This window comes from Pseudophryne corroboree, chromosome 8 (genome assembly GCF_028390025.1).
Source record: "Pseudophryne corroboree isolate aPseCor3 chromosome 8, aPseCor3.hap2, whole genome shotgun sequence".
In the NCBI taxonomy this organism is placed as follows: Eukaryota; Metazoa; Chordata; class Amphibia; order Anura; family Myobatrachidae; genus Pseudophryne; species Pseudophryne corroboree.
In genome coordinates this window covers 213,190,484-214,343,916 of record NC_086451.1, presented here as the reverse complement: position 1 = coordinate 214,343,916, position 1,153,433 = coordinate 213,190,484, and the positions used below count along the sequence as shown (strand labels likewise).

The 1,153,433-nt window shown below is 45.4% G+C and overlaps 3 protein-coding genes and 4 long non-coding RNA genes across 8 annotated transcripts; 2 read left to right on the top strand and 5 right to left on the bottom strand.

Moving 5' to 3' along the window:
- The first annotated feature begins 68,168 nt into the window (after positions 1–68,168).
- On the top strand, positions 68,169–71,753 carry LOC134947626 (uncharacterized). 2 transcript variants are annotated; one of them, XM_063935618.1, is made up of 3 exons: positions 68,169–68,682; positions 70,457–70,583; positions 71,329–71,753. In XM_063935618.1, exons 1-3 carry the CDS (start codon positions 68,430–68,432, stop codon positions 71,363–71,365), a joined length of 417 nt encoding a protein of 138 aa, XP_063791688.1. In that variant the 5' UTR covers positions 68,169–68,429; the 3' UTR covers positions 71,366–71,753. The 2 variants fall into 2 exon arrangements, with proteins under 2 accessions (XP_063791688.1, XP_063791687.1); XM_063935617.1 differs by having other exon boundaries at positions 69,919–70,583.
- A 102,693-nt stretch (positions 71,754–174,446) lies between these two features.
- On the bottom strand, positions 174,447–176,733 carry LOC134947625 (uncharacterized). Its single transcript, XR_010182661.1, has 3 exons — positions 175,701–176,733; positions 174,624–174,732; positions 174,447–174,535 (listed from the first exon to the last, which is right to left on the bottom strand). It is a non-coding gene; the product is annotated as an uncharacterized LOC134947625 (long non-coding RNA).
- Positions 176,734–289,824: 113,091 nt separating this feature from the next.
- On the bottom strand, positions 289,825–1,045,115 carry AR (androgen receptor). Its single transcript, XM_063937072.1, has 8 exons — positions 1,043,147–1,045,115; positions 641,337–641,488; positions 512,354–512,470; positions 350,054–350,341; positions 346,631–346,775; positions 336,915–337,045; positions 335,542–335,699; positions 289,825–299,325 (listed from the first exon to the last, which is right to left on the bottom strand). The coding sequence occupies exons 1-8, from the start codon at positions 1,044,394–1,044,396 to the stop codon at positions 299,170–299,172; spliced, it is 2,397 nt and encodes a 798-aa protein (XP_063793142.1). The 5' UTR covers positions 1,044,397–1,045,115; the 3' UTR covers positions 289,825–299,169.
- On the bottom strand, positions 378,169–378,692 carry LOC134948828 (uncharacterized). Its single transcript, XR_010183038.1, has 3 exons — positions 378,630–378,692; positions 378,483–378,542; positions 378,169–378,271 (listed from the first exon to the last, which is right to left on the bottom strand). It is a non-coding gene; the product is annotated as an uncharacterized LOC134948828 (long non-coding RNA).
- On the bottom strand, positions 383,204–383,727 carry LOC134948829 (uncharacterized). Its single transcript, XR_010183039.1, has 3 exons — positions 383,665–383,727; positions 383,518–383,577; positions 383,204–383,306 (listed from the first exon to the last, which is right to left on the bottom strand). It is a non-coding gene; the product is annotated as an uncharacterized LOC134948829 (long non-coding RNA).
- LOC134948831 (uncharacterized) lies at positions 387,950–388,473 on the top strand. The gene is made up of 3 exons (XR_010183040.1): positions 387,950–388,012; positions 388,100–388,159; positions 388,371–388,473. It is a non-coding gene; the product is annotated as an uncharacterized LOC134948831 (long non-coding RNA).
- On the bottom strand, positions 458,679–459,777 carry LOC134948827 (putative uncharacterized protein DDB_G0294196). The gene is made up of 2 exons (XM_063937073.1): positions 459,627–459,777; positions 458,679–459,552 (listed from the first exon to the last, which is right to left on the bottom strand). Exon 2 carries the CDS (start codon positions 459,542–459,544, stop codon positions 458,861–458,863), a length of 684 nt encoding a protein of 227 aa, XP_063793143.1. The 5' UTR covers positions 459,545–459,552; positions 459,627–459,777; the 3' UTR covers positions 458,679–458,860.
- Positions 1,045,116–1,153,433: the final 108,318 nt, after the last annotated feature.

Here is a 1,153,433-nt window from a genome sequence, read left to right as displayed (position 1 = left end):
ATTATGGACGGACTGCCGAGTGCCGACACAGAGGTAGCCACAGCCGTGAACTACCGTACTGTACTGTGTCTGCTGCTAATATAGACTGGTTGATAAAGAGATGTCGTAGTATGTATGTATGAAGAAGAAAGAAAAAAAACCACGGGTAGGTGGTATACAATTATGGACGGACTGCCGAGTGCCGACACAGAGGTAGCCACAGCCGTGAACTACCGTACTGTACTGTGTCTGCTGCTAATATAGACTGGTTGATAAAGAGATGTCGTAGTATGTATGTATGAAGAAGAAAGAAAAAAAAACCACGGGTAGGTGGTATACAATTATGGACGGACTGCCGAGTGCCGACACAGAGGTAGCCACAGCCGTGAACTACCGTACTGTACTGTGTCTGCTGCTAATATAGACTGGTTGATAAAGAGATGTCGTAGTATGTATGTATGAAGAAGAAAGAAAAAAAAAAACCACGGTTAGGTGGTATACAATTATGGACGGACTGCCGAGTGCCGACACAGAGGTAGCCACAGCCGTGAACTACCGTACTGTACTGTGTCTGCTGCTAATATAGACTGGTTGATAAAGAGATGTCGTAGTATGTATGTATAAAGAAGAAAGAAAAAAAACCCACGGTTAGGTGGTATACAATTATGGACGGACTGCCGAGTGCCGACACAGAGGTAGCCACAGCCGTGAACTACCGTACTGTACTGTGTCTGCTGCTAATATAGACTGGTTGATAAAGAGATGTCGTAGTATGTATGTATGAAGAAGAAAGAAAAAAAAACCACGGTTAGGTGGTATACAATTATGGACGGACTGCCGAGTGCCGACACAGAGGTAGCCACAGCCGTGAACTACCGTACTGTACTGTGTCTGCTGCTAATATAGACTGGTTGATAAAGAGATGTCGTAGTATGTATGTATGAAGAAGAAAGAAAAAAAACCACGGGTAGGTGGTATACAATTATGGACGGACTGCCGAGTGCCGACACAGAGGTAGCCACAGCCGTGAACTACCGTACTGTACTGTGTCTGCTGCTAATATAGACTGGTTGATAAAGAGATGTCGTAGTATGTATGTATGAAGAAGAAAGAAAAAAAAACCACGGTTAGGTGGTATACAATTATGGACGGACTGCCGAGTGCCGACACAGAGGTAGCCACAGCCGTGAACTACCGTACTGTACTGTGTCTGCTGCTAATATAGACTGGTTGATAAAGAGATGTCGTAGTATGTATGTATAAAGAAGAAAGAAAAAAAAAAACACGGTTAGGTGGTATACAATTATGGACGGACTGCCGAGTGCCGACACAGAGGTAGCCACAGCCGTGAACTACCGTACTGTACTGTGTCTGCTGCTAATATAGACTGGTTGATAAAGAGATGTCGTAGTATGTATGTATGAAGAAGAAAGAAAAAAAAACCACGGTTAGGTGGTATACAATTATGGACGGACTGCCGAGTGCCGACACAGAGGTAGCCACAGCCGTGAACTACCGTACTGTACTGTGTCTGCTGCTAATATAGACTGGTTGATAAAGAGATGTCGTAGTATGTATGTATAAAGAAGAAAGAAAAAAAAAACACGGTTAGGTGGTGTACAATTATGGACGGACTGCCGAGTGCCGACACAGAGGTAGCCACAGCCGTGAACTACCGTACTGTACTGTGTCTGCTGCTAATATAGACTGGTTGATAAAGAGATGTAGTAGTATGTATGTATAAAGAAGAAAGAAAAAAAAACCACGGGTAGGTGGTATACAATTATGGATTGACTGCCGAGTGCCGACACAGAGGTAGCTACAGCCGTGAACTACCGTACTGTGTCTGCTGCGACTGGATGATAAATAATGATATAAAAAAAATATATATATCACTACTGCAGCCGGACAGGTATATATATTATATAATGACGGACCTGCTGGACACTGTCTGTCAGCAGAATGAGTTTTTTATAGAATAAAAAAAAAAACACCACACAAGTGAAGTCACACGACGAGTGTTTAACTTTTTCAGGCAATCACAATATAGTATACTACTAAATATACTGGTGGTCAGTGTGGTCAGGTCACTGGTCAGTCACACTGGCAGTGGCACTCCTGCAGCAAAAGTGTGCACTGTTTAATTTTAATATAATATGTACTCCTGGCTCCTGCTATAACCTATAACTGGCACTGCAGTGCTCCCCAGTCTCCCCCACAATTATAAGCTGTGTGATTGAGCACAGTCAGATATATAATATATACATAGATGATGCAGCACACTGGGCTGAGCAGTGCACACAGATATGGTATGTGACTGTCTTGTACTCCTGGCTCCTGCTATAACCTATAACTGGCACTGCAGTGCTCCCCAGTCTCCCCCACAATTATAAGCTGTGTGAGCTGAGCACAGTCAGATATATAATATATACATAGATGATGCAGGCATGCAGCACACTGGGCTGAGCAGTGCACACAGATATGGTATGTGACTGAGTCACTGTGTGTACCGTTTTTTTCAGGCAGAGAACGGATATATTAAATAAAACAACTGCACTGCTGGTGGTCACTGTGGTCAGTCACTAAACTCTGCACTCTCTTCTACAGTATCAGCCTCAGGTCAATCTCTCTCTCTCTCTCCTAATCTAAATGGAGAGGACGCCAGCCACGTCCTCTCCCTATCAATCTCAATGCACGTGTGAAAATGGCGGCGACGCGCGGCTCCTTATATAGAATCCGAGTCTCGCGAGAATCCGACAGCGTCATGATGACGTTCGGGCGCGCTCGGGTTAACCGAGCAAGGCGGGAAGATCCGAGTCGCTCGGACCCGTGAAAAAAAACATGAAGTTCGTGCGGGTTCGGATTCAGAGAAACCGAACCCGCTCATCTCTAGTCCAAATCCAAAACACGGCCGCGGAACCGAATCCAAAACGAAAACACAAAACCCGAAAAATTTCCGGTGCACATCTCCAGTATAGACGTGTCCACCAGGAGCCATTGGTACTTTAAGAGTTTGAGAGTGTGGGATGGCTCCTCCCTCTATGCCCCTCCTACCAGACTCAGTCTAGAAACTGAGCCCGAGGAGACGGACATCTTCAAGAGAAGGATTATACACAGATAGTGGCGAGATTCATACCAGCTCACACATACAAGGCACATCAAGCTAACAAGCTTGAAAAACTTCAGCAACAGCTGAAACATTACTTACCAAGTAATAATGCAGTACATAACTAACAACAAAGTTGTACTGAACCAGATAACAACTGCAGGAAAACGAAGCGCTGGGCGGGCACCCAGCATCCTCTACGGACTACGAGAAAAGGTTTACCGGTAGGTAATTAAAATCCTATTTTCTCTTACGTCCTAGAGGATGCTGGGGTCCACATTAGTACCATGGGGATGTACCAAAGCTCCCAGAACGGGAGGGAGAGCGCAGAGGCTCCTGCAAAACTGATTAACTGAACTTCAGATCATCAGAGGCCAAAGTATCGAACTTATAGAACTTTGCAAACATGTTCGACCCAGACCAAGTTGCTGCTCGGCAAAGTTGTAATGCTGAGACACCCCGTGCAGCCACCCAGGAAGACCCCACCTTACGAGTAGAGTGGGCCTTAACAGACTTAGGACACGGCAATCCCGCTGTAGAATACGCATGCTGGATAGTGAACCTGATCCAGTGAGAGAAGCAGGACACCCAATTTTCTTGGGATCATATAGGACAAAAAGAGAGTCCAATTTTCTCTGACGAGCAGTCCTCTTCACATAGATTTTCAGAGCCCTTACCACATCTAAGGACTTTGATGAAATTGAGGAGTCAGTAGAAACTGGCACCACAATAGGTTGGTTGATATGAAATGCCGACACAACCTTCGGAAGAAACTGCTGACGTGTCCGGAGCTCAGCTCTATCTTCATGGAAGATCAAGTAGGGGCTCTTACACGACAAAGCCCCCAACTCCGACACACATCTAGCAGAAGCTAAGGCCAACAAAGTGACAGCCTTCCACGTAAGAAACTTGACCTCTGCCTCTTGCAGAGGCTCAAACCAGTCAGACTGGAGAAACTGCAACACCACGTTAAGATCTTATGGGTCCGTAGGCAGTACAAAGGGAGGCTGGATGTGCAGAACTCCTTTCAAAAAGGTCTGAACCTCAGGGAGGGCAGCCAATTGTTTCTGGAAGAAAATGGATAGGGACGAAATCTGGACCTTCACAGAACCCAACCTCAGGCCCATATCCACTCCTGCCTGCAAGAAGAGGAGAAACTGTCTCAGTTAAAACTCCACCGTAGGAAACCTCTTGGACTCACACCAAGACACATATTTTTTCCAAATACGATGGTAATGTTTAGACGTTACTCCTTTCCTAGCCAGTATCAGGGTAGGAATAACTTTGTTCGGAATGCCCTTCCGAGCTAGTATCAGGCGTTCAACCTCCATGCCGTCAAATGTAGCCGTGGTAAGTCCTGATAGGCGAATGGCCCCTGCTGCAGCAGGTCCTCTTGAAGAGGAAGGGGCCTAGGCTCTTTTCGTAGTAGATTCAGAAGGTCCGCATACCAAGCCCTTCTCGGCCAGTCTGGAGCAATAAGGATCACTTGAACCCTTGTTCTCCTTATGAGCTTTAGGATTCTTGGGATGAGTGGGAGTGGTGGAAACACGTACACTGACTGGAACACCCACGGAGACACCAGGGCGTCCACTGCCACTGTCTGTGGGTCCCTCAACCTGGAACAATAACACCGAAGCTTCTTGTTGAGACGAGAGGCCATCATGTCTATTTGGGGTAATCTTCAAAGGTCTGTTATGTCTTTGAACACCTCCGGATGGAGACCCCACTACCCTGGATGGAGATCGTGTCTGCTGAGGAAGTCTGCTTCCCAGTTGTCTACTCCCAGAATGAAGATTGCTGACAGCGCCAACGCGAGTTTTTCTGCCCAAAGGAGGATACTTTTTACCTCCGCCATGGCAGCTATGCTCTTTGTTCCACCCTGTCGGTTTATGTAAGCCACTGTTGTTACATTGTCCGACTGCACTTGAATGGCCCGATTTCTTAGAAGATGGACCGCCTAAAGAAGACTGTTGTATATGGCTCTTAATTCCAGAATGTTGATCGGAAGGCTGGCTTCCAGAATTGACTACCTTCCTTGGAAGATCTCCCCTTGAGTGACTGCGCCCCAGCCCCGGAGGCTTGCATCCGTGGTTAGAAAGATCCAGTCCTGAATCCCGAACCTGCGGCCCTCCAGAAGGTGAGGTAGTTGGAGCCACCAGAGGAGCGAAATCCTTGCCTTTGGCGACAAACGAATTCTCAGGTGCATGTGCATATGAGATCCTGACCACTTGTCCAGTAGATCCAGTTGGAAGGACCGAGCATGAAACCTTCTGTACTGGAGAGCCTCGTAAGAGGCCACCATCTTTCCCAGAAGGCGAATGCATTGATGAACCGACACCCGGGCTGGCTTCAGGACATCCCGGACCATTGTTTGTATCACCAATGCTTTTTCCAGTGGAAGAAATACCCTCTGTACTTCCGTGTCGAGGATCATCCCCAGAAAGGTCAACCTCCTGGTTGTTTCCAAGTGTGATTTTGGAAGGTTCAGAATACAACCGTGGACACTGAGAAGATCGGTCATGAGCGCAATGGACCGCAATAGTTTCTCGCTGGACTATGTCTTTATCGGCAGATCGTCCAGCTATGGAATGATGTTCACCACCTGTCTGCGAAGGAGAACCATCATCTCTGCCATCACCTTGGTGAATACCCTCAGTGCCATTGAGAGGCCGAATGGCAGGGCCTGGAACTGGAAATGACAGTCCAACAAGGCAAAGCGGAGATACGCCTAATGCGGCAGCCAGATCGGAATGTGGAGGTACCAGGAATCCCCCCTCTTCCAGGCTTGATATCACCGCTCTTAGAGACTCCATTTTGAACTTGAACTCCTTCAGAAAGAGGTTTAGTAACTTTAGGTTCAGAATGGGCTTGACCGAACCATCCGGTTTCGGTACAACGAAAAGGTTTGAATAGTAACCCTTGTTGTGCATATGAGGTGGTACGGGCAAAATTACTTGTGACTCCACCAACTTCTGGACGGCGGATTGTAGGACCATCCTGTCTGCCAGCAGAGCTGGTAAACCTGATTTGAAAAATCGGTGAGGGGGTAGATTTTGAAATTCCAGCCTGTACCCCTGGGACACAATATCTTGTACCAAGGGATCCAGGCAGGATGACACCCAGACATGACTGATCTGCCTGAGTCTCGCTCCCACTGGCCCCACCTCCGAGACCAGCAGTCCACCATCATGCGGAAGATTTTGGTGTACTTGAAATAGGTTTCTGTTCCTGGGAACCTGCCGTAGCGGGTCTCTTGGACTTGGGCCTACCTCCCCAAAAGAAGGTGTTGGACGGCCTTGCCTTTCTGGGCTTCGTAGTCCGAAAGGGCTGTAATGTAGGTGAAGAAAATGGTTTCTTCAGAGCAGGAGCGGCTGAGGGAAGAAAGGGAGACTTACCCGCTGTAGCCGTGGAAATCTACACATCTAGCGCTTCCCCAAAGAGAGCTTGACCTGTATACGGTAGGGACTCCACACTTTTCCTGGATTCTGTGTCGGCAGACCATTGACATAGCCACAGTCCTCGCCACGCTGAAACCGACATGGAAGAAATTCCTGCAGCCATGGAACCCAGATCTTTCATGGATTCCACCAGAAATCCCGCTGAATCCTGAATGTTGCGCAAAAATAAGCCAACATCATCCTTATCCATAGTATCCAAATCTTCAAGTAAAGAGCCAGACCTCTTTACTATAGCTTTGGCAATCCAAGCACTGGCAATAGTGGGACGCAGTATAGCCCCTGAAGCCGTGTACATGGATTTGAGCGTATTATCAATCTTACGATCAGCCGGCTCTTTCAAGGTGGTAGATCCCGGAACAGGCAACACCACCTTTTTTGAAAGTCTGGATACTGACGCGTCAACAATAGGTGGGATTTTTTCTTATCCTCAACAGGAAAAGGAAATGCCACCTGAACCCTCTTAGGGATCTGGAATTTTTTCTCAGGGTTTTCCCAAGCCTTTTCAAAAATAACATTTAATTCTTTTGACGCAGGGAAGGTTAGCGAGGCTTTCTTATTCTCAGTGTAGTAAGCCTCCTCAACCTGCCCAGGTGGTGTATCATTAATATTCAACACATCCCTAATAGCCTCTATCATCAACTGCACCCCTTTAGCAAGAGATGTTGTCCCCCGTACACCATCATCACCTTCAGAATCTGTATCGGTGTCATCCTGCATAATTTGTGCTAATGGACGCTTATGGGAGTACACAGCGGGGGGACCTGAGGTACCAGAACTGGGCCAGACTGCCATATTCTTCAGCACCTGGGTAGCAGATTCATTTTGTGCAAACCTCTGTGAAATCTGAGAAATCATATTTTTGATAGAGGATAACCATTCCGACTCCCTTGCTGGAATCTGTGCTAAATCAGTGCAATCCTGATTACATGGAATGGGATCATCTTGAGAGGACAAATCCTCTGCAGCATATGACACAGAGTCCCTGGACATTGCTATAGGTGACCACAAGCACTCCACACAGACACAGGGTATACAGACAGAGTTTCTCTCCAAGAATGGCAAGAGAGACACAGAGATTGGAGCCAACCCACACACAGTGCTTTTATACATATAAGGGAGACCCCTTATGTTACGCAGCCGTTTTGCAGCCTCCCCCCCCCCCCCCCTTCTACAACCCCCTGGTACTGTGAGATAGCTGGAGATTGCTGTGGAGGGACTTGCAGCGCTGTGCAGGCAGGAAAATGGCGATGAACGCTACTGGGTCCGCTCTGCGGAGAAGCTCCGCCCCCAAAATGGCGCTGTGTTTCCGCTCTTCATAGGATTATACTGGCCTGAGGATTGATGCTGGCTGAGATCCGGAGACCCCGACAGGCTGAGTGACCAGTGTAGGGTGCAGGCGCTGGCTCAGGGCGCCCCTCACAGCACCGCACAATGTACCGCTGAGCCTACCAGAGCGCAGTTAATACTGTGCTCCTACCCTGATGCCGCCATCTTCACACCAGCCCCCCGCTTGCTAGGGGGTCGGTGTCTCACTCGACACAATTTTCAGCTCTGCAAGTGGGTGGCGGCATGCTGCTGGGGTGAGCGATCCCCTGTGGCGGAGAACGATCTATCCCCTCTGGAGCTCAATGTCCAGTCAGCGGAGACAGTGGCTCAGACCCCGCAGGGCGGACACTGCTCCCCCCCTAAGTCCCTCGCTGCAGGGAGGCTGTTGCCAGCAGCCTCCCTGTAAAACAATAAACTCTAAAAAATAACTTTTACTAAGGAAACTCTGGAGAGCTCCCCTAGCTGTGACCGGCTCCTCTGGGCACATTTTCTAAACTGAGTCTGGTAGGAGGGGCATAGAGGGAGGAGCCAGCCCACACTCTCAAACTCTTAAAGTGCCAATGGCTCCTGATGAATCCGTCAATACCCCATGGTACTAATGTGGACCCCAGCATCCTCTAGGACATAAGAGAAATATGTGCAGAGGGGAACTGCAATTCCCCTTGAGCACTATGGGGGAGATGGTTCACACCTCTAAAGAGTGGAGAAGTGGACAAGAGGTGAATTTACAGATGGAGCCGCACTCATCTAGTGTGGCTCCATCCCATATGTGCACTCCCAGCGGGACTAGGCAATCCGGCGCCTAGCCCTGCCATGGGAGTGCACAGAGACGCTCCCATTCTAGTGAATGGGGTGCGTGCGATTAGCGTGGCTCCATCTGTACCCCTGGCAACTAATCCGATTCTAGTAGTCATTTTACAGAATGTATTTGATAACTTCTCCACTTATTAGGAGGCTTTATACGTTTCCCCCTAAGTCAATGATCTCACTCCACTGTGGTGAGCCCTGCACCCAATGCTCAGCTCTGCTCTACCTACATCACCTGATCAGCCCCATCTATGCAAGATCTCATAGGCTCTGCTCAGGGCCATCTTAACAGCATTGTAGGCCCTGTGCAAAGCTCCTGTTCAAAGGCCCCTAGAATTGTGGGGCCCTCGGGAGCTGCCCAGTGTGCCTATACGTTAAGATGGCCCAGACTCTGCTGCGCTCTGCATATATATTGAAGTCAAGTTCGTTATTGAAGTGAGGATAATGCCACTGTCATGATCACTGTCAAAAATGGGAAGATAATCCCACAGGAATATATAGCGAATGGGGGGGTGGGGGTGGAATAATACAGGGAATATATGACCATTGGCTACAGGAATGATGGATTTCTGCAGAGGTGGGAAATACTAATGCAGGGGTGCTACAGGTGTGGGAGTATATGCGGCGGGCACTTTTCGTGTTTTGGTTTTGGTTCTAATTCCACTTTTGTGTTTTGGTTTTGGCTTGGTTTTGCCAAAACCACCCTTTCGTGTTTTGGTTTTAAATCTGGATGATTTTTGAAACCCCCCCCCCCCATAAAAACAGCTAAAATTACAGAATTTGGGGGTAATTTTGCTCCTATGGTATTATTAACCTCAATAGCATTCATTTCCACACATTTCCCGTCTATTCTGAACACCTCACAATATTGTTTTTAGGCCTAAAAGTTGCACCGAGGTGGCTGTATGACTAAGCTAAGTGACACAAGTGTGCGGCACAAACACCTGGCCCATCTAGAAGTGGCACTGCAGTTACAGACAGGATGGCACTATTCAAAAACTAGTCCCCAAACAGCACTTGATGCAAAGAAGAAAAAGAGGTGCAATGAGGTAGCTGGATGGCCAAGCTAAGCGACACAAGTGTGCGGCACAAACACCTGGCCCATCTAGGAGTGGCACTGCAGTGTCAGTCAGGATGGCACAAAATACAACTAGTCCCCAAACAGCACATGATGCAAAGAAGAAAAAGAGGTGCAAGATGGAATTGTCCTTGGGCCCTCCCACCCACCCTTATGTTGTATAAACAGGACATGCACACTTTAACAAACCATTCATTTCAGTGACAGGGTCTGCCACACGACTGTGGCTGAAATGATTGGTTTGTTTGGGCCCCCACCAAAAAAGAAGCAATCAATCTCTCCTTGCACAGACTGGCTCTACAGAGGCAAGATGTCGACCTCATCATCATCCTCCGATTCCTCACCCCTTTCACCGTGTACATCCTCCTCACAGAGTATTTGTCCCCACTGGAATCCACCATCACAGGTCCCTGTGTACTTTGTGGAGGCAATTGCTGGTAAAGGTCTTCCCGGAGGAATTTATCATTCATTTTGATGAACATCATCTTCTCCACATTTTGTGGAAGTAACCTCCTACGCCGATCGCTGACAAGGTTACCGGTTGCACTAAACACTCTTTCGGAGTACACACTGGAGGGGGGGCAACTTAGGTAAAATAAAGCCAGTTTGTGCAAGGGCTTCCAAATTGCCTCTTTTTCCTGCCAGTAAACGTACGGACTGTCTGACATGCCTACTTGGATGCTGTCACTCATATAATCCTCCACCATTCTTTCAATGGTGACAGAATCATATGCAGTGACAGTAGACATATCAGTAATCGTTGGCAGGTCCTTCAGTCCGGACCAGATGTCAGCTTTTGCTCCTGACTTCCCTACATCACCGCCAGCGGGTGGGCTAGGAAATGTTATCCTTTTCCTTGCAGCCAAAGTGGCGGGAGAAATTGAAGGAGGAGCTGTTGATGGGTCACGTTCCGCTTGAGTTGACAATTTACTCACCAGCAGGTCTTTGCACTCTGCACACTTGTGTCTGCTAGAAAGAGAGATACAATGTAGGCTTTAAACCTACGATCGAGCACTGTGGCCAAAATGTAGTGCTCTAAATTCAACAGATTGACCACTCTTGAATCCTGGCAAAGCGAATGAAGGGCTCCATCCACAAGTCCCACATACTTTGCGGAATCGCTCCATCTTAGCTCCTCCTTCAATTTATCCAGCTGCTTCTGCAAAAGCCTGATGAGGGGAATGACCTGACTCAAGCTGGCAGTGTCTGAACTGACTTCACGTGTGGCAAGTTCGAAGGGTTGGAGAACCTTGCACAAGATGGAAATCATTCTCCACTGCGCTTGAGTCAGGTGCATTACCCCTCCTTTGCCTATATCGTAGGTGGATGTATAGGCTTGAAGGGCCTTTTGCTGCTCCTCCATCCTCTGAAGCATATAGTGTTGAATTCCACCTTGTTACCACCTCTTGCTTCAGTTGATGTCGGGGCAGGTTCAGGAGTGTTTGCTGGCGCTCCAGTCTTCGGCATGCAATTTTTCGGGCCACAGACAGCATCTCCTGCACACCCCTCTCATTTTTCAAAAAATTCTGCACCACCAAATTAATTGTATGTGCAAAACATGGTACATGCTGGAATTTGCCCAGATGTAATGCACGCACAATATTGGTGGCGTTGTCCGATATCACAAATAACCAGGAGAGTCCAATTGGGGTAAGCCATTCTGCAATGATGTTCCTCAGTTTCCGTAAGAGGTTGTCAGCTGTGTGCCTCTTATGGAAAGTGGTGATACATAGCGTAGCCTGCCTAGGAACGAGTTGGCGTTTGCAAGATGCTGCTACTGGTGCCGCTGCTGTTGTTGCTGCGGGAGGCCATACATCTACCCAGTGGGCTGTTACAGTCATATAGTCCTTAGTCTGCCCTGTTCCACTTGTCCACATGTCCGTGGTTAAGTGGACACTGGATACATATGCATTTTTTAGGACACTGGTGACTCTTTTTCTGACGTCGTGTACATTCTCGGTATCGCCTGTCTAGAGAAGTGGAACCTAGATGGGATTTGATACCGGGGACACACTATCTCCATCAAATCTCAAAGTGCCATTTAACTAATGGTGGATACCGGACGCACCTCTAACACCAACATAGCTGTCAAGGCCTCAGTTATCTGCTTTGCAAAAGGATGATGACTGCTGTCATATTTCATATTCCTCACAAAGGACTGTTGGACAGTCAGTTGCTTACTGGAAGTAGTACAAGTGGTCTTCCGACTTCCCCTCTGGGATGACGATCGACTCCCAGCAACAACAGCAGCGGCAGCAACAGCAGGCGTACCACTTCAGGATCCTCTGGAGGAATCCCGGTTAGGAGAGGACTCCTCAGTCTTGACAGTGACATGGCTGACATCACTATGGACGTTCCTGACTGAGGAGGAAGTTGACATTGAGGGAGTTTGTGGTGTGGCTTGCAGGAGCTTGGGTACAGGAGGAAGAAGGGATTTAGGTGTCAGTGGACTGCTTACGCTCTTACCCAAAGTTTCACAACTTGACACTGACTTCTGATGAATGCGCAGCAGGTGACGTATAAGGGAGGATGTTCCTAGGTGGTTAACATCCTTACACCTACTTATTACAGATTGACAGAGGCAACAGATGGCTTGACACCTGTTGTCCGGATTTGTGGAGAAATAATTCCACACCGAAGTGGTGGCTTTTTGGTAGTTTGCCAGGCATCACAATGGGCTTCTTCGTCCCAAGGACAACAGGTGTCTCCCCCAGTGCCTGACTTAAACAAACCACATCACCATCAGAATCCTCATTGTCAACTTTCTCCTCAGTGCCAGCAACACCCATATCCTCATCCTGGTGTACTTCAACAGTGACATGTTCAATTTGAATATCAGGTACTGGACTGTGGTTGCTCCTTCCAGCACTTGCACGGGGGCGTGCAAATGGTGGAAGGAGCCACCTCTTCCCGTCCAGTGTTGGGAAGGTCAGGCATCGCAACCGCCGACACACTTGGACTCTCCATGGGGATTTGTGATACCATCTCAGAGCGCACAGTTCTTTTCTGTGCAATTTCCAGCTTAATTCTTTTAATTTTTCAAGCGGGAGGATGAGGGCTTCCATCGTCATGTGAAGCTGAACCCCTAGCCATGAACATAGGCCAGGGCCTCAGCCGTTCCTTGCCACTCCGTGTCGTAAATGGCATATTGGCAGTTTACGTTTCTCATCAGATGATTTAAATTTCTTTTTTTGGTTCTTAAACTGAACTTTGGCTTTTTGGATTTTACATGCCCTCGTCTATCACATTGGGCATCGCCCTTGGCAGACGACGTTGATGGCATTTCATCATCTATGTCATGGCTAGCGGCAGCAGCTTCAGCACTAGGAGGAAGTGGTTCTTCTTGATCTTTCCCTATTTTATCCTCAAAATTTTTGTTTTCCATTATTTTTTGGGAGTTATATGAGACAATATGTGGCACATTAATGACTGGAATGACTGATGAGACAGGACACTACCACTGGTCTGATGCAGCACAACAGGTGGTTGTTGTTATAATTATTATACTGCAGCAGTGGACATATAGCAGCAGCGTATATCGTCACTGGAATGACTGATGAGACAGGACACTACCACTGGTCTGATGCAGCACAACAAGTTGTTGTTATAATTATTATTATTATACTGCAGCACTGGACATATAACAGCAGTGTATATCGTCACTGGAATGACTGATGAGACAGGACACAATCACTGGTCTGATGCAGCACAACAGGTTGTTGTTGTTGTTATAATTATTATTATTATTATACTGCAGCAGTGGACATATAGCAGCAGCATATATCGTCACTGGAATGACTGATGAGACAGGACACTACCACTGATCTGCACAACACAGCACCACTTTATACAGCTACACTGGATATTTGGCAGCAGAGATCACCAACACTGTGAATGGCTGGACTGATGCAGCACAATACACTGACTAAACTGGACTGGTCTGCACAACACAGCACCACTTTATACAGCTACACTGGATATATGGCAGCAGAGAACACCAACACTGTGACTGGCTGGACTGATGCAGCACAATACACTGAGTGACTACACTGGACTGGACTGAGCAGCACAACACTTGCCACCCCACTTTCCCGCCCCCACACAGACACTGAACACTGAGGACACGTCCTCTCTATACACTCTCCGAGATTGGAGTGAAAATGGCCTCGACGCGCGGCTCCTTATATGGAATCCAAATCCCACAAGAATCTGACAGCGGGATGATGACGTTTTGACGCGTTCGGGTTTCCAAGTCAGGCGGGAAAACCAGAGCCTGACTCGGATCCGGGCTCGGAAGGCAAAGTTCGGTAGGGTTCGGTTCTCTGAGAACCGAACCCGCTCATCTCTAATAAATATACAGTGGGAACAATGCTTAAGAGGGTATTAATGCTAAAGGGGTGATCAATGGCTACAGGGAAGAGGTGAGCATGGGGTGTTTAATGCTACTTGGAGGCTTGATACCCTTTCACCACATTAATGCTATGTTCCCAGCTGGCAAGTGCATTTAAAAGTACAAAGGCTACATGTGAGTGCAGTGCTTAAACCAGTGGTTCTCACTCAGGGCCGGTTCTGCAGCTTTGCACGCCCCGGGCGGCAATGGGGGGCATGGCTTCGTGCAGGGGGCGTGGTCATTTACGCCCCCTGTACAGACTGAAATGTGCCCCCCGCTGCCGCTGGCCGCTGTGAAGCCCTTCGTGGAGAGGTCCTTTAATGGCGGTGCGCGATGACGTCATCGCGCACCGCACAGCAAAGGTCCTTTCCACGAAGGGAAACTAGACTCGTAGCATCTAGTTCCCTTCGTGGAGAGGACCTTTGCTGTGCGGTGCGCGATGACGTCATCGCGCACCGCACAGTAAAGGATCTCTCCACGAAGGGAAACTCTAGTTTCTCTTCACAGATGCCAGCGGCAGCGGGGGGCACAGCAGCAGCGGATCTTGCCCTGGTGCGGCACCCTCCGGATGGCGCCGGCGCCCTCCGGATGGCACCGGCGCCCTCCGGAAGGCGGCGCCCTGGGCAAAAGTCCTGCTTGCCCGTGGCAAGATCCGCTACTGTTCTCACTGTGTGCCTAGGCTGCCTCGGAGTACTTGCAGGGGTGACCTGGGTTGGTGGTCCAGGACCAATTCAAATTATTTATGGTTCATGTTATAGACAAAACCAGCGCTGGTGGCTGCCAGTCATAAACTATGAGGACAAACAGAAGCAAATCTTGACCCTCACCACATAACTGACCCTAAGGTCAGAAACTTTTGACCTAGGAGTGCTGTGAAAAAAATTCAGACACTCTAGGGCGCCGTGACACAAAAAAAATCTAACTCTCTCTGCACATGTTATATCTGCCCACCCCTGCAGTGCACATGGTTTTGCCCAACTGCTAACAAAAATCCTGCTGCGATCAACTCAGAATTACCCCCATTATCATGTCAAACATTTTAATAATGTGAGAGGATAATTAGACAGTAAGTTTCACTAGTATGAAAATATCTGACTTGATGAATCTGCATTAAACAAAGTTATTACCCTTGAAGCCTTACTTCTTTCTCCATTGGTGTTTTGCTCCTCCAGTTTGACCTCATAAAACTGGCAAGTTTTTAGGTAGATGTGAAATAAGTTTTTAGGTAGATGTGAAATAAGATTTTAGGTAGATATGAAATAAGATTTTATTTTTCTATCATCGTTAATGCATTTAAAATCCCTTTTCCTGGTGATATTTCTTCTGCGCATGCGCAAAACGCCGGGAAAACTGTTGTCACCGACACGGCCTCCGGAGAGGTAAGTATTAAAGAAACAGGTGCAGGGTGTGCAGTGTGGGTCCCCCTGGACCCAGATCACATTATAAATACACCACGGGTGGGAGGATACTGGAGCACATGGAGGAAACCCTTGCATACATTGGGGTAACCAGGGCCGGTGCTGTGGTGTTCGGCACCCCCCTGCAAACTATAAATTTGCGCCTTCCCTCCCATATTTCACGACACAAAAAAGGGTGTGGTCTCAAGTCACATTACACCACTTAGTTGTGGCCCTTATTCACGTTACGTAACACGGTAGTGGCTTTTATTCACGTTACATCCCACGGTGGTGCCACTTATTCACGTTACGCCACATGATAGTGCCCCTTATTCACGTTACACCACACAATAATGCCCATTATTCATGTTACTCTCCACAGTAGTACCCCTCACACACGTTATGACTCACAATAGTACCCGTTATACAGATTATGCCACACAGTATCCCTTACACCTTATGTCACACACAGTAATGTCCCTTATACATTATTCCTCACACAGTAATGCCCTTAACACACTGTGCCACACACACACACACAGCAATGCCCCTTACATATTATGCCACATCTGGCGCTGGTTGTGAGCCACTGCAGATTGGCTGCTGGTGCGTAAGCTCCAATTGGCTCGCGGCCTGCATCAGATTGTGATACAGTGACTGGGACAGAACACAGACGGACACACACACACACACAGTAACTGGGATAGAACACAGGTGGGGGGGTGACGCAGTGACTGTAACAGAACACAGTGGGGGGACAGTAACTGGGACAGAAGACGTGGGGTGAGGCAATAGCTGAGACAAAAAAAGAGGGGGGGTTGTGACACAGTGACAGAATACGGGGGGGTGACACAGTGACAGGACACGGGAGGTGACACAGTGACAGGACACGGGGGGGTGACACAGTGACAGGACACGGGGGGGTGACACAGTGACAGGACACGGGGGGTGACACAGTGACAAGGCACGGGGAGGGTGACACATTGACAGGACACGGGGGAGGGTGACACATTGACAGGACACGGGGGAGGGTGACACAGTGACAGGACACGGTGGAGGGTGACACAGTGACAGGACACGGGGGGTGACACAGTGACAGGGCACGGGGGAGGGTGACACATTGACAGGACACGGGGGAGGGTGACACATTGACAGGGCACGGGGGAGGGTGACACATTGACAGGACACGGGGGAGGGTGACACATTGACAGGACACGGGGGAGGGTGACACATAGACAGGACACGGTGGAGGGTGACACAGTGACTTTGACAGAACACTGGGGGGGCGAGAGAGACACAAGGCTGGGACAAAACACAGAGAGGAAGGGGGGGTTACACAATAAGAAGAGAGCCAGGTACCAGCCCCCCCTCACAAGTACCAATGAGTCCCTTGTGTCCTCACCTCCCTGAATTGAAATGACATCCCTCTGCCCAGAGATCTAACTTGCAGTGCAGCACTCGGAGCCACGACCGCCCGCTTGGGATGCCGCGTTTCTGGCTCCGGCGCTGCCTGTCTGTGCTCATGCTGCCTTGCATAGCTGAGGACCAGGAGAGCGCTTTCCCACTAGTGTGCTGACGCCCGCAGCGGTGTGGAATCGGGGGGCTTCCTGGCAGCCGGCCGCAGCAGCAAGATGAGGCGCCACGCAGTGAGAGAGCGTGGAGCTTGCTGATATCTCATTGAGGGGGGGAGGGGTTGGTGAAACCTGGCGCGCTGTTCTATAACTGGCGGAGAGGTGACCACTTGATTGATTTGGTTAAATTATATGCCGCACAGCTGCCGACGCCGCTGCCTGTTTGATAGGCGCAGGGGCAGCTGGCAGCAAGTCGTGTACAAAAGCAGGGATGCAAAGCAGGGAGAGCACCTCTCCTGCCTGGCGCCTACCTGCTCTGCATCCTTTTGCTGAGCGGTTAGCGCCGGTTCTGGGGGTAACATACAAACTCCAGATAGGATCCTGGCCATGACACCAGAATGCTGAAGCAGCAATGATAACCACTGTGCTACACATAATACAGCTCACATATTTCTATACTGAAAGAAAAATGGATTAATAATAATAATAATAATATTTATATAGCGCTCTTTCTCCAATAGGACTCAAGGCGCTTAACAGATACATAGCATAATATAGTACAGAAAATAATGAAGTACAGAACAGCTTTTCATAAAATACAGAAGCATGAAGATGCTAAAAGGGACATTATGGAAATGCTTGAGTAAACAGTAAAGTCTTGAGTCTACTTTTGAAGGATTCTATAGTTGGGGCCTCTCGCACTCTGCGGGGAAGTGATTTCCATAGAGTCGGAGCCGCATGACTAAAAGCTCGACCCCCAGATGAATTACGGGAGATTCTAGGTACTGCTAAAAGTCCTTCATCTACAGATCGCAGTAATCGAGTGGAGCAGTATGGGATCAGAAGCTGCTTCAGGTACCTTGGGCGCTGGTCATGGGATACTTTGAAGCACAGTAAGCCAATCTTGAAGATGATTCGCCATCTTACAGGCAGCCAGTGAAGGGAGTAGGGGATGGGTGTTATGTGGCTAGAACGGGGCAGGTTGGTTAACAGCCTGGCAGCTGTGTTTTGAACCAGCTGTAAGCAGTGCAATCCTTTTGCTAGGAGACCAAGGTAGAGGGCATTACAGTAGTCTAATCGAGATGATACAAATGTATGTATGACTTTTGGCAGATCATCTGAGGGAATTAAGTGCTTGATTCTGGCTATGTTCCTCAGGTGAAAGAATGAGGATTTGATTGTGGCTGATATCTGATGTTTAAGTGTCAAGCCACCATCCAGCACAACACCAAGATTCCGCACATGATCAGTGGTTTGTAATTCTGAATCCCTGAGTGTAATTCCAGTTGGCTGGCTATGCTGCAGTCTTGTCCTTTGATGTTGTGGTCCTATCATAAGCACCTCTGTTTTATCCAGGTTTCAGTCGCAGCCAACTGGCACTCATCCCCTCCTGGAGCTCAGCTAGACAGCCATTTAGGATTGCTATTGGGTGGTCAGTGCCCAGAACAAAGGACAAGTACAGTTGTGTATCATGTGTATAGCCGTGGTAGACCAGGCCAAGGCACCTGATTATTTCATTCAACGGGAGCATGTATACTGCAAAAAGCATGGGGGATAGTATAGAACCTTGTTGGACACCACATGGCAATGGCACTGATGGTGATGAGTATACTCCAGACGATACTGTCTGTGACCTGCCTGTGATAAATGATTTAAACCAGCTTAGGACGGTGCCATCCAGACCACAGAAATGTATCAGTCGCTCAATCAGAAGCCCATGGTCCACGGTATCAAATGCTGCAGAGAGATCCAGAAGGATTAATATTGAACAGTCACCTCTGTCTCTTGCCATCAGAAGATCATTTAACACACACACACACACACACACACACACACACACACACACACACACACACACACACACCTGTTTCAGTGCTATGTCTTCTGCTGAATCCTGATTGGAATGGATCATAAATATCATGGGTTGTCAGGCGGGTTTCCAGTTGATTTGCAACCACTTTGTCAATAACCTTTACTAGGAAAGGAAGGTTTGATACCGGTCTGTAGTTAGTCATGCAGTCGGGATCTAAATTAGGTTTTTTAAGAAGAGGTCTAATAATTGCTTTTTTTAGGGGTCCAGGAAAAATACCTGTCTGCAAAGAGCCTTGAACAATTTTTGCAAAGACAGGACCATTTATATCCATACAACCTATTAGAAGCTTGGTTGAGGCCGGGTCCAGATCACAGGTGGTGGGACACAAAATCTTTTCTTAAGCTGGTTAAATGTTATTTAAATGTTTATTACCAATTTTAATTGCAAAAAACTCAGGTAAGAATTCACAAACTGTTTTTGCATAGTCAGGTTCAACTGCCTTCCATGCAAGACAGTATATTTTTGTATGTCTATGCCATGTGTCATCTTAATGTTTCTGTAAAATGATCTACCATTAGTTACAGTGCTTAAAGTGGTCCTAGAGAGGTGGTGGAACTCATCCCCCTCCCCAAGGCGCCCATGTAATAGAGCTATTGCGCGTGCCGCAAAAGGGGCGTGTTCTCAAAAAGGGGTGTGGTCACATAATAGTAATAATGCCCATAGTAGCAGCACCCCGTAATACACATAATGCCCATAGCAGTAGCGCCGCTTATACAATGCCCACAGTAGTAGTGGTCCTTATGCAATGTCTACTGTACTGGTAGTACCCACAGTGGTAGTGCCCCTTATATAGAGCCCATAGTAGTGGTGCCCCTTATGTAATGCCCGCAATAGTAGTGCCCCTTATGTCCCCAGGAGTGATGCCCCTTATGAAGTGCCCCCTTTACAGTGCCCTCATTAGTAGTGCCCCCAGTAGTAATGCCTGTAATGGTAATGCCCCAGTGTAGTATTGCCCCCAGTAGTAATGTTGCCTTTAGTAATGCTCCCAGTCGTTTAGCCCCAGTAGTTATGCCCCCAGTGGTAATGCCCCTGCAGTTATGACCCCAGTAGTTTAGCCCCCAGTTGTTTAGCCCCTGTAATTTAGTCCCCATGTAGTTTGCTGTTAGTAATGCCCCCAGTAGTTTAGCCCTAGTAGTTTGTCCACTTGTAGTTTAGCAACCAGTAGTAATGCCCCCTTGTAGTTCAGCTCCTGTTGTTATGCCCCCTTTTAGTTTGCCCCTTTTAGTTTAGCCCCCAGAATTAATGCCCCCAAGTAGCAATGCCCCCAAGTAGTTTAACCCCTGTAGTTATGCCCCCAGTAGTTTAGACCCCCTGTAGTTTGCCCCCAAGTAGTAATACCCCTGTAGTTATACCCCCAGTAGTAATGCCCTCCTGTAGTTTGCCCCCAGTAGTAATGCCCCCAGTAGTTTGTCCCCAGTAGTAAGCCCCTATTAGTAATGCCCCCAGTAATTAGCCCCCATGTAGTTTGCCCCCATGTAGTTTAGCCCCCAGTAGTAATGCCCCCAGTAGTTTAACCCCTGTAGTTATGCCCCCAGTAGTTTGGCCCCCCTGTAGTTTACCCCATTGTAGTTTGCCCCCAAGTAGTAATGCACCTGTAGTTATGCCCCCAGTAGTTATACCCCCAGTAGTAATGTCCTCCTGTAGTTTGCCCCCAGTAGTAATGCCCTCCTGTAGTTTGCCCCCAGTAGTAAGCCCCCATTAGTAATGCCCCAAGTAGTAAGCCCCCATGTAGTTTAGCCCCCAGTAGTTTAGCCCCTGTAGTTATGCCCCCAGTAGTTTAGCCCACTTGTAGTTTGCCCCCAAGTAGTAATGCACCTGTAGTTATGCCCCCAGTAGTAATGTCCCTGTAGTTATGCCCTCAGTAGTAATGTCCATGTAGTTATACCCCCAGTAGTAATGCCCTCCTGTAGTTTGCCCCCAGTAGTTAGCCCCCATTAGTAATGCCCCCAGTAGTTTGCCCCCAGTAGTAAAGCCCCCCAGTAGTAAAGCCCCCCCAGTAGTAATGCCCCAAGTAGTTTGCCCACAGTAGTAAAGCCCCCCAGTAGTAATGCGCCCCCCAGGAGTAATGCCCCCAGTAGATGCGCCGCTACACATTGGGGGAAAAACCCCCACTATACTCACCGAGCCCCGCTCCCGCGTCTGACCGCTGCACTGCAGTCCTTCTGGCGTCCGCTCAGCGCACACTGACAGAGACGGAAGCCAGAGCTCAGTAGTAAGCTCCTGCCTCCGGCTGTCCGCTGTGGAGAGAGAGCCGGGTGCCCGCTGGTAATACAATCTCAGCGGGCGCCCAGCATCTTCCAGCGGCACTGGCACACTTCAGTCTAGGTGAGCCGGAGGAGGCGGAACTGCGTTCCGTCTCCAAGTGGAACTGACGGAACGCAGTTCCGCCCCGTTCCGGCTCACTTTAACCCATGATTAGTTGTATTTATTTGTGATAAACTATATAATCCTCATCCAGTGTTGGACTGGGGCACGAAGGATCGACCAAGGAAATGCAGTGATAGGGGCAGTGAGCCGGTATGGGCGGTATGGCATAACGGCACTTCACCACAAACCTGGAAGTCTTTTTTTTTTATTATTGCACCCGAGCTCTCTCTCCCTCCTACAGCAGGGTAGTGTCTCGCTCTCTTGGATGCTAGCCTGCTGCTGATTACTGTGCCCCACCTCCGAACGGTGCGCCCGCCGCTTGGTCAGATAATACTTTACTGGCTGGCGGCTGCGCTGGGTTATGGAGCACTGAAGTACAAACAGTCTGTTTCACGATGTGGTGCCTGCCCACGCTCTCTCTCTTCTCGTGTGACAGAGCCAGAGAACAAGTTCAGCAGAGACTGACAGTACGTCACCACGTTCAGTCAGTGACTAAGTAAACTGCAGTGCTGCAGCTGAGCCTGCTCCTGCAGGGAGGGTGGGGGCTGCCAGCCAGGGAGAATATACTGTCTGCATGTGTACACATACAAAAAAAGACGATATACTTAAATATATTAGCTGTGCCAAGCATTCAGTACTTTCCTGAGTGGGGGTTTTGTGTGTATCTGGCACTGCTGGAGGCATACCATGTGGTGTAATATGAATTTGGCTCATACTGTGTAGCGTAATGTGAATTTGAATCATACTGTGTGGCGCAATGTGAATTCGGCTCATACTGTGGAATAATGTGAATATGGCTCATACTGTGTGGCGTAATGTGAATTTGGCTCATAATGTGTGGCGTAAAGTGAATTCAGCTCATACTGTGTGGCGTAATGTGAATTTTGGATCATATTGTGTTGTATAATGTGAATTGTGGATCATACCGTGTTGCATAATGTGAATTGTGGATCATACTGTGTGGCATAATGTGAATTTTGGATCATACCGTGTAGCATAATGTGAATTGTGCATCATACCATGTTGCATAATGTGAATTTTGGCTCATTCTGTGTGTCTTAATGTGAATTTTGGCTCATTCCGTGGGAATTTTGGCTCATTCAGTGTGGCGTAATGTGTAAAGGGCACCAGTACTAGATAGTATAAGGTGTCCTACTATTGTAGTGCATAATGTGTCTAAGGGGTATATGGTGTGTACACTACACTTAAGGACATGCCCCCTTTTCAGTGGCCCTGTCCTCTAAGGCACACACATAATTACAACCTTCACTTTTCCATACCCCCACTTAAAAATTTCCACTTCGACCACTGATTAGGGGTCCATGTTTATGGGTGTGGCCAGTCTCCAGATGGGGTGTGGCCAGCTGCCATAGAGGCTTGGATAATCAATAGAGAGTGCATGGTCTGAGCCCCTTGATAAATATATATAGTCAATAAATACTGTTAGTGCATCATGATAATGTGCCAGACTAATAACAGCAATACACTGTAGTGAATACTCCATAGTTCTGTGCAGTATAATGTAAGACATGTATAATGTATAATTTAAGTGCACAGTCTGAAACCTGATCCCTAGTGGAGGATGTGCCCCCTCCCCACCTCAGACAGTGGAGATGGGGGGTTTCCCCTGCACCCCTGGGGGCCAGTCCAAACCTGTCCTTATCTACCCCTTTAGAGCATATTAATTATTCAGATTCAGTATAATATCCAGGTTGTCGGAATGCTGTCCACGTCAACTCCAGTCTCTTGCATTACCGGGTCATCTATATAATGATAACGTTTCACAGGAGACATTATGAATCATATGTCCTATCCTAACACACTCAATGCCCTTGTTTTACTGACATTTTATATCAAAATTATTTATTCAAATGCTGTTCATTAAGGCAACTACTTATTGTACTACTGAGTGTAATAACTGAGAAATGCAATTGGCAGGGGTGTTTAAAATGATTGTACAATTAACCAAATTCACGCACTCAGAATTTGTGTTAGGACCAGTTATAGCACTTTATAGAGCATTCTATTTCCCTGCGGGACTCAAAGTACTTTTCAGTTCAATGACAGTCTAGCCCAGACAATACTGGTACCTTACAAGCCAGCTCTTGCATTAAGTAAAAGTAAGGCGGAATATTAATAGCGTGTTTAATTTTCAGAACATTAACTGAGTGTATATGTCTCAGAACAACCTTTGTGATTACACCTTTTGTGAAGAATTACAGAGTGGCACGTAATGCTACGATTTAATAGAGCAACATGTGGATATGGCTGTTATATAACCGCAGAATATGGTAAATATAAATACTAACAGCGGTACAGGTACCAGAAGCTAACCTGCAGCAAACACAGGGGCTGGCTATCTCATTTTAGCCTGGGGGGGGAGGGGGCAAACAGAAAGCATTGGTGTGATTTAAAGTATAGGAAACAAAAGCTGATTTATGAGTGGATAAAAAATAATTTTGCTTGGGGAAATATGGTGTAACAGGTGATGAGTATCCTTTGAAAATTGGTGTGTACTCTAAATATTGGTCCTTCCAGGACCAGACTGTACACAAGAATAATCCAGCTATTGGAGGACACGGAAGGGGAGGAGGTGAGTAGATCATACCTCCCAACTTTCCATTCCCCCAAGGACGGACTTCTCAGCGTGGCCTGCTGAAAAGGGGGCGTGGTCTCACACGGGTGACATACTCGCGCGCCACGCCCCCAATTTTCATCACAGGGGGGGCATGGCCAGCGCTCTGTGAGGGACAGTTGGGAGGTATGGAGTAGATGGGAAGTAGCGCGCATTGGTAGACGAGCGCATATTGGGCCTAATTCAGACCTGGTCGCAGCAGCAAAATTTTTCTCTAATGGGCAAAACCATGTGCACTGCAGGGGGGCAGATATAACATATACAGAGAGATATAGATTTGGGTGGGTTATTTTGTTTCTGCACAGCGTAAATACTGGCTGCTTTATTTTTACACTCAAATTAGATTTCAGTTTGAACACACCCCACCCAAATCTAACTCTCTCTGCAAATGTTATATCTGTTCCCCCTGCACTGCACATGGTTTTGCCCATTAGAGAAAAATGTTGCTGCTGCGCTCAGGTCTGAATTAGGCACATTGTTAGCAGATGAGGTCAATTCAACAGGGCACAAGTAAACACCACCACATAACAGAATCATCAGTTCTGCCCACACTAGAAAAATAAGTGACACTGCCCACATTATGGTAATTATCAATACTACCCACATTAGAGCATAAGTAACACCGCTCACATTATAGTATTCATCAGTACCACCCATATTAGAGCATAAGTAATTCCACTCACATTATAGTAATCATCAATACCACCCACATCAGAGCATGATGACCTAGGTAGGCTTGAGAAATGGTCAAGAACGTGGCAACTACAGTTTAATGCTAAAAAATGCAAAATCATGCACTTGGGTCTCAAAAACCCAAGGGCTAAGTATAGTATCAAGGGTACTATAATGGAAACTACTGAGGAGGAAAGAGATTTAGGAGTCACTATTTCAAGTGACTTGAAGGCAGGAAAGCAATGCAACAAAGCAATGAGAAAGGCAAGTCAGATGCTTGGTTGCATTGGGAGAGGAATCAGTAGCAGGAAAAAAGAAGTGATAATGCCACTGTATAGGTCATTGGTACGGCCCCATCTGGAATACTGTGTCCAGTTCTGGAGACCCTATCTCCAGAAGGATATAAATACATTAGAGAGTGTACAAAGAAGGGCAACTAAAATGGTGCATGGCCTACATCACAAAACTTACCCGGAAAGGCTAAAAGATCTTAACATGTATAGTTTGGAGGAGAGAAGGGAAAGGGGAGACATGATAGAAACTTTCAAATATATAAAGGGTCTTAACAAAGTTCAGGAGGGAAACATTCTTCAAAGGAAAAGAAGTATTAGAACTCGAGGGCATACATTGAGACTGGAGGGGGGGAGGTTCAGGGGAAATTTAAGGAAAAATTACTTCACAGAAAGGGTAGTGGATAAGTGGAATAGCCTCCCATCAGAGGTGGTAGAGGCTAAGACTGTAGAGCAATTTAAACATGCTTGGGACAGGCATATGAATATCCTTACAAAGAATCAAGGTTAAAAAAGGGTTGAGATTGCCTAAAGGATAAAATAAAAAAGGGGCAGACTAGATGGGCCAAGTGGTTCTTATCTGCCGTCAAATTCTATGTTTCTATGTTTCTATAAGTAACACCGCTCACATTATATTAATCATCAATACCACCCACATTAGAGCATAAGTAACACCGCTCACATTATAGTAATCATCAATACCACCCACATTAGGGCATCAGTAACACCACTCACATTATAGTATTCATCAGTACCACCCATATTATGGCATAAGTATTACAACCCACATTATAGTAATCATCAGTACCACCCATATTATGGTATAAGTATTACAACCCACATTATAGTAATCATCAATACCACCCATATTAGGGCATAAATAATACCACCCACATTATAGTATTAATCAATACCACCCATATTAGGGCATAAGTAATACCACCCACATTATAGTATTAATCAATACCACCCATATTAGAGCATAAGGAATACCAGCCACATTATAGTAATCATCAATACCAGCCACATTAGGGCATAAGTAACACAGCTCACATTATTAGAGCATAAGTAACACCGCTCACATTATAGTAATCATCAACTCATATTATAGCGATGCCCCCATCCATCCACCTATACATTGCAGCAATTTTAGGAAATCATTGTAAAAGCACAGAATAAAACTTTTATACATTATGAAAGCAATAGAAGAACACAATGACTAATAATGAACACTGTTTGCAGCGCAATCCAAAATAAATACATAAATAACACATAATAAATAATGTACAAACTGGAAACAACGTGCACACACTCAGTTCCTCAGATATAACTCAGCACAGCAAAAACATGATGTTGAGGTTCCCCAGGATGAGGTAAGGATGGTTGGAGAAGAGAATGTGGGGCAGCCAAGCCGCAGTGTTATCTATGAAGTTTGAGGTGGGGCCAGGTGGATGGTAGATAACCAATAATGAAAAGAGAACAGTGTGTAAGAGGTGAACAAAGAAGACCTCAGATGTGGAGAATGAGAAAGAGGGTCCATGAGGAATGCCAGTATTTGGATGTTGGAGTTCACTTTTAAGAAAATTGCTGCTTTAAATACCATGGCCAAATATGTAGAATTGGCAAACCGCTCCTCATTAAATAAACCTCAAATGAGGTATAACTTGTGAATTGTTTCCATAAATTGGGACTGAGGATTTGTTGTAAGAGTTCCCCAATTGTTAGATATGCTATAAATGTTATCAATATTATCATAAAATCATAGTCCATTCAATGACCATTGTACTTCTAAATCTCTCTTTCAATCTCTGGATCTCTGCACTATACTGGTTTATTATCCAGCAACACGGGATGCGGTTAAAATACCACTAGTCGGGATCCCAGTGATCACAATGCCGACGCCAGAATCCAACTAGCGATTAAATACCACCGGAATCCCAGCGCCACAGGCTTTTCTTGCTCTATGGGTGTCCACGACACCCATAGAGGGAGAATATAACTTGTGGCGAAAGCAGCGAGCCCGCAAGGGGCTTTCTAGCGATTGCCCTGCTGCAAGCATGCCGATGGCCGGGATGCCGCAGTTGGTATAATGGTGGCCGGGATTTTCATACTGAACCCACCAACACAATTAAACACCCAGGATGGCTTAACAATACGTGCTGATTCACTTGTATACTGAAGGAGGCCGGTGGGTTAAGCCGCAGCTGCACGGCAGGGTAAGAAGAGTGATTGTTACCATCCACAATAACAAGGCTGCCAAATGCTGTTGTGTGAGGACGAGTATAGCGCCACTTACAAGGACATATCTCTGGCACTTTCCCTCCCTCAGTCACCTGTACAATCCGTCACTTGAGCCCCCTACATATAGTTGTTAAGGGTCGAGCATAGTGTCCAATACAAGCAACTGGCACTCTCCCCTGACACCCAGCAAGAAAGCAAAGTGTGTTTAACATTTAAAGGACTTGAACTGTGAACATGCGCTATTGAACTACACACGGATGGTTCTATCTTGAGAGACTATGTAACTGTGATTGATGAAAACCCATTATATACATAAAAGGGTTTTAACATTTGTAACGCTGTAAGGGAACAAGGTGCCATTTCCTGGGGTAAATGGCAGCAAGCAGCAGCTGAGGAATCACACAAGTCCAGTGTGTGGTGCAACTGGCCATGACCAGTTTTATTAAGCAGAAAATAAAACAAACATCAAAAGAAAATACCTTGCCTGTCCGGCACTAACTAAACACGGGACGTTCCTAACTATCACTAAACAAAAACACAGAGTTCTCCAGTAAACCCTGTATGACTCACTTGCATAAAGAAGCGTGTTTCTCTCTTCAGAGATCCTCCAGTCTCCTCAGGCAGTCTGCACACACTGATCAGGCCAGCAGCCCTATAACACTCTTGCACAGCTGAAACCCCTGATTAGCCTTCTGTGAGGCCAAAGACCCGAACTGTGCCCAATGTCTGGAACTTGCCCTATCTCTCTTTCAGGGCCCTTATCCAGCTTTTCCAATAAACTGAAAAGGTTCTGACAAAACAAAACATTTTCCTAGAAGTTTTCATTTTTCTAATACATGTAAGACAAGAACCTGGGACAAACATACCTGCCCTCAAACACTATTCCAGTGTTCTTGTCACATATCCCCCTCCCCTGTTTCGACCTAGGGTCCGGAACACTTGTAGCCCCCAAACAGAAGATTCAGGACAATGCATCTGCGTTGGCCAATTGTGTACCCGGTCTATGTTCAACAGTAAACTTAAAATCCTGCAATGCTAGAAACCATCTAGTTACCCGAGCATTCTGACCTCTATTTACATACATCCATTTTAAAGGGGCGTGATCTGTCACTAGTCTGAATTGTCTACCCAAGAGGTAATATCTCATGGTATCCAATGCCCACTTAATGGCCAAAGCCTCCTTTTCCACAATGGCATACCTTTTTTCATGCTCATTGAGTTTCCTACTCAAATAAATGACAGGGTGTTCATCCCCATCTCTGGTTTGGGACAACACAGCCCCTATCCCTACCTCTGAGGCATCTGTCTGTTCAACAAATTGTTGTGAACACAAAGCCACTTTTAATGCTTGGAACGCTTTTTCTGCATCAGGGTTCCATTTCACCATATTTGACTGCTTCCCTTTGGCAAGGTCTGACAACGGCACTGCTGTGGTCGCAGAATTGGGAATAAACCGTCTATAGTACCCAGTTATTCCCAAAAAGGCCCTTACCTGTTTTTTATTCACTGGACGAGGCCAGCTTTGAATATCATCAATTTTATTCAATTGGGGCCTAATCAGACCTCTACCTATGGTGAATCCTAAGTATTTAACCTCCTCCATTGCGAGGCAGCACTTCTTTGGGTTAGCAGTTAACCCTGCCTCTCTGATTGAGTCCAGTACTGTTTGTACTTTAACCAAATGGGACCCCCAGTCCGTACTGTGAATTACCACATCATCCAAATAGGCAGCTGCATATTTTCTATGGGGCCTCAAAGTTTTATCCATCGCCCGTTGAAAGGTTGCTGGAGCCCCATGCATCCCAAAGGGTAACATCTTATACTGGTACAGCCCCTCCGGAACCGAAAAGGCTGTTTTTTCTTTTGCGCTATCAGTTAAAGATATTTGCCAGTAACCTTTGGTCAGGTCCAACGTGATGAGAAACCTGGCTGTTCCCAGCCTTTCTATAAGCTCATCCACACGGGGCATGGGGTATGCGGCAAATTTGGACACCTCATTTAACTTACGAAAGTCATTACAGAAGCGTATGCTACCGTCTGGCTTCGGGATGAGAACTATGGGACTGGACCACTCACTGTTAGATTCCTCTATGACTCCCAGTTCTAACATGGTTTTAACTTCTTTAGAAACAGCTTCTCGCTGAGCTTCAGGAATCCTATATAACTTTAAATGGACCCTGACCCCTGGTTCTGTGACAATGTCATGTTTTATTATGGTCGTTTGGCCAGGCAGCTCTGAAAATATCTCCCTATTTTGGATGAGAAATTCTTTAACCTGATTGTTCTGATCAGCTGATAATGTCTCTGAAACCTTTACGGTGGGAAGCAACCGAGGTGAAGACACCGAAGGGCAAGGCTCCGCTGACAGAGACAACCTATCTTTCCAGGGTTTGATTAAGTTAACATGGTAGATTTGTTCGGGTTTTCTCTTTCCCGGTTGGTATACTTTGTAATTAACCTCATTCACTTTTTGCCTAATCTCAAATGGACCCTGCCATTTAGCTAGGAACTTGCTTTCCACAGTGGGTACCAAAACAAGAACTCTATCTCCGGGAGCAAATTCCCGTATCTTGGCACTCCGGTTATATACCCTCTGTTGAGCACTTTGGGCCTGTTCCATGTGCTCTCTGACAATAGGTACCACGGCTGCAATTCTGTCCTGCATTTGTGTTACATGTTCAATAATGCTTCTATAAGGAGTGGGCTGTCCTTCCCACGTCTCTTTGGCAATGTCCAACAGCCCTCTAGGGTGTCTATCATACAACAAATCAAATGGAGAAAACCCCGTAGAGGACTGAGGAACTTCTCTGATGGCCATTAATAAGTAGGGCAACAAACAATCCCAGTTTTTCCCATCTCTATCAACAACCTTTTTTTACATACTTTCTAATGTTTTATTAAACCTTTCCACCAAACCATCAGTTTGGGGATGGTAGATGGACGTCCTGAGGTGAGTGACCTTAAATAATTTGCACAATTCTTTCATGATCCTTGACATAAATGGAGTACCTTGGTCAGTCAAAATTTCTTTTGGTATTCCCACTCTACTAAAAACCTGCACCAGCTCCCTAGCTATCGCCTTGGTTGTGATAGTGCATAAAGGGACAGCCTCAGGATATCGAGTGGTATAGTCCATAATTACCAGGATATACTAATGGCCCAAAGCGGACTTTAACAAGGGCCCCACGAGATCCATGGCTATTCTGTCAAACGGTACCTCTATAATAGGCATGGGAACTAGTGGGCTCCTGAAATGGGGTCTAGGGGCATGATACTGCCATTCAGGACAGGAAGAACAATATTCAGACACTTCTTTATAAACCCCTGGCCAAAAGAACCTTTGTAAAACTCTTTCAGTGGTTTTTCCTGCCCCTAAATGTCCTGCTGTAACGTGACTATGAGCTAAATCTAGTACCGTTCTCCGATAAGGCTGGGGAACTACCAGCTGTTCCACCACATCCTCACCCTTTTTGACAATGTGTTACAAGAGCTCATTACAGATGGCCATGTGGGGATACGTATCCCTGTCACCTGGTACTACAGGTTCCCCATTAACAATCTTAACATTCTCTCTAGCCTTTATCAAGGTAGGATCCTTTAACTGTTCAGACGCAAACAGATCCTTCTTTACCTCCAGGTCAGGCACGCTTTCAGTTCTAACTACTATGTGTCTGTTCCCAGCAAGAGAGTCCTCACTGGACTCCCCATCTGTCACTTCCCCAGCCAAACTAGCAAAAGGCAAAGGGCCAGAAAGTTCCGAAGACACACGTACATCCATTAAATCACAGGTATTATCAACTGGCTCTTTACTTCTCACATCTGTTGATAAACGTGATTCCCACAGTTTCCAAAAATGAGGAAAATCCCTCCCTAGTATGTTCTCATGCACCAAGGTGGGGACCAGTCCTACTTTAACAATTGCTGACCCACAACAAGTTTCTATATTCACTTCAGCACTGACATAATGTTGGGTATCCCCATGTATGCAAGTTACCCCAGTAGGTATTTGCTGGACCTTCAAGGGGTTCACTAACCCAGCTTTCACGAGGGTAACTAAACTTCCTGAATCTAGCAAGGCCTCTACCCGGTTACCCTCTAAGAACACATCACACATTTGTTTTTCCAGCTCAGGTGAAGGTACCACAGTACAGGCTAACCTAGCAAAAAAAGACATTCTGTGACATTCAAAGGTAGCATCACATTGCATGGCTTCTTGCGTGACTGGGTAATTGGTAATAACATGACCTGGCATACCACACCTAAAACATTTAACCACACGATTATCAACCCGTTTGGGTTGCATAGACCATTCTAGCCCCATTGGCCTGTCTCCAGGGCCAGTGTTTACAGTCTCTCCCACCTTGTGTTCTCTTAACCACCCAGCAACGTTTTCCCAAGGAACAGTCTTACCAGTCTTTACTAAAGGGCGCTTTTGAGGATCTATGGGTTGCTGGGTGGTCATCAGTAGTTCCTCTGCCGCCAAATACCTCTCTACCATGTCCACTAATTGGTCAGCAGTATCCGGGTTTCCATGGCTCACCCACTTGCGCAGGACCAGGGGCAAAGATCTCAAATAGCGGTCCATGACGACTCTTTCAACCATCTGGGGACCAGTTAATGTCTCTGGCTGTAACCATTTTTTTGTTAGCTGAATAAGGTCGTGCATCTGGGAGCGAGGAGGCTTCTCCATGGCGTACACCCAACGGTGCACCCGTTGTGCTCGTACTGACAACGTGATTCCCAGGCGGGTCAAGATCTCAGTCTATAGTTTATCATAGTCCCGAGCCTCAGCAGGGCTTAACTCAAAGTATGCTTTTTGGGGCTCACCTGACAGAAAAGGTGCCAGCAGACTGGCCCACTGCACTTTCGGACAGTTCTCACACTCGGCAGTCCTTTCAAATGTGGTCAGGTAGGCCTCCACATCATCAGCCTCTGTCATTTTCTGCAGGAAGTGACTGGCCCGTATAGAATTAGAGCTGGTCAGAGCAATGACGGCCACATCTCCAATCCGGGCTGCAAGGCTCTGCACCACTTCTGCTGAGGCCTATCTATCCTGATGACGCTGTTGCCTGTAAAGTTCGTCAATAGCCATCTGCTGCTGTCTCCTAATTTCCTCCATTGCCACCTGCTGCTGTCTCCTATTTTCCTCCATTGCCACCTGCTGCTGTCTGTTGGCCTCCTGCTGAGCTGCTGTAGCTTGCAGCAAGGCTTTGAGCAGTTCCTCCATGTCAACAGATTTTTCAGGTGACTTTGTAGCTGCTTTCACCCAGGACATATATCAAATCCTCAGGGCGAGTCAGCAACTTCACACTGGGCTGTATCTGCATAAACCACCATTTTCCGCAGCCCTCATAAAGCTGCTGCTTTCACTTAGGCGCAGAACAGTATGCTCGCATTCTCCACCAAGTTGTAACGCTGTAAGGGAACAAGGTGCCCTTTCCTGGGGTAAATGGCAGCAAGCAGCAGTTGAGGAATCACACAAGTCCAGTGTGTGATGCAACTGGCCACGACCAGTTTTATTAAGCACAAAATAAAACAAACATCAAAAGAAAATACCTTGCCTGTCCGGCACTAACTAAACACGGGACGTTCCTAACTATCACTAAACAAAAACACAGAGTTCTTCAGTAAACCCTGTATGACTCACTTGCATAAAGAAGCGTGTTTCTCTCTTCAGAGATCCTCCAGTCTCCTCAGGCAGTCTGCACACACTGATCAGGCCAGCAGCCCTATAACACTCTTGCACAGCTGAAACCCCTGATTAGCCTTCCGTGAGGCCAAAGACCCGAACTGGGCCCAATGTCTGGAACTTGCCCTATCTCTCTTTCAGGGCCCTTATCCAGCTTTTCCAATAGACTGAAAAGGTTCTGACAAAACAAAACATTTTCCTAGAAGTTTTCATTTTTCTAATACATGTAAGACAAGAACTTGGGACAAGCATACCTGCCCTCAAACACTATTCCAGTGTTCTTGTCACACATTATTCTTATTACAGAGGTTTTAGAAGTACAATGGTCAATGAATGGTCTATGATTTTATGATTATTGTAAATAAACTTGTGAGATTTTTAATGTTTATATTACGATTGATTGATTGATTGATTGACTGACTGACTAATCTCATTACACTCTCCCTGTCGTGGGTTCACTCTAGAGATGTGCGGGTGGCACTTTTCGTGTTTTGTGTTTTGGTTCTAATTCCCCTGCTCGTGTTTTGGTTTTGGGTTGGTTTTGCCAAAACCATCCTTTCATGTTTTGGTTTTGGTTTTGGATCTGGATGATTTTTGAAAAAAACATAAAAAAAGCTAAAATCACAGAATTTGGGGGTAATTTTGATCCTACGGTATTATTAACCTCAATAACATTCATTTCCACTCATTTCTAGTCTATTCTGAACACCTCACAATATTGTTTTTAGGCCAAAAGGTTGCACTGAGGTTGCTGTATGACTAAGCTAAGCGACACAACTGTGCGGCACAAACACCTGGCCCATCTAGGAGTGGCATGCAGTGGCTGAATGTCGAAAGTGTCCCGTAATATTTCAGTCCATTGACAGCATCTCCTGCATGCCCCTGTCATTTTTCAAAAATTCTGCAATTGGTGGACTTATACGGCAGTACCCCTGGACTAATACAGCAGTACCCCTGGACTTAGTCGGCAGTGTCAGACAGGATGGCACTTTAAATAACCATGCCCCAAACAGCACATGATGCAAAGATGAAAAAGAGGTGCACCAAGTTTGCTGTATGACTAAGTTAAGCGACACAAGTGTGCGGCACAAACACCTGGCCTATCTAGGAGTGGCACTGCAGTGTCAGACAGGAGGGCAGATATAAAAATAGTCCCCTAACAGCACATCATGCAAAGATGTAAAAGAGGTGCAATGAGGTTGCTGTATGACTAAGCTAGGCGACACAAACAATTGGCCCATATAGGAGTGGCACTGCAGTGTCAGACAGGAGGGCACTTAAAAAAATAGTACCCAAACAGCACATCATGCCAAGAAGTAAAAGAGGGCAACGAGGTAGCTGTATGACTAAGATAAGCGACACAAGTGTACGGCACAAACACCTGGCCCATCTAGGGTTGGCACTGCAGTCCCACTGCACAAATGGCGGATACTGGACGCATGTCTAACACCAGCATAGTTGTTATGGCCTCAGTAATCCGCTTTGCAAAAGGGTATTGTTTTGTTCACATGTTTGTAAATCCAGTCATCAGGACACAGAGACATGTGAGTTCACTGCTGTGCTGTTTTATTTCATCACCAACTCCAGGCACACTGCACACCAGACCACCCACTTCCCAGCATCCCCCTGGTCCCAGGGACCATCAGTGAAGATTCAGGCTCACACATATTAGTAAGGGAGTGTCTACAAATATTAAGCATTCTAATACACTAACATTACATCCTCTTTTCTTTAAAGATAAGCTCTGTACGCTTCAATGCAACAATTAACAATGTCATATTAAGAACATCATCTAACACGTTTCAATGAGTCTCTCAGGTCTGCGTATTTCCCTTTTGGGTCTTTCATACACAGTCTGTGTTTCATCGACCATTTTGGACCTTTCTAGAATTGTGGTTTGTTCACCATTATGAGGATCATCATACATGTCAGATGAAGGGTATTCTTCAGTCATGTTGTCTTCATTATGGTTAGGTTGAGATCTTAAATTCACCCGATTTCTTCTTACTTCCGTTCCACGCTCTGTACATATAGTATAAGATCTTGGTGCTACTTTTGCTTGCACAATACCATTCTGCACCCAAATTTTTTTCTCGTGATCTCTGAGACGGACTTGGTCACCCGATTTTAGATCAGATAAGCTTTTTGCTCGCCTGTCATGGAACAGTTTCTGTTTCGCCTGTTGACGTTCCTTACTCAGTCTGACCAGCACTGAGTTATGTGTATTAAGCAGTTCATCATGCATCGGGAGATTTGCTCTAATCCTCCTTCCCATCAGCATTTGTGCAGGAGAAAGTCCATTCTGTAAAGGTGTACTGCGGTAGATTAAATGCAGGAGAAAGTCCATTCTGTAAAGGTGTACTGCGGTAGATTAAAAAACTTTTGTAGAAATCTTCTTTACCTTCTTGAGCTTTTTTCATAAGACTCTTTACAGTTTTTACTGAACTTTCCACCAACCCATTTGAGCGTGGATAGTTGGGACTTGACGTAGTATGGACAAATTCCCACTCATCAGCAAATAGTCTAAATTCAGCACTGGAAAACTGAGGACCATTGTCAGTGAACACTTCCAGAGGAACACCATGCCTTGCAAAGATTGACTTCATGCAATTGATTACGGCTTTACTAGTAGTTGTATGTAGTGTCTTAACCTCAGGGTAGTTAGAGTAATAATCAGTCACGACAATGTACGTTTTCCCATTACAATAAAACAAATCTGTGCCAACTTTCTGGTACGGTCTCTCTGGCACTGCGTGAGGACTCAGTAGCTCGACTTGTTGTTTCGGTCTATATGTAAGACATAATTCACATGTAGCTGTAGTCTGTGCTATGTCTTGGTTCATTCTTGGCCAGTACATAACTTCACGCGCTCTCCGCTTACATTTTTCTTCTCCTAAGTGGCCTTCATGTATCTTACACAGCATAGTTTTTCTTAGTCGTGCAGGTATGACAAACCTATTGCCTTTGTAAATAATACCATCGACAACTGTAAGGTCACTGCGGTATATCCAATAATCATGGATAGACAGCGGGCATGCATGTTTTTCTGCTGGCCAACCTTTCAGAATGATATCTTTCAACACTTTTATTGTGTCATCTGTCTCAGTTTATTTCCTAATCTGTTCTTGTCTTGCAAGAGACACTGGTAGAGAAGCTACGATCAAATTACAATAGGCTGCTATATCTTCATCCATCAGACTTTTGGAACCTTCACTTTTGTCCACAGCACGAGAAAGTGTATCAGCAATGTACATGTATTTACCGGGACAGTACGGCAAGTGTACATCCTATTTCTGTAGTCTGATAAGCATTCGTTGAATTCTCATGGGACAGTCATGTAATGATTTAGTCATGATAGCTACCAATGGCTTGTGGTCAGTTTCCACTGTAAATGTTTGACCATACACAAACTGATGAAATCGCTTACATGCATATGTGATCGCTAGAAGTTCTTTTTCTATCTGAGCATACCTTGTTTCAGCACTGAGCCTAGGCCAAATTGCGAAGCATCTGCTGAAATTCTTATTCTCTTCGCAGGATCAAAGAATTTTAGCACTGGTTGCTCTGTAATGATCTGTTTCAAGTTTTGCCAACTTTCTACTTGTTCATGTGACCACATCCACTCGTTATCTTTCATATGTCACATTTTTCCTTGGCACAAAGTAATCTTCAAACTTTTGCATTATAGAAGATAGCACCATATTCTGCCCCCCAGCAAACTGAAAACTATTATAAATGTCCAACACATGCTCTCCTATCACATGGAGGAAAATGGATGCCTTAGTTTTGTCAGCCTCTGTATCAGCTCCACATGCAGCTAGATATATATTAAAACTTTGCTTAAATCTTTTCCAGTTTTCAGACAAGTTACCAGACATCAGCATGCCTGTTGGAGGAGCCAGTTTATCCATGGTTACTCACTGTTTGAAGAGAGGAGCACACGGCAGGCTTTGCAGAAACTGAGTGTCACAGCCTTACAGACTTCTGCAAGATTCTTTCACACTCTGAGAGCACTAGCAGTCCAAGTTAAATTTCTTCTGACACCATGTTTTGTTCATATGTTTGTAAATCCAGTCATCGGGACACAGAGACATGTGAGTTCACTGCTGTGCTGTTTTATTTCATCACCAACTCCAGGCACACTGCACACCGGACTACCCACTTCCCAGCATCCCCCTGGTCCCAGGGACCATCACTGAAGATTCAGGCTTACACATATTAGTAAGGGAGTGTCTACAAATATTAAGCATTCTAATACACTAACATCACAGGTATATATATATATATATATATATATATATGTATACACAGCAGTATACTGGACTGGATTTATACGCCAGTACCCCTGTAATTATACAGCAGGATCACTGGATTTATACGGCAGGATCACTGTAATTATACAGCAGGATCACTGGAGATATACGGCAGGATCACTGGAGATATATGGCAATATCACTGGGATTATACGGCAGTATCACAGGAATTATATGGCAATATCACGGGAATTATACGGCAATATCACGGGAATTATACAGCAATATCACTGGAATAATACGCCAGTATCACGGGAGTTATACGGCAATATCACTGGAATTATACGCTAGTATCACAGGAATAATACGGCAATATCACGGGAATTACACGGCAATATCACTGGAATTATACGCCAGTATCACAGGAATAATACGGCAATATCACTGGAATTATACTGCAATATCACTGGAATTAAATGCCAGTATCACAGGAATTATACGCCAGTATCACTGGAATTATACGGCAATATCACGGGAATTATACGCCAGTATCACAGGAATTATACGGTAATATCACTGGAATTATACGCCAGTATCACGGGAATTATACGGCAGTATCACAGGAATTATATACGGCAATATCACAGGAATAATACGGCAATATCACAGGAATAATACGGCAATATCACAGGAATTATACGTCAATATCACTGGAATTATATGCCAGTATCACAGGAATTATACGCCAGGGGTCCTCTGTAAGGTGTTCTTCATGCCGAGTCCTTACTGTAAGGATTCTTCCGTGGGTCCTGACAGGTCTTGAAGCCAGTGGGGGTCATCTTCTGCGGTGCCTGCATGCCCTTGGTTTCCACTGCCAGATCTTCTGTGGCCACAAGAAAAAGTGGGATTCCTCCACCATTTTGTTCCCCTCTGCCACGGCTCCTGAGCGGCTTGATCCTTTAAGCAGTCTCCTCATGGATGACTTACATCCACGCATGCATTCTCGAGGATACTTCCGGAAGCAGACAGGGGTCTTCTCCAGCTTAGATGCAGTCAGCACCTGGGTCCTCAGTGCTGCTGCCACTCCAACACGTCATCTGTAATCTGGAAATTGCAGACTCCAGTCACTGGCTCCCGAACTCCCACTGCCGCCGGTACCTTTCTGCTTGGGTGGCGGTTGTGGAAGGTAGCTCCCTGGATGCCCTGATCCTCTTCAGGTGACCATGACCTTCGCATGGTCCTGTCGCAGAAGGAAGATGGCTGCTTTCCCCAAGCAGAGCCTCCTGTAACCAGTTTGATGCTCTAGGCAAGATTTTGGATGGTGCCCCCCAGCATCGATACTAGTTCTGCCTCTGACCCAGCACCTTTCACCCAGCAATACAGATCACAGCAGGAGCCAGCAATACCCATTACCTCTCGGAAAGGGGGAGAGAGTGATAGAGAGCGGGGTGAGAGAGTAAGAGAGTGCAGGGAGAGAGAAAGAGAGAGTGGGTAGGTAGAAAGAGAGAGAGAGACAGACAGACAGCAGAGTAGAGAAAACAGGGTGAGAGAGAGAAGAGAGGGAGAGAAAGAGAGAGGAGAGAGAGAGAAAGAGGGCGAGTGAGAGAGGGTTGAGAGAGAGGGGGAGCAGGGTGTAAGAGAGAGACAAGACAGAGAGAGGGAAAGAGAAAGAGAGAAATAAAGAGAGAAAGAGAAAGAAAGAAAGAAAGAAAGAAAGAAAGAAAGAAAGAAAGAAAGAAAGAAAGAAAGAAAGAAAGAAAGAAAGAAAAAGAAAGAAAAAAAAAGAATGAATGAGAGGTGAGACAGAGAGGAAGGATCAAAGATAAGGTTTAGAGAGAGAGAGAGAGAAAGAGGTGAGACAGGGTCGAGAGAAAGGGTTGAAAGAGGGAGAGGGGGCGGGGGAAGAGAGAGCAGGGCAAAGAGGGAGATAAAGCGTGAGAGAGAGAGAAATAAAAAGAAAGCATAAAGAAAAAGAACGAGAGAGAAAGAAAGGGAGAGAGAAAGAGATGAGAGAGAAGGAGCTGTGGGACAGTGGGCAGGGGAGATAAGCAGGGGGGAGAGAGAGAGAGAGAGAAAGAAAGAGACAGAGTGAAAGAGACGAGACAAAGGCGGTGGTGTGAGAGAGAGGGATCAGGGGGAAGAGAGAGAACGGGAGAAAGAAAGAAAGAAAGAAAGAAAGAGTGGGGTGAGAGTGAAAGAGAGAGGAGAGAGAGAGAGAAGGAGAAAGGGGAGAGAGAGAGTAGTGAGACAGACAGCAGGGAAGAGAAAGCAGTGTGAGAGAGGAGAGAGAGAAGCACGAGGAGTAGAAAGATAGAGAGAGGAGGAGAGAAAAAAAACAGAGGCGAGACGGAGGGGGAGTGAGAGAGAAGGTTGATAGAGTGGGGGAGCAGAGTGAGGGAGATTAGAGAGAGTGAGGGAGATAAGAGAGGGAAAGAGAGAAAGAAAATGAGAGCGTAAAAGAAAGAGGGAGATCCGGGAAAGAGGTTTCGAGAGAGCTAGGTGAGACAGAGTGAGGGTGAGAGAGTTGAGAGAGAAAGAGAGAGAATAACAGAGGAGAGAGAGAGAGGGAGGATAAGAGATAAAGTTAAGTGAGATGGGGTAAGAGAGAGGGTTGAAAGAGGGAGAGGGGGGGTAGGAGAGAGAACGGGTTGAAAGAGGGAGAGGGGGGGTAGGAGAGAGCACTGCGCAGAGAGAGGAGGGAGGGCAGAGAAAGAAAGAAAGAAAGAAAGAAAGATGAGACTGGGTGAGAGAGAGAGGGAGGCAGAGGGGATAGAAAGCAGGGAAGAGAGGGGGAGAGAGAGAGAAAGAAAGAGAGAGAAAGCGAGAAAGGGGGAGTGAAGTGAAAAAGAGGGGGGGTGAGAGAGAGAGGGGAGGGTACATGTGGCACTGTGCATCTCACTCTGTCCCCCTACCCCCGATACAAGTGTCACTGTGTATCGTCGTCCCCTTAAGTACAAGCGGCACTGTGTACCTAACTCAGCGGCGGGTCCCACTTCTCATCAGTGCCTGTAGCAGCGAGTACTCCTTTCAACAGCGGCAGCAGCAGGTCCCCTTTTCTGGTTTTTGTGGAATTGTGATATGACAGCGGCAGAGAGGGGAAGAAAGGGTGAAAGGAGGGTCTGGATTGGCTGAACCTCCTCCTCCTACCAGTACTGAGCTGACAATGCTGCTGCATGCCCCTTTATTGCACCACACTGTCGCAGGTCCCTGTTTAAAAAGAAAAAAAAAGTGGCAGAAATCACATGGGGTGGGAACGTGCTGTTGTGCCCCGCCTCTCCCTGATCCAACAATGCCTCCAGTCACCACATACAAAGCCTGCTCCCCCCATTCAAAACACACACACACACACACACACACACACACACACACACACACACACACACACACACACACACACACACACACACACACACACACACACACACAGCTTGGCATCTCCAATGACTATACACACACAGGATGCAGTTATGTGACCGGCAGTCAGGAGACCAGCCGGGATCCTGAAACCTCAATATGCCGCTGATCGGCATGCTGACCAACAGGGACTATACCCATTTGTGGGTGTCCACGATAACAATAGAGTGGGAATAGAACCAGTAGCGAGTGCAGAGAGCCACCAAGCCCGCTGCGCAGCGGGCCCGCAGGGGTCTCTGTGGCACTCGCCCCCTGCCGGCCATCTAAAAGCCGGGATCCTGAAGTTTGTATCATACATACCCAACCCACACACACAGCCTGTTAGCCCCCAGTTGCCACACTCACTCACACAGCCTGTCCCCTCCAGTCACCCCACCTCCCCCACACAGCATACTTGCCTAAACTCCTGGCCCCCCGGAGAGCAGGAAAGTCTCCCGATTTCTGTGGTCCGCCCTGACCTTAGTGAGTAAAGTGGGTGGTCCGGGCATTCGATGATGCAATTCTTGTTGAATAGCATCATCATAGCCACGTCCCCTGAAGTATAATGCCGGTGATAGCAGCATTACACAGTATGGCTTAAATGACGCCATACATCAGTCACGCCCCACTCCACCTGTCCTTCACCCCAGTGGCGTAACTACTGCCCCCGCAGCCCTCGCGGTGGCTTGGGGGCGAGGGGCTGCGGGGGCGCCACTGATTTACAGCAGACTGACATGCGGACGAGCGTCCGCATGTCAGTCTGCGGGTCTCCTTCCCTCCGCCGCTTGTTGGAGGGACACGGAGGGCACAGCACGCCTCCCTGTGTCCCCCCTGCATCATCTCCGGCGGCCACGGGTCTAATAGGGGGAAGTGCCGTCCGTGAGCTCTAATTGGCTCACGAACTGGCACTTCCCCCTATTAGACCCGCGGCCGCCGGAGATGATGCAGCAGGAGGGACACAGGAGAGGCGAGCTGTGCCCTCCGTGTCCCTCCAAAAAGCGGCGGCGGCGGGAGGTGGGAGAAGAAATATCTGGCACTGGGGGCATATATGGCACTGGGGGAGGGGGGGGGGATATCTGGCACTGGGGCATATCTGGCACTGGGGGGAATATCTGGCACTGGGGGGGGATATCTGGCACTGGGGCATATATGGCACTGGGGGGGAATATCTGGCACTGGGGGCATATATGGCACTGGGGGGGAATATCTGGCACTGGGGGCATACATGGCACTGGGGGGGAATATATGGCACTGGGGGCATATCTGGCACTGGGGGCATATGTGGCACTGGGGGGGAATATCTGGCACTGGGGGCATATGTGGCACTGGGGGGGTATATGTGTACCTGGCACATGGGGGGGGGGGCTATATTTGGCACTGGGGCATGTGAGTACCTGGCACCGTGGGGGAATATCTGGCACTGGGGACATATGTGGCACTGGGAGCACAGCCCTAGCAACAAGGACTACCTCCTAGCAACGAGCATGACACCCAGTGCATGAAACACCTGGCAACGAGCATGACACCCAGTGCATGAAACACCTGGCAACGAGCATGACACCCAGTGCATGAAACCCCTGGCAACGAGCATGACACCCTGAGCATGAAAACCCCTGGCACCGTGCATGGAACCAAGAGCATGAAACCCCTGGCAACGAGCATGACACCCAGTGCATGAAACCCCTGACAACGAGCAGGTAATTGAAAGTAATTAGAAGCCTTACTGTAGGACTTAATGTGTATTGGGCATTACGGTGTGTGGCATAATGTATCACGGACATTGCGGTGTGTGTCATAATGTGTCACAGGCATTACGGTGTATGGTATACTATATCGCGGGCATTGTGATATGTGGTATAATGTCTCAGGGTCATTGCAGTGTGTGGCATAATGTATCACGGACATTGCGGTGTGTGTCATAATGTGTCAGGCATTACGGTGTGTGGTATACTATATCACGGGCATTGTGGTATGTGGTATAATGTCTCAGGGTCATTGCAGTGTGGCATAATACATAACGGGCATTGCGGTGTGTGGCATAGGGTATAACGGGCAGGGCATTGCGGTATGTGTCACAGGCATTACGGTGTATGGTATACTATATCACGGGCATTGTGGTATAATGTCTCAAGGTCATTGCAGTGTGTGGCATAATGTGTCACAGGCATTGTATGTGCTATAATTAGAGATGAGCGGGTTCGGTTTCTCTGAATCCGAACCCGCCAGAACTTCATGTTTTTTTTCACGGGTCCGAGCGACTCGGATCTTCCCGCCTTGCTCGGTTAACCCGAGCGCGCCCGAACGTCATCATGACGCTGTCGGATTCTCGCGAGGCTCGGATTCTATCGCGAGACTCGGATTCTATATAAGGAGCCGCGCGTCGCCGCCATTTTCACACGTGCATTGAGATTGATAGGGAGAGGACGTGGCTGGCGTCCTCTCCGTTTAGAATAGATTAGAGAGACACTTGATTTACTAATTTTGGGGAGCATTAGGAGTACTCAGTACAGTGCAGAGTTTTGCTGATAGTGACCAGTGACCACCAGTTTTATTTATAATCCGTTCTCTGCCTGAAAAAAGCGATACACAGCACACAGTGACTCAGTCACATACCATATCTGTGTGCACTGCTCAGGCTCAGGCCAGTGTGCTGCATCATCTATTATCTATATATAATATTATATATATCTGTCTGACTGCTCAGCTCACACAGCTTATAATTGTGGGGGAGACTGGGGAGCACTACTGCAGTGCCAGTTATAGGTTATAGCAGGAGCCAGGAGTACATAATATATTATATAGTGAGTGACCACCAGACACACAGTGCAGTTTATTTAATATATCCGTTCTCTGCCTGAAAAAAGCGATACACACAGTGACTCAGTCAGTCACATACCATATCTGTGTGCACTGCTCAGGCTCAGGCCAGTGTGCTGCATCATCTATATATATTATATATCTGTCTGACTGCTCAGCTCACACAGCTTATAATTGTGGGGGAGACTGGGGAGCACTACTGCAGTGCCAGTTATAGGTTATAGCAGGAGCCAGGAGTACATAATATTATATTAAAATTAAACAGTGCACACTTTTGCTGCAGGAGTGCCACTGCCAGTGTGACTAGTGACCAGTGACCTGACCACCAGTATATATAATATTAGTAGTATACTATCTCTTTATCAACCAGTCTATATTAGCAGCAGACACAGTACAGTGCGGTAGTTCACGGCTGTGGCTACCTCTGTGTCGGCACTCGGCAGCCCGTCCATAATTGTATATACCACCTAACCGTGGTTTTTTTTTCTTTCTTTATACATACATACTAGTTACGAGTATACTATCTCTTTATCAACCAGTCTATATATTAGCAGCAGACACAGTACAGTGCGGTAGTTCACGGCTGTGGCTACCTCTGTGTCGGCACTCGGCAGCCCGTCCATAATTGTATATACCACCTAACCGTGGTTTTTTTTTCTTTCTTTATACATACATACTAGTTACGAGTATACTATCTCTTTATCAACCAGTCTATATATTAGCAGCAGACACAGTACAGTGCGGTAGTTCACGGCTGTGGCTACCTCTGTGTCGGCACTCGGCAGCCCGTCCATAATTGTATATACCACCTAACCGTGGTTTTTTTTTCTTTCTTTATACATACATACTAGTTACGAGTATACTATCTCTTTATCAACCAGTCTATATATTAGCAGCAGACACAGTACAGTGCGGTAGTTCACGGCTGTGGCTACCTCTGTGTCGGCACTCGGCAGCCCGTCCATAATTGTATATACCACCTAACCGTGGTTTTTTTTTCTTTCTTTATACATACATACTAGTTACGAGTATACTATCTCTTTATCAACCAGTCTATATATTAGCAGCAGACACAGTACAGTGCGGTAGTTCACGGCTGTGGCTACCTCTGTGTCGGCACTCGGCAGCCCGTCCATAATTGTATATACCACCTAACCGTGGTTTTTTTTTCTTTCTTTATACATACATACTAGTTACGAGTATACTATCTCTTTATCAACCAGTCTATATTAGCAGCAGACACAGTACAGTGCGGTAGTTCACGGCTGTGGCTACCTCTGTGTCGGCACTCGGCAGCCCGTCCATAATTGTATATACCACCTAACCGTGGTTTTTTTTCCTTTCTTTATACATACATACTAGTTACGAGTATACTATCTCTTTATCAACCAGTCTATATATTAGCAGCAGACACAGTACAGTGCGGTAGTTCACGGCTGTGGCTACCTCTGTGTCGGCACTCGGCAGCCCGTCCATAATTGTATATACCACCTAACCGTGTTTTTTTTTTCTTTCTTTATACATACATACTAGTTACGAGTATACTATCTCTTTATCAACCAGTCTATATATTAGCAGCAGACACAGTACAGTGCGGTAGTTCACGGCTGTGGCTACCTCTGTGTCGGCACTCGGCAGCCCGTCCATAATTGTATATACCACCTAACCGTGGTTTTTTTTTCTTTCTTTATACATACATACTAGTTACGAGTATACTATCTCTTTATCAACCAGTCTATATATTAGCAGCAGACACAGTACAGTGCGGTAGTTCATGGCTGTGGCTACCTCTGTGTCGGCACTCGGCAGCCCGTCCATAATTGTATATACCACCTAACCGTGGTTTTTTTTTCTTTCTTTATACATACATACTAGTTACGAGTATACTATCTCTTTATCAACCAGTCTATATTAGCAGCAGACACAGTACAGTGCGGTAGTTCACGGCTGTGGCTACCTCTGTGTCGGCACTCGGCAGCCCGTCCATAATTGTATATACCACCTAACCGTGTTTTTTTTTTCTTTCTTTATACATACATACTAGTTACGAGTATACTATCTCTTTATCAACCAGTCTATATATTAGCAGCAGACACAGTACAGTGCGGTAGTTCACGGCTGTGGCTACCTCTGTGTCGGCACTCGGCAGCCCGTCCATAATTGTATATACCACCTAACCGTGGTTTTTTTTTCTTTCTTTATACATACATACTAGTTACGAGTATACTATCTCTTTATCAACCAGTCTATATATTAGCAGCAGACACAGTACAGTGCGGTAGTTCACGGCTGTGGCTACCTCTGTGTCGGCACTCGGCAGCCCGTCCATAATTGTATACTAGTATCCAATCCATCCATCTCCATTGTTTACCTGAGGTGCCTTTTAGTTGTGCCTATTAAAATATGGAGAACAAAAATGTTGAGGTTCCAAAATTAGGGAAAGATCAAGATCCACTTCCACCTCGTGCTGAAGCTGCTGCCACTAGTCATGGCCGAGACGATGAAATGCCAGCAACGTCGTCTGCCAAGGCCGATGCCCAATGTCATAGTACAGAGCATGTCAAATCCAAAACACCAAATATCAGTAAAAAAAGGACTCCAAAACCTAAAATAAAATTGTCGGAGGAGAAGCGTAAACTTGCCAATATGCCATTTACCACACGGAGTGGCAAGGAACGGCTGAGGCCCTGGCCTATGTTCATGGCTAGTGGTTCAGCTTCACATGAGGATGGAAGCACTCAGCCTCTCGCTAGAAAAATGAAAAGACTCAAGCTGGCAAAAGCAGCACAGCAAAGAACTGTGCATTCTTCGAAATCCCAAATCCACAAGGAGAGTCCAATTGTGTCGGTTGCGATGCCTGACCTTCCCAACACTGGACGTGAAGAGCATGCTCCTTCCACCATTTGCACGCCCCCTGCAAGTGCTGGAAGGAGCACCCGCAGTCCAGTTCCTGATAGTCAGATTGAAGATGTCAGTGTTGAAGTACACCAGGATGAGGAGGATATGGGTGTTGCTGGCGCTGGGGAGGAAATTGACCAGGAGGATTCTGATGGTGAGGTAGTTTGTTTAAGTCAGGCACCCGGGGAGACACCTGTTGTCCGTGGGAGGAATATGGCCGTTGACATGCCAGGTGAAAATACCAAAAAAATCAGCTCTTCGGTGTGGAGGTATTTCACCAGAAATGCGGACAACAGGTGTCAAGCCGTGTGTTCCCTTTGTCAAGCTGTAATAAGTAGGGGTAAGGACGTTAACCACCTCGGAACATCCTCCCTTATACGTCACCTGCAGCGCATTCATAATAAGTCAGTGACAAGTTCAAAAACTTTGGGTGACAGCGGAAGCAGTCCACTGACCAGTAAATCCCTTCCTCTTGTAACCAAGCTCACGCAAACCACCCCACCAACTCCCTCAGTGTCAATTTCCTCCTTCCCCAGGAATGCCAATAGTCCTGCAGGCCATGTCACTGGCAATTCTGACGAGTCCTCTCCTGCCTGGGATTCCTCCGATGCATCCTTGCGTGTAACGCCTACTGCTGCTGGCGCTGCTGTTGTTGCCGCTGGGAGTCGATGGTCATCCCAGAGGGGAAGTCGTAAGCCCACTTGTACTACTTCCAGTAAGCAATTGACTGTTCAACAGTCCTTTGCGAGGAAGATGAAATATCACAGCAGTCATCCTACTGCAAAGCGGATAACTGAGTCCTTGACAACTATGTTGGTGTTAGACGTGCGTCCGGTATCCGCCGTTAGTTCACAGGGAACTAGACAATTTATTGAGGCAGTGTGCCCCCGTTACCAAATACCATCTAGGTTCCACTTCTCTAGGCAGGCGATACCGAGAATGTACACGGACGTCAGAAAAAGACTCACCAGTGTCCTAAAAAATGCAGTTGTACCCAATGTCCACTTAACCACGGACATGTGGACAAGTGGAGCAGGGCAGGGTCAGGACTATATGACTGTGACAGCCCACTGGGTAGATGTATGGACTCCCGCCGCAAGAACAGCAGCGGCGGCACCAGTAGCAGCATCTCGCAAACGCCAACTCTTTCCTAGGCAGGCTACGCTTTGTATCACCGCTTTCCAGAATACGCACACAGCTGAAAACCTCTTACGGCAACTGAGGAAGATCATCGCGGAATGGCTTACCCCAATTGGACTCTCCTGTGGATTTGTGGCATCGGACAACGCCAGCAATATTGTGTGTGCATTAAATATGGGCAAATTCCAGCACGTCCCATGTTTTGCACATACCTTGAATTTGGTGGTGCAGAATTTTTTAAAAAACGACAGGGGCGTGCAAGAGATGCTGTCGGTGGCCAGAAAAATTGCGGGACACTTTCGGCGTACAGGCACCACGTACAGAAGACTGGAGCACCACCAAAAACTACTGAACCTGCCCTGCCATCATCTGAAGCAAGAAGTGGTAACGAGGTGGAATTCAACCCTCTATATGCTTCAGAGGTTGGAGGAGCAGCAAAAGGCCATTCAAGCCTATACAATTGAGCACGATATAGTAGGTGGAATGCACCTGTCTCAAGTGCAGTGGAGAATGATTTCAACGTTGTGCAAGGTTCTGATGCCCTTTGAACTTGCCACACGTGAAGTCAGTTCAGACACTGCCAGCCTGAGTCAGGTCATTCCCCTCATCAGGCTTTTGCAGAAGAAGCTGGAGGCATTGAAGAAGGAGCTAAAAGGGAGCGATTCCGCTAGGCATGTGGGACTTGTGGATGCAGCCCTTAATTCGCTTAACAAGGATTCACGGGTGGTCAATCTGTTGAAATCAGAGCACTACATTTTGGCCACCGTGCTCGATCCTAGATTTAAAGCCTACCTTGGATCTCTCTTTCCGGCAGACACAGGTCTGCTGGGGTTGAAAGACCTGCTGGTGACAAAATTGTCAAGTCAAGAGGAACGCGACCTGTCAACATCTCCTCCTTCACATTCTCCCGCAACTGGGGGTGCGAGGAAAAGGCTCAGAATTCCGAGCCCACCCGCTGGCGGTGATGCAGGGCAGTCTGGAGCGACTGCTGATGCTGACATCTGGTCCGGACTGAAGGACCTGACAACGATTACGGACATGTCGTCTACTGTCACTGCATATGATTCTCTCAACATTGATAGAATGGTGGAGGATTATATGAGTGACCGCATCCAAGTAGGCACGTCACACAGTCCGTACTTATACTGGCAGGAAAAAGAGGCAATTTGGAGGCCCTTGCACAAACTGGCTTTATTCTACCTAAGTTGCCCTCCCACAAGTGTGTACTCCGAAAGAGTGTTTAGTGCCGCCGCTCACCTTGTCAGCAATCGGCGTACGAGGTTACATCCAGAAAATGTGGAGAAGATGATGTTCATTAAAATGAATTATAATCAATTCCTCCGCGGAGACATTGACCAGCAGCAATTGCCTCCACAAAGTACACAGGGAGCTGAGATGGTGGATTCCAGTGGGGACGAATTGATAATCTGTGAGGAGGGGGATGTACACGGTGATATATCGGAGGGTGAAGATGAGGTGGACATCTTGCCTCTGTAGAGCCAGTTTGTGCAAGGAGAGATTAATTGCTTCTTTTTTGGGGGGGGGTCCAAACCAACCCGTCATATCAGTCACAGTCGTGTGGCAGACCCTGTCACTGAAATGATGGGTTGGTTAAAGTGTGCATGTCCTGTTTTGTTTATACAACATAAGGGTGGGTGGGAGGGCCCAAGGACAATTCCATCTTGCACCTCTTTTTTCTTTTCTTTTTCTTTGCATCATGTGCTGATTGGGGAGGGTTTTTTGGAAGGGACATCCTGCGTGACACTGCAGTGCCACTCCTAGATGGGCCCGGTGTTTGTGTCGGCCACTAGGGTCGCTAATCTTACTCACACAGTCAGCTACCTCATTGCGCCTCTTTTTTTCTTTGCGTCATGTGCTGTTTGGGGAGGGTTTTTTGGAAGGGACATCCTGCGTGACACTGCAGTGCCACTCCTAGATGGGCCCGGTGTTTGTGTCGGCCACTAGGGTCGCTAATCTTACTCACACAGCTACCTCATTGCGCCTCTTTTTTTCTTTGCGTCATGTGCTGTTTGGGGAGGGTTTTTTGGAAGGGACATCCTGCGTGACACTGCAGTGCCACTCCTAGATGGGCCCGGTGTTTGTGTCGGCCACTAGGGTCGCTAATCTTACTCACACAGCTACCTCATTGCGCCTCTTTTTTTCTTTGCGTCATGTGCTGTTTGGGGAGGGTTTTTTGGAAGGGCCATCCTGCGTGACACTGCAGTGCCACTCCTAGATGGGCCCGGTGTTTGTGTCGGCCACTAGGGTCGCTAATCTTACTCACACAGCTACCTCATTGCGCCTCTTTTTTTCTTTGCGTCATGTGCTGTTTGGGGAGGGTTTTTTGGAAGGGACATCCTGCGTGACACTGCAGTGCCACTCCTAGATGGGCCCGGTGTTTGTGTCGGCCACTAGGGTCGCTTATCTTACTCACACAGCGACCTCGGTGCAAATTTTAGGACTAAAAATAATATTGTGAGGTGTGAGGTATTCAGAATAGACTGAAAATGAGTGTAAATTATGGTTTTTGAGGTTAATAATACTTTGGGATCAAAATGACCCCCAAATTCTATGATTTAAGCTGTTTTTTAGTGTTTTTTGAAAAAAACACCCGAATCCAAAACACACCCGAATCCGACAAAAAAAATTCGGTGAGGTTTTGCCAAAACGCGTTCGAACCCAAAACACGGCCGCGGAACCGAACCCAAAACCAAAACACAAAACCCGAAAAATTTCAGGCGCTCATCTCTAGCTATAATGTATCGGGCATTGCAGTGTGTGGCATAATGTATCACGGACATTGCGTTGTGTGTCATAATGTATCACAGACATTGTATGTGCTATAATGTATCAGGGGCATTGCAGTGTGTAGCATAATGTATAACGGGCATTGCGATTCCTGTCATAATGTGTCACAGGCATTACGGTGTGTGGCATAATGTGTCACAGGCATTACGGTCTGTGGCATAATGTGTCGGGGGCATTACAGTGTGTGCATATTGTGTCATGTGCATTATTGTGTGCGGCATAATGTCTAAGGGCCATTGCAGTATGTGGCATAATGTATACTGGGCATTACTATAAGGAGGAAAAATGACAAATAATGTAAGGGGCATGAATCAGGATTATTTTTCTTTCCTGTGGTGGCCAACGTATGGGCGTGCAGGTTGCAAAACTGGGGTAAAAGGTAGTCTTTTCCTGCAATGACACGCCCCTTTATGCGAAACCACGCCCCTTTTTTGCCGCGCGCGCCTTTGGCGCGCGCATATTTATCCCTTTCTTGCTCCCAATTATGGAGCATGAAGGGGGGCGCCGAAGAATTTTTTGGCTTGGGGGAGAAAAATTTCTAGTTACGCCACTACTTCACCCGCCCCCATTCCGCCTCTGCCCTGCCTCCCTCTGCTCGTCACTACCCTGCCCCCACCTACTGAGCTGACCTGGTTGCTCTCTCCTGGAGAAAGCAGCCATATAGTCAATAAGTATGCCACACAGACACATACAGGGCGGGATTTACTATTTTTCGGTTTTCTAAATATATTTTTTCGGATGGTTATCGATTAGTTATCGTGTTTTTTTTTTTTCTCCCCGATTTTTTCGTGTGATGTACTATTGTTTTTCTGGTAAAGCTGGAATGCGTTATCTGACCTCTGTTGTGGTTCTGTTTCGCGTCCTCTATGGTCTGATCTGCGCATGTGCTAGTGAGTGCCATGCACAGTCAGGTTACAGGACGGTAGTCGATTCTACTGCAGCAACTTCCACTGCTGCTGCTGCTCTGCCTATGCTGCTGCGCGCTGTGACATGCGCAGTAGCCATTTGTAGATGCAGGAGAGGTCCGTCATGGCGCCATTTTACACAGCAGAGCGGACCAGCTCGGTGCAGTGCTTGCAGTCTCTTCTTGGCCTGCTTCCTGAGGTGTTTTATGTGAGCATATTTGTTCATATTTGGGGGGGGGGGGGGGGGGAGGAGGCATTTTATTACTGGGTGCAGGGATGGCTGATCTGGGATCATACTGGCTACTGGGGCCGTGAGGTGGTTTTGTAGCATACAGGGGTGGGCTAGAGTATATTTTAAGGGGTGGGGAGCGGGATGTCTGGAGCTCCACAATTTGTTTCTGCGCGTCGGCTTTTGTGTGGTGTATCAATTAGTTGACACTAGTGATGTGCACCGGAAATTTTTCGGGTTTTGGTTTTGGATTCGGGTCCGCGGCCGTGTTTTGGATTCGGACGCGTTTTGGCAAAACCTCCCTGAAATTTTTTTGTCGGATTCGGGTGTGTTTTGGATTCGGGTGTTTTTTTTACAAAAAACCCTCAAAAACAGCTTAAATCATAGAATTTGGGGGTCATTTTGATCCCATAGTATTATTAACCTCAATAACCATAATTTCCACTCATTTTCAGTCTATTCTGAACACCTCACACCTCACAATATTATTTTTAGTCCTAAAATTTGCACCGAGGTCGCTGGATGGCTAAGCTAAGCGACATAAGTGGCCGACACAAACACCTGGCCCATCTAGGAGTGGCACTGCAGTGTCAGACAGGATGGCACTTCAAAAAAATAGTCCCCAAACAGCACATGATGCAAAGAAAAAAAGAGGTGCACCAAGGTCGCTGGATGGCTAAGCTAAGCGACACAAGTGGCCGACACAAACACCTGGCCCATCGAGGAGTGGCACTGCAGTGTCAGGCAGGATGGCACTTCAATAAAATAGTCCCCAAACAGCACATGATGCAAAGAAAAAAAGAGGCGCACCAAGGTCGCTGTGTGACTAAGCTAAGCGACACAAGTGACCGACACAAACACCTGGCCCATCTAGGAGTGGCACTGCAGTGTCAGGCAGGATGGCACTTCAAAAAAATAGTCCCCAAACAGCACATGATGCAAAGAAAAAAAGAGGCACACCAAGGTCGCTGTGTGACTAAGCTAAGCGACACAAGTGGCTGACACAAACACCTGGCCCATCTAGGAGTGGCACTGCAGTGTCAGGCAGGATGGCACTTCAAAAAAATAGTCCCCAAACAGCACATGATGCAAAGAAAAAAAGAGGCGCACCAAGGTCGCTGTGTGACTAAGCTAAGCGACACAAGTGGCCGACACAAACACCTGGCCCATCTAGGAGTGGCACTGCAGTGTCAGGCAGGATGGCACTTCAAAAAAATAGTCCCCAAACAGCACATGATGCAAAGAAAAAAAGAGGCGCACCAAGGTCGCTGTGTGACTAAGCTAAGTGACACAAGTGGCCGACACAAACACTTGGCCCATCTAGGAGTGGCACTGCAGTGTCAGGCAGGATGGCACTTCAAAAAAATAGTCCCCAAACAGCACATGATGCAAAGAAAAAAAGAGGCGCACCAAGGTCGCTGTGTGACTAAGCTAAGCGACACAAGTGACCGACACAAACACCTGGCCCATCTAGGAGTGGCACTGCAGTGTCAGGCAGGATGGCACTTCAAAAAAATAGTCCCCAAACAGCACATGATGCAAAGAAAAAAAGAGGCGCACCAAGGTCACTGTGTGACTAAGCTAAGCGACACAAGTGGCCAACACAAACACCTGGCCCATCTAGGAGTGGCACTGCAGTGTCAGGCAGGATGGCACTTCAAAAAAATAGTCCCCAAACAGCACATGATGCAAAGAAAAAAAGAGGCGCACCAAGGTCGCTGTGTGACTAAGCTAAGCGACACAAGTGGCCGACACAAACACCTGGCCCATCTAGGAGTGGCACTGCAGTGTCAGGCAGGATGGCACTTCAATAAAATAGTCCCCAAACAGCACATGATGCAAAGAAAAAAAGAGGCGCACCAAGGTCGCTGTGTGACTAAGCTAAGCGACACAAGTGGCCGACACAAACAACTGGCCCATCTAGGAGAGGCACTGCAGTGTCAGGCAGGATGGCACTTCAAAAAAATAGTCCATAAACAGCACATGATGGAAAGAAAAAAAAGAGGCGCACCAAGGTCGCTGTGTGACTAAGCTAAGCGACCCAAGTGGCCGACACAAACACCTGGCCCATCTAGGAGTGGCACTGCAGTTTTCTAGCGAGAGGATGAGTGCTTCCATCCTCATGTGAATCTGAACCACTAGCCATAAACATAGGCCAGGGCCTCAGCCGTTCCTTGCCACTCGGTGCCGTAAATGGCATATTGGCAAGTTTACGCTTCTCATCAGACGCTTTCAATTTTGATTTTTCGGTCATTTTACTGAACGTTTGTTTTTTGGATTTTACATGCTCTCTACTATGACATTGGGCATCGGCCTTGGCAGACGACGTTGATGGCATTTCATCGTCTCGGCCATGACTAGTGGAAGTGGATCTTGATCTTTCCCTATTTTAACCTCCACATTTTTGTTCTCCATTTTTTAATGTGTGGAATTATATGCCAGTATCAATAGCAATGGCCTACTACTATATATACTGCGCACAACTGAAATGCACCACAGGTATGGAAGGATAGTATACTTGACGACACAGAGGTAGGTAGAGCAGTGGCCTTCCGTACCGTACTGCTATATATACTGGTGGTCACTGTCAGCAAAACTATGCACTGTACTCCTCCTATATAATACAGCTACTCCCCAGTCCCCACAATAAAGCAGTGTGAGCACAGATATATGCAGCACACTGAGCACGGATATGGAGTGTTTTTCAGGCAGACAACGTATACTGGTGGTCACTGGTCATCAAAACTCTGCACTGTACTTCTCCTATATAATATACTGGTGGTCCCCAGTGCCCACAATAAAGCAGTGTGAGCACAGATATATGCAGCACACTGAGCACAGATATGGAGTGTTTTTAAGGCAGACAACGTATACTGGTGGTCGCTGTCAGCAAAACTCTGCACTGTACTCCTCCTATATAATACAGCTGCTCCCCAGTCCCCACAATTAAGGAATAAGCACAAATATTTTTGCATCAAGATTAATAAACGGAGAGGACGCCAGCCACGTCCTCTCCCTAACATTTCCAATGCACTAGTGAAAATGGCGGCGACGCGCGGCTGCTTAGATAGAATCCGAATCTCGCGAGAATACGACAGCGGGATGATGACGTTCGGGCGCGCTCGGGTTAACCGAGCCATACGGGAGAATCCGCGTATGCCTCGGACCCGTGTAAAAAGGGTGAAGTTCGGGGGGGGTTCGGTTTCCGAGGAACCGAACCCGCTCATCACTAGTTGACACGGTAGTTGAGTCTACTACAGCACCTTCCTCTGCTGCTGCTGCTCTGCCTATGATTTTGCGCAATGTGACATGCGCAGTAGCCATTTGTAGACGCTGGAGAGGTCCGTCATGGCGCCATTTTACACAGCGGAGCGGACCAGCGCGGTGCAGTGCTTGCAGTCTCTTCTTGGCCTGCTTCCTGAGGTGTTTTATGTGAGCATATTTGTTCATATTTGGGGGGGGGGGGGAGGAGGCATTTTATTACTGGGTGCAGGGATGGCTGATCTGGGATCATACTGGCTACTGGGGCCGTGAGGTGGTTTTGTAGCATACTGGGGTGGGCTAGAGTATATTTTAAGGGGTGGGGAGCAGGGTGTCTGGAGCTCCACAATTTGTTTCTGCGTGTCGGCTTTTGGTGTGTCAATTAGTTGACACGGTAGTCGAGTCTACTACAGCACCTTCCCCTGCTGCTGCTCTGCCTATGCTGCTGCGTGCTGTGACATGCGCAGTAGCCATTTTTAGATGCTGGAGAGGTCCGTCAGGGCGCCATTTTACACAGCGGAGCGGACCAGCGCGGTGCAGTGCTTGCAGTCTCTTCTTGGCCTGCTTCCTGAGGTGTTTTATGTGAGCATATTTCTTCATATTTGGGGGGGGGGGGGATTTTATTACTGGGTGCAGGAAAGGCTGATCTGGGATCATACTGGTTACTGGGGCTGTGAGGTGGTTTTGTAGCATACAGGGGTGAGCTAGAGTATATTTTAAGGGGTGGGGTGCGGGATGTCTGGAGCTCCACAATTTGTTTCTGCGTGTCGGCTTTTGTGTGGTGTGTCATTTAGTTGACACGTGTGGTTTCCACTCGCTTTACAGATGCTGTAGATTCTCAAATTGCTGGCATCTGTGGTTCCCCTCCCCTCAATGCTGTGACTTGTGGTCCCTACCCCCCCCTCACTGACCAATTGTTGGGACCTGTATTACCCCCCTCTTGCATTGCTGGGACCTGTGGTCCGTACCCACTCACTGACGCATTGCTGGGACCTGTGGGATCTTCCCCCTCACTGATGCCTTGCTGGGACTTGTGGTCCATACCACCTCACTTGTGCATTGCTGGGACCTGTGGTCTCTTCCCCCTCACTGACACCTACCTGGGACCTGCGGTCTTTTCCCCCTCACTGACGCATTGCTGGGACCTGTGGTCTCTCCCCCCTCACTGACGCATTGCTGGGACTTGTGGTCTCTTCCCCCTCACTGATGCATTGCTAGGACCTGTGGTCTCTTCCCCTCCACTGACGCATTGCTGGGATCTGTGGTCCATACCCCCTCACTGATGTATTGCTGGGACCTGTGGTTTCTTCCCCTCCACTGACGCATTGCTGGGACCTGTGGTCTCTTCCCCCTCACTGACGCCTTGCTGGGACCTGTGGTCCATACCCCCTCACTGACGCATTGCTGGGACCTGTGGTCTCTTCCCCTCCACTGACGCATTGCTGGGACCTGTGGTCTCTTCCCCCTCACTGACGCATTGCTGGGACCTGTGGTCCATACCCCCTCACTGACGCATTGCTGGGACCTGTGGTCTCTTCCCCTCCACTGACGCATTGCTGGGACCTGTGGTCTCTTCCCCCTCACTGACGCCTTGCTGGGACCTGTGGTCCATACCCCCTCACTGACGCATTGCTGGGACCTGTGGTCTCTTCCCCTCCACTGACACATTGCTAGGACCTGTGGTCTTTTCCCCCTCACTGATGCCTTGCTGGGACCTGTGGTCCATACCTCCTCACTGACGCATTGCTGGGACCTGTGGTCTCTTCCCCTCCACTGATGCATTGCTGGGACCTGTGATCTCTTCCCCCTCACTGACGCATTGCTGAGATCTGTGGTCCATACCCCCTCCACTGATGCATTGCTGGGACCTGTGGTCTCTTCCCCTCCACTGATGCATTGCTGGGATCTGTGGTCCATACCCCCTCACTGATGCATTGCTGGGACCTGTGGTCTCTTCCCCTCCACTGACACATTGCTGGGACCTGTGGTCTTTTCCCCCTCACTGACGCCTTGCTGGGACCTGTGGTCCATACCCCCTCACTGACGCATTGCTGGGATCTGTGGTCCATACCCCCTCACTGACGCATTGCTGGGACCTGTGGTCTCTTCCCCTCCACTGACACATTGCTGGGACCTGTGGTCTTTTCCCCCTCACTGACGCCTTGCTGGGACCTGTGGTCCATACCCCCTCACTGACGCATTGCTGGGATCTGTGGTCCATACCCCCTCACTGACGCATTGCTGGGACCTGTGGTCTCTTCCCCTCCACTGAAACATTGCTGGTGTTGCCTTATAGGTAATTGTCTGCACTTAGTATAATATTAGGGCAATGGATATTGTCTGAATTAAAATAATTCATTATAAATAAGTGATGTAACCATAGTGTATAGTGGATATATATTGTAAGGAATAGATATGAAATAAGTTTGAATGTATGAGGTAATGTTTAGCTGATTTAAGAGATTAGGTTTGTGTATGTGTTTATATAGATATACTGTATATTTGTGTTTTACTGCAAGATGGTAAAACAGTGTAGGGAACAGGTTTATTCTGCTCTAGCCATAAATAAGGCTAGAGAGGTCACAGTAAGATCAAGAGTCATTGTAGAGAAAATGTATTAGGCCATAAATGATAATAGGTGTGTGACAGAGCTCTGTTGGTCATTGGAATTCACAGGTGTGCTTACAGTAGATCAGAATCAAGGTTTGCAATACCTATCGCAATTATAAAACTGGTTTGTCTATTGTCCAGTAAAGGTTAAAGCTAGGGAGCATAAATTAACTACTATGAAAAGAGATCACATCCATTGATAAAACATGGTGTAACCCACCCCAGGAAAACTTGTCAATACAACAGAACTTTGGATGAAAAGACATTCCAGATTTTACAATACTATACTTGCTTAAGGCAGTGTGGACACCACACTTTTATGACACCATGCCTCCATGAACAGGACACGACAGCCCAGTTCAATGTTTGTTTTATTACACCTTGGAATCTGACAAACCTATAATTACCTATTCCATTGGAAACTATGAGAATATGATAGTTTGAATTGGTAAAATATGGGATAAAAGGAGCAGGCTTTTTAGTAAGGAGTTAGGAGAAGGAAGGAGGAGAAGGAGGAGAAGGAAGGTCGGTCAGGAAGAGAAGAAGTCATGAAGAGGGGAAGGAGAGATGCAGAAGGAAAGGATTTGTAACTTGCAAGTATACACTTTATGTTAGTAATTGAACTGTTTGTGAAACTTATGTCATGTTGTTTTATGTTATATAACGAAGGAAGCATAGCATAGCTTAATATAATAATTAGTATATATATCACTACTGTGTATATCTTATTCTGTACGATTTGATCTGCCTGTAAATAAATAATCATATAAAAAGAGCGGTAATATTCAAGCTTGAACTCTCTTTAAGGAATCTTAATTTCATAATTTCATAAGTCATATATATATATATAAGGACTGCATATATTTATCAGCCACTTAGTAAGCCTGATATAATATATTTGCAGATATATATGATAAACGCATATTAATTAAAATATATCCATATATTAAATACCATATATGATATATTAAATATTAATATTAATAAATATGATTCCATAAATCAATATTGGCGACCACGAATTGGACTTGTTATTACTGAATCTGATTATCTGATTTATAATATTTATGAGGAGTAGCAAATGCTGTAAGCTGGCTACCAAATCTGCAGAATCACGGTGGGGATATATCTATGAAAATTTATTACCATTGTGTAATGTTATCTTGTATTCTGTATAACCTAGGATAAATGTGTTAGTGCAATATACATTATTTTAACTAACATAACATTTATTAGGAAGCAGCACCAAGGGTTGTAAGCCTGCTGGCAAATTACAAGATCACAGTGGAATAGGTTACAAATGAGTATAAAGAATTTAAAGGCCTAGAATAGAAAATGTGCACAGTGGAAATGAGTATTTCCAAATAAATGTATAAATGTACCAGGTATTAGAGTTTAACCTTAAGACACCGGTCAATCTTAAGGAGAGGATACCGTGGGTACTAAAAACAAAGAATAGAAAAATTTAGCATTGTAAATGATTGCAATGTTAAAAATGCAAAAGTTTTCTGTAGCATTAAGAAAAATGCGCAGAACTGCAGCTTTAGAAGCCAAACAGAAATGTAAAGAAGAATCAGGTTCACGTCTTCGTAAGGCGTGCCTGACCATTAATGCAAAAATGCATTCATTATTTAAGTCCCTTAAACAGGAAAATAAACAGAAAAAGATTGGGGCAGAAGCAAAAAGCCTGGCAGATTGTAAACAAACTGTCATGACCTCTCAGGAGGAGATAAAAGAAAGTACAAGGGAGAACATTGTAGATGTAGGTGAGACTCAGGACAGCATTGTCCATGTACAGTACACAGAGTCTGCTATGGTCACACAGACCACAAGCAGAACAACCTCTTTGATAAAGGAAGAAATTAACAATGTGCAGGAATTATCCATCTTTAGAGAGCACATTAATGAAAAGGAGGTAACAATAGGAGATGTCCCGTATACCTTTTCTAGCAAGGGGGAAGATCAGTGTAATTCAGATTATGAGTGTCCTATTGAATGCACTCTCAGAGTTCCCAATGTGGATGAAGAATTTGTTATGCCCTTAGGCAAAGGTGAATTGTCAGCAGACTTAAACACTGATAGCTGCAGTACAGTGCACACAGGGGTGGAGAAGTTCTCCATGGTGAAAAATCCAATGGTAACCAGAGTTGAAAACCCTGAAATGTATTCACCTGGGAACATGTTTAAAGGGAAAATCCATGAAATTAATTCAGGAATGCATGTTTACAAACAAAGTTCCCAAACTTTTGTAACCCCCACACAACACTCAGAGACATCTAGTGATGGTGCAAATGTTTGCAGGCTCTCAGAGAGACCGCATGCAGAATGTCATTCTGCAAACCACACACCAATTAACAATGACAAAAAGGATCACCAGGATGAAAATGTTTTTATGCACTGGTGCCATAACCATTTTATCAAAAGTATGGACAAACAGAAGGCCCTGGAACCTACAAAACATATTTGGCAAAGTCTAACAAGTTTCTCTCCCCACAAGAATATTTTTCAGGAACTACAAGATGCTTCAAGACCAAGGAGCCACGCCAAGCAGCAAACGCTATGGTTGGAGACTGTCTGGGCCCAGGCTGCGTCACAAGGGAGTATGGTCACAAGTGAATACGGTAGTATCATTCCTTTACTTGTTAGATCCAATGTAGCCATTGTTTGCTTTGATGTTCAAACAGCCACAGTTTCCAAATTAAACCTGCATCATATCTGCAGCGACAATTGTGCTGTCATTGACACACAATGTGACAGGAAAGATTGGCACAGGCCAGAAACAATTGTTTGTTTGTTATTCAATCTTTAAAGACACATTTGTAAATTCTGTACCTGATAACATGCAGCAGATAGGACAGAATGCATAGCAAGCTATGTTAAATCACTGTATAAATATCTGTGATATTCATTGTATGTATTTTTGTTTGATTCATAGTAATCCTGGCAACCTGTATACAGAATGGTGCAAGACTCCAAAAAGACTCCAATTTACAAGGGAATTATTATTTATTTATTTATTAACAGTTTCTTATATAGCGCAGCATATTCCGTTGCACTTTACAATTAGAACAACAGTAATAGAACAAAACTGGGTAAAAACAGACAGACATAGAGGTAGGAAGGCCCTGCTCGCAAGCTTACAATCTATAGGGAAATAGGCATAGATACACAAGGATAGATGCTACCTATTGCATAATGGTCCACCAGATTGCTAGGTTCTTAATGGGTTGTATGATGATACCCCACAAAGTTATCCAAGTGTCAGGAGGGTGTGAGACTAAAGAAAGACAAGATATGTGATGTTATGAATACTCTACAGAGAATGTAATTAGATAGGGAAGCACTGAAGGTTATGTGGGTGGGTCTGGAATTTGATAGGCTTGTCTGAAGAGGTGAGTTTTCAGGGAACATTTAAAGGTTTGGAGACTAGAGGCGAGTCTTACTGTGCGTGGGAGGGCATTCCACAGAGTGGGTGAAGCCCGGATAAAGTCCTGTAATTTTGAGTGTGAACAAGTAATGCGTGTGGATGAGAGACGTAGATCTTGTGCAGAGCGGAGAGGTCGGGTAGGGAGATATTTTGAGATGAGTGAAGAGATGTATGTTGGTGCAGTTTGGTTAATAGCCTTGTATGTGAGTAAAAGTATTTTAGATTTAATACGGTAGAAAACCGGTAACCAATGGAGGGACTGACAGAGCGGATCTGCAGACGATGAACGTCTGGCAAGGAAGATTAGCCTCGCAGCTGCATTCAAAATGGATTGTAGTGGTGAGAGCCTATGTTTGGGAAGACCGGTCAGGAGACTATTACAATAATCAATGCGGGAGATAATGAGAGCATGGATTAGAGTTTTTGCTGTGTCTTGTGTAAGATAAGGGCGTATTTTGGATATGTTTCTTAGATGTATGTAACATGATCTTGAGACAGATTGAATGTGGGTAACAAAGGACAGTTCAGAGTCAAGAATGACACCTAGGCAGCGAGCTTGTGGGGTAGGGGTGATTGCAGAGTTCTCAACAGTGATAGAGATATCAGGTTGGAAACTACTATTGGCCTGTGGAAATATAATTAATTCTGTTTTGGAAATATTAAGTTTGAGGTGGCGAGATGTCATCCAAGATGAAATGGCAGAAAGGCATTCAGTGACACGGCCCAATACAGATGGTGACAAATCAGGGGAGGATAGGTAGATTTGAGTATCATCCGCATACAGATGGTACTGAAATCCGAAAGAGTTGATTAGTTTGCCAAGAGATGTGGTATAGATAGAGAAAAGCAGAGGACCTAGGACTGAGCCTTGCGGTACTCCAACTGAGAGAGGTAGCGAAGTAGAGGTGGAATCAGAGAAACGAACACTGAAGGAGCGATTAGATAGGTAGGATGAGAACCAAGAAAGGGCTGTGTCCTGAATACCTAGGGATTGTAGTGTTTGTATGAGAAGAGAGTGGTCAACAGTGTCAAAAGCAGCAGAGAGATCAAGGAGAATAAGGAGAGAGAAATGTCCTTTAGATTTAGCAGTGACCAAATCATTCACTACCTTAGTCAGTGCTGTCTCTGTGGAGTGTTGGGCACGAAATCCTGACTGAAGTGGGTCCAGTAGGCTGTGTGAGTTAAGAAAGTGTGTGAGGCGAGTGTAGGCAAGTCTCTTCAGTAGCTTGGAGGGGCATGGGAGCTGAGAGATGGGACGGTAGTTAGAGAGAGAGTTCGGGTCAGAGTTTTGTTTTTTCAGAATGGGAGTAATCACTGCATGCTTGTATAGAGAAGGAAAGATACCAATAGACAGGGAGAGATTACAGATTTTCGTTAAGGTTGGGATGAGCACAGCAGACAGAGCTTTACTAATTTGTGAGGGTATAGAGTCAAGGGGAGAGGTATTAGAGTAGGCAGATGAAAAGAGTGCAGATACTTCATCTTCATTTGTAGGATCAAAGGAAGAGAAGGTGTTAGAGGGTTCAGGCAGGGAATTGAGCAGGTCACTTGCTGTGGAAGAGCATACCATTTCATTTCGGATCTTGTCAATCTTGTCCTTGAAATAGGAAGCAAGATCTTGCGCACTGACAGTGGCTGGTGGGTTAGGTGAGGGAGGGACAAGAAGTGATTTAAATGTATTAAAAAGTCGCTTGGGGTTAGAGGCTTGAGCAGAGATGAGAGATTGAAAATATGTTTGTTTGACAGTGTCCAGAGCAGTACGATAAGAGTGGTAGGTGGTCTTATATGTGAGAAAGTCACTTGAACTACGAGATTTACGCCACTGGCGTTCAACTTTTCTTGAGAGTTTTTGTAAGTGTCTAGTGTATTTAGAGTGCCACGGTTGACATCTAAGTCTACGTGGAGTGTGATGGGTAGCTGGAGCCACTTCATCAAGTGCTGTTACTAGAGTTTGGTTAAGGTGTGACACAGCAGTCTCTGGAGAGGTGAATGTAGAAATTGGTGAAAGCAGTGGTTGCAGAGAGGTAGATAGTTGTTGAAAATTAATAGCGTTAATATTTCTGCGGGTAAGAGGTGTCCTTGTAGACTTTAGGGACATGGAGTTTGAAGTAATGGAGGAGAGCATGCATGTGATAAGGTTGTGATCTGAGAGAGGGAAAGGAGTGTTAGTGAGTTCAGAAACAGAGCATAGTCTGGTGAATACAAGATCAAGGCAGTGGCCCTCCTGATGAGTAGGGGAGTCAGTCCATTGGGAGAGGCCAAGAGAGGAGGTTAGAGAAAGTAGTTTAGAGGCATGGGGAGATTGTGGACTGTCAATAGAGAGATTGAAATCACCCATAATGATGGTGGAGATGTCAGAGGATAGAAAGTGAGGGAGCCATGCAGAAAAATCTCCCAGAAACTTTTTGGGTTGCCCAGGTGGGCGATAGATAGCTGCAACACGCAGAGAGAAAGGGGTGAAAATCCTAATAGAGTGTACTTCAAAGGATGTAAATGTGAGTGAGGGAACAGGTGGTAAAACAATGTGCGTGTAACATTTGGATATTAATATTCCAACACCCCCTCCTTTGATGTTACCAGGCCTGGGGGTGTGTGTGAAGTGGAGGCCACCATGTGACAGTGCTGCAGGGGAGGCAGTGTCTGATTGTGTGAGCCAGGTTTCTGTTATAGCCAGCATATTGAATTTTTTTGCTATGAAAAGGTCATGAATAGCTGTTAATTTGTTGCAAACAGAGCGTGCATTCCATAAAGCACATTTTAGTGACTTGGAGGTAGATGGGAGACAAGTGATGTTGATAAGGTTTGTTGATTTTATATTCTGTTGTGAATCAGCTGAATGTGAGCGTGGTATGTGGATGGGACCTGGATTTGGGGATATGTCACCAGCTAGTAGAAGCAGAAGAAGAGAGAGATAGGTATAGTTAGGGGAGGTGTGTGATAGTTTCTTATGGTGACAGGTAGAGGATGTGACAGTTAGTGTACATAGATAGGTTAAAAGCTCATGAGTGTTAATAAGAGGGGAGTGGATTAATGAGGCTGCAATGTGTACAGAGCGATAAATAACAGGAATAGTGAAGGACGATGTCATTTTATAGAGGATACCATGAAGTGCTATGAAGAAAAACAGTTTGTGGAGCATGGTGTTTATAAAGAGTAAAGTATAGATAGGAAAATGCTTATGGAAATTGTTAGTTAAATGGTAGATTTACCTGCTTTCCAATGTTTTTCAATGTTTGTTCAACTGTTGGTTTAACTGTTCTTTTTAAAATTTCCTAACTTTGTAATTTCCAAACTTCGTATATTTCTAAACTTCTGACAACTACCCCATAACTGAATGCTAACATATACTAGTTCTAATTTACAAAGGCATCAGCTGAAGCTAATTGGATATCTAATCAAAGGAATTATATTACCCTGTGTTAAGTAAACACCAGGCCATGTATGCTAATAAACTCCACTCCACTGACCCACATCTATACAAGAGATAATATCAGCTATAAGCAAGTACTAATATTCTACAAATACAATTACATACACTGCTAAAATATACATTGGTGTGAATAGAGATCAAAGTTATAGTTTGCAGGGATCAGCAAGCCGAAATCGACATACATTTGAAAATATAGCATGGAGATGTCTGTGGGTTATTGCAGAGGTGTACTTATCAGCAAGCAGAAATCGACATACATTTGAAAATATAGCATGGAGATGTCTGTGGGTTATTGCAGAGGTGTACTTATCAGCAAGCAGTAATCGACATACATTTTAAAATATAGCATGGAGATGTCTGTGGGTTATTGCAGAGGTGTACTTATCAGCAAGCAGAAATCGACATACATTTGAAAATATAGCATGGAGATGTCTGTGGGTTATTGCAGAGTTGTACTTATCAGCAAGCAGAAATCGACATACATTTGAAAATATAGCATGGAGATGTCTGTGGGTTATTGCAGAGGTGTACTCATCAGCAAGCAGAAATCGACATACATTTGAAAATATAGCATGGAGATGTCTGTGGGTTATTGCAGAGGTGTACTTATCAGCAAGCAGAAATCGACATACATTTGAAAATATAGCATTGAGATGTCTGTGGGTTATTGCAGAGGTGTACTTATCAGCAAGCAGAAATCGACATACCTGTGAGATGAAAAGATATATAGAAAGCTGATCAGTCCATATTCAGTGAGATATATGTAGACTAACTGTTGGTTTAACTGTTCTTTTTAAAATTTCCTAACTTTGTAATTTCCAAACTTCGTATATTTCTAAACTTCTGACAACTGCCCCGCAGACAACTGCCCCATAACTGAATGCTAACATATACTGGAAAAGGTCTTCATTAACCCTTTCATCGCTGCTATCCAGCAAAATCTGCATAGCATCCCTAAAGACTGATATATGGACAAATCCTCAAAAAGTTTTCCAGTTTCACAAGAAAGGGGAAGGTTTTCATTAACCCTTTCATCACAAGTAATCATTACTTGTCTTTCAAACTACATGTACACACAACAGTGTACAGCACATCTCATCACTGTGATTATACAGAACTGTCTCATCCCTTCATATACCTTAAGCACATATATGTAAACATGTGTCTGATAGATATATATATATATATATATATATATATATATATATTTTATATCATTGTATTATATACCTTGTAAATATTTTATGTTTTTTTTTTATATTACACAGTAGATACTACCTATGCTTCCTTCGTAAAAGCTTCAAAAGTAATTCAATATCTAATACAGGATGGTATACCGCGTTTAATAAATTGGGCCGAAATTATTAAGTGGGATGAATAATTCTCTTAATAAAGACTGTAACAAGTCAAAGAGAATTATTTGTAGCATAACAGGGTCACTGTATATGCACATGGCTGCATATAACATAATACTGGATGGAATTAGATTTAGTCAAAGCCATTCCTAAATGATATTTAATATCTGTTTGAAGCAAAATTGTATTCATTTATTGTATTGATAGGATGTTACTATATACACATCAAAAGCATTTTAAATAATTATTAGTCAAAATATAGGTAGGATAGAAAACGCCTTTATATGGGTTAAACTGGTATAGGGTTATTTAAGATTGAGATGTATAAATAGGTTCAAGGTAGAATAAGGAGACTTAAGACTGCATGGTAATTTATTCAGTGAGGAAATACAGTAAACAGAGTAGGTGTACTACTCACAGCCATTTGTGGTACTATTGCCCGAAGACAATTAAGACCTACTATTAACAAGGAAAGAAAGAAAGAAAGAAAGAAAGAAAGAAAGAAAGAAAGAAAGAAAGAAAGAAAGAAAGAAAAAAAGACTGTTTCATATATGCCTGTTCTATTCAAAATCACAACCTGTTTGTGCAAAAGCAATATGGACACTTGTCACAACTGCGGCATTGGAAAAACATTTAAAGGACGCACAAGGCTAAAGACCATTACTGAGGGTCGTCACAAGTACTGAATGTTCAAGACACAGCACTCAACGTACACAGCCCTCTGCCTCAAACAGCGAAATGGCAAGCAAAGGAGCAGCTGCTATGAAGAATTCTACTTCAACTGCCTCCATGATGCAAACGTAATACGTCTCCAATGGCAAGCAAACCACGCAGATGACATTACTCTCCCAGTAAATTGCTACAGCCAAGAACAGCAAAAATGTCCAAACATACTGATCCAGCTACAGAAAAAAAGGTCTACAATTGGGCTATGGTATTCCAAATGTCTGTAGAAATTAGTTTTCCTCATGAATACTGAATAAAAACCTCAGTCTTGTCTGCTTTAGTTAAAAAGTAAAATAAGTTTAGGTAAGCTAAGAGTTTTTAGAGATTTTTAAAATCACAATGGTTATTATTATTACACTTATGGTATATATTATGGTTACAACGAAAGTTATGTTTGAAGGAATATTTTGAAATGTATTTGGAAGCAATTACGCTAGTTTAATGTGTGGCCAATCAAAATAATTTCTCATGGCCACAAGGGGGCGACTGTTGCCTTATAGGTAATTGTCTGCACTTAGTATAATATTAGGGCAATGGATATTGTCTGAATTAAAATAATTCATTATAAATAAGTGATGTAACCATAGTGTATAGTGGATATATATAGTAAGGAATAGATATGAAATAAGTTTGAATGTATGAGGTAATGTTTAGCTGATTTAAGAGATTAGGTTTGTGTATGTGTTTATATAGATATACTGTATATTTGTGTTTTACTGCAAGATGGTAAAACAGTGTAGGGAACAGGTTTATTCTGCTCTAGCCATAAATAAGGCTAGAGAGGTCACAGTAAGATCAAGAGTCATTGTAGAGAAAAGGTATTAGGCCATAAATGATAATAGGTGTGTGACAGAGCTCTGTTGGTCATTGGAATTCACAGGTGTGCTTACAGTAGATCAGAATCAAGGTTTGCAATACCTATCGCAATTATAAAACTGGTTTGTCTATTGTCCAGTAAAGATTAAAGCTAGGGAGCATAAATTAACTACTATGAAAAGAGATCACATCCATTGATAAAACATGGTGTAACCCACCCCAGGAAAACTTGTCAATACAACAGAACTTTGGATGAAAAGACATTCCAGATTTTACAATACTATACTTGCTTAAGGCAGTGTGGACACCACACTTTTATGACACCATGCCTCCGTGAACAGGACACGACAGCCCAGTTCAATGTTTGTTTTATTACACCTTGGAATCTGACAAACCTATAATTACCTATTCCATTGGAAACTATGAGAATATGATAGTTTGAATTGGTAAAATATGGGATAAAAGGAGCAGGCTTTTTAGTAAGGAGTTAGGAGAAGGAAGGAGGAGAAGGAGGAGAAGGAAGGTCGGTCAGGAAGAGAAGAAGTCATGAAGAGGGGAAGGAGAGATGCAGAAGGAAAGGATTTGTAACTTGCAAGTATACACTTTATGTTAGTAATTGAACTGTTTGTGAAACTTATGTCATGTTGTTTTATGTTATATAACGAAGGAAGCATAGCATAGCTTAATATAATAATTAGTATATATATCACTACTGTGTATATCTTATTCTGTACGATTTGATCTGCCTGTAAATAAATAATCATATAAAAAGAGCGGTAATATTCAAGCTTGAACTCTCTTTAAGGAATCTTAATTTCATAATTTCATAAGTCATATATATATATATATAAGGACTGCATATATTTATCAGCCACTTAGTAAGCCTGATATAATATATTTGCAGATATATATGATAAACGCATATTAATTAAAATATATCCATATATTAAATACCATATATGATATATTAAATATTAATATTCATAAATATGATTCCATAAATCAGTACTGGGACCTGTGGTCTTTTCTCCCTCACTGACGCCTTGCTGGGATCTGTGGTCCTGTCCCTTCAATGAATATTCTTTAAATTTATACAATTTGGTTGCTTTGAGGATGGTGTACTGACTTTGAAATTATGTGGGTTAGGTTAATTAATCACCCTCCACATATATTGTTATTAAATAATGCACCCTTGTTTTTTTCCCGTATAGTTGATGGACATATCAAGTCAAGATGAGATTGTTTCAAATGACTCGAGTGAATACCAAGCCATAGAAAGTACAGAGGATGATGATTCTAATAATAATGAAGATTCAGATTCCAAAAAATCAATAAAAAAAAAGAGCACCTTGCTTTACCACCACAGAGAATGAGGCCTTAATCGATGCAGTTATTTGCTACTACAAAATTCTATTTGGCAAGCTTGGTGGTCCAAATTTTACATTTGAGAGAAAAGAGCAGATCTGGAAAAGAATTGCTAGAATGGTGTCCTCGGTTGGCAAAGTTCCCCGTTCTGCGTACGTTTGTAAGAAACGCTATTCTGACTGTAAGATTGCTGTCAAAAAGAAACTGTCCATGATGCATTTACACTCTAAAAAAACAGGTGGTGGTCCACTTCAAATCGAATTGTGTGAATGGGAACAAAGGCTTAGGAACAAAATATCACTGACTGCTGTAAGGGGAATCTCAGAAGCCATTGACACAGAACGTCCTTCCTCATTGTCAACCTCATCAGGTAATTAAATTTTGTAATGATTGTTGAATTGATGTTTAGGATGGAAATATAAAAGTTTACAGTTTAAAGTGTTAAGAATGGTTATATCATTGTGCAACTGCACTGAATACTAGGTTTATCATCTTGGTTGTGTACTGTATGTCCTTTTTTTGGTGTTTTTTTGTTGTTGTTTTTTTATTTACTTTAATAATCTACATTTCAGTATTCATAATTTTGTAAGATTTTTTTTTTAAATGTGCAAAGCTATATTGTGATGCAAATTGTATGTTGAATGTATTGCCTTGCATGTTTAGTATTTTTTTTTTTAGTTGGTAAAACAAAATGGATTCAAGGCAGGAAGTCCCTTAAGATTTCAGAGCGTAAACACGAAACTAATGTCAAATATTTTCGGAAGCGCCAAAAAGAAGAAAAAATTAAAAAAGAATTGGATGTCAAAATGCGGAAAAAAGGTTTTGTTTTTTTAAATAATTTAATTTACCAAATATCTATTATGTGTAAATGTAATTGTACTAATACCACTAGAATATTGCATTGATAAATATAGTTTTTTTTTATATATATGTCACCTCACAAATACCTTCTTTAACTAACCGAAAGCAACTGCAAGTCTCTACGCTGCAGATGTATTTTGTGGATCTACGCATGCACACTGGCAAACTTCCAGGATGTGGCCACAACACGATTGATCATGCTGGCTATTGGGGTATGGGGAAGGGTTGTTGACCTGTATTAGGGGGGGGGTGCAGTGGGCAAAAAGGGACGAGTTTGGAGAATTTGAGACACCTGCGTGTGTAGCTGGACGCAGATCTTGCTGAAGTTAGCAAGATCAGCATCCATCTCTGAGGAACCCCCTCAGCAAAGTTCTAGCACCAATTTGATATAAACTGGTTTGTTCCGTGTTTAGATGTAAAGGTTTGATAGTTAGGATGGTAGAACATGGGATCAACCTGTGTTCCATCATGGAGAATGTTATTCACATTTTGGTGCATAAAGTTGAAGTTATAAGTACTATCAGTTTCCCTCATTTGAAATTTTCCAAACATGCTGGCATCCAATGTAGCTGTTGTATCCAATCCTAATGTTGTGTAAATAGGTTACTGGTCGACCTGTCTGACTTAATCTTGTGCTTCCAGGGCTGACCTAATAACTGTCGGTCAAGAAAGGGTTGACCCACAGATTGATTATCAACTCTTACATGTTTTACATCTGTTAATTTTAAACTATTTTTTCCACCAGAAATAAAGACAGAAATCGGAACCGTAAGCAATACTACTGGGGATTGTGATGAATCTGAAAATACTATTCAAATGATTGCAGATACTCTTGAGATTCCTGATACCTCTGATTCTGAGAAAGAATACAATGCTATTGCCCATAGCTCCTCAAAAGACCAACATCGAAACACAAATATCCCTGAACCTACCAATTTTCTTAAAAAAGAATTATTGAAGTTGGAAGTAAATAAGCCTAGTGCAATACCCACATCAGATGAAATTCAATATCTGATCCATGCAGCGTTGGAAGTGAAAAAATTTTTTGTCAGCACTGAATTTAGCAGTCTCCAAAAGGAATTGCTGAAATCTACAATCTCTGATTTCGAAAATAGGGAAAAGGATCACAGATTTCCAAGAATGCATGCTAAAATGTCTTGAAAAAAATTCAGAAAATCTGAGTCTGAAAGAAATGATTTTACAATAAGATGTACAGATGCATGAGATAAATAAAATTCAAAAAGAGGTTCTACAAAGTGATGGTGATCTGGATGATTTTACAGGTTCAACAAATGGAAGCCATGAAGAGCAAACATCAAAGACGCTTGAAAATGAGGAATCACAGCAACAAGCCAGGCCTTGTTTAAGAAGCCTAGAATTTTTTTGGATGAGGAGGATGACTGAGAAAAAGTAGGTAGGATTTTATTAAACAATTTAAAAAATTGTGATATTTGTACTTATTGTGTTTATAGAAATGCATTTAACACACGTGTACAGTGAATGCTCAAATAGGATGCCTCTAGAGAACAATTTTAAAGTTAGACAAGCCATTTATATATTAATGGCTTAAAATGCTATTGTCAATCACTGTGCTGATGCTGGGTGTAGTTGATTTTAGGAATGTGGCAGGAAATATTTTTTGAAATATATTGAAAGTGGACAATGTGTTAGCAATGGCTTGTTTTTTTATATACAACGGTCATGTGCTGTAATATATTTGCATTTAAGATTTTAGAACCATTGTTTAACCTGAAGTTTGCCTTTTTGAGTGGCAACACTGAGTAGTTTGACAATATTTTTTGATTGATGAAGCCAAGATGAACTATTGGTGTAACCATTCCAGCAGTGTCCACACTTACACGTGGAGCATTTCCGGTATTCTGTGTAAGCCGCTGTGTGAGGTTCTGTGCACGGGTCACATTTTCCTCCCAGCATAATTGCTAGGAAGCCTACAGGCTTATATAGGGTATTGCCATAACAAGCAGACATGACCCTACACATTATAAAGCAGATGGATGAAGCTTAATACATCTGATTTTGCATGAAAAAGAAGATTAGAATATTACGTAATATTGTTTAAGTGTATTTGCATAAAAATGTGTTTATTTGTTTTGTTCTTGTTTTGTTCTCATACTATTATATTTTTTTCCACCAGGATACTTATTGAACTGGCAAGCTGTTCAGAATTTTAAAATCCGTAGCAGGGCTTGATTGGATTTAAAAAGTTTTCTTCACATTGTTATGGTTTTCTAAGGTTCACAAATCATTACAACATATTGTTGGCAAACTGATTTCAAATTTTGTTTGTTGAATTCTAAATTGTTTTTAGAAATTACATATTTTGCATTGAGTGATATTAAAAACAATCTAAAATTAGTTGAAACGGATTTTTAAATCAGATACACAATTAAGCTTGTTTTCACTTGCTGATGCCCAGTGTGAGACCGTTATTGTGAGTAAATGTCAAACTGTCTAGATATTTCCACTCATTGTATCCACAAATTGTGTTCTTCAGTATGACAGAGCCGTTTCATATTTCAGGGAAAAAAGTTATATTGAAAAAATAACCCAAATACCAGTTTTTTTCAATATGAGAAGTGTAACTTTCAGATTTGTATTTCTAATGTTACAAATAAAGAGTTTTAAGTTCAATTTCGGACATCTAAAAATGTTAGATAAAAAGTTCTTTCAGCATTTTTTAATCGTCTCTTCTTTGAAATAATATTTATATCTGAGGATATGGTTTCATAGACATTATACATATTTGAAATTATGGACATGAAAGGCTTTTAGACTTTACTTTGGGTAACACAGTCTCACTCGCCACAATTAGCAAAATGTAAAAATGTATTCAAATATTATTGAACAGACGGTGTACTCAAGAATTTCTATAATAGGTGACTATAATTAATTTTTTTATTTTTAAATTGAGCCTTAAGTAATGAGCATAAAGATTTTGACTCTATTACAATAATAAGAACAGCAACCAATTAGATCAAAAATAGTTCGCATTTCAAAATTCAAAAAAGAACACATAAAAATTGTCAGACCTTACAAAAACATTACTTATATTTACTTTTTATATGTGAAATTGGAAACAATATCAATAAACTATTAAGAACTAATTTAAGAGAAATAATTAGCAATCAACTGCCCACGAACTTGGTTACCTTGTAAGGAACAACTATTTCTCTCATCAGAGAAATTAGAAACATTGTTTTGTGTAACTGGAATTCTCCTATTCCATTCGATGTTATTGTCAATACATATATTGTGAAGAATGCAACATACAGTAAATATTTTACATACTTTTGTGGCAGAGTATTTTAAAGTACCCCCTGATTTATCTAGACACTGGATCTGCTTTTCAGTAGTCCAAAAGATCGCTCTATAACATTTCGAGTTGCAATATGTGACTTATTGTATTTTTTCTGGGATCTATTCCTTGGTCGATTTATTGGTGTTAGTAACCATGGCCTGCACCCGTAACCTGAGTCACCTATTATAAAAAACATAAATGCGCATGCATAAAGGACAATCAATACAGAATTTAACATAAGAGTAAAACAAAATAGTAATATAAACGGGATCGGTATGAAATACCTCCAATCAAAATACTGACGTTCAAAATCTCGACACCAATTGACCGATGGTCAAAATCCCGTCAAGGTCAAAATCCCGACATGGACAAAATACCGACATTTAAAATATCGACAAGGTCAAAATACCGACATGTAAAATGCTGACAGGTCAAAATACCGACATGCGTTTTTTTGTGTGTGTGTATGTCGACATAAGTCAACATGGACACCATATAAAGTGTACCGTGTCCCCTCGCATGGCTCGCTGCACTCGCCATGCTTCGGGCACGGTGCCTCGCTGCGCTCGGCACACTATTATATTCCCCCTCCAGGTCCACTGGGATGGTAAAGGATGAACAAGTCGGTTTCAATGAAAAAAAATCTTGAATAACTCATGTCGGTATTTTGACCTGTCGGCATTTTACATGTCGGTATTTTGACCTTGTCGGTATTTTAAATGTATGTGTGTACAATCAATGGCCCCTAACACGTTAGGAAATTTGGCAATGCTGACAAAATTCTTGTTTTAAATTAATCCATTCAGAGTCAGTTTTTGGAAAAGAAATGTAGTCTGCAGTATGTTCAAGGATTGCATCTAGAACTGTACCAAAAAAAAGACTAAGTGAAGACTGGCTCACCCCACCTATTGAGGAGACAGTGCTTTGGAAGGCCCTGGATGCAAGAAAATGTAGAGTAGCCAATAGTTTGGCCAGTCCATCAATTGCCCTACTCCTTCTGGTGCGTGGAATTATGTTGTTTTTTATTTTGATATATAGCTGTAGAATTGCAACACTGGGAAGGCGGTACATTTTTATAACTTTTGTCTCCCGTAATCTGAACAAATTTTTCCTTGCATAAAACAATCTTCTCCTTCTTGTTCTTCGATCATTCTGTCTATTGACTGCAAAATGAGGGATATTTCTAACTCCAACTCTTGCTAACAATGCTAAAACTATTCTCAAGAAATTTAATGAGAAATCCATCTGAAATATAGTCAAAAACATTGAGAAAAACTCAGTTCACTATATAAATGTAAATTAACTCCAGCTGCTCAGTCTGGACTTATATATAAAATTGGGTAAAGATCCATACACACAAGACGAGAAAGTAAAAGATCTCGTTCACAAGGGTAAATCTGAGCGCAATCTTTTTCAATCTCTTGTGTACACAGTTAACGGTGTGCACTCCCGCTTATCGTTAACTACCACCTCCCTCGTCTGAATATGTACAGGCGAGGGAGGTAATCATTAACGACAGATGGGTGTTGTTCCCTCTGCCATCGCTCCCTTCCAATATCGGCATCGATAGGGTCTAGTTTAGTAGGCCCTACACACTGGGCGATAATACTAAAAGATATGAACGATCTCGTTCATTTATGAACGAGATAACGTTATATCTTATCTTTGAGTGTGGAGGCACCAGCGATGAACTATGCGTTGCCCCGCACTCGTTCATTGCTGGTTCCCACTCGGCTGTGCATGCAGGCAAATATGGACGATCTCCTCCATATTTGCCTACACTTCTATGGAGCTGGGTGACAGGGGTAGTGAAGAAACTTCACTCCCCCCATCACTGCCCCCCCACCGCCAGGTCGCCCGTCGGCCGTATTCGCCATCGGGCATCTCAGCGGCGGATCGCTCAATGTGTAGGGTACATTAGGGCCCTATGCATTGGCCGATTTGCCACCAAGGTGGTCGACTGACAACCCATCGGGGGGGGGGGATGAGGGGGGGAGTGAAGTTTCCTCACTCCCCCTGTCACCTGGCCCCATAAACCTGCATGGTAATATGGATGAGATTGTCCATATTGGCTTGCAGGAATAGTCCCTTCACACTGGCCGATAACACTGAGATATGACCAATCTCGTTCAATAATGAACAAGATATCATTCATATCTTGGGTGCATCCATGATGAACGATGCGTGTCCCTGTGCTTGTTGATCCTGGGTGTCAGCTCATTGATGCCTGCATGCCAATATGGACAATCTCATCCATATTACCATGGAGGGCTATGGTGACCGGAGGAGTGAGGAAACTTCACTACCCCTCTCACTCCCCTCCTTTCCCCCACCACCGGCTCGCCCGTCGGCCGTATTGTCCATCTGGCACCTCGCCGTGTGTGTAGGGCCCAATAAACTAGCCAGCACCAACGATGAGCAAATGAACGAGATCGTACATATCTTTCAGTGTTGTCGCCCATTGTGTAGGGCCTGTTGTAGTGTGTACTGGGCTCAAAACAAGCCTGGATCTCCCCTGGCTTTCGAGCAGTTGTAAGTCTGCTCAAAATAGTGGAAAAACAGATATTTATCATTGGTTAATCATAATGGAGTCATTAAATACCCATGCGTGCACACATCACTCGTCATCAGCAGCATAAACACGTTGAAGTAAACAACGTCACTAAAAGGAAGGATAAGAGCAACGTCGTTTTTCGTTAACTGTGTATCCACCTTTATTAGACTAATTGACAGCTTCAAAATGAACAACAACTGCACATCGGAGTTCAGAATTTGATTAATTTTTAAAAGGTAAATTACTACTTCTCCCCTTAATCCCTAAAAATATACAAAATAAGCCTAATATTTTCACAACAACAGCCTTTTTGTACATGTACATGCTCTTTCCACTGTGAATATAGTGAACCCAGAAAGTATTCACAGCGGTTCACAGTTTCAACATTTTGTTAGGTTACAGCCTTATTCCAAAATGGAACAAATTCATCTTTCCCCTCAAAATTCTACACATAATACCCCATAATACACATACCCCATATGCACCTGTGCTCAATTTCACCTTTGTTGGCAAAGGCTGAGATTTGGTAATATTATTTTTTAATACATTTCCAAGAATCACCAAAAAACTTTTTCAGTTTGTCATTATGGGGAATTGTGTAGAATTTTGAGTAACATAAGGAAATTATTCCATTTTGGAATAATGCTGTAACATGACAAAATGTGTAAAGTGAAACGCTGTGAAAAATTATCGGATGCACTGTACTTTCTCCTGTATCGCCTCATGCCATGTCCCCCCTTTCCCCTGGCGCCTCATGCCATGTCCCCCCTTTCCCTTGGTGCCTCATGCCATGTCCCTCCTTTCCCCTGGCGCCTCATGCCATGTCCCTCCTTTCCCCTGGTGCATCATATGCCATGTCCCTCCTTTCCCCTGGTGCCTCATGCCATGGCCCTTCCTTTCCCCTGGTGCCTCATGCCATGTCCCTCCTTTCCCCTGGTGCACCATATGCCATGTCCCTCCTTTCCCCTGGTGCCTCATGCCATGTCCCGCCTTTCCCCTGGCGCCTCATGCCATGTCCCTCCTTTCCCCTGGTGCCTCATGCCATGTCCCTCCTTTCCCCTGGCGCCTCATGCCATGTCCCTCCTTTCCCCTGGCGCTTCATGCCAATGTCCCCCCTTTCCCCTGGCGCCTCATGCCATGTCCCTCCTTTCCCCTGGTGCACCATATGCCATGTCCCTCCTTTCCCCTGGTGCCTCATGCCATGGCCCTTCCTTTCCCCTGGTGCCTTATGCCATGTCCCTCCTTTCCCCTGGTGCACCATATGCCATGTCCCTCCTTTCCCCTGGTGCCTCATGCCATGTCCCCCCTTTCCCCTGGTGCCTCATGCCATGTCCCTCCTTTCCCCTGGTGCCTCATGCCATGTCCCTCCTTTCCCCTGGTGCCTCATGCCATGTCCCTCCTTTCCCCTGGTGCCTCATGCCATGTCCCTCTTTTCCCCTGGTGCCTCATGCCATGTCCCTCCTTTCGCCTGGTGCCTCATGCCAATGTCCCCTCTTTCCCCTGGGACCTCATGCCATGTCCCTCCTTTCCCCTGGCGCCTCATGCCAATGTCCCTCCTTTCCCCTGGTGCACCATATGCCATGTCCGTCCTTTCCCCTGGTGCCTCATGCCATGTCCCTCCTTTCCCCTGGTGCCTCATGCTATGTCCCTCCTTTCCCCTGGCGCATCATGCCATGTCCCTCCTTTCCCCTGGTGCACCATATGCCATGTCCCTCCTTTCCCCTGGTGCACCATATGCCATGTCCCTCCTTTCCCCTGGTGCACCATATGCCATGTCCCTCCTTTCCCCTGGTGCCTCATGCCATGTCCCTCCTTTCCCCTGGCGCCTCATGCCATGTCCCTCCTTTCCCCTGGTGCCTCATGTCATGTCCCTCCTTTCCCCTGGCGCCTCATGCCATGTCCCTCCTTTCTCCTGGCGCTTCATGCCAATGTCCCCCCTTTCCCCTGGCGCCTCATGCCATGTCCCTCCTTTCCCCTGGTGCACCATATGCCATGTCCCTCCTTTCTCCTGGTGCCTCATGCTATGTCCCTACTTTCCCCTGGCGCCTCATGCCAATGTCCCTCCTTTCTCCTGGCGCCTCATGCCATGTCCCTCCTTTCCCCTGGTGCCTCATGCCATGTCCCTCCTTTCCCCTGGCGCCTCATGCCATGTCCCTCCTTTCCCCTGGTGCCTCATGCCATGTCCCTCCTTTCCCCTTGTGTCTCATGCCATGTCCCTCCTTTCCCCTGGTGCACCATATGCCATGTCCCTCCTTTCCCCTGGTGCCTCATGCCATGTCCCTCCATTCCCCTGGTGCCTCATGACAATGACCTCCTGGTCATTGGCCTCAACTACTGCGCCTCAACTACTGCGCCTCTTGCTATGTCCTGCAGTATCCCTGCCTAAACACTACCTTAAACACAATACATACCTCTCTAGTGCCTCCTGCCTCTATATTTGCCAACAGTTGTGCACAACAAATTATTTACGACAAGCAAGGGACAGATTCGACTGCCTCAGGTGGCGAGCAAAAATATCAGGGAATGCCACTGACAGCTCCGATGCGATGAATGGTACATATGATAAAGCGGGAAAGTCTATACACGCCTATGGGGAGGAGCTAACGGAGCGGAGAAGTGACGGAAAACCAATAATGCGAAAAAGTTTTTTTTTTTTACAAAAAATAAGAATTTACTCACTGGTAATTCTATTTCTCGTAGTCCGTAGTGGATGCTGGGAACTCCGTAAGGACCATGGGGAATAGCGGGCTCCGAAGGAGGCTGGGCACTCTAGAAAGATCTTAGACTACCTGGTGTGCACTGGCTCCTCCCACTATGACCCTCCTCCAAGCCTCAGTTAGGTACTGTGCCCGGACGAGCGTACACAATAAGGAAGGATTTTGAATCCCGGGTAAGACTCATACCAGCCACACCAATCACACCGTACAACTCGTGATATGAAACACAGTTAACAGTATGAAACAATAGAGCCTCTCAACAGATGGCTCAACAATAACCCGATTTAGTTAACAATAACTATGTACAAGTATTGCAGATAAACCGCACTTGGGATGGGCGCCCAGCATCCACTACGGACTACGAGAAATAGAATTACCGGTGAGTAAATTCTTATTTTCTCTAACGTCCTAGTGGATGCTGGGAACTCCGTAAGGACCATGGGGATTATACCAAAGCTCCCAAACGGGCGGGAGAGTGCGGATGACTCTGCAGCACTGAATGAGAGAACTCCAGGTCCTCCTCAGCCAGGGTATCAAATTTGTAGAATTTTGCAAACGTGTTTGCCCCTGACCAAGTAGCTGCTCGGCAAAGTTGTAAAGCCGAGACCTCTCGGGCAGCCGCCCAAGATGAGCCCACCTTCCTTGTGGAATGGGCATTGACAGATTTTGGCTGTGGCAGGCCTGCCACAGTATGTGCAAGCTGAATTGTACTACAAATCCAACGAGCAATAGTCTGCTTAGAAGCAGGAGCACCCAGCTTGTTAGGTGCATATAGGATAAACAGCGAGTCAGATTTTCTGACTCTAGCCGTTCTGGAAACATATATTTTCAGTGCCCTGACAACGTCTAGCAACTTGGAGTCCTCCAAGTCCCTAGTAGCCTAGGCACCACAATAGGCTGGTTCAGGTGAAACGCTGACACCACCTTTGGGAGAAACTGGGGACGAGTCCTCAATTCTGCCCTATCCATATGGAAAATCAAATAAGGGCTTTTACAAGACAAAGCCGCCAACTTTGATACTCGCCTGGCAGAAGCCAAGGCCAATAACATAACCACCTTCCACGTGAGATATTTCAGATCCACGGTTTTTAGTGGTTCAAACCAATGTGATTTTAAGAAACTCAACACCACGTTGAGATCCCAAGGTGCCACAGGAGGCACAAACGGGGGCTGACTCTGCAGCACTCCTTTTATAAATGTCTGAACTTCAGGTACTGAAGCTAGTTCTTTTTGAAAGAAAATCGACAGAGCCGAGATCTGTACCTTAATGGAACCCAATTTAAGGCCCATAGTCACTCCTGCTTGCAGGAAATGCAGAAATCGACCTAGTTGAAATTCCTCTGTTGGGGCCCTTTCGGCCTCACACCATGCAACATATTTTCGCCATATGCGGTGATAATGAGTTGCTGTAACCTCTTTCCTGGCTTTAGTAAGCGTAGGAATGACTTCCTCCGGAATGCCCTTTTCCTTCAGGATCCGGCGTTCAACCGCCATGCCGACAAACGCAGCCGCGGTAAGTCTTGGAACAGACAGGGCCCCTGCTGCCGCAGGTCCTGCCTGAGTGGCAGAGGCCATGGGTCCTCTGATATAAATTTTTGAAGTTCTGGGTACCAAGCTCTTCTTGGCCATCCACGAGTATCGTTCTTACTCCTCGCCTTCTTATTATTCTCAGTACCTTTGGTATGAGAGGCAGAGGGGAGAACACATAAACCGACTGGTACACCTACGGTGTTACCAGAGCGTCCATAGCTATCGCCTGAGGGTCCCTTGACCCGGTGCAATATCTTTTATAGCTTTTTGTTGAGGCGGGACGCCATCATGTCCACCTGTGGCCTTTCCCAATGGTGTACAATCCTATTGGAAGACTTCTGGAGGAAGTCCCCATTCTCCCGGGTGGAGGTCGTGTCTGTTGAGAAGATCTGCTTCCCAGTTGTCCACTCCGGGAATGAACACTGCTGACAGTGCTAACACATGATTTTCCGCCTATCGGAGAATCCTTGTGGCTTCTGCCATCGCCATCCTGCTTCTTGTGCCGCCCTGTTGGTTTACATGGGCGACTGCCGTGATGTTGTCTGATTGGATCAGTACCGGCTGGTTTTGAAGCAGAGGCCTTGCCGGCCTCAGGGCATTGTAAATGGCCCTCAGGTCCAGAATATTTATGTGTAGGGAAATAACCTGACTTGACCAAAGTCCCTGGAAATTTCTTCCATGTGTGACTGCCTCCCAGCCTCAAAGGCTGGAATCCATGGTCACTAGGACCTAGTCCTGTATGCCGAACCTGCCCTGAAGATGGGCACTCTGCAGCCACCACAGTAGAGATACCCTGGTCCTTGGAGACAGGGTTATCAGCCTATGCATCGGAAGATGCGATCCGGACCACTTGTCCAACAGGTCCCTCTGAAAAGTTCTTGTATGGAACCTGCCTAATGGGATTGCTTCGTAGGAAGCTACCATTTTTCCCAGGACTCGCGTGCAATGATGCACCGCTACCTATTTTGGCTTCAGGAGGTCTCTGACTAGAGATGACAACTCCTTGGCTTTCTCCTCCGGGAGAAACACTATTTCTGGTTTATGTCCAGAACCATCCCCAGGAACAGTAGACGTGTCATAGGAACCAGCTGTGACTTTGGACTGTTCATTACCTTGATAAAACACCCTCGGTGCCATGTACAGTCCAAACGGCAGTGTCTGGACTTGGTAATGGTAATCCTGTACCACAAATCTGAGGTACTCCTGGCGAGGATGGTAAATGGGGACATGCAGGTAAGCATCCTTGATGTCCCAGGATACCATGTAATCCCCCTCGTCCAGGCTTGGAATAACCGCCCTGAGCGATTCCATCTTGAACTTGAATTTTTGTGTTCAAGGATTTTAAATATAAAATGGGTCACACCGAACCATGCGGTTTCGGTACCCCAACCCGTGTGGAATAGTAACCCCGTCCTTGTTGAAGTAGGGGCACCTTGAGTATTACCTGCTGGGAATACCGCTTATTAATTGCCTCTAGCACAGCCTCCCTGCCTGAGGGAGTTGTCAGCAAGGCATATTTTAGGAAACGGCTGGGGGGAGACATCTCGAATTCCAGCTTGTACCCCTGAAATACTACTTGAAAGAAACAGGGATCCACCTGTGAGCGAGCCCACTAATTGCTGAAATTTTTGAGACGGCCCCCCACCGTACCTGGCTACACCTGTGGAGCACCCGCGTCATGGTGTGGCCTCACAGGAGGCGGGGGAAGAATCTTGATTCTGGGAACAGGCTGACTGGTGCAGCTTTTTTCCCTCTACCCTTGTCTCTGTACAGAAAGGAAGCGCCATTTGACCCGCTTGCTTTTCTGAAGCCGAAAGGACTGTACCTTTGTCTGTGAGGAAACCTGAGGTAAAATTATTTCTTCCCAGCAGTTGCTGTGGATACGAGGTCCCAGAGACCATCCCCAAATAATTCCTCACCCTTATAAGGCTCTCTATGCGCTTTTTAAGTCAGCATCACCTGTCCAGTGACAGGTCTCTAATACCCTCCTGACAGAATGGACATTACATTTATTTTGGATGCCAGCCGGCAAAATATCCCTCTGTGCATCCCCCATATATAAGACGACGTCTTTAATATGTTTTTATGTTTGCCAACTAGTATCCCTGTTTGACAGGGTCACCGACCACGCAGCAGCAGCACTATCTGCAGGTCTCAGTCTAGTACCTGAGTGTGTAAATACAGACTTCAGGATAGCCTCCTGTTTTTTATCAACAGGTACCTATTAAAGTGGCCGTATCCTAAGACGGCAGTGCCACCTTTTTTGACAAACGTGTGAGCGCCTTATCCACCCTAGGGGATATCTCCCAGCGTAACTTATCCACCTGGCGGGAAAGGGTACGCCATCAGTAACTTTTTATAAATTACCAGTTTCTTAACGGGGGAACCCACGCTTTCACACACTTCATTTATTCATCTGATGGGGGAACAAAACACTGCCTGTTTTTTCTCCCCAAACCTAAAACCCATTTTTAGAGGTGCTTGGGTTAAAGTCAGAAATGTATAACACATTTTTTATTGCCGGGATCACGTCACGGATGTTCCTAGTGGATTGTGTATATGTCTCCACCTTGTCGACACTGGAGTCAGACTCCGTGTCGACATCTGTGTCTGCCATCTGAGAGAGCGGGCGTTTTTGAGCCCCTGATGGCCTTTGAGACGCCTGGGCAGGCGCGGGCTGCGAAGCCGGCTGTCCCACAGCTGTTACGTCATCCACCCTTTTATGTAAGGAGTTGACACTGTCGGTTAATACCTTTCACCTATCCATCCACTCTGATGTCGGCCCCACAGGGGGCGACATCACATATATCGGCCTCTGTTCTGTCACCATATAAGCCTCCTCATTCAACATGTCGACACAGCCGTACCGACACACCGCAGACACACAGGGAATGCTCTAAACGAGGACAGGACCCACAAAAGCCCTTTGGGGGGACAGAGTAAGAGTATGCCAGCACACACCAGAGCGCTATATATATACAGGGACTAACTGAGTTATGTCCCTAATAGCTTTTATATAATATACTGTATACAGTGCCAATTTTAATGCCCCCCCTCTCTTTTCCCTCTTACTGTACTGTAGAATTGCAGGGAAGAGCCAGGGAGCTTCCCTCCAGCCGAGCTGTGAGGGAAAAATGGCGCCAGTGTGCTGAGGAGATAGGCTCCGCCCCTTTTTCGCGGCCTATTCTCCCGTTTTTTATGGAATTCTGGCAGGGGTATTTACCTCATATATAGCCCCTGGGGCCATATATTGAGGTATTTTAGCCAGCCAAGGTGTTTTTATTGCTGCCTCAGGGCGCCCCCCCCCAGCGCCCTGCACCCTCAGTGACCGGAGTGTGAAGTGTGTGAGAGGAGCAATGGCGCACAGCTGCAGTGCTGTGCGCTACCTTGGTGAAGACAGAGTCTTCATGCCGCCGATTTTCCGGACCATCTTCTTGCTTCTGGCTCTGTAAGGGGGACGGCGGCGCGGCTCCGGGACCGAACATCAAGGCTGGGCCTGCGGTCGATTCCTCTGGAGCTAATGGTGTCCAGTAGCCTAAGAAGCCCAATCCGGCTGCAAGCAGGCGAGTTCGCTTCTTCTCCCCTTAGTCCCTCGCTGCAGTGAGCCTGTTGCCAGCAGGTCTCACTGAAAATAACAAATTCTAAGACTATAACTTTCTAAGAGCTCAGGAGAGCCCCAAGTGTGCATCCAACCTCAGCCGGGCACGAAATCTAACTAAGGCTTGGAGGAGGGTCATAGTGGGAGGAGCCAGTGCACACCAGGTAGTCTAAGATCTTTCTAGAGTGCCCAGCCTCCTTCGGAGCCCGCTATTCCCCATGGTCCTTACGGAGTTCCCAGCATCCACTAGGACGTTAGAGAAACTTTATTGGTACATTCGCGATAACCGGAAAAAGCACGAAAAGACGCTCTGGACGCTCCGGTAACCAATAGTAAATCCCGCCCACATGCATGCATATATACGTACATACTGTATGTACATACATTTATACATGTTAACTCCATGTCCCCACAGATGTAGCAGGCAGGGCTGGGCCACACACAGCATGTCCCCTCCAGTCTCCCCCCCGGCACACACACACACACACACACACACACGCATACACACACGCACACACACACACACACGCACGCACGCACACACACACGCACACACACACACATTTTACCTGCAGGTTCCACAGAGGTAGCAGGCAGGGCTGGGCTGCACACAGACAATGACTGAGTGCCAGGCAAAAGCCGGGGGTGTGGCCTAATCATGGAACCTCCATGACCACACCCCTTTAAAAAAAAATAGCATGCAGCAGGGGCACCTGGGCTGGAGGCGGAGCTGTCCCGGGAGAGGAGGAGGAGGCACTGGAGTCAGGATCTTCTGCCCAGCACCAGCGGTAGAATTCAGATGCCTACAGCAGGTACTCCCGCAGTGCCAAACAGCTCTGCATTTGATAGGGCGGCCAATCGGGAGCACACAGCACAAATGCGCTCCCACTGCAAGTGCACTGTTTGCCAGGCACACTCAGCACACACCTAATTACGACCCTGGTTGATGGGTTGCCAGTACACTAGAAATGTGCGGCAGCCACTTTTGGTGTTTTGTGTTTTGGTTCTGGTTCCATGCTCGTGTTTTGGATCTGGATTGTTTTTGCCAAAACCACCCTTTCGTGTTTTGGTTTTGGATCTGGATGATTTTTGAAAAACACATAAAAACTGCTAAAATCACATGATTTGGGGGTAATTTTAATCTTACGGTATTATTAACCTCAATAACATTCACTTCCACTCATTTCCAGTCTATTCTGAACACCTCACAATATTGTTTTTAGGCTAAAAGGTTGCACCGAGGTGGCTGGATGACTAAGCTAAGTGACACAAGTGTGCGGCACAAACACCTGGCCCATCTAGGAGTGGCATTGCAGTGGCAGACAGGATGGCAGAATTAAAAAATAGGCCCCAAACAGCACATCATGCAAAGAAGAAAAAGAGGTGCAATTACGCAGCTGGATGGCTAAGCTAAGCGACACAAGTGAGCGGCACAAACACCTGGCCCATCTAGGAGTGGCACTGCAGTGGCAGACAGAATGGCACTTAAAAAAACTAGGTCCCAAACAGCACATCATGCAAAGAAGAAAAAGAGGTGCAATGAGGTAGCTGTATGACTAAGCTAAGCGACACGTGTGCAGCACAAACACCTGGCCTATCTAGGAGTGGCACTGCAGTTGCAGACAGGATGGCACTTAAAAAAACTAGACCCCAAACAGCACAACATGCAAAGAAGAAAAAGAGGTGCAATGAGGTAGCTGTATGACTAAGCTAAGCGACACAAGTGTGCGGTACAAACAACATGGGACTTGCTGGAACTTGCCCAGATGTAATACACTCACAATATTGGTGGCACAGGAGAGCGTACCCCTAAACCACACACACACACACACACACACACACACACACACACACACACACACACACACACATGCACGCACGCACACACACACACACAGCAAAGCCTGTAAAATTAATTTGGATAATAATAACCGTTTTATTTGGGAGCTATTATAATAATATGCAGCACAGGCGAGTGTACCCCTACACCACACAGGGCAAACCCTGTAAAAATTATTTGGATGATAATATAAGTAATGTATGTAACCCTTTTATTTGGAGTAAATAATATACAGCACAGGACACCACCACAGGACTTATGGCAGCACAAGACAGCACCACTGGACTGGACTTATATGTCAGTACCCCTGGACTTATACGGCAGTACCCCTGGACTTGTACGGCTTTGTCAGACAGGATGACACTTTAAAAAACTAGAAAAATTGTATTGAGGCACCTCTGTGAGCTACTGTGGTGCAGCTTGAGAAATATTTTGAATATGGAATCACAAACAGTTCCAAACAAGACAATATACCAGAAAACAAAACAAAATATTGCGCTCAAGCGCTCACAAATAAATGTACACTTCCCTTAATTTCTCAAGTAAGATGCATCTGGGGATTTTTCCTTTCAATTTCTCACAGGATATCCTCATACATGAAAAAGAGAAACAGATATGCACCAAGATCCTCGTGTATTACTTCCAGATGATATTGGTAATCACTCTTTACTAATCCCCATAGGGAAATGTGAAATATATCGGGGAAATCCCCCTTCCAGAGAACTTACACAAATATGAAAATACCAAACATATATGATATTATAAACCGGTGCTGATATATAACTTTTTACAGAGTCCCATACGGCAGTTTCAATTTGTCGGGGAGATTCCCCCTTCCAAAACACTTACACAGGTGCAGGAATATTGTGCATGTAAAACAGAATCCCTGTGGATGGTACTCCATCACCAGGTGAACAAGAGATATCGGGGTTGCCCCCTACGTATGTCACTCACAATTAGTAGATATATCACATGTGTGTAAGGTGGGTCTTTCTTATCCACTCCTTATCTACAGCCACGCACCTTTTCTCCAAAAGAAGATATATCGAAGAAGATGTTGAAGTATAAAAAGGTTCTTTTAATAACAGACAAACATCAGATAAAAACAACGGCATTCATACCCAGGAAGGCTGAAATGGAGATAGATGGTGTACAGAAAAAACGGGGCCCCGTTAATCTGATCTCCTCCAGGTCTCCCACAGGTAAATCTTTTCGGTGCAGGCCTCCCCACCAACGCGTTTTGGCCCTTACTAGGGTCTTTGTCAAGGTATATCCCTTGACAAAGACCCTAGTAAGGGCCGAAACGCGTTGGTGGGGAGGCCTGCACCGAAAAGATTTACCCGTGGGAGACCTGGAGGAGATCAGATTAACGGGGCCCCGTTTTTTCTGTACACCATCTATCTCCATTTCAGCCTTCCTGGGTATGAATGCCGTTGTTTTTATCTGATGTTTGTCTGCTATTAAAAGAACCTAATTATACTTCAACATCATCTTCGATATATCTTCTTTTGGAGAAAAAGTGCGTGGCTGTAGATAAGGAGTGGATAAGAAAGACCCACCTTACACGCATGTGATATATCTACCTACTAATTGTGAGTGACATACGTAGGGGGCAACCCCGATATCTCTTGTTCACCTGGTGACGGAGTACCATCCACAGGGATTCTGTTTTACATGCACAATATTCCTGCACCTGTGTAAGTGTTTTGGAAGGGGGAATCTCCCCGACAAATTGAAACTGCCGTATGGGACTCTGTAAAAAGTGATATATCAGCACCGGTTTATAATATCATATATGTTTGGTATTTTCACATTTGTGTAAGTTCTCTGGAAGGGGGATTTCCCCGATATATATCACATTTCCCTATGGGGATTAGTAAAGAGTGATTACCAATATCATCTGGAAGTAATACACGAGGATCTTGGTGCATATCTGTTTCTCTTTTTCATGTCTGAGGATATCCTGTGAGAAATTGAAAGGAAAAATCCCCAGATGCATCTTACTTGAGAAATTAAGGGAAGTGTACATTTATTTGTGAGCGCTTGAGCGCAATATTTTGTTTTGTTTTCTGGTACTTTAAAAAACTAGTCCACAAACAGCACATGATGCAAAGAAGAAAAAGAGGTGCAAGATGGAATTGTCCTTGGGCCCTCCCATCCACCCTTATGTTGTATAAACAGGACATGCACACTTTGACAAACCCATCATTTCAGCGACAGGGACTGCCACACGACTGTGCTTGAAATGACTGGTTTGTTTAGGCCCCCACCAAAAAAGAAGCAATCAATCTCTCCTTGCACAAACTGGCTCTACAGAGGCAAGATGTCGACCTCATCATCATCCTCTGATTCCTCACCCCTTTCACTGTGTACATCCTCCTCCTCACAGGGTATTAATTCGTCCCCACTGGAATCCACCATCACAGGTCCCTGTGTACTTTGTGGAGGCAATTGCTGGTAAAGGTCTTCCTGGAGGAATTTATCATTCACTTTGATGAAAATCATCCTCTCCACATTTTGTGGAAGTAACCTCCTATGCCGATCGCTGACAAGGTTACCGGCTGCACTAAACATTCTTTCGGAGTAGACGCTGGAGGGGGGGGTAACTTAGATAAAATAAAGCCAGTTTGTGCAAGGGCATCCAAATTGCCTCTTTTTCCTGCCAGTATACATACGGACTGTCTGACATGCCTACTTAGATGCTGTCACTGATATAATCCTCCACCATTCTTTCAATGGTGACAGAATCATATGCAGTGACAGTAGACATGTCAGTAATCGTTGGCAGGTCCTGACTCAAGCTGGCAGTGTCTGAACTGACTTCACGTGTGGCAAGTTCGAAGGGTTGGAGAACCTTGCACAAGATGGAAATCATTCTCCTCTGCACTTGAGTCAGGTGCATTCCCCCTCCTTTGTCTATATTGTAGGTGGCAGTGACGTGCGGTGAAGTAAATGGCTGGGGAGGCACTGGCCAGTATCAGAACCAGATTTACACACACATATATGAACCTGATAGAGGAGCATATCAGGGAGGGCTGCACTATGATGTACACTGTGCACACTATTGGCATATGCCATAGTGACCGCACTGCTACTGGAAGGTGTAGTACATACTGTTCAGAGTTTGGGGAGCAGTATGGGTTAGAGTAGACCATAACTGAGGATGCCACCAAAGCCATGTAATACCCACATGAACAAACTAAAACATACCATGCTTTTCACAAACATGCTTCGCTTCCATAATATTTAAGTAATAAAACACTGGTTAGTTTGCACAGCAAGTACACTTTAGGTTACATGCATAAACAAACCTGAGTTCTGCATTTAACAAGACCTAGGGCTTAATTCACTATGGATCCATATTGAGGATGAGTTATTGATATTCACAAATCTGCTCTTGCTAAAAAAATCGCATGTGTAGAGCCGCCCAGAAAGGATAAAAGACCCCCACTGATGCATTCACAAATTTGTGTAGGTATTAGCAGAATCACGATGCATATGCAAAAAATGACACCATCGACGGTTGTGGCTGACCCCAGCATACTCAATTCAGAATGCAGTCGCACCGGGCAGCATTGTTTTTTATCGCAGATGACATGAGATACTTGCCCTATTAACGGCCATGACACACCTGCATTTTCCCAACCACTCCCCACAAACGCCATGTTACCACGCACAAACGGTCACTTCCTGTCAAACAAAATGCGTTCTCTATACAATTAGGCTGCATACGCAAGGCTATCACATTTTGCCCTTTGCACACGTGCAATTGATCGGCAGATATATCTATGGACGGATCGGGCAGTGTGTTGAGCATACACACTGCCCGATCCATCGGAGACTGACATCATGAACTGGGCGGGCGTGTACACACGCCCGCCCAGTTGAGCTGTCAATCACTGCTGGCTGCAATAGCATGTGTACGGGCAGTTGGCCGACTGCCTGTACACACACAGCGACGCGCCAATATATCGGTCGATATATTGGCCGTCGGCTGTGCTGCGGGGCCGACGCGATATGTCTGTGAACGACGGAGTTCACAGACATATCGCCCGTACACACTGGCCGACGGCCAGTGTGTACCCACCTCAAGTTTAGATTGTGTCTCCTTTCATAGGGACCCATATACTGTTCTATCACTTCTGTTTCAATAAAAACCAGGCACCTGGAGCACTAGTTATAAGCAAGGAATGGGTATATGTTTTTTTACCATTGTATCTACGTAGGTGGAATGTGCGTATGCCTAATAGAACCTACAGGTGTGACCACCACCAATTTAGACAGGTGCTGCTATCCCTATACAACCGTACCTAGGCCCTGCGCAAATTTTTCTCACTGCTAATAACTTTACATCAAGCTGGGACAACATATACAGGTGTCAGCAGTGGGTGTCAAAGGCAAAAATTTGTCTAATTTAGATTTTTTGAGGGGGCTGCACACTGCTATCAATCTCCAACCCATTTTATTTTTACCTTTAACTGTCCACTATAGTCTAGAAACAGTGCCAGAACTAGACATTTTAGCGCTGCGTTCAAGAAACAGAATCGCTGCCCCCACCCCCATCATGTAAAATAGGGGCAGTGCGCGGCGTAGGCGTGCACCAAAAATATAGGGCGTGGCTTCATGGGGAGTGGGTGTGGCCACAAAATAATACCAATTCCTATTACGGTGCACAGTAGTCTTCATTATTCAAATTACGCCGCACAGTAGCGCCACTACACCAGGCAAAGCCCACTTTTTACACATTATGGCAGACAGCATTCTCATTTTTACACATTGCGGCAGACAGCTTCCCCTTCTTACACATTACGGCAGAGTCCTCTTTTTACACATTACGGCAGACAGCATCCCCTTATTACACTTTACAGCAGACAGTGTACCCTTTTTACACATTACGGCAGACAGCGTCCTCTTTTTACACATTACTGCAGACAGCTTCCCCTTATTACACATAACAGAAGACAGAGGGGGTAATTCTGAGTTGATCACAGCAGGAACTTTGTTAGCAGTTGAGCAAAACCATGTGCACTGCAGGGGAGGCAGATATAACATGTGCAGAGAGAGATAGATTTGGGTGTGGTGAGTTAAATCTGCAATCTAAATTGCAGTGTAAAAATAAAGCAGCCAGTATTTACCCTGCACAGAAACAAAATAACCCACCCAAATCTAACTCTCTCTGCAAATGTTATATCTGCCCCCCCCTGCAGTGCACATGGTTTTGCCCAACTGCTAAAAAATTTCCTGCTGCGATCAACTTGGAATTACCCCCAGAGTCCCCTTTTTTACAAATTACGGCAGACAGCGTCCCGTTTTTTACACAATGCTGCAGAGTCCCCTTTTTACACATTACGACAGATAGGATAGATAAGATAGAATAGATAGATAGACAGACAGACAGACAGAACAGATGATACTTAAGGTGGGTACACACTGGCCGATATATCGGCCGGTGCGAGGTGGTATACAGTAACACTCTGGGACCCGGAGGGGCCCCCACACCTGGCAGGTACAGGGGTTCTCGGCTGAGACCCCTCACAAGATGCTCTTGCCGGCTAGTTTTATAGTTATACAGTCTTTCTCCACTGCTGCAGATTCAGCTATAAATACCTGCTGGGAGATTGCTGGACGGGGAAGAGGTGGATAGGGGCTCCTGCATATCACCCTAACCTCTGGCAGATGTTGGCAGGCGAGGCTGTCTGAGGTCTCAAGTTTGGGAGAAGCACTTTTCCACTGTTTGTTTACCTAAAGTCCTTAGCTTCCACAACAGTGCTGATTATGGATAAATACATGGCCAGACAGGCCACAGGCACAAAGGGGTGCCAGACGGGTAAGGGTAGTGGAAATGACATGCCGTCTTCAGCCTCTCCTGGGACTAGACGGGGTGACGTTGCTGGAGAACAAGTCTCTGATGCTGTTCCTAATGCCGTCGCTGGTTCTCTCACCTCTCAAGAATTAACTGCCCCTCTGGAATCACTTTTAGACCAAAAATTAGCACCGCTTAAGGATTCTATTGACTCTGCACTCACACAGCACACGAAACACGATCAACGTCTTTCTGAAGCGGAGCAACGTATCTCCGACTTAGAGGACAAGCTTACTACGGCTAAAGCCACTATTTCTGATCATGAGAAATCGATGTTATCCATGGCGGACAAGTTAGAAGATTTGGAGAACAGGAATCGTAGAAATAATATACGTATTATTGGGCTTCTTGAATCCGTCAAGCATTCGGACCTGATGTCTTTGGTTTCTGAATGGCTGCCACAAGAATTGGGCTGTGTTCCGGCCGGCTCATCATTACTGGTAGAAAGGGTGCATCGGGTGGGCCCTGACAGACCGGCTACTAGGCATCGCCCTCGCCCTGTAATACTACGAATCTTAAATTATGCTGATAAAGTGAGGCTACTGGAGGCTTATTGTAAGCATGCTGATCTCCGTTACCAAGGTACAAGACCCTTACTATTCCAGGATTTTTCGTATTTGGTGGCTATGAAGCGAAGTGAATATGCTCCGACCTGCAAGAAACTATTTGATTTGGGATGCCGTTTCTCATTATTATATCCTGCAAAATTTTGTGTTTTTCATAATGGCAAACCCCATTTTTTTGACTCACCGCAGGCGGCAAAGAACTTTGTGGACTCCTTCTCCTCCAGATCCTCAACACATAGATCAGACGAGGATTGACAATGAGTAGTAATGTTTGTTTTGACATCCTATTGCCTTTTTTATATTCAGGTCTTCAGATTTTACTGCCGTTCTCCTGACCTCCGCTATCTATGTCTCCATGTTTGATATACAGTGGTTAACTAGGAGTTGTAATTACTCCTTCTTCATGTTTTATTTTTAATTTTTATTACTACTGCTTTCACCATGTCAGTGGTCCCGCACTAGTATGGAAAACTAGAAAATTGAACTGTCCCAAGGCGCAAACAAAACTTATGCAGCTGGCTACAAACAAAGGGACCACCAATTCCCTATATGGAAGCAATACAACAGAGAAAAAGAATGTAACTCAGCGCTCAGTCCTGTTCCAACATAAATGTCCAATGTGAAGCGATATCTTCTGTATGTCGCAAGACCACTGATGGACGGTGTGTCAATGTTCAATCGTCAGTCCATATTGTTCTCCATGATGATAAACCTCAGGATAAACCAAATTGAAACAACAATGTGTAGTATGTCCACATGAATTTGGATAACACCCGTGTGAAAGTGTGAATGAGATGAGAGGGTTTGCGTACCAAAACTTACACTTGATAAAGGTGAATAACTCCCATAAAGGTATCTTTAACCACCAGTAACTGGGGACGTGAATGTATGTACCATACACACCTCTACATAGAACTCCCAATGATAGGACGTACCACACTCACATAACACGCAGAGGATATACTCTCATAATGGTATCTTTTAGCCACCAGTATTCAAACGTGTAGAAGAAGCCGACCAAACCACACCTTCAAATGTTGTTCCCCTAAAGCGGGACGTACCGTACTCACATAGTACAGAATAATAGTCCTCATATAACGGTTTCTTTATCCGTGTCCTCCAAATTTCTAATAAGGACAGTGTGGGGTATACTGAATCCCTCAATACGCATATGGTGACCCAAAAGAAACCAAAAGGGCACTCTTAAAATCCATAGAATTTATTCCAAAATATAAAAACAAGGGAATAACAGATGGTAGATGGAAAAGAATGGATGTACCTGAAAGGCAATCCCGGCCGCGAATTGCCCAACAAGAGATGCCCAAACTGTCTGTTCCCACTGCAAAGATGATCAGTAGCACTCCTGGACCAACATGTTTCAACTTTAAGTCTTTTTCAAGGTGGAGGAGCGCTACTGAGTATGGCTACTTTTATCACTAACTCTGGATGTGACTATTTCCGGACGCCGCGTACACGAGGCCGCCCGTTTCCTGTTTCTCTTCACTTCCGCCAACCAGCCAACCAAAGCCGGATGTACGAAGCAAAAGAGAAACAACATAAAAAACTTGCAGTTAGAAGGTTACAACAACGGTGTACATGAATAAGTGGATAGCAGTAAAGTATTAATATATTAAAATAGTAGGAAGATTTTAGGAACTTATGGGTAAAACTCGGCTGGGTGACTTCCGCCAACCACCGGCATACTAACTTCCGCCAACCATTGCCGGATCCGTGTGTTATGCGTATGCATTACTCGATTTGGTGGACTGGCTATGATGTTCCAAATGGAAATGACAGTACTATTATTACAGTGCTATTCATAAAACATTATATAAATCCCCTTAACATATATAATAATATAATGATATAGAGGGACCTTCTCGGCTAAAACCCGATACGTCACTTCCGCCCTCCACTATCCTTACAATTTGCCAACCACATGCATCGCTCATTGGCAGAGTTGAATTATCTAAAACTCTTTGGAGGACTTTAAATGAATAAGTGGGGAAAAAACAAATAAAAACGTTCCTAGACACCTAATTTTAACCCAAAGAGAGCCAATGGGACTAAAAAGGAGTAATATAAAATATGGTAAGAGGCAATATAAACACTTTGGGACTACAAGAACCATTCCAATTCAAATTCGTGGTTAAGTCCCTTAGGTGTCAATGTATTTAGATCATATATCCACCTCATCTCTTTTTTTGCCAAGGTTGAATCCTTATTGTGATTCCTCCAATTATCCTTTACCTGGTCTATACCCCAGAAATTTTTAATATGCTTTACTGAACAATTGTGGACGTTCTTAAAGTGCAAAGAAAATGGGTGGTTTTCGTTCCCTTTTTTTATGTTACGTATATGTTCGGACCAGCGTACCCCAAGTTTTCTGGTAGTCTTACCAACATATAACTTATCACAAGTACACCTAATAGCATATACGCAATATTTGGAGTTACAAGTGATGAACAGTTTGATTTGGTATACAGTACCCTCATGATTAAAACTTAATGTTTTTTTCTCATCATTGGTGCATGCTTTACACATGCTACAATCATGGCATTTGTGGAAACCCTTTTGACGGGTATGCATACCTCCCTTTTTATTGGAAAATGCACTGGTAACCACTCTATTTTTAATGTTATCCGCTTTCCTGTAGATGAACTGAGGACGTTCAGGCAATAAAGTGGACAAAAGGGGATCTTTAAGTAGAATATGCCAATTCTTATGAAAGATAGATTCTACTGATTTATGTTGGCTGTTAAATTTTGTGTTAAAGGCCAATGCGTACGGATTTTTTCTCTTTTCTTTTTCATTAGTTTGTAGAACACCCTTTCTGTCCATAATGGATAATTCCTGAATTGAACTATCAATTTTCTTGGGATCATATCCCTTATTAGCAAAACGATGTTTCAAATGGTGTGCTTCTTTTTTGAAATCCTCAACCTTGCTACAATTTCTTCGTAACCTTGTGAGCTGACCCTTCGGAACATTATGAAGCCACCTTGGAAGATGATTACTGGAGGAATGTATATACGTATTAGAGTCAGTAGGTTTAAAATAGGTGGTTGTTTCTATTCTTCCTTCTCTAATCATGATATTAAGGTCTAAAAAGTTCACTGTTTCTAAACTAATGGAAAAAGTGAGTTTTATATTTAGTTGGTTATTATTTAGATGTTTACAAAATTCCTCTAGAGACCTAAGGTCCCCTTTCCAAATGAACATAACATCGTCTATATACCGCCACCAATGGGCCAGGTTCGCTCCCCAGTCATGACCCTGCCAGACATGTGTCTCTTCCCAATCGGTCATGAATATGTTGGCGTAACTGGGGGCGAACCTGGTACCCATGGCGGTGCCGACATCCTGGTTATAAAAAACGCCATCAAAACAGAAATAATTATTACTTAAAATGAGTTCAATACCCTCCACAATCATATTATGGAGGCCGTCTTCCATATTACTATTGCTTAATGATCTTTTAATGGCTTCCACCCCATCCTTATGATTTATGATGGTGTATAAGGATGCAACATCCCCTGTAACTAAGTAACACCCCTCGACATTCTCTAGTGTATTTAATTTATTAAGAATATCTTTGGTGTCTCTTAAATGGGATTTGCCTTTTATTACTAAAGGTTGGAGGTGGTGGTCAATAAAAAATGACAAATTAGATGTAATAGAGTTGGTCCCTGCTATTATGGGCCGTCCGGGTGGATTGATCTCACTTTTGTGGATCTTTGGTAATAAATACAAGACTGGTATAGAAAACTCGCCATTAAGCAGAAATTGTTCAGTCTCTGTATTGATAACACCCATATCTTGGAATTTTTTCACAAATGTTTTCATAATAGAAAACACCCTGGTGGAAGGGTCACCACGGAGCCTTCTATATGTATCACCATCTTTTAACTGTCGTTGTACCTCATTCACATATTGTGTTTTATTTAGGACCACCACCTCTCCGCCCTTGTCTGCGGGTATGATTATGATGTCGTCGTTGTCACGTAAATTATTCAGGGCCTCTCTCTCACCTCGACTCAGATTGTGTTTAAACTCTGGGAGATTGTTCTTTAAATCCCTGATTTCCTCCGTAACGATCTTATTAAACGTCTCAACAAAACACCCCTTAGCGAAACTGGGATTGAAGGTTGACGGATTTTTGAACTTATTTATATTGGAATCTAAATTTTCACTTTGATCATTGGCTTTATTGGAAAAAAACTTTTTAAGGGCTAACTTCCTTATGAACTTTTGCACGTCTATGTATAAATCAAAAAAATTAATTTGACTACTAGGGGCAAACTTTAGACCTTTTTCTAGGACTGTTTTCTCATTATGTGTGAGGATGTGATCACTAAGATTATTTTGGTGACCGCGAGGTTATCAGCCTCAATGTTATCTACATCTTCAACCCTTAGTGTCTTTTTATGATGACGGTCACGTTTTCTCTGTCCTCCTCTCTTCCCCCTCCTAAAGATTTTACTCTTTCTATTTAATGGAGGAGGATTGGGTGATTTAACTAACGGTACCTGTTGTTCTGCGTTCCCCACTCCAAAAAAACTTCATCTTCTTGTTCTCGTAAGGTATTAAACCTATTGTAATGGTGTGGAATATCATTCTCTCTATTGTCCCTATCTCTCCAATTAGGGACTCTTTCTTCTCTATTAGCCCCATTGTGCCTTCTATATATCGTTTTCCCTGAGTGGTCCATATTATATTGATCGTGGGGATTATAAATGGTCCTCTTCCTCTCTCTGAAACTCTCTCTATGCCCAGGTTTGATGTATTTTCTAATGGGTTTACTCCTTTGATGATCATTTAATAGTTCTCCCCTTGATTCCAATTTTTTTGCATTGGATCTGATTCCTTGATTCAATCTATGACGTAGGGGGTATTGCGTAGTGCCCCCTATCCTGGAATCTGATGTGATTTTATTGGGAACTGACTTGGCAGCAAACTGTCCATATTCAGTTTCAGACAAAGAGTCCTTTCTATTCTTTAGGGAAACATCCCTAATAAACTTCTTTTGTTTTCTAATGATTATATCTCGTTCATTTTTCTTAATTTTACTAATAATCATTTCCTCCATACTTTTAAAGTCTTCTAAGTCTCTAAAAGGGGCAATAAGAGGTTCGAGTTTATTAATTTGGTCCTCTAATATTATTGCCTCTTTCCTCCTCTCCTGGAATATAAGTTCCATCAAGGAGAGAGAACAGGTATGCAATATGTGTTCCCATTTATTCTCAAATAGACTAGAAGCATTAGTATATGATGCCTGCTTCTGGACCTGTAGTCCCTTTGGAACCATGTCAGTAGCTATATATTTCTCAAGGGTGACTATTTCCCACCAAATTTGATTTTTCTTTAGTAGGGTCTTTTCGAGTCTGGACATGACACTGTCTAAGGTCTCATCATCCAGAACCGAAACACTCCCTTGTGTTCTAGAAAATATATTTTCTTTCAAAGTGTTACGTTTGACTCTATGTTGAAACATGATTGCAGCCTAGAACTGGTTCGGTGAAGACAAAGACTGGAAAACTAGAAAATTGAACTGTCCCAAGGCGCAAACAAAACTTATGCAGCTGGCTACAAACAAAGGGACCACCAATCTATACCAGTCTTGTATTTATAACCAAAGATCCACAAAAGTGAGATCAATCCACCCGGACGGCCCATAATTGCAGGGACCAACTCTATTACATCTAATTTGTCATTTTTTATTGACCACCACCTCCAACCTTTAGTAATAAAAGGCAAATCCCATTTAAGAGACACCAAAGATATTCTTAATAAATTAAATACACTAGAGAATGTCGAGGGGTGTTACTTAGTTACAGGGGATGTTGCATCCTTATACACCATCATAAATCATAAGGATGGGGTGGAAGCCATTAAAAGATCATTAAGCAATAGTAATATGGAAGACGGCCTCCATAATATGATTGTGGAGGGTATTGAACTCATTTTAAGTAATAATTATTTCTGTTTTGATGGCGTTTTTTATAACCAGGACGTCGGCACCGCCATGGGTACCAGGTTCGCCCCCAGTTACGCCAACATATTCATGACCGATTAGGAAGAGACACATGTCTGGCAGGGTCATGACTGGGGAGCGAACCTGGCCCATTGGTGGCGGTATATAGACGATGTTATGTTCATTTGGAAAGGGGACCTTAGGTCTCTAGAGGAATTTTGTAAACATCTAAATAATATCCAACTAAATATAAAACTCACTTTTTCCATTAGTTTAGAAACAGTGAACTTTTTAGACCTTAATATCATGATTAGAGAAGGAAGAATAGAAACAACCACCTATTTTAAACCTACTGACTCTAATACGTATATACATTCCTCCAGTAATCATCTTCCAAGGTGGCTTCATAATGTTCCGAAGGGTCAGCTCACAAGGTTACGAAGAAATTGTAGCAAGGTTGAGGATTTCAAAAAAGAAGCACACCATTTGAAACATTGTTTTGCTAATAAGGGATATGATCCCAAGAAAATTGATAGTTCAATTCAGGAATTATCCATTATGGACAGAAAGGGTGTTCTACAAACTAATGAAAAAGAAAAGAGAAAAAATCCGTACACATTGGCCTTTAACACAAAATTTAACAGCCAACATAAATCAGTAGAATCTATCTTTCATAAGAATTGGCATATTCTACTTAAAGATCCCCTTTTGTCCACTTTATTGCCTGAACGTCCTCAGTTCATCTACAGGAAAGCGGATAACATTAAAAATAGAGTGGTTACCAGTGCATTTTCCAATAAAAAGGGAGGTATGCATACCCGTCAAAAGGGTTTCCACAAATGCCATGATTGTAGCATGTGTAAAGCATGCACCAATGATGAGAAAAAAAACATTAAGTTTTAATCATGAGGGTACTGTATACCAAATCAAACCGTTCATCACTTGTAACTCCAAATATTGCGTATATGCTATTAGGTGTACTTGTGATAAGTTATATGTTGGTAAGACCACCAGAAAACTTGGGGTACGCTGGTCCGAACATATACGTAACATAAAAAAAGGGAACGAAAACCACCCATTTTCTTTGCACTTTAAGAACGTCCACAATTGTTCAGTAAAGCATATTAAAAATTTCTGGGGTATAGACCAGGTAAAGGATAATTGGAGGAATCACAATAAGGATTCAAGCTTGGCAAAAAAAGAGATGAGGTGGATATATGATCTAAATACATTGACACCTAAGGGACTTAACCACGAATTTGGATTGAAATGGTTCTTGTAGTCCCAAAGTGTTTATATTGCCTCTTACCATATTTTATATTACTCCTTTTTAGTCCCATTGGCTCTCTTTGGGTTAAAATTAGGTGTCTAGGAACGTTTTTATTTGTTTTTTCCCCACTTATTCATTTAAAGTCCTCAAAGAGTTTTAGATAATTCAACTCCGCCAATGAGCGATGCATGTGGTTGGCAAATTGTAAGGATAGTGGAGGGCGGAAGTGACGTATCGGGTTTTAGCCGAGAAGGTCCCTCTATATCATTATATTATTATATATGTTAAGGGGATTTATATAATGTTTTATGAATAGCACTGTAATAATAGTACTGTCATTTCCATTTGGAACATCATAGCCAGTCCACCAAATCGAGTAATGCATACGCATAACACACGGATCCGGCAATGGTTGGCGGAAGTTAGTATGCCGGTGGTTGGCGGAAGTCACCCAGCCGAGTTTTACCCATAAGTTCCTAAAATCTTCCTACTATTTTAATATATTAATACTTTACTGCTATCCACTTATTCATGTACACCGTTGTTGTAACCTTCTAACTGCAAGTTTTTTATGTTGTTTCTCTTTTGCTTCGTACATCCGGCTTTGGTTGGCTGGTTGGCGGAAGTGAAGAGAAACAGGAAACGGACGGCCTCGTGTACGCGGCGTCCGGAAATAGTCACATCCAGAGTTAGTGATAAAAGTAGCCATACTCAGTAGCGCTCCTCCACCTTGAAAAAGACTTAAAGTTGAAACATGTTGGTCCAGGAGTGCTACTGATCATCTTTGCAGTGGGAACAGACAGTTTGGGCATCTCTTGTTGGGCAATTCGCGGCCGGGATTGCCTTTCAGGTACATCCATTCTTTTCCATCTACCATCTGTTATTCCCTTGTTTTTATATTTTGGAATAAATTCTATGGATTTTAAGAGTGCCCTTTTGGTTTCTTTTGGGTCACCATATGCGTATTGAGGGATTCAGTATACCCCACACTGTCCCTATTAGAAATTTGGAGGACACGGATAAAGAAACCGTTATATGAGGACTATTATTCTGTGCTATGTGAGTACGGTACGTCCCGCTTTAGGGGAACAACATTTGAAGGTGTGGTTTGGTCGGCTTCTTCTACACGTTTGAATACTGGTGGCTAAAAGATACCATTATGAGAGTATATCCTCTGCGTGTTATGTGAGTGTGGTACGTCCTATCATTGGGAGTTCTATGTAGAGGTGTGTATGGTACATACATTCACGTCCCCAGTTACTGGTGGTTAAAGATACCTTTATGGGAGTTATTCACCTTTATCAAGTGTAAGTTTTGGTACGCAAACCCTCTCATCTCATTCACACTTTCACACGGGTGTTATCCAAATTCATGTGGACATACTACACATTGTTGTTTCAATTTGGTTTATCCTGAGGTTTATCATCATGGAGAACAATATGGACTGACGATTGAACATTGACACACTGTCCATCAGTGGTCTTGCGACATACAGAAGATATCGCTTCACATTGGACATTTATGTTGGAACAGGACTGAGCGCTGAGTTACATTCTTTTTCTCTGTTGTATTGCTTCCATATAGGGAATTGGTGGTCCCTTTGTTTGTAGCCAGCTGCATAAGTTTTGTTTGCGCCTTGGGACAGTTCAATTTTCTAGTTTTCCAGTCTTTGTCTTCACCGAACCAGTTCTAGGCTGCAATCATGTTTCAACATAGAGTCAAACGTAACACTTTGAAAGAAAATATATTTTCTAGAACACAAGGGAGTGTTTCGGTTCTGGATGATGAGACCTTAGACAGTGTCATGTCCAGACTCGAAAAGACCCTACTAAAGGAAAATCAAATTTGGTGGGAAATAGTCACCCTTGAGAAATATATAGCTTCTGACATGGTTCCAAAGGGACTACAGGTCCAGAAGCAGGCATCATATACTAATGCTTCTAGTCTATTTGAGAATAAATGGGAACACATATTACATACCTGTTCTCTCTCCTTGATGGAACTTATAGTCCAGGAGAGGAGGAAAGAGGCAATAATATTAGAGGACCAAATTAACAAACTGGAACCTCTTATTGCCCCTTTTAGAGACTTAGAAGACTTTAAAAGTATGGAGGAAATGATTATTAGTAAAATTAAGAAAAATGAACGAGATATAATCATTAGAAAACAAAAGAAGTTTATTAGGGATGTTTCCCTTAAGAATAGAAAGGACTCTTTGTCTGAAACTGAATATGGACAGTTTGCTGCCAAGTCAGTTCCCAATAAAATCACATCAGATTCCAGGATAGGGGGCACTACACAATACCCCCTACGTCATAGATTGAATCAAGGAATCAGATCCAATGCAAAAAAATTGGAATCAAGGGGAGAACTATTAAATGATCATCAAAGGAGTAAACCCATTAGAAAATACATCAAACCTGGGCAAAGAGAGAGTTTCAGAGAGAGGAAGAGGACCATTTATAATCCCCACGATCAATATAATATGGACCACTCAGGGAAAACGATATATAGAAGGCACAATGGGGCTAATAGAGAAGAAAGAGTCCCTAATTGGAGAGATAGGGACAATAGAGAGAATGATATTCCACACCATTACAATAGGTTTAATACCTTACGAGAACAAGAAGATGAAGTTTTTTTGGAGTGGGGAACGCAGAACAACAGGTACCGTTAGTTAAATCACCCAATCCTCCTCCATTAAATAGAAAGAGTAAAATCTTTAGGAGGGGGAAGAGAGGAGGACAGAGAAAACGTGACCGTCATCATAAAAAGACACTAAGGGTTGAAGATGTAGATAACATTGAGGCTGATAACCTCGCGGTCACCAAAATATTCAATCTTAGTGATCACATCCTCACACATAATGAGAAAACAGTCCTAGAAAAAGGTCTAAAGTTTGCCCCTAGTAGTCAAATAAAAATTTTTGATTTATACATAGACGTGCAAAAGTTCATAAGGAAGTTAGCCCTTAAAAAGTTTTTTTCCAATAAAGCCAATGATCAAAGTGAAAATTTAGATTCCAATATAAATAAGTTCAAAAATCCGTCAACCTTCAATCCCAGTTTCGCTAAGGGGTGTTTTGTTGAGACGTTTAATAAGATCGTTACGGAGGAAATCAGGGATTTAAAGAACAATCTCCCAGAGTTTAAACACAATCTGAGTCGAGGTGAGAGAGAGGCCCTGAATAATTTACGTGACAACGACAACATCATAATCAAACCCGCAGACAAGGGCGGAGGGGTGGTGGTCCTAAATAAAACACAATATGTGAATGAGGTACAACGACAGTTAAAAGATGGTGATACATATAGAAGGCTCCGTGGTGACCCTTCCACCAGGGTGTTTTCTATTATGAAAACATTTGTGAAAAAATTCCAAGATATGGGTGTTATCAATACAGAGACTGAACAATTTCTGCTTAATGGCGAGTTTTCTATACCAGTCTTGTATTTATTACCAAAGATCCACAAAAGTGAGATCAATCCACCCGGACGGCCCATAATTGCAGGGACCAACTCTATAACATCTAATTTGTCATTTTTTTATTGACCACCACCTCCAACCTTTAGTAATAAAAGGCAAATCCCATTTAAGAGACACCAAAGATATTCTTAATAAATTAAATACACTAGAGAATGTCGAGGGGTGTTACTTAGTTACAGGGGATGTTGCATCCTTATACACCATCATAAATAATAAGGATGGGGTGGAAGCCATTAAAAGATCATTAAGCAATAGTAATATGGAAGACGGCCTCCATAATATGATTGTGGAGGGTATGGAACTCATTTTAAGTAATAATTATTTCTGTTTTGACGGCGTTTTTTATAACCAGGACGTCGGCACCGCCATGGGTACCAGGTTCGCCCCCAGTTACGCCAACATATTCATGACCGATTGGGAAGAGACACATGTCTGGCAGGGTCATGACTGGGGAGCGAACCTGGCCCATTGGTGGCGGTATATAGACGATGTTATGTTCATTTGGAAAGGGGACCTTAGGTCTCTAGAGGAATTTTGTAAACATCTAAATAATAACCAACTAAATATAAAACTCACTTTTTCCATTAGTTTAGAAACAGTGAACTTTTTAGACCTTAATATCATGATTAGAGAAGGAAGAATAGAAACAACCACCTATTTTAAACCTACTGACTCTAATACGTATATACATTCCTCCAGTAATCATCTTCCAAGGTGGCTTCATAATGTTCCGAAGGGTCAGCTCACAAGGTTACGAAGAAATTGTAGCAAGGTTGAGGATTTCAAAAAAGAAGCACACCATTTGAAACATCGTTTTGCTAATAAGGGATTTGATCCCAAGAAAATTGATAGTTCAATTCAGGAATTATCCATTATGGACAGAAAGGGTGTTCTACAAACTAATGAAAAAGAAAAGAGAAAAAATCCGTACGCATTGGCCTTTAACACAAAATTTAACAGCCAACATAAATCAGTAGAATCTATCTTTCATAAGAATTGGCATATTCTACTTAAAGATCCCCTTTTGTCCACTTTATTGCCTGAACGTCCTCAGTTCATCTACAGGAAAGCGGATAACATTAAAAATAGAGTGGTTACCAGTGCATTTTCCAATAAAAAGGGAGGTATGCATACCCGTCAAAAGGGTTTCCACAAATGCCATGATTGTAGCATGTGTAAAGCATGCACCAATGATGAGAAAAAAACATTAAGTTTTAATCATGAGGGTACTGTATACCAAATCAAACTGTTCATCACTTGTAACTCCAAATATTGCGTATATGCTATTAGGTGTACTTGTGATAAGTTATATGTTGGTAAGACCACCAGAAAACTTGGGGTACGCTGGTCCGAACATATACGTAACATAAAAAAAGGGAACGAAAACCACCCATTTTCTTTGCACTTTAAGAACGTCCACAATTGTTCAGTAATGCATATTAAAAATTTCTGGGGTATAGACCAGGTAAAGGATAATTGGAGGAATCACAATAAGGATTCAACCTTGGCAAAAAAAGAGATGAGGTGGATATATGATCTAAATACATTGACACCTAAGGGACTTAACCACGAATTTGGATTGAAATGGTTCTTGTAGTCCCAAAGTGTTTATATTGCCTCTTACCATATTTTATATTACTCCTTTTTAGTCCCATTGGCTCTCTTTGGGTTAAAATTAGGTGTCTAGGAACGTTTTTATTTGTTTTTTCCCCACTTATTCATTTAAAGTCCTCAAAGAGTTTTAGATAATTCAACTCCGCCAATGAGCGATGCATGTGGTTGGCAAATTGTAAGGATAGTGGAGGGCGGAAGTGACGTATCGGGTTTTAGCCGAGAAGGTCCCTCTATATCATTATATTATTATATATGTTAAGGGGATTTATATAATGTTTTATGAATAGCACTGTAATAATAGTACTGTCATTTCCATTTGGAACATCATAGCCAGTCCACCAAATTGAGTAATGCATACGCATAACACACGGATCCGGCAATGGTTGGCGGAAGATAGTATGCCGGTGGTTGGCGGAAGTCACCCAGCCGAGTTTTACCCATAAGTTCCTAAAATCTTCCTACTATTTTAATATATTAATACTTTACTGCTATCCACTTATTCATGTACACCGTTGTTGTAACCTTCTAACTGCAAGTTTTTTATGTTGTTTCTCTTTTGCTTCGTACATCTGGCTTTGGTTGGCTGGTTGGCGGAAGTGAAGAGAAACAGGAAACGGACGGCCTCGTGTACGCGGCGTCCGGAAATAGTCACATCCAGAGTTAGTGATAAAAGTAGCCATACTCAGTAGCGCTCCTCCACCTTGAAAAAGACTTAAAGTTGAAACATGTTGGTCCAGGAGTGCTACTGATCATCTTTGCAGTGGGAACAGACAGTTTGGGCATCTCTTGTTGGGCAATTCGCGGCCGGGATTGCCTTTCAGGTACATCCATTCTTTTCCATCTACCATCTGTTATTCCCTTGTTTTTATATTTTGGAATAAATTCTATGGATTTTAAGAGTGCCCTTTTGGTTTCTTTTGGGTCACCATATGCGTATTGAGGGATTCAGTATACCCCACACTGTCCCTATTAGAAATTTGGAGGACACGGATAAAGAAACCGTTATATGAGGACTATTATTCTGTGCTATGTGAGTACGGTACGTCCCGCTTTAGGGGAACAACATTTGAAGGTGTGGTTTGGTCGGCTTCTTCTACACGTTTGAATACTGGTGGCTAAAAGATACCATTATGAGAGTATATCCTCTGCGTGTTATGTGAGTGTGGTACGTCCTATCATTGGGAGTTCTATGTAGAGGTGTGTATGGTACATACATTCACGTCCCCAGTTACTGGTGGTTAAAGATACCTTTATGGGAGTTATTCACCTTTATCAAGTGTAAGTTTTGGTACGCAAACCCTCTCATCTCATTCACACTTTCACACGGGTGTTATCCAAATTCATGTGGACATACTACACATTGTTGTTTCAATTTGGTTTATCCTGAGGTTTATCATCATGGAGAACAATATGGACTGACGATTGAACATTGACACACTGTCCATCAGTGGTCTTGCGACATACAGAAGATATCGCTTCACATTGGACATTTATGTTGGAACAGGACTGAGCGCTGAGTTACATTCTTTTTCTCTGTTGTATTGCTTCCATATAGGGAATTGGTGGTCCCTTTGTTTGTAGCCAGCTGCATAAGTTTTGTTTGCGCCTTGGGACAGTTCAATTTTCTAGTTTTCCAGTCTTTGTCTTCACCGAACCAGTTCTAGGCTGCAATCATGTTTCAACATAGAGTCAAACGTAACACTTTGAAAGAAAATATATTTTCTAGAACACAAGGGAGTGTTTCGGTTCTGGATGATGAGACCTTAGACAGTGTCATGTCCAGACTCGAAAAGACCCTACTAAAGGAAAATCAAATTTGGTGGGAAATAGTCACCCTTGAGAAATATATAGCTTCTGACATGGTTCCAAAGGGACTACAGGTCCAGAAGCAGGCATCATATACTAATGCTTCTAGTCTATTTGAGAATAAATGGGAACACATATTACATACCTGTTCTCTCTCCTTGATGGAACTTATAGTCCAGGAGAGGAGGAAAGAGGCAATAATATTAGAGGACCAAATTAACAAACTGGAACCTCTTATTGCCCCTTTTAGAGACTTAGAAGACTTTAAAAGTATGGAGGAAATGATTATTAGTAAAATTAAGAAAAATGAATGAGATATAATCATTAGAAAACAAAAGAAGTTTATTAGGGATGTTTCCCTTAAGAATAGAAAGGACTCTTTGTCTGAAACTGAATATGGACAGTTTGCTGCCAAGTCAGTTCCCAATAAAATCACATCAGATTCCAGGATAGGGGGCACTACACAATACCCCCTACGTCATAGATTGAATCAAGGAATCAGATCCAATGCAAAAAAATTGGAATCAAGGGGAGAACTATTAAATGATCATCAAAGGAGTAAACCCATTAGAAAATACATCAAACCTGGGCAAAGAGAGAGTTTCAGAGAGAGGAAGAGGACCATTTATAATCCCCACGATCAATATAATATGGACCACTCAGGGAAAACGATATATAGAAGGCACAATGGGGCTAATAGAGAAGAAAGAGTCCCTAATTGGAGAGATAGGGACAATAGAGAGAATGATATTCCACACCATTACAATAGGTTTAATACCTTACGAGAACAAGAAGATTAAGTTTTTTTGGAGTGGGGAACGCAGAACAACAGGTACCGTTAGTTAAATCACCCAATCCTCCTCCATTAAATAGAAAGAGTAAAATCTTTAGGAGGGGGAAGAGAGGAGGACAGAGAAAACGTGACCGTCATCATAAAAAGACACTAAGGGTTGAAGATGTAGATAACATTGAGGCTGATAACCTCGCGGTCACCAAAATATTCAATCTTAGTGATCATATCCTCACACATAATGAGAAAACAGTCCTAGAAAAAGGTCTAAAGTTTGCCCCTAGTAGTCAAATAAATTTTTTTGATTTATACATAGACGTGCAAAAGTTCATAAGGAAGTTAGCCCTTAAAAAGTTTTTTTCCAATAAAGCCAATGATCAAAGTGAAAATTTAGATTCCAATATAAATAAGTTCAAAAATCCGTCAACCTTCAATCCCAGTTTCGCTAAGGGGTGTTTTGTTGAGACGTTTAATAAGATCGTTACGGAGGAAATCAGGGATTTAAAGAACAATCTCCCAGAGTTTAAACACAATCTGAGTCGAGGTGAGAGAGAGGCCCTGAATAATTTACGTGACAACGACAACATCATAATCAAACCCGCAGACAAGGGCGGAGGGGTGGTGGTCCTAAATAAAACACAATATGTGAATGAGGTACAACGACAGTTAAAAGATGGTGATACATATAGAAGGCTCCGTGGTGACCCTTCCACCAGGGTGTTTTCTATTATGAAAACATTTGTGAAAAAATTCCAAGATATGGGTGTTATCAATACAGAGACTGAACAATTTCTGCTTAATGGCGAGTTTTCTATACCAGTCTTGTATTTATTACCAAAGATCCACAAAAGTGAGATCAATACACCCGGACGGCCCATAATTGCAGGGACCAACTCTATTACATCTAATTTGTCATTTTTTTATTGACCACCACCTCCAACCTTTAGTAATAAAAGGCAAATCCCATTTAAGAGACACCAAAGATATTCTTAATAAATTAAATACACTAGAGAATGTCGAGGGGTGTTACTTAGTTACAGGGGATGTTGCATCCTTATACACCATCATAAATCATAAGGATGGGGTGGAAGCCATTAAAAGATCATTAAGCAATAGTAATATGGAAGACGGCCTCCATAATATGATTGTGGAGGGTATGGAACTCATTTTAAGTAATAATTATTTCTGTTTTGATGGCGTTTTTTATAACCAGGACGTCGGCACCGCCATGGGTACCAGGTTCGCCCCAGTGACGCCAACATATTCATGACCGATTGGGAAGAGACACATGTCTGGCAGGGTCATGACTGGGGAGCGAACCTGGCCCATTGGTGGCGGTATATAGACGATGTTATGTTCATTTGGAAAGGGGACCTTAGGTCTCTAGAGGAATTTTGTAAACATCTAAATAATAACCAACTAAATATAAAACTCACTTTTTCCATTAGTTTAGAAACAGTGAACTTTTTAGACCTTAATATCATGATTAGAGAAGGAAGAATAGAAACAACCACCTATTTTAAACCTACTGACTCTAATACGTATATACATTCCTCCAGTAATCATCTTCCAAGGTGGCTTCATAATGTTCCGAAGGGTCAGCTCACAAGGTTACGAAGAAATTGTAGCAAGGTTGAGGATTTCAAAAAAGAAGCACACCATTTGAAACATCGTTTTGCTAATAAGGGATTTGATCCCAAGAAAATTGATAGTTCAATTCAGGAATTATCCATTATGGACAGAAAGGGTGTTCTACAAACTAATGAAAAAGAAAAGAGAAAAAATCCGTACGCATTGGCCTTTAACACAAAATTTAGCAGCCAACATAAATCAGTAGAATCTATCTTTCATAAGAATTGGCATATTCTACTTAAAGATCCCCTTTTGTCCACTTTATTGCCTGAACGTCCTCAGTTCATCTACAGGAAAGCGGATAACATTAAAAATAGAGTGGTTACCAGTGCATTTTCCAATAAAAAGGGAGGTATGCATACCCGTCAAAAGGGTTTCCACAAATGCCATGATTGTAGCATGTGTAAAGCATGCACCAATGATGAGAAAAAAACATTAAGTTTTAATCATGAGGGTACTGTATACCAAATCAAACTGTTCATCACTTGTAACTCCAAATATTGCGTATATGCTATTAGGTGTACTTGTGATAAGTTATATGTTGGTAAGACCACCAGAAAACTTGGGGTACGCTGGTCCGAACATATACGTAACATAAAAAAAGGGAACGAAAACCACCCATTTTCTTTGCACTTTAAGAACGTCCACAATTGTTCAGTAAAGCATATTAAAAATTTCTGGGGTATAGACCAGGTAAAGGATAATTGGAGGAATCACAATAAGGATTCAACCTTGGCAAAAAAAGAGATGAGGTGGATATATGATCTAAATACATTGACACCTAAGGGACTTAACCTCGAATTTGAATTGAAATGGTTCTTGTAGTCCCAAAGTGTTTATATTGCCTCTTACTATATTTTATATTACTCCTTTTTAGTCCCATTGGCTCTCTTTGGGTTAAAATTAGGTGTCTAGGAACGTTTTTATTTGTTTTTTCCCCACTTATTCATTTAAAGTCCTCAAAGAGTTTTAGATAATTCAACTCCGCCAATGAGCGATGCATGTGGTTGGCAAATTGTAAGGATAGTGGAGGGCGGAAGTGACGTATCGGGTTTTAGCCGAGAAGGTCCCTCTATATCATTATATTATTATATATGTTAAGGGGATTTATATAATGTTTTATGAATAGCACTGTAATAATAGTACTGTCATTTCCATTTGGAACATCATAGCCAGTCCACCAAATCGAGTAATGCATACGCATAACACACGGATCCGGCAATGGTTGGCGGAAGTTAGTATGCCGGTGGTTGGCGGAAGTCACCCAGCCGAGTTTTACCCATAAGTTCCTAAAATCTTCCTACTATTTTAATATATTAATACTTTACTGCTATCCACTTATTCATGTACACCGTTGTTGTAACCTTCTAACTGCAAGTTTTTTATGTTGTTTCTCTTTTGCTTCGTACATCTGGCTTTGGTTGGCTGGTTGGCGGAAGTGAAGAGAAACAGGAAACGGACGGCCTCGTGTACGCGGCGTCCGGAAATAGTCACATCCAGAGTTAGTGATAAAAGTAGCCATACTCAGTAGCGCTCCTCCACCTTGAAAAAGACTTAAAGTCGAAACATGTTGGTCCAGGAGTGCTACTGATCATCTTTGCAGTGGGAACAGACAGTTTGGGCATCTCTTGTTGGGCAATTCGCGGCCGGGATTGCCTTTCAGGTACATCCATTCTTTTCCATCTACCATCTGTTATTCCCTTGTTTTTATATTTTGGAATAAATTCTATGGATTTTAAGAGTGCCCTTTTGGTTTCTTTTGGGTCACCATATGCGTATTGAGGGATTCAGTATACCCCACACTGTCCCTATTAGAAATTTGGAGGACACGGATAAAGAAACCGTTATATGAGGACTATTATTCTGTGCTATGTGGGTACGGTACGTCCCGCTTTAGGGGAACAACATTTGAAGGTGTAGTTTGGTCGGCTTTTTCTACACGTTTGAATACTGGTGGCTAAAAGATACCATTATGAGAGTATATCCTCTGCGTGTTATGTGAGTGTGGTACGTCCTATCATTGGGAGTTCTATGTAGAGGTGTGTATGGTACATACATTCACGTCCCCAGTTACTGGTGGTTAAAGATACCTTTATGGGAGTTATTCACCTTTATCAAGTGTAAGTTTTGGTACGCAAACCCTCTCATCTCATTCACACTTTCACACGGGTGTTATCCAAATTCATGTGGACATACTACACATTGTTGTTTCAATTTGGTTTATCCTGAGGTTTATCATCATGGAGAACAATATGGACTGACGATTAAACATTGACAAACCATCCATCAGTGGTCTTGCGACATACAGAAGATATCGCTTCACATTGGACATTTATGTTGGAACAGGACTGAGCGCTGAGTTACATTCTTTTTCTCTGTTGTCCCGCACTAGTATGTTATTTCATTCTTGCCATGGTTGGATTGCCAATGTTATGTCATTCAATGCTGTGTTCTCTCCCCCCCTGTCCCCTCCCCTCTGGTCTTACTGTTCCTGTTTTAGACATTGGCAATCGGATAGATTGCCCTCCTGGGTTCAGAAAAGTTATACGTTACTTAAGAAATTGATTATTTGGTTTATTGGTTTAGATATGTGGTGTTTCTACACAGGTTTGGCACGACACTCTAGGTACTCACACTATTGTCCCCGCCCGCTTGCTGGGATGGGCTGGACACATCTATTTTGTACACTCATGATTAATTTGTGGCCTAGAGTGGGTATCGGATAATATGTCTGCTCATACAGATAGCTCCATTAGGATTCAATCCTCCTTGAAGTTTGTTACTTGGAATGTGGAGGGCTTAAACTCCCCCATTAAGAGACGAAAAGTATTATCACATTTAAAACACCTTAAGCCGGATGTTGCATTTTTGCAAGAGACCCATTGGGATGTAAAAAACCCTAATACTCTTAGGGGACCCTGGGTGGGAGAATTCAAGGCTGCCTCATTTACTGCAAAACGCAGGGGGGTTTTGATTCTATTCAGGAAACACTTGCCATACACAATCACTGATACGTGGGCAGATCCAGATGGTAATTTTCTTTTTATTAAGTTGTCACTTCTTGACTCTCTGTATACATTGGCGGCGCTTTACACGCCGACGGGCGCGACTAATCCTTTTTTTGCTACTATATACTCCAAATTACAAGACTGGGCGGAGGGAGAATTGCTGATAGGTGGTGATTTAACTGTGTTCTCTCCAGGGGACTGGATTGTTCCTTTGGTCAGGGGGTGGACGGAGAGGTCTCTTCATTATCCTTTTTAAGAGACTCTTTACAGTTGTGTGATCCATGGAGATGCCAACATCCAATTTCGCGGGAATATACTTTTTACTCTCACCCTCACCATACTTCCTCCCGTATTGATTTTTGGTTGCTTTCTAATACACTTTATCATAGGGTGGTGGATACAGGTATAGGCCCCATTGCTCTTTCCGACCATGCCCCGGTCTGGGTGACCCTGTCTATTAAAGATCCCCTGCGTACTTCTTACAATTGGAGGTTCCCGGCCTACCTTGCCAAATCCGCTGAGTTTCGTAATCATTTGTTTACTGCTTTTTGTAATTATGAACAAGATAATGCGGGTCACTTGGATAATATTCAGTTGTTTTGGGCCGCGGCGAAGCCTGTGGTTAAAGGTCAGGTGATGGAATATGTGGCCAGGAAACGGAGAAGGCTTTCAAAAATTATTGAGGACCATAGTAAGTTGTTGACGGCTTACGATGCCATGTTACAGTCAGACTCCGCAAGTTCTCGCCAATGTTATTTAGATGCTAAACACTCTTATGATACGTTATGTACTGAACGGGCTCAATTTACTCACGATGTTCAATGGAGTAAATATTATTATGGGTGCAATAAATCAGGGAGACTGCTTGGCAATCTGGTGCATTCATATAACGCCCCTTACCATATTTTGCAAATAGACCCTCCGCATGGATCTGCGATTACTGATCCATCTGAGATATCTAACCATTTTAGGGATTATTACTGGCTGTAATATGCCTCTCCACCTGATTCTCCATGCGACGGTGATCAATTCCTTTCTAGGGCAGGATTGCCTGTACTTAAAGAGGAGGAAAGGGATTTCCTGACTGCGCCTGTAACTGACGTAGAATTATCCTTTTTAATTAAATCATTGGCTAACGGTAAGTCCCCGGGCCCCGATGGCTTTGAGGCAGAATATTATCAACTCCTCTTAGATCGTTTATTACCCCACATGGTTACTTAATTTAATTATTTGCTTTCTGGAGAACAACCCCTCACACTTTACTGAGGCTAGGATTGTAGTTTTTCCGAAACCAGGCAAGGAACCCATGCAGGTTCAATCCTATAGACCTATTTCTTTGTTAAATCAGTATCTAAAACTCTTTACTAAATTATTGGCGCAGTGTATGCAGAGTTTTCTCCCTAGGATATTGCACCCTGCTCAAAATGGCTTTGCTAAAGGCAGAACTTCGGTCCATAATATCCATATGTTGGTGGCGGCGTTGTATCGTTGTCACCAATTGCGCAATAAAGATGCCATTATTGTTAGTTGTGACGTTGACAAGGCTTTTGATAGGGTTTCCTGGTCGCATATTTCGCGTATACTCCATGCTCAACAATTTGGCCCGACCTTTATTGGTATCTTTAATATGCTATATTCCAATCCGATGGCATATTTGACTATTAATGGCCTGAAATTGTCACCTTTCACGCTTTTTAGAGGCACAAGGCTGTCCACTTTCGCCACTGCTGTTTAATTTGGCACTTGACCCATTGATTTGTGTGTTTTGCAGGGAGAGTACGTGGCAGGGTTTTACATTGGGCACTTCAGAGATTAAAGTGTGTGCCTTTGCTGACGACTTGCTTCTATATTTTAGTAATCCACGGCAGGCCCTTCCATCCTTACAGAGTATTTTGGCAGATTTTCAATCGATTTCTGGTTTTACTATTAATTTTTCAAAAACAGAGGCTCTGGCGTTACATGTCATGGCTAAATCTGGATGGGGTGACTCCTTCCCCTTTCGCTGGGCCCAGGATTATCTTTTGTATTTAGGTCTCCGTTTCCCAAGTGATCCTGCTGCTTTGTACAAGGTTAATTATACCCACTACATCACTCAAATGCTGGCGGATTTTGAAAAATGGAGGCACCTGCCGTTATCCTATATAGGGAGGTGTCACTTGTTTAAAATGGTTTCTTTTCCTTGGTTTCTATATCCAATCCAGATGCTGCCATTTTTATTGAATAAAACTGATATTACAATTATCAATAGAGCCCTATCTAAATTTATTTGGGCGGGAAAACGCCCTCGCATTTCGCATTTTAGACTACAGCAACCAGTATCCTTGGGTGGGATCAATCTGCCCAATGTGCAGGATTATGTGCTGGCTTCCAATTTGAGATATGCTCTGGATTGGATAGGTGAGGCGTCTGCCTTTGTTAATTTGGACATAGAACGAGGCTTTCTTGTCCGGGGCTCTTTGACCTCCATTTTGCACACCTCCCCACTTTCTCTCTCTGTGGAGGTTAAGCGCAACCCATTGCTATGCTCTCCATGTATGGCTTGGCGCATAGTTCGTAAATGCTTAGGACTGTCCTTTACAAGTACGATATTTCCACAGTTTTTGCATAATACTGGTTTTCAACAGGGTAACCCTCCAGCGACTTTTAAGGTTTGGCGTCTCCATGGACTCTGATTGGCATGTAATTTGATGGATGATACTCTCTCCACCACCCACACCCTGGAGAGACTCAAAGAGCTGTTTCCTGATGTCCAGATTCCCATGTTTGTGTATTTTCAGGCACGCAGCTTTGTAAATCGATTATTATCTGAATTGCCCCATTTGAACCTTTCCCTGTTATTTGATATTCTCATAAAAACTCGATTGGGTACCCCATTTCTTACCTCTTTATTGTATGAACAGGTTAGAAAGAACATTGACCTTACTACTTTATCAACTGGTATAGCTAGATGGCGTGACTTTTCCCCTGATCTCTCCTTGCAAACTATTGTTACGGCCTCGGCCAAATTGAATAAACAATTGCTCTCGTCCTCGTTTACGGAGATGCAATTCAAAATTCTCCATTGAGCTTACTACACTCCAAAACTAAGATTATTAACTGGTGTGGCTACAGACTCCAATTGCTTTAAATGCCGCTTACCCGACGCTGATATTCTTTATTGCCTCTGGTCTTGTCCCATGATTCAAACCTTTTGGACCACTGTCCAAAATTATATTAACAATGTTCTTCACATTTCGTTTACTGCAACGATGCCTTGGGCATTCTGGAACCATTACACTCAACCCGCATCACCACACCATAATAAAGGCACAATGCTTTTGCTCGCCAAAATAGCGGTGGTAACCAAAAAAACTATTTTGTCTCAATGGATACATTCTACCCCCTTTGCTCTTTCCCTTATGCTACCCAGATTATTTTATGTTTATAGGGTGGAGTGGATAGACTGTTCTTTAGATTTAGAATCTTGTTCGCAGTCCATTTTTGATATATGGCTACCTTATGTGCGCACACTGTCAACGGAAGAGAGGGATTTTCTAAGGGGTGTGGTACATCTCACCTCTTGGTATAACTTATCATTATTGGAGATGGGCTCCCCGCCTTTCTAAACGGAAATTCACTTTAGGAAATTGAATAGGTTTTAGACGTCTGAACCAGGGCAGTCTGTTCGCTCCATCTTGCCGCATACTCATTTTTATAATACACGGATTGTATTTGATAGATTTTGTACGGTGATTCCTTTTGCACATGTATATTCCTATGTCGATCTTCATTTCCCTGTCGTTGAACTGTATTTATGCCAATTATAATGTTCATCTTTTTCAATAAACATATTTAAAAAAAATAGTTGTCTTTCAATTAGGTGGAGCTATAAACAGTACCCAGGCATTATTAAACTATTAGTTAAACCTAATATACAACATTGGTTTAAATTTAATATACATAATATATACCTCCAACCATGACCCATTCCAGGAGGGACAAAATGCTCTCTACCTGGACTTCCTTCTTAATTTATGATTGCAATTACCTGTGTTTAAGTACTTTTCTTAACAATTAAATAGTTCAACACAGGTGACGCCAATCATATATTAAGTGGGAAATCCAGGTAGAGAGAATTTTGTACCTCCTGGAATGGGACATGTTAGGAGGTATACATCCCCCACCTTCCAAGGCTTAATCCGGCCCTGACTGTACATGTATCTCTCTTACTAAGCATAATATAACAGCGAATGCTTACTTTGTTTGTGCTTGTTACATGCATTTGGTTAGTTCCACCATTCTCATAGCTATTTCTGGAACCAAAGCTTCAATCAATAACATTTCTATATGGAATCTTGCTTTCTTCCATTCTGCAACCCTGGCCATTCCTAGGCCTTTTAATGTATGAAAGGTCATTTGCATGATGCACAAGCAGGGCCGGATTATAATAGGGGCGACCATCCAGGGGCCCCCACACAGTCAGCAGAATTAATGGAGCAGAGCAGCATATTGCTGCCTGCGCTCCGTTTCTCCCCGGCAGCTCAGCTGTTCTATTTATAGCAGCCGCCGCGAAGTTTACTGGCATGGTGAAGATTCCGAGCAGCAGCAGCAGCAGCACATCCTCTCTGTTGCTATGGTGATGAGAGACAGTGGGGGTCAGAGGAGCATGTGCTGAGCCCAGATTGGTGAAGCACAGCACATGCTCCTCTTACCTGAAGAGTGGGTGTGGCTACAACGGGCTGCTCAAGTTCTGTCCTGTCTGGCTGCTTGTCCAATGTCCATCTAAGATGAGGGAGCTGCTGCAGGAGTGAGAGGTACAGTACCTCAGTCTGCCTTTATACAGGTGTATATGTGTGGTCTTGCCTGTTTGTGTAACACCCTGCCTGCATGTATATATATATATATATATATATATATTGTAACAGGAGACTTGCTAGAATGTGCTCTGCTACAAAAATCCACCAACGACCGACTCCAGGCTTGTGCAAAAACAACAAATACCTTTTATTCAGGTAGCTCAAAAACAAAGATATACATAAAAGAAAGATCACTGTCTTTAGTATAAACAACCAGGGGGTTAGGCCCTGCCTCACTCCCTATTACTTAATAAGGAACCCTTCAGGTCCCACCATCCTGACACTAGTGGCCCAGCCCTCCGGATCCCACTGTCCCTAGCAGGCCCATCACTTGGACAACTAACTGCCTTCAGGAGCCCTGACTCATGGGAGAGACTCTGCTTTAAACCCAGCACCCAGGTGCTGGCTGATGAAGCAGCTTCTTGGGCTAATAGGCCTATAAGACCTGGTCTGGGCCAAATGGATGGGAACCCAGTCCATCCACACTTCCCATCCACCCCCAGGACCCTGTGTGTAGCTTACAGGTTGCAAAGTACCTCTCCTGCCACATACCCTTTCCCTCAGCTTTTCCTGGCTCAGAAATGTGGCATGTGACATTGGCAAGGTTTCACATTTGCCAATTACTTTGGGCTGACAAATCTTTGGGACATAACTTGGGCCCATACACCTGGGTCCCAAGTTCCTCTCCCAAGTACACACCTGAGGCCCTTTTAACTGCCCTTGGAATCTATTCCCATTAAAGGTTAGTGGCACTGACTCCACTGTGCCACCTTCCCTTTCCCTCCACTGGCATAGTGGCCAAAGTGGTCATTTTAATGGATAACTTCCTGTTGCCCACTAAACTTCCCTTTCTCTTCACCTTTCCACCTTTAGGGATGTTTCCCTTATCGGGCTCAGATTTACTGGCTACTGAGGAAGTCGCTTCATTCTTTTCTGGGTGTTTGTGACACCTGACATTAACCAACTCTGGACTAAGGAAGGTTTTTTAGTTCACTCTGGGCCTAGTAGTCACCCCGGCCCTCACTGGTCTTGGCCTATATGGACAATTCCACCTTTTATGGCCCAGCTCTTGGCATCGGTAACACCTAGTCTCTGCCCTGACTTTATTTGTTCTGAAGTCATGGTCCAACTTTGCCCCACCCTTTCCCTCAGAGTGAGGCACTGGTCCCGAGTCTCAGGAAGTCCTTTCATTTGTTGAACTTTTAGTGCTTCCTTCAGTCTTTCCAGCTTTGGTAACATTTCCTTCATTAACGTGACAGCTTCGTCCTCCAATCTCCCATCTTTGACCCTAGTCACAGACTCCTGCCGTTCTATGACTGGCACATAACCCATTTTGAATCTCTTGTCCAGGTCTCTTATTCGACTCCATAGTCTAGGAATCTCCTTCACTGTTTCTTTTAGCTGGCTGTTACTTAGAGCCAGCTTTTGGAACTCTCCCCTCAAGTTTTCCAGCTCTCATGTCTCATATAGAGAACTCTCCCTGGGTAGAGCAACCCCAGAAATGGGACTCTGCACCGATTCCTCTGAGACAGGTTCTTGCTCTTTACTTAGTGTGTCCTTTATGAATTGTCCCAGTTCAGCAATTGGATCTTGAGCCTCTCGTGGTGGATCATGCCAGGGTGCAACAACCCCAAGATCGAAATCTTGCACCTTATCCTCCTCATACACGAAGGGAACCCCTTCAGAAGCAAGTTCCTGGATGACTTCGGAAGTAGAATCCTCTATTGCCACTAGCTTAGCCATGACTAACTCACGTGGGTGAGACACCTCCAAAAAGGTACGGTCTTTGTCTGTGAGTCATCAGAGAAAGTCTCACATGTGCACTGGATGTCCAGATCCTGGGTTTCCAAGACCTCAACAGAAGCAATCTCCAGCTCAGATAAGACTTCCTGCTCTAGGATGGGCTCTTGAGTAGTCATCAAATTGCCATCTGTCCAGGTATATTCCTGGGGTTAATCATTCTGCAACAAATCCAGCAGATTAGAGGATTCTTGTTTTAAAGGTGGATGATCATTTGACATCAAGTAAACCTCTCCCAGCTCCATTACCGCTTCCTCCTCACTCCCTGTCAACTGATGAGCAGCCGGGCATCCCACATCCTCATCTCATGTCTCCATAAACACATCTTCTGTGAGCCCCTGTGGCTGCCATGCTCCATCTTGAACAGGTTCTACTGAACTCAGGGCTTCGTTCGACTCTTCACCCAAGCCTACTATGACATTCTTTTTCTGGAGAATGAGGTGGTGCTGCTTCGGAGGAACTTCTCACTGCCATCCTAGGGGTTAACAACAAAACACTGCCATCTGATGTGGCTCTCTCTTGCTGCTTGAAAAATTCCCATGGATTTTCTGTGCGCTGCGCAATAATGGCTGCAGCTACCTCCATGCTCTGGAATGGCAATACCAACTGAATGGACATTAGTGCCTGTAAATTCTCTACCTCTGAGGAAGGGTCCTCATTTCCACTTTCCAGGCAGATGGCCTTACTAGTGGCATAGTAGGGAGCCTTCCGGGCCTTAGGCACTGGCAGCTCTGGCTCAACTTTCCTGTTCCTTCTGGCTGGAACAGGGAATCCAGTATAGCCGGGTTCCAATACAGTATGGTACCATTCTTCCGCAGCCTGCACCACCATTGGCATCATTTCCCCCGAAGATGGCATCTTCACTTTGGCTGATAATGTCTCTGACCCAACCTTCGGCATAACGTCTTCAGCAACTGGTGTAGCTACGCCTGTGTCTGAACTGAAACTAGGCATAGCCAATGGTTTTAGCTGAGAAACCTCCTCCTGAAGCTCTGCCCAGTCTTGCAACAGAGCCTTATTGGCCAGCACCAGACTTCCATCTTGTGTCTGGTCCAGGAGATTTTCTCTAATAGTACATGGCTATGTACTACAAAGTTTTCAGATCTGGGTATAGCCTTTGGCAAGGTTTTCTGCAACTCTGAGAGCTTGGCAATCTCTTCTCTACTCCTTCCCAATTTGGTCAGAGAGTCAGACAAAAGAGATTCCTTCTCCTCCAGCTTTTGCGTTAAGGTGTTCACCTGCTCTTGAAGTAAATCACATTTTTCCTTAAGCTCTTCTAGCTCCTGTTCCTTTAATTGGACATTATTTTCAAGGTCACTTGTCATGTGACACCAAAAAAAAGGTTCCTTGTAAAAATCTTCCCCAAGATCTGGATTATTTCCCAATAAACTCTCCACTTCACTCTCCAACTGTGGGGCTTTAATAGGGTCACATAAGTTCCTGACCTGAGGTGTTAGAACTGTCACCTCTTTTGTTTTTTTAGCATGAATTCTCTTTTTGTTGCCCATTTGAAGAGACAGTTCAGAATATGCTGTATATCTGAAAATCTTTATTCGCCCTGTTACATTTGAAAACTGTAAGTGAAAGGGAAAATAAAAATTCCTTTTTTCTCTTTTTAGTGCAGATTAAGTGGTCCCAAATACCTTACACTGGTAGTGCAAATAAACAACTTCTCCCTTCTGGCTCTTAAAACTAGAACTCAGGGATTGCTGGGACACATAGAGTCACAACATTTCTCTATTTAAATAGAACCACATTTATAAAAGGTTTCAACTTTGCTTGATTGGTCTTAATGAGCCAATTAACAAGGACACCAGACTCCCATTACCAGATTTTGCAGGCACAGGTAAAAATAAGCTTGGAAAAGAAATTCAGTTATAAATTATCAGCTGCTTGCAACCCCTTAAAGCAAATCAGCACAGCTACTTTCAATGAATGGTGCAAAGCAGATAAGTCAAAACAGTCCATGCACCCTGTTTAACTCCTTTGCTGCCAAAGCAAACCACTGCACCACAAACAAACACATTCAGTTTAAACAAAACATATCATTATTTTTACTCTTTGGGGTTGGTTTAACCACTACTCACAACACCCGTGGTCTGGTACTGATGCCCACGAGTTCAGCTTGGTCTGGAGTTCGCTGGTATGTGTGCCACTACCTTGCGGCTGTTGGGTCCTCTGCCACGTGTGACACGACTAGCAGAAGGGCCCCACGTTGGGCGCCATTTGTAACAGGAGACTTGCTAGAATGTGCTCTGCTACAAAAATCCACCAATGATCGACTCCAGGCTTGTGCAAAAACAACAAATACCTTTTATTCAGGTAGCTCAAAAACAAAGATATACATAAAAGAAAGATCACTGTCTTTAGTATAAACAACCGGGGAGGTTAGGCCCTGCCTCTCTTCCTATTACTTAATAAGGAACCCTTCAGGTCCCGGCATCCTGACACTAGTGACCCAGCCCTCCGGATCCCACTGTCCCTAGCAGGCCTATCACCTGGACAACTAACTGCCTTCAGGAGCCCTGACTCATGGGAGAGACTTTGCTTTAAACCCAGCACCCAGGTGCTGGCTGATGAAGCAGCTTCTTGGGCTAAGAAGCCTATAAGTCCTGGTCTGGGCCAAATGGATGGGAACCCGGTCCATCCACACTTCCCATCCACCCCCAGGACCCTGTGTGTAGCTTACAGGTTGCAAAGTACCTCTCCTGCCACAATATATATATTAATTTTATTGTATATTACAGATTTCTTTCCCCTTTTTCCCCTGTTTATCAGTGTATTATGTAGAATAATAAATATATATATATATATACAGTATATATACCCATTTATGTAATGCACTGATGAGCAGAGGAAATACAAGGGCAGAAGTCTGTAACGACTCTATCTATCTATCTATCTATCTATCTATCTATCTATCTATCTACAGAGGAGTATACACTATGCAATTTTATCCATACACACTGGCTTATATCATCCAGTGTGTATGGAGTACTATTGGTGTAGGATGAATGATGCGCGCTCCCGCACGTCATTCAGCGGTAACCAATATTGAGCTGCCATGCAGCTCAACCTCAACCCGTCAATGTCGGGCTGAGTTGCATGTTCGGGAATGCCGGCGGTGATGTCACTGAACGTTATCGTTGAACGATAACTTTCAGTGTGTATGCACTATATCGTTGAACGCTGCTGTATATCGTACAAACCTATCTGTCTATCTATCTATCTATCTATCTATCTATCTATCTATCTATCTATCTATCGCAGTATACACTTTAATTGTATTGATAGGGTCCCCCACATGTTTATTGCCCAGGGGCCCCCTTACACCTTAATCTGGCTCTGTACACAAGTATTAGCCTCTGTTTTCTTAATTGTGATTGTTTATACAGTTAAATGCAGGGATTGATACTTTTGACAGAGGGTGCAAAATGCTTCTCCTGGTCAAGGCTGTTTTAATAGCAGTGTAAACCCCTGGGCAAAGCATTGCACTGGGGACCCTACACACCCATTTATGGGAATAAAAATGTAAACGGTCAATAAAATTAAATATCCGTTGGGGGTGCGATGATAGTGTCCGCGGTGGTAGCCTCCAGCGGGGGTGTCCATGTCCGAATCCTTCAGCGCATGGGAAGGGGTGTGTGGGGGGGAATGTTGCTATGAATTCATAGGGCCACCACTGCCATTGCACACAGGAGGCTCAAATATTCTTTCACAAATACCGCAAACCTGAATGCATAAACGTCCCATGTTGTTTGTGCTGCACACTTGTGTCGCTTAGCTTAGTCATACAGCTACCTCATTGCACCTCTTTTTCTTCTTTGCATGATGTGCTGTTTTGGGCCTAGTTTTTTTAAGTGCCATCCTGTCTGCCACTGCAATGCCACTCGTAGATGGGCCAGGTGTTTGTGCCGCACACTTGCGTCGCTTAGCTTAGTCATACATCTACCTCATTGCACCTATGTTTCTTCTTTGCATCATGTGCTGTTTGGGGCCATGTTTTTTAAGTGCCATCCTGTCTGCCACGGCAGTGCCACTCTTAGATGGGCCAGGTGTTTGTGCCACACACTTGTGTCGCTTTGCTTAGTCATACAGCCACCTCGGTGCAACCTTTTGGCCTAAAAACAATATTGTGAGGTGTGAGGTGTTCAGAATAGACTGGAAATGAGTGGAAATGAATGTTATTGAGGTTAATAATACTGAAGGATCAAAATTACCCCCAAATTCTGTGATTTTAGCTGTTTAGATGTTGACCTCATCCTCCGATTCCTCACCCCTTTCAGTGTGTACATCCTGCTCCTCACAGAGTATTAATTCGTCCCCACTGGAATCCACCATCATAGGTCCCTGTATACTTTCTGGAGGCAATTGTTGGTAAAGATCTTCCTGGAGGAATTTATCATTCATTTTGATGAACATCATCTTCTCCACATTTTGTGGAAGTAACCTTGTACGCCGATCGCTGACAAGGTTACCGGCTGCACTAAACACTCTTTTGGAGTACACACTGGAGGGGGGCAACTTAGGTAAAATAAAGCCAGTTTGTGCAAGGGCATCCAAATTTGCCTCTTTTTCCTGCAAGTATACATACGGAGTGCCTGACATGCCTACTTGGATGCTGTCACTCATATAATCCTCCACCATTCTTTCTGTGATGACAGAATCATATGCAGTGACAGTAGACGTGTCAGTAATCATTGGCAGGTCCTTCAGTCTGGACCAGATGTCAGCAATCGCTCTTGACTGCCCTGCATCACCGCCAGCGGATGGGCTAGGAAGTCTTATCCTTTTCCCCGAGCCCCAGTTGCAGGAGAAAATGAAAGAGGAGCTGTTGATGGGTCACATGCCGCTTGACTTGACAATTGTCTCACCAGCAGGTCTTTGAACCTCTGCAGACTTGTGTCTGCCAGAAAGAGAGATACAAGATAGGCTTTAAACCTAGGATCCATACGGTGGCCATAATATAGTGCTCTGATTTCAACAGATTGACCACCCTTGAATCCTGGAAAAGCGAATGAAGGGATCCATCCACAAGTCCCACATACTTAGCAGAATCGCTTCATCTTAGCTCCTCCTTCAATTTCTCCAGCTGCTTCTGCAAATGTCTGATGAGAGGAATGACCTGACTCAAGCTGGCAGTGTCTGAACTGACTTCACGTGTGGCAAGTTCGAAGGGTTGGAGAACCTTGCGCAAGACGGAAATTATTCTCCAACGCGCTTGAGTCAGGTGCATTCCCCCTCCTTTGACTATATCATAGGTGGATGTATAGGCTTGAAAGACCTTTTGCTGCTCCTCCATCCTCTGAAGCATATATAGTGTTGAATTTCACCTCGTTACCACCTCTTGCTTCAGGTGATGGCAGGGCAGGTTCAGGAGTGTTTGCTGGTGCTCCAGTATTCGGCACGCAGTGGCTGAATGTTGAAAGTGGCCCGCAATTTTTTGGGCCACTGACAGCATCTCTTGCATGCCCCTGTCATTTTAAAAAAAATTCTGCACCACCAAATTAATTGTATGTGCAAAACATGGGACGTGCTGGAATTTGCCCAGATGTAATACATGCACAATATTGGTGGCGTTGTCCGATATCACAAATCCCCAGGAGAGTCTAATTGCGGTAAGTCATTGTGCGATGATGTCCCTCAGTTTCCGTAAGAGGTTGTCAGCAGTGTGCCTCCTACGGAAAGCGGTGATACATAGCGTAAAATGCCTAGGAATGAGTTGGCTTTTGCGAGATGCTGCTACTGGTGCTGCTGCTGTTGTTGCTGCGGGAGGCAATACATCTACCCAGTGGACTGTCACAGTCATTTAGTCTTTAGTCTGCCATGTTCCACTTGTCCACATGTCCGTGGTTAAGTGGACAGTGGGTACAACTGCATTTTTTTAGGACACTGAGGACACTTTGTCTGACGTCTCTGTACATTCTCGGTATCGCCTGCCTAGTGAAGTGGAACCTAGATGGGATTTGGTACCGGGGGGAAACTACCTCCATCAATTCTCTAAGTCCCACTGAACTAATGGCGGATACCGGATGCACGTCTAACACCAACATAGCTGTCAAGGCCTCGGTTATCCGCTTTGCAACAGGATGACTGCTGTCATATTTCATCTTCCTCACAAAGGACTGTTGGACAGTCAATTGCTTACTGGAAGTAGTACAAGTGGTCTTCTGACTTCCCCTCTGGGATGACAATCGACTCCCAGCAGCAACAACAGCAGCGGCAGCAACAGCAGCAGAAGGCGTACCACTCAAGGATCTTCCGGAGGAATCCTGGTTAGGAGAGGACTCCTCAGTCTTGCCAGTGACATGGCCTGAAGGACTACTGACGTTCCTGACTGAGGAGGAAGTTGACGTTGAGGGAGTTGGTGGTGTGGCTTGCAGGAGCTTGGGTACAAGAGGAAGAAGGGATTTAGGTGTCAGTGGACTGCTTACGCTCTTACCCAAAGTTTCACAACTTGACACTGACTTCTGATGAATGCGCAGCAGGTGACGTATAATGGAGGATGTTCCTAGGTGGTTAACATCCTTACCCCTACTTATTACAGATTGACAGAGGCAACACACAGCTTGACACCTGTTGTCCGGATTTGTGGAGAAATAATTCCACACCGAAGAGGTGGCTTTTCTGGTATTTTGCCCTTGCATCACAATGGGCTTATTCATCCCATGGACAACAGGTGTCTCCCCCTGGTGCCTGATTTAAACAAACCACATCACCATCAGAATCCTCATCGTCAACTACCTCCTTAGCACCAGCAACAACTATATCCTCATCCTGGTGTACTTCAACAGTGACATCTTCAATTTGAATATCAGAAACTGGACTGTGGGTGCTCCTTCCAGCACTTGCAGAGGGCATGCAAATTGTGGAAGGAGCCACCTCTTCCCGTCCAGTGTTGGGAAGGTCAGGCATCGCAACCGCCGACACACTTGGACTCTCCAGGGGGATTTGTGATACCATCTTAGAACGCACAGTTCTTTGCTGTGTTTTTGCCAGCTTAACTCTTATCATTTTTCTTGCAGGAGGATGAGGGCTTCCATCGTCATGTGAAGCTGAACCACTAGTCATGAACATAGGCCAAGGCCTTAGCCGTTCCTTGCCACTCCATGTCATAAATGGCATATTGGCAAGTTTACGTTTCTCCTCAGACCATTTCAATTTATTTTTTGGGATCTTTTTACTGAACTTTGGCTTTTTGGATTGTACATGCCCTCTACTATCACATTGGGCATCGGCCTCGGCAGACGACGATGGCATTTCATCGTCTATGTCATGACTAGTGGCAGCAGCTTCAGCATTAGGAGGAAGTGGTTCTTGATCTTTTCCTATTTTATCCTCCAAATTTTTTGTTCTCCATTATTTGTCTGGAGTTATATAACACAATATGCGGTACAGGAGAGCGTACCTCTACACCACACAGGGCAAACCCTGTGAAAATGATTAGGTTTAAATTAATAACCCCTTTATTTGGAGTAAATAATATACAGCACAGGACAGCACCACTGAACTTATATGGCAGCACCACTGGACTGGACTTACACGCCAGTACCACTGGAATTATATGGCAGTATCACTGGAATTATACGGCAGTATCACTGGAATTATACGGCAGTACCACTGGACTTATACGGCAGTTCCACTGGACTGAATTTATACGGCAGTATCACTGGACTTATACGCCAGGACCACTGGATTTATATGGCAGTATTACTGGAATTATACAGTAGTAGCACTGGACATATACATATACGGCAGTATCACTGGACTGGATTTATAATCCAGTACCACTGGATTTATATGGCAGTACCACTGGACATATACGGCAGTATCATTGGATTTATACGGCAGTACCACTGGACATATACAGCAGTATCACTGGACTGGATTTATACGCCAGTACCACTGTATTTATACGGCAGTACCACTGGACATATACGGCAGAATCACTGGACTGGATTTATACGACAGTACCACTAGATTTATATGGCAGTACCACTGGACATATACGGCAGTATCACTGAATTTATACGGCAGTACCACTGGACATATACGTCAGTATCACTGGACTGGATTTATACGCCAGTACCACTGGATTTATACGGCATGACCACTGGACATATACGGCAGTATCACTGGAATTATTTGGAAGTATCACTCAACATATACGGCAGTATCACTGGACTGGATTTATATGCCAGTACCACTGGAATTATACACCAGTTACTCAGGAATCATGTGGCAGTATCACTGGAATTATACGGCAGTACCACTGGAATTATACGGCAGTACCACTGGACATATACAGCAGTATCACTGGACTGGATTTATACGCGAGTACCGAAAATTGTCCGTTTCTGCATTTGCAGCAATATCGTCCACCTCTGAATACCTCAGTCGCACACATATATACTGTACAAATGTTGCACTTGTAACTGATCAGTACAAGCCAGAAAAGTTGCTTTGTTGCTCCAAGTTCTACTTATGATAAGATGCACATTATGAGCGAGAAAAATGTTCAGCATGGTCGAGTCGCCTGTGACCTTGCACAATGAGAGGGGCTGTTTGCTACGACTAAAGTAACATTGTATGAGGACACTTCTTTAACAAAACACTAGAACTATCGAGTTGGGTATGGCTTACTGGCGGCCGGGATCCCGACTGTAGAATGCCGGCGGGAGGGGGGGGGTCGCTTGCAAGCAAAACGAAGCCCCTTGTGAGCTCGGTATCTATGGGTGGGAATAGTTCCTGTTAGTCGGCATGCTGACTGTCGGGATTTGAAGCAGGCGGGATGTAGGGGTCGGTAATTTAGCCGGTCACATAACTACAGTACATCCTGAATTATCAGTGGTAAAACACATTATAAGAGAGCTCCAGTACACAATTGCTAATAGGTAGCTGCCAAATGTTTCACAATTATAAACTTTCTCCCCTGTTATTATCTTTTTAAAAAGTGATGATTTTCATAACATGACCTGCTATTAAACGCTGTTGAAGGAATTCAATAAAAATTTACCCCCCAAAAAAACCCGTCATTATCCGATTCTTTGCCCAATGTTTATACCGGGCATTTGAATTATTATCTGTGTTTCACTGTAAAATGTACCCTCTAATGTGCAAAAAACACTGAATAATTTCCCAGATCCATCTGTTTTCGCTATCCAGGCAAAACAGCACTTATCACGGATTTTGTTTCTCCTGCCTCTGATAGTGCTGGCTATTGGAGATATTGCACACTGAGTATATACACACAGTCGAGTCACATTATAATGACCACCAGCTAATAGCCAGAGTAACCGCCGTGTGCAGCACAGACAGCAGCTAAACGGGCTAAATGGTTGCTTTAAACACACGTCTGGTAGGCTCCAGGTTAATTATGGTGCCATATGTCCAGTCACAATACACCTTCACCACAGCAGCATGCAAACAGTTCACAAACTGCGCTGTTTCCGAAATACTGCCACCCTTGTCCCGAAGCTGATAATAATCCCTTTTCGCACCTTGGATAAATCGCCCCTTTTACCCATGACAGCAATGACTGTGTGCAGACGGCCTATCGCCCACCTTATATACCCACTAAACCAGCGCACGAGACTTGATGTACTTCATTGGCTACGTGCTGCCAACATCAAATGTAGGAGGTGATCATAATAATGTGATTCGACCATGAATATATGCATTAGAAGAATTTTCCTATGTTACCTCAATTTTCAATTCCAAGCAGAGTCATTTCCACAGCAGCAGATTGCTCAGTTGTATGTACATAATGTAATGACGAGCAGGGGGCAGTGTGTGCTGACATTTACAGAACCCACAACAGTTATTACTTTCTCAGGTTGTTATTTTTTTTCTAAATAGTTTTGACCCTGAACTTTCTCAGTTTAATGAGAATGGGTCAAAAAATGATAGCAAAGTATGCTGTGGGAGGAAATGAGACATGGCAAGGCTGGGAATCTCCTCCTGCTGGCATCTGTCATTCCCCACCTCCTCAACGGGCCAATTCTCTTCACCACTGATATGTACCATGACAAGTTATTTCTCAGTTCAATATTATTTATTATTATTATTATTATTATTATTATTATTCATTTTCCAGTTTATGAGACTGAAAACCTGATTTACACAAACATGTAATGCACAATTTCTAGACATAGATTTGCACATCTCTATTCATGTAGCTCTGTGGCAGCAGCCTCCCTCTCCAGCCCAGCACATGTTGCTGTGTGCTAGGCTAGGCAAGGTCCTGGGAGTCTGCTGTACCTCTCTCCTTAACACTTAATTGACAATTTTTCCCTCCAAAACCGAGCAGAAATGTACTTTTTTTTTATTTCTTTATTTAGTAAAGTTTTTAAAGTATTTTTAAAGATATAGGCCCTCATTCCGAGTCGTTCGCTCGGTATTTTTCATCGCATCGCAGTGAAATTCCGCATAGTGCGCATGCGCAATATTCGCACTGCGACTGCGCCAAGTATCTTTGCTATGAAGATAGTATTTTTACTCACGGCTTTTTCCTCGCTCCGGCGATCGTAATGTGATTGACAGGAAATGGGTGTTACTGGGCGGAAACACGGCGTTTTATGGGCGTGTGGCTGAAAACGCTACCGTTTCCGGAAAAAACGCAGGAGTGGCCGGAGAAACGGGGGAGTGGTTGGGCGAACGCTGGGTGTGTTTGTGACGTCAAACCAGGAACGACAAGCACTGAACTGATCGCACAGGCAGAGTAAGTGTGGAGCTACTCTAAAACTGCTAAGTAGTTTGTGATCGCAATATTGCGAATACATCGGTCGCAATTTTAAGATGCTAAGATACACTCCCAGTAGGCGTAGGCTTAGCGTGTGTAACTCTGCTAAATCCGCCTTGCGACCGATCAACTCGGAATGAGGGCCCTATTTCAATAAGACATGTGCGGCGGGCACTTTTCGTGTTTTCTGTTTTGGTTTTGGATCTGGATAGCCCGCTCGTGTTTTGTATCTGGATTGGTTTTGCCAAAACTACCCTTTCGGGTTTTGGTTTTGGATCTGGATGATTTTTTAAAAAAAACATAAAAACAGCTACAATCACAGAATTTGGGGGTAATTTTGATCCTACGGTATTATTAACCTCAATAACATAAATTTCCACTCATTTCCAGTCTATACTGAACATCTTACACCTCAAAATATTATTTTTAGGCCAAAAGGTTGCACCGAGGTGGCTGGATGACTAAGCTAAGCAACACAAGTGGGCGGCACAAACACCTGGCCCATCTAAGAGTGGCACTGCAGTGGCAGACAGGATGGCAGTTTTAAAAACTAGGCCCCAAAGAGCACATAATGGGCCTAATTCTGAGTTGATCGCAGCATCAAATTTGTTAGCAGTTGGGCAAAACTATGTGGACTGCAGGAGGGGCAGATATAACATGTGCAGAGAGAGTTAGATTTGGGTGGGGTGTGTTCAAACTGAAATCTAAATTGCAGTGTAAAAATAAAGCAGCCAGTATTTACCCTGCACAGAAACAAAATAACCCATCCAAATCTAATTCTCTCTGCAAATGTTATATCTGCCACACCTGCAGTGCACATGGGCCCTCATTCCGAGTTGTTCGCTCGTTAATTTTCTTCGCATCGCAGCGATTTTCCTCTAACTGCGCATGCGCAATGTTCGCACTGCGGCTGCGCCAAGTAAATTTGCTAAGAAGTTTGGTATTTTACTCACGGCATTACGAGGTTTTTTCTTCGTTCTGGTGATCGTAGTGTGATTGACAGGAAGTGGGTGTTTCTGGGAGGAAACTGGCCGTTTTATGGGAGTGTGTGAAAAAACGCTGCCGTTTCTGGGAAAACGCGGGAGTGGCTGGAGAAACGGGGGAGTGTCTGGGCGAACGCTGGGTGTGTTTGTGACGTCAAACCAGGAACGACAAGCACTGAACTGATCGCACTGGAAGAGTAAGTCTCGAGCTACTCAGAAACTACACAGAAAAATCTTTTCGCAATATTGCAAATCTTTCGTTCGCAATTCTGCTAAGCTAAGATTCACTCCCAGAGGGCGGCGGCTTAGCGTGTGCACTGCTGTTAAAAGCGGCTAGCGAGCGAACAACTCGGAATGAGGGCCATGGTTTTGCCCAGTTGCTAACAAACTTGCTGCTGCGATCAACTCAGAATTAGGCCCAATGAAACAAAAAAAAGAGGTGCACCGAGGTCGCTGGATGACTAAGCTAAGCGACACAAGTGGCACCTAAGCCACTAAGCGACACCTGTCCCGTCTAGGAGTGGCACTGCAGTGGCAGACTGGATGGCAGTTTTAAAAACTAGACCCCAAAGAGCACATACAGATGTGTCCTGATATATCGTTGCTGCGTACCGCATAGCGGGCGCCATGCAACTCACGCCAGCTCCTTGCGCTATAACTCCCATTATAAGTTGCGTTGTAAATGTGACGTCACGTTATAATTGTAACGTTCATTCTACTTTCTGTCCACCAGATGTCGCTTTTCCTAAATTCTACAGCGCATGCCTCAAATAGCCAACGGACCCTTCATAGCGCCGCCTGCTGATTGGCTGACATTTATTGTGACAATGACGAACCATTAATCACTTCCCTTTATATGGGAATTATTTCGGACTAGCTTTGTGTTTCAGTCACTACCAGATGGTCTCCAGCCACACTGCCGCCCAAATTGCAGGATCACATTAGCGTAAGCAGCTACCTTTTTTTTTTTTAAAGCACCAAGGTACAACACATGACATATAAACCCAGAGGGCCCACCTCTATCATGGTCGGCTGTGGCCTAACTAGAACAGCGGCCGCCTGCAATGCTTGAAGACCCGAGTTCGATACAGAGTTTGGCACCCATTTATTATTTTATTTTAATTTTTTTATTCTTTTTTAATACAATAAAGTTACTTAGTGTTTTAAGTTTCTACTTCTCGTTATATAAAAACAGTCTGCTTCTACTAAATACAAGGCCACGCTGCAGCCCTGTTCACGCTATTCATCTAGTCGTTACGTTGTGTACAAAATGATGGAAAACATTAGCATAAGCAGCAATCCTATTTCGGACTAGCTTTGTGTCTCTTGTTTCAAATGGGCAGAAATATTGAATGCAAAGTGCAACTGGGTACCTACAGTATCTCATGAATGCACAGTATGACTACCAGATGGTCTTCAGCCACACTGCCGCCCAATCACGCTAGCTATAGATATTGTCGTTACAAATTGCAGGATCACATTAAATCTGAAAAAACAAAATTCTCTTCTTCAGTATTCTCAAATCTTACTGTTAGCACAGTAATCTCTTTCGTGCCCCCCAACCATGTCTGTCAGCACCCCCAGGCACCCCCCTTCACCACTGCTGCACACCTGCAACACTACCCCCCAGAGACCCATCTAAACCTAGACGCCGCCACCATCCCCCCTAGTCACCCCGCCACCTGTCTAAATGTAGACGCGTAGCTATACACCCCAGTTAAGAGCGGTCTGCCGCCGGTATTCTATTTTTCACCGTGGCACTAGAAGTAACACAATGCCCTTGCACTGCTCCCCGCTCTGGTAACACTGGAACCCCCTTCGTGTCCCCTCCCATGTCTGTCAGCACCCTCGGGCGCCCTCCTTCACACCTGCCACACTGCCCCCCCGAGACCCATCTAAACCTAGGCGCCGCCACCATCCCCCCTAGTCACCCCACCACCTGTCTAAATGTAGACGCGTAGCTATACACCCCAGTTAAGAGCGGTCTGCCGCCGGTATTCTATTTTTCACCGTGGCACTAGAAGTAACACAATGCCCTTGCACTGCTCCCCGCTCTGGTAGCACTGGAACCCCCTTCGTGTCCCCTCCCATGTCTGTCAGCACCCTCGGGCGCCCTCCTTCACACCTGCAACACTGCCCCCCCGAGACCCATCTAAACCTAGACGCCGCCACCATCCCCCCTAGTCACCCCGCCGCCTGTCTAAATGTAGACACGTAGCTATACACCCCAGTTAAGAGCGGTCTGCCGCCGGTATTCTGTTTTTCACCGTGGCACTAGAAGTAACACAATGCCCTTGCACTGCTCCCCGCTCTGGTAGCACTGGAACCCCCTTCGTGTCTCCTCCCATGTCTGTCAGCACCCTCGGGCGCCCTCCTTCACACCTGCAACACTGCCCCCCCCCGAGACCCATCTAAACCTAGACGCCGCCACCATCCCCCCTAGTCACCCCGCCGCCTGTCTAAATGTAGACGCGTAGCTATACACCCCAGTTAAGAGCGGTCTGCCGCCGGTATTCTATTTTTCACCGTGGCACTAGAAGTAACACAATGCCCTTGCACTGCTCCCCACTCTGGTAGCACTGGAACCCCCTTCGTGCCCCCACCCATGTCTGTCAGCACCCTCGGGCGCCCTCCTTCACACCTGCCACACTGCCCCCCCCCCGAGACCCATCTAAACCTAGACGCCGCCACCATCCCCCCTAGGGGTGGTCTTCTGTATGCCGGCGGTCGGGCTCCCGGCGCTCAGTATACCGGGTCCGGGAGCCCGACAGCCAGCATACCGACACTTATTTTCCCTCGTGGGGGTCCACGACCCCCATAGAGGGAGAATAAAATAGTGTGGCGCGCGTAGCGTGTCGAGCGCAGCGAGCCCGCAAGGGGCTCATTTGCGCTCGCCACACTGTCGGTAAGCCGGCGGTCGGCCTCCCGGCGCCGGTATGCTGGTCGCCGGGAGCCCGACCGCCGGCCAGCCGTAGTGAACCCCCCCCTAGTCACCCCGCCGCCTGTCTAAATGTAGACGCGTAGCTATACACCCCAGTTAAGAGCGGTCTGCCGCCGGTTTTCTATTTTTCACCGTGGCACTAGAAGTAACACAATGCCCTTGCACTGCTCCCCGCTCTGGTAGCACTGGAACCCCCTTCGTGTCCCCTTCCATGTCTGTCAGCACCCTCGGGCGCCCTCCTTCACACCTGCAACACTGCCCCCCCCGAGACCCATCTAAACCTAGATGCCGCCACCGTCCCCCCTAGTCACCCCGCCGCCTGTCTAAATGTAGACGCGTAGCTATACACCCCAGTTAAGAGCAGTCTGCCGCCGGTATTCTATTTTTCACCGTGGCACTAGAAGTAACACAATGCCCTTGCACTGCTCCCCGCTCTGGTAGCACTGGAACCCCCTTCGTGCCCCCACCCCTGTCTGTCAGCACCCTCGGGCGCCCTCCTTCACACCTGCCACACTGCCCCGCCGAGACCCATCTAAACCTAGACGCCGCCACCATCCTCCCTAGTCACCCCGTCGCCTGTCTAAATTTAGACGCGTAGCTATACACCCCATTTAAGAGCGGTCTGCCGTGGATATTCTATTTTTCACCGTGGCACTAGAAGTAACACAATGCCCTTGCACTGCTCCCCGCTCTGGTAGCACTGGAACCCCCTTCGTGCCCCCACCCATGTCTGTCAGCACCCTCGGGCGCCCTCCTTCACACCTGCAACACTGCCCCCCCGAGACCCATCTAAACCTAGACGCCGCCACCGTCCCCCCTAGTCACCCCGCCGCCTGTCTAAATTTAGACGCGTAGCTATACACCCCAGTTAAGAGCGGTCTGCCTCCGGTATTCTATTTTTCACCGTGGCACTAGAAGTAACACAATGCCCTTGCACTGCTCCCCGCTCTGGTAGCACTGGAACCCCCTTCGTGTCCCCTCCCATGTCTGTCAGCACCCTCGGGCGCCCTCCTTCACACCTGCAACACTGCCCCCTCCGAGACCCATCTAAACCTAGACGCCGCCACCATCCCCCCTAGTCACCCCGCCGCCTGTCTAAATGTAGACGCGTAGCTATACACCCCAGTTAAGAGCGGTCTGCCGCCGGTATTCTATTTTTCACCGTGGCACTAGAAGTAACACAATGCCCTTGCACTGCTCCCTGCTCTGGTAGCACTGGAACCCCCTTCGTGCCCCCTCCCATGTCTGTCAGCACCCTCCTTCACCCCTGCTGCACACCTGCCCCCCAGAGACCCATCTAAACCTAGACGCCGCCACCATCCCCCCTAGTCACCCCGCTGCCTGTCTACATTTAGACGCGTAGCTATACACCCCAGTTAAGACCATTTTTATGTGTCAACCATTTGTCCATGTTGACCATGCCAGTGTCGACCAATAGTGGTCGACCTAATGGCTGTCGACCATAACATGGTCGACCATTCATACTGGAACGACACTGTGGTGTATACAGTATCTAAGCGTCTAAATGTAGCCGGCAGCAGGGGTGCAACGTGTGCAGCAGGGGTGATGGGGGGTGCCACACTACAAGTACCAAAACTCCCTGTCACTGCTCCCCATACTGACAGCTGTCACAATCGTAACATTGATGGAGAGATTACAGCCTGCCTACAGTAGATGGTCCGGGGATGGTGTGATAACCGGAACAGGCCAGATCTAAAATGAAAACTGTAATGTAATCTCTCCCTCCCGGCCTCGTTTGTGACAGCTGTCACAGACAAGCCCCTATACAGATCACCCCCCAGACGGTGATGGACGTGGATAAGCACTGCAAACTCCCGAATGGCAGCGTTTGCTTAAGGGAGCAGTTCCGGGTCAACATTCAAAGATCCATTCCGGTTTCTGTTTTTATTTAAAAACTGTACTTAAATGATGCTATCATTGATGACACCAATCAAAACACAACGTGTCCGTTCGCGCCAAAATCCAACCAATAAAATATACCCCTACATAAGACAAATCTATAGTTCAGTATGGCCTGACGTATAGTGGTGCCACTAAATTATCCATTACAACTACATGAATCCTAAAGTGAAGGAGGAGCTATGTTCCCGCTCTTTTACACAGAATATAAGTTATGACCCACTCTTGCTTAGGTGCCATTTGCTTGAGACTGCTAACTGGCTTTATACGGTCTGTTAGCGTCTTGTGATTGGCTTCTACCGATTCTGATTTCCATATCAGAGCTTTTCTGGAGAGGTGACCGGGACGAGTGTTCTACCGACGCAGAGGAGAAGACCGATCCTGTTTTTTCTCTCATCTTAATAGGTAAGCGCCGAGCTAACTCTACTCTGTCTGTCTTTCTATTACACTCTCATCCTAAATAAATTGTCCCATATTTCTTATTCTCTTTTTGAACTGCTAGCTCACGGCGTCCACTGGAAGGCAGGCACAGTGCGTCTCCCCGCTCTGAAGTAAGTACCCGCGGCGGCGCTGCTGACATCTCCATCCACGCGCCCTGCGGCCATTTGAAATATTGCGCGGACCGCCAGCCAATCAGGAGCAGTGAGCTATGATTGGATGGCGGTCCGCACAATACTGTATTTCAAATGGCCGCACGGCGCACGGTCGGAGATGTCAGCAGCGCCGACACGGGTACTTACTTCAGAGTGGGTAGATGCGCTGTGCCTGCCTGCCTACCAGTGGACTCTACTCATCTCATCCCCTGAAACACAGCTGCGGATGCGGGGGGCAACAATTGATAGCACTGCTGGGTGGCATTATTTGGGTATCTGGCACTGCTGGGGGTCATTATTTGTGTATATGGCACTGCTGGGGGGTCATTATTTGGGTATCAGTCACTGCTGGGGGTCATTATTTGGGTATCTGTCACTGCTGGGGGTCATTATTTGGGTATCTGTTACTGCTGGGTGGCATGAAATTGTTATCTGGCTCTGCTGGGGGTCATTATTTCTGTATATGGTAATGCTGGGGGTCATTATTTGTGTATATGGCACTGCTGGGGGTCATTTTTTGTGTATATGGCACTGCTGGGGGTCATTATTTGGGTATCTGTTACTGCTGGGTGGCATGATATTGTTATCTGGCTCTGCTGGGGGCCATTATTTGTGTATATGGCACTGCTGGGGGTCATTATTTGTGTATATGGCACTGCTGGGGGTCATTATTTGGTTATCTGTTTCTGCTGGGTGGCATGATATTGCTATCTGGCTCTGCTGGGGGTCATTATATGTGTATATGGCAATGCTGGGGTTCATTATTTGTGTATATGGCACTGCTGGGGGTCATTATTTGTGTATATGGCACTGCTGGGGGTCATTATTTGTGTATATGGCACTGCTGGGTGGCATAATATTGTTATCTGGCTCTGCTGGGGGGTCATTATTTGTGTATATGGCAATGCTGGGGGTCATTATTTGTGTATATGGCACTGCTGGGGGTCATTATTTGGGTATCTGTTACTGCTGGATGGCATGATATTGTTATCTGGCTCTGCTGGGGGTCATTATTTGTGTATATGGCAATGCTGGGGGTCATTATTTGTGTATATGGCACTGCTGGGGGTCATTATTTGTGCATATGGCACTGCTGGGGGTCATTATTTGGGTATCTGTTACTGCTGGGTGGCATGATACTGTTATCTGGCTCTGCTGGGGTCATTATTTGTGTATATGGCAATGCTGGGGGTCATTATTTGTGTATATGGCACTGCTGGGGGTCATTATTTGGGTATCTGTTAATGCTGGGTGGCAAGATATTGTTATCTGGCTCTGCTGGGGGTCATTATTTGTGTATATGGCAATGCTGGGGGTCATTATTTGTGTATATGGCACTGCTGGGGGTCATTATTTGTGTATATGGCACTGCTGGGGGTCATTACTGGGGTATATGTTACTGCTGGGTGGCTTGATATTGTTATCTGGCTCTGCTGGGGGTCATTATTTGTGTATATGGCACAGCTGGGGGTCATTATTTGTGTATCTGCCACTGCTGAGTGTCATTATTTGGGTATCTGTCACTGCTGGGGGTCATTATTTGGGTATCTGGCACTGCTGGGGGTCATTATTTGGGTATCTGTTACTGCTGGGTGGCATGATATTGTTATCTGGCTCTGCTGGGGGTCATTATTTGTGTATATGGCACTGCTGAGTGTCATTATTTGGGTATCTGTCACTGCTGGGGGTCATTATTTGGGTATCTGGCACTGTTGGGGGTCATTATTTGGGTATCTGGCACTGCCGGGTGTCATTATTTGGGTATCTGTCACTGCTGGGGTCATTATTTGGGTATCTGTCACTGCTGGGGGTCATTATTTGGGTATATGGCACTGCTGGGGGTCATTATTAAGGTTGTTTGAAATCAAAATGAAATGTAAAATCTATATAACTTGTTTATTTTTTAAGATTTTTTTTCAGAGATGTCCAAGGAAGAAGCAAGTAGGCTTTCCCTATCCGCACAGGAAGAAGAATCATCTGAAAAACAACAAGAACCCTCACCAACCGTCCATGGCAGAGTTTCCCATGAAGAAGCGGAATCCGGAGAAGAATACAGCAGCAGGGCACCCAACTTCACAGATGGAGAAACGGACATCCTAATTAATCAGGTTGTTCATCACTCCTTTCAACTTTTTGGATCGCCGGCAAGAAATGTTCATCACCGATTCAAGGGCACAACGTGGCAGGAAATCGCGGATGCAGTTTCTTCGGAAGGTGGCTTCCAGCGAAGCACCGAAAGTTGCAAGAAGAGGTTACGCGACTGCAGAAGATCCATCAATGGCAAGATCCAAAAAGGACAAAAATTACACAATGATTGGGAAAAGAAGATGGAGAACTACTTCGTGATTGTGCAGGAAGAAATGCCAGGAACCAGTGCACAAGGTATGTTTTAAAAAAACATATATATATACTGTAATTAGATTTTTTTTTTCTACAATTAATTAATCTTTTTTAATAACATCAATACATTTTTATTTCAAAAGGAGCATCAAAAGATTCAACACCATCTAAACATCGCACGCCACAAGCGGAAACAACGCCAAAGAAGAAATCAAAATCTCAGAGAGGTGATTTAAAGAACATACGGTAGTTAATATTTTGGTTTTATGTTACAAAAAAAAAAACCCTATAAGATACAGTATATCTTATAGTGTTTTTTTTTTTTTTTGTAACATAAAACCAAAATATTAACTACCGTATGTTCTTTAAATCAATATTACAGATTCCACTGTCAAGGCAAAGAGAAGAGTTTCTTTTGGATATACCACAACTGGAGGAGGTGCTGGGGAGACAGGTAAGCCATTTTTGTGAGCAGCAAATTAACACTGTGAGTACATGTATATCTGCCAATGGGGGCATACCTGTAGCTGGGACTGGTTGTGTATCTTTAGCTGGTGTCGTTTCTAGCACTGTGTGCATTTTTTTTTATTATGTATTTTATATATTTAAAATTTTAGAGACAGAGAGACAGCAGACAATCTCGCCGATTGAGTCAACACTGCAAGCAGCGCCACTTGAAGAAGAATCATCCCAGAGGCACCCACACCCAGTGCACGAAGAGACCTCATCCCAACAGCCACTGCCAGAAGAAACTTCACCCCAGAGGCACCCACACCCGGTGCACGAAGAGACCTCATCCCAACAGCCACTGCCAGAAGAAACTTCACCCCAGAGGCACCCACACCCGGTGCACGAAGAAACCTCATCCCAACAGCCACTGCCAGAAGAAACTTCATCCCAGAGGCACCCACAGCCACTGCTAGAAGAAGAAATATCATCACCACAGAGGAACCCTCCATTTGAAGACCAGAATATTGTTCAAAGCACAGAGCAAATTCCGGACATGGAAACATCAGGCAGTGTACAAGAAGTCCTTGAATCTCCAACACAGCAAGCTATGCGAGAAGGTAGCAATTTAATTTTTTCAATTAATTTAGGAGTGTTCAACTGCAATTTGTTGTTAAAAACTAAAATATTTACTTGTATTACAGATTCATCACTCAATCTAATACTGGAAGCTTTAAAGACCATGGAGCAACGTAGAGCTGAAGAAAGCCAAAGGATTAATAGTCGTTTGGACAACATGGAGCAGCACATCGACCAGATCAAGACAGCGGTTGTTCAACAAAATGACGCAATGATATCGCTGGGCCGATACTACGATCAACTTGTCTCAGCACATATGTCGGTGGTTGGACATTGCAAGAGCATGCAGCAGGAGATTGAAGAGATTAGCACCAAACAAAATGAACAGAGGGAAGGACAATCGAATCAGGACCAACTCTGTCGACAACAGAATGATTCTCTGGAACATATTTCATTGCAATGCCAACAGATTGTAACAGGCCTACAAAACATGCTACTGTGGCAACAACAGTGCAACGCAAACACAAGCATGATTGCAACAAACCTGCAGCTGATGACAGACGAAGGAAGAAGATTGCACTGCACCACAGCAAGCAGAACAAAGTTCAGAAGTCACAACACCATCAAACAGAACATTAATTGATGAAGAAAGGTATGCTCAAGAAGGAGATCTGGCTTTCCAAAGAGCATTGTCAGTTTTGAGACTGCAGCGCCAAAGGTCAGAAGAATTGGAGCAGTCCATAATACAGCAGGAGATGTGGAACAGAGCACAGCAGGAGATGTTAGCACAAGCACAGGCTGAGATGTGGAACAGAGCCCAAGAGGAGCATGCCAGAGCCCAGGAGGAGCATGCCAGAGCCCAGGAGGAGCCGTCCAGAGCCCAGGAGGAGCCGTCCAGAGCCCAGGAGGAGCCGTCCACACAAGCAAAGTAGACGGCCACAACAGCAAAGTAGCCTGCTAATCAAGGACAGAGGCTGGTATAGAGCTCGGCAGAGGACTTGCTAAGGGTAAATAGTCTAAATCTTTTATCTTTCTTTTCTCCCCAAGATAGGTTTGTTTCTTTTGTGGTGTGCTAAGTTAGGGAAAGCAGAACAGCAAAGGGTCCAGGGGCAGTTAGGGACAAACAAAGCATGCTTTTCTAAAAACTGACTTGTCTTTTGTTCCCTTTTTAGCATAGCGACACCTGGCAAGACAGAATCAGCGAAGGGTCCAGTCTGCTAATCAAGGACAGAGGCTGGCATAGAGCTCGGCAGAGGACTTGCTAAGGGTAAATAGTCTAAATCTTTTGTCTTTCTTCCCCCCCCCCCCAAGTTAGGTTTGTTTCTTTTGTGGTGTGCTAAGTTAGGGAAAGCAGAACAGCAAAGGGTCCAGGGGCAGTTAGGGACAAACAAAGCATGCTTTTCTAAAAACAGACTTGTCTTTTGTTCCCTTTTGAGCATAGCGACACCTGGCAAGACAGAATCAGCGAATGGTCCAGTCTGCTAATCAAGGACAGCGGCTGTCATAGAGCTCGGCAGAGGACTTGCTAAGGGTAAATAGTCCAATTCTTTTGTCTTTCTTTCCCCCCCCCCAAGTTAGGTTTGTTTCTTTTGTGGTGTGCTAAGTTAGGGAAAGCAGAACAGCAAAGGGTCCAGGGGCAGTTAGGGACAAACAAAGTATGCTTTTCTAAAAACTGACTTGTCTTTTGTTCCCTTTTTAGCATAGCGACACCTGGCAAGACAGAATCAGCGAAGGGTCCAGTCTGCTAATCAAGGACAGAGGCTGTCATAGAGCTCGGCAGAGGACTTGCTAAGGGTAAATAGTCTAAATCTTTTGTATTCCTCCCCCCCCCCCAAGTTAGGTTTGTTTCTTTTGTGGTGTGCTAAGCTAGGGAAAGCAGAACAGCAAAGGGTCCAGGGGCAGTTAGGGACAAACAAAGCATGCTTTTCTAAAAACTGACTTGGCTTTTGTTCCCTTTTTAGCATAGCGACACCTGGCAAGACAGAATCAGCGAAGGGTCCAGTCTGCTAATCAAGGACAGAGGCTGGCATAGAGCTCGGCAGAGGACTTGCTAAGGGTAAATAGTCTAAATCTTTTGTCTTTCTTTCCCCCCCCAAGTTAGGTTTGTTTCTTTTGTGGTATGCTAAGTTAGGGAAAGCAGAACAGCAAAGGGTCCAGGGGCGGTTAGGGACAAACAAAGCATGCTTTTCTAAAAACTGACTTGTCTTTTGTTCCCTTTTTAGCATAGCGACACCTGGCAAGACAGAATCAGCGAAGGGTCCAGTCTGCTAATCAAGAACAGAGGCTGGCATAGAGCTCGGCAGAGGACTTGCTAAGGGTAAATAGTCTAAATCTTTGGTCTTTCTCCCCCCCCCCCAAGATAGGTTTGTTTCTTTTGTGGTGTGCTAAGTTAGGGAAAGCAGAACAGCAAAGGGTCCAGGGGCAGTTAGGGACAAACAAAGCATGCTTTTCTAAAAACTGACTTGTCTTTTGTTCCCTTTTTAGCATAGCGACACCTGGCAAGACATAATCAGCGAAGGGTCCAGTCTGCTAATCAAGGACAGAGGCTGGCATAGAGCTCGGCAGAGGACTTGCTAAGGGTAAATAGTCTAAATCTTTTGTCTTTCTTCCCCCCCCAAGTTAGGTTTGTTTCTTTTGTGGTGTGCTAAGTTAGGGAAAGCAGAACAGCAAAGGGTCCAGGGGCAGTTAGGGACAAACAAAGCATGCTTTTCTAAAAACTGACTTGTCTTTTGTTCCCTTTTTAGCGTAGCGACACCTGGCAAGACTTAATCAGCGAAGGGTCCAGTCTGCTAATCAAGGACAGAGGCTGGCATAGAGCTCGGCAGAGGACTTGCTAAGGGTAAATAGTCTAAATCTTTGGTCTTTCTCCCCCCCCCCAAGATAGGTTTGTTTCTTTTGTGGTGTGCTAAGTTATGGAAAGCAGAACAGCAAAGGGTCCAGGGGCAGTTAGGGACAAACAAAGCATGCTTTTCTAAAAACTGACTTGGCTTTTGTTCCCTTTTTAGCAGAGCGACACCTGGCAAGACAGAATCAGCGAAGGGTCCAGTCTGCTAATCAAGGACAGAGGCTGGCATAGAGCTCGGCAGAGGACTTGCTAAGGGTAAATAGTCTAAATCTTTTGTCTTTCTTCCCCCCCCCCTCCCCAAGTTAGGTTTGTTTCTTTTGTGGTGTGCTAAGTTAGGGAAAGCAGAACAGCAAAGGGTCCAGGGGCAGTTAGGGACAAACAAAGCATGCTTTTCTAAAAACTGACTTGCCTTTTGTTCCCTTTTTAGCATAGCGACACCTGGCAAGACAGAATCAGCGAAGGGTCCAGTCTGCTAATCAAGGACAGAGGCTGGCATAGAGCTCGGCAGAGGACTTGCTAAGGGTAAATAGTCTAAATCTTTTGTCTTTCTTCCCCCCCCAAGTTAGGTTTGTTTCTTTTGTGGTGTGCTAAGTTAGGGAAAGCAGAACAGCAAAGGGTCCAGGGGCAGTTAGGGACAAACAAAGCATGCTTTTCTAAAAACTGACTTGTCTTTTGTTCCCTTTTTAGCATAGCGACACCTGGCAAGACAGAATCAGCGAAGGGTCCAGTCTGCTAATCAAGGACAGAGGCTGTCATAGAGCTCGGCAGAGGACTTGCTAAGGGTAAATAGTCTAAATCTTTTGTATTTCTCCCCCCCCCCAAGTTAGGTTTGTTTCTTTTGTGGTGTGCTAAGCTAGGGAAAGCAGAACAGCAAAGGGTCCAGGGGCAGTTAGGGACAAACAAAGCATGCTTTTCTAAAAACTGACTTGTCTTTTGTTCCCTTTTTAGCATAGCGACACCTGGCAAGACAGAATCAGCGAAGGGTCCAGTCTGCTAATCAAGGACAGAGGCTGGCATAGAGCTCGGCAGAGGACTTGCTAAGGGTAAATAGTCTAAATCTTTTGTCTTTCTTCCCCCCCCCAAGTTAGGTTTGTTTCTTTTGTGGTATGCTAAGTTAGGGAAAGCAGAACAGCAAAGGGTCCAGGGGCGGTTAGGGACAAACAAAGCATGCTTTTCTAAAAACTGACTTGTCTTTTGTTCCCTTTTTAGCATAGCGACACCTGGCAAGACAGAATCAGCGAAGGGTCCAGTCTGCTAATCAAGAACAGAGGCTGGCATAGAGCTCGGCAGAGGACTTGCTAAGGGTAAATAGTCTAAATCTTTGGTCTTTCTCCCCCCCCCAAGATAGGTTTGTTTCTTTTGTGGTGTGCTAAGTTATGGAAAGCAGAACAGCAAAGGGTCCAGGGGCGGTTAGGGACAAACAAAGCATGCTTTTCTAAAAACTGACTTGGCTTTTGTTCCCTTTTTAGCAGAGCGACACCTGGCAAGACAGAATCAGCGAAGGGTCCAGTCTGCTAATCAAGGACAGAGGCTGGCATAGAGCTCGGCAGAGGACTTGCTAAGGGTAAATAGTCTAAATCTTTTGTCTTTCTTCCCCCCCCCCTCCCCAAGTTAGGTTTGTTTCTTTTGTGGTGTGCTAAGTTAGGGAAAGCAGAACAGCAAAGGGTCCAGGGGCAGTTAGGGACAAACAAAGCATGCTTTTCTAAAAACTGACTTGCCTTTTGTTCATTTTTTAGCATAGCGACACCTGGCAAGACAGAATCAGCGAAGGGTCCAGTCTGCTAATCAAGGACAGAGGCTGGCATAGAGCTCGGCAGAGGACTTGCTAAGGGTAAATAGTCTAAATCTTTTGTCTTTCTTCCCCCCCCCAAGTTAGGTTTGTTTCTTTTGTGGTGTGCTAAGTTAGGGAAAGCAGAACAGCAAAGGGTCCAGGGGCAGTTAGGGACAAACAAAGCATGCTTTTCTAAAAACTGACTTGTCTTTTGTTCCCTTTTTAGCATAGCGACACCTGGCAAGACAGAATCAGCGAAGGGTCCAGTCTGCTAATCAAGGACAGAGGCTGTCATAGAGCTCGGCAGAGGACTTGCTAAGGGTAAATAGTCTAAATCTTTTGTATTTCTCCCCCCCCCCAAGTTAGGTTTGTTTCTTTTGTGGTGTGCTAAGCTAGGGAAAGCAGAACAGCAAAGGGTCCAGGGGCAGTTAGGGACAAACAAAGCATGCTTTTCTAAAAACTGACTTGTCTTTTGTTCCCTTTTTAGCATAGCGACACCTGGCAAGACAGAATCAGCGAAGGGTCCAGTCTGCTAATCAAGGACAGAGGCTGGCATAGAGCTCGGCAGAGGACTTGCTAAGGGTAAATAGTCTAAATCTTTTGTCTTTCTTCCCCCCCCCAAGTTAGGTTTGTTTCTTTTGTGGTATGCTAAGTTAGGGAAAGCAGAACAGCAAAGGGTCCAGGGGCGGTTAGGGACAAACAAAGCATGCTTTTCTAAAAACTGACTTGTCTTTTGTTCCCTTTTTAGCATAGCGACACCTGGCAAGACAGAATCAGCGAAGGGTCCAGTCTGCTAATCAAGAACAGAGGCTGGCATAGAGCTCGGCAGAGGACTTGCTAAGGGTAAATAGTCTAAATCTTTGGTCTTTCCCCCCCCCCCAAGATAGGTTTGTTTCTTTTGTGGTGTGCTAAGTTAGGGAAAGCAGAACAGCAAAGGGTCCAGGGGCAGTTAGGGACAAACAAAGCATGCTTTTCTAAAAACTGACTTGTCTTTTGTTCCCTTTTTAGCATAGCGACACCTGGCAAGACATAATCAGCGAAGGGTCCAGTCTGCTAATCAAGGACAGAGGCTGGCATAGAGCTCGGCAGAGGACTTGCTAAGGGTAAATAGTCTAAATCTTTGGTCTTTCTTCCCCCCCCCAAGATAGGTTTGTTTCTTTTGTGGTGTGCTAAGTTATGGAAAGCAGAACAGCAAAGGGTCCAGGGGCAGTTAGGGACAAACAAAGCATGCTTTTCTAAAAACTGACTTGGCTTTTGTTCCCTTTTTAGCATAGCGACACCTGGCAAGACAGAATCAGCGAAGGGTCCAGTCTGCTAATCAAGGACAGAGGCTGGCATAGAGCTCGGCAGAGGACTTGCTAAGGGTAAATAGTCTAAATCTTTTGTCTTTCTTCCCCCCCCCCCCAAGTTAGGTTTGTTTCTTTTGTGGTGTGCTAAGTTAGGGAAAGCAGAACAGCAAGGGGTCCAGGGGCAGTTAGGGACAAACAAAGCATGCTTTTCTAAAAACTGACTTGGCTTTTGTTCCCTTTTTAGCATAGCGACACCTGGCAAGACAGAATCAGCGAAGGGTCCAGTCTGCTAATCAAGGACAGAGGCTGGCATAGAGCTCGGCAGAGGACTTGCTAAGGGTAAATAGTTCAATCTTTTGTCTTTCTCCCCCCCCCCAAGTTAGGTTTGTTTCTTTTGTGGTGTGCTGCTAAGTTAGGGAAAGCAGAACAGCAAAGGGTCCAGGGGCAGTTAGGGACAAACAAAGCATGCTTTTCTAAAAACTGACTTGTCTTTTGTTCCATTTTAGCAAAGCGACACCTGGCAAGACAGAATCAGCGAATGGTCAAGTCTGCTAATCAGGGACAGAGGCTGGCATAGAGCTCGGCAGAGGACTTGCTAAGGTTAAATAGTCTAAATCTCTGGTCTTTCTCCCCCCCCCCCCCCAAGATAGGTTTGTTTCTTTTGTGGTGTGCTAAGTTAGGGAAAACAGAACAGCAAAGGGTCCAGGGGCAGTTAGGGACAAACAAAGTATGCTTTTCTAAAAACTGACTAGTCTTTTGTTCCCTTTTTAGCATAGCGACACCTGGCAAGACAGAATCAGCGAAGGGTCCAGTCTGCTAATCAAGGACAGAGGCTGTCATAGAGCTCGGCAGAGGACTTGCTAAGGGTAAATAGTCTAAATCTTTTGTCTTTCTTCCCCCCCCCCCAAGTTAGGTTTGTTTCTTTTGTGGTGTGCTAAGCTAGGGAAAGCAGAACAGCAAAGGGTCCAGGGGCAGTTAGGGACAAACAAAGCATGCTTTTCTAAAAACTGACTTGTCTTTTGTTCCCTTTTTAGCATAGCGACACCTGGCAAGACAGAATCAGCGAAGGGTCCAGTCTGCTAATCAAGGACAGAGGCTGTCATAGAGCTCGGCAGAGGACTTGCTAAGGGTAAATAGTCTAAATCTTTTGTCTTTCTTCCCCCCCCCCAAGTTAGGTTTGTTTCTTTTGTGGTGTGCTAAGCTAGGGAAAGCAGAACAGCAAAGGGTCCAGGGGCAGTTAGGGACAAACAAAGCATGCTTTTCTAAAAACTGACTTGTCTTTTGTTCCCTTTTTAGCATAGCGACACCTGGCAAGACAGAATCAGCGAAGGGTCCAGTCTGCTAATCAAGGACAGAGGCTGGCATAGAGCTCGGCAGAGGACTTGCTAAGGGTAAATAGTCTAAATCTTTTGTCTTTCTTCCCCCCCCCAAGTTAGGTTTGTTTCTTTTGTGGTGTGCTAAGTTAGGGAAAGCAGAACAGCAAAGGGTCCAGGGGCAGTTAGGGACAAACAAAGCATGCTTTTCTAAAAACTGACTTGTCTTTTGTTCCCTTTTTAGCATAGCGACACCTGGCAAGACAGAATCAGCGAAGGGTCCAGTCTGCTAATCAAGGACAGAGGCTGTCATAGAGCTCGGCAGAGGACTTGCTAAGGGTAAATAGTCTAAATCTTTTGTATTTCTCCCCCCCCCCAAGTTAGGTTTGTTTCTTTTGTGGTGTGCTAAGCTAGGGAAAGCAGAACAGCAAAGGGTCCAGGGGCAGTTAGGGACAAACAAAGCATGCTTTTCTAAAAACTGACTTGTCTTTTGTTCCCTTTTTAGCATAGCGACACCTGGCAAGACAGAATCAGCGAAGGGTCCAGTCTGCTAATCAAGGACAGAGGCTGGCATAGAGCTCGGCAGAGGACTTGCTAAGGGTAAATAGTCTAAATCTTTTGTCTTTCTTCCCCCCCCCAAGTTAGGTTTGTTTCTTTTGTGGTATGCTAAGTTAGGGAAAGCAGAACAGCAAAGGGTCCAGGGGCGGTTAGGGACAAACAAAGCATGCTTTTCTAAAAACTGACTTGTCTTTTGTTCCCTTTTTAGCATAGCGACACCTGGCAAGACAGAATCAGCGAAGGGTCCAGTCTGCTAATCAAGAACAGAGGCTGGCATAGAGCTCGGCAGAGGACTTGCTAAGGGTAAATAGTCTAAATCTTTGGTCTTTCTCCCCCCCCCAAGATAGGTTTGTTTCTTTTGTGGTGTGCTAAGTTATGGAAAGCAGAACAGCAAAGGGTCCAGGGGCGGTTAGGGACAAACAAAGCATGCTTTTCTAAAAACTGACTTGGCTTTTGTTCCCTTTTTAGCAGAGCGACACCTGGCAAGACAGAATCAGCGAAGGGTCCAGTCTGCTAATCAAGGACAGAGGCTGGCATAGAGCTCGGCAGAGGACTTGCTAAGGGTAAATAGTCTAAATCTTTTGTCTTTCTTCCCCCCCCCCTCCCCAAGTTAGGTTTGTTTCTTTTGTGGTGTGCTAAGTTAGGGAAAGCAGAACAGCAAAGGGTCCAGGGGCAGTTAGGGACAAACAAAGCATGCTTTTCTAAAAACTGACTTGCCTTTTGTTCATTTTTTAGCATAGCGACACCTGGCAAGACAGAATCAGCGAAGGGTCCAGTCTGCTAATCAAGGACAGAGGCTGGCATAGAGCTCGGCAGAGGACTTGCTAAGGGTAAATAGTCTAAATCTTTTGTCTTTCTTCCCCCCCCCAAGTTAGGTTTGTTTCTTTTGTGGTGTGCTAAGTTAGGGAAAGCAGAACAGCAAAGGGTCCAGGGGCAGTTAGGGACAAACAAAGCATGCTTTTCTAAAAACTGACTTGTCTTTTGTTCCCTTTTTAGCATAGCGACACCTGGCAAGACAGAATCAGCGAAGGGTCCAGTCTGCTAATCAAGGACAGAGGCTGTCATAGAGCTCGGCAGAGGACTTGCTAAGGGTAAATAGTCTAAATCTTTTGTATTTCTCCCCCCCCCCAAGTTAGGTTTGTTTCTTTTGTGGTGTGCTAAGCTAGGGAAAGCAGAACAGCAAAGGGTCCAGGGGCAGTTAGGGACAAACAAAGCATGCTTTTCTAAAAACTGACTTGTCTTTTGTTCCCTTTTTAGCATAGCGACACCTGGCAAGACAGAATCAGCGAAGGGTCCAGTCTGCTAATCAAGGACAGAGGCTGGCATAGAGCTCGGCAGAGGACTTGCTAAGGGTAAATAGTCTAAATCTTTTGTCTTTCTTCCCCCCCCCAAGTTAGGTTTGTTTCTTTTGTGGTATGCTAAGTTAGGGAAAGCAGAACAGCAAAGGGTCCAGGGGCGGTTAGGGACAAACAAAGCATGCTTTTCTAAAAACTGACTTGTCTTTTGTTCCCTTTTTAGCATAGCGACACCTGGCAAGACAGAATCAGCGAAGGGTCCAGTCTGCTAATCAAGAACAGAGGCTGGCATAGAGCTCGGCAGAGGACTTGCTAAGGGTAAATAGTCTAAATCTTTGGTCTTTCCCCCCCCCCCAAGATAGGTTTGTTTCTTTTGTGGTGTGCTAAGTTAGGGAAAGCAGAACAGCAAAGGGTCCAGGGGCAGTTAGGGACAAACAAAGCATGCTTTTCTAAAAACTGACTTGTCTTTTGTTCCCTTTTTAGCATAGCGACACCTGGCAAGACATAATCAGCGAAGGGTCCAGTCTGCTAATCAAGGACAGAGGCTGGCATAGAGCTCGGCAGAGGACTTGCTAAGGGTAAATAGTCTAAATCTTTGGTCTTTCTTCCCCCCCCCAAGATAGGTTTGTTTCTTTTGTGGTGTGCTAAGTTATGGAAAGCAGAACAGCAAAGGGTCCAGGGGCAGTTAGGGACAAACAAAGCATGCTTTTCTAAAAACTGACTTGGCTTTTGTTCCCTTTTTAGCATAGCGACACCTGGCAAGACAGAATCAGCGAAGGGTCCAGTCTGCTAATCAAGGACAGAGGCTGGCATAGAGCTCGGCAGAGGACTTGCTAAGGGTAAATAGTCTAAATCTTTTGTCTTTCTTCCCCCCCCCCCCAAGTTAGGTTTGTTTCTTTTGTGGTGTGCTAAGTTAGGGAAAGCAGAACAGCAAGGGGTCCAGGGGCAGTTAGGGACAAACAAAGCATGCTTTTCTAAAAACTGACTTGGCTTTTGTTCCCTTTTTAGCATAGCGACACCTGGCAAGACAGAATCAGCGAAGGGTCCAGTCTGCTAATCAAGGACAGAGGCTGGCATAGAGCTCGGCAGAGGACTTGCTAAGGGTAAATAGTTCAATCTTTTGTCTTTCTCCCCCCCCCCAAGTTAGGTTTGTTTCTTTTGTGGTGTGCTGCTAAGTTAGGGAAAGCAGAACAGCAAAGGGTCCAGGGGCAGTTAGGGACAAACAAAGCATGCTTTTCTAAAAACTGACTTGTCTTTTGTTCCATTTTAGCAAAGCGACACCTGGCAAGACAGAATCAGCGAATGGTCAAGTCTGCTAATCAGGGACAGAGGCTGGCATAGAGCTCGGCAGAGGACTTGCTAAGGTTAAATAGTCTAAATCTCTGGTCTTTCTCCCCCCCCCCCCCCCCCAAGATAGGTTTGTTTCTTTTGTGGTGTGCTAAGTTAGGGAAAACAGAACAGCAAAGGGTCCAGGGGCAGTTAGGGACAAACAAAGTATGCTTTTCTAAAAACTGACTAGTCTTTTGTTCCCTTTTTAGCATAGCGACACCTGGCAAGACAGAATCAGCGAAGGGTCCAGTCTGCTAATCAAGGACAGAGGCTGTCATAGAGCTCGGCAGAGGACTTGCTAAGGGTAAATAGTCTAAATCTTTTGTCTTTCTTCCCCCCCCCCCAAGTTAGGTTTGTTTCTTTTGTGGTGTGCTAAGCTAGGGAAAGCAGAACAGCAAAGGGTCCAGGGGCAGTTAGGGACAAACAAAGCATGCTTTTCTAAAAACTGACTTGTCTTTTGTTCCCTTTTTAGCATAGCGACACCTGGCAAGACAGAATCAGCGAAGGGTCCAGTCTGCTAATCAAGGACAGAGGCTGTCATAGAGCTCGGCAGAGGACTTGCTAAGGGTAAATAGTCTAAATCTTTTGTCTTTCTTCCCCCCCCCCAAGTTAGGTTTGTTTCTTTTGTGGTGTGCTAAGCTAGGGAAAGCAGAACAGCAAAGGGTCCAGGGGCAGTTAGGGACAAACAAAGCATGCTTTTCTAAAAACTGACTTGTCTTTTGTTCCCTTTTTAGCATAGCGACACCTGGCAAGACAGAATCAGCGAAGGGTCAAGTCTGCTAATCAGGGACAGAGGCTGTCATAGAGCTCGGCAGAGGACTTGCTAAGGGTAAATAGTCCAATTCTTTTGTCTTTCTTCCCCCCCCCCCCAAGTTAGGTTTGTTTCTTTTGTGGTGTGCTAAGTTAGGGAAAGCAGAACAGCAAAGGGTCCAGGGGCAGTTAGGGACAAACAAAGTATGCTTTTCTAAAAACTGACGTCTTTTGTTCCCTTTTTAGCATAGCGACACCTGGCAAGACAGAATCAGCGAAGGGTCCAGTCTGCTAATCAAGGACAGAGGCTGTCATAGAGCTCGGCAGAGGACTTGCTAAGGGTAAATAGTCTAAATCTTTTGTCTTTCTTCCCCCCCCCCAAGTTAGGTTTGTTTCTTTTGTGGTGTGCTAAGCTAGGGAAAGCAGAACAGCAAAGGGTCCAGGGGCAGTTAGGGACTAACAAAGCATGCTTTTCTAAAAACTGACTTGTCTTTTGTTCCCTTTTTAGCATAGCGACACCTGGCAAGACAGAATCAGCGAAGGGTCCAGTCTGCTAATCAAGGACAGAGGCTGGCATAGAGCTCGGCAGAGGACTTGCTAAGGGTAAATAGTCTAAATCTTTTGTCTTTCTTTCCCCCCCCAAGTTAGGTTTGTTTCTTTTGTGGTGTGCTAAGTTAGGGAAAGCAGAACAGCAAAGGGTCCAGGGGCAGTTAGGGACAAACAAAGCATGCTTTTCTAAAAACTGACTTGTCTTTTGTTCCCTTTTTAGCATAGCGACACCTGGCAAGACAGAATCAGCGAAGGGTCAAGTCTGCTAATCAGGGACAGAGGCTGGCATAGAGCTCGGCCGAGGACTTGCTAAGGTTAAATAGTCTAAATATTTGGTCTTTCTCCCCCCCCCCCCCAAGATAGGTTTGATTCTTTTGTGGTGTGCTAAGTTAGGGAAAGCAGAACAGCAAAGGGTCCAGGGGCATTTAGGGACAAACAAAGCATGCTTTTCTAAAAACTGACTTGGCTTTTGTTCCCTTTTTAGCATAGCGACACCTGGCAAGACAGAATCAGCGAAGGGTCCAGTCTGCTAATCAAGGACAGAGGCTGGCATAGAGCTCGGCAGAGGACTTGCTAAGGGTAAATAGTCTAAATCTTTTGTCTTTCTTTCCCCCCCCCCCCAAGTTAGGTTTGTTTCTTTTGTGGTGTGCTAAGTTAGGGAAAGCAGAACAGCAAAGGGTCCAGGGGCAGTTAGGGACAAACAAAGCATGCTTTTCTAAAAACTGACTTGTCTTTTGTTCCCTTTTTAGCATAGCGACACCTGGCAAGACATAATCAGCGAAGGGTCCAGTCTGCTAATCAAGGACAGAGGCTGGCATAGAGCTCGGCAGAGGACTTGCTAAGGGTAAATAGTCTAAATCTTTGGTCTTTCTTCCCCCCCCCCAAGATAGGTTTGTTTCTTTTGTGGTGTGCTAAGTTATGGAAAGCAGAACAGCAAAGGGTCCAGGGGCAGTTAGGGACAAACAAAGCATGCTTTTCTAAAAACTGACTTGGCTTTTGTTCCCTTTTTAGCATAGCGACACCTGGTAAGACAGAATCAGCGAAGGGTCCAGTCTGCTAATCAAGGACAGAGGCTGGCATAGAGCTCGGCAGAGGACTTGCTAAGGGTAAATAGTCTAAATCTTTTGTCTTTCTTTCCCCCCCCAAGTTAGGTTTGTTTCTTTTGTGGTGTGCTAAGTTAGGGAAAGCAGAACAGCAAAGGGTCCAGGGGCAGTTAGGGACAAACAAAGCATGCTTTTCTAAAAACTGACTTGTCTTTTGTTCCCTTTTTAGCATAGCGACACCTGGCAAGACAGAATCAGCGAAGGGTCAAGTCTGCTAATCAGGGACAGAGGCTGGCATAGAGCTCGGCCGAGGACTTGCTAAGGTTAAATAGTCTAAATCTTTGGTCTTTCTCCCCCCCCCCCCCCCCCAAGATAGGTTTGTTTCTTTTGTGGTGTGCTAAGTTAGGGAAAGCAGAACAGCAAAGGGTCCAGGGGCAGTTAGGGACAAACAAAGCATGCTTTTCTAAAAACTGACTTGGCTTTTGTTCCCTTTTTAGCATAGCGACACCTGGCAAGACAGAATCAGCGAAGGGTCCAGTCTGCTAATCAAGGACAGAGGCTGGCATAGAGCTCGGCAGAGGACTTGCTAAGGGTAAATAGTCTAAATCTTTTGTCTTTCTTTCCCCCCCCAAGTTAGGTTTGTTTCTTTTGTGGTGTGCTAAGTTAGGGAAAGCAGAACAGCAAAGGGTCCAGGGGCAGTTAGGGACAAACAAAGCATGCTTTTCTAAAAACTGACTTGTCTTTTGTTCCCTTTTTAGCATAGCGACACCTGGCAAGACATAATCAGCGAAGGGTCCAGTCTGCTAATCAAGGACAGAGGCTGGCATAGAGCTCGGCAGAGGACTTGCTAAGGGTAAATAGTCTAAATCTTTGGTCTTTCTCCCCCCCCCCCAAGATAGGTTTGTTTCTTTTGTGGTGTGCTAAGTTATGGAAAGCAGAACAGCAAAGGGTCCAGGGGCAGTTAGGGACAAACAAAGCATGCTTTTCTAAAAACTGACTTGGCTTTTGTTCCCTTTTTAGCATAGCGACACCTGGCAAGACAGAATCAGCGAAGGGTCCAGTCTGCTAATCAAGGACAGAGGCTGGCATAGAGCTCGGCAGAGGACTTGCTAAGGGTAAATAGTCTAAATCTTTTGTCTTTCTCCCCCCCCCCCAAGTTAGGTTTGTTTCTTTTGTGGTGTGCTAAGTTAGGGAAAGCAGAACAGCAAAGGGTCCAGGGGCAGTTAGGGACAAACAAAGCATGCTTTTCTAAAAACTGACTTGGCTTTTGTTCCCTTTTTAGCATAGCGACACCTGGCAAGACAGAATCAGCGAAGGGTACAGTCTGCTAATCAAGGACAGAGGCTGGCATAGAGCTCGGCAGAGGACTTGCTAAGGGTAAATAGTTCAATCTTTTGTCTTTCTCCCCCCCCCCCCCAAGTTAGGTTTGTTTCTTTTGTGGTGTGCTGCTAAGTTAGGGAAAGCAGAACAGCAAAGGGTCCAGGGGCAGTTAGGGACAAACAAAGCATGCTTTTCTAAAAACTGACTTGTCTTTTGTTCCCTTTTTAGCATAGCGACACCTGGCAAGACAGAATCAGCGAAGGGTCCAGTCTGCTAATCATGGACAGAGGCTGGCATAGAGCTCGGCAGAGGACTTGCTAAGGGTAAATAGTCTAAATCTTTTGTCTTTCTCCCCCCCCCCCCACTCATCAAGGGTTGTTTTCTTGTCAGTCAGCATGCCATAACTGGCAATAATAAATATAATGATTAAAATTACATCAGTTACCATACAGTACAATGATATACATTCCAGTAAAAAAAAAAAAAAAATATGTTGCTATAGGCAACATCTCCATATGTAATAACCTGCACGTTAGTAAATGTACCTCAGAGATAAGTTGATAACAGGTATTGGAAATAACTACAAACTGATATACACCTAGAGATAAATACAGTAATACTTACTTATTCATCATGTTCCCCATTATGAAATGAAACAATAGTTTAATATTGAGATTCAGACACAAAAAAAGGTTGACACTCAGGTAGTCACAGGAAGAATACACAGTAAATGTTAATGTGGATGTATGAAAATTCAGTCACACTTCTAACTCATTCTTCTATGCATAATGGGGCCTAATTCATACCTGATCGCTGATGTGCAAAATCGCACAGCGACCGGTTATCGAATGTCTGTGCATGCATTTGCTACGCAAAACAGCAAAAGAATGGTGCAAAAACTTTGATTGCTAGGCATACACAATGACATACAGTATGCTGTATTCAAAGAGGTGTATTCATGAACAAACCACATATGCAGCAGTAACCTTTTTTTGGAACATATTGTAGCCTATGGGCTACAGACTGAAGCTGTAGTTCAGGTAGGATTCTCCAGAAACCTTTATAATGTATATACATATTATAAGGGCACGGTCGTGCCCTTATATTAAGGCTGAATCGAACAAACGGAATTCTCCCATAGGGAACTTCTGAGATGGGGGCATGGTGTTTGAGGGGCTACACCTCAAAACTGATTGGACGTACCGAGCTGAAATTTGGCATGGACGTGTAGAATCGTCACCCTCTGGTGCATGCCAAATTTCAGGGCAAAATAATAAAAAATGAGGAATTGAGAGTAAGCTAAAGTTCCAACTGTCAGTTTTTTTCTGCCACTCCCTCTGTGGCTTTTTGACATGGTTTTCCTATAGAGTGAATGAGGATTTTTTTGGGAAGGCATAACTCAGGATAGAGGACAAATTAAGACTTGGGGTTTGTTTTATTAGATAGAGTATGTCCCAGTGTAGTGCCTTTTGGGGTTGTGGTTTTTGAAAAAGTTATAGTTTTTTTTTAATTAAGTAAAATATGCCCCATTTTAAAGATAGGGCTTTTCAATTTGTTGCGCCTGCGCAGTGGCCGCCAGCAGGGGGTGAACATAGATGAGCTTGTCAAGTTGTGCACGAGGAGAGCACGGGAAGCAATGTCTCGTGCATGACGAGGACAGCTGCAGGCGGCGGGAGGACGAGAAGGAGGGAGCGTCTACAAGACCCGGAGGAGATCGCGGGACGTGATCGACGGAGGGAGCCTTACTGGGGAAGGAGAACGACGGAGCAGAAGCCGGGTCCCCTTCAGGAGTGTCAGCGGGAGGAGATAGCCGCAGCTCGGAGGAAGCCGGCAGGATGTATGCCATCCTTTCTTATTTTTCTTATACTTCTCCCGCCCGCCCTGTTGTGTCCGCCCGCCCGGCCGCCCTGCTGTGTCCGCCCGGCCGCCCTGCTGTGTCCGCCCGGCCGCCCTGCTGTGTCCGTCCCCCGCCTGCCCGCCCGCCCTGCTGTGTCCGTCCTCCGATGCTGTGCCCGGCCGGCCTGCTGTGTCCGCCCGCCCGGCCTGCTGTGTCCGCCCGCCCGGCCTGCTGTGTCCGTCCTCCGCCCTCCCTGCTGTCTACGCCCTGCTGTCTACGCCCATCCCCCCCCCGCCCTCCCTGCTGTCTACGCCCATCCCCCCCCCGCCCTCCCTGCTGTCTACGCCCATCCCCCCCCGCCCTCCCTGCTGTCTACGCCCATCCCCCCCGCCCTCCCTGCTGTCTACGCCCATCCCCCCCCCACCCTCCCTGCTGTCTACGCCCATCCCCCCCGCCCTCCCTGCTGTCTACGCCCTCCCTGCTGTCTACGCCCTCCCTGCTGTCTACGCCCTCCCTGCTGTCTACGCCCATCCCCCCCCGCCCTCCCTGCTGTCTACGCCCATCCCCCCGCCCTCCCTGCTGTCTACGCCGATCCCCCCGCCCTCCCTGCTGTCTACGCCCATCCCCCCCCCGCCCTCCCTGCTGTCTACGCCCATCCCCCCCCCGCCCTCCCTGCTGTCTACGCCCATCCCCCCCCGCCCTCCCTGCTGTCTACGCCCATCCCCCCCGCCCTCCCTGCTGTCTACGCCCATCCCCCCCGCCCTCCCTGCTGTCTACGCCCATCCCCCCCCGCCCTCCCTGCTGTCTACGCCCATCCCCCCCCGCCCTCCCTGCTGTCTACGCCCATCCCCCCCCCGCCCTCCCTGCTGTCTACGCCCATCCCCCCCCGCCCTCCCTGCTGTCTACGCCCATCCCCCCCGCCCTCCCTGCTGTCTACGCCCATCCCCCCCCGCCCTCCCTGCTGTCTACGCCCATCCCCCCCCGCCCTCCCTGCTGTCTACGCCCATCCCCCTCCGCCCTCCCTGCTGTCTACGCCCATCCCCCCTGCCCTCCCTGCTGTCTACGCCCATCCCCCCCGCCCTCCCTGCTGTGTACGCCCACCCCCCCGCCCTCCCTGCTGTGTCCGCCCATCCCCCCCGCCCTCCCTGCTGTGTACGCCCATCCCCCCCGCCCTCCCTGCTGTGTACGCCCACCCCCCCCGCCCTCCCTGCTGTGTACGCCCACCCCCCCCGCCCTCCCTGCTGTGTCCGCCCATCCCCCCCCGCCCTCCCTGCTGTGTCCGCCCATCCCCCCCCCGCCCTCCCTGCTGTGTCCGCCCATCCCCCCCACCCTCCCTGCTGTGTACGCCCACCCCCCCCGCCCTCCCTGCTGTGTACGCCCCCCCGCCCTCCCTGCTGTGTACGCCCCCCCCCGCCCTCCCTGCTGTGTCCGCCCATCCCCCCCCGCCCTCCCTGCTGTGTCCGCCCATCCCCCCCCGCCCTCCCTGCTGTGTCCGCCCATCCCCACCCGCCCTCCCTGCTGTGTCCGCCCCCCCCCCGCCCTCCCTGCTGTGTACGCCCATCCCCCCCGCCCTCCCTGCTGTGTACGCCCATCCCCCCCCCGCCCTCCCTGCTGTGTACGTCCACCCCCCCCCCGCCCTCCCTGCTGTGTCCGTCCATCCCCCCCCCACCCTCCCTGCTGTGTCCGTCCATCCCCCCCCGCCCTCCCTGCTGTGTCCGTAAACCCCCCTCCCCCCCCGCCCTCCCTGCTGTGTCCGTCCATCCCCCCCGCCCTCCCTGCTGTGTCCGTCCATCCCCCCCGCCCTCCCTGCTGTGTCCGTCCATATCCCTGCTGTGTCTGTCCATCCCCCCCCCGCCCTCCCTGCTGTGTCCGTCCATCCCCCCCCGCCCTCCCTGCTGTGTCCGTCCACCCCCCCCCCCCCCCGCCCTCCCTGCTGTGTCCGTCCATCCCCCCCGCCCTCCCTGCTGTGTCCGTCCATCCCCCCCGCCCTCCCTGCTGTGTCCGTCCATATCCCTGCTGTGTCCGTCCATATCCCTGCTGTGTCCGTCCACCCCCCCCGCCCTCCCTGCTGTGTCCGTCCATCCCCCCCGCCTTCCCTGCTGTGTCCGTCCATCCCCCCCGCCCTCCCTGCTGTGTCCGTCCATCCCCCCCCCGGCCTCCCATCCCCCCCGCCCTCCCTGCTGTGTCCGTCCATCCCCCCCCGCCCTCCCTGCTGTGTCCGTCCATCCCCCCCCGCCGCCCTCCCTGCTGTGTCCGTCCATCCCCCCCGCCCTCCCTGCTGTGTCCGTCCATCCCTCCCCGCCGTCCCCAGACGCAGCACCTGACACTCACACGGACCTGACACACACGCACACATTCACACGCAGCGCCTGACACACACAGTCGCGCAGCGCCTGACACACACAGACGCGCAGCGCCCGACACACACAGACGCGCAGCGCCTGACACACACAGACGCGCAGCGCCTGACACACACACAGACGCGCAGCGCCTGACACACACAGACGCGCAGCGCCTGACACATACAGACGCGCAGCGCCTGACACACACAGATGCGCAGCGCCTGACACACACAGACGCAGCACCTGACACACACACACACGCAGCACCTGACACACACAGCAGCACCTGACACACACACGCAGCACCTGACACACACACGCAGCACCTGACACACACACTCACGCACCTGACACATGCACTCACACGCAGCACCTGACATACTCACACGCAGCACCTGACACACACACACACACACATGCAGCACCTGACACACACACGCAGCACCTGACACACGCACACATGCAGCACCTGACACACGCAGCACCTGACACACGCAGACACGCAGCACCTGACACACGCAGACACGCAGCACTTGACATGCAGCACCTGACACACACACACACACACACACACACACACACGCAGCACCTGACACACACACACACACACAGCACCTGACATTCAGACATGCAGCGCCTGACACATACACGCAGACATGCAGCGCCTGACATGCAGCACCTGACAGACACACACACACCCACACACACAGACATGCAGCACCTGACACGCACACACACACACACAAATATGCAGCACTTGACACACCCACACACATACAGACATGCAGCACCTGACACACACACACACACAGGCAGCACCTGACACACACACACACACAGACGCAGCATATGACACTCACACGGACCTGACACACGCACACACTCACACGCAGCACCTGACACACACACACAGACGTGCAGCGCCTGACACACACAGGCACGCAGCACCTGACACACACACACAGACGCGCAGCACCTGACACACACACACACACAGACGCGCAGCACCTGACACAGACGCGCAGCGCCTGACACACACACACAGACGCGCAGCGCCTGACACACACACACAGACGCGCAGCGCCTGACACACACACACAGACGCGCAGCGCCTGACACACATACACAGACGCGCAGCGCCTGACACACACAGACGCGCAGCGCCTGACACACACACACACGCAGCGCCTGACACACGCAGCGCCTGACAGACACGCGCACTCACACGCAGCGCCTGACAGACACGCGCACACGCACTCACACGCAGCACCTGACAGACATGCGCACACGCACTCACACGCAGCGCCTGACAGACACGCGCACTCACACGCAGCGCCTGACACGCACGCGCACTCACAGGCAGTGCCTGACACGCACACACACTCACACGCAGCGCCTAACACACTCACACGCAGCGCCTGACACGCACATACTAGTGATGAGTGGGTTCGGTTCGTCGGAATCCGGACCCCCCGAACTTCACCCCTTTTACACGAGGCAGGTTCGAACCTTCCCGCCTTGCTCGGCTAACCCAAGCGCGCCCGAACGTCATCATCCCGCTGTCGGATTCTCACGAGATTCGGATGTCTGCATTCGTGGAAAGGGGTCCCATGTGTAAACATGGGACCCCTTTCAGTCCGTCTGGTCCGGGTGTTCGGTTTGTTGTTTTGCCAAGTACGTGGATTTAATCTGGAACCTGGATCAGGTGAGTATAATTATCTTTTATTTTCAGGTACCCGTGGATTCTACTTGGAGAAGAGGACCGACTGCTTCGTGTCAACATAGGTAAGTATGTGTGTGTCGGCAGGTGTGAAATAAAGTTATACTTTCACGGTGTCTGTGTCCTGTTTTTATTTGGGTATTTTTTTTCCAGTAGAACTACAGGTACCAGCGGGCCCGTTTTTCTCCCGCATGCTGGTACTTGTGGTTCTCAAAGTACCAGCTTGCGGGGGAGGCTTGCTGGGACTTGTAGTACTACTGGAAAAAACAATATTCTTTCAATTTTCTCAAGGCTATCAGCCTCCCATCCGCAGCCCTTGGATGGGGGGGACAGCCTCGGGCTTCACCCCTGGCCCTTGGGTGGCTGGGGGGGGGACCCCTTGATTGAAGGGGTCCCCACTCCCCCAGGGTACCCCGGCCAGGGGTGACTAGTTGGATATTTAATGCCACGGCCGCAGGGCACTGTATAAAAGTGACCCCCGGCTGTGGCATTATCTGTCCAGCTAGTGGAGCCCGATGCTGGTGTAAAAAATACGGGGGTCCCCTACTCTTTTTGTCCCCCGTATTTTTTGCACCAGCACCAGGCGCAGAGCCCGGTGCTGGTTTTAAAAATACGGGGGATCCCCTGTCCGTTTTTCCCCCGGATTTTTAGAACCAGGACCGGCTCGAAGAGCCCGAGGCTGGTTATGCTTTGGAGGGGGGACCCCACGCAATTTTTTTTTCCGGGTTTTTTACATTCCATTTAAAAAATAATAATAATCTTTTAAAAAATATATAAATAATACTTGTGCCTCCAAAAAAGAGAAACCAAGTACCTAATCCCTTCTAATATAGATATGCTATTACCAAAAAAACAACAACTTTTATTTATTAGATTCCGCCTGCAAAGTGTGACGGATTGAAAATGACGAATTTACTGTTTAAAAGCACTGTTGTCGAATTTACAAACTTCAATTGAATATACTTTTGTCGAATTGCTGCATTTGTACCATTGCAGAAAAGTCGAATTTGTCAAATGACGAATTTTAAAAAGTCGAATTTTGAAAGCCTGTAAGAATAGGCCCCGCCCCCTTCTTCACATCAGCCGTCCCCTTCTACCCCTGTACCTTGCTCTCTCCTGTCTGTGTTCTCTCCCGTCTGTAGGACTAGGCCCCGCCCCCTTCTTACCCTCCAGTGACTGCTCTCTCCTGACAAGTGGACCAGGCCTGCCCCCTACACGCTGCTGGTGTCTTCATTGTTACTTGGTCTGGAGCTCCGTTGGGGAGAGAACTCACGTGAGCTCATTAAGAATGAGGAACTGGGATGTGCACCTGACACACACGCACACACGCAGCACCTGACACACACGCAGCACCTGACACACACGCAGCACCTGACACACACGCAGACACGCAGCACCTGACACACACACACACACACACACGCAGCACCTGACACACACACACGCAGCACCTGACACACACACACACGCAGCACCTGACACGCAGCACCTGACACACACACACACGCAGACATGCAGCGCCTGACACACACATGCAGCACCTGACAGACACGCACACACAAAGACACGCAGCACCTGACACAAACACGCAGCATTTGACACACACACGCAGACACGCAGCACCTGACACACAGACATGCAGCGCCTGACACACGCAGACATGCAGCACCTGGCACACACATGCAGCACCTGAAAGACACACACACACACACACACAGACATGCAGCACCTGACACACCCACACACACAGACATGCAGCACCTGACACACCCACACACATACAGACATGCAGCACCTGACACACACACAGGCAGCACCTGACACATATATACATGTGGCATTTAACGCACGCACAGCACCTGACACACAATCATATACACACGCAGCACCTGCTACTCACACATATATACACATGCAGCACCTGCCACTCCCACATACATGAACAGCACCTAACACACACATATATACATGCAGCACCTGACACACACATACACGCGCAGCACCTGACAGTCGCACACATGCAGATGCGACACCTGACACAAACACATACACTCTCAACACCTGACACCCACGTGGCAGCTGACGCATACAAATGAAGCCCCTGAGATACACACATATACACGTGCAGCACCTGAGACACACACACACACATGTATGTACACGCGCGGCTCCATTCACACATATACGTACGTACACGCGCGGCACCTGACACACACACACACACACACACACACACGTACATACACGTGTGGCACCTGACACACACACACGTATGCACACGCGTGGCTCCTGACACACATACACACATGTACGTACACGCGCGGCTCCTGACACACACACATACACATATATGTACGTACACGCGCGGTTCCTGACACCCAAACACATGTACATGCGCGGCTCCTGGCACACACACACGTACACGTGCGGCACCTGACACATACACGCGTGTACGTACACACATGCACAGCACCTGACATACACATGTAGGTACGCGCCACCTGACACACACACACGTACACGCACGACACCTGACACACGTACGTACACGCACGGCACCTGACACACACGTACGTGCACGCACGGCACCTGACGCACACGTACATACTAGTGATGAGTGGGTTCGGTTCGTCGGAATCCGAACCCCCCGAACTTCACCCATTTTACACGGGTCCGAGGCAGGTTCGAACCTTCCCGCCTCGCTCGGCTAACCCGAGCGCGCCCGAACGTTGTCATCCCGCTGTCGGATTCTCGCGAGATTCGGATGTCTGCATTCGTGGACATGGGACCCCTTTCAGTCCGTCTGGTCCGTGTGTTCGGTTTGTTTTGCCAAGTACGTGGATTTAATCTGGAACCTGGATCAGGTGAGTATAATTATCTTTTATTTTCAGTTACCCGTGGATTCTACTTGGAGAAGAGGACCGACTGCTTCGTGTCAACATAGGTAAGTATGTGTGTGTCGGCAGGTGTGAAATAAAGTTATACTTTCACGGTGTCTGTGTCCTGTTTTTATTTGGGTATTTTTTTCCCAGTAGAACTACAGGTACCAGCGGGCCCGTTTTTCTCCAGCATGCTGGTACTTGTGGTTCTCAAAGTACCAGCTTGCGGGGGAGGCTTGCTGGGACTTGTAGTACTACTGGAAAAAACAAAATTCTTTCAATTTTCTCAAGGCTATCAGCCTGCCATCCGCAGCCCTTTTATGGGGGGGACAGCCTCGGGCTTCACCCCTGGCCCTTGGGTGGCTGGGGGGGGGACCCCTTGATTGAAGGGGTCCCCACTCCCCCAGGGTACCCCGGCCAGGGGTGACTAGTTGAATATTTAATGCCACGGCCGCAGGGCACTGTATAAAAGTGACCCCCGGCTGTGGCATTATCTGTCCAGCTAGTGGAGCCCGATGCTGGTGTAAAAAATAAGGAGGACCCCTACTCTTTTTGTCCCCCGTATTTTTTGCACCAGGCGCAGAGCCTGGTGCTGGTTTTAAAAATACGTGGGATCCCCTGTCCGTTTTCCCCCCGGATTTTTAGAACCAGGACCGGCTCGAAGAGCCCGAGGCTGGTTATGCTTTAAGGGGGGACTCCACGCAATTTTTTTTACGGGTTTTTCACATTCCATTTAAAAAATAATAATAATCTTTTAAAAAATATATAAATAATACTTGTGCCTCCAAAAAAGACAAACCAAGTACCTAATCCCTTCTAATATAAATAGATATGATATTACCAAAAAAGAAAACTGCAAAAAAAACATGTTTTTACATTTTTTTATTAGATTCCGCCAGCAAAGTGTGGCGGATTGAAAATGACGAATTTACTGTTTAAAAGCACTGTTGTCGAATTTACAAACTTCAATTGAATATACTTTTGTCGAATTGCCGCATTTGTACCATTGCAGAAAAGTCGAATTTGTCAAATGTCGAATTTTTAAAAAAATCGAATTTTGAAAGCCTGTAAGAATAGGCCCCGCCCCTTTCTTCACATCAGCCGTCCCCTTCTACCCCTGTACCTTGCTCTCTCCTGTCTGTGTTCTCTCCCGTCTGTAGGACTAGGCCCCGCCCCCTTCTTACCCTCCAGTGACTGCTCTCTCCTGACAAGTGGACCAGGCATGCCCCTACACGCTGCTGGTGTCTTCATTGTTACTTGGTCTGGAGCTCCGTTGGGAAGAGAACTCACGTGAGCTCATTAAGAATGAGGAACTGGGATGCTTTAATTTTATTGTGAGTAGTGTAGTGTGGTGATGTAGTATGTTGTATGGGGGGTATAGTGTAATTATGAAGTGCAGCATATGGGAGGGCTATAGCATAGTGATGTAGTGTGGCATATGGGGGGTGGTAGCGCATAGGCGTGCGTACAGGGGGTGCCTGGTGCGCACAGGCACTCCCTAATGTCCAGCACCGCTGCACGCCACGCTTGCTGTAGCACAGTGATCACTGAGTGTGTGATCGGTGGAGCCTAGCCTGCAGCTCATTTCCGTACCTCCCACCACCGATGCGCCCGCCCCCCCTCTGCCTGCTGCTAATACTATGCTGAGTGCATTAGTTGGCGGCCTCACTGGGGGGACTGGCGTCACCTTGCAATGTGACTTGGTGATGTCCGCCCATGCTCTCCTCCCGCCCACCTGTGCTTTCCTCCCGCTGCGGTCTCTCAGTCCTAGTGTGCCGCGGCCGCCACACCACTGGGGACTGGGAGCCGCCGGCAGACACATTCTGCTGAGACTTACTTGTCAGTGCGGGTTCCGGACGGCAGGCGGCGGGTGGGAGGGCAGACGGGGAGCAGGTGTCACAAGGAGTGTGTGGGTAACTAATTCACAATACTTCCGCTCAACGTGGCACTGCTGGTCCTTCATCTCCCATGTCTCTTCACCAGGTGGCGGGCGGCCCGGAAATTAAGTGATGTGTTGTGCAGCAGTCAGTGTGAAGTGACTGTGAGTAACACTGGTGGTGCTGATGATGCTGCTGCAGAATCGGGAAGCAATTAATTCATAAATATAATGTACTCTATCAATGTATTATACATACATAAACATGGACATACGTGTATTTGTGTATACATGTATATACATGAGTGTGTGTGTGTATGTATATATATGTATATATATATATATATATATATATATATATATATATATGACTTGGGGTTTGTTTTATTAGATAGAGCATGTCCCAGTGAAGTGCCTTTTGGGGTTGTGGTTTTTCAGAAAGTTACAGGTTTTTTTTAATTAAGAGAAATATGCCCCATTAGAGATCGGGCATTTCAATTTGTTGCGCCTGCACAGTGGCCGCCAGCAGGGGGTGTATTAGAGTGCCTTCACTTGAGAGCCGCAATATGGCCGCCTTCTCCCCGGTTATTCTGTAAATAGGAAAATAACCTCACAGGTTCACATAGGGCAGAGTTGCCACCACTAGTGCAGGGCTGTAACGTACAGTACTAAGGAAAAGCCATATACTAAAGCGGCACGGTGACCTCACCCCTCTCAGAGATACCAGGGCGCAGCACACTGTACGGGGTACACTTGGTACACACACCTGTTAGCTCAGGGCAGCACTATAGGACCCTCCTGTAATGCTGTGCTGGAGGCGTGTAGTGATCAGGGCACTGGGAGACTGGCTGGCTGGTCTCCGTCTCTGCTGCCTATAGAACTTCCACCTCTGTTATATATCAGGGCTGCTCTCCTGTGTGTTCTCTTCCTCTCCTACTTCACACTGGAACTAGCCGCCCAGAGAACGAGAGGGCAGCGGCTGACATCAGAGAGGGTGCAGCAATCTGTGTGGGCAGAGCCCCTCACAGCAAGGTGTCCTTTTGCTGTGCCCCATGTAATCACTGTGATCCATACAGACTCTCACCCTGGTAAGCTCTCTATTTATTATTTATTTTTGTACACTGCAGCATGCTCGAGGGAAGGGAGCAGGCACCCCCCCACCCCCACCCCACCGCCACTACTCCTCCGCCAGCATCACTGCCGAGCCGGTCAGTGTTCCGGTGGCAATGAGCAGTAGGCAGCCACCAGCAACAACAGCCAGGAAGCTGTTACTCCCGGCAGCAGTAGCGTCAAGCTGCAATTCAGCCAGCGGCACGATGATCCGGGAGACAGTGGCAGCACAGGGAAGCAGTACCCCCTCCAATCGCAGCACCAACCTGGAGACTGAGGCAGCAACCCACCCACCCCCAGCAGCAGCACCACCCTGATGATAGGTAAGATGCATTTTGGTGTCACAAGAAGGTGGCCGGAGTAGTGGCTGGCTGTGGTCACACCCCGGGCAAAAGTGATAGTGATTTCAGTGTTCCCTTGCGCGGGGATTGGATGTGTAGATGTATGGAGGCTATGTTTGTATAGATGTGAGCGGCAGTGTGCGGATGTATGAGAGCGGCAATGTACGGCTGTATGAGTGCGATGGTGTGCGGCTGTAAGAGTGCGATGGTGTGCGGCTGTAAGAGTGCGATGGTGTGCGGCTGTAAGAGTGCAATGGTGTGCGGCTGTAAGAGTGCAATGGTGTGCGGCTGTAAGAGTGCAATGGTGTGCGGCTGTAAGAGTGCAATGGTGTGCGGCTGTAAGAGTGCGGCAGTGTGCGGCTGTAAGAGTGCGGCAGTGTGCGGATGTATGAGAGCGGGGTTGTACGGATGTATGAGAGCGGCAGTGTATGGATGTATGAGAGCAGCAGTGTACAGTTGTGTGAGAGCGGCAGTGTATGGATGGCAGCATCATGGGGAGGGATGTCAGAATGCTGTTATAGGGTTCCTAATACAAAATGGAATCCGTATAGTGGGCGGGGCTGCACCATGGCACCACGTTGGGCTTGATGGGCAGGTAGTGCGGCAAGCACACCCAAATTGGCGTCTGACGTCGCCCGCAGTCCACACTGTTGTGAGGAGTCAGAGTTAATTTTGACTGTGTAGTGTACTCACAGAGGACCTACCGCGCGTCCCCTCCTCGCATCTGAGCAGCAGGTCAGTCTCTTATTTTCTTTTTAATCAGGAGAGGCCGAGTGAACTCTGAGCAGGGGGGCAGAGCTACATGGGACCCAGAGGGGCTGCTGTGCTGTCAGAGAGGAAGAGAGAGATGAAGCTACTGCAGATCCCCAGCTGATTGTGAGGTGCCGGGTTGAAGGGTGATGTGATCACCCTTCTCCCTCGCTGCAGCTGGGGACCGCATCTAGGCTTCCTCCATCGAGTGCATGCGGCGCAGCAGTGGGCGGCGTGTAATGAGTTTGTCTGACTCATTATACTGCTGCCTGTTGTGGACACCTCCGTCCGTACGGACTGGTGTACATGCCCAGCACAGAGGTGACAGTGTTGGTAGAAGTGCTGCCCAGCTCTGACCCTGCAGGCCTCCCTGATCTGGCTGCGGCCGCTGCTGCTGTGGCCTGAAACCCCTGCCGGTCCCCTCCATAGACTTCCGCCTGGCCAGCGCTGAGGTACTAGGGGTAGCCCAGCTGCGGGAAGGGTATGTCTCTGGCTTTCTCTCCGGCAGGGGAAGGTGACAGCGGCGGAGGAAGTGCTGCCCACCTCAGACACTACAGGCCTCCCCGATCCAGCTGCGGCCACAGCTGATGCTGCCAGAACCCCCTGCTGGTCTCCTTTGTTGACTGCCGCATGGCCAGTGCTGAAGTACTGGGGGTAAGCCAGCTACGGGAAGAGTGTCTCTGCCTCTGGCTCTCTCTCTCTGGCAGGGGAAGGAAGGGCTGATTCTCTGGCACAACAGGGAGGGCTGGGCTGCAGGAACACAGCACTGGAAGAAACAGGAGGCCGAACTCATGACCAAAAAGTGAGCAGTGCAGTGATCAGCCCCCTAGTCTTTCCCTCTCTCTGGGTGCAGAGCTGTATTCTACAGAGAGAGCTGGGATGGGAAGAAGGGGAACGGCACTTGACATACACATACACGCGCAACCTGACACACACATACACGTGCGGCACCTGACACACACACACGTAGCATCAGACACAATAAAATAAACATGCAGCACCTGACCCACACATACACGCGCAACACCTGACACACACACATATACACGTGCGGCACCTGACACACACACGTAGCATCAGACACAAATAAACATGCAGCACCTGACACATGCATATACACGCAGCACCTGACACATACATATACACGCACACCATCAGACACACACAAACACATGCAGCACCTTACTCACACACACATAGACACGTGTAGTACCTGACGCACACACATGTACACGCGCAGCACCTGACGCACACTCATGTACACACGCAGCACCTGACGCACACTCATGTACACACGCAGCACCTAATGCACACTCATGTACACACGCAGCACCCGACGCACACTCATGTACACGCGCAGCACCTAATGCACACTCATGTACACGCGCAGCACCTGATGCACACATGTACACGCGCAGCACCTGACACAGACATACGTATTCATGCACAGCACCAGACCTACCCTTGTACACACGCGGAGCACCTGATACTCACACACATATACACCCGCAACACCTGACACACATACACGTGCGGCAGCTGACGCATACACACGCACCATCAGACACACTCGTATATACACGCAGCACCTGACACATACACACACACACAGGAGCTGATACACAGGCAGCACCTGACACACACACATACACACACATATACACGCGCAGCACCTGACACCACGCACTCACACGTACAAGCAATGCATTTCACGCTTACCTCCAGCCTCAGTCACAGGCTGCTGCCGCCTACCCCCCTCCCTGCATCAGCTGCAAAGGCAGCAAAATATTTTGACCAAAGTCTAAAGGCCCATACACATTAAACGATGTCGCTCTGTGAGCGACATCATCTAATGTTTCCCCCGGCCGGCCGGCGGCCAACTGTACACGCTGAGCGATATGACCGCTCATATCGCTCAGTGACGTCACGCCCCCGCCAGCCCTGCATGAAGGTCGTGGACGACAGTCCACATCCTTCATGCATGACCTACCGACAGCGACGATTGTTGCCGACCCGCGGGGCCGCGCATCGTTCGTCGCTGGCGGCATACACACTTAACGATAAAACGAGCGACATCGCTCAAGGAGGGGGAAAATGAGCGACGTTGCTCATTAAATCGTTAAGTGTGTATGGACCTTAAACAATTCGGTTTGGTTAATAAAATAATTTTGCACAGAACAGTGATGTTATACGAACATTTTCATTAAACATTTAAAAAATCAAATGTTTATTCTTACAGTGAAATTTTACATTTCTGAATAAAAAGAATAAATTTAAAAAAAGCGATGAAATTCCATAGACAAAAAACCTTACGGTTTCACATGTCCCATTAAGGCTTCTTAGACATGATCGAAATTTCAGAAACCTGTTGTAACTCTTCCACTCAAACTCCAAAAAGCAATGAAATTCCGATCATTAAGGCTGACGCCTTAATGGACGTGTTCCTTGCGCAATACAGATATGGTATGCCATCACAGCCTGTGGGTAAGTGCAGATTCAGCACTCTCACAGAGTGAGATTGCTGTCACTCACACAATGGTGGAGCTGCTAATTCACAGATTTGTGTGCTCATTGTAATACACACATGCAGTCTATGCAACTGAAGGTCTGAGCGGAAGACAAAGCTGCTCAGATGAGGTAAGAGTGTTGTTGATTGGAGGGAGGAGAGCGGTGTGGATGGGGGAACAGAAGTGTGTGGATAGAGTTGAACACTAAGCAGCACTGATGGGGGGACAAAGAAACACAGGGGGTAATTCAGACCGCAGCAGCAGCAATCGCAGTCTGAATTAGTTTGTGAGGTGCGCACGTGCAATGGCCGCACTGCGCGTGCGTACCCCAGGAGCCCAGTGAGATGCTATCAGCATCTCACTGGCTGCGATCACCCTGCCTGATTGATAGGCAGAGGTGGTTGCGGGGAAGGAGGGGGGCGTGCAAACAGCGTTAGCATGCCATTGGCAGGGCATGGTCTGCACAACGGAGGTGTTTCCAGACCACTGGGGGGTGGGCTGTAGCGGTTATCCCCCTGCCAAGAGCACATGATCCACGAAATTTACCTTCAGGATGTCAGCTACATGAATGGGGTAAGAGTGGTGTGGATAGGGGGTAGATTAAGCAGCAAGTATGGGAAGGGAGACAGAGCGGTGCAGATGGGTTGAAAACACTGGCATGGATGGGTAGAAAACTGGTGCAGATGGGAGAGAAAATAGTGTGCCATGTACTGAAGGAGGCAGAGTGACGTTGAAGAAGGAAACACTGAGCAGCACAGAGAGAAGGGAACGGTGGTACAGACAAGGCACAGGTGGGGAAAGACAGATGGTGCAGATAAGTTAGTACAGACTAGCACAGATGGGAGAACACAGCAGTAGGGATTGGGGAAGACAGGGCAGCATGGGGGTGTATAGGGGAAGTAAGTGTAGATGCATAGACCGTAGATAGGGTATTATAGTTTTAGCAATTAACCAAGATGTTTGAGGGAGCTAAATGTGTATACTATGTGAGATGGATGTATGGAGTCAGAAGGATGTTGTAACAAGGTGGGATGGTTGTGGTGACCGAATGGGATGGTTGTGGGCACTGTGTGGGATGGGAGCACCACAAAACTGCTCAGACCTTCAGTTGCATAGACTGCATGTGTGTATTCCAATGAGCACACAAATCTGTGAATTAGCAGCTCCACCATTGTGTGAGTGACAGCAATCTCACTCTGTGAGAGTGCTGAATCTGCACTTACCCACAGGCTGTGATGGCATACCATATCTGTATTGCGCAAGGAACACGTCCATTAAGGCGTCAGCCTTAATGATCGGAATTTCATTGCTTTTTGGAGTTTGAGTGGAAGAGTTACAACAGGTTTCTGAAATTTCGATCATGTCTAAGAAGCCTTAATGGGACATGTGAAACCGTAAGGTTTTTTGTCTATGGAATATATATATATATAATCAAATTTGTACTCCGGCGGCACTCACTCAGGACTTGTACAGCAAATCAATAAAGCAGAGACAACGCTCTTAACTTAGTTAACGTTTCAGATTTATATCTTTCGTCAGAACAGCATATACACAATAATCCACGTACCTTTATACCCTTCACCATCACCCGTGCACTGTATCCCAGGCTCGTCCACGCCGGCGGGGGACGGATGACGTCATCAACCTGCACCACTCTCCCAGACGCTCCTCCCCGTCGACGTCCCGGTTGCCATAGGGACCATCTATAAACAACAAGAGTGCAATATACATTATACCACGTCTCCAGTAAAAACGCTGGAATCAGCTACCAAGTTACGCATGACTAACAATCAATCATAATAAGTTTCAAGTATAAAATCATTTTGACCTATATATTATCCACTTTTAATCTATAAAACAGTTTAAGCTAAAATGCTCATTAAGCCCACCTGGGGTAACTGTATTTAAACGGTGTATCCACCTGGCTTCCCGCTGTAATAACAACCTACCTCTATCGCCACCGCGAATATTTTTAGGTTGTTGGTCAATGATTTTATATTTGAGGGTTGCCAACCCATGTCTAAACTTGGCAAAATGCCTGGCCACTGGTTGTGCCTGGCTCTGTCCCTCAATAGCTGCACGGATCGCGGACCTATGCATGGCCATTCTCTCGCGAAATTGTCGTGTGGTTTTACCCACATAAAAAAGCCCACATGGGCATCTTATATAATAAATCACATGGGTACAAGTACACGTCAGAATTTTGTCTATTTTTATGAACTTCCCCGTATGGGGATGTGAAAAACCAGGGCCCACCTCCATGTAGCTGCAAGTTGTGCAGCCCACACATATGTAACACCCTGGTTTTTTAGTCAAAAATGTAGTTTTCTGGATAGGTCGAAAAGAAGAAATGTCATTATGTACCAAGTAATCCTTCAGGTTCCTATTCCTAGTATAACTAGGCAATAGGGACATATCCTTGAAGGTACTTGTTTCCTTATCCGATGCAATGATTGACCAGGCTTCCCTCGTATGTTTAGATATTTCACCACTAATAGTTGTAAATCTCTGAACAAAGGGGATTTTATACTGCGTCTTATCTGATTCCAGCGTTTTTACTGGAGACGTGGTATAATGTATATTGCACTCTTGTTGTTTATAGATGGTCCCTATGGCAACCGGGACGTCGACGGGGAGGAGCGTCTGGGAGAGTGGTGCAGGTTGATGACGTCATCCGTCCCCCGCCGGCGTGGACGAGCCTGGGATACAGTGCACGGGTGATGGTGAAGGGTATAAAGGTACGTGGATTATTGTGTATATGCTGTTCTGACGAAAGATATAAATCTGAAACGTTAACTAAGTTAAGAGCGTTGTCTCTGCTTTATTGATTTGCTGTACAAGTCCTGAGTGAGTGCCGCCGGAGTACAAATTTGATTACATGCACGAAAGTGACGGAGGGCACCCGGGCGTACTACATTTAAGACAGTGAGTGCCGGTAATTTGTCTTAACTATATATATATATATATATTTATATATATATACTGTATACTGTATCTGTATCTATATCCATTACTACTGTAGTGTGTGTTTAGATTCTGTGGTTAAAGTGAGCAGCAGTTGATGTGTATTCAGACTAAAGTGGATTAAGTCTTTTTTTTGTAGTGAAAGGAGACGTCTTTATTGTTTAGAAATACAGTGCCTGCATAGATGGCCTGTGACTTGGGGGAGGGTTGCCATGCAATCTGTTATGAATGACATTTCTTAGCAAACAGAAAACCCTCCTGTTTTTAAAATTATATATACTGTATATATATATATATATATATATATATATATATATATATATATATATAGGCTCTCTGTGTAATATTTAAGCAATGTGATCACAGGCCATTGGGGTTGGTGAGTGCAGGTGTGCACCCTATTTCTGGGTATGGCGAGTGCGGTGTTTCCCCGTATATGTAGATAGATAGATAGATAGATAGATAGATAGATAGATAGATAGATAGATAGACAATACATATAATATTTTACTAAATAAAACTATGTGAAATACAGGCATGCAACAATAGAACCAAGCACACTAGTGCAGGCCTGGCCAACCTGTGGCTCTAAAGATATAGTGAAACTGCACATCCCAGCATGCCCTGCCATGGTTCTAGCATTTATTAAGAGCAAAAGTTTGGCAGGGCATGATGGGACGTGTAGTTTCACTACATCTGGAGAACCACAGGTTGGCCAACCTGCACTAGTGCAATTTATATATATATATTATAATTGTCAATAATAAAGCTATGTGCCCTATAAGTCCAGAATATATATATATATATATATATATATATATATATATATATATGTACAGATAGCTGCACATGTATCCTCCTTTTAAACCTTAAGTGCCTCACATTAACTAGTTGCCCTGGACTGACCTTTAAGGTTAGGAGTCCAGAGAGAAAGAAGATACTCTTATTAATGTGTCAATGCGATCTGCATAGTGTACACGATTATGGGGAGCCAATGTAGTCCTATCCTTTTATAAGGAAGCTTACCATCCTTGTTTGATATTTGTAAAAAGCTGAAATTAGTTCATCCAATTGGATGAAGTCTCAGATTGTCAAAGGAGGATACATGCATATCTGTACAAATATCTTTAAAAAAATAAGTATTCTGAAAATGCTAAAGTCCCTACATTGTTAGGGTACCTTCATGTTGATTTGTCCATGAATCCTGCAAAATGGGTGTCCAAAGTGCTTTGGGGTCCCCAGCTGGAACAAGCCAATTATTTGAACCTTGCATAACTTTGGGGACCAACAACTGCAGTATAACCTGAGGGCCCAGGTTCCACAAAATGTGTATGTATTATCACCCATATGACCTCTAGTGGCTCCTTCAAATATGGGGTTCTTAGCTCTTAAGTACTGAACAGTGAATCCCTGGGCACTTATTGCAACTATAAGCTTGTTGCCTTGATGTTCATTCAAACAGGGGTTTGTATAACTAGTTGCCCTGGACTGACCTTTAAGGCTAGGAGTCCCAAGGAATAAGGGGTCACTCATATTAATGTGTCAATGCTATCTGCATAGTGTACACAATTATGGGGAGCCATTCTAGTCCTATCATTTCTAAGGAAGCTTACCATCCCTATTTGATATTTGTGAAAAGCTGAAATTAGCTCATCCAATTGGATGATGATTTAGCTTTGCACATGCATCCTCCTTTTAAACTCTGAGTGCCTCACATTGGCGATCCCATAGTGATACAGGAACAGACTCAAAGGGCAATATTTACTAATATTCATGTTTGAGTCAGTTTGTGTAGTGTTTAAACTCGTTTTGTATCGGGTGCATTTTCATGCAACTTTTTGAATCCATATACGCAAAGTTACGAAGCAGTCGACTTTATGGTTTTCGTGTTTTCCGATGTCGATGCCAGTCGTTTTTTTTTGGCACATTTACGGCCGTCATTGTCGTTTGCGTACGTGTTTTTGTTGTATTTGCTGTTTTTTTTCCTAAGTTAAACGCGGCAGGGTTTTTTTTTCCTGCGGCCGCATTTTCACTTTCAGTTTCGATTTTCATCCCCGTCCGTGATTGGTTGTGTTTCAGATGGTAGGAGTGTCTGTGCGCAACCATATAAATACGCCCCAAACCGTCCGCACCTCGTGGGTTTAGTTAGTGGTGAGGAGGAGGGAGGTTGTGCTGTGGAGGTAGGTGATTTTGTGGTTTGAAGAGGAGTGGTGGTAGCGATTTCTGAGTGTGGTATTGTGTTTGAAAGTCGTCTTGTCATTCTTGTTGTCTTGTATTTTGTGGTTTTGTCTCATTTTTAGTCCAAGTTATTTTTCTTTATAGTCCCTTGTCAGTGTGTGTGTGTGTGTGTGTGTGTGTGTGTGTGTGTGTGTGTGAGTTGTGTAGTGGTAGTGGAGGAGTGTGTTGTTTGTCTTTTTTTTTCCTGTGTTAACTGTTTAGACACACAATTATGTGTGACTCAGAGGTGGAGGGTGTGAGTGAGGGGGAGGAGGTCGGTCAGGTGGAGGAGGTGAGGGTTAGTGAGGTTAGTGAGGTGGAGGAGGTGGGTGAGGTTGCTGCAGCAGCCTCAAGTGATAGTGACAGTCAGAGTGCTCCGCAGCCACGCACCACTACTAAGACTAGGCGGAATGTTAAGTTTAGTTTTGCTGAAAATGTGGCATTGGTGCGTGAGCTGATGAAGTATCAGAGGCAGCTATTTGGCCCTGAGTCCGCCAAGGTGCCAACACGGAGGAAGACGGTGTTGTGGGCGAAAGTAGTTGCTGCTGTCAATAGTGAGGGGGTGGTCAAGCGGACGGAGGACACATGCCGCAAACGGTACTATGACATAAAGCGACGTGTCAAGTCCAAAATGGCCAAGGAGGCCAAGTCGGCTCGGAAAACCGTTGGTGGCCAGCCCTATATTGCAAGTTATTTGGAGTATGAGGAGCCCATGCGGAGTGTAATACCTCCAGAAGTTGTCTCTGCAACCCATGTCTGGGATTCAGATAGGCCCAGGAAGAATGGTGAGCATGTGTATTTGCATTTTTTTTTTAATGTTTTATTTTGTAATGTGTGTCATGTGACGTTGCATATTACTCCCATCTTCAAGTGTGTGTCAGCAAATACATTGTTTTGGGTCATGTTTTAGATAAAAGCCAATGTAACATCTTACTTTATTGTATGTCATGTGTTTTTCAGACAGATATTTAGCATGTGTAGTTTGGACTTGGTGTGTCTCTGAATTGTCCTGCAATAATGTTTTCCTTTTGGGCGTTTTTTTCGTAAAAAATTATGACTATGTTTTATATATAAGTGATCCATGTTTTTTTTTTTCAAAAAAGTCGTTGTCATGTTAGAGGCTGGAGTACTGGAAAGTGGTTTGTAAACCACTTACATGTGTAATGTCATCTTTAGAGAATGTTATGTATTTATTTTTTTAAAATATTTTTTTTTTTTGCTTGTATTTGTACCGTGACACCCTACTGCATTTTTTATTTTTTTTTAAATTGCTGCATTTTGTTTTTGCTCATATAGTGGTAATGTGTCTTTGGAGTGCCACATCACAGAGCAAATTAGATATTGCATCTGTAATATTTTTCCTTCCATTACAAAATGAAGTTGTGTGTTTTTATTTTATTAAAAATCCTTTCCTTGAACTTGTGGCCTATGTCAGTATCCTGTACATGTTTTCCTGTGTTGATGTTGCCATAGTGCATATGTGTTTTGGTCTTTTTTTTATTTTTATTTTTGTATTTCTGGTCCTTATGTTTGTTTGAATTAAAAACCAAGCATTTCTAAATGTTAAAATGTTTATAAGCATAATGGGTGGATGTATACACAATAGCATGATTTATGAATATATTTCATTTTATACAGTGTCTGAAAAAAGCAGTACTACTCGTCGGCCAGTAACTCCTATCACATCTGATGATGATGACGCTGCGGAAGCAGGTAAAGTGTCCATTGTAGTATAGGGTATGCTTGTAAAGGAATGGCCATAACAAAATTGCACTTTCATTAAAAGGTCCATCAAAAGAAGTATGGAGCAGCAGAAGTGGCACTTCTGTAAGACATCACCACAAAAAACCTGTGGCCGAAAAGAAAGCAAGGTCGTATGTCCCGGCACAAACACAGCAGGCTACCCCGCCACGAAGATTATCGTCCGTATGTTCTGTACTCCCACTCCAAATTTTGGACACACCTCCAAGACGTCATCCACACTCCCCTCATCTTGATTGTGAGTATCAAACTGAAAAAAATGTGTAAAATGTCAGAACATAATCAAAATCAGTCATAACCGCATTAAGTCAAAACACATCCAAAACAAAAATACTTACCGCAGTAAGTAAAAGCTGAAATGGAATCCAAACTAAATGGCCTTGTCCACATCCAGTAAAGATATGTATGTCCACTTGAGCCATACAGTATGACATTGGGTATAAGATGCTGCAACAAAAAAGCATGTTGGTTTGTTTGTAAAAAGTAAGTTTGTTTTTCCAAAAATCTCATGTGTGCTTGAGGTAACATTGCAAAATACATTAAAAAACATTACTATGTTTTTTTGAACAAAGCTATAAGGTAACACATTATGTATTACAATGTTTTTTTTATGGTGGAGTATGTGTGAGCTACAATAAAACTAAAGTGTTTGCTTTCACAATTAAGTAACCAGACACATTTGCCACAAACAGGCATATGTATGTATTTAAGCTATGAGTGATGATGTTGCTAGCCAGAATAGTTGAAAGCAACAGTGAATGACATGTGTTCCATGTGTAGTGATTTTTTTACATTTCACAAACATATGGATAGCTAACGGAGATTTGTTTAACATTTCAGCTTCGAGTCCTGGGAACAGCATCCCTCCACAACAACACCAACACAGTGACATGGAGGAGACAAACATCTTAGAAATGCAGCCATTAATGCAAGGAATGAGCCCCCCAGCACCTGTGAGTACACCACCACAGCAAAGCACACCACCACCACAACACAGCCCAACAACACCAGGAACACAAGGCCCTGATCAGGTGTTTTGGACTATTTGGGCTAGACAGCAGGCCACTAATGAAGATTGCCTGCGTAAGCAGACACAAATGTTTCCAAGCCTACCATCTCACCTCAGAAGAATCTCAAGAAATCTGAGTAGACAAAATGAGCAAACAACCAGAATAGGCAATACCATGGAACTCATGCGTACAGACATTACACAGGTCATGGGCAACTTACAGCGCATAATGGAAGAACAGCACAGACTAATGGAAGAACAGCACAGACTAATGGAAGAACAGCACAGACAACAGCAAAGTTATATGAGCATTTTTCAAAACAGTCAAAAGATTAATGAAAGTTTATTCCAAATAGTAGACAATCAAAATGCTGCTACACGTGAACTCAATGCCACCCTCACTAACCTGAATGAAACACTCAGATGCATGCACCAACAGCAAACAACCAGCAGTTCTGGTACGACTACTCCAAATATCACGCCAGTCTCATCACCACCAAGATGGTCCACCAGAGCACGCCAACATGACAGTGCTAAAGGCAAAGGGCAGGACAAGCAGCCAGCAAAAAAAAAACGTGAAAAAAAACAAGTTAGACATTTGTGATAAGTAACTCAAAATAGTTAGCAAGTGTTTTTGATGCTTTACAAAATATAACACTTAGCTCCTTGACCCTTTTTTAACATCATTAATTATAAGTGGCCCAAAAAAAATAAAAAAAATAGTACGCACATTTATTCATTTTCTTTCTTTTTTGGATATTGGAGGAGGGAAATGTTGATGGAGCCACACATACATGTTAGCAGGAAGTAAACTGACCACTTGATTTTTTTCTAATCATTACTCTTCCTAGATTCCAATCATTCTCTTTACCTGCAGATACAATAATTGCCAGCCAGACAGAATGTCTTTAGCAGGAAGTAAAATGACCACTTGATTTTTTTCTAAGCATTACTCTTTCTAGATTCCAATCATTCTCTTTGCCTGCAGATACAATAATTGCCAGCCAGGCAGAATGTCTTTAGCAGGAAGTAAAATGACCACTTGATTTTTTTCTAATCATTACTCTTTCTAGATTCCAATAATTCTCTTTGCTTGCAGATACAATAATTGCCAGCCAGGCAGAATGTCTTTAGCAGGAAGTAAAATGACCACTTGTTTTTTTTCTAATCAATACTCTTTCTAGATTCCAATCATTCTCTTTGCCTGCAGACAATCCAAATTACAATGTTAGTGATACATATCTTAGCTATCTTATCTATACAACATTACAAGAAGAACACAATTGAGTTGCGTAAAAAGCTTGTAATATGTTTCCTTTGTTTTGTAGGAAAAACATTGTCCAAATGAATGTCAGTATTGTTGGGACATGTTTGTGTGTGTTTTAAATTATTAAGCATGTTTTTACACATGATGCTGAAACAAACAAATATGTACTTTTACAACAAAAATAAAAACTGTGTATAATAATGTATATGTGTGGCAAACTGTGTATTTACTTACACATCATCAAGTTTACAGCATCAAACATTAGGAAATAAATTATTCCTGATTACAGTAAGTTTGTGAGTCTTAAATATGATGGTGCATCACACATAGGGACACATGTATTCCTCAAGGCTAACATATTATATGTTGAGGAGTGTTTTTTGGGAACACAGGTTCTCAAACCCGGCCCTCAGGAACCCACACAGTAAATGTTTTGCAGGTCTACTCACAGAATCACAAGTGACATAATTAGCTCCACCTGAGAACCTTTTAACATGTCTGTGAGTAATTCATACACCTGTGCTTCTACTGGGTTACGTGAAAAACATGCACTGTGTGTGGTCCTGAGGGCCAAGTTTGGGAACCTGTGCATTAGGACGTTACACACAATGATAAAGTTAAATACTAAATGGATTATGTGGGCTTGTAAGAAATTAGCACTGCAAGTTTACGATCACTTATCCAGACTTAATGCATGCCACTCATAATCTGTTGTTTTGAGAATAAAAATACACACAATACACATGCAACATTTGTTTTTCATAAAGCGAGGGTATGTTTGTATGTGTCAAGGAGACAGACACATTCTGAGTAATGTTTTTTTTTAAAAAAAGGCAAAACATCTATTTATGATTACACAACAAATGAAATAAGCAAACCAAGCTTACCTTAGAAATAGCGATTGATGATCTGTTGCCTTACCTGCCTCCCTACATCAGTACTCCAAGTATCACCAGATGTCTCTAATTCCTCTGCTTGCTGGTTGCTTTCTTCCTCCTCCTCCTCTTCCTCCTCAACATGTGGCAGATGTTATTGCAAACACATGTTATGAAGAAAGCAGCAGCAGAACACAATTTGAGTCACCTTGGAGGGCCTATACAACAAAAGGCCACCAGACTTATCCAGACACCGAAACCTAGATTTCAGCACACCAAAACATCTTTCTATCACATTCCGCGTGGACTTATGTGCATTATTGTAATTGTGTTCAGCAGGAGTATCAGGTCAGGACAATGGAGTTAGAAGCCAAGAGAAACAGCCATATCCTCCATCACCTAAAAGACAGATATAGTAACGTGATTCATGTTAAGATACAGCAACACATAAGTAAAACACTGTGGGGCAGATGTATTAACCTGTAGAAGGCATAAGGAAGTGAAAAACCAGTGATATGTGCAAGGTAATAAAGGCAGCAGACAATCTGTTCCTAAATGTTCATTTACATATTGGAGCAGATTGGCTGGTGCCTTTATTACCTTGCACAGATCACTGGTTTCTCACTTCCTTATGCCTTCTACAGGTTAATACATCTGCACCTGTATTTGAACAAAGTATATGCAGGCCTACACCTCAAATTATATACCCAGCAGCCATCCATCTGGTATTTGTCCGTCCTCAAATTTATCAAAGAGGGATGACTGACTAAGGATGAAGGAGTCATGGCAGCCCCCAGGGTAACCAGCAACAACACTCATTATTTTGAGATTTGCATCACAAACCACCTGCACATTTGTGGAGTGTTCGAAATGGCGGTTTGTATATATGTGCTGCCTGCCCCTAGGTGGTCTCAGCTGAATGTGTGTGCAATCTATGGCTCCAAGCACATTGGGCATTCCAGCCAGCTCATAGAAATCTACCCTGACGGCATGCCACTGAGACTCCTCGGTAGGGAAGCAGATTGAGGCCTCGATGTGGGGCTGCAAAACAGCCAACACCTGTGTGAACATTTTAAAGAACAATAAACATGAAATTTTAGGACAGAACTGACCACCGAGAAATTAAAACAAACACAAAACAGAAGAGGTCGTTAGGTATACATCACCTGTGTTAAGGTTCTGGAAAATGAGGGCTGTGAGATTCCTATGACATCCCCAGACACAGCCTGAAAGCTGCCAGTAGCCATAAAGTGCAACACAGCCAGGAGTTTGTGCAGGCCTGAGACAGTGCGAGAGCATGCTGTCTCAGGGTCTAGGCCCAGTTTGACAAGGTCATACAGACGGAAAATGTTGTTACGATTTAGACGGAACATCTGTATGACCTTATCATCGGACAATGCGTTCAAGTTTAAACTAGAGATGAGCGCCGGAAATTTTTCGGGTTTTGTGTTTTGGTTTTGGGTTCGGTTCCGCGGCCGTGTTTTGGGTTCGACCGCGTTTCGGCAAAACCTCACTGAATTTTTTTTGTCGGATTCGGGTGTGTTTTGGATTCGGGTGTTTTTTTTCAAAAAACCCTAAAAAACAGCTTAAATCATAGAATTTGGGGGTCATTTTGATCCCAAAGTATTATTAACCTCAAAAACCATAATTTACACTCATTTTCAGTCTATTCTGAATACCTCACACCTCACAATATTATTTTTAGTCCTAAAATTTGCACCGAGGTCGCTGTGTGAGTAAGATAAGCGACCCTAGTGGCCGACACAAACACCGGGCCCATCTAGGAGTGGCACTGCAGTGTCACGCAGGATGGCCCTTCCAAAAAACCCTCCCCAAACAGCACATGACGCAAAGAAAAAAAGAGGCGCAATGAGGTAGCTGACTGTGTGAGTAAGATAAGCGACCCTAGTGGCCGACACAAACACCGGGCCCATCTAGGAGTGGCACTGCAGTGTCACGCAGGATGGCCCTTCCAAAAAACCCTCCCCAAACAGCACATGACGCAAAGAAAAAAAGAGGCGCAATGAGGTAGCTGACTGTGTGAGTAAGATAAGCGACCCTAGTGGCCGACACAAACACCGGGCCCATCTAGGAGTGGCACTGCAGTGTCACGCAGGATGGCCCTTCCAAAAAACCCTCCCCAAACAGCACATGACGCAAAGAAAAAAAGAGGCGCAATGAGGTAGCTGACTGTGTGAGTAAGATAAGCGACCCTAGTGGCCGACACAAACACCGGGCCCATCTAGGAGTGGCACTGCAGTGTCACGCAGGATGGCCCTTCCAAAAAACCCTACCCAAAAAGCACATGACGCAAAGAAAAAAAGAGGCGCAATGAGGTAGCTGACTGTGTGAGTAAGATAAGTGACCCTAGTGGCCGACACAAACACCGGGCCCATCTAGGAGTGTCACTGCAGTGTCACGCAGGATGGCCCTTCCAAAAAACCCTCCCCAAACAGCACATGACGCAAAGAAAAAAAGAGGCGCAATGAGGTAGCTGACTGTGTGAGTAAGATAAGCGACCCTAGTGGCCGACACAAACACCGGGCCCATCTAGGAGTGGCACTGCAGTGTCACGCAGGATGGCCCTTCCAAAAAACCCTCCCCAAACAGCACATGACGCAAAGAAAAAAAGAGGCGCAATGAGGTAGCTGACTGTGTGAGTAAGATAAGCGACCCTAGTAGCCGACACAAACACCGGGCCCATCTAGGAGTGGCACTGCAGTGTCACGCAGGATGGCCCTTCCAAAAAACCCTCCCCAAACAGCACATGACGCAAAGAAAAATAAAAGAAAAAAGAGGTGCAAGATGGAATTGTCCTTGGGCCCTCCCACCCACCCTTATGTTGTATAAACAGGACATGCACACTTTAACCAACCCATCATTTCAGTGACAGGGTCTGCCACACGACTGTGACTGATATGACGGGTTGGTTTGGACCCCCCCCAAAAAAGAAGCAATTAATCTCTCCTTGCACAAACTGGCTCTACAGAGGCAAGATGTCCACCTCATCATCATCCTCCGATATATCACCGTGTACATCCCCCTCCTCACAGATTATCAATTCGTCCCCACTGGAATCCACCATCTCAGCTCCCTGTGTACTTTGTGGAGGCAATTGCTGCTGGTCAATGTCTCCGCGGAGGAATTGATTATAATTCATTTTAATGAACATCATCTTCTCCACATTTTCTGGATGTAACCTCGTACGCCGATTGCTGACAAGGTGAGCGGCGGCACTAAACACTCTTTCGGAGTACACACTTGTGGGAGGGCAACTTAGGTAGAATAAAGCCAGTTTGTGCAAGGGCCTCCAAATTGCCTCTTTTTCCTGCCAGTATAAGTACGGACTGTGTGACGTGCCTACTTGGATGCGGTCACTCATATAATCCTCCACCATTCTTTCAATGTTGAGAGAATCATATGCAGTGACAGTAGACGACATGTCCGTAATCGTTGTCAGGTCCTTCAGTCCGGACCAGATGTCAGCATCAGCAGTCGCTCCAGACTGCCCTGCATCACCGCCAGCGGGTGGGCTCGGAATTCTGAGCCTTTTCCTCGCACCCCCAGTTGCGGGAGAATGTGAAGGAGGAGATGTTGACAGGTCGCGTTCCGCTTGACTTGACAATTTTCTCACCAGCAGGTCTTTCAACCCCAGCAGACTTGTGTCTGCCGGAAAGAGAGATCCAAGGTAGGCTTTAAATCTAGGATCGAGCACGGTGGCCAAAATGTAGTGCTCTGATTTCAACAGATTGACCACCCGTGAATCCTTGTTAAGCGAATTAAGGGCTCCATCCACAAGTCCCACATGCCTAGCGGAATCGCTCCGTGTTAGCTCCTCCTTCAATGTCTCCAGCTTCTTCTGCAAAAGCCTGATGAGGGGAATGACCTGACTCAGGCTGGCAGTGTCTGAACTGACTTCACGTGTGGCAAGTTCAAAGGGCATCAGAACCTTGCACAACGTTGAAATCATTCTCCACTGCGCTTGAGACAGGTGCATTCCACCTCCTATATCGTGCTCAATTGTATAGGCTTGAATGGCCTTTTGCTGCTCCTCCAACCTCTGAAGCATATAGAGGGTTGAATTCCACCTCGTTACCACTTCTTGCTTCAGATGATGGCAGGGCAGGTTCAGTAGTTTTTGGTGGTGCTCCAGTCTTCTGTACGTGGTGCCTGTACGCCGAAAGTGTCCCGCAATTCTTCTGGCCACCGACAGCATCTCTTGCACGCCCCTGTCGTTTTTTAAAAAATTCTGCACCACCAAATTCAAGGTATGTGCAAAACATGGGACGTGCTGGAATTTGCCCATATTTAATGCACACACAATGTTGCTGGCGTTGTCCGATGCCACAAATCCACAGGAGAGTCCAATTGGGGTAAGTCATTCCGCGATGATCTTCCTCAGTTGCCGTAAGAGGTTTTCAGCTGTGTGCGTATTCTGGAAAGCGGTGATACAAAGCGTAGCCTGCCTAGGAAAGAGTTGGCGTTTGCGAGATGCTGCTACTGGTGCCGCCGCTGCTGTTCTTGCGGCGGGAGTCCATACATCTACCCAGTGGGCTGTCACAGTCATATAGTCCTGACCCTGCCCTGCTCCACTTGTCCACATGTCCGTGGTTAAGTGGACATTGGGTACAACTGCATTTTTTAGGACACTGGTGAGTCTTTTTCTGACGTCCGTGTACATTCTCGGTATCGCCTGCCTAGAGAAGTGGAACCTAGATGGTATTTGGTAACGGGGGCACACTGCCTCAATAAATTGTCTAGTTCCCTGTGAACTAACGGCGGATACCGGACGCACGTCTAACACCAACATAGTTGTCAAGGCCTCAGTTATCCGCTTTGCAGCAGGATGACTGCTGTGATATTTCATCTTCCTCGCAAAGGACTGTTGAACAGTCAATTGCTTACTGGAAGTAGTACAAGTGGGCTTACGACTTCCCCTCTGGGATGACCATCGACTCCCAGCAGCAACAACAGCAGCGCCAGCAGCAGTAGGCGTTACACGCAAGGATGCATCGGAGGAATCCCAGGCAGGAGAGGACTCGTCAGAATTGCCAGTGACATGGCCTGCAGGACTATTGGCATTCCTGGGGAAGGAGGAAATTGACACTGAGGGAGTTGGTGGGGTGGTTTGCGTGAGCTTGGTTACAAGAGGAAGGGATTTACTGGTCAGTGGACTGCTTCCGCTGTCGCCCAAAGTTTTTGAACTTGTCACTGACTTATTATGAATGCGCTGCAGGTGACGTATAAGGGAGGATGTTCCGAGGTGGTTAACGTCCTTACCCCTACTTATTACAGCTTGACAAAGGCAACACACGGCTTGACACCTGTTGTCCGCATTTCTGTTGAAATACTTCCACACCGAAGAGCTGATTTTTTTGGTATTTTCACCAGGCATGTCAGTGGCCATATTCCTCCCACGGACAACAGGTGTCTCCCCGGGTGCCTGACTTAAACAAACCACCTCACCATCAGAATCCTCCTGGTCAATTTCCTCCCCAGCGCCAGCAACACCCATATCCTCCTCATCCTGGTGTACTTCAACACTGACATCTTCAATCTGACTATCAGGAACTGGACTGCGGGTGCTCCTTCCAGCACTTGCAGGGGGCGTGCAAATGGTGGAAGGCGCATGCTCTTCACGTCCAGTGTTGGGAAGGTCAGGCATCGCAACCGACACAATTGGACTCTCCTTGTGGATTTGGGATTTCGAAGAACGCACAGTTCTTTGCGGTGCTTTTGCCAGCTTGAGTCTTTTCAGTTTTCTAGCGAGAGGCTGAGTGCTTCCATCCTCATGTGAAGCTGAACCACTAGCCATGAACATAGGCCAGGGCCTCAGCCGTTCCTTGCCACTCCGTGTGGTAAATGGCATATTGGCAAGTTTACGCTTCTCCTCCGACAATTTTATTTTAGGTTTTGGAGTCCTTTTTTTACTGATATTTGGTGTTTTGGATTTGACATGCTCTGTACTATGACATTGGGCATCGGCCTTGGCAGACGACGTTGCTGGCATTTCATCGTCTCGGCCATGACTAGTGGCAGCAGCTTCAGCACGAGGTGGAAGTGGATCTTGATCTTTCCCTAATTTTGGAACCTCAACATTTTTGTTCTCCATATTTTAATAGGCACAACTAAAAGGCACCTCAGGTAAACAATGGAGATGGATGGATACTAGTATACAATTATGGATGGACTGCCGAGTGCCGACACAGAGGTAGCTACAGCCGTGGACTATTGTACTGTACTGTGTCTGCTGCTAATATAGACTGGATGATAATGAGATGTAGTATGTATGTATAAAGAAGAAAGAAAAAAAAACCACGGGTAGGTGGTATACAATTATGGATGGACTGCCGAGTGCCGACACAGAGGTAGCTACAGCCGTGGACTACCGTACTGTGTCTGCTGCTAATATAGACTGGTTGATAATGAGATGTAGTATGTATAAAGAAGAAAGAAAAAAAAACCACGGGTAGGTGGTATACAATTATGGACGGACTGCCGAGTGCCGACACAGAGGTAGCTACAGCCGTGGACTACCGTACTGTACTGTGTCTGCTGCTAATATAGACTGGATGATAATGAGATGTAGTATGTATAAAGAAGAAAGAAAAAAAAACCACGGGTAGGTGGTATACAATTATGGACGGACTGCCGAGTGCCGACACAGAGGTAGCTACAGCCGTGGACTATTGTACTGTACTGTGTCTGCTGCTAATATAGACTGGATGATAATGAGATGTAGTATGTATAAAGAAGAAAGAAAAAAAAACCACGGGTAGGTGGTATACAATTATGGATGGACTGCCGAGTGCCGACACAGAGGTAGCTACAGCCGTGGACTACCGTACTGTACTGTGTCTGCTGCTAATATAGACTGGATGATAATGAGATGTAGTATGTATAAAGAAGAAAGAAAAAAAAACCACGGGTAGGTGGTATACAATTATGGACAGACTGCCGAGTGCCGACACAGAGGTAGCTACAGCCGTGGACTATTGTACTGTACTGTGTCTGCTGCTAATATAGACTGGATGATAATGAGATGTAGTATGTATAAAGAAGAAAGAAAAAAAAACCACAGGTAGGTGGTATACAATTATGGATGGACTGCCGAGTGCCGACACAGAGGTAGCTACAGCCGTGGACTACCGTACTGTACTGTGTCTGCTGCTAATATAGACTGGATGATAATGAGATGTAGTATGTATAAAGAAGAAAGAAAAAAAAACCACGGGTAGGTGGTATACAATTATGGACGGACTGCCGAGTGCCGACACAGAGGTAGCTACAGCCGTGGACTATTGTACTGTACTGTGTCTGCTGCTAATATAGACTGGATGATAATGAGATGTAGTATGTATAAAGAAGAAAGAAAAAAAAAACCACGGGTAGGTGGTATACAATTATGGACGGACTGCCAAGTGCCGACACAGAGGTAGCTACAGCCGTGGACTACCGTACTGTACTGTGTCTGCTGCTAATATAGACTGGATGATAATGAGATGTAGTATGTATAAAGAAGAAAGAAAAAAAAACCACGGGTAGGTGGTATACAATTATGGATGGACTGCCGAGTGCCGACACAGAGGTAGCTACAGCCGTGGACTACCGTACTGTGTCTGCTGCTAATATAGACTGGTTGATAATGAGATGTAGTATGTATAAAGAAGAAAGAAAAAAAAAAACACGGGTAGGTGGTATACAATTATGGACGGACTGCCGAGTGCCGACACAGAGGTAGCTACAGCCGTGGACTACTGTACTGTACTGTGTCTGCTGCTAATATAGACTGGATGATAATGAGATGTAGTATGTATAAAAAAGAAAGAAAAAAAAAAACCACGGGTAGGTGGTATACAATTATGGACGGACTGCCGAGTGCCGACACAGAGGTAGCTACAGCCGTGGACTACCGTACTGTGTCTGCTGCTAATATAGACTGGTTGATAATGAGATGTAGTATGTATAAAGAAGAAAGAAAAAAAAAACCACGGGTAGGTGGTATACAATTATGGACGGACTGCCGAGTGCCGACACAGAGGTAGCTACAGCCGTGGACTACCGTACTGTGTCTGCTGCGACTGGATGATAAATAATGATATAAAAAATATATATATATCACTACTGCAGCCGGACAGGTATATATTATATAATGACGGACCTGCTGGACACTGTCTGTCAGCAGAATGAGTTTTTTATTTTATAGAATAAAAAAACACCACACCAGTCACACGACGTGTGTTTAACTTTTACAGGCAGACATTCACAATACAATATAGTATACTATATACTGGTGGTCAGGTCACTGGTCAGTCACACTGGCAGTGGCACTCCTGCAGAAAAAAAGTGTGCACTGTTTAATTTTTTAATATGTACTCCTGGCTCCTGCTATAACCTAACTGCTCCCCAGTCTCCCCCACAATTAAGCTGTGTGAGCACAGTCAGATATTATACATAGATGATGCAGCAGCACACTGGGCTAAGCACAGATATGGTATGTGACTGAGTCACTGTGTATCGTTTTTTCAGGCAGATAACGGATTATATTAAATAATATAAAACTGCACTGGTGGTCACTGGTCAGTCACTAGTATAACTAACTAATACTATCAGCAAAATTCTGCACTCTCTGTCTGAGTACTCCTCCTAAGCTCCAGTAAATGAAGTGTCACTGTCTCACTCTGTCACTAGTATAACTAACTAATACTATCAGCAAAATTCTGCACTCTCTGTCTGAGTACTCCTCCTAAGCTCCAGTAAATGAAGTGTCACTGTCTCACTCTCACTCTCCTATCTATTTCTTCTCTAAACGGAGAGGACGCCAGCCACGTCCTCTCACTATCAATCTCAATGCACGTGTAAAATGGCGGCGACGCGCGGCTCCTTATATAGAATCCGAGTCTCGCGATAGAATCCGAGCCTCGCGAGAATCCGACAGCGTCATGATGACGTTCGGGCGCGCTCGGGTTAACCGAGCAAGGCGGGAAGATCCGAGTCGCTCGGATCCGTGTAAAAAAAGCTGAAGTTCGGGCGGGTTCGGATTCCGAGGAACCGAACCCGCTCATCTCTAGTTTAAACGCCCCCTAAAAAAACGAGGCCTGCGCAGCCTCCGCGGAACCTGTACAACCTGCTGACCATGTTCAGTTTCTTGGCCCTGGGTACTTACAGGCTGATGTCTGAGTCTGAGGAATCCCACAGCACACAAAAGATCACTGGCCCACAGTCCTGCTGCCATTTCTGAGTGTAGGTGTATTGAAATGGGCCTAACATCCTTTTATAGGCATCCTAATTCAGGTGTGAGTGATTTTTTATTTGCAACACATGTAAACACGACTGAAAAAAGCAGGTCTATTTTTTTGCTGCTTTTTTTAACGAATCGCAAAAAAATACGACCGCATTTGAGCACTCAGAGACTAACACCCAAATATGAATGAATAGTGAATTCCCGTATTCTATGAAATAACAGCCGCGTTTGACCGATGGTCTATTCATTCGTATTTCGGGACGTTGTCATTCAAACCATTACGAATAGACCAGACACTGCCGAGATTGGTGCTTAGTGAATTCCCGGATTGGGACTTAGAAAAAAAAAACACAAATCGACCAAACTCGGATTTTTAGCAAATACTGGCCTAAGTGGGGGGAGCATCTTTGTTACAAGTGGTACAAACTGTGATAGAAACCATTAGAGACATTATACACATTACTAAGACTGAGGATATGTAGTCTTATTTTAATGTAAAAAAAAAATCCTATGCTAATCTTACAGCTTCAAAAGATTTACATGCTATGTTTTAAGAAATTTGGATTATGATGAGTTGAAGTATGAAGGCACATGTTTAAGCATTAATATGCCAGTATTTAAAAATAAATCGCCAATTACAGTACTTTTTTTATTTTATTTTCAGCACGTCCATGATAGAAGAAATGAAGACTTTGTAAAGAAAATAACTTTGCAGAACAGAAGCATGCTACAGTCCATACCGAAGACATCAACAATAAATGCATCGTTCCAGGCATCGGGAAAAGACATACAAAATAGGTCCATAGAGTACCTACACAAGGACTGCAAAAACTGCAAACATTGCAGAAATGACTCTACCCACTACAAGCCATTCTGGATGCAGCGGCGAGGCTAATATTCCTCACTAGATGCCCATAGTATGCAGATGCACTCTGCTAGTTCCTCCATTGGTTACCTCTATTCTCCTGGATTCAATATAAAGTACATTATCTTGCGTCCTGGAGGATACTGGGGTCCACATTAGTACCATGGGTTATAGACGGGTACACTAGGAGCCACTTGCACGTGGAAAGTTTAATAGTGTGGGCTGGCTCCTCCCTCTGTCGCTCCTACCAGACTCTGTTTAGAAAATGTGCCTGGAGGAGATGTTCACAAGTGGGAGAGCTCCTGAGGAGTTTTTATGCTTTTTATTATTTTGAGTTTATTATTTTACAGGAGGCTGGGTGGCACCAGTCTGCCTGCTTTGTGGGACTTCGGGGGGGAGAAGGGGCAAACTTAAGAAAGAGTTAATGGTCCCGTTACTCATCTGACAGGACACCGAGCTCCAGAGGGAGTCATTCGCTAGCCCAACCACGGCGAGCTGACACTCCCGCAGCACACCGCCAACCCTAACAGAGACAGAAGATGTAAAGAGTGGTGAGTACAGTGCTGGCTTCACGGTTAGCGGGTCGACGGCGGTACAAGGGCATCAACTCTAGACTACCTCAGCCAATGGACTGCGGATGCAGACTGCAGGAGAAGCATGGGGAGCAAGCCCTTCACAGGTGAGTACGTTTGGTATTAATTTGGATTAATATTATTATTATTATCCTTTATTTATATGGCGCCACAAGGGTTCCGCAGCGCCCAATTACAGAGTACATAAACAAATAATCAAACAGGAAAACAGCAACTTACAGTTGATGACAATATAGGACAAGTACAGGGTAAATAAACATAGTTACATCAGCAGATGACACTGGAATAAGTATCAGGTGGCAGAAGACTGCTGGATGTGGTACAGTTGAAGATTATTAAAGTAAGACAAAGGATAAGCACATGAGGGAAGAGAGCCCTGCTCGTGAGAGCTTACATTCTAAAGGGGAGGGGTAGACATACAGGGGTGAGACAGATGGGGTACATAGAGAGCGTGGAACAGAGGTTTAGGATGAGATTTGGATACATGGATATCAAAGGCAATGGCGGGTAAGTAGACATACTGTATCTTCCTTCCGCAGCTACACCAGATACTAAGTAATATACTGCCCCTACACTGCAGTCGTTTTGGACGGCAAAATTTATAAAGAAATACAGGAGTTTCTACACTACATTCAGAGGGGGTCCAGGAAAAAACTGCATAACTGCAGTGACAAGTTCTCAGGAACCAAACTCCAGTTCTGCTTCCTCAAAGCCTTCAGACTAGAGATGAGCGCCTGAAATTTTTCGTGTTTTGTGGTTTGGTTTTGGGTTCGGTTCCGCGGCCGTGTTTTGGGTTCGAACGCGTTTTGGCAAAACCTCACCGAATTTTTTTTGTCGGATTCGGGTGTGTTTTGGATTCGGGTGTTTTTTTCCAAAAACACTAAAAAACAGCTTAAATCATAGAATTTGGGGGTCATTTTGATCCCAAAGTATTATTAACCTCAAAAACCATAATTTACACTCATTTTCAGTCTATTCTGAATACCTCACACCTCACAATATTATTTTTAGTCCTAAAATTTGCACCGAGGTCGCTGTGTGAGTAAGATAAGCGACCCTAGTGGCCGACACAAACACCGGGCCCATCTAGGAGTGGCACTGCAGTGTCACGCAGGATGTCCCTTCCAAAAAACCCTCCCCAAACAGCACATGACGCAAAGAAAAAAAGAGGCGCAATGAGGTAGCTGTGTGAGTAAGATTAGCGACCCTAGTGGCCGACACAAACACCGGGCCCATCTAGGAGTGGCACTGCAGTGTCACGCAGGATGGCCCTTCCAAAAAACCCTCCCCAAACAGCACATGACGCAAAGAAAAAAAGAGGCGCAATGAGGTAGCTGTGTGAGTAAGATTAGCGACCCTAGTGGCCGACACAAACACCGGGCCCATCTAGGAGTGGCACTGCAGTGTCACGCAGGATGGCCCTTCCAAAAAACCCTCCCCAAACAGCACATGACGCAAAGAAAAAAAGAGGCGCAATGAGGTAGCTGACTGTGTGAGTAAGATTAGCGACCCTAGTGGCCGACACAAACACCGGGCCCATCTAGGAGTGGCACTGCAGTGTCACGCAGGATGTCCCTTCCAAAAAACCCTCCCCAAACAGCACATGACGCAAAGAAAAAAAGAGGCGCAATGAGGTAGCCGTGAACTACCGCACTGTACTGTGTCTGCTGCTAATAATATATAGACTGGTTGATAAAGAGATAGTATACTCGTAACTAGTATGTATGTATAAAGAAAGAAAAAAAAACCACGGTTAGGTCACTGGTATATACAATTATGGACGGGCTGCCGAGTGCCGACACAGAGGTAGCCACAGCCGTGAACTACCGCACTGTACTGTGTCTGCTGCTAATATATAGACTGGTTGATAAAGAGATAGTATACTCGTAACTAGTATGTATGTATAAAGAAAGAAAAAAAACCCACGGTTAGGTGGTATATACAATTATGGACGGGCTGCCGAGTGCCGACACAGAGGTAGCCACAGCCGTGAACTACCGCACTGTACTGTGTCTGCTGCTAATATATAGACTGGTTGATAAAGAGATAGTATACTCGTAACTAGTATGTATGTATAAAGAAAGAAAAAAAACCACGGTTAGGTGGTATATACAATTATGGACGGGCTGCCGAGTGCCGACACAGAGGTAGCCACAGCCGTGAACTACCGCACTGTACTGTGTCTGCTGCTAATATATAGACTGGTTGATAAAGAGATAGTATACTCGTAACTAGTATGTATGTATAAAGAAAGAAAAAAAAACCACGGTTAGGTGGTATATACAATTATGGACGGGCTGCCGAGTGCCGACACAGAGGTAGCCACAGCCGTGAACTACCGCACTATACTGTGTCTGCTGCTAATAATATATAGACTGGTTGATAAAGAGATAGTATACTCGTAACTAGTATGTATGTATAAAGAAAGAAAAAAAAACCACGGTTAGGTCACTGGTATATACAATTATGGACGGGCTGCCGAGTGCCGACACAGAGGTAGCCACAGCCGTGAACTACCGCACTGTACTGTGTCTGCTGCTAATATATAGACTGGTTGATAAAGAGATAGTATACTCGTAACTAGTATGTATGTATAAAGAAAGAAAAAAAAACCACGGTTAGGTGGTATATACAATTATGGACGGGCTGCCGAGTGCCGACACAGAGGTAGCCACAGCCGTGAACTACCGCACTGTACTGTGTCTGCTGCTAATAATATATAGACTGGTTGATAAAGAGATAGTATACTCGTAACTAGTATGTATGTATAGAGAAAGAAAAAAAAACCACGGTTAGGTCACTGGTATATACAATTATGGACGGGCTGCCGAGTGCCGACACAGAGGTAGCCACAGCCGTGAACTACCGCACTGTACTGTGTCTGCTGCTAATATAGACTGGTTGATAAAGAGATAGTATACTACTAATATTATATACTGGTGGTCAGGTCACTGGTCACTAGTCACACTGGCAGTGGCACTCCTGCAGCAAAAGTGTGCACTGTTTAATTTTAATATAATATTATGTACTCCTGGCTCCTGCTATAACCTATAACTGGCACTGCAGTAGTGCTCCCCAGTCTCCCCCACAATTATAAGCTGTGTGAGCTGAGCAGTCAGACAGATATATAATATATATAGATGATGCAGCACACTGGCCTGAGCCTGAGCAGTGCACACAGATATGGTATGTGACTGAGTCACTGTGTGCTGTGTATCGCTTTTTTCAGGCAGAGAACGGATTATAAATAAAAGTGGTGGTCACTGGTCACTATCAGCAAAACTCTGCACTGTACACTACTGAGTACTCCTAATGCTCCCCAAAATTAGTAAATCAAGTGTCTCTCTAATCTATTCTAATTCTAAACGGAGAGGACGCCAGCCACGTCCTCTCCCTATCAATCTCAATGCACGTGTGAAAATGGCGGCGACGCGCGGCTCCTTATATAGAATCCGAGTCTCGCGATAGAATCCGAGCCTCGCGAGAATCCGACAGCGTCATGATGACGTTCGGGCGCGCTCGGGTTAACCGAGCAAGGCGGGAAGATCCGAGTCGCTCGGACCCGTGAAAAAAAACATGAAGTTCGTGCGGGTTCGGATTCAGAGAAACCGAACCCGCTCATCTCTACTTCAGACTGACCGTGGACCAAACTGGCTGAGGAACAGGCAGGTGGGAGCACGGTTAAAAGGTTTCAGTCACATCTGGGCGACATCTTGCCTACATCCCTGGGTAAAAGATATTATTGCACAGGGGTACAGACTATAGTTTCATGAACTCCTACCTCACAGATTTTTCAAATCAAGCTTAACACATTCTCCAAAAACAAGTACAGTATGATTCTACAGGAATCAGTTCTGGTACTGAGCCAGGTCATTGACACAGTTCCAAATCAGCTACAAAACAAGGGTTGTTAGTACAAACTGTTTGTGGTACCGAAACCGGACGGTTTGGTAAGGACGATTTTACACCTCAAGTCACTGAATACGTACTGAAGCGGAACAGACTTTTAGGCTCTATATAAAAAACTGTTAATGCATACAGTACATAATAAAATAATAAATATAGTTATAAATTACTATGCATTATTTGATTTTATGTTAATGTAATAAATGGAATTTATATAATAAAGTTTTTATTTAGATTTAATATGAATTGAATAAAGATTATTTAATGTGATAAACTATATTTGCAAAATTTACTTTTGCAGATGATAAATGTCAGGTTAATTTGCTGCAATGTGATACAGTATATAAAAAGTGATTGCTATTGTTGTACTTTAAATAATTTTTTTGGGAAAATAATTACATTTGTGTATATAATCTTCTCATATAATAAACGTGGTAGGAGTAAGATCCATGTTTTCATTACACATTTAAGGTGGCTGGGGGGGGGGGGGGGAAGCATAGCAGGGATGGGTCAGCCCAGCATTATCTAATCTAAACACTGTCTGCAGCTGCAATAAACCTTTGTATTTTGGAAAGCGCAACAGAATAAGCCGCGCTATACTGTATAAGAGACTGCTAATAAATAATAAATCCTACATCACTGCCTTATGATATTATCTCTCAGTATAGTGTGTGTGTGTGTGTGTGTGTGTGTGTGTGTGTGTGTGTGTGTGTGTGTGTGTGTATCTATAAATATATATATATACAGTAAATATATGATATGTAGTAGTCATGGCTTTCTCAAGGTGCTGAACTCTCAACAGCTGACATCCATACCCTCAGTATAAACATTAGGAAAATGTTATGTTACTCCAATGGATACTGTAATTCAAGACAGTCAGCGGGGTGACTAGGGGGGATGGTGGCGGCGTCTTGGTTTAGATGGGTCTCGGGGGGGGCAGTGTGGCAGGTGTGAAGGAGGGCGCCCGAGGGTGCTGACAGACATGGGAGGGGACACGAAGGGGGTTCCAGTGCTGCCAGAGCGGGGAGCAGTGCAAGGGCATTGTGTTACTTCTAGTGCCACGGTGAAAAACAGAATACCGGCGGCAGACCGCTCTTAACTGGGGTGTATAGCTACGCGTCTACATTTAGACAGGCGGCGGGGTGACTAGGGGGGATGGTGGCGGCGTTTAGGTTTAGATGGGTCTCGGGGGGGCAGTGTGGCAGGTGTGAAGGAGGGCGCCCGAGGGTGCTGACAGACATGGGAGGGGACACGAAGGGGGTTCCAGTGCTACCAGAGCGGGGAGCAGTGCAAGGGCATTGTGTTACTTCTAGTGCCACGGTGAAAAATAGAATACCGGCGGCAGACCGCTCTTAACTGGGGTGTATAGCTACGTGTCTACATTTAGACAGGCGGCGGGGTGACTAGGGGGGACGGTGGCGGCATCTAGGTTTAGATGGGTCTCGGGGGGGCAGTGTGGCAGGTGTGAAGGAGGGCGCCCGAGGGTGCTGACAGACATGGGTGGGGGCACGAAGGGGGTTCCAGTGCTACCAGAGCGGGGAGCAGTGCAAGGGCATTGTGTTACTTCTAGTGCCACGGTGAAAAATAGAATATCCACGGCAGACCGCTCTTAAATGGGGTGTATAGCTACGCGTCTAAATTTAGACAGGCGGCGGGCTGACTAGGGGGGATGGTGGCGGCGTCTAGGTTTAGATGGGTCTCGGGGGGGCAGTGTGGCAGGTGTGAAGGAGGGCGCCCGAGGGTGCTGACAGACAGGGGTGGGGGCACGAAGGGGGTTCCAGTGCTACCAGAGCGGGGAGCAGTGCAAGGGCATTGTGTTACTTCTAGGGCCACGGTAAAAAATATAGAATACCGGCGGCAGACCGCTCTTAACTGGGGTGTATAGCTACGCGTCTACATTTAGACAGGCGGCGGGGTGACTAGGGGGGATGGTGGCGGCGTCTAGGTTTAGATGGGTCTCGGGGGGGGGGGCAGTGTTGCAGGTGTGAAGGAGGGCGCCCGAGTATATCTAAATACACAAAAAAAATTTTATGGTCAACGCATCAGCCACAACTTTAACATTGTCCCTAGCAGTGATCAAGCACTAACGGGTATCGAACCCACGAGTGCAAGCATTGCAGGCGGATGCTGTTCTCGATAGGCCACAACCGACCACGATACAGGCATGCCCTCCGGGTATATATGTGATGTGTTGTATCTGCGTGCTTTAAAAAAAAAAATTAAACGGATTGAATACGGATACCATCATGAGGTACAGTAGGGACCCAGTGCACTTTGCATTCAATATTTCTGCCGAAGCTAGTCCGAAATATGAATGCTGTTATGCTAATACTATAACGACAATATCCATATCTAGCGTGATCGGGCGGCAGTGTGGCTGTAGACCATCTGGGAGTCATATTAATGCTATCCGGAATTTTGTACACAACGTAAGGAAAAAATTAATTGACTGAACGGGCGGCAGCGTGGCACTGTAATTTGTGGAAAGGGATTTTTTTTTATAAAGGGAAGAACGTGATTGGCCAACCATTCACAGATCACTGCTTACTGCCACAGCATTGTATTCAGCACTGTAGTCTCAACGTGGAGCATTCGCCACCCAGCGGTTAAACTGTGTATTACATGGCGCGGGACATAACGCACGCCATAACGTTATTTCCAACTCGCGACACAGGACCCTAAATAGTGCGCTATGAGCAACGCTGTATGAGGATACATCTGTAATGCAAAGAAAAAAAAGAGGTGTAAGATGGAAATGTCCTTGAGCCTTCCCACCCACACTTATGTTGTATAAACAGGACATGCTCACTTTAACAAACCAATCATTTCAGCAACAGGGTCTGCCACACGACTGTGGCTGAAATGATTGGTTTGTTTGGGCCCCCAGAAATGAAGAAGCAATTCATCCACCCACCAAAAAAAGAAGCAATTCATCTCTCCTTGCACAAACTGGCTCTATAGAGGCAAGATGCCATCCTTATCTTCATCCTCCAATTCCACACCTCTTTCAGTGTGTACATCCTACTCCTCGCAGAGTATTAATTCGTCCCCACTGGAATCCACCATCACAGGTCCCTGTGTACTTTCTGGAGGCAATTGCTGGTAAAGGTCTTCCTGGAGGAATTTATCATTCATTTTGATGAACCTCATCTTCTCCACATTTTGTGGAAGTAACATCCTACGCCGATCACTGACAAGGTTACCATCTGCACTAAACAATCTATCGGAGTACACAATGGAGGGGGGGGGGCAACTTAGGTAAAATAAAGCCAGTTTGTGCAAGGGCCTCTAAATTGCCTTTTTATCCTGCCAGTATACATACGGACTGTCTGACATCCTACTTGGATGCTGTCACCCATATAATCCTCCACCATTATTTCAATGGTTACAGCATCGTATGCAGTGACAGTAGACATGTCAGTAACCATTGGCAGCTCCTTCAGTCCAGACTAGATGTCAACACTTGCTCCTGACTGCCCTGCATCACGGCCAGTGGGTGGGCTAGGAAATTTTATCCTTTTCCTCGCAGCCCCAATTGCAGGAGAAAATGAAAGAGGAGCTTTTGACGGGTCATGTTCCGCTTGAGTTGACAATTTTCTCACCAGCAGGTCTTTGAACCTCTGCAGACTTGTGTCTGCCGGAAAGAGAGATACAACATAAGCTTTAAACGTAGGATCGAGCAATGTGGCCAAAATGTAGTGCTCTGATTTCAACAGATTGACCACACTTGAATCCTGGCAAAGCGAATGAAGGGCTCCATCCACAAGTCCCACATACTTAGCAGAATCACTTCATCTTAGCTCCTCCTTCAATTTCTCCAGCTGCTTCTGCAAATACCTGATGAGGGGAATGACCTGACTCAAGCTGGCAGTGTCTGAACTGACTTCACGTGTGACAAGTTTGAAGGGTTGGAGAACCTTGCGCAAGACGGAAATCATTCTCCACCACGCTTGAGTCAGGTGCATTCCCCCTCCTTTGACTATATCATAGGTGGATGTATAGGCTTGAATGACCTTTTGCTGCTCCTCCATCCTCTGAAGCATATAGAGTGTTTAATTCCACCTTGTTACCACCTCTTGCTTCAGGTGATGGAAGCTCCAGTATTCGGCATGCAGTGGCTGAATGTAGAAAGTGGCCCGCAATTTTTCGGCCCACTGACAGCATCTCCGGCATGCCCCTGTCATTTTTCAAAAAATTCTGCACCACCAAATTAATTGTATGTGCAAAACATGGGACATGCTGGAATTTGCCCAGATGTAATGCACACACAATATTGGTGGTGTTGTCCGATATCAGAAATCCCCAGGAGAGTCTAAGTGGGGTAAGCCATTGTGCGATGAAGCCCTCAGTTTCCGTAAGAGGTTGTCAGCGGGGTGCCTCTTACGGAAACCAGTGATATACTGTATAGCCTGCCTAGAAACGAGTTGGCGTTTTTTGAGATGGTGCTACTGGTGCTGTAGCTGCGGGAGGCAATACATCTACCCAGTGGGTTGTCACAGTCATGTAGTCCTTAGTTTACCCTGCTCCACTTGTCCACATGTCCATGGTTAAGTGGACATTGGGTACAACTGCATTTTTCAGGACGTTGAGGACACTTTTCTTAATGTCCCTGTACAGTCCGGGAATCGCTTTCCTAGTGAAGTGAAATCTAGATGTGATTTGGTACCGGTGGACACAGTACGTCCATCAACGGTCTAAATACCACTGCACTAATGGCGGATACCGGATGCACGTCTAACACCAGCACAGTTGTTATGGCCTAAGTTATCCGCTTTGCAACAAGGTGACTGCTGTCATATTTCATCTTCCTCGCAAAGGAATGTTGGACAGTCAATTGCTTAGTTGAATTAGTACAAGTGGTATTCTGACTTCCCCTCTGGGATGACGATCGACTCCCAGCAGCAACAACAGCAGTGGCAGCAACAGCAGCAGTAGGCGTACCACTCAAGGACTCGTCAGTCATGCCAGTGACATGGCCTGCAGGACTACTGAGGTTCCTGACTAAGGAGGAAATTGATGTGGAGGGAGTTGGTGGTGTGGCTTGCAGGAGCTTGGGTACAAGAGGAAGAAGGGATATATATGTCAGTGGACTGCTTACGCTCTTACCCAAAGTTTCTGAACTTGACAATGACTTCTGATGAATGCGCTGCAGGTGACATATAAGGGAGGATGTTCTTAGGTGGTTAATGTCCTTACCCCTACTTATTACGGATTGACAGAGGCAACACATAGCTTGACACCTGTTGTCCGGATTTGTGGAGAAATAATTCCACACCGAAGAGGTGGCTCTTTTGGTATTTTGCCCAGGCATGACAATGGGCTTTCTCATCCAACGGACAACAACTGTCTCCACTGGTGCCTGATTCAAACAAACCACATCACCATCAGAATCCTCATCATCAACTTCCTCCTTAGCGCCAGCTACACCTATATCCTCCTCATCCTGGTGTACGTCTACAGTGACACCCTCAGTCTCAATATCAGCAACTGGACTGGCGGTGCTCTTCCCAGCACTTGCAGGGGGTGTACAAATGGTAGTAGGAGCCTCCTCTTTCCATACAGTCTTGGGAAGTTCAGGTCTAGACATCGCAACTGCGGACACACTTGGACTCTCCTTGGGGATTTGTGATATCTCTGAATGCACAGTTGTATTTTCCTGTGCTTTAACAAGCTTAATTTCTTAAATTTTTTTGAGAGGAGGAGGGCTTACATGAGAAGCTGAGCCACCAGTTATGAACATAGGCCAAGGCCTTAGCCTTTCCCTGCCACTTCGTGTCGTGAATGGCATAATGCCAATTTTACGTTTCTAGTCAGATAATTTCTTTTTTTTTCCTGATTATTAATTTTTGCTTCTTGGATTTTACATTCCCTCTATGACATTGGGCATCAACCTTAGCAGACGACGTTGATGGAATTGCATTGTCAATGTCATGACTGGTGGCAGCAGCAGCTTCAGCACTAGTACTAGGAAATGGAAGTGGTTCCTGATCTTCCACTATTTTTTCCTCCAAATTGTTGTTCTCCATTTCACAGGACAGCACCGTTTTATTATTACAGCACACAGAACAGTGCCACTTTATTTTCACAGCAATCCTGTATTCTTACAGCATACTGGAGCAGTATGCTTTTAATTTGCAAGAACTGCACCCCTGAATTTTTATTCAAAAAAAGGGCAAGTGTAATGTTATTAAGACATCAACACCCCTATATTTGACAGCATACAGTAGCAGTGTGCTTTTAATTTTTAACAACTGCACCCAAATTTTTATAGCATACAGGGCCAGTGTAATGTTATTAAGACATCACCCCTATATTTGACAGAATACAGGAGCAGTGTGGTTTTAATTTTTAACAACTGTACCCAAATTTTTATGGCAGACAGGGCTAGTGTAATGTGATTAAGACATCAGCACCTCTATATTTTACAGTGTTCCTGCCCCCTGTACAACACAGTGACAGCCAGGACAGCAACACCCATGTACAGCTGCAGCACATGAAAAACCAGTGACAGCCAGGACAGCCAGGGCAGCACCCCTAACACAGCACAGGTACCCCACAGTGACTGCAACAGCACCCCTACAGAGCACATACCAGTGCCGTAACTAGACATCTTAGCGGTGTGTGCAAGAAACGGCATCAGCGCCCCCCCCTTTATGTAAAACAGGGGCAGTGCGTGCCATTATAGGGACGTGGCTTCATGGGTAAGGGGTTTGGCCACAAAATAATACCAATTCATATTACGGTGCACAGTAATCTCCATTATTCAAATTACGCAGCACAGTAGCGCCACTACACCCGGTAGAGCCCTTTTTACACATTACGGCAGACAGCATCCTTTTTTTACACATTACGGCAGACAGCGTCCCCTTTTTACACATTACAGAAGACAGTCCCCCTTTTTTACACATTACGGCAGACAGTCCCCCTTTTTACACTTTTACGGCAGACAGCGTCCCCTTTTTTGCACACTACGGCAGGCAGCGTCCTCTTTTTACACATTACGTCAGACAGCGTCCACTTTTTACACATTACGGCAGACAGCGTCCCCTTTTTATCACACATTACGGCATACAGCGTCCCCTCTTTATCACACATTGGGGGTCATTCCGAGTTGTTCGCTCGTTGCATGCGCATGGTTCGCAGTGCGCATGCGGTTAGTATTTTAACACAAAACTTAGTAGATTTACTCACGTCCGAACGAAGATTTTTCATTGTTGTAGTGATCGGAGTGTGATTGACAGGAAGTGGGTGTTTCTGGGCGGAAACTGACCGTTTTCTGGGAGTGTGCGGAAAAACGCAGGCGTGTCAGGGGAAAAACGCGGGAGTGTTTGGAGAAACGGGGGAGTGGCTGACCGAACGCTGGGCGTGTGTGTGACGTCAAACCAGGAACGAAACAGGCTGAGCTGATCGCAATCTGTGAGTAGGTCTGGAGCTACTCAGAAACTTCTAAGAAATTTCTATTCGCAATTCTGCTAATCTTTCGTTCGCAATTCTGCTAAGCTAAGATACACTCCCAGAGGGCGGCGGCTTAGCGTGTGCAATGCTGCTAAAAGCAGCTAGCGAGCGATCAACTCGAAATCACCCCCATTATGGCGGACATCATCCCCTTTTTACATATTACAGCAGACTGAGTCCCCTTTTTACACATTATGGCAGACAGCAGTTCCTTTTTACACATTACGACAGACAGCGTCCCCCTTTTTACACATTACGACAGACAGCGTCCCCCTTTTTACACATTACGACAGACAGCGTCCCCCTTTTTACACATTATGGCAGACAGCGTCCCCATTTTTACACATTACGGCAGACAGCGGCCCCTTTTTACACATTACGGCAGACAGAATAGATAGACAGATAGATAGATAGATAGATAGATAGGCAGACAGACAGAAAACACTGACAATACTTACTCTCTCCCCGCTGGCTCAGGCAGTCAGGCTCCTCGGTGCAGGCAGATGATGATCCTGGGCAGGGGAGGAGGAGGAGGAGGGAGAGGGAGTAGGGAGCCGCAGCAGCGCTATGTAATTGGTGGAGGCACCGCTGCAGCTGCCCCTCTCCTTCCACATAGGCTGGCCGCCACTGTATTGAGAGAAACGCATCCCAGCATTCACAGCAGCGGCGGCCAGCCTATCTGGAAGGAGAGAGGCAGCTGCAGCGGCGCCTCCACCAATTACATAGTGCTGCTGCTGCTCCAGTCCCCATCCCTCCTCCTTCTTCACCGTGGCTGTATCCCTGCGTTCTCCTCCTCGGCGGCCCAAAGCGGCAAGCAGGATGTAATGAGTCAGTTTGACTCATTACATGCCGCTGACTTTGGGCCCCTTCACAGTGGCGGGCCCCAGTGCTAGGCACCGCTTGCACTGGTGGCAGTTCCACCACTGGTGGGAGCCGCATCCAGGTGGAACTTGTAATAAATGCTGGCGGAGAAGTTAGACAAGCTCCAGTTCCTCCGCTGAGAACTGTACAGAAAGTAGGCGGATCTGAGGAGCAGTTCCCCCTGATTTGCGCAGAGCTGGGGGCAGACAAGGAGGCGCAGCTACAGCAGAAGAGGGGCAGTGATGATCGCTCCTTCCCGGTGGCTGCCAGCTACGCACGGGGAGGGGAGAGAAGCAGCTGTGAGAGAAGCAGGGCATAAATCTTGGGGCACGTACACAGATATCTCCGGGTCCTCCACCACCAATACCACCCTTACCCCCTATCCTTCCCCTCAGCACACATACATATACACACACACACATATATTTGTATCTGTGTATTTTTTATACATATATATATATATATATATATATATACACACACACACACACACACACACACACACACACACACACACACACACACACATATATATGCATAAGTATACACATACATACATACATACATACATACATACATATATCAAAACTGTAGACTGGACATAGAAACAGTGATAAGGATGCCAGGACCCTGGAGGGACTCACCAGAGCAGGGGTGTCTGTCTGTACTGTCTGTAGGGACATCTGAGCACAGCGTTGGGGCTGAAGGGAGCTGCTGCAGTCTGTCACAGACATTATCTCGTACCCAGCAGGAGGCTGGCCACAGTACACTCCTAACTGCTGGCTGGGCTCCTTGCTGACAATGGCGGGCGGCGGTGCAGGTGGAAAAAGACAAGCAGGTGGGAAGGGCTGGCGCAGCGTCACCAGTGGACCAAACAAGTGACAAGGTAAAAACGCGCGGACTCGGAGGGGGGCCTTGGATCAGTAAACCGGCAGGCAGGGGGGGTTTCACTTTCGTACAAGCATGTAGCCCGCCTGCCCTGCTACTCACTCACCGCTGGATCCTATGTCTGCTTCTCCCACTCATCTCCGCCCCATTATCCCAGCTAGTCTTCTCACCCGTGTCCGCTCCTGCCCACTGTCAATCTCATCCTCCTCCCCTGCCCGCTGCCAGCATGAGGGCTTAGCACACTGGGGAGAGTGCTGCATCCTGTAATGTATGCTGTAGCGCTGTCCTGCACATAAAGTACCAAGGCGGCTAGTCGGGGTGGATTTTGACGGTGCGCCCACAGGGCAAATGCGCTGTGGGCAAGGCACTGTCTGCCCACACTTAGTTACGGCCCTGGCACACACTAACCCCACTTGACACCACCACCCACAGAGAGACCGAGATCTGTCTCCCTCACTATCCAAGCCAGTGGCGTAACTAGAAATTTTTCTCCCCCAAGCCAAAAAATTCTTCGGCGCCCCCCCCCCCCCCCCCCTTCATGCTCCATAATTGGGAGCAAGAAAGGGCTAAATATGCGCGCGCCTTCGGCGCGCGTGGTAAAAAGGGGCGTGGTTTCATTGGAACGGGCGTGGTTTCGCATAAAGGGGCGTGGCATTGCAGGAAAAGACTACCTTATACCCCAGTTTTGCAACCTGCACGCCCAGACGTTGGCCACCACAGGAAAGAAAAATAATCCTGATTCATGCCCCTTACATTATTTGTCATTTTTCCTCCTTATAGTGATGCCCAGTATACATTATGCCACATACTGCAATGGCCCTTAGACATTATGCCGCACACAATAATGCACATGACACAATATGCACACACTGTAATGCCCCCGACACATTATGCCACACACCGTAATGCCAGTGACACATTATGCCACACACCGTAATGCCTGTGACACATTATGACAGGAATCGCAATGCCCGTTATACATTATGCTACACACTGCAATGCCCCTGATACATTATAGCACATACAATGTCTGTGACACATTATGACACACACCGCAATGTCCGTGATACATTATGCCACACACTGCAATGACCCTGAGACATTATACCACATATCACAATGCCCGCGATATAGTATACCATACACCGTAATGCCTGTGACACATTATGACACACACCGCAATGTCCGTGATACATTATGCCACACACCGTAATGCCCATTACACATAAAGTCCTACAGTAAGGCTTCTAATTACTTTTCAATTACCTGCTCGTTGTCAGTGGTTTCATGCACTGGGTGTCATGCTCGTTGCCAGGGGTTTCATGCTCTTGGTTCCATGCACGGTGCCAGGGGTTTTCATGCTCAGGGTGTCATGCTCGTTGCCAGGGGTTTCATGCACTGGGTGTCATGCTCGTTGCCAGGTGTTTCATGCACTGGGTGTAATGCTCGTTGCCAGGTGTTTCATGCACTGGGTGTCATGCTCGTTGCTAGGAGGTAGTCCTCGTTGCTAGGGCTGTGCTCCCAGTGCCACATATGTCCCCTGTGCCAGATATTCCCCTACGGTGCCAGGTACTCACATGCCCCAGTGCCAAATATAGCCCCCCCCCCATGTGCCAGGTACACATATACCCCCCCAGTGCCACATATGCCCCCAGTGCCAGATATTCCCCCCCAGTGCCACATATGCCCCCAGTGCCAGATATGCCCCCAGTGCCATATATTCCCCCCCAGTGCCAAATATGCCCCCAGTGCCAGATATTCCCCCCAGTGCCATATATGCCCCCAGTGCCAGATATTCCCCCCGTGCCATATATGCCCCCAGTGCCAGATATTCCCCCCCAGTGCCATATATGCCCCCAGTGCCAGATATTCCCCCCCAGTGCCATATATGCCCCCAGTGCCAGATATTCCCCCCAGTGCCATATATGCCCCCAGTGCCAGATATTCCCCCCCGTGCCATATATGCCCCCAGTGCCAGATATTCCCCCCCAGTGCCATATATGCCCCCAGTGCCAGATATTCCCCCCCAGTGCCATATATGCCCCCAGTGCCAGATATTCCCTCCCAGTGCCATATATGCCCCCCAGTGCCAGATATTCCCCCCATGCCATATATGCCCCCAGTGCCAGATATTCCCCCCCAGTGCCATATATGCCCCCAGTGCCATATATGCCCCAGTGCCAGATATTCCCCCCAGTGCCATATATGCCCCCAGTGCCAGATATTCCCCCCCGTGCCATATATGCCCCCAGTGCCAGATATTCCCCCCCAGTGCCATATATGCCCCCAGTGCCAGATATTCCCCCCGTGCCATATATGCCCCCAGTGCCAGATATTCCCCCTCAGTGCCATATATGCCCCCAGTGCCAGATATTCCCCCCCAGTGCCATATATGCCCCCAGTGCCAGATATTCCCCCTCAGTGCCATATATGCCCCCAGTGCCAGATATTCCCCCCCAGTGCCATATATGCCCCCAGTGCCAGATATTCCCCCCCGTGCCATATATGCCCCCAGTGCCAGATATTCCCCCCCAGTGCCATATATGCCCCCAGTGCCAGATATTCCCCCCCAGTGCCATATATGCCCCCAGTGCCAGATATTCCCTCCCAGTGCCATATATGCCCCCCAGTGCCAGATATTCCCCCCATGCCATATATGCCCCCAGTGCCAGATATTCCCCCCCAGTGCCATATATGCCCCCAGTGCCATATATGCCCCAGTGCCAGATATTCCCCCCAGTGCCATATATGCCCCCAGTGCCAGATATTCCCCCCCGTGCCATATATGCCCCCAGTGCCAGATATTCCCCCCCAGTGCCATATATGCCCCCAGTGCCAGATATTCCCCCCGTGCCATATATGCCCCCAGTGCCAGATATTCCCCCTCAGTGCCATATATGCCCCCAGTGCCAGATATTCCCCCCCAGTGCCATATATGCCCCCAGTGCCAGATATTCCCCCTCAGTGCCATATATGCCCCCAGTGCCAGATATTCCCCCCCAGTGCCATATATGCCCCCAGTGCCAGATATTCCCCCCAGTGCCATATATGCCCCCAGTGCCAGATATTCCCCCCCGTGCCATATATGCCCCCAGTGCCAGATATTCCCCCCAGTGCCATATATGCCCCCAGTGCCAGATATTCCCCCCGTGCCATATATGCCCCCAGTGCCAGATATTCCCCCCCAGTGCCATATATGCCCCCAGTGCCAGATATTCCCCCCCCAGTGCCATATATGCCCCCAGTGCCAGATATTCCCCCCCAGTGCCATATATGCCCCAGTGCCAGATATTCCCCCCCAGTGCCATATATGCCCCAGTGCCAGATATTCCCCTCAGTGCCATATATGCCCCAGTGCCAGATATTCCCCCCGTGCCATATATGCCCCCAGTGCCAGATATTCCCCCCCAGTGCCATATATGCCCCCAGTGCCATATATTCCCCCCCAGTGCCAAATATGCCCCCAGTGCCATATATGCCCCCAGTGCCAGATATTCCCCCCGTGCCATATATGCCCCCAGTGCCAGATATTCCCCCCCAGTGCCATATATGCCCCCAGTGCCAGATATTCCCCCCCAGTGCCATATATGCCCCCAGTGCCAGATATTCCCCCCAGTGCCATATATGCCCCCAGTGCCAGATATTCCCCCCGTGCCATATATGCCCCCAGTGCCAGATATTCCCCCCCAGTGCCATATATGCCCCCAGTGCCAGATATTCCCCCCCAGTGCCATATATGCCCCCAGTGCCAGATATTCCCCCCCAGTGCCATATATGCCCCCAGTGCCAGATATTCCCCCCATGCCATATATGCCCCCAGTGCCAGATATTCCCCCCCAGTGCCATATATGCCCCCAGTGCCATATATGCCCCAGTGCCAGATATTCCCCCCGTGCCATATATGCCCCCAGTGCCAGATATTCCCCCCCAGTGCCATATATGCCCCCAGTGCCAGATATTCCCCCCCCAGTGCCATATATGCCCCCAGTGCCAGATATTCCCCCCCAGTGCCATATATGCCCCAGTGCCAGATATTCCCCCCCAGTGCCATATATGCCCCAGTGCCAGATATTCCCCCCAGTGCCATATATGCCCCAGTGCCAGATATTCCCCCTCAGTGCCATATATGCCCCCAGTGCCAGATATTCCCCCCCAGTGCCATATATGCCCCCAGTGCCAGATATTCCCCCCAGTGCCATATATGCCCCCAGTGCCAGATATTCCCCCCCAGTGCCATATATGCCCCCAGTGCCAGATATTCCCCCTCAGTGCCATATATGCCCCCAGTGCCAGATATTCCCCCCCGTGCCATATATGCCCCCAGTGCCAGATATTCCCCCCAGTGCCATATATGCCCCCAGTGCCAGATATTCCCCCCCGTGCCATATATGCCCCCAGTGCCAGATATTCCCCCCCAGTGCCATATATGCCCCCAGTGCCAGATATTCCCCCGTGCCATATATGCCCCCAGTGCCAGATATTCCCCCCCAGTGCCATATATGCCCCCAGTGCCAGATATTCCCCCCCCAGTGCCATATATGCCCCCAGTGCCAGATATTCCCCCCCAGTGCCATATATGCCCCAGTGCCAGATATTCCCCCCAGTGCCATATATGCCCCCATGCCAGATATTCCCCCCAGTGCCATATATGCCCCCAGTGCCAGATATTTCTTCCGCCCCCCCGCCGCTTTTTGGAGGGACACGGAGGGACAGCTGGCCTCTCCTGTGTCCCTCCTGCTGCATCATCTCCGGCGGCCGCGGGTCTAATAGGGGGAAGTGCCGGTTCATGAGCCAATTAGAGCTCACAGACGGCACTTCCCCCTATTAGACCCGCGGCCGCCGGAGATGATGCAGGAGGGACACAGGAGAGGCGAGCTGTCCCTCCGTGTCCCTCCGAAAAGCGGCGGAGGGAAGCAGACCGCAGACTGACATGCGGACGCTCGTCCGCATGTCAGTCTGCTGTAAATCAGTGGCGCCCCCGCAGCCCCTCGCCCCCAAGCCACCGCGAGGGCTGCGGGGGCAGTAGTTACGCCACTGATCCAAGCCCAGAGTGAAAATGGTGGCGACGCGCAGCTGTTTATATGGGATCCAAATCCCACTAGAATCCGACAGCTGGATGATGATGTTTTGCCTCATTCTGGTTCAGTTCTCAGGGAACTGAACCCGCTTAGCTCTAATTTCAATATACTATTTCAAAAAAGATACTTAGCGGGTGTTTTGCACCCCATCCCCCAACCCTGTGCCCATACATAAGCCCCCATTGTATTTTTATTTCTCACCCCTCATCAGAAGTATTCTCCCTAGTGAACAGATCCCCTGGTAGATCCCCCACTCTCACCTCCAGTATCAATGGGCCCCAGTTAAGTAACACCCCCTTCCCCATGTGTCACTATATTTTGTTTTATATATTATTAATATAGTCCTCAAGCCCCAAAAATCTTTTTATATTACAGCATAACCACCCCTAGCGCCAGATGACACCCCCCATTTACAGCCCTCCCTCAGTGTTATAACCCCTCCGCCATACCGTTTTGCAGATAGCGTAGCGGAATGCAGGATAGGGTGGACTGATCACCAATCCCTCTGCCACAGCTAATCCCTACACATGTAGAGATCAGCATATTTGTGCTCAGTGGGCAGGGGTCGTATCTACCCATTGGCCAGGATGGCACTCACCAGGGGTGCCAGCCGAGGAGGGGGCGCTGCCCAGCAGTGCCACCCTCGACCAATGGGTGGAATCACTTAGTAGTGGCATCGCCTGGGCTGGAGGATCTCACAGTAGGCAGGAACAGGTGCCGGTGTTCGGCACCGCAATGCACTAGTGAAGAACGTGAAAGTAAACTACAGTTCCCAGCAGCCCTTGCTGTCGGGAGCTCCTGGCAGCAAGGGTTGCTGGGAGCTGCAGTTTACTTTCACATTCTTCACAAAGTGTGGTGCGGTGCCGAAGTATGGTGCTCCTGCCTACTGTGCAATCCTCCAGCCTAGGCAATGCCCAGCACATCACACTAGGTACTGCAACATATTAATTGATATGTGCTTTGAGGGGGGGAGGACTATATGCATGGAGGGGAAAGTACTGAGGGGCCTATTCAGACCTGATCGGTGTTGTGCGTATTCACACAGCAGCGATTAGGCCTGAACGGTTCATGCGCCGGCGCCACAGTACACCGGCACATGGCAGACAGCCGACGGCTGTTGTAGACCTGCGATCGCTTCTGCCTGATTGACAGGCATAGGCGGTCGCTGGGTGGGAGGGGGTGGGCCGGCGGCGTTTAACCACTGTTTAGGTGGTGCGGTCCGGGCAACGCAGGCTCCCTACCAGTGTGCAGGAGCTGTGCTGCCTGGGATCTACTCCTGAAGTACAAAAGCATTGCCGCTGTGCGATGCTTTTGTACTTGTGCGACGGGGCAGGGACTGACATGCAGGGCGGGCTAGCCCTGTGCTGGGTGTCCCCACGCATGCCAGTATGACTGATCGTAGATGTGCTAAATTGAGCACATCTACGATCAGGTCTGAATTAGCCCCTATATGCAGGGAGGGGGGTGACTATGTGCTGGGAGGTGAGAGGACTATATGCAGGGGGAGGGAGACTCTGTGCTGGGAGGGGAGAGGACTATATGCGGGTGGGGGGGAGACTATACTGGGAGGGGAGAGGACTATATGCAGGGAGGGGGGAGACTCTGTGCTGGGAGGGGAGAAGATTATATCCAGGGAGGGGGGAGACCATGGCTATGTGCAGGGAGGGGAGAGACCATGGCTATGTGCAGGTAGGGGGGAGACCATGGCTATGTGCAGGGAGGGGGGAGACCATAGCTATGTACTGGGAGGGGGATGGGGGCTATGGCTATGTGCTGGGAGTGGAATGGAAATTACGGCTATGTGCTGGGAGGGGAATGGAGATTATGGCTATGTGCTGGGAGCGGGGTGGAGACTACGGCTATGTGCTGGGAGCGGGAGGGAGACTACGGCTATGTGCTGGGAGCGGGTTGGAGACTACGGCTATGTGCTGGGAGCGGGATGGAGACTACGGCTATGTGCTGGGAGCGGGATGGAGACTACGGCTATGTGCTGGGAGTAGGGCCATCTTAACAGCAGTGTAAGCCCCAGGGCACAGCAATGCACTGGGCCCCCTACCCATCCTCCAGCGGTAGGGCTGGGGGTGCTATCAGTGGCAGCTTTGATGTCCCGCGGGCGGTAGGGGGTGTTCTATCGTCCGCTCAGCATGTAGGACCTGGAGCAGTAATTTCTGATAATTACTCCTTTACTGCAAAGATGGGGCAAAACTGTAGAAGGGGGCATTGGGCTGAATGAAGGGGCCCTGGTACATGACTTCCAGGGTGTTAGGGTGTGTTTAATACGTAGGGAGGGGTGGATAGTGGAGTGGGCTTAATATTTATCATTTTCTGGTGGGAGGGCAGCTTGCTTGACAGCAGATATCTCATGTTCCTGAAAATATATTTCTTAGCTTTGAATGGGATAAAAAAAACTAGAGAGTCCCACCTTTCAGAAGGTACTGGGGACTTGGGGATCAGAGTTCAGGAGCCAGAGCAATCCACCAACGAATATCTAAAACTGCATATTAGGCGTGTGGAGCTGGAGCAGGGACCAGCTGCTGGAAGGCTGATATCTCTGGTTCTGGGCATAGTACAGACAAGCTGCCAGTGTCCACCAAAAGGGGAGAGTCACAGCTTTTTGGTTATCCACTCAGAGAAACTCTAAGTCAGACAGAACCAGAGATATCTATCTGGGAATAGCAATTAACAGGCTTGGATGGGGACCCCTGCTTTCAAGTCGGATATCTCCAGTTCCCCACGGCCGATTTTCAAAAACCTGGTACCCCTGGAAAGAGGGGACCCTCAGCTATCAGCCTAAGCCCTTACACTCCTGGGGCCCTTGGGCAAGACCCCATTGAGCCCATACGAATAGACGGCCCTGGCTGGGAGCGGGTTGGAGACTACTTCTATGTGCTGGGGACAGGAGGTTATCTACCCATTGGCCAGGATGGCACTCACCAGGTGCACTGGCCCGAGGAGGGGGTGCTTCCTGGTAGTGCCACCCTTGGCCAGGGAGTGGAATCACTTAGTAGTGGCAGTGCCTGGGAAGGTGGTTCACACAGCAGCCAGGAGCTGGCATCTGTGTTCGGCACCACAATGCTGCACCACAGTGAAGAAACTCAAAATAAACTACTACAATGCTATTCTTAATATATCACTACATCACCACTACTAGGTAGTGCACAGAGATACCTTTTCACTACCATCAATATTTGATTATACCCCCTGACTGTGGGTGGCATCGCTGGGCAGTGCCCCTCCTTGGCCGCGCCAGGCACTGCTGATTTCTCCACAGTGTGACAAGGATTACTGTGTGGGCTTGATGTGTAAGGGGCACTAGTGTGTGACATAATTTGAATTGGGAGTATTATTGTGTGGTCATATCCCTTTTCCACAAGATCATGCACCTTTTTTACACATGCACCTTCCCTAGTTCAAATATGGGGGGGCGCCAGTCCCTTACTTTGCCAGGGGCACCCGGTCCCCTAGATACACATCTGTCAGTGGGGTACCATGTTCCCCTCCTCGCATGTTTAGTTCTGATGCATGTGCCCCAGGATGCCGCTCACAAGCCATTCTGGAGCATGATTTTGGTATTAATGTCAGCGATCATGGACCGCAACATCACTTCCAGGGGGGCACAGCAGCAGGAGGAAGTCTGTCCTGCACTTGTCCAGAACGGATTTCCTCCATAACAGAAGGTAAGTTAGTGCCAGGCAGGTAGTAAGTTCTGCATGATGTGCTGCTGCAGGTATAGTTGCCTTCTTTTGAAAAAGCATTTCAGGGAGATTGTGAAAACAGCACCCATCATCACAGTGCAGTAGTGGGCATGTACTGCTGCACATGGGTATTGTTTCATTATTTGCTCAGTAAAATCTACTTATAGTATTGACGAAAAGACACTGATACATTTCAGGGTTTGTTCATGTATTGTGTTCTACTTATACTTGGTTCTATACAGTGATGAGCGGGTTCGGTTCCTCGGAATCCAAACCCCCCCGAACTTCACCCATTTTACACGGTTCCGAGGCAGATTCGAATCTTCCCGCCTTGCTCAGTTAACCCGAGCGCTCCCGAACGTCATCATCCCGCTGTCGGATTCTCGCAAGATTCGGATTCTATATCTATATCGTCGCCGCCATTTTTCACTCGTGCATTGGAAATGATAGTGAGAGGACGTGGCTGGCGTCCTCTCAGTTTTATTCAGGTGGCTGCAAATATCTGTGCTCACTGCTTTATTGTGGGGACTGGGGACCAGCAGTATTATATAGGAGGAGTACAGTGCAGAGATTTGCTGACCAGTGACCACCAGTATTATATGTTCTCTGCCTGAAAAACGCTCCATATCTGTGCTCAGTGTGCTGCATATATCTGTGCTCACACTGCTTTATTGTGGGGACTGGGGACCAGCAGTATTATATAGGAGGAGTACAGTGCAGAGTTTTGCTGACCAGTGACCACCAGTATTATACGTTCTCTGCCTGAAAAACGCTCCATATCTGTGCTCAGTGTGCTGCATATATCTGTGCTCACTGCTTTATTGTGGGGACTGGGGACCAGCAGTATTATATAGGAGGAGTACAGTGCAGAGTTATGCTGACCAGTGACCAGTGACCACCAGTATTATACGTTCTCTGCCTGAAAAACGCTCCATATCTGTGCTCAGTGTGCTGCATATATCTGTGCTCACTGCTTTATTGTGGGGACTGGGGACCAGCAGTATTTTATAGGAGGAGTACAGTGCAGAGTTTTGCTGAACAATGACCACCAGTATTATATGTTGTCTGCCTGAAAAACGCTCCATATCTGTGCTCAGTGTGCTGCATATATCTGTGCTCACACTGCTTTATTGTGGGGACTGGGGACCACCAGTATTATATAGGAGGAGTACAGTGCAGAGTTTTGCTGACCAGTGACCACCAGTATTATATGTTCTCTGCCTGAAAAACGCTCCATATCTGTGCTCAGTGTGCTGCATATATCTGTGCTCACACTGCTTTATTGTGGGGACTGGGGACCAGCAGTATTATATAGGAGGCGTACAGTGCAGAGTTTTGCTGACCAGTGAGCAGTGACCACCAGTATTATAGGTTCTCTGCCTGAAAAACGCTCCATATCTGTGCTCAGTGTGCTGCACATATATCTGTGCTCACTGCTTTATTGTGGGGACTGGGGACCAGCAGTATTATATAGGAGGAGTACAGTGCAGAGTTATGCTGACCAGTGACCAGTGACCACCAGTATTATACGTTCTCTGCCTGAAAAACGCTCCATATCTGTGCTCAGTGTGCTGCATATATCTGTGCTCACTGCTTTATTGTGGGGACTGGGGACCAGCAGTATTTTATAGGAGGAGTACAGTGCAGAGTTTTGCTGAACAATGACCACCAGTATTATATGTTGTCTGCCTGAAAAACGCTCCATATCTGTGCTCAGTGTGCTGCATATATCTGTGCTCACACTGCTTTATTGTGGGGACTGGGGACCACCAGTATTATATAGGAGGAGTACAGTGCAGAGTTTTGCTGACCAGTGACCACCAGTATTATATGTTCTCTGCCTGAAAAACGCTCCATATCTGTGCTCAGTGTGCTGCATATATCTGTGCTCACACTGCTTTATTGTGGGGACTGGGGACCAGCAGTATTATATAGGAGGAGTACAGTGCAGAGTTTTGCTGACCAGTGACCAGTGACCACCAGTATTATACGTTCTCTGCCTGAAAAACGCTCCATATCTGTGCTCAGTGTGCTGCATATATCTGTGCTCACACTGCTTTATTGTTGGGACTGGGGACCAGCAGTATTATATAGAAGGAATACAGTGCAGAGTTTTGCTGACCAGTGACCAGTGACCACCAGTATTATACGTTCTCTGCCTGAAAAACGCTCCATATCTGTGCTCAGTGTGCTGCATATATCTGTGCTCACACTGCTTTATTGTGGGTACTGGGGACCACCAGTATTATACAGGAGGAGTACAGTGCAGAGTTTTGCTGACCAGTGACCACCAGTATTATACGTTCTCTGCCTGAAAAACGCTCCATATCTGTGCTCAGTGTGCTGCATATATCTGTGCTCACACTGCTTTATTGTGGGGACTGGGGACCACCAGTATATTATATAGGAGGAGTACAGTGCAGAGTTTTGCTGACCAGTGACCACCAGTATTATACGTTCTCTGCCTGAAAAACGCTCCATATCTGTGCTCAGTGTGCTGCATATATCTGTGCTCACACTGCTTTATTGTGGGGACTGGGGACCACCAGTATTATATAGGAGGAGTACAGTGCAGAGTTTTGCTGACCAGTGACCACCAATATTATACGTTCTCTGCCTGAAAAACGCTCCATATCTGTGCTCAGTGTGCTGCATATATCTGTGCTCACACTGCTTTATTGTGGGGACTGGGGACCACCAGTATTATATAGGAGGAGTACAGTGCAGAGTTTTGCTGACCAGTGGCCATCAGTATTATACGTTCTCTGCCTGAAAAACGCTCCATATCTGTGCTCAGTGTGCTGCATATATCTGTGCTCACACTGCTTTATTGTGGGGACTGGGGACCACCAGTATTATATAGGAGGAGTACAGTGCAGAGTTTTGCTGACCAGTGACCAGTGACCACTAGTATTATACGTTCTCTGCCTGAAAAACGCTCCATATCTGTGCTGCATTGTAGTATATAGTAGGAGTACAGTGCATAATTTTGCTGACCACCAGTATATAATATATAGCAGTACGGTACAGTAGGCCACTGCTCTACCTACCTCTGTGTCGTCAAGTATACTATCCATCCATACCTGTGGTGCATTTCAGTTGTGCGCAGTATATATAGTAGTAGGCCATTGCTATTGATACTGGCATATAATTCCACACTTTAAAAAATGGAGAACAAAAATGTGGAGGGTAAAATAGGGAAAGATCAAGATCCACTTCCACCTCGTGCTGAAGCTGCTGCCACTAGTCATGGTCGAGACGATGAAATGCCATCAACGTCGTCTGCCAAGGCCGATGCACAATGCCATAGTAGAGAGCATGTAAAATCCAAAAAAATAAAGCTCAGTAAAATGACCCAAAAATCTAAATCAAAATCGCCTGAGGAGAAGCGTAAACTTGCCAATGTGCCATTTACGACACGGAGTGGCAAGGAACGGCTGAGGCCCTGGCCTATGTTCATGGCTAGTGGTTCAGATTCACATGAGGATGGAAGCACTCATCCTCTCGCTAGAAAACTGCAGTGCCACTCCTAGATGGGCCAGGTGTTTGTGTCGGCCACTTGGGTCGCTTAGCTTAGTCACACAGCTACCTCATTGCGCCTCTTTTTGTCTTTGCATCATGTGCTGTTTGGGGACAATTTTTTTGAAATGCCATCCTGCCTGACACTGCAGTGCCACTCCTAGATGGGCCAGGTGTTTGTGTCGGCCATTTACGACACGGAGTGGCAAGGAACGGCTGAGGCCCTGGCCTATGTTCAAGGCTAGTGGTTCAGCTTCACCTGAGGATGGAAGCACTCATCCTCCTGCTAGAAAACTTAAAAGAGTTGAGATGGCAAAAGCACAGCAAAGAACTGTGCGTTCTTCTAAATCACAAATCCCCAAGGAGAGTCCAATTGTGTCGGTTGCGATGCCTGACCTTCCCAACACTGGACGGGAAGAGGTTGCGCCTTCCACCATTTGCACGCCCACTGCAATTGCTGGAAGGAGCACCCGCAGTCCAGTTCCTGATAGTCAAATTGAAGATGTCACTGTTGAAGTACACCAGGATGAGGATATGGGTGTTGCTGGCGCTGGGGAGGAAACTGACAAGGACAAGGAGGATTCTGATGGTGAGGTGGTTTGTTTAAGTCAGACACCCGGGGAGACACCTGTTGTCCGTGGGACGAATATGGCCATTGACATGCCTGGTCAAAATACAAAAAAAATCACCTCTTCGGTGTGGAATTATTTCAACAGAAATGCGGACAACTGGTGTCAAGCCGTGTGTTGCCTTTGTCAAGCTGTGATAAGTAGGGGTAAGGACATTAACCACCATCCTCCCTTATACGTCACCTGGACCGCATTCATCAGAAGTCAGTGACAAGTTCAAAAACTTTGGATGACAGCGGAAGCAGTCCACTGACCACTAAATCCCTTCCTCTTGTAACCAAGCTCCTGCAAACCACACCGACAACTCCCTCAGTGTCAATTTCCTCCTTAGACAGGAAAGCCAATAGTCCTGCAGGCCATGTCACTGTCAAGTCTGACGAGTCCTCTCCTGCCTGGGATTCCTCCGATGCATCCTTGAGTGTAACGCCTACTGCTGCTGGCGCTGCTGTTGTTGCTGCTGGGAGTCGATCGTCATCCCAGAGGGGAAGTCGGAAGACCACTTGTACTACTTCCAGTAAGCAATTGACTGTCCAACAGTCCTTTGCGAGAAAGATGAAATATCACAGCAGTCATCCTGCTGCAAAGCAGATAACTCAGGACTTGGCAGCCTGGGCGGTGAGAAACGTGTGTCCGGTATCCACCGTTAATTCACAGGCAACTAGAGACTTGATTGAGGTACTGTGTCCCCGGTACCAAATACCATCTAGGTTCCATTTCTCTAGGCAGGCGATACCGAAAATGTACACAGACGTCAGAAAAAGAGTCACCAGTGTCCTAAAAAATGCAGTTGTACCCAATGTCCACTTAACCACGGACATGTGGACAAGTGGAGCAGGGCAGACTCAGGACTATATGACTGTGACAGCCCACTGGGTAGATGTATTGCCTCCCGCAGCAAGAACAGCAGCGGCGGCACCAGTAGCAGCATCTCGCAAACACCAACTCATTCCTAGGCAGGCTACGCTTTGTATCCCCGCTTTCCATAAGAGGCAAACAGCTGACAACCTCTTACGGAAACTGAGGAACATCATTGCAGAATGGTTTACCCCAATTGGACTCTCCTGGGGATTTGTGACATCGGACAACACCACCAATATTGTGCGTGCATTACATCTGGGCAAATTCCAGCACGTCCCATGTTTTGCACATACATTGAATTTGGTGGTGCAGAATTATTTAAAAAACGACAGGGGCATGCAAGAGATGCTGTCGGTGGCCCGAAGAATTGCGGGCCACTTTCGGCATTCAGCCACCGCGTGCCGAAGACTGTAGCACCAGCAAACAGTCCTGAACCTGCCCTGCCATCATCTGAAGCAAGAGGTGGTAACGAGGTGGAATTCAACCCTATATATGCTTCAGAAGATGGAGGAGCAGCAAAAGGCCATTCAAGCCTATACATCTGCCTACGATATAGACAAATGAGGGGGAATGCACCTGACTCAAGCGCAATGGAGAATGATTTCAACGTTGTGCAAGGTTCTGCAACCCTTTGAACTTGCCACACGTGAAGTCAGTTCAGACACTGCCAGCCTGAGTCAGGTCATTCCCCTCGTCAGGCTTTTGCAGAAGAAGCTGGAGACATTGAAGGAGGAGCTAAAACAGAGCGATTCCGCTAGGCATGTGGGACTTGTGGATGGAGCCCTTAATTCGCTTAACAAGGATTCACCGGTGGTCAATCTGTTGAAATCAGAGCACTACATTTTGGCCACCGTGCTCGATCCTAGATTTAAAACCTACGTTGTATCTCTCTTTCCGGCAGAGGTTCAAAGACCTGCTGGTGAGAAAATTGTCAAGTCAAGCGGAAGGTGACCCATCAACAGCTCCTCCTTCACATTCTCCCGCAACTGGGGGTGCGAGGAAAAGGCTAAGAATTCCGAGCCCACCCGCTGGCGGTGATGCAGGGCAGTCTGGAGCGAGTCCTGACATCTGGTCCGGACTGAAGGACCTGCCAACGATTACTGACATGTCGTCTACTGTCACTGCATATGATTCTGGCACCATTGAAAGAATGGTGGAGGAATATATGAGTGACCGCATCCAAGTAGACACGTCACTGGCACGTATACTGGCAGGAAAAAAGAGGCAATTTGGAGGCCCTTGCAGAAACTGGCTTTATTTTACCTAAATTGCCCCCCCTCCAGTGTGTTCTCCGAAAGAGTGTTTAGTGCAGCCTCTCACCTTGTCAGCAATCGGCGTATGAGGTTACTTCCAGAAAATGTGGAGAAGATGATGTTCATCAAAATGAATTATAATCAATTCCTCCGTGGAGACATTCACCAGCAATTGCCTCCAGAAAGTATACAGGGACCTGAGATGGTGGATTCCAGTGGGGACGAATTAATAATCTGTGAGGAGGGGGATGTACACAGTGAAAGGGGTGAGGAATCAGACGATGAGGAGGAGGTGGACATCTTGCCTCTGTAGAGCCAGTTTGTGCAAGGAGAGATTGATTGCTTCTTTTTTGGTGGGGGCCCAAACCAACCAGTCATTTCAGTCACAGTCGTGTGGCAGACCCTGTCGCTGAAATGATGGGTTTGTTAAAGTGTGCATGTCCTGTTTATACAACATAAGGGTGGGTGGGAGGGCCCAAGGACAATTCCATCTTGCACCTCTTTTTTCTTTCATTTTTCTTTGCATCATGTGCTATTTGGGGACTATTTTTTGAAGTGCCATCCTGTCTGACACTGCAGTGCCACTCCTAGATGGGCCAGGTGTATGTGTCTGCCACTTGGGTCGCTTAGCTTAGTCACACAGCTACCTCATTGCGCCTCTTTTTTTCTTTGCATCATGTGCTGTTTGGGGACAATTTTTTTAATCTGCCATCCTGTCTGATACTGCAGTGCCACTCCTAGATGGGCCAGGTGTTTGTGTCGGCCACTTGGGTCGCTTAGCTTAGTCATCCAGCGACCTTGGTGCAAATTTTAGGACTAAAAATAATATTGTGAGGTGTGAGGTGTTCAGAATAGACTGGAAATGAGTGGAAATTATGGTTATTGAGGTTAATATTACTATGGGATCAAACTTACCCCAAAATTCTGATTTAAGCTGTTTTTGAGGGGTTTTTGTAAAAAAACACCCGAATCCAAAACACACCCGAATCCGACAAAAAATTTTCAGGGAGGTTTTGCCAAAACGCGTCCGAATCCAAAACACGGCCGCGGAACCAAATCCAAAACCAAAACACAAAACCCGAAAAATGTCCGGTGCACATCACTAGTTCTATATAAGTGGCACGTGAAGCCTTATTTGAAAATGCATGTACCCATAGGGATCATTGGGCCTAATTCAGGGTTCACTTCAATATGCCGGCGGTTGGGCTCCCGGCGACCAGCATACCGGCGCCAGGAGCCCGACCGCCGGCTTACCGACAGTGTGGCGAGCGCAAATGAGCCCCTTGCGGGCTCGCTGCGCTCCCCACGCCCGCCACACTATTTTATTCTCCCTCCAGGGGGGTCGTGGACCCCCACGGGAGAGAATAAGTGTCGGTATGCCGGCTGTCGGGCTCCCGGCGCCGGTATGCTGGTCGCCGGGAGCCCGACCGCCGGCATACTGAAGACCACCCCTAATTCAGACCTGATATATAACATGTGCAGACTCAGAGAGAGTTAGATTTGGGTGGGTTATATTGTTTCTGTGCAGGGTAAATACTGGCTGCTTTATTTTTACACTGCTATTTAGATTTCAGTTTGAACACACGACACCCAAATATAACTCTCTCTAAACATGTTATATCTGCCCACCCCTGCAGTGCACATGCGGCCTAATTCTGAGTTGATCGCAGCAGCAAATTTGTTAGCAGTTGGGCAAAACCATGGGGGTGATTCCGAGTTGTTCGCTCGCAAGCTGCTTTTAGCAGCTTTTCACACACTAAGCCGCCACCTACTTGGAGTGAATCTTAGCTTATCAAAATTGCGAACGAAAGATTAGCAGAATTGCGAATAGACACTTCTTAGCAGTTTCTGAGTAGCTCCAGACTTACTCGGCATCTGCGATCAGTTCAGTCAGTTTCGTTCCTGGTTTGACGTCACAAACACACCCAGCGTTCGCCCAGACACTCCCCCGTTTCTTCAGACACTCCCGCGTTTTTCCCAGAAACGGTAGCGTTTTTTCACACACTCCCATAAAACGGCCAGTTTCCGCCCAGAAACACCCACTTCCTGTCAATCACATTACGATCACCAGAACGAAGAAAAAACCTCGTAATGCCGTCAGTAAAATACCTAACTGCATAGCAAATTTACTTGGCGCAGTCGCACTGCGGACATTGCGCATGCGCATTAGTGACTAATCGCTCCGTTGCAAAAAAAAAATAACGAGCGAACAACTCGGAATGACCACCCATGTGCATTGCAGGGGGGGCAGATATAACATTTGCAGAGACAGTTAGATTTGGGTGGGTTATATTGTTTCTGTGCAGGGTAAATACTAGAGATGAGCGGGTTCGGTTTCTCTGAAACCGAACCCGCACGAACTTCATGTTTTTTTCACGGGTCCGAGCAGACTCGGATCCTCCCGCCTTGCTCGGTTAACCCGAGCGCGCCCGAACGTCATCATGACGCTGTCGGATTCTCGCGAGACTCGGATTCTATATAAGGAGCCGCGCGTCGCCGCCATTTTCACACGTGCATTGAGATTGATAGGGAGAGGACGTGGCTGGCGTCCTCTCCATTAGAAATTAGATTAGAAGAGAGAGAGAGATTGTGCAGAGTCAGACAGAGTTTACCACAGTGACCAGTGCAGTTGTTGTTAGTTAACTTTTATTTATTTTAATATAATATATCCGTTCTCTGCTATATCCGTTCTCTGCCTGAAAAAAAACGATACACAGCAGCAGCCAGTCACACAGTGTGACTCAGTCTGTGTGCACTCAGCTCAGCCCAGTGTGCTGCACATCAATGTATAAAAGGCAAAGCTTATAATAATTGTGGGGGAGACTGGGGAGCACTGCAGGTTGTTATAGCAGGAGCCCCCAGGAGTACATAATATTATATTAATTTAAAATTAAACAGTGCACACTTTTGCTGCAGGAGTGCCACTGCCAGTGTGACTAGTGGTGACCAGTGCCTGACCACTAGTATAGTAGTATATTGTTGTATGTATTGTATACTATCTCTTTATCAACCAGTCTATATTAGCAGCAGACACAGTACAGTGCGGTAGTTCACGGCTGTGGCTACCTCTGTGTCGGCAGTCGGAACTCGGCAGGCAGTCCGTCCATCCATAATTGTATTACAATATATACCACCTAACCGTGGTATTTTTTTTTCTTTCTTTATACCGTCGTCATAGTGTCATACTAGTTGTTACGAGTATACTACTATCTCTTTATCAACCAGTGTACAGTGCGGTAGTTCACGGCTGTGGCTACCTCTGTGTCGGCAGTCGGCAGGCAGTCCGTCCATCCATAATTGTATTATTATTATAATATATACCACCTAACCGTGGTTTTTTTTTCATTCTTTATACCGTCATAGTGTCATACTAGTTGTTACGAGTATACTACTATCTCTTTATCAACCAGTTTACAGTGCGGTAGTTCACGGCTGTGGCTACCTCTGTGTCGGCAGTCGGCAGGCAGTCCGTCCATCCATAATTGTATTATTATTATAATATATACCACCTAACTGTGGTATTTTTTTTTCTTTCTTTATACCGTCGTCATAGTGTCATACTAGTTGTTACGAGTATACTACTATCTCTTTATCAACCAGTGTACAGTGCGGTAGTTCACGGCTGTGGCTACCTCTGTGTCGGCAGTCGGAACTCGGCAGGCAGTCCGTCCATCCATAATTGTATTACAATATATACCACCTAACCGTGGTATTTTTTTTCTTTCTTTATACCGTCGTCATAGTGTCATACTAGTTGTTACGAGTATACTACTATCTCTTTATCAACCAGTGTACAGTGCGGTAGTTCACGGCTGTGGCTACCTCTGTGTCGGCAGTCGGCAGGCAGTCCGTCCATCCATAATTGTATTATTATTATAATATATACCACCTAACCGTGGTTTTTTTTTCATTCTTTATACCGTCGTCATAGTGTCATACTAGTTGTTACGAGTATACTACTATCTCTTTATCAACCAGTGTACAGTGCGGTAGTTCACGGCTGTGGCTACCTCTGTGTCGGCAGTCGGCAGGCAGTCCGTCCATCCATAATTGTATTATTATTATAATATATACCACCTAACCGTGGTTTTTTTTTCATTCTTTATACCGTCGTCATAGTGTCATACTAGTTGTTACGAGTATACTACTATCTCTTTATCAACCAGTGTACAGTGCGGTAGTTCACGGCTGTGGCTACCTCTGTGTCGGCAGTCGGCAGGCAGTCCGTCCATCCATAATTGTATTATTATTATAATATATACCACCTAACCGTGGTTTTTTTTTCATTCTTTATACCGTCGTCATAGTGTCATACTAGTTGTTACGAGTATACTACTATCTCTTTATCAACCAGTGTACAGTGCGGTAGTTCACGGCTGTGGCTACCTCTGTGTCGGAACTCGGCAGGCAGTCCGTCCATCCATAATTGTATTATATACCACCTAACCGTGGTTTTTTTATACCACCTAACCGTGGCAGTCCGTCCATAATTGTATACTAGTATCCAATCCATCCATCTCCATTGTTTACCTGAGGTGCCTTTTAGTTCTGCCTATAAAATATGGAGAACAAAAAAGTTGAGGTTCCAAAATTAGGGAAAGATCAAGATCCACTTCCACCTCGTGCTGAAGCTGCTGCCACTAGTCATGGCCGAGACGATGAAATGCCAGCAACGTCGTCTGCCAAGGCCGATGCCCAATGTCATAGTACAGAGCATGTCAAATCCAAAACACCAAATATCAGAAAAAAAAGGACTCCAAAACCTAAAATAAAATTGTCGGAGGAGAAGCGTAAACTTGCCAATATGCCATTTACCACACGGAGTGGCAAGGAACGGCTGAGGCCCTGGCCTATGTTCATGGCTAGTGGTTCAGCTTCACATGAGGATGGAAGCACTCAGCCTCTCGCTAGAAAAATGAAAAGACTCAAGCTGGCAAAAGCAGCACAGCACAGAACTGTGCATTCTTCGAAATCCCAAATCCGAATTCCGAGCCCACCCGCTGGCGGTGATGCAGGGCAGTCTGGAGCGACTGCTGATGCTGACATCTGGTCCGGACTGAAGGACCTGACAACCATTACGGACATGTCGTCTACTGTCACTGCATATGATTCTCTCACCATTGATAGAATGGTGGAGGATTATATGAGTGACCGCATCCAAGTAGGCACGTCACACAGTCCGTACTTATACTGGCAGGAAAAAGAGGCAATTTGGAGGCCCTTGCACAAACTGGCTTTATTCTACCTAAGTTGCCCTCCCACAAGTGTGTACTCCGAAAGAGTGTTTAGTGCCGCCGCTCACCTTGTCAGCAATCGGCGTACGAGGTTACATCCAGAAAATGTGGAGAAGATGATGTTCATTAAAATGAATTATAATCAATTCCTCCGCGGAGACATTGACCAGCAGCAATTGCCTCCACAAAGTACACAGGGAGCTGACATGGTGGATTCCAGTGGGGACGAATTGATAATCTGTGAGGAGGGGGATGTACACGGTGATATATCGGAGGATGATGATGAGGTGGACATCTTGCCTCTGTAGAGCCAGTTTGTGCAATGAGAGATTAATTGCTTCTTTTTTGGTGGGGGTCCAAACCAACCCGTCATTTCAGTCACAGTCGTGTGGCAGACCCTGTCACTGAAATGATGGGTTGGTTAAAGTGTGCATGTCCTGTTTTGTTTATACAACATAAGGGTGGGTGGGAAGGGCCCAAGGACAATTCCATCTTGCACCTCTTTTTTCTTTTATTTTTCTTTGCATCATGTGCTGTTTGGGGAGGGTTTTTTGGAAGGGACATCCTGCGTGACACTGCAGTGCCACTCCTAGATGGGCCAGGTGTTTGTGTCGGCCACTAGGGTCGCTAATCTTACTCACACAGCTACCTCATTGCGCCTCTTTTTTTCTTTGCGTCATGTGCTGTTTGGGGAGGGTTTTTTGGAAGGGACATCCTGCGTGACACTGCAGTGCCACTCCTAGATGGGCCCGGTGTTTGTGTCGGCCACTAGGGTCGCTTATCTTTCTCACACAGTCAGCTACCTCATTGCGCCTCTTTTTTTCTTTGCGTCATGTGCTGTTTGGGGAGGGTTTTTTGGAAGGGACATCCTGCGTGACACTGCAGTGCCACTCCTAGATGGGCCAGGTGTTTGTGTCGGCCACTAGGGTCGCTAATCTTACTCACACAGCTACCTCATTGCGCCTCTTTTTTTCTTTGCGTCATGTGCTGTTTGGGGAGGGTTTTTTGGAAGGGACATCCTGCGTGACACTGCAGTGCCACTCCTAGATGGGCCCGGTGTTTGTGTCGGCCACTAGGGTCGCTTATCTTTCTCACACAGTCAGCTACCTCATTGCGCCTCTTTTTTTCTTTGCGTCATGTGCTGTTTGGGGAGGGTTTTTTGGAAGGGACATCCTGCGTGACACTGCAGTGCCACTCCTAGATGGGCCAGGTGTTTGTGTCGGCCACTAGGGTCGCTAATCTTACTCACACAGCTACCTCATTGCGCCTCTTTTTTTCTTTGCGTCATGTGCTGTTTGGGGAGGGTTTTTTGGAAGGGACATCCTGCGTGACACTGCAGTGCCACTCCTAGATGGGCCCGGTGTTTGTGTCGGCCACTAGGGTCGCTTATCTTTCTCACACAGTCAGCTACCTCATTGCGCCTCTTTTTTTCTTTGCGTCATGTGCTGTTTGGGGAGGGTTTTTTGGAAGGGACATCCTGCGTGACACTGCAGTGCCACTCCTAGATGGGCCCGGTGTTTGTGTCGGCCACTAGGGTCGCTAATCTTACTCACACAGCTACCTCATTGCGCCTCTTTTTTTCTTTGCGTCATGTGCTGTTTGGGGAGGGTTTTTTGGAAGGGACATCCTGCGTGACACTGCAGTGCCACTCCTAGATGGGCCCGGTGTTTGTGTCGGCCACTAGGGTCGCTGAGCTTAGTCATCCAGCGACCTCGGTGCAAATTTTAGGACTAAAAATAATATTGTGAGGTGTAAGGTGTTCAGAATAGACTGAAAATGAGTGTTAATTATGGTTATTGAGGTTAATAATACTATGGGATCAAAATGACCCCCAAATTCAATGTTTTAAGATGTTTTTTAGGGTTTTTTGAAAAAACCACCCGAATCCAAAACACACCCGAATCCGACAAAAAAAATTCGGTGAGGTTTTGCCAAAACGCGGTCGAACCCAAAACACGGCCGCGGAACCGAACCCAAAACCAAAACACAAAACCCGAAAAATTTCAGGCGCTCATCTCTAGTAAATACTGGCTGCTTTATTTTTACACTGCTATTTAGATTTCAGTTTGAACACACAACACCCAAATTTAACTCTTTCTACACATGTTATATCTGCCCACCCCTGCAGTGCACATGCGGCCTAATTCTGAGTTGATCGCAGTAGCAAATTTGTTAGCAGTTGGGCAAAACCATGGGGGTCATTCCGAGTTGTTCGCTCGTTGCCGATTTTCGCTATATTGCGATTAGTCGCTTACTGCGCATGCGCAAGGTTCGCAGAGCGCATGCGCTTAGTTATTTTACAGAAAAGTTAGGTATTTTACTCACGGCATAACAAGGTTTTTTTTCATCGTTCTGGTGATCGTAGTGTGATTGACAGGAAGTGGGTGTTTCTGAGCGGAAACTTGCCGTTTTCTGGGCGTGTGCGGAAAAACGCTGGCGTTTCTGGGGAAAACGCGGGAGTGTCTGAAGAAACGGGGGAGTGTCTGGGCGAACGCTGGGTGTGTTTGTGACGTCAAACCAGGAACGAAACTGACTGAACTGATCACAATGGCTGAGTAAGTCTCGAGCTACTCAGAAACTGCTAAGAAATTTCTATTCGCAATTCTGCTAATCTTTCGTTCGCAATTCTGCTATGCTAAGATACACTCCCAGAGGGCGGCGGCTTAGAGTGTGCAATGATGCTAAAAGCAGCTAGCGAGCGAACAACTCGGAATGAGGGCCCATGTGCATTGCAGGGGGGACAGATATAACATTTGCAGAGAGAGTTAGATTTGGGTGGGGTGTGATCAAACTGAAATCTAATTTGCAGTGTAAAAATAAAGCAGCCAGTATTGACCGTGCACAGAAACGAAATAACCCACCCAAATCTAACTCTCTCTGCAAATGTTATATCTGCCCCCCCCTGCAGTGCACATGGTTTTGCCCATCTGCTAACAAAGTTGCTGCTATGATCAGGTCTGAATTATGCCCATTGTGCCTTATAACCAATGCAGGGAAAAGGCACTGATGATCCCATTTGAATGTATATATATATATATATGTGGTACCCACGCTTGGGATGCCACTACCACCCCCATCAGAGCCCTAAGCGTAGCCAACGCTGCCTAAGAAACCCTCTCTTTACTTCACTGGCGCTGACAGGGTTAAATCCCCTACCTGGTGCCTGTGAACTACTAGGGCACTGAGACCCAGGACACCCCGCCGGACAAAGGAGAGCGGGAATCCCAGGGATTGGAGGATGAGAAGGCGCGCAGGAGAAGAGGAGGGGACTTACTTAAGAAGAGCGGCATCTGGGGAGGAGAGAGGAGTCGCGTGTCTGCACTGTGGAGAAGGGCTCAGAGGCCGCCGGAGAGAAGCGACTGGATAGAGCGGGGTAGCAGCGCAGGAAGGAGCCGCAGCGTGAGAGAGACAGAGACGCCAGCCGCCCGCCATTGCCATAGAGACGGAGTGCCGAGAGGGGGAGAGACAGAGCCGCATCGCTGCAGGACGGAGCCGCGGCACTGGGCGCAGAGAGCGGCGGTAAGCCAGAGCGCGACACCGCCGGCTACCGCTGCGCTGAGGGAGCAGACTGGCAGACACCGAGCTAAAGGGAGCAGGCTGAGATCCACCGGGAGACGTGACTGGCAGGAGCCAGCAACCCAACAGGTACCTGCATCAGCGGCCCCTTGCAGTTAGGCTCCACTGGAGTTAGAGGTCTGCTCAGGGACAGCACACTAAGGCCCCGAATAACCAGCAGCCCCACTGACCTAGGGCTTCTCAGCTATATTTTCTCCCCATCAGAAGCAACACCCTAAAACAACCTGCAGCCAGCCGCAATAGACTGACGCTACAAGTGCCCCCCAGGAAACAAAGGGGACGCCCCTGACCCAAAGTAATAAGCACTTCCAACTTAAGGCACCGTACCACAGTTTCAAGTGGTGACGTTATATGTGTATATGTAGGTGAATTGTGGCCAGTTGTGACCCCCTCCAACTTACTTTTCCGTGGATACAAATACGGCTAGTACCGCTGGCCGCTGCTACCACGTTACATCACGAACAGTCACTTTTGCACACATCCCTACGAATACTTACCTTGCGTCCACTGACGTCTTCCCAGGAGTCCTCTGTTTCAGTGCGAGTAGTCTGTTAGAAGGACATTGGCCGCAAACGCCCACTGGGGCGCAGGAACTGAACTTTAGTGCCTGGCATATAACGCCATCTTGTGGACAGTCTAGGAAGTGCTTCCGCGTTACGGGCTGGACACTCCATACCCTAAGATAACGTTACCTTCCAAATGTTTGGTAGTGCATGTGATATATTTGATTGTTTGATTCAGTCATAGTGGTACCTTTGAGATGTTTAAACTGTGAACACTGTTATATAAAGGGAAAGACTCAGGGTATTGTAGTAATGTTCAACCTATGCAACTGTGTTTAAGGAGAATTGAGTTATAGCGGTGACTGATATCTTCAGTGCAATAAATCAGAATCAGAATCAGAATCAGCTTTATTGGCCAGGTGTACTCACGTACACTAGGAATTCTTTGTGGTACAATGCATCGCCAAGCAGCAACATGAAGGGGGAATACATAGCATACGAAGGGGGAAGAACATAGCATACATTACACACATTACACGTATGAGTTGATACTGCACAATGGTTGTCACCGCCCCCCATGTGTAGTGGTCCTTGAGTGTAGTGTGTGTGGGTGTTCCTCCGGGGTTCTCCTGGTCCTTCTGCCCCAGCCTTACAGGTGACGGAAAGGATAGTCGCTGGCCTCGACATCGTAGAAGAGTGGATACGGCCGATCACGAAGTCGACCGAGCTTCAGGTACGAACCCGCTACATAGGAATATCACATATATATATAGAATTTCTTTTTCCGCAAGTACAAAACAGCTACATAATGTGAGTAAGGTGCAGTCAGATTGCTAGACTCTTCAGGGAGTCAGGAGATTGCTACTATATCAGGGAGTCAGGAGATTGCTACTATATCAGGGAGTCAGGGAGATTTCTACTATATCAGGGAGTCAGGAGATTGCTACTATATCAGGGAGTCAGGGAGATTGCTACTATATCAGGGAGTCTGGAGATTGCTACTATATCACGGAGTCAGGAGGTTGCTACTATATCAGGGAGTCAAGAGGTTGCTACTATATCAGGGAGTCTGGAGATTGCTACTATATCACGGAGTCAGGAGGTTGCTACTATATCAGGGAGTCAAGAGGTTGCTACTATATCAGGGAGTCAGGAGGTTGCTACTTTATCAGGTAGTCAGGAGGTTGCTACTATATCAGGGAGTCAGGAGATTGCTGCTACTGTATTTCAGAGAGAGTTGGCAAGTATGCAATAGAGTAGCCAGTGGTAGTGGACAAGCAAGAAGTGTTACATTTAGTGGGTAGGGGGACGATGACACTGCCGACCCCCCATCCCCCGGACCTGCCCCTGCGGGTAGCCATCTCTCTACTTTGTATTTTTCATTAGTTTGTCTGAATTTAGTCTGGAATTGTTAATAAATACTTACTTGCAATTTTAGTATCTTTGTTTCTACAGCCAGTGAGTTGCCCACCAGTGCGAATGTTTGCCTTATTTATTCTTAGCTATGTGTTGTTGGCAATACCTCTTGTCAAGGTGTGAATAACACCCTTACATATCTGGCGCTGGGTTTCTCTTTATGTTTCATCAAATACGCCTCTCTGGCAGCTAGCATGGAGTAGCTGTAATTGGCAATGATTATGGTGATAACTATTGCCCTTGCGTACAGAAGAGTGGGGCAGTGCCATTGCATAGCTGCATATGAATATGGCTGCATAGTTGCATTAGTATTCTGTTCGCAGCAAGACTCCAGAATCACATTTGTATGACAGTCACCTTAGAATTATGCATATGGAGGCTCCTCAGGATGCGGTTGTTCTTGCTGTTGCTATCTTTTGCTGTACACAATTGCGTTTTATATGCTAATTTGGGCAGGACCTGAGCATGGAGATACCCACTGCTGTCGCATCATTCCCATCCAACAGAGTATAATTGCTGATACATCGCGATCATCGTCACATATCGGGTCATGTCGCAGAGTCTGAGTACCTCTGTAGATGTGCAGGCTGAGCTGCTCTCCCGGGATGCAGAGAGCTCTCCAGTAGCAAGTAAGATTGCAACTGCTAATTTATGCACAGCCAGAAAATGCCATCTGAACGGCTATGACATGCCTACATTCGGCTGAGCACTCCCCGTTACCACCCCCAAACGCTGTCTTCCTGTCAATCACTTTGCGACCGCTATAGCAATTAAATCGCTGCACGTGTGCACTGTGGCTCAAAAGCAGGCAGCGTAAGAAACATTGTCCAATGTGCATACAATAGCCGCTTTGCGACTGTACCTGATTGAGCCCCATTATGCAGTATGTTTCTGATTTATTTTTAAATGTTATGTGCTATTAAATTTGGCTGACCTCTATCAAGTGATTTGAATAATATCAGTGTGGGCTTTTCCATTCTTTCCCTCTGTACAGTAGAACTTGGCATATACAAACTAGACCTGCTGTTAGTTTAGCTAGACCAGTGACGTGCGGTGTGGTGAGGCAGAGCCTTTTGCTGTCATACTATCGTTTTAGCTAGAGTTTTGACCATATAAAGTATATGAAAAATACAAAGAATATGTTAGAGATATCTTCTTTGTATTATTTTAATAATTTTTCTAGTCAAATTTCTGGAGTAAAAAGTCTATGACAGATGAGGCAGTGCCTCCCATGCCTACCTTTTCTGCACATCTCTGATCAATACTCACCACATTTCCGGGAGTTTATACTGCTGCACCTTTGTATAATGCCCACGTGCACCCTTTGGCTCATATATTGTATTGTGTATAAATCTGGCTCTGGTTTTAGCCAGTGCCTCCTAACCAATTTACCTCACCGCACATCCCGCTAGAACTGCTGTTAGTTTTTTCTTTTTTGCACCTTGCTGAAACAATGTTGTGACACTCTGAAAAACCATTAACTAAAGTGCAGCAAGAAAATTGTTTCAACCAGAAAGCAGCAGGAAAGTAATAAAAAATGATTTGCAAATTCTGAATTGGGGGTTATAAATAATGGACATCTCCTTTATACTCAAAAGAATGTAAGCACATATTAAAAATCCATAAGAAGCATTTGTTCATACTCATATTCCTTGCTTAGGGCTCCCATAATTTTGTAATGAAAGACACTAAGACACTCTTGCGACCTGAAGTTTGCTGAATCCATAAAATATATTCAGTGCTTGCATGCAGGTGCCAAATAAGAGAGGACGGTTCTAGTATCAAATTTAAGTTACCGTAGTTCTGTTAATTTGGGTTATGGCACCCATACATTACAGATGTATTGGGGCAAAGTCCCTATTCCCCAACCCGGATGTTGGGGAATCAGGACATGTTTAAAAATTGGGACAGGTTTAAAAATCCTGATTCTCCAAACCTGGCCAAAATCGGTCAGGATCGACAAACCGGGCATTTTTAACATGTTTAATTTCCCAGATTCTATGACGGATTTCCAATCATTGATGGCCGCCAATCAGTGGATCCAGTCAAGAGTTTAAAGGAAGAGAAAATGAGTATGGTGAGTTAAAGATTTCAGCTTAGGACCTAATTCAGCTTCAGTTGCAGTTTTGCTAATTTATTAAAACTGCAACTGCTTGCGATCGCATGCTGGAGGTAGTCCAGCACAGGGCAAGGTCACCCAGCATGCTAATGGCCACCAGCGATGCGATTGCAATTCAATCGCTGTCCCCGCAAAATAAATGATGCCTGTGCAGCATGATAATGCTTCTGCATCTGACCACTTGGTAGATTTGTCACCTAGCACAGTGGTCCTCAATCTGGGTGCCCTGAGGTGCCTTGGAGTACTTGCAGGGGTGCCTTGGATAGGTGGTCCAGGACCAATTCAGATTATTTATGGTCAATGTGATAGGCAAAACCAGTGCTGGTGGCTGCCAATCATAAACTATGAGGACAAACAGAAGCAAATCCTGTCCCCTACCATATAACTGACCCTAAGGATGACATAAAAACAGTTTACTTTATTTAATATGTACTTCTGAATTTCTGAATAAGAAACTTTGGCCTATGTGTGGCGTGGAAAAAATTCTGATACTCTAGGGCGCCGTGTATCAAAACAGTTTGGGAACCACTGACCTAGCAGCCCGATATTCAGCTCTTCTGGAGACTTTTCTCAGTCACAGCATGGTGTCACCATAAACCTCATATAGTCTGAGGATTGTCCGTAACATAAACTATAACATCTTAACACTTAATTATAATAAATAAAGACACGGAGACTTGAATTTGGCAGAAATTGTTAGCTATTTATTTAAGTGAACCATTAACTGTGAATAATTAAACTAAAGTATGGTGGCCAGAAAGAACGGCTAAACAACCCTATCCCATAGATAACTATCTTATAAAAAAGCACTGACGTAAACCTTCCAACAAACAAATAGGTATCCACTCAACCTCCATCATGACTACCCACCCGTGAAGGTGATGAGGCTGCCACCCGTGAAGGCGGTACAGCAGATGTAAAACCAGTCAGCGAAGGAGAGCACACCTAAAAATCAACAACCAAACGACCTCCAATCCACTCTTTAATACAACAAATATTAACTTGCCGTTCTTTCCCGCCACAACCAAACCGTGACAACCCACAGCACAAAAATAGCCAACGCAACAACATAAAACAAACACCACCAGTAGGGAGGGAGAGTGGGACGACAAAAGCAGAAGAGGCTGACCCAGCCCCTTTCTCAGGCTTAAGAACCCATTCCACCTACCCCCAACATTCATTCCTATTGGCTAACAATAAAACTCCCATAATGCCTTACCGTCCTGCCCCCAGACTAGCTGAGGTTTAACCCACTCCTCTCCTATTCTGTCAATTCGTTCTCCTAATCAGCTCATTATTCACACTTGCTCAAGAGCTCCTCACGGTGGAAGCTCACTGCTCTCATACTTGCAATTGAATGAATCTTGTGAACAATTGCAATACTGTACTTATCAACGTACACACACTAATTTGCTGCCATGGAACAACAAAACCCCATTTAAACTACATGTCTGCCAAATGAATATTCCTATTAATATGATCAAGTGTTTCTGTGCATGTGCAATGAGAAAAGATTGCTGTGGAATATTGCTTTTCTACACTCAGAAACACTTTATATAAGCTACCATAGGCAAAACACATGTTGAATTACTTGATAATTACTGTTCGAATTAAGAAAATAAAATAAAAAAAATTTCACCTTAAAAATAACATGTCCCATGCGATGAGGCTCTTGACCTTCTCATTCCTGCTTGAGAAATATACTAATGGTTTTAAAAATAAGGTAGAAACAAAGTTATATATATATATATATATATATATATATATATATATATATATAGAACAGTGAGTATACAGCAAAACAGCTAGTGGGTGTTGGAGTAATAAATGTGTATCAGATTTTAGCATTTTGTGCTGGTACACTACTGGTCCCAGCAAGCTGTTGCATGCCTAAACTAAAATAAAGCTACAGATGCCATAGTAGCCAGATGGCTGCCAGAGCAAGCTGGTATCTGTAGAACTAAAAACCAGCATGAACTGGCATCCAGGGCTTGCTGAAACCTGTAGTCTAATTTAAAAAAAACGAAAACCTTTACTCTAACAATAAAGGGCCCCATTTAATAATGGTATTTAATACCAGTGGCATGTTTTGTTTAGTATCCCAGTACTACCAAACAGGGTTTTGGTATTTACAGGGCAGGCATCAGGGGGGGACTGTGGGGACTGGTGTCCCGGGCCCTTACAGAGAGGGGGGCCCACCCCTGGCTCCTACCGCCAATACCTGGAGAGCTGCACCAGGTAAAACAAGCCTTCGCTGTGCATCAGCTCTCTGTGAACTGTTCCTGTAGGGCCACAATGCTAAACCTATATGTAACATCATAATGTATCACATCAGATAGGGGTGGAGCAGTGCCGCAGAAAGGTGTTTTTTTTTACTTTTTTCGGAGGGGGGGCGGGGGGGGGGGGGTTAGGCCCTGTCTATTTTGTCAGTCCCGGGCCCCACAATATCTGATGACAGCCCTGGGTATTTAACAATACTTACCTATCCAATGAGGTTCAGCGACATCTCCCTCCTTGATGCCAACCTCCGCTCTGTTGACTTAGCAATGCTGGTAAGTCTGCTGCTGGGTCCACATTGCTGGCACCATATTGCTATCGCCAACTACAGGTGTTACAGTGACATCTTGTCGTAAGCTAATCTTACCGTTGTTTGTTAATATTGAAAATCGGCCATAACCCCTTTAGCGAGTGCCTCATTAAATGTGGCCCAAAGTTTCCCCACATTACCCTGTTGCTCCCTTTATTGATTTCCCCTGTTACTCACTTTATTGATCTACTAAATCCTCAGGGGATTGTCTTCTTGCTTCCTGCTTAAAGTAAACATTCTTATGGTGCAGTGACAACATGCTCCTTAGAGAGCTCCGATGCAAGTGACAGGCAGTGAGTCCTGTCAGCTAAGTTCTGATCAATGCACAGAGGTTTTGCTCTGGTTGGTCAGAGTGCAGGAAACCGTGCGGTATTGGTTAGCGGTGCTGCAATCAGCAGCATAATTGTGTGTTTTGAAGCTTTGCGTCTTTGGTTTTATATCCAAATCCGCATCGGACCCTAGAACTCTAGGGTGGGCCTTTAAAAATGGCGATTATTTTGTCTTTCTGTAAGAATCTGGGCCAGTTCTGTCAGGGAGTCACAGAGAACAAAAATTTATGACAAACAGAAGAGGAACACAGGGCGGGCAGGATGCAAGGTGGGAGGAATTCTGGCATCAGATACCGCCTAATAATTAATTTAAGCAAAATCATTTAAATGTCATAAGAAATCAAATGAAAGAAATTCCAGTTTTATCTGAGAAATCCATTTATGGCTCAAGAAGACAGATTAAATAGTATTATGTTCATTGTTACCAATAACTCAGGCGTGCAAGTATTAATTGATGTTTTTATAAAAACAAAGCTTTTATGTCTGGTTTTTGGCAAAGCAACAATCGTTTTATTTATTTATCATTTTAATAAGTGCATAAAGTTTTCATGACATGCCAAAGAACCCAGCAGAAGTTAAGATCTCCTCCATCAAATTGCTCCTCAGGAAATTGTGTGATATAACTACCATTAAAAATCTACTTCAAGGGTTAGCAGAGGTAGCAGTCACTTGACGTAAGGAGGTGACTTCATTGTGTATAGATGGAGGGTACAGCTTTACAGAAAACCTTGCTTGCGTGGCAGATCAGTGATTCAGTATGCAGAAACAATCTTTCTGTGTACATTTAATCTTTATGTCAGTGGTTCCCAACTGTTTCCACACATACAGTATTTGGCTGAAGTCAATTTTCTCATACGTCCTAGAGGATGCTGGGGTCCACTTCAGTACCATGGGGTATAGATGATTCCGCAGGAGCCATGGGCACTTTAAGACTTTTCTAGAGTGTGAACTGGCTCCTCCCTCTATGCCCCTCCTCCAGACATCAGTTTAGAAAATGTGCCCAGGCAGACTGGTCGCACTCCAGTCGAGCTCTACTGAGTTTCACTAAAAGACTTTATGTTTGGTTTTTTATTTTCAGGGTGACTGTTGGCAACAGTCTCCCTGCTTCGTGGGACTTAGGGGGAAGAAGTAAGAACCAACTTCCTGAATAGTTTCATGGCTATGCTTCTTGCTGACAGGACACCATTAGCTCCTGAAGGCAACTGAACACTAGGTGTGGCTATGCGCTCACTCCCACAGCACGCCGTCACCCCCCTAACAGAGCCAGAAGTCAGAAGACGCGTGAGTATTATTACCGGAGATCTGCAAGAGGGACCTCCGGTCATCGTGACTGCTCAAGGTACCGCGCAGCGAGCGGGAATGCTGCGCAGTCATGCTATCCAGACACAGCGCACAGCAGGGTGCAGGACGCGCGGGGGGAGGGGCCTGGAAAGCATGAAAACCCACTCTGACTGGCAAAAAGGTAGCATATTGGGCCGTGGCACAATCCTGAACCCCCGCCAGTATAAATATTACCTCATGTTTGCTGAGGAAAAACGCGCCATTGCAGGGGGCGGGGCTTCTTCCTCAGGCCGCCAGCACACTGTTCAGCGCCATTTTCTTCCAGCAAAAAGCAAGGGAAGAAACGATGATCCTCCTCTCAACTTTTGATTTTAGTATCAGAGTGAAAAAAGGGGGGGAAAGTGTATATTGTGGTATTATAACTAGAGATGAACGCCGGAAATTTTTCGGGTTTTGTGTTTTGGTTTTGGGTTCGGTTCCGCGGCCGTGTTTTGGGTTCGACCGAGTTTTGGCAAAACCTCACCGAATTTTTTTTGTCGGATTCGGGTGTGTTTTGGATTCGGGTGTTTTTTTCAAAAAACACTAAAAAACAGCTTAAATCATAGAATTTGGGGGTCATTTTGATCCCAAAGTATTAATAACCTCAAAAACCATAATTTACACTCATTTTCAGTCTATTCTGAATACCTCACACCTCACAATATTATTTTTAGTCCTAAAATTTGCACCTAGGTCGCTGGATGACTAAGCTAAGCGACCCTAGTGGCTGACACAAACACCGGGCCCATCTAGGAGTGGCACTGCAGTGTCACGCAGGATATCCCTTCCAAAAAACCCTCCCCAAACAGCACATGACGCAAAGAAAAAAAGAGGCGCAATGAGGTAGCTGTGTGAGTAAGATAAGCGACCCTAGTGGCCGACACAAACACCGGGCCCATCTAGGAGTGGCACTGCAGTGTCACGCAGGATGTCCCTTCCAAAAAACCCTCCCCAAACAGCACATGACGCAAAGAAAAAAAGAGGCGCAATGAGGTAGCTGTGTGAGTAAGATAAGCGACCCTAGTGGCCGACACAAACACCGGGCCCATCTAGGAGTGGCACTGCAGTGTCACGCAGGATGTCCCTTCCAAAAAACCCTCCCCAAACAGCACATGACGCAAAGAAAAAAAGAGGCGCAATGAGGTAGCTGTGTGAGTAAGATAAGCGACCCTAGTGGCCGACACAAACACCGGGCCCATCTAGGAGTGGCACTGCAGTGTCACGCAGGATGTCCCTTCCAAAAAACCCTCCCCAAACAGCACATGACGCAAAGAAAAAAAGAGGCGCAATGAGGTAGCTGTGTGAGTAAGATAAGCGACCCTAGTGGCCGACACAAACACCGGGCCCATCTAGGAGTGGCACTGCAGTGTCACGCAGGATGTCCCTTCCAAAAAACCCTCCCCAAACAGCACATGACGCAAAGAAAAAAAGAGGCGCAATGAGGTAGCTGTGTGAGTAAGATAAGCGACCCTAGTGGCCGACACAAACACCGGGCCCATCTAGGAGTGGCACTGCAGTGTCACGCAGGATGTCCCTTCCAAAAAACCCTCCCCAAACAGCACATGATGCAAAGAAAAATTAAAGAAAAAAGAGGTGCAAGATGGAATTGTCCTTGGGCCCTCCCACCCACCCTTATGTTGTATAAACAGGACATGCACACTTTAACCAACCCATCATTTCAGTGACAGGGTCTGCCACACGACTGTGACTGAAATGACGGGTTGGTTTGGACCCCCACCAAAAAAGAAGCAATTAATCTCTCCTTGCACAAACTGGCTCTACAGAGGCAAGATGTCCACCTCATCATCATCCTCCGATATATCACCGTGTACATCCCCCTCCTCACAGATTATCAATTCGTCCCCACTGGAATCCACCATCTCAGCTCCCTGTGTACTTTGTGGAGGCAATTGCTGCTGGTCAATGTCTCCACGGAGGAATTGATTATAATTCATTTTAATGAACATCATCTTCTCCACATTTTCTGGATGTAACCTCGTACGCCGATTGCTGACAAGGTGAGCGGCGGCACTAAACACTCTTTCGGAGTACACACTTGTGGGAGGGCAACTTAGGTAGAATAAAGCCAGTTTGTGCAAGGGCCTCCAAATTGCCTCTTTTTCCTGCCAGTATAAGTACGGACTGTGTGACGTGCCTACTTGGATGCGGTCACTCATATAATCCTCCACCATTCTTTCAATGGTGAGAGAATCATATGCAGTGACAGTAGACGACATGTCCGTAATCGTTGTCAGGTCCTTCAGTCCGGACCAGATGTCAGCATCAGCAGTCGCTCCAGACTGCCCTGCATCACCGTCAGCGGGTGGGCTCGGAATTCTGAGCCTTTTCCTCGCACCCCCAGTTGCGGGAGAATGTGAAGGAGGAGATGTTGACAGGTCGCGTTCTGCTTGACTTGACAATTTTCTCACCAGCAGGTCTTTTAACCCCAGCAGACTTGTGTCTGCCGGAAAGAGAGATCCAAGGTAGGCTTTAAATCTAGGATCGAGCACGGTGGCCAAAATGTAGTGCTCTGATTTCAACAGATTGACCACCCGTGAATCCTTGTTAAGCGAATTAAGGGCTCCATCCACAAGTCCCACATGCCTAGCGGAATCGCTCCGTGTTAGCTCCTCCTTCAATGTCTCCAGCTTCTTCTGCAAAAGCCTGATGAGGGGAATGACCTGACTCAGGCTGGCAGTGTCTGAAATGACTTCACGTGTGGCAAGTTCAAAGGGCATCAGAACCTTGCACAACGTTGAAATCATTCTCCACTGCACTTGAGACAGGTGCATTCCACCTCCTATATCGTGCTCAATTGTTTAGGCTTGAATGGCCTTTTGCTGCTCCTCCAACCTCTGAAGCATATAGAGGGTTGAATTCCACCTCGTTACCACTTCTTGCTTCAGATGATGGCAGGGCAGGTTCAGTAGTTTTTGGTGGTGCTCCAGTCTTCTGTACGTGGTGCCTGTACGCCGAAAGTGTCCCGCAATTCTTCTGGCCACCGACAGCATCTCTTGCACGCCCCTGTCGTTTTTTAAAAAATTCTGCACCACCAAATTCAAGGTATGTGCAAAACATGGGACGTGCTGGAATTTGCCCAGATTTAATGCACACACAATATTGCTGGCGTTGTCCGATGCCACAAATCCACAGGAGAGTCCAATTGGGGTAAGCCATTCCGCGATGATCTTCCTCAGTTGCCGTAAGAGGTTTTCAGCTGTGTGCGTATTCTGGAAACCGGTGATACAAAGCGTAGCCTGCCTAGAAAAGAGTTGTCGTTTGCGAGATGCTGCTACTGGTGCCGCCGCTGCTGTTCTTGCGGCGGGAGTCCATACATCTACCCAGTGGGCTGTCACAGTCATATAGTCCTGACCCTGCCCTGCTCCACTTGTCCACATGTCCGTGGTTAAGTGGACATTGGGTACAGCTGCATTTTTTAGGACACTGGTGACTCTTTTTCTGAGGTCTGTGTACATTTTCGGTATCGCCTGCCTAGAGAAATGGAACCTAGATGGTATTTGGTACCGGGGACACAGTACCTCCAACAAGTCTCTAGTTGGCTCTGCAGTAATGATGGATACTGGAACCACGTTTCTCACCACCCAGGATGCCAAGGCCTCAGTTATCCGCTTTGCAGCAGGATGACTGCTGTGATATTTCATCTTCCTCGCAAAGGACTGTTGGACAGTCAATTGCTTACTGGAAGTAGTACAAGTGGTCTTCCGACTTCCCCTCTGGGATGACCATCGACTCCCAGCAGCAACAACAGCAGCGCCAGCAGCAGTAGGCGTTACACGCAAGGATGCATTGGAGGAATCCCAGGCAGGAGAGGACTCGTCAGAATTGCCAGTGACATGGCCTGCAGGACTATTGGCATTCCTGGGGAAGGAGGAAATTGACACTGAGGGAGTTGGTGGTGGGGTGGTTTGCGTGAGCTTGGTTACAAGAGGAAGAGATTTACTGGTCAGTGGACTGCTTCCGCTGTCACCCAAAGTTTTTGAACTTGTCACTGACTTATTATGAATGCGCTGCAGGTGACGTATAAGGGAGGATGTTCCGAGGTGGTTAACGTCCTTACCCCTACTTATTACAGCTTGACAAAGGCAACACACGGCTTGACAAATGTTGTCCGCATTTCTGTTGAAATACTTCCACACCGAAGAGCTGATTTTTTTGGTATTTTCACCAGGCATGTCAACGGCCCTATTCCTCCCACAGACAACAGGTGTCTCCCCGGGTGCCTGACTTAAACAAACCACCTCACCATCAGAATCCTCCTTGTCAATTTCCTCCCCAGCGCCAGCAACACCCATATCCTCCTCATCCTGGTGTACTTCAACACTGACATTTTCAATCTGACTATCAGGAACTGGACTGCGGGTGCTCCTTCCAGCACTTGCAGGGGGCGTGCAAATGGTGGAAGGCGCATGCTCTTCACGTCCAGTGTTGGGAAGGTCAGGCATCGCAACCGACACAATTGGACTCTCCTTGTGGATTTGGGATTTCGAAGAACGCACAGTTCTTTGCGGTGCTTTTGCCAGCTTGAGTCTTTTCAGTTTTCTAGCGAGAGGCTGAGTGCTTCCATCCTACTGTGAAGCTGAACCACTAGCCATGAACATAGGCCAGGGCCTCAGCCGTTCCTTGCCACTCCGTGTGGTAAATGGCATATTGGCAAGTTTACGCTTCTCCTCCGACAATTTTATTTTTGGTTTTGGAGTCCTTTTTTTACTGATATTTGGTGTTTTGGATTTGACATGCTCTGTACTATGCCATTGGGCATCGGCCTTGGCAGACGACGTTGCTGGCATTTCATCGTCTCGGCCATGACTAGTGGCAGCAGCTTCAGCACGAGGTGGAAGTGGATCTTGATCTTTCCCTAATTTTGGAACCTCAACATTTTTGTTCTCCATATTTTAATAGGCACAACTAAAAGGCACCTCAGGTAAACAATGGAGATGGATGGATACTAGTATACTTATGGATGGACTGCCGAGTGCCGACACAGAGGTAGCTACAGCCGTGGACTACCGTACTGTGTCTGCTGCTAATATAGACTGGATGATAATGAGATGAAATCAATATATATATATGTATGTATATATAATATCACTAGTACTGCAGCCGGACAGGTAGATTATATATTTATTAGGTAATGATGACTGATGACGGACCTGCTGGACACTGTCAGCTCAGCAGCACCGCAGACTGCTACAGTAAGCTACTATACTATAGTAGTATGTACAAAGAAGAAAGAAAAGAAAAAACCACGGGTAGGTGGTATACAATTATGGATGGACTGCCGAGTGCCGACACAGAGGTAGCTACAGCCGTGGACTACCGTACTGTGTCTGCTGCTAATATAGACTGGATGATTGATAATGAGATGAAATCAATATATATATGTATGTATATATAATATCACTAGTACTGCAGCCGGACAGGTAGATAATATATTTATTAGGTAATGATGACTGATGACGGACCTGCTGGACACTGTCAGCTCAGCAGCACCGCAGACTGCTACAGTAAGCTACTATACTATAGTAGTATGTACAAAGAAGAAAGAAAAAAAAAAACCACGGGTAGGTGGTATACAATTATGGATGGACTGCCGAGTGCCGACACAGAGGTAGCTACAGCCGTGGACTAACGTACTGTGTCTGCTGCTAATATAGACTGGATGATTGATAATGAGATGAAATCAATATATATATGTATGTATATATAATATCACTAGTACTGCAGCCGGACAGGTAGATAATATATTTATTAGGTAATGATGACTGATGACGGACCTGCTGGACACTGTCAGCTCAGCAGCACCGCAGACTGCTACAGTAAGCTACTATACTATAGTAGTATGTACAAAAGAAGAAAGAAAAAAAAAACCACGGGTAGGTGGTATACAATTATGGATGGACTGCTGAGTGCCGACACAGAGGTAGCTACAGCCGTGGACTAACGTACTGTGTCTGCTGCTAATATAGACTGGATGATTGATAATGAGATGAAATCAATATATATATGTATGTATATATAATATCACTAGTACTGCAGCCGGACAGGTAGATAATATATTTATTAGGTAATGATGACTGATGACGGACCTGCTGGACACTGTCAGCTCAGCAGCACCGCAGACTGCTACAGTAAGCTACTATACTCAGTCTATAGTAGTATGTACAAAGAAGAAAGAAAAAAAAAAAAACCACGGGTAGGTGGTAAACAATTATGGATGGACTGCCGAGTGCCGACACAGAGGTAGCTACAGCCGTGGACTAACGTACTGTGTCTGCTGCTAATATAGAGTCTAGACTGGATGATAAATTATTGATAATGAGATGAAATCAATAAAATATCACTAGTACTGCAGCCGGACAGGTACTATATATATTTATTATGTAATGACTGATGACGGACCTGCTGGACACTGTCAGGTCAGCACAGCACTGCAGACTGCTACAGTAAGCTACTATAGTAGTATGTATAAAGAAGAATGAAAAAAAAAAAAAAAAACCACGGGTAGGTGGTATACAATATTATATATATATATATATTATATACAATTATATATATATATATATATATATATATATATATTATATATTAACTGGTGGTGATTGATTATTAAACTGGTGGTCACTTCAGGACAGGTCACGTTGCAACTTGCAACTAGTACTCCGAGGCCTAAGCAGACAATCACAAAATATATTATTATACTGGTGGTCAGTGTGGTCACAACAATGGCAGTGTGGCACTGACTCTGGCAGCAAAAGTGTGCACTGTACGTTATATGTACTCCTGAGTCCTGCTCTCAGACTCTAACTGCTCCCCACTGTCAGTGTCTCCCCCACAAGTCAGATAATACACTTACAGTCACACTATCTAATCTATAAATAAAATATCACTTCAGCAAGTAGTATTATAGTAGTATACAGTAGTACTCCTCCTAATAATGCTCCCCGAAAATACTGTGTCTCTCTCTTCTCTAAACGGAGAGGACGCCAGCCACGTCCTCTCCCTATGACTCTCAATGCACGTGTGAAAATGGCGGCGACGCGCGGCTCCTTATATAGAATCCGAGTCTCGCGATAGAATCCGAGCCTCGCGAGAATCCGACAGCGTGATGATGACGTTCGGGCGCGCTCGGGTTAGCCGAGCAAGGCGGGAAGATCCGAGCCTGCTCGGACCCGTGTAAAAAACCTGAAGTTCGGGCGGGTTCGGATTCAGAGGAACCGAACCCGCTCATCTCTAATTATAACCTATTATTGACAATATATATAGAGCGAAAAAGTCTCTGTGTATAAAGTACACGACACAGGGATTTTTTATTTAAGCGCTGATTTGTGGACTGGCAATTCCTTTCTGTGTCCCTCTGACAGATTTTACTATGGGTCTGTCCCCTATAAGCCCCGGAGTGTCTGTGGTGTGATTGTGCACGTGTGTGACATGTCTGAGGCAGGGAGCTCTTCCTCTGTGGGAGCCATGTTAGGACACAGAGTTGTAATGTGACACCAAGAGCCTGACTGGGTGAAAGATTTACGTGATAGTATGAATCATATCAGTAAGAGATTGGATAAGTCTGAGTCTCATGCAGAAAACTGAAAATAATCTGTTGAAGATGTGATTTTTAATAGTTCTGCCTTTCATCCACAGGGGACCCCTCTGGGTCACAATAACATTTGCACAAGTAGTATGAAATGATACCGACACGGACGCTGATTCCTGTGTCGACAATAGTGATTCCAGGAGAATAGGTCCTAAGTTAGCAAAAAACATTAAAAACATATTTTTAGTTATAAAGGAGGTATTAGAAGTTACGGGGCCCCTCCTTTACCACAGGAGCAGGCTTAGTTTAGTAAAGAAGTAATGTAACCTCCACCTCATGAGCTGAACAGTCTCTTGGAGGGAGTCTGGTTTAACCCGAAAATAAATTTGCAGATTCCCAAAAGAAGCCAGGCAGCTTAGCTTTTTCCATGCAGAGGACAGGAAAAGGTGGGAGTCACCCCCCATTTTAGACAGTACCCTGTCACGGTTAAAGAAAAAAGGTGTTTCTCCCTGTGCCTGAGACGGCTTCACTTAAGGAGCCGGCAGACCGCAAGTTGGAGACTACGTTGTAATCTATTGATGTGGCCTATGGGACACTACTCAGGCCTACGATTGCCTGTGCGTGGGTGAGTGGTGCTATTGAAAAGTGATCAGAAAACTTGTCATCAGACATTGACTCAATAGATAGAGACGAGATACTCCTAAAGTTAGGTCATATCAAAGACGCTGCTGCGTACATGCTAGAAACATCACTCTCCAAAAATTACAAAAAAGGGTAAAGGTTAACCTTTCTTTGTGGGTAAAAGGAAGGGGAAAAGGAAATAAAGTCCACAGTGTCTCCAGGATCACAGGAGCAGAAATCAACCTCTGCTTCAGCATGAAGCTGGGGCTCCCTTGCGGGAGTCCGCTCAGGTAGGGGCACGTCTGAAACTCTCCAGTCAGTTCTGGGTTTAATCTGGCCTAGACCCGTGGGTCATACAAATATAGTTCTACGGGTCAAGTCAAGAAGCTTGTCTTCACATAAACGTTCTGGAGTTGAGAGCCATTTACAACTGCCTTCTACAAGCGGTACATCTTCTTCAAGATCAACCCGTACAGATCCAGTCGGACAATGTAACAGCAGTCGCGTACATAAACCATCAGGGTGGAAAGAAAAGCAGAGCGGCAATGGCAGAGGTGTCAAAGATCCTCCTCTGGGCAGAAAGACATGCAAAAGCTCTGTCGGCAATTTTTCATTCTGAGAGTGGACAACTGGGAAGCAGACTTCCTCAGCAGACACGATCTCCATCCAGGAGAGTGGGGCCTCCACCAAGAAGTCTTCTCAGAGTTGACAGGTCTTTGGGGAATTCCTCAAATAGACATGATGTCGTCTCGTCGCAACAAGAAGCTTCAGACATATTGTTCCAGGTCAAGAGACCCTCAAGCAATAGCAGTGGATGCACTAGTGACCCAGTGGGTGTTTCGGTCGGTATATGTCTTCCCTCCACTTCCACTCATTCCGAAAGTTCTCAAAATCATAAGAAGAACAGGAGTTCGAGCGATCCTCATTGTCCCAGACTGGCCAAGAAGGGCTTGGTATCCAGATCTTCAGGAGTTGCTCATAGAAGATCCTCGGCCTTTTCCTCTCTGCGAGGACCTGCTGCAGCAGGGGCCGTGCGTATATCAAGACTTACTGCGGCTACATTTGATGGTATGGCTGTTGAGCGCCGAATCCTAGCCCGAAAGGGTATTCCAAAAGAAATAAAATCTTTCAAAAACAATTGGCCTCCCTTTCAGAAGTTCAGACATTCGTGAAGGAGGTGCTACACATCCAACCTCCATTTGTGCCTCCTGTGGCACCATGGGATCTTAACGTGGTGTTGCGATTCCTTCAATCGGATTGGTTTGAACCTCTCCAGGAGATTGAGTTGAAATTTCTCACTTGGAAAGTGGTCATGCTGTTGACCTTGGCATCCGCAAGAAGGGTGTCCGAGTTAGAGGCCTTCTCTCACAAGAGCCTTACCTGGTTCTCCATGAAGATAGAGTTACAAACTCGTCAACAATTTCTTCCAAAGGTGGTTTTTTCTTTCCATATAAACCAGCCTATTGTGGTGCCAGTGGCTACTGACACCATCGCTGCTTCAAAGTCCCTAGCTGTGGTTGGGGCTTTGAGAATCTATGTCGCTAGTACGGCTCGGATAAGGAAAACAGAGGCTCTGTTAGTCCTGTATGCTCCCAACAAGATTGGGTGTCCTGCGTCTAAGCAGACTATTGCGCGCTGGATCAGAGGTATGATTCAGCACGCTCATTCCACGGAAGGATTGCCGTTACCGAATTCGGTGACTGCCCATTCTACTAGAATGGTGGGCTCGTCTTGGGCGGCTGCCCAGGGGGTCTCGGCATTACAACTTTGCCGAGCAGAAACTTGGTCAAGGGCAAACACGTTTGCTAAGTTTACAAGTTTCACACCTTGGCCGATGAGGACCTACAGGTTGGTCAATCGGTGCTGCAGGGTCATCTGCACTCTCCTGCCCGTACTGGAGCTTTGGTATAACCCCATGGTACTGAAGTGGACCCCAGCATCCTCTAGGACGTATGAGAAAACAGGATTTTTATACCTACTGGTAAATCCTTTTCTCCTAGTCCAAAGAGGATGCTGGGCACCCAACCCAGTGCGTACTTTACCTGCAGTTATTATTTTATTGAAAATGTTTTCAGCACGTTTGATGTAATGTTCATGCTGTTGGCATGTGTTTTTGTTAACTTTAAAGTAAATCCATTCCTCGAAATGTCCGTCTCCCTGGGCACACTTCCTATATTGAGGTCTGTAGGAGGGGCATAGAGGGAGGAGCCAGTTCACACTTTAGAAAAGTCTTAAAGTGCCCATGGCTTCTGCGGAACCGTCTATACCCCATGGTACTGAAGTGGACCCCAGCATCCTCTACGGACTAGGAGAAAAGGATTTACCTGTAGGTATTAAAATACTGTTTTTAACCACACTGTGGTGATAAAATATTGTAATTATTTATAATGAAAACAATAATCACTAATAAAAAGCAAGATGCCTATAAATTATAGTTATTTTGTTGTATTTAAAACAAGTGTCATTATGGGCAATATTGGTGTCTTTCCTGCCTTGTCTGCAATATCATATCCTTCCAACCCTCAGACATTTACAAGGGTATGTGGTTGTGAATTGGTGTATGACATAGGTAACAATAGGTGTTATTTCCCATGATCTGAGTGTAGCTTTAGTATCAAGTGCACAAAGATGGTAAAAAAATAACAAGCACCCAGGGGGTCATCCTTTGGATCCTCCTACTGGAAAATGTTGCTAATGCCATGTAAAGATGTTGATATCTATCAGAGCGCATCTCCCTAACCAGTAGTGCCTCGCATGCAGCCATTATTTTAATACTGCAAAGCCATAAACTGGGTATTTAATTAAAGAGTAATACCTTATATTCTCTCAGTGGTGGTCCATAGGAATATGATACGTGATGCAGTGTGTCCATGCTTAGGGGACAGCGAAGATCCATTTCTTTATATACCAGACCCTGGCGTTTCCACTGAAAAAAACTGATAGTCTCTCTGCTCTGTACCTTCCAAGCATGGACTCCAGCTCAGTGACCGCCTCGGGCAGACAACAAAGGATTTACACATTCATTCCAAAACTGCCACCTGGCAAAAAGTTCTCACCTCACAGAAGGCAAGGCTCTGTCCCTACAGAGCATTTATATTTGAGATGTGTGGCTGGCACTTTTCGTGTTTTGTGTTTTGGTTTTGGTTCTAATTCAACTTTCGTGTTTTGATTTTGGCTTGGTTTTGCCAAAACCACCCTTTTATGTTTTGGTTTTGGTTTTGGATCTGGATGATTTTTGAAAAAAACCATAAAACAGCTAAAATCACAGAATTTGGGGGTAATTTTGCTCCTATGGTATTATTAACCTCAATAACATTCATTTCCACTCATTTCTAGTCTATTCTGAAAACCTCACAATATTGTTTTTAGGCAAACAGGTTGCACTGAGGTGGCTGTATGACTAAGCTAAGCGACACAAGTGGGCGGCACAAACACCTGGCTCATCTAGTGGTGGTACTGCAGTGTCAGACAGGATGGCAGATTTAAATAATAGGCCCCAAACAGCACATGATGCAAAGAAGAAAAAGAGGTGCAATCAGGTAACTGGATGACTAAGCTAAGCGACACAAGTGTGCGGCACAAACACATGGCCCATCTAGGAGTGGCACCGGAGCTGGATTAAAGCCTCGGGGGGCCCAGGGTACTTAAGACAGGGGAGCCCTAAGGTATAAAATTAAATATATATATATATATATATATATATACATACACACACACACACACACACACACACACACACACACACACATATACTGTATGTGTGTGTGTGTGTATATATATATATATATATATATATATATATAGTAATCCAGAAAAAACAGCGGCACTCGAGGATTTAGTGAAATAGACAAAATTGTATTTAAAGAAAGTTACTTTCTTTAAATACAATTTTGTCTATTTCACTAAATCCTCGAGTGCCGCTGTTTTTTCTGGATTACTTCATCTTTACCACGGAAGGCACCGGGGTACCCTCACGCCAGACAGGAGAGTGCCGGTCCCATTTGGGATATTTATATATATATATATATATATATATATTTCTCCCCAGGAAACGGCACTCTGAGACTTTAAATCAGCATAAACGTGTATTCAGGCTGGGGCAACGTTTCGAGGTGCAACCCCCTTTCTCAAGCCCACCAACAACACATCCACAAAAAACAGACACCCGAAACGTTGCCCCAGTCTGAATACACGTTTATGCTGATTTAAAGTCTCAGAGTGCCGTTCCTTGGGGAGAAATTTATATGCTATGTATTGAACTGGACACCTGAGCAGTTATTTTGTGCTAATGGGAGTCCCGACATACAATCATTGTGTGTATATATATATATACATAAATACATACACACACATACATACCTACACACACACACACACACACACACACACACACACACACACACACACACACACACACACACACACACACACACACACATATATATAGAGAGAGAGACAGACAGACAGAGAGGTGAAGGCTGGGTTGCTGAATGGGAGATACAGGTAGGCTGAGTGCAGGGATAATGAGGGGGAGATACAGGGACACTGAGTGGGAGATACAAGGAGGGTAAGGGTGCTGCGGGGGAGTTACAGGGAGGCTGAGGGCTGGGGCGCTGAGGGGGAAATAAAGGAAGGATGAGGGTAAGGGCGCTGAGGAGTTACAGGGAGGGTGAGAGCAGGGGTGCTGAGGGGGAGATACAATGAGGCTGAGGGCAGGGGCACTGAGAGGGACTTACAGGGACGGTGAGAGCAGGGATGCTGAGGGGGAGATACAGGGAGGCTGAGGGGGAGATACAGGGAGGCTGAGAGCAGGGGCGCTGAGGGAGAGATACAGGGAGGCTGAGAGCAGGGGCGCTGAGGGAGAGATACAGGGAGGCTGAGGGGGAGATACAGGGAGACTGAGAGCAGGGGCGCTGAGGGAGAGATACAGGGAGGCTGAGAGCAGGGGCGCTAAGGGGGAGTTACAGGGACGGTGAGGGCAGGGGCGGTGAGGGCAGGGATGCTGAAGGGGGAGATACAGGGACGGTGAAGGCAGGGACGCTGAGGGGGAAATAAAGGGAGGATGAGTGTAAGGGCGCTGAGGAGTTACAGGGACGGTGAGGGCAGGGATGCTGAGTTGAAGATACAGGGAGGCTGAGGGGGAAATAAAGGGAGGATGAGGTAGGATTTACAGGGAGGGTGAGGGCAAGGACACTGAGGGGGGAGTAACAGGGAGGGTGAGGGCAGGGATGCTGAAGGTGCAGATACAGGGAGGGTGAAGGCTGGGACGCTGAGGGGGAGTAACAGAGAGGGTGAGGGCAGGGACACTGAGGAAGGATTTACAGGGAAGGTGAGGAAAGGGGCACTGAGGGGGACTTGCAAGGAGGTTATGGGTGCTGAGGGGGAGATACAGGGACATAACACTTAAAATATTTTTGGAAGTATATACACATGATAAGTTACAATGTAACTTATCATGTGTATATACTTCCAAACATATTTTTGCTGCGGGGTACACTGGGCTCCACAAGGATAGACATTGGGGTGTAGAGTAGGATCTTGATCCAAAGCACCAACAGGCTCAAAAGCTTTGACCTTCTTCCCGAGATGCATAGCGCCGCCTCCTATATCACCCCGCCTCCGTGCACATGAGCTCAGTTTGTAGTTGGTGCTTGCAGTGCAAGCATGTAACAGGAAGAGCTGCTCACGGCAGCTCTATAAAAGCTTTTTCTGAGGAAAAAATAAGACTACAAGGGCTGCAGCAGAGGCACAGATTGTGCTGGATGTCAGTAGACATTGCCTGCTGCAGATCCATCTCTCCCCCAGCGGCGCTGTACACTCCCGTGCCCTGGTTGCCGGGTACCTACAGCAGGAGGCTCCGGTTTTCTTCCAAGTTAGTCACACACGGCTGGGGCTCTCCGGCATCGTGTGGCCGCACTTCAGGAGGAGGTAAGTGGGTCCCGCTCGCGGGACCCGCACTTTATCGCGATCTGGCGCGGCTGGTGGGAGGCGGGCCGCGCGCGCTGGCAGTGGACACTGTGGCAGTACAGGCGATCCCACTAGATCACCAGGGCATGGGTGCAGGTCAGGTTTTCTCTCTAAACCTTTTTTATAAGTAGCCCGCAGTTCCCGGTGGTTTTGCTCCTCCCCCAGCCCCAGGGCACCATTTCCCGCAAATGTTCCCACCCTGGAGCTGCATATCTGTCTCTCCCTCACTCCCTGGCAGTGTCTGCGGCGCCATTATCCCTCAGCTCACTGTTCCTGGGAATGCTTGGACAAATCCTCCTGGGTAAAGCTGCCTGGTTGTCAGTGCTGTGACTTTACAAGACACTTAAGTATTCTGCTTGTCTTTATTTAGTCAGTGTTAGTTAAGAAAGAGTGCACTTAGTCAGGGTTTCCTAGTACAATTACCCTGTGATATACATCCAGTTCTTACTGTGTACTGTTATATCTATTGTTATATAGCTGTGTAAGCTAGTCCAGTGCAGTATTATTGTTAGTAATAACCTCTGCATTGTACAGACTGACTATTTGTGTGTGCATTTGATAGCTGAATGGTGTCCATTTCGTGTCTTTCACTCAACCTGCTATCCCTATATTCTATAACCTGAGGGGGCTTGGTGCGTCAGGTTTTATCTAATATAGGATTTTCACAAAGATATACTGTATTACGGATTTTTCTCTGTGATTTAGTCACCATATCTCTCCTTTATCTCTGCTGGTGCTGACTACACTGCGCAGGGGTTTGGGCTAGAGGTATTGTGCTGCTGACAAATTGTACTGTGTTACCTGATACTGCAAGTTATATCTTGTCTGCTTCTGAGGGTAACGGTTCTGGGGCTGAACACACTGCCGGTGTTGCTGAACCCGCAGATACCTTTGAGGAGAATATAGCAGCTTTGGGCTCTGGTTCTGGGGGCTCCTTGCCCCCCAGTGGGACGGTGGCAACGGGGGCAAATAATGACCCGCCGTGGGCCGCTTTTTCCACGCTTCTGCATACGCTAGTTCATAAACTAACACCCACTATGGGACCCCCAATGCCGGTGCAACCGTTTGTGGTCCCTGCAGCTAACCCGCCGTGGGCGGATGAGTTATCTGCTCAAATAAAGAAGTTGAACCAGTCCCTGACCGTCGCACGCCTACATCCAAGGGGTCCTCTAAGCGAGCGCTTGTCTCCTCACAATCCACTGCTGTCACTGACACCTTGTCGGATTAAGACGGCACTTACTCTGACCCCACAGGTTCTGACTCAGATACGGCTGATGGGGAGGGTGGTTCACATGTGGATGTTCCTGATCTTTTGGAGGCTATTAAGTTAATGTTTCAGATTACGGATGATCCCGAGCCATCCGTTCCTCCTAAGAAACCAGATAGGTTCAAGCGTCAGAAAGTGATTAAACAAGTTTTACCTCACTCTGACCACCAGGGCCGGATTAACAATGGGGCGGATGGAGCTGCAGCTCCAGGCCCACACTTCAAATAGGCCCACAGCATCTCTGGTGCTTTATACTGCTGTAGACAGGAAAAAAAAAATTCCTTCTACTGCAGCATTCTATCACGCTGCCCGCCCCCTCCCGTCCTACCTACCATCTGTCGCCAAGTTTATTTAAATACCCGCAAACTGGAACATACATTTTCAATACAATGGCGGCGCGCAGTGAAAGGCTTTCCTAGCCCTCACTGCGCCGCGTTCTTACAGAGCCCCAGCGCCTCCTCCACGCCGCCGACGTCACGACGCGTGACGTCACAAAGGCACCGCCCCGCCGCCGCACCCAGTCTCCAGTCCAGCTGCGTAGCGCACAGGCAGAGCGCTCGCACTGTAACTGGACGGAGTGCCGGACTGCCTGACTGAAAGCCCCGGCCGTGAAGGAAGCCCTGGCTGGCTGCAGTTCTGTCTGTGCCGCATTTGTGTCTGTCTGATGCCGTCGATCCTCAGTAGAGAGGACACGGTGAGATGACAGACGTTTCATGTGCAGCCTGTAGTTTTACATTTTCTGAAGTGAATTATACTGCACAAATACAATGTGTATTATATATACCATATATGTATATGTATGTATGTATATATATATATATATATATATATATGTATGTATATATACACACACATATATGTACAGTGTGTGTATGTATATATATATATATATACTTAAACACACACACACACACACGCGCACACACACACACTGGTCGAAGTGGGCCGGTATGTTGTGTGCAGGCCATAGGTGTGCGCACAGGCATCCCCGCCAATTAATGTCCCTTCCTGCTGCCAATTAATGTCATCCCCCCTAAAGGCGCCCTGTCAGGTCTCGTTCTTGAGGAGACGGAGGAGCAGGACACGACAGGAGCTCTAGTCACACTTGCTATCACTATCTGTCTTAGCGTCGCGGCTCCTGTGTGAGGCTGCTGCCACCGTCCGCGGAGGGAGCGACAGCGGCTGGGAATTATGGGGAGCAGTGTCCACGAATGGAATGACAGCGGCCGGGAGCTACGGGGAGCAGGTGACATTCTTGTTTAACTTAGCGAGCAAGAGCGAGTACCTTTCACTACCATCCTGCCCCCCCCCCCCTGTTCCGCACCACTGCTCCTATCCTGTTTCGCACCACTGCTCCCATCCTGCCCCGCACCACTCCTCCCATCCTGCCCCCCTGCTCCGCACCACTGCTCCCATCCTGCCCCCCTGCCCCGCACCACTGTTCCTATCCTGCCCCCTCTGCTCCACACCACTCCGCACCTCCTTGCACCCCCGCTGCCCTCTGCCTCTTCCTCTGCTACACCGCCACCACCCTCAGCCGCCCCGACACCACCCTCAGTCCTCTGCACCTCCGCCCATGCCAACCGCAGCCTCCTCATCCACCGCACAGCAGACCACAGCATCCTCAGCACCGGCGCTGTTAAATAGGTAATCTTACCCTGCTGCCATTCTTTCTCCCTAGTCCCTACTGTATATCCTTGCTGTCCCTCTCTCTGTCACTCTTCCTATCCCTATGTCCCTGCTGTCACTTTCCCTGTCTCTCGGTCTCACTCCCTGTCCCTACGTCCCTGCTGTCACTTTCCCTGTCTCTCTGTCACTCTCCCTGTCCCTGCTGTCACTTTCCCTGTCACTCTCCCTGTCCCTATGTCCCTGCTGTCACTCTCCCTGTCCCTATGTCCCTGCTGTCACTCTCCCTGAATTGTGTCTCATTCCATGCGGCATAATGTGAATTTTGGCTCATACCGTGTACTATAATGTGAATTTTGGCTCATACCGTGTGCTATAATGTGAATTTCGGCTCTTTCTATGTCTATAATGTAAATTTCTGCTCATTCCGTGGGCTGTAATATGAATTTTGGCTCATTCTGTGTGCTATAATGTCAATTTCGGCTCATACCGTGTGCTATAATGTGAATTTCGGCTCATTCTGTGTGCTATAATGTGAGTATCGGCTTATACCGTGTGCTATAATGTGAATTTCGGCTCATTCTGTGTGCTATAATGTGAATTTCGGCTCATTCTGTGTGCTATAATGTGAGTATCGGCTTATACCGTGTGGTATAATGTGAATTTCGGCTCATACTGTGTGGTATAATTGTGAAAGGGGCATTAGTACTAGATAGTATAAGGGGTCCTACTATTGTGGTGCATAATGTGTATAAGGGGTATATGGTGTGGTACATTACACTTAAGAACACGCCCCCTTGAAGATCAAGTGTCTGAGTGTTTTGTCAAATATGCAGTGCCGATGTTTAAAGTCACAACATGGGGCATTGAAATGGCACGGCAACTTAGGACTTCCAAACATGTGATTTTAAGATCTCGATGTTTCGGTGTACTAGAGCCCTGTCTTCAGTACATACTGTACATGGGTGTGTATATATACAGTATGTGTGTGTGTGTGTATGTATGTATGTATGTGTATGTATGTTTGTATATATATATATATATATATATATATATATTATACACACACACACACATATATACACACACACACACACACACACACACACTCCATTCAGTGTCCCACGGCCGCCGCTGCAGCATCCTGGGACTGCTGGGAAGGGACCCGGCAGATGAAACTCAGTGCAGCAGGTAATGGCATCCCCAATTTTCCGCAGCTCATGCTGGCTTATCGGGGCTAATAGGACACCCCCAGGCAATATCATTACCCATGATAATGTGCCGCAGGTGATTGAATTTCCCCCATAGTGAGGGGCTTCCAATTGTTTGTTGCATGCCCATAAGTAATGGCAGCCCAACAGAGCTATTCAATTGTAATGCAAATGGAAATTAGTTCTGCGGTTGCCTATTGCTTATCACGCCCAAAAGCACTGGGTTTAACGGTGTAAAGTATCTAAACCTGTCTAAACTATTGGGCATGCTGCCGGAACAACAGTTTGGACGCTCCAACAATTGTTTGCAGATTTCTGCTCGCCACCTCAAAATGCTGCAGTCACCTCAGAAATCATGCAGTCATGGCAAGAAAATGTAATAATTCCATTGGGCGCCTTTTACTTTTACTTTTCTCTCTCTCTCTCTCTCTCTCTCTCTCTCGCTCTCGCTATATAGATAGATTTTTCTATGTTTCCAACACGCATACACACACACACACACACACACACACACACACACACACATATATGTATGTATGTAAATACAGCACTGGTCACGCACCCATATCAGCAACCATCACAACCCCATACCCCCTGCTGAAGCACACAATAGGCCCTTCAAAAATGTCAGCTCCAGGCCCATGAGGACCTTAATCTGGCACTGCTGACCACCTAATTGATATACGTCAGGAACCCTGGGAAAACCCGGGTACGAAGTTTGTGCCTCAAAAGAAGATGCTGGCTCGCTATCCCCTCACGTCAGAGCTGTCTAAAAATTGGGAAACGCCTCCTCCAGTGGACTCACATGTGGCTAGGATGGTGGTTTCCTCAGCTCTACCGGTCACCACCGTCACGTCTCTAAAAGAGCCTACGGATAAACGTGTGGAGGGTTGTCTGAATGCGATTTACACCCTCACGGTTGCTGCACAAAGGCCCACTATTGCAGCTACTTGGGCTGCAGAGGCCATTGAAGCATGGACCTTGGAGTTAGATGCTAAAATCTCCTCTGACCATGCTAGACAATGCTTGTCTTATATTGTCACAGCTTCTCGTTATATTAAAGAGGCAGCTTCTGATGCCGGTATCCTGGCAGCCAAGGCATCTACTACGTCAGTCCTGGCTCGCCGGATATTGTGGCTGAGAGCCTGGTCTGTGGATCTGGACTCTAGAAAAACCCTGGAGGTACTCCCTTTTAAGGGAGAGGATTTAAATAAGATTGTGGCTGACTTGGCTACTGCCAAAACTGCCTGTCTGCCAAGTACTGCTCCTTCTGTGTCGAAGGCTAAAGGTACTTCCTTTCGCCCCTTTCGTCCTTCAGGTAAAGCAAAAGGTCAGGCGAGTAGGGCCTCCATCCAGAAGTGTTTCAACTCCTAGTGGAAAGGTGGGGCCTTCCAGACGTAGATCTGATGGCGTCTCGACACAATCACAAGCAGGCCCGCACTTCCAAACCTGGTAAGCCTAAGCCCAAAAGAGCCTGGGCGGCCCGTCAGCCAGCTTCCAAGACAGATAAGCCTGCCGCATGATGGGGCGGGCCTCCCTCTCGGGGATCCCAGGGTGGGGGGCCGGCTTCTAAGGTATACCCAGGAATGGGTGAAGACCACTTCAGATGCCTGGGTACGGGAAGTCGTCACGCGAGGTTACGCCATAGCCTTCAAAAACCGACCCCCTCATCGATTTTGCCAGACAGATGTCCCGTTGGACAAGACAAAGGCAAACACTCTACATTCGGTGGTACAGACCCTCCTGGATACAGGAGTCGTAGTACAGGTGCCTCTTGCGCAGAGGGGCCGGGGGTACTATTCTCCGCTGTTTCTAGTCCCGAAACCGAATGGGTCCTCCCGGCCCATTCTCAACCTCAAGGCATTGAACAGGTTTGTGAAGGTTTCCAGGTTCCAGATGGAAACCCTTTGCTCTATAGTTCTGGCCTTGGAACCTGGGGATTTCATGGTCTCCCTGGATATACAGGATGCTTACCTGCATATTCCTATAGCAGTGTCTCATCAGCAATACCTGAGATTTGCGATTGGCAACTGCTATTACCAGTTTTGGGCGTTACCTTTTGGTTTATCAATGGCTCCGCAAGCCTTTACAAAAGTCATGGCGGTGATGACGGTGGTACTCCGCCGTCAAGGGGTCAGGATACTGCCGTATTTGGACGACTTGTTAATCCTGGCAAATTCCACAGAACTTCTCCTGCATCATCTAGATGTGACGGTCCAGTTTCTGCAAGCCCACGGGTGGCTCATCAACTGGAAGAAGTCATCCCTGATCCCTGCTCAGAGCATGGTGCATCTGGGAGCACTATTGGACACTCACAACCAGCGGTTGTTCCTGTCTCAGGAGAAAGTCCTGAAACTTCAGGACAGGATTCATTGCTTCCTATCTCGTCCGCAAGTGTCGATACATTCGGCGATGCAGGTGCTGGGCCTCATGGTGTCAGCATTCGACATGGTGGAGTACGCTCAATTTCACTCTCGCCCTCTCCAGAGGCTGATTCTAGCCAAATGGGATGGCCTGCCTCACAAGATCAGGTCTCAAATTAACTCATTGACTCCGGAGGTCTGTCTGTCGCTGCTCTGGTGGCTCTGGGACCAACAACTGTGCAGGGGCCGTCCGTTCTGGATATCCGACTGGGTCCTGTTGACGACAGATGCAAGTCTAAGAGGTTGGGGCGCGGTGCTAGAGCAACACTCCCTTCAGGGGCGGTGGACCAAGGAGGAGTCCCTCCTCTCGATCAACATTCTGGAGTTGCGGGCGGTCTTCAATGCCTTGAACCTAGCCCAGCATTTAATTCAGAACAGTCCTGTTCAAGTACAGTCGGACAACGCCACCACAGTGGCTTACATAAATCATCAAGGTGGCACTCGAAGCTGCCTAGCAATGAAGGAAGGCTCACGGATTCTACAGTGGGCAGAACGCCATCTACCGGCCATATCTGCAATATTTATTCCGGGAGTCCTGAATTGGGAAGCGGACTTTCTCAGTCATCAGGACGTGCATGCCGGCGAGTAGGGCCTCCATCCATAAGTGTTTCAACTCCTAGTGGAAAGGTGGGGCCTTCCAGACGTAGATCTGATGGCGTCTCGACACAATCACAAGTTTCCTGTCTTCGGAGTAAGGACAAGGGATCCTCAAGCAGCATTCGTGGATGTGCTGGCGGTACCGTGGAGGTTTCGGCTGCCGTACGTGTTCCCTCCGGTGTCACTCCTGCCCAGGGTAATTCGGAAGTTCAAGCAAGAATAATGAATTCTGCTTCTCATAGCTCCAGCGTGGCCCAGACGGCACTGGTTCTCAGACCTGCAAGGCCTATCGTCAGAGCGTCCAATTCTACTTCCACAACGCCCAGACCTCCTCGTTCCGGGCCCCTATGTCTACCAGGACCTAGCCGGGCTGTCTTTGACGGCGTGGCTCTTGAAGCTTCCGTCTTAAGGGCTAAAGGGTTTTCTGAGGTGGTCATTCAAACTATGTTGCGGGCCCGGAGACCAGCTTCAGCTCGGATTTACTATAGGGTCTGGCATTCTTACTTTGCTTGGTGCGCATCTAACGATTATGACGCTTCCAAGTTCAGTATAGCCAAGTTGTTGGCTTTTCTTCAGCAGGGCCTGGACTTAGGCCTGCGTCTGGCCTCCCTCAAGGTTCAAATATCTGCCTTGTCGGTGTGGTTTCAGAGAAAAATTGCGACCTTACCAGATGTGCATACCTTTACTCAGGGCATGTTGCGTATCCAGCCTCCTTATGTCCCGCTTGTGGCTCCTTGGGACTTGTCGGTGGTTTTGGAGGCGTTACAAGAGTCTCCATTTGAACCTCTTGGTTCAGCTGACCTTAAGTGGCTTTCCCTTAAGGTTGTGTTTCTGCTGGCTATTGCTTCAGCTAGAAGAGTGTCGGATTAGGGTGCTTTGTCCTGTAGTTCCCCATATCTGATATTTCACCGTGACCGGCGGTTCTTAGGACTCGTCCCGGCTATCTACCTAAGGTGGTTTCTTCGTTCCACCTTAATCAGGAGATTGTAGTTACGGCACTTGTTTCTCCTGATCTCTCTCCCAAAGAGCGGTCTTTGGATGTGGTATGGGCTCTCAGTATCTATGTGAAGAGAACTGCTCCTATTAGGAAATCTGATTCTCTTTTTGTTGTATTTGGGTTTCACAAATGGGGCTGGCCTGCTCACAAGCAAACTCTGGCCAGATGGATTAGAATGGTGATTGCACATGCTTATGTGAAGGCTGGTCTCTCTGCTCCTGATCACATTAAGGCCCATTCTACTTGGTCTGTTGGACCTTCTTGGGTGGCCCGCTGTGGTGCGACCCTTGAACAATTGTGCATGGCGGCTACGTGGTCCTCAGTGAACACGTTCATTAGGTTCTATGCCTTCAATACCGCCGCTTCCCAGGATGCTTCCTTTGGACGCCAGGGTTCTTGTGCCCGCTACAGTGTGTCCCCTCCCATAAGGAACTGCTTTAGGACATCCCCAATGTCTATCCTTGTGGAGCCCAGTGTACCCCACAGCAGAAAACGAGTTTTATGGTAAGAACTTACCTTTGTTAAAACTCTTTCTGCGAGGTACACTGGGCTCCACAAGCGCCCGCCCTGACGCACTTAGCTTCTTTTGGTTGGTATGGCATTAGCCGCTGACACTTCTCTTGTCGGGAGAGTGTGGTGTTTGTGGCAACTGGCAGTTGTCGTCTCTTTTACTTGCTACTGCATTGGGCTGGTTAACAAAACTGAGCTCCTGTGCACGGAGGCGGGGTGATATAGGAGGCGGCGCTATGCATCTTGGGAAGAAGGTCAAAGCTTTTGAGCCTGTTTGTGCTTCGGATCAAGATCCTACTCTACACCCCAATGTCTATCCTTGTGGAGCCCAGTGTACCTCGCAGAAAGAGTTTTAACAAAGGTGAGTTCTTGCCATAAAACTCATTTTTATCCGGCACTGAGTTACATACTTGCCTCAAAATCAAACCCCCCCCTTCCCCCCCACCCAGTCCCCAGTCACATCACATATAACAATTACCTGGCAGGCATCCTAGGACTGATAGGAGGTGGGTACAGGAGAGAGCGCACATGTGGAGAGCCTTTGAACAGGAGGGGAGAGCGCACCGCAGGTTCGGGAGAGAGCTACATGAAAAAAAGCTGGAGCAGGGGAGGAGACATCAAGACACGGTAAAGGAGGAGAGCGCGCACAGCCTGGCGTCTTCACATTACGTGCCGGCGGTTTCCTATTAGGCAGGGGTAGGCGGAGCGCAGCGCCGGCGGCTGTATCGGCTGTCAGTGGGGAGCACATTGCTGCGCCACAGATCGGTAATAGAAATCTGATCTGTGGCGGGTGGCAGGGGGCCCACTCAGACAGGGGGGCCCGGGGGTACTTACCCACAGAGCAGCCCCCTTAATCCGGCTCTGAGTGGCACTGCAGTGTCAGACAGGATGGCAGATTTAAAAAATATGCCCCAAACAGCACATGATGTAAAGATGAAAAAGAGGCGCAATGAGGTAGCTGTATGACTAAGCTAAGCGACACAAGTGTGCGGCACAAACACCTGGCCCATCTAGCAGTGGCACTGCAGTGTCAGACAGGATGGCACTTAAAAAAACTAGTCCCCAAACAGCACATGATGCAAAGAAGAAAAAGAGGTGCAAGATGAAATTGTCCTGACACTGACTCACTGACTTCTGATGTTGTATAAACAGGACATGCACACTTTAACAAACCCATCATTTCAGCGACAGGGTCTGCCACACAACTGTGGCTGAAATGACTGGTTTGTTTGGGCCCCCACCAAAAAAGAAGCAATCAATCTCTCCTTGCACAAACTAGCTCTACAGAGGCAAGATGTCATCCTCATCCTCCGATTCCTCACCCCTTTCACTGTGTACATCCTCCTCACAGAGTATTAATTCATCCCCACTGGAATCCACCATCACAGGTCCCTGTGTACTTTCTGGAGGCAATTGCTGGTAAAGGTCTTCCCGGAGGAATTTATAATTCATTTTGATGAACATTATCTTCTCCACATTTTGTGGAAGTAACCGCCTACGTCGATCGCTGACAAGGTTACCGGCTGCATTAAACACTCTTTCGGAGTACACACTGGAGGGGGGGCAACTTAGGTAAAGTAAAGCCAGTTTGTGCAAGGACATCCAAATTGCCTCTTTTTCCTGCCAGTATATAAACGGAATGTCTGACATGCCTACTTGAATGCGGTCACTCATATAATCCTCCACCATTCTTTCAATGGTGACAGAATCATATGCAGTGACAGTAGACATGTCAGTAATCATTGGCAGGTCCTTCAGTCCGGACCAGATGTCAGCTTTCGCTCCTGACTGCCCTGCATCACCGCCAGTGGGTGGGCAAGGAAATCTTATCCTTTTCCTTGCAGCCCCAGTGGCGGAAGAAATTGAAGGACGAGCTGCTGACGGGTCACGTTCTGCTTGAGTTGACAATTTACTCACCAGCAGGTCTTTGCACCTCTGCACACTTGTGTCTGCTAGAAAGAGAGATACAACATAGGCTTTAAACCTAGGATCGAGCACGGTAGCCAAAATTTAGTGCTCTGCTTTCAACAGATTGACCACCATTGAATCCTGGCAAAGCGAATGAAGGGCTCCATCCACAAGTCCCACATACTTTGCGGAATCGCTCCATCTTAGCTCCTCCTTCAATTTCTCCAGCTGCTTTTGCAAAAGCCTGACGAGGGGAATGACCTGACTCAAGCTGGCAGTGTCTGAACTGACTTCACGTGTGGCAAGTTCGAAGGGTTGGAGAACCTTGCACAAGACGGAAATCATTCTCCACTGCGCTTGAGTCAAGTGCATTACTCCTCCTTTGCCTATATCGTAGGTGGATGTATAGGCTTGAATGGCCTTTTGCTGCTCCTCCATCCTCTGAAGCATATAGAGTGTTGAATTCCACCTCGTTACCACCTCTTGCTTCAGTTGATGGCAGGGCAGGTTCAGGCATGTTTGCTGGTGCTCCAGTCTTCGGCACACAGTGGCTGAATGCTGAAATTGGCCCCCAATTTTTCGGGCCACTGACAGCATCTCCTGCACACCCCTGTCATTTTTAAAAAAAAATTGCACCACCATAATAGTATGTGCAAAACATGGGACGGGAAGGAATTTGCACAGATGTAATGCATGCACAATATTGGTGGCGTTGTCCGATATCACAAATCCCCAGGAGAGTCCAATTGGGGTAAGCCATTCTGCAATGATGTTCCTCAGTTTCTGTAAGAGGTTGTCAGCTGTGTGCCTCTTATGGAAAGTGGTGATACATAGAGTAGCCTGCCCAGGAACGAGATGGCATTTGCGAGATGCTGCTACTGGTGCCGCTGCTGTTGTTGCTGCGGGAGGCCATACATCTACCCAGTGGGCTGTTACAGTCATATAGTCCTTAAATTGCCCTGTTCCACTTGTCCACATGTCCATGGTTAAGTAAACACTGGATACAACCACATTTTGTATTTTCTGACGTCTGTGTACATTCTTGGTATCGCCTGCCTAGAGAAGTGGAACCTAGATGGGATTTGGTACCGGGGACACAGTACCTCAAACAATTCTCTAAGTCCCACTGAACTAATGGCGGATACCGGATGATCGTCTAACACCAACATAGCTGTCAATGCCTCAGTTATCCTCTTTGCAACAGGATGACTGCTGTCATATTTCATCTTCCTCAAAAAGGACTGTTGGACAGTCAATTTCTTACTGGAAGTAGTACAAGTGGTCTTCCAACTTCCCCTCTGGGATGATGATCGACTCCCAGCAGCAACAACAGCAGCGATACCACTCAAGGATCCTATGGAGGAATCCCGGTTAGGAGAGTACTCCTCAGTCTTGACAGTGATATGGCCTGCAGGACTACTGACGTACCTGACTGAGGAGGAAGTTGACGTTGAGGGAGTTGTTGGTTTTGCTTGCAGGAGCTTGGGTACAGGAGGAAGAAGGGATTTAGGTGTCAGTGGACTGTTTACGCTCTTACCCAAAGTTTCACAACTTGACACTGACTCCCTGACTTCTGATGAATGCGCAGCAGGTGACGTATAAGGGAGGATGTTCCTAGGTGGTTAACATCCTTACTCCTACTTATTACAGATTGACAGAGGCAACAGATGGCTTGACACCTGTTGTCCGGATTTGTGGAGAAATAATTCCACACCGAAGAGGTGGCTTTTTTGGTAGTTTGCCCAGGCATCACAATGGGCTTCTTCATCCCATGGACAACAGGTTTCTCCCCCAGTGCCTGACTTAAACAAACCACATCACCATTATAATCTTCATCGTCAACTTCCTCCTCAGCGCCAGCAACATCCATATCCTCATCCTGGTGACTTCCACAGTGAAATCTTCAATTTCAATATCAGGAACTGGACTGTGGGTGCTCCTTCCAGCACTTGCAGGGGGCGTGCAAATGGTGGAAGGAGCCACCTCTTCCTGTCCAGTGTTGGGAAGGTCAGGCATCGCAACCGCCGACACACTTGGACTCTCCTTGGGGATTTGTGATACCATCTCAGAACGCACAGTTCTTTTCTGTGCTCTTTCCAGCTTAACTCTTTTAATTTTTCTAGCAGGAGGATGAGGGCTTCCATCGTCATGTGAAGCTGAACCACTAGCCATGAACATAGGCCAGGGCCTCAGCCGTTCCTTGCCACTCCATGTCGTAAATGGCATATTGGCAAGTCTACGTTTCTCCTCAGACCATTTAAATTTCTTTTTTTGGATCTTTTTACTGAACTTTGGCTTTTTGGATTTTACATACTACTATCACATTGGGCATTGGCCTTGGCAGACGACGTTGATGGCATTTCATCGTCTATGTCATGGCCAGTGGCAGCAGCTTCAGCACTAGGAGGAAGTGGTTCTTGATCTTTCCGTATTTTATCCTCCAAATTTTTGTCCTCCATTAATTTTTGGGAGTTATATAAGACAATATGCGGCACAGGAATGACTGGAATGACTGATGGCCAGGACACTACCACTGGTCTGATGTAGCACAACACAGCAACATTGTAAGGAACTTGTTGTTTTTGTTTTGTTATTATACGGCAGCAGTGGATATATAGCAGCAACATATACCACTGTGACTGCCTCGTCACTGGAATGACTGATGGACAGGACACTACCTCTGGTCTGATGCAGCACAACACAACAACACTGTAAGGGACTTGCGTTGTTGTTATAATTATTATAATACTGTAGTAGTGGACATATAGCAGCAGGGTATATCGTCACTGGAATGACTGATGGACAGTACACTACCACTGGTCTGATGCAGCACAACACAACAACACTGTAAGGGACTTGTGGTTGTTGTTATAATTATTATAATATTGTAGCAGTGGACATATAGCAGCAGCGTATATTGTCACTGGAATGAGTGATGGACAGGACACTACCACTGGTCTGATGCAGCACAACACAACAACACTGTAAGGGACTTGTGGTTGTTGTTATAATTATAATACTGTAGCAGTGGACATATAGCAGCAGCGTATATCGTCACTGGAATGACTGATGGACAGGACACTACCACTGTAATATACAAATGATTGTTGAAATTGATATATGGTGCTCTCTAAATGTACGCTAGAGTCACACAACAAAAATAAATTCTCATATGATATCAGAAGAAATTTCAGCTATATACATTCCTGTAAGCCACTTGTGTCTTCAACATATAATAGGTAGGTCCACCAGTATTCTGTGTAGTGCTCCTCCTCTTGTTTAACTCCCTCTCAGGATGGCCTTAAAATAGAGGAAATGAGGGCAGAATAGTGTACAAATGTTTTTTTAATTTACATACGACAAACACAACAGAATAATACACAGAGTATTCAATAAAATCCAGATGATTAAAATAGACACACAAATGGCAAGAGAAAAATCCAAGTGGGCATAGGCGATGTAATTACCGGACGTTTAGAGAACCTGGTAGGTTCTCAAAATCGCATCGATGTAATAAAAGTTCCAGGCAGCCTCCCGGGTTTTCAGCTTCCTGGATCCGATGATTGCCTCCACCAAGTGTCACCTGGGTAGTCCCCTGCACTGTACCAACGCGTTTCAGGTCTGTTCCAGACCCTTTTTCAATGTGTGTCTCCATTAAAGAAACCAGTCTATTTATTTATGAATTCACCAATAGAATGTCCGTTCTCTAATTTCTACTGACAGCACCTGAGTGCAAATGGCCGCCCCCATATTGTTGCTAGTGGTTCCCATAGTAACCACTCCTAGTGTCCGATCACATGACACAGAGTCGGGTTCTCCAACAGTCTCCCGTGCATCATCTCGTGAGACCGCCTTCTCCCCAATCTCCCATTGTTTTACCGTACGGGCACTTCCGCCCTTACCTAGACAAGAAATACTCGTCACTTCCACCCTTATTTAATCGAAGAGTAGTCGTCACATCTGGGCAGATAGTATTGTTGCTGGGCAACCACACGTCTATAAATCATATCAAATACTTTTGGGGCGGCATCTCTTGCAGTCCATAGGAAGTTCATATTTATTTAACAGTGTGTAAACCTTGTTCTTATGAATGAAGTCACTGTTAAAAAAAATAATTTTGCTTAAATAAATGGGTTTTAGCCATACAAAATCATATCATACTGACACATATAAATTGATATAAAACATATTAAGGGGGATAATACATTAAATCATTTTCATAGGAATAATAAGAAAGGAACTACAATTACACATCCATATAAGTCCCTTAGGTCAAATAAAATAGTATTAAATTATATTAAGAGTTTATCATAAATATCTACTTAAAAAACTAGTTAAAAATACCAGAGAGAAAGTATATGTTACAAGAACCACTTGCGTTCGAAATCTGAATTTAACCCAGTGGGTAAGAGTGTATTATATTTATATATGAGTTCCATCTCTGCCCTAGCCAAGCATTTTTAAATATCTTCTGCCGACGATCACATTCTATTCTCTTAATGCCTACAAATCTAATAATCTATTTGGGGTCACAATTATGGTATTTTTTGAAGTGACTAGACAGTGCATGGGTATCCAGCCCCCTTCTAATGTTTCTAAGGTGTTCTCCCACACGTATTTTGAGCTGTCTCGATGTTCGTCCAATGTAAAATAAATGACAGGAACATTCAATTGCATAGACCACATTTTTAACATTACAAGTAATAAAGTCCCATATTTCATGAGTCGTTCCATTGATGTTAAGATTTTCTCATTTCTTTCCACTAACTGTGGTAATTTCCCTGCAACCAGTGCAGGAACCGCATCTGTGGAATCCCTTAGTGCTCCTTATACCTTCCTTTTTAATTGGTGGAAGGTCACTTCTTACCAAGGAGTTCCTAAGGTTAGGGGCTTTCCTATATATGAAAATGGGACATTCAGGCAATACTTCCTTCAGGATGGGGTCCTTTTTAAGAACTCCCCAGTGTTTCCTGAAGGATTTTTCCAGGATTTTATGCTGTACATTATAGCCTGTTATGAAAGCATATTCAAACTTGTTAGCTGTTTCTACATTTTCTCTGTTATCCAAAAGGGTTTTTCTATCTAAATGGGTAACGGTATTCTTTACTGCTTTTAACGAGGCCTCTTTGTATCCACATTTTTGGAACCTGTTTTCTAGCTGATCTAATTGTTCTCTACATACAGCTTCTTCAGAGCAGTTCCTTTTTATCCGTTTGAATTGGCTATTCGGAATCGAATCAAGCCAATTTCTATGGTGGCAGCTATTTTTGTCAATGTAGGTCTGAGAGTCGGTCGGTTTGGTAAATGTCTTTGTACATAAAATATCGTCCTTTATATATAGGGTGATGTCTAAGAAATTAACCTCAATATTACTGACATTGAAAGTGAGTTCTATATTACAAGGATTGTTATTGAGATAAATACAAAAATTGTCCAGTTCTTCCCTTTCGCCTTTCCACAAAAAGATATCATCTATGTAACGTTTCCAGGACACCAGGTTCGCCCCAAATGGGTTGGGTCCCCAAATGGAATCGGTTTCCCATTTTCCCATGAAGATGTTTGCATAACTTGGGGCGAACCTGGTGCACATGACTGTACCTACTCTCTGCAAGAAATAGTCGCCATCAAACATGAAGTAATTATTCTCCAGAATGAAGCGTACACTATCAACAATAAAATTTTGAGTGTTTATCTCTATATCACTTCTGCTCAAAGAATCCACTATTGCTTTTATATCCATTTGGTGATCTATGATGATATAAAGGGACTTGATGTCTGCCGTTACCATATACATATCAATTTCCCACGTAACCGTTGAAAGAAAATTCAGGAGATCTTTTGTATCTTGCAGATGGGATCTGTTGTTTAGTACCAAAGGTTGTAAGTAAAAATCAACTATTTCGGATAGGTTTGCTGTCACTGATCCAATCCCTGAGACTATTGGTCTACCAGGTGGATGGTGTGCATCCTTATGGACTTTAGGTAGGAGGTAAATTACAGGAACTGTAGGGTCCTTATTCACAATAAACTCCTGTTCTTTTTTAGTGAGCACATTTAAGTCCCCATATGATTTGACTAATTCTTCTAATTTCCCTTGGATTTTGGCTGTGGGGTCTGTCCTTAGTTTTTTAAAAGTATCCTTATCACTCAGATGTTTTCCTACTTCATGGACATACCAGCTCCTGTCCATGACCACTATACCTCCCCCTTTATCCGCTGGTTTAATAATCAGTTCCTGATTATTTTTAAGCTGTTTTAATGCATCCCTTTCTTTCATTGTAAGGTTGCATTTGACCCCTAAATTATTGATACTTTTTAAATCATCCTGCACTAAGGTGGAGAAAGTCTCCATAAAGTTACCTTTAACATGTTGCGGGGGAAAAATGGATCTCGGTTTAAAGGGGGTATTTGCTTCTATATTTGTGGCACCAAGTTCTTGTACACATTCCTTTGTTAGAAATAATTTTTTGAGACATAGTTTTCTAATAAACTTGTGTATGTCCACAAAAGTGGAAAATTTATTAATGGGGGTAGTGGGGGCATACTTCATCCCTTTCTCTAAGACTTTGCTTTCATAACTCCACAGAGTATGAGAACTAATGTTGAAAATCTTCGTCTTTCTCCTTTCTGGTTCCTTTTCTATTTGAAGTACATCTTCCCTCTCTGGAGTAGGATTGTCGGGGTTGGAAATAATTCCTGTTTCTTTTAGAATAGCAGCCTTGACTTTTTTCTTTTTTTGTTTCTTACTGTTTCCTCTTCGTTCCCCCCCCCCCCCCTTTTACCTCTAGATTTCTAGATAAATCTATCTTAGGTTGTCCCTCCTCCTCCTCTCTAAAAAAGGATCCTCCCTTAGATCTCTACCACTGGTCTGAAGCAGCACAACACAACAACACTGTAAGGGACTTGTGGTTGTTGTTATAATTATAATTCTGTAGCAGTGTACATATAGCAGCAGCGTATATCGTCACTGGAATGACTGATGGACAGGACACTACCACTGGTCTGATGCAGCACAACACAACAACACTGTAACGGACTTGTGGTTGTTGTTATAATTATTATAATACTGTAGCAGTGGACATATAGCAGCAGCGTATATCGTCACTGGAATGACTGATGGACAGGACACTACCACTGGTCTGATGCAGCACAACACAACAACACTGTAACGGACTTGTGGTTGTTGTTATAATTATTATAATACTGTAGCAGTGGACATATAGCAGCAGCGTATATCGTCACTGGAATGACTGATGGACAGGACACTACCACTGGTCTGATGCAGCACAACACAACAACACTCTAAGGGACTTGTGGTTGTTGTTATAATTATAATACTGTAGCAGTGGACATATAGCAGCAGCATAAATCGTCACTGGAATGACTGATGGACAGGACACTACCACTGGTCTGATGCAGCACAACACACCACTTTATACAGCTACACTGGTTATATGGCAGCAGAGGACACCAACACTGTGACTGGCTGGACTGATGCAGCACAATACACTGGACAGCACAACACAGCACAAGACTCACCACTCCTTATATGGAATCCAAATCCTGCAAGAATCTGACAGCGGGATGATGACGTTTTGCTGCGTTTGGGTTTCCGAGTCAGGCGGGAAAACCTAAGCCTGGCTCGGAACCGAAATTGGAAGGCAAAGTCCGGTAGGGTTCGGTTCTCTGAGAACCGAACCCGCTCATCTCTAATTTATTCATTTATACATGGTACACAATGTAATAGAGTGTGAATAATGTAAGTAGTATGATTGTTACAGTGGGTAGTACTGACCCTACTAATGAGTTAGGGTGTGATATGGGATCCCGGTGGTCAAGATGCCGGCAGTCACATGACCGTCACCGGCATCCTGACCATCCCAACAGAGGACGTGGGAAATATTTTACCCCTCCACCGCCCCTTACCCTAACCTGCATGGGGTGGCGGCAAGGGATAAGATAGTGGGGGTGGCAGCTAGAGCTAAAACCCAGGGGGTGGCGGCTATGGCTAACCCCCCCCATGTCATTTTCCTGGAGATCTGCGCATGCGCGCTAGGCTCTGGGACAGGGACCCTAGTGCCTAGAGCTCTACAGCACTGCTGGCTACAGAGGAGGGCGCTTAGACGGAGCCTGCACATGGGCTTCCTCCTCTCTACATATACCCCTGTATGTACCTCACTAAAAATGTTAGCCTAATCTGAATATGTTCTACATATGTATATGTTCCGCAACTTCCCATTTTTCTGCCAATTATATACTCATGTTTTTTTATAGTCTGATTATAGTGAATCCCAACAATAGCAATTAATTGCATTGCTAATAATGGGTTCTCGCTTCCTCGCTGCCAGGATTCTGACAGACAGGATACCGCTGTCAGCATACTGCCTGATGGTATACCATTCCAAATCCTTTCAGAGTTGTTAGCAAACCAAGAAGCACACTAATGGGCAAACCATGTTGCACAGCAGGTGGGGCAGGTGTTACATTTGCAGAGAGAGTTAGATTTGGGTGGGTTATATTGTTGCTGTCAATGGTAAATATTTGTTGCTTTATTTGTACACTACAATTTAGATTTCCATTTGAACACACTCCACCCAAATCAAACTCTCTCTGCACATGTTACACCTGCCCCCCCTGCAGTGCACATGGTTTTGCCCATTAGTGTGCTTTTTTGGTTTGCTATCAACGCTAGTCATTCTCATGTGAGGGTTAGGGCTTGTGGGGGTCATTCTGACCCGTTCGCTTGCTGCGTTTTAATGCAGCAGAGCGAACAGGTCCCTGCCGCGCATGCTCTGGCGCCGGCGCATGTCAGACGGCCGAAGGCCGTAGCAGGCATGCGCTCGCCTCTGCCTGATTGACAGGCAGAGGCGATTGCTGGGTTGTAGGGGGCAGAACGGCGGCGTTTGGCCGCCGTTTCGTGGGTTCGGTCCGGCCAACGCAGGCGTGCCGCTGTGGGCCAGGGAGCGATGAGTAGCACCCAGCCAGCATGCTAAAGCTGCGCTGACCGAGAGCTACTCTTGAAGTGCAAAGGCATCGCTACTGTGCGATGCCTTTGCACTTTTGTGAGGGGGGCCGGACTGACATGCGGGGCGGACTAGCCCTGTGCTGGGCGTCCCCCCGCATGTCAGGGAAGAAGATCGTAGCTGTGCTAAATTTAGCACAGTTGCAATCAACTCGGAATGACCCCCATATGTGCTGATCTCCTCCAGTCAGTCTTAGCACATTCTTACCTGACCCCTGTCACTTACCTGACCCCTGTCACTTACCTGACCCCTGTCACTCCCAGACCAAAACTAGCTTGTGCATCTCCTCGGAGATACATACATAATGGTATGTTGTAAGGCAAATTGGTTTAATGAAAATGAAAAAAAAAATGAAATAAATAAATAAATGGTTTCAATCGGGGACCTGACGAGCCCTGCGGGTGCCAATGATATAATTATCATGTTGTGTCCCACGGGTTATCAACTATTGACATATACCATATACCACTCAGTTCAAATGGTGCACACACTAAATATATACTAACAGTATCAGGCTTCAGAAATAATAAAGAATGAATATCATACATCCCTGTATTGGGTGATATCCTCTGAATATAATCCACCACATCCAGATATTATCGGTGTACCTCCTTTCTCATACGTCCTAGATGATGCTGGGGACCACATCAAGACCATGGGGTATAGGCGGTTCTGCAGGAGCCATGGGCACTCTTAAGGCTTTTCAATGGGTGTGAACTGGCTCCTCCCCCTATGCCCCTCCTCCAGACCTCAGTTTTAGAAATGTGCCCAGGCAGACTGGATGCACTCTGAGGAGCTCTACTGAGTTTCTCTGAAAAGACTTGTTAGGTTTTTTTATGTTCAGGGAGATCTGCTGGCAACAGACTCTCTGCTTCGTGGGACTGAGGGGGCAGAAGCAGAACCAACTTCCTAAAGAGTTCATGGCTCTGCTTCTGACTGACACCATAAGCTCCTGAAGGGAACTGAATGCTAGCCGTGTCTAGATGCTCACTCCCGCAGCACGCCTTCACCGCCTTCGCAGAGCCAGAAGTCAGAAGACAGGTGAGTATGAGAAGAATGAACTTCTATCAAGTAAGTGACGGCTGAGGTCCGGTGCGGCTGGCGGGAGCGCAGCGCGCCATTGCTGCCCACACACACAGGCACTGCAGGGTGCAGGGCTCGGGGGGGGGGCGCCCTAGATAGCAAAAATATGCCTCAAAACTGGCTAAAAGGGGGCATAAGGTGCCGCTGGCACAGCCCTACCCCCGCCAGTATAAATATTACTGTGATTACTGGGTGTAAGGACGCGCCATAGCGGGTGCGGAGCTTCTTCCTCAAGCAGCCAGCACACTGCTCAGCACAATTTTCTCTCTCTCCTCAGGCTGCAGAGAACACGCTGGTCCTCTCCTCCACTTCTGGCAAGTACAATGTGATATTTGGGGGGGCACAGGGCGTTGTGGTGCATTTTTATAGTGTGATTAACTGTATAAAAGCGCTAGTTGGCTGTGGGCATTCTGTGTTCACACTCATTACGGGCGCTGGGATTGTGAAGTGGCTGCTCCTATACTGTGTTCCTCTGCCAGATTTTACTGTGGGTCTGTCCCCAAATAAGTCCCAGTGTGTCTGTGAGTGTGCTGTACACGTGTGAGGCATGTCTGAGGCAGGGAGTTCCTCCCCGGAGGAAGCCATTTTAGGGACACAGAGTTGTAATGTGGTGGCGCTGCCTGCACACCAAGAGCCTGCATAGGTGAAAGAGCTACGTGACAGTATGCATCTGATTAACCAAAGATTAGGTAAGTCTGAATCTAAGGCTGCATGCTGGAGAAAATCTGTGGAACATGTGATTTTTCAGGATTCTGTTATTCCTTATGCAGGCAGCCCCTCTGGGTCACATAAGACACGGCCGAAACTAGGGGGGGGGATAGGGGGGCATGTGACCTGGGCGCCGCATTGGAGAGGGCGCCGAGACTGACACTTCAGTCCCTCCATATGCGGCAGCATTCTCTGACTTAGAGCCAGTGCCGCCTAGGTGGGAAAAACTAGACGCTACCTTGCCGTCTATGAAGCCGAGCACACCGCATCGCTGAAACTGAAAATAAACTACATCTCCCAGCAGCCCTTGCTGCCGGGAGCTGTAGTTTACTTTCAGTTTTATCTTTGCAGCGTGTGATCGGCAGAGCAGGATTAAGAGTGGGCACAGGGGACAAGTTACCCCCTCCACTCCCTCCCTGCCAGTGCATTGCAGTGCTGCACTGGAAAAGAAGCACCCTGTGGTCCAAAAAGGGGGCGGGGCTAAACGGCACTGTACACAGTGTCATGCCAGCCAGCCCTCAGCATGGGAGAGAGGAGGAGGAGAAGAGAGCAGCAGCACAGCCAAAATAGTGAGTATGACTTAAGGAAGGGGCAGTGTATGTGTGTGTGACTACTATATACAATGTGTGTATGAATGTGTGCTTGTGTGTGACTGTATGTGAATAGGTGTATGGGTGCTCGTGTGTCACTGTATGTATATGTGTCACTATATATGTATGGGATGTAGTTATGTCTCCTGACCGCCGGTCACAATACCAGCACCTACATCCCGCCCCCTGAACATCCCGACAGTCGGCATGCCGACTAACAGGGATTATTCCCACTCGTGGGTATCCACGACACCCATAGGATGGGAATAGAACGTGTGGCGAGGGAGTAGAACCTGTGAGAATAGAACCGTTGTTGCACTCGCCCCCCACCCCGCCGGCACCATTTCACGGCTGGGATACCAGTGTCGGGTGCTGACTGTCGGCGAAACAGCCCCGACCCATATGTATTTATACAGGTGTGTGATTATATCAGATTCAATATCAGTTTCTATAAACAGCCCTATACTGGCTCAACTAGGACTTTTAACTTTAGCAAAGCAAATTTTGAAAAGATGAGGGTATTTTTCAGGGATATTGAATGGGAAGGTTTGTTTTTAGGAAAAAATACTACGGAGAAATGGGAGGTACTAAAATTCCTGCTAGCTAAAAATACACTCAAATGTATTCCTATGAGTAGCAAAAAAAGGAATAAAAATCATAAACCGTTGTGGCTTAACAAAAAGATTAAGGAATTTATGGGCAAGAAAAGGCGAGCATTTAAAAAATACAAATCTGACGGGGAAGCAGAGTCATTTCAGCACTATAAGGAATGTAACAAAATTTGCAAAAAGGAAATAAGAGCGGCTAAAGTAGAAACTGAAAAACTAGTAGCAAAGGAAAGCAAAGCGAATCCCAAAAAATTCTTTAAATACATTAATAGCAAGAGATTAAAGAAGGAGAGTATAGGCCCTTTAAAAGACAAGTTGGGAGTCTTAAGCAAAAATTATAATGACATAGCGGACACACTAAATGAGTTTTTTTCAACAGTATTCACTCGTGAGGACCCAATTCAGGGACTAACGCACAATCTCAATAATGAGAATATCACACTGATAGGTACTTATTTAAGCGAGGAAGTAGTCTGTGACCGATTAAAACATTTAAAGATTAATAAATCACCAGGGCCCGATGGTATTCATCCAAGGGTTCTAATGGAGCTTCACTCTGAACTGGCAAAACCGCTATCTTTGATCCTCAAGGATTCAGTTATATCAGGTATGGTTCTCAAAGACTGGCATATAGCGGAAGTAGTGCCTATATTCAAAAAGGGAAGTAAAGCTGAACCAGGTAATTATAGACCAGTTAGTCTTACATCTATAGTGGGGAAAGTATTGGAAGGTATTCTAAGAGATAGTATTCATAAGTTCCTTGAAACCAATAAGGTCATTAAAAGGAATCAACATGGGTTTATGAAGGACAGATCCTGTCAAACCAACTTACTTGGCTTTTATGAAACAGTAAGCGCAAACCTAGATCAGGGTAAAGACGTGGATGTAATCTTTTTAGACTTTGCCAAAGCGTTCGATACTGTACCACACATGAGACTTATCTACAAGCTACAAGAATCAGGGCTAGGAAGCACAATATGCACTTGGGTCAAAAACTGGTTAGATAATAGGAAGCAGCGCGTTGTGGTTAATGGATCTTTTTCAACTTAGACTGAAGTGCTAAGTGGTGTGCCGCAAGGCTCAGTAATAGGACCGCTATTGTTCAATATTTTCATTAACGACCTAACATAAGGTCTAGAGAGCATGGTGTCAATTTTTGCAGATGATACCAAATTGTGTAAGGCTATAAATACAGAGGAGGATGCCGAGTCTCTTCAGAACGACTTAGTTAAATTAGAAGCATGGGTAGCGAAATGGAGAATGCGCTTCAACACAGACAAGTGTAAGGTAATGCACTGTGGTAACAAGAACATAAATTACACCTACCTACTAAATGGGGTAAAATTAGGGGATTCTGTACTGGAAAAGGACTTAGGTGTCCTCATAGATAGCAAGCTAAGCAGTAGTACCCAAAGTAGGACTGCAGCAAAGAAGGCTAATAAGATATTAGCATGCATAAAACGGGGTATTGATGCTAGGGACGAGAGTATTATACTCCCGTTATATAAATTACTAGTGAGGCCACACCTTGAATACTGTGTACAATTCTGGGCACCGTACTACAAAAAGGATATCCTGGAGCTTGAAAAGGTACAGAGGAGGGCGACCAAACTAATTAAGGGCATGGAGACGATGGAATACAAGGAAAGGCTTGAAAGACTAGGCATGTTTACATTGGAAAAGCGGAGACTAAGAGGGGATATGATCAACATCTACAAATATATAAGGGGACAATACACAGAGCTTGCGCGGGACCTGTTTTTGGTTAGATCAACACAGAGGACTCGTGGACACTCGCTCAGGTTAGAGGAGAGGAGATTCCGCACAATACAGCGTAAAGGCTTTTTCACGGTAAGGACAATACATGTTTGGAATTCCCTGCCCAAGGGAGTTGTAATGGCGGAATCTGTCAACACCTTTAAGAATGGGTTAGATAAATTCCTAATGGATAAGGATATCCAGGGGTATGGTGCATAGTCATGCATTATAGTTACTATAAATAGGGATAAAATGTAACGGCTGACAGCAGCATCAGTCAGAAATTTTAGTCAAATCATCATGCATAGGAGACCACAAATAGGTTGAACTTGATGGACAATTGTCTTTTTTCAACCTCAGATACTATGTTACTATGTATATGTACGTATGTATGTATGTAAGTGAATGTATGTGTGCGTGAATGTGTTTAGGGGTGTGATTTTATGTATCAATGTGTGAGTTATTCTATTTTTTTCAAGTTAATGTCTCGCCCTGGGTGACAAAACTCCTAGTTTCGGCCCTGCATAAGAGACCATTTGCGAATGTTATAAACACTGATACCGACACGGACTCTGATTCCTGTGTCGACGATAGTGATTCCAGAGAGATAGATCATAAATTGGCAAAAAGTATACAATATATGATTGTGGCTATAAGGGACGTGTTGGAGGTTACAGAAACCACTCCTGTACCTCAGGAGGAGGCTTATTTTTATAAGGAAAAGAAATCCAAAGTCACGTTCACTCATTCACACGAACTAAATGCTCTCTTTGAAGGGATGTGGGTGAATCCTGATAAGAAAATTTTTATTCCCAAAAGGATTCAGAAAGCTTACCCTTTCCCGGCTGAGGACAGAAAAAAATGGGAATCACCCCTGTGCTAGTGCACTTTCCAGGTTGACAAAGAAGGTAATTTTCCCTGCCCCTGGCACGGCTTCACTTAAAGAGCCGGCAGACCGTAAAATGGAAACGACATTGAAATCCATTTATATAGCCAATGGTACGCTGCTCAGGCCCACTATTGCCTGCATGTGGGTGAGTCGCGCTATTGAAAAATGGTCAGAAAGCGTATCATCAGAAATTGACACAATTGATAAATATGAGATACTCCTTAAGTTAGGGAATATCAAGGACGTTGCCGCCTACATGCTGGAAGCAATGAAGGATATTGGACTCTTGAATTCACAAGCCGCTACCACGTCAGTGTCGGCTAGGCGGGTGTTGTGGATTCGCCAGTGGAACGCGGATGCAGATTCCAAAAGAAACACGGAGGCTCTCCCATATAAAGGTGAGGCCTTATTTGGCGATGGCCTGGATGCGTTAGTCTCAATGGCTACCGCAGATAAGTCGACATTTTTGCCCTCTGCGCCTGCACCGGCAAAAAAGACCTATCACTCGCACATGCAGTCCTTTCGGCCCAATAAATACAGACTGACGAGAGGTTCCCCCTTCTTTGCAGGTAGGGGGAGGGGAAGGGGAAAGAAGTCCGTAGCGTCTCCCGGTTCCCAAGAGCAGAAGTCTACCCCTACTCCTGCCAAATCCTCAGCATGACACTGGAACTCCCTTGCGGGAGGCCGCTCGGGTTGGGGCACGTCTCAAACTGTTCAGACAATTGGATTCTGCCTGGCCTGGATCCCTGGGTGTTGCAAATAGTATCCCAGGGATACAAACTGGAGTTTCAAGATGTTCCCCCATGCCGATTTTTCAAATCGACCTTGCAAGATTCTCCGCCAGAGACAGAAGCAGTAACAGCGGCAATCCAAAAATGATGTCAGGACCAGGTACCTTGGTAACTTGGTACCGTTGTCACAACAAGGACGGGGTTTCTATTCAAGCCTCTTTGTTGTTCCAAAGCCGGACGGCTCGGTCAGACCGATCCTAAACCTAAAAGATCTGAATTGCTACCTGAAAAGGTTCAAGTTCAAGATGGAATCACTTCGGGCGGTGATTTCCAGTCTTGAGGAGGGGGACTACTTGGTGTCGGTGGACATAAAGGATGCTTACCTGCATGTTCCCATTTATCCTCCTCACCAAGCGTATCTAAGATTCGCGGTTCAGGATTGCCATTACCAATTCCAGATGTTACCTTTTGGTCTCTCCACAGCGCCGAGGGTATTCAGCAAGGTGATGGCGGAGATGTTGGTACTCCTCCGTCAGAAAGGAGTCAATATAATTCCTTATCTGGACGATCTCCTGATAAAGGCGAGATCCAGGGAGCTGTTGCTACAAAACATCTCACTCTCTCTGTCGATACTCCAACAACACGGGTGGATCATAAATTATCCAAAGTCACAGTTGGAACCAACGACAAGGTTGTCTTTCCTCGGGATGATTCTGGGCACAGAAGTTCAGAGAGTATTTTTGCCATTAGAAAAGGCTGTGGAAATACAGAAAATGGTAAAACAGATACTGAAACCATCCTGTGTGTCGATCTATCAGTGCATTCGGTTGTTGGGGAAGATGGTGGCGGCCTACGAAACCATACAGTTTGGCAGGTTCCATGCCAGAGTATTCCAGTGGGACCTGTTGGACAAGTGGTCGGGGTCACACCTGCACATGCACCGAAAGATAATCCTGTCGTCAAAAACCAGGATTTCGCTCCTGTGGTGGTTACACAGCTCTTACCTACTAGAGGGACGCAGGTTCGGGATTCAGGACTGGGTCCTGGTAACCACGGATGCAAGTCTCCGAGGCTGGGGTGCTGTCACTCAGGGAGAAAACTTCCAAGGACGTTGGTCACACCAGGTAGCCTGCCTTCACATAAATGTGCTGGAGCTGAGAGCCATTTACAACGGCCTTCAACAAGCGGTGCATTTTCTTCAAGACCGTCCCGTGCAGATCCAGGCAGACAATGTAACAGCAGTCGCGTACATAAACAGGCAGGGCGGAATGAAAAGCAAAGCGGCATTGGCAGAGGCGACAAAAATCCCCCGCTGGGCAGAAAAACATCTACAAGCTCTGTGGGCAATATTCATTCCGGGAGTAGACAACCGGGAAGCAGACTTCCTCAGCAGACATGATCTCCATCCAGGAGAGTGGGGCCTCCACCAATAAGTCTTTGCAGAGGTGAAAAGTCTTTGGGGAGTTCCTCAAGTAGACATGATGGCATCTCGCCTCAACAAGAAGCTTCATACTGGATACTGTTCCAGGTCGAGAGACCCTCAAGCAGTAGCAGTGGATGCACTAGTGATCCAGTGCATTTTCCCATCAGTATATGTCTTCCCTCCACTTCCGCTGATCCCAAAGGTACTCAGGATCATAAGAAAAACAAGGGTTTGAGCAATCTTCATTGCGCCAGACTGGCCAAGGAGGGCTTGGTACCCGGATCTTCAGGAGTTGCTCATAGAAGATCCTCGGCCTCTTCCTCTTCGCGAGGACCTGCTGCAGCAGGAGCCGTGCGTGTATCAAGACTTACTGCGGCTACGTTTGACGGCATGGCTGTTGAGCGCCAGATCCTAGCCAGGAAGGGTATTCCCAAGGAAGTCATCCCCACTCTTATTCAGGCCAGGAAAGGGGTAAGGTCGAAACATTACCACCATATTTGGAGAAAATATGTATCTTGGTGTGAATCCAAGAAGGCTCCTACGGAAGAGTTTCACTTAGGACGTTTCCTCCATTTTCTACAGGCTGGTGTGGAAGCAGGACTCCGATTGGGATCAATCAAGGTCCAGATTTCGGCCTTGTCAGTGTTCTTCCAAAAACAATTGGCCTCTCTTCCAGAGGTTCAGACCTTCGTGAAAGGGGTTCTGCACATCCAGCCTCCATTTGTGCCTCCAGTGGCACCATGGGACCTTAACGTGGTGTTGCAGTTTCTTAAATCAGATTGATTTGAGCCTCTACAAGAGATAGAGTTGAAGTTTCTCACTTGGAAAGTGGTGATGCTTTTAGCCTTGGCATCCGCAAGGCGGGTGTCTGAGTCGGGGGCCTTGTCTCACAAGAGCCCTTACCTGATCTTCCAAGAAGATAGGGCAGAGTTGAGAACTCGACAACATTTTCTTCCTAAGGTGGTTTCATCATTCCACATAAACCAACCTATTGTAGTGCCAGTAGTTACTGACACATTCACTGAATCAAAGTCTCTAGATTTGGTTAGAGCTTTGAAAATCTATGTGGCTAGAACGGCTCATATACGGAAAATAGAGGCCCTGTTTGTCCTGTATGCTCACAACAAAATTGGGTATCCTGCTTCCAAGCAGACTATTGCACGTTGGATCAGAAATACGATTCAGCAAGCTCATACTACGGCTGGATTGCAGTTACCGACGTCGGTAAAGGCCGACGCCACTAGGAAGGTGGGCTCATCCTGGGCGGCTGCCCAGGGGGTCTCGGCATTACAACTGTGCCGAGCAGCTACTTGGTCAGGGTCAAACACATATGCAAAGTTCTACAAGTTTGACACCTTGGCCGATGAGGACCTAAAGTTTGGTCAATCGGTGCTGCAGGGTCATTCGCACTCTCCCGCCCGTACTGGAGCTTTGGTATAAACCCCGTGGTCTTGATGTGGTCCCCAGCATCCTCTAGGACGTATGAGAAAACAGGATTTTGATACCTACCGGTAAATCCTTTTCTCCTAGTCCGTAGAGGATGCTGGGCGCCCGTCCCAGTGCGTACTTTACCTGCAGTTTAGTTATTAGCGTTACACAAGTTGTGTTATCTTAGTTCAGCATGTTGCTGCAATTAATTAATGCCTGTTGGCTTGTGTTATGTTAAATGCCATGTGTGTGGCATGGTTGGGGGTGTGAGTTGGTATGTATCTCACCACTAGTATTAAAGTAAGTCCTTCCCTCGAAATGTCCGTCTCCCTGGGCACAGTTCCTATAACTGAGGTCTGGAGGGGCATAGGGGGAGGAGCCAGTTCACACCCATTGAAAAGTCTTAAGAGTGCCCATGGCTCCTGCGGAACCGCATATACCCCATGGTCTTGATGTGGTCCCCAGCATCCTCTACGGACTAGGAGAAAAAGATTTACCGGTAGGTATCAAAATTCTGTTTTCTGATTCAGTCTGATGCAGATGGTTCTCACAGATATGCAGTGTTCCTCCAAAGTTTACAGTCACATAAAACAATTCACATACAACAGAGAAATATATAACATTTCACATAAAAAATTCCCTCATGGGAGAATATATGCAGAAATTAGGTAACTAGGGGGAAAATTCAGACCTGGTCGCTGCTGTGCATTTTTGAACAGCGGGCGATCAGGTCCAAACTGCGCATGCGTATGCACCGCAATGCGCAGGTGCATTGCACGGGTACAAAGGGGATCGCCGCTCAGCAATGGGTTTTTGCGACGGATCCGTTTGCATGGGCGATCGCAAGGAGAATGACAGGAAGATCACATTTGTGGGTGTCAACTGACTGTTTTCTGGAAGCGTTTGGAAAAACGCAGGCGTGTCCATGCGTTTGCAGGTAGGGTTCTTGACATCAATTCCGGCAGAGCCGGCCCTAGGCATAGGCAAACTAGGTAATTGCCTAGGGCATCTGGTATGCCTAGGGGCGCAAGCAGCTTCTGCTGATTAAAATGATATGTGGCATGCCTATATTCTGTGTAGCATTTCGTATGCAGATACAGTCAGTCGCACACAGTATATATGAATGCTGCATATCATTTTAATCAGCAGAAGCTGCTTGTGCATCCTAGCCACATAGCAATGCAAATAAGATGCATTTTCATAAAAAAAATAGTCACCCGACATTAGCAGAGCTGCCAGCTGACTCACACCAGGAACTATGGGGGTCATTCCGAGTTGTTCGCTCGGTAAAAATCTTCGCATCGCAGCGATTTTCCGCTTAATGCGCATGCGCAATGTCCGCACTGCCACTGTGCCAAGTAAATTTGCTATGCAATTAGGATTTTTACTCATGGCTTTTTCATCGTTCTGGCGATCGTAATGTGATTGACAGGAAATGGGTGTTACTGGGCGGAAACAGGCCATTTTTATGGGCGTGTGGGAAAAAACGCTACCGTTTCCGGAAAAAACGCAGGAGTGGCTGGAGAAACGGGGGAGTGTCTGGGCGAACGCTGCTGGGTGTGTTTGTGACGTCAAACCAGGAACGACAAGCAGTGAAATGATCGCAGATTCCGAGTAAGTCTGGAGCTACTCAGAAACTGCTACGAGGTGTGTAATTGCAATATTGCGAATACATCGTTCGCAATTTTAAGATGCTAAGATTCACTCCCAGTAGGCGGCGGCTTAGCATGAGCAAATCTGCTAAAATCCGCTTGCGAGCGAACAACTCGGAATGACCCCCTATATGTGTCATTATATGTATAAGGGCATTAATAATGTGTAACATATGTGTAAGGGGCACTATGTGTGTCATTATGTGTAGAAGGGTACTAATAATGTGCGGCATATGTGTAAGGGACATAATGTGTGTCATGTGTATAAGGGCATTAACAATGTGTGGCATATGTGTAAGGGAAATTATGTGTATAAGGGCATTCATGAATAAGGGTTGGCATAATGTGTAAAGCACATTATGTTTATAAGGACATTAAAAATGTGTGTCATATGTGTAAGGGGCATTACTGTGTGGTATTATGTGTATAACTGCATTACTAATGTGTGGCATTATGTGTATAAGGTGCTCTACTGTGTGGCGTAATGTATAGAAAGGGCACTACTGTGTGGTCTAATGTGAATAAAGAGCAATATGGCGTGGTGTAATGTGAATAAGGAGCAATTCAGTATGATATGTGAATGAGGGGCACTACTGTGAGGAGTGACGTATATAAGGTAAAGTGGTACTACTGTGTGATGTAATGTGAATAAGGGATACTATCACATTATAAATTGTGAATAAAGTTGCACTACTGTGAGGCATAAGTTGAATCGGGGGTACTATTGTGTGGCCAGGCCCCTTGCCAGCAAAACACATACCTTTTTGGGCTGTGCGTGGAATGTGCACACTGTTCTTATTTAAATTACAGGGGGTAGAAAAAAAAAGGACTGCTATGGGTGAGCGGTGATGGTGCTGGGAAAGGGGTGCAGGGTCAGAGGCGGAACTAGTGGTGGTGCTAGGGGGCACCAGCCAAAATCTTGCCTAGGGCATCATATTGGTTAGGGCCGGCTCTGAATTCCGGTCCCAGACAGGCTGAAGTGTTCGCAGTGGCTGAGTAAGTCCTGGGCTGCGCAGAGACTGCACAAAATCTGTTTGTACAGCTCTGCTACACATGCCTTTGCACACTTGCACAGCTAAAATACACTCCCCCTTTAGGCAGCGACAGGGCAGCCAAGAGAAATCCTGGGAACCGGTACATTAACCCCCCCCCCCCCTCCGAGTGGGTGTGGCCACAGTATGTATATTTTATACATAGGTAAATATATATATATATATATATATATAAATGTGTGTGTGTGTGTGTGTGTGTGTGTGTGTGTGTACCCAGCCAGCTGCATGCCTGCCCCTCCCAGTCCCTGCCCATCTCCTGGAGCTTGCTTATTCTGAAGAGGCCATCCATAGTCGGATGCAGAGATTGACCAGTGGTGCAGCTGCTGAAAGTGGCTGTGAGGGATGTCCACAACAAGGGATAAACAGCCAGGTGACACACACATACATCCCCCTCCCGGAAGTCCGACCCACTGCTCGCACGCCTGCCCACTAATTGAAAATAATTAAAATAACAAAAAATTATCTCACCAACAAAATGGCTATTTGTGTGCTCTGGCCAGGGCCCCCTGGCATGCCTGGGCCCGGGTAATCTGTACCCCCTCCCCCCTCTCTCAACACCACTGGGCGGTGACTATCTGATCGCAGCAGTGCAAAAATCGCTTGCTAGCGATCAGGTCTGAATTAGGCCCTAGGTGTGTGCAAAGTGGGCACCGCACATAGTGCTGCAGTGTAGGGGGCGCTGTTGGTGGCACTTGTCAATTATCTGTTTTAATTACTTTCACTTGCAGCTTTCCCCATCTTTGAAGCCCAGTATCCCTGACTGCCGCTGTCTCCTATCCTGACCTATTCTGTCATTAATACCTATACAACATTCATGAACTCAACTTGAGATTTCTTTGTTATTCAGTCACAGTGTACATTTATTACATTTCAAGATGCTGACATACCCGGGATTCAAACCCATTGCCAGTGGCATTGCAGTCAGATAATCAATTCATCAAGCTATCTGCCCTAGAGAATTCTATTTGAAGTTTACCATGTTCTTTGTGAAATAAATGATCAGCATTGTGGTTAAGCAGATCTATGTAGTGTCTGGCTGGAAGGGATTGTATGTGTGGCTGCACACTACATAGATCTGCTCAATTGAAATGCTGATTATTTTTTTTTACAATGTACCAGTAGCTTCATATAGTGTTCATAGTTTTTATGCAAGATCAAATTGCTCAATGAGTGGGTTGTTTGATTAGAAGGTAATAGGTTTGAATCCTGGGTATGGCAGTATATTGAACTGTGTTGTTTAATAAAGGGTATTGTAACTGAATAACAACTAGCTCTCAAGTTAAGTGTATGAATATATATATATATATACATACACTGCTCAAAAAAATAAAGGGAACACTAAAATAACACATCCTAGATCTAAATGAATGAAATATTCTTATTAAATACTTTGTTCTTTACATAGTTGAATGTGCTGACAACAAAATCACACAAAAATTATCAATGGAAATCAAATTTATTAACCCATGGAGGTCTGGATTTGGAGTCACACTCAAAATTAAAGTGGAAAAACACACTACAGGCTGATCCAACTTTGATGTAATGTCCTTAAAACAAGTCAAAATGAGGCTCAGTAGTATGTGTGGCCTCCACATGCCTGTATGACCTCCCTACAACGCCTGGGCATGCTCCTGATGAGGTGACGGATGGTCTCCTGAGGGATCTCCTCCCAGACCTGGACTAAAGCATCCGCCAACTCCTGGTCTGTGGTGCAACGAGGATGGAGCGAGACATGATGTCCCAGATGTGCTCAATTGGATTCAGGTCTGGGGAACGGACGGGCCAGTCCATAGCATCAATGCCTTCGTCTTGCAGGAACTGCTGACACACTCCAGCCACATGAGGTCTAGCATTATCTTGCATTAGGAGGAACCCAGGGCCAACCGCACCAGCATATGGTCTCACAAGGGGTCTAAGGATCTCATCTCGGTACCTAATGGCAGTCAGGCTACCTCTGGCGAGCACATGGAGGGCTGTGCGGCCCCCCAAAGAAATGCCACCCCACACCATTACTGACCCACTGCCAAACCAGTCATGCTGGAGGATGTTGCAGGCAGCAGAACGTTCTCCTTGGCGTCTCCAGACTCTGTCACGTCTGTCACATGTGCTCAGTGAGAACCTGCTTTCATCTGTGAAGAGCACAGGGCGCCAGTGGCGAATTTGCCAATCTTGGTGTTCTCTGGCAAATGCCAAACGTCCTGCATGGTTTTGGGCTGTAAGTACAACCCCCACCTGTGGACGTCGGGCCCTCATACCACCCTCATGGAGTCTGTTTCTGATCGTTTAAGTAGACACATGCACATTTGTGGCTTGCTGGAGGTCATTTTGCAGGGCTCTGCCAGTGCTCCTCCTGTTCCTCCTTGCACAAAGGCGGAGGTAGCGGTCCTGCTGATGGGTTGTTGCCCTCCTACGGCCTCCTCCACGTTTCCTGATGTACTGGCATGTCTCCTGGTAGCGCCTCCATGCTCTGGACACTACGCTGACAGACACAGCAAACCTTCTTGCCACAGCTCGCATTGATGTGCCATCCTGGATGAGCTGCACTACCTGAGCCACTTGTGTGGGTTGTAGACTCCGTCTCATGCTACCACTAGAGTGAAAGCACCGCCAGCTTTCAAAAGTGACCAAAACATCAGCCAGAAAGCATAGGAGCTGAGAAGTGGTCTGTGGTCACCACCTGCAGAACAACTCCTTTATTGGGGGTGTCTTACTAATTGCCTTTAGTTTCCACCTGTTGTCTATTCCATTTGCACAACAGCATGTGAAATTGCTTGTCAATCAGTGTTGCTTCCTAAGTGGACAGTTTGATTTCACAGAAGTGTGATTGACTTGGAGTTACATTGTGTTGTTTAAGTGTTCCCTTTATTTTTTTGAGCAGTGTATATATCATGAACATTTTCTATGTCTCTTTCACGATTTGTTTGTGTTTTCTCCCTATACCCAGCAGAACCTCTATCGAATCCAAACATCAGTGTACAAAGACGAAGGTACATGTATGTGTGCAACGTTCGTTCAAATCAGACATCATAGGCCATAGCACTGTCCCAGCATACTCTATAGGTTGAATGTCGTCCCACAACAACCAGTGGTCCCGTGGCCACTGAGTGCATATAGAGGATGTCTTGTCCTCCTCCCTGTCTTCCCCTAATATGGCCAAATGTCTGATTTGCGAAATGAATACATACGTGTGTCTAGGTCACCGATTATTGTTTGAAATATTTTTTTTTCTGTTAATAATTTATGGCAGTTATTGTTAACTGCCAAAGCGTGGACTGTCGAAGTAAAAAATATTACATAGAGAAAACATCCAAACTCCAAACAGATGAGTCGCTGTGCATGCGAATACACGCAGCATGCACAGGATATATGGTAGCCTACGCACTCACACAGACATGCCGCAAAGATATATTTAACACATATTTCATACAGCACATAAATGAAACATATCAAGCACTAAACATTATAATGCTTTAAATTATATACAGTAATGGAGTTTGACATCATGTGTATGTATTAATATAACAGAGCAAGATGGAGATGTCGTGCTTGGTGTCAAAGTAATCAGATTAATGAGTGTGTTAATTTGGTGCCTGTGGTTGGATTGTAGCACATTGCAATGAGTAATTATGATTGAATGTAGGAATATGGAGCCACAATTCAAATAAGAACAAAGACAGAATGTGTGGCCAGGAAGCCAGAGGCCAACTCCTATGATGTCATCTTCAAGGCTTGCATATGAACTGACCAATGACTCATCATGAATGAGAAAGTTCCCTCCCCTGGACCAATAACAGAAGACATGTACTCCCCCAACATACATAGTGTATATTTGATCCCAGACACAAAAAGTTCTGTTTGTTTGCTGGGTGCTGTTCTGTGTGGCTGCTGTGGAGGCAGATCCAAAGATGGAGAAAAGGGTGCATTGAGCAAATGGGGTAATTGTATGCTGGCTGTAATTTTATGGATTCTTTTGTAACAACTGCTTCCTATGTAATTGTACTCTGTAACCATATATATACTGTACATGTGTTATATTGTATGCATATCCTTTTAATATCAAATATATACATCAATAAGCTTTGGAACTCAGACAAATGTGTGCGTGTACTTGTTCTCTCTTAAGGGATGTAGCGTTTGCAATGTACAGCGCACTTTTATCGTATATGGTAATAAGATGCGCCTTGCGTCCACAACATATATTAGCGCTGGCATTTAAATATTTATTAGAAATTAATTTGAATCTTACACTTTGCTGGCCTTAGCTTCTGCTCAACGTGTGTCGGAGTTGGGGGCTTTGTCCTGTAAAAGCCCCTATTTGATCTTCCATGAAGATAGAGCTGAGCTCTGGACTCGTCAGTAGTTCCTTCCAAAGGTTGTGTTGGCTTTTCATATCAACCAACCTATTGTGGTGCTAGTTGCTACTGACTCCTCAATTCCGTCAAAGTCCTTGGATGTTGTAAGGGCTCTGAAAATCTATGTGAAGAGGACTGCTCATCACAGAAAATCGGACTCTCTGTCCTGTATGATCCCAAAAAACTTGGGTGTCCTGCTTCTAAGCAGACGATCTCTCACTGGATCAGGTTCACTATCCAGCATGCGTATTCTACGGCAGGACTGCCGTGTCCAAAATCTGTTAAGGCCCACTCTACTCGTAAGGTGGGTTCTTCCTAGGCGGCTGCCCGGGGTGTCTCGGCTTTACAGCTTTGCCGAGCGGCTACTTGGTTATGGTCGAACACGTTTGCTAAATTCTACAAGTTCGATACTTTGGCCTCTGAGGACCTAAAGTTTGGTCAATCAGTTCTGCAGGAGCCTTCGCGCTCTCCCTCCCGTTCTGGGAGCTTTGGTACATCCCCATGGTACTAATGTGGACTCCAGCATCTTCTAGAACGTAAGAGAAAACAGGATTTTAATTACCTACTGGTAAATCCTTTTCTCGTAGTCCATAGAGGATGCTGGGCGCCCGCCCAGTGCTTCGTTATCCTGCAGTGGTTACTTAGTTCAGTACTGCTTTGTTCTTAGTTACGTACTGCGTTGTTACTTGGTTCAGTAATGTTATTCAGCTGTTGCTGATTTTTCAAGCTTGTTATCTTGGTTTGCCTTGTTTGTGTGAGCTGGTGTGAATCTCGCCACTATCTGTATAAAATCCTTCTCTCAAAGTTGTCCGTCTTCTCAGGCACAGTTTCTAGACTGAGTCTGGTAGGTGGGGCATAGAGGGAGAAACGAGCCCACACTATTAAACTCTTAAAGTGCCAGTGGCTCCCAGTGGACCCATCTATACCCCATGGTACTAATGTGGACCCCAACATCCTCTACGGACTACGAGAAAAGGATTTACCGGTAGATAATTACAATCCTATTATTTTGGTTCCCTGTGTAACTAAAGAGCATTTGTGCCTTCCACCATGACTGAACCAGGGAGAGAGTGCGCAAAAAAAAAAAAAAAAAACACAGGTGTGGACATATGCCACACAGTATTGCCCCTTAGTCTCATTACCCTGCACAGTAGTGTTCCTTAGTCACATTACACCGCACAATAGTGCTCTTTATTCACATTACATCACAGTAATGCCCCTTATTTACATTAAATCACACAGTAATTGCCCCTTAATTACGTTGCATCGCACAGTAGTGCCCCTTATTCACATTACATCATACTGTAGTGCCCCTTATTCACATTACATCATACAGTAATTGCCCCTTAATTAAGTTACATCGCACAGTAGTGCCCCTTATTCATATTACATTACACTGTAGTGCCCCTTATTCACGTTATGTCACACATTAGTGCCCCTTATTCATGTTACACCACACAGTGTCGCATTAATGCTATGCCACATAGTAGAACCCATTCACATTATGCCATACAGCCATTCATGTTATGCTCCTTATACACATTATGCCACACAGTAATACCCCTTATAACATGTTATATAATGCAGTATTGCCCCTTATAACACATTATGCCCTTTCCAAATTATGCCATGCAGTAGTAGTGCCCTTTATAACACATTATGTCACCCATTAGTAGTTCCCCTTACACAATATGCTACATAATAATGTGTCTTACACATCTTTGTTTCGTCCTTCCCCACCGTATCCTTCCAGCAGCCTCTCACCTCCTCCTGTGTGCTATCAGCAGCCTCAGGTGTGGATTTTGTGTCATTCATCTCCTGATTGGCCGTCAGTCCCTGGACTCTGATTGGTTCGCAACCGGTGCCAGATTAAAAAATGATGGTGAAACTGTGTAATCATGGCAGCTTGCCAATGTGCCAGTTGTAATCAGCTGGTGAACTGGAACTAAATTCACACCACTGCCTCCAAGGCACCTGTCGATGACAGACTGGCCCATTTGGTCATCGCCCTTCTGGAATTTGCCAGAACTACCAGATGGCCAGTCCAGCCCAGGGCAATTATATACAATACCAGACTGTATGTGTTTTGTATTGAATATATTTGTCTATTCAAAGCCAGCATCCAAAACCTGATGACTGGCAGCTCTGAAAAATTCAGCATTGTATATTTAGCCCCAAGTATTGAAATATTCAGTCCCTGTTGTTTATTAGGTGAATTGCAGTGTGATGATGAAGTGCCTAAACCACCCACTTCCCTACCCTCTGTGGAGTCTGAGAGGTACTCAAAATTTGGATGTCTCCTATGCATTCCATGAAAGTAGGTAAGCAACAATACTACTTTCTATATAGGGGGGAGGTGTAAAAGGCTAAAGAGGAGCTGTATCACGCCTTCTAAAGAGTAGACTTAATTTGCTTACTGTACAGACTCTGGTCTGATACTGGAATTTGCTGCTGAAATAATGCTGGCTTTAGACCTTTTGTCAGTGGCCTAGACTCTGTTGATTGGTCTGATCTCTGTCAGTGAACCCTTATCGTGACTTTTATTCATATCTGTGGATTGATCTCTGGTCTTGCTTGCTCTGGGCATCCCTAGCCTACAGCTGGTTTACTGAAGATCGCTCCAGTGTCAGCTCCATTTTTGTTGTGAATATCTGTAGTCTCCATACACCTGTTGTTGTACTTGTGCTGACATAAATCACTACAATCTTGAGTTGAAGTCCCAAGGACAACTAACCACAGGACATGTAGGGCCTGATACTCAGTTGGGAGTAAAGGATAAAGAGCAAGTATAAACAGTATATGTACCTGGACAAACCATGTCGCAATGCAAGGGGTGCAAATACATTTATTTTTTGTTGCAAGTAGAATAAATACAGGCTGCTTTTGCATGTAGTCCACAAATGCGGGTTGGTTATGAAATATCGATAGTCATGATGACGACATTCATCACGATGACATGAGAATGTCAACATGGTCACAATGTTAAAATTGACCATGTCAACATTCATCATGTAGAGCGTTATAAAATGAGGACATATTAGAACACCCACATTTCATCCTGGTGGCCCGGTGGTGACTTACCTTCGCCTGACAGCTGCAGCAGCATCTTCCAGGTTGCTGCGGTCATGTAACCATCACTTCCGAGTGAGACCTCCAATCCTTTGGCATTCTGGTATTTTCCTACTATCTCTACAACTAATGTCTAACCCTAACCCCTCCCCCCTCACATTCTAACCCTAAGCTCCACATACAGCTTCAGCCTAACCCTATAGCCCACAGCCTAACCCTAATGTCAGCATTTCACCTGTTGACATTCTGAGAATGAGGCGATATTGCCAGTAGTCATTTTAACAATGTTGACACCATAACTGTCATCATTATTGTTGACTACATCCCCACAAATGCTGGACAGCTTTATTTTTTCACAGCAATTTACATTTGAGTTTGGACACGCCCCTCTAAAATCGAAATCTCTCTGCACATTTTAAATCTGCTCCACCTACAGTACAACAGTTCCGTGCTCTTGTTTCATTACTCCCATCTCAGAATCATGCCCATAGCGTTCCAGGCAATGGTGGTTGCTAGATGTGGAAGTTGTGTCAAGACTTCTAATAACAATCTAGTGCACAGGGGCCCATGATGAACAGTCCACAATGTCAGGAAATATGGCAGAAATGGTAAAGTCAGGAATCTGAAACATTTAATTCTCTAAGAACAAGATAAGCACTAACGTTTTCACTTTCACAATACAATGATTTTACACAAATTCAGTTCATTTCAGACCAAAGTTTAAAATGATGTAGTCAGAGGTGTATCTAGGGGACCGGGCAAAGTAAGGGACTGGCGCCCCCCCCCCCCCCCCCCTCCCATATTTGAAATAGGGAAGGTGCATGTGCAAAAAAGTGGCATTATCTTGTGGAAAAGGGCCATGAACACACAATAACACTCCCAATTCAAATGACGTTACACAGTAGTACCCCTTATACACATTGTCACACATTAGTGCCCCTTACACATCAAGCCCACACAGTAATCATTGTCACACTGTGGAGAAATCAGCAGTGCCTGGCGTGGCCAAGGAGGGGCACTGCCCAGCGAAGCCACCCGCAGCCAGGGGGTATAATCAAATATTAATGGCAGGGAAAAGGTATCTCTGTGCACTACCTTGTAGTGGTGATGTAGTGATATATTAAGAATAGAATTCTAGTAGTTTGAGTTTCTTCACTGTGGTGCATTGTCAGTGGTGCAAGTATAAAGTGGCAGCAGGTACGCAGTACCACCTGCCACACACTTTGCACCCGTGACCTCCATTACCACAATTATAATGTGCCACAAAGCAACAGACCATGGTGTTTGGCAGCATGACGGCGCCTCCCACTAGGGTTACTGAGAGGGCAATGGTGACAACGCATGACCACGCCCATTTTTCTGCACTCAGTACCACTATGAAAATATTTCTACTTGCACGAAGTGATTCCACTCCCTGGCCAAGCGTGGCACCACCAGGCAGCACCCTCTCCTTGGCCAGTGCACCTGGTGAGTGCCATCCTGGCCAATGGGTAGATAACCTCCTGTCCCCAGCACATAGCTGTAGTCTCCATCCCGCTCCCAGCACATAGCTGTAGTCTCCATCCCGCTCCAAGCACATAGCCATAGCCCCCATCCCCCTCCCAGCAGATAGCTATGGTCTCCCCCCCTCCCTGCACATAGCCATGGTCTCCTCCCTCCCTGCATATAGTCCTCCCCCCTCCCTACATATAGTCCTCTCCCCTCCCAGCACAGAGTCTCCCCCCTTCCTGTATAGTCCTTTCCCCTCCCAGTAGTCTTCCCCCTCCCTGCATATAGTCTTCTCCCCTCCCAGCACAGAGTCCCCCCCTGCATATAGTCCTCTCCCCTCCCAGCACAGAGTCTCCCCCCTTCCTGTATAGTCCTTTCCCCTCACAGTACAGTCTTCCCCCTCCCTGCATATAGTCTTCTCCCCTCCCAGCACAGAGTCCCCCCCTGCATATAGTCCTCCCCCTGCATATAGTCCTCTCACCTCCCAGCACATAGTCACCCCCCTCCCTGCATATAGGGGCTAATTCAGACTTGATCATAGATGTGCTCAATTTAGCACAACTACGATTAGTCACACAGACATGCGTGGGGACACCCAGCACAGGGCTAGCCCGCCCTGCATGTCAGTCCCTGCCCCGTCGCACAAGTACAAAAGCATCGCACAGCGGCAATGCTTTTGTACTTCAGGAGTAGCTCTCAGCCAGCACAGCTCCTGCACACTGGTAGGGAGCTGCTCGTTGCTGCCCAGATTCCACCCATTGGTTGAGGGTGGCACTGCTGGGCGGCGCCCCCTCCTCGGCTGGCACCCCTGGCGAGTGCCATCCTGGCCAATGGGTAGATACGCCCCTGGATGTAGCCTATCATTTCTCCAAAAACCAGAACTATCCCTAGGAAATGCAGCAGAGATGCTCAAACTGTGTATTGTTTCTCAAACCAGTTCATTGAATGTGTTTAAAATTTGTCATAATTCCTAGTATTTTAATCAAATAAAAAAAGAGCTAAATTTGAGAAGACAAAACCGGATCGCATCGGAGTTTAAATTGCAACCTCAAATTGAACCTTAAATTGTATTTGAATTTTAAAAAAATTCAGATACTTTTTCTTTGAAATTTTCTTCAGTTAAAAATTAAAACATTTTTTAAAATACTGAGTTCAAAATAAAAGGCAAACCTTGTTGAACTTCACATGTGAATTGTGAACAGAAAGTTAGCGATCTACATAAGGATATAACTGAAGATTGTACTGCAAAGGTTTTTTATTTTGGCCACTGAACCAGTGAAACTCAAGCAATTCTTGAACAGGTTGGAACTGTTTGAACATCTCCAGTATGCAGTAATATTGTTATTGCCTGGGGAGGTGATTGTATTCTCCTGAACATGCTTTCCGGCCACACAATGGCTGCTGGATCTTCTCTGTTTGGTTTTCTAAATCATAGGAAACTACTATTGCTAAAATTAGCTAAACTCCCATCTCTCTCATCACTATATAATTATTCACTGCTGTCAAAAACTACTCAGCCATTAATAAATGATCTTTCCAGTGGAGCCAGAGGACCTGGTGTATTGGTTACAAGGACAGGCCAGTCATTGTGTCAGAGGTGCATCCAGGCTTCATGTGACTCACTAGTAACTTGTTTGAATATTTTAATTTACCATGAAAAAGTAAATTCCCGCTTTATATCTGTGATATGTTGCTGTTTTCTTGCTGGGTCTAGGTAAATATAGTCTACAGCCTTGGTAGTTTTCTAATTGAAGATCTCTTATATGTATATAAGTCCTCCCACACATTTCACCATGTATATTCACTATCTAATTGCTTTTCTGCGAAAAGGTAGGTCACCCTGACCACATGGAATCATTCTCAATCCCCAGCAGGTTAAGTGCCTCCTGAGTCACTATGTGAATGTACAAAAAATTTCCAGACCAGAACAGAAATCACATTCAACTTTATAAGTTCAGCCAAATCATAGAAAGAAAAGATGCAGTTTTGTTTCTACAAGACACTGAGATATAACAATCCATATATGTTTACACATACACATACAATTCATATACATACTTTAAAAAAAATGACAGCAATAGCATTTTAAAAATTAATAAAAACTGATATTTTTACGTTTTCTTTTCACCTAAGAATTATTAGAAGATAAAGCAGCCAATATTCCCCAGGACCTACTGTATATACTAACAGCACTAAGAATTGTTTAAAACCTATTACTGCCAGAGGGAACTACAAATCTCAGCAGCAGAATAGTGTATAGAAGGAAAGGCCTTGTGGCAACAGGCATCTGCAGCACCAGATCTGTCAGTCCTTATTCCCTGGAGACCAGGTACCAAGCTATAGAGAGAATATCCTTACAATATTAGCTTTGTAATGGCTGTTGTATCGTCTGCAGTAGTTACAAATACAATGCAACAGGTAGAGTGTCATGCTTGATGCTTGTTCAGTCTGCAGCCAGTAAGTCTCCAATGTCCAAAGGACTCCTCTAGCAGCTGGGTTAAGGCACTGCTCTGTTTCGGTGACCTTTAAGAATCAAGCTCAATGCCTATACATTGTGTACAGAACTTAATCCTTACTGTAGTGTGTAAATCAGACTAGTCACTACAGGAATTAGGTTACCTGACAATTGGGTATTGTTCCTCTGCGTTGCTGTAGTACTAAGCATCTCAGGCAGGGGATACAGCTGCAATAGGTAGTTTTAAAAGACCCCCATAAAAAATGCATGGGGTATAATGCCAGGTAGATAAAAAGCTAAGTATACTATGTAACACAGGTAGGTATCGTGCAATCATGTAAATGAATCTTCAGTCATAAGAAATTTCTCAGAGCTGGCTATAAGGAATAGGGGAGACACAGCTCTCAGGCAAGCGGCCAACAGCAAGTAGCTAGCTGATACATAATAAGTTGCTGCTGACATCTTATCTTGTAAGTTATATATATACATAACACACCTGTCTGTGTGTGTGTGTGTGTGTGTGTGTGTGTGTGTGTGTGTGTGTGTTTGTGTGTGTGTGTATATATATATATATATATATATATATATATATACATACATACACACACACACACACACACACACACACACACACACACACACACACCTTTGGTGGTACTTTGGCACTGTGATCTGAGATATGCTGAAGTAAAAGGTTATGGCTTACCTCTGAACTGCTTTAGGAATATTCAGAGCATTATTTTGACCTGGGCAGATAGTTGCCACTCACAACTTCTACTTGACCACCTCCATGTGCTTACATTACCCAGCCAGGCCTCTTTGTGAGGCAACCGCAGCTCAGGCTGCAACACAGGTCAATGTTTGGGAAAGTTATTTCCAGGTCAGAGTGACACAGTAAAACACTCGTTTGGTGTAAGATGAATGTAACATGTTTAGCTAGAACTAGTGAAAAACAAAATCTGCTTTAGTAAAGCCACATCTACTAATGATTAAATTCCTGTACTAAGTGTTATTGTCATATTGCATTTAAAAACATTATAAACGACCTCATTTAGGGGTTCCCTCATCCTGTGTAGAACAGGGAACCTCATAAGGATATCTTCACATAAGAACAAGCAAACAATACATATTTATCACAATGGCTCATAGGCTTACAAAGTTGGCAATATTTAAAAATAACTCCCAGGGACACTTTGCTGCTGATGTTCTCAACCACATCACATGGATACAGCCTCGACATACTTTGCTGCTCTGCAATACTTATCATTACAAGCTTATGGAAATTATTTATTATGCACTTTTTTTGCAGTACTTGTTAATTATCTAGGCACCTCTAAAAACATGTTGACGTGGGTAGAGTTCGAAAAGAAGAGGACAAGAGAATGAAATATGGAAAACTCATCCTCAAAGTTAAGGGATGCAAGATAACCAAACTAACAAGTGGATAGTGTCCACGGTTCATGTTGCACCTGTATAACTAAGAATTTTTTTTTTTCATTTTATTTTATAAATTTCCTTTGCATAAATTTTAGCTTATAAAGCACATAGGATAATCATATATACTAAGAACTGTATTATATAGGCAGAATTAGAGAGACTGTATTGTGCACAGTATTAGAACTAATGCTGTTGTAGTAAATCGAGCGGTAGTGGGGCCTGAAGATGAAGGTCCCCACTCCCGAATGTACAAACACTGTCTGAGGTCCTAGTCTGTTCTAGAAATAGATTCTTCTGACCAGCCCTGTACCAGATCATGCATGCTCAATGGAGGTGCCTTGCTCTGCTGTTCTTACAGCAGAGTGTGGACCCAAATTTTGCAATTGGCCTGGAAATGCCCTTGCTAATAATCAAAATGGACATTTTCAGGAACAAGCAATGAATAACAAAAGTCCGCTATTTTTAATGACCTAGAAATCTTTAAAGGATAAAAATATTAAAGTGATTATATGGGATACAGTACATACGATATCCCGGCAGATGGGATGCCGACGGTCATATTACCAACACCGGCATCCCGAAGCAGACTGTCGACTGGGGCAGGGTAAGTATGTTAATCCCCCCCCCCCCCCCCCCACAGCCTAACCCTAACCCTCACGGGTGGTGCCCAAACCTAACCCCTCCTCACCAGGGCCTAACCCAATCCCTCCCTTCCCTGCAGCCTAACCCTAGCTCTCATCCCGCAGCCTAAACCTATGCCACCTCCCCCCCACTCCCGTGTAGCTTACCAATCAGGATTCCTGGCAGAGGTCGATAGGGATTCCGTTGTTCAGGATCCCGGCACTGGCATTTTGATCCATGTTGGAATGCCGGCGCCAGCATTCGGAGCAGTGTCAGGATTCTGGCGTAGGCATTCCAACTTCCAGGATGCCAAACGCCATTATCCTGAAGAGATCTCGATTATATGTCTTGTGGATTAGTGAGTGCCCTACTCTTGAAATGGACTCAGTCGTTTGGGCTGGAATAGTACAAGGCACCCCTGTTGATGGACTTAAAGGTGAAGTGCTTATAGCTTGGAACTTGTATGTCTATATCTATGTATATATATATATATATATATATATATATATATGTTATAGCGGAATTAGCACTTATGTGTAATTATATTGTTATTTACAATGGGCTCAGACAGGGAAGTATTTTGTAAGTTATATCATGTACGTGTTTTTTTTTTCTTCTTTGATTTTTATTACATGCAATAAAAACTACCATTGCCTTGACATAATTACAGTGGTCAGCATGACATGTGGATGTGCGAATTGGTTGGCTGTCAACACACTGAATGCCCTTTTGTTTTGCAAGTTTTGACACAAGGAAGCCGACCCTGAGCACTGCATCATGTGAAATAACTTCCACAGTACTGCACAGTTAATGGCATTGGTACAGATGTCAGTGCAACCAGATGCATATTAAACAGCAAAAGCACAAAAATGTTCAAACACAAAAACCACGAATGATTAATTTCTGAGATTCGGGCTTGTTCTTTGAATCCCATTTTATATACTCAGTGGTAGCTTTATAAAGAGTTTATATACTCTTTGGGATGGTCGCTCAGAACTGCTAGCACTTACATACTGATAATAAAAGTAACCTTACAGATACATTACAATATGGACTGATCAATGTTTAGCAATGAAACAGGTCACAGCCCAAAATAAACTGGTGCATTTGTAACACACAGCAGCACAGCACCATATACTGGCACTCAGCCTGTTAATTGCAGCCCATCTGATTGACCTATGACTGGCTCTGAATAAGGAATAGCTTACACAAGCCACAGACATCACTTGTCTAGTTCAGACTGCACTTCTCTTATCTGTTCAGTGACTGTTGTGTCTGCTGTGGAATTCTGCTCTTTCTGCAAAATGTCATCCTAAGCAATCACTCTTGGAAATAAGAGCAGGTTAGCCCTTCCCCATTCACAGCCATTCATATGCTTTTAGCTTCAGTTAATTGTGTGCTTTTCTTAGTAAATGTTTAAAGGGGTTGCAATGAATTAAAGAACGCTGTCATTCAGCCTGCTGCTTATTGCAAAACTGCAGTACAAAAATACATAGTATCTGTTTATTTGGCTCAAAACTGCTGGGAAATGCCTACTAAGAGATTATCAAATGGCAGGATGAACTATAGAACAGGGGTCAGAATTTAGTGCATTTTGCATTTTTGGTGGCATTTCTTGCCATCCTTAAATCCAACAACATTTACCAACAAAAACAGGTCAAAATATAAATGGCTATCCATCTATTGAATAAAAATATCTATAATTTATAAATATATTATTTGTTAATGTATGGGAACGTTTAAATATATATTTATTTCCAATATGTTCTTTAGCTACAATGTCTCTTTATTTGTAAAGTCAGTAAAAAAGTTGAGATGTATACGCAATAAAATGGCTGGATATAAAAGCACAACTGTTATAAGTGCAATGAGTAACAGCGACGTATGCCCTTATTGTATATATACAGTAATGTGGATGCATAGTCTAAAGCTGGGTACACACTATGTACCCAGCCAGACATCGCTGACTGGACCCAGCATGCGGCAAGTGCATACACTCTTCCCGATGCTGTGTCCGGCGGGGTGTGTGTGTGTTGTGCACATGGCATTCTGCATGTAATCACTAGCAACATATCGTCTAGTGTGTTCTCAGCTTAAGACTTTGGATTCATGGCAGCAGTAGTAACCGCTTTGTTTTGTGATTGACTGTATTTATGTGTATGGCTAGACCAGAACCATCTATGTCAAGAGAGAATACCATTCTAACGTAATGGGTAAGGAGGGGCATGGATCAAACTAATTAATTAAATTCTTTAGTTTATTTTCACTGTGAACAGTGGTGCTAAATGATGAGTTGCACACAAAGAGGGCGATGTATCAAGCCTGGGAGAGGGATAAAGTGGAGAAGTTACGCAAAGCAGTGCTGATGTTTGTGCAGTTGCACAAATATTTACTACTGTGAATGTTTGAAATCTCTAGGAAAGACTTAAGGTGCATACACACGGAGCGATATAACTGAGCGATTTTGACTATATAGTCAAAATCGCTCAGAAAGTTAGTGCATATCTCTCCATGAGTACACAGCCAGCGATAGCAATGCGCGTCCCCGCCAGGTCGCTATCGCTGCTAAAAATAGACTGTGCAGGCAAGTCAATTTTTGCTAGGTCGCTGGAAAAGAAGAAGCATCCCCTTGCTTGAATGAGTTAGCCAAAATCGCCCATAGCCAAAATCGCTGGAAAAGTTAGTCAAAATCTCTGATAAAGTTAGTCAAAATCTCCTACTGCCAGTTCAAGGGAAATCGCTCAGTCAAAATCTCTCATAGTCAAAATCTCTCCGTGTGTATGCACCTTTAGGGCCTAATTCAGACCTGATCACTCCTCTGCAAATTTGCAGAGGAGTGATCAGACAGCCGCTGGCCACACAGAGTGCAAACCCGCCCCGTGCAAGTCTGTGTATGCCCTAGTGAAAATCCCTGCGAACGACGGTCAACTGCAAATCTGTTCACAACTCACTCACCATTGATTGATTTTTTTCCAGTCTGTGCAATAGTATCAGGATGATCAGGGACGGAGCTGACGCCACACACCCTCCCTGAAAACACTTGGCCACGCCTGTGTTTTTCTTGACACTCCCAGAAAATGGCCAGTTACCACCCCCAAATGCCGGCTTCCTGTCAATCAACTTGCGTACACCTAGCGATAAAAAAAACATTTATTTTTACAGTTTGGACTCACGCGTGCGCTCTAGGATCTGTACGCATGCACAGTCGATCGATAATCGGCCGCCTTGTGCATTTGCACAACAGCGATCAGATCTGAATTAGTCCCTTACTGCGCACGCGCAAACTAATGTGTGGGATGGCATATGCATATGACACTGATATAACTTGAGATGGCATCTGCGATCCATGGGCGTTTCAGGTTGGAGACTGGGAGGTGACCTAAAGTGATTGTATAAAGAGGAAGTGTCCTGGGCGTGTTAGGGGAGTGTCATGGGTGTGTTTCAGCATGCTGATGCAATATTCTTGCAGTACTGCAGCCACAGTGGACATATTTTGAGAAAATTACAAGGGAGGCTCTGCGCCAGGCAGGGACTGTTTGAGGAGTCGAAGTTGTGACCGATGATGTGTCGATGGTGGAGTGATCCACCAGTGCAGCTGAGTATTGCTCAGATATGCAATGTGGGCATCACAGGGTTTGCTCAGTCCATCACGCAGAAGTACACCAGAAGACTGATCATGCTGATATTTGCAGATTTTCACACTTGCTAATCTATGAGAAATCACAGCCGAGAATGATTTGCATGCACCGGTGAATTAGGACCACAGGTTTTTGAATGACAGTGAAGCCAGGTACACACTATACAATTACCAAGCCGATCAGCCCAATAATTGGATTGTGTATGCAGGAGTGTTATCCAATAAACGGCTTTAAATGCTCATGCAGTGGTCAGATTAGGAGGATGCTGCACACGCTATATTGTTCCTGACATCCCAGTCCTGTTTTGGAGATCAAAAGAAAGTACACATTGAGCAAGAAATTGCTTAGTATGATTGGAGAGTATATCAGATCAGCACACTTTATAGGGTAGTTTGTACCCGGCTGTAGACGCTGATTTGTTACATTAGGCAACTACTCCTCTTTATCTCTCTCCAAAGCTTGATGCACCTAGACCCTCTAAGGTCTTATTTAGAGGTAGATATAAACATTTGTGTTTTTTTTGCTGCAAGTTGCATCTGCCTTTAGGGCTTATGTGCATCTTTTCACACTGGATACATCTAAGGACCTTGATTGGTGGGAATAGGCCTGCAGAACAGACGCGGGCAGTGGGCATGAAAACATGGCCAAAGAACAGTTAGGATGTGTAGTCATGAATTTCAACTACAATGGTTGGTGAAAAGTGGCAAATCCTGGAGGGCTCCGAGTTACGGGTGCTATAACCCTGCTCTAAGTCACACATTTGAAGACACAACCATATATGCAAACTCACTAAGACTTCTGCAACAGTGCTTTTATACTGACTGCACACTGCAGTGCACGCTTGTATAGCACAAATACTACTCGCTTAGGGAAAGGAAAGCGTGCACATATATTTTTAAGTGTTGTCATTAGAAAAATTTTGATACAGTTCATATTCCAGGGGTTCCAATCCACTTGGGTAATTCTTATCTGCTCTATTTCCCCATTAACTTTATTTTGTGTCCATTGTGTACTGCGATTTTTATCATTTTCAGTTTGCACAGTGGGAGCATGCTGTCTTACTCCAGCCTCATCAGACCCGGGTACATGAAGCTACCACTTGTTGTGACTGAGGCAGATTCTGAATAGATCACAAAATGCAACTTTTTTTGTGGACGCATTTTCCTGCTTAGTCTGTGTCAAACTCTAAATAAGGCCCTTAGGGGGCAATACAATTCTTGTTGATATGTGGTGTCTCTGTTTGGCTGCACACATGACAGCGCATCATTGTAACAAGACATCACGCATTTCCTGCGCTCCTCTATGAGGCACAGGGGAAAATGTTCATTGGAGATAGCTGAGGGGAACCAGGGCTGGTCGGAATGTCGGCACCTTACAGCAACTGGCGCTAATTGAATTATCTGCTAAGATTGTCAGAATTGCATCTTTACACGGTAACAATTGCTTCTCCTTTAAAGGGTTTAAATAAACTACAAATAGATTAAAATACATTTAAATATCATTACCAGATGTCAAATATTGGACAAAAAAACAGGTTGCTCATCCCATGAAATAATACTATTTGTACTGTATTGTAATTCAATGTATAAATAGTGTATAGTGTACAAGGCATGGGCAGGTCATTGTATGGGAAGTGTTTTACATACATTTGTGAATGCTACACACTGCCCTTACATAGGTTCAATGTATATTTGTCTTTATTTCTAAGCTTGAGTGACGAGATTACTTTTTGGTTATGGCAGAGAGACAATTTGTCCATGTGTACTGGAACCAACAAAAGATCCATATTATTATAACTATACTAGAAATTGTATTAACTATATATGTTTCCTATTCATATATCTACTTTATTTTCATCAAATAAATACAGGATTTTGTTATGAATGATTGATTGTGTGAAATGTTGGGCTTACTGTTTATCTTTTTCCCTGCCCTTTGAAATATTAATTTAGGACGGTAACCACATAACCGGCTCCTCGGTAAGTACAGGGTCTAGGCTTGTTTGTGTCTAGGGGTAAGTAAGGTGCAACAGTATTCACATGGAAATCTTTTCTTGTTGCTGAGAGCATTGTTACCAGAATCTGCAAAAGGATGACTGATGGATAGGAAAAGATAAACGCAAACTTTTGTTTAAAAATGCTTATAAACATCTATTAAGCGCAATACTCATTTAGATGTGGTGTATCTAAACCATGTGATTAATTATTCCGAAATATACATTTTAGGAGATATATGTGTACTGAAAGATATGATGAAGCTAATATACTGAAAAAATAAAATATATCCCTTTTCCTGCAAGAGGGGCAAGTAAAATGTTGATGGTTTTAATCACCTTTCTGTCTGGGTCTTTCGAATCTAGCAAATGTAGAGAAGAACCTATGCATTAAACTGTTCTCTTATGGGGGCTGCAACTGAAATGGTGCAGATTTTATTCCTAAAGCAGTTATGTGTATCATCGGAATAATTCCCCTCTCCTTATTCCCTTCACCATCAGGCAGAACTATAAGTACAGCTGTGGTTCTCAATCAGAGGGTCATATATCAGAGTGTTGTTTCAATGCAGGCTGAAGTAATCAATCACCCCTTTGGCTTGTGATGTAGCCCTGACGTCTCCTGGCTGGAAAACAAGAGCACATAATCACCACTGAATCTATCAGAGGAAATGGGCAAGGATAAAGTAGGCCTTGCCATTTTGCCCGTGGTTTGAAGCCAGGAGAATAAGTGCTTTTAGTGTAGAGTTTTGTATATAAAAAATAGGAATTCTGCCATTCGGCTGCACTGCCTATTACTCTGTATATATACTGACGTATAAACTGCCATGTATGACAAATAGATTTTCATATGCACAGAGCTAAATTTGTGATTCTCATATTTCCCCAAAGTTAACAATTTATACTACATGTGTAGTCTGTAACTGATACTCAGATTTGTCCTCTTGTGATCCGTGGGTCAGTGACATACTGTAGCACACATGTAGGATGTTGCTCTCATGACGACAGATGTAGTGGTCATGCCTTTCTGGCATGGCATGGCGAAGGCTGGAGGTGGAGTCCATTTTGCATATCTGTACACGGTGACCCTTAAGGCACACTGCAGGGGTAAAGGAAATGGCCTACTGGGGCCTCTTATGAACTGTGGAAGTAGAGGGGCTTGACTCTACCAGACAGGATCTTGGGGACCTGGACAGAAATTATTTCAGACATCATTTCAGGGAAATCCACGCTGACCATCTGTGCCTTCACAAACAGGTCAAATGTAAACTGGTGCAGCTCACGGGCAATCTAAATAAATAAAAAGATATGTATAAGATTAACAGGTATTATGCTCAAGCATATACAGGTGAAATGCACCATACACCGAAGAAAGGAACACAGCCTAAAATACCACTTTGCATATGGAAATTCTGAATTCTTACTCAGAACTTTGGACTTGAGCTGGGCAGTGCTTATTTCTTGTGTTGCTGGTCTTCACCTCTCTTACATATTGCATGCACTGCATTGCATGTTTGTGTGTGTTTGGGTATGTGGGCAGGGTCAGTGTAAAGTGGAATTAAGCTCCCAAGGAAAAGAAAAAGGCATTTTTTTATTTAAATAATACAAGTAATCATAGATTTATTACAACAAAATAAAATAAGTATAATGTATATATCCTTTACTAGAAATCCCCATATTTGAAATGTAAGGTTTGTTGATGCTATATCTACAGATGTGTCCTCCTAAATCTTGCTGCAGTCACGTTAAACTGTCCTTCTTTGCACGCCATGCCGTGGCATGACTTAGTAGCGGCGAGTGTATTTATGTGCGACTTTTTCTGTTTAAATGTGTCTAAGTCGCATCGCTATGTGAATAAGATGCACACACAGCTTATACGGATTAAAATTATATGCGGCATGCCTATATTTTGTGTGTGACTGCGGCTGTATCTGCATACGAAATGCTACATTACAGTATTTTCCTTGAAATCACTGTAATGTAGCATTTTGTATGCAGATCCAGCCGCAGTCGCACACAGAATATAGGCATGCCACATACTGTATCATTTTAATCAGCATCGGCTGATTGTGCGTCCTAGTCGCCAGGGCCGGTTCTTGCTCTTGTGGCGCCCCGGGCAAAAGTTAGGGGCGTGGCTTAGTGTGGGGGCGTGGTCAGTCACGCCCCCATTTGTAGCGCCGCTGAAAGGAAATAAAAAAACAAACAAAAAAAGTATACTTACTATACCCCGCTCCTGATTCCAGACCTGCAGACCTGACCCGGGCGCCGCTCTTCTCCTCGGATCTATGGGAGAGACGTCAGTCATGACGTCTCCCCCATAGCACAGCATAGGCACTAGAGGTCAATTATGACCCCTAGCGTCTGTGCTACAATGCTGTGCGGTGCGCGATGACGTCATCGCGCACCGCACAGCAAAGGTCCTCTCCATGAAGGGAAATTAGACGCTTAGCGTCTGATTCCCTTCACAGCAGGGGGGGACCAGCGCCACGAAGGGAAACTAGATGCGTAGCGTCTGGTTCCCTTCTCACAGCGGGGGGAGGCACAGCGCGGGGCATTGCTGGGGGGCACTCTGCACAGTGGCGGATCTTGCCATGGTGCGGCGCCCTCCGGAAGGCGGCGCCCCGGGCAAAAGTCCTGCTTGCCCGTGGCAAGATCCGCCACTGCTAGTCGCATATCGATGTGAATAAGACTAATTTTCGGAATAAAAAGGTGCCCGGCGTTAGCAGAGCTGTTCAGGAGCTGATAGCTGGCTCACACCAGGCATCCCGTACCACATGTCGTATTGAGGCAAGAGATATGAGGACATGTATGTAAGTGATTGTCTTGTGTAACCCAACAGACCACCATAAGGCTTCAAAGCATTTCATGGCAGGTTTCGTCAACAGCCTTAACACCCTAAAGGTCTCACTTATTATTTTATTTATTTATTAACAGTTTCTTTTATAGCGCAGCAAATTCCATTGCGCTTTACAACTGGACACAATCAGAAGACAAAACTGGGTAAAAACAAACAGTCATAGAGGTAGGAGGCCCCTGCTCGCAAATTTACAATCTATGGGAAAATAGGCATGGATACACAAGGATAGGTGCTATCTATTGCATAGTTGTCCACCAGATTAACAGTAATTAACAGATTAACAGTTATTTATTAAGCACCAGTGTCAGACCGGAGTATGAAGGGCCCACTGGGGGAATACAATGGAAGGGGCCCATGTTTAAGGGGTGTGGCCACTTAGCGCAGGGTGAGACCAGCCCACACAGAATCTTGGACATCAAGTAAAGACCATGTATTTGATAATAGAGTAACAATGTATAATGTAAGTGCACTGTCTGGAACCAAACATTAGAGGAAGGTAGTGGGGCCCTCAGGCAATGGGGCCCACCAGGGATTTCCTCTGTACACCAGTCTGACCCTTTAAAAGCACCTACATAATTACAGAGAATATTGTATTATTCCCACCAGCCCCTTTTCTACTGAAGCTTGCAATCTCAAGATAACAAGGGCAACATGTATCAAACTTTGGAGAGAGATACAGTAGAGAGAGATATCTTACCAGACAATCAGCTACTAACTACAATTTCTCTAACGTCCTAAGTGGATGCTGGGGACTCCGTAAGGACCATGGGGAATAGCGGCTCCGCAGGAGACTGGGCACAAAAGTAAAAGCTTTAGGACTACCTGGTGTGCACTGGCTCCTCCCCCTATGACCCTCCTCCAAGCCTCAGTTAGATTTTTGTGCCCGAACGAGAAGGGTGCACACTAGGTGGCTCTCATGAGCTGCTTAGTGAAAAGTTTAGTTTTAGGTTTTTTATTTTCAGTGAGACCTGCTGGCAACAGGCTCACTGCACCGAGGGACTAAGGGGAGAAGAAGCGAACTCACCTGCGTGCAGAGTGGATTGGGCTTCTTAGGCTACTGGACATTAGCTCCAGAGGGACGATCACAGGCCCAGCCATGGATGGGTCCCAGAGCCGCGCCGCCGGCCCCCTTACAGAGCCAGAAGACTGAAGAGGTCCGGGAAATCGGCGGCAGAAGACGTCCTGTCTTCAATAAGGTAGCGCACAGCACCGCAGCTGTGCGCCATTGCTCTCAGCACACTTCACACTCCGGTCACTGAGGGTGCAGGGCGCTGGGGGGGGGCGCCCTGAGACGCACTAAAAATACCTTAGATGGCTAAAAATACATCACATATAGCTCCTGGGCTATATGGATGCATTTAACCCCTGCCAGTTTTTCCTTAAAAAAGCGTGAGAAAGGCCGCCGAGAAGGGGCGGAGCCTATCTCCTCAGCACACAAGCGCCATTTTCCCTCACAGCTCCGTTGGAGGGAAGCTCCCTGGCTCTCCCCTGCAGTCCTGCACTACAGAAACAGGGTAAAACAAGAGAGGGGGGGCACTAATTTGGCAGATTAATAATACAGCAGCTATATAAGGGAAAAACACTTATATAAGGTTATCCCTGTATATATATAGCGCTCTGGTGTGTGCTGGCAAACTCTCCCTCTGTCTCCCCAAAGGGCTAGTGGCGTCCTGTCCTCTATCAGAGCATTCCCTGTGTGTGTGCTGTGTGTCGGTACGTTGTGTCGACATGTATGAGGAGGAAAATGGTATGGAGGTGGAGCAATTGCCTGTAATAGTGATGTCACCCCCTAGGGAGTCGACACCTGACTGGATGGTCGTATGGAAGGAATTACGTGATAGCGTCAGCACTTTACAAAAGACTGTTGACGACATGAGACAGCCAGAAAAACAGTTAATACCTGTCCAGGCGTCTCAAACACCGTCAGGGGCTCTAAAGCGCCCGTTACCTCAGATGGTCGACACAGACCCAGACACGGACACTGACTCCAGTGTCGACGGTGAGGAAACAAACGTATTTTCCAGTAGGGCCACACGTTATATGATCACGGCAATGAAGGAGGTTTTGAACATTTCTGATACTGCAAGTACCACAAAAAAGGGTATTATGTGGGGTGTGAAAAAACTACCCGTAGTTTTTCCTGAATCAGATGAATTAAATGAGGTGTGTGATGAAGCGTGGGTTTCCCCCGATAAAAAACTGCTAATTTCTAAAAAATTATTGGCATTATACCCTTTCCCGCCAGAGGTTAGGGCGCGTTGGGAAACACCCCCTAGGGTAGATAAGGCGCTCACACGCTTGTCTAAACAGGTGGCACTACCGTCTCCGGATACGGCCGCCCTCAAGGAGCCAGCTGATAGGAAGCTGGAAAATATCCTAAAAAGTATATACACACATACTGGTGTTATACTGAGACCAGCAATCGCCTCAGCCTGGATGTGCAGTGCTGGGGTGGCTTGGTCGGATTCCCTGACTGAAAATATTGATACCCTGGACAGGGACAGTATATTATTGACCATAGAGCATTTAAAGGATGCATTTCTATATATGCGAGATGCACAGAGGGATATTTGCACTCTGGCATCAAGAGTAAGTGCGCTGTCCATTTCTGCCAGAAGAGGGTTATGGACGCGACAGTGGTCAGGTGATGCGGATTCCAAACGGCATATGGAAGTATTGCCGTATAAAGGGGAGGAGTTATTTGGGGTCGGTCTATCGGACCTGGTGGCCACGGCAACGGCTGGAAAATCCACCTTTTTACCCCAGGTCACCTCTCAGCAGAAAAAGACACCGTCTTTTCAGGCTCAATCCTTTCGTCCCCATAAGGGCAAGCGGGCAAAAGGCCACTCATATCTGCCCAGGGGCAGAGGAAGGGGAAAAAGACTGCAGCAGGCAGCCTCTTCCCAGGAACAGAAGCCCTCCCCCGCTTCTGCCAAGTCCTCAGCATGACGCTGGGGCCTTACAAGCGGACTCAGGTACGGTGGGGGGTCGTCTCAAAAATTTCAGCGCGCAGTGGGCTCACTCGCAAGTGGACCCCTGGATCCTGCAAGTAGTATCTCAGGGGTACAAATTGGAATTCGAGACGTCTCCCCCTTGCCGGTTCCTGAAGTCTGCTTTACCAACGTCTCCCTCTGACAGGGAGGCGGTATTGGAAGCCATTCACAAGCTGTATTCCCAGCAGGTGATAATCAAGGTACCCCTCCTACAACAGGGAAAGGGGTATTATTCCACGCTGTTTGTGGTACCGAAGCCGGACGGCTCGGTGAGACCTATTTTAAATCTGAAATCCTTGAACACTTACATACAAAGGTTCAAATTCAAGATGGAGTCACTCAGAGCAGTGATAGCGAACCTGGAAGAAGGGGACTATATGGTGTCTCTGGACATCAAGGATGCTTACCTCCATGTCCCAATTTGCCCTTCTCACCAAGGGTACCTCAGGTTTGTGGTACAGAACTGTCACTATCAGTTTCAGACGCTGCCGTTTGGATTGTCCACGGCACCCCGGGTCTTTACCAAGGTAATGGCCGAAATGATGATTCTTCTTCGAAGAAAAGGCGTCTTAATTATCCCTTACTTGGACGATCTCCTGATAAGGGCAAGGTCCAGGGAACAGTTAGAGGTCGGAGTAGCACTATCTCAAGTAGTGCTACGACAGCACGGGTGGATTCTAAATATTCCAAAATCGCAGCTGATTCCGACGACACGTCTGCTGTTCCTAGGGATGATTCTGGACACAGTCCAGAAAAAGGTGTTTCTCCCGGAGGATAAGCCAGGGAGTTATCCGAGCTAGTCAGGAACCTCCTAAAACCAGGCCAAGTGTCAGTGCATCAATGCACAAGGGTCCTGGGAAAAATGGTGGCTTCTTACGAAGCGATTCCATTCGGCAGATTCCACGCAAGAACTTTTCAGTGGGATCTGCTGGACAAATGGTCCGGATCGCATCTTCAGATGCATCAGCGGATAACCCTGTCTCCAAGGACAAGGGTGTCTCTCCTGTGGTGGTTGCAGAGTGCTCATCTTCTAGAGGGCCGCAGATTCGGCATTCAGGACTGGGTCCTGGTGACCACGGATGCCAGCCTGAGAGGCTGGGGAGCAGTCACACAGGGAAGAAATTTCCAGGGCTTGTGGTCAAGCCTGGAGAGATCACTTCACATAAATATCCTGGAGCTAAGAGCCATCTACAATGCTCTGAGCCTAGCAAGACCTCTGCTTCAAGGTCAACCGGTGCTGATCCAGTCGGACAACATCACGGCAGTCTCCCACGTAAACAGACAGGGCGGCACAAGAAGCAGGAGGGCAATGACAGAAGTTGCAAGGATTCTTCGCTGGGCAGAAAATCATGTGATAGCACTGTCAGCAGTGTTCATTCCGGGTGTGGACAACTGGGAAGCAGACTTCCTCAGCAGACACTACCTCCACCCGGGGGAGTGGGGACTTCACCCTGAAGTCTTCCACATGATTGTGAACCGTTGGGAAAAACCAAAGGTGGACATGATGGCGTCCCGCCTCAACAAAAAACTAGAAAGATATTGCACCAGGTCAAGGGACCCTCAGGCAATAGCTGTGGACGCTCTGGTAACACCATGGGTGTACCAGTCAGTGTATGTGTTCCCTCCTCTGCCTCTCATACCCAAGGTACTGAGGATCATAAGAAGGAGAGGAGTAAGGACTATACTCGTGGCTCCGGATTGGCCAAGAAGGACTTGGTACCCGGAACTTCAAGAGATGCTCACAGAGGACCCGTGGCCTCTACCTCTAAGAAAGGACCTGCTCCAGCAGGGACCCTGTCTGTTCCAAGACTTACCGCGGCTGCGTTTGACGGCATGGCGGTTGAACGCCGGATCCTGAAGGAAAAAGGCATTCCGGATGAAGTCATCCCTACCCTGATCAAAGCCAGGAAGGATGTAACCGTACAACATTATCACCGTATTTGGCGTAAATATGTTGCGTGGTGCGAGGCCAGGAAGGCCCCTACAGAGGAATTTCAACTGGGTCGTTTCCTGCATTTCCTACAAACAGGACTGTCTATGGGCCTAAAATTAGGGTCCATTAAGGTTCAGATTTCGGCCCTGTCGATTTTCTTCCAAAAAGAACTGGCTTCAGTTCCTGAAGTACAGACGTTTGTCAAGGGGGTACTGCATATACAACCTCCTTTTGTGCCTCCAGTGGCACCTTGGGATCTAAATGTAGTTTTGGGATTCCTAAAATCACATTGGTTTGAACCACTTTCCACTGTGGACTTAAAATATCTCACATGGAAGGTGGTAATGCTGTTAGCCCTGGCTTCAGCCAGGCGTGTCTCAGAATTGGCGGCTTTATCCTATAAAAGCCCTTACCTAATTTTTCATACGGACAGGGCAGAATTGAGGACTCGTCCTCAATTTCTCCCTAAGGTGGTTTCAGCATTTCACTTGAACCAGCCTATTGTGGTGCCTGCGGCTACTAGGGACTTGGAGGACTCCAAGTTGCTGGACGTAGTCAGGGCCCTGAAAATATATGTTTCCAGGACGGCTGGAGTCAGAAAATCTGACTCGCTATTTATCCTGTATGCACCCAACAAGCTGGGTGCTCCTGCTTCTAAGCAGACTATTGCTCGTTGGATTTGTAGTACAATTCAGCTTGCACATTCTGTGGCAGGCCTGCCACAGCCAAAATCTGTAAAAGCCCATTCCACAAGGAAAGTGGGCTCATCTTGGGCGGCTGCCCGAGGGGTCTCGGCTTTACAACTTTGCCGAGCAGCTACTTGGTCAGGGGCAAACACGTTTGCTAAATTCTACAAATTTGATACCCTGGCTGAGGAGGACCTTGAGTTCTCTCATTCGGTGCTGCAGAGTCATCCGCACTCTCCCGCCCGTTTGGGAGCTTTGGTATAATCCCCATGGTCCTTACGGAGTCCCCAGCATCCACTTAGGACGTTAGAGAAAATAAGAATTTATTTACCGATAATTCTATTTCTCGTAGTCCGTAGTGGATGCTGGGCGCCCATCCCAAGTGCGGATTGTCTGCAATACTTGTACATAGTTATTGTTACAAAAATCGGGTTATTATTGTTGTGAGCCATCTTTTCAGAGGCTCCTCTGTTATCATGCTGTTAACTGGGTTCAGATCACAGGTTGTACGGTGTGATTGGTGTGGCTGGTATGAGTCTTACCCGGGATTCAATATCCTTCCTTATTGTGTACGCTCGTCCGGGCACAGTATCCTAACTGAGGCTTGGAGGAGGGTCATAGGGGGAGGAGCCAGTGCACACCAGGTAGTCCTAAAGCTTTTACTTTTGTGCCCAGTCTCCTGCGGAGCCGCTATTCCCCATGGTCCTTACGGAGTCCCCAGCATCCACTACGGACTACGAGAAATAGAATTATCGGTAAGTAAATTCTTATTTTTACAGGCTATGTTTTAAAAATTAGTTAGGAGTTGATTGGTTGGTACTTTATCTCAACTTTAGCTCTCTTCTAGGTTTGATATATATCCACCTTAGTAACAATGCAGATGCATTTAGACACCTGTATATGTTAAGAGTTTCTGCATATTGTCACACACTAGATACACCAGTCATCATCATCAACTTGCATAAGTGCAAGTGACGTTGTATTCTGTTCCTGGTTGTGTTACTGCACAAGTGCAGTAAAACAAAATAGATTTTTGTACTTTAGTCTTGTATGCATCGTAAATGTTACTTTGCCCAGTTCATAGTGGTTCTCACAAACATTTATTGAGGACTTTGATGGTGAGTTACCTGAACCAGGGCCAGATTAAGCCTTAGGGTGCCTGGGGCACTTAAGACAGGGGGGCCCTGGTAAAGGAGGGGGGGGGGGGGGGGGTATATTAGATTGTACATACCTCCCAACATGACTCATTCCAGTAGGGACAAGATGCTCTCTACCTGGACTTTCCTCTTAGCATATGATTGGCATCACCTGTGTTGAACTATTTAATTTATAAGAAAGGTATTGCAACAGAGGTGATTGCAATCATAAATTAAGAGGGAAGTCCAGGTAGAGAGCATTTTGTCACTCCTGGAATGGTCCGGTTGGGAGGTATGGATTGTTTATATTACATTTTAAAAAATGGTGTATATTAGATTTAAATGAATAGTTTAATAATGCCTGAGTATTGTTTATAGCTCCTCCTAATTGAGAGACAACTATTTTATCACGTTTTCTTGTAGTGGAAAAAAGACAACTTAAACAACCTTAAAATATACATAGAAAATAAAATCTATCATCCATCGTGTCACAGGTAGAATAGCAGCAGTCACTAACAGCTCTCTCCTCCCTTCTAGCTCTCCTCTGGTCGGGAAGCTCTGTAAGAAGCTCAGGAAACCTGATACAGGTTGAGTATCCCATATCCAAATATCCGAAGTACGGAATATTCCGAAATACGGACTTTTTGAGTGAGAGTGAGATAGTGAAACTTTTGTGTTTTGATAGCTCAATGTACACAAACTTTGTTTAATACACACAGTTATTAAAAATATTGTATTAAATGACCTTCAGGCTGTGTGTATAAGGTGTATATGAAACATAAATTAATTGTGTGAATGTAGATACACTTTGTTTAATGCACAAAGTTCTAAAAAATATTGGCTAAAATGACCTTCAGGCTGTGTGTATAAGGTGTATATGAAACATAAATGCATTCTGTGCTTAGATTTAGGTCCATTCACCATGATATCTCATTCTGGGATGCAATTATTCCAAAATACGGAAAAATCCGATATTCAAAACACCTCTGGTCCCAAGCATTTTGGATAAGGGATACTCAACCTGTACTCCTGTGTCTCTGCCTGCTCTGCATACTTTCCTGCCCACATTCTTGCTGCCTGGTTCTACTACTGCACAAGAAGAAGAGCTAGTGATGTCACTGTGCTCCGGCCAGGGGGCCCCATGACAGAGGGGGGCCCGGGGTACAGTATGCCCTGAGTCCCCCCCTTAATCTGGCTATGACCTGAACTGGATTCTGAACATTATGGGGAGCTATTGTAGGGATTGAAGACTGATGCAGAGAATGTATAGCATTGAGAGAATCAGAGATCAGTCTCACCGTAGCATGGATAGACTTGTGAGTAAAGGAAACATAATAGGAGGTTGAAGTAGTCAAGGCTAAGATAATAAGAGAATGGAAACAAGTGTTGGTAATGTATAGAGTGATAAATGGATATCTTCTAGCAATATTTAAAAGGAAGAGGCTGCATAACAGCTGAAGGGACTAAAAGCAGAGGGAGAAACTGAGGATAACACCAAGGCAGCAAGGGCTGATGAAACAGATTAATGGCCTGGATAATATAGGAACATGGCCATATCCTATGGGTCAAACATGTACTATGAAGACACTATGCATTGCTGGGGGTCAGGTGTATAGGGAGAGTGTGATATAGTCAACTGTGTCTGAGAGTCCGGGGGTATGTGTTGGGTATATGTGTATACAAATGGCCACAACTACTGTGGGAGCAGGATTTAACAAAACTTAATTTTGCATTGGACTTAGCTGTATATAAAATGTGTTTGAATAAACCGAAATCTACCCTATGACTCTGACTCTGACTAAAAATCATTTTAAATAGTTGTATGAGGTTGCGGAGAAGATCATGTTAGCAGCATGCCAATGATTTATAGCTGTGAGGAGATGAGTAAAGACAAATTTCAGCATGAGACCAGCTGCCAGCAGTACCACAAACGCATCACTGATGAAATGGGCAGAGTGTCCTATGATGCTGCATTGTGAATCTGAGAATTGCTAATGATAATGGTAACTTGGTGCTGTGGCAAAGGGTCATGTTTCAAATATATGATTTGAGCAAACATAATAGAATTTTTAACTAAAGGAAATGAAAAAATCCAAGGCTACAGCATCTCACTGAGCGATTGAAAACAACTCTGGAGAATTTAATTAGTTTATTTAGAAATATATATATATATATATTTTTTTTTTATATAGTGCTTTATACAGAGCCGGCCCTAGGCATAGGCAACCTGTGCAAATGCACTCCCATTGTGTCCCTCTGACCATATACCCTTCTTTTATCACTGTCGTCACCCCCATTCCCAAAAGTGCCTTTTGCCCTATCCATAGCTAGTGGCTGCGATCAGTAGTAGTGCAGACGAATGGAGGCAAGACCGTGCTATACGTAAAAGTGACAAGCAAGCCAATTGGTTTTTTTTTTATAAAGCTGGACTTTTTCTCCCTTATAGGGGTGTCTATACTCTATAACTGTGCTATGCAGCACATGCCAGTACTGTGGTGGGCATCATAGCGTGTGCTTGCTCTGGGTGCAGGTGATCCATGATACACCTCTGTGACCACTGGGTGTTAGACCAGGAGATCTGCCTGTTCTATCTGTACTAGGCCCAACAATTTCTTATGGCAGTGGAGACTGGGTGCTAAACACAGGGGCATGACCACACTCTCAGATAAAACAGTGGAAACACAACTACGCATGCCCAGTCCTGAGTGGCAGTGGGGGCAAATCCTCTTCCTCCATAGCTGCCCCTGGCCTGGGTAATGCATACTTAGCCACTCCCTGCTGGTGGTGGGGTAGACATGAATCAGAAGGTAATGGAAAAGCTGCATTACAGGGGAGTAAGGCAAAGTAAATTATGGGGGAATTAATTCACTTGAGGGGAGAAGAATAAGAAATTACAAGAGAACATAAAGAAAGACTACCGATTGTGGGAGGGAGCTTGAATTACAGGCGATGGAATGAAGTATGAATTATAGGGGAGGGAGCAGGGATGAATTACAGGGTGGAGGGGATGTACTGTATTACAGAATCACAGTAGAGGCTATATATACAGAATATGCCAGAAGCTGTCATTTAATAAAATTACATACATTGAAAAAAGATGTATGAATTGTCATTTTAAAGTATACATCATTTATCCCTTCAGGATCCAATAACTATAAAATGAGTAATCTATTATTTGTGTAATAGACAAAATAAGCGCACAAGTAACAAAGAATTCTGTATTGTTAGATAACACCCTTAAAATGCACTCACTGTACATATTATTATTATTATCATCCTTTATTTAAATGGCACCACAAGGGATCCGCAGTGCCCATTACACAGTACATAATCAAATGAGCAAACAAGAAAACAGCACTTACAGTACAAGACAATATAGGACAGGTATAGAAAACCCGGGGTTAGGTGCCATCAAAGGTAGGAGTATGGTGTATAAGATAGTGTAAGTAAGAAAAGGAAAGGCACATGAGGAAAGAAGTCCCTGCTCTTGCGAGCTTACAATCTAAAAGGTGAGGGGCAAACAGACCAGAGTGACACAGGGGTAGACAGTGAGCATAGACAAGAGGGTTAGGAGGAGAGTTGGCTGGGTTTGGTGAAGAAGTGGGTCTTGAGAGCCCGTTTGAAGTTTTGTAGAGAGGTGGAGAGTCGGATGGGGAGAGGTTGACCATTCCAGCGATAGCGAGCAGCACATGCCAAATCTTGTAGGTAGGAGTGGGGTGAGGTAATCGGTTGGCAGGAGAGACGGTGTGCATTAGCAGAGCGAAGAGGACGGGTGGGAATGTAAAGAGAGATTAGGTCAGAGATGTAAGAGGGAGAAGAGAGGGTGAGGGCTTTGTAGGTGAGTGTGAGAAGCTTGAATTGGATTCTGAATGGGAAGGGTAGCCAGTGAAGAGCTTGTAAGAGAGTGGATGTGGATGTAGTACATTTGGCTGCATTGAGGATAGACTGAAGTGGAGAGAGGCATTTTTGAGGGAGGCCAGATAGGAGGAGATTGCAGTAGTCCAATCTGGAGATGACCAGTGAGTGGATGAGGGTCTTAGTAGCATCCTGGGTGAGAAAGGGTCTGATCATGGAGATGTTTTTGAGATGGAAATGGCAGGTTATTGAGAGGTACTGAATGTGTGGTTTGAAGGAGAGGGAGAAGTCAATGATTACTCCAAGACATCGCACTTGGGGGCTAGGGGAGATAGTTGTGCCATCAATGGATAATGAAATTGTGGGAGGTGAGGTTATGCGGGAGGGAGGGAAGATGATCAGCTCAGTCTTAGACATGTTAAGTTTAAGAAAGCGCTGGGACACCCAGGAGGAGATAGCAGAGAGACAGTTGGAGATACAAGTGAGGAGTGCAGGGGAGAGGTCAGTGGAGGAAAGGTAGATTTGAGTATTGTCAGCGTAGAGATGATATTTTAAGTCAAAAGAGCTAATGAGCTCACCTAATGAGGATGTGTAGAGAGAGAAAAGGAGAGGCCCAAGAACAGAACCTTGGGGGACACCTACTGGTAGAGGAAGTGGGGGGGGGGGGTGGAGTCATGAGAGGAGATAGAGAAGGAAAGGTCAGAAAGGTAGGAGGACAGCCAGGAGAGAGCAGTATCATGCAAACCAAGGGAGCAAAGGATTTGCAAGAGGAGAGGGTGGTCTACAGTGTCAAAAGAGAGTAGTGGCCCCTGGATTTAGCAGCAAGGAGGTCATTGGAGACTTTCGTGAGGGCAGTTTCAGTGGAGCACATAATTAAAAAGCTTTTGAAAAAGGGATCTGGGACTCAGGATCTACAGTGTCTTGGTCGACACACATTAGGTCGAAACCTATTGGTTGACGGTGAGTAGGTCGACACTGGAAATAGGTCAACACGGCAATTGGGTTGGCGTGAACGAGGTCGACCTGGAAAAAAGGTCGACCTGGAAAAAAGGTCGACATGAGTTTTTAAAAAAAGTTTTTTAATAAGTTTATTTATAATTTTCACAGATGATAATAACAATACAAATGCAGAAACAAGTGTACACTGGTAAAGCTCGGTGATGGCGTACATACAAACCGAACAGTGAAAAACACGTAAATATATATGATTATGGGTTAATCTAAGTTACATAGTTTCAGACTAGGACGTGTACCTTGAGCGTAGCAGAGAGAAGAAAGGAGAGGAAGGGCATTAGCCCTCTCAGCATTTAGCCCTAAACAAATATAAAATAACAAGTAACCCTAAGGTATGAATGTAAACGGGTAAATCAGACATACGTTAAACACAATAGTGCAACGAAGGAGGGAGAGAAAGGGAGCGAACAAGAACGAAAGAAGAAAAGAAGAAAAGAAAGAAGATATGTGGAAGATAGAACAGGCGAAGAAGGCAGAAAGCGAAGAGTAAGAAGTAAAAAGCGTGGGCTTAGTCCGGGTCAGTCCTGTGAATGAAAATAGGAAACTAAGGAGCATCCAAAGCTAACTCCATCAGCGGATGAGATATTGTGATATAGGGGGTCATTCCGACCTGTTCGCACGCAGCGGTTCTTCGCTGCGGTACGAACGGTTCGGGACTGCGGCTGTGCAGTGCCTGCAATGGGCACGTGCGTCGTTGCCTGCAACGATCGTCACCGGGCAGCAACAACGCCAGTGCTGAAAGTGATTGCAGCGGCGATCGCAAGAAGATTGACGGCGGGTAGGCGGTCCGGGGCGTCTACTCACCATTTTCCGGGCGCGGGGATCCGAATGTAGGCGAGTCCAGGCGTTTGAAGGGCGGATGTCTGACGTGAATCCCGGGACCTTCGTCGCTGGATCCGTCGCACAGGGTAAGTAGGTCTGACCCTGGTCTTGTTTTCGGGGAAACTTTTTTTAGCATAGCAGGGCTGCACAAGCGATCGCAGCCATGCTATGCTAAAATACACTCCCCCATAGGCGGCATCTAGTTGATCGCACGAGCAGCAAAAAGTTGCTATGTGCGATCAACTCGGAGTGACCACCATACTCCTTAGAGCAAGAGGCCTGAAAAACCTGAAGGGAAAGCGCCCTGTGGTGTAGTGTTGTTATACAGAAACCAGTCATGAGGAATCTAGAATTGGAAGAATTGCGAAGGTAGGCTATTTTCTCCATGGCTGCAACATACCATATTTTAAGTATAAGCGCTGTCGAGAGGGGGGGTCAACACATTTCCATTGTTTGGCTTCAAGACAACGGGATGCGTTTAAAATATGTATAGAGAGTTTGTCCGCAAGATTATCAAGGCCTTCTATCGGGCAACCGAGGAGAAACGCCCATGGTGATTTAACTATAGGAGTCTGAAGAAACTCATGCAAGATGTCGGAAACCTCGTCCCAAAACTTAGCTATCTTGGGGCAAGACCACCAGATGTGTAAAAAAGGTTCCCTCCCCTCCGCAACCTCTCCAACATCGGTCTGAAGTGGAGCTATACATCTTATGTAACCGGGTAGGTACCAAGGCCCTCATTTCGGGTTGATCACTCGCCAGCTACTTTTAGCAGCCATGCAAATGCATAGTCGCCGCCCACGGGGGAGTGCATTTTAGCATAGCAAAAGTGTGAACACCTGTGCAGCAGAGCGGCTGCAAACACATTTTGAGCAGAACTAGGCCAGCCCTCTAGTTACTTATTCTGTGTGATGATTGCTGCGACGCGTGACACGGTAATGACGTCAGATACCCGCCCAGCAAATGCCTGGCCACGCCTGCGTTTTTTCAAACACACCCAGAAAATGGTCAGTTGCCACCCAGAAACTCCCATTTCCTGTCAATCTCCCTGCGTTCGCCAGTGCAACTGAAAGCGTCGCTAGAACCTGTGCAAAAACACAATACTCTTTGTACCCGTACACCGCGCATGCACATTGCGGTGCATACGCATGCGCAGTTTTGCAGGTTTTTTAAATGATCGCTACGCAGCGAACAACGGCAGCTAGCGATCAAAGTGAGGAAATAGATGCTTTAGAGACCCTTTCACGGACTGTAGTCCATGTTTCCTCATCTGGTGGTGGTCCCAGGTCCTTTTCCCATTGAAGCTCATGATTTGGGGTATTAGGGGATTTAACTTGAAGTATGTAGTTGTAGAGCATTGAGATGATACCTTTGCGCAGGGAACAGTTTAAACTTAGAGACTCAATATCCGTCAGAGGTCTGTCTATCGCGTTAATAGGAAGTGAGTTAAAAAAGTGATGAATTTGGATGTATGTGAAGCAATTGATAGCGGGTAGAGTATATTTGTTCTGTAGGAGGTCCAGAGGGGCGCAGCCGTTTGTGTCTAAGAGGTCATGCATGACCCTAATGCCCCCTTCATACCACGGATAGAAACGTTTATGGTTGAAGCCGGGAGGAAATGCCGGGTTGTGCCAGAGGGGAGTGATAGAGGAAGGGTAGGAAGTTGTTACAAAATGACTCTTGCAGTACTCCCATACTGAACACGTGAAGGCAATAACGGGATGTGTACGAGCTTTAGCCGGTTTATCCGAGGGAGCTAACCCCAAGACAGAAGACACGAAGAAAACTTTGCAGGAGATAGCCTCTAATGTGACCCACTGAGGAGCTTGAGAATAGGTGAACCAAGCTATTGCTTGGCTGAGGTGAGATGCGTAATAGTATAAATTAATATCAGGGAACCCGGTTTTCCCCATTGGTAGTAGGGCGTCGAAGGGTTAAGAAGCTGATACGAGGTGGTTTGAGCTACCACACAAATTGGAAAAACCACTTGTGCAGCTGCAGTAGGGACGCTCTAGGCACCTGAACAGAGATAGAGTAATCTTGGTAAAACGTTCATTTTAAGTGTTACAATTCTGACTAACCATGAAATAATCAAGCCTCTCCAATGAAATAGATCTAGTTTAATATTTCTGAATAAAGGTAAGAAGTTAGCAGCGTACAGGGTGTTATAGTGATTTGTTATAGAAATTCCCAAGTATTAATTTTGGAAGCATGCCATGCCATGTTATACTCGTGGCATAGTAGTTTTAAAGTTAGCGGGGATAGGTTAAGAGCAAGAGCCTCTGTTTTAGATAGATTTATCTTATAACCAGATAAATCGCCATACGCTTCCTGGGACCTAAAGAGTTTAGGAATGGAAGTATGGGGGGACGTTAAAGTAAGGAGGACGTCGTCTGCAAATAGAGATATTTTATATTCATCCTTACCGAGGAATACTCCGCTAATATCAGTGTCAAGGCGAATGTGGGCAGCTAAGGGCTCGATAACCAGGGCAAAGATCAGGGGCAACAAAGGACACCCCTGTCTTGTGCCATTGGTTATAGAGAGCGGGGAGAAAAGGATCCCATTCACAGATACCTTAGCTGAGGAGGAGGAATACAGGGCCTGGACGCCACAGAAAAAGCTACCTGTTAGACCGAAGGCCTGCAAATTATGATTCATAAAGGGCCAGCTGATCTCGTCGAAGGCCTTCTACGCATACAGGGACAACACAGTGGCAGGGGTACAAGAACTATTGAGAGAATGGATAAGGCTAATTACTCATCAAGTGTTGTCCCTGGCCTGGCGTCCAGGTATAAAGACTACCTTATCACTGTGGACCAGGCCAGGTAAAACACGGTTCAGACGATTAGCAAGAATCTTTGCGTACATTATATCTTAATGTCGGTGTTCAAGAGCGAAATTGAGAAGGCTTCTTTGGAGAAGGAACCTCCCAACATCACATTGTTGAACACTTCCATCAGATAGGGGGAAACAATAGAGTTAAAAGTTTTGCAATAACTGGCAGTAAAGTCATCTGGGCCAGGAGCTTTATTCGTCTTAAGGTTCTTAATCACAGAGATCTCCTGAACCAGGATCTTAGAACAAAGAGAGTCAAGGTCAGAGGACAGTTTGGGGACGTGCAACGAGACAAGAAAATCTGTATAGAGTCAACAGTAGAGGGAGGGATATCTCTAGAAGATGAAAGGTTGTATAATTGCGCATAGAACTTCCTGAATTCCTCCGCAATACATATGGGATCCTGAACAGGCCCACCCGAACATGACTTGATCGATAAACCGTTATTCTGTGACCGATTAGCACGTAGTCGGGATGCCAAGAGTCTATCAGCGTTATCGCTTTTTTCATAAAAAGACTGGTTGAGCCATTAAAGAGAGGTTTCAGCTTTAGCTGTAAGCAAAAGGTTAAGTTCCCCCCTAGCTGCCAAAAGCTTACTATAATCCACAGTGGAGCCCAAAGTTTTACAGAGCATCTCAAGTTGGGCCACTTTGTCCATGAGCTCACTGAGTCGATTGGATCTGGCTTTCCTAGCAAATTCTGCAGATTCAATCAGGGATCCATGGATCACTGCCTTACGGGCATCCCAAAGCGTTTGAAGTTAAATACCTGGATCAACGTTTAGAGCAAAATTATTTTTAATGTCATAGTCAATTTGGGTACGGAGGGAAGGATTCAAGAGTAGTTTCTCATGTAAACGCCAGGAATAGGAACGATTGAAAGAATAGGGAGATTTAATGTCCACTGTGAATGGACAGTGATCAGACCATGTACTAGGGTAGATGGTAGCAGCTAAGATTAATTGCGCTGGTTCTGCACTGAGGAAAACCAAGTCCAATCTCGTGTAAACATCATGAACTGGGGAGTAGAAGATATAGTCTTTGGCGGTTGGTTCCTTCACCCGCCAGGCATCAAAAAGAAGATGTTGAGAGAAAAATGAATGCAAGGCAAGTAAGTTATTGCGCATCAAGCACGTAGATGAGCATGGGGCAGGTGTAGACCTATCTAGGTGGGAGTCCAAAGTGGTGTTAAAATCCCCCGCCACGACTATCCTACCTTTTCTATGTTGGGACAAGATCGAACTTAAGGCCCGGAAAAAGCTAGGTTGTGTGGTGTTAGGGGCATAGACATTGAGAAACGTGAAAAGGGTACCATTTAGCTCACCCACAAGAATGAGGTAGCGGCCCTCTGGATCTTGTAGAACAGTTGAAGGAACAAAAGTAAGGTGTTTGGCAAATAGGATAGCTACCCCTTTTTTTCTACGAGATGGGTCACACGCATGATGTGTGTGGGGAAAGTATTTGGATTTAAGTTCAGGATGACGGGATCTAGCAAAATGGGTTTCCTGGAGGAATATAATATCTCCTTGAAGGCGACATAGGGTACGATAGAGAGTAGAACATCGCTGAGGTGAGTTCAGACTTCTAACATTGAATGTCAGAATTTTAATAGCCATGATGTGTAGTGTAGTGCACTGAGCAAGTACAGAGGATGTGAGGAAACCCGGATGTCGGCCTTGTGAAAAGAAAAAAGAAGAGGAAAGAGAACAGAAGGAAAAGAGAAGAAGAAAAGAAGAAGAGAGAAGAGGAGGGAAAAGAGGGGAGAAGGTGTGGACTGGGAAGGAACCTGTCCATGGTGTTGGACCCACGCGGAGAATGGGCTGAGTAGCCCAGGGTGTCTGAAGCCGGTCATGGCAACTGCGTGGGGTGCATGGTCAAAGAGCCTGGTGGGGCTCAGAAATAAAACCATACAAAATAAAGACAACATATTGAAAATAAGTTACCAGGGGGTATTAAAGGGGAAGGAGGGTCTGGGGGGGGGGAATGTAGGGAATAGGAAAAATCTGAGAAGTATGTGGAAAACAAGAGATGGAGACATAACAGTCTAGAAGATTACAATTCCAAAAGCACAATCAAAATCGCTCCATAAAATGGTGGGGAGGGTGGTTGGGACATCGCTAGTGTAAGAGAAGGAGACAAGGAAAACAGAAGGCATAAAACGGAGACATTTGGTCATACATGTCTCGTACATATACAAATAAAATAAGGTGAAGGCTGCAACGTGTAACTGACGATGCCTTAAACAGAAACAGATCCCGAACATATCGGAAATAATAGCATAAACGTGGAGTAAATTTGATGCACTAGGACATAGCATAATGTTATGATTAGTGTCTCAGCTCAGTAAGGACCCACCAGATGCAGATGAGTCAAGGGTAAGGACCCGAGTCCCACAATGCAATATCAAGGTTACTATGAGCATCTGAAAATGTCTAAAACACTAACATTAAAAAGCATATTGAGGTGAACAGTATAGCATTAGCGTAAACAAGATGCAACAAAACATAGTATAATATCACGATAAAGGGCTCATCAAACTTAAGAGCCCAACATATGGAAAGGAGTCCAGATCAGGGACCCGAGCCCCCTCTAGGGAGGTAGAATGAGACACATAAAGGTAACAGGGTAATCAGGTCACTGCATCTGGAATAGAGAGTGGGCAGACTGTTTGCTATTCCTTTCTTGGGGCCCTTTGGGTCAAGGGTTTTGATCTGACATCCGAGGGCACACTGATTGTGACAGGTTGGGGAGTCGGCAGTTGTAACTGGGTAAGTTACTGGAGGGCCTCATCAGGAGAACATGCTGTGAGGATTTTGCCATCTGATCTCACATGCAGGCTAAAAGGGAAGGCCCAGCGGTAATGAATATTATGATCTTGCAACGTTTTTGTAATATCCTTCAACTCTCGACGTTAAGCCAAGGGCAGAGGAGATAAATCTTGAAATATAAGTAGATTTGCCCCCTCAAGAGCAATCACAGACCAATGTCGGGCTTGAGAGTAAACTTGATCTTTCAGCTTGAAATAATGAAAGCAAAGAATCACATCCCTTGGAGTGTCAGGAGCTTGGGAGCGAGGTTTGAGGGCTCGTGTGCTCTGTCCAAGAGGAGCAAATCATCGGTAATAGAAGGGGCAAGAGTACAAAAGAGGCGCATTACATAATCTTCAAGGTGGACGGATTCAACAGATTCCGGAATATTAAGATTATTCCTGCTCCCCCTATTGTCAAGATCTTCTTGCTTGTCGGCTAGCAACACGAAGTCACGATTAAGTTGGATATTATCTTGTTCAGACATCTGTTGGAAGCTGATAATTTCCTCCTGCTTTCTCTCTAGGGCATCGACCCGGGCAGCGATGTCGGAAACCTCTGATTGCAGACTCGACATGGCATTGCATACCTCATTGTGAATGGCCTGACGGAAACAACTCGACTCAGCGAGAATAGCAGCGATATCGGCCTTCGTGGAGGGGGCCGCTGAGTCTTCCACGTCGGAGTCCCTGTCTGAGGCACCACCAAAAGACATTAAAGAGGGGGGCCTTTGCGAGTCAGCAGCCTGATTTGCTTTAAAGTAAGAGACGAGGCCTTGAGATCCAGATTTCTTATTTTTAGGCATATTGAAGGTGTAACCAGGAGAGCTGCGGATCAGTGAGAGTGTGAAGACAACTGCAGAAGGTGTTTGTTAGGAGATAGCAGCCCGGTTAGCTTTAACGTAGGAGACGAGGTCACTATGATCAGGCTTCACGGTGCTGGATATATGAAAGAGGAAACCAGGCATGAGGGATAAAAGTAATGGAGGGGAAAAGGTAACTGCTGAACATCGCAGTACACCAGGAGCTTACAGAATTGGGGTCATCGCATAGCTATATCCGAGCTCCAGCCATTGGGCACTGCAGAATCAAGCAGGCATATGTAGCGTATGGGCACCCACAAGGGGCAAAACTAATGCAAATAAGGGAAACAGTGTGGACCAACTCTGGTACTATTGCAGAAGCTGCAATGGAAGAGCTGCTGCAACCTGAGATGCTTTTAATCAGAGCCACTTAATGAGGCTGCAGCTAGTTACTAGAAGACGGGTCCCAGTTCCCACAAGTAGTGTCAGGTGGAGCAGGGAACAGCACCTCCTGCTAATTCTGCCAGAGAGGTAAAGTTAATGCAGAAGGTGGGATACAAGGCATAAATGCAGGGGTATTACCCCTTTTGAGCACTTACCCCACCAGAAGAGTAAGCAGGCAGGGCACAGGAGTGTGGAGCACTGGTTACGGACCAGCCAGTGACATGGGCGCCGCAGCTGGACACCCCACAGTGTGCGTCCTGCAGCGGAAGGAGAAGGCAATGAGTGGCCGCGGGAGGCAAGCCAGGCAGCAGCTGTAGATACCCGTGAGCCGGGTATGGAGGACACTACACAGCGGCAGGAACAGAGGAGGACCGCATCACAGGCAAGGTGCAGCCACCACCACCAGCGTCTGTAAACCTTTTCACTCCCTGACACCAACGTGGCGGTCAGCCTGAGAAGGGGTCTGCTTACCGCTGGAGATGTATGTCACTCTGCAGCTGCGGTCTCCGAGAAGCCCCTCGGTCCGGACTTCAGCAAACGTGGCCACTGAGCCCATTTTCCCAGAGCCAGGCTGTACCACAGGTTCCAGCCTCCCGCGTCTGGCAGGCCACAACCCGCAGGGACAAGGTACCTTGTCTCCCGGCTCCGTGACTCTAGCCACAGCGGTCAGCAGGGGTGCAGAAGGATAGTGTAGGTGGATGGTCCCACTATAATATAAATTAAAAGGAAATAATCCCTTTTATAATGTTAATGGTGCAGGAGCTCAGCACCAGCACGTCTTCTCTCTTCCCTGGCCAGGCCATGGCCATCAACATGAGTTTTTAATGTTTTTTTGGTGTTGTTTTCTTCGTAAAGTGACCGGGAACCCCAATTAGTGCACAGTGGTGCCTCGCTCCGCTACCACTGCGCTTTGTACAGGTTACCGTTCCCAATTGTATTCCATGTGGATCGGAAAGTATGAAAAAGTAAAAAAAATGAAGAAAAAAAAAAGAGTTAAAAACGCTTGTCAACATTTTTCCATGTCGACCTTGTTCATGTCGACCTAATGGCTGTGTCGACCTATTTCCTGTGTCGACCTACTCACTGTCGGTCAATAGATGCCAACCTAATGTGTGTCGACCTAGGCACTGTCGACCCAGAGTCCGGATACCCTGAAAAAGCAATCAGTCAATGACAAGCAGCAATGCTGGGAACTAACCATGAAGTTATCAGCAGAAAGTCACTGCTGCTAATGGAGTATATATTGGGAATATTGTTCAATAACTTACATTTCTTTTTTTTTAAACTGTCCTAGGTTTAATGTTGTAGCCTGAAGAACAAGGCCTCAGCAATGATAACAATAAAGACATGACAGTATATTCTACTGCTGACCTCAATCTGGAAGCCACTTTCGGCCAATATAAATGTTAATGAGATATATTTGAATGCAAAATCAATACAATGTTAATAATCCTTTAAAATTATTATACAAAAAGATGTCCACATTTGCATAAACTCCTGTATAATCAAAAACGAATAAATTCCAAGTGGTGCGATCTACAGTATACAGGGAGGAAGAGTCTGTAGTGTCCATATAAGAACACATATGGTATGTAATGGCTCTATCATTAGGCAGTTTTAGGCAGCTGCTTAGGGGCGCCAGCAACTGGAGGGCACCACTGAATTCATCTAGCAAAAAAATGAATGATGTTTCTGTATGCAGTCAGTAATTAACTTACAGATGGGTGGAGGGAACACAGTAAGGAGCATACAAATATATGTATGTCTGTGCGTATAAATGTATGTATACAGTACACATACAGTTAAAGGTATGTAGTTGGCATCCCATTGGACGGGATGCCGGCGTTCATTATACCGGCGCCAGATTCCTGACACCTGTCACAATGCCGAATCCAGAATCCCAACAGCCGGCATCCTGAATGTTAGTATGCCATGGAGGGTTAGGGTTACACTGCGGGGAGGGTGGGTAAGGTTAATAGATTTAACTTAAAATGTTGGTATTATGGTGGTTAGGATGCCGTTACCCAACTCCAATTAAATATCCCCACCAGACCCCATATACAGTATTATACAGTATATAAAGAATAAATGGCACTCAAGGACTTTTAATGTGAAAGTATATCGTGAACAAAGTCACAATTTTTTTATTTACAATATACTGCATTTTAACACTTTAAAAGTCCTTTAGTATTGTTCTTTTTCCCACTTAGTGGCCACCTGCTTCTCCCCTCCAGAAAGTGTGTGTGTGTGTGCGAGGGGGATTTGCAGGTTAAGGGGCACTAGGCTGGAGCTTTGCCTAGGGCGCAGAGAGACCTGTCAGGGACCTGTCCAGTTAGATTTTTGTTTTGCTTAATAGCGGATGTGTTTTAGGTGGGCCAAGTTATTCTATCTGCTGTCAAATTCTGTTTCTATAATTGCTTAATTAATAAGGTAATTTTGTCTTAGTCATCCCTCCAAACAGGAGTCAATGAACATGCTAACCATTACACAGATGGTGTAATGATTAGCATTACTGCCTCACAACACTGAGGTCATGGGTTCTATTCCCACTATGGCCCTAACTGTGTGGAGTTTGTATTTTCCCCTTGTGCTTGTGTTAGTTCCCTTAGGGTATTCCAGTTTCCTCCCACAATCCAAAAATATACTGGTAGGTTAATTGGCTCCCAATAAAATTAACCTTAGCATGAATGTGTGTGTATGTACATGTGGTAGGGAGTATAGATTGTAAGTCCACTGATTATTACCTGCAGCTGATATTTACATCAGCGAGTACTGGAGGCTCCATTCCCCTCTTCTCTGAAGAAAATACACACAAGTGGTGGAAATACGCATCAGTAATATGGGTATTGAAAGGAAAGCACTTTTCATTACTCCTGTTTGCCTACCCTACATTCTATCACGGCAATTACTCTGTTACCAGTTTATTGGTGGTGATGCATGTAAATATGTCTATATGACATTTGCAGTCTTCTATTTTACTTGCCCATTGGGATATATATTGTCTTTTAAGTAAAATTTTTAACCAAATTATTGATTAATATTAATACTACTATAGAATGCCGAAGAAAAATATGGTATACTTCAAATGACTGCATTTTGTATTAATCGGCTTTGGCTATATACTACGATCTCACTTTAGTATATAATTACCAGTAGTTCCTGTAATTTCTATTTCATAAAATTAATTATTTCAGTTAGTTGGTGCAAGATTACAAGATTCCAGCTGATATTCCATTTACTGGACAAATAGCCTCCGGATTGGCAAAAGTTCAGATGCCATGAGATTTACAGCAGCAATTTAAAAAAATGCAATACAAGGCTGACCTTAACTTGTAAACAAAATGCCGCTTTAAATCTCACTACTAAATCACAAAAACATCTGTACTTTTCAACTACTCAGAAGCTATTACATTTGGCCCATAGGGTGTCATTCCGACCCGTTCGCTCGCAGCGGTTCTTCGCTGCGGTGCGAACGTGTCCGGAATGCACATGCGCGGCATGCGCACTGCGCACGTGTGTCGTCGCCCGGCGACAGAGGTCGCCGGGCAATGATGCTTACAATGAAGAAATCAGTCACATCGGCGACCGCAAGAAGATGGACAGCAAGAGGGCGTTCCTGGGCGTCACCTTACCGTTTCCTGCCATCTTCAGGGAGTGGTAAGTAAAATGCAGGCGTGTCCAGGCGAACGAAGGGCGGAGGTGTGACGTCAAAGCCGGCTCCATCAACGCTGAGATCGTCGCACAGGGTAAGTATGTCAAGGGCTGGTCTTGTTTTACACAAAACTTTTTTAGATAAGCAGGGCTGCACAAGCGAACGCAGCCCTGTAAAGCTAAAATACACTCCCCCATAGGCGGAGATTAGTTGATCGCACCAGCAGCAAAAAGTTGCTGGCTGCGATCAACTCGGAATGACCCTCATAGTCTTCTGTGTGCCCAATTTGCACCACAGTTGTAGTACTGGACATGATTACTCTTTGAACAGTTTAATCAAATAGATGTATTACAGTACTTCTTAGAAATATACTGTAGATTCTTGCTATCTATACATATCCATCACAATGTAGAAGTTACGAAGTTCTGATTATACGGAGGCCTGTGCAATTGTGCATGCTTTCCCAGAGAGAGGTCAGCGCTAGTAGATTAAAATTGCCTGCTCAGCAAAGATTTAATAGTGCAAAGGTTAAAAATAAATACATGGAAAGAAAAGCTTGTGGGCATATCTGTTTGTGCAATGTTTAGCAAAGGAGCAAAGGAATTGCTGGGAAAAAGAAAAGGATTCATTCCTTAGTGCTGAACAAGGAGACAGGTAGTTTCTGAAGTGAGACCACTAAACATAATTCTTACAGGATTTGGCACCATATCAATGTGCTATGTAACCACGATCTCTGCACCTGCTATACAGTGGTCTTTTTTCTGCAAGAACTGCCTCCCATATATCACCATAAGGAACTCAGATGCTGTCTTCCAGACCAAGCAACATTTTCCACACTACAACTGGATACTGCTACAGTACATATCTTCAGGCTGGGTAAAGTATTCTACAACAGATTCCACACTAGCAATATGTTTGTACAGTACATGCTGAATAAACTACAAACATTGTGTAATATACTTTTTTGTAACTGCATTTAAGTGGGTACCCCATATGGGAAGCAGTTAGCTCCCATACGGGAGCCCAGCGGTCAATATAACGACAGGAACCAGAAGAACGCCATAATCCTGGTGTCTAGATACCGACGCTGCGTGGGATACCAGTGATACAGCACCGACAGCCGGCATCCCGATCATCCTGATAGCGGGACATTCTGGCGTCCTGTGGCGGGGGGGGGGGGAGGGGTTATGTTTAGGCAGGAGTAGGAGGGTTTGGCTTAGGCTGCAGGGCCGGGAAGGTTAGGGTTAGGGTTCGGGGAGGGAGGGTTAGGCACATAGAAGGGAGGTTAGGGTTGGGGGCATGGCCTAGTCAGCAAACTGTGTGGAAGTGCCTTTTATGAGCTCCTGCTGGCCCTGCTTTTATATTGTGCTATCCCCGGCATACCTCCCTCATTATACTCGCCCGCGGTTGTCCACCAGGCCCGGGACCCAGGGAGGCCGGAGGGGGGCTCCCCGGCGCATTTCTACATTGAGGCCTGCATCCAGCTCCACAGCCGGGACCTCGAGTTTGGGACCTGCCTGGACGTGGGCTCTGGGACTGGAATGTGGCCGCATCGAGACCCCTGCCGGCTTCCCCCTGACTCTCATTCAGCTCCCTCACTACCTCCTACCTGCTCCAGACCATCGGGAGAGGCGGCGGGGCTCGGACTCCTGTTCTCTGCCCTCCGGAGCCACGGCAGCGGCTTCCCGGCCCCTGCATCTCCTCCGACGGCGGCCATCTTGCTGCTCCCGGCCCCCTCATCAGTCGCATCGTCCCGCTCTCACGAGCGCCGGCTGTGCCCCGGAGCCCTCCTGCTACATAGGCGCCACCTCCGCAGTGGATCAGTGAGGTCTACTGCTTCCCTTGGAGCCCCTGCGAGTTGTGGCCTACGCGGGATCCGGGAGCCGCGGCCTGGAGTAACTGTGCAGCCCCACTGGAAGAATCCTGCCAGCGTGGAGGCAGGTAAATAGCCTCTCCTGTTTTATTTCCAGCTGTGGAAAGCCTGGTTATCCTCTGTACCCCTCTGGTACATGTTGGCCACTGCAAGCAACGTGGGAACATACCTGGTGAGGACAGTGACCACCCAGTAGAGCTCGGTCTATTGAGCCCCTGTGATGCTGTGCTGTTTGCTGCTGGCTGGGTGCCTGGCTTCAACCTCCTCTCTGCTTACTGGGAGTCTGATCTCCAGGCACTACAGGTGTCTGCCGGAATTTGTAATTCCCTCTCATGTCTTCTACATCAGCCATTTGAGCTTCTCAGATTTCTACAGACTTGTGTCACAGACAGCTACAACGGAATTCCTCCTCGTAGGAAGGAACGACCTCACGAGGACGCCCGGATCTGAATTTGGAGTCGCTGCAGGCCAGGACTTCCTGATTGGTCTGGATCTTTTACAAATCTGTTGTGGTGAGTAGTGGCACCTGATGCGTGAGCCGTCCCCTGAGCCACTGTCTATTGCTACTTTCACCCTTTCTAGCCTCACACGAAGGTTCACATATGACAGACTAGTACTTACGGGACGTCTGGGTGCCCCTTTCATTATTATCACCTGTATCCACTCATTTATGTAGTCTTATACACGTTTACGATCTCTCGTGCAACTCCTAGTCCTGTCGCTATACCCTCCGCAGTGAAATAATAATTCAACAGACTGCTTTGATATGGCCAATAGAAATCGTCGGCACTCCACGGGGGCTGCATCCTCATTCTTTGGCCCCAAACTAGGTAAAAACTCGTCTCAACAGCCTGCTTCGCCGAAGATCACTCCCAACGTCTCATCATCTCCCTCAAGGTCAGATGAACCCATTGCTACTGACTCTGACCAGTATGATTCTCTTGTCCAACGTATTGCAGCCACTTTCAGGGTTGAGCTGAGGGCAGCCATTCAAGACTTGAGATCAGATCTCTCCTCTTTGGGTTCCCGTACGGACACCCTGGGGGATAAAACGGACGATTTGTGTAACTATCAAGATGTGATCACCCAGGAGATGTCCAATTTGCGCTCGGAAGTGGAGTCGTTGCAGGAGCACGTTGAGGATTTGGAGAATAGATCCTACGGAACAATCTGCGGATAAGGAATGTTCCGGAATCCATAGATAATTCAGCTTTACAAGACTATCTGATTGGCTTGTTTCGGCTCCTTCTTCCTGATCTCACAGAGGACCAATTCCTGTTGGATAGAGCACACAGAGCCCTCTGTGCAAAGCTTCCCCCAGATCAACCTCCAAGGGACATTGTCTTACGGATGCATTTCTACCACGTCAAAACAAAAGTTCTGGTTGCATGTCAAGGGGTACCGGCGGTCTTGTACAAAGGATCTGAATTGCTCGTGTTTCAGGATCTGGCACCCTCCACGTTGAAAAAGAGAAGGGAAATGTTACCGATCACAAAAGCCTTGCGTGATCGGAAGATTCTGTACAGATGGGGTTTCCCGTTTTCACTCCAATTCTCGTTCAATGGTAGGACCTAGGTTGTGAAATCTCCTGACGACGGTCTGGACTCCCTTAAGAGACTAGGAATCATATCGGCCTCTACCAAGTCTCCCTCTCACAGTCAAGCTCGTAGCCCGAAATCGAATGCACCACCACAAGCTGAGTGGTCGACTGCATAGATGGCTTCCTAGCATGTCCTATGCCCGTTACTGTTGAAATGTTTCACTTCACTTATTTAACTTTTTTTCTTTCAGGTTCTAGATGTGCCTATACCCTACACTCTCTGTTTTTTGGTGGTTATTATACTATGTCTGCTCTTATCACGGCAGTTACACCTTCAGGCTGATTTCTAGTATCGTTATGATATGCTGTATTACATGTTCCGAAGTATATAATCCACTAAGTTTTTAGAGTAGAGCCCTCTAACTGGATTTATAATGACTTCTCATATTACTAGTTTAATTGCATGTAAATCCACATGAGCTGTAGGGGTCAATTCAGCCCCGCCCGTATCTGTTTTCTTCTGAAGTGTCTAGCTGTATCACTGGCTTGGGTGCAGGTATGTTTTTGACTCCTGTTGTAAAGGCAGTTATAGCATTTGGCTGAATTTTAGAAGAGTTACGTTAGGCTGTACTCTATTTTATTGATTATATGACCCATAAGTTTTCAGTATATGATATGATTGTCTACGGCTCCACATTAGCTGTAGGGGCCTACCCAGCCCCGCCCGTATTTGCTTGCGTCTGTTATGTCAAGTTGCGTTACCAGCTTGAAAGCTGGTTTACTTATAATGTTCCTCCTTTCTGTTATGCTGCTAGTTCACCCCCCACATCGCAGTGGGCCCCATCTCCGTAGATGGAGCCTTCCAACTGTGATGTCTGTCGAGTCCTTGAGACTCCGACCATACTTTGTTTTACTATTGGTCTATAGACCAAGTGTGGCCGGAGAGCCCCCAGCCACGAGGCAAATGGCCGCCCTGGCACTGAAGGGGTTAATCCCTAGTGCCCGGCGCCATTTGCCAAGAACAAAGGGCGCTTGGCGCCAAATTTAAAATGTGTTGGGCGCTAGTCGCCATGTTTATAAAATGTTTAAATTGTATTTTGTTTAAAACTGTGCCGTGGTCCCGGACCCCTCCGGAGACCACGGCAAGGAGGACAGCCCCCGGCGCGCTCAGCAGAGTGTGCGCGCCGGGGGAGAGGGCAGCCGCTGACCGCCGACGTCCGGGAGCTCCGCTCCCGGCAGCGGTCGGTGCACCCCCGGGCGCACTGGAGTGTGCGCGCCGGGGGAGACGAGGACTGCTGCATGCGGGAGATCAGCTCCCGCTGCAGCCTTCAGATGGGCACCGCCGGAGTCCGGGAGCTCCGCTCCCGGCAGCGGTGAGCACAGCCCCCCGGCACACTGAGCTGTGTGTGCGCCGGGGGGGGGGGAGAAGGGTGAGCCGCTGCGGCTGGGAGCTCAGCTCCCGCTGCAGCGCGCTCTGGGTCTGCCTGTGCTGGGGACGGGAGCTCCGCTCCCGGCGCCTCAGCACACTGGAGGCGGCCAGCCGCGGCAGCCGGGACGAACGTCCCGGGCTGCCGGGCAGCAAGGGGGGTGCGCTGCAGCCGGGCTCCCCGCCGGACGCTGCAGCGAGGCCACAAGACAGGCGCCGCTCAGGGGGGACCGGGCTAGCCGGCTCCCTAGCGGCGTGGGCACATTAGGCGGGCCAGCAGGATGGTGAGCGCTGGGGTCCGGGAGCTACGCTCCCGGCGCCTCAGCGCTAAAACAAGCCAGGGTCACGGCGGCCGGGACAAGTGTCCCGGTCCGCCGGGCTTAGGTACAGGGGGGTGCGCCGCTGCGTGCGGCGAGGCCACTGATTAGTGCCACCCTGGGGGGACAGGGAGAGCCAGCTCCCTGGAACCCCAGAGGCAGAAAAGCAGGCTGGAGGATGGGGGAAGCCAGCCCCATACCTCCAGCACACAGAGAGCCCTCGCAGCCAGGCTGCAGGGCTAGGGAAGGCACTGCAGTGCCTGAGTATGTAGAGTCTGTGCAGGGCACAGGCTCAGGGTATATTTAAAGAGAAATGTACAGTGTGATTTAAAAATGTAATGTATTTAAAGATAAAATGCACTTACTTGATTGTGTGTCCCAGGAGGGGGGAATCCATAGCTGTGCAGGCTGATGGATTCTCCCAGACCTTTTCCCTAAAAACGGAATGCATTCCCATCCAGCCTCACAGTTCCAATGGGGACAGGGAGAAAGAGAAGCAGCTTAGCCATAAAACAAGCTGAGTGGTTTCTTGGAGCTCCATGGAGATCAGCCGTAGTGGACCAGAGACCTGGACCGGGGAGCCAGGCTGCCCAGCTCTGGAGCCCAAATCCAGGCTGCAGGCAGTGAGAAGGGGTCCCGGGCAGGTTTCTGGAAGTCAGTTTAGGAGGGAAAACCTCCCCCCAGCCAGACTGAACGGCACCGTGGGAGTAGCCTGCTCTCCCAGATGGGAGAGACAAAGGAGACCGGCCACTCCCCACTGTCCATTGGGGACCATGTTAGGTGTGCATGAGTCCAGAGCATGCACAGCTCATGGGTAAACATTGATTGGTTGTACACCACAGGGCGGGCTTACCCCCTGTGGTAGAGGGTCTTGGAGAGGGATAAAAGGAGGGCAGTTGGCCCATAGGATTGTGTATTGTAACATCTTCTTCTGCTGAAACATCTTAATTGTATGCTGTTGCCCCTAGCAATAGGGAGGAGCCTTTTTAAAGGTTTTTGAGCAATAAAACACCTTTGCCTCAAGAAGACTGCTTCATCTTGTGACCAACAGGGTTAGGCCAAACCTAGCCCCGTTCTCCGGCTGTCCAGGGAAGCACCTGACGTCTCCAAGCTCCGCCTTCCGCCAGCTACCGGTAGAGGCCTAGCAAGTGGCTAGTGGGGATTCGTCAGCACCACACAGGGGTGGTAAGGCAGTGCGTCGGCACATACAGAGCAGAACCGTGGTTCCAAACGCCACGGCAGGTTAGGAGTTTGGTGGTGGCAGCGAGAACCCGCCCACAGCGCAGTGGGTGGAGTCAGTAACAGGCGGTTACTGACGGTAAGCGGGAATCCCCTATGTGGTCAGGCCTCGTGCGGCTTGACTTTCCATTCTGTGCGCAGTCAACGGGACGCGGCAAGCGGCGAGTGCTTCCGTACGGTACCGTCCTGTCACACCAACCTTTTTTGTTTTCCCTGGCTTTTCATTAAATACACTGCCCTTTCCTTTCCCTGTGCATTCTCACTCCTGGCTTAGACTTCTTAGGCGTATTGACTATCTTTAATTTTTTTGGTATCCACCAAGAGTTTGAGTATCTTAACGTTAAATGTTAACGGTTTAAACTCTCCTTGCAAGAGGACTATGGCAATACAATTTTTTAAGAAACAAAAGGCTGACATAGTCCTCTTGCAGGAGACACACTTCAAGATTGTTCACCCATCCTTGTCCTCTCGAGTGTACCCCCAGGCTTTCTATTCCTCTGCAGATAAAAAGCAAAAAGGGACGGCAATTCTCCTACACCATAGGCTCTCTTGCTCAATAGATCAATCGTTCTCTGACCCGAAGGAACGTTTCAATACCTTGTATTAAACCTGGGACAGTCATACCTGACGGTAGCATCAGTCTACACCCCGAATCTGGAGCAGGGTACTTTCCACAGAGACTTTTTTCCATGGCTGACTAAACTTTCCAAAGGTCGGGTGGTTTTGGGAGGCGACTTGAATGCAGTACCGGATCTGCATTGGGACCGCTCCAACTCTAAGAAACCGAGCCCTGCCACAATTAGAGAATCCAAATGATTAGCCGACTCCATCTCCTCACAGGGTCTATTTGATGCCTGGAGAGTTTTATACCCTTCCGAGCATACCTATACTCATTATTCAGTCCCCCACAGAGTCCATTCTAGAATTGATCTTTTCCTAATTGATGGTGGTTCCACCCAAGGATTGTCTAAGGCCTGGGTTACTCCAGTAGTATGGTCTGATCATCTAGCTGTCTCGCTATTGGTATCCTCTACGCAGCCCTCACCTTCCTTTTTCCGGTGGAGATTGAATTCCTCACTCCTCCTGAAACGGGAATTCGTAGAGCAGACGAGGAAATCACTAGATGAATTCTTTGAATTTAACATCACTCCAGAGGTTTCCCCCGCTATAATCTGGGAAGCTCACAAAGCTTCTATTCGAGTGCATTTTATCTCCCTGGTAAAAGCACAGAAACTAAAAGATACACAAGCCATTGAGAGTCTGGAACGCCAGATCGTAGATCATACGCGCAAGCATCAGCAGAATCCTAAACATTCAATCTATAGCAAGCTCTTAGCTCTTAAAGGACAGTTACACCAGATTCTCTTGCAAAAGCCACCAAAACGATGAGATGGCTACAGTATAAATTTTATGCTAAGGGCGATAAGGCAGATTCTCTCCTGGCCGCCCGTCTTCGTTCCCGAAAACAAAGGAGCAGGATACTGTGTCTAAATGACGCCCAGAATAAACCAATCTATGACCCTCAAAAAATAGCTTATAGTTTCCAGGAGTTTTACCAAACTCTATATAACTTACCCAACCCTGTCGATGCTGCAGACATGCAAAAACGCATAGATGCGTTTCTTTCTAGCTGCTCACTACCAAAATTGTCGGCAACGCAACTCCAATCTCTTAATATGGAAATCACTAATGCAGAAATCGACTCTATAATTAAATCGCTCAAAAATTCTTCGGCCCCAGGCCCGGACGGGCTCCCGACATTGTATTATAAGAAATTCAGGTTGTCCCTTACTCCCTTCCTGAAAGACTTTTTCAATGATATTTTGACCGGATCCTCTTCTGATAGCGCCACTACTGCGGCAGAAATAGTCGTTATCCCAAAGCCTGATCGAGACCCTACTAGTTGCAGCAATTATAGGCCCATTTCGCTGTTAAACTCGGATCTAAAATTATTTGCAAAAATCTTGGCTAACCGCCTCGCTGGGTTGATATCCCACCTGGTCCATCCAGATCAGGTGGGATTCATGCCAGGTAGACAAGCCTATGACAATATTAGAAGAAAGGTTGATACTATTCAATGTATCAATATCTCTAAAACTCCCTCTTTGGTCATAGGCTTAGACGCGGAAAAGGCCTTTGACCGCATCTCTTGACTATATATGCATAGGACCCTGGCCCAATTTGGTTTCAATGATAATTTCCTATCGGGAATTAATGCACTATATAACTCTCCCACGGCCCGTGTGCTAGTCAATGGTTGCTCCTCTCAACCTTTCACAATACATAATGGTACCAGGCAAGGATGCCCCCTATCCCCCCTTATTTTTGCCCTCATGGTAGAGCCCCTGGCCTCCAAAATACGTGGTTGCCCGGATGTCTCGGGTATCACTGTTGGTCCAGATGAATATAACATTTCCTTATATGCGAATGATATCCTCCTCACTGTCTCTAATCCACTTATCTCCCTCCCCAATTTGTTCCAGATTTTACAGGATTTTAGTGACATCTCCAACTTCAAAATTAACGACTCGAAATCGGAAGTTTTAGACTTCTACCTCTCCAACCCGCTTAGACAGTCCTTGGCCTCGAGCTTCTCCTTCAAATGGAAACATCTACATATGAAGTACCTGGGAATTTACCTGACTAAAAAGTACTCCCATCTTTTTACCTCCAATTATCCTAGGCTTATCAATTCGATATCAGCAGATCTCACAAAGTGGTCAGGTCAGTTTATTTATTGGACAGGCAGAGCGAATACTTTAAAAATGAATATCTTGCTCCGATTGCTTTATCTCTTTCAAGCCCTACCAGTTACAATACCCTCACACGTCTTTATAAATTTACAAAAAAAGTGGGCAGGCAAGAGACCTAGGGTTCGACTTAAAACTCTGTTTAGTGGGGCCAAGGAGGGAGGTTTGGGGGTCCCAAATTTGAAGCTTTACTACTATGCAGCTCATCTATCACAGGCCATTCAGTGGCATGTCGATAGCTCCACTAGACGTTGGGTACAGCTTGAATCTGCACTTACACAGCTGACTTCGGTCTCCACCCTGCTCTGGATTCCCCGAGCTCAGCGGCCCCCCACGCTGTCCTGTTCCATATATTGCCTTAACTCTCACTCTATGGGATAGGCTATGTAAGACCTATTCGTTGATCTCCTCCCCTCCTATACTTTACCCCCTTTGGGATAACCCCACATTCCCTGAGGGTAGTGGCCACAATAATTTTAGAAGCTGGAAGTCTCATAACTTGCTGTTTCTTAATGATTTAGCTCCCTTACGAGGATTTCCAGCTTTTGCCGCCCTTCGGGACAAATTCAACTTACCGCACCAATGTTTTTCCAATATTTGCAGCTGCATAGCTTTCACTCTGCCTGGTCTCGGAGAGTTGGAGTGTGGTCTGGGTCTGCACTGGAGAGGCTCTGCCTCCGTCGACCACGGTCTAAGGGTTTTATTTCTACATTATATCAGATGATGCTTAAACATAAACAACCCCCTTTGGCCAAACATGAGGTTGCTTGGGAACAGATTTCTGGGAACAGCTGGGTCCTGACACATGGGTCCAAATTAGACGTGGTATGGTAACCTCCTCTACGGCAGTGAGACATAGAGAAAACTCATATAAAATTTACGCGAGATGGTATTTGGTCCAATCTCGTTTGAAGTGCCTATTCCTGAACTCTTCGGGCCTCTGTTGGAGGGGTTGTGGGATGGAGGGCACCCTACTCCACATAAATTGGGAATGCCCAAAAATCTCTCCGTTGTGGCTAGCGGTCAAAAGGCTGATCTTTAGCATCACTAACGCTAGGGTCCCCTTCACCCCTTCCTTTTTCCTTCTCCCGCGGGAGATCTGGGGTCTGGAGAGAGCGGATCAGAGACTAATCTGGCACATCACCAGTGCAGTGAAGTGCAGGATAGCTTTCCACTGGAAATCCGCTACTATTCCATCCATGGCTGCTATTACAATGACCATTTGGAACACTTATCAGATGGAATTCCTGTCTAGTATAGTGGAGAGTAGATCCTCCACTTTCTCTAAAACTTGGGCAGCGTGGTTACGTTTTCATGATGCTCCCCCCCTTTCACCTGCGGTTTGTAAAGAAGCAAGGTTATGTAAGCCTTTCTGTATTGCCTTTCACATGTGTTTACAGTTGTTTGAGGTGTTGTCTCCTAGTACTGATGCCACAATGACAATGTTTTTCTCTTGGTGTTTGAGATTAAGGTTATGCCTATAAACAATCTTCTTTGCTTCTCATTGGAGTGTCGCTGCACATACCCCCCACCCTGCCCCCCTCTTCTCCCCCTCAATCCCCCCCTTTTCTATATAGTCTTTGCTTTGTTACTGTTTAGATTACATTCTTGTTGAAATGTCAATGCTGTATTATAAAAAAATCTTTCAATAAACTGTTCTTTAAAAAAAAAAGAAGAAGAAGGGAGGTTAGGCTTAGGCACCAAGCGGGGAGGGTTAGGTTTAGGCAGCAGAGAAGGGAGGGTTAGGGTTAGGCACCACCTGGGAGGTTTAGGCACCACTTGGGAGGGTTAGGTTTAGGAACCCACAACGGAGGGTTAGGGTAGGGGGCAGGGGAGGATTAGGGTAGTTTACAGGGGGCTGTCTGTATTTTGATGGACAGGATGCTGCTGTCGGTATACTGACCGTCGGCATCCTGTCTATCGGGAAATCATACTGAACATACACGCTTAAATATGTTGCATATGATTTATGTTTATACATTCAACTTCATAATATTATTAACATTAGAAAAACAGTTACTAGTAGTGATGTCATTATAGCCACCATGCCCCATTCAAGCTGTAGTTAGAGCCGCAAATACAGACATTTGGGCAGTTTAAAGGTATTTGGTGGAGTTCATTATGAAAGAATGGCTACAATACCAAAGTGACATGTTTGATTTAAAAAAAAAGTCCCGCTCTGTGGATCTATTCAGCCACTGCTAGATTTATGCCTTTACTTTTATTGTTTACATAGAATTCTGATGGCTATTTATTATGGACCAATGCTTTTCATGTCACGTTTATAATATTAATGTTTATGTTATTTAGGCATTTCCTAGGTGAGGTGTGTAGAAAACTCTTCCTGTTGTTCTGACTATACAACATCTTTGCCCGTTCTTCCCAGTTTTCTACATATAGGCTACTTCATTACTTTAGTGCTTATTAGTACTTTTTAATTTTTTTTTATATAAAGCAACATATGAAAATGACAAATAGAAAATAATGAATGAGTATTCCTGTTGTAAGGGATTCTTAGCTCACCGGCTGTACTGAGTCCAGAAGTTTGGTAAGTTGGAAAAACCGTCGTGAGCTGGATGCTGGGTTGTTTCTCTTGCAGGAGATGACACGGTCTAGCTCTTTAATGTAGTTCATCCGCAGCTCATCAAAGCACTTCTGATCCTTCAGACCTTCCACAGGAACTGAACACAAGTGGCATAAACAAGGTATAGCATGAGTCTATACAGATTATAAACCTAATGCCTGCTACAGCCAAATACCCACATTCCCAGCCCCGTGTTCAATATAACAACCTCTTGGCTATCACCTTCAGAACAGTTTATAATAATCATAGTCATGTGTGCAGATTAATATCCCCTATGCCCACCTCATACAGCTAGTGCAAAGATTAGAAGGATGGTGTCTCATGGTCATCATAAAAACCTTAGTAAAATGCCCACAAAATTCAATTCTGCAGTTTTTCAACTAATAAAACACTTACTATGAAGGAAGAATGAAGTCAGAGTAGGAAACTACAATGTTTAGCTTTTCAGAGAGGTTTCTTTAGTGCTGCCTCATACTAAGGGCTGCCAGTAGGGGTCTGGGACTGAGGGTCGACAGCACAAAGGTCGACACACATTAGGTCGACGCCAATTGGTCGACACACCTTAGGTCGACATGGACAAAATGTCGACACTGACAAAAGGTCGACAGGAACAAGGTCGACATGGAAAAAGGTCGACATGAGTTTTTTATGTTTTTTTGGTGTCGTTTTCTTTGTAGAGTGACCGGGAACCCCAATTAGTGCACCGCGTCCCCTCGCATGGCTCGCTTCGCCCGCCATGCTTCGGGCATGGTGCCTTCGCTCTGCTACCGCTTCGCTCGGCACACTTTACCGTTCCAATCTAGTCCACGTGGATCGTTAAGTATGAAAAGGTTCAAAAAAAGAAAAAAATCGTGAAAAACGCATGTCGACCTTTTTCCATGTCGACCTTGTTCCTGTCGACCTTCTGTCCATGTCGACCTACGGTGTGTCGACCAACTGGCGTCGACCTAAGGTGTGTCGACCTTTGTGCTGTCGACCTGGAGTCCGGATACCGCCAGTAGGATCTCAGGCCACCAATCAGTTGGACAGCTGTGTTTATCGGTAAACTGTAGTAATACGGTCCTCTCCTATTACTTGTTTAAAGTCACATTTTGGTATTTTCTTGCATGTTTGTTTTATTTACTATTTACATCTTTGTTGAAGTTGTTGGAACTTGAATTACAAATAATATTAATTTATCAATTCACTGCAGGGATAACATCGTAGGCTACATCAATGTGCTATGCTTGCTGTTTACACCATATTAGTAATCTATTGGTCAATCATGTTACACTAGGCATTGATGGTGTTGCTCTAGTATAGAAATACTTACTAATGCTAAAGAGAAGAAGAGCCTTCATACACAGGAACTCTTCCGGTGTGATCTGTAACCAACCAAACTCTTGCGAGAGATGGCGCATTCGCACACACTGGCTGTACATACGAGATTTGTGCATGCGATATCTGGGAAATAACAAAAGGGTTATTATTATTATTTCTGAAGACTTTTAAAACATTGTCCGGTATTTGGATAATTGAATTTGCAGTTACCACTAGTTGTCTCTTTAGAATTGTTATTTTTAATTTTATCACATTATAACACAGTGTATCCATAAAACAAAATAAAATTAAATACATCTAAGACACAAATGTGGCAATATATGAAATGGTATTGTGGGTACTCACACGGATTTACTTCTTTCATTATTGGTAAACAAGTAAACTATAATTATATTATTCTCAATAAACAATGACAGCAATAATAATAATACTTATCAACAGGTAAAAATGCAAAACAGCGTTTGTCTGCAGTCCCCAAGCAGTGAAGGCCAGCAGCCAGCCCTAGTAAACACACATGTAGCCAGGTTAGGATGACCCGGGATGGCACTCCTGGAAGTTGAATATTTTTTCCAATTAAGGGCCTAATTCAGAGCAGATCGCTATGGTGCGTTTTTTGCATCCCTGCGATCAGGTAGTTGCCGCCTACAGGGGGAGGGGAAAATTGCTGTGCAGAGGTGCGATCACATGTACAGGAGAGCTGCACCCAGGACTTACTCTTCCAGTGTGATGATCGGGGCCGGAGCTGGCGTCAGAATCCCTCACCCCAAACGCCTGGTCCCTCCTGCGTTTCTCCGGACACTCCTTAAAACCGGTCAGTTGTCACCCACAAACGGCCTCTTCCTGTCAGTTACCTTGCGATCGCCCGTGCGATAGCTTTTCTCGCACATCCCGTCGCTGCGGACCGACAAGCCGGCGCATTGCAGTGCATACGCATGCGCAGTTTAGACCTGAATGCAGCCTAGCGATCAGGTCTTAATTAGGTCCTAAGTTCAATCTGGTGTTTAGCTGTACAGTACTGTATTACAAGACTGTGCACGTGTTTGTAAGTATGAACCATAGGCACAGTAGGAGCCCTATGACACTTGTTCGGCGCATGTGCAAGCCAGGAGATGTGTTCATATCTCAGTGATGCCTGATTGATAGGCAGAGGCATTCACAGGGCGGCAGTGTGGCAAGCGGGCGGGTCTGGCCCATTTTTGGGACGGCCACATTATGTCACATGCGGCCGCTGCGATAGGGAAGATGGCTGTCCTGAGCCTGCATTTGCAGCCAGGATGTGCAGGCATGGGCGCATCCCTTATTTTGCGGGGGCAGAGATGCAATCGCAATTGAATTACGATTGCATCGCTGGCAGCGCTTTACATGCTGGGTGGCCTTTCCCTGTGCTGGGCGGCCCCAAGCATGGGAGTGGTGGCAGTTGCAGTTTTGCTAATTTAGCAAAACTGCAACTGAAGCGAATCAGGTCCTATGTTAGCTTCCGAAGCTCCTGAGCCACAAGCATTGCAAGCTTCCTGTCAGTAATCACAAGAAGAAGAATGCAGTCTGATCTTGCAGATTTCTCATAATAGTGGTAACACATTTTGCACTCTGTTCCATAACCAATATACACATCACAATGTAAAACATTCACATATGAAGAGGGAAGTTCAATTAAGGGCGAATCCGTTAGACTGGCCAAATCTGTGCGGCAGTTGCCACGCTTTTCAGCAGAGGGATCTTGCACAAAAAGTGTTTCCTACCCTGTAGGGTAGTTAGCACTTTTGTGCAAATCGGGCATTCGTACGGCCAGGAGAAGGGTGCGAGATGGGCTGCCACTGCCGGCATTTAAATGTAGCAGTAACAGCAATTCACACCATTCGCCTGCAATTTAATTCCCCCCAGAATGTCTAATATCGCAAGCAACCGAATATAGGCCCTCATTCCGAGTTGTTCGCTCGCAAGCGGATTTTAGCAGATTTGCTCATGCTAAGCCGCCGCCTACTGGGAGTGAATCTTAGCATCTTAAAATTGCGAACGATGTATTCGCAATATTGCGATTACACACCTCGTAGCAGTTTCTGAGTAGCTTCAGACTTACTCGGCATCTGCGATCATTTCACTGCTTGTCGTTCCTGGTTTGACGTCACAAACACACCCAGCGTTCGCCCAGACACTCCCCCGTTTCTCCGGCCACTCCTGCGTTTTTTCCGGAAACGGTAGCGTTTTTCCCCACACGCCCATAAAACGGCCAGTTTCCGCCCAGTAACACCCATTTCCTGTCAATCACATTACGATCGCCAGAACGATGAAAATGCCGTGAGTAAAATTCCTAAGTGCATAGCAAATTTACTTGGCGCAGTCGCAGTGCGGACATTGCGCATGCGCATTAAGCGGAAAATCGCTGCGATGCGAAGATTTTTACAGAGCGAACAACTCGGAATGAGGGCCATAGTATCCTTTGTAACAACAAACCTTTGAGCTGTATTTGAAACAAATAAATGCTACAGTGTTATTCTAATAGTTGTACCAACATTACAATATAAAATAAACAAAGTGGTGTTAAGAGAACAACAAAGCATAAAATGATGGCACTTTTCCAAGTGTAGGCTACGAGAATTATCAGCAAAAAGTGCAGAATAATGTTTATTGTGCTATAGATCTTTTCAGCAGGGAGGCTCGTGAGTGTGTGTTAGGAAGAGGATGGTGGTGTGTATCCACAGGCTTCCAATGATACCCATTTGCGGACTATGGCTTTTTCTAATTACTTATTTTTCTTGTCTCTTACAAGGTGAAATGTGAGTGCTGCTTCTTCCTGACACACCCGCACAGGGGTGTAAGAAGTTTTTCTACACTGTGGCACATTATACTTATGATTTTAAGTTCACTGGCACAAATCCATTACTCCCTTCTGTCTGAAGAAGCATAGCCCCCCTGAAGAGGTGCCAAAAATGCCCTAATCCAGCCCCAACACAAACTGCCTGCATAATTCTGTACAGGCCATTTTATCATTCTGTGAGATGACATACTCCCAGCCTCTAATAAATATTATGGCTCATGGAAACGCATGAAATCTGCAGATTCTTGTCAGATAGCTAAATCTTCCTGCTTTGCAATGTTCTGCAGTTCCAAAGAGGATAATTGATTATATCCCTGTAGCATCTGGAACTGATGCTAGAATGAAATAGTGAGTTCTGGCATGAAAGGGAGGAGGGGGCTACTGGTAGGGTTTGAGGACCATTTAAAAAAAAAATCTCTGGATTCAACATAGTAGATAGCAAAATATTATATAACAAGCTATCATCACACAACTTTTACCCCCTGTGCATAGGCAGCAGAACAGGGGTGGGGGCAAGGGGACTAAACAATTATTTTTGCAGAAATAAAACAAATAAAGCTCCCATGCAGAATTTGCCAGAATGCAGGTAAGAGACCCAAATACCAAGAGGAGGAAGATCTATGGTCTGACGAGACTCATATTGAACTTTTTGGCTAGACGCTATGTTTGGCACAAGATTAACAATGGGCATTACTCAAAAACACTATCCCTATCATAAAGCATGATGGTGAAAACATAATACTGTGGGAAAGCCTCTTTATGTAGTATCTAAAAGAAAAGACTAGATTTCAAAATGATGGGGCAAGATATAGATAAATCTATCAGTTAAACAACAGCAGACAGAGGACTACACATATTCCAACTGGCCAATGGCCCAGAGTATAAAGCAGTGGTAGCCAACCCTGGTCCTCGGGAGCTACCAACAGTTCACGTTTTCCAGCTCACCTAGCAGGTGCACAGGTGCAGTCATTACTAACTGACACATTTTAAAAGATCCACAGTTGGAGCTAATTACTTCACTTGTGATTCTGTGAGGAGACCTGGAAAACGTGAACTGTTGGTAGCTCTCGAGGACCAGGGTTGGCTACCCCTAGTATTGAGATAAAGTATGCTACATATTGCAAAGCAACAGATTTTGGGGGTCATTCTGACCCGATCGCACGCTGTGCTTCGTCGCAGCCGTGCGATCAGGTTGGAACTGCGCATGCGTTGTGGCTGCATTGCGCAGGCACGTCGTTGCCTGGCGATGGCTGTCGCCGGGCAGCGATGCCGCTAGCGAAAAAGTTGTTGCAGCGGCGACTGCAAGAAGATTGACAGGAGGAAAGCATTCCAGGGTATCAACTGACCGTTTTCTGGGAGTGGTGCGGCGAACGCAGTCGTGTCCAGGCGTTTGGAGGGCAGATGTCTGATGTCAATTCTGGGACCATCAACGCTGGATTCATCGCACAGGGTAAGTAACTCATACCCTGGTCTTGTTCTGCACAAAAAACTTTTTTTGCATAGCAGGCCTGCACAAGCGAACGCAGCCTTGCTATGCAAAAAAAACACTCCTCCATAGAAGGCGTCTAGTTGATCGCATGGACTGCAAAAACTTGCAGCGTGCGATCAACTCGGAATGACCCCCTTTATTCATATTTTATATTTGGAAACAGGTTGGGGTGAATCTAGACATTTGTAAGCATGGCTGAAAGCCAAATATTCTTTAATGACAATCTCTAAACATTTACTGACAACCAATATCTTTTACTTGCAAGGTAAAGGCATTTATACCCACAGGAAATGTTACAGAGAAACACAGGTAAAAGCTGATACTAGAAAATAAATGCTTCTGTAGTTTTTCAGTTCTGAGATCTTAGGTTCCCCTTACTTTATCCTACAGAAACCACATCAGCTACATCAGTCTGGCTGCAATACATAATAAATGAACTTCAGTCTAATTCCCTGCCAAAAGGTCTATGTACACTGGGCTGGCGGAATCCAGTTTGCCTGGCCTGGTAATTACAGCGGAGTGTAGTCAGCTCCATCTGCACAAATAATTTTTGCTAACATACAACATAAAACAGTCTTCCAGTTTGAAAGGGCAGTGCAGGAGCATCATGGCTAACATGACGATACAGGTAGAAGAGGGGAAAATTGTTTGTTATAGAAGGAGATGGAGAGGGAAAAGTTTGTTGTGGAACACGACATAGGGGAAGAGTAGAACGATATGTTGATGAGAGGAAGAATGCTAGTCATAGCCCCTTGGTGATTCATGAGATGGCCCTTGGTGGTGCTAACGCCCTCAGTGGTTTTTGACATGGCATTCTGCTTAGTATCCCTCCCTCGATTTCCCTGGGTTCACTTGCCTATGTCTATAATACATGTTTAAGCAGGTGTTATGTTCTGGGCAATATACCTGGGCAGAATGAAGCAGAGAGTTGATGAAGGTGGACCTGATATGTAGTCAATCTTCTGGACGATGACCCCAGATGCCTGGGTGTAAAACTTGTAGAGTGCACTCAGCAGGTTTTCATGCCTATAAGAGCCACTTTTCCTATAAGACTTTATGGGGGTGGCGGGGGGGGGTTGAAAAGTTGGTTGGGTGTTTGTTTTTATCTGTCTATTAGATAGGTAAAAACAGACACCCAACTGACTTTTCAAACAATTGAATCTCCGCCTATATGTCTACGGGTACTGGAATGTCCACCTGGACTTACGCCACTGGCGACAGTACGAGCTTACCCTCGAGATGACCAGAGTTATCAGTTGGTAGAAAAGACGTGGCAGAAAGAGAAGACTAAACTTAGTGAGGGGCTGAAGGCAGACAAATAGAACTGTGGTAATGTAAAGGGCAGGAGGTGGCAGAGATGGGAGGAGATGGTGGAAAGGAGCAGAGATGTTAAGGTAAATGTGGTGGCTGAGTGAACGGTAGTATGAAATACTGATGGCAATGGGTAAACCCAAAGAAACTGACAAGATAAAGCATACCTCTCAACTTCTGTGATAGGCAGGGAAGGACAGTAACGCGCACCGAAGGCGCTCCTGAAATTGGGGGTGTGGCCCTAAGGAAAGGCCAATATGGGGGCATGGACAGCACTCAGTGAGCCATGCCCCTTGTCCCTCTCTGTCGTGGAAAAGATGCTGTGTGCAATCCCTAACTGAGAAAACCTAATTACTAAACCCTGTGCAGCTGCCCCGCTGCACGTCCCCTAAATGAAAGCTGAGTCCACTTAATTACCCAGCAACGGGGAACGCCGTCCACCTCTGGCGTTCCCATTGCTAGGCACAAGGCAGCTTCCAGGTCCCCCCCCCCCACGGCAGCGTTGCTAGGTGCAGGGTGGGACCCGGAAGCGCCAGCAGCCAGAGGAGGCGCTGCATCCCGGTTGCATGGCAACGGCCGGAACCTGCGTCCTCCAGCAGCTGCGTTGCGGCTGCTGACAGCAAGTTATGTTTTATGTTGACCCTTTGCCAATGTGTAGGCTTGAAATAATATGCCTTTAATCTGGGACACCTAGGTTAAGATGTGGTTGGAGTTGTTATCACTGTTGCTTACTTGCAGCAGGAGGCACCTATTACAAGTAGACACCTTCTGCTGCCGCAGTGATCTGACCTGCAACCTAGAACGCAAGCATCAGATCACTGACTTTCCACCCATGGGTCGTACAAGCTGCCCGTGGCAGAGGCCAGAAAATCTCCGTCCAATGACGGGGATCCCTGGCGTCTTCCCTCCCCCTAAATAGAAGCAACACGCCTCTGTTTCCACAAACGGAGGCCGTCGCAGCCCCCTCCCGCCACCCAAACTGCAGCAGAATGTCAAACACTGACAGTGTAATGCCGTCCTGCTTCCTATGTCGCAGGACCCATTTGCACATGCGCAGAACAGGCCCTACGCATGCGCAAAGTACTGAATATCGGTACTTTGCAGCATGCAACGCAGCAACAACTGCACATGAATGAAGGCTATGATTCACGCAAGCCTGTGGCTGGCTAAATTCAAGTCTCCATTTCACCTGCTTTTAATCAGCCAAAGAACTTGTGTAAAACATAGGTGTCTCAATTAAAAGGGATATTATGGCAAGCCTCCCAATGTGGTCCCAACAGTGGTGTGGACAATGCTTATGTGACAGCTAGTACTATTACTGTGAGGCATACTTTCTTCATAATTTGTATTTCTTTTTACTTACAGCCACAAATGTGTATACTTAGCTGACTTTAATTTACCACCCTGCCTGTAATACTCCTCCAGCCATACGCACACGCAGTGGGGGTTTTCAAGTACTTAGAAACCCCCCCTGGCCGCCGATCCATCGGCACTGCTTACCAATTTTATTCTTTTTTTTTTTTTTATATAAGCTTATGCAGGCTGCGACAGCTCCCTCCTCCTTACACCATCCGAGTTACAGTGAGAAGCTGGCTGCCGGTAGCGTGCAGCTCCTCTCAGGCAGTACATGGGGATTTGATAGAGCCAGGTGAGGCAGTGGCTACTGTTTTCCGCACTCACAGTGACTCAGGTGCGTTTCTCACATACTGTACAGTATGTTGGGGGGTGGGGTGAAGGAGGAGTGGTTTATAATAATTTGTGCTGGCCGGGTGAGGTACATGCAGGGGTGGGGGGCTGTGCTTCCTGTTTATGGGTTTGTGACTTTGTGTATATTGTGTGCATGTACTCTGTGTATGTATACTGTATGTATGTATGTTATGTGCATGTATACTGTGTGTGTATATATGTATGCATGTAATACTGTGTGTGTGTGTGTGTGTGTGTGTGTGTGTGTGTGTTTCTATGTATGTACGTAATAGTTTGTGTGTGTATGTATACTATGTATGCATGCATGTTGTGTGCATGTATACTGTGTGTATGTATGAATGAATGTATGTGTGTATGGACGAAGTCCTCTGACGAAACACGTTGGGCATGGCTTGTGAAGTGTTGGACGTGCTGACGTCATCTGTCTGGTCCCTGTGCAGCAACGAGCTGTGCTTGCAGCATCTGAGGTTTGCTGTACAAGCAAGTGCGGGAAGGGGTTTTCCGGAGACTCAGTCGCCGCATGAGAGCATTAAGCAGATGAATTGAAGCTAAGATGTATGTGAGCTTGTTTTATTATTAAATGGAATTGTAATTGTTTTACTCATACCTGCGCCCTCCATTTCTTTCTATTTCATGTACAAATGAACCAGTGGTTCTGGTTCTAACGCGGAGGTAGCAGCAGGATACATCAGAAAATTGGGATGCAGACAGTCTATTAACGAACTTACATGTGAGACTGGAGTGGATTTGAATGCGCAGCTTATAACTAATCCAAAATATATATATATATATATATATATGTATAAAAATATATATATATAAATATATATATAAAAGGAAAAAGGATTCTAGTGGGAGCCAATTTGCCTTTAAGATAATTTTAAAAATTATTTATTCATGTACATACTGACATTTACAACTTAAATATCCATCAAATAAGTACAGATTACTAAAAAATTCTATATAATGGTATAACAAGTATAAAAATCTTTCAATTTAAGAGGGGATTTTACAGTCAGGTGGTCACAATCAGAATTTTGAAGGAATATATCTCCAACCAGAAGTTTGTGGTGAAGGCTTTTGTCCGAAATCACGAAACCCAACGCGTTTCGTCCGTTAGGACTTCATCAGGGGTTAACAATCAATTTTTTTGATAGATTGGGTTACCAAATTTTTTTGACAGGTTAGGGCTCAATGTTATATCCAGTCTCAAGTACGTTTTCAATTTATTTGGTATCTAAATAGATTTCATCATAATATAGAATGACATTTTTTCAAAATTAGTTGAAGTTATATTCCCTAATTTTTTCAGGGATAATGAAAACTTTATAGTCCACCACGACTTCAATAGATTTCACCAAGTTATTTTACTAGATGCCCAATCCTGAATAATGCAGTACCTCTTTAATGGGACACAACCTCCTCACAGGATCACCACCGCCTGTAATATATATATTACACACACATGCATGCATGTACAGAAACTCCCCATGAAAATTCTGCATTTGCCACTGCCTCCCGCCCTTGTTTCCTCTGAATACAATATCAATTTTAGCTGCTTGTAAAATGCATTAGTGAAAAATGTGAAAAAATCCATGAATAAAAGTAACATGTAAAAATTATACATGCAGAGTCCAAGTACAATATATATATATAAAGTTCATAAAACCAGGAAGAAAAAAATAAAATGTCCGGTGCTCCGTGGTAGTTCGGTGATTCTGTCACCAATACAGACATGGGGGAGGTGGATGAAGCAGTGATAAGAAAGGAGAAGTGGCCCAGTGGAGTCCAGTCAGCTTTCACTTAATATTTTATAGAACGTACTTGATAAATGCTACCTCAAAGCTGATTGGATGCTATGGGAAACTGTGTAGGGAACAAGAAATCTATTTTCTAAATGTGTCTTAGTAAATTGTAGGCACTTTATAAGAAAGAGCAGGGTATATAAACACCTATGAATGATAAGCTCATCTATATGAGTTACACTGGTACAGACTTGCAATTGACATACTTTAATATCGTCTTTGCAGTGGAGTTTAAGCTTTCTTATGTAGATCCTGATTTTCCGAGTAATCAAACAGATTTGCCATACTGTATAAAGGGTTAAGGACTAAACAGGTTCAGAAGATGGCTTTCTGGTTGATATGCTGTAGTCTAGATAAATCTTTCAACTAGTAAATAATTCTGACTGGCCATACACATGCATGCTAGACTATACATTTAATTCATCTTAACTCTGGCACTAACATAAAGCTGGATGAAATAAATAAAATTCCTGTTTATAAAAATGGTTTATTTAACTTTAAAAGTCAGTAAACACAGCCACAACCTGGGCAGAAGTTATATTTTCGCTGCGTAGCTGAGTATACAAACATTGCAAACTTACTCATTAAACACCAAGTCTGGAGCAAAGTACAACATTCTAGAGTTGACATTCTTGAAGGACCTCCACCCCATGGCGAAGATCATCAGGCCCATCCAGGAGTACTGTATGACGGTCATTTGGTCATTTACATGAAGGTTACGGAAACCTAGAGGAATAGAAAGTGCACGGAGGATATATAAACCATCGTCTACTATGGTCACAAATACGTACATGTACAGTATCAAGAGGGTTGAAAGATGAGTACTTATATTACGCCACATATCTACAGAATCTGAAATCAGTTCATTTAGCAATTTTTTATGTTCATTTCTTTCATTTATACTTAATTTAATTACAATTTAGGGGGGTCATTCCGAGTTGATCGCACACTGCCGATTTTCGCAGCGCAGTGATCAGGTGAAAAAAAGGCAAAACTGCGCATGCGTATGCACCACAATGCGCAGGCGTGTCGTACGGGTACAAAGTGCATCGTTGCTGAGCGATGGGGCTAGCGAAGAATCCATTCGCACAGCCGATCGCAAGGTGACTGATAGGAAGAAGGCATTTTTGGGTGTCAACTGACCGTTTTCTGCGAGTGTTTGGGAAAACGCAGGCGTGTCCAGGCATTTGCAGGGGTGGTCTTCAGTATGCCGACTGACGGGATCCCGGCGCACAGTATACCGGCGCCGGGATCCCGACAGCCGGCATACCGACACTTATTCTCCCTCGTGGGGGTCCACGACCCCCCTGGAGGGAGAATTAAATAGCGTGGCGCGCGTAGCGCGCCACCGTGCCCGTAGCGTGGCGAGCACAGCGAGCCCGCAAGGGGCTCATTTGTGCTCGCCACACTGTCGGTAAGCCGGCGGTCGGGCTCCCGGCGCTGGTATGCTGGTCGCCGGGAGCCCGACCGCCGGCATACCGTAGTGAACCCATTTGCAGGGCGGGTGTCTGACGTCAATTCCAGGACATTCGTCGCTGGATTCATCGCACAGGATAAGTAACTGCTGGGCTAGTCTTGCTTTGCACAAACTGTTTTTGCAGCGCTCGGCTGCACAGGCATTCGCACACTTGCAAAGCGAAAATACACTCCCCCGTGGGCGGTGACAATGCGTTTGCACGGCTGCTAAAAGTAGCTAGCGAGCGATCAACTCGGAATGAGGGCCTTAATTAGACCAATGTGCAATGAAGTGCTCAGAGATAAACGATTGCCACCTGCAGGTTATGAATTATGATACATGTTAATAAAATGTTGCTAGAACTAGTATGTGATATTATGCCAGGGAAATCTTTCTACAGTAGGTTTCTAAATAAACATCATGCAATACTTGAAATTACTTTAAAATGCCAGAATACTACTATTCTGGATCTAAACCTTTTTCTAACACATCCTTAGGCTGCGGCTTTGCAAAAAGTGTCCAAAATTGACTACGGAGTGAGTAAAACAATATATTTTTTGGGGGGATCTATTCATTTCATTTCTCATTATTTATGGGAAGGAACTTTGTATACAAAATGAATGCTAGATTTTGTTTCTAAGTAAAATGTAAAAGATTTGCAGCATCAAAATAATGTGAATAAATTACCATTTAACTGATTTAAAATAAAACTACATATTTAATTATCAATATAACAGGTTCACAGGTGAAGTGGAATATGTATTCTTTAAAGTCTGAGTATAGTCTGAATGACAGCCTACTCATGAAGCATACTGTAATCAGCAGCACTTGAAAGGCAGCCTATGTATCACAGTCAAACTGCACAGATGCCTGGCTGGTTGTAACACCAATCAATCAAACTCCTAGCTGAACACAGTGGTGCAGTCAAGTGATCTCTCAAAGTTTAACTCACTCTAACTGAAATACTGTGCGTTCATTGGAGTGATGAATCAAGTTCACATCTTTCATTCTAATGGACAAACATTGATTTGGTAGATACCAGGAGAATGCGTCATGGCCAAACAAGTACTGCCAACTGCAAAGTTTGGTCAAAGATGAATAATGGATTGAGGCTATTTTTAATGGTTTGGACTATGTCCTTTGTTCAACTCAGGGGAAATCATAATTCAACGGTATAAAAAAACATATTAGAGAACTGAGTATTTACAACTTTATTTCAACACTTTGGAGAAGACCCTTTGAAGTTTCAGTATGACAATGTCCTTGTGCACTGTCCATATTATTGCTCATGAGAAGGTATAAGTTCAAGAGAGCATGTGGAGAAAGAAGAAAAGGGCAAGGACTTCAAAATCGGAGACTGCAAGAAGGAAGACACAGGAGTCCAGGGAGAGAAAGAGAGAGAGAGTGTTATGTAGGAGGGGGGGGGGAGATGTCATGGTGTATGAAATTGACTTTGGATAAAAGTGGGTGGTAGAGTCAAGTGCAGAGAGGAAGCAGAGCAACAGCAAGTAAGGAGAGGATGGAGATAAAACTGGTGAAGATACAGTGTGGGTTGGAGGATTTGGAGGAGATGAGATATTTAAAGTGAAACTGCTTGGCAAATGAGATAACAGAGCTATAGTAAGGGAGAATCATTTAGAAATGGAGGAATCCAGCAAGATTTTTGCGCAAGATTACCTCCAGTGTAACTCGGCAGAGCATTTTTGGAGATGGCAGGGCAGAGTGGAGTGCCAAGATTGGGGACCAACAAAGGCTATTAGTAACAATCAGAGTAACTGAGCCAAGGGAAGAGGCGAGGGCTCTACCATAGAGGGAAACAGCCCAAATGAGGAAGGAGAAGGTAAAGATATGGGGAAGAATATAGACCAAAGAGGAGAAGAAACTATGGTGGTAAGGGTCATCAAATAGTCAAATCAAAGGGAGGAGAATCAGAGAGATGGAAATGTTGAAGGAAACAAGGAGGTGATTAAAGAGAGAGATGGGGGAGTTGTTTCAGTTGGAGACTACAAAGAGATGAGTGAATACCAAGTCGAATGAGTGGCTGCTGTTGTGAGAGAATGAAGAGGTCAATTTAGAAAGGCCAATGGTTGAACGGAGGGCAAGAAGTTTAGAGGCAGAAGGGTTGGTGATTTTGTCGATTGGGATATTGAAGTCACCTATGGAGAACAAGAGGGCATTTGGAATAATATAAGAGTAACATGGAAATGTGTGGGGCAGTGAGTGAGAGGAGTGGAAAATGAGATTGGATGGGTATGGATGATGAAAACAGTGAAGGAGCAATGGCAGTTACAGTGGCACAGTTGTGGAAAAAGTGAAAGTCACCGTAAAGCCAAAAAACAAATACAGTAATCAGACAGTAATCAAATTCAGTGATCAGACAGTAAATGTAAGGGCACAGGTAAATTGTGGATGAGTATCAAATAAGCTTAGAAATGACTATACTTTATATACAACTTATGTGCTTTTTTGTAAAAATTATGTTTAAATCACATTCCAAAAGATGTAGGTTCTGCTAATCTCCAAAAAGTCAATAAACTGTAATGCTTACCTGGTAATGCCTTTGCCCACTTCACCACATGAACTAGCTGCCTCTCACCCAGCTCATTGAGGCTGCTAAGGAGTAAAGCAAAGCTATCCGGCTGGTTGTTGTCATGTCCAGCACACACCACCATAGGCTCTATGGCCTCTAGTACATTCAGGAAGATGGGTTGGCAGCTATACCCTTCAAGCTGTGGGATGGACATGTTAGGTGTCATTTCTCTGCCTTCTCCCTGTCCCGGAGATCCCTCCAATTCCTCCTGAGCTTTCAGGTTCCCCAACTTCTTTAGTTTCCGGGCTACAAACACAGTGATAAAATACATATTTGAATAATCTATGAATTATAATAAATGCATTATATACTTTAGCAAAACAAAAACTAACAGAATTCAGGGGATAGAATATATATATATATATATATATATATATGTATATATGCACACACAAACACATGTAGTGTGTATATACTACATATATATATATATATATATATATATATAATGCAGTTAAGTTGTCGGCTGTCGGGATCTGTTGGTATGCTGACGGCCGGCATCCTGATTGTTGGTAAATCAGGGCTCTTTCCTGTTCTGTGTGAGCCCCACCCTCATGTCGTTATGCCTAGGGGTCCATCACCAGGAAGTAGAACACTGCCCTAAGGTCACTCTGGACTGCTCTACAGCCTGCAGGGTGCAAACGCAGAGTGCCCCTTGGACACTCCAGGCTGCTCTGCAGAAGTGTTGCTAGCTGCAGGATACTGTTGCAGGCAACAAGCAAGTGAAATGCTGGTGCCATGGTACAACAATGGTGCCAATATACAAAGAAAAATCAAAATATAGCGCTCAGGCGCTCACACTTGAACACTTCCCTTAATATTTTATATGAGATGCGTCTTGAGATTCTCTCTTTTCAATTCCTCACAGAATGTCCTCGTACATGCAAGAGAAAACAAATATACACCGAGATCCTCGTGTATTACTTCCAAATAATTTGTATAGTCACTCTCCCTTCTTATGTTGTTAGTCCCAAGAGGGAAAATATATCATGTGTTGGGGAAATCCCCCTTCCAATACACTTACACAACTATGTAATTTGAAAACATAACGATCTCAAGAAACAATATTGAGGTATCGTCCCAGCCAAATTTTCAAAGGTGTATCAGTTTGACGGGGAAAAAAATTCCCCCTCCCCACACACTTACACAGATGCAGGAATGAAAGGCATGCACAACCACAACTCCCTGAGAATGGTGCTCCGTCACCAAGTGAAGAAAAAATGCCGGGGTTGCCCCCTGTGTGTGGCACTCACAATCAATTTGATGTATCACAAGCATGTAGGGTGGGTCTTTTTTGTTCACTCTTAGTCTCCAACATTGCGCTTTTTCTCCCAAAATGAGAACCAGAGAGAAGGTTGGAGTAAAAGACTTTTTAATAAAACAAACAAACTTGAATAAAAACAATGGTAATCATACCCGGTAGGGTCGAAAGAGAAAGGGATGGTATACAGAAAAAACGGGGCCCCGTTAATCTGATCTCCTCCTGGTCTCCCACGGGTAGATTTCTCCAATGTAGGTCTCTCTTCTCATATATTCGATTGATCAGAATTCAGCTATTTCCTATGTTTCTAACTTTCAAGAGGTACATGTGTCACATGTCACATGTGTCAAACACAAATGTGAAATACAGATACGGATAAGCTGGCCATACAGATTCACACAGGAAAAAACTTTCCAAACAGATAGCCAGTGGTACTCCAGTGTCCTTGCAATGAGGTAAATTTTTGGCAGGATCTTGCTGTTTTCACCTTCCTTTTGAAAGTTAGAAACATAGGCCCTCATTCCGAGTTGATCGGTCGCAAGGCGAATTTAGCAGAGTTACACACGCTAAGCCGCCGCCTACTGGGAGTGAATCTTAGCTTCTTAAAATTGCGACCGATGTATTCGCAATATTGCGATTACTAACTACTTAGCAGTTTTAGAGTAGCTCCAGACTTACTCTGCCTGTGCGATCATTTCAGTGCTTGTCGTTCCTGGTTGACGTCACAAACACACCCAGCGTTCGCCCAGGCACTCCCACCGTTTCCCCGGCCACTCCTGCGTTTTTTCCGGAAACGGTAGCGTTTTCAGCCACACGCCCCTGAAACGCCGTGTTTCCGCCCAGTAACACCCATTTCCTGTCAATCACATTACGATCGCCGGAGCGATGAAAAAGCCGTGAGTAAAATTACTTTCTTCATAGTAAAGTTACTTGGCGCAGTCGCAGTGCGAACATTGCGCATGCGTACTAAGCGGATTTTCACTGCGATGCGATGAAAAATACCGAGCGAACAACTCGGAATGAGGGCCATAGGAAATAGCTGAATTCTGATCAATCGAATATATGAGAAGAGAGACCTACATTGGAGAAATCTACCCGTGGGAGACCAGGAGGAGATCAGATTAACGGGGCCCCGTGTTTTCTGTATACCATCCCTTTCTCTTTCGACCCTCCCGGGTATGATTACCATTGTTTTTATTCAAGTTTGTTTGTTTTATTAAAAAGTCTTTTACTCCAACCTTCTCTCTGGTTCTCATTTTGGGAGAAAAAGCGCAAGGTTGGAGACTAAGAGTGAACAAAAAAGACCCACCCTACATGCTTGTGATACATCAAATTGATTGTGAGTGCCACACACAGGGGGCAACCCCGGCATTTTTTCTTCACTTGGTGACGGAGCACCCTTCTCAGGGAGTTGTGGTTGTGCATGCCTTTCATTCCTGCATCTGTGTAAGTGTGTGGGGAGGGGGAATTTTTTTCCCCGTCAAACTAATACACCTTTGAAAATTTGGCTGGGACGATACCTCAATATTGTTTCTTGAGATCGTTATGTTTTCAAATTACATAGTTGTGTAAGTGTATTGGAAGGGGGATTTCCCCAACACATGATATATTTTCCCTCTTGGGACTAACAACATAAGAAGGGAGAGTGACTATACAAATTATTTGGAAGTAATACACGAGGATCTCGGTGTATATTTGTTTTCTCTTGCATGTACGAGGACATTGTGTGAGGAATTGAAAAGAGAGAATCTCAAGATGCATCTCATATAAAATATTAAGGGAAGTGTTCAAGTGTGAGCGCCTGAGCGCTATATTTTGATTTTTCTTTGTATACTGTCTGTTTTTGGAATTGTTTGTGGTTCCTTTTCAAAATGTTTCTCAGGTTGCTCCACAATAGCGCACAGAGGCACCTCAAAATCTTTTTCAGAACAATGGTGCCAAACCTAGGGCCTTGCACCCTGGGCAATGGCACTGCTTACACAACCCTAAGTATTGCCCAGTGTGACACACAGAATGTAGAGAAAAACAATTATTTAAATACAGTTAGAGATTATAAAAATCATTTGGGGAAAAAAAGGTCATGTTCTTAAAATCTAGCAAGATAAATGAAGGTATGCATACTCAAAGACAAGGGAATTATTGTAAGTTTTTGAAAGTACCAAGTGTAGGCTTAAAATAAGGGTGTGTTCATGTAATTACGACTGTGGTAGAGCTTGTATAACAGTAAGCAATGATAATAATGGCAAACCGCATACCACTTTTAATTGGATGATTGCAGATTGACCTCTCTTGCTGTGAGTACTTCATTTAGGCTAGCAAAAAAAAAAACATTCTTCCATTTGTTGCCGAATATGTTACTATGTTCAAGCAACAAACGCACAAGGGAAGATCATGGATACATTTTACAGTGACCAATGCTTGAAGACATCATAACATGTAGACAGTAGAAGAAAAATTAGAAGATAGAACAGTCACAATGAAGAGTGGCTACACAGTGACAAAATAAGATACAATGCCACCTACTGTCCCTCCAGTATAGTTTTCTAGTAATACGTAGCCTGTGTCTGTTGTTATAATACACCATTAAACAATATTTTTCATGAATAATCCACCTCTGTAGTAACGGGAACAATAGCTTTTGTAATTGATATTGGGTTATAACTACAGCATATCTATTGCTACTTGTTGCATCCATAAATGGAAGTTGAAAGCTGGAAAATGTAAAAATGATGAATACAGTGCCTCTCTGTCTGAAGGTAATGCATGCTACTTACAATTGAAGAAGTTTATTTCCAGTTAAATGTACTCCTTCTACAGCAACAATACCCTTGACCTTGTATGGCCTTGTCGCAGATCACTCCAGTTTTAAGAATCCATGGTTCCATATTTTTTTTTTTTATTAATAATGTATTCTTAGTTACTAGACTGCTGGTTTCCAGTAAAGTATATTACATTTTAAGTATTACAAAATCTGAATCTTGCAAATTCTAATTTAAAATGTGATCAATAATGTGTTTCTTAGTTGATAATACAGAATAGTTTTCAACCATTGCTGTTTATCTGATGGTACTCACTGGTATGCAGAACCAGTTAAAGAAACGGGAAGAACACAGTGACCTAACTTTAGAAAGGAATAAAATAAGCATCTGAAGAGTATAGAAGTTATACAACACCTTATAACTAGGTGAGCACTGACTGTCACCTTTTCTTTCTGAGTACTGGTAGCATTTTGATAGAAATAAAAGCACTGATTTTAGAAGATAGCCAAATTGCTTCTGGAACAACTCCACACTTTAATGTCCATTTATTAGAGTGTGGACTTGCCTTGCAAATGTTGTTTTGTGACAACATGTGACTATATTTGCATGAATGCGTCTGTTTTAAATGAGGAGCACATTGATTTGCCGGTCAGAAATGGCGGTATCTGAGTGCAGTTAGTATTATTTATACATCTGATGCTGGCAGCTGGATGGATCGGTTTGTTCCTTGCTGATGCGCATTAATTTACCCGGTTACTCAGCCAAAAAGAAAGTGCATGCGCACTGAAGCGGTATTCTCGGTTTACTGCAGGGTCACAGAGCATTTTTATCCTTACAAAAAGATTTGGTTATTTTTACACATTCTCAGAAGTGGTGGAAACCAGGCATCGGTCTCTACTATCAATGGGGATCCTTTAGCTGCTTTCATTGCACATTATACAGGAAAGAACATTTGGTGCTTTTCAAGCAATAAAAACATTCAGTTAAATGTGGCACACACTTTCACTTATCACTTAGCACTATTTTAAGAGAAAATTAAAATGTTAAAAATATAATGGTGAAGTTCAGTTTTTTTAATTTTCAATCAACCTGCAAAAGGTCATATAGAGCATTATTACAGGCAGGGCCGGTGCAAGGTTTCTCAGCACGCTAGGCAGAACCTGAGCCCCTCCCCCCCCCTCCTTCCACCCAGTATTGGGGCAATATTGTGAAATTTTTGTTCCTACCAGCCTAAGGCAGTGGTTCTCAAACTTTTCTGAATTACAGCGCCCTAAAGAATAAGATTTTTTTTCACGGAACCCCTAGGCCAAAAGTTTCTTATTGTGAAATTTAGAAAGAGGTATTAAATTAAGTGGATTGTGTTTCTACAGTATGTCTTCATTAGGTTCAGTTATATGGTGGGAGACAAGATTTGCCTCTGTTTGTCCACATATTTTATGATTGTCAGCCACCAGCACTGGATTTGCCTATGACATTGACCATAAACAAATTTGAATTGTTCCTGGACTACCAATCCAAGGCACCCCTGCAAGTGTTCCGAGGCACCCCAGGGTGCCACGGCACACAGTTTGAGAACCACTGGCCTATGGTGAAGGTCTAGTAACATTGGGTTACAGTGGAGGCATGTGCAACAGATGGGGAGGCATTGCACCATTTAAAACTGATTAATATTAACTGGGGGCCTGGGCTGTACATATGGCATTGTCTCCCATGCAGGACACCAGTAATGACAGCCGGTACCAGGCACACACATACAACATGCCAGGGTGACCGCACTACAACACTTGGTGTCACCAGCGCTGTCACAATCATAATCTCCTGCTCAGAGGCTCTCTGCTGTTCACGGGTCTCCGTTTGTGCTCATGCTGCCCAAAGAGCTGCAGGGATGGAGGAGCCCATTAAAGCTGCAAGTCCATCTACACGGTCATCATGCAGAGGGTCCCGTTGGAAGGGGCTGTCTGAATGCCCCCAGAGCATGAGCAGAGGAGCCCCTGGTAATAGGGGAGAGCGTCGGATCACAGTGTGGACCACCTGGCCTACGCACACTGTCCCACAGATGTCCCCTCCAGCCATTTGTAAATGAGATGGGCGGGCATACTCATCTGAGCATGCGGTAATTTATGGATGAATGGAATTGATCTCAGAGATGCCACCCGAAAAATGCCTGCCAATAGAATGCTGGCCCCTAGTCTAAAAGAAGGATGTCTCATTCAGAGACATCCATAATTTTTCTCCAAGACAACCTCAGCAGGCTGCCCTCTCAGGTCCCCCACCCATAGGCAGACTTGAAAAATATCAGGTAATATTCTCCACTGAAATATTTTTATTATAGAAATTTTATATTAAATTAATATGAAAACAATAGCACATAAGCACTGGATCTGCAATTATAAGAAAAGGTAATATTCTTATTATGGTAGGTGGGACTGCTAGTAATTTGGTTGCAAAAAAAAAATAAAAAAATGAACCCAATTTATAGTACATTCCTTTTGCTGGGTGGTCTTCAGTTTGTTGGCTATCATGATCCCGGCGCCGGCATACAGACACCTTTTATCCTTCTTGGGGGTCCACGACCCCCCTGGAGGGAGAATAGATAGCGTGGCATGCACAGCGCTCCACTGTGCCCGCAGGATGCGAGTGCAGCGAGCCCGAAAGGGGCACATTTGCGCTTGCCCAGCTGTCGGTATGCCAGCGGTCGGGATTCCGGCACCGGTATTACCAATGCCTTTTCCAACGGAAGGAACACCTTTTGTGACTCTGTGTCCAGTATCATTCCCAGGAATGGGAGCCTCTGTGTTGGCTCTAGGTGAGATTTCGGAAGGTTCAGAATCCAGCCGTGATCCTGGAGGAGTTTGGGTGAGAACCAATGCTGTCCAGCAACCGCTCCCTGGACGGCGCCTTTATCAGGAGATTGTCCAGGTACGGAATTATGTTCACTCCCTGTTTGCGGAGTAGAAACATCATCTCTGCCAATACCTTGGTTAACACCCTCGGTGCCATGGAGAGACCAAATGACAGGGCCCGAAACTAGTAGGGACAGTCCTGCAGTGCAAACCGTAGATAAGCCTGATGAGATGGCCAGATCGGAATATGAAGGTACGCATCCTTGATATCCAAGGACACTAGGAATTCCCCCTCCTCCAGACCTGAGATCACCGCACTCAGAGACTCCATCTTTAATTTGAACACTCGAAAGTATGGGTTCAGAATCGGTCTTACCGAACCGTTCGGCTTGGGTACTACGAATAGTACCCCTTGTTTAGTAGATGAGGTGGAACTGGAACAATGACCTGAGTCTGTACCAGTTTTTGGATGGCATGCTGTAAAGTTATACTTGCCTCTTGTGAAACTGGCAAGCCTGATTTGAAGAATCTGTGAGGTGGGAGCTCTTGGAACTCCAGTCCGTAGCCCTGGGAAATAAGATCTATGACCCAGGGATCCTGGCACGAATTTGATCAGATCTGACTGAAGAATTGACGTCGGGCCCCTACCTGACAGCCTTCCAGGCATTGCGGTCCACCGTCATGCTGAAGTCTTTGAGGAAGCAGAGCCTGAGCTCTGTTCCTGAGAACCTGCAGTTGCTGGTTTGCGTGGTTTACCTCTTGCGCCACTGGCGGACGTAGAAGCACCTCTGGATTTGCCCTTGAACTTGGCCATCCGAAAGGACTGTAACTTAGAAGCAGAATAAGTCTTCTTGGTTGGGGGGCTGCGGAAGGAATATACGTAGACTTATCCATAGTAGCTGTGGAGATCCATTTGTCTAGTTCATCTCCAAACAAGGCCTCTCCTGTGAATGGTAGGCCTTACACGACTTTCCAGGAATCCGCGTCAGCAGTCCAATGGCGTAGCCACAAGCCCCTGCGTGCCGGCATGCCTATTTCCTTTATGGCTTCAACCATAAAGTTCGCAGAGCCCTGTATATGCTCCAGGAGTAAGACAACATCCCTCCTAGATAAAGGAATCTAACCCCTCAATTAGGTTACCTGACCATTTCGCAATGGCTTTAGTGATCCATGCACATGCAATAGTGGGTCTTTGGGCCACCCCAGCAGCTGTGTACAATGATTTGAGTGCAGTCTCAATTTTACGATCAGCCGTGTCTTTTAGGGAGGCTGCACCAGGAACAGGCAATACAATTTTACGTGACAGCCTAGAGACTGATGCGTCCACTATCGGTGGATTTTCCCATTTTTTCCTATCCTCCAGAGGAAAAGGAAAAGATGACTGCAACCTTTTAGGGATCTGAAACTTCTTATCAGGATTAACCCATGTTTCTTCAAACAGGGTATTCAATTCCTTTGACACAGGAAAAGTAACTGAGGACTTCTTTACATTAAAATAAGATTCCTCACTCTCATCTGACACCTTATCAGGAATATGCAGAACATCTCCGATAGCCTCTATAAGAGCCTCTATTTCCTATGACAGAGCCACATCCCTCCCTCCAAGTCTACCTCAACCTCCTCCAAGTCTGACCCATCAGCGTCAGAGTCAGATTGCAGGATATGGGCCAGAGATCGCTTTTGCGGACAAATGGGAGGGGTCTCTGTTCATAAACTCATCCACAGTTTGTTTTAAGTATTGCGTCTCTTTCTCATTGTGGGACAATTTTGTAGAAAGAGTGGAAATCATTCCTTTATAATAATAATAATCATCATTTTATTTATATAGCGCTCTTTCTCCAATAGGACTCAAGGCGCTTAACAGATACATAACATAATATAGTACAGAAAATAATGAAGTACATTTTCATAAAATACAGAAGCATGAAGATACTAAAAGGGACATTATGGAAATGTTTGAGTAAACAGAAAAGTCTTGAGTCTACTTTTGAAGGATTCTATAGTTGGGGCCTCTCGCACTGTGCGGGGAAGTGAGTTCCATAGAGTCGGAGCCGCATGACTAAAAGCTCGACCCCCAGATGAATTACGGTAGATTCTAGGTACTGCTAAAAGTCCTTTATCTACAGATCGCAGTAATCGAGTGGGGCAGTATGGGGTCAGAAGTTGTTTCAGGTACCTTGGGCCTTGGTCATGTAATGCTTTGAAACTCAGTAAGCCAATCTTGAAGATGATTCGCCATCGTACAGGCAGCCAGTGAAGGGAGTAGAGGATGGGTGTTATGTGGCTAGAGCGGGGCTCTTTGGTTAATAGCCTGGCAGCTGTGTTTTGCACCAGCTGTAAGCGCTGCAATTCTTTTGCTGGTAGACCAAAGTAGAGGGCATTACAGTAGTCTAAACGAGATGATACAAATGCATGTATGACTTTTGGCATATCATCTGAGGGAATTAAGTGCTTGATTCTGGCTATGTTCCTCAGGTGAAAGAATGAGGATTTGATTGTGGCTGATATCTGATGTTTAAGTGTCAAGCCACCATCCAGGACAACGCCAAGATTCCGCACACGATCACTGGTCTGTAATTCTGAATCCCCGAGTGTAAGTCCAGTTGGTTGGCTATGCTGCAGTCTTGTCCTTTGATGTTGCGGTCGTATCATAAGGACCTCTGTTTTATCCTGGTTCAGTCGCATCCAACTGGCGCTCATCCACTCCTGTAGTTCAGCTAGACAGCCATTTAGCCTTTGAGAGAATTAACCCACTCCGGTTCAGCCCCGCTACCTTGTGAACCCTGAGTACCCAGTAGTGAGCCCCCTGGTGAAGAGGAACACTCCGCTGTACAAGAAACACACTCTTTGCCTGACATAATGTAAATGTCACAGCACACACACACACACACACACACACACACACACACACACACACACACACACACACACACAGGAAAAGGTTAAGCACAATTAACCCACAAAGAGCCCTTCAGGGAAACACAGAGTTGTTTGGAGCCAGCCCCTACTGTGCCCTTATCGCTAATGCCAAGCTTAGCCGGGTCGCACACTAAGTGCCCTGGTAGGGGACTTAGGGGGACATGTACTGAGCAGTGATAAAAGTGGAGAGGTGAGCCAGTGGAGAAGCTGCCCATTCCAACCAATCAGCACTGACGTAACATTTATCATTTGCATACTATAAACATATATAGAGCAGCTGATTGGTTGCCATGGGCAGTTTCTCCACTGGCTCACTTCTCCACTGTTATCATTGCTTAGTACATGTCCCCCTTAGTACACTAATAGTCGCTCCCCCCTGCCATGACCCCCTGGTACCGCTGAGGTAATCTGGAGTCACACCGGTGGAGCTGCGCATCCCTGTCCCGTCAGTGTCTGTGTCCACTGCAGAGGGAAAATGGCACTGGTGAGCTGCTGGATCGTAGTATAGTGAAGCCCCGCATAGTGAAGTCCCGCCCCTTCAATGGCATGCGGTCTTCCCGCTTTTTTTATACTGGCTGAGGAATCTGGTGCTTAAAATGGAGAGTAACCAATTTAAGGCTGTGTTGCCAGTTTGGGTACTGTGTACAGTGTACTGAGACGCAGATGTGTACTGTGTCTGGAGACGCATTCCGCCCCGTTTAGAAGTCGTGAGTCTCCGTACCCTCGTGCCGCCATAATGGCCGGCGCCCCGCTAACCGGGACGCCGGCTCAGTACTCACCACTCTTTATTCTTCTGGCTCTGTTAGGGGTGGCGGCGTGCTACGGGAATGTGCGCACGCTGTGGTGGGGCTTGCGAATAGTTCCCTTAGGAGCTCAGTGTCCTGTCAGTGGGGAACGGGACCATTAACCCTTCCAGAGGTTGGGCCATACCCCCGCTAAGTCACTCGAAGCAGGTAGGCTGGTGCTGCCAACCAGCCCTGCCTGAAACCAACAAACATAGAAAATAAATGCAGAAAACTCTTCAGGAGCTTCCTTCAGCGTGATCAGCTCCTCCGGGCACATTTTCTAAACTGAGTCTGGTAGGAGGGGCATAGAGGGAGGAGGCAGTCCACACTATCAAATTCTTAAAGTGCCCATGGCTCCTAGTGGACCCATCTATACCCTCTACACCCCGTGGCACTAAATGGATCCCAGTATCCTTTAGGACGTAAGAGAAATAGAATTATAATTTTTATACTTATTATAAGATTTATGGCCAACCATGAGGCCACTTGTGAATGGTCATACTGTCATGGCGACGGGCCTATTTTTATATGGAGGCCTGGAGCTGAAAATTCATCCGCCTCATTGCTTATCTGGCCCTGGGTTTGCTCCTTATTAGAATTTCAAGCACTATGGGCCGTATTCAATAGCTGTCGGAAGCTGCCTTTTTGTCGGAAAGATGGCAGCTTCTGACAGATTTCTGTCGGAAGGGGTCCCGACCTATTCAAAGACGGCAGTTTTTTGACTTGTCGAAAAACACGTGATTCGGCGGAATAGGCGTCGATCCGCGTGCTTCTGTCGGAAACAGGGCCGAATCCGACAGGTTTTGGCCCCCTTTCCGACAATCTCAATCTGACTTTAAAAAAAGTCGGATTGAGCAGGGCGCCCCCCCGGCCAGGCTCCTCACTCCCGGCAGCACCTCCCCCGCTGCCGTAGACATCACCCCCCGCCGCCGCAGACATGTCCCCCCGACAGCCACTGCTGTCAGCTTCCCCCGTCCCCACTGTCAGCTCACCCCGCCGCCGCCGCTGTTAGCTCACCCTGCCGGCCACCGCTGTCAGCTCCCCCCGATGGCCGCTGCTGTCAGCTACCCCCGCTGGCCGCCGCTGTCCTGCAGCAGCAGGACTGGCCCCCGGGAACGGCCAAATCCGACAGTCTAATTTGGCTCAAATCCGACAGTCGGATTTGGTTGTTCATTGAATAGCCCTTGTCAGCTCTATGCGCATGCGCACTGCATATATTCAGTGATCACCGGCTGCTTTGCAGAGCAGAGCAGTGGTGATCACTGGCTCTCCCAATCTTTCCCCCTGCCCGCGGGACACTGCGACCTGCGGGAGGGACAGTGGGACAGTTGGGAGGTACTGTACGCTCTCAAGACTGCACATGTCTATAACATGTCACTCACTCCAGAAGCTCTTTGTAATGAGTACAGAGATCGAAAAAGTCTCACGTATGGAGGCGGCCATTTTGAGTGAGATAAAACAATCAAAAACATAATAATTCCTTTATCGTCACTAGAGTGAGAAACAGTTATACAGATGAACAGACTTTGGGTGTTCCGCAATTTACAATCGTGCATGTGCATAGCGGCCCAGTGCTGAGATTGTGTTTTTTCAACATAATATAAAGGTATATAAACCCCTGAGAACAAGCTGTATATACTAATACACAGCCTTGTGATGGACGGATGGATTTCATGGGGAACGAGCACGGGCTTTGTAGCAAATCCAGCCTTGATTCTGCTTGCAGAAAGGTTTTGGTACACATACTATATCTCCATCTGAAAGCATAGATGCATTTTCATCTGCCATTTGATATACCACTGATGAAATTCTGTAAAACAAAACGTGTGTAATTGCAGGATTGATGTCCACTTGGTTGCTGCTTCTGTTGTAAGCTCACACCCTCTATTGTGATAAGACAGGAGGCAGACAATGGTGGTCATTCCGAGTTGATCGCAGCCAGCAACTTTTTGCTGCTGCTGCGATCAACTAGTCCACGCCTATGGGGCAGTGTATTTTAGCTTTGCAGGGCTGTGATCGCCTGTGCAGCCCTGCTAAGCTAAAAAAATTTCAAGCAGAACAAGACTAGTCCTGGACATACTTACCCTGTGCGACGATCTCAGCGATGCTGGAGCCGGCTTTGACGTCAGACATCCGCCCTCCGTTCTCCTGGACATGCCTGCGTTTTCTTCTCCACTCCCCGAAAAAGGCAGGCAACGGTCCGGAGACGCCCAGGAACGCCTTCTTTCTGTCAATCTTCTTGCGGTCGGCTCTGTGACCGCTTTCTTCATTGAGCGCAACGTAACCCGACAAACCGCTGTGTGCGAATGGGTCGGAATGACCCCCAATATCTTGCCACAGGGCCTAATTCATGTTTGTATGCTAAGTTGCTAACGCATTAGCAAGTGCAATTGTCTAGGCTACAGAATTGCTAATGTTAGCAGGTGAAGCTGCCGCCCAGAAATAAAAAGAGACGACTTCCAGAGCTATCGCAAACACATTCGCAACTGCATAAACATTTCTAGCCTATACACAAAAACAAGGAACATCGGGGCTAGGGGTTGGTCTATGGCTACGCAGACTGGACACAGCAGCATAGGCGTGCGCACGTGGGGTGCCTGGTGCGCACAGGCACCCCCTAATGTCCGGCACACTCCTGGCTTGCTGCAGCACAGTGATCGCCGCGTGTGCGATCCGACCCCAGCCTGCAGCTCAATCCTGTGCCTCCCACTGCACTTGCTGTGCCAGCCACCCGCCTCGACTATAATAACTACTGAGTGGCCGGCGACCTCACAGGGGGACTGATGTTACCTCAGGAAGTGACACAATGGTGTCACAGCGCCCGCCCGTGCTCTCCGCCAGCTCTCCCTCCCTCTCGTGCTCTCCGTCAGCCCGCCCGCACTCTCTTCCAGCCTGCATGCACGCCTGCTCACCGACCCGCCCGTGCTCTCCTCCAGCCTGCCCTCTTAATCCTTGTGTGCATTCACGTCACATGCAGTGCCCGTCTGTGCTCTCCTCCAGCCCGCTCCCCTTTCCACCCGCTCTCTCCTCCAGCTTGCCCACCGCCTGCGCTCTCCTCCAACCCGCGCTCTCCACCCTCCCATCCTCTCACTCATCCACCCACCCTCTCGCCCAGCCCTCCCACTCATCCACCCACCCTCTCGCCCAGCCCTCCCACCTGTCTGCCCATCCTCTCGTCCAGCCCTCTCACCCACCCGTCCGCCCATCCTATCGCCCAGCCCCTCCCACCCACCCGTCCGCCCAGCCCTCCCACCACCCCGTCAGCCCATCCTCTTGCCCAACCCTCCCGTCCGCTAATCCTCTCGCCCTCCCGTCCACCCATTCTCTTGCCCTCCCACCCTCCCATCCTCTCGTCCAGCCCTCCCGTCCGCCCATCCTCTCGTCCAGCCCTCCCACCATCCCATCTGCCCATCTTCTCGTCCAGCCCTCCCACCATCCCAACCGCCCATGCTCTTGTCTAGCCCTCCCACCCTCCTGTCCGCCCATCCTCTCGTCCAGCTCTCCCACCCTCCTGTCCGCCCATCCTCTCGTCCAGCTCTCCCACCCTCCTGTCCGCCCATCCTCTCGTCTGCCCATCCTCTCGTCCAGTCTTCCCACGCTCCCATCTTCCCATCCTCTCGTCCAGCCCTCCCACCCTCCCGTCTGCCTATCCTATCCTCCAGCCCTCCCGTCTGCCCATCCTCTCCCCAAGCCCTCCCTCCCGTCTGCCCATCCTCTACCCCAGCCCTCCCTCCCGTCTGCCCATCCTCTACCCCAGCCCTCCCTCCCGTCTGCCCATCCTCTCCCCCAGCCCTCCCTCCCGTCTGCCCATCCTCTCCTCCAGCCCTCCCTCCCGTCTGCCCATCCTCTCCTCCAGCCCTCCCTCTCTCCCATGTGCCCATCCTCTCCTCCAGCCCTCCCGTCTGCCCATCCTCTCCTCCAGCCCTCCCTCCCTTCTGCCCATCCCCTCCTCCAGCCCTCTCTCCCTCCCTTCTGCCCATCCTCTCCTCCAGCCCTCCCTCCCTTCTGCCCATCCCCTCCTCCAGCCCTCCCTCCGTCCCGTCTGTCCATCCTCTCCTCCAGCCCTCCCTCCCTCCCTACCATCTGCTCCTCCAGCCTGCCCATCGTCTCCTCCCGTCTGCCCATCCTCTCCTCCTTCCCGTCCTCTCCTCCAGCCCTCCCTCCCTCCCTCCCTCCTGTCCTCTTCTCCAGCCCACCCTCCTGTCCTCTCCTCCAGCCCTCCAGAGTCCTCTCCTCCAGCTCTCCCCCCCGCCCGTCCTGCCCACCCTCTCACCCGTCCCCTCGTCCCACCCTCCTGTCCGCCCATCCTGCCCACACCCCCCTCCTGCCCGTCCTCTCGTCCTGACCACCCTCCCGCCTGTCCCCTCATCCCATCCTCCCATCCTGCCCCCCTCCCTCCTGTCCGCCCATCCTCCCACCCTCCCGTCAGCCGGTCCTCTCGTCCTCTCCACCCTCCCACCCATCCTCTCCTCCAGCCCGCCTGTGCACTCCTCCAGCCCTCCCGCCTATCTGTGCTCTCCTTCAGCCCTCCTTCCCGCCCACCTGTGCTTTCCTCCAGCCTGCCTGCGCTCTCAATCCAGCGTTCCTCTCAGGGGGACTCGGAGCCGCTGAACGACACATTCAGCTGAGATGATTCAACAGTGTCTCTGTCACTGAGACAGACAGTAAGTTACTATTCCTGATATCTTGCGTCGAATTCTGCATCAGCCCCATTGTCTGCAAAACATAAATAAGAAACCCCACTGGGAGACGCTGGAGCTTAATTGAAATAATTATTTTAATCATCATTACCCTGCTGGTCAGAACTGTATTACTGGCCCCTGGAGGCCAGGTTCCCGGGTTAATCATGGGTGCACACAAAATTCCTCCCAGCTCCTCTAACTGTGCTATGTGACGCGATGATGTCATGCCCTCGCACTGGCCCACACTCTCGCTCATTTGTCGCGCCAATGCCACTGTGGAAGAGCAGCATACCAGAGGATTTCATTGACTTAATAAACTAGCCAGCAGTTCAGCAGTGCGGTCTGTAACTGTGAGTGGTATAATGTGAATTCGGCTCATATTGTGGGGCATATCGTGAATTTCGGCTCATACCATGTGGCATAATGTGAATGTCGGCTCATATCGTGTGCTATAATGTACATTTTGACTCATGCTGTACAGCACACTCTAGTTCCGCTACTGGGCCAGGGATAGGTTGGGGAAGTGTAAGCAGCGATAGGGTGCAGCGGCAGCTAGGACTCGGGGATATGCCGTAGCGGACAGTCAGTACTGGCCGGTGGGGTCACCATTATGTTTAATTTTAATTCTCTTGGGTGTATTATATCTACTTGTAGTATTAGGAACTAGGGAGAAATTAGATTTAGCCATGTGATTTTACTGAGAGACTGTAATATAGTGTTAAACATGTCCCTGGGCGGTGCTGACACACCCAAAAGGCAGTGCACCCCCTAATAAAATTAGCTGCGCACGCCTATGCACAGCAGTAACAACTCAAACACTATGTTTTTGCATACAGTATATGAGCTTGCAACCATCAGCAGATACTCTCCCCGAAAACGGCTATGACGCGCCTGCATTATCCCAACGACTCGCCACAAACTCCCCATTAATATCCCCAAAACATCACTCTTCCATGAAATCTTCAATGCGAGCGGGATCACAGCGCCACCCTAATGCATATAATCGCCACATTGCACGATAATAGGTCATTGCGTGAATTAGGCCCATAGTAGGGTCATACTGTACTCGTAAAGTATGATACTTGTAGAATACAAATTAATAAAGCTGCGGCTCATTTTAAAGGAAGGAATACACATGGGGGGAGGGTGCATTCAAAACCAGCTGAGTTGTTTTTCATTTCTCCAGATTCAATCTAAAAGATGTAACCTACGTTTGGAAATAAAATAGCTAAGATCTCAGATCTATTACAAGTTAACATATTATTGACGATGTCATTCACACCTGAGAATGTTATACATACTGCATCATATGAACCCTCCTGGTGTTTGTAGTATATATACATATATGTGTGTGTGTGTGTGTGTGTGTGTGTGTGTGTGTGTGTGTGTGTGTGTGTGTATATATATATATATATATATATATCCTATATAATAGACCAGATCTGTGACTTTGTGCCTCATTGGCTAACGCTGGGCGGAGTCACAACACTGGGCGGAGTTAGTCAAATGAGTCACAGATCTGGGCAAATCTATAGGAGACTAGGAGCAGAAGCAGATGGTATGGGCATGGCACATGCAGGGGTGCATACCTCCTAGCTTTCTTCAGGCAGAAGGAGGGACACATGCGCGGTGAAGAGGGGCGTGGCCACTGAAAGGGGGCGTGGCTTCACGGAAGGACCCGCGATCGCGAGCCACGCACCCTTTTCGTCATTGAGGGGGCATGCCCAGCGCTCTGTGAGCTGTTGGCATGCCCCCAGGGGCGGATTATGAGTCCGGGGGGCCTAGGGCACTTGAGACAGGGGGGCCCTATCTCATTGCTGTGCCTGCTGTGGGTTTGGGGGCGTGGCCTAATTGCGGGACGCGTGGCCACGCCCCCTTATGCACATTCCGGGATTTATTTATTTTTTATGGAATTTTGGCCTTTCAGCTAGGGGTAAATCCAGAGGGGGTGGTCGCTCCCCCCTACACACCCGCACAGGCAGAATAAAGCAGGGAGGCTGCTGCCTCCCTGCAACACCACAGACCTGCCAACACGCAGCAACGTGTGCTGACTGTAGCACAATGCTGCTGCTGTTGCTGGCAGGACGGGGGAGCTTCAGAGCTGGGACAGAGCTATTCCAGTCGGGGGGCCCCCTAAAACTGTGGGGCCCGCGGTACGTACCCCCTGGGCCCCCCCATTAATCCGGCTCTGCTGACGGACCCCCCCCTTAATCCGTACCCCCTGATGCCCCCTCTCCCTCTGTCTCCACTAAATAGATGCTAAGCAGAACAGCAAGTACAGGAGCTTCCCAACTGCACCCCCCCCCCCCCACCGCGGGACACTGTGACCCGCCGGTGGGACAGCGGGACAGACCCCAAAAAATGGGACTGTCCCGCGAAAATCGGGATAGTTGGGAGGTATGGGAGGGTATGCCGCACAGACAGACGGGCACCGGCTCACTGTGTGCTTGCCCCCCACATCAGCAAACTCAGCAGGGTCTCTCTGGCGCGGAGGAGCGTCACTTTCTGGCACACTCCACGCTTCTTAGCTGCAGTTTTGTGGGGAACCTGCCGCTGTGCAGGTTCCGTACTGCCTTTGTTATCTCCAGCCCCGGCAACCCCACCGCTAGCTGCAGTGCTGCCGCCCGCAGTGAGGTGCGCCCAGCTCCTTCATACACTTTAGCCGACGGGCAGCGCTGCAGAAGTCCACGCTGCTTGCAGGCTCTGACCCCCTCCTCCCTCCAGCCGCAGCGTCTCCTGGGGGCTAACCAGTCACTCCCAGTCTCCCCTAACCACAGTGCCCAGCAGCCGCGAGGTCCGCGCCGCGTGCATGCTATGACCCCCTCCTCCCTCCAGCCGCAGCTTCTCCTGTGTGACTGAGGAGTGGGGGGAGGGATGCGGACGGGCAGAGGAAGCAGGACTCCAGCCTGAGAGAGTCAGCCATGCCAAGTCTCCACCAGCAGCAGATCCCAACAGGTTGGAGTGGAACAGCAGCAGCCAGCAGCAGTGACTCCGGTAAGACACATCTGTCTATCACCACTGTTTTGTCCCTAATACCAATCTCTCCCGTGCCCTGTGTTCTGTCATGTCCCTGTCACCCCTGGCCTTGCCCTGTCTCCCCTATCCTGGCCCTTTCACCCTTATCCTGGCTCTTTCACCCTTATCCTGGCCCTGTCACCCCTGTGCTTGCCCTGCCGCCCCTACCCTGGCCCTGTCACCCCTATCCTGTCCCTGTCATTTCTGTCCTGGCCCCGTCGCCCCTGTCCTGGCCCCGTCACCCCTGTCCTTGCCCCTTCACCCCTGTCCTGACCCCGTCACCCCTGTCCTGGCCCCGTCACCCCTGTTCTGACCCTGTCACCCCTGTCCTGGCCCTGTTACTGCATACCCTCCAACTACCTTTTTGGCAGGTACAGTACCCGCAGCGCCTCCAGACCCCTCCACAATGCACCACACCTCCGCACCTTCCCCTCCACCACATGCGGCACTCCACCCCTCCCCCACACGCTGTGCCTCCAGACCCCCTATACCACCCGCGGCTCCCACTACCCGCCCCTCCACAGCACCTCCAGACCCCCTCCACCATCCACCCCCCATATATGTCTCCCCCCACACCTGCCCCCCCTCCACCTGCAGCCTCTGCAGACACCCTCCTCCATACGCGGTCCCCCCCCTCACCCTCCACCCACCCACGGCACCCCGCACCTGCCCCTCCACCACCTGCAGTGCCCCCAGACCCCCTTCCCCATCCGCCGCACCACCCGCACCTGCCCCACCCGCGGCACCTCCGGACCCCCTACACCACCCCCGCCCCTTCCCATCCCACAGCACCTCTGGAACCCTTCACCTATCCGCAACATCCCCGCGCCTGCCCCTCCGCCACCCGTGGCACCCCTGCCCTTCCCCCACCTGCAGTGCCTCCGGACCCCTCACCCATCTGCAGCCCCCACTCCTCTGCCCCTCCCCCACCCGCAGCACCTCCCGACCCTTCCCCATCCGGGCCCCCCCCTCATCCGCCCCCCTCCACCTGCAGCATCTACAGACACCCTCCTCCATCCGCAGTCCCCCCCGCACCCGCTACATTCTGTACATCGTGCCCTGTAGGTGCTGTTCACGCCGTTGCAAGGTGCTGCGCCTCCTTCAACATCGCACGCCCTTTCATTGTGCAATATTTAACCACTAACGAAGGAATGCAGGTAATACTCCATATAATACAAATATTGAATCCCAGATAGGCATGCAAGGGTTAAGGGGGCATAGCCCCTTGCGACGGTGTGAAGAGCGCCCGTAGGGCGCGATGAAGCACCTAGTATATATATATAAATATATATATATATATATATATATATATATATATATATAGCCAATGTTGTCAGACCGGCACTCCCATATGTGTTGCAATCAGCTCCGGTGCCCTCAAATCCAATGTTGTAGAAGAAAGTAAAAACACTGCGGCACTCGGAGGCTTAAATATGAACAAGTGTATTCAATATGCCAACATGTAAAGAGGTTGGCATATTGAATACACTTGTTCATATTTAAGCCTCCGAGTGCCGCAGTGTTTTTACTTTCTTATATATATATATATATATATATATATATATACATACACACATATATACTAGGTGATTCATCACGCCCTATGGGCGCTCTTCACACCCTCGTAAAGGGCTACACCCCCTTAACCCTTGCACACCCTTGTGGCATGCAATATTTCTATTATATGGAGTATTAGCTCCAATCATAATTGTGTGAGTGGTTAAATATTGCACGGATAAAGGGTGTGCGATGGTTAAGGGGTCAAAGCCCCTTGCAACGACATGAACAGCGCACGCAGGGCCTGATAAATCACCAAGTAGGTTCTGTGGTTGGGGGAGTGGCGGGTGTGGGGGAGACGTGGATGGGGTCCGGGGGTGCCGCAGGTGGAGGTGGGGCAGTTGCGGGGGTGCTGCGGGTGGGTGAGGGGCTGGTGCGGTGGTGCCGCGGGTAGGGGAGGGTGTGTGGGTGCCGCGGGTGGGGGAGGAGTGGTTGCGGGGGTGCCGTGGGTGGGGGAGGGGTGGGTGCCACAGGTTCGGAGGGGCAGGTTTGGGGGTGCTGCAGGAGGGGGTCCGGAGCCACGTGGGTGCCGGAGGGGGTGTGCCGCAGATGGGGTCCGGAGGTACTGCAAGTGGGGGAGGGGTGTGTAATGCTTCTCCTGCTTCTCCTCCTGGAAGCAGCTAAGCCGCTGTCCTCCCTTTGGCAGTGGCACTCCCGGAGACTCGCACAGCAGCCAAGCAGCCAGTCACTATTGTTAGCGCCAATATCCCAACGCGCCGCATTACAGGGAAGAAGATGCAGTCAGTAATCTACAACTCCCAGCAGCCCTTAGCGCTGGAATGCTTCGGCGCTAAGGGCTGCTGGGAGCTGTAGTTTATTTAGTGCGTCTACTTCCTTGCGGCGCGTTGGGCCACCGGCGCTAACAATAGTGACATGCTGGCAGAACTGACTGACACACTGAATCAATGTAAAAGGTGAGAGTGCTGTGCAGTGTCAGTGACACTGCACACCCACTGCACTGCACAGCACTTTCACCTTTTACATTGATTCAGCGTCCAGACATTACCCTCTGCGATATCAGTTACATTAGCCATCTCGGGGCTTCCAGGCCAGCAGCCCAGGTGCTGTGTTGTGGAGTCAGGGCCTCTTGGGATCTAGGCATGGCGGCTGTGGCGGGGAGGCACTTCTGTGACATCATGTACAGAGGAGGCTCTGGGGCTCAGAGAGTATGTGGCGGAGGGAGGGCTATGAAAGGCTTCCGCTGCGCCGCTTTCATACACATCTATACCGGTGGCCGCAGCAGCTTCTGTTGCACCTGCGCCGCGGCTAGGGACTGGGGATTGTTGATGCCGGAGGGGGCAGGCAGACTGGCAGCAGGACATAGGGAAAAAAAATCCTTTTACTGCAGTGTCCTATCTATAGCGCAGAGACTTGCTGCAGATGCAGTGGCATACCCTCCAACTGTACCTCTTTGGCAGGTCCAGTACCTTTTTTTATGGTCTGTACCGAATTATGGCTCTCCAAACTTCCATTGAAAATATAGGAAAAAGGAAGTGGTCACGCCCCTTTTAGACTTGTAGCGATTTTGTGTGTAAATTGTTGGAGGGTATGTTGCTGCAGATGCAGTGGATATATTTTGGGGTGTGGACCTGGAGCTGCAGCTCCATCAGCCCCATTGTTAATCTTGCTCTGGGAACACACAGCAGCCAAAGAGCAGAGCCTCTCATTGGATGTAACCTGTGTGGGAGGGCATTTCTCGCCCAATCAGCTGTGGACTGGGTGTGATAGACCTGCCACTAACCCAATGAGAGATGCGTTATACACACAGGCACAAAGTCACAGATCTGTGCTATTATATAGGAGATACAGTGCCTTGCTTAAAAATTCACCACCCTTGGTTTTTTTTTTTAACCTATTTTGTTACATTACAACCTGTAATTAATTTTTTTTTTATGTGAATTTTATGTGATGGATCTGCACAAAATAGTCTAAGTTGGTGAAGTGAAATGAGAAAAATGTATATATATATATATATTTTTTTTATAAATAATTTTTTTTAAATTTACATGTATTCACCCCCATTGTTATGAAGCCTCTCAAAAGTTCTGGTGCAACCAATTACCTTCAGAAGTCACATAATTAGTGAAATGAAGTCCACCTGTGTGCAATCTATAAGTGAAAAGAATGTGGTATATGATTGTAAAACGTAACTTTTATTACTGTCGGTTATATAACATAGGCTGTATCTCATTATAATGCCATACACAAATTTATCTAGATATGAAGATTTATTCAAAAGAATATAAATATATATATATATAGTATAGAATAAAATAAAATATTTAATGTACTCTGGTTAATCTATATCCACATAGATTGGCAGGAGGATGTGTACACTGCCAGTACTACATCCATATTCTGCCCCACCAGTACAAGCTTGGCTTGTATGTTAATAGAGATCTTATATTGATCATATATGTTATAATCACTTGTTTTATATGTCCAGGTATACATATAGAGGGACTGGAATTATGCTAACATGGTGCCTGACTGCGTTAGATTGAAAAAGCATAGATTGTGGTGATCCTGCCGTTAGTGATTGTTCGGAACTGAACAATTGCCGTACTACTAACACTTGGTTTTCCCTGGGGTCCCCCCCTCAGGTACTAACCTAGCCCACCACCGCTTAGCTTCCAAGATCGGGCGAGGTTGGGCATAGGCGGTGAGGTATGGTCGTAGATGAAATGACAGAAATGTATCTCCGATACACTAATGAGAGTGTACCAGAGGGAAAGAGGGGGATGGGGATAATAGAGATGGATCTGCTGTCCGTGTTAGACTGGGATTAACCAGAATCACGAATGAGAGTCCGAAAATATAGAAGGAATGTACACATAGAGTAAAGTCAGGCACAGTATGGCAAAATTGCCAAAGGTTATAACTGTGGTGTCCCAATTAAAGTGTAAACAGATACTGCCGTAATAGGCTGTCCAGATTATTTCCAAAGAAATCCCTGTTTTCATACAATATTGAGGATTATGTGGTTAATTACCAGTTTGCAACATCTATGCATGTGTCTTAGCAGAGGTGATAGAAACAGATACTGATAATAATTAGGACATGCGTAAAGGCCCGTACACACTGGTCGATATATCGGCCGTTCTCTTGAACGGCCGATATATCGCGGGACCGTCGGCCAGTGTGTGTACGGCCGATACGTCTGTGAACTCCGTCGTTCACAGACGTATCGCGTCGGCCGCTCAGCACAGCCGACGGCAAATATATCTAACGATATATTGACGCGTCGCTGTGTGTGTACGGGGCAGTCATCCGACCGCCCGTACACATGCTGCAGCGGCCGGCGGTGATTGACAGCTGAACTGGGCGGGCGGGCGCCCGCCCAGTTCATGACGTCAGTCCCCCGACGGATCGGGCAGAGTGTATGCACAGCACACTGCCTGATCCGTACATAGATATATCTGCAGATCAATTGATCTGCAGATATATCTATTAGTGTGTACCCACCTTAAGTATTATACTGATTTAATTCTTTGCTGGCAGGTTTCATTTATAGTGTAAATATACATGTGGTTCAAATATGAGATCACATGTGCTAAGGGCAGTAAATTTGTGAGTTTAATGCCAGCAGGCAGAAATTATCCGCACTTGGCACTAATACTTTACGCTGTATACATTATAACATAATTAATAGTGTGAATCTTAAATTATAGTGTAAATATACATGATTCAACATGGGATCACATACACAAAACAGTAAATTTGTAGGCTCTATGTCAGCAGACATAGGATATCCCCATTTAGCAGTATATTATGGTTGGTCAAATTGCTATAAGTACAAAATACCGGTGGCTGCCCAGATCCCTGGGCAGGCTTGTGGACAAATGGAAATCCTGCTGTGGATAGGAAGGATGCAATCAGATTGAAGGGAAGACGCGTTTCCCCCGTGTACAACGGGCTTGTTCACTTCCAATTTTAATCCGGTTAGTGCCAGGAAGCTGTTTAAAACCCTTAGTGTCCCAGGGATTAACCAATCACAGCGGTGTCTGTTTGATGATTGCTATTGGGCGGAAGTCGTCATGCTCGGTGTAATCGGCATGATGTTGTGCACAAATTAACATGAAAGAGGGTTCCTAGCCGGGCGGAAGCGCCACCTAACTTCCGGTCATTGCCACGCAACGAACAATACTATTGTCGCTGCCATGGCAACGCGGCGACATTCAGAGCCAGCCAGACAGTCCCGCCTATCGCTTTTGACATGGTGCTAGGTTTCTGATCATGTCCGCATTCTGTTGTCCAAAAGCGAGAATTTTCACTTAGTGAGCCGGGCGGAGACGAGTCCTCCCTTCCGGTTGTTGCCACGTAATGGACAATGCCGTTGTCGCTGTCATGGCAACATAGTAAGAATAAGAGCCAGCCAACCGGTCCTGCCTATTGCTTAGGACATGGTACTGGGTTTCTGATCATGTACCCATGATGTTGTCCATGTCAGTTATGATGTAAGGGATCAATCTTGGGGCATATTACGATGGAAACTGATAGGTCGTCTTTGACGTACTGCCCGTTTCTGCAAAGATTGCAAAGGGGCCACTGCTGGTTGCTAGATAAGTGCTGCGGTTACACATTGCTAGTATTGTGGATGACCTCTAATGGTCAGAATAGAAGTGGCGATAGATCTTGCCATATCAAGTGGAGGCGAGTCCTCGCCTCAGGTCGTTGCCCCGCAACGAATAGGGGGGCAGATGTATTAACCTGGAGAAGGCATAAGGAAGTGATAAACCAGTGATATGTGCAAGGTGCTACAGGCACCAGCCAATCAGCTCCAATATGTAAATTAACAGTTAGGATCTGATTGGCTGCTGCCTTTATCACCTTGCACATATCACTGGTTTATCACTTCCTTATGCCTTCTCCAGATTGATACATCTGCCCCTGGGTTCCTAAACTCACTGAAATATACACCTTTTATCACTTCCCTCCCACCAGCCCATCACCAGCCACACACATTCCAACCCAGTAACTTAACAAAGATTTTCATTAATCAATCACTCACAAAGTGAGGGGAATTGTTTACCAATCTTTCACAACACATTTTTTGTCGCTGACATTGGCATTTCTGTTTCTATTCACTTGTCAGTACCACGTTATTTAAGGGTCACCTGACCCACTCACTTTTAAGACAATGTATTAATGATTTATTTATTAACACTTTACCAACACTATTGTTTCCTTATCACCCAATATTTAAGAACACATATAAGTTAGCTCATATGTCTAAATCTAATGGGCGCAAATTTGAGCTTGAAGGATTTATCTGAGAATTTTATATCTAATAACTCTAACCGAGTATGATAAATAAATCTACTTAGCCTTATTCTGCAGGACCTTGGACAAGAGCAGAGAACACGATACATGCTGTTGTGTTTGACCATATCCACAGTATGCACCATAAGGGTAGAAATGAGTTACACTGCTTACCATATTCCCTATGTAAATAATTTAAGAACCTAATACTTAAGAACACGTATAAGTCAGCTGATATGTCTAAATCCAACAGGCGCAAATTTGAGCTCGAGGGATTTATCTGAGAATTTTATATCTAATACCTCTAGCCGGGTATGATAAATAAATCTACTTAGCCTTACTCTGTAGGACCTTGGACAAGAAGCAGAGAACACATGATACATGCTGTTGTGTTTGACCATATCCACAGTATGCACCTCAAGGGTAGAAACGAGTTACACTGCTTACCATATTCCCCATGTAAATAACTTAATAACACACAAAAAAAATAATTGATAGGACAATGGCATAAATTAGAACTGCCCCATGATTTAAACAATAAAAGTATACAGAGATCCTCTGTTTTATTATTAACTTTATGATATTATATATTTTTTGCCACATTATAATGTTTTTAGAATAATTTTCTCATACCGATAGTTTCTCTAGAATCCCATGAGGGTACGATCACAGCCAGTAATGGCATAATACAATCAATGATGGATGGATTATAATTCTAACAATGCACAGACGCAATATGATAGAGGTAATCAATCAGTTCTCACTAGCATAACCATACAGAATATACCGTCAGGATCCACCTCGTGCCCCGTGACATGGATAATATGCTGCTGTCAGGACCAATAATTGATGTCATAAACCTAGCAACTTGTTCTAAGCAATAGACGGCACTTCTGATTAGTTCTAATTTCCACTGTGTAGCCGCGTTGCCATGGCAGCGATAATAATAATAATGGGGCAGATGTATTAACCTGGAGAAGGCATAAGGAAGTGATAAACCAGTGATATGTGCAAGGTGATAAAGGCAGCAGCCAATCACATCCTAACTGTTAATTTACATATTGGAGCTGATTGGCTGGTGCCTTTATCACCTTGCATATATCACTGGTTTATCACTTCCTTATGGCTTCTCTAAGTAAATACATCTGCCCCACTATTCGTTGCGGGGCAACGACCTGAGGCGAGGACTCACCTCCACTTGATATGGCAAGAACTATCGCCACTTCTATACTGACCATTAGAGGTCATCCACAATACTAGCAATGTGTAACCGCAGCACTTATCTATCATGTCAAAAGCAATAGGAGGGACTGTCTGCCTGGCTCTGAATGTCGCTACGTTGCCGCGTTGTCATGGCAGCGACAATAGTATTGTTCGTTGCGTGGCAACGACCGTAAGTGAGGTGCCGCTTCCGCCCGGCTAGGAACCCTCTTTCATGTTAATTTGTGCACAACATCATGCCGATTACACCGAGCATGACGACTTCCGCTCAATAGCAATCATCAAACAGACACCGCTGTGATTGGTTAATCCCTGGGACACTAAGGTTTTTAAACAGCTTCCTGGCACTAACCGGATTACAATTGGAAGTGAACAAGCCCGTTGTACACAGGGGAAACGTGTCTTCCCTTCAATCTGATTGCATCCTATCCACAGCAGGATTTCCATTTGTCCACGCCACCAGTATTTTGTACTTATAGCAATTTGACCAACCATAATATACTGCTAAATGGGGATATCCTATGTCTGCTGACATAGAGCCTACAAATTTACTGTGTTTTGTGTATGTGATCCCATGTTGAATCATGTATATTTACACTATAATTTAAGCTTCACCCTATTAATTATGTTATAATCAATACAGCATAAAGTATTAGTGCCAAGTGCGGATAATTTCTGCCTGCTGGCATTAAACTCACAAATTTACTGCCCTTAGCACATGTGATCTCATATTTGAACCACATGTATATTTACACTATAAATGAAACCTGCCAGCAAAGAATTAAATCAGTATAATACTTACGCATGTCCTAATTATTATCAGTATCTGTTTCTATCACCTCTGCTAAGACACATGCATAGATGTTGCAAACTGGCAATTAACCACATAATCCTCAATATTGTATGAAAACAGGGATTTCTTTGGAAATAATCTGGACAGCCTATTACGGCAGTATCTGTTTACACTTTAATTGGGACATCACAGTTATAACCTTTGGCAATTTTGCCATACTGTGCCTGACTTTACTCTATGTGTACATTCCTTCTATATTTTCGGACTCTCATTCGTGATTCTGGTTAATCCCAGTCTAACACGGACAGCAGATCCATCTCTATTATCCCCATCCCCCTCTTTCCCTCTGGTACACTCTCATTAGTGTATCGGAGATACAATTCTGTCATTTCATCTACGACCATACCTCACCGCCTATGCCCAACCTCGCCCGATCTTGGAAGCTAAGCGGTGGTGGGCTAGGTTAGTACCTGAGGGGGGGACCCCAGGGAAAACCAAGTGTTAGTAGTACGGAAATTGTTCAGTTCCGAACAATCACTAACAGCAGGATCACCACAATCTATGCTTTTTCAATCTAACACAGTCAGGCACCATGGTAGCATAATTCCAGTCCCTCTATATGTATACCTGGACATATAAAACAAGTGATTATAACATATATGATCAATATAAGATCTCCATTAACATACAAGCCAAGCTTGTACTGGTGGGGCAGAATATGGATGTAGTACTGGCAGTGTACACATCCTCCTGCCAATCTATGTGGATATAGATAAACCAGAATACATTAAATATTTTATTTTATTCTATACTATATATATATATATATATATATATCCTTGGAAAGTCCTGCACTCTCATCAATATATGGTAACGACGGCGGGTGCTCCTAATGACCAAAGAGGCCACCAATATACCGCAACTACCACCTGGGTGGAAGGTGCACTCACGCCCAGAAATCAGTCTCTGAATTCACTTGTAAATTCAATATAATTTTATTCAGGTTCACTGTTGATGCCGTTTTTCATCGACGTTTCGGTCCATGTGAGGACCTTTATCAAGATTGGCACTTAAAACACCTATACAATCAGAAACAATTAAAATTAATATGTATAAGAACCCAGATTATTCAACACCAGCACCACCAGTGCCTCCCAGGCCCTAAGGACTGTCACCAAACAGCAAAATCGTGCTTTAAAAAATATCTCAATCCATGTGTGATTTAGAGACGCCTCCACCCTTAGATATCACCTTACACTGAGTAAATATTCTTTCTCAACAAGTAGTTACCTGGACAACATACCAGATCACACTGATGTACTAGATAGCTTTTTCAACATAGTGAAGATGCTGCAAGAAATGATAACCTATTAGATAAATTACAAATAACTAAATGGTATAAGGCAAACACCTAAGGCCACCCATTGAAAATCATACCTAGTCATTTATAGGAACAGCACATGGCAGCTGAAGGCTCAAAGCATATTTCAAACACTAAATCTGTAATTAAAAGGCAAAAAAGAAATGATCACCAACCATGGTCCTATGTCAGAGAGTAGCTGCAGGAGAACCATACTCACTGTTCAAGTGTCCAGAGCCAAATGAGAGCTGCATGTAGTTCAGCCTCAGCTGACAGCTATTTAAGGATCAACCACAGGAAGTGCCAATTAGAAAAATTAACATATAGACTAAACCACGCTTCAAAAGATTGCTGCTCAGAGATCACAACCAGACCCACTGAGTAAATGCTACAAAGCCTACAAGACAGGCTAATGATGTATCGCTAGGATAAGCGACTTAAATATGGTAAAATTTTGTAGTTTAACGTGGCAAAAGCCGGAGACGCGTCTTTTGCGTTCCACCGGCAGGAAGTCCCTGCGTTCCACTCAGCGGAAGTACCGCTACTCTGCGTTCCACCGGCGGGAAGTCCCTGCGTTCCACTTGAAGGAGAAGCCGTTGCTCGGCTCACCAACGGACTATATACTCATAGAAAAAATGTGTAACTAGATGAGGGGTGCTCACAAATGGCGAACATCCACCCGGGTTAGAAGTTCAATAATCCAGTCCGCACATAACTTGAGAGAACGTGGGGATCACAACTACTATCCGCTTAGCCGGAAGTGACATCATACACTATACTGGGCTAGCCCATGTGGAGGCTGTCAATCACCAGAAACGTCACGTATATGTCAATAAGAAAATAGGATAATAAGAGGGCCCCAGATCCAATGACCACACTCACCCAATACATCTAAACCGACATACATCTAGTCAATAGAACATATTGAATACTACATTAGTATAATATTATAGCAAAAAAGTTTTAGTGATAATAGGTGGTCAAGGGTACAGGGGGTGGTGCGATCATTGGATTCAATGAGCCCTCATGACATGTCAAGGACCTGGGATGGCTCCGGGAAACATAAAAAACATGTAAAACATAAGCAAAGACACATAAATAGATGCCCTTACTTTCTTAATCACTATACATAGAAAAAACATACATAAAAAACATAAAACATAAAACATAAAAACACAAGTTCAGACCCACTCCTTATATGATAATCATATCAGAATGCTCTTCGTCCTCAAAACACAAGACATCTTCAATAGAATCCAACATCCGAAAAGGAATTGGACTCTAAAGAAAAATGTTAAGGGGGTTGGCCTCATTGAGGCCCCTTGGAGACACCGTGTTGAGTTTGTGTATCCAAAAACTTTCCCTCTGTTTGAGCAATAGGGTACGATCACCTCCACTTGTGGGTGGAGGTACCCAATCGATAAGCTGGCACTTCAGGGCAGATACTTGGTGTCTAACTGACACGAAATGTCGTGCTACGGGTTTATCAGAAGAACCCACATTAAGGGCCGTATGTATAGATGACCGATGGTTGGCCATCCGGTCGCGAAAAGGACGCGTCGTCAATCCGACATAACATAACCCACATGGGCATTTTAGAAGATAAATAACGTGGTCCAATCGACAGTGTAGATGATACCTGATAAATATTTTTTTCCCTGTGTGGGGATGATACAAAAAGGAACCAGTGATCATAGATCTGCACGTAGTGCACCCCCCGCAGGAAAAGCTGCCAGGTTTGGCCTGCATAAGCTGGATGTGGGACTTGTTCTGTTCGGGGAATGTCGTGGGTCTCATTAACAATTGTTTTAGGTTAGCCCCTCGTTTATATGCAACCATGGGAGCTGGTGTTTTTAGGAACGGCAAATTGCTGTCAGTGGCTATTATTGGCCAATGTTTCCGTAGGGCTTTTCTAGTGGCATTTGTAGAACTATCAAACTGAGTGGAACAGATCATACGATTATTGCGAGTAGCATTTCTAACCTGTTGTCCGTTAAAAATGCTATTCGCTTTATTGAGGCAACGTGTAAGAATACCTCTAGAGTACCCTCGCTCAAGAAAGCGAGAAGTAATTTCAGTACATTGCTGGTCTTTGAGTGTTGGGTTGGAATTGATCCTAATAGCTCTGAGATACTGGGATATGGGCAATCCCTCTTTAAGAGCTGGGGGATGGTGGCTATTTGCGTGCAGCGTCAGATTGCGATCCATAGGTTTACGGTACATGGAGGTGTCCAGTCGATCACCAGTTCTGGTGATGCTGACATCCAGGAAATTGATATTAGTGGCAGATACAGAGTATGTGAACTTGATGGGACTATCTAATGCATTCAATTGGTTCACCATGTCAAGAAATTCAGACTCTGTGCCTTCCCAAAGCAAAAAGACGTCATCGATGAACCGTTTAAAGAAAGCAATCTTGTGCCCATATCTAGGCAGCAAATGAGTATTTTCATAATGCGCCATGAACAAATTTGCGTAAGCGGGGGCCAAATTAGACCCCATCGCAGTTCCGGCAATTTGGAGAAAATAATCATTTTTATACATAAAGTGGTTGCACGTCAGAACCAGTGAGGTCAATTCCAACACAAACTCGGTGGGGTAATCTTTGCAGGGAGAGCTGGAAAGGAATTTGCGTATAACTTCCATACCTTGATGGTGTGGTATGACGGTATAGAGGGAACCTACATCCATTGTAGCCAAAAGAGTATGTTCACTAAGTTTGGTAAACTTACGTAGATGTGTGAGGAAATCCCCAGTGTCCTTTAAGTAACTGTCAGTTTTTAGTACCAAAGGCTGTAAGATACTGTCAACAAAGATAGCAATCGGCTGTAACAAAAAGCCTTCCGCGGCAATAATGGGTCTGCCGGGAGGATGAACTAATGTTTTATGAATCTTAGGCAGTGTATATAGGATAGGACACCTTGGTGAATTAGTAGTCAGATAATTTAATAGGTCCTCACTAATATACCCCTGCTCAAAACCTAACTTCAGAAATTGGTCGATCCTAGATTTAATTTTGGGAACCGGATTGGTGGTTAATTTCTGGTAGGTCATATCATCTGATAATTGTCGGTTGATCTCAATGTCATAGTCTGTCCAATCTTGGACGACTATTGCTCCTCCCTTATCCGCAGGACGGATGACTATATTAGGAGAATCTCTTAGTGTTTTAAGTGCTTTCCTCTCAGCTGTGGAAAGATTATCAAACATTTTTTTAGGAGGCGAGATCTCGGAGTCTCTTTGGACTAACCGTAAATAGGTTTTGATGCTAGGGTTAGAGGATGGAGGATCGAATGTCGATTTAGGCCTGAATTCTGATTTCTCTTTATTAGTGGGTTTATTAGCAAAGAACTCCCGCAAACGGAGGGAACGGACAAATTTATACTGATCTATTGTTTTTTTAAATGAATTAATTCTGCACGTAGGAACGAAAGATAAACCTCGTGCAAGGAGTTTAGTTTCAGCTGGACTCAATTCTACACTAGATAGGTTAAAGACATTGTTACTTATTGTCTCCTCCTCCCTCTTCTCTTGGTACCCCCCTCTCCTCGGGTGCGGTCTGTGCCGCTTCTTAGTACCCTGGAGCGGGTGGAGGAAGCCTCTCCTCCTCGATCTAAAAAACGAGTAGAGTCATTATTTCCTTCGTAATAATCAGTATCTGAGGTAGAGGCGGAGGAAGCAAAATCATGGGCGAATGGTTGGGCCCTTCGTCTAGTGTATTGTCTATTCTGACGTTCACTAGTATTATTTCCAAGTAACCAGCGATATACTGTATGAGTTTGGTAATCGTTGGTTACAGTGGACAATTTCTTCCGTTTGAAAGAAATTAGATCACGCTTATAGTTGTCCACCTGTGTCTGTAGGCGTTCGATCCAATTCTGGGTCTTATCATTCTGCAGCACGGCGGTGTGGGACTTGATGGTGATATCTACTTCAGTTGACAATTTCTTTAACTCAATGCCAACTTCCTCCACTACCAAGGTCATGAGGTCAAGCGAACATTTGTTCAATACTCCACACCACCGGCTGCAGAAGACAGGGTTGTTTCTTCCCAATGTTGGAACATTTGAGATACGGAAACCTCGGGGGATTTGCTTTCTCCTGAGGTATTCCGACAAAAATTGACCATGTAAAGTCAAATCAACCTCTCTTTGTTTGTGTTTAAGCACTTTGTAAAATAAATCCACAGGAGTTTCAGCTGGTAAGGCCTCAAACTCTAATTTATCGAATAATAGTTTTTCAGTGTCCTCGTCAGTAAACGAAACTATACCAGTCTCGGCTTGGGCCAGTAGGCCATCGTCCAACAAATATACCCCACTTTGAGTCATAACACTAATTGACTGAAAATTTGAACAAGGGTTATGGTTAAGCTAATGACATACTAAACATGAAACGACAAACAGAACATATAAGATTCCCGGATGTAATGGTGGTGATCGGTGAAGAAGTCCAATCCGGTGTGCTGGATGGGTGTCAGGAAGTAAGAACTGCAAATAGTTCAAACAAACATATCCTTGGAAAGTCCTGCACTCTCATCAATATATGGTAACGACGGCGGGTGCTCCTAATGACCAAAGAGGCCACCAATATACCGCAACTACCACCTGGGTGGAAGGTGCACTCACGCCCAGAAATCAGTCTCTGAATTCACTTGTAAATTCAATATAATTTTATTCAGGTTCACTGTTGATGCCGTTTTTCATCGACGTTTCGGTCCATGTGAGGACCTTTATCAAGATTGGCACTTAAAACACCTATACAATCAGAAACAATTAAAATTAATATGTATAAGAACCCAGATTATTCAACACCAGCACCACCAGTGCCTCCCAGGCCCTAAGGACTGTCACCAAACAGCAAAATCGTGCTTTAAAAAATATCTCAATCCATGTGTGATTTAGAGACGCCTCCACCCTTAGATATCACCTTACACTGAGTAAATATTCTTTCTCAACAAGTAGTTACCTGGACAACATACCAGATCACACTGATGTACTAGATAGCTTTTTCAACATAGTGAAGATGCTGCAAGAAATGATAACCTATTAGATAAATTACAAATAACTAAATGGTATAAGGCAAACACCTAAGGCCACCCATTGAAAATCATACCTAGTCATTTATAGGAACAGCACATGGCAGCTGAAGGCTCAAAGCATATTTCAAACACTAAATCTGTAATTAAAAGGCAAAAAAGAAATGATCACCAACCATGGTCCTATGTCAGAGAGTAGCTGCAGGAGAACCATACTCACTGTTCAAGTGTCCAGAGCCAAATGAGAGCTGCATGTAGTTCAGCCTCAGCTGACAGCTATTTAAGGATCAACCACAGGAAGTGCCAGTTAGAAAAATTAACATAGACTAAACCACGCTTCAAAAGATTGCTGCTCAGAGATCACAACCAGACCCACTGAGTAAATGCTACAAAGCCTACAAGACAGGCTAATGATGTATCGCCCGAGGTTTCCGTATCTCAAATGTTCCAACATTGGGAAGAAACAACCCTGTCTTCTGCAGCCGGTGGTGTGGAGTATTGAACAAATGTGCGCTTGACCTCATGACCTTGGTAGTGGAGGAAGTTGGCATTGAGTTAAAGAAATTGTCAACTGAAGTAGATATCACCATCAAGTCCCACACCGCCGTGCTGCAGAATGATAAGACCCAGAATTGGATCGAACGCCTACAGACACAGGTGGACAACTATAAGCGTGATCTAATTTCTTTCAAACGGAAGAAATTGTCCACTGTAACCAACGATTACCAAACTCATACAGTATATCGCTGGTTACTTGGAAATAATACTAGTGAACGTCAGAATAGACAATACACTAGACGAAGGGCCCAACCATTCGCCCATGATTTTGCTTCCTCCGCCTCTACCTCAGATACTGATTATTACGAAGGAAATAATGACTCTACTCGTTTTTTAGATCGAGGAGGAGAGGCTTCCTCCACCCGCTCCAGGGTACTAAGAAGCGGCACAGACCGCACCCGAGGAGAGGGGGGGTACCAAGAGAAGAGGGAGGAGGAGACAATAAGTAACAATGTCTTTAACCTATCTAGTGTAGAATTGAGTCCAGCTGAAACTAAACTCCTTGCACGAGGTTTATCTTTCGTTCCTACGTGCAGAATTAATTCATTTCAAAAAACAATAGATCAGTATAAATTTGTCCGTTCCCTCCGTTTGCGGGAGTTCTTTGCTAATAAACCCACTAATAAAGAGAAATCAGAATTCAGGCCTAAATCGACATTCGATCCTCCATCCTCTAACCCTAGCATCAAAACCTATTTACGGTTAGTCCAAAGAGACTCCGAGATCTCGCCTCCTAAAAAAATGTTTGATAATCTTTCCACAGCTGAGAGGAAAGCACTTAAAACACTAAGAGATTATCCTAATATAGTCATCCGTCCCGCGGATAAGGGAGGAGCAATAGTCGTCCAAGATTGGACAGACTATGACATTGAGATCAACCGACAATTATCAGATGATATGACCTACCAGAAATTAGCCACCAATCCGGTTCCCAAAATTAAATCTAGGATCGACCAATTTCTGAAGTTAGGTTTTGAGCAGGGGTATATTAGTGAGGACCTATTAAATTATCTGACTACTAATTCACCAAGGTGTCCTATCCTATATACACTGCCTAAGATTCATAAAACATTAGTTCATCCTCCCGGCAGACCCATTATTGCCGCGGAAGGCTTTTTGTTACAGCCGATTGCTATCTTTGTTGACAGTATCTTACAGCCTTTGGTACTAAAAACTGACAGTTACTTAAAGGACACTGGGGATTTCCTCACACATCTACGTAAGTTTACCAAACTTAGTGAACATACTCTTTTGGCTACAATGGATGTAGGTTCCCTCTATACCGTCATACCACACCATCAAGGTATGGAAGTTATATGCAAATTCCTTTCCAGCTCTCCCTGCAAAGATTACCCCACCGAGTTTGTGTTGGAATTGACCTCACTGGTTCTGACGTGCAACCACTTTATGTATAAAAATGATTATTTTCTCCAAATTGCCGGAACAGCGATGGGGTCTAATTTGGCCCCCGCTTACGCAAATTTGTTCATGGCGCATTATGAAAATACTCATTTGCTGCCTAGATATGGGCACAAGATTGCTTTCTTTAAACGGTTCATCGATGACGTCTTTTTGCTTTGGGAAGGCACAGAGTCTGAATTTCTTGACATGGTGAACCAATTGAATGCATTAGATAGTCCCATCAAGTTCACATACTCTGTATCTGCCACTAATATCAATTTCCTGGATGTCAGCATCACCAGAACTGGTGATCGACTGGACACCTCCATGTACCGTAAACCTACGGATCGCAATCTGACGCTGCACGCAAATAGCCACCATCCCCCAGCTCTTAAAGAGGGATTGCCCATATCCCAGTATCTCAGAGCTATTAGGATCAATTCCAACACAACACTCAAAGACCAGCAATGTACTGAAATTACTTCTCGCTTTCTTGAGCGAGGGTACTCTAGAGGTATTCTTACACGTTGCCTCAATAAAGCGAATAGCATTTTTAACGGACAACAGGTTAGAAATGCTACTCGCAATAATCGTATGATCTGTTCCACTCAGTTTGATAGTTCTACAAATGCCACTAGAAAAGCCCTACGGAAACATTGGCCAATAATAGCCACTGACAGCAATTTGCCGTTCCTAAAAACACCAGCTCCCATGGTTGCATATAAACGAGGGGCTAACCTAAAACAATTGTTAATGAGACCCACGACATTCCCCGAACAGAACAAGTCCCACATCCAGCTTATGCAGGCCAAACCTGGCAGCTTTTCCTGCGGGGGGTGCACTACGTGCAGATCTAGGATCACTGGTTCCTTTTTGTATCATCCCCACACAGGGAAAAAAATATTTATCAGGTATCATCTACACTGTCGATTGGACCACGTTATTTATCTTCTAAAATGCCCATGTGGGTTATGTTATGTCGGATTGACGACGCGTCCTTTTCGCGACCGGATGGCAAACCATCGGTCATCTATACATACGGCCCTTAATGTGGGTTCTTCTGATAAACCCGTAGCACGACATTTCGTGTCAGTTAGACACCAAGTATCTGCCCTGAAGTGCCAGCTTATCGATTGGGTACCTCCACCCACAAGTGGAGGTGATCGTACCCTATTGCTCAAACAGAGGGAAAGTTTTTGGATACACAAACTCAACACGGTGTCTCCAAGGGGCCTCAATGAGGCCAACCCCCTTAACATTTTTCTTTAGAGTCCAATTCCTTTTCGGATGTTGGATTCTATTGAAGATGTCTTGTGTTTTGAGGACGAAGAGCATTCTGATATGATTATCATATAAGGAGTGGGTCTGAACTTGTGTTTTTATGTTTTATGTTTTTTATGTATGTTTTTTCTATGTATAGTGATTAAGAAAGTAAGGGCATCTATTTATGTGTCTTTGCTTATGTTTTACATGTTTTTTATGTTTCCCGGAGCCATCCCAGGTCCTTGACATGTCATGAGGGCTCATTGAATCCAATGATCGCACCACCCCCTGTACCCTTGACCACCTATTATCACTAAAACTTTTTTGCTATAATATTATACTAATGTAGTATTCAATATGTTCTATTGACTAGATGTATGTCGGTTTAGATGTATTGGGTGAGTGTGGTCATTGGATCTGGGGCCCTCTTATTATCCTATTTTCTTATTGACATATACGTGACGTTTCTGGTGATTGACAGCCTCCACATGGGCTAGCCCAGTATAGTGTATGATGTCACTTCCGGCTAAGCGGATAGTAGTTGTGATCCCCACGTTCTCTCAAGTTATGTGCGGACTGGATTATTGAACTTCTAACCCGGGTGGATGTTCGCCATTTGTGAGCACCCCTCATCTAGTTACACATTTTTTCTATGAGTATATAGTCCGTTGGTGAGCCGAGCAACGGCTTCTCCTTCGAGTGGAACGCAGGGACTTCCCGCCGGTGGAACGCAGAGTAGCGGTACTTCCGCTGAGTGGAACGCAGGGACTTCCTGCCGGTGGAACGCAAAAGACGCGTCTCTGGCTTTTGCCACGTTAAACTACAAAATTTTCCCATATTTAAGTCGCTTATCCTAGCGATACATCATTAGCCTGTCTTGTAGGCTTTGTAGCATTTACTCAGTGGGTCTGGTTGTGATCTCTGAGCAGCAATCTTTTGAAGCGTGGTTTAGTCTATATGTTAATTTTTCTAATTGGCACTTCCTGTGGTTGATCCTTAAATAGCTGTCAGCTGAGGCTGAACTACATGCAGCTCTCATTTGGCTCTGGACACTTGAACAGTGAGTATGGTTCTCCTGCAGCTACTCTCTGACATAGGACCATGGTTGGTGATCATTTCTTTTTTGCCTTTTAATTACAGATTTAGTGTTTGAAATATGCTTTGAGCCTTCAGCTGCCATGTGCTGTTCCTATAAATGACTAGGTATGATTTTCAATGGGTGGCCTTAGGTGTTTGCCTTATACCATTTAGTTATTTGTAATTTATCTAATAGGTTATCATTTCTTGCAGCATCTTCACTATGTTGAAAAAGCTATCTAGTACATCAGTGTGATCTGGTATGTTGTCCAGGTAACTACTTGTTGAGAAAGAATATTTACTCAGTGTAAGGTGATATCTAAGGGTGGAGGCGTCTCTAAATCACACATGGATTGAGATATTTTTTAAAGCACGATTTTGCTGTTTGGTGACAGTCCTTAGGGCCTGGGAGGCACTGGTGGTGCTGGTGTTGAATAATCTGGGTTCTTATACATATTAATTTTAATTGTTTCTGATTGTATAGGTGTTTTAAGTGCCAATCTTGATAAAGGTCCTCACATGGACCGAAACGTCGATGAAAAACGGCATCAACAGTGAACCTGAATAAAATTATATTGAATTTACAAGTGAATTCAGAGACTGATTTCTGGGCGTGAGTGCACCTTCCACCCAGGTGGTAGTTGCGGTATATATATATATATATATATATATATTCTTTTGAATAAATCTTCATATCTAGATAAATTTGTGTATGGTATTATAATGGGATACAGCCTATGTTATAACCAACAGTAATAAAAGTTACGTTTTACAATCATATAACACATTCTTTTCACTTATTTTAAACCAAGAGTGCGCCAACCCAAGAGTCTTCTTTTTCTTCCCCCCTTGTAGTACTCATTACAATACTGACTCAGGGCGCACCACCAGATTACAAAATCGGGGAATTACATCCCTAGATAATTTATATTTCTGTTTTTTCTTTATTAAAACACATTGTCTATGATTGGTGCGGAATCACAAAATTCTCCTTGTAATCTAATGGGCCGTACACACTGGACGATATTACTGGAAGATATGAACGATCTCGTTCATTAATGAACGAGATACCGTTCATATCTTTCAGTGTGGAGGCAGCAACGATGAACGATGCGCGGCCCCGTTCTCGTTCATCGTTGGTGCCCCGTCGCTTGTGCATGTAGGCCAATATGCATGATTTCGTCCATATTTGCATGGACTGCTATGAAGCTGGGTGACAGGGGGAGTGAAGAAATTTCACTCCCTCCGTCACCTCCCCCCTGACGCTGGGTCGCCCGTCTGCTGTATCGGCGGTCGGGCAGCTCGGCGGCGGGTCGCGCAGTGTGTAGGGCCCTTAAGTGTTACATGATCTGTCAGTATAAACACACCTTTTCTGAAAGGCCCCAGAGGCTGCAACACCACTAAGCAAGAGGCATCACACCATGAAGACCAAGGAGCTCTCCAAACAAGTCAGGGACAAAGTTGTTGAGAAAAGTCAGGGTTGGGTTATAAAAAAATATCCAAATATTTGATGATCCCACGGAGCACCATCAAATCCATCATCTTCAAATGGAAAGAACATAATACCACAACAAACCTGCCAAGAGAGGGCCGGCCACCAGAACTCACAGACCGGGCAAGGAGGGCATTAATCAGAGAGGCAGCACAGAGACCAAAGGTAACCCTTAAGGAGCTGCAGAGTTCCACAGCAGAGACTGGTGTATCTGCGCATGTGACCACAATAAGCCAGAAAAAAGCCATTACTTAGTGTTAAAAATAAGAAGGCACATTTTGAGTTTGCCAAAAGGCATGTGGACGACTCCCTAAATGTATGGAGGAAGATGCTCTGGTCAGTTATGACTAAAATTTAACTTTGCGGCCACCAAGGAAAGCGCTATGTCTGGCGCAAACCCAGTACATCTTATCACCCCAAGAACACCATATCCACAGTGAAACATGGTGGTGGCAGCATCATGCTGTGGGGATGTTTTTAAGTAGCAGGGACTGGTAAACTGTTTCGAGTTGAGGGAATAATGGATGGTGCTAAATACAGGGATATTCTTGAGCAAAACCTGTTTCAGTCTGCCTGTGATTTGAGACTGGGACGGAGGATCATCTTCAAGCAGGACAATGACCCGAAGCATACTGCTAAAGCAACACTCGAGTGGTTTACGGGGAAACATTTAAATGTGTTGGAATGGCCTAGTCAAAGCCCAGATCTCAATCCAATTGAGAATCTTCGGTCAGACTTGAAAATTGCTGTTCACAATTGGAAACCATCCAACATGAAGGAGCTGGAGCAGTTTTGCCTTTAGGAATGGGCAAAAATCCCAGTGGCAAGATGTGGCAAACTCTTAGAGACTTATCCAAAGCGACTTGCAGCTGTAATTGCCGCAAAAGGTGGCTCTACAAAGTACTGACTTTAGGGGGGTGAATAGTCATGCACGCTGAAGTTTTCTGTTGTTTTGTCCTATTTGATGATTGCTTCATAATAAAAAAATAAAAAAACATCTTCAAAGTTGTAGGGCTGTTCTGTGAATGAAATGATGCAAACCTTCAAACAATCCATTTTAATTCCAGGTTGTGAGGCAACAAAACATGAAAAATGCAAAGGGCGGTGAATACTTTAGCAAGGCACTGTATATATGGAGAGTTATGGCAGACTTACCATTGTTAACTCTCTTTCTGTGAGTTACATTGGGTTCCACAGGGAAACATTGGGGTGTAGAGTGGATCTTGACCCAGAGGCACCAACAGGCTAAAGCTCTAGGCTGTCCCAGGATGCATTGGGGCCTCCCTTATAACCGCGCCTCCAGGCACTGTGAGCTCAGTTTCGTTAACCAGTCCAATGCAGGGGCAGGTAAGAGAGAGGGTAGATGTTAGTCACATAGAACCACATTCTCACGACAGGAGAAGGGACAAGTGGCTAATGCCATACAAACCCAAAGAAGCTAGTTGCGTCAGGGTGGGCACCATGTGGAACCCAATGTACCTCGCATAAAGAGAGTTAACAATGGTAAGTCTACCATAACTCTCCTTCCTTTTCTGCAGAAGGTTACATTGGTTTCCACAGGGAAACATCAGGGATGTCCCAAAGCAGTTCTCCAAGGGAGAGGACGCGCCTTAGCGGGTATGAGAACCCGGCGTCCAAAGGAAGCATCCTGGGAGGCGGAAGGGTCAAACGCATAGAACCTAATAAACGTGTCCACTGAGGACCACGTAGCTGCCTTGCACAATTGTTCTGCAGATGAGCCTCGGCGGGCCGCCGAAGAAGGTCCAATAGACCGAGTAGAATGGGCATTAATAGCAGCAGGAGCAGGGAGACCAGTCTGCGCATAAAGTTGTGCAATCACCATTTTAATCCGGCCAAGGTTTGCTTATTTGCAGGCCAGCCGCGTTTTTGAAAACCAAACAAGACTAAAAGGGAGTCTGACCTCCTGATAGAGGCAGTCCTCTCCACATAGGGGGGTCATTCAGAGTTGGTTGCTCACTGCCGATTTTCGCAGCGCAGCGATCAGGTGAAAAAACTGAATTTCTGCGCATGCGTATGCCCCGCAATGCGCACGCGTGATGTGCAGGTACAAAGCTCTTTGTGGCTGTGCTCAGGTTCTAGCAAAGTTTTCCTTCACATTGGCGGCCGCAAGAAGATTGACAGGAAGGGGGCGTTACTGGGTGTCAACTGACCGTTTTCAGGGAGTGTTTGCAAAAACGCAGGCGTGTCTGAAAAAACGCAGGCGTGGCTGGGCATTCGCTGGGCGGGTGTATGATGTCAAATCCAGACACGAATAGGCTGAAGTGATCGCAAGCGCTGAGTAGGTTCAGAGCTACTCTGAAACTGCACAAACTGTTTTTGTAGAGCTCGGCTGCACATGCATTCGCACTTCTGCTAAGTTAAAATACACTCACCAGTGGGCGGCGGCATGGCGTTTGCATGGCTGCTAAAACTAGCTAGCGAGCGATCAACTCAGAATGACCCCCTATATACGGAGAGCCCGTACCACATTCAAAGACTGCTATTTGGAGGACAAATCTGAAGAGATAAAGGCTGGAACCATAATCTCTTGGTTAAGGTGAAAAGATGAAAAGATACCACCTTAGGTAAATAACCAGGGCGAGTTCTAAGAACTGCCCGGACATGATGAAATATTAGAAAGGGTGGACGACAGGACAATGCGCCTAAGTCCGACATCCTTCTAGCAGAAGCAATAGCCAGCAAGAACAGGACCTTGGCCGTGAGCCATTTAAGGTCCACCATCTCAAGAGGTTCAAATGGAGACTCTTGCAGGGCATTCAGGACAACAGACAGATCCCATGGAGCCACAGGAGGGACATAGGGAGGCTGAATCCATAAGACACCCTGAGTGAATGTATGAACGTCAGGTATAGATGCAATCTTTCTCTGAAACCATACCAACAAGGCAGATATGTGAACCTTGAGGGAGGCCAGACGCAGGCCTAAGTCCAGGCCTCTTTGCAGAAAAGCCAGAATTCTGGAAGTTCTGAATCTGTATGCATCATAATTCTTATCAGCACACCAAGTGAAGCAAGAATTCCAGCCCCTGTAATAAATCTGAGCAGATGCCGGTTTGCGGTCTTTTAACATAGTTTGGATGACCACCTCCTTTGGCTTTCAGGAGTGATGCTTCAAGAGCCACGACATCAAAGCCAGCCTGGCCAGGTCCGTATAAAGACAAGGGCCCTGTATGAGGAGGTCTGGGCACTGGGGAAGTAGAAGAGGACGCCCTGATGATAGACCCTGCAGGTCTGAGTACCAATGCCGTCTGGGCCACGCTGGAGTGACTAGAAGTAGAAATTCTTGTTTGAACTTCCGCAGGACCCTGGGCAGGAGTGACACTGGAGGGAACATATAGGGCAGCCGAAAGTTCATTGGAATTGCCAGTGCGTCCACAAACGCTGCTTGAGGATCCCTGGTCCTTGATCCGAAGACCGAAACCTTGTCATTGTGTCGAGACGCCATCAAGTGTGTGTCTGGTAGGCCCCACTTGTCCACTATGAATTGAAAGACTTCTGGATGAAGACTCCACTCTCCGGCGTGCACGTCCTGGCAACTGAGGAAGTCTGTTTCCCAGTTTAGGACGCCTGAAATGAACACTGCCGATATTGCTGGCAGATGGAGTTCCGCCCAACAAAGGATTTTTTACACTTCCATCATAGCCATGCGGCTTCGAGTGCTGCCTTGATGGTTTATGCATGCCACCGAGGTGGCATTGTCTGACCGTACTTGAATCGGCCTGTTCTGTACCAGAGGCAGGGCGAGAGTCAATGCACTGAACACTGCCCGCAACTCCAGAATGTTTATTAGGAGGAGTGACTCCTCCTTGGTCCAGCGACCCTGAAAAGAGTGTTGCTCCATCCCCTCAGACTGACATCCGTTGTCAGCAGGACCCAGTCGGGGATCCAGAAGGGATGGCCCCTGCTCAATTGCTGGTCCTGCAGCAACCAGGTTAGTGACAGACAAACCTCCGGAGTCAAAGTGATCATGTGAGATCTGATCCGATGAGGTAGGCCATCCCACTTTGAAAGGATTAACCTCTGCAGAGGGTGAGAATGAAATTGAGCGTACTCTACCATGTTGAATGCCGACACCATCAGGCCAAGTACTTGCATCGCCGAGTGTATCGACATTCTGGGGCGACAAATTAAGGCTCTTATCCTGTTTGAAGTGTCAGGACTTTTTCTGGAGACAGAATCAAACAGTCATTGACTGTGTGTGTCCAGGAATGCCCCCAGGTGCATCATGCTCTGAGCTGGGACCAGCGATGATTTCTTCCAATTGATGAGCCACCCGTGGGCTTGTAGGAAGCTTACCGTCAGTTGCAGATGACTGAGGAGGACATCGTGGGAGTTTGCCAGAATCAGTAAGTCGTCCAGATACAGCAGCATCCTGACTCCCTGGTGATGGAGATGGGCCTTCATGACCTTGGTGATAGCCAGTCCAAATGGCAGAGCCTGGAACTGATAGTGGAGGTTGTCAATAGCAAACCACAGATAGCCCTGATGCAATATGGCAATAGGTATATGCAGGTATGCATCCTGTATATCCAGGGATACAATATAGTTTCTGGGTTCCATAGCCAGTACAATTGAGCGCAGTGTTTCCATACGGAACTTGGACACTCTCACAAACTTGTTCAGTGATTTGAGGTTGAGTATAGGCCGGAAAGGCCCATTTGGTTTCGGAACTAGAAACAGGGTCGAATAGTAACCTCTGCCTCTCTGGGCAAGAGGAACCGGCACTACCACTCCTGTATTTAGGAGAGAACTCACAACCTTTTGCAGAGCTTGCGCCTTTGACGGATCCAAAGGGATAACCATGGTGCAAAACTGGCGAGGGGGACGTCTCTTGAAGGAGACTGCGTACCCATGAGAGACAACTTCTCGCACCCATGCATCTGAAGTGGTCATTAACCAGACCTGGGTAAACTGCAGAAGACGGCCTCCCACCCTGGGGTCCCCCATGGGGAGGCCCGCCCCGTCATTTGGCAGGTTTGTCTTGTTTAGAAGCAGGCTGACGGGCCGCCCAGGACTGCTTTGCCTTGGACTTAGTGGTTTTGGGAGCACAAGACTGTCTCGGGTATTCCTGACCTTTTGCTTTCCCTTGAGGCCGAAAGGAACAAAAAGTGGTACCTTTAGCTTTCTGTGCAGAAGGATTAGTATTCGGGAGAAAGGCAGTCTTAGCAGCCGTCAATTCAGACACAATTTTATTTAGGTCTTCCCCAAACAAAATGTCCCCCTTAGAGGGGAGTACCTCCAAGGTTTTTTTTGAGTCTAGGTCCACCTTCCATGACCTCGACCACAGAATACGGCGAGCCAGGACAGACGTAGTCAATGCCTTGGCTGCCAACACACCCGCCTCAGAGGATGCCTCCTGAGTGTAATAGGCGGTGGTGGTGATGTGAGACAGGCATTGTCAGATATATCTTCGGGCAGCTCTTCCTCTAATGCCTGAACCCATGCTTCAATTCCTTTTGCAGCCCAAGAGGCCGCAGTAGTGTGTCTATGTACAGCATCTGTAAGGGAGTAAATAGATTTCAGGCATCCCTCCACACCCTTATCTGTCGGTTCCTTCAGTGAAGTGACAGTGGTGACAGGCAGAGTGGACGAAACCACTAGGCGGGTGACATGAGAATCCACCAGCGGTGAATTTTCCCACTTGTTACATAACTCTACAGGGAGAGGATAGCGAGCCAAGGCCCATTTAGACAGAGATACATTTTTCCCCTGGTTTAGACCAGGGCTCCTGCCTGATGTCCACCAAATAGTCAGAATGAGGTAATAGATTTTTAACCACCTTATGCTGTTTAAACATATCAGTTTTCTTTGTCAAAGTAGTGGAATCCTCATCATCAGTGATTTGTAGGATTTGCTTAATAGCAACAATGGCAGGGACATCAATTTGCAATGGAGAATCCTCATCAGAAACACCTCATTCACTGTCTGACAGGACAGGAAGCAGCCCGCTTAGATGACCCAGAGACACGAGAGTGACCTGGAGTAGATTTTTGTCTGACCAAGGAATGATTTAATTGCTGCAACTGGTTAGACAAATTTTCTACCCAAGGTGGATTAACCATAGGGACAATTTGTGGCTGTAATGGCACAGGTGGTCCCATAGGCATCCCACCAGAGTACCCAGTAGGTTTGTGAACGCAGCCCAGAATGCAGCTCTGGTTACAGGAGATGCGGACTGACTGGGAGGTGTATGACATATAGTAAACAGACCATCATACACAGCTTCCCGCTCTGGTAAATCCTTGGCGCATGCTCTGCATGATGCAGGAGCATCCACAGACTTACTGCCCTTCTTGTTAGACATTCTACACAAATGCAACAACAGCGCAAATTAGTACAATAAAGCCAGACAGAGTACAATACCTGCGAATAAATCCGTTAGTATGTGACTGTAGACACAGTACACACCAGCGAATAAGTCTGGTATTATGTGACTGAGTACACAGTAGAATACACGTAATAGGTAAATACTGTGATGCACTAGATATATGACCCTGATGCACCTAGTCCCTTAGGGTACAGAATATAGTGATGGATGTATCTGGGAAACACTGAAAGTGAAACCACACAGCAGATACAGACACACACAATCACAGGCAATGCAGATAATTATTATGACAATAAAACTGCACTGGACTAGTATATGTACAGATATATTGTCAAAGTCGAAAATATTAGACCCACACGCATCAAGTGCAAACACCACACATAGTGGCCTCCGTGCGTGTGCTTGTTCTGCCGGGCGTGCGCATACTCACACGTTACGTATATTGGCTCACGGAGTCCTGCGTGTTAACGCGTGGCATGAGTAAATACAGTAGCATACGTATTTGCATGGAAAAGCCACAAAGACATATCTCATATTTAATCCACATAGCACATGATTTACACATAGCCTACACGCACCACACCAGCAAGCTACATTTGCTTCAGAGGTATAACAACAGAGGGATTCAACTTTACAGGATATGAGGGGACAGAATTAGGTTAGGAGGTGGTGTTTGGTATCGAGTTGTACAGTATTTCAAGGGCAATATTCCGATGGCAGTTTGCAGAAAGTAGCACGCTCCTGCGCATAGATATGTGCAGGAGTACAATATCAATATCACACTGTATTTACTGTGCACCTGGACCAGGTATCGCCCACCAATTCAAACCAACCTATGACCCCTCCTGTACTGTAAATGACCAGTCCTTTGACCTATGGATGAAGAGATTACAGTTTCCTTTGTTTCACACTTTGGACTGTTGTATAAAAGCTAAGCCTCCTGGCCAGTCAGACACATTCTCTGAAGGTCATCTATCCAGATTGACTGAGGACCGGGACCGGGTGGCGCAAGCGAACAAACGTATGTATCCATTGATTGTAGCCCTTTTCTCGTATGTTATTGTATTTCTGTTGTACCCCATGTTAAGTAAATAGTTGTTGCTGGGTTGGACCTCAACATTACATATACAATTGGTGTCGCATTTCCTTTCCTGTTAGAGGTTATAAAGTATATTACGCCGCACGTGGAGCTACTTTGTGCTTACAGCGTGACGGCGTGCTTACGCAACGTGTACGCATTTGATAGGGGTTTCACACACATACGCTTAACGGTCGCAGGGGCCTGAACATTTGTGAATTTAAAGTCTTGCTCTTTTCCTGTAAGTTAATCGAACTAAACAATATATATATATATATATATATATATATATATATATATATATATATATATATATAAAACACAGCACGGTTCTAGACCGGAGGTATATATCAGAATATTCGTACAATATATCCCGTAATAGGTACACTTTTTCTTAACTAACGCTGTCTGTATAAAGACATGTAGAATACTCAAGTGTTTGTAAAGTCACAACATTGTATACAGGCGGCTTTACAAGGGAGTCCTTGCCCTACAGTCCCAGAGACTAGCAACAACTATGCTTATAAAATGGCACCCAAAGGGAGTGAGGGATGTCGAAGTCGAACATATTATGGTCACACGCATCACATACAAACTCCACACAAGTGGCCTCCGTGCGCATGCTTGTTCCGCCGTGCGTGCGCATACTCGCACGTTGCGTATATATTGGCTCATGAGGTCCTGCGTATCAGCGCGTGGTATGAGTAATTACGGTAGCATATGCATTCGCATGGAAAAGCCACAAAGACATATTTCATATATAATCCACATAGCATGTAATTTACACATAGTCTACATGCACCACACCAGCGAGTTACATTTACTTCCAAGGTATAACAACAGAGGGATTCGACTTTACAGGATATGAGGGGACAGAATTAGGTTAGGAGGTGGTGTTTGGTATCCAGCTGTACAGTATTTTAAGAGCAATATTCCGGTAGCAGTTTGCAGAAGATAGCACGCTCCTGTGCATAGATATGCGCAGGTTCAGAATATTAATATTACACTGTATTTACTGTACTCTTGATATTCGGCGGGAACCCAGTGGAGAACATCTGCCAGTGCACCTGGACCAGGCATCGCCCACCTATTCAAACCAACCTATGACCCCTCCTGCACTGTAAATGACCAGCCCTTTGACCTATGGGTGAAGAGAATACAGTTTCTATTGTTTCATGATTTAGACTAATGTATAAAAGTCAAGCCTCCTGGGCAGTCAGACACATTCTCTGAAGGTCATCTATCCAGACTGACTGAGGACCAGGACTGGGTGGCGCTGGCGAACAAACGTATGTATCCATTGATTTCAGCCTATTCTGTGATTGTATTTCTGTTGTACCCCCATTTTGAGTAAATGGTTGTTGCTGGGTTGGACCTCAACATTGCATATACAATTGGTGTCACATTCCTTTCCTGTTAGGGGTTTTAAAAGTCTATTCCGCCGCACGTGTAGCTACTTTGTGCTTACAGCGTGACAGCGTGCTTACGCAACGTGTACATATTTGATAGGGGTTTTACACACACACGCTTAGCGGTCGCAGCGGCCTGAACAGTTGTACATTTAAGGTATTGCTTTTCTTCCTGAAAGTTAATCAGACTTAACAATTGGGCGCTCGTCCGGGATCATCACACACTCACAGACTTGCAGGCCATAAACAGACTTTGATCTACAACAAAGGGTGGAGATGCATGTTAAGTAATCTTGCATTGTGTTTGAAACCAGGTGGTGCTGTTAGATCACAGTCTGTTCTTGTATAGTCTTAGAGGTGCTGGTTGTAACCCAGGGGACAAACAGGAAAAAAGCTGTTTAAATCTGTGTGTAAATTTTGGCGCGAAAAGCGTACACAAAGCGTACAGATACTTTGCATGCTTTCTCACATATTGCTGCCATAGGTTAAGTCATTATAGATCTGTGTGAAACGGATACATTTGTTTGCTATATATATATTTGATAGTGTGTTAAGGGAGTAATTGTAAAACACAATTGTGCGTTGTGTCAGTGAGCGATAGTAGTTTTATTGCTCACATTTATCGAGATAGTGTGGTTTATTGACTCTCAGGGAGTCTGCTAGTGAGCAGGACAGGAATATCTCAACGATGGTAAGTATGCAGGCTCTTACAGGGAAGTCCCATCAGCCAAAACCCCAGACCCCTGATGTTTGGAAAAGATCAAAACTATGTTACATTTGTAGAAAGAAAGGACATTTTGCCAGGGATTGTAGGAGTAGTAGGACACATAGTCAATATAGACCCCCTAGACCAGAACACGAGCCACATTATTAAACACACAGACGGGACCAACGGACATATGGGAAGGATTCAAGCGCCATATAGAAAACACAAATTCGGCTAATGGGAAGAACAAAATAAATGCAACATTACCCTTCGACACAATTTGCTGAGGTTACGATGGGGCCTCTATGATGCTAAACCTTTACTTCTTTTCCTAGCAGAAGTGGCCCCTGACTAACGTAACAGAAACTTTGTTAAATATGATGTGCATATAGTGGGTAATTCCAAGTTGATCGCAGCAGGAAATTTTTTTAGCAGTTGGGCAAAACCATGTGCACTGCGGGGGGGGGGGGGGGGGCAGATATAACATGTGCAGAGAGAGATAGATTTGGGTGTGGTGAGTTCAATCTGCAATCTAAATTGTAAAAATAAAGCAGCCAGTATTTACCCTGCACAGAAACAAAATAACCCACCCAAATCTAACTCTCTCTGCAAATGTTATATCTGCCCCTCCTGCAGTGCACACCTGCTATCTAGTCATGCACAAAGGGTGGAGAATGGGAATACTGGTGAAGGGAGATTGTGTACGGACACTGATATGCATGATGGTGTGACAGCCTATTGGTGAATGCAAACCTGACATTTGGTGAATGCAAACCTGACATTTAATTTTTTTATTCCCCTCTCTTCTCTCTTCTCGGGATGGTTTTACTCCACACAACAAATACACAACCTTCAAAATTTGTGTTCCCTACAAGAGAGGGCAGTCTGGAAGGCGAAGGGATATGGTCAGGAGTCTTCAGGACTTTGGACAGATGGACATGGTAAGCCAGTGGCCCCCAGGGCATATCTCCCAAGCCTAGCTATGGCGGCACACGGTCTGACTCATCTGGGCAAGGAAGGTATGTGCAAATTGGTAATAGCCTACTGGAGTGCACCAGGGTTCTCTTCTCATGCAGGTAAGAAATCAATAACATGTCTTACTTGCTTGAGGAAGAGCCATCCCATATCCCTCCTACAGACGGACCTTTTGAGGTAATACAAATCGACTTCATACAGTTACCACCCTGTAGGAATTTGAAATATGTGTTAGTATGTACTGATGTCTTTTCAAACTGGGTAGAAGCATTCCTCGCTGCCACAAATACTGCCGTGTTCACTGCAAAGAAAATCGTGCAGGAATTTGTGTACAGATATGGTATTCCTAGAATGATTGAAAGTGATAGGGGTACCCATTTTACAGGTGAAGTCTTTCAGGTCATGTGCAAACTGATGGGTATTAATAGTAAGCTGCATACTCCATACCAGCCACAGGCAAGTGCGAAGGTGGAGAGAATGAACAGAACTATTCTGAGCAAAGTGATGGCTGAAACTGGAATGTTATGGCCAGAGGCTTTGCCACTAGTGTTGTACAGCATCAGAACCACTCCCAGGTCACCGCTTAACTTATCACCCTTCGAAGTTCTTTTTGGGCGACAACCCCATGTAATGATAGACCCCCAGGATGATTTGAAGTGCAATAACGAAATAACTGTGCAATATTTGGTTAGGATGAGCCAGCAACTGAGTAACCAGCAAAGGAATCTAAACCTGGCGATTCCTGACCTACCGAACAGTAATTGTCATGACATTGAACCTGGGGATTATGTGATGATTCAAAAAAATTTACGCTCAGGTTGCCTCATAGACAGGTGGGAAGGACCGTATCAAGTTTTGTTGACCAGCACTACAGAACTAAAGGTTGCCGAGAGAGAGACTTGGGTCCACTCGTCCCACTGCAAGAAGGTTGCTGACCCGGAGAAAACTCGTGACAAAGAGAAAGGTGAAAAGAACCTCGTATCACTGGAGAATTTGTTCCGGGAAAGCTAAAAGGCAGGACTGTTGAAAGACACCTGAGCAAGGAGAACAACAAAATCAAGGATGGTTGTCATACCATTTTCCTTTTTTCACCCCCCCACTGCATTATTTTTCTTCTTCTCTCTTCCTATTTTTGTTCCGTAACAAAATAGATCCACACCAAGAGACTGTGTTCCGGCTTTTTCTTGTGACTCTGTTTTTGATGAGGACAATCTGTTTTGGTGAGGGCCCCAGAGACATTGAGCAAGGATCTGGAATGGGTTCTGATGGAGAGTACGGATTCGTAGGACCCCAGGAGCGGCGTATCACTCTAGTAAAGGCTGGTATCAGTAAGAGATCTGGTAGTCACGGAGCTCGGAGGCAAAGTGAAGGGTTATTGTCTGATGAATATTGTATATGTAGAAATTGCGAAAATATAGTCAAAGATGGGTGCATCCAGAGATGTCAGTCAAACAGTAATACTGACACTGGCCGACATCCTTTGAGTGATTACCACTCATTAGTGGGTACGGTCTTAAACCAAACGGAATGCTGGGTGTGCTCACAAGTACCTCAAGGACAGAGTAAGTCGGGACTAGTGCCATACCCTTTAACGATAGATGAGATACTCGAATTACAGGGTGGGAGACTGGTGGACAAGAAATTCAATATATCTAGGCCACCTAGCTTGAAGCTCCACCAGTACCACGTAGATAGGTCACTATTGTGTTTTAATGTGTCCAATTTCCAAAAACCAGGAAATTGGGAAGCGACATGGAATAACCAGACAATGACCTTTTCACACAGAGCTGATAAGATACCTATCGACTCCGAACTTGTATGCAAGATAGCCACCAGTGGGAAGTACTTTCGGTATAGGTATACACGTGGGATCAAAACCATGTGGGCTGGAAAAGTATCGCAGGGGTATTGTGCCCACATCATCCAGCCCGATACTTGTACTGAGCAAATGAGAGAACTAGGGATTGGTTTCTTTATAAGGAAGATATGTGGTATGGTGTTGTTGCATTTTGTCCCTTATGTTCTCCCAGATGATGCCTACTTCATATGTGGGAGGAAAGCGTACAAGTGGCTTACTCCGAGCTCTGAAGGGTTGTGTTATATTGGCAGAGTACTACCAGAGGTTATGACCATAGCACACGAAAAAATTAAAGACATTCACCGCAACGCTTAGACTCCTTATACTCATACCCATTATGAACACATCATCAAAAGACACCTCATAGATAGGTCAGAGCACGTAGTCACTGATTTGATCCATGAATCCACCGGGATTCAGTTCCTTCTCGCATTAGATATCACCCGTACTACCAGAGGAACTATAAATTATAGGTACATCCAGGCGCTAGTGAACTTGATAGATAATATCACCAAGATGTATGATGACACCTTCTGGTATATGGGCAGGGAGTTGCAAGCCTACAAGAAGGAGCTGGTCCAGCACAGGATGGTCCTGAATTATGTTACGGCTGTGACAGGTGGGTACTGTGTTACTCTGGCAACTCAATATGGTGTGAAGTGCTGTACGTATATTACGAATAGCACTGACGACCCCACGGAGATCATCGATCAAAAGATGGACGAGATCTTGCAGTTAAAGTGGGAGTTCCGACAGAAACACAACCTTACCTTGACGGCTGTGGGTAATGAATTGACTGGCTGGGCCTCATGGTTGAACCCACTCAAATGGTTTTCTGGATTAGGAGAGTGGGCGCAAAATCTAATTGCGAGTGTAGGAAAGTTTCTCCTTTGTGTCCTGGGTGTCGTCATAATTATTGGTCTGATATTCAGATGTGTTCGAATTTTGACGCGGCGCAAACACAGCACAAATTTGATGAGTCTAAGGAGCGAGGGCGTTCTTACAGCAGCAGATTTGATTTATGACCCATCTGTAGAAACAGAGTTATGATAAGGATTGCAAATGAATTTCATGGCCTGTTTCTTTCACCATTTCTTTCTGTTTCCCCCTCTACCCAGAAACATCCAACCGGAAAAGACGTCAACCATACCCAAATTTTTGTGAATGTATTTTTATGTGCCTTACCTTCATCTCTGAAATCTTCAGTTAATGGCACACATTGTCGATAAATGTTATCTACATATAGTAGCACACACATATGTTTCCCCTCCATGTATCATCAGATAAATGTGCTCCCCATTTGTTGGTATAAGAAGCCAGAAAGGTGAGGGCTAATGGCCTTTGCCTAGAAAGAGCTCGGTAGTGTTTGTTTGCCCATTTACAGACCCTTAATATGGGATGAGAAGGCGTTAATGTACACTTCGCAATACCTCGAAGCTCACTTAGAACATATACGGCACGATGATACACCCCTCAGACATAAATTCATACTTACATGCTTTTTCCTATCCCACTAGGCTATACATTTCCCACCTACAAATCTTCCCCGGATATTTGAACTATGTATATAATGTACATGTAATATTTTCAGTTTTATTAGTAAAATGAGGCAGTTATTGTTTACTGCCAAAATGTGGACTGTCGAAGTCGAACATATTATGGTCACACGCATCACATACAAACTCCACACAAGTGGCCTCCGTGCGCGTGCTTGTTCCGCCGTGCGTGCGCATACTCGCACGTTGCGTATATTGGCTCACAAGGTCCTGCGTATCAGCGCGTGGTATGAGTAATTACGGTAGCATATGCATTTGCATGGAAAAGCCACAAAGACATATTTCATATTTAATCCACATAGCATGTAATTTACACATAGTCTACATGCACCACACCAGCGAGTTACATTTACTTCCAAGGTATAACAACAGAGGGATTCGACTTTACAGGATATGAGGGGACAGAGTTAGGTTAGGAGGTGGTGTTTGGTATCCAGCTGTACAGTATTTTAAGAGCAATATTCCGGTAGCAGTTTGCAGAAGATAGCACGCTCCTGTGCATAGATATGCGCAGGAACAGAATATTAATATTACACTGTATTTACTGTACTCTTGATATTCGGCGGGAACCCAGTGGAGAACATCTGCCAGTGCACCTGGACCAGGCATCGCCCACCTATTCAAACCAACCTATGACCCCTCCTGTACTGTAAATGACCAGCCCTTTGACCTATGGGTGAAGAGAATACAGTTTCTATTGTTTCATGATTTGGACTAATGTATAAAAGCCAAGCCTCCTGGCCGGTCAGACACATTCTCTGAAGGTCATCTATCCAGATTGACTGAGGACCGGGACCGGGTGGCGCTGGCGAACAAACGTATGTATCCATTGATTGCAGCCTATTCTCTTATGTGATTGTATTTCTGTTGTACCCCCCTTTTGAGTTAATAGTTGTTGCTGGGTTGGACCTCAACATTGCATATACAATTGGTGTCGCATTCCTTTCCTCTTAGGGGTTTTTAAAGTGTATTCTGCCGCACGTGTAGCTACTTTGTGCTTACAGCGTGCCGGCGTGCTTATGCAACTTGTACGTATTTGATAGGGGTTTTACACACACATGCTTAGCGGTCGCAGCGGCCTGAACAGTTAAACATTTAAGGTACTGCTTTTCTTCCTGAAAGTTAATCAGACTTAACAGGGAGAGTGTGAGGCAGCTCCAGGGTGGAAAACTCTGCAGCAGATGTCGCCCTGGGCCGGGCGTGCGGCTACAGGTCAAGCGCCGACTCCTGTATGCTGGACTTCCACCCCCGGGTACTGTGAGCCTTATTAAATGGGGTGTTAGTACACGCAACCTGTACTCAATACGCCCTCGGTGGTATAGTGGGGCCCCTGCTTACTGACAATGTCCACGCCAGCGCCGCAACCCGTCTCCCTAGGTTGCGAACAGAACGCAATTTAAAGGCGGGTCCTGCCTGGGGGACCCTCTAACCTCCACGTAGCAGCCACGCGAACCAGGAGAGCGACTGCGACCGTGTGCCTAAAGCCGGAGCGTCTCCGCCGCAAGTACCCTGGAACAGGCTGCGGGAGTATGCAACGCAGCTTGGGAGGTGTTGGAACCGCAGCGCTGAAGTGTCACCATGACATACAGCGCTGACAGCCCAGTTTTGAAGAATTTTTTTGTCAGAAAAAGCTTTTTCAGGGCTGCCCAGTGCAGCCCACTTGTTAAGTGACCTGCTGCTGCAGACACCAACTGAAACTGAGCTCACAGTGCCTGGAAGTGGGGTTATAGCGGAGGCCCCATTGCATCCTGGGACAGCTTAGAGCTTTAGCCTGTTGGTGCCTCTGGATCAAGATCCGCTCTTCTCCCCAATGTTTCCCTGTGGAAATCAATGTAACCTGCTGCAGAAATAGATGTCAGAGATGAGCAGTTCGGATTACCTGGAATCCGAACTGCTCTAATCTTCTGGGATCCAATTCAATCTGAGCAGTGGCTCGGGTTTTCCCGCCAGGCTCAGATTCCACATTGCGCGAAACACCGGCATCTATGGACTGTATCAGCTGTAGCACATAGAAACCGGCTTGAGCCACACAAAAGGAAGCCTTCTCTCTGCTAATCACAGCACGGCGGCATGGCAGTCCCAGAGGGAGGAAATACCTCCCAGTGGACTGCCTGTAGCGTCTCTAACTTACAGGTAGAACTTCCAGTAAGAAGTCATTGCCAGTCACAGTGAAGCCACATCTGACTCATTGACACTGAGCTGAGGTGGCGGATTTTACTGGGGGCTGCAGTTCATAGGAAAAATCCGTCACTGCTCCCATACATTACCAGATTTTGATTCCAACCAGCCATTGGACAGATCGTCTGATAGATAATTGGATGTCACTATTGCTATAGAAGTATAATGTAAATGCAAAACACTTACTACTGTAGCTTACTACAAACATTCTCCAGCACCACTAGCCAGAAGGGAACTGACGTTACCAAGTAGTTATTAATTATTCAGGGAAGCCTCTAACATGAAACGCTAACACTGATTTTCAGGTGGATAGGAAGCTACCAAGCAACCCTCTCAGCAGAATAGACCCATTTTACCTATTACTCACTTGCCATTACTCTCAAGTTACCAAAGAAACATAAATATCGATGTGAAACTGGATTTCAATTGCAAGTGACCTGACATTCTACGTCATTAGTTCATAAATCGCATGTGTACAGTGCAGTTTGCTTTGCACATTGGTCTCACTCATACAGTTTCTGATAATCATTAACAAGTTTTTCTACTTTACAGCCTTTTTATTGGTTTGCATTGGAAAACACAATTTTTGTCTATTTTACCACAACAGTTTCACTCTTGTGACAGGAACAACACGTAGCATATTACAGAGATGCCATAACCTTTAACAGGTTCTGTATTGTTATAGAAGCACTAACTTTACATAAGTTTATTTAACTTCAGCAAGTATGACAAACATTACTGAATTCCATTCACCGTAAGGGAATTGACACAGAGGACATGTCAGTTCTGATCAGTGCTACTAAATGAGTTGCCACCAGACACTAAGGGGCTGATTTGTCACCATCTGCATCTGAGGATGTGCTGTGATAATATTGTCCCAATCCACAATGCGATAATTGATTACATTGCACAGATGTATCAATTATCGCATGCAGGGACAGAGCTTGCAAGACAGTTCTGTCCCTGTGACACCACTCCGCAGCCAAATCGGGGTATTTTCAAAGAAAAGTATCCCAATTATGTGCTGCGCATGCGCCGCCACTACCACCACCGCAGACACCCACCTCTGCAGGCACCCACTGTCGCTGGCACCAACCTCCCTGTTGCAACGACCCCCCCGCCGTGACCCTGCCCCCTACTGTCATTATACTCACCAACACCCAGGGATTAGTGATTGGAGCTCCTGGAGGGCTGCCGGTCATTGGGACTCCCTGTTGCTGTGACCTACGGTGCGTTAAAGTGAGCCGCCACCTTGCAGCATCACTTAACTGCACCGGGGGTCACAGGAGCAGCAAGTATGGCACTCCACACCGGAGCACCGATCACCGGTCCCTGGATAGGTATGATTTTTTTTTTTACCGGTGGGCAGGATGCCGGCGGTCAGAATAATGGCAGCGGCATCCCGTCATCAGAATCCCAACAGCCCTCTCTAACGTGCCGCCGAAGCGGTGGTGAAGACAGAAGAATTGGTGGCGGAGAAGACAGAAGAAGCGGCGGCGAGGAAAAAGACAGAAGAAGCAGAGAAAGGAGCCCAGCGGCGGAGGACCGGCGGAGACTGCTGCAGTGTGTGGAATGCAAAAGAGCTGACGAAGCTCCCCGCTGCAGCCTCTCCCACCGAGTCGGGTCTGTACCTATATATATATATATATATATATATATATATATATATATATATATTTTTTTTTTTTTTTAGTATATATTTTATTGAAGCATGAATAAAAGTACATCAGTCTCAAAACATTTCTATACAGAATGAATGCAATAAAGTTAACATGACACAAATAATACCATGTAGCGTCATTCATTGATTCAAAAAGAGTAATAAGATGGTATGCAATAATCACATAATGTATAATACACTAATACAAATCAAAAGCTATATATAATCCTCCCTAGAGCACCAGGGTTCAGGCGTTAGGCCTGTGGGAGTGGTCAGGCCCCTCTGGCCTGTGCCCCCACAGTGAGGCCCCACCAGCCTGTGCCCACATTCAGGCCTCTGGCATGTGCCCTCACAGTCAGGCCCCTCTGGCCTGTGCCCTCATTCAGGCCCCCCTGGCCTGTGCCCACATCCAGACCTCCGGCCTTTGCCCACATCCAGGCCTCCGGCCTGTACCCACAACCGGGCCTCCGGCCTGCACCCACATCCAGGCCTCCGGCCTGTGCCCACATCCAGGCTTCCAGCCTGTGCCCACATATAGGCTTTAAACCTGAGCCTTCACAGGGACAACTACAGCTTGAATGTGTGTAAACTGTCCGGTGAGTGAGATAATCTATTGAAGGGTCAGGATAAAAGATTGCAGCGCACAGGGCCCGGCCCAGACGAGGCTTCAAAGGGAGTGGGCCCCAGTAGCTTACTGGGGATCTGTGTCTGGCTGGGTGTGAGGGACCGGCTGGTTCCCACGCTATGCACACTGTAAGGGATTGGAGGAGCTGTGGAGTAACGGACCTGTCCCACACGCCTCAACTTCCCGTTAAGCTGGAGTGGATGGCTGTCCACAACAGAGAACCCTATTCACGCTCGTGTAAAGGGGGAGCACCCACAGTGCCTGTTGACCTGTGAGCGAAGACGGCCATACGGGGTTATCATATATCATCGCGCAGGGGTATTTTTCAGTCTGAGTCATTGCATTGTGGTTGTACATTGTTGGTGTTATCTCCGTCAAGTAGAGCTAGAAACAGTAGTCCCAGTTGTATTTGTTGTATTGTTAGGTAGGCAAAGTTAACCAGAAGTTAGTTGTTAGCCGTTAGTTAGATAAGCCTGCAGAAAGGGAGGCTGCTCTTTTTTCCTCTATAGAAGCAGAGATCCACTACAATCAAGGTGACCAGTAAGTCGGAAGTGAGTACTGTTCTGTGTCTGTTTGTTACTCCTCCCCCGTGCACCGGTCTAGGGGTTTGCTTACGGATGTGAGTACCCCATCATCACACCACGCGCGAGAGTGCAAGTGTGTGAGAATTGGTTAGCTGAGGCTTCTAGCGAGTGATGACCTGTCACTCAACCAGTGAAGATCGCCGCTACCCCTGACATGCCTCCTTCTCCACTGGGAAAAAGGGTCGATAGTTCTTAATCAGCTCACTCTCCTTCCTAGATTGACCGATAATCACTTTTAGGAGGAGGTATCTGTGCTCCGGATTTGTCCGGAGATCCTGGTTCATTAAAACTTCAGCGTCCTACCAGTGAGAGGGTGCGGCCACAGGTAAGCAGTGGGACTACACCTGCACGGCAGCAGGCACTGCATTGCTGTACACCCCGTCACATTTTGGTCTAGTCGGCAGGATGTCGGACGACGAGCGACGCGGACCGGCCCGGAAGAGCTCAGATGAGGACTCAAGTGGTCTGGTGGAGGGCGGATGATGAACAGCGTAGATCATCCCGCCGACTCAACATCGGACCTGTCCTTGCACACCTACCTCATTATGACTGATGCAATATGACCTTGGAGGACTGGAAGGCACAATTGGAGGGGACCTTTCTTTTCTACCAGGTGCCCAATGATTTACGAGTGCCCCTCACCCTAAACTCCCTGGAGGGCGAGGCTCGTCGGACGATCCTCTTACGACGCGAGGATGAACGTGATGAACTAGAGGAGATTTACAGCATATTAGGGGATATCAATGGAGACACCTCCTCCGCCGGGACCCTCCAACAACGAATGTTTGTCCAGTTTCAGAGGGTGGATGAGTCCATACCGCAGTATGCTAATGCGCTTCAGGAAATGATGGGGGAGGTACGTCGGAAAGATCTCAATGGATTTGGAGCGCTCACGAATACCAGCTAAATATTATGGGACCAATTCGCTATGGGACTCAGGAATGTGCCCTTCAGGCAGATCATTCTAAAATCTAAAATCTCTCACCTTTCATCAAGTGGAAATTGACCCAGTGGCCAGGGATTGAAATGCAAATTACGGACCCCATGTCGTCCCACAATGGGTGCAGCCGATGTCTGTGCCAGTGGCTAGCAAGGAGACCAATCCCTTTGAAACCTGTGTCCAAGACCTAAAGGAGGCCTTCCTTCGAGTGACCAAGGAAATGAGGGATGAGGTTGCCCAACTATGGGAGAAAGTGCACCGGCGGGATCGCCAGGGCACGGAGTCCAGATCCTGGGAGAGAGATGCCGGACGGACCCGGGGGCGGAGTACTGGAGAAAGCTGTCCCGGAGACAGCAGAAGACCTCATTGTTACCAATGCCATCGGTATGGACATATCGCCCGGACTTGTACTGAGGCGATCCCGGAGGCTCGGTTAAACTAACATCCCTTGCGGTAATGGGACCACCCATGAGGGAAAGTGACGAGGGGGATTCAGCCATCAACAACCAGGCTGAATTGGTAGGAGTGTGTACCATTGTAGTTGGTCGCCTTGGGGGAAAGGATCAGTCCTGCCTGTTAGATACTGGCTCTCAGGTGACCACTATGTCCGAGGCGTGTTTTATGGAGCACTATGCCCATCTCTAGAACGCGGTGTCCGAGAGCTTTATCACCCTCACCGCAGCTAATAATCTGCCCATCCCAGTGGTGGGGGTGGTGTGGATGGAGATGGAAGTTTGCAACCAGAACTTGGGGAAGAAGGGGCTGCTGGTAGTCAGTAGCCCCAGATTGAGTCACGGCCCAGTGATTATTGGTATGAATGTACTACGACATCTAGACCAGCTACTGCTCCAGAAAAATGGGCCACGGTACTGGAAAAGTTTGGGAGTCCAGCGTCCTGTCCAGCAGGCTTTCCAACAGGTAGGCCAGTGACAATGAACCAGAGGCCAGGGAATGATCGATGAACATCTGGGCCTCATAAAGATCGGTCACTACCAGCGCTGAGAATTACCCCCTCGTCAGGAGACCATTATTCCCTTGGATGTGCGGACTCATCAGCGCCTGAATGGCAAGGAAGTGTTGGTGGAACCCACGGATGTGTTGGGAATAGGATCTGGGGTGATGGTGGCCCAAACCATGTCGGTGGTTTCCGGAGGGAAAATTGCCGTCCAGTTCTGCAATCTTAAAAAACAACTGTGGCGAATTCCGGCGGGAACAGTTATCGCTCATCTGGTGGCTAATCGATGAAGGTAGCTTTCAAGGAATTCATAAACTTTCCCTACAACCGGAGGCTTCGGAAACATGGGCAATGTACGTTAGAGTGGAGGGAGGAGAGGAACCCAGCCCCGTGTGGAACGGCACGGTTATCCGAGAACAGATGGAAGTGTCGCTGGAGGAGTGTGATGCCGGGGATATAACCAAGTTGGATCAGATGCTCTGGGACCTACAGAAAAGTTTTTTCCCGTCATGAGGAAGATTTCAGGTACACCAATGACCTGCAACATGAGATTCACACAGGGGAATGGTACCGGACGATTCCTCCCCAGTTATACCAAGAAGTCAAGACAATGCTGCGTCAGATGTTGGAAACCACGTGATACAGGAGAGCAAGAGTCCGTGGGCAGCGCCCATAGTCCTTGTCAGGAAGAAAGACCGAACCATCAGTTTTTGTGTGGACTATCGGAAGCTGAATAGCTGCACTGTCTGTGATGCTTATCCCCTCCCCAGGATTGAGGAGTCCTTAGCTGCACTGGGCAATGCAAGATTCTTTTCCACCTTGGACGCAGCCAGTGGATACTGGCAAGTGTCCGTGGCCCCACAGGATCAGGACAAATGCGCGTTTGTTATGCCCTTAGGGTTATTGGAGTTCTGTCGCATGCCATTTGGGTTGACCAACGCGCCTGCCACCTTCCAGCGGATGATGGAAAGATGCTTGGGGGATTTGAATTTTGAGGCCTTGCTGATTTACTTAGATGATATCATTGTTTGTGGCGACATTGGAGGAACACTTTGCTTGTCTTGATATGGTTCTCCAGCGGTTAGAGAAGTATGGCCTAAAGCTTAAACCCCGGAAGCGCGACCTATTGAAGTCCAGTTTGGAGTATCTCGGGCATGTGGTGTCCCATGATGGGGTGTTCCCTACACCCATCAAGATTGCGGCGGTTCAAGATTGAAAGGTATCCACCACTGTCACAGAACTGTGGGCTTTCCTGGGTCTAGTCGGGTATTACCGACGCTTCATCAAGGATTTTGCCCGTATAGCAGAACATCTTCATGCGTTGTTTCGAGGGGTCGCTACCATGAAGAGAGCAAACCTGGAGACGTGGGGGGAAGCACAGGAACATGCCTTCAACCGGTTGAAGAAAAGCCTCATGGAGGTTCCGGGGTTAGGGTATGCTGATTTCGAGAAACCATTCATCCAGCACATGGATGGAAGTCTACAAGGACTGAACCTGGTCCCCAGTAGTCAGCGGAATACCACAAGGGTCCGTACTCGGACCACTACTGTTCAACATATTTATCAATGACCTAGAAATAGGCCTGGAAAGCACAGTGTCAACCTTTGCAGATGATACTAAACTGTGTAAGGTAATTAATTCAGAATTGGATGTGGAGTCCTTGCAGAATGATCTATCTAAACTTGAACTCTGGGCATCTAAATGGAAAATGAGGTTCAATACAGACAAATGCAAGGTTATGCATTTTGGGACTAAAAACAAACTTGAATCCTACATATTAAATGGGGAACGCCTAGGGGAAACAGAGTTGGAAAAAGATTTGGGGGTATTCATTGATAATAGGCTTAATAACCATACACAATGTCAAAACACAGTAAAGAAGGCAAGTAAGGTTCTAGCGTACATAAAAAGGGGAATTGAGACAAGGGACTCGGATGTAATCATGCCGCTGTATAAGGCATTGGTACGTCCGCACCTGGAATATTGTGTTCAGTTTTTCGGGCACCATTGTATAAAAAAGACATCAGTGAACTCGAAAGTGTTCAAAGGCGAGCTACTAAATTGATTAAAGGCCTAGAAGGACTGGACTATAAAGAAATACTTACTAGGCTGAATATGTATACCCTAGAAAAGAGGCGCCTAAGAGGAGATATTATTAATATCTTCAAATATGTAAAGGGACATCACAAAGAGTTATCAGAGGAATTATTTATTAAAAGAACACAGTTTAGGACACGTGGGCACTCGCTGCGACTGGAGGAGAGAACGTTCTGAACGAAACGGAGGAAAGGATTCTTCACTGTTAGGGCAATCAGGATGTGGAATTCCCTGCCAGGGAAGGTGGTAATGGCGGACTCTGTAATTGGATTTAAAAAAGGAATGGATAAATTTCTGAATGAAAAAGCTATCCAAGGTTATAAAACTTAAAATATCAACGTGGTTAATCCGGGGGTAACATGAGTTATAGTAGCTAACTAGCTATAAAACATTATTCAGCAAGTATGTAGAATCATCACAATTTAAAACAGGTTGAACACGATGGGCAATTTGCCTCTATTCAACCTCAAATACTATGTTACTATGACTGGGTGCGGTTTTGGCTCAAGTTCAGGATGGCCAGGAGCGGGTGATCGCCTATGTAGCTTGCAGGAGACAGAGAGAAATCTGGACAACTACAGTTCCTTCAAGCTGGAGTTGTTGGTGGTAGTTTGGGCCGTAACTGAAAAATTTGCGGAGTACTTGACAGCGGCCCATGTGGACATTTATATGGACAACAACCCCTTGGCGTATCTGGAGACCGCCAGGCTGGGTGCCTTAGAACAATGATGGGTGGCCAGGTTGGCCAAGTTTTCCTATAAGATCCACTATCGGCTGGGGAATAGCAACGCCAACGCGGATGCTCTGACCCGCTTCCCAGTGGAGGTGCCCGAGCCTGATGGGGAGGATGATGAAGATGGTGTAGAGGTGCTGGATCTAACCCATGTGCGGCAGCCAGTCCCCGGAGAGGTGTGTCCGGTGAAGATACATGCCACGCTGTTTCGACACACAAAAGATGATTGGGCACAGGAGCAGCAGCAAGACGAGGGTCTGAAACTCATTTGACAGTGGAAACAGGAAGGTCGTCAGCCTTCCCGGCAAGAGCAGAATGGGCTGATTGTGTTCTGTAGAAAGGTGATTCGTCACTGGGAACAATTGCGGATCTGTTCTGGTACCTTGCGAAGCCAGTGCTATTTGGAACAGGCATTTCGTACTGTTGAACAGATAGTGGCGCCGGAAGCCCGGGTGCAAGCACTGGTGGAAGAGGCGCACGAGCAGGGGGCTCATTTCGGAACCAATAAGACATATCATTGGTTGAGACGCCAGTACTTTGCCCCTCGACTGCAAACTGTCGTGGATCAAGTGTGCCGGGAATGTAGGAGATGTGCTGTAGTTAAGCCAAAGGAGCAGCATGCACCCATCCTGACTATTCGGACCAGTCGGCCGTTGGAATTGTTGATGATCGGGGAGTCGGTTAGTGGACACAAGTATGCCCTTGTGATGACTCACCACTTCACCAAGTTTACAGTAGTGGTCACCACTCGGAACCAAACTGCTGAATCAGCAACAAGGGCGATCGTTGAGCACTTCACTCAACAGTACGGTTGCTCTGAACAGATTAATTCCAACCAAGGTGCCTGTTTTCAAGGACAGTTGATGGAACGCCTTTGCCGTCTCTATGGGGTCCAGAAGTCCTGTACGGCGCCTTAACACCCGCAGGGGAACGGAGCCTGTGAGAGGTTTAACCGGACCTTGCTGCAAATACTCCACATGCTGGAAGGGTAAAAGAAGACCCGGTGGCCCGAACATGTGCAGGAGTAAATCTGGACCTATAACAACCGGGACCATCACACCACCGGGTTCTCTCCTTTCTTCCTGCTGTTTGGTCGTCCAGGGCGGGAAGCGCATGATTTACAGTTGTCCGGTACTAAAGAGGGGGTTCCCCTATCTCCAGCAGGGTGGAGGAGCATTGACTGCGCCTGAAGGCAGCCCACGAGTTAGCTGGGAAACTTATCGCAGATCATCACCATGCACCCGCAAGGTCTGAGCCATTGGCGCGTGAGGTCCGTCCTGGGGAAAAACTGTCAGAATAGTGGGAAGTCACCCCTTACATTATTCATCATCGTCTGTCTCCGGATGGTCCAGTTTATCAAGTAGAGTCAACAGATGAGACCGGACGTCTAAGCATGTTACATCGGGATGAACTGCGACCTTGTCTTTTTCCTGACCCAACTGAGGGCACCAGGTTCCCGGATGAGGCTGAGGGGGGTGGGGCTTCTGACTGGGAAGTTCCAATTCCTGTGCCGGAAATAGAGTGGTGGCTGGCTGCTGAGGAGTATCAGCCGGGGGAGTCGCCAGGGACTCAACCCCCAACTGATGTGGTCACCACACCTTTGCAAAGGCACTCTCAGCGCTCTAACTGTGGTGTTCCTGGACCCCGCTACGCGGACCCTGACTTTGTGTGGTCAGACTCTTGCTTTGTAGGGACTACAAAGGACAAGAGGGGGGGAAATGTAAATAGTGGCCAGTGTGGGAGCCATGCCGGGGACAGAGTGCAGGGTACTTACTTCTGTTCCCCTCTGGCGGGCGGCGTCTCACGGTGGGCTTCAGCGCGGCGGCAGGCTTCCAGCAGGGAGGGACTTGCGTCCGTTAGGATTCATGTCCCTCCAATCGGATTGCTGCAATTTGAATGGCGCGCCAAGCATGAGCCAATCGGGACTCGCGCGTTGGCAGCCAATAGGGAAAGGCCGCGGCGAGCCAATCAGGACTCGCTGTGTCATAGCTCCACCTCTCCCAGCGTCATATAATAGAGCTCAGTAGGGCGCCGGGTGCTGAAGCAAGAAGAGCTCCAGAGGAAGAAGACAGAAGAAGCGGCGGCGGAGAAGACAGAAGAAGTGGCGGCTGAGAAGACAGAAGCGGAGAAAGGAGCCCAGTGGCAGAGGACTGGCGGAGACTGCTGCAGTGTGTGGGAAGCAAAAGAGCTGATGAAGCTCCCCGCTGCAACCTCTCCTATCGAGTCGGGTAGGCGGCCTTGGGCCACCTGCACCTATATTTAATCCTCCCTAGAGCACCAGGGTTCAGGCGTTAGGCCTGTGGGTGAAGTCAGGCCCCTCCGGCCTGTGCCCCCATAGTCAGGCCCCTCTGGCCTGTGCCCACATTCAGGCCCCTCTGGCCTGTGCCCTCATTCAGGCCCCTCTGGCCTGTGCCCACATCCAGGCCTCCGACCTGTGCCCACATCAGGGTCTCCGACCTGTACCCACATATAGGCAATAGGCCTGAATCTTCACAGGGACAAATACAGCGCAAATGTGTGTAAACTGTCTGGTGAGTGAGATAATCTATTGAAGGGTCAGGATAAAGGGTTGCAGAGCACAGGGCCCGGCCCAGACGAGGCTCCACAGGGAGTGGGCCTGTGCGGTAGCTTACTGGGGATCCGTGTCTGGCTGGGTGTGAGGGACCGCCTGGTTCCCGTGCTGTGCACACTGTAAGGGATTGGAGGGGCTGTGGAGTAATGGACCCATCCCACACGCCTCAACTTCCCGTTAACCTGGAGTGGACGGCTGTTCACAACAGAGATCCCTATTCGTGCTCGCGTAAAGGGTGGAGCACCCACAGTGCCTGTTAACCTGTGAGCGAAGCCGGCCATATATCATCGCGCAGGGGTATTATTCAGTCTGAGTCGTTTCATTGTGGTTGTACATTTGTGGTGTGATCTCCGTCAGTTAGAGCTAGAAACAGTAGTCCCAGTTGTATTTGTTATATTGCTTGGCAGGCGAAGTTAGGCAGAAGTTAATTGTTAGCCGTTAGTTAGATAGCCCACTCCTGTCCATTAAATAGCTTTTGAGTCAATTGTCCCATTACTTTTGGTCCCTTAAAAAGCGGGAGGCACATATAGAAACCGTTGTAATTCCTACACCATTCACCTGATTTGGATGTAAATACCCTCAAATTAAAGCGGAAAGTATGCAGTTAAAGCACATCTTGTTTGTTTCATTTCAAATCTATTGTGGTGGTGTATAGAGCCCAAAATATGAGAATTGTGTTGATGTCCCAATATTTTTGGACCTGACTGTATATAAATAAATAACAAGTATTTAACAAAACATTTGCATGACACTTCTACATTAAGGGGGCTGCTTAAAAAAAAGTCCTCAAAAGCAGACCCTATTTAAAGTCCACATTTCAATGTTCAAAAAGGGGGGTAGGACTCAGCGCCTCCTGTGTAGATTATATCCAATACAAATACAAGATTTATGCGTACCAAACAACTAGTGAGTTCAGACATGTTGTAATGTCTTTATTCCTGTCAGTCTTTTCTCCGTGTCTCTTGGGAACCTGGTATATGGACCGTAGAGAAAAAAAGAACAAAGATAGTGCAATGTTGCAAAAAGTGCATTGGACCATGCTCATGAGAAATGTAGTGGTGCTAGATTCTGTACAACACAGTTAAACCACACACCCAGTGTCTTTAATAAAGTATTTTAAAATAGATGTGCCCACAGCCTAAGGTAATAATATATGATGGGGATGGGGCCACAGTTAAGTTGCAAGGACATTCATAAAAATAAGGTAGATGAAAGTACATTAACAGAGGAGAAGGTCCTAACAGAACTTTCAAAATTAAAAGTGGATAAATCAATGGGACCAGATGAGATACACCCAAGGATACTCAAAGAGCTAAAAGATGTGCTGGTTACACCTTTAACAGAATTATTTAACCAGTCACTAAATACAGGTGCTATTCCAGAGGACTGGAAAAGAGCAAATGTAGTTCCACTGCACAAAAGTGGGAGCAAGGAAGAAGCAAGTAACTACAGACCAGTAAGCCTTACATCAGTAGTAGGGAAAGCAATGGAAAAACTATTAAAAGAAAGAGTTGTGGAATATCTTAAATCAAACAACTTACAGGTTCCAAAACAGCATGGATTTACTGGTGGGAGATCATGCCAAACAAATCTTATTGACTTTTTTGACTCTGTGACAAAAATAATAGATCAAGAGGGAGCTGTAGATGTAGCATATCTAGACTTCAGTAAGGCATTTGACACTGTCCCACATCGCAGACTGCTAAATAAACTCGAAAGCGTGGGGGTGGATTATAAAACAGTTAAATGGATAAAAACCTGGTTGCAGGATAGGAAACAGACAGTTGTAGTTAATGGAGTGCAATCTATGGAGGGAAATGTTACCAGTGGAGTACCCCAGGGATCTGTACTTGGTCCAGTTCTCTTTAATATATTTGTTGGTGACATTGCAGATGGTATTGAAGGGAAGGTATGCCTTTTTGCAGATGATACAAATATATGCAACAGGGTAGACACACCAGGAGGGGTAAAACAAATGATTGATGACCTAGGTAGGCTTGAGAAATGGTCAAGAACGTGGCAACTACAGTTTAATGCTAAAAATGCAAAATCATGCACTTGGGTATCAAAAACCCAAAGGCTAAATATAGTATCAAGGGTACTATAATGGAAACTACTGAGGAGGAAAGGGATTTAAGAGTCACTATTTCAAGTGACTTGAAGGCAGGAAAGCAATGCAACAAAGCAATGAGAAAGGCAAGTCAGATACTTGGTTGCATAGGGAGAGGAATCAGCAGCAGGAAAAAAGAAGTGACAATGCAACTGTATAGGTCATTGGTGCAGCCCCATCTGGAATACTGTGTCCAGTTCTGGAGACCATATCTCCAAAAGGATATAAATACATTAGAGAGTGTACAAAGAAGGGCAACTAAAATGGTGCATGGCCTACACCACAAAACTTACCCGGAAAGGCTAAAAGATCTTAACATGTATAGTTTGAAAAAGAGAGAAGGGAAAGGGGGGGCATGATAGAAACTTTCAAATATATCAAGGGCCTTAACAAAGTTCAGGAGGGAAACATTCTTCAAAGGAAGAGAAGTATTAGAACTCGAGGACATACCCTGAGACTGGAGGGGGGGAGGTTCAGGGGAAATTTAAGGAAAATTACTTCACAGAAAGGGTAGTGGATAAGTGGAATAGCCTCCCATCAGAGGCGGTAGAGGCAAAGACTGCAGAGCAATTTAAACATGCTTGGGATAGGCATATGAATATTCTTACAAAGAATTAAGGTTCAAAAAGGGTTGAGATAAAAAAAAGGGGCAGACTAGATGGGCCAAGTGGATCTTATCTGCCGTCAAATTCTATGTTTTTATGTCTCTATATAATAATACCCTCAAAACGCGAGTTCTTCGCATATAGGCCCTTATTCCGAGTTGTTCGCTCGCTAGCTGCTTTTAGCAGCCGTGCAAACGCTAAGCTGCCGCCCTCTGGGAGTGTATTTTAGCTTAGCAGAAGTGCGAATGAAAGGATCGCAGAGCGGCTACAAAATTATTTTGTGCAGCTTCAGAGTAGCTCCAGACCTACTCCAAGCTTGCGATCACTTCAGACTATTCAGTTCCTGTTTTGATGTCACGAACACGCCCTGCGTTCGACCAGCCACGCCTACGTTTCACCAGCCACGCCTGCGTTTTTATCTGGCACGCCTGCGTTTTTTCACTTACTCCCTGAAAACGGTCAGTTGACACCCAGAAACACCCACTTCCTGTCAATCACTCTGCGGTCAGCAGTGCGACTGAAAAGCTTCGCTAGACCTTGTGTGAAACTACATCATTCGTTGTAATGGTACGGCGCGCAATGCGCATTGCGCCGCATACGCATGCGCAGAACTGCCTTTTTTTGCCTGATCTCTGCCCTGCGAACGAAAGCAGCTTGCGAACAACTCGGAATGACCCCCATAGTGTGGTCTTTAGTGGTTCTTCACCTGCCTCTAGAGGAACGACTCAAGACCAAAACAAAATCTCCTGTAGTTGTCCCAAGAAGCAGTCATTTAACAGAACACAGCCAAACCTTGGCCTTTGATGTTTCCGGGAGAAATCGTTACTGTCACAATGGAAGCTTACCACCTTCAGTGCACTCTCAGTTCCTCCTCTTCCCCAGCGCAGCACGAAATTATATTATATATATATATATATATATATATATATATATATATATATACATACATATATATATATATGTGTGATCCAACACAGCGCAACTTGGAAAGAAAATATCACATAGAAAATTTACTGCAGCATTTCAATGTTTATTACATCATCATCAGGCATGATGCCTGATGACGATGTAACAAACATCGAAACATTGCAGTCAATTTTCATTGTGATATTTTCTTTGTGGGTGCTGCCGTTCTGGATCTTGTGTATTGGACTCCTGCTGTGGGAGGACCTATGGAGGGCATAAAATCTTGTTGGATAAGTTTTAAAATAATGTTCTTAACCTCATTCAATCATAAAAAAACCTGACAATTTCTGAGTAGTTTTTGGAAACTATATCAGCCAGTTAAGTTGTTAAAGGTGCAAATGAATGTATAACTTGCAGTGGCAGATTGTACCTATGGCTTAAGGACTGCAGTACCCACCAGGTAAAATCCGCCACCTCAGTGAGCCAGATACAGTCTGTGAGACTGCACTGGCTACAATGTGACTTCCTATTGGACCTGCAGGAGAGGCAGTCCTTTCAGCCCTAGCGGCTTCTATGGGCTACAGCCAATACAGTCCATAGAAGCCAGGGTTTTGCACATGCGCAGTACCTCCACCGTTACTGCACATGTGCCGGTCCAACGACCTCTCTGCTACATGGTGCAGGTGACAGGGACTAGGAAGCATGGCCAGCGGAATCCCCCCTCCTCCATCCAGGTAGGAGCTGCTGCTGTTAAATAGACTATATAATTAGAAGCTCACCTACCAACAATTAAATAACTAAAATCGGGACAAATATCTGTAACATCAGACGCACATCGGTCTGACCATCGGACATCTATGCAATTCTATGCTGTCTCACACTGTGCGGGTTAAACCCCGTTAATTGAATTGAATAAGTGCAGTTTACCCCACAGCTAATTGAATATTCCCCGGAATATACTGCAATGAGTTACACAGAGCCATTTCTTTCGGCGGACGAGGCATGCATTCGCACGGGGCGCCCGCCACAGCTCTAGGTGGCTCAGTCTGCTGTTCCCCCTCCTCCCTGTCATTACTACTCCGCTCGGGGGGTGGAGTTTCATGCAATGATGCGTTTGCGTCGTGATGTTACGACACAAATGCGTCATTACACAAAACTCTGCCCCAGAGCGGAGTACTAATGACGGGTAGGAGGGGGAGCCACCCGGGAAACCCGCCAGCAAGCTAGGAGGAGGGAGAGGTGGGTCGGCGCTAGCCGTAGAGCGGAAGCGGGAGGACCGCTGCAAACGTAAGTATCACTTTCTCTCTCCCTCTCTATTTGTAGAAGGGGACACTTGCCTGCTGTATTGTGTAAAATGGGGACTCTTGCCTGCCGTAATGTGTAAAATGAGGACACTTGCCTGCCGTAATGTGTAAAACGGGAACTCTTGCCTGCTGTAATGTGTAAAATGGGGATACCTGCCTGCCGTAGTGTGTAAAATGGGGACACTTGCCTGCCGTAATGTGTAAAATGGGGATACTTGTCTGCCGTAATGTGTAAAAATAGGATTTTAATTACCTACCGGTAAATCCTTTTCTCGTAGTCCGTAGAGGATGCTGGGGTACCATTTAGTACCATGGGGAATAGACGGGTACACTAGGAGCCATGGGCACTTTAAGAGTATAATAGTGTGGGCTGGCTCCTCCCTCTATGCCCCTCCTACCAGACTCAGTCTAGAAACTGTGCCCGAGGAGACAGACATACTTTGAGAGAAGGAAATACACAGATAGTGGTGAGATTCACACCAGCTCACACATAACAAAAGGAAAGCCAAACTAATCAAACTGAAACGATTCAGCAACGACTGAACCAACAATACTTAACCAAGTAACAATGCAGGAAAACGTAGCACTGGGCGGGCGCCCAGCATCCTCTACGGACTATGAGAAAAGAATTTACCAGTAGGTAATTAAAATTCAATTTTCTCTTACGTCCTAGAGGATGCTGGGGTTCCATTTAGTACCATGGGGATGTACCAAAGCTCCCAGTACGGGAGGGAGAGTGCTGAGGTTTCTGCAGAACAGACTGACCAAACTTTAGGTCCTCAGAGGCCAAAGTATCGAACTTGTAGAACTTAGCAAACGTGTTTGACCCTGACCAAGTAACTGCTTGGCAAAGCTGTAAAGCCGAGACACCCCGGGCAGTCACCCAGGAAGAACCCACTTTACGAGTAGAGTGGGCCTGAACAGATTTTGGACACGGCAAGCCTGCCGTAGTATAAGCATGCTGGATAGTAAACATGATCCAGCGAGAAATCATCTGCTTAGAAGCAGGATACCCAACCTTGTTGGGATCATAAAGGACAAACAGAGCGTCAGACTTCCTGTGACAAGAAGTACTCTTCACCTATTTTTTTCAAAGCCCTCACAACATCCAAGGACTTTGAGGTAATTGAGGAGTCAGTAGCCACTGGCACCACAATGGGTTGGTTGATATGAAAAGCTGACACAACCTTTGGAAGAAATTGCTGACGCGTTCTGAGCTCAGTTCTATCTTCATGGAAAATCAAGTAGGGACTCTTGCAGGACAATGCCCCCAATTCTGACACACGTCTAGCAGATGCCAAGGCCAACAGTGTGACCGCCTTCCATGTAAGAAACTTGACGTCCACCTCCTGTAAAGGCTCGAACCAATCCGATTGTAGGAACTGCAGCACCACATTAAGATCCCAAGGTGCCGTAGGAGACACAAAGGGTGGTTGGATGTGCAGAACCCCTTTCAAGAATGTCTGAACCTCAGGGAGAGCAGCCATTTGTTTCTGGAAGAAAATGGACAAGGCCAAAATCTGGACTTTTATGGAGCCCAAGCGTAGGCCCACATCCACAACTGTTTGCAGAAAGACGAAAAATCGTCCTAGTTGAAACTCTACCGTAGGAAACTTCTTGGATTCACACCAAGACACATACTTTTTCCAAATGCGATGGTAATGTTTAAATGTTACTCCCTTCCTAGCTTGGATCAGAGTAGGAATGGCCTTGTTTGGAATGCCCTTTCTAGCTAAGATCTGGCATTCAACCTCCATGCCGTCAAACGTAGCCGTGGTAAGTCTTGAAGGCGAACGGCCCCTGTTGTAGAAGGTCCTCCCGAAGAGGAAGAGGCCTTGGATGCTCCAGCAGTAATTCCAGAAGATCCGCGTACCAAGCCCTTCTTGGCCAGTCCGGAGCAATGAGGATCGCCTAAACTCTTGTTCTTTTTATTAGTTTGAGAATCCATGGGATGAGTGGAAGTGGAGGGAACATACACCGACTGGAACACCCACGGAGTTACAAGGGCATCCACCGCCACTGCTGGTGGGTCTCTCAACCTGGAACAGTACCTCCGAAGCTTCTTGTTGAGGCGGGAGGCCATCATGTCTATTTGAGGTACACCCCATCGACTTGTTACCTCTGCGAACACCTTCGGGTGGAGGCCCCATTCTCCTGGATGGAGATCTTGTCTGCTTAGGAAGTCCACTTCCCAGTTGCCCACTCCCGGAATGAAGATTGTGACAGCGCCACCACGTGTTTTTCTGCCCAGAGGAAGATTCTTGTTACCTCTGACATCGCCGCTCTGCTCTTTGTTCCGCCCTGTCGGTTTATGTAGGACACTGCCGTTACATTGTGTAACTGAACCCGAATGGCCTGATCTTGCAGAAGATGTGCCGCTTGTAGAAGGCCATTGCATACGGCCCTTAGTTTCAGAATGTTTATCGGAAGAATGGATTCCGGACTTGACCACTTTCCTTGGAAGTTTTCCCCTTGGGTGACCGCTCCCCAACATCTGAGACATGCATCAGTGGTTAGAAGGATCCAATTCTGAATCCCAAACCTGCGGCCCTCGAGAAGGTGAGAAGGTTGCAGCCACCAGAGGAGTGAAATTCTGGCTTTCGGCGACAGGCGTATCCGCTAGTGCATGTGAAGATGAGATCCCGACCATTTGTCCAGGAGATCCAGTTGGAAGGACCTTGCATGAAATCTTCCGTACTGTAGAGCCTCGTAGGAGGCTACCATCTTTCCCAGAAGGCGAATGCACTGATGAACCGATACCCGGGCTGGTTTCAGGACATCCCGGACCATTGATTGGATCACCAACGCTTTCTCCACCGGTAGAATGACCCTCTGCAGTCTCCTTGTTGGCTGCAAATGTGACTTTGGAAGGTTCAAAATCAACCCATGATCCTGGAGTAGTCAAGTTGAGAGAGCAATACTCTGTAACAGTCTCTCCCTGGAAGATGCTTTTATCAGCAGATCGTCCAGATATGGAATTATGTTCACTCCCTGCTTGCGGAGAAGTAGCATCATCTTTGCCATGACATTGGTGAACACCCTCGGTGCTGTGGGGAGGTCAAATGGCAGTGCTTGGAACTGATACTGACAGTCCAGCAGCGCAAATCTTAGATAAGCCTGGAGAGGCAGCCAGATCGGAATGTGAATGTACGCATCCTTGATATCCAGGGATACCAGGAATTCCCTCTCCTCCAGACCTGAGATCACCGCTCTCTGAGACTCCATCTTGAATTTGAATTCCCTCAAGTAGGGGTTCAATGACTTTAGGTTTAATTTCGCTCTTACCGAACCATCCAGTTTCGGTGCCACAAACAGGTTTGAGTAATAACCCTTGTGTTTTTGGCGAGATGGAACTGGAACAATGACATTTGTTTGAACCAATTTTTGAATGGCTTCCTGTAGGATAGCACTTTCTGTCAGTGAAGCTGGTAACCCTGATTTGAAGAATCTGTGAGGTGGGAGCACTTAAACTCCAGTCTGTACCCCATGGTATATCTTTTACCCAGGGGTCTAGGCATGATGACGCCCAGACGTGACTGAAATCTTTTAGTCTCGCTCCCACCTGCCCGATCTCCAGGCTGGGAGGTCCACCGTCATGCTGAAGACTTTGAGGAAGCAGAACCTAGTTTATATTCTTGGGAACTTGTTGGTGCAGGTTTTCTGGATTTTCCCCGACCATCGCTAAAAAAAGTGGAAGGGGTTTTGGATTTTCTAACTTTTGCGGTCTGAAAGGACTGCAGTGTAGGATAAGATTTCCTAGGCAGTGGTGCTGCTGAGGGAAGAAAGGTTGACTTACCCGCAGTTGCCGTGGAGATCCACGCATCCCCAAACAGAGCCTGACCTGTGAAGGGTAGGTTCTCCACACTGTTCTTGTATTCTGCATCCGCACTCGATTGGCGTAGCCAGAGTCCTCTGCGTGCTGAGACTGCCATGGAAGTAGCCCTTGCATTCAGCATGCCAAGTTCCTTCATGGCCTCCACCATGAAACCTGCAGAATCCTGTATGTGACGCAAAAACAATTCAATGTCACTACTATCCATAGAATTTAAGTCTTCTAGTAATGTGCCTGACCAGTTTACTATGGCTTTAGAAACCCACGCACAAGCAATAGTGGGTCTTAAAGCTATGCCAGTAGCTGTGTATAGTGATTTGAGCGTAGTCGCAATCTTGCGGTCAGCCGGCTCTTTTAAAGCGGTTGAACCAGGGACAGGTAAAACCACCTTCTTTGACAATCTAGATACAAAAGCGTCTACTATAGGGGGTTTTTCCACTTTTTTCTGTCCTCTTCAGGGAACGGGAAAGCAATAAGAACCCTTTTTGGGACCTGGAATTTTTTCTCTGGGTTTACCCAGGATTTTTCAAACAAAAAGTTTAACTCCTTAGAAGTAGGGAAGGTAAGTGAGGATTTCTTACTTTCTGTAAAATAAGATTCCTCTTCCTGCTCAGCTACCTTCTCAGTAATATGTAAAATGTCCCTAATGGCTTCAATCATTAGTTGCACCCTCTTTGCAAGTGATGCATCCCCCCCTTGCATACCCCCATCACCGTTCACTGTATCAAAATCGGTGTCAGTGTCAGGTTGCATTATCTGGGCAAGTGTATATTTTTGTGAGTACCTGGGGGGGCAGGGGGGGGGGGCCCTTAGACGAAGCAGTGGGGGTTGAGTATGTCAAACCCTCCACAGATTTTCTCAAAAACTGTGTTTCTTTCTCAGTATGTGACATCCTTGTTGAAATCTGGGATATCATTCCCCTTAAAGAATCCACCCATGGGGGGTTCTGATTCAGAAGGCTGGGAAAGTACATTGCAGTCCTGAGTATATGGAATAGACTCTTCAGGAGAAGATAAACACTCTGCAGCATAGGACACAGAGTCCTTAGACATGGTAATGTGAGATATACAGACACACACACACACACACACACACACACACACACACACAGGAAAATGTCAGACACAGTTTCCCCCAGAGTACCTTCAGAGAGTCACAGAGTATAAGGAGCCAGCCACACAGCGCCCCTAGGCAGTTCTTATGATAAAAGCCCGGCGCTAACTAATTAACCTTAATAGGGTAATCAGTACTATAATCACACTCCCCCCCCCCTGTCTATAACACCCTGGTACAGCAGAGGTATGCTGGAGTTATGTGGAGGGCAGCGCTCCCCGTCAGCGTCCTGTTCCTATGATCTGCAGAGAGAAAATGGCGCTGGTGTGTGCTGGATCTGCTCTGAGGAGTAGCCCCGCCCCCTGTAATGGAGCACGGCTTCCTGCACAAATTGTTTTATACTGGCCTGAGGAGTTTATTGCTAACAGCGGGATTAGTCCCTGTTAGCTGCTTGACCAGTGTAGGGTGATCCGCGCTGGCTCAGGATGCCCCACAAAGCGCCTACACTGTGTGTTGCTGAGCCTTACTGGAGCGCAGCCTGTCAGAGCTGCGCTGCGACCCTTGTGCCGCCATTCCCGCCAGCGGCCCGCTAACTGGGCCGCCGGTGCTGTACAAACCACTCTTCTTTCTTCTGGCTCTGTTAGGGGGTGGCGGCTGTGCTGCAGGAGTGAGCGGTTGCCTCGTGGGCTTGCGATCAGCACCCTCAGGAGCTCAGTGTCCTGTCAGCAGAGTAGAGGACCATTAACTTCAAGAGTTGGTTTCTACTCCCCCCCTAAGTCCCACGAAGCAGGAAGGCTGTTGCCAGCAGCCTTCCTGTACCTTACTTTATTAAAACAAAAGAACTAAGAAAACTCCTAGGAGCTCCCCTAGCTGTGACCGGCTCCTCTGGGCACATTTTCTAAACTGAATCTGGTAGGAGGAGAATAGAGGGAGGAGCCAGACCACACTATTAAACTCTTAAGGTGCCCATGGCTCCTAGTGGACCCGTCTATACCCCATGGTACTAAATGGAACCCCAGCATCATCTAGGATGTAAGAGAAATGGGGACTCTTGCCTGCCGTAATGTGTAAAATGGGGACTCTTACCTGCCATAATGTGTAAAACGGGATCACTTGCCTGCTGTAATGTGTAAAATGGGGTCATTTGCCTGCCGTAATGTGTAAAATGGGGACACTTGCCCTTGAGGGGGGGGGAGAACACATTTTTAAATCTCACACTGGGAGCCAAATTGCCTAGAAACAGCCCTGGAGTACTGATTTGAACAAATCAAACTAGTGTTGCATAAATTATGCATTTCTAGGTATATTGAAAGATCTTAAAGCCCCCATAAGCTACAATTCAAGCAACTTTATGTTAAAGAGCTGCTAAGAACATTACACACATACATACAAACAAACAAACAGTTCAGGATCTTGTGTCAGATTGATCTTATTCAAACAGTCAGTGTTGTGTGTTGGAAGATTGCTTCACAACACAGTAACCAAAGACTGTACATTTACTGGATTGGAAGCCAATCAGAGCCATTTATGGAATATTAGAGATTACAAATCTATACACTCGGCCAGCCAACAAGAATATGCAATGTTTCACATATTTAAACAGGTTTTAATGTTGCAGCATTTTTTTTTAATCATACTAATTTAACTTGCATTTTTACTGGATTCTTTGAGTGCAACACATGAACATGTAACTGTTGGGCAAAATGAAGCTAGTTACAACCTGACTCAGGAGTCTAACCGTTTGTAATTAGGTTCGGAACTATGCTATTACAGCAGCAGAACACAAATAAAAAGCACTGCTTGTCAATTTGCCCAGCTACAGTGCTTCTACCAAGCATATTTAAGAAACTCGATCATAGCTCCCAATATTCTAGCAACATTGTCATTAGCTTTGTAAGAAACTTGTAAGCACAGTGTATTCCCCAGAAAATAGTTCCAGCCGGGTGGAATTATGCAGTAGCAGGGTGGGGGCAGACTGAAAACAAAGGCTTGGGGGGACCGGGTTGAACTCGGCAAACTTTTAAATTAGTGTAAATCTGTATTAATAGTTACTGACGTGGTTCTTTCCTTCAGGGTACAGCTGTACTCTAAGAGCCTGTGGAATGCCGCCTATGCATTATTTCTACTTATGTATTGTGTGTGTGTGTGGGTGTGTGCGTGTGTGTAGGTACAGATGGGTCCACGTTTATCTTGACCTTTAATAGGATTAACTGAGACTGGCCAATCGGACTTAATCCCCTCCTTTAATGACTTAATCCCCTGCTGTATTGTTCTCTGTATTGTATTGCAGCTGAGAACAATAGATGAAGGGTTTATGCTAATGAGTCATGCTGTGCCTAGGTGCAGATAACTAGTCAAGATAACCGTGGACCCATCTGTATATTTTTATATATATTATTCATGTGAGTGCCTGGATTGTACTATATATCCTCAACAGAGCTTGAACGTCACATCTTGAAACCCTAGTCTGTTGGGAAATTTATGCTGCAGCAGGATATCCCCAAACATACAGCCAATGCCATTAAGAACTACTGTATATTCAGCATAAAGAAGAACAAGGAGTCCTGAAAGTGATGATATACCCCCCACAGAGCCCTGATATCAACATCATCAAGTCTGTCAGCGATTACATGAAGAGACAGAAGAATTTGCGCAAGCCTACATCCACAGAAGATCTGTCATTAGTTCTCCATGATGTTTGGAACAACCTCCCTGCCGAGCTCTTTCAAAAACTGTGTGCAAGCTTACCTAGAAGAATTTATGGTATTTTGAAGGCAAAGGGTGGTCACACCAAATATTTATTTTACTTAAAATTATCTTCAGTTCATTCACCTTGCATTTTGTTATCGGATAAAACAAATTATTAACACCTCTATTTTTGAAAGTATTCTTACTTTGCAGCACTTTTATCACACCTGCCTAAAACTTTTGCACAATACTGTATGTATATATATATATATATATATATATATATATATGTGGCACTCGTTATACCGGTTGTCGGGATCCCGGTGCTCAGCATACCTGCGTCGGGATCCGACTGCCGGTATACCAACAACTTTTCTCCCTCTTGGGGTGTGGGTGGGAAAATAAATAGCGTGGCACATGTAGTGAACCCAAAAGGGGCTGTTCTGCGTTTACCCCGCTGACGGCATTCCGGTTGTGTGTGTGTATATATTATATATATATATATATATATATATATATATATATATATATCTAATGAGGAATAGAAGGGGCGATAAGTGGGATGGATCTAATGAGGAGTGGGGTGGGCAGTGAGTGGGATCTAATGAGTGGGAGGGACAGTTAGTTGGATGGATCTAATGAGTAGGAGGGACGGTGAGTGGGAGGGGCTTAATGAAAAGTGGAATGGGCAGTGAGTGGGAGGTATCTAGTGAGGAGTGGGATGGATCTGAGTAGGATGGAATGAGGAATGGGTGGGATGGATCTAATAAGGAATGGGATAGGCAGTGAGTGGGAGGAATCTAATGAGAAGTGAGAGGGATAGTTATTGGGATCAAATAGATAATAAAACAAAATACAGCGCTATAAACAAGATGCTACAATCAAATAAATGTAATGGCTAAAAAGTATTAAAAAACTGAGCAATAATTGAGAGAAGAATGATATTGAGATCTCACTCAGTCAATTAGAGACCAATTGGACATGAAATACACTCCTTAGCAGCAATAAAATCCATTTAGTAATTAGGACATAAAGTCTATGGCCAAAGACAGGACTGATGTAATGGTTTCGCCCAACCTGTGTGCCAATGCAGGGATCCAAATTGGTGGTCCTTAGTTGGTGTGATGGATTCTGGTTCACAGTCTGTGGAGATGGCACTGTATAGACCTACACGCTGTGTTCCAATTAGGAGAATCCTGATAGATGGTAACTGGTGGGACCATAAAAGATGAAGGATCCTGGTTCACTTTCGGCAAAGGATGGGTCGTCCTGAATTTGAGTCCTGCAGTATGGATGCCTTAGGAGGAGTCCAGTGGTCTAGAACAAAGTCCCTGATGTGTTTTGCTGCTATCTGCAGCTTTATCAACTGTGTGTGTGTGTATATATATATATATATATATATATATATATATATTTTTTTTTTACATTTATTTTTATTATTTTCGGTAATTATTTTTTGCCAATGAATGGGTTAATTAGTACTTTCTCCCCAAAACACCAGAATGAATGTAAGAAAGATGGATGAGGGGGGAAGGCAGGGGGAGACATGACTTTTAGGAGACAGATGGTCACATCCTCATCTCAGTAATGTCAGTGGGAATTTCCCACTGTTATGAGGGCCACTGTCTGATACTGCGGAACTCCGTCAGCGGTCAGCCGCAGAACACTTCAAGTTCTGTGTGTGATTGGCGGGCCGCGGGTGGGAGAACAGGACAGTGCAGGGCGGGCGTGTGGGAGCACGGTGTGATGTCAACACATCACACCACAGCCAGGAACACAGCACAGGGTGGCCAAGAGCACAGCGCAGAGTGGGCAGGAGGGAGCACGGTGTCACATCGCGAGCCGGACGGTGTTGGACGGGGCCGTGTCTCTGCAGCACGACCGTCCATTACCCCCAGTAATTTAATTTTTACCCCATTTGGGGTAAATTTCCCCTGTTTCCCCGACCACTGATTTAGATCAAAACCAAATAAACATAAGCAGAGACGAGAACATAGCTAGGAACAGGAAAAACACAAACAAGACTGTAAAAGCTGTGTGTGCAAATGCTAGGAGCTTAGGAAAAAAAAAATCCCAGAACTAATTGCAATAATGACAAGGGATGATCAAGATATTGTGGCAATTACAGAGTCATGGGGCAATGAAAATCATGACTGGCACATAGCTATACCAGGATATACTTTATTTAGGAAGGACAGAATGGGAAAAATAGGAGGAGGGCTAGCAATGTATGTTAAAAAAGCATAAATACTACCTTAATACAAAATATTGAAGAAAAAACTGAGGCCCTTTGGGTGACCATAGAAACAGGGGAGAAGTCGATTATTCGTATTGACGTGATATACAGGCAACCAGGTCAGGAATAGGAACTGGACAAGAACCTATTGCAGGACATAACTAACATGGCATTAAAAAGAGAGGTAATAATCATGGGAGACTTTAATCTTCCTGATGTAAACTGGGAGGTGTCTGTTGCTAGTTCCACTACAAGAAGGGACATTTTAAATTCCCTTCAGGGAGCATCCCTCCACCAATTGGTGAGGGAGCCCACTCGGAAAGACGCAATATTAGACTTAATACTTACAAATAGAGACAGAATATCAGACGTAAAAGTGTGTGAAAATCTGGGATCCAGAAATCATCAAGCAGTATGGTTCAGCATAAAGGTTAAGCATAAAGTGGATAAATCTACCAGATGGGTTGCAACCACGGATACTAAAATAACTTAAAGAGGTGCTGATAGCACCATTGACAGAATTATTCAACCAGTCATTAGCTACAGGAGTAATTCCAGAGGACTGGAAAAGGGTGAACATAGTCCCACTGCACAAAAGTGGAAGCAAGGAAGAGCAAACAACTACAGACCAGTGAGTCTTACATCAGTAGTAGGGAAATTGATGGAAACACTCTTAAAAGAAAGAGCTGTAGATTATCTCAAATCCAGCAATTTACAGGATCCCAAACAGCATGGATTCACTGGAGGGAGATCATGTCAAACAAATCTTATTGACTTTTTTGACTGTGTGACTAAAGTGGTGGATAAAGGTGGAGCCGTGGATATAGCTTATCTAGACTTTAGCAAGGATTTTGACACTGTTCCACATCGCAGACTGCTAAATAAACGTGAAAGTTTGGGATTGGAAACTAGGATTATTGAATGGATAAAATCTTGGTTGCAGGATAGAAAACAGAAAGTTGTGGTAAATGGAGTGCATTCACAGGAGGGAAATGTTACCAGTGGAGTACCCCAGGGATCTGTACTTGGACCAGTGCTTTTTAATATCTTTATTGGTGACATTGCAAATGGCATTAAAGGGAAAGTATGCCTCTTTGCAGATAATACAAAGGTATGCAATAGAGTAGACATACCAGGAGGGGTAAAACAAATGATTGGGGATCTAGTTAGACTGGAGGAATGGTCAAGAGTGTGGCGATTACAGTTTAATGCTAAAAAATGCAAAATCATGCACTTGGGTCTTAAAAATCCAAAGGCTAAATATAGTATTAATGGCACTATACTGGAAACTACTGAGGAGGAAAGGGATCTAGGAGTCACTATTTCAGGTGACTTAAAAGCAGGTAAGCAAAGTAACAAAGCAATGAGGAAGGCAAGTCAGATGCTTGGCTGCATTGGGAGAGGAATCAGCAGCAGACAGAAAGAAAGAAGTAATAATGTGACTGTATAGGTCATTGGTACGGCCTCAGCTAGAATACTGTGTTCAATTCTAGAGGCCATATCTTCAAAAGGATATTAATACATTAGAGAGACTGTACAAAGAAGGGCAACTAAAATGTTGCATGGCCTACATCACAAAACATACACAGAAAAATCTCAATATGTATAGTTTGGAGCAAAAAAGGGAAAGGGGGGACATGATAGAAACTTTCAAAATTACAGTATCAAGGGTTTTAACAAGGTCCAGGAGGGAAACATTTTCCAAATGAAGAGAAGCAATAGGACACGAGGACATGCACTGAGACTGGAAGGGGGGGAGGTTCAGGGGAAATTTGAAGAAAAATGACTTCACAGAAAGGGTAGTGGACAAGTGGAATAGCCTCCCATCAGAAGTGGTAGAGGCTAAGACAGTAGAGCAATTTAATCCTTACAAATAAATAAGGATCAAATAAGGTTTGAGATAAACATAAGGTAAAAAAAAAGGGGCAGACTAGATAGGCCAAGTGGTTCTTATCTGCCATCAAATTCTATGTTTCTAAAAGAGTAGATGGATGAAGAACTAATAAAACAATGGTAAAGAGAAAAGAAAGATGCATATTAAAGCTGTAGCCTTTGCCATTGAACGATGGGCATACCAATTGAACCTCAAGCCAAAATGATGAATAGTTTCTTCATTGAATACTGTTAGCAGGAGGTACCATTAGAAGAACAGCTACTAGTACTGCCTACTACTGCTGCTTCAGATGGTGTAAACTAATTTTAGCCTATGGCGGTATGGTAGCAAGAGAGATCATCTCCTAGAAACTGAGACTGCACAGGCTCTGATTCTCCCGGAGGAGTTTTTCACAAAAATGAAAATCTCCTCCATAATGCTGGGGAAGTAACTCTCAGGGAGAGACGTTATCGCTACAGATGTCCCTGCGGATTTCTCTATGAGCACAGCGGGGATATGAACATATCTGTCATGATACAGCGTGTTAATAATTGTGGCAGTTCCGCAATTATTAATACATATGTCCCCGTCCCTTACACAGAGAATGGAATAATTGCCATTTCCACAGTGAGGAGGTCACTAATATATAGAACAGTGACCGGGAATTGAAGTTCTCAGTAATGAATGCAGTCCCGCTGTGCAATAGATATACAGATCTCACTGCAAAGTGAATGTTGAATATGTCCACATTGGAGTCCCGGTAATGCTGAGGTGATGATGGGAATAAATTGCAGTACCAATCTGTGGAACACCTGGGTAATCTCCAAATGTGTTTGTGTGAACCACAGTGTTTGCTTTATAGCAATGGCTGGCCAAATCAAAAGTCCTTTGAAGATGGAGTATATACATCAGAAATGCATCTTGTTTAAGAGCACATGCAGACTGTGAGCAGCTCAGGATCAAGCATATGAGACTAATGTGTTTCCCTGTGTCAAACCAGGGTTGGACTGGCCCACAGGAGTACAGGGGAAACCCCTGGTGTTCCCCACTGCTTGAGGGTTCTCCACCTCCTCTAGGGATCAGGTTCGAGACTCTATTATACATATGTTAAATTATACTGTACAAGGCTACGGAATATTTTATACAGTGCATTGCTATTATGAATCGGGAACATTATCGTGGATGCACTAGCAATATTAACTATATATCTCTATAAAGGGGCCTAGACCATGCACTCTGTAGTGGTTAGCCAAGTCTCTGTGGTAACTGTCACACCCCCTCTGGAGACTGGCCACACCCCTAAGCATGGGCTCCTACCACTGCATTTCCCTAATGGGCCCTTTACGCCACAATCCGACACTGCGTCAAACAATTTGTCAGAGGTATATAGATGGAGTCATGAGTACAGAAAGGTACAGTAGTACTGATAGAAAACATATAGGTTCCAGTGGTGCGGCTGCACAGCACCCTACATAATTGGGGGCGCAGTGCAGCTGGGACCAACAACTGGCACTGACATTAAACCTTTTTTCCTGGGCACGCAGCACTGGGCTCATCGCTCGGCTCAGATGCTGCTTGGACTGCGACCCATAATGATGCCGTGGCTACTTGACCTCATGTGGGTTATGCAGCCCAGGGAGTGCAGGTGGGAAATTTGAGAGGGGTGGCGGGAACAGACAGTAAAGAACATCCTTAGTATCCTGCCCCTTTATGTCGCACAGCATCTCCAAAACATTTTTGCACAGGGTGCTAGTTGACCTGACCAGGAATAGAGGACTCCATGTATATGAGATTTTGAAAGCTGAAACTTGTTTTTCAACAAAGTAAATGAATTAGAGCAGTTGAAATAAACACCGGCGTGATGGTTGTAGAGCAGAATACAGCACTTCACCAACAGAAGAATATGCTCCACCTCATGTGCAGTGGCGGACAGGACCAACAGAGGGGAGAAAGGTTTTAACTAGAATGGACAGCATGTGATAGGCCAATTCCAGAACATCAAGGGCTGAAGTGGGTAGTTAGACAAACAAGGGTTGAAAGCCACAATAAAACACAACCAAATAGCCAAAGGCAACAGTGGAGAATAGTAGTGTGGGAAAACACAGTATTGTCCTAGGACTGAGGAACTTTTCTCCTCTTCTTCTTTTGGTAGTCTAACAGAACCAGGTTTTAGATGAACACACTGGGAGTGAGGACAAGTCTAGCAGATTTCTCACATTACTCACTAAGAAGAGTGACATACAGGTGACACCACTTACAAGAACACAGAGATAAGTCAATTTGTATCGCAATTTTGTGCAATTTTACATTTTGTGCCAGAAGAGGCTGTTTCACAAAAGAAACAACTTTCCAATTCCTCTCTTGACTTGTTCTTCTGTGGAATGACATACCAATGTGTTGGTAAATTCTGCATTCCACAGAAGTTATATCCCATAAGTAGAGATGGGAAGACAATCATGTCATTTCGCTAAGGCTGAGTATAATAAGCCAGAAGTCTGAATGTAATAAAAAGAATGTAGTCATGAGGTTGACCTTCATAACATTGGTATGTACAGAATGTCGAACTGTCACAATGTCGACACGCATGGATAGGAGGAAGAGGGTTAGGGCTAGGCTACTGGAAGGGATGTCAGAGTTAGGCACTAGGGGGAGGGTTAGGGGTTAGTCATACTTACTGCAGGAAATGATGCAGGATCCACCAGATGCCACCATGATGTAACCGCTGGAGCCGTCGTAATTAGGGGGTCATTCCGACCTGATCGTACGCTGGCTATTTTTTGTAGCGCTGCGATCAGGTCAAAACTCTGCAAAACTGCGTATGCACCGCAATACGCAGGCACGTCGTACGGGTACAAAGCGGATCGGTGCTGGGCGATAGATTTAACGAAGAATCCATTCGCACAGCTGATCGCAAGGAGATTGATAGGAAGAAGGCGTCTATGGGTGTCAACTGACCGTTTTCAGGGAGTGGTTAGAAAAACGCAGGCATGTCCAAGCGTTTGCAGGGCGGGTGTCTAATGTCAATTCCGGGACCGGACAGGCTGAAGTGATCACAGCGGCTGAGTAAGATCAGACCTACTTTTCTGTACCCCCCCTGCACAGGCATTCGCACACTTGCAAAACGAAAATACACTCCCCCACAGGCGGCGACTATCTGATCACAGCGCTGCAAAAAATAGCTAGCGAGCGATCAACTCGGAATGACCCCCTAAGTGTGTTACCAATAGAACACCGGGGAGATATTCTTGACAATCTAATAAGGTCGATATTTCATTAGTGTCAATATGATTAATGTTGACACACTGCATGTCAACATTACGACCATATGGGCAGTCTCATTTCAACATTAAGAATGTCGACATAAATATAACACACCCAATAGAAATGATGGGGGGGAATTCCATATGAAAAACTTAAGACCAGTGGCGAATCTTACCTATGGGCTGCAGGACTGCAGCCACCCCCTAGGTAAAATCCGCCACCTTAGCTCAGAGTAAGTGAAGCCAGATGCAGTCCATGAGACTGCACTGGCTTCACTGTTACTGGCAGTGACTTCCTACCTGCCAGTCAGAGACACTACAGGCAGTCCCATTGGGAGGTGTTTCCTACCTCCAGGACTGAGAGACAAGGCTCCCATTAGCAGAGAGCTGGCTTCCTGTAGGAAGCAACTCTCTGCCGTTCGGGCAGCGCTAGCTGGCTTTTATGGGCTGCTACTGAGCATGCACTGGTCCCAGCATCTACTGCGACCTACTGTACAATGTACAGATGCTGGGAACCGGACGGCTGTGGAGACAAGAGGACAGCCCCCTGTGTAGTAACAACTATCTGCATTGTTAGTAATATTTCCATTTAATTTGTAGACAAAAGATGAACATTAACAAAGAAAATCTAAACAAAACGTGGCAAAGCAGATTCATGGACACTGGGGGAAGGGGTATATTTAATAAAAGTTGATTTTGGGTCTATTTAATCGACCAGAATAGAACCAACATCCCCCCAAAATCAAGTATAGTGTTTCTATTCCAAATAGCTCATTTACTAAAAGTCGAATTTGAGTTCCTTTTAAAAATTGCTGTGTGACGTGAGTTCTATTTGAAATTCAAAAAATGTTCTATTCATTGTTATTATTATTTATTAGCAGTTTCTTATATAGAACAGCATATTCCGTTGCGCTGTACAATTAGAACAACAGTTATAGAACAAAACTGGGCAAAGACAGACAGACATAGGAGGTAGGAGGGCCCTGTTCGCAAGCTTACAATCTATAAGGAAATAGACACTGATACACAAGGATAGATGCTACCTGTTACATAATGGTCCACCAGATTGCTAGGTTCTTAATGGGTTGTATGATATGATCACCCAGCAATGAGAGGATGTAACTGGATAGGGAAGCATTGAAGGTTATGTGGGTGGGTCTGGAATTTGGTAGGCTTGTCTGAAGAGATGAGTTTTCAGGGAACGTTTAAAGGTTTGTAGACTATGGGGTACATTTACTAAGCAGTGATAAGAGTGGAGAAGTGAGCCAGTGGAGATATTTCCCCATCAACCAATCAGCAGCTCTGTATCATTTTATAGTATGCAAATTATAGATGTTACTTCAGTGCTGATTGGTTGCCATGGGCACTTCTTCACTGACTCACTTCTCCACTCTTATCACTGCTTAGTAAATGTACCCCTAATAGAGAGTCTTATTGTGCGTGGGAGGGCATTCCACAGAGTGGGTGAAGCCGGGGAAAGTCCAGTAATTTTGAGTGGGAACAGGTAATACATGTGGATGAGAGACGCAGATCTTGTGCAGAGCAGAGAGGTCTGGTAGGGAGATATTTTGAGATGAGTGAGGAGATGTATGATGGTGCAGTTTGGTTAATAGCCTTGTATGTAAGTAAAAGTATTTTATATTTAACACGGTAGAATACCGGTAACCAATGGAGGGACTGACAGAGCGGATCAGCAGACGAAGAACGTCTAGCGAGGAAGATTAGCCTCGCAGCTGCATGCAGAATGGATTGTAGTGGTGAGAGCCTATGTTTGGGAAGACCAGTAAGGAGACTATAACAATAATCAATGCAGGACATAATGAGTGCATGGATTAGAGTTTTTGCAGTGTCTTGTGTAAAATAAGGGCGTATTTTGGATATGTTTTTTTAGGTGCATGTAACATGATTTAGAGACAGATTGAATATGTGAAACAAAGGACAGTTCAGAGTCAAGGGTGACACCTAGGCAGAGAGCTTGTGGGGTAGGGTGTATAGTTGCATTGTCAACAGTTATGGAGATATCAGGTTGGTAACTACTCTTGGCTGGTGGGAAAATAATTAATTCTGTTTTGGAAATGTTGAGTTTGAGGTGGCGAGATGACATCCAAGATGAAATGACAGACAGGCATTCAGTGACACGAGCCAATACAGATGGTGATAAATCTGGGGAGGATAGGTAGATTTGAGTATCATCAGCGTACAAATGATACTGAAATCCGACTGAGCTGATTAGTTTACCAAGAGATGAGGTATGGATTGAGAACAGCAGAGGACCTAAGACTGAGCCTTGCAGTACTCCAACTGATAGAGGTAGAGAAGAGGAGGTAGAATCAGAGAAGTGATCACTGAAAGAGCGATTAGATAGGTAGGATGAGAACCAAGTAAGGGCTGTGTCCTGAAGACCTAGGGATTGTAGTGTTTGTATGAGAAGAGAGGGGTCCACAGTGTCAAAAGCAGCAGAGAGAGACTAGAAGAATAAGTATTGTGTAACGGCCTTTTGATCTAGCAGTGACTAGATCGTTCACTACTTTGGTCAGTGCCGTCTCTGTGGAGTGTTGGGCATGAAAGCCTGACTGAAGCGGGCCCAATAAGTTGTGGGAGTTAAGAAAGGGTGTAAGGCGAGTGTAGGCAAGTCTCTTAAGTAGCTTGGAGGGACCTGGTAGCTGAGAAATGGGACAGTAGTTAGAGAGTGTGTTTGGGTCATGTGTTTTTTTTTAGAATGGGAGTAATCACTGCATGTTTAAACAGAGAAGGAAAGATACCAGTAGAGAGAGAGAGAGATTACAGATTCATGAAAAATTGTCAAAAATGAATCAAAGATCGACCCAAAATAGACAATATTGTACAAAAGCATTTCTATTGAACAAAACTGGTCATATGCACTGTATTACCCACAAACACCTTCTTCATTCCTGGGCTAATTTGCATATCAACATTTCTGATGGTTCTATTGAAAATTATGATTTTGGGTTGATTTTGGGTCGATTTTCAAATCGACTCTTAGTAAGTCCAGTATGGGCTAGGAATTGAACTCTATCAGGGCGTCAGAAAACAATGAGATTTGGTGCCGTCAAAGATGGTTTAAGTAAGAGAAGGATAAGCACATGAGGGTTGAGGGCCCTGCTCTTGAGAGCTTACACTCTAAAAGGGAGTGGCAGACAGACAGGGGTGACACAGATAGGGTAGACAGTAAGGGTTAGGATGAGATTTGTCTGAGTTTGGTGAAGAAGTGGGACTTCAGAGCCCTTGTGAAGTTGTGTTGAGAGGTGCAGAGTCTGATGTGGAGTGGTAGAGAATTACAGACAAAGGTGGGTCCTATTTTGTACCGATTAGAATGTGTAAATGTTGGGAAGTCTGGAATATACACATAACATAAAAAAATGGTAGTGCTTAGCAGGGGATGGTATCAGGATCCCGGCGCTTGGGATGCTGGCAGTTAGAATACCGACAGCGGCACCCAACATGCAGAATCCTGACACCTGTTAGGTATTATAACCCTAATCCCCTACCCCATAACCCTAACCCTCCCTACCTGCAGCCAACCTGCCCCCCATCCTCAATAGCCCAACCCTAACCCTCCCCAGTGGTGCCTAAACCTAACCCCCCCTCTCTGCAGCCTAACCCTAATCCTCCCTGCTTAGTGCCTAACCCAACCCCCAATGGCCTAACTCTACCAGCCCCGGCATACTTACATACGGGATGCAGACAGTCAGGAATTCAGATATCCTGTGCCCTGTGCACTGTAAGACCCCCGTCGGCAAAAAGAAGATCGTTTTACTGGAAGGGGGTTTGGAATCACGGCCCAACCCTTGTTTTCATCATTTAGGAGGTTTGGGAGATGCTGGGCTGTTGTGGCTGCACTGTTGGCTCCTACACTGTTACAGGAGCCGAGTTCTGTACGTAATGTTACAGTGCAGCACCTGGCTCGTGTAACTGAGGAGGAGCTGGCATTTTGGTGTCACCCCTTGGAGGGTGACACCCAGGAGTGGCCCGTATCCCCCTAATATGTATGCAGTGGCTGATGGAAAGACCCCAACTTGCACCACGGAAACAACAGCCTGTGTGCATTCTGTATCACTGTAGGTATAAAGGGCACTCCATTAGGTTGACCACCTTTTCTTCTTTAAATATAATTTGTTTTCTGTCAAACCAGATTTATAAATTCAGTAAATCTTACTTTAAAACAATAAGCAAAACAAGTTAATGACAGTACTGTAATAAAGTACTGGAGCAATGTGCTGTAACAAAGTGCAGACAATCAGATATCAGCTGGCTAAGCGCCAGCTAATGATGTGATCTGCACAGGAATATAATCTCCTTTAAACTTTAATTAAAAAGAGCCATATAAAACTAATGGCTGTAGGTTAATAAAAGCAGCTTTGTGATGAATCAACACTGAGAATACTTTTTTGTAGTCATTCTGGTTGTGAGCTGGGAGGCGGGTGGATGTGGATCAACTAATCTTCAAACAGTCATCCATGTAACACTTGGCTGCATCTTACAATTTCTTGCACCAATGCCTAGTTCGTGGAGATTCATTCAGAAAGTAGCAAATCTTGGAACAGGACTAATGACAACTAGAATCATTTAAGCAGAAATAACCAAACTAACTAAAGCACAATGACATGTATTTTCCAAAATTAATTTGGACTTTCACTGCTTCTTTCAATGTGCCGATGCGCCTAGGGTTTGATGAAGAGCTGGAAGTAAATGTTGCTCCATAGAAGCGTGCACAGCACAAAGGGCCGGATTTAGAGGTGAGTGCAGACTGCACACAGTTCCGATGTTCATGTTGTTGAGCAGTTGTTTGCTACTGCACAATAGTATATCTATAATGAGTACAGTGTGTGCAGTGCACACGGGCCCCACACCCATTTCTTCAGTACTCACCTCTCCAGAGTCCCGTGGCCACTGCGACTGACCTGCAAAATCACCAAAAAATGGCGACTGACCTGCAAAATCACCAAAAAATGGCGTGGCGCCCACTGCCCCGACGTTTTGCGCATGCGCAGTAGGGGAAACACCTGGAAAATGCCCATTTACTAGCACATCACTCACAGAGACTACACTGCCGGCATATATTCGAACAACCAAATAGAACAGCGTCCATGTTATGACAGTATGGGCTAGGAATTGAACGCTATGTTAAAGTATTGAAGTTTGTATTGTAGTTCTATTTATATGTAAAGTTCTATTTCAGTCAATTTCAGGTCAATTTTGAGTCAATTCTGACTTTAGTAATTACCTGTCACACAAAATCGACTTAAAATCGACTGAAAACCAAAATCGACTTTTAGTAAATAAACCCTATGGTCTCTGCTTAAGCCCATTATTGCGTCTTATCCTTTCTATTATATTTCTGTTCATACAGTACCTAGTAACACCAAAAGCTGTTGTTATTATTATCCTTTATTTATATGGTGCCACAAAGGATCTGCAGCCCCAAATTACAAAGTACATAAACAAAATAATAAAAACAAGAAAATAGTGACTTACAGTTGAAGACAATATAGGACAAGTACAGGGTAAATAAACATAGTTACAGCGGGTGTGGTTCATCAAATCGACAGTATCTAGGTCGACAATGTTTAGGTCGACCACTATAAGTCGACATGGATGGAAGGGTTTCTAGGTCGACATGTGCTAGGTCGACAGGTCTAAAGGTCGACATGAGTTTTTTTTTCTTTTTCGTTTTCTTCGTAGAGTGACCGGGATCCCAAATTAGTGCACCGCGTCGCTTCGCTCGCCATGCTTCGGGCATGGTGCCTTCGCTCCGCTACCGCTTCGCTCGGCACACTTTACCGTTCCAATCGTAGTCCACGTGGATCGTTAAGTATGAAAAAATTCAAAAAAAGAAAACAAATGTGAAAAACTCATGTCGACCTTTAGACCTGTCGACCGAGCACATGTCGACCTAGAAACCCTGTCGACCTTCCTTCCATGTCGACCTATAGTGGTCGACCTAAACATTGTCGACCTAGATACTGTCGACCTTCTGACCGGATCCCAGTTACAGCAGCAGATGACACTGACAGAAATATCAGGGTGGCAGAAAACAATGAGATTTTGTGCCGTCAAAGATGGTTTAAGTAAGAGAAGGATAAGCACATGAGGGTTGAGGGCCCTGCTCGTGAGAGCTTACACTCTAAAAGGGAGCGTCAGACAGACAGGGGTGACACAGATGGGGTAGACAGTAAGGATTAGGATGAGATTAGGCTGAGTTTGGTGAAGAAGTGGGACTTCAGAGCCCGTGTGAAGTTGTGTTTAGACAAGGGGGGTCATTCCGACCCGATCGCTCGCTGCAGTTTGTCGCAGCACAGTGTTCAGGTCGGAACTGCGCATGCGCTGGCGCCACAGTGCGCTGGTGCATGGCAGCTTTCGTTACCTAGCAGAGGCGGTCGCTAGGCGGGAGGGGGCTGAACAACGGCGTTAAGCCGCCGTTTAGGGGGAGCAGTCCATCCAACGCAGGCGCGGCCGGACCGTTGGGGGGGGGGTGGGCCGCGGCGGCTGCTGAGTTACTCCTCAAATACAAAGGTATCGCTTCTGTGCGATGCTTTTGTATTTGCGCGGGGAGGGGGTAGGCGTCACTGACATGCGGGGCGGACTAGCCCTGTGCTGGGCGTCCTCCCACATGTCTGAGTTAACGATCGTAGCTGTGCTAAACTTAGCACAGCTACGATCAACTCGGAATGACCCCCATGGTGAAGAGTCTGATGTGGAGTGGTAGAGAATTCCAGACAAAGGGAGCAGCACGAGACCTTGGAGATAGGGAGGAAGAAATCAGTAGGCAGGAGAGGTGGTGTGCATTAGCAGAGTGAAGACAACGGATGGGAGTGTAAACTGAGATAAGAGCAGAGATGTAAATGGGAGAGGAGTGGGTGAGGGGTTTGAAGGTGACTGTGAGAAGCTTGAATTGGATTCTCAATGGGAAAGGGGGCCAGTGAAGGGCTTGTAGGAGAGGGGAGGTGGACATAGTGCATTTGGCAAGGAAGGTGAGCCGGGCTGCAGCATTGAGGATAGATTGAAGTGGAGAGAGGCATTTGTCAGGGAGTCCAGTTTGGAGATTACTGTTGACTTTTATATTAAATTTAGTGCATATTAACGTCCCTGCGCAACAGGTAACTTTTTTATTTTTACATTACTTGAGGTTAAACTATCTTTTACTGATTTGGCTTGTGCCCGACTTTTGGCCCGTGTTTCTCTGAACTATTAATACCAGTACTAATCCTTGGACTGTATCTGGCACCTTGTCAGTTATGAGCTGACATTGCACTTTTAGCTGTGACAATTTACTACAGATTGCCATCACCCTAGGTAGGTATTCTGTTTCATACTGTAGTTTGACTTTAGAAGTTGAGAAGAAAAAAAAAAAAGAGTAATGTTTGCCTACAGGCAATAGGGGTTATTCAGATGTGGTTGGAGTTGCTGCACCAATGCATGCACAGTACCCATTCTGCATTTGGGTCCTGTGATGATGGATGCACTACGACATTAGACTGTCAGTGAATGATAGTCTGATGCCATTTTGGGGTGGGGAGGATGCAGCGACACCCTCTGTTTCTCAAATGGAAGTGTGTCACCAACATGAAGGGGGAGGTAAGAGACCAGGGATCTCAGTGGTTGCATGGAGGTTTCCTGGCCTCTGTGACGGATGGCCAATGGGTACAGCAAGCCACTTGATGGTGAGTGATGATGCAGGTCAGATCATTACTGCAGCAGGAGGCGTATGCTTGAGTTCCAACATCTTAAGCATCAAGATTGGCATTCATTCCAGGGAGAATACTCATGAAGAGCTCATACCACAGAATGCCTAGGCGGGTTTGGTTCTAATCTCACAGGAAGAATACCCTCCTACAATAGCAAAGATCATGCACGTAGGTCAGCTGAATTTTTCTAAACAGGAACATATCCTTGAAGATTCCATGTATATGCACTGTAGTAATAAATGTTATTTTGTTAGTTTGTATTACCAGTGATTGTTTCTTTAACTCAGTAGAGTTGACTGGAGAAAGAGCATTACAAGTTACGCAAAACTTATAAAGATTATATAACAATTGTAGGAAGAAAAAAGGGGGAAGGAAAAAGACAATAGAGTAAAACCAGGATAGTTTTGAAGAGAATATAAACAGCTTATATTCCATAGATCTCTCCTTCTGCTTTCTAGGTTTCTTTATTCTGGGCGGCTGCTGATTTTATTGAACAATCACTGATTCAAAATATCAGATTACAGCTTCCCTCACAAAATCATATACATTACCAGTCTTTGGTGGGAGTGCGTTTACTTAATCTGAAACCTACTCTTCATTTAGAATATTCTAGATACACTAATGCCTATTGTAAATGCATGGCCAAGACGTTAATACTGCAATCTTCCTGAGACTGTGCCATTGGCTTTATTCGTGGTACCTCGCCTCCCAGAGCTCATGTGTATATCCTTTCAGTTCCAGAAACGGAAGACACATAGATGTAAATTAAACAGCGCTTCTGACAGTGAGGATTCTTTTTTTTATTAAGAAAAGCATTTTGTACACAGACCTGAAAACTACTGTATACCACACTTTAAGAGACTTGCTTATTAACTATCTGCAATTTATTATAAATTATTCCTAATAAAGTCTAGAGCCGGTCCCCCAAAGCGATGTCTGCCTTTCTGTCTGTTATACCCCTTTCACACCTGTCGAAGTCGAAAAATATTGCAATACACACACCACATGCAAACACCACACAGATGGCATCCATGCATGTACTCAGTCTGCCGTGCGTGCGCATACTCGCAAATTGCGTACAATCGCCTCCCACGGGAGTGCGCGTACGGGCATGGTATGAGCAATTACAGAAAGATTCTTACTTGCAATGGAAAATGATTACACACACATGCCAAAGTGCCCAGCCTGTGTCGAGTCACTGTTCACACACACACACTAATCTAACCAAACATGCACATCATTCCAACACAATGTCTTGTTCATCCAATGTTTGAACAGACCCCCTGGTCTGTGAAGAAAGACAAACACAAACCGGACAAGTCATCGTTTGGTGGGGGCCAGAACAATGGGAGACAAATATCCCAATAGATACACACAAGCCTGCGGTTGCAAATTATTAACTACTGGCAGCCGTCAGTCTAGAAAACCTTTGAAAGATAGATATAATAGCAGGGAAACACTTGTAAATATATATATATATATATATATATATATATATATATATATATATTTGTGTGTATCTTGAGAATGGTTGGTCATTTCATGTGTAGGATCATGTTGCCTGGAGATAACATAACAAAGTAACCTAATGAACATGGAAATATCTGTCACACATTACATATTTCCCAAACTTAGTACACACATTACACATAGTCTCCCCTTTCCCCTCATGCAACTTTTACTTATCCACAAGGCACAACAAGGGAATTATACACCTTTACAGTATGCGAGGGGACAGTAACTGATCAGAGCATCATGCATGGTATCTACGTGTTCGGATAATTATGAGTAATAATCCGGTGTTGGTTTGGAGAAGATCGCATGTCGTTGCGAATAGTTATTCGCAAAGGCAGATTAAAGGTATATTTGTGTTTATTATGTACTTGGTATGCGGTGGGAATCCACAGCTGACCAGCTGTACACACCCCTGGATCAAGGCATCGCCCATCTCTTCAAACCGACCAATGACCTCTCCTGTACTGTAAACGACCATCCCTCCAACTAATCAGTGGAGAGCATACAACCCCATTGTATTGTATTTTGGGCAAGGGTATATAAACCTTGCACCTGGGCCGGTCACACTCTCTCTCTGCTTTTTAAAGACTCATAGGTCGTCTCGCCAGACGACTGGGGACCGGATCCGGGTGGTGCAAGCGACAAAGCGTACGTATCATTGGGTGTGACTCTCTCTCTGTGATTGAATTGTATTGTGTTGTACCATTTATATTGTAACTTATTGTAATCCCTTTTTCAAATATATTATTACTTGTTGCTGCTTTGGACCACAACTTACAATCAAATACTGGTGTCGCATTCAGTTTCTGTTGAGCGTTTGTATAGTGTAATTGCCACACCTAGAGCTGCCTCGTGCTGTCAGTGTGTCGGTCTATGTGTATGCACTGAGTGTAAGCTGCACGGCTATTCCGGCGTGTGTACGCAAAGTGCGTGCACAGTACGGGACTGTGTACGCTAACTGGGGACAGAGTACGAAGGTAAAGGATTTATTACAGTGGCTGCAGCGGCTTCAGTTACAGTGTGCAATAGGGGTTAGTGGCTGCTTTCCAAGAAGTCTATTGAACTTCTCACACCGCAGCTTGAACCCGGTAAATTGCAGATTTTTCAGGCTTCCTAAACGGTTCGAGCTGCGATGTGAAAGGGTCACCTTCAATTTACCGTTTTCAAAATACCGGTATTTTGAAACGGTAAAAAAGCAGGGTCCTACCCGTTTCAGACCCGTTTCATTGTGCAGTGTGAAAGGGTCTGAAACGGTATTTGCAAGCCCCAGAAGGTGATAGGCTGTCTCCATGTGTGATGTCACCAGGCAGAACCAGGAAACTGGTTGTAAAACACAGGAGACACATGAGAGTGGCTTTAGAAGCGTTTTCAGTGCAAATAGGCAGCTGCTAAGGATCAGAGGGGATTAGGAAATATGCAGACAAATAACTGGGACAGTCAAGGATGCACTCATATATAAAAACATGGTTAAAATGCTTCAAGCTGCTGGGTTCCATCGTACAACTATCCAAATTATTAATAATTAATTAATAATTATTATTAATGTGTGGGCCAGAAAAGTCCATTTACAATGACAACGACTGTTTTCTATGGGTGAAACGGGTTCAGTGTGAAAGGTACCAAAACGGTAATGAAATGGTAATATACTGGTTACAACATGCGATGTGAAAGGGGTTTAACTGCTCAGACCCGTTTTAAGTACCGTTTAAAATACCGTTTCAAAAGCAGGTTTTGCGATGTGAAAGCAGCATAAGTAAGCATTTTAAACTGATATTGCAGTTAGATATCCAGATATCAGTGATTTCCTTCCGCAATTAATTTTTTTTTTTTTTAATAGCAAAATTTGGACAGTAACACTTGCATTGGAGGAATGGGGACATCTTCTGGAAGGACAACATTATCTCATATCTTCAAATGCCACAGAAAAATGGGGTATTGTCAATCAATGCAACCTACAAGTTCATTTTAACCAACTTAACAAAACAAACATGCAGCTAATAAGGGTTAAATAACTACATCTCTTATTTAGATAATTTGATCACTAAAAAATAAATAAATAAACATTTTTGGAAAAAATATACTTTTATACATAATTTTCTTTAGACATCTGGTAGGACTTCACAGTTCTGCAAGAAGATCAGCCAGCAGTGGCAATCCAAAGGATCGCCCATCAATCACTACTGGCTAGAATGGGAGACATCAGTAGGAGGATGGTCTGCTGCAGTGCAGTCAGCAGCCAGCATGGGCTCGGGCTGCAGGAAAATGGTCCTATTCATGCTATCCTTTTAGGATCGCCCCCGCCATTACACAGCCCGGCTGGCTGGAGGATGATGGGGACAGTTGCCGTGGCAACCATTGGATCGTCTAGGTGTGCAGAGCCCAGCAGCTGCTGGAAAATTAGCTTCCAGCAGGGTCTTATGACATCAGATATGACCGTGTCAGGGAAAGCCCAGCCTGGCATGCCCGCATCTCAAGAGACCACACCAGAAAAGTTAACATTTAAACACAGCTCCTTTTAGAGGGTATCATTTTGGGTACTGTGTCTCCTACTGCACTTCACATTAGTGAGGAAAGTCTGGGGGCTGCAAATTTTAGGTGTCTCAAGGACAGCTCATTGTGGCGTGCTCTGGTGATGAGAACTCCTATGACAGCTGCGATATTTGATATAGTCACAAATCCAGGAAAACTCCACAGTCCCGATTTGCCAAAAGTAGATGTTTCTGGGAAGATAATAAGTGGTTCCTATTTTGTCCCGATTGGAATGTGTAAATGTTGGGAAGTCTGGAATATACACATAACATAAAAAATGGTAGTGCTTAGCAGGGGATGGTATCAGGATCCCGGCGCTTGGGATGCTGGCAGTTAGAATACAGACAGCGGCACCTGACATGCAGAATCCTGACACCTGTTAGGTATTATAACCCTAATCCCCTACCCCCCTAACCCTAACCCTCCCTACCCGAAGCCAACCTGCCCCCCTTCCTCAATAGCCCAACCCTAACCCTCCCCAGTGGTGCCTAAACCTAACCCCCCCTCTCTGCAGCCTAACCCTAATCCTCCCTGCTTAGTGCCTAACCCAACCCCCCATGGCCTAACTCTAACCAGCCCTGGCATACTTACATTCGGGATGCCGACAGTCGGGATTCAGATACCCTGTGACCTGTGCACTGTAAGACCCCTGTCGGCAAAAAGTAGATTTATGGTAAGAACTTACCTTTGGTAAATCTCTTTCTGTGAGGTATACTAGGTTCCACAGGGATAACTTTGGGGTGTAGAGTTGGATCTTGAGCCGAGGCACCAACAGGCTAAAAGCTTTGACTGTTCCCAGGATGCTTAGTGTAATGCCTCCTCTATAACCCCACCTCCATGCACAGGAGCTCAGTTTTGTTAACCAGTCCAATGCAGTAGCAGGTAAAAGAGACGACAACCGTTAGTAGCCACATACACTACATTCTCATGACAGGAGAAGGTATCGGCGGCTAACGCCATACAAACCCAAAGAAGCTAAGTGCGTCAGGGTGGGCGCCCTGTGGAACCCAGTGTACCTCACAGAAAGAGATTTAACAAAGGTAAGTTCTTAATATAAATCTCCTTTTCTGCAGCAGCGTACACTGGGGTTCCACAGGGATAACATCAGGGATGTCCTAAAGCAGTTCCTCATGGGAGGGGATGCACTCTAGCGGGCACAAGAACCTGGCGTCCAAAGGAGGCATCCTGGGAGGCGGAAGTACCGAAGGCATAGAACCTTATGAACTTGGAAGGCCAGCCTGTATATAAGCATGTGCAATCACCATTCTAATCCATATGGCCAAGGTCTGCTTGTTAGCAGGCCAGCCACGTTTGTGAAAACCAAAAAGGACAAAGAGGCAATCAGATCTCCGAAGAGAAGCTGTCCTCTTCACATAAATACGGAGAGCCCGTACCCGATCCAAAGACCGCTCTTTGGAGAATAAACCTGGAGAGATAAAAGCCAGAACCACAATCTCTTGGTTAAGGTGGAAAGATGACACCACCTTAGGCAGATAACCAGGGTGAGTTCTAAGAACCGCACGGTCACGGTGAAAAATCAGAAAGGGTGACTGACAGGACAAGGCACCCAAGTCTGAAACCCGTCTAGCAGAGGCAATAGCCAGCAGAAACAGGACCTTAAGAGTAAGCCACTTAAGGTCCACAGACTCAAGAGGTTCAAACGGAGACTCTTGTAAGGCGTCCAGAACAACCGACAAATCCCATGGAGCCACAGGCGGGACATAAGGAGGTTGAATCTGTAAAACACCCTGAGTGAAAGTATGAACGTCAGGCAAAGACGCAATTTTTCTCTGAAACCACACCGACAAGGCATAAATATGAACCTTGAAGGAGGCCAGACGAAGGCCTAAGTCCAGGCCCTGTTGCAGGAAAGCCAAAAGTTTCACAGTACTGAACTTGCATGCATCATAATTGTGAGTCGCACACCAGGTGAAGTAAGACTTCCAGACCCTATGATAAATCCGAGCAGAAGCCATTTTATGGGCCTTCAACATAGTTTGAATGACCACCTCAGAAAAACCTTTGGCACTCAGAACGGAAGCTTCAAGAGCCAGCCGTCAAAGCCAGCCAGGTCCAAATCCTGGTAGACACAAGGGCCCTTAACGAGGATATCTGGGCGCTGCGGAAGCAGAAGAGGACGCTCCATCGACAGACCGTGCATGTCTGAGAACCAATGCCGTCTGGGCCACGCCGGAGCGATTAGAAGTAATATTCCTCCTTCTTCCTTGAACTTTCTTATCACCCTGGGCAGAAGTGACACCAGAGGGAACACGTACGGCAGTTGAAAGTTCCATGGAATTGCCAGTGCGTCCACGAACGCTGCTTGAGGATCCCTTGTCCTTGCTCCGAAGACCGGAACTTTGTGATTGTGTCGAGACGCCATCAGGTCTACATCTGGTAGACCCCACTTGTCCATGAGGAGTTGAAAGACCTCCAGATGAAGGCTCCACTCTCCGGCATGCACGTCCTAATGACTGAGGAAGTCCACTTCCCTGATTAGGACCCCCGGAATGAACACTGCCGATATGGCTGGCAGATGGCGTTCCGCCAAACGAAGAATATTTGACACTTCCATCAGTGCTTTGCAGCTTCGGGTGCTGACTGGATGATTTATGTACGCCACCGTGGTGGCATTGTCCGACTGTACCTGAACAGGCCAGTTCTGTACTAGAGGCAGGACTAGTGTCAACGCATTGAAAACTGCCCGCAATTCCAGAATGTTTATCAGTAGGAGGGATTCCTCCCTGGTCCACCGACCCTGAAGAGAGTGTTGCTCCAACACGGCGCCCCAACCCCACAGACTGGCATCCGTCGTCAGAAGGACCCAGTTGGAGATCCAGAATAGACGCCCCGGAGTCAAGGACATCATGTAAGACCTGATCCGGTGAGGCAGGCCGTCCCATTCGGGGAGAATTAACCTCTGCAGAGGACGGGAATGAAATTAAGCGTACTCCATCATGTCGAAAACCAACACCATGAGACCTAGTACTTGCATCGCCGAGTGTATTAACACACGTGGGCGAGAGAGGAAGCATCTTACCTTGTCCTGAAGCTTCAAGACCTTCTCCAAAGACAAAAACAACCACTGTCTTGGGTGGCCAATAGTGCTCCCAGGTGCACCATGCTCTGGGCAGGAACCAGGGAACACTTCTTCCAGTTGATGAGACACCCGTGGGCTTGCAGGAATTGGACCATCAGTTCCAGATGACGAAGGAGCTGGAGAGTTCGCCAGGATTAACAATATACTGCAAGATCCCGATACCTTGACGGTGGAGTAGGGCCGTCATGACCGCAGTGAAAACTCGAGGAGCCGAGGTCAGACCAAAAGGCAAGGCCTGGAACTGAAAATGTAGGTTGCCAATAGTAAACCGCAGGTATTGTTGAAGCGACACTGCAATAGGTATATGCAGGTAAGCATCCTGTATGTCCAGGGATACCATATAGTCCCTGGGCTCCAAGGCCAGAACAATAGAGTGAAGAGTTTCCATACGGAATTTGGAAACTTTCACAAATTTTGTTCAAAGACTTGAGGTTGAGAATGGTCCGCAAAGATCCATTCGGTTTCGGAACTAGGAACAGCATTGAATAGTGCCCCCTGCCTCTCTAAGCCAGAGGGATTGTACCACCAAATGGAGAGTTTTTGCTTTTAACGGATCCGAAGGGAAGTTTGTTGAGCAAAACTGGCAAGTGGGACGTTTCTTGAAAGAGATGGCGTATCCGTGAGTGACGACTTCCCTTGCCCAGCGTCTGAAGTGGTCTGTAGCCATACCTGAGCAAACCGTAGAAGTCGGCCTCCCACCATGGGATCCCCCAGAGGGAGGCCTCCCCATCATGCAGCAGGCTTGTCTGTTTTGGCAGCAGGCTGACGGGCAGCCCAGGCACGTTTAGGTTTGGGCTTAGTGGATTTGGAAGTGCGAGCCTGTTTCGGGTACACCTGACCCTTTGCTTTACCTGTTGGCCGAAAGCCACGAAAGGAAGTACTCTTAGCCTACAGAGCCGAAGGAGTAGTACTAGGTAGACATGTAGTCTTAGCAGACGCTAAGTCAGCGACAATCTTGTTAAGATCTTCCCCAAAAAGAATGTTTCCCTTAAAAGGGATAACCTCCAAGGTCTTTTTCGAGTCCAGATCTACAGACCGGGACCGCAACCAGAGAATCTGGCAAGCCAGAATAGACGTGGTAGACGCTTTGGCAACCAGGATACCTGCATCAGATGTTGCCTCCTGAAAATAATGAGAGCTGTAACAATGTAAGAAAGACACTGTTTAGCTTTATCAGGAAAATTAGACGGTAGTTCTGCTTCAACTTCCTGAACCCAGGCTTTAGCTTTAGCAGCCCAAGAGGCCGCAATATGCACAGCTCCAGCAAGAGTGTAAATGGACTTCAAGAAACCCTTCACACACTTATCCCTTGGTTCCTTCAGAGAGGTGACGGTAGTGACAGGCAGAGCAGATGATACCACCAGACGTACGACCTGCGAGTCCACCGGTGGCAGTGTTTCCCAACTTTTGCTTAACTCTGCAGCAAGGGAATAACGAGCTAGCATTTTCTTAGAGAGAATTTCTTTCCTGGATATTCCCAGGAATCCTGACGTATGTCAACTAAATGGTCAGAATGTAGTAAAACTAACTTAGTAACCTTCTGATGCTTAACTTATCTGGTTTCTTAGAGGGAGCCGGTGGTTCTTCGTCATCATCAATTTGAAGAATCAGCCTAATAGCCTCTAAGTGGTCAGGAACATCCACTTGGGTCAGGGATTCCCCATCAGAAGCATCTGCATCAGTGTCTGAGGGATCCATATATGCGCCATCTTCATCAGATGAAGTATCAGTAACATGAGTGGACTGTGAGGACGTAATGGCCCGCTTAGATGACACCTTGTTCTTAGGCGGGCGAGGGTTAGGATTTTGCTTGGCCAAAGACTAATTCAATTGCTGTAACTGAGAGGACAGAGTATCTACCCATGGCGGATTAACAGCAGGGACAATATGTGGCTGTAATGGCACAGGAGGTCCCATAGGGGGCACAAGTCTAGTTACCAGCGTAGTCAGTAAATTAGAAAACGTAGCCCACGGTGGGTCAGTAGTTGCCACCTTGTAGTAGACTGACTGAGGGGTACAAAGCCCCCAGCACCTGAACCCTCAGCTGCAATATTTTCCTCAGAGACATCCATGGCATGAGCACTGCAGGCCGCAGGGTCAGCCACAGAACCCTCACCCTGATGAGCTGACATTATATGAAAGCTTTACCTTAGGGTGGAACAGTACAATATAAGCAGACAAAGTACCTAACAAAAATCCCCCCAGATAGTGTGACTACAGGCAGAGCATACACGGAGGATTTAAGAGGTATATGGTGACTGTAATACACAGAGAAAATACCAAAAGAGTATATCCTGTGATAAACACTATATTATATGAAAACCCTGATACACTTAGCCCCACTCAGGGTACAGAATATAGGGATAGCAGTATATGTGAGATACACGGACTGGAAATCACACGGCAGCTATTGGCACACACACAGTCACTTGTACAATGCAGAAATTATCACAAATAACCATAAACTGCACTGGACTAGCAATACTTTAGTAAACACACTACTCAAGTAAAGCTACTTAGGTATATAGATATATCAATGCACAGTAAAGACTGGATGTATATCACAGGATACTTGTACTAAATATCCCTAACAATATGCACTTGTTCTTAATTAACACTGTCTAAAGACATGTAGAATACTTAAGTGTCCTGTAAATGCACAGCGCTGATGATGCAGGCGGTTTTACAGAAGAGGCATTTCCCAGCAGTCCCAGATCAGCGCAGCTGTGTGTGTAATGGCGCCCAAACGCTGACAGGGAGTGAGGGAGAGAGAGAGATGCAGCTCCAGGACGGGAACATTAGCAGTAAATGGCACCCTGGGGCTGTGGGAGAGGCTACGGGTCAAAGCCTTATCCCCTTGCTGGACTTCACCACCGGATACTGTGGGCGTTAGAAAAATGGATTATTACCTAAATCCGACCTGTCCCCCTGCCCTGGTGGTCTAGTGGGGTCCCTGCACAGCCACAGTGTCCACGCCAGCGCGCGCGGGCCGTCTCCCAAAGACCACGCCGGATTGCGGTTTGCAGCGGGTCTCACCTGGGGTACTCCCTTACCTCCTCCTTGCAGCGGCCACGTGATCCTAGAGAGCAGTGGCAGTGTATGTGTGCCCTATTCAAGAACCGGAGCCCTCCGCTGTAGTTACCCGGCAACCAGGGCGCGGGAGTGTACAGCGCTGCTGGGAGGTGAGGGAGCCGCAGCATGAAATGTCAGAAATAACATCTAGCACTTTTAAGTGCCTATGCTGCGGCTCTGAAGTCTTCTTTCTTCTAATAAAAGCTCTTTTCACGGCTGCTCAGTGCAGCCCTCCCTTTGTCTGCCTGCACTGCAGGCACCAACTTACAAACTAAACTCCTGTGCACGGAGGCTGGGTTATAGAGGAGGTGGCGCTAATCATCCTGGGAACAAAGCTATTAGCCTGTTGGTGCCTCGTATCAAGATCCAACTCTACACGCCGATGTTATCCCTGTGGAACCCCAGTGTTACCTGCTGCAGAAAAGGAGATATCGTTTTACTGGAAGGGGGTTTGGAATCACGGCCCAACCCTTGTTTTCATCATTTAGGAGGTTTGGGAGATGCTGGGCTGTTGTGGCTGCACTGTTGGCTCCTACACTGTTACAGGAGCCGAGTTCTGTACGTAATGTTACAGTGCAGCACCTGGCTCGTGTAACTGAGGAGGAGCTGGCATTTTGGTGTCACCCCTTGGAGGGTGACACCCAGGAGTGGCCCGTATCCCCCTAATATGTATGCAGTGGCTGATGGAAAGACCAAAAATTGCACCACGGAAACAACGAGATCCGGTCTGAAGATCGACAGTGTCTAGGTCGACCACAATAGGTCGACAGTCACTTGGTCGACATGTTTTCAAGGTCAACAGGGTTTCTAGGTCGACATGTTCTAGTTAGACAGGTCAAAAGGTCAACATGAGTTTTTCACATTTTTTTCTTGTTTTTAACTTTTTCATACTTAACGATCCACGCGGACTACAGTTGGGAATAGTAACCTGCCCGAAGCATGGCGAGTGAAGCGAGCCATGTGAGGGGACACGGTGCACTAATTGGGCTTCCCAGTCACTGTACGGAGTAAACGACACCAAAAAAACATGAAAAACTCATGTCGACCTTTTGACCTGTCGACCTAGAACATGCACATCACTCACCTAGCACATCACTCACAGAGACAACACTGCCGGCATATATTCGATCAACCAAATAGAACAGCGTCCATGTTATAACAGCATGGGCCTAATTCAGATCTGATCGCAGCAGCAAATTTGTTAGCTAATGGACAAAACCATGTGCACTGCAGGGGGGTAGATATAACATGTGCAGAGAAAGTTAGATTTGGGTGGGGTGTGTACAAACTGAAATCTAAATTGCAGTGTAAAAATAAAGCAGCCAGTATTTACCCTGCACAGAAACAAAATAACCCACCCAAATCTAACTCTCTCTGCAAATGTTACATCTGCCCCACCTGAAATTTGCTGCTGCGATCAGATCTGACACTGTCATAAAGAAAGCCCAACAGCATTTATATTTTCTTAGAAAAATGCGATCAGCAGGAATATCTGAGGCAATTTTAGTTCATTTTTACTCTTGTATTATTGAGAGTGTGCTTACTTACGGTATTTCCGACTGGTATGGAAATTGTAATGTAGCAGAGCGTAAGTCGCTTGATAGAATTGTTAAAACTGCTGGAAGAATAGTAGGTTTACAATTGCCCAATATCCAGTCTATTTATGAAAAGAGGCTCCTTACAAAGGCTAGGAGTAGATTGGGTGATGAGCCACACATTAATGATACGGTATTCACTTTGCTTCCTTCCAGCTCACGTTATAGGTCTCTGCTGTGCAAGACCAGCTGGCTGAAAATTAAATACAGTTTTTTTCCTAAGGCAATAAATATGCTTAATGGTCTTAAGGGTAGATAAGACTGTGGTATCTGCTTATGTATTTACTTGTGTTCTTATGGCTTTTAAAATATTTTATTGTCCTTTATTGGTATTTGTACTTCTGTGGTATCTGTTTCGCTCATATTGAAATTTCATTGTTTGTTCACATGTTGAATATTTAATGATAATAAACTAAACTCAAACTCATCTGAATTAGGCCCTAAGTCTTTCTACAGACCTCTTGCTAGGAAGATCTAGGAGTCACAAAAGAATGAATAAACCCAACGCATTTCGTCTCTCAATGAGACATCATCAGGGGTATGACTTCATATAAAGCGTTGATTAAAAGCAATCTGTGGGGATGCTGCTAATGTAAACTCACTTTACCAATTTAAGGAGACCCCAGATGTCACATCAAAAAAATAATTCTGATTTCATAATAGAGCATAATGTGATCAAATAATTGGTCAATTCGTCCCAAAAGTAGATTCTGCCTGAATTACTGATTGAGCATAAAACGATCCAATGACTGGTCAATCCAATTAAGGGTAGAATTTCAAACCCAGATTCTACCTAAGATCTGTGGTGAAGTAGCTCCTCGTGATCCCAGCATCTGATTCCAGCATCTGACATTCATACCAGATGCTGGGATGACTAGGAGTTACTTCAACACAGAGCTTAGGCAGAATCTGGGTTTGAAATTCTACCCTTAACTGGATTTAGGGAGGCTGATTTTGTAGGGAAGGGAAAATATGTAAACGACTCTTTGGCAGAGAGGAGGAACTTTGAAAGGGTGCAGGAGAGGTGAGAAACATTAAAAAGTGCAATACTAAAGGCAATAGACCTTTGTATCAAAATGGCTAGGAAAAAACACAAGAAAAAGGAAGCCAATGTGGTTTGCAAACGAAGTAGTAAGTATAGTAAAAGCAAAAAAGATGGCCTTTAGGAAACACAAGAAGACACAAAATAATGAAGACAGAGAGATGTATCTTGTTAGATAGAAGGAGATTAAGGGGTATATGCAATTGCGGTCGAATTGCTGCGAAAGTCGAAAAACGGGGCATTTTCGACAAAAAAAAAATGTCGAATTGGTTTCGACAATGCAATACAGTACTTTTCGACAAAATACCTGCCGTTTCAGATTCGACTTTTTGCAAATCGACATTTTCAAAATTCGACATGTCTGCAATGGTCAAAATGCGGCTTTTCGACAAAAGTATATTCCATTGAAGAATGTCGATTCGACAACAGTGCTTTTCGACAGTAATTCCGTCAATTTCATTCCGCCTAACTTTGCTGGCAGAATCTAATAACATTTTTTAAAAACATGGGGTTTTTTGTGTTTATTTTTATTGCTAATAGCATATCTATTTTTATTAAAAGGGATTATGTACTTTGTTTGTCTATTTTTGACCCACAAGTATTTTTCAATAGATTTTTAAAAAGAATATTTTTTTCTTCACTCTGCTGACGGGAATGTACCCACTCTTCAACAGTTTTACCCAGGATACACTTCTGCAAAACCACTCCAGTATTGGACCAGTTTACCCCACTCTACCATGGACGTCCTACTTGTGATGTGGACCTGAACCACCGCCATGTTAGAGTCACTCTTTCAGGTGAGATGTATTGCCCAAAACTCCCTCTTGTCCAAGTAACCCCGGCATGTCTAAGGTGCATGTCTTTGTCACAAATGCAACCCTCCGGCATTTGCAAAACTGCACATCCAATCATGCCCTGATACACCAATGCTTACGCTGTGTCAGGGAATGTTTGGATGTGTAGTTTCTCAAGTGCCGGAGGGTTGCATTTGTGACAAAGGCCGCTGTAACCTGCTTGTGTCAAAAAGTGTTACTTGTACCTTGTCTTCTCCTAGAAGGGTGACACTATTACCAATACCTGGAACCTCATACTATTCTCTTCCACAGGTCTTGCTGAGTATCCTTCCCAATTTGCAGGAAACAGCATGGATGAAAAGGGACATGACAGTTCCCCTGATGTACCATGGGCGACCTAACACAATACCACTGCATCTCTGAAATACCATATTTTACATTTTATTTGCTATTAATTTAAAGAAAAACACACAAAACTTCTCATTTTAAAAATTTATTTAAGAAATATGATTGTATTTAATTTTGGTTTTTAAAATAAAATGTAATAAAACAAAAAAAGTGTTTGTTCTTATTTACATTATTTTCTTGTGTAGATATCTGTGAATTTTTTTTTTCCATATTAAGTAAAGACACTAATGATGTCATGTTCATTCCTTTCCCAAGAACATTTGTGGAACCACACAGCCCAGCATGACCCATTGCTGGACTGTGTTGTTCCCCAAGGGCAGGCGGTCCAAAGTGGCAGAGTGGTGTTAGTGGTCAGCACTTTGACTCGCCTGCACTTGTGGAACCACACAGCCCAGCATGACCCATTGCTGGACTGTGTTGTTCCCCAAGGGCAGGCGGTCCAAAGTGGCAGAGTGGTGTCAGTGGTCAGCACTTTGACACGCCTGCACTTGTGGAACCACACAGCCCAGCATGACCCATTGCTAGACTGTGTTGTTCCCCAAGGGCAGGCGGTCCAAAGTGGCAGAGTGGTGTCAGTGGTCAGCACTTTGACTCGCCTGCACTTGTGGAACCACACAGCCCAGCATGACCCATTGCTGGACTGTGTTGTTCCCCAAGGGCAGGCGGTCCAAAGTGGCAGAGTGGTGTCAGTGGTCAGCACTTTGACACGCCTGCACTTGTGGAACCACACAGCCCAGCATGACCCATTGCTGGACTGTGTTGTTCCCCAAGGGTAGGTGGTCCAAAGTGGCAGAGTGGTGTCAGTGGTCAGCACTTTGACTCGCCTGCACTTGTGGAACCACACAGCCCAGCATGAACCATTGCTGGACTGTGTTGTTCCCCAAGGGCAGGCAGTCCAAAGTGGCAGAGTGGTGTCAGTGGTCAGCACTTTGACTCTTCCTGCACTTGTGGAACCACGCAGCCCAGCATGACCCATTGCTGGACTGTGTTGTTCCCCAAGGGTAGGCGGTTTAAAGTGGCAGAGTGGTGTCAGTGGTCAGCACTTTGACTCGCCTGCACTTGTGGAACCACACAGCCCAGCATGACCCATTGCTGGACTGTGTTGTTCCCCAAGGGCAGGCGGTCCAAAGTTTCTTGAATATATACATTGAAACATGGCTTTACTCACCTTGGTACGCACAACACGAACTATGCCGTCCACTTCAATTTTCCAGCCAATCCTATGAAGAAGCCAAAAATAAACACTAGTGAATAGTAAATTCACACAACAGTAAAAGCCTATTTTACACCAATACAAAAAGGAGTTTGTTTAAAAAAAAAAAAAAAAAATGGTATCAGAATAGCTCTTTGGCCCATCATACATGTAACCACAAGGAGCTTTCATCAGTTACCACACGCGCCCGCATACATGCCCGCGCATGTATGCCTAGACATAGCTCCTTGGTAGTATCCGGTCACGGGTGGGGGAGCCCAACACAAAATTTAAAACACTAGTAAGAAACAAAACAAACTAATGGGAGGGGGAGAAAGGGAAACATGAAAAACATATATAGTAAATAATAAAACAATACGACCGGGCTTATGGTGGTTGTCCGTCCGGATCCTCTTCTTCCTCCTGATGGGGCGTCGATGCCCTGGGCGGCTGTGGAGTTCGTTGACTTGGCCTCGGTGGCCGTGCGGGTGTAGATGATGCGGCCGGTGTTGGTGGTGGAGGCATCTGGTGGGTGGGGTACATCCCTGAATATCTTTGGTACAGCTGTGACCGTCCATACCAGGATGGTGGTGGAGGAAGGGCAGGAGGCGTCCATGTGGCTTGTGATGGTGGATATGGTGGTTCACCAGCGTGTTGATGAGCTGGCTCTGGGAGCTTATCATACATCATCTGCAGTGTGGTTGCGATGATCTGGTGGCTGGATGCCGAATATCGTTGGCTCTCCGACATGTTGTCAACGCTGTGTGCCAGGCATGATGTGTTATCCACCAGCCGGTTGATGGATGTGGCCAGAACTTGAAGGATGTCCATAGTCTCCCTGTGATCTTCTCGTCTGGTCTTTTGCGTTTCTGCCGTGCTGTCGGCAAGAGCCTTTTGCTTTTCAACCAGACCGTTTGCCATCTTCTCCATTGTCTTCTCAATGGCGTCCAGTCTGGTTTCAACGACATTCGTGTAGGTATCCTGGCGGGCGGTCATCTCTGCTGCCAGGGAGTGTACCCTCTGAACATTTGAGGGATCCTGCCCTTCCTGTACGTCTGCCACCAATTGCATTTGTGCAGCTGAAAAGAAAATTAGAAATTAGTATACACATTCATACATTTGTTTGAAGGCTCACAATTTGATAATTACTCACACAGGGATGTAGAAACAGCGGGCTGCTGCACTTCCACCTCGTCGTCCGACGAATCCTGTAGGAGATCCGGCCTGAAGAAGGGACCAATCCCCGACGCAAGTCCGCTGCTGGTCCGTGGCACCTCTGTTTGCAAAAGAAGAAAAAAATAAAATAAAGTTAATAAACTATACAAAAATGGCGACACCCCCCCAAAAAAAACAAAAATAAAAACCTTCTCCATCCTGTGGTGCCGCTGCTCCAGGAGCTTCACTTGTCCTCAATTCTGGAGACTTTTCAAGGGTATGGCTGGATACGTCTGCACGGCTGTCTTCGAACCCAAGAAAAGTCTCGTCCGTTAACCCTGTAGACTCAAACAGTTCGGGTGATGGGTCCACAAGGGTAGTGTCTTGTTGAGGCTCTTCGGTCACAGTCCCAGAGCTCCTGGAGAGATGACGAGCTGGTGATGGCCTGCGCGCAGGAGATGTAGTTTGGCGCCCAGCTGGTGGTGTGGTCGCCGACGGTGTCTGGCGCGCAGGTGACGTTCTGCGCGTTGATGTCTGGCGCGCAGGTGACTTTCTGAGCGCTGATGATGTGTGGTCTGATGATCTGCGCGCTGCTGATGCTTGCTGCGCAGGTGATGGTCTGCGCGCTGCTGCCGATGCCTGCTGCGCAGGTGATGGTCCGCGCGCTGCCGATGTCCTGCGCGCAGGTGATGTCCTCTGGGCAGGCGTGTCTGGGGAAAAAGAACAAACACATTAGCAAATAAAAAAAAAAAAAAATATTTAGTACAGCTCATCTGAATGTATTCTTACCATCAGGCCTCCTTTTGGACTGCTTGTCTCTCGCCGTCTTCCGTCTTCTGGGCGGTTCTTCCTCCTCGGGAAAGCCAGCAGGACGGCTGGAGTTCACACCTCCGCGAACTCCTTGGACCATAACAGGGTTCATGCGCCTTCTAATAACGTTCTCCCAGGGTAGCCACTTCAGATTGAGAGCCGGACCACCTCCCATAGCTGTCTCATGTCGGAGCTGAATCCCCATCTTCTTCTTGGTCTGTCTGCGGCAATCACTGTACCGCTTCATGCAGTTTCTGGTGCTCCGGCGGTTTCCAGATACTGAAGTGACTTGTCTCGCGATGGCATCCCAGATGTTTCGCTTGGTCTTAGCTGCTGTGGTCTGTGCCCTTGGTCCATACAGAACGTCGTAGGACCTGTCGACGCCATCCACTAGGGCACAGTTTTCCGCCTCAGTGTATCTGGGTCCACGCGGCTTCTTCTGTCCTGCGTCTTCACCAGAGGCTTCCTCCTCCGACTGATCCTCTGGCTGGCTTCTTGCCTTTAGGGATAAAAAAAAACATGCATTTAATAAGATCGGTATGTACCTGTGAGTGTGTCAGTATCCCTGGCAGTGCACAAAGATACCTGTAGGTGTGCATGGCAGTGCGCAAACTAGGGTGTGTCAAGTTGGATGCTATTGTGTCTGCAGGTGTTGTCAGTATTTACCTGTCTAGGCCTTTTCTTTTTCTTTTGCTTCTGTCTTTGGTCCCTTGACGACCGCGGCTGGTCACTGCATGCCTGTTCGGTCGTATCCTCCTCCTGGGTCGGCTCCCACTCCTCATTGCTGTGCAGGGAAAATGCTTCTGAGGGGTGGGGGGAAGGGGGGGGGGGATCGGGGCCGCTTGTCCCTGGACATCTCTGTTGTAAAAAGAAAAAAATATATTTTTACAAATTTAACACACATTACATAATTACATGCAACCACACGTCATGCTGCTGGGACCCCTGTGCTCAAGCAGGACCAAACACAACAACAACAAAAAATTTAAAAATTGAAAAAAACCTCAGCCAAACAAGCCAAAACCCCCGTACAAGCATCCCTGCATATGCTGGAGGTCAACCAGTGCAAAAAAAGGAGCAAAAAAACATGTTTTGGAAACAAACAACAGCACGTCGGCCACATGGCAGATACCGACACACTCTAAAATCACCCCAAACAAGCCAAAAAGCATCCCTGCACATACTGGAGATCAACCAGTGCTAAAGTAGGAGCAAAAAACATGTTTTGGAAACAAACGACACCACATGTCGGCCACATGGCAGATACCAACACAGTCAAAGTCAGCCCAAACAAGCCAAAAAGTACCTCCAGCATGTGCAGGGATGCACCAGTGCTAAAATAGGAGCAAAAAAACATGTTTTGGGAACAAACAACAACACATGTCGGCCACATGGCAGATACCGACACACTCTAAAATCACTCCAAACAAGCCAAAAATCATTCTTGCACATGCTGGAGGTACACCAATGCAAAAGCAAGACCCAAAAAACATTTTATGAAAAAAAAAAAAAGTGAAAAACTACCCCCAAACACAAAACTCCCAAAAAAAACATGCAGCAATACAAGCAGGAGCTATATACACATACCTGCACACATATACATACCCCAAACACCCCAAAGCAATGCCACATGTACACCTCATACATGCAACGCCAGACCACATGTGGTACTTACCTACAAATGTAGAAATCGCTCCAAAAACGACTCTCCTCCGGGGTAACAGGTATCCTCCTGTCCGTCCTGGATTAAAGCCTGCTGGGTGTCCAAACGATACCACAGCAAACAACCAATTTGCTAGCTCTGCAGCACCTCCACTCCACTCTGCAGGTTCACAAAATGGCTGCTGAGCACGCAGCAAACAAGCCCTATAAAGGGCTCCAAACGGCGGAAAGTCGAATCCAGGACGCCCACTACTCGACGATTGGTCCGTTATTCGACAAGGGGAGTGTCGAATGCGTTTTGTATTGAATATGTCGAATTCATGGTCCCGGGTGGAGGGTTTCGGCTGTAGAGTACAGTCGAATCCTAAAACGGCCGAAAAAAAGACGCAATTCGTCCGGGATTGCATATACCCCAAAGAATGCAACCTTAGCTGGGGAGGAAATGGGCAAGTCATTGGGTAAATGGGGCAAAACTTGTTTTAGGTATGTAAGCCAAAGGAGAAAAACAAAAGGTGGAATAGAGTGGGAGTCTTTTTGAGGGGGGAGTCTTTTTGAGGGGGACAATGTAATAGCAGATTATCTTAAAAACTACTTTTGCTCAGTATTCACTACTGAAAAAGAGTGGAAGGGGCTATAGTTACATTGTAGGTATATTCAGAAAATTAGGTACAGTAAAAGCAAATACATTTACAGAGGAGAAGGTTCTAACAGAACTCTCAAAACTGAAAGTGGATAAATCAATAGGGCCAGATGGGATACATCCAAAGATACTAAGAAAGCTTAAAGGGGTTCTGGTAGCACCATTAACAGAATTATTCAACCAGTCACTAGCTAGAGAAGTAATTCCTGAGGACTGGAAAAGAGCGAACGTATTTCCACTGCACAAAAGTGGAAGCAAAGAAAAGGCAATCAACTTCCGACTAGTAAGCCTTACATCAGTAGTAGGGAAATTGATGGAAACACTCTTAAAAGAAATAGCTATAGATAATCTCAAATCCAGCAATTTACAGGCTCCCAAACAGCATGGATTTACTGGGGGAAGATCATGTCAAACAAATCTAATTGACTTTTTTGGTTGGGTGACTAAAGTAATATACAAAGGCTGTAGATATAGCTTATCTAGACTTTAGTAAAGTGTTTGACACTGTCCCACATCACAGACTGTTAAGCTGGACACACACTAGACGATATTGTGGACGATGTGCCCAATTCTAACACATTCTTCAAGATATCATTTCGTGTGTATGCACTATGTCACTGACGATGTGCACTCCAGTGTATCGTCGGCGACATCGTCCATCGGACCTGCGTCCAACATCGCCAGCGAGAGCCATGCTGCCGAATGCAGCATTGCCCTTGCAGTTACTCGTAGCTGCCAGCATTGCCAAATGTGTATGCACTTGCTGATGCTGACCCCGCCACCGGGTCCCATCGCTGAGGATATTCCGGAGTACACAAATCAACTAGTGTGTACCAGGCATGAACAGCAACTCCAACCGCATCTGATTGTAAGGTTTACTGGAGCAGGGACTGATGTGAATCATTGAATACTCTGTTTAAAGCACTGCACAACATTTCAGTTCAATATAAATGTATTTGATTGTACATCTCCAGGTTGTATTCTAATCCATCTGTGGTCCTAAATGTAGCTACTGCATCGTTATGTCACAGGATGGTTAGGAGCACATTTATATTACCTTTCTGGTTTCCCTTGGGGATAAAGGATAAGCTCTTGTATGCTAATACCACAGAGTAGAAATTATTATGAAATGGGAATGCTTTCTAAGGAAAAATGATGTTTAGCACATGTTGGCTACATTGAGCAGTGTAACAATAAAAGTGGCAAACATGATAACATTGCACAAAATGCCAGTAAGATGCATTCCTGACTAGGACTACACTGATTCAGCATAACCTTCAAATTATTTTAAGAAAGAAAAAAAAGAAAAGAAAAATAAATTTATTAGCTAGGTTAGCGGTTCTAAACTCACACAAGATGAGAACATCAAACTGGTCACTGTGTAAACCCATGACCCATTCCTATTCACTGTATATAGGGCACTGTGTATAGGGAATGAATGTATAAGGATCTATAGAGGACTTCAGATACCTAGTAGTAACAATTTTCACCATGAAAGTCATACGGTGTGCCAAACATCTGGCCGCATATCTTGTGTGTAAAATTTAATTAATTAAGCTCAGACATGTCCTTTCATCATTTTTGTAACATTGTTAGGGGGATATCCAATTATCCCAGGTAATTTACCGGGGCTAATTGTCCTGCCGGGAGCAATCCTATTAGCCCCTATAAGCCAGCACGAGCGGCAGCTTACACTGGGTTACCTAATGCTACACCCGGTACTGGTCCTGACAGCTCCCAGTGCAGCGCTGCAGTTCCGGCTCCCTCCAGTCACATGACCGCTCCCCATGTGACCGGGGGCGGGGGAAGATGGGAGAATCAGGTCGTGGCGCTGCCCCGGCTTCCCCACCGGGGTTAAGCGCCAAGTGCCGGCTCCTGGGCCGCGGCACCATCCCTGCAGTCCCAGCGGGCAAGGGATACTGCAGGTTGCCGCAGTTATCTGGGATTTTGTTTCACCCGCCTCAGGCAGGTAAAACCAAATCCCCGGAAACAGCTCCCTTTTCATGCGAAAACGGAGCTGTTTCTACCGAAAACACACAGTTTTCACTGAACTTGTGTGTTTTTGGGAGGTCATCTTTTTTTATTTTTTTATTTTACGGGCGATCCATATTGGATAGACTGTAAAAAAATAAAAATAAAAATCGATGAAACATTGGAAAAAAGTCAGACAAACGTCCATTTTTCAGACCCGATGTTAATCCTCTGGTAATTGGATATCCCCCTTACTATCATCTCTAAATTGCATATGAGATGCATGGATGCTCTATTACTGGCCATGTACTGAACGATGTAGGAGACAATCCCGACCAACAAGTTCCAGGGGCTGATCGATATGAACGTTTACTGCCTGCCTCCATACACAATGATGTATGGGTACAATGTTATTATACTGCATGAAACTGGCAGAGCGACAGTCTGAATATTCAAACATGTTTGAAAATCAAAACAAACAATCATGGCCGATAGACACAATGGGGGGAATCTAATAGGGTGTGAGAATCAGAAAGTGAGAGATTTGGGGAGCATTATCCTGTTTTTTTTAAGTGGCAATGATTCACATGGCAAAACCAGGTTGATTTTGCCATGTAAATGATTGCCACTTTTTAAAAAAACAGGAAAATGCTTCCAAAATCTCTCACTTTCTAACTCTCACACCTTATTACATTCCCCCCAATATATCCATCAGCCTGAAACCAGCAGATATCATGACAATACTCTGGAAAAAAATCTCACAGTATCTGTCCACATAATTATCAGGGTTCCTCCCCTGGGGAGGAGACCTTTCACTGTTCTTCCATTTAAAGAAACAGGGAAAATGTCATGTAGTCAGTTGTGGCAGTGCATACACTGCCCAATGCAGGTGACAAATGATCGGATCAGTCGAGCATGGAGGAAGATTTTCCATACTCAGCCGTCTGATTATCACTGATCAGTCGCAACCATACACTATGCGCTGATACTCTGCAGATCTTGCTGATAATTGCATAATGTATGCCCAGCTTAAGTTCCATCTTTTCCTATTAAACAAATCAGATAATTTATCTACCTCATTTTACTGACTGCAATAATAATTGTTCTGTGTAGTTTTGTGTACTTTAAAACATGATTAACTTAATTTCCCCATATATTGGCCTGATTCATATTCCGTATCTTTAAAATTCCAGTGCATCAGTAGGAGATAGACGCATTGTGTTTGCATTAGAGAGGATCTAGGTGCTATAAAACAAAGTGTGGGAATATATCAATGCGTTTCTATAAGCAGCCAAACAAACAATAATAATTAAATGCAAAAAATCCCCACTCTGTTCAGAAAGGTGCTTGACGGTTCACCCAGATCAATGATCCTCAATGGGAATATGTTGTCTGTGTCTCTCATAAAAGGGAACCTCGTGTCTCCACAATACATAAAGAGAACAAAAGTAAATACAATAGTGCAATACTATTTTCAAAAGTAACAAAGCTGTATGTCATTCTTGAGTTAATCTCGTACCAGAACTTTCTGTCTACTGGTATGGTAGACAAAAATTACATTGGTGTAAGAAGGTCTAGCCTTGTAGGATATCCATTCACCCAATCCTTCTTCCACTGCTGGAATCAATTACTTCAAAGCTCCATCAAAATAGGAAAACACTAGCATAGTGTATTACCATTTTTATTGCACACAATAAGAAAACAATTTTAAAATCAAGGTGCAAGTTCGACTCTCACTGTGTGGAATGTGTCTACTGGCAAAAGCAGACAAACAAGGCAGTATGTTACAATAACCAGGTGTCCCTGGAACCATTGTTTTGTTCCCACAGGTGTCCCCCAAACAGTCCTCGTTTACCCCTTCTGGCCATCGCGTTTAAATACCCTTAGGTATCCTTTTCAAGGCATGAGGGGTGTCTGAACTTGAACAAATACTGTATTTATACCTCCCTGCAGACCCAATCAATCAATTAAAAGATGGACCTATTTCCAGACATGGATTTCCTATCCTCTAAGTTCCCCATAGAATCACAATACAGATCCAGGTCGGGTATTTACACCATTTGTTGAATCAGGTGAGAACTTTAAACATTATTAGTTTGTTCTTCCCGGAACCGGAAGTGACCCGCTTGAATTCCATCTGCGGGCCATTCTTGCGTCACTTCCTGTGACATACTTCCGGTAATAGCAGTGAAACACTTCTCGTTCCACCTGCAGTCCAACATATAGCTATTTCCAGTTATATACTTCCGGGCCCGCTTCAATTTATTAGGGGGATACATTGGGAGATCCATTTCTAATTTCCCTTATTGCAGCCGCCATCTTGGACTGGATCTCCTATTTATACATGGAATGCCGCCATTTTCTTGAAGTACAAATGAAAAATTAAAAAACACATTAATACATTATATTAAAAATCCACATATTCGTAAAAGAAAGAAGACACTAAAACCACATAGAATAAAACACATATAAGAAAAAGACATTACTGATATTACATTAAATGGAACACTAAATATTGAAAGATCATATATCCATCAAGGATTTACATAAACCACTTTAATTCAAAGTCCTTGTTAAGACCCAAAGGTGCTAATGTTTTAAGATTATATAGGAGTCATCTCACTTTTCGCTAATTTTGTGGCGATATTACTCCTACTTACATCAGGTAAAACCTTTTTTAATATAAAAAAATTATTTATTCACCTTGCATCACAACTATGAACCGCCTTAAAGTGCATAGACAGTGCATGGGATTCAAGACCTTTATGTATATTTCGTAGGTGTTCTCCTAACCTAATTTTCAATGCTCTACTTGTCCTTCCAATATAAAATTTCCCACATGAGCATTACCATTCCATAGATAACATTATTGGAATGACAGGTCGTAAAGTCTTTTATTTCATATTTTATTTCATATTTTAACCCATTAATACTTTTCTCGGTTAATTCAGGTGCAAAGTTATTAGGGACACTTTTCCATCCCAAACAAGTCCCACATCTAAAAAAGCCTTTTGTCAACACCCTAGATTTTTTTAGAAGACACAGGACAGAGGATTTTTACTAGTTTGAACTTTAAATTGGCTGACCTCCTAAAAATATAAGAGGGTTTGTCAGGTAGGTCCTTCCCAATTACCGGGTCTTTTTTAAAAATCTTCCATTGTTTTTTAAGAACATTTTGTACCTGATGATGCTGGGATGTAAAATAGGATTTTAATTACCTACCAGTAAATCCTTTTCTCGTAGTCCGTAGAGGATTCTGGGGTCCATATTAGTACCATGGGGTATAGACAGGTCCACCAGGAGCCATTAGCACTTTAAGAGTTTAACAGTGTGGGCTGGCTCCTCCCTCTATGCCCCTCCTACCAGACTCAGTCTAGAAACTGTGCCCGAGGAGACGACATACTTCGAGAGAAGGAAATACACAGATAGTGGCGAGATTCATACCAGCTCACACAACAGGCAAATCCGGCCAACATGCCGGAAAGCTCAGCAACAGCTGGAACAGTAAACAACGCAGAACTCACCTAGATACCAGGCAGTACTGAACTATAACATCAATGCAGGAAAACGAAGCGCTGGGCGGGCGCCCAGCATCCTCTACGGACTACGAGAAAATAGGATTTTAATACCTACCGGTAAATCCTTTTCTCTTAGTCCGTAGAGGATGCTGGGGACACCATTAGAACCATGGGGTATAGACGGGATCCGCAGGAGACATGGGCACTTTAAGACTTTGAAAGGGTGTGAACTGGCTCCTCCCTCTATGCCCCTCCTCCAGACTCCATTATAGGAACTGTGCCCAGGGAGACGGACATTTCGAGGAAAGGATTTATTGTTAAACTAAGGTGAGATTCATACCAGCTCACACCTCAACCATGCCGCAGAACATGGCATTCAACAGAACACAGGCCAACGGCATGAATAATAGCAGCAACAGGCTGATAATAAACGTAACACAACATATGTGTAACCATAACTATTAACTGCAGATACAGTACGCAGCGGGACGGGCGCCCAGCATCCTCTATGGACTAAGAGAAAAGGATTTACCGGTAGGTATTAAAATCCTATTTTATCATACGTCATAGAGGATGCTGGGGACACCATTAGAACCATGGGGTTATACCAAAGCTCTAGAACGGGCAGGAGAGTGCAGAAGACTCTGCAGCACCGATTGACCGATCTTAAGGTCTTCATCGGCCAAGGTGTCAAACTTGTAGAACTTTGCAAAAGTGTTTGACCCCGACCAAGTAGCTGCTTGGCAAAGTTGCAATGCCGAGACCCCCCGGGCAGCCGCCCAGGACGAGCCCACCTTTCTAGTAGAATGGGCCTTCACCGATTACGGTAACGGCAATCCAGCTGTGGAATGAGCATGCTGAATCGTGTTACAGATCCAGCGTGCAATGGTCTGCTTGGAAGCAGGACACCCAACCTTGTTGGGAGCATACAGGACAAACAGAGCCTCAGTTTTCCTAATCTGAGACGTTCTGGCGACATAAATCTTCAAAGCTGTGACCACATCCAGAGATTTCGACTCCACGAAGGCGTCAGTAGCCGCAGGTACCACAATAGGTTGGTTTATGTGGAAAGAGGAAACCACCTTCGGTAAAAATTGCTGACGTGTCCTCAATTCAGCTCTATCTTCATGGAAGATCAAATAATGGCTCTTGTGAGACAAGGCCGCTAACTCAGACACCCGCCTTGCAGATGCCAAGGCCAACAGGATGACCACTTTCCAAGTGATGAATTTCAACTCCACCTTCTGTAAAGGTTCAAACCAATGTGATTGAAGGAACTGCAACACCACATTAAGATCCCATGGTGCCACTGAAGGCACAAATGGAGGTTGGATGTGCAACACGCCTTTCACGAAAGTCTGAACTTCTGGAAGGGAGGCCAATTGATTCTGAAAGAAAACTGATAAGGCTGAAATCTGTACCTTAATCGAGCCCAATTTTAGGCCCGCATCCACACCTGCTTGTAGAAAATGGAGAAAACGTCCTAAGCGAAACTCTTCCGTAGGAGCCCCCTTGGATTCACACCAAGAAACATATTTTCTCCAAATACGGTGGTAATGTTTAGACGTTACCCCTTTTCTGGCCTGAATAAGTCAACAGACGCGGTAAGTCCTGATACGCGCACGGGCCCTGTTGTAACAGGTCCTCGCGCAGAGGAAGAGACCAGGGATCTCCTATGAGTAATTCCTGAAGCTCTGGATACCAGGCCCTCCTTGGCGAGTCTGGGACAATGAGGATCGCCCGGATCTTTGTTCTTCTTATGATCCTTAGAACTTTTGGAATGAGAGGAAGTGGAGAAAATACATACACCGACTGAAACACCCACGGTGTCACCAGTGCATCCACTGCTATTGCTTGAGGGTCCCTTGACCTGGAACAATATCTCTGAAGCTTCTTGTTGAGACGAGATGCCATCATGTCTATTTGAGGAACTCTCCAACGACTTGTCACCTCTGCGAAGACTTCTTGGTGGAGGCCCCACTGTCCTGGATGGAGATCGTGTCTCCTGAGGAAGTCTGCTTCCCAGTTGTCCACTCCTGGAATGAATATCGCTGACAGATTGCTTGTATGTTTTTCCACCCATTGGAAAATCCTTGTGGCTTCTGCCATTGCCGCTCTGCTTTTCGTTCCGCCCCGACGGTTTATGTACGCTACTGCTGTTACATTGTCTGACTGGATAAGTACAGGCAGATCTCGAAGAAGATGTTCCGCTTGCAGAAGGCCGTTGTAAATGGCCCTTAACTCCAGAACATTTATGTGGAGACAAGTTTCCTGACTTGACCATCTTCCTTGTAAGTTTTCTCCTCTTGTGACTGCCCCCCAGCCTCGGAGGCTTGCATCCGTGGTCACTAGGATCCAGTCCTGTGTCCCGAACCTGCGCCCCTTTAGGAGGTGAGAGCTGTGCAGCCACCACAGAAGTGATACCCTGGTCTTGGAAGATAGGATTATCCTCTGGTGCATGTGTAGATGGGACCCAGACCACTTGTCCAACAGGTCCCACTGGAACACTGGCATGGAACCTGCCAAACTGAATGGCTTCGTAGGCCGCGACCATCTTCCCCAGCAACCGAATGCATTTATGGATTGACACTCTTGCTGGTTTCAGAATTTGTTTGACCAGACTCTGAATTTCCAGAGCCTTTTCCACTGGAAGAAAGACTCTCTGTAGTTCTGTGTCCAATATCATTCCCAAAAACGACAACCGCGTCGTCGGAATCAACTGTGATTTTGGCAAGTTTAGGAGCCAACCATGTTGTTGAAGGACTGTCATGGAGAGTGCAACGTTTTGGACCAACTGGTCCCTGGATCTCGCCTTTATTAGGAGATAGTCCAAGTATGGGATTTTTGTGACTCCTTGCTTGCGAAGGAGAACCATCATCTCCGCCATCACTTTGGTGAAAATCCTCGGAGACGTGGATACACCAAACGGCAACGTTTGAAATTGATAATGACAATTCTGAATTGCAAACATCAGGTAAGCCTGATGCGGAGGATAAATGGGAACATGTAAGTAGGCATCTTTTATGTCCCCCGACACCATAAAATCCCCTTCCTCCAGACTGGAGATCACTGCTCGGAGAGACTCCATCTTGAATTTGAATCTCCTTATGTAGAGATTCAGGGATTTCAGGTTTAGGATTGGTCTGACCGAGCCGTCCGGCTTCGGGACCACAGGCTTGAATAAAAACCTTCTCCCTGTTGTGACTGGGGAACCTTGACGATAACTTGATTTTGACACAATTTTCGTATTGCGTCGCAAATTACCTCCCTGTCTGGAAGAGAAGCTGGTAAGGCCGATTTGAAAAAACGGCGAGGGGGAACGTCTTGAAACTCCAGCTTGTACCCTTGGGATACTATTTGTAAAATCCAAGGGTCTAGGTTCGAACGAACCCAAAACTGATTGAAGCGTCTGAGACGGGCCCCCACCGGTGCGGACTCCCGCATAGGAGCCCCAACGTCATGCGGTGGAATTGGCAGAAGCCTGGGAGGACTTCTGCTCCTGGGAGCCTGACAAGGCTGGTGATCGTTTACCTCTTCCTCTAGTAGCAATTTATTGGGCCGAAAGGACTGCATCTGATAATGGTGCGTTTTCTTTTGTTGTGGGGGAACATAAGGTAAAAAGGATGACTTACCCGCGGTAGCTGTAGACACCAAATCATCAAGGCCGTCTCCAAATAAGGCCTTCAATTTATATGGTAGAGATTCCATACTTTTCTTGGAGTTGGCATCAGCATTCCATTGGTGAATCCACAACGCACGCCTAGCTGAGACAGCCATGGCATTGGCCTTTGATCCCAAAAGACCAATATCTCTCGCAGCTTCCTTAAGGTACGCTGCAGCGTCCTTGATAAAACCCAGCGTCAAGAGGATGTTATCCCTGTCTAGGGTATCTATATCAGATGACAAGTTATCTGCCCACTTTTCGATAGCACTACTTACCCACGCAGACGCAATGACAGGTCGGAGTAGTGTACCTGTGTTACGTTCTTGGTGCTTAGACTGAAAGAGGTGTTACGTACAGAGTCCAAAGCACCAAAACGTGACGCTGAAATAAAGGCAAGGTGTGATGGTAACCCCTAGCAACCTACCTCTGTTGTTTCACCCGCGTGGTCAGTTCACGCCTGCGAGACTATGGTTTCTTGGGCCTCCGGCAGCCGCGTTTGAAGAGCGGATTAGGTCTGCCCAACTCCGATGCCCCCAGGTCTTAATGTGAGACAAGGCGTGAACCGAGACGGGATGATAACAAGGGGACCTCTAACTAAACAAAACAGAGAGCTAGGGGCTACTAAGAGACCTAAAACTAAACGTATATGCAGCACAGCCGCCAGGATAAACAACAACAAAGGAAATGCTGTCCACACGCCGACACAATACTGTTGTGTACCGGCGGTGACAGCATATGCAGAACCTTCTGCAAAACACCAGTAACTAGTATAACAAAAGAATACAGCGACCTAGGCCGAGGGACTCGGCAAAGCCGCTACTCACGAAACCGGCACAAATACTGGCAAACGGACAGGAACCCCCAATGTAGCAGACAAAGGCTCTCAGGACCGGAGGACAGGCAGAATTCCAAACGACAGACCGGTGGACACCAAGAAGCCAGATACTCGATCAGGCACAGACAAAGCCACAGGACTTCTGGACAGGAATGCTTCAAGGCAGGACACTGGATCAGACACTGGATCAAGGCTGGAAGCAGCTAGACAGAAGCTCAGAAACTATCACCGGCGTCTGTGTAATGCACTGAGCCAGAATATAACAGGGAGCCCTAATTAATTATGTCGTGCAGCTGCCCTGTTGCACGACTCCAAACTGACAAGATGCAATTAACAGACAGGTGAGGCCAAACACATGGAAACAGGCTGCAATTACACAGACTCACCACCGGCAGCAAACAAGAGTCTTCTAAACCAGAGCAAAGGGAAATCCTGGCCTGCAAGAGAACTATAACATAAAATACATAAACGGAAAACAGGAATGAACCACTACCTGTGGTTCATAACAGTACCCTCTCCTTAAGGGTGGGCTCCGGACACCCCATGACACCCACGGGGAACAGAAACAGAAGTATAACATAAAATACATAACCAAAATGCAAAACAGGAATGAGCCACTGCCGTGGCTCATAACAGTACCCCCCCCCCCTTGAGGAGGGGTCAACGGACCCCAAAATTCAGGTTTTCCAAAACAAGGGATACACTAAAAAACCTGACTTTGGAGCAAACAGACAAAGACAAGAAACAGAAACAAGCTGTGGCAACAGCTTGTAACACCTGTGGTCACATAAATGGACTTCAACGTAGTCTCTTGTTTACGCAGTATCCTTAAGGGCCGCCGTGTCAGGTGACGGGAGAGCTACCTTTTTAGACAAACGAGACAAGGCCTTGTCTACAGTGGGGGGTGACTCCCACTTTTCTCTATCCATCGAGGGAAACGGATAAGCTGCCATAATTCTTTTGGGAATCTGGAACTTACTGTCAGGACCTTCCCAAACTTTTTCAAATAGCGTGTTCAGTTCATGAGAGGGAGGAAACGTTATCTCAGGTTTCCTTTCTTTATACATACAGACCCTTTTATCAGGGACAGCTGGGTCCTCAGTGATATGTAACACATCTTTAACTGCCACAATCATGTACTGAATGCTTTTTGCCAATTTTGGAATCGGTGTCCGTGTCGGTATCAGTGTCAGCCAACTGGGCCAACGTACATTTTTATGACCCTGAGGGGACCTGACTTTGGAATAACATACAGTATCTTCCACAGATTTCTTCCATGCCTGTGTTTGCGATTCAGACACACCGGGCATATAGGGGACAGACCCACAGTAAAGTCCGTCAGAGAGACACTGAGCGCTGGGTTGTGAGCTTGCAAACTCTCTCTATCACCGGTGCTGAAACACTAAAGAATGCCCCAGACCTGCAGCGCTTTATACTAAATATATATATATATATATATATATATATATATTGCACCAATATTCTGTGCCCCCCCCCCTCCGTTTTGCACCCTGATACTTATCAGAAGTGTGAGGAAGGACCAGCGTCTCTGCAGCCTGTGTAGAGGAATATGGCGCTGAGCTGTGTGAGCTGTGAGGAACGAAGCCCCACCCCCTTAATGGCACGCTTCAGTCCCGCTTTTTTAAACTATATATCTATACTGGCGGGGGTTAGCATAGTGCCTAGGCACTTATGTCCTCTCTTGCCAGTTTATTTTAAGGCTTTTCTGCTGCCCAGGGCGCAGGGAGGGAGAGCACACAGGCTCCTGCAGAACTGCTTGACCAAACTTGAGGTCATCAGAGGCCAAAGTATCGAACCTGTAAAACTTAGCAAACGTGTTCGATCCAGACCAAGTAGCTGCTTGGCAAAGCTGTACAGCCGAGACACCCTGGGCAGCCACCCAGGAAGAACCCATCTTACGAGTAGAGTGGGCCTTTACAGATTTTGGACACGCCAATCCTGCCGTAGAATATGCATGCTGGATGGTAAACCTGATCCAGCGTGAAATCGACTGCTTAGAAGCAGGACACCAAATTTTCTTGGGATCATAGAGAGTCAGATTTTCTACGACGACCCATCCTCTTCACATAAATCTTCAAAGCTCTTACCACGTCCAAGGCCTTTGAAGCAACAAAGTGACGGCCTTCCACGTGAGAAACTTTATTTCAGCCTCCTGAAGAGGCTCAAACCAATCTGATTGCAGGAATTGTAATACCACATCAAGATCCCAGGGTGCCGTTGGCGCCACAAAGGGGAGCTGGATGTGCAGAACCCCTTTCAAAAAGGTCTGAACCTCAGGGAGGACAGCCAATTGTTTTTGGAAGAATATGGACAAAGCAGAGATCTGGACCATTATGGAGCCCGATCTCAGGCTCATATCCACACCTGCTTGCAGGAAAAGGAGAATACGACCAAGTTGAAACTCCACCGCAGGAAATTTCTTGGATTCACACCAAGACAAATATTTTTTCCAAATGCGATGATAATGTTTAGACGGTACCTCCTTCCTAGCATGTATCAGGGTAGGAATCACCTCGCTCGGGATACCCCTCCCAGCTAAGATCTGGCGCTCAACCGCCATGCCGTCAAACGTAGCCGTGGTAAGTCTTGATAAGCGAACGGCCCCTGCAGTAGTAGATTCTCCCGAAGAGGTAAAGGCCTTGGATCTTCCAGCAGTAAATCCAGCAGATCCGCGTACCAAGCCCTCCTTGGCCAGTCCGGAGCAATGAGGATTGCCAGTACCTTTGTTCTTTTTAGAAGTTGAAGAACTTTTGGAATCAGACGAAGTGGAGGGAACAGATACACTGACGTGAACACCAACGGAGTTACCAGTGCGTCCACCGCCACTGCCTGCGGGTCTCTCGACCTGGAACAGTACTTCTGAAGCTTCTTGTTGAGGCGCAAGGCCATCATGTCTATGAGAGGAACTCCCCACCAACCGGTTATTTCCTCGAACACCTCCGGATGGAGGCCCCATTCTCCTGGATGGAGATCGTGTCTGCTGAGGAAGTCTGCTTCCCAGTTGTCCACTCCTGGAATGAAGATTGCTGACATCACCACTGCGTGCCTTTCTGCCCAGAGGAGGATTCTTGACACCTCTGACATTGCAGCCCTGCTCTTCATTCAGCCTTGTCGGTTTATGTAGGCCACTGTGGTCACGTGGTCTGACTGCACTTGAACAGCTCTGTCCTGTAGAAGGTGTGCTGCTTGAAGAAGGCCGTTGTAGACTGCCCTTAGCTCCAGGATGCTTATCGGAAGAAGGGATTCTTGATTCGACCACCTTCCTTGGAAGGTTTCTCCCTGAGCGACTGCTCCCCAACCTCTTAGACTTGCATCCGTGGTTAGAAGGATCCAGTCTTGAACTCCGAACCTTCAGCCTTCCAGAAGGTGTGGTAGTTGTAGCCACCAGAGGAGCAAAATCCTGCCTTTCGGCGACAGACGTATCCTCTGGTGCATATGTAGGTGAGATCCCGACCACTGGTCCAGGAGATCCAGCTGAAAGGATCGGGCATGAAACTGTCCGTACTGCAGAGCCTCATAGGAGGCAACTATCTTTCCCAGCAGGCGGATGCACTGATGAACCAATACCCGGGAAGGCTTCAAGACATCCCGGACCATTGTTTGAATCACCCATGCTTTCTCCACCGGTAGAAACACCCTCTGCACCTCCGTGTCTAGGAAAGACAGCCTCCTTGTCGGCTCCAGATGAGACATTGGAAGGTTCAGGATCCAACCGTGCTCCTTGAGCAGATGTGTCACGAGAGCAATGGATCTTAACAACTTCTCCCTGGATGACGCCTTTATCAGGAGATCGTCCAGATACGGAATTATGTACACCCCCTGCTTGCGGAGAACCATCATCTCCGCCATCACCTTGGTGAAGACTCGCAGTGCCGTGGAGGGACCGAACGGCAGTGCCTGAAACTGATAGTGATTGTCTAACAGTGCAAACCTGAGATAGGCCTGATGCGGCGACCAAATGGGAATGTGGAGGTACGCATCCTTGATGTCCAGGGACACCAGGAACTCCCCCTCCATCAGCCCTGAGATGACAGCTCTCAGAGACTCCATCTTGAACTTGAGCTCCCTGAGATAAGGGTTCAAGGACTTTAGGTTCAGAATTGGCCGTACCGAACCATCCGGCTTTGGTACCACGAAAAGGTTCGAATAGTAACCTTTGTTCCGCTGATGAGGCGGAACTGGAACAATGACCTCGGACACCACCAATTTTCGGATAGCTTCCAGAAGAACTGCTCTGTCTGCCAGCAAAGCCGGCATGCCTGATTTGAAGAAACGGTGAGGTGAGAGAGTTTGAAACTCCAGTCTGTACCCCCTGGACACTATATCAAGTACCCAAGGGTCCAGGCCAGACGACACCCAGACCTGGCTGAAATGCCGGAGTCTTGCTCCCACCTGACCTACCTCCAGGCTGTGCGGGTCACCGTCATGCGGAGGACTTGGAGGCACCAGAACCAGGTTTCTGGTCATGGGAACCTGCGGAAGCAGGCTGTTTTCCTTTAGCATGACCACCTCTGAAGAAGGTGTGAGAAGGCTTGTTCTTTCTAGGCCTTGTGGGCCGAAAGGGCTGTGACGTGTTGGGAGTAAAAGGCTTCTTCGTAGCCGGTGCAGTTGAGGGGTGAAAAGGAGACTTACCCAAGGTAGCCGTGGCAATCCACGCATCCAGCGCCTCCCCAAACAAAGCCTGACCTGTATAGGGAAGGCCATCCACACTTTTTCTGGATTCCGCATCCGCAGACCATTGGCGCAGCCAGAGACCCCTGCGAGCTGAGATGGACATGGAGGAGAAAAAAAACAAACAAAAACAAAACAAATCCCCGACTCAGGGAATACGCAGATTCCCAGTTCTATTAGGGTCCAGTTAACACAGTAAAACAGGTGCAGGCTTAAATTCCGAGACATAGATTATAAATTAGAATTAATATCACACGTTAGCATGGAGCTAACAGAACAATGTATATTGTACATAGTCGTCTATGGCAACACAACATAATTATTAAGCAAATCACACAGCAGCAACACTGGCAAAGGAATGGCTGACCGCGGGCGCCAGGGGACTACATAGATAAAGAGAGGCAGCTCACCTGATGCAGATCTAGAATCACACACCCAGTCTAACCCCCCGTTGCATGTCTCATTTCCCACTCATCCAGACACGGAGCCCTCAGTAGCGGGTGCTCAGACACTCTGGATTCCAGAGCGAGGAGACTCAAGCCATCTACCCCACAGGTCCTGACATTTTTTCCCCGCTTTTCTAGCTAAGTATACATATTTCTCATGAGAGGCCGTATCATTTACAAGTGAGACCCAGGATCGCATTGTGGGCGCATCTTTGGCTAGCCAAAGCCTGGCGATACACACCTTGGCCAGACCGCACAGATTGATTACATATCTTTTGACAGGGGGGTCCAGGACATCCTCCTCCACAGCAGATAACACACATGTCGTCGGGGAGCATACAGACGAGGGAATACCCGTTGACACCAGGGCGTCAATAACACCTGACCAGAATACGGCTACCTTGGGTCATAGTAAGATAATGTGCCAAAAGTCTGCATCCAGACTATCGCACTTAGGACATCTGGAGGAGTGGGTAACCCCCATATGTTGGATTTGTTGATATCTAGTGGTGGTAGTGGATAATCGTGGAGAACATAGAGCACCCTCCCAGATCTCATCAGAGATGGCGCCCAAGTCAGATTCCCACTTGTCCCTGAGAAGGGACAATGGGTCAGAATAGTGAGATCGAAGCATGCTTGTATAAATGTTGGACACCAGATGTCCGTTTCCCAGGGACTGCAGGAGAGACTTGACCGGGGAGTCAGCAATCATTGGAGGAGTTTCGGGAAATTGTGCGTTAAGTGCATGTCTCAGCTGCAGGTATCGGTAAAAATTAGAAGAAGGTACACTATAATCCTGTTGAAGCTGCAGGAAGGATTTCAGTATACCTATCGTTATACAGGTGGCCCAGGGATGTCACCCCCCACCTCCCCCACACCGCCCCAGTCTGCAGCGAAGCCAATTCTGGGAAGCCAAAGGCATTGTCCAGAGAAGTATCCGGGTCAATACCTTGGCCCAATAGGATAACATGTACCTGTGTCCATATGAGGACAGCCTGTTTTATTATAGGGATCTTGGACAAGTTAGGGTTCCCACAGATAAGCAATTGTAATGGAGAGCCGTCAGGGTAGACCTGTAAAAGCATTTGGGAGTGTATAGTGAGAGCATCTGGGGCATTCACCCACTCCCATATATGGGCCAACTGTGCGGCATAATAGTAAAATCGAAATATAGGGAGAGCTAAGCCTCCCAACACTTTCGGCCTGGACAGAATGTCAAGTCTCAACCGCGCTCTCCTGCTGGCCCATATTAAAGACGAGAGCAAACTGTCAATCTGTCTAAATGTCTTCAAGTTAATATATATAGGGGATTGCTGGAGGACATAAAGGAGTTTAGGCAAGTATACCATTTTAACCAAATTGACCATACCAGTAACAGTCAGAGGCAGAGTCCCCCAAATCTTGACCTTCGAGCGAAGATACACCATCTGCGGCATGGCATTAAGGGAAACATAGGTACAAGGGTCATTCTATACCCATATACCCAGGTACTTAAAATAATCTACCCATTTAAGGGGGGTATGAATCACTGGGGCCACCGAGACTGGGCCTCTAAGAGGAGTAATGGTGGATTTATCCCAGTTAATTTTGAGCCCGGAGAAGCGTCCGTAGTCGGTTATTAAGTCAAGGAGTTTAGGTAGGGAGGAAACGTAATCGTCCACAAAGAGCAATAGGTCATCAGCGTATAGCGCTATCCTGTCCTCTCTTGCGCCCACCCTAATACCCACAATATCTTGAGTTGCTCTAATCAAACATGCCAGTGGCTCAATAGCAATGGCAAACAGAGTCGGGGACAGAGGGCAGCCCTGCCTCGTTCCCCTGGATAGGGGGAAGGAGTCCGAAACAAACCCATTCCCCGAGACTCTGGCCATGGGCAGAAGATACAATAATTTAACATAACTGATAAAGTTGGGGCCCACGCCAAACTTACCCATAGCCTCCCAGAGGAAGGCCCACTCCACCGAATCAAAGGCCTTTGCGGCATCTAAGGAGGATATAACGGCAGAGCAGTCCTCCCCCCGAGAAACCTGGAAATGAGCAAACAGGCGCCACAAATTCACAGCAGTGGACTTGCCAGGCATGAAGCCCGTTTGGTCAGGGTGAATAATTTGGGAAATAACCCGGCTAAGTCTGGAAGCCAGAACCTTGGCTAAGATTTTAATATCCGTGGGCAACAGGGAAATAGGACGGTAGGATTCAACCCTCCTGGGGTCTTTATCTGGCTTGGGAATCACTATAATCAAAGCCTCCGCCATAGATGGGGGAAGCGCGCCTTGGGCAAAAATTTAATTGAATAACTTAAGCAACTGAGGGGCAAAAAATTTTGTGTGCTTCTTATACAGTTCTGACGGGATGCCATCAAGGCCAGGGGCCTTACTATCGGGGGAGGCAGAGATCGCAATCTCAATCTCTAATGACAAAGGAGCGTCGAGGAGAGCCCTGGCATCACTGGAGATACGGGGCAAATGGTCTCCATCCAAGTAGTCACACAGTTCTAGTGAGGAACAGGTCAATTTGGAACTATAGAGTGCCTGATAGTATGAGACAAATTCCGCCTCGATCTGGGGGGTGCGGTCCAGTACAGACCCAGCCGAATCCAAAACTCTACTACAGTATGAGAGGAGCGGTCACCCCTTGCAAGATTGGCCAAATAAGAACCTGGTCTATTCCCAGCAGCGTATTGGACATGCGAGGAGAAGTGAAGTCTGTGCTGGGTTTTCCCCCACAGGTATTCCTTCCCTTCACCCTGCGCATGGAGCCACACCAACTTAGAGGCGTCCAAGCCATCGTGCACATACATCATCTCTGAAGCAGCCACCCGGGACTCCAATTCAGATTCACGTTTTCTAAAGGAGGATTTAAGACTCCTACCCGTTTAATCAATGTTCCTCTCAGAAAAGCCTTGAAAGTGTCCCACAGCAGAGACACATCCGAGGTGTCGTCATGCATAACAAAGAATTCTAACCAGCCAGCTTCCAAGTCGGATCCCTCACCCATATGCGCCAGCCAAAAGGGATTAAATTTCCACACTGCTTGGCCTCGCTGACAGTTTAAGTCAATATTTAACGATAGGGGAGTGATCCGAAATGCCTCTAGTCTCATATTTTAAATTTTGAACCTTGGGCAAAAGCTCCCCGGACAAAAGAGCCAAATCTATCCTAGAGAAGGAAGAGTGAGAGCTTGAAAAACAGAAGTACTGCCTCAAATCGGGATATTTCAACTCCGAAACAGTGTCTGCAAATGGGGAACGCTTGGGCTGTTGGTTGGAGGATGCCGTGGACAACCTATCCAACTCGTGGTTTAAGATGTTGTTGAAGTCCCCCATACAGATAACAGCTACCCCAGGGGATGCAGCCATAAAGGCAGATGCCTTTTTAAGGACGTCATGCGAGTATGGAGGGGGCACATACATAGCCAGCAATAATAGGGGGACGGAGTTAATTTTGCACTTGAGAAATACATATCTACCCCATTGATCCGTTTGCACAGAATCAAGCGCAAAGGGAACAGACTTCCTAATTAGGATCGACACTCCCCGGGACGCTGCAGTATGCATGGAATGGTAAGCCCAGCCCACCCATGGTTTTTTAAGGGACATAATCTTAGTACCCAGTAAGTGGGTTTCCATCAGGCAAATTATATCCGAGGCATAAAGCTTGATCTGTCCAAGCACCAGGGATCGCTTAATTCTGTCATTGATCCCCCGCACATTCCACGACAGAAACTTAACCAAAGCCATAGCAAAGCATTACTGTAATATTGCAGAGTACCTGCGGCCAGCCACCCCCAGTGAATACCAAAAAAGATACGCCCGCAGCTAGTTGCGACATAGACATAGCGGAAATAAGCACATTGCACAGTGAAAAGTAAAGACACATCAATAATAACAGTCTAAAACAACCCCCACCCCAACCCTGTATACCACCTAAAACTAGCAGCATACCTGGTTCCCTAACAACAAAATACCCTAAATACTAACAATAACAGCTAAGGCAGAGAACACCTTAACATACTCCGCCGATACCAAACAAGGCCAAATTCCTATATCCAGTTAGGGGGCCAAGAATATAATGACCTTGTGACAGGAGAATCTCCCAGCTAAACTCAAATCAAATCCCCCCCTAGACCACCACACCCACCCCAACTAAATAACCGTTTACCCCTTAAAGACTTTATGGCAGAACAAACACTGAGAACATAAGGCCTAAGAACAGTGTAGAAGTAGCGTCTAACAGTTCCCCTGTCTCCACAGAGCTACCCATTCCCAGTGAAGGCCTATAAGAGCCACAGAGAGCCCCTACGTGAGCACATAGCAGCACAACACAAAACAATAGCATATTTGACTAGTAGAGAAATCACATACAGGAGTTCAATCAGCGGCTGCTGCTCCCCGAGCCGGAAAGAGTGTATCTAGCCAAACTGACATCACGCGGGGATTCATGAAGAACATATCCACAAATAACTATACATCCCTTCCGAGACAATACAACAATAACATAACAGGCATAAAAGAAACCGTATACTTTCAAGTATAGAAATCAAATGCATAAGTTCAATCAGCGGCTAACGCCCGCCGTGCCGGAAAGCGTCTGTCCAGCCACACTGATGCTTCACGAGGGGTCATGAAGAATTTCGTTTCTCCGTCCGAAACTACCCGCAATTTAGACGGAAAGAGCATGGCATAGGGGATATTCAGTTCACACAGCCTGCGTTTCACAGGGACAAACTGAGCTCTATCCTTTTGGACGTCGATAGCAAAATCCGGAAAAACTGAAACTGGGGAACCGTTCCACTTAAGGGGCCCCTTAGTGCGGGCCAGTCTCAGAATCACATCTCTATCCCGATAATGAAGGAGTTTGGCAATAAACGTACGGGGAGGTGCCCCTGAAGGTAATGGACGCATCGGGACCCTATGGGCGCGCTCCACTGCAAAGTGTGAGGTGAACTCTTCTGCTCCGAACGCATCCAACAGCCAACGTTCAACAAATTTTTCAGGGGAGGCACCCTCCTCTTTCTCCGGAAGGCCGACGAAACGGACATTATTTTGTCGCAATCCGTCATCTTTTTATGTACCTCCGTCATCTGAGACTCCAGAGCAGAAGTGCGTCTATCCAGAGACGTAACCGTGTCTTCCAGCGTGGAGATGCGCGTCTCCACTTCACCGACCCTCTCTCGCACCCGCTGGAGGTCTTAGTGTATAATAGATAAGTCCGCCTGGACCTGACCGATCCTGTCAGCCAAGCGGGCTTCACTGGCCGTGACCGCATCCAGCACCTTTTGCAAAGCAGTATCGGTGGCCTCCACAGATGAGGAGCTTGCCGACGGAGAAGGCGGTGCCGAGGTCGACCGTACCTCCCCCCCTGTTGGGGCCGTGTCGGAGGACTTCTGGCAAACTTCTCTAACTTCGCCGCAGCCGCGGCAGACTGATGCGGTTTGACCATTATAGCCGAGCGGACGGCAAACGGCAAGAAAGTATAGTAAGAAGTATATCAATAACTGTCCAGGGGCGGCCAATGAATAATATAGTGCAGTATATCAGAATTGCCCAGTTGCTGCCTGCGGGTAAGTATAGTATATCAAAACTGTCCAGTGAGCATATAGTGTATCAGAATAATCAGCCTCTGCTAGCCCAGAATGATAAATCACAACAGGATATTCCTCAGCATAAGGGACACATGCAGTGTGGATCTTGGTCAGATATGCCCTGTGGGATGCTGAGACAGAGCAACATGTAGGCCCTCCAGGGGTTAATATAGCACTTCTCCCCGTCCCTATGCGGAGCAGAGCAGGGCAGGGCAGCACTTATATTGTTGCTCGTCCCTATGTGGAACAGAACAGGGCAGTGCAGCACTTATATTGTGGGGAGGGCACAAGCACTTATATTACACAGCCGTGCCGTGCACCTCGTCCCCCAGCAGCAGAGTTCAGGAGGTCAGGGCGGGAGAGCACAGGCTGGGGCCGCCGGAGTGAGCGAGGAGAGCGGCAGCGGATCACGTGACAGTGCCGCGGCCGGGGACCGCTCGGAGACGCTCCCAGCACAGACGGGAGCAAGGGAGGAGAAGCGGCTGCCACGATCTCCCCGGCAGCAGCAGAGGGGAAGCCGCGGACTCCGGCGCAGTCAGTGCTCAGACGGGAGTCGAGTGCAGGCTCTCAGTGCGGGGACTCAGGATGGCGGCGTCCCATGTGATCCAGCAGGCCCCGGACCCCCGCACACTGGAGTCGCTCTGCCGTAGCGGGTAGAAGACAGACGGGTCCCAGAGCAGCACAGGGGCACCTCCACACTGTCCTGCAGGTAATGGGGTGGTTTGCAGGCCCAGGGGGAGAAACAGGATGGGATACCAGGATAATGTAGCTGGAGAGACACACAGCCTGTGTGCTACTCCATGTCCACCGAAGCCACGCCCCCCCAGAATCCTGAATCCCACTGCAGAAAAGGAGATTTATGGTAAGAACTTACCTTTGTTAAATCTCTTTCTGCGAGGTATCGGGGTGTAGAGTTGGATCTTGATCCGATGCACCAACAGGCTAAAAGCTTTGACTGTTCCCAAGATGCACAGCGACGCCTCCTCTATAACCCCGCCTCTGTACACAGGAGCTCAGTTTTGTTAACCAGTCCAATGCAGTAGCAGGTAAAAGAGACGACAACCGTTAGTAGCCACATACACCACATTCTCACGACAGAAGAAGGTATCAGCGGCTAATGCCATACCAACCCAAAGAAGCTAACCCAGTGTACCTCGCAGGAATATTTAACAAAGTTAAGTTCTTACCATAAATCTCCTTTTCTGCAGTGGGGTACACTGGGGTTCCACAGTGATAACATCGGGGATGTCCTAAAGCAGTTCCTCACGGGTGAGGATGCACTGTAGCGGGCACAAGAACCCGGCGTCCAAAGGAGGCATCCTGGGAGGCGGAAGTATCGAAGGCATAGAACCTTTTGAACGTGTTCACTGAGGACTACGCAGCCGCCTTGCACAATTGTTCAAGGGTCGCACCATGGCGGGGCCGCCCAACAAGGTCCAACCGACCGAGTAGAATGGGCTATGATGGTAGAAGGAGCTGGAAGGCCAGCCTGTATATAAGCATGTGCAATCACCATTCTAATCCATCTGGCCAAGGTCTGCTTGTTAGCAGGCCAGCCACGTTTGTGAAAACCAAAAAGGACAAAGATGGAATCAGATCTCCTAAGAGAAGCTGTCCTCTTCACATAAATACGGAGAGCCCGTACCACATCCAAAGACCGCTCTTTGGAGGATAAACCTGGAAAGGTAAAGGCCGGAACCACAATCTCCTGATTAAGGTGGAAAGATGACACCACCTTAGGCAGATAACCAGGGCGAGTTCTAAGAACCGCACGGTCACGGTGAAAAATCAGAAAGGGTGACAGACAGGACAAGGCACCCAAGTCTGAAACCCATCTAACAGAGGCAATAACCAGCAAGAACAAGACCTCAAGAGTAAGCCACTTAATGTCCACAGACTCAAGAGGTTCAAACAGAGACTCTTGTAAGGCATCCAGAACAACCGACAAATCCCAGGGAGCCACAGGCGGGACATAGGGAGGTTGAATCCGCAAAAAACCCTGAGTGAATGTATGAATTCAGGCAGAGTCGCAATTTTTCTCTGAAACCATATCGACAAGGAAGAAATATGAACCTTGAGGGAGGCCAGAAGAAGGCCTAAGTCCAGGCCCTGTTGCAGGAAAGCCAAAAGCTTGGCAGTACTGAACTTGCATGCATCATAATATTGAGTCGCACACCAGGCGATGTAAGAAATCCAGACCCTATGATAAATCCGAGCAGAAGCCGGTTTACGGGCCTTCAACATAGTTTGAATGACCGTCTCAGAAAACTCTATGGCCCTCAGTACGGAAGCTTCAAGAGCCACACCATCAAAGCCAGCCGGGCCAAATCCTGGTAGACACAAGGGCCCTGAACGCGGAGGTCTGGGCGCTGCGGAAGCAGAAGAGGATGCTCTATCGATAGAGCCTGCAGGTCTGAGAACCAATGCCTTCTGGGCCACACCGGAGCAATTAGAATTAGTATTCCTCCTCCTTGCTTGAACTTACGAATTACCCTGGGCAGGAGTGACACCGTAGGGAACACGTACGGCAGTCAAAAGTTCCATGGAATTGTCAATGCGTCCATGAACGCTGCTTGAGGATCCCTTGTCCTTGCTCCGAAGACCGGAACATTGTGATTGTGTCTAGACGCCATCAGGTCTAAATCTGGTAGACCCCACTGTTTCACGAGGAGTTGAAGACTGCCAGATGAAGGCTCTACTCTCCGGCGTGTACGTCCTGATGACTGAGGAAGTCCGGTTCCCAGTTGAGGACCCCTGGAATGAACACTGCCGATATGGCTGGCAGATGGTGTTCCGCCCAACGAAGAATCTTTGACACTTCCGTCATGGCTTTGCGGCTTCGGGTGCTGCCTTGTCCGACTGTACTTGAAAATGCCTGTTCTGTACCAGAGGCAGGGCCAGTGTCAAGGCATTGAACAGTGCCTGCAATTCCAGAATGTTTATCGGGAGGATAGATTCCTCCCTGGTCCACCGACCCAGAAGAGAGTGCTGCTCTAACACCACACCCCAACCCCGCAGATTGGCATCCATCATCACAAGGACCCAGTTGGAGATCCAGAATGGACGACACCTGCTAAGTTGTTGGTCCTGCAGCCACCAAGTTAGTGACAGACGGACCTCCGGGGTAAAGGATATCATGTGAGACCTGATCAGGTGAGGCAGGCTATCCCACTCGGAGATAATTAACCTCTGTAGAGGGCGGGAATTAAATTGAGCGTACTCCACCATGTCAAAAGCAGACACCATGAGGCCTAGTACTTGCATCGCCGAGTGTAACGACACACGTGGGCGAGAGAGGAAGCATCTTATCTTGTCCTGAAGTTTCAGGATCTTTTCTGGAGACAAAAACAACCGCTGGTTTTGGGTGTCCGACAGTGCTCCCAGGTGCACCATGCTCTGAGCAGGGACCAGGGAAGATTTCTTCCAGTTGATGAGCCACCCGTGGGCTTGCAGGAATTGGACTGTCAGTTCCAGATGATGAACGAGAATTCACCAGGATAAACAAGTGATCGAGACACGGCAGGATCCTGATACCCTGACAGCAGAGTAGGGCCGTCATGACCTTGGTGAAAACTCGAGGAGCTGAGGTCAGACTAAAAACGGCAAGGCCTTGAATTGAAAATGTAGGTTGCCAATAGCAATTGCTGATGCGACACTGCAATAGGTATATGCAGGTAAGCATCCTGTATGTACAGGGATACCATGTAGTCCTTGGGCTCCAAAGCCAGAACAATAGAGTGAAGAGTTTCCGTACAGAATTTGGAAACTTTCACAAACTTGTTCAAAGACTTGAGGTTGAGAATGGGCGGAGAAGATCCATTTGGTTTCGGGACTAGGAACAGCGTTGAATAGTACCCCCTGCCTCTCTGAGCCAGAGGCACCGGCACTACCACTCCTGTGTCCAGGAGGGATTGCACCATTAGATGGAGAGTCCTTGCTCTCACCGTATCCGAAGGGACATTTGTTGAGCAAAACTGGTGAGGGGGACGTTTCTTGAAAGAGATGGCGTATCCGTGAGTGACGACTTCCCTTGCCCAGACGTCTGAAGTGGTCTGTAGCCATACCTGAGCAAACTGTAGAAGTCGGCCTCCCACCCTGGGATCCCCCAGAGGGAGGCCCGCCCCATCATGCAGCAGGCTTGTCTGTTTTGGCAGCAGGCTGACAGGCAGCCCAGGCACGTTTAGGTTTGGGCTTAGTGGATTTGGAAGTGAGAGCCTGTTTCGGGTACGCCTGACACTTTGCTTTACCTGGAGGTCGAAAGGAATGAAATGAAGTACTCTTAGCATTCGGGGCCGAAGGAGTAGTACTAGGCAGACATGCAGTGTTAGCAGACGCTAAGTCAGTGATAATCTTGTTGAGATCTTCCCCAAAAAGAATGTTTCCCTTAAAAGGGATAACCTCCAAGGACTTTTTCGAGTCCAGATCTACCGACCAGCACTGCAACCAGAGGATCCGGCGAGCAAGAATAGACGTGGTAGACGCTTTAGCCGCTAGGATACCTGCATCTGATGCCGCCTCCTGAATATAATGAGAAGCTGTAACATTATAAGAAAGACACTGTTTTGCATTATCAGGAAAAACGAGATTTATGGTAAGAACTTACTATTGTTAAATCTCTTTCTGCGAGGTACACTGGGCTCCACAAGGAATTACATCAGTGTGTAGAGCAGGATCTTGATCAGAGGCACCAACAGGCTCAAAGCTTTTGACTTGCCAAGATGCACAGCGCCGCCTCCTCTATAACCCCTTCTCCATGCCAGTGAGCTCAGTTTCGTTAACCAGCCCAATGCAGTAGGTGGTACCAGAGACGACAACCGATCGTAGCCAACTACACCACACACTCACCGCAGGAGAGGGTGTCAGCGGCTATGCCAATACCAACCCAAAAAAGCTAAGTGCGTCAGGGTGGGAGCCTTGTGGAGCCCAGTGTACCTCGCAGAAAGAGATTTAACAATGGTAAGTTCTTTACATAAATCTCGTTTTCTGCTGCGGGGTACACTGGGCTCCACAAGGAATTACATTGGGGATGTCCTAAAGCAGTTCCTCACGGGAGGGGACACACTGTAGCGGGCACAAGAACCCAGCGTCCAAAGGAAGTATCCTGGGAAGCGGCGGTATCAAAGGCATAGAACCTTATAAACGTGTTCCCTGAGGACCACATAGCCGCCTTGCACAATTGTTCAAGGGTCGCACCCTGGTGGGCCGCCCAAGAAGGTCCAACCGACCGAGTAGAATGGCCATTGATGGTAGCAGGAACTGGACGACCAGTCTGTACATAAGCATGTTTAATCACCATTCTAATCCATCTGGCCAGAGTCTGCTTGGAAGCAGGCCAGCCACGTTTGTGAAAACCAAACACCACAAAAAGAGAATCGGATTTCCTAATGGAGGAAGTTCTCTTCACTTAGATACGGAGAGCCCGTACCAAATCCAAAGATCGCTCTTTGGAAGACAACTCAGGAGAATTTAAGGCCAGAACCACAATCTCCTGGTTAAGGTGGAAGGAAGACACCCCCTGGGTAAATAACCTGGGCGTGTTCGAAGCACCGCCTGGTCACAGTGAAAAACCAAATAGGGAGACTTATAGGACAAGGCACCCAAGTCCGAGACCCTTCTAGCTGAAGCAATAGCCAGCAAAAACAACACCTTAAGGGAAAGCCACTTAAGGTCAGCAGAGGTAAGAGGCTCAAACGAAGACTCCTGTAATGCCTCCAAGACTACCGACAAAAATCCCAACACACCCTGAGTGAATGTATGGACATCAGGTAGAGTAGCGATCTTTCTCTGAAACCAAACCGACAAGGAAGAGATATGCACCTTGAGAGAGGCCAGACGCAGGCCCAAATCCAGGCCCTGTTGTAGAAAGGCCAAAAGTTTGGCCGTACTAAACTTGAAAACGTCATGATTGTGAGACGCACACCAAGTAAAGTAAGCATTCCAGACCCTATGGTAAATCTGAGCAGAAGCCGGCTTACGGGCCTCCAACATAGTTTTAACGACCGCCTCAGAAAAACCCTTGGCCCTCAGTATGGAAGCTTCAAGAGCCATGCCGTCAAAGCCAGCCGGGCCAAATCCTGGTAAACACACGGGCCCTGAACGAGGAGGTCTGGTCATTGTGGAAGTAGAAGGGCACGATCCAACGAGAGGCCCTGTAGATTGGAGAACCAGTGCCGTCTGGGCCACACTGGAGCGACTAGAAGAAGGTTTCCTCCTTCTTGCTTGAATTTCTGTATTACTCTGGGCAGGAGTGACACCGGAGAGAACACATACCGCAGCCGAAAGTTCCACGGGATTGACAGAGCATCCACAAATGCTGCTTGAGGATCCCTTGTCCTTGCTCCGAAGACCGGAACCTTGTGATTGTGTCGAGACACCATCAGGTTCACATCTGGGAGGCCCCACTTGTCCACGAGAAGTTGAAACACCTCTGGATGTAGGGTCCATTCTCTGGTGTGCACGTCCTGATGACTGAGATAGTCTGCCTCCCAGTTAAGAACGCCCGGAATGAACACTGCTGAATTGGCCGGCAGATGGCATTCTGCCCACTGAAGAATCCTTGATACTTCCTTCATTGCCATGCGGCTTTGAGTGCCGCCCTGATGATTGATATACGCCACCGTGGTGGCGTTGTCCGATTGTACTTGAACAGGTCTGTTCTGTATTAGATGCTGGGCCATTGTCAACACATTGAACACTGCCCACAGTTCCAGAATGTTTATTGGGAGTAGCGAATCCTCCTTGGTCCACCGACCCTGAAGAAAGTGTTGCTCCAACACTGTGCCCCAACCTCTCAGACTGGCATCCGTCATCAGCAGGACCCAGTTGGATATCCAGAAGGGATGACCCATGCTCAATTGTTAGTCCTGCAGCCACCAGCTCCGTGACAGGCGGGCCTCCGGAGATAGGGAGATCATGTGAGATCTGATCCGATGAGGCAGGCCGTCCTCCTTGGACAGAATCAACTTCTGTAGAGGGCGAGAATGGAATTGAGCATACTCCACCATGTCGAAAGCCAACACCCTGAGACCTAACACTTGCATCGCCGAATGAATCGACACTTGCGGACGGGATAGGAAGCATCGGATATTGCCCTGAAGTTTCAGGACTTTCTCCTGAGACAAGAACAACCGCTGGTTGTGAGTGTCCAACAAAGCTCCCAGGTGTGCCATGCTCCGAGCCGGAACCAGGGAGGATTTCTTCCAGTTCATCAGTCACCCATGGGCTGCCATGCACTGGACCGTCAGATCGAGATTACAGGAGAATTTCTGGGGAACTCGCCAGGATCAACAAATCGTCTAGGTATGGTAGTATCTTGACCCCTTGACGGCGGAGTGTAGCCGTCATGACCGCCATTACTTTGGTGAAAACTCGCGGAGCCGTTGTCAAATCAAAGGGTAACGCCTCAAATTGGTAATGAAGGTTGCCCACCGCAAACCGCAGGTACTGCTAATGAGATACTGCAATAGGAATATGTAGGTAGGCATCCTGTATGTCCAGGGAGACCATACAGTCCCCAGGCTCCATGGCCAGAACAATAGAGCGCAGCGTTTCCATATGGAACTTGGAGATCCGCACATGCTTGTTCAAGGACTTCAGATTAAGAATGGGCCGCAAGGACCCGTTCGGTTTCGGGACTAGAAACAGCGGTGAATAGAACCCCTTGCTCTCTGAGTCAGAGGCACCTGTACCACCACTCCTGTGGACAGGAGGGAATGTATCACCGAGTGCAACGTGTTTGCTTTTGACGGATCCAGAGGCACATCTGTCGGGCAAAATCGATGAGGGGGACGATTCTTGAAGGGTATGGCGTACCCTCGAGCAACGACTTCCCTTACTCAGGTATCCGAAGTGGTCTTTAACCATTCCTGGGTAAAACCTAGAAGTCGGCCCCCCACCCTGGGATCCCCCAGAGGGAGGCCCGTCCCGTCATGCAGTTGGCTTGTCAGTTTTGGAAGCTGGCTAACAGGCGGCCCAGGCACGCTTTGGTCTGGGCTTGGCAGGCCTGGATGCACGAGCTTGCTTCAGGTACGCCTAACCTTTTGCTTTACCTGGAGTACGAAAGGTCAGAGGGAAAGTACTTTTAGCCTTCTGTGCGGAAGGAGCCGTACTAGGTAGGCAGGCCGTTTTAGCAGTAGCCAGATCGACCACAATCTTATTGAGGTCTTCTCCAAAGAAAATGTCTCCCTTGAAAGGATGCACCTCCAGGGTTTTCTTGGAATCCAAATCCACAGACCACGATCTCAACCTAAGGATACATCTGGCCAAAACGGATGCAGTAGCAGCCTTGGCCGCGAGCACCCCAGCATCGGAGGTACAGAGAAGCCATGGCAATATATGAGAGACATTGTCGAGCAAGCTCAGATGCATCAGAAGGCAGTTCCGCCTCGAGTTCCTGAGCCCATGCCTCAACAGCTTCAGCAGCCCAAGTCGCTGCAATAGTTGGCCTTTGCACAGCCCCGGAAAGGGTATAAATCGCTTTTAAACAGCCCTCCACACGACGATCCGTCGGTTCCTTCAGAGAGGTGACGGTAGTTACTGGCAGAGCAGAGGAAACATGCGTGCCACATGAGAATCTACAGGCGGAGGAGTTTCCCAATTTTTACACACCTCCACAGAGAGAGGATTGCGAGCCAACAGTCTCTTATTCAGTGTAAATTTTGTCCCCGGATTTTCCCAGGATTCCTGACGTATGTCAATCAGTTGTTTAGAGTAGCGTAAAACCTGCTTAACCACCTTCTTACGCTTAAACCTATCAGGTTTCTTGGAGACAGTCTCAGGTTCAGAGTCATCAGCCACTTGAAGAATGAGCCGTATCGCCTCAATCAAATCCGAGACATCCACGGATGATTTCCCCTCCCCATCTGAAACATCAGCGTCAGTGTCTGAGGGGTCAGTATATGCACCGTCCTCCTCGGAAGACGTACCAGTTACGGCCGCGGATTGGGAGGAGGTAATGACCCTTTTAGAAGACGACTTAGTCTTATGCGGGTGAGAGTGACCCTTAGATTTAGACATGGATCGGTTCAAATGCTGTAACTGAGTGGAAAGCTGATCCGCCCATGGCGGGTTCACAGCGGGGACCATAAACTGTGGTAGTGGCACAGGTGGTCCCACAGGGGGCGTCAATTTAGTCACAAGCGTGTTTAACAATGTGGAAAATGTAGCCCAAGGTGGATCTTGTGATGCCCCAAGTGATACCGACCCACTGGGGGGCAAGGAACCCCCTGAACCTGAACTCTCAGCTGCTAAATTATCCTCCATTCCGTCAATGGCCTCACTACCATGCAATGTGGGAGAGGCCCCAACGTCATTGCCATGTGTTGCAGACATAACTATGCGCACAGTAATGGTCAACCCGGTAAAAATTGTAGCAGCACTATACCCAGTAAGAACTCTCAGAGAAATAGCCTAAGATGGCACAGACCGAGAGTTCAATAGGAATAGAACATATGATGACTATAATTCACAAGTAAAAAATACCCCAGTAGTATATCTTGTGAATCAATCCCATATTATCATCAGTGAAAAACTGAAACACTTGACCTCCACAGGTATAGCAATATAGGAATAGCACGCTGAGTGAAATACCCTGCAGTAAGGCAACCACGCAGCAGCTACATGCACACACACGTATATAGGCCCTCATTCCGAGTTGTTCGCTCGCTAGCTGCTTTTAGCAGCATTGCACACGCTAAGCCGCCGCCCTCTGGGAGTGTATCTTAGCATAGCAGAATTGCGAACGAAAGATTCGCAAAATTGCGAATAGAAATTTCTTAGCAGTTTCTGTGTAGCTCGACACTTACTCTGCCACTGCGATCAGTTCAGTCAGTTTCGTTCCTGGTTTGACGTCACAAACACACCCAGCGTTCGCCTAGACACTCCCCCGTTTCTCCAGCCACTCCCGCATTTTTCCCAGAAACGGCAGCGTTTTTTCACACACACCCATAAAACGGCCAGTTTCCGCCCAGAAACACCCACTTCTTGTCAATCACACTCCTATCACCAGAACGAAGAAAAATCCTCGTAATGCCGTGAGTAAAATACCTAACTGTTGAGTAAAATAACTAAGCGCATGCGCTCTGCGAACATTGCGCATGCACAGTAAGCGACTAATCGCAATATAGAGAAAATCGTCAACGAGCGAACAACTCGGAATGAGGGCCATAGTCACAAGCGTACTATGCAGAAATTATGTACCATAAACTGCACTGGGCTAGCAATACAAAGTAATACTCAGTATGGCTATATGTGATAACAATAGATATAACAAACACAGTAAGCACTGGATGTATATCACAGGGTGTTTGTACCACACAACCCTGAATGTATGCACTCTTTTCTAACTAACACAGTCCCAGTGACAGGTAGAATATTCAAGTGTCCTGTAGGAAGCACAGCACTGGCAGTCAGGTGGTTCCACAGAGGAGGATTTGCCCCAGCAATCCCAGGAACAGCAAGGCTCTATCTGTAATGGCTGCTGACCGGGAGTGAGGGACAAGGAAGCAGCTCCAGGGCGGGAACATTGCATAAATGGCACCCTGGGGCTGGGGGGAGGGGCCTCAGGTCCAGCCTGCTCCCCCTGCTGGCAACCCCACCGGGCAGTAAAGAAAACGGGGGGGGGGGGGGGGATAGTACAATGTCCCCACTGACCTGTGCCCATAAAGTATATCCCTGGTGGCTAGTGGAACATCAGCCCAGTAATCTGTGTCCACGCCAGCACGCGCACGGCCCACCTCCTACGGCCGCGCTGGATCGCGGTGCAAAGTGCGGCACAGAAGCCCCTTGCCTCCCCCTGGGCAGCGGCCCCGCGATCCGGGAGACGACGGCGTATGTGTGACTCACGTGAAGAAGGAAGAAGCCGGCGCCTCCGCTGCAGTGACCCGGCAACCGCAGCGCAGGAATATACAGCGCCGCTGGGGGTGATGGAGCTGCAGCATGATGTGTCAGAGAATGACACATAGCACTTTTATGTGCCTATGCTGCGGCTCTGAAGTCTTTTTTCTTCACTGGAAAGCGCTTTTCAGGGCTGCCCAGCGCAGCCCTCCCTGTTGTTAGCCAGGCACCAACTTACAAACTGAGCTCCTGTGCACGGAGGCGGGGTTATAGAGGAGGCGGTGCTGTGCATCCTGGGAACAGTCAAAGCTTTTAGCCTGTTGGTGCCTCGGATCAAGATCCAACTCTACACCCCGATGTTAATGTATGAAGTTTCTAGGGCCTTTTTTGCAGATTCTATTCCCTGTATATCAGGGGTGGGGAACCTCCGGCCCGCGAAGCCGTTTGGTCCGGCCCACCCGCTCCTCTCAGTGAGACACGCCGCCGCACAGTCCGGCGGCAGCATGTCTCAGCTGTCACCACACGGAGGAGAGCGCAGATATTGTCGGGCGGCGGCGGCGTGTAGGACTTTAAACCAGCCGCTGGTTCGTGAGCCAATCAGAGCTCGCGGAGCGGCAGCCAATCAGGAGCCGTGGCTGCCGCTCCGCGAACTCTGATTGGCTTTTCGAACCGGCGGCTGGTTTGAAGTCTTAAACGCCGCCGCCCAACATAGCCGCGCTCTCCTCCGTGTACCCGCCGAAAGGAGCGGTAAGCGGGACGGGGGGGGGGGGGGGGGGAGACGGGGAAGCATCTGTATACCTGGCACTGTGGGGGTCATCTGTATACCTGGCACTGTGGGGGCAACTGTATACCTGGCACTGTGGGGGCATCTGTATACCTGGCACTGTGAGGGGCATCTGTATACCTGGCACTGTGAGGGGCATTTGTATACCTGGCACTGTGGGGGCATCTGTATACCTGGCACTGGGGGGGGCATTTGTATACCTGGCACTGTGGGGGCATTTGTATACCTGGCACTGTGGGGGCATTTGTATACCTGGCACTGTGAGGGGCATTTGTATGCCTGGCACTGTGGGGGCATTTGTATACCTGGCACTGTGGGGGCATTTGTATGCCTGGCACTGTGAGGGGCATTTGTATACCTGGCACTGTGGGGACATCTGTATACCTGGCACTGTAGGGGGGTCATCTGTATACCTGGCACTGTGAGGGGCATTTGTATACCTGGCACTGTAAGGGGCATTTGTATACCTGGCACTGTGGGGGCATTTGTATACCTGGCACTGTGGGGGCATCTGTATACCTGGCACTGTGGGGGCATTTGTATACCTGGCACTGTGGGGGCATTTGTATACCTGGCACTGTGGGGGCATTTGTATACCTGGCACTGTGAGGGGCATTTGTATGCCTGGCACTGTGGGGGCATTTGTATACCTGGCACTGTGGGGGCATTTGTATGCCTGGCACTGTGAGGGGCATTTGTATACCTGGCACTGTGGGGACATCTGTATGCCTGGCACTGTGGGGGTCATCTGTATACCTGGCACTGTGGGGGCATCTGTATACCTGGCACTGTGAGGGGCATTTGTATACCTGGCACTGTGAGGGGCATTTGTATACCTGGCACTGTGAGGGGCATTTGTATACCTGGCACTGTGGGGGCATTTGTATACCTGGCACTGTGGGGGCATCTGTATACCTGGCACTGTGGGGACATCTGTATATCTGGCACTGTGAGGGGCATCTGTATACCTGGCACTGTGAGGGGCATTTGTATACCTGGCACTGTGGGGGCAATTGTGGATCTGGCACTGCACTATTGGGGGCATATGTGTATCACGTCCCATTTTAACTGGCCACACCCATTTTTTTGGCGCGTGCGGGGGCAGACTTGTATGGCCCCCGAAGGATTTTATAAATATCCAAATGGCCCTCGGTAGAAAAAAGGTTCCCCACCCCTGCTGTATATGATCAATAATACTATAAAGTGATCCGACATCTGTAGTTACTAAAATATACTCTTTCTGCCATTCAATATCTGCCAGAAATTTAAACTTAAATTAACAGAGATAAGCATTAATGGGATAAAATATGAAATAAAAGACTTTACGACCTGTCATTCCAATAATGTTATCTATGGAACAGAATGCTCATGTGGGAAATGTTATATTGGAAGGACAGGTAGAGCATTGAAAATTAGGTTAGGAGAACACCTACGAAGTATACGTAAAGGACTTGAATCCCATGCACTGTCTATGCACTGTAAGGAGGTTCATAGTTGTGATGTAAGGGGAATAAATAATTTTTTTATATTAAAAAAGGTTGTACCTGATGTAAGTAGGAGCAATATCGCCACAAAATTATTGAAAAGTGAGATGACTCATATATAATCTTAAAACATTAGCACCTTTGGGTCTTAGCAAGGACTTTGAATTAAAGTGGTTTATGTAAATCCTTGGTGGATATATGATCTTTCAATTTTTAGGGTTCATTTAATGTAATGTCAGTACTGTCTTGAAATTAGAAATGGATCTCCCAATGTATCCCCCAGTGCCCGGAAGTATATAACTTGAAATAGCGCTATGTTGGACTGCAGGTGGAACGTGGAGTGTTTCACTGCTATTACCAGAAGTATGTCACAGGAAGTGACGCAAGGATGACCCACAGATGGAATGCAAGCGGGTCACTTCCGGTTCCGGGAAGAACGAACTAATAATATTTAAAGCTCTCACCTGATTCAACAGATGGTGTAAATACCTGATCTGGATTATTAACAAAGGAGCACTGTATTGTGATTCTATGGGGAACTTAGAGGATAGGAAATCTATGTCTGGAAATATGTCCATCTTTTAATTGATTGCTTGGGTCTGCAGGGAGGTATAAATATTTGTTCAAGTTCAGACACCCCTTATGCCTTGAAAAGGATACCGAAGGGTATTTAAACGCGATGGTCAGAAGGGGTGAACAAGGACTGTTTGGGGAACACCTGTGGGAACAAAACAATGGTTCCAGGGACACCTGGTTATTGTAACATACTGCCTTGTTTGTCTGCTCTTGCCAGTAGACACATTCCACACAGTGAGAGTCGAACTTGCACCTTGATTTTAAAATTGTTTTCTTATTGTGTGCAATAAAAATGGTAATACACTATGCCAGTGTTTTCCTATTTTGATGGAGCTTTGAAGTTATTGATACCAGCAGTGGAAGAAGGATTGGGTGAATGGATATCCTACAAGGCTAGACCTTCTTACACCTATGTGATTTTTGTTTACCATACCAGCAGACAGAAAGTTCTGGTACGAGATTAACTCAAGAATGACATACAGCTTTGTTACTTTTGAAAATAGTATTGCACTATTGTATTTTCTTTTGTTCTCTTTGTGTATTGTGGAGACACGCGGTTCCCTTTTATGAGAGACACAGACAACATATTCCCATTGAGGATCATTGATCTGGGTGAACCGTCAAGCACCTTTCTGAACAGAGTGGGGATTTTTTAGGATCTGAGTGCTGCGTAGGAGGACGTAGCCTCAGACCATGTTGTGATTCACAATGTTTGTTTGCAACGGCAAGCCTGTGTAAGCTGACGCATCGGGGTTGCATAGAAATATGAAACAGGCTCCATGTACAGTTAGAAAGAAATTTACCAGGAACATTTAATTGGAAAGTTTCACTGAATACAGTTAAACAAAATCATACACTACCCAGGGTCTCCTACCACTATAGGACCCAGGAACAAAAGGAGGCTTAGCTCTGGTAGTGTACGTCCCAGCAGTGGGAAGGAGTGTAGGTGAGTAGGGTGGGTAGTGTATGCCTTTAGACTACCCACTGCTCAAGTTGTGCCAGGAAGGGCTCCTGTGCCTCAGTACAGGCTAATTTAAGGTAAAACATCACTGTGCTATTCCACCAGGGCTGGTTCTTGCTGGTTGAACACATATGTTTTTTACAGCCCTGATTTACCTAGGGAATACCAAAGCACAGTGCCGTAACTAGGCATTTTAACGGTGTGCAAGAAACGGCATTGGCGCCCCCCACCCCCATGTAAGACAAATATAGGGGGGTGGCTTCATGGTGAAGGGGCGTGGCCACAAAATAATACCAATTCATACTACGGTGCACAGTAGTCTCCATTATTCAAATTACGCTGCACAGTAGCGCCACTACACCAGGTAGAGCCCCTTTTACACATTACGGCAGACAGCGTCCCCCTTTTTTTATATATATAGAATATGCGCCCCTTTGAGTAATAATTATTTAACATGATAGTCAGCTTCATAATTCACGATACTTATAAGTATCTGTTTTTAATGTAATTTTCCTCGCAATATGAACTCTTTTCCCTTAATTATCCCCTTTGCTCCAACTATATACTTAAAAAACTAACTAAACACTTTCAAAGTATTAATCCTCGTTTTATATCTGTTTTTTGTATGCATCTCCGTGTAAGCTGAATATGCTACTATAGGAATGTGTCCAGCACTTCATGGCTTCAAAAAGATGGCCACCAGGATGACTGACAATATAATCCATCCTATCAATAGAAACTCCAGGCCACGCCCCGCCGCAACAGGAAGTGTGGCATGCATAACAGAAAGAACAAGCCGGAAGTGGGGCAGCATCGCGTCTGAACATGGACGCTAATTCCGGAAGCGGGGCACCGTGCGCATGCGCAGTGTTCAAACGCGGACACAGGAAGCGAGGCGGAAGGGACGCTAAATGCGCCCCCGGACTTATTTTTCCTTTACTGCAAGCTCTGTTACTCGTTTTTAAATCAGATTCAGCTTGGTGAAACTATCTATGTAACATCTACCCCCGACATTTGTTTTTATCTGAATTTTATAATGTTGTATTCAACTGTATTACCAAGTAGCCCTAGAAGGAAGTGATGTCATAGTTACCTTGCTAATTACCTTGGCTATAAATAGAATCATTGCTCAGTAGCCCTTTACCCCTTGATGAAGTCAGACGGACGAAACGCGTTGGGTGTTCCATTTTAAAGATAAGCACCTTTCTCTTATCTCAAATATATTTTTATGTTTTTATTGTTCCAGATGTGTTTTTATATGCTAGTCAGCCTGAATTTATGTCTTAATTGATTAAACCCACCCTTTTATTCCCCCCCCCCCATTTTTTATTCTCAAATATCTTTTATTAAATTGTCTGTTTTACAATAAATACCCCTTTTAGAAATACATATTTTATCATTCTTCATATATTTATCCTTTAAGTGTAGACATTGATAGTCGCTAGTACCCCTACCCCCCCTCTTACACTTTTAACTAACAGGCAGCTTATCCCTGCCTTTTATTTGGGGTCAGCTGACGCCTTTTACCCCTAAAGGAGTGTCTACACCTCTGGTTATTTTTAAACTGTATACTCGGCCTACACACTTATACTTGTGGTGCCATACTCCCACCACTTCATATATCTATCTATCAATCTATATATCTATATATATATATATATATATATATATATATATATATATATATAGAGAACCCTTTTTACACATGGGGCAGCAGAGATAGGTGTGTGTGTTTGTGGTGTGTGTGTGCGTGTGTGAGTGTGTCTGTCCCCCGTCCACCTGTTACTGTGATGCGGCATTGAGGAGGAGCAGCAGCAGGCATTCACACAAAGTCCATGCGCTCACGATCCCCCTACAGCGCCTCGCAGCAGCGGCTCATATGCGGCAGCAGGCGCCTGACCCAGCGCTCCCGCTCCCTCTCCTTGTCAGACGGCGGCGGGGCTGGCAGGCGGAATTACCGTCCGGCGGCATGTAACACTTGGCGCCTGTGTCACCGCTCCAGTACCTGGCAGAGGCGGTGGCTGAACACAGGCGCCAGTGGACAGCAGGCAGTTCAAGTTCAACACACTCCCTCATTACATACAACGGCCGTACGTGCGGGGGGTGCTGCCGATGGTGCGCCTTCAGTGCAGTTGCGCTGTGGGCAAGGCACCATCGGCACACACCTAGTTACGGCCCTGCCAAAGCATACTGACCAGACTGGGGCTAGTTTCACATTATGACGTATTCTACCCAGCCTGGCATAGCTTGGTACTAGTTGCAGTTTTTACAGGGTGACCAAATACACATTGTACCCCCACTTTAGTGGTAACCAGTCGAAGCTATTGCACTAATTCTTTTATTTTAAGGGGTTGTGGGCATTTAAGTTATTACATTTTTAAAATGGTAATTATTGTCATCAAGTTGATGATGACTTCCATCTTTCCTGCACCAATGTACATACCTTGATAAGGCTACATACTGTATTTAGTGTATTTTGAATTGAACATATCGTAAGATATATGCAACTCAAAATACAGACAAAAGGCTGTTATAGGTCTACTCCTAGAAACTGGTCGCAAATCTGCCTACTAAATCATGCATGTGACAAGTTGATCAACAATTATTATTAAATACTTAAGGTTCATGGTGTTATCAGTCCATGGCAGGTGGGTCTTGCAGAGGTAGATTTATGTCTACTATATGCTCCAGCTCATGGACACAACCCTAGAGCAGTGTTTTTCAACAACTTTGCCGTGGCACACTAGTGTGCCCTGAGCAGACTCCAGGTGTGCCCCCACAGAAGCAGAGCCAGACCCGTCAGTGTTTTGCCGCTACTGAGGCCCTGGAATGATCAATACTGGTGGGTTTAGTGGTTGCAGAGCCAGTTCTAATTTCGGGCGCAGGCAGTGTTGGGCACTTCTGGCTTTCTCAGATGTGGCTCAGGCATTACCTATGGAGAAGCTGCAACATGACATTCTAAGACACGCAGCTGCACCATGCATCACCATTATATTTGAGTGTGCCTTGGCAATATTTAAATCTTGTTCAGTGTGCCAGAGTTGTAAAAGGTTGAAAACCTCTGCCCTAGAGCTTTGGGGTCATTACTGGGGATTTATTAATGCTGGGAAAACCTGGGAGCTTTGAGAAGAGATCCATCACAGATTTCAGCTGCCTTTCAGCACTGACAAATCCTGTGGAACATGGATTAAACAGTGGCTGTCATGTAAACTACTGTCATATCTAAGTTACAGTAGGGAGAGCCAAAGAAAGGGCCAGATGCATCATCGCTCGGAAAGTGATAAAATGGAGAGTGAAAAAGTACCAGCCAATCAGCTCCTAACTGCATTTTTTTCAAACACAGCCCGTGACATGGTAGTTAGGACCTGATTGGCTGCCACTTTTTCACTCTCCATTTTATCACTTTCCAAGCGATGATGCATCTAGCCCAAAGTCTCCTTCACTTATGAAAACAAAAATGTAAATGGAAAAAAAAAATAGATGAAAGTCATTTGTATGCCTACAGTCCTTCAAATTTTTGTTTGTTCACAAGAGTGCAAATGATAGTTATAGGTTTTCCAAAACTTCATTAAAACAGGAAAATGTTCTACAGTATACAATTACAATTAAGTAAAAGTGCACCACAAAACAACATGGTTTTGCACCCATGCGACTAAATGGTTTACCCAGCCAAATACTGCACTTTCTGGTCTCTGAAGATGTCTCTGCAAACTAGAAGAAAGAGTGTACAGAGATGAAAACATTTGCCGGTATGTAAACACTGATATTTTCCTGAAGACCAATACTACTTGGAAGAAACATAAGCAAACCAACATTTTTGCACTAAATGGGTTCACTGATAGCAAACATACCTGTAAGCAGGGGCACCAGAATGTTTTGAGGTTGGGGGGTACGTAGAGAAAAATTACATTTTTGGCGCTCCTCTCTACCCACCACCACCCACCAGTGCAGGGAGCACTTATCTCTTCACAGATGCATTACTGGGAGGAGGCGTGGCCATGCTGAGCCTGCAGGGACACTTCCCTCCTGCTCTTAGTAATACATCTATGAAGAGCTGGCTAGGACAGGACATGCGACATGCACACTTTTTAAAGGAAGAGTCGCCCCTAGGCATCCAGGGGTAAGCACCCCTGCTCACCAGCGCCTGCACCTCTGTCAAGCTTGCTGCCCCCTTGACACCCCCCCCACCTTCCATTCTGACCCTTCTGCCTACAAGGAATACAGGTATAGTGCGCTTTTGTACTACAGTAGTTATGCATTGCCTTTTACTACAGTCAGTGCCGTTTCTTGCGGCGGGCGTGCCGTGCAACCGCACGGGGCGCCCGCCGCGGCACTTCCTGAGCACTTTCAAACCCCACTCCCCTCTCCTCCCGAGTGCCCAGCTCGGGGGACGGGGTTTCGCGGAATGACGCGTTTGCGTCGTGACGTCACGACACAATCGCGTCATTCCGCGAAACCCCGCTGCCGCAATGTGTAAAATGGGGACACTTGCCTGTTGTACTGTGTAAAATGGGGGCACGTGCCTGCCGCAATGTGTAAAATGGTGACACTTTCCTGCCGCAATGTGTAAAATGGGGGCACGTGCCTGCCGCAATGTGTAAAATGGGGGCACTTGCCTGCTGTAATGTGTAAAATTAGGACTTTTTTTTTTTATCCTGTGGTGGCCGTGATGATGAGATCAGATGAGGCCACGCCCATCTAAACAAAGCCACGGGGGGCACATTTTTTCTTATGTGAATAGGGGGGGGGGGGGCGCATTTTTAAATCTCGCACTGGGAGCCAAATTGGCTAGAAACGGCCCTGACTACAGTACTGGTCTGATATGCCGAAATGGAACGACATTAATCGGCCATATCGCTCAATGTGTATACCCAATATGCGCGCTCCCGTGGTCGCTAGCGCCATCATCAAGTTTGATGTACTGCACATTAAACCTGACGATACCGCTAGCGTCCTGTAGTATGCTAATGAAGGATGGAACATGATCATTTCATCCTACATTAACATCGCTCCAGTGCGTACACACACTCTTTGCTGACGACCCTTCATTCCGATGTTGCAACGCATACTCATCGCTCAAGTGTGTACCCAGCTTTTAATTGATTAGGTCCATTTTTGCTTTATATTTTCCTACTGTAGATGTGATCACTATATTTAGAAAAGTATACGAGTTTACTGTATTCATTTGTAATGTTGCCATCATCCTTTTCTAATAAGTGCTTGCACAGGAGTGATTTATTAGATTCAGCTATCAAACACATACATTTGATTTTTTATTCTCTTCTCTTCCCCACTGAATCATTTTTCAAACAATATGCTCCACTGACTCTCCTATAACTGGTTAACTTCAAACAAACATTGCTCTGCTATAAAATTAAAGTGAAGAATACTGGCCAAGTGAAAGAGGTCAGACTGACCCCAGGAACTAAGCTGTCAGGGCAATGAAATGTAGACTGTTTGTTACTCTAGTTATACTGTAGCTATAGAATGGGTGAAACTAAGAACAAATTAACCCTGTGTGTGTTTTCCCTGGAGTGGCAAAGTGTTCCTGTGCTTTTTATTCAAGAAACATGGTAAAAACAGAGACATTTGAGAGCAGAGGGACAAAAGTTTGTTTCAATTATGCATTTTACATTGCTCATTTCATCTGGTTAGTTTTTATTCAGTTTAATAATTTCGACCATACATTGTTTTTGCATAATTTAGTGCCCCAAACAGATGACATCATATGAGATATTGTGAGACAGACAGTGATCGATCGATCTATCTATCTAAATAAATAAATATGGCTATTAAATAATGATACTGATGCTATAATGTACATTATATTAAGTACATTTTTAGTACATTTTAACTCAAACACTGCTGCATTCTTATTTTCCACTGGTCAAGCCATGCTGTAGCTCATTATCTGTCAGCTGTCTTAACGGGATGCAGTCAAGATGCTGGCCACCTGGACCCCGTCATTCAGGAGACCGATGCCGGAATCCAGACAGCCAATATTTTGCCGATGGTTGGAATACCGACACCAGCCCCTAATTCCCACTTGGTTGGTGGGTCCACGTCACCAACCGAGTGGGAATAGATCTTTTCGGCCCAAAGCGAGGGGATTTGCTACCGGTATTCTGGCAGGTGGGAAGTCGCTGTCAGTATACTAACAACAGCCATCCCCTCTGCTGGTATTACATACCGGGTCCGTCTCAACAGCTCTGTTGTTTTCTTCTTTACTCAGTAACTGATGCAAAATGGGTTTCCTTGAGTACAGATTTGGCTGTAGGGAAAAGTAAAAATTCACACTGTGCTAGGTCTGTAAAGTATGGAGAGTATTCTAGCACTGCAACAGTTTCTCGGCCAAAAATTGTTTCACAGAGAGAGCTGGTGCGCTGTGCTGATTGTGGTTAAAACTATTTTTCCTAAACTCACTCCTCTTTCTTCTGAGTCTTTCCTTCAAAGTTTCTAGAACATTTTTGTAGTAAGAATGATTCACTGTTGCACCTTCTGGTACCCAGTCTGCCTAAATAACACCCTTGATACCAAAGAAAACAATTAACATGAATGTGGATTTGCTATGATTTGCTTTCTTCATTATTATTATTATTATTATCCTTTATTTATATGGTGCCACAAGGGTTCCGCAGTGCCCAATTACAGAGTATATAAACAAATAATCAAAACAAGAAAACAGTGACTTACAGCTGAAGACAATATAGGACAAGTACAGGGTAACTAAGCATAACTACACTAGTAAACGACATAGAGAAGTTCCAAGGTGGCCAAAAAACTGTGGGATTTGGGCAGTTGAGGATTATTAAAGTAAGAGATAATAAGATAAGAGATGAGATAAGATAAGAGATAATGATAAGCACATGAGGGAAGAGGGCCCAGCTCATGAGAGCTTACATTCTAAGGGGAGGATTTCTTGGCAGTGATGGTGTTTTCAGTGCATGCAGGGGCGTCGGAACGGGGGGGGGGGGGGCAAGGGGGCAACTTGCCCCCCTCAAATATGACAGATGCGTAAGAATGCGCTTCAGCCACAGGGGTATGCAAAGCAGAGAGGCGCTCTCCACGCTTTGCTACCCTGCTGCTGCCGCTGGACCTGTCAAACTGGATGACAGGTAGCGGCAGCGCTGGCAGCGTGTAGCGCCGCTCCCTCCCCCCGTCTCCTCCCCCAGTGTGCGGCCTCAGATCACACAAAGCTCCGCTGCCGAGATGGTTTGGGGGGCGTGGCCTAATCGCGGAAGGCGTGGCCACGCCCCCTTATGGAAAAACGTTAGGGTGGGAATCTGTGCAGTGCCTGACAGTGACCCCTGACTGAGTCCCCAGCCCTGGCTCAGCCCCTCAGCCAGGGTCAATTCGAAGGGGGGAATGTGATCTGTGTGATCACACCCCCCCACACATCTGTACAGGAACAGGCAGAGGCGGAGCAGTAACAGCAGCCTCGCTGCAGCACAGCACACTGCAGCTGTGCTGCCAACATGAGGGCTTATGCTGCTGCCCAGTAAGGAGGGAGGGGGGCCCCACTATCAGTCCCAGGCAATTAGTACCTGCTCTCAAACCCCCCCCCCCCCCCCTGCACGTCACTGATGACATCCTACGGAGCCGCTGCTGCTGGAGTAACGGAGCCTGCGAGAAACCGGAGGCGGAGAAGAGAAAGGAGGAGCAGTGCCCGAGCCGGGACCTCCTGCAGGTACCGGGGCCACACTGTGGAGGGAATGAGGGCTGTACCTGGCATAGGGGGTTATTCAGAGATGAAAGCAGATTGCTGCATATGCAGCCAGATCTGCATTCATCCCTGCACATGCTGAGGGCCGCCCAGCACAGGGCAAGGCCGCCCAGCATGTGTAAGGCCGCCTCCCGATGCATCCGCAATTACATTGCGGACACATCTGCCCCCGTTTTTCCGGTACCACCCTGCCTTAACCCCGCTACGCTGTCACCTGTCAATCACATTGTGGTTGCATCCATCGGAGAAGCGATCACAATGCGCAGTTTGCTGCCACCAACAAACTGCGCTGCGGGCCGCTATTGCGGCAGGGTCTGAATGACCCCTATAATGTATATAATGAGCTGTACCTGGCAAATGTGTATAATGGGCTCTAGCTGGATAACGTGTATAAGGTGCTCTACTGTGGCGTAATGTGTATAAGAGGCTTTTACTCTGGCATAACTTGTATAAGCGGCTCTCCTGTGTGGCGTAACGTGTATAAGGGTACTACTGTGCAGTGTAATGTGACTAACGGACACTACTGTGCAGTGTAATGTGACTAACGGACACTACTGTGCAGTGTAATGTGACTAACGGACACTACTGTGCAGTGTAATGTGACTAACGGACACTACTGTGCAGTGTAATGTGACTAACGGACACTACTGTGCAGTGTAATGTGACTAACGGACACAACTGTGCAGTGTAATGTGACTAACGGACACAACTGTGCAGTGTAATGCGACTAATGGACACTAATGTGCGGTGTAATGTGACTAACGGACACTACTGTGCAGTGTAATGTGACTAACGGACACTACTGTGCTGTGTAATGTGACTAACGGACACTACTGTGCTGTGTAATGTGACTAACGGACACAACTGTGCAGTGTAATGTGACTAATGGACACTACTGTGCAGTGTAATGTGACTAACGGACACTACTGTGCAGTGTAATGTGACTAATTGACACTACTGTGCTGTGTAATGTGACTAACGGACACTACTGTGCAGTGTAATGTGACTAATGGACACTGCTATGAGGTGTAATGTGACTAGCAAACACTACTGTGCGGTGTAATGTGACTAACGGACACTACTGTGCGGTGTAATGTGACTAGCAAACACTACTGTGCGGTGTAATGTGACTAGCAAACACTACTGTGCGGTGTAATGTGACTAACGGACACTACTTTGCGGTGTAATGTGACTAACGGACACTACTGTACAGGTAAAGTGAATTGGTACTATTCTTTGGCTCTATATTTTTTTTGCGCACCTTCGGCGCACACTGTCCCTGTTTTCAGCATGGCGGGTACCAAAGGAAACTTTCGCCCTGAGCTCCCCAAGGTCTAGAACTGGCCCTGTCATCAATTTTTTTAAACTATCTTTTTCTTTTCAAATGCAAGATGCCCCCAATTCAATACAGAGGAGGTGGCGCTGAAACATACCTTTGCTCAGGGCACCATGACACTTAGCTATACCTCTAAGGGGCACTACTGTGGGCATTGTGTATAAGGGATAGTACTGTGTGGCGTGACGTGTATAAGGGGCACTACTGTGTGACGTAATATGAATAAGGGGCACTATTTTGTGGCGTAATATAAATCAGGTGCACTACGTTTGGGGTAATGCGAATAAGATTGTAATACTGTATGGCAGTGTTTTTCAACCACTGTGCCATGGCACACTAGTGTGCCCTGAGCAGTCTCCAGGTTTGCCACCATAGAAGCACAGCCAGGCCCGTCAGTGTTTTGACTCTACTGAGGCCCTGGAACGATCAATACCGGTGGGTTTAGTGGTTGCAGAGCCAATTCTAATAATGGGCTTGGGCAGTGTTGGGCTCTTCTGGCTTTCTCAGATGTGGCTCAGGCATTACCTATGGAGAAGCTGCGACATGACATCCTAGGACATGCAACTGCACCATGCATCACCATTATATTTGAATGTACCTTGGCAATATTTAAATCTTGTTCAGTGTGCCGCGAGTTGTAAAAGGTTGAAAATCTCTGCTGTATGGCATAATTTGAATTGTCGGTACCATTGTGGTCACGCCCCTTCCTTGTGTGAGCACACCCCTTTTTGCTGTGCGCGCTGTCCATTTTTTACGGATGGGAGGGCGCAAACTTATCATTTGCAGGGGGGCGCCAAACACTCTAGCACCAGCCTTCCTGCGGGCGGCATCTCCTTTAAAAACAGCCTCCTACTGCAGGGTGCTGTGTCCTCCTATCTTCGTTCGTTGTGTTCTAGCCACCGCCGGCTGTCTCTCCTTCACAGTTGCATTACTGGGAGGAGGCGTGGCTATGGTCCCGAGATGTCCCAGCCTGGCCACGCCTCCTCCCAGTAATGCATCTATGAATGAGAGACAGCCGGCGGTGGCTAGGACACAACTGAAGATAGGAGGACATAGCACCCTGCTGTAGCAGGCTGTTTTTAAAGGAGATGCCGCCTGCATGGATCTACAGGTAAGCGCTCATCCGCACAGCGGTGGAAGGCTAAAAAGGTAGAGGAGGCCGGCATCATGGGGGCGCCAAAATAAGTTTTTTCTACGCCCCCCCCCCAACCTAAAAACATTCCAGCGCCCCTGAGTGCATGTACTGGTGTTTTGTCGCAGGATTGAACTGGAATGTCCATGTTTTATCACAGGTAATAACTTTATCTAAAAAATTAGAACCGCTTGAATTTTTTTCAAAAATATCTTTACAAATTTGCTTTTGATTTAGCTTCTGCATAGCAGTAAGAAGCCCTTAAATCATCTCAGCACAAAACTATTGTCATGTTAAGATCTAGATGCAAAACTTGCCTAACAGTTTCTTTGTCGATTTTCTGCTATCCTTCGGACGCTGAGTTGATGGTCAATTCGAACAATTTTCTCAATTTGTTCCACTTTTTTTTTTTTTAAATGTGCAAGGTTTCATTATCTTCAACATCCTTACGACCGTCACTAAATCTTTTGTGACACTCAAACACACATGCAGGTGACATACAATCTGTCCCGTAAATCTCAGTTAGCATGCAGAAAGATTTGTTGGGCATTTTGTTCAGTTTAACTAAAAATTTTAAGTTAACACATTGCTTTACTTTTTCACTAAGCATTTTTAAAATGCACAGGAAAAACAACTTTTTCGAATGCTGACAGCAAACAATCTGTGCAAGAAGGGTTAAACTTGCAAAACCATTTTGGGATAGTCCAAGGTCAATGTTCTGTATGTGACTGCAGCTGTATCTGCATCCTACATGTTACATCACAGTGTTTTCCACTGACATTGTAATGTAGCATTTCATATGCAGATACAGCTGTTTTTGCGCCCAGAATATGCACATACCACAATCATTTTAATCAGCACAGTCTGCTTGTGCAAAGCAATGCGAATAAGATGCATTTTCAGGAAAAAAAGATGCCCACGAGTCGCATAAACCTGGCGGATTTCATGCTTCCTATTTGACGCAACTCATAACGTATGAAGGCTAGATAAGTAAGGATGCATCTGCATCTATCTACTGTATATATACACATGTGTACATACTAGTATGAAGAAATAGTAGCACACCTCCCAACTGTCCCGAGTTTTTCAGTGTCCCGCGGTTGGGGGGAAGCAGTTGGGAGACCCTCTCTCACCTTCTACACACAACATTTATTCACTGGGAGAGGAGGACAGGGGGCATACCAGCAGCTTACAGAGTGCTTGCATGCCCCCCTCAGCGTCAAAAATGGGGGGGTGGCTGGCACTCCCTGAAAGGCCATGTCCACTACCCATGAGGTCACACCCTCTAATTTCAGTTGCACGCATGTGTCCCTCCTCCCAACTTTAGAAAGTTGGCAGGTACGCATTAGCATTCTTTCTAAATGTCCCAATTTCAGCGGGACAGCCATATTTGTGCTCTCTTTCCCACTGTAAGGCTGGGTACACACTGCCAAACGATCCGCCAACACAGCGAACGATTTGGTAAGCACACATTTACCAATCAACAGCTCGATATGTCAAACAATTGGGCGAATATTTGAATTAGCGCACCAGGGTGTGTTGTCAGTCCCTGCAGCCAGTGTATGGGTGGGTGGCAGGTACACACAGCCAAATATGCTGATACAGACGTGTCCCTGCTCATTTTAAGTCTTATCGCAGCAAACGCAACTCATTTACCACGACTAGTAGGATTGCATGGTGCATACATTTCCCCAAATGGGTTGCAGCCTGCTAAGAATAGTCGCGATCGCAGCATATTCGGACCGCGACCTGTTCGTGGACAAGAAGAACGCGTGCACATATGTATATCTGCAAGATATATCAGCATTGGTTGTGCAGCAGGGCTGACCTGTTATGTGTGTGAACGATGTTCATGTACATATCAGGTGTACACACCTGTAGTCCCACTAGCGATATATCGTTCATCGGGTGATGCAGACAGTGCTGCTGTCAACGGGTGATGCACACAGTGCTGCTGGGAATGGGTGATGCACACAGTGCTGCTGGGAACGGGTGATGCACACAGTGCTGCTGGGAACGGGTGATGCACACAGTGCTGCTGGGAACGGGTGATGCACACAGTGCTGCTGGGATCGGGTGATGCACACAGTGCTGCTGGGAATGGGTGATGCACACAGTGCTGCTGGAAACGGGTGATGCACACAGTGCTGCTGGGAATGGCTGATGCACACAGTGCTGCTGGGAACGGGTGATGCACATAGTGCTGCTGGGAACGGGTGATCCACACAGTGCTGCTGGGAACGGGTGATGCACACAGTGCTGCTGGGAATGGGTGATGCACACAGTGCTGCTGGAAACGGGTGATGCACACAGTGCTGCTGGGAATGGCTGATGCACACAGTGCTGCTGGGAACGGGTGATGCACACAGTGCTGCTGGAAACAGGTGATGCACACAGTGCTGCTGGGAACGGGTGATGCACACAGTGCTGCTGGGAACGGGTGATGCACACAGTGCTGCTGGGAACGGGTGATGCACACAGTGCTGCTGGGAACAGGTGATGCACACTGCTGTTACTGGTGTGTGTGGCAGTAAATTGGTGGAACAGTAGGAGGGCTTCTAGAGTGGGATAAAAGTCAAGCTGATGGCTGTCACTAGGTACACTCCTGTCTCAACGTGTACTCCTCAAATATTGGGAGGTATGTATTAAGCAGGTTAACCTAAAGTATGAAAACATTGAAATACAGAAAAAAAAAAAAAATCACAAAGATTTCAAATTGATACCCAAATACAGTATACTTGTATTCATAGTAACTGTCTTTTAAAAAAACGAAGTGGATAATTCTGATGCCATTCCTATAGGTACATAGATTAATGTCCACTACTGATTACTTTCACTTGGTTATTTTTCATCTTGCAGTGCCGAGTCACAAGTCCAGTGTGCTGGAGACACAAACCATGCCCCTTATACACAGGCCACACCCATTTCGGTCTGCATGTGGGAGCCCTAAGTTAGGGGTCATGGATGTTGGGAGGTATGCATACTTACAGGGCCGATTCCGGGGCTTCTGGTGCCCCGGGCGGCATTAGGGGGCATGGCTTCATACAGGGGGCGTGGTCGGTTACGCCCCCTGTACTGTTGTAGGATGTGCGGTGCGCGATGACGTCATCGCGCACCGGACAGCAAAGGTCCTCTCCACGAAGGTAAACAAGACGCTAAGCGTCTAGCTCCCTTCGTGGAGAGGACCTTTGCTGTGCGGTGCGCGATGACGTCTACGCGCACCGGACATCATTACAGTGAAGGTCCTCTCCAGGAAGGGAAATTAGATGCGTAGCGTCTAGTTTCCCTTCACAACGGACAGCGGGCCGCGGCAGCAGGGGGCACCACAGCAGCAGCGGATCTTGCCATGGTGCGGCGCCCCGGGCAAAAGTCCTGCTTGCCCGTGGCAAGATCCGCTACTGCATACTTACCTACTTTTGAAAAAGCATTTCAGGGAGATTGTGAAAATAACACCTACGAACGCAGAGTACTGCTAAGCATTGTTGCTCAGAAAGATCTACTGTACTAGCTGACGAAAACACACTGATACTTTTCAGCACTTGTTCATGTATTACTCACATGTGGTTCCATATAAGAGACCACGTGTATAATGTAAATGCGTATAGCCATAAAGATCCTGTGCCTTATAACACATGCAGGGAGATAGCGCTTATGATCTCATTTGAATGTACGCATTTCACCCCCCCCCCCCCCCCCCCCCCCTTCCACCAAGAATATAACAGCTACATGATGGGCTAAGGTGCAATCAGGGAGATTGCTAGACTCTTGGGGGAGTCAGTGGGATTGCTATTATTTCAGGGAGTCTCCCAGTCAGGGAGCGTTGGCAAGTATAGAAATGATGTATCTACACTGATAAGATACTTCTAATCGGGAACGAGTAACCTTGGAAAGCCAGCTGTTGTTGAACTATATGTTAGTGACAAATTCATGGCAGAGCATCATGACAGATTTAGGACAGCCACAGTTGAGTGCCAAAGAGTGTTCAATACTGTATTACACAATACAGACATTTAAAAATTGTACATATGTACAGATGCATGTCTGATAGCAAGGTTGGATGCCATTGCAAACTTACCGCCTAATGTCATGCCGGCCTCATAACATTTCCTCAGGCGACATGATGGACAGTTTTTCCTCCGGAATTTGTCAATCGTGCAGTCATTCCGGCTGGCACAAAGATATTTCTGCTTTCCTAAATGGGAATTAATAGATAGGATGATGGTGAGAAAGAAGGAAATTACAGTAGTTACCAACTTTTCTGAACTGTCACAAGTTTAGGCAATTTTGTCAGCTACTTATCAATAAAGAATGGCTCCGTCATTAGATTGTGAGTGTATATTGGCTAGCTCAATAGTTCTTATACCCATGTATTACCCTCAGAAATGTACATTGCTTGGCCTGGTTCAAGGAGTCTTCATTGTGTATCGTGTTTTATATCTCTTCACAAAGGATAACAAGTTTGAAAAAGGAGCACTGACCGTGAATTAAGGTGATCAATACAGAAGCGATGTTATTTTATCAAAAGATTTAACAGCAAGCCCTGGATGTCAGTTCATGTTCCCTCCAGTGGTTTTACAATCACCAGCATGTCTAGGCAACCATGTGCATGCTGACACTATAGTATAGTGTCAGCATACCCATCCAGTTTAGGGCTGCCAGGGTTTGCTGACACCATTAGCGTCCCATCTGAATTCTCACATATATTTATATGTCACCACAACATTGTTTCCCCTGGGTGACTCAGCCCCATGATAAACAGGATAGCATTGGTTGTCATGACAATACGTGATCCCTCTGTGGCTTTCTCCGTTATAGGGGTATATTCAAATGCTGTTGGATCCTCTCTGACAGAGAGGATCCAACAGTTTCTTATTCAATTTGCCTGTTTTTAGTCCCGTTTTTGACATGCCAATCCGACTTTTTAAAAATTTGAATTGGCATGGGTGAAAAAGTGACAAAAAATGGGCTAAAATACCCGCACATTCGACAAAAGCCGTGTATTGGCGGCGAATTTGCCACCGATACACTTTTTCGACATGGTTGGATTATCCGACCAGTTGAAAAAACGGGGCTTCAATTGAATGAATATGGCATTTTTCGTCTGGTCGGAAATTCCGACCACAATTGAATATACCCCATAGTGTCATCACTTCAGCCTGTCACAGCCTAGTGTTGGCAGCCTCTATTGTGCCCATGCTGTTTCCTCCCTGCAATTGCCACTACCATTAACTCATTTATGTTTTACAAAGAAATACTATTCACCATCACATTGACGATGATTAAAGGTAGATGATAAAGGTGTCACCACAGTATACTGCAGTATGAAGAAACGCTTAAAGCGTATCTTGAGTTGTCTTTAAATGTTATTCATGTGGACGCTTGTAGGTGTATTATTTGAACTGCACAAATTAAAGCGATATGAGCACACCAGAATAAACATGTAAATGCAATTTATGGAAAAAATGCAGCTTTTACCGCAAAGATGTACCTTCTTTTACATGACCACTAAAGTATATAAACTGTGACATAAAGGTCTAGTCTGTCAGATACATATTTACTGGTTAGTAATATTTTCTTTCCTAGTGAAAAATAAAGAGCACAAACAAAATAGAGGAATGATTATACAATCAGTCCCAAGACTGCAAAGGAATGTGTAGTGAATGGGATGTACAGTACTCATATAGCCAATGTGAAGTGAATAACAAAGAAAAACATATAGGAGATAATTTCCCCTATGTACAGTATGTACAGCATAGCTCAAAGGGCCAGACTGACAAAGTGACAATTTAGTTGAATAGGTATCTGAAAATAGTCAATTATAAAACAACTTCACTGCTTCCCTTATTATAATCAGGGATATATTTGCCATATAGGCATAGAAGGGCAGCTATTGCTTTACGGAGATCTTATTTAATATTATTTTACAGGTTTTAAATAGGATGAAGGTGGCTTGTGGGCCAGGGTCGGTTCTCTTATTGAGAAGACTTATTACTGCACTAGGTGGCAATACTTAGAGGAACTACAGTCTGCTTTCTACACTAGCCACACGAACTGCAGCTCTGCTTTTTACATGTGGTCAGCTTTCTATATTAGGCACAAGGATTAGGGAATATGCTTTCTACACCAGCAGACAGGACTGGGGACCTGATTTCTGCACTACCCATCAGATGAAAGCAGGGCTGGACAAATACAGGACAATTATATGTTGTTGGTGAGTAAGGGAGCAGGTGTTAGCCGCTGTTACATGAAAGGGGAATAAGTCTTCACAAATCAGCACCATTCCGATCTTTCATGTAACAGACACTCTAGCCTCAGTGGCACTTAAGAGAAACTAATCAGCTGAAGTGGTATGCATAGAAAAACTTTATTAACACATTATTTGGCACCGTGCAACTCATTGGTGTAGTCTAGTTTCTCTTACATTTCAGCTGCAGATTACATGAAGCAGGATATCATATAACCTGGCCTTGCAGAGGATGCTCCCTGAATAATAGGAAGCATTGGTTCTGGCATATGTTGGGGAAACATTCTGGTATATTTCTGAACCAGTGGCTGATACTCTATGTGGTGGAAATGGTGCAGGTATACGCTGCTCTGGCTGGGTACTGGCTCTCATGCTGTGGGGATATACACATATATATGGGAGACACAATTGCTGGTGTTTTGTAGTTAATTACATTACCTAATTAGACAGCAGCAAAAACTGATAGATTTGCACAAAATAAAGATTTCTACACAAAAATAGTCTCAGATTGATACCAACATGGATATAGCGCCACCAATCTTCCACAATATTGTACTGTACTTAACACAACTCAGGATCCTCAGCAGTGATCCTCTTCACAAGTTCTATTCTTTTTCCGATTGACGGCAGCTTTGCAAAACACAAAATGAGTACATGTGGCAGACTTTCCTAGTCTCCCAGAGCGTCCAGGGGGCTCCCGAATCTCTGGAGGTGATCTTAGTATTTAACTTTCCCAGATTTGTGCAGTTCTGCCTGGTACCCCCCACTTTGTGAGTGAAGCAGACAGTCTGGGCAGCCAATAATGTGATTAGCAAAGAAACACACTAATGCACCTGCATTTTCTCTTTTTTTCTGTGTGGAACTACAAGTCTCAGCATATAGCACCTGTCATTATGTTTAGAATTATGGTGTGCAGTCCAAGCCCCCCATATCTTCTATATTGTGTACATCTGTATAGTTTAAGGCGGAGACTGCTTCAACTTCATACAATTTGTCAGTTTTAGGTATGAGGTTGAGGTGCAGGGCACCTGGGATAGTGTGGCCTGGCTGCTTTGGGGAATCATAATCTAGCACTTTTTTTTAGCACCTAAATTGTTTTTGTTACCAAGGTAACACTTTTGAAAACTCTAATCATTACCTCTCAACACATAGCTGCTGCTTCTTACTAATGTAGTACTTTTTAACACTTAAACCTCTTATTAGTGTGAGGTCTTGGGGTGGTTAGTTTGTGCTGGCCTGGGGGCCCAGTGCCCTGGACTTGAACCGTAGTGTTACCTGGTTGCGGTTGGTGTGCCCATATTATAGGCCCACCAATGCTAAAGACCTCAAATTACTCCATGTTATATTGCCTGCTCTCCTCATTGTCTGCTCGACTTTGTCACTTATTTCACATCCAAGATTGACTCCATACGTCAGGATATCACATCCCACCAGACCAGCAACCACCCATCCCTTGCCACCCCTCCCCTTCCCTCTTACCAACTCTGACATCTTTCTCCCATGTATCTGGCGAGGAAGTCATGGCTCTCATCCGTTCCTCCACCTCCACAACCTCCCCACTCGACCCTATCCCCTCCCACCTCCTCCGCTACCTCTCTCCTTCTGCATGTTCCCATCTTGCCCACCTTCTCAATCTCTCCCTCTCATCAGGCACTGTCCCTTCTGCCTTCAAGAATGCTCGTCTCCCCTACTCTTAAAAAACCTACCCTTGATCCTAACACTCTCTCCAACTATCGACCCATCTCTCTCCTCCCCTTTGCCTCCAAACTTATTGAGCGTATTGTCTATAATCGCCTCACTGCCTTTCTTTCCTCTCACTCACTGCTTGACCCATTCCAGTCTGGTTTCCGTTCTCTCCACTCCACTAAAACTGCCCTCACAAAAGTCTGCAATGACCTCCATGCAGCCAAATCTGCTGCTTTTGACACTGTGGACCACCCTCTCCTTCTGCAAATCCTTCACTCTCTTGGTCTGCGTGATACTGCCCTCTCCTGGCTGTCCTCCTACCTCTCTGATTGTTCCTTCTCTGTCTCCTCTCATGATGCTACCTCCCCCCCACTTCCACTAACTGTAGGTGTCCCCCAAGGCTCTGTTCTTGGTCCTCTCCTTTTCTCTCTCTATACATCCTCTTCAGGTGAACTCATTAGTTCTTTTAACTTCCAATACCACCTCTGAGCTGATGACACTCAAATCTACCTCTCCTCCCTTGATCTCTCCACGGCTCTTCTCACTTGTACCTCCAACTGTCTTTCTGCTATCTCTTCCTGGATGTCCCAGCGCTTTCTTAAACTCAGCATGTCTAAGACTGAGCTGATCATCTTCCCACCCTCCCGCACAACCTCACCTCCCACAATCTCATTATCCATTGATGGCACGACTATCTCCTCTAGCCCCCAAGTACGCTGTCTTGGCGTAATCCTGGACTCCTCCCTCTCCTTCAAACCACACATTCAGCACCTCTCACAAACCTGTCATTTTCATCTCAAAAACATTTCCAGGATCAGACCTTTTCTCACCCAGGATGCCACTAAGATCATTATTCACTCACTGATTATTTCTAGACTGGACTACTGTAATCTCCTCCTAACTGGCCTCCCTGACAATTACCTCTCTCCACTCCAATCTATCCTCAATGCTGCTGCCCGGCTCATCTTCCTCACCAAACGCACTACGTCCCCTCTCTCCTACAGGCCCTTCACTGGCTTCCCTTCCCTTTCAGAATCCAATTCAAACTTCTCACACTCACTTACAAAGCACTCACCCACTCCTCTCCCATGTACATCTCTGACCTTATCTCCCTTTACTCTCCCACCCGTCCTCTTCGCTCTGCTAATGCACGCTGTAAAGATATAGGCAGGGGCTAATACTGTATTTGTGGTGTTTCAATCTTTATAGCGTTTAATGTACTTTTTATTCCTTCTGTTTCCATGTCTCTCTGGCTTGTGTCACTATTACCCCATGTGTGTGTTCATCCATTAGCCTATATATTCTGTACTATAATCTTACCCAGGTAAATACAGGTGGGCTGTGACCTGGCACATAGTGATGTCATGTTATGTTATTGTAGGAGAATGCCAGTCTGGTATGAGGTTATTACAGGTTATCATTGCTATGCCTATTGAGTCCATCTATGATCCTCATATGGTCACACCGGAAATACATTTGAGGATCAGGTATTGTCTCTTTGAAGCTTCGCCTCCACAGGGGACAATCAGGACTTAAACCAATTTCCCTGTCATTGTTCCTTCTGTTTACTTTCCTGTTACATCCTGGTCTCTCACAGACAACTCGGAGCCTGACCCAGCATGTGGTCAGCAGGAGAAGGCCAGCTGTGGGAGGGAGTAGGGAAATACCTGAGGTGGGATACCACCAATCAGGAACCTGCGTCTCCTCCCCAGGTGAGCGCTGCATGATGGGAATTTGGGATGTTTTAAAAGAGGTTGCGCAGGTCAGCTCCTTATGTTAGTCGCAGGACTTTGGCTAAGGGGTGATTCTCTGCCAGGGTACCTTGTGGAACGCATCAACAGCGCTGTGTGGACTTATATGTACTTACTACTGCATGGACTAATCTGCTATCACTGCTGTGTGGACTCAGTGTAGTTCTGCTGTGTGGACCTGTTTATCTGGAACTTCTGTGTGGAATTGCTGTGGACCTAAATCCTCTACTGGGACTTACTATCTGGACTGCTACCTGTATACTGTTTCTGGGCTATATTTACTTCTGTTTCCTGTGAATTATCTATTCCTGTGTGCTGTGAGAAATAAACCATCACTTTGGTTTCATCGGCTCTGTGTCTGAGTGATTAGAAGAACCCCGTATCTTCACACACGCCAACTCTCTTGTCTTCGGATTACTTTCTCCCACTCCTATCTCCAAGATTTTTCACGTGCTGCTCCCTTTCTCTGGAATTCTTTACCTCTCCCCCTCAGACTCTCCACCTCTCTACAAAACTTCAAACGGGCTCTTAAGACCCATTTCTTTACCAAACTGAGCCAAATCTCATCCTAACCCTCTGTTCCACGCTCTCTATGTACCCCATCTGTGTCACACCTGTCTGTCTACCCCTCCACTTAGAATGTAAGCTCTCATGAGTAGGGCCCTCTTCCCTCATGTGCTTATACTTTTCTTACTTTAATAATCCTCAACTGCAGTTTTTGGCCACCTGGAACTTATCTCTATGTTGTTTACTGGTGTAATTATGCTTAGTTACCCTGTACTTGTCCTATATTGTCTTCAACTGTAAGTCACTGTTTTCCTGTTTTGATTATGTGCATATGTACTCTGTAATTGGGCGCTGCGGAACCCTTGTGGCGCCATATAAAGGATAATAATAATAATAATTGCAGACTATTATAATTATGCTTATTAGCAGTGTTTAGTATTTAGAGTGTGTTTCAGGGAAGTCAGAGAAGCTTTGATCGTTCCTGTTGTCAGCTATAGTCAAGGTAGTGTTAATGCTATCCTAAGCTATTACATTGATAATATTGCTAAATAGACTCATTAATGATTTGTAATATTGAGGATTCGGTGCTGCAGAGTTTTGTGGTGCCTAAGAAATAAACAATGATAATGAGGAACCTGATCCCTGTACTATACGATCTGTACTACTGTATACCCATGGAAGTGACAAGGGGGTATATTTACTAAGCACAGCTTTTAACAGCCTTCGGTGGTTCTGGCTGCAGAATTTAAAAATGGCAAAAATATCACATGCAAAACACTCCTGGTTCAGCATGTAATATTATTGATGTTTAAACCCCTGCAGCCAGAATCATTGAGAAGTTTTACTTAGAAACCCAAGAAACATTGTGTCTGGTAAGTTTTCTAGGGTTTAAGTTATTAATGATGAACCATAAAATATTAGTGCTCATATAATACACATAACTTAGTAAAACTTGTCTCAAGACCAACATTTTCTATGAGGCAGTCGTGTTCCATCTAAAACTGCGCTAGTTACACAAAGCTTAAAAAGTTTTATTGAAAGGTGTAAATACTCAAATGCTGATCATGGTAGCATTGGGAATTGTAGCTTTTTGGTTATTTACAATCAGATCTGTGGTTCTAAGCCAATAAAGTACTTGACTGAAATTCTAACAGGTAATTAATTACCTTGATTAGGAGTCATTGACAACTCACTTTTCAGACGCAACAAGGCATCAGTGCACACAAATAAACGAACTAGAGAAGTACTGTATGTGATTTCTGCCAAATCCTAAACCTTGCGATCTGGTTTCATTCAGGTTGCCAGCTCTGACATCTAGCTTCCCCAGTGCTTGGCCCAATATTCATAGGTTGCATTAATGCTGGCCAGGTCAATATTTGTGCATGACAAAATTCATACAGATCGCACTTTACTATCTGGACTAAGATTACTACATTGGGCACACTGACTCCATGTAAAAAAAAAATAGAAAATAAGCCCTTAACATTTGAAACATATCTATGACTATCTGTAAATCAAGTTTATAAGATGTGTCACCTTTCAACAAACACCCATAGTAACCTTACTGATATTTATTGTAGTTGTTGTCATAGTAACTACTGTAACTGAGAATCTTACCAAGTTAAAGTGGACTCATCAAGTGTCTGTTTTAGCTAAAAAACACAGCCAAAGTATTGAATCTAAAATTAACCTACTCTCTTTACAGCTGTGCCCTTTCTACCTACAATACCTGCCTGTCATTTCCTCAAGTCTCTTGCGGGCTGAACTTTGTGGATGACAAAAGTCCCAGGCAGATGAATATTCATGAATAATTAGAGATGAGCGGGTTCGGTTCTCCGAGATCCGAACCCCCCCGAACTTCACCTATTTTACACGGGTCCGAGGCAGCCTTGGATCTTCCCGCCTTGCTCGGTTAACCCGAACGTCATCATCCCGCTGTCGAATTCTCACGAGATTCGTATTCTATATAAAGAGCCGCGCATCGCCGCCATTTTCACTCGTGCATTGGAGATTGAACGGAGAGGGCGTGGCTGCGTTCTCTCCCTGAAAAGCTCCGTATCTGTGCTCAGTGTGCTGCAAATATATGTGCTCAGTGTGCTGAAAATATCTGCGTTCTCTGCCTGAAAACGCTCCATATCTGTGCTCAGTGTGCTACAAATATCTGTGCTCAATGTGCTGCATTGTGGGGACCACCAGTATATAATTATAGTAGTACAGTAGGCAATTGCTGTATCTTGCAGCTCTGTGTCAAGTATACTATCCATATCTGTGCTGCATTATTGTGAGCAGTATATAGTAGGACAGTGCAGCATTTTGGTGACCAGCAGTATACATTTAGTACAGTACAGTAGGCCATTGCTGTATCTTGCAGCTCTGTGTCAAGTATACTATCCATATCTGTGCTGCATTATTGTGAGCAGTATATAGTAGGACAGTGCAGCATTTTGGTGACCAGCAGTATACATATAGTACAGTACAGTAGGCCATTGCTGTATCTTGCAACTCTGTGTCAAGCATACTATCCATATCTGTGCTGCATTATTGTGAGCAGTATATAGTAGGACAGTGCAGCATTTTAGGTGACCAGCAGTATACATATCGTACAGTACAGTAGGCTACTGCTGTATCTTGCAGCTCTGTGTCAAGTATACTATCCATATCTGTGCTGCATTATTGTGAGCAGTATATAGTAGGACAGTGCAGCATTTTGTTGACCAGCAGTATACACATAGTACAGTACAGTAGGCCATTGCTGTATCTCGCAGTTCTGTGTCAAGTATACTATCCATAGCTGTGCTGCATTATTGTGAGCCGTATACAGTAGGACAGTGCAGCATTTTGGTGACCAGCAGTATACATATAGTACAGTACAGTAGGCCATTGCTATTGATATATTACTGGCATATAATTCCACACATTAAAAAATGGAGAACAAAAATGTGGAGGGTAAAATAGGGAAAGATCAAGATCCACTTCCACCTCGTGCTGAAGCTGCTGCCACTAGTCATGGCCGAGACGATGAAATGCCATCAACGTCGTCTACCAAGGCCGATGCCCAATGTCATAGTAGAGAGCATGTAAAATCCCAAAAAACTAAAGTTCAGTAAAATGACCCAAAAATCAAAATTAAAAGCGTCTGAGCAGAAGCGTAAACTTGCCAATATGCCATTTACGACACGGAGTGGCAAGGAACGGCTGAGGCCCTGGCCTATGTTCATGGATAGTGGTTCAGCTTCACATGAGGATGAAAGCACTCATCCTCTCGCTAGAAAAATGAAAAGACTTAAGCTGGCAAAAGCACAGCAAAGAACTGTGCGTTCTTCTAAATCACAAATCCCCAAGGAGAGTCCAATTGTGTCGGTTGCGATGCCTGACCTTCCCAACACTGGACGGAAGAGGTGGCGCCCTCCACCATTTGCACGCCTCCTGCAAGTGTTGGAAGGAACACCCACAGTCCAGTTCCTGATAGTCAAATTGAAGATGTCACTGTTGAAGTACACCAGGATGAGGATATGGGTGTTGCTGGCGCTGAGGAGGAAATTGACAAGGAGGATTCTGATGGTTTGTTTAAGTCAGGCACCCGGGGAGACACCTGTTGTCCGTGGGATGAATATGGCCATTGACATGCCTGGTCAAATTACAAAAAAAAAAAACCCACCTCTTCGGTGTGGAATTATTTTAACAGAAATGCGGACAACAGGTGTCAAGCCATGTGTTGCCTTTGTCAAGCTGTAATAAGTAGGGGTAAGGACGTTAACCACCTAGGAAGATCCTCCCTTATACGTCACCTGGAGCACATTCATCAGAAGTCATTGACAAGTTCAAAAACTTTGGGCGACAGCGGAAGCAGTCCACTGACAACTAAATCCTTTCCTCTTGTACCCAAACTCCTGCAAACCACACCAACAACTCCCTCAGTGTCAATTTCCTCCTTAGACAGGAACGCCAATAGTCCTGCAGGCCATGTCACTGGCAAGTCTGACGAGTCCTCTCCTGACTGGGATTCCTCCGATGCATCCTTGAGTGTAACACCTACTGCTGCTGGCGCTGCTGTTGTTGCTGCTGGGAGTCGATCGTCATCCCAGAGGGGAAGTCGGAAGACCACTTGTACTACTTCCAGTGAGCAATTGACTGTCCAACAGTCCTTTGCGAGGAAGATAAAATATCACAGCAGTCATCCTGCTGCAAAGCAGATAACTCAGGCCTTGGCAGCTGTGTTGCTGTTAAACATGTGTCCAGTATCCTCCATTAGTTCACAGGGACTTAGAGAATTGCTTGAGGTATTGTGTCCCCGGTACCAAATACCATCTAGGTTCCATTTCTCTAGGCAGGCGATACCGAGAATGTACACAGACGTCAGATAAAGACTCACTAGTGTCCTAAAAATGCAGCTGTACCCAATGTCCACTTAACCACAGACATGTGGACAAGTGGAGCAGGGCAGACTCAGGACTATATGACTGTGACAGCCCACTGGGTAGATGTATTGCCTCCCGCAGCAAGAACAGCAGCGGCGGCACCAGTAGCAGCATCTCGCAAACACCAACTCTTTCCTAGGCAGGCTACGCTTTGTATCACCGCTTTCCATAAGAGGTACACAGCTGACAACCTCTTACGGAAACTGAGGAACATCATCGCAGAATGCCTTACCCAATTGGACTCTCTTGGGGATTTGTAACATCGCACAACGCCACCAATATTGTGCGTGCATTACATGTGGGCAAATTCCAGCACGTCCCATGTTTTGCACATACATTGAATTTGGTGGTGCAGAATTTTTAAAAAAATGACAGGGGCATGCAAGAGATGCTGTCGGTGTCCCGAAGAATTGCGGGCCACTTTTGGCATTCAGCCACCGCGTGCCGACGACTGGAGCACCAGCAAACACTCCTGAACCTGCCCCGCCATCATCTGAAGCAAGAGGTGGTAACGAGGTGGAATTCAACCCTCTATATGCTTCAGAAGTTGGAGGAGCAGCAAAAGGCCATTCAAGCCTATACATCTGCCTACGATATAGGCAAAGGAGGGGGAATGCACCTGACTCAATCGCAGTGGAGAATGATTTCAACATTGTGCAAGGTTCTGCAACCCTTTGAACTTGCCACACGTGAAGTCAGTTCAGATACTGCCAGCCTAAATCAGGTCATTCCCCTCATCAGTCTTTTGCAGAAGCAGCTGGAGAGATTGAAGGAGGATCTAAAACGGAGCGATTCTGCTAGGCATGTGGGACTTGTGGATGGAGCCCTTAATTCGCTTAACCAGGATTCACGGGTGGTCAATCTGTTGAAATCAGAGCACTACATTTTGGCCACCGTGCTCGATCCTAGGTTTAAAGCCTACGTTGTATCTCTCTTTCCGGAAGACACAAGTCTGCACATGTTCAAAGACCTGCTGGTGAGACACTTGTCAACTCAAGCGGAAAGTGACCCGTCAACAGCTCCTCCTTCACATTCTCCCGCAACTGGGGCTGCGAGGAAAAGGCTAAGAATTCCGAGCCCACCCGCTGGCGGTGATGCAGGGCACTCTGGAGCAAGTGCTGACATCTGGTCCGGACTGAAGGACCTGCCAACAATTACTGACATGTCGTCTACTGTCACTGTATATGATTCTGTCACCATTGAAAGAATGGTGGAGGATTATATGAGTGACCGCATCCAAGTAGGCATGTCAGACAGTCCGTATACTGGCAGGAAACAGAGGCAATTTGGAGGCCCTTGCTCAAACTGGTTTATTTTACCTAAGTTGCCCCCCTCCAGTGTGTACTCCAAAAGAGGGTTTAGTACAGCCGGTCACCTTGTCAGCGATCGGCGTACGAGGTAACTTCCACAAAATGTGGAGAAGATGTTCATCAAAATGAATTATAATCAATTCCTCCGTGGAGACATTCACCATCAATTGCCTCCAGAAAGTACACAGGGACCTGAGATGGTGGATTCCAGTGGGGATGAATTAATACTCTGTGAGGAGGGGGATGTACACAGTGAAAGGGGTGAGGAATCGGAGGATGATGATGAGGTGGACATTTTGCCTCTGTAGAGCCAGTTTGAGCAAGGAGAGATTGGTTGCTTCTTTTTTTGGTGGGGGCCCAAACCAACCAGTCATTTCAGCCACAGTCGTGTGGCAGACCCTGTGGCTGAAATGATGGGTTTGTTAAAGTGTGCATGTCCTGTTTATACAACATAAGGGTGGGTGGGAGGGCCCAAGAACAATTCCATCTTGCACCTCTTTTTTTTTATTTATCTTTACATCATGTGCTGTTTGGGGGCCAATTTTTTTAAGTGCCATTCTGTCTGACACTGCAGTGCCACTCCTAGATGGGCCAGGTGTTTGTGCCGGCCACTTGGGTCGCTTAGCTTAGTCATCCAGCGACCTCGGTGCAAATTTTAGGACTAAAAATAATATTGTGAGGTGTTCAGAATAGACTGGAAATGAGTGGAAATTATGGTTATTGAGGTTAATAATACTATAGGATCAAAATTACCCCCAAATTCTATGATTTAAGCTGTTTTTGAGGGGTTTTTGAAAAAAAAACACCCGAATCCAAAACACACCAGAATCCGACAAAAAAATTTCAGGGAGGTTTTTCCAAAACGCGTCCAAATCCAAAACACGGCCGCAGAACCGAATCCAAAACCAAAACCCGAAAAATTTCCGGTGCACATCTCTATGAATAATTCAGCTCTGTCAACAGTCAAAGAGTTCTGTACTATTAACAGAGATCAGTACCATTATACTTGATATTGTGATATCTTGGAGCACTAGCTTATCACATGACCGCTCGGCCCATCATGTGACTGCTGCCAGGGGCGAGGGAAGAGGGGGGATGCGGGTCATGGCTCTGCTTCTGTTTCCCCGCCGGGGGTCCCAGCGCTGAGTCCCAGCTACCAGGCTGCAGCACCCTACCTGCAGTCTCAGTCTGCTGCTGCTGTGGCGGGCATGAGACACTGTAGGTCGCCGCAGTTATCAGGGATTTCGTTTCAACTGCCTCGGGCAGGCAGAACCAACTCCCAGTAAGCAAAAACGGGGCTGTTTCCCACAAAAATACACAGGTTTCACTGAACCTGTGTGATTTCGGGAGAAAAGCTGTTTTTTTTCGGGCGATCCTAATTGGATAGCCTGTAAAAAAAACATTGGTGAAACATTGGAACATCCCGATGGTTTATCTCCTGTAATAGGGTACCGCCCTATGTAACCATTTCTATCAAAGGAAACTGACCACTGAATAAGACAATTTTACAGATTCAAAACAAGGAACAGTGAATGTGATATTTTGCATCTTCCTGGTCAGTAATTTACCATTTTCTTTGGCAGCAAAACATTTTTCTATTCTTGGTTTCAGATTTTTTTTCCACTCTTCCTTGTAGAACTCTTTTAGCTCAGAGATATTATTAGGTCTTCCTGTATGTTTAAGAATTCCTCATGGTAGATTTAGAGGTGCAATTCATTCAGGTTGGATTGCAAATTCTGCTAAGTAGCAGAATTTGCAATCCATGTGAACGCATGCTGGGGGCCACCCATCGCAGGGCAGGGACGCCCAGCATGCTGACCCCCCCCCCCCCCCTTGATGAAACAGGATTGCGATCGCATTTCATTGTTCTCTCTCCTGCTCAATATGATAGGCAAAACAGTGCTGATATATGGACAAACAGAAGGGCAACCGTGTCCACCAACACAAAACTGAACCTAACGATGACAAATAAGCACAATTTTTTAATAACTTTTGGCTGATTATCTCAACAAAAATTCCTTAGGCCTAAGCCGTGAAAAAAATAAACTGAGACTATAGGGTGCCTTAATTACTCTAACACAGAATGTTTGGGAACCACTGGGTGATAGTAATCTAGGCCACTCAGTGCCCAGGTTGCCTAATGCATAATCCAGTTCTGGCTCAAAGGCATATTTCTCATGGATACTCCACCCCCGGTGTAAAATACATCTTGCTGCTGACAATGGTACAGAATATCAGAACAGACCTTGCTAATGTTAAAAAATAAAAATCGATACATTGTTTTAAAATTTGGATCTGCAAGATACCTTTACTTGTGACATTTACTAACTTTACATTATGTTTAAAATAGTGATCAGTTTGCATTAAAAGTTACATTTTTGTTAAACGTTTTTGTTTTTTTTAAGGATTCCTTGGCATGCTGCAACCATTTCTGGAAAATAAAATTGTTCCACAGCAGTCAGAATGTGGCAAGTGCTGTCTTGCTCACTGCAATCGTGTGCAATATTATAAACTGAGTTAATAACGCTAGAACAATTAACTAGCTAAAATTGAATAATTAACAGTCCTCTTTCACAATGTGATGAACAGCCATGTCCCTTACTATTTTACTAAAAATGTTCCTTTTTGCAATAGTTATTTAATTGAAATAATTTAACAGACATCATTTGCTAGAGAAAATATTTGAAAATGAACTGCACTACTATACAATGTGAATTTGGGTAGCTAAGTGACAAATGTTTTCCGTTTTTATTATTTACTAGCTGGAGTACAAGTACTAGTACTTGAATTTAAATAAGATTTTACTTACCGATAAATCTATTTCTCATAGTCCGTAGTGGATGCTGGGGACTCCGTCAGGACCATGGGGAATAGCGGCTCCGCAGGAGACAGGGCACAAAAGCAAGCTTTTAGGATCACATGGTGTGTACTGGCTCCTCCCCCTATGACCCTCCTCCAAGCCTCAGTTAGGTACTGTGCCCGGACGAGCGTACACAATAAGGAAGGATCTTGAATCCCGGGTAAGACTCATACCAGCCACACCAATCACACCGTACAACTTGTGATTTGAACCCAGTTAACAGTATGATAACAATGAAGTAGCCTCTAAAAAAAGATGGCTCACAACAATAATAACCCGATTTTTTGTAACAATAACTATGTACAAGTAATGCAGACAATCCGCACTTGGGATGGGCGCCCAGCATCCACTACGGACTATGAGAAATAGATTTATCGGTAAGTAAAATCTTATTTTCTCTAACGTCCTAGTGGATGCTGGGGACTCCGTCAGGACCATGGGGATTATACCAAAGCTCCCAAACGGGCGGGAGAGTGCGGATGACTCTGCAGCACCGAATGAGAGAACTCCAGGTCCTCCTCAGCCAGGGTATCAAATTTGTAGAATTTTGCAAACGTGTTTGCCCCTGACCAAGTAGCTGCTCGGCAAAGTTGTAAAGCCGAGACCCCTCGGGCAGCCGCCCAAGATGAGCCCACCTTCCTTGTGGAATGGGCATTTACAGATTTTGGCTGTGGCAGGCCTGCCACAGAATGTGCAAGCTGAATTGTACTACAAATCCAACGAGCAATAGTCTGCTTAGAAGCAGGAGCACCCAGCTTTTTGGGTGCCTACAATATAAACAGCAAGTCAGACTTTCTGACTCCAGCCGTCCTGGAATTATATATATATATATATATATATATATATATATATATATATATATATATTTTCAGGGCCCTGACAACGTCTAGCAACTTGGAGTCCTCCAAGTCCCTAGTAGCCGCAGGCACCACAATAGGTTGTTTCAGGTGAAACGCTGACACCACCTTAGGAAGAAACTGGGGACGAGTCCGCAGTTCTGCCCTGTCCGAATGGAAAATCAAATATGGGCTTTTGTAAGACAAAGCCGCCAATTTTGACAATCGCCTGGCCGAGGCCAGGGCCAACAGCATGGTCACTTTCCATGTGAGATATTTCAAATCCACAGATTTGAGTGGTTCAAACCAATATGATTTGAGGAATCCCAACACTACGTTGAGATCCCACGGTGCCACTGGAGGCACACAAGGGCTGTATATGCAATACTCCCTTGACAAACGTCTGGACTTCAGGAACTGAAGCCAATTCTTTCTGGAAGAAAATCTATAGGGCCGAAACTTGAACCTTAATGGACCCCAATTTGAGGCTCATAGACACTCCTGTTTGCAGGAAGTGCAGAAATCGACCTAGTTGAAATTTTTTCGTGGGGCCTTCCTGGCCTCACCCACGCAACATATTTTTACCACATGTGGTGATAACGTTGTGCGGTCACCTCCTTCCTGGCTTTGACCAGGGTAGGTATGACCTCTTCCGGAATGCCTTTTCCCTTAGGATCCGGCGTTCAAACCGCCATGCCGTCAAACGCAGTCGCGGTAAGTCTTGGAACAGACAAGGTCCCTGCTGGAGCAGGTCCTTTCTTAAAGGCCGATGCCACGGTTCCTCTTGGAACAGACATGGTACTTGCTGAAAGCAAATCCCTTCTTAGCTCCCGAGGCCATTAGTCCTCTGTGAGCATCTCTTGAAGTTCCGGTTACCAAGTCCCTCTTGGCCAATCCGGAGCCACGAGTATAGTTCTTACTCCTCTATGTCTTATAATTCTCAATACCTTGGTTATGAGAAGCAGAGGAGGGAACACATACACCGACTGTTACACCCACGGTGTTACCAGGACGTCCACAGCTATCGCCTGAAGGTCTCGTGACCTGGCGCAATACCTGTCCCATTTTTTGTTCGGGCGGGACGCCATCATGTCCACCTTTGGTCTTTCCCAACGGTTCACAATCATGCGGAAAACTTCCCGATGAAGTTCCCACTCTCCCGGGTGGAGGTCGTGCCTGCTGAGGAAGTCTGCTTCCCAGTCGTCCACTCCCGGAATGAACACTGCTGACAGTGCTATCACATGATTTTCCGCCTAGCGAAAAATCCTTGCAGTTTTGCCACTGCCCTCCTGCTTCTTGTGCCGCCCTTTCTGTTTACGTGGGCGACTGCCGTGATGTTATCCCACTGGATCAATACCGGCTGACCTTGAAGCAGAGGTCTTGCTAAGCTTAGAGCATTATAAATTTGCTCTTAGCTCCAGTATATTTATGTGGAGAGAATTCTCCAGACTTGATCACACTCCTTGTGTGACTGCTCCCCAGCCTCTCAGGCTGGCCTCCGTGGTCACCAGCATCCAATCCTGAATGCCGAATCTGCGGCCCTCTAGAAGATGAGCACTCTGTAATCACCACAGGAGAGACACCCTTGTCCTTGGATATAGGGTTATCCGCTGATGCATCTGAAGATGCGATCCGGACCATTTGTCCAGCAGATCCCACTGAAGAGTTCTTGCGTGAAATCTGCCGAATGGAAGCGCTTCGTAATAAGCCACCATTTTTACCAGGACTCTTGTGCAATGATGCACTGACACTTTTCCTGGTTTTAGGAGGATCCCGATTAGCTCGGATAACTCCCTGGCTTTCTCCTCTGGGAGAAACACCTTTTCCTGGACTGTGTCCAGAATCATCCCTAGGACCAGCAGACGTGTCGTCGGAACAACTGCGGTTTTGGAATATTTAGAATCCACCCGTGCTGTCGTAGAACTACTTGAGATAGTGCTACTCCGACCTCCAACTGTTCTCTGGACCTTGTTCTTATCAGGAGGTCGTCCATTTTCTTTGAAGACGAATCCTCCTTTCGGTCATTACCTTGGTAAGGACCCGGGGTGCCTTGGACAATCCAACGGCATCGTCTTGAAACTGATAGTGACAGTTCTGTACCACGAACCTGAGGTACCCTTGGTGAGAAAAGGCAAATTTTGGGACATGGAGGTAAGCATCCCTGATGTCCCGGGACACCATATAGTCCCCTTGTTCTTTGCTATCACTGCTCTGAGTGACTCCATCTGGATTTGAACCCTTGCAAGTGTTCAAATTTTTCAGATTTAGAATAGGTCTCACCTAGCCTTCAGTACCACCATATAGTGTGGAGTAATACCCCTTTCCTTGTTGTCGGAGGGGTAATTTTATTATCACCTGCTGGGAATACAGCTTGTGAATTGTTTTCAATACTGCCTCCCTGTCGGAGGGAGACATTGGTACAGCAGACTACAGGAACCTGCGAGGGGGGAAACCTCTCGACATTCCAATCTGTACCCCTTGGATACTACTTGTAGGATCCAGGGGTCCTGTACGGTCCCAGCGTCATGCTGAGAACTTGGTAGAAGCGGTGGAGGGCTTCTGTTCCTGGGAATGGGCTGCTTGCTGCAGTCTTCTTCCCTTTCCTCTATCCCTGGGCAGATATGACTCTTATAGGGACGAAAGGACTGAGGCTGAAAAGACGGTGTCTTTTTCTGCAGAGATGTGACTTAGGGTAAAAAACGGTGGATTTTCCAGCAGTTGCCCTGGCCACCAGGTCCCATGGACCGACCCCAAATAACTCCTCCCCTTTATACGGCAATACATCTTTGTGCCGTTTGGAATCTGCATCACCTGACCACTGTCGTGTCCATAAACATCTTCTTGCAGATATGGACATCGCATTTACTCTTGATGCCAGAGTGCAAATATCCCTCTGCGCATCTCGCATATATAGAAATGCATCCTTTAAATGCTCTATAGTCAATAAAATACTGTCCCTGTCAAAGGTATCAATATTTTTAGTCAGGGAATCCGACCAAGCCACCTCAGCTCTGCACATCCAGGCTGAGGCGATCGCTGGTCGCAGTATAACACCAGCATGTGTGTGTATACTTTTTAGGATATTTTTCAGCCTCCTATCAGCTGGCTCCTTAAGTACGGCCCTATCCGTAGATGGTACCGCCACTTGTTCTGATAAGCGTGTGAGCGCCTTATCCACCCTGAGGGGTGTTTCCCACCGCGCCTTAACTTCTGGCGGGAAAGGGTATACCGCCAATAATTTTCTATCGGGGGAAACCCACGCATCATCACACACTTCATTTAATTTATCTGATTCAGGAAAAACTACAGGTAGTTTTTTCACCTCACACATAATACCCTTTTTTGTGGTACTTGGAGTATCAGAAATATGTAACACCTCCTTCATTGCCCTTAACGTGTGGCCCTAAAAGAAAATACGTTTGTTTCTTCACCGTCGACACTGAAATCAGTGTCCGTGTCTGGGTCTGTGTCGACCGACTGAGGTAAATGGGCATTTTACAGCCCCTGACGGTGTTTGAGACGCCTGGACAGATACTAATTTGTTCGCCGGCCCTCTCATGTCGTCAACCGGCTTGCAGCGTGTTGACATTGTCACGTAATTTCCATAAATAAGCCATCCATTCCGGTGTCGACTCCCTAGAGAGTGACATCACCATTACAGGCAATTTGCTCCGCCTCCTCACCAATATTTTCCTCATACATGTCGACACACACGTACCGACATACAGCACACACATAGGGAATGCTCTGATAGAGGACAGGACCCACTAGCCCTTTGGGGAGACAGAGGGAGAGTTTGCCAGCACACACCAAAACGCTATAATTATCCAGGGACAACCTTTATATAAGTGTTCCTTTTATAGCATTTTAATATATATACATATCGCCAAATCAGTGCCCCCCCTCTCTGTTTTAACCCTGTTTCTGTAGTGCAGTGCAGGGGAGATCATGGGAGCCTTCCCACCAGCCTTTCTGTGAGGGAAAATGGCGCTGTGTGCTGAGGAGAATAGGCCCCGCCCCCTTTTCGGCGGGCTTCTTCTCCGGAGTTTTAGATATCTGGCAGGGGTTAAATACATCCATATAGCCTCAAGGGCTATATGTGATGTATTTTTCGCCATACAGGTATTATACATTGCTGCCCAGGGCGCCCCCCCCCAGCGCCCTGCACCCTCCGTGACCGCTGTGTGAAGTGTGCTGACAACAATGGCGCACAGCTGCAGTGCTGTGCGCTACCTGATGAAGACTGAGAGTCTTCTGCCGCCTGGTTCCGGACCTCTTCATCTTCAGCATCTGCAAGGGGGGTCGGCGGCGCGGCTCCGGGACGAACCCCAGGGCGAGCCCTGTGTTCCGACTCCCTCTGGAGCTATGTCCAGTAGCCTAAGAATCCAATCCATCCTGCACGCAGGTGAGTTGAAAATCTCTCCCCTAAGTCCCTCGATGCAGTGAGCCTGTTGCCAGCAGGACTCACTGAAAATAAAGAACCTAAAAACTTTTTCTAAGCAACTCTTTAAGAGAGCCACCTAGATTGCACCCTTCTCGGCCGGGCACAAAAACCTAACTGAGGCTTGGAGGAGGGTCATAGGGGGAGGAGCCAGTACACACCATGTGATCCTAAAAGCTTGCTTTTGTGCCCTGTCTCCTGCGGAGCCGCTATTCCCCATGGTCCTGACGGAGTCCCCAGCATCCACTAGGACGTTAGAGAAAATATAAAACACACAGTATAAATAACATTGTAGATAGCTGAATACCCGTGGTGCTTCGCTACGGGATAAGGATGGTAAATTAGAATGATAGTTGTTCATTAATTTACGTTGGATGGAGATCTAGTATATAGGAATATCTGGCTTCCCTGATGCATGTTGTGTAGTGGCCGGAACCCTTTTTGGTCCCCTAAGGGACCCTGCTCATCCCACTATACAACTCTCAGTATGTGGCTTCCTGCTGCCTCCATTCCACTCCTCACATCATGTCAGTGCCCCTGTGAAATTATCAATTTTTTTTTAGTTTCTTATATAGTGCAGCAAATTATGTATCTCCTGATATACTCTGTGCTGCTGGGGAACCATGCTACTTCCACTATATAACTCTCTGTGTGTGGTTTTGTGCTACCTGCATTCCCCTGCTCACATCATGTCACTGGCCCCGTCACATGCAGCCCTGTCATCACTGACATATCATGTATGTCCTGATATAGTCTGTGCTGCTGGCCCACCCCTAGGGGTGCTAGTGGTGTGTTGCCCCTACAGTGTTTGTTCCCAGAGTGTAAGTCATATGTGTAGCAAGTTTGGTGTAAATTGTTCCAGGCATTCCAAAGTTATGCTGACTGCTGAAAAACTCTGTGCTGCTGCCTCGCCCCTAAGGGTGCTAGGGGTGTCTGACCCCCACAGTGTTTGTTTCCAGAGTGAAAGTCATATGTGTACCAAGTTTGTTGTAAATTGGTCCAGGCATTCAGGAGTTATGCTGTCTCCTGAAATACTCTGTGCTGCTGTCCCACACCTAGGGGTGCTAGGGGTGTCTAACCCCCACAGAGTTTGTTCTCAGAGTGAAAGTCATGTGTGTACCAGGTTTGGTGTAAACTGCTTGAGGTATTCCAAAGTTATGCTGTCTGCTGACATACTCTGTGCTGCTGTCCCCCCACAGTGTTTGTTTCCAGAGTGTAAGGCAGATGTGTACCAATTTTGGAGTACATGGGTCCAGCAATTCCGGAGCTATGCTGTCTCCTGATATACTCTGTGCTGCTGTCCCGCCCCCTAGGGGTGCTAGGGATTTCTAATTTTTTGTTGTTGCCTCCAGCGTGTTTTAATATGCTTGTATGCCAAATTTCATGATCTTCGCTTGTAAAGAGGTGGGCGACCAAACTGATTAGGGGGATAGAGACGCTGGAATAGCAGGAAAGACTTGCAAGGCTTGACATGTTCACACAAGAAAAATAAGATTTTACTTACCGATAAATCTATTTCTCATAGTCCGTAGTGGATGCTGGGGACTCCGTCAGGACCATGGGGAATAGCGGCTCCGCAGGAGACAGGGCACAAAAGCAAGCTTTTAGGATCACATGGTGTGTACTGGCTCCTCCCCCCATGACCCTCCTCCAAGCCTCAGTTAGGTACTGTGCCCGGACGAGCGTACACAATAAGGAAGGATCTTGAATCCCGGGTAAGACTCATACCAGCCACACCAATCACACCGTACAACTTGTGATTTGAAACCAGTTAACAGTATGATAACAATGAAGTAGCCTCTAAAAAAGATGGCTCACAACAATAATAACCCGATTTTTTTGTAACAATAACTATGTACAAGTAATGCAGACAATCCGCACTTGGGATGGGCGCCCAGCATCCACTACGGACTATGAGAAATAGATTTATCGGTAAGTAAAATCTTATTTTCTCTAACGTCCTAGTGGATGCTGGGGACTCCGTCAGGACCATGGGGATTATACCAAAGCTCCCAAACGGGCGGGAGAGTGCGGATGACTCTGCAGCACCGAATGAGAGAACTCCAGGTCCTCCTCAGCCAGGGTACCAAATTTGTAGAATTTAGCAAACGTGTTTGCCCCTGACCAAGTAGCTGCTCGGCAAAGTTGTAAAGCCGAGACCCCTCGGGCAGCCGCCCAAGATGAGCCCACCTTCCTTGTGGAATGGGCATTTACAGATTTTGGCTGTGGCAGGCCTGCCACAGAATGTGCAAGCTGAATTGTACTACAAATCCAACGAGCAATAGTCTGCTTAGAAGCAGGAGCACCCAGCTTTTTGGGTGCCTACAATATAAACAGCAAGTCAGACTTTCTGACTCCAGCCGTCCTGGAATTATATATATATATATATATATATATATATATATATATATATATATATATATATATATATATATATATATATATATATATTTTCAGGGCCCTGACAACGTCTAGCAACTTGGAGTCCTCCAAGTCCCTAGTAGCCGCAGGCACCACAATAGGTTGTTTCAGGTGAAACGCTGACACCACCTTAGGAAGAAACTGGGGACGAGTCCGCAGTTCTGCCCTGTCCGAATGGAAAATCAAATATGGGCTTTTGTAAGACAAAGCCGCCAATTTTGACAATCGCCTGGCCGAGGCCAGGGCCAACAGCATGGTCACTTTCCATGTGAGATATTTCAAATCCACAGAATTGAGTGGTTCAAACCAATATGATTTGAGGAATCCCAACACTACGTTGAGATCCCACGGTGCCACTGGAGGCACACAAGGGCTGTATATGCAATACTCCCTTGACAAACGTCTGGACTTCAGGAACTGAAGCCAATTCTTTCTGGAAGAAAATCTATAGGGCCGAAACTTGAACCTTAATGGACCCCAATTTGAGGCTCATAGACACTCCTGTTTGCAGGAAGTGCAGAAATCGACCTAGTTGAAATTTTTTCGTGGGGCCTCCCTGGCCTCACCCACGCAACATATTTTTACCACATGTGGTGATAACGTTGTGCGGTCACTTCCTTCCTGGCTTTGACCAGGGTAGGTATGACCTCTTCCGGAATGCCTTTTCCCTTAGGATCCGGCGTTCAAACCGCCCTGCCGTCAAACGCAGTCGCGGTAAGTCTTGGAACAGACAAGGTCCCTGCTGGAGCAGGTCCTTTCTTAAAGGCCGATGCCACGGTTCCTCTTGGAACAGACATGGTACTTGCTGAAAGCAAATCCCTTCTTAGCTCCCGAGGCCATTAGTCCTCTGTGAGCATCTCTTGAAGTTCCGGTTACCAAGTCCCTCTTGGCCAATCCGGAGCCACGAGTATAGTTCTTACTCCTCTATGTCTTATAATTCTCAATACCTTGGTTATGAGAAGCAGAGGAGGGAACACATACACCGACTGTTACACCCACGGTGTTACCAGGACGTCCACAGCTATCGCCTGAAGGTCTCGTGACCTGGCGCAATACCTGTCCCATTTTTTGTTCGGGCGGGACGCCATCATGTCCACCTTTGGTCTTTCCCAACGGTTCACAATCATGCGGAAAACTTCCCGATGAAGTTCCCACTCTCCCGGGTGGAGGTCGTGCCTGCTGAGGAAGTCTGCTTCCCAGTCGTCCACTCCCGGAATGAACACTGCTGACAGTGCTATCACATGATTTTCCGCCTAGCGAAAAATCCTTGCAGTTTTGCCACTGCCCTCCTGCTTCTTGTGCCGCCCTTTCTGTTTACGTGGGCGACTGCCGTGATGTTATCCCACTGGATCAATACCGGCTGACCTTGAAGCAGAGGTCTTGCTAAGCTTAGAGCATTATAAATTTGCTCTTAGCTCCAGTATATTTATGTGGAGAGAATTCTCCAGACTTGATCACACTCCTTGTGTGACTGCTCCCCAGCCTCTCAGGCTGGCCTCCGTGGTCACGAGCATCCAATCCTGAATGCCGAATCTGCGGCCCTCTAGAAGATGAGCACTCTGTAATCACCACAGGAGAGACACCCTTGTCCTTGGATATAGGGTTATCCGCTGATGCATCTGAAGATGCGATCCGGACCATTTGTCCAGCAGATCCCACTGAAGAGTTCTTGCGTGAAATCTGCCGAATGGAAGCGCTTCGTAATAAGCCACCATTTTTACCAGGACTCTTGTGCAATGATGCACTGACACTTTTCCTGGTTTTAGGAGGATCCCGATTAGCTCGGATAACTCCCTGGCTTTCTCCTCTGGGAGAAACACCCTTTCCTGGACTGTGTCCAGAATCATCCCTAGGACCAGCAGACGTGTCGTCGGAACAACTGCGGTTTTGGAATATTTAGAATCCACCCGTGCTGTCGTAGAACTACTTGAGATAGTGCTACTCCGACCTCCAACTGTTCTCTGGACCTTGTTCTTATCAGGAGGTCGTCCATTTTCTTTGAAGACGAATCCTCCTTTCGGTCATTACCTTGGTAAGGACCCGGGGTGCCTTGGACAATCCAACGGCATCGTCTTGAAACTGATAGTGACAGTTCTGTACCACGAACCTGAGGTACCCTTGGTGAGAAAAGGCAAATTTTGGGACATGGAGGTAAGCATCCCTGATGTCCCGGGACACCATATAGTCCCCTTGTTCTTTGCTATCACTGCTCTGAGTGACTCCATCTGGATTTGAACCCTTGTAAGTGTTCAAATTTTTCAGATTTAGAATAGGTCTCACCTAGCCTTCAGTACCACCCTATAGTGTGGAGTAATACCCCTTTCCTTGTTGTCGGAGGGGTAATTTTATTATCACCTGCTGGGAATACAGCTTGTGAATTGTTTTCAATACTGCCTCCCTATCGGAGGGAGACATTGGTACAGCAGACTACAGGAACCTGCGAGGGGGGAAACCTCTCGACATTCCAATCTGTACCCCTTGGATACTACTTGTAGGATCCAGGGGTCCTGTACGGTCCCAGCGTCATGCTGAGAACTTGGTAGAAGCGGTGGAGGGCTTCTGTTCCTGGGAATGGGCTGCCTGCTGCAGTCTTCTTCCCTTTCCTCTATCCCTGGGCAGATATGACTCTTATAGGGACGAAAGGACTGAGGCTGAAAAGACGGTGTCTTTTTCTGCAGAGATGTGACTTAGGGTAAAAAACGGTGGATTTTCCAGCAGTTGCCCTGGCCACCAGGTCCCATGGACCGACCCCAAATAACTCTTCCCCCTATACGGCAATACATCTTTGTGCCGTTTGGAATCTGCATCACCTGACCACTGTCGTGTCCATAAACATCTTCTTGCAGATATGGACATCGCATTTACTCTTGATGCCAGAGTGCAAATATCCCTCTGCGCATCTCGCATATATAGAAATGCATCCTTTAAATGCTCTATAGTCAATAAAATGCTGTCCCTGTCAAAGGTATCAATATTTTTAGTCAGGGAATCCGACCAAGCCACCTCAGCTCTGCACATCCAGGCTGAGGCGATCGCTGGTCGCAGTATAACACCAGCATGTGTGTGTATACTTTTTAGGATATTTTTCAGCCTCCTATCAGCTGGCTCCTTAAGTACGGCCCTATCCGTAGATGGTACCGCCACTTGTTCTGATAAGCGTGTGAGCGCCTTATCCACCCTGAGGGGTGTTTCCCACCGCGCCTTAACTTCTGGCGGGAAAGGGTATACCGCCAATAATTTTCTATCGGGGGAAACCCACGCATCATCACACACTTCATTTAATTTATCTGATTCAGGAAAAACTACAGGTAGTTTTTTCACCTCACACATAATACCCTTTTTTGTGGTACTTGGAGTATCAGAAATATGTAACACCTCCTTCATTGCCCTTAACGTGTGGCCCTAAAAGAAAATACGTTTGTTTCTTCACCGTCGACACTGAAATCAGTGTCCGTGTCTGGGTCTGTGTCGACCGACTGAGGTAAATGGGCATTTTACAGCCCCTGACGGTGTTTGAGACGCCTGGACAGATACTAATTTGTTCGCCGGCCCTCTCATGTCGTCAACCGGCTTGCAGCGTACACACGTACCGACATACAGCACACACATAGGGAATGCTCTGATAGAGGACAGGACCCACTAGCCCTTTGGGGAGACAGAGGGAGAGTTTGCCAGCACACACCAAAACGCTATAATTATCCAGGGACAACCTTTATATAAGTGTTCCTCCCTTATAGCATTTTAATATATATACATATCGCAAAATCAGTGCCCCCCCTCTCTGTTTTAACCCTGTTTCTGTAGTGCAGTGCAGGGGAGAGCATGGGAGCCTTCCCACCAGCCTTTCTGTGAGGGAAAATGGCGCTGTGTGCTGAGGAGAATAGGCCCCGCCCCCTTTTCGGCGGGCTTCTTCTCCGGAGTTTTAGATATCTGGCAGGGGTTAAATACATCCATATAGCCTCAAGGGCTATATGTGATGTATTTTTCGCCACACAGGTATTATACATTGCTGCCCAGGGCGCCCCCCCCCAGCGGCCTGCACCCTCCGTGACCGCTGTGTGAAGTGTGCTGACAACAATGGCGCACAGCTGCAGTGCTGTGCGCTACCTGATGAAGACTGAGAGTCTTCTGCCGCCTGGTTCCGGACCTCTTCATCTTCAGCGTCTGCAAGGGGGGTCGGCGGCGCGGCTCCGGGACGAACCCCAGGGCGAGCCCTGTGTTCCGACTCCCTCTGGAGCTATGTCCAGTAGCCTAAGAATCCAATCCATCCTGCACGCAGGTGAGTTGAAAATCTCTCCCCTAAGTCCCTCGATGCAGTGAGCCTGTTGCCAGCAGGACTCACTGAAAATAAAGAACCTAAAAACTTTTTCTAAGTAACTCTTTAAGAGAGCCACCTAGATTGCACCCTTCTCGGCCGGGCACAAAAACCTAACTGAGGCTTGGAGGAGGGTCATGGGGGGAGGAGCCAGTACACACCATGTGATCCTAAAAGCTTGCTTTTGTGCCCTGTCTCCTGCGGAGCCGCTATTCCCCATGGTCCTGACGGAGTCCCCAGCATCCACTAGGACGTTAGAGAAAGAGGAGATTAAAAGGGGACATGATCAACATCTATAAATATTTAAGGGGACAATACACAGAGCTTACGGGGGATCTGTTTTTGTTGAGACCAGCACAGAAAACACGTGGACACCCACTTAGGTTAGAGGAGATGCCGCACACAGAGGCGGAAGGGTTTTTTCACAGTGAGGACAGTACGAGTTTGGAATTCCCTGCCTGAGAAAGTAGCAATGGCAGACTCGGTCTATACTTTTAAGAATGGCCTAGATAAATTTCTAATGGATAAGGATATACAGGGTGATGGTGGATAGATCACGTACCATAGTTATAATAAAATGAGGGAATACAACACAATGGCCGACTTTATCAACAGATAAAATCCTGAAAATATCAGAGTAGGAAAACACAAATAGGTTGAACTCGATGGACGGATGTCTTTCTTCAACCTCACTATGTAACTATGTAACTGTGGATTTATATAGAAAGACAGACAGAGGGACACATTTTTACTTTTACATAGTAGATTTATTTTTAAGCAGTATATTGAATACCTAATTCTGATATTATGACTTACACTCAGCGGCCACTTTATCAGGTACACCTGCATCTTAATACAAATGTATTATTACTGTATTATTGGGCAATCATGTGGCAGCAACTCAATAAAGGTAAGCAGACAGGTGTGGTCTTTCCGAGTTGTTCGCTCGTTGCCGTTTTTCGCAACACAGCGATTAGGTGGAAAATGCACATGCACATGGTACGCAGCACGCATGCGCTTAGTAATTTAACACAAAACTTTGGAGATTTACACAAGCTCGAGCGACGTTTTTTCATCGCTCGAGTGATTGTAGTGTGATTGACAGGAAGTGGGTGTTTCTGGGTCGGCAACTTGGTGTTTTCAGAGAGTGTGCTAAAAAATGCAGGCATGCCAGGTAAAAACGGAGGAGTGGCTAGAGAAACAGGGGAGTGGCTGGCCGAACGCAGGGCGTGTTTGTGACGTCAAACCAGGAACTAAACGGACTGAGGTGATCGCAGTCTAGGAGTAGGTTTGGAGCTACTCGGAAACTGCATGGAATTATTTAGTAGCAATTCTGCTAATCTTTCGTTCGCTATTCTGCTAAGCTAAAATACACTCCCAGAGGGCGGAGGCCTAGCGTTTGCAATGCTGCTAAAAGCAGCTAGCGAGCGAACAACTCGGAATGAGGGCCCTGGTTAAGAGGTTCAGTCGTTCAGACCAAAATGGGGAAGAAATGTGATGTAAGTGACTTTGACAGTGGAATGATTGTTTGTGCCAGATGGGGTATATCACAAACATCTGATTTCCTGAGAATTTTGTGCAGAACAGTCTCTAGAGTTTCCAGAGAATAATGCGTAAAACGAAAAAAACATCCAGTTTTGTGGGTAAAAATGCTCTGTTAATGTGAGAGGTCAGAGTAGAATGGGCAAACTAATTCCAGCTGACAGGTAGGGAACAGTAACTCAATCAACCATGCGTCACAAGTGGTGAACAGAAAAGCAATGATGAACACAGCCTATGGAACCCTAATGTGGATGGGCTACAGCAGCGGAAGTCTACATCATGGTCCTAATTCAGACCTGGTCGCACGCAGGCTATTTTTTGCACTGCTGCGACCAGGTAATTGCCGCCTACAGGGGAGGGGATAATCGCTGGGCAGGGGTGCGATCGGCTGTGCAGTCAGCTGCACAAACAAAAGTTTGTGCAGTTTCTGCACAACCCAGGACTTACTCAGCCGCTGCGATGATCCTGGAAGAAGCTGACGTCAGGAACCCTCCCTGGAAATGGCCGGACACGCCTGCGTTTTCTTGGACACTCCCCGAAAATGGTGAGTTGACACCCCCAGACGGCCTCTTCCTGTCAATCTTCTTGCATTTGGCGCTGTGAATAGTTACTTCGCTCCGTCGCTCCGTGGCGCTGGTTGCCACCGGCAACCAACGCGACTGCGCATTGCGGCCCACGCGCTGTTCAGACCCGATCACACGAGCTGCGAAAAAAGGCAGCGTGCGATCGGGTCTGAATGACCCCCTCATGTTCTAATCGTGTCAGTTAAAAGAAAACTGAGGCTAGAGTGGGTACCAGCTCACCAATACTATTCAGCTGAAGAATGGAAAAATATCACCTGGTCTGACATATCTCAGTTTCTGCTGTGACATAGAGATTGTAGGTTCAGAATTTGGTTGAGGGTTCAGGCTGGTGGTACTAGTGTTGAGAATGTTTTCTTGGCATAATTAGGCCCCTTATTACCAATTCAAATTAAATTCTACAACCTACCTGAGTGTGTTGCTAAATATGTGCTTCCAATTATGGCCAGAGTTTACACATCTACTAATGGCTACAGTACTTCCAGCAGGATAACATGGCATGTCACAAAGCACACATTATCTCATGATTGTTCCACAGAACCCAATCCAAAGAGCACCGTTGGGATGTGGTGGAATGGGAAACTCACAGCATGTACAACATGTGCAGCTGAGCAATCTGCAGCAACTGTGTGATGTGATGTCAACATGATCAAGAATGTTACCTTGTTGAATCAATGTCACAAAGTAGTGAATTTGTTCTGGGGCAAAGAGTTATACTACTCAGTACTAGAAAGGTTTACCCAAAAAGTGACCACTGAGGAACAGCACATCATCAGTTTTGGTCCTTACGACTTTAACTGTGCAAGGGCTTCTAAAATTTTCACTAAAGGTACTGTATATAGACTTACAGAGCAAATTACAGCTTTTGAGAAGAAGTTTGCATAGGCGTAGGGGAGGTGAAGTGAGGAGATTTCTTGCGAGGTACTGGTGCGCCTATTTTTACAGAGCAGAACAAGGACTAGATTTCATGATTGCAATGAGTTAAAGGTGCCTGATTCTGAGCCAGATACAGCAGCAACATCAGACACAGTGGAACAATGTTTTCTGTATATGTCTGAGTCGCACTGCGCATGCATCCTGATTTTGTATGTATAGAGTCACAGTACAGATGTGGATACATGGTATCAGAAAGGTAAGGGGCTTTCCTAGATGATGGCTGGGAGGTAACAGGGAGGTATCTAAAAAGACACACAGAGATGTTGCATCTAATGGGTTTGCTGTACTCGTCTTGCTGAAAGTGGTTGCATACAGAGACACAGAACTGCTCACATAGGCCATACGCAGATGAAGAAACAGTGATCGATGGTGCATCTACAGACACACCAAGCAGTATTTCCAGTGTGCACCGCACACATTGCACCCATGATAGAAACGTTAATGAGTATTTCAGTGACTACGGATCTGGCAGTGGGCATCTCAGACCTTGCACATTTGGATGCAGTGGTGTATACCAGGGAAGGGCTTTGTTGCAGCATTAGCATAAAGGTGAAGATGCAACTGGGACAAAAAAAGCATATGCTTCTGTGTCCAACTTTGATTCAGGTCCACAGGGAGTGGATTTCTGCAGGAAGCATGGCATATGCATTTTCACTCAGCAAAAGAGCTTGAATTTTGCACCAACTCAGACCTGGAGGCCTTTGGAACTCATTCTATTAGTGTTGGAGGGATGCGGTCAATTTACCTACAGTCAAAATCCTGACAACCATTGATCGACGGTCAAAATCCCAACAAGGTCAAAATGTCTGATGTGGTCAAAATACTGACATTTAAAATGTCGACAGGTCAAAAAGTCGACATGAGTTTTACATGATTTTTTCATTGAAACCAAATTGTTCATACTTTACCATCCCAGTGGACTTGGAGGGGGAATATAATAGTGTGCCAAGCGTAGCAAGGCACCATGCCCAAAGCATGGCGAGCACAGTGAGGGGACACGGTACACTTATACGGTGTCCATGTCGACATACACACAAAAAATCCACTGAAAAACTTGCGACGACTTATTGACCTGTCGACATTTTAAGTGTTGGTATTCTGATCTTGTCTGGATTTTGACCGTTGGTCAACTATTGTCGGGGTTTTGACCATCAGGATTTTGATTGTAGGTATTTCATACTAAACCCGCGTTGGACTGGGGCTTGAAGGGTCCACCAGGGGAGTGCTGTGGTAGACGCCCAGGCCTTATATATATATATATATATATATATATATATATATATATATATATATATATATATATATACACACACACATACATACACACACACACACACACACACACACACACACACACACATATATTTATTTATTGCATACATGACAAGCAACAGATTGATGACAGGAATGCACTGTAGTGAATGCACCATAGTCCCTGGAATGCCGTATAATGTAGCATATGTACAATAATTACGCACATTATGGTGATCCTATCTATCTATATATATCTATCTATATCTATATATACACACACACACACACACACACACCACATTAATGTACATGTGAAACCGGCCAGTGTCTAAAACTCAATGAGAACTGCATTAGGTCTAGTAAAAATCTATGCTGCTGCTGCTGCCCACAGCTTTTAATATAGCAGATGACAGGAACATGCATACACAGGCACCTTTTGCCTATAGAAAACAACGGGCAAGATGGCAACCATGTGTTTGTGGAGGCGCATGCCTCTCAGCTGTTTGTGGGGGTGCATGCATCTCCAGTGTTTGTGGAGATGCATGCCTTTTGTGATAGTAATGGGGGTGCATGCTTATCCAATGGTGATGAGGGTGCATGTCTCTCTGAATGTGTGTGGGGGTGTGCATACCTCTCTGATGGTGGTGGTGGGGGTGCATGCCTCTCCAGGTTTGGTGGTGGGTGAGCATGCCTTGCCATATGTTTGTGAAGGTGCGTGTCTCTCAGCTGTTTGTGGGGGAGCATGCCTCTCCGATGGGGGTGCGTGCCTCTCTGATGGTAGTGGGGGCGCATGCTTCTTCAATGGTGATGGGGACGCATGTCTCTCTGATGGTGGTGGGGGCACATAACTCTTCGTTGGTGGTGGTGCATGCCTCTATGGTGGGGGCATCGGTCTTGTCCAGGGTGGTGTCAAATAAATAACAGAATCCTTACTTTACTCCTGCAGAATGGCCAGCATGCGCTAAAAGGGACACAGCCCATGGGGCACCCTACTCCCTCTTCTCCTACACTATATACAACACAAAACTTATAAACTAAATATAACTTACTACAGTACCTAAACCTAACACTAAGGAAACTTATTACACAAAAACTATAACCTATTACTAACAATCTAATCTGACAATCACTTCCTGCCCTAGGAGGAAGCACAAAACAGGAAAAACCCTAGTGTGCTACCACTATGGACAATTATGATGTCATCGCAAAGACATTAGCAGCAGCCACATAGGCAAATATTTCTGACATAAAGTATCAGATTGTATATAGGGGTAAGCAGGGGCAGAATAGCATTTCTCCCATCTGCCCTAATTCCGACACCATGAAAAGGGCAATATTTTAACAAAAATTAGTTAAGTCTTGTGGAACTTATTTTGACTCACTGTCACATGTCTGAATGCTGTGAAGTGAATCAGGCATTTCCAAACACCATAATAAAGTTTGAGTAGGGCTCTGGTGATGCTCCAGCCTCCCAGGGCACCCACTGTGCTATCAAAAGGGCAGAGCAGATGCCTCTTCTGGTCATGTGCAGCCTTGATAAAGCCATAACAGCAACACATGCATTGGCGGAACACCTGCTGTGTATTGTTAAGGCAACAGTGATATGTTACTGTGCATGAGTGAGGATTAGTCAGTGGAGCTAGATAGTGGGCTTCCCTATGAGCTATAGAATAGATAGGTGCTGTATGCTGATTGGCTATAAGGACTCACCCAATCTATAGTGTAAGCGTAGGGATCCTCCAGTCTAACAATTATATATTTGCATACCCCCCTTAAGCCGCAAACATTGGACATTGGGGGTCATTCCGAGTTGATCGCTCGCTGCCGATTTTCGTAGCGCAGAGATCAGGTGAAAAATGACAAAACTGCGCATTCGTATGTGCTGCAATGCGCACGCGCATCGTACGGGTACCAAACGCATCGTTGCTGTGCAATGGTGCTAGCGAAAAAACCATTTGCACAGGCGATCGCAAGGAGATTGACAGGAAGAGGGCGTTTATGGGTGTCAAATGACCGTTTTCTGGGAGTGCTAGGAAAAAAAGCAGGCGTGACCAGGCGTCTGCAGGGCCAGTATCTGACGTCAATTCCGGGACCTCCGTCGCTGGAACCATCGCACAGGATAAAGTAACTACAGGGCTGGTCTTGTTTTGCACAAAATGTGTTTGCAGGCGCTCTGCTGTACAGGCATTCGCACTCCTGCAAAGCGAAAATACACTCCCCCGTGGGCGGCGACTATGCGTTTGCACGGCTGCTAAAAGTAGCTAGCAAGCGATCAACTCGGAATGAGGGCCATTATCGGCTCCCATTACATCCTGGCCATTGTATGTAAATATAGCAGCCTACCCATCATAGCTCTGGCTTACTAACACATTGTATATAACTATAGCAGCCTACCCTGTATATCACTGGCAGACTGACACATTGGGGTGACATTATTTTTTAAACAATGTCAAAAATCATCTGTTAGTAACTTTGTGATTTAGACCGTGAAACACAAAATCAATAAAAAAAAGTAACAAAAATCGACCCAAATCAACTTTTTGTAAATATACCCCATTGTGTGTATCTAAAACAGCCTACCCTGTATAGCACTGGCTTACTGACACATTGTGTGTAACTATAGCAGCTTACTCACCCTAAACATTACCCCTAATACCTTATCCCTCTCCATAATAAACAAACCTGTGACCCTAACTTAACCCCAAACCTCTACCTAATAATAACACCTAATGCCAATACCTTAAGCCAAACTGATAAACCAACCCTAATATCCTGTCCCTAATACCTTTACCCCATCCCCCAAACTATCCTTAATACCCTCACCCCTAGCCCAAACCACTAAATCAAACCTAATACCCTCTCCTTAATACATAACCCCAAACACAATCCCTAACTCCCCAATCCCTAACTCTAATACCCAAAAGGACTGTTTGTAATTTGACTACTTTTTCTACTCTTCCAGAATGTCTGGGAGACCCCTACATTTTTGGGAACACAGTTCCCCTGTATCCTGTCCATTTTTGGAGTAAAGTAATTGTGATCATGATAAAGTGATTCTATATGAATTGCACCACTGAAGCCCCACCTTTAGCTGCAAAAGGCCTAGAAATGCAGCATTCTGCTGCGGGGGTTGGTCCATGATCATGCGATTCATAGTTCCATGCCCCCTGCAGTTACCCTGCGGGGAACTCCAGGAGCTCCTGGACAAAGGGCCCGATTCAGACCTGATCGCTGTGGTGCGTTTTTGCACAGCGGGCAAACAGATAATAACTGCACATGCATTTGCGCCGCAATGCATACGCGCGTCGGCCAAATACAACGGGCATCGCCGGTCAGTGACAGGATGGTGTAAAAAATTAATTTGCACGGGTGTTCGCAAGGTGATTGACAGGAAGAGGCCATTTGTGAGTGGTAACTTCCCGTTTACTGGGAGTGTCCGGAAAAACGCAGGCGTTACCAAGCGTTTTCCAGGAGGGTGTCGGACGTCAGCTCCTGACTCGAGCAGGAAGTACTTTTAGCACTGTAGGAGTAAGTCCTGGGCTGCGTACACACTGCACGAGGTGCGAACGGATTTGCAGCTACCTGCGATCACACACTTCCACTCTTCCTTGGGCGGCGACTATCCGATCACAGGACAACAACATTAGCAGCACAGTGATCAGGTCTGAATCACCCGCAAAGTCAGGTACTACAGTATGTTGGTAATTCAGACCTGATAGCTGGGCTGCTAATGCTGCTGCCCTGCGTTCAAATAGTCATTAAAAGCTGTATTGCTAGGAAATTTAAGAAATGTACATTACAAATGTAATGTACATTACAAGCTGTATTGCTAGGAAATGTAAGAAAAACTAAACCTGACAATGTAACACTGCAGTCATTAAGTATAAATATACATTGCACCAAGTGAACCAATAGACCTTTAGAAATGTCTGTAAAGAAAGTCAGTTAATACCTAAGCATACTTCTAAATGTATCCCAAATAGTCACAGTAATATTGTTTAATTGTGTACGATACAGTTGTGCACTTAAGGAAATAGCTACTTATTTCCTCTAAAGCAAGGTGAAGTCACGGTCTTTAAAATTTACACTTTGCACGAACACTGAATCCGGACCGTAATAGCGTGGACACTGCAACATCCAGGCACTTGAATGGTGCAAACCCGGGTTTGTTAGTAGTTGATTTCCCGGTCATTAATGTGGCATTAGGCGGTGATCACTGAATTCCTTTTGCTGCAATATTAGGTATTAGACTCCTTTCCGATGGAACTAACGCAGCTCCCTGCCGCAGTTTATTATTAGTCCCTTGTTACGCAGGGATAATGAACTGTAATATAGTCTTAACTACTCCGTTCACCGAGGAGAATATTCCTGCTCTTAATAACTTTCCACTGGAAGCTTGGTCTCTAGTAATCCCTCAAGAAATTGTACATGCTATGGATAGCCTTTTGCCAACTAGTTTTTATGAGGTAGTCTATGCACAATCTAATATACAGTCACTTATTGGCATACTTTTGCGCATTGGCAAAACATCACTCCACTACATAAAACATCCACACTGCGTACATCTCTGACTCCTGCCCCAGATCACAAGCACAAGAAGCATTTGCTAGCACTAGTTTCAATAGCAAACACACGTTCGCAATTCCGTGTGTTTTAAAAAACCAACACACTTACAAACAAAAGAAAGTAGCATACATATTATTAGAAAAAAACACTCAGAGAGGCATTTGCAAGAGATTTGGGGCCTAAATCTGATCGCAACAGCAACATTTTTCTCTAATGGGCAAAACCATTTGCACTGCAGGTGGGGCAGATATAACGTGCAGAGAGAGTTAGATTTGGGTGGGTTATATTGTTTCTGTGCAGGATAAATACTGGCTGATTTATTTTTACACTGCAATTTAGGTTTCAGTTTGAAGTTGCACACCCCACCCAAATATGACTCTCTCTGCACGTTATATCTGCCCCACCTGCCCTGCACATGGGGCCTAGTTCAGACAGCAACAGCAGCGATCGCAGCCTGAAGCCCTTTTGGTTGTGTGCGTATGCAGCGGGCGTACTGCGCGTGCGCACCTAGTGAGATGCAAACGCATCTCACTGGTGCTATCGCCTGTGTCTAATTGACAGGCCGAGGCGATCGTGGGGTGTGCCATGGCATTAGAATACCATTGGGGGTGGGTGGCGCAGTCCGGACAATGCAGGCATGTCCGGAACATTGCTGGGGCGGGCCCCGTGGCTGCGTGTCGTCACATACAGTTCTGCGTCCCAAAACATGACAGGAAGCCACCTGCCAGCGCAGCTAGGCTGCGCAGGCAGGGAGCTACTGGGCGGGTGCGAAAACATCGCTGCCATGCGATGCTTTCGCACCTGTGCAGGGGGGGAGGGCCTGACATGCGGGGTGGACTAGCCCTGTGCTGTGCATCTCCCCACATGTCAGAGAATTTTGCCCATTAGAGAAAAATATTGCTGCTGCAATCAGGTCTGAATTAGGCCCTTAGATAGAAACATATGTACAGTATCTGTGCCTCTGTTTAGGTATGCTTCAGTTACAAATACTGTATGTGAATATGCAGAGCCGGCCCTAACCAATATGATGCCATAGGCAAGATTTTGGCTGGTGCCCCCTTGCACAGATGCTAGTTCCGCCTCTGACCCTGTACCCCTTTCCCAGCACCATCACCCATAGCAGTTCTCATTTTGGTGCTCCTACCCCCTATATTTTAAATAGGAACAGTGTGCACATTCCGTGCGCAGCCCAAAATGGGGGGTGTTCTTGCTAGGAAGGGGCATGGCCACACAACAATACCCCCAGTTGAAATTACGCCACACTGTACTGCAACTTTATTCACATTATATCATGCAATAGTCTCTCTTATTCACGTTACATCACACAGTAGTACCACATTACTCCTCACAGTAGTGCCCCTTATTCACATTACACCACACCATATTGCTCTTTATTCACATTAAAGCACACAGTAGTGCCCTTTCTATACGTTACGCCACAAAGTACTGTAGTACACCTTATACACATAATGCCACACATTAGTAATGCATTTCATATGCAGATAGAGCCACAGTCACACCCAGAATATAGGCATGCTGCATATCATTTTCATCAGCAGAAGATGCTTGTGCCCCTAGGCATTCTGAATGCCCTAGGCCAGGCATGTCTAAACTGCGGCCCTCCAGCTGTTGTGAAATTACATATCCCAGCATGCCATGACACAGTTTTGCTGTCAGAGGATGCTAAAGCTGTGTCAGGGCATGCAGGGATGTGTAGTTTCTCAACAGCTGGAGGGCCACAGTTTGGACATGCCTGTCCTAGGCATTTGCCTAGTTTGCCTATGCCTAGGGCCGGCTCTGTGAATATGTACATTAAGGGCCTATAGTCGTAAAGCAAAGGGGGGAAAAAGTAGGTAACTTTGTGTCTCGAGCAAACCATGTTGCCATGCAGGGGGACCAAATACTCGTACATTTAAATTTTTCTGTGCAGGGTAAGTACTGGCTGCTTTTGCATGTAGTTTATAAATGCCGGACAGCTTTATTTTTACATAGCAATTTAGATTTCTAAATCTAAGGCCTCCAGTTATCAAGCCTTGGAGAGTTATAAATAGCACGGTTATACAGTAAAAACCAATCAGCTCCAAACTTCCATGTCACAGGCTGTGTTTGAAAAATGACAGTTAGGAGCTGGTTGGCTGGTACTTCTCACCATGCTATTTATCACTCTCCAAGGCTTGATAAATCTGGGTCTAAATCTCTGCACATTTTAAATCTACAGTGCAACATGGCTTTGCCAAGATACATAAGGTCTGATTTGGATTTGTATGCAAACCCAATGGTTTATGTATAAATCCAATGTTTGTGGGTCTATGCAAGCACAAGACCCAATCTGTGCATGTGAAGAATGGGTCTTGCGATATTACTTGCAGCCCCTTCTTAGCAGCAGCATGATTGACATGCTGCAGCCTTTGGGGGCAGTAACTGGCAGCGTTCTTCAAAATAGGGGGCGTGTCGTCCCCATTTTGTTGGCGTGCCACCGTAGTCTGCATCGTCCAGATCCTATGGCCAGTCTGAGTAAGCTTCTGCTTATGCAGACTGACCGCGGTCTGCTAGCATTGTGAGTCACAGTTGATGGTGGCAATGGTGATCCGATGCTGCATCCACAGCACTCAGATCTGTCCAATGCATTTAGGAGGCGTCAATTTCCTACAGATGCCTCCTGCTGCATTTGCATTTTATTTGTACGGAATTGCACAGCTGCTTCCCTTCTTTTTTTGCTTTGCTTCCAACCAGAGCCAGCTACTAGATCTGATTTTCTGATCTTCCTCTCTGGAATGTGGGGCTTGAGAGCATGGGCACGGGAGTGGCTTTATTTGCTATCTGCAGTCTCGAATGGTAATTCCAGGGGTGAGAAAAGACCTCCACCTGGAACTACAGTCCTGTCACTGGGGTGTTGGCCTTTACTGGGGTAGCTGCAGCCCCTAGCAAAAATCTGCCACTGCTCCCAACTCAGAATCAGCCCCAATGTATTCAGACTTTGTTTTCCTGAGCTCTCTCTCCCCTTAGCAACCACCTAAATGTAAGGATTCTCAAGTGTGAGATCAAATCTATGGGTGTCGCAGTATGCTACGTATACGAGTATAAATTTACATGTTTAATGCTAAACAAACAGGTGTGCGTCCCATTCAGCACCTTTTCTGTGGCAATTCACAATCCAGTACACAAGGGGCCTAATTCATGTCCTGATGCTCCTGTGGCTACAGGTGCAATGTACTGATGTTGGGTACTTTGCGCATGTGCCGGGGATGTACTGCGCATGTGTAGCACAGGTCCTGCATTAGCAGATATCCTATGGCTGCAGGCGTCAGTTGATTGACAGACTGCAGCTGTTTGGGGGTAGGTAGGGGGCAGCGAAGTCCCTGTGCTCAGTGTCAGAGCTGCGGTGGCCGGTCTGTGTAAACTCATGAGTTACTCACCTGCTAATGGTGTTGCAGGTGATCCGATGCTGCATCCTGGGACACAGCACTGGATCACACATGCATGCAGGAGATGTCTACTTATACCAGAAACCTGCTGCTGCATTAACACAGGTTAGCATTATTGCTGTCTCCAAGTAAGCAGCAGCAAAGCTAGATCCAACCACATCTGAATTCCCCCCAAGGTACAGTAAACACTTTTAGTTTAACAAAGGGAAATAAATAAAAAGTGTAATAACTTAATAATTTTTCATTGTTAACAATGTAACATGAAATTGTAATTATTTTCTGGAATACATGCCAAGTTTGAAGTATGTGGGTCTAATGGTTCTTTTCCTAGATCTGGTGCCAAATAAGTTATGTGCAATGATTAAATATTTACTTGAACATTTAACTTTAACTGAAATCAGAAAGGGCTTTATAAAGTTTGACCTTTAAACCTGCCTCATCATAAGCTACGAAGGAACAACAGATATTTTAAATATGTCAGGAATAGTTCACTAAGGTTCCTGGTTTTCTCAGATTTAGGGAATTGTACTGTATAGGTCAGAGTTTTGAAGATGGGATTTAATTGCAGGTGATGGCCATATCTTAGAAGATTGAGTGCAGCCATAGTTTCCTTACTTTACCACTTGTGTCACTCTCCATGGGTTCATAGCACTAGCAGCTGTAATACTGGCCAGCAGCAGCATACCTGCCAATGTTTTACTCCTGCAGGGATCACATCACGGTGACTCCATGTCACTGCCCCTGATAAACAATTAATTCAGAGCTGGCCCTAGGAATAGGCAGTACAGGCAAATGACATGGGGCATCTTGAAAAGCCTATACAGGTTGGACATCTAAGCTCTGCAGCACTGGCTTCAGTTTGTAGAAGTTCGTGCTGAAAGTGGCTGTCTATCTATCAGGAGTGCATTAGGAGCACTCTTGGTTCAGGCCCCCTCCCCTCTAATCAGCAATGCAGTAGACTCTAGTGCTGTGCTAGAGTCAGGTTTCCGGCACTGTGAAAGGCAGCAGAAAGCCTGTACAGGCCAGCACCGATCATACAGCTCCTGCAGCTTCCATCAGTGTGATGCTGGCGTTACCTAAGGTCACATCAGCATCATTCACAGCAGAGAACGTGCAGCGGAGGAGAGAAGCAGAGATAAGACAGCAAAGGAAAGCAAATTATGAGAGCCTGTGAGAGATAGGCTGGGGTTGGATTGCTGGAGACACACAAAGGGGAGAGCATTGATAGCTGGAGACACACAAGGGGGAGAGCATTGATAGCTGGAGACACACAAGGGGGAGAGACTTGATTGCTGGAGACTCAAGGTGGGGACAAACTTGATAGCTGGAGACACAAGATGGGGGGAGACTTGATGGCTGGAGACACACAAGGGGAAGGTAATTGATGACTGGAGACACAAAGGGGAAAGATTTGATGGCTGGAGACAATGACATCCTCTGCCTCCCCAGTCACCCACTGCCACAAGGCTATGCCCACTCACTGAGGCCATGTCCCCAATTAGGGTGTATGCGCGCCTTTGACGCACACAAAGGGTCCTCTATGTAGGGAGGCATGAGCCATAATCTTGCCTGGGGCACTGAATTGGTCAGGGCTGGCCTGCATTGTGTTGGGGTGGGGGAGGACCAATGACAACAAATAGGGTGATCAGACCTCAGGACAGCATACTTTTCTGGGTAAAATGGTTGGATCTAGGGGCTTTGGGGTCTGTTTACGAAGCCTTGGATGGAGATAAAGTCTACAGGGATAAAGTACCAATCAGCTCCTAACTAACATTTTTCAAACCCAGCCTGAGACATGGCAGTTAGGAGCTGATTGGCTGGTACTTTATCTTCGTCCACTTTAGCTCCATCCAAGGCTTAGTAAATAGACCCCTTAGTCTACTATCCCAGAGTCCAGACCAGATCCCAAAATTTGGGAGTCACATGGACATTCAAAGAGAGTAGGCAAGTCTGCAGCATAAGTAAGCAGAGACTTACTTCATCACCAGCCATTCAGGATCCTCCCTGGGCATATGTGACCCAGTATTGCCAGGGAAGCGGGATTCTAAGTTGGATGGATCTCTATGCACAGAGGCAAATGGCGAGTATTTCCATACATCATATGCACAGATGCAGATTTACATATTTGTGCTTATGTCAGTCCTATTCTGAGTTGAACGGAACTTTGACGGATCTTTCTTTCCATTGAATTGGGAGTTTTGGTATAGGAACCGGGTGGCGGCAATGCGATCACATGGGAATGTCGTGGACTGTATCTAAAGTTGTGCGTGGAGGGAAGTCGGTTTCTGATTGATCTCTTGCACCTAGCATGGGGATGCTGCCAATACTAATGATGATTTTGAGGCGGCTGGTGTAAAACCAATGGACGTCATGGCTTTCCTCATGCAGACACACATTAGTGTTACGGAATCTCTGCGCAGACATAAGGTAAATCTGGTTTCCTTGGCTGTCTTTATAGCCCTGTGCCACAAGTTCACTTTCTAACATTATAAATGTCAACATTGGAGGTAATTCCAAGTTGATCGCAGAAGGATTTTTGACAGCAGTTGGGCAAAACCATGTGCACTGCAGGGGGGGGCAGATATAACATGTGCAGAAAGAGTTAGATTTGGGTGGGTTATTTTATTTCTGTGCAGGGTAAATACTGGCTGCTTTATTTTTACACTGCAAATTAGATTGCAGATTGAACACACCACACCCAAATCTAACTCTCTCTGCACATGTTATATCTGCCTCCCCTGCAGTGCACATGGTTTTGCCCAATTGCTAACAAAAATCCTGCTGCGATAAACTTGGAATTACCCCCATTGTTCAGTTTAAAGGTAACTCTGCAGTTGATATATAGTAGAATGTAAAAAATATGGAAATGTTAAAAATATGGGACTTTTATTAGAAATCAGAAACAGTTGGCAATTAGGCACATTTAAGAAGGAAGCCAATCTGAAAAAGATTTCTGATTTAATATGATAATGCAGTCTGCAAATAACCAAAACTAGGGGTAGCATGTAAACCGAAACCACCAACATTGCTCAAATCATGTTTTCTAGTCATTGTAATTCACCTCTTAGTGAACCCAACTACATTTGTGGTTAGTCTGGGTAATAAATTTACCTTTATGCATTCCTCATATTTCATTGAGTGGAGAATAAATGTATTAGCAATGTAGCCTATAAAGAGTATTTTATATTACAACAGGATGTGTAACAGGGATCTGAATCCTTCTGCAGTACATGGCAACAGATGTATGCACCATACCCATTGAAATAAAAATCTTCCCCCATAAGGACTGTCACTTAGCAGTAACAACCCAGCATTGTATTGTGGGTATAAAGGGGGTTATTCAGTACAGATTGCAAATTCTGCTAAAAAGCAGAATTTGCAATCCGTTCTTTTGCATGCTGGGGGCCGCCCATCGCAGGGCATGGCTGCCCAGTATGCTAAATGGAGGCCACCACCTGCGACCGCAATTTACAATGTGCTCAGAGCAATTGTGATCGACCCCTCCAGCCGCAGCTAGGCTACTTATGCAGGCAGTCAGACACTATTTATACCTTTGGAGAGGCTGCATGTGCAGCCCCCTGGAAACGCATACGACACCCCCGTTTTCCCCGTGCCACCCCGCCCCCACACCCAGCGATCGCTTCTGTCTGTCAATCATGCAAGTGTTTGCATCTGCTGCGTCCCAAACACAGGACGGTACTTGCGCGTGCCCACTGCTGCCGAGGAAAAGGTTATTGCAGTCGCACTGCTTAGCGATGCAACCTGAATAACCCCCAAAATGACCATATCCTTTTATTGCAAAAACCTTGTAAGTAAAAGAACATTAGAAGGTTACTAGGATGCTGTATTTCATCACAGAAATGTCCAGTTGCTGGCCACATTCTACTGGGAGGAGGACTCCAACAATCACTTCATCAACCCCCATCCCCACTGTGTCCTGCTGACCTCTCGTATGCAGAGGACAACCCCCAGGGCCCTTACTCTAAATCACTATTAAACTGTCCTCTTCCACATAGCACAGTACCCTCTCCACTGCAGGGCTGTCTTTTTGTATGGGCTCAATGGGCAGTTGCTCAAGAACCCCAGGTGTATAATGGCCCTAGGCTGGTAGCTCGCGGTCCCCTTTTTCCAGGGGTACTAGATTTTTGAAAATTGGCCTTGGGGAACCAGAGATATCCAACTTCAAAGCAGTGGTTCCCATCCGAGCCTGTTAATTACTCTTCCCAGACAGATATATCAGGTTCTGTCTGAATTAGAGTTTTTCTGAGGGTATGCTCCAAAAGCTGGACCCTTTCAGTGGACATTGAAAGCTTGTCTCTACTTTGCCCAGAACCAGAGATATCAGCCTTCCAGCTGCACGTGCCTGGCAATTATTGTGAACGCATTGTGGGGCAATGCCGCACTCATGCTGGGTGGCCTTGCCCTGTGCTGGGCGGCTTCCAGCATGTGAGTATATAGGTGCAGATTTTGCTGTGGAAAGCAAGAAATGCGTCCCTATCTGAATAACCCCCTACATACCAAATATATGCCAAATTTGATTTTGTGATAAATGTACAGGGTTTTCTAATTAATGCCTTATATATTAAGATTTTGTATATATTATTTTATCAGTATCAATTTGCCAGAATCCTGTAACAACTTACCCCCGTTGGGGGCAGATTGTTACAACTATTTTTTACACTGTTAATAATTATTGGATGTAGCTTTCCCCCAATGTAAACAAAAGAAAGAACACTGTTTTGTTTGTACATTTTTCTGTTTGATTGTGATTAAAGATTTGAGATATTTGAATTTACATATTTTTGTAACAACTAGCCCCACCTTCCCCTATGCAAAGCAATTCAGCAGATATGTCACATCTTATTCGCAAAGCGGTCATTTACTGCAAAGCAGCAAGGACAGCATAGTAAGTGCATCACTCTCAGCGTCCATCTCCGTATGACCTGACGCTTGGAGAGACAGTAACCACCAATGTAATAACTAATAAATATGCCTGTTAATATACTAAATACCTGTAATTCTTTTGACATGATGTCACATATTCAGGATCCTATCACCAAGACTACCAAATACCTTGAGGCAGCCCAGAACAGTAAATTAACTGCTAGCCAACTAAGAATTTCTGTCCAAAGCTCATCTATCAAATGCCAACGTAATCCACCAGGGCCCTAACTGTGTGGATTCTGTATATTCTCCCCGTGTTTGTTCCTCCGAGTTCTCTGGTTTCCTCCCACATTTCAAAAATATTCCAACAAAAATTTACCCTAGTGTGTGCATGTGTTTAAGGCAGACTAGATGGGTCAGGTGGTTTTTATCTGCCGTCAAATTCTATGTTTCCATGTAACAATATAGAATCCATTAATCCACTAACCGCAGGCAGGTAAAAAATGGCACTAGAGTGGAAAGTCAGCTCAGACTTGTATCTTGTAAAACCTTCACTGCAGCGAAATGAGAAATGTATGTCTGAGGGCCTATTTATAAAGTCAAAATTATGCGGAAAGAGCCGAGTCTGTTTGATCAAGGCCGAACCCTCCCCCGAACTTCACCCATTTTACACGGTTCCGAGGAAGATTCGAATCTTCCCGCCTTGCTCGGTTAACCCGAGCGCGCCCGAACGTCATCATCCCGCTGTCGGATTCTCGCGAGATTCGGATTCTATATAAGGAGCCGCGCGTCGCCGCCATTTTTCACTCGTGCATTGGAAATGATAGTGAGAGGACGTGGCTGGCGTCCTCTCAGTTTTATTCAGGTGGCTGCAAATATCTGTGCTCATTGCTTTATTGTGGGGACTGGGGACCAGCAGTATTATATAGGAGGAGTACAGTGCAGAGTTTTGCTGACCAATGACCACCAGTATTATACGTTCTCTGCCTGAAAAACGCTCCATATCTGTGCTCAATGTGCTGCATATATCTGTGCTCACACTGCTTTATTGTGGGGACTGGGGACCAGCAGTATTATATAGGAGGAGTACAGTGCAGAGTTTTGCTGACCAGTGACCACCAGTATTATATGTTCTCTGCCTGAAAAACGCTCCATATCTGTGCTGCATTGTAGTATATAGTAGGAGTACAGTGCATAATTTTGCTGACCACCAGTATATAATATATAGCAGTACGGTACAGTAGGCCACTGCTCTACCTACCTCTGTGTCGTCAAGTATACTATCCATCCATACCTGTGGTGCATTTCAGTTTTGCACAGTTTGCTGACCACCAGTATATAATATATAGCAGTACGGTACAGTAGGCCACTGCTCTACCTACCTCTGTGTCGTCAAGTATACTATCCATCCATACCTGTGGTGCATTTCAGTTTTGCACAGTTTGCGGACCACCAGTATATAATATATAGCAGTACGGTACAGAAGGCCACTGCTCTACCTACCTCTGTGTCGTCAAGTATACTATCCATCCATACCTGTGGTGCATTTCAGTTGTGTGCAGTATATATAGTAGTAGGCCATTGCTATTGATACTGGCATATAATTCCACACATTAAAAAATGGAGAACAATAATGTGGAGGGTAAAATAGGGAAAGATCAAGATCCACTTCTACCTCGTGCTGAAGCTGCTGCCACTAGTCATGGCCGAGATGATGAAATGCCATCAACGTCGTCTGCCAAGGCCGATGCACAATGTCATAGTAGAGAGCATGTAAAATCCAAAAAAATAAAGCTCAGTAAAATGACCCAAAAATCTAAATCAAAATCGTCTGAGGAGAAGCGTAAACTTGCCAATGTGCCATTTACGACACGGAGTGGCAAGGAACGGCTGAGGCCCTGGCCTATGTTCAAGGCTAGTGGTTCAGCTTCACCTGAGGATGGAAGCACTCATCCTCCTGCTAGAAAACTTAAAAAAGAGTTAAGATGGCAAAAGCACAGCAAAGAACTGTGCGTTCTTCTAAATCACAAATCCCCAAGGAGAGTCCAATTGTGTCGGTTGCGATGCCTGACCTTCCCAACACTGGACGGGAAGAGGCCTTCCACCATTTGCACGCCCCCTGCAATTGCTGGAAGGAGCAACCGCAGTCCACTTTCTGATAGTCAAATTGAAGATGTCACTGTTAAAGTACACCAGGATGAGGATATGGGTGTTGCTGGCGCTGGTGAGGAAATTGACAAGGAGGATTCTGATGGTAAGGTGGTTTGTTTAAGTCAGGCACCCAGGGAGACACCTGTTGTCCGTGGGACGAATATAACCATTGACATGCCTGGTCAAAATACAAAAAAAATCACCTCTTCGGTGTGGAATTATTTCAACAGAAATGCGGACAACTGGTGTCAAGCCGTGTGTTGCCTTTGTCAAGCTGTAATAAGTAGGGGTAAGGACGTTAACCACCTAGGAACATCCTCCCTTATACGTCACCTGGAGCGCATTCATCAGAAGTCAGTGACAAGTTCAAAAACTTTGGATGACAGCGGAAGCAGTCCACTGACCACTAAATCCCTTCATCTTGTAACCAAGCTCCTGCAAACCACACCACCAACTCCCTCAGTGTCAATTTCCTCCTTAGACAGGAAAGCCAATAGTCCTGCAGGCCATGTCACTGTCAAGTCTGACGAGTCCTCTCCTGCCTGGGATTCCTCCGATGCATTCTTGAGTGTAACGCCTACTGCTGCTGGTGCTGCTGTTGTTGCTGCTGGGAGTCGATAGTCATCCCAGAGGGGAAGTCGGAAGACCACTTGTACTACTTCCAGTAAGCAATTGACTGTCCAACAGTCCTCTGCGAGGAAGATGAAATATCACAGCAGTCATCCTGCTGCAAAGCGGATAACTCAGGCCTTGGCAGCCTGGGCGGTGAGAAACGTGTGTCCGGTATCCACCGTTAATTCACAGGCAACTAGAGACTTGATTGAGGTACTGTGTCCCCGGTACCAAATACCATCTAGGTTCCATTTCTCTAGGCAGGCGATACCGAAAATGTACACAGACGTCAGAAAAAGACTCACCAGTGTCCTAAAAAATGCAGATGTACCCAATGTCCACTTAACCACGGACATGTGGACAAGAGGAGCAGGGCAGACTCAGGGCTATATGACTGACAGCCCACTGGGTAGATGTATTGCCTCCCGCAGCAAGAACAGCAGCGGCGGCACCAGTAGCAGCATCTCGCAAACGCCAACTCATTCCTAGGCAGGCTGCGCTTTGTATCATCGCTTTCCATAAGAGGCACACAGCTGACAACCTCTTACGGAAACTGAGGAACATCATCGCAGAATGGCTTACCCCAATTGGACTCTCCTGGGGATTTGTGACATCGGACAACGCCACCAATATTGTGCGTGCATTACATCTGGGCAAATTCCAGCACGTCCCATGTTTTGCACATACATTGAATTTGGTGGTGCAGAATTATTTAAAAAACGACAGGGGCGTGCAAGAGATGCTGTCGGTGGCCCGAAGAATTGCGGGCCACTTTCGGCATTCAGCCACCGTGTGCCGTAGACTGGAGCACCAGCAAACACTCCTGAACACTGCAGTGCCACTCCTAGATGGGCCAGGTGTTTGTGTCGGCCACTTGGGTCGCTTAGCTTAGTCATCCAGCGACCTCGGTGCAAATTTTAGGACTAAAAATAATATTGTGAGGTGTTCAGAATAGACTGGAAATGAATGGAAATTATGATTATTGAGGTTAATAATACTATGGGATCAAAAGTACCCCAAAATTATATGATTTAAGCTATTTTTGAGGGTTTTTTGTAAAAAAACACCCGAATCCAAAACACACCCGAATCCGACAAAAAAATTTCAGGGAGGTTTTGCCAAAACGCGTCCGAATCCAAAACACGGCCGCGGAACCGAATCCAAAACCAAAACACAAAACCCGAAAAATGTCCGGTGCACATCACTACTTTTTAGTATTGGGGCTATTTATCAATGGCAGGACACAGGAGATATCACAAATACCTTCTACATTCATTTTAAGTACTGCAGTGTCCATAATCCTCATTGGGGACTGTAGTCTTCAACAATTCATCAAGCTTTTCTGAGTATAACCTCCGATAGCTAATGGCATCATTAGATGGCATTAGCCAATGTAATGTTTAGGCTACCTTTTAGCTATTTTTGCACTGGACAGTGATCTTTGTATCCCTCCTCAGCGGCTTATAGTTGCATATGTGGAACATGATGGTTGCACATGTGCAGTAGGTATCTCGGGTCTACACCCTCCATTAAAGTTATAGCATAAGCATTTGCCTTTCACTTTTCGCCGGGTCAGGCTCTTATCTGTTATGGCAATGGCACAGTTTTGAGTAAATGGCAGAGTTTTGATAAATATGTACATAAAGTCATTTCTTATTGCAGTGATATGTAGCAATAACAAATTATAGTTTATGGGGCTAAAGGTCCACCAATAATAAATAGTCCCCTTACACTGCTAAGCGCCTGATTTGCACACAGTGGCCCTCATTCAGAGTTGTTCGCTCGCAAGCTGCTTTTAGCAGCTTTGCACACGCTAAGCCACCGCCTACTGGGAGGGAATCTTAGCTTATCAAAATAGCGAACGAAAGATTCGCAATATTGCGAAAAGACTTCTCTGTGCAGTTTCTGAGTAACTCGAGACTTACTCTGCCAGTGCGATCAGTTCAGTGCTTGTCGTTCCTGGTTTGACGTCACAAACACACCCAGCGTTCGCCCAGACACTCCTCCATTTCTCCAGCCACTCCCGCGTTTTTCCCAGAAACGGCAGCGTTTTTTCACACACACCCATAAAACGGCCTGTTTCCGCCCAGAAACACCCACTTCCTGTCAATCACATTATGATCACCAGAACGAAGAAAAAACCTCGTAATGCCGTGAGTAAAATACCTAATTGCATAGCAAATTTACTTGGCGCAGTCGCACTGCGGACATTGCGCATGCGCATTAGCGACTAATCGCTCCGTTGCGAGAAAAAAATAACGAGCGAACAACTCGGAATGACCCCCAGTACACATAACATACCTAGTCTGTGATTGAATATATGATACTAGCATGCAATGCAAATGCCCTCTACTATAAATGCAGCCCACAGGGTTGGGACCTTATTCGCATGTGACATAAATAATAAGTTTTTATTGACAAGTGAGGTCCAATTTTATGTCAACATATCCCAAATATATGAATTATTAAATGAATGCTCATTTGTAGTTAGAAAATGTAAACTGGTAATGTTGGTTACAAGGGTTTCCAGTAAGAAATGTTGATAATTCTGCTACAAAATGTGATGTGCACTAAAACTGAAGAAAAAGGCTATAAACTTAAATTACTATTATAATGTATTTATATAGAGTCACCAAATTACACAGGGCTATACACAGAATATTTCTCATATGCATATGTCGCTACTGGAGCTTACAATCCAAGGCATCTATTTATAAAAGCCCTTTCTCCTGGGTTTTCACCAGAGTAAGATTTAGAGTATCTCACCTCATTACTCAATTTATGAAAATGTTAACGCAGTGGTTCCCAAACTGTGTGCCTATGCACCCTGGGGTGCCTTGGATAGGTGGTCCAGGACCAATTCAAACTATTTATAGTCAATGTAATAGGCAAAACCAGTGCTGGTGGCTGCTAATCATAAAATGTGAACAAACAGAAGCAAATCTTGTCCCTCACCACGCAATTGAAGCATAAAAACAAAATTTACTCAATTTAATATTTCTTTCTAAATTTCTTAAGAAATGTTTGGCCTAGGGGTACCGCAATAGAAAATTCTGATACTCTAGAGTGCCACGATTCAAAAAAGTCTGGGAACCCCTGGGTTATCGTATATTTAAAACTGCTTTCCAATGCCCATATAGCTCTATTAATTCTACTTAAGAAGCAACAAAAATTGTTGGTGTTCATCACCTGGTAAAGCCATCTTGACATGCCGATATACGTCAAACTAGGCTGCATAAGGTTGCCTGTGACGTAGAGAAACACAGAGATGTAGGGTTTTCTGCTGGGGCACCAATGGACCCCCGTATTATTAGTAAATTTTGGCGCTACTAGAATCTCTATTACTCCAATAAGCATCAGTACAACTTTCTAATTAGTGCCAACTCTACAGAAATAGACTGCTAAATTCTATAACACAAACACTGGTACAGATACACATCAGTTAAAATGTGTGATTCTTATCTTTTTGTTTTTATGTTATGCCTCCCAGGTATTTCATATACTGTAGTTCACTCTGCGCTTTAGACAGTATTGTCTAGCGAAGTATGGCTTCTTCCATCTAACCGATTAGCGTGGTGAAGACCAAGATCCACTGATTAAATAATGGGGATTGTGTCTTTGGAGATTAAGGTTAAAAAATAATAATGGTAAGTAATGGTATTTCAATCAAAATTTCAAAAGGTGGTTTGAGGGGTCAGAGAGAAGCAGATGATGGGTTCTTCTGAGAATGTAGAATTCTTGCTTCTGTATGCAGATAGTAGTTCTTTATGGGAGGCTGGAGCATGCGGGTGGTGGATGTCACTAAAAGCAACCAATTGGCTACACTGTATTATTACATCTATGATCAAGATATCTTGTTAATTTTGTCAGTTTCTGAGCTTTACTTTAGGCCACAATTGTGCAGTTTGAATGTAAGCAAAATTACTGTCTTATGTGTATTTTCAGTTGCACTTATCTTGACATTCTGTTTGCGCAACTCAACATGAACTGCTAATATGCATTGCATCAATATACGCTGTAAATTGTAATCATAGCTTAATGTGGCTAGAGTAAAAACAGAATCATAAAATAAAAAATACATGTGCGCCTTCCTTCCCCTAATACGTAAACAGCAGTAGTGCTAGCTTAGACTGGTTATTACTGAAGCTGGGCAATAGGGACATGGGTGGAGGCATGTTTCATCCCACTATATAAGGTGGCCCGGCAGTGGTGGGAACCCCTGCTGTAATGTGAAACATGCAGTCACCAACCCAGTCAGCACGAGCTAGAACTTCATGGGGGAAATCAGATCCAAAGCTGTGGGCAACCCTTTTAGGGCATAGCCTGGAATAGGCTGTTGCCTTTCACTCAATTGGATCGTGGATTTATTTTTAAAAAATTGCCGTATTTTATTGTGCTGATAAGCAGCTAGAAAAACAAACAATCACAGTGTCAATATCAGGCTTGATAACAACTATTGGGTGAAAACTGTGCTCCTGACAATTTATTTCATTTTCCCTTTCTCTGATTTGCATACAGTGTGTATTGCAAAGAAGCCCAAAAAGTACATACTACTGCTCTAGCTACAATGGGCTCCCAGTGCTCCTACTATGGTCCTGATCCACAGGTCCAACTACAGACAGATCCAATAGAAATGAGACAAAAATCATATAACCTTGCAGAGAAACTTATTGAAGAACCATTATTCTTAGGGTGGCTTACACATTATGTAATCTGACAATCTGTACATCAAACACACTGCATTAGAAACACTTCCTTCCTTTCCTGCTATGAATGTTTCATGTATAATATATTACAGTTTCAGATCACCTCTCATTTCTCTTACCCATCACAACCTTAGTGCTACATGTAGACTCGGCACCACTTTATCAGCCTTGCTTTTGCACAGGCTTTAATGTATGTATATCCTCTCTAGGACAGATAGTATCTGAAACTGAATGCAGCCTTGCAGAAGAAGCCTTGATCATAAATTGTTAAATAGTATGAGTGTGACCACATGAAATGTAAGACTTGTATTCTGAGAAATCTGTTGTGGTCTCTCTTGTTTATGACGATTTAACATGCTTTAAAAGAAAAAAATAAGAAATACTCAAATTCATTTGTCTGTGACACATTTCATTCTACCGAAGACAGACACTGGATTTCAGCGGGCATCATTTATGACGTGAAAGAAAATCCTCCTGAGGCCGAGAGGAAAAATGCACCTTCTGGGGCTTGGGTGGTCATTCAGAGTTGATCGCACGTAGCAACTTTTTTGCTGCTCGTGCGATCAACTTGACACCGCCTATGGGGGAGTGTATTTTATCATAGCCGGCCTGCGATCGCTTGTGCAGCTCTGCTATGCTAAAATAGTTTCATGCAAAACAAGACCAGGGTCAGACCTACTTACCCTGTGCGACAGATCCAGTGACGAAGGTCCTGGGATTGACGTCAGACATCCGCCCTCCATCCTCTGGAAACCGGTGAGTAAACGCCCCCCCGCCGTGAATCTTCTAGTGATCACCACTGCGATCACTTTCTGCGCTGCCGGCGTTGCTGCCCGTCGCCGGGCAACGACGCGCATTGCGCAGCCACAGTCCCGACCCGTTCGCACCGCAGCGAAGAACCGCTGCATGCGATCGGGTCAGAATGACCCCCTTAACGCGCAGGGCTCCCTCAGCTAAATGAATTGGGCAGCACGTTCAGTTAGGTGCGGGGTAAACCCTGCGTCTAATTGAATCTTTCCCTATGTGTTTTGCACAAATTTAAACAGATGCTCCTAGCTTGTTTGGTATCCGTAGGCTCGTCTATATTCCTGCAAAATAACCCTATTTAACATAGTTACATAGGGAGGTTGAAAAGAGGCAAAATGCCTAGCAGGTTCAACCTGTAGTCTGTATTAAGAGGAGTTTATCATCATGTCCCTGCTGACGTAAAATTTTTAGGATTAATTAACTACTATAATTCATGTATCTCCCAGTTTATCAAAGTAATTTTTTTTTAAAATGCTATAACCTTGGATATCTTTTTTAGTTAGAAATTTATCCAATCCATTTTTGAATGTATTTACCGAGTCTGCCATTACCACCTTCTCAGGCAGGGAGCTCCAAAACTGTATTGGTCTGTGAAGAACCCTTTTCTATGTTGTGTACGGAATTTTCTATCCTCTAGCCTCAGCGAGTGTGCACGTGTCTTATACAGAGTTTTTTTAATGAACAAATCCTGTGATAACTCCTTGTATTGTCCCTTTACATATTTGAAGATATTAATAATGTCTCCTCTTCGACGCCTCTTCTCTAGAGTATACATATTCAAACTAGTAAGTCTTTCTTCATAATTCAGTCCCTCTAGCCCTTTAATCAATTTAGTAGCTCGCCTTTGAACTCTTGATTTCCCAGATATCTTTTTTATAATATGGTACCCAAAACTGAACACAATATTCCAGTTGCGGTCGTACCAATGATTTGTACAGCGGCAGGATTACATCCTCGTCCCTTGTCTCAATTCTCCGTTTTATGCACGCTAGCACCTTACTTGCCTTCTTTGTTGCACTTTGACATTGTATACAGTTATTAAGCCTATTATCTATGAGTACCCCCAAATAATTTTCCAGTAATGTTACCCCTAGATTTTCCCCATTTAATGTGTAGGATGCAAGTTTATTCTTTGTCCCAAAATGCATAACTTTGCATTTTTCTATATTAAACCTCATTCTCCATTTACATCTCCAGAGTCGGCCTGCTATTCAGTGCGTGCCTTTTGATGCAATCAAGCGCAGTTTATGCAAGCAAGTTACTTTTATGAGAACAAGTATCAACCTAAAACTGCATTCAGACATGCCCTCCGCTGTTAATCATGTCACTGTGACCCTGCCTGATGCAATCACATCACTGTGCAATGGGTGTGGGGATGTGATGATGTCATTCATCCATGCCCCCCTGTTGCCTTGGTATCTCCCATTCCAGTATCTCCCAAAGGAGAGTTCTACAAAGTTAGTCTGCGATATAATATGACACATGAAAGACTGCCCTCTTATATTTTTTAAGAAATAAATAAAGCTCATATCAACGGTATTTTAGGAGAATGCCAGTTCAAAAGTGATGAGAGGTAATTCTGGAAAGTACAAATGTGTAAAAGTGCAGAGTCTTCTCTTGAGGCACATGCTGCTATTCCCCCACCTACTGCGTTCCTGCATTGTGGGTTTTTGATATGCCCCAGTAAAATCGATTTCCTCAATACTTGCCGCCTTTTAACTGGGGGCTTGTTGGAGATTCGGGAAAGAAAGCGGGTACTGGTAGAAGGTGCGGGGGCGTGGATCATTATTTGCATAGTTATATAGTGGAGAGCTGTGTCTTACCCCCACAGTATTTTTTTCCAGATTGTAAGTCATATGTGTACCAAGTTTGGTGCACATTGCTCCAGGCATTCCAGAGCTATACTGGAACATACACACATATACACATACATACGTCCATTTTTATTAGAGATGAGCGGGTTCGGTTCTCCGAGAACCAAACTCCACGTGGTTTACACGGGTCCGAGGCAGACTCAGTTGTTCCCGCCTGACTCGGAAAACCCGAACGAGGGAAAACGCCATCATCCCGCTGTCAGATTCTTGCGAGATTCGGATTCCATATAAAGAGCCGAGCGTCGCCGCCATTTTCACTCGTGCATTATAGAGAGAGCAGAAAGGACGTGGCTACATTCTCTCAGTGGCAAATCTCAATATCAGTGCTCAGTATCAGTGCTTACTTATTGCTGCTCAGTAATACTAGTAGTGTGTCTCTCTTGTGCTGCATCATGCTGCTTAGTGTCAGTTCTCAGTAGTATCCTCATCAGTGCTCAGTATCACTGCTCATTGTCTTGTGCTGCATTGTGGTGCTAGTCCAGTGTCTTGTGCTACATCTTTCTGCTGTAGGGTGCTGTGGTAGTGTCCTGTCACTGTGTATAGGTCATCATCATTCCAGTCACAGTGGTATCTGGTATCTATCTAGTGGTATCTAATTCCAGAAATTACCGCTGTCTAATTCCAGATATATTACTGGCATATAATTTCACATATTAAAAAATGGAGAACAAAAATGTGGAGGGTAAAATAGGGAAAGATCAAGATCCACTTCCACCTACTGCTGAAGCTGCTGCCACTAGTCAGGGCAGAGACGATGAAATGCCATCAACGTCATCTGCCAAGGCCGATGCCCAATGTCATATCAGAGAGCACGTAAAATCCAAAAAGCAAAAGTTCAGTAAAATGACGCAAAAATCTAAATTAAAATCGTCTGAGGAGAAGCGTAAACTTACCAATATGCCATTTACGACACGGAGTGGCAAGAAACGGTTAAGACCCTCTCCTATGTTCCTCATGACTAGTGGTTCAGCTTCACATGACGATGGAAGCACGCATCTTCCCGCTTGAAAAATGAAAAGAGTTAAGCTGGCAAAAGCACAGCAAAGAATAGTGCATTCTAAATAACAAATCCCCAAGGAGAGTCCAAATGTGTCGGCGGGTGCAATGCCTGACCTTCCCAACACTGGACGGGAAGAGGTGGCTCCTTCAACAATTTGCATGCCCCCTGCAAGTGCTGGAAGGAGCACCCACAGTCCAGTTCTTGATAGTCAAATTGAAGATGTCACTGTTGAAGTACACCAGGATGAGGATATGGGTGTTGCTGGCGCTGAGGAGGAAATGGACAAGGAGGATTCTGATGATGAGGTGGTCTGTTTAAGTCAGGCACCCGGGGAGACGCCTGTTCTCTGTGGGATGATTAAGGCCATTGACATGCTTGGTCAAAATACCCCAAAAATAATCACCTCTTCGGTGTGGAATTATTTCAAGAGAAATGCGGACAACAGGTGTCAAGCCATGTGTTGCCTTTGTCAAGCTGTTATAAGTAGGGGTAAAGACGTTAACCACCTAGGAACATCCTCCCTTATACGTCACCTGGAGCTCATTCATCAGACGTCATTGGCAAGTTCAAAAACTTTGGGTGACAGCGGAAGCAGTCCACAGACAACTAAATCCCTTCTTCCTCTTGTACCCAAGCTCCTGCAAACCACACCACCAACTCCCTCAACGTCAATTTCCTCCTTAGACAGGAACGCCAATAGTCCTGCAGGCCATGTCACTGGCAAGTCTGATGAGTCCTCTCCTAACTGGGATTCCTCCGATGGATCCTTGAGTGTAACGCCTACTGCTGCTGGCACTGCTGTTGTTGCTGCTGGGAGTCAATCGTCATCCCAGAGGGGAAGTCGGAAGACCACTTGTACTACTTCCAGTAAGCAATTGACTGTCCAACAGTCCTTTGCGAGGAAGATGAAATATCACAGCAGTCATCCTGTTGCAAAGCGGATAACTCAGGCCTTGACAACTATGTTGGTGTTAGACGTGCATCTGGTATCCACCGTTAGTTCACAGGGACTTAGAGAATTGCTTGAGGTAGTGTGTCCCCGGTACCAAATCCCATCTAGGTTCCACTTCTCTAGGCAGGCGATACCGAGAATGTACACAGATGTCAGAAAAAGTCACCTGTGTCATAAAAAATGAAGTTGTACCCACTGTCCACTTAAACACGGACATGTGGACAAGTGGAGCAGGGCAGACTAAGGACTATATGACTGACAGCCCACTGGGTAGATGTATTGCCTCCCGCAGCAACAACAGCGGCGGCGGCACCAGTAGCAGCATCTCGCAAACGCCAACTCGTTCCTAGGCAGGCTATGCTTTGTATCACCGCTTTCCATAAGAGGCACACAGCTGACAACCGCTTACGGAAACTGAGGAACATCACTGCAGATTGGCTTACCCCAATTAGACTCTCCTTGGGATTGGTGATATCGGACAACGCCACCAATATTGTGCGTGCATTACATCTGGGCAAAGTATGTCCCATGTTTTGTACATACAATTAATTTAATGGTGCAGAATTTGTAAAAAAAATGACAGGGGCATGCAGGAGATACTGTCGGTGGCCCGAAGAATTGCAGGCCACTTTCGGCATTCAGCCACCGCGTGCCAAAGACTGGAGCACCAGCAAACACTCATGAACATGCCCTGCCATCAGCTGAAGCAAGAGGTGGTAACGAGGTGGAATTCAACCCTCTATATGCTTCAGAGGATGGAGGAGCAGCAAAAGGCCATTCAAGCCTATACATCTGCCTATGATATATGCAAAGGAGGGGGAATGCACCTGACTCAAGCGCAGTGGAGAATGATTTCCATGTTGTGCAAGGTTCTCCAACCCTTTGAACTTGCCACACGTGAAGTCAGTTCAGACACTGCCAGCCTGAGTCAGGTCATTCCCCTCATCAGGCTTTTGCAGAAGCAGCTGGAGAGATTGAAGGAGGAGCTAAAACGGAGCGATTCCGCTAGGCATGTGGGACTTGTGGATGGAGCCCTTCACTCGCTTAACCAGGATTCACGGGTGGTCAGTCTGTTGAAATCAGAGCACTACATTTTGGCCACCGTGCTCGATCCTAGGTTTAAAGCCTACGTTGTATCTCTCTTTCCGGCAGACACAAGTCTGCAGATGTTCGAAGACCTGTTGGTGAGACAATTGTCAAGTCAAGCGGAACGTGACACGCCAACAGCTCCTCCTTCATTTTCTACCGCCACTGGAGCTGCCAGGAAAAGTATAAAGTTTCCAAAACCACCCGCTGGCGTTGATGCAGGACAGTCAGGAGCAAGTGCTGACATCTGGTCCGGACTGAAGGACATGCCAACGATTACTGACATGTCGTCTACTGTCACTGCATATGATTCTGTCACCATTGAAAGAAAGGTGGAGGATTATATGAGTGACACCATCACTGTAGGCATGTCAGACAGTCCGTACGTATACTGGCAGGAAAGAGGCAATTTGGAGGCCCTTGCACAAACTGGCTTTATTTTACCTAAGTTGCACCCCCTCCAGTGTGTACTCCGAAAGAGTGTTTAGTGCAGCCGGTCACCTTGTCAGCGATCGGCGTAGGAGGGGTTACTTCCAGAAAATGTGGAGAAGATGATGTTCATCAAAATTAATTATAATAAATATCTCCATGGAGACCTTTACCAGCAATTGCCTCCAGAAAGTACACAGGGACCTGTGATGGTGGATTCCAGTGGGGACGAATTAATACTCTGTGAGGAGGATGTACACAGTGAAAGGGGTGAGGAATCGGGGGATGAGTATGAGGTCGACATCTTGGCTCTGTAGAGCCAGTTTGTGCAAGGAGAGATTGATTGCATCTTTTTTGGTGGGGGCCCAAACCAACCAGTCATTTCAGCCACAGTCGTGTGGCAGACCCTGTCGCTGAAATGATGGGTTTGTTAAAATGTGCATGTCCTGTTTATACAACATAAGGGTGGGTGGGAGGGCCCGAGGACAATTCCATCTTGCACTTTTTTTTTTTTTTTAATTTATCTTTGGATCATGTGCTGTTTGGGGACTATTTTTTTTAAGTGCAATCCTGTCTGACACTGCAGTGCCACTCCTAGATGGGCCAGGTGTTTGTGCCGCCCACTTGGGTCGCTTTGCTTAGTCATCCAGCGACCTCGGTACAAATTTTAGGACTAAAAATAATATTGTGAGGTGTTCAGAATAGACTGGAAATGAGTGGAAATTATGGTTATTGAGGTTAATACTATAGGATCAAAATTACCCCCAAATTCTATGATTTAAGCTGTTTTTGAGGGTTATTTTGAAAAAAACACCCGAATCCAAAACGCATCCGAATCCGACATAAATTCGAAAGGGAGGTTTTACCAAAACGGGTCCGTATCCAAAATACGACCGCGGATCCGAATCCAAAACATAAAAAGTGTCCGGTGCGCATCTCTAATATTATATATATATATATATATACATATATACATACATACATACATACATACATACATACATACATACATACATACATACATACATACATACATATATATATATATATATATATATCTCCCCCGGGATTTTAAGAATGTCTGTTTACAAAAGTGAATTTAAAACATTAAACACACAGTATAAATAACATCGTAGGTAGCTGAATACCCTACGGGATGAGGATGGTAAATTAGAGTGATAGTTGTTCGTTAATTTATGTTGGTTGGCGATCTAGTATATAGACATATCTTGCTTCCCTGGCGCACTTTGTGTAGTGGCCAGACTCCTTTTTGGTCCCCCAAGGGACCCTGGTCTTCCCACTATACAACTCTCAGTATGTGGCTTCCTGCTGCCTCCATTCCCCTCCTCACATTATGTCAGTGCCCCTGTGAAATTATCAATTTTTTTTACAGTTTCTTATATAGCGCAGCACATTATGTATCTCCTGATATGCTCTGTGCTGCTGGGGGACCGTGCTACTTCCACTACATAACTCTCTGTGTGTGGGTTTGTGCTACCTGCATTCCCCTGCTCACATCATGTCACTGTGCCTGTCACATGCAGCCCGGTCATCACTGACATATCACGCATGTCCTGATATAGTCTGTGCTGCTGGCCCACCCCTAGGGGTGCTAGTGGTGTGTTACCCCCACAGTGTTTGTTCTCAGAGAGTTATAACCCTTTTCCACCTCTATAGCACGTGTCGCCTGACAGGGCTGCGACCTGTGCTACAGCCCCCTTCCCACAGCGCTCACAACCCGGCATATTGCCGGGTTGGTGACGCTGCTGCTGACGCGGCAGGGGCGGTGCTGGTAGATCACATGATCTCCCAGCGCCACCCTCCCATACACTGTGAACGGGAGCCGTTTCGCCTTGACACGGCTCCCGTTCACACTAGACAGCTTACCGGGTTGAACCTAGCTACCCGGGTAGGATTCCCGGATCACTTGATCCGGGAATCTGCAGGGGGACCCTTTTCCACTAGGGAAAAACACGGGTAAATGCGTGCCCCCGCGCATTTACCCGTGCTTAAAAAGCTAGTGGAAAAGGGGTATAAGTAAGATGTGTACCAAGTTTGGTACAAATTGCGCCAGGTATTCCAGAGTTATGCTGTCTGCCGAAAAACTCTGTGCTGCTGCTTCGGTGCTAGGGGTGTCTTACCCCCACAGAGTTTGTTCCCAGATTGTAGGTAAGATGTGTACACAGTTTGGTGTAAGTGCTCCAGGCCTTCCACAGTTATGCTGTCTGCTGACATACTCTGTGCTGCTGTCCCACCCCTAGGGGTGCTAGGGGTGTCTGACCCCCACAGTGTTTGTTTCCAGAGTGTAAGGCAGATGTGTACCAATTTTGGAGTACATGGGTCCAGCAATTCCGGAGTTATGCCGTCTCCTGATATACTCTGTGCCCGCCCCCTAGGGGAGCTAGGGATTTCTAATTTTTTTTAGTTGCCTCCGGCGTGTTTTAATACGCTCATATGCCAAATTTCACGGTCTTCGCTTGTAAACTGTGGATTTGTATAGAAAAGCAGACAGGAGGTCAAATTTTCACTTTTATATAGTAGAGATACAGATGCAACTCTTGTATGTTTAAATGCTTCTGTTATATTTGATTAAATGTGGCAGAAATAAGAGTATAATGCTGTGCGGCCTCCCTGCAAATCACGCAAAGTCCCTATGAAGGCAACTTTTTCCACATTTATGTCACCCCCACAACATTTGAATCAACACAGGTGTGATTAAGAAGGGGTGTGACCACTTATCTCAAGGATGTGGACACGGATCAGGTATGAAATACTGGCAGACGGGATGCCGGCTGTGAGAATAGCAACAGTGGCATACCAGCAGCGAGGCTGCTCACCACAGGTTCTATTCCCTCTCGTTTGGTGTCGTGGACCCACCAACTGAGTGGGAATACTGGGTCTGTGTCGTGATTCCGACCGTATGTAAAATACCGGCTGTCGGAATTCTGGGATCCCGACAGCCGGCATATTAACTGCATCCTGTGGACACACATCACTCAGTGCCCACTGAGTCCAATGTGTTGAATCGGCACCTGCCCCTCTTTCGGTTTGAATGCCTCACTCAGTTGCACCCGTTTATCGCTGCTCTGCAAGGAAGCAGTGAATGAAACTTACCTCCCCCAAATGCCTGGCTGGGCAGCAGTCCCAATTGGGAATTTTGGACAAGGAACTTAAATTGGGACTTTCCCTCTGAAATCGAGACATTTTGGAGATGTGTGTAAGTAATGAGTCTGAAAAAACCCCTAAATTCTGCATAAGTAGCCACATTCCGCACCCAGAATCTGATACGCACGGATTAGTCCATTAGGTGAAAAATGTCACCACTGCAAATCGTTCCTTTTCAGCCTGCAAATCTATGCACTTTCCAGTGGCTGAATTTGCACAAATATAGCTATGTGACGTCACAAAACTGCATTTGCACTGCACTATAACTTTTCTGCTTTTGTAAATTACTCTCTTTGTAAGCAGAACCAAACATTTTCCAGCCATACAAATTTCTGTCTTCAAAAAAAAAAAAAACACCCACAGAAATGTAATAGGCGTTCATACAGTATTTAATGAAGGAGCCAATGTAAATTATGCGGATGACAGGTGATAATATCGGCCAAACTCAAAATGCGATAATGGATACATCCATGCGATGTACTCAATTATCGCATGCAGGAACAGAGCTTGCGGAGGTATTTTTAGTAAAAAATATTCTGATGTCCTGCTGCGCTTCCGCCACCGCTACCGCTGCCACCGGGATCCCCCCTGTCGAAACTACCCCCATGCCGCAAATGAGGCCACCCCTCCTCCACTCCCAGGATCCAGTGTCCGCTGCTCCAGGAGGCAGACGGATCCTGCTGCTGTGTGTGACCCCCAATGCTGTAAAGTGAGCTGCCGCTTTGCAGAGTCACTTTACTGCACAGGGGTCACAGCGCAGCAGATGGAGGACCCTGTGCCCGGCCGTGCTCACCAAAGCAACGATCACTGGCTCCAGGGACAGGTAAATATTTATTTTTATTTATTTATTTATTTTAAAGGTGATCAGCTTGTGTGTCCATTGAACACACAGAGCTGATCACACGGGCCGGGTTCCGCACAGCTTTCTCTGCCGGGGGCCAGAGAAAGCTGGGCAAAAGGCTGCATATTGCAGTGCTGCCCTGTGATTTCGCCAGCTGGCGCTGGCATTATTATCACAGTGCACACTGCAGTGTTTTTTAAGAATAATTTTTTTTTAGTATATTCGCCACATCAAATTTCTCATTATAAGTATGGGGGATGCGATGTGAGTTACTAAAATTTTTTTTACAACTAAAGTGTTTGGAGCAGTTTTTCACGAAAACTGCTCCAAAAGCCCTTTAATACATTAAGTGATACTAAAATAATTTGAAAAGGGTGTAAAAACACCCTTTTTCACATTATTTTAGTAAAAATAATGTTAATAAATAGGCCCCTAAATGAGTTATGCATCCACATATACTATGGGGCATATTCAATTAGGCGCAGGGTTTACATCGCAGTGAAAAGCTCCGTGTTTCACACCCAGAGCTATTGAATTATTCCACATTCTTCCCGCCCAGTAAATTTTTGTGCAATACAGTGCATCTGAAAAGTATTCACAGGGCTTCACTTTTTGCACATTTTGTTATGTTACAGCCTTATTCCAAAATGGAATAAATTAATTTTTAACCCCATAATGACAAAGTGAAAAAAGTTTTCAGATTTTTGCAAATTTATTAGAAATAAAAAACTAAGAAATCACATGTACATAAATATTAACAGCCTTTGCTCAATACTTTGTTGATGCACCTTTGGCAGCAATTACAGCCTCAAGTCTTTTTGAATATAATGCCACAAACTTGGCATACCTATCTTTGGGCAGTTTTCCCCATTCCTCTTTGCAGCACCTCTCAAGCTCCATCAGGTTGGATAGAAAGTATTGGTGCACAGCCATCTTCAGATCTCCTAAGAGATGTTCAATCGCATTCAAGTCTGGTCTCTGGCTGGGCCACTCGAGGACATTCACAGAGTTGTCCTGAAGCCACTCCTTTGATATCTTGGCTGTGTGCTTAGGGTCATTGTCGTGCTGAAAGATGAACCGTCGCCCCAGTTTGATGTCAAAAGCGCTCTGGAGCAGATTTTCATCCAGGATGTCTCTGTACATTCCTGCATTCATCTTTCCCTCTATCCTGTCTAGTCTCCCAGTTCCTGCAGCTGAAAACCTATCCCCACAGCATGATGCTGCCACCACCATGCTTCACTGTAGGGATGGTATTGGCCTGGTTATGAGCAGTGCCTGGTTTCCTCCAAACATGACGCCTGGCATTCACGCCAAAGAGTTCAATCTTTGTCTCATCAGACCAGAGAATTTTGTTTCTCATGGTCTGAGAGTCCTTCAGGTGCATTTTGGCAAACTCCAGGTGGGCTGCCATGTGCCTTTTTTTTTTTTTTTTTTTTTTTTTACTAAGGAGTGGCTTCCATCTGTCCACTCTACCATACAGGCCTGATTGGTGGATTGCTGCAGAGATGGTTGTACTTCTGGAAGGTTCTCCTCTCTCCACAGAGGAAAGCTGTAGCTCTGACAGAGTGACCATCGGGTTCTTGGTCACCTCCCTGACTAGGGCCCTTCTCTCCCGATCGCTCAGTTTAGACGGCCGGCCAGCTCTAGGAAGAGTCCTGGTGGTTAAGAATTTCTTACATTTACGGATGATAGAAGCCACTGTGCTCACTGGAACCTTCAAAGCAGCAGATATTTTTCTGTACCCTTCCCCAGATTTGTGCCTTGAACCAATCCTGTTTCAGAGGTCTACAGACAATTCCTTTGACTTCATGCTTGATTTCTGCTCAGACATGCTCTGTCAAGTGTGGGACCTTATGTAGACAGGTGTGTGCCTTTCCAAATCATGTCCAATCAACTGAATTTACCACAGGTGGACTACAATTAAGCTGTAGGAACATCTCAAGGATGATCAGTGGAAACAGGATGTACCCGAGCTCAATTTTGAGCTTCATGGCAAAGGTTGTGAATACTTATGTATATATGATTTCTTAGTTTTTTTATTTTTAATAAATGTGCAAAAATCTAAAAAAAAAACTTTTTTCACATTGTCATTATGAGGTATTGTGTGTAGAAGTGTGAGGGAAAAAAAGAATTTATTCCATTTTGGAATAGGGCTTTAACATAACAAAATGTGGAAAAAATGAAGCACTGTGAATAGTTTCCGAATGCACTGTATGTGGTAACCCATAGGTACCATGTAAAATGCAGAATCTATGGGCTTCCCCCTTAATGTTATATCCCAGAGGGTGCCTCTTAATGCTGACAAGGGAACGTGCACCCTCTGGGCTTAACATGCAGGGGATAATTGGATATGCCCCACTGTGTAGTAAACAAGAATCCTAGGCTTTATTTTGGATACAAATATAATTAAAATATTAGCCATATAAAATGCTCTTTTGTTAATTGTTGAAACATTTAATTTATATAAACAGAATATATTTTCCTGCTCTCTGCCAGCCACTTCACATACCTGGAATACACTTTTCAAAAGTTTTACAAACAGTAAATAATTTAATTAAAGAGCAGATATGTTTACATTGGGAAATAAGGAAAAGTCTGGTTTATGAAACAAGTGTTATACATTTATACTTTCATATGTTAAGTAGGCTTTTAATCATTTCACAGTTTGAACAAGGGCTGGGCTGCTTAACTGACAGCCCTCCATGTGCCATTTACTGGGGTCATTCAGACCTGATCGCAGTGCAGCGAAAAAACCTAGTGTGCGATCAGGTCAGAACTGCGCAAGGAAATGCACCGCAATGCGCAGGCGTGTCACACTGGTACAAAGTGGATTGTTGCTGTGCGATGGATTGTATGAAGAATCCATTTATACGGGCAATCGCAGGGAGATTGACAGGAAGAAGGCATTTGTGGGTGTCAACTGACCGTTTTCTGGGAGTGGTTGGAAAAATGCAGGCGTGTCCAAGCGTTTGCAGGGCGGGTGTCTAACGTCAATTCTGGGACTGGACAGGCTGAAGTGATCACAGTGGCTGAGTAAGTTCTGGGCAACTCAAACTACACAAAACTTTATAGCGCTCGGCTGCACATGCGATCGCGCACTTGCAAAGCAAAAATACACTCCCCTATGGGCGGCAGCTATCTTCTCGCTGCGCTGCAAAAAAACCCTAGCAAGCAATTAGGTCTGAATTAGGCCCATTGTTAATTACTTTCCTTAGAATAAAGCTACAGTACTTGCTCTATGTGGAAGACTCAGATTCTTACTTACCACAGGAAATGCTAAAGATGGAATGCTTATTTTTCTGTATTAATAGATTCCTGGCGCCCATACTGTATGCCGCTTTTATCTTCTAAACTGAACTAGAAAAATTACTGGTCTGATTGGTCGCCATGGACAACAAAACTTCTGTCATTTGCATCCACTTTCACAAATGTGCCCTATTGAGCGCCATGTGAAGTGGTGTCACAGATTAGCCATACAAGACAATATAAGATGCAGTACCTGCAGAAGCATTTAAAGATTTATTTTGTTTCCAATTTTACAGCTACAGTATATAAAAGTAAAACATTTTTACTACAACAAAGTTGAGTAACACAATTAGCGTTTCACAGATAACAAACCACAGCAGGGGGCCCAAACATTGTGTGGAATTCTGGAACACAAAGTATCAAGTTATCTTCCCAGATTGTTGTGTTACACGAGAACTAACCAGGCTATAAAGCACTCGCTCAAAGCTTTATGCATACTGCAAGGGGGTGGTAAAGTGATTATGTGTTGAGTGACTCTGCTTTTTGATGAGTAATGCAAAACAAATGTGCAGTCACTATGAGGAGTTGTGTGTTGTTGTCCTCGTATGTGTTTGAAATATATAGACACGTTTAAAGCTGCACAACCACCTAGTAAAATATACAGTATTCTTAGCATGCACCCCTTCCTATAGTCCATGCCCGTGGAGCTACCATATGAGGACATTTTTATCAAGAGACTGACTGTACAGAACTGGCAAATCAAGACGCTCACCATGTTTAAATAGGGCAGAGAGCGTTTGTGCAGAAGGACCATTCACAATTGTGAGGAGACTCCTGCTCACAGGTGGTGGGAGGAGGACTGTAAGGAAAATGTTTTCCTAGGAGGTACTGTGACTTTACATCCAGCATACTTGATCTCATTTTAAATGATTAAACTCAACTGCAATCACCTAGGCTGTATTAGTTATCTGGAATCAAAGGCGGTTTAACATCAGTTAATAAATTCACCACAGGTTTACTGCATACTTTACAAACTTTAAAGTTTGGAAATCTGAACATACAAGAATTGTTGCCACAAAGTGTGGTTGTAATAGAATATTATGAGTACTTCCTCTGGGGTATGACCAGAAGCTCTGACTTAAAATGGCCACACTAAACCCTCCTGTCTTTAAAACACTCCTGTATTCCTAAGCACACCAGTAGGTCATAGGCGGATTGGGATGGAAAACCAGCCTGGGAAATTTATGAAAGCAGCCCTAATAAGGGTGGGTTTTGTTAAGGGGTGGTGTTTGTCAAGGAAGCAGAATCCCTCTTAATAGGACCTAATTCTGAGTTGGACGCATTTGCGGCTATCCTTACGTATATTGCTGCAGTTGCCTCTGTGACTTTATGCTAATGCCGCTACAATTCCCTTCCCTGGTGTGCATCCACCCACTTTCAGTGTCTAAAGATTCCACGATGATGCTTTATGCGTCATTAGACACAACCATTAGTCGCACCATTGAAACTTTCACCAGCACTATGCTAGGTACAGATCATCGGTCTGAGTATGGCCTCTAATGTGAGCAATGACCAAGCAGCAGGAGAGAACGGCAACCTAGGAAACACCACGACAGGTAGCAGAGGGCCCCAGATTCCGCAGAGGCAGATCTTCCAGCTGCAAGACCACGACAGCCACAGCAGGCACAAGGAGAAATGATCAGTGCTGCCCAGGTGGAAGTCCCAAAGTGGATGGCAAGGAGCTCCGATAGCCAATGGAAACATGGAGAAGCCAGCAGGACATCCAGAAAGTGCCCACTAGCCAGGCACCGATGGCAACTTCTGGGTTGCGTTCCATACTGCGGAAAGCAAACCCTGGAAGTTCGGCAACTGCCTGAATCAGTCCATACCAGCCATAAGGCAGGGGAAGCAAGCTCGGCAGGAGGGGGGTTAGGACCAGCCAAGTGTGAACTTATCTCGAGTGAGGCACATCTCCTAGCAATCGGAATACGTCTTGACCACCAAGTTATCTACAACTGGGACTGTCCTGATTAAATCAGAACAGTTGTGAAGTTAGTGTGAAGTATTACCTAACTGTGAAAAATATACGTTATGGTAAGAACTTACCATTGATAACGTGATTTCTCTTATGTCCACAGGATAACATTGGGATATTGTCGAGCGACAGCGAAAATGGCACCAACACGGTCACAAGCTTTCTGGCCTCCCAGGATGCATTGGGGCCTCCACTATATAGTCCCGTCCACTGACTCAGTCAGATCAGTTCTTTCCACAGCGATTTTAGGCAGGAACATTAGGTAGAGACCTGTACAGGCGATAAGAACACACATGCACACCCTTCCATACAAGAAGGAAGAGGTTTAGTGATGGTCTACATCCTCAAATCAGATGCGTCAGGGTGGGATCCCTGTGGATACCTGTGGGCATAAGAGCAATCACGTTATCAACGGTAAGTTCTTACCATAACGTATATTTCTCTGGCTGGGTCCACAGGATTATCCACAGGATAACATTGGGATTCCCAAAGCCATTTTAGTGGTGGGGACGCTCCTGATTGCACAGGAGGACCTTTCGCCCGAAGTCTGCGTCATGAGAGGCAAAAGTATCCAAGGCATAATGTCTGATAAATGTGTTTATGGAAGACCATGTGGCTGCCCTACATATCTGTTCTGCTGAAGCACCCTGCTGTGCTGCCCAAGAAGGACCTACCTTACATGTAGAGTGTGCAGAGACATTAGCCGGAATAGGGAGATCTGCATGAGAATAAGCTTCTGATATTACCATTCGGAGCCATCTCGCCAGCGTCTGTTTACTAGCAGGCCAACCTCTCCTATGGAATCCGTAGAGGATGAAGAGAGAATCTGTTTTCCTGATGGCACTAGTACGATCTATGTAGATTCTTAAAGCCCGGACCACGTCCAGCGACGCTTCTCCCGCAGATAGTCCCGATATCTGAAAAGCTGGGACTACAATTTCTTCATTCAGGTGAAACTTTGATACCACCTTTGGAAGATAGCTAGATCTCGTTCTGAGAACTGCTCTGTCTGGAAAAAAAACTTAGGAAAGGAGACTTACATGATAATGCTCCTAAATCTGACACTCTTCTGGCTGACGCCATTGCCAGTAAAAAAAGAATTTTAACCGTTAACCACTTAAGATCTGCTCCCTCAAGTGGTTCAAACAAAGGACCCTGGAGAAATTTAAGAACTAATTTCAAATCCCAGGGAGCTGCAGGAGGAACAAATGGAGGTTGAATATGTACTACTCCTTGGAAAAATGTACGTACATCCTGTAAATCAGCAATCTTCTGCTGAAACCATACAGTCAACGCTGAGACCTGAACCCTCAAGGAAGCAGCTTTCAACCCTTTATCCATTCCTGCCTGAAGGAAATCCAAAATCCTAGCTACTTTAAAAGATCTCGGATTGTAACTTTTTTCAGTACACCAGTGAATATAGGCTTGCCATATTCTATGATACACACGGGCCAAAGAAGGCTTTCTTGCTCTAAGCATGGTTTGGATTACTTGTTTCGAAAATCCTTTAGCCTCTAAGATAGAGGTTTCAACAGTCACGCCGTCAAAGATAGGCGATCCAGATGACTGTGATAACAAGGACCCTGCATTAACAAATCTGGACGTTGAGGGAGCAGTATCGGTGCTTCCACGGACATTCTCAACAGATCTGTGTACCAATGCCTTCTTGGCCAAGCTGGAGCTATTAGAATGATTGCTCCTTTTGCCTGTTTTATCTTTCTCACTACTCTGGGTAACAGAGATATTGGAGGGAACAGATATGCCAGCTGAAACCTCCATTCTACTGACAGTGCGTCTATCAGGACCGCTCCTGGGTCCCTTGTTCTTGATCCGTACCTCGGAACTTTGTGGTCTAGACGAGACGCCATAAGGTCCATCTCTGGTAGACCCCATCTGTTCACCAGTGTCTGAAACACTTCTAGGTGTAGTGCCCATTCGGGTTCCTGAATGGTGTGCCGACTCAGAAAGTCTGCTTCCCAATTTAGTACACCCGGGACAAATACTGCTGACAATGCCGGGAGATGGAGTTCTGCCCATCTTAGAATGTGAGTTACTTCCTCCATCAGACTCTTGCTGTGAGTTCCTCCTTGATGATTGAGGTATGCTACTGCCGTCGCATTGTCTGAGCGGATCTGGACTGGTCTTCCTTGTAGATTGTCCTTTGCCTGAACTAGAGCCAAGTAAACGGCCCTTATCTCCAACAGATTTATCGGCAGGCGACTTTCCCTTGCGGTCCATTTTCCCTGGAACCATAGGCTTCCGAGTACCGCCCCCCAGCCTTGCATCTGTTGTCAGGACTTGCCACTCTTTTATCCAAAAGGGTCTCCCCTTGTTTAAATGGTCTGTCTGTAGCCACCACGCTAGAGATCTTTTTACCTTTATTGGAATCTTTATCATCTGTTTCTTTATCGTCTGATGATTTCCGTTCCATTCGGTCAGAATAAGGTGCTGCAATGGTCTGGAGTGGAATTGCGCATATTCCACCATGTCGAAGGTTGATACCATCAGACCCAACAGTCGCATTGCTGCATGGACTGACATTGTCTGGGCTTGCAATGCTTCCTGAGCCATGACCTGCACCTTGACTATCTTTTTCTCTGGTAAGAGAACTTTCTGTAGGTCTGAATCCAATATGGCCCCCAAATGAACCATCCGCTGTGACGGATTCAGGGACGACTTCTCCCAATTTATGAGCCACCCGTGTCTCTGTAAACAAACTATCGTCTGTTGAAGATGGCTCAACAGTAAATCTTGCGACTGTGCTAAGATTAACAGGTCGTCGAGGTATGGGAATATTCTTCTCCCCTGCTTGCGCAGACAAGCTGCCATAACCACCATGATCTTGGTAAACACCCTGGGTGCTGTAGCTAGCCCGAAAGGCAGAGCTTGGAACTGGAAATGTTCCTGGAGGATGGCAAAGCTGAGGTAACACTGATGTGACAGTGCTATAGGCACATGTAGGTAAGCATCTCGTACATCCAGTGTCAAAGTCAGAAAAATATCTCTATGCACACTACCATATTTGCACCTCACACAGGTCCGTGCTGTGCATGCGTACGCTCTCCCGTACGTGCGCATACTCACAGTCGCGGGCACCCGCAGGCGCATGGTATGCGTATTTACGGTAGAGTTTATGTGGTTGTAGCATGCGACTCAATCGTAACATATTTTCAGTAATAATGTATTTTGTAGATCATGGTCCCTTTGATAGATTCTGAAAGTTTGGTTAATATAGAATGTTTATGAACAGAAGAATCCCTCTTTGTTTGATACGAAGGGTCAGACAGGAGTAATACAGTGGTGTTTAGTATCCATCGGAAGAATATTTAATTAGAAATATTCCGGTGTTGGTTTGAAGCAGATCAATCGCTCGTGCGAATAGTTATGGACATAAGAAGTTTATGAACATTTACTTTATTTGCACTTTATTACCCATGCGGCGGGAAACCCAGTTTCCCTCCCACCTGAGCAGTTGGAAATAGTCACAGCCCACCTGTATGAATCAACCTATGACCTTTTGTTATAATGCGAAGCCGAATTCCTGTGTCCAATGAACAATGAGATTGTAGGGACCATTGAATTGTATTGTGTGTGGGGCATAAATAGCAGGCCGACCATATCCAACTTCACTCTCTTCAACGGTTCTCATTGCTGATAATCGGGAGCTGGATATCGAGGCGCATGCGATCGTTCCCCTTGTGCGTAAGTTCTCTCCGTAATCATATTGTCTTACTGTGAGCCATTTCTCTCTCTCCCTCTCTTCTCTTTCTCTCGTATTTTTCCTTGATTAGACTTGAATTGTATTGTATTGTATTTCCCGTGTAGTTATCTGGTTAGTTGGTTTATGTTATATTGTAGTGTATGCTTTGTACTGTGATTCCTTTTGCAAGTATAATAGTCATAATACACATAATAGGTTTCGGACCCTAAGCCCAGGTATCTGTGTATTCTTTATAGTGTTAAGTACTCCCTGAGCATCGGTGACACTCAAGCAGCTTTGTAGTTAATCAGGTTACACAAGGTTGCACTTACACTTTGTCTCTACATTAAGGTTTGCTGTGTATTTTATTGCTAAAGGTATAGATATAAAGGTTTAACGTTGTGAGCGTCTGCATCGCTGGTGATCTCCTCGTGGTCCCGAGCGCTGCTACGCTATAGCGAATCATTACGATAAGTCAACAGCCAATAGTCTGCCTGCCTGCGATCACTTGGCCGTGAGTGAACGTGACGCCTGAGCGTCTCGATCACGGCTAAGCGATCAATACGCAACTTGCGTACCCTTACGGTACTTCTTACGTAGATAGCGTACATTGTTCTTAGACCTCATAAAGGGTTATATACACGATAAATATTTAGCTTTATCAATTGGCGGCTCGTCCTGTCCTTCACATATCTGCACTAGGTAGATCAGCAGACATTATCCCTCAGCAAAGGGCGGGAGGTTGTCTCGTAGTGCTGACGGGATAAGCGTCTGCTTCGCTTAGATAAAAGAGTGCTGAAGGAATCCGGGAACCGGAGGTAAGAACAAAACGCTAGTGTCTTTTAAAACTGTTTATTTTTCTGTCTTGCGTACACACGCACGCACACATATATATCTGCATTTCCGTTTCATTTTCGTATATCATTCTCCTGTCTGCCAGTTTTATAGTTGAAAAAAAAAAGTGCCAAAAGAGATTTGCTGTTATTTCATAGTTTAAGAGTAAAGGTAATATAGTTAAAAGATAGACAAACACACAGTTTTGCCTGGGAGATAAGGCGAAGTCAGTGTGTTGTGTGGTAGATGACCAGGGATCATCTACATTGATAAAAAATATAAATTGTGTTACGGTGGATCTTTGCTTTGCGTACACGTGTCCCTAACAAAAGACTTGTGTACGCAATCCAAAGGCGGACGCACGCAGCGTACATTACGCAACGGAGCGTCCGGTTACGCCCACGTAGCTCAAGTCACGATAAGTTGATTTTTAACGCAACGCGGTAAGTAACGCAAAGCGGTAAAGAGCGCCACAGGCGATAAATAACGCAAGTCTATTTTTGGAAATCCAAAATTTAAATTAACAGATCCTGCTCCTAATTGGTAACACAGCTGGGCTAAAGAAAAAATTTCTGCGCAGAAATAGAAATAGAAGCAAAAGTGTACATGTGATGAGTGAGTGTTTTTGTATTACATAAGTTTATATAACTTAAAGGTTGAACCACAAGAAAAGTCGAGTACTCGTGAGGTACACGCGTGTAAGTGACGTGCATGGTGGCTAGGGAGGCATCCTTGGTTAAACATAATATTTGAGCATTAGAGTATAGCGGACCAGTATAGAACAAGACCAGGAGGTCAGACCAGGAGATCGTACAGAACAAGACCAGGAGGTCATAGTAGACCAGCAGGTCCAGGTACAGTAAACAGGGAAGTCCGCTATACAGTTCAGAGGCACAACACCAAGAGAAGGGTTGGTGCAAGACCCATATAGGCCGTACAAGCTCTGGCTGAAGGAATTCGCAGTCGTAAGTTTCGATTCCATTGGTCTTTCCATACACAAGCTTAGTTGTTTGTGTACTGAACGACTGGACCGCACGTAATTGTGTACAGTAGTTAGTAATCTGACCTAGTACCATTAGAGTAAAGGGGTCACAAACGCTATTTGTACATTCTGACGTGATTTGTGTAATTTTTTATTTTTCAAGAAGGGAAGTTCGCTGGTCACTCAGGAACTATCTGACAAACCTCACCTTTACTGGAAAGAGTAAGTGTTCTGCGGATAACCCTCGCATGTTCCAGTAAACAACGGTTTTTATAGGTGCCCTGGGTCGAGTGCGCCAGCACCATATCGGTGTGATCAGGTCGCATTGGTCGGCGTGGGCGAGTGAGTGGGGTACTCGGTAAACCGCCACCGTCAGCCTATTGTGAACAATCTGGTTTTCTGTAAGGGTTCGCTGAAGACCTTGATATAGAGATCAGAGGTAGAGCAAGCAACGCCTGCAGAGTTATGGGGGCCAGTTGTTCAGGTAGGGGGCGATCAACCTCGGTTCGGGTTGATTCAGTGGTCCGACCAATTGGGTCGGCCAGGTATATCATGTGTGAGAAATATGGAAGTCACACAGAGGTTTTATGTGATGAATGGGAGAGAATGACGGTACAAGACCGGGAGAAATTCCCAAGAATAGGTAGCTTCAGCACAGAGGTGTTACAAAATTTAAGGAGGAGGATATGTCTCATAAAATCAACAAAGAGACGAGTTCAGCATTATGATTATTTACAGTTGTGGCAACAGGAAGGTGAGATACAGAGAGGTTTGGCTCAGGCGGCGGGATCTGGCTCTAACAGAAAACTGATTGCCACGGCCCCGCCGCCACCATATATATCAGGAGAGAAGTTGATTACGGAGAAAGACGCACTAAAGTGTAACACAAAATCACTTAGTAACTGTGTAAATGTTAATGATAATGTTAACCCATTAACCCATGCAAGTATTAACCCGTGCAAGTTGTACCCTGTTTTGAACTTTCCTCAGGAGTGTGATCAAGAGGACGAAGCGACAACGATTTCAGCACTCTCTCTAGCAGCCACCATAGCAGAGACCACAGTAGGCACAGCAACACCCACGAGATTAGTAAAGGCCCCTAGCGGAGGGATAGGTGAGGTCGTATCAACTGGTTGCCTTATTGACAGATGGGAAGGACCATACCAGGTCTTATTGACTAGCACTACAGCATTGAAGGTTGCTGAGAGAGAGACTTGGGTCCATTCATCCCACTGCAAGAAGGTTGCTGATCCAGAGAAGTCCCGTGATAAGGAACAGACGGTAGAGGTTGTATCACTGGAGTGTCTGTTCCAGGAGGACTGAGGCGGCACCTGAGCCTTGAAGACCGAGAGCTGTTGTCGACTCCCCACTCCCTTTTATTGTTTTTTTTCCACTTCCCATCCCCTCTCCCTCAAATGTATTTTTCCTCCTTCTCATTCGTCTTCGTCTCCTCCTCAAAGATGGACTTGCCCCAAGAGACTGTGATCCGGATTTTCCTGTTGACCATGATGTTGACCAGAGCAGTCTGTTCCGGCGAGAGTACCATGGAGGTCGATAGAGGTTCTGGAATGAGTTCTGATGATAAAGATGGAGGCGTAGTTTTCCAAGATCAACCTAACCAACTAGCAAAGGCGAGTATCAGAAAACGATCCGATAGCATTGACCATAGAAGAAATTGTGACGGATTGTTAGCTGAAGAAAATTGTATCTGTAGGCTCTGTAACAATGTCATTGAAGATGGGTGCATTAAGAAATGCCAATCCAGTTTTAATATCCATATGGACCGGCATCCATTGAGTGATTATCACTCCTTAGTGGGTAATGTATTAAACAAAACAGATTGTTGGGTATGCTCTCAAGTACCTCAGGGTCATAGCAAATCAGGGCTAGTACCATTTCCTTTAACGATAGGGGAGGTACTTGAGTTAAATGGTGGGAGACCGGTGGACCGGAGGTTTAATATCTCCAGCCCTCCTAGTTTGAAGCTCCACCAATACCACGTGGATAGGTCCCTATTATGTTTTAACATCTCCAATTCCAGAAAGCCGGGAAATTGGGAAGTATCATGGAGTAACCACACCATGACCTTTTCACATAGAGCAGATAGAATGCCTACAGATACAGAGCTTGTACGCCACATAGCCAGTAGAGGAAAATCTTTCCGGTATAGATACACCTTAGGAAATAGGATTACTAGAGTTGGAGAAGTATCACCAGGATACTGTGCACATATCGTACAACCTGATACGTGCATTAAGCAGATGGAAGAATTAGGGCTAGGAGATTTCACCTGGAAGGTGTGTAATATGGTAATGTCTTTCTCCGTCCCATATGTTCTCCCCGATGATGCATATTTCATATGCGGGAGAAAGGCGTACAAGTGGCTTGCCCCAAACTCTGAAGGATTGTGTTATATTGGAAGAGTATTGCCTGAAGTAATGACTGTAACCCATGATAAAATGAAAGACATACACCGTGGTGCCCAAGCTCCTTATACTCACACTCATTACGAGCACCTCGTTAAAAGACAACTGTCAGAAAGGTTAGAGCATCCGGCCTCTGATCTGATCCATGAATCCACCGGGATTCAGGTTCTGGTGGCGTTAGATTTCACTCGCACCGCTCGAGGAGTGATGAATTATAGATACATTTCCGCACTCGCCAATTTGTTAGATAATATCACTGAAATGTATGATGACACGTTTAGATACACTGGAAGAGAACTTCAAGCTTATAAAACAGAACTGGTACAGCATAGAATGGTTCTTAATTACCTCACAGCAGTGACAGGCGGATATTGTGTTACATTGGCAACACAGTACGGCGTGAAGTGTTGCACGTATATCACAAATCGCACCGAGGATCCGGTAGAGGTCATAGACCAAAAGATGGACGATATTCTCCAATTAAAGTGGGAATTTCGCCGAAAACACAATCTCACTCTTGCTGCTGTAGGTAATGAGCTGACTGGTTGGGTGTCATGGTTGAACCCGCGAAATTGGTTCTCGGGTTTAGGAGACTGGGCTCAAGGAGTCATAATGGATGTTGGGAAGTTTCTACTATGTATCTTAGGTGTCGTTATATCGATTGGATTGATATTTAGATGCGGGCAGGCTTTAATGAGGTGCAAACAAAGTACCAGAGTGATGAGTTTGAGGAGTGAGGAAACTGTAATTAACCTGGATTTGATTTACGACCCAACGATAGAAACAATGATGTGATGAAAATGCGATTTCTACGGTCCGTTTCTTTCACCTGTTTTTCTGGTTTTTCTCCAAGATAACAAGACCCCCTTGGACGAGGAAGTTGATGAGACGCTATACAGACAACGGATAGACCAAAGAAGAAGTTTTGACCACTTGAGATATGGACACTTGATGAACTTTGCCATGGATCTCCAGTTTCCCTAGAATTCTTAAAATTACGCTAGCCCAACATTTTTTGTAAATCTAATGGCATTGACAAAGCTTATTGCTCACGCTTAATGAGCAAAACAGCGCAAAGAAGACGACTTTCAACTGATACCGAACAAAACTTCAACCGACAGATGTACATTAACCTGACATAGAATACCACCGCATTTACCGTAATTATGTCTTTTCTTCATTTCTACAACCCTCAGGTAATGACACACATAGTATAGGGAATACAGGCACAGATATCAGCAATCACATATTCCCCCATTCATGTATCATCAACTAAAATGTGCTCCCCATTTTGTTCAAAATCCGAAAAGAGCTCGGTAAAGTTTGACAGCCCATCCACAGACCTGTACCACGGGATAAGAAGGAATTCAAATGTATACTTCGCAATACCTCGAAGCTTGATTTACAACACGTACGGCACGATGATACATGACCCCCCCCAAAAACGGATTCATACACACATGCTTCTGCTATCTCACTAGGTCATACCCTCTTCACACCTACTCCTCTCTCCTCCCTTACCCAACCATGGAAATGAATTAACCCCTAACATATATTTTTCTCCTTTTGAAATGTTTTCAGGAAGTGGCAGTTATTATTGACTGCCAAAGGGTGGACTGTCAAAGTCAGAAAAAATATCTCTATGCACACTACCATATTTGCACCTCACACAGGTCCGTGCTGCGCATGCGTACGCTCTCCCGTACGTGCGCATACTCACAGTCGCGGGCACCCGCAGGCGCATGGTATGCGTATTTACGGTAGAGTTTATGTGGTTGTAGCATGCGACTCAATCGTAACATATTTTCAGTAATAATGTATTTTGTAGATCATGGTCCCTTTGATAGATTCTGAAAGTTTGGTTAATATAGAATGTTTATGAACAGAGGAATCCCTCTTTGTTTGATACGAAGGGTCAGACAGGAGTAATACAGTGGTGTTTAGTATCCATCGGAAGAATATTTAATTAGAAATATTCCGGTGTTGGTTTGAAGCAGATCAATCGCTCGTGCGAATAGTTATGGACATAAGAAGTTTATGAACATTTACTTTATTTGCACTTTATTACCCATGCGGCGGGAAACCCAGTTTCCCTCCCAACTGAGCAGTTGGAAATAGTCACAGCCCACCTGTATGAATCAACCTATGACCTTTTGTTATAATGCGAAGCCGAATTCCTGTGTCCAATGAACAATGAGATTGTAGGGACCATTGAATTGTATTGTGTGTGGGGCATAAATAGCAGGCCGACCATATCCAACTTCACTCTCTTCAACGGTTCTCATTGCTGATAATCGGGAGCTGGATATCGAGGCGCATGCGATCGTTCCCCTTGTGCGTAAGTTCTCTCCGTAATCATATTGTCTTACTGTGAGCCATTTCTCTCTCTCCCTCTCTTCTCTTTCTCTCATATTTTTCCTTGATTAGACTTGAATTGTATTGTATTGTATTTCCCGTGTAGTTATCTGGTTAGTTGGTTTATGTTATATTGTAGTGTATGCTTTGTACTGTGATTCCTTTTGCAAGTATAATAGTCATAATACACATAATAGGTTTCGGACCCTAAGCCCAGGTATCTGTGTATTCTTTATAGTGTTAAGTACTCCCTGAGCATCGGTGACACTCAAGCAGCTTTGTAGTTAATCAGGTTACACAAGGTTGCACTTACACTTTGGCCCTCATTCCGAGTTGATCGGTCGCAAGGCGAATTTAGCAGAGTTACACACGCTAAGCCGCCGCCTACTGGGAGTGAATCTTAGCTTCTTAAAATTGCGACCGATGTATTCGCAATATTGCGATTACTAACTACTTAGCAGTTTCAGAGTAGCTTCAGACTTACTCTGCCTGTGCGATCATTTCAGTGCTTGTCGTTCCTGGTTGACGTCACAAACACACCCAGCGTTCGGCCAGGCACTCCCACCGTTTCTCCGGCCACTCCTGCGTTTTTTCCGGAAACGGTAGCGTTTTCATCCACACGCCCCTGAAACGCCGTGTTTCCGCCCAGTAACACCCATTTCCTGTCAATCACATTACGATCGCCGGAGCGAAGAAAAAGCCGTGAGTAAAAATACTTTCTTCATAGTAAAGTTACTTGGCGCAGTCGCAGTGCGAACATTGCGCATGCGCACTAAGCGGATTTTCTCTGCGATGCGATGAAAAATACCGAGCGAACAACTCGGAATGAGGGCCTTTGTCTCTACATTAAGGTTTGCTGTGTATTTTATTGCTAAAGGTATAGATATAAAGGTTTAACGTTGTGAGCGTCTGCATCGCTGGTGATCTCCTCGTGGTCCCGAGCGCTGCTACGCTATAGCGAATCATTACGATAAGTCAACAGCCAATAGTCTGCCTGCCTGCGATTACTTGGCCGTGAGTGAACGTGACGCCTGAGCGTCTCGATCGCGGCTAAGCGATCGATACGCAACTTGCGTACCCTTACGGTACTTCTTACGTAGATAGCGTACATTGTTCTTAGACCTCATAAAGGGTTATATACACGATAAATATTTAGCTTTATCACCAGAGATACCATGTAATCTCCCGGTTCCATAGCCAACATTATGGAGCGTAACGTCTCCATGTGGAACTTCGGGATCCATATGTATTTGTTCAACATTTTCAGATTTAGAATTGGTCGATATGACCCATTTGGTTTCTGGATTAGAAATAGATTGGAGTAAAACCCCTGTCCCTTTTGTGATGGAGGTACTGGGACAATCACACCTGACTGCAGTAATTTTTGGCTGCTTCTTGCAGGGCATTGGTCTTCGACTCTATACGAGACGGGCTGGTGCAAAAAAATCTTTGAGGAGGCTGCCTCCTGAATGGGAACACATACCCCTGAGATACTACCTTCTGCACCCAGGCATCTGCTGTTGACTGTTGCCATGTGTGCGCAAATTGAAGGAGTCAGCCCCCAACCCTGGAATCCTCCAGGCGGAAGCCCGTCTCTTCAGGCTGAGGGTTTCTGTTCAGGTTTGGAAGCTGGCTTTTTGCTAGCCCACTGCTTCCTACCCCTGGATTTAAACTGGGGTTGTTTCGGCTCCTCTTTAGCTTTTGCTTTGCTTTGCCACCGAAATGAGAAATTTCAAACCCTTGGAGTTAGGGTTATAGGTAGCCGGAAATCTGACCTTTTTCGATTCAGCCTCTGATTCTAGGATATCCGATATCACATATGCAATTCATTAAAATGTACAATCCTAAATTAATATATTGCTACAACTGTATCTCACCCACTGGGTGTAGTGACTATTAGAGTCCAATATATTTTACAACCTGTTCCTTCTGTGCTGCCGGTCCAGGAACTATGTCCTTAGATCTCATGTGGTGCTGGTAAGGGTCCTGGGGTGATCACCATGTGATAGATGTCTGTTGTCGAGGAATATTGAGCCTATTGCAAGAGGATTTTCACATGCGGGTTTTTGCTCCCCACAAGGACTTGCTTCACTGGACCTGTTGATGTTATGGAGCCGGGATCCTCACGAGATTCGTGGTCTTAGTCCTCTATGGCCTTGAATCCTCATCAGACACGACTGGATTTTAATCCGTTGGGAAACTTTATGCACTTTTGTATATGGTAATTCCGGAGCTGGTTCAGGTTGTTTGGCTCTCTGTAGTGAGGTGGGGTACACAGCCTGTGTACCCCACCTCACTACAGAGAGCCAAACAACCTGAATAAAGTGTCCCAACGGATTAAAATCCAGGTCGTGTCTGATGAGGATTCAAGGCCATAGAGGACAAATACCATGAATCACATGAGGATTCCGGCTCCATAACATCAACAGGTCCGGTGAAGCAAATCCTCGTGGGAGCTAAAACCCGCATGTGAAAAATCCTCTTGCAATAGGCTCAATATTCCTCGACAACATACATCTATCAAGGGTGATCACCACAGGACCCTTACCAGCACCACATGAGATCTAAGGACATAGTTCCTGGACTGGCAGCACAGAAGGAACAGGTTGTAAAATATATTGGACTCTAATAGTCACTACACCCAGTGGGTGAGATACAGTTGTAGCAATATATTAATTTAGAATTGTACATTTTAATGAATTGCATATGTAATTTTTTAACTATTAAATAAATACACTATATATGAAATTAACAATTTCTCATATATGAGTGCTGCTTTTCTATTGTTTTATTTGTTTTACCTAGAAGATTGACTATCTCCATCAGCAGCTGCTTGATAGAAGCAAATCATTTCAGCGCCTTGATACCATTCGGTATGGTAGGCGATGTCTGGGCGTGTGGGTTGCAAAACTGGGATAGTAGGTAGTCTTTTTCTGCAAAGTCATGCCCCTTGCAGCAAAGCCACGCCCCTTATATTGAGACCACACCCCTTTTCTTTATTCTGCAAAGGTGCTCCGTCTGTAGCTCCTCCTACATTACCTCATCTCCAAGCGCTGCAAACAGTGGACGAAGACCGGCGGCAGGTGAAGTGCCAGGAGACCAGCGGCGGGCGGCCTCCTAGTGCCGTAAACAGCGGCAGGTGGCAGGCTGTGTGCGGTAGTGGAGTGGGTACGGCGCATACAGGAGGGTTTGGAGCTAAATCACCAAGCTGTAAACGGTTATCAGTGTCAAATGACCCGGGTAACCTGTTTCCACTGCAGCTCACCCGGGAAATGTTGGCAGAGTGTTCTGGGCTATCTGGTGCAGTGAAGTCAGTCAACACACTTAGTGACTTAAACAGTATGAAGGTTTATTTAGTGTATACAGGTGACTCAGATGTAACACTGATAGTGGAAATCAGGAGCCCATATATCACACAAGGTAACAGCATTAGGTAGCAGTACTTAACAGGAGATGTCTGTGGTGGTGAAACATGGAGGACTGCACAGCCGTGCAGTCTGACTCCCACTGTAGAGAAGATGATGCATGCACTGGAACACTGTGAGTCTCTGTAGCAGAGATCTGCTCCCAGTCTCAGCTCTGCACACTTGTACACATGACTGTCTCTCAGTCTCTCTGTGTATCACTCTCTCCTCACTCTTTCCCTGAGATGGAGGAACAGGAAACTACATCATATAACTCCGCTTTCGAGTGACTCTTGGCACTAGAGGTCTAACACTAGGGGATGCACTTATAGACTGGTACACAGAAGAAGACAGGTACAGAGCGCACCATATCCTAACACTCCCCCCTTGCTCAAGACGGTCTCCTATCACAAGTTTAAAGAACATGACATTTTATCACACAAATCAATAAAGTCACTCCTGTAACAGAAAACATAACGTTAAGCAAAAACAGTAAGAATAAATCATTAACCATATTCTAGTCCACATTCCATCAAGAATGCAAGTAGCAAGTGTGATGACAGTCCTTTTGTCAACATGTCAGCAATATTTTCTTCACTTGCAACATATTCCACATCGGCGGACTTGTTTTCCACCAACTCACGAATGAAATTAGGTCTTATAGCAATATGCTTAGACCGTCCATGATGAAAGATCGATTGCTACCTTGTTATCACACTTTATGTTGATGATCTCACTGTGGTAAGGAAAACCTAATTCGCATAAAGTCTCTTATCCAAAGCGCTTCTTATGAAGTTTCTGTGAGTGCCATGTACTCTGCCGCCTCTGTTGTAGAAAGAGCAACTGTGGGTTATTTCCTACTTGCCCAGATTACGGCTGCGCCTGCTAGTACAAACAGGTATCCAGTATAAGAACGTCTATCATCATCATCTGATCCCCAGTCAGCGTCACAGAATACTTTTAAGCTGTTACCTGATGATCTTGTAAATTTCAGCATTGGTGAACTTGTACCTTTGAGCTACCTTAGTATTCTCTTTACTGCAATCCAGTGTTGCATCCCAGGATTATTTGCGAACTGGCTTGCCAGACTCAATGCATGTGTGATGTCAGGACGTGTCCCAATGCTTGCATACATCAAACTACCAATGGCATTTTTATAAGGGATTTCTTGCATTTCCTCTATCTCCCTTTTGCTGCTTGGTGACATGGCCTTGACCATCTTTGTACTTTTATAAATGGGAGTACTTACTGGTTTTGAAACTGTCATTCCATACTTGAAATTATTGCATAATGTTCAGGTAGTTCCATGTAAATTTCCTCAATCAATTCTCCATTAAGGAATGCGGAATCAAAGTCTAGTTGATATAACAGTAGATTATGTAGTGTAGAAACAGCAATCACTAACCTTAAGGTACTATACCTTGTGAATGGTGAGTAGATCTCTCCGTAATCTATTCCATAATTCTGGGTATATCCCTTGGCAACAAGGGGGGCTTTGTAACAAGCTACTGTCCCGTCTGCATTCAACTTCTTGCAGAAAACCCACTTGTTCTTAATCGTTTTGCGGTTGCTTGGTCTATCAACCATAGTCCATGTACTGTTATCATTTAGTGCTGACAGTTCTGTATCAATTGCTGACTTCCACTCTGTCCAATCACTGCATGCCTTTGCTTCCTGTATGTTTTGGAGGTTCACAGTAAGCTATGTTTGCATACTCCTCACTGTATTTCTTGGCTGAAATACCTTTGTTAGTGGCGCTGTCTCGTAGACCACCACATCTCTGGACTTAAGAAGAAGTTTATTTGTAAAATCCCAAAGTCTGTATCCTTTGCTTTCGTTGCAGTATCCGAGCATTATACATTCTATGGATTTTGGATCTAGCTTTCTCCTTTTCTCCTTTGGTATATGTGCAAAAGCTTTGCTCCCAAAGACACGAAGATGACAGATATTTGGCTTTTTCCTGGACCACACCTCCAGTGGCGTTTTACCTTTGATGGCCACTGCAGGTGCACGATTCTTTAGGTATACTGCAGTAGATACTGCTTCTGCCCAAAACTTCTTTTCCAGGCCAGCATCACTGAACATAGTCTGTGCTCTCTCAACAATTGTGCGGCTTGCCCACTCACGCCATTCTGTTCCGGTGTGTAGGCAAATGTCAGCTGATGCTTTATGCCACATTTTCTAAGGAATGCGGCTAAGGCTTTGTTATCATACTCTTCACCGTTGTCTGATCTCAGGACCATTAGTTTCAGACCTATCTGATTCTCCACCAGATTTTTGTACTCCACAATTTTGTTAACAACTTTACTCTTATCCTTAAGAAAGTACACGTGTGTCATTCTTGTGGCATCATCAATGAGAGTCATGAAATACCTGTAGCCACTGATTGATTGTTCCTTCACTGGACCACACACGTCTGTGTGCAGTAGAGCTAATGGTGTCTCTGCTCTACTAACTGACTGTGGAAATGGGTTGCGAGTTTGCTTGCCGTTTATGCAACTCTCACACATGGGTCTTTCAGGGTTGCCCACGGTAATCCCTGTTACCATTCCATCTAGCAGCTTCTGGACGTTGTCACAACCCAGATGACCCAAGCGTTTGTGCCACAGCTCCATTGACTGTTTTTCAGCAGTATCCATCATTGCAGTACACTCATCAGTGTCCAGGACATATAGGGGGGAAATTCAGAGTTGATCGCGGCAGCAAATTTGTTAGCAGTTGGGCAATACCATGGGCACTACAGGTGTGGCAGATATAACATTTGCAGAGAGAGTTAGATTTGGGTGGGTTATTTTGTTTCTGTGCAGGGTAAATATTGTCCGCTTTATTTTTACACTGCAATTTAGATTTCAGATTGAACACACCCTACCCAAATCTAACTATCTCTGCACGTCACATCTTGCCCCCCCCAAAAGTGCACATGGTTTTGCCCAACTGCTAACAAATTTGCTGATGCGATCAACTCTGAATTACCCCCAGAGTCCTGTGTACAAGTGTGCAGAGCTGAGACAGGGAGCAGATCTCGGCTACAGAGACTCAGTGTTCCAGTGCATGCATCATCTTCTCTACAGTGGGAGTCAGACTGCACGGCTGTGCAGTCCTCCATGCTTCACCACCACAGACATCTCCTGATAAGTACTGCTACCTAATGCTGTTACCTTGTGTGATATATGGGCTCCTGATTACCGCTATCAATTTTACGTCTGAGTCACCTGGTGTACACTAAATAAACCTGCATTACTGTTAAGTCCTGTTTTGCACCTTATGTCATCTCTGTCGCCCCTTCCTACTAGATTGTTAGCTCCTCAGAGCAGGGTCCTCTTTCCTCTTTTTGTCAAAACCCTCTCCTACTCAGCGACCATCTTTACCCGCTTTTTCTCCTGCTGGTAAAGGCTCATCTCTATCCATGGCCACCAGCTCCTAGTAGTACGCTGATCACTCACTAGCTACTTACATCTAAGCTGTATTATGTTTTGAGAATTGTGGTGCTCTTTGTTATCTGTACTCTATTTTTGTTATTTATTACTGTAATGTTAAGTTTTGTCTCCCCTGTATTGGCCTTTGCATGGTGCTGCAAAACACTTGTGGCGCCTTATAAATACAATGTAGTAATAATAATAAGTCACTAAGTGTGTAGCATAGTTCTATGAACCTTTCAGCTTAGCAAAGTTCATGCTGTGTCCTGTATTATAAATCCTTTCTGTCCTTGTATAAAATGTCAATTTAAACGGTCACTGTAATTATTCAACGGCACTCAGGGGGTTAATCTTCAAGTACACGCGGGGCTGGGCCCATAACTAGTTGGCATGGTGTTCTGGCCTATCTGGTGCAGTGACGTCAGTCCACACACTTAGTGACATATTTTTACTACATTTTATTTATAAGGCGCCACAAGTGTTTTGCAGCACCATACAAAGGCCAGTACAGGGAGACAAAACTTAACATTACAGTAACAAATAACAAAAATAGAGTACAGATACCAAAGAGCACCACAATTCTCAAAACATAATACAGCTTAGATGTAAGTAGCGAGTGAGTGATCAGCGTACTACTAGGAGCTGGTGGCCATGGATAGAGATGAGCCTTTACCAGCAGGAGAAAAAGCGGGTAAAGATGGTCGCTGAGTAGGAGAGGGTTTTGACAAAAAGAGGAAAGAGGACCCTGCTCTGAGGAGCTAACAATCTAGTAGGAAGGGGCTACAGAGATGACATGAGGTGCAAAACAGGACTTAACAGTAATGCAGGTTTATTTAGTGTACACCAGGTGACTCAGATGTAAAATTGATAGCGGTAATCAGGAGCCCATATATCACACAAGGTAACAGCATTAGGTAGCAGTACTTATCAGGAGATGTCTGTGGTGGTGAAGCATGGAGGACTGCACAGCCGTGCAGTCTGACTCCCACTGTAGAGAAGATGATGCATGCACTGGAACACTGAGTCTCTGTAGCCGAGATCTGCTCCCTGTCTCAGCTCTGCACACTTGTACACAGGACTCTGGGGGTAATTCAGAGTTGATCGCATCAGCAAATTTGTTAGCAGTTGGGCAAAACCATGTGCACTGCAGGTGTGACAGATATAACATTTGCAGAGAGAGTTAGATTTGGGTGGGTTATTTTATTTCTGTGCGAGTAAATGCTGCCTGCTCTATTTTTACACTGCAATTTAGATTTCAGTTTGAACACACCCCATCCAAATCTAACTCTTTCTGCACATGTTATATCTGCCCCCTCCCCCGCAGTGCACATGGTTTTGTTCAACTGCTAACAAATTTGCTGCTGCGATCAACTCTGAATTACACCCAAAGTACAGACCCTTGTGGCACACCACTAACTACTTCAGTCCAATTTGAAGAAGTTCCATTAACCACAACTCGCTGCTCCCTATTATCCAACCAATTTTTAACCCAAGTGCATATTGTGCTCCCTAGTCCCAGATCTTGTAACTTATAGATAAGTCTCATGTGCGGTACTGTGTCGAAAGTTTTAGCAAAGTCTAAAAAGATTACATCCACCTCCTTACCCTGATCTAAGTTTGCGCTGTTTAATAAAAGCCTAGTAAGTTTGATTGACATGATCTATCCTTCACAAATCCATGTTGGTTCCTATTAATAACCTTATTGGCTTCAAGGAACTTCTGTATACTATCCCTTAAAATACCAGTACTTTCCCCACAATAGATGTAAGACTAACTGGTCTGTAGTTACCTGGTTCAGATTTACTTCCCTTTTTTAATATTGGCACTACTACCGCTATATGCCAATCTTTTGGAACCATGCATGATGCAAGTGAGTCAATGAAAATCAAATATAGGGGTCTAGCTAATTCGGAGTGTAGCTCCATGAGAACCCTTGGGTGAATTCCGTCGGTACCAGGTGATTTGTTAATCTTATTATTTTTATTTTAAATCAGTCACAGACTACTTCCTCACTTAAAAAAGCACTTAGTAGTGGGAGAGTATCATTGCTGAGGTTATGTGTAAATCCCGCCATCTTGTCCTCTATTGTGAATACTGATGCGAAAAACTCATTCTTTTAATAGCTTGACAGAAACCTTTGAAAAAAAAAAGTCTTCAGACCGTTTCCTATCCAGCAACATGCTCAAGGCTGCTATCTGTAAATTAATGGTTGATACAGTCAGACCCTTCTCAACCCATCATATAGAAACTGTAATATTTGGGGTGTTTCAACTCTCATGACATCAAATATAAGGATAACTTCTTTCTTGCTTGCATAAGAAACTGAGTAACTTGTTCAGACAATTCTTTCCTTCTTAATAGTTCACATTCAATTTCCATACCATCAAATTTAAATTTTTCAAGTTTAGATTTTGGCCCCTGGTATAATAGACCTGGTGTTAGTGGTAACATCTATGGATTCTCTGCTGCCATACTCACCATTGTTGGGAACCACACTCTCCTTGGCCGATAAGGAAGAATTATCACTTCTACTTGCTCTTTTCTGTTTTTTTTTTTTTTTTTATGACACAAGCAATCATAGGAATAAAGGAGGGAACATATATTGCAGCGTAAAATTCCATGTTAGGGAGAACATGTTTAATCCGCTTGTTCACAGCGGGTGGTACCTAGAAGAGGTTTTTATTTTTTATGAATGTCTATTAGATCCACCTGGGACCATCCAAACCTTATTAGAATCTCTTGAAATATCTTTGCGTCTACCTCCTATTCTCCTGGCAACACCTCGTGTCTGCTGAGAAAGTGTACAACAAAGTTGTCTTTTCCTGGTACATACAGAGCTTACAGAGAACTAAGATGGCACTCTGCCCAGTCTAAAAGTTATTGTCACTTCTAACAGCATTCGACTCTTTGTGCCACCTTGTCGATTTAAACACGGTACCACTGCCACGTTGTCTGAGAATACTTTTAGATGGCTATATGCGTTCCAAACTGCTCTAATTTCTCACTGGTTTGAAGTACTTATCTTCTCCTGAGTCCAGTAACCTTGACAACCTTATTGCAATAGACGTACTACCCAACCTGATGCACTTGCATCGATTGTAAATACCAAGCAGTGGTGTTCTGCCAAGGGAGTTCTATAAGTAGATCCAGACTTGTTTATCAAGACAAAATCTCTTGTAGCGTGACATAGCTTTATCTGGTAATTCAAGAAGGTTCCTTCTTGGCTGTACTTCAGCAAGTTCTATTGTAACTTTCTCATCCTCCATCTTGCCCAAAGGATATGTCTGTGTTTGAAGATATTATTCCCAGAAAACATAGCCCAGTATGTAATGTCACCATGTTACATGCTTGTACCAATGCAGCCAGATCTTGAATCTTTCCACACCTGTCTTGTTACAGAGGGACTGCATACTATAGTATCCACTTGTACCCCCAAGAACTGTGTTTGTCAAAGCGGATTTAACTGACTTTTCTCCGAGTTTATTATCCTTCTGTAATACGGAGGGATCTGTAATGTTGTCTACAGCATCCGCCCTAGTTTATTTTGACTTTTCAGCAACATAGTAAGTTGTTTAAATACAGCCAAACTTCTATCCCTTGTGTTCATAAAAGCAATAAGTGACACAAAGGAGCTTCGTAAATGTTGGGATGTTGTCAACCCGAAGGGAAGACCTGTGAACTGAAGATGTTTTCCCTTGGATGCAGAACCTGAGATATTTTCGATGTTCCCTGCATACCAGAACATGAGAATATGCATCTTTTAGTTGTATTGATGCTATAGAATGCTCCTCTTGATAAAATGACTGTATGGGTAATATCCACCCCATCATAAAATGATTCCAAATATATATATATATCATTTTTATTGTGAACAAAGTGACTTGTACCACATTTATAACAAACTATAGTAAAGGGAATTGATACTTTAGATTTTAGATTTGACATCCTTAATAAAACTTCTTAAAAACAGTCAAGATAGATTTCAGTGTTTCCATAAGAAACCTTGTCTTCACCAAGCTGTCTTGAGATCCAGACTAGTTCTGAACCCCCTGTGTACTTTTCTAAAAGAAATATACAAGAGTAAAACCTTCATTTATCTTAGATGACTGGACAAAATCTTTACAGCCTTTGAGCTAATTTCTTTATACTGTCATAGCACCATGACTTTTAAATTCACAACTCAGTTTTCACAAAGTGATTCCTTATCTGTTCTGCAGATTCCTGCCAATGCCTGACAAATTTCAGTAGACTGCCCCCTACTGGCACAGATGCAGGAGACCCATAGTAGTTATCTTCGACTGCCTCTTCTGAAAATTTGGCAAAAGGACTGCTTCAGCATTCCTATAGAATATCTACCACCATAGTGCCATACTGGCAAAAAAAAATCTGGCTTCTAAGAAATGCTGTATAGAAGATGGCATAGGATACATACTTATATCCTGAGGTAACTTCCAGCCTGCTACCAAACAGCAGGGAACTTTCATAAGCAAAGAAAGCAGACTATTCCTTCTATGTAGATCTGCTGCCCATAAAAGCACCACGGTGCTGTAATTCCAACACATTCTATGAGAAAACATACAATTATATATCTGTAATAAAGTCTAGAAATTTTCTCTTCCAAGACTGTTCATCACAGTCCAAGTCTCAATGCACTAAACTTACAGCACCTTGTAATTCCAAGATGGTCTCTCATCTGAATACTAACCATGCCCAACACTGCTTAGTTGCCAAGAACTGAAGAGATTGGGCATGTGCAGTGTATTGAAGCTATGACAATGAAGCTTTAGCAACAGCAGTTTTAGAAAAAAAAAACTGCTGTATACAGTATATGCAAATTATATATATAATATACATCTCCACACACTTTATTTTTATTTTTTCAATGCAACAATACAGCCCTGCTCTTTGCAGGGGACTGTGAGGACCAGTTGCCGGGATCGGCTCTCCCAGTAGTAGCTTATGATACAACCTCTGCTGCTGCAGTATCAGCTCTAGGTACTGTTCATCAGTTTAGGCCATACTTACCTACCTGACCCTCTCCATGAGGGAGAAAATGCTCTGTTCCTGGACTTTCCTGGTAATGTATGATTGCCATCACCTGTGGTGAGCTAGTTAATTGATAAGAAAGGTGTTTCACCACAGGTGATGGCAATCACACATTACCAGGAAAGTCCAGGAACAGAGCATTTTCTCCCTCATGGAGAGGGTCAGGTAGGCAAGTATGGTTTAGGAACTGCTCATCATAAACAGATACATATGATAAATTCTCTTATCACCCAGGCAGTTATCAACATTCTGCCATCATAATCAAGGTCCATAGTAGTTTAAGATCTTGACCCCTTAGATCCACATAACAAAAAATCTAGAAGACTCACTAGCAATAGGTGAAAGCTTCTTTGTCACATTTAAAAATGTGTACTGGGTAAGAAACACTAACGATAGAAAACTAAAAAAGAAAAAAAACCATGTAGATATCTGGATCACAATGTAGGTTCAAACCTTTTATAATATACACTGCTTAGCTTCCAAGATCAGACAGATTAAGCATATCCAGTTTGGTATGCTGAAGTTAAATATATTTTATTTGATGGACTGAACACATACTGGTGCAGATAAAATTACAAGTCCAGGGTGCAGCCCACAACTCCTTAATTGGCAATTAGCCCAATGAGACAACACACATAATATGAGATGTGCTGAATGCACTATAAGGAGAGTGATCTTTAACCACTTCAATACAGGTACAGCTTCTTGCATCCTGACTTCTATACACGGCATAAATAAATGAGTTTCCGTATAAGTTTTCTTCTTAGCTCCAATGCTGGAGACACAATGCAGCATAGGATGGTAACCAGACTATATATCTTCACTAACACTATATTAATAAAGTACCTTCTATGAGGACTTACCTCTTTTTTGGGTACATACAGGATTTTGGGGAGAAGGCTTTCCTTCATATTGCCATAGGCTTGTAGCATAAATTGGAGGGGCCAGCAGCTCCATTATTTCTCGGTGCAAGGCGCCATTTTCTCTGCCTCTGACCCTTAACTTGGGCGGCGTATGCTCAGACCATCTTCGTGGGACAGCCACCATGCATCACATGCACCTCTGCTGGCTACTCTGCAGGGCCAGAGCCAGGAAGCATAGAAACACATGTGGCTGCAAACGGAGAGAGGAAAGGCAGCAGCAATCCGGCTTTGTAAAACATACAGACAGGCACTTACTTGACAGGCCTTTAAAACTGCCGTGCACCAGCCTCTCCCCAGGGTGCCACCCCATCCAGACTGCGGCTACCAAGAGGCGAATATGCTGTGTATAGATAATGAGGTAAGCCCTTGGAACAAAATAAACTACACTGTCCTGACTATGACACAGGAAAAAAGACTGAGGTGGAAGGAGAGGAGTAACTCTATATACCCTAAGTGGGCGGTCCCTGAAGTGTAAAAAAACTTCCTGTCTTGAACTAGGGGGATAGGATGCAATCCCAGAGTAATGGCTGCCATGAAGTAGTGTAGAAGAAATTGTTTTGTATGCAGCAGTATATTTTTTTCAAGGGACAGTATATTTCTTTCACACAGTAGTTTATTTAAGGGGGCAGTATATTTATTTCAGGGGGCAGTATATTGAGTGGCAATAGATACGCCCATAGGTGGCACGTGACACGCCACATCAACGGCACACCTTACCTACAATCTCCCCGAAACTAGTTTTCCAAAGTAGGCAAGTATGCTGTGATCCCGATGCCAGCTCCCAGGCCACGTTACTTGGTACTGTCGGAGGAGAAGGAGTGGATCACCCTGATGGCACACTGGCTAGTGACACTCATCCATCACATGGCAAGTACCAGAGCGGCCACGCTAGTAGGTAAGGTGGATTGGAATACTGGCCCATTTCACCAAAAGCAAACCAGACATTCTGTTGACATATATTAAATGGAGAACCTGGAGCTGGAGCTTCACCTGCTTCATAGTTAATCCAGCTGTGTGCGTATGAATAAATATATATATATATATATATATATATATATATATTAGTGATGAGCGGGTTCGGTTCCTTGGAATCCGAACCCCCCCGAACTTCACCCATTTTACACGGGTCCGAGGCAGACTCGGATCTTCCCGCCTTGCTCGGTTAACCAGAGCGCGCCCGAACGTCATCATCCCGCTGTCTGATTCTCGCAAGATTCGTATTCTATATAAGGAGCCGCGCGTCTCCGCCATTTACACTCGTGCATTGGAGATGATAGGGAGAGGACGTGTGCAGCGTTCTCTCAGTTGTGTTCAGGGTGCTGCAAATATCTGTGTGCTGCAAATATCTGTGCTCAGTGTGCTTGCAAATATCTGTGCTCAGTGTGCTAAAGTGAAAATAACTACGTTTTCTGCCTGAAAAACGCTCCATATCTGTGCTGCATTGTAGTATATAGTAGGAGGACAGTGCAGAATTTTGCTGACCAGTGACCACCAGTATTATATCAGTACGGTACAGTAGTCCACTGCTCTACCTACCTCTGTGTCGTCAAGTATACTATCCATCCATACCTGTGGTGCATTTAAGATTTGCGCAGTATATATATAGTAGGAGGACAGTGCATAATTTTGCTGACCACCCGTATATAATTTATAGTAGTACGGTACAGTAGTCCACTGCTCTACCTACCTCTGTGTCGTCAAGTATACTATGCATCCATACCTGTGGTGCATTTAAGTTTTTCGCAGTATATATATAGTAGGAGGACAGTGCATAATTTTGCTGACCACCAGTATATAATATATAGCAGTACGGTACAGTAGTCCACTGCTCTACCTACCTCTGTGTCGTCAAGTATACTATCCATCAAGCGACCTTGGTGCACCTCTAAATTTCTTTGCATCATGTGCTGTTTGGGGACTATTTTTTTGAAGTGCCATCCTGTCTGACACTGCAGTGGCACTCCTAGATGGGCCAGTTGTTTGTGTCGGCCACTTGGGTCGCTTAGCTTAACCATCCAGCGACCTTGGTGCATCTCTTTTTTTCTTTGCATCATGTGCTGTTTGGGGACTAATTTTTGAAGTGCCATCCTGTCTGACACTGCAGTGCCACTCCTAGATGGGCCAGGTGTTTGTGTCGGCTACTTGGGTCGCTTAGCTTAACCATCCAGCGACCTTGGTGCATCTCTTTTTTTCTTTGCATCATGTGCTGTTTGGGGACTATTTTTTGAAGTGCCATCCTGTCTGACACTGCAGTGCCACTCCTAGATGGGCCAGGTGTTTGTGTCGGCCACCTGGGTCGCTTAGCTTAGTCATCCAACGACCTCAGTGCAAATTTTAGGACTAAAAATAATATTGTGAGGTGTTCAGAATAGACTGGAAATGAGTGGAAATTATGGTTATTGAGGTTAATAATACTATGGGATCAAAATGACCCCCAAATTCTATGATTTAAGCTGTTTTTGAGGGTTTTTTTGTAAAAAAAAACACCCGAATCCAAAACACACCTGAATCCGACATAACAATTTCAGGGAGGTTTTGCCAAAACGCGTCTGAATCCAAAACACGGCCGCAGAACCAAATCCAAAACCAAAACACAAAACCCGAAAAATGTCCGGTGCACATCACTAATATATATTAGTGATGTGCACCGGACATTTTTCGGGTTTTATGTTTTGGTTTTGGATTCGGTTCTGCGGCCGTGTTTTGGATTCGGACGCGTTTTGGCAAAACCTCCCTGAAATTTTTTTGTCGGATTCGGGTGTGTTTTGGATTCGGGTGTTTTTTTTTACAAAAAACTCTCAAAAACAGCTTAAATCATAGAATTTGGGGGTCATTTTGATCCCACAGTATTATTAACCTCAATAACTATAATTTCCACTCATTTCCAGTCTATTCTGAACACCTCACAATATTATTTTTAGTCCTAAAATTTGCACCAAGGTCGCTGAATGACTAAGCTAAGCGACCCAAGTGGCCGACACAAACACCTGGCCCATCTAGGAGTGGCACTGCAGTGTCAGACAGGTTGGCAGATTTAAAAAATAGTCCCCAAACAGCACATGATGCAAAGAAAAAAAGAGGTGCACCAAGGTCGCTGTGTGACTAAGCTATGCGACCCAAGTGGCCGACACAAACACCTGGCCCATCTAGGAGTGTCACTGCAGTGTCAGACAGGATGGCAGATTTAAAAAATAGTCCCCAAACAGCACATGATGCAAAGAAAAAAAGAGGTGCACCAAGGTCGCTGGATGGTTAAGCTAAGCGACCCAAGTGGCCGACACAAACAACTGGCCCATCTAGGAGTGGGACTGCAGTGTCAGACAGGATGGCAGATTTAAAAAATAGTCCCCAAACAGCACATGATGCAAAGATAAATTAAAGAAAAAAAGAGGTGCAAGATGGAATTGTCCTTGGGCCCTCCCACCCACCCTTATGTTGTATAAACAGGACATGCACACTTTTACAAACCCATCATTTCAGCGACAGGGTCTGCCACACGACTGTGACTGAAATGACTGGTTGGTTTGGGCCCCCACCAAAAAAGAAGCAATCAATCTCTCCTTGCACAAACTGGCTCTACAGAGGCAAGATGTCCACCTCCTCCTCATCGTCCGATTCCTCACCCCTTTCACTGTGTACATCCCCCTCCTCACAGATTATTAATTCATCCCCACTGGAATCCACCATCTCAGGTCCCTGTGTACTTTCTGGAGGCAATTGCTGGTGAATGTCTCCACGGAGGAATTGATTATAATTCATTTTGATGAACATCATCTTCTCCACATTTTCTGGAAGTAACCTCATACACCGATTGCTGACAAGGTGACCGGCTGCACTAAACACTCTTTCAGAGTACACACTGGAGGAGGGGGGGGGGCAACTTAGGTAAAATAAAGCCAGTTTGTGCAAGGGCCTCCAAATTGCCTCTTTTTCCTGCCAGTATACGTACGGACTGTCTGACGTGCCTACTTGGATGCGGTCACTCATATAATCCTCCACCATTCTTTCAATGGTGACAGAATCATATGCAGTGACAGTAGACGACATGTCAGTAATCGTTGGCAGGTCCTTCAGTCCGGACCAGATGTCAGCACTCGCTCCAGACTGCCCTGCATCACCGCCAGTGGGTGGGCTCGGAATTCTTAGCCTTTTCCTCACAGCCCCAGTTGCGGGAGAATGTGAAGGAGGAGCTGTTGACGGGTCACGTTCCGCTTGACTTGACAATTTTCTCACCAGCAGGTCTTTGAACCTCTGCAGACTTGTGTCTGCCGGAAAGAGAGATCCAACATAGGTTTTAAATCTAGGATCGAGCACTGTGGCCAAAATGTAGTGCTCTGATTTCAACAGATTGACCACCCGTGAATCCTGGTTAAGCGAATTAAGGGCTCCATCCACAAGTCCCACATGCCTAGCGGAATCGCTCTGTTTTAGCTCCTCCTTCAATCTCTCCAGCTTCTTCTGCAAAAGCCTGATGAGGGGAATGACCTGACTCAGGCTGGCAGTGTCTGAACTGACTCCACATGTGGCAAGTTCAAAGGGTTGCAGAACCTTGCACAACGTTGAAATCATTCTCCACTGCGCTTGAGTCAGGTGCATTCCCCCTCCTTTGCCTATATCGTAGGTATCTGTATAGGCTTGAATGGCCTTTTGCTGCTCCTCCATCCTCTGAAGCATATAGAGGGTTGAATTCCACCTCGTTACCACCTCTTGCTTCAGATGATGGCGGGGCAGGTTCAGGAGTGTTTGCTGGTGCTCCAGTCTTCGGCACGCGGTGGCTGAATGCCGAAAGTGGCCCGCAATTCTTCGGGCCACCGACAGCATCTCTTGCACGCCCCTGTCGTTTTTTAAATAATTCTGCACCACCAAATTCAATGTATGTGCAATACATGGGACGTGCTGGAATTTGCCCACATGTAATGCACGCACAATATTGGTGGCGTTGTCCGATGTCACAAATCCCCAGGAGAGTCCAATTGGGGTAAGCCATTCTGCGATGATGTTCCTCAGTTTCCATAAGAGGTTGTCAGCTGTGTACCTCTTCTGGAAAGCGGTGATACAAAGCGTAGCCTGCCTAGGAATGAGTTGGCGTTTGCGAGATGCTGCAACTGGTGCCGCCGCTGCTATTCTTGCTGCAGGAGGCAATACATCTACCCAGTGGGCTGTCACAGTCATATAGTCCTTAGTCTGCCCTGCTCCACTTGTCCACATGTCCGTGGTTAAGTGGACATTGGGTACAACTGCATTTTTTAGGACACTGGTGACTCTTTTTCTGAGGTCTGTGTACATTCTCGGTATCGCCTGCCTAGAGAAATGGAACCTAGATGGTATTTGGTACCGGGAACACAGTACCTCAAGCAAATCTCTAGTTTCCTGTGAACCAACGGTGGATACTGTACACGTTTAAAATTCGCCCAGGCTGCCAAGGCCTGAGTTATCCACTTTGCAGCAGGATGACTGCTGTGATATTTCATCTTCCTCGCAAAGGACTGTTGGACAGTCAATTGCTTACTGGAAGTAGTACAAGTGGTCTTCCAACTTCCCCTCTGGGATGACGATCGACTCCCAGCAGCAACAACAGCAGCGCCAGCAGCAGTAGGCGTTACACTCAAGGATGCATCGGAGGAATCCCAGGCAGGAGAGGACTCGTCAGACTTGACAGTGACATGGCCTGCAGGACTATTGGCGTTCCTGTCTAAGGAGGAAATTGACACTGAGAGAGTTGGTGGTGTGGTTTGCAGGAGCTTGGTTACAAGAGGAAGGGATTTAGTTGTCAGTGGACTGCTTCCGCTGTCACCCAAAGTTTTTGAACTTGTCAATGACTTCTGATAAATGCGCTCCAGGTGACGTATAAGGGAGGATGTTCCTAGGTGGTTAACGTCATTACCCCTACTTATTACAGCTTGACAAAGGCAACACACGGCTTGACAAATGTTGTCCGCATTTCTGTTGAAATAATTCCACACCGACGAGGTGAATTTTTTGGTAATTTGACCAGGCATGTCAATGGCCATATTCGTCCCACGGGTAACAGGTGTCTCCCCGGGTGCCTGACTTAAACAAACCACCTCACCATCAGAATCCTCCTTGTCAATTTCCTCCTCAGCGCTAGCAACGCCCATATCCTCATCCTGGTGTACTTCAACAGTGACATCTTCAATTTGACTATCAGGAACTGGACTGCGGGTGCTCCTTCCAGCACTTGCAGGGGGCGTGCAAATGGTGGAAGGTGCCACCTCTTCCCGTCCAGTGTTGGGAAGGTCAGGCATCGCTACCGACACAATTGGACTCTCCTTGGGGATTTGTGATTTAGAAGAACGCACAGTTCTTTGCTGTGCTTTTGCCAGCTTAAGTGTTTTCATTTTTCTAGTGGGAGGATGAGTGCTTCCTTCCTCATGTGAAGCTGACCACTAGTCATGAGGAACATAGGAGAGGGCCTCAGCCGTTCCTTGCCACTCCGTGTCGTAAATGGCATATTGGCAAGTTTACGCTTCTCCTCAGACACTTTTAATTTAGATTTTTTGGGTCATTTTAGTGAACTTTTGTTTTTTGGATTTTACATGCTCTCTACTATGACATTGGGCATCTGCCTTGGCAGACAACGTTGATGGCATTTCATCGTCTCGGCCATGACTAGTGGCAGCAGTTTCAGCACGAGGTGGAAGTGGATCTTGATCTTTCCCTATTTTACCCTCCACATTTTTGTTCTCCATTTTTTAATGTGTGAAATTATATGCCAGTAATATATCAATAGCAATGGCCTACTGCTATATATTATATACTGCTATATATTATATACTGGTGGTCAGCAAAATGATGCACTGTCCTCCTACTACTGCGCACAACAACTAAAATGCACCACAGGTATGGATGGATAGTATACTTGACGACACAGAGGTAGGTAGAGCAGTGGACTACTGTACCGTACTGCTATATATTATATACTGGTGGTCAGCAAAATTATGCACTGTCCTCCTACTACTGCGCACAACTACTAAAATGCACCACAGGTATGGATGGATAGTATACTTGACGACACAGAGGTAGGTAGAACAGTGGACTACTGTACTGTACTGCTATATATTATTTACTGGTGGTCAGCAAAATTATGCACTGTCCTCCTACTACTGCGCACAACAACTAAAATGCACCACAGGTATGGATGGATAGTATACTTGACGACACAGAGGTAGGTAGAGCAGTGGACTATTGTACCGTACTGCTATATATTATATACTGGTGGTCAGCAAAATTATGCACTGTCCTCCTACTACTGCGCACAACAACTAAAATGCACCACAGGTATGGATGGATAGTATACTTGACGACATAGAGGTAGGTAGAGCAGTGGACTACTGTACCGTCCTGCTATATATTATATACTGGTGGTCAGCAAAATTATGCACTGTCCTCCTACTACTGCGCACAACAACTAAAATGCACCACAGGTATGGATGGCTAGTATACTTGACGACACAGAGGTAGGTAGAGCAGTGGACTACTGTACAGTACTGATATAATACTGGTGGTCACTGGTCAGCAAAATTCTGCACTGTCCTCCTACTATATACTACAATGCAGCACAGATATGGAGCGTTTTTCAGGCAGAGAACGTATAATACTGGTGGTCACTGGTCAGCAAAACTCTGCACTGTCCTCCTACTATATAATACTGGTGGTCCCCAGTCCCCACAATAAAGCAATTAGCACACTGAGCACAGATATTTGCAGCACACTGAGCACAGATATGGAGCGTTTTTCAGGCAGAGAACGTAGATATTTTCAGCACACTGAGCACAGATATTCGCAAGCACACTGAGCACAGATTTTGCAGCACACTGAGCACAGATATTTGCAGCACACTGAACACAACTGAGAGAACGCTGCACATGTCCTCTCCCTATCATCTCCAATGCACGAGTGAAAATGGCGGCGACACGCGGCACTTTATATAGAATACGATTCTCGCGAGAATCCGACAACGGGATATTGACGTTCGGGCGCGCTCGGGTTAACCGAGCAAGGCGGGAGGATCCGAGTCTGCCTCGGACCCGTGTAAAATGGGTGAAGTTCGGGGGGGTTCAGATTCCGGGGAACCGAACCAGCTCATCTCTAATATATATATATATATATCTATATCTATCTATCATATATATATATATATATATATATATATATATAATGTTATAATGTGTGTGTGTGTGTGTGTGTGTGTGTGTGTGTGTGTGTGTGTGTGTGTGTGTGTGTGTGTGTGTAAACTGTAAGCCTCCAACAAGATACAAATAATAGAAGGATGATTTATCATTTCAGAAGTTTATTAGTTTGTTATATGCTTAGGTGGTCATTTTATAAAAAAATAAACATCAGTTAACTTTGGTCTCACGGTACCAATGTTTAGATCTAAACAATGTTTTGTAACCACATGACGAAATACATCATTTAACAGATGTTTTCTTTCCCTAGTATAAATGCATGCTATTGGTGTGTCATATGGGTGTAAATGCATGCTACTTGTGCGGCATATAGGTGTAAATGCATGCTACTGGTGCGGCTTATGGGTGTAAATTAGGCTGACCATATCATCCCTTTAACCTGGGACACTCACAGGTTCTGTGGCTACTTAAAACAAGGTGAAATGCAGGCTTGTAGTCAGCCACCCACAGAACCTGTGTAATTCATGAGTGTCCCAGGTTAAAGAGATAATATGGTCGGCCTATGTAAATGCATGTTACTGGTGCGGCATATGGGAATAAATGCATGCTACTGGTGCGTCATGTGTGCGAATGCATGCTACTGGTGCAGTATATGGGTGTAAATGCATGCTACTGGTGCGGCATATGGGTGTAAATGCATGTTACTTGTGCGGCATATGGGAGTAAATGTATTCTACTGATGCGTCATATGTGTGTGAATGCATGCTACTGGGGCGGCATATGGGTGTAAATGCATGCTACTGGGGCGGCATATGGGTGTAAATGCATGCTACTGATGCTGCATAAGGGTATAAATTCAAGCAACTTATGCGGCATATGGGTGTAAATAGGCTGACCATATTATCCCTTTAACCTGGGACACGCATGAATAACACAGGTTCTGTGGCTACTTAAAACCAGGTGAAATGCAGGCTTGTAGTCAGCCAGCCATAGAACCTGTGTAATTCATGAGTGTCCCAGGTTAAAGGGATAAAATGGTCAGCCTAGTGTAAATGCATGCTACTTGTGGGGCATATAGGTGTAAATGCATGCTACTTGTGGGGCATATAGGTGTAAATGCATGCTACTTGTGGGGCATATAGGTGTAAATGCATGATACTTGTGGGGCATATAAGTGTAAATGCATGCTACTTGTGGGGCATATAGGTGTAAATGCATGCTACTTGTGGGGCATATAGGTGTACATGCATGATACTTGTGGGGCATATAGGTGTAAATGCATGCTACTGGTGTGGCATATGGGTGTAAATGCATGCTACTGGTGCGGCATATGGGTGTAAATGCATGCTACTGGGGTGGCATATGGGTGTAAATGCATGCTACTGGGGTGGCATATGGGTGTAAATGCATGCTACTGGGGTGGCATATGGGTGTAAATGCATGCTACTGGTGCGGTATAAGGGTGTTCATCCATGTTACTGGTGCGGCATATGGGTGTAAATGCATGCTAATAGTGCAGCATATAGGTGTAAATGCATGCTACTTGTGGGGCATATAGGTGTAAATGCATGATACTTTTGGGGCATATAGGTGTAAATACATGCTACTGGTGTGGCATATGGGTGTAAAATGCATGCTACTGGTGCGGCACATGGGTGTAAATGCATGCTACTGGGGTGGCATATGGGTGTAAATGCATGCTACTGGGGTGGCATATGGGTGTAAATGCATGCTACTGGTGCGGTATAAGGGTGTAAATCCATGTTACTGGTGCGGCATATAGGTGTAAATGCATGCTACTGGTGCAGCATATAGGTGTAAATGCATGCTACTGTTGCAGCATATGGGCGTAAATGCATGTACTGGTGCGGTATAAGGGTGTAAATCCATGCTACTGGTGCGGTATATAGGTGTAAATGCATGCTACTGGTGCGGCATATAGGTGTAAATGCATGCTACTGGTGCTGTATATGAATGTAAATTGCATGCTACTGGTGCAGAATATGGGTGTAAATGCATGCTACTGGTGCGGTATAATGGTGTAAATCCATGCTACTGGTGCGGCATATAGGTGTAAATGCATGCTACTGGTGCAGCATATTGGTGTAAATGCTTGCTACTGGTGCGGCATATGGGTGTAAATTGCATGCTACTGATGCGGCATATGGGTGTAAATGCATGCTACTGGTGCAGTATAATGGTGTAAATCCATGCTACTGGTGCGGCATATAGGTGTAAATGCATGCTACTGGTGCGGCATATGGGTGTAAATGCATGCTACCGGTGCGGTATAAGAGTGTAAATCCATGCTACTGGTGCAGCATATAGGTGTTAATGCATGCTACTGGTGCGGTATAATGGTGTAAATCCATGCTACTGGTGCGGCATATGGATGTAAATGCATGCTACTGGTGCAGCATATGGGTGTAAATGCATGCTACTGGTGCGGCATATGGATGTAAATCCATGCTACAAGTGCGGCATATGGGTGTAAATGTATGCTACTGGTGCAGCATATGGGTGTAAATACATGCTACTGGTGCGGCATATGGGTGTAAATGCATGCTACTGGTGCGGCATATGGGTTTAAATGCATGCTACTGGTGCAGCATATGGGTTTAAATGCATGCTACTGGTGTGGTATAAGGGTGTAAATGCATGCTACAAGTGCGGCATATGGGTGTAAATCCATGCTACCGGTGCGGCATATAGGTGTAAATGCATGCTACTGGTGCGGTATAAGGGTGTAAATCCATGCTACTGTTGCGGCATATGGGCGTAGAATGCATGCTACTTGTGCGGTATAAGGGTGTAAATCCATGCTACTGGTGCAGCATATAGGTGTAAATGCATGCTACTGGTGCGGTATATGGATGTAAATTGCATGCTACTGGTGCGGCATATGGGTGTAAATACATGATACTGCGGCATATGGGTGTAAATGCATGCTACTGGTGCGGCATATGGGTGTAAATGCATGCTACTGGTGTGGTATAAGGATGTAAATCCATGCTACTGGTGCGGCATATAGGTGTAAATGCATGCTACTGGTGCAGCATATGGGTGTAAATGCATGCTACTGGGGCGGCATATGGGTGTAAATGCATGCTTCTGGGGCGGCATATGGGTGTAAATGCATGCTACTGGTGCGGCATATGGGTGTAAATGCATGCTACTGGTGTGGTATAAGGGTGTAAATCCATGCTACTGGTGCGGCATATAGGTGTAAATGCATGCTACTGGTGCAGCATATGGGTGTAAATACATGCTACTGGTGCGGCATATGGGTGTAAATGCATGCTACTGGTGCGGCATATGGATGTAAATCCATGCTACAAGTGCGGCATATGGGTGTAAATGTATGCTACTGGTGCAGCATATGGGTATAAATACATGCTACTGGTGCGGCATATGGGTGTAAATGCATGCTACTTGTGCGGCATATGGGTGTAAATCCATGCTACCAGTGCGGCATATGGGTGTAAATGCATGCTACTGGTGCGGTATAAGGGTGTAAATCCATGCTACTGTTGCGGCATATGGGCGTAAAATGCATGCTACTGGTGCGGTATAAGGGTGTAAATCCATGCTACTTGTGCAGCATATAGGTGTAAATGCATGCTACTGGTGCGGTATATGGATGTAAATTGCATGCTACAGTGCAGCATATTGGTGTAAATGCATGCTACTGGTGCGGCATATAGGTGTAAATGCATGCTACTGGTGCAGCATATGGGTGTAAATGCATGCTGAGGCTGCGGCATATGGGTGTAAATGCATGCTACTGGTGCGGCATATGGGTGTAAATGCATGCTACTGGTGCGGTATAATGGTGTAAATCCATGCTACTGGTGCGGCATATAGGTGTAAATGCATGCTACTGGTGCAGCATATGGGTGTAAATACATGCTACTGGTGCGGCATATGGGTGTAAATGCATGCTACTAGTGCGGCATATGGATTTAAATCCATGCTACAAGTGCGGCATATGGGTGTAAATGTATGCTACTGGTGCAGCATATGGGTGTAAGTACATGCTACTGGTGCAGCATATGGGTATAAATGCATGCTACTGGTGCGGCATATGGGATTAAATGCATGCTACTGGTGCAGCATATGGGTTTAAATGCATGCTACTGGTGTGGTATAAGGGTGCAAATGCATGCTACTTGTGCGGCATATGGGTGTAAATCCATGCTACCGGTGCGGCATATGGGTGTAAATGCATGCTACTGGTGCTGTATAAGGGTGTAAATCCATGCTACTGTTGCGGCATATGGGCGTAAAATGCATGTTACTGGTGCGGTATAAGGGTGTAAATCCATGCTACTGGTGCAGCATATAGGTGTAAATGCATGCTACTGGTGCGGTTTATGGATGTAAATTGCATGCTACTGGTGCAGCATATGGGTGTAAATGCATGCTACTGGTGCAGCATATAGGTGTAAATGCATGCTACTGGTGCAGCATATTGGTGTAAATGCATGCTACTGGTGCGGCATATGGGTGTAAATGCATGCTGCTGCTGCGGCATATGGGTGTAAATGCATGCTACTGGTGCAGCATATGGGTGTAAATGCATGCTACTGGTGTGGTATAAGGGTGTAAATCCATGCTACTGGTGCGGCATATAGGTGTAAATGCATGCTACTGGGGCGGCATATGGGTGTAAATGCATGCTTCTGGGGCGGCATATGGGTGTAAATGCATGCTACTGGTGCGGTATAAGGGTGTAAATGCATGCTACTAGTGCGGCATAAGGGTGTAAATGCATGCTACTAGTGCGGCATATGGGTGTAAATGCATGCTACCGGTGCGGTATAAGAGTGTAAATCCATGCTACTGGTGCGGCATATAGGTGTAAATGTATGTTACTGGTGCGGCATATGGATGTAAATGCATGCTACCAGTGCGGCATATGGGTGTAAATGTATGCTACTGGTGCAGCATATGGGTGTAAATGCATGCTACAAGTGCAGCATATGGGTGTAAATGCATGCTACTGGTGCGGCATATGGGTGTAAATGCATGCTACTGGTGCGGCATATGGGTGTAAATGCATGCTACTGGGGCGGCATATGGGTGTAACTGCATGCTACTGGTGTGGTATAAGGGTGTAAATACATGCTACTTGTGCAGCATATGGGTGTAAATCCATGCTACCGGTGCAGCATATGGGTGTAAATGCATGCTGCTGGTGCGACATATGGTTGTAAATCCATGCTACTGGTGCGGTACATGGGTGTAAATATGCAGCTTCTAGCATATTGTACATTACTTCTAATAATTCTCCAACTCAGCATCTGCCTTTTATGGCTGTGGGAATGATTTAGTTTGGGATAATGAGAAGAACATGTTGAATAAAGTTGGTGCATAAGGTGGTGCAAATGGTTGACAGATAAAAGGTCGACAGTGTTTAAGGTCGACAGGTACCAAATGTTGACAGGTTCAAAAGGTCGACATGGCAATGGTTGGCACACATGGGCCAATATTTACTAAGAGTGCGAGTTTGTCCGATTTGTTTTTTTTTTTCTAAGTCCCAATCCGGGAATTCACTAAGCACCAATCTCGGCAGTGTTTGGAGTATTCGGAATGGTTTGATTTGCGCTCCATTGTAGCCAATGGTGGGAACTTTGCGGTCAGCGGTGAGGTTACTTTCGGTCAACCGCTGACCGCAAAATTCCCACCATTGGCTACAATGGAGCGCATAGTTAGGTATGTAATGCCAGGGCCGCAGGGACCAGTATAAAAGTGTCCCCCGGCTGTGGCATTATGTACCTGGCTAGTGGAGCCCGGTGCTGGTTTCAAAAATACGGGGGACCCCTACGCTTTTTGTCCCCCGTATTTTTGGAACCAGGACCAGGCGCAGAGCCCGGTGCTGGTTGATTAAATATGGGGGAACCCCTGTCATTTTTTTCACCATATTTTTTCAACCAGGACCGGCTCAAAGAGCCCGAGGCTGGTTGTGCTTAGGAGGGGGGACCACACGCAATTTTTTTCAGAATTTTTAAGACTTTAATCAACTTTTTAAAGTACACAATGAAGCCCTGCACGGATCTCACAGATCCGGCCGGGATTCCTTGTGTTTTGTCAGGCAGTGTTTTACTCATCACTCCCGTAAAACACTGCCTGATATTACGAATCACATCGACATCGGAAAAAACGATTGTGCAAAACTCGGCAGCTTAGTGAATGATCGTATCAGGATTCAAAAAGTTGCAGTAAAATGCACCCGATACCATTCGAGTTCAAACACCCTTCAAAACGGCGAAAACACGAATCTTTGTATACCCCATGGTCTACAAATTGTTTTGGGGTTCTTTTACATGTTTTCCCAACTTTTGCTTGATTCATTATCCACGTGGACTACAACTGAAAATAGTAACCTTGTCCAAAGCGCTGCAAACGAATCGAGTCCATGAGAGTACACAATTCTACTGATTGTGGTCACATATGATAAAACATACAAAATGACACCCCATAAAATTAAATAAAAACGTGTGTCGACTATTGTCATGTCGACCTTTTCACCCTGTCAACCTTACCCATTGTCTACCTTTTTCCTGTCAACCTTTTATCTCTGTCAGCCTGATGCATGTCAGCCATATGGGGTCGACCTAATGACTAGACACTGTAGGTCTTCTATACCACACCCTAGTTTTGTATTCAGGATTCCTTAATCACAGCTATTTAATATAATAGTTTGATATACTGCACAGAATATAACAGCAGTACAAGCCAGTCATATATTTAAGGAAAAGAAAATAAGTTGTTGTCTTCGGCTAGAGGACGATGCTTTCTGAAATCTGGCAGATTGATCTGGTATCTGTTTTTCATTAAAAATACTTTCTAAAATATAAACTAGAATTCCTGCTCATAATTCCTGTGATGAATCTCAAATGCTCTGCATTACGCTCAGTACATTCCCATGCAAGCAATTTAAACTATCTTAGAAATGCGGAGCCTCTCCGACTGGTAGAGTGCTGCTTTTAGTTTAGCAGATTATTTATTTACTGTAATGCAATGTTTTGTCCCCTGTACTGTCCTTTGTACGGCGCTGCGAAACACATGTGGCGCCTTATAAATAAAATGTAATAATAATAATAATGAATAAAGCACATTTTTTCTGGCATGCCAATGGAATATAAAATAGAAATATACTAGTTTTGTCTCATTGCTCTGTTTAAATATTTTTTTACAAATTGTTGGACAGTTCCAAATTTAGCATAGTCCCTAACATTCACATTTCCATGGAACAGTCTTGTATTGGAGACCTTCGTTAAATACCCTTTTATCTAAGTGCTAAATCTGAAGGGGCTGATGCACCGTTGAACGCAGTGTTGCAGGTGACTCATGCACGTTTTCACACTGTGCAGCACATACAAGTATAGACAGTGTTGTAGGCATCTCCACACGCAGCTAGAGTTGCGTAACTGGTAGTAACGGTACGGTTCCCATGTAGGCAAAGTTTAGCAATGACACGCCACTGAGGTGTATGCAGAGGTTTGGGTACAGGGTTGTGTCGTCGCCCTGAGCACAAGGCTCTGAGGGCTGCACCGTCACTGCCTCATGGCCCATGCTTCTGGCTAGCATGGTAACTGGAACAGCATCCTGCAGCCAGCATTTCTGCTGTATGCGCACTCAATGAGGCCCCATGAAGTCTGTGCATCTGTTCAAAGTATCCTCAGGATACTCTGGGCAGTGTTGCACATTGCGCGTCAGTGGCCCCTACCCAACATCATGATGGCATTTGCTTAGGGGGCAGGGCCGGCAGGGGGCGCTCTGGAGCCCTGTATGTGTAGATGCAACTGCTTTCTGGTAGATATCTTGCACCAAGGATAGGGATGGTGCAAGGGTGTGCTGACGATGATTACAACTTTGGAATATGCATACTGTATGGATATAGAGACGTGGTCACACAGATATGTACAATTTTGTTTATGGGCAAATATAAAAATTCACACAGATTCTGACCACGCGCTTATCAAATTAATACCTGTGCTGCCAGTAAAATAGGGGTTGACCAACCCTGCAGAAAATCCAAGAAACAAGAAAATAAATATATTTCAGCGCTCAGGAATTAATTTACTTAATTTATTACAATACAACCTTTATAGGACTGGAACAAGGTCTGGAACACAAGAACTACACACGCGCAGACAGCTAACTATGGAAACAACAGAGCGTTAGCCGCGATGTATTCCAGAACCAAAATGAGGCCTGGAACGCAAGAACTGCGCATGCGCAGCACCGCTAACCGCGGACTTTAAAAGGGGGGCACCTGGCGGCAGAGTGATACTTCTGAGGAAGCCACTGACACTTCAAGGAGGCGGAGAAACGTGTTAAGCACCTGAATTTTGCACAACAAGCCATGTGTGCCTGAGAACGCTTCTGATAAGCAAGCTGCAGCATCATCAGTTGTCCTGCTCATCTGTTTTCCGGAGATGTCTGCGCTGAAAAGGTAATTTGCACCAGCAGCCGGGGAAGACGTTTGTACAGCAAGGATTTGGTGTGATCAAGGCTCTTTAAATTGTCTGGCCAGACACATACCAACTGCATATTAAGCCTGATAAAGGACTGTTATAGACATTAAAAACGGAGGAGTCTATGAAATGACCTCATGACTGATTGCTGCAGCAGTGTTTACCAATGTGTGCTACAAATGAGCTAAATGAAATAGAGTAACTTCTGAGGCTATGGTATCTTTTGCAAAGGCATCCACTGCTTATTAGGCTACAAAGAAGGACATGTTTTGATACATTGTGAAACTAATACTGTTTTATATATATTTGATTACAGAAATAGATGGAGCTTTGTGAAAATTACTCACCGGACGGTGGATTGTATGTTTTTCTTTTATATCCTATAAAGGTTGTATTTTAATAAATTAAGTAAATAAATTCCTGAGCGCTGTAATATATTTCTTTTCTTGTTTCGTAAATATACATTTTTTTCGCTATGCGCATAATGAGAGTTAAATTATGGCTGACAACTCTGCATCGTCCTCGCTTATAGTAGTTGCACATCTAAACAGTTCTCCACCTATGGAACAATGGAGACATACAGTACTTATCCCTTAGAGTTACCTGAAAAGCATTCTCAAAGAAAACCAAAATTATAAGTTAAAGGTAAAAAGCTACAGTATACTGCAGCTAGGTAATAAAATGTACTAGTGACTGAAATATAACATAGGTGATCACATGTATTCTGATGGTTTGTCAATGTTTCTCGTGTTCTTATTCAAAAAAAAATTATATCTTCTCCTACACTGCACACAATGCTGTAAAGGATTCTTTCTAGATCACAGCATGCCCAGTATTTAATGGTAGGTAGCTATGGTGCCTAATGGAAAATGATGTGGTCCTAGCTGGCTAGCACACATGTGTGTGGTAATGTGTCTTCACTGTCAAATTGGAAATTACTTTAATATTTCTTCCCCATTGAAAATCTTCAGTAGATCCTAATATATGGTTGTTTATGCTCAAAGTAAATATATTTTCTTTATTCTATGGACAGATGGGACAGTGGTGGCTCATGTAGTTGTGAGCTCTTGGTCAGCATATTCCCCATGTATGGAGTGCCTGTTGATTACTTTATTTAGGTATTATAAGCTTTCATAACTGCAGTCCTGCAATGTGTATTCTGTGTCTCATTAACCAGGAAATACGTCTCTTGTAGCTCCTTTTACAGATGTGCCTTCATACACCCAGGCCCGGCGCTACCTGCTCAGCAAAGGGATACAGAGCAGGTAGGTGCCAGGCAGGAAAGGCTCTCTCTCTGCTCTGCATCCCTGCTGAAGCGCCGTCCTGTCCCCCCTGCTGCTGCTGGCTACTGCGCCTGTCACACTGACAGGCAGCCGCAGCAGCGCCGGCAGCATGAATCCTTATCCCCTGTGACAGTGAGAGGAGTGTCAGTGTTCACTCGGCCGAAAAGGGGCGGAGCTACACGGACCAAGGGGGCTACACAGGACCATGCTGTTGAAGATCTGGCCAGCAAGACTGTGGTAGGTGCATGTAAAAAGAGTGTGAGAAAGTGTGTGTGTGTGTGTGTGTGTGTGTGTGTGTGTGTGTGTGTCTGTGTATGTATATGTTTGTTTGTATGTATGTATGTATATATGTATGTATGTATGTACTGTATGTGTGTATCTTATGCAGGGCCGTAACTAGTGCTGCACAGTGTGTGTGTGGCCAGAGAGTTCAAATCCATAGGCTTGCATGGATCTCCTGCAGCTCAGGGGCCCAAGAGGCCGTGGTAACCCCCCGGCCCTGCATTACGCTTGCAGCTTGTTTTGGGATCAGCAGCAGTGGGACCCATCTAACTCTGATCAGGGGCTGGTCGACTTGTCCTCCGCGTGAGGACAAGTCCATGGACCGTGCGCAAGCTGCGAGCGTCATGCAGGGCCTAGGGGTTACCACGGCCTCTTGGGCCCCAGAGCTGCAGGAGATCCATGCAAGCCTGGCCACACTGGGTCAGATGGAGTCTAATGAGGACGACTGCTCGTGTATCCGGGCGCACTCACAGTGTGCAGGAAGAGCGTCAACACCAACAAGATGAGCCCATCACAGAGATCGTGGGGAGGCATAGTGAGTTCCCGAGGGCTCTGCGGGCAAGAGGAACTATAAGAGGGATTCCTGGAATGGAGACTAAAAAGAGGGACCACTGATGGAACAATGAGCACTAAAAAGAGGGATCACTCATAGGGACAATGGGGACTAAAAGTAGGGGACCATAAAGGGACATCGACATGCCCAGTCACCCGTACAGTGCAGGGATGAGGACAGTACCAGATGCAGCTGGCAGCACAGGATGCTGAGGTGTAGTTTTGGGATACAAATGACTATGGGCTGCTGCATGTTATTCTATATAATTCTATTTTAATTTTAACAGGTTTTAATCCTCTCCTTCCCCTGGCGTAATGTGTGTAAGGGGCTGTTCCTGATGTATTGTGTGTAAGGGGCTGTACTTAGCATAATGTGTGTAAGGGGATCTACCTGGCGTAATGTGTGTAAGGGGCTGTACCTGGTGTAATGTGTGTAAGGGACTCTACCTGGCGTAATGCATGTAAGGGTCTGTACTGTACCTGGTGTAATGTGTGTAAGGGACTCTACCTGGCATAATGTGCGTAAGGGTCTATACCTGGCGTAATGTGTGTAAGGGACTCTACCTGGCATAATGTGCATAAGGGTCTATACCTGGCGTAATGTGTGTAAGGGACTCTACCTGGCATAATGTGCGTAAGGGTCTATACCTGGCGTAATGTGTGTAAGGGACTCTTCTGTAATGTAATGTGTATATGCGGCACTGATGTATGTTGTGATTTAAATAACGGACACTATTGTGAATGTAATGTGAATTGGTACTATTCTGTGGCCACGCCCCTTCCCCATGAAGCCACACACCTATATTTTTTGACCATGCCTTCAGCGCACACTCTCCCTATTTTGGATATGGGGGGAGGGGGCACCAATTCTCTTTCTGGTACAGGGCACCAAAATGTCTAGTTACTGTGTGTGTGTGTGTGTGTGTGTGTGTGTGTATGGATGTGTGTTGGCATAATGTGTATAAGTGGCACTTCAGGTAGATGTATCATAAAGCATACATAATTCTTTAACTATTCAGACCCGCTTCATCGCATTATCGTGGTGAAGCGGTTACATATTTCACCAGCATGTATTAACATGCTTGCTGCTGATATTGGAGTGCGTTAGCTCACCTCTCCGGTGATACGTGTCCTCCAGTATCCACTTTCTTCGGCGGCTGCACCAGTAGTGCGCATACACCGTCATACTCGCTCCCCCGGCCTTCTCACTGGGATGACTGAGATCTCACTAATATCGTGAGATATCACAAGGAGCCCAAAGCCGGCAGCTGCTGCAAGGGGCATTATGTATAAGCGGCACCATTACTGGGGGCATTGTGTGTATAAGCAGCACTACTACTAGAGAAATTATGTGTATAAGCAGCACTCCTATTGGGGGGCATTATGTGATTAAGCCGCACTATTACTGGGGACATTATGTGTATAAGTGCCACTACTACTGGGGACATTATGTGTATAAGCGGCACTACTACTGGGTGCATTATGTGTATAAGCGGAACTACTACTAGGGACATCGGGGGTCATTCTGACCCGATCGCATGCTGCAGTTTATCGCAGTGGTGTGATCGGGTCAGAACTGCCCATGCAGCGGTGCTGCAGTGCGCCGGCGCATGCCAGATGGCTGAAGGCCGTCGGGCCGCTACGATCGCCTCTGCCTGATTGACAGGCAGAGACGGTCGCTGGGCGGTGGGGCGGAATGGCGGCGTTTGGCCACCGTTTCGTAGGCGCGGTCCGCCCAACGCAGGAGTGGCCAGACTGTACTGGGGGGTGGGCGGGCCGCAGCGGCTGCGTGGCATCACACACAGCCGCTGCGGGCCGGGGAGTGATGAGTAGCTCCCGGACAGCACGCTAAAGCTGCGCTGGTCGGGAGCTACTTTTGAAGTGCAATGGGGGGAAGGCCGGCACTGACATGCGGGGCGAGATAGCCCTGTGCTGGGCGTCCCCCCGCATGTCAGTGTGAATGATCGTAGTTGTGCTAAAATTTAGCACAGCTGCGATCATCTCGGAATGACCCCCATTATGTGTATAAGCGGCACTACTACTGGGGCATTACGTGGATAAGCAGCACTAGTATGTGCAATGTAATGTGAATGAGATTGTTCTGCTATGTGGTGTCATTTGTGTGTACTGTGTGGCCACGCCCTTTCCTTGAGAGTCCACACCTTTTTTTCCAATGCACGCTGTCCCCTTCTTAAGTATGGTAGGGCGTAAATTTATATTTTGCAGGAGGGCGCTGAACACCCTAGCACCGGCCCTGTAAACACCTATCCTCATATCGCACCATATAGCCTTGCTTAGCATGCCACGGGCTTGCTACTTAGCCATGCAAAACACTAATCCTAAGTACCTAACTGTAGTACACTATAAGCCAACGAAGACACAAAAATTAAGGAAAAAGTAGCAGAGTGAAGGAAAAAGTGAGCGAAAGTACACAGTCTAGGTTAAACAAACAATACAAAGGTCAGCTAAAAGTGACCCGTGGCATCATAATACTTCGTCTGTGACTTTATATTAATTCCTAAGTGCCAATTACACTATAAAGAAAGTATAATAAAAAACTGAGGAAAAAGTAGCACATGGAAAGAAAATGCAACAAACTTGAGGAAAAAGGAGAAAACTTCAGGGAAAGGAGTATGCAGCCTGTGTGAGAAGGCAAGAGACAGGTCTGATACAAGTGACATGCGTCATGTATCGTTAGGCTTTATTTGTGACTTTATAACAAATCCTTTAAACCAAAAAGACTAATCTTAAGTACCAAGTAAACTATGGGTCTGATTCACAGTTGTAAGGTATTGCACATGAAAGCAGCTATGCAATACAGCACAACTAATATGCCAATGCAGTAGGAGGCGTCTGTTGGAAAAAGACATCTCCTGCCAGCATCTGTGATCTGAGTAAGCATTTGCTCACTCAGAATGGCCGGCGGAACTGCCCAGCTTGGGCCAGAAAGTCTGTGTCCAAAGACGTAGACTCTGGTCTCGGCACACCTACAAAACTGGGGTGACACCCCCCCATTTTACAGAACGGTCCCTGTTCCCAGCATGTCAATCATACTGCTGCTAAGGAGGGACTGCAAGCAATTTTCGAGCATCGGCTTTGCATACATCTCTGAATGAGGCCCTACATGTGTACTAAGACTTAGATTTGGGGGAAAGTAACAAATTACGAAAAAAAAGGAAACAGGACAAAGTATGCAGTATTGGAATCATACCAAGCATATGGCGCAAAAGGGATGGGTGTATCTGTGTTTGCCCCAGGCAGTTGTCACAGCACAGGACCTGTGCAGTCATTACAGTTTACAGCCATCCAGTGTAGCTATGCAAACAGGAGTTTATCAAGAGTAAATGGTGCAATCTGGGAGGACAAGCAAATCAGAACTTGCTAAATTTGTTTTTATGAACAAATAATAATGCTGATGTTTTAAAATTATATTGTAATTAGAGATGCGGAGAGATCGGATTTACTTGGATCTTATTGGCTATCCGGCAATCATGTGTTTTGGAAGGCCAATAAGAAATATCCGGATAAATCCGCACATCTCTATTTGTAATACAGGTATATGTAATTTCACTATTTCAGTGTTCCAGACTTATTGAAGTGGATTTCAACTTGCCAGGGTAAATTACAATAGAGCAACACCGCATATTTTCACACAGTGCCCACTTGTAACATACTGTATAGAGAATATAGGGGCTAAATCTAAGTTGATAGCACAGCATAAAGAGCAGTTAACAGGTAACTTTGCACCTTGGTAATGCCATGATGCGCTGCAGGTGGGGCCGATGCAACATGTTCAGAGAGATTCAGATGTGAAAGAGGCGTGTCCAAACACATATCTAAGTTGCAATGTTATAATAAAGCTGCCCAGCATGCAAAAGCCACCAGTATTTAATCTGCATGCAACAACATACATACATTTGCAACATGGTTTGTTCCAGATACAAAGTTACTTTTCCTTTGCTTTGCTCCCACCTCGGAATCAGCCTCTATGATGCCTCTTTCTGAGATCAGCATAAGATACACATTATCTTAGCACTACTGACCTGCACTACTGTTCCTCACACTTATCATTACATGAATGTGGCTTTAAAATTTGTGTTCTTCCTTCAATTTAAAATAAACCACATAATGCAATTTGAGAATTTGAATGTGTTTCTTTTAAATGTCAGTTCTGTTTGTTAGCAATAGTATTAAAATAAGTGTAAATAATAATTTTCCATATTTAGAATCAATGGTAAGTGGAACCTGTTTAAAAACATTCTAATCACTGGATAACTTTCATCGCTGAAGTACTAATTATCTGTACAACCGATGAATTTAGAAATAGACTCCATGCCCCAAGGCTGCAGATCACTGTTATACATTCAAACTGAGGGAGACATGTATCCAAGCTTGGAGAGAAATAAAGTGGAGAGATATAAAGTACCACCCAATCAGCTCCTAAGTGACATTTTGTGGCATTGTTGCTGAGCTTTGGAGACTGTGTGTGCTGCTCTGCTCCGGGGGGAGGGGAGAGGGGAAAACTGTTGCCTGGTATCTGCACTTTGTAACGATCCTGATGCTACTCTTTGCCCTGCCAGAATCAAAGGCCTATTGGATTTCAACAGTCAGAGAGTGCAGTCTTCTCAGATTTCTTTTTATTGTGATTCAAAAGTCTGGTACTCAATTTACCCGAATACAGCTTTCCACCTTCATATTCTGCTTGTTTCTGGGTTGTTTCAGGGGACTGCTCTTAACTTTTCAACTGTGCCCGGGACTTTGCGGACATATAGACGTGGGGACAGAATGATTCTCCTTAACTGATCTTACTGTATTTGTGTTATCACCCTTATTTCCTGTTTAATCTGTTATCTTAATATACTGTTATATGCTCATGCTTTTAAATTCTGGGTGACGGTTTTATTAATATTACGGTTATATCCTGTCTGTATAACTCATTCGTTGTTATTCAATTGCCTCCATGGTTGATCCGTCCTTTTCTTTTCCTGTTTGATTTTTGTCTGTTTAGCTTCTGTAGTCAGTGAGAAAGTTATGATTATTATTTTTGGGAGTCTCCTTATTGGCCTATTGATCGCGGCCTGGGAGTATCATTGCCTTTCACGGATGGTGTTGGGTATGAAATCCTGGCAGCCTGATTCCGACAGTCCGAAGACCGAAAGCGAGATCTCGATGGCCAGAATCCCAATGGCTTTTGGGTAAATATTTCAAGGGATCTGTCAGGACTCTGACCCGCTGTTGGTCTTCTGACTGTTGTGATCCCAACTGTAGGTATTTTGACTGCTTCCCCACAGATGTAGTTGCCCTCCATTTTTGTGTTGGGGAAGAGGGGGGGGGCTAGGTAGTGTTGTGTAGATAGGGGTGGTTGTTTTATTATGGGATCCAGGTATGCCATAAGTTGGGGTATGATCATACAGGGTGGGGAGTACCAGCGGGTGGTTGTTCATTGCTATATTTTTATGTCCATGTTTTGCAGGTACTGGCTAGTGTATACTTTGTTAGTTTATTTTTATTGCTCTGATATTTGTTTGATACAAACTTGCCTTACGTAGGCAGGTTGACTGCAGATTGGTCTGGTTTTAGGTGCTGGGATATATATTAGAGATGTGCGCTGACCCCCATGTTTTGGTTTTCTTTGGCAAAACCAACCTCACGTGTTTTGATTTGGTTTTGGATTCCTTTAAAATTGCTAAAAACAGCTAAAACCACACAATTATTGGACCTGTTTTATTTCCTACAGTATTATTAACATCAATAACATTAATTACCAGTCATTTCCAGTGTGAAATGGTTACATAAATCACAAAGGATGAACTTACATGCCATCAATAACAGGCAAGATTCGGTTTTTAGATCCAAGGTCCGACCACAGTGACCCAAACTAGGACTCGGTTTGACTTGAAAACCCCAATGTTTTGGTGTGTTCAACCGAACAGCTCACCTCTAGTATAGATGAGTTGCATTGTTTATTTTCCTAGAGCTGAGTTCACATTTGTCACAATGATACCTGCTATTCTCCTGGTTTTGTATTGCATTGGCCTGAATGGCACCTTTGGGTATCCGCAGCACTACTACTATATTCTATGGAGTTTTAGTACATGTAAGTTTAACGTAATTTGGTCCTAATTCATGTTTGGAAGGAATTGCCCAGAAAGTGACCGTGCAATTCTGTGTAATGAAAATTCAAAAGTAGCAGGGCGTGGCTTGGCAGCCATTCAGGAGAGTCGTGGTGCATCTAAGCTCCAGCCCTGTATAAGTGTAACTACGGCTACACGGTGCTGTTTCCCCTTTCCTCAGCCCCAATATACTGCCAGGGAGCTCGTCTGTCCCCGTCCCCCCCCCCCCCCCCTGGTGTGGAGCCAGGTTCGCGGACCCGGGAGGGGTTTTTTACTCCCCTCTGCAGGTTGTGGCCTGGTCCGTACACGGGAGCCGGGGACTCAGTTTCCAGACGGGCCCGAGACCGGAAGTCCCGTCATCCTCAGAAGCGGCTCGGCGTTTGCATCGGGAGGGGAGTGAAGTGCCGCCCGCCACCCGCACAGTACCAGGCCGAGGACGGACCGGAGCTGCCGCTCGTGGGAGCGCTCGTCCCTCTTTGCCGCCCACCAGACCTCCGGTGCTGCTGCGCCCTTTGCGCGCTCCCTCCTCATCAGTCCTCGGAGCTTGTTGCCGCTGCTGCGGCTCCGGCTGTGTGCTCCGGGGGCACCCGCTGAGCCCCGCTACGTCCCACACGGCTGACCTGGGACCCGCTACACTTCCACAGCAGAATTTGACCTCCTGTGGCTGGGGCTGAAGTCCGCCATTTTGCCGCCCTCCCACCCTGCTCCTGGGCTGTCTGGCGATTATACAGAGGCTGCAAGGAGGCCAGAGTCCACAGTTCCACCCCTACATCCTCATCAACAACATCTCTGTATAGAGGTACTGTGGGAGATTGGTGGGGAGGGAAAGTCTGTGCCCGGCTGGAGGAGACTGGGAGCAGATGTGAGGCAGTGGCAGTGTCGATGCACAGGAAGTGCTTTCATAGTGAGAAGTTGGCTTCTTTTCAATTCCTGTTCTTTGCCTCTCAGCAATGCTTCTGATTCTATATTGCTACACGGTCACAGCGCAGCCCCCTTTGATTGCTCACAATATGCCCGCAGGACAGATGGAAATTTGAGTTGCACTAGGAATGGCTGCCTTTCTGTCCTGCCACTAATAGTGTTCTAAATGGGTCTCCGGCTCTGAAGAATTGTTGCTCTACCCCATAGCGTGCGGCTCAGCTTACCTATGCAATAACCATACAGCTCTCACAGTCATAACCGCTCTGCTCTGTCTTCACATTCAATTGATCTCCAGGGAAGTCCAGTTTTCTCATTATGCCTCCAAAGAGAGGGGGGAAGACCCCCAGGAAGCCTGCACAGTATCCTAAAGCTTCCAATGCTTCCCGACCCTTCGCCTCTACGTCACCTGCAAACACCAGGTCGCCCATGTCCTTGCCGAAGTCTTCAGCCTCCCAGCCTTCATCCGACCTGGATATAAATCTAGACCCATAGCATATGTGAAAATTACTTACTCTGTGTTATAATTGTACCAAATACTTTATCATGGATCATGTGTAAATATACCTAGACCCACAGTTTAGGCATATCTGGTGCGCATTGCCCCACAGTGGTAGGAATAGAAAGTGTTGAGCATACAGGAATTATATATGCATTTCCCATAATTCTTGATACCAATGCAGTCTGGTCACAATGGAAATATAAGTGCTAATACCGTCCTAGACTCTTGATTTTGGTTATCAAATAGAGAATTTGCATAATATATATTCCATTCTTTTATACCAATTAACTCCATTCATGAGGAGTGTACTTACTCTTATTTCACTTCAACACTTCTCTCCCTCAGTGTACTAGCCTAACCTGAGACTTGGGAACTACCCATCGTCCTCCATCTCAAATGGTACAAAAATAGATATAACATATACATGGGGAAAAGCCCAAATTATGCCATTTGAACTTATATGATAGAAGGGATTTCAGCTCCATAGGTGGACTGAGGCTCAAATAAATATATATATTTAAATTATCACTTGAGCATATATCCACATAAGACCTAATAAGTGGGTTCTAGCACTTATTAATCTGTCATAAATACAGAATTGCCCCTTGTGGCCAATTATTCTAACTGTGAGGTCAAAAGATCAGGGCATATGACACTTTATGAGGATTTTGGGGACTCCGCCCATCTGGGTGTATAATAAGGTACATAACTGTACGTGAACGAGAGGAGCCCATAAGATCCTACTGATACAATTATTGTTAACATCTTTAGGAGATTATACTGTGCCTGAGATCAAATACTGTATCTTAATACATAGGCCCTTTTCTCCTTCCACTTTTTGAAATATTTAGAGAAATATCTTATAGTCATTTCACATATAGCTATTCATTTTAACACACATTTCCATTCTTTTTGTTCACACTTTCAATATTTTTAAACTCAATTTTCGCTTTTTATGAATATTTTTTATTCAGTATACTAATAAAAGTTATATTTTAGCTACTGTATAACTCTTTGTGCACCACATTGAGGACACTTTCTTCCTTCTCTTGAACTTTGTGACTATGAATCTAGACCCCCAAGCCCCCCTTACCACTCAAACGATGCTTAAGATGTTTTCAGCGTTTCGCTCAGATATCATATCAGGGGTGGATTGTTCAATCCAAATGCTTAGGGCTGATCTTAGTGGCATAGCGGGACGGACCGAACATCTTGAAGAAAAAATGCAGGAATTGGTGGCTTCCCATAATGATCTGCTGGTATCCCACTCTGAACTACAAAATGATGTCGTTACAATGCGTGAGAAGATTGCAGACCTGGAGGACAGATCGAGGAGAAACAACCTCAAAATTCGTGGTATACCCGACTCTGTCGCTCCATCAGAATTGCGGGGTTATGTCACTAAATTGTTTCAGACTTTTCTTCCGACAGCCTCTGCTCAAGACTTGCTGCTAGACCGGGTCCATAGATTGCCTAAACCAAAAAGCGGCTATTCCTCCAACTTCCCGAGAGATGTCCTATTAAGAGTCCATTTTTTTCACGCCAAGGAGGACATTCTTAGACCCACCAGACAGGCGGAGGATTCTGACGTTATGGGCGGTCTACAGATATATCCGGATCTTTCCCAATTTACTTTGGATAAAAGGCGTGCATTGCGCACGATCACATCGGCTCTCAGAGACAACAACATCCTGTAAAAGTGGGGTTTCCCAGTCAAGTTGATTATTAGCTATGAATCTTCGTCCTACATCGTCTCTTCCTATGACGCTGGAGTGAAGCTACTCGACGACTGGGACATTCCAATTGCACAGCCAAAGGCCGCAGCACCTGCTCCGGTGTCGGATACCTGAATTGCAGTTCTGATGTTTAGAGTGTTTTTGCTTGGATGCTCTTAGATTTGTATTTGAAGATAGAGCGTGTTAAGGGTTAAATGTGGTAACCCAGACTCACATGTCTGTTGCGGTCCCAGTACACCTTGCTTTAGCTCTTCATTTTTGCTGTTATGCTATATATGTTTTCTTTTTTAACGTGTGATAATGTTCGTTTCCACGCTGATGTGTTTTCAGATATATCATTTAGTACTGCAAGTTTCGTAGTTATGTGTGACAAAATTGGTGATGTTTAGATAGGTAGTGTTTACGATTTTATCTTTTAGGTGTAAGTGTACTGGTGGCTGAGCCTATAGAGAGGACCTATGCGAGACCCATTCGAACCTATTTCCCCAATGGTTTTTGTTTTGCCACTATGGTTTTTTGTGGCAAACACTGTGGCCAGGGTTTTTTTTTTGTTGGATTTTTTCTCTCTCTCTCTTCCGGCTGTTTTTCTCACTTATCTTTCTTGCCCTCCTCCCTCCCCCACCTGTTGCTCCTTTCATGGAAGTCCACCCGAGGGTTAGGTCACATAGTCTATCTAAGGCTCTTCTGTGGTTATAGCAATGGTTAAATTCTTCTCATTAAATGTTAATGGTTTGAATTCCCCATGTAAGAGACGCCAAGCCCTAGTCACTTTCCACAAGGAAAAAGCTAAAGTTGTTGCCCTCCAAGAAACACATTTCATGGTCTCTGCTCCACCGTCCCTTCATAACTCCTGATATCCACTGGCCTATTTTGCGAATAATTCTTCTAAGAAAAATGGGGTCGCTATCCTTTTCCATAACTCTGTGCAATTTGATCTAGTCTCTCAATTTTCAGACAAGGAGGGCAGATACCTGATATTAGTGGGGAAATTAGAAGATGTTGAGGTCACAATGGTTTCCTTGTATGCCCCGAATACTTACCAACTACCTTTCCTCCGCAAGTTATTTTCTACTATCCACAAGATACGGAAAGGCAGATTAATAGTGATGGGAGATTTCAACCTAGTCCCAGACAAGAAACTAGATAAAACATACCGCTCTAAAAGGACCCAGAGGGGATTGCGTTCCCAGGCTACTTCAGCCCGTTTAACAGCGGAATATGACCTCTGCGACGTATGGCGCGTATATTCCCCCTCGGTTAATGACTACACATTTTTTTCCCATGTCCACAACACGTACTCCCGTATTGACCTGATCTTGGTGGATAAATGGTCCTTACAACTTACACATAGATCGCTTATTATCCCAATTTCATGGTCGGACCATGCGGCAGTGACGTGGACATGGAAGAGCTCCCAACCCCAGTGTACACATAGGACGTGAAGATTGCCGGAATATGTCTTACAGTCTCCAGAAGCGTCATCAGCTATTGCTCACTCGCTATCCACATATCTCGCTACTAACTCCCCATCGGATACATCCATTCTGATACATTGGTGTGCATTGAAAGTAGTGATGCGGGGAACAATTATTCAAACAGGGGCTAGGTTGAAACGACAATTTTTGAGTTTACAAGAAGCGTTGGAAACACAGTTATTACAGGCAGAATCCCTTAACAAAGCACAACCCTCCCGTCGTCTGAAACGGGAGGTAGTATCCCTTAGGAATCAGCTTCAGAAAATGTTTCTGCAACGTATGCAGCGGGCATATGCAAAACTTCAGCAAAATTACTACTCCTTAGGCAACAAACCAGGCAAATTTCTGGCCCAGAAACTAAGATTACGCCACATTAGAAACAGAATTAAGTGTATTCACACTCCGTCGGGACAGAAATTGCTGAACCTGGCTGATGTAGCGAATGCTTTCGCTAAGTTTTACGAAAACTTGTATAATCTAGCCTCAGATACTGCTACTATCCAACCGACCCCTGCTTCGATATCTTCCTTTCTGGTGGATTTACGGTTTCCTCAGCTGATCCCAGATCAGTTAGACTTCCTTAATGAACCCTGGGACTCGGAGGAAATAATCTCGGTCATTAAGTCACTTCCATCGGAAAAAGCCCCTGGCTCTGATGGTTTCACAAATTCCTTTTATAAAAAATACGCTTCAGACCTTGAACCCTCACTTACTGCTCTATATAATTACGCCACCGCTAGTAGTTCCTTGCCAGAGGAACTGCTACAAGCTCGCATTATTACAATACATAAATCTGGCAAGGACCCTACTCACTGCCAGAACTATAGGCCCATAGCGCTATTAAATACAGATTTAAAAATTTACTCTAAACTTATTGCCAATAGACTGTCCCCACTGATACCAGCCTTAGTCCATCCTGATCAAGTAGGTTTTGTGACAGTATGTCAGGCATCAGATAACACGAGGAGGGTTTTTGATTTGGCCGACTTTGTTTCTTCTAAGAGAGAGGAAGCCATTTTCCTCTCTCTCGACGCTGAGAAAGCTTTTGATAGGCTTCATTGGGGTTTTCTTTATAACACTTTGGATAAGTTTGGGATACGTGGCCCCATTCTGTCGTCTATCTCAGCGTTCTATAGCGCACCCAACGCCACAGTGTTTAGTAATAGCTTCACATCTTCCCCTTTTAAAATCTCTAATGGCACGAGGCAGGGGTGCCCCTTATCTCCTCTCATGTATGTTCTGGCTATCGAACCGCTTGCTATAGCGATTCGACAGGCCCCCGCTTGTTCTGGTATAGTGGTGGGTTCCTCTACACATAAAGTTAGTTTATTTGCTGATGATGCACTTCTTTTCATTACCAACCCCGTGTCCACTCTCCCGGCCCTCCACGAGATCATTGACAGATTTAGTGCAGCCTCATTTTACAAACTAAATACGTCCAAAACTGAGGCCCTACCATTCAACCTAGAATCAGATAAACTACTGCCGCTCCAACACGGGTATAAATATAATTGGAAGAAAGACTCCCTTGTATATCTCGGAATTCTTATACCTAACTCTCTGTCCACAACGGCGGAGATTAACTATAGTCCTATGATTGAATATATAGATTCCTTATGTAAATCCTGGTTTGGCTTAGAGATATCATGGTTGGGTAGAGTGGCAGCTTTTAAAATGTTGATTCTCCCCAGATTGATGTATCTCTCCTATATTGTCCCCTTACGAATCATAGGTCGCATACATACACTGATATTGAAATACATCTGGAATAAGAAACCCCCTTGCATAGCTTATAAACACTTATCTAAACCTCGATGCCAGGTAAGATTGGCAGTTCCAGATCTCAGACAATATCAATTTGCTTGCCTGGTGGCCCAACTGAGTGATTGGTCTCTGCCGACAGGCCAGAAATGTTGGGTAGACCTGGAAAGAGAGTTATATGTTCATACCCCTTTGATGGATCTACTGTGGATTCCATTTCAATAAAGACTTCCCCCTACTTTACCACTCCAATCTATCACAGGCTCCCTGGTGGCATGGGACTCCATTGTGGTCTCTACTAAGGTGGTCTCTCTCCCAGCCCGCAATCTGTCTTTGTTGGCCTTTTCCAAACTGATTCCAGATCTAAGCCTTACAAAATGGATTACTTCTGGTATAGTCTCTATCGCACCATTGGTAGATGGAGTGATGATCACCCCGTTTAGTGCCTTGCAGGGTCTATTCGACCTTCCCACAGCAGAATTGTTTACTTATATTCGTATTACCCACTGGTTGAAATCTTCTATTAAATCTGTGGGGACCATGCATTTACCGCCCCCGACATATTAATGAGATTGGCGAAGGGTAGCGGTAGGGGAGCGATTAAATTTTGGTATTCCATTGCACAAGGCTACCAGAGCCTAGGAAAATCATTGGCCCACTCCAGGTGGGAGGTGGATTTAGCATGCACCTTTTCCCCACAGCAGTGGGAGGCGATATTGCTCTCATCCCATAAGATGTCCAAATGCACGAACCACATAGAGATGCATTTTAAACTATTGAATAATCTCTACTACACTCCAGTTAAATTACATAGAATCTGGCCTACGATTTCCAATTTGTGCTGGAGGGACTGCTCGGAAAGGGCTGACATCATTCACGTATTTTGGTCCTGTTCGAAAATACGCCGTCTAAGGAGTGAAGTGTTTGCCCTGGCGTCTGTTGTTCTTCATGCTCCCCTCCAGTTGTCCCCTTCACTGGCGCTGTTACATATCTACCCTATAGACTTACCACCTAGAGACCGCTATATACTCGGTCATATTTTTATCGCCACCAGAGCGGCCATTGCGCAAGACTGGAAACAGCCTGCCCCCCCCCCCCCACACACACTCTCTAAAATTGTACGTAAAATACAGTATGCTCTTCAAATGGAAACCATGGGCTTACCGCCCTTTCTTGGAGGTAACCCCCCAGTGGGTAAATGGGTTTGTTGGCAAGAGTATGTGGCTTCGGATTCCGGGGCAAACATGATATTTGAGTCGGATTGACCAATTCCTTTGTTTTATTTCTCTTTTTGTGATTTTCTACTTTTCTGGCTAATTGTGGATGCTGTATTGTATATTGCATGATACTATGTGAGACCATATGCTAATGCTTTGTATACCTGGACTTCCCCGCCCCACCGTGTACCCCCCTCCCACACTCTTCCTTTTCTTCTTTCTGTACCCCTCCACCCCCACCCCTTCCGAGTTTGAACGGAACAGACCAAGTAAAAAAAAAAACAAGATTTTAAACCTACCGGTAAGTCTCTTTTTTTCGTAGTCCGTAGAGGATGCTGGGACTCCGTAAGGACCATGGGGATAGACGGGCTCCGCAGGAGACATGGGCACTTTGAGAAAGACTTTGGATCTGGGTGTGCACTGGCTCCTCCCTCTATGCCCCTCCTCCAGACCTCAGTTAGAAAAACTGTGCCCAGAGGAGACGGACAGTACGAGGAAAGGATTTTTGTTAATCTGAGGGCAAGATTCATACCAGCCACACCAATCACACCGTATAACCTGTTATATACTATCTAGTTAACAGTATGAACAACAACATATCATCGGTCCAAAACCGACGAAACTATAAAAGAACCCTTATGAAAGCAATAACTATATACAAGTCTTGCAGAAGCAGTCCGCACTTGGGACGGGCGCCCAGCATCCTCTACGGACTACGAGAAAAAGATTTACCGGTAGGTTTAAAATCTTATTTTCTCTAACGTCCTAGAGGATGCTGGGACTCCGTAAGGACCATGGGGATTATACCAAAGCTCCCAAACGGGTGGGAGAGTGCGGATGACTCTGCAGCACCGATTGAGCAAACAGGAGGTCCTCCTCAGCCAGGGTATCAAACTTATAGAACTTTGCAGAGGTGTTTGACCCCGACCAAGTAGCAGCTCGGCACAGCTGTAGTGCCAAGACCCCTCGGGCAGCCGCCCAAGACGAGCCCACCTTCCTAGTGGAATGGGCCTTAACCGATTTTGGTAACGGCAATCCTGCCGTAGAATGCGCCTGCTGAATCGTGTTACAGATCCAGCGAGCAATAGTCTGCTTTGAAGCAGGGCAGCCAACCTTGTTGGCTGCATACAGGACAAACAGTGCTTCTGTTTTTCTGATCCTAGCCGTACTGGCCACGTAAATCTTCAAAGCCCTGACCACATCAAGGGACTCGGAATCCTCCAAGTCACGTGTAGCCACAGGCACGACAATAGGTTGGTTCATATGAAAGGATGAGACCACCTTAGGTAGGAATTGAGGACGGGTCCGCAATTCCGCTCTATCCATATGGAAGACCAGATAGGGGCTTTTATGTGATAAAGCCGCTAATTCCGAAACTCGCCTAGCCGAAGCCAAGGCTAACAACATGACCACCTTCCAAGTGAGATATTTCAACTCCACTGTTTTAAGTGGTTCAAACCAATGTGACTTAAGAAAACTTAACACCACGTTAAGGTCCCAAGGCGCCACCGGAGGCACAAAAGGAGGCTGAATATGCAGTACTCCCTTCACAAAAGTCTGTACTTCGGGTAGAGAGGCCAATTCCTTTTGAAAGAAAATGGATAAGGCCGAAATCTGAACTTTAATGGATCCTAATTTTAGGCCCAAATTCACTCCAGTTTGTAGGAAGTGAAGAAAACGGCCTAGATGGAATTCTTCCGTAGGAGCATTCCTGGCCTCACACCAAGAAACATGTTTTCGCCATATTCGGTGATAATGTTTAGATGTCACGTCCTTCCTAGCCTTTATTAGCGTAGGAATGACCTCATCCGGAATACCTTTTTCCGCTAGGATCCGGCGTTCAACCGCCATGCCGTCAAACGCAGCCGCGGTAAGTCTTGGAACAGACAGGGACCCTGTTGCAACAGGTCCTGTCTTAGAGGAAGAGGCCACGGATCTTCTGTGAGCATTTCCTGCAGATCCAGATACCAGGTCCTTCGTGGCCAATCCGGAACAATGAGTATTGTTCTCACTCCTCTTTTTCTTATTATTCTCTACACCTTGGGTATGAGAGGAAGAGGAGGAAATACATAGACCGACTGGAACACCCACGGTGTCACTAGGGCGTCCACAGCTACCGCCTGAGGATCTCTTGACCTGGCGCAATACCTTTGTAGCTTTTTGTTGAGATGGGACGCCATCATGTCTATTTGGGGCAGTCCCCACCGACTTGCAATCTGTGCGAAGACTTCCTGATGAAGTCCTCACTCTCCCGGATGCAGGTCGTGTCTGCTGAGGAAGTCTGCTTCCCAGTTGTCCACTCCCGGAATGAACACTGCTGACAGTGCGCTTACATAGCCCAGCGAAGAATTCTGGTGGCTTCCGCCATCGCCACTCTGCTCCTTGTGCCGCCTTGGCGGTTTACATGAGCTACTGTGGTGACGTTGTCTGACTGAATCAGAACTGGTCGGTTGCGAAGTAAGGTCTTCGCTTGACGTAGGGCGTTGTATATGGCCCTTAGTTCCAGGATGTTGCTGTGAAGACAAGTCTCTTGACTTGACCAAAGGCCTTGGAAATTTCTTCCCTGTGTGACTGCTCTCCAACCTCGGAGGATCGCGTCCGTGGTCACCAGGATACAATCCTGAATGCCGAACCTGCGGCCCTCTAGAAGGTGAGCACTCTGCAGCCACCACAGGAGAGATACCCTGGCCCTGGGTGACAGGGTGATCCGCTGATGCATGTGCAGATGTGACCCGGACCATTTGTCCAATAGGTCCCATTGGAAAGTCCTTGCATGGAACCTGCCGAAGGGATTGACTTCGTATGTCGCCATCACTTTTCCCAAGACTTGAGTGCAATGATGTACTGACACTTGTTTCGGCTTCAACAGGTTCTTGACTAGAGTCATGAGTTCCTGCGCTTTTTCTATCGGAAGAAGAACCCTTTTCTGGTCTGTGTCCAGAATCATGCCCAAGAAGGGCAGGCGAGTCGTAGGATTCAGCTGCGACTTTGGAATATTGAGAATCCAGCCGTGTCGCTGTAACACCTTCAGTGAAAGGGATACGCTGTTCTGCAACTTCTCCCATGATGTCGCTTTTATGAGGAGATCGTCCAAGTACGGGATAATTGTGACACCCTGCTTGTGCAGGAGTACCATCATTTCCGCCATTACCTTGGTGAAAATTCTCAGGGCCGTGGAAAGCCCAAACGGCAACGTCTGAAATTGGTAATGACAATCCTGTATCGCAAACCTCAGGTACGCCTGATGAGTAGGATATATGGGAACATGCAGGTATGCATCCTTTATGTCCAGCGATACCATAAAATCCCCCCCTTCCAGGCTGGCGATGACCGCTCTGAGCGATTCCATCTTGAACTTGAACCATTTTAAGTAAAGGTTCAGGGATTTTAAATTCAAAATGGGTCTGACCGAACCATCCGGTTTCGGGGCCACAAACAGGGTTGAGTAGTACCCCATCCCTCTCTGAAGCAGGGGAACCTTGGCCACCACTTGTTGAAGACACAATTTTTGAATCGCATGTAACACTATCTCCCTTTCCAGGGGAGAAGTTGGTAGCGCCGATTTGAAAAACCGGCGAGGAGGCACCTCTTCGAATTCCAGCTTGTATCCCTGGGAAACAATTTCCATTGCCCAGGGATCCACCTGTGATTGAACCCAGATGTGGCTGAAAAGTTGAAGACGTGCCCCCACCGGAGCGGAATCCCTCAGGGGAGCCCCAGCGTCATGCGGTGGATTTTGCAGAGGCCGGGGAGGACTTCTGTTCCTGGGAACTAGCTGTGTTGTGCAGCTTTTTCCCTCTGCCCTTACCCCTTGCAAGAAAGGATGATCCACGTACTCTTTTGCTTTTATTTGAACGAAAGGACTGCATTTGATAATGAGGCGTTTTCTTAGATTGTGAGGGAATATAAGGCAAAAAATTCGATTTACCTGCCGTAGCTGTGGAGACGAGGTCCGAGAGGCCCTCTCCAAACAATTCCTCACCCTTGTAAGGCAAAAACTCCATATGCCTCTTTGAGTCAGCATCATCCGTCCACTGTCGGGTCCATAATACTCGCCTAGCAGAAATGGACATAGCGTTTATTCTGGAACCCAGTAAACTAATGTCTCTTTGAGCATCCCTCATATATAAGACAGCATCTTTTATATGCCCTAGGGTCATTAAAATTGTATCCTTATCAAGGGTCTCAATATCCGCTGATAAAAAATCTGTCCTTGCTGCTACAGCACTACAAACCCAGGCCGACGCAATTGCCGGTCGGAGTAACGTACCAGAATGTGTGTAAATGGACTTCAAGGTAACCTCCTGCTTGCGGTCAGCAGGATCCTTGAGGGTAGCCGTATCTTGGGATGGGAGCGCTATCTTTTTTGATAAGCGTGTCAAAGCTTTGTCTACCCTAGGGGAGGATTCCCACCGTATTCTGTCTGTGACGGGAAAGGATACGCTATTAGAATCCTTTTGGGAATCTGCAGTTTTTTGTCTGGAGTTTCCCACGCTTTTTTGTTCGTTCAGCTCATGTGAAGAGGGAAAGGTGACCTCAGGTTTCTTTCCCTTATACATGTGTACCCTCGTGTCAGGGACAGGGGGTTCCTCAGTGATGTGCAAAACATCTTTAATTGCGATAATCATATATCGAATACATTTAGCCACCCTTGGCTGTAATTTTGCATCATCGTAGTCGACACTGGAGTCTGAATCCGTGTCGGTATCTGTGTGCACTATTTGGGATAGTGGGCGCTTCTGAGACCCCGAAGGTCCCGGCGACATTGGGACAGACATGGGTTGATTCCCTGACTGTACCCTAGCTTCAGCTTTGTCTAATCTTTTGTGTAATAAATTAACATTAGCACTTAAAACATTCCACATATCCATCCAGTCAGGTGTCGGCGCTGCCGAAGGAGACCTAATATTCATACACTCCCCCTCCTCCTTAGGTGAGCCTTCAACCTCAGACATGTCGACACACGCGTACCGACACACCACACACACACACACACACACACACACACACACACACACACACACACACACGGAAGCTCTTTTCTGAAGACAGGTTCCCCACCAGGCCCTTTGGAGAGACAGAGAGAGAGTATGCCAGCACACACCCCAGCGCTATATGACCCAGGAAAAAACACAGAATGTTTACCCAGCAGCGCTTTTGTAGCATGTATATGCGCCAATTATGTGCCCCCCCCTCTACTTTAAAACCCTCTTTTACCGTGTGTCAAGCAGGGGAGAGTCCGGGGAGCTTCCTCTCAGCGGTGCTGTGGAGAAAAAATGGCGCTGGTGAGTGCTGAGGGAGAAGCCCCGCCCCCTCGGTGGCGGGCTTCTGTCCCGCTCAAATTTCCTAATAACATGGCGGGGGCTCTTTTTATACATGTACAGTGCCCAGCTGTACATGTATATATGTGTATTTGCCACAGGAGGTGTTTATTGCTGCCCAGGGCGCCCCCCCCCCTGCGCCCTGCACCCTTACAGTGACCGAAGTGTGTGAGGTGAAAGGAAGCAATGGCGCACAGCTTCACTGCTGTGCGTTACCTCTATGAGGATCAAGGTGTCTTCTGCCGCCTCTGAAGTCTTTTCCTCACATACTCACCCAGCTTCTCTCTTCCGGCTTTGCGAGGAGGACGGCAGCGCGGCTCTGGGACAGACGGCGAGGGTAAGACCTCCGTACCGATCCCTCTGGAGCTAATGGTGTCCAGTAGCCTAAGAAACAGAGCCCTGAAACTCAGAGAAGTGGGTCTGTTTCTCTCTCCTCAGTCCCTCGATGCAGGGAGCCTGTTGCCAGCAGGCTCCCTGAAAATAAAAAACCTAACTAAAATACTTTCTTTTACAGGAAACTCAGGAGAGCTCCCTGAAAGCACCCAGTCTCCACTGGGCACAGTATCAAACTGAGGTCTGGAGGAGGGGCATAGAGGGAGGAGCCAGTGCACACCCAGATCCAAAGTCTTTCTTAAAGTGCCCATGTCTCCTGCGGAGCCCGTCTATCCCTATGGTCCTTACAGAGTCCCAGCATCCTCTAGGACGTTAGAGAAAAAAAAATTAAAATGCAGCAGGAGGCATCTGTAGAAGATAGACACCTCCTGTAAGCATTTGCGAGACCTAACTTATGTGTTTGAGGACGCAGGTTGAATCACCATTGCGCCCATTGGTCGCGATTCACTGTGTTTTTAGGCACCGTCAGCCTTCACAGAACAGGTCCCACTCCATCTGATTTGTATGTAAACCATCGTGTTTACATCCAAATCTGAATTAGGCACTCTGTGTGATATTACTCACCTGCTTTTATGGTGAAATTACCTGTTTACTTCTTTCCATTAATGTTCTTTCTATTGTGCTACCTAGCAGATATGCATGTTTCAAGTCCTTGACTACCGCTGAGCCGCTACTTGTGTTTTGTATTAAAGTATATTTAAATATTTGTTTTGTTTTCTTTGTTCTGCCACATTTATTATCCTTTTTATTATCTATTCACTTATTCTCCCTATGTGGCAGAATGCTATGTGTTAGTCCTTCTGTTCCTGTACACAGGTCATGTCTCCCAATTGTATTGATTATTGTATTCTTGTGGCTGTAAACTTCCAAATTTAGAATAAACACAGAAAATATGTAATCCCTACCTTCAGCTGCTCTCTTGAAGAAGACTTTGCAGCTACCACATGTGAGGGCTCCATAGTGACATCCAGATGCTTCATCTCCACAGATCAAGCATGTCTTCTGTGGCGGGAAGTAATAGTCAATGGGCAACAAGTGTTCTCTGCCCCCTTCCAATCTACAAATGGACAAAAAAAAAAAAGACTAAGCAAAACTGTACTGGATAATCAAACCACCATTATTATCATTATTATGATTATTTATTTATATTATGCCACAGGTTTCTGCTGTGCCTAACAAAGTACATAAATAAATAATTTATACATGGTATATAAACATTACTGCATAAGGGGTCATGACACTGAAATAATCCTCATGTTGGCATGTTAACCAAGGGTTAGGTGCTGTTGTAGGGAGTGTGGAGCAGAAAAATGCATGATAGGAGAGGGCCCTGCTCGTGAGAGCTTACATTCTAAAGGGGCAGACAGACAGGGGTGACACAGATGGGGTAGAAGTGAGCATGGAACAGAGGGTTAGGATGAGAGATGGCTGGTTTTGATGAAGAAGTGGGTCTTGAGAGCCCATTTGACATTCATTTTGTAGAGAGGTGGGCAGTCTGATAGGGAGTGGTAGAGCATTCCAGAGGTAGTGGAGTGTCATGATCCAAGCTATTTCAAGTAGGAATAGGCCTGTTAACATCAATGTATGTGATATCAATATTCTGATGTGTCAATGTACCAGTGTATGATACCAGTTTATTGTCTTTGCATGTGAGATGGTAGAAGCTTAATTGATCTGCTGGTATTTGATTATAGCCACAGAACATCAAAGACACACTGGTTACTCAGGTGTGAAATTCTTCCTGACCAGAGCTAATTTAATTATCCCAGAACCAGAGCTATGGCCAGAAAGGTGTTAAGCCCTTCCTGACCAGTTTGTAAAGGATATTTATCCAGGCCTGAATTCTGCAGTTGCAAACCCTAGCTCAGAGCTTCAAACAAACAATTAACAGATAAGGCAATTTGGCCTGCTAGTATTTCTAAAAAGACATCACAGTGTAAGCTGAGACTCCATTCACTCTGGCTTTGAACGGGTTAAAAGGAATCCTAAAGGCGTGGGCTGGGGGGTGTTTAAATATGAGGAACACGGGCCAGAAGGTGCTCACTCTGCATGAGGCTATCGTGGGATATCGATGTTCCATAAGTCATCAACAGGAGGCCTCATCCCATAACTATTGAATCCAAAGAGACTGGATTGGTTTGTTTTGTTTATTTCCCTATTCTATTTATTTTATTTGAAATTGTATTTACGTGTGTGACTTTCCAACTATTATATTCTTGTAACTTTTTTTTTCTGTAACAATGGGGGTAATTCTGAGTTGATCGCAGCAGGATTTTTGATAGCAATTGGGCAAAACCATGTGCACTGCAGGGGAGGCAGATATAACATGTGTAGAAAGTTAGATTTGGGTGGGTTATTTTATTTCTGTGCAGGGTAAATACTGGCTGCTTTATTTTTACACTGCAAATTAGATTGCAGATTGAACACACCCCACCCAAAACTAACTCTCTCTGCACATGTTATATCTGCCTCCCCTGCAGTGCACATGGTTTTGCCCAACTGCTAAAAAATGTCCTGCTGCGATCAACTTGGAATTACCCCCAATGAGCGTTGAAGTTTTTACTTGGAGTAAAAATTCTTAATCTCATTTCTGGAATTTGTGTTTTCCAAACCCAAAGCTTGGAGCGGTCAGGTTACCTAATTTGCACATATTAATAATTTTATGTGCAGGTGAGAGTAGAAGCTCGTCCTGGGCATGCTCCCTCAAAGTTGCTTAGCCTGGCTGGCGGAATGACTGGTACTTCTGCTGGTGGCAGTTACCACATGGATTTACCACACATGCTGAGGTAATCAGTAAGGTATCATGGGCAGCGCTGTCAGATTGGCGTATCGTGCAAGGATCGTGACAGTGAGCACCATGACCAAAATCTTGGCGGCAGGAATGGGAAGAAGTAATTGGTTGGCAGAAAAGGCAGCATGTATTTGTAGAGCAAAGATGGTGGGTGGGAGTGTAGAGGGAGACAAGGGCAAATATGTAAATGTGTGAGAAGTGAGCAAGGGATTTTTAAGTGAGTGTAAGAAGCTTGAAATGGATTGGAAGGGGAGCCAGTATTGGGCTTGTAAGAGAGGGAGGTGGATGTAGTACGTTTGGAGAGGAAGATGAGCCAGGCAGCAGAATTGAGTATAGATTGAAGTTCTTTGTCAGGGAGGCCAAATTGGAGTAGATTACAGTAGTCCAATAAGGAGATGATCAGTGCATTTTGGTCTTAGTAGCATCTAGTTTGAGAAAGAGTCTGATTTTGGAATTATTTTTGAGATGGAAATGACAGGACTGTGAGAGGTACTGAAAGTGTGGTTTCAAGGAGAGGGAGGAATCAAGGATAACTCCAAGATAGCGTACTTGGGGGCTAGAGGAGATAGTTGTGCCATCAATAGATAATGAAATTATTGTGGAAGTAAAAATAATGTTTCATAAAGGATTGAGACTGTGACAAGATATTAAATATAGGCTCATTAGGTAAAGGCGAATTGAAGTTATGCAGGAGAGTGGGAAGATTATCAGCTCAGTCTTAGACATGTTAGGTTTAGGATAGCGCTGGGATGTCCAGGAAGAGATAGCAGATTGACAGTTGGAGATATGAGTGAGGAGAGAGGGGGAGAGGTCAGGGAAGGAATGGAGGAGACAGAGAAGGAGCGATTGGAGAAATAGGAGGACAGCCAGTAGAGGGCAGTATTACACAGACCAATGGAGTGAAGGATTTGCAGGAGGAAAGGGTGGTCCACAGTGTCAAAAGCAGCAGATGTCACTGAAGATGAGTCGGAACTTTGTTGTCTGTCACTCCTCGACGGGTGACACCCAGGTGTGGGCCGCACCCATTGTGATGCCACTGCCCTTTGATATGGCAGCATGGAGGTCATTGAAGAGTTTCATGAAAGCAGTTTCAGTGGAGTGAAGAGGACGGAAGCCAGACTGAAATTGGTCAAGCAGGGAGTGGAAATAAAGAAAGTCAATTAGGCGGTTGTTAATACGCTCAAGGAGTTTGAAGGCAAAAGGGAAGAAAGAGATGGGTCGATAGCTGGAGAGAGTGTTACGTTCAAGGGTAGGTTTATAAGAATAGGAAAGAATAGGAAAGACGAGGGAATCATGACACTTTTATACAAAACACTGACAAGAACAACACATTACATTTATTTTAACCTTTTTGTAAAAATGTTTTTGCAAAAAAGTATTCTTTTAAAGTTAGAGTACTACTTATTTTGCATAACATATTTGTACAGTATGTGATGAACAGCCATATTGCTCTCTCTTCCTGGGTAAAATTATATAACACCAACAGAGTATACAGCTGACTGAGTGGTAGATACCAACTTTTTTCAATTCCAATGTTTGCGTAGGTGAATATTGTTGTACTGCGCATGCGTTTGAGTCTCACTGCATGTGTCCCGATGGTCTTGTGTAGCTGGTCACAATGTGAATTTGGATGCAGATTAATTGACAGGCTGTGTTTAGGAAGTGACATGGGGTGGTGACTCAGACACAGGCGTGTCATGATCGCTTCAGAGGCTTGTTTCAAACTGCAACTGCATCTCTGAATGCAGCTGTAAGGGCTTCAGTAGCTTACTTGTGACGGATATTCTGAGCAACCACGGAGTCACTAAGATATCCGATGTGGCAATCAATGCTGCATCCCAGCCATCAGGATTACATACTGAATCCTCTGAGTGAAGGGGGCAGGCTCAGAGACACAGAATAAAAGGGGGGAGGCAGGTTGAGAGACACAGAATAAAGGGAGCATGAGACTTAGAGACACAGAGTGGAGGTGGCAGGCTGAGAGACATATAGTCAAGAGGGGCAGCCTTAGAGACATAGAATGAAGGGAGGGGGGGACTGAAGAACTCAGAATGAAGGGGGTAGACTGAGAAACACATAGTGAAGGGTGGGGGCAGGCTGAGAAACAGAGTGACGGGTGGGAAGCTGAGAGACACAGAGTTTAGGTTAGGTTTATGTTGTTGGAGGAGGGTTAGGATGCGGTGTGTGTGTGTGTGTGTGTGTGGGTTAGGTTTAGGCACCCCCAGGGAGGGTTAGGGTTAGGCCTTAGGATGGGTTAAGTTAGGGCTGCTAGAATGAAGGAATAGAGTTAGGGGGCATTGGTGGAAGGTAAGTATACCTTCCCCTGTCAGGATTCTGAGCATTGGCATGCCGCGGTTTGTATTTTGACCACCGACATTATAACATTAACAAAAGTACAAAGATGAAATGACAGCTCACTTTAATACCTTATGCATTTCTCCATATACAGTATGTGAGACTGCAGTTTCTTCAAAAAACATGACCAGGGGTAAAACTGTGCTCCATTTAAAAATTGTTAACAAAGCAGTAATTGCAAGCGATTGTTAATTAAACAATTACACCTGTCTGTTTTTAATATCCATACATTGTTCTTTTTTTTTTTTTTTTTTTCCAATCTTACCCATAAAACATGCAGGGTATCACATAAATGGATTCAGTATGAAAAGCCGGCGGTCGGATCAGTGGTGTTCTGACGGCTGTCGGGATTGCGGTGCTGGTATTACAGCTGCCGGCATCCCGACAGCTGGGATCCTGAACGTATACCAATAAAACATACGGTAAGTGTTTTAACATCAACAAAATATATTGAATGTATTATCTGAATCATTGAACTAAGAATACTTTTTCATAAAGGATTAAGACTGTTACAATATATCATATATATTGTTGTTGTTATGAGGCTCATTAGGTAAGGGTGATTTACAATGCAGACTCTTCTATCCAAATCAAGTGGCATAAATCAATATGGCAAAAAGAAACTTAACTGGCATGGTCAGATTTCATGTAACTGCGCCGTCCCACCCTGTCCCCCCATTTTTGACGAGGAGATCTGTTCTGCAGATGTGCATAATATAATGTTTAAATATTTAAAAAAATACTTTTTCAACTTTATTAAATAAAATAAATTTTAAAAAATAATGTTAACGCTTTTGAAGGGAAAAATCGTCAGTTAAGTGGTTAAATCAGTCAAGTAAATCAAATAAATATATAATATATATTAATCCATATCACACTAAGAGGGAATTCAATTAGCTGCAGTAATTTACCACGGGCTACTTGATCCCTTAGGGCTATTCAATAAGTTACTTGTTTTCGGGTGCTGCAATTGTGTTAACTCATAGGTCCAGAAACGTATCCTGGATCCTATGTATTAACACCTGAAAACAGGTTCATTTATCGGGTGAGAAAAGGGGTCTCCAAAGGGAATAGCCCCAGGCGTTAAAGCTTGAGGCTACTCCCCTTTTTCACCCCCCATTAAATTAACAGGGCTAATTGAATTCCTCCCCTCCCCCCCCATCAAGAATACTCATCAAGAATACTCATCAAGAACCAGTAACAATTATAAGAAATCATAATATAACCCAAATCACAGTACAATGCCATTTGCAATCTAACTGGACCATTATGCAATATATAGCACCTGTCCTTGTGTATTAATGCCTATTCTCCCTATAAATTATAAGCTTTTGAGCAGGGCCTTCCTACCTCTATGTCTGTAGTTATTACCCTGTTTGTTCTATCACTGTTTTCAACTGTAAATATGCCGCGCTACATAAGAAAATGAGTGAACAAATTGGAATATTAGTCACCGATTTATAATCCGGCGCTATAATGTATGAGTATAAATATACCAATGTATATTAGTGATTATTGGCAGCTGAGTAAAAGCAGCTTGCTAAGCTGCAATTGAAATAAAAACTAAATAAAAAGGGGATTACTCTGCGCTCTAGACCACTTTGCAAATTATAAGTGTGTAGTCCACCATGGAGAGGGATTGACTCAGTGAGACTTGAATATAGGCAAATCAGTTTATAAAAATGGCAAATATAGACAACATGTATAACCTAATATAAACATAAATTAGTAACTAGTTAGTCGCTCTATAACGAGAGCTATTGATTAGCAGACATAATTAAAAATGCATGCAATGTAAATAATTAATTAATCAATTTGGGCTCTCTCAGATGGTAAGAATAATAATCAAAAACACTGGCATCCCAGTGTATGATAATGTGAATGTCCCGCAATAAATGATCTCAGTCACATTTGGTATATTGGTAATAAAGCGCAGTCTGTAATAGTTACCCTCGTGCTGGTTCCTGTATTAAATGTAGTCAGGGACCTTTCTGGTGGTGAATTACACGTGGTATAAGCAATGTGCTATCATATAGCTGCTGCAGTTAGATGTCGGCCGCTCCGTTTAGGAGACACTGCACATCTCCAAAGGTGTAATAGGCGCTGGCCGCTGATGTTTCAATAAAGCCTCCGGGGATCCTTCTGTGGCTGGTAAATAATTAGACCTCACTGCGGGGGTCCGGCAGGATACATCCGTCGGTAAACAGAGATGTCATACGGCAGAGTGCTGAGATTTGTAAGGTGCCGTGAGCTGTTTGGGCTGGCGGGTAACGGCAACTGGAGAGCTCAGTATGAGAGAGTGGGCGTCAATGCGTTTCGTCTCCTAGCAACCGGAGACTTCCTCAAGACGGATACCTCCCCTCTACAAACTCCGGAATATATATACCTGTCTAATGACTTTAGACTGATCAGATCTGTCTGCTTAATTAGTTAATGATTTTATAACCTTGAAAATGCTTATCTATCACATTTAAATGTGTTTTAAAAAACAAACAGCTTGTTAAAAGTATAATACTATATATAAAAGACGCACTGAGTCAATCTCACAAACATACATTGTTTCAGAGTAACCATAATAGTTTAATTGTAATAAATATAGTCACAAAGTGACACACAGTGTTGCTTGTGCTAAACTCTGCTGGGCAATAATAATTTATTTATTACTAAGAGTAATGAAATGAGTAGTCACCAGCAACACTGGTAATAACACAAGTATTTATAATAATAACAACAGTAATATAAAGAAAATCTTTATCAAAACAATAAAAATAAAAAAGTGTGTATATATATATATATATATATATATATAAATAATAAAAATAAATAAATTATATAGTAAAAAATATGTAAATGTAATATTTCTGAAAGTAACCACAGAGATATGTGCACTAAGGGAACAACCCCTAACATCAATGGTCAATTAGATCTTATCTGATTATATTCTGTCTGAGATAGAATATTACTTCCAGGTAATATAAACATCTTTGTATTTAGACACCTAACAATTGAAGGGACAAACTTACTGTCCTCCTATAAATTATCTTGAATGAGGATCATATTCAGATTCAAAATATAAATATATGCATGTCTGTATATGTGCAACTATATAAATATGCACACATACAAACACAAAATAAACAGAATTATCAAGGTAGACATATACCACCCACTCCTTAGTCTAAACAGATGTAGTCTAATGCTTCATTTAGTCCTTCGGGGTAAAGAGTGTCTAACTTGAAAATCCATGAGGATTCCCCTATACAAAGTTTCCGGAATCTATCTCCTCCCCTTTTTGTACTGGAGAACTGCTCTATACCTAAAATGGTTAAAGATGATGGGTCACCATTATGTACCCTGGAGAAATGGCGAGATACACTGTGAGTTTGAAATAATGTTAAGTCTATGTTCTCTGAATCTAGATTTTAGAGACTTGGTGGTTCTCCCTACGTATTGGAGGGAGCATGGACACTGTAGTAGATAGACACAGTATTCTGAGTCACAGTTAATAAACTGTTCAATCTGAAATGTATTGCCGTCATCTGTAGAGGTAACACATGAGATTTTGTTCTTAATGTGTTTACAAGTTAGACAAACCTGTTTATTACATCGAAAACTCCCTAACGGTTTCTTTGGTAACCAAGTTGGAGTTGCATCGGTGTTTATTGGTTTCAGATAACTCGGAGCTAACAATTCTTTTAGATTGGTATTCCTTCTGAAAATTACCATAGGTTTTCCAGCTAAACATTTATTCAAAATCGGATCTTGTTTGATTATTTCATAATTCGTTTGAACAATCTTTTTAATAGCATTAGATTTCTTATTGAATTTTGAGATGAATTTAATAGAGTATTCAACAACTATATTGTCTCCCTTTGTGTTATTTTTCTTGGTCTTAAGGTCAAGATTCTTATTTTTAGGTTACTTGTCGGAGTCAACCTCTACTAAAGTATTGGCAAACCCCCAAGAATATTCTATTAGGTGAGATGGATAACCTCTTTCGCAAAACTGTTTCAGCAGGTCATTCACTTGTGATAGAAATGCAGAATCTTGGGAACAATAACTCATTCTAATGATTTGATTCTTTGGGATATTTTTCACCCATGGTCTATAGTGTACACTTGAATAGTGGAGACAGTTTCCAGCGCCTACTGGTTTAATGAAATTAGTGGATATGATCTCATCATTGTAAATTGAGAAAGTGATATCTAAAAAGTGAGTAGTGACAAAATCAAAATTATAAGTTAATTTTAAATTATATGTGTTATCATTCAAAAAATTTACAAAATCAAGTGCTTTTTGGTGTCCCCCATTCCAAATAATAAACAAATTGTCACTGTAATGGCCATTGAGGACCAGGTTCTCTCTATACGGGCCGCTCCAGATGTACTCTTCCTCGAAGCAACCCATATAGAGGTTGGCAAACTAGGTGCAAACCTGGTCCCCATGGCCGTCCCAAGGCGTTGTAAGTAATAACGTTCATCAAACAAAAAATTATTGTGAGTTAAAATAAAAAGTATGGCTTCCAGAACAAAGTCACGTCGTCCTTGTTTAATAGTGGGATCTCTGTCTAGATAGTATTTGACAGACTCGATACCTTTTTGATGGGGTATATTTGTGTAGAGTGATTGGACATCTAGGGTTAGAAAACCCCAGTTATTAGTCCACCCCCTACCTACTGTTTGCTGTAGTATAAAATGAGTATCTTTAATATAAGATTTTAAAGTGACGACCTGACCCTGTAAATGGATGTCCACAAAATGAGATAAATTAGATGTTAGTGATTCCACTCCCGAAATAATAGGCCTCCCAGGTGGGTGTAACACATCTTTATGTATCTTAGGCAAATGATAAAAAATTGGAGTGATGGGATGTGAGGGCAACAGAAAATAATACTCATTTTCAGATATCACATCATCAAATTTTGCTTTTAGCAATATATATTTTAGTTCAGATAAGAAGAGGGTGGTAGGAATAGTCTGCAGGGTCTGATAATACTCCATATTATTGAGCTGCCTGTATGCTCCTGCAACATAGTCAGCTCTTGACTGCAAGACTATCCCTCCCCCTTTGTCTGCTGGTTTTATAACCAGCGAGAGGTCTTTTTTAAAGATTTTAATTGCATTCCTCTCTGCGTTAGTTAAATTTTGCATATGATAAACTGTTGATCTTCTTTTATTCCTTTCGGTTTTCTGACAAGGTGTTTTGAAATCCAGGAGGGTTTTATAGGAGGACAGTAAGTTTGTCCCTTCAATTGTTAGGAGTCTAAATACAAAGATGTTTATATTACCTGGAAGTAATACTCTAAAGGGGGGTACTCACGGAGCGATATTCTAAGCAATCTGACTATATTGCTTAGAATTTCAGCATGATCGCTCCGTGTGTAGCCCCCTCAGCGATAGCGATGCGCGGCACCACACATCGCTATCGCTGCTGCTAGATTGGCCTGCAGGCCCCCCCGTCTCCCCCTGCACGCTCAGCACAGATCGCGCTGTGCTGAGCGGCGGGAGAGATGTGTGCTGAGCGGTTCGTTCAGCACACATCTCTCCTGCATCGGCCCGTCTATATGGGCCTTAACTCAGAAAGAATATAATCAGATAAGATCTAATTGACCATTGATGTTAGGGGTTGTTCCCTTAGTGCACATATCTCTGTGGTTACTTTCATAAATATTACATTTACATATTTTTTACTATATAATTTATTTATTTTTATTATTTATTTATATATATATATATATATATATATATATATATATATATACACACACACACTTTTTTTATTTTTATTGTTTTGATAAAGATTTTCTTTATATTACTGTTGTTATTATTATAAATACTTGTGTTATTACCAGTGTTGCTGGTGACTACTCATTTCATTACTCTTAGTAATAAATAAATTATTATTGCCCAGCAGAGTTTAGCACAAGCAACACTGTGTGTCACTTTGTGACTATATTTATTACAATTAAACTATTATGGTTACTTTGAAACAATGTATGTTTGTGAGATTGACTCAGTTCGTCTTTTATATATAGTATTATACTTTTAACAAGCTGTTTTGTTTTTTAAAACACATTAAAATGTGATAGATAAGCATTTTCAAGGTTATAAAATCATTAACTAATTAAGCAGACACATCTGATCAGTCTAAAGTCATTAGACAGGTATAAATTCCAGAGTTTGTAGAGGGGAGGAATCCGTCTTGAGGAAGTGTCCGGTGCTAGGACACAAAACGCGTTGACGCCCACTCTCTCATACTGAGCTCTCCAGTTGCCGTTACACGCCAGCCCGAACAGCTCACGGCGCCTTACAAATCTCAGCACTCTGCCGTATGACATCTCTGTTTACCGCCGGATGTATCCTGCCGGACCCCCGCAGTGAGGTCAAATTATTTACCAGCCACAGAAGGATCCCCGGAGGCTTTATTGAAACATCGGCGGCCAGCGCCTATTACACCTTTTGGAGACGTGCAGTGTCTACTAAACGGAGCGGCCGACATCTAACTGCAGCAGCTATATGATAGCACATTGCTTATACCACATGCAATTCACCACCAGAAAGGTCCCTGACTACATTTAATACAGGAACCAGCACGAGGGTAACTATTAAAGACTGCACTTTATTACCAATATACCAAATGTGACTGAGATCATTTATTGCAGGACATTCACATTATTATACACTGGGATGCCAGTGTTTTTGATTATTATTCTTACCATCTGAGAGAGCCCAGATTGATTAATTATTTATATTGCATGCATTTTTAATTATGTCTGCTAATCAATAGCTCTTGTTATAGAGCGACTAACTAGTTACTAATTTATGTTTATTGTATGTTATACATGTTTTCTATATTTGCCGTTTTATAAACTGATTTGCCTATATTCAAGTATCACTGAGTCAATCCCTCTCCATGGTGGACTACACACTTATAATTTGCAAAGTGGTCTAGAGCGCAGAGTAATCCCCTTTTTATTTCAATTGCAGCTTAGCAAGCTGCTTTTACTCAGCTGCCAATAATCACTAATATACATTGGTATATTTATACTCATACATTATAGCGCCGGATTATAAATCGGTGACTAATATCCCGATTTGTTCACTCTTATTCTACTACAGTTTGCTTTATCCTGGCAGCTTAAAGATTTGTTAAGTACATAGAAATTTATATAGATACTACTTAGTATATCTTGTGCAGTCTGCCATGGCTGAGTTTAGGAGCTACCATGATAGAAAGAACAGACGCGACCAATATTTATCCACTTTTTCGTATGATGGAGATAATGAGACTGCCCAAACCCACATCAACCCTGATATGATCAAATTATTCTACCAATTAGAAGATTTGTTGAAGGATGAAATGCGTAATTGGTGGGACAGCATCTCTTTACAAAAATACATAGATGCCAAGATCATCCCCAGGGGTTTGAGGGTGATTAAGCATCTGTCTAATAACGACAACCCCAACATCCAAAAACAGTGGGATGAGATTTTGGACACCCGTTCCCTCTCAGTTATGAAATTGCTTGTTAACTATAGAAATGAGAAAGTAGACCACACAGTTACCAAAATTGAACAAGTTAAAGATGATCTTTTAAGATTCAAAGAACAGTCTTCATTTAAAGAGAAAGATGAGCAAATAAACAACAGAGTGGAAAGATTTGAAAAAGATCTCATTTACAGTAAGAAAAAGAAATGGTCTAGAGATCAAGAGGACTATAAAACCAACAGGATAATAACTTATAATAAGCAAAGAATCAGAACCAATAGTATCAGATTCACTTCAAATTATTCCAGTAAAGTTACTCCCAGATCCCCTTATAATGTCACACTTTCAAAGGTGGATGTTTATACACCTAGACAAACTAAACCAGTGAAACAACAGAATGTCTATAGAAATACCACTAGAGACCGTGTAGATCAACAAACCAGACATCGGGCTGAGGAAAGTCATACAGACCATTCAGGGGATTTTCACAGGCCGAATACATTCCACCACCCCAATCCTTCCAAAACTCTGACAAATCATACCCCAAAAAGACACAGAGAAAACGAGGTTGTAGAGGTGGAAGAAAGAGTTCTGAGAAAAGCATGGTACAGATAGACAGTAAAGGGATACACAGGGCCATATGCAATTGCGGTCGAATTGCCGCAAATGTCGAAAAACGGGGCATTTTCGACAAAAAAAAAAATGATTCGACAATGCAATACAGTACTTTTCGACAAAAAAAAAGTCAGTTTCAAATTCGACTTTTTGCAATTCGACAGTTGTCAAATTCGATATGTCTGCAATGGTAAAAATGCGGCTTTTTGACAAAAGTATATTGAATTGAAGAATGTCGATTCGACAACAGTGCTTTTCGACAGTAATTTCGTCAATTTCAGTCCGCCTCATTTTGCTGGCGGGATCTAATAAAAATTTTTAAAAACATGTTTTTTTGTGTTTTTTTATTGCTAAAAACATATCTATTTATATTAGAAGGGATTATCTACTTGGGTTTGTCTATTAGGAGCCACAAGTATTATTTAATATATTTTTTTAAATATATATATATTTTTTTACTGACTAAAATAATATGGAGAGATCAGAGCATGTTTTTCAGTGGGAAGGGGTGGGAATAGGTTAAAAATCAAGAAAAAAAATGCGTGGGGTCCCCCCTCCTAAGCATAACCAGCCACGGGCTCTTTGAGCCAGTCCTGGTTGTAAAAATATTGTGAAAACATTGACAGGGGATCCCCCGTATTTTAACAACCAGCACCGGGCTCTGCGTCCGGTCCTGGTGCAAAAAATATGGGGGACAAAAGACGTAGGGGTCTATTTTTCACACCAGCACCGGGATCCACTAGCTGGAGAGATAATGCCACAGCCGGGGGACACTTTTATACCGGTCCCTGCGGCCGTGGCATTAAATCCCCAACTAGTCACCCCTGGCCGGGGTACCCTGGAGGAGTGGGGACCCCTTAAATCAAGGGTTCCCCCCCTCCTGCCACCCAAGGGCCAGGGGTGAAGTCTGAGGCTGTACCCCCCCATTCAAGGGCAGCGGATGGGAGGCTGATAGCCAAGTGACAAAATAAAGAATATTGTTTTTTTGTAGCAGAACTACAAGTCCCAGCAAGCCTCCCCTGCAAGCTGGTACTTGGAGAACCACAAGTACCAGCATGCGGTGGAAAAACAGGCCCGTTGGTACCTGTAGTTCTACTGCAAAAAAAAAAAAAACAGTACACACACACCGTGATAGTAAAACTTTATTACATACATGTACACCGACACACACATACTTACCTATGTTGACACGATGACTTGGTCCCCTTCACCAGTAGAATCCACGGGTTACCTGTAAATAAAATTATACTCACAAAAATCTAGTGTAGATCTGTCCTCTTCTTGTTTGTAATCCACGTACTTGGCAAAATAATAAAACGCAAAACCCGATCCACATGGGACCCCTTCCCCCGAATGCCGGGACTTACTATGCAGAAGCATACAGGCAGCTCAATAATACGGAGTATTATCAGACCCTGCAGACTAAAGGGGGGTACTCACGGAGCGATAATCTAAGCAATCTGACTAGATTGCTTAGATTTTAAGCATGATCCGTGCATACCCCCTACAGCGATAGCGATGCGCAGCCCCGCGCATTGCAATCGCTGGTGCTAGATTGGCCTGCCATGCTGGCCGCTGGGTGAAATGAGCGGCCCCCTCGTCTCCCCCCCGCACGCTCAGCACACATCGCGCTGTGCTGAGCGGTGGGAGAGATGTGTGCTGAGCGGTTCGCTCAGCACACATCTCTCTCACATCTGCCCGTGAATACGGGACTTAATCCTATCACCCTCCTCTTATCTGAACTAAAAAATTTATTACTAAAAGCAAAATTTGATGACGTGATATCTGAAGATATTTTCTGTTGCCCTCACATCCCATCACTCCAATTTTTTATAATTTGGCTAAGATACATAAAGATTTGTTACACCCACCTGGGAGGCCTATTATTTCGGGAGTGGAATCACTAACATCTAATTTATCTCATTTTGTGGACTTCTAGTTACAGGGTCAGGTCCTCACTTTAAAATCTTATATTAAAGATACTAATTTTATACTACAGCAAACAGTAGGTAGGGGGTGGACTAATAACTGGGGTTTTCTAACCCTAGATGTCCAATCACTCTACACAAACATAACCCATCAAAAAGGTATCGAGTCTGTCAAATACTATCTAGACAGAGATCCCACTATTAAACAAGGATGACGTGACTTTGTTTTGGAAGCCATACTTTTAATTTTAACTCACAATTATTTTTTGTTTGATAAACGTTATTACTTACAAAGCCTTGGGACGACCATGGGGACCAAGTTTGCACCTAGTTTTGCCAACCTCTATATGGGCCGCTTCGAGGCAGAGTACATCAGGAGCGGCCCGTATAGAGAGAACCTGGAAACTATCTCCACTATTCAAGTGGACACTATAGACCATGGGTGAAAAATATCCCAAAGAATCAAATCATTAAAATAAGAAGTAATTGTTCCCAAGATTCTGCATTTCTATCACAAGTGAATGACCTGCTGAAACAGTTTTGCGAAAGAGGTTATCCATCTCACCTAATAGAAGATTCTTGGGGGTTTGCCAATACTTTAGTAGAGGTTGACTCCGACAAGTCACCTAAAATTAAGAATCTTGGCCTTAAGACCAAGAAAAAATAGGACCTACCGGTAAATCCTTTTCTCCTAGTCCATAGAGGATGCTGGGGACTCCAAAAGGTCCATGGGGTATTGACGGGATCCGCAGGAGACATGGGCATCTATAAGACTTTGAATGGGTATGAACTGGCTCCTCCCTCTATGCCCCTCCTCCAGACCTCAGTTATAGGAACTGTGCCCAGGGAGACGGACATTTCGAGGAAAAGGATTTTTGTTAACCAAGGGTGAGAAACACACCAGCTCACACCACAACACACCGTAGAACATGGTTTACAAGCAATACCAGTTAACAGTAAGAACTAAAAACAGCAACAAGCTGAATATAACCGATACACAACCTTCGTGTAACAGAAAACAATAACCATCAATACAACTGCAAGTAACAGTCCACACTGGGACGGGCGCCCAGCATCCTCTACGGACTAGGAGAAAAGGATTTACCGGTAGGTATTAAAATCCTATTTTCTCTTACGTCCTAGAGGATGCTGGGGACTCCAAAAGGACCATGGGGTCTATACCAAAGCTCCAGACCGGGCGGGAGAGTGCGGACGACTCTGCAGCACCGATTGAGCAAACATGAGGTCCTCATCAGCCAGGGTATCAAACTTGTAGAACTTAGCAAAAGTGTTTTTGTACCCGACCACGTAGCTGCTCGGCAAAGCTGAAGTGCTGAGACTCCTCTGGCAGCCGCCCAAGATGAGCCCACCTTTCTGGTAGAATGGGCCTTCACCGACTTCGGCATCGGCAATCCAGCCGTAGAATGAGCATGCTGAACCGTATTACAGATCCAGCGTGCAATAGTCTGCTTGGAAGCAGGAGCCCCAATTTTGTTGGGAGCATAGAGGACAAACAGAGCCTCTGATTTCCTAATTTGAGCCGTTCTGGCGACATAAATTTTCAAAGCTCTTTTGACATCGAGAGATTTTGGCACCGCCACGGCATCCGTAGCCACAGGCACCACGATTGGTTGATTTAAACCACCTTCGGCAGAAATTGTTGACAAGTCCTCAATTCCACTCTACCCACATGGAAAATCAAATAGGGGCTCTTGTGAGACAAAGCCGCTAATTCCGACACCCGCCTTGCGGACGCCAAGGCCAAAAGCATGACCACTTTCCAAGTGAGAAATTTCAACTCAACCTTTTCGCAAAGGTTCAAACCAGTGAGACATAAGAAATTGTAACACCACGTCAAGATCCCACGGAGCCACGGGTGGCACAAACAAAGGATGGATGTGCAACACTCCCTTCACGAAAGTCTGAACCTCTGGAAGGCCGGCCAATTCTTTTTGAAAGAAAATAGATAAAGCCGAAATCTGCACTTTAATGGAACCTAATTTCAGGCCTGCATCCACGCCTGCCTGCAAAAAATGGAGGAAACGACCCAGCTGAAACTCCTCCGTAGGAGCTATCTTGGCTTCACACCAAGACACACATTTTCTCCAAATATGGTGATAATGCTTCGCCGTGACCTCCTTTCTAGCCTTAAGGAGAGTGGGGATGACTTCCCCGGTAATACCCTTTCGAGCTAGAATTTGGCGTTCAACCTCCACGCCATCAAACGCAGCCACGGAAAGTCCTGGAAGACGCATGGCCACTGCAGTAACAGATCCTCTCTGAGAGGAAGAAGCCAGGGATCTTCTATGAGCAATTCCTGAAGATACGTATACCAGGCCCTCCGTGGCCAATCTGGAACGATGAGTACCGCCCGAACCCTTGTTCTTCTTATGATCCTCAACACTTTTGGAATGAGTGGAAGTGGAGGGAACACATATACCGACTGAAACACCCACAGAGTTACCAGGGTGTCCACTGCACTGGCTTGAGGGTCCCTTGACCTGGAACAGTTTCTCGGAAGCTTCTTGTTGAGGCAAGACGTCATCATGTCTATTTGAGGAATTCCCCAATGACTTGTCACTTCTGCAAAAACCTCTTGATGAAGACCCCACTCTCCTGGATGGAGATCGTGTCTGCTGAGGAAGTCTGCTTCCCAGATGTCCACGCCCAGAATGAAGACCGCCAACAGAGCGCTCACGTGCTTTTCCGCCCAGCAGAGAACTTTTGTGGCCTCCGCCATCGGCGCTCTGCTCTTTGTTCCGCCCTGGCGGTTTATGTACGCCACCGCTGTTACGTTATCCGACTGAATCAGGACAGGTAGACCTCGGAGAAAGTGTTCCGCTTGCAGAAGGCCGTTGTAAATGGCTCTCAATTCCAGAACGTTTATGTGCAGACAAGCTTCCTGGCTTGACCATTTTCCCTGGAAATTTCTCCCTTGTGTGACTGCTCCCCAGCCTCGCAGACTTGCATCCGTGGTCAGCAGGACCCAATCCTGGATCCCGAACCTCTGTCCCTCTAGGAGGTGAGAACTTTGAAGCCACCACAGGAGAGAAATTCTGGTCCTGGAAGATAGACTTATTTTCCGGTGCATGTGCAGGTGAGACCCGGACCACTTGTCCAACAGGTTCCACTGAAATACCCGGGCATGAAACCTGCCAAACGGAATGGCTTCGTAAGCTGCCACCATCTTGCCCAGCACCCGAGTGCATTGATGAATCGATACCCTTGCCGGTTTCAGAATCTCCTTGACCATGGTCTGGATTTCCAGAGCTTTTTCCGCTGGGAGAAATACTTTCTGCAGTTCCGTGTCCAGAATCATGCCCAGGAAAGACAGCCGAGTTATCAGAATCAACTGTGATTTTGGCAAATTTAGAATCCAACCATGTTGTTGCAGAATCGTCAGGGAGAGTGCCACGTTTCTTAGCAACTGCTCCTTTATCTTGCCTTTATCGGGAGATCGTCGAAGTACGGGATAATTGTGACACCCTGCTTGCATAGGAGTACCATAATTTCCGCCATTACTTTGGTGAAGACCCTTGGGGCCGTGGAAAGACCAAATGGCAACATCTGAAATTGGTAATGACAATCCTGCACCGCAAACCTCAGGAAAGCCTGGTGTGGAGGATATATTTGGGACATGCAAGTAGGCATCTTTTATGTCGACTGACGCCATAAAATCCCCCCTTCCAGACTGGAGAAAACTGCTCGAAGAGATTCCATCTTGAACTTGAAAGTTTTCAAATACAGATTGAGGGATTTTAGGTTCAGGATCGGTCTGACTGAGCCTTTGGTACGACAAAGAGGCTCGAATAAAACCCTTCTCCCCATTGAGACAGGGGTACCATGAGAATGACACGCTGTTGACACAGCTTTTGTATCGCAGCACTCACTTCTTCCCTTTCTGGGATAGAAACTGGCAAGGCTGATTTGAAAAATCGGTGGGGGGGAACCTCCTGAAACTCCAGTTTGTACCCTTGGGACACTAGGTCTAACACCCAAGGATCCAAGCCCGAGTGAAACCAGACCTGACTGAAGAGTTGGAGATGTGCCCCCACCGGTACGGACTCCTGTAGGGGAGCCCCAGCGTCATGCCGTGGACATGGCAGAAGCCGGGGAGGACTTCTGGTCCTGGGAGCCTGGTACAGCAGGTGACCTCTTTCCCCTTCCTCTACCTTTAGAGGCAAGGAAGGACGACCCTCTTCCTTTTTTGTATTTATTAGGCCGAAAGGACTGCATCTGATAATGGGGTGCCTTTTTCTGTTGTGCAGGAACATAAGGAAGAAAGGATGACTTACCCGCTGTAGCCGTAGACACCAGGTCAGCGAGGCCGTCACCAAACAAGACACTACCTTTATAAGGGAGAGCTTCCATAGCTTTCTTAGAGTCGGCATCAGCATTCCATTGATGAATCCACAGCGCTCTCCTGGCCAAGACTGCCATTGCATTGGCCCTTGATCCCAAGAGGCCAATATCCCTCGCCACATCCTTTAGGTAAGCTGCAGCGTCCCTGATATAACCGAGAGTCAAAAGAATGTTATCCCTATCCAGGGTATCCATGTCAGATGCCAAATTATCTGCCCACTTACCAATAGCACTACTCACCTATGCCGACGCCACGGCAGGTCTGAGCAGTGCACCCGTAGTGACATAAATGGACTTTAAGGTCGTTTCCTGCTTACGATCCGCAGGGTCCTTAAGGGCAACAGTGTCGGGAGACGGAAGCGCCACCTTCTTGGACAGTCGTGACAGAGCCTTGTCCACATTCGGAGATGACTCCCACTTTTCCCTATCGTCCGGGGGGAAAGGATAAGCCATTAGAATTCTCTTGGGAATCTGCCACCTTTTATCAGGAGATTCCCAAGCTTTTTCACAAAGAGCGTTCAGTTTATGAGAGAGGGGAAACGTCACCTCAGGCTTCTTTCCCTTATACAAACAAACCCTTGTATCTGGAACAGCAGGCACTTCAGAAATATGTAAAACATCTTTAATTGCCACAATCATGTACTGAATACTCTTAATCAATTTTGGATGTAAACTGGCCTCACTATAGTCGACACTGGAATCAGAGTCCGCGTCGGTATCCGTATCCACCATCTGGGTAAATGAACGCTTTTGTGACCCTGAGGGGGCCTGTACCGGAGACAAGTCATTTTCACCACGTTTGTGTCTGGGAATCAGATTTATCCAGTCTGTTAATCAATAACGCCACATTTGCATTCAATATACTCAACATATTCACCCAATCAGCAGTCGGCGGTGCCGACAGAGTCACCACCGACTCCTGATCTGCGCCCCCAGCAACTTCCTCCGGGGATGAGCACTCAGCCTCAGACATGTCGACACACACGTACCGACACGCACACACACACTGGCAATAGGGGACAGACCCACAGGGAAGCCTGTTAGAGAAACACAGAGGGAGTTTACCAGCTCACACCCCAGCACCTATTACTGAGATCAAATATCCGATGTCTGCGCTGTTCCCAAAAAGGGTTAATAGCGCCAAATTACTGTGCTCCCCCCCCCCCCCCTTTGCTCCCTGTTACTTGATCAGGAGAGTGGAGGTCTGGGCCAGCGTCTCTGCAGCCTGTGAAGAGAAAATGGCGCTGGTAAGCTGTGAGGGCTAAGCCACGCCCCCTCATCGGCGCGCTGTAGTCCCGCTCAAAATTCCAATCTTTATACTGGCGGGGGATATATTTAGTGCCTAGGCACTTATAATATATATATTTGTGCCAGTTTTCACCTCAGTAACATGCTGCCCAGGGCGCCCCCCTTGTGCCCTGCACCCTGCAAGTGCCGCTGAAGTATGTGTGGGAGCATGGCGCGCAGCGCAACCGCTGCGCGGTACCTCGTTACTCAAGTCTTCTGCCATCACTGAAGTCTTCTGTACTTCTTTATACTCACCCGACTTCTTTCTTCTGGCTTCTGTGAGGTGGTTGACGGCGCGGCTCCGGGAACAAGCAGCTAGGCGCACCAAGTGATCAAACCCTCTGGAGCTAATGGTGTCCAGTAGCCTAACAAGCAGAGCCTTTGAACTCAGAAGAAGTAGGCCTGCTTCTCTCCCCTCACTCCCACGAAGCAGGGAGCCTGTAGCCAGCAGGTCTCCCTGAAAATAAAAAACCTAACATAAAGTATTTTCAGAGAAACTCAGGAGAGCTCCCCTAGTGTGTGTTCAGTCTCTCTGGGCACAGAATCTAACTGAGGTCTTTAGGAGGGGCACAGAGGGAGGAGCCAGTTCACACCCATTCAAAGTCTTATAGTGTGCCCATGTCTCCTGTGGATCCCGTTTATACCCCATGGTCCTTTTGGAGTCCCCAGCATCCTCTAGGACGTAAGAGAAATAACACAAAGGGAGACAATATAGTTGTCGAATACTCTATTAAATTCATCTCAAAATTCAATAAGAAATCTAATGCTACTAAAAAGATTGTTCAAACGAATTATGAAATAATCAAAAGATCTGATTTTGAATAAATGTTTAGCTGGAAAACCTATGGTCATTTTCAGAAGGAATACCAATCTAAAAGAATTGTTAGCTCCGAGTTATCTGAAACCAATAAACACCGATGCAACTCCAACTTGGTTATCAAAGTAATTTCAATGTAATAAACAGGTTTGTCTAACTTGTAAACACATTAACAACAAAATCTCATGTGTTACCTCTACAGATGACGGCAATACATTTCAGATTAAACAGTTTATTAACTGTGACTCAGAATACTGTGTCTATCTACTACAGTGTCCATGCTCCCTCCAATACATAGGGAGAACCACCAGGTCTCTAAAATCTAGATTCAGAGAACATAGACTTAACATCATAAAGAAAATTCAAACTCACAGTGTATCTCGCCATTTCTCCAAGGCCAGTACTCACGACCCAATTTGGGAGAGATGTGTGATAAGCGTGTGGGGGAAGACAGGGGGGGGGGGCGCTCATTTCAATGAGCGACCTACTAAATTGGCCTGCGCTATATTTTTTTCTTTTATATATATATATATATATATATATATATATATACACATATATATACATATATACATTTTTTTTTTAAGTTTATATTGTTTTGATAAAGATTTTCTTTATATTACTGTTATTATTATAAATACTTGTGTTATTACCAGTGTTGCTGGTGACTACTCATTTCATTACTCTTAGTAATAAATAAATTATTATTGCCCAGCAGAGTTTAGCACAAGCAACACTGTGTGTCACTTTGAGACTATATTTATTACAATTAAACTATTATGGTTACTTTGAAACACTGTATGTTTGTGAGATTGACTCAGTGCGTCTTTTATATATAGTATTATACTTTTAACAAGCTGTTTGTTTTTTAAAACACATTTAAATGTGATAGATAAGCATTTTCAAGATTATAAAATCATTAACTAATTAAGCAGACACATCTGATCAGTCTAAAGTCATTAAACAGGTATAAATTCCGGAGTTTGTAGAGGGGAGGTATCCATCTTGAGGAAGTCTCCGGTTGCTAGGAGACGAAACGCGTTGACGCCCACTCTCTCATACTGAGCTCTCCAGTTGCCGTTACCCGCCAGCCCGAACAGCTCACGGCGCCTTACAAATCTCAGCACTCTGCCGTATGACATATCTGTTTACCGCCGGATGTATCCTGACGGACCCCCGCAGTGAGGTCTAATTATTTACCAGCCACAGAAGGATCCCCGGAGGCTTTATTGAAACATCAGCGGCCAGCGCCTATTACACCTTTTGGAGACGTGCAGTGTCTACTAAACGGAGCGGCCGACATCTAACTGCAGCAGCTATATGATAGCACATTGCTTATACCACATGCAATTCACCACCAGAAAGGTCCCTGACTACATTTAATACAGGAACCAGCATGAGCGTAACTATTACAGACTGCGCTTTATTACCAATATACCAAATGTGACTGAGATCATTTATTGCGGGACATTCACATTATCATACACTGGGACGCCAGTGTTTTTGATTATTATTCTTACCATCTGAGAGAGTCCAGATTAATTAATTATTTATATTGCATGCAATTTTAATTATGTCTGCTAATCAATAGCTCTTGTTATAGAGCGACTAACTAGTTAATAATTTATGTTTATTGTATGTTATACATGTTTTCTATATTTGCCGTTTTTATAAACTGATTTGTCTATATTCAAGTCTCACTGAGTCAATCCCTCTCCATGGTGGACTACACACTTATAATCCCCTTTTCATTTAGCTATATAAGAAAATGTTAATAATTAATATTAATTAAATAAATATAAAATTTATATTCTTAAAAGAAAGAGTGGATAACATATTTTTTTACAAAACCAACAGCAATTTTCACCATGTTTTTGGATAAATTATACAAATTAGACCATGGGGATGAAATGTTCCCAGGGAAGAGATCCGAAGGCCTCTTTTTATAAGTGTAAATTTAACCTGTCCCTGTCTCTTTGGGTAGTTTTTTAATTTTTTAATCAATTGGGACAGAAAATACATTGGTATCTCCATTATGACAAAGCAGGGCCGTAACTAGGTGTGTGCCAGCAGTGCCTGGCACACAGCACATGTGCACTGTGGGCGCAGGACTGCCAGCACAACCCACTGGGCCAAGCCATACTATTACCTATCAGCTCCCCCACCATTGCCAGTAGCTGCAGCGCTGCCAGCGGTGTGGTGCGCCCAGCTCCTTCTTGGCACACCTCATGCAATACATTACATCCCTAGCCGGACAGCGCTGTAGCTCCGGAACCGCAGGCCTCACCCCCCTCCCTGGTTCCCCTCTTTGGCTGCAGCTCTACCTGTCAATATGGGTGACCGACCGAAGCCTCGCCCAGTCACTCCCACGTGCCTGCCCGTGGTGATGTGTAGATCACCAGGCATAGCGGGGGCTTCCCAGATGTCCAGGCTTCCCTGGATTCCCGTGCACTCTGAGTCCACCCTCACCACCACCCCTTTGTGCCTCCTGTAGTATGCGGAGGAGACTTCCGGTTTAGGGGAACAGAAGCCGGCTGCTTTGACTGATGTAGTGTACGTACTGCAAGTAGTTTCTTTTGTTTTGAGTAGGGGAAGGTGGCTCAAATACACACACCCTCATACTCTCTTTCTCTCTCTCCCTCTCTACACACACACACTCTCTCTCTCTATATATATATATATATACACACTCTCTCTGCACACATATACACTCTCTCTCTCTCTCTATATATATATATATATATATATACACACACACACACACACACACACACACACACCAGGGCCGTAAAAGGGAGCTCTGCCTGCCGTACTGTGTATAAGGGGGTTCTGCCTGCTGTACTGTATATAAGGGAGTTCTGCCTGCTGTACTGTATATAAGGGAGTTTTGCCTGCCGTACTGTGTATAATGGAGATCTGCCTGCCGTACTGTGTAAAAGGGAGCTCTACCTGCTGTACTGTGTAAAAGGGGACTCTGCCTGCCGTACTGTGTAAAAGGGTACTCTACCTGCCGTACTGTGTAAAAGGGGACTCTACCTACCACACTGTGTAAAAGGGGGCTCTGCCTGCTGTATACTGTAAAAGGGGGCTATGCCTGCTGTATAGTGTAAAAGGGGGCTCTACCTAGTGTAATGTGTAAAAGAGGGCACTACCAGGCGTAATGTGTAAAAGGGGGCTCTACCTGGCGTGATGTATGATCGGTGCTCTACCGCCATAATGTGTAAAAGGGGACTCTACCTGGCGTAATGTATGATATGGGCTCAACCTGGAGTAAATTATAAAATGGGACTCTACCTGGTGTAATGTGTGTAAGTGGCACTACTGTGCAGCGTAATTTGAATAATGGAGACTACTGTGCAGCATAATATGAATTGGTAATAATTTGTGGCCACGTCCCTTCCCCATGAAGCTACACCCCTATATTTTTGTTGGCCCTATTTTAAATATTGGGGGGGGGACGGACAGATGCTGTTTCTTGCACACAGCTCTAAAATGTTACGGTACTGTAACAAAGCATAATACGCTGTGATAAAAATAGGTCTTGTAAAGCCCTAATTACATTTTCTCTGTGTTTTAAAAATCTAACATTGTGGCTTCAGTTAGTTTTACCTTCAGTTCCAGCTAATCAAATAAATCACAGACATACTGTATATTGGCAGTTCAGAAAACTATGTTGAATTTCTGTTTACTAGTAGATGATCATAAATATGAGACTCTGTACAAGTTATCCATTTAGTTTTATCAAAGCGAAAGCAACTTTTTCCCCTCTGGCTACCACTTAATTTTGTTTGCAGATTTATTATTCACACTTTAAAAAACTTAGTGCTGATCTATTATTACATGCCTTCCAAAAACTAACTTTATGACCAATACACAAACAGGGTTGTAACATTTTCGAAGTACGGTATCATTTTTGTTTGATAAAAAAATGTCTTTACAAATAAAAAGTTCTTATTCTCTATAGCTTTTTTACTTTGATACTACTAATAACTCTCTCTCCAATTTGGACACATCACTACATTTTATTGGAACAGGGCTCCTGGATATGATGGTCTCTACAACAGTCTGTAAGTTACACTACTTGTTTTGAGAAAAATCATCCTTAGAACAATGGGGGTGATTCCGAGTTGTTCGCTCGCAAGCTGCTTTTAGCAGCATTGCACACGCTAAGCCGCCGCCTACTGGGAGTGAATCTTAGCTTCTCAAAATTGCGAATGAAAGATTTGCAATATTGCGAAAAGACTTCTCTGTGCAGTTTCTGAGTAGCTCGAGACTTACTCTGCCAGTGTGATCAGTTCAGTGCTTGTCGTTCCTGGTTTGACGTCACAAATACATCCAGCGTTCGCCCAGACACTCCTCCGTTTCTCCAGCCACTCCCGCGTTTTTCCCAGAAACGGTAGCGTTTTTTCAAACACTCCCATAATACGGCCAGTTTCCGCCCAGAAACACCCACTTCCTGTCAATCACATTAGGATCACCAGAACGAAGAAAAAACCTTGTAATGCCGTGAGTAAAATACCAAACTTCATAGCAAATTTACTTGGCGCAGTCGCAGTGCAAACATTGCGCATGCGCAATAAGCGTAAAGTCGCTGCGATGCGAAGAAAATTACCGAGCGAACAACCCGGAATGACCACCAATATATTTTTCACTTTAGATACTGTCCCATGGTAATGTTATCTTTTCATATTTTCTGATTACAACTTGAATAAATGTCCATTTCATTCTGTTTAAGTATTTGTAATCAGAACACTCCTCCTCCAGGGATAGACTGATGTACAAAATATCAATAGGTATTTATTTATGTTGAATTCTACTAATGAATTTCAGCCCAAGAGTGTTGTTTTTTTTTAGAAGTTGAATAATAAGGAATGGTTAAACGGTCTACACCCCAAATAAAGAAAAATATTGTCAAATTATCTTCCACAGAGCACCAAGATCATCCCAAATGGGTCACTCCAAATGTATTACTCTTCAAATCAACCCATGTGTACAGTAAATTGGAAAAGTTGGAGGCATTTTGTGCCCATGGCAGTCCTGTGAGACTGCAGTAAAAACTTAGTCACATAAATAGTTGTGACATTAAATAAAAGCAATTGGATCCAAAATAAACTCACACCACTTCCAATCAAGTTTTCCATCAAATAGCACTGAATGGCTGTAAGATCTGACTGATGCAGACAGTTCATAGGAACTCCACATTACATGTCACAAAACGGTAGCAATCCTTCCAACATGAGAAAATGTGTGGAGACACTAATATACAGCAAAAGGGAGAAAATGTAAGTATGAAGATGGAAATCAATAAATGCAGAAGAATTGGTTGCAAGAGATCCACACTGATATAACGGAGTGTCCCAGTGGGGAAAACAAAAAAACTGTGAATCTTAGATAAGTTATAATAGGTGGCGAGAATAGGGTATGTGGAAATGATCAAGAACATTTTCCCCTGGAGATCACCCAGTCCATCAAGGATCGATCGATCGATCTATCTATCTATTTTAATCTCTATCTGAAAAAATGATGGAATTAGTGTGCAATTTAGTATTACATTTACCATGAACTTCAAGAATGTAGTCAGTAGTATCATTTATAGCTGTACAGTACTGTACTTCCCCTTTATTAGCAAGTATTATTTTTGATATATTATTATCCATTAGTGGATTTCATTAACATTCATGTTATCTTTCATTATAAATGTATTTTATTACAGAGGGTTCTAAAATCCTCAAGTGCTATGGCATATAAAACTTCAATATAGGACTTTATCATTAACGTTAATATTATGTGGGAGACAGGTCTGATTTTTTCTTATTTTTTTTTTTAAATCCTTTTGATGATTAATATAAAAAAACTACTTTCCCTCACTAGAAGAGCAGTTAACATCTCTAGGGCTTCACTAGCACAATCCTCTCCAGAAATAGGGGAACTATTCTTACCATCTTGTTTAAGGTAGTTGTTAAAAAACCATATTTTAAAGACAGACCTCTCATATATTTATATGAATAAATAGCAAGTTCAAAAAAGACAAGATTACATTCTGGGACATATTTTTTCCTTTGTCCAAAATGCTTCTTTTGCATTCAGTTAGAACCTTGGTGGACAGATAAAGTGAAAACTCCTCTTCCCATGCTTTTGACTTTTTGCAGGATTTTTTTAAGGCCACCTCTGCATCCAGCTGTCTACTTCTCTTTGATTCTTTTGTAAGCATTTGGAATTCTATCCGACTTGACCTTACTAGTAGTGAATATAAACTTCCCCCCCCTCTTCTCCTCTCTCTGCTGAATTGGGATTTGGTTTTGACACCATTAAGTAGAAACTGATCCATATTTTCATTATGATGTTCTATTTATACCATATTAAATATTATTCCAAAATAAAATTCCATGTTATACAGTATCTGTCTCTCAATTGGAGTTAGACCAATCATGTTTCTAAAAACATTTATAAGTATAGCTTGCTTGATCTTATTTAGCATTTTATTCCCATAAAAATCAATAGAATCACTTCCGGTTTATGGACTGTGAGGTCGCATCTGGTGAGCTCTCCACTTGGAGGCCCAGCAGCTCCCATAGTCTGGGCCCCTAAGACCATCTAAAGTCACACTGCACCAACACCCACATGATGGAGCCCCCCTGCCGCACATACACAGAAAGGCCTAGGATCCAGGAATTGAGCAGCGTCTCCTGCTTCTTCGCACCCGCAGGGACCTTCACATGGCTGGTATGATGGATGTCTGTTCCAGGGGCAATGTCGCATTCTGTAGCTTCCTGGTTTCCTCCCCGCTGGACCAGCTTCAGGACTGTCTGCCTGAACGTCTGATCTGCCCATAGAGCATATAACCTCTGATCTGGGCTGTCTCTTCCCTAGGGTTGCTTTTTTTCCAGCTACACGCCAACACCATTTTGGGTCTCATCTCCAGCTTTTCTTGTCATCTGTCTGGACTACCCTGCCTTGGCAGCGGTCTGGCTGCAATCCCCCGTTGAGTTGTCCGTTGGCCTGCCTCTCTATTGGCGCTTATAACCTGCAGTTTGAAGGAGCCCAGTGGTGGGTGAGTGTGCAGCAGCTCCATGGCCAGCACCACTGTCTCTTGCTTCTGTCCTGAGAGTCTCTCACAATACCTGATACAGCAGGATTTGGCCCCTATAGCCTCACTGTCTGCTGTAGCTATTTCATTGTGGACGCTTTGATCTGTTGCCAAGGTTGGAAGTTTAGTATATTGGAAATGGGTCCCCCTCTTACAGTTACTGCTTGCTATCTGGAACTTCCAGAGACCCAATATTTGATATACTTAAGACTGTTGTACTGCCTATTTTTTGCTTTATTTTCCACTTGTGCTTTCCTCATCACTGCTTCAATGTTGCCTTTTTACCACTGTGTTTTGCTCTTCTTACATTTTGATACATGCTGATCTATTCAGTCAGGGTATATCTTATTACACACGTCAGCTTTCCCATATATGTCCGGGTCCTCGTATGGCTTATCTCCCACAGTATAACCTTTGTGGTGCGCCCAAAATGGATGGGATGAAAAATACACGGACCCGACCAGTATGTTGGAACCCTACTCTGAGTGGAAGGACACTGCAATCATCCATTTTTTGTCATCTCATCTAGGTGTGACCTATTCCACCCAGGGTAATCCTACATAGTGCCACACCTGGTACTTTCGTGGGTGCAATATGTAAACCCGTGGAAGTTATTATCCAGAATGTGGGCACCAACCCTGCAATGCGCTTGTTGTACATTCTATATTTTTTTTTCTTTACTTCTGTATTACTGTTTTAATCTTTTGTACTATGGAGGTAATTCTGAGTTGATCGCAGCAGGATCTTTGTTAGCAATTGGGCAAAACCATGTGCACTGCAGGGGAGGCAGATATAACATGTGCAGAGAGAGTTAGATTTGGGTGGGTTATTTTGTTTCTGTGCAGGGTAAATACTGGCTGCTTTATTTTTACACTGCAATTTAGATTGCAGGTTGAACACACCACACCCAAATCTAACTCTCTCTGCACATGTTATATCTGCCTCCCCTGCAGTGCACATGGTTTTGCCCAACTGCTAAAAAAATTCCTGCTGCGATCAACTTGGAATTACCCCCTATGTGCTATCATTTTGATGTCTATAAAGCGCCATGAATGCTGTTGGAGAAAGAGTGCTACAATATAAAATTATTATTTATTATTCCATGTAATTTTACCTTCTCTACAGGCAAACCTCTTAATAAAATATATCACTTCATCATGCTTGTAATCATTTTGATCTTTCTCTATCTGACTATTTACCAAATAAAAGTACAGCTAATTCTATACTTCTCCAAAACCGTAGGTAAGTGTTCACCTCTGAAACTAAAGGAAAGCGGCAAATGCAAGTACTGTATGAAGCACAAATAACTATTTCCAGTATTATACCATTAAAACAATATAACATTGATTAAGAAGCACTGATAAAAATACAAACCATGTAAATAAAAAAAAGTCACAAAAATTGCAACTATAAGTATATCATTTAACTTAAGTGTGGTCTGTTGAACGTACCAATATGAATGGGAAGATATGAATCAAAACACCTGTAATGTATGATCAGGAACAATGAAAACGTCCCTCATCCAAGCGATCATATCATGTCTCAGTCTATTAATTCACAATCCAACTGGCCGATTATTAAAGCAAAGCTAGCGTGAAGAACAAACAAGCTTTTAAGTCCTGAGTATATCTCCTGGTGACAATTATAAGCTGCATACCAGCTGCATATTCCATGGTGTAGTTAACTAAATATATGTCATCAACATCTTACTTAACTGAGCTGAATAGAATATGCACAATACCTTAGGAAACACTCCCTATAATCTCCATTTAGTAATCGCCACTGGAATGGTATTGCAATATAAAGCAGTGACACCTCACTTTGATTCCTTATGCGTTTCTTAACGTGTGCTGTGGTTTCTTTAGAGGAAGTGAACTGGAGTAAAATCCCACTAATTTAACCCCTTGTAATTCTGTCAAACATGGAAGTAGAAGCATACTGTAGATGCACAGGGTCAAGTTCTCATTATATTAAAAGACTAAAAATAATTTAATGGCACACATTGCTTGAAATAAACTTTAACTACGAGAAAGTGAGCGATAATATTGATCAGGGTCATGCAGTGGATGTGATCTTTTTGGACTTCGCTAAGGCCTTTGACAAAGTTCCACATAAGAGACTAATTCTCAAATTAAGGGAGCTTGGGGTAGGGGACACTATTTGTACTTGGGTGAATAATTGGCTGTTCAATAGGGAACAGCTAGTGGGGATTAATGGGATGTACTCTGAATGGGCTTCAGTACTCAGTGGAATACCACAGGATTCAGTACTCATTGTTGTTTAATATATTCATTAATGACCTAAAAGAGTGACTGGAAAGCACAGTATCAATTTTCGCAGAAGATACTAAGCTATGTAGAGTAATTAATTCAGACAAGGATGTTGAGTCTCTACAGAATGAGTTTTCTAGACTTGAGGTCTGGGCGGATAAATGGAGAATGAGGTTCAATACAGACAAATGTAAAGTTATGCACTTTGGGACTAAGAACAATTAGGCAGCCTATAAACTAAATGGGGAAAATGTAGGGATAACGGTAGCTGAAAAAGATTTGGGAGTGCTCATCGATAATAAACTTGGTAGCAGTACGCAATGTCAAAAGCAGCAAAAGCAAATAAGGTGTTAGCATGCATTAAACGGGGAATCCCGCATACTGTCTACACCTGGACCAGGTACTCGATACTGCAGCAAGCAGCACCACGGCAGCGTGATCCACATCGGCTTTGTTACTCCCGCAGACAGCCGTCACTCAGTAACATGGCTATCAACCTTCTGAATTCAGCCTGACGGCACAACTATATTCTCCTCTCTGCACAGCTCAGTCATGGGCACTGCAGGACTTCCTAACCGAGGACGCTCGGTTAGTCCAGACCACCAGAGAGGTACTTACACTGCCTAGTGCACATTACAAATGGCAAAGCCGCCAGCACTTCGGGACTGCTACAATTATTATTCATTTAACCAGTGGAAAGCTGACTTGTGCTTGCTCATGTTCATATGATTACTCTTTTAATGGAGACTATCATCTAATTATATACATTGGACACATTGTTTCATTGCTGTATGTAGAGAGATACCTTTGAATTTATAGTTTACTATTATATCATCTGAATATCAAGCTATATAACCCAGGGTACTAATCCCATTTTAGACAATTAATTTACATGTGTTTTAGTGTTATCTGTTTAAATATTTTTTTTTAATTATACGTCAGCTCTCAGTCTTCTATTTCTCCATGCTATTTTGTGCAGTCTATTCGCCTTAACTCTATTAAACGGGGTATGGAGACAAGGGATGAGAGTGTAATCCTGCCACTGTATAAATCATTGATGCAGCCACACCTGGAATATTGTGTACAGTTCCGGGCACCTCACTATAAAAAAAGATATCTTGGAACTCGAAAAGGTTCAGAGGTGAGTCACTAAACTGGTTAAGGGGTTAGAGGCACTGGATTATGAGGAAAGACTTAAAAGGTTAGATTTGTTTAGACTGGAAAATAGGCGACTGAGAGGAGACATTATTAATATTTTTAAATACATTACAAGGATTTATCAAACGATTTGTTTATTAAAAAAAAACACTACATAGGACACGAGGACACCCCCTGAGGTTAGAAGTAAAAAAATTCCATACAAAATGGAGAAAAAAACAGTAAGGATTTGGAATTCTTTGCCAGAGAAGGTAGTAATGGTGGACTCAATCAATAAGTTTAAAATGGATTAGATAAATTCCTAGTGGAAAAAAATATCCAAGTATATAGCATTTAATTAAGATTAAAAATGAAACAAAAAAAACCCCAACATTATACAGGTTGAACTTGATGGACATCTGTCTTTTTTCAACCTCAACAACTATGTAACTATGTAATGAATAAACTGAAGCAGAATGACAATACAAATATTTAGCCTCACCTCTGCCCACTTGGCTTGCAATTGGTTTGCAAACGTGCAGTGTCTAGAGCACCAACCTCCACCATGTGAATCAATCCAGTTATTACTGATACACATATTACTGATTGACAATGCAGTCCCGTTTGCGTGAAGGAAAAACATTTAAGAAAAGTTAATTAAAAAATAATCTTTACAATAAATAAAAACCCTTCCCGGTAACAAGCTCTTTTTATCTACCTATCCTGGAGTCATATTGGTTCAAAGCTATAAAAGTCTAAATAATACTATAGATTCAATTTCCCACTAACTCATCCCTACTGACAAATGGAAATCAGTGCTCTACAGGTCCTTTAGGGTCTAGTGGTTATATTATTATCACAGCGATATAAAATAAATTGTTATCACCATAATTTGTACTTCTTGCAGAGACAGCTGAGCAATACTGCTCTGAAGAGATAAAGGTTAGGTTTATGCTTTGCCAAGCCAGCATATGTACAGCCATGGGCTTTGATTTCCATTAGTAATAATTACAACAACAATAATAACATAATATTAAAAACAATAATTTAAAAAAACCTTAAAAAAGAAAATAGAAGAAAAAAAATATATATTTAAAATATATTGACCATTTAAAAAGTGGTATATTCAAAGAATATAGCATCTTTTAATTGATTTCTTCTGTTATCACCATCCAATAAAAGAAAAGTATTCCAGTAGCACATGTATTGTTGTTAAATAGGCTAACCCATGTTCTTTTAGTTACTGAACGCTATGGAGCCTTTATATCAATTATTATTTGACAGGAGTTTTCTGGCAAGGCAAGAGTTCAGACTGGATACTGGAAAGGTAACTGCAGACAGACTTGACAGGATATGGTGACTGAAGACTGCAGGACTGAATATGCACTGGTAACTGAAGTGTTGCAGGTGAACACAGACAGGCAATAGTTATCTGCTGGGAAGCAAGCAGGTGATGGGTGTGTGCTGTGATTGAAAGCAGAGTGCTGTCACCATGAACCTAGTTGCAGAGAGACTTGCTGCAGTCTGTAATAACACACAGTGGCCAAGATGTAAGTTGAGTACAGAGTCAGGTGTGCTGTATTGCTACAGGCTTGTGACTACAGGTACGGCTGGAGTGAATAAACTTTGCTGGTGGTAACCACGGACACATAAGCTGAAAGCACACAGAACCAGGGCTGGCAGAGTATGTTCACAGAGACTTGACAGGAGCTTGGATATGGATCATGCACGAAAATAGCTGGAGGGCCATGGCAAGACTAGGAGACAGAGGCTAAGGTACAGGAACAAAGAGGCAGACTGCGATCTGTACAGGGTACAGTGACAGTGTGACGCACTCAATAGGTGCAGGAACTAGGGAATATCACAAGCGTCAGAAACTGGCCAGAATCCCTAATGAAAGAGAGCCAGACCAATCATCAGGCTGGAGTCAGGTAATGAGGCATTCAAAACAGGTGTGTTGCTGCACGTAGCAGCCAGCATCCTAGTTGCTAGGAGACAGCCGGATTACAGACAGGCCAGAGTCGTAGGGACGACTCATAACAGGCGATCAACATTTCAACAATTTACTCTTACATTTTAATCAGGATAGCTGACAAAAACGCAAGGGTACAGCGTTGAAACGTTGATCACCTACCTTGGGCTCCTGTTTTTTATGACTTACAGAATTATATAAGTAGCGCTTTCAGCCATACTACAGAGACTGGAGCCAGTAAAATCCCTCTTTGGCTCTCTCCACTGACACATGCGTGGTCAGCAGACAACACATGTGCAGCAGTGCTCACAGCATCTGATGAAGTAGTGAAGGGATCCTCTCACTTCTTACTGTACACATCTTTCAATGTCCATGTACCTGCGGGTGTGATACACACACTATTAATACATTTGGGTGAATCTTAGGTTCTTATTGCACAAATAGTGGCAATACAAAATTATTATTATTATTGGGTCTAGGACCCGATAACTCATCACTATGCCACAAATTAACAGCAGGGTCACTGAGACTGTTTTTCACCTATAACTATGCCTGGCATAATATAGAAACTATCTCTGTGAATATTTTATTTCCAAATATTTCACAATTTATGTAGTTTCTACAATACATTATTGATGTTCACTGATGTCCACACAATTATTTATACACTCAAAGTTGGGCATAATAAGTGCCCAATACAATGATGTGCAGAGAACAGGGATGGATTATAGGAGGGGCTCACACATTAAGGGCCCCAACTCACTGTCCCCAGAATCAGCGATTTAGCTGTCTCTCTGTTCTCCCGGCGGTTCAGCTGTTCATTAACAACATGAAAGTGCCATAGCCCTTAGGAACAATACATTCATTACATATCAAGTTACAAAGAGAATGAGGTGCTGGGCAAACACATTAAGAGTCAGAACGAGGAGAGCCGCAGGCATACTGTATATGGTAGAATGTCCCTGTTTCACCCTGTACTCTCCCCATCTGAACCATTTCATATGGATAGACGATGCAGCAGAGGAATATTTACTTTCCTATTTGAGTATTTACATTCCGTCTCAAATAGGAAATGCTGGTGAATTTTATTTTCAATAACTGCAATGCTGGGTATCAATGTAGCCTTCCACAACTGGGCTATAGGAGCTTTAACAGGTATAAGAATGTAACCCATAAGATAGCTTACAATAAGACAACTTCCCCGGGTAGAGATGGAATGGCACAGTTAAGGGTTCTGCAAGGACATCTACTGCCAACACTCTACTAATTATAATGAATACCTCAGGCCAGTGGTTCCCAAACTGTGTGCCGTGGCACCCTGGGGTGCCGCGGGACACTTGCAGGGGTGCCTCAGGTTGGTGGTCAAGGACCAATTCCAACTATTTATTGTCAATTTAATAGGCAAAACCAGTGCTGATGGCTTCCAGTTATAAAATATGTGGACAAACAGAATCAAATCTTGTCCCTCACCACATAACTGACCCTAAGGATGACATATAAATATAAACATAATTTACTTAATCTAATATTTTTTTTCAAAATTTCTCAATAAGAAACTTGTGGCCTAAGGGTGCCGTGAAAAAAAAATCTGACACTCCAGGGTGCCGTGACTCACAAAAGTTTGGGAACCACTGCCTCAGGCCAAAGAGGCTTTAACAGAGGACATAACCAAAAGACATTGTAATATCTCCAACGAAGCCACAGTTCCTCCAACAGTATTGGGAAACAGAATGACAGATCTTATGCTGCCGCTCCGGAGTGAAGTAAGCTCACTAAATCAATTTATAAAACATATCAGAGTGCTTAATACACTTAGAAACATGTTTTAAAAATAATATCCCATTTCTCCTCGGTAATAGTCCTAGAAAGGTCCTTCTACAATTTCATTTGGGATGGTAATTCCCTTTTTGCACTGCCTAACATTTGGTACTGATACCACCATCAAATATTCCTGCTATAGGTAGAAGAGTAGAAACAGGATAACAACATTTTAGGTAAAAATATCTTCCTATTTATTGGGGCAATAACTCTGCAACAAATGTCTCAATTGTAGGATTTTGCGTTGGCTAGATCTTTAAGGACAAAGGGCAAAGATTGACTGCATTCTCCACCACCCGCTGCGCTCCCCTTTGTAACTGCCGGCAACAAATACAGACACAGACAGCAGCATACAAGCCGCGGCCTCCCTCCCGCTCCTGACCTTAAAGATCCAGCCAACACTCATCTTAACACATCCTCGGCCAGACAAGCCCCATAGAAAAGGAAAGAGTGCATACTCTGGAAGGCTTCTTAACTGGTGAGAACAAGCATATGTAAGCGGGAGCTGGTTGCATACTGCAGGCGGACGAACTGCATTACGTTCATACACCTTGAACTGTCTGTTTAATTAAAGATCCTTAACAAATAGCCAGGAGGCTTGAAAGGAACTGGAGCTTGTCTAATTTCCATCAACACCTATAAGCTGATTATTATTGTTCTATTGTTCTTATTCTTGTGTCCCGGTTGGACTATTTTTAATATTTGTTTAATAAATTGTATGAGTGCTCTCTTTGAGTGACAATATTACTCTTTTTTTTATTATATATCTGTGATTTGCTATATCATTATTTGTGAGCTGCTTTTCTAGGCACTATTAATGTGGAGGATAATTTCTTTTTAGTTGAGTATTATATCCTGCGCCCGAATTTAACAATCTAACCTTTAATTTATAGTAGTAAAGTCCTGCATATTTGTCTACTACAGAGTGCAACTCAGGGAGAGAATCCTTCGGGCCAAAGTAAACATAAAAGAATATCATTAGCAAATAAGCTAATCTTAGGTGAAACACCTCCAATAACAGGGCCACATATAGAATCTAAAGATCTGATCTTTTCAGCCAAAGGCTCAATTGCCAATGCAAACATCAAAGGCGAAAGAAGGCATCAATGTTGCGTACCATAAGTAATATCAAATCCTGAGGAGATGCAACCATTAACAAAAACCTTAGCTGAAGGTGAGGAATATAAATCCAACATACAGTCTAGTATCCTACTGTCAAAGTCAAAACATAACAAAGTAACTTGCAAACGCCCCCAATGAAGTCTCTCGAATGTCTTTTTGGCGTCTAATGATAAAACCAACAAATGATCTTTCTAAATGCTGCAGTGTTCTAGGACATTTTTAACTCTATGCATATTGTTGTCAGGGCCGACTGTTTTTGTGAATCCGTTAACCCTGGACCAACCGAAGGTGTAGGTGCTGGGGTATGATGAAAACAGGGAGGACGAAGAAAGTTCCATTTCATATATTTATTAAAGGCAACAATTCCAGTAAGGAGTTAAATGACAATTATTAGTCACCATATGTATACTGACATATTGCAATGAATGGTATAATGATAAGCAGGAACAAAATAAACACAATGAGGCCGTGCTTCTCACTTTGATATATTTTTATATAACATTAATTAATATACAAAGATATAGATACCGGACAGTATCACACAATTAAAAACAAATATGCACACATTATGTAAAGAATGAGCTCAATAGCAATATGCAACCAATGCTCCTGCAACTAATGCTTATTTGCACATAAATTTTAAAAGAGGCTATATTTAAACTCAGTCTCAATGGGGCTTCCACTTGAAAGTAATTCAATCTGTTAGTCCACATAAATATGAGTTAGTAAAGCACTGTTAGTTAGGCATGCAATTTATCCAGCTGGTGAGTATTTTAGAAGCAATGAATGAATAAAATGTCTATATATATTGCAGTAGTAGATTAGTGAAGCACTTCAGATTCAGCATGCAGCTTTTCCAATTTATAAGGACTTAGAACACAGTTCATATATTATATGACCGCATGTGATGCAGAAAATGAATAACCCAGCCAGTATTTACAGTACACCTTACAATGTACTCAGTTAGATACCTCTCCTTGTTGCTGTAAAGGCAAACAGCTAATTTAGCCAGATGGCAACATGGTGGCTGGACTTCAATTTTTCGTCCCCTTAGCACTGGGGCATACGATTCAGTAGTGGATCGGCCGGTACATGAAGAAAGTAAATCGCTCAGATAAATGCTGCAGCATTAGGGAGCACTCTCCTGTCCCACAACAGCTCTCCTGTCCCACAAACGCGTTTCTCCACCTCAGGGTTCGTGTCAGCGGCTTCCTCAGTGTCAGATATCGTTATTAAAATTTATGTGCAAATAAGCATTAGGTGCAGGAGCATTGGTTGCATATTGCTATTGAGCTCATTCTTAACATAATGTGTGCATATTTGTTTTTAATTGTGTGATACTGGCCGGTATCTATATCTTTGTATATTAATTAATGTTATATAAAAATATATCAAAGTGAGAAGCACGGTCTCATTGTGGTTATTTAGTTTTATTTTTAGGGGATTGGGATCAGTCCTTGAGGTTAGCTGCTCTCACTTTGATGAATGACAGCGCCAGGTGTATTATTGTAGTATAAGCAGGAACAGTCTTAAAGATGCATTAAAGAAATGTTCATACAACTGAGTTTAAACTGGCTTGTGAATGAATGAATGAATGAATGAATGAATAATTGTCCAAATGAAGCAATGATTGGTGCCAAACTGTAAGGAGTGTTAACTGGATATTGTAGACATAAATGAATAACTGTAGAGACTTGTACTGAAGCTTAAAGGTTAAACTGGAAGGCTGTGAAGAATTGTCCTTGATTGCAGCAACAATGAAAATACAATACTGAATGGAATACTTGCAAATTGTGAAGATAACACTTGAAGCACTGTGAAACTGCAGCAGACGACAATGGTGAAGAATGAGTTAAAATGGATGAGGAGAGAACGAGAACCAGGATGAAGTGGAAACTTCCACAGACTGTGATTATAGCAGGCAGTCACTGAACAGAGAAAACTCACACAGGACTCCTGGGATTCCACTTGTTGCCACTTGGAGTGCAATTAACTGACCGCACAGCAGGGAGCTGGTGGATCTCTTGCGGTGAAGGCTGCAGGCAGACCCCTGGGAGCGGAGGCGATATCAGGGCCACTGGAACAACACAGGATATCATGGAAAGAGCACAGAGCTAGGGCACAGAGTAGATACAACAAAGCACTGGCTCAGAGTAACATAATCCCAGCCTACTTAAAGGCAGCACAAGCATGAGATTGGCTAACACTAACCCACAGGTGTTTCACAAGTGCTCTCAGGTGCTTATTTGGTCTCCAACATGGTCGCCTCCTATACTGCAGACACACTGCGGCGCCTTCGAACATTTGGTGCCCGGACTCCCAGCTCCCAAAACCTGCATCACCTCTGCCACTGACCACGCTGCATCCCCACATGGCCGCACAGCAACGCGAGCAACCGCGCCGGCAATGGATGGACCCCAGAACCCGCAGTGGTGAGTGATCGGTTCGTGTCAATTGTCCATGACCTGTCTAACTGGCACAAACACCCCCTGGTCTGGTTTAATAAGGGTAGTCAAAGGGCACATGCGATTAGAAACTAGTTTGGTAAATAAATTAACATCAGTATTTAATAGAGCTATGGGGTGATAGTTTTGTACAGAGGTGGGGGGTTTACCCGGCTTGGGGATAGGGACAATCTGCACCTCCAATTGTTTAGTCTCCAAAGCTTTGTTAAACATAGATAGGGGTACTGGGGCCAAATCAGCTTTATATGTCTTGTAAAAAATAGAAGGATAACCATCCGGTCCTGGTTCTTTAGGGGTAAAGAGCAATAGCTACTTCCACTTCTTCCAAAGACCAGCAGGAGCTGAGGAACAGACAGGTCTCAAAGTCCAATAAAGAAAGAGAAAGTGCATGTAAAAAATTATCAACATCTGCTACATACTGTATGGTTGGGGTGTTAGAATCATATTTAAGGTTATATAGCTGAAAATAATGTTCAGCAAATGTGTTGACAATGGCAACTGGATTGGAAACCTTTGATCCCCTAGAAGTATACACATTAGGATCCACTCTTTCACCTGCCATCCCTTTATTTTACGAGCAACTAAATGGCTTTCCCAATTGCCAAAAACATAAAACTTCTGACTAAGACAGGCCAGGTTTTTAATTGGTTTATGTGAATGAGTGTGTAGGGGCCCCAGTGCATTGCTTTGTCCAGAATCTACAATGCTATTAAGATGACCCTGCAGTAAGAAGGGGTGGTATTGTTTAGGGCTTTGTTGGTGTTGGTGAGAATTTGGATTGGATTTTGGAGAGCGGAGAGAGCTAATGTAAGGATTTTCAAAGTATAGAAGCAGATTTTGAGAGCTGAGAGAGTAAGATCAATTCTGTAGCAGTTTTTAGGATGGATTGAAGTAGGAGCAGATGTAATCTGTTATATTTAGTAAGAAATAGTCATACTCCTTTATAGATGGAGACAGCGGCAATTTAAGAAAGACTGGATATGAGCAGGGATTTCAGTACCATGATTCCAGGATTCTAAACAGGTTTTGGGTCTCAAAATACCAGGTATTATAAAATGAAAGCCCAGGTATTACTGGATTCTGAACACACTTGGGACTGGGCTGGGGGGCAGTGGGCAGAGGTGGATTTGGTGTTCACATTCTCGCTTCCACTGTGCGACTAAGGTGAAATGGGAATAGGAAGGAAAGCAGGGGGGTAAGAAGGATAGCAAGGAGGGCAGGAGGAGATGGATAGCAGGGTGTACAGAAGGGACAGATTGCAGGGAGTATGGGAGGTGGATAGCAGCACTGTTGGGTCATTGGGGGGTGGATAGCAGGGTAATAGGAGGGAAAAAATGAGTAGCAGGGTGGAGAGAAATAGTAAGTATCACTGGGAAAACATAGTCCCCTAACCAAATAAACTGCTATTTTTGCTCTTTACTATATTATGAACAAATAAAAATCTATTTAAAAATATAAAGTTTTTCTTATTATTACATTGTACCCTTTTTCCTTTATGCACAATCTCTGTATTAATCCTAAAATTTAATCCTTGTAATTAAGAAATCCGGATTTTGGGATTGGTATTCCTAGATGCGATATAAATTGAGAGAGTCAAGGATTATACTGTATCAAGGCAGCAGTCTTGGGACACTGAAGAAATAATGGTGTTTTTGAAAGTGATGGCGAATTGGGGACCAAGGTTGACACGGGGAAAAGGGGAGATGGTGAATTGCATTGTGGACATACTGTGCATCAGGTAGGTTTGTGAAGATTGTGGGTAGACAAACGGTCATAAAAGACTATTACAAAAATATATATTTAAAAAAATCCTTGCCCCTGGAAGATCAAGGAGAAGAGTAGATTTAGGTGTTACCTGTGTATAATATGGGATTTCTCATGTGGACGTTTATTATTGGAGGAATGTCTTCATGAACAGGTTATTTTTTTCTGGTTCATTGTTAGACAGGGAGTCAAATCATTAAAAAATGTGCCCTTTAAGGTAACATTTTCACATACACATTTTGTTTTCTTTAAATAGCAAGTTAAGAACCCTTGAAGAGTGCATATGATAGCTATTTTTTAGCTATCCTCCTACAACTCATTATCACCTTTTAAAAATCTCTTTGGAGTGTAGATAAGAATGGCTGCAGGTCACACTCAAAGATACAGGGACCTATTTATTGTCGGGAGATAAGAAATGGTTTTATGGGGGGTATACCTTGCAGCAATTGCCATATTAGGCTGTCCTGGCAAAGAGATTTGCAGTAAGGTAATAACAATGCTATAATTTTACTGCCTATTTTTACATTGCGTAAGCTTGATCATGAGGGCGCACAAGTACAGTATAATTTTGCGAAATGCTGGGAGAGGAGGATCTTGATATCCCTCTATGTCGATAGGGAAACAACGGCTAATGCCATCTTGGTAAACTGGCCTGACTACAGTACCCGTTGAGAATAATGAGGACTGCGGTATGCAGCATCACTTTGAATAACATAGAAGACATCTCCTCTGATAGCTAGTTCTTAAATTGTCATGCTAATTACTGCAAACAGCTGATTCTTCATGGTTTGTGTGGTTTTCTGGGTATGTCATGTGAATGCAGAAAGGGAGAAGGAGGGTGAGGCTTTTACAGTGCCAACTGAGCTCAGGGCAATGTTCCGGGTCCTCTCTGCTTACTACATCATGTGCTATGTGATAGTAGTTGCCATAGAAGTCACGTGACCCTGTGCAAAATGTGCATAATTCTAAATTATTATTATCGACCTCAAGAAACAAACCAAAAATGACGGTATTTATTACGTTTTTCCATATATTCTGACTGAGATTTATACAAAAGAACAACACACCTAATTGAGACTGTTGCTTTAAACAAACTTTCTGCTAAAAAGCAAGTTTATCAGTTCAGGCAAAAACTATGCCCATACCCATAAGTTAATAAATAATACTACAGGTGAATGATAAAGGTATGATTCCATGTATATCGGTTATGATAGTTCACATGGGCTATTTGCACCAGTAAAGTGGATAACATCGATGTATTAAAACAGGAGTCCCATCTGCTTTCTCTGCCTATGAAAAGTTTAGTCAAAAGTCACATCTGCAGCCCTTTAGAAGGTGCTACACTTTATGAAATACATATCTTACATATTTGTTCTTATAATAAGTGACTGAATCATCAGAAAAGGGAGCACACTTATTTTAAACATGAAGGCTGCACAATGGTACGAAAGTGATGGTGTCACAGTGTGGAGTATCATGCCACTGTTTCAATACTTTGGAACAGGTATCACGGAAACCCAGAAAACATCACATCATAACATAGACAATAACAACACTACAGGATCTCTGGTATTACGCCACGCCCTATGACTAGTTATTTGTGTTGGCAGAAAACTGTTAAATGAACACTCTAGTAATGTCATTATTAGTCTCTGCTGGTTTGTATTTCAACCAGCAGGAAACAGAAAATAAAGTAGCAACTAAATCATGCCATGTTGAAAGAGGCTTACAAACTGTAAAAAATCCATTAAGGAACATGTATCCTGCTGACAAAATAGTGTATGAAGTGTGTTCTGTTTTCTAAAGAAATTCAATCTTCACTTTCCTCTCAATGTATTTAGGAAGGGGACTGTAGTTTGATTACTTGTGATTTATATTTCAGCAAGTGCAGCGGCTTCCATGCTAAATATGCATATAGTGTCTTGGGAATAGAAGTTTCTATAAGTTTTTTCATTTTTCTTTACAATTAGAATCCTAGATTTTCAGCTCAGATCTGAGAGACAAGCTCAGACAGAATTATGAGCCACAAGATTCACATGTTCGAGCTAGTTTCAAAATAAATATTCTCATTGCATCTATATGCCATGCATACTGCTCATCGCTCTCTCAGATTATTGGTCCTCACAGAGCCTGTCAAGTAATTGGACTAAAATGAAATAATTTCTGCAGCAGTTATTTCTGTCATAATATGGAAGCTGGTGTTGGATGAATCCCATCATTTATTACGTGGCACCACCATGTAATAAGCAATGCATCTCCAGGACACACACACACAAAATATAAATATATGTACAGTATATAAATATATATATTTATTTATTTGTAGGGCACACATAGTAAATCATAGCGTGAAGCCGCTGAACTCAAGGCTGTTTTTTGTGGCTCTAGAGTTACATTAAATGGAAAAAGGAGCCGCTGTGCAATGCCAGGCTTATTTCAGATTCTGAATTCTGAGGCATTGGCGGCTCATGTGTTTTACAAAATCCTTGTGGGAGATTTAAAGAAAAGGTTAAGGTCCGTGGAATTAAAATGTAGTTGTTATGAACCTTTCATTGGGTACTGAGAGAAAAAAAAACATGTGAGTGGAAACTGCAGTGAAAAGAACCTGTACTGTTTACAGGCTAGCATGTAAAAATAAAATTGCTAACATTTATTAAAAATTTTTTGTAGAAATACGATACCAAAGGAGAACTCACAAACACATTTTAAATGTGCTTTCATTAAAGGACTAATGAACAGAACTTGTCGTATATAGCATTGCCAATAAATACGCAAGCCAAACTAAGCTCCATAAAACTGTGGGCCGTCTGATTTAAAGAGGTGGGTCTTTTCCGTATCAGCATTTGCATCTTGATGCAAATGCCATGAACGATTGTCAGCCTACTGAGATGCACACATGCAGCGGTGCTATTTTATTGGGGCACACACTAAGACGCACCATTGGAGCATCATCGGTAGTAACAGCCAGGACTGCACCAGCCCTATGGCATATGCAATTTCCCTGTCTAAACATGGCCTCCTGTGCCAGCTCAACTGCGTCTCTACACATAGTCACTGTCAGTGTCATGCCTGCGTTTGGCTGAGTGCCTCATGTTACCTCCCAGGAAAGCCCACTGAAAATCAAGTAATTTTGATCTGTGTCTCAGAGTGTTAACCGGCGGAGCATATGTGCCGTGCAACACGGATGACTACACAGACCGATAACATTGGCCACTTGCATCTGGCATCGACAGTACTTGCACCTCTGACTTATGTCCTGTGTTGGGGGTCACATATAGTACAGGATAACAGCCTCCTCCCTATCTCTCTGTCACAATCCCTCTCCATGCATTCGGCCCAGACAGACTTGAGTATCTCAGTTTGGAGATCACACTCCAGTCAAGTTCTAAAGCTACACAAAATCTGCTATAAGCGCCTAATCAGATAGTTTTCAAAACGACATCATGAGCGCTACCAAAAAAGCACTGTGTATATGCTTTAAAAAATGCAAAGAACAAAAGAGAAAAAATTGGCTGCGCTTGTAATGTCGTAAAGAGACTTGGTTGAATGGAGAGCTGACAGACGTAATAATAATAAATAAAGAAATTTTATTAAAATATTAGTATACCAATGAAATTATAAATACAATATTTTTAAAAGATAATGCATATGAATATGCTCTGAGCTGACCCTATATATTAAACAGCAAGTAACAATGATCACACAATGGATTGATTGTAAATAATGATGTTAGAAATAACATAACATATGTGACATTCATATGGTTACTCACTAAGATTGTATCATTCACAAGAATAATGAGACTGCACACTATCCAAAAGTACAGAGGCAGCATGCACTTTTGGATTCAGAATAGTCCCGGCAGCAGGTGTTTTAATTGAGGAAGATGATGTAATTACCTCTCCTGGGTTGTTAGTGCCGGGCGTCCCCGGTATCATCCACTATAGCTCTTTCTGTAGATTAATAAGGAAGAAATATTTGTAGACGTTGCTCTAATGAGAGCTATTACCATATAATAATGGGTATCTGGAAGTTAACCGGCTTTTTCCTGGGTTCTCCCGGGGGCTGGTAAAATCCTTTAAAATGCCCACTTGTATGCAAGAAGGAGTATGCCGTCCAGTGCCGTTGTTAACGCTGCTGACAGTGTACCTGTAGGCGCCGTGCATCGGCGTAAGCCAAACCTTCCAGATGTGATGAAGCAGAGCGTCCAGAAGCAGGTAACCGCCGGTGACTACCGCTACAGCAAAATGAAGGCGCTTAGAAATAAGCGCTACCCGGAGCAGTTCGTAGCGGGTACGTGCAGTGCCTGTGTAGACGGGTCAGCAACCAGAATAATAATGTTGAATCAGTCAAACTCTGTCCATTGGCTTGGTGGGGTTTTCAAAGGATTCCAACGTACACTTTTAGGTACAGCAAAATCTTCCCATCTATGTTCTTGCAGATGAGTGCTCACTCACATGTCACAAGCAGAGAGGTGTGACATTCACTTACATGAAGCTCAGTAGATAATACATTTATAATGCACAGAAGCATTGGGTTGGGTTTGGAATCCTGGCTGTAAGGATCCCGTAGGTGAGAATACCGACCCCGGGATCTCGGCCGCCAGAATACAGTAATATAGAATACAGAATATAGTAACTACATCCTGAAGAAGTAACTTATATTTAATGCAAATATTTCCTATTTGTAGTGAATGCAATGCTATGTGCTCACTGATGAATGCCCCCCATAGCATGGTATCCTTCATAATAATCCATCACAAAGGAAAATAATATTCGGACACTTGCATAGCCCTCAACCGATTATATAGCATCTGCCAATAATCCAGAAGATTGCAACAAGCTTATTCCAGTCTACAGTAAACACAATCAGAAATGGTTGAAAATAGGATTTTAATACCTATTGGTAAATCCTCTCTCTTAGTCCATAGAGGATGCTGGGAACTCCAAAAGGACCATGGGGAATAGACAGGATCTGCAGGAGACATGGGCACAATAAAAGACTTTGAATGGGTGTGAACTGGCTCCTCCCTCTATGCCCCTCCTCCAGACTCCAGTTAGAGAACTGTGCCCAGGGAGACGGACATTTCGAGGAAAGAATTTATTGTTTAAACACGGTGAGTGTCATACCAGCTCACACCTCGAACATGCCGCCAAACGTGGCATTCAAAAGAACACCAGCCGATGGCATGAAAAATATACAGCAATATGCTGACCGAAAATGTAACACAACCTGTGTGTAAACACGACCGATACTAACATACCACATGCTATGGTATGAATAACTTCAGCAACAGACTTGACTGAAAAGAAACACCACCTGAGTGTAACCACCAATAGCTGCAGATACAGTACGCACTGGGACGGTGCGCCCAGCATCCTCTACAGACTAAGAGAAAAGGATTTACCGGTAGGTATTAAAATTCTATTTTCTCATACGTCCTAGAGGATGCTGGGAACTCCAAAAGGACCATGGGGTTTATACCAAAGCTCCAGACCGGGCGGGAGAGTGTGGACGACTCTGCAGCACCGATTGAGCAAACATGAGGTCTTCATCGGGCAGGGTATCAAACTTGTAGAACTTAGCAAAAGTGTTTGAACCTGACCAGCAGCTGCTCAGCAAAGTTAAACCGCTGAGACTCCTCGGGCATCCGCCCAAGAAGAGCCCACCTTCCTGGTAGAATGGGCCTTCACCGACTTCGGAAACGGCAATCCAGCCATAGAACGAGCATGCCGAATCGTATCACAGATCCAGCGTGTAACAGTCTGCTTAGAAGCAGGAACCCCAATTTGGTTGGGAGCATACAGGATAAACAGAGCCTCTGTTTCCCCAATCTGAGCCGCTCTGGCGACATAAATATTCAAAACTCTGACTACATTGAGAGACTTCGAATCAGCCAAAGCTTCTGTAGCCACAGGCATCACAATAGTTTTGTCCATCAAATAGGGCTCTTGTGCGACAAAGCCGCTAATTCCGACACCCGCCTTGCGGACGCCAAGGCCAACAGCATGACCACTTTCCAAGTGAGAAATTTTTACTCAACCTTTCGTAAAGGTTCCAACCAGTGTGACATAAGAAACTGCAACACCACGTTAAGGTCCCATGGTGCCACTGGGGCCCAAATGGAGGTTGGATGTGCAGCACTCCCTTCACGAAAGTCTGAACTTCTGGAAGGGTGGCCAATTCTCTTTTGAAAGAAAACTGATAAGGCCGAAATCTGCACTTTAATGGAACCTAACTTTAGGCCTGCATTGCTTGCAAAAAATGGAGAAAACGACCCAGCTGAAATGCTTCCATAGGAGCCTTCTTGGATTCACACCAAGACACATACTTCCTCCAAATACGGTGGTAAAGCTTCGCCGTTACTCCTTTCCTAGCCTGAAACAATGTGGGAATGACTTCACCGGAAATACCCTTTCGGGTTAAGATATGGCGTTCAACCGCCATGCCGTCAAACGCAGCCACGGTAAGTCTTGATACACGCCCGGTCCTTGCTGTAACCGGACCTCTCGTAGAGGAAGAGGCCAGGGATCTTCTATGAGTAAGTCTTGAAGATCTGGATACCAAGCCCTCCTTGGCTAGACCGGAATAATGAGGATCACCTGAACCTTTGTTCCACTTATGTTTATCACACTCGGAAAGAGTGAAAGTGGAGGGAACACATAGACCGACTGAAACACCGATGGTGCCACAAGGCCGTCCACTGCTTTTGCTTGAGTGTCCCTTGACCTGGAACAATATCCCTGAAGTTTCTTGTTGAGGCGAGACACCATCATGTCTAATTGAGGAATTCCCCAAATACTTGTCACTTCTGTGAAAACTTCTTGATGAAGACCCCACTCTCCTGGATGGAGATCGTGTCTGCAGAGGAAGTCTATTTCTCCGTTGTCTACATCCGGAACGAAGACCGCTAATAGAGCGTTTACATGCCTTTCTGCCCAGCGGAAAACTTTTGCCGCTTCTGACATTGCCGCTTTTCTCCTCGTTCCGCCCTAGCGGCTTACCTACGCCACTGCTGTTAAGTCGTCCAACCGAATTAAGACGGGCAGATCGCGAAGAAGATGTTCCGTTGTAAATAGCTCTTAATTCAAGAATGCTTATTGCAGACAAGCTACCCGGCTTGACCTTATTTCCCTGGGATTTCTTCCCCTGGAAAGACTGCTCCCCAGCCTCGGACACTTGTATCCATGGACACCAGGATCTAATCCTGTATCCCGATCCTTCGTCCCTCTAGAAGGTTAGAACTGTGCAGCCACCACAGGAGAGATATCCTGGTCCTGGAAAATAGGATTATTTTCCGGTGCATGTGCAGGTGAGACCCGAACCACATGTCCAACTGGTCCCGCAAAAACCACTCTGGCATTTGACCTGCTCACCGAATGGCCTCGTAGGCCGCAACCATCTTCTTCATCAACGGAACGTATTGATGGGTTTACACTTTTGCAAATCTGATCCGACTCTGGATTCCCAGATCTCTTTTCCACAGGAAAAAACAACTCTTAACAGTTCAGAATATAATCTTATTCCCAACTCCGACAACTGTGTCATTGGGATCAATAGCGATTCTCTGTGTTGAAGAACTGTCATAGAGAAACAACGATTTCTACCACTTGTTTCTTGACCTCGCCGTAGTCAGGAGAGCGTCCCAGTACAGAATAATAATAGCTCTTACTATTGGAGGAAAACCATCATACTGCCATCACTCCGGTGAAATGGCAATGACAAACCTGAATAGCAAAACCAGGTAAGCTTAATGCTTTAATGCTTTAGCTTAATCACTGATGTCTTCTGTACTTCTTTATACTCACCCGACTTCTTTCTTCTGGCTTCTGTGAGGGGGTTGACGGCGCGGCTCCGGGAACAAGCAGCTAGGCGCACCAAGTGATCGAACCCTCTGGAGCTAATGGTGTCCAGTAGCCTAAGAAGCAGAGCCTTTGAACTCAGAAGAAGTAGGCCTGCTTCTCTCCCCTCACTCCCACGAAGCAGGGAGCCTGTAGCCAGCAGGTCTCCCTGAAAATAAAAAACCTAACAAAGTCTTTTCAGAGAAACTCAGGAGAGCTCCTCTAGTGTGTGTCCAGTCTCTCTGGGCACAAAATCTAACTGAGGTCTGGAGGAGGGGCATAGAGGGAGGAGCCAGTTCACACCCATTCAAAGTCTTATAGTGTGCCCATGTCTCCTGCGGATCCCGTCTATACCCCATGGTCCTTTTGGAGTCCCCAGCATCCTCTAGGACGTAAGAGAAAAGGCAGATATACAGTAAAAGTAAATATATAAATATAAAACAAATATAATGTTTCTTTTGTTGTCACAATTTATCAGATGTAGATTTTCATGTATTTTTAAAGCCGGCATATTTTATTGAGGGAAATTACCATATGTAAGATTATTCTATACCGCAATGTCAGCCACAGGACATGGAAGTCTCTTTAAAACAAAACCTGACTTAAATCTGAGTTAAATTGTAGCAACACAAAATATTGTAATTTGCAGAATGTTTGCTCTGTTTAAAACAAACATAAAACTTGATATTCTTATTTTTGCTCTATACATCATAGGGGTTACTGCAGCAATACCCACTTTGTTAATGTCATCTCCGGGTTATCAGATATAGAACATGGGGGAAAAAAATTATTTCAGCCAAATACCTGAAATTGTTTGAACTTAACCAGATGCTGAACTACCAATTCTACACATGTGCCAGGACGATATGGATCTTTTTTTAATGAGAGATACCCAGTTTTCATGTGATAAAATAATGTTAAATAACAGAAATATGTTATCTTTTATAGCAAAATTACACCACTCACAGTGATAACCACTACAACAAAAAGCAGAGACCAAAATAGTGAAAGTATACTGTATATCATTGAAATAAAATATTACTATTTTTCATATTGATGTTATTGTACATTTAAATTTATATTTCTCTTTTTTCCTCATTAAATTTGAAGATGTTTAAAACCACTTAACTGGCATGGTCAGATTTCATGCAACTGTGCCGTCCCACCCTGTCCCCCCATTTTTGATGAGGAGATCCGTTCTGCAGATGTGCATAATATAATGTTTAAATATTTAAAAAAATACTTTTTCAACTTTATTAAATAAAATACATTTTAAAAAACAATGTTGTTAACACTTTTGAAAGGAAAAATCGTCAGTTAAGTGGTTTTAACTTCTCAAAGCTTTAGCAAGTGCAAACTATGAGTGTTTATCAGCAATGCTTATATCACATTGCTTACTGCTTCCAGGTTTTATAACTGTATTATACTTTTATATAGGAAAAAAATGTGTTGCTGCAAATTATGCAAATTAGCAACTATCAATAGTTTTCCATAGTCGATGGTTTTGCCATTGATGGCAGTGGTGTGAAGTTTCTGTGCCGTTTATGGCAAAATCTGTTTGTTTTTTTATGGCGCTCAACCTCGTCCCCTTACATGCCACTTAGTACCGCTGTACCTGCATTCCTGTGTCCCACAGTACTGATGCCAAGCACTAGTGGTTCAAACTATTAATGATTTTCTGTTAATGATTTCCTGCCAATGACGTGAGGTACATAGATGGAGACAATTGATGGCCATCATTACTCAAGGTGGAAGAAGATTTACTAAATGTCTGATTTACAAAGTTGATGATTAAAATGTATGTCAACATGAAATGTCACTGGTGAAACCTATACATCCCGTGTTTACAAATAGGATTGTATTTGAATCAAAGAACAAGCAAGTAATTACTATTTCTTAGATTGTAAAATAATTTCAACACTGTAGAGTAGGAGTATGCACATTTAAAGGGGTGGTATTCAGTATGCCGGCTGTTAGGATCCCCCAACACCCGGCATACTCCCTCTTGGGGGTCCACGACCAGTGTCGGACTGAAGCATGAAGAGCCCACCATGGGTATGCAGTGGTAGGAGCCCATGATTAGAGGTGTGGCCAGCCTCCAAAGTGTGTGTGGCCAGCCACCATAGAGGTTTGGCAAACCATTATAGAGTACCTGGTCTGGACTCCTTGATAATTTATATAGTTATTATTGCAAGTGCATGCATGATAATGTGCCAGATTAATGACAGCAATGTACTGTAGAGAATACATCATAATCCTGTGCAGTATAAGGTAACATATGTATAATATATAATTCAAGTGCACAGTCTAGAACCTGTTCCCTAAAGGAGGAGGGCCCCTCCAGGGAGTGGGGCCTACCGGTGGTTTCCCCTGTACCCCTGTGGGCCAGTCTGAGCCTGTCTACGACCCCCGTGGAGGAAGAATAAATGCCACCGTGCCCGGAAGGGGCTCATTTGCGCTCACCCCGCTGCCAGCATGCCGGCGGTCGGGATCCCGGCGCCGGTAAGCTGGGCACTGGGATCCCAATCGCCGGCCACTCGTAGTACACCCCATCTAAAGGGGGCAGATCTGCAAATGGACAATCCATGTTGCAATGCAAACGTATGTAAGAGGTACAGCATACCTCTCAACAGTCCTGATTTTGGTGGGACAGACTTGTTTTTCACAGTCTGTCCCGCTGTCCCACCAGCGGGTCGCAGTGTCCCGCAGTGGAGGGGGACGGGTAGTTGGGAGATCCCCCCTGTCACCCACTGCGCCGAATGCATAAGAAATTGGTTGCAGGATAGGAAACAGAGACTTGTAGTAAATGTAGTGCATTCACAGGAGAGAAAGGTAACCAGTGGAGTACCCCATGGATCGGTACTTGGACCAGTACTTTTTAATATCTTAGTAACATTGCAAATGGTATTGAAGGTAAAGCATGCCTTTTTGCAGATGACGCAAAGGTATAAAACAGCTTATAGCACTTTCAGACATACGACCCGGGAATTTCCCTGCTCAGACTCAGGATTTTCTCTTCACACAATCACACACACACACACACACACACACACACACACACACACACACACACACACATACTGTACATGTCATATGCATGTCATATGTCATATACAGTACACATACATGTCACACTCTGTCACGGCTGAGATTGTTTGTGAACCCGGACTAGTACTGGACACTGGGTTCGGTCTTGAGTGCAGTGGACAGAATCGGGCTAGCTTTAGGAATGATCTGCTCATCCAGACGTGGCAGTCAGGCAGTATACGCTATGAGGAAAGGTGACCAGCTATGGGTACTGGAACACTGGTGGTAGGAGCCACCAGTGCAATGGGTAGCTGGGTAGTTACCTAATGGAGCATCACGTGAGGACTGGTGAGTTGACGGAATGCTGGGAGGATCAGCAATGCAGGAAAGTCATAGATCACCGGCTGGAACCAGTGTGATAGCTGTCGACGAGGCTGAGGACAACGGCAATGACTGGAGACGAAGCTGATAATGTTGGCAGTACTTGTAGACAAAGCTGAGGATGTCAGCTATACTTGTAGATGAAGCTGAGGATGTCAGCAATAACTGTAAACTAAGCCGAGGATGTCGGCAGTGCTTGTAGATAAAGCTGAGGATGTCAGCAATACTTGTAACCGAAGCTGAGGACTTCAGCAATACTTGTACACGAAGCCGAGGACATCGGCAATGCTTGTAGACGAAGCTGAGGACGTCAGCAGCACTTGTAGATGAAGCCGAGGATGTCGACAATGCTTGTAACGGAAGCTGAGGACATCAGCAATACTTGTAGATGAAGCTTGGGATGTCGGCAACACGGGTTTCCAGATGCTGGGCAGGTGAGGTAGCACAATGGGGATTCCGAATGCTGTGCAGTGCAGTGTCGGCACTGCGGGTTTCCCAGTAGCTGTAATGCGGTGGTTCTGCACAATGGATACTGCGACAGCAGTGGCAGGTTTTCCGGATACTATGGTGCGCTACCTTGCGCAGCGGTGAACTGGAAGCTGGCAAGAACTAGCAGAGTCTCTAATGCCGCAAGTGATATTGGGAGGTCCTTCTGGAACACTGGAGGACTTCCAGTGAGTCCGGAGATGTCAGGATGTAGTGGCAGCGATGTCCCTTTAAATCATCCAGGAAGTCAGGCAGTGCGGGGTATGGTAACTTGCACAGCAGGAGATTCTGGAGCTCACTCCAGGCTCAGAGACACCAAAGCACTGTCAGCTTGTTAGTGCTTGAGACCTGGAACTTATACCCAGTGCTTATAGCTGAGTGGATGAGTGGCTCACATGATGAGGAAATGAATCCAGATTGGACCCTGGAAGGTCAGCTGACCAGGAACTGTCATGGCGAGTGCCATAGTTGGTTTTGGAGGGAACTCCAGCGTGGTGTGTGCATTGACAGGCAATAATGGCCACGGGTCCTGAGGACACAGGAAGGTATATCTGGTAACCACTGGACTTGTGGATGCTGGCACGGAAGTATAGGACAGCATGAGAATCCTCAATGATTGCTATACAGGCACACTTGCAGAGACTTGCTGAGTTCTGAATACACACAGAAGGTTAATCAATACAGATTGGAACTCGTTAGCGGAGAGTGAGCTCAGCACACAGAGAACTCATGATACTGGAGCTGTTTGTCCCAGCCAGCAGAAAACATGCAGGTTACAGGACTGATGGCAGAGGCAAGTCACCAAATGATATGATTTTAGTCAGGATTGTGACACACTCATATATACTCAAGCAATCACACACACACGGACCGCAGCCCCTTCCCTGCATCATGGACCACAGCCTCCTCCTGTCATCACAGACCGCAGCCCCCTCCCAGTAGTGCATGCAGGGGGGGTTTCTGAGTACCCAGAAACCCCCCTGTTTGGTAAAATTCTTGTTTTCAGAGACAGACAGCTGGGTTTCCGTCTCAATACTAACTGCGATCGCGACCGCTACCGCTCTAGTCATCATCAGAGCTCTCTGCACAAAATATTCCCGGGAGCTGTTGTACATGACCACATTATATCTACAGTGACTAGGCGGCCACCAGTCCCCCTCTCAGCCTGGGGTATGTGTGCGTTTAAATGTATGTACAGTGTGTGTGTGCATGTGTGTGTTATACTGTATATAGATTTTTTTCATACACACACACACACACACACACACACACACACACACATGATATATATATGTACACACATATATATGATATATATATGATATATATATATATATGTGTGCATGCGTGTGCATGTCCAATCCATTTGCTGGACACTCTTTATTTTAAAGATGTCATGTGCATGCTATATACATGTGTGTATATATGTATATGTATATATATATATATATATATACATACATACATACAACACTGCCATATGTAAATAACAGCCCCAGTGCCTTCTGGTGGTGCCCGCCAGCCAAGAGCCCAAATATAGCAAGTGGTGTCGGCAGCAGTCAGGTAATGAAAAGTCTTTTCACTACCTGAGTGCCGCCGACACCGCTTGCTATATACATATCCTGCATTTGCCCCTGCTCTCCAGGTATCATGGACCACAGCCCCCTTCAGGCATCACGGACAGCAGGTCCCTCCAGGCATCATGAACGCAACCTCCTCCAGGCTGACCCGCACAGCCTATTAGAGTGGGACCTTGGAGTAATATCCTGATTCCACCATTCACACTATGCCCGTGTAATCTACCCAGGACGAAGGTCCCCAAAAAAACCCTGGTAAATAGCAGGGGCGCCAAGCCCAGAAAGTGTCCTAGGTTTGGTGCCTTTTAGATATACAAAAACCCCAGGTTAATGTCCGTTCATATACAAAAAACCCAGGATCAGGGCCGGCTCCAGGCCTACTAGCGTTCTGAGCGAGAAAATTTTGAAATGCCCCCCGCATACAACCATGCTCCTGGAAAAGTGGGCGTGGCCTCGCAACTGTATATAATCAAACTATAAAAAAAAATATTTTTACACCCTCTCTAAACACACACAATTAGCAGCCCAATGTAACGCCCACAGTAGTGTTTCTTACACATGTCTCCAGTATAGTGTCAGACACATAATGACCCCAGTAGTGCAGTGCCAGATACACATACGCCCCCAGTAGTACCAAATACACATACACCTCCAGTAGTGTCAAATACACATTATATGCCACCAGCAAATGCCAGATACACATTATATGCCCCCAGTAGTTCAGTGCCAGATAAACATATGCCCCAACAGTGCCAGATACACATTATATGCCCCACAGTGCCAGATACACATTATCTGCCCCACAGAGTCAGATACACAGAATATGCCCCACAGTGCCAGATACACAGGATATGCCCCCAGCAGTGCCAGATACACATGATATGCCCCCAGCAGTGCCAGATACACATGATGTGCCCCCAGCAGTGCCAGATACACATGATATGCCCCCAGAAGTGCCAGATACACATGATATGGCCCCACAGTGCCAGATACACATGATATGCCCCCACAGTGCCAGATACACATTATATGTCCCACAGTGCCAGATACACATTATCCGCTAGAACAGTGCACCATATGAGAAAAAAAAAAAACTACCCTAAAGGCGGGGCTTACTTGAGTGCTCAGGAGGATCCAATTGCTTCTAGATGCACTGCACCCTCGCAGCAGCCACCAGAGGAAGAACTAATCTTCTCTGGTAACACTGTGTGCGGGAAGTGACAGCAGCAGCATCCGTCCCGCGGCCCGCCTCCTAGCAGTGGCTGTGTGACGACGAGGGGGAGTCAGGGGCAAACGCAGGATTTTCATGGGGGGTTTCCTTACACGCGCACACACACACACACACACACACACACACACACACACACACAGACGTGTATTCGTGTATGTACATATATATGTATGTGTATAATACATGTATGTGTACTATATATATCTCTGTACACACATACATACATACATACATACACACACACATACATACATACATACATACATACATATATACATACATATGTATGTATATTCACCAAAAACAGTAGCTAGCACTCCAGGGAGATGTTAATAATTAAATCACATCACATCATGTCACCTAACACAAGCACACATACAGTACACACACACACACACACACACTAGCATACATACACACAGCACACAAACACACACACAATGCTTACATACAACCACATAGCAGTAGCACACAGCATGCATACACTAGACACAGCTGACACCCACACAAATACAGTACAGTGTATATATATATATATATATATATATATATATATATATATAATATAGCGTATGCACACACACCTCTTTCACAATGGTTTTATATATATGCTGCCTGCCGTTGCCAGGCCAGTGAGTGCTCTGTATATATATATATATAAAATATGGCAAAGTGACAGCACTCTATGTCTAAAGTCAAAAATTAATTGGTGCAAGGTCCTAATGATTGATATACACACTCACTTTTCCCATGGCTGAAAAAAGTATTAGACCAGCACTCACGTTTTAGTTGAAGAAATCGGTGGACGGTTCTTCTTATATTTACATTATCACACAGATTATGAGGCAATTTGGTTGTGACACAGGTGAAGATATTCACACCACTCAATACGGTTAGATATGGATACGACTATTGGATACCATCTTACCACGCTGGAAATCATCCAATCTCGTCCGATCTTGGCAATTAAGCAGCGTTGGGCCCAGTCAGTACCATACTTGGAGAGGGTATGGGAATACTGGGTACGGTACCCTGAGACATGATTGTCCTATACTGACCAATTTGCATTCCCGCTGTATGCAGGGCATTATCTGGTTTCCACACTGCGGTACTCTATACCTGTTGGATTCAATTGATCCTTTTAGCCATGATTAATTCACTCCGTTATGGTGGAGTGTAAAAATTGCATCTATAACCGCCGAGTGACATGTCACCAGTGCCACTGTCTTTTATATTATGCTAAAGTAGTATGCTATAATTAACATTGCTCTGAGCCGTTTATCACCTTTGCTGTGCAGGTTGTGCTGTGAAGTGTAGAAATTGCATTTATAACCCTTGAGCGACATGTCACCACTGCCACCTTCTTTCATATCATGTTAAAGTGGTGGTATGCTATAATCAATTTTCTCTGAGCTGTTTATTACCATTGCTACGCAGGTTGATATTGTTTGGTCCGTTTGCCCTATATATCTATATTCCATTTTGTGTTATTGTATTCCAATTTTTCATTATTGAGCTGTCAGTGTCTCCGTGCCGCTGGCGCACTGTGGGGTTAAACACTCTACAAGTGTACTTGTGCCCGGGATTACAGACAGCAACAATTCCATTTGCATGCCGCTGTATCTACAATACAGATCGTCCCACTCTACACTACTGTTACGCTGCTGGAGCAGGTCACTAAGGAGAGAGCCGGGTTTGTGTACCCTAGCAACGCATCACACGTGCGGGCAGGAGCCAATCAGATAGCAGCTATGACGCGCTGCTTCCGGCCATCCCGTTCGGACATTCTGGCGCCCTCTCCGCTATTTAAGATAGCTCCTGACAGAGTGACAGCTGCCCCTGATGAAGACCACCAAGTGTTGAAACGGCTGTTGGGCGTACTGTAAACAGTGGGGTGTATCCTTGACGTATCCTTGATGTCTTATCATGAATAAAAAAAACCTTTTTTTCTTCAACTAAAACGTGAGTGCTGGTCTAATTCTTTTTTCAGCCATGGGAAAAGTGAGTGTGTATATATATATATATATATATATATATATACACAAAATCCTCGCAGCAAACAGGGAATATGATAATATAGGCATTACTGAAACGTGGTGGGATGAATCTCACGATTGGACAGTCAATCTAGAGGGTTACACGCTGTACAGGAGAAACAGACTAAATAAACGGGTGGAGGGGTATATCATTACGTAAAGCCATTTCTAAAACCTGTTATACGGGAAGATATTCAAGAAGGGACTGTAAATACTATTGAGACGTTATGGGTAGAAATTGCATGCTGGGGTAAAGGAATAAAGAAGTTATTATTGGGGTAATGCTACAGGCCACCTGGTATTAGTGTGTGTGACGAGAAATTGTTACTGAACCAAATTGAAAGAGCAGCAGGAGTAGGAGACATAGTAGTGATGGGAGACTTTAACTATCCCGAGATAAACTGGAAAATCAATTCATGTGATACTGCTAGGGACAATATGTTTTTAAACACGCTAAATTATAATTACTTAGTTCAATTAATCGAGGAACCAACTAGATACATTGCAATCTTAGACCTGGTATTAACTAACAATGGGGAATTGGTATCAAATACTGAAGTAGGACAGCCCATAGGTAACAGCGTCCACAATATGGTCACATTCAATATCAGTTTTCATAAGCAGTCCTATACTGGCTCAACTAGGACTCTAAACTTTAGCAAAGCCAACTTTGACATGATGAAGGAAGCATTAAGGGACATTGAATGGGAAATTGTGTTTCAAGGAAAAAATATTACAGAGAAATGGGATGTATTAAAATCACTGCTAATTAATAATACTCGTAAATTTATTCCCCCCAGCAGCAAAAAAAGGAATAAAAATCCCAAACCAATGTGGTTAAACAAATATATTTAAAGAATTAATGGACAAAAAAAGACGAGCATTTAAAAAATACAAATCTGAGGGGGATGCAGAGTCATTTCAACACTATAAGGACTGTAACAAAGTATGCAAAAAAGGAATAAAAGCGACTAAAGTAGAAACGGAAAAACTAGTAGCAAAGGAAAGCAAAGCGAATCCCAAAATTTTTTTTAAGTACATCAACAGCAAGAGACTAAAGAAGGAGAGTATAGGTCCTTTAAAGGACAAGAGGGGAGTCTTAATCAAAAATGATAATGACATAGCAAACAAACTAAACAAGTTTTGTTCAACGGCATTTACCAGAGAGGACCAAAGGCTGGGTCTAACACAAAATCTCAACAAAGATAAAGTCCCACTGCAAAATGCTTATTTATGTGAGGAGGTAGTATGTGACCGATTAAAAAAGTTAAAGATTAATAAGTTACCTGGTCCCGATGGAATTCTTAAGGGTTCTTATGGAGCTGCACGCTGAACTAGCAAGACCTCTATTTTTGATCTTCATGGAATCGTTTAAATTGGGTATGGTTCCCAAAGACTGGCATATAGAGGAGGTAGTGCCGATATTTAAAAAGGGGAGCAAAGCTGAACCAGGTAATTATAGACCAGTTTGTCTTAGTGGGGAAAGTATTGGAAGGTATTCTAAGGGACAGTATTCAAAAGTTCCTTGAAGCAAATAAGGTCATTAAAAGGCACCATCATGGATTTGTGAAGGACAGATCATGTCAGACCAACTTACTTGGCTTTTATGAAACAGTAAGTGCGAACGTGGATCAGGGTAAGTAGGTGGATATAATCTTTTTAGACTTTGCCAAAGCTTTCGACACTATACCACACATGCGTCTTATCTACAAGCTACAAGAAATAGGGCTAGGGAGCACAATATGCACTTGGATCAGTATTTGGTTAGATAATAGGGAGCAGCGCATTGTGGTCAATGGATCATTTTCACATTGGAGTAAAGTACTAAGTGGTGTGCCACAAGGGTCTGTACTTGGACCACTTTTGTTCAACATTCTCATCAACGACCTAGCAGTAGGTCTAGAGAGCATGGTATCAATTTTCGCAGACAATACCAAATTGGGAAAGGTTATAAATACGGAGGGGGATGCGGAGTCTCTTCAGACCGACTTAACTAAACTGGAAACATGGGCAGCAAAATGGAGAATGAGATTCAACACAGACAAGTGTAAGGTAATGCATTTTTGGGGCAAGACCAAAAATAACACCTACATACTAATGGGGTAATATTAGGGGATTCTGTACTGGAAAAAGACTTAGGGGTTCACATAGATAACAAATTGCTGCATTCCTACTTTGGGTACTGCTGCTTAAAGAAGGCTAATAAGATATTAGCATGCATAAAACGGGGAATTGATGCAAGGGACGAGAGTATTATACTCCCATTATATAAAACACTAGTGAGGCCTCATCTTGAATACTGTGTGCAATTTTGGGCACCATATTACAAAAAGGATATCCTGGAGCTAGAAAAGGTTCAGAGGTGGGCGACCAAACTAATCAAGGGCATGGAGACGCTGGAATACGAGGAAAGGCTTGGAAGGCTAGGCATGTTTACATTGAGAGGAGACTAAGAAGGTACATGATCAACATCTCTGAGAGAGTAGTAACTGCGGACTCAGGCAACACCTTTAAGAATGGGTTAGATAAATTCCTATTGGATAAAGATATTCAGGGTTATGGTGTGTAGACACGCATTATAGTTAATATAACTAGTCCTAACATAAAAATAACTAGTCCTATAATAGGACTGCATAGGAGACCACAAATAGGTTGAACTCGATGGACAATTGTCTTTTTTCAACCTTAGTTATTATGTATGTATATATATATATATATATATATATGCAGACAAATGCCCGGCACTCCACCTTGTGAGAAACATCAACCTTGGTGCCCTCCGTAAGTATTGCATAGACGGTTGGAATCGGCGGCACTCACAGGAATTTTCAGAAAAAAATACTCAGACTAGAAAGTCTACTGTCAAAAGACAGTAGACTTTCTAGTCTGAGTATTTTTTTCTGAAAATTCCTGTGAGTGCCGCCGGTTCCAACCGTCTATATATATAAATATATATATATATATATATATATATATATATATAGCGTACGCATACACACCTCTTCCACAATAGTTTTATATATATATACTGCCCGCTGTTTTCAGGCCAGAGAGTGCTTCCCCGGCCAGCATCCCTAATTAAAGACGCCGGTGTCCTTACCTTCCCCCTCCTTCCACGATCGGCTGCTACTGCCAGCACCAGGACCCCCTGACATGCGTGACACATACCTGCAGACAGGTGCCACCACATCTGACTCGGCCACTCCTGTGCATATGGGAGTGCTGTGGGACGGCCATAGCTAAACTATGTGCGTGCTGTGTGGTGCCGGCGTCACCATACAGTGCGTACATAGTTTAGCTTTGGCCCAACCACAGCACTTCCCCTCGTCGTCACACAGACACTGCTAGGAGGCGGGCCACGGGATGGACGCTGCTGCTGCTGTAAGGACCTGCCTCCAAGCTCCGATATGGCAGCGAGAGCTAATGGCGCCCATTAAGTGTGGCGCCCTGTTCGGACGCTCTATTGGAATGTGCCTGTAGCCGGCCCTGCCTAGGATATGAAAGCATGTCTGAAAGGGGTATTAGACACACCAGGAGGGGTAAACACGACTGAGGATCTGGTAGACAAACCCATTTGTAGTGCAACCCCAGTGACTAAGTGCTAGTCTTGCACTGTGTGGGCCCCCGTTACAGGCTGACCTCACCCTCTTGGCAGAGGCACATGCTATTACATGGCCCCTACAATTGGTTTACTCCATGGACCTTTAGTGCCCCAGTGTGACGTTGCTTAGTAGTATTTTCAAATTATACTGAATAATAGGTTTAACAGCAAGATTCTTATTTGTTGTCTCAAATATTCATTATCTGTATATGTAGGCTCTGTACAAGAATTAGATAATATTATGGATTCTCTGTGCCACTCCTAAATGTGAATAAATATGAACAATAATTTTAATAAAAGACAAGATGTATTAAATGTAATTGTTGAAGACAAACAAACATAACTGTAAATATATATATAAATATATGGATATATGCTTTTTTCTAATATGTCTCTGGGTATATACAGGCTATTATTGTAAATTAATAATACAGCTTCTTAATAATGATAAGACCAAACAGAAAACCATTACAGTAATATCAGCTTTAAGCATTCAGTACTATACTGGTTAAAAGAAAATGTAAATGCTTCTGATATTATAATAGTTTCTCAGTAGGTCTATAGAAATTCACAAATTTAATTCCACCAATACTAATAGTCAGTTTAGAGTCAACATAAGCAATGCATGAATCATAATTATTACATTGTTTACTGCAAAAAAAATGACAATTTTATTATCTAGAATAAATCTGTAACAAATGAATGAATATTTTTCATAAATGAGAGATTTACCCGCACTAACAAAATTCTAAATGATACGCACAGTCAGATATTTCTGCTTGAGTGCTGCAGCATCTTGGTGTTCATACTGTTGTTGAAAAATAGTGTTAATTAAAGAATGGACAAATCCTAGTGTTTTGTCCTCACTTTCAACAAAGTGCATTTATTAACGTATCTCAAAGCCTCCCTGCAGCTTAGTACACTTTGTAAGTTCCCATAGAATTTAATTTTACAGAGCAGAAAAACATATGAATGCTGCAGATATCACTAAAAATGTTAATTGTCAGGACTGTTATATTTTGCATTCAATGTATTAAAAGCAAATACACATGTGCAGGAAAGAAAACACAATTTGTATACTGTTTTTTTGTTCGTAACATGACAACAAAGGAGATGTATTGGAGAGGTTATATTCCTCAAAGCTTTTTGAAAAAGACCCCAGACCTGCTTAAGCTGGTCAGATGCTTGCTCTTTAAATTACCATCCTCATGGCTACTGTACAATAGCCAAAAACAGGGCTCACTTCTAATCTGGAGAACTCACTTATAACTACAGTATAGGTTTGTCAGTTTAAGGTGGTTTTCTTTAACAAACACTGGCTCGGTAGATGAGGGATGGAAACAAAATAATTTATAAACGAAGGCTATCTAAAGGTTGTACAAAGTAATCTACTTGGGTGTATTTGGGAATGATATCCAAATGCATTTCTCAAATAGCGACAGCCCTCCAAATACACATTAGTGGTCTTGACAGCAAAGTCCTGACTGTACACAATACCTGCTCTGAAAATGCCTGGTTAATGCTCTACAAGGAAAAGCGATTAGCGGAGAGGGTGGGAGGCTAACAGAAAATCTACTCCAACGTAAAGTTTTTAATTTAGACTTCAGTAGAGAAGGGCAGGAAAATGCTCATTTTTTACAGACTACAGGGGGAGCAGCTGCAACACAATGAATTAATTTATCTGTGTACCGAGATGAGAAACAGAATGGCTGAGTGCCCAGTTTAAATATATAAATTTGGCTTGACGGAGGGTGTACCTCTATTGAATTCCGTTTGCAGCCTCTGACATAAAGCCAGTGGGTTTAAGCAACTTAAGTTCTGCTCTTTATTATAGGGTCAAGTCTGGGCTAAATGAAAGCTCCAATATTGATGATGTGTCCTGGTGCCAGCTTCTCCCCACGCAAATTGGAGCAGGTTTAATATACATGCTATTGAGCACTCACTTAACACATCTAGTTTTCTTAGCAATATAGGCAAAAAAATATATAGCAAAAAGCAGATGTAAATAGAAATGCACTTTTTTCCTCAACTGATTCTGTAATTGCTACAATACCACGATCTCATGTGAACCTGCTTTGTTGCCAAAGACGAGCACTTACCATGGAATTGTGTGTGGGAGATTTCCTACCCCTAAGAAATCTCCCAGCAAAGCCTGAAATGACCTCTATGAATCAACACAAATACTGTATATATAGTAGAAAAAATAAAATAAATAAACAATAAAAAAACTTATCAAATTTCCCTCTGCATCAACATCCTAACATAATAATGGAAACAAAATATCTCTTGAACACGCTGAGGGCATCTTCTGGCAGGGCCGGTCATAGGGTGTTCGGCGCCCCCCTGCAAACTATAAATTTGCGCCTTCCCTCCCATACTTCATGACACAAAAAAGGGTGTGGCCACACATTAGTACCTCCAATTCAAATTATGCCACACAGTAGTGCCCCTTAGTCACATTACACCACACAGTAGTGGCCCTTATTCACGTTACATCACACGATGTTACCCCTAATTCACATTACATCACATGATAGTGCCCCTTATTCACATTACACCACACAATAATGCCCCTTATTCATGTTATTCATGTTGCCCCTTATTCATGTTATTATTCTGTGACAGAAGATGGGGGGAAGGGGGTGAGTCAATAGCTGGGACAAAACACAGAGGGGGAGTTGTGACACAGTGACAAGACACGGGAGGGGGTGACACAGTGACAGGACATGGGGGGTGACACAGTGACACGACACGGGGGGTGACAGAGTGACGGGACACGGGGGTGACACAGTGACGGGACACAGGAGGGTGACACAGTTACGGGACACAGGGGGGTGACACAGTTACGGGACACAGGGGGGTGACACAGTTACGGGACACAGGGGGGTGACACAGTGACGGGACAAGCGGGGGGTGATGGGACACGCGTGGGGTGACAGTGACGGGACATGGGAGGGGGGTGACAGTGACAGGACACGGGAGGGGGGTGACACAGTGACAGGACACGAGAGGGGGTGACACAGTGACTTTGTTAGAAAACTGGGGGGCAAGAGAGAGACACAAGGCTGAAACAGACCACAGAGAGGAAAGGGAGGGGGGGGGGGGGACACATTAAAAAGAGGGCCAGGGATCCGCACCCCTCACGATTACCAATGAGTCCCTTCTTGTGTCCTTACCTACCTGAATCCAAAATGGGAATAGTGACAGAACACTGGGGAAGGGAGGGAGGGGAAAGCGGGGTGTGACACAAGGGCTTGGACTGAACAGGGGGGATGGGGGGGGCACACTGGCTGAGAATGAACAGGGAGGGGGGATGGAATAGTACAGAACATGGGGTGGGGTTTATACACAATGGCTAGGGCAGAACACTGGGGTGGGGGGGGGGGGGCGTGTTTGAAACAGTGACAGAACATAGAGACCACTGATGACACAGTCTCAGTTGTTTTGCTAATTCTTGCGCCGCCCGTGCCCTTCACCAGCCCAGTGCTGCACAGCTCAGAGCTGGGTCCACGCACTCAGGATGCTCAGTTACTGCCACCGGCGCTGCCTGACTCACTGTGATTGGGGTCCCGGAGAGCGCACTTCTTCTTCATATGCGCTTCTGGGGGCTGTGCTGCTCACAAGAAAGTGGGACTGTCGGGGCAAGGCGGGCCGCAGCAGCCATATGATGATGCACTGCAGGTTATGGGGGGGCGGAGCTTACCAGCGTACCACACGCTCCAGGGGGGTCACTTTATTGTAGTGACGGAGAGGAGCCGAACGTAATATCTAGTTTCCACACAGTTGCCAACGCTGCCTGTCATACAGTATGACAGGCGCCGTGGCAGCCGGTAACATCAGTAGTACAGCAGCAACAGGGATGCAGAGCAGTTAGACCGCCTCTCCTGCCTGGCGCCTACCTGCACTGCATCCCTTTGCTGAGCGGGTCCCGCCTGGCCTGTCTTCTGATATTATAACAGCTAGTAAACACTTGCACAACCTTTGGTTTTATGCATTACCATTATCTGATCAGACTTTCCACCTCTCTACAAAATGGACTAATTTCTTCATCAAACCCAGCCATCTCTCACCCTAACCCTCTGTTCTGTGCTCACTGTCTACCCCCTCTGTATCATCCCTGTCTGTCTGCCCCTAAGCTTTCACGACCAGGGCCCTCTCCCCTTGTGTGCTTTTCCGTCTCTTCAGGGGCAAACGCAGGATTTACATGTGTGGGTTTCAGTATAATATATATCTATACACACACACACACATAAACACGTGTGTGTGTGTGTGTGTGTGTGTGTGTGTGTGTGTGTGTGTGTGTGTGTGTGTGTGTATACATCCAATGTCAGCCGGCACTCACATACTGATATCAACTTGCCCTGGTGCCAGTATAAACAACAATAGTAGTCCAGCAGTAACGGCACTCAGAGACAGCAGAAATGATGAAAAAAATTGTATTCACGTAGTTAACGTTTCGGGGCTATAAACCCCGTCGTCTGTATTTTTGGTTCTGACGACGGGGTTTATAGCCCCGAAACGTTAACTATGTGAATACAATTTTTTTCATCATTTCTGCTGTCTCTGAGTGCCGTTACTGCTGGACTGCTATATATATATATATATATATATATATATATATATATATATATATAAAATATCCAGACAGTGGGGGTAATTCAGACCTGGTCGTAGCAGCAAATTTGTTAGCAGTTGGGCAAAACCATGTGTACTGCAGGGTGGGCAGATCATGTGCAGAGAGAGTTAGATTTGGGTGGGGTGTGTTCAAACTAAAATCTAAATTGCAATGTAGAAATAAAGCAGGCAGTATTTACTCTGCACAGAAACAAAATAACCCACCCAAATCTAACTCTCTCTGCACATGTTATATTTGCAGTAGGATTGTGCGGTGAGCTAAAAGGCTAAGGAGGCACTAGCTAGTACCAGAGCCAGATTTACACACAAAACATGAGCCAAAGGGTACATCTGGGCATTATACACAGGTGCAGCAGTAGAAACTCCTGGAAATTTGGTGAGTTTTGATCAGAGATGTGTGGAAAGGATACACAGGTGAGGCACTGCCTCACCTGCCATAGACTTTTACTCCAGAGATTTGGCTATAAAAATTATTAGAATAATGCAAAGAAGATATTTCTAACATAGTCTTTGTATTTTTCATATACTTTATACAGTCCAAATTCTGGTACAAACGTAAGTATGACAGGAAAGGCTCTGCCTCACCTGCCTCACCCCACCACACGTCACGGACCTGCAGTGCACATTGGGGGTCATTCCGACCTGATCGTTTGCTGCAGTTTATTGCAGCGCAGCGATCGGGTCGGATCTGCGCATGCACCTGCGCCGCAGTGCGGGCGCATGATGGGCGGCCGAAGGACATTGTAGTGTAGCGATCGCCTCTGCCTGATTGACAGGCAGAGGCGGTCGCTGGGCGGGAGGGGGCTGGATGGCGGCGTTAAGCCGCCATTTAGGGTGCGCGGTCCGGCCAACGCAGGCGTGGCCGGGCCGTTGGGGGGGGGGGGGGGGGCGGGTCGCAGCGGCTGCGTCACGTCACACGCAGCCGCTGCGGCCTAGGCAGCGAGGAGGTTCTCCCGACCAGCCGCAGGAGCTGCGCTGGCCGTGAGTTACTCCTGAAATGCAAAAGCATCGCCGCTGTGCAATGCTGTTGCATTTCTGCGGGGGGGGCAGGGGGGGGGCGCACTGACATGCAGGACGGACTAGCCCTGTGTTGGGCATCCCACCGCATGTCTGAGTGCCTGATCATAGCTGTGCTAAATTTAGCACAGCTACGATCAACTCGGAAGGACCCCCATGGTTTTGCCCAACTGCTAACAAATTTGCTGCTACGATCAGGTCTGAATTACCCCTAAGGATCGCACACACCTTCACTTCCAGTACAAGAAGTCGTCCACATATAAACCAGCACAGCACTCGGTAATAGCAAAAAATTAATGCGTTATTTCAATCCAATTTAAAGTGCATCGTGCAACATTATGGCAATGAATCCAGCAGCATAATACTTAGCATAATAGTGCATCATAATAGACGGAAGCTACAACAGCTGTTTCGGTGCAGTAGCACCTTCATCATGGGAAACACCATACGTATATGCCGTTTTCCATGATGGAGGTGCTGCTAATCTATAGATAGATAGATAGATAGATAGATAGATAGATAGATAGATAGATAGATATAGATATAATATATATATATATATATATATACTAGGTGGCTCATTGTGCCCTGCGGGCACTCTTAACACCGTCGCAAGGGGCTACACCTCCTTAACCCTTGCACGGGCTTGAGCCGTGCAATATTTAGATTATATGGAGTATAATGCAGATGGGGGAGGGGTGGGGGTGCCGTGGGTGGGGGAGGGATATATAGTTTACATTTTACAGCCAGGGGTGTGGTGCTGACATGGGGGAGAGTGCCCCTCAGAAGCGCCGTGAAGGCTTGATCTGGCCGCAGCTGGTGAATTGGGAGACGGGTGCAGACCCCTGCGCCCCTGCGTCGTACCTATGCGGGAGCTTGTTTCTCCCGCCTGTGTATCAAAGCTGCGGTGCTTCCGTGCTGCAGCACAGGAAGCACAGGACTGTGATAGAGCTCCTGACTGTCCCGCTGCAAGCCACTAACCTGTGTTTGGTCGGGCTGCTGGATACATGGGGGCTGCTGGTCGGCTCTTGGACTTAGTGAGTAGTACAGTGTACACTCGCTGTCCTCGCTGCCTGTGCAACAGAGCGGCGCAGTGATCAGACGCACTGCTGTGGCTATGTACGTGGCGGTCGGTGAGGTGGTAAGGGGTGCGGATGTCCTCGTCTGTTGTGCGGATGGAGGCTCCCGGCCAGCTTGTCCCGACAGTGGGAGGATGTGGGAGCTGGTGCTGGGGTTTTGCGGAGGGCGGGTTCAGTGGTGTGGGGTGCGGGTGTCAGGTGGGGTGTAGGTGGCTGTGTGTTGCAGGGAAACCAAGGGAGGAGTGCATGGTTACCGGTCACGGTGCTGCGTCCGTCCACTGGTGGCTTCTCTCTGGGGATGGTGGGCGGAATCTGTGGCTGCTGCCCCCTTTGTAAATAGCCCTATGTGTAGGTAATGTTGGGCTGGCAGTGGCACAGGCAGTGTTGGACTGGCTCACAGTGGTACAGGGGAAACCACCGGTGGGCCCCACCTTCCCCTCTAGGGATCAAGGTTCCAGACTGTGGACTTGAATTATACATTACATGTGTTACCTTATACTGCACAGGACTTTGTTGTATTTTCTACAGTGCATTGCTGTTATTAATCTGGTACATTATCATGCATGCACTAGCTGTATTTACTATATAAATATGTCAAGGGGCCCAGACCATGCACTCTCTAATGGTTAGCCAAGCCTCTGTGAAGGCTGGACACCCCCCCTCTGGAGAATGGCCACACCTCTAAACATGGGCCACCACCACTGCATTTTCCCGGTGGGCCCTTCATGCCCCAGTCTGACACTGGGACAGGGCAGGAGCAGCTGTCTCCTCCCAGCCCTGTGACTCCACCCAGAGTTAGAGGCCCAGGCACAGAGTCACATTGGGCTAATATATAGGAGATATACAGTGTATATATATATATATATATATATATATACAGTGTATATATATATATATATATATATATATATATATAAAGTCCAGAAATGAAGCGCACACACTTAATCAAGTTCCAGGGGTGCCGTGTCAATTCTTAAAAATACATTAGTTCCTGATGTTTACCCAAAAGGGTCAGACACAAGGAGACCAGCACACCACCAAGTAGCAAAAATGAAAAAAATATTTAATATGTTAGCAGCATTATCAGGCCTTTTGAAAAAATTGCTTTATACTCATCAGTATTCACTGAAAAGAGTCCATAAATCAGACAGCCATCCCAACGGCCCGTTTCGGTTATCACACCTTCATCATGGGGTCAGCTACAGCATAATGCTCAAACATGGGTCCTTATAAAGCTACACAATCAATGTGAATAAACTACACCTGCTTAATCCAATTACCAAGTGATAAAAAACACCTCCCAAACAATGCTGGCGAACCAAAGTGGAACCAAAGATACAGGACAAAGTTCCCAAAACCACTTCGCTGGTTCCGCCGTGCCGGAAGTGACGTCGCGTCACCGCGACTGTCAACATCCGCCAAAAGCGGAACCCGAGCGCCGAGACAAATTTGCAAGGCACTACCGGTGGCGTCAACATTTTCAAACACAGATTTATTAATATTATTTTTCAGGAATTGGTAACTTGGGCTAGTGTTTGCCTACAATTATGATATATTCTTTTTGTGTGTGAAGGTGTTGACGCTCAGGCTATATTATTATTATTTCTTATGATTAATCGATAGTCATTGAATTTATATTTTTTATTTTGTATAATTTAATTTTGATATGGTTTTGTACCCTCGTAAAAACATGAGACGAGCCTTGTGTTTTTTGAACCTGGGTATAGTGACATTGCCCAAGATCTGAGGCTGGTTCACAGCCTGGCGGATGTTGACTGTCGTGAACACGCGACGTCACTTCCGGCATAGCGGCACCACCGGTAGTGCCTTGCAAATTTGTCTCGGCGCTCGGGTTCCGCTTTTGGCGGATGTTGACAGTCGCGGTGACGCAACGTCACTTCCGGCACGGCGGAACCAGCGAAGTGGTTTTGGGAACTTTGTCCTGTATCTTTGGTTCCACTTTGGTTCGCCAGCATTGTTTGGGAGGTGTTTTTTATCACTTGGTAATTGGATTAAGCAGGTGTAGTTTATTCACATTGATTGTGTAGCTTTATAAGGACCCATGTTTGAGCATTATGCTGTAGCTGACCCCATGATGAAGGTGTGATAACCGAAACGGGCCGTTGGGATGGCTGTCTGATTTATGGACTCTTTTCAGTGAATACTGATGAGTATAAAGCGATTTTTTCAAAAGGCCTGATAATGCTGCTAACATATTAAATGTTTTTTTCATTTTTGCTACTTGGTGGTGTGCTGGTCTCCTTGTGTCTGACCCTTTTGGGTAAACATCAGGAACTAATGTATATATATATATATATATAGCAATCCAGGTATACGCGGTACTCATTAGGCTTATTCATATATTAATAAAGAAAATTCAATCCTTAACCTATCATCAGGGAAATACATAGAGGGGGTCATTCCGAGTTGATCGTAGCTGTGCTAAATTTAGCACAGCTACGATCATATTCCCAGACATGCGGGGTGACGCCCAGCACAGGGCTAGTACGTCCAGCATGTCTGTCCGCCTCCCCCCACCGCACAAGTACAAAATCATCGCACAGCGGCGATTTGTATTTGCTGAGTAACTCCCGGCCAGCGCAGCTCCTGCGGCTGGCTGGGAGTTTGGTCTTCGCTGCCCCTGGTCGCAGCGGCTGTGTGACGTCACGTAGCCGCTGCAGCCCGCCCCCTGCATGGTCGTACCTTGCCCCCAAAACGGTGATCAAACGCCGCTTTTCCGTCCCCTCTCGCCCAGCGACCGCCTCTACCTGTCAATCAGTCAGAGGCGATCACAAGGGAATGGCCTTCAGCCGTCCAGCATGTGCCGGCGCACTGCGGCATCGGCGCATGCGCAGATCCGACCCGATCGCTGCGATAAACTGCAGCGAGCGATCGGGTCGGAATGACCCCCAGAGTTTACAAACAAGTACAGATATGTGACTATCTGTCCCAATCCGCTCCCCGCGGAAGCTGAATACAGCGGTCGTCCAGGTGAGTAGCATCGTGTGATTACTGGGGTAATACTTGTGGGTATAAATGTTTGTACCTTTTTTTAACACTGTATGTATATCCCTGATGATGGGTTAACTAACAAAGCATCAGAAATGAATAAAGGACTGTATTTTCTTGTACATAATGTGTGTGTGTACAAAGATATATATCTATATAATATATCTATATGTAACACACAGAACACACCACACACATACATAACCCCCCCCCCCCCCCCCCCACACACACACACACACACACCCTCTACATACATATAAACATACAGACACATACCATGGGATGAGAGTAGGAGACCTGGGTCGCTGTAGATTAGAATGTCAGCATTCGTAGAGGGAGCTGTTATCGCTGAGCATGTGCAACAGCTCCCATGCTCCTACGGGTATATTACGTGCAGAGAGCTCTGACATCCAGATCTCCCTGCTGCAGCAGCTGTGATCGCGATCACTGTTTGTACTGAGACGGAGACAGAGCTGTCTCCGTCTCTGCAAACAAGAATTCAGTCGATCAGGGGTGAAACCCCCCCCTGTGTGCGCCACTGTACTTAGACTATGACCTACTCCATACTCCCTACAATGGCACCCAACACTGGGTTTCTGCCTTCCTTATGCCTATATCAGTGCATGCAGCAATGTTTATATAGCATGTATTTGTACCACATCGTCTTGTATGGTTTTCTTGTTTAGCTTATTTGTTTATGTACTTAGGTTCCACAGCGCCCTAAACATAACTACAGCACGTACTTATGTATAAGGCTCTGTGGAACCCTTGTGGCACCTTATAAATAAATAATAATAATAATAATATGCTGTGGTACCCTCATCATGTTTAATATCTCTGAAGGCAGATAGTGGGGGTGGCATTCTGTATGGCGCTTGCCTATGACATCATAGCTGGGAACACACTTTTGCGATCACTCGAGTGTTGTGTACCCAGCTTGACCCCCTGTGAGCCCTGTACACACGGTGTTAAAAATAGCTTAGTGTGTACGTACTTGCTTCTACAGGATTTGGAGGTTGGCATCTAAAATATTAAACAGCTCATACGATGCAACCTCTTGATCCCGATCGCTGCAGAAGCGTTGTAAACCATTTATTGGTTAGTGCTCCTGCAATGGTCCTGTATACACACCTATACAATCGTAGGCTGGATCACTCGATATTGGGTGACCGGCCTACGACTGTACAGTTGTGTGCCCAACATTAGGAATATTGCTTCAGGCAAGAGTTATATCTCAGGTACCACGTATTATAGCAGTGCCAAGTGTGCCCTATCATTTTTGAGTTCAGTTATCCTTTCATTTGTTGTTAATGCTCTACTTTGCACATCCAGTGCTGGTATGTTATTGTACCATGAGGTCCATCAAGCTGTATATTTTACATTAATTGTTTTTACATTTTCCCAGCGCTATTTGATAAAGCAGTTTAGGGTCATGTATAGCACACAATACATGAAAATTAAATTTCACATAACCACTAACATTTTAGTATATTTATGCTGCTAAAGATAGTAGTGTATTTATTGCGTGACATTTGAAAACTGATATATTTCTCGCGTATACATTTCCCACGTGTGCAAACATTGAAAATATATGGAAGTTGTTGAAGTGCATGCAAAAATGGCTAATTTCCACATATTTTCTAAACAAATTTTAAATGCTCATCTTCACCAGATAAAACATTTTATACATCTTCCCATTTAATCAGGAAGATAAACTAGGCTACATTGATTAATTCACGTGGATTCTACAGGTTTGAGTAATTTGTATTATAGCCCTTTGACTGCGGACAAATATGTAATGCGAGTCACATTCATATTATAAGTAACATGAGTCACATGTCAAAATTTATTTTAAGCATAGTTTGATTAACATACAGTTTTTTGTTTGTATGCCAATCATAAGTTTAGGGTCTTATAAGTGTTAAGTATAATAATCATATTGTAAAATAATTAAGATAGCAGGTTTAAATAAAAATATAAGCCCCTCAGTTCCTATATCCATTCTATGAGTCACACATACAAAAAGAAAATGTAACTACTAAAAGTGTACTTTTTTTTCTGCTTCTAAGCATTATCACTACCTACCCTATATATTATGGAATGATATATAAATAAACTATATAGAGTTTAAAATTTAACTTTTTTTCCAATATTAGTAAAAAGTAAAAAGCCTACTGTGTAATATTAAGAAATATTAAGAAAGATATTAAAATATAGTGTGAATTGAGAATAACCTCTTGACGAAGATTAATTATAACTGAAACATTGAACTGCAGGGGTGACTCCCGTGCCCGTTTGTTACCGCCGCGTACGTCTCGTGTCACCTTTGTCCGTATTCTGTATTGGGTGAGAGTTCACCGTGGAAGGCACCAGGGCAACTATTGCAGTTTAATACTCGAGAGTGCCGGACTGTGCGATTGGTGTATATATCAGGGACGTGCAGTCAGGGGAGGCAGTGCCTCCCCTGTCATTAATGATTAAAATAATAGTATTTTAATTACCTACTGGGAAATCCTTTTCTCGTAGTCCGTAGAGGATGCTGGGGTTCAATTTAGTACCATGGAGTATAGACGGGTCCTTTGGGAGCCACTGGCACCCTAAGAGTTTAATAGTGTGGGCTAGCTCCTCCCTCTATGCCCCTCTTACCAGACTCAGTCTAGAAAATGTGCTCAAGGAGACGGACATACTTTGAGAGAAGGAAATACACAGATAGTTGTGAGATTCACACCAGCTCACACATAACAAAAAGGAAAGCCAAGCTAACCAACTTGGAACGATTCAGCAACGGCTGAACCAAAAAATTTAACCAAGTAACAATGTAGGAATACGAAGCACTGGACGGGCGTCAAGCATCCTCTACGGACTACGAGAAAAGGATTTACCGGTAGGTAACTAAAATCCTATTTTCCCTTATGTCATAGAGGAAACTCCTATTTTATCTTACGTCTTGGAGGATGCTGGGGTCCAATTTAGTACCATGGGGATGTACCAAAGCTCCCAGTATGGGAGGGAGAGTGCTGAGGTTCCTGCAGAACTGATTGACCAAACTTTAGGTCCTCAGAGGCCAAAGTATCAAACTTGTAGAACTTAGCAATTGTGTTCGACCGAGAAACCCCTGGCAGCCACCAAGGAAGAACCCACTTTACTGGTAGAGTGGGCCTGAATAGATCTTGGACATGCCAAACCTGCCGTAGAATAAGCATGCTGGATAGTAAGCCTGATCCAACGAGAAATTGCCTGCTTAGAAGCAGAACACCCAATCCTGTTGGGATCATAAAGGACAAATAGCACGTCCGACTTCCTGTGACGAGCAGTCCTCTTCACATATAACTTCAAAGCCTGCACGACATCCAAGGACTTTGAGGTAATCAAGGTGTCGGTAGCCACTGGCACCACAATGGGTTGGTTGATAAGAAAAACCGACACAACCTTTGGAAGAAAAACTGTAGCTGACGCGTTCAGCTCTATCTTCATGGAAAATCAAATAGGGGCTCTTGTGCGACAATGCCCCTAATTCAGACACACGTCTTGCAGATGCCAATGCCAACAGTGTGACTGCCTTCCAAGTAAGAAACTTAGTGTCCACCTCCTGTAAATGTTCGTACCAATCCGATTGCAGGAACTGCAGCATCACCTTAAGATCCCAAGGTGCCGTAGGAGACACAAAAGGTGGTTGGATGTGCAGAACTCCTTTCAAGAATGTCTGAACCTCAGGGAGAGCAGCCAATTGTTTCTGGAAGAAATTGGACAAGGCCGAAATCTGGACCTAGATGGAGCCCAAGCGTAGGCCCACATCCACACCGGCTTGCAGACAGAGGAGAAAACGTCCCAGTTGAAACTCCACCATAGGAAACTTCCTGGATCCACACAAAGACACATACTTTTTCCAAATCCGAGTCGCTACCCCCTTCCAAGCTTGGATCAGAGTAGGCATGACCTTGTTCGGTATGCCCTTCCAAGCTAAGATCCGGCGTTGAACCTCCATGCCGTCAAACGTAGCCGCGGTGAGTCTTGATAGGCGAACGGCCCCTACAGTAGAAGGTCCTCGCGAAGAGGAGAAGGCCTCGGATCCTCCAGCAGTAATGCCAGAAGATCCGTGTACCAAGCCCTTCTTGGCCAGTCCGAAGCAATGAGGATCGCCGCAACACTTGTTCTTTGTAGTAGTCTGAGAATCCTTGGAATGAGTGGAAGTGGAGGGAACACATACACTGACTGGAACACATATACTGACTGGAACACCCACGGAGTTACCAGGGCGTCCACCGCCACTGCTTGTGGGTCTCGTGACCTGGAGCTTCTTGTTGGGGAGAGAGGACATCAAGTCTATCTGAGGTACACCCCATCGGCTTGTTACCTCTGCGAATACCTCCGGGCGGAGGCCCCATTCTCCTGGATGGAGATAGTGTCTGCTGAGCAAGTCTGCTACCCAGTTGTCCACTCCCAGAATGAAGATTGCCGACTGCACCAGCGCGTGCCTTTCTGCCCAGAGGAGGATTCTTGTTACCTCTGACATCGCAGTTCTGCTCTTCGTTCTGCCGTGCCTGTTTATGTAAGACATTGCTGTGACGTTGTCGACTGAACCTGAATGGCTCGATCTTGTAGAAGATGCGCCGCTAGTAGAAGGCCATTGTATATGGCCCTTAGTTCCAGAATGTCTATTGGAAGGACAGATTCCTGACCTGTACCAATTTCCTAAGTTTACCCCCTGGGTGACTGCTCCCCAACCTCCGAGACTTGCATCCGTGGTTAGAAGAATCCAATTCTGAATCCAGAACCTGCGGCCCTCGAGTAGATTAGAAGTTTGCAGCCACCAGAGGAGTGAAATTCTGGCTTTCGGTGACAGGCGTATCCGCTGGTGCATATGAAGATGCGATCCCAACCACTTGTCCAGGAGATCCAGCTGGAAATACCTTGCATGGAATCTTCCGTACTGTAGAGCCTTGTAGGAGGCTACCATCTTTCCCAGAAGGCGAATGCACTGATGAACCAATACCCGGGCTGGCTTTAAAACATCCTGGGCCATTTATTGGATCACCAACGCTTTCCCCAGTGGTAGAAACACCCTCTGCACTTCCGTGTCGAGTATCATCCCCAGGAAGGACAGACTCCTTGTCGGTTCCAAATGTGACTTTGGAATGTTCAGGATCCACCCATGATCCCAGAGCAGTTCAATTGAGAGTGCAATACTCTGCAACAGCTTCTCTTTGGATGATGCTTAATCAGCAGATCATCCAGATATGGAATTATGATCACTCCCTGTTTCCGGAGGAGGAGTAGCATTATCTCTGACATGACCTTGGTGAACACCCTCGGTGTTGTGGAGAGGCCAAATGGCAATATCTGGAACTGATAGTGACAGTCCTGTAGTGCAAACCGTAGACAAGCCTGGTGAGGCGGCCAGATCGGAATGTGAAGGTACGCATCCTTGATATCCAGGGATACTAGGAATTCCCTCTTCTCCAGACCTGAGATAACTGCTCTCATAGACTCCATCTTGAATTGGAAAACCCTCAAGTAGGAGTTCAATAACTTCAGGTTCAATATAGGCCTTACCGAACTGTCCAGTTTCGGTACCACAATGGCTTCCTGCAGAATAGCACTTTCTGTCAGCGACACTGGTAAGCCTGATTTGAAGAATCTGTGAGGTGGGAGTTCCTGAAACTCCAGTCTGTAGCCCTGGGCAACAATGTCTGTTACCCAGGGGTCAAGGCATGATGACACCCAGACGTGACTGAAATCTTTCAATCTCACTCCCACCTGCCCGATCTCCAGGCAGGGAGGTCCACTGTCATGCTGAAGATGTGGAGGAAGCAGTTCCTGGTTTCTGTTCCTGGGAACCTGTTGGTGCAGGTTTTCTGGATTTTCCCCACCTCCTCTAAAGAAGGTTGGGGTTTGGATTGTTTAAATTTTGCGGTCCGAAAGGACTGCAGTGTAAGCGTAGGATAAGATTTCCTAGCCGGTGCTGCTGATGACTTCAATCATCAGTTGCACCCCTTTAGCAAGGGATGCATCTCCTCCCTGCATATCCCCATCACCATCCCCTGTATCAGAGTCGGTATCAGTGTCAGCTTGCATTATCTGGCCAAGTGTACGTTTTTGCGGGTATGTAGGTGGAGATTTAGACGAAGTAGTGGGTGCTGAATACTTCAAACCCTCTACAGATTTTCTCAAAAACTACATCTCTTTCTCAGTATGTGACATCCTAGTTGCCATCTGGGATATCATTCCCCTTAAAGAATCCACCCTAGGGGGTTCGGATTCAGACGGCGGAGACAGTATATTGCAGTCCTGAAGAATACATGGAATAGACTCCTCATGAGAAGATAAACACTCTGCAGCACAGGACACAGAGTCCTTAGAAATGGTAATGTGGATATACACTTACACACACACACACACACACACACACACACACACAGGAAAATGTCAGACACAGTTTCACCCAGAGCACCTTCAGAGAGTCACAGAGTATAAGGAGCCAGCCACACAGCGCCCCTGTAGGCAGTTATCATGATAAAAGCCCGGCGCTGACTAACTAACCTTAATAGGTTATTTAGTACTACTATCACACTCCCCCCCTGTCTATAACACCCTGGTACCGCAGAGTTATAGCTGGAGTTATGTGGAGGGCAGCGCTCCCTGTCAGCATCTTCCTATGATCTGCAGGGAGAAAATGGCGCTGGTGAGTGCTGGATCCGCTCTGAGAGGAATCCCTGCCCCTTGTAATGGCACGCGGCTTCCCGCAGTAATTGTTTATACTGGCCTGAGGTTTCTTTGTGCTAACAGCGGGATTAGCCAGTTAGCTGCGTGACCAATGTAGGGTGTATCAGCGCTGGCTCAGGACGCACCTCACAGTGTGTTGCTGAGCCTTCCCGGAGCGCAGCCTGTCAGAGCTGCGCTCCCAACCTTGTGCTGCCATACCCGCCGGCAACCCACTAACCGGGACGCCGGCGCTGTACTCACCACTCTTCTTTCTTTTTTTTTTTTTTGCAAATAGTTTTTATTGAAGTTTCGAAATGAGCAAAAACAAGAAGTTGCATAAACATTACAATAGCTTCTAGTACCATCAGAGAAACATCCTCTGGAGATACTCAATACTACGTAAAACAGAAAGACCCGTGAAGGGGGATATCTCTCCTCCACATATGCATCACATCTCCAGAGAAAGAAATATAAACAAGGCATAAAGGCGTATGGTCTTATACATTTCGTGGATTACAACTTCTTGAAGCGAAAGAGAGAGAGTAGAAGTAGGAGAGGAAAGAAGGGTAGCGAGAAGTAGGGAGAAGGAGAAAGGGATTAGGAGTAGTGTTACTCTCAATGTAGAGAAGTAAAAGGGAAGATAGCGTAGAGAGACAAGGTTTGGGGAGGGGGGGGGGTTCTCATCCTAACCTAAGGAGCTTTAACCGTGATTTATATCATATAACTACTGGAGGCATGGCGGATGGGTTTCTCTTAGAGAGAGGATTTGTGATGGGTTGTGGCTTTGTATTCCAGCCATGGGCTCCAAGTAGCTATGAAGGAAGTGTTTCTCATTTCCAAAGATAGAATAAGGTCTTCCATTGCCATATAGTGATCTAAGCGGGCCGTCCATTCTCTCATAGTGGGGGACACTGTTGATTTCCAGTGAACTGGGATCACTGCCTTAGAGGCACTCAAAATATGGCGAAGTAGTGATTTCTTGAGATGATATCTAGGTGTACGCGTGTGATTTAATAACCAAAAACCCGGGCAAAAGGGTAAGTCTTCCCCAAGGATGATGCTAGCTGTCTCCACCACCTTGCGCCAAAATGGTTGCAAAAGAGAGCATTCCCACCATATATGTAGTGGGGTACCTAATGCAGTCCCGCATCTCCAGCACGTGTTGGGTACTCCAGGATAAATTTTCGCAAGGATATTTGGGCATCTATACCACCTTGTAAGTACCTTGTAGTGAGTTTCCAAGACTAGCACATTTGTAGTTAGTGAGAAGGTATTTTTATAAATACCCTCCCAATCATCTGTGGTCACCAAACCCCCTAGGTCTAACTCCCAATCCCTGACAAATTTCGGTTGGGAAGAAAATCTATGGTTCAAGATCCATTTGTAGAACGTGGAGAGAGTGTGTCTAGGGTATGTGTGGGAGAGGCACATCTGTTCAAATAGGGTCAGTGCTCGTATACCCTTTCCAGAAGAGCAAAAAGTCTGTAGATAGTGTTTAATTTGGAGATATCTCCAGATTTCCTTATTGGGTAGATTCCATTTATTTTGCAGTTCGGGAAAAGGTATTATACCAGATGAGTCCAGCAGTTGATTAGTTCTCAGGATGCCCCTTTCCTGCCACAAATAAAACGACAGGGAGTGGCACCCTGGGGGGAACTCTGGATTCCCAAACAACGGTGAGAGTGGGGAGGGGTGTGCTGAAAGGTGCGGGAGGGAGCGTAAAAGACGCCAGCACGAAAAGATGGGGCCAGCTAATGGGTGCAATATCTGGGGGACCTTAGAAAGCCAGGGGGAGTTCTGGCTAAGAGAGGGAAGAGAGGCCAGTTCAATGTCTACCCATTGTTTCCTGTGGAGTTCGCTACTCCACTCCATGACCCTCGTAAGGAGTACTGCATGGTAGTAGGATAGAAAGTGGGGAAGCTGAAGGCCTCCTTGATGTTTTCGTCTAAAGAGGATCTCATGCTTAAATCGGGGTTTACGCCCCGCCCAAATGTAGTCTCTGATCTTTCGTTGTAGTAAGAGGAACCATGATCGAGGGATAGTGACCGGCAGAGTTTGTAGTAGGTAAAGAATTCTGGGTAAAATATTCATTTTGATTACCGCTATTCTTCCTATCCATGAGATTTTTTTCCCACCCCATTTGGAGAGGTCAGATTAAAGTTTTGATAGTAATGGGGGGAAATTCAATTGGTAAATCTGGGAAAGATCCCTGTGTAGGATTACTCCTAAATATTTTAATTGTGTTGGGTGCCATGCAAAGGGCGAGATAGATTGTAGTACTTGGAGGCTGGCCTGGTCTAGTGTTAAATTCATTGCTGTAGATTTTGACAAATTAATTTTAAAATTGGAGAGAGTTCCAAAACGCTTGAACTCTTTAAGAAGGTTGGGTATAGAGGTCAAAGGATTAGAAATCGCTGCAAGGAGGTCATCTGCAAACAGGGCAAGCTTGTACTCCTTCGTCCCCACCTGCAACCCTGTGATGTCAACATTCTGGCGGATGGCCCTCGCCAGGGCCTCCATGCAAAGCACAAAAATAAGTGGTGACAGAGGACACCCCTGGCGAGTGCCATTCCGTATCTGGAACGGGTCCGATAGTTCACCATTGATACGAACGCGAGCAGCGGGGCCGGAGTACAGGGCCCTAATTCTCTGGAGGCCTACCCTGCCCATGCCCATGTGCTCCAACACCCCCAACAGGAAATCCCAGTCCACTCTGTCAAACGCTTTTTCTGCGTCTGTTGAGAGGAGGATGGAGGGGGTTTCACAAGTTGATGCGTAATAAATTAAATCCAGTACCTTCGTGGTGTTGTCCCTGGCCTCGCGGCCTGGAACGAAACCCACCTGGTCCGAGTGTATTAGTTTTGGGAGGAAGAGTTTTAAGCGATTCGCCATTAATTTGGCGAAGAGCTTCCAGTCCACATTTAGCAGGGAAATGGGTCTATAGCTGGAACAGTGTGACGGGTCTTTGCCCTCCTTATGGATCACTGTGATATGTGCTAACATAGACTGGGGAGAGAAGAAGGACTGGTCTGAAACCTGATTAAAGGCTCTAAGCATCAGAGGTAGCAAAACATCCCCAAATGTCTTATAATATGCTAAAGAGAAGCCGTCAGGGCCCGGACTCCTGCCATTCGGGGTGGCTTTGACAGCCTCTTCAAGCTCTGCCAGAGTGTAGGGGTTCTCAAGTGACTCGACTTCTTCAGGTGTAAGGGTGGGGAAATTAATTTCACGTAAAAACTCTGCAATAGAGGCCTTTCGGGAGAGGTCAGATTCTGCCTCCGTGGGGCCTCTTAGATTGTATAACTGGGTGTAATAGTGTCGGAAGGCTGCTGCTATCTCAGTCGTGGTGTGTTGTGTTGTTCCCGTATGCGATTTTACTTTAGATATAAACGATGCCGCGCGCTGGGCCTGGAGAGCCCGCGCCAGCAGCTTCCCAGGCTTGTTCCCCCATAGAAAATAACGACTACGGCATTTCCTAGCTTCTAACTTCAATCTGTGGGACATAAGCGAGTCCAATTCCTTCCGAGCCATTAGTAATGATTGGAGGTTATCCTCAGACATGGTAGATTTATGGAGAAGTTCTAAGGCTTGAATTTTTTGTAGCAAGGCCTCCCGTGCCGCCATATGTTGTCTTTTCCTATGGGCGCCCAGTTGAATAAGTTTTCCCCTTATTACACATTTATGGGCCTCCCAGACTACCACTTTAGAGATTCCCTCTGTGTCGTTAACTTCGATATAGTTGGCTATAGCCTCTCTGATCTGCTGCTGGCAACCGGGATCCTGGATGATCATCTCGTTTAGTCTCCACGTGTAGGAATTCGGGCGAGCAGGGGACAGGCGAATCCCCAAAGAGACAGGAGCATGGTCTGTCCAGGACATGTTGCCCACAGCAGATGCCTCAGCCAGGTGCAAAAATCTATGCGGGATAAATAAGTAGTCAATCCTAGTGTAAGTGTTGTGAGGGTGTGAATAAAAGGTAAAATCTCGAGTGGAGGGGTGTTGTATCCTCCAGACATCAATGAGTTGAAAGTTATGTAGAGTCCTCCTGACCCTACGGTGCAATTTGTCCGAATACCTAGGGGAGGGGTTGGAGGAGTCTAGTCGGGGTTCCAAGGACCAGTTTAAATCCCCGCCAAAGAGCAGAACCCCATTAATGTGGGGTTGGGCTTGTGTGAGAACTCTTTCCAAAAAGCCTGGCTGTATCTTGTTGGGGGCATAAACATTAAGAAAAGTAAAAGCTCTATTGGCGATAGTGCAGTTTATAAGCAGAGCCCTGCCAGGGACAAGTTTATGGCAAACAACATCTGCAAGGGCGACGTGTTTGGCAAATAGAATCGCTACCCCCAGAGTCTTACCCTCCACATTATTGGAGAAATACCCTGTAGGGAAGTCTCGATTCCCGAGAGAGGGGGCCACCCCCTCTTTAAAGTGGGTTTCTTGCACAAAGGCAACGTCTGCTTTTTCGGCTTTCAATTCTCGTAAGGCCCTTGACCTCTTCTCAGGAATGTTGAGTCCCCGGGCATTAATAGAAACCACTTTTAGTAACGCCATTTACCTGTTCCAAAAAGAAATAGTGAGTCTGGTCTGACAAAGGTCCCATCGGCATAGGGTAGGGTTTGGGCGTTGGTGTGCCTAGGTAGTTTTGGAAGGGAGGAGAGAACCTGAAGAAGAGAAGGGGAGAAAGAAGCGGACAGAGGAAGAACAACAGAACAGAAAAGCAGAACAATATAGAACATTTGAACAAATGAAGACATAACACCGCTCCTGGTGATACGAACAACGGGGACAGTGTTCCCGCTGATCGTTCCAGGACCAAACATTGCGGTGTAAGTGGGGTAACAAGGGAGGGACGGATCCGCCCTCCAACACGAACTATATCAGTGTAACATAATTAGCGACCACAATAATATGAACATTGCATGTCACAACAATAAGGGCAGTACTGTAACCGAACTATGGAAATGCAGTAGAGACCGTGACAAAGTTGCTTCAATCTCACTCTATTCGGGAAACTGAAATGACTAGGTCCCTCGGGCATGATGTGACTATCAAACATAGAGACGGTGATCCGAGAGGCATCGTGTCCCTCAACCTCAAGGTGCCTCAAGGGAGGGAGTCTTCCTGTAGGAGCCGTGGTCCCTCCTGCAGTGACTCGACATATTGAAGCAGTCCTCTTTATTCCAATCAATCGTGGGTAGTGAGAAAAAGATGCCACTCCAAAGGTGGGGTGATTAGGTCTTCGTAGCCGAGTAGGATGATGAAGATAACGGGGACGGAAGGGAGCGATTCCGTTTCTGTGCTGCTGAGGGAGATCCCACAGTTTGGAAAGGTATATCAGCCCGGGGAGGTTGGGGGGGGGGCGAATCCTCAAGCCTACGGATTGCCATTCGGGGACCTGTACTGGGTCAATAGATAGGGTGGAGCAGAAGGGGGCAACATCTTCAGGGGTCCTAATCGTTGCAGACCGGCCATCATTGGTTGCTGTAATGCTGAAAGGAAATCCCCATCTGTATTTGATGTTGTTTTTGCGGAGGGCATCTGTTAGTGGTTTTAAATGACGTCTAGACTGTAGGGTGCGGCGAGAAAGATCCTGGAAGACCTGGATAGGTGAGCCGTTGAAGTCTAGGTCTCTGGCGTTACGAAGTTTCCTGATTATCTCTTCTTTTTGGCTGTAGTAGTGAAGACGGCAAATAATGTCTCTTGGACGGTCGGACTGCAAGCCTCTGGGGCGCAGTGCTCTGTGTGCCCTGTCAAAGACAATGGGGTCGTTCGGGTCGGTTTCCAGAACTGCACCAAAGATCTTATTAAGGGCATCTGGGATGCTTTGCTGTGGTATGTCTTCAGGGATGCCCCTCACCCGCAGATTGTTCCTACGTCCCCTGTTGTCTATATCATCAAGATGGTCGTGCAACTTCTGAATCTCCTCTGCCTGAAGTCTGACAGTATCCACCAATGCGTGTTGGAAAGCGTTGGAGTCATCTCCCCTGGTCTCCAATATTTCAATACGAGAGCCCAGCTGAGTCAGTTCCGACCGAAGTGAGGACACCTCAGAGTGGACCACATCCCGAAGTTTACTCTCCAAAGATGTGAAGTCCGCATTAGTGGGCAGAGTCTGTAGGAGGGCGAGGACCTTCTGCATGTCCTGCAGTCCAGCGGAGCTCCTATCTGGTGTAATCACCCTGGGTTCGCCCTGCGTCTCCGACCTCTCAGCATGTGTCGGAGAGGAAGGCGTCGATGGAGTCGCCATATCTGTATCTTTCCGGAGATTGAGAAACCTCCTTAAATCTGAGCGGGGGGTGACGTCAGAATGGCAAGCAGAGGTTTTCACTCCCCTACGTTTCCTGCGACTCATGGGTGGTAGGAAGGGGATTTGAGCGTCGGAACCTGCACGGCCAGCACTGAAGCAGGGGTGTCGGGCGACCCAGTACCTCAGGTCACACCTTGATTACTCCCCCGGTCCCGTGTCTCAGAGCTTGGGGCTGATATTCACAAATCCCTATGTCGCCACCTTGTAGAAGAGAGTGTCATATGCAGTGGTGAGTGCGTTCGGTAAGTCGCTTAATTACAGACATGCCTGGGTGGATGCGTTATCATGTCGGACCTAGCGAGAGACTGCAGAGACCGCAAGACAGATCTGTGGTCGTTTGGGTGATAGAACGTGTCAGAAGGCGTCAGCCATCATCCCTCGAGACGGCCCTACATGGCTGCAGGAGGAGGCATCTATTTTATTTTGGGTGGAGACATGCTGGTCGCACTGCGGTGAATATTCGTAGGCAAGGTAATTTGTTATAATACAGACAAATATAACAGTAGGAGAGGTGAGATGCGATAGGGATCCACAAGGGGGAGCCTCACTTCTCTATGTCGGGCTAAGAATGTGCAGTCAGGGTTAGGCTGGAGTTCTGTGTCGACAGCCCCCTTCCCCGACACCTTAGGTGGCCGCAGGGCTAGAAATCCCCCCAGTTCAGCTTCTCTTATTGTGGGTGCTTTTCCAGGCTTCTATTCCTGGTTGTTAGGGGTGTCTGCCAGGATCCAAAATGGCGCCGCCAGGCCATCAGCTTCAGGTGCCTGTTATATGCCCCATATAGACCCTTCCTGCGGGGTATATTCAGTGGTGGCAGTGGCTGGGATCTCCGGAGCCCAGGAGGGGTCTCAGGGGACACGCTGAGTGTAGCGGCGGCCGCGTTCGGCCCCGGGAGCGGCACCACGTGACCGGCGTCTCGATCTCCCACACTACGGAGCTAACCGCCGGGTACACGGGGGACCGCCGCACAGAGCGGGTCGGCCAGGGAGAGACTCACCCAGACTGGAAGCGGAGTGGTGAGTGGTGTGGGGGCTCCAGGGGTAATGGGGACAGCTCCGTCTCGGCCCTCCGCCGCAGGGCACCGAACTTCCGGTCCGGGGCTGCTCCGAGCGCGAGGTCCCGGCTCCAGCTGGCAGGGTAGGCCGCAACCCGCACGGGTCCAGGGGGCACCCGCCGGCTCCGCAACCGCCCTGTTCAATGCTTGGGGGGCCCGGGTAGATAGATGGGGGGTTATAATTCCCCGGTTAAAAGTGTAATTGAGCAGTTAAAACTGCTACTGTCTCAGGAGCTCGTGTGCTGCACAACCTCCTGCATCCACAGCCAGGCCACGCCCCCACCACTCTTCTTTCTTCTGGCTCTGTTAGGGGGTGGCGGCCGTGCTGCGGGAGTGAGCGGTCGCCTCGTGGACTTGCGATCAGCACCCTCAGGAGCTCAGTGTCCTGTCAGCGGAGTAGAGAACCATTAACTATTCAGGAAGTTGGTTCCTACTCCCCTCCTAAGTCCCACGAAGTGTGAAGGCTGTTGCCAACAGCCTTCCTGTACCTAACTAACTCTAGCAAACAACACAACTAGAAAAACTCCTAGGAGCTCCCCTAGCTGTGATCAGCTCCTCCAAGCACATTTTCTAAACTGAGTCTGGTAGGAGGGGCATAGAGGGAGGAGCCAGCCCACACTATTAAACTCTTAAAGTGCCAGTGGCTCCCAAAGGACCCGTCTATACCCCATGGTACTAAATTGGACCCCAGCATCCTCTAAGACGTAAGAGAAAATAGGATTTTATATACCTACCGGTAAATCATTTTCTCGTAGTCTGTAGAGGATGCTAGGCGCCCACCCAGTGCTTCGATTTCTGCAATGTTACTTGGTTAAGTATTGTTGGTTCAGCCGTTGCTGAATCGTTTCACGTTAGTTAGCTTGGCTTTCCTTTTGTTATGTGTGAGCTGGAGTGAATCTCACCACTATCTTTGTATTTCCTTCTCTCAAAGTATGTCCGTCTCCTCGGGCACAGTTTCTAGACTGAGTCTGGTAGGAGGGGCATAGAGGGAAGGGCCAGCCCACACTATTAAACCCTTATAGTGCCAGTGGCTTCTAGTGGACCCGTCTATACCCCATGGTACTAAATTGGACCCCTCCTTTATATTAATCTATTCATTTCTACTGTTAGGATGGTTTTGGGAGGCACCGACAGTGGTGCCTTCCGTTATCAATGGGAAAGGTGTGGGAGTGGGGGGCGGGGCCAAGCCACAGGCAGTAAAAGCCCATTGAAAATATAATGGAAAGTGGCACCTACTAAAGTGCCACTTTCATACAGGGACGTGCTTTCAACCCATGAAAGCACACCCCTGTCAGTGATGCCAGATGTGATTGGCCAGCGGATCAGTCACTGGATCCGCTGCCATCACTCACTGGGTGCGGTCGAATGCGGCGGAGATGCGGGTGGCGGGATGTGGCGGAGATGTGGGCGCAAGGACATGGCGGAGATGGCGGCAGTGGCAGCAGGCAAGGATCCGAGATCCCTGCCTGCCATTCTGCAGAGTTTGGCAGCGGAGTGGTACCCAATTCAAAAATGGCGCCTCAGCATCATTTTTGAAATTCAAGATGGCCACCACAAGCCAATCACGGCTCGCTGCATCATCACGCCGCCCCCTCTGGCTGACTTATAAGTCAGCGTGAGAGAGCGGCTGTCAGTCCGACGGTGGAGGAGGATCAGAGAAGAGATTCTGAAGCCAGAAGACGCGGTGGAAGTCCTGGATGGGCGGCGGCCATGCAAAAGAGCTTCCCAAAGGCCACTTCCCGCCAAGTGAAGCCAGAAGACACCGTAGAAGTACTGTATGGGCGGCGGCCATGCAAAAGAGCTGCCCAAAGGCTGCCACCCACCAGGTGAAGCCAGAAGACGCCGTGCAAGTCTTGGATGGGCGGCGGCCATGCAAGAGAGCTGCCCAAAGGCCGCCACCCACCAGGTGAACCATCGTGTTCAACCTGCATTCTGTATCAAGTTGAGTTGATTTTACTGTACCTGCTGAAGAATGTTTTATGACAAATTAACAACTATAAGTCATGTTACACCCGGATTAACAACGTCAATATTTTAATTGTTGTAACCTTGGATATCCTTTTCAATCAGAAATTCATCCAATCCTTTTTTAAATGCATTTGCAGAGACCACTATTACCACTTTCCTTGGCAAGGAATTCCAAATACTTATTGCCATAACAGTAAAGAACCCTTTCCTCCGATGCGTACAGAATTTTTTTTTCTACAGCCTCAACGAGTGCCCACGTGTCCTAAACAGAGTTCTTTTAATAAATAATTTCTCTGATAACTCCTTGTAGTGCCCTTTTACACATTTGAAGACATTAATAATGTCTTCTCTTAGACGCCTTTTTTCCAATGTATACATATTCAACCTAGTAAGCCTTTCCTCGTAATCCAGTCACTCTAGCCCTTTAATCAATTTAGTAGCTCGCCTTTGAAACCTTTCGAGTTCACCGATATCTTTTTTATACAGTGGTGCCCAAAACTGAACACAATATTCCAGGTGCGGACGTACCAATGATTTGTACAGCGGCAGGATTACATCCTCGTCCCTTGTCTCAATTCCCCGTTTTATGCACGCTAGCACCTTACTTGCCTTCTTTACTGCGCTTTGACATTGTATACGGTTATTAAGCTTATTATCAATGAGAACCCTCAAATCTTTTTCCAAAACTGTTACCCCTAGACTTTACCCGTTTAATGGTGGTCATTCCGAGTTGTTCGCTCGCTGCTATTTTAAGCAGAATTGCTAATAGGCTAAAATCCGGCAGTTCTGCGCATGCGTATGCACCGCAGGGCGCACGCGCTAAGCAATTTCACACAAATCTAGGCTATTTTACTCACGGCGAACGAAGCTTTTCAGTCGCTCTGTTGATCGGAGAATGATTGACAGGAAGTGGGTGTTTCTGGGTGGTAACTGAGCGTTTTCCGGGAGTGTGCTAAAAAACACAGGCGTGCCAGCAGAAAACGCAGGAGTGGCTGGAGAAATGGGGGAGTGGCCAGCCGAACGCAGGGCGTGTTTGTGACGTCAAACCAGGAACTAAACGGACTGAGGCGATCGCAATCTAGGAGTAGGTCTGGAGCTACTCAGAAACTGCAAGGAAATACTTAATAGCAGAATTGCTAATCTTTCGTTAGCAATTCTGCTATGCTAAGATACACTCCCAGAGGGCGGCGGCTTTGCGTTTGCATTGCTGGTAAAAGTGGCTAATGAGCGAACAACTCAGAATGACCACCAATATGTAGGATGCAAGTTTGTTTTTAGCCCCGAAATGCATAATCTTGCATTTTTCTATATTGAACCTCATTCTCCATTTAGACGCCCAGATTTCAAGTTTAGATAAGTCATTCTGCAGAGACTCTACATCTATTTCTGAATTAATTACCCTACACAGTTTAGTATCATCTGCGAAGATTGAAACTGTGCTTTCCAGGCCTATTTCTAGGTCATTGATAAATATGTTGAACAGTAGTGGCCTGAGTACAGACCCCTGTGGTATTCCACTGACTACTGGTGTCCAGCTTGAAAACTTCCCGTTGACCACTATTTGCTGTACCCTGTTGTCCAGCCAGTTTCTTATCCATGTACAAACAGTTTTTCCTAGGCCAAGCTCCTTTAATTTGATGATTAGTCTCCTGTGAGGCACTGTATCGAAGGCTTTTGCAAAATCTAAGTAGACCACATCCACTGCTTTTCCTTGGTCAAGATTGTCACTCACTTCCTTGCAGAAGTTAACTAAGTTAGTTTGACATGATCTGTCCCTCACAAACCCATGCTGGTTCTTGCTAATAATCTTAGTAGTCTGCAGATACTCCTGTATGCTATCCCTTAGAATTCCTTCCAATATTTTCCCCACTATAGATGTCAAACTAACCGGTCGGTATAATGGCACTACCTCTGCTATACGCCAGTCCTTCGGTACCATGCCAGATCTAATTGAACTATTGGAAAATCAAGTATAGGGGTCTTGCTAGTTGTGACCTAAGCTCCATAAGAACCCTCAGATGAAGTCCGTCCAGGCCAGGTGATTTATTAATCTTTGTTTTGCATAATCTCTCCCTGACTACTTCTTCACTTAAATAAGTATCTAACCACGAATCCTTACTGTGACTATAGCTATGCACTACTCCCACCGTCCGTTCTTCTCTGGTGAACACTGATGGAAAAAATTTATTCAGTATTTCCGCTTTTGATTCATCATTTATCAATACTCAAAATTCATCTTTTATTGGACCTATGTTCTCCTTTTTTAATCTTTTACTGTTTATGTATTTAAAAAAATGTTTAGGATTGTTTTTACTCTCTAAAGAAATTTGCTTTTCGTTTTCAATTTTAGCTGCTCTTATAGCTTTTTTTGCGTCTTTTATTGCATTCCTTGTAGTGCTGGAATGAATCCTCCTTTCCAATAGATTTAAATGCTTTAAAAGCACGCTTCATTTTATCGATTTCTGCCTTAACCTTCTTGTTAAGCCACATCGGTTTGAGTTTGGTACTACTGCGCTTACTGCCCATGGGAATAAATTTGTGAATATTGCTATCTAGCAACCCTTTTAAAGCATCCCACATTTCCGAAGTGTTCTTACCATGAAACAAAACTTCCCACTCAATGTCGTTTAGAGCACATCTCAGCATACTGAAGTTAGCCTTCCTAAAGTTAAATGTTTTTGTTGAAGCCAGAAGACGCCGTGGAAGTCCTGGATGGGCGGTGGCCATGCAAAAGAGCTTAACGGCCGCCGCTAACCAGGTGAAGACAGAAGACGCCGTGGAAGCCCTGGGGAGGCAGCGACCATGCAAAAGAGCTGCCCAAAGGCCGCCCCCTACCCAGGTGAAGACCCTGTACAATAAACTTTATTTTTTTAAATGTGTTGTGTGTTTATTTTAATATTTTCTTTACAGGAGGACTACAGGTGCCAGCGGGCACTTTATGTCCGTACATGCTAGCACTTGTGGTTCTCCAAGTGCCGGCATGCTGGGGCAGGCTTGCTGGGACCTGTAAGCCACTTGTAAAGAACATTATTAGCATGGCATGAACCCAGCACCCACTGCCACCAGGGGTGCGGGGCATTCAATTTTTGGGGGGTCCCCACTTTCTGAGGAATTTTAGCCCTGGGCTGACTGGTTTGGGGGGAGTTTAATGTGATGGCATGGAGGCGCCACAGAGAGTGTCTCTCCTGCTATGGCATTACTCCCCCTGGCTTGTTCAGCCTGGTGTTGGTATTTCTTAAATATGGGGAGCCCCGTTTTTATTTTATTTTTTTAACCTGGGGGACGGCTAGTGAATCATCCAGTGCCTCCCCAGCCACAGACCTCACCGCACACAGTATATATATATATATATATATATATATATATATATATATAAATTGAAGCAGTTGTACCCTCCATATTAGTTAAAGAATATGGTGCTCCTTATAGTATGTTCCATTTGTACTGAAAATATAAATATTTGTATAAAATGGCGCTCGCATAACTTGTGTTCAAAAGGTTACATTTATTTGCATTGACTTCCGGTTAATCACTTAAAATCATTGCTGTAGATGGCTCATAGAAAAAACATGACATAGACATCCACCTTCAAAAAGCTGTCCAAGTGCTTATAAAACTATGTAGTAAAAAAAAATTATACTTAGGGGTAAATTTAATAAGATGGGAGTTCTATTTAAGATGGGATGTTGCCCATAACAACCAATCAGATTCCAGGTATTATCTTCTAGAAGGTGCTAGATAAATGAGAAGTGGAATCTGATTGGTTGCTATGGGCATCTTAAATAGAACTCACATTTTAGTAAATTTACCCCTTAGTGTCAACATGTTATGTCCGTCGACCTCGGCCCCTCCATGGACCGTTCAAAGACCTCTACTTTAAGCTACTTTAAGCCACCTTCATGCCCGTGATTCTGAGTCAGCTTTATGAAGGTTATAACTAATTAGATTTACAACAGGAGTGGGGTGTGTTCAAAGTGAAATCTAAATGATAATGTAAAAATAAAGCAGCCAGTATTTACCATGCACATAAACTATATAACCTATCCAAATGTAAATCTCCCTGCACATGTTACATCTGCCCCACCTGCAGTGCTATTGGCGTTTCTATAATGGGTGCAATGTGTGCGATGCACACAGGCCCCTGGGTCCAGAGGAGCCCACACCGCACACACACTGCACCCATATTTAAATATTACCTTTCTGGAGTTCAGCATCAGGCGCTGCAATTGCTGCAAAAATCGTCGCCAAAATGACTGCTGCGCATGCACAGTAGTTATATTGGTCTCCGGTACATGGTGAGCTCCATGTTTCCACAGATTTGCGCATGCGCAGTAGACTCCGGCAAATGCACCTGGAAGTGCACACAGGCCCCCTTATCTGCTGAAATACCCCTATACAGTGCAGCATGGTTTTGCCCATTAGTGTGCTTTTTTTTTTATTTGCTACCAAACCTGAATAGCCCCCATGCTCAGTGTCGGACTGGGGCAATAAGGGCCTACCAGTGATATGTGGCTGCAGGGGCCCACTGAAGGGGTGTGATCAACCACTGGTAGGTATGGTCATCAGTGCAAGGGGCATGACCATCCCACAAAGGACACATTATATTATGCATTGTCTGACTTTCCCAGAAACAGGACTGTGCCCAATTTAGTTTAATACATTTTACCTTGCCCTTCTTAGTCTATTAATAAGAATTATTTGCAGCATGTGTAGAAAATAATAATAATAATAATAATAATAATAATAATCTGTGTCATCTGCACTGTAATAAATATAATCTTGTCCCCTTTAGTCTAATAATAACAAACTGTGGGGGTCATTCAGATCTGATCACTGCTGTGCATTTTCGCACAGCGGGCGATCAGGTACTAACTGCGCATTCGTATGCACCGCAATGCGCATGTGCGTCAGACAGCAACAAAGGGCATCACTGGTCAGCGATTGGATGGTGCGAAAAATCCATTCGCACGGGCGTTTGCAAGGTGATTGACAGGAAGAGGCTGTTTGTTGGTGGCAACTGAGCGTTTACAGGGAGTGTCCGGAAACTCTGGCGTGTCCGAGGGTTTTCAGGGAGTGTGTCTGACGTCAGCTCCAGCTCTGACCAGCCTGTTGTGATCGCACTGTAGGAGTAAGTCCTGGGCTGTGCAGAGACTGCACAATGTGGATTTTAGCAGTATGGCGTACACATGGGATCGCACACTTGCATGGCAAATACACACTCCCCCTGTAGCATACCTCCCAACTTTGGTGCCTCACAAGGAGGGACATCGGCGCCCCGCTGGAAAAGGGGGGAGTGGCCTCAGAAAGGGGCGTGAATTAGGCATGGCTTTTCTGGAGTGCCGCCACCACGAGCCACGCCCCCCCCCCCCCGTTTTAGTCACTGAGGTGGTATGCCCAGCACTCTGGGAGCTGCTGGCATGCCCCTACTCCCTCTGTCTCTAGTGAATAGACGTTGTGTGCAAGCGCACAGCGTCTATTCACCGCTGCTCTGCTAAGCAGAGCAGTGAGTGCGGGAGCCTTCCAACTCCCCCCCCGCGGGACACTGTGACCCACGGGTGGGACAGCAGGACAGTCCCAAAAAAATGGGACTGTCCCACGAAAATCGGGAAAGTTGGGAGGTATGCTGTAGGCGGCGACTATCTGATCGTAGGACAGCAAAATTAACAGCCCAGCGATCAGATCTGAATCACCCCCTGTGTCCACTTTAGTCTAAATATAATGTATAACCTCTATAGTACTCGGTCAATGATGTCTACTTTCTGCCTCTCACACACACTATGTGCCTCTCATACACTGTTGTACACACACTGACACATTCTCTGTTCCTCACCCACACTGGGTCTTGCTCTCTCTCACACACACACATTACATAATGGGGGTCATGCCGAGTTGATTGCTCGCTATTTTTTGCAGCGTGCGAACGCATAGTTGCCGCCAACAGGGGAGTGTATAATTGCTGTGCAAGGGTGCGATCGCTTTTGCAGCCAAGCGCTATAAAAATAGTTTGTGCAGTTTCTGAGTAGCTCAGAACTTACTCAGACTTGCGATCACTTCAGCATGTCCGGTCCCGGAATTGACATCAGACATCCGCCCTGCAAACGCTTGGACACGCCTGCGTTTTTTCAAACACTCCCAGAAAACGGTTAGTTGACACCCATAAGCGCCTTCTTCCTGTCAATCTCCTTGCGATTGGCTGTGCGAATGGATTCTTCGTTAAATCCATCACACAGCAATGATCCGCTTTGTACCCGTACGATGCACCTGCGCATTGCGTTGCATATGCATGCGCAGTAGTGACATGATCACTGCGCTGCGAAAAACGGCAGCGTGCGATCAGGTCGGAATAACCCCCAATAACCTTACACCCAGCAACTAGTTTACACATTTATTGCCACACTGATTCTTTCTCCTCTGTTATTTGTGTGCCCCTTCACCTTTGCAGCCTCCAGCAATACTTCTGAGATCAGTGTACTGCAGGAGACACTGAGCTGCCACCATTTCCTGGTTCCCTCCTATGCAGCCGGACTGCACATGTAGGCAACAGGAGGGGAGGGAGGAATGGATCAAGGCTGTGATAGGGTGGCTGGTCCCTGGGGCAGACAGGTAGGTGGACGTGACAGAGGTGAGCATAGAGGTAGATGGATGCGACGCAGGCAGTTGGATATGATGCAAAAAGAAGACTGGTAGGTGGATGTGCTGCAGTAAGATGAGTAGTTTGATGTGACGCAGACAGAGCAGGGCAGGTGGATGTGACACAGTTGGGAAGACGGGTAGGTGGATGAGACAGAGCAAGGCAGGTGGATGTGACACAGTCGGGAAGACGGGTAGGTGGATGAGACGGAGCAGGGCAGGAGGATCTGACACATGTCAGGAAGACGGGTAGGTGGATGTGACACAGTTGGGAAGACGGGTAGGTGGATGAGACAGAGCAGGGCAGGTGGATGTGACACAGTCGGGAAGACTGGTAAGTGGACGTGACACAGTAGGGCAGGTGGATGTGATACAGTCGGGAAGATGGGTAAGTGGATGTGACACAGTAGGGCAGGTGGATGTAATACAGTCGGGATGACTGGTAAGTGGTTGTGACACAGTAGGGCAGGTGGATGTGATACAGTCGGGAAGATGGGTAAGTGGATGTGACACAGTAGGGCAGGTGGATGTGACACAGTCGGAAAGACGGTTAGGTGGATGAGACAGAGCAGGGCAGGTGGATGTGACACAGTCGGGAAGACGGGTAGGTGGATGAGACAGAGCAGGGCAGGTGGATGTGACACAGTCGGGAAGACGGGTAGGTGGATGAGACAGAGCAGGGCAGGTGGATGTGACACAGTCGGGAAGATGGGTAGGTGGATGTGACACAGTCTGGAAGACGGATAGGTGGATGAGACAAAGCAGGGCAGGTGGATGTGACACAGTCGGGAAGACGGGTAGGTGGATGACACAGAGCAAGGCATGTGGATGTGACACAGTCGGGAAGACTGGTAAGTGGATGTGACACAGCAGGGCAGGTGGATGTGATACAGTGAGTAAGTGGATGTTATGCAGGTGGGAAGATGGGTAGGCAGATGTGTCAGGAAGACTGGTAGGTGGATGTGACAGCAGGACAAGTGGATGTGACACAGTCAGGAAGACGGGTAAGTGGATGTGACACAGTCAGGCAATGGATGTAATACAAGCAGACAAGTAGGTGGATGCTTATGGAGGAAACAGACAGGTAGGTGGATACTTACGGAGGAAATAGATAAGTAGGTGGATGCTTACATAGGAAATAGACAGGTAGGTGGATGCTTACCGAGGAAATAGACAGGAAGGTGGATGCTTACAGAGTAAATAGACAGGTAGTTGGATGCTTACGGAGAAAATAGACAGGTAGGCGGATGCTTACGGAGAAAATAGACAGGTAGGCGGATGCTTACGGAGGAAATAGAAAGGTAGGTAAATGCTTATGGTGGAAATAATAAGATTTTACTTACCGATAAATCTATTTCTCGTAGTCCGTAGTGGATGCTGGGGACTCCGTCAGGACCATGGGGTATAGCGGCTCCGCCGGAGACAGGGCACAAAAATAAAGCTTTAGGATCAGGTGGTGTGCACTGGCTCCTCCCCCTATGACCCTCCTCCAAGCCTCAGTTAGGATACTGTGCCCGGACGAGCGTACACAATAAGGAAGGATAATGAATCCCGGGTAAGACTCATACCAGCCACACCAATCACACCGTACAACTTGTGATCTGAACCCAGTTAACAGTATGACAAACGTAGGAGCCTCTGAACAGACGGCTCACAACAATAACAACCCGATTTTTTTGTAACAATAACTATGTACAAGTATTGCAGACAATCCACACTTGGGATGGGCGCCCAGCATCCACTACGGACTACGAGAAATAGATTTATCGGTAAGTAAAATCTTATTTTCTCTGACGTCCTAAGTGGATGCTGGGGACTCCGTCAGGACCATGGGGATTATACCAAAGCTCCCAAACGGGCGGGAGAGTGCGGATGACTCTGCAGCACCGAATGAGAGAACTCCAGGTCCTCTTTAGCCAGGGTATCAAATTTGTAGAATTTTACAAACGTGTTCTCCCCCGACCACGTAGCTGCTCGGCAGAGTTGTAATGCCGAGACCCCCCGGGCAGCCGCCCAGGATGAGCCCACTTTCCTTGTGGAATGGGCCTTGACAGATTTTGGTTGTGGCAAGCCTACCACAGAATGTGCAAGTTGAATTGTGCTACAAATCCAACGAGCAATCGTCTGCTTAGAAGCAGGAGCACCCAGCTTGTTGGGTGCATACAATATAAACAGCGAGTCAGACTTTCTGACTCCAGCCGTTCTTGAAATATATATTTTCAATGCCCGGACCACGTCCAACAACTTGGAATCCTCCAAATCGTTAGTAGCCGCAGGCACCACAATAGGCTGGTTCAGGTGAAACGCTGACACCACCTTAGGCAGAAAATGAGGACGCGTCCGCAGTTCTGCCCTGTCCGAATGGAAAATCAGATATGGGATTTTATAGGATACAGCCGCCAATTCTGACACTCTCCTGGCTGAAGCCAGGGCCAGTAGCATGGTTACTTTCCATGTAAGATACTTCAAATCCACCGATTTGAGTGGCTCAAACCAATGGGATTTGAGAAAATCCAAAACTACATTAAGGTCCCACGGAGCCACTGGGGGCACAACCGGGGGCTGTATATGTAGTACTCCTTTTACAAAAGTCTGGACTTCAGGAACTGAAGCCAATTCTTTCTGGAAGAAAATCGACAGGGCCGAAATTTGAACCTTAATGGACCCCAATTTGAGGCCCATAGACAATCCTGTTTGCAGGAAATGTAGGAATCGACCCAATTGAAATTCCTCCGTGGGGGCCTTCCTGGCCTCACACCACGCAACATATTTTCTCCAAATGCGGTGATAATGTTGTGCAGTCACCTCCTTCCTGGCTTTTACCAGTGTAGGAATGACCTCTTCCGGAATGCCTTTTTCCCTTAGAATTCGGCGTTCAACCGCCACGCCGTCAAACGCAGCCGCGGTAAGTCTTGGAATAGACACGGTCCCTGCTGAAGCAGGTCCCGTCTTAGAGGTAGAGGCCACGGATCCTCCGTGAGCATCTCTTGAAGTTCCGGGTACCAAGTTCTTCTTGGCCAATCCGGAGCCTCGAGTATCGTCCTTACTCCCCTTTGCCGTATAATTCTCAGTACTTTTGGTATGAGAGGCAGAGGAGGGAACACATACACTGACTGGAACACCCACGGTGTTACCAGAGCGTCCACAGCTATTGCCTGAGGGTCTCTTGACCTGGCGCAATACCTGTCCAGTTTTTTGTTGAGGCGGGACGCCATCATATCCACCTTTGGTTTTTCCCAACGGTTCACAATCATGTGGAAGACTTCTGGATGAAGTCCCCACTCTCCCGGGTGTAGATCGTGTCTGCTGAGGAAGTCTGCTTCCCAGTTGTCCACTCCCGGAATGAACACTGCTGACAGTGCTATCACATGATCTTCCGCCCAGCGAAGAATCCTTGCAGCTTCTGCCATTGCTGTCCTGCTTCTTGTGCCGCCCTGTCTGTTTACGTGGGCGACTGCCGTGATGTTGTCCGACTGGATCAACACCGGCTGACCCTGAAGCAGGGGTTTTGCCAGACTTAGAGCATTGTAAATCGCTCTTAGCTCCAGTATATTTATGTGAAAAGACATCTCCAGGCTTGACCATACTCCCTGGAAGTTTCTTCCCTGTGTGACCGCTCCCCAGCCTCTCAGACTGGCATCCGTGGTCACCAGGACCCAGTCCTGTATGCCGAATCTGCGGCCCTCTAACAGATGAGCACTCTGCAACCACCACAGAAGAGACACCCTTGTCCGTGGTGATAAGGTTATCCGCTGGTGCATCTGCAGATGCGATCCGGACCATTTGTCCAACAGATCCCACTGAAAAGTTCGTGCGTGGAATCTGCCGAATGGAATCGCTTCGTAAGAAGCCACCATCTTTCCCAGGACTCTTGTGCATTGATGAACAGACACTTTTCCTGGTTTTAGGAGGTTCCTGACAAGTTTGGATAACTCCTTGGCTTTCTCCTCCGGAAGAAACACCTTTTTCTGAACCGTGTCCAGAATCATTCCCAGGAACAGCAGACGTGTTGTCGGTGTCAACTGAGATTTTGGAAAATTCAGAATCCACCCGTGTTGTTGCAGCACTAATTGGGTTAGTGCTACTCCGTCCTCCAGCTGTTCTCTGGACCTTGCCCTTATCAGGAGATCGTCCAAGTAAGGGATAATTAATACGCCTCTTCTTCGAAGAAGAATCATCATTTCGGCCATTACCTTGGTAAAGACCCGAGGTGCCGTGGACAATCCAAACGGCAGCGTCTGAAACTGATAATGACAGTTTTGCACCACGAACGTGAGGTACCCTTGATGTGAAGGGCAAATTGGGACATGCAGGTAAGCATCCTTTATGTCCAGGGACACCATAAAGTCCCCTTCTTCCAGATTCGCTATCACTGCTCTGAGTGACTCCATCTTGAATTTGAATTTCTGTATGTACAGGTTCAAAGATTTAGAATAGGTCTTACCGAGCCGTCCGGCTTCGGTACCACAAATAGCGTGGAGTAATACCCTTTTCCTTGTTGTAGGAGGGGTACCTTGACTATCACCTGCTGAGAAAACAGCTTGTGAATGGCTTCCAATACCGTCGCCCTGTCTGAGGGAGACGTTGGCAAAGCAGACTTTAGGAACCGGCGAGGGGGAGACTTCTCGAATTCCAACCTGTAACCCTGAGATACTACCTGCAGGATCCAGGGGTCCACCTGTGAGCAAGCCCACTGTGCGCTGAAATTCTTGAGTCGACCCCCCACCGTTCCTGAGTCCGCTTGTAAAGCCCCAGCGTCATGCTGAGGGCTTTGCAGAACCCTGGGAGGGCTTCTGTTCCTGGGCAGGGGCAGCTTGCTGTCCTCTCTTGCCCCTTCCTCTGCCCCGGGGCAGATATGACTGTCCTTTTGCCCGCTTGTTCTTATAGGACCGAAAGGACTGCGGCTGAAAAGACGGTGTCTTTTTCTGTTGGGAGGGGGTCTGAGGTAAAAAGGTGGATTTTCCGGCAGTTGCCGTGGCCACCAGATCCGATAGACCGACGCCAAATAATTCCTCCCCTTTATACGGCAATACTTCCATATGTCGTTTAGAATCCGCATCACCTGACCACTGTCGCGTCCATAAACTTCTTCTGGCAGATATGGACATCGCATTTACTCTCGATGCCAGAGTGCAAATATCCCTCTGAGCATCTCGCATATAAAGAAAAGCATCCTTTAATTGCTCTATAGTCAATAAAATACTGTCCCTATCCAGGGTATCAATATTTTCAGTCAGGGAATCCGACCAGACCACCCCAGCACTGCACATCCAGGCTGAGGCGATGGCTGGTCGCAGTATAACACCAGTATGTGTGTATATACTTTTTAGGGTAGTTTCCAGCCTCCTATCAGCTGGATCCTTGAGGGCGGCCGTATCAGGAGACGGTAACGCCACTTGTTTTGATAAGCGTGTGAGCGCCTTATCCACCCTAGGGGGTGTTTCCCAGCGCGCCCTAACCTCTGGCGGGAAAGGGTATAATGCCAATAACTTTTTTGAAATTAGCACTTTTCTATCTGGGTTAACCCACGCTTCATCACATACATCATTCAATTCCTCTGATTCAGGAAAAACTACAGGTAGTTTTTTCACCCCCCACATAATACCCCTTTTTGTGGTACTTGCAGTATCAGAGATATGCAAAGCCTCCTTCATTGCCGTGATCATATAACGTGTGGCCCTACTTGAAAATACGTTTGTTTCTTCACCGTCGACACTAGATTCAGTGTCCGTGTCTGGGTCTGTGTCGACCGACTGAGGTAAAGGGCGTTTTACAGCCCCTGACGGTGTCTGAGACGCCTGGGCAGGTACCAACTGGTTTTCCGGCCGTCTCATGTCGTCAACTGATTTTTGTAATGTGCTGACATTATCACGTAATTCCATAAACAAAGCCATCCATTCCGGTGTCGACTCCCTGGGGGGTGACATCACCATTATCGGCAATTGCTCTGCCTCCACACCAACATCGTCCTCATACATGTCGACACACACGTACCGACACACAGCAGACACACAGGGAATGCTCTTATCGAAGACAGGACCCCACTAGCCCTTTGGGGAGACAGAGGGAGAGTTTGCCAGCACACACCCAAGCGCTATAATATATATGGGAACAACCTTATATAAGTGTTGTATCCTTATAGCAGCTTAAATATATAAAATATCGCCAAAAAAAGTGCCCCCCCTCTCTGTTTTACCCTGTTTCTGTAGTGCAGTGCAGGGGAGAGTCCTGGGAGCCTTCCTCACAGCGGAGCTGAGCAGGAAAATGGCGCTGTGTGCTGAGGAGAATAAGCCCCGCCCCCTATTCCGGCGGGCTTTTCTCCTGGAGTTTGAGATATCTGGCATGGGTTTAATACATCCATATAGCCTCAAGGGCTATATGTGATGTATTTTTTAGCCATAAAAGGTATTATACATTGCTGCCCAGGGCGCCCCCAGCAGCGCCCTGCACCCTCCGTGACCTATGGTGTGAAGTGTGTGACAACAATGGCGCACAGCTGCAGTGCTGTGCGCTACCTTCATGAAGACTGAAAAGCCTTCTGCCGCCGGTTTCTGGACCTTCAATCTTCAGCATCTGCAAGGGGGGTCGGCGGCGCGGCTCCGGGACGAACCCCAGGGTGAGACCTGTGTTCCGACTCCCTCTGGAGCTAATGGTGTCCAGTAGCCTAAGAAGCCAATCCATTCTGCACGCAGGTGAGTTGAACTTCTCTCCCCTAAGTCCCTCGATGCAGTGAGCCTGTTGCCAGCAGGACTCACTGAACATAAAAAACCTAAAAACTTTTTCTAAGCAGCTCCTTAAGAGAGCCACCTAGATTGCACCCTGCTCGGACGGGCACAAAAACCTAACTGAGGCTTGGAGGAGGGTCATAGGGGGAGGAGCCAGTGCACACCACCTGATCCTAAAGCTTTATTTTTGTGCCCTGTCTCCGGCGGAGCCGCTATATCCCATGGTCCTGACGGAGTCCCCAGCATCCACTTAGGACGTCAGAGAAAGACAGGTAGGTGGATGCTTATGGAGGAAATAGACAGGTAGGTGGATTTTTAAGATCAATGAGACACAGGCAGAAAGAAAGGCACTGTAGCTGATGCTTCCCACATGTTTCATGCATATGCTTTGTTTCATCTGCCTTGGATCCACCAACATCCTCAGTATTTGGCTCCTGCATGGAGCACAAACAGATTGGCTCCTTCCCCGCTGGCGTCATTGCACTCATTCCAGTAATGCTGCAGCTGCATCCACCCTGACAGAGCCCGCCGCCAGTCTGTGCAGGTGAACGGCTGTAGCTGGACTCCCCCCCATTGACGCCATCCCCGATTCCAAGAAATCTGAGTTGATTCTGCAGCGCACTCTGACAGAGCTTCCCGCCTGCAGCTCACAGCCAGGTAAATCAATGCAGCCTGGTTCTGATACCGGAAACAGCGCCGCCCCTCCCTCACTCAAAAGAGGGCGTGGTTAAAAAATGGTGGGGCCTACCAGTGATTTCACCGGCTCCCCGGTGGCCCAGCCCAAGCCTGATAGGACATGCTCCTCCTGCCGCTGCCAATCTTGTCTGGCTGCACTTCCGGGCGGGCCTTCCCCGGATTGATGCTGTCAAAAGGCTGGTGCTGAGGAGAGTAACCCACCTCCTTCTCTGCCCCATCCCACCTCTGATGCTGCCCTGTTTAGAGCTGTAAATGCTGGGACAACAGACCAATCCCCATCCGCTGTATGTTAAATATGTATAGTTTGCATGGATAGGCTGACTCTAATCCAATGGGCCCTAGGTCTCCTTGCTTAACTTCTCACTCTCCTTAGGGCTCCTCCTTTGAGGTAAAAAGGTAAATATTTTCGCACAACACTTATGGTCACTGGGAGAGCTGTCTGTACCCTTTACACAGCAGATAAGCAGTTGCTGACTATCAAGCGTTCCTTTAATGCATTTAAGAGTCAAAATATCTATCTCTCCTTTCCTCCTATTGCACTCTGAGGGGTTCAGCAATGTTCAGTTCAAGTGACAGGTTAACCTCTGATAATTGAGTCACTATCCTCTCCTGACTGGAAATAGGTTGGTTAAGTACTTATATCTGAAATATATATATATATATATATATATATATATATATATATATATATATATATATATATAGTGTTCACTCTAGGATTTTTTTAGGGCAGGGTGCTGAGCATTGAAGAGGGCACATTTTTATTTTGAAGGGCACATTTTTGATGTGACGCTTTGCGCACAAAGCATAGCGCATATGTTTATAGTTTTTGTACATACATTTTGCCCTTAGTAAATCATATACCCATACATACATATAAGACACCTAACATATGTACTGAGAATCATACTGTATATGTCCAGTCTTCTTGAAAGATCGGCTGTAGCATATACATAAGTAGATAATATAAATGTCTTTTCCAGTGTTGAAGTAGTTATAATCCGTATGTGTTATAAAACAGTTAAAGTTAAACAATGGGTTAAAATATATGGGGAAAAAATAAGTCTGTTCTACTAGGGAAATACTGTAAGCAGTACATGCTCACTGCTTACCCTGTTCTTTCCCTCTTTATCTGAGTGCTGTGTTATTTACAGTGCCTCCTCTGCCATCCAGTTGGCTAAGGATAGAAATTGTGTTCCAATTTCAGAAGTTGGCAAGGAGTAGACGACAACATTGTAACATGCACTCTGACTGTTACATTCTGTATACAAGGGGGCGATTTATGGTCCTGCAGGGTGCACTAAAAAAGGGCAGGGTGCTTTTTCACATTTCAAAAATGGGCAGGGTGCAGCACCCTGCTGAAACAGCCTAGAAGGAACACTATATATATATATACCGGTATATACAGGTTTTAAGACTCTGTGATAGTGTAGGACCTGCTTGAAGGTGGGGTACCTTGGCGGGCGGTATGCAGGCTTCCGTGCATTGGCCAATCCACTAACTAAACCCCCATCATTTATTTATTGAATTGTTGAGGATAAGTGAGCTTACATTGGTGAGTGATGGGTTTTCTGTTTGTATATATATATATATATATATATATATGAAGGCAAATACCACTGGCTCATCACAAAATCTCCTGAACTTTGAATTTGGACAGTAGCTTGATTTTGTGATGTAGGCACCCACTAAGAAGGGAACAAGCAGCATTCCACATACATGTTGTACAAAGAAGAGCGCTAGTGCCCTCCAAAATGGACCTTCCAGCCTGAGGTCCACAAACACAACGAATCCCCAGTAGCCGCACTCAATGCAAATACAGATATGTCCTCATGCATCCATCCTCAATACTCCATGCAGCACACGATGCCTGGTGTGAGTGATCTGCCAGGTCCCATGCAACTCTGCTTTCGTCAGGTTTCTTTTTTTGCTGAAAATGCATCTTATTCGCAACGCAATGTGGCTAGTACCAATGAGGTGAGTGTGCTGATGTGTGTGACATTTTCGGCAAAAAAATGCCAGACACTAGGAGGGGCTGTTTGGCGTGAGTGCGTCAATGATGTATGAGGACACATCTAAGTGTAAGTGTAGAACTTATTTGCGCAGATTGCCACCAGCTGGATTTATATCATAATATACATAAATCACAGAGGCTCTGCACTCACTATAATAACTCGCCATAATAAAAAATGGGGTTTAGTTCATACTGTATATTGATCAATACATTTAAGCATGAAGTCCCAGTCAAGGGACACCATTTTAATGCAAGTCCTACTCTATCACTCAGAATTCTAAACATGGCAAATGCTGTCACATAAGTATTATACTTTAGGTATGCCATCTGGTTTAAAGCTCATAGCTCATTGGCTTTTAAAAATGAGACAGTCACCAAGCACACCGCTGTAAAGCACTCTTTGATGAGTAATTTGCATTCATAACTGCAAGTAGATATAGGGGGCGCTTAGGGCATACTTGCTGACTGTTCACCTGGGCCTCTTAGAAATGCTGAAAGGGACGTTGAGGCCCTGTAAATTGCGTCATTGCGGATCATCCCCTGCTGTACAACACATTGGCATTGTGAGGTGGCAGGGTGGGTCAAAGATAACGCATTTCACTGTGCGTGGCGTCATCGATACCCACAAACTCCCACTTCTCTGATGCTGGAAGAGGATATTTGGTTTGATCCAATGCCAATCTGTAATTGCTCAACAATCTAATTAATATTTGACAGCAATTACCCATAGACCATCCATAGTTTTCCAATTTATTCCAGCTGCTTTTCCATTTGAGCAGTTTGCATAGTATTTACAGTCTATAAATATTGGGATTGATAACCACAAGCATGTTTTACCTATGTGTGGATGTCAGATAATGCTGACCAAAATTTACAGTAATATAAATGTTTTATAGATGCATAAAATATCTTTATTAAACCAAGCACAGATTATGTTCAGTAGTCATGCAGCTGGGAACCTTGACAGAAGATACCAATTCTCTCCGTTTGTTACTTTCTTGGCCCAAGTAACAAATTTTTCATAGTCCTATAAACGAGCAAAACAGAAACATACCCAGTTCTTCTATGAAACTGTTCAATTTTATTGCACTAGTTATAGTTATGTTTATGACAAGAACCTGTCTCCATATAGTTAAATCTGAACATTATCTAGATTGTAAAAAGCATGACACAGAATCTGTGCCAGACAGCAACTAATGAAAGTGTTCTCAGTCTTCCAATGCTAACTCCACTTACAAATACAAAACAAAACAAGCTACTTAAAGTGGTTAATATGGGGAGTATTTTTATTCCATGTGGCATTTCTGTTTCTGAAGCTTTCTAGGACATTGCTTGGACTGCATTCTTGCCTACCTGACCCTCTCCATGAGGGAGAAAATGCTCTGTTCCTGGACTTTCCTGGTAATGTATGATTGCCATCACCTGTTGTGAGCTAGTTAATTGATAAGTAAGGTGTTTCACCACAGGTGATGGCAATCATACATTACCAGGAAAGTCCAGGAACACAGAATTTTCTCCCTCATGGAGAGGGTCAGGTAGGCAAGTATAGCTTGGAGTATGTATAGAAAAGCTTGTCTCTACTGTGGTTCAACATGGAGGCACAAAATGAGTCCCAATAAAAGTATACAAGCCACTAATTATACTAGACCATGTAAAAGGAAATCGTGTTACTGCTCTGTAAAACTTTGTGTACCAATGGCTCCCAGTTTGTAATTTGATAGGCCTGCCCTCACTCAGTTCAACTCTTCTCATCGGCGTGTGCAAACCTCTTCTCCCTTTCAAATACCACAAAATTGTTTAAGAAAAATATGCTCCTTATTGGAATTCTAGGCAAACTTGTGCAAATGATGCCACATAGTTGAAACAAAACCAATTTTCTACTGTGCGCCTGACCTGAACTAGCACATATACTATTAGTGCAGAGATGAACACATCTTGGGGTATATTTACTAAGGTCCCGATTTTGACCGAGATGCCGTTTTTTCTTCAAAGTGTCATCTCGGTAATTTACTAAGCAAAAATCACGGCAGTGATGAGGGCATTCGTAATATTTTGGAAGTCCTAGGAAAAAATCACGAATCAATACACCATCGGTCAAATACGCCTGCAATTTGCTAGAAATCGTGAATTTACTAAAAAGTGCAAAACACAAACACTGCCGACAATAGCCAAACACTGCCGTGATGAAATACAAATCGTGAAAAAGTGCTAAAAAAAAACAGACCTGCTTTTTTATCCCGTGTTTGTATAGGCATGCACGGATCCATGAGATCCGTGCATGTTTTTCAGTGGGAAGGGGGGGGGAAATGTTATAAATTTTCAGAAAAAAAATTGCGTGGGGTCCCCCCTCCTAAGGCAAACCAGCCTCGGGCTCTTTGAGCCGATCCTGGTTGCAGAAATATGGGGAAAAAATGGACAGGGGTTCCCCCATATTTAAGCAACCAGCATCGGGCTCTGCGCCTGGTCCTGGTTCCAAAAATACGGGGGACAAAAAGAGTAGGGGTCCCCCGTATTTTTGAAACCAGCACCGGGCTCCACTAGCTGGACAGATAATGCCACAGCCGGGGTCACTTTTATACAGTGCCTTGCGGCCGTGGCATCAAATATCCAACTAGTCACCCCTGGCCGGGGTACCCTGGGGGAGTGGGGACCCCTTCAATCAAGGGGTCCCCCCCCCAGCCACCCAAGGGCCAGGGGTGAAGCCCGAGGCTGTCCCCCCCATCCAATGGGCTGCGGATGGGGGGCTGATAGCCTTTGTGATAAGTGTTTGATATTGTTTTTAGTAGCAGTACTACAAGGCCCAGCAAGCCTCCCCCGCAAGCTGGTACTTGGAGAACCACAAGTACCAGCATGTGGCGGAAAAATGGGCCCGCTGGTACCTGTAGTACTACTACTAAAAAAATACCACAATAAAGACATTACACACACACCTTGACAGTATAACTTTAATACATCCATCCACACCTCCATATACACATACTTACCTTATGTTCCCACGCAGGTCGGTCCTCTTCTCCAGTAGAATCCATGGTGTACCTGTTGAAAAAATTATACTCACATAATCCATGGTTGAAGGCTCCTCGGTAAATCCTTTTGTAATCCACGTACTTGAAAAAATAAAAAAACGGATACCCGACCACGAACTGAAAGGGGACCCATGTTTTCACATGGGCCCCCTTTCCCCGAATGCCAGAAACCCACTCTGACTGATGTCTAAGTGGGTTTCTTCAGCCAATCAGGGAGCGCCACGTTGTGGCACCCTCCTGATCGGCTGTGTGCTCCTGTACTGTCTGACAGGCGGCACACGGCAGTGTTACAATGTAGCGCCTATGCGCTCCATTGTAACCAATGGTGGGAACTTTCAGGTCAGCGGTGAGATCACTCTCGGTCAACCGCTGACCTGAAAGTTCCCACCATTGGTTACAATGGAGCGCATAGGCGCTACATTGTAACACTGCCGTGTGCAGCCTGTCAGACAGTACAGGAGCACACAGCCGATCAGGAGGGTGCCACAACGTGGCGCTCCCTGATTGGCTGAGGAAACCCACTTAGACATCAGTCAGAGTGGGTTTCTGGCATTCGGGGAAAGGGGGCCCATGTGAAAACATGGGTCCCCTTTCAGTTCGTGGTCGGGTATCCGTTTTTTTATTTTTTCAAGTACGTGGATTACAAAAGGATTTACAGAGGAGCCGAAAACACTGGATTATGTGAGTATAATTTTTTCTACAGGTACACCATGGATTCTACTGGAGAAGAGGACCGACCTGCGTGGGAACATAAGGTAAGTATGTGTATATGGAGGTGTGGATGGATGTATTAAAGTTATACTGTCAAGGTGTGTGTGTAATGTCTTTATTGTGGTATTTTTTTAGTAGTAGTACTACAGGTACCAGCAGGCCCATTTTTCCGCCGCATGCTGGTACTTGTGGTTCTCCAAGTACCAGCTTGCGGGGGAGGCTTGCTGGGCCTTGTAGTACTGCTACTAAAAACAATATCAAACACTTATCACAAAGGCTATCAGCCCCCCATCCGCAGCCCATTGGATGGGGGGGACAGCCTCGGGCTTCACCCCTGGCCCTTGGGTGGCTGGGGGGGGGACCCCTTGATTGAATGGGTCCCCACTCCCCCAGGGTACCCCGGCCAGGGGTGACTAGTTGGATATTTGATGCCACGGCCGCAAGGCACTGTATAAAAGTGACCCCGGCTGTGGCATTATCTGTCCAGCTAGTGGAGCCCGGTGCTGGTTTCAAAAATACGGGGGACCCCTACTCTTTTTGTCCCCCGTATTTTTGGAACCAGGACCAGGCGCAGAGCCCGATGCTGGTTTCTTAAATATGGGGGAACCCCTGTCCATTTTTTCCCCATATTTCTGCAACCAGGATCGGCTCAAAGAGCCCGAGGCTGGTTTGCCTTAGGAGGGGGGACCCCACGCAATTTTTTTTTTACATTTAAACTTTATTTATTTTTTTAACAAAGTGCACAATGAAGCCCAGCACGGATCTCTCAGATCCGGCCGAGATTCATTGTATTAAAGTCGGCAGTGTTTTACAAGTCACTCACGTAAAACACTGCCTAAAAAAACGAATGACATCGACATCGGAAAACCCGAAAATGCTGAATACGGCAGCTTAGTAAATTAGTCGTAATCAATTCAAAAAGTTGCATATTTACACTTTCGATGTCATTCATGATTGAACTTTGACCTCAAACGGGAAAACACGAATCTTAGTAAATTTACCCCCTTGTGTTTAATCTAAAGCTAGGTACACACTCGTACGTTCACACTTTTGATGCAATGGTACGATCGACCGTACTCCCGTTCGGAAGTCCCGATCACAGTGCCAATATGCGCGTACACACATATACATCCATACGTGCGACCTTCGATCCTGCGCTGCCGAAATATATTGCAAGGAAATGATTGTACCAGCGTACAAGCATCGGTCGCAGTGGGTGTACCTAAAATTAGCATAACTACACACACCAGCAAGTCCTGGATTGCAGTTTAGATGGTGGGGCAAAGGTAAAAGGATGTATGCAGCAGTGCTGAATGTAAGAACGGTCGCAAGAATGGTCAAAGGTGCATACCCACAGCACTTTTGGTCCGATTTGGTCCTGTCGAATTGGATGAAAATTAAACTGCATAGATGTGTTAAATGCAGCACCAGGTACTTGATGTTACATCTTTTGTACATGATTGCTTAGAGTTGATGCCATATTTTGATTTGTATCAATCTCTTGGAACATACTGCTGTGAACTGATTCTACAATATTTATGAAACTAGTACTAGTTCATTAGTACAGTTTCAAGTGTACATCAAGGGCCTGATTAAGAGTTGGACACACTTAACTTTTTTTCCCCCCTCTCTGTCTTTCCTCCTGTTTCTCTATTTCTTCCTCTTTCTTTTCATCACTTCACCACTATTTTTCTCCTCCTCCTCTTTTCCCCTCTTACTCCATTTCTGTCTCCTGCCTCATCTGTTTATTTCTCTTGTCAATACTTAATTTTATTATATAGATTATCCTTAGCATTAGCTGTTTTCTTTTTATATTTACTGTTATACGTTTTGGGACATCTTCACCTTTTCTCCACTGCAAAGTGTTGCTATCTTTTTGTATGTGGACTGTGCATTCCTATATGTCTTTTTCCTTTCTTCTACTGTTATATGTGTTGGTTGTGGACAATGTTCTGATGTTAATACTGGTTGATTTTCAGGAGTTTCTGTGTTGTCATCATGAGGTGGTACAGTAAGTGATAAGTAAGTATGGGAAATAATATAAAGTGTTTGGAGACTTTACATATGTGTTATGAAGGAACTTTCTGGAAGTAACATCACTTACACTGGTGGGAGGGGTTAGATTTCATACCACCTCACTAAAGGGTCAATTCATGAAGCAGTGAAAAGAGTGGAGAAGAGAGCCTGTGCAGACGTTGCCCTTGGGAACCAATCAGCTGCACTGTACAATTGTGTAGTATGCAAATTCTCAATGTTACTTCAATGTTAATTGGTTGCCATGGGCAACTTCTCCACAGGCTCACTTCTCCACACTTTTCACTGCTTCATGATGTCGAAGTCAAAAATATTACATACCGCATACACACATACAAACCCCACACAGAGTGGTCTCTGTGCGTGTGCATACCCGCACGCTGCCTACATTGGCTCGTGAAGCCCTGCGTATTAGTGTGTGGTATGAGTAAATACGGTAACATATGCATTCGCATAGAAAAGCCACAAAGCCATATTCAATATTTTATCTGTATAGTGCATAATTTACACATAGTCTATACACACTTCACCAGCAAGTTACTGTGTGCATTACAGTAGAAGATGCATGTGTTAATAAAAATCATATTGTCACAAAATAGCAAAACGCTCTTATACACATTCAAGGTTGATACTTCCAGGAATACAATACAAACAATGTGTTAAACGTATCAGACTGTATTGTTTAAGCAGGTATAGTGACCATGGAAAATGGACCTTGGACAGAGGGAATGTGTAAATACCGTTGTTTGCCCCAATTGTTTTATAGTTGTATATTGAGTCAGTAGATACTGGACTGTCATTGTTACACTAGAGGTCAGAACAAACAAGAACAATGCTTAATACCTTTCAAAACCACAAAAAAAACTGACATTACAGACCAAAAATTGATGTACGATATGTCAAATGTATAACATTTATATTCCCGCACACATAGTTTAAACACATCTAACCCATGGTTTATATATATATATATATATTTATTTCATAACTAATTATTAATAGCAGGAAACTATATATATATATATATATCTATATATATGTATGTATATATATATATATATATATATACACATATATATATATATATATATGGTAGTGAAGAGTACAAGCGCTAATGAGTGTGGTGACAATTATACTGGAAATAATTAGGTGGATTAAAAGATTATATAAAAAGGCCTTATGCACTTATCTGATAAAAACAAAACTTCAATCCGGTATTCATCATTTTAGGAATCATGTAAAAGAAGAAACAGCAAACATAGTGTGTATCGTTCACAAGTAAAAGTAGAGCTTTTAGCTGTATAAAGTGCAAATTTAGGGAATTTTGGCTATTCCCAATAAAAACATATAATCTGTAGCTTCACAACATAAATTACAGATTTTAATGAACAATACAAAACACGGCTAGACAACACACGTACAAGATTTTAAAATCTTAAAAGCTTATCTGTCCGTTCTAAGCACAAGGGAATCAATAACCAATTGTTCCAGGGACACAGGATAGCCAAAGTTTATGCGTACAGGATAAAAGTAGTTCAAATGCTTATCTGTCCATCAATAGGAGTTTCAGCAGCAAACGGTCCCAACGCGTTTCGTCCTTCAGGGTGTGGACTTCTTCAAGGGGATCATATATACATATATACACTGCTCAAAAACATAAAGGGAACACTTAAACAACACAATTTAACTCCAAGTCAATCACACTTCTGTGAAATCAAACTGTCCACTTAGGAAGCAACACTGATTGACAATCAATTTCACATGCTGTTGTGCAAATGGAGTAGACAACAGGTAGAAATTATAGGCAATTAGCAAGAGACTGTTACGTTCCTGATGCTCAGAACTAGAGAGATGTTGCGTAGTGAGTCCAGAGCACCAGGACGTGACGCTGAAATAAGGGATGGTACGGGAATAGCCCCTAGCACCCTACCTCCATTGTTTTACCCGTGTGGTCAGTTCACGCCTGAGTGACTATGGTTTCTTGGGCCCACGGCAGCCGCATTTGAAGGGCGGATTAGGTCTGCCCAACTCCGATGCCCCCAGGTCTTAGAGTGAGACAAGGCGTGAACCGAGACAGGATAATAACAAGGGGACCTCTAACTAAAGCAAACAGAAAGCTCGGGGCTACTAACTACCCTAAAACTAAATATATGTGCGGCACGCCGCCAAAGGAAAAGAACAACAAAAGATACCACTGTCCACACCCACACACGGCAGCGCCGCGTACCGGGGAGGACAGTGAAAAGCGGAAACCTCCGCAAAAACCACCAATACAAAATTAACACAAGGACTAAGCGGCCTAGGCCGCAACACGCGGCAGAAGCCGCTACTCACGAAACCGGGAGAGAATCCCAACAAGCGAGAACCCCCAGATGACTGCAACAGGTTCACTTGGACAGGAAGGATTCCCAGGACCGGCTGCAGAACTCCAGGACTCAGGAGCACAGAGAGTAGGATCGACCAGATACAGCTGACCAGGAACAGACGTTGCAGGCAGGAACAGCAAACAGGTAGCTATCACCGGCGAGGCTGCAGTGTGCTGGCTCCCATAAAAAGACCCTGCTGGCCAATGACAGGAGGGCCAGCAAGACCAGACACCAGACCCTAATTACTAGTTGCCGTGCAGCTGCCCTGCTGCACGAGCAACTAATCATTCTTATCTGGCAACGGGGAACGCGGTCCGCCAATGGCGTCCCCGTTGCTATGGACCCAGCGGCTGAGGACGCCCGGCGTCCTAGCGTTGCCAGGGACCCGGCGGCTACAGTACGCACGGCATCCTGGCGTTGCTAGGCGCCGGGCGGGCAGGGAGGGAGGTGCGACGGCCGTGAGCGTCGCTCCGAAGCAGACCGAGCGGCGCCGCGGACCGCGGCACCCAACAGTACCCCCCCCCCCCTTGAGGAGGGGTTAAAGAACCCCTAAAGCCGGGTTTCTGAGGAAATTCCTGAAAGAATAACCTCTTAAGTTTAGGGGCATGTAAATTGTTATCCAGGACCCAAGACCTTTCTTCCGGGCCATAGCCTTTCCAGTGAACCAAAAAATAAAGCCGGCCCCGAGAAACTTTGGAATCTAAAACCTTCTCCACCAAGAACTCTTGTTGCCCCTGAACATCCACCGGAGGTCTACCCTGGGAAGTCTTCCGAGGGAATCTCCTGGAAGAAAAATACTGCTTCAGAAGGGAACAGTGAAAAGTATTGCCAATTTTGAGTGATTTAGGCAAGCGTAGCCGAAAAGCAACTGGGTTGACCTTCTTAACGATAAGGAACGGTCCAATAAATTTGGGTCCCAATCTAGCCGAGGGTTGTCGGAGCTTGATGTTGCGGGTTGACAACCACACCTTATCTCCCACCTTAAAAGTGCATGGGCGTCGGAACCTATCAGAAATGTTTTTTTCTCGGAAGGCAGCCTTCTTAAGGGCAAGGTGCACCTTTTTCCAAATCATTCTGAGACGGGAAGTTAAGGTCAACGAGGAGACTGGAAAAATAGGGTAAAAAGAATTGGCTCTAGGATGAAAGCCCAAGACCGAAAAGAATGGGGACTCCTTGGTGGAAGAATGACAAGAGTTATAATAGGCAAACTCGGCCAAAGGAAGAAATTCAGACCAATCATTCTGAAGTTTGGCCGAATATAGCCGTAAATACTGTATTAACGACTGATTAACACGTTCAGTTTGTCCGTTAGACTGTGGATGGTACCCAGATGTTAAAGAGAGTTTCATATTTAATGAGGCACAAAAACGTTTCCAGAAACGGGCGATGAATTGCGGTCCCCGATCAGAGACAATATCCCTGGGTACACCATGGAGCCTGAACACATGGCGGAGAAACAAAACTGCCAACCCTTGAGCAGAGGGTTATCGGGGGAGAGCAATGAAGTGGGCCATCTTACTAAAACGGTCTACTACCACCCAAATGACTCAAAATCCAGCTGAGAGAGGAAGGTCTACCACGAAATCCATGGATATATGTGACCATGGCCTGAGAGGAACGGCTAGAGGCATGAGTTGCCCGACCGGCAACGATCGAGATACCTTGTATTGAGCACAAACCTGACAGGAACGGACAAATTCCCTTACATCTTTAGAAAGATTAGGCCACCACACTGAGCGAGAGATTAACTCCAAGGTCTTAGTGATACCCGGATGACCAGCAACCTTATTATCATGAAACTCAGCTAGAACAGTGCCTCTCAGAAATTCAGGGACGAAGAGACGATCTGCAGGAGTGACTTTGGGAGCCTGCTGCTGAAGCTGGACTAGCTGTGTAAATAAATCCTGTGTGAGGCCAGCCCGGATGACAGACGATGGGACTATGGGGGTAGTAGCCGGGTGGTTATTGTAAACCGGAAGAAAACAATGTGACAGGGCATCAGCTTTTGTATTCTTGGAACCGGGCCTGAAGGTGATAATAAACCTGAAACGAGTAAAAAACAGCGCCCAAAGTGCCTGTCGAGCATTAAGCCGTTTAGCTGACTCAATATACTGCAGGTTCTTGTGGTCAGTAAACACCGTAATGGTATGCCTTGCTCCTTCCAGCCAGTGCCTCCACTCCTTGAAAGCCCATTTAGCTGCCAACAATTCTCGATTACCAACATCATAGTTGGATTCTGCGGAGGAGAATTTTCTGGACATGAAGTCACATGGGTGTAATTCCTGAGACTCCGGGTCTTCCTGAGAAAGGATAGCCCCCACTCCATCCTCTGAGGCATCTACCTCGACAATAAAGGGGAGATCCGGGTTAGGGTGTCTGAGTACTGGAGCTGAGACAAAGGCCTGCTTTAAGGCCAGGAAGGCAGACTTGGCTTCAGGCGACCAATTGGAAGGGTCCGCTCCTTTTTTAGTCAATGCCACAATAGGAGCAACCAAATCTGAGAAGGTATGAATAAAACGCCTATAGTAATTTGCAAACCCTAAAAAGCGCTGAATTGCTTTTAAGTTCGTGGGTTGTGCCCAATTTAGGATGGCCTGGAGTTTTTTTGGTTCCATGAAAAACCCCTTAGGAGAAATAATATACCCCAGGAAGGACACTTCTGTGATGTGGAAATCACATTTCTCCAGTTTGGCGTACAAATGATTTTCCCGTAACTTCTGAAGGACCAGTCGCACATGGGTAATATGTTGTTCAAAAGACTCAGAGTAAATCAAAATGTCGTCTAAATAAACGACTACGAACTTTCCTAGAAAGTCGCGAAGGACGTCGTTAATGAGATCTTGAAATACAGCAGGAGCATTAGACAGCCCAAACGGCATCACCAGGTATTCATAATGTCCCGACTGTGTGCTGAAAGCCGTCTTCCACTCATCCCCAGATTTTATTCGGATGAGATTGTAAGCCCCTCTAAGATCAATCTTGGAAAAGATAACGGCAGTCCGGAGCTGATCAAATAGTACTGAAATAAGTGGCAGGGGGTAGGTGTTTTTAACAGAAATTTTATTCAGAGCCCGATAATCAATACATGGTCTGAGCGACCCATCTTTTTTCTCAACAAAAAAGAACCCTGCACTCAATGGAGATTTCGAGGGCCTAATGAAGTATTTTTTTAGGCTCTCCTGTACATAATCATTCATTGCCGTAGTTTCCGGCCCAGACAGGGCATATAGTCTCCCTTTAGGCAAAGAGGCACCGGGAACTAAGTCAATAGCGCAGTCATAGGACCGATGTGGAGGCAGAATATCCGCATTACCCTTCGAGAAAACATCGGCAAAGTCCTGATATTCCAAAGGAATAAGTTCTGGGGTGACTGCCGCAACCCGGACTGGACGGGAAATAAATTCCTTAACACAAAAGGGACCCAATCGGGAAATCTCCCCAGACCGCCAATCTATGGTGGGATTATGAAAGGTAAGCCAGGGGTGACCCAAAACTACGGGGACAGCCGGACAATGGGTTAGGTAAAATTCGATTTTCTCCGAATGTAGGGCCCCCACTGTCAGTTGTACTGGAGGTGTGCGGTGAGTGATTACCCCATTAGAAAGCGGACCACCATCCAAGCCGTGCATGGTGATACGTTTATCCAAAGGTATCTGTGGAACGCCCAAAGCCTGAGCCCAACCAAGATCCATGAAATTTCCCGCAGCTCCACTGTCGACGAAGGCCGACACCAACGAACTGAGACTACCAAAGGAAATTTTTACAGGAACTAATAAGGAATCAGTAGAGGAGATCAATTGCAGACCCAAGTGAACCCCCTCACAATTCACTTGGTCAGAGTGTTTCCCTGCTTATTCGGGCAATTACGCGCGATATGTCCCTTGCCACCACAATACAAGCAAAGACCAGAATTTAGCCTTCTGATTCTTTCCTCTGGGGACAGCCGGGAGAGACCCATTTGCATGGGCTCCTCGACGTCCTAAGCGAAAGTATACACACATGGACTAGGCCTGAAACTAGCTCCTCTTTCAGCCCTCGGCTCCCGGAGACGACGATCAATTTTAATAGCAAGCTCCATGAGTTTGTCTAAAGTCTCTGGAGCGGGGTACTGAAGGAGACTGTCTTTAATAACTTCAGACAAACCGAGGCGAAACTGACTGCGCAGGGCCGGGTCAATCCAGCCACAGTCGTTCGGCCAACGGCGAAACTCGGTACAATACGCTGGATTTTTCCCTTGCTTAAGTGCACGCAGGTGGCTCTCAGCCGACGCTTCTCTATCAGGGTCATCGTACAAAAGGCCTAGAGACTTAAAAAAGGCATCTACAGATAGCAAGGCAACATCATCGGCTTTTAACCCAAAAGCCCAGGTTTGCGGATCGCCTTGTAGTAAAGACATCACAATCCCGACCTGTTGAGACTCAGTACCAGAGGATCGGGGCCTTAAACGAAAATAAAGCTTACAAGCTTCCTTGAAATTAAAAAAATCCTTTCGGTCACCTGAAAAATGGTCAGGAAGGTGCATCTTTGGTTCTGGAATCATACTCGGGGAGGCTCGCAAAAGATCTTCCTGCGATCTCACCCGAAGAGTAAGATCCTGAACCATCTGAGTTAGTTCCTGAATCTGGTTGGCCAAAAGCTGGCTGGGATTCGGTCCTAATACTGCCGGATTCATGAGACCGAATTTCAAGGCCCACCAAAAACAAATAACTCTTTATATTATTATTATTATTATTATTATTTTTTTGGGCCGGTGATAATGTTACGTTCCTGATGCTCAGAACTAGAGAGATGTTGCGTAGTGAGTCCAGAGCACCAGGACGTGACGCTGAAATAAGGGATGGTACGGGAATAGCCCCTAGCACCCTACCTCCATTGTTTTACCCGTGTGGTCCGTTCACGCCTGAGTGACTATGGTTTCTTGGGCCCACGGCAGCCGCGTTTGAAGGGCGGATTAGGTCTGCCCAACTCCGATGCACCCAGGTCTTAGAGTGAGACAAGGCGTGAACCGAGACAGGATAATAACAAGGGAACCTCTAACTAAAGCAAACAGAAAGCTAGGAGCTACTAACTACCCTAAAACTAAATATATGTGCGGCACGCCGCCAAAGGAGAAGAACAACAAAAGATACCACTGTCCACACCCCCACACGGCACCGCCGCGTACCGGGGAGGACAGTGAAAAGTGGAAACCTCCGCAAAAACCACCAATACAAAATTAACACAAGGACTAAGCAGCCTAGGCCGCAACACGCGGCAGAAGCCGCTACTCACGAAACCGGGAGAGAATCCCAACAAGCGAGAACCCCCAGATGACTGCAACAGGTTCACTTGGACAGGAAGGATTCCCAGGACCGGCTGCAGAACTCCAGGACTCAGGAGCACAGGGAGTAGGATCGACCAGATACAGCTGACCAGGAACAGACGTTGCAGGCAGGAACAGCAAACAGGTAGCTATCACCGGCGAGGCTGCAGTGTGCTGGCTCCCATAAAAAGACCCTGCTGGCCAATGACAGGAGGGCCAGCAAGACCAGCCCCCCAGACCCTAATTACTAGTTGCCGTGCAGCTACCCTGCTGCACGAGCAACTAATCATTCTTATCTGGCAATGGGGAACGCGGTCCGCCAATGGCGTCCCCGTTGCTATGGACCCAGCGGCTGAGGACGCCCAGCGGCTGAGGACGCCCGGCGTCCTAGCGTTGCCAGGGACCCGGCGGCTACAGTACGCATGGCGTCCTGGCGTTGCTAGGCGCCGGGCGGGCAGGGAGGTGCGGCGGCCGTGAGCGTCGCTCGGAAGCAGACCGAGCGGCGCCGCGGACCAAGGCACCTAACAGAGACCCCCAATAAAGGAGTTGTTCTGCAGGTGGTGACCACAGACCACTTCTCAGCTCCTATGCTTTCTGGCTGATGTTTTGGTCACTTTTGAAAGCTGGCGGTGCTTTCAATCTAGTGGTAACATGAGACGGAATCTACAACCCACACAAGTGGCTCAGGTAGTGCAGCTCATCCAGGATAGCACATCAATGCGAGCTGTGGCAAGAAGATTTGCTGTGTCTGTCAGCGTAGTGTCCAGAGCATGGAGGCGTTACCAGAAGACAGGCCAGTACATCAGGAGACGTGGAGGAGGCCGTAGGAGGGCAACAACCCAGCAGCAGGACCGCTACCTCTGCCTTTGTGCAAGGAGGAACAGGAGGAGCACTGCCAGAGCCCTGCAAAATGACCTCCAGCAAGCCACAAATGTGCATGTGTCTACTCAAATGATCAGAAACAGACTCCATGAGGGTGGTATGAGGGCCCGACGTCCACAGGTGGGGGTTGTGCTTACAGCCCAACACCGTGCAGAATGTTTGGCATTTGCCAGAGAACACCAAGATTTGCAAATTTGCCACTGGCACCCTGTGCTCTTCACAGATGAAAGCAGGTTCTCACTGAGCACATGTGACAGACGTGACAGAGTCTGGAGACGCCAAGCAGAACGTTCTGCTGCCTGCAACATCCTCCAGCATGACCGGTTTGGCAGTAGGTCAGTAATAGTGTGGGGTGGCATTTCTTTGGGGGGCCGCACAGCCCTCCATGTGCTCGCCAGAGGTAGCCTGACTGCCATTAGGTACCAAGATGAGATCCTCAGACCCCTTGTGAGACCATATGCTGGTGCGGTTGGCCCTGGGTTCCTCCGAATGCAAGATAATGCTAGACTTCATGTGGCTGGAGTGTGTCAGCAGTTCCTGCAAGACGAAGGCATTGATGCTATGGACTGGCCCGCCTGTTCCCCAGACCTGAATCCAATTGAGCACATCTGGGACATCATGTCTCGCTCCATCCACCAATGCCACGTTGCACCACAGACTGTCCAGGAGTTGGCGGATGCTTTAGTCCAGGTCTGGGAGGAGATCCCTTAGGAGACCATCCGCCACCTCATCAGGAGCATGCCCAGGCGTTGTAGGGAGGTCATACAGGCACGTGGAGGCCACACACACTACTGAGCCTCATTTGACTTGTTTTAAGGACATTACATCAAAGTTGGATCAGCCTGAAGTGTGTTTTTCCACTTTCTTTTTGAGTGCGACTCCAAATCCAGACCTCCATTGGTTAATAAATTTGATTTCCATTGATAATTTTTGTGTGATTTTGTTGTCAGCACATTAAACTATGTAAAGAACAAAGTATTTAATAAAAATATTTCATTAATTCAGATCTAGGATGTGTTATTTTAGTGTTCCCTTTATTTTTTTGAGCAGTATATATATATATATATATATACCGTATTTGCTGGCGTATAAGACGACTTTTTGGCCCTGCAAAACATGCCACCAAGTGGGGGGGTCGTCTTATACGCCGGGGGTCGTCTTATACGTCGTATACGCCGCAGTGCCTCCCGATGCACTGCGGCCGCGGCGAGTCATCAGCGTGGCTGCGGCGATACAGGGGTGCCAGCCTTTTCGGCGTGACCGGCCCGTTCTGCTCGGGAAGCAGCGTCGCTCCGGCCCGCCCCTTGCGGTCATAATATAGTAATGTCACTTGGTATTAATAGACTGCTGCTAGTGACAGGGAGACAGGGAGGGCAGACAGGGAGCAGGGACCAATCCAATCAGGCTTTGTATACAGCCAACAGCCAACCACAGTACTGCACCATTGTACAGTACAATACAGCATAGAAAAAGTCCAGCAGTCAAACGCCTATCAACCCTATCATGGCACCAGCAAAAAGAAAGAAATATGATGCAAGTTTTAAACTTCTTTGTTCTTTTACGTTTTATTTGGTGTGTGGAAGGTGTGCAGAAGAGGGGGTAGTCCTATACGGCGAGTATATAACAAACTCTATATTTTGAGTGGAAATGTTGGGGGTCGTCTTATACGCCGGCAAATACGGTATATATATATATATATATATATATATGTACATATATATATATATATATATATATATGTACATATACATATCACGAGGATGTGAATGAATAAATATATCATGTGTGGGGTCATATTGTTCAGGGTCACATAAGCAGTAATCCGGTGGGTGTGAGGATATTGTCTCATATTGCGGCAATAAGTTATTAGCAATACCGGATTCATGTATGATAATGTGGTGGGTTTAACAGGTCTTGGGGAAGGAACTCAGATGTAAACAACAGTAATCACATCTCAGGACTTAGCCATCGCCCACCGGTTGAGCTGACCAATGATCCCTAGTGCACTGGATATGTCCCACCCCCAGACCAATGGAAGAAGAGCTTACATTTCCCATTGTATTGTTTTTGGACCCATTGTTTAAAAGAGGCTTCCTGGCCAGGCTCAGTGCTAATTCTCTGAAGGTCATCTTGCTAAGACAGACTGAGTCCTGGGTCCAGGAGCGCTTGCGAACAAATGTATGTATCTATTGGTTGTAGCTCTTCTCTGTGATATTGTTGTATTTCTGTGTATATCCCTTTTAGTAAATACTTGTTGCTGCGTTGGACCACAACATTACATTTAACTACTGGTGTCGCATTCCATTCTTGTTTGGGTTGTAAGGTGTATCCAGCCACATGTGTCGCTGCATTGTGCGATTCAGCGTGTCGGCGTGTTTACGCAACGTGCATACACATTGTCAAAGTCTAAAAATATTGCGGAACACACATCACGTACAAACTGCACACACATGCCCACTGCGCGTGCACTTGTTCTGCCGTGCGTGCACATATCCGCAATTTGCGTATGGTCGCTCCCGCGGTCCTGCGCATAGGCGTGTGGTATGGGTATTTACAGCAGAGTTTGTGCACTCATGGAGAGCCATCAAAACACATTACATATTTAATCCAAATAGTGCACAATGTACACATAGTCTCCTTGCACCACATCAGAAAGTTATAGCTGTTTAAATGGTTGCAGAACAAAGGGATTCACCTTTACAGGATAAGAGGGGACAGACTAAGGTTATAAGGTGGTGTTTGGTATCCAGCTGTAGGATATTTTAAGGGTAACATTCCGGTGTTGGTCTGCGGAAGATCGCATGTTCCTGAGGATAGTTATGTGCAGAAGCAGAATATAGATATAAACTGTATTTACTGTATATTATGTATGCGGCGGGAATCCAGAGGAGAGCACCCACAAGTGCAGTTGGGAAAGACATCGCCCACCTATTCAAATCGACTTATGACCTCTCCTGTACTGTAAAAGTGCATTCCTGTGTCCAATGGACAAAGGGATTACAGTATCCATTGTATTGCTTTTGGAAGAATTGTATAAATAAAGCCTGCTGCAGCCTGGCCTGCCACAAGACTCACAACGTTATCTATTAGATGACCGGGGACCGGCCGGGTTGCGCAAGCGATTCCATCACGTATGTACATTGACTGTTGCCATTATTCTGTTATATTGTCTTGTATTGTAGTGTATGATTTGTATTGTAAACCCCCTTTCAGCAAATATTACACTGTGGTGTCGGAACCCAGTGGTTTAACTACAAATCGGTGTTGTGTCTTCCTTTTCCTGCTAAGGTTTAAGAGTGTATTAGTAACGCATCGCATTGCTGTATAAGGTTTAAAGTGTATCTCTGGGTGTGTGTACTTTGTACCCCCAGCACGGCGTTTGTACGCTAAGTCCGTACAGTGATACGGGACTCCGTACGCAAACAGTGTATAAAGTACGTAGCGTGTGTATTAAGTATAGCGGCCGCAGCGGCTAAAGGTTTAAAGTGTATTTAAGGTGTGTTTAAGGTATAGCTTTCTTTCCTGTAAGATAATCGACATTATCAATATCGTAAAGGTTATTAGCGTATTAGCATATGCTTAGCGGCCCGAACACTAGTGTAATAAGGTACTGCTTTTTCCCTGTAAGTTAAACAAACTTAACAATGAAATTAAATTTCACGTGAAAAAGTAATTTTTATCTCTACCTAGCTTTACATGTATGTATGTACAGTATGTATGTATGTATGAATTAATGTATGTATGTTTGTACACTGCTCAAAAAAAAAAAAAAAAGGGAACACTAAAATAACACATTCTAGATCTGAATGAGTGAATGAGTGAAATATTCTTATTAAATACTTTGTTCTTTACATAGTTGAATGTGCTGACAACAAAATCACACAAAAATTATCAATGGAAATCAAATTTATTAACCCATGGAGGTCTGGATTTGAAGTCACACTCAAAATTAAAGTGGAAAAACACACTACAGGCTGATCCAACTTTGATGTAATGTCCTTAAAACAAGTCAAAATGAGGCTCAGTAGTGTGTGTTGCCTCCACGTGCCTGTATGACCTCCCTGCAACGCCTGGGCATGCTCCTGATGAGGTGGCGGATGGTCTCCTGAGGGATCTCCTCCCAGACCTGGACTAAAGCATCCGCCAACTCCTGGACAGTCTGTGGTGCAACGTGGCATTGGTGGATGGAGCAAGACATGATGTCCCAGATGTGCTCAATTGAATTCAGGTCTGGGGAACGGGTGGGCCAGTCCATAGCATCAATGCCTTCGTCTTGCAGCAACTGCTGACACACTCCAGCCACATGAAGTCTAGCATTGTCTTGCATTCGGAGGAACCCAGGGCCAACCGTACCAGCATATGGTCTCACAAGGGGTATGAGGATCTCATCTCGGTACCTAATGACAGTCAGGCTACCTCTGGCAAGCATATGGAGGGCTGTGCGGCCCCCCAAAGAAATGCCACCCCACACCATTACTGACCCACTGCCAAACCGGTCATGCTGGAGGATGTTGCAGGCAGCACAACGTTCTCCTTGGCGTCTCCAGACTCTGTCACGTCTGTCACATGTGCTCAGTGAGAACCTGCTTTCATCTGTGAAGAGCACAGGGCGCCAGTGGCGAATTTGCCAATCTTGGTGTTCTCTGGCAAATGCCAAACGTCCTGCACGGTGTTGGGCTGTAAGCACAAACCCCACCTGTGGACGTCGGGCCCTCATACCACCCTCATGGAGTCTGTTTCTGATCGTTTGAGTAGACACATGCACATTTGTGGCTTGCTGGAGGTCATTTTGCAGGGCTCTGCCAGTGCTCCTCCTGTTCCTCCTTGCACAAAGGTGGAGGTAGCGGTCCTGCTGCTGGGTTGTTGCCCTCCTACGGCCTCCTCCACGTCTCCTGATGTGTCTCCTGGTAGTGCCTCCATGCTCTGGACACTACGCTGACAGACACAGCAAACCTTCTTGCCACAGCTCGCATTGATGTGCCATCCTGGATGAGCTGCACTACCTGAGCCACTTGTGTGGGTTGTAGACTCCGTCTCATGCTACCACTAGAGTGAAAGCACCGCCAGCTTTCAAAAGTGACCAAAACATCAGCCAGAAAGCATAGGAGCTGAGAAGTGGTCTGTGGTCACCACCTGCAGAACAACTCCTTTATTGAGGGTGTCTTGCTAATTGCCTATAATTTCCACCTGTTGTCTATTCCATTTGCACAACAGCATATGAAATTAATTGTCAATCAGTGTTGCTTCCTAAGTGGACAGTTTGATTTCACAGAAGTGTGATTGACTTGGAGTTACATTGTGTTGTTTAAGTGTTCCCTTTATTTTTTTGAGCAGTGTATATATATATACTGTACCAGTGGCGCACCCAGGGGGGGTTTCCGAGCACCCAGAAACCCCCCTCCACTTAAAAAAAAAAAATATTTTTTTTTTTTAAAGCTGCATGAGTATTATTAATGGCTGTCTAGCGTCCTCTGCAGCCTGCTGTCTTCCTGGTGGCACTTGTAAGTGCAATAAAAGTTTACTTTATTTTAATTATAGTACATATATATCCATGTGCATAGACATATACACATGTATATACATACATACATACATACATACATATAAACACACACACATATGATATATATATGTGTATATATGTGTACTGTATGTGTGTGTACATATATATATATATATATATATATGTATGCATGTTTAATATGCTATGTATGTGTGTGTGTGTGTGTATGTATATATATATATATATATATATATATGTAGATATATATATATATATATATACACGCACACAGACACACTAGTTTTACGGACCCAGCATATACTGGGTCACCTCAGTCCCCACCCCCGTGATTGGCTCCGCCCAGTTATGGAAACCCCCCCATGCAAATCCTGCGTTTGCCACTGTGTACATACACATTTTAGCAGAATTCTATGGATCACTATAGGAGATAATTCTGAAACAAATAGGAGCAACAGGCACCTCCTAGTGCAATGAATTGGTGAAAAAATGGACATACATGTATGGTGATACTGAATGTACAATTACCATGTGAATAACCCAAAGGATTGCCTTGGATATAACTTGTTTGATAACTGTAATCTTAGAAACACAGAATTTTGATAGCACTTGGTCCATCTAGTCTGACCTAAAGACATGTACATGCACACACATATGAGGGTTAATATTTTTTTTTTTTTGGGAGACAATTAACCTTCTAGTATATTGTTTGATTGTGGGAGGAAAATTTAGGAAACCCACGCAAACACGGGGAGAATATACAAACTCCACACATACTTCAATGTGAGTTTATTACAACAAGTTTGTAGGGCACAACTATCAGAGCCCATCCACTAAGCTGCCTCCTGTCCCCATATTACATGTGTCATAGAGGGAGAGGGGTTCCAGGAATGTTTAAAAAAAAAAAAAGTTTATGGGGAAAATGTATCAAGACTTTTACAGAGTGGGCAAGTGGAGGAGTAGAGAGTTACCAATAGCATTTATCAAGTACATTCTATAATATGATAGGTAGAAGCTGATTTGTTGCTATATCAACTTCTCCACTCTTTATAGGGTTTCATATATTTACCCCTGAGCCTGCTGGAAGACACTCAGAGTCACTACTAACATTTTCCCAATATGAATATGTTATTGCATTTAAACTACATGCCAATGTATGTACAGATACTATGGGGTCCATGTACTAAAAACACAGTTATCGTTGATAAAAAGGTGCTCCCTCTTTGCCTGTTAGTAGTGCGAAGCAGGAAGCAGCTACCGCGGTTAACTGTTAAATGTTAACTGTAGGGCCGAAACTAGGATTTTTGTCACCCGAGCAAGGCAGTAATTTTCGCAGCACAGATAGGGGAAAAGTAAAACTTTACTGTGCCGGGTAATCCCAGTCTCTCTATACCTGTGCCCTGCTAATTAGTCAGTGGCGCAGGCATGGAGCCCAAGTCACTATCACTGGACATCAGCTTAAGATGGGTCGGGAGAGCTGTGGCTGGGGTTGACCCCCTGAGAGAGGGGGATACAGGGGTACTCAACCCCTGTGCCCCCCCCCCACTCTAATTAATACACCCTTGGCCTTCCCTCTGAAATCTACCCCCACCCTGACATGCTTCCAATTCCAACTCATCAGCAGGTAGACGCGGTCCTGCATTACGACACCCCCTGGGCGGTGTCAGGAAACAGCAGAGACCGTGGACTCACCCTCTCACCCGTCCCTTGCAGCTACAGCAGCGATATATATATATTTAAACAAGCTTTACTGACAACCAGCCAAAGTGGCAGGATGTAAGTAAAACAAAAAAGCAAGCAAATGGGCAAAACCATGTTGCACTGCAGGTGGGGCAGATGTAACATGCAGAGAGATTTAGATTGTGCTTTGAAACTGAAGTCTATACTGCAGTGTAAAAATAAAGCTGTCTAACATTTGCGCTCTACATGCAAAACTAGCCAATAATTACACTGAAAATAAAATGTATTTGCTGTCCTTGCATGGCAACATAGTTTGTTTCAGATATAAAATTACTTTAGTTTTTTGCTTTAATTATACTGCTTTTAGGGGTTCATTCCGAGTTGATCGCTCGCTAGCAGTTTTTAGCACCCGTGCAAACCCATAGTCGCTGCCCACGGGGGAGTGTATTTTCGCTTTGCAGGAGTGCGAATGTCTGTACAGCAGAGCGGCTGCAAACACATTTTGTGCAAAACAAGACCAGCCCTGTAGTTACTTATCCTGTGCGATGATTGCTGCGACAAGTGACACGGTAATGACGTGAGATACCCGCCCAGCAAACTCCCGGCCACGCCTGCGTTTTTCCAAACACTCCCAGAAAACGGTCAATTGACATCCATGAACGCCCTCTTTCTGTCAATCTCCTTGCGTCGCTAGAACCAGCGCAAAACCACAAAGGACTCTGTACCCGTATGACGCGTGTGCGCATTGCGGTGAATACGCAGATTAGCTGTTTTTTTCACTGATCGCTACGCAGCGAACAGCGGCAGCTAGCGATCAACTCGGAATGACCCCGCATAAGCAGGTCTCACCCGGGACACGGCTCCTTCCCAGGTGCGAACTGCTTGAGAGCCCTTTCAGACTGGCGGCCCTACCTGGCATATTGCCGGGTTGGTGATGTCAGCCGTGAAGCGTCCCGGAGGCGGAACTTGGAGATCAGATGAGCTATAGTTCCTATAGTGTGTGAATATATATATATAAAAATATAGTGTGTGAATATAGTGTGAATGAACGTTATTTCCCCTGGCCTCTTTCACATTGAAGAAAACCTGGGTTGCTGCACATGCACGTGCAATATCCCAGGTTATTTTTAGCATTGTAAAAAGGGATATTACAAACATCGATCAGGCTCCCAGTGTGTACATGGTATCTGCTCAGCTGTGATGGTCATAATATTCCTATGCTCCGATGTAGATGGTTGCGATGATCTGATGGTTAAAAAAAACTTTATTTTTTAAAAAAAGTTTTGGATAAGTTTTAAATAAATGATCTTGACCTAATTCAATCATAAGAAAATTACAATTTATGTGCATTTTTTTTTTTTTGGGGGGGGGGGGGGGATTGCCAGTTAAGTGGTTAGGGGCACCTTATAATATTAGTGTATATATACCATTACAGAATGGCTAACTGTATTGACACTAAGATGAGATGTATGGTAGTGAGGGACACAAGGCCAGATCTGTACATGGGAAGTGAGTACAGAAGTAAAATGGTCATCGGTGGCCTCATTAAGCGCTGAGAATTCGTTCTTTAAGCTTCAGCATGTACGGAAAGTTTGTGAGAAAAACTTAACAGTTACAAGAACAGGTAGACATCTTAACAAGGAGGACTACGCTGTGACAATGTAAGATACAGCACCACTATGCTACAGATGGATCCTCGCTCCTCTATGCTGTCTATGGCATTAGTCCCCATCACGGAGTCGCAGCGTGTCTGGGCACAAGGCGGTGTGCCTAGTCGTAGGGAGGCTCACGGAGCTTATCATGGCATTTGGCATTACCGGTGAGTGTAATAGCTGCGATCATATACCAGATGTCGCTTTTTAAAAGCACCATTGCGCATGCGTGTGGTCTCCATTGAAATACAGTACACTGTAGCGCAAAAACTACTTTACTGTACACTGTATGGGCAATGCTGTACAAGTGTATTATTGCGCTATTTAAAATACACTGCTGCAATGAGATCCCGTAGACAAACCAATAAATAAAAAGTGTATACAGACGCAAACAAATGTGTTAAAGCAATGGTCCATCGACGTTAGGTTTATGTGAGCAATTAAATTAAATTAAACTGGGCTTAAAGCTTAATATCTCTGTGTTCTATTTGAGTAATAAGTAGCACGAACAGCTTGTAACGTACTCTGCTCTAAAGGCTACAGGGGCAGGTGTTATCTTTATAAGTATAATGGGGAGAGATAAAAGCTCCTTCCTAAGTTCCTGGATGACAAAACACAGTGCTTAGCATGTCTGTACAGTATTTTATTTTTGAGTACTAAGTAGCACGAACAGCTTGTAACGTACTCTGCTCTAAAGGCTACAGTGGCAAGTGCTATCTTTATAAGTATAATGGGGAAGGATAAAAGCTCCTCCCTAAGTTCCTGGATGCCAAATTACTGTGCTTAGTGATCTGTACAGTATTATCTATCTAGCCAGAAACCCTGCATCACGTGCAAGCTGGGTGGATAATTGGAGGGGAACCGACACATGGTTGCTTTCCGTTTTCCTTTTCGGTGTCACATAAAGTAGTGGTCAGTCTGCCCGAATGCCAAGAGTCTCCTCTTTCGTATGGTACTGGTGTCAAGTCTCCAGGACACCCAGAACCAGAAATATCAGGGTGCAAAGTGGACCCATTTTAACATGGACTATAATGGGCCCGTTAATTCAGACTCACATGGGTTCCGACACTTGCCGTTAGCCTTGTGGGGGGTCACAGAAACTTATGGTCAGTATCTTCTGGTAGCTAATCGTCTCCCCTTCCATACGAACCCAGTCCTGAGCTGAGTGTACTCCCAGAACCGGAGATATTAAGCTTTAGGCCCATTTTAATGTAATAGCTCACATAAACCTAACGTAAATGGACCATTGCTTTAACTCGTTTGTCTGTATACACAATTTTTATTTATTGGTTTCTTTTTTTTTGGGTCCCGACAGAGAATGGATATTTTCAACAGCGTCTCTGAACTCCGCTGGTTAACCCCCACCTCCCCTGAGAGACTGATCTTTTCAGACAAAGAAGCCAGCTTACAGTCAATAAATTCCCAACACAGTATGTAAATGAAGGGCTGATACTACAGTCGCTTTGGTTGGGGGAAAGGAATAGAGACGGCCAGAGAGAATGTACATTAAACAGTACAGTACTGTGCTACAGATTTGTGTGTCAAGACGCCCTGACAGTTATGGAAACAGGTCTTTTTATCTGTGCATAATTCTATTGAGTGTAAGGTTCTTAAATATATGAATGTTATAAAAAAAAATTAATAAAGTGTCAAGAAGAAATAAAACAAACAAAACAACGGCATTCGCGCTTTGGGAATCGAACCTGGGACTCTGAGCATGGGGCGCGGGACAATTCACCGCTTGGCCACGACGCCTGGTGATAGAGACACAAGCTCATGTGTAAATGTAAGAAATAATCCCTTCCCATGGGTTTTGCTGTATTGGCTACGAGACTTGAACGCTCACATACAGTACTGTATGCCTAACGCCAATAGACCATTGCTTTAACGTGTTTGTTTGCATATGTACAGATGTATCCACATTTATCTTGACGGTTGATAGTATTAACTGTGACTGGCCAGTCAGACTTAATCCCCTGCTGTAATGACTTAATCCCCTGCTGTATTGTTCTCGTATTGTATTGCAGTTGAGAACAATAGCTGAAGGGTTTATGCTAATAAATCATGTTGTGACTAGGCACAGAAAACTACTCAAGATAACGGTGGATACATCTGTATACACTATTTTTATTTATTGATTAGTCTACGGGACTTGGATGCTCCCATAACCCTAACGTGAAAGGACCATTACTTTAACACGTTCACCTGCATCTGTATACACTCATTTTATTGATTACACATTCATTTGCATCTGTATACACTATTTTTATTCATTGATTAGTCTACGGGACTTGGATGCTCACATAACCCTAACGTCGATGGACCGTTGCTTTAACACGTTCGCTTGCATCTGTATACACTAATTTTATTGATTACACATTTGTTTGCGCCTGTAAACACTATTTTTATTTATTGATTAGTCTACGGGACTTGGACGCTCACCTAACCCTAATGTCAATGGACCACTGCTTTAACATGTTCACTTGTGTCTCTATGCACTAATTTTATTGATTGATTTATTAGCTTTTTTTTTTTTAATTGACTCTCTCCGTCTGACCATTGGTCTGTGTGTACAGTATACAGTAACATTACAGTCATCACTGACCATTTGCCAGAGCTTGTAGATCAATCCACCGCTATTCGCCTTACAGTACTGGATTATAGGAGCATTAGCCACCCAGTGGTGAAGATGTGTATTGTTTTCTGCACATTTAGTCATGCCTTAATGCGCCTGTCCGTGCAACAATTGAACAACCTGAGCTATCGCTTAGGAGTGACTAATAATCCGTTTAGGCGGAGAAACAGCAACGATGAGCGAGGCTCCAGCTGTATCTCTGCAGCATACTTTCGCAAACAATACTTCGCATGTAGCTGTTCTTATACTTTAATAAGAGCACCCACTGTGTTTGTGAAACCAGATTCTCTCATCCCTGCACTTCTATTTCTCTTTATTGCAGGGAGCATTTGAAGCATTGCTGTACAAAGCGTGTGGAGATTACAAACTCTACAGTAAAAATATGAGGTATGTGCTTTCTATAAATCCTTGTATGTCACTTGTCTTAAAGTGACACACTGACCTTTCCTCATGATTGACACAGCTTTAGAGATGTCATCCTGAACCCTGCATCAGATGGCTTAAAAAAATTATCACTGTCAGGTTACTAGAATTTATTTTATTTCAAGCATCTTGTATTTTAGAAGCCTTCATTTTAATATTAGGAAATACAGGAAGGAAGCAGTGCAGCTGTGCATGACTCTGAGACTGACCTTAGTATATCTGCATCTTAGATATATACTACTGTTATGTGTAGGAGCACCTAAAGTATGTATTTATTTTTTCTTAAAATACAGTATATCTGAAAGGATATCTTTTGCCAATAGCTTCACAAGCGTTAATAAATTAATGCCACAGAGCAAATATCCCATAATCCCTCTGTCTATACTCAAAGCCCTGTCAGGAAAATTTAGAAATACATGCTTCATAACATTGTAACAATGGGGTAGATGTATTAACCTGGAGAAGGCATAAGAAAGTGATAAACTAGTGATAAAGCAGTGTTAAGTGCAAGGTGATGATGCACCAGCCAATCAGCTCCTGTTAATTTACATAGGGGAGCCGATTGGCTGGTGTGTTTATCACCTTGCATTGGTTTATCACTTCCTTATGCCTTCTCCAGGTTAATACATCTGCCCCACTGTTCCTTAGGACAATGCATGCATGAAAGGGGGCATACTGTAGTTACACTACACTGGGTTCATGGCTTCATGTTGTAGAGTGCTACAGTAGTTCTGCCAGAGGAGTGATTAGAGCGGCAATTAAAGGCAAGGAACATATATTACCTAACAGTGATGCAAGTCAGGACTGTCCATATGGTCCCCTAGGTCAGGTCAGTCCCACCTGTTTATGGATCAATGGGTCGACATAAATAAGGTTGACAGTCAATAGGTCGACCACTTTTGGTCAACATGGACATGGTCGACATGGGAAAAAGGTTGACACAGTGAAAAGGTTGACATGATATTTTTAATGTTGTTGGTGTCCTTATGCCTATAACATAACCAGGAACCCCAAAAAGTAAGGGGAGACAGCCTCATATCCTTGTCTGCTAACAGACTGAACAGAGAGATAACATGAATCAAGACTGTTATAGGCAAAAATTACACAAACTGGAGACAGATAAAGTACAAGCCACTCAGCTGCTAACTGCCATGTTGTAGGCTGTGTTTGAAAAATGATAAAGCAGATTGGCTGGTACTCTTTCCACTTTATCCCTGGGAGCCTGTCCCATCCTGGTGTATGCACATGAAGAGTCATGCCAGTCTTATCACATTACTATTAGGATACAAAATTCATTTTAAAAAAAGGTCCTTTGTTATCAAATTGTATGACTAAAAGTTGTATAGTGAAGACAAATATGTCAGCATCTGTATTTATAATTGTAAGCCGTCACAGGCAGATCTCTCTCTACCCCAGTGTTACCCCAATCTCGGTCCTCAAAGCATACTACTAACAGTCCTAGTTTAAAGGATAATCATACTTGAGCACATATGACGTAATTAGTGTCCCAGTTATTTTAAATTAACCATTTGTGCTCAAACATGGATATCCTTCTCACATTAACCTCCCCTCATGTGTCTCTGCCCAACCTCTTTCAGACTCTAACCACTTATGGTGATATCTCAGGTTATAAAATAAAGTTCTCTAAAACCAAATATTTTTCCCTGTACCTCCAACCCACGATCCTGGCCTCCCTGCACCACAATTATAATTTCTTCTGGCACATCGCCAAGATTAAGTACCTAGGAGTTTTTATTACTGACAATTATGACTTTCCGTATTTTGCCACCGTCAAACCCCCACTTAGATAGTAGAAATTATCTGTTGCTTAGGGTAGATTGTAAGAATTTAAGTACCTCAAATTGAATATTCTGCCCCCACTACACTACATCTTTCAATCCCCTACCTGTTAAAATCCCTAGCTCTTTGTTCACTCAAATACATAGACGGTCTATGCAATTTGTGTAGAGACTGAGACTTTATCCACTTCTAATACTGGGAAAAGGTTTCCAGATGTCAACTTTATTATATGACTGCCCACTTGAGTCCGGCGGTGGCTTGGTTTGCAAGCTCACAGGCCCCCTGGTGGATTTCTCTGGAGGCCACCTCATGCAATGTTTCCTCACTATCCTCCATCATTACCCTTAGACCCTCCTCAGTACGATCTCACACGGTAATTGTCTATTTTTGCTCTATATTTGGCTACTGTAAATCCCACTATTAGACTACTATCACTCCCCTATTAGAGTGGTATTTGACGTTCCTGAGTCTAGTTGTTACACCTCTATGGGTACCTTGCAAACTAGATTTGACATCCAATCTCTCAGCCCATTTGTGCATCTCCAGGTACATCATTATGCTAATTCCCTTCCTAACTTTCTCAAAGCTATACCTCTGTGCTCTCTTAAAAATGATGTATCCAGAGTGCCCTTTAAAAAGGCATTATCTCCAATCTCTATAATCTTTTGCTTACCCCCCAAACAACCCACTCTATTGAAACCAGAGATCAGCGGTTCGGAATAATGAAATCCATATGCTTCCAAACGTCCAGGATCCGTGTAAATCCGAGCCCTGGCTCGTGTTTTCCAACCATGATTGGATTCCAAATCAAGGAATGGGTTTTGGATTCTATATACTGACCTAGTGAATCTGCAACATTTTATTCCAGTCACGCTGCTGTGTTCTACGCTCTGTTCTGCTATCTCCATCCACAAGTGGCTGTGCGGTATCAATCTTGTGGCTGTGCATTGTCCATTTAAATACCGTAGCTGTCAGTGTTCATCTAAGCGGCTGTGCAGTGTCCATCTAATACAAGTGACTGTGCTGTGTCCATTTACTAGAAGTGGCTGTGCAGTGTCCATCTAAGTGACTGAGCAGTGTCCATCAAATACAAGTGGCTGTGCTGTGTCCATTTACCACAAATGGCTGTGCCATGTCCATCTACAAGAGGCTGTGCTGTTTTCAGTCCCCTTAGTCTAATGCCATCACACAGTGGTGTCTGTAAAAGCAGTCTGGTTCCACGCAGTGTGACCTGAGCTGGCAGTTAAAAAAAGAAACAATAAAAAATTTGTTTGTACTGTTTTGTATACTTTACCTATCCCAGTACGCTCTGTACCACAGTGTGCTTTGTTCACTTCACATAAGCCCTGTGACTGCATGAAGTGTGAGCTGAGCAGTCAATAAAAAAATGGAAAACAATCAGTTTAGAGAAGAGCAGGAGCAGCAACCAAATACTAATGCTGCAGCTGCTGCATCTAGTCATGATGATGATACTAGTCATTCAACGTCATCTAAAACCGATGCTCAAGTGCATAGAGGGTTTAAGTCAGGGCATCTGAAATAAAAATCAATATTTTACAAGTGTAAAGACTACATAAAAACACCTAATTAAATGGAAAGTATAGTGCAGAAAAACATAATGGGGTAAATTTACTAAGGTTGGAGTTCTATTTTAGATGAGATGCTGCCCATAGCAACCAATCAGATTCCAGGTATTATAATCTAGAAGCTGCTAGATAAATGAGAATTAGAATCTGTTTGCTTGCTTTGGGCAACACCCCATCTTAAATAAAACTCCCATTTTAGTAAATTTACCCCACTATTAGCAGCATGCCATTCCCCACACGTAGTGGCAAGGAAAGGCTCAGGCCTTAGCCTTTATTTATGAGTGGTGGTTCTGAAACTATCAGTGAGGCATCTTTTTCTTTCTCTCATGATGATGCAGACCATTTCACTCTAGCAGAGATGTCAAAAAAATGAAAACCACTTAGGCAGTAGAACAAATTGTGTGTTCTGAAACAGAAATGTCACAAATCCCTGAAGAGAGTCTAAGTGTGTCCATGTGTGAGCCTGACCTTTCTGATACTGTAATCACAGAGAAGCCTACTTCCACCATTTCTGCACCTTCTGCAAATGTGGGGATGAGCAGCACAAGTCAACATGTTGACTCAGAAATTGAGGCGTTAAGGGAAAGAAAATGTCAACTCTCTTTGTTGGGGCATACTTATAAGGTTATTATTTAAAACATAGCTTTTAATAATAATTTTTAAGACATGATGAACTCACAAACAACAATTGTAGTATACTCATCAAATCAAAATCCACAAAAATCCACAAAATGAATAGAGGGCCCAATGTGAGTACAGCCCATAGCACATTTCCAAATAGCAGTAGGATGTTGTAATCCCTTTTATGCGTGAAAAAAATGCTCTAGGATTATGCAGATATAAAGCAAACAATCTGTCAACAATATATTAATAATCCATTCCAATTCAAGATAAAATAGGATAGAATTTAATTAGGATGGAAGCATGCATATGGTACAAACAAGCTTCTACTTTTGACCATCATATCGTTTTGACATTGGGTGGCCAATGAGAGTGCTTGTGATGTTTTTACCTATATGCACTAAGATAGCCTGCATCTGCTGTTGACCTTAATTCTTATATGCACCTACAGTATTAAGTATTCCTAGAAGGTCTTCCATTCCAGTACTGATAATGGGCCTAATTCAGACCTGATCGTAGCAGAAAATTTGTTCTCTAATGGGCAAAACCATGTGCACTGCAGGGGGGGGGCAGATATAACATGTGCACTGAGAGTTAGATTTGGGTGGGGTGTGTTCAAACTGAAATCTAGATTTCAGTGTAAAAATACAGCAGCCAGTATTTACCCTGCACGGAAACAATATAACTCAACCAAATCTAACTCTCTCTGCACGTGTTATATCTGCCCCCCCTGCAGTACACATGGTTTTGCCAATTAGTGAACAACTTTGCTGCTGGGATCAGGTCTGAATTAGGTCCAAAGCTCAGCACTGTACTGCTTCCAAGATTAGACATGGTTGGTCATACTCAGGGCTAATGTCATTTGTTGCCATGCGTGGGTAATCAGGGGTTTAACATACATTGCCCGTCACATAAACAGTTGTTATGGGCAGGCAAGTGATAAAAGCATTTCTTGCCATGATTAGGCATCATTAGGGGTTGCCTGACCATTTACTGTATATTTTATTAGGGGCAGGCATCTGATGACACATTCTAACATGTCAATACTGGTCTCCATAGTGACGCGTCATTAGGGGTACCCGTCCAATTGCTGTATATATTGTTAGGGGATGGCATTTGATGACGCGTTCTAACGTATCATTACTGGTTTCCATGGTGACAAGCGTGCCGCGTCCTCTCAGGGCAGGCATCAGGTGATGCATTTTAGTATATCATTACTAGTAACCATGGTGATGTGCATGTCGTGTTCTCCCGGGCACCCGGTTTGATTGTAGTTTGCAACATTCGTCAGATTATATTGCATTTTAGCCAGTGCCGGCACAAGCACTCTCATTGGCCACCCAATGTCAAAACGATAAGTTGGTCAAAAGTAGAAACTTGTTTGTACCATATGCATGCTTCCTTCCTAATTAAATTCTGTTCTATCTTCTCTTGAATTGGAATGGATTATTAATATATTGTTAACAGATTGTTTGCTTTATGGGCCTAATTTAGCTTGAGCTCTAGTTTTGTGAAAAATTGCTTCTCTAACATGCGGGGGGCTGGCCAGTACATGTATGCCGGGTCCTGTTCCCCCGCTAACATGCGAGCGCATCGCTATGCAACAATGCGCTTGCATGACTAAGGTAGTCCCCTGCCTATGCAGCACATCTTTAGGGTTGCAGCGACTTTGTGACATCAAGCAGCCACTGCGGCCTGCCCCAGCAATGGTCTGGACATGCCTGTGTTGTCTGGACCGCGCCCCTTAAACGGATAAAAGGGATTACAACATCCGACTGCTATTTGGAAATGTACTATGGGCTGTTCTCACATTGGGCCTGCTATTATTTTTGTGGATTTTGATTTGATGAGTATACTACCCACTTCATAATTTAAAGAGTGTTATACTTATCAGTGTCAGAATTGTTGTTTGTGAGTTCATCATTTCTTAAAAATGATTATTAAAAGCTATGTTTTAAATAATAACTTAATGTGTGCCCCAACAAAGAGAGTTTCATTTTTCTTTCCCTCAAGTAGTATATTGTTTACCAGAACTCTTAGGGAGCACCACCGGATTATCAATATCTTTCAGTCATCACAAGACATATGTTATAAATGTGTTATTAATGAACTGTAAAATACCAGTTATCTGAAATGTTTTTATCATCCTACTAGATAGGGTTAAATCAGTGCACCTCCAACCACCCTTCCCCTTTGTCATAGAAATTGAGGATGATACTGTGGAAGTGCAAGAGGGTGAGGGGGATATTTGCATAGCTGACGCCAGCACTAATGAGGGTGTTGCTTGATAAGGATGATGATGTTGTTTGTGTAAGTCAGACACCAGTGGAAGCAGTTCTTGCCCATGATAAGACTGCTGTCATGCCTGGGCACAGGACCAAAGAATCCACCTTTTATGTGTGGAATTAGTTTTACCCAAATCCTGACAACTGTCAAGCCATCTGTAGCCTTTCTAAAACAAAAGTAAGTAGAGGTAGGGATGTTAACCATCTAGGAAACAACTCCTTTTTATGTCATTTGCAGCAAGGTCATGAAAAGTTTTTGTCAACATCAGAAACTTCTGTTAGCAAAATAACAACTAGCAGCCCAACAAGCTCCCTTCTCTCAATCCCAGCACCTGCAATCTCCATTGCCAACAACACCACCGTTATCCTTAATATCAGTAATGATTGAAAGTAGTCCTGCATCTAATTCCCCTATCCAGGATTCCTCAGTAGAATCTTTCAGCGCTATGCCTGCTGCTGCTGCTGAGGATGGCTCTTCATCCCAGAGGAGGACCAAGAACACTAGTATTTAAAAAAAAAAAAAAAGACTTTTAAACAATCCTTTGCATAGGGATGCAAGTACGACAGCTGTTACCCAGTCGCACAGTGGATCACTGACACCATGATGGCTAAGCTAGTACAGGTTGAGTCTCCCTTATCCAAAATGCTTGGGACCAGAGGTATTTTGGATATGGGATTTTTCCGTATTTTGGAATAATTGCATACCATAATGAGATATCATGGTGATGGGACCTAAGTCTAAGCACAGAATGTATTTATGTTACATATACACCTTATACACACAGCCTGAAGGTCATTTTAGCCAATATTTTTTATAACTTTGTGCATTAAACAAAGTGTGTGTACATTCACACAATTCATTTATGTTTCATATACACCTTATACACACAGCCTGAAGGTAATTTAATACAATATTTTTAATAACTTTGTGTATTAAACAAAGTTTGTGTACATTGAGCCATCAGAAAACAAAGGTTTCACTATCTCACTCTCACTCAAAAAAGTCCGTATTTCGGAATATTCCGTATTTCGGAATATTTGGATATGGGATACTCAACCTGTATTAGATCTGTGGGCAATATTCGCCATTAATGCAGTGGGATTTAGACAGTTAATTGAGGCTCTGTGTCCCTGCTACAAAATTCCATCTCGGTTCCATTTTACTAGACAAGCAATGCCTCGCCTGTACCAGGTTGCTAAAAAAAAAACTAATTATTGACCTACAAAATGCATTGCACTCACTGTCCACTTAACCACACATATGTGGACAAGTTCTAGTGGGCAAACTAAAGATTACATGATTGTGACAGCTCACTGGTTGGGTAAATCCCCTTCAGCAGCAGAAGCAGTATTTAACAAACAACGCCAGCTCATTCAGAGGCAGGCTACTCTGGGGGTCATTCCGAGTTGTTCGCTCGTTGCCGATTTTGCTACGGAGCGATTAAGGCAAAAATGCGCATGGTTCGCAGTGCGCATACGCTAAGTATTTTAACACAAAACTTAGTAGATTTACTCACGTCCGAATGAAGATTTTTCATTGTTGAAGTGATCGGAGTGTGATTGACAGGAAGTGGGTGTTTCTGGGCGGAAACTGACCGTTTTCTGGGAGTGTGCGGAAAAACGCAGGCGTGTCAGGGGAAAAACGCAGGAGTGTCTGGAGAAACGGGGGAGTGGCTGGCCGAACGCTGGGCGTGTGTGTGACGTCAAACAAGGAACGAAACGGGCTGAGCTGATCGCAATCTGTGAGTAGGTCTGGAGCTACTCAGAAACTGCTAAGAAATTTCTATTCGCAATTCTGCTAATCTTTCGTTCGCAATTCTGCTAAGCTAAGATACACTCCCAGAGGACAGCGGCTTAGCGTGTGCAATGCTGCTAAAAGCAGCTAGCAAGCGATCAACTCGGAATCACCCCCTCTGTGTATTACAGGCTTCACTAAGAGGCATACTACTGACAAACTCTTAGAAAAAAGGAATGTCATAGCAAAATGACTTACCCCACTTGGATACTCCTCAAGATTTGTCATTTCTGATAACGCCACAAATATTGTGAAAGCATTACAACTGAGTGAATTCCAACACATCCTCTGTTTTGCTCACACAATCAACTGGTGATACAGTGTTTTTTTTTTTTTAAATAACGGGCGTGCAGGAGATGCTGTCTGTGGCCCGAAAAATTTGCAGGACATTTTCGGCATTCAGCCACAGCAAACAGTAGACTGCAGCACCTGCAAGAACAGTACAATTTGCCCTGCAGCCAACTAAAGCAAGAGGTGGTAACCAGGTGGAATTTCACCCTCTATATACTTCAGCGGATGAAGGAACAGAAAAAAGCTATCCACAGCTGTACAACAAGCCGTGATGGAACTGATCGCAGCAGCAAATTTGTTAGCTAATGGGCAAAACCATGTGCACTGCAGGTGGGGCAGATATAACATGTGCAGAGATAGTTAAATTTGGGTGGGTTATATTGTTTCTGTGCAGGGTAAATATTGGCTGCTTTATTTTACACTGCAATTTAGACTTCAGTTTGAACACACCCCACCCAAAGCTAACTCTCTCGGCACATGTTATATCTGCCCCACCTGCAGTGCAAATGGTTTTGCCCATTAGCTAACAAATTTTCTGCTGCAATCAGGTCTGAATTAGGCCCAATGACATCTTGCCGCTACAGAGCTGTTAGCATATCTGCCTTAAGCCACATGATAGCTTGTTTTGTGGGGCCAAACAAACCAAGCACTTCAGCTACAAAAGTGGCAGTCCCTGTTGCTGAAGTGCTTTGTTTGTTAAACTGTGCATGTCCTTTTTAAAATCCAACATAAGGGTGGGTAGGAGGGTCCAAGGACAAGTCCATCTTTCACCAATTTTCATTTCTGCCACTTCTGTTTAGCAGTGTTTCTTAGAACTGCAATGTGTTTGTGTCGCTGCTCTGTCACTTAGTAACCAGCCAGCTGTAAAGGTGGTCAAAATGGACTGGAAATGAGTGCAAATTAATGTTATTGAGCATAATAATACTCTAGGAACAAAACAACTGGCAAAATTATGTGATTTTAGCTTTTTTGTCAAATTTTGGAAAAAATCCAAAACCAGTCATGGGTAAAATCCAAAACCGAATCCAAAACCAAAACCAGATGACAAATTAGAACCAAAACCAGCAAAAATGGTCCGGCGCACATCTAAGAACACAATATTACAGAGAAGCTGTGAGAAACCTTAGTCAACAGGTTTCAAATGCTTCATAAAAAAAAGTGAGGGCAAAGCACAATATTTTGTTCATGCTTAAACAGGATTTTTTCAATGCCTGTGTATAGGTTGCTATAGATTTTCTATCTCTGTTTTAAGGTACATTGTGAATATAATAGCTATTCATCATCACTAAGGGAACTGAAATTCACTAATCACTTTAAGGCCAAAGTTTCTCTACTGTACAGTAAATACTAGGCGCAGTCATGGGCAAGACCATTCTTGACTTTGATGCTCTGAAAAAGTCAATGTGAAATCAAAAATACAATTGAAGTGGAAATTGTTACCTATTAATTTGGTTAGATTAGAAGCCAGTTAGACCTGCTTGAGTTAGCAGGCTTTTGGGAGTATACCTTTCACATAAGACAAATGAAGATAATTAATTTTGTATTTAAGGATTAAGACGCTGTGATCAAACCATTTCCGAAAGCAAACAATTTCACCAATTACAAACAGATAAACACCAACATATTTACAAATAGAGGTGGACCTAATCAATGTGCTGTCTGAAAAAGAACCTTTTGAATTTTTCATAATTTTTACCAGTAAAGTGAGAAAGTGATTGTTACCTTAATCATGACCTTGCACCCACATTGGCTCAAGAGGTGCGTGCAATTCTTGCCCATATGTATATACAGTGTATATGTATGTATATATATATATATATATATATATATATATATATGTATATAATACAGGTTCTTTCACACTAGTGAAAAAATGATAGCACTCTCCAGACTTCAAAATCAATTAATCAAAAAATGGAAAATTTTAATGTAAAGGTAATCTCACAGTTCCAAAGTGGTTTTCAAAAACGATCTCCAACGTTTCGGTCCTCAGCGGGACCTTTGTCAAGGAATGTACAGTCTTGTCAGCAGTGTCAGCATCACAACAAGCGTCAATATGGCAGGAAACTGGAGACAGAGATATTGCCTCACCGGCCCCTGCTAAATACCCTTCAAAAAAGCGCAAAAAAACACAGAACACGCCCCCATCGCGGCCGGGAGCCGTGTGGAACGCACTGGTGGAACGCAGACGCGTCACTTCCGCCGGAAGTGGGCTGCGTCCCTAGGTAACAATAGGATCACGGGCACAACCTTCGAGTGGACGGCATGTGTGGAACGCATTGTGTCACTTCCGGTATTACCGGAAGTGAGCAATCTCCATGGTGATCGAGTTAAATAACAGGTTCAATGTTCGCGGACGTCACTTCTGCTAACTCCGGTGGCACGGCACCGGGCCACTGCGGCTAGTAGCACACAGTGGAAGACATAATCAGTCAAATTAGGAGGCGGACACATGTCAACACAAGCAGTGCGTCCCACCGGTCGGAGGAATCCCGCCCCCGTTGCCACAGCGATACCAGCAAAACACTAACAAAAACTTAAACAAATAAAGATACAGTTAGGGTATGGCAGAGGCCGGTGAAGCAACTTAAATAGGAAACACATACGCAATAAAGTAAATAAGGTAATATTATAGATCAATAAGACTGCGACCTAGTCTTTAGTCTTTCAAATAAAACACTTGACGAAGCCACCTTAAAACTCCTTTCCAGGGGTCTCTCGTTTGTACCAACTGCCCCCCATCGACAGTTCGACACCACAGTAGATGTTTATAAGTTTGGACGTAAGCTCAGGTTACGTGAATATTTTTCCACTGATATCGGTATGGATAATGTACAATTTGGAAACCTTCCACATTTGATCCAGCCTCCTCCAACCCAAGTATCAGAACATTCACCCGCATGCTCGAGCATGATGCTCTAACGCTTACATCCAATAAGCGTTTTGATAATCTGACTCTGGCAGAACGCAAAGCACTAACATCACTGAGACAGGATACGAGCATTGTGATTAGACCCGCTGATAAAGGAGGAGCAGTGGTAGTGCAGGATTGGGTGGATTATAATGCAGAAATTATGAGGCAGTTGGCTGATGAGACCACCTACGTCTGCCTGTCTCACAACCCCATTCCAGAGATCAAAGCAACAGTAGATAACCTACTGGACAGTGCCATCAAAGAACATTATATAGACAAGAATACGCATGACTTCCTTACGGTTGAATACCCGGTATGCCCAATTATCTACACCCTCCCTAAGGTACATAAGACACTTACAAAGCCGCCCGGTAGACCCATTATTTCAGCTAGGAACTCATTACTACAACCATTAGCCATCTATGTAGATACATTCCTCCAGCCCATAGTACAACAGGGTGATAGTTACCTACGAGACTCAACAGATTTTTTACAAAAGCTCCTAGCTCTTCCTGATGGATTTGATGACATCCTACTTGTGACCATGGATGTATGTTCCCTATATACGATCATCCCGCATGAGCAAGGTCTACAGGCATTGGCCAATGCCTGGCATCAACAACCACCAATCGGACCACCTATACCTCTCCTATTGGATTTGACCAATCTCGTCCTTCAGCACAATCATTTTTTATATCAAGGGAAGTACTATTTGCAACGGAAGGGGACAGCGATGGGATCGAATTTAGCGCCGGCGTACGCAAATATCTTCATGTCTGAATTTGAGCAAGACCATATCCTACCCCAGTTTGGTGAACACATATTGTTCTATAAGAGATTCGTGGATGATATCTTCCTATTGTGGAAAGGGACGACTGAATCCTTTGACCAGATGATTGCCTCACTAAACGATTTGGATGCACCGGTGAAATTCACATACCAGATTGACCCACATAACGTTAATTTCCTTGACATCTCAATCACCTTAGAGGGAGGACGAATTTGTACTAGCCTCTACAGAAAACCAACAGATAGAAATACTTTGTTACACCCAAGCAGCCAACATCCGCCGGCCCTCAAGGATAATCTTTCAGTTTCGCAATTTTTAAGAGTAATGCGCAATAATTCGGATAGTGACATCATGGAATCTCAAATATCTGAGATGACCTCCAGATTCCTGGAACGGGGCTACGGGAAAAAGAATGTACTCAGATGCCTAACGAAGGCTAGGAACAAATTCGGTTCCAGCACAACTGTCACACAGACCACACACACACCGCAGCGGATGGTGTTCACCACTACATATGACAACTTCTCGAATAGACTTAAGGGGAGCATACGTAGGAATTGGCCAATTCTAGCCACAGACGATCGCTTAAAGTTGAAAAGAAGTTCTCCACTTATGATGGCTTACCGAAGATCAGCAAATCTAAAACAGCTTCTGTTGAGACCCATGGCCAGTGATGAGGGGACAAGGAGCACTACATGGCTACATGAAAGACGCCCTGGATGCTTCAAGTGCACTGGTTGTACCACTTGTAGGGCCATGTTGACTGGCCCATTTTTTCCACACCCACATTCTGGTCGACCTATAGCCATAAAATACAGGCTTCACTGTGCTATGGATCATTTGATCTATATTCTGACTTGCCCTTGCGGACTATACTACGTAGGCATGACTACGAGATGCTTTCGGGACCGCATGGAAAACCACAGGACATCGATACATCAAGCGATTGCTACGGGGACAGCAACACTACCAGTGGCCAGACACTTTATGGCATTAAGTCATCAGGTCTCTGACTTAAGGTCCAAATTGATTAATTGGATCACCCCACCCCCTAGGGGTGGTGATCGTGCACTCTTACTAAGGAAGAGAGACAGCCTGTGGATATATAAACTTGATACAATAGCCCCGAGGGGTATGAATGAAAACAACCCTCTGTCGATTTTTTTGAAATAACTATTTATTTTTTTCATATAATGTATGTCTTTACCCTATACGTTTGCATAGCCCACAATACTGCTGATTATAACAACAGGAATAACAGAATTATAAGTTATCACACTGGATTCACTATTTGTATTGTTTATACTGGTCTATACTATTGATCTATAATATTACCTTATTTACTTTATGGTGTATGTGTTTCCCATTTGAGTAGCTTCACCGGCCTCTGCCATACCCTAACTGTATCTTTATTTGTTTAAGTTTTTGCTAGTGTTTTGCTGGTATCGCTGTGGCAACGGGGGCGGGATTCCTCCGACCGGTGGGACGCACTGCTTGTGTTGACATGTGTCCGTCTCCTAATTTGACTGATTATGTCTTCCACTGTGTGCTACTAGCCGCAGTGGCCCGGTGCTGTGCCACCAGATTTAGCAGAAGTGACGTCCGCGAACATTGAACCTGTTATTTAACTCGATCACCATGGAGATTGCTCACTTCCGGTAATACCGGAAGTGACGCAATGCGTTCCACACATGCGGTCCACTCGTAGGTTGTGCCAGTGATCCTATTGTTACCTAGGGACGCAGCCCACTTCCGGCGGAAGTGACGCGTCTGCGTTCCACCAGTGCGTTCCACACGGCTCCCGGCCGCGATGGGGGCGTGTTATGTGCTTTTTTGAAGGGTATTTAGCAGGGGCCGGTGAGGCAATATCTCTGTCTCCAGTTTCCTGCCATATTGACGCTTGTTGTGATGCTGACACTGCTGACTAGACTGTACATTCCTTGACAAAGGTCCCGCTGAGGACCGAAACGTTGGAGATCGTTTTTGAAAACCACTTTAGAACTGTGAGATTACCTTTACATTAAAATTTTCAATTTTTTTTATTAATTGATTTTGAAGTCTGGAGAGTGCTATCATTTTTTCACTAGTGTGAAAGAACCTGTATTGTACTATGGGCCCCACAACCTGGTGTGTGGGACTCTGATTGGCACCCTAGCTGATGGCTCTAGTTTTTGTGAGAGTGCAGGAATTATTTATGTATACGTTTGGGGCAGTGTAGGTTTCTGCATTGTCTCTTTCTCTGCACCCACCTTCCTTTATACTACTTATATAGCAGGTACTTTGACGTGAGATTCATCACTCATTTGGGATATATACACATTGTGTGGCTGTGCATAGGGTTGTTTTTGATTCAGTATACGGTCCTATATCTGTGTTTATTTATTTACTATCATACCGCACTGGACAAGCCCAAAGACCATCCGAACTTGGAAGCTAATCAGTGCTGGGCCTGGGCAGTACCCGCTAGGGAGACCACGGGGAATACCAGGTGTAGTAAGTATTAACTTTAAACCACATCTGCTGGGTATTATACGTATTGGCATGGCACGTAGCCAGATGGGCTTCCTTGATGACAACCTCCTTACACGGGCTGAGCATGGTGTTGTCTCCCTCACGGACGATGATGCAGAAAAAGTCCTGTTTGATCAATCAGAATTTGACACATTACCGGCCGAGACACCAACAGATCTGTACCACCAACTTCTTAGATTAAAGAGGAGGGAGATAGATCTGACCCTACACGGACAATTTCTCTCCGAGTACTATCGGAAGAAACAGATACCCCGAGGCTTTAGGATTAACAACATCCCCACACTGGGTAGGAATAACCCCACCTTTTGTAGTCGCTGGTGTGGAGTCCTAAACAAATGCTCCCTAGACCTTATGCTCTTGGTAGTGGAGGAGGTTGGCATTGAATTAAAGAAAATTAAAGTACAAATTGACACATTTGTCAACAATTAGAAATGATAAAACCAATAACCTGGTGGAAAAACTACAGACGCAGGTAGATAATTATAAAAAGGAGATTACTGCATTTAAGCGCAGCAAACTCACTACGGTCACCGCAGATTACCAAAACCACACGGTTTATAGGTGGTTGATGGGGGACCCCAGGTCCAATAAACAACAAAGACCGTTTAGACCACGACACCAAGGACGTAGACTACCTTATACTAATAACACCGGCTCCTCTGCCTCCGCCGCAGACACAGATTTATCGGATAGTCGCTCAACAGAGAGGCCTTTTTTAGAACATACCGCCACTCCCAACCTCCCTCCGGCAACAAGCCACGGAGGCCGCACCCAAGGAAGGGGAGATACCTGGCAAAAATGCAGGGACAAGACTGCGACCTAGTCTTTAATCTTTCAAATAAAACACTTGACGAAGCCACCTTAAAACTCCTTTCCAGGGGTCTCTCGTTTGTACCAACTGCCCCCCATCGACAGTTCGACACCACAGTAGATGTTTATAAGTTTGGACGTAAGCTCAGGTTACGTGAATATTTTTCCACTGATATCGGTATGGATAATGTACAATTTCGGAAACCTTCCACATTTGATCCAGCCTCCTCCAACCCAAGTATCAGAACATTCACCCGCATGCTCGAGCATGATGCTCTAACGCTTACATCCAATAAGCGTTTTGATAATCTGACTCTGGCAGAACGCAAAGCACTAACATCACTGAGACAGGATACGAGCATTGTGATTAGACCCGCTGATAAAGGGGGAGCAGTGGTAGTGCAGGATTGGGTGGACTATAATGCAGAAATTATGAGGCAGTTGGCTGATGAGACCACCTACGTCTGCCTGTCTCACAACCCCATTCCAGAGATCAAAGCAACAGTAGATAACCTACTGGACAGTGCCATCAAAGAACATTATATAGACAAGAATACGCATGACTTCCTTACGGTTGAATACCCGGTATGCCCAATTATCTACACCCTCCCTAAGGTACATAAGACACTTACAAAGCCGCCCGGTAGACCCATTATTTCAGCTAGGAACTCATTACTACAACCATTAGCCATCTATGTAGATACATTCCTCCAGCCCATAGTACAACAGGGTGATAGTTACCTACGAGACTCAACGGATTTTTTACAAAAGCTCCTAGCTCTTCCTAATGGATTTGATGACATCCTACTTGCGACCATGGATGTCTGTTCCCTATATACGATCATCCCGCATGAGCAAGGTCTACAGGCATTGGCCAATGTCTGGCATCAACAACCACCAATCGGACCACCTATACCTTTCCTATTGGATTTGACCAGTCTAGTCCTTCAGCACAATCATTTTTTATATCAAGGGAAGTACTATTTGCAACGGAAGGGGACAGCGATGGGATCGAATTTAGCGCCGGCGTACGCAAATATCTTCATGTCTGAATTTGAGCAAGACCATATCCTACCCCAGTTTGGTGAACACATATTGTTCTATAAGAGATTCGATATCTTCCTATTGTGGAAAGGGACAACTGAATCCTTTGACCAGATGATTGCCTCACTAAACGATTTGGATGCACCGGTGAAATTCACATACCAGATTGACCCACATAACGTTAATTTCCTTGACATCTCAATCACCTTAGAGGGAGGACGAATTTGTACTAGCCTCTACAGAAAACCAACAGATAGAAATACTTTGTTACACCCAAGCAGCCAACATCCGCCGGCCCTCAAGGATAATCTTTCAGTTTCGCAATTTTTAAGAGTAATGCGCAATAATTCGGATAGTGACATCATGGAATCTCAAATATCTGAGATGACCTCCAGATTCCTGGAACGGGGCTACGGGAAAAAGAATGTACTCAGATGCCTAACGAAGGCTAGGAACAAATTCGGTTCCAGCACAACTGTCACACAGACCACACACACACCGCAGCGGATGGTGTTCACCACTACATATGACAACTTCTCGAATAGACTTAAGGGGAGCATACGTAGGAATTGGCCAATTCTAGCCACAGACGATCGCTTAAAGTTGAAAAGAAGTTCTCCACTTATGATGGCTTACCGAAGATCAGCAAATCTAAAACAGCTTCTGTTGAGACCCATGGCCAGTGATGAGGGGACAAGGAGCACTACATGGCTACATGAAAGACGCCCTGGATGCTTCAAGTGCACTGGTTGTACCACTTGTAGGGCCATGTTGACTGGCCCATTTTTTCCACACCCACATTCTGGTCGACCTATAGCCATAAAATACAGGCTTCACTGTGCTATGGATCATTTGATCTATATTCTGACTTGCCCTTGCGGACTATACTACGTAGGCATGACTACGATGCTTTCGGGACCGCATGGAAAACCACAGGACATCGATACATCAAGCGATTGCTACGGGGACAGCAACACTACCAGTGGCCAGACACTTTATGGCATTAAGTCATCAGGTCTCTGACTTAAGGTCCAAATTGATTGATTGGATCCCCCCACCCCCCAGGGGTGGTGATCGTGCCCTCTTACTAAGGAAGAGAGAGAGCCTGTGGATATATAAACTTGATACAATAGCCCCGAGGGGTATGAATGAAAACAACCCTCTGTCGATTTTTTTGAAATAACTGTATTTATTTTTTTCATATAATGTATGTCTTTACCCTATACGTTTGCATAGCCCACAATACTGCTGATTATAACAACAGGAATAACAGAATTATAAGTTATCACACTGGATTCACTATTTGTATTGTTTATACTGGTCTATACTATTGATCTATAATATTACCTTATTTACTTTATGGTGTATGTGTTTCCCATTTGAGTAGCTTCACCGGCCTCTGCCATACCCTAACTGTATCTTTATTTGTTTAAGTTTTTGCTAGTGTTTTGCTGGTATCGCTGTGGCAAAGGGGGCGGGATTCCTCCGACCGGTGGGACGCACTGCTTGTGTTGACATGTGTCCGTCTCCTAATTTGACTGATTATGTCTTCCACTGTGTGCTACTAGCCGCAGTGGCCCGGTGCTGTGCCACCAGATTTAGCAGAAGTGACGTCCGCGAACATTGAACCTGTTATTTAACTCGATCACCATGGAGATTGCTCACTTCCGGTAATACCGGAAGTGACGCAATGCGTTCCACACATGCGGTCCACTCGTAGGTTGTGCCCGTGATCCTATTGTTACCTAGGGACGCAGCCCACTTCCGGCGGAAGTGACGCGTCTGCGTTCCACCAGTGCGTTCCACACGGCTCCCGGCCGCGATGGGGGCGTGTTATGTGCTTTTTTGAAGGGTATTTAGCAGGGGCCGGTGAGGCAATATCTCTGTCTCCAGTTTCCTGCCATATTGACGCTTGTTGTGATGCTGACACTGCTGGCTAGACTGTACATTCCTTGACAAAGGTCCCGCTGAGGACCGAAACGTTGGAGATCGTTTTTGAAAACCACTTTAGAACTGTGAGATTACCTTTACATTAAAATTTTCCATTTTTTTATTAATTGATTTTGAAGTCTGGAGAGTGCTATCATTTTTTCACTAGTGTGAAAGAACCTGTATTGTACTATAGGCCCCACAACCTGGTGTGTGGGACTCTGATTGGCACCCTAACTGATGGCTCTAGTTTTTGTGAGAGTGCAGGAATTATTTATGTATATATATATATATATATATATATATATATAAAGAGAGAGAGAGATACAAAATACACAAGTAGTAATTACAATAAAAACATAAAAAAATGCTTTATTAGAAGAAAAAAAGGAGCCTTCATAAGTTTACCTTTATCAACATAACGTCACTTTCCTACCAATGATTAATTGATACGCTCAAAGACAGTAAATTCGCCAGTCAGAGGTGGTGTTATTATTCAGGCAAAGCTGTTACAAAAAAAATCTGTTCTGGACATTAATGTATATGGTAATTACAAAAATCCCTTAGAGGCAATAGGGAAAGCTATTGACGCAGAAGTCTTGCGAGAATATAGCAATGCAGAAACAGAGGATCTTTTTTTTTAACACAAAATTTTAATAGTACATCGCCAAAAAGGACAAAGCACACGGAAAAGGTGGAATAACGCTGCAAAAGGTAATAGTACATACCACTCCATGGGCGTGATGTAATATACTCCGAGTCATGGTTTAGCCTTGCACAGGATTGCCCCTTTAAAAAAACGTCAGAGTTCGGCATCCCGCACAGCCACCTGACACAGAGTTCATTACATCCCGCCCCATGTCTTGTGTTATTCTGTGTTCACAATTATAAACCTACAGAATATGCTGACGCTATATAAATTAATCTTTATATTTCAGTGCATGGCACCAGTGGCGCGAAGGGGGGTAGGGGGAGGTGAGGTCTGGAGCGGGTAATATATACCCGGTCCAACAACCCCCCCCCCCTTCCCCCTTTCAGAGAGCTGGGCAGGGAGTGCGTTAACTATTGCTGCAGTAGCCTGCTGTTTTGAAGGCAAAGGGTGGTCACACCAAATATTAATTTAATTTAGAGGTCTCTTCTGTTCATTAACTTTGCATTTTGTTAATTGATAAAAAACAGACTATTAACACGTTTTTATATTTGAAAGCATTCTTACTTTGCAGCATTTCTTTCATACCTGCCTGAAAGTTTTACACACTAGTGTATGTGCAACTTAAAGTTTACACGCAAATCACATGAAACCCCCAGCAAAATAGAAATCACTAACAGTTGTCAACTCTCCCTAATTACCAGGTACAGGTCAAGTATTTGCCCCCAGAAACGTCCATAATATTCAGTATAAACCAATTGCATATTAAAAGTCTTCATTTTCTTTATGTTACATGCTTCTCTTATTAGGCTTTAAGTACTCTGCATATGCCAGGCAAGTATAAATGGATTATATCATACCTCCCAACCCTCCTAATTGATATCAGCAGGACAGTCCTGCTTTTCGGGCACTCTTGCTATCTAACCTCCAGGCTGAAGTGTCCAATGTGCGGGGTAGAGGTGGGCGAACACTCTTTCACAGGGCAGTAAAGAATGGATGACGTAACTGTGTGGGGAGAGGCTGATGGCTGCCCAGGATTATGACTAACAGGGCACCGAAATGCAGTTACAAACCCAATACACCATACACCAAGGGAGCATTGCCTCACTGGTCCAAGGTCACGCCCCCTTCTCGCACACAGTCCCTACTTTACAATGTTAGGAGGAATGTCACATAGGAAGTGCAAACACAAAGAGCTACTACTGAATTCTGGGAAGTCCTCCTGGACTTACAAGAGTGCTACCTACCCTCCCAGATGATGCATCTGTTTCTTGGAAAGCAGGTAAATGAGATCTTGATGATGGGCTTCCCTGGTGATTGTGTCTTCGTGACCTAACCCCCGCTGTGTGATGACATCACTGTACAGAGAAGGGTGTGGGAGTGTCGTTAATACACAAATTGTACTGTCACGCTCCCCACACTTTGTGAATCAACAAATAGGGACCCGACACATCATTACATTACATGGCTAATAGAGCAGGTAATGTACTATTTGTACATGGTAGCATTAGTTCTACCAGATGGCAGTTTGTTGTTCTCAGAGGTGTGATCGTGATCTCTTTTACAACTTTGTATCATGGAAGGTGCTCAGCATTGTAAGTACAATAATAACTGATGCATGACAACATTATCTTCTCTAACCTTTCCTTTTGAGCACCTTGGCTGACGATCATGTTCTTGTCGCTACACTGAGTTGGTAGAAACAAGTAACAGGTAGCTCAATTCTGATAATTAGCAGTATGGACTGGACCTACAAAACTTCTATTATTGGCCCTCATTCCGAGTTGATCGCTCGCTAGCTGCTTTTAGCAGCAGTGCACACGCTAGGCCGCCGCCCTCTGGGAGTGTATCTTAGCTTAGCAGAAGTGCGAACGAAAGGTTAGCAGAACTGCTCGAAAATCATTTCATGTAGTTTCTGAGCAGCTCAAAACCTACTCCTACCTTGCGATCACCTCAGTCAGTTTAGTTCCTGCTTTGACGTCACAAACACGCCCTGCGTTCTGCCAGCCACTCCCCTGTTTCCCCAGACACGCCTGCGTTTTTACCTGTCACGCCTGTGTTTTTTAGCACACTCCCTAGAAACGGGCAGTTACCACCCAGAAACACCCACTTCCTGTCAATCATTCACCGATCAACAGAGCGACAGAAAAGCGTTGCTTGCCCTTGTGTAAAACTGCATAGTTTTGTGTGAAAGTACTTCGCGCGTTTGCACTGCGGCCCATACGCATGCGCAGAAGTGCCACTTTTTCACCTAATCGCTGCGCTGCGACTGAAAGCAGCTAGCGATCAACTCAGAATGAGGGCCATTGTGTATTCATAGCTGACGATAAGGCTTATTCACTTATTGACCTAGTTTATCATTAAAATATCTCCATAGGCCCCTGAGATGGTGATAGCAGAACAAGGATTGTGGTGGTACATTAAACACTACAGTTCTTGTTACAGTAAACAGGCTATTGCAGGGGGTTCACTACGGCTGGCCGGCGGTCGGGCTCCCGGCGACCAGCATCCCGGCGCCGGGAGCCCGACTGCCGGCTTACCGACAGCTTGGCGAGCGCAAATGAGCCCCTTGCGGGCTCGCTGCGCTCGCCACGCTACGGGCACGGTGGCGCGCTATGCGCGCCACACTATTTTATTCTCCCTCTATGGGGATCGTGGACCCCCACGAGGGAAAATAATTGTCGGTATTCCGGCTGTCGGGCTCCCGGCGCCAGTATACTGAGCGCCGGGAGCCCGACCGCCGGCAAACAGAAGACCACCCATTGCAGGTGATGGCCCCTTGATGTATAGGGCAAATATATATTCCTTATGATGACACCCATTTTCGTGGGAGTTAGGGCTTTAAGCCCATGATAAATAAACCCCTAGCCTAACACATTGCTTGCATGATATTATTGTAATTTTTAAATATAGATATATTAAATGCATATTAAAGATTTTAATGTGCCTTTTATACATGTATACTGAATGTGTGTTTTTCATTATAAAGTTATATTCTGTTTAGATCTGTACTGTGGAGGTTTATAGAGAGCGTTTATTTACTGTTATTCGATTTTCTCTGGCTGGGATATGGAGCTCTTAATATATATATATATTTTTTTTTTTTTCCTTTTTCCTTTTATAAATATGTAAAAGCCTACTGTAAGTAATAATGAGTTGAAGAACACCTGAAACCCTGTTTCATTTTATCTGTAGCCAGCATGCTGCCAGTATGGTCTTTTCACAAAAACAGCCACTAAGAACAAACTAAAATAAAACAGAACAGAGTTCTTTGCCATTTTACATCACCCTGGGGACAGACTTTATGGGGGAAATTCAAATGTTTCAAAAAATCAGTTGGGTGTCTGTTTTTTCCTGTATATTAGATAGGAAAAAACAGACTCCCAACTGACTTTTCAAACATTTGAATTACCCCCTATGTGTCTGCCTACATAACTGCTTTAATTGGTGTAGAATATAACACCCTACAAATCACAGTCCTGTAACCAGTAATTTAATTAGAGATGAGTGCCGGAAATTTTTCGGGTTTTGTGTTTTGGTTTTGGGTTCGGTTCCGCGGCCGTGTTTTGGGTTCGACCGCGTTTTGGCAAAACCTCACCAAATTTTTTTTGTCGGATTCGGGTGTGTTTTGGATTCGGGTGTTTTTTTCCAAAAAACCTAAAAAACAGCTTAAATCATAGAATTTGGCGGTCATTTTGATCCCAAAGTATTATTAACCTCAAAAACCATAATTTCCACTCATTTTCAGTCTATTCTGAATACCTCACACCTCACAATATTATTTTTAGTCCTAAAATTTGCACCGAGGTCGCTGTGTGAGTAAGATAAGCGACCCTAGTGGCCGACACAAACACCGGGCCCATCTAGGAGTGTCACTGCAGTGTCACGCAGGATGGCCCTTCCAAAAAACCCTCCCCAAACAGCACATGACGCAAAGAAAAAAAGAGGCGCAATGAGGTAGCTGTGTGAGTAAGATTAGCGACCCTAGTGGCCGACACAAACACCGGGCCCATCTAGGAGTGGCACTGCAGTGTCACGCAGGATGTCCCTTCCAAAAAACCCTCCCCAAACAGCACATGACGCAAAGAAAAAAAGAGGCGCAATGAGGTAGCTGTGTGAGTAAGATAAGCGACCCTAGTGGCCGACACAAACACCGGGCCCATCTAGGAGTGTCACTGCAGTGTCACGCAGGATGTCCCTTCCAAAAAACCCTCCCCAAACAGCACATGACGCAAAGAAAAAAAGAGGCGCAATGAGGTAGCTGTGTGAGTAAGATAAGCGACCCTAGTGGCCGACACAAACACCGGGCCCATCTAGGAGTGGCACTGCAGTGTCACGCAGGATGTCCCTTCCAAAAAACCCTCCCCAAACAGCACATGACGCAAAGAAAAAGAAAAGAAAAAAGAGGTGCAAGATGGAATTGTCCTTGGGCCCTCCCACCCACCCTTATGTTGTATAAACAGGACATGCACACTTTAACCAACCCATCATTTCAGTGACAGGGTCTGCCACACGACTGTGACTGATATGACGGGTTGGTTTGGACCCCCACCAAAAAAGAAGCAATTAATCTCTCCTTGCACAAACTGGCTCTACAGAGGCAAGATGTCCACCTCATCATCATCCTCCGATATATCACCGTGTACATCCCCCTCCTCACAGATTATCAATTCGTCCCCACTGGAATCCACCATCTCAGCTCCCTGTGTACTTTGTGGAGGCAATTGCTGCTGGTCAATGTCTCCACGGAGGAATTGATTATAATTCATTTTAATGAACATCATCTTCTCCACATTTTCTGGATGTAACCTCGTACGCCGATTGCTGACAAGGTGAGCGGCGGCACTAAACACTCTTTCGGAGTACACACTTGTGGGAGGGCAACTTAGGTAGAATAAAGCCAGTTTGTGCAAGGGCCTCCAAATTGCCTCTTTTTCCTGCCAGTATAAGTACGGACTGTGTGACGTGCCTACTTGGATGCGGTCACTCATATAATCCTCACCATTCTTTCAATGGGGAGAGAATCATATGCAGTGACAGTAGACGACATGTCCGTAATCGTTGTCAGGTCCTTCAGTCCGGACCAGATGTCAGCATCAGCAGTCGCTCCAGACTGCCCTGCATCACCGCCAGCGGGTGGGCTCGGAATTCTGAGCCTTTTCCTCGCACCCCCAGTTGCGGGAGAATGTGAAGGAGGAGATGTTGTTGACAGGTCGCGTTCCGCTTGACTTGACAATTTACTCACCAGCAGGTGTTTGAACCCCAGCAGACTTGTGTCTGCCGGAAAGAGAGATCCAAGGTAGGCTTTAAATCTAGGATCGAGCACGGTGGCCAAAATGTAGTGCTCTGATTTCAACAGATTGACCACCCGTGAATCCTTGCTAAGCGAATTAAGGGCTCCATCCACAAGTCCCACATGCCTAGCGGAATCGCTCCGTGTTAGCTCCTCCTTCAATGTCTCCAGCTTCTTCTGCAAAAGCCTGATGAGGGGAATGACCTGACTCAGGCTGGCAGTGTCTGAACTGACTTCACGTGTGGCAAGTTCAAAGGGCATCAGAACCTTGCACAACGTTGAAATCATTCTCCACTGCGCTTGAGACAGGTGCATCCCACCTCCTATATCGTGCTCAATTGTATAGGCTTGAATGGCCTTTTGCTGCTCCTCCAACCTCTGAATCATATACAGGGTTGAATTCCACCTCGTTACCACTTCTTGCTTCAGATGATGGCAGGGCAGGTTCAGTAGTTTTTGGTGGTGCTCCAGTTTTCTGTACGTGGTGCCTGTACGCCGAAAGTGTCCCGCAATTCTTCTGGCCACCGACAGCATCTCTTGCACGCCCCTGTCGTTTTTTAAAAATTTCTGCACCACCAAATTCAAGGTATGTGCAAAACATGGGACGTGCTGGAATTGGCCCAGATTTAATGCACACACAATATTGCTGGCGTTGTCCGATGCCACAAATCCACAGGAGAGTCCAATTGGGGTAAGCCATTCCGCGATGATCTTCCTCAGTTGCCGTAAGAGGTTTTCAGCTGTGTGCGTATTCTGGAAACCGGTGATACAAAGCGTAGCCTGCCTAGGAAAGAGTTGGCGTTTGCGAGATGCTGCTACTGGTGCCGCCGCTGCTGTTCTTGCGGCGGGAGTCCATACATCTACCCAGTGGGCTGTCACAGTCATATAGTCCTGACCCTGCCCTGCTCCACTTGTCCACATGTCCGTGGTTAAGTGGACATTGGGTACAGCTGCATTTTTTAGGACACTGGTGACTCTTTTTCTGAGGTCTGTGTACATTTTCGGTATCGCCTGCCTAGAGAAATGGAACCTAGCTGGTATTTGGTACCGGGGACACAGTACCTCCAACAAGTCTCTAGTTGGCTCTGCAGTAATGATGGATACCGGAACCACGTTTCTCACCACCCAGGATGTCAAGGCCTCAGTTATCCGCTTTGCAGTAGGATGACTGCTGTGATATTTCATCTTCCTCGCAAAGGACTGTTGGACAGTCAATTGCTTGGTGGAAGTAGTAAAAGTGGTCTTACGACTTCCCCTCTGGGATGACCATCGACTCCCAGCAGCAACAACAGCAGCGCCAGCAGCAGTAGGCGTTACACGCAAGGATGCATCGGAGGAATCCCAGGCAGGAGAGGACTCGTCAGAATTGCCAGTGACATGGCCTGCAGGACTATTGGCATTCCTGGGGAAGGAGGAAATTGACACTGAGGGAGTTGGTGGGGTGGTTTGCGTGAGCTTGGTTACAAGAGGAAGGGATTTACTGGTCAGTGGACTGCTTCCGCTGTCGGCCCAAGTTTTTGAACTTGTCACTGACTTATTATGAATGCGCTGCAGGTGACGTATAAGGGAGGATGTTCCGAGGTGGTTAACGTCCTTACCCCTACTTATTACAGCTTGACAAAGGGAACACACGGCTTGACACCTGTTGTCCGCATTTCTGGTGAAATACTTCCACACCGAAGAGCTGATTTTTTTGGTATTTTCACCAGGCATGTCAACGGCCATATTCCTACCACGGACAACAGGTGTCTCCCCGGGTGCCTGACTTAAACAAACCACCTCACCATCAGAATCCTCCTGGTCAATTTCCTCCCCAGCGCCAGCAACACCCATATCCTCCTCATCCTGGTGTACTTCAACACTGACATCTTCAATCTGACTATCAGGAACTGGACTGCGGGTGCTCCTTCCATCACTTGCAGGGGGCGTGCAAATGGTGGAAGGCGCATGCTCTTCACGTCCAGTGTTGGGAAGGTCAGGCATCGCAACCGACACAATTGGAGTCGGACTCTCCTTGTGGATTTGGGATTTCGAAGAACGCACAGTTCTTTGCGGTGCTACTGCTTTTGCCAGCTTTAGTCTTTTCATTTTTCTAGCGAGAGGCTGAGTGCTTCCATCGTCATGTGAAGCTGAACCACTAGCCATGAACATAGGCCAGGGCCTCAGCCGTTCCTTGCCACTCCGTGTGGTAAATGGCATATTGGCAAGTTTACGCTTCTCCTCCGACAATTTTATTTTAGGTTTTGGAGTCCTTTTTTTACTGATATTTGGTGTTTTGGATTTGACATGCTCTGTACTATGACATTGGGCATCGGCCTTGGCAGACGACGTTGCTGGCATTTCATCGTCTCGGCCATGACTAGTGGCAGCAGCTTCAGCACGAGGTGGAAGTGGATCTTGATCTTTCCCTAATTTTGGAACCTCAACATTTTTGTTCTCCATATTTTAATAGGCACAACTAAAAGGCACCTCAGGTAAACAATGGAGATGGATGGATTGGATACTAGTATACAATTATGGACGGGCTGCCGAGTGCCGACACAGAGGTAGCCACAGCCGTGAACTACCGCACTGTACTGTGTCTGCTGCTAATATATAGACTGGTTGATAAAGAGATAGTATACTCGTAACTAGTATGTATGTATAAAGAAAGAAAAAAAAACCACGGTTAGGTGGTATATACAATTATGGACGGGCTGCCGAGTGCCGACACAGAGGTAGCCACAGCCGTGAACTACCGCACTGTACTGTGTCTGCTGCTAATATAGACTGGTTGATAAAGAGATAGTATACTCATAACTAGTATGTATGTATAAAGAAAGAAAAAAAAACCACGGTTAGGTGGTATATACAATTATGGACGGGCTGCCGAGTGCCGACACAGAGGTAGCCACAGCCGTGAACTACCGCACTGTACTGTGTCTGCTGCTAATATATAGACTGGTTGATAAAGAGATAGTGTACTCGTAACTAGTATGTATGTATAAAGAAAGAAAAAAAAAACCACGGTTAGGTGGTATATACAATTATGGACGGGCTGCCGAGTGCCGACACAGAGGTAGCCACAGCCGTGAACTACCGCACTGTACTGTGTCTGCTGCTAATATATAGACTGGTTGATAAAGAGATAGTATACTCGTAACTAGTATGTATGTATAAAGAAAGAAAAAAAAACCACGGTTAGGTGGTATATACAATTATGGACGGGCTGCCGAGTGCCGACACAGAGGTAGCCACAGCCGTGAACTACCGCACTGTACTGTGTCTGCTGCTAATATAGACTGGTTTATAAAGAGATAGTATACTCGTAACTAGTATGTATGTATAAAGAAAGAAAAAAAAACCACGGTTAGGTGGTATATACAATTATGGACGGGCTGCCGAGTGCCGACACAGAGGTAGCCACAGCCGTGAACTACCGCACTGTACTGTGTCTGCTGCTAATATATAGACTGGTTGATAAAGAGATAGTATACTCGTAACTAGTATGTATGTATAAAGAAAGAAAAAAAAACCACGGTTAGGTGGTATATACAATTATGGACGGGCTGCCGAGTGCCGACACAGAGGTAGCCACAGCCGTGAACTACCGCACTGTACTGTGTCTGCTGCTAATATATAGACTGGTTGATAAAGAGATAGTATACTCGTAACTAGTATGTATGTATAAAGAAAGAAAAAAAAACCACGGTTAGGTGGTATTTACAATTATGGACGGGCTGCCGAGTGCCGACACAGAGGTAGCCACAGCCGTGAACTACCGCACTGTACTGTGTCTGCTGCTAATATATAGACTGGTTGATAAAGAGATAGTATACTCGTAACTAGTATGACTATAAAGAAAGAAAAAAAAACCACGGTTAGGTGGTATATACAATTATGGACGGGCTGCCAAGTGCCGACACAGAGGTAGCCACAGCCGTGAACTACCGCACTGTACTGTGTCTGCTGCTAATATAGACTGGTAGATAAAGAGATAGTATACTACTAATATTATATATACTGGTGGTCAGGTCACTGGTCACTAGTCACACTGGCAGTGGCACTCCTGCAGCAAAAGTGTGCACTGTTTAATTTTAATATAATATTATGTACTCCTGGCTCCTGCTATAACCTATAACTGGCACTGCAGTGCTCCCCAGTCTCCCCCACAATTATAAGCTGTGTGAGCTGAGCACAGTCAGATATATATATATACAGTGATGCAGCACACTGGGCTGAGCAGTGCACACAGATATGGTATGTGACTGAGTCACTGTGTGTATCGTTTTTTTCAGGCAGAGAACGGATATATTAAATAAAACAAACAACTGCACTGTCTGGTGGTCACTGTGGTCGTCAGTCACTAAACTCTGCACTCTCTTCTACAGTATCACAGCCTCAGGTCAATCTCTCTCTCTCTCTCTCAACCCTAATCTAAATGGAGAGGACGCCAGCCACGTCCTCTCCCTATCAATCTCAATGCACGTGTGAAAATGGCAGCGACGCGCGGCTCCTTATATAGAATCCGAGTCTCGCGAGAATCCGACAGCGTCATGATGACGTTCGGGCGCGCTCGGGTTAACCGAGCAAGGCGGGAGGATCCGAGTCTGCTCGGACCCGTGAAAAAAACATGAAGTTCGTGCGGGTTCGGATTCAGAGAAACCGAACCCGCTCATCTCTAAATTTAATGTGCTTTACATGCTTTTCCACTGGTGTTTTGAAAGTCAGCGCTCAACACGTCATGGGTCAAGTAGTGCTGGATCGATTGCAGAGTAAATGCTCAGCACTGCAAACCCATGACACATGCAAGCAATGTACAGGCCAAATACCCCTCTCACCCCTTCTTCACCTTTTTTTTCCTTCCTAGCCACACACTGCTATCCAATGCACTGCCCATCCCTTAATAAACTTCCTGGACCCTAGCAGCATACTGCTGTCCCCTCTTCTGGGAGGGGGAGCCTGGTCGGCGAACAGGGTTGTGTGTCCGATAGTGAGAGGGTGTGCTTGGGGCGTGGCAGCCCCCCGCTATTCAGTGCCGAGGAAACAGGCACTGGTGAGTAGGGGGCGGAGCTACGATGATACGATTCAGCGTGAATCGTGTCATTGGGTCCCCCTCGGACCGCCCACTGGTGCTCCATTGTGGGCGGCCAAGGAGGGGTGCGGGAGCTAGCGGCGGATGCGGGACACTTGCCGACCTTTCCGGGGACCGGGAGCGCCACCCGATTTTCGGGAGCCTCCCGCCATTCCGGGAGGGTAGGCAAGTATGCCTAGCAGTAATAAAGAACAATGGATTAGTCCTGATCTCCAGTGCCTGTGTAAAGAAGGGGATAAGGGCCCTATTTTGCAATACTTAAATTATTCAGAAACATCCGATTAAGCATAATTAAGGCAATTTTAAGTATAGTTGATATTTAGCAAAAGCTGAACAGAGGAGATATATTACTGAGCCAAGTAGAAGAACAGAAGGCAGATTATGACTGTCATGGGTAAATCACGAGGCTTGAGGCTGGATTGTATGGGACCACGAGTTAATTTTAGCCAGCTAAATTTTAGGTGTTGGGGTTCTCAGATGGTATATTTAAGGTTTGGGGTTACATGTTATAAGCTTCTTTGTGAAGAATTTGACCTACCTTCCACACTTTAGTTCTGGCGTGACAACTTACTGACTGCAGGAGAGAACGGCATGCCATTCAGCTGAGGTGCAGGTGAGTTGGTTTTGGGTGCAATCATCTTGACTGAAGTCTGAACCACCCCACCGATGGCAGCACTACACCTTACTGCCGGCAGCACTACACCTTACTGGTGGCAGCACTACAACTTGCTGGTGACAGCACTAAACCTTACTGGTGGCAGCACTACACCTTACTGGTGGCAGCACTAAACCTTACTGGTGGCAGCACTACACCTTTACTGGTGGCAGCACTAAACCTTACTGGCGGCAGCACTACACCTTACTGGTGGCAGCACTACACCTTACTGGAGGCAGCACTACACCTTACTGGTTGCAGCACTACACCTTACTGGAGGCAGCACTACACCTTACTGGAGGCAGCACTACACCTTACTGGAGGCAGCACTACCTTACTGGGAGACTTGTTATGTTGCAAGTTTGAGTTGGATTCTCATTAGTCTTATGTTGTAAGCACCCACAGTGTGGACTCCACCAGGAATGCATGTTGTGTGGTTGTGTTGGTGCATCGCTAGACTGTGGTGATTAGTGGTTGTCCTTTTTTACCACCATACAGTTGATCTTTTCAATAAATAGCTAATCTTTTTTAATTCCATTTTCTGTCTCTGTGTTGTTATTTTATTTAAGGTTATTTAAGTTTATGTGACTTATACACAAGATACACATTAACCTTTAGTAGATTTAACACTGAAGACTACAATACTCCCATTCTCAACAGGGATCTAGAGCAAGTTATCAAGCTTCAAAAAGCTTAACATTTCAGATGTCCCTGATAGTTAGCACCATCAGTCTCATCTATGATTATATCATTGCCTGAGAGACAATCCCTGGCAGCTTGCACTATGTGCATGTGCTGAGCGATTGTCTCGCATGTGTACTACAGACGATGGGTCAGAAACCAGAATTAACTTATTTTTCTGCTGCAATAACCAGGCGATGAAGAACTTGCAATGTGATTCAAGTACTGTCTTTATTGGGTAATCGGAGATTGTGGGAGATGTAGTAAAGGTGGGTAAACACTGACCGATATATCCACCATGCTCTTGATATATTGCGGGTCCGTCGGCCAGTGTGTACAAGTGATATGTCTGTGAACTCCGTCATTCACAGACATATTGTGTCGACCCTGCTGCACAGCCGACGGCCAATATATCGTTAGCTATATTGGCACGTTGGTGTGTGTGTACGGGGGTCAGCCGACCGAACGTACACAAGCTGCAGCAGCCGGCAGTGACTGACAGCTGAACTGGGCGGGCATGTGTTACTGCCTGCCTAGTTCATAACATCAGCCCCGACAGATCGGGCAGTGTGTATGCACAGTACACTGCCCGATCCAGCTTTGGATATATCTGCAGATCAATTGATCTGCATATATATCTGTAGGTGTGTACCCAGCATAAGCCTTGGAGAGATAAAGTGCCAGCTAATCAGCTCCTAACTTCCATGTTACAGGCTGTGTTTGAAAAATGGCAGTAAGAAGCTGATTGATTGGTACTTTATCTCCATCCACTTTAACTCTCTACAAGGCTTAGTACATCTGCTCCTAAAGTGTCCCAGAATTACATTATTACTAAATCGGTCAATATATCTTTTATCACTTTGAATAGCGTATATAAGAGATGGTATTATTTAGGACAATCTTCACAATAATAATAATAATAATAATATATAGAACGCAACTCCACAATTCCAAGTTCGAACAAAATTCGGATCTTGTGTTCATTAATTTTAAAGATTTTATTAAACTGTTTTTTTTTTTTGCAGTTCATTGTGGCATATGAAAAATCCTGAGTGTTTGGATTTCCCGCATCCATTGCGCATAATTTTCATTATGCGTGCTGCCGATCTGAGCACTATCCAATTAGAATCAAACAATGCGTAATTAGAATGTGATGCGAGAGGGGCTGGAGCCAAATATCGATTGCGACATATACAGATGTGTACACTTAGACCTTTTCTATTTTGCTCAATTTGGCACGCCATACATAGCACGGGTAAGCTTTTTTTTACGAGTAGCGAGTGGATGGATTACAACATTTTTGTTTGCCATAATAGAATATGGGGTATATGCAATTGCGGTCGAATTGCCGCAAATGTCGAAAAACGGGGCATTTTCGACACAAAAATATATTCGACAATGCAATACAGTACTTTTCGACAAAAAAAATGACTTTTCAGAATCGACTTTTTGAAATTCGACAGTTGACAAATTCAACATGTGTGCAATGGTAAAAATGCTGCTTTTCGACAAAAGTATATTCAATTGAAGAATGTAGATTCGACAACAGTGCTTTTCGATAGTAATTTTGTCAATTTCATTCCGCCTCACTTTGCTGGAGGAATCTAATAAAAAAATTTAAAAACATGTTTTTTTTGTGTTTTTTTTTATTGCTAATAGCATATCTATTTATATTAGAACGGATTAGGTACTTGGGTGTCTATTAGGAGACACAACTATTATTTATATATTTTTTAAAATAATATTTCTCTTACGTCAAGAGGATGCTAGGGACTCCGTAAGGACCATGGGGTATAGACGGGCTCCGCAGGAGACATGGGCACCTATAAAGAACTTTTAGTATGGGTGTGCACTGGCTCCTCCCTCTATGCCCCTCCTCCAGACCTCAGTTAGATCCTGTGCCCAGAGGAGAAGGGTGCACTGCAGAGAGCTCTCCTGAGTTTTCTGTGGGAAAAAAAAGAAAAAAAAAAGAATTTTGTTAGGTTTTTTATTTTCAGGGAGCACTGCTGGCAACAGGCTCCCTGCATCGTGGGACTGAGGGGAGAGGAGCAGACCTACTTATATGATAGGCTCTGCTTCTTAGGCTACTGGACACCATTAGCTCCAGAGGAAGTCGGAACACAGGTCTCACCCTGGGGTTCGTCCCGGAGCCGCGCCGCCGTCCTCCTCACAGAGCCGGAAGATAGAAGCCGGGTGAGTATGAGAAGCAAGACATCAAAGGCGGCAGAAGACTTCAGATCTTCATGAGGTAAAGCGCGCAGCGGTAAGCTGCGCGCCATTGCTCCCACACACAGACACACAGAAAGCACTGATGGGTACAGGGCGCAGGGGGGGCGCCCTGGGCAGCAATAAACCTCATTTTTGGGCAAAAAAGGTCACATTAGGCTGCGGAGGCAGCAAATAGATGATCCCCCACCATTTTATTAAAATTGAAGAGGGACCGAAGCCCGCCGCTGGAGGGGGCGGAGCTTGATCCCTCAGCACTAACCAACGCCATTTTCTCCACAGAGGCTGCAGAGAACGCTGGCTCCCCGGACTCTCCCCTGCTGAACACTTCAGAGGGCTGAAAAAGAGGAGGGGGGCACATTGGAGCGCAGTGAGTGGGAAGATTGGCATTATATAATAATATAAAAGCGCTGTCTGGCTTTTCCAGTGTCAGTTTGGCGCTGGGTGTGTGCTGGCATACTCTCTCTCTGTCTCTCCTAAGGGCCTGGTTGGGGATTTGTCCCCTTATAGGTATATCCCTGTGTGTGTGGGGTGTCGGTACATGCGTGTCGGCATGTCTGAAGCGGAAGGCTTCTCCAAGGAGGAGGTGGAGCAGATGAGTGGTGTGTCCCCGTCGGTAGTGCAGACTCAGGAATGGATGGACATGTGGCATATGTTGAATGCAAGTGTGGCATCTTTACATAAGAGGCTAGATAAAGCTGAATCCAGGGAGACATCAGGGGGTCAATCCTCGGATTGGACCGACTCACAGGGCCCGTCGGGGTCTCAAAAGCGTCCCTTGTCACTAATTGTGGACACTGATACTGATACGGACTCTGATTCCAGTGTCGACTATGATGAAGCTAGATTGCACCCTAAGGTGACAAAGAGTATTCAGTGTATGATTATTGCAATAAGAGATGTGTTGCATATTGCTGATGAACCCTCTGTTCCAGACACGAGGGTACACATGTTTAAGGGAAAGAAACAGATAATAAACTTTCCCCATCTCATGAACTTAACGAGTTATTTGAAAAAGCTTGGGAGACTCCAGATAAGAGGCTGCAGATTCCCAAAAGAATTAATATGGCATACCCTTTCCCTACACAGGACAGGGTACGTTGGGAATCCTCTCCCACTGTGGACAAGGCTTTAACACGCCTGTCCAAGAAAGTGGCGCTGCCGTCTCCAGACACAGCGGCCCTCAAGGGCCCTGCGGACCGCAGGCAGGAGACTACAGTCAAGTCTATTTATTCACATACTGGTGCTTTGCTCAGACCGGCAATTGCGTTGGCATGGGTATGTAGCGCAGTTGCAGCTTGGACAGATACCCTGTCGGCTGACCTTGATACTCTAGATAGGGATGCTATTTTGGTAACTCTAGCCCATATTAAAGATGCAGTCTTGTATATGAGAGACGCTCAAAGGGACATTGGGTTGCTGGGTTCCAGAGCCAATGCCATGGCTATTTCAGCGAGACGATCCTTATGGACCCGCCAATGGACGGGTGATGCGGATTCGAAAAAGCATATGGAGGTTTTACCCTATAAGGGTGACGTGTTGTTTGGGGATGGGCTCGCGGACCTGGTTTCCACAGCTACCGTGGGTAAATCTACCTTTTTACCTTTTATTCCCCAACAGCAAAAGAAAACTCCACAATATCACATGCAGTCCTTTCGGTCGCAAAAGTCCAGAAGAGGTTGGGGATCCTCCTTCCTTGCCAGAGGTAAGGGTAGAGGAAAGAGAACACCTGCTTCGGCTGGTGCCCAGGAACAGAAGTCCTCCCCGGCTTCTACAAAACCCACTGCATGACGCTGGGGCTCCCCTGTGGGAGTCCGCACCAGTGGGGGCACGCCTTCGACTCTTCAGCCAGGTCTGGGTCAGGTCAGACGTGAATCCTTGGGCGTTGGAAATAGTTTCCCAAGGCTACAAACTGGAATTCGAAGAGGTGCCCCCACGCCGATTTTTCAAGTCGGCCTTACCAGCTTCTACCCCAGAGCGGGATGTAGTGTTAGCTGCAATTCAAACGCTGTGTCAACAGCAAGTAATTATCAGGGTTCCCCTGAACCAACAGGGAAAAGGGAACTATTCGAACCTTTTTGTGGTCCCGAAGCCGGATGGTTCGGTCAGACCCATTTTAAATCTAAAATCCCTAAACCTGTACTTGAAAAGATTCAAATTCAAGATGGAATCGCTCCGAGCGGTAATAGCCAGCCTGGTGGGGGGGGGGGGGGATTTTATGGTGTCATTGGACATAAAGGATGCTTACCTTCATGTCCCCATATATCCCTCTCATCAGGAGTACTTGAGATTCGCTGTACAGGATTGTCATTACCAGTTTCAGACGTTGCCGTTTGGGCTTTCCACGGGCCCGAGGATTTTCACCAAGATAATGGCGGAAATGATGGTGGTACTGCGCAAGCAAGGAGTCACAATTACCCCATACTTGGACGATCTCCTGATAAAGGCGAGATCAAAAGAGCAATTGCTGAGAAACATGTCACTCTCTCTGAGAGTACTCCAGCAACACGGTTGGATTCTCAATCTACCGAAGTCACAGTTGGTTCCAACAACTCGACTAGCGTTCCTAGATATGATACTGGACACGGAACAAAAGAAGGTTTTTCCCCCGTTGGAAAAAGCCCAGGACCTCCAGAACATGGTCAGAGACCTGCTAAAGCCAAAAAGAGTGTCAGTTCATCAATGCACTCGTGTTCTGGGGAAAATGGTGGCAGCCTACGAGCCCATCCCCTTCGGCAGGTTCCATGTGAGGACGTTTCAATGAGACCTTCTGGACAAATGGTCTGGGTCCCATCTACAATTACATCAAAAGATAACACTGTCCCCCAGGGCCAGGGTGTCTCTTCTATGGTGGCTGCAAAGTGCTCACCTCCTAGAGGGTCGCAGATTCGGCATTCAGGACTGGGTTCTGGTAACCACGGACGCGAGCCTCCGAGGATGGGGAGCAGTCACCCAAGGAAGAAATTTTCAAGGACTATGGACAAGCCAGGAGTCCTGCCTGCACATCAACATGTTGGAATTAAGGGCCATATACATCGGCCTTCGATAAGCAGAGAGTCTTCTTCGCAACTTACCGGTGCTGATTCAATCGGACAATGTCACAGCAGTGGCTCATGTGAACCGCCAAGGCGGGACAAGGAGCAGAGTCGCGATGGCAGAAGCCACCAGGATTCTTCGCTGGGCAGAAAATCACGTAAGCGCTCTGCCAGCTGTCTTCATTCTGGGTGTGGACAACTGGGAGGCAGACTTACTCAGCAGACACGATCTCCATCCAGGAGAGTGGGGACTTCATCAAGAAGTCTTTGCAGAGATAATGGGTCTTTGGGGAGTTCCTCAAATAGACATGATGGCGTCACGCCTCAACAAGAAGCTTCGGAGGTATTGTGCCAGGTCCCGGGACCCTCAGGCCATAGCAGTAGACGCTCTGGTAACGCCATGGGTGTTCCAATCGGTCTACGTGTTTCCTCCTCTTCCTCTACCAGGACCCTCAGGCCATAGCAGTAGACGCTCTGGTAACGCCATGGGTGTTCCAATCGGTCTACGTGTTTCCTCCTCTTCCTCTCATCACAAAGGTGTTGAGGATCATAAGGCGAAAAAGAGTACAGACAATACTCATAGTTCCAGACTGGCCTCGAAGGGGCTTATACTCAGATCTTCAGGAGATGCTCACAGAAGATCCTTGGCCTCTTTCTCTAAGGGAGGACCTGTTGCAGCAGGGGCCCTGCATGTTCCAAGACTTACGGCAATTACGTTTGACGGCATGGCAGTTTAACACCGGATCCTAGCTGAGAAGGGTATTCCGGTAGAGGTCATACCTACTCTAATAAAGGCTAGGAAGGAGATGACGGCAAAACATTATCACGGTATCTGGCGGGAATATGTCTCTTGGTGTGAAAGCAGGAATGCTACTACGGAAGATTTCCATTTGGGTCATTTTCTCCACTTCCTACAAACAGGAGTGGATATGGGCCTAAAATTAGGCTCTGTTAAGGTACAGATTTCGGCTCTGTCAATATTCTTTCAGAAGGAATTGGCTTCTCTTCCAGAAGTCCAGACTTTTGTAAAGGGAGTGCTACACATCCAGCCTCCTTTTGTGCCCCCAGTGGCACCATGGGACCTGAACGTGGTGTTGCAGTTCCTAAAATCACACTGGTTTGAACCCCTTAACACGGTTGAGTTGAAATTTCTCACCTGGAAGGTGGTCATGTTATTAGCCTTGGCATCTGCAAGGCGGGTGTCAGAATTAGCGGCCTTGTCTTACAAGAGCCCCTACTTGATTTTTCATGTTTATAGAGCGGAATTGAGGACTCGTCCTCAATTTTTACTTAAGGTGGTTTCTTCATTCCATATAAACCACCCTATTGTGGTGCCTGTGGCTACAAGTGACGTGGAGGATTCCAGGTCCCTGGATGTAGTCAGGGCCTTAAAGATTTATGTAGCCAGGATGGCTAGAATTAGGAAAACAGAGGCTCTGTTTGTTCTGTATGCAGCCAACAAGATTGGCGCGCCTGCTTCAAAGCAGACTATTGCTCGCTGGATCTGTAACACGATTCAGCAGGCATATGTTACGGCTGGATTGCCGTTGCTACATTCAGTAAAGGCCCATTCCACTAGGAAGGCGGGCTCTTCTTGGGCGGCTGCCCGGGGCGTCTCGGCATTACAGCTTTGCCAAGCAGCGACTTGGTCGGGGTCAAACACTTTTGCTAAATTCTACAAGTTTGATACCCTGGCTGATGAGTACCTAGCGTTTGCTCAGTCGGTGTTGCAGAGTCATCCGCACTCTCCCGCCCGATTGGGAGCTTTGGTATGAACCCCATGGTCCTTACGGAGTCCCCAGCATCCTCTAGGACGTAAGAGAAAATAAGATTTTAAACCTACCGGTAAATCTATTTCTCCTAGTCCGTAGAGGATGCTGGGCGCCCGTCCCAGTGCGGAAAATCTGCAAGACGTGTATATAGTTATTGCTTACATAAGGGTTATGTTACAGTTGGAATCTGTCTTGGACCGTTGCTGTTGTTTGTTCATACTGTTAACTGGTTATGTGTATTCCAGGTTATATGGTATGATTGGTGTGGGCTGGTATGAATCTTGCCCTTAGATTTACAAAATCCTTTCCTCGTATTGTCAATCTCCTCTGGGCACAGATCTCTAGCTGAGGTCTGGAGGAGGGGCATAGAGGGAGGAGCCAGTGCACACCCATACTAAAAGTTCTTTATAGGTGCCCATGTCTCCTGCGGAGCCCGTCTATACCCATGGTCCTTACGGAGTCCCCAGCATCCTCTACGGACTAGGAGAAATAGATTTACCGGTAGGTTTAAAATCTTATTTTTTTTTTTAACTGACTAAAATGGAAAGAGCATGGTTTTCAATGGGAAGGGGAGGGAATGGGTTAAAATCAAGAAAAACAAATGCGTGGGGTCCCCCCTCCTAAGCATAACCAGCCTCGGGTTCTTTGAGCCGGTCCTGGTTGTAAAAATACAGGGGAAAAATTGACTGGGGATCCCCCGTATTTTTAGAATCAGCACCGGGCTCTGCGCCCGGTCCTGGTGCAAAAAATACGGGGGACAAAAAGCGTAGGGGCCCCCCCGTATTTTTAACACCAGCACCGGGCTCCACTAGCTGGAGAGATAATGCCACAGCCGGGGGACACTTTTATACCGGTCCCTGCGGCCATGGCATTAAATCCCCAACTAGTCACCCCTGGCGGGGTACCCTGGAGGAGTGTGGACCCCTTAAATCAAGGGGTCCCCCCTCCAGCCACCCAAGGGCCAGGGATGAAGCCGAGGCTGTCCCCCCCCCCCCATCCAAGGGCTGCGGATGGGGGGCTGATAGCCTTGTGTAAAATCAAAGAATATTGTTTTTTTGCAGAAGAACTACAAGTCCCAGCAAGTCTCCCCCCGCAAGCTGGTACTTGGAGAACCACATTTAGGTGAGTATAATTTTATTTTCAGGTACCCCGGATTCTAATTGGTCTCCAATTAACAGAGTCGGCGTGTGAACATAGGTAAGTATGTGTGTGTCGGCATGCATGTAATAATAAGAATTTACTTACCGATAATTCTATTTCTCGGAGTCCGTAGTGGATGCTGGGGTTCCTGAAAGGACCATGGGGAATAGCGGCTCCGCAGGAGACAGGGCACAAAAAAGTAAAGCTTTTACCAGATCAGGTGGTGTGCACTGGCTCCTCCCCCTATGACCCTCCTCCAGACTCCAGTTAGGTACTGTGCCCGGACGAGCGTACACAATAAGGGAGGCAATTTGAATCCCGGGTAAGACTCATACCAGCCACACCAATCACACCGTACAACTTGTGATCTAAACCCAGTTAACAGTATGATAACAGAAAGAGCCTCTTAAAGATGGCTCCTTAACAATATAACCCGAATTTGTTAACAATAACTATGTACAGTATTGCAGATAATCCGCACTTGGGATGGGCGCCCAGCATCCACTACGGACTCCGAGAAATAGAATTATCGGTAAGTAAATTCTTATTTTCTCTATCGTCCTAAGTGGATGCTGGGGTTCCTGAAAGGACCATGGGGATTATACCAAAGCTCCCAAACGGGCGGGAGAGTGCGGATGACTCTGCAGCACCGAATGAGAGAATTCCAAGTCCTCTTTTGCCAGGGTATCAAATTTGTAGAATTTTACAAACGTGTTTTCCCCCGACCACGTAGCTGCTCGACAGAATTGTAATGCCGAGACCCCTCGGGCAGCCGCCCAAGATGAGCCCACCTTCCTTGTGGAATGGGCCTTAACAGATTTAGGCTGTGGCAGGCCTGCCACAGAATGAGCAAGTTGAATTGTGTTACAAATCCAACGAGCAATCGTCTGCTTAGAAGCAGGGGCACCCAACTTGTTGGGTGCATATAGTATCAACAGCGAGTCAGATTTTCTGACTTCAGCCGTCCTTGAAATGTATATTTTTAAGGCTCTGACAACGTCCAACAACTTGGAGTCCTCCAAGTCGCCAGTGGCCGCAGGCACCACAATAGGTTGGTTCAGGTGAAACGCTGATACCACCTTAGGGAGAAAATGCGGACGAGTCCTCAGTTCTGCCCTATCCGAATGGAAGATTAGATAAGGGCTTTTATAAGATAAAGCCGCCAATTTAGATACTCTCCTGGCGGAAGCCAGGGCCAGTAACATAGTCACTTTCCATGTGAGATATTTAAAATCCACCTTTTTCAATGGTTCAAACCAATGGGATTTGAGGAAATCTAAAACTACATTTAGATCCCACGGTGCCACCGGAGGCACCACAGGAGGCTGTATATGCAGTACTCCTTTAACAAAAGTCTGTACCTCAGGAACTGAGGCCAATTCTTTTTGGAAGAATATTGACAGGGCCGAAATTTGAACCTTAATAGATCTCAATTTGAGACCCATAGACAATCCTGATTGTAGGAAATGTAGGAAACGACCCAGTTGAAATTCCTCCGTCGGAACACTCCGATCCTCGCACCACGCGACATATTTTCGCCAAATGCGGTGATAATGTTTCGCGGTGACTTCCTTCCTTGCCTTAATCAAGGTAGGAATGACTTCTTCTGGAATGCCTTTCCCTTTTAGGATCTGGCGTTCAACCGCCATGCCGTCAAACGCAGCCGCGGTAAGTCTTGAAAGAGACAGGGACCCTGTTGTAGCAGGTCCCTTCTCAGAAGTAGAGGGCACGGGTCGTCCGTGACCAACTCTTGAAGTTCCGGGTACCAAGTCCTTCTTGGCCAATCCGGAGCCACTAGTATTGTTCTTACTCCTCCTCACCGTATAATCTTCAATACCTTTGGTATGAGAGGCAGAGGAGGAAACACATATACTGATTTGTACACCCAAGGTGTTACCAGTGCGTCCACAGCTATTGCCTGTGGATCTCTTGACCTGGCGCAATACTTGTCCAGTTTCTTGTTGAGGCGAGACGCCATCATGTCTACCATTGGTCTTTCCCAACAGTTTATTAGCATGTGGAAGACTTCTGGATGAAGACCCCCCTCTCCCGGGTGAATATCGTGTCTGCTGAGGAAGTCTGCTTCCCAGTTGTCCACGCCCGGGAAGAACACTGCTGACAGTGCTATTACGTGATTCTCCGCCCAGCGAAGAATCTTGGCAGCTTCTGCCATTGCACTCCTGCTTCTTGTGCCGCCCTGTCTGTTTACATGGGCGACCGCCGTGATGTTGTCCGACTGAATCAACACCGGTTTTCCTTGCAGGAGTGGTTCCGCCTGGCTTAGAGCATTTTAGATTGCTCTTAGTACCAGAATGTTTATGTGAAGAGACTTTTCCAGGTTCGTCCATACCCCCTGGAAGTTTCTTCCTTGTGTGACTGCTCCCCAACCTCTCAGGCTGGCGTCCGTGGTCACCAGGATCAAATCCTGTATGCCGAATCTGCGGCCCTCCAATAGATGAGCCTTTTGCAACCACCACAGAAGATATACCCTTGTCCTTGGCGACAGGGTTATTCGCAGGTGCATCTGAGGATGCGACCCTGACCATTTGTCCAACAGATCCCTTTGGAAAATTCTTGCATGGAATCTGCCGAATGGAATTGCTTCGTAAAAAGCCACCATTTTTCCCAGGACTCTTGTGCATTGATGTACAGACACCTTTCCTGGTTTTAGGAGGTTCCTGACAGGTCGGATAACTCCTTGGCTTTTTCCTCGGGAAGAAAAACCTTTTTCTGAACCGTGTCCAGAATCATCCCTAGGAACAGCAGACGTATCGTCGGAAAACAGCTGCGATTCTTGGAATATTTAGAATCCAGTCGTGCCGTCGAAGAACTACTTTAGATAGTGCTCTTCCGACCTCCAACTGTTCTCTGGAACTTGCCCTTTTTAGGTCGTGCAAGTAAGGGATAATTTAGATGCCTTTTTTCTTTGAAGAAACATCTTTTCGGCCATTACCTTGGTAAAAAGGCCCGGGGTGCCGTGGATAATTCAAACGGCATCGTCTGAAACTGATATTGACAGTTCTGTACCACGAACCAGAGGTACCCTTGATGAGAAGGACAAAATTTGGACATGGAGGTAATCCTTGATGTCCAGGGACACCATATAGTCCCCTTTTTTCCGGTTCGCTATCACTGCTCTGAGTGACTTTATCTCGATTTGAACCTTTTATGTAAGTGTTCAAAACATTTTAGATTTAGACTATGTGTCACCAAGCCGTCTGGCTTCAGTACCACAATATAGTGTGGAAAAATAATACCCTTTTCCTTGTCGTAGGAGGGGTACTTTGATTATCACCTGCTGGATATACCGCTTGTGAATTGTTTCCAATGCTGCCTCCCTGTCGGAGGGAGCCGTTGGTAAAGCAGACTTCAGGAACCTGCGAGGAGAAGATGTCTCGACTCTCCAATCTTTACCCCTGGGATAATACTCGTACGATCTAGGGGTCAACTTGCGAGTGATCCCACTGCGCCCTGAGACTCTTGAGACTACCCCCCCACCTTGAGTCCGCTTGCACGGCCCCAGCGTCATGCTGAGGACTTGGCAGACGCGGTGGAGGGCTTCTTTTCCTGGGAAAGGGCTGCCTGCTGCAGTCTACTTCCCTTACCTCTATGTCTGGGCAGATATGACTGGCCTTTTGCCTGCATGCCCTCATGGGAAAGGAAAGATTGAGGCTGAAAAGACGGTGTCTTTTTTAGCTGAGATGTAACTTGGGGTAAAAAAGGTTGGATTTCCCAGCTGTTGCTGTGGTCCCCAGGTCCGATGGACCGACCCCCAAATAACTCCTTCCCTTTATACAGCAATACTTCCATCTGCCGTATGGGATCTGTATCACCTGACCACTGTCGTGTCCCTGACATCTTCTGGGAGATATGGACAACGCACTTATCTTGATGCCAGAGAGCAAATATCCCTCTGTGCATCTCACATACATATATATAGAATGCATCCTATTAAATGCTCTACATGAATAAAATATTTTCAGTCAGGGAATCCGACCAAGCCAACCCAGCACTGCATCTCCAGGCTGATGGCGATCGCTGGTCGCAGTATAACCACCGTATGTGTGTATATACTTTTTAGGATATTTTTCCAGCTTCCTATCAGCTGGCTCCTTGAGGGCGGCCGTATCTGGAGACGGTAACGCCACTTGATAAGCGTGTGAGCGCCTTATCACCCTAAGGGGTGTTTCCCAACGTACCCTAATTTCTGGCGGGAAAGGGTATAACGCCAATATTTGCTATCGGGGTAACCCTACGCATCATCACACACTTCATTTTATTTTATCTGATTCAGGAAAAACTACAGGTAGTTTTTTCCACTCCCACATAATACCCTTTCTTGTGGTACTTGTAGTATCAGAAACACGTAACACCTCCTTCATTGCCCTTAACGTGTGGCCCTAATGAGAAATACGTTTGTTTATTCACCGTCGACACTGTATTCAGTGTCCGTGTCTGTGTCGACCGACTGAGGTAAATGGGCGTTTTTAAAACCCCTGACGGTGTTTCTGAGACGCCTGGACCGGTCCTAATAGATTGTCGGCCGTCTCATGTCGTCAACCGACCTTGCAGCGTGTTGACATTCTCACGTAATTCTCTAAATAAGCCATCCATTCCGGTGTCGACTCCCTAGAGAGTGACATCACCATTACAGGCAATTTCTCCGCCTCCTCACCAACATCGTCCTCATACATGTCGACACACACGTGCCGACACACAGCACACACACCGGGAATGCTCTGACAGAGGACAGGACCCACTAGCCCTTTGGGGAGACAGAGGGAGAGTCTGCCAGCACACACCAAAAACGCTATAATTATATAGGGACAACCTTATATAAGTGTTTCTCCCTTATAGCATCTTTTATATATATACAATATCGCCAAAATCAGTGCCCCCCCTCTCTGTTTTAACCCTGTTTCTGTAGTGCAGTGCAGGGGAGAGCCTGGGAGCCTTCTCTCCAGCTTTTCTGTGAGAGAAAATGGCGCTGTGTGCTGAGGAGATAGGCCCCGCCCCTTTTACGGCGGGCTCGTCTCCCGCTATTTTTGAAGTTAGGCAGGGGTTAAATATCTCCATATAGCCTCTGTGGGCTATATGTGAGGTATTTTTTGCCTCTAATAAGGTTTTTATTTGCCTCTCAGAGCGCCCCCCCCAGCGCTCTGCACCCTCAGTGACTGTTGTGTGAAGTGTGCTGAGAGGAAAATGGCGCACAGCTGCAGTGCTGTGCGCTACCTTTATGAAGACTCAGGAGTCTTCAGCCGCCGATTTTGGACCTCTTCTCTCTTCAGCGTCTGCAAGGGGGCCGGCGGCGCGGCTCCGGTGACCATCCAGGCTGTACCTGTGATCGTCCCTCTGGAGCTAGTGTCCAGTAGCCAAGCAGCAAATCCACTCTGCACGCAGGTGAGTTCACTACTTCTCCCCTAAGTCCCTCGTTGCAGTGATCCTGTTGCCAGCAGGACTCACTGTAAAGTAAAAAACCTAAGCTAAACTTTCTCTAAGCAGCTCTTTAGGAGAGCCACCTAGATTGCACCCTTCTCGTTCGGGCACAAAATCTAACTGGAGTCTGGAGGAGGGTCATAGGGGGAGGAGCCAGTGCACACCACCTGATCTGGTAAAAGCTTTACTTTTTTGTGCCCTGTCTCCTGCGGAGCCGCTATTCCCCATGGTCCTTTCAGGAACCCCAGCATCCACTTAGGACGATAGAGAAAAAGTTTTACTTTCACGGTGTGCGTGTCCTGTTTTTATTTGGGTATTTTTTTTGCAGAAGAACTACAGGTACCAGCGGGCCCGTTTCCCCCCCGCATGCTGGTACTTGTGGTTCTCCAAGTACCAGCTTGCGGGGAGGCTTGCTGGGACTTGTAGTTCTTCTGCAAAAAACAATATTCTTTGATTTGTCACAAGGTTATTAGCCCGCCATCCGCAGCCCTTGGATGTGGGGACAGCCTCGGGCTTCAACCCTGGCCCTTGGGTGGCTGGAGGGGGGGGGGACCCCTTGATTTAAGGGGTCCCCACTCCTCCAGGGTACCCCGGCCAGGGGTGACTAGTTGGGGATTTAATGCCACGGCCGCAGGGACCGGTATAAAAGTGTCCCCCGGCTGTGGCATTATCTCTCCAGCTAGTGGAGCCCGGTGCTGGTGTTAAAAATACGGGGGATCCCCTGTCCAATTTCCCCCCGTATTTTTACAACCAGGACCAGCTCAAAGAGCCCGAGGCTGGTTATGCTTAGGAGGGGGGACCCCACGCAATTTTTTTTAGGGTTTTTTAACCATTTTTGTGCCGTCCGAAAAGTCGAATCCAGGACGCACTTATCCGTCAATTGGTCCGTTTTTCGACAGCGGGACTGTCGAATCCTTTTTTTATTGAATATGTCGAATTCCGGCACCCGCCGGCCTGAATTCAATGGTCGAATTGTGTCGAATTAAAAAACGGGTGAAAAAAAGCCGCAATTCGCCCGGAATTGCATATACCCCTATGTATAAAGTAGCACCTTAAAGAAGCAAATTAGGAAAAATCACAATGCATGGCTAAATCTCTGAGTCTATGGTATACCAAACTGTGCCATACATGGCAGGATATAGGCAAGGTGTATGCGCATTTTTTGGCATCCATTTTGGAAGACACTGGTGAAGAGAGAGCAGATGTCTGTGTATTTCAAATGACTGGTGATACCTTTTTTTTATATTGTACTCCTCATTCAGACACAACACCCCATCCGCCACCCGCACTGCACATCTTTCACAAACTTGCCCAGCACCACCCATACCACTTAAAAAAAGACATCACACAAACACCACAGCCCTACATATTTCCCAACCCCCCTGCCTTTATTTTATGTTTTTGTTGTTTATTCATAACACCACCACTCACGCAACCGCAAAAACAAACACCAAACGGCCCTACCCTCATCACCCCTTCCAGATACACATCACAAACACAATCTCCCCTTCACAACATTCATCTAAAACAACCACCCACCCCCATTACACAAACACCACACCCAAAACGGCACACCTTTCATTTACATGTTTATTTTCCATTTTTAGTTACATTTTCATTTCTAAGTTCTATTTTCCTATTTAAATAAGTTTTGTTTAGTTAGATTTTTTTATTTCCTACAAATAAAAGTTTTTATTTTTATTGTATTTTTATACAGTAGGCAGTTGTTTATTTCGTTTTCATTTATTTTATTATTTATTAGTGTACACTTTGTTATGTAGGTGTTGTTGTGGTTTTCTTTTTTTGCTGTTCTCTTTTTTCTTCATTTCATTAGCTTCACAGAAATGTTTTATGACCAGCCACGTGGTTAAAGTTCTTCATCTGAAGGATCCGAAGAGGATTACAGCCCCACCCAAGAACTTCAGGCGCACAGATGACGGAAGAAAAAAGAAGCTTGGAAGAAGAATAGTGGTAAAGCAAAAACTGTCCAAGCAACGATTCCCCAGGAGGTTAATGATGCTTCTGATTACCAGGGTGCTGAAGCTGCTAAGAAGTCTGTGAGGTTCACCAACCCAGAGAACTAATGGGCCCTACAAACATACCAATCCGCCGCCGAGCTGACCCAAGGGCGGATACGGCCGACGGGCGACCCGGCGGCGGGTGGGGGGGAGGTGACGGGGGAGTGAAGTTTCTTCACTCCCCCGTCACCTGGCTCCATAGCACTGCATGCTAATATGTACAATCTCTTCCATATTGGCCTGCATGCATAAGCGACGAGGCACCAACGATTAACGAGCGCAGGGCCATGCATCGCTAATCGTTGGTGCCTATACACAGAACAATATGAACAAGTTCTCGTTCATTTATGAACGAGAATGTTCATATCATCCTGTTTTATCTGCCAGTGTGTAAGGCCAATTAGTCCTTATTGAGGAAGTACACAGGGACTATGACAAGATCATAGGCAGCACAGCCGAGACCACACCTGCCAGAGAGAAGTCAGCAATTGGTGTGAAATTGCACACACAGGGGCAGATGTATTAACCTGGAGACGGCATTAGGAAGTGATAAACCAGTGATATATGCAAGGTGATAAACACACCAGCCAATCAGCTCTAATATGTAAATTAATAGTTAGGATCTGATTGGCTGGTGCCTTTATCACCTTGCACATATCACTGGTTTATCACTTCCTTATGCCGTCTCCAGGTCAATACATCTGCCCCAAAGTCAGCTCCAACAGTCTTTCATAAAGAAGCGTGGAAGATTGCAACAAAAGATACCATGATTGGAAGCGGAATACAAACAAAAATTGGGCAAAGAAGTATGGCATGCTCGTGGCACTGGTATTGGTGGACCAACAAAGTAGGTAAAGTGGTTGGACAGGAAGGAGATTGTTCAGGAAAAACTGAACCCCCATATGAGTCTGGTGAGTATAGACCATGTTTGTGTGGGTATCCAGACTCCAGGTCGACAACAAAAAGGTTGACACACCTTAGGTGGACGCCAATTGTTCGACACACCTTAGGTCGACATGGACAAAAGGTCGACAGGAACAAGGTCGACATGGAAAAGGGTCGACATGAGTTTTTCAACAACAACAAAATTCTTTTTTGGAACCTTTTCAAACTTAACAATCCACGTGGACTACGATTGGAACGGTAATTTGTGCCGAGCGGAGCGAAGGCACCATGCGAGGGGACGCTGTGCACTAATTGGGGTTCTCAGTCACTCTACGTAGAAAACAACACCAAAAAAACATAAAAAACTCATGTTGACCTTTTTTCATTGTCGACCTTGTTCCTGTGGACTTTTAGTCCATGTCGACCTTTTGTCCATGTCGACATAAGGTGTGTCGACCAATTGGCGTCGACCTAAGGTGTGTCGACCTTTTTGTTGTCGACCTGGAGTCCCAGACCTTTGTGTGTGTAGTATGGTGGTGTATGTGTTTGTGTGTACAGCACTATGGCGGTGTTTGTGTGTACATTTTGTTTGTGCACACTTCTTACTCCAAATACTACACTATTAGGAGCATTTTCCTCTTTTGTACCCTCCAGATTTACCTGCTGATCCACCAAATCGGCCTACTGGGGAGAAAGCTGCCATCCCTAACAATAGTGGGAATAAGGGCCTAATTCAGATCTGATCGCAGCAGCAAATTTGTTAGCTAATGGGCAAAACAATGGGGGTCATTCCAAGTTGATCGCTCGTTGCCTATTTTCGCAACGTAACGATTAAGGCAAAAATGCGCATGCGCATGGTACGCAGTGCGCATGCGCTAAGTATTTTAGCACAAAACTTAGTAGATTTACTCACGTCCGAACGAAGAATTTTCATCGTTGAAGTGATCGGAGTGTGATTGACAGGAAGTGGGTGTTTCTGGGCGGAAACTGACCGTTTTCTGGGAGTGTGCGGAAAAACGCAGGCGTGTCAGGGGAAAAACGCAGGAGTGTCTGGAGAAACGGGGGAGTGGCTGGCCGAACGCAGGGCGCGTTTGTGACGTCAAACCAGGAACGAAACGGGCTGAGCTGATCGCAGTGTAGGAGTAAGTCTCGAGCTACTCAGAAGCTGCTAATAATTTTCTATTCGCAATTCTGCTAATCTTTCGTTCGCAATTCTGCTAAGCTAAGATACACTCCCAGAGGGCGGCGGCCTAGCGTGTGCAATGCTGCTAAAATCTGCTAGCGAGCGAACAACTCGGAATGAGGGCCAATGTGCAAGGGGGGTCATTCCGAGTTGTTCGCTCGCTAGCTGCTTTTAGCGGCATTGCACACACACATACTCCTACACTGCGATCAGCTCAGCCCGTTTCGTTCCTGGTTTGACGTGACAAACACGCCCTGCGTTCGGCCAGCCACTCCCCCGTTACTCCAGACACTCCCGCGTTTTATCCTGGCACGCTTGCATTTTTTCCGCACACTCCCAGAAAACGGTCAGTTTCCACCCAGAGACACCCACTTCCTGTCAATCACACTCCGATCACTTCAACGATGAAAATTCTTCGTTCGGACGTGAGTAAATCTACTAAGTTTTGTGCTAAAATACTTAGCGCATGCGCACTGCGTACCATGCGCATGCGCATTTTTGCCTTAATCGCTCCGTTACGAAAATCGGCAACGAGCGAACAACTCGGAATGACCCCCAATGTGTAATGCAGGGGGGGCAGATATAATATTTGCAGAGAGAGTTAGATTTGGGTGGGGTGTGTTCAAACTGAAATCTAAATTGCAGTGTAAAAATAAAGAAGCCAATATTTACACTGCACAGAATCAAAATGACCCACCCAAATCTGACTCTCTTTGCACATGTTAAATCTGCCCCCCCATGCAGTGCACATGGTTTTGCCCATTCGCTAACAAATTTGCTGCTGCAATCAGAACTGAACTAGGCCCTAAGTGTATCTTGGAACATTTTTTTGAACCACCTCACGGACACCATCACGTATATAAAAAAAATACTTTTTTCTGTTAATCTCACATTGCCTTAAAAGTTGGCGCCGGTATCGGAGACTGCTTTCTAAATAAACAAATATGTATATATGTATATATATATATATATATATACATGTATATATATATATATATATATTTATAAGTATATATATATATATATATATATATATATATATATATATGTATATATATATAGTTATCTCCTGGTAAATCTCCTGGTAAATGTTGCAGAAAGCAGCCCATAGGCAACAATGGAGAAGACGACATTAGCTAATCTTTAAATTCCAGACCTTGGTAAATTCTCCATTAAACCAGCCACCACAATGAAAATGAAAACAGGGGATTGCAGCAGATATCACTGGTATCTGCTGAGATCCTCTGTACATACATTCACGTACCCCCTGAAAAATAGATGTGTTCAAGGATATCCAGAAAATATGATTAAATAATATGAATAAATAGGCACCTAAATATCTTTAATGTAAACATTTTTGCATTTAATAGTTCTATGTTAGATGTCAACATTATGCTAATTAAAATTGGATTTCACAGAACACAATTTACAATGTCATCATTTTAGTGCCCTGCTATATTTTATTACTGTAAACAGTACTGTACATCAGCATTGTTTGTTTGTTTTTTTCACTGCAAATATTGCAAGTTGATAATATACAGTATAATTGTGCTAACTGAAGCAGGCAATATTCTAAGAGGTGTAAAGGTTGATGTTTAATAAGGTAGTGAGGAAGTGTGTGAAGAGTGAGAGTCAGGCCACAGTGACCGCAGACCCAACAAGGAGAAAGGAGTGAAATCTAAAGGTCAAGGCAGGAGCTAGTCAAGGGTGTGGGATTTATAAAATAAATGTAACTCGTTTGCTGCCAAATGCCTCTTGAGCAATTAAGCCGTTTCTACTCCTGAGTTGTGTGATATTAGTAAATATCCTTCTCTCTTATCATGTTTTCCCTCATTTCTGTGCTTGTTCCCAGCCAGTTAGTACACTTTGCTTTATGGCCACACATTCCTTTTTGATCTATATTTGTGTTCCCAGACATTTTGTGTCCTCCCTCTCTCTATTGTTACCTTCTCTCCCTCTGTCCCTGGCTCTCCTCTGTACCCCTCCAACATTTTACATAACCTAGACAAATTGAGAATTCTGCAGTGGTCCTAACATATATATTTCCTGCACTTTGGGCCAAAATATGCAGTCCTGTCTTCAAGTGCAAGAGACTAAGTTTTCTTTTCTGTCTTTCGGGATGAGCAATGCATTGGAAAATTGCTCACTAAATCAATGGACCGACTACAGCCAACCAGTTTATGCAAATCTACTGCATCAATGCTACGTGTTCTATCTGGAATCCTCATGGTCCAATATACTGTATCAATGGTTTCTCTGACAGAGCTGCAATCCCTCAGTGGCTTAGTCCATGCCGTCAACACACACCGTCCTCAGCCAGGAAAACTGCCAAACAACTCCCACCCAAAGTTGGCATCCAAGCGTCAGACTGGCAACTGGGATCATGGGATATCCATTTCCTGACCTTGAATTAAGCTCTTTCATCCTGTATGTAAATTCCTGTTTCACTCATTCAACAAGGAGAACACTGTTCACTTCATCACTGTGCCAACCACACACCTTGCAATACACATAATTTCTCGATTATATATGTAAATCTATGACCAATGTTATGAAATATGACACATGTATTATGGGTGACACTGAGTGGTCATAAAGAAAGGAGAGACTGTACAAACTAATCAGGCTGAGCTGATATATGTGTATTTAAGGGAAGGATTACACTTTCCTATCCACTATTAGCTGCAGAAATAACCATTCTTGTTCCCTAGACCAGCGTCTATAGGGAACAGGTGAGCCCCGTACACATGGGGCAGATGTGTGCTGAGCGATCTAGCACAGACCGCTGAGCACACATCTCTCCCCCCACTCAGCGCGATGTGTGATGAGCGAGGGGGGAGGGGGGCTGGACGGTGGGGGGGTGCACACTCATTTCACCCATGGGGTATAGACGGATCCACTAGGAGCCATTGGCACTTTAAGAGTTTGAGAGTGTGTGCTGGCTCCTCCCTCTATGCCCCTCCTAACAGACTCATTTTAGAAAATGTGCCCGGAGGAGCCAGTCACAGCTAGGGGAGCTCTCCAGAGCTTCTCTAGTAAAAGTTTTTTTTAGAGTTTATTATTTTACAGGGAGGCTGCTGGCAACAGCCTCCCTGCTTCGTGGGACTAAGGGGGGGAGTAGTGTCCGCCCTGCGGGGTCTGAGCCACTATCTCCGCTGACAGGACACTGAGCACCTGAGGGGATTGATCGATCGCCGCCACAGGGGATCGCTCACACCGGCAGCATGCCGCCACCCACTTACAGAGCCAGAAGACTTGTGGCGAGTTAGTCACCGCTCCCCCCTAGCAAGCGAGGAGCCGGTGTGAATATGGCGGCAACAGGATATGGAGCGCCTATGTACCGCTCCGGGGCTCAGCGGTACATAGGTGGTCATTCAGAGTTGTTCGCTCGTTGCCATGTTTCGTAACGCAGCGATTAGGTGGAAAATGCGCATGCGCATGGTACGCAGCGCGCATGCCTGAAGTTATTTAACACAAAACTTAGTAGATTTGCTGGTGTTCCTGCGGCGCTTTTCATTCGCACTGCTGATCGGTGAGTGATTGACAGGAAAGGGGCGTTTCTGGGAGGTAACGGACCGTTTTCAGGAAGTGTGCTAAAAAACACAGGCGTGCCAGGTAAAAACGCAGGAGTGGCTGGAGAAACAGGGGAGTGGATGACCGAACGCAGGGCATGTTTGTGACATCAAACCAGGAACTAAATGGACTGAGCTGATCGCAGTCTAGGAGTAGGTCTGGAGCTACTCAGAAACTGCATGAATTTTTTTAGTAGCAGTTCTGCTAATCTTTCATTCGCTATTCTGCTAAGCTAAGATACACTCCCAGAGGGCGGCGTCCTAGCGTGTGCAATGCTGCTAAAAGCAGCTAGCGAGCGAACAACTCGGAATGAGGGCTATAGTGCGGAGCTGTGAGGGGCGCCCTGAGCCAGAGCCTACACCCTACACTGGTCGGCAAGCCTGTCAGGGACCCCGGATCACTGCCAGCACATACCTCAGGCCAGTAAAATTCAAACAGAGAGCGGGAAGCGGCGCCATGAAAGGGGGCGGAGCTTCTCCTCAAAGCGGACCCAGCAGCGTTCAGCACCATTTTCCCTGCCTGCAGAGAAGTTGAAAGGGAGAGCTGTCCTTCCACATCAACTCCAGCTATCTTGTACGGTACCAGGGGGTTGTAGAAGGGGGAGGGGGGGGCTGTGTACCTATTAAGGTACACAGTCAGCGCTGAATAGTAGCTGTTCTCTATCCAAGAAGCGCTGTGTGTGGGTTGGCTCCAATCTCTGTCTCTCTCTTGACATTCTTGGGGGGAAACTGTCTTTTCCTGTGCGTGTGTGGAGTGTTTGTGGTCTCCATTAAGCTATGTCCAGGGACTCTGTGTCATATGCTGCAGAGGATATGTCCTCTCAGGATGATCCCATTCCATGTAATCAGGATTGCACTGTGTTAGCACAGGAGCACGGGAGCCCAAGTGGTTAGCCTCTCTTAGAAGCATGATTTCTCAGATTTCTACTAGAGTTGCACAAAATGAGTCTGCAACTCAGGTTTTACAGAACTCTATGGCAGTTTGGTCCGGTTCTGTTACCTCAGGGCCCCCTGACGTATGCTCCCAAAAACTTGCTCTTACCCTAATTATGCAGGATGACACGGATACCGATTCTGACATGGCAGATGGTGATGGGGATGTACTGCGGGGGGCGGCATCTCTTGCAAAAGGGGTGCAGTTGATGATAGAGGCCATTAGAGATGTGTTGAATATTGCTGACACAACACCTCAAAAAAGGTGGCTTTAACTGTCCCAGGATCTACCGCGTTAAAAGAACCGGCTGATCGCAAAATTGACGCTGCGTTCAAATCCATATACACGGCTTCAGGGGTGATACTACGTCCTACTATTGCCTGTGCATGGATTTCCAAGGCTATAGTAAAGTGGTCAGGCACGTTACTTGAAGATTTGGATACAATGGATAAAAGTGATGTTGAATTGTTTTACGTAACATTCAGGATTCTTCAGGATATATGGTGGAATTCATGAAAGACCTGGGTTCGATGTCTGCGGGGATATCTTCCATGTCTGTCTCAGCTCGCAGAGGACTTTGGCTGCGCCAGTGGTCTGCCGACGTGGAATTCAGGAGTGGTGTGGAGACCATACCCTACACAGGTCAGGCTCTCTTTGGGGAGGCGTTAGATGCGAGGATTTCCACAGCTACCGCGGGTAAGTCACATTTTCTTCCCTCAGCTGCACCAGCTATGAAGAAACCTTTTACTTCTCCTGCATCACAGTCCTTTCGGGCTACTAAAGCAAGAAAGGCCAAGCCGTCTAACACCTTCTTTAGGGGAGGTCGGCCAAGATCCAAGAAACCTGCTGCCGCGGGTTCCCACAGAACAGAAGCCTGCTCCAGGTACGCCTAAGTCCTCAGCATGACGGTGGACCGCGCGGCCTGGAGGTAGAGCTGGTGGGGGTGAGACTCAGGCATTTCAGCCACGTCTGGGTGTCGTCTGGCCTGGATCCCTGGGTACAAAATATTGTGTCCCAGGGGTACAGGCTGGAGATTCAGGTTCTCCCACCTCACCGGTTCATCAAATCAGGCTTGCCAGCTCTGCTGGCAGACAGGGCTGTCTTACAGGAGGCCATCCAAAAGTTGGTGGAGTCACAGGTCATTGTACCAGTTCCACCCCATTTGCAAATCAAGGGTTACTATTCGAACCTTTTCGTGGTACCGAAACCGAATGGTTCGGTCAGGCCCATTTTGAACTTAAAATCGCTAAATCCCTTTCTGAGGGAGTTCAAGTTCAAAATGGAGTCTCTGAGAGCGGTGATATCAGGTCTGGAGGAGGGGGAATTCCTGGTATCCCTGGATATCAAGGATGCGTACCTCCACATTCCGATTTGGCTGCTGCATCAATCTTTTCTCTGATTCGCACTGACAGTCATTTTCATTTACAGGTCTTGCCATTCGGCCTTTCCACAGCACCGAGGGTGTTCACCAGGGTGATGGCGGAGATGATGGTTCTCCTCCGCAGACAAGGGGTGAATATAATCCCGTATCTGTACAATCTGCTGATAAAGGCATCGTCCAAGGAGAAGCTGTTACAGTCTATTGTTCTCATGACTCATCTGCTCAGGGAACACGGTTGGATCCTGAATCTTCCGAAATCACATTTGGAACCGACCAGGAGGTTGTCCTTTCTGGGGATGATCCTTGTCAAAGTCGAAAAATATTGTAATGCATACATCATGTACTAACCACACACACATGCCCGCTGCGCGTGCACTTGTTCCGCCGTGCGTCCACATATCCGCAATTTGCGTATGCTCGCTCCCACGTTCCTACGCGTGGTATGGGTATTTACGGCGGAGTTTGTGAGCGCATAGAGGGTTATCAGAACATTATATATTAAACCCAAATAGTGCACATTTTACACATAGCTCCCCCGCACCACATCAGCAAGTATCAACAGTTTAAATGGTTCCAGGACTAGGGGATTCGCCTTTGCATGATAGGAAGGGACAGACTAAGGTTATAAGGTGATGTCTAGTATCCAGCTGTAGGGTATTTTAAGGGTAACATTCCGATGTTGGTTAGAGAAAGATCGCATGTTCCTGCGTATAGTTATGTGCAGAAGTAGAATATAGATATAAACTGTATTTACTGTATATTATGTATACGGCGGGAATCCAGAGGAGACCAGCCACAAGAGCGGTTGGGAAAGACATCGCCCACCTTTTCAAATCAACCTATGACCTCTCCTGTAATGTAAAGATGCATCTCTGTGTCCAATGGACAATGAGATTACAGTAACCATTGTATTGTGTATGGAAGTTGTGTATAAAAAGCCTATTGCTGCCTGGCCGGTCAGAAGACTCTGAACGCTATCTACCTGATGAGCGGAGGACTGGTCCAGGTTGCGCAAGCGAATATTCTCACGTATGTACATTGACTGTAGCCATTATTCTGTTGTAGACTATCTTGTTAGCCTTGTAGTGTATAATCTGTATTGTTATCCCCTTTTCAAATAATCCACTATGGCCTTAGAACCCAGCGGTTAACTAGATATCGGTGTTGTGTCCTCATTTCCCTGCTAGGGTTTAAAGCATGTTTAACTGTATAAGGTTTAAGAGAGTATTGATAAGGTGTACGCACTGCGGGTACTTTATACCGTCAGTGCCATGTAAGGTTTAAGGTATAACATCATTGCATTGTATTACGAATAAGGTTTAAAGGTTATCAAGAGTGTGTGCGCACGCTGTGCGTGCTTTGTACCCAGCGCGGCGTGTGTACGCTAAGCCCGTACAACGTACGGGACTCTGTACGCAAATAGCGTACAAAGTGCGTAGCGTGTATCTTAAGTATAGCGGCCGCAGCGGTTCCATGGTAAGAGTGTGTTTAAAGGTATAGCTTTATGGTTTAAGATAATATCGACATTATCATCCTCGACATGGAAGTGCAGAGGGTATTTCTTCCGGAGGAGAAAGCGTTGGTGATACAATCAATGGTCCAGTATTTCCGGAAGCCAGCCCGTCTCGGTTCATCAGTGCATTCGCCTTCTCGGGAAGATGGTGGCCTCTTACGAGTCTCTGCATTACGGGAGGATTCATGCTCAGCCCTTCCAACTGGATCTCCTGGACAAGTGGTCGGGATCTCATCTGCACATGCACCAGAGGATACGTCTGTCGCCAAAGGCCAGGATTTCACTCCTCTGGTGGCTTAAATTACCTCACCTTCTGGAGGGCCGCAGGTTCGGGATTCAGGACTGGATCCTTCTATCCACGGATGCAAGTCTCCGGGGCTGGGGCGCAGTCACTCAAGGGGAAACCTTCCAAGGAAGGTGGTCACGTCTGGAAGCATTCTGGAACTAAGAGCCGTATACAACGGTCTTCTCCAATCGGCCCATCTTCTGAGAAACCGGGCAATTCAAGTGCAGTCGGACAATGTAACGACAGTGGCTTACATAAACCGACAGGGCGGAACGAAGAGCAGAGCTGCAATGTCAGAGGTATCAAGAATCATCCTCTGGGCAAAAAAAAAACATGCGTTGGCGCTGTCAGCAATCTTCATTCCGGGAGTAGACAACTGGGAAGCGGAATTCCTCAGCAGACACGATCTTCATCCAGGGGAGTAGGGTCTCCATCCAGAGGTGTTCAGGGAGGTAACAGATCTTTGGGGTGTACCTCAAATAGACATGATTGCCTCTCATCTCAACAAGAAGCTTCAACGTTATTGTTCCAGGTCGAGGGACCCGCAAGCCGTGGCGGTGGACGCCCTAGTGACTCCATGGGTGTTCCAGTCGGTGTACGTGTTTCCTCCAATTCCTCTCATTCCAAGAGATCTAAAGCTCATAAGGAGAACAAGACTTCAAGCGATCCTTATTGCTCCAGACTGGCCAAGAAGGACTTGGTATGCGGATCGTCTGGATCTACTGCTAGAAGAGCCGAGGCCTCTTCCTCTTCGGGAGGACCTGCTGCAGCAGGGGCCGTTCGCCTATCAAGACTTACAGTGGCTACGTTTGACGGCATGGAGGTTGAACACCAGATATTAGCTTGGAAGGGCATTCCGAACAAGGTTATTACTACCCTGATACAGGCTAGGAAAGGAGTAACGTCTAAAAATTACCATCGTATTTGGAAAAAATATGTATCTTGGTGTGAATCCAAGAAGTTTCCTGCGGTGGAGTTTCAACTGGGACGGTTTCTCCTCTTCATGCAAGCAGGTGTGGATATGGGCCTGAGATTGGGATCTGTGAAGGTCTAGATTTCGGCCTTATCCATTTTCTTCCAGAAACAATTGGCTGCCCTCCCTGAGGTTCAGACTTTTTTGAAGGGCGTTCTGCACATCCAACCTCCCTTTGTACCGCCTACGGCACCCTGGAATCTTAACGTGGTGTTGCAGTTCCTCCAATCGGACTGGTTTGAGCCTCTACAGGAGGTTGTGGTCAAGTTTTCAAGTGGAACGCTGTCACTTTGTTGGCCTTAGCTTCTGCTAGACGTGTGTCGGAGTTGGGGGCTTTTGTCCTGTAAAAGCACCTAATTGATCTTCCATGAAGATAGAGCTGAGCTCTAGACACATCAGCAGTTCCTTCCGAAGGTTGTGTCGGCATTTCATATCAACCAACCTACTATGGTGCCAGTTACGTCTGACTCCTCAATTTCATCAAAGTCCTTAAATGTTGTAAGGGCTCTAAAAATCTATGTGAAGATGACTGCTCGTCACAGAAAATCGGACTATTTGCCCTGTATGATCCCAAGAAAATTGGGTGTCCTGCTTCTAAGCAGACAATCTCTCATTGGATCAGGTTCACTATACAGCATGGGTATTCTATGGCAGGCTTGCCATGTCCTACGTCTATTAAGGCCCACTCTACTCCTAAGGTGGGTTCTTCCTGGGCGGCTGCCCGGGGTGTCTCGGCTTTACAACTCTGCTGAGTGGCTACTTGGTCTGGGTCGAACACGTTTGCAAAGTTCGATACTTTGGCCTCTGAGAACCTAAAGTTTGGTCAATCAGTTCTGCAGGAGCCTCTGCGCTCTCCCTCCCGTTCTGGGAGCTAAGGTACATCCCCATGGTACTAATGTGGACCCCAGCATCCTCTAGGATGTAAGAGAAAATAGGATTTTAATTACCTACCGGTAAATCCTTTTCTCGTAGTCCGTAGAGGATGCTGAGCGCTCGCCCAGCGCTTCGTTTTCCCGCAGTGGTTATTTGGTTCAGTACAACTTTGTTTTTAGTTGAGTACTGCCTTGTTACTTGGTAAGTAATGTTTCAGCGGTTGATGAGTTTTAAGCTAGTTAGCTTGGTTTGCCTTGTATGTGTGAGCTTGTATGAATCTCGCCACTATCTGTGTATAATCCTTCTCTTGAAGATGTCCGTCTCCTCAGGCAGAAGATAGGGGCAAATATGAGCATAAATTTGCACTTTCTTCACAGTCACTTGGACAGATTCCCAGTTAATTTAGGTGACTACCAGGGCCGGCTCTACCATTAGGCAGCTTTAGGCGGCTGGACCACTGGAGGGCACCACTGAATTCATCCAGCAAAAAACTGAAAGCTGTCTCTATATGTGGGTCACTAATGAACTTACAGATGGGGGGATGGAACACAATAAGGAGCATACAAATATATGTATGTCTGTGTGTATATATGTATGTATACACATTCAATTAAAAGGCATGTAGTTGGCAGCCCAGTGTTCAGAATGCTGACGCCGGATTCCCGACAGCTGGCATCCTGAATTGTATATACTGCTATAAATAGTATTTGTGGATGGCAAAGATTTGTCTCAAGCACATTAGACATACTGTAGAAGATGTGTACTGACTGCAGATCCTACTAGTGTAACCAGCACAACTAAGTGGAATTGATTAGATGTTTTATTAAACTGTCTAATTTTGAGTGTTGGTGTTTGCTCACCAAGTTAGTTGCGCTTCATCCTACTATGTCAGCCCCCTTTTTTTTTAGTTTCGCTAGCAATCCCAAGTGGTTCGGGGGCATGTTATTGCCTAGTACTGTACCTTAGCAAGAGGAACGCATTGTAAATTAAGTGTGGCTGACAGCTTCTAAGGAACCTGGAGATATCTAGTACTGTATTCATAACACTGAAAAATAGCTTTAGCAATAAGGATCTCTTATAGCGTAGTTATTAATGTGTGTCCTTTTTCAACAAATGCAATGGGATATATAATTAGGCAACAACAGGATAAATCCAGTTTACCTACCTCTGACTAATTAATCTTATCAAGAGCAGAGATAAAAAATAATACTTAAAGGGTAGTACATGTGAATGTACATAAATGGGAATCTAAAGCATAAATAAATAGGAACCTAAGCTAATACAATGGGCTAAGCATAAGGGCCGTAACTAGGTGTGTGTGTGCGGAGGGGGCACCGCACATAGTGCTGCAGGGTAGGAGGTGCTGTTGGCGGCACTTGTCAATTATCTATTTTAATTACTTTCACTTGCAGCTTCCCCCCTTTTGAAGCCCAGCATCTCCTGACCGCCACTGTCTCCTACCCTGACCCCTTCTGTCGCTAATATCTATACAACATTCCTGAACTTAATTTGAGAGCTCTTTGTTATTCAGTCACAAAATGCTCCATATGTGTGTGCAACTGTGAGTACAGCTGTACAATACCTGTGCACTACAATAAATCCAATCCCCTTGTTAAGTATATACAGCTGGCATGTCTACAACACTTTTTTCTGTGTACACAACAAAATAGTACATGCATATCAATAATTTTATGAATGACAATGGTTCCCTAGTCTGTTATGCCCCATAGCAGTGCCCTAATTCACATTATACCATACAAAGCATCCACTTCATATTATGCCATATTATAGTGCCCCAAGTTAACAATATGCCACATTATAAAGCCACCAATACACATGCCACACAGTGTCCCCAGTTTACATTATATCACATAGTGCTTAACGGGCAATTCCAGGAACCTAGAAGACAACTTTATGACCTGGGTACAGTGAGTCCGGCCCAAGAGGTGGGCCCCCTAAGCCTCTGGGTCCCACACCCCCTCCGTCCATCCACTATAGCTATGCCCATAGTTACAAACTATAACAAATGCAACAACATAACAGGAAGGAGTTGGGGTCTGCAAATGTAGGTGTCTATGCCCACATTTGGCCACAGAGCCACCAGTTACCTATCACTGAGCTAATAGATATTGCCTGTGATTCACAAAAGAGTCAAACTTGCATTTTAGTAGATAGTTATAGGAACATGCTGCATGAGTAAGATGTCTTGATGCTGAGGGGCGAAAACACAATTACAGCTATTTATGACTCTTCATCTGAGAACACTATTGACTCCTGGGCTTTTGCAAATTTGTGAGTTTTTTTGTTGTGTTCACTCGTTGAAGTGAGTAACAGCAGGTGCAGCGAGCATTAGCCATGTGAGACTAATTAAATCATACTGGTGTACTTTGGGTTTAATACAATATGCAGTCCCAGAGGAGGCACACATCTGTATTTTGTTCATTTTAAGCTAGCTTGCCATGCAACAGACGGACACTATAACTGGCCAGACATCCTACAGCTTACTCTGAGCACCTGCACATTTGTACACTCATAATCCATAAATCCATTTAGTACAAAGACTGGGACCCTTATATTAGTATACTGCAATGAAAAGCATCTCAGGACAAACACAATACAGTGGAAATAAATTGTGTACAGAAATGTTACATATACAGTAAGTGCTGAGGGGTGATTTTTCTCTCCCAAACAGAACTGTCACACATTGTTGTACAGGTTGAGTATCCCATATCCAAATATTCTGAAATAAGTAATATTACAAAACACAGAATTTTTGGAGTATGATAGTGAAACCTTTGTTTTCTGATGGCTCAATGTACACAAACTTTGTTTAATACACAAAGTTATTAAAAATACTGTATTTAATGACCTTCAGGCTGTGTGTAGAAGTGTATATGAAACATAAATGAATTGTGTGAATGTACACACATTTTGTTTAATACACAAAGTTATTAAAAAATATTGGCTAAAATTACCTTCCAGCTGTGTGTATAAGGTGTATATGAAACATAAATGCATTCTGTGCTTAGATTTATGTCCCATCACCATGATATATCATTATGGTATACAATTATTCCAAAAAATACAGAAAAATCCGATATCCAAAATACTTCTGGTCCCAAGCATTTTGGATAAGGGATACTCAACCTGTATTGCCATATTCCCTACAGACCCATTTTTGAAGGGACAGTGTTGTTTTAATGTGGGAAAATTGTCATGGAATACGTATTTGGGGAAATCACCTAATAATGAAGGAATGTGGAAAGGGTATTTCAGGGTCATGGCCTTGATGGTTTCCTCGTGTGGTCTAAAGTGTCCTAAATCAGATCACATTTTTACATTTTGTTGTGGGAAATCTGGATTCTTTGTTTATATTATTCATATGCTGAAGTCATAATTCATAAATGGTGTCATGTAACTTAAAGGTCATCCACCGCGGGGTTATGGGTAGTGGTCGCAGTCCTCACAGTCAGAGGCAGTGTGAGCGGTTGGTGTGCTGTTCTCAGTGGCTGCAGCAGTGCCAGCGCAGAAGCCCTCTTTGAGCTCTTCTTGCAGTCAATCACTCCAGTCAGACCCCTGATGTATGGTAAGTGTGCCCTGCAGCCCACATTTCATAAGCCCAAGGAATGTTACTCAAGAAGATTAGTGTTCCAGCATCTTGTTACAGACTGACATATCAATGACACATGCTGGGAATACAACACGCCCCCATCCAGAGACATGCACTCGCCTGGGGATGAGCATGCTGGGACCTATAGTTCTACTTGGGATGAACATGCTGGGACCTAACGTCCCTGTGGGATGAGCATGATGGGACCTATAGTCCCTGTGGTATGAGCATGCTGAGAGCATGCTGAGACCTATACTTCTACTGGGGATGAGCATGCTGAGTCCTATAGTCCCTGTGGGGATGAGCATACTGGGACCTACAGTTCCTGTGGGGATGAGCATGCTGGGACCTATAGTCCCTGTGTGATATTCTGTGATGAAAGGGGAATGCTGGTAGCTGCTGCAGTCCCAGGGAGATCATAGTTATGCTGGGAGCTGTAGTTCTAACTGAAAACATGCTGTTATTGTATACAAATACTTCACAACCATGAATCACATTGTAACCAGGGAGTAACACATGATACATGCTTGCCGGATTCTACTTTAGAACCTCTGGTAGTATGTTACCCAGGGCCGTCTTAACAGCAGTGTAGGCCCCTGGGCAAAGCAATGCACTGGGGCCCCTATCCATCCTCCAGCAGTATGGGCGGGGGTGCTATCAGCGGCAGCTTTAATGTCCCGCAGGCGGTAGGGGGTGTTCTATCTTCTGCTCAGCATGTAGGACCTGGAGCAGACATTTCTGCTAATTACATCTTTACTGCACAGATGGTGGAAGATGGGGCAGGAGTGAGAACACTAAACTGAAGAAGGGGGCATTGGGCTGAATGAAGGGACCCCAGTACATGACTTCCAGGGGGTAGGGGGTGTTTAATACACAGGGGAGGGGTGAATAGTGGAAGGGGCTTAATATTCATCATTTTTCGGTGGGAGGGCAGCCTGCTTGACTGCTGATATCTCCAGTTCCTGGAAATAGATTTCTTAGCTTTCAATGGTATAAGGAACAAGAGAGTCCCAACTTTCAGGGGGTACTGAGCACTTGGGGTTTGGGGTTCAGGAGCCAGTACAATATACAGCCGAAAATATAAAACTGTATACCAGGCGTGTGGAGCTGGAGCAAGGACCAGCTGCTGGAAGGCTGGTATGTCTGGTTCTGGGCATAGTAGAGACAAGCTGCCAGTGTCCACCTAAAGAGGAGAGTACCAGCTTTTGGAGGATACCCTCAAAAAAACTTTGAGTCAGACATAACCCAAGATATCTGGGTTGGAAGAGCAATTAGTAGGCTCAGATGGGGACCACTGCTGTGAAGTTGGATATCTCTAGTTCCCCAGGGCCGATTTTCAAAAATCCTCTACCCCTTGAAAAAGGGGACCCTCAGCTATCAGCCTAGGGCCTTATATTCCTGGGGCCCATGGGCAACTGCCCATTGAGTCCATACAAAAAGACAGCCTTGATGCAACCAAAAACCTGCTCTGCCAGTATGCTGCTCTCCGTACTACAGTTTTCACCTGCCACTGCAGGACACACCCCTGAGTTGCAATAGATACGCCCATTTGTGGAGTTAGACATGACCTTTGGGTGGAACATTACCCACCACCTCATGCAGAATATCCGGCTAACATCTACAATCTCCCTGAAACTAGTTTTTAAAAGCAGGCAAGTATGTGCTAAATGCACGCTGGTGATATAGAAAGTTACGGTAAAGAATTCATTGTAGATAATCCTAGTAGACGTCAAAGGGTAAGAACTGCAGTGGACCTCATAGCATTGCACACAAAAAGGTGCTGTTGTGATTGAGATGAACATATCAGGCAGGTTGTGGAAAAGTTATGGGCGTTCTTGGGCGGTAGCTAGAAATGAACATAAAAATTCTCAGTTCGTTGGGAGTGTTACATATCCTCCAACATGGCCCATTCCATTAGGTACAAAATGCTCTGTTCCTGGATTTCCTTTCCAGTGGCAGTTGCAGAGGTGGGGCTGAAGCAAAGTCCAAAATTCAAATAGGGGAGCCTGTCATACAGAGTGGCTGTTTATACATAAGCACAGCCACAGGATACCATAGTCAGACGGACAGACTGCAACCTGCCACAGGACTGGTGCAAGTTTCTGTGGTGTGACTGATGGTGGAGTAAATTGGCATTACTGCTTGTACAGATGCTGATAGTGGCCATCTCAGTGCTTGTACCCTAGGGAAGGAGTCTGTAACAGTATTTGCATAAAGTCACAGACATACTTCCGCGCTGGGCAATAGGCGCTGTTGCATGTGCTTCTGTATTCGAGTGTAGAACACAGACTTTGTAACTAATGCAACATTTTAGCTGCTGCACTAATTTGGTAAAATAAACTAGGGTTAAATTCTTGAAAAAGGGTAATTCTTATAGTGGCGTAACTCATACTTGCCAACATTGTATGCCATGCCTTTGCGAGTTCCCTGAATGGGAGGTCCAAGTGGTACGTTATAGAAGCCATGGTGTATTTCAGCCCCACCCCTGACACTACACAGGGATGTCAGGGCAAAGTGAGGAGATTCACTGGAAATTGTATCACCAGGCCCTCCGGTCAGCCACTTCACTGGGAAGTGGGCATGATCTGGCAGATAGAACTGTTTTCCCAGCAGTACAGGAGACATCAACAAAATTCGGCAGAGTAGATAAGTATGGTTTAACTACATGTAAGGTCATTACAGCAGCTTTAGGGCCCAGAGATGAGGGAGAGGCATCATTTATGGACATTTATCAAGCCTGGAGAGTGATAAATTGCACTGACAGTCTGATGCCGGACTGCTTCCACATCGCAGGACCTGTTTGCACACATTTGCAGATCTGGTCCTGCACATGTGTAAAGTGCCGATAATCACTCAAAGCAACTCCCATGCGGGATGCCGGCCGAACTCTGACTTTTTTTTAAAGGATCAATCACTTAAAAAGCAAAACCATGCCTTGTAAGTAAGTGATTGCCTTTTTAAAAAAATATCCGTGTTCGGCCGGCATCCTATCTGTCTGGTGACCATTATATAACAAAGCCCCATCATGAAGAGTATTCAATACAGTCCATCTATTTGATATGTAGTTTAATTGACCATACCTTACACTCAGCGCCAGATTAAGGTTTGTGGAGATCCCAGGGCAACTAACTTTTAACGGGCCACTACCAATACAATTGTGAATTAAATCTGCTGGCAATGTTATTAAAAAGTATAACATGTAAATTCTCACAGCATCATAAATGTGTTAAACACACTGTAGTTCCCTTAGTTCACACACAGAAACCTCAGTATGCCCCACGTTGGTCATGTAGCTATTTGAGTGGGTCCCCCACTATGTGGACCCCTCGGATGACCGCCTTGCCTGCTCTGTTGTTAATACGACTCCACTTACACACTCACAGTATCAATTTTTAAGTAATACGGAAGTTGCACTTTTGCTTTGATATGCAGAAGAAATACATGGTGTTTCTCAGAAGTTTTAGTTTACAAAAGGATTTGTATAACAGTAGTCAGTTAATTCTGTTTCAGTCCAAATCCTTCTGCCAGTAAAACATACAAACTTTCTTACAAAAATGCAGAATGAGAGAAATATTTTGTGCAATAACGTTGAAAATTTCACTTAAAGCTATTCCTAGCTGTTGCAAATAAAATCAGCTAACGGACAAACAACCAGTGTTGCTATGGCTCTCATTGTTATTCCTGCAGTGATCTTGAGCAGCCATACATCCTAAATCCAGAGTTCAACGAAGAATATGGGAGAAGTGCAGCAACTACAGATAATTGTCATTACCAAATGCAATCAGCAGAGGGAGAAGAGGGATAGAAATAAGGGGGAATTGTCATGGTGGTTCAGGGGCCTTTCAAGGCTAATACAAAGAGGGAAAGTGGTTACACTGATGTATATCAGATGTCAGTTACCTGAAAAAATTTACAGGTAGCAACATTAAAGATGTTTTCATTAAAAAAAAAAGTGTAAAAATAAGACCATGTTGTGTCCCAAAATATGCTCAGATTTCCTGTACTAGGGAATACATTTATGGGCAATAAAAAAAAAGTGGGAAAAAAAGAAATAAAGCAGGCAGCCACGGAGGGACAGAGCCGAGGTCATATTATTACAGCTGACTTGGCCCCCTGATCCTGACTACAACCATCCGGGCCCCCTCAAAAGGTAAAGTTTGGGAAATGAAGGGAAGGGGTGAATCGGATAGTGTGTGTGGTTGGAGGGGGGAGAGGGGTCATGCCTTGTGAGGGTCAGTCACAGGCCCCATCATTTCTGATGACAGCCCTGCTCCTGCCAATTAAATTTTGTAGTTGCGTTAACATATGGTCCCAGGCAGTGTAGTATCCATGCTGTCTGCAGGTTATATCCTTTCTAATTGCCTGGGTTTACATTTTCCAGTTATTAAGTCATCGACTGAATGTAACTGTCAACATATTAAAAATGATTAGTAGCTTAGTAGCTCTTCTAACACACCCATGACGTGTCTGACCAGTGTCATTTTAGTTTTTGGGGTGCGCAGTAGCCTTGATCCACAGCTTTTTTTTTGTTTATTTTTATAATCATTTTACCATTGCGAGATGGGTTTAAAGTTTTCCTTCTGTTATCAATGTTGCTACTCCATGGCTGCCCAGTGTACACCAATGTGAGGTCCAATCGGGACCCCAACCCCCAAGTATGTCTTCTGGGATGTAATGCTACCACTCTGTGAAGTTTTCCTCAAAATCCATCCAGTAGAAGCCAGCCCAGAACATGCTCCCCAGGTCAATGTTTTGCCCAGCATATACCAACAGGAGGTCTGACTGGGACACCAACCCCCCTAGTATGTCTCCAGGGTTCCATGTTTTTTCCAAATCCATCCAGTGGAAGGCCCACAGCAGGCTCCCGGGTCAAAGTTCTGACCGGCACATTCCACCATGAGGTTCTGCCCGGCGCATTCCGCTGTGAGGTCCAACTGACGCCAACCCCTCAGTAGGTCTTCTGGGATCCAATGTTACCACTCTGTAAAGTCTTCTTCCAAATCCATCCAGCGCCATGCCTTTATGGATATTGAAATGCACTATGTGTCTATGCACATTATATAATTGTTGATGCTTTTATAAACTTTTTTCCCTTTTGCAGAATTGGATGTACTGGCTGTATTTTGCACTATGTATATATATATATATATATATATATATATATATATATATATATATATATTTATATTGTGTGTGTGTGTGTGCTTGTGTGAGGATAAAGCGCCAGAACTTTACTTTCAAATCATTGTATAATTAATTATGTCACATCATGAAGCAGTTCGGTCATGTTACCATGGCATCTACACTTCTGGGTAGTGGGATGAAGGTGACGTGTGGCGCTCCCAATACATGTATATGCAGCGCAAGTGTGTGCCTCATGATTGGTCTGATTGTTTTATATTGAATTTCATTGTTTGATAAATGATTTGCTGTATTTTGTTTTGCATGTCAATGTATATTTCCGGCTGCAGCCATTTTGGACACAGATGCCGATGACTCCAATGATCATAGTGCTATAAAGGTCAGATCTCAGATATGATAGGATTATCTTGCAATGACTACGGCCCATGCAGGGATTGAAAAGTCAGCTGTACTTTTGTGATTCTCTATGGATGAAATTCTCTTTTTCATGACTTATGTCTGGTGAGTGTACTGCTTTAACTTTAGTATATACAGTACATATATATATATATATATATATACACACACATATACACACACGCACCCACAAGTGTAGCATATCAAATTAATTAGCACAGTGGTGGTCATTCCGAGTGGTTCGCTAGCTGCTTTCGGTCGATTAGGTGACAAAACGGTATTTCTGCGCATGCGTAAGGTGCGCAGTGCGCACGCGCGACGTACTTTCACACAAAACTATGCAGTTTCACACAAGGTCTAGCAACGCTTTTCAATCGCACTGCTGTTCAGTGAGTGATTGACAGGAAGTGGGTGTTTCTGGGCGTAAACTGACCGTTTTCGGGGATTGTGTAAAAACGCAGGCGTGCCCGATAAAAATGCAGGAGTGGCTGGGGAAACGGGGGAGTGGCTGGCCGAACGCAGGGCATGTTTGTGACGTCAAATCAGGAACTAAACAATCTGAAGTGATCGCTAGCTAGGAGTAAGTTTCGAGCTGTTCAGAAACTGCACAATCTTTTTTTGGAGCAGTTCTGCTAACCTTTCGGTCGCACTTCTGCTAAGCTAAGATACACTCCCAGAGGGCGGCGGCCTAGCATTTGCACTGCTGCTAAAAGCAGCTAGCGAGCAATCAACTCGGAATGAGGTCCAGTCTCCTGGGGCATCCCAGTTGCATCGCGACTAAGATGTGTCAAAGTCAGAAAAATGTCTCTATGCACGTTGCCATATTTGCACTGCACACTGGTCCGCGCTGCGCATGCGTACGCTCTCCCGTGAAGGCGCATACCCGCAATAGCGTGCACCCGCGGGCGCACGGTATGCGTATTTACGGTAGAGTTTATGTAGTCGTAGCGTGCGACTCATTCGTTACATATTTTCACAATTAATGTAGTTTGTAGATCATGGTCCCTTTGATAGATTCTGAAAGTTTGGTTAATATAGAATGTCCCTGAGCAGAGGAATCCCTCTTTGTATTGTACGAAGGGTCTAACAGGAATCATACAGCAGTGTTTGGTACCCATCGGAAGAGTATTTAATTAGCGATATTCCGGTGTTGGTTTGGAGCGTATTAATCGCTCGTGCGAATAGTTATGGACATAAGAAGTTATGTCCATTTATTATTCATGCACCTGAACAGTACAGGTATCAGTGGGTCTCAAATGGCTCTTTGACCTCAGAGATCCCCCAAACAATAGTTTGCATGTTGGGAGGGCCCCATATCTTTACATGCATAAGGTAAGCACCGGAATAGTAATTGAAGATCAATTGTACTCCAAATCAGTATCTTTCCCGCAGACGGAGTACAATAGCCTTTAATTACACTGAGCTTTGAGACTCAATGAGGAGGGCCAACACCTGTGTTTACAAATGGGGCTGGATTTGTATACAGGAGAATGAGGGCTGAGATGTCATTGTCTCAACTGAAAGTGGACATCATGAATATAGAACAGAACCCAGACAGGATTCTGTTTTGTATTCGCCAAACAATAGCTCTCCAGAAGACAGGAATGTGTTAGTTATCACCCATTGTTTTGCATAACCAAGACCACATACAGCCCACCTGTATGAATCAACCTATGACCTTTGTTATAATGCGAAGCCGAATTCCTGCGTCCAATGGACAATGAGATTGTAGGGACCATTAGATTGCATTGTGTGAGTAGCATAAAAGACGGGCCTGTGGCATCCAGCTTTCACTTCTCATCAAACGGTTCTCAATGCTGATAATCGGGAAGCTGGCTGTCCAGAAGCGCTTGCGATCGTTACCCTTGTAAGTAAGTTTCTCTCCGTAATCATTGTCTTACTGTGAGCCAATTTCTCTCTCTCTCTCTCTCTCTCCTTTCTCTTTTCTCTCACATCTCCCCTAGACTAGTATTGTATTGTATTAGATAGTATTGTATTTTGGTTAGGAAGTCTCTGTTATATTGTAGTGTATCATTTGTACTGTTATTCTCTTTTTACAAGTATATTAGATATAATACAGTTAATAGGCTTTGGACCCTAAACCAGCATCTGTGTATTTCCTATAGTGTTAAGTGTTCACTTGAGCGTCGGTAACGCTCAAGCAGCTTTGTAGTTAGTCAGGTTACACAAGGTTGCACTTACACCCTGTATTCACATTAAGGTATTCTGTGTATTTCATTGGTATAAGGTTTAGACATAAAGGTATAGCGTTGTGAGCGTCTGCGCCGCTGGTGATCTCCTCGTGGTCTCGAGCGAACCGCTACGCCATAGCGTATCATTCTGTCCTGTGATCTCTGGGCCGTGAGCGAACGTGACGCTTGAGCGTCTCGCCTACGGCTGAGCGATCGTTACGCAACCAGCGTACCCGTACGGTACTTCTTAAGTAAACAGCGTACAGTGTTCTTAGACTTCATAAAGGGTTGTTTATACGACAAAGGAATTTGGCATTGTCAATTGGGGGCCGTCCAGTCCTTCACATATCTGCACTAGGTAGATCAGCAGACATTATCCCTCAGCAAAGGGCGGGAGGTGGTCTCGCAGTGCTGATGGGATAAGCGTCTGCTTCGCTTAGGTAAAGGGTGCTGAAGGAATCCGGGAACCGGAGGTAAGAACAAAACGCTAGTGTCTTTTAAAACTGTTTATTTTTCTTCTGTCTTGCGTATATACGCACGCATACATATATATATCTGCATTTCTTTTCCATCTGTGTATTTCATTTTTTGTATATCACTATCCTGTTTGCCAGTTTTATAGTTGATAGAAAAGTGCTAAAAGAGACTTGCTGTTATTTCATAGTTTAAGAATAGAGGTAATAGTTAAAAGTGTAGACAAACACACAGGTTTGCCTGGGAGATAAGGCAAAGCCAGTGGGGTACGCGGTAGATGATCAGGGATCGTCTACATTGATAAAAGTATAAATTGTGTTACGGTGGATCTTTGCTTTGCGTACACGTGTCTCTAACAAAGACTTGCGTACGCAATCCAAAGGCAGACGCACGCAGCGTATATTACGCGACGGAGCGTCTGTGTACGCCCACGTAACTCAAACCACAAGTTGATTTTTAACGCAAGGCGATAAATAGCACAAATTGATTTCAGCTTTCCAAAACTTAGTTTAAATACCTTACTTTACTGTAATACCTCTGGGGAGAGCTATCAGACTACGGGAAATGATTTTTTTCTGATCAGAAAACTATAAGAATGATAGTGGGTTGAAAACGGTATGAGTGTATTGAATCCCACTTTGTGGACTTTGTGATCTATGTGATAATCCCGCTTTGTGAACTTTGTGATCTATGTGGAACGTGATGAGCACGATCTGAGTGAAAACGTGCAACAGAGTGTGATAAAGTTTTCGTTGTATTACGCTCTGGCTGTTTTGGAGCACAGTAGGGAGACTCCAATGATCCTACCATTTATGGGCAACAAGTGTCTATAAGTGGTACGATTGGACCGCACGGTTGTATGTGTGACCAATAACGCAACGTGATATGAGGTCGTATATCCATGCGTAAATCTTGCCCTCATACGTGTTGTAGGGAGCACATGCAAGCGTGATTTGTGTAAAAGAAAAAGGAAGGGAATTTTCTCAGGAAAATCTCTAGAGATAGGGCCTGCAACGGCTACACGTGTCTGCTAGAAGGCGGAACGGGGATACCCGGAGCAGAAGAAGTTCAGTGGAAGAGCTTTAAGGATTTCCAACGAAGTTCTGTGTTTGGTGCATTTTAGGAAGTTTTTCTGTGTTAAAAAAGGTCCACAATGGCAGCCAAGTGCACAACACAGAGACGGTCGGAGGTCAGGATTCAGACTCCAGAGGCTTGCAGACCCCGAGGGTCTGCTCGGTTAGTAATGTGGGGGAAATATGGTCCCCACTCTGAGACCTTTTGTGATGAATGGACACGAATGACTGCGGGGGATAAGGCACCATTTCCCGGGATAGGTAGTTTTGACTCAGAGGTGTTGCATAATTTAAGGCGAAGGATATGTCTCATCAAATCAGCAAAGAGACGAATCAAGCATTATGATTGTTTACAGATATGGCAACAGGAGAGTGAAATGCAAAGAAATGTAACTTACTTACCTAACTTTCATCTTGAGAGGGGAGAGGTGGCAATGGAGGGGATTGTGGTTGCGGAGAGAAGCACAGGGGTGAACAATAAAAATGCTCTTAGCAACAGTAGTACAGATAATAAGAATAAGTGTGATAAATGTAACAATGCTAATTGTAATGCTGTTGAATGTACAACTATTAACCCATGCAAGTCGCACCCCATGTTAAACTTTCCTCAGGGACACCAACAAGAAAGTGAACCCAGAACGATGTCGGCACCTCCTCCAGAAGCCATCACACAAGACATCCAGGTGGACGCGACCCAATCGGTAAAAACTGTAATCAAACCCCCTAATGGAGGGTCAGGTGAGGTCGTGTCCACAGGTATGTATGGTATTATACATCACGCACAAACAAATGTACCTTATATCATAGAATCAATTCAGAATGACATTACTGGACTTAATCCTGTTAGGGTAATTGCAGTACCAAATGGGGAAACTGACTCTTCAGGAATCACTCCTGTCAGGAACATCGCCATGTACTGCCCTTTTTCCCAAACAGAATTAAGAGCAATTCTGTCTGAATTTCCTGATCCCAGGAAAGACTTAGTTGCTTGTCAAAGATACATTAGAGTGCTAGGACATACTGCAGAGCCAAGTAACAAAGATTGGAGGACAGTTTTGAGGGCATGTTTACCCCCCGATGTTGATTCATTGAAATTTATCACTGATTGTAAGCTAGATGAGGAAGTGCCACTAACAAACAAGTATAACCAAGATAATGTAAAAAGAATCAATCTACAGTTGAAAGAATATTTTCCTACAGTAGCAAAGTGGAATAAAATCTATACAATAAGACAAAAAGAAGGTGAATCCGCAGAAGAGTATTTTCACCGGGCTCTGCAGGATATGGCTAGGTACACTGGTATAGATGACATTGAAACTAATGTACACCACAGAGAGGTAGCTGTGTCCGTATTAGCGAGCAACTTGAAAGACACACTAAAAATTAGGGTACAAACCTCAATACCTCATTGGAGAGGTATCTCGGTTGCGGCATTAAGAGAGTCCGCTATCGAGCATGACCGAAATATCAAAAGAACCAGGGAAGCGCAGGGAGAGCGGTTGATGACACTAAACATCCAAGCACTAGAGAATGCATCAAGTCGACCGGAACCCCAGGCCCCTAGCACATGGAGAAAGCCAAGGATTTGTTACAATTGTAGAAGAGAAGGGCATTATGCCAACAACTGTAATAACCCACATAAAGTTAGACCCCCTAGACCAAGAAATGAGCAAAATTACAATACACACCATTATAATCAGGGATCACATAGGCAGGAAAGGTGATTATTAGGAATGGAGGCAAGCCTGAGGTAACGGTTAATAAAGTGGGAGGTCATTCACTGAAGACACAGGAATGACCAGGTGAAAAGTTGTAAATGTATTTGTGAAAAATGTTTTTTTTTTCTCTCTCTCTCTCTATCCCCATCTCTGACGAGTAGTGGTAAGAATTCACACATTGCATATCCACTTGGTCCTTGCAGAAGTCTACCAAACCCCAGCATGACCTCCGCCACAATGTATTTCTGGCCAGATACAGACAGTGGAGTAATGCAGGTGCTGGTGGGAAGGGACTGCTCAAGGAGACCATTAGACACATAGATATGACAGCCTAATAAGTCTGACAATGTTTTTCTAATGCTAACAATGTTTTCTTAATGTTGACAATGTTTAAAAATGCTTTGTTTCTCTTTTCTTATTGATGGTTATTGTCGAGTTATGTAATGTATATATGCACATGAATTGTTCTCTATCTCTTTTGTTTTTTTTTGTTGTCTCTCTCTTCCCACTCATGTTTCCATGGTTTAAAGATGCTATGTCACCCCTCAGTTGGACCAATGGTAATGCCAGATTTTTGCTCCTTACAGAAAGATCGTCGGTTGGGAAGGAACATTGCATCACCAGAATGTTCATTTGGAAGACTGAGAGACAGCACCTTTGAGAGGACAGCAGAACAAGAAGAACAACAAGACGAGAGAACTTATTATCGTAACAAGTTCTCTCCCCCTCAAACTGTTTTCTTATACCCCCTTTACAAATTTCTTCTTTTCTCCTCCTGTAAGATGGACTTGCCCCAAGAGACTGTGATATGGATTTTTTCGTTAACCATGATGTTGACCAGAGCAGTCTGTTTCGGTGAGAGTACCAGTGAGGTCGAGAAAGGATCCAGAAAGGTCCTGATGACTGAGACGGAGGTGTAAATTTCCAATAGCAACTCAATCACCAAGCAAAGGCGAGTACCGGGCACGATCTAACAACCATGTTATCTGTAAACATTTTCTTTGAAGGATTGTTAGTTCAAAAAGAAAACTGTATCTGTAGGCTCGGTAACAATAATGCCAATCCAGTTTTAATAACCATATGGACCGGCATCCATTGAGTGACTATCACTCCTTAGTGGGTAGCGTGTTAAATGAGACAGATTGTTGGGTATGTTCTCAAGTACCTCAAGGGCATAGCAAATCAGGGCTAGTACCATTTCCTTTAACGTTAGGGGAGGTACTTGAGTTAAATGGTGGGAGACCGGTGGACAGGAGGTTTTAATATCTCCAGCCCTCCTAGCTTGAAGCTCCACCAATACCATGTGGATAGGTCCCTCTTATGTTTCAACATCTCCAATCCCCGAAAGCCGGGAAATTGGGAAGTGTCATGGAGTAACCACACCATGACCTTTTCACACAGAGCAGATAGAATGCCTACAGATACAAAGCTTGTACGCCACATAGCCAGTAGAGGAAAATCTTTCCGGTATAGGTACACCTTAGGGAATAGGATTACTAGAGTTGGAGAAGTATCACCAGGATACTGTGCACATATCGTACAAACTGATACGTGCATTAAGCAGATGGAAGAATTAGGGTCAGGAGACTTCACCTGGAAGGTTTGTAATATGGTAATGTCCTTCTCCGTCCCTTATGTTCTCCCCGATGACGCATATTTCATATGCGGGAGAAAGGCGTACAAGTGGCTTGCCCCAAACTCTGAAGGATTGTGTTATATTGGAAAAGTATTGCCTGAAGTGATGACTGTAACACATGACAAAATGAAGGACATACACCGTGGTGCCCAAGCTCCTTATACTCACACTCATTACGAGCACCGAGTTAAAAGACACCTGTCAGAAAGGTTAGAGCATCCGGCCTCTGATCTTATCCATGAATCCACCGGGATTCAGGTTCTGGTAGCGTTAGATTTCACTCGTACCGCTCGAGGAGTGATGAATTATAGATACATTTCCGCACTCGCCAATTTGTTAGATAATATCACCGAAATGTATGATGACACGTTTAGATACACTGGAAGAGAACTTCAAGCCTACAAAACAGAACTAGTTCAGCATAGGATGGTTCTTAATTATCTTACAGCAGTAACAGGCGGATATTGTGTTACATTGGCAACACAGTACGGCATAAAGTGTTGCACGTATATCACCAATAGCACCGAGGATCCGGTAGAGGTCATAGACCAAAAGATGGACGATATTCTCCAATTGAAGTGGGAATTTCGTCGAAAACACAATCTCACCCTTACTGCTGTAGGTAATGAGCTGACTGGTTGGGTGTCATGGTTGAACCCGCGAAATTGGTTCTCCGGTTTAGGAGACTGGGCTCAAGGAGTCATAATGGATGTTGGAAAGTTTCTACTATGTATCTTGGGTGTCGTTATATCGATTGGATTGATATTTAGATGCGGGCAGGCTTTAATGAAGTGCAAACAAAGTACAAGAGTGATGAGTTTGAGGAGCGAGGAAACTGTAATTAACCTGGATTTGGTATATGACCCAATGATAGAAACCATGATGTGATGAAAATGCGATTATACGGTCCGTTTCTTTCACCTGTTTTTCTGCTTTTCTCCAAGATACAAAGACCCCCTTGGACGAGGAAGTTGATGGGACGCTATACAGACAACAGACAAGCACCAAAGATGAAGTTTTGACAACCTATGATATGGACACTTGATGAACTTTGCCATGGATCCCCAGTTTCCCTAGTATTTTTAAACTCACGCTAGCCCAACATTTTTGTAAATCTGATGGCACTGACAAAGCTATTTGCTCATGCCCAAGGAGCAATACAGCGCAAAGAAGATGACTCTCAACAGATACCGAACAAAGCTTCAACAACAGATGTACATTTCCCTGACATAGAATACCACCGCATCTACCGTAATTATGTCTTTTCTTCATTTCTACAACCCTCAGGTAATGACACACATAGTCGATAGGGAATACAGGCACAGATATCAGCAACCACATACCTCCCCCATTCATGTATCATCAACTAAAATGTGCATCCCCATTTTGTTACAACCACAGCCGAAAAGAGCTCGGTAGAGTTTGACAGCCCATCCACAGACCCTTAGTACGGGATAAGAAGGAATTCAAATGTATACTTCGCAATACCTCGAAGCTTGATTTACCACACGTACGGCACGATGATACATGACCCTCCAAACATGGACTCATACACACATGCTTCTGCTTTCTCACTAGGTCATACCCTCTTCACACCTACTCCACTCTTCTTCCTTTCCCTACCATGGAAATCAATTAACCCCTGACTTACATTTTTCTCCTTTTGAAATGTTTTAGAAGGTGGCAGTTATTATTGACTGCCAAAGGGTGGACTGTCAAAGTCAGAAAAATGTCTCTATGCACGTTGCCATATTTGCACCGCACACTGGTCCGCGCTGCGCATGCGTACGCTCTCCCGTGAAGGCGCATACCCGCAATAGCGTGCACCCGCGGGCGCACGGTATGCGTATTTACGGTAGAGTTTATGTAGTCGTAGCGTGCGACTCATTCGTTACATATTTTCACAATTAATGTAGTTTGTAGATCATGGTCCCTTTGATAGATTCTGAAAGTTTGGTTAATATAGAATGTCCCTGAGCAGAGGAATCCCTCTTTGTATTGTACGAAGGGTCTAACAGGAATCATACAGCAGTGTTTGGTACCCATCGGAAGAGTATTTAATTAGCGATATTCCGGTGTTGGTTTGGAGCGTATTAATCGCTCGTGCGAATAGTTATGGACATAAGAAGTTATGTCCATTTATTATTCATGCACCTGAACAGTACAGGTATCAGTGGGTCTCAAATGGCTCTTTGACCTCAGAGATCCCCCAAACAATAGTTTGCATGTTGGGAGGGCCCCATATCTTTACATGCATAAGGTAAGCACCGGAATAGTAATTGAAGATCAATTGTACTCCAAATCAGTATCTTTCCCGCAGACGGAGTACAATAGCCTTTAATTACACTGAGCTTTGAGACTCAATGAGGAGGGCCAACACCTGTGTTTACAAATGGGGCTGGATTTGTATACAGGAGAATGAGGGCTGAGATGTCATTGTCTCAACTGAAAGTGGACATCATGAATATAGAACAGAACCCAGACAGGATTCTGTTTTGTATTCGCCAAACAATAGCTCTCCAGAAGACAGGAATGTGTTAGTTATCACCCATTGTTTTGCATAACCAAGACCACATACAGCCCACCTGTATGAATCAACCTATGACCTTTGTTATAATGCGAAGCCGAATTCCTGCGTCCAATGGACAATTAGATTGTAGGGACCATTAGATTGCATTGTGTGAGTAGCATAAAAGACGGGCCTGTGGCATCCAGCTTTCACTTCTCATCAAACGGTTCTCAATGCTGATAATCGGGAAGCTGGCTGTCCAGAAGCGCTTGCGATCGTTACCCTTGTGCGTAAGTTTCTCTCCGTAATCATTGTCTTACTGTGAGCCAATTTCTCTCTCTCTCTCTCTCTCTCTCTCCTTTCTCTTTTCTCTCACATCTCCCCTAGACTAGTATTGTATTGTATTAGATAGTATTGTATTTTGGTTAGGAAGTCTCTGTTATATTGTAGTGTATCATTTGTACTGTTATTCTCTTTTTACAAGTATATTAGATATAATACAGTTAATAGGCTTTGGACCCTAAACCAGCATCTGTGTATTTCCTATAGTGTTAAGTGTTCACTTGAGCGTCGGTAACGCTCAAGCAGCTTTGTAGTTAGTCAGGTTACACAAGGTTGCACTTACACCCTGTATTCACATTAAGGTATTCTGTGTATTTCATTGGTATAAGGTTTAGACATAAAGGTATAGCGTTGTGAGCGTCTGCGCCGCTGGTGATCTCCTCGTGGTCTCGAGCGAACCGCTACGCCATAGCGTATCATTCTGTCCTGTGATCTCTGGGCCGTGAGCGAACGTGACGCTTGAGCGTCTCGCCTACGGCTGAGCGATCGTTACGCAACCAGCGTACCCGTACGGTACTTCTTAAGTAAACAGCGTACAGTGTTCTTAGACTTCATAAAGGGTTGTTTATACGACAAAGGAATTTGGCATTGTCAGATGTATCTGTGTCAAAAAGAGGCAAAAACAGATACACACCGCTTGCAGAGTTTCACGGGACCTGGCAAGCCAAGACAGGATGCTTGGCGCAACTGCAGCAATGAAGTATGAGGACACAACTGTACTAGATGGACAATAGCATTATATTGTAGATACTAAAGAAAACTGTGTTCGCACAGCAGTAGGGGCTTGAATCTGAGTCTCATTTAATGTGGTTGCTTCCAGTGATTGAAGTTCCATCCAAACAGCTATCTGTATTCTGAGTCAGACTCATCTATTACACTGCATTGTCCCCAACCCTCTGCAGCTGACATCAATATCTTCAGCATTGGCACCAGTCCATCACTGGTGCACACAACCCGATTGAAATCAGATGGATCTGTGCACAAGCACACCTCAGAATTACCATCAACTCTGTCTAAACAACCATGACACAGCCATGGTATGCTTCTTCAACATGTGAATGCTCTATTGCCTCCCAGTAACGCCCATTCACCTCTATGTGAGACATGGTCAAGATGTGCTCATTAGTGCTCTAAGTCGCATGTAGAATGTAGGCTGAGACACAGGCACAGTTTGCTAAAACTTACGAGATCTGTCTGCATTGAAATACAGTAAAACTTGCCAAGAATTCAACCACCCAGGGGTTTAAGTATATTGTACAGCTTACAAAAGATCCTTTGAAACCAGTGTCAAAGGCATCAAATTAATGCTAGCACTAGAGCACTGATACAATACAAATAAAAATATGCAAAAATACAAAAGGTCCAATAATTAACGATGCTTAAAAATACTCAATTCCTTAATGGCACATTGGGGGTCATAGTTACATAGTTAGTGAGGGTGAAAAAAGGCAAAATGCCCATCGAGTTCAACCTGTATCAACCTGTTCAACCTGGGTCATTCAGACCTGATCGCTCGCTAGGGGTTTTTTGCACTGCTGCAAGCAGATAGTCTCCGCCCATAGGGGAGTGTATTTTTGCTTTGCAAATGTGCGAACGCACGTGCAGCCGAGCGGTACAAAATAGTTTTGTGCAGTTTCTGAGTTACCCAGGACTTACTCAGCCGCTGTGATCACTTCAGCCTGTCCGGGGCAGGAATTAACGTAAGACACCCACCCTGCAAATGCTTGGACACCAAAAAACATAAAAACACCATAAATAGCAGCGCTTATGTGTACAAGCTGACAAGCATAGATGGATTGAATGAAGAAAAAATTTGCTACATTTATTAAAATACTCTGATAAAAACTGATAAAATCAATAATTTCACCGACACAGGTTTTCAATTAATGTGTCCTTTCCTGTTGAGATTAGCTGGACAAACAATTGGTGTGGAAATTTTTAGGAGCTGGTGGCACAGTCCCAATGATTTCTTTACCGCTCTTGTGCCGCTGGAGGAAAAAGTCCCTTTGGAAAATCCTTAAATTAAGAGTTGATGCCGTGTTCATATATCCTCACCAGAATGTGGAGCTTTTTTTTAGGCGGAGTAGGGCTCAGATTAGCCTGAGGTTAAGTCCATTCACCAAGATGTTGTAATGGTCCAGTATGGTCCGGGCACTCATAAAACAGCACGTAGTCGGTGATAGAGGTGACACCTGACGCGTTTCGCTGCAGGTCCTGCAGCTTTTTCAAAGGTGATCTATCTTGTGTAGAAACAGAGTATTTATACCTGTAGTGGCACTTCATTAGTCCACACCTGTTCATTCAATCCATCTCAATTAACTTTAATTTACATAAAAACACATAATATTTCATATAGTTTACACTTTAATTTATTGTATTATAGACTCAGTAGGATAGAACAACCTTTTAACATTTCCTTAAGTTAACAAAACCAAATTGTTTTATTTGACATTACTAAATTACTTCCAGGTTATACCGGATAATTTGATCATGTGACCATTATTTATGTGGAGTTACTTAGCAACTGAATAGCTGCTTCCGGGTCAGGGAGAGGTAACACTGCCCAATTTTTTATATATATATACATATATATATATATATATATATATATATATATATAGGTATCCAATGGATAGTGATACTAAATAATATCCAGGTGATACATTCCCCCCTTCTGTAGCACTATTGCTCACTTCCCATTGTACATAAACGCTATGTATCCTAAACTTAGATAGGACACATAGCAACGTTACTAGGCAACCAGATGCGGTCACATGATGCTCTCATCGTGACGCGCTTCCGGACCGGCTTCTTCCCCTCGTCGCATGTATTAGCGCTGCTGAGGTCTCGATTCCCTGAGATGCGGTCACGTGATCTTCGTGACACGCATCTTCAGTTCATTTCCGCCCGTTGGAGCGCACCAAGGTCCTCCTATTCTCGGGGCTTCCTCTTCATATGATCACATGATCAGATTTCACATCAACTTCATAGGTGGAGTTTGTCAGCATAGTGTTGCCTGGCAACAATGCATCATAAGGATATCGTCCAGCCGCAATGTTAAACTTCATACATTTTCATACAGAACACTTTTACAATTACTCCCAATGTTTAGCAAAAAGCTGAGGATTATTTAGTAAAAAGCTCATTATTTTCAATTCTTTAAACTTATTCTAATTTAAGAACATAGTTCATAGTTATAGAATCTTTATTATCGAAGCTACATAGAAAAATACAATGAAAATGACACCAAAACAAAATATAATTTGTATTTAGGTATCCTTAAATAATACTGCATTCAGATCGCAAATGCCGGATCCCACCCGGTAAAAGAAACGTGTCCTTACCGGGTGGGATCCGGCATTTGCTCCCCTCTGCTGGCTTTCCGACCCGGCAATATACCGGGTCGGTTGCCATAGCAGCGGGGGGGCGCAGCAGCAGCAGGGGCGGGGGTGGAGGCGGCGCTGGCAGATGAGCACATCTCCTGCGCCGCCTCTCCCTATGCTGTGAATGGGAACCATGTCGCATTGACGCGGCTCCCATTCACACTGCACCTGACCCGGTATTCAACCCGGGTATAATCCTTCTTTTATACCGGGTTGAATTACCAGGTCAGGCGACCCGCTATTTAGCCGAAAGTGCTTTCACATCGCACACTGACCCGTGTCGACACGGCAATATGCCGTGTCGATAACGGGTTATTTGTGCGATGTGAAAGGGGTATAAGTGAGTCTCGTAAGGAATACCTATAAAGCCTCCATAACAAACACGACATCCATAGTTCCACCAACAGTATTGGTACCTAATTTTCTCGATAGTAAGTATGTTTCTTTTGTAGTAAAGAACCCATATAAGTTTAATTAGGAATACATCCTGAGCTCGAACTTAAAGTTCATCTGAAATTAGTGGAAAAAGATAGAATAAAAAAATAAAAAAATAAAGGAAGGTAGAGGACCCCCAACATCTTCCGTGCTCCTCCATCTCCTAGCTTTTGTAAAGTAAATTGAGTAACAAAGGTAACTCAAATGACTGTATTCAGTTCTACTGACTCGTTACGTCCCTCGGGAAAGATGCATTCATTCTAAACATCCAGAGGACTTCCTGCTTGCATAACTTTCGAAACCTATCCCCCGACGGGAAGTTCTAGGAATGAATTCCAAACCCACCAATTTGAGACAAGTTGGATCCCCCTGATGACACTCACTATAGTGTTTCGACACATTATGTGTTTGAATTCGGTTGAGGATATTCCTACGGTGCTCTAGAAATCTTATCTTTAGAGTTCGGGTAGTTCGTCAGTTGAAACCCACAAACGCCTTCTTCCTGTCAATCTCCTTGCGATCGGCTGTGCGAATGGATTCTTCGTACAATCCATCGCCCAGCAATGATCCGCTTTGTACCCATACAGCGCGCCTGTGCTTTGCGGTGCACATGCATGCGCAGTTTTGACTTGATCGCAGTGCCGCAAAAATTCCTAGTGTGTGATCAGGTCTGAATGACCCCCCTTGTGTCTAGCAAAATGGACAGTTTTTCCTTGCACCCTATAGAGTTGCATAGATAATCTGTTGCAGGTATCATACAGATGTGTCCTCATACATCCAGCCTCAATACTCGTGAGTGAGCGACCGGGTCCCGTGCTTGGCTAACGCTGGGTGCCAGACTAGCGGGGCTGAACCAGCATTGCTGGATTCTATTAAAGGAATGATCTCCCATATTTCTACTAAATTGTCCCGCAATGAGAAAGAGATGCAATACTTAAGACAATCTGTGGATGAGTTTATGAACAGAGACTCAGTCCCCAAAACAGCGTCTCAGACCCCTACCATTGGTCCGCAAAAACGTACTCTGTCCCATATCCTGCAGTCTGACTCGGATGATCAAGGGTCAGACATAGAGGGGGAGATGGACTCGGGGGGGGGGGGGGGGGGGAGATGCTGCTCTGTCACAGGGAATAGAGGCTCTTTTAGAAGCTATCAGACGTTCTGCAAATTCCTGATAAGGTGACAGAGGAGTGTGAGGAATCTTATTTTTATGTAAAAAGAAGTCCTCAGTCACGTTTCCTGATTCAAAGGAACTGAATACCCTGTTTAAAGAGCCGTGGGTTAATCCTGATAGGAAATTTCAGATCCCTAAAAGGTTACTCTCATCTTTTCCTTTTTCTCCAGAGGATAGGAAAAAATGGAAAATCCACCCATAGTGGATGCATCAGTATCCAGACGTCACGGAAAATAGTGTTGCCTGTACCTCGTGCAACCTCCCTGAAAGACACGGCTGATCATAAAATTGAGAGCACACTCAAATCTTTGTATACGACTGCTGGGGTGGCCAAGAGACCCACTATAGCATGTGCGTGGATTACTAAAGTCATTGCTAAATGGTCAGGTAACCTAATTGAGGGGTTGGATTCTTTATCTAGGGGGGAGATTGTTTTACTCCTGCAACATATACAGGACTCTGCGAACTTTATGGTGGAAGCCATAAAAGAAGTAGGTTTGCCTAATGCACGCACCACGGCTATGGCAGTGTCAGCACGCAGGGGCTTATGGCTATGCCAGTGGACTGCGGACGCGGACTCCAGGAAAGATGTGGATGGCCTACCCTTCACAGGAGAGGCCTTATTTGAAGATGAACTAGACAAATGGATCTCCAAAGCTACTGCGGGTAAGTCCACGTATCTACCTTCTGCAGCTCCCCCAGCCAGGAAGGCCTACTCAGGACCTAATCTAAAATCCTTTCAGACTGGCAAGTTTAAGGGCAAATCCAGAGGTTTTTCTACAGCTGCCAGAGGCACTAGGGGTAAACCACGCAAACGAGCAGCTGCTGGTTCTCAGGAACAGAGCTATAGCTCTGCTTCCTCAAAGCCTTCAGCATGACGGTGGACCGCGATGCCTGGAAGACTGGCCGGTGGGAGCCTGACAAAAAAATTTCAGTCACATCTGGACAAGTTTGTGCCAGGATCCCTGGGTCATAGATCTTATTTCCCAGGGATCCTGACTGGAGTTTCAGGAGCTCCCTCCTTACAGATTCTTCAAATCAGACTTACCAGTGTCACAAGAGGCAAGTACTGTATAACCTTACAGGATGCATTCAAAAACTGGTACAGACTCAGGTCATTGTTCCAGTTCCACCTCATCTCCAAAACAAGGGATATTATTCCAACTTGTTTGTAGTACCAAAACTGGACCATTCAGTAAGGACGATTTTAAATCTAAAATCGCTGAACCCGTACTTACGAGTGTTCAAATTCAAGAGTCTCTGAGAGCGGTGATCTTAGATCTGGAGGAGGGGGAAGTCCTAATATCTCTGGATCCATCTGTCGCCAATGGCCAGGATCTACCTTCTGTGGTGGATACAGACTTCTCACCTAATCGAGAGCTGAAGGCTCGGGATTCAGAAATGGATTCTGCTAACCACAGACGCAAGCCTCAGAGGTTGGGGAGCAGTAACCCAGGGGGTGCAGTTTCAAGGAAGATGGTCAAGTCAGGAAGTCGTCCTTTCAATCAATATTCTGGAACGCAGGGCTATATACAATGCCTTTCTGCAGGCCTCATATCTTCTTCAATATCGAGCCATTCAGGTTCAGTGGGACAATGTGACGGCAGTGACGTACATAAACCGACTGGGCGGAACGGAAAGCAGAACAGCAATGTCAGAGGTATCAAGAACTCTGCTTTGGGCAGAAAAACGCGTTGTGGCATTGTCGGCGGTCTTCATTCCGGGAGTAGACAACTGGAAAGCAGACTTCCTCAGCAGACATGACCTGCACCCAGGGGAGTGGGGTCTTCACCCAGAGGTGTTCAGGTGCTTGATACGTCGGTGGGGATGTCCACAAATCGACATGATGGCCTCTCGTCTCAACAAGAAGCTCAAGCGGTATTGTTCCAGGTCAAGAGACCCACAGGCAGTGGCGGTGGACAGAAGGAGGCAGGAGGGGGTGGCACGGTGGCGTTTGGCTGCCATTTTGTGGGTGCGGTCTGGCCAACGCAGGCGTGTACGGACGATGCGGGGCCAGGCCGCAGAGGCTGCGTGACGTCACACGCAGCCACTGTGACCCAGGGCAGCAACGAGTTTAACTCCTGGCCTGCAGCAGGAGCTGCGTTGGCTGGGAGTTACTCTTCAAGTACAAAAGCATCGCCACTGTGTGATGCTTTTGCACTTGTGCTGGGGGGAAAGGCCTGACATGCGGGGCAGACTAGCCCTGTGCTGGGCGTCCTCCTGCTTGTCAGTGTAAGTGATCGTAGCTGTGCTAAATTTAGCACAGCTACGATCAGGTCGGAATGACCCCCCATACCCCATGGTAATAAATTGATCCCCTGTATCCTCTACGGAGTACGAGAAAAGGATTTACCGGTAAGTAATTAAAATCCTATTTTATGAATTTGACTGGATAGAATAGAAACCACTGTTTGCATTCTTGATAGTTGCAGTCCTGTATTTGCAACGTAAACCAAAGTTCCATTACAATTGGTAGAAGACTGAATTAATGGCACACTGCAGAGTAATGAGTGATCTGATGATGTGCATGCAATGGAACTGTAACGCAAGGACACAGAGAAGGAAACAACAATGTAATAATAATTAGATGAAGAAAGAACATGCCAAATACAACATTATAATCTGTGTTTTATTATCATGACCACATTCTGAATACTGACACCAGATACTTAGGTCTCTACTGCAAAGGATTTTTTTCTAAAATAATTTTCTTGTAAAGTGTTCAGGATTAATAAAAAAAATTCAATACAATTTATTTCCTTTTTAACTGTGATCTTAGCAGTACTTTGATTTCTTTTAAAACATGCCATGGTGTCTGCTGTCGTATGCTTTGTACCACACACAGCCTAACAGCTCTCTTTTTAATGTATGTTTTTATTAATCTCTTCTAATTTATTTCATTTTCTTTAACTGTTTCCAAAAGTACCCTAAGAAACATGTGATTGTGGTTTTAAAAATCTATCCAAGATATAAAGTAAGTCTATGGATTAAAACTGAAGCAGTGGGGGCGTTTCTACAAAGGGGGGGTCCCATGTGCACCTCCGGGTGGGCCCCCTCCTCTCTACGGCGCTGTAGACTCCGGCATTGTGACCGGAGTCTACTACGCATGCACAGGCATCTGGAAACATATCGCCCGCCATGATCCGGAGACCAATTTGGCTACTGCGCATGCGCGGCGGCCATTTTGCAGCAATTTCCACCGCAATCGCAGCGCCTAATGCTGGACTCCGCAATAGTAAGTATAATATCTGGTTGCAGTGTGTATGGTGTGGGCCCCCCTGGACGCAGGGGCCCGTGTGCACCGCACACAATGCACCCATTATAGAAACGCCAATGTCAAGCAGTCAATTTAATGCTCTTCATTTATTGAGCTTAATTTAAAAAAAGAATATTGTACATAGCAGAAACAAGATCATTGACATAGAATGTACTGCAACAATAACCTTGCAGATGTGTCCTCATACATCATTGCTGCAGTCGTGCCAAACACACGCTCCAAGCGCGCCAGGTACCATTACACTCTACTAGTGTTTGCTATTTTTTTGTATCTTAGTTGCAATGCAATGTGACCAGGATGTACCAGGCCGACTCTCTGAATCGGTATACGAAGTGCTAGTTCCCTTGTGCTTTGTATGCAGAAACAGACACACACATATAAAAGTGTCGCATATACAATTAATCAGCAGTCTCCTGTTGTATCCTAGTCACATTTTCAGTAAAAAATAGATGCCCGACGCTAGAAGAGTTGCATGGGACCTGGCGGATCACTCGCTCCAGGCATATTGCGCTGTGTGTCGTATTGAGGCTAGATGTATGAGGACACAACTGTACATTGAATGGAATAAGGATAATTCAATTGTAAAATTAAAATACAGAGTATATGAATAAACGTCTTATTTTAACATGTAACAGGCCATCCAAACAATTCTGTAACATAGAATATGGAAGTCCATACATCTACGGTACTACAGTAAGTAAACTAGATGAGACAAGAAGAAGCTAGCTGGAGGAAAGCATAAACCCATACCTGCACAATCCGGTGCACAAATCCAGGAGGCAATGGAAGACAGTCGCGTCCAGGCACCAACCTAACCTCCTCCATTGCCCCAGGTTCTGCTTTATGCACCCCAGAGCAGGAATAAACAGGGAGCCCAGGGGCATGTGCCGCAGTCCTACCTCTCCCTGTCTGGGTGCTGCTGGGGTGGTGGAAGTGAATGTGGAGGGTGAATGTGATCCGCAGGAGTCAGGGCCCCTCCACAGCAGCCAGCACCTATGAGGAGAGCACACTCTACCTACCTTAACTTCCCCTCCTTGTGGCTGTACAGAGGGCACAGGTAACCGCACAGGGGGACCAAGTTCCCCTTAGCAGATGACCCAGGCAAGGCCGCTGTAACAAGCTCGGGTCCACCCCATCTCAATGCCCCTGTGTGTCTGGGTGCTGTTGAGACGGGGTGTTTGTAGTGATGGCGGGCAAAGGGGGGGAGCAACAAGAATCTCACTTCCGGGCTCCTAGTATGAACGTACGCCCCTGAGCACAATAAAAACAACACTGACATGAAGTAGGAAAGGCTGTATCAGTTAGGGGTAAATGTAGTATGGTATACTGGAGCTAGTTATCTACAGGGTAACACTGAATGGTACAGAATACATCAAAAGCTGGATAAGCAGTGCACATAGAGTAAGTTATTTTGCCAGGTGAGACATTGGGTTGATCAAAAGGAATTAGACAAGGCAAGAAATGTTGTGTCTTGAAGTATTTCAATAATTTAAAGTAATTGCCAAATGTTTTTTAAAATAATATTAATAAAATAATTTTCCTTTTGGTAGCACCATTTTCATAAGGTTGTGAACCTTGTTATACAGGCTATGACCTGTGAAATTTGGAGAATCTTATCGCCGACATTGGTCAAGGCTGTCAATAACAGAGCTATTGCTGGTTGTACCTCCTTGATGTACTGTACAGGGCAAATCCCAACTGCTGGTGAAAACATCTGTATCCGACCGACAAATAGCTTTTTGCCCTTTAATAAATAAACATTTTAATATGTGTGGGAAACTTCTAGAGTTGTAAAGACTGGGTAAAAATAACTGAGAAGAACCATGGAAAAATGTATTACATTTTGTTAATTTTGACTATTTTTAATGTACAGATGTGTCCTCTTACCTCTTTGCTCTACACGCTACAAGTTGCGTTACACATCACGCGTGAGTGCCTGTGTGACTCGGTAGCGCCGAGCATCCTTTAAGTAATGCAAAAGGACGCACAAGCAATTTCTGCTGATTAAAATTATATGCAGCATGCCTATATTCTGTGTGTGAATGCAAAAGACACTTTTTTTTTTCATTTAGTTGTTAATAGGGGTTTATTCAGGTTTATTAACAAACCAATAAAGCAAGCAACTGGGCAAAGGCATGCTGCACTGCAGGTGGGGGAGATGCAACATGTGCAGAGAGAGTTAGATTTTGGTGGATTATATTGTTTCTGTGCAGGGTAAATACTGGCTGCTAAACTTTTAAATTGCAATTTAGATTTCAGTTTGAACACACCCCACCCAAATCTAACTCTCTCTGCACATGTTATATCTACCCCACCTGCACATGGTTTTGCCCAGTTGCTTGCTTTTTGGCTTGTAACACACCTGAATAAGGCCCATAGTGTACTAAGTACAGTACTAAGAATTGGGTGTGGTTCGTTTTATCGACAGTATCTAGGTCGACAATGTTTAGGTCGACCACTATAGGTCGACAGTCACTAGGTCGACATGGATGGAAGGTCGACAGGGTTTCTAGGTCGACATGTGCTAGGTCGACAGGTCTAAAGGTCGACATGAGGATTTTTTTTTTTTTGTCGTTTTCTTCGTAAAGTGACCGGGATTAGTGCACCGCTTCGCTCGCCATGCTTCGGGCATGGTGCCTTCGCTCCGCTACCGCTTCGCTCGGCACACTTTACCGTTCCAATCGTAGTCCACGTGGATCGTTAAGTATGAAAAAATCCCCCCCAAATTTTTTTTTTAAAAACTCATGTCGATCTTTAGACCTGTCGACCTAGCACATGTCGACCTAGAAACCCTGTCGACCTTCCATCCATGTCGACCTAGTGACTGTCGACCTATAGTGGTCGACCTAAACATTGTCGACCTAGATACTGTCGATCTTCAGACCGGATCCCCTAAGAACTAGTGTTTTGGTACAGGTAAGTCACAAAGTACAATATGTGGCGCTCTAAACAGCTCTATTTGGGGCAATTTGAGGATAGTCATATGAGGACACATCTGTAAATGCAAATGTTAACTGTGCATAAGCATTTTGCTGTCTACAGAGTTGACTGCAAACATGAGATACCTGTACGGCCAACTCTGCATAGATTGCAAATGCGCCTCTATCCCCCTGCAAATAAAATAACAGGAGCAGCTGTGACAGCGGTGTGTGGCTTCACTGTGAGTACAAAAGATGGGCAAAACACATTACACAATTAAAACATATTACAGTTAGGGCCTGGAAAGTGTATGTAATAAAAGCAAATTGAACAATATGCAAATACAAAATATTCACTTTTTTTTTTAAAGGCCACGCTAGTAACCCATCAGTACCTTCCCCTTCCCAAGACAGAGTAAGAATCATGCATTATTATTATTCTTTTTTAAATGACTGTCCAGCCATAGAAAATATATTATTTCAGACATGGCCAGTGGTCATCATCATCATCCAGCTCACAATTTGCCCCAGGGGACAAGTACCCCCAAGTCTTCCAACTCCAAACTGGCGTAACTTGGTACATATTTTGTGTTGACGCACTTACTGTACTTTGGCCACATCTATTCTCCACCTCCAACTCCAGTCCCGACCACTGGCTCAGAAAGCCATTGGTGCAAAATCTGTTGGAGTTGTCAGGGCAAATGACATGCATTGCAAAACAAAGCACAGGTGCACTTAAACAAAGAATGAGATGTAGGGGGAAAAAGCTGCGACATGCGCTTACATACAGCTCGGAATGAGGTCCTTACAGCATTGCCCTACACTCAGCAAGTTCAATGTCATAGCTTACGGAATTGTACAAATAGAGATCACTGATTGTTATGATAAATTCTTTCTCAATACATGTATTTTTAGTAAATCCTAAACAGACAGCAAGACTACCAAACTGTACAATACTACAAAACGTAAAGATTATACAATAACTATATCTTAATAAGAGACATTGGACAATGTATTGTGTGCTGACTGTAACATCCACAAATAGTAAATAAATTAACTAAAAAAAAGGAGGTTTTGTGCAGAATAAGAGGTAAAAAGGAATACAGCGCCTACATGTGGACAGCTTGTACTGTCAGTGTTTGAATTAGATTCAATAGTATAAGCCAGAATGATTAAATATAATACACAGAGCACTGCAGATACTGCACCTTAATAATGTATGCAACCTTGTCCATATGTACAGTATATCATCAGCCAACTGTCTGGGGGTAGATCCGCAGCCCTGTCATTATTCACTGTAACCACACTCTGTATACATCTCAGCACACCGGTCACATGAGCATTACCAATGCAAAGTGAATGGGATCCTCAATGTGGCCATGAAGGGGATAATTGCAGTGCAGTATTTGACAGGTGTGAAGTGAAATTGAGAGGATGCTGAGTGCTCAGTGGCTGCCAAAACTCTTGCGCTGCTATTTTTGTTGGAGCTTTTAAATGGCTCAGTTCTTCAATTCTGGCACCAAACAGTAACACTTTAAACTGTTCTTAGGCCTGCGCTATTAGACTAAACATTGGAACGCTCTGCATCATTACTGCTATTGTTATATCCTGTTTAAGGCCCCTAGTCCCATTTCAAATGCACACAAATTCTCTTTAATATTTGTGCAACATAAATTATTTATGGCTGGACTGACTCTAACTGTGTTAGATCACAGCATGCAGAGGCCTGGGAATACTAGAAATGTAATTTCATTATTATACACACCTAAATGCAAGCCTTGTTTGTGGTTATAGCATGACTGACATTCCAGCTCTCTACGGATTCCTAAACCCTCCACATCTACTACATATTAAGGTGTGCTACGCCTACAATACCATGTTACATACTTGGAATTGAGGCAATGAAATAGGGGCATGACCACATCTAGGTGGGGGTGTGCTCATGACATCTAGGGGTGTGCTTAGTGACACTGAAGCACTAGATTGCGCTGGACATATTTCCCAGCATTCCAAGTAGTCAGGTCAAATGTCCTAACTGTCGGGATGGCCGGCCAGTCCCGACTCTGTGAGAGATCAGGATAGTTGAGAGGTATGAGTTTCTACTGTCAAAATCAGTTGTAGCCCATGAACCGTGGGAAGTGATTTATCCATTATTATTATTATTATCCATACCTTCCAACACTGGCAGAGTAGGAGGCAGAACAGTGCATGTCAAACTTTGACCATTCCAATGATGTATGTATGCAATATCTGTTTAACTATGTACACACTACGTTGCTATAAGTTAGAGAACACCACATCTAAGTAGTGTGTTTGACTACTAAGTTGAACCCATTGCAAACAGGTGCATTAATATCCACATACATACATACATACATACATACATACATACATTAGCAGTAGCATGGGTCTTTCAATGCCTTTTCCTGTGGCACTGTCATGGGATTCCAGATTTTCAAAAATAAGTTTGTCAAAATCTGCCCTGCTAGCGCTGCCACGGTTAACTTATAAATGCTGTTATTGTGAAATGGAATCACTCATCCGTGCAAAAAAGCATACAAAATGGAACTGCCAAGTGCTTAAGGGCATAAAAATTGTCTGTTATTTGGTCACAGAACTCACTAGCAAGTATCAAACTGCCTCTGGAAGCAACAGTGGCACAAGTGTTCAGCGACACACAAGCTTCAGACTACCATACTTGTATGAACAATTTTTGTTCATACAATAAAAATATTAAAAAATATTTTTGTTTCATCCAACGCGTTTAGTCTTATGGCGACTTCATCAGGGGTGTTAAAAATTGTACAAACATATAGTTTTTCAGCAAATTGTATGTTTTCTTGTAACATAAGGATTACAGAAATTTATATAGAAATATGTCATTTTATATTTTAATAAAAATGTGTTTTTAACATTTGGGTGTATGTGTTTTAAGGTACCATTAAAGTCACCTTGTGTTCAAACCCTAAAATAGATTGGATTACCAATTAATTTAGAGCGCTCCGCAGAGATTTCCATTTTGTATTTACTTCTATAGACCCATATCGGCAGGGGGTCCTTTCTCCACGGAAGCTGCCCTAAGAGAGCTGTATTTAAAAAGGGGTGTGAACTGGCTCCTCCCTCTATGCCCCTCCTCCAGACTCCAGTTATAGGAACTGTGCCCAGGGAGACGGACATTTAGAGGAAAAGGATTTATTTAATTTAAAACTAAGGTGAGATACATACCAGCTCACACAACACCATGGCATTCAACACAACGCATGCAACGGCATGAATAACGTCAGCAACAGGCTGACTTAACGCAACACAATATGTGTGTAACCATAACCAATAACTGCAGACACAGTACGCACTGGGATGGGCGCCCAGCATCCTCTACGGACTAAGAGAAAATTATTTACCAGTAGATATTAAAATCCTATTTTCTCATATGTCCTAGAGGATGCTGGGAATGCTTCAAGAACCATGGGGTTTATACCAAAGCTCTAGAATGGGCGGGAGAGTGTGGATGACTCTGCAGCACCGATTGACCCACCAAGAGGTCTACATCAGCCAGGGTATCAAACTTGTAAAACTTCACAAAGGTGTTTGATCCCGACCAAGTAGCTGCTCGGCAAAGCTGTAATGCCGAGACCCTTTGGGCAGCCGCCCAGGATGCGCCCACCTTTCTGGTAGAATGGGCCTTCATCGATTTTTGGTAACGGCAATCCTGCCGTAGAATGAGACTGCTGAATCGTATTACAGATCCAGCGTGCAATAGTTTGCTTGGAAGCAGGAACCCCAATCTTGTTGGGAGCCCACAGGACAAACAGAGCCTCCGTTTTCCTAATCTGAGCCATTCTGGCAACATAAATCTTCAAAGCTCTGACCACATCGAGAGACTTCGATTCCGCCAAGGCTTCAGTAGCCACTGGCACCACAATAGGCTGGTTCACGTGAAATGATGAAACCACTTTTGGCAGAAATTGCTGACGAGTTTTCAACTCCGCTCTATCTGCATGGAAGATTAAATAGGGACTTTTGTGAGAAAAAGCCGCTAATTCAGACACCCACCTTGTGGATGCCAAGGCCAACAGCATGACCACTTTCCAAGTGAATAATTTCAATTCAACCTTATGTAAAGGTTCAAACCAACGAGATTGCAGGAACTGCAACACCACATTAAGATCCCATGGTGCCACTGGGGGCACAAAGGGAGGTTGAATGTGCAGCACGCCTTTCACGAAAGTCTGAACTTCTGGAAGGGAGGCCAATTCTTTTTGAAACAAAATTGATAAGGCCGAAATTTGTACTTTAATGGAGCCTAACTTTAGGCCCGCATCCACACCTCCCTGTAGAAAATGGAGAAAACGCCCCAGCTGAAATTCCTCCGTAGGAGCCTTCTTGGATTCACACCAAGACACATATTTTCTCCAAATACGGTGGTAATGTTTCGCCGTTACTTCTTTTCAAGCCTGAAGCAGTGTGGGAATGACTTCGTTGGGAATACCGTTTCAGGCTAGGATTTGGCGTTCAACTGCCATGCCGTCAAACGCAGCTGCGGAAATTCTTGATACACGCACGGCCCTTGCTGTAACAGGTCCTCTCGTAGAGGAAGAGGCCAGGTATCTCCTATGAGTAATTCCTGAAGATCCTGATACCATGCCCTCCTTGGCCAGTCTGGAACAATGAGTATCGCAAGAACCTTTGTTCTTCTTATGATCCTTATCACTTTTGGAATGAGTGGAAGTGGAGGGAACACATAGACCGACTGAAACACCCACGGTGTCACTAGGGCATCCACCGCTATTGCTTGAGGGTCCCTCGACCAGGAACAATATCTGTGAAGTTTCTTGTTCAGGCGAGATGCCATCATGTCTATTTGAGGAAGTCCCCAACGACATGTCACTTCTGCAAAGACCTCTTAATGAAGACCCCACTCTCCTGGATGGAGATCGTGTCTGCTGAGGAAGTCTGCTTCCCAGTTGTCCACGCCTGGAATGAAGACCGCTGACAGAGCGCTTGCATGTCTTTCCGCCCAGCTGAGAACTTTTGTGGCTTCTGTCATTGCCGCTCTGCGCTTTGTTCCGCCCTGGCGGTTTATGTACGCCACTGCTGTTATGTTGTCCGACTGAATCAAGACGGGCAGACCGCGAAGAAGATGCTCCGCTTGCAGAAGGCCGTTGTAAATGGCCCTTAATTCCAGAATGTTTATGTGCAGACAAGCTTCCTGGCTTGACCATTTTCCCTGGAAATTTTCCCCCTGTGTGACTGCTCCCCAGCCTCAGAGACTTGCATCCGTGGTCACCAGGATCCAATCCGGAATCCCGAACCTGCGACCCTCAAGGAGATGAGAGCTGTGCAGCCACCACAGGAGGGAGATTCTGGTCCTGGAGGACAGGATTATTTTCCGGTACATGTGCAGGTGACACCCGGACCACTTGTCCAACAGGTCCCACTGAAACACCCTGGCATGGAATCTGCCAAACTGAATGGCCTCATAGGCCGCCACCATCTTCCCCAGCAACCGAGTGCATTGATGAATCAACACTCTTGCCAGTTTCAGAATCTGTTTGACCATGTTCTGAATTTCCAGAGGCTTTTCCACTGGAAGAAAGACTCTGTAATTCTGTGTCCAGAATCATACCCAAGGATGACAGTCGTGTTGTCGGAACCAACTGTGATTTTGGCAAGTTTAGGAGCCAACCGTGTTGTAGCAGAGTTGTCAGGGAAAGCGTAATGTTCTGCAGTACTTGCTCCCTGGATCTCGCCTTTATCAGGAGACCGTCCAAATATGGGATAATCGTGACTCCCTGCTTGCGCAGGGGAACCATCATTTCCGCCATTACTTTTGTGAAAATTCTTGGAGCCGTGGACAGACCAAACGGCAACGTCTGAAACTGATAATGGCAATCTTGTATTGCAAACCTCAGATAAGCCTGATGTGGAGGGTAAATGAGAACATGCAAGTAGGCATCCTTTATATCTACCAACACCATAAAATCCCCCCCCCCCCCCCTCCAGACTGGAGATCACTGCCCGGAGAGATTTTATCTTGAATTTTAATTTCCTTAGGTAGAAATTGAGGGATTTGAGGTTCAGGATTGGTCTGACAGCCATCTGGCTTCAGGACCATGAACAGGTTGGAATAGAAGCCTTCTCCCTGTTGCGACAGGGGAACCCTGACAATAACCTGATTTAGACACAATTTTTGCATTGCTTCGCATACCACCTCCCTGTCCTGAAGAGAAGCTGGCAAGGCTGATTTGAAAAATCGGCAAGGGGGAACGTCTTGAAACTCTAGTTGGTAACCCTGGGACACTATTTCCAAAACCCATTAGTCTAGGGCCGAACGAGCCCAGCACTGACTGAAGAGTTTTAGACGTGCCCCCACCAGTGCTGACTCCCTCAGAGGAGCCCCAGCGTCATGCGGTGGATTTGGCAGAAGCCGGGGAGGACTTCTGCTCTTGGGAGCTTGCCACAGCCGGTAACCTTTTTCCCTTTCCTCTTCCTCTAGAAGCAAGGAAGGAAGTCCCTCTGCCCTTTTTGTATTTATTGGAACGAAAGGACTGCATCTGATAGTGGTGCGTCTTCTTTTGTTTTGCAGGAACATAAGGTAAAAATTACGACTTACCCGCGGTAGCCGTAGATACCAGGTCAGTGAGGCCGTCACCAAACAAGACACCATCTTTATACGGCAGAGACTCCATAGCCTTCTTAGAGTCAGCATCAGCATTCCACTGATGAATCCACAATGCTCTCCTGGCTGAGACTGCCTTGGCATTGGCCCTTGATCCCAAAAGGCCAATATCCCTCGCAGCCTCTTTTAGGTAGGCTGCAGCGTCCCTGATATGACCCAGTGTCAAAAGAACGCTATCCCTATCCAGGGTATCTATATCAGAGGACAAGTTATCTGCCCATTTTTCAATAGCGCTACTCACCCATGCCGATGCCACGGCAGGCCTGAGCAGCGTACCCGTAGTGACATAAATGGATTTCAATGTATTTTCCTGCTTACGATCCGCAGGTTCCTTTAGGGCTGCCGTTTCAGGGGACGGCAGCGCCACCTTTTTGGACAGCCGTGATAAAGCTTTGTCCACAGTGGGGTGTGACTTCCACTTTTCCCTATCCCCCGAGGGAAATGGATATGCCACAGGAATTCTCTTGGGAATCTGAAAGGTTTTGTCAGGATTTTCCAAAACCTTTTCAAAAAGAGTGTTCAGTTCATGAGAGGGAGGAAAAGTTACCTCAGGTTTCTTTCCTTTACACATGCAGACCCTTGTATCAGGAACATCAGGGTCCTCCGTGATATGTAACACGTCTTTTATCGCCACAATCATGCACTGAATGCTCTTAGCCAGTTTTGGATTTAATCTGGCTTCACTATAGTTGACACTGGACTCAGAGTCCGTGTCGGTATCTGTATCTGTTATCTGGGTAAATGAACGCTTTTGTGACCCCGAGGGGGTCTGAACCTGGGACAACACATCCTCTACGGATTTTTTCCACACCTGGTTCTGAGACTCAGATTTATCTAATCTTTTATTCAACCGAGCCACATTTGCATTCAAAGCACTCAAAACATTTACCCAATCAGGAGTCGGTGGTGCCGACATGGTCACTCCCACAGCCGTTTCTGTTCCTAATCCAGCTTCCTCCTGAGAAGAGCACTTAGCCTCAGACATGCCGACACACGTGTACCGACACCGACAGACACACTGGGCATATAGGGGACAGACCCACAGTACAGCATGTCAGAGAAACACAGAGGGAGTTTGCCAGCTCACAACCCAGTGCTTAACGCGGTTCTGAAAACCCTTATACAAAGCCTCAGACCTGTTAGCGCTTTTATAAATACATATATAGCACCAAAATAACTGTGCCCCCCACTGCTTTGCACCCTGTTACTTGATACAGCAGTGTAGAGGAAGGAGCAGCGTCTCTGCAGCTCTGTGAAGAGAAAATGGCGTTGATGAGAGATGTGAGGGCTAAGCCCAGCTCCCTTAATGGCGCGCTTCAGCCCCGCTATTTTTTAAAATATTTATACTGGCGGGGGTTCGGATTTAGTGCCTTGGCACTTAAAAACCACCTTGCCAGTCTTATATGAGGTTTTTAATGCTGCCCAGGGCACCCCCCGCGCCCTGCAACCTGTAGTGCCGCTGTGTGTGGGAGCATGGCACGCAGCGCGGCCGCTGTGCGGTACCTCAAAGCCGTCACTGAAGTCTTCTGATCTTCTACTCACCTGTCTTCTGACTTCTGGCTCTGCAAGGGGGGTGGCGGCGGGCTCTGGGAACGAGCATCTAGGCGTACCTAGCGTTCAGACCCTCAGGAGCTAATGGTGTCCTGTAGCCCAAGAAGCAGAGCCTTGAAACTCACAGAAGTAGGTCTGCTTCTCTCCCCTCAGTCCCATGAAGCAGGGAGACTGTTGCCAGCAGGTCTCCCTGAAAATAATAAACCTAACAAAAGTCTTCTTCAGAGAAACTCTGGAGAGCTCCTCAGTGTGCATCCAGTCTCACTGGGCAAAGATTCTAAACTGGAGTCTGGAGGAGGGGCATAGAGGGAGGAGCCAGTTCACACCCCTTTTAAAGTCTTAAAGTGCCCATGTCTCCTGCGGATCCGGTCTATACCCCATGGTTCTTGAAGTGTCCCCAGCATCCTCTAGGACGTAGGAGAAAAATAATTTCTACAGACGGGACTTGGCCACTCACATACAATACTGTACTGTATCCCTAACTTCCATGGACCAAACTGTAGCTTAAACATGTTGTTTTGCGTCTGTATACACTATATTTATTAATTGCTCATTGTACGGGACCTCATTACTGGTATATTTTAGCTAGGGTATTAAAACGCTCCTTCAGCATTGCCCTGACTCTTGCAAAACTGATGACATCGCTCGCTCCATAGCTGAGGGCTTCCAAGAGGCGCAGGGTCAAGGGCGGCAGCCATTTTGTCAACTTGCTATACGATTGAGTCTGGTGTATCGTAATGTGCATAGAGCTCGCTAATCCCTATTGTTCCTGTGTAATATAACCAGGGTATTGAGACGCTCCTTCAGCATTGCCCTGATTCTTGCAAAACCGATGTCGTCGCTTGCTCCATAGCTGAGGGCTTAAATAAAAAAAAATGAATAAAGTGTCAGGAAAAAATAAAAATGCACTTGCACTTTGGGAATCGAACCCGGGACTCTTAGCATGGGAAGCGGCACACTTCACCACTCGGGCATGACGCCTCATGATAAACAAGCTCATGTGTAAGTGTACTGTAAGCAGTGATCCCTTCCCATTGGTGTTTATTTATGCCGTTACGGGACTTGGACGTTCATATCGTACAAAACATATAGTATACTGTACATACTTTAACGTCAATGAAATACATTATTGCTTTAACACATTAGGTGCGTCTGTATACACTATTTTAATATATTGCTTTGTCTATGGGACTTGGACGCTCATATACAGTAACACGGCAATGGATAAGTGTTTTAACACGTTCGTTTGCGTCTGTATAAACTATTTTTTTTTATTGCCTCTGTCCGTCTGACCATTGACCTGTCTACAGTATACAGCACATTAACATTACAGTCATCACTGACCATTTGCCAGAGATTGTAGATCAATCCGCCGCTATTCGCTCTAAAGCACTGGATTAGTGGAACATTAGCCACTCAGTGGTGGAGACGTGTATTGCATGCTGAGTACGTAGTCGTGTCTCAACGCGCCTGTCCGTGCATAAACTCAGCAACCCAAGCTATCGCCTAGGTGCAACTAAATCTCCGTTTAGGTGGAGAAACGGCAAAGATAAGGGAGGCTCCATCTGTGTGTATATATATATATACACATATATATATATATATATATATATATACACACACACAAACACACTCACATAGATGTAGCCAGGTTCATTTAACCTGCATTGTGGGCACACGTGCGCACACATCACAGGTCCGCCTCACCAATTTGCACCTGGTGCTCATAGTAACATAGTTAATGTGGTTGAAAAAAGACAAATTGTCCATCGAGTTCAACCTGTATTAAAATCCTACACTATTCTGTTTGTATCCACTGGTTTTTCCCTAACTACTCAAGTGCTTTTTTGTCTAGCTGACAACTAGAAAGCATGCTTCTAATACTACCATACTAAATTATTTTTATTTTTAAATGCTTTATCTATTTCAGTTAGAAAACTATCTTCTCTGGCAGAGAGTTCCAAATCCTTACTGCCCTTACTGTGAAGAACCCCTTCCATCGTTGGGTATGATTTTTTTTCTCCTAACCTCAGAGGGTGTTCGCGTGTCCTGTGCAGAGATCTCTCAATAAACAAATCACCTGATAGCTCCATGTATTGTCTCTCTATATATTTGTAAATATTAATAATGTCTCCTCTTAGATGCCTCTTTTTAAGTGTAAACATATTTAACCTAGTAAGCCTTTCCTCATAATCCAGTGCCTCTAACCCATTTATCAATTTTGTAGCTCGCCTCTGAACCCTTTCAAGCTGTAAGATGTCTTTTTTATAATGTGGAGCCCAGAATTGTACACGATTTTCAAGGTGTGGCCGTACCAATGATTTATACAATGGTAGGATTACACTCATCCCTTGTCTCAATTCCCCGTTTTATGCATGCTACATTGCCACAACTGGGAGGGGGGGGGGTGCAGAATCTGAGAGGGCGCAGAAATGGGTACTCTGCCTTCCCTCCTTCCTCTCAGCCCTAAGGGGCTATCTTCTGTCGGGTCCAAGAACCCTCACTGCAGGTACCCGTTCCCCAGCACCACCAATGAAACGCCACCTTCCCGGAAACTAGAACACTAATGAATGGGGCCGTGGGTGACCATGGACTCCCCAGCTACCCCCTTTCATTTCTCAAGCACTGGTCCATGGGCACTCACACACTCCTGTGCCTGTGTAAGCGATGTCTGCCCCCAGACCTGTTACACAGCACCTCCCCCTTTCCGCATTTATTGATATACATTAAAAATTGTGTCAAAGTGTCATCTCTACAATGTTAAGAATGGTGTGATACAAAAAAAGAGAATGTATTTAGAAAGCAGTAACAAGTATAATTATGTTCAAAAAATATATATACATATTTTTTCACGACAATAATGTGATACAAAAAAGGATAATATTTAGAGAATAGTGCCACATATAATTACGTTCTAGTAAATATATATTTCAATTAATAAGTTAGCCAAAATATTTATGATTCCCAATATTGGACAGTGTCAGTGTCTTGTTAATTATATATTATATTATGGCTGTATTGCTTTCTATGTAGTATATTGTGTTATGTGACAGTGTTTTCAAGTATATTATTAGTTAGCTTGTTTTTTTTTTTTTTTTTTTTTTTAAATTGGCTTCATTTGTTAGACAAAAGAGAATGATTGACCACGGTTGACCTAAAAATCTGGACTAAAGCCGGTAGAGAAGATCATTTCAAATTTATCAAATTGTTCCATGAGTGTAGGTATTCCATAAGGCATAACTGATTAATTTTGTTTAGTATGTGTGACCAGTAACAATTGGAGGTTTGCCACATGCTGGATAAGAGTAGTGACATGTCAAGATAAAAAACTGATATGCTAATGGGAAAAATTCTCCCAAATATATTATTCAGTAGCATTTGATGTATAAAAAACATTTTCTGGAAAACAAATTTATTTCTCATCTTTGCGCTAAGGTTCTAAATGAATAACAGATTTTGGGTCTAATATAATTTTATTACATTTTCCTAGACAAGCCTATTCATGATATGTAGTGTGATATTAAGAGACCCCTCTACGGCCAATTATCATGGATATGACTATATACTGTATGCGGCACTGCTATTGACTGTAAATTTAGGGTAAATTATTACCACTGAAATGAAAAACAGGCCACATGACTATTATCTCTCAATGCAAAAAATGAAGATAAATTATGTGGCAGAAAGTATATGTAGCCAACTATCTGTATATAGGTTAATTTTAATTATTACGTTAAATTATTACTCATTTATTTTAAATTTGAAAAACAGCTATGAGAAAGTCTAATTTCTTTCCTGTGTGTCTGGTGTATTCCCCTTATCCAGAAAACAAATAAAATTTGCTTTGTCTTCACAGTCAATAAATCCCAAACGCCAAGAACACAAGATTCATAAACTACTCCTTATTAAATATACACAATGGTAGGGTAAAGCTCTATTTTTCTTTTATTTGTGTTCTGCTAATTAAATTTTGCATTAAGTATATCTGGGATATTCAATTACCCCGACAGCAAGTCAGGTGTAATGTATCGCCGCCGGGAGCTATCTAATTAGCCCCGATAAGCCGGCGCGTGCCGCAGCTTATCTGGGATTTTGTTTCACCCGCCTCTGGCAGGCAAACCAAATTCCCCGATAACAGCACCATTTTCGCCCATTTCACCCGAAAACACACAGGTTTCACTGAACCTGTGTGTTTATCACATTAGTTATTGGAAAAGTAATATCTGTGAATAACACTATTTTAAAATGTGTTTTTATCTATATTATATTGAATAATAATACTTTGTATTTTCTTTTCTTTATTTGAAAATAAAGACCGAGATGTAATGAAGTCCGAGTTCGGATGAACTTGGACATTTTTTATAAAGGGGCAATCATGTACAAGGCTAAACCATGCCTTGGATATGATTGACCCTTTAAAAAGATGCCCAAATTCATCCGGCATCCCGCACAGCCGCCAAACTCGGACTTCATTACTTCCTATCTAATATATCAGAAAGCTGTTGCATTAAGTGACCAAATGTTTTACCATACAGATCTTGGGGGTCTATTCATGAAACTGTGAAAAAGTGCAGAAGAGAGCCTGTGGAGAAGTTGCCCATGGCAACCAATCAGCTGTTCCGTACAATTAAATAGTATGCAAATTATGTTACGTCAATGCTGAGTGGTTGCCATGGGCAACTTCTCCAGTGGCTCACTTCTCCACACTTTTCACTTCTTCATAAATAGACCCCTAACTGTGAGACACAGAATTTGAGGTTGCCCAATTCATATTCACTCCAATAAACATTAAGAAGATGAAGGGGGCAATTTAATGAAAAACTTTGGCCACGGGATGCCAGCATTCCAATAACTTCTCAGGCACATTGCGACCACTATAAAAACCTGCAATGTTACTGTAGTGTAATTAATAACATGACAACTGCACATCACCCTGAAGAGTCCGGCCTCACCATACGGAGTATGCCTTACAATACTGTCTATCTCGTTAGAATATTATAGCGATACTGCGCATACTCCAAAATGGCTCCTCCGGGAATGCACCATTCCATAATCAAGATGGCTGTCAGAATGACTTCTGAGCATGCACTGCGCCATCCAGTGGCATATCTATAATGGGTGCAGTGTGTGCGGTGCACACGGGCCCCTGGGTCCAGAGGGGGCCCACAACGCACACACTGCACCCATTTCTTCTATACTTACCTTTCCGGCGTCCATCGGTGACTGTGTGTGGGCCCCCTCCTCTCCTGTAGCCGTCCCTGCTGCTGCTAGCGCACAGAGCACTAGAGACTCTGGCACGGTGCCAGAGTCTACAGCGCATGCACAGGACTCCGAAAAAATGGCGGTCCTGCGCATGCGCTGTAGACTCTGCCACAGTGCCAGAGTCTCAGTGCTGAGAGTGCAAACAGCGGCAGTGACGGCTACAGGAGAGGAGAGGGCCCACACACAGAGTCTGAACATGGGTCCCCTCCTCTCTAGAGACGCCAGTGGCGCCATCTATTTACTGTGTAGGGTGACACAGTGGGAGACACATGTATCTCCGTTAGCTCCAAAAGACCTGCCTTGCTACCTGTACTGTTCCAGCATCCTGCTCTGCTACTGACATCTGCTATACAGTCACCAGCTGGTGAGCAGTAAATACCACGCTCTGCTACAAACTCCGCTTCATGCCCTTAACCAGTGAGTATGGCTGTACCTACAACAAGGACCATCTTAAAAGCAGTACAAACCCCTGGGCAAAGCAATGCACTGGGGCCCCTACCCATCCTGCAGTGGTAGGGGTTGGGGGTACTATCAGCTGCAGCTTTGAGGACCTAGTGCAGTAATTTCTGCTAATTACTCCTTTACTGGACAGATGATGGGAGATGAGGCGGGAGGGTGAACACTAAACTGTACAAGTGGGTATTTTGCTGAATGAAGGGGCCCTGTACATGACTTCCAGGGTGGTAGGGGATATTTAATACGAGGAGAAGGGTGGACAGTGGAGTGGGCTAAATATTCATAATTTTTTGGTGGGAGGGCAGTTTGCTTGACTGCAGATATCTCAAGTTCCTGGAAATAGATTTCTTAGCTTTAAATGGGATAATAAAAATAGAGAGTTCCGCATTTCAGGAGGTACTGGGGACTTGGGGATCAGAGTTCAGGAGCCAGAGCAATTCATCAACAAAAATATAAAACTGCATATTAGACATGTGTAGCTGGAGCAGGGACCAGCTGCTGGAAGGCTGATATCTCTGGTTCTGAGCATAGCAGAGACAAGCTGCCAGTGTCCACCAAAAGGGGAGAGTCCCAACTTTTGGGGTATACCCTCAGAAAACTCTAGGTCAGACAGAACCCGAGATTTCTGGCTGGGAAGAGCAATTAACAGGCTTGGATGGGGACCACTGCTTTGACATCAGATATCTCTGGTTCCCCAGTGCCGATTTTAAAAAATCTGGTACCCCTTCAAAGAGGGGACCCTCAGCTATAAGCCTAGGGTCCTTATACTCCAGGGGCCCAGTTAAGCAGAGCAGCGAGTGACAGAGCCTCCCAACTGCACCCCCCCACCACCTCGGGACACTGCGGCCCGCAGGAGGGACACCGGGACAGTCCAAAAAAAACAGGACTGTCCTGCGAAAATCGGGACAGTTGGGAGGTATGGCTAAAATGTGTTGCAGCAAAGACAAATTAAAAAACAGCACAATGTATATAGTACATTGTATAATACAAAGTTACATGAATGCAGAAGAATGAGTGATTATATAGACAGGATGATGTCTGTCTCTCAGCGGTTAACAGGGGCAGATTGGTAACAAAAAGCGGCCCTGGAAAAATTTGTACTAGTGGCCCAACATGGGCAGCACCAGAGGTGTAGGGTCTGGCCATGGGCCATGGCAGCAGCACCCTCCCCCAAGACTTTCCAGATAGTGGGCATGTCCAGCATCAAGGGGGAAGTTAAAAGGAAATACAATTAAATATTATGAGCACATTATATGATACACCTTTAGAATTTAGGAAACTATATAATTATTTAGAAAGATATATTTTCTTGCTTATTACACCAACCGCGTATACCAATCACTATTCACTCAATCTTATATGTCAGCCAAGCAGGCAGACAGAGCATACATTAGATCATCTGCAATCACAGGCTAAGTGGCAAAGTAATATTCATATATGCAAATTATTTTGCATCTTATTCATTATGTCTATAAATAGGACCACATGTCCTCAAACTAAAACAGGCCCCACGGGTGCGTCGGCCCACCGGGGATCTTCCCTGTAAGCCCTATGGCCAATCCCCCTCTGGCAGTTAACATATGTTGGAGTATAAATAGATGACGCAGAAATAGACGTTATGGTAAGATCTTACCGTTGATAGCGTGATTTCTCTTATGTCGACAGGTATCCACAGGATAACATTGGGATATGGTTGAGCGACAGCGGAAATGGCACCAACACGGTCACGAGCTTTCTGGCCTCCCAGGATGCATAGGGGCTTCCCCATATAGTCCTGACCACTGACTCAGTCAGATCAGTTTTTTGCTTGGCCTGTACACCATTTTGTGTAATCCTCATGGATGTGGAAGGGGGAGGAGCAGTTGCCATCTTAGGAAGGTCATTTTCTAAATAGCTGATTTTCATTCTGCTCAGAACAATCAGCTATCCTTGTTCACATCAAACACCATTTATGAGTTACCAATGCATTTATTTAACCCATGCCATAGTCAATTACAAATAGTTTCAATTGGGCCTAGTGAGAGTTAATAGTGAGATGAATACTTGATGTAAGAATTACACACAGATATAAACAAAGTTTTTTTTCTTTTTCCTCCAGGATTTAGTTAAATCTGCTTGCTAGTTTAGGATAGCCATTGAAATGTTAATTAACCTGTCCCACTACCATCTTGAACAGGCATATGAACCTCTGTTGATATGCAAATTAGAGACTTTGAAGGAAATGCATTCATTCAGTATGTGTGTACTGTGTGTGGGTTCTAGGAGAGTCAAGTGGTATATATATATATATAAATATATATTATATATAATATTATTATAATTATTATTATTATGTGTGTTTATATCAGTGTATGTTCTGCAGGATAGCAATCCAATCTGAATCATATCATTTAAATTATAGATTATTGCAGTCATTATAGATCTGTGTGAAACCGGATACATTTATTGCTATATAGTTAAAACTAAAATAAATGTTTAAGGAAGTAAGTGTAAAGCACAAACGCAGTCTGGCCTGGTTGTAAAGGTTTATACAGAAAAAACTGTGTGTTGTGTTAAGTGAGCGATTATAGTTCGTATTGCTCACATTTATAGAAGCTGTGTGATTTGTTTTATTGCGGACGCAGGGTTTTGTACACGTGTCTCGGACAAAGTACAGGACTGCGCACGCAGTGTGAGACACGCACGGTCGCGTGTGTACTCAAAGTGCGTAAGAGTTGGGCGCTAAGTACAAATTACACAATAGTGTCGTTTAGTTCAAAGGTGGGATAGTAGACATTTAATACAATAGCACATAACTATCAGATTTTAAAAGCAGGTTACTCTAAATTTAGTTTAAAAACTGTATTGCCTCTGGGGTAAAGCTGCCTATCTGAATTAAAATATTTTCTGTACAGAAAAACTAAAGTGTATTTGAGTGAGTGAAAGCGGACAGAGTGGAACTGAACACAGAAACTGAAGTGGTCTGAAGTGGTAACACCGCGTTAGTAGAGGCCCGGCGGCGTAGGGTTCGCTACCTAGCGTGATTAGAACTGATGTGGTCTGAAGTGGTCTTAGTTATCCCATACAACTAAGTACTGAAGTGGTCTGGAGTGATCTAGGCTAGGTGGTCTACAGCAATCGTAGGGCATATAGATTACTAGTATCTATAGGCTGTGCTATTGCATCGCATGTCCGTGTGTTCTGCACAGCACAACGTGATACCATTTTGTCATATGCGCTGTGAGAGAGCATACGCAGACGTGATTGCATAGACAAAAGGGGTTTTTCTTTGACAACGTCGGGAAATCTCCCTGGTGGGCTTCACTGGAAAGGGTGAAGGATAGTTATCTAATTTCTCTGTTTTTCACCCTACAAACAATTCCGGTTGAAAGATACCAAAAAGGAATTTTTTGCTGCCTCTCTCAGGAAAATATTCCAAACAGAACTTCCACCAACAGAAATTACGGTGCTGTAAGGTCTGATAGGAGCCCTTAGTTGGGTACATAGCCTTCGCTATCGACAGTGTATGGTAGTATCGGCCAATGTGGGTGAGAGCGAGTGGAATGCGCTCGGAGATACTTCCACCGTCTACTTACATTGAGTATTTTGGTGTTTTTTTTAGTTATTAAAAAGACCCACAAATATGGGAGCCAGTTGCTCAAGTGAGAGACGTTTGTGCAGGGTTCAGACAGAAGAGTTAGGACCGAGAAGGTCATGTGTGAAAAATCTGAAGTGGTCTAAGTGATGGTTCACACACAGAAGTTTTATGCAATGAATGGTTATGTATGACTGACAAAGATAGGGTACCATTCCCTAAGGTGAGCAGCTTTGAACCAGAGGTATTGCAGAACTTAAGGATAAGAATATGTCTGATAAAATCCCGAAAACAAAGGGTAAGACATACAAATTGTTTAAACCTGTGACAGCAAGAGGGGTTGGGGAGTTTGATCCTAAGGTATTGCAGGTGATATGTCTAACCAAAGTCATATAAGACAAGAATGGAAATATAAGAAATGTTTGAACTTGTAGCAACAATAAACAAGTTGGAAGAAAAAAAAAGAATGCAAGTACACCGCCTTATGTAGATGTGGAAGCAGTTACGGCCAGCATACAAACTATAGAAAATAATAAAAATATGAAAAATATGACTGTAACCTATATATGTACTAATGAATGTTGAAGTTTTATTTAGGAGGAGAAGGTGACCTGATTGTTTTCAGCCATTTCTCATGCACCCATAGGAGTATCCAACCGGTAAAAGAAGAGCAGTAGCCTGTGGGGAAGTGGCTGAGACCAGTGGAACAGGTAAGTATGGTATCATTTGTGTACATATATAGTAAAACCCAAAAATAAAACAAAAACAAAAATCCAGAAAGTAACGTCAGAAATGGAGAAAAACCTGTCCGCACATTAGTATTTGCCAGTAGGAAAGCGGACAGAGACAAGGTAACCACAGGGTATTTCTTTCAGTTACCATATAAGAAGTATTCATTCCTAGTAATGCCCCTAGTAAAGATGAGCTCGGAAATGTTTGTTGGACCATGTACAGACCCTTAATACGGGATGAGAAGGATTGAATGAAATACTTTGCATGACCTAGAAGCTTGTTAAACTTTTTTTTTTTTTGTCTTTTGCAGTAATAGAAAAGTCTCCATCTGGATAAGACCACTGGTAAACACTAATTCGGCAAATGGGAGGTGGCTGTCTCTGTGCAAATGGACGGGCTCAATAAGGCATTGAGTGCCAGGGTGCAGACTTCCTTGCAAAATTGGAAAGGGGTCACAGTAGCTAATCTTAGATAGTGTGCTATTGAACATCACAAGAATAGTGCTAGGCGCAGAGAACAACAGGTGGAGAGGTTGAGGATGGTAAGTATACTGGCACATACAGGAAAGTCCCATCAGTCCAAACCCCAGATCCCTAATGGTCAATAATATGTTACACTTGTAGGAAGGAAGGGCATTTTGCCAGAGATTGTAAAAGTAGTAGGACACATAGTCAATATAGATCCCCTAGACAGAAAACACAAGCCACATTAATAAACATATAGACGGGACCAAGGGACATATAGTAAGGAATCATAAGCCATACAGATTCGGCTAATGGGAAGAACAAAATAAATGCAACATTACCCTTTGACAAAACTTGAAGACTAATGTCGCATTCTGCTGTTCTAGATGCATGTCCATCACAGGTAGAGGAAATTATCTCACAGATACCGGGTTCCCTATGAACTTAGGATGGACAGGACACTGGATTGATGGCTGGGATAGTCCCAGTAGAGATAAGACCCACAGAATTTTTTTTAAGGGGAGTAGACCAAGTAGAGAATCACTTCCCCGTAGTGCCCAATCCAGTTGTCAAATTTTTATAAAATCTTCTTCACCTCTACAAACTCATCTGTCACCAACCTCTATTCTGTTTCTCTACAGTTTTCCTCTTCATCTTTTGCGTTCACACAGGGTGGTACAATACATGGACCCAAGTACAGTTCAAACTCCACATGCCTAGGTCCTTTAGAGTTCTGCCCAAACCCAGTATATCTCAACAGCACGATGACACCAGTATTACTGCAGTGTGCCTTGTCATGCACAAAGGGTGGAGAATGGGAATACTGGTGAAGGGAAATTTTGTATAGACACTGATATGCCTGTTGGTGAATGGCAAACCTGACATTTTCTTTTTCATTTTCTTCTTCTTTCTCTCCTCTAGAGATGTTTCTTTTTTCTTTTTTTCTTTTTGAGTTATGCTCATGGTACTCTACGTTGCAAACACACGATAGTTAAATTAAGATACAAAAAAATTGTGTTCCCTACAGGAAGAGGCAGTCTGGAGAACAAAGGGGTACGGCCAGGAGTCCTCAGGACTGTGGGCAGGTGGACACGGTAAGCCAGTAGCCCCCAGAGCATACCTTCCAAGTCTAGCTGAGGTGGCACACGGTCTGACTCATCTAGGCAAAGAGGGTAGGTGCAGGCTGATGAGAGTCTACTGGTGTGCGCCAGGATTCTATTCTCATGCAGGTAAGAGAGCAATGACCTGTCTTGCTTGCTTGAGGAAGAATATTGGTAAAGCAATACCAACAGAGCCATCCCACATCCCTCCTGCAGATGGATCTTTTCAGGAAATACAAATCGACTTCGTACAGTTAACACCCTTTAGGAATTATTGTTATGTATTGGTGTGCACTGATGTTTTCTCAAACTGGGTAGAGGCATTTCCTGCCGCCACGGATGCTGCTGTGTTTACCGCAAAGGAAAATTGCGCAGAAATTTGTGTGTAGATAATGGTACCCCTAGAAGTAGGAGCAAAGCTTGAAATTGTACTATTGTGATCATAGATACTGCCACTAGTATTATGTAGCTTCGGAACCACTCCCAGATCTTCACTCAACGAATCACCCTCTTCGAAATTTGGTTTTGGTTTTTGTGTTTTTTTTTGGAAGACAACCTCATGTCATGATTGATCCGCACAATGATCAGAAATACACCAATGAGGTGACAGTACAGTACTTTATTGAGATGAGCCAGCATTTGAGAACTTGACAAAAGAACTTGAAACTGTTGATTGCTGGTATGCCAAATACTAACTGTCTTGATTGTGAACCAAGAGACTGTGTGATTGTTCTTACGCTCAGATTGCCTGATAGACAGGTGGGAAGGACCATACCAATATTTGTTGACAGCACTAAAGGTCGCCAAAAGAGAGACTTGGGTCCAGTCGTCCCACTGCAAAAAGGTCGCTGACCCGGAGAGAACTCGTGACAAAGTAGTTTATTGCTCACATTCATCGAGTTTGTGTGTGCGAAGTGAACTGTGTGTTCCAAGTGAACTGTGTGTTCAAAGAGCAAGGCAAAGAGATCGCAAAAGTATCACCAGAGACTCTGTTCCGTGAAGACTGAGAGGCGGCACTATTGAACACTACCTGAGCATACTAAAGGACTGCAGAAAGACCAGTCATTGTAATTGATTTGTTATGAACAAGAATTGTTTTGTTCTATTTCTCTTTTCTCTCTTTCCCGCTGACAAACATATTTTTTCAGGATATTCTATTTTTGCGAGGTTTTTTTATGAGGAGTCGAGTGTGGAACTGGAACTGGTTCTGGAGGAAGGAGTGATTTCCTTATAGGATCCCAGGATTAGCCGATCAGTTTGTTAAAATCAGAGAAAAATCAAAGGTCTAGTAGTTATGGAGTTCAGAGGTAATCAAGAACAATAAGACAATGGCTATTCACACATTGCAGATTAATGTGCTCATTAATATATGTGAAAGAAAGGTTTATGAGTGGCTCTCACCGAACTCTGAAGGTTTATGTTATATAGGAAGGACACTACTTATAACCCTTGTCCAATGATTAAACAGACCTACCATATGTTCCAGAAATGGAAACAATGTTCAGAAAATGATAGGAATATATAGATCATGAAAATTTTATATGTCACTGTCACGATTTGTTTGTGTCTTCTTCATCTACCCAGCAGAACCTCAATCGAATCCAAACATTAGTGTACAAAGACGTAGGTACATGTATGTGTGAAATGTTCGTCGCAAATCAGACATCATAGGCCAAACACTGTCCCAGCATACTCTATAGGTTGAATGTTGTCCCACACCCAACCAGTGGTCCCGTGACCGCAGAGTGCATATAGAGGATCTCTCGTCCTCCTCCCTGTCTTCCCCAAATATAGTCAAGTGTCTGATTTGCGAAATGCATACATACTAGGTCACCGATTATGGAATGAAATATTTTTTTCTTATGTTAATAATTGATGGCAGTTATTGTTTGCTGCCAAAGGGTGGACTGTCGAAGTAAAAAAAAAATTACATAAAAAGAGCATACAAACTACACACATATAAGTCGCTATACTTGCAAATACGCGCAGCGAGCACAGCAATATATGGTAACACCCGCATTTACACGGACATGCCACAGAGATGGATTCGACACTTATTTTTATGCAGTACATAATTATAATAATATCAAGCACCAGACATCATGATGATTTAAAATTATCTAATGAAGTAATGTCATGAATGTGTATTATTTGAACGAAACAAGATAGACCGGTCATGTTTACTATTGAAGCAACCAGATTGATGTGTAGATTCATTTGATGCTTGTTGCGAAGTTGTGGGACATTGCAGCGGATAATTATGATTAAATGTATAAAAGCTAAAATCACTCTTATTAGGACAGTGGACAGGAAACTCAGACCAGCCATTTGGATGTCTTCAAGGCTGAACCTGATTAACATATACAAAGGAACTTGTGACTCATCGTGAATCCCTCCCCCAGAAACTAGATAACACATTGATCACACAGGAACTTAGTTGCTTTTTGGTCTCAGAGGATGATGGACTTGCTGCCAGTTCAGTTCCTGTATGTATTTACAGAGAGAGACATAAGATGCATTGGAGAGAATGGTAATTGTATTGCTGGCCTGTAACTGAAACTGTATGTAATGGCATGTAACTGTATGTATTAACTGCTTACTGTGTGAGTTGTAATCATGTAACTATAGGTATACTGTACTTTGTAATATATATTAAATCCATATCCTTTTAATAACAAATATATACATCAATGAGCTTTGGAACTCAGATAATGTGTGGGTGTATTGTTTTCTCTTATGGGATGCAGTGTTTTGCGATGTATAGCGCACATTCATGGGATATGGTAATAAGAGGTGCAGGCATTTACAATATATATTAGAGCGGGCATTTTAAATATTTGTGAGAAATCAATTTGGCATTCTTAGGTCATTCCGACCTGATCGCACGCTGCCGTTTTTCGCAGCGGTGCGATGAGGACTGATGTGCGTACATGGGTCGTTGCCCGGCGACGACCAACGCTGGGCAGCAACGAGAATAACGAAGAAAGAGTTCACAGCGGAGGACGCAAGAAGATTGACAGGAAGAGGCCGGCCGGGAGTGTCAACTCACCATTTTCTGGGAGTGTCGAGGAAAACGCAGGCATGTCCAGCTGTTTGCTGGGAGGGATCCTGATATCAGCTCCAGGAAGGATCATCGCAGCCGGTGAGTAAGTCTTGAGCTGTGCAAAGACTGCACAACTTTTTTATTGCGCAGCTCTCTGCACAGCCGATCGCAGTTCTGCACAGCTCAAACTCCCTCCCCTGTAGGCGGCGATTACCTGGTCGCAGCAGTGCTAAACATATCCTGCGTGCGACCAAGTCGGAATGACCCCCCCAGGTCTAAATTAGGCTCACAGTGAAGCAAAGCTTTTACACTTTCAGGAACATGTACCCAGTGAATTGTTGCTGAGCTATCTGCATTACATTCAAAGAGTGAGGAATTAAGAAAATTTAAGTTCAAGTATTATAATTGTCACAAGTTAGGTCTCAAAGCATATTACTGAAAGCCGAGAAAAGTTTATTCAGAGCAGAGCAACAATACATTTCATCTGTGATGAGGAATGGTATCCAAGCTAATGCAGTGTGACCCTATCACAATCAGATGAATTGGCAATCAAATGCTAATAGCGACAAAAGTTTGTACAATAAAAGGTTGCTTGAGAATTGGATCAAGAACATAGGGCTTAATTCAGACCTGTTCCCTTGCTAGGTTTTTTTTGCAGTGCTGCGATCGCATAGTCGCCGCCCCATAGGGGAGTGTATTTTCGCTTTGCAAGTGTGCAAACGCATGTGTAGCAAAGCTGTACAAACAGATTTTGTGCAGTCTCTGAGTAGCCCAGGACTTACTCAGCCACTGCGATCGCTTCAGCCTGTTCAGGACAGGAATTGACGTAAGACACCCGCCCTACAAATGCTTGGACAAGCCTGCGTTTTTCCAAACACTCCCAGAAAATGGTCAGTTGCCACCCACAAACGCCTTCTCCCTGTTAATCTCCTTGCAAACGTCCGTACGAATGGATCCTTGCGACACACCTGCGTATTCGGTGCATACGCATGCGCAGTTTAGACCTGATTGCCCGCTATACGAAAACGCAGCCTAGCGATCAGGTCTGAATTAGGCCCATAAGTCAGAGTTATCCAAAATGTGTTTGAAGTATCAGAGATGGAAACTAATTTATTTCCCATCAGTGTCCTAGAGCAGAGAAGCCGCAGCGTTAATTTCACCAAAGAAAAGTGCATTGTGAGAAACAGAAGTGGGACAGTCATTGCTAAAGGTGTCAGCAACTGTATGTCCTTGATACACGCAGTGCTATGCAATGATGACAACTGTCATTGGAACTCTGGCATAGAAGATACAGTATGGTCACCTTGGATAAGACAATATATTCTGTTGCCATATGGGTAATTGTCCGCACTTAATATGAGGCCAATGGATATTGTCTGAATTAAAATATAATTCATTATAAATAGGTGATGTAACCATAGTGAATAGTATAGTGGATATATATAGTAAGGAATAGCTATGAAATAGGATTGAACATATGAGTTAAACGTTAAGATGATTTAGGAAATAATGTTTTATGTATGTGTGCATATAGATATATTGTATATATTTGTGTTTTAGTGCAAGATGTTAAAACATAGTGTAGGGAACAGGTTTATACTGCTCTAGCCATAAATAAAGCTAGAGAGGTCACAGTATAACAAAGAATGCATTTACAATCAAATGGACACTGGAATACATTTAGATCAGAATCAAGATTTGCAATACCTTTGGCAATTATAAAACTAGCTGGTCAATGGTCCAGTTATAGGTCAGAACATGGGTCATAAAACAGTATCTTACATTAGCTACTACAAGAGCCAGCCATGCGGGGAGGACTAGCCCTGTGCTGGGCACCCCACCGCATGTCTGACACTGATCGTAGATCAGATCTGAATTAGGCCCAGAGACCATACTTAGTGACATATAAAGGGTTCTAGGCCTAGCGGGGTGAGGCTAAAGTTATGCAGAATAATGAAAGACATCATGACGTTTGGGGTCATCTGGTGCCTCCCTATGGAGGAACTTTGGTTCCACAGTGTCTGTCCTTTCAGCTCCACTTACAACTCCCCAATGAATAAGGTTTACCATACTCACCCGATCCCGACATATCTGGAACTCTCTTGAGATGTCGGTGGATTACCAGACTCATGTAGAAACTGGGACACACAGCAATACAGATGGGGTGTGATACAGATGTAAATTACCAGTTCCATGCAAGAGACAGATGTGTGTTTGTATACTGCTGCCCATTATACAGATGTGAACTGAGGCATACTGGGTATGGAGGCATCTGGGTATTGGTGCATAGGGACAATGAGAGGAAGATTACATGTGAACCCTATGTGAAGAGTTAAATCAAGTGTCCTCAATATGACGAGTAATGAGTTTACATCCTGCATGATGACACATATGGGAGGATTCAGACCCAAGTAAAAAGTAGTATGATGCTGAGGAACTACAAGTAAGAACCAGGAGATATTTGTAACCTAAGTTGTGTGAAGGAGGAATAAATTAAGATGATATTTTGTAAAATATTATGGTCTAATGCCAAGTTATTGTGAGATCTATTGCTGCACTATGTCTAATATACATCTGCACAGACATTTATGTCAACACCATAAGTCAGTGGTTCCAACCCGGATGCTGTGGCACCCTGGGGTGCTGTGGGACACTTACAGGGATGCCATGGGTTGGTGGCGCAGGACAAAATGAAATTATTTATGGTCAATGTAATAGGCAAAACCAGATCTGGTGGTTGTCATTCAAAGTGTGGGAACCGCTGCCTTAAGTGACTTGCTATAAAAACTGCATTATTGGAGATCACTTTCTCTCTTTTTGCCCACAAGCTAATTAGAGCACAGGAAGTGTCAGAGGCATTGGTGCAACCTTTAAGGGTGGAGGTGGAGCGACTGTGTGGTCCCAGTACAACATTGGACACATGGGGGGTCATTCCGAGTTGATAGTAGCCCTGCAAAATTTTGCAGGGCTACGATCATGACAATAGACATGTGGGGGGATGCCCAGTACAGGGCTATCCCGCCCCGCATGTCAGTGCCGCCCCCCCCCCCCCCCACAGAAGTGCAAAAGCAACGCACAGCAGCAATGTTTTTGCACTTTAGGAGTAGCTCCCGGCCTGCGCAGCTTTAGAGTGCCGTCCGGGAGCTACTCGTCGCTCCCCGGCCCGCAGCGGCAGCATGTGACGTCACGCAGCCGCTGCGGCCCGCCCCCTGCACGGTCTGGCCCCGGACTGGGGCACTGCGGCGCCAGCGTATGCGCAGTTCTGACCCGATTGCTGCACTGCGATAAACTGCAGCGTGCGATCGGGTCAGAATGACCCCCATTGTCAGTTGTGCCATAATGACTTTGGTGGGTTGCCCGTCAATCTCTGCACAGAACATGTACCGTGGCATCATCATCAAATGGTAATGCCCACCCTTGTAAGTGATTTCTATGTGTTCAAAATCTATAATACTCAATATGGAGACAGTATTGCAACACATTTCAAAGTGATACACTTGGAATATTGAGCTTCTCAATGATATTATGTGGATGTTATTGAGTCTGTACTTCAGTGACCTAGCAGTTATACTGAATAAAGATTACTGCTGCACTGTAATAAATAAATAAATAAATAAATAAATAATAAAACTTTTATCACAAATGATAAAAATATTGATCCTGAAAGTGGTTCTCTAGGCATTCCTGTTATGTTTGCATATAAGATAAGCAACCCTACCACATTTAAGGAATCCCTGTGGTGTACCAGAAATCTAATCGGCACAACAAGTGCAATTGTTTATATTGCTATATAACCTGCAGAGAACATGCACTGTACATTTCTTAAACATTATGCTATGGGGAAAACTTGGGGGGTAATTCTGAGTTGATCGCAGCAGGAACTTTGTTAGCAGTTGGGCAAAACCATGTGCACTGCTGGGGGGGGCAGATATAACATTTTCAGAGAGAGTTAGATTTGGGTGGGATATATTTTATTTCTGTGCAGGGTAAATACTGGCTGCTTTATTTTTACACTGCAATTTAGATTGCAGATTGAACACACCACACCCAAATCTAACTCTCTCTGCACATGTTATATCTGCCCCCCTGCAGTGCACATGGTTTTGCCCAACTGCTAAAAAATTTCCTGCTGCGATCAACTTGGAATTACCCCCTTAGTTTTAAGGATAACATTCTGGTTAAGCATAGGATACTTTCACTTGACATAAAAAATTCTCAGTTTGGCATAAGTAGAATTATTAAACTTAGGGTAAGAAATGTACTTATATTAGTGGCTCCCAAACTTATTTGAATCATGGGGCCCTAGAGTATCAGCATGTTCCCCGACACACCTAGGCCTAACGTTTCTTATTGAGAAACTTGGCAAATGGTATTAACGTAAATTGTGCTTTTCTGTCATCCTTATGTTAAATTATGTGGTAGTATATATGGTTGTCTCTTTGTCCATATAGTTTATGGCATCCACCAGCGCTGGTTTTGCCTATCACACTGACCAAAAATCATTTGATTTGGTCTTTGACCACAAACCTGTGGCACCCCTGCAAGTGCCCTGAGGCACCCCAGGGTGCCATGTCACTCAGTTTGGGAACCACTGATATTCATATATATACACCTATCCACCAGAAAAGGTCTACAGGGCTTCACGTGTACCCGGTGTCATAGTTTAGACACAGAGGAGATGCCCAATTTGTCGGCTGAATATTTTGGTATATCTGATGGCATGTGAGCATATCTGATGGCATGTGAGGGGCATGTGGTATGTCTGAGGGGGAAGTTGGCCATTAATCTTTCCCAATTTAGCAGTTCTCTACTCAGCGATTGGTGCAGTAAAATCTAGGGCAAACCTGAAGAGACAGATCATCTGGTCACAGCAGTAGGTAGGTAGTTATTGTATTTACAGTTGTGTATTGCTTGTTGACTGTTTTCTGAATTGCTTTTCACCTATGTTGCTGCACTGCATTATCTAAGTTACACCAACGTTATTGTATTTCCTGAGACTGTTAGGATTGTTATGTTGTAAGGTTAGTAAATGAAACAGCCATAGTTGTTGTTGCACAGATATAAGTGATCAGCTCTTATTATTGCACTTGGTGTTGGCTAGATGTCATGGACCACATCACCTGGTAGTTAGTATAGGGAAGTTATTGTAGTAGGGCTGTGTGTATGTTTCTGGAATGCGCAGTGCAATTGTGCAATAAACTCTAATCCAGCAGATCTGGTAAGGTTTGGGGGAGTATATTTGGTTGGTTAGGACACCCATTCCTTTCTCTGGCCCTCATACTTGTCTGATTAATGAGTCCGTGTGAGAATGCTTATCGGCTATGGATATCTAGTCCCCTGCTGGAGACCAGAATAAAACCGGGGAAACACAATAATAATAATAGTTTTATTTATATAGCACTCTTTTTTCAATAAGACTCAAGGCGCTTAACAGATACATAGCATAATATAGTACAGAAACAAAGAAGTACAGAACAGCTTTTCATAAAATACAGAAGCATGTAGATACTATAAGAACAATTATGGAATGCTTGAGTAAACAGGAAAGTCTTGAGTCTTATTTTGAAGGATTCTATAATTGGGGCCTTTCGCACTGTGCTGGGAAGTGAGTTCCATAGAGTCGGAGCCGCATGACTAAAAGCTCGCCCCCAGATGAATTACAGGAGATTGTAGGCACTGCTAAAAGTCCTTCATCTACAGATCGCAGTAATTGAGTGGGGCACTATGGATCAGATGCTGCTTCAGGTACCTTGGGCCCTGGTCATGTAATGCTTTGAAACTCAGTAAGCCAATATTGAAGATGAATCGCCATCTTAGGCAGCCAGTGAAGGGAGTAGAGGATGCGTGTTATGTGGCTAGAACGGGGCTAGTTGGTTAACAGACTGGCAGATGTGTTTTGCACCAGCTGTAAGTGGTGTAATACTTTTGCTGGGAGACCAAGGTAGAGAGCATTATTATTTATTAACAGTTTCTTATATAGCGCAGCAAATTCTGTTGCGCTTTACAACTAGACACAATTAGAAGACAAAACTGGGTAAGAACAAACAGTCATAGAGGTAGGAGGGCCCTGCTCGCAAGCTTACATTTTATGGGGAAATAAGCATTGATACACAAGGATAGGTGCTATCTATTGCATAGTTGTCCACCAGATGTGGACTGTACTGCGGGGAAATAATTGGATAGGAAAGCTATGAAGGTAATGTGGGCGGTTCTGGAATTTGATAAGCTTGTCTGAATAGTTGAGTTTTCAGGGAACGCTTGAAGGCTTGAAGACTAGAGGAGAGTCTTTTTGTATATGGTAGGGCATTCCACAGAGTGGGTGCAGCCCGAAGAAAGTCCTGAAATCGTGCATGGGAGCAAGTAAAGAGTGTGGATGAGAGACATAGATTTTGTGAAGAGCGAAGGGGCCGGGATGGGAGATATTTTGAGATAAGCAAAGAGATGTATGTTGGTGTAGTATGGTTAATAGCCTTGTGTATAAGTAACAGTATTTTATATTGCATACGGTAGAATACAGGTAACCAATGGAGGGACTGACAGAGTGCGTCTGCAGACGATGAACATCTAGCGAGGAATATTAGCCTTGCATCTGCATTCAGAATGGATTGTAATGGTGAGAGTTCTTAGTAAGACCTTTAAGAAGACTATTGCAATAATCAATGCGGGAGATAGTGAGAGCATGGATTAGGGTTTTAGCAGTGTCTTGTGTAAGGTATGATCGTATTTTGGATATGTTTCTTAGATGCATGTAACATGATTTTGAGACAGATTAAATGCGGGGAGCAAAGGACAGTTCTGAGTCAAGTATGACACCTAGGCAGTGAGCTTGTGGTCTAGGGTTGATTGTAGAATTCTCAACAGTAATAGAAATATCAGATTGGTAACTGATATTGGCCGGTGGAAATATAATTACTCTATTTTGGAAATATTAAGTTTGAGGTGGCAAGATGACATACAAGATGAAATGGCAAAGAGGCATTCAGTGACCCAGCCCAAGACAGATAGAGACTAATCAGGGGAGGATAGGTAGATTTGAGTATAATCTGCGTACAGGTGATACTGAAATCCAAAAGAGCTGATTAGTTTCCCAAGAGATGAGGTATAGATTGAGAAAAGCAGAGGACATAAGACTGAGCCCTGCGGTACTCCAACTGAAAGAGGTAGCGAAGAGGTGGATTCAGAGAAACGGACACTGAAAGAGTGAATAGATAGGTAGGATAAGAACCAAGAGAGGGCTGTGTACTGAAGACCTAGGGTTTGCAGTGTTTGTATGAGAAGAAAGTGGTAAACAGTGTCAAAAGCAGCAGAGAGATCTAGAAGAATAAGTAGTGAGTAATGGCCTTTAGACTATGCAGTGACCAGATCATTCACTACTTTAGTCAGTGCTGTCTCTGTGGAGTGTTGGGAGTAGAAAATAGGATTTTAGTACCTACCGGTAAATCCTTTTCTCCTAGTCCGTAGAGGATGCTGGGGACTCCAAAAGGACCATGGGGTATAGACGGGATCCGCAGGAGCTTGGGCACACTGAAAAGACTTAAACTGTGTGTGAACTGGCTCCTCCCTCTATACCCCTCCTCCAGACCTCAGTTATAGGAACTGTGCCCAGGAGAGACGTACATTTCGAGGAAAGGATTTTTGTGTAAACTAAGGGCTACAAACATACCAGCCCACACCACAAACATACCGTACAACCGGAGTAACAGTAAACCAGATAACAGTATGAATTAACAACAGCAACAAGCTGAAAACCAGAAATACACAACCCGTGTATAAACTAATGTAACCAACAAGAATACACTGCAAGTAACAGTCCGCACTGGGATGGGCGCACAGCATCCTCTACAGACTAGGTGAAAAGGATTTACCGGTAGGTACTAAAATCCTATTTTCTCTTACGTCCTAGAGGATGCTGGGGACTCCAAAAGGACCATGGGGTTTATACCAAAGCTCCAGACCGGGCGGGAGAGTGCGGACGACTCTGCAGCACCGATTGAGCAAACGTAAGGTCTTCATCAGCCAGGGTATCAAACTTGTAGAACTTAGCAAAAGTGTTTGAACCCGACCAAGTAGCCGCTCGGCAAAGCTGTAAAGCCGAGACGCCTCGAGCAGCCGCCCAAGATGAGCCCACTTTCCTGGTAGAATGGGCTTTTACTGACTTCGGCACCGGTAGCCCGGCCGAAGAATGAGCCTGCTGAATCGTACTACAAATCCAGCGTGCAATAGTCTGTTTTGAAGCAGGATGACCAATCTTGTTGGAAGCATACAGGACAAACAGCGCCTCAGTTTTCCTGGTAACAGCCGTTCTGGCGACGTAGATCTTCAAAGCTCTCACAACATCCAGAGACTTTGGAACCGCCACAGCATCCGTAGCCACCGGCACCACAATAGGTTGGTTAATGTGAAATGAAGAAACCACCTTCGGCAGAAATTGTTGACGAGTCCTCAATTCCGCCCTATCCGAATGAAAAATCAAGTACGGGCTCTTATGAGATAAGGCCGCCAACTCTGACACTCGCCTGGCAGACGCCAGCGCCAACAGCATGACTACCTTCCAAGTGAGAAACTTCAACTCAACCTTACGCAAAGGTTCAAACCAGGAAGACATGAGAAACTGTAAGACCACCTCAAGATCCCATGGAGCCACAGGAGGCACAAACGGAGAATTGATATGCAATACTCCTTTCATAAACGTCTGAACCTCTGGGAGGACAGCTAATTCCTTTTGAAAGAAAATAGACAAAGCCGAAATCTGCACGTTGATGGAGCCTAATTTCAGGCTTGTATCTACACCTACCTGCAAAAAGTGGAGAAAACGACCCAAGTGAAAATCTTCCGCAGGAGCCATTTTAGTCTCACACCAGGAAACATACTTTCTCAAAATACGGTGATAATGTTTCGCTGTAACCTCCTTCCTAGCCTTAATGAGAGTGGGAATGACCTCCCCGGGAATACCCTTACGAGCTAAGATCTGGCGCTCAACTTCCATGCCGCCAAGCACAGCTGCGGTAAGTCTGGAAACATGCATGGACCCTGCAAAACAGGTCCTCTCTTAGAGGAAGCGGCCAAGGATCTTCCACCAGTAAATCCTGAAGATCCGGGTACCAGGCCCTTCTTGGCCAATCTGGAATGACGAGAATCGCCTGAACCCTTGCTCGTCGAATGATCCCCAGCACCTTTGGAATGAGAGGAAGTGGAGGGAACACATACACCAACTGGAACACCCACGGAGACACCAGGGCGTCCACTGCACTGGCTTGGGGGTCCCTTGACCTGGAACAATACCTCGGGAACTTCTTGTTGAGACGAGACGCCATCATGTCGATCAACAGAATTCCCCAACGCTTTGTCACCTCTGCAAATACCTCTTGGTGAAGAGCCCACTTTCCCGGATGGAGATCGTGTCTGCTGAGGAAATCTGCTTCCCAGTTGTCCACTCCCGGTAGGAAGACTGCTGACAGGGCGCTCACGTGTTGTTCCGCACAGCAAAGGATTCTTGTGGCCCCCGCCATTGCCGCTCTGCTCCTTGTTCCGCCTTGACGGTTTATATGTGCCACCGCTGTGATGTTGTCCGACTGTACCAGGACAGGTCTACCCTGAAGAAGGCTTCTTGCTTGTAGCAGGCCATTGTAAATGGCTCTTAACTCGAGAACATTTATGTGGAGACAAGCTTCCTGGAGCGACCATCTCCCCTGGAAGTTTCTTCCTTGGGTGACTGCACCCCAGCCCCGGAGACTTGCATCTGTTGTCAGAAGAACCCAGTCCAGGATACCGAACCGGCGTCCTTCTAGGAGGTGAGAACTTTGTAGCCACCACAGGAGAGAAATTCTGGATCTGGGAGATAGACTTATCTTCCGGTGCATGTGCAGGTGAGACCCGGACCATTTGCTCAGCAAGTCCCACTGAAACACCCGGGCATGAAACCTGCCAAACGGAATGGCTTCGTACGCCGCAACCATTTTTCCCAAAACCCGAGTACAGTGATTGATTGACACACTCGTCGGCCTCAGAAGTTCCCTGACCATCGACTGCAGTTCCAGAGCTTTTTCTTCTGGAAGAAATACTCTCCGTAACTCCGTGTCCAGAATCATGCCCAGAAAAGACAGCCGAGTGGTCGGAATCATCTGAGATTTCGGCAAATTTAGCACCCAACCGTGCTGTCGCAGAACCGACAGCGCCAAATTTACACTCCTCAGTAACCGTTCCTTGGACCTCTCCTTTATCAGGAGTTCGTCCAAGTACGGGATAATTGTAACCCCTTGCTTGCGAAGAAAAACCATAATTTCTGCCATGACCTTGGTGAAAATCCACGGGGCCGTGGAAATTCCAAACGGCAACGTCTGAAATTGGTAATGAGAATCCTGTATCGCAAACCTGAGGAAGGCCTGGTGCGAAGGATATATCGGGACGTGTAGGTAGGCATCCTTTATATCGACTGACGCCATAAAATCCCCCCCCCCCCTTCTAGGCTGGAAATCACAGCTCGAAGAGATTCCATCTTGAACTTGAACACTTTCAAGTTCGGATTGAGGGATTTTAGATTCAGAATCGGTCTGACCGAACCCTCCGGTTTCGGCACAACAAAGAGGCTCGCGTAGAACCCTCACCCCATTGTGACGGGGGAACGGGAACAATGACCCTCTGTTGACACAATTTTTGTATCGCTGCCAGCACCACCTCCCTGTCCAGAAGAGACACTGGTAAGGCCGAAATGAAAAACCGGTGAGGGGGCACCTCCCGAAACTCCAGCTTGTATCCCTGAGAGACAATCTCTAGGACCCAAGGATCCAGGTCTGATTGAATCCAGACCTGACTGAAGATTCGCAGACGGCCCCCCACTGGTCCGGACTCCCCCAGGGAAGCCCCAGCGTCATGTGGTGGACTTGGTAGAGGCAGGGGAGGACTTTTGGTCCTGGGCGCCTGACACGGCAGGCGACTTACTTCCCCTTCCTCTACCCTTAGAAGCGAGGAAGGACGAACCTTTTCCACGCCTGTATTTATTGGGACGAAAGGACTGCATCTACTGATGTGGTGCCTTTTTGTGTTGTGTGGGAACATAGGGAAGAAAATAGGACTTACCCGCCGTCGCGGTAGAGACTAGGTCCGCCAAGCCGTCCCCAAACAAGACATTACCTTTGAAGGGTAAAGCTTCCATAGCTCTCTTGGAGTCGGCATCAGCATTCCATTGATGGATCCACAACGCCCTCCTGGCCGATATCGACATGGCATTGGCTCTTGATCCCAAGAGACAAACATCCCTCGCCGCATCCTTCAGGTAATCTGCAGCGTCCTTGATATAACCAAGAGTCAAAAGAACATTATCTTTATCAAGGGTATCCATATCATTAGCTAAATTCTCAGCCCATTTAGCAATAGCACTACTCACCCATACCGACGCCACAGCAGGTCTGAGCAATGCACCCGAATTAGTGAAAATGGACTTCAGAGACATCTCCAGCTTGCGATCCACTTGATCCTTGAGAGCTGCCGTGTCAGGAGACGGAAGCGCCACTTTCTTAGACAAACGAGATAGAGCTTTGTCAACATTTGGAGACGACTCCCATTTTTCCCTGTCATCAGAGGGGAAAGGATACGCCATGTAAATCCTCTTGGGAATCTGCCACCTCTTGTCCGGTGACTCCCAAGCCTTTTCACAAAGAGTATTCATTTCATGAGAGGGGGGAAACTTCACCTCAGGTTTTTTTCCCTTGAACAAGCAAATCCTTGTTTCCTGTAACGCAGGTTCATCAGAAATGCGCAACACATCTTTTATAGCCGCAATCATGTATTGAATACTCTTAACTAATCGTGGATGTAAAGCAGCCTCAGTGAAATCTACCTCGAAATCAGAGTCCGTGTCGGTATCAATATCTACCACTTGAGTAAATGGCCGCTTTTGCGACCCCGATGGGGTCTGCACCTGAGACAAAGCCTCCTCCATGGACTTTTTCCACACCTGCGTCTGTGACTCAGACTTATCCAACCTCTTTGATAAAGAAGCTACATTCGAATTAATTGTACTTAGCAATGTGAGTAAATCAGGTGTCGGCTGCGCCGACAGGCCCAAATCTAGACCCGCATCCGCTCCCCCAATAACCTCCTCCGGTGAATAACATTCAGCCTCAGACATGCCGACACGTATTATCGACACACGGACACACACAGAATGTCTCAGCTAGGGGACAGGCCCACAATGAAGCCCAGATACACCCCAGCGCCCAAATATCCCGTAAAGGGATATATGTGACCAGCGCTGCTTAAATTATAATAAAAATGCACCACAAACTGCGCCCCCCCCCCCCCCCCGATTAGCTCCCCGTTACTTTGAGAGGAGCTGTGGAGGTAACGGGCCAGCGTCTCCTTCAGCTGCGTGTGGAGGAGAAAATGGCGCTGTGAGCCGCGCAGCTAAGCTCCGCCCCTTCCCGGCGCGCTTCAACACGCTAAATTTGGAACTTTGAAAATGCCGGCGGGGGTCTGAGAAACGGTGCAGAGGCACCGAAAAGGCTTCTGCCGGCTCCCGGACCTTAGTAACATGCTGCCCAGGGCGCCACCCCCCAGCGCCCTGCACCCTGTGAATGCCGTTAGTGATAGTGTGTGGGAGCATGGAGCGCAGCGTTACCGCTGCGCTGTACCTGGTTACTGAAGTCTTCTGCCGTCCTGAAGTGTTCTGTTCTTCTCATACTCACCCGACTTCTGTCTTCTGGCTTCTGTGAGGGGGGTGACGGCGCGGCTCCAGGGAACAAGCAGCTAGGCGCACCAAGTGATCGATCCCTCTGGAGCTAATGGTGTCCAGTAGCCGAGAAGCAGAGCCCTTAAACTAAGAAGAAGTTGGTCTACTTCTCTCCCCTCACTCCCACGCTGCAGGGAGCTTGTAGCCAGCAGGTCTCCCTGAAAATAAAAAACCTAACAAAAGTATTTTCAAGAGAAACTCAGGAGAGCTCCCCTAGTGAGTGTCCAGTCAGTCCTGGGCACAAAGTCTTACTGAGGTCTGGAGGAGGTGCATAGAGGGAGGAGCCAGTTCACAACCAGTTTAAGTCTTTTCAGTGTGCCCAAGCTCCTGCGGATCCCGTCTATACCCCATGGTCCTTTTGGAGTCCCCAACATCCTCTAGGACGTAAGAGAAAGCCTGATTGATGTGGGTACAATAAGTTGTATGAGTTAAGAAAGTGTGTAAGGCAAGTGTAGGCAAGTTTCTCAAGTAGCTTGGAGAGACATGGGAGCTGATAGATGGGACGGTAGTTTGACAGAGAGTTAGGGTCAGAATTTTGTTTTTTCAGAATGGGAGTAATCACTGCATGCTTGAACAGTGAAGGAAAGATACCAGTAGAGAGAGAAAGATTACCTTAGTTAAGGTTGGGATGAGCGCAGGAGACAGAGCTATACTTATCTGCGAGGGTATACGATCAAGAGGAGAGGTAGTAAAGTTGCAGGATGAGAAGAGATTTGATACTTCATCTTCACTTGTGGGATCAAATGAAGAGAAAGTGTCAGAGGGTTCAGATAAGGAATTGAGTAGGTCACTGGTTGAGGAACAGCATACCATTTCATTTTGGATCTTATCAATCTTGTCCTTGAAGTAGGAAGCAAGATATTGCGCCTTGAAAGTGGCTGGTTGAAGGAGGGTTGAGAAGTGATTTAAATGTATTAAAAAGTCGTTTGGAGTTAGAGGCTTTAACAGAGATAAGAGTTTGGAAATGTTTGTTTGGCAGTGTCCAGAGCATTATGATAAGAGTGGTAGACAATCTTATATGCAAGGAAGTCACTTGGAATACGAAATTTACGCCAGTGCCGTTCAACTTTACGTGACAGTTTTTGTAGGTGTCTTGTTACTTTAGCATGCCACAGTTGACATCTAGGCTTATGTGAAGTGTGATGGGTAGCTGGAGCCACTTCGTCAAGGGCTATCTCTAGAGTCTGGTTCAGGTGTAAGTGAATGCAGAAATAGGTGAAAGCAATTGTTGCAGTGAGGTGGAAAGTTCTTGAAGATTAATTGCATTAATATTTCTGCGAGTTTGAGGAGGATTGGAGGATGTCAGCGGCACTCAGTATGAAGTATTAGAGGAGAGCATGCAGGTGATAAGGTTGTGATCTGAGAGTGGGAAAGGAGTGTTAGTGAGTTCAGAAATGGAGCATAGTCTGGTGAATTCTAGATCAAGGGCGTGGCCCACCTGATGAGTAGAGGAGTCAGTCCATTGTGAGAGGCCGAGAGAGGAGGTTAGAGAGAGTAGATTGGAGGCATGAGCAGCAGATTTTGGACTATCAATAGCAATATTAAAATCTCCCCTGATAATGGTGGAGATGTCAGAGGATAAGAAGTGAGGGAGCCGAGCAGAAAAATAATCTAGAAATTGTTTGGGTTGCCCAGGTGGGCAATAGATAGCTGCAACACGCAGAGAAAAAGGAGTGTAAATTCTGATTGTATGTTACAGTATCAAATGAACAGTATGAACTGATCGAATGAACATTACAGTAGTCTAATCGAGATGATACAAATGCATCTATGACTTTTGGAAGATCATCTGAGTTCCCTGGTATAGAACCTTGTGGAACACCACATAGAACCTTGTGGGACACCACATGGCAGTGGCACTGATGGTGATGAATATACTCCAGACAATACTCTCTGTGACCTGCCTGTGAGAAATGATTTGAACCATCTTAGGACTGTTCCATCCAGTTCACAAAAATGTATCAGTTGCTGAATCAGAAGTGCTTGATTCTGGCTATGTTCCTCAGGTGAAAGAATGAGGATTTAATTGTGGCTGATATCTGATGTTTAAGTGTCAAGCCACCATCCAGGACAACGCCAAGATTCTGCACACGATCAGTGGTTTGTAATTATGAATCCCCAAGTGTAAGTCCAGTTGGTTAGCTATGTTGCAGTCTTGTCCTTTGATGTTGTGGTCCTATCATAAGGACTTCTGTTTTATCCAGGTTCAGTTGCAGCAAACTGGCACTCATCCACTCCTTGAGCTCAGCTAGACAGCCATTTAGGGTTGCTATTGGATTATCAGTGCTCGGAGCAAAGGACAAGTACAGTTGTATATCATCTGCATAGCAGTGGTAGACCAGACCATGGCGCCTGATTATTTCACCCAGTGGGAGCATGTATACTGCAAAAAACATGGGGGATAGTATAGAACCTTGTGGGACACCACATGGAAATGGCACTGATGGTGATTCCAGACGATACTCTCTGTGACCTGCCTGTGAGAAATTATTTGAACCGTCTTAGGACTGTGCCATCCAGTCCACAAAAATGTATCAGTTGCTCAATCAGAAGCCCATGGTCCACGGTATCAAATGCTGCAAAGAGATCCAGAAGGATTAAGACTGAACAGTCACCTCTGTCTCTTGCCATCAGAAGATCATTTAACACACACACCAGGGCTGTTTCAGTGCTGTGTCTTCTCCTGAATCCTGATTGGAATGGTTCATAAATATCATGGGTTGTCAGACGGGTTTCCAGTTGACTTGCAACCACTTTCTCAATAATCTTTCCTAGAAAAGAAAGGTATGATACCGGTCTGTAGTTGGTCGTGCAGTCGGGATCTAAATTAGGTTTTTTAAGAAGAGGTCTAACAATTGCTTCCTTTAGGGGTCCAGGAAAAACACCTGTGTGCAAAAAGCATTAAACAATTTTTGCAAAGACAGGACCAATTATATCCATACAACCTATTAGAAGCTTGGTTGAAGCAGGGTCCAGATCATAGATGGTGGGACACAAAATCCGAGCAATTTCAGCAATGTCCTTTACATCCACTGGGAATAAAGTAAAGGCTGCACGACTTCTCCCAGCTCCTTTCCCTGAACACTGCCATGTGGAAAATGTGCAAGGTTTGTACCTTTCAATTTTGTTCCTGTTGCTGTTGGTGAAATGCACAGGATTGGTTCTTCTCCGCAGGTTGGTTCTCTCGATTCTGGTATGCCAGTTTTACAATGAATTTACATCACTGCCTGTCCCAGTATAACTTACACTTAAATACCCTAAAACACAAACATAGGGGGCATTTTGTCAGCAGCAAATTAGATTATCAGTATGTTTCTGGAGTGTGGGAAGAACCTGGAGAAACTCACACAAAGGAGGAACGTACATATATTACATAGACAAGGCCAAGACCCAAGTGCTGTGTGAAAGCAATACCAACAAATTTGTGTCCTCTGTAAATCATTTCAACATTTCAGGAATATGAATTCAAAATAATATTGTGAATTTCCCTTTAAACGTGTTCATTTCAATAAATAAGGTAGAACATTTGCAGCACATAAACTGCGGTATTTGCTTTTGAAGAAAAATATAACTACAGTAAGACCAAATGGGTCAACAGTAACAAAAAAAAAAAAAAACAGGAGAAAACTAATAATATGTTTTGTCTACAAAATAAACATAAAACCCTCAAATAATTCTATATAACAACTAATACCCTGTACCATCTAGCTTGTTGGCATAAAGACGTACTGCCGTGCTTAGTAATAACCGATTCCCAGCTTGTGTTCTTTCTGAATTTATACATTATACAAATATATACTAAACTCCAGTAGCAGCTTTACCATACATCACTAGTATCCATATCAGGCTGTACTTGTCGCACACTGCCAAGCACTCGATGAACTGCTATATATTATTATATAGTAGCTGTCCTGGGGAATAGAACAGGATGTGAAGGAGTTTTCTTCTGCTTGAAAAACACACATTTATGATATTCTGTTTAGGAATATTTTGCAAACAGCATGGACAAAAATAAAATATTGGACTTAAGGGTCTATTTTCACAATGTTGTGGAGCACGAATGTTTAGCTGAAAACATTGCTGGTGTTTAAGCCTGTTCTCTCTGCTACGAGTTTAAGTGGTAACTGATTAGTAACAGTAGCCGCTTGCTGGAGAAAGGCAAATGCTACTACCAGCAGGCTTCTTCACCAGAACTTGGTACTTATTAAAGATGTGTGTTGACCTCTCTGGTTTGGTTTTGGACCTATATTAATTTCGTGTTTTTGTTCTAATTTCTCAAAACCACCCTAACGTGTTTTGGATCTGTTTTTTTGTTTTGTTTTTTTAATACTAAAAACAGTTAAAACCATGTAATTTGCCCTGTTTTTGTTCCTACAGTAGTATCAATAACATTAATTTCCTGATAATTTTGACCATCTCACATCTCATAATATTGTTTTCATCAACACTGGCCAAAGTCTGCAGCATGCTAGCTGGTTACTAAGCAACAGCAGCTGAAAATAAACACGGCAGTTTATAGTACATCTACTGTATGAAATATTGCTACACAGCAGTGGCAGAAAAGTGATGCAAGATTGAATAATCCTGGGCACCTCCCACCCACCCTTATGTTGAATATAAAAAAGGATATGCGTAGTTTAACAAAACAAGCAAGCACTTCAGCAACATTGACTGGTACTTTTGTGGCTGAGGTGCTTGGTTTGTTTGGGCCTCCACAAAAGAAGCTACCAATAGGTTTAAAGCAGATAATGGTTTTGTTTTATTTTGTTAATTACCTCTTCTCTACAGTGGGAAGATGTTCTCATTATCATCCTCATCAGTGTTAAACATCATCATCACACAATATTAACTTATCCATGCTGGAATCCACTATTACAGAAGTCTCTGTACTTTGACGTAATTGGCGGGATATGTCTTCTTTGTGTCATTTGTAGTCTATTTTTATGAACATAATTTTCCTCACATTTTGAGAAAGTAGCCTCTTACACCGATTGCTCTCAAAATTCCCGGCTCTGCTGAAAACGCTTTCAGAATACACACACTGGAGGGTGGGCAGCATAAGTAAAGCATAGCGGGTTTGTAAAATGGGCTCCTAATAGCCTTTTTTAACTCCCAGTTGTCAAATGGACTGTCTGACATGCTCATTTGTACACTGCCATTAAAATAATCCTCCACCATTCTATGGATGGTTACCGTATCAGATTAAGGGGGAGATGTACCAAGCAGTGATAAAAGTGGAGAAGTGAGCCAGTGGAGAAGTTGCCCATGGCAACCAATCAGCTACTTGCTATACTTTTATAGTATGCAAATCAAAATGTTACGTCAATGCTGATTAGTTGCCATTGGCAACTTCTCCACTCGCTCACTTATTATTATTACAAGTCATTTATATAGCGCACACATATTCCGCAGCGCTTTACAGAGAATATTTGTCCATTCACATCAGTCCCTGCCCCAGTGGAGTTTACAATCTATATTCCCTACCACATGTAAATGCACACACATTCACACTAGGGTTAATTTTGTTGGGAGCCAATTATCCTATCAGTATCATTTTGGATTGTGGGAGGAAACCGGAGAACCCAGAGGAGATCCACCCAAGTACGGGGAGAATATACAAACTCCGCACAGTTAGGGCCATGGTAGGAATCTCACTTCTCCACTTTTATCACTGCTTAGTAAATCCTCCCTTAACTCACGGTAGAGGTGTCACTAATGTTGGGAAATTAACACAGTGGCGCAGCTTCTGCTGAGTGTGTTACTGTATCAAAGTGCCACTGCTTGGCCCTAAACACACACACGTTTTAAAAGAAAAAACTTTTGTCTGTTGTTTTATCAAATGACAACAACTTCACACTGCGACTCTTACAGCACTTAGATTATTAACATGGCCCTGAACACACACAAGTTTTGTGTTTTTTTTTTTTAACAAAAAATCTTTTGTTTTTAACAAATGACCTATTATTAGAGATGAGCGGGTTCGGTTTCTCTGAAACCGAACCCGCACGAACTTCATGTTTTTTTCACGGGTCCGAGCAGACTCGGATCCTCCCGCCTTGCTCAGTTAACCCGAGCGCGCCCGAACGTCATCATGACGCTGTCGGATTCTCGCGAGACTCGGATTCTATATAAGGAGCCGCGCGTCGCCGCCATTTTCACACGTGCATTGAGATTGATAGGGAGAGGACGTGGCTGGCGTCCTCTCCATTAGAAATTAGATTAGAAGAGAGAGAGAGATTGTGCAGAGTCAGACAGAGTTTACCACAGTGACCAGTGCAGTTGTTGTTAGTTAACTTTTATTTATTTTAATATAATATATCCGTTCTCTGCTATATCCGTTCTCTGCCTGAAAAAAAACGATACACAGCAGCAGCCAGTCACACAGTGTGACTCAGTCTGTGTGCACTCAGCTCAGCCCAGTGTGCTGCACATCAATGTATAAAAGGCAAAGCTTATAATAATTGTGGGGGAGACTGGGGAGCACTGCAGGTTGTTATAGCAGGAGCCCCCAGGAGTACATAATATTATATTAATTTAAAATTAAACAGTGCACACTTTTGCTGCAGGAGTGCCACTGCCAGTGTGACTAGTGGTGACCAGTGCCTGACCACCAGTATAGTAGTATATTGTTGTATGTATTGTATACTATCTCTTTATCAACCAGTCTATATTAGCAGCAGACACAGTACAGTGCGGTAGTTCACGGCTGTGGCTACCTCTGTGTCGGCAGTCGGAACTCGGCAGGCAGTCCGTCCATCCATAATTGTATTAAAATATATACCACCTAACCGTGGTATTTTTTTTTCTTTCTTTATACCGTCGTCATAGTGTCATACTAGTTGTTACGAGTATACTACTATCTCTTTATCAACCAGTGTACAGTGCGGTAGTTCACGGCTGTGGCTACCTCTGTGTCGGCAGTCGGCAGGCAGTCCGTCCATCCATAATTGTATTATTATTATAATATATACCACCTAACCGTGGTTTTTTTTTCATTCTTTATACCGTCATAGTGTCATACTAGTTGTTACGAGTATACTACTATCTCTTTATCAACCAGTGTACAGTGCGGTAGTTCACGGCTGTGGCTACCTCTGTGTCGGCAGTCGGCAGGCAGTCCGTCCATCCATAATTGTATTATTATTATAATATATACCACCTAACCGTGGTTTTTTTTTCATTCTTTATACCGTCGTCATAGTGTCATACTAGTTGTTACGAGTATACTACTATCTCTTTATCAACCAGTGTACAGTGCGGTAGTTCACGGCTGTGGCTACCTCTGTGTCGGCAGTCGGCAGGCAGTCCGTCCATCCATAATTGTATTATTATTATAATATATACCACCTAACCGTGGTTTTTTTTTCATTCTTTATACCGTCGTCATAGTGTCATACTAGTTGTTACGAGTATACTACTATCTCTTTATCAACCAGTGTACAGTGCGGTAGTTCACGGCTGTGGCTACCTCTGTGTCGGCAGTCGGCAGGCAGTCCGTCCATCCATAATTGTATTATTATTATTATATATACCACCTAACTGTGGTATTTTTTTTTCTTTCTTTATACCGTCGTCATAGTGTCATACTAGTTGTTACGAGTATACTACTATCTCTTTATCAACCAGTGTACAGTGCGGTAGTTCACGGCTGTGGCTACCTCTGTGTCGGCAGTCGGCAGGCAGTCCGTCCATCCATAATTGTATTATTATTATAATATATACCACCTAACCGTGGTTTTTTTTTCATTCTTTATACCGTCATAGTGTCATACTAGTTGTTACGAGTATACTACTATCTCTTTATCAACCAGTGTACAGTGCGGTAGTTCACGGCTGTGGCTACCTCTGTGTCGGCAGTCGGCAGGCAGTCCGTCCATCCATAATTGTATTATTATTATAATATATACCACCTAACCGTGGTTTTTTTTTCATTCTTTATACCGTCGTCATAGTGTCATACTAGTTGTTACGAGTATACTACTATCTCTTTATCAACCAGTGTACAGTGCGGTAGTTCACGGCTGTGGCTACCTCTGTGTCGGCAGTCGGCAGGCAGTCCGTCCATCCATAATTGTATTATTATTATAATATATACCACCTAACCGTGGTTTTTTTTTCATTCTTTATACCGTCGTCATAGTGTCATACTAGTTGTTACGAGTATACTACTATCTCTTTATCAACCAGTGTACAGTGCGGTAGTTCACGGCTGTGGCTACCTCTGTGTCGGCAGTCGGCAGGCAGTCCGTCCATCCATAATTGTATTATTATTATAATATATACCACCTAACCGTGGTTTTTTTTTCATTCTTTATACCGTCGTCATAGTGTCATACTAGTTGTTACGAGTATACTACTATCTCTTTATCAACCAGTGTACAGTGCGGTAGTTCACGGCTGTGGGTACCTCTGTGTCGGCAGTCGGCAGGCAGTCCGTCCATCCATAATTGTATTATTATTATAATATATACCACCTAACCGTGGTTTTTTTTTCATTCTTTATACCGTCGTCATAGTGTCATACTAGTTGTTACGAGTATACTACTATCTCTTTATCAACCAGTGTACAGTGCGGTAGTTCACGGCTGTGGCTACCTCTGTGTCGGCAGTCGGCAGGCAGTCCGTCCATCCATAATTGTATTATTATTATAATATATACCACCTAACCGTGGTTTTTTTTTCATTCTTTATACCGTCGTCATAGTGTCATACTAGTTGTTACGAGTATACTACTATCTCTTTATCAACCAGTGTACAGTGCGGTAGTTCACGGCTGTGGCTACCTCTGTGTCGGCAGTCGGCAGGCAGTCCGTCCATCCATAATTGTATTATTATTATAATATATACCACCTAACTGTGGTATTTTTTTTTCTTTCTTTATACCGTCGTCATAGTGTCATACTAGTTGTTACGAGTATACTACTATCTCTTTATCAACCAGTGTACAGTGCGGTAGTTCACGGCTGTGGCTACCTCTGTGTCGGCAGTCGGCAGGCAGTCCGTCCATCCATAATTGTATTATTATTATAATATATACCACCTAACCGTGGTTTTTTTTTCATTCTTTATACCGTCGTCATAGTGTCATACTAGTTGTTACGAGTATACTACTATCTCTTTATCAACCAGTGTACAGTGCGGTAGTTCACGGCTGTGGCTACCTCTGTGTCGGCAGTCGGCAGGCAGTCCGTCCATCCATAATTGTATTATTATTATAATATATACCACCTAACCGTGGTTTTTTTTTCATTCTTTATACCGTCGTCATAGTGTCATACTAGTTGTTACGAGTATACTACTATCTCTTTATCAACCAGTGTACAGTGCGGTAGTTCACGGCTGTGGCTACCTCTGTGTCGGCAGTCGGCAGGCAGTCCGTCCATCCATAATTGTATTATTATTATAATATATACCACCTAACCGTGGTTTTTTTTTCATTCTTTATACCGTCGTCATAGTGTCATACTAGTTGTTACGAGTATACTACTATCTCTTTATCAACCAGTGTACAGTGCGGTAGTTCACGGCTGTGGCTACCTCTGTGTCGGCAGTCGGCAGGCAGTCCGTCCATCCATAATTGTATTATTATTATAATATATACCACCTAACCGTGGTTTTTTTTTCATTCTTTATACCGTCGTCATAGTGTCATACTAGTTGTTACGAGTATACTACTATCTCTTTATCAACCAGTGTACAGTGCGGTAGTTCACGGCTGTGGCTACCTCTGTGTCGGCAGTCGGCAGGCAGTCCGTCCATCCATAATTGTATTATTATTATAATATATACCACCTAACCGTGGTATTTTTTTTTCTTTCTTTATACCGTCGTCATAGTGTCATACTAGTTGTTACGAGTATACTACTATCTCTTTATCAACCAGTGTACAGTGCGGTAGTTCACGGCTGTGGCTACCTCTGTGTCGGCAGTCGGCAGGCAGTCCGTCCATCCATAATTGTATTATTATTATAATATATACCACCTAACCGTGGTTTTTTTATACCACCTAACCGTGGCAGTCCGTCCATAATTGTATACTAGTATCCAATCCATCCATCTCCATTGTTTACCTGAGGTGCCTTTTAGTTCTGCCTATAAAATATGGAGAACAAAAAAGTTGAGGTTCCAAAATTAGGGAAAGATCAAGATCCACTTCCACCTCGTGCTGAAGCTGCTGCCACTAGTCATGGCCGAGACGATGAAATGCCAGCAACGTCGTCTGCCAAGGCCGATGCCCAATGTCATAGTACAGAGCATGTCAAATCCAAAACACCAAATATCAGAAAAAAAAGGACTCCAAAACCTAAACTAAAATTGTCGGAGGAGAAGCGTAAACTTGCCAATATGCCATTTACCACACGGAGTGGCAAGGAACGGCTGAGGCCCTGGCCTATGTTCATGGCTAGTGGTTCAGCTTCACATGAGGATGGAAGCACTCAGCCTCTCGCTAGAAAAATGAAACGACTCAAGCTGGCAAAAGCACAGCAAAGAACTGTGCGTTCTTCGAAATCCCAAATCCACAAGGAGAGTCCAATTGTGTCGGTTGCGATGCCTGACCTTCCCAACACTGGATGTGAAGAGCATGCGCCTTCCACCATTTGCACGCCCCCTGCAAGTGCTGGAAGGAGCACCCGCAGTCCAGTTCCTGATAGTGAGATTGAAGATGTCAGTGTTGAAGTCCACCAGGATGAGGAGGATATGGGTGTTGCTGGCGCTGGGGAGGAAATTGACAAGGAGGATTCTGATGGTGAGGTGGTTTGTTTAAGTCAGGCACCCGGGGAGACACCTGTTGTCCGTGGGACGAATATGGCCGTTGACATGCCAGGTGAAAATACCAAAAAAATCAGCTCTTCGGTGTGGAGGTATTTCACCAGAAATGCGGACAACAGGTGTCAAGCCGTGTGTTCCCTTTGTCAAGCTGTAATAAGTAGGGGTAAGGACGTTAACCACCTCGGAACATCCTCCCTTATACGTCACCTGCAGCGCATTCATAATAAGTCAGTGACAAGTTCAAAAACTTTGGGTGACAGCGGAAGCACTCCACTGACCAGTAAATCCCTTCCTCTTGTAACCAAGCTCACGCAAACCACCCCACCAACTCCCTCAGTGTCAATTTCCTCCTTCCCCAGGAATGCCAATAGTCCTGCAGGCCATGTCACTGGCAATTCTGACGATTCCTCTCCTGCCTGGGATTCCTCCGATGCATCCTTGCGTGTAACGCCTACTGCTGCTGGCGCTGCTGTTGTTGCTGCTGGGAGTCGATGGTCATCCCAGAGAGGAAGTCGTAAGACCACTTTTACTACTTCCACCAAGCAATTGACTGTCCAACAGTCATTTGCGAGGAAGATTAAATATCACAGCAGTCATCCTACTGCAAAGCGGATAACTGAGGCCTTGACATCCTGGGTGGTGAGAAACGTGGTTCCGGTATCCATCATTACTGCAGAGCCAACTAAAGACTTGTTGGAGGTACTGTGTCCCCGGTACCAAATACCATCTAGGTTCCATTTCTCTAGGGTTGCGATACCGAAAATGTACACAGACCTCAGAAAAAGAGTCACCAGTGTCCTAAAAAATGCAGCTGTACCCAATGTCCACTTAACCACGGACATGTGGACAAGTGGAGCAGGGCAGGGTCAGGACTATATGACTGTGACAGCCCACTGGGTAGATGTATGGACTCCCGCCGCAAGAACAGCAGCGGCGGCACCAGTAGCAGCATCTCGCAAACGCCAACTCGTTCCTAGGCAGGCTACGCTTTGTATCACCGGTTTCCAGAATACGCACACAGCTGAAAACCTCTTACGGCAACTGAGGAAGATCATCGCGGAATGGCTTACCCCAATTGGACTCTCCTGTGGATTTGTGGCATCGGACAACGCCAGCAATATTGTGCGTGCATTACATCTGGGCAAATTCCAGCACGTCCCATGTTTTGCACATACCTTGAATTTGGTGGTGCAGAATTTTTTAAAAAACGACAGGGGCGTGCAAGAGATGCTGTCGGTGGCCAGAAAAATTGCGGGACACTTTCGGCGTACAGGCAGCACGTACAGAAGACTGGAGCACCACCAAAAACGCCTGAACCTGCCCTGCCATCATCTGAAGCAGGAGGTGGTAACGAGGTGGAATTCAACCCTCTATATGCTTCAGAGGTTGGAGGAGCAGCAAAAGGCCATTCAAGCCTATACAACTGACCACGATATAGGAGGTGGAATGCACCTGTCTCAAGCGCAGTGGAGAATGATTTCAACGTTGTGCAAGGTTCTGCAACCTTTTGAACTTGCCACACGTGAAGTCAGTTCAGACACTGCCAGCCTGAGTCAGGTCATTCCCCTCATCAGGCTTTTGCAGAAGAAGCTGGAGACATTGAAGGAGGAGCTAAGACAGAGCGATTCCGCTAGGCATGTGGGACTTGTGGATGGAGCCCTTAATTCGCTTAACAAGGATTCACGGGTGGTCAATCTGTTGAAATCAGAGCACTACATTTTGGCCACCGTGCTCGATCCTAGATTTAAAACCTACCTTGGATCTCTCTTTCCGGCGCACACAAGTCTGCTGGGTTTCAAAGACCTGCTGGTGAGAAAATTGTCAAGTCAAGCGGAACGCGACCTGTCAACATCTCCTCCTTCACATTCTCCCGCAACTGGGGCTGCGAGGAAAAGGCTCAGAATTCCGAGCCCACCCGCTGGCGGTGATGCAGGGCAGTCTGGAGCGACTGCTGATGCTGACATCTGGTCCGGACTGAAGGACCTGACAACCATTACGGACATGTCGTCTACTGTCACTGCATATGATTCTATCACCATTGATAGAATGGTGGAGGATTATATGAGTGACCGCATCCAAGTAGGCACGTCACACAGTCCGTACTTATACTGGCAGGAAAAAGAGGCAATTTGGAGGCCCTTGCACAAACTGGCTTTATTCTACCTAAGTTGCCCTCCCACAAGTGTGTACTCCGAAAGAGTGTTTAGTGCCGCCGCTCACCTTGTCAGCAATCGGCGTACGAGGTTACATCCAGAAAATGTGGAGAAGATGATGTTCATTAAAATGAATTATAATCAATTCCTCCGCGGAGACATTGACCAGCAGCAATTGCCTCCACAAAGTACACAGGGAGCTGACATGGTGGATTCCAGTGGGGACGAATTGATAATCTGTGAGGAGGGGGATGTACACGGTGATATATCGGAGGATGATGATGAGGTGGACATCTTGCCTCTGTAGAGCCAGTTTGTGCAAGGAGAGATTAATTGCTTCTTTTTTGGTGGGGGTCCAAACCAACCCGTCATTTCAGTCACAGTCGTGTGGCAGACCCTGTCACTGAAATGATGGGTTGGTTAAAGTGTGCATGTCCTGTTTTGTTTATACAACATAAGGGTGGGTGGGAAGGGCCCAAGGACAATTCCATCTTGCACCTCTTTTTTCTTTTATTTTTCTTTGCGTCATGTGCTGTTTGGGGAGGGTTTTTTGGAAGGGACATCCTGCGTGACACTGCAGTGCCACTCCTAGATGGGCCCGGTGTTTGTGTCGGCCACTAGGGTCGCTTATCTTTCTCACACAGCTACCTCATTGCGCCTCTTTTTTTCTTTGCGTCATGTGCTGTTTGGGGAGGGTTTTTTGGAAGGGACATCCTGCGTGACACTGCAGTGCCACTCCTAGATGGGCCCGGTGTTTGTGTCGGCCACTAGGGTCGCTTATCTTTCTCACACAGTCAGCTACCTCATTGCGCCTCTTTTTTTCTTTGCGTCATGTGCTGTTTGGGGAGGGTTTTTTGGAAGGGACATCCTGCGTGACACTGCAGTGCCACTCCTAGATGGGCCCGGTGTTTGTGTCGGCCACTAGGGTCGCTTATCTTTCTCACACAGTCAGCTACCTCATTGCGCCTCTTTTTTTCTTTGCGTCATGTGCTGTTTGGGGAGGGTTTTTTGGAAGGGACATCCTGCGTGACACTGCAGTGCCACTCCTAGATGGGCCCGGTGTTTGTGTCGGCCACTAGGGTCGCTTATCTTTCTCACACAGTCAGCTACCTCATTGCGCCTCTTTTTTTCTTTGCGTCATGTGCTGTTTGGGGAGGGTTTTTTGGAAGGGACATCCTGCGTGACACTGCAGTGCCACTCCTAGATGGGCCCGGTGTTTGTGTCGGCCACTAGGGTCGCTAATCTTACTCACACAGCTACCTCATTGCGCCTCTTTTTTTCTTTGCGTCATGTGCTGTTTGGGGAGGGTTTTTTGGAAGGGACATCCTGCGTGACACTGCAGTGCCACTCCTAGATGGGCCCGGTGTTTGTGTCGGCCACTAGGGTCGCTTATCTTACTCACACAGCGACCTCGGTGCAAATTTTAGGACTAAAAATAATATTGTGAGGTGTGATGTGTTCAGAATAGGCTGAAAATGAGTGTAAATTATGTTTTTTGAGGTTAATAATACTTTGGGATCAAAATTACCCCCAAATTCTATGATTTAAGCTGTTTTTTAGGGTTTTTTGAAAAAAACACCCGAATCCAAAACACACCCGAATCCGACAAAAAAAAATCGGTGAGGTTTTGCCAAAACGCGGTCGAACCCAAAACACGGCCGCGGAACCGAACCCAAAACCAAAACACAAAACCCGAAAAATTTCCGGCGCTCATCTCTACCTATTATAATGCTATTATAATGCCCTGGCAGTCTGTTGGCAGTGCTCTCTGTCCAGAGTCCTATGAGAAATGGCACCGAATCACCGTGGGAGGGACCTACTGTATATTGAATCTAAAACAACGTCGGGAAGATGACATTTTGCCTTATTCTGGAATACAAGCAAGGCAGGAAAACCCGAGCCTGCATTCAAATAAACTCAGCAACAGCGTGCACCACTAAAGAGTTCACCAGAGTGCACCAGTAAAAAGTTAAAACTGCCCTATATTAGGAGCTCTGGGCTGCACATTAGGCGGTGACAAAAACAACACCAGTGTGCAGCAAGGGTTAATGCTGCCACTCTAATAGGAGTTCTGGGCTGCACTGCGGGTTGTTACAGCACCAGTGTGACTGCCCGTGCACCAATACAGGGTTAATGTAATGGTTAAAAAATAATGCCTTTAAAAAAATTATAAAAATGCTGACCTTAAGAGGAGCTCTGGGCTGTGTGCAGTAAAGTAAAGGTCCTAAAGGATAAATGTTGCTATTATAATGCCCTGGCAGTCTAGTGGCAGTGCTCTCTGGGGGTAATTCAGAGTTGATCGCAGCAGCAAATTTGTTAGCAGCTGGGAAAAACTAGTTTTATGGTAAGAACTTACCTTTGTTAAAACTCTTTCTGCGAGGTACACTGGGCTCCACAAGGATAGACATTGGGGTGTAAAGTAGGATCTTGATCCGAGGCACCAACAGGCTGAAAAGCTTTGACTGTTCCTAGAATGCATAGCGCCGCCTCCTCTATAACCCCGCCTCCCTGCACAGAAGCTCAGTTTTTAGTTAACCAGTCCAATGCAGTAGCAGGAAAAGAGACGACAACGGTTAGTAGCCACATACACCACAATCTTACGACAGGAGAAGTGTCAGCGGCTAATGCCATACCAACCCAAAGAAGCTAAGGGCGTCAGGGTGGGCGCCTTGTGGAGCCCAGTGTACCTCGCAGAAAGAGTTTTAACAAAGGTAAGTTCTTACCATAAAACTCGTTTTCTGCTGCGGGGTACACTGGGCTCCAAAAGCATAGACATTGGGGATGTCCTAAAGCAGTTCCTCATGGGAGGGGACGCACAGTAGCGGGCACAAGAACCCGGCGTCCAAAGGAAGCATCCTGGGAAGCGGCAGTATCGTAGGCATAGACCCTTATGAACGTGTTCACTGAGGACCACGTAGCCGCCTTGCACAATTGTTCAAGGGTCGCACCACGGCGGCCCGCCCAAGAAGGTCCAACAGACCGAGTAGAATGGGCCGTAATGTGAGCAGGAGCTGACATACCAGCCCTCACATAAGCATGTGCAATCACCATTCTAATCCATCTGGCCAAAGTTTGCTTGTGAGCAGGCCAGCCCCGTTTGTGAAATCCAAACAGAACAAACAGAGAATCAGATTTCCTAATAGAAGCAGTTCTCTTCACATATATACGGAGAGCCCGTACCACATCCAAAGACCGCTCTTTGGAAGACAGATCCAGATAAACAAGTGCCGGAACCACAATCTCCTGGTTAAGGTGGAACGAAGAAACCACCTTAGGCAAATAACCGGGACGAGTCCTAAGAACCGACCGGTCACGGTGAAATATCAGATATGGGGAACTAGAAGACAAGGCACCCAAATTCGGGACTCTTCTAGCTGAAGCAATATCCAGCAGAAACATCACCTTAAGGGAAAGCCACTTAAGATCAGCTGAACCAAGAGGTTCAAACGGAGACTCTTGTAACGCCTCCAAAACCACCGACAAGTCCCAAGGAGCCACAGGCGGGACATAGGGAGGTTTGATACGCAACACACCGTGAGTGAAGGTATGCACATCAGGTAAGGTCGCAATCTTTCTCTGAAACCACACCGACAAGGCAGATATTTGAACCTTGAGGGAGGCCAGACGTAGGCCTAAGTCCAGACCCTGCTGAAGAAAGGCCAACAACTTGGCTGTACTAAACTTGGAAGCGTCATAATTGTTAGATGCGCACCAAACAAAGTAAGAATGCCAGACCCTATAGTAAATCCGAGCAGAAGCCGGTTTCCGGGCCCGCAACGCAGTTTGAATGACCGCCTCAGAAAACCCTTTAGCCCTTAAGACGGAAACTTCAAGAGCCAGGCCATCAAGACAGCCGGGCTAGGTCCTGGTAGACACAGGGGCCCTGAACGAGGAGATCTGGGCGTTGCGGAAGTAGAATTGGACGCTCTGACGATAGGCCCTGCAGGTCTGAGAATCAGTGCCGTCTGGGCCACGCTGGAGCTATGAGAAGGAGAATTCCTCTGTCTTGCTTGTACTTCCAAATTACCCTGGGCAGGAGTGACACTGGAGGGAACACGTACGGCAGCCGAAACCTCCACGGCACCGCCAGCGCATCCACGAATGCTGCTTGAGGATCCCTTGTCCTTGCTCCAAAGACCGGAACCTTGTGATTGTGTCGAGACGCCATCAGATCTACGTCTGGAAGGCCCCACTTTTCCACTAGGAGTTGAAACACTTCTGGATGGAGGCCCCACTCGCTGACATGTACGTCCTGACAACTGATAAAGTCCGCTTTCCAATTCAGGACTCCCGGATTGAATATTGCCGATATGGCCGGTAGATGGCGTTTCGCACAATGTAGAATCCGTGAAACTTCCTTCATTGCCAAACGGCTTCGAGTGACGCCTTGATGATTTATGTAAGCCACTGTGGTGGCGTTGTCCGACTGTACTTGAACAGGACGGTTCTGAATTAAATGCTGGGCCAGGTTCATCGCATTGAAGACCGCCCGCAATTCCAGAATGTTGATCGAGAGGAGGGATTCCTCCTTGGTCCACCGACCCTGAAGGGAGTGTTGCTCCAGCACCGCGCCCCAACCTCTTAGACTGGCATCTGTTGTCAACAGGACCCAGTCGGATATCCAGAAGGGACGGCCCCTGCACAATTGTTGGTCCTGGAGCCACCAGAGCAGCGACAGACGGACCTCCGGAGTCAATGTGATCATGTGAGACCAGATCCGGTGAGGCAGGCCGTCCCACTTGGCTAGAATCAGCTTCTGGAGGGGGCGGGAATGGAATTGAGCATACTCCATCCACCATGTCGAATGCTGACACCATGAGGCCCAGCACCTGAATCGCCGAATGTATCGACACTTGCAGACGAGAAAGGAAGCAACGAATCCTGTCCTGAAGCTTCAGGACTTTCTCCTGAGACAAGAACAACCTCTGGTTGTGAGTGTACAATAGCGCTCCCAGGTGCACCATGCTCTGAGCAGGGACCAGGGAGGATTTCTTCCAGTTGATGAGCCACCCGTGGGCTTGTAGAAACCGGACAGTCATATCCAGATGACGTAGGAGAAGTTCTGGGGAATTTGCCAGGATTAACAAGTCATCCAGATGCGGCAGTATCCTGACCCCTTGACGGCGGAGTACCACCGTCATCACCGCCATAACTTTGGTGAAGACTCGCAAAGCCGTAGTTAAACCAAAAGGTAACGCCCGAAACTGGTAATGGAGGTTGCCAATCGCAAACCTCAGGTACTGCTGATGTGACACTGCTTTATGAATATGCAGGTAAGCATCCTGTATGTCCAGGGAGACCATGTAGTCCCCAGGTTCCAAGGCCAGAACTATAGAGTGAAGGGTTTCCATACAGAACTTGGAAACCTTCACAAACCTGTTCAATGCCTTGAGGTTGAGAATGGGCCGGGAGGACCCATTCGGTTTTGGGACTAGAAACAGCGGAGAATAGTACCCCCGGCTCCTCTGTGCAAGAGGCACCTGTACTATGACTCCTGTATCCAGGAGGGTCTGTACCACCGAATGTAAAGCGTTTGCCTTTGTCTGGTCCAAAATCGAGGAGGGGGCGGTTTTTGAAGGCATCTGAAGTGGTCTTCAACCATTCCTGGGTATACCCTAGAAGCCGGACCCCCACCCTGGGATCCCCCAGGGGGAGGCCCGCTCCGTCATGCGGTAGGCTTATCGGTCTTGGAAGCTGGCTGACGGGCCGCGCAGGCTCTTTTGGGCTTCGGCTTACCAGGTTTGGAAGTGCGGGCCTGCTTGTTGTACGCCTGACCTTTTGCTTTACCTGAAGGACGAAAGGGGCGAAAGGAAGTACCTTTAGCCTTCGACACAGAAGGAGCGGTACTTGGCAGACAGGCAGTTTTGGCAGTAGCCAAGTCAGCCACTATCTTATTTAAGTCCTCCCCAAACAGAATATCTCCCTTGAAAGGGAGTACCTCCAGGGTTTTTCTAGAGTCCAGATACACAGACTAGGATCTCTGCCACAATATCCGGCGAGCCAGGACTGATGTAGTAGAGGCCTTGGCTGCAAAGATACCGGCATCAGAAGCCGACTCTTTAATATAGCGAGAAGCTGTGACAATATATGACAAGCATTGTCTAGCATGGTCAGAAGAGATTTCAGCTTCTAACTCCAAGGCCCATGCTTCAGTAGCCTCTGCAGCCCATGTTGCTGCAATAGTGGGCCTTTGTGCAGCACCCGTGAGGGTGTAAATCGCTTTCAGACAACCCTCCACACGTTTATCCATAGGTTCTTTTAGAGACGTGACGGTAGTGACAGGTAGAGCTGAGGAAACCACCATCCTAGCAAACATGTGAGTCTACTGGAGGAGGCGTTTCCCAATTTTTAGACAGCTCTGGTGCGAGGGGATAGCGAGATAGCATCTTCTTTTGAGGCACAAACTTCTTACCCAGGTTTCCCCAGTGTTCCTGACGTATATCCACTAGGTGGTCAGAGTGAGGTAAAACTTGTTTAACCACCCTCTGACGCTTGAACCTATCTGGTTTCTTAGGAGGCACGGATGGCTTGGGATCATCCGTAATCTGAAAAATTAATTTAATAGCCTCCAAAAGATCAGGAACATCCACATGTGAACTACCCTCCCCATCAGCAGTATCTGAGTCAGAATCTGTGGGGTCAGTGTAAGTGCCATCTTCATCAGACGAGGTGTCAGTGACAGCAGTGGATTGTGAGGAGATAAGAGCTCGCTTAGAGGACCCCTTGGACTTAGGCGAGCGAGGGTCAGACTTTTTAGTAGTCAGGGACTGGTTCAACTTCATCAATTGAGCAGATAAATCGTCCGCCCACGGCGGATTAGCTGCAGGGACCACATACGGTTGCACCGGCATAGGGGTCCCATAGGGGGTGTTAGTTTATTAACTAGCATATATAGAAGCGTGGAAAAAGCAGCCCACGGTGGGTCATTATGTACCTCCGTTGCCACAGTCCCACTGGGGGGCAAGGAGCCCCCAGAACCAGAGCCCAAAGCTGCTATATTCTCCTCATATGGATCTGTGGCTTCAGCAACACCAGCAGTGTGTTCAGCCCCAGAACCGTTACCTTCAGAGGCAGACATGATATAACTGTCAGTATCAGGTAACACAGTACAATTGGCAGCAGCACAATACCTCTTACCCAAACCCCTGCGCAGTGTAGTCAGCACAAGCAGAGATATAGGAGAGATATGGTGACTAAAATCACAGAGAAAAATACGTATCACAGTATATCTTGTGAATATCCTATATTATTATAAAAACCTGACGCACCAAGCCCCCTCAGGTCATAGAATATAGGGATAGCAAGTTGAGTGAGACACACAAATGGAAACTACTCAGCAAGCTAATGCACACACATATAGTCACAGTTATACAATGCAGAGGTTATTATTAACAATAATACTGCACTGGACCAGCTTATTTATATATATATATATATATATATATATATCTGTAATCAATAGATATAACACTGCACAGTAAGAACTGGATGTATATCACAGGGTAATTGTACTAGAAAACCCTGACTAAGAGGGGTAATTCCAAGTTGATCGCAGCAGGAAATTTTTTAGCAGTTGGGCAAAACCATGTGCACTGCAGGGGGGGCAGATATAACATGTGCAGAGAGAGTTAGATTTGGGTGTGGTGTGTTCAATCTGCAATCTAAATTGCAGTGTAAAAATAAAGCAGCCAGTATCTACCCTGCACAGAAATAAAATAGCCCACCCAAATCTAACTCTCTCTGCAAATGTTATATCTGCCCCCCCTGCAGTGCACATGGTTTTGCCCAACTGCTAAAAAATTTCCTGCTGCGATCAACTTGGAATTACCCCCTAAATGCACTCTTTCTTAACTAACACTGTCTAAGTGACAGGTAGAATACTTAAGTGTCATGTAAAGTCACAGCGCTGTCAACCAGGCGGCTTTACACAGGAGGATTTGCCCAAGCAGTCCCAGGAACAGTGTAGCTGAGAGAAATGGCGCCCACACACTGACAGGGAGTGAGGGAGAGACAGATATGCAGCTCCGGGGCGGGAACATTTGCGGGAAATGGCGCCCTGGGGTTGGGGGAGGGGCTCCAGGTCTAAGCCTTATCCCCCTGCTGGCAAAACCACCGGGTACTGCGGGCTACTAGTAAAATGGTTTTAAGAGAAAACCTGACCTGCACCCATGCCCTGGTGATCTAGTGGGATCACTTGTACTTCCACAGTGTCCACCACCAGCGCGCCCGGCCCGCCTCCGACTGACCACGCCGGATCGCGATAAAGTACTGGTCCCGCAAGCGGGACCCACTCACCACCTCCCGAAGCACGGCCACGCGATCCCGGAGAGCCCCCGTCGTGTGTGCCTGACCATAGAAGAAAACCGGAGCCTCCTGCTGTAGTTACCCGGCAACCAGGGCTCGGGAGTGTACAGCGCCGCTGGGGAGAGATGGAGCTGTAGCAGTGAATGTCACTAGACATGTACACACTGCTGCAGGCCTTGAAGTCTTCACTTTTCTTCTCAAAAAGCTATTCTTAGGGCTGCCCGGAGCAGCCCCTCTGTTATGTGCCTGCTATCTGCGGCACCAACTACAAAACTGAGCTCCTGTGCAGGAAGGCGGGGTTATAGAGGAGGCGGCGCTATGCATTCTGGGAACAGTCAAAGCTTTTCAGCCTGTTGGTGCCTCGGATCAAGATCTTACTCTACACCCCAATGTCTATCCTTGTGGAGCCTAGTGTACCCTGCAGCAGAAAACCATGTGCAATGCAGGTGTGGCAGATACAACATTTGCAGAGAGAGTCAAGGCCCGTACACACTGGCCGATATATCGGGCGTTCTCTTGAACGGCCGATATATCGCGGGATCTTCGTGTGTACGGCCGATACGTCTGTGAACTCCGTCATTCACAGATGTATCGCGTCGGCCCCGCAGCACAGCCGATGGCCAATTTATCTACCGATATATTGGCGCGTCACTGTGTGCGTACACATGCTGTGGCAGCCGGCGGTGATTGACAGCTGAATTGGGCGGGCGTGTGTACACGCCCGCCCAGTTCATGACGTCAGTCCCCGACAGATCGGGCAGTCTGTATGCTCAACACACTGCCCGATCCATCCATAGATATATCTGCAGATCAATTGATCTGCAGATATATCTATTAGTGTGTACCCACCTTTAGATTTGGGTGGGTTATTTTGTTTCTGTGCAAGGTAGATACTGGCTGCTTTATTTTTACACTGCAATTAGATTTCATTTTGAACACACCTCGCCCAAATCTAACTCTCTCTGCACATGTTATATCTGCCCTCCCCTGCACTGCACATGGGTTTGCCCAACTGCTAACAAATTTGCTGCTGCGATCAACTCTGAATTAGGCCCTCTGTCCAGAGTCCTGTGAGAAATGGCACCCGAATCACCGTGGGAGTGACTTATATTAAATCTAAAACATGCGAGATCCAACGCCGGGAAGATGACATTTTGCATTAGTCTGGAATACAAGCAAGGCAGGAAAACCCGAGCATGCGTTCAAATAAGCTCAGAAACTGGATGTTTGGGTGGGTCCGGTTACCAGGAAATAGATCCTAGTATAGATCATACTTCTTTGCATACTAAGTAACTTGTACACAATTGTGTTTTTTTTTTTTTTTTGCTTTACTCCTAACTCAGAAGCAGGTCCATAATGTAGGTCAGGATTGGTTGAACTTAATATATGAATGACAGATAAGAGGTCTAATCTGTCTCAAACCGATAGCAATGCAGATATGGGAACAAGAAGGATCTAATAATAAATGTGTTTATCAGCCAAATTAGCTCTTACTAGTGTTGTTGCAAGTTCATATAAGTATATCAGCAGAATATATGTTTTACATGATTTACTTGCTCTCCTATTAGACATTACTAAACATATGTCATGGAGTGGGCAGACCAAACCCTACAACCAATCCAGGCTGACTCTGTTAATTGTTCCCGGGGACTATTATGGCTATAAGCAGTCATCAAGCTGACATTCACAATTTCGGAACCAGTTTGCAGGGGTGTATCTAGGGGTCCAAGCGCCCCTGGCAAAGTAAGGGACTGGCTTCCCCCATAATTGAAACAGGGAAGGCGCATGTGACAAAAAAAGGGTTAGGTCTTGTGGGGAAGGGGCATGGCAACACAATGGTACCCACATTTCAAATAACACCACATAGTACTGCTCCAGTTTAACGTTATGCTACACAGTAGTACGCCTTAAACACAGTATGACACACAGTAGTACTCCTTACGCATTATGCTACACAATAATAGTGCCCTTTTCATATTATGCCCACAGTAGTAGTGACCATTACACATTATGCCACACAGTAGTAGTGCCCCTTACATATTATATCTACAGCAGTAGTGCCCATTACACATTATGCCACATGTAGTAGTGCTCCTTACACATTATGTCCACAAAAATGTACAGTGTGATGTTTTGCGCTCCTCTATAGAAGCAATTTACTGTGACAGTAGTTTTTTTTCTTTGAATTGAGGTGCAGCCTCAGACATGAATGGCCTTTTCACAGCCACCGTAATTGCTAGAAACGCAATATACACGTACGGTATGTCTTTAGGGCACAGTCCTATTCTATATGGTGAATATGCTTGGTAATCGTCTAATGCATAAAGACAATTTACTTCATATAATATAAAATAAAGTAAAAAGCTATGTTAAACTATTCATGCAACAAATATCCACTCAGGGCAATGTACTAAGATGTAGAACAGAAAAAAAACTACATAAAAAAAAAAGTGCAGTAAACAATTTAATTTTTACTCTACAATTGCAAAGGGTAAAAATACACTTCAAACAGTCCAGAGAAAAACTTCTGATAAAAGCTTCGAAATAGCATTTGTACTTGGCTATGGGGGGTAATAATATAGTGGTTGCAGTTGCAATATCAGTACCAGGTATAGCCGAGTCAGCTCCTAACTGTCATTTTAATGACAGTTGGAAGCTGATCGGTACGTATTCTATATAAAGAGCCTCGCATCACCGTCATTATCACTCGTGCATTGGAGATTGAACGGAGAGGACGTGGCTACGTTCTCTGCCTGAAAAGCTCCATATCTGTGCTCAGTGTGCTGCAAATATTTGTGCTCAGTGTGCTGCAAATATCTACATTCTCTGCCTGAAAAGCTCCATATCTGTGCTCAGTGTGCTGCAAATATCTGTGCTCAGTGTGCTGCATTTTGGTGACCAACAGTACATAGTTGTACAGTACAGTAGGCCATTGCTGTATCTTGCAGCTCCGTGTCACTGCAAGTATCCTTTCTATATCTGTGCTGCATTTTTGTGAGCAGTATATATAGTAGTACAGTGCAGCATTTTGGTGACCAACAGTATATAGCTGTACAGTACAGCAGGCCATTGCTTTATCTTGCAGCTCTGTGTCACTGCAAGTATCCATTCCATATCTGTGCTGCATTTTTTGTGAGCAGTACATATAGTACAGTGCAGCATTTTGGTGACCAACAGTATATAGTTGTACAGTACAGTAGGCTATTGCTGTATCTTGCAGCTCTGTGTAACTGCAAGTATCCCTTCCATATCTGTGCTGCATTTTTGTGAGCAGTATATATAGTAGTACAGTGCAGCATTTTAGTGACCAACAGTATATAGTTGTACAGTACAGTAGGCCATTGCTGTATCTTGCAGCTGTGTCACTGCAAGTATCCATTCCATATCTGTGCTGCATTTTTGTGAGCAGTATATATAGTAGTACAGTGCAGCATTTTGGTAACCAACAGTATATAGTTGTACAGTACAGTAGGCCATTGCTGTATCTTGCAGCTCCGTGTCACTGCAAGTATCCATTCCATATCTGTGCTGCATTTTTGTGAGCAGTATATATAGTAGTACAGTGCAGCATTTTGGTGACCAACAATATATAGTTGTACAGTACAGTAGGCCATTGCTGTATCTTGTAGCTCTGTGTCACTGCTAGTATCCATTCCATATTTGTGCTGCATTTTTGTGAGCAGTATATATAGTAGTACAGTGCAGCATTTTGGTGACCAACAGTATATAGTTGTACAGTACAGTAGTCCATTGCTGTATCTTGCAGCTCCGTGTCACTGCAAGTATCCATTCCATATCTGTGCTGCATTTTTGTGAGCAGTATATATAGTAGTACAGTGCAGCATTTTGGTGACCAACAGTATATAGTTGTACAGTACAGTAGTCCATTGCTGTATCTTGCAGCTCCGTGTCACTGCAAGTATCCATTCCCTATCTGTGCTGCATTTTTGTGAGCCTATATATAGTAGTACAGTGCAGCATTTGGTGACCAACAGTATATAGTTGTACAGTACAGTAGGCCATTGCTGTATCTTGCAGCTCTGTGTCACTGCAAGTATCCATTCCATATCTGTGCTGAATTTTTGTGAGCAGTATATATAGTAGTACAGTGCAGCATTTTGGTGACCAACAGTATATAGTTGTACAGTACAGTAGGCCATTGCTATTGATATAATATTACTGGAATATAATACCACACATTAAAAAATGGAGAACAAAAATGTGGAGAGTGAAATAGGGAAAGATCAAGATCCACTTCCACCTAGTGCGGAAGCTGCTGCCACTAGTCATGGCAGAGACAGTTCAATGCCATCAACGTCGTCTGCCAAGGCCGATGCCCAATGTCATAGTAGAGAGCATGTAAAATCCAAAAAACTAAAGTTCAGTAAAATGACCCAAAAATCAAAATTAAAAGCGTCTGAGAAGCGTAAACTTGGCAATATGCCATTTACGACACGGAGTGGCAAGGAACGGCTGAGGCCCTGGCCTATGTTCATGGCTAGTGGCTCAGCTTTACATGAGAATGGAAGCACTCATCCTCCCGCTAGAAAACTGAAAAGAGTTAAGATGGCAAAAGCACAGCAAAGAACTGTGCGTTCTTCTAAATCACAAATCCCCAAGGAGAGTCCAATTGTGTTGGTTGCGATGCCTGACCTTCCCAACACTGGACGGGAAAAGGTGGCTCCTTCCACCATTTGCACACCCCCTGCAAGTGCTGGAAGGAGCACCCACAGTCCAGTTCCTGATAGTCAAATTGAAGATGTCACTGTTGAAGTACACCAGGATGAGGATATGGGTGTTGCTGGCGCTGAGGAGGAAATTGACAAGAAGGAGTCTGATGGTGAGGTGGTTTGTTTAAGTCAGGCACCCGGGGAGACACCTGTTGTCCGTGGGATGAATACAAAAAAAAATCACCTCTTTGGTGTGGAATTATTTTAACAGAAATGCGGACAACAGGTGTCAAGCCGTGTGTTGCCTTTGTCAAGCTGTAATAAGTAGGGGTAAGGACGTTAACCACCTAGGAACATCCTACCTTATACGTCACCTGGAGCGCATTCATCAGAAGTCATTGACAAGTTCAAAAACTTTGGGTGACAGCGGAAGCAGTGCACTGACAACTAAATCCCTTCTCCCTCTTGTACCCAAGCTCCTGCAAACCACCCCACCAACTCCCTCAGTGTCAATTTCCTCCTTAGACAGGAACGCCAATAGTCCTGCAGGCCATGTCACTGGCAAGTCTGACGAGTCCTCTCCTGACTGGGATTCCTCCGATGGATCCTTGAGTGTAATGCCTACTGCTGCTGGCGCTGCTGTTGTTGCTTGTACTACTTCCAGTAAGCAATTGACTGTCCAACAGTCCTTTGCGAGGAAGATGAAATATCACAGCAGTAATCCTGTTGCAAAGCGGATAACTCAGGCCTTGGCAGCTGTGTTGGTGTTAGACGTGCGTCCGGTATCCGCCATTAGTTCACAAGGGACTTAGAGAATTTCTTGAGGTAGAGTGTCCCTGGTACCAAATACCATCTAGGTTCCACTTCTCTAGGCAGGCGATACCGAGAATGTACACAGACGTCAGAAAAAGACTCACCAGTGACCTAAAAATTGCAGTTGTACCCAATGTCCACTTAACCATGGACATGTGGACAAGTGGAGCAGGGCAGACTCAAGACTATATGACTGTTGGATGTGAAAGGCCAGCTGGCTCGCATATTCTGTACATAGTTTTAGTGTCGGGAAGGCTGTGGAGGGACCGTCCCGCCTCACACGGCCTACCCCGTGACTCTGGAGTGGGAGGCGGCCCCCGTAGGTAGTTAGATTGCGCAGGCATTCGACCACCGGCGTGAAGAGGTTGAATCTTCCCCCAAACCGGACTAAAGAGGTAACTCACACTTTGTTTTATTGTCACTTTGTTGCCTTGTATGTGCTTGTACTGTTTGCTGGAGTTAGGTGTAGTAGCTAACCAAGTTGCATTGTTTAGAGTTTGTAGTAAATAGGCCCAGTTTCGTTGTTAGCCTATTTATTAGTTTGTAGGGAGGCTGCGGTCATTCTTTTTCCAGGTAAGGAGCGCGGTACACCTGCACGGCAGCAGGCACTACACTGCACCGCCACCCTTACTGCTACATTAAATATATTTGTCTCAAATTTACTAAAAACACTACTCGAAGTGTGCTGGTATGAACCGGTATGTCATACCTGAACTTCACTGTGGCGGCCAGAACTTTGACAGTGACAGTATGACTACTCCCATTGACTGTCAAAAGTGGCTGTGGTGTCTTTTTAAATTTGGCACCGGACATGGAACAGCAGCCAATAAGGAATAGCTGGCGGCATTTTGAATTTGGCATTGGCCACGAGCCAATCACAGCTTGCGGACTGACTGCCACCCCAGATTGGCTTCTGGCCAGAGAGCCGTTATTGTTTTGCGACCAGCGACAAATTTAAAATGCCACGAGGAGGAGGGTTGTCTCGACCGTTATGCTGACTATGTAGTTGTAGCACCACGCTGTCGTTGACCATGTATCACTGTCATGTGGTCACACACTGTGAGGTGAGATGAGGCGAGGGAGCTGTGCTGCGAAGGGTGCTGTGCTGTGACAATGGGTGCTATCCTGTAAGGGGTGCTGGTAAATGCTGAGGTCTTGTGCTCCTCCTGATATTTCCATAATCCCACTTCAAAATGACCACTTCACCCACTGACTAATAACGTACGATATTAAATAAACTGAAGAGTGTGTCATTTGCTCTGTCATCTACATACTGCATTTCTTTCAGCAGGAGAAGAGTCCCAGCTACAAAAGTCTGTATGTCAGTAAGAGATCAAAGCCAGACTGGAAAATGAAAGAAACTTATAGTCTAATACACACTTGAGTTAAATTGCTTCTTCTCTTACACTTAGGGAGATGGGTTTGATTTGTCACTCAGCCTGCTCCAGGAAGGTATTATGAGTTATACATTTGATAAACACTTACTAATATCTGATTCCAATGGAGTAGATGTATTTTATGGAGATTGTAGAGGGACTTATATTATTTATGTTCAATATGGCTCTAAAATCCCGTAACATGTTTTTGGAATCTTTAATGCCATTTATCAGTGCCGTAACTACACATTTTAGCGCTGTGTGCAAGAAATGGCATCAGCGCCCCCCCCCCCCTTCCCCCCTTATGTAAAATAGGGGCAGTGCGCGCCGTAGGAGCGCACAAAAAATATAGGGGGGTGGCTTCATGGGGAAGGGGTGCGGCAACAAAATAATACCAATTCATATTACGGTGCACAGTAGTCTCCATTATTCAAATGATGCCGCACAGTAGCGCCACTACACCAGATAGAGCCCTTTTTACACATTATGGCAGATTCCCCTTTTTTACACAATATGGCAGACAGTCCACCTTTTTACACATTACGGTAAACATCTCCCTTTTTTACACATTACGGTAGACACTTTTACGGCAGACAGCGTCCCCTTTTTTACACATTACGGCAGACAGCGTCCCCTTTTTTACACATTACGGCAGACAGCGTCCCCTTTTTTACACATTACGGCAGACAGCGTCCCCTTTTTTACACATTACGGCAGACAGTCCCCCTTTTTACACTTTTACGGCAGACAGCGTCCCCTTTTTTACACATTACAGCAGCAGAGCCCCCCTTTTTACACATTAGGCAGGCAGAGTCCCCTTTTTACGCATTATGGTAGCAGAGTCCCCCTTTTTACACAAATGTAAAAATTTATGCATTGTATGGCAGCCTGCATGCACCAGTAGGGGACACTATGGTGCTGAGGAGGCTCTGTGTGAAAGGTTGTGTCTATGTTCCCCATGTTTGAAGCTTCCAGAGCCTGCTTACACAAAGTATGAGGGAACCAACAACAGAGGTTGTAAAAAAGGTGTACCTCGCGGTCACTCTCAGAGGAATACAGTATGTAAGCACCCCCAGCTGTGATAGAGACCAGACTGCACTCTCACATCCTTTAAGCTGCCTGCGCTGCTAGCAAGAGAGCTGTGACTGGGGGATAGTAAATACAGAGCAGGGCAGCTGGAGTGCGGCACGTCCATCAGGGAGAGGCTGGCAGCGCTGGTACCTGTAATAGTGCCGGGAAGCTGGTCCCCTGTAGTGAATACAGAGCAGGGCAGCTGGAGTGCGGCACGTCCTTCAGGGAGAGGCTGGCAGCGCTGGTACCTGTAATAGCGCCGGGAAGCTGGTCCTGTGGGTGGCTGTCACGTCGGCATATACAAGAGAGCGGAACATAGAGCACACAACACAGCACCCGAAAGTGAAAGCAGCATCGAGAGACCAGCCAATCCTGGGCCAGCTCTCAGTGGCCAAATGGAGTTATGACAGCCTGGCACACACCTAGTTACGTATCTGTCATTAATGTTTGAAGCAGCAACTTCGAAAGTTATTAAACTTGCAAGTAGTTTACCGTATTTATTACAGTTCTATCCCTGTAGTAATTACCAGTGTGGGATTGTACTAGAAGCTTCAGTCTATTCTTCACATTTCCTAATTGTGTTAAGAGGTACGTAACAGTAATGTACAACTCGCCAATCTCCGTATTTCTTCTTTTAATGTTTAATGCTTATATTAAAGAATTCTCCCATAATCACAGAAAGTTATTTTCTAGGAAATGTTACATTGTAGTTTTAAGACTTTCACAGATATCTGCTTCCCTAATACTGCATACACACTATGCAATATAATTCACAATCTGAACGATATTGTTCAGTCCTAAATGATATTGTATAATGTGTATGCATGATCCGACGTAGGATGCGCGCTCCAGCGGGTCGCATGCAACGTCGTAAGTCAGACTGCATGCAGTCTTGATGAGGTAATATTGGCCCTCATTCCGAGTTGATCGCTAGCTGCAGTGCAGCGATCAGGCTAAAAATCAGCATTTCTGCACATGCGTATGGTGCGCACTGCGCACGCGCGAAGTGCTTTCACAAAAGCCGATGCAGTTTTACACAAGTTCTAGCGAAGCTTTTCAGTCGCACTGCTGGCTGCAGAGTGATTTACAGGAAGTGGGTGTTTCTGGGTGGTAACTGACCGTTTTCGGGGAGTGTGTGCAAAAACACAGGCGTGCCAGATAAAAACGCAGGAGTGGCTGGGGAAACGTAGGCGTGGCTGGCCGAACGCAGGGCGTGTTTGTGACGTCAAAACAGGAACTAAACAGACTGTAGTGATCGCTAGCTAGGAGTAAGTCTCGAGCTACTCAGAAACTGCACAATCTTTTTTTGTAGCAGTGCTGCGATCCTTTCGTTCGCACTTCTGCTAAGCTAAGATACACTCCCAGAGGGCGGCAGCTTAGCATTTGCACTGCTGCTAAAAGCAGCTAGCGAGCGATCAACTCGGAATGAGGGCCATTGTGTGGTTTTGAACTCCAGTGATGACTTTGGTGGTCATTCCGAGTTGTTCGCTCGCTAGCTGTTTTTAGCAGCCGTGCAAACGCTATGCCGCCTCCCACTGGGAGTGTATTTTAGCTTAGCAGAAGTGCGAATGAAAGGATCGCAGAGCGGTAGCAACGTTTTTTTGTGCAGTTTTAGAGTAGCTTAATACCTACTCAGCGCTTGCGATCACTTCAGACTATACAGTTCCTGTTTTGACGTCACGAACACGCCCTGCGTTCGCCCAGCCACGCCTGCGTTATTTCTGGCACGCCTGCGTTTTTCTGAACACTCCCTGAAAATGGTCAGTTTACACCCAGAAACGCCCACTTCATGTCAATCACTCTGCGGTCTGCAGTGCGACTGAAAAGCTTTGTTAGACCCTGTGTGAAACTACATCGGCCATTGTAAAAGCACATCGCGTGTGCGCATTGCGCCACATACGCATGCGAAGAAGTGCCTTTTTTTGCCTCATCGCTGCACAGCGAACGAATGCACCTAACGATCAACTCGGAATGACACCGTTTATTTCTAGACATCATTTGACATCGTTTGTAGTGTGTACACACAATCTGATATGATCTCTTATACAATATCATACGATATTGTATCGTATGGGATTGCATAATGAGTACATGGCATAAGGAATGCAATGACATATCTCCACTGCCATTCCTGGTGAGTACATGGAGGTGGGGATAAGCTGCACAAATACATGATCATGCAGTGTTACCAAAACCACAATCTTACATGTATATATACTGCAGTGGCGGAACTTGTGAGTGGTGGGCCCAGGTGCAAAAATATGCTTTGGGCCCCCCTCCTCCGCCCGACCCCAAGTTAATAATATTCCACATGGCAGTGGATGACAGCAATGTACGGAGTGAAGTGGAAAGGCAAAGGGTGACAGGGCAAGGTAGAGAGTGACCAGGAGAGTCAGAGGATGACAGGGAAAGGCAAAAGGTGATATAGAGAGCTAAGGGTAATGGGCAGAGTGTGACAGAGCGAGGTAGAGAGTGATGGGGAGAGACTGTATGGGACAAGGAGAGGGGGATGGGGAGAGACAGGTAGAGGGTTTCAGGCAGAGGTAGAGTGATGGAGAAAAGCTGTGAGGAACGAGGAGTGGCAGAGGTTGAAAGGGAGTGGGTGACAGGGAGAGGCAATGCTGAGGAACTTTATTAAAGGAAAAGAGCAATACAGTGACACATGAAAGAAAGTGGACTTGTGGGCAATGTCAAAGGCTACTGGAGAATTTGTAAGCAATGTTTAAAAGCACTGGTCAATGAAGAACTTGTGAGCGATGGTGAAAGACATTGAAGAATTTGTGAGCGATGTTTAAGGACACTGATGAATGAAGAACTTGTGAGCGATGGTGGATGACACTGAAGAATTTGTGAGCGATGTTTACAAACACTGATGAATGAAGAACTTGTGAGCGATGGTGGATGACACTGAAGAATTTGTGAGTGATGTTTACAAACACTGATGAATGAAGAACTTGTGAGCGATGGTGATTGACACTGAACGCTGGAAACACTAAAGTTGGTTCGGCCCGCAGGCCATGCTGAATCCAGGGAGCGCTGGCAACTGCACTGCAGGGGAACACACTAGTTGCTCGGCTCGCTGGAGACTGTGCTGCAGGAAGGTACCCTGAATGCTAGTTGCCCTGGAGTATAGCTGCTGGGGAACACACTGCGTATGGGAGCTCTGGCATCCACTTCAGAAAAGAGACGATACTCAGGCGCCGAGGCTCTGCCCGGCGTCTGGTTTTGAATCTCCCGCCTCCACTGGATTGGTGAAGCGGGTTAGTGACATCACCTGCTCCCCGCCCACGGCGGCGCCCACACCCCAGGGAACCGCCGGGAGCCGCGCCAGCCAGATGCCGGGACCCGAGGACTGCCGGAGGCGAGAACCGCCAAACGGACCAGCAGCCACACAGGGATAAGCGCAGCGGACGCTGCCCCTGGCGTGTGACAGTACCCCTTCCTCCAGGAGTGGCCCCTGGACACTTCCCGGGCTTTGTTGGATGTCTGGAATGAAAGATCCGCACCAGTCGGGGAGCCGTAACTTCAGTAGCTTTGACCCAGCTCCTCTCCTCAGGGCCATAACCTTTCCATTCTACCAAGTACTGCAGATTCTTGTGAAGATAACGAGAGTCAAGAATAGCTTTAATTTCAAATTCCGTTCTGGCTTCAGTCTCTACAGAATTTGGCCTAGGGGACTCTGAATGGAACCGATTTAAAATAAGGGGACGAAGGAGAGAGACATGGAAGGAATTTGGTACCCGAAAGTGGGAAGGCAAACCCAATTTGCAGACAACCGGGTTCAGAACTTGCAACACGGGATAAGGACCAATGAACCTCGGGGCAAACTTCATAGCGGGCACTCTTAAACGGAGATTGCGGGTAGAGAGCCATACTCTATCACCAACTTTGTATTGGGGAGCTGCCCGTCGCTTCCTATCCGCAAAGAATTTGTAGCGGCCGGAGATTTTCTTGAGGTTAACGTGAACCCTACTCCAGATTTGACTGAAGTGCCGAAGAATAGAGGCTGCAGCAGGAACATCTTCCGGAGGACAGACGGGTAATTTTGGAACTTGATGATGGAATCCATAATTAATGAAGAATGGGGACTCACCAGTGGAATGGTGGTACAAATGATTATGGGCAAACTCGGCCCAGGGCAACAGTTCCACCCAATCATCTTGCGAAGGAGAGAGATAAACGCGGAGAAAAGTCTCTAAATCTTGATCGACACGTTCAGTTTGCCCATTGGTCTGAGGATGATAGGCAGATCAAAACTTAAGTTTTATTTGTAAGGCTGAACAGAGGGCCCTCCAGAATCTTGCAGTGAACTGCACCCCCCGATCAGAGACTATTTCCTGAGGTAACCCATGCAGGCGGAAATGTTCACGGATAAATAATAAAGCCAATTTGGGAGCTGACGGTAACCCGGTCAAAGGAACAAAATGTGCCATCTTAGAAAAGCGGTCAATAATCACCAAGACGGTATTGTGACCCTTGGAGAGGGGCAATTCGGTGACAAAGTCCATAGAAATATGGATCCAAGGCCTCTTAGGAAAGGACAGTGGATGAAGCAACCCTGCAGGAGGCAGACGAAGAATTTTGTGCTGAGCACATTGAGGACATGAGTTGACATAATCTTGTATGTCCTTCTTCATAGTGTCCCACCAGTATGACCTTCGTAGAAACTCCCACATTTTTTTAAATCCATGATGACCGGAAAACTTGGAAGTATGAGCCCACTGCAGCAACTTCAGTCGAAATTCAGCTGGTACAGACATTCTCCCAGGAGGAGGACCCAAAGCGGTGGCAGCTGCCGAAATAGAAACTGGACTGAGAATCAAAGCCTTTCCAACGGAATTCTCCTCATCTGAAGCCGTCAAGGAACGAGATAGAGCATCAGCCTTAGTGTTAAAAGTCCCGGCCCGGTACTTAATGACAAACGAGAATCGAGTTAAGAAGAGTGCCCATCTAGCTTGACGGGGATTCAAGCACTGGGCTGTCTTGAGATACAGCAAGTTCTTGTGATCGGTGTAAATCGTAATTAGGTGTTTAGCACCTTCTAATAGATATCTCCATTCTTCCAGGGCAGATTTTATTGCTAAGAGTTCCTGGTCTCCGATGGTGTAGTTTCGTTCAGCAGGAGAGAACTTGCGAGAATGGAAACCACATGGATGTAACTTCCCATCAGAGGAGTACTGTGAAAGCACGGCACCGATGCCGACTGAGGAAGCATCAACCTCCAAGAAGAATGGTTTTGAAAAATTTGGTTGCTGGAGTACCGGAGCGGACATAAAGGCTGCTTTCAGCCGGGCGAGTGCTGCTACAGCTTCAGAAGACCAGTGACTTGGGTCAGACCCCTTTTTGGATAGGGCAGTAATAGGTGCCACAATGGTAGAGAATCCCTTTATGAATTTCTGGTAGTAATTTGCAAAACCCAGAAATCTTTGTACCGCTTTCAAGGAAAGAGGCTGAGTCCAGTCCCGAATAGCAGTAAGTTTTTCCGGATCCATGCGAAGCTCCGTACCTGAGATGACGTAACCAAGATACCTGAGATGACGTAACCAAGAAATGGAATTGAAGGAACCTCAAAGGTACATTTGGAGATCTTGCCATAAAGATGATTCCTTCGAAGACGAAGAAGTACCACCTTTACCTGAACTCTGCTCTGTGAGATTCTTAGAAAATATCAGAATGTCATCCAAGTATACCACTACACTTAGGTATAACATATCTCGGAAGATTTCATTCACAAATCCTTGGAAGACGGCAGGGGCATTGTTGAGGCCAAACGGCATTACCAGATATTCGTTATGCCCGTCCCTGGTATTGAAGGCCGTCTTCCATTCGTCCCCCTGTCGAATACGTATCAAATTATAGGCTCCCCTTAAGTCGAGCTTAGTGAAGACATGGGCTCCGCGAACTCTATCAAATAGCTCCGTGATGAGCGGCAAAGGATATTTGTTTTTAATGGTGATATCATTTAAGCCGCGGTTGTCAATACATGGTCTCAACCCTCCGTCCTTCTTCTTCACAAAAAAGAAGCCTTCTCCCGCCGGGGAGGTAGAGGGGCGAATGAATCCTTTCTGCAGATCAGACTTGATATAGTCCGACATGGCTTGGGTCTCGGGTAATGATAAGGGATAAGTGCATCCCCGGGGTGGCATTTTCCCTGGGATAAGCTCAATGGGACAGTCCCAGGGTCTATGGGGTGGTAACTGATCGGCCGCCTGTTCCGAAAACACGTCTGTGAACTCCCGATAGACCTCCGGAATGAGCTCCTCATCCGACTTGGAAGATACACGGAGCGGGTAGACAGGTGTGAGACAATTAGAATGACAAAATGAACTCCAGGATACTATTTGTGACGACTTCCAGTTGACGTGAGGATTGTGTACTTTAAGCCAAGGAAGACCAAGAACCAGATCGTGAGGCATCTCCCGAATCACTAGGAACTCCAGATGTAGAGCTCCAACCTGCAGCTTGATTGGCACTGTGCGACTTGAAATAAGACCATTAGAAATTTGGGTACCATTGATGGCAGTCAACGTAATAGGTCGTTTGACGGACTGTAACTGTAAACCCAGTTTTTGGACACAAGAAAGAGAAACTAAATTCCCTGCAGCCCCGGAGTCCAGAAGAGCCTTAACAGGTTTGGCTTTAGACCCAGAAAACAGAGACACGGAGAGTAAACAGTCCACTGTCGGAGAAGGTTTAGATGTAACCCCTAACTCGACTCCTCCGGAACAAGCTAGGACTGCCCGTTTCCCGGACGGGACTTACAAAACTTGAGAAAGTGATCCGCAGCTCCACAGTAGAGGCAGAGTCTACCCTCACGACGGCGCTGTCGTTCTTCCGGGGACAGCCGAGATCAATTAATTTGCATAGGTTCGTCTGGACTTGGGGTGACCGTTTGCTTAGACGGGAGAGACCGGAATCTGGATCGTTCTGACCGACTACGTTCGCCACCTCGTTCCTGCATACGAAGATCCACCTTTACACAGAGTGTTCTAAGGAATCTGGCAGATCCCTAGTGATCAGTTCGTCTTTTAGACGGTCGGAGAGCCCATTCCAGAAAGCGGCCAGGAGAGCATCATTATTCCAGCGCAGTTCTGAGGCTATGGTTTGGAAATGAATCACATACTGTCCCACTGAACGGGAGCCTTGTCGGACTCTGAGCAAGTCCGAAGAAGCAGCGGTCGTTCTGCCGGGCTCATCGAAGATCCTTCGGAATGACGTGATGAAATTGGTGTAACTGGAAACCAACGGGTCAGACCGCTCTCATAACGGAGACACCCAATCCAACGCTGAACCTTCAAGCAAGGAAATAATGTACGCCACCTTGGACCGATCTGTGGGGAAGTTGTGTGAGAGAAGTTCAAAATGTACCTCGCATTGGTTGAGAAAACCACGGCAATTCTTTGGATTCCCATTATAGCGAGAAGGAGTGGGAAGCTGTAGGCGTGACCTGGTTCCAGACAGGGATTGAACATTACTAGGGACAACCACAGGAGCGGGTACTGGAGCTCGAGCCGGAACTACTGAAGCCAGAGAAGCCTGAATCTGATCCAGCTGGCCGGATAACTCCTGGAGATACTGCATCACCTGGCTCTGTGCCGCCTCCTGACTTTGAACTCGAGAAACCAGGTCCTGGATGGCGCTTGCCTCTGGGTTCCGATCCCCCGGGTCCATGTGGCCTGAGTATACTGTCACTGTCACTGACCTGGGTTGGGGATGTTGTGGACTCGGAGGTTCTTCCGATGGTCGGGAAGAGGAACCACAGCTGGGTCGGAGCAGGGATGGTCGGATATAGGATTTCCTCATACAAGACTCTGATAGTTAGGATTGGTGAAAAAATGCTGAGGAACTTTATTAATGGAAAAGAGCAATACAGTGACACATGAAAGAAAGTGGACTTGTGGGCAATGTCAAAGGCTACTGGAGAATTTGTGAGCAATGTTTAAAAGCACTGGTCAATGAAGAACTTGTGAGCGATGTTTAAAGACACTGATGAATGAAGAACTTGTGAGCGATGTTTAAGGACACTGATGAATGAAGAACTTGTGAGCGAAGTTTAAAGACACTGATGAATGAAGAACTTGTGAGCGATGTTTAAGGACACTGATGAATGAAGAACTTGTGAGCGATGTTTAAAGACACTGATGAATGAAGAACTGGTGAATGACACTGAAGAATTTGTGAGCGATGTTTACAAACACTGTTGAATTAAGAACTTGTGAGCGATGGTGAATGACACTGAAGAATTTGTGAGCGATGTTTACAAACACTGTTGAATGAAGAACTTGTGAGCGATGGTGGATGACACTGAAGAATTTGTGAGCGATGTTTACAAACACTGATGAATGAAGAACTTGTGAGCGATGGTGGATGACACTGAAGAATTTGTGAGCGATGTTTACAAACACTGATGAATGAAGAACTTGTGAGCGATGGTGATTGACACTGAACGCTGGAAACACTAAAGTTGGTTCGGCCCGCAGGCCATGCTGAATCCAGGGAGCGCTGGCAACTGCACTGCAGGGGAACACACTAGTTGCTCGGATCACTGGAGACTGTGCTGCAGGAAGGCACCCTGAATGCTAGTTGCACTGGAGTATAGCTGCTGGGGTACACACTGCGTACGGGAGCTCTGGCATCCACTTCAGAAAAGAGACGATACTCAGGCGCCGAGGCTCTGCCCGGCGTCTGGTTTTGAAACTCCCGCCTCCACTGGATTGGTGAAGCGGGTTAGTGACATCACCTGCTCCCCGCCCACGTGACGCCGGCTGTAATGGCGGCGCCCACGCCCCGGGGAACCGCCGGGAGCCGCGCCAGCCAGACGCCGGGACCCGAGGACCGCCGGAGGTGAGCACCGCCAAACGGACCAGCAGCCACGCTGCCCCTGGCGTATGACAGAGAGGCAGTGGGTCACAGGGAGAGGTAGAGAGTGATGGGGAGAGACTGTGGGGGACAAGGAGAGGGTAGAGGGTGATGGGGACAGACAGTTGGTGACAGGGAGAGGTAGAGTGATGGAGAGAAACCATGGGAGACGAGGAGTGGCAGAGGGTGACAGGGAGAGGCAGTGGGTCACAGGGAAAGGTAGAGAGTTATGGGGAGAGACTGGGGGGGACAAGGAGAGGGTGATGAGGAGAGACAGTTGGTGACAGGGAGAGGTAGAGTGAAGCTGTGGTGGATGAGGAGGGGCAGAGGTTGATAGGGAGTGGATGACAGAGAGAGGCAGTGGGTCACAGAGAGCGGTAGGGAGTGATGGGGAGAGTCTGTGGGGGATGAGGAGAGGGTGACAGGGCGAGGTAGAGAGTGATGGGGAAAGGCTGTGGGGGACGGGGAGAGGGTGATGGTTAGAGACAGAGTGACAGGGCAAGGTAGAGAGAGTGATGGGGAGAGACTGTGGGGGACAAGGAGAGGGTGATGAGGAGAGACAGTTGGTGACAGGGAGAGGTAGAGTGATGGGGAGGAACTCTGGAGGACGAGGAGTGGCAGAGGTTGATGGGGAGTGGATGACAGGGAGAGGCAGTGTGGGTCACAGTGAGAGGTAGGGAGTGATGGGGAGAGGCTGTGGGGGATGAGGAGAGGGTGATGGATAGAGACAGAGGGTGACAGGGCGAGGTAGAGGGTGATGGGGAGACGCTGTGGGGGACGAGGAGATGGTGACAGGCAGAGGGTGATATGTAGAGACAGAGGGTGACAGGGTGAGGTAGAGAGTGATGGGGAAAGGCTGTGGGGGATGGGGAGAGGGCGATGGTTAGATACAGAGAGTGACAGGGTGAGGTAGAGAGTGATGGGGAAAGGCTGTGGGGGACGAGGAAAGGCAGACGGTGACAGGGAGGGGCAGTTAGTGACAGGGCGAGGGAGAGAGTGATGGGGAGAGGCTGACCAGACATGAATGCACCCACTAATCTCACTCTGCTGCGGTCACGGGGGCATATAAGGTCCTGAATAAAGGTGCATGAGGGCAGACTGAATAGAGGTGACCATGACATGCCAGCCAAAAGCTGGGGATGGTGCAGCACACATAGCAGGGGCACACAGCCTCCCATAGCAGGGGCACACAGCGTCTCAAAGCAAGGACACACAGCAACCCCCCCCCCCCCCTACACACACACACACACACACAACAAGGGCACACATCCTCCCCACAGCATTACACACAGCCTCCCCAGCAGTGGCAGACAGCCCCTCCAGAAGTGGCATACTGCTTACCCCAGCATGGGCACACAGACCCCACAGCAGGGGCACACTGGGATCTGATGCCCACATGGAGGAAGGGGACAGGGCGGCAGCTCACTTACATCCAGGGGCCAGAGGAGAAGGGAGGGCGGCATAACCAGGTCAGCCCCGCTGGCGGGTGACCGGCCAGTGCTAATCACACGCCCATGCTGGTAGCGTAGTCACGTGGTTAGCAAGGGGCTGCTGCTGCAGAGGGAAATGCCTGTAACTGCCACGCTCCTCCTTTCCTCCCTCCCAGAAACGGTGTGGTAGGAGGGGAAATGTAGGAAAGGGGAGGAGCTAAAAGGTGAGGAGAGCACAGCCCCTCCTCCCTCTCCAGGCGAGCCTGAACTGCTGCGCAGCTGACATGGACAGCAGCAGCTTAGCAGCGCAGCGTTACTGAGCAGCGGGACGTGCCGGTGATGGCAGTGGTATGTAAATGAGTCAGTGTGACTCATTGAAATGCCACCGGCTGTGGGCCCCTTCAACGCGCCAGGCCTCGGTGCAGTACACTGGCTGCACTGGTGCTAATTCCGCCACTGATATACTGACAATAAGTGAAAATGTGTTTGACAAATAAAAAGTCATCTATACAGCTATACAGATGTGCACGCATACACCATTGCAGCAGTGACACCAAACAGCCCCTCTCAGCATGCCAGATCCCGTTCAACTTTTTCGGCCAAAAATGCATCTCAGGTGCAATTCAATGTAATTAGGCCATAACAGGAGACTGCACTGATCAATATGATTTGCAACACTTGTTTATCTGATACTCTATAGATTGTGCTATGATGCAGCGGCCGCCATATTTTTCCATGCCAAGTTCCATTGTGCTTCATATACAGACTCATTCGCACATAGATATACAAGTATCATTGCGGTTAAGACGTCTGATGTTAGTAGAGTCACACGGGACCTGGTGACTCACTCATGCTCTAGTGCACAGGTGTACAAGCAGGGATGTAATACATAGCCAAATGATTAAGCAGAGCCTTAGCAACATAACCAGGGGCAGGCTGTACTATTAACCCATGACCGGGCCCCTCGGCTTCAGGTAATTCAGGCCCCACTCCAGCACTTAAAGCAGTCACCCCACTACAGCTGTTATTTAGCTTTACCCCACTACTGCCATCATTTACTCTTTGAGTATTTACATGGACACCAATATACAATTATGTACTAAGCCTTGGAGAGAGATAAAGTAGATGGACCAGCCAATAAGTTCCTAACTACCATGTTACAGGCTGGGTTTGAAAAATGACAGGAGCTGTTTGGTTGGTTGGTACTTTATCTCCGTCCACTTTATCTCTCTCAAAGATGTACATACAGATTTGTCCTCTAACATATTTGCTGCGGTAAGCTGCGTATTGTGGCATTGCCGCGATGCGTAGCGCAGTCACCCACAGCTTTAGGTTTCCCTTAACCTGCTATTGTTAGCAGGACCGCTACCTCCTTCCTGCTGCACAAGTAACTAGTCTCCCACTCTCCACATTTATTACCATGTGCAGCTCCCTCTATTATCAGTATAATCCAGTAAGCTTCAGAGTAGTCAGTCTAATGGATAATACGGTCCTGGCCAGAAGTATCAGAGCAGGAATCATAATCACACAAAGTCAAAGTCCAGTAAATTCAAAAGCAATCAGCAACAGGAAGCAGCTAGATCAAGTGTTGAACCAAAATAAGTTGGCCAAAGTATTACTGACTTCCTGCTTTTTATTCTCACAGCCGGTTGGTGATTGGCTGTGGCCAGAAAGTGGTGCAAAGAGCTAGGGCAGTTCAGAAAGCTCATGGATGTAGAAGATGATGAACCCATACCAGTGGCGTAACTAGAAATTTTTCTCCCCCAAGCCAAAAAATTCTCTGGCGCCTCCCCCCCCCCCCCCCCCATAATTGGCACTAGTAAAGGGATAAACCTGCGCGCGCGCCGCAAATAAGGGGTGTGGCTTCGTTGAAATGGGCACGGCTTCGCATAAAGGGGCGTGGCATTGCAGGAAAAGACTACCTTATACCCCAGTTTTGCAACCTGCACGCCCAGACGTTGGCCACCACAGGAAAGTAAAATAATCCTGATTCATGCCCCTTACATTATTTGTCATTTTTCCTCCTTATAGTAATGCCCAGTATACATTATGCCACATACTGCAATGGCCCTTAGACATTATGCCACACACAATAATGCACATGACACAATATGCAAACACTGTAATGCCCCCGACACATTATGCCACACACCGTAATGCCTGTGACACATTATGACAGGAATCACAATGCCCGTTATACATTATGCTACACACTGCAATTCCCCTGATACATTATAGCACATACAATGTCTGAGACACATTATGACACACACCGCAATGACCCTGAGACATTATACCACATACCACAATGCCCGTGATATAGTATACCACACACCGTAATGCCTGACACATTATGACACACACCGCAATGTCCGTGATACATTATGCCACACACTGCAATGACCCTGAGGCATTATACCACATACAGGTTGAGTATCCCATATCCAAATATTCCGAAATACGGAATATTCCGAAATACGGACTTTTTTGAGTGAGAGTGAGATAGTGAAACCTTTTGTTTTTTGATGGCTCAATGTACACAAACTTTGTTTAATACACAAAGTTATTAAAAATATTGTATTAAATGACATTCAGGCTGTGTGTATAAGGTGTATATGAAACATAAATGAATTGTGTGAATGTAGACACACTTTGTTTAATGCACAAAGTTATAAAAAATATTGTCTAAAATTACCTTCAGGCTGTGTGTATAAGGTGTATATGCAACATAAATGAATTCTGTGCTTAGATTTAGGTCCCATCACCATGATATCTCATTATGGTATGCAATTATTCCAAAATATGGAAAAATCCCATATCCAAAATACCTCTGGTCCCAAGCATTTTGGATAAGGGATACTCAACCTGTACCACAATGCCCGTGATATACTGTAGTATACCACACACTGTAATGCCTGTGACACATATCGCAATGCCCGTTATACCCTATGCCACACACCGCAATGCCCGTTATACATTGTGCCACACTGCAATGCCCCTGAGACATTATACCACATACCACAATGCCCGTGATATATAGTATGCCACACACCGTAATGCCTGTGACACATTATGACACACACCGCAATGTCCGTGATACATTATGCCACACACCGTAATGCCCATTACACATTAAGTCCTACAGTAAGGCTTCTAATTACTTTTACAAAAATTGTTAAAGTGACTCCTCCCACTTAGCGCTAATCCAATGCTACACTTTTTGCAGGAACTTCTATTTTCTCAATAAAATGTAATGTACCGGTTTGATATGAATAAAATATGAATTTTATTACTACACAATGATTAAAAGTGAGACAAAAACAGAACCCAACATGGGAAACAAAGTCCTACCAAGATGATAATCGGAGCCGCAGGTGTTATGAATGCAAGGTATTTCCCGGGAGCAAAACCCTGCATGTGGCTCCGTCAGGCGCAGTGGCGTAAGTTCGTCCCAGTCGCCCGGAGGCATGATAAATGTTGGTGCCCCCCTACATATACACATACACACACATACCATATGTAGCTATCCGGCACTAAGGGTGAACAGTAGCAGCGTGCTCAGGTACCTTTCCCAGTAGTAATATAGATACACATACAAAGTGGATGCACACCAAGTCAGTTATTACAATAAAACAGACACCAGCATACCATTATAGTACACCTACAGTGCTCCCTCACCCGCCAGCAGGTCTCGATGGAGATGCTTTGGCGCAGTGGTGTGCCGATATAATTAGTGTTCACTGTAGGATTTTTTTTACGGCAGGGTGCTGATCACGGGGAGGGATGGGCAAACTTAGGTACATACTATAATGCTTGGTGCTCCCATACCTATGGGCCAAAACATGGACAGTCCGCGCCGAAGGCGCGCTCCAAAAATCTAGCGGCGTTGTTTCATAATAGTGGCAATTCACATTACACCACACGGTAGTGCACCTAATACACATTGCACCAGATAGAACCTCCTACACACTGCGACAGATAGAGCACGTTATACACATTGCGCCAGGTAGAGAGCACTGAGGCACACTGCACCAGGTAGAGAGCACTGAGGCACACTGCACCAGGTAGAGAGCACTGAGGCACACTGCACCAGGTAGAGAGCACTGAGACACACTGCACCAGGTAGAGAGCACTGAGGCACACTGCACCAGGTAGAGAGCACTGAGGCACACTGCACCAGGTAGAGAGCACTGAGATTGAAGTTTACAGCTGCAAAATACTTACAAGGTTAATTTAGCCCAGGGGGACTCTCATGTGCTTACCGGGTCCGGCGGCGCACGGCTGGGTCTGGCGGCGTGGCGGGGTACGGCAGGCAGAAAACGGCGGGTTGGTAGGGCGCACAAAAACGGGCAGGGTGGGACTCATCTGTCTAAAAAAAGGTGCAGACACCTAGCGTGAACACTAGATATATATATAAAAAAAACACAAACGCCTCATTCACTTAAACACACACACACACACACGTCTCTTTCACTTACACACACAAGTCTCTCTTACATACACATGCCTCCCACTTACACACACATACATGCCTCTCACTTACATACACATGTCTCTCACTTACACACACACACATCACTCACACACATGCCTTTTACTTGAATGCACAACTTTCATTAAAAACACACACACACCTCACTTAAAAACAAGCACACACAAAACACAGTGCTTCCCCCCAAATACACCTCTCCCCTACCCCCCACACAGTGTCTACCTTTGGCTTTCATCATCAGGCTGACGGAGCAGAGAGCTTCCCTCGGCTGGCTAGAAGAGGAGCTGTGCTCTGGAGCTCCCCCTAGCTGCAGCCAGTGCCATCTCTCCCTACAGGAGGCAGCTTCCGTGTCAGTGACTGCTCCTCCGTCCACAATAGCAGCGCAGTTCTCAGGCTGCGGGAGACAGTGGAGGAGATGCGCCCCCTTGTGGTCAGGAGCCCGGCGGCAGCCGACTCCACTGCCTCCCACAGTTCCGCCCCTGGTCAGGCGTGTTCCCCAGTGGTCCCTTTTCACAGTCAAGGATGTCCAGAAGCACAGGAAAGTACTGGAAAGCAGTATTTTATTCATATCAAGCCTGTTTCAGGGGTAGGCACTCAATCAGTTTTAGGCAGCTGTGTGAGAGTAGCCAGTTCGAAAATAATACAATAGTAAAATATACACAGCGCTCTAATAAAGTAATAGGAAACATGGTAAACAATGATAAGTTGGGTTTTTTTTCTTCAAAAAATGCATAAAACGATACACACAATAACTACATAAATGTTACTGAAACCTCCAAATGACATAACCTAATGAATATGTCACCTAATTATACAGACCAATTAGGTAAAATATATCTTCATACAGTCTTAATAGAACAATATATCCACAGATAACAGTGCATAATTTGCTAATAACTAATTCTCACCACTATATTAGCCGGGTTTATACTGCAATAATAGGGATCTGTAACTGAGAGGGGAAAAGCAATTTGCAGCTGGTGGGGCAGTGGCTGACTCCTCCTCGGCATGAACCCTGCCTCAATCAAGATCTTTAATACAATTCCCAAAACAATGGCCAAGTCCGTTTAAGCTCTGTAATTATAAGTGCATGAGCTCCAGCCACATAGTATACATATAGTATACAAAATGGAATAAATTAATTTTTTCCGTCAAAAGTCTACACACAATACACCATAACGACAACGTGAAAAAAAATTTTTTAAAATTTTTGCTAATTTATTAAAAATAAAAAACTAAGAAATCACATGTACATAAGTATTCACAGCTATTGCTCAATACTTTGCTGATGCACCTTTGGCAGCAATTACAGCCTCAAGTTTTTTTGAATATGATGCCACAAGCTTGGCACACCTATATTAGGGCAATTTGCCCATTCCTCTTTGCAGCACCTGTCAAGCTCCAACAGGTTGGATGGGAAGCGTCGGTGCACAGACATTTTTCGATCTCTCCAGAGATGTTCAAAATCGGATTCAAGTCTGGGCTCTGGCTGGGCCACTCAAGAACATTCAGAGTTGTCCTGAAGCCACTCCTTTGATATCTTGGCTGTGTGCTTAGGGTCGTTGTACTGCTGAAATATGAACCATCACCCCAGTCTGAGGTCAAGAGCGCTCTGGAGCAGGTTTTTATCCAGGATGTCTTTGTACATTGCTGCATTTATCTTAACCTCTATCCTGACTAGTCTCCCAGTTCCTGTCGCTGAAAAACATCCCCACAGCATGATGCTGCCACCACCATGCTTCACTGTAGGGATGGTATTGGCCTGGTGATGAGCGCAAAACACGACGCCTGGCATTCACACCAAAGAGTTCAATCTTTGTCTCATCACACCATAGAATTTTGTTTCTCATGGTTTGAGAGTCCTTCAGATGCATTTTTGCAAACTCCAGTCAGGCTGCCATGTGCTTTTTACTAAGGAGTAGCTTCCGTCTGGCCACTCTACTATACAGGCCTGATTGGTGGAATGCTGCAGAGATGGCTGTCCTTCTGGAAGGTTCTCCTCTCTACACAGAGGAATGCTGTAGCTCTGACAGAGTGACCATCGGGTTCTTGGTCACCTCCCTGACTAGGGCCCTTCTCCCCGATCACTCAGTTTAGGCGGCCGGCCAGCTCGAGGAAGAGTCCTGGAGGTTCCAAACTTCTTCCATTTATTTCACTATGCTCATTGGGACCTTCAAAGCAGAAGATATTTTACTGTATCCTTCCTCAGATTTGTGCCTCGAGAGAATCCTGTCTTGGAAGTCTACAGACAATTCCTTTGACTTCATGCTTAGTTTGTGCTCAGACATGCACTGTCAAGTGTGGGACCGTATATAGACAGGTGTGTGTCTTTCCAAATCATGTCCAATCAACTGAATTTACCACAGGTGGACTCCAATTAAGCTGTAGGAACATCTCAAGTACGATCAGTGGAAACAGGATGCACCTGAGCTAAATTTTGAGCTTCATGGCAAAGGATGTGAATATTTATGTACATGTGATTTCTTAGTTTTTTTATTTTTAATAATTTAGCAAAAATCTAAAAAAAACTTTTTTCACGTTGTCATTATGGGGTATTGTGTGTAGAATTTTGAGGACAAAAATTAATTTATTCCATTTTGGAATAAGGCTGTAACATAACAAAATGTGGAAAAAGTGAAGCCCTGTGAATACTTTCCGGATGCACTGTATATTCACGAGAGTAACATACATAGTAACATAGTAACTTATACCCCTTTTACACCTACGAGCACGGGTCGCAGCCGGGAGCCTGACACGGGAGCTGCCCCCTGCTGCGACCCGTGCTCGGTCCCTTTCCCATTAGCAGTCACAACCCGGCATATGCCGGGTTGGTGACGCTTCTAGCTACACGGCAGGGGCGGCGCAGGGAGATCACATGATCTCCCAGCGCCGCCCATCCATACAGTGTAAACGGGAGCCGTGTCGCATCGACACGGCTCCCGTTTACACTACACCCTACCCGGATCATTCCCGTGTCCTACCCAGGTAAATAGCCGGGTAGGTTTCACGGGTCACTTGATCCGGGTTTACCCTTTTCCACTTGCCAAAAATACGGGTAAATGCGCGCCCCCGTGCATTTACCCGTGTTTTTTGAGCTAGTGGAAAAGGGGTATAAGGTTGAAAAAAGACAATTGTCCATCGAGTTCAACCTATTTGTGGTCTCCTATGCAGTCTTATTATAGGACTAGTTATTTTTATGTTAGGACTAGTTAAATTAACTATAATGCGTGCCTACACACCATAACCATGAATATCTTTATCCAATAGGAATTTATCTAACCCATTCTTAAAGGTGTTGACTGAGTCCGCAGTTACTACTCTCTCAGGCAGGGAATTCCAAACACGTATTGTCCTTACTGTGAAAAAACCTTTTCCCCTCAAAGTGCGGAAACTCCTCTCCTCTAACCTAAGCGAGTGACCACGTGTTCTCTGTGCTGATCATATAGAAAACAGGTCCCTCCCAAGCTCTGTGTATTGACCCCTTATATATTTGTGGATGTTGATCATGTCCCCTCTTAGTCTCCTCTTTTCCAATGTAAACATGTCTAGCCTTGCAAGCCTTTCCTCGTATTCCAGCGTCTCCATGCCCTTGATTAGTTTGGTCGCCCGCCTCTGAACCTTTTCTAGCTCCAGGATATCCTTTTTGTAATATGGTGCCCAAAACTGCACACAGTATTCAAGATGTGGCCTCACTAGTGATTTATATAATGGGAGTATAATACTCTCGTCCCTTGCATCAATTCCCCATTTTATGTATGCTAATATCTTATTAGCCTTCTTTGCTGCACTCCTACTTTGGGTACTGTTGCTTAATTTGTTATCTATGTGAACCCCTAAGTCTTTTTCCAGTACAGAATCCCCTAATATTACCCCATTTAGTATGTAGGTGTAATTTTTGGTCTTGCCCCCACAATGCATTACCTTACACTTGTCTGTGTTGAATCTCATTCTCCATTTTGCTGCCCATGCTTCCAGTTTAGTTAAGTCATTCTGAAGAGACTCCGCATCCCCCTCCATATTTATAACCTTCCACAATTTGGTATCGTCTGCGAAAATTTCCACGGTGCTCTCTAGACCTACTGTTAGGTCGTTGATGAAAATGTTGAACAAAAGTGGTCCAAGTACAGACCCTTGTGGCACACCACTTAGTACTTTACTCCAATTTGAAAATGATCCATTGATCACAATGCGCTGCTCCCTATTATCTAACCAATTACTGACCCAAGTGCATATTGTGCTCCCTAGCCCTATTTCTTGTAGCTTATAGATAAGACGCATGTGTGGTACAGTGTCGAAAGCTTTAGGAAAGTCTAAAAAGATTATATCCACCGCCTTATCCTGATCCAGGTTCGCACTTACTATTTCATAAAAGCCAAGTAAGTTGGTCTGACATGATCTGTCCTTCACAAAGACATGTTGGTTTCTTTTAATGACCTTATTTGCTTCAAGGAACTTTTGAATACTGTCCCTTAGAATACCTTCCAATACTTTCCCCACTATAGATGTAAGACTAACTGGTCAATAATTACCTGGTTCAGCTTTGCTCCCCTTTTTAAATATCGGCACTACCTCCGCTATCCGCCAGTCCTTTTGAACCATACCCGATTTAACCGAATCAATGAAGATCAAAAATAGAGGTCTTGCTAGTTCAGCGTGCAGCTCCATATGAACCCTCGGGTGAATTCCATCAGGACCAGGTGACTTATTAATCTTTAACTTTTTTAATCGGTCACAGACTACCTCCTCACACAAATAAGCATTTAGCAGTGGGACATTATCTTTTTTTGAGATTTTGTGTTAGACCCAGCATTTGGTCCTCTCTGGTAAATACCATTGAAAAAAACTTGTTTAGTTTGTTTGCTATGTCATTATCATTTTTGATTAAGACTCCCCACTTGTCCTTTAAAGGGCCTATACTCTCCTTCTTTAGTCTCTTACTGTTGATGTACTTAAAAAAAAAATTGGGATTCGCTTTGCTTTCCTTTGCTACTAGTCTTTCAGTTTCTACTTTAGCCACTCATTCCTTTTTTGCATATTTTGTTACAGTCCTTATAGTGTTGAAATGACTTTGCATCCCCCTTAGATTTGTATTTTTTAAATGCTCGTTTTTTTTTTGTCCATTAATTCCTTTATATTATTGTTAAACCACACTGGTTTGGGATTTTTATTCCTTTTTTTGCTGCTGGTGGGAATAAATTTACGAGTATGATTAATTAGCAGTGATTTTAATACATCCCATTTCTCTGTAGTATTTTTTCCTTGAAAAAGAATTTTCCATTCGATGTCCCTTAATACTTCCTTCATCATGTCAAAGTTGGCTTTGCTAAAGTTTAGAGTCCTAGATGAGTCAGTATAGGACTGCTTATGAAAACTGATATCGAATGTGACCATATTGTGGTCGCTGTTACCTATGGGCTCTCCTACTTCAATTTTTGATACCAATTCCCCATTGTTAGTTAATACCAGGTCTAAGATTGCATTGTACCTAGTTGGTTCCTCGATTAATTGAACTAAGTAATTATCATTTAGCATGTTTAAAAACATATTGCCCCTAGCAGTATCACATGAATTGATTTTCCAGTTTATCTCAGGATAATTAAAGTCTCCCATCACTACTATGTCTCCTACTCTCCTACTCCTGCTGCTCTTTCGATTTGGTTCAGTAACAATTTCTCGTCAGACACATTAATACCAGGTGGCCTGTAGCATAACCCCAATAACAACTTATTTATTCCTTTACCCCAGCATGCAATTTCTACCCATAACGTCTCAATAGTATTTACAGTCCCTTCTTGAATATCTTCCCGTATAACAGGTTTTAGAAATGGCTTTACGTAAAGACATACCCCTCCACCCCGTTTATTTAGTCTGTCTCTCCTGTAAAGCGTGTAACCCTCTAGACTGACTGTCCAATCGTGAGATTCGTCCCACCATGTTTCAGTAATGCCTATATTATCATACTCCCTGCTTGCTGCGAGGATTTCTAGTTCCCCCTTTTTACCTGTAAGGCTTCTAGCATTTACTTACATACAATTGAGATATGTATTTCCCCTTATGGTAGGGACATCGTAATTCTTATGCAGTAAAGATGACCTGTTATCGTCGTTGGATACTGTTATTCTAAAACCCTTTTTAGTTCCCATATTACTACCCTTGCCGTCTGCTCTATTCCTCCCCCCTACTCCTCCCCTGTTTTGTTCACTAACACCACCCCTGCTATTCTTAGTGAATGACCTGTAATTTCTAGCTAAACTCTCCCCCCAGGCTCCTAGTTTAAAATCTCCTCCAACCTTCTAACCATCCTTCCCCCCAGCACCGCTGCCCCCTCCTCATTCAGGTGCAATCCATCATGACAAAAAGATGGCGCTTGACTGAGAAGTCCGCCCAGTGTTCTAGGAACACAAACGCTTCTTTCCTGCACCAATCCCTAAGCCACACATTTACCTCCCTAATCTCCCTCTGTCTCCCTGGGCTAGCGCGTGGCACGGGTAATAATTCGGAGATTACTTTAGATGTCCTTGCCATAAGTTTCTTGCCTAATTCCCTATAGTCTTTCTTAAGGACAACCCACCTTCCACTAACTTTGTATGTTTGTAGAAGTGGCTGACAGAGCTGGTGCCAAGTGCTGATACCAAATGAGCTCCTCTTGGTAAACATACCAAATTTCTATGCAGACATCAGCCTCTTCACTTTAGGTAGATACAGATGTTTCCTTATACATCTAGCCTCAATACGACAAGCAACGTGAGATGCCCGGTGGGAGTGAGCCTAATGGCATGTCTATCATGGGTGCAATGTGTGTGGTGCACATGGGGCCCTGGGTCCAGGGGGGCCCACACCTTACACACTGCACCCATGTTATACTTACCTTTCTGGAGTCCTGTGTTGAGTGCTGCAGCCGTAACAAATATTGCAGCCAAACTGGGCGCTGCACATGGCAGTAGTGAAATTGGTCTCCGGAACATGGCAGGTGCTATGTTTTCGGAGACCTGCTCATGCGCAGTAGACTCAGGCACAATGCTGGTGCTTACTACGCTGTGAAGAGAAGGGTGCCCACCAAAAGTCTGCACATGGGTCCCCATCTCTGCGAAAATGCCCGTTGTGCCAGGTCCCATGCAACTCTGCTAGTGTTGGGCGTCTTTCTCTGCTGGAAATGCATCTTGGTAGCAACGTGAAGTGACTAGGATGCACCAGGACGACTGTGCTTATTTATTTGATATCTGTATGTGGCTGTGGGTAGGATGAATCAATGCTAAAAATATGGCCAACCTCTGACAATGCAGTTTTCTGAGATTTTGCCACTTACTGCATAAACGTCAAGCGAGCTTGGATGCGGTGCATAATGCCATCTTTTTGTGGCGTCACCCTATAGAAGACTACGGGTTTCTATCACACTGCCCCCTGAGAAGGATCCAAACGGATTCCTCCCAGCACCCCCTGCAGTGCATGTGTCACTCATATGTAGATTCAGAGACTCAGTCACACACAGAGTAACAAGTGTCACATTTCAAATGAATCAGCACATCCTACTGTAGTTGCATTGCGTCGTAAATTAGGCACATTTTTGGATAAAAAGTTGCAAAAAAGACCACCAGTGGTAGCAGAGTCTTGCGGGGGCCTTCTGTGCCAAGAGGGTCTGTTTGACGCAACTGCAGCAACAATGTATGAGGAAACATTTGTAAAATGCTTCCAGTAGAAATTAAGAACAATAGCGATTTCCATTTTAAACCTTTCACAGTTGTCATCAAGTGAAGTACTCTGCAATCACTGCTAGTAAGGTAAAAATCTTTAAACAGGGCTGAAGGAGTCAAAGCAGGAGACTATTCACGTCCAAGATGCAGCTTGTGTAAGTCCACTGCTGCAGTTGTAAAGTCAGCCTTTTGTTACCTGCCACTTCTAGTGTGTAAAATATGGTCCCAACAGTGGCCAGCAGTTGTATCAATCCCATTTCATTCTTACAAGTGCAGTGCAAAACAGTGCGAGTCCCTTTGAGCTTATAGCCAACACAGTGGTGAATAAAAGTACAGTAAGATCTTAACGCCTTTCTTCCGTACAATGAATTTATTCAAAGAAGATGTATGGATGCACACTGTGTCGGCTATAAGTATTACTTATCCGCGCCCCTGAATATAGGGGACTGTGTATAAAAATCATTGCAATTCATAAATGTTTCATACAATATTTTTGTCCAACCTCTTGAATTAAAAGGTGAAAGTCGGCACTTCAATTGCATCTCCATTGTTTCATTTGAAAACTATTGTGATGGCATACAGAGTAAAAACAATGGAAATTGTGCCAGTGCCCAAATATATATAGACTTATCCATTCGTATGGTATTATGCAATGTTAATAAATTGTTATAATTTTTCCTGTTTAATATTAACTTACTAGAGTGCTGTGTATGCTTTACTATTGTACAAACTGGTCTGGTCAGCAAATTTAAACAGTTAAAAAATCTTTAACATTTTTTGCAGTTTTCTTTCTGCACCAAGTTATTAGTTCATTAAACTATGACACTTCTTTGCTATTTTCAACTCTCTGAACCCTCCTCACTCCTCCATTATCTTCCTCCATCAACTGTACCTTTAACTCTCCGACACCCAACTCCTCTGTTATCCTCTTCCCTCTCTGTCCTGGATTGCAATTGATTTCAATAATAAAATTAAATCCTTCCACCAAGCTATCTTCTCTCTATGTTCAGCTTCCTCCCCCTCCCCTTACTACCCTACAGTACCTGACTTCTCACTGTCACGCATGTGCCTGCATTCAGGACTCCTTCCATGTCGGGTGGTCGTGAGCTTAGTGTTTTGCAACTTATCTTAACAATAAACTATATTGGAATTTGCAAGCACTAAGGGAAATCTGGGAAGTAACTCCTCCCACAACTACACTTCGGTTACGCTTACAGTACATACGCTTTAAAAATCATTAGCATGTGCCTCTCAAAGATCAGCCAGAAGATCAGAACTAGAAATTAGTTTTTCATTTCAAGAATAACTTCAGAGCTTACAGTTACAAAAAAGAGTTGCAAAGTATATATGATTATTTTAAAAGTGCACACAGATTACAGACAATTTCAGAGAAAAGAAAAAAGGATAAAACAAAGTTCAAGACACTTTTCAGAATCAAACAATGCTGGAGTAAGGTCGCTCCTGATATAAGTTGGACATCTACGCCGTATGGCTAACTTAGCAAATGATAATACATCAACTACAGACACACATATTTTTGTGTCTTGTCTCTATACTGGGCAGATTTATGGTTTTAGTCAGGAAAAGAGATTCCCTATCCAAATGCCTTCTTAAGCAAATCCTATCACCTTCCTTTCATTAGAATTCAACACCTCTGTGGATTGGCAGGATGACAGTACCAGTTACAAAACCTTACTGCTGGTTAGAGTACACATTCATTTCTTTTAACATCCAAATGTCCCCAGTTTAATTACCTGGAGTTAATTACAGAATGGAGTTTTGGCATACAGTTTTAAAAATGACTTTTCCATACAGAATATACATGGGTTATTTATTTTATTTATTATCAGTTTCTTATATAGCGCAGCATATTCCATTGCGCTTTACAATTAGAACAACAGTAATAGAACAGAACTGGGTAAAAACAGACATAGAGGTAGGAAGGCCCTGCTTGCAAGCTTACAATCTATAGGGTACAACATACAATTTAAACAGTACCATATTTTGGGATCAGATAACGTGATGGATCCTGACATTCACCCTCTACACCTTCTCCACAAACACTGTTAATTAAGTCTGGATCCTCCTGTTTATATTCCCCTGTATCACTCAGAATCCAGTTCAACCTCCTCACCTCAACTACAAGGCCTTAAACCACTCTGTCTTTCCATACTTTTCCAGTCATACTCTCTACAGGCCTTTACGGTTTTAAACACACCATTAAAATGATCTTTTGTATTAAAGTATACCTTCCACTTCAAACTCTTACATTAGGGCCCTCCCTCTTGTTCTTCCCAAGCACACACTCCGTGGTCACCAGTGCTCTCCTCCCATGTGTTATGCTCCCTTTAAGTGACTCTGATTCTATTTGTTTGCCAATTCATTGAGAATAGGATCACTGGATACTAAATTGATTCCCACCTGTGACTTCTCGTAGCTTCACTAAGTAGCCTCTGTTGTGATACTGTATTAATGTTTGATATGGCAATCCAATGTTTATTGTGTTTAACACTGAATACCCTATTAATGTGATATTTTTACATACATTTACGGTACCATATAAACAAAAGGTAATAATTACATTATAATTAATACCTAAATGTCTGTAATTTTCCTTTCTTGTGATAATGTTAAGTGTTGTTTCATTATTTCTAACACACCAAATGACCTGGAACACTTTACATTATAAGAACATATATGAAAACTAAAATATATTGAATGGTGATATGCAAATTTGCATAAACAGTAAGTTAATATAAATAGTAAGCAATTACAATGCTGTTACATTTAAAGACGTATACATGATACACAATCAGAATTCACTTCCATATGAATAATATTACGTAAGACAGCATAGATACCAGAGACATACCTGTATGTGGTACCTACTAAGAGTGGTGTCCTGCAGGCCAGACAGAGCCTCAAGTAAGTGTATCACAGCACCAGAGGGTTCATGGCAGCACAATGGTTAGCACTGCTACTGCCCACATGGGGTCATGAGTTCAACTCCAGGGGGTATATTCAATTGCGGTCGAATTCCGGCGTGAATTTGACAGTTTTTGGATTCGACACAATTTGACAGTCGAAACCCTGCACCCGGGACCAGAATTCGACATATTCAATTAATAACGGATTCGACAGTCCCCTTGTCGAAAAACTGACCAACTGACGAATAGTTGGCGGCCTGGATTCAACTTCATGGACATCATAAAAGTGATGAATAAATCGTGAAAAAAATTGCGTGTGGTCCCCCCTCCTAAGCATAACCAGCCTCGGGCTCTTTGAGCCGGTCCTGGTTGTAAAAATATGGGGGGGGGGGGGGAATTGACAGGGGTTCCCCCATATTTTAACAACCAGCACCGGGCTCTGTGCCTGGTCCTGGTGCAAAAAATATGGGGGACAAAAGACATAGGGGTCCCCCGTATTTTTAACATTAGCACCGGGCTCCACTAGTTAGAGAGATAATGCCACAGCCGGGGGACACTTTTATATAGGTCCCTGAGGCCCTGGCAATAAATCCCCAACTAGTCACCCCTGGCCGGGGTACAATGGAGTGGGGACCCCTTAAATCAAGGGGTCCCCCCCTCCAGCCACCCAAGGGCCAGGGCTGAAGCCCGAGGCTGTCCCCCCCCCCCCATCCAAGGGCGGCAGATGCGGGGCTGATAGCCTTTTGTGTCAAAAAAAGAATATTGTTTTTTGCAGCAGAACTACAAGTCCCAGCAAGCCTCCCCTGCAAGCTGGTACTTGGAGAACCACAAGTACCAGCATGAGGGGGGGAAACGGGCCCGCTGGTACCTGCAGTTCTACTACAAAAAAAATACCCAAATAAAAACAAAACGCACACACCGTGACAGTACAACTTTATTACATACATGCACACCTACATACACACATACTTACCTATGTTGACACGAAGCAGTCGGTCCACTTCTCCAGTAGAATCCAGGGGTACCTGTAAATAAAATTATACTCACAAACAATCCAGTGTAGATCGGTCCTCTTCTTTAAGATTGTAATCCAGGGACTTGGTAAAATAAAAAAATGAAAAACCCGAACCACGCACTGAAAGGGGTCCCATGTTTACACATGGGACCACTTTCCCCGACTGGCGGTACCCCCCGTGACTGCTGTCAAAAAGGGTCCCTTCAGCCAATCAGGGAGCGCCACGTCATGGCACTCTCCTGATTGGCTGTGCGCGCCTGAACTGTCAGTCAGGCGGCGCACTGGAGATACAATGTAGCGCATAGGCGCTCCATTGTATCCAATGGTGGGAACTTTGCGGTCAGCGGTAGACTGCGAGGTTAAGTGGGGTCACTCTTGTGGTCTACCACTCCTCCAGGGTACCCCGGCCAGGGGTGACTAGTTGGGGATTTAATGCCAGGGCCGCAGGGACCTATATAAAAGTGTCCCCCAGCTGTGGCATTATCTCTCTAACTAGTGGAGTCCGGTGCTGGTGTTAAAAATACGGGGGACCCCTACGTCTTTTGTCCCGCGTAATTTTTGCACCAGGACCAGGCGCAGAGTCCGGTGCTGGTTGTTAAAATATGGGGGAACCGCTGTCAATTTTTCCCCCGGATTTTTACAACCAGGACCGGCTCAAAGAGCCCGTGGCTGGTTATGCTTAGGAGGTGGGACCACACGCAATTTTTTTCAGGATTTTTACACTTTCAACACCCCTTCCAACTGAAAAACGTATGCACTGAACTCTCCATTATTGTAGTCAGTAAAAAAAAAATATATATTCTTTAGAAAAATGAGGCGTAATGAAATTGACGAAATGACTGTCGAAAAGCACTGTTGTCGAATCGACATTCTTCAATTGAATATACTTTTGTCGAAAAGCCGCATTTTTAACATTGCAGACATGTCGAATTGCAAAAAGTCGAAAATGAAACGGCAGGTTTTTTGTCGAAAAGTACTGTATTGAATTGTTGAATCAAATTCAATAGGTTTTTTTGTATCGAAAATGACCCATTTTTCGACATTATCATAAATTCGACCGCAATTGAATATACCCCCAGGTCTCTTATGTGTGCGGTTTGTATGTTCATACTTCAAAAACATAATAGCAAGTTAATTGTGCTGCTGACTAAAACATACTGTAGTACTAGTGTATTTGGTTTGCATACAAGTCCGATGGCAGAGTACCTGCACATGTGCAGGACCCATTCTGGGCATGTGCAGAATGGGCCCTGTGGCCATTTGAGATAGGGCACTGTTTTTTAAAATGGGTCCATGGGGGTCATTCAGACCTGTTCGCACGCTGCATTTTCTCGCAGCCGTGCGAACAGGTCTGAACTGCGCATGCATGCGGGCCGCAATGGCAAGGCGCGTCATTGCCCGGCGACGGGGGTCTTCGGAGAGTGACGGCTTCTACGAAGAAAGAGATCGCAGGGGCGATCGCAAGAAGATTGACAGGCAGAAGGCATTCCTGGGCAGCAACTCACCGTTTTCTGGGAGTGTAGGAAGAAACGCAGGCGTGTCTGGCCGTTGCAGAGGAGGGTTCCTGACGTCAGCTTCTTCCAGGATCAGCGCAGCAGGTAAATAAGTCCTGAGCTGTGCAGAAACTGCACAAACTTTTGTTTGTGCAGCTCACTGCACAGCCCATCGCACCCCTGCACAGCAATTACCCCCTCCCCCTGTAGGCGGCGATTACCTGGTCGCAGCAGTGCAAAAAAGAGCCTGCGTGCGACCAGGTCTGAATTACACCCCATGTCACTGTTATTTTTTTAGGAGTGGCCAAGCGCTGCATCCTCTGGTACAAATTTCCTGGCCGTGGCTGAGCGGTTCTGCCAGTTATTCTGAGTAAGTTGAAGATTACTCAGGTGGCTGATGTGCATTTCTGGATGCAGCACTTGGATCTGTGATGCTGTGAGGGGGCGTCTTTTGTACTCAAGCACCTCTTGCAGCATTAGAATAATTTCTCATTGCTGCTGAGACCAGAGACTCAACAGCGATGAGAATAGCGTCCATCTCTGGATCAGGCCCTTAAACTGTTAGGTCCAATTGAGAAGAGACTTATTTTTATTTTAGTAGGTTTTTAATTTAATGACAAATGTGAGTATAGTTCCATGATTTCAGAGCAGGAGCTGTAATCTTCTAATCAGACATAACTTTGGAACAAATGAGCAGACAATATATGAAGAAATGGGCGTGCTGCAACAAGCACATGCAGTATGTGGGACACGTGAAACAGGTATAAGGAGTTCTAGGAAGCAATTAAGTTGCTCTACAGAAAGCATTGTGCAGAGCTTTGGGCTACAAGAGTAAAAACATAGTGCTCCTAAGCAGAACTGACTAGATGTTGAAGCAAACATACACTAAACTACACCCTTACAATCCTGATAAATGAGCTTGCACTGGCGTCAAACTGTTGTGATCAGGTCTTAAAGAAGTCAACCTGTTTCCTGATATACTGTTTATCTGCTGTCATATAAAACAGTTGAAGAGGCAAGTCATGAAGATGTTATATTACGTTTAGAAGAAATAGAGATCCTTAGAGTTAAAGATAAATTATTAGAATTTAAGAATTGGACATAGCACTTTTAGCCACCAAGTACAGTACAGTATATCAGTAAATAGACCACCAACATTAAAAATAACATTGTTACTATGATCCCTAGGTCATAACACCTTCATCCATTAATAAAACTAATTTTTCAGAAAATTGTTACATAACACCTTCCAACACTCGACTTTTCAATTCCCAATTTTTACACTAACCTAGAGATACAGTAACCTGACACATCACTGAGACAACACTTTGGATATCTCCAAAACAGATTAAGGGAGACATGTACTAAGCAGTGATAAAAGTGGAGAAGTGATCCTGTGGAGAAGTTGCCCGTGGCAACCAATCAGCTGCTCCATACAATTCTATAGTATGCAAATTATAAATGTTACTTCAAAGCTGATTGGTTGCCATGGGCAACTTCTCCACTGGCTCACTTCTCCACTTTTATCACTGCTTAGTACATGTCCCTCAAAGTCTGCCAAGAAAGTGCTAGATGCAGAGTACAAGATGGAACCCATTCATTTACAAAGGAAAAGTTTACCCTTAAATGATAATAACATATACATACCAAGGTGGAGGCACATAAATACTGTAAACCATACTTGTTAAATTTTGAAAAGTAGTTTCAGGCAGATTATAGATGGTATCAGAATATGCCATGCATAGTATGGTGCACACTTGAGGGGAGTGTCATGCTCTGCCTAAATGGCATGCCTAAATCCACTTATGGGCATATCTATTGCTACTCAGGGATGTGTCCTGCTAGCAAGTGAAAACTATAGTACTAAGATAAAGACAAGGCTGCTACTACTTGATACACAACCCATACCCATACAGTGACTAGCATATATCCTTCCATACCTATACTGTTCCCAGCATACACCCCCTGTCCCCATACCCACAGTGTTCAAGACACAACTCCCATACAGTGCCCAGCATACATCCTCCCACACCCATACAATGCACAGCAAACACCCCCTATCTCCATACCCAGACAGTGTCCAGCGTACAACCCCCATAGAGTGCTCAGTATAAACCCTCCCATACCCATACAGTGTCCAGCATAAATCCCCCCTTATCCATCCTGTGCTTAGCATACACCCTCCCATACCCATAGTGTCCAACATACACGCCCCATATCCATGCAGTGCTCAGTATATACCCTCCTCATACCCATACAATGCACACAGCATGCACTCCAAATACCCAGTGTCCAGCATAACCCCCCAATACAGTGCCCAGCATACAGATGTGTCCCGCTACAGTGTTGCTGCATATAGCAGCGTTCTGTAGCGGGATTGCAATGCGTAAGCAGTGCGGCATGCAATGCACAATGTAGCATAGTACACTATGCTGCGACCTATATGCTGCTATGTGAATGCATCACAACCACAGTATAAAAGGACACATCTCTATACACTCATACCCATGATTACATGCATACACACACAGTACTCAGTTATACCTGTTCTGTAGAAGTTCCACACAGTGTCGGCCATAGCCCCTATGGAGCAGCACTGCAGAGAGCACAGAAATCATGAGACGATTACTGTCCTCGCTTCAGGAGGGCATCGGCCATGTTGCTGAAGTGCTATAAAAAAATATACCTCTCTGTCACAAGTTCTCCCCCTGGTGGCCGTCGGTAGCAGATGTAGCTAGAGAGTTCTCTCAACTCTCATGTCTTCAGGTTATTCCCGTGACCATGTTAACAAGACGGCAGCGGCGTTGGGGTGGCAGTTGGGAATCCGTAACTTTTAAATAACTTTCCAAAGCAGAGGGAGACTGATCCCCGAAATGGGAGTCTCCAGCGGGATGAGGGAGGGTAGGCAATTATGCTATAAACACTCAGAAGCGGTGGAAACTGTTACATCAATGGGAATAAAGAAAGGTTTCTATTCCTGGCTGTTTCTAGTGCAAAAGGCTTCAGGGGGAATCAGAACAATTTTGGACCTCAGGGAATTTGGACAAATTCATAAATGTCAGAAAATTTCAAATGGAAACATTGATAACTATTTTAACAGGTATAAGAAGACGGAATTTTCCGGTTTCATTAGATCTGAAAGATCTGCCTACTTTCATGTTCCAGTCAAACGAAAGGACAAAAAATACATGAGATTCAGTATCGAAGGAAAATATTTCCAGTTCACGTCTTCCGTTTGGTCTATCAGCTTCTTCAAGGACATTTACAAAGGTACTGGTAACCCTTATAGTTCATCTTAGAACACAAAGGGTAAAATTTACTAATGTTCGATTGTGGTTTTGGCATTCTTTCAATTCGATTCGATTTCCATTCAATTTGGGTTGAACAGATATAATAAAGACCAAACCAAATGTCAAATAGATTCTAAAGGCAGATTCAACTCACATCCTAATAGAAATCGAAATTCTGAAAAACATTGATGTTTTTCCATAGACCAACATGAAATCCCCACATTTACAAAATTTCGATTTGAAATCGAACTCTAAATCGAACGTAAAATCGAATCTCAAATCCCCAAATGTTTAGAATGTTAGACATTCGATTTTGGCTTCTATATCCATTCTAATAGTAGGAAATTGATAGTGATTACTTTTTACGTTCCCAAAAGCATGTAGGACAGTGTGGAAGTAGCAATAACGCATGCCCAAGGTAATGGTATGTTGTGCACCTACCTAAGCAGTGCAAATCACCACCTAACTGGGGTAACCCTGGAGGATCAGAGCACCATCAGCAGCTTAATCAGTTGAATAGTGCACATATTTATACTTTCAGATATTTAACTTATTCTATGATTGTGCAATTGATAGCACCAGAGTACAATATTGGACAATTTGGCTGGAAAATATATAGAAATTTAAAATCATGAGTGAAGTAACTGTCCTGATTCAACCCATGATGCCTACATTCTCAGCAATTCAACCCTGTCTGCAAAAAAACTTGTGGGACAAATGCTAGAGGAATGGTTGTTGTGTAAGATGCCAGCATGTGTTAATAAAGCAACTAATATTAAATGTTACTATATTGTTCTAATTTGTTCACCTTTCACCAAAAGGGGTTATTTATAAGGCTATGGCTGTTTAGCCGCATTTACATAGCATGACGGGGTGTCGCGGCCGATACTGACAATATTGTGCCCGGAGGCATGTAGTCAGTATCAGCCCCGTCTGCACCCACTATATTTTCTTGCAATGCTGATCCCGCGGGACCATGCATTGGCATTGCAAGCTTATACACACAGTGCGATATACAGTATGTTTTTCGTGCGATATGGACTATATACATATCACACGGAAAATCGCACGTGTGTATGAGGCTTTACTCTTGGCTTCTGACTCCATTGTCAAATCAACAAACTCTTGATGAGCATAAGAATAAAGAGGCACATATAGCCACTCAATCCATGACAGAATGCATTTTTTTTTTTACTTTTTTTTTTCGAGAGATTATATAATTTTGTAAAAATATTCAACATCATGTTCTGCTGCCATCTATTGCATAATAGTATAAAAAATAAACCACTCCCCCCAAGATCTGCCTACTTTCATGTTCCAGTCAAACGAAAGGACAAAAAATACATGAGATTCAGTATCGAAGGAAAATATTTCCAGTTCACGTCTTCCGTTTGGTCTATCAGCTTCTTCAAGGACATTTACAAAGGTACTGGTAACCCTTATAGTTCATCTTAGAACACAAAGGGTAAAATTTACTAATGTTCGATTGTGGTTTTGGCATTCTTTCAATTCGATTCGATTTCCATTCAATTTGGGTTGAACAGATATAATAAAGACCAAACCAAATGTCAAATAGATTCTAAAGGCAGATTCAACTCACATCCTAATAGAAATCGAAATTCTGAAAAACATTGATGTTTTTCCATAGACCAACATGAAATCCCCACATTTACAAAATTTCGATTTGAAATCGAACTCTAAATCGAACGTAAAATCGAATCTCAAATCCCCAAATGTTTAGAATGTTAGACATTCGATTTTGGCTTCTATATCCATTCTAATAGTAGGAAATTGATAGTGATTACTTTTTACGTTCCCAAAACCATGTAGGACAGTGTGGAGGTAGCAATAACGCATGCCCAAGGTAATGGTATGTTGTGCACCTACCTAAGCAGTGCAAATCACCACCTAACTGGGGTAACCCTGGAGGATCAGAGCACCATCAGCAGCTTAATCAGTTGAATAGTGCACATATTTATACTTACAGATATCAAACTTATTCTATGATTGTGCAATAGATAGCACCAGAGCACAATATTGGACAATTTGGCTGGAAAATATATAGAAATTTAAAATCATGAGTGAAGTAACTGTCCTGATTCAACCCATGATGCCTACATTCTCAGCAATTCAACCCTGTCTGCAAAAAAACTTGTGGGACAAATGCTAGAGGAATGGTTGTTGTGTAAGATGCCAGCATGTGTTAATAAAGCAACTAATATTAAATGTTACTATATTGTTCTAATTTGTTCACCTTTCACCAAAAGGGGTTATTTATAAGGCTATGGCTGTTTAGCCGCATTTACATAGCATGACGGGGTGTCGCGGCCGATACTGACAATATTGTGCCCGGAGGCATGTAGTCAGTATCAGCCCCGTCTGCACCCACTATATTTTCTTGCAATGCTGATCCCGTGGGACCATGCATTGGCATTGCAAGCTTATACACACAGTGCGATATACAGTATGTTTTTCGTGCGATATGGACTATATACATATCACACGGAAAATCGCACTGTGTGTATGAGGCTTTACTCTTGGCTTCTGACTCCATTGTCAAATCAACAAACTCTTGCTGAGCATAAGAATAAAGAGGCACATATAGCCACTCAATCCATGACAGAATGCATATTTTTTTTTTACTTTTTTTTTCCGAAAGAGATTATATAATTTTGTAAAAATATTCAACATCATGTTCTGCTGCCATCTATTGCATAATCGTATAAAAAATAAACCACTCCCCCCAAATTATGCAATAAACAGGGAACAGTTACAGTATTTTTTAAACAACAACTGACTATGTGAACACAAGCTTGAAGGCAGGCATGAAGGCAGATTAGGAGTAAGCTTATTCCCAATTATTATTTAAAAAAAAAACAGAATGTTAATCATTAGTTATATTTTCATATATAAAACAGTGTAAAGCGAGAGCTTGCCCTTTAATTAGTGTGCAGGTGATAAATTTGGACCAAAAGGAAGCAATGAGGAAGTTCTATTTGATTTTACATTCAATTTTGTTTGGGATTTCAATAGGGATTGAGGTTCAATTTAGGAAGGGATTTCATAAATTCAACTCAAAATCCCTTGCAAACATGAATCCACATCGAATTCGATTTGAAAATCGAAAACAAAATCAATTTTTAGTAAATAAGGGATTTTTCAAAAAAGTTTAGAAATGCCATAAGGAATGGATTTCAATTGATTTTGAAGATTCATAAAGTGGTTTCCAAGATCAAATTTTAGAAAAAATACCCCCATAAGTAATTTGTTCATATCTGGATGATCTGCTGATTTCAGGGGATTCAGAAGAAGTGGGGAGTAAAGATTTAGACAAGACTATAAAGTTTCTTCAGTTTCTTGGCTGGATAATTAACTAGGAGAAGAGTCAGCTAAAACCAGTGCAGCGTATACAATTTATTGGGGTGGAAATAGATACCCAACATTATATGGTAACCCTGACAGAAGAAAGAAGCAGGAAAATTCAAGAATTAGCAGTACTTGTGCAGGAATGCGACAGAGTACAACTGCGGTAAGCACTTTTTCTTCGCAGAATGATGTCATCAACTTTAGACTGTGGGCAAGATAGAGGATGAGAAAATTGAAATGGAAAATGCTGATGTTTACCAAAAGAGGACTCCATTTGCATTATCAAATAAGATTAGAACAAGTTACAAAGGAATCCCTGTCATGGTGGACAAGAGCAGGTTTAAACCACAAGCTCTGGTAATAACCACAGATGCAAATTCGTCAGGATGAGGTGCGCACAAGGATGTTTATCTCCACAGAAAAGAAAAGCTTCTTCAGATCATCAAGAGATGGAAGCAGTCTGGCAGGCAATAAATTGCTTCAAAGATCAATTAGAAGGAAAGCATCTGAAGGTACTCTCAGACAGTAACTGTAGTAGCTCATCTGAATCACCAGGGTGGCACGAGGAGTCAGATTAAGATGAGAGAAGTACGAGAAATTATGGAATGGGCAGAGCATCATCTAAAATCCTTATCAGCCCTACAGACAGATGTTGCTACGCTCATCGTTGCTGCTGCTGCACCATATAGGCATCCTAGTCACACCATACAGGCATCCTAGTCGAGCCATACAAATAGTGCAGGTTGGGGAAGTAAGGTGTGATAAGGATCCACAGCATGCAATACATGGCTTCATGACTGGGTGGTGATTGCTCCACTAATGAAAATTACAGTACAGTGCTGAATAGCAGTGGATGGATATGGAACTAGAGAATACTGTACAGTATATCAAGCCCTGACAAGCAGGACAGTGCACACTAAATAAAATAGTTAATTTTTTTTAAATACAGTAATAATGCAGGCAAACTACAAAATTACCGGTTTGAATCCTGCAAAGGTCAAAAAACTATTTAGAATACCTTTCTGTTATCAAGTTTATGCTGGATATGCTGTATGTTATACATTGCAAGTATCATTTTTTTACACACTGCGACTTGTGCAGTACACGTTGTTCAGCAAGCGCCGATCAACAATTTCTGAAATGTGCTAACATGCCTTAAGGTGGGTACACACTAGGCGATGTGCTCTGTGTCGCCCGTGGTTTACGCTTTCATATCATGTCAACTACAGGGGGCGATGGGTCTGGGGCTGATTCCGCCGTGCGCGGTTATGATGTCCCAGATACATTTGAGGATAACATGGCTGCGGAGGGTTCAGGTTTTGGGGATTCTGTACCCCTCAGTCAGTTTGTAACAACGGGGGCACATCAAGGCCTGCCTTGGTCTGCTTTTTCTAATTTACTGACTACGCTGGTAACCAGACTTGCGCCCCCTAAGGGACCTCCTGTGCCTTATCAGCCTTATATGGTCCCTGCGGTTAATCCACCATGGACAGATGCTCTGTCCACTCAGTTTCAGCAATTGAATAACTCTTTGGATAAACGTATTCCTGACCCTCGCCCACTTAAGACTAATCCTAAGAAGTTCTCTAAGCGGGCTGTTACTTTCTCTCAGTCCACGCATGTTCCGGATACCTCTTCCGATGAAGATGGCGTGAATACTGACCCCACAGACTCTGATCATGACATTTCTGATAGGGAATCTGTTTCACAGGTGAATGTTCCTGAACTCTTAGAGGCTATCAGGCTCATTCTTCAGATTGATGATGATCCTGAGCCTGCTACTACATCTAAGAAACCGGACAGGTTCAGACGTCAGAAGGTTACTAAATTGGTTTTACCTCATTCTGACCACTTGGTTGACATATGTCAGGAATCCTGGGAGCACCCAGGAAAGAAATTCACCCCGCACAAGAAGATGCTAGCCCGCTATCCCCTTGCAGCAGAATTGAGTAGAAATTGGGAAACGCCACCGCCGGTGGACTCGCAAATCGCTCGGCTGGTGGTGTCATCTGCTCTGACTGTCACTACCGTCACTTCTCTCAAGGAGCCGACGGATAAGCGTGTGGAGGGCTGATTGAAAGCTATATAAACCCTTGCAGGGGCTGCGCATAGCCCCATAATTGTGGCTACTTGGGCCGCAGAAGCTATTGAGGCATGGGCTCAGGAAATAGAGGCTGAGTTTCCATCCAATTTTTCTGAACATGCCAAACAATGTTTCTCTTATATTGTCACGGCATCTCATTACATTAAAGAAGCAGCTTCAGATGCAGGCGTTCTGACGTCCAAGGCTGCTACGACATCCATTTTGGCTCGCCGTATTCTCTGGTTACGGTCCTGGTCGTTGGACTTGGTCTCTAAGAAAACCCTGGAGGTGCTCCCGTTTAAAGGAAACATCCTTTTTGATGAGAATCTCAACAAGATTTTCGCTGACTTGGCGTCTGCTAAGACTGCATGTCTACCTAGTACTACTCCTTCGGCCCCCAAAGGCTAAGGGTACTTCCATTCGTTCCTTTAACCCTCCGGGTAAAGCAAAGAGTCAGGCGTACCCGAAACAGTCTCGCACTACCAAAACCACCAAGCCTAAACGTGCCTGGGCTGCCCGTCAGCCGGCTTCCAAATATGATAAACCTGGGGCATGATGGGGCGGGACTCCCCCTGGGGGATCCCAGGGAGGGTGGCTGACTTCTACAGTTTACCCAGTTATGGTTAAAGACCACTTCAGATGCTTGGGTACGGGAAGTCGTCACTAACGTATACGCTATATCCTTCAAGACCCGTCCCCCTCCTCGCTGTTGCCTGACGTACATCCCTTCGGATCAGGTGAAGGCAACAACTCTCTGTTTAGTGGTACAATCCCTCCTGGACACCAGAGTGGTAGTGCCGGTGCCTCTGGCCCAGAGGGGCACTATTCAACGCTGTTCCTAGTCCCCAAACCTAATGGTTTCTCCCGGCCCATTCTCAACCTCAAACCTTTGAACAAGTTTGTGAGGGTCTCCAAGTTTCGTATGGAGACCTTCGTTCTATTGTCCTGGCTTTGGAATCAGGGGACTATATGGTAAACCTGGATATACAGGATGCTTACCTGCATATCCCTATTGCCATGTCACATCAGCAATACCTGCGGTTTGCTATTGAAAATCTCCATGACCAATTCCGGGCCTTACCGTTTGGTCTGACCACGGCTCCGCAAATTTTTACCAAGGTCATGGCAGTTATGATGGCTTCACTCCGCCATCGGGGCATCCGGATCCTGCCATATCTGGACCTGCTGATCCTGGCCAATTCCCCAGAAGTTCTCCTCCATCATTTGGATCTGACGGTCCACTTTCGGCAAGCCCACGGGTGGCTCATCAACTGGAAGAAATCATCCCTTGTCCCTGCCCAGAGCAAAGTGCATCTGGGAGCATTGTTGGACACACACAACCAGAGGTTGTTTTTGTCACAGGAGAAAGTCCTGAAGCTTCAGGACAAGATACGTTGCTTCCTCTCTCGGCCGCGTGTGTCGTTACACTCGGCAATGCAAGTACTAGGCCTCATGGTGTCGGCTTTCGACATGGTAGAGTATGCTCAATTTCATTCCTACAGAAACTGATCCTTGCCAAGTGGGACGGTCTGCCTCACCGGATCAGGTCTCAAATGATCTACTTGTCTCCGGAGGTCCGTCTGTCACTGAACTGGTGGCTGCAGGACAAATGATTGAGCAGGGGTCGTCCCTTCTGGATCTCCAACTGGGTCCTTCTGACGACGGATGCCAGTCTGAGGGGTTGGGGCGTGGTGTTAGAGCAACACAATCTTCAGGGTCGGTGGACCAGGGAGGAGTCTCTCCTCCTGATAAACATTCTGGGATGCGGGCAGTGTACAATGCTCTGAAACTGGCCCAGCATCTGGTACTGAACAGGCCTGTTCAAGTACAGTCACACAACGCCACCACGGTGGCGTACATAAATCGTCAAAGCAGCACTCAAAGCCGCATGGCAATGATGGAAGTGTCAAAGATTCTTCAATGGGCGGAATGCCATCTGCCAGCCATATCGGCAGTGTTCATTCCGGGGGTCCTCAACTGGGAAGCCGATTTCCTCAGTCGTCTGGACGTACATGCCAGAGAGTGGAGCCTTCATCCAGAAGTATTTCAACTCCTAGTGGACAAATATGGCCTACCCGATGTAGACCTGATGGTGTCTCGACACAATCACAAGGTTACGGTCTTCATAGCAAGAACAAGGGATCCTCAAGCGGCGTTCGTGGATGCACTGGCAATTCCATGGAACTTTCGGCTGCCGTACGTGTTCCCTCCGGTGTCACTCCTGCCCAGAGTAGTGAGGAAGTTCAAGCAAGAAGGAGGAATCCTTCTTCTAATAGCTCCAGCATGGCCCAGACGGCATTGGTTCTCAGACCTACAGGGTCTCTCGCTAGAGCATCCTCTTCTGCTTCCGCAATGACCAGACCTCCTCATTCAGGGCCCTTGTGTTTACCAGGATTTGGCCCGACTGGCTTTGACGGCGTGGCTCTTGAAGCTTCCGTACTAAAGGCCAAAGTATATTCTGAGGCAGTCATTCAAACTATGTTGAAGGTCCGTAAGCCGGCTTCCGCTCGAATTTACCATAGGGTCTGGAATTCTTACTTTGCTTGGTGCGCATCTAACAATCATGACGTTTACAGGTTTAGTACGGCCAAACTTTTGGCTTTCCTACAACAGGGCCTGGACTTAGGCCTTCGGCTGGCCTCCCTCAAGGTTCATATTTCTGCCTTGTCGGTATGGTTTCAGAGAAAAATTGCGACTCTGCCTGATGTTCATACATTCATTCAGGGTGTTTTATGGATTCAACCTCTCTATGTCCCACCTATTGCTCCTTGGGATTTGTCAGTGGTTCTGGAGGCTTTGCAAGAGTCTCGGTTTGAACCTCTTGAATCTGCGGACCTTAAGTGGCTTTCCCTCAAGGTCTTGTTTCTGCTGGCTACTGCCTCTGCTAGACGGGTATCAGATTTAGGTGCCTTGTCTTGTAGGTCCCCCTATCTGATTTTTCACCGTGACCGGTCGGTTCTTCGGACGCGCCCTGGTTATCTACCTAAGGTGGTATCTTCTTTCCACCTTAACCAGGAGACTGTGGTTCCGGCCTTTGTCTCTCCGGATTTATCCTCCAAAGAGCGGTCTTTGGATGTGGTACGTGCTGTCTGTATCTATGTGAAGAGGACAGCCTCTGTTAGGAAGTCTGATTCTCTTTTTGTACTGTTTGGTTTTCACAAACGTGGGTGGCCTGCTTATAAGCAGACCTTGGCCAGATGGATTAGAATGGTGATTGCACATGCTTATGTACAGGCTGGCCTTCCAGCTCCTGCTGCCATCTAAGCCCATTCTACTCGGTCTGTTGGACCTCCTTGGGCGGCCCGCCGTGGTGCGACCCTTGAACAATTGTGCAAGGCGTCTACGTGGTCCTCAGTGAACACGTTCATAAGGTTCTATGCCTTCGATACTTCTGTCTCCCAGGATGCTTCCTTTGGACGCTAGGTTCTTGTGCCCGCTACAGTGCATCCCCAATGGTATTCCCTGTGGAATACAAGTGTACCCCGCTGCAGAAAAGGAGATTTATGGTAAGAACTTACCCTTGTTAAATTTCTTTCTGCGAGGTACACTGGATTCCAAAGGGCGCCCACCCTGACGCACTTAAGCTTCTTTGGGTTTGCATGGCATTAGCCGCTGATACCTTCTCCTGTCGTGAGAATGTGGTGTACGTGGCTACTAACGGTTGTTGTCTCTTTTGCCTGCTACTGCATTGGACTGGTTAACAAAACTGAGCTCCTGTGCACGGAGGTTGGTTTATAGAGGAGGCGGCGCTGAGCATCTTGGGAACAGTGAAAGCTCCTACTCTACACCCCGATGGTATTCTGTGTGGAATCCAGTGTACCTCGCAGAAAGAGATTTAACAAGGGTAAGTTCTTACCATAAATCTCCTTTTATTATATAATTCTCAATGTGCTATTTGGGGAAATAAGGCACTAATTATGACAATGCATATGTCACAAGTCAAATTTAGATATTACTGATACAGTAATTAAGGAATTTGTTAAATACCAAATAAGCCACTGTTAGCTGCAGACAATTCAGGCATTGCCCAGGCATGTCGGTGGTAAAGAACAAAGCAATTCTTACTAGCTGCTCCCTACACTGAAGCGCTCTTCTTGGCAAAAACCATAGAATTAAACATTATTCTAACTGTTACAACTCTGTGACACAATATCTATAGCACACCTACAAGCATTACCAGTTTATCATGTGAATGTAATGGAGCAGTAGAATGGCATACACATGTATAGTAAACAGTTTATATTTTATGGTAGCACCAGATGTTAATATAGACCTGAACTTTATAGGTATCATTATTAAAATCATTGCGAGTGTCTGATTCACTGATGGCAGCTTACAAGAAGAACTGTCCATAAAGAGAATAGCAATGGCGATAACCACTCTGTGGGGCATGGCCTGATTAAGGGCTCCATTCCATCCCAGGCTTATATACTTTTAACCCCCCTCCACAGACACACACCTATATAATTGTTTATGTTCAAAGTCACATCAACGGTAGTCACTTCAGGAATAAATTATATATATATATATATATATATATAAAGGGGGAGAGAGAGAGAGAGAGAGAGATACAGTATAATATATAAACAATAGAGAGCATCCTAGTGACTGCCATACTGTACAAAGAGCCATACAATACAGACATAGCCCTAGTGACCACTATGCAATGCAGTGAGCATTCTAGTGATGGCCATAACATACAAAGAGCATTCTAGTATGCATTAAAATGATTATTCGACATTCAAAATAAGGAAAAATGTGGGGGGAAAAAGAAATAAAAAAAATAGGATTTTAATACCTACCGGTAAATCCTTTTCTCTTAGTCCGTAGAGGATGCTGGGGACTCCAAAAGGACCATGGGGTATAGAAGGGATCCGCAGGAGACATGGGCACTTTAAGACTTTAAATGGGTGTGAACTGGCTCCTCCCTCTATGCAATGCACAAAATGGTAAGCTGCTCAATCAGATTGTGATGTCACTCAGGTGCTAAAAGGGGAGGGGTAATTCTGTGTTTCCTCCCTCTATGCCCCTCCTCCAGACCTCAGTTATAGGAACTGTGCCCAGAGGAGACGGACATTTCGAGGAAAAGGATTTTGTCAAACTAAGGGTGAGATACATACCAGCTCACACCACAACACACCGTACAACATGGCATTTAACTAAAACCAGTTAACAGCGTGAAACAAAAAGATCAGCAACAGGCTGACCCTTACCAATAAACAACCTTTGTGCAACATAAGCAATAACTATTTACAATTACTGCAGATAGAGTCCGCACTGGGACGGGTTTCTAGCATCCTCTACGGACTAAGAGAAAAGGATTTATCGGTAGGTATTAAAATACTATTTTCTCCTTCGTCCTAGAGGATGCTGGGGACTCCAAAAGGACCATAGGGTTTATACCAAAGCTCCAGATCGGGCGGGAGAGTGCGGATGACTCTGCAGCACCGATTGAGCAAACATGAGGTCCTCATCAGCCAGGGTATCAAACTTGTAGAATTTAGCAAAAGTGTTTGAACCCGACCAAGTAGCTGCTCGGCAAAGCTGTAATGCCGAGATGCCTCGGGCAGCCGCCCAAGATGAGCCCACCTTCCTAGCGGAATGGGCTTTCACTGATTTCGGTAACGGCAATCCAGCCGTAGAATGAGACTGCTGAATCGTATTACAGATCCAGCGTGCAATAGTCTGCTTAGAAGCAGGAGCGCCAACCTTGTTGGCCACATACAGGACAAACAGCGCCTCTGTTTTCCTAACACGAGCCGTTCTGGCTACATAAATTTTCAAAGCTCTGACCACATCAAGAGACTTGGAATCCGCCAAGGCTTCAGTAGCCACAGGAACCACAATAGGTTGGTTCATGTGAAACGACGAAACCACCTTAGGCAGAAATTGTTGACGAGTTCTCAATTCCGCCCTATCCACATGGAAAATCAGATAGGGGCTCTTGTGAGACAAAGCCGCCAATTCGGACACACGCCTTGCGGACACCAAGGCCAATAGCATGACTACTTTCCAAGTGAGAAATTTCAACTCAACCTTTTGTAAAGGTTCAAACCAATGTGACGTAAGGAACTATAACATCACGTTAAGGTCCCACGGTGCCACTGGGGGCACAAAGGGAGGTTGGATGTGCAGCACACCCATCACAAAAGTCTGTACTTCTGGAAGTGAGGCCAATTCCCTTTGAAAGAAAATTGATAAGGCCGAAACCTGCACTTTAATGGAGCCTAACTTCACGCCCACATCCACACCTGCTTGCAAAAAGTGGAGAAAACGACCCAGCTGAAACTCTTCCGTAGGAGTCTTATTGGATTCATACCAAGACACATATTTTCTCCAAATACGGTGATAATGCTTCCCCGTTACCTCCTTTCTAGCTTTAAGTAAAGTGGGGATGACTTCCCTGGGAATACCCTTTCTAGGTAGGATTTGGCGTTCAATCGCCATGCCGTCCAACGCAACCACGGTAAGTCCTGGAACACGCACGGCCCCTGCTGTAACAGGTCCTCTCTTAGAGGAAGAGGCCAGGGATCTCCTGTGAGTAATTCCTGAAGATCCGGATACCAGGCCCTCCGTGGCCAATCTGGAACAACGAGTATCGCCTGAACCCTTGTTCTTCTTATGATCCTTATCACCTTTGGGATGAGTGGAAGTGGAGGGAACACATAGACAGACTGAAACACCCACGGAGTCACCAGTGCGTCCACTGCTATTGCTTGAGGGTCCCTCGACCTGGAACAATATGTCTGAAGCTTCTTGTTGAGGCGAGACGCCATCATGTCTATTTGAGGAAGTCCCCAACGACTTGTCACTTCTGCAAAGACCTCTTGATGAAGACCCCACTCTCCTGGATGGAGATCGTGTCTGCTGAGGAAGTCTGCTTCCCAGTTGTCCACTCCTGGAATGAAGACCGCTGCCAGAGCGCTTGCATGTTTTTCCTCCCAGCGAAGAATCTTGGTGGCCTCCGTCATTGCTGCTCTGCTCTTTGTTCCGCCCTGGCGGTTTATGTGCGCCACGGCTGTAATGTTGTCCGACTGAATCAGGACGGGCAGGTTGCGAAGAAGATGTTCCGCTTGCCGAAGGCACGTTTATGTGCAGACAAGCTTCCTGACGACCATTTTCCCTGGAAATTTTGTCCCTGTGTGACTGCTCCCCAACCTTGGAGACTCGCGTCCGTGGTCACCAAAACCCAATCCTGGATCCCGAACCTGCGACCCTCTAGAAGATAAGAACTTTGGAGCCACCACAGGATGGAAACCCTGGCCCTGGGGGACAGGCTTATCTTCCGGTGCATGTGCAGATGGGACCCGGACCACTTGTCCAGCAGGTACCACTGAAAAGTTCTTGCATGGACTCTGCCAAACTGAATGGCCTCGTAGGCCGCCACCATTTTCCCCAGCACTCGAGTGCAGTGATGAATCGACACTCTTGGCGGTTTCAGAAGTTCCTTGACCATGTTCTGGAGTTCCTGAGCCTTTTCCAATGGGAGAAAGATCCTCTGCAGTTCCGTGTCCAGAATCATGGCCAAAAACGACAGCCGAGTTGTCGGAATCAACTGCGACTTTGGTAAATTTAGGAGCCAGCCATGTTGTTGCAGCACCTTGAGGGAGAGCGCAACGCTTTTTAGTAACTACTCCCTTGATCTCGCCTTTATCAGGAAATCGTCCAAGTATGGGATAATTGTGACCCCTTGCTTGCGCAGGAGCACCATCATTTCCGCCATTACTTTGGTGAAAATCCTCGGGGCCGTGGAAAGACCAAACGGCAACGTCTGAAATTGGTAGTGACAATCCTGAACAGCGAACCTCAGGAACGTCTGATGAGGAGGATATATGGGGAGATGTAGGTATGCATCCTTTATGTCGACTGACACCATAAAATCCCCCCCCCTTCCAGACTGGAGATCACTGCTCGGAGAGACTCCATCTTGAATTTGAAACTTTTCAAATACAGATTGAGGTATTTTAAGTTCAGAATCGGTCTGACCAAGCCATCTGGCTTCGGGACCACAAGCAGGCTTGAATAAAACCCTTCTCCCCATTGTGATGGGGGTACCACGACAATGACTCGCTGCTGACACAGCTTTTGTATTGCCGCACACACTACCTCTCTTTCCGGAAGAGAAGCTGGCAAGGCCGATTTGAAAAATCGGTGTGGAGGCCTGTCTTGAAACTCCAGTTTGTATCCTTGGGACACAATTTCCAGCACCCAAGGATCCAGGCCCGAGAGAACCCAGACCTGACTGAAGAGCTGAAGACGTGCCCCCACCGGTGCGGACTCCCGTAGGGGAGCCCTAGCGTCATGCGGTGGATTTGGCAGAAGTCGGGGAGGACTTCTGCTCTTGGGAGCCTGCCACAGCTGGCGATCTTTTTCCTTTTCCCTTACATCTGATGACCCACATCCTTTCCGGAATTTTTGCGACCGAAAGGACTGCATCTGGTATTGAGGCATTTTCTCTTGCTGTGGAGGGACAAAAGGCAGAAAAGAGGACTTACCCGCAGTAGCTGTAGAAACCAGGTCCGTGAGACCTTCACCAAACAAAACTCCATCCTTATAGGGCAGAGCCTCCATAGCCTTTTTAGAATCAGCATCACTATTCCATTGATGAGTCCACAACACCCTCCTAGCCGAGATCGCCATGGCATTGGCCCTTGATCCCAAGAGGCCAATATCCCTCGCAGTCTCCTTTAGATAGACTGCAGCATCCCTGATATGACCCAGTGTCAACAGCACTCTATCTCTATCCAGGGTGTCCATTTCAGCTGACAAGGTATCTGCCCACTTTTCAATAGCGTTACTCACCCATGCCGCTGCCACGGCCGGCCTGAGCAGTGTACCTGTCGTTACATAAATAGATTTCAGGGTAGCTTCCTGCCTACGATCAGCCGGATCTTTAAGGGCCGCCATCTCAGGGGACAGTAGTGCCACCTTCTTGGACAAGCGTGCTAGAGCTTTGTCCACCGTGGGTGTTGACTCCCATCTAACCCTATCCTAAGAAGGAAACGGGTATGCCATAGCAATTCTCCTGGGAATCTGCCACCTATTGTCGGGAGTTTCCCAGGCCCTTTCAAAGAGAGCATTCAGTTCATGCGAGGGAGGAAACGTTACCTCCGGCTTCTTCCCCTTAAACATACAGACCCTTGTCTCAGGGACAGCGGGGTCTTCCGTGATATGTAACACGTCTTTTATTGCCACAATCATGTATTGAATACTCTTAGCCACCTTAGGATGCAACTTTGCATCGTTATAGTCGACACTGGAGTCAGAATCCGTGTCGGTATCGGTGTCTGATAACTGGGTAAATGATCTTTTTTGGGACCCCGAAGGGGTCTGAGTGTGTGGCACTAACTCTCCCATGGATTGCCTCCATGCTTGGTTCTGAGAGTCGGATTTGTCCAACCTCTTATGCAACAAAGCTACACTTTTATTTAAAACACGCCACATATCAACCCAATCAGCAGTCGGCGGTGCCGACGGAGTCACTCCCTCATTCTGTTCAGCTCCCACACGATCCTCCTCCTGGGAAGAGCATTCAGCCTCAGACATGCCGACACATGCGTACCAACACCCCCAAACACACTGGGCTAAAGGGGACAGACGCACAGTAAGGCCTTTCAGAGAGACAGAGAGGGAGATTGCCAGCTCACACCCAGCGCCCCACCGGTCTGAAGAATGAAACAATACCCCAGACCTATAAGCGCTGATATATATTAATAATAACAACCAACACCAATTTTAGTGCCCCCCCCCCCTCGTTTTTAGCACCCTGTTACTTGTGCCAGCAGTGAAGGGCCAGGAGCAGCGTCTCTGCAGCAAGCTGTGGAGAGAAAATGGCACTGATTAGAGCTGGAGGACGAAGCCCCGCCCCCTACATGGTGCGCTTCCTTCCTGCAATTTTCTACATTGGCGGGGGTCCCCTGATAGTGTCTCCGCACTCCACATACATGCCAGTCACAAATTATGAGGTTTTATTGCTGCCCAGGGCGCCCCCCCTGCGCCCTGCACCCATGCAGTGACTGTGTGTGTGGGAGCAATGGCGCGCAGTGCGACCGCTGCGCTGTACCTCAGGAAGACTGAAGTCTTCTGCCGCCTTCACTGAAGTCTTTTTTGCTTCAGTTACTCACCTGTCTTCTTACTTCTGGCTCTGTGAGGGAGACGGCGGCGCGGCTCCGGGAACGAGCAACTAGGTGACCCAAGTGATCAGACCCTCTGGAGCTAATGGTGTCCAGTAGCCTAAGAAGCAGAGCCTTTCAACTCACAGAAGTAGGTCTGCTTCTCTCCCCTCAGTCCCACGAAGCAGAGAGCCTGTTGCCAGCAGTGCTCCCTGAAAATAAAAAACCTAACAAAAGTCTTTTTAGAGAAACTCTGTAGAGCTCCCCTAGTGTGTGACCAGTCTCCTCTGGGCACAGAATCTAACTGAGGTCTGGTAGGAGGGGCATAGAGGGAGGAGCCAGTTCACACCCATTTAAAGTCTTAAAGTGCCCATGTCTCCTGCGGATCCCTTCTATACCCCATGGTCCTTTTGGAGTTCCCAGCATCCTCTAGGACGAAGGAGAAACGCTATTATGTTTTGTCCCTTATTTTTATAATATAATACACTTGGTTGCAGTCAGAATAATAAGTACCAACAACAAACAGAAAAATAAATGCCTGGTTTCTTCAACAGCATCACGAAGGCATGGTACCCTGGGTTGTAGACCCAGCCCACTGGTTGATCAGGCATATACTTATGGGATGTTTTTCATATTATTATTATTATTATTATTATTATTATGTTTTTATAAGGCACCACAAGTGTTTTGCAGCGCCGTACATACAACACACAATAGAACAATACAGGGTATACAGAACTTAACATCACAGAAAACTAAAACAGAGCACAGGTAACAATTAGCAGCACAGATCTCAGTACATAATATTTATTTATTAAGTTTCTTATGTAGCGCAGCATATTCCGTTGCACTTTACAATTAGAACAACAATAATAGAACAAAACTAGGCAAAAACAGACAGACATAGAGGTAGGAAGGCCTTGCTCGCAAGTTTACAATCTATAGAGAAATAGGCATTGATACACAAGGATAGATGCTACCTATTGCATAATGGTCCACCAGATTGCTAGGTTCTTAATGGGTTGTATAATATGATCACCCAGCAATGTTGGCCAAGGGTCAGGAGGGTGTGAGAGTATAGAAAGACAATGTGATGTAATGTGTACTGCACAGAAAGGATGTAATTAGATTGGGAAGCACTGAAGGTTATGTGGGTGGGTCTGGAATTTGATAGGCTTGTCTGAAGAGGTGAGTTTTCAGGGAACGTTTAAAGGTTTGGAGACTAGAGGTGAGTCTTAGTGTGCGTGGGAGGGCATTCCGCAGAGTGGGTGAATCTTGGATAAAGACCTGTAATTTTGAGTGGGAACAAGTAATAAGTGTGGATGAGAGATGCAGATCTAGTGCAAAGCGGAGAGGTTTTATATAATGAGTAGCTCTCTAAACTCACATATGACCGAGCCCCAATACATCCATAGTGTACAGTTTGGTCACTGTGGAACCAAAATATGTTAAGTATTTATGCACTGTAGCCTCCAGACTCGGTGATCTTTCTCACCTGGTGCAAAAGGAGTTATCAGCCTGTACTATTGTTCAGTTTCCTGTCCTGAGTTCATCTTTAATTGACTGCCAGTGTTCAGATCAAGGAATGAGCAATGAAATAAGCTAATAGCTGTTCTAGGACCCAGCAGGAGGGATCAGTGTATTAAGAGTTGGCAGTCAGTGTAAGAAAGAACAGTGGGGAACTCTGGTGGGGAAATGTTCGATGGAAAGAGTGAGTACAACAACATATGGCTTAGTTGCCTACACTAGTATTTTGATGTTTTACTGTAAGCTTTGGTCATCAGATTTGCCGCAGACTGGAATCTCACTAGATGATGTTTCTTGCTAGGTTCAGGGGTAGCTATCAGTCTTGGGGCAAATTCAGGGATTCTACAGTGGAATTTCCAAATGCTTTATTTCACATTAAAGCAAAGAAATAAAAACACGTTATGAAATAATCCTGCAAAATACAATTCTTTTTTTTTTTTTTACAATAAATTTGTTTTACTGTAAATGAAAGTTTCATAAAGTGGAAGAGAAGTGGTGCTGTTAGTTGTCCATACCTACACATAGCAAAACAATTCACAATTGCAGGCAGAACAAAAATTAGGAAGTGGTCAGATGTGAATGGTTCTGGTATGAATGGTCGACCATGTTAAGGTCATTCATTAGGTTGACCACTATTGGTCGACATAGACATGGTCAACATGGACTAATAGTTGACACATGAAAATGGTCGACACGGGACAGGTCGACACATGAAAAGGTCAACATGGATTTTTTAACTGTTTTTGGAGTTATTTTTTCCGTAACATGACCAGGAACCCCAATTAGTGTACCGCGTCCCCTTGTACGGCTTGCTTCGCTCGCCATGCTGCGGGCAAGGTGCCCTGCTCTGCTACCGCTGCACTCAGCACAGGTTATCGTTCCCAATGGTAGTCGCTTGGTGAAACGCTTCTGCGGCACCAGATTTATTCCACAAGAAAACATACTGTCCAGACTGCTTGCAATTATATATTTGCTATATCAATATTAAATGTTGTTATAGCAACATATATGCAGTCAACCTACTATAGATATATAATTACCACTAAAGATGACATCCTATAGATTCAAATGATATTCTATGTGTTCAGCAATAAACATATCATTGCAGTTGTATACTGTAACTAATTAAATACACATATACTGCATAGCAAGTTGAAAGATTAATGTTCACTCTCTTTTTATTTTTTTTATTTAACTGTGTTTTGGACAGCTCCGTATGTGAAAACCATGTATTATTATTTTCCTAGTATGTCTGGCCAACAAGCTATCTGTGTTGTTTCCACTCTCATATTTCTACATTTCTGATTTCAGATGCCTGCCTTACACACTCTCCATCACTAAATCTTACAGTATTAGCTAAGGGATCAAACTGCTGGTATGCAAACCTGGGTAAACAAATAAGCAGAGAAAGGTGCTATAAACCCAATAGCAGAGAAAGGTGTTCTAAATACAACCAAATAAAATTCAAGGTATTTCTAGTTGTCAAAAAGCTGCCTTCGAATGGGACACTTTGTAGCAAATAATCTAGCTATCTAGACCAGGCATTCCCAACCACGGTCCTCAAGGCACACCAACAGTGCAGGTTTTAGTGAGATCCAGGCTTCAGCACAGGTGACTTAATTAGTAGCTGAGCTATTTTGAATTAACCATCTGTGCTGCAGCCTGGATATCACTAAAACCTGCACTGTTGGTGTGCCTTGAGGACCACGGTTGGGAATGCCTGATCTAGACCATGTATCTGCTGGTATGGTAGCCCTATTGGCGTTTCTATAATGGGTGCAATGTGTACGGTGCACATGGGCCCATGGGTCCAGGGTGGGCCCACATAGCACACACTGCACCCATATTAATACTTACCTTTCTGGAGTCCAGCGTCGTGCGCTGCAGCCACGGCGAAAATCTCTTCCAAAATTGCTGCTGCACATGCGCAGTAGTGAAATTGGTCTCCGGAACATGTAAGGTGCCATGTTTCAGAAGACCTGCGCATGCGCAGAAGACTCCGGTACAGTGCCGGAGACTACAGCACCATGAATTTGTCAGAAAGCTGGATTGTGGACTGCTATAAACTAGAAACTGCGCATTACTAATAACCTTGTTACTTCACCTGGAGTCAACTGACCTCTCTCTTCCTCTTCCTTCAATGCAAATCATTCCCATGTTTTTTCATTCCCTTTCACCTATTGTCTGCCTAAAAATCCACCAACATCTTCAACCTCTCCACTGGCGCTTTCACCTCTGACTTAAAAATGCACTGATCTCTTCCATTCTTAAAAAAATATCTATTTAATCTCCATCTCTAACATCAGCACATAATTTATCTGCTTCTTTTTGCATAAAAACTCCAGTAAACAGTGACGTAACTACCGCCCCCGCAGCCACTGTGGAGGCTTGGAGGTGCAGGGCTGCGGGTGCGCTGCCGCTGATTTAGTTTAGATTGATATGCGGACTAGCCGTCTGCACATCAATCTGCCAAATGTCCCTCTCAAAATGGGCGCCGCCATGGAGGAGACATGCTAGAGGTCATACTTGACTGCCGGGAAGTGGTGCTGGGACCTTGGAGCGCATAGCACTGGCGGCCGCCTTACACCCTGGCAATGAGCATTACACACCCCTAGCAAGAAGCATTACCCCCTGGAAACAAGCATGACACCCAGCGTATGAAATCCCTAGCAATGAGCATTACACACCCCTAGCACCAAGCAGTACCCCCTGAAAACAAGCATGACACCCAGCACATTGAATACCTGGCAACGAGCATGACACCCAGTGCATGAAACCCCTGGCAACAAGCATTACTCCTTGGCGATGAGCATGACACCCAGCGTATGAAATTGCAGTGTGTGGCATAATGTATCACGGACATTGCGGTGTGTGGCATAATGTATAACGGGCATTGTGGTGTGTGTCATAATGTGTCACAGGCATTATGGTGTGTGGTATACTGTATCATGAGCATTGTGGTATGTAGTATAATGTTTAAGGGGTATTGTGGTGTGTGGCATAATTTATAATGGGCATTGCAGTGTGTGGCATAATGTGTCACAGGCATTACAGTGTGTGGCATAATGTGTCAGGGTCATTACGGTGTGTGGCATATTGTGTAATGGGCATTATGGTGTGTGGCATAATGTGTAAGGTGCATTACTATAAGGAGGAAAAAATAAGATTTTACTTACCGGTAAATCTATTTCTCGTAGTCCGTAGTGGATGCTGGGGACTCCGTAAGGACCATGGGGAATAGCGGGCTCCGCAGGAGACTGGGCACTCTAAAGAAAGATTTAGTACTATCTGGTGTGCACTGGCTCCTCCCTCCATGCCCCCCCTCCAGACCTCAGTCAAGGAAACTGTGCCCGGAAGAGCAGACATTATAAGGAAAGGATTTTGGAATCTCGGGTAAGACTCATACCAGCCACACCAATCACACCGTATAACTTGTGATACACTTATCCAGTCAACAGTATGAACAACAACAGGGCATCAACAATGGATGCCAACATAACATAACCCATTATTAAGCAATAACTATGTACACATATTGCAGAAAGTCCGCACTTGGGACGGGCGCCCAGCATCCACTACGGACTACGAGAAATAGATTTACCGGTAAGTAAAATCTTATTTTCTCGGACGTCCTAGTGGATGCTGGGGACTCCGTAAGGACCATGGGGATTATACCAAAGCTCCCAAACGGGCGGGAGAGTGCGGATGACTCTGCAGCACCGAATGGGCAAACTCAAGGTCCTCCTTAGCCAGGGTATCAAACTTGTAGAATTTTGCAAATGTGTTTGAACCCGACCAAGTAGCAGCTCGGCAAAGCTGTAATGCCGAGACCCCTCGGGCAGCCGCCCAAGAAGAGCCCACCTTCCTTGTGGAATGGGCTTTCACTGATTTTGGATGCGGCAATCCAGCCGCAGAATGAGCCTGCTGAATCGTGTTACAGATCCAGCGGGCAACGGTTTGCTTTGAAGCAGGAGCACCCAACTTGTTGGGGGCATATAGGATAAACAGCGAGTCAGTTTTCCTGACTCCCGCCGTTCGGGCTACATAAATCTTCAAAGCCCTGACTACATCTAGTAACCTGGAATCCTCCAAGTCACGAGTAGCCGCAGACACTACAATAGGTTGGTTCAAATGAAAAGATGACACCACCTTTGGCAGAAATTGGGGACGAGTCCGCAATTCTGCCCCGTCCACATGAAAAACCAGATAGGGGCTTTTACATGACAAAGCCGCCAATTCTGACACACGCCTAGCCGAAGCTAATGCAAATAGCATGACCACCTTCCACGTGAGATACTTTAGCTCCACGGTCTTAAGTGGTTCAAACCAGTGGGATTTTAGGAAACCCAACACCACGTAGGAAACCCAACACCAGTGGGATTTTAGGAAACCCAACACCACCAATCCCAAGGTGCCACTGGTGGCACAAAAGGGGGCTGAATATGTAGCACTCCCTTAACAAACGTCTGAACTTCAGGAAGAGACGCCAGTTCCTTTTGAAAGAAAATGGATAGGGCCGAAATCTGGACCTTTATGGATCTCAACTTCAAGCCCATAGTCACTCCAGACTGTAGAAAGTGCAGAAATCTGCCCAGTTGGAATTCCTCTGTAGGGGCCTTCCTGGCCTCACACCAAGCAACATATTTTCGCCATATGCGGTGATAATGCTTTGCTGTCACGTCCTTCCTAGCCTTTATCAGCGTAGGAATAACGTCCTCCGGAATGCCTTTTTCCGCTAGGATCCGGCATTCAACTGCCATGCCGTCAAACGCAGCCGCGGTAAGTCTTGGAACAGGCAGAGCCCCTGTTGCAACAGGTCCTGTCTGAGAGGCAGAGGCCATGGGTCCTCTGTGAGCATTTCTTGCAATTCCGGGTACCAAGGCCTTCTTGGCCAATCCGGAACAATGAGTATTGTTCTCACTCCTCTTCTTCTTACGATTCTCAGTACCTTGGGTATGAGAGGAAGAGGAGGGAACACATAGACTGACTGGAACACCCACGGTGTTACCAGGGCGTCCACAGCTATCGCCTGAGGATCTCTTGACCTGGCGCAATACCGTTGCAGCTTTTTGTTGAGACGGGATGCCATCATGTTTACCTGTGGCAGTTCCCATCGATTTGCAATCTGAATGAAGACTTCGTGATGAAGTCCCCACTCTCCCGGGTGAAGGTCGTGCCTGCTGATGAAGTCTGCTTCCCAGTTGTCCACCCCCGGAATGAACACTGCTGACAGTGCTTGTACGTGTTTCTCCGCCCACCGAAGAATCCTGGTGGCCTCCGCCATCGCGACTCTGCTTCTTGTGCCGCCCTGGCGGTTTACATGAGCCACTGCGGTGATGTTGTCTGACTGAATCAGCACCGGTTTGTCGCGAAGCAGGAGCTCCGCTTGACTCAGGGCGTTGAATATGGCCCTTAGTTCCAGGATATTTATGTGCAGACAAGTTTCCTGACTTGACCACAACCCTTGGAAGTTTCTTCCCTGTTGACTGCTCCCCACCCTCGGAGGCTCGCATCCGTGGTCACCAGGACCCAGTCCTGTATGCCGAATCTGCGGCCCTCGAGAAGGTGAGCACTCTGTAGCCACCACAGAAGAGACACCCTGGCCCTGGGGGACAGGGTGATCAGCCGATGCATCTGAAGATGCGATCCGGACCATTTGTCCAACAGATCCCATTGAAAGATCCTCGCATGGAACCTGCCGAAGGGAATGGCTTCGTACGATGCCACCATCGTTCCCAGGACTCGCGTGCAGTGATGCACCATCACCTGTTTCGGTTTTAAGAGGTCTCTGACTAGAGTCACAAGCTCTTGAGCCTTCTCCGTCGGGAGAAACATCTTCTTCTGGTCTGTGTCCAGAATCATGCCCAGAAAGGGAAGACGTGTCGTAGGAATCAGCTGCGACTTTGGGATATTCAGAATCCAGCCATGCTGTTGCAACACTTCCTGTGAGTGCGCTACGCTGATCTGCAACTGCTCCCTCGACCTCGCCTTTATGAGGAGATCGTCCAAGTATGGGATAACTGTGACTCCTTGCTTTCTCAGGATCACCATCATTTCTGCCATTACCTTGGTAAATATTCTCGGTGCCGTGGACAGGCCAAACGGCAACGTCTGGAATTGGTAATGACAGTCCTGTACCACAAATCTGAGGTACTCCTGATGAGGCGGATAAATGGGGACATGCAAGTAAGCATCCTTGATGTCCAGAGACACCATAAAATCCCCTTCTTCCAGGCTTGCAATGACCGCTCTGAGCGATTCCATCTTGAACTTGAATCTTTTCAGATAAATGTTCAGGGATTTTAAATTTAATATAGGTCTGACCGAACCGTCCGGTTTCGGTACCACAAACATTGTGGAATAGTATCCCTTCCCCTGTTGACGAAGGGGAACTTTTACCACCACCTGCTGGAGAAATAGCTTGTGAATTGCCGCTACCACTACTTCCCTTTCTATGGGGGAAGCTGGCAGGGATGATTTTAGGTAACGTTGAGGGAGCATCACCTCGAATTCCAGCTTGTATCCCTGAGACACAATCTGTATAGCCCAGGGATCCACCTGTGAGCGAACCCACTGGTGGCTGAAATGTCGGAGACGCGCCCCCACCGCTCCTGGCTCCACCCGTGGAGCCCCAGCGTCATGCGGTGGATTTAGTGGAAGCCGGCGAAGACTTCTGTTCCTGGGAACTAGCTGTAAGGTGCAGCTTTTTTCCTCTGCCCCTGCCTCTAGCAAGAAAGGAAGCACCTCTGACCTTCTTGCTTCTTTGTGCGCGAAAGGACTACATTTGGTAATACGGTGCTTTCTTCGGTTGTGAGGGAATATATGGCAAAAAGTTTGACTTCCCAGCAGTAGCTGTGGAAACCAGGTCCGAGAGACCGTCCCCAAACAATTCCTCACCCTTGTAAGGTAACACCTCCATGTGTTTTTTGGAGTCGGCATCACCTGTCCACTGCCGAGTCCACAGGACCCTCCTGGCAGAAATTGACATTGCATTAATTCTAGAGCCCAGTAGGCAAATGTCCCTCTGGGCATCCCTCATATATAGGACAGTGTCTTTTATATGCCCCAGGGTCAGCATAATGGTATCCCTGTCTAAGGTATCCATTTCCTCAGACAGATTATCTGTCCATGCTGCTACAGCACTACACATCCACGCCGACGCAATTGCCGGCCTCAGTAGAGTCCCTGAATGTGTATAAACAGATTTCAGGATACTTTCCTGCTTTCTATCTGCAGGATCCTTTAGGGTGGCCGTATCCTGCGACGGCAGGGCCACCTTCTTAGATAAGCATGTCAGAGCTTTATCTACCTTAGGGGAGGATTCCCAGCGCACCCTGTCCTCTGGCGGGAAAGGGTACGCCATAAGTAACCTTTTGGAAATCAGGACTTTCTTATCCGGGGAATCCCACGCTCTTTCACATAACTCATTTAACTCATGTGAAGGGGGAAAAGTCACCTCTTGCTTTTTCTCCCCATACATATAAACCCTCTTGTAAGTGACAGGGTTTACCTCTGATATGTGTAAAATATCCTTCATCGCTATAATCATGTAACGTATCGCTTTTGACATTTTTGGTTGCAATTTTGCATCATCGTCATCGACACTGGAGTCAGAATCCGTGTCGACATCTGTGTCAACCATTTTGGATAGTGGGCGCTTTTGAGACCCTGAGGGCCTCTGCGCTGTAGGATCAGGCATGGGTTGAGACCCTGACTGGCCCGAGGTATCAGCTTTATCCAACCTTTTATGTAAGGAGTTTACATTATCATTTAACACCTTCCACATATCCATCCAATCAGGTGTCGGCACCGTCGGCGGCGACACGTCAGTCAACTGCACTTGCTCTGCCTCCACATAGCCCTCTTCGTCAAACATGTCGACACACGCGTACCGACACACCACACACACACAGGGGAAGCTCTAAATGAGGACAGGACCCCCACAAGGCCTTTTGGAGAGACAGAGAGAGAGTCTGCCAGCACACACCCCAGCGCTATATAACCCAGGGATTACACAGTAACTTAGTGTTTACCCAGTAGCTGCTGTATTATGATTTATGCGCCTAAATTTATGTGCCCCCCCTCTCTTTTTTACCTTTCTACCGTGATTCTGCAGGGGAGAGCCTGGGGAGCTTCCTCTCAGCGGAGCTGTGGAAGGAAAATGGCGCTGGTGAGTGCTGAGGAAGAAGGCCCCGCCCCCTCAGCGGCGGGCTTCTGTCCCGCGATTTTTAGTAAAGTAAATGGCGGGGGCTCATACATATAACAGTGTGCCACTGTCTATATGCAGCATTCGCCAGGAGGTAACAATTGCGCCCCCCCCCCTGTACCCTACAGTGACCGGAGTGTGTGGGTTAGTGTGGGCGCAATGGCGCACAGCTGCAGTGCTGTGTGCTACCTCATGTGAAGACAGGAGTCTTTGGCCGACGATTTCTATGTCTTCTCCGCTTCTGCCGGCTTCGGTCTTCTGGCTCTGCGAGGGGGACGGCGGCGCGGCTCCGGGAACAGACGACAAGGTCAGGTCCTGTGTTCGATCCCTCTGGAGCTAATGGTGTCCAGTAGCCTAAGAAGCGCAACCTAGCCGCAGTTAGTAGGTTTGCTTCTCTCCCCTCAGTCCCTCGTAGCAGAGAGTCTGTTGCCAGCAGAAGCTCTCTGAAAATAAAAAACCTAACTAAAATACTTTCTTATTAGCAAGCTCAGGAGAGCTCACTAAAAGCACCCAGCTCTGTCCGGGCACAGATTCTAACTGAGGTCTGGAGGGGGGGCATGGAGGGAGGAGCCAGTGCACACCAGATAGTACTAAATCTTTCTTTAGAGTGCCCAGTCTCCTGCGGAGCCCGCTATTCCCCATGGTCCTTACGGAGTCCCCAGCATCCACTAGGACGTTGGAGAAATTACAAATAATGTAAGGGGCATGAATCAGGATAATTTTTTTCCCTGTGGTGGCCAACGTCTGGGCGTGCAGGTTGCAAAACTGGGGTATAAGGTAGTTTTTTCCTCCAATGACACGCCTCTTGCAGTGAAACCACACCCATTTTAGCAAGGCCACAACATTTTTGAGGTCGCGCACACATTCTTATTTTTTCTAATAGCAATATGGGGAGGGGGGCACCAGAAAATTTTTTGTCTTGGGGGAGAATAGCCAGACCCACTTTCTCTCCACTCACTCTCTTTTCAACCCATCGATGTGACAGATGACCAAAATTGTCCTCACCAAAGTCACAGTTAAAATAAAAGGTCAGTGATCACTGCTCATAGTTCTTGATGTCACTACATCAAAGGGTTAATAGATTCATCACCTTCTACAAATGTAACAAGTATCACGGCACTACAATAGCTGCTATGTTATTGCTGCTCATGCATTACGGGCAAGTGCTATGGGCTTTTGCCACCCAGGATAAATATTGACAGATAATTTGGCCTATGGGGCTAATTCAGGTTGGATTGCAATTCACGTTTGCATGCGGGCGTATGCGCAGGTCCCATCCTGCACATGCACCCGCATTTACTGCGGGAGACTCACAGTAATTACGGACGCCTCTGCCTGATTGACAGGCAGAAGCGCTCACAGAAGCGACAGAGCGTTGCGGGGGGTAGCGGCAGAGAAACAGGGGTGTGTCGGAGCAAATGGGGGGCATGTCATCAGCGTTTTTGAGGTGGCTGCGTGTCATCACGTGCAGGCGCTCCGATCTTAAAAATGGTGGCGGGCCTCCTGCTGCCGCAGCCAGGCTGTGCCGGCAGGAGGCTTCCATAATTTCTGTGATCAAACTGAAATTGCGATCGCAGAGCAATGTCAGCGTGATCGCAGTGGGTGGACAGTATGCTGGACGGCCTTGCCCTGTTATGGGCGGCCCCCAGCATGCAAGTGAAAGGATTGCAAATTCTGCTAAAACACAGAATTTGCAATCCTTACTGAATTAGGACCTATATAAACGTATTACCACAAAAATCCTTTTCCTGTTTCTAAGTATATTTTTATAAAATTTATGGAGTTTTAAGGATTATTTATGTTATTAACAAGGATAACTAGAGAAAGCAGAGTGAAAAATAAAAGTAAAGTAGATTTATAAACTACCAAACAAATGCTGCTATTACCATATCTGTCATTATGCTCTTTGGTATGGTACATAGAGGTCAACCCTGTAGATAAGGTTATTCTGTGTTATACTGTCCACTCTGCTGTCAGAAGTGACAATATAAAATGTTGAGATTCAACGTACAGTACAGTACAATAGCCATAATTACAACTGTAACATTACAAGTGCTATTCACAGGCAGTACAGGATCCCTTAACTGAAGCTGCGGAGCATGAAGAGGTGCCAAGGTGATCATTTCAGGATGCTTCTCCAAAATTCGTTGTCATGGAAATATCAGAGAACAAATGTTTTATAAAGAAACACCAATCTTCTTTTGAAGTGTTATTAGGTTTTCACCATTCATGTTATATTCAGTTTCATCAATGACTAAAAATAAATTAGCCGTTTATTGTACAAGTAGTATAGTTATTATTTATTTATTATTTATTACCAGTTATTTATATAGCGCACACATATTCCGCAGTGCTTTACAGAGAATATTTGGCCATTCACATCGGTCCTTGCCCCAGTGGAGCTTACAATCTATATTCCCTACCACATGTTGGGATCCAATTGACCTACCAGTATATTTTTGAATTGTGGGAGGAAACCGGAGTACCCAGAGGAAACCCACGCAAGTACGGGGAGAATATACAAACCCTGCACAGGTAGAGCCATGGTGGGAATCGAACCTATGACCTCAGTGCTGTGAGGTAGTAATGCTAACCATTAGACCATCCGTACTGCCCATAGTTACAAAACAGAATCAGCTACTAATATAAGATGAGAGACTGTGCATCCAAGATTATCGGCTAGATGAAAAAGTACCAATCAACCAGGTCCTAACTGCCATGTCACAGGCTGTTTTGAAAAATGGCAGTTAGGGGCTCATTGGCTGGTACTTTTTCACTCTCCATTTTATCACTCTACAAGCGATGATGCATCTGGCCCTGAGACTTTTGCACTGAAACAGTTTTGGCAGAGATTGGCTGTTCACATTTAGTGGCGGATGCAGAATTCATGATATGTCCATTTGTATAGAATATCTTGTGTGAATTCACAATGCGTATGCTCAGAAAAAAATGCACACAAATGCAGCTACACAGATTTGTACACAAGGGAAGCATTCGATATCCCGGCTGTCGGGATCCCGGCCCTCAACATACCAGCACCGGGATCCCAACAACTATTCTTTCTCTTTGGTTGTCCACGATTCCCCGGGAGGGAGAATAAATAGTGTGGTGTGTGTAGCGCTCCGCCGTGCCCGCAAGCGCCTCTTTTGCTCTTTCCCCACTGCCGGCATTCCGGTGGTTGGGATCCCATAGCCGGTATGCTGGTCGCCGGGATCCTGACAGCTGGGATATCGTAGTAGACCCGTACACAATTTGAGTGCATCGATCTTTATGACCAAAGAGGCATTAGTGGGGTGGGAAGACGCGCAAATTTGGGAAATGGGTGCCTAGACATATGTACAGATGCGCATACAAAATCCAATTCGTTTTGGCTCTACATAGCCCTAGGACATAGAGTATAACGAGGACCAAGTGTTCACTAGGGACCCTTGCAATGGGGAGAGGCTAGCTAGTGTCCATGGGAATGGGGGACATACTTTAGCATCTTATGGTTTGTTTGAGACTCTGGTTAACTCGTTCAGTCTACCTGATGGTCTGAAGGTGATATGAGAAGAATCTTAACAAGAAACCCAGCAAAGAGCTTCCACAAACAGGCACCAAACTGGGACCCTCTGTCAGAAACAACATTAAATGGAATTTCAAAGAGCTTGAGAATGTGTTGCACAAACAGTCTGACTAAACTTTGAGCAAAGAGAAGACCACACATGGGGATTAAGTGGGCCATCTTACTAACCCTATACACTACCACTCAAATAGTGTTGCAATCCCTAGGCAGAAAAAAAAAATCTACAATGAAGTCCGCTGATATGTCACCAGGGTCTTGTGGGAATCAGTAGTGACATAAGTTGTCCAAAAGCTGGGCCTCGGACACTCTTGTTTCTTGTACAGCTTTGACAGGATAGTACAAAACTGAGTTTGCGACTGAATAGTTGGCTATCAGACTGAATGTGACAGAATCTTTAGAGTACAAGAACCCCCTATATGACCTGAGATGTTGTAATTTTGGGGCTCTCCTAAAACTCTTTGCCATAGTCTTTCAGGGTTCCAAATGGAGCTTGACTATGGGGAGGATGTAATTGCTGGTATATATCACTGACAAGCTCAAGTAAGATATTTACAAAGGGGATGACTAAATTACAGAAGAGTCTATATGTTGCTGTAGAAAGCTCTTTTAAAGTGCATGTGTATCCTAATTCTTAAAATTGGTCCAAAACATAATTTAAGTGGCAGAAAAATAGAACTCATCTGGGATTGCCTGGGGATTAAAAGTTTTGCAGACTCAGTATGAGACAGGTTTGTATGGTCTGTAAAGACTATCATTTTATGAATGTCTCCCTATGTCTCCATTCTTCGAAGGCCAATTTGATTGTGGAGTTCTCGGTTTCCTACAATCCTTCGTAATTACTCCCTGGAAGGGAACTTCCTTGAATAGAAGGCACATGTTTCGAGCTCCTTTAAAATGGATTGACCTGCATTAAGATTTTACCAGCCCCAATGTCTTGGGCATCTATTTCTTAAAAGACAATTGAAGATTTGGGTGATGCAAAACAGGGGAAGACTGATAAGCCACCTTAAGCCTTATACACCTCCGCAGACCAAAATGTAGGCTCACTCCTTTACTGCTTCATGTGTTAAGTGGTGCCACAAAAGAGGAAAATGAATAGATGAATCCTTTCAATATTTGTCAAATAATATGATCCGCTGAAGGGATATTTTTTCAATAGGAGCAACCAACTGCTATACAACCAGGACCTACTAGTTATCCATGTAAAAAACTTCAGAGAAATCCTCTAACCAAGGAAGTACCTTTGGAATCTAAAAGTTACACTTCTTGAGTTTGAGTTTAGTTTATGGCACTGGTTCTCAAACTCGGTCCTCAGGAACCCACGCAGTTCATGTTTTCCATGACACTCAACAGCTGCACTGTGCATCACCAACTGTCACATTTTAAAAATCTACAGATGACCTGCAAAACATGAACCGTGTGGGGTCCTGAGGACAGAGTTTGAGAACCTGTGGTTTATGGTATTGGAGCTTCTTTACTACTTTACAAACATGCTGTTAAGAGCTGCTCAAGAGAGCTAGAAAATATGAGTATAAACCATCCCAAACCATCCAAAAAAATCTCTTAGAACATAGTTTATGAAACCTTGGAAGACTTCTGGGGCATTGCTGAGAAAAGAACACGTAATTCCCAGTATATGTGTTTATTTCTGACTTCTATTAATTTCCCTCTCTGATATAGCTCAAAATGTAGGCTGCCCCAAGTCAATCTGTGAGAAAATTACTGGTCCTTTCAGTTACTCAAAACATTCCAGAATCAGGGGCAGGGAATATTGAATTCTGCCTGTGATTTTATTGAGTCCCCTGCAGTCAATGCATGGATGGAGACTAACATCCTTCTTAAAGAAGAGACCAGTTCCCAGAAGGGTTCTGGAAGACCTAATCAACCCATTTTCCAAGTCCTCTTGCTCATACTCTTTCGCTGACTTCAATTCAGGAGGTGACAGAGAAAAAAGCCTTTCCAAGGGAAATTTAGAACCTGATATGTAAATCAATTAGACAGTTGTATAGCCCATGGGGAGGTAATGTATATATGGATTTCTTGCAGTACACATCAAAAAACTCCTTGTAAGAAGTCTTAATCTACAGCAACTGCTGTGGCTCAACAGGCAGGAATGCTGGTTTGCAGTTCCCAAGGTCCCAGAATCAAATCCTATGGAGTACTTCTGTGTTTTTTGTTGCAGGATTGTGACACCAGACTTGAAACAACAAATAGGCAGATCTTTTGCACCTTCAGTAGAAATGTTAAAGTACCCTGATGATGATTTTCCGGAAAATAGACATGCCATAAGCAAAAGCACATGCAACTCATATGTATGTTATGTGCAGAACATTTATTTTGAGTCATTTACTCACACTTTATTTCCAACTCTGTATCGCCACTTTAGTTTATGCTTAGGTGCACAATATGACTCTTAATATTTTTCAGCTTTCTCTATATTGCTATGGTCTCTCTTAAGAACAGATATTGGGCATGCATTTTGTGAAAATGGAACCATCAAGGTGATCAGGTGCAATCTGATAGTATGCTTGTACTTTGTAAATGGCCTCCAGAATGAACTTAAAGTGATGTTAGCAATAGTTCTGTGACTAGTGCATGTGGATTACTTGCAGGTTTAAAAAAACAGATGCTGCTCTGTGGTTTCATTGCATGTCACAGGATTGCTTCAAATAAGTGTAATTTACCAAAATTAAGAAATTATTAAATACCCCAAATTGCTTTGAAGTGCACCTAGCGCTTGATACTACTCCTTTATATATTTGGCTTCAGATTTTAGTTCTTTTGTGTGGAGCAGTTAAAGAAAAATGGCTGAGTGCCATGGTTTTTTTACCTTTCTAAACATTTGGGTGTTGGCCCCCTGCCCACACTTTGATCAGACTCCTGCTTTATACAAAATTAAAATAAATGTTTCTAATAAAAAAAAAAAAACCTAACTGTTCTTCCAGCTGCCACTTCCAAAGAAAAGATTTACAGGATAAAAAAAAAAAACTAATGTTAAAACACTTGGTTAAAATAACTCTAACATAAATAACCGCTAAAATTGTTGATGTTATTCAGTGCTTTTAACCCTACGCCACAGTATCAACAAATATTCAAATTTTTAATAATTACATACTGTTATGTTCAGTATAATTTTTAACTATGGAAACTCTTTTGAATCACATTAATAATGGGGATAATCTGCTATTTGCATTTGCTATTTGCATTTTAATACTGTGCTGTGTATAGAATTCTAAATAATTACCTTTTAAATTATTATGCAATACTATATGTGGCCTAACACTGTTTTAGACCAGTCCAGACAATTGTGGCTTGATGATAACATTTTATTTTACGTACGTAGAGAAGTTTACAAAGACAGGCTCAGATAACGTCTAGTTTCACTCTCACTACTCTCTCACTACTGGATTCATTCCTAACTATACAAAACCACGGCCTCAGTTTCTGTGGGAATGGAAGTCATAAATATCTTCATATTTTGATTAGACAAAAAGCACTTTTTATTAAGTAGGAGAGACAGTTAAGAGAACCGATGAGATGTTTTATTTCCTCTGCACGCCAAACTACATTGTTTAAGTAGGCTTTCTCTAGCTGTATCTCTACTTAGACACTACTAAAGGAATATGTTACGGATTTATCCAGATGACAAGGTCAGCAAACGCTGTAATTGAGGAAGTAAATGAAAAACAAAATGAAAAACCAGCAAATGTGTAAAACATAACAAATAACAATTTTAAAAGTGATACAAAAGTTTGAAAATGAAATCCTGAGGTTCACGTCTGAACAAATTGGGCTGTGGTGGGGGGGCAAAGTTAAGAATACCAAAGTATGTAAACTGTATCTATGTAACCAAGAAAACTGTTACTGCAAACTTTTTTTCTATTTAACAGCTGATAGCGGTCATAAGTAAAGCAGTTACTGTACGTTCTTTTTCCGGTAGAAAAATTCATATGGTGCAGAATATATTAGTTTAATAAACAGAAAAGTACTTTAAACAATAGGATTTGTCATTTCTGAAAGCAGAATTTAAATTTAGTACATAATAATAATAATAATAATAATATACTTCTATGTTTCTCTCCAGCAGAGAGAAATCAGAATTGCTGTCTCTCATCCGTTCCTGGAGGCTATACTCTTAGTATACAAAAAAATGAACATTTATTCTGTATCATCTATTATTATTGTTGAACGTACTCTAATGTTCTCTAATAATCCTAATTACATGAAAACAAATTAAATGTATTTAACCTTTGTGGAATGTGACACCTAAAAAAAAATATATATAATGCTAAAAAAATATGTAAATGAAACGTATTACCGAACAATGATGGTGTTTTAAACGATTTACAAAATCCACATACAGTACATTGTTAAAAAAAACTTATAATCAAATACATTATAACATGTAAAATTTTCTATATAGTAGTCTGCACCTTCAAGGCAATCTAATTTAATTGATTATACTTTTAGTGATAACATATTTGAAAGAGTTGTATGACGCAGCTGCAAAACAAAAAACTATACGTTGCCTCCACAAACAAAATATACCAAAGTTCTTGCACTTACGTTATAAATATTAATCCACGGACATTTGTTACACCATAAATTCTACTCCTAACAAAATACACTGCATTCGCATATAGATCATTTATGTTTACAATGTCAGGCTATGTTATTCTGTGATGGTTTGCTTAATCACCGTCACCAAAAACTACTGAGAGTCCTGTTATCTAAAGGAATGTTATATTTGGCACATCTGGATATGATATTATGAAACAATTCAACTTCAAATAGGGGAATGCGGCAGTGTAAGCGTATCTCTCATTCAGGATATTTTCTAACTATACATTAAAAAGAAATGAAACTATACAAAAGAGGTTGTCCAATAGAATTGAGTAAAGCAAAACACACAAAGTACACTGTTACAAGTAGCGTTTACTATGACAAATATGGAGTAAAGCAATAAGCATGTGCTTTTAAGTTGTTCTTTTAAATCTTTAAAGTTTATTTTTATATTGGTTTGTTTTCCCGCGAGCATTAAGCTCTTCAGCTGCATTAATACCTTAGAGTGACACAGTGTTTGCATAGCATTATGGACTTGATCTCTTCAGTGATACGCTACATTCCATGACCCCATTACTATTTTGGTATGGTGTATTTATATTGATACTATTACCTGTGTTTAACCCAAACTCGAAAAACGTACTGATGTTATTCATCTTCCAACAAATGCATTCCTTTGTAAGCCATATGAACAGTACATTCGAACCTTGTGAACATTCTGCAGTTTGATAACCCTCTTGTTACCCAAACTGACTCCAGCTTCTTGTAGTCAGATCTTACGTATTTCCTTCTCTACATTTATACAAATCATCCTATACAAGTGGACTCCTTTCCAGGCTATGTGACCAGTAGACAAAGTCCCCCACACCATTTCTACTACATGATATACAGCATAATACAGGAACTAAATTCTGACGTCTACATATTATTTAATGTATACTTACTTTGTTAGAGTCTCGGCTCTCTCCATTTATAACTATAATAGCAAATTTACTTGTGAATCTCTGAGAAAGTGATAACCACTTAGGCATGTTATGGCATGTTCTACACATTTATGGTTTCCATAAGAATATCAATATAAACTAGTGATGAGCGGATTCGGTTTTACTCGGTTCTCAAAACCGAATCTTATTGGCTCACTGATGTCACGTGTTTTGGATAGCCAATAAGATTCGGTTTTGAGAACCGAGTAAAACCGAATCCGCTCATCACTAATATAAACATGTAGAAAATGTTGTGTTTCTGCATTAAACAAAATGTTAAATAAGTACATATTAAAGAATATACATTTAATATTCCACAATTTCACACTATGTATATGTGTTATGTTCCAGCAGAAAAATAAATAAGAACTCTGAAGCAAATAAATGATTGGGATTTTTATATTAAGAATTTGTATTTTAGATGCATATAATTTGGCTATATAAATATATTAAATTGATTATTACATTGCAATACCTATTTGAAATTTAGCTGGAATGCATTCTTCCTCTATCCCTAATATTTATGATTAAACTTAAATGTTTTGCTGTGACATTTATACAACTGTAGGAAGTATGTCTAATTTAATTTTCTATTATTATTCGGTCTGAATTTATGATGATGATGATGATGATGATGATGATAATCATCATCATCATCAAAATATTTAGAGAAAACTTACAAGAACAAACCCACACACCTTTGTACTCTTTACATTTGAAAAAAATACCTATGTATAATGCTCAACTATAAACATAGGTTTATTTACCAAAAAATACGAAAATAGATCATTTCTGCTTTTTGATTTAAAAGAATAGAAAAAACTCATAAAATCATAACTGTAGGGAATTTCACAAAATCTAAAATGATTCACTATAAATTATTGTAACCCTTCTGTACAGAATTTCATTTGTAACCCTTCTGTACAGAATTTCTAAGTCCGGAAAAGCTGTCACCAGTTTTTTTTTTGCACATCTATTGTAATATACTTGACAGAATTAGTCTCCTTTATGTGTGATAAAAAATAAATTTCCCATTATGTCCACTCTTTTATAATTGTATTAAAAAGTTAGGATGGAATACAAATATTTTAATTTACAATTGTAAAATAAAAGTAAAAGTGTGGTCAAGATGAGTAATTTGGTATTCTTTGAAAATTTAGAGTGGAAATTAACATTTGTATTTTTAAGATACATTTTTACTTCTCAGTTCAAATGTGTTAAACAATAGTGCAAACACATTCCAGAACTCAATTAATTGTAATAGCTAATAATTAACTGTTGCCAGGCAGTCTGTGCTACAAAACAGAACAGAATTGAATGTGGGTTAATAAACTCCCCTTTGGGAAAGTCTTCTTAGACACTCAGTGGCACTGGTAAATGTCCTGGTCTCTTTTATTTTATGTAATGTTTAACTATCACGTTTTAGCTTTCTGAAAGGTTAAAACAGCACCAGCCTTTAATGCCAAAACTTAGCCCAACTGAACCCTGGAGGTTATCATTATAATTAGAATGTATCTCATTCTTCAGACATGCATACCTCTGTCTGGACTGTATACTAGAGCTTCATTCTGTCATTGTATCATGGAGTAGAACAAACTTTCCTCTGTTAAAGATATATGTATATTTGCTGCGTGTTTCATGTTCCTATTATCCTATTTATTCACACAATTTAAAGGAACACCCCTCCATTCTATAAAAGAGCACAAATATAAAAAAAAGATGTGTGTATGTGTGTGTGTGTGTGTGTGTGTGTGTGTGTGTGTGTGTGTGTGTGTGTATGTATGTATATATATATATATATATATATCTGTGTGCGTATATATATATATATATATATATATAAATAATGTATCCGCATATAAGTATATCTATGCCTGTGCAAGTATGTGTAATCTCCTGTGTATTTAAGCTTTTTGTTTACCCAGTATGTGTGTGATCTCTCCAGAAACAATTATTTCATAACATTTTCCATGTCTCTGGATTCGTACAGTGAGCGAGTTGATGAAACATGTGATATAAGCTGTCTAAAACAAATATCAGCAACAAATAAAAGTGTCAGATGTTCTGACTATGGTCTACCAAAAATCTATCACTTATTGGGATCACCAAGTAAACAGCAAATATTTGTGAAAAGCAATAACACTAAATAAAGAGAGCAGGTCTCAGTGACCTGGTCCTCATATGTGTGTCACAGCTTCAAAACATTTCACATGGTCTTTTCGTATGTGTATCTATGCTAGGGAGACTATAATTCTGAGTCTGAGGAAACTGTGATACAAGCCTCAGATTCTGTGCAAGGAACCGTTTGCCCTATCTTCACATGAGTTATTATACTGTGCTATTGGAGTTTCTGTGATTTACAAACCTATGTGATTGCTGTATACGCTTCTGCCAAATGTCTTTTTTTTTCTAATACTAATTCTAGAATAATAAATTGCGCCAGCTGTTATTTTCTTTTAGTTCATTCCCCAAATAAGTCTAAGGTTTACAAAATGAGAAAAGAAACAAACAAAAGAAAGATACATTTTAAAAGTTTGACAGAAGATTGACACATCTCTATCAAAGCAGAAAATGAAACAAAATCTCCTGAAGCACTCACAGGGTCCTAAACTTTTTTCTGTAGTGTATGGTCTAAAAATTAGTAATGGTCTTAGCAAAAACACCAGCTTGACTGAGCACAGAAATTCATTGTACGCCGACACTAGAACACTTGCAATGTACTGTAGCTTTCCTGGGGCTCAGTTCCAAAGTTTAAAGACACGTTGAATGGGTTGAGTGTCGTGTATTTGTACTTTTAAGGGACAAACAAAACACAGTGTTAAATGTTCACAGTATCTAAGAAAAAAAGGAAGCCTGAAAAAGAGCAAAAATAGAATCGCACACTGCAAAATCCGTAACAACATGTCTAAGCCATACAAGGCATGGCACCTTGGATTGCTTTGGTAATTCTGTAATAATTTTTCTTTTATAAAACTGTTTATATTCATTGTCCCAAATTTCGATATCTCCCTATTCCACAAAAAATTATTATATTTCCTCAATTTATTCAGAGTTTTACCATATTTGCTCTGTGAGCGATTGGAGACAAACTTGAAGGGCCACATTGCTCAGATCCAATGCTTCATGCATTAGGTCAGAGATATAAATGTGGCCACACAGGAATAGTTTTTGGGGATAGCCATGCTATACATGTACCAACATGCCCCTTGCTGTTCCAATCTGCTCAAGCAAATCAGATTTGATTACATGAATTAATTTAGTTGTCAGGGGCCAAAATAACCAATAAATTCTGCATGGTCATTATTAGCCTAGTTTACTGTTACCATAAACCCCCACAACACTAACAGCAATAAAAGTCATTAAGTTCATTTGGACAAACGGGTATGCTCAGCTGTTTTTAAACTGCAATTCAGAACGGGATCCGGTCTGAAGATCGACAGTATCTAGGTCGACAATGTTTAGGTCAACCACTATAGGTCGACAGTCACTAGGTCGACATGGATGGAAGGTCGACAGGGTTTCTAGGTCGACATGTGCTAGGTCGACAGGTCTAAAGGTCGACATGAGTTTTTCACATTTTTTTTCCTTTTTTTGAATTTTTTCATACTTAACGATCCACGTGGACTACGATTGGAATGGTAATCTGTACCGAGCGAAGCGGTAGCGGTGCGAAGGCACCATGCCCGAAGCATGGCGAGCGAAGCGAGCCATGCGAGGGGACGCGGTGCACTAATTTGGGATCCCGGTCACTCTACGAAGAAAACGACACCCAAAAAAAAAATCCTCATGTCGACCTTTAGACCTGTCGACCTAGCACATGTCGACCTAGAAACCCTGTCGACCTTCCATCCATGTCGACCTAGTGACTGTCGACCTATAGTGGTCGACCAAGATACTGTCGATTTGATGAACCACACCCATTCAGAACAGGCTTTAAAGCTAGCAAAGAGCTCTACAACTGGAGGGCATGAGATCTCCAGCAAAAGTACTGCTCAGTTTTTATAGAGAATGAAAAGTACTACCTTTCAAAATTAACTTCCATTTCACAGTAAACATTTAATTTTGTAAATCTTATTTACTCCAAACTGAGCAATCTGGAAACAAAATAACTGAAAACTGCAATGAAAGCCCTGCCATCAAATGCACAAATGCTGCGCTGATACCTTCTTTTTCAAAGCAGACATACACAAAACATTGCCTCATGTAAAACTATTTTTTGCGATTTCTTTTACAGATTGTTCAGATCAAGGAGAAAATGTATCATGGTAAAACATGCAACACTTTAAATTAAGTGACCTGGAAATAAAAACGTTAAAAGTTTAGTGTGATGAAAGCCTCATGATAAAAGGACCGCATTGTAAAATTGCTGTCCCACCAATATATACACAATATAGCCTCATATATGTAATGCCGTAATTCTATTTTAACAATGATAGAAGCTACTCTAATTTATTTTCCAAATCCAATAACATGCAATGAATAAACTAATTTCTATGAAATAACCTTTATCACCAATAATCTAATTCAGGCCAAGTTATTGCACTTGAAAGATAAAGATGGCAACATTCCTCCATCTAATGGGCGAAATGGAACAGCTTGAATGTATCAAATTCTGATCTTACTAGGCGGCCTTAAATTGCACTGATGTTTATCTTGGTGATAAAACAACAAGGCTTATCAGCACACATGGGGACTTCATGACAAATAGCCATTTTAATTTATTAACCAAAGAATATTGGTTGAGTCAAAAGTAAAGTGATGTTTTGGTATATACTGTATAAGAATAATTTATTTAGATTTCTTAATTATTTCAATTAGAGCAATATATTTAATGTATTCAGCCAGGAGACACTTACTGCAGTTAAAGCAGCAGGACTCTCTGGCCAAAAAAGGTCAGCACACTCATGCTTCAAGCTGAACCGAATGCGCTGAACACAGCAATTGGTCTTCCCTAACATCTGTAATGGAAACAATCAGTTATGTACAATTTATCTGCCAAATGGCAGCAACAGAGTGTTTCTGAATCTGCATCTGCCATCTTTATGCATATAACCCAATTCAAGATCCCAGAGTTACTGCAGAAAATTAGGGCACCGTACTTAATGATACTAATAAATAAAATCATTTTTTGGGATACTGGAGTGAAGCCACCTGTCTATGAAAGACTTTTCCGAATATGATGTTCTTTAATAGTTGTATAGTCTGTGATGTGATGAGATATAGTTTAAGTGAATTGCTGTCACAATTTGTTAAAATCTAGTGATACATAATCCAGAATAATGAGATGTAAATAAGAACAAAAACCCACATTTAAAGAAACTAAGTTAATAATGATGACTTACTGGAATTACTTTTTGCCAAATGGAGTGGTCCATTATTAATCATTTGTAAAGTTTAGATTTGCCCACTGTTAGATTTGTCACTATAACTTTATACTTTTATCCACTAAACCAGTGACAGTTGGAGATTGGATCAATGTTTTATTATTTCCACTACCTCTGCCAAGGCAAGCTAAAGCATATCTGTTATAGAGGAGAATATTTATGAAACCTGTTAACAGAGCACTAAATCCAAAAAATATAAATTTTCATGTTTATTCCATAAAGGTTAATTCTTTAGTGTTAACCTAACTTTCGAATGCAACTCTGTTAAAGCGTAAAATGTCTACTGGGCCATTACAGACAACTGTACCTCCTATCACATCCTTAGTACAGGGCCAAAAAATGAATTCTGATTCTGAGTTCCAGTTGCACCTGCGTATGATTCAACCAATCCAGATTATGCAGTTCCGCAAATATTGACTTAATATCCCCTTTAATAAAAATATTGGCTTTAAATCCTCTATAAAAGCAAATCTCTTTACCATCAACGCAGCTGAAAACTTTTTAACCAACGTCAACTCTTTATAATTGGTGAAGATAAGGTTATTCAGAAAAAAAGCCATGGTAAAGAAAATAAGATTTTACTTACCGATAAATCTATTTCTCATAGTCCGTAGTGGATGCTGGGGACTCCGTCAGGACCATGGGGAATAGCGGCTTCGCAGGAGACAGGGCACAAAAGCAAGCTTTTAGGATCACATGGTGTGTACTGGCTCCTCCCCCTATGACCCTCCTCCAAGCCTCAGTTAGGTACTGTGCCCGGACGAGCGTACACAATAAGGAAGGATCTTGAATCCCGGGTAAGACTCATACCAGCCACACCAATCACACCGTACAACTTGTGATTTGAACCCAGTTAACAGTATGATAACAATGAAGTAGCCTCTAAAAAAGATGGCTCACAACAATAATAACCCGATTTTTTTGTAACAATAACTATGTACAAGTAATGCAGACAATCCGCACTTGGGATGGGCGCCCAGCATCCACTACGGACTATGAGAAATAGATTTATCGGTAAGTAAAATCTTATTTTCTCTAACGTCCTAGTGGATACTGGGGACTCCGTCAGGACCATGGGGATTATACCAAAGCTCCCAAACGGGCGGGAGAGTGCGGATGACTCTGCAGCACCGAATGAGAGAACTCCAGGTCCTCCTCAGCCAGGGTATCAAATTTGTAGAATTTTGCAAACGTGTTTGCCCCTGACCAAGTAGCTGCTCGGCAAAGTTGTAAAGCCGAGACCCCCTCGGGCAGCCGCCCAAGATGAGCCCACCTTCCTTGTGGAATGGGCATTTACAGATTTTGGCTGTGGCAGGCCTGCCACAGAATGTGCAAGCTGAATTGTACTACAAATCCAACGAGCAATAGTCTGCTTAGAAGCAGGAGCACCCAGCTTTTTGGGTGCCTACAATATAAACAGCAAGTCAGACTTTCTGACTCCAGCCGTCCTGGAATTATATATATATATATATATATTTTCAGGGCCCTGACAACGTCTAGCAACTTGGAGTCCTCCAAGTCCCTAGTAGCCGCAGGCACCACAATAGGTTGTTTCAGGTGAAACGCTGACACCACCTTAGGAAGAAACTGGGGACGAGTCCGCAGTTCTGCCCTGTCCGAATGGAAAATCAAATATGGGCTTTTGTAAGACAAAGCCGCCAATTTTGACAATCGCCTGGCCGAGGCCAGGGCCAACAGCATGGTCACTTTCCATGTGAGATATTTCAAATCCACAGATTTGAGTGGTTCAAACCAATATGATTTGAGGAATCCCAACACTACGTTGAGATCCCACGGTGCCACTGGAGGCACACAAGGGCTGTATATGCAATACTCCCTTGACAAACGTCTGGACTTCAGGAACTGAAGCCAATTCTTTCTGGAAGAAAATCTATAGGGCCGAAACTTGAACCTTAATGGACCCCAATTTGAGGCTCATAGACACTCCTGTTTGCAGGAAGTGCAGAAATCGACCTAGTTGAAATTTTTTCGTGGGGCCTTCCTGGCCTCACCCACGCAACATATTTTTACCACATGTGGTGATAACGTTGTGCGGTCACCTCCTTCCTGGCTTTGACCAGGGTAGGTATGACCTCTTCCGGAATGCCTTTTCCCTTAGGATCAGGCGTTCAAACCGCCATGCCGTCAAACGCAGTCGCGGTAAGTCTTGGAACAGACAAGGTCCCTGCTGGAGCAGGTCCTTTCTTAAAGGCCGATGCCACGGTTCCTCTTGGAACAGACATGGTACTTGCTGAAAGCAAAACCCTTCTTAGCTCCCGAGGCCATTAGTCCTCTGTGAGCATCTCTTGAAGTTCCGGTTACCAAGTCCCTCTTGGCCAATCCGGAGCCACGAGTATAGTTCTTACTCCTCTATGTCTTATAATTCTCAATACCTTGGTTATGAGAAGCAGAGGAGGGAACACATACACCGACTGTTACACCCACGGTGTTACCAGGACGTCCACAGCTATCGCCTGAAGGTCTCGTGACCTGGCGCAATACCTGTCCCATTTTTTGTTCGGGCGGGACGCCATCATGTCCACCTTTGGTCTTTCCCAACGGTTCACAATCATGCGGAAAACTTCCCGATGAAGTTCCCACTCTCCCGGGTGGAGGTCGTGCCTGCTGAGGAAGTCTGCTTCCCAGTCGTCCACTCCCGGAATGAACACTGCTGACAGTGCTATCACATGATTTTCCGCCTAGCGAAAAATCCTTGCAGTTTTGCCACTGCCCTCCTGCTTCTTGTGCCGCCCTTTCTGTTTACGTGGGCGACTGCCGTGATGTTATCCCACTGGATCAATACCGGCTGACCTTGAAGCAGAGGTCTTGCTAAGCTTAGAGCATTATAAATTTGCTCTTAGCTCCAGTATATTTATGTGGAGAGAATTCTCCAGACTTGATCACACTCCTTGTGTGACTGCTCCCCAGCCTCTCAGGCTGGCCTCCGTGGTCACCAGCATCCAATCCTGAATGCCGAATCTGCGGCCCTCTAGAAGATGAGCACTCTGTAATCACCACAGGAGAGACACCCTTGTCCTTGGATATAGGGTTATCCGCTGATGCATCTGAAGATGCGATCCGGACCATTTGTCCAGCAGATCCCACTGAAGAGTTCTTGCGTGAAATCTGCCGAATGGAAGCGCTTCGTAATAAGCCACAATTTTTACCAGGACTCTTGTGCAATGATGCACTGACACTTTTCCTGGTTTTAGGAGGATCCCGATTAGCTCGGATAACTCCCTGGCTTTCTCCTCTGGGAGAAACACCTTTTCCTGGACTGTGTCCAGAATCATCCCTAGGACCAGCAGACGTGTCGTCGGAACAACTGCGGTTTTGGAATATTTAGAATCCACCCGTGCTGTCGTAGAACTACTTGAGATAGTGCTACTCCGACCTCCAACTGTTCTCTGGACCTTGTTCTTATCAGGAGGTCGTCCATTTTCTTTGAAGACGAATCCTCCTTTCGGTCATTACCTTGGTAAGGACCCGGGGTGCCTTGGACAATCCAACGGCATCGTCTTGAAACTGATAGTGACAGTTCTGTACCACGAACCTGAGGTACCCTTGGTGAGAAAAGGCAAATTTTGGGACATGGAGGTAAGCATCCCTGATGTCCCGGGACACCATATAGTCCCCTTGTTCTTTTCTATCACTGCTCTGAGTGACTCCATCTGGATTTGAACCCTTGCAAGTGTTCAAATTTTTCAGATTTAGAATAGGTCTCACCTAGCCTTCAGTACCACCATATAGTGTGGAGTAATACCCCTTTCCTTGTTGTCGGAGGGGTAATTTTATTATCACCTGCTGGGAATACAGCTTGTGAATTGTTTTCAATACTGCCTCCCTGTCGGAGGGAGACATTGGTACAGCAGACTACAGGAACCTGCGAGGGGGGAAACCTCTCGACATTCCAATCTGTACCCCTTGGATACTACTTGTAGGATCCAGGGGTCCTGTACGGTCCCAGCGTCATGCTGAGAACTTGGTAGAAGCGGTGGAGGGCTTCTGTTCCTGGGAATGGGCTGCCTGCTGCAGTCTTCTTCCCTTTCCTCTATCCCTGGGCAGATATGATTCTTATAGGGACGAAAGGACTGAGGCTGAAAAGACGGTGTCTTTTTCTGCAGAGATGTGACTTAGGGTAAAAAACGGTGGATTTTCCAGCAGTTGCCCTGGCCACCAGGTCCCATGGACCGACCCCAAATAACTCCTCCCCTTTATACGGCAATACATCTTTGTGCCGTTTGGAATCTGCATCACCTGACCACTGTCGTGTCCATAAACATCTTCTTGCAGATATGGACATCGCATTTACTCTTGATGCCAGAGTGCAAATATCCCTCTGCGCATCTCGCATATATAGAAATGCATCCTTTAAATGCTCTATAGTCAATAAAATACTGTCCCTGTCAAAGGTATCAATATTTTTAGTCAGGGAATCCGACCAAGCCACCTCAGCTCTGCACATCCAGGCTGAGGCGATCGCTGGTCGCAGTATAACACCAGCATGTGTGTGTATACTTTTTAGGATATTTTTCAGCCTCCTATCAGCTGGCTCCTTAAGTACGGCCCTATCCGTAGATGGTACCGCCACTTGTTCTGATAAGCGTGTGAGCGCCTTATCCACCCTGAGGGGTGTTTCCCACCGCGCCTTAACTTCTGGCGGGAAAGGGTATACCGCCAATAATTTTCTATCGGGGGAAACCCACGCATCATCACACACTTCATTTAATTTATCTGATTCAGGAAAAACTACAGGTAGTTTTTTCACCTCACACATAATACCCTTTTTTGTGGTACTTGGAGTATCAGAAATATGTAACACCTCCTTCATTGCCCTTAACGTGTGGCCCTAAAAGAAAATACGTTTGTTTCTTCACCGTCGACACTGAAATCAGTGTCCGTGTCTGGGTCTGTGTAGACCGACTGAGGTAAATGGGCATTTTACAGCCCCTGACGGTGTTTGAGACGCCTGGACAGATACTAATTTGTTCGCCGGCCCTCTCATGTCGTCAACCGGCTTGCAGCGTGTTGACATTGTCACGTAATTTCCATAAATAAGCCATCCATTCCGGTGTCGACTCCCTAGAGAGTGACATCACCATTACAGGCAATTTGCTCCGCCTCCTCACCAATATTTTCCTCATACATGTCGACACACACGTACCGACATACAGCACACACATAGGGAATGCTCTGATAGAGGACAGGACCCACTAGCCCTTTGGGGAGACAGAGGGAGAGTTTGCCAGCACACACCAAAACGCTATAATTATCCAGGGACAACCTTTATATAAGTGTTCCTTTTATAGCATTTTAATATATATACATATCGCCAAATCAGTGCCCCCCCTCTCTGTTTTAACCCTGTTTCTGTAGTGCAGTGCAGGGGAGATCATGGGAGCCTTCCCACCAGCCTTTCTGTGAGGGAAAATGGCGCTGTGTGCTGAGGAGAATAGGCCCCGCCCCCTTTTCGGCGGGCTTCTTCTCCGGAGTTTTAGATATCTGGCAGGGGTTAAATACATCCATATAGCCTCAAGGGCTATATGTGATGTATTTTTCGCCATACAGGTATTATACATTGCTGCCCAGGGCGCCCCCCCCCCAGCGCCCTGCACCCTCCGTGAAAGCTGTGTGAAGTGTGCTGACAACAATGGCGCACAGCTGCAGTGCTGTGCGCTACCTGATGAAGACTGAGAGTCTTCTGCCGCCTGGTTCCGGACCTCTTCATCTTCAGCATCTGCAAGGGGGGTCGGCGGCGCGGCTCCGGGACGAACCCCAGGGCGAGCCCTGTGTTCCGACTCCCTCTGGAGCTATGTCCAGTAGCCTAAGAATCCAATCCATCCTGCACGCAGGTGAGTTGAAAATCTCTCCCCTAAGTCCCTCGATGCAGTGAGCCTGTTGCCAGCAGGACTCACTGAAAATAAAGAACCTAAAAACTTTTTCTAAGCAACTCTTTAAGAGAGCCACCTAGATTGCACCCTTCTCGGCCGGGCACAAAAACCTAACTGAGGCTTGGAGGAGGGTCATAGGGGGAGGAGCCAGTACACACCATGTGATCCTAAAAGCTTGCTTTTGTGCCCTGTCTCCTGCGGAGCCGCTATTCCCCATGGTCCTGACGGAGTCCCCAGCATCCACTAGGACGTTAGAGAAACTCAAAAAAGAAATAAATTCGGCATATTAAGGTTAGCTAAAACTAAACCTAATATGGATAAGACCCCAGTACCACTTCTGTAGTGTACTGATAACAATAACATCACTGTTGAACTGGATACACACTGTGTTCTATATCAGCTGTTCGAGCGAACGCTAGCTGGTCGTCGGGTGTATACAAACGATATGTCTGTGAACAACATCATTAACAGTAACATCATGTCGGCGCTGCAGCACAGCTAAAGGACGATATATCTATAGATATATCGGCGAATCTGGCTGTGTGTACGGGCCTTCTGCCAACCACCCATACACTTGCTGCAGGGGCTGACGTCACAGCTGGGCAAATTCAAATGCCCGCCCAGCTGTATGACAGGACCGAGATTTCAAGTAAAAAGTAAATATATCATCATTAAAAATGTATCATGTCCCCTACAAGATATACAATCAGCCACAGTACTAGCCAGCCAGGCCCGACGATTCTCTCTATAACATAGGAAGAGAGCATGTGGCCCCTGTCACAGTGAATACAGATCCCAAAGTGGTCTGGGATGATGCTTCAATTATATAGGAAGTAGGAGAAAAATATATTCCAGTTAAGCCCAACCAGGCATGATTTGTTAAAATTAAGCTGGAATAGGAAGGTGGTGGTGGTGGTCGTGTGTGTGTGTGGGGCGGGGAAGGGGGGTCTTTTAGTCTTTTAATGGTAGGGGGATTATGTACAAAGCCTTGGAGAGAGAGCGAAAGTGGATGGAGATAAAGTACAAACCAATCAGCTCCTAACTGCCATGTTACAGGCTGTGTTTAAGAAAATGACAGGAGCTGGTTGGTTGGTAATTTATCTCCATCCACTTTATCTCTCACCAGGACTTAGTACATGGGCCCCTTAGTACATACACCCCTAAGAGCCTTACTCAAGAGTCACTCTGAAACACGATTTGCAGGGTTTTTTTTTTTTTATGTGTGAACGTTTTGCAATTTATTTGTTGTTGTGCATACTCACACACAGCACGGTGAGCAGTAATATGGGGGCATATCTGGCACTGTGGGCACATGGCACAGTGGGGGTATATCTGTATCTGGCACTGTGGGGGCATATCTGGCAATGTGGGGTCATATCTGGCACTGTGGGGGCATATCTGGCACTGTGGGCACATGGCACAGTGGGGGTATATCTGTATCTGGCACTGTGGGGGCATATCTGGCAATGTGGGGTCATATCTGGCACTGTGGGGGCATATCTGGCACTGTGGGGTCATATCTGGCACTGTGGGCACATGGCACAGTGGGGGCATATCTGTATCTGGCACTGTGGGGGCATATCTGGCACTGTGGGGTCATATCTGGCACTGTGGGCACATGGCACAGTGGGGGCATATCTGCATCTGGCACTGTGGGGTCATATCTGGCACTGTGGGGTCATATCTGGCACTGTGGGCACATGGCACAGTGGGGGCATATCTGTATCTGGCACTGTGGGGGCATATCTGGCAATGTGGGGTCATATCTGGCATTGTGGGCACATGGCACTGTGGGGGCTTATCTGTAATCTGGCACTGTGGGGTCATATCTGGCACTGTGGGCACATGGCACTGTGGGGGCATATCTGTAATCTGGCACTGTGGGGGCATATCTGGCACTGTGGGCACATGGCACTGTGGGGGCATATCTGTAATCTGGCACTGTGGGGGCATATCTAGCACTGTGGGCACATGGCACTGTGGGGGCATATCTGTATCTGGCACTGTGGGATATATCTGGCACTGTGGGGGCATATCTGGCATTGTGGGCACATGGCACTGTGGGGGCATATCTGTATCTGGCAATGTGGGGTCATATCTGGCACTGTGGGCACATGGCACTGTGGGCATATCTGTAATCTGGCACTGTGGGGCATATCTGGCACTGTGGGCACATGGTACTGTGGGGGCATATCTGTATCTGGCACTGTGGGGTCATATCTGGCACTGTGGGGGCATATCTGGCATTGTGGGCATATCTGTATCTGGCACTGTGGGGTCATATCTGGCACTGTGGGCACATGGCACTGTGGGGGCATATCTGTATCTGGCACTGTGGGGTCATATCTGGCACTGTGGGCACATAGCACTGTAGGGGCATGTGTATCTGGCACTGTGGGGGCATATGTGTTTGAGGTTTTTACCTGTGTGGGGGCCAATGTGTTATTTTGTGCGAGACAGACAGTCATTACACTCTGTGCAGCAAAGCTACGTCCCCTTTATTTGTTATACCACGCCCACTTTTTGTTATATCACGCCCACTTTTGTTATACCACACCCACTTTTGTTATACCACGCCCCTTTTGGGGGGGCGCGCTATTATTCCACCTAGGTAGATCACAAAAGCTTTTCAGCTTTCAAAGTAGATTGCCAACTCCAAAAGTCTGGCCACCCCTGCCCTAGACTATAGTCCCTCTGACTGGAATGTGACTAAAAGCTGTTTTCCTTTATGAACAGATTTACAGACATGAACTGTTATGTTTTATAGACTCTAATAATACTTACTATAGAGGGTTGGATTACAAAAAGGACACAGAATTCAACAGCAGCTTTATTAGACCCAAGTGCAGAAACAACAATCAGAGCAACATAAGAACAGAAGTGGCTATATACAATACAGTATTTCTAAACACATTTTACTTTTTCTTCTCTTCTCATAGACTATTTTTTTTTTAAAGTTAATTTACGTATGCAAATTATTCAGTGTTAAAAAACACAAGAAATGAAAAGTTTTCTTTTAAGGAGACTTCCTCCAAGAAGACCCTATTTATATAATAATTGTAGAGGGTCTGTCCAGTCTCCTCAGTGTGCGTGAAGTGAGAGCCTGGACATGCACTCCAATGGCTCCCACTGTGAGGAAGGTGGGACAGACTGGCGCTATGTAAGTATGGGAACAGATGGGCTGGCCAGAGATGGGGTGGTGCCAAGTGTGGAGCTGAGACTGAGATGGCCAGGTATACAGTATGCCGAGTTTGTTATACAAGTATAGATATATATTTTTTTTTTAAAAGAGCAATGGGGCATAATAAGGATTACATAAGCCATGCCAATTTCCCTGTCTATTAAATGTAAGTTTATACTGTAGTTTAATTCTAGTTTATCAATATAAAAGGGCAATAGCCACAGTACTCTTAGTACATTGCTCACATTGAGAGTGCTTAGATTTAGAGTTGCCCGTGTGAATCACAAGTGGCCATATCTTCATAGACCCAAATTTAAAGATACATTATGTACATATACACTCTCTCTCTCTATATATATATATATATATATATGGACATAAGCAACAAGCACAGTTATACCTTGCATGACAACCATGGACCCTGTACTTAATTTATTTGTATTAAAATACACAAATAATAGAATTATTTCCAACCCTAAATATACAGTATGTGTGCTGCTCAGGGGGACATGGTTAGCTTGTATCTCCAAGTCCTAACTGCACTGCAATAGCTTGTGACTGTCCCTGGTCCGCCTATCAAAGCTCAAAACACTGGCACACACTGTGCTCATGTGCAGTGCGACATATTGTATGAGATGGATACCCAGAATGTGCTTTGATATGTTCAACGCTGTATTTCACTACTCAGATCATTGAAAGGTCAGAAGGAGGAATTCTGGTCCTTGCTATGAAGGGAAAGTCTGACCACATTTTCAGGGAAGTCAAATTAGTCCCACAATAGGAACATTTGAAAATAGCACACCCTGGGAACAAAGTAACTGGTGGCCTTATTAAATTATTATGAGAAGCTGTATAGAACCTATTACTTTCTGAAGTCTTTAATAAGCTAGTTTTGTTCCACTTTACATTTCTAGAACTATGGGGCTCATTTATCAAATGGCAAATAGGGCTTTATTATTAACATAGTAACATAGTAACATAGTATCTGAGGTTGAAAAAAGACAATTGTCCATCGAGTTCAACCTATTTGTGGTCTCCTATGCATGATGATTTGTCTAAAATTTTTGACTGATGCTGATGTCAGCCGTTGCATTTTATCCCTTTTTGTAGTAACTATAGTGCATGACTATGCACCATAACCCTGGATATCCTTATCCATTAGGAATTTATCTAACCCATTCTTAAAGGTGTTGACAGATTCCGCCATTACAACTCCCTCAGGCAGGGAATTCCAAACACATATTGTCCTTACCGTGAAAAAACCTTTACGACGTATTGTGCGGAATCTCCTCTCCTCTAACCTGAGCGAGTGTCCATGAGTCCTATGTGTTGATCTGGCCAAAAACAGGTCCCGCGCAAGCTCTGTGTATTGTCCCCTTATATATTTGTAGATGTTGATCATATCCCCTCTTAGTCTCCTCTTTTCCGATGTAAACATGCCTAGTCTTTCAAGCCTTTCCTTGTATTCCATCGTCTCCATGCCCTTAATTAGTATAGTCGCCCTCCTCTGAACCTTTTCTAGCTCCAGGATATCCTTTTTGTAGTACGGTGCCCAGAATTGTACACAGTATTCAAGGTGTGGCCTCACAAGTGATTTATATAACGGGAGTATAATACTCTCGTCCCTAGCATCAATTCCCCGTTTTATGCATGCTAGTATCTTATTAGCCTTTTTTGCTGCCATCCTACTTTGGGAACTGCTGCTTAGTTTGCTATCTATGAGAACACCTAAGTCTTTTTCCAGTACAGTATCCCCTAATGTTACCCCATTCAGTTTGTAGCTGTTATTTTTGTTCTTGCTACCACAGTGCATTACCTTACACTTGTCTGTGTTGTCTGTATTCATAGGCGTTTCTATAATGGGTGCAGTGTGTGCCACACCACACACACTGCACCCATATATTATATTTACCACTCCGGAGTTCCGTGACGGTGGCTCTGCTGTGTGGGCACAAATCACTAAGAAAATGGAAGCTGGGGCTATTTCCAAGTGATTTGCGCATGTGCACTGGATGTGTCCGCGGGAACAAGGCACGGGCGCCATGTACTTAGGGCCTTATTCAGACTTAGGGGTGTATTCAACAATTGTCGGAAACTGCCGTCTTGTCAGAAAAGACAGCAGCTTCCGACAGGTTTAGGTCAGAAGGGGTTCCGACTAATTCAATGCTGGCTGATTATTTCTGACAAGTCATGAATTCCTGACTTGTCGGAAACCACATGCATTGTCGGAATCCACGTTGACTGTTGGAAGCGCAGCCAAAACCAACAGGTTTTAGCCCCGTTTCAGACAATGTCAATCCAACTTTAAAGGAAGTCGGATTGCCATTGTCGGGAACGGGCCAAACCAACAGGTTTGGTCCGGCATTGACTACTGTTCTGTCGGATCCTTTCCGTTGGAAAGGATCCGACAGGTATTGAATATACCCCTTAATCGTAGATGTATGAGAAAACACACATCTATGATCAAGTTCTTTAACATGAGGTTCCGCATGCCGGATCCAGCCCCCAACCACCCTCCCGCAGACATGCGAGAGCATTGCACAGCGGTGATGCCCCGTTCCTGCCCCCCCTCCAGGTCTTAAACTGCGTTCTGAAGAGAACACAGTTTAGTATTTTGCAAAGCACGTATCGGCATACGCGCATGTGCAGAAATCGCTTCATAGCTATTTTTGCACATTAGCGTCAGGGTCTGAATCGGCCCATTAATCCCATACACCTGGGGAGGGGTGGCATCATTTGAATAAGTAGGAAATACAGCTATAGAGGGCAAATACATTTTATCTGTAAGCAATGGAAATTAAGTTTTCCTGTTGTACATAGAGCACAAGTAAGTAGGTATATTTATTTAAAAAATGCAGGTTAGCGCTTAGCTAGGATGCAGCCTCCACATTTCTGCACATTTTACATTTGAACACTGTAACTAAACCGCTAGTCTTAAACATGCTATACACTGAGTTGTCATTTCCGTGTCAAAAATGGAAAAAGTGAAAATTTGCAGAACATTAGGTTTAGATACTATTCTAAAATGCGTAATTTTGTATTTATCTATTTTTTGCTCTGCAATTTTGTATGCAAAATAAACACCTTTTTGTGGTTATGATTAATTTATTCTCACTATGTCTGATACACACATACATATGCAAGCATGCACACATATAAATGGTGCTGCTATTGGAGTTCACGATCCATCAGGATCAACATCATCTACAAATTGTCCATAACTTCTGTGGAGAGGTTTGTACTGTAAACCACTATTACAGCAGAGGTATATCTCTGACAAGTAGTGAGGGTGTAAGTGAAGGGGATGGTAGTACATTTACCCACTTTACATGATACACACCATTAAGCAGGGCCATCTTAGTGTATTGGCACATTGGACAGCTGCCCAGAGCCCCACAATTCTAGGGGCCTTCAAGCAGGGAAGGCTGGGTTGGGGAGCATCTGCCTCCAGAGCTTCGTGGAAGGCAGGTAGAGAATGCTGCCCAATGAATTACATATAATCAGAGTGGCCAGGCAGCATTCTCTTCCTCCCTGAAGACAGGCAGAGAATTGCTGCCAGTATGCTGATTAGTGGATGGCTAGAACTATCCACCAATCAGAGTGATGATTGCTATTCACAGATGGGTAAATTACTAATTATTTTACATGTAATCCCGCAGGGTCTACAATGCTGTTAAGATGGCCCTAAGCACAGAAGGGATGAGCTTTCAAAGACACTGTTAGACATTTACAGGTTTTATTTGACTTGGTATGCTGGTCAGACAAGGAGCCGCCCTTCATCGTCCACAGTACAGATCACTGGTGGTCATTCCGAGTTGTTCGCTCGCTAGCAGTTTTTTTTTTTTTTAATTCAACAATATTTATTGAAATTTTATTTGTTTAGGTTACAAGACAAAAAAACAACAAAAACTTATAGCATTGCTGTTGGCAACTACATCAAGCAGTATAAAGCACACCATACATAGGCACATGATTACACTCGGTCACCACCTAAGAGTAGACCTTAACGAATTTCAATAGTCGCTAGCAGTTTTTAGCAGCCGTACAAACGCTATGCCGCCTCCCACTGGAAGTGTATTTTAGCTTAGCAGAAGTGCGAACGTAAAGGATCGCAGAGCGGCTACAAAATAATTTTGTGCAGTTTCAGAGTAGCTTCAGACCTACTCAACACTTGCGATCACTTCAGACTGTTCAGTTCCTGTTTTGATGTCACGAACACGCCCTGCGTTTGCCAAGCCACGCCTGCGTTTTTCCGAACACTCCCTGAAAATGGTCAGTTGACACCCAGAAACGCCCCCTTCATGTCAATCACTCTGCGGCCAGCAGTGCGACTGAAAAGCTTCGCTAGACCCTGTGTGAAACTACATCATTCGTTGTAATAGTACGACGATCGTGCGCATTGCGCCACATACACATGCGCAGAAGTGCCGATTTTTTTGCCTGATCACTGCGCATCGACCGAAATCTGCTAGTGATCAACTCGGAATGACCCCCCCCCCCCCTGTATGGCGTTTTACCTTTTTCTTGTGATCTGAACTGATAGAATTAGTGCTGCCACACCGAGATCTACAAGCTGTAGCTCTCAGGAGGCAGGGGCTTCAGTAGCCACATGAATTATGGACTAAACCGCCCGTCATTCCAGGAGTGGATTCGGACAGATCTCTATACACTCAAGGTAGCCAAATCCTCCCTTGACTGACAGGTGGGAAGAGTCCAATGTTTCAAAAGGTGTCACATGACAAATGAAAAACTTAGAATATTGAATTATATTTTACTTTTCATGTGCTCTGAACAGTAAAAAAAATTATATAAAATAATAAGAATTTACTTACCGATAATTCTATTTCTCATAGTCCGTAGTGGATGCTGGGGACTCCGTCAGGACCATGGGGAATAGCGGGCTCCGCAGGAGACAGGGCACATCTAAAAAAAGCTTTTAGGTCACATGGTGCGTACTGGCTCCTCCCCCTATGACCCTCCTCCAAGCCTCAGTTAGGTACTGTGCCCGGACGAGCGTACACAATAAGGAAGGATCTTGAATCCTGGGTAAGACTCATACCAGCCACACCAATCACACCATACAACTTGTGATCTGAACCCAGTTAACAGTATGATAACAAAACGAAGTAGCCTCTAAAAAGATGGCTCACAACAATAATAACCCGATTTTTGTAACAATAACTATGTACAAGTATTGCAGACAATCCGCACTTGGGATGGGCGCCCAGCATCCACTACGGACTATGAGAAATAGAATTATCGGTAAGTAAATACTTATTTTCTCTAACGTCCTAGTGGATGCTGGGGACTCCGTCAGGACCATGGGGATTATACCAAAGCTCCCAAACGGGCGGGAGAGTGCGGATGACTCTGCAGCACCAAATGAGAGAACTCCAGGTCCTCCTTAGCCAGAGTATCAAATTTGTAAAATTTTACAAACGTGTTCTCCCCTGACCACGTAGCTGCTCGGCAAAGTTGTAATGCCGAGACCCCTCGGGCAGCCGCCCAAGATGCGCCCACTTTCCTAGTGGAATGGGCCTTTACAGATTTAGGCTGTGGCACGCCTGCCACAGAATGTGCAAGTTGGATTGTGCTACAGATCCAACGTGCAATCGTCTGTTTAGACGCAGGAGCACCCATCTTGTTGGGTGCATACAAAATAAACAACGAGTCAGATTTTCTGACTCCAGCTGTCCTTGAAATATATATTTTCAATGCTCTGACAACGTCCAGTAACTTGGAGTCCTCCAAGTCGCTAGTAGCCGCAGGCACCACAATAGGCTGGTTCAAGTGAAAAGCCGAAACCACCTTGGGGAGAAATTGAGGACGTGTCCGCAATTCTGCCCTGTCCGAATGGAAAATCAGATATGGGCTTTTGTACGATAAAGCCGCCAACTCTGAAACTCTCCTGGCAGAAGCCAGGGCCAATAGCATGGTTACCTTCCATGTAAGGTATTTTAAATCTACCGATTTTAAAGGCTCAAACCAATGAGATTTGAGAAAATTTAAAACCACATTCAAATCCCACGGTGCCACTGGAGGCACTATTGGGGGTTGTATATGTAGTACACCTTTTACAAAAGTTTGTACTTCAGGCACTGACGCCAATTCTTTCTGGAAGAAAATTGATAAGGCCGAAATTTGAACTTTAATGGACCCCAATTTGAGGCCCATAGACAATCCTGCTTGCAGGAAATGTAAGAATCGACCCAATTGAAATTCTTCCGTTGGAGCCTTCTTGGCCTCACACCACTCAACATATTTTCGCCAAATACGGTGATAATGTTGTACGGTCACTTCCTTTCTAGCCTTAATCAAGGTAGGAATAACTTCCTCTGGAATGCCCTTTTCTTTTAGAATCCGGCGTTCAACCGCCATGCCGTCAAACGCAGACGCGGTAAGTCTTGGAACATACAAGGTCCCTGCTGAAGCAGATCCCTTCTTAGAGGTAGAGGCCACGGATCCTCCGTGAGCATCTCTTGAAGTTCCGGATACCAAGTTCTTCTCGGCCAGTCCGGAGCCACTAGTATTGTTCTTACTCCTCTTTTCCGTATAATTCTCAGTACCTTTGGTATGAGAGGCAGAGGAGGGAACACATACACTGACTGGTACACCCACGGTGTTACCAGAGCGTCCACAGCTATTGCCTGAGGGTCTCTTGACCTGGCGCAATATCTGTCCAATTTTTTGTTGAGGCGAGACGCCATCATGTCCACCTTTGGTTTTTCCCAACGGTTCACAATCATGTGGAAGACTTCTGGATGAAGTCCCCACTCTCCCGGGTGAAGGTCGTGTCTGCTGAGGAAATCTGCTTCCCAGTTGTCCACTCCCGGGATGAACACTGCTGACAGTGCTATGACATGATTCTCCGCCCAGCGCAGAATCCTTGCAGCTTCTGCCATTGCACTCCTGCTTCTCGTGCCGCCTTGTCGGTTTACGTGGGCGACTGCCGTGATGTTGTCGGACTGGATCAACACCGGCTGACCCTGAAGCAGAGGTCTTGCTTGGCTTAGGGCATTGTATATCGCTCTTAGCTCTAGTATATTTATGTGAAGAGCCTTCTCCAGGTTTGACCACACGCCCTGGAAGTTTCTTCCCTTTGTGACTGCTCCCCAACCTCGTAGGCTGGCATCCGTAGTCACCAGGACCCAGTCCTGTATGCCGAATCTGCGGCCCACTAACAGATGGGCAGTCTGCAACCACCACAGGAGAGACAACCTTGTTCTCGGTGACAGTGTTATCCGCTGATGCATGTGCAGATGCGATCCGGACCATTTGTCCAGCAGATCCCATTGAAATGTCCGTGCATGAAATCTGCCAAATGGAATCGCTTCGTACGAAGCCACCATCTTTCCCAGGACTCTTGTGCATTGATGTACTGACACAGTTCCTGGTTTTAGGAGGTTCCTGACAAGTTCGGATAACTCCCTTGCTTTCTCCTCCGGGAGAAACACCTTTTTCTGAACAGTGTCCAGAATCATTCCCAGGAACAGCAGACGTGTCGTCGGGGTCAATTGAGATTTTGGAAGATTCAGAATCCACCCGTGTTGTTGAAGCACTACTTGGGTTAGTGCTACTCCGACTTCCAGCTGTTCTCTGGACCTTGCCCTTATCAGGAGATCGTCCAAGTAAGGGATAATTAATACGCCTTTTCTTCGTAGAAGAACCATCATTTCGGTCATTACCTTGGTAAAGACCCGAGGTGCCGTGGACAAACCAAACGGCAGCGTTTGAAACTGATAATGACAGTCTTGTATCACGAACCTGAGATACCCTTGATGTGAGGGGTAAATCGGGACATGTAGATAAGCATCTTTTATGTCTAAGGACACCATGAAGTCTCCTTCTTCCAGATTCGCTATCACTGCTCTGAGTGACTCCATCTTGAACTTGAATTTCTGTATGTACAGGTTCAAGGATTTCAGATTTAGAATAGGCCTTACCGAACCGTCCGGTTTCGGTACCACAAATAGTGTGGAATAATACCCCTTTCCCTGTTGTAGGAGGGGTACCTTGACTATCACCTGCTGAAAATACAGCTTGTGAATGGCTTCCAGAACCAACGTCCTTTCTGAGGGAGACGTTGGTAAAGCAGACTTTAGGAACCGGCGAAGACCTTTCGAACTCCAGCATGTAACCCTGAGATATTATCTGCAGGACCCACGGGTCCACTTGTGAGTGAGCCCATTGATTGCTGAAAATCTTGAGCCGACCCCCCACCGTTCCTAAGTCTGCTTGTAAAGCCCCAGCGTCATGCTGATGGCTTTGTAGAAGCCGGGGCGGGCTTCTGTTCCTGGGCAGGGGCTGCTTGCTGCCCTTTCTTACCCTTTCCTCTGCCTCGCGGCAGATAAGACTGTCCTTTTGGTCGCTTTTTATAGGAGCGAAAGGACTGCGGCTGAAAAGACGGTGTCTTTTTCTGTTGGGAGGGGGTCTGAGGTAAAAAAGTGGATTTGCCGGCAGTTGCCGTGGCCACCAGGTCCGAAAGACCGACCCCAAACAATTCCTCCCCTTTGTATGGCAATACTTCCATATGCCTCTTGGAATCCGCATCACCTGACCACTGTCGCGTCCATAAACTTCTTCTGGCAGATATGGACATCGCGCTTACTCTTGATGCTAGAGTACAAACATCCCTCTGAGCATCTCGCATATAAAGAAAAGCATCCTTTAATTGCTCTAGAGTCAATAAAATACTGTCCCTATCCAGGGTATCAATATTTTCAGTCAGAGAATCCAACCACACTACCCCAGCACTGCACATCCAGGCTGAGGCTATTGCCGGTCGCAGTATAACACCAGTATGTGTGTATATACTTTTCAGAGTAGTTTCCAGTCTCCTATCTGCTGGATCCTTGAGGGCGGCCGTATCAGGAGACGGCAACGCCACTTGCTTTGATAAACGTGTGAGCGCCTTATCCACCCTAGGGGGTGTTTCCCAGCGCGCCCTAACCTCTGGTGGGAAAGGGTATAAAGCCAATAACTTCTTTGAAATTATCAATTTTCTATCGGGTGTAACCCACGCTTCATCACACACATCATTCAATTCCTCTGATTCTGGGAAAAATACAGGTAGTTTTTTCACACCCCACATAATACCCCTTTTTGAGGTACCAGCAGCATCAGAGATCTGCAAAGCCTCCTTCATTGCCGTGATCATATAACGTGTGGCCCTATTGGAAAATACGTTTGTTTCTTCACCGTCGACACTAGATTCATCTGTGTCGGTACCCGTGTCTACAGACTGAGGTAAAGGACGTTTTACAGCCCCTGACGGTGTCTGAGACGCCTGAACCGGTACCAACTGGTTTGCCGGGCGTCTTATTTCGTCAACTGACTTTTGTAATGTGCTGACATTATCACGTAATTCCATAACTAACGCCATCCATTCAGGTGTCGACTCCCTAGGGGGTGACATTACCATCATCGGCAATTGCTCTGCCTCCACACCAACATCGTCCTCATACATGTCGACACACACGTACCGACACACAGCAGCCACACAGGGAATGCTCTAAACGAAGACAGGACCCCCTAGCCCTTTGGGGAGACAGAGGGAGAGTTTGCCAGCACACACCAAAAAGCGCTATAAATGTATATAAACAACCCTAGAAGGTGTTGTTTACTATATATGCGCTTTTAATATATAAATATGGCCAATTTATGCCCCCCTTCTCTTTGTTACCCTGTTTCTGTAGTGCAGTGCAGGGGAGAGTCCTGGGAGCCTTCCTCACCAGCGGAGCTGAGCAGGAAAATGGCGCTGAGTGCTGAGGAGAATAAGCTCCGCCCCCTTTTCAGCTGGCTTTTTCTCCCGGTTTTTAAGAACTGGCCTGGGTTAAAATACATACATATAGCCTTAATGGCTATATGTGATGTATTTATTTTGCCAATAAGGTACTTATATTGCTGCCCAGGGCGCCCCCAGCAGCGCCCTGCACCCTCCGTGACCGAGTCAGTGAGCCGTGTGACAACAATGGCGCACAGCTGCAGTGCTGTGCGCTACCTTCATGAAGACTGTGAAGTCTTCTGCCGCCTGTTTTCCGGACCTCCGTTCTGCCGTCTTCTTCAGCGTCTGTAAGGGGGATCGGCGGCGCGGCTCCGGGACGAACCCCAGGCTGACCTGTGTTCCGACTCCCTCTGGAGCTAAGTGTCCAGTAGCCTAAGATTCCAATCCATCCTGCACGCAGGTGAGTTGGAAATCTCTCCCCTAAGTCCCTCGATGCAGTGATCCTGTTGCCAGCAGGAATCACTGAAATGAAACCTAAAAAAAAACTTTTCTAAACAGCTCTTTAGGAGAGCCACCTAGATTGCACCCTCTCGGACGGGCACAAAAACCTAACTGAGGCTTGGAGGAGGGTCATAGGGGGAGGAGCCAGTACGCACCATGTGACCTAAAAGCTTTTTTTAGATGTGCCCTGTCTCCTGCGGAGCCCGCTATTCCCCATGGTCCTGACGGAGTCCCCAGCATCCACTAGGACGTTAGAGAAATACACTATAATTATATTATTTGTTGCTTTGAGCTGGTGTGTGTGTGTGTGTGTGTGTGTGTGTGTGATTTTTTTATATTTATTTCAAGCATTATTTTTTATATACAGAAAGACGCCATTCATCATTATCATTGCTGCCTGATGAAACACTCAAAGTATATTTTCATAAGCATTAAATATCTTCAGTCAGACGCATCTATGCAGCTATTAAGTCAGACGCAACTGCAAAATGCAGTTATCTTGACATATATTCTTGTGCTTTTGATGCAAGTGCATCAACTCTAAATAAGACCCTTAATGCAGGCACCAGGTGTAAGTGCATAGGCTTTATTTTGTATCTAACTAAAAAAAAAGGTGGGAAAAGATAATGGATTTTTTAAGCTCATAAACAAAAAAATAGAGCAGCATCTCAGATGTTTAGGTTTGAGAAAGCTTTGTCTTGAACTCTTAGATGCTATGTGTAGTAGTGCATTTTTTAATGGCGTATACTTGGAGCTTATCTGAAATGTTCCTAAGACACTCCTGAAATTACTTTCCACATCCACTTTAATAAAGTAAAATGTCCCACTAATCAGCACTTTTATGTTTACTAAATAAATTACCAGGTGCAGATGTGGAGAAAGAGAATTGCCTTGGTTTCCTTCTCCTGGATGTGATCATATTGTGGTGGAGCAGGAAGAGGGAAGGGGGCACCAATAGTCAGCTGTAACTGGGCAGCAGTGCACTCTGTGCCAGCCCTCACAACCCATGACATCAAAACTAGGAGGCCGAACCAAAGACTCTGGGAATTAGCTTAGTGCCTGGAGAGATCCAGGCAGCTTCACAGGCTGTCTGTCTAGAGTGTCCCTTAGACACTCCAAGTGGCTCTGCAGTGGTGCTACAGGGTGCTGTTTCAGGCACTTCGAAGGCCATATAAAAGGTGCCGCGGGGCAGTAACTGTGCCCCTAGTTACGGCCCTGTCAACAGTCCTACAATTTTTCAAGGTATGAACATAACCATAGTTTAGGAACTATTTATTTTAGTAATATTGATCCGCCACAACAGTTTACAATTTAGGGACAAAATACTGAACAATCGTTAATCAAGGCTGGGTTATTAAAAATAGGTAAGAGGGCATTACTAACAAGCTTGCAATTTAAAGGAATGTCCCATTTATTAACTGACAAAAACATTATTGTAGTTGTTATACATTTTTAAACATTTCTACTTTGTTGGAAATCTGATAATAGTAAACATGTTTATATCAAACAGTAATGTCTGCTCTTCTACTTCTTTGAAATTACACATTTCTGGGAGCTGTTGACACAAGTAAAGGTGAGTATTCGGATGCAGCAAGCATCATAAATGCGGAAGATTATGGTTTTTACCTACCAGGTGCTTTTAGCGGTTACTAAACTAAACTTTGTGAGTTTAAGAAATTCTGCTAAAAGTTTCCGTCACAAATAACAGAATCATTATGTAGCCAAGTAAATATGTTATGAAATCTGCTCTCCTGATGCCAAGACTGGATTTATGCACAACACATACAAATTAGAATGATACTATTATACAGAATTAAAATATTTATTAAATACAGTGATTTAATATGAAAGTAATGGCCAAAACCAGAAGCCCACATTTTAAAGGCTACACCCAACTCAGTGGATTAGGGTCACAGTTTATGAAACGTTCATTAACTTATATTAATGCAGAAATGGTTGTTGCAGCATGATAGTCACATTTAGGGAGCAGAGCAGTGTAACACAGGAAATATCAAAGAGAAGCTATGTTTCACTGAATACTAGGGGCATCGAGAGGGGGGTGACCAATATAGATTATCATGACACTGGTATCTGCAGGGGCCGGAAGTGGTACAGCAGTATAACCATGCCTCCCGCGATGCCATGACCAGTTCCCCCGGGTGAGCGTGCCACCATAGTTACTGAATGATGGGACGTTGCTTCCCCCTGCTGTGGTCAAATCCCCAGCACCGGAGCAATCTGAGTGTAAAGAAGAATCAATTCAGATCCTGATACTTTCAATTCTCTTTTTGTACAAATGAGCATCATTTTTTTTGTCAGTTCATAAAGTGTCAAACACAGAGTTTGACACATAGGGCCTGAATCAGAGTTGTATGCAAAACTGTTAGTTTGGGTACAACTCCGATTTTGAGAGATCTGTGCATGTACAGATCAGTATGAGCGAGATTACACACAGTGCCCCCAAGCTTAACTGACATGCTGCCACTGATTAAGGGTGGGATGGGGTAACGATGTCACCCCCGTTTTGTATGAAGACTAAAGCCCGGGTCTGCATTTTCCAATGCAAATCTCCTATCCCTGGCAGAGGAGATCCGGCAGTCAATCTGAATATGCTCATGCTTACCCAGATGACCATTGGCTGCAACCATTGCAGTCAAGAGTCGTGATAGTGATCCAATGCTGCGTCTCCGGATGCGGCACTTGAATCTGCAATGGCGGCTGGAGGCACTCTTTATCAAGGCCCCTCCTGCGGCATTATCATATTTTCACATCGCAACTGCGTCCAAAGATGCAGCAGTGATGCAAATAGTGCTCAGCTCTGAATCAGGCCCAAAGTCACCATATGTTGTGTATGCCAGTCACTGATATACAAAGATTTACTGTACATATCTAATGGTCTAGCCACAGAATTCCCACATTTATATGTAGTAAGGAACCATTATCATGTGGCTCCTTGCTGGTTAATCTTAGACCCAGATTGGGGTAATGGAGGTGTGAGGTGTGGTGCCTCTGGACTGGCTGAGCTGGATGGCCTTAGTGTGGCATACCTTTACATTCTACTAACACTTTTCACTTGTTAATTTTTTAACACTATTTCTCTATTTTAATTGCATTTCATTTTTGTATCACTCTCTCTATAGCTTCGGCTTCCTAAATACTAATTTATTAACACTATAGTTTATTCACAGGTATGCTACGCTGGGCTTTCTGCCTTATGCTGGTGTTTTGGGGTGCCACACCCTGCACCTAGATATAGCGCTAGGGACCCCAAATATACAGAGACGCCTTGATGCGGCTTTGGAATTCTATTATTATGTGGGATTTATATCTGGTTATGGTTATCATTCAGGGTGCTGGGGGAAACCAAAAGCCTTTTTTTCTTGCTCAGAAATACCCCTCCCTTTCGAGCACCTGAATGATATCACTAAGCTAATTGAGCATCTACCAATATATATGTACATTTTAAATAGCACCAGCTCACTTCTGCGTGACCTGTGCCACCATCTTATTGGCAGTTTACCCAAGGAGGGAGATCATCTGAAGTGGGTAGTGGCCAAATACCTATGTGTCTCTATTTAAAGTGTTAATAAATATTCTTGCTTGCTTTAACGATAAAAATGTAATACCATTAATTTCCACAGAACAGCAGAGTTCAGTGACCTAATAATCTTGTATACAGAACCTGTTTACAAAACAATGACACCCAAGTCATACAAATTCAGAAGGAATATGTTCTGTTCATGAATCCTTGTGCTGCTTCATGTACTGAAATCTATAAAACATGTCTGGGAAGGATATTTTTGTACTTAAATGATTTCATTTTCCTTTGGAAAAATGTAAACGACTTATTTTCCTTTTTTTCTTTAAAGACTCAAATAAGACTCAGAATCATCTTCTCACCGCAGACCTCTCTCCTCGTGGGCGGTCATTGCACAGCAGGTCTCTAGTTCTCTCAGCAGCAGACCTCTTACAGCCTCTTCCTGGTGAGCACCAGATGCTGCAACTTGTGGTTTCAAGTTATTGCAAAGCCACAGCAGGAGTGAGGGCCTGGGATTCCGTCACCTCTGGTGTTTCTGCGCATACCCCTGAAAAATATCACTGTACAAAATACACTAGGTATGCACTCCTAGTGTCACTTCAGATAATGAATACAAGATTCTGAAAGTAAAAATGTAGCCCTGTAATGTCACACCACAGATCTTTTTTGAGGGCTTCAGGAATCCTCACGTATTTCGATTTCTTCATACAGTTCTACTTTTCATACTAATCTATTGCAGAATTTGTTGTACTGAATCATTGGTATTATTCCATTGCTTTTACTTACACTTTTCTGAACGCAAGTCTGCTTTGCAAATAATCAGTATGAAGTACTGTCAACATTCTAATACTGCACACGCAATAGAGAAAAAAATATTACCCACAAGTCAACAATCCATCACACACTACTGGTGTTGGCCCTGAAAGCATTTACGTTTAACTATGACTAAGTATTCATCATCTTGAATGTGCTTCAGTTTATGATTTCGCAAATGTGAAAATTATTTCAACAGGTTTTTTCCTTTTTTTATTTGCAGATTTTAAAAATGATAGGTTTGGCATTAGTGATCCTGACAAATTGGTATTAACACTACAAAATGTTTCTTTTCCAATAAAACTACAGGTTGAGTATCCCTTATCCAAAATGCTTGGGACCAGAGGTATTTTGGATATCGGATTTTTACGTATTTTTGAATAATTGCATACCATAATGAGATATCATGGTGATGGGACCTAAATCTAAGCACAGAATGCATTTATGTTTCATATACACCTTATACACACAACCTGTAGGCAATTTTAGCCAATATTTTTTATAACTTTGTGCATTAAACAAAGTGTGTCTACATTCACACAATTCATTTATGTTTCATATACACCTTATACACACAGCATGAAGGTCATTTAATACAATATTTTTAATAACTGTATTAAACAAAGTTTATGTACATTGAGTCATCAAAAAACAAAGGTTTCACTATCTCACTCGCATTCAAAAAAGTCCGTATTTTGGAATATTTGGATATGGGATACTCAACCTGTATTGTTATATGAAGGTGTTTTTAGTGGGGGGGTTTCCCTCATACTAAGCCAACAGTCTCAAGGAATAAAATATACACGTATTCAATGATTCTGGGCATATATCCAATTTAGGCTCAGATTTATCAAGCCTTGTAGAGTGATAAATTGCTCGGTGATAAAGTACCAGCCAATTAGCTCCTAACTGCCATGTTACAGACTGTTTTTCAAAAATGACACATAGGAGCTGATTGGTTGGTACTTAATCACTGTGCAATTTATCACCTTCCAAGGCTTGATACATCTGGGCCACAATCTGTTAACATTATCTATCACCTTTGCAAACAGTTATATATGCCAAATGTGCTGCAAGGTTTTATTGTTCTTTGTTCTATTTCTACTATTGTAGCTTCTCACTGTCAATCACTTATTCTGTATTATCTCTTAAAATCAGGCCTACAAAGGAGGTGCCTCCAGGCAGGATGATTAATATGCTGGTGGCAGCGCCGTAACAGGGCTTATATGCGCCCTAGGATGGCCAGCCCACTGATGATCCATCATTACGTGGTGCAGAGGGGTGGCAGCACTGATAAATGCAGAGCTGACCATAGCAACATGAGAATCACTGCAGGGTGAATGTCTTGAATGTCGGGAATGTCTAAGGGATCGGATCTGCCGGTGGTGCTGCAGCAGCAATCCTGGCTGCAGGTAGCATCTATCCTTGTGTATCTATGCCTATTTCCCTATAGATTGTAAGCTTGCGAGCAGGGCCCTCGTGCCTCTATGTCTGTCTTTTTTTACCCAGTTTTGTTCTATTACTGTTGTTCTAATTGTAAAGTGCAACGGAATATGTTGCACTATATAAGAAACTTAATAAATAAATAAAATAAATGTACTATGATGAAATGTGACCTTTGCTCTTCTTAGACATGCCTAGAACATTTTGGTCACAGTACCACTAAAAGCAGTTATGCTACCCCAAATTACTGTCAAAATGAAGCATGTCATATGAAATGGCAAAGTGTCCTCAGACAAGCAGTTCTGTAATGCACTCTGGTAACTCAAGGAATAGATTAAAATACTTCCAACAATAAAAGAAACAGTTCTCATGTAAGATTCTTTTTTTTTTCTTCTTTGTTTTAAATATATCATGCACAGAACATTCTTGACTATTATTTTGAAACCATGATATATAAGATACTGTACTGAGGAAAAAACACCTTAGGTTAAAGGCTCACAGCAGTATTGATTTGCCTTTAGGTATTTAAAAGGGCATAGGGTGGACCATGAAAATAGGGATTAAAGGTTTGCTGTGAAGATACAGACAGCTGGTACACACAGGTGCCCTAACATAGTGCATGATGAATCTAGGAAGAACGGATTTAGTATTCTGTATCAGCTGCCCCAAACTCCACAGACTATAAAACTATTTTGTTTTATTATAGCCTAGCACCCCTCTGCTCTGGGCCCTACCCCATTGTCTAGTCTACATAATTATGTCATGGAACACTGTATTTATGTATTTAGATGAAGCTGTGACTTGTTTGTATCAGTTTGTACTTATGAAACTTGCTGAATGTCCCATCCTCTTAAGACGGCACTACAGAACCCTTGTGTCACCTTATAAATAAAATATAATAATGATAATAATAATAATAATAATAATCTTATATATAAAATTAATTGGTCTGTTTGTTTGTCTGGTTGTGCATTTGGACACCCCTGCACTGAATGGGATAAAACCAGGTTTTAGATACTGGCCATGTTTTAGGGGGGTTAGGGTCCAGGTCAATCCTCCCATGGTATACGCTGGCCAGAACTTTGGCCCGGGGAGCCTGCCTTCCACTGGATGGATTTGGGTGATAAGGCCATAGAGTAGTAACACTGGATCCCAGAGGACATACTAGCAGTGTCGGACTGGGGTATGAAGGGCCCACCGGGGAAATGCCATGGTAGGGGCCCATTCTTAGAGGCTTGTCTAACCATTAGTGCATGGTCTGGGCCCCTTGATAAATAATATATATGGTAAATACTGCTAGTGCATGCATGATAATGTACCAGATTAATGACAATAATGCACTGTAGAAAATACACCATAGTCCTGTGCAGTATAATGTAACATACTGTATGCATAATGTATAATTGAGAGGGTGGGGTCCCAGGCAGTGGGGCCCACCGGTGGTTTTCCCTGTACCCCTATGGGCCAGTCCAAGACATACTAAAGGGTTGTTCTGGGACTTCCACTAGATGGATTTGGATAAAAATATTAATGAACTGTAATAACTGACAGAAATAATCATAATTCAATGACCTGAAAAAACTGATTGAAATAACCATAAATTAATGAGCTAAAATAACTGACAGAAATGGAGGTGGGAAGACCAAAAATATTGTGTACTCAAAAACTTTGGAAATGCAACATTGATAACAGAAGGAAAACTTTAAACTCATCAATGACACTGGGCAGCCACCTCATGGATGTGTTGGAAGAGCTGCCAAGCTGCTACTTATTTTTAAATTGTTGACAGTTACATCCAACTCATTGATTACTTAATAAATTGAAGATTTAAACTCAGGCAATGCCAGGTACTTCAGCTAGTAACACCTACCTACTAAATGGGGTAAAATTAGGGGATTCTGTACTGGAAAAGGACTTAGGTGTCCTCATAGATAGCAAACTAAGCAGTAGTACCCAAAGTAGGACTGCAGCAAAGAAGGCTAATAAGATATTAGCATGCATAAAACGGGGAATTGATGCTAGGGACGAGAGTATTATACTCCCGTTATATAAATCACTTGTGAGGCCACACCTTGAATACTGTGTACAATTCTGGGCACCTTACTACAAAAAGGATATCCTGGAGCTAGAAAAGGTTCAAAGGCGGGCGACCAAACTAATTAAGGGTATGGAGACGCTGGAATACGAGGAAAGGCTTGCAAGACTAATCATGTTTACACTGGAAAAGAGGGGATTAAGAGGGGACATGATCAATATTTACAAATATATAAGGGGACAATATACAGATCTTGCGCAGGACCTGTTTTTGGTTAGATCAACACAGAGAACTGGTGGACACTCGCTCAGGTTAGAGGAGATTCCGCACAATACGGCGTAAAGGCTTTTTTACGGTAAGGACGATACGTGTTGGAATTCCCTGCCTGAGGAAGTTGTAATGGCCGACTCAGTCAACACCTTTAAGAATGGGTTAGATAAATTCCTAATGGATAAGGATATCCAGGGTTACGGGGCATAGTCACGCACTATGGTTATTATAAAAAAGAGGGGTAAAACGTAACGGCAGTCATCAACTTCAGTCAAAATTTTATACAAAATAATCGTGCATAGGAGACCACAAATAGGTTGAACTCGATGGACAATTGTGTTTTTTCAACCTTAGATACTATGTTACTATGTTACTAGTAATAATAATAATAAATAATAATAGGATTTGAATTACCTACCGGTAAATCCTTTTCTCGTAGTCCGTAGAGGATGCTGGGGTTCCATTTAGTACCATGGGGTAGAGATGGGTCCCTTGGGAGCCATGGGCACTTTAAGAGTTTAATAGTGTGGGCTGGCTCCTCCCTCTATGCCCCTCCTACCAGACTCAGTCTAGAAAATGTGCCCGAGGAGACGGACATACTTCGAGAGAAGGAAATACACAGATAGTGGAGAGATTCACCCAAGCTCACATATAACGGAAAGCCAAGCTAACCAGCTTGAAACGATTCAGCAACAGCTGAACAACAGTACTTAACTAAGTAACAATGTAGTACTTAACCAAGTAACAATGCAGGAGAACGAAGCGCTGGGCGGGCGCCCAGCATCCTCTACGGACTATAAGAAAAGGATTTACCGGTAGGTAATTAAAATCCTATTTTCTCTTATGTCCTAGAGGATGCTGGGGTTCCACTTAGTACCATGGGGATGTACCAAAGCTACCAGTACGGGAGGGAGAGCGCCGAGGCTCTTGCAAAACTTCAAACGGGCACTGAAAACCCACCTATTTATCAAAGCGTACCCCTCCAATGCATAACCTAGTCCTTAGGCTGCTCCTCCATCCCCATGCCTTGAACATCTCTGCTTTGCTCGCATACCACCATCAGGCTTCTATCTGCTTGGTTGTACCTCATGACATCTGTCTGTCGCCCCTCCCCACTAGATTGTTAGCTCTTCAGAGCAGGGCTCTCTTTCCTCTTGTCTAAGCCCTCTTCTCGACACATTTCACTCAGCGACCATCTTTATCTGCTTTTTCTCCTACTGGTAAATGGCCCCTCTCTATCTATGGCCGCATGCCCCAAGTAGTACAATGATTACTCCCTCGCTACTTACATCTAAGCTGTATTATGTTTTGAGAATTGTGGTGTTCTTTGTTACCTGCACTCCATTTTTGTTATTTATTTACTGTTATGCTAAGTTTTGTCTTTCTGTACTGTCCTTTGTACGGCGCTGCGAAACACTTGTGGCGCCCTATAAATAAAATATAATAATAAAAATAACAGATTGACCAAACTTAAGGTCCCCAGAGGCCAAAGTATCGAACTTGTAGGACTTAGCAAACGTGTTCAACCCTGACCAAGTAGCTGCTGACCAAGTAGCCGCCCAGGAAAAACCCACCCTACGAGTAGAGTGGGCCTTAACAGATTTTGGACACAGCAAGCCTGCTGTAGAATAAGCATGCTGGATAGTAAACCTGATCCAGCGAGAAATCGTCTGCTTGGAAGCAGGACACCCAACCTTTGTGGGATCATAAAGGACAAACAGAGCATCCGACTTTCAGTGATGAGAAGTTCTCTTCACATAAATCTTCAAAGTCCTCACAACATCCAAGGACTTTGAGGTAATTGGGGAGTCGGTAGCCATTGGCACCACGATAGGTTGTTTGATATGAAAATCCAACACAACCTTTGGAAGGAATTGCTGATTTGTCCTGAGCTCAGCGCTATCTTCATGGAAAATCAAGTAGGGGCTCTTGCAGGACAATGCCCCCAATTCTGACACACACGTCTAGCAGATGCCAATGCCAACAGAGTGACCACCTTCCAAGTAAGAAACTTGACATCAACCTCCTGTAAAGGCTCGAACCAATCCGATTTCAGGACCTGCAGCACCACATTAAGATCCCAAGGTGCCGTAGGAGGCACAAAGGGTGGTTGGATGTGCAGAACCCCTTTCAAGAATGTCTGAACCTCAGGGAGAGCAGCCAATTGTTTCTGGAAGAAAATGGACAAGGCCGAAATCTGGACTTTTATGGAGCCCAAGCGCAGGCCCACATCCACACCTGCTTGCAGAAAGAGGCGAAAACGTCCTAGTTGAAACTCTACCGTAGGAAACTTCTTGGATTCACACCAAGACACATACTTTTTCCAAATTCGATGGTAATGTTTAGACGTTACTCCCTTCCGAGCCTGTATCAGGGTAGGAATGACCTTTTTCGGAATGCCCTTCCGAGCTAAAATCTGGCGTTCAACGTCCATGCCATCAAACATAGCCGTGGTAAGTCTTGATAAGCGAACGGCCCCTGTTGCAGAAGGTCCCCGCGAAGAGGAAGATGCCTCAGATCTTCCAGCAGTAATTCCAGAAGATCCGCGTACCAAGCCCTTCTTGGCCAGTCTGGAGCAATGAGGATCACCTGAACTCTTGTTCTTTTTATTAGTTTGAGAATCCTTGGGATGAGTGGAAGTGGAGGGAACACATACACGGACTTGAACACCCACGGAGTCACCAGGGCGTCCACTGCCACTGCCTGTGGGTCTCTCGACCTGGAAGAGTAACTCTGAAGCTTCTTGTTGAGGCGGTAGGTCATCATGTCTATTTGAGGTACACCCCAATGACATGTTACCTCCGCAAACGGGATCTGGTCTGAAGATCGACAGTGTCTAGGTCGACATGTTTTCAAGGTCGACAGGGTTTCTATGTCGACATGTTCTAGGTCAACAGGTCAAAAGGTCGACATGAGTTTTTCACATTATTTTCTTTTTTTAACTTTTTCATACTTAACGATCCACGCGGACTACTATTGGGAATAGTAACCTGTGCAGAGCGCAGTGGTAGCAGAGCGAGGCACCTTGCACGAAGCAAGCCGAAGCATGGCTCGCGAACGGTGCACTAATTAGGCTTCCCGGTCACTGTACGGAGAAAAACGACACCAAAAGAAATTACAAACTCATGTCGACCTTCAAACCCTGTCGACCTATAGTGGTCGACCTAAACATTGTCGACATAGACACTGTCGATCTAATGATCCACCACCCCGCAAACACCTTTGGGTGGAGGCCCCATTTCCCTGGATGTAGATCGTATCTGCTGAGGAAGTCCGTTTTCCAGTTGTCCACTCCCGGAATGAAGATTGCTGACAGTGCCACCGCTTGCTTTTCCGCCCAGAGGAGGATTCCCGTTACCTCTGACATTGCGGCTCTGCTCTTCGTTCCGCCCTAGCGGTTTAAGTAGGACACCATTGTTACATTGTCCGACTGGACCTGAAAGGTCTGACCTTGCAGAAGATGTGCCGCTTGTACTATAGAAGGCCGTTGTACACTGCCCTTAGTTACAGAATGTGTATCGGAAGGCTGGATTCCAGACTTGACCACTTTCCTTGGAAGTTTTCCCCTTGGGTGACTGCTCCCCAACTTCTGAAACTGGCGTCCGTGGTTAGAAGGATCCAATTCTGAATCCTGAACCTGCGACCCTCGAGAAGGTGAGAAATCACCAGAGGATTGAAATTCTGGCTTTTCGACGACTGGCGAATCCGCTAGTGCATGTGAAGATGAGATCCAGACCATTTGTCCAGGAGATCCAGTTGGAAGGACTGTGCATGAAATCTTCCGTACTGTAGAGCCTCGTAGGAGGCAACCATCTTCCCCAGAAGGCGAATGCACTGATGAACCGATACACGGTTTCAGGACCTCCCGGACCATTGATTGTATCACCAACGCTTTCTCCACAGGTAGAAACACCCTCTGCACTTCCGTGTCGATGATCATCCCCAGGAAGAACAGACGCCTTGTCGGCTCCAAATGTGACTTTGGAAGGTTCAGGATCCACCCATGATCCTGGAGTAGTTGAGTTGAGAGAGCAATGCTCTGTAACAGCTTCTCCCTGGAAGATGCCTTTATCAGCAGATCATCCAGATATGGAATTATGTTCACTTTCCGCTTGTGGAGGAGTAGCATCATCTCTGCCATGACCTTGGTGAACACCCTCGGTGCTGTGGAGACGCCAAATGGCTGTGCCTGGACCTGATAGTGACAGTCTAGTAGCGCAAATCTTAGATAAGCCTGGTGAGGCGGCCAGATCGGAATGTGAAGCTACGCATCCTTGATTTCCAGGGATACCAGGAATTCGCCTTCCTCCAGACCTGAGATCACCGCTCTCAGAGACTCCATCTCGAATTTGAATTCCCTCAAGTAGGGGTTTAAGGATTTTAGGTTTAAAATCGGCTGTACCGAACCGTCCGATTTTGGCACCACAAAAAGGTTGGAGTAATAACCCATGCCTTTTAGGTGAGGTGGAACTGGAACAATGGGGGTAATTCCAAGTTGATCGCAGCAGGATTATTGTTAGCAGTTGGGCAAAACCATGTGCACTGCAGGGGAGGCAGATATAACATGTGCAGAAAGAGTTAGATTTGGGTGGGTTAATAAGAATTTACTTACCGATAATTCTATTTCTCATAGTCCGTAGTGGATGCTGGGGACTCCGTAAGGACCATGGGGAATAGCGGCTCCGCAGGAGACTGGGCACATCTAAAGAAAGCTTTAGGACTATCTGGTGTGCACTGGCTCCTCCCCCTATGACCCTCCTCCAAGCCTCAGTTAGGATACTGTGCCCGGACGAGCGTACACAATAAGGAAGGATTTTGAATCCCGGGTAAGACTCATACCAGCCACACCAATCACACCGTATAACCTGTGATCTGAACCCAGTTAACAGCATGATAACAGAGGAGCCTCTGAAAGATGGCTCACAACAATAATAACCCGATTTTTGTAACAATAACTATGTACAAGTATTGCAGACAATCCGCACTTGGGATGGGCGCCCAGCATCCACTACGGACTATGAGAAATAGAATTATCGGTAAGTAAATTCTTATTTTCTCTAACGTCCTAAGTGGATGCTGGGGACTCCGTAAGGACCATGGGGATTATACCAAAGCTCCCAAACGGGCGGGAGAGTGCGGATGACTCTGCAGCACCAAATGAGAGAACTCCAGGTCCTCCTCAGCCAGGATATCAATTTTGTAGAATTTTACAAACATATTTGCTCCTGACCAAGTAGCTGCTCGGCAAAGTTGTAAAGCCGAGACCCCTCGGGCAGCCGCCCAAGATGAGCCCACCTTCCTTGTGGAGTGGGCATTTACAGATTTTTGGCTGTGGCAGGCCTGCCACAGAATGTGCAAGCTGAATTGTACTACAAATCCAACGAGCAATAGTCTGCTTAGAAGCAGGAGCACCCAGCTTGTTGGGTGCACACAGGATAAACAGCGAGTCAGATTTCCTGACTCCAGCCGTCCTGGAAACATATATTTTCAGGGCACTGACAACGTCTAGCAACTTGGAGGCCTTCAAGTCCCTAGTAGCCGCAGGCACCACCAATAGGTTGGTTCAGGTGAGACGCTGAAACCACCTTGGGGAGAAACTGAGGACGAGTCCTCAATTCCGCCCTGTCCGAATGGAAAATCAGATAAGGGCTTTTTCAGGATAAAGCCGCCAATTCTGACACGCGCCTGGCCCAGGCCAGGGCCAACAGCATGACCACTTTCCATGTGAGATATTTTAACTCCACAGATTTAAGTGGTTCAAACCAATGTGACTTTTGGAACCCAAAACTACATTGAGATCCCAAAGTGCCACTGGAGGCAGAAAAGGAGGCTGTATATGCAGTACCCCTTTTACAAACGTCTGAACTTCAGGGACTGAAGCTAGTTCTTTTTGGAAGAAAATTGACAGGGCCGAAATTTGAACCTTAATGGACCCCAATTTCAGGCCCATAGACACTCCTGTTTGCAGGAAATGTAGGAATCGACCCAGTTGAATTTCCTCCGTCGGGCCTTACTAGCCTCGCACCACGCAACATATTTTCGCCAATTGCGGTGATAATGTTTTTGCGGTTACATCCTTCCTGGCTTTGATCAGGATAGGGATGACTTCATCCGGAATGCCTTTTTTCCTTCAGGATCCGGCGTTCAACCGCCATGCCGTCAAACGCAGCCGCGGTAAGTCTTGGAACAGACAGGGTCCTTGCTGGAGCAGGTCCCTTCTTAGAGGTAGAGGCCACGGATCCTCCGTTAGCATCTCTTGAAGTTCCGGTTACCAAGTCCTTCTTGGCCAATCCGGAACCACGAATATAGTGCTTACTCCTCTCCATCTTATCAATCTCAGTACCTTGGGTATGAGAGGCAGAGGAGGGAACACATACCCTGACTGGTACACCCACGGTGTTACCAGAGCGTCTACAGCTTATTGCCTGAGGGTCCCTGGACCTGGCGCAATACCTATCGAGTTTTTAATCATGTGGAAGACTTCTGGGTGAAGTCCCCACTCTCCCGGGTGGAGGTCGTGCTGAGGAAGTCTGCTTCCCAGTTGTCCACTCCCGGAATGAATACTGCTGACAGTGCTATCACATGATTTTCCGCCCAGCGAAGAATCCTTGCAGCTTCTGCCATTGCCCTCCTGCTTCTTGTGCCACCCTGTCTGTTTACGTGGGTGACTGCCGTGATGTTGTCCGACTGGATCAACACCGGCTGACCTTGAAGCAGAGGTCTTGCTAAGCTTAGAGCATTGTAAATGTCCCTTAGCTTCAGGATATTTATGTGAAGTGATGTCTCCAGGCTTGACCATAAGCCCTGGATATTCCTTCCCTGTGTGACTGCTCCCCAGCCTCGCAGGCTGGCATCCGTGGTCACCAGGATCCAGTCCTGAATGCCTAATCTGCGGCCCTCTAGAAGAGAGCACTCTGCAACCACCACAGGAGGGACACCCTTGTCCTTGGTGACAGGGTTATCCGCTGATGCATCTGAAGATGCTATCCGGACCATTTGTCCAGCAGGTCCCACTGGAAAGTTCTTGCGTGGAATCTGCCGAATGGGATTGCTTCGTAGGAAGCCACCATTTTACCCAGAACCCTTGTGCATTGATGCACTGAGACTTGGCTCGGTTTTAGGAGGTTCCTGACTAGCTCGGATAACTCCCTGGCTTTCTCCTCCGGGAGAAACACCTTTTTCTGGACTGTGTCCAGGATCATCCCTAGGAACAGAAGACACGTCGTCGGAACCAGGTGCGATTTTGGAATATTGAGAATCCAATCGTGCTGCCGCAACACTACCTGAGATAGCGCTACACCGACCTCCAACTGTTCCCTGGATCTTACCCTTATCAGGGAATTGTCCAAGGAAGGGATAACTAAAATTCACTTCCTTCGAAGGAATATCATCATTTCGGCCATTACCTTGGTAAAGACCCGGGGTGCCGTGTACCATCCATACGGCAGCGTCTGAACTGATAGTGACAGTTCTGTACCATAAACCTGAGGTACCCTTGGTGAGAAGGGTAAATTTTGACATGAAGGTAAGCATCCTTGATGTCCCGAGACATCATGTAGTCCCCTTCTTTTAGGTTCGCAATCACTGCTCTGAGTGACTCAATCTTGAATTTGAACCTCTGTACGTAAGTGTTCAAAGATTTTAGATTTAGAATCGGTCTCACCGAGCCGTCCGGCTTCGGTACCACAACAGTGTGGAATAATACCCCGTTCCCCTGTTGCAGGAGGGGTATCTTGATTATCACCTGCTGGGAATACAGCTTGTGAATGGCTTCCAAAACTGTCTCCCTGTCAGAAGGAGACATCGGTAAAGCCGACTTTAGGAAACGGCGAGGGGGAGACGTCTCGAATTCTAATTTGTACCCCTGAGATATCACCTGAAGGATCCAGGGGTCTACTTGCGAGTGAGCCCACTGCGCGCTGAAATTCATTGAGACGGGCCCCCCACCGTGCCTGATTCTGCTTGTAAAGCCCCAGCGTATACTGAGGGCTTGGCAGAGGCGGGAGAGGGTTTCTGTTCCTGGGAACTGGCTGATTTCTGCAGCCTTTTTCCTCTCCCTCTGTCACGGGGCAGAAATGAGGAACCTTTTGCCCGCTTGTCCACGAAAAGACTGCGCCTGATAATACGGCGTCTTCTCATGTTGAGAGGCGACCTGGGGTACAAACGTGGAATTCCCAGCTGTTGCCGTGGCCACCAGGTCTGAAAGACCGACCCCAAATAACTCCTCCCTTAATAAAGCAATACTTCCAAATGCCGTTTGGAATACGCATCACCTGACCACTGACGTGTCCATAACCCTCTACTGGTAGAAATGGACAACGCGCTTAGACTTGATGCCAGTCGGCAAATATTCCGCTGTGCATCACGCATATATAAAAATGCATCTTTTAAATGCTCTATAGGCAAAAATATACTGTCCCTATCTAGGGTATCAATATTTTCAGTCAGGGAATCCGACCACGCCAACCCAGCACTGCACATCCAGGCTGAGGCGATTGCTGGTCGCAGTATAACACCAGTATGTGTGTAAATACCTTTTAGGATACCCTCCTGCTTTCTATCAGCAGGATCCTTAAGGGCGGCCATCTCAGGCGAAGGTAGAGCCCTCACAAGTGTGTGAGCGCTTTATCCCCCCTAGGGGGTGTTTCCCAACGCACCCTAACCTCTGGCGGGAAAGGATATAATGCCAATAACATTTTAGAAAATTATCCGTTGTTATCGGGGGAAACCCACGCATCATCACACACCTCATTTAATTTCTCAGATTCAGGAAAACTACAGGTAGTTTTTCCTCACCGAACATAATACCCCTTTTTTTTTGGTGGTACTCGTATTATCAGAAATGTGTAAAACATTTTTCATTGCCTCAATCATGTAACGTGTGGCCCTACTGGAAGTCACATTCGTCTCTTCACCGTCGACACTGGAGTCAGTATCCGTGTCGGCGTCTATATCTGCCATCTGAGGTAACGGGCGCTTTAGAGCCCCTGACGGCCTATGAGACGTCTGGACAGGCACAAGCTGAGTAGCCGGCTGTCTCATGTCAACCACTGTCTTTTATACAGAGCTGACACTGTCACGTAATTCCTTCCAACAGTTCATCCACTCAGGTGTCGTCCCCCTAGGGGGTGACATCACTATTACAGGCAATCTGCTCCGTCTCCACATCATTTTTCTCCTCATACATGTCGACACAAAAGTACCGACATACAGCACACACACAGGGAATGCTCTGATAGAGGACAGGACCCCACTAGCCCTTTGGGGAGACAGAGGGAGAGTTTGCCAGCACACACCAGAGCGCTATATATATACAGGAATAACCTTATATAAGTGTTTTTCCCCTTATAGCTGCTGTATAGTTAATACTGCGCCTAATTAGTGCCCCCCTCTCTTTTTTTTAACCCTTTCTGTAGTGTAGTGACTGCAGGGGAGAGACAGGGAGCTTCCCTCCAACGGAGCTGTGAGGGAAAATGGCGCCAGTGTGCTGAGGAGATAGGCTCCGCCCCTTTTTCGCGGACTTTTCTCCTGCTTTTTTATGGATTCTGGCAGGGGTTAAATGCATCCATATAGCCCAGGAGCTATATGTGATGCATTTTTTTTGCCATCCAAGGTGTTTTTATTGCGTCTCAGGGCGCCCCCCCCCCAGCGCCCTGCACCCTCAGTGACCGAAGTGTGAAGTGTGCTGAGAGCAATGGCGCACAGCTGCAGTGCTGTGCGCTACCTTGTTGAAGACAGGACGTCTTCTGCCGCCGATTTTCCGGACCTCTTCTGCCTTCTGGCTCTGTAAGGGGGCCGGCGGCGCGGCTCTGGGACCCATCCAAGCTGGGCCTGTGATCGTCCCTCTGGAGCTAATGTCCAGTAGCCTAAGAAGCCCAATCCACTCTGCACGCAGGTGAGTTCGCTTCTTCTCCCCTTAGTCCCTCGATGCAGTGAGCCTGTTGCCAGCAGGTCTCACTGAAAATAAAAAACCTAATCTAAAACTTTCACTAAGAAGCTCAGGAGAGCCCCTAGTGTGCACCCTTCTCGTTCGGGCACAGAGATCTAACTGAGGCTTGGAGGAGGGTCATACGGGGAGGAGCCAGTGCACACCAGATAGTCCTAAAGCTTTCTTTAGATGTGCCCAGTCTCCTGCGGAGCCGCTATTCCCCATGGTCCTTACGGAGTCCCCAGCATCCACTTAGGACGTTAGAGAAATTTTGTTTCTGTGCAGGGTAAATACTGGCTTCTTTATTTTTACACTGCAAATTAGATTGCAGATTGAACACACCCCACCCAAATCTAACTTTCTCTGCACATGTTATATCTGCCTCCCCTGCAGTGCACATAGTTTTCCCCAACTGCTAAAAAATTTCCTGCTGCGATCAACTTGGAATTACCCCCATTGACACTTGTGTGTAACAATTTTTTAATGGCTTCCTGTAGGATAGCACTTTCTGTCAGCAAAGCTGCTAAGCCTGACTTGAAGAATCTGTGAGGTGGGAGTTCCTGAAACTCCAGTCTGTACCCCTGGGCAACAATATCTTTTACCCAGGGGTCTAGGCAAGAAGACGCCCAGATGTGATTGAAATCTTTTAGTCTGGCTCCCACCTGCCCGATTACCAGGATGGGAGGTCCACCGTCATGCTGAAGACTTGGAGGAAACAGAGCCTGGCTTCTGTTCCTGGGAACCTGTTGTTGCAGGTTTTCTGGAGTTCCCCCGACCGCCTCTAAAGAAAGTGGAAGGGGGTTTGGACTATTTAACTTTTGCGGTCCGAAAGGACTGCATTGTAGACGTAGGATAAGATTTCCTAGTCGGTGGTGTTGCTGAGGGAAGGACGGTCGACTTACCCGCAGTTGTCGTGGAGATCCACGCATCCAATGCATCCCAAAACAGAGCCTGACCTGTGAAGGGCAGGTTCTCCACACTTTTCTTGGATTCCGCATCTGCAGACCATTGGCACAGCCAGAGTCCTCTGTGTGCTCAGACAGCCATGGAAGAAGCTCTTGCATTAAGTAGGCCAAGGTCCTTCATGGCCTCCACCATGAAACCTGCGGAATCCTGTATGTGACGCAAAAACAATTCAATGTCACTCCTATCCATCTATACATAGTATCTAAGGCCTCTAGTAATATGCCTGACCACCTTACTATGGCTTTAGAAATCCATACACAAGCAATATTGGGCCTTAACGCCACGCCTGTAGCTATGTCTAGTGATTTAAGCGTAGTCTCAATCTTGCGGCCAGCCGGCTCTTTTAAAGCAGTTGAACCAGGGACAGGTAAAACCACCTTTTTAGACAACCTAGATACGGAAGCGTCTACTATAGGTGGGTTTTCCCACTTTTTCCTGTCTTCTTCAGGGAAGGGAAAAGCAATGAGAACCCTTTTCAGGATCTGGAATTTTTTCTCCGGGTCTTCCCTGGATTTTTCAAACAAGGAGTTTAACTCCTTAGAAGCAGGGAAAGTAAGGGAGGATTTCTTATTGTCTGTAAAGTAAGCCTTCTCTACATGCTCAGGTACTTTTTCAGTAATGTGTAAAATGCCCCTAATGGCCACAATCATTAGTTGCACCCCCTTAGCAAGGGATGCATCTTACCCCTGCATATCCCAATCACCGTCCCCTGTATCAGAGTCGGTGTCCGTGTCAGCCTGCATTATTTGGGCAGGAGCAATATTTTTAGGGTATGTAACAGGGGCCTTAGATGAGGTAGTGGGAGCTGAACACTTCAAAACCTCTACAGATTGTCGTAAAACCTGCATTTCATTCTCATTATGTGACATCCTAGATGAAATATGGGATATTATTCCCCTTATAGAATCCACCCATGGGGGTTCGGACTCAGAAGGCTGAGAAAGGACATGGCAGTCAGGAGTACATGGAATAGACTCTTCAGAAGATACACACTCTGCAGCACAGGACACAGAGTCCCTAGACATGTTAATGTGAGATATACAGCCACACATACAGGAAGATGTCAGATACAGTTTCCCCAGAGTACCTTCAGAGAATCACAGAGTATAAAGGAGCCAGCCACACAGCGCCCCAGTAGGCAGTTAATATAACAAACAGCCGGTGCTGACTGAGTAACCTTAATAGGGTAAACAGTACTTATTCTCTCCCCCCCTGTCTATAACACCTTGGTACCGCGTAGGGATGCTGGAGTTTTGTGGAGGGCAGCGCTCCCTGTCAGCTTCTGATGATCTGCAGGGAGAAAATGGCACTGGTGAGTGCTGGATCTGCTCTGAGGAGAAATCCCGCCCCCTGTAATGGCGCATCTTCCCGCACTTAGTTGTTTATACTGGCCTGAGGTAATTTTCTGATAACAGCGGGATTAGCCCCTGGTAGCCTGATGTGACCAGTGTAGGGTATCTGCACTGGCCCAGGATGCCCCTCATAGCGCCATACACAGTGTGCCACTGAGCCCTCCGGAGCACAGCCTGTCAGAGCTGCGCTCCCACCCTTGTGCCGCCATTTTTGCCAGCGCCACGCTTCCCGGGCCGCTGGCGCTGTACTCACCACTCTTCTTTCTTCTAGCTCTGTTAGGGGGTGGCGGCCATGCTGCGGTAGTGAGCGGTCGCCTCTTGGGCTTGCGATCAGCACCCTCAGGAGCTCAGGGGCAGATGTATTAACCCGGAGAAGGCATAAGGAAGTGATAAACCAGTGATAAAGCAGTTAAGTGCAAGGTGATAATGCACCAGCCAATCAGATCCTAACTGTTAATTTACATATTGGATCTGATTGGCTGGTGCATTTATCACCTTGCACATATCACTGGTTTATCACTTCCTTATGCCTTCTCCAGGTTAATATATCTGCCCCTCAGTGTTCTGTCAGCGGAGATAGAGAACCATTAACTTCTAGAGTTGGTTCCTACTCCCCTCCTAAGTCCCACGAAGCAGGGAGGCTGTTGCCAGCAGCCTGCCTCTACCTAACTAACTAATAAAACTAGAAAAACTCCTAAGAGCTCCCCTAGCTGTGACTGGCTCCTCAGGGCACATTTTCTAAACTGAGTCTGATAGGAGGGGCATAGAGGGAAGAGTCAGCCCACACTATTAAACTCTTAAAGTGCCCATGGCTCCCAAGGGACCCGTCTATACCCCATGGTACTAAATGGAACCCCAGCATCCTCCAGGACGTAAGAGAAAATAATAATAATAATAATAATAATAATAATAATAATAAATACATCACAAAAGCTTGTTGGGAGTAAAAGTCTATTTGTTTCCCAATCCTTTTTTATGATTGCCTTTGTTATTTGAAGAATACACACACACAGTTATGCTCCTTTGTGTTGAAGCCTTTTCTATACAAAAAAAAAAAAAGACTGAAAAAAGTGGGGCTCATGGAAAAATGTCAATGTGACTTTTTTCTGAAAATTCTGCTTTATTGAAAACCCTCCGAGCTTCAGCTTTGCAGATAAATTTAGGTAAGAGTGGCCTAGTGGGCTGGCAGATACATGGTCATATTTGGGATATATATTAAAAAATGACTCAGCTGGCACTATGTAGTGTATAGACATATGGGAAGCTGGTTGGAAGGAGATGGGTATGACTTTAGGGGCAGGTCAATGATTGTTATAATCAAATAGCGCTTGAAATAGAGTTCTCTATGATGAATTTTAGAATTTTTTTGGTATGCCTGCATTTGCGAGTTTACTTTCAATTATGAAATTAATTGAGGTGAAGACTTTACGTAATGATTTACTTTTATTATTAGGAGTGATAATTCTGTCAGAACATGTTACATTTATGCTCTAAATGCATACTCAGATACACGATTTAACAGAGAGATCATGGGGTTTTTATAGGGAGGCTGGGGTCATAAAATGTTTCATGTCTTGCTTATAGGCCACCTGTTTACTCATCAACACACAGATTATTTATTATTAGTTTAGTTTGCAGAAGGAAAATAATTAATGAATTATTCATTTTTCTTTTTAAGTTGCCTAGTTAATATGACATATGAAATGATAAGGCAGCATGTACAACTTTCACTTCTTCACAAATCCAAAATACAGTATTTCTCTTTTATGGTAAGTGCTTTCAATTGGCCATAATAAAACACTTAGCTAAATTCCGTCCACACTTCACTCAGTGCTTCTAAGCAATAAATACATTTTTCATTTACCCAACAGAAAATAAAATGACTTTCTACAGTTCAGATGCATCACTTAATAACAGGAATAACATTTCAGTTTCTGTCTATGTTTACAAGTATAATTTACGGAGAAGCTTTCTTGATTAAAATTGTTCCCTAGATGATTTTTAAATAATTGATATGGGATTGGAGTAGATATCCAGACTTTTAATAGGTTGACTGTACTGTTCTATACTTTAGTGATTTAGGGATTATGGTTTTTGAAATCAAGTAAAAAGCATTACATAATGAAGTGGAATCATAACTGTACCCCAAGCCTAGGGCTTTACATTAATGAGGCCAACCTGCTGTGAGAACAATACCGAGTGTTTTTATGTTGACTGGTTATTTTTTAAGAAAGGTTAGCACTATTCCCTTACTGGAATTACTCATGACATTTATGTCTTCCAACCTTAAATGAGCAAACCCTACTCAAAAAGTCTTTAGAGATCAATAAACACGCGTTAACTCTCCTAATATAGCTGAAATTATTCACATATTCTAAAGCTGAAGGTATTGTAATAACTACAACAAGTAATGGCGGCAATGAAATGGCAAAATAGGACCTGATGAGTGATCAGAAGCAAAAATATGAAGACATTATTTATTTCAAGAGCACTTCTGTGGTCAAAGTATTGATAAAGTCAGATATACATTTCATAAAAAAATATTAATAAATTGTTATTTTGCTGCTATTTTCTGTATTTATAGGTCTATCTTGGGCAAGATCTTGCAAATTAAAATGAGAAATTACTTTAGCAGTAACTGTAGCCTCTGTGGCAAACTGAGCCGGGGGAAATGCTATGAAAGGGGATAGTATTTCAGTTAATTTTAACTTTCTGTGACACTGTACAAGTATTAAATGCAAAGCTGACATTTTGTTCCTTTGTCTATAGTAAAGCAGGTTTAAATACTTATGGTATAGCAGCTGTAACAAGTACCAATGAAGCAGTTGAAAACATCTACAGCCACGAAATACTGCATATTCCTCCCCACCACTGAATAAAAACTGAGAATCTTTCTCCTGTGAACGTGTCAGTTCTGTGGTAACTAGCCATCTTAGATGTAAACCTCCTAGAAGGTCTTCAGAGGAATAGCAGCACCTACTTGCACTGCACACTTTTTTATGGAATGTAACGTTCTATTCAGTAATTGCACTGATGAGATTCAGGGCTGTGCAGAGAAAAACTACTAGATGACGTATTTGAAAGTTGTACAGTAGTTTGTTAACTAAAATATTAAAATGAGCACAGTAAACACATTCAAATGAAATTATATTAACACAAGCATAAATAGGTGAGGATTGTTTATATATAATGTAGATACACATGTAGATACATATAAATACACCATTGACATTTTGTAAAAAAAACCCTGTATATAATCTATTCAAAGCTGAACGACTGCAAGGGCAAAGATCCCTATGAAATTCAAACTAGAGGATCAATCCTACTATCGGCGAAGGGTGTGAATTGCTGTGGCAACGGCACCTCATCTTGCACCCATAGTGGCCCGATCTCACCCTGAATTGACACAATTTTGTGCGAGTCTGAGCTGCTGTAAAGTGTGACTTTTGCCGCACTAACATGTAGGGTGTGAGAACATTGCCTGCAACTGAAGTGAGCCCGATGTTTACGATGTGTAAATGTATTGTGGAAAACAGATTAGGACCTTATTGTTCCACTTCATTAAACCTTTATGTAAATGACTGATACAAATGCAAATTATGTTTATGACAATAGAGGACATATGGTAGAGCAAGGGCAAAACTTGTTTTTTCCCCCTACCTTACTCTAAAACCTGCACTAAGGCAATAGGGGACCTTAAATGTGTTCTTGAGTTCTAAATGGCCAAAGTAGGCTTTGTGCACACTGTACTGTTCATCTATTTGTCCGTTACCTGCAAATAATGTGTTTTGGTCCTTAAGTTCATACTGTTTAATTTTAACATTTAAGACCTGTTACTTCATGCTTACATCCTTCTAAGATCTGTTTTAGATATCAAAACAACTTTAAGTGACAGAAAACAGGATATTCTCATGAAGCTAAAAAAGCTGATCAAGACAATAGCTTAGTTACAGTTGAAGTTCTGAATAAATGTGAGTAGTCTGAATGCCTACCTGCCTGCCACGCACGCACAATCTGGTTTTCGGCTTAGTCACCTAACAACTGGATATGTAAACAATTTGGCCAAATTGCAAAAATCCAGGTGTTCATGATTTTAGGCTGAGCAACGGCATCACAATTATCCCCTACCATTTTCAAATTTCCCCAATAACTTCACACATATGCTAATCGTCATCTGCTGACCGAATACCTCTTGTAAGTTCAAAAATGACAAAAACTGGAGAAGCAAATTTGCTCCTGTGTGACTAGTGTGTGGAAACTATAAGCTCTGTCACTCTGTTGAACAGTTGAGCAAAAGCAATGTATAAATAAAGTAAGTAATGTATCAACCCTTTGGGTTTCATTGAACAATGTACAAAAGGAAAAAGGACTGCCTGGTAAGTCATAATACAATATCTTCAGGCCATATCTTGCTGCCAGATCCTTACACCCTATGGTAAAGTGCTTTATCTCCTTGTGTTTTCAAAATAATTTGACTGGGCAAGAGTTCACTGTGCAGTGTGTTGTTTGCTTTGGCAGTATACAAGAACAATCTATAATATCTGGTTAATAAAAAGTGCAAAGTGCACATAATATAATAAGCATAATACCGCTTTCTGTAATTCTTATTAATTATGTTAATTAATACTGATCTGGTTTGAAACCGCAAGGACTTTTCCAGTGCTAGAACACAAATTTCAAGGCTTTCCATACAGGTTCAATGAAAGTATTCTAATGATTCCGGGAATCGTAGCTTTGCGCACAAAAAACACAGGTGCAGAAATATAACACAGTGTTCACTGCATCTGATCCTCATTTATATTAAATTCAAGAATATTGCCAAACTGTCTAGGTTTATGGCAATATGGCACCACAGATTTATGTAATCTGTAGAATGACTTATCACATTTGTATACGTTTTATCCATTATCCCTCAGGCCTGGTATTTATTTAGGAAACACTGAAAAAAGTGTTTAGGTTACTTTATTACTTAAGAATGCCTTACAAAATTACATCAGTGCCTATCCATCAATATAGAAAGTTGAAATAATAAACGTTTCAATTTCCGAGAGAAAAGAATCAAAATAAAAGCATCTGCTAAAAATCGCAAAAATAAACAAAAACTGATAATAATATCTGAAAAATAAAGTTTCATTAACACTACATTAACATTAAAAATTAATTAACACTGTGATTGGGTTATGGAATGTAACATATGTGCATAAAATATACATACTGCACCACTGTACTTGATACATATATTATTACACATTATTAACGCTTATATTAAAATTACACATGCTGAATAAAAATTGCAAAAACTGTACAGGACGATTCCAAAATGAGAGACAAATCCAAAATTAGCTCTGGTGTGTACTATCCTATTTGACACAAAATGTAGTTTTTTTTATTTAAAAAAAGAACTGCTGGTCTTTAGTTGCAAAACTAGGTTGCTTTGTAGCATGAAAAAAATATTTTATGATGCAAAACATATCAATATATTAGCGTATTACAAAGTCCTGCATGTATGGCTCAAAAATGCTGTTAGGGTTTCTTATTGACGCTAAACACTTTGTGAACAGGTTAAATCAGATACACTTTCTCATATCATTGGAACAGTCTATATTTTAAATATGTATGTATGTATATATATATATATATATATATATACACACATACATACATACATACATACATATAGTTGAAGAGATAATTTAGTGTTGGAGGGTCAACATTTTGTCATAGATTGTTTTATATATTACCAGTTGCTTTATATAGTGCACACATATTCCGCAGTGCTTTACTGAGGTAAAACGCAATTAATGAAAAATCGAATTATTTAAAGACATTTTGACTGGATATAGTAAAAATAAAAAAGCACAGAAAATACTATACCAGTATCACATAATTACATTTTAAGTAAATAAGTCACTAGATATAAATCTACTGATACAATGTGTTATTCTCCTTATGACAGTATGGATTGTCATGGAAGAAAATAGAAATAGACCAAGATGCATGCATTATATAAAATGGTCTTTGCCACGTCAAAAGTTATAAAAGTGCAATTTTCTGCAAGAATTGTATCAATTTGCTACCAATAACCTGTCACTGTCAAGATGAGTAGCTAATATTACAATTATTAATCCTAGAAAACATCCTGAAAAGTTTGTAGACAAAAAAAAAGTAAGCAAAGTTCTAGCAAACTAGAAAAACTTATGTTTATCGCAGACTGTATGAATAGCTCAACCAGTATATAAGAAACCACACATACATAGACAAACTTATAGAACTACACGCAGAAAAGCAACAGGAACTCCCAGAAACTATGTGTACAGTACATCAGACAAGAGTTCTGAAACCTAAGGTCTTTTTCTCCTAATCCAAGAGAAAAGAAGAATGGTATAGCTGAAAAACTATGTAAAAGAATGGACTGCACGTCCTGGCTCCTTATAGAAGGAGGAGCTGTTGATAGAAGAAAGACTGCAGATACAATTCCACAGAATTAAATGTAACTTCCACAGAATTAAATGACCCACTACAATCTGTGGGAAAAAATAAAAATACAATAATCCATAAACTAGTAAACTGCAGGAAACTTCTCAACAATCAATTGCAGCACCCTCTGACAAGTCAAAAGTTATAATACAGTATGCACATTTTCCTTGTGCCACTATATTAAAAGTAACATCCAGAACACAAAATATTTACTTGGAGAATGGAAAGACACCACAGTGGAGGTATCTTTAAAAAAAAATATATTATTTTTTATGTATCATGAAATTTGTTGGTTTTCTCTATTACATTATTTACTTAATATTTATATAATTAACTTATTTTTTTACTACAGTCAAATTCACTGTAGAAATGGTGGGATCTTATTATATGCAAATGGTGACTTAAGGACACTCATCAGTATTTAGTACGGAAAATATTAAAAAGCTGGAGCGTCTAATAAACATATTCTCTTGATAAACGTTAAATGCATTATGCATGTTCTCAAAATCAGAAAGCTAAGGATAAAAAACTACAAATAACACAAGGACAAATTCCATTGAGTACACACTTCATACGGCACTAGTGAACTGCCAGTTAAAGGAACAGCAGGATAAAAAAAAATAAAGAAAAACTTTTTGGTGGGTAAAGAGGTTCAGAAAATAATTTATTAGGAATGACCGAATCTTTCCATTTGTTATATACAGTACGGTTCATAATATTTACAGCTGGATCAATTTCTACAGCAACATTAAACTGAGTTACTCAGGAACTGGCATCATTTAGATTGTTAGATTCACTTTATATATCAAAATTAATATGGATGAGCTGTTTAAGTGCAATAAATTATACACCATCAATGTGTGTGTTTATTACTGAATATTAAACACCAAATTTTGTACCAGAAAGGCAACAAATCTGATGTGAATGGTACATAAACCAGTATTTCATGAATACATTATTTTAGTATAAATAAAAAAAATAAAAAACTTTATTAGATAGTACCCAAATTCTGTGGCTTTCAGCAGAAGTTCTTTCTTCTCTTCCTCTAGAAAACTTGCACTAAGAACATGCTAGATAACTGCGCTCAGTCAAGGGACACATGTGTCTTCCTTTAAGGCTACATAAGATTATATAAAATGATTAGTAGTTTCATTAAACTGTATTATTTTCATATCTCTAAGAATATAAAAATACTTTCATTCACACAAACATAAAAATGTCTCTTGCAATGAAGACTTTACTGCTTTTTATTCCTAGAGAGAGAAGGAAGAGGTAGTTACACATTATGGTGGGAATTCAATTGCCGGCGATTATCTCACCCAGCCGAATCAGCACGGAACCCGACGCACTTTAGGCAGCGGGCTCTCGCACAAAAGTGTTTGCTACCCCATATGGTAGCGAGCAATTCTGTGCAAATCGGGGTGCGAATTGGCCAGGCAAAGGGTGCGAGACAGGCTGCCGTTACCGGCATTTAAATGCTGAGGAAACAGCAATTATGAGTTCTAATACAATTATTAGTTTATTCATAAAACTGTTTTATTTTCATCTGTCATAATATAAAAATACTTCCCTTCACACCAACATAAATATGTCTCATGCAAACATGACTTTACGGTTTTGTATTCCTAGAGAGAAACAAGAGGAAGTTATAATGCTGTTACACATTATGTCCATGTTTGTCACTGAAACAGCCCTTCGTTTCTAACTGCAAATGATGCGCAAAGATACACTGATCATTTTATTATTTATTATTAGTAGTATTATTATTAATATATTGCCAGTATTTTGTGGTGCACTACAATGACTTTACGTTATACGCAATAAAATGTTGAAAGTTGAGATAATAGATGCTTTGATATAATTAAAAGGAACACATGCTATCAAGTAAATAAAAAAACCCAGCCACTTATAAAAAGAAATTATAATTAATGTATAAGGTTTTGTATCCAACCTTGTGTGACACTTTAGAAAATGTGTACATATACATTTGTACTCTAAGTGTGTGCAAGGTATTATTTACATATGTATGTATATATATATATATATATATACATACATACATACATACACACATATATATATATATATATATATATATATATATATATATATATATATATACATACATACATACATACATACATATGGTAAGGTTGGACTTCCTGAGTTGATCTACCCCGATTAAAAAAAACAATAATCATTTTGATTTAAAGATAACAGACTCTCAAGGTGATAGGTACTGTAGATAGATAGATAGATAGATAGATAGATAGATAGATAGATAGATAGATAGATAGATAGATAGTATATGTGCAGCTAATGTATAACACTCTGGTACGCGCTGTTCTATAACCACAAGAGTAAACAATAAAAATTGCATTATTATAGACAGTCAAATTACCTATATTTTATATGTTAGAGTCAATAATACTTAAATTGTTAATAACTAAATGGTCAGCTGGACAGTGAAAAATGACAGCATATTTACTGAGGTTCTTCTATCTAAAAAAAAAAAAGTAACAAATCATAATACAAAAAGTAGCTAGTATACAGTACCAATGTAAATTATATAGAATACTCTACACGTATTTTTCATCTTCAAGAAAGTTGCGGTATACTGTACAAATATAAGGCAGTAAAAACATGAAAGAAACATACTATGAGAACAGATAAAAGGGTTAATAGCTCAAGAAATAAACTAGATGTTGAAATGTAGATATTTTAAAAAGTTTTTTTTTCTTCTCACAAATAAGTGTTGATTGTTTTAATGCTGTGATGCAGCTTGCATTCACAAAGGGAAAACAAAGGGCAACAATAATTAGGGTGTTACCATTATGGTGTAAGTGTGTGTAGTGTTAGAGAAGGTGAACGCGGAAGAGCAAGAGTGACGCTGTCCAGTGCTGCACCTACTCACACTACTACACATTCATAGTCAGCATATCTCTGTATAATTAAACTTTGAAACTAAACTTTCTCACATTTAGAAAAGGAAAATAGATTTACTTTAAGGCTGTGACTGAACATATCATGCCACTTATTATTATAACATGTATCACTGATGACACTGCAACATTGCAAACTGCTTACCTAATCTCTCCAAATGCACCAGAGTATCCTTCCATCCATGGGGTCATCTCGGTCTTCATGGGAGCACCATAAGGAACCCTGCCCAACATGGCTGTGGCTGGATACCAAGTATCTGGAGGGAATTCACTGTCTGGACCAGGTGGAACATGGCTTCGGGGGTAGCTATACAGGGTGGCATCTGTGTAAGAACCAGAGGGTTGACCTTCCTCAAAGAAAGAGTGCCAGTTGGCAGTTGGACCACAGTGGGAGAAACTTGACAGCTCACCATACCTGCTTGGTGCCCCCCAAGCACTGCCACCAAACTCCATGGGGCTCTCTACCTTTATCCTGCCATGTGGTGTAAGTGCCATCTGAAAGCTGTAATAATCCCTGCCTGTGTACGAAGGGGCATCCTCCATAAATGTAGAGGGTTTATATAACGTGAGGCTGGGTGTCAACTCCATACCACGGCTTCTGTAGCCTCCAGGTTCTGGCAGTGCCAAGTCTGTACAAGGCTGCTCCTTCTCATCCGTGCCCAGCGAACTGCCATCCTCTGGGGCTTTGCCAGAGGAAAAGTTTGTCTGGCCGCTCCTCCTAAAGGCACCGTCCCGGTACTGGGGGGATGAAGTGTCATTCTTCTCCTTCTCACCCACTTGGCACTTGTGGGTGTCCATGGTGTGAGTGCAGGAGGCGGCGAACATGCAGTCTCCTCTCTGCGCCTCTCCCCCTGCGCTCAGCTGCTCCAGCGCCTCCATGCTCAGCCCCAGCGACACGGACACCGCTTTGCAGATCTCTTTGGCACTGTCAGAGATGCCCTCCGGGGCCAGTGGGTACCCTTCCTTGGCGGCGTGCTGTGAGCTTGCCTCCTCGGTCTCCAGCATCCCCTCCCGGTCACCCAGGATCTCTTTCAGCTCTGTGGAACAGCTGCTGAGCTGCGGGAACTGGGAGACCTGGGAGCTGCGCGGACTGCACGGAGCTGCCTCTGGCTGTGCACCTGGCGGCACTCTCCACGCCGGTGACTGGCTGCTCCGGGGCTCGGACCAGGCGGAGAGGGGCTGCGGTTCTGGGGGTTCGCTCCAGCTGGAATGTGGGTAAGTGGCTGCGGGCTCCTCCCAATTGGGAGCCGGTTGGGATGTCTCAGGTGCTGCAGCTGCTCTCCGTTCACCTTGTAGCGCCTCCCGCACGCTCAGAAAGAGGTTCTCAAAGGCTCCCCGGATCATCTTACCGGGAGGCTGCTTGTATACCCCCCCGAGCCCGATATGCACCTCCATCGCCCTCCCGGGGTCAGGGTGAGTGCCAAGGAGAGTGCCCGCCCACCCGATATTACTCTGCTTCCCGGCTCGTGTAGTATCCCTCGGCTGCTTTCCCCCCCCTCTCTCCCCCGCACCCTCTCACTTCTGTATACAGTGATTTACTATCCTGCGCTCAGTCTTCTACAGTGTGTAACTTATTCCCTCTCCTGATCTCTGACATATGTCTCTCCTAAAACTTCTCAGTCTCCCTCTGCTCTATCACCACGTAGAGGCTGCACCGCACACCGCACACCGCCCTCCGGCGTCTCCACACTCCCTGCAATCCTGAGCGCTTCTCGCAGCCTCCGACCCTCCACCTCCCCGCAAACTAGCAGCTCCTCCTCAGTGCTCACCCCTGGGCGCTAGTGAGCGACACTAGTATCTCCCCAATGCTCCCCTAGCTGCTGGGCTCTCTTACCTGTCCCCCACAGTATCTTAGTGCATCTCGCCTCCTGCCGCTCCGCTCAGCACTGCCCAGTGTGTGGCTGCCCCTGTCACTATCAGCTGTCCCGGTGTCCGGGGAGAGAGAGCACGGTGCCCGTGCTCAGCCGGCTTCCAACTACAGCGAGGCCCTAAAACCCGGGCGGATCTTACAGGGGACCGTCCCCCCTGTGTCCCCGGATACTAGCCAAGAAACTCCCCGGGGCGGGTGTCTGAACTAGAGCTAGAGTGATGTGTGTCGGCTGCTGGCCACGAAAGTAGAAGGTGCAGCAGCAGCAGACTCGGTAAAGGTCTGCATGAGGGGGGCATTAGATGATGAGCAGCAGAGGGATTTCCTGCATGCCTCTGCTGTACCACATGGGAGCTGTCAGTGCTGTTGTAGCACATGGCTCTTTCAGAGACTACTGTAAGGTATTCTATATTAACCGTGTGTATTTCAGTAGACACATATGTACTGTATATGCTATAGACTACTAGTATGGTAACTGTATTGATGCTCAGTGCTATGAAATGCATGTAATGCAAACTGCAAGCTGAAATGCATGTAATGCAAACTGCAAGCAACAAAAGTATAAACAGAAAAGAAAAAACAGTACAATACACAAAAGTTATTTGCAACAAATGTCGTGTTGGGAAATGTTTTCAATTTTTTGTTTGTCACAATATTTTAACATAATACTGTGTGAACTAAATGCTTTGGTAGCTTTAGCTGTTACGAGCATAAATATTCCAGTCTGAGTGTAGTAATCAATGCATAGTATTAGGCGTGTTCATAGCAATGGGGCATATCCAGCTGAAGAGGGTATTACATAAGTGACTGTCAATATAGCCAGTTGCTGTTGCTCACACCCACTCATGCGGCTCACTCTTCAGTCTGGTTCTCCTTGCTGTTCTGAAGTCTCTGTACTTCCACAAGCAACAATTCCATGAATTGATTTTGAAAGATTCTTTTTACAAACAGGGTTTTCACTGAATGATTTGTACACACGGAAAAAACAAGGTTAGGGGGTCCATTTATCACCACTTATTGCACTGAAAATACTGGCTGATAGCTATTGCTATCCTGGGACCGTCACGCAGGGACGTGTGGTGAGGTAAATGGCTCGGGATCCGGTCTGAAGATCGACAGTCACTAGGTCGACATGGATGGAAGGTCGACAGGGTTTCTAGGTCGACATGTGCTAGGTCGACAGGTCTAAAGGTCGACATGAGTTTTTCACATTTTTTTTTTCTTTTTTTGAATTTTTTCATACTTAAAGATCCACGTGGACTACGACTGGAACGGTAAAGTGTGCCGAGCGAAGCGGTAGCGGAGCGAAGGCACCATGCTCGAAGCATGGCGAGCGAACGCGGTGCACTAATTTGGGATCCCGGTCACTCTACGAAGAAAACGATACAAAAAAAAAAAAAACTCATGTCGACCTTTAGACCTGTCGACCTAGCACATGTCGACCTAGAAACCCTGTCGACCTTCCATCCATGTCGACCTAGTGACTGTCGACCTATAGTGGTCGACCTAAACATTGTCGACCTAGATACTGTCGATTTGATGAACCACACCCAAATGGCTCAGGAGGTACTGGCTAGTACCAGAGCCAGATGCCTTGGAGAGTGATAAATTGCACGGTGATAAAGTACCAGTCAACCACCTCCTAATTACCATGTTACAGGCTGTGTTTTAAAAATGACAGTTAAGAGCTGATTGGTTGGTACGTTATCACTGTGCAAAATATCACTCTCAAAAGATTGATAAATCTGGGCCATAGCATGGCAGTGACATGCGGTGAGGTAAAATAGCTGAGGAACAGTGGCGGAACAAGCAAGTGGTGGGCCCAGGTGCAAAATTATGCTTTGGTCCCCCGCCCAATGACTATGAGGACCGGCTTCACTTAACTGACTGGATGAGCATAATGTTGGTAACTAGTGTCCGTCTGTAGCAGTGCTATTCAAATAAAATTTTGACTGGGCCACTCTGAAACATTTATATATGGAAACACGTGTGTAAAATATATTACATATACCGTACATTATCAGAGCCACACGTGCCTCATTATGTCATCAGAGTACTCCGCAGCAGGATATCAGCATTTATTACACATTTCTCTGACGTCCTAGTGGATGCTGGGAACTCCGAAAGGACCATGGGGAATAGCGGCTCCGCAGGAGACTGGGCACAACTAAAGAAAGCTTTTAGGTCACCTGGTGTGCACTGGCTCCTCCCACTATGACCCTCCTCCAAGCCTCAGTTAGATTTTGTGCCCGGCCGAGGTTGGATGCACACTAGGGGCTCTCCTGAGCTTCTAGAAAGAAAGTATATAATTAGGTTTTTTATTTTACAGTGAGACCTGCTGGCAACAGGCTCACTGCAGCGAGGGACTAAGGGGAGAAGAAGCGAACCTACCTGCTTGCAGCTAGCTTGGGCTTCTTAGGCTACTGGACACCATTAGCTCCAGAGGGATCGACCGCATGGAACTGGCCTTGGTGTTCGGTCCCGGAGCCGCGCCGCCGTCCCCCTTACAGAGCCAGAAGTAAGAAGAGGTCCGGAAAATCGGCGGCAGAAGACATCAGTCTTCACCAAGGTAGCGCACAGCACTGCAGCTGTGCGCCATTGCTCCTCATTCACACTTCACACTCCGGTCACTGAGGGTGCAGGGCACTAGGGGGGGGCGCCCTGAGCAGCAATAAAAACACCTTGGCTGGCAAAAATACCACAATATATAGCCCTAGAGGCTATATATGTGATAATTACCCCTGCCAGAATCCATAAAAAAGCGGGAGAATAGTCAGCGAAAAAGGGGCGGAGCTATCTCCTTCAGCACACTGGCGCCATTTCTCCCTCACAGCTCCGCTGGAAGGAAGCTCCCTGGCTCTCCCCTGCAGTCTACACTACAGAAAAGGGTAAAAAAGAGAGGGGGGGCACTAAATTTAGGCGCAGTATATATATATAACAGCAGCTATAGGGGACATAATTCAGTTAGTCCCTGCATTATATAGCGCTCTGGTGTGTGCTGGCATACTCTCACTCTGTCTCCCCAAAGGGCTTTTGTGGGTCCTGTCCTCTGTTAGAGCATTCCCTGTGTGTGTGCGGTGTGTCGGTACGGCTGTGTCGACATGTTTGATGAGGATAATGATGTGGAGGCGGAGCAGATGCCTATAGAAGGGATGTCACCCCCTGCGGGGCAGACACCTGAGTGGATGGACTTATGGAAGGAATTGCGTGCACGTGTCGACTCCTTACACAAAAAATTTGACGACATGCCAAATGCGGGACAGCCGGCTTCTCAGCTCGTGCCTGTCCAGGCGTCTCAAAGGCCATCGGGGGCTCTAAAACGCCCGCTACCTCAGATGGCAGATGCGGATGTCGACACGGATACTGACACCAGTGTCGACGACGATGAGTCTAGTCTAATGTCCACTAAGGCCATTCGTTGCATGATTGAAGCAATGAAAGAGGTGTTACAAATTTCTGATATAAACCCAGGTACCACTAAAAAGGGTATTATGTTTGGGGAGAAAAAACTACCCGTAGGTTTTCCCCCATCAGAAGAATTAAATGAAGTGTGTGAAGAAGCGTGGGCCTTCCCTGATAAAAGATTGGTAATCTCTAAGAAGTTACTAATGGCGTTCCCTTTCCCGCCAGAGGATAGGTCATGTTGGGAGACACCACCTAGGGTGGATAAAGCGCTCACACGTTTGTCTAAAAAGGTGGCACTACCGTCTCCGGATACGGCCGCCCTCAAGGAACCTGCTGATAGAAAGCAGGAGGCGATCCTGAAGTCTGTATATACACACTCAGGCATTATACTTAGACCAGCTATTGCGTCAGCATGGATGTGCAGTGCTGCCGCTGCGTGGTCAGATTCCCTGTCAGAAAATATTGACACCCTAGACAGGGACACTATTCTGCTAACCATAGAGCATATAAAAGACTCAGTCTTATACATGAGAGATGCACAGAGGGAGATCTGCCAGCTGGCATCTAAAATAAGTGCATTGTCCATTTCTGCTAGGAGAGGCTTATGGACTCGGCAGTGGACAGGGGATGCAGATTCTAAAAGGCACATGGAAGTTTTGCCTTATAAGGGTGAGGAGTTATTCGGGGATGGTCTCTCAGACCTAGTTTCCACAGCAACGTCTGGGAAGTCAGCATTTTTACCCCATGTTCCCTCACAGCCTAAAAAGGTGCCGTTTTATCAGGTACAGTCCTTTCGGACTCAGAAAAACAGGCGTGGAAAAGGCGGGTCCTTTCTGTCCAGAGGCAGAGGTAGGGGAAAAAGGCTGCAACAAACAGCAGGTTCCCAGGAGCAAAAGTCCTCCCCCGCTTCTTCCAAGTCCGCCGAATGACGGTGGGGCTCCACAGGCGGAGCCAGGTACGGTGGGGGGCCGCCTCAAAAATTTCAGCGATCAGTGGGCTCGCTCACAGGTGGATCCCTGGATCCTGCAAATAGTATCTCAAGGTTACAAACTGGAATTCGAGGCGTCTCCACCCCACCGGTTCCTAAAATCTGCCTTGCCGACAACTCCCTCAGGCAGGGAGGCTGTGCTAGAGGCAATTCACAAGCTGTATTCCCAGCAGGTGATAGTCAAGGTGCCCCTACTTCAACAAGGACGGGGTTACTATTCCACACTGTTTGTGGTACCGAAACCGGACGGTTCGGTGAGACCCATTTTAAATTTGAAATCCTTGAACACATACATAAAAAAATTCAAGTTCAAGATGGAATCGCTCAGGGCGGTTACTGCAAGCCTGGACGAGGGGGATTACGTGGTATCCCTGGACATCAAGGATGCTTACCTGCATGTCCCCATTTACTATCCTCACCAGGAGTACCTCAGATTTGTGGTACAGGATTGCCATTACCAATTCCAGACGCTGCCGTTTGGACTCTCCACGGCACCGAGGGTGTTTACCAAAGTAATGGCGGAAATGATGATACTCCTTCGAAGAAAGGGAGTTTTAATTATCCCGTACTTGGACGATCTCCTAATAAAGGCGAGGTCCAAGGAGCAGTTGTTGGTGGGAGTAGCACTATCTCAGGTGGTGCTACACCAGCACGGTTGGATTCTGAATATTCCAAAATCACAGCTGGTTCCGACGACACGTCTACTGTTCCTGGGTATGATTCTGGATACAGTCCAGAAAAAAGTGTTTCTCCCGAAGGAAAAAGCCAAGGAGCTGTCATCTCTAGTCAGAGACCTCCTGAAACCGAAACAGGTATCGGTGCATCACTGCACGCGGGTCCTGGGAAAGATGGTGGCTTCTTACAAAGCAATTCCTTTCGGCAGGTTCCATGCCAGAATCTTTCAGTGGGACCTGTTGGACCAATGGTCCGGATCGCATCTTCAGATGCATCGCCTAATAACCCTGTCTCCAAGAACCAGGGTGTCTCTGCTGTGGTGGCTGCAGAGTGCTCATCTTCTAGAGGGCCGCAGATTCGGCATACAGGACTGGGTCCTGGTGACCACGGATGCCAGCCTTCGAGGCTGGGGGGCAGTCACACAGGGAAGAAACTTCCAAGGACTATGGTCGAGTCAGGAGACTTCCCTACACATAAATATTCTGGAACTAAGGGCCATTTACAATGCCCTAAGTCAGGCAAAATCCCTGCTTCTACACCAGCCGGTACTGATCCAGTCAGACAACATCACGGCAGTCGCCCATGTAAATCGACAGGGCGGCACAAGAAGCAGGATGGCAATGGCAGAAGCCACAAGGATTCTCCGATGGGCGGAAAATCACGTACTAGCACTGTCAGCAGTGTTCATTCCGGGAGTGGACAACTGGGAAGCAGACTTTCTCAGCAGGCACGACCTCCACCCGGGAGAGTGGGGACTTCATCCAGAAGTCTTCACGCTGATTGTAAATCGATGGGAACGGCCACAGGTGGACATGATGGCGTCCCGCTTAAACAAAAAACTAGAGAGATATTGCGCCAGGTCAAGGGACCCTCAGGCGATAGCTGTGGACGCCCTAATGACACCGTGGGTGTACCAGTCAGTTTATGTGTTCCCTCCTCTGCCTCTCATACCAAAGGTACTGAGAATAATAAAAAAACGAGGAGTAAGAACAATACTCGTGGTTCCGGATTGGCCAAGACGAGCGTGGTACCCGGAACTTCAAGAGATGATCTCAGAGGACCCATGGCCTCTGCCGCTCAGACAGGACCTGCTGCAGCAGGGGCCCTAACTTGGTCATATATGAGAGAAGCAGGTCACATGAAAAACCACATATTTAATAATGTAAAAGAATACAATTAAAATGGTATAAAATATACATGGGTGTATATATAAGAAGACACTGGTGGGTGTCAGATCACAAAGCAGCAGTGCCCCTCTCAGTCCTGATACGAATCAATGAAAGCAGTTCAAACCTGTTCCAATAAAACAGTCCCCTAGTGATAGAATCTGGGTGTCCCGTTAATGTTCCATTAGGTATAATATTTACCACCAGCAGTTGTTCAAGGCGTTTAAGCGGTAGGCATCCGCAGAAGCTTGTCCCTTGTTTGGCTGTATGGAAATTCCACGCTGGGAATGGATGATCTTCTAACGGGAATCCACAAAGTGGGAAGATTCTATCACTAGGGGACTGTTTTATTGGAACAGGTTTGAACTGCTTTCATTGATTCGTATCAGGACTGAGAGGGGCACTGCTGCTTTGTGATCTGACACCCACCAGTGTCTTCTTATATATACACCCATGTATATTTTATAACATTTTAATTGTATTCTTTTACATTATTAAATATGTGGTTTTTCATGTGACCTGCTTCTCTCATATATGACCAAGTTAGCGCTTCAATTCTTTTCTTTGTATACATTTGTGTTTTGGGGGTCTGACCAACCCCTATTTTGTTATAGCTGCTGTGGTGCATCTCCCCAATCAGCGCCTGGAGTAAATTCACCTTAGGGTGTTTTTCTTTCTTTCAGCAATGCAGCAGGGTCCCTGTCTGTTCCAAGACTTACCGCGGCTGCGTTTGACGGCATGGCGGTTGAACGCCGGATCCTGAAGGAAAAGGGCATTCCGGAGGAAGTCATTCCTACGCTGATTAAAGCCAGGAAAGATGTAACTGCAAAGCATTATCACCGCATATGGCGGAAATATGTTGCTTGGTGTGAGGCCAAAAAGGCCCCAACAGAGGAATTTCAACTAGGTCGATTTCTGCATTTCCTACAAGCAGGAGTGACTATGGGCCTGAAATTAGGCTCCATTAAGGTACAGATCTCGGCTCTGTCGATTTTCTTCCAGAAAGAACTAGCTTCACTACCTGAAGTTCAGATGTTTGTGAAAGGAGTGCTGCATATTCAGCCCCCGTTTGTGCCTCCAGTGGCACCCTGGGATCTCAACGTGGTGTTGAGTTTCTTAAAATCACATTGGTTTGAGCCACTTAAAACCGTGGATCTAAAATATCTCACGTGGAAAGTGGTCATGTTATTGGCCTTGGCTTCAGCCAGGCGTGTGTCAGAATTGGCAGCTTTGTCATGTAAAAGCCCTTATCTGATTTTCCATATGGATAGGGCGGAATTGAGGACTCGTCCCCAGTTTCTCCCTAAGGTGGTATCAGCTTTTCACTTGAACCAACCTATTGTGGTGCCTGCGGCTACTAGGGACTTGGAGGATTCCAAGTTGCTGGACGTAGTCAGGGCCTTGAAAATTTATGTTTCCAGGACGGCTGGAGTCAGGAAAACTGACTCGCTATTTATCCTGTATGCACCCAACAAGCTGGGTGCTCCTGCTTCTAAGCAGACTATTGCTCGCTGGATTTGTAGCACAATTCAGCTGGCGCATTCTGCGGCTGGACTGCCGCATCCTAAATCAGTAAAAGCCCATTCCACAAGGAAGGTGGGCTCATCTTGGGCGGCTGCCCGAGGGGTCTCGGCTTTACAACTTTGCCGAGCTGCTACTTGGTCAGGGGCAAACACGTTTGCAAAATTCTACAAATTTGATACCCTGGCTGAGGAGGACCTTGAGTTCTCTCATTCGGTGCTGCAGAGTCATCCGCACTCTCCCACCCGTTTGGGAGCTTTGGTATAATCCCCATGGTCCTTTCGGAGTTCCCAGCATCCACTAGGACGTCAGAGAAAATAAGATTTTACTCACCGGTAAATCTATTTCTCGTAGTCCGTAGTGGATGCTGGGCGCCCGTCCCAAGTGCGGATTGTCTGCAATACTTGTACATAGTTACTGTTAACTAAAGGGTTATTGTTGAGCCATCTGTTGAGAGGCTCAGTTGTTTTCATACTGTTAAACTGGGTATAGTATCACGAGTTATACGGTGTGATTGGTGTGGCTGGTAAGAGTCTTACCCGGGATTTAAAATCCTTCCTTATTATGTCAGCTCGTCCGAGCACAGTGTCCTAACTGAGGCTTGGAGGAGGGTCATAGTGGGAGGAGCCAGTGCACACCAGGTGACCTAAAAGCTTTCTTTAGTTGTGCCCAGTCTCCTGCGGAGCCGCTATTCCCCATGGTCCTTTCGGAGTTCCCAGCATCCACTACGGACTACGAGAAATAGATTTACCGGTGAGTAAAATCTTATTTTACCCATGCTTGTCACGCACGCCCCTCTGCTCACCAGCTACTGACGGTAGTACTGTCACGATCCGGATTATTAGCCTCCATTATTTACCTGCTAAGTGCCTTCTGAGACTGGCCCGGCATTCCAGGCCCAGATTCCACAAGCGCAGTCTGCGGGCAGTGTGCTGCATATCTGAATCTCAAGGTGCTTTTCTGTGATCGCTGCAGCGCTGACATGGCAACATTACAGTAAACATTTATCTGTTTAAAGTATGGCGTCTCCTGCCCTCTGCGGCCTCCGCCACCATTACTGCCGATTCTCACATGTGGAATACAAACAGACTTTCCCTCCAGTTTCAAACGTGGGCGTAGCCATGTTTGTTTTGCATCACATGTTGTTCTCAGCCTATCCGCTGCAGTCTGAACTCTGTGTAATTATCCAGCCAATCCCTGCTCACCAGCTGGGATAAATATTCTGCTCCAGGGCTGGATAATCGTCAGTGCTTTGGTTGTCAATCCTGGCATTCTACAGCAATCCTGATACCGGCTTCCAGCGCAGGTTCTACTCTGCCTCCAGCTTCCAGCGGTATCCTGGCATCATTATTGTTTCCAGTTATCTACAGCATCGCACTCTAGCTTCTGTGGTAAAGTGTCACTAGCTTCCAGCTTCAGTGTGTCGTTCACATCGCTTTCAGCTTCCAGCAGTGATTGATCTTACATCTGCCTACAGTGCTGCTTCATCTCGCCTTCAGCGGTTTTCCTATATCGCTCTGCATTATTGCATCGCTCTCAAGCTTCAAGGTACATTCGTCACTGGCTTCCAGCGTTCCATCACTTCCAGCTTCCAGCAGTGTTGGGTGTTACCATCTGTCTTCAACGGTTTTCCTATATCGCTCTGCACTACTGCATCGCTCTTAAGCTTCAAGGTAAATTTGTCACTGGCTTCCAGCTTCCAGCGTTCCATCACTTCTAGCTTCCAGCAGTGTTGAGTGTTACCATCTGTCTTCAGCGGTGCTTCATCTCATCCTCAGCGGTATTCATATATCGCCCAGCATTTCATCCCACACAACATTGGACCACAGTATCCATCGATGCTCACCATCGAACTGTTGCTCTACTGGTGAGTTAAAGTACAACTTTCCTCACACCGGTTCCGTCCGGTAGTCTCTGGCAATTCTATCTACAATTTTTCAACCTCGGTGTATCAGTGCCTATTCCAGTCTCCTGTTCACCATCTACTGTGCAGTACTTGTTGTTCCTCTTTGCAGCGGTTAGTTGTGGCCACGGACTTTCCAAATCCGGATTCTAGTAAAGGACTTTGTGATCTTGTTCTACATAGCCACAGTCTCAATTACCAATTGCATACTCAGGAACTGTACTGCATTTATTCCTGCACTCACTGTTGACGCTATCTCTTTGCCAAGAGTTATACTGTGTGTTCAATAAACTGAATGTTTATAATTGTACTCCGTTGTGGTCACGCCTTCGGGCTCATGGTACTATAATCATTACTGCATGTCTAGGAACCTAATCTCCCCTCCAAGGTTCACCTACACGCCAGCCCCTACAACTGAGGCTTCCCTCAGTCAGCCTCAGCCCTCAGTTGTGACAGTAAGCACTGACCATATGGATCTGGCCGGAGACCAGGCCCAAGCGACCAGTCCGATGCAACAACTTGCAGCCCGCCTTGAAAATCAGGAGGCTGCACAGGGCCACGTGATTCGCTGTCTCCAGGACCTCTCCTCCCGGCTGGATGGGATACAAACAACCCTCCGTGGCTCAGGTGTGTCCAGTGTGCCGACTGCTGTACCTTCGGTAGTAACCCCACTCACCATGCCCGTTTCTGCTCCTCGTCTTCATCTACCAACTCCAGCTAAGTTCGATGGTTCCCCTAAAGCCTGTCGAGGTTTTCTAGACCAGTGTGAAATTCACTTTGAGTTGCAGCCTGGCAACTTTCCAACAGACCGCACCAAGGTTGCCTACATTATCTCCCTCCTCAGAGGTCCTTCTCTGGATTGGGCCTCACCTCTATGGGAGAAGTCTGATGTCCTGCTTTCTTCTTATACAAGTTTTGTGGCAACCTTCAGGCGCATCTTCGACAAGCCAGGACGTGTGACATTTGCCTCCACTGATCTCCTCCGGCTTCGTCAGGGAACACGGACAGTCGGTCAATATTTAGTACAATTTTAGATCCTTGCGTCTGAACTCTCATGGAATGATGATGCTCTCTACGCAGCTTTCTGGCATGGGTTATCTGAGCGAATTAAAGATGAGCTCACTACCAGAGACTTACCTTCTAATATTGGTGAGCTGATATCCCTCTGCATCAAAGTTGATCTCAGATTCCATGAAAGGGCAATTGAACGAGAGAGGTCCGCAGTTTCTAAAACCTCCAGTGTTATGCCTCCTCGCCAGTTGTCTCCACCTAAAGATGAGCCCATGCAGATCAATCACTCACGTCTATCTCCTGCAGAGCGTAGAAAACGCTTATCAGAACACCTGTGTCTATATTGTGCTGCTCCGTCTCATGTCATCAATGCTTGTCCGAAGCGTCAGGGAAAACTCCAAATCCTAGCCAATCATGGAGAGGGTCGGCTAGGAGTAATGAATTCCTCTCCATCTTTATGTGACTGTAACCTTCCAGTTTCTCTTCAGGTTTCTCAGCACTTCAAGAATCTCATTGCTCTGTTAGATTCCGGAGCAGCCGGAAACTTTGTGACTGCGGAGTTCGTTAAGTGGTGGTCCCTACCCACCGAGAGACTTTCGTCCTCCATATGCCTGACTGCGGTGGATGGCAGCAGGATTTCCGAAGCAGTCATTAATCTCAAGACCCTGCCTATCTGTCTGAAGGTAGGAGCTCTTTACTCCAAGTTGATTTCTCTTCTGGTCATTCCAAAAGCCACTCATCCTGTGGTTCTAGGCCTTCCATGGCTTCGTCTCTATAATCTGCAAATTGATTGGAAGACTACACATATCTTGGCATGGAGTTCTTCCTGTTCAGAGACTTGTCTTCAAAAGGTACTTCCAGCTCGCACCTCTTCTTCCAAGTCTACATATGTTCCGCCTCCACCGTACCAAGATTTCACTGATGTTTTTAGTAAATTCTCTGCAGATATTCTTCCTCCTCATAGGGAATGGGATTGTCCCATTGATCTCGTTCCAGGGAAGTCCCAACCTCGAGGACGTACCTATCCGTTGTTGCTTCCAGAGACCCACTCCATGAAGGAGTATATAAAGGAAAACCTTGCCAAAGGTTTTATTTGACCTTCCTGCTCACCGGCTGCCGCAGGCTTCTTCTTTGTGAAAAAGAAAGATGGCGGTCTGTGACCCTGTATTGACTACCGTGGGCTCAACGACATAACAGTGAAAAACCTGTATCCTTTGCCTCTCGTCACCGAGCTTTTTGATCGCGTCAGTGGAGCCACCATCTTTTCCAAGTTGGACCTGAGGGGTGCGTACAATCTCATCCATATCCGGAAGGGTGATGAGTGGAAGACCGCGTTTAACACCCGTGATGGACATAACGAGTACCTCATCATGCCTTTCGGACTCAGCAACGCTCCAGCAGTATTACAACATTTCGTGAACGAAATTTTTCATGATATCCTCTACCGACATGTTGTGGTCTACCTCGATGATATTTTAATCTTTGCTAATGATTTAAAGGAGCATCGTCATTGGGTCAAGGAAGTTCTGTCCCATCTCCGTGCCAACCATCTCTACTGTAAATTGGAAAAATGCGTCTTCGAGGTCAAGTCAATTCAGTTTCTGGGGTACATTGTGTCCAGTTCCAGATTAGAGATGGATCCTGAGAAACTCCAGGCTATCCGTGATTGGCCAACACCCACATCTCTCACGGGTGTTTAAAGATTTCTGGGGTTCGCCAATTATTACAGAAGGTTCATTCGAGACTTCTCTACTATTGTAGTACCTATCACTGCTCTTATAAGAAAAGGTGCTAATCCCTCCAAGTGGTCGGAAGAAGCTACTCAAGCATTTTATCTACTCAAACAGAAGTTTGTCTCCGCTCCAGTCCTGAAACAGCCTGATACCAGCTCACCCTTCACCTTAGAAGTGGATGCTTCTTCAGTTGGAGTCGGCGCTGTGCTCTCTCAAAGAGCCGAGGATGACCACTTACATCCCTGTGGCTTCTTCTCACGAAAGTTCTCTCCCGCTGAGTGCAATTATTCCATTGGCAATCAAGAACTTTTAGCTATTAAACTCGCTCTTGAAGAATGGAGATATTTACTTGAGGGAGCTTCTCATACCATCACTATCCTGACAGACCACAAGAACCTTCTGTACTTAAAAGCTGCCCAAAGCCTCAACCCCCGTCAAGCCAGATGGGCGCTCTTCTTTTCCAGGTTTGTCTTTAAACTTTCGTTTTGTCCAGGGTCACAGAATCGTAAGGCTGATGCTCTTTCCCGCTCCTGGGAGCAAGAAAATGAGTCTGAGTCTACTGGAAGATATCCTATTCTCGATTCAGTGGCATTCTCCACCGTGAGAGTGGACTCTATGCCTCCTCCAGGGAAAAGCCTTGTGAAACCGGCCCTTAGAAGGAAGCTCTTGCAATGGGCACATTCCTCTCGCTTTGCCGGACATGCGGGTATTCAGAAAACCTTTGAATTCATTTCCAGATCATACTGGTGGCCAACCCTGAAGAAAGACATTACAGAGTTTATTGCATCCTGCCCTAAATGTGCCCAGCACAAGGTGCCTCGCCAGTCACCCGCTGGACAACTGGTACCTTTTGTCTGTTCCGCATTGCCCATGGACCCATTTATCTATGGACTTTATTTCGGATCTTCCTGAATGTAACAAGTATAATACCATCTGGGTGGTAGTTGACCGGTTCACCAAGATGGCTCACTTCGTTCCTCTCACCGGTCTTCCGTCAGCTTCCAAGCTGGCTCAAATCTTCAGTCAAGAAATCTTCAGATTACATGGACTTCCAGAGGAAATTATCTCTGATAGAGGTGTCCAGTTCGTAGCCAAATTCTGGCGAAGCTTCTGTTCAGCACTCCAAGTCAAGCTAAAGTTTTCCACAGCTTATCACCCCCAAACCAATGGGCAAACCAAAAGGGTGAATCAGGACTTGGAGTCCTTCCTCCAAATTTATATATCTTCTTCTCAAGACGACTGGGTTCATCTTCTTCCATGGGCCGAATTTTGTCATAATAACCAGTGCCACTCTTCATCCTCTTCTACGCCATTCTTTGCCAACTACGGTCTCCATCCAAAGGTTCCAGAGTTTCAGCCGCTTCCAGTAACAGCAGTACTTGCAGCTGATGTCATCTTCCGTCAGTTTGCTAAAAGAAGAATATTCGGACAGCTCTCTTGAAAGCTTCCTCAAGGTACAAAAAGTTTGCAGACAAGAAGTGTAGGGCAATTCCAGCCCTCAAACCAGGTGACCGTGTTTGGCTGTCTATTAAGAATCTGAGATTAAGAGTTCCAAGTATGAAGTTCGCTCCTCGGCACATCGGCCCGTTTCAGATTGAACAAGACGTCAATCCAGTTGCTTACAGACATAAGTTGCCTCCATTCCTGAAGATTCCTAGGACATTTCACATTTCTCTTCTCAAGCCAGTGATCCTGAATCGTTTCCATTCTGGGCTCCCCTAAGCACCCAAGGTTCAAACTCTACGAGGTGTGGAGTATGAGGTCGCTAAGATTCTGGACTCACGCTTCCGGTACGGTCATCTTCAGTACCTAATTGATTGGAAGGGATATGGCCCTGAGGAACGTTCCTGGACAAATGCATCGGATGTCCATGCTCCCAAGTTGGTCCAGGCTTTCCATGCCAAATTTCCTCGTAAGCCTAAGAAGTGTCCTTGGTCCACTCATAAAGGGGGGGGGGGTGCTGTTACGATCCGGGTTATTAGTAGCCCCCATTATTTACCTGCTAAGTGCCTTCTGAGACTGGCCCGGCGTTCCAGGCCCGGATTCCACAAGCGCAGTCTGCGGGCAGCGTGCTGCATATCTGAATCTCAAGGTGCTTCTCTGTGAACGCTGCAGCGCTGACATGGCAACATTACAGTAAACATTCATCTGTTTAAAGTATGGCGTCTCCTGCCCTCTGTGGTCACAGCCGCCAATACTGCCGATTCTCACATGTGGAATACAAACAGACTTTCCCTCCAGTTTCAAACATGGGAGCAACCATGTTTGTTTTGCATCACATGTTATTCTCAGCCTATCTGCTGCAGTCTGGACTCTGTGTAATTATCCAGCCAATCCTGCTCACCAGCTGGGATAAATATCCTGCTCCAGGGCTGGATAATCGTCAGTGCTTTGGTTGTCAATCCTGCATACATGTCTCTCCTGTTTGGTGAATGCTCAGCTTGACTTTCCAGGAATTCCAGCTCCTGTGATTCAGCTTCTCCAAGAGACCGACACCAATTACCATCTTGCGGTGCAGCGTGACTCTTGCAGTGTTCCAGTCCTGCTTCCTGGCTTTCTACAGCAATCCTGTTACTGGCTTCCAGCGCAGGTTCTACTGTGGCTCCAGCTTCCAGCGGTATCCTGGCATCATTATTGTTTCCAGTTATCTACAGCATCGCACTCTAGCTTCTGTGGTAAATAGTGTCACTAGCTTCCAGCTTCAGCGTCTCGTTCACATCGCTTTCAGCTTCCAGCAGTGATTGATCTTACCATCTGCCTACAGTGCTGCTTCATACCACCCACAGCGGTATTCCTATATCGCTCTGCACTACTGCATCGCTCTCAAGCTTCAAGGTACATTCGTCACTGGCTTCCAGTGTTCCATCGCTTCCGGCTTCCAGCAGTGTTGGGTGTTACCATCTGTCCTCAGCGGTATTCCTATATCGTTCTGCACTACTGCATCACTCTCTAGCTTCAAGGTACATTTGTCACTGGCTTCAAGCGTTCCATCGCTTCCAGCAGTGTTGGGTGTTACCATCTGTCTTCAGCGATGCTTCATCTCATCCTCAGCGGTATTCATATATCGCCCAGCATTTCATCCCACACAACATTGGACCACAGTATCCATCGATGCTTACCATCGAACTGTTGCTCTACTGGTGAGTTAAAGTACAACTTTCCTCACACCGGTTCCGTCCGGTAGTCTCTGGCAATTCTATCTACAATTTTTCAACCTCGGTGTATCAGTGCCTATTCCAGTCTCCTGTTCACCATCTACTGTGCAGTACTTGTTGTTCCTCTTTGCAGCGGTTAGTTGTGGCCACGGACTTTCCAAATCCGGATTCTAGTAAAGGACTTTGTGATCTTGTTCTACATAGCCACAGTCTCAATTACCAATTGCATACTCAGGAACTGTACTGCATTTTTCTCTAACGTCCTAGAGGATGCTGGGACTCCGTAAGGACCATGGGGAATAGACGGGCTCCGCAGGAGGCATGGGCACTTTAAGAAAGACTTTTGACTCTGGGTGTGCACTGGCTCCTCCCTCTATGCCCCTCCTCCAGACCCCAGTTTTAGACTGTGCCCAGAGGAGAATGGGTGCACTGCAGGGAGCTCTCCTGAGTTTCCTGCTTAGAAAGCATTTTTGTTAGGATTTTTTCTCTTTTTCAGGGAGCACTGCTGACAACAGGCTCCCTGCATCGAGAGACTGAGGCGAGAGGAGCAGACCTACTTAAATGATAGGCTCTGCTTCCTCGGCTACAGGACACCATTAGCTCCAGAGGGAGGGAACACAGGTTCGTCCTGGGCGTTCACCCCAGAGCCGCGCTGCCGTTCTCCTCACAGAGCCAGAAGAAACGAAAACAGAAGACGTCTCAGGCGGCAGAAGCCTTCGGTGCTTCACTGAGGTAATGCACAGCACTGCAGCTGTGCGTCATTGCTCCCATAAACCTCACACACTCCGGTCACTGTAAGGGTGCAGGGCGCAGGGGGGGGCAGCAATAAAACACCTCTCCTATGGCAAAAGTCTATATACATGTACAGGTGGGCACTGTACATGTATATAAATGAGCCCCCGCAATTTTTTAGTAAGTTTGAGCGGGACAGAAGCACGCCGCCGAGGGGGCGGGGCTTCTCCCTCAGCACTCGCCAGCGCCATTTTCTCTCCACAGCACCACTGAGAGGAAGCTCCCCGGACTCTCCCCTGCTTGACACACGGTGAAAGGGGGTTTTAAAGTAGAGGGGGGGCACATTATTGGCGTTTATACATTAAGCAGCGCTACTGGGTAAACAATCTGTGTTTTTCTCCAGGGTTATATAGCGCTGGGGTGTGTGCTGGCATACTCTCTCTCTGTCTCTCCAAGGGGCCTCAGGGGGAACCTGTCTTCAGAAAAGAGATTCCCTGTGTGTGTGATTTGTGTCGGTACGTGTGTGTCGACATGTTTGACGAGGAAGGCTCACCTAAGGAGGAGGGGGAGTGCATGATGGTTAGGTCGCCGTCGGCAACGCCGACACCAGACTGGGTGGATATGTGGAATGTCTTGAATGCAAATGTAAATTTACTGCATAAACGATTAGACAAGGCTGAAGCTAGGGATCAGTCAGGTAGTCAGACCATGCCTGTCCCTGTGGCACCTGGACCTTCGGGGTCTCAAAAATGCACCATATCCCAGATCACTGACACAGATACTGACTCTAGTGTCGACTATGAGGATGCAAAATTACAGCCGAAGGTGGCGAAAGGTATTCGTTACATGATTATTGCCATTAAAGAGGTTTTGCATATCACTGAGGAACCCCCTGTCCCTGACACGAGGGTACACATGTATAAAGGGAAAAAGCCTGAGGTCACTTTTCCGTCCTCATTTGAACTAAGCGACTTGTGCGAAAAGGCTTGGGAATCTCCAGATAGGAGACTACAAGTTCCCAAAAGGATTCTTATGGCGTATCCCTTTCCACAAAAGGACAGGATACGATGGGAATCTTCGCCGAAGGTAGACAAGGCGCTGACACGCTTATCCAAGAAGGTGGCACTGCCTTCTCAGGATACAGCTTCCCTCAAGGATCCTGCTGATCGTAAGCAGGAGGTTACCATGAAGCACATTTACACACATTCCGGTACTATCGTTAGACCGGCTATGGCATCGGCCTGGGTGTGTAGTGCTGTCGCAGCATGGACCGATTCCTTATCTACGGAACTTGACACCCTAGATAAGGATACCATTCTAATGACCCTAGAGCATATCAAAGAGGCTGCTTTATATATGAGGGATGCTCAAAGAGACATTTGTTTACTAAGCTCCAGAATAAATGCTATGTCTATTTCTGCTAGGCGACTCCTGTGGACCCGACAGTGGACGGGGGATGCCGACTCAAAGCGGCATATGGAGTCGTTGCCTTACAAGGGGGAGGAGTTGTTTGGAGAAGGCCTCTCGGACCTTGTCTCTACTGCTACGGCCGGTAAATCGAATATCTTACCTTATGTCCCCCCGCAGCATACTAAAAAGGCACCTCATTATCAAATGCAGTCCTTTCGTTCCAATAAAAGCAAGAAGGTACGGGGATTGTCCTTCCTTGCCAGAGGAAAAGGCAAGGGAAAAAAGCTGCATGCAGCTAGTTCCCAGGAGCAGAAGTCCTCCCCTACATCTGCAAAGTCCACCGCATGACGCTGGGGCTTCCCGGGGGGAGTCAGCTCAAGTGGGGGCACGTCTTCAATTTTTCAGCCAGGTCTGGGTTCACTCACAGGTGGATCCCTGGGCTATAGAGATTGTTTCTCAGGGATACAGGCTGGAATTCGAAGACGTGCCTCCTCGCCGGTTTTTCAAATCGGTTCTGCCAGCTTCCCCGTCAAAGAGGGAGTTAGTGTTGACTGCAATTCAAAAATTGTATCTTCAACAGGTGATAGTCAAAGTTCCTCTTCTCCAACAAGGAAAGGGGTATTACTCAACCCTGTTTGTGGTCCCGAAACCGGACGGTTCGGTCAGGCCCATTTTGAATCTAAAATCCCTGAACTTGTACTTGAAAAAGTTCAAGTTCAAGATGGAATCGCTCAGAGCGGTCATCGCCAGCCTGGAGGGGGGGGATTTGATGGTGTCCCTGGACATAAAGGATGCATACCTTCATGTTCCGATTTTCCCTCCTCACCAGGCAATCCTGAGATTTGCAGTACAGGACTGTCATTACCAATTTCAGACGTTGCCGTTTGGGCTTTCCACAGCCCCGAGAATTTTCACCAAGGTAATGGCGGAAATGATGGCGCTCCTGCGCAAGCAGGGTGTCACAATTATCCCATACTTGGACGATCTCCTCATAAAGGCGAGATCTCGGGAGAAGTTGCTGGACAGCGTGTCGCTGTCGGTGAGGATGTTGCAGGGGCACGGCTGGATTCTCAATATACCGAAGTCCCAGCTAGCCCCTACAACGCGCCTGACCTTTCTGGGTCTGATTCTAGACACAGACCAGAAAAAGGTTTTTCTTCTGATGGAAAAGGCTCAGGAGCTCATAGCCCTGGTCAGGAACCTATTAAAGCTAAAAAAGGTTTCAGTGCATCACTGCACGCGTGTCCTGGGGAAGATGGTGGCATCGTACGAGGCCATCCCCTTCGGAAGGTTCCATGCGAGGACCTTTCAATGGGATCTACTGGACAAATGGTCCGGGTCCCATTTACAAATGCATCAGAGGATCACCCTGTCTCCCAGAGCCAGGGTATCTCTCCTGTGGTGGCTGTACAGTGCTCACCTCCTAGAAGGCCGCAGGTTCGGAATTCAGGACTGGATCCTGGTGACCACGGACACAAGCCTCCGAGGTTGGGGAGCAGTCACACTGGGAAGAAATTTCCAAGGTCTCTGGTCGAATCTAGAGACTTGTCTCCACATCAACGTCCTGGAGTTGAGGGCCATATACAACGCCAAGGTGGCACAAGGAGCAGAGCGGCCATGGCAGAAGCGACCAGGATTCTTCGCTGGGCGGAAGGCCATGTAAGCGCCCTATCAGCTGTATTCATCCCGGGGGTGGACAACTGGGAAGCGGACTTCCTCAGCAGGCACGACCTGCATCCGGGAGAGTGGGGACTTCATCAAGAAGTCTTCGCACAGATCGTGGGTCGGTGGGGACTGCCTCAGATAGACATGATGGCGTCCCGTCTCAACAAAAAGCTAAAGCGGTATTGCGCCAGGTCAAGAGACCCTCAGGCGGTAGCGGTGGACGCTCTAGTGACACCTTGGGTGTTCAGATCGGTCTATGTGTTCCCTCCTCTACCTCTCATACCCAAGGTGTTGAGAATAATAAGACTAAGAAGAGTAAGAACAATCCTCATTGTTCCAGATTGGCCACGAAGGACTTGGTATCCGGATCTGCAAGAGTTGCTCACAGAAGATCCGTGGCCTCTTCCTCTAAGACAGGACCTGCTGCAGCAGGGGCCCTGTCTGTTCCAAGACATACCACGGCTGCGTTTGACGGCATGGCGGTTGAACGCCGGATCCTAGCGAAAAAAGGTATTCCGGAGGAGGTCATTCCTACCCTGATCAAGGCTAGGAAGGACGTGACATTGAAACATTATCACCGTATATGGCGAAAATATGTTTCTTGGTGTGAGGCCAGGACTGCTCCTACGGAGGAGTTCCATTTGGGTCGTCTGCTTCACTTCCTGCAAACAGGAGTGACTTTGGGCCTAAAATTAGGGTCCATAAAGGTCCAAATGTCGGCCTTATCCATTTTCTTTCAAAAGGAATTGGCTTCTCTTCCTGAAGTACAGACATTCGTGAAGGGGGTGCTGCATATTCAGCTTCCTTTTGTACCTCCGGTGGCGCCGTGGGATCTTAATGTGGTATTAGAGTTCCTCAAGTCACCTTGGTTTGAACCACTCACAACAGTGGAGTTGAAATATCTCACTTGGAAAGTGGTCATGTTGTTGGCCTTGGCTTCTGCGAGGCTTGTTTCGGAATTAGCGGCTTTGTCACATAAAAGCCCCTATCTGGTTTTCCACCTGGATAGGGCAGAATTGAGTACTCGTCCTCAATTTCTGCCTAAAGTGGTCTCTTCTTTTCATATGAATCAACCTATTGTCGTGCCTGTGGCTACACGGGACTTGGAGGATTCCGAGTCCCTTGATGTGGTCAGGGCTTTGAAGATTTATGTGGCCAGAACAGCGAGGGTTAGGAAAACTGAAGCGCTGTTTGTCCTGTATGCAGCCAACAAAGTTGGCACGCCTGCTTCAAAGCAGACTATTGGTCGCTGGATCTGTAACACGATTCAGCAGGCGCATTGTACGGCAGGATTGCCATTGCCTAAATCGGTTAAGGCCCATTCCACTAGGAAGGTGGGCTCGTCTTGGGCGGCTGCCCGAGGGGTCTCGGCATTACAGTTGTGCCGAGCAGCTACTTGGTCGGGGTCAAACACCTTTGCAAAGTTCTATAAATTTGATACCCTGGCTGAGGAGGACCTCCTGTTTGCTCAATCGGTGCTGCAGAGTCATCCTCACTCTCCCGCCCGTTTGGGGGCTTTGGTATAATCCCCATGGTCCTTACGGAGTCCCAGCATCCTCTAGGACGTTAGAGAAAATAAGATTTTACACTTACCGGTAAATCTATTTCTCGTAGTCCGTAGAGGATGCTGGGCGCCCGTCCCAAGTGCGGACTTCTTCTGCAAAACTTGTATATAGTTATTGCTTACATAAGGGTTATGTTATAGTGTCATCGGTTTAGACCGAGACTATGTTGTTTGTTCATACTATTAACTGGGTAGTTATCATAAGTTATATGGTGTGATTGGTGTGGCTGGTATGAATCTTGCCCTGGGATTCCCAAAAATTCTTTCCTCGTACTGTCCATCTCCTCTGGGCACAGTTTCTCTAACTGGGGTCTGGAGGAGGGGCATAGAGGGAGGAGCCAGTGCACACCCAGAGTCCAAAGTCTTTCTTAAAGTGCCCATGCCTCCTGCGGAGCCCGTCTATTCCCCATGGTCCTCTACGGACTACGAGAAATAGATTTACCGGTAAGTGTAAAATCTTATTTATTCTGCACTCACTGTTGACGTTATCTCTTTGCCAGAGTTATACTGTGTGTTCAATAAACTGACTGTTTATAATTTTACTCTGTTGTTGTGGTCACACCTTCAGGCTCATGGTGCTATAATCGTACTGCAGGTCTAGGAACCTAATCTCACCTCCAAGGTTCACCTACACGCCAGCCCCTACAACTGAGCCTTCCCTCAGCCAGCCTCAGCCCTCAGTTGTGATAAGTACCCTTTATACACACAGATGCTTATTCACATAATGCCACACAGCACGGATGCTTACTCACATTACGCCACTCTACACAGACGCTTATTCACATTACGCCATATTGCATGGATGCTTATTCACGTTACACCACACTGCACGGATGCTTATTCACATTACGCCACTCTACACAGACGCTTATTCACATTACGCCATATTGCATGGACGCTTATTCACGTTACACCACACTGCACGGATGCTTATTCACATTACACCACTCTACACAGACGCTTATTCACATTACGCCATATTGCATGGACGCTTATTCACGTTACACCACACTGCACGGATGCTTATTCACATTACGCCACTCTACACAGACGCGTATTCACATTATGCCATATTGCATGGACGCTTATTCACGTTACACCACACTGCACGGATGCTTATTCACATTATGCCACACAGCACGAACGCTTATTCACATTACGCCACACAGCATGGATGCTTATTCACATTACGCAACACCATAGTATCCCACACGTCAGATTACATTTATGCCACGCAGTAGTGCTCCTTTATTTTATTTCTCTAACGTCCTAGTGGATGCTGGGAACTCCGTAAGGATCATGGGGAATAGCGGGCTCCGAAGGAGGCTGGGCACTCTAGAAAGATTTATGACTACCTGGTGTGCACTGGCTCCTCCCACTATGACCCTCCTCCAAGCCCCAGTTAGATTTCGTGCCCGGCCGAGGTTGGATGCACACTAGGGGCTCTCCTGAGCCCTTAGAAAGAAAAGCGCACAGCACTGCAGCTGTGCGCCATTGCTCCTCATGCACACTTCACACTCCGGTCACTGAGGGTGCAGGGCGCTTGGGGGGGGGCGCCCTGAGCAGCAATAAAAACACCTTGGCTGGCAAAAATACCACAATATATAGCCCCAGAGGCTATATATGTGGTAAATACCCCTGCCAGAATCCAGAAAAAAGCGGGAGAATAGGCCGCGGAAAAGGGGCGGAGCTATCTCCCTCAGACACACTGGCGCCATTTCTCCTTCACAGATCCGCTGGAAGGAAGCTCCCTGGCTCTCCCCTGCAGTCTACACTACAGAACAGGGTAAAAACAGAGAGGGGGGCACTAAATTTAGGCGCAATATATATATATAATATAAAAAGCAGCTATAGGGGACATAACTCAGTTAGTCCCTGCATTATATAGCGCTCTGGTGTGTGCTGGCATACTCTCACTCTGTCCCCCCAAAGGGCTTTTGTGGGTCCTGTCCTCATTCGGAGCATTCCTTGTGTGTGTGCGGTGTGTCGGTACGGCTGTGTCGACATGTTTGATGAGGATAATGATGTGGAGGCGGAGCAGATGCCTTTAGAAGGGATGTCACCCCCTGCGGGGCAGACACCTGAGTGGATGGGCTTTTGGAAAGTAATGAGTGCACGTATAGACTCCTTATATAAGAAAATCGACGACATGCCAAATGTGGGACAGCCGACTTCTCAGCTCGTGCCTGCCCAGGCGTTGCATGGGTCGTCAGGGGCTCTAAAACGCCCGCTACCTCAAGCAGACCCAGATGTCGACACTGATACTGACACCAGTGTCGACGACGATGAGTCTAACCTGATGCCCACTAAGGCCATTCACTGCATGATTGAGGCAATGAAAGAGGTGTTACACATTTCTGATATAACTACAGGTACCACTAAAAAGGGTATTATGTTTGGAGAGAAAAAACTACCCGTAGTTTTCCCCCCATCAGATGAATTAAATGAAGTGTGTGAAGAAGCGTGGGCTTTCCCTGATAAAAAATTGGTAATTCCTAAGAAGGTACTAATGGCGTTCCCTTTCCCGCCAGAGGATAGGTCACGTTGGGAAACACCCCCTAGAGTGGATAAAGCGCTCACACGTTTGTCTAAAAAGGTGGCACTACCGTCTCCGGATACGGCCGCCCTCAAGGAACCTGCTGATAGAAAGCAGGAGGCGATCCTGAAGTCTGTATATACACACACACAGGCATTATACTTAGGCCAGCTATTGCGTCAGCTTGGATGTGCAGTGCTGCCGCTGCGTGGTCAGAAAAACTGTCAGAAAATATTGACACATTAGACAGAGACACGATCCTGTTAACCATAGACCATATAAAAGACTCAGTCTTATATATGAGAGATGCACAAAGGGAAATCTGCCGACTTACTTTAGTAAGTGCATTGTCCATTTCTGCTAGGAGAGGCTTATGGACTCGAGAGTGGACAGGAGATGCAGATTCAAAAAAGCACATGGAAGTGTTACCATATAAGGGTGAGGAATTATTTGGGGATGGTCTCTCGGACCTAGTTTCCACAGCAACGTCTGGGAAGTCAGCATTTTTACCCCATGTCCCCTCACAGCCTAAGAAGGCGCCGTTTTATCAGGTTCAGTCCTTTCGGACCCAGAAAAACAGGCGTGGAAAAGGCGGGTCCTTTCTGTCCAGAGGCAGAGGTAGGGGAAAAAGGCTGCAACAAACAGCAGGTTCCCAGGAGCAAAAGTCCTCCCCCGCTTCTTCTTCCAAGTCCGCCGCATGACGGTGGGGCTCCACAGGCGGAGCCAGGTACGGTGGGGGGTCGCCTCAAAAATTTCAGCGATCTGTGGGTTCGCTCACAGGTGGATCCCTGGATCCTGCAAATAGTATCTCAGGGGTACAAGCTGGAATTCGAGGCGTCCCCACCCCACCGGTTCCTAAAATCTGCCTTGCCGATTGCTCCCTTAGACAGGGAGGCGGTGCTAGCGGCAATTCACAAGCTGTATTCCCAGCAGGTGATAATCAAGGTACCCCTACTTCAACAAGGCCGGGGGTTATTATTCCACACTATTTGTGGTACCGAAACCGGACGGTTCGGTTAGACCCATTCTAAATTTGAAATCCTTGAACACGTACATAAAGAAATTCAAGTTCAAGATGGAATCGCTCAGGGCGGTTATTGCAAGCCTGGACGAGGGGGATTACATGGTATCCCTGGACATCAAGGATGCTTACTTGCATGTCCCCATTTACCATCCTCACCAGGAGTACCTCAGATTTGTGGTACAGGATTGCCATTACCAATTCCAGACGCTGCCGTTTGGACTGTCCACGGCACCGAGGGTATTTACCAAGGTTATGGCAGAAATGATGATACTCCTTCGAAGAAAGGGAGTTTTAATTATCCCGTACTTGGACGATCTCCTAATAAAAGCGAGGTCCAAGGAACAGTTGTTGGTGGGAGTAGCACTATCTCAGGAGGTGCTGCACCAGCACGGCTGGATTCTGAATATCCCAAAGTCACAGCTGGTTCCGACGACACGGCTACTGTTCCTGGGTATGATTCTGGATACAGTCCAGAAGAAAGTGTTTCTCCCGGAGGAGAAAGCCAGGGAGTTGTCATCTCTAGTCAGAGACCTCCTGAAACCAAAATAGGTATCAGTGCATCGCTGCACACGGGTCCTGGGAAAGATGGTAGCTTCTTACGAAGCAATTCCCTTCGGCAGGTTCCATGCCAGAATCTTTCAGTGGGACCTGTTGGACCAGTGGTCCGGATCGCATCTTCAGATGCATCGCTTAATAACCCTGTCTCCAAGAACCAGGGTGTCTCTACTGTGGTGGCTGCAGAGTGCCCATCTTCTAGAGCAGGCCTGGCCAACCTGTGGCTCTCCAGATGTTGTAAAACTACACATCCCAGCATGCCCTGCCATGGTTTTAGCATTCCTTAATAGCAAAACTGTGGCAAAGCATGATGGGACTTGTAGTTTTACAACAGCTGGAGAGCCACAGGTTGGCCAGGCCTGTTCTAGAGGGCCGCAGGTTCGGAATACAGGACTGGGTCCTGGTGACCACGGATGCCAGCCTTCGAGGCTGGGGGGCAGTCATACAAGGAAGAAACTTCCAAGGACTATGGTCGAGTCAGGAGACTTCCCTTCACATAAATATTCTGGAACTAAGGGCCATCTACAATGCCCTAAGTCGAGCAAAAGCCCTGCTCCTACACCAGCCGGTGCTGATCCAGTCAGACAACATCACGGCAGTCGCCCATGTAAATCGACAGGGCGGCACAAGAAGCAGGATGGCGATGGCAGAAGCCACAAAAATTCTCCGATGGGCGGAGAATCATGTACTAGCACTGTCAGCAGTGTTCATTCCGGGAGTGGACAACTGGGAAGCAGACTTCCTCAGCAGACACGACCTCCACCCGGGGGAGTGGGGACTTCACCCAGAAGTCTTCCAGATGCTGGTAAACCGTTGGGAAAAACCACAGGTGGACATGATGGCGTCCCGTCTCAACAAAAAGTTAAAAAGATATTGCGCCAGGTCAAGGGACCCTCAGGCGATAGCTGTGGACGCTCTAGTGACACTGTGGGTGTACCAGTCGGTTTATGTGTTGCCTCCTCTGCCTCTCATTCCAAAGGTATTGAGAATAATAAGAAAGCGAGGAGTAAACACAATTCTCGTGGTTCCGGATTGGCCAAGACGAGCGTGGTACCCGGAACTTCAAGAGATGCTCTCAGAGGACCCGTGGCCTCTACCGCTCAGACAGGACCTGATACAGCAGGGGCCCTGTCTGTTCCAAGACTTACCGCGGCTGCGTTTGACGGCAGGGCGGTTGAACACCGGATCCTAAAGGAAAAGGGTATTCCGGAAGAAGTCATTCCTATGCTTATTAAGGCCAGGAAAGATGTTACGGCAACGCATTATCACCGCATATGGCGAAAATATGTTGCATGGTGCGAGGCCAATAAGGCCCCAACAGAGGAATTTCAACTAGGTCGATTTCTGCATTTCCTGCAAGCAGGAGTGGATATGGGCCTAAAACTAGGCTCCATTAAAGTACAGATCTCGGCTCTGTCGATTTTTCTTTCAAAAAGAACTAGCTTCAGTACCTGAAGTTCAGACTTTTGTAAAAGGAGTGCTGCATATTCAGCCCCCGTTTGTGCCTCCAGTGGCACCTTGGGATCTCAACGTGATGTTGAGTTTCTTAAAATCACATTGGTTTGAGCCACTAAAAACCGTGGATCTGAAATATCTCACGTGGAAAGTGGTCATGTTATTAGCCTTGGCTTCAGCCAGGCGAGTGTCAGAATTGGCGGCTTTATCATGTAAAAGCCCTTATCTGATTTTCCATATGGATAGGGCAGAGTTGAGGACTCGTCCCCAATTTCTCCCTAAGGTGGTGTCAGCGTTTCACCTGAACCAGCCTATTGTGGTGCCGGCGGCTACTAGTGAATTGGAGGACTCCAAGTTGCTAGACGTTGTCAGGGCCCTGAAAATATATGTTACCAGGACGGCTGGAGTCAGAAAATCTGACTCGCTGTTTATCCTGTATGCACCCAACAAGCTGGGTGCTCCTGCTTCTAAGCAGTCTATTGCTCGCTGGATTTGTAGTACAATTCAGCTTGCACATTCTGTGGCAGGCATACCACAGCCAAAATCTGTAAATGCCCATTCCACAAGGAAGGTGGGCTCATCTTGGGAGGCTGCCCGAGGAGTCTCGCTTTACAACTTTGCCGAGCAGCTACTTGGTCAGGGGCAAACACGTTTGCAAAATTCTACAAATTTGATACCCTGGCTGAGGAGGACCTGGAGTTCTCTCATTCGGTGCTACAGAGTCATCCGCACTCTCCCACCCGTTTGGGAGCTTTGGTATAATCCCCATGGTCCTTACGGAGTTCCCAGCATTCACTAGGACGTTAGAGAAAATAAGAATTTACTCACCGGTAATTCTATTTCTCGTAGTCCGTAGTGGATGCTGGGCGCCCATCCCAAGTGCGGATTGTCTGCAATACTTGTAAATAGTTATTGTTAACTAAAGGGTTATTGTTGAGCCATCTGTTGAGAGGCTCAGTTGTTTTCATACTGTCAAACTGGATATAGTATTACGAGTTGTACGGTGTGATTGGTGTGGCTGGTAAGAGTCTTACCCGGGATTCTAAATCCTTCCTTATTATGTCTGCCCGTCCGGGCACAGTGTCCTAACTGAGGCTTGGAGGAGGGTCATAGTGGGAGGAGCCAGTGCACACCAGGTAGTCATAAATCTTTCTAGAGTGCCCAGCCTCCTTCGGAGCCCGCTATTCCCCATGGTCCTTACGGAGTTCCCAGCATCCACTACGGACTACGAGAAATAGAATTACAGGTGAGTAAATTCTTATTATTGTCTATATATATATATATATATATATATATATATATATATATATATATATATAAATACGAAAGCCCTCACTCACTTTTACTAACTAACTGACCCATCACTAAGGGGTCTATTTACTAAGCCGTGGATGGAGATAAAGTGCCAGCCAATCAGCTCCTAACTGTCATTTTTCAAACCCAGCCTGTGACATGGCAGTTAGTAGCTGATTTATCTGCGTCCTCTTTATCTCCATTCAAGGCTTAGTAAATAGACCCCTTATTCTCTTACTTCCCGAAATGTTAGAAAGCTGAAATTTAACATAGGTATTCTTCAGGTGGGAAATAGGAATTTTTTGAATTTTAATAAACCTCCCCTTTGGGGATGAAAAGAGGGTTGACATAATGAAATAATTACAGATGTGTGGCTTGCGATGTAAAAACAATAACGCTCACTCACTGACAGACTCTCTCACTCACTGACTCATCACTAATTCTCTTACTTCCCGATATGTTAGGAAGATGAAATTTGACATAGGTATTCTGCAGGTGGGAAATAGGAAAACATAATTAGAATTTTAATAAACCTCCCCTAAGGGGATAAAAAGGGGTTTGCCTTAATGACGTCATTACCAATGCGTGGCTTGTGTTGCATGAACGATAATGCCCAAACGGCCTTGGTGCACTGCACCAGCTGCACTGGCAGTAGTCCCGCCACAGCTGAGGAGGCATTGGCTAGTACCAGATCCAGATTTATACACAATATATGAGCCCAAGGATTTATGTGGGCATTATACAATGATGCAGCAGAACAAAGATGCAGCAGAAGTAAGAGAGTTAGAGAGACTAAGTAAAATTAAGATAAATAAATCTCCTGGTCCAGATGGATTTCACCCAAGGGTGCTTATGGAGCTTAACTCAGAACTAGCAAGGACTTTATATTTGCTTTTCTATGATTCAATTACATCAGCCATGATACCGAAGGACTGGCGAATAGCAGAGGTACTGTAGACCCAAAATTTAAAAAAGGGAATTAAAACTCATCCCGGTAACTATAGACCGGTAAGTTTTGACATCTGTAGTGGTAGGTAAGTTATAGCATACAGGAGTACTTGGAAACCTCCAATGTTATAAATAGGAACCAGCATGGTTTTGTGAGGTGCAGGTCATGTCAAACTAACCTAATTCGCTTCTATGAAAAAGTGAGCAAAAATATTGATCAGGAAAAGGCAGTGGATGTGGTCTATTTAGATTTTGCAAAAGCCTTCAACACAGTACCACACATGAGACTGATTTTCAAATTAAGAGTGCTTGGTTTAGGAAAACACTATTTGTACTTGGTTAAGTAATTGGCTGGATTACAGGGAACAGCGAGTGGAATACCGCAAGGGTCCATACTCGGGCCACTGCTGTTTAACATATTTATTAATGACCCTGGAGAAGGTTTGGAGAGTGCAGTGTACATTTTTGCAGATGATACTAAACTGTATAGAATAATTAATTCAAATAAGGATGTGGAGTCTCTACAGAACAACCTATTTAAACTGGAAGATTGGGCAGACAAATGGAGAATGAGGTTCAATATAGAAAAATGTAAAGTCATGCACTAAGGGGGCGTGGCCTGGCTGGCAACCGAACAAGCTGCACACTGCCTGAGCTCCAGTATGCAAACTCACTGAAATCCCTATTTACCCCCTCCATCTGCTTTCAGTAACCGTGCCTGGGTGCCACAACCCTTCACCTGGTGCCTTTACATCGGTGGGAGCGTGCTGTGGAGTCAGGAGGCAGAGTGTGCTGTCTCTGCGGATTGCGGCCCTCCTACACAACTGAAGCCGGGACCTAAATTTTGGAGGAGTTCCGGTACGCACGTCGGATCCGTTGGTGGGAGCCTGGGACTGCCCGCTCTACTCATCGGCTCGTCGGAGCCTGCTGTCCTCCTTCTGTGCGCCGCTCGGTCTCCCGTCAGGCGGCTGAGACTAGCGCTGACAGCGGCGAAAGGCTGCTTGGAAGTGAGTAGCCCGTAGCGGTGGCCATTTTCTTTTTCCCTGCAGCAGCGCTGGCGGGCGGCCCGGCGCCACGGAGGTCAGTGCACCATATACAGGAGATCTTCCCAGCTCTCTCCTCTCTCCCTCCCACTCACAAAACATATACCTGCCGACTGATTAGATCTCTCTGTCCCCTGTTTGCTATGAGTACAGCTATACACAGCAATAGCATCTCTGCTTAAGTATACCTGTACAGTGTGGATGCCTGCATTCTACCCATCGATCTATGTCACTCCCCAGCTCTTACCTGTGACTCTCAGTGTTGCCAGCTATCCATTGTGACTTGTTAACATCCTGTCACCCCCCTCATCACCCTGTCCATACCGCATCTGTTTCTACTGAGCTCAATATTAATTTTCCCCCTGGAGGGACACTGCTGGCCGGGTCCTCCCGGTGAAGGGGAACTCCACACTTTTCTGCATAAGATAATTTCGATTGCTCATGTAGTAGTAACTATCTTCTTATAGATGACTTCCGGTTCTGGCTTCATGCGGTGAGCAGCTTCCCCGCCTAGCTCCGGTGACACCCGGCTACTTACGCCAATGCACAGCTGAGTCTCAGCCTCCATCAAGCCAGCGACCCATACCGCCTTGTCCCGCAGCCTTATGGACAAGTTTTTGTCCCCCGGCGCTACCACTAAGTCGGCGCCCACCGTACCGCTTGGTCGTCAGGAGAAACGCAGGGCTGACTCAGACATGGCGCCCGGTATCACAACACCGCCAGCGTCGCCAGCATCAAAGAAGGCTGCAGCTACACAACCTTTTACGGATTTACCTAAGGTTAGTCGTCCTCCAGACTCACCTATTACATTTGCTGATCTTACAGACGCTATTACTCAAGCAGTGACACCTTTGTTGGCACAGGCAGTGTCCGATATTACTTCCCAGCTGCATCGGCTATCACAAAAGGTGCAGGTGAATGAAAATAGAATTGGCAGTCTAGCTCATGATATGTCTGAAGCTCAGGGCCGCATAGTACGTCTAGAAAAAGAAAATTATCAGCTATGGAACAAGCTAGATGACGCAGAAAATAGATCCAGAAGAAATAACATTCGCCTGGTGGGATTACCAGAAACGGTTAAAGGAGTTGAATTGGTGACTTTTGTACAAACAACATTACCCTCTATTTTGGGCATCTCCGATATTTGTAAGGATCTAGTAATTGAGAGAGCTCATAGGGTTGGTCCTCCTCCACGCTCGTCAGACAACCGTCCTCGTGTAACGCTCTTTAGATGTCTTAACTACCTGCATAGAATGTCATTCTGGACAGCTTACTAGGAAAATTAAACAAATCCAATGGGAAAATAACCGCCTCTACATATTCCAGGACTTTTCGGCAGAGCTGACTCGTGCACGGAAGGCTTTCAACCCGATCTGTTCCAGACTCGTAAAAGCCAGACGTAAATTTTCATTACTCTATCTAGCTAAGTTACGTATCTACATGGGTGACTCTCATTTGGATTTCTTTTCATCTGAGGATGCCATGGCGTACTTAAATGAGGATTCTTCTGGAGAACAGGAAGATATTTCGGATGCCTCGGAGGTTGCGCAACGTTGAAGTCATATTTGGCAATATATGTCATCGTTTTGCTGTTCTATATTTCTAATATATTTGATATATATAGATATTCTGTCTACCCTTTAGGAGTAGTCTCATTTGTGTTTTGTTCCAGGCTCCTACTGTGGATTATATAGTTATGGACACTATGCTATGGACAATTTTTCGTTGCAACAGTTTGTTTCTGTGCATATAAATATAGGCATTTACAGGCGGCTTTATCGGTCGCCATTTCCATGTGTATTTTTTATGCTAACCTATCAGTTATTCAGCAGATCTCTGTTAGTATTTGATTTAGGCTTGTTCTGAATGGATCAGCGGTTATCATACTTGCTACATATTTTCTTATTTTTCGTTTTCTATGGCGGTGAAGTAGCCGTGGTGAAGCCGGCAGCGTCCTTGCCGGATTATGTTAAATTACTTTTATGTTCAGTTTTGCTACGTCTATTTTATCCTGGAAGTTATGTTTGTATATTCAAACCTCTCACTTTCTTATTTTTCATTGTTTAGGTATTTCCTCTGTACCTCCCTTTCCTCTCCCCGTTTCCTTGCAGCTACTTTTACGATTGACACAGCGATTAGTATAGCTCCGACTTTGCAGTACATCATCTCGTGGACTATAGATGGCTGAGATCAAGATTGGCACACTCAACGTGAGAGGTATCAAAACCCCGGCAAAACGCCGTAAGATTTTATTGTATTTATCTAGATCAGACATTGATTTCGCACTTATTCAAGAAACACATTTGACCCAGGCTGAATCACAAAAACTGCAGGCGTTAGGATGGTCACTATTGGCAGCCGCCTCCTATAACTCAAAGTCTCGGGGTGTAGCTCTTTTAGCTAGACGCCACCTTAAGATTAACCTCACATATACTGATTTAGACCTGCAGGGGCGTTATCTTGTTGTTCAATTGACATTAGAAAATTGTCCGCTCACTTTTTGTTCAGTTTATGCCCCCAATCAATATGATAAGGTTTTTTTTTCAGAATTTAATAACTAAATTGACCCCTTTTTGTTCGGATAATCTTATTGTTTGTGGAGATTTTAATCTCGTTTCGTCTCTAGTTCTAGATCGCCCTCACCTCTCCCATACTTCACATAATCTTCCGAAATATGGAATGCCGCACTTTTTTAGATCTTTACAATTGATTGATATTTGGCGGGCCTTGCACCCTATTGACAAAGATTTTTCTTGCCATTCATCTGCTCACAATACATTTTCACGTATCGACTATGTCTCTGTATCACACCAACTGTTTCCACAGGTTACCTCTTCTCATATTGAACCTATAGTTATCTCCGATCATGCCCTGGTATGGTTTTCATTAAAATTATGATATGACTCCCCCCCCAACACCTCAATGGAGATTTCCATCTCACCTGATTACTTCTACTAAATTTCGCGATATGTTACATGGGGCCTGGGACTCCTACTACTTCTGTAATAAAATGCATTCGGAAGAAAAACCCCCTTTATTCTGGCAGGCGGCTAAGTCCGTCCTTAGAGGCGACATAATATCGTATAATTCAGCTCTGAGAAAGAAATATGCTCAGTCCTACTTGGCAATGCAACAATCTCTTTCTGATGCGTTCCAAATTTTTAAAACTAACCCTACACCGTTTAATAAACAAGCCTACCTTACCTTGAAATTGCAGTTTGACGAATTTCTATCAGCTATGGGAGATAAATATAAATTCAGTGTGGATTTCCGTTTCCATAGATTTGGAAATAAAACTGGGAAACTATTGACAAATTTATTAAAAGGCTCTTCGAATCCCATGATAGTTCATCCTTTACGACTTCCTGATGGTTCCCTTACTACGGATCCCCTACAAATATCTGAAATCATGAGATCGTACTATGAATCCTTATACTCCGACTCTGGGGTCATTTGTCAAGAAGCAATTTCAAAGCCTATACTTTCAACACTTTCTTCTTCTTCCTCATCTCCCCCCTTACCTAGCCAAGAAAGCACAACTCCCTGGACATTTCCAAGCTTACCACAGATTCCCTCTGACTATGCCACTTCACTTTCTATGCCAATTACCCTGACAGAAATAAGAGAAATAATTAGACATCTTAAACCGAACAAGGCACCTGGGCCCGACGGCCTCACTAGTGAATTTTATAAACTCCTTATAGACAAAATTGACATACATTTACTTGCTCTTTATAATTCTATTATAGAGTCTCACTCTTTACCATTATCATTAAAGTCCTATTAAAGCCTGGACGAGATACTGCGTCCCCTAGTTCATATCGCCCTATATCTCTTTTGAATATAGATTTCAAAATATTTACAAAGATTCTTGCAGAACGCCTCAAACATTCCCTCCCATTTGTAATTCATACTGATCAAACAGGTTTCATTTGGGGACGTCATTCGGTCACAAATGTCCGTAAAGTACTATCTGTTATTTTACATTGCTCCCGAAAACCCTCGCCAGATCAAAAAGTTGTATTAGCCTTAGATGCCGAGAAGGCATTCGATCTCATTACCTGGCCCCATCTTTTTCAATCATTATATAATTTCGGTTATCCTCCATCCTTTATACGTATTCTAAATACCTTATACTCCTCACCAAAATCACAACTTAATTGTAATGGTCATCTCTCTCTGCCCTTTAATATTTGTAAAGGTACACGTCAAGGTTGCCCCCTGTCACCCCTGCTTTTTGCACTCGCTATTGAGCCCCTTGCAGTCGCAATCCGTAACACGACCACGATCATGGGTATATCAATTAATGATGTGGAACTAAAATTAGCTCTATACGCTGATGATCTACTCTTGTTTATTTCGAATTCCTCTTCTTCCCTTCCTTCTTTATTATCTCTGATTGAAAACTTTGGTAGTCATGCAGGTTTTAAAATTAACACTTCAAAATCTGAAATACTTACTCTTTCAACTTCCCCTGTACCTATTCAATCGTCTTTACAAGTATTTCCCTCATCAGTGTATAAAGATCATATAAAATATCTGGGTTTAAACATTTCTTCAGATATCACAAAGCTTTATAAACTAAATTATGCTCCCACTCTTATAAAAATATTTTCTTTATATGAGGCTTGGATGGACCTCCCCTTATCTCTACTAGGCCGAATTGCTGTAGTGAAGGCGATAATCTTTCCTAAGATATTTTATAAGTTACAAATGTTACCTATCAGCTTAATTAAATCAGATTTGAAGCGCTTTGATCACCTTACCTCCCAATTTATTTGGCATAAAAAACGTCCTAGGATTGCGTTCCATAAACTCCAAACTCATCGATCTAACGGTGGGCTGTCTCTTCCTAACCTGCACTTATATTCTCTAGCTATACATTTTCGTTACATTACTGATTGGTTACTCACTAAATCTACATACACTGATTTTCATTTAGACGCGGCATTATTATATCCCTACTCCCCAGGTGCCCTTATCCACACCAAAAAACAAGATATCCCGAGACAGGTTTTACATAATGTGATGTTTGCTGATACATACAGGGCATGGCAATCCATCAATAGAAAACTTAAAAGAGACCCTCAATCATCTTCTTTTATTTCAATTTGGGGAAATCCGGCATTCCCCCCTTCTTTACATAATCCCACTTTCTATGTTTGGCATACTAAAGGATTATCATTTACCTCACAGGTCTTTGACCCTGGGGGTGCTTTACGATCCTTTCAGGACCTGCAGTCATTATTTCCTATACCCAAACAAAACTTTTTTATGTATTTACAACTCAGACACTATGCTTTGTCTTTAGTTCCCACTACTCGTTTTGCACATTCAACTGATCCTCTCAATGCATTGCTATCTCTGATTTTACGAGTACCTTATTACATTAGGTTCTTATACGCTCTTTTATCTCCGGAATCTAATAGCAAATCATGGGATTCTTTAAAAATTTCTTGGCACGCAGACATTCCAGAAATTGTTTCGGTTACTGATCTAACTAAACACTATTTCAACACTCTTAAATGTTTAAAATCTTCATATTTACAAGAAGTACATATCAAAACTGTACATAGAGCTTATATTTCCCCTGCTCAGAGATTTCATATATGCCCTGACTCCTTATCCTCATGCCCAAAATGTCATATCTCTAACGCTTCGTTTTTCCATTGCATTTTCGAATGTAGAAAGATTAAAAAATTCTGGAACAAAGTCTTGAATTACATAAATATTTTTCTTCACATTTCCCTTCCTGTAGACCCTTTGGCATGTTTATGTGCAAATTTTAAAAATTGGATTACTAGATTTCATCTGTCAGACTATATCCCTTTAATAACCATAATAGTAACTGTGGCAAAGAAAATTATCTTAATACATTGGATATTTAGGTCGTCTCCTTCTTTGCAAGAAGTCAAAACTAAAATACTTCAGCTTTTGTACTTCGATAGGAAGAATACCCTGTCTGATATAGATAAATACATAGACAAATTTTATCAGAAATGGTCTCCATTTATTGATTCGCTTAATACAGAAACACAAAAGCGCGTTATGCAAGTTTTTGAAAATTCTGAATGGCAATTACTTCGTAACATTGCGAATTCTTAATCTTTTACCTCTCTCTTGGGTTATGGCCGGACTTGACTCTTTGTTTATTTACCCCTTTTCGATGTTCGGAGCTTTAGTTATAGGATATTTGGTGAATTGCTGCTACTCTCCCCTCCCCCTCCCCCTCTTCCTCCCCCTTCTCTTAGGCGTTTAGGGTTGTTATTATTTTATTACTTTGTTTATACATATCTGGTATACTTAGATAGTGTACGTTTATTTTCAGAGTCATATCCTTACGGCTATTATATATATATAACATGGGCTAGATACGGGTATCTATAGGAACTGGTTCTTCTGATTTGTATTAGAGATATCTCAAACAGTTTCTGTAGTTCCTGCTCGATTGGTATTGTTAAATACATGTTTATCTATGCTTCCCTGTATCTTTTTCAATGTACGATTTTGACTCTGAATTTCTATGTCATATCACATGATATTTTGTGATCAGAACTTATTTCTCATTAATACAAAATAAAAAATGTGTTTGAAAAAAAAAAAGTCATGCACTAAAACAATCATGCAACCTATAAACTAAATGGGCAAAATGTAGGGGAAACGGTAGCTGAAAATGATTTGGGGGTTCTCATTGATAATAGACTTAGTAGCAGTACCCAATGTCATAGTGCAGCATCAAAGCCAAATAATGTGTTAGCATGCATAAAATGGGGAATTGAGCCAAGGGATGAGAGTATAATCCTGCCATTATATAAATCATTGGTACACCCGCACCTTGAATATTGTGTTCACTTCTGGGCACCACTCTATAAAAAAGACATCTTGAAACTTGAAAGGGTTCAGAGGCGAGCCACATTGATTAAGGGGTTAGAGTAGGGGTGGGCAAAATACGGCCCGCGGGCCGGATGCGGCCCGCAAACTGATCCTGCCGGGCCCACTGCCTCCCACCAGCGAGCAATGACAAGCGGCCCGACTGCTTGTCATTGCTCTGCAGTACCTTCAATCTGCCGATGCAGTCTCCCCTGCTGCTGCTGCACGGCGCCTCCAGAGTCCCCAGTGACAACGGCTGTGTTCAGCCGAAAAAGGGGTGGAGCTACTGGTCGACGAGGGGGCGTGGCTACACGGGACCTAAGGGGCGGGGCTACACGGGACAAGAGCAGACTACTACAGATCAATCCTTCCTGCCACTACCAGCCAGATCAGTGAGTTACTGGGAAAAGTGAGTGAAAGAAATAAAGTGTGCGTATATTTGTGTGTGCGGGCAGTGGCATCAGACTGTTTTTAGGTTGGGGGTAGAGGTCTTTAGCTCTCGCTGTACCAACCCCTCCCGTGTTCTGTCACCATGTCACCCCCCCCATGTTCTGTCACAGTGACACACCCCGTGTTCTGTCACTGTCACCCTAGTGTTCTGTCATCGTGTCACCCCCTGTGTTCTGTCACCCCCCGTGTTCTGTCACTGTGTCACCCCCACCGTGTTCTGTCACTGTGTCACACCCCAGTGTTCTGTCACTGTGTCACACCCCAGTGTTCTGTCACCCCCCGTGTTCGGTCACTGTGTCACCCCCACCGTGTTCTGTCACCGTGTCACCCCGGTGTTCTGTCACTGTGTCACACCCCTGTGTTCTGTCACTGTGTCACACCCCCGTGTTCTGTCACTGTGTCACACCCCCGTGTTCTGTCACTGTGTCACACCCCCGTGTTCTGTCACTGTGTCACACCCCCGTGTTCTGTCACTGTGTCACACCCCAGTGTTCTGTCACCGTGTCACCTCCACCGTGTTCTGTCACTGTCACCCCCACCGTGTTCTGTCACTGTCACCCCCCCTCCCCCCGTGTTCTGTCACTGTGTCACCCCCCCGTGTTCTGTCACTGTGTCACCCCCCGAGTTCTATCACCGTGTCACACCTTTCCCCAGGGGCCATAAGACACTGGATAATTTGCTTGCTGCGCAATGATTATCCCAAATAAAATGTTAATGTGTAAAAGGGGGCTCTACCTGCTGTAATGTGTAAAAGGGGGCTCTACCATCCATACTGTGTATAAGGGAGCTCTACCTGCCATAATGTGTGTAAACTGTAAAAGGGGCTCTACCTGCCATAATGTGTGTAAAAGGGGCTCTACCTGGTGTAATGTGTGTAAGTGGCGCTACTGTGTGGCGCAATTTGAATAATGGAGCAGCCTCATATGAATCTGTATTATTTTTTGGCCATGCCCCTTCCACACAAAGCCACGTCCCTATATTTTTGGCACGTGGGGGGGGCTTCTATTTTATGCGCGGCCCACGGATAGTGACAAGAAAGTGTCAAGTGGCCCCTCAGCTGAAATAATTGCCCACCCCTGGGTTGGAGGCACTGTATTATGAGGAAAGGCTTACTAGTTTAGATATGTTTACAACTCGAAAAGAGGCAGCTAAGAGGAGACTCTATTAATATTTACAAATATATAAAGGGACAATACAAGGATCTATCAGAAGATTTGTTTATTTAAAAATATCTGCACAGGACACGCAGACACCCTCTGAGTTTAGAGATGAGAAAATGTCATACCCAACAAAGGATTTGGAATTCTCTGCCTGAGAAGATAGTAATGGTGGACTCAATCAATATGTTTAAAAATGGATTAGATAAGTTCCTAACTGAAAGAAATATCCAAGGATATAGCATTTAGGGGTATATTCAATTGAAGTCGAAAGCTGCTGTCTGTCGAAAAGACGGCAGTTTTCGACTTTTTAAGGTCGAATCGTGATTCGACCTATTCAATATAACCCCAAATTCGATTAATTCGACTTGTCAAAAAGCACGTGGATTGGCGGAATAGCTGCCGATCCACTGCTTGTGTCGAGTGAGATGGGGAGAGCAGCGCCGGAGACAGGGAAAGCCGAGGCGGGGACGGGGAGAGCCAAGGCGGGGACGTGGTTGAGCAGCGCTGGAGGATGTCGCAGCCACCGCTCACAGCAGCGTCCACCTGGCTCCAGCAAGCGAGACCTCGCTTGCTGGAGTCGGGTGGATGCTGCCGTGAGCGGCGGCTGTGAGAGAGGAGGGAGAGGGGGAGACTGGGAGCGGTGGCTGACGGGGAGCGGAGGCTGTGAGAGGGAGGACGGGGAGCGGCAGCTGCGAGAGAGGAGGGACGGGGAGCGGCGGCTTACGGGGAACGGCGGCTGTGAGAGGGAGGACGGAGAGCGGCAGCTGTGAGAGGAGGGACTGGGGGGGAGACGGGGAGAGCCGCGGGCAGACGGGGGAGAGCAGCGCTATAGCCGCTGCTGTAGCGCTGCTTTCCCCCATCTGCCCGCGGCTCTTCCCCCGTCTCCCCTCCCGCATCTCAATTCCACTTTTTTAAAAGTTGAATTGAGATGTCCATTGAATAGTCCAAGTCAGATCCATTCCGACAAATGAATGTCGGAATGGATCCAACTTCAATTGAATATACCCCTTAAAGAGAGTGTATTTTAGAGAAATCATATAGCATTTGAAAAGAGTGTATTTTAGAAAAAGCACGAATTATAGTTGTTAGTTATATTAATAACTTAATTTCATCTGGGTCATTATATTTATTTATTTAAAAAATATATATTTTATTGCATATTGTATATCGCATTATACATTTAGTAAAAGAACTGTACAAGAGGGTATACACATTTCCCTCATATTACATACAAACAGACAAAACATATACATGACAAACATATTGATACAGGTATATACGATTTTCCTTTTATTCGATCTCAGCAACTCGATCTGATGGAAGTTGCTGGCCATTTCCAAGGACCAACCAATATTTCCCCTTTAACTCAGAGATCGTTCCCATTCCCACCATTTCTTTACCATCTTAGAGCTACATGTCTTATTCCAGGTCTCCATTATAGCTATGGTTTATTTTACTTATTACTGTCTGTATAGGTGGTATTTGTTCTTGTTTCCATATCTTGGCTAGTGCTGCTCTCGCAGCTATAAGTACCTGACTTAATATATATTTCTGTGAATTCTCCATACTAATTGGAACCATGTGCAGCAACACCATCTGAGAAGTTAACTGGAAATTCAGAACCCATTATTTGATTTACTAGGTTCTCTACTTCTGACCAAAAAGACAATAATTTCCTACACGACCAGAATATACTGTATGTATAATGTCTCCCCGTTCTTCCCCACATCTCCAACAAAGATCTGGTTGTTCTGGACAGATTCTATTCAATTTATCTGGAGTTAGATACATCCGATACAATATTTTCATATATTTTTCAATATGTGTAATCGATTTAGACATCTGGTGCACCCTCCCAGCGTGAATGCATCTTTACACGCTGGGAGGGCAGAAAGCGGGTGGCTGTTTAGCAGGGCGCCGCAGAAAGGGCAGGGCGGGTTTTGCCCTTAAAAAGTCGGGCAGGACGCGGTGCCCTGCTGAAACAGCCTAGCGTGAACACTAAATAGTGTACTGTGTAGTCTATTAAGGCTACTCAGTCAGCGCCAGGCTTTTATTCTATAACTGCCTACTGGGGCGCTAGGGCGCTGTGTGTGCTGGCTCCTTAACTCTGTATCTCTCTGAAGGTACTTGGGGGAAACTGTGTCTGACATTTTCCTGTGTCTGTGTATGTTATATATCTCACATTATTATGTCCAGGGACTCTGTATCTTGTGCTGCAGAGTATTTATCTTCTCCAGAAGAGTCTATTCCATGTACACAGGAATGCAATATACTGTCTCAGCCTTCTGAATCCGAACCCCAGTGGGTGGCTTCTATTAAGGGAATGATATCCCAGATTTCATCTAGGATTGCTCATTATGAGACTGAAACACTGGTTTTGAAAAAATCTGTAGAGGTTTTGTCATATTCTGCTCCCACTACTTCCTCAAAATCCCCTGGTATATGCCCAAAAAGCGTGCTCTTGCCCAGATAATGCAAGTCGACGTGGATACCGACTGATACGGGAGACAGCGAAGGGGATATACTGGGGGGGAGGCATCCCTTGCCAAGGGGATGCAACTCATGATTGAGGCCATTCGGGATGTTTTACACATTGCTAACAAGGTACCTGAACAGGTCGAGAAGGCTTACTTTACAGACAATAAGAAAGCCTCCCTTACCTTCCCTGCGTCTAAGGAATTAAACGCATTATTTGAAAAATCCTGGGAAAACCCGGAGAAAAAATTCCAGATCCCAAAGAAAGTTCTTGTTGCTTTTCCTTTCCCTGAAGAGGATAGGAAAAAGTGGGAAAACCCCCCTATAGTAGACGCTTCTGTATCTAGATTGTCTAAAAAGGTGGTTTTACCTGTACCTGGGTCTACCGCTTTAAAAGAGCCGGCAGACCACAAGATTGAGACTACGCTCAAATCCATATACACTGCTTCAGGCATGGGGCTAAGGCCCACTATTGCTTGTGCATCGATTTCTAAAGCCATAGTAAAGTGGTAAGGCACATTACTACAGGATTTAGATACTATGGATAGAAGTGACATTGAAATGTTCTTATGTCACATACAGGATTCTGCGGGTCTCATGGTGGAGGCCATGAAGCACCTTGGTCATCTGAATGCACGGACATCTTCCATGACTGTCTCGGCATGCAGGGGACTGCGGATGCGGAATCCAAGAAGAGTGTGGATAACCTACCCTTCACAGGCCAGGCTCTGTTTGGGGAAGCATTGGATGCGTGGATTTCCACGGCAACCGCGGGTAAGTCAACTTTTCTTCCCTCAGACACTCCGCCGACGTGGAAATCTTACCCTAAGTCTACAATGCAGTCCTTTCAGACCACAAAGGTTAAAAAGTCCAAGCCCCCTTCCACTTTCTTCAGAGGTGGTCGGGGAAAATCCAGGAAACCTGCACCAACAGGTTCGCAGGAACAGAAGCCTAGTTCTGTTTCCTCAAAATCCTCAGCATGACGGTGGACCTCCCAGCCTGGAGATTGGGCAGGTGGGAGCACGTCTAAGAAATTTCAGTCAGGTCTGGGCGTCGTCAGGCCTGGACCCCTGGGTACAAGATATTGTGTCCCAGGGGTACAGACTGGAGTTTCAAGAACCTCCACCTCACAGATTTTTCAAATCAGGCTTACCAGCCTTGCTGACAGAAAGGGCTATCCTACAGGAAGCCATTCAAAAATTGGAAAAGGCAAATGTAATTTTTCCAGTTCCACCTCATCTGGAAAACAAGGGTTACTACTCAAACCTCTTTGTGGTACCGAAACTGGACGGTTCGGTCAGACCAATATTGAACCTGAAATCTTTAAACCCCTTTTTGAGGGAATTCAAGTTCAAGATGGAGTCTCTGAGAGCGGTGATCTCAGGTCTGGAGGAGGCGGAATTTCTGGTATCTCTGGATATCAAGGATGTGTGCCTCCACATTCCAATTTGGCCGCCTCACCATGGCTTATCTCAGATTTGCACTGTTGGACTGTCACTATCAGTTCCAGGCACAGCCATTTGGCCTATCCATGGCACCGAGGGTGTTCACCAAGGTAATGGCAGAGATGATGCTAATCCTGCGCAAGCAGGGAGTGAACATAATTCCATATCTGGACGATCTGCTGATTAAAGCATCTTCCAGGGAGAAGTTGTTGCAGAACATTGCTCTCACAACTCGACTACTCCGTGATCATGGATGGATCCTGCATCTTCCAAAGTCGCATTTGGAGCCGACAAGGAGATTGTCTTTCCTAGGGATGGTCCTCAACCCGGAAGTGCAGAGGGTGTTTCTACCGGTGGAAAAAGCGTTGGTGATACAATCAATGGTCCGGGATGTCTTGAAGCCTGCCCGGGTATCGGTTCATGAGTGCATTCACCTTCTGGGGAAGATGGTTGCCTCCTACGAGGCTCTACAGTACGGAAGATTTCATGCATGGTCCTTCCAACTGGATCTCCTAGACATGTGGTCGGGATCTCACCTACACATGCACCAGAGGATACGTCTGTCGCCAAAAGCCAGGATTTCACTCCTTTGGTGGCTACAAATGCTTCACCTTCTCGAGGGCCGCATGTGTGGATGTGGGCCTACGTTTGGGCCCCATAAAGGTCCAGATTTCGGTCTTGTCCATTTTCATCAGAAACAATTGACTTCACCCCCAGAGGTTCAGACTTTTTTGAAAGAGGTCCTGCACATCCAGCCTCGCTTTGTGCCTCCTACGGCACCTTGGCATCTTAACATGGTGTTTCAGTTACTGCAATCATATTGGTTCGAGCCTTTACAGCAGGTTGAGGTCAAGTTTATCACTTGGAAGGCGGTCACACTGTTGGCATTAGCATCTGCTAGACGTGTGTCTGAATTGGGGGCTTTGTCCTGCAAAAGACCCTACTTAATTTTACATGAAGACGCGTCAGCAATTTCTTCCAAAGGTTGTGTCGGCTTTTCATATAAACCAACCTATCGTGGTGCCAGTGGCTACTGACTCCTCAATTACCTCAAAGTCCTTGGATGTTGTGAGGGCTTTGAAGATATATGTGAAGAGAACTTCTCATCACAGAAAGTCGGACTCTCTCTTTGTCCTTTATGATCCCAACAAGATTGGGTGTCCTGCTTCTAAGCAGACGATTTCTCGCTGGATCAGGTTCACTATCCACCATGCTTATTCTACGGCAGGATTGCCGTATACAAAATCTATTAAGGCCCACTCTACTTGTAAGGTGGGTTCTTGGCTGCCCGGGGTGTCTCGGCTTTACAGCTTTGCCGAGCAGCTACTTGGTCAGGGTCGAACACGTTTGCTAAGTTTTACAAGTTCGATACTTTGGCCTCTGAGGACCTAAATTTTGGTCTCCCTTCCGTACTGGGAGCTTTGGTACATCCCCATGGTACTAATGTGGACCCCAACATCCTCTAGGACGTAAGAGAAAATAGGATTTTAATTACCTACCGATAAATGCTTTTCTCGTAGTCCGCAGAGGATGCTGGGTGCCCGCCCAGCGCTTCGTTCTCCTGCAGTTGTTACTTGGTTCGGTACTACCTTGTTACTTAGTTAAGTAATGCATTGTTACTTGGTTAAGTACTGTTGTTCAGCTGTTGCTGAATTGTTCAAGCTAGTCAGCTTGGTTTGCCTTGTTATGTGTGAGCTGGTATGAATCTCACCACTATCTGTGTATTTCCTTCTCTCGAAGTATGTCCGTCTCCTCGGGCACAGTTTCTAGACTGAGTCTGGTAGGCAGGGCACAGAGGGAGGAGACAGCCCACACTATTAAACTCTTAAAGTGCCCATGGCTCCCAAGGGACCGGTCTATATCCCATGGTACTAATGTGGACCCCAGCATCCTCTACGGACTACGAGAAAAGGATTTACCGGTAGGTAATTCAAATCCTATTTTTTCAACCTCATTAACTATGTTACTGTGTTACTATATACTGCTGGAAATGTGGAGAGTTTTGATCAGAGATATGCAGAAAAGATAGGCAGGTGCGGCACTGCCTCACCTGTCACAGACTTTTTGCTCCAGAGTTTTGACTATAAAAATTATTAGAATAATACAAAGAAACATACTACCACCAGCAACATTGCCATTCTAGGATCAATGCACTGTAACTGTAAGTAGGAGACGTATAGCATACGGCCAACCTGCTACCACCAGCAACATTGCCACCCTAGGACCAATGCACTGTAACTGTAAATAGTCCCAATTATTACTGCATATTTTGTATACTTACAGCTCAGCTGCTAGAGTGGGATGGAGAAAACTCCACTCAGATGATTTCTGCAGTTCTGTAGTGCATATACCTAGTCAATGCCCCTTGACCGGCCCTAATTCACATGCAAGAAATCTCACAAACCCTGCAAGATCTATTTCAGCATGGATTCAGTACTGATGGCATATGCGCAAGATTCCTGCAGCTGTTAACTTTATTACAAGATGTCTTGGAACTTGGAGCCGTCCTAGTCAGCCACTGCAGGACACACTACATATACTGGACCTAAATAAGCAAAACTGCAAATTGCTGGCGATCATATGCTGGGGCTGCCCAGCATGCTAATGCTGCCCAGTGGTTCAATCGCAAATCAATTGCGATCTCATCGCTGATTAAGGGAAGCCCCCCTGCCCGCGCAGCCTGACTGTGAAGGCAGTCGGCCTACTGCCATTTGGCTCATTGCAGTGGTCGTGTGTGTCACACAGCAACCCAAGCCCACCCCCGTTTCTGATGCCATGCCCCACAATGCTGACTCGCTGCCCCTGCAATGCTGAGTTGCTGCCCCACGCAGGGCTGGTGCTAGGGTGTTCGGCGCCCCCCTGCAAACTACAATTTTGCGCCCTCCTAGAAATGGGAGAGGCAGTGAGTGATACTGGGGAGAGGCAGTGAGTTGACCCTGGAGAGAAGCAATAGGTACAGTAACACTGGGGAGAAGCAGTGGTTGACACTGGGGAGAGGCAGTGGGTGATAGTCAATAGGTGACGGGCAGTAAGTGACACTATAGAGAGGCAGTGGGTGACACTGGGGAGAGGCAGGGTGTAACCCTGGAGAGAAGCAGTGGGTGAAAGGTAGTGGGTGACCCTGGGTTGAAGCAGTGGGTTACACTGGGGAGAGGCAGTGGGTGACATTGAGAAGGGAGTGTGTGATGAGTAGAAGCAAAGGGTTATAGAGAGAGGCAGATGGTGACAGGGAGAGGTAGTAGGTGATGGGTAGAGAGTGACAGGAAGAGGCACAGACTGACAGAGAGAAGCAGGAGGTGACAGGAGAAATAGGTTGACAAGTAGTGGGTGACAGGGAGAGGGTAAAATAAGAGACATGGTGACAGGCAATGGGTGACGGAGAGGGTGATTGGAGGAGAGGGTGGCAGGGAGAGGCAGTCGGTGACAGGGAGAGGGTGACAGGAAGTGGCAGTGCAAAAACAGACAGCTAAGATATTGTACATTTTTCTAAAATAAAAAATAAATATTAAAGGGTGAAAGGGAGATGGTGAGGCCAGGGAGAGGAAGACAGCAGTGGGCGACAGAGAAAGGGTGACACTGACTGCAGTGGATGATATGGAGAGGGTGACAGCAGCAGGTGACAGTAGTGGGTGACAGGGAAACGGTGACAGCAGTGGGTGACATGGAGAGGGTGATGCCAGGAAGAGGGTGACAGGAAGAGGGTAACGTCAGGGAGAGGGTGGCAGGGAGAGGGTGACAGCAGTAGCCGACAGTAGATGGTGATACTAGGGAGAGCAGATTACTGTCTCACTCTGTTGACAGTATAAAATACAACATAAATAGTACAGCCTGAAGTCCTCAGAACAGCCCGGGTGAGCATAGACCAAATCAAACTGAAGTGCTCATCGCTCTCCCCTTCCAATCCTTGTCAGCACCCCAACCAAACACCCCCACACACACACACTGCCGTTAACAGAGGAAACAACAAACCTGCTCCGTGTGATGGGGCTCCAGGTGTGGTTGGGATCCAGTAATGGAAGTGGGACTGGAGCAATTGAGAGAGGAGAGGGGATCGCGGCCCCTCCTCCCCCTCGGGCCGGACTACACTCACTTAGTTTGGCAGCAGCCTGTCAGCTGTTGTCTATTACTGGGAGACGTTAAGGCGCATACAATATAATGTAAAAGGAGATTTATGGTAAGAACTTACCTATGTTAAATCTCTTTCTGCGAGGTACAATGGATTCCACAGGGAATAACATCGGGTGTAGAGTAGGATCTTGATCCGAGGCACCAACAGGCTAAAAGCTTTGACTGTTCCCAAGAGGCTCAGCGCCGCCTCCTCTATAACCCCACCTCAGTGCACAGGAGCTCAGTTTTGTTAACCAGTCCAGTGCAGTAGCAGGCAAAAGAGACGACAGCCATTAGTAGCCACGTACACCACATTCTCACGACAGGAGAAGGTACCAGCGGCTAATGCCATACCAACCCAAAGAAGCTAAGGGTAAGTTCTTACCATAAATCTCATTTTCTGCAGCGGGGTACACTGGTATTCCACAGGGAATAGCATTGGGGATGTCCTAAAGCAGTTCCTCATGGGAGGGGACGCACTGTAGCGGGCACAAGAATCCGTTGTCCAAAGCAAGCATCCTGGGAGGTGGAAGTATCGAAGGCATAGAACCTTATGAACGTGTTCACTGAGGACCACATAGCCGCCTTGCACAATTGTTCAAGGGTCGCACCAGGGCGGGCAGCTCCAGAAGGTCCAACAGACCAAGTAGAATGGGCTTTGATGGTAGCAGGAGCTGGAAGGCCAGCCTGTACATAAGCATGTGCAATCACCATTCTAATCCATCTGGCCAAGGTCTGCTTGTTAGCAGGTCAGCCACATTTGTGAAAACCAAACAGTACAAAGAGAGAATCAGACTTCCTAACGGTGGCTGTCCTCTTCACATAGATACAGAGAGCCCGTACCACATCCAAAGACCGCTCTTTGGAGGATAAATCTGGAGAGACAAAGGCCAGAACCACAATCTCCTGGTTAAGGTGGAAAGAAGAAACCACCTTAGGTAGATAACCAGGGCGTGTTTGAAGAACCGCCCGGTCATGGTGAAAAATCAGATAGGGGGACCTACAAGGCAAGGCACCCAGATCTGATACCCGTCTAGCAGAGGCAATAGCCAGCAGAAACAAGACCTTGAGGGAAAGCCCCTTAAGGTCCGCAGATTCAAGAGGTTCAAAAGGAGACTCGTGCAAAGCCTCCAGAACCACTGACATCCTAAGGAGCCACAGGTGAAACATAGGGAGGTTGAATCCGTAAAACACCCTGAGTAAAGTTATGAACATAAGGCAGAGTCACAATTTTTCTCTGAAACCATACCGACAAGGCAGAAATATGAACCTTGAGGGAGGCCAGCCAAAGGCCCAAGTCCAGGCCCTGTTGTAGAAAGGCCAAAAGTTTGGCCGTACTAAACCTGTAAACGTCATGATTGTTAGATGCGCACCAAGCAAAGTAAGAATTCCAGACCCTATGGTAAATCCGAGCAGAAGCCGGCTTACGGGCTTTCAACATAGTTTAAATGACCGCCTCAGAAAATCCTTTGGCCCTCAGTACGGAAGCTTTAAGAGCCACGCCGTCAAAGCCAGTCGAGCCAAATCCTGATAAATGCAAGGGCCCTGAACGAGGAGGTCTGGTCGTTGCTGAAGCAGAAGAGGATGCTCTAGCGAGAGACCCTGTAGGTCTGAGAACCAATGCCGTCTGGGCCATGCTGGAGCTATTAGGAGAAGGATTCCTCCTTCTTGCTTGAACTTCCTCTACTCTGGGCAGGAGTGACACTGGAGGGAACACGTACGGCAGCCGAAAGTTCCATGGAATTGCCAGTGTGTCCACGAACGCCGCTTGAGGATCCCTTGTTCTTGCTCCAAAGACAGGGAGTGAGGGTGACAGAGAGATGCAGCTCCAGGGCGGGAACATTTACTTTAAATGGCGCCCAGGGGATGGGGGAGGGGCTACAGGTCAGAGCCTTATCCCCTTGCTGGACTTCACCACCGGGTGCTGCGGGCCTTAATAAAATGGATTATAGCCTAATCCGCCTGTGGGGTCCCTGTACTGCCACAGTGTCCACGCCAGCGTGTGCGGCCCGACTCCTAATGGCCGTGGCAGATCGCGATTTCCAGCGGGTCCCACCTGGGGGACCCTCTTACCTCCTCCCTGAGTGCGGCCACGCGATCCCGGAGAACTTCGGTTAGTGTGTGTGCCCTGGGTGAAGAACTGGAGCCTCCGCTGTAAGTACCCGGCAACCAGGAACACAGGAGTATACAGCGCCACTGGGGGAGGTGGTGGAGCTGCAGCAGGAGATATCAGAATGATATCTAGCACTAGAGTGCCTCTGCTGCAGCCCTTGAAGTCTTCTATCTTCTTTAAAATAGCTCTTCTTAGGGCTGCTGGAGCAGCCCTGCCTGTTAGCTGCCTGCACTGCAGGCACCGACTTACAAACTGAGCTCCTGTGCATGGAGGCGGGGTTGTAGAGGAGGCGGCTCTAAGCATCTTGGGAACAGTCAAAGCTTTTAGCCTGTTGGTGCCTCGGATCAAGATCCTACTCTACACCCCAATGTTATTCCCTGTGGAATACCAGTGTACCCCGCTGCAGAAATAATTAAAGAAAAATCCTAGAACACAGGGTGGGCACGTGCCTTGGTGTCCAAACCCCCCTTTCCCCCGCACCCCCTGAATCCCCCCCACCGCGCCCCCCGAATCCACCACTGCCCAGTCAAATCAGTCTCAGTGACAGGAGTTTGCATTTATATGAACTGACAGCACACCCCTGTCAATACGGCACCTCTGTTAGGTGCCGCTTATAGGGCTTTTTTTGATTGGCTTTTACCCATTGGCAGTGGGCCTTTGAAACACATTTAAAACATTTTTTTTACCAGGTAAAATTTATTAAAATAATACAAAGGCATACCCTCCAACTTTACCTTTTTAATAGGTACAGTACCTTTTTTTCATGGTCTGTACCTATTTTTGGCTCTCCAAACTTCCATTGAAAGTATAGGAAAAGGGGTGTGACAACGCCCCCTTTACCCGTGGCCATGCCCCTTTTTCTAATTTGTACCGATTTTTGTGTGTAAAATGTTGGAGGGTATGCAAAGGCTAAAGCATAAATTTATGACACAGAATATGTGTTATAAGCATTTTCTGTGTATTATTTTAATCATTAATGACAATGACAGGGGACTGCCCCCCCTGACTGCACATCCCTGAGAGGTACAGATAGGGAAAGGAGCAGAGACAGCTATTCACACATGGAAGGGGGGGGGGGGGGGCAGAAGTACACATGGCATAGGGAGAATTGGGCACAGAGGGGGAAGGGGGGTGGGAGTATCAGAGACACAGATAGGGAACATACAAAAGATATACAGACAGTTTAATATATAGCAAAGTGAGCAGAGGCATTTATGGGAAAGGGGACTGAGGCATAGAGGGGGGAGGGGCAGAAACACAGCTAATATAAGTGAAAGGTTCACTTCACATGTGGTGAGCAGTAGCGCACGCAGGGGGGGTTCTGAGTACCCAGAAATCCCCCTGATCAGTGCTGTCCGGCAGACACTCTGTCTCCGACCAGGGAACGGCAGTTATGAGCCGGCCGGACGCTAACAGAGAGCACCTATCACTGCCACTGCCGCGTGCAGTACTGCCGGGTGCCTCTAGATGCCCCCATCTCCATTTGTGCAGAAGTTGTCCCTGTTGAGAACAAACTGAACGACGCTGAGCTGAGGCATGCAGATCAGAGGCAGGAGCATGAAGAAGCGTGGGGGGGAGACCTGACAGGGGATGCCAGAGATCACCACACTCAGGAGCTGGGATCCTACAGGGGAAGTAAGTTTTAGCTTTGTGTGTGATCTATATACAGTATCTCTCCCTCTGTGTCTGTTTGTCTGTCTATCTATGAACAGTCTCTATCTCTAGGGGGTTTATATATATATATATATATATATATATATAGATTATACAGAGACTTGGCTGTCAGCACTGCACTACTGGAGGGTCTACCACGTGTTCTAAATTGGTTAGACATTATACCCATTTGAATTGCCTTCACTCCTGAGTCTCTGAGTGTCAGGTTCAAGCTGCTGACCGACGAGGTTCCTTATGCTTGTGAACCAGTTAGATTCTATACACATATGAATCTTCCCCATATTCGAATATCTGAATGTCAGACTCAAGCTGATGATATATGAGGTATGGTCCTCGCTGTATCAATCAAGTCCCATTGAAATATTGAAACGTTGTTCATACATCTTTGAATGACCTTTTATGTGCTGACAATATGTTCTGAAATGAAGAGATTTTACCCCTGATGAAGTCTTGGAACAAGACGAAACACGTTGGGTTATTTATCTATCTATTATCTGATGTTACCTCCGAATCTACAATAAGGAGAAGGAGGAAATCGTAGTGATATATCTACGCTTTTTCCTCATCACTACAAACTGATTGTTCAAATTGTGCGAGAAATGTAAATGTATCAACTCTGTATACTTATGAACATTTGTGTCGGGTTTATATGTTGTTTTAATACATTTTTATGTTAGTATTTGTTATCTGACGTAATTTATCCGGAGAGTACTGTAAGGGTCCATTTTTAGGTAGGGCGTTGATAAAACTCCCTTGCCGCCATCTCCTCTATTTCGTTTCATATATATATATATATATATATATATATATATATGCAAAAAAAGGGGGGATAAGGGTTTCAGCGACCAACGGTGTCTAGTAAAATATGATAAATATGAGGAGACTTACTGGATACGTATAAAATAACAATATATTTATTTATACAACAATAAAACCAAGGTATAATATAAAACCAACTAAAATGAATGTCAGGGTGGGTTAAAAGCCGGAGGACGTATGCTTTTAATTAATAACAGATAAAAGGATTACTAAAAAAATACATATAATGACAAGGCAATAAATGGTAAAATATCCAATAAAAGAGTGCTGCTTATCTTTTTAAAAAGTGGAGAGTCAATGGAGGTACACCCAACGCGTTTAGTCACTCAGACTTCATCAAGGGGTATGGGACTACTGAACAGGCACTCTTATTTATAGCACATGTAATTAAGAATGGATAATTGTGACATCACTTCCTGTAAGGACTGATACTATTGCTCCATGTAAGTTTTTTTAACACAGGCATAAAAAAGACGTAGTAGACTAAATGACAACCTCATAGAACTTATTAAAAAGAAAAAACGAGTTTTAGAATGTATAAAACATTTGAAAATCAATCCCGGGACGGGCCCGACGTCACTTCCGCCCCACTTCCTTTGTAGGAGTCTTCATATTGCGCGTGCGCAAGAGCGCCACGCTTCCGGTCAGTGGATGAGTGAGTTTACGTTTCTCTGCCCCGCTTCCGCTATTGCCGTTGCGTCACTTCCGGTCGTGAACAGGATCCTTATCTGTAGCGTGTATAGGCTGGGCAGCTTGTCAATCATCGTGGCGGCCATTTTATAGACGATTTTGATATCTGGGACATGTAGCAGTGCTGGATTTCATTCTTTGACAGCTGGAATTGTCATCTATTATCAATCATTACTGCGGCCATTTTATCGAAGTCTTTGACATCCAGTGAATGTAACAGTGCAGAATTCCATTTCGGAAACAGCGCACATATATAAAAGTAGAAATAAAGAAATGCATATGTTAGTGTCTATTTTATTAAAAGATTTTTTAATTATCATACTGTGATCTAATGCTTTATATTGGGGGAGTCTGGTAATAATGTAAATGGCAATTGTTGCAGAAACGTGATGTTTCTACTCATATATCAAGGTGGAGAGTACAGGTTAATTGTGGAGTTAATCCATATATTATATTTATACTAGTCGCTTTGTAGCATAAAAATATTTTAAATCCATTTAAATCCATATCAACCAACCTATTGTGGTGCTAGTGGCTACTGACTCCTCAATTGCTTCAAAGGCCTTGGATGTTGTGAGGGCTTTGAAGATTTATGTGAAGAGGACGGCTCGTCATAGAAAATCTGACTCTCTGTCCTCTATGATCCCAAGAAAATTGGGTGTCCTGCTTCTAAGCAGTCGATTTCACGCTGGATCAGGTTCACCATCCAGCATGCATATTCTACGGCAGGATTGCCATGTCCAAAACACGTTTGCTAAGTTCTACAAGTTCAATACTTTGGCCTCTGATGACCTCAAGTTTGGTCAAGCAGTTTTGCAGGAGCCTCCGCGCTCTCCCTCCCATTCTGGGAGCTTTGGTACATCCCCATGGTACTAATATGGATCCCAGCATCCTCTAGGACGTAAGAGAAATTAGGATTTTAATTACCTACCAGTAAATCCTTTTCTCGTAGTCCATAGAGGATGCTGGGCGCCCGCCCAGCGCTTCCTTTTCCTGCAGTGGTTATTTAGTTCAGTACTGCCTGGTTTCTAGGTAAGTTCTGTTTCAGTACTGTTTCAGCTGTTGCTATGTTTATCCGGCATGTTGGCCGGATTTGCCTTGTTGTGTGAACTGGTATGAATCTCGACACTATCTGTGTATAATCCTTCTCTCGAAGTATGTCGTGTCCTCGGGCACAGTTTCTAGACTGAGTCTGGTAGGAGGGGCATAGAGGGAGGAGCCAGCCCACACTGTTAAACTCTTAAAGTGCCAATGGCTCCTAGTGGACACTTCTATACCCCATGGTACTAATATGGACTCCAGCATCCTCTACGGACTACGAGAAAAGGATTTACTGGTAGGTAATTAAAATCCTTAATTTTTTTCCTGCAAAATAAGTGCTCTATATTTGGGTTATTTTAAGGGACTTTTTTTTAAAAAAAAAGTGAAAACTGACCAATTATTCCCACCTGCAAGCCTAAAAACACTCATCCCACTCATAAAGCACCTTTATATATCTGTCCCATACCTTGTACCCTAATTTCCAACACTTTGCACTTTTATACTCCTAAAATTATATGTCATTACTGGCTAATTAAAATAATAAAAAAATTCTAAGTGCCTAATTAGTCATTCAGGGGGGTGTTCAAGGGTTCTGAACCAAACGCTGACATTTTTACCTTAAAATATGGATTTTGCACTACTTATCACCAGCTCTGAGCTGGTGAAGAGAAATGCATGATAAACCCTATGGAAACTTATTGGCGATAACTTATTGTTGGTAATACGATACCAAATGATCTCTTTTTTAATAAATTATCGCAAAACTGCAATATCGTGGCTAATAGGATATCCCCCTTAAAGTGAAAAGGTATATTGTAAACAAAGTAATAAAATGTGACTTAGTTCACATTATTCTTTCACTTTCAAATCCTTGAGTAACTACCATTCTTTCTGGTTTCTGCCTATGTATACATGCTAGCTGGTATGTTAGGGATTGTATAGGACACTGAGGGCAATTTTACATTTTTGCAAAGTGCCAGGATTATAATAGTTATTAAATTGTATGTGTATACATACATATAAACCCACATACATATATTTGTATGCTCCCTATTGGTTCCATTCCCCCCATCTATGGGGTATATTTAGTAAGATTCTAATTTCTGACGATTTCAGCTGAAATCAATGTAACCCTTGGTTACGTGTAATTACATGTGCTATACACAACTAAACTGTTATTACCCAGTGCCTCCACCCAAGCTTAACTTAAAGTGTTAAGTATTATGTTATACAGGGCTGGCTTGGGACAGCTAGTAATATTTTCTTTTAATAGATAGAATATTAACACTACATACTCTGCTTTCTCGTGTTTTAAATGGATATGACAATATTTAATAGTGATGATAGTACAATATTACAAAGATTGTAATATAACAAGAAAAAACTATTTATAGGTCACACTTTCCCTTCTAATCCTACCCTCATTGCCTATACAAATTACCTGCATGCATACAAAAATTACCTTTTGGTAGCTACCAGAACTTGCCTAGGCAATAAAAATACTCCTAGGTGTACACCTGGGTTGCAAATTAAAGGTCATGCATGACTACCTTCAATTAACATACATTAATTAACATCTGAACTCAAAAGATATGTAAATGTACAGCTGGCTATATATATATATATATATATATATATATATATCTTTCTTGTCACAAGGTACTAAATCAAATTTACTTAGCATTAATGTGAATTCTTGTAGGCGCTGCAGACACCCGGTAAATATCCTCTTTAAGTGTTTATTTACATTTAATGAGCTGTATGATAACTCATGAATCCGTGTATCCTGTATATTTGCATTAAGCTCAGTTTATGCATTAAATTTGTGCTGCCTGCAGTTTAGGAGTTTCCTCAAAACACCGTATTTTACTTCAGTAGACAGTACTTGTTACTGTATCCTTCCTGTTGTATCCAATGTAACTAGATTTGTCTAGCAGCGCTCCCAGTCTAATAGTTACTTTGATTGACCAGACTGTGTTTTGTTTGTATCTAATTATGTTGTCAAAATCTCAAAGTCTATTCTTTTACTTGTCTGGCAGCAATACTGATGTCTCCCTTGGAAGCACACTAGACTAAACTGTCCAGGAATTATAGGGGGAGATGTACTAAGCCTGAAAAGTGATAAATATCACTGTGATAAAGCACCAGCCAATCGGCTCCTAACTGTCATGTTACAGGCTGTGTTTGAAAAATGACAGTTAGGAGCCGATTGGCTGGTACTTTATCACTGTGATATTTATCACTTTTCAGGCTTAGTACATCTGGCCCTATGTTTGATGCCAAGCAAATTTATAGGCTGAAACTAATAGTTGTCAATGTCAATGTTCCTTGGAGGCTAATTAGTTGTAGTAACGTAAATGTCTACAAGTGCTGTGGGTGAGTGCATTCAATAATTCTCACCAGTCCTGCTCTCTTTCCTTGGATCTGTCATACATTGGGCTGTACTGGAACTACTGCCTCCTCTCCCTCAACTTTCTTCTTACAGCCTGGTACCTCAGCTGCTCGGCTCAGTCTACTCCCAGCCTCATCATACTACAGAGAGGGATGTTATCCTGGCCAACCTCTGTTACAGCTCGCCCTCTGTAGCTACATTCACAGTCGTCTGTGGCAAACTCACTCTCCTGGGCATTACATCAAAGAGCGCTCTGCACACCTGTCCAATGTTTACAGCTGATGTTAGCCGGAGGCAGAAACACTCTCAATGTGCCTAGCTCTTATGTGTATGGGGGGGCAGCGCCAACAGCCTACCTACCACCCACTCATTATTTACAGCTCAACATGAGTGGCATCAGGCACAGCATGGAGAACGCTTTATAACCCCCTAGGCGTGCATCAGTAAGTGACCATCTCAGTCCTCTCCCTCTGCTCACTCGTGTTTACAGCTCAGATGAGTGATAGCAGCGGAGAGACTTCAACAGTGCCACCCATCAATGCGTCTTACACTGGCTTTGCTCGGTGCTGGCCTCAGTCCTGGAGCTGTCCTCCACCAATGTTATAGCTTTAGCGGCGGGGAAGCACCCAGGTACTACGCGCTGACCGAGGGAACTGCAGACTGTCTCTCAGCGCTCAGGAGCCCACTTTTATCTCCCTGAACAGTGAGGCTTGTGCTGATTGGCAGACTCCTATTGGTCTCTCCTCCTCCTTGCTGCCAATCAGTGCGTAGTCTCCTCCAGCGGCTCGCGGTTAGGGTAGCGGGCGCGAGGGACCCCATTCTTCCAGCCCTGCAGGCTATCACTGTAGTGGCTCGCGATTAGTGCAAGGGACCCGCTCTTCCCGCCCTGCAGGCTATTCTTTCTGCAGCACAGCTCGCGGACATCAGTGCAGGATCATCCAAACTGTCACTGTTAGCCCCCTCGTGCCATAGAACTTTATTTACACTGGACATTGACATACTAATGCTCTTGCATCCATGACAACCACATACACTTATATCATTTTTATCAGATATACTCTATTTTACATATTATGTATTTATATATATATGTGTGTGTGTGTGTGTTTTAACTTATTTATTAGGGTAAGTATTTAATATTTATACCACTATCCTATATTTATTCATTATTTATTTGTTACATGGCTACATCAATCTCGGCTGACATCGGCAGTGTGAGATTACAACTTTTTGAGAAAAAACACAGTAATTAACTAAACTACCGTATTTTTTCAATTTGCACTCACCGATGTCAAAGTAATTTGTATTGTTCGGCAGTGTTTTACTGGAGAGAATAGTAAAACACTGCCGGACTTAACACAATAAGCCCGGCCGGATCAGTGTAGGTTATTTAATTGAGGTCAATTGCGGTCTGAGGTTAATTGAGGTCACTCTTGTGGGTGACCTTAATTAACCTTGCAGTTAGCCGCAGACTGCAATTTTCCCACCATAGACTATAATGGAGGATTGTGATCCTCCATTATAGCTGCTGTGCTCCGCCTGATTGACAGGCCAGGAGCGCACAGCCAATCAGGAGAGCGCTATGATGTGGCGCTCCCTGATTGGCTGCCGGGACCTCTAGTGACAGCAGTCATGGGGGGGTCCCGGCATTCGGGAGGAAAGGGGGTCCATGTGTAAACAAGGATCCCCTTTAGTGACGTGGACCGGGTTTTGCGGTTTGTTTGTTTTTTAACCCGTGGATGGCTGAATGGACAGAAGAGGACCGATCTTAACTGGATTATAGGTGAGGGTTTTTTTTGTTTTTTTTACAGGTACACCAATGGATTCTACTTGACAACGGGACCAATGGGCTCCATGGGACACTAGGTAAGTATGTGTGAGTGTGTAAGTGTGCATGTATGTGAAAATAAACTTGTACTTTCACGGTATGTGTGTTGTGTTTTTATTTGGGTATTTCTTTTGTTGTGGAACTACAGGTACCAGCGGGCCCGTTAATTCCCCACATGCTGGTATTTGTGGTTCTCCAAGAACCAGCAAGTGGGAGAGGCTTGCTGGGACTTGTAGTTCCACACCAAAAGACAATATTCTTTATTTTTACACAATTTTGGCTATCAACCCGGCACCCACCGCCCTGGGCTGCTGGGGACAGGCTCGGGCTTCACCCCTGGCCCTTGGGTGCCTGGAGTAGGGAGACCTCTTGCTTACAGGGATCCCGATTTCCCCAGGGAACCCTGGCATGGGGTGAATAGTTGGGGGGGTAATGACACGGTCGCAAGTACTACATAAATGTGTCCCCCAGCTGTGGCATTATCTCCCTGGTGCTGGTTTTAAGCCTGGTGCTTGTTTTAATAATATGTGGGACCCCTACGTCTTTTGTCCCCCATATTTTTGGAACCAGGACCGGCCCAAGAGCCCGGTGCTGGTTGTCTAAATACTGGGGGACCCTACACAATTTTGTTCCGGTATTTAAACAACCAAGAATGGCTCAAAGAGCCAGAGGCTTGTTATGCTTGGGAGTGGGGACCCCACGCAATGTTTATTTTTTATTTTTAACTCTTTCTGACACTTTTACATAGAGAAGCATGCACGGATCTCACTAATCCGTGCATGACTATCAAAACACGCTAGCCAGAAGCTGGTCTATTTGAAAGCTCCATTTCTGTACGAATTCCATGCTTTCCAGGCGGTGTTTGGTTATTGTCAGCAGTGATTGAGAATACAAATTCTTAGTAAATTCCTGTGTTGTATAAAATAACAGCCGTGTTTGACCGATGGTCTATTGATTCGTATTTCTGTGGACAGCAGTGTATCTCAATACAAATAGCCCCAACACTGCCTATACTTGTGTTTAGTAAATTCTCGAGATGACACTTAGAGAGAAATAAAATAGAATGGATTCGGGAGCTTAGTAAACTTCCACCTATAAGTTTATTACTGGCCCCCCCCCCCCCATCCATATGTTCTGTATTGTGCCCCAGAGCCTGTGTTGTCCCTATTAATTCTGTTTACAAGTGCAAACCACCCATCGGGCTGTAATATCTGCACTGTCTGTGGTCCCGCAGAGACCCCCATAGGTTACCTACCTAAAAGTTTTTGCCTTGTTTTACCTCATAATTGGCATCGTTCCTCTTACAGGTGGCAGCAGCATTACAGCAACACTGCTGGGTGCAGAAAAGAAGTCACTTGCTGCTGAAGAGCTGGGATCCAAGGGCATGGAGGAGGTGCATCAGTGTTATGAGGAGCAGGGACATCTTTTCATATGGGCTCAATGGGTAGTTGCCCAAGGGCCCCAGGAGTATAAGGGCCCTAGGCTGTTAGCTGGGGGTCCCCTTTCTCCAGGGGTAAGAGATTTAGGAAAATCTGCGCTGGGGAACCAGAGATATCCAACTTCAAAGCAGTGGTCCCCTTCCGGCCCTTTTAATTGCTCTTCCCAGCCAGATATTTCAGGTTCTGTCTGACTTAGAGTTTTTCTGAGGGTATACTCCAAAAGCTGAGACTCTCCACTATCGGTGGACACTGGCAACTTGTCTCTACTTTGCCCAGAACCAGAGATATCAGCCTTCCAGCACCGGTATGCAGTTTTATATATTTGTTGTTGGATTGCTCTGGTTCCTGAACTCTGATCCCCAAGTCTCCAGTACATCAGTACCTCCTAGTTTTTTCCAATTGAAAGCTAAGAAATCTATTTCCAGGAGCTGGAGATATCTGCAGTCAAGCATGCTCCCTTCCCACCGGAAAAGTATGAATATTTAGCCCACTTCACTCTCCACCCCTCTTCTGCATATTAAACACCCCCTACCGCCCTGGAAATCATGTACCAGGGCCCCTTCATTCAGCCCAATGCCGCCTCCTACAGTTTAGTGTTCACCCCCCGCGCCATCTCCCACCATCTATGCAGTAAAGGAGTAATTAGCAGAAATTACTTCTCCAGGTCCTACATGCTGAGTGGAAGATAGAACACCCCCTACCACCTGCAGGACATCAAAGCTCCTGCTTATAGCACCCCCCACCTCTACTGCAGGAGTACGGGAGGGGGCCCCAGTGCATTACTTTGCTAAGGGGCCTAAACTGCTGTTAAGACAGCCCTGATGAATACTGGCTGTGGTTGCGCCCCTCAGGAGCCACCACTGTATGGATTATAAAGGTTTTCTATTATACATTGTTGACCAGTAGTTTACTATGCTTATGCTTGTAAGCGCAGTGAAATAAAGCAGAATTTTATGCCCGATAGTTGGACTCAAGCACAACTGTAAATTATGCCTCATAGTATGAAGGCACAATTAAATCTACTAATGGCTCTGGTAGATGTGCACATGAAGGATCTCCCTATACATATTCTTTTATCTTCAAATAAAACACTTACGTTTCTTTAATATCCTCTGTGGATTACAATTAATGTATTAGATTGCTAGTCTAGTTGCTAGTATCTCAAGGATTTTCAATGTGTTTCAAGCATAGGAGATTGTGTATTTATATAATCTTTCTTGATTTATGGTCTTTTCTGATGTTCAAACATTTTATACCTTAAAATGTAGAGAGAGGCTTCTGTAATTTATATATCTCCTTCTGTGTCTCTGCAATGGTAATCCAATCCTTGTATCCACAAGGCTTCTTATCCCAGGTTTATGGCGCAGGATCCTGCTGCAGCTTCTCCACCACCCACAAGCAGTTTTGAAAGGTAAAAATATATCAAGCATCCTCTTGCCGTTAAAACAGTATCTATAATTAATTTAGTGGCACATAAAGTATCAGCAATAAAAGTGGACTAGCAGGTCAAGTGGAGGAGCAATGGAACCTCCTCAGATGCGCAACACTGGGGGTGGGGGGGACGGACACGTCAATGTAATAGGGTACGAGAATCAGAAAGTGAGAGAATTTGGTAACATTTTCCTGTTTTTTTTTAAGTGGCAATCACTTACATGACAAAACCAGGTTGATTTTGCTATGTAAATGATTGCCACTTTAAAAAAACAGGAGAATTTTACCAAAATATCTCACTTTCTGATTCTCACGCCCTAATACATTCGTCGTCCCCCCCCCCCCTTTCCAAGGCTTCCAGTTGACCTACTAAGCTATTATTATTTCTCTTACGTCCTAGAGGATACTGGGGTCCACATTGGTACCATGGGGTATAGAGGGGTCCACTAGAAGCCTTGGGCACTTTAAGAAATTGATAGTGTCGGCTGGCTCCTCCCTCTATGCCTCTCCTACCAGACTCCGTTTAGAAAATGTGCCCAGAGGAGCTGACAGGACACTGAGCTCCTGGGGGTCCTATTCGCAAGCCCACCTTGGCGAATATACAGATCCGCAGAACGCCAGAAGTAAGAAGAGTGGTGAGTAGGTGCCCGGCGTTCAGGTTAGCGGGTCGCCGGCTGTAATGGCTGCACAAGGGGTAGGAGCGCAGCGCTGATAAACAGGCTGCAGCTCCAGGCTTCAGAGGCATACAGGGTGCGGTGTGTTCCGCTGTGAGGGGCTAGCTGAAGCCACAACACACATATACCCACACTGGCAGCAATTCTACAGGGGTTTTAACCCACTGTAGAACAGAAATTACCTCAGCCAGTATAAAAAAACGGGAAAACCGTGTGCCATTAAGGGGGCGGGGCTTCACTATGAGCGGATCCAGCAGTTCACCAGTGCCATTTTCCCTCTGCAGCTATACACAGGCAGACTGGCAGGGAAGCGCATCCACAAGGACACCAGAGCACCTCAGCGGTACCAGGGGGTCATAGCAAGGGGGGAGCAATATTTGATATACTAAACCCTATTTAGGGTACTTAGTTTGCGACCCAGCTAAACTTGTACTTAAGCTATAGGAGCGCTGTGTGGCTGGCTCCATTATACTCTGTGTCTCCCTAGAGGGCTCTGTGTGGGTTAACTGTGTTTTACCCTATTTTCCTGTGTCAAAGGAGTGTGTATCATGCACAGCAGAGTGTTTTTCTCAATCTGGGGGATCACTGCAGTGTACTCAGGTTAGTACACATTCTCTGGCTAGTGGATCTGAACCAGTAGGGTTAGATTCATTAAAAGGGATGATTTCAAATATTTGAATAAATTATCCCAAAATGAGAAGGAGACGCAATACTTAAGACAATCTGTTGATGATCTGATGAATAGAGATTCAGTAGTCATTCCAGCATCTCAGACCCCTACCATTTGTCCACAGAAGAGTACTGTAGTCCAAATCATGCAGACTGATACTGATGATGATGATGATGTATCAGACCCGGAGGAGGGTGAGGTGGACTTGGGAGGGGGGGATGCAGCTTTGTCACAGGGTATACAGGCCCTGATAGAAGCTATTAGAGATGTCCGGCACATCCCTGATAAGGTATCAGAGGACGAGGAGGAATCTTATTTTAATGTGAAAAGGAAATCCTCAGCTACTTTCCCTGCATCTAAGGAATTAAATTACCTATTTAAAACAACTTGGTAAATCCTGACAAGAAGTTTCAGGTCCCAGAACGGTTACTCACATCCTTCCCGTTTCCTCAGGATGACAGGAAAAAATGGGAAAATCCACCGATAGTTGATGCATCGGTTTCTAGGCTGTCACGTAAGATAGTTTTACCTGTCCCTGGGGCAGCTTTATTAAAGGATGCTGCAGACCGCAAGATTGAGACCACTCTCAAATCTCTGTACACAGCTGCGGGGGTGGCCCAGAGACCCACTATAGCTTGTGCATGGATCTCTAGGGCCATTGCTAAATGGTCAGGTAATCTAATTGACGGGTTAGATTCCTTATCCAGGGGGAGATAATTTTACTCCTACAGCATATACAGTATTCTGCTAACTTTATTGTGGAGGCCATAAAGGAAATTGGTTTACTCAATGCACGCCCCACTTCCATGGCAGTGTCAGCATGCAGGGACTTGTGGCTACGCCAGTGGACTGCGAACGCGGATTCCAGGACAGGCGTGGAAAGCCTGCTTTTCACAGGTGAAGCCCTTTTTGGAGATGAACTGGATACGTGGATATCCAAGGCTACGGTGGGTAATTCTACATACCTTCCTTCCACAGCTCCCCCGGCTAGAAAATCCTACACTGCTCCAAATCTACAGTCCTTTCGGACAGCAAAGTTTAAAAACAAAACCAAAGATTCTTCTACGGCCTTCAAATGCAATAGAGGTAACCCAGAAAACCAGCAACTGCAGGTTCACAGAATCAGAACCCAGGTTCTGCTTCCTCTAAGACTTCAGCATGACGGTGGACTGCACTGCCTGGAAGACAGGCAGGTGGGAGCCCATTTGGGATTCTTCAGTCACATATGGGCAACGTCATACCAGGATCCCTGGGTCAAAGATCTTATAGCCCAGGGCTACAGACAGGAGTTTCAGGAACTCCCACCTCACAGATTCTTCAAAAATGGCTTACCAGCTTCTCAAGAAGCAAGTATGACTTTACAGGAAGCAATTCAGAAACTGGTATGGACTAAGGTCATTGTTCCAGTTCCACTTCAGCTGCAAAACCAGGGTTATTATTCCAGCCTGTTTGTAGTTCCAAAACCGGACGGTTCGGTAAGGCCCATTTTAAATCTCAAGTCGTTGTACCCATACTTACGGGTGTTCATGTTCAAGATGGAGTCTCTGAGAGCGTTTATCTCAGGTCTGGTGGAGGGGGAATTCTTGTGGTCTCTGGATATCAAGGATGCATTCCTTCATATTCCAATTTGGCCACCTCATCAGGCTTATCTAAGGTTTGCATTACAGGACTGTCACTACCAGTTCCAGGCCCTGCCATTTGGCCTCTCTACGGCATCGAGGGTGTTCACCAAGATAATGGCAGAGATGCTGTTTCTCCTCCGCAAACAGGGACTCAACATAATACCGTACCTGGACGATCTGCTGCTAAAAGCACCATCCAGGGAGTAGTTAACATTGCCCTCTCAACCCGACTACTCCAGGATCACGGGTGGATTTTGAACCTACCAAAATCTCATCTGGAACCAGCACGGAGGCTTCCACTCCTGGGGATGATATTGGATACGGAGGCACAGAAGGTATTCCTTCCATTGCAAAACGCATTGATGATCCAGTCGATGGTGCTGGATGTTCTAAGACAAACCCGGACATCAGTGCATCTATGCATTCGCCTACTGTTAAAGATGGTAGCCACTTACGAGGCGCAGCAGTACGGAAGGTTTCACGCAAGGCCCTTCCAGCTGGATCTGTTGGACAAATGGTCCAGATCGCATCTTCACATGCACCAGAGGATCCATCTGTCGCCAAGAGCCAGGATTTCTCTTCTGTGGTGGCTTCAGACTTCTCACCTGACCGAGGGCCAAAGGTTCAGGATTCAAAATTGGATTCTGCTAACCACAGACGCAAGCCTCAGAGGTTGGGGAGCAGTCACCCAGGGGGATTAGTTCCAAGGAAAATAGTCAAGTCAGGAAGCCATTCATCCAATCAACATTCTGGAACTAAGGGATATACAACGCCCTTCTACAGGCATCGCATCTTCATCAAGATAAAGCCATTCAGGTTCAGTCGGACAATGTGATGGCAGTAACGTACATAAACCGACAAGGGAGAACGAAGAGCAGGGCAGCATTGTCAGAGGTAACAAGGATTCTCCTCTGGGCAGAAAGACATGCTGTGGCATTGTCCGCGATCTTCATTCCAGGAGTAGACAACTGGGAAGCAGACTTCCTTAGCAGACACGACCTCCACCCAGGAGAGTGGGGCCTTCAACTGGAGGCATTTGGGTGCATGACATGTTGGTGGGGAATGCCAGAAATCAACACGATGGCCTCTCATCTCAACAAGAAGCTCAAGCGGTATTGTTCCAGGTTGAGGGACCCGGCATAGAGGTTGAGCGTCAAATTCTAGCCCGGAAAGGGATCCCGGATAGGGTTATTCCAACCCTGATCCAAGCTAGAAAGGAGGTAACGTCTAAACATTACCACCATATTTGGAAAAAATATGTCTCTTGGTGCGAGTACAGGAAATTTCCTGCAGTGGAATTTCAACTGGGATGTTTTCGCCTTTTTCTGCAGTCTAGTGTGGATGTGGGCCTACGTTTGGGCTCCATAAAAGTCCAGATTTCGGCCTTGTCCATTTTCTTCCAGAAACAGTTGGCTTCTTTCCCTGAGGTTCAGACATTTTTGAAGGGGGTTCTGCACATCCAACCACCCTTTGTGCCTCCTACAGCACCTTAGGATTTCAACGTGGTGTTGCAGTTCCTGCAATCGGAATAGTTTGATCCTTTACAGGACCTTGACGTCAAGTTTCTTACGTGGAAGGTCGTCACGCTGTTGGCCTTGGCTTCTGCAAGGCGTGTGTCGGAGCTGGGGGTGTTGTCTCACAAAAGCCCCTATTTGATTTTTCATGAAGATAGGGCTGAATTCAGAACTCGTCAGCAATTTCTTCCAAAGGTGGTGTCTGCGTTTCATATCAACTAACCCAGTGGTTTCCAAACTTTTTTGAATCACGGCGCCCTAGAATATCAGAATTTTTTTCACGGCACCCTTAGGCCAAAAACTTCTTATTGAGAAATTTAGAAAGAAATACAGGTTGAGTATCCCATATCCATATATTCCGAAATACGGAATATTCCGAAATACGGACTTTTTTGAGTGAGAATGAGATAATGAAACCTTTGTATTTTGATGGCTCAATGTACACAAACTTTGTTTAATACACAAAGTTATTAAAAATATTGTATTAAATGACCTTTAGGCTGTGTGTATAAGGTGTATATGAAACATAAATGAATTGTGTGAATGTAGACACACTTTGTTTAATGCACAAAGTTATTAAAAATATTGTCTATAATGACCTTCAGGCTGTGTGTATAAGGTGTATATGTAACATAAATGCATTCTGTGCTTAGATTTAGGTCCCATCTCCATGATATCTCTTTATGGTATGCAATTATTCCAAAATACGGAAAAATCTGATATCCAAAATACCTCTTGTCCCAAGCATTTTGGATAAGGGATACTCAACCTGTATTACATTAAGTAGATCGCGTTTATATGTCATCCTTAGGGTCAGCTGTGTGGTGAGGGACAAGATTTGCTTCTGTTTGGCCACATATTTTATGACTGGCAGCCACCAGCACTGGTTTTGCCTATTATATTGACCATGAAAGATATGAATTGGTCCTGGACCACCAACCCAGGGCACCCCTGCAAGTGTCCCGAGGCACCCCAGGGAGCCACGGCACACAGTTTGGGAACCTCTGAACTAACCTATTGTGGTTCCGGTGGTTACCGACACCTCTGCTACTTCAAAGTCCTTGGATGTCGTGAGGGCTTTGAAGATCTATGTTAAGCGGACAGCTCGTCACAGTAAATCTGACTCGCTGTTTGTTCTCTATGATCCCAATAAAATTGGGTGTCCTGCTTCAAAGCAGACAATTGCACACTGGAACATGCTTACTATCCAGCATGCTTATTCCACAGCAGATTTGCCGTGTCCAAAATCTGTACAGGCCCACTCTACCTGATCGGTGGATTCTTCCTGGGCGGCTGCCCGGGGTGTCTCGGCTTTACAGTTCTGCCGAGCAGATACTTGGTCAGGTTCGAACACATTTGCTAAGATCTACAAGTTCGATACTTTGGCCTCTGAGGACCTTCAGTTTGGTCAATCAGTTCTACAGGAACCTCAGCACTCTCCCACCTGGTTTGGGAGCTTTTGTACATCCCCATGGTACTAATGTGGACCCCAGTATCCTCTAGGACGTAAGAGAAAATAGGATTTTAATTATCTACCGGTAAATCCTTTTCTCGTAGTCCGTAGAGGATACTGGGCACCCGCCCAGTGCTTCGTTTCTTCCTGCACTGTTACTTGGTTAAATATTGTGGGTTCAGCGGTTGCTGTTTCCTGGTTTAAAGTTTGGTTAGCCTGGCTTTCCTCTAGTTTGTGTGTGCTGGTTCGGAATCTCACCACTATCCTTTTATAGCCTTCTCTCAAAGTATGTCCGTATCCTTGGGCACAGTTTCCTAGACTGAGTCTGGTAGGAGGGGCAAAAAGGGAGGAGCCAGCCCACACTATCAATTTCTTAAAGTGCCCATGGTTTCTAGTGGACCCGTCCATACCCCATGGTACTAATGTGGACCCCAGTATCCCCTTCGGACTACGAGAAAAGGATTTACCGGTAGGTAATTAAAATCCTTTTTTTGCCATTATTAACTAAGATACTGCTTGAGTATAAGAAGACCAAGAGCACCTTCCAATGTGGCTACTTCCATTTTATATAAGATTTTTAGAACCTTGGAGGTGGCATTTACCAGATCATAGCTTCTAATTTTAAACAGATCCTTTTCTCGCTTTACAGATGGAGGACATCTGTTTGTCACATGGCTCATAAATTGCATTGTTTGCTCTTAACTCAGGCTTGTTGCCATTGAAAATACAGTGGCAGTGTTTCTTGGGTTGGGGTCACCAGATTGTGCAATTTATCCTACAGAAATGCAATCCATCCGTAGGCACATCTTAGAGAGAATGAACATTAAAAAGATACAAATGGCCATAGCTGATCAACTAATTTAAAGAGACTATAATGCTTTTCTCCCTCTTGGTATATGTCTAATATTTGGGGGTAAATGTATAAGAGTATTCTTAATACAGAAAATTTTGTATTTGCTATGATAGTGCCCAGTGGCATAACTAAAAATTTTACTACACCAATCCTAAAAAGTTTCTGGCCCAATCTCCCCATCCCATTGCCTGCGCACACTCCAAAAAGGGGCGTGGCCTCACTGCATACCCCAGGTGTGCAACCTACATGCGCAGACATTGGCATTGGTAATTTATCCTTGTTATAGTAATGTCCCTTACATATTATGCCCCACACCGCAATGCCTCATACACATTATGCCACACACCATAATGCTCATTACACAGTATCCGGTCTATAGGTCGACCACACTTAGGTCGACAGTCATTAGGTCGACCACTGTTGGTTGACATGCATTAGGTCGAAATGAGTTTTTCACACTTTTTTCATTTTTTCATACTTTACAATCCACGTGGACTCTGATTGGTAACAGTAACCTGTGCCGAGCGCAGTGATAGCAGAGCGAGGCACCTACCTGAAGCATGGTGAGCGAAGCGAGCTATGCGAGGGGACACGGTGCACTAATTGGGGTTCCTGGTTACTTTACAAAGAAAATTACACACAAAAAATTAAGAAGAAAAAAACCCTCATGTCGACTTTTTTCATGTCAACCTAAAGATTGTGTCGACGTATTTCAGGTGTCGACCTAGTCGCTGTTGACCAATAGTTGTCGACCTAATGACTATTGACCTAAGTGTGGTCGACCCTATGATCCACACCCCATTACACAATATGCCACAGACAGTAATGCCCATTACACATTATGCCACACACCATAATGCCTGTGACACATTATGCCACACACTGTAATGCCCCTTACACTTTATGCTACACACTGTAATGCCTTATACACATTATGCCACACACCATAATGCCTGTGACACATTATACCACACACCTTAATGCCGCTTACACATTATGAAACACACCGTAATGTCCATTACACAGTATGTCACACACCGTAATGGCCATTAAACATTATGCCACACAACGTAATGCTTGTGACACATTATGCCACAGACTGCAATGCCCGTGATACAGTATGCCACACACCGTAATGCCTGTGACACATTATGCCACACACCGCAATGCCTGTTATACATTATGCCACACACCACAATGCCCGTTATACATTATGCCACACATTGCAATGCCAGTGATACATTATGCCACACACTGCAATGCCTATTACACATTATGCCCCACAGTAAGACTTCTAATTACTTTTAAATTACCTGCTCTTTGCCAGGGTTTTCATGCTCTTGGTTCCCTGCTCATTGCCAGGGGTTTCGTGGTCTGGGTTACATGCTTGTTGCCAGGGATTTTATGCTTTGGGTTAAATGTTTGTTGCCAGGGGTTTCATTCTCTGGGTGTTATGCTCGTTGCCAGGGGTGTAATGAGCATTGCCAGGGGTTTCATTGCCAGTGGTATGTGTAAGAAGTTATACCAAGGTATACTTAGGCGCTTGAGACGTGAGATGCTTTACTTAGCAGCTGCCTCTAAAAAAATAGGGAAGTCACTCCCACAATATACATTAAAAGCAACAACAAAAAGAAAGCTGAGCTATAGTAGATGCCGTAAAGCATGAGAAGCTCACCATAAAAGGACTTACTGAAGCCTACTTTCCTCTAACAGTGAATTGCTTGTAAACCTCCTACTGGACTCTCATCTACACACAGGACCACTGTTGTTCGGACAAGTTTTTTTTTTTTTTTATACCGGGGCTTCTCCTCTAGGAACAAACTCCTCCAGCCAAACACAAATTCAGTTCCTGACCTACGTATTGGGTAACATTATCCTAATCATGTGTATGAATTCACACTTTATATATATGAGACATGCATGTTCTTTTGACTTTTAATATTAAATTGTTTAATTAGAGAATTTTAATTCATCCTTGGATATTGTTTATTATACCATCTACTATAGTGCAGCCTCCTTTTTGCTGTCATTGCCAGGGATGTAATGATCGTTGGCAGGGGTTTCATGCTCTGGATGTCATGCTCGTTGCCAGGGGTGTAATGCTTGTTGCCAGGAGTATCATGCTCATTGACAGCGGTTTCATGCTCTGGGTGTCATGCTCATTGCCAGGGGTGTGTAATGCTCGTTGCCAGAGGTATTCATGCTTTGAGTGTTATACTCGTTGCCAGGGGTGTAATGCTGCCGCCAGCGCCATGGACTCCCGGCACTTCCCAGCTCTTCCTGGCTCCTTGTCAGATGCTAGAGGTAAGGGTTTACCTCTAGCATCTGTCTCGTCGAAGGGGGTGGCCATTTTAGGAGGGACATTTAGCAGATTGACATGCGGACGACTAGTCCGCATGGGAATCTGCTCCTTAAACAGTGGTGGCGCCCACCAGCCTTGTGCCACCAAGCCTCCACAGTGGCTTCGAGGGCTGTAGTTATGCCACTACCACTGATTAGTGCCAATAAGTCTGAGATTTCACTATTTAGTGTCCAGCAATATAATGCAGTGAGTGCTTATTGTCTAATATCATTCCAAAGTAATGCAGTGTAATCAGAGCTTAAAGTGGTCCTGGAGAGGTGGTGGAACTCACACAATGCCCATAATAACAATGCCCCTTACACACAATGCCCACAATAGTAGTGCCCCTTACACATAATGACCACAGTAGTGCCACTTATACACATAATGCCCACAGTAGTGCCCCTTATTCACATCTCTTGGGGCAGCACGGACGGTGTAATGGTTAGCATTACTGCCTCACAGCACTGAAGTCATGGGTTCAGTTCCCACCATTGTCCTAACTGTGTGGAGTTTTTATATTCTCCCCCTACTTGCGTGGGTTTCCTCTGGGTACTCCAGTTTCCTCCCCCAATCCAAAAATATATTGGTAGGTTAATTGGCTCGCAACAAAAAATGAACCCTATATTGGTAGATGCTCAATTAGCTTAGTGATATCATTCAGGTGCTAGAAAGGGAGGGGTATTTCTAAGCAAGAAAAAAAGGCATACGTTTCCCCCAGCACCCTGAATGATAACCGTAACCAGATATAAATGCCACATTATAATAGAATTCAGAGATCTTCGTTACACATATTTGCGCAAATGTGTGAATAAGCCCCAAAGCCGCATCAAGGCGTCTCTGTATATTTGGGGGCCCTAGCGCTATATCTAGGTGCAGGGTGTGGCACCCCAAAACACCAGTATAAGCCAGAAAGCCCAGCGTAGCATACCAGTGAAAAAACTATAGTGTTAATTAATTAGTATTTAGGAAGCCGAAGCTATAGAGAAAGTGATACAAAAATGAAATGCAATTAAAATAGAGAAATAGTGTTAAAAAATTAATAAGTGAAAAGTGTTAATAGAATGTAAAGGTATGCCACACTAAGGCCATCCAGCTCAGCCAGTCCAGAGGCACCACACCTCACACCTCCATTACCCCAATCTGGGTCTAAGATTAACCAGCAAGGAGCCACATGATAATGGCTCCTTACTACAATATGTCTAAGCTAAGAGCTACCTACCTTGGAGCAACCCCATAATGCTCCATGTGGCATGTCAGGGCCTGCACCTCCTCCTAATGCAGGAACCTCTCTGCCTCTCACAACAAGCATATATGTATTGGTAGATGCTCAATTAGCTTAGTGATATCATTCAGGTGCTCGAAAGGGAGGGGTATTTCTAAGCAAGAAAAAAAGGCATTTGTTTCCCCCAGCACCCTGAATGATAACCGTAACCAGATATAAATTCCACATGATAATAGAATTCAGAGATCTTCGTTACACATATTTGCGCAAATGTGTGAATAAGCCCCAAAGCCGCATTAAGGCGTCTCTGTATATTTGGGGTCCCTAGCGCTATATCTAGGTGCAGGGTGTGGCACCCCAAAACACCAGTATAAGCCAGAATGCCCAGCGTAGCATACCAGTGAAAAAACTATAGTGTTAATAAATTAGTATTTAGGAAGCCGAAGCTATAGAGAAAGTGATACAAAAATGAAATGCAATTAAAATAGAGAAATAGTGTTAAAAAATTAATAAGTGAAAAGTGTTAATAGAATGTAAAGGTATGCCACACTAAGGCCATCCAGCTCAGCCAGTCCAGAGGCACCACACCTCACACCTCCATTACCCCAATCTGGGTCTAAGATTAACCAGCAAGGAGCCACATGATAATGGCTCCTTACTACAATATGTCTAAGCTAAGAGCTACCTACCTTGGAGCAACCCCATAATGCTCCATGTGGCATGTCAGGGCCTGCACCTCCTCCTAATGCAGGAACCTCTCTGCCTCTCACAACAAACATATGTATTGGTAGATGCTCAATTAGCTTAGTGATATCATTCAGGTGCTCGAAAGGGAGGGGTATTTCTAAGCAAGAAAAAAAGGCATTTGTTTCCCCCAGCACCCTGAATGATAACCGTAACCAGATATAAATTCCACATGAGAATAGAATTCAGAGATCTTCGTTACACATATTTGTGCAAATGTGTGAATAAGCCCCAAAGCCGCATCAAGGCGTCTCTGTATATTTGGGGTCCCTAGCGCTATATCTAGGTGCAGGGTGTGGCACCCCAAAACACCAGTATAAGCCAGAATGCCCAGCGTAGCATACCAGTGAAAAAAATATAGTGTTAATAAATTAGTATTTAGGAAGCCGAAGCTATAGAGAAAGTGATACAAAAATGAAATGCAATTAAAATAGAGAAATAGTGTTAAAAAATTAATAAGTTAAAAGTGTTAATAGAATGTAAAGGTATGCCACACTAAGGCCATCCAGCTCAGCCAGTCCAGAGGCACCACACCTCACACCTCCATTACCCCAATCTGGTTCTAAGATTAACCAGCAAGGAGCCACATGATAATGGCTCCTTACAACAATATGTCTAAGCTAAGAGCTACCTACTTTGGAGCAACCCCATAATGCTCCATGTGGCATGTCAGGGCCTGCACCTCCTCCTAATGCAGGAACCTCTCTGCCTCTCACAACAATATAGGGAATATAGATTGTAAGCTCCACTGGGGCAGGGACTGATGTGAATGGCCAAATATTCTCTGTAAAGCGCTGCGGAATATGTGTGCGCTATATAAATAACTGGTAATAATAAATAAATAAAATAAATCTCTGGCTCTGTCACTCCAGCAGATCACTGCCTGTGTTCCTCTAGCGCAGCGGTGGCCAACCTGTGGCTCTTGAGCCTCATGCGGCTCTTTCTTTATTCAAATGTGGCTCCCGACACTCAAAGTCACGTGACCACAACAGCTCTGGAAACTGCTGCACTCTAGCCAGACAGTCAACAGCAGCACTACGGTGATTGAGAACTAAGGAAGCCAGATACTTGAGGTGAGACACCCACTGTCAAACAGAGGACACATAAGGGGCTGCTGCAATGGCACGAGGTGTGTTTTCGGGGGGGCTGTAGTGACACATGAGGGTCCTGGCAGGAGTGACATAGGAGAGTTCTGGCAGGAGTGACTCATGGGGGAGCTGGCTGAAGTGACACAGCAGGGTACTGGCTGAAGAGACACATAGGGGAGCTGAAGTGTATTATGTGAATCTGGCTTTTTCAATATATTTTATGTGGATCTTTCTTTCTCAATTATATTATGTGGAAGTGGGTTTTTAAATGTATTTTATGTTGGATCTGGCTTTAAAAATGTATTATATGTGGATCTGGTTTTTGAAATGTATTTTATATCAGAGGCGTGGCCTAGCAGGCACAAGGCCACACCCCATTTTTGAATGTACGCCTGCGGCTCGATGTTGGCTCTTTGATGTGCCTAACAACATTTTTGGCTCTTTGTTTCTGACTGGTTGGCCACCCCTGCTCTAGCGGCTCCATGCCCTGTATCCCTCCAGCAGCTTCCCCACCTCTCTTGTCCCTCTAGCCCCCTCTCATCTTGTCTTCAAGATGCACATAACCTGCTCCTCTTCGTGGCTCATCTTCACTTCAACAGCGGTGACAGCATGACATAACATGTGCCTTGACGGAAAATAATCCACTGGGACCTGGGGGGGAGATGAATGCTGTCTAACAGGCACAGTGTGTGTAAGTAACAGGAGGGGTGGGCTGTAAATGGAGTCGGACCATGGAGCCATCAGGACCTGAGGAAGGGTGTGGTGGCTGCAGCTCATCAGAAGCACAAGCGCCGCCTGCATCATCTATTGATGTAGGTGATGGGGCAGGTTTTTCTGTTGGAATTACTGTGCAGGGAAATGCAGGTGGTGGAACTGTGGGGGTCATTCCGACCTGATCGCTCAGCTCATTGCAGTTTATCGCAGCGATCGAGTCGGAACTGCGCATACGGCACCGGTGCATGTGGCGCTGACTGATTGACAGGCAGAGGCGGGAGGGGGTTGCACGGTAGCATTTGGCCACCGTTTTGGGGGCGTGGTCCGGCCAATGCAGGCGTAGCCGGACCATGCGGGGGGCGGGTCGCAGCAGCTGCGTGACGTCACACGCAGCCGCTGCGACCAGGGGCAGCGAAGAGGTTCTCCCGGCCAGCCGCAGGAGCTGCGCTGGCCGGGAGTTACTCCGCAAATGCAAAAGCATCGCCGCTGTGCGACGCTTTTGCACTTCTGCGGGGAGGGGGGGCGGCACTGACATGCGGGGCGGACTAGCCCTTTGCTGGGCGTTCCCCCACATGTCTGAGTGCCTGATCGTAGCTGTGCTAAATTTAGCACAGCTGCGATCAACTCGGATTGACCCCTATGTTCCACCTTGTTCCCCCCCCACTTTAACCCCTAAGTGTAAAAATACTATCATAAAACTATATTTTGACATTGTGGCCTTTTGCAAGGGATATATGTGGGTATGACACACAATCAGTGTGTGGTCAAGACCAGAATGGTAATAAAAATAGCACAGAGATCAGGGAAAGAGGTGGCATACACAACTACATACAATTGTTTTTATAGCCTGCACAGAAGTTAGACATTTAGAAGTTAAAAGTTAGCTTTGTACTAGCAGTTGGCGTTGCTGGCTGACATGGTGGCACATTATGATAGGAGTTCAAGGAAAAGCGCATGATTGGATACAAGTGTCACATGATCACCTTATAGCCAATGACAATTTGTGCACATAACTGAATATAGGCCCTCATTCCGAGTCGTTCGCTCGGTAATTTTCATTGCATCGCAGTGAAATTCCGCTTAGTACGCATGCGCAATAATCGCACTGCGACTGCGCCAAGTAATTTTACAATGAAGATAGTATTTTTACTCACGGCTTTTTCTTCGCTCCGGCGATCGTAGTGTGATTGACAGGAAATGGGTGTTACTGGGCGGAAACACGGCGTTTTCGGGGCGTGTGGATAAAAACGCTACCGTTTCCGGAAAAAACGCAGGAGTGGCCGGAGAAACGGGGGAGTGTCTGGGCGAACGCTGGGTGTGTTTATGACGTCAAACCAGGAACGACAAGCACTGAACTGATCGCAGATGCCGAGTAAGTCTGAAGCTACTCTGAAACTGCTAAGTAGTTTGTAATCGCAATATTGCGAATACATCGGTCGCAATTTTAAGAAGCTAAGATACACTCCCAGTAGGCGTAGGCTTAGCCTGAGCAACTCTGCTAAATTCGCCTTGCGAGCGATCAACTCGGAATGAGGGCCATATATACAATCTGAAAATGTGACATTATGACACTTATGGTGCAGTACCAGTGTTTTCACAGTGTTTCCATATTTTCATGGTGTTTTTTTTTAAGACACCAATATACTGTATAGGACAAAAATGTAACTTTCTATGTAGTTAAGGTATAGGGTCTAATAGGGTCTGTACACAGCGGGTGCAGCGAGAGGGTCTGCACACGCACACCGGCTGCAGTGGGCCTGTGCGACCCTTCACCATGCAGCCGCATGTAGTGACGGCCCTAGGGGGGGGAGGCGACACCGTTTTGCTGGGCGTGTCGGGCAAAACGGAGGAGTGACGGGACTGTTTTTTGGGGCGGCTGAGTGACATCATATGCAGTCGCTCTGAGAAAAAAATGGGGCCAGACCGCCTGCCAGCGCTGCCAGCGCAGCGCAGCCAGGCAGGGCACACAGGGGTCAACCTCAAACTGATGCGTTTGCAATTAAATTGCAAATGCATCGTGGGGTGGTGCCACACACATGCTGAGTGGCCTTGCTCTGTGCTGAGCGACCCTCAGCATGTGATTAGATGGACACAGATCTTGCTCCAGAAGAAAGATCTGCGTCCATCTCCAAATAACCCCTATAGTCCAAATAATTTCAGGTGACATTTTTACTGTTGAAGTAAAGCAGATGATTTACTAAATCTACAAAATATCATGGAAATAGGCTACTGAAGTGGCCAAAAAAGTGAAATGGGGATGTGCACATATGAATGTACTGTAAGTTAAATAGTTTTCTCTAACGTCCTAGAGGATGCTGGGACTCCGTAAGGACCATGGGATAGATGGGCTCCGCAGGAGATATGGGCACTTCCAAGAAAGACTTTGGATCTGGGTGTGCACTGGCTCCTCCCTCTATGCCCCTCCTCCAGACCCCAGTTTGATACTGTGCCCAGAGGAGATGGGTGCACTTCAGGGAGCTCTCCTGAGCTTCCTGACAGAAAGTATATTTGTTAGTTTTTTTATTTTCAGGGAGCCTGCTGGCAACAGACTGCCTGCATCAAGGGACTGAGGGGAGAGAAGCAGACCTACTTCTGTGAGTTTCAAGGCTCTGCTTCTTAGGCTACTGGACACCATTAGCTCCAGAGGGAGTCAAAACACAGGTCTCACCCTGGAGTTCGTCCCGGAGCCGCGCCGCCGTCCTCCTCACAGAGCCGGAAGATAGAAGCCGGGTGAGTATGAGAAGAAAAGAAGACTTCAGAGGTGGCAGAAGACTTCATGATCTTCACTGAGGTAACGCACAGCAGTGCAGCTGTGCGCCATTGCTCCCACACACCTCACACACGGCAGTCACTGTAAGGGTGCAGGGCGCAGGGGGGGCGCCCTGGGCAGCAATATAAACCTAATTTCTGGCAAAAGAGATATATATACAGCTAGGCACTGTATATATAAAGAGCCCTCGCCAGTTTTTATTATATTTAAGCGGGACAGAAGCTTCCCTCAGCACTCACCAGCGCCATTTTCTCCACAGCATAGCTGAGAGGAAGCTCCCCGGATTCTCCCCTGCTTATCCACGGTGAAAGGGGGTTTCAGAGAAGAGGGGGGGGGGCACATAATTGGCAGCAAATAATAGTATTACAGCGCTACTGGGTAAACACATTGTGTGTTTTTCCTGGGGTATTAGCGCTGGGTGTGTGCTGGCATACTCTCTCTCTGTCTCTCCAAAGGGCCTTGTGGGGGAACTGTCTTCAGATAAGAGGATTCCCTGAGTGTGTGGTGTGTCGGTACGTGTGTGTTGACATGTCTGAGGTAAAAGGCTCTTCTAAGGAGGAGATGGAGCAAATGTGTGTGTGTGGTGTCTCCGTCGACAACGCCGACACCTGACTGGATATGTGGAATTAAGTGCTGAGGTAAATTTATTGCACAAAAGATTAGAGAACAGACAGGGAATCTACCCATGTCTGTCCCTATGTCGCAGGGACCTTCAGAGTCTCAAAACGCCCACTATCCAAAATAATAGACACTGCTACCGACACGGAGTCTGACTACAATGATGCAAAGTTACAGCCAAAACTGGCAGAAGAGTATTCAATATATGATTATTGTAATAAAAGATGTTTTGCATTTCACTGATGACCCATCTGTCCCTGACATGAGGGTACACATGTTTAAGGGGAAGAAAGCTGAGATAACATTTCCCCCCTCTCATGAACCAAATGAATTGTGTGATAAAGAGCGGGAATCTCCAGACAAGAAACTGCAGTTTCACAAAAGAATTCTCATGGCGTATCCTTTCCCTGCTAGGGCCAGGATACGATGGGAATCCTCCCCTAAGGTGGACTAGGCGTTGACACGTTTACCCAAAAGGTAGCGCTGACATACCAAGATACAGCTACCCTCAGGGATCCTGCAGATAGCATGCAGAAAAGTACTTTGAAGTCCATTTACACACATTCTGGTACACTACTCAGACCGGCGATTGTGTCGGCAGAGGTTTATAGCGCTGTAGCAGCGTGGACAGATACCTTATCAGCGGCGATTGAAACCCTAGATAAGGATACCATGTTATTGACCCTAGGATATATAAAAGATGCTGTCTTATATATAAGACATGCTCAAAGAGACATTGGTCTACTGGGTTCTAGAGTCAACGCTAAGTCGATTTCTGCTAGACGTGTCCTGTGGAACATGCAATGGACAGGTGATGCCGACTAAAAAAGGCATATGGAGGTTTTACCTTACAGGGGTGAGGAATTGGGTGGAGAAGGGATCTCGGACCTGGTCTCCACAGCTATAGCTGGTAAATCTGATCTTTTGCCTTATATTCCCTCACAGCCTAAGAAAGCACGGCATTATCAAATGCAGTCCTTTCGGTCGCAGAAAAACAAGAAAGTACGAGGAGCGTCCTTTCTTACCAGAGGTAAGAGCGCAGGGCACAGCTAGTTCCCAGGAACAGAAGTCCTCCCCGGCCTCTACTAAATCCACCGCATGACGCTGGGGCTCCGCTAAGGGAGTCCGCCCCAGTGGGAGCACGTCTTCAACTCTTCAGCCACATCTGAGTTCACTCACAGGTGGATCCCTGGGCAATAGAAATTGTTTCTCAGGGTTACAAGCTGGAATTCGAAGAGGTGCCTCCTCGCCGGTTTTGATTATCGGCCCTACCGGCTTCTCCCCCAGAAAGGGAGCTAATATTAAATACAATTCACACATTGTATCTCCAACAGGTGGTGCTCAAGGTTCCTCTCCTTCAACAAGGAAGGGGATATTACTCAACCTTGGCTGTAGTCCCGAAACCGGACGGTTCGGTCAGACCTATTTTAAAATTAAAATCTCTGAACCTGTACTTGAAAAGGTTCAAATTCAAGGTGGCATCGCTCAGAGCGATCATCGCCAGCCTGGAAGGGGGGGATTTTATGGTGTATCTAGACATAAAGGCTGCATACCTTCATGTTCCCATTTATCCACCCCATCAGGCGTACCTGAGAATTACGGTACAGTATTGTTATTACCAATTTCAGGTTAATTGGCAGAAATGATGGTGCTCCTACGCAAGCAAGGAGTCACAATTATCCCATACTTGGACGATCTCCTAATAAGGGTGAGATCAAAAGAGCAGTTGTTGAACAGCGTGTCACTTTCACTGAAGGTGTTACAGGAACACGGCTGGATTCTCAATATCCCAAAGTCACAGTTGGTTCCTACGACTCGTCTGACCTTCTTGGGCATGATTCTGGATACAGACCAGAAAAGGATTTTTCTTCAGATAGAAAAAGCTCAGGAACTCATGACTCTAGTCAAGAACCTGTTGAAGCCAAAACAAGTGTCAGTGCATCATTGCACTCAAGTCCTGGGAAAATGGTGGCGACGTACGAAGCCATTCCCTTCAGCAGGTTCCATGCAAGGACTTTCTAATGGGACCTATTGGACAAATGGTCCGGGTCACATCTGCAAATGCATCAGCGGATCACCCTGTCCCCCAGGGCCAGGGTATCTCTCCTGTGGTGGCTGCAGAGTGCTCACCTTCTAGAGGGCCGCAGGTTCGGCATTCAGGATCGGATCCTGGTGACCACGTACGCGAGCCTCCAAGGTTGGGGAGCAGTCACACAGGGAAGAAATTTCCAAGGCCTTTGGTCAAGTCAAGAGACTTGTCTTCACATCAACATCCTGGAACCAAGGGCCATATACAACGCCCTACGTCAAGCGGAGACCTTACTTCGCGACCGACCAGTTCTGATCCAGTCAGACAACGTCACCGCAGTAGCTCATGTAAACCGCCAGGGCGGCACAAGGAGCTGAGTGGCGATGGCGGAAGCCACCAGAATTCTTAGCTGGGCGGAGAATCATGTAAGCGCACTGTCAGCAGTGTTCATTCCGGGAGAGGACAACTGGGAAGCAGACTTCCTCAGCAGACACGACCTGCATCCGGGAGAGTGGGGACTTCATCAGGAAGTCTTCGCATAGATTGCAGGTCGGTGGGGACTGCCCCTAATAGACATGATGGCGTCCCGTCTCAACAAAAAGCTACAAAGGTATTGCGCCAGGTCAAGAGATCCTAAGGCAGTAGCTGTGGACGCCCTAGTGACACCGTGGGTGTTCCAGTCGGTCTATGTATTCCCTCCTCTTCCTCTCATACCCAAGGTGTTGAGAATAATAAGAAAAAGAGGAGTGAGAACAATAATCATTGTTCCGGATTGGCCACGAAGGGCCTGGTATCCGGATCTGCAGGAAATGCTCACAGAAGATCCGTGGCCTCTTTCTCTAAGACAGGACCTGTTGCAACAGGGTCCCTGTCTGTTCCAAGACTTACCGCGGCTCCGTTTGACGGCATGGCGGTTGAACGCCGGATCCTAGCGGATAAAGGTATTCCGGATGAGGTCATGCCTACGCTAATAATGGCTAGGAAGGACGTGACATCTAACATTATCACCGAATATGGCGAAAATATGTTCTTGGTGTGAGGCCAGGAATGCTCCTACGGAAGAATTCCATCTAGGCCGTTTTCTTCACTTCCTACAAACTGGAGTGAATTTGGGCCTAAAATTAGGCTCCATTAAAGTTCAGATTTCAGCCTTATCCATTTTCTTTCAAAAGGAATTGGCCTCTCTACCTGAAGTACAGACTTTTGTGAAGGGAGTACTGCATATTCAGCCTCCTTTTGTACCTCCGGTGGCGCCTTGGGACCTTAACGTGGTGTTAAGTTTCCTTAAGTCACATTGGTTTGAACCACTTAGAACAGTGGAGTTGAAATATCTCACTTGGAAGGTGGTCATGTTGTTGGCCTTGGCTTCGGCTAGGCGAGTTTCGGAATTAGCGGCTTTATCACATAAAAGCCCCTATCTGGTTTTCCTTTTCCATATCGATAGAGCGGAATTGCGGACCCGTCCTCAATTCCTACCTAAGGTGGTCTCATCCGTTCATATGAACCAACCTATTGTCGTGCCTGTGGCTACACGTGACTTGGAGGATTCCGAGTCCCTTGATGTGGTCAGGGCTTTGAAAATTGACGTGGCCAGAACGGCTAGGATCAGAAAAACAGAAGCACTGTTTGTCCTGTATGCAGCCAACAAGGTCGGCGGCCCTGCTTCAAAGCAGACTATTGCTCGCTGGATCTGTAACACGATTCAGCAGGCGCATTCTACGGCAGGATTGTCGTTACCAAAATCGGTTAAGGCCCATTTCACTAGGAAGGTGGGCTCTTCTTGGGCGGCTGCCCGAGGGGTCTCGGCATTACAGCTGTGCCGAGCTGCTACTTGGTCGTGGTCAAACACCTTTGCAAAGTTCTATAAGTTTGATACCCTGGCTGAGGAGGACCTCCTGTTTGCTCAATTGGTGCTGCAGACTCATCCGCACTCTCCCGCCCGTTTGGGAGCTTTGGTATAATCCCCATGGTCCTTACGGAGTCCCAGCATCCTCTAGGACGTTAGAGAAAATAAGATTTTCTCTATCGTCCTAGTGGATGCTGGGGTTCCTGAAAGGACCATGGGGAATAGCGGCTCCGCAGGAGACAGGGCACAAAAAGTAAAGCTTTAGGATCAGGTGGTGTGCACTGGCTCCTCCCCCTATGACCCTCCTCCAAGCCTCAGTTAGATTTTTGTGCCCGGCCGAGAAGGGTGCAATCTAGGCGGCTCTCCTAAAGAGCTGCTTAGAAAAGTTTAGCTTAGGTTTTTTATTTTACAGTGAGTCCTGCTGGCAACAGGATCACTGCAACGAGGGACTTAGGGGAGAAGAAGTGAACTCACCTGCGTGCAGGATGGATTGGCTTCTTTGGCTACTGGACATTAGCTCCAGAGGGACGATCACAGGTACAGCCTGGATGGTCACCGGAGCCTCGCCGCCGGCCCCCTTGCAGATGCTGAAACGAGAAGAGGTCCAGAATCGGCGGCAGAAGACTCCTCAGTCTTCTTAAGGTAGCGCACAGCACTGCAGCTGTGCGCCATTTCCTCTCAGCACACTTCACACGGCAGTCACTGAGGGTGCAGGGCGCTGGGAGGGGGGCGCCCTGGGAGGCAAATGAAAACCTTTTTTGGCTAAAAATACCTCACATATAGCCTCCGGGGGCTATATGGAGATATTTAACCCCTGCCAGAATCCATTAAAGAGCGGGAGACGAGCCCGCCGAAAAAGGGGCGGGGCCTATCTCCTCAGCACACAGCGCCATTTTCCCTCACAGAAAGGCTGGAGGGAAGGCTCCCAGGCTCTCCCCTGCACTGCACTACAGAAACAGGGTTAAAACAGAGAGGGGGGGCACTAATTTGGCGTTAGAAATATATAAAAGATGCTATAAGGGAAAACACTTATATAAGGTTGTCCCTATATAATTATAGCGTTTTTGGTGTGTGCTGGCAAACTCTCCCTCTGTCTCTCCAAAGGGCTAGTGGGTCCTGTCCTCTATCAGAGCATTCCCTGTGTGTGTGCTGTGTGTCGGTACGTGTGTGTCGACATGTATGAGGACGATGTTGGTGAGGAGGCGGAGCAATTGCCTGTAATGGTGATGTCACTCTCTAGGGAGTCGACACCGGAATGGATGGCTTATTTAGGGAATTACGTGATAATGTCAACACGCTGCAAGGTCGGTTGACGACATGAGACGGCCGACAAACAATTAGTACCGGTCCAGACGTCTCAGAAACACCGTCAGGGGTTTTAAAACGCCCGTTTACTTTAGTCGGTCGACACAGACACGGACACTGAATCCAGTGTCGACGGTGAATAAACAAACGTATTCCTTATTAGGGCCACACGTTAAGGGCAATGAAGGAGGTGTTACATATTTCTGATACTACAAGTACCACAAAAGAGGGTATTATGTGGGATGTGAAAAAACTACCGTAGTTTTTACTGAATCAGATAAATTAAATGAAGTGTGTGATGATGCGTGGGTTCCCCCCGATAGAAAATTATGGGCGGTATACCCTTTCCCGCCAGAAGTTAGGGCGCGTTGGGAAACACCCCTTAGGGTGGATAAGGCGCTCACGCTTATCAAAACAAGTGGCGGTACCGTCTATAGATAGGGCCGTCCTCAAGGAGCCAGCTGACAGGAGGCTGGAAAATATCATAAAAAGTATATACACACATACTGGTGTTATACTGCGACCAGCGATCGCCTCAGCCTGGATGTGCAGAGCTGGGGTGGCTTGGTCGGATTCCCTGACTAAAAATATTGATACCCTTGACAGGGACAGTATTTTATTGACTATAGAGCATTTAATAGGATGCATTTTCTATATATGCGAGATGCACAGAGGGATATTTGCACTCTGGCATCAAGAGTAAGTGCGATGTCCATATCTGCCAGAAGATGTTTATGGACACGACAGTGGTCAGGTGATGCAGATTCCAAACGGCACAAAGGTGTATTGCCGTATAAAGGAAGAGGAGTTATTTGGGGTCGGTCCATCAGACCTGGTGGCCACGGCAACTGCTGGAAAATCCACCGTTTTTACCCTAAGTCACATCTCTGCAGAAAAAGACACCGTCTTTTCAGCCTCAGTCCTTTCGTCCCTATAAGAGTCATATCTGCCCAGGGATAGAGGAAAGGGAAGAAGACTGCAGCAGGCAGCCCATTCCCAGGAACAGAAGCGTTCCACCGCTTCTGCCAAGCTCTCAGCATGACGCTGGGACCGTACAGGACCCCTGGATCCTACATGTAGTATCCCAGGGGTACAGATTGGAATGTCGAGACGTTTCCCCTTCGCAGGCTCCTGAAGTCTGGTTTACCAAGGTCTCCCTCCGACAAGGAGGCAGTATGGGAAACAATTCACAAGCTGTATTCCCAGCAGGTGATAATAAAATTACCCCTCCTACAACAAGAAAAGGGGTATTATTCCACATTATATTGTGGTACTGAAGCCAGAAGGCTAGGTGAGACCTATTCTAAATCTAAAAAAATTTGAACACTTACAAAGGTTCAAATCAAGATGGAGTCACTCAGAGCAGTGATAACGAACCAGGAAGAAGGGGACTATATAGTGTCCCGAGACATCAGGGATGCTTACCTCCATGTCCAAAATTTGCCCTTCTCACTAAGGGTACCTCAGGTTCGTGGTACAGAACTGTCACTATCAGTTTCAGACGCTGCCGTTTGGATTGTCCACGGCACCCCGGGTCTTTACCAAGGTAATGGCCGAAATGATGATTCTTCTTCGAAGAAAAGGCGTCTTAATTATCCCTTACTTGGACGATCTCCTGATAAGGGCAAAGTCCAGGGAACAGTTGGAGGTCGGAGTAGCACTATCTCGGATACTGCTACAACAGCACGGGTGGATTCTAAATATTCCAAAATCGCAGCTGAACCCGACGACAAGTCTGCTGTGCCTAGGGATGATTCTGGACACAGTCCAGAAAAAGGTGTTTCTCCCGGAAGAGAAAGCCAGGGAGTTATCCGAGCTAGTCAGGAACCTCCTAAAATCAGTGCATCATTGCACAAGGGTCCTGGTAAAGATGGTGACTTCCTACGAAGCAATTCCATTCGGCAGATTTCACGCAAGAATTTTTCAGTGGGATCTGCTGGACAAATGGTCCGGATCGCATCTTCAGATGCATCAGCGGATAACCCTATATCCAAGGACAAGGGTGTCTCTCCTGTGGTGGTTACAGAGTGCTCATCTTCTAGAGGGCCGCAGATTCGGCATTCAGGATTGGATGCTGGTGACCACGGAGGCCAGCCCGAGAGGCTGGGGAGCAGTCACACAAGGAAAAAATTTCCAGGGAGTGTGATCAAGTCTGGAGACTTTTCTCCACATAAATATACTGGAGCTAAGGGTAAATTTATAATACTCTAAGCTTAGCAAGACCTCTGCTTCAAGGTCAGCCGGTATTGATCCAGTGGGAAAAACATCACGGCAGTCGCCCACGTAAATAGACAGGGCGGCACAAGAAGCAGGAGGGCAATGGCAAAAACTGCAAGGACTTTTCGCTGGGCGGAAAATCATGTGATAGCACTGTCAGCAGTGTTTCATTCCGGGAATGGAAACTGGGAAGCAGACTTCCTCAGCAGGCACGACCTCCACCCGGCAGAGTGGAAACTTCATCGAGAAGTTTTCCACATGATTGTAAACCGTTGGGAAATACCAAAGGTGGACATGATGGCGTCCCGTCTGAACAAAAAACGGGACAGGTATTGCGCCAGGTTAAGAGACCCTCAGGCAATAGCTGTGGACGTTCTGGTAACACCATGGATGTACCAGTCGGTGTATGTGTTCCATCCTCTGCTTCTCATACCTAAGGTACTGAGACTTATAAGACGTAGAGGAGTAAGAACTATACTCATGGCTCCGGATTGGCCAAGAAGGACTTGGTACCCGGAACTTCAAGAGATGCTCACAGAGGACTTATGGCCTCTGCCGCTAAGAAGGGACTTGTTTCAGCAAGTACCATGTCTGTTCCAAGACTTACCGCAGCTGCGTTTGACGGCATGGCGGTGGAACGCCGGATCCTAAGGGAAAAAGGCATTCCGGAAGAGGTCATTCCTACCCTGGTCAAAGCCAGAAAGGAGGTGACCGCACAACATTATCACCACATGTGGCAAAAATATGTTGCGTGGTGTGAGGCCAGAAAGGCCCCACGAAGAAATTTCAACTCGGTCGATTCCTGCATTTCCTGCAAACAGGAGTGTCTATGGGCCTCAAATTGGGGTCCATTAAGGTTCAAATTTCGGCCCTGTCGATTTTCTTCCAGAAAGAAGTGGCTTCAGTTCCTGAAGTCCAGAAGTTTGTCAAGGGAGTATTGCATATACAACCCCCTTTTGTGCCTCCAGTGGCACTGTGGGATCTCAACGTAGTTCTGGGATTCCTCAAATCACATTGGTTTAAAACCAGTCAAATCTGTGGATTTGAAGCATCTCACATGAAAAGTGACCATGCTCTTGGCCCTGGCCTGGACCAGGCGAGTGTCAAATTGGTGGTTTTTTTCTCAAAAAAGCCCATATCTGGTTGTCCATTTGGACAGGGCAGAGCTGCGGACTCGTCCCCAGTTCTCTCCCTAAGGTGGTGTCAGTGTTTCACCTGAACCAGCTTATTTTGGTGCCTTGCGCCTACTAGGGACTTGGAGGACTCCAGGTTGCTAGATGTTGTCAGGGCCCTGTAAATATAGGTTCCAGGACGGCTGGAGTCAGGAAAACTGACTTGCTGTTATCCTGTATGCACCCAACAAACTGGGTGCTCTTGCTTCTAAGCAGACTATTGCTAGTTGGATGTGTAATACAATTCAGCTTGCACATTCTGTGGCAGGCCTGCCACAGCCAAAATATGTAAATGCCCATTCCACAAGGAAGGTGGGCTTATCTTGGGCGGCTGCCCGAGGGGTCTCGGCTTTACAACTTTGCCGAGCGGCTATTTAGTCAGGGGCAAACACGTTGGTAAAATCCTACAAATTTGATACCCTGGCTAAGGAGGACCTGGAGTTCTCTCATTCGGTGCTGCAGAGTCATCCGCACTCTCCCGCCCGTTTGGGAGCTTTGGTATTATCCCCATGGTCCTTTCAGGAACCCCAGCATCCACTAGGACGATAGAGAAAATAAGAATTTACTTACCGATAATTCTATTTCTCGGAGTCCGTAGTGGATGCTGGGCGCCCATCCCAAGTGCGGATTATCTGCAATACTTGTACATAGTTACAAAAATCGGGTTATTATTGTTGTGAGCCATCTTTTCAGAGGCTCCACTGTTATCATACTGTTAACTGGGTTCAGATCACAGGTTGTACAGTGTGATTGGTGTGGCTGGTATGAGTCTTACCCGGGATTCAAAATCCTTCCTTATTGTGTACGCTCGTCCGGGCACAGTATCCTAACTGAGGCTTGGAGGAGGGTCATAGGGGGAGGAGCCAGTGCACACCACCTGATCCTAAAGCTTTACTTTTTGTGCCCTGTCTCCTGCGGAGCCGCTATTCCCCATGGTCCTTTCAGGAACCCCAGCATCCACTACGGACTCCGAGAAATAGAATTATCGGTAAGTAAATTCTTATTTTAAACCTACCGGTAAATCTTTTTCTCGTAGTCCGTAGAGGATGCTGGGCGCCCGTCCCAAGTGCGGACTTCTTCTGCAAGACTTGTATATAGTTTTGCTTACATAAGGGTTATGTTATAGTTTTCATCGGTCTTGGACTGATGCTATGTTGTTTTCATACTGTTAACTGGTTAGTATATCACAAGTTATACGGTGTGATTGGTGTGGCTGGTATGAATCTTGCCCTTGGATTAACAAAAATCCTTTCCTCGTACTGTCCGTCTCCTCTGGGCACAGTTTCTCTAACTGAGGTCTGGAGGAGGGGCATAGAGGGAGGAGCCAGTGCACACCCAGATCCAAAGTCTTTCTTAAAGTGCCCATGTCTCCTGCGGAGCCCGTCTATCCCATGGTCCTTACGTAGTCCCAGCATCCTCTACGGACTACGAGAAAAAGATTTACCGGTAGGTTTAAAATCTTATTTTTTTCTTTAAAAAAATGTGTTGTGGACATTTGTTGCAACTAGTAAATGATCTCCAATGACTGCATGTTTATAATAGAGGTCACAAGACCTGGTTGTTTACTTAGCCAGTAGCTAGCAACATTGATGCTCACGTCAAACTGATGTGGAAAGGTTTTGTTCTCAAATGTACCTTTATATGAAATTCTGTTCATCCAACTTTGTGTACTATTGCGTTGCAGGCTAAAATAAAAACATTCCAAAGTGCTTTCAATTTCTATTTCTATGGGTAATGGCTTATAGAAAGTAATGTATGAGAGTAAATAAAAAACTTTTATGCAGAGGTAGCACCTGCTTTGCCCTCTAAGGAAAAACATCAGTATTACAGTAATTTACGGAAATCTGCAAATTTTGTGTTCTATGGAACAGTTATGCAGTATACAGTAGCAACAACAGCTAGGCTGTCAGCAATCATCCTGATTACTGCTGCAGCAAGGTAAAGTGCAGAAAAATTCAATTAGTTTCTACCTACAGTTTAGGATAGGACTAAGCATCTGCTATCTGATGTGACCACTGAAGCACTCTGCAGGCTGATTTTTCTGGAGCCTACTGATGGCAATCCTAAAACTCGACTTGTATAATGAATGAAGGCAGTAGCGGATTTACCACAAGACAGCAAAAGCGGCTGCTTAGGGCCCTGTGGGTCCCATGGGGCCCGCCGACAAGGTTGTATAAAGGGCATTTCCGAGAGCTGGGCTAGCTAAGTACTCTCGACAGGCTGTCAGTGATTAGACAGATGTATTGTGCATTTGGCCCGTCATGACACACGTGTATATGATGTTAGATGCACAGAGAATGTAGCTGGGACGCACACAGAGAAAAATATGTGTACTTTTATAACAGTATTTTTTAAATGTTGTGTAACATTCACCTACTTCAAATTCCACTCAGGTGGTGGGGGATAGGGGGGTGGACAGTATTATTTTAAGTACAGTGTATAACATCCGCCAGCTACAATCATGTCTGGAGGGGGGGGTGGGGGGGGGTAGGAAGGCGGTGCGCACACTGGGGGGAGTTCAAATGTTTGAAAAGTTGGTTGGATGTCGGTTTTTCTCTTACGTCCTAGAGCAGGCATGTCCAACCTGCGGCCCTCCAGCTGTTGAGAAACTACACATCCCAGCATGCCCAGACACAGCTTTAGCATTCTCTGGCAGCAAAACAGTGTCAGGGCATGCTGGGATATGTAGTTTCACAACAGCTGGAGGGCCGCAGGTTGGACATGCCTGTCCTAGAGGATGCTGGGGTCCATTTTAGTACCATGGGGTATAGACGGTTCCGCAGGAGCCTTCGGCACTTAAAGACTTTTCAACAGTGTGAACTGGCTACTCCCTCTATGCCCCTTCTCCAGAGCTTAGTTTAGAAAATGTGCCCTATAGACTGGATGCACACTAGTTGAGCTCTACAGAGCTTTGCTGGAAAAAGACTTTGTTAGGTTTTTTATTTTACAGGGAAGCTGCTCGCAACAGTTTCCCTGCTTCGTGGGACTTAGGGGGGGAAGTAGGAACCAACTTCTCAATTAGTTAATGGTTCTGCTTCCGCTGACAGGACACCATTAGCTCCTGAAGGGTACTGAACACAGCCCAAGCCTGGCCAGCATTCACTCCCACAGCACTGCCACCACCCCTTAACAGAGCCAGAAGTCAGAAGGCTGGTGAGTATATTACCGGAGTCCTGCAGAGAGGGGATCCTCCGGTCATCGGCGGCGGCAAACAGGTACACGCGCAGCTGCGCGCCATGTATCTCAGCACAAGGGTGCAGAGCGAGGGGGGGGCACGCTCTTAGGGCATGTTTTAAAACCTTACTCTCACTGGCAAAAAGGGTACATACATGTACAGCTGCTGATGTGCCATCCCCAGCCAGTATAAATATTACATTGCTGAGGCTGAAGGGCGGGGCTTCACCTCAGACTTGCCAGAACACTCACTGGGTGCCATTTTCTCCTGCAGAAACTCCAGTGTGAAGCTCCTGAATGCTGTTTCTCTTCATGACAATGCTGATACAAGTAGAGGGTGTTATAGAAGTGGCAGAGAATGTTCATAATTAGGTCTGTGGGCCTATTATTGGTATATGCGCTGTAAGTGGGTAATATTTCCACAATTCACAATAAGGCACAGTGTGTGGACTGGCAGATCCCTCTGTGTCTCTCTGACAGACTTCAGTGTAGGTCTGTCCCCAATAGCTCCCCTGTGTGATAGGGGTGTGTGTGTGTGTGTGTGTGTGTGTGTGTGTGCGTGTGTGTGTGTGTGTGTGTGTGTGTGTGTGTGTGTGTGTAACATGTCAGACATTGGGGAGGGTTCTTCCCTAGGAAGAACCCATTTTAGATGCACAAGAGGGTAATATGGTGTCCCTTTCCTCTCAGAAGGAGCCAGAGTGGGTGAGAATGTTGCAAAAGAATATGTCAATGCTTTCAAAGAAATTCTCTGAGTCTGAACAACAGACTAAATATTGGAGGCAGTCTGTGGAGGATGCACTGTTTACTGACCCCTCCATATCATCCACTCGGGTCCCATCCAGTTCCCAGAAAAGGTCTCTGGCCCAGATAATGCAAGGGGACACAGACACAGATTCCGACTCTGACGTCGACACTGGGGATTTGAGAGGGGTAGACCCCAAATTAGCCAAAAGCATACAATGTATGATAGTTGCTATAAAGGAAGTGTTGGAGTTTCCTGAAACAACACTGGTCCCAGTGGAAAATGATTATTTTAAATTAAATAAAAAGCAGGTTGTGAGTTTTCCTCCTTCAAAGGATTTGAATGCATTCTTTGAAGAATACTGGGCTATCCCTGAGAAGAAATTTACCCTTCCCAGAAGGATACGTGTAGCGTACCCTTTCCCTGAGGAAGACAGGCACAAATGGGAGACACCCCCAATGATAGTAACATAGTATCTGAGGTTGAAAAAAGACAATTGTCCATCGAGTTCAACCTATTTGTGGTCTCCTATGCATGATGATTTGACTAAAATTTCTTACTGATGCTGCTGTCAGCCGTTGCATTTTATCCCTACTTATAGTACCTATAATTCATGCCTATGCACCATACCCCTGGATATCCTTATCTATTAGGAATTTATCTAACCCATTCTTAAAGGTGTTGACAGATTCCGCCATTACAACTCCCTCGGGCAGGGAATTCCAAACACGTATTGTCCTTACCGTGAAAAAGCCTTTACGCCGTATTGTGCGGAATTTCCTCTCCTCTAACCTGAGCGAGTGTCCACGAGTCCTCTGTGTTGATCTAACCAAAAACAGGTCCCGCGCAAGCTCTGTGTATTGTCCCCTTATATATTTGTAGATGTTGATCATATCCCCTCTTAGTCTTCGCTTTTCCAATGTAAACATGCCTAGTCTTTCAAGCCTTTTCTTGTATTCCATCGTCTCCATGCCCTTAATTAGTTTGGTCGCCCTCCTCTGTACCTTTTCAAGCTCCAGGATATCCTTTTTGTAGTACGGTGCCCAGAATTGTACACAGTATTCAAGGTGTGGCCTCACTAGTGATTTATATAACGGGAGTATAATACTCTCGTCCCTAGCATCAATACCCCGTTTTATGCATGCTAATATCTTATTAGCCTTCTTTGCTGCAGTCCTACTTTGGGTACTACTGCTTAGCTTGCTATCTATGAGGACACCCAAGTCCTTTTCCAGTACAGAATCCCCTAATTTTACCCCATTTAGTAGGTAGGTGTAATTTTTGTTCTTGTTACCACAGTGCATTACCTTACACTTGTCTGTGTTGAAGCGCATTCTCCATTTGGCTGCCCATGCTTCTAATTTAACTAAGTCGTTCTGAAGAGACTCGGCATCCTCCTCTGTATTTATAGCCTTACACAATTTGGTATCATCTGCAAAAATTGACACCATGCTCTCTAGACCTTCTGTTAGGTCGTTAATGAAAATATTGAACAATAGCGGTCCTAATACTGATCCTTGCGGCACACCACTTAGCACTTCAGTCCAAGTTGAAAAAGATCCATTAACCACAACGCGCTGCTCCCTATTATCTAACCAGTTTTTGACCCAAGTGCATATTGTGCTTCCTAGCCCTGATTCTTGTAGCTTGTAGATAAGTCTCATGTGTGGTACAGTATCGAACACTTTGGCAAAGTCTAAAAATATTACATCCATGTCTTTACCCTGATCTAGGTTTGCGCTTACTGTTTCATAAAAGCCAAGTAAGTTGGTTTGACAGGATCTGTCCTTCATAAACCCATGTTGATTCCTTTTAATGACCTTATTGACTTCAAGGAACTTCTGAATACTATCTCTTAGAATACCTTCCAATACTTTCCCCACTATAGATGTAAGACTAACTGGTCTATAATTACCTGGTTCAGCTTTACTTCCCTTTTTGAATATAGGCACTACTTCCGCTATACGCCAGTCTTTGGGAACCATACCTGATATAACTGAATCCTTAAAGATCAAAGATAGCGGTTTTGCCAGTTCAGAGTGAACCTCCATTAGAACCCTTGGGTGAATAGCATCGGGCCCTGGTGATTTATTAATCTTTAAATGTTTTAATCGGTCACAGACTACTTCCTCGCTTAAATAAGTACCTATCAGTGGGATATTCTCATTATTGAGATTGTGTGTCAGTCCCTGAAATGGGTCCTCTCTAGTGAATACTGTTGAAAAAAACTCATTTAGTGTGTCCGCTATGTCATAATTTTTGCTTAAGACTCCCAACTTGTCTTTTAAAGGGCCTATACTCTCCTTCTTTAATCTCTTGCTATTAATGTATTTAAATAATTTTTGGGGATTCGCTTTGCTTTCCTTTGCTACTAGTTTTTCAGTTTCTACTTTAGCCGCTCTTATTTCCTTTTTGCAAATTTTGTTACATTCCTTATAGTGCTGAAATGACTCTGCTTCCCGTCAGATTTGTATTTTTTAAATGCTCGCCTTTTCTTGCCCATAACTTCCTTAATCTTTTTGTTAAGCCACATCGTTTTATGATTTTTATTCCTTTTTTTGCTACTCATAGGAATAAATTTGAGTGTATTTTTAGCTAGCAGGAATTTTAGTACCTCCCATTTCTTTGTAGTATTTTTTCCTAAAAACAAACCTTCCCATTCAATATCCCTGAAAAATACCCTCATCTTTTCAAAATTTGCTTTGCTAAAGTTTAGAGTCCTAGTTGAGCCAGTATAGGGCTGTTTATGGAAACTGATATTGAATGTGACCATATTGTGGTCGCTGTTTCCTATGGGTTCCCCTACTATAATACCTGATACCAAATCCCATTGTTTGTTAATACCAGGTCTAAGATTGCATTGTACCTAGTGTTAGGCGCCGAGGGTCCGCTCGTCAGTGCGGCCGGCGCCTAGCAACGGGGACGCCACTGTCGGATCGTGTTCCCCGTTGCTGGGTCTAAGTTTATATCATCACTGGTTTCCTGGCTGTGTAGCATGCAGCTGCACGGCATGTTGTAATTATCACTCATCTGTTTCCCTGGCCATGCAGCTTGTCAGCTGCATGGCATTTAATCCAATCAGCCTCCAAACAGCTGATTGGAAGACTCTCTGTTAAAAGCACTCCCAGGACTCCTCACAGACGCCGGTGATAGCTTCCTGTTTGCCTGATTCTGCTGCAGAGAGAGTTCCCAGTCCCGGTCTGTTCGTTTGTTCCTGTTCTCAGTGATCCAGTACTCGGAAGTTACCATCTGTTCCTGGAGTCTGACCGAGCACCTTTAACATCTGGTGGTGTTCGTGAGTCGCGGCGCAGCCGTGTGTTGCGGCTTGTCCGCTACTATTTATTATTGTGTTTATTTTGAGTTCTGGAGCTTTGCGGAGGATTCCGCTTCCACAAGATCCACTCTGGTGTCCAGCGTTGCCGGATAGGAGTGTCGGATCCGTGGATCCTTGGTTGTCCTTTTCCCTGGCGGCTAGTCCGCACATACCTTTTGATTTAGTTAAGTTAGCTTGTAACCCCTGGCTTGGTTGCTTAGTCAGAGGGCCCCTTGTTATCTCCCTGTCTCGGACTTCCCCTTGTCTCCCATTAAGACCTGCGGGGGCATCGGGGTTGGGCAGACATAATCCGCCCTTCGAACGCGGCTGCCATGGGCTCAAGCAACCATAGTCTCGCAGGGGATTTCTGATAACACGGGCGAGACAACGGAGTTAGGGCGCCAGGGGTTACTAGGCTCTCCAGCTCCCACAACCTGTATTTCATTCCTGTACTCAGATCTCTGCCATAAGATCTTCTCCAGTCTGGAGTACAGGAATCGTAACATTATCACCGGCCTGACAAAAGAAAAAATTTCAACAGGAGTTAATTTTTTCACTTATCCAGTAGGGAGAATTTTGTCGGCCTCATGAATCCCACCGGTGTTGGGCCAAATCCTGGCCAGTTTTTGGTTAGTCAGATTCAGGAACTTACCCAGATGGTTCAGGATCTGTCCCTCCGGGTGAGCTCACAGGAAGATCTGTTACGGACTTCCCCGAGGGTCATCCCTGAACCAAAAATGCATCTGCCTGACCGTTTTTCTGGGGATAGAAAACAGTTTTTTAATTTTAAAGAGTCTTGTAAACTGTATTTTTGTTTAAGACCAGTTTCCTCAGGTACGGAGGCTCAGCGGGTTGGAATTATAATTTCTCTGCTTCAGGGGGATCCTCAGACCTGGGCTTTTGGTTTAAAGACAGACGATCCGGCCTTATCGTCTGTAGACGCTTTTTTGAAATCTTTAGGGCTATTGTATGACGACCCTGATAGAGAGGCATCCGCAGAAAGTCAGTTGCGTGCTCTAAGACAGGGTAGGAATCCTGCAGAGAATTATTGTACGGAGTTTCGCCGTTGGTCGAACGACTGTGGCTGGAATGATCCTGCCCTGCGCAGTCAGTTTCGCCTCGGCTTATCTGAATCTATAAAAGACAGCCTCCTTCAGTATCCCGCTCCTGAGAACCTTGATAAACTCATGGAGCTCTCTATTAAAATATATCGTCGGCTCAGAGAGCGGAGGACTGAGAAAGGGGCATCTGTAGTTTCTTTTCCCTGTGTTTCTTCCGTTCCGATAGACATGGAGGAGCCTATGCAGATTGGTCTCTCCAAATTGTCTCCGGAAGAAAGAACCAGGAGGCAAAATTCTGGTCTGTGTTTGTACTGCGGAGGTAAGGGACATTTTGCCCGTAGTTGCCCAAACAAGTCGGGAAACTTCCTGACCAAGTGAATAGTGAGGGGGTTCACTTTGGTCTACAGCTCATCTCCTCAAATAATTCACTATTGGTTCCTGCTAAAGTTTCTTATGACAGCCTCTGTTCCTCGGTCTCTGCTTTTGTGGACAGTGGAGCTGCAGGAAACTTTATGGACTTAACATGGGCCAAGGCCTTAGGTATTCCTCAGTTAACCTTAAGTAGGTGTATCACCATGCATGGTTTAGATGGGAGTCCCTTATCCAATGGGGTTATTTCTCTATGTACACCTCCTGTTTTGCTCTCGGTGGGAGCTCTACATTCTGAAAAGATTGAGTTTTTTCTTACCCATTGTCCAGCAGTTCCTGTGGTTCTGGGTCACCCTTGGCTGGCCTTTCATAATCCCATCATAGATTGGCAGTCTGGGGAGATTCTACAATGGAGTACCATCTGTGATAAAGAATGTATTACACTTCCTATCCGAGTAGCTGCTGCCAGGTCCGCACATATTCCTGGAGAGTACCAAGATTTTTTGGATGTGTTTTCCAAGGGCAATGCGGATATTTTGCCTCCCCATAGGCCTTATGATTGTACCATTGAGTTAATTCCTGGTGCCACGTTGCCTAAAGGAAGGTTATATGCATTGTCTGGTCCTGAAACTGTGGCCATGAATGAGTATGTGAAAGAAAGTCTTGAGAAAGGGTTTATCAGGCCATCTAAATCCCCTTTAAGTGCAGGTTTTTTCTTCGTAGAGAAGAAGGATGGTTCCCTCAGACCCTGCATTGACTTTCGAGCCCTGAATAAAATCTCAGTAAAGAATACTTACCCTCTGCCTCTGATCTCTGTCCTCTTTGATCAGCTACGTTCGGCTGTTATTTTTTCCAAGATTGACCTGAGAGGAGCATATAATCTCATTAGAATCAGATCGGGGGATGAGTGGAAAACGGCATTCAGTACTCAATCAGGTCACTATGAGTATCTGGTCATGCCTTTCGGCCTATCTAACGCTCCGGCAGTCTTTCAGGATCTCATTAATGATGTGCTCCGTGAGTTTCTGGGAAGATTCGTTGTGGTCTATTTAGACGACATTTTGATTTATTCTGACTCTATAGAACAACATGTTACCCAGGTGCGTCAGGTACTTAAGAAATTACGTGAAAATCACTTGTATGCCAAACCGGAGAAGTGTGAATTTCACGTCACGGAGGTATCCTTTTTAGGGTACATTATTTCCCCTCGGGGATTCCGAATGGAACCTAAGAAGCTCCAAGCCATCCTGAGTTGGGCGCAACCCACCAACTTAAAAGCAATTCAGCGCTTTTTAGGGTTTGCGAACTACTACAGAAGGTTTATTCACTCTTTCTCTGACATAGTTGCTCCCATTGTGGCACTCACTAAGAAGGGAGCAGATCCTACCAATTGGTCATGTGAAGCTAAAGTATCTTTTCAGGCCTTGAAACAAGCCTTTGTCTCAGCCCCTGTCCTTAGACATCCCAACCCAGAATTGCCTTTCATCGTTGAGGTAGATGCCTCGGAGGTTGGTGTAGGGGCTATCCTTTCTCAGAAGGATCCAGATTCCCTTGAGTTACATCCTTGTGCCTTTATGTCCAGGAAATTCTCATCTGCTGAATCCAACTACGATGTTGGTAATCGGGAGTTGCTGGCTATTAAATGGGCTTTTGAGGAGTGGAGACATTGGCTTGAAGGAGCGACCCATACCATTTCTGTTTTGACAGATCACAAAAATCTTCAATACATTGAATCAGCTAAGCGACTGAATGCCCGACAGGCTCGTTGGGCTTTATTTTTCACTCGTTTCAAATTCATTATCACCTTCAGACCTGGTTCCAAGAATACCAAGGCAGATGCCCTCTCACGCAGTTTTCTTCCCGCTCAAGACAACAGTCCTGTTACTCTCATACTTCCGCCTTCAGTCATTCAGGCAGGTCTCACACAGGATGTTTTTTCTCAATTGAAGCTGCTTCAACATCAAGCTCCGGGAAATACTCCTGCTGGTCGTCTTTTTGTTCCTGAGTTTTTGAGAGCAACTGTTTTGGAGGAATTTCATGATAGCAAAGTTGCAGGGCATCTGGGAGTCGCTAAAACTTTTGAATTGGTATCCCGCTCAGTGTGGTGGCCTGGTCTTTCTAAAGACATTAAAGAGTTTGTTTTTTCGTGTCAGGTCTGTGCACAGCATAAAGTTCCCCGTTCTTTGCCTATTGGTCAACTTATGCCATTGAATGTTCCTCTTAGACCATGGTCGCATATCTCCATGGATTTTGTGGTGGATCTCCCTCTGTCAGCTGGATGCACAGTCATATGGGTGGTAGTGGACCGTTTTAGTAAGATGGCTCATTTTATTGGTCTTCCCCGATTGCCATCTGCCCAGGGATTGGCAGTCTTGTTCCTCCGTCATGTTTTCAGACTCCATGGGTTACCCACTGATATTGTTTCTGACAGGGGTCCACAATTCATTGCACAGTTTTGGAAGTCTTTTTGTGCTTCGTTAAAAATGAAATTATCATTAACCTCCGGTTATCATCCACAATCAAATGGACAGACTGAGCGAGTGAACCAATCCTTAAAACAATATTTGCGTTTGTACTCGGCCAAACTCCAAAATGACTGGTCTGAGTTTCTTCCATTGGCAGAGTTTGCTTATAATAATGCCTGTCATTCCTCCACCAATGTGTCTCCATTTTTTGCAGTTTTTGGTTTCCACCCCAGAGCTAATTCATTTTTCCAACATTCCTCTGTCTCCTCTCTGGCCCTGACCTCTCATCTTAAACTTATTTGGAAAAAAGTGCACATAGCTCTCAGAAAAGCAGCTTTCAAGGAAAAAGATTTTTCGGACAGGTTCCGGCGGCCGTGCACTTTTAGAGTAGGAGACAGGGTGTGGCTGTCGACTCGCAATATCAAACTTCGACAAACCTCAGCCAGATTGGGTCCTAGATTTATTGGACCATTTCTCATTATCAAAAAAGTCAATCCAGTTGCTTTCCGGTTACAGCTACCAAAAACGTTACGAATCGGAAATACCTTCCATTGCTTTTTGCTCAAACCATATGTTTCATCTAGCAGATTTCCTCGTAAAAAACCTCAGGGGAGATCACCAGTTAATGTACAGGGTCAGCAGGAGTTCGTGGTTGAGAAGGTTCTCGATTCCAAGCTGTCCCGGGGTCGGCTTTATTTTTTGGTGCATTGGAAAGGTTATGGTCCTGAGGAAAGGTCGTGGGTCCTAGATGAGGACCTTCATGCCCCAAGGCTCAAAAGGGCATTTTTTCAAGAATTTCCTCAGAAACCCGGATTTAGGGGTTCCTTGACCCCTCCTCAAGGGGGGGGTACTGTTAGGCGCCGAGGGTCCGCTCGTCAGTGCGGCCGGCGCCTAGCAACGGGGACGCCACTGTCGGATCGTGTTCCCCGTTGCTGGGTCTAAGTTTATATCATCACTGGTTTCCTGGCTGTGTAGCATGCAGCTGCACGGCATGTTGTAATTATCACTCATCTGTTTCCCTGGCCATGCAGCTTGTCAGCTGCATGGCATTTAATCCAATCAGCCTCCAAACAGCTGATTGGAAGACTCTCTGTTAAAAGCACTCCCAGGACTCCTCACAGACGCCGGTGATAGCTTCCTGTTTGCCTGATTCTGCTGCAGAGAGAGTTCCCAGTCCCGGTCTGTTCGTTTGTTCCTGTTCTCAGTGATCCAGTACTCGGAAGTTACCATCTGTTCCTGGAGTCTGACCGAGCACCTTTAACATCTGGTGGTGTTCGTGAGTCGCGGCGCAGCCGTGTGTTGCGGCTTGTCCGCTACTATTTATTATTGTGTTTATTTTGAGTTCTGGAGCTTTGCGGAGGATTCCGCTTCCACAAGATCCACTCTGGTGTCCAGCGTTGCCGGATAGGAGTGTCGGATCCGTGGATCCTTGGTTGTCCTTTTCCCTGGCGGCTAGTCCGCACATACCTTTTGATTTAGTTAAGTTAGCTTGTAACCCCTGGCTTGGTTGCTTAGTCAGAGGGCCCCTTGTTATCTCCCTGTCTCGGACTTCCCCTTGTCTCCCATTAAGACCTGCGGGGGCATCGGGGTTGGGCAGACATAATCCGCCCTTCGAACGCGGCTGCCATGGGCTCAAGCAACCATAGTCTCGCAGGGGATTTCTGATAACACGGGCGAGACAACGGAGTTAGGGCGCCAGGGGTTACTAGGCTCTCCAGCTCCCACAACCTGTATTTCATTCCTGTACTCAGATCTCTGCCATAAGATCTTCTCCAGTCTGGAGTACAGGAATCGTAACACCTAGTTGGTTCCTCAATTAGTTGGACTAAGTAGTTATCATTAAGTGTGTTTAAAAACATATTTCCCCTAGCAGTATCACATGAATCGTTTTTCCAGTTTATCTCTGGATAGTTAAAATCTCCCATCACTACTATGTCTCCTACTCCTGCTGCTCTTTCAATTTGCTTTAGTAACAATTCCTCATCAGATGCGTTGATACCAGGCGGCCTATAGCATACACCCAATACTAAATTTTTTATTCCTTTTTCCCCGCATGCAATTTCTACCCATAATGTCTCGACAGTGTCTACAGTCCCCTCCTGAATATCTTCCCGTATATCAGGTTTTAAAAACGGCTTTACGTAAAGACACACCCCTCCACCCTTTTTATTTAGTCTTTAGACACATCAGTTTCTCGGCTGTCTAAGAAAATAGTTTTGCCTGCCCCTGGTACAGCCTCTTTAAAAGATCCAGCTGACTGTAAATTAGAAACAACCCCAAAATCCATATATACGGCTATCGGAACGGTGCTCAGGCCCACCATTGCTTGTGCGTGGGTAGGTAACGCTGTGGAAAAATGGTCCGACAACTTGCTTGTTAACATAGACACAGTTGACAGGGATGAAATAGTCCTAACTCTCGGCCATATCAAAGATGCTGCAGGTTACTTAGTTGAAGCTGTGAAGGATATTGGGTTGCTGAGTTCAAGATCCTCTGCTATGGCGATTTCAGCCCGCAGGGCGCTGTTGATCCGCCAATGGAATGCTGATGCGGAATCAAAAAAGAATATTGAGGCGCTTCCTTACAATGGAGAAGCCCTCTTTGGTGACAAGCTGGATGCCATGATTTCAACAACTACATCAGGCAAGTCAGCATTTCTGCCTTCCGCAGCTGCTCCACCTAGGAAAGGATTTCATTCTCATACGATGCAATCCTTTCGGCCCAACAAGTCCAAAAAGGCAAAGGGTACCCCCTTCTTTGCAGGAAGAGGTCGAGGAAGAGGTAAAAAATCTACAACACCATCAGGCTTGCAGGAGCAGAAGTCAACAGCTACTTCTGCTAAAACCTCAGCATGACGCTGGGGCTCCCCTGCAGGAGTATAATCGGGTGGGGTCATGTCTACTGTCTTTCAGCCAGGTCTGGGTTCACTCAGATCTTGATCCTTGGGTATTGCAGATAGTATCCCAAGGGTACAAATTGGAATTTCAGGACCTTCCCCATGCCGATTTTTCAAATCAGCCTTACCAGCTTCTGTTCAGGACAGAGCAAAAGTGCTGAACGCAATACAGAAATTATGTCAAGACAACATAATTTCCTTAGTTCCTGTGTCACAACAGGAAAAAGGATTTTATTCAAGCCTGTTTGTCCGATTCCACGCCAGGGTGTCCCAATGGGACCTACTGGACAAGTGGTCCGGATCGCACCTACACATGCATCGGAGGATAATCCTGTCAATAAAAGCCAGTATTTCACTCCTGTGGTGGCTTCAAAGTTCTCACCTCCTGGAGGGACACAGGTACGGGATTCAGACTTGGATCCTGGTGACCACAGCTGCAAGCCTCCGAGGTTGGGGAGCAGTCACGCAAAGGGAAAGCTTCCAAGGACGATGGTCAAGTCAAGAAGTACTCCTTCACATAAACATTCTGGAATTGAGAGCTGTGTACAACAGCCTTCATCAAGCAGCACACCTTCTTCAAAGTCGTCCCATACAGATCCAGTCAGACAATGTAACATAGAAACATAGAATTTGATGGCAGTTAAGAACCACTTGGCCCATCTAGTCTGCCCCTTTAATGTAACGGCAGTACCTTACATAAACCGCCAGGGCGGAACAAAAAGCAGAGCGGCAATGGCATTGGTGACAAAGATACTCCTCTGGGCAGAAAGACATGCAAAAGCTCTGTCATCAATTTTCATCCGGGAGTGGACAACTGGGAAGCAGACTTCCTCAGCAGACACGATCTCCATCCAGGAGAATGGGGCCTCCACCCAGAAGTCTTTGCAGAGGTAGCAGATCGTTGGGGCGTTCCTCAAGTATATATGATGGCATCATGTCTCAACAAGAAGCTTCAGAAATATTGTTCCAGGTCGAGAGACCCACAAGCAATAGCAATGGATGCACTGGTGACCCAGTGGGTGTTTCAGTTGGTGTATCTGTTCCCTCTACTTCCACTAATACCAAAAGTTCTCAAGATCATCAGAAGAACAAGGGTTCGAGCAATTCTCATTGCTCCAGACTGGCCAAGGAGGGCTTGGTATCCAAATCTTCAGGAGTTATTACTGGAAGATCCTCAGCCTCTTCCTCTTCGCAAGGACCTTCTTCAGCAGTGGCTGTTTGTTTATCAAGACTTACCGCAGCTGCGTTTGATGGCATGGCTGTTGAGCACCAGAACCTAGCCCGTAAGGGTATTCCCAATGAATTCATTCCCACACTTATTCTGGCCAGGAAAGGGTTAACGTCCAAACATTACCATTGTATTTGGAGAAAATATGTATCCTGGTGTGAATCCAAGAAGTCTCCTGTGGTGGAGTTTAAATTAGGACGTATTCTCCTATTTCTACAGGCGGGTGTGGATGCTGGCTTGAGATTAGGGTCTATCAAGGTCCAAATTTCGGCCTTGGCCATTTTCTTTCAGAAACAGTTGGCTTCCCTTCCTGAGGTCCAGACGTTCGTGAAGGGGGTTCTGCGCATCCAACCTCTCTTTGTGCCTCCTGCGGTGCCATGAGATCTTAATGTGGTGTTGCAGTTCCTTAAATCGGAATGGTTTGAGCAGCTACAAGAGGTAGAGTTAAAGTTTCTCACTTGGAAAGTGGTCATGCTGTTGGCCTTGGCCTCAGGCAGACGAGTGTCTGAATTAGGGGCTCTGTCACACAAGAGTCCTTATTTGATTTTTCATGAAGATAGAGCTGAACTGCGGACGCGTCAGCATTTTCTTTTAAAGCCTTTGTCTTATTTCCATATCAACCAACCTGTGGTGGTGCCAGTGGCTTCTGACACCTCAGCTGCTTCAAAAGTCCTTAGATGTCGTCAGAGCATTGAGGACTTATGTTGCAAGAGCGGCTTGGATAAGGAAAACAGAATCTTTGTTTGTCCTCTATGACCCCAACAAGATTGGTGGTCCTGCTTCTAGGCAGACTATTGCCCGCTGGATCGGAGGTACCATTCAGCACGCTTATTCCACGGCAGGATTGCCGTTACCGAGTTAGGTAAAGGCCCACTCTACAAGGAAAGTGGGTTCTTCCTGGGCGGCTTCCCGGGGTATCTCGACATTGCAAATTTGCAGAGCAGCTACTTGGTCAGGGGCAAACATGTTTGCTAAGTTTTTTACAGGTTTGACACCTTGGCTGCTGACGACCTTCAGTTTGGTCAGTCAGTTCTACAGGAACATTAGCACTTTCCCGCCCGTACTGGGAGCTTTGGTACATCCCCATGGTACTAAAATGGCCCCCGGCATCCTCTAGGACGTAAGAGAAGATAGGATTTTAATTACCTACCGGTAAATCCTTTTCTCGTAGTCCGCAGAGGATGCTGGGCGCCCGCCCAGTGCTCATTTTTCCTGCAGAATTACGTTTTATCTTTTTACACAGGTTCTCATTAAAATGTTCACAGCTGTTGTGTTATGCATGCACGTTAGCATGGGTTATGTTTAAAGCCATGATAGGCGGCATATTTTGTATGGTGTGCGCTGGTGTGAATCTCGCCACTAGTTTAATGTAAATTCTTCTCTCAAAGTTGTCCGTCTCCTCGGGCACAGTTCAAATACTGAGGTCTGGAGGAGGGGCATAGAGGGAGGAGCCAGTTCACACTGTTGAAAAGTCTTAAATTGCCAAAGGCTCCTGCGGTACCGTCTATACCCCATGGTACTAAAATGGACCCCAGCATCCTCTACGGACTACGAGAAAAGGCTTTACCGGTAGGTAATTAAAATCCTATTTTCCTGTCTATTAGAAAGGAAAAAACAGGTACCCAACTGACTTTTCCAACATTTGAATTCCCCCCACTGACTATTGATATATCAGTATGCTGTTATACTCTATTTTGAGTGCTACCATGTATAGGAGATGCCTGCTACAGTGTGGCACTGATATATAAATAATAATGTCACACTGACTGAGGCATGTAATAATGGTTATAATAAAGAATAGAAGACCTGCTAGGCTTCTACAAACAGTAAGGGGGAAGAGGCACTCTTATGTACTGCAATAATAAATATTATAAGGCATGGGTGCCTGCATCATTGAGCAGTACCCCTCCCCCCCGCCCCCCCCCTACACACACACTATGATCAGATTCTTGAGAAAGGGCCTGTAGCCCAAAACGCATTGGAGGCGGCGCAAACAGAGACTTAGGTTCTGGATTTTAATTCCAGATCTTGCTGCCGAGCAAATACAAGCTGTCTATTAGACCGGGACTCCATAACAAGACATTGCGCTGCATAGCGCACAGGAGCAGCGGCTGGAGCAGGGGAAGCAGCCAGAGGAGGAGACCTGTGTCCAGCATCGTCACAGATAAGGTGAGTAGCATAGGGAAAGTTAGTATACAGTGAACTTCCCCTTAAGAACTGCTCCTTCCTGCACGGCAAAAACGGAACCCTTCTTTTACCTGAGGACCACATGAACTCTACAAAAGGGCTGTATACATTATACCAACTAACCCCTTTTTATATCAGGTATTGCACTAAGAAATAGATACCAAACATTGTATTTGTTTACAGTTTATACACAATAGTTACATTATAACAAGCGCTCTGTATTCATTTCCATTAAAATAACTATTCTTTCCAGAGCTGCTCAAACATCATAATTCCCAGCCGTAGTGCATTTTTTTAAATATATTTTAATGATTGTAGCACGCCCCACATCTCCTATTATCAGATTCCCCATCCCTTGTAATACCCATTTCTCTGACGTCCTAGTGGATGCTGGGAACTCCATAAGGACCATGGGGAATAGACGGGCTCCGCAGGAGACTGGGCACTCTAAAAGAAAGATTAGGTACTATCTGGTGTGCTCTGGCTCCTCCCTCTATGCCCCTCCCCCAGACCTCAGTTAGAATCTGTGCCCGGCCAGAGCTGGGTGCTCCTAGTGAGCTCTCCTGAGCTTGCTAGAAAGAAAGTATTTGTTAGGTTTTTTGTTTTCAGTGAGATCTGCTGGCAACAGACTCACTGCTACGAGGGACTGAGGGGAGAGAAGCAAACCTACCTGCGTGCAGCTAGCTTGTGCTTCTTAGGCTACTGGACACCATTAGCTCCAGAGGGTTCGAACACAGGGCCTGACCTCGATCGTCCGTTCCCAGAGCCACGCCGCCGTCCCCCTTGCAGAGCCAGAAGACAGAAGAGAAGGAGATGAAATCGGCGGCAGAAGACTCCGGTCTTCAGTAAGGTAGCGCACAGCACTGCAGCTGTGCGCCATTGCTCCCACTGCACACCACACACTCCGGTCACTGTAGGGTGCAGGGCGCTGGGGGGGGGCAGCAATAAAATACCTTTTGGCATAAAAATACACATAATACAGTCTGTGACTGTATATGTGTAAAACCTCCGCCATTTTTCAGTCAGAAACTGCAGGGAGAAGCCCGCCGCTGAGGGGGCGGGGCCTTCTCCTCAGCACACCAGCGCCATTTTTCCTTCACAGTTCCGCTGGAAGCAGCTCCCCAGGCTGCCCCCTGCAGTATTCCTGATACAAGAAGGGTAAAAAAGAGAGGGGGGGCACATAAATTTAGGCGCAAATAATATATATTAAGCAGCTATTGGGAAAAATCACTCATTATAGTGAAAATCCCTGTGTTATATAGCGCTGTGGTGTGTGCTGGCATACTCTCTCTCTGTCTCCCCAAAGGACTTTGTGAGGGTCCCGTCCTCAGTCAGAGCATTCCCTGTGTGTGTGCGGTGTGTCGGTACGGCTGTGTCGACATGTTTGATGAGGAGTGAGGAGGGTTACGTGGAGGCGGAGCAAGGACAGATAAGTGTGGTGTCGCCCCCGACGGGGCCGACACCGGATTGGATGGATATGTGGAAGGTCTTAACAGACAGTGTCAACTCCTTACATAAAAGGTTCGATGACGCAGCAGCCATGGGACAGCCGGGATCTCAACCCGCGCCTGCCCAGGCGTCTCAGAGGCCATCAGGGGCTCATAAACGCCCGCTAGCTCAAATGGTAGACACAGATGTCGACACGGAGTCTGACTCCAGTGTAGATGAGGATGAGACAAATGCACAGTCTACTAAAGCCATCCGATGCATGATTACTACAATGAAAAATGTATTGCACATTTCTGATATTAACCCGGTTACTACCAAGAAGGGTATTATGTTTGGGGAGAAAAAGCAGCCAGTGACTTTTCCCCCATCTGATGAATTAAATGAATTGTGTGAGGAAGCGTGGAGTTCCCCCGATAAGAAACTAGTGATTTCTAAGAGGTTACTGATGGCGTACCCTTTCCCGCCAACGGATAGGTTACGTTGGGAAACATCCCCTAGGGTGGACAAAGCTCTCACACGCTTATCAAAAAAGGTGGCACTGCCGTCTCAGGATACGACCGCCTTAAAGGAGCCTGCGGATAGAAAGCAGGAAGCTATCCTGAAGTCTGTGTATACACACTCAGGTACTATACTGAGACCTGCTATTGCTTCAGCATGGATGTGTAGTGCTGCAGCCGCATGGTCTGATACCCTGTCAGACAACATTGATTCCCTCGACAGGGATACTATTTTGCTAACCATAGAACATATAAAAGACGTCATCTTATATATGCGGGATGCACAGAGGGACATTTACCTGCTGGCATCTAGAATTAATGCAATGTCCATTTCTGCCAGAAATCCCTGAACCTGTACCTGAAAAGATTCAAATTCAAGATGGAATCTCTCAGAGCGGTGATAGCCTGCCTGGGAGGGGGTGATTTTATGGTGTCACTGGACATAAAGGATTCATGTCCCCATATATCCCTCTCATCAGGAGTTCCTGAGATTCGCGGTACAGGATTGTCATTATCAGTTTCAGACGTTGCCGTTTGGGCTGTCCACGGCCCCGAGGATTTTCACCAAGTTAATGGTGGAAATGATGGTGATCCTGCTCAAGCAAGGAGTCACAATTATCCCATACTTGGACGATCTCCTGATAAAAGCGAGATCAAGAGAGCAATTACTGGAGAACGTGTCCCTCTCTCAGAGAGTGCTTCAGCAACATGGGTGGATTCTCAATCTACCAAAGTCACAGTTGGTTCCGACAACTCGACTAGCGTTCCTAGGCATGATACTGGACACGGAACAAAAGAAAGTTTTCCTCCCATTGGAAAAAGTCCAGGACCTCCAGAACATGGTCCAAGAACTACTAAAGCCAAAAAGAGTGTCAGCTCATCAATGCACTCGGGTTCTGGGGAAAATGGTGGCAACTTACGAGGCCATTCCCTTTGGCAGGTTCCATGCAAGGACGTTTCAATGGGATCTTCTGGACAAATGGTCCGGGTCCCATCTACAATTGCATCAAAAAATAACACTGTCCCCCAGGGCCAGGGTGTCTCTTCTATGGTGGCTGCAGAGTGCTCACCTTCTAGAGGGTCGCAGGTTCAGCATTCAAGACTGGATCCTGGTAACCACGGACGCGAGCCTCCGAGGATGGGGAGCAGTCACCCAAGTAAGAAATTTTCAGGGACTGTGGTCAGATCAGGAGTCCTGTCTACACATCAACGTGTTGGAGCTAAGGGCCATATATACAACGGCCTTCGACAAGCGGAGAATCTTCTTCGCAACCTACCGGTTCTGATTCAATCAGACAATGTCACAGCAGTAGCTCATGTGAACCGCCAAGGCGGGACAAGAAGCAGAGTCGCGATGGCGGAAGCCACCAGGATTCTTCGCTGGGCGGAAAATCACGTAAGCGCTCTGTCAGCTGTCTTCATTCCGGGAGTGGACAACTGGGAAGCAGACTTCCTCAGCAGACATGATCTCCATCCAGGAGAGTGGGGACTTCAGCATGAAGTCTTTGCAGAGATAACGGCTCTCTGGGGAGTTCCTCAAATAGACATGATGGCGTCACGCCTCAACAAGAAGCTTCGGAGGTATTGTGCCAGGTCCCGGGACCCTCAGGCAATAGCAGTAGACGCTCTGGTAACGCCATGTGTGTTCCAGTCGGTCTATGTGTTTCCTCCTCTTCCTCTCATCACAAAAGTGTTGAGGATCATAAGACGAAAAAGAGTACAGACAATACTCATTGTTCCAGACTGGCCTCAAAGGGCCTGGTACTCAGATCTTCAGGAGATGCTCACGGAAGAGCCCTGGCCTCTTCCTCTAAGGGAAGACCTGTTACAGCAGGGGCCCTGCATGTTCCAAGACTTACCGCGGTTACGTTTGACGGCATGGCGGTTGAACGCCGGATCCTAGCGGAGAAGGGTATTCCGGAGGAGGTCATACCTACTCTAATAAAGGCTAGGAAGGAGGTGACGGCAAAACATTATCACCGTATCTGGCGGAAATATGTCTCTTGGTGTGAAACCAAGAATGCTCCTACGGAAGATTTCCATCTGGGTCGTTTTCTCCACTTCCTACAGACAGGAGTGGATATGGGCCTAAAGTTAGGCTCTGTTAAAGTACAGATTTCGGCCTTGTCAATATTCTTTCAGAAGGAATTGGCTTCTCTCCCAGAAGTCCAGACATTTGTAAAAGGAGTACTGCACATCCAGCCTCCTTTTGTGCCCCCAGTGGCACCATGGGACCTGAACGTGGTGTTGCAGTTCCTTAAATCACACTGGTTTGAACCGCTTAAAACGGTGGAGTTGAAATTTCTCACCTGGAAGGTGGTCATGTTGTTAGCCTTGGCATCTGCGAGGCGTGTGTCAGAATTGGCGGCCTTGTCTTACAAGAGCCCTTACTTGATTTTTCATGTGGATAGAGCGGAATTGAGGACTCATCCTCAATTTTTACCTAAGTTGGTGTCTTCGTTTCATATGAACCAACCTATAGGGGTGCCTGTGGTTACGAGTGACTTGGAGGATTCCAGGTCCCTGGATGTAGTCAGGGCCTTAAAAATTTATGTAACCAGGACGGCTAGAATTAGGAAAACAGATGCATTGTTTGTCCTGTATGCTGCCAATAAGATTGGCGCGCCTGCTTCGAAGCAGACTATTGCTCGCTGGATCTGTAACATGATTCAGCAGGCTTATGTTACGGCTGGATTGCCATTACCGCATTCAGTAAAGGCCCATTCCACTAGGAAGGTGGGCTTTTCTTGGGCGGCTGCCCGGGGCGTCTCGGCATAACGGCTTTGCCAAGCAGCAGCTTGGTCGGGGTCAAACACTTTTGCTAAATTCTACAAGTTTGATACCCTGGCTGATGAGGACCTAGCGTTTGCTCAGTCGGTGCTGCAGAGTCATCCACACTCTCCCGCCCGATTGGGAACTTTGGTATAAACCCCATGGTCCTTACATAAAGGTTATGTTACAGTTAGAATCGGTCTTGGACCGATACTGTTGTTTTGTTCATACTGTTAACTGGTTATGTGTATTCCAGGTTATACGGTGTGATTGGTGTGGGCTGGTATGAATCTTGCCCTTAGATTAACAAAATCCTTTCCTCGTATTGTCCATCTCCTCTGGGCACAGTTCTCTAACTGAGGTCTGGAGGAGGGGCATAGAGGGAGGAGCCAGTGCACACCATACTAGAAAGTTCTTTTATGTGCCCATGTCTCCTGCGGAGCCCGTCTATACCCCATGGTCCTTACGGAGTCCCCAGCATCCTCTACGGACTAGGAGAAAAAGATTTACCGGTAGGTTTAAAATCTTATTTTCACAGCTGTGTTGTTGTTGATCTTCAGCAGTCTCTTCCTGAGTGGCATCTATTTTCTGTGTTTTGGTGTGCCGTCAAGAGAATGTCAGAGCTTGAAGTAGAGCAACAAATGAACATTAAATGTCTTGTTAAACTTGGCAAGAGTGGAAGCAAAATCAGAGAGCTTTAAGTGCAAGTTTTCAGGAATAATGCTATGAAGAAACAATCGTTTACAAGTGGGTGAAACATTTTTCGGGAAAGAGGAAATGTCACTAATGATGAGGGATCAGGACGGGCAGCAACAAAATGATGAGAGATCAGGACGGCCAGCAAAAGCATAACTGAAAAAAAAACATTGCAAAAGTTTGTAAAATTGTGCGTTAAAATCATCGGCTACCAGGAGCATAGCAGTGCAAGTGAACATAAACCAGGTATTGAAAAGGCTGTGTGAAAAGTTAGACTGAAATGACCCAAACTTTTTCCAACAACTCATGGATTTTGCATCACGACAATGCACCTGCTCACATGGCACTGCCTTTGAGGTAGTTTTTAGCTAGTAAACAAATAACTGTTTGTAACCCTGATTTAGGGTTTAAACAACACTTATACTGAGGTAGTTATAATATGGTGACTAAAATGGAGTATAAGCATATATATTATTCATATAAAAGTTAATGGATGTTGTAATACTGTATGCATGTTTTGAGGTAAATAATACAGTTCACATATATGTAATTGTATGTACATTGATGTAAATGTAGTGGTGAATACAATTAAGGCTTATTTTATGGTTTCACAGTGTATCTAAAGGGTTAATGTCCTTGTGCTCCTAACTGTCAATCACCTAGTGGGGTGATTGCCAGTGGGCGGGGCATCACCTCAGAGTGGGTCATGTGACTACTAGAGAGGGGTGGAGAGGTGCTGTGAGTGTAGCTGGGGGAGAGACTGCATATCCCTTGGTGAGAGGACATAGTTTTTTGCTGCTCCGGCCGTCGCCCACATTAGAGCTGAGCGGTACACATTGCGGCGGCCGGAGGGGGCTTAGTGTGTGAAGCCAAAACAAGGCTTCCTTACTGTAAAGGTGGTGACAGCAGCATTGAGACTCAGCACTGTTCATAGAACCCAGCATCAGCGCTAGTCAACTCACCCAGCAGTATTGGAAAGGCGCATCTATGACAGGGAGGCAGAGAGGGTTCCTTCCTACCTATTACCGGCACAGACTCTGACAGCCACAACAAAAAAGCCAGGACCAGCAGCAGAGGCTCCATTCTGTGTGGCTGTCAGTGTAAGGGAGGAGTAGGGGGAGCAGCCTGCAGCAGCATCACTAGAT

Excerpts from the sequence above, each read along its gene's own strand:
- AR (XM_063937072.1), bottom strand. The coding sequence starts at position 1,044,396 with ATGGAGGTGCATATCGGGCTCGGGGGGGTATACAAGCAGCCTCCCGGT. Across the intron at positions 350,342-512,353 it reads GGCCGGCATGACATTAGGCG|CCCGGAAACTAAAGAAGTTG; the intron begins GTAAGTTTGCAA and ends CTGTGTTTGTAG. Across the intron at positions 299,326-335,541 it reads TTCTGGACTCAGTACAGCCG|ATTGCCCGTGAGCTGCACCA; the intron begins GTGAGCTAAGAA and ends TTATTTATTTAG.
- LOC134947626 (XM_063935617.1), top strand. The coding sequence starts at position 68,430 with ATGGTGTCCTCGGTTGGCAAAGTTCCCCGTTCTGCGTACGTTTGTAAG. Across the intron at positions 68,683-69,918 it reads CTCATTGTCAACCTCATCAG|AAATAAAGACAGAAATCGGA; the intron begins GTAATTAAATTT and ends TTTTTCCACCAG.
- LOC134948827 (XM_063937073.1), bottom strand. The coding sequence starts at position 459,544 with ATGCAATTGGTGGCAGACGTACAGGAAGGGCAGGATCCCTCAAATGTT.